The 1,153,433-nt window shown below is 44.0% G+C and overlaps 3 protein-coding genes and 1 long non-coding RNA gene across 21 annotated transcripts; 3 read left to right on the top strand and 1 right to left on the bottom strand.

The window, feature by feature from the left end:
* Positions 1 to 124,567: 124,567 nt before the first annotated feature.
* On the bottom strand, positions 124,568 to 139,216 carry RAN (RAN, member RAS oncogene family). 2 transcript variants are annotated; one of them, XM_040347508.1, is made up of 7 exons: positions 139,147 to 139,216; positions 130,991 to 131,039; positions 130,824 to 130,908; positions 128,904 to 129,029; positions 125,983 to 126,170; positions 125,100 to 125,270; positions 124,568 to 124,979 (listed from the first exon to the last, which is right to left on the bottom strand). In XM_040347508.1, the coding sequence occupies exons 2-7, from the start codon at positions 131,024 to 131,026 to the stop codon at positions 124,935 to 124,937; spliced, it is 651 nt and encodes a 216-aa protein (XP_040203442.1). In that variant the 5' UTR covers positions 131,027 to 131,039; positions 139,147 to 139,216; the 3' UTR covers positions 124,568 to 124,934. The 2 variants fall into 2 exon arrangements, with proteins under 2 accessions (XP_040203442.1, XP_040203439.1); XM_040347505.1 differs by lacking the exon at positions 139,147 to 139,216 and adding an exon at positions 138,998 to 139,125.
* A 53,532-nt stretch (positions 139,217 to 192,748) lies between these two features.
* On the top strand, positions 192,749 to 295,911 carry STX2 (syntaxin 2). Of its 2 annotated transcripts, none has more exons than XM_040347496.1 (10): positions 192,749 to 192,927; positions 219,879 to 219,956; positions 231,652 to 231,751; positions 242,033 to 242,107; positions 245,979 to 246,052; positions 260,789 to 260,897; positions 263,906 to 263,979; positions 264,224 to 264,361; positions 282,542 to 282,652; positions 290,938 to 292,007. In XM_040347496.1, the coding sequence occupies exons 1-10, from the start codon at positions 192,898 to 192,900 to the stop codon at positions 291,019 to 291,021; spliced, it is 873 nt and encodes a 290-aa protein (XP_040203430.1). In that variant the 5' UTR covers positions 192,749 to 192,897; the 3' UTR covers positions 291,022 to 292,007. The 2 variants fall into 2 exon arrangements, with proteins under 2 accessions (XP_040203430.1, XP_040203436.1); XM_040347502.1 differs by lacking the exon at positions 290,938 to 292,007 and adding an exon at positions 293,698 to 295,911 and having other exon boundaries at positions 192,752 to 192,927.
* Positions 295,912 to 347,540: 51,629 nt separating this feature from the next.
* RIMBP2 (RIMS binding protein 2) lies at positions 347,541 to 1,105,838 on the top strand. Of its 16 annotated transcripts, none has more exons than XM_040347455.1 (31): positions 347,541 to 347,728; positions 373,104 to 373,199; positions 428,074 to 428,181; positions 500,839 to 501,018; positions 510,313 to 510,447; positions 662,023 to 662,163; positions 737,555 to 737,644; positions 787,027 to 787,149; positions 826,939 to 827,043; positions 832,751 to 832,801; positions 842,072 to 842,092; positions 848,619 to 848,823; positions 852,608 to 852,759; positions 873,108 to 873,184; positions 874,896 to 875,005; positions 884,715 to 885,527; positions 941,289 to 941,440; positions 943,314 to 943,787; positions 954,409 to 954,558; positions 958,520 to 958,675; positions 980,608 to 981,315; positions 1,017,504 to 1,017,621; positions 1,022,178 to 1,022,330; positions 1,023,115 to 1,023,299; positions 1,027,666 to 1,027,834; positions 1,032,161 to 1,032,226; positions 1,033,666 to 1,033,769; positions 1,040,966 to 1,041,037; positions 1,089,382 to 1,089,516; positions 1,103,544 to 1,103,587; positions 1,104,810 to 1,104,899. In XM_040347455.1, exons 1-30 carry the CDS (start codon positions 347,549 to 347,551, stop codon positions 1,103,565 to 1,103,567), a joined length of 5,253 nt encoding a protein of 1,750 aa, XP_040203389.1. In that variant the 5' UTR covers positions 347,541 to 347,548; the 3' UTR covers positions 1,103,568 to 1,103,587; positions 1,104,810 to 1,104,899. The 16 variants fall into 16 exon arrangements, with proteins under 16 accessions (XP_040203389.1, XP_040203384.1, XP_040203371.1 ...); XM_040347450.1 differs by having other exon boundaries at positions 1,103,541 to 1,103,587; positions 1,104,810 to 1,104,820; XM_040347423.1 differs by lacking the exon at positions 1,103,544 to 1,103,587 and having other exon boundaries at positions 347,545 to 347,728; positions 1,104,810 to 1,105,838.
* Positions 1,105,839 to 1,117,844: 12,006 nt separating this feature from the next.
* Positions 1,117,845 to 1,145,782, top strand: LOC120935268. Its single transcript, XR_005748389.1, has 3 exons — positions 1,117,845 to 1,117,911; positions 1,125,998 to 1,126,002; positions 1,145,753 to 1,145,782. It is a non-coding gene; the product is annotated as an uncharacterized LOC120935268 (long non-coding RNA).
* The last annotated feature ends 7,651 nt before the right edge of the window (positions 1,145,783 to 1,153,433 follow it).

Here is a 1,153,433-nt window from a genome sequence, read left to right as displayed (position 1 = left end):
ATGTGGTTAAATTCTAGTGTAACAAAGCAAATAAATGAAAAAAAAAATGGCCTTTAGAACATACAAAATAGTGACAAGGGATGCAACAAGAGAGGCGAGAGAACAATCAGGGCAGCTAAAGTAGAATACGAAAATCATATAGCTACAGTAAAACAAACCTCCAAAAATTCTACAAATAAATAAATAGTAAAAAGCTGAAGGGATGAAATGCGCAAGCCCAAAACCAGATGAACACAGGAAGTTGATCACAAATGACAGGGAGAAGTCAGATGTGTAAAATGTTTTTCTTTGGTTCATAAAAAAATGAATACAATGAACTTGAAAGTCAGAATAAGTGTTAATAGTAAATAAATATAAAATTGTACTGAATATACTTCTGTTAGTGACAGAAAACTGGGTTCAAAACAGTATAGAAAAACTTAAACTAACCTAAACACCAGGGTTGCTCCTAAATTTGCCTGCCAGGTGTAGTTACCTTGGCTCATTGTTAGGGATCAATTGATTTCACCCTAAGTCGAAAATTACTGCACTTCTCTCTTCTGCCACTAGGTGGCAGGGTACTTAGTGGCATTAGATAAGACAAGGGCAAAGCAAGGACAGATAATGGCCCGGATTCACAAAGACTTACGCCGACGTATCTAATGATACGCCGCGTAAGTCCACGGATGCGCCGTCGTATCTATGCGCCTAATTCACAGTACAAGATACGCCAATTTTGGCTTCCTACGACCAACGTAAGTCTCCTACGCCGTCGTATCTTGGGTGCATATTTACGCTGGCCGCTAGGGGCGCGTCCATTGATACGCCGATTCACGAACGTACTTGCGCCCATCGCAGTAAGCTACGCCGTTTACGCAAGACGTACGTCCGGCGTAAAGATAAACCACCAAATAGCTGGTCTAAGTCATGTTAGGGTATGGATGTCGGAACTGCCGTCGGATTTTATGTTGTTTACGTAAGTCGTACGTGAATGGGGCTGGGCGTAGGTTACGTTCATGTCGTACACATTGAGCCGTCGTATCTTAGGGAGTATATGCAACGTGATTCTGAGCATGCGGGCGCATGCGCCGTTCGTTCGTCCATTCATTTACATGGGGTCACGGTTAATTTTAATACAACATGCCCACTACCTTCCTAATTTGAATTAGGCGGGCTTACGCTGGCCCATTTACGCTACGCCAACGTAACTTACGGAGCAAGTGCTTTGAGAATACTGTACTTGCCTCTCTATGTTACGTCGGCGTAGCGCAAATGAGATGCGCTACGCCGATCTAAGATACGCCGCTCTACCTGAATCCGGCTATATGAGTATATGGGGTATCTCAGCCAATGGGCAGGGGTTTTATTAAATCATTTGGCCCCTTGGGAGAACCTATATATTTGGGTGGAGTCAGGTGATCAGTGTTCTGTGCCACCTGGATGGCTATCTGGGTGGACGTGTGTTGTACTGCCCGGGCTGCTAGGCCAAAGTTTGGTCCTACCCCAGCATGCAGTCCAACCAGAAGTGACGGTTCTGCCGGCCAGAGAACCTGTCCTGGTCAGAGGTATAGAGGAAGCTTTCATCACCAAGGGACCATTCAACTTATTACCAGGGACCACAGTGAGTAGCTGAAGCAAGTACCGGAGCAGAATTCTTACCAACCGGAGATGGTGAAGAATCTCAAAACTTCAGCGGGTATCAAGCCAGGCACCCAGCCAGCAGAGGTGGCGCTTGCAGAGCAGCATTGTGTGTCAAGCCAGGGACCGTGCAGGCCAGTGGGGTGAAGCTTGAGAAGTGTCCGGAGTGCCAAGCTAGGGACCCAGCAGAGAAGCGAGGGTGACGCTTGAGGAAGATTGGAAGAACTCAGGGGATCCAGTGGCATCTAGTCTAGTGAGAGAGAGATGGGGAGCTCATTGGGTTGAAGAACTACAAGAAGTGTTTGTAGTGGAAGTGACAGAACTATCATTTGGAAACAGGGGAATCATACATTAGGGGTAATTGCTACAGTAATAAATGTGGATTTCGCCAAAACATTAGACAGTGTACCTCATAAATGTTTCATTTACAAAATAAGATCCATTGGTGTTGAAGAAATGTTATGAACATGGAGTGAAAACTGGTTATATGAACGGATCCAGAAAGTAGTGATAAATGACTCATTATCTAAATGGACTAAGACTGAATGGTATGCCCCAGGGCTCTGTTTTCAGACCAATGCTGTTTAACTTGTTTATTAACCACTTGCCGTCGCCGCACCGTCATTATACGTCCACAAGGTGGCTCTCCTAGGCGAGACCACGTAAATGGACGTCCTACCTTTTAGCCGCCACTAGGGGCGCGATCGCCGCCGGGCACACGCGATCGCTCGGTACAGAGCGGGGAACGGGAGCTCTCGTTCCTGTCAGCAGGGGAAATGCTGATTTTCTGTTCATACAATGTATGAACAGAAAATCAGTGTTTCCCCTAGTGAGGCCACCCCCCCCCCCACAGTAAGAACACACCCAGGCATACTTAACCCCTTCCCCGCCCCCTAGTGTTAACCCCTTCACTGCCAGTGGCATTTTTATAGTAATCTAATGCATTTTTATAGCACTGATCGCTATAAAAATGCCAATGGTCCCAAAAATGTGTCAAAAATGTCCGAAGTGTCCGCCATAATGTCGCAATACCGAAAAAAAATCGCTGATCGCCGCCATTACTAGTAAAAAAAATATTAATAAAAATGCCATAAAAATACCCCCTATTTTGTAAACGCTATAACTTTTGCGCAAACCAATCAATAAACGCTTATTGCGATTTTTTTTACGAAAAATATGTAGAAGAATACGTATCGGCCTAAACTGAGGAAAAAATATGTTTTTTTATATATTTTTGGGGGATATTTATTACAGCAAAAAGTAAAAAATATTCATTTTTTTCAAAATTGTCGTTCTATTTTTGTTTATAGCGCAAAAAATAAAAAACGCAGAGGTGATCAAATACCACCAAAAGAAAGCTCTATTTGTGGGAAAAAAAGGACGCCAATTTTGTTTGGGAGCCACGTCGCACGACCGCGCAATTGTCTGTTAAAGCGACGCAGTCCCGAATCGCAAAAAGTACTCTGGTCTTTGGGCAGCAATATGGTCCGGGGGGTAAGTGGTTAATGATATTGATGTTGGAATTAGGAGCTCAATTTCAGTGTTTGCTGATGATACCAAACTATGCAAGGAAATAAATTCAGCACAGGATATATAGCAACGTTACATGAAAAAATAGGGGGATGAGCAGCTTCATGGCAGATGTTCAACATAAAAAATGGAAAGGTATGCACTTGGGTGCCAGAAATATGCTGGTAGAATTAGGGATAGAAACATTTTTTAGAGTCCTTGTAGGTCACAGACTTGGCATTTAAATAACATTTGAGGCTGCAGCTAACAAAGCTAGCAGTACTCTCACATAATTAAAAGGACACATATTTAGGAGATAATTCTTTCCACTTTAAAAAACACTGGTTCAGCCTCACAGTTTGGTCAGGAATTCACAGGACGGGTTCCACAAGAAGAATTAGAAAGAGTTAATTGAATCGCAATTAAATTAATAAGGGCGGTGTTATGAGAAATTATTACAAAGCTTACACTTAGTGACTCTGGAGAAGAGAGTCTTAAAGTGGTTTTAAACCCTATACTACCACTTTTTACTACAGGTAAACCTATAATAAGGTTTACCTGTAGGTACCGTGAATATCTCCTAAACTTGCACCGTTTAGGAGATATTCACTGTATCCGCATGTGCCCCCATCATCTTCGGCACATGTGCACTGAAGAAACCACATTAAGGGGGGTATGATTACAATGTACCAATATAGCAAAGGTAATTGTAGACACAGTATAAAACTGTTTATTTGAAGGTCCCTTAACTGCTTGCCGACCAGCCGCCGTTATACGGCGGCAGGTCGGCTCGGCTGCGCAAGATCACGTAGCTATACGTCATCTCGCGAATGAGCCAATAGGCTATACGTCATCTCGCAAGATGACGGTCCCGATCACCGCCGGGCACCTGCAATCGCTCGTTACAGAGCGAGAACCGGGAGCTGTGTGTGTAAACACACAGCTCCCGGTCCTGTCAGGGGAAGAAATGCCTGATCGTCTGATCGTCTGTTCTTACAATGTATGAACAGCGATTTGTCATTTCCCCAAGTCAGTCCCACCCCCCTTCAGTTTGAACACACACAGGGAACATAATTAACCCCTTCCTCGCCCCCTATTGTTAACCTCTTCCCTGCCCGTGGCATTTTTATAGTAATCAATGCATTTTTATAGCACTGATCGCTATAAAAATGCCAATGGTCCCAAAAATGTGTCAAAAGTGTCCGAAGTGTCCGCCATGAGGTCGCAGTACCAATAAAAATCGCTGATCGCCGCCATTACTAGTAAAAAAATTAATATTAATAAAAATTCCATAAAACTATTCCCCTATTTTGTAGACGCTATAACTTTTGCGCAAACCAATCAATAAACGCTTATTGCGATTTTTTTTTACGAAAAATATGTAGAAGAATACGTATCGGCCTAAACTGAGGGAAAAAGTAAGTTGTTTTTATATATTTTGGGGGATATTTATTATAGGAAAAAGTAAAAAATATTATTTATTTTTTTCAAAAATTGTCGCTCTGTTTTTGTTTATAGCGCAAAAAATAAAAACCGCAGAGGTGATCAAATACCACCAAAAGAAAGCTCTGTTTGTGGAAAAAAAGGATGCCAATTTTGTTTGGGAGCCACGTCGCACGACCGCGCAATTGTCAGTTAAAGCGACGCAGTGCCGAATCGCAAAAAGTGGCCCGGTCATTTCCCAGCAATATGGTCCGGGGCTCAAGTGGTTAAGATGGCACGCTACCACAATTTAAAATTGGACACAACAAGCTTTAATCCTAAATTGTGTAAATGGTTCTTTACTGTTAGAGCAGCAAAAATATTGGCCTCCATTCCCCAGGTAGTGCCATTAGCTAAGCGTGCTGTTAAAAAAAAACTTAGATGTCTTCCTCAGTGAGCATAGTATACATGTATGAATGCCTAGAGACTCAAATTCACATGTATATGTAAGATTAACAAGATAGACCTATGTATATATTTTTTTTTCAACCTTATCAACTATAACAGTGGTTCTCAACCCTGTTCTCAAGTACCCCCAACAGGCCATGTTTTAGGAATTTCTCTTGGATAGAAGAATTGTCCAAAATACCAGGCCATAGACTCTGATTTAAAGCACCTGTGCAAGATAAAGGAAAACCTGCCAACGTGGTCTGTAGGGGGTACTTAGGACAGGGTTGAGAACCACTGAACTGTGTAATTAAAGCTGAAGGGTGAAAAATCTTTACTCTTTCAGTGAGTCCCTCTCTGCACTGGGGTAACTGTTTTACCTATGAGATGATGAATAAGGTGGTATACAGATATACTTCCATCTGCACTTTGATCACAGGAATGGTAGTGCATATACAGGATCTCACAAAGGTGAGTACACCCCTCACATTTTGTAAATATTTTATTATATATTTTCATGTGACAACACTAAAGAAATGACACTGTTACAATATAAAGTAGTGAATGTACAGCTTGTATAACAGTGTAAATGTGCCGTCCCCTCAAAATAACTCAACATGCAGCCATTAATGTCTAATGCCCTGTACACACGATCGGTTCGTCTGATGAAAACAGACCGATGGACCGTTTTCATCGAACGAACCAATCGTGTGTGGGCCCCATCAGTTTTTCTCACATAGGTGGAAAAAAATAGAACCTGTTTTAAAATTTCCGTATGGTTAAAAAACCGATAGAAAAAAACGATCGTCTGTAGGGAAATCCATCGGTCAAAAATCCACACATGCTCAAAATCAAGTCGACACATGCTCGGAAGCATTGAACTTCATTTTTATCTGCACGTCAATGTGTTTTACGCCACCGCGTTGGACACGATCGGATTTTTAACCAATGGTGTGTAGGCAAGACTGATGAAAGTCAGCTTCATCGGATATCTAATGAAAAAATCCATCGGTTCGTTTTCATGAGACGAACCGATCGTGTGTACGTGGCATAAGCCGCTGGCAACAAAAGTGAGTACCAAATTGGGGCCAATTAGCCATTTTCCCTCCATGGTGTCATGTGACTCATTAGTGTTACAAGGTCTCAGGTGTGTTAAGTTTGGTGATATCACTCTCACTCTCTCTGGAAGTTCAACATGGCCCCTCATGGCAAAGAACTCTCTGAGGATGGGAAAAAAAGAATTGTTGCTCTACATAAAGATGGCCTAGGCTATAAGGAGATAGCCAAGACCCTGAAACTGAGCTGCAGCACGGTGGCCAAGACCATACACATGCTCAGCGTCATATCCAGGTGTTGTCTTTAGGAAATAGACATATCAGTGCTGCAAGCATTGCTGCAGAGGTTGAAGGGGTGGCATGTCAGTGCTAAGACCATACACTGCACACTGCATTAAATTGGTCTGCATGGCTGTAGTCCCAGAAGGAAGCCTCTTCTAAAGATGATGCACAAGAAAGCCCACAAAAAGTTTGCTGAAGACAAGCAGACTAAGGACATGGACTACTGGAACCAAGACCAAGATAAACTTATTTGGTTCAGATGGTGTCAAGTCTGTGTTGCGGCAACCAGGTGAGGAGTACAAAGACAAGTCTGTCTTGCCTACAGATAAAGCATGGTGGTGGGATAGTCATGGTCTGAGGCTGCATGAGTGCTTCCGGCACTGGGAAACTACAGTTCATTGAGGGAACCATGAATTCCAACCTGTAACATACTGAAGCAGACTGGGCCGCACGGCAGTATCCCAACATAACGACCTCAAACACACTTCCAAGACGATCACTGCCTTGCTAAAGAAGCTGAGGGTAAAGGTGATGGACTGGCCAAGCATGTCTCCAGACCTAAACCCTATTGAGCATTTGTTCTGCATCCTCAAATGGAAGGTGGAGAAGCGCAAGGTCTCTAACATCCACCAGCTCCGTGATGTCATCTTGGAGGAGTGGAATAGGACTCCAGTGGCAACCTGTGAAGCTCTGGTGAACTCCATGCCCAAGAGGGTTAAGGCAGCTCTGGAAAATAATGGTGGCCATACAAAATATTGGCACTTTGAGCCAACTTTGGACATTTTCACTTAGGGGTGTACTCACTTTTGTTGCCAGCAGTTTACATATTAATGGCTGTGTGTTGAGTTATTTTGAGGGGAGAGCAAATTTACATTGTTATACAAGCTGTTCAGTGTTGTCACATGAAAAGATATAATAAATATTTACAAAAATGTAAGGGGTGTACTCACTTATGTGAGATACTGTACCTACATTTGCACATTAGATTCATCTCACTCAATCCAAGTCAAGTCAATTCTTAAATGAGTAAAGTGAGTACTTATTCATATCACTAATATATTACCAAAGCGTTACACTATAGCATGCTATATTGTATTCGCTTACTAGACAATTAATGGTTATGTATACAAGGCAAACTCTCACTGAAGAAACGTATACATCATGAATATGTAGACACACAGTGCCCCCATGTGTTAGAAAATAGGTTCAGAAAGTGTAGCAAATAATACCCAAAGCAACAGTTATATAAGAAGTTTATCAGTAACTTATTTATTCTATCTTGCATACAAAAAAAAATTCTATATACAGTTTGGATATCTAACTTTTTTATTATAATAGAAAAATAAATATTGATGTTAGGACCAGATTTCTACTGCTACTATTGTGCTACCTTACCCCTTAAAGCGGGGGTTCACCCTTAGAGGGCACTTTTCCCCCTTAGATTCCTGCTTGTTTTTACTAGGGGAATCGGCTATTTATTTTAAAATATGTGCAGTACTTACCCGTTTACGAGATGCATCCTCTCCGTCGCTTCCGGGTATGGGCTTCGGGAATGGGCGTTCCTTCTTGATTGACAGGCTTCCGAGAGGCTTCCGACGGTCGCATCCATCGCGTCACGATTTTCCGAAAGAAGCCGAACGTCGGTGCGCAGGCGCAGTATAGAGCCGCACCGACGTTCGGCTTCTTTCGGCTACGAGTGACGCGATGGATGCGACCGTCGGAAGCCTCTCGGAAGGCTGCCAATCAAGAAGGAACGCCCGCTCCCGAAGACCCATACCCGGAAGCGACGGAAGAAGATGCAGCTCGAAAACGGGTAAGTACTGCTCATATTTTAAAATAAATAGCCGATTCCCCTAGTAAAAACGAGCAGGAAGCTAAGGGGAGAAAAAAAAAATTTTTCACAGACGGACGTCGGACCCGACGAGGCCACCGATGGATGCCGCGCAAGACACCAAAACTACAAAATCCTTCTTTCCACAGGAATTTCTGGCCAACTTTAGGGGTGCGCGCTATACGCGGGAGCGCGCTATACCCCAATAAATACGGTACTGTATATTTTCGGCCTTCCTTGGAAGAAGTATTTTCTGCACCCTTCTACACCATAAACTGTCTAACCTTAAGGCCCATACACACGATCTGACTTTTTGACAATTGTCAGACGGACGTGTTTTATCAGACAATCCGACCGTGTGTATATTCCATCGGACAATTGTTTTCGGTTTTGCATTGGACAAATGTTCGCTGTGAATGCTCTCAAACGTTTCGGCAACAAATGTCCGATGGAGGATAATCTGATCGTGTGTACACAAGTCCATCGGACTAAAGTCCAAAGTACAAACACGCATGCTTAGAACCAAATGCTAAAGATCAGACAACAATAGCAGAAGTTGCCCAAAGGGTGGCGGTAAAGAGCTGAAAAACCATGTGATTTGGTGAAAGTTGGCTGAAAATGTCCTGCCGTGTGTATGCAGAACAAGTTTGCGGCCAACACCCATTCGGACCAAAAACAACAGAAAAGTCAGATGAAAGTGCGATCGTGTGTATGAGCCTTTAGTATCACAAGAACCAAATTGATTGTTGTAACCATACAAGGCTTGCTGAGTCTGGGGAGGGTGGGGCTGAAAGAGAAAATAATTGACTTTGTATTGGCCAGACTGTTCTACACTGCTGGCAGTTCAGTTGTAGGTGTATGGAGCTAGAGCGGTAAATTGTAAGTACACAGAACATTATTTTACCAACAGCATTGCATAAAACCGTGCTGTGACAGCAGTACACATGACGCAGCTGAACTGCACATTAGCACTTTGTTACTTACAGTCAGCAGTGTGGGCAGCCATTCCCTGCCCCTGGTAATCTTGCTGGCCTGGGCCATGGTTTATTGGTTATGAAGAAATCCACCCCTGGTTGTACATGAAATAATAAAAGGGTTGTAAATGACAGATTCCAGATACGAACGAGTACAGAAATATTATACAGGAGAACAGGGCCCTGTTTGCAATAACTTACTATTTGGGAAGTTGGAAAATGTTAGACACAACAGGTAAAGAAGATAGCAGAGGCTTTACTATATGTAATTGTACTGGGTTACATGGTGATAAATGGTTAAAGTCAGGGCTCAAGTCCTGTGGGAACGCGTGGGAACGGAGTTCCTGCACTTTTTTCACAGCAGGAACTCAGTTCCCTTTGCAGGACTAGCGCAGCCGAGACGCCCAAGCCAATCCTTCACTAAGCGGCGATGCCCAGCTCGAGTCACTGTCAGGGGAAGGCGAACCTTAGTAACTTGCTTCTTTCTAAATCCCACGATAACTCGCGGCAGACCTCCGCAATGTCTCCTGGGAACAATGACAAAAGCTCCCAGGAGACATTGTGGAATCGAGGAAGTGAGGGAATACCCGCACAGTACCAGATGAATCCATATACAGGAAGCGGCCAGTAACATAAAGGATTACTAAGGTACAGTGGATTGAAAAAAAAAAAAAAAACATGCGGTTTAGTAATTATGCATATGAGCGTACCTTTTTTTTTTTTTTTGGTGGGGGAGTGGATCATGGGTGGGAGTTCCCACACTTTTTTCCCCAGGACTTGACCCATGGTTAAAGTAGAAAGGAAATGGATATGCAGGTTTAAAGATTTGGGTTCTTAAGCCTCGTACACATGGTACGATTGTTGGCAGGGGATTGTCTGTTGACAGACTGTTGTCCTAAAATGTTACCGTTAGTACGCTCCTTTTGACAATTGTTGTCCAACTTTCAAAGGTCAACAAATGTTTGGATGACATGCTGGTAAATTTTTGGCGCACAAAGGTTTGACGTTAGATTTTTTATGGTCAGTACACAAATCTTCACACAAAAGTCGAAAGTACAAACATGCATGCTAGGAATCAATGCTCACCAAACATGAAATTAGCAGAAGGGGCCCAAAGGGTGGCGCTCAAGAGCTGAAATTCCTCGTAGTACATCACTACGTTCATGTTTGTGGCACGACAATTGTGTACCATTAGTATGCAAGACAAGATCCTGGCACACGTCCTTTGGACTAAAATCAGACGCTCGATTGGTCAACAATTGTATCGTGTGTACAAGGCTTAAGACACTTTTAAAAGATTTTAAGTATGCAGACTAGTTATTTGCTTGTAAGAGAAGGTGGCTGCTCAACAGAAATCCTTCAGTCTTGCAGGGGATGGGGTTATAAGCGACCAGGTACATTAGTAGGTGGGGGTGGATTATACAGTCAGGTCCATAAATATTGGGACATTGACACAATTCTAATCTTTTTGGCTCTATACACTACCACAATGAATTTGAAATAAAACAAACAAGGTGTGCTTTAACTGCAGACTTTCAGTTTTAATTTGAGGGTATTTACATCCAAATCGGGTGAACAGTGTAGGAATTACAACAGTTTGTATATGTGCCTCCCACTTTTTAAGGGACCAAAAGTAATGGGACAATTGGCTGCTAAGCTGTTCCATGGCCAGGTGTGTGTTTTTCCCTCATTATCCCATTTACAAGGAGCAGATAAAAGGTCCAGAGTTAATTTCAAGTGTGCTATTTGCATTTGGAATCTGTTGATGTCCAAAGATCCAAAGAGCTGTCACTATCAGTGAAGCAAGCCATCATTAGGCTGAAAAAACTAAACAAACCCATCAGAGAGATGGCAAAAACATTAGGTGTGGCCAAATCAACTGTTTGGAACATCCTTAAAGAAAAAGAACGCACTGGTGAGCTCAGCAACAGCAAAAGACCCGGAAGACCAAGGAAAACAACTGTGGTGAATGACCGAAAAATTCTTTCCCTGGTGAAGAAAAAAACCCTTCTCAACAGTTGGCCTGATCAAGAGCACTCTCCAGGAGGTAGGTGTATGGCCCCGTACACACGACCGAGTTTCTCGACAGAATTCAGCCAGAAACTCGATGGGAGACGTATTCTGCCGAGAAACTCGGTCGTGTGTACACTTTTCGCCGAGAAACCCGTCGAGGAACTCGTCGAGCCAAAAAGAGAGCAGGTTCTCTATTTTCTCGACAGGAGTCGAATTTGGATCGACGAGTTCCTCGTGGGGCTGTTTTCTCAACGAGAAACTCGGTCGTGTGTATGCTAAGAAACCCGGGAAAAGAAGGAGACTGGAGAACACCCTAGGTAAAAGTAGCGTTTGTAATGGAGATAGCACATTCGTCACGCTTCCAACATTATTGCATCGTTTATTTGCAGCGCTTTAAAAAAAAAATTCGAATGGCACAAAACAGCACCATTCTTTTTTTCTTTTGTTACTGATATTCACACAGAGTTCTGACAAAGTTTGTGAAACCTTTTTCTTACTGATCTCATAATTATATTTTCTAAAAAAAATTGGCCCCTTATTTTGGTCCTGTATTTAAAATCCTGCTCTTAATTTTCCCCTTTAATTTTTTACAAAAAAAATTCTAATCATCTTGTTGTTTTTGGATGTCAAGTTCCCCCCATTGAAACCTTATTGCTTTGTCTTATCTCATCTGTCCCTTTCTAATTACACCTTATACAAATTATTGAAAAACATAACCTGCCTTCTCACAAGCTACATTATTTTTTTAATGAAAAACACAGATAAGTATGAACTGTAAACTCAAAAATGACCATTTATTTTGGTTACAAATATAAAGTAAATAAGCACAAGGCAGCACTGGATAGCTTGCTGCCATTTGTTCACAGACAGGTGGGGCCTGATGTGACTGGTGAGCAGTTGGAGCCCAAAATTGGGACTTGACAGGTTCATTCAGGAAGCAATGCATCAAGGTCTTGGACTCCCTGAGGTCACAAACTGGAGCAGGGCAGGCAGATGTCACCAGGTTGTGGTACTACAGCAGACTGACCTCTGGTACACCACATGGAATTAAGGGAGTCACTTTTTTGATTTCTTCAAGGCTTTCCTTGGTGGCTTCCCTCCAGCCTGCTCTTTCACCTTCTCTGCAGCCTTCCTCTTCTGCCTGGCTGGAGGCGGTGCCACAGGGGTAGTACTCGTGCCAGGAGGAGGAGTAGACGAAGGTGGTGGAGGAGGAGGAGCAGTAGAAGAAGGTGGTGGAGGAGGAGGAGCAGTAGAAGAAGGTGGTGGTGGAGGAGGAGGAGGAGCAGTAGAAGAAGGTGGTGGAGGAGGAGCAGTAGAAGAAGGTGGTGGAGGAGGAGGAGGAGGAGTAGAAGAAGGTGGAGGAGGAGTAGTAGAAGAAGAAGAGGAAGAAGAATGATGAGCAGGAGCAGGAGAAGAAGAGAAAGAAGAATGATGAGCAGGAGCAGGAGAAGAAGAGGAAGAAGAATGATGAGTATTAGCAGGAGAAGAAGAGGAAGAAGAATGATGAGCAGGAGCAGGAGAAGAAGAGGAAGAAGAATGATGAGTATTAGCAGAAGAAGAGGAAAAAGAATGATGAGCAGGAGCAGGAGAAGAAGAGGAAGAAGAATGATGAGTATTAGCAGGAGAAGAAGAGGAAGAAGAATGAGGAGCAGGAGGAGGAGAAGAAGAAGAATGATGAGTATTAGCAGGAGAAGAAGAGGAAGAAGAATGAGGAGCAGGAGCAGGAGGAGGAGAAGAAGAAGGTGGAGGAGGTTGTGAGGTAGCTGGTGGCTGAGGATGGCCATGTGTGCAAATTACAGTATCCTCAGTGAGAAGACCCCTCACCGCCTTATTGGCTAGGCTTATGAGGAGTCCCTCAAAGAGGAGGCGCTGGTCCTCCGTAATTTGGTCCATTTTGGCCAAAACGACCATCACAAAGCCCTCCTGAGCGGTGGCAGGCTGCTGGAGGCAGGCATGTACGTCACGAATGAGGGCCAGTGATGCGTCACGTACCCTCGTATCCCTCATGTGACTTCTTGGTTGAAGGCGAAGTGGAGGCACCTGACACCTGGTACTCCTACTGGGCCCAGCCACCTCCTCCAAGCGACTTGGGCCTGCCACCTCCTCCAAGCCACATGGGCCTGCAACCTCCTCCAATAAACGTGGCCCTGCCACCTCCTCTGTGCCACTCATCCTGCCCTCCTCCTGCCTGGCATTTTCCTGAACATCCTGCTGGCTGGTCTCCTCCTGTGTAGTTAAAAAAGTTACAGTTTTACTTTTGGGTTCAGAAATAACACACAATTTTCAGCTCATGACTGTTGCAAACTGTTTTTCACGGGGGAGTGGCCAACGACCATGATGTGAGGAAGTGCTTTGCCTGAGCTCTGTCCATGCTGCACACAATCCTATCTCAATCCTGCTGAACCGATTGCCATCCGAGGATTCCACCGATCCCTACAGCTTCCAGGAAGCCTTGTGCCCGTCGGGAGATGGTCAAATACGGCCCACCGATGGAGGAAGCCTCAGGATTCGTCCCGCAGCCCCCACCATGTGAAACTGGGAAAGATGGTGCTGGTCACCATGCTGCAGGCACATGCAGCCAGCCATCCTCCTCCAGGGCTACACCGAGGCAAAAACCAGCAGGGAAGGGTGAGTCACATTCTTCCCCTCCTATTCTGAGCCCAGAAGACCCCTTCCTCATATCACCAGCCAGGGACTCTGACCATGGGAACACTGACATGGATGCTGCTGATGTAGGCCCCACAGAGCCATCCCTGTCTCAGATCATGGCTGCCATCCAGCATAGCCATGCATCCCTGACCACTCAAATGGATTCTATTAAAACTGACTTATCCTTTCTGAAGCAGGATGTCCACAACCTCAGCCATAGAGTGTCTAATGCTGAACAACGCATCAGTACACTGGAGGATGAGACCCGTCCATTGCAGGGCTCTGTCAGGGAGCTGCGCCAGGCCCAGGAATACACTACAGATAAACTCACTGAAATGGAAGACCGTTTACGGAGGAGTAACCTTCGCTTCCTGGGGTTCCCAGAGGGGTCTGAGGGTAGGACCCCAGAAATGTTTATGGAAAGATGGCTGATCTCCACGTTTGGCGCTCCCACCTTCTCGCCACTATTCGCCATTGAAAGGGCACACAGAGTCCCCATGCGCCCCCTTCCTCCTGGGGCCCCACCACGGGCCATGATTATCAAGCTGCTTCATTTCAGGGACAGGGAGGCTGTTCTCAGAGCTGCCAGGGAGAAGGGAAGAGTGTCCTTTAATGGAAGCGGAATAACCATTTTTCCTGATTTCTCAGTAGCCACACAAAAGCAACGGGCCACCTTCATCGCTATTAAACGCAGGCTCCGTGAGCTTCAGCTTCCCTACGGCATGCTGTATCCTGCTCGTCTAAGAATCATCTACCAGGGCAAGGCCTACTTCTTTACTGATCCTAAGGAGGCATCCCACTGGGTGGACACCCTGGGACGTCCGGAACGCAGGAACCAGGACCGAAGGTCGCCCCCACACTGAAAGTGAACATGCTGAGTGTACTTTCCTTGACAACCCTTCTCTCAAATATTTTGGGGTGGTGGGGTACTCCCCTGTGCCATTGTCTGCACACTATTTGTCCAGCCTGGAGGGCTGTGGTCATCCTGTTCCTGCTGATGCATTTACTATTATTTTCTTTGCCTTTTCTACCCCCATTTTTTGAACACCTTACCTGATGTTTTTTGAATCCTCCATCCTGATTCGGGATCACCTGATATGTTTGTTCAGTGCGGTTGCGGACAGCAGCCAGCGTCTAAGGACCTCTACCACTTCTCAGGGATTGTTGTTGGGGGGTTTGAGTCATGGCCACCCCGCCTTGCAATTTTGGTTTTGGGAACAAAGCTCTCATATGTTTGGGTTTGGGAGCCGGGAGGGTTAGGGTGGGTTGGGCTGTTCAGGGACTTTTGTTCGGGACTGTTTTTGTGTTTTTTGCACTTTTTCTGAAATGCTGGTACTTGTTGTTGCATGTTTATCTATGGGCCGGACTAGCTGGCCTTGCTACTATGCACCTAATATTATGTATTGCTGGAGCATTGTTATATGTTTCTGACTTACTCCTTAGTGTACGTATCCCTCGTGGTGCGTCGGGCGCCAGTTTCTGGCCACTCCCGGCGTGCGGCGAGGAATGGGTTCCTCCAGCCATACACTACATGCATTTTCATGTCTAAATTACGTTTTGTGTCGTGGAATGTACGGGGGCTTAATTCAAAAGTGAAAAGATCGTTGATGTTTGAATATTTGGCACGTCATAATCCGCATGTGATCCTACTCCAGGAAACCCACCTCCAGGGCTCTAGAGTAATGGCCCTTAAGCGGGCAAAAATCGCTTATGCTCTCCACTCCACATACTCTACTTATGCCAGGGGCACTTCCATCCTTATCGCCAAATCTGCACCAGTTAGCATTAAACATGTTAAGCTTGATCCTAATGGTTGCTTTGTGATTGTCGTGATAGAATTCATGGGTAAACCATATACGTTAACTAGCTTATATGCTCCGCCCCCATTCACTAAAGTATTCTTTGAGCGGGTAATGAACTCCATATTGGCGATAGCGGAGGGTCCCTTATTGATAGCGGGTGACTACAATACAGTATTGGATAATTCCATAGATAGGTTGCGTTGCTCTACACTACCTCCCACCCCCTTGGGATCCTTTTTAACTCAATTTGACTTGGTGGAGGTCTGGAGGTGGAAGCATGCGGATGGGAGGGAGTATTCTTGTCATTCTGAGTCTCACGGTACTTTATCCCGTATTGATTTATGTTTGGTCTCGTCAGATCTGTTGAATTCGGTGACTGAGGTCAAGTACCTCCCTAGGGCGGTGTCTGATCATTCCCCTTTGTTGGTGGACCTCGCCCTGGGCACCTCTCCCTCCTCCTATCGAGTGTGGCGACTGAGCCCGTTATGGTTGGCGGATGAGGTTGTGGTGAACCAGTGTATGACAGAGATGGGTTCTTACTGGGTGACTAACGGCAGAGCGCCTCAGTTCCGATGGTGTGGGACGCCTTTAAGGCCACCACACGTGGCTCTTTTGCTGCGGCCATTGGTCAGACGCGCAAGGCCTCGCTATCGAGACTGACAGATGCAGAGAGGTCTCTCAGAGAGGCAGAGGCCGCTTATTCAGCGACCCCCTCTCCTGAGACACACGCCGCTTGGAAGCATGGGGCCAGGGAACTGGACCTGGTGCTTTTGGAGCGTACTCAGAAGAAGCTGCTGTATCAGAATCAGCGGATCTTTGAGTTTGGGGATAAAAACAGTCGCCTCCTGGCGTATCTCTCCAGACCGGACTACCAGCCTTGTAGTATACCTAGGATTAAGGATTCCGGGGGAATTGTAGTAGAACAGAATAAGGAGATCATGGAGGCCTTTGTCACATTTTATTCTTCCCTTTATGCTACTAGAGCACATTACACAATTGTGGAATTGGATGACTATCTTTCTGAAATCTCACTGCCTAGGCTTCAGGCCCAACAGGCGACACTCGTTGACGCTCCTCTGACGGCTGAGGAAATTGGGGAGGCTATCCAATCCTTTGCCAGAAACAAAACACCGGGATTGGATGGTTTCCCCATCGAGTGGTATATGCAGTACAGGGATCTGCTTGTGCCTCATCTGGGCAGGGTGTATGATTTTGCTATCAGGACGGGGCAGCTGCCGCCTTCTATGTCAGAGGCACTGATTGTCCTTATTCCTAAGCCACACAAGGATCACCTCCTCTGTGAATCTTACAGGCCAATCTCACTCATTAATTCGGACGTAAAAATTCTAGCAAAGGTACTTGCCCGGCGACTGAACACGGTCATTACTACCATTATTGGTGCAGACCAAACCGGGTTCATCCCGGGGCGATCGACCTCCATCAACCTACGTAGATTATTCACTAATCTTCAGGCAACCCATGAAGAGATGGGCTCTAGGGCCGTTCTGTCCTTAGATGCACATAAGGCATTTGACTCGGTCGAATGGCCTTACCTGCTGGAGGTCCTGGCGAAGTTTGGATTCGGCAATACCTTTATCAGGTGGGTGCAACTACTGTACTCGAAGCCCACTGCTAGACTAAGAGTGAACGCAGCCATATCTGATCCCTTTCCAATAAAGAGAGGCACCAGACAGGGGTGCCCTCTGTCGCCGCTGCTCTTTGCGCTGGCAATAGAGCCTCTGGCGGCGTTGGTGAGGTCCTGTGGGGCAGTCGCGGGGCTGACGATCGGGGGTCTAGAGGAGAAGGTATCTCTCTACGCTGATGACATGTTAATATACTTGTCGGACCCCCAGTCGTCCCTCCCGGCCCTGCTGGATCTCATTGGGAGGTTTGGCCACTTTTCGGGATTCCAGGTTAATTGGGACAAGTCCATTCTGTTTATGATGGACCAGGCGACGTCGGTCCGGCTACCACCATCTTGTCCACTACAGATAGTCAGCTCCTTCCGGTACTTGGGAGTCATAATACAACATCCCATGGCCTACTATGTCAAGACTAATTTAGACCCCCTCATAGGGCGCTTGAAAACTACTTTCAAAACCTGGGCTAATCTTCCATTAACATTACTGGGTAGAATTAATATTTTTAAGATGATTTTCTTGCCACGATTTCTGTATGTTTTGGGTAATTCGCCAGTGTATGTCACAAAAAATAAATTCAAAGAGATAGATTCCATCCTCACCTCCTTTTTGTGGGGAGGGGGGGCGGTCAGGATTGCCAAGGACACCCTTCAGTTACCAGTACTGGAGGGCGGATTGGCCCTCCCCTGCCTTCAAATGTATTATATTGCCTCTCAATTGGCCCACGTACACTGGTGGTTTTACCCCGAAGCCAACAATGCAGCCACTGCATTGGAGGCAGCCATCCTCACCTCCTATGAATCCCTGCAAAATTTGATTCATCGTATGTCCCTTGGGGGGCGGGAGGGAACGAGTATTATAGCTATGACTCTACGGATTATTAAACTCACTAAATTGCAAGTCCCCTCCAGCAGTAATACATACTCACCGAACACTCCACTGTGGGGGAATCCAAACCTTCCGGAATTTTTCCGTAGATCGGATGGGGGATACTGGTCGAAAAGGGGGGTAAAAACTATTTTACATCTGTTCTCAGGCAATGTGTTTCGTACTTTTGAGGAATTTCGTAGAGACTATAATCTGCCACGCACGGCTTACTTCCTTTACCTACAGATACGCCACACTGCAGCAACGCAGTTTGGCCTTCGTAACATAGTCGTCCAGCTTTCTCGGCTGGAGCGACTACTAACTGACCCCTCGCACACCAAGTTAGTCTCCACATATTATGGGTCTCTCCTGCACACTACGACTCAAAGGCTGAGCAAAGCGGCTGCTAGCTGGAGAGCCGACATCCCTGAGCTGACGGAGGAGATCTGGCAGGAGGTATTGCCCCTCCAGGTCCCCTCTGTCATTTCGTCCCGTGACAAGGTAATACAGACCAAACTGTTATATAGATCCTACTTCACACCATGCTTACTGTTCAAACTGAGCAGAATCCCCTCAGCGCTATGCTCCCGATGCGGCGCGGCCGATGGCACGTTCTTTCATATGATGTGGGAGTGTGCTCCGATTAGGAAGTTCTGGTCGGAGGTCACGGCCTTCATTAGCTCGCTGACTGAGATACCCAATATATGTAATCCTCTGAGGTGTTTACTGGGCCACATTGATGACGAGACTATATCTAAGAATATGCAAACCTTCCTGCGGATAGTACTGTTCTATGCTAAGAAGTCTATAACCTTCCACTGGAAGTCTCCATCCTTACCTACCATTACCTTTTGGCTCACCACCATCAATCGTGCTATACCGCTGTATAAGATGACATATGAGGCCAGAGGGTGTCCAAAAAAATTCTTGAAGGTCTGGGGCTCTTGGGTTGATTCCGAGAGCACCATACCCCCTGCTCCTTGAACTTTGACTGATACCTCTGCCCGTTGAATAGATCTAAGTGAGTAAATTAACGATTCTGTTGTTTTTCTCCCACCTTTCTCTGTGTGTTTTTATGAAAATGCTCAATGTGTACCAGCTACCAAAGTTTTGTAAAATGATGTACCGGGCGATGTTCGCCTAGGATGTGTGTTTGTTGTATTGTCTGTTTTGTATGTACAAAAATTTCAAAATAAAAATTTACCTTTAAAAAAAAAAAACTGTTTTTCACGAAATTGCTAAGCCAATCATTCTGACCCCTGCATTTTTAAGTATTTACAAAAAAACATTAGTGGCCAATACTGACTAATGATATGCAAAACACATTTCTCTCGACCTTTTTTTTACCTTTAACATCTTAGCATCTACCAACATTTAAACACCACACATTTGCACATTGAAAGTACTCATATTTTCCTGTCCAAAACCAAGGAGAAATAAATAATGTCAATCCACAGTCTATAAAGTCAAGTACTCTTCCTCACCATCTAGCCCTTAAATGTCTGTCTTTCCTGAATAGGCCACTGCTGTCCCAAGTTCAAAGCATACCTACACGCTTGTCGTTCAAACGTCTTTCTTCCGCACCCCGGTCGGACGGACACCACGTGTGTTCGAGCTCTATATACACTCCGCACACGTCGTCCGCCCATGCTTAAAGATTTCGATGTTTCCCCCCGCCCCTTATCTTTCGTCGCGCAAACGACAAGAAGGAATTATCTAAGCAGGTGTTTGATACTCGGTCATGTTCATCAGGAAACGAAGCCCTGGTGTGTGTAACGAGGCGTAGATCTTCATTTTGTGGTGAAACGTTAGAAAAGCACTACGCTCAAGTTTTCTCATTTATTCAAACGACGAGATTCATCATGCAAAAAACGACACCTTTCATGGTCAAAGAACGACATTGCCCACACAACATAGTTTGTTTGGCAAAATGCTCTAGCAAAGCGCGGTTACGTACAGCACATACGAAGGCACTAGAAAGGGACATTTCCATGTCATATCTTGGCTGACTTAAATCTAAAGTTATGTTTATTGCTGCTTTCTGCTAACTCAAACGTTAAAAAAAGTTACGTACCGTCGTATGACACGATCGTTAGTTCCGTCTTCTTCTAAAGATTGTGAAGGCCGCCTTCACTCACGTGGTATCCCTTTATACACACGCATGCGTGATGCACCGCCCGTTTCCACACCCCTGACGTTCTTTCTATTGCTTTCCCCGCCTCTTCTCTCTCTTTTCACCCACATGAACAAGATGGCAGCAGAATCACCCCAGCACCCCAACATGCCTGCCCCAGAACAGGAGAGAGCCCAGAGATCCGCTGGCCCATCCAGGAGAAGGACCTATAAAGCCACCAACATGAGCTTCCTGGAGATGGTGGAGATGGCTCAGATCCTCAGAGAAGAGGATTATGATTGCAAACACGGGCCATATGAACACCCCAACAAACTAAAGGCCCTGATTATGGACAAGGTGGAAAGGCGACTCTTCCGAAAGTTTGGGATCAGAAGATAGCGGGAGCAACTCCGTAAGCGCTGGTCGGACCTGAAGCTGCGGGAGCCAGAGATCATGAAAAAAATCAGACGAGAAATTAGAAGAAGTAAGTAATTTTTATGTGTAATCCTGTCTTGTGTTTGCTATTTGCGCCATGTGCTTTTTCTTTAAGGTTGTACTGTATGTATTTCATGTTTGTGGGCCCAACTATTTGTCGTAAAAGTCGTCGTTCATTCATAACGACGACTCGTGCGACCAAAGATTGTGCCCACAAACATGAAATTTGTGTTTTTTTGTTTTTTTTTGGGGTGAGATCCATTGTGGAATTAATGTCGATGTGTTTTTAATACTCCAAATTAAGACACTATACAGGAAAAGGATAGTCTGCTCAGCAGTTGGTGACACATGTGGACTCAGTAGCACAATTGTTGTCCACAAAAACTTAACTATTTAGGGGTTAACACAGAGGTGAGGTGATCCTGTGGATACTTGGTTTGCTTACATGTAGAAAAAAAAAACAAAGGTACAACGATTTTATTCATCTTTGGCAATGCCTACAATCCTGTGTCCTGCTTAGAGGGGTTGTAAAAACCAACAATAGTCCCCGAAATTAGTTTAAGAATGATTCATATTCCTCTTTCAGGCCTACAATCTTTTGAAATAATGTTTGAAATACCTTTTCTTCATTCTTGTAGGGCGACATGAAGCAGAGAACCAGGATGCTATCCAAGGCCCACCCCCGCGGGATGAGGATGAGGCTGCCACCACATCCGGTAAAATATCATCTAACACAGCTTCAGGTAATCTAGATGTAGGCCTGCCTAATTTTAATAAATGGTTTTGTCCCACATTTCAGGAGCAGGTGGTGGCTTGGACACGCATACTGCCCAGATGGTCATTTCAGAAATCTTGGCGTGCAGGGAAGAAGTGGAGGAAATAAATCTTGCCAGCCGAGAAATCGTCCAAAGAACAAGGAGGGTGGAACATAAATTACGCAATCTAATAGATGTTTTGGGGAGAGTTAAAAAAAAAAAAAAGATTTTTGTGTATTTTGGATTAAAAAAAAACAAAAAAAAACAGATTTTTTGTTATTTTGGATTTAAGAAAAAAAACAAGATTTTTTGGTATTTTGTAATAAAAAAATAAAATAAAAAAAAAACAAGATTTTTTGGTATTTTGGGAAAAAAAAACGATTTTTTGGTATTTTGGAAAAAAAATATATATATATATATACAAGATTTTTGTGTATTTTGGAAAACAAAAAAATAAATAAAAATTAAAACAAGATTTTTGTGTATTTTGGAATAAAAAAAAAAAAAAACAGATTGTGTATTTTTTTGTAATTAAAAAAAAAAAATACAAAAAAAATGTGATTTGTGTATCTTTATTATCAAAAAAAATAAATATGTGATTTGTGTATCTTTATTATCTAAAAGGCCAAAAAAATATAAAAAATGTGATTTGTGTATCTTTATTATCAAAAAAAAAAAAAATACAAAAAAAATGTGATTTGTGTATCTTTTTTTTATCAAAAAGACCAAAAAAATATAAAAAATGTGATTTGTGTATCTTTATTATCAAAAAAAAAAATGTGACTTGTGTATCTTTATTATCAAAAAGGCCAACAAAATATAAAAAATGTGATTTGTGTATCTTTATTATCAAAAAAAAAAAAATGTGATTTGTGTATCTTTATTATCAAAAAAAAAAATGTGATTTGTGTATCTTTATTACCAAAAAGACCAAAAAAATATAAATAAAGGGAAAATTTATTATCATATACTTACCGTAATTTTCCTTTCCTGATGGACTCCATGGCAGCCTACGTGTGGGTTAATCCCGCCTCCTCTCCAATGCTATAGGACCCCATACCCATAAAAGTTAATTCACCTCCCAGTACTGGTGTTCCGTAACTATCCGACTCCATAATTTCAGGGTGGGAACTCCGTCTGCCATGGAGTCCATCAGGAAAGGAAAATTACGGTAAGTATATGATAATAAATTTTCCCTTTTCCTGACTGACTCCATGGCAGCCTACGTGTGGGAAATAACTAGCCAGACCACACGGGGGGGTATGCTGAACAAAAGATATTTTAATTTGTCCCGTCAACTGACAGAATTCTTAAACTAAAATTCACAGAGGAAAGAGATGCAGGCTCAACACAATAATGGGACATAAAGGTATTTATGGAAGACCAAGACGCCGCTCTGCAAATCTGCTCTGACATCCGGAGCCACGTGACGAGCTGCCGCCCAGGAAGCTGCCATCCCTCTGGTGGAGTGAGCTGTCACCGCCTGCGGAGGAGCCAAGCCCTTAGCCCTATAAGCCTGCTGGATTGTCTGGACGATCCAGGCTGCAATTGTTCTGGTAGAAGCCTTTTTCCCTCTATTACTGCCTGAGTGCAGGATAAACAAATGATCGGAGCGTCTAAAGGGAGACGTAATTTGGAGGTACTCAGTAAGGATCTTGCCCATGTCCAGAGGGTGAGTCTCGTTGGAATCCGGAGACCTGAAAGTAGGGAGGACAACTTCTTGATTTTCATGAAAAACCGACGAAACCTTCGGATTTGAGCCCAGGATGGGTATCAAAACCACTCGATCCGGGAAGAACGTAAGGAACGGCTCTTTGTGACCGAGAGACACGATCTCCGACACTCTTTTGGTGATGGCGACCAAAAATGCAACCTTGGCTGAAAAGTCCTTTAAGGAGGACGGGGAAGGCCCCGACATACTGAGCCCACTCAAAAAATCAAGGACTAGTGGGAGATCCCACTTGGAGAATCTTGGCTTCCTTTGAGGTCTCAACCTTGATGCTCTTCGAAAGAACTGCTTGACTAGTGGGTGAGCTGCCCACGAGATCCCAGAGAAGGCCGAAAGGGCCGAGATCTGAACTCTCAACGAGCTTACGGACAGGGGAAGATCTAACCCCGTTTGGAGAAAGCTCAGGATGTCTTGGATTTCCGGATTCCTGAAGGATCTGCCTGAGGCCGAAGAGAATTCCACAAATTTAGCCCAAATTCTTCCGTAAACTCTGTGCTTGCCCTTCTCGAGCTCATCAGTGTGGAGATCACCCCAGAGGCGCAACCAAGGGATTCCAGCCTCTCCCTCTCAAGAACCAGACCGTTAGTTTCATCAGAGCCGGACAGGGGTGTAGGAGTGACCCTTGTGAGAGAAGGTCCGGTCTGACCGGCAGAGGTACTGGGTCATGATAGCTCAGTTGGACCAGGAGAGGGAACCACGGCCTGTTCGGCCAGTAGGGAGCCACTAGCGTCACTTCGACCTCTTCTGCTTGAAGTCTCCACAGGAATTTCAGGATTACTGGGATCGGGGGAAAGGCATATGCCCTCTGAAACCTCCACCGATCCGTCAAGGCATCCATCCCAATTGCCTGACTACAATGACCTCTCGTATAAAACTTCTCCATCTTGGCATTGTGCGGGGAAGCAAAAAGATCCACTTGGGGATTGATTCCCAGAGACAAGATCCATCGAAATGATTGATCGTGGAGAGCCCACTCGTTGATATCCACCTGAGTGTGTGAAAGAAAGTCCGCCTGGGAGTTCTGTACTCCGGGGATAAAGACTGCTGTCAGGTTGACCAGATTTTCCTGGGCCCACTTCATAATAGGTTTGACCTCCTGTAGAAGAGATGAACTCCGTGTCCCCCCTTGTCTCTTGACATAGGACACTGCCGTGGTGTTGTCCATCCTCAACAGTACCGATTCTCCTTTCAGGAGTTGGGAGAAGGACTGGAGGGCACACCAAGCCGCTCGAAGCTCCAGGATGTTCGAGCCCGGATTGCGGAGGCGAGCATCCCACCTGCCTTGCGCCATGCTTGTACCACACAGGGCCCCCCAGCCGGAGCCACTGGCATCGGTCGTCACTGTGACCCAGGAGACTGGAGCGATAGAATGGCAATTCAGTAGATTTTTTGGCTGAAGCCACCAAAAGAGGCTGCTCCTCATAGATGTTGAAATGCGAATCTGCTGATTCTTGTTCCCTGACTTCCACTGCCTGAGGAAGCCGGACTGGAAGGGACGTAGCCTACATAATGCCCACCATGGGGGTTGTGGAGACCATTGTTCTGATAATCTTTAGACACTGGGACGCTCTCAGATGGCGAGTATCTAGAGCCCGAGAGATCCTCTCCTGAACCACAGGGATCTTCTCTAGCGGAAGAGAGATGGTCTTCTTCACTGTGTTGAATTGAGCCCCTAGGTATATCAGACATTGAGTTGGTTCCAGGTGGCTTTTCGCTAAGTTCAGGAGCCATCCAAACTTGGACAGGATCGAGATAACCTGATCTCTCTGCGCCAGGAGATGAGTTCTGTCTTGGGATAAGACAAGGAGGTCGTCTAGATAATGATAAAGGCGTACCTTTTTCAACCTGATGAGAGCCACTACTGCCAGAAGGGTCTTGGTGAAGACTCGTGGGGAGGTTGTCAGCCCGAAGGGTAGGCAAATAAATTGAAGGTGTTCCTGTCCAACGTGGAACCTGAGATATTTGTGCAACTCTGTTGCCACTGGAACGTGAAAATAAGCATCTTTCAGATCTATAGAGATCATCCAGTCGCCTGGCTGTATGGCTTGCTGGATTGTCGACAGAGTTTCCATTTTGAATCTTCTGTGTTTTATGAATTTGTTCAGATAGGTCAAATCTATGACTGGACGACAAGCACCGTTTTTCTTCTGTACCAAGAAGAGAGGGGAGTACACCCCATGAAACTGTTCGTCCTTTGGGACGCATACTACCGCTCCTTGGGATTTGAGTAGATCCACGTAGGTTAGAAGAACCTGTCTCTGTTCCGCTGACCTTGGGGGTAGGGTGGAAATGAACCTGGGAAGAGGAATGCTGGAGAAGGACCATGCGTGGCCTGATGTCACTGTTTTGATGACCCAAAAATCTGTGATCGAGGCTGCCCAAACGTGCCGAAAGAGGAGCAGTCGAGCTCCCACCCGATTCGCCTGGGCGGGCGTTATTTCAAAAAGACTTAGCCTGATCACGTCCACTTGACGCCTGGGTAGTTGATGCTGGTTTGCGAAAAGATGCTCGACCTCTACTCCAGTTCCTCCTGAAGTTCCCGCCAGGTCTATAGGCGCGAGCCTCCCTAGCGCGGTCCGGGCTATGTCTTCGGAACTGAGGTTTCTTCTTTCCGGTCTGACGCCTATCCTGGGGGAGAAAACCCGATTTACCACCTGTAGCTTTAGAAATGGCGTCGTCCAGTTTGTTGCCAAACAAAGACGATCCCTCAAAGGGAATTTTACACCAATTTTGTTTAGACAAAGGGTCAGCAACCCAAGGGCGCAACCACAGGGCCCGCTTGGCTGTAACAGAAGACAGCATAATTCTTGCCAATAGGCAAATTAAATCAACGGATGCCTCCCCCAGAAAGGCGACCCCTAGCTTCAGCTCTGCCGTTGCAGAACTCTTGGCCAGGTCTTCGGAAACTCCCTTGAGAAAGGAGTCCACATTCTCCGTCCAGGCCTCCATTGCCTTGGATAAAGCTGCCAAGGCTAGCGTAGGTTTGCAAGCTGTACCAGCAAGGCCGTAGATTCTTTTGAGATCTTGATCCATTCTCCTGTCAAGACCATCCTTGAAGGACACTGAATCAGCAAGTGGCAGTGTAACATGCTTAGCCAGTCTTGTTACTGCCGCATCTACCAAAGGAATGTTCTCAAGGTGCTTAACATCATCCGCCTTGAAGGGATACAGTCTGGAAGCCTTGTTGGCCATAGAGGACTTCTTGTCCACTTTACTCCACTCCTCTTCAAAGATGCCCTTTAGTTCAGATAGAAACGGAAAACTAGGGCGCTCCTTCCCCAGGCGTTTGAAATATTTTTTCTGTTTAGCTGGGGAAGTAGATTGCTCTTCCCACAAGAGAGCCTCTTTAACTGCCTTGATAAGCGGTGTCACATGGGAGAAATCAAACTCCAAACTTTCCTCGTCGCTTACTAGTTCACCCTCCAGGGAAGTCGGTGAAGCAACGCAAGGCTGGGAAGGACCTGGATCCTCATGGACCTCAATGGTCGGATAACCAGACCTGACGGTACCGGTCTGACTTTGTGTGTGGGAAACATTCTCTCAAAGATCGTTGTACCACACGTTCCACTAGAGACTCGATGCGATGATCTTCTGTCTCCTTTTCCCCAACCGCACGGGCGTAGCATCGGTCACACAATGACTTGCCCTCTGGGACATGAGTATCACATCCCCAGCAGGCTCTGCGATCAGAGCGGCTATCGTGGCGGTGGGAGCGGTGTCTGGAGGAGGAATGGGAACTTCTCCTCTGGTGGGAAGATGTAGATGGAGATCTTCGCTTGTATTTTGATTTGGAAGAAGAAGAATAATGTTGCGGTCTGGCAAGGTCTCTGGATTGGATTGCGGCATTAGGATCTGGACTGGGAGGGCTCAGAGAAGACATTTAGGGAGGAAATTGTCAGACAAAACATATTGATTGTGACTTCCAACCCCGTGCCCCATCCCTCTCTTGCACATACCTTGTGCGTGAGGGCTGGCCACCTGTAGACGGTGACTGGTCCATAACTTCTGGACCTGCGTAACACAACGATACTAGGTCCGAAACGGTGAGGAACCTATGATGCCGGACAACAAAAAATAAATATACTGCCCCTTTAAGAAAACTTTGAAATTATAGCATTTAAATAATTAATTAATAATTAATTGACCATATCTGTTTTAATTATTCCTATATTATTTATATAACAAGCTAGCATAAAATAATACCACAATGAATAAAAGGGATCTAACCCAGCAAGGGGAGATCCTCACTCACTCACCTGGCAAACCTAGAAGTTTCGCTCTGTCAGCTGCTCGCCTGTTAGGAGAATCCCAACATAAACAGGCGAGCAGCTGCTTTTGAATCACCCGCCGGTGACGTCACCTGTCATCCACGTACGCACCTGCGCAGTGGGAAACGACCCGACGGCGCCTGCGCGGCCACCGCGGGTCCGACAGACTGCGCATGCGCGAACCAAGCCTCACTCTGAGAGTGGGCATAGTGCATGCGCGGGGGCTCTGGCGCTTGCGACCAGGAAGTACACAGGCGAGCTGGAACGCAGAAGCGCTCCAGCCGTCATACAGGCACACAAATTTAGCAGACTACATATAAAAACAAATAGGTGACTGCCATGGAGAGACACAAGACCTTGCCAGCCGAAGTACAGGCGTCTTCAGCACACACAGCAACAACCACAGCGTGGTAGAGAAGTTGCTGCAAAAGCTCTCCACCCGCCCATGGCTGGGATCCGAGCTGCACCGCTTAAGGTGTGCCATCCATTTTCTTTGCTTCAGTTGAATATGCGCTTCCTAGATCCATGGAGGAGGACAAAAAAGGAACACCAGTACTGGGAGGTGAGTTAACTTTTATGGGTATGGGGTCCTATAGCCATGGAGAGGAGGCGGGATTAACCCACACGTAGGCTGCCATGGAGTCAGTCAGGAAATGTGATTTGTGTATCTTTATTATCAAAAAAAACACAAAAAATCTAGATAGGTGATATTGTTTGGAAAACAAACCTGATTCTGTGGAAAAATAAAGAGATTTGGAAATTGCAAAAAGTGTGTGGGGTTTTGCTTAAAATACGTATAAGTTTATATGTGTTTTGTTTTGGGGTCACCTGGGAAATGTTTGATAGTTGATAAGGAAAAAAAACTTGACACTACATGTAGAACAATAGTTAAAATTAGTAAACACCTACAAGCAACACTAGCGAGACATAACAAGTTTTTCAAACAAATTTGTATTTATTTTTTATAAAAAAAAATTAAGGCAAATTGTCTTGGGATGGTATGGCCCCCCTACCCATGAAATATTGCAAATATTTGTCCCGCACTTCACGGGCACTCTGGGGGGGCAGTCCTGTGTGGCCAGGTTCAAGGCCCGGCAAAGTTTCAGCAGGGGTCAAAAGTTGTGCCTCGGGCCCAACCGGTGCCAGATAGGTAGGAGATTATCTCCGCAAATAGTTATGCAGTATGCAGCACGAGAAGATGATGACATTCCACTTATACTCCGCCATGTGTAGAGAAGTGAGAAAAAGGCGGAACCGGCTGGCCATGATGCCAAAAGTGTTCTCCACCACTCTCCGGGCTCTGCCCAGCCGGAAATTAAACACCCTCCTCTCTGGGGTGAGGGTGCACTGAGGGAATGGCCTCATAAGATGGGGTCCCAGGGCGAACGCTTCATCTGCCAAAAAGACCAACGGCAGGCCTTCAACATTCTGTTCATCCGGTGGCAATGACAGATCCTCATCTTGAAGGCGAAGCGCGAACTCCGTCTGCCTGAAGGCTCCCCCATCCGATATCCGTCCGTTCATCCCGACATCCACAAAAAGGAATTCATACTGTGCTGACACCACCGCCATCAGCACAATACTGTTGAACCCCTTATAATTATAGAACTGGGAACCAGAACGGGGTGGAGGCACGATGCGGACGTGCTTCCCGTCGATGGCTCCCCCGCAGTTGGGGAAGTTCCATCGGGTCTGGAAGTCCAATGCCACAGACTGCCACTCCTGTGGTGTGGACGGAAGCTGTGAAAGAAAAAAATAAAATTATCCACATAACCTTGCAAGCAGATTAGACAAAGACATTATAAGCATTCTAACATTTCTTGGAACTAGCATATTATACCTAAATATATTTAGACAATTAGCACATTAAACACCCCCTCTGATGGGCCAGTGCCCAAGTTCGGGGGAGGGCTAGATGAGTTTGGGAGTACATATAAAAAAATTATATTGGTGAACATAGACTTTACAACACATTTTGGAGGGGAGGGCTAGATGAGTTTGGGAGTACATATAAAAAAGTTATATTGGTGAACATAGACTTTACAACACATTTTGGAGGGGAGGGCTAGATGAGTTTGGGAGTACATATAAAAAACTATATTGGTGAACATAGACTTTACAACACATTTTGCAGGGGAGCGCTAGATGAGTTTGGGAGTACATATAAAAAATTATATTGGTGAACATAGACTTTACAACACATTTTGGAGGGGAGGGCTAGATGAGTTTGGGAGTACATATAAAAAATTATATTGGTGAACATAGACTTTACAATACATGTTGGAGGGGAGGGCTAGATGAGTTTGGGAGTACATTTAAAAAATTATATTGGTGAACATAGACTTTACAACACATTTTGGAGGGGAGGGGGGGAGCATTACAATGGATATAACACAATACATTGGGAAGTGACTAGGCTAGGTAGGTTGGGGCCCAGGATAGCATGCTGGGGAGGTAAGTGAAGGGAAATAGGCATGTAGGCCAAAAAAGGGGCATCAATAAAGTTTACAGCATGCATGGGGGGAAAGGGGAAATTCACATCATTTTCCAAACATGGTAATTAGGGAAGGAGGAGATAACTACAAGACATTAGCATACATTATAGACATAAAATGGGATATTAAAGGAGAAAACTTACCCTCATATATTCCTCCTGCAGAACCTGGATGATGGCAGAGCAGGTGTCAGGAATGATGAGGCCCAGAGCCTGGGGGGAGATGCCCGTCGAGAACTTTAAGTCCTGAAGGCTTCTCCCAGTTGCCAGATAACGGAGGGTGGCAACTAGCCTCTGCTCAGCACTGATGGCTTCCCGCATAACGATGTCCTGCCTGGTAATATAGGGGGACACCAAAGCCAACAGGTGCTGAAAGACGGGATCAGACATCCTCAGGAAATTCCTGTAATCAGCAGGATTATTTTCCTGAAGCTCCCGCAGCAAAGGCATGTGAGAGAATTGGTTCCTACGGAGCAACCAATTCTTGGTCCATGAACGCGTCCTCACCCTGTTCATGAACTCATCGTCTAGGTTGTAAACAAACAGACCTACACACATAAGTTGCTCAGCACGAAGTTGGCGACGACGAGGTGCCTGCAACATGGCTACAAGGCTAGGAACGAACGACAAATCAGAATTGCACTAAACAGACCGCAGTGAAGAACAGCAAGACCTATGAAGAACGACCTAAAAATCAAAAACACGCGGACAGGACCGAAATGTAAAACAATACGACCTGACCGCACGTCCCGATAGACTAGATACGATCCCACAAGTACAAACTGAACGGCAGAGATCAATCTGAAAGCACGAAGACTGAAAAGAGTGAATCGTCACTCACCAAACTTTTACTAACACGCGTAAACACGAAATCAGCAAAAGGAGCCCCAAGGGTGGCGCCAAAGAATTCAAACCTCCCCTTTATAGTCCCGTCGTACGTGGTGAGCGTCACCGCGCTTGAGAACGAGGAAATTGTTGTCTGTTACGTCTGTACGCAAAGCAAGCCTGTCGAGTTTCTGGACAAGTCTAACTAGGAACTCGACGAGGAACTCGATGTGTTTGGCCCGTCGAGTTACTCGGTCGTGTGTACGGGGCCTCAGAGATTTAGCCTTCTATGCACAAAATAATAATTTACTACTAGCAGTTGCAGGAATTGACCTTGAGAAGGCCTACAACAGGGTATGCCACCAATTCATGTTCCCTGTGCCAAGAAAGTTGGGCTTTCCTGTGAGTTTTGTGGATATAAATTGTTTGTATACTGAGGTGAGCAGTAAGGTTCTGGTCAATGGTTTTCTAGGCGAATCCTTTGAAGTAAGATCAGGGGTAAGACGGGGATGTCCTCTCTCTCCATTATTATTCATCTGTATTATGGAACCTCTATTACAACACATACAGCAAGACAACGCTTTGAAGTTTTTTTGTCCCAGGTGGAAAGGGGGAAAAGTTGAAATCACTATGCTATATGGACGATACAGTGTTTTTGTATAAATCTCAGAGGGACTTGGCAAGAGGGGAACTACAGCTACAGTTGTTTGGAAGTATGGCCAGGATGATGGTTAACTGGGATAAAAGTCCTTTTTGCATGCTTAGTGGACTACATGATTTTACAACAACCAGGGTTAAGAGAGAGATACCAATAACATATTGGGGATTCATTTTGAAAGGAACCTACAAAATCAGGTTGATGCAGAAATTTATGAGGGAAAATTATCCAAAAAGCTGAATCTATGGAGATTACTGAAAGAGAATGAGCCTTCTCTACTCCATCTTGTAAACCAGCATCCATTTTGTGTCATATTAGCAGAATGGATTTAACTTCTATTCTGCTTTAAATGTTGAAATGCTTTTCCCATGTTTAATATCTTTTACCCTGCAAGTTATCTTGTTGTTTTAGTTCGGAGAGACAGGGTTCTTTAATTGAAACCCTGCTTATCAATCTTCTGTGTTATGTTTCACTTTAATGTTTTGAGAACATGTCTGGATATAACCTTGTTTAAAGATACTGACATATTAACGCTTACAACTACTGTGTGACCAGATTTTGCCTTGTAATGCTTGTAAAATCTCATATATAATTCATGATAAATACACTGGCCCAGATTCAGGTAGATTTGCCCATTACTTACACATGAGCTGCTCAGCTGAATTTCTCTGCGCTGGAGCAATTTAGCCAAATTGCCACCTGATTCAGGAATCGTTTGTTCAGTTAATTTGCTCCTGTTTAAAGCAAAGCTGAGGGCGCAAGGCCGCGCAAGTCAAAGTGGGTGTGCCCCTATGTAAATGAGCATTTTTCGGCTCAGCAGAGGTTTGCGCCGGGCACGCGCATGCGCAGTTAGAGCGCTGCCGTCTGCGCATGCGTCAAACTGCGCCTAGCATACTTTCAGGGCAAATCCTGCTCAGCTGCTTGCACTGAGCAAATAAATAGGAGCAGACTTGCGCAGGTTCTTTGCTGAATTTCATCCTGCTTTTTCCAACCCCCCCTGAGCAAGGAAATTCAGCCCATTTTGAAGAGATGGCACCTCTCAAAGGAACTAAAAAAAGAAAGGCAAACTTCGTGGCTGCTGAGATGGACATCCTAATTGCTGCACTCCAGCAACATAAAGAAGTCCTATATGGTGCCCAGCGGTCAAACACCACCGTTGCCCAAAGGAGGGCTATCTATGAAGCCATAACCCTGGACATCAATGCCCTGGGTAATGAAGATCGTTCCTGGGATGACATCCAGAAAAAACTGAATGATATGAGGCGCAGGGTCCCGGGTAAACTGGCTCTTATCCGCAAACATACCGGTGGCACGGGAGGTGGACCACGATGTAAGATCCGCCTAAATCATGAGGAGGAGCTTATTGCCCAAACTTTTGTGCAGGAGCAGGTGGAGGGACTTGCAGGGTACGACTCCACTGTTGGGAACTTGGGGACTGGTAAGTTATTTTTGTTTCATATCTGCTGTGCATCATGGGAGGGGGTAGAAGTGAACATATTTGTGGGTAGAAGTGAAGATGGAACTATTATTTTTGTTTCATATCTGCTGTGCATCATGGGAGGGGGTAGAAGTGAACATATTTGTGGGTAGAAGTGAAGATGGAACTATTATTTTTGTTTCATATCTGCTGTGCATCATGGGAGGGGGTAGAAGTGAACATGTGAGCAGTGTGTTGCACTAGCAAAATTTTTCTTTTTGGTGTCATCCACAGGTGGTGATGAGGATGATGAAGCTGGGCCGTCTTCGGCTGTGGGGCGACCCACGCCATCCATACCTGAGCCAGGGGTCCAGTCAGGCCCCATGGACATTATGGCAATGCTGGTACAGGAGGAGATCCTACCGGGGCCAAGTATGGTGGAGGAAGTGGTTTTGGAGGAGGATTCCTTTTTCCTCATCCAGGAGGACTCTGGCTCCCTCCAGGAGGATACCACCATCCCTGATCAACCCACCACCCCCCCGGCCAGCACGTCATCCCCCTCCAGGGCAAGCCCCTCCAGGGCAAGCCCCTCCATTGTGGACCCCTCCCCTTCTCCCTCTGTCCGTGCCCGAGCCTCTCCTCCCAGGAAGGCTCTGTCCAAAACCAGGCATATACCCTCCAGCCTCCGTGACGGTCTGCTGGAGGAGCAGGCCCTGCAGACCCGCCATATAGGGGCCATGGTGGGAGATGTTAGACGTCTGGCGGACAGCATGGCATCCACCTCCACCTCTGTGCAGCATGCCCTCACCCTGCATGCAGACCGGGACAAACATGTCTCACAGAGCCTGGCTGAAATAAGTGGCAACTCCAAGGCCATAGTCGCCTGCTTGGTGGCTCAGCAGAACGCCCCCGCTTTATTAAGCAGGATGGCAGCTGCGGTGGAGGCCAACACCGCTGCTGTGCAGGCCAACACCGCTGCAGTGCGGGAGGAGGGGAGAGTTACCCGCCGTCATCAGCGGAACACCACCACCCGCCAAATGCGGATGTTGGCCCAGACCAACACCATCCTCGCCCGCCTGGCCAACGACATGGAGGGCATGCAGCCACCACCTGCGAGGAGTCTGGAAGTAGGGGTTGATGCTCCTCCCCCCCCTCCATCCCCACCCCATGCCTCCTCCGCACCACGGAGATTGAGGAGCCGGAGCCGGGGCACCCTTGGCCCAAAGAAGAAATAAAAAAAATGATATAATTTGAACAATTATTATATGCTCAGAATATGAGTTTTATTTTTTTTGTTAGATGCTCAGAATATGAGCTTTTATATTTATTTGTAGTCCCTACACACGGTGAGGAGTGTATACTACAGTGTGACTGGTGTGTGAATGGGGGGGGGGTGGCACTCCTGCTGGAAAAGGGGTGTCACCCTCTGCCATGTGAAAGGTGTATGAATGGACAGCAACATAATTGGAGCCTTGACGCGGCGTTGCTGCTCCCTAATACCATGGGGTATTGTTGGGTCTAATCCAATTTGGGGTGCATGTGTCGTGTGTGTGCTAGGGACTACAGTGGTGTGCATACATGCATTATACTTGTGACAAGATCAGGGTGTGTTTAATGTGCATAGAGACGTTCCACAAGACCATTCCGGATTGCTCTTCCCTCAGAAGATCCGGTAGTGTTTATTTGGGGGGGGGGTTGCGTGGTTCGGGGGTAAGGTCATTGCGTAGCTCAATGTGCATGCCCCTTCTCTCAGCAAAATTGTGGAGAATACAACATGCCCCGACGATTTGGCACACAAAGTTGGGTGAATACAACAGGGTCCCCCCTGATTTATCCAGACATCTGAATCGAGATTTAAGGATGCCAAATGTGCGCTCCACCACCGCACGGGTACGTGCATGGGCTTCGTTAAATCTTTCCTCTCCTGGTGTTTGAGGGTTACGAAATGGGGTCATCATGTGAGGTCCCAGGGCATATGCAGAGTCACCTGGAAGGGAAAAGACAGGAGGATGTTAGTCGTGCATGTGCCCCTTGTGATGTCTGCATCATGGGGGGGGGGCAGTCATACCTGACACCCATGTCACTCACCAATCAGCCAGCTGTCTCCATACATGTTCTGGTCAAACTCGGTTGGGATGGGGCTGTGTCGGTAAATAAAACTGTCATGGCTTGACCCTGGGTGTTTGGCACGGACATGCCATATGAGGCCATGTGCATCCACAATCACCTGCACATTTATCGAATGCCAATGCTTCCTGTTGCAATAGATATGCTCGAGGAGCCGGGGGGGCGTAGTGCCACATGGGTACAATCTATTGCACCCACAGTGCGTGGGAATCTGGCTATTTCATAAAAATCACTGATTGCCTTCTGCCGCAGGTCAGCCGTGGTTGGTTTGATAAATTGTGTGCCCATGCGTCTGAGTATTGCAGGGATCACTTGGTGCACACACCTGCTCATGCTGGATTGGGACATCCCCGCCACCATTCCACCTGTGCGCTGAAATGAGCCACTTGCCAAAAAATTAAGGGTTGCCACTACCTTCACCAGTGGCTGCACTGCCTGTCCCCGATGGGTCGGGCTGCTGATGTCATCCTGCAGGATTGTTACCAACTCAAGGATGACTTCAGGGCTGAAGCGAAACATGCGATACACCTCATTATCACTCATATCAAAAAGGTTGTAGCGCCCTCTGTAAATCCTCTCCCGTGCCCTCCTACGAGTCGGCTCAGTCAATAGAATATCAAGAACCATAGCTGCCCCTGGCATGTTGGTGCACAGATGTGAGGTCCCGAAAATGTGGGTGCTCTGCTTGTTCAGCTCGTCTGTCTAGGTGCTGCTGAAGTTGCGCGCTCCTGCAGATGACATTTGGCCATCTTTTGCTAACTTGCCCCTGCTTTTAGCAGGAGCAAGTTTGCCCGGGGAAAAAAGCTTGCGCGCTTCCAGCGCAAGATGCGCATCACACGCGCATGTTTCTGAATCATCGGCAGTACCTAATTTGCATATTCGCTGAGGGAATTCCATGAAGGCGCAAGTTACACCCCGCGCAAAATTGCGCAATAATTGCGCCGGAGCAGCGAGGCTGCGTGCGCGGGAAAAAGGCAGAATTTCAGGCTTAACTGGTTTACAGAATCAGCCGCAAATTTGCCTGGGAGCAAATCAGTACTTGCGCGGCGCAAATCACACTTGCTCCCACGCAAGTGCTTCTTGAATCTGGGCCACTAGATATTAGACCACTCTGAAACTAAGACTGTGTGTGCATTATTGGTCAAAGAGGGGTCTCCGGTACCGTACTGAGATCGAAGGAACAACTGGGTCATATCTTGGTCATACTTAAACCCACCACAACAATTACGGAGGTTAACGTTGTCAGGAAAGACTTTGATCGTCAAAGCAGTTTGTCTCCCCCTGCTGCTTTACTTTGGGGTGAAATTTACCAGACTTTTATTCCTTTTTTTCTTGGGATCCAAAATGGAGAGAGTAGCGAGTGCTACAATGATGAAGCAGGAGAGGGTTGGAGGACAGAATTTTACAAATGTGGAGACCTTTTTAGGAATGCACTCCTGGCAATTACATTATAACGTTTTTACAGGTGGAGGAAGGGCAATGTGTTTTATGCAATATCTGATTGGATAGTTTGTGGTGGGGTGGGGTTGGGGGGTTTGGGATTTGACAAGACCGGTGGCCTTGGTACCCCGTCCCTACTATGCAAAATTAAAGAAATGGTATGATGAGTATGGCCTGAAGCATTTGGGTGAGGGTGCAATGAATAAAGCCTGTTTGGTTAAAGTGGTTGTAAACCCTTATTTTTCACTTTTACCTACAGGTAAGCCTATAATAAGGCTTACCTGTAGGTATAAAGAATATCTCCTAAACCTGTACGGTTTAGGAGATATTCCCCTCACGATGCGCCGCTGATTGCAGCGGCGCATGCGCAGGGGGGATCCTCGGCTGAATGGCCGGCCTCGCCGACCCATGCCGGAAAGGAAATCTCCTACGCGCATGCGCGGGAGTGACGTCATCGCCGCTCCAGCCAATCACAGCGCTGGAGCGGCGATACCCGGAAGACACGCCGAGGCTCGGCTCGGCGTGGACCAGGTAAGTTACCTGGTAAGTATTTCATAATGAGCTAATATGCGGTGCATATTAGCTCATTATGGCGTTTTCCTTGCAGGTGTAGAAATTTTTTTTTTATGCAGGTTTACAACCGCTTTAAATGGTTAAGGAAGGAGGAGGTGGTTACAAACATTGCTGACCTAAAGACAAAACAAACAGAAGTGTGCAGGAAGAGTTTAAAGACAGAAGGGGTGACTAACAAACAAAAATAAATTGTTTGCATGTCCTTTCACAAGTGTTTGTTTACAACGTTTTTTTTTAAAGCAATAGACTTGGTAAGGAGTGAGAGGTGTGTAAGGGAAGGATGTGGTGGTATGGAAACTGTAAAGGCATGTCTTAGGTTGACGTAGGTTGGTGGGTTTTGTGAAAAATGTTTTGGAAGTGAAGGACGTCACACCTGAGTTATGTCTATATGGTTTGGTCAGTGGTGGATCTGATGTGAGGAGGAGGGGGTGGATTTTGTCAGCAATTATGAAAGAAGTGTTTTGGGAGGCAAGGCACGGCTATAGGAAAATAAGTTTTGTGGTGCCTGAAGAAGAATGTAAAGACTGGGTGTTGAGTAGGATCGCTGGAATAATTTTTTTTTTTTTTTAATAAAGGACTTGTCCCAAGCTGTTTCCTGTGTTTTTTTTTTACCATTATTGACAATTTTTTTGTGAAATGGTATGAGTATAATGTACCCTGTTACCAATTCACATGGGGGCGGGATCTGGGGACCTTAAGGGTCTGGTATAGATTTTTAGGGGACCCTTACACCATTTTTTTTTTATTTAGCGCAGGGTTTCCCTTAATATCATTACCAGACCTGAAGGGCCTGGCATGGAATTTGGGGGGACCCCCATGCAATTTTATTTTAAACATTTCGGTTTGGTTCGTTTTTTTTTATTTACTTTTATCTGTATTGCCGGGACCCGACAATTCATTATAGCCATGAGTAGTTTGAAATTACTTTTTTCCCTTTAGAAATGTCATTTTGTGCAGGAACTGTTATAAACACGGGGAAAACTATAGACACCCCCCAGGTACGAAATTTAAAGGAATATTTCACTTTTATTGTTTCACTTTAAGCATTATTAAAATGACTGCTCCCCTGGGGCAGGACCCAGGTCCCCAAACACTTTTTATGACAATACCATGCATATTAACCTTTAAAATTAGCAGTTTTGATTTTTAACGTTTATGTCCCATAGACTTTAATGGTGTTTGCGTGTTCGAATACATTTTTTGCCTGTTTGCATGTTCTGCTGTGAACCGAACCAGGGGGTGTTCCCTAGTTGTGAGTGATTGATGCACATGTGCTCCTGCAGCACACCTATCTTTTCTATTTTCTTATATTCTGTATAGGGTGTGGCTTTATATCTTCATCAGAACTCCAACATAGACAACACATGCTTGTTCTGGTGAGGCTGGATTCTTTTAGCTTGGACCCAAGACTTCATATAGGGTTTTCTCTATAAATATGCATATACATATTTATCTCTCCAGGCTGTGCAGATAATGATCATAGCTGTACGTTATATCTGAGGCAAACAGATTGCTAAAAAAATCCCTTGATTAACCTGCTATGTTAAACCACATAAGCTATAGGCTGTGTATGTTCTTTTTTTTCTAAGGCCAAGGTTTGATTGTATTATTACTGAAATTGTTTCTTTGTTGGGTCAGTCCTGTGTAACTTTGTACTTGAATTTTCTATTGTGGCATATACTTTTCTCCGCAGTTTAGGTCTCCTAACTTTCTGTTTGCTCTATTGACAGGTTCATTAAGCTGGAGCTACCATGTTTGTAATACTCATTTTCAGCCCTGTGGGAGGAGAGTTCTCCAGGATTTTGCTCCTTTTTAGTCTGGTTAGTTCTTGCTAATACTCCCATATGTTGTGCAGGACAATCCAGAAATCCAGAGTTAAGCCTCGTACACACAATAGAACTTCCATCTGACTTTTCCGTGGATTTTTGTGCGAAGGGCCTTGTCAGTGAACTTGGTATGCATACACACGGCAGAACATTTTCAGCCAACAAACACGAACGTAGTGACATAATAGATATACTTCATGGTTTTTCTGCTCTTTAACGCCACCCTTTGGGCAACTTCTGCTAATGTTGTCTTATGGTTAGCATTGGTTCAAGGAATGCGTGTTTTTACTTTGGATTTTAGTCCGACGGATTTGTGTACACACAATCGGATGATCCGATGTAACACATTTGTTGTCGGAAAATTTGAGAGCATGCACAGCCAACATTTGTTGTCCAAAATTCAGACAACAATTTTCCGATGTAGAATACAGACGGTCCGATTGTCCGATAAAACGCGTCCGTCAGACCATTGTTGTCGGAAAATCCGATCATGTGTATGGGCCTTAAGATGTACTGGTAGCTCTATTTGCATGAGTCTTCCAGAAGAGCATTCCCGCCCTTGTGTTATGTTCTTTTCTTGTTATATATCTTTTGCTTTAGGTTCTTGTTCTTCGGTTCCTGTTTAATACTGCCCTATGCTGCAGAAGGGCCTCCTTATAAAGGGTTTTTGATGATGTGATTTCTGTTCATGTGGGAGTAGGTGCCTATCTCTCATGCGGTCTCCTGGAAGACTGATGGAAATAATTACCATTAAGAATAACTCTTTATGTCTTATACATTGCTGTTCAAGTGATGATGGGGCATCCCAGCCATTAGTGAGAGAACCTCATAGCCAAGACTGATAATTTCCCTTACTCACCAAAACTGTGTTTCTGGTGGGGTATTTAGTAGGGATGAGCTCAAGTTTCAGACCAAACTTTGCATGTTTGGACATTCCTCTAAATGCTTTATTTTTGCTGTTTGTGTGGTGTTCGCCATTAACATCTATACCAGACCCACACCTAGGGTAAGCAGCCAAGAGGTGTAATTTACCAGAAATGTAAACATCAATTCTTTTTTTAATCTAAATGTCAGTTTTGTAAAATGTAGGTAGCATCATTGTAGAGATGTGCCACGACACAGGTAAAGGGCCCCCCCAAGCAAGTTATTTAAATACATTTTATTATTTCACTTTAAACATTATTAAAATTGGCTGCTTGCCACCAAAAAATCATTTTTTTAGACTTTGAGGGGCTAGCGTTCCAACACTTCTTCCAATATTTTTTGGCCGGGCAACTCCTACGTGCCCATAACTGCCTCACACTTAGTAAAGATAATGCTTCAGTTCTGGTGAAGGCCGCAGTCTTGGGCTCATATAAGGTGCTGCAGTCACTTCTTTATAGGCATTGTTGTGTCCTATAAGACTCAGGTTCTATATACAATCACCCCTAATGAATGGTCCCAGTATACTCGTTTATGTAACAATCTTAATCAACGCCATCTTTTTCAGATCCCAGAGCCAGTCATTAGGGCATGGAGAGGTGTTAATGTTCTGGGTAATTTATTGATGGTAAACTTTCACCCTTTCCTGTACTCTCCCCTCAATTGATACCTGTTTTGCCATCTTCAACTCCATTAAGCCTGAACTTCTTAGTTCGATTTAGCCTAAATCAGGTTATCCACTACAAGCATTGATTCCCTTTTGTGTGCTGAGTCTCTGCCAAAGGCTCACTCAACTTTATATAGGGTCCTACAACAGCCCATGTCACAGTGTTCCATAAGTGCAAGGAAAAAATGGACATTGGACCTCCCAAGTCTGGACAATGATTGGGATGATAACTGGGGTTACCTGTTTCAACAACTGATCTCAGCTAGATAATAGGCTTGTGTAATTTAAAATTGTTCATCACTACTACATCACACTGGTACAGATGGGAAAGTTTTCAGCTGACTGCTCCATTGCATGTTGGAGGTGCTCCTCCTTGAATGCCGATTTCTGAACATGTATAGAAATAAGCACATATTGATCCCAGATTTTGTACCCATTACTGAAATAACTGATATTCAGGTACCGCAGGTGCTCAGTATTTGATGGCTGGGTCTTGTGGAACCCCTGGCTCCCAGAAATGTGACTAGAACGTTACTTGGGCTATTGCTCTATTATGCTAGAAAGGCAATTGCACTTTTTTTTTAACCACTACTGGACAGGCTCACGCAGATATAAGTCAGCACTTTGAAGAGGGATATCGTTGTTATGGTATCATCTTCTTCAGTGAGCGGTCCGGTTCAGATAAAGGTGGTCGCCACAAGATCGCTTTTATTGGTGGCAGGAGAGGGACCCCTGTGCCCTCCGATGCTTACCGGAGCCACCCGTCGGAGGCGATCGGATCCTTCTTCCTGCTTGACATGGAGCTGAGTGAGGGGGAGATGGCCCCCAACCAGATCCATACCATTGCAGGGCATAAAAGACGTCAAAACATCACTTCTGCCCATAGCTCTTAAAGGGACATTTTTTATTGCATTGTAGTGTAAATATGAGATCTGAGGTCTTTTTGACTCCAGATCGAATTTTTCGGGTTGCTCCAAAGCAGCGTCAGAGGGCTGTTAGGAGAAGGTCGTTGAGCCGAATTGTAGGCTGGGTTTGAAGTGTCCATATCAGCTTCCAAGGCAATTAGCTTTAGGGACAAGAGGGTCTTCTCTCCGTCTTGGAAGCTAGCAAATGAGTAGTGTTTGCTCTTATAGAGAAATTTACAGCAAATGGGAAAGTCCACCAGTACTTAATATCCTTTTGGGCCAGGATCGACAGGAGAGGTTTCAGGGCCCGTCTCCTCTGGATTGTGGATGGGGAGAGGTCAGCAAAGATTTGAACAGGATGACCCTGACACAAGATTTGTTTTATCGCTCTAGATTGCTTCATTATCTCTTCTTTGACCAGGTAGAAATGAGGTTTAATGATGACATCCCTGGGGGACCCATCTTTTCTAGGGTGGTCATGGCCCTGTGAACCGTGTGGAGTTCCAGACGGTATTGGGGGATGTTCGGGATCAGTGATTTAATTATCTCGTGAGTAGCTTGGGAAACATCCGTTATAGCTTTGGGAAGGCCCCTAATCCTGAAGTTGTATCTTCTGGATCTGTTTTCTAGTTCATCGATTCTGAGTAGGGCTGAATCAAGCCTGTTCTGCTGCATCTGGATGTGGCCTGAATTCTGGTTAGTAGCCGCAAACTGTGAGGTCAAGCTTGTGTTCTATAGCTTCCATCCTGGAACCCAGGTTCTGGAAATCAGCTTTTATGTCGTTGGTTATCTTAGCTGTTGTAGACGCAAGCCCTCTTTCCAGCAAAGCTGATAATTTTAGGAACAGGTCATCAGAGTGAGAACCTGCCACTGGGATCGAGGTTGTAGGAAAGGGACTCTCCGGGTGTGCAGGTAATGTTGGCCCAGCAATTGAAAAGGCAGACTCCCCAAAGTTCCTGCTGAGTAAGGATTCGGTGGAAGCTGGGGAAGGAGTCATTTGCTGAAGCAACATGCTCTGGTGTGCGGGGGTGTAGGTCAGGGTAGTCGGAGCTATCACTTGCCTCTGCTACGTGTGTCCCTCTATGCTTGCGCATGCTGCTGGGCCACGGTGGCCATCTTGGTACACCCAGGCGGCTGAGCCCGGTCAAACCATGGCCCGAGGTCCCAACGAACCTGGCTGCCAATCATACAGGGGGGCACCCTGGGTGAGTGGGGCTCTGGATCACCCGATGAAGCACATATGGGTCCCTTCTGTGCGATGCTAAGAGCGCCGTTGGAGATGGGTGTGACGGAGCTTCGGCTCAAGCGGCCATCTTGGAAACTCTGCGTATGCGCACTCCAGATCTCATTTTTAAGAGGTCCAGTCATGTTATTTTTTTCTATTACAAGGGATGTAAGGAATAAAAGTGACAACATTTTTTTAAAGAACAGTGTAAAAATAAAAAGTTAAATAAATAAGAAAAAAATAAATACAAATTTTGACGCCCCCCGTCCCGCCGAGCTCACGTGCAGAAGCGAACATATACGTGAGTAGCGCCCGCATATGAAAACTGTGTTCAAACCACACATGTGAGGTATCGTCGTGTTCATTAGAACAAGAGCAATAATTTTAGCATCGCCTTTGGAAATTTTGTAAAAGTTTATCGCCATTCCATGAGCAGGTGCAATTTTGAAGCGTGGCATGTTGGGTATCAATTTACTTGGCATAACATTATCTTTTACAATATAAAAAAAATGATCTTAACTTGTAAACACCGAACCTCAGAAAGAGGCTCAGTTCCCTTGCCCCACTCACTTTTGATAGATGGAAAAATGTATACATCAGCTTCCCTTGTAGAGAGCTACCTGCAAACGCAAAGAATGTACCACCTCTGTGGTTTTTATTTTTTGCGCTATAAACAAAAATAGAGCGACAATTTTGAAAAAAAATAATATTTTTTACTTTTTGCTGTAATAAATATCCCCCAAAAAAAACATTTTTTTTCCTCAGTTTAGGCCGATGCGTATTCTTCTACATATTTTTCGTTAAAAAAAATCGCAATAAGCGTTTATTGATTGGTTTGCGCAAAAGTTATAGCGTTTACAAAATAGGGGGTATTTTTATGGCATTTTTATTAATATATTTTTTTTACTAGTAATGGCAGCGATCAGCGATTTTTTTTCGGTACTGCGACATTATGGCGGACACTTCGGACACTTTTGACACATTTTTGGGACCATTGGCATTTTTATAGCGATCAGTGCTATAAAAATGCATTGGATTACTATAAAAATGCCACTGGCAGTGAAGGTGTTAACACTAGGGGGCGGGGAAGGGGTTAAGTATGTCCCTGGGTGTGTTCTTACTGTGGGGGGGGTGGCCTCACTAGGGGAAACACTGATCCTCTGTTCATACATTGCCCCTGCTGACAGGACCGAGAGCTGTGTGTTTACACACACAGCTCCCGGTCCCCGCTCTGTAACGAGCAATCGCAGGTGCCCTGCGGCGATCGAGCCCGCCGGGCACACGCACGGGAGTTGGGGGCGAGCGGGCGGCGCGCACGCGCCCCTAGTGGCCGCTCGAAGAGCGGACGTATAGCTACGGGCTCTCGCCCAGGAGAGCCGACCTGCCGCCGTATAATGACGGTGGCTGGTCGGCTAGTAGTTAAAGTGATACTAAACACACAGGGGTAGATTCAAATAGCCCGGCGTAAATTTCTGCGGGCGTACCGTATCTCAGATACGTTACGCCGCCGTAAATTAGGTGCAAGTTCCGTATTCAGAAAGAACTTGCGCCCTAAGTTAAGGCGGCATAGCGTATGTGGTCCAGCGTAAGCCCGCGGAATTCAAATTCTCCATGCAGTGGGGGTGTGTTATGGTAATGATGGCTGACCCCACGTAAATGACGTTTTTGGCTAACGGCGCATGCGCCGTCCGTGAACGTATCCCAGTGCGCATGCTCCAAATTAACCCGCAAAAAGCCAATGCTTTCGACGTGAACATAAATTACGCCCAGCCCTATTCGCGAACGACTTACGCAAACGACGTAATCGACGAAAATTTTTACGCTGGCCCGACGTCCATACTTAACATAGGATATGCCTCATATAGCAGGGGTAACTTTACGCCGGAAAAAGCCTAACGTAAACGACGTAAAAAAAATGTGACGGGTGGACGTACGTTTTGGAATCGGCGTATCTACCTAATTTGCATATTCCTCGCGTAAATCGACGGAAGCGCCACCTAGCGGCCAGCGTAAATATGCAACTAAGATACGACGGCTTAAGAGACTTACGCCAGTCGAATCTTAGCCAAATTCCGGCGTATCTTGTTTTCTGAATACAGAAAAAAGATACGCCGGAGCATCCTAGAAGTTACGCGGCGTATCAATAGATACGCCAGCGTAACTTCTTTCTGAATCTACCCCACACTGTATAACCACCTCAATACAGGGCAATTAAAGCAAAATGCATAATGAGCTAGTATGCACCGCGAGGGGAATATCTCCTAAACCTACAGGTAAGCCTTATTTTAGGTAAAAGTCCTAACCGCTTTAAACCCCCTTCCTGCCCAAGCCATTTTTCAGCTTTCAATGACAATTGCACAATCATGCAACATTGTACCCAAACAAAAGAAGAGTGGCAAGTTTGAAAAAAAAACCACAATATTTTTTACCTTTTGCTATAATATATTTATTATAGCAAACAGAAAAAAATATTATGTTTTTTTTTCTCAGTTTAGGCCGTTATGTATTCTTCTACATATATTTGGTAAAAAAAATCTCAATAAGTGTAAAAATAAGTGTAAATTGATTGGTTTGCGCAAATGTTATAGCATCCACAAAATAGGGGATATATTTATGGCATTTTATTTTTTTACTAGTAATGGCGGCGATCTGCGATTTTTATCATGACTGCGATATTGTGGCAGACATATCGGACACTTTTGACACTATTTTGGGACCATACACATTTATACACCGATCAGTGCTATAAAAATGCATTGATTACTGTATAAATGTGACTGGCAGGGAAGGGGTTAACAGTGTGTCCTAGAGAGTGATTTTAACTGTAGGGGGAGGGGACTCACAAGGGTAGGAAACCGATTGGTGTTCCCGAGTGACGCAGCAGGCGCGCCCTAGAGGGCCGAGAAGCCGAGGATGTCATATGGCGCCCGGGCAGAACAAGAGCCGCACCGCCCAGCCGTCATTTGACATCCGGCGGGCGGCAATCGGTTAATTTATATTGACCCATCTATTTCTGTATGTGGATGATGGCACTGTAATTATTTTAATAAAAAAACATCTAAGTACCTTTTTCCTAATCGATATAGAGCTGTCACATGATCCAGCTCTTTCCCAGCCTGTCTCCAGGGAAACATAAAAAGGAGGAGCTTTTAGTCCTCTGTTGCTGGTCACATGTTAAAAAAAAAAAGACTTTGGAATACAGAGCAAAAATAATTAATATCAATGAACTGTTTGAAATTGTCATACAAATATATATTTAAAATTAAATCTTTATCATTTGTTGGTAATAACATGGTGTGGGTGGATTTCTGAAGTCACAGACTGTGTTATGCCCCTCCAGCCTGTGCCTTAGAATTAAAGGTAGGCAAAGCATGTCATATCGCCCCCCATCCCCCCCCCCCCCCATTGTGTGGGAGGGGGTGGACTGGCATTAACCACTGTGTATACACCCACATGTGTGACTCTAAAGGTCTGCTCAGATGTAATAGGTAGGAAATGTTGAAGGTGTTAATAGGGGGCGCTAAATATGTGACACTATAATGAATATGCTAACAGAACAAAATCAAACACATGGAATATAGTGAAATATCAAATGTTGAAAGTTAAAATATATATTTTTTATTAACACTTTCACATTGTCTAGTAGCTTTTTTACAGTATTTGGGGAGCAAGGTTTTTTTTTTCATAGGGAGGAAATGGTCAGCATAGAAACTCACTCAAAACTGAGCATGTGCAGAGTTGTCACCAGAGATGCAAAATCCCAAGCTGTATTGGGGACATGGACAGAAGGTGGAGATAGAGAACAGCAGGATCAATAAGGTTTTTATATACAGAAAACAAATTTCATAGTGACTGAGTATGAACAGCATCTAATACACCATTTATTGACATTTTTTTATGATGTGGGTTTAGTGACACCCAGGCCAATTCTGACATTTCTCTCCTAATTTTAATCATATTTTTTTGCTAGAAAATTACATAGAACCCCCAAACATTATATGTTTTTTATCAGAGACCCTAGAGAAAACAATGGCGGTCGTTGCTTTTTATCTCGTACGGTATTTGCGCAGCAATTTTTCAAACGCATATTTTGGGGGGGAAAAAAAACTGTTCCATGCTTAAAAAAAAACAGTAAAGTTAGCCCAATTTTTTTGCATACTATGAAAGATGATGTTACCCCAAGTAAATGGATACCTAACATGTCACGCTTCAAAATTGCACACGCTCGTGGAATGGTGCGAAACTTTAGGCGACGATTACATATTTTTTATTTGGTTACATGTTTTGAGTTACAGAGGAGGGCTAGAATTTTTGCTCTCACTCTAATGTTTGTGGTGATACCTCACATGTGCGGATTGAACGCCATTTTTACATGTGAGCGGGACTTACATTTGCGTTCGCTTATGCATGCGAGCACATGGGGTAAAGGGGGGCTTTAAAAAAAACATGTATAATTTTTGTTAATTTTACTTATATCTTTTTTTTTTGATCACTTGTAAACATCCCTTGTAATAGGAATAAGCATGATGGGTCCTCTTTTTACAGTGAGGGGGGGATGTCCCCTCTCGCTGCTGTAAGAATGATCAAGCGGCTGACCAGCGGCTATGATCATTCTTATGGTGTAGTGAATCGCCAGCTGTGAAAAACAATATCTGAAAGATGTCTGTAGCTGCAGACACCTTTCAGATATTCCCACTCAAAGTCAAGGACGTCATATGATGGCTGGTGGGCGGGAAGTGGTTAACCACTTAAGGACCGCCTCCTGCACATTTACGTCGGCAGAATGTCACGGCTGGGCACATGCACGTATAGGTACGTCCTGTGCTAGTACCCAGCCGTGGGTCGCGGGCGCCCGCGACCCGGTCCGAAGCTCCATGACCGGGACCGCGGGACCCGCGGACCCGATCTCCGCTGGAGTCCCGCGATCGGTCCCCGGAGCTGAAGAACGGGGAGAGCTGTGTGTAAACACAGCTTCCCCGTTCTTCACTGTGGCGGCGTCATCGATCGTGTGATCCCTTTTATAGGGATACACAATCGATGATGTCACACCTACAGCCACACCCCCCTACAGTTGTAAACACACATGTCACACATAACCCCATCAGCGCCCCCTTGTGGTTAACTCCCAAACTGCAATTGTAATTATCACAGTAAACAATGCATTTTAAATGCATTTTTTGCTGTGAAAATGACAATGGTCCGAAAAATGTGTCAAAATTGTCCGAAGTGTCCGCCATAATGTCACAGTCACGAAAAAAATCGCTGATCGCCACCATTTGTAGTAAAAAAAATTTTTTTATAAAAATGCAATAAAACTATCCCCTATTTTGTAAACGCTATACATTTTGCTTAAACCAACCGATAAACGCTTATTGCAATTTTTTTTTTACCAAAAATAGGTAGAAGAATACGTATCAGCCTAAACTGAGGAAAAAATATGTTTTTTTATATATTTTTGGGGGATATTTATTATAGCAAAAAGTAAAAAATATTGCATTTTTTTCAAAATTGTCGCTCTATTTTTGTTTATAGCGCAAAAAATAAAAACCGCAGAGGTGATCAAATACCACCAAAAGAAAGCTCTATTTGCACGACTGCGCAATTGTCTGTTAAAGCGACGCAGTGTTAATCGCAAAACCTGGCTGGGTCCTTTAGCTGCCTAAAGGTCCAGGTCTTAAAGCGGGGGTTCTCCCTAAAAAAAAAAATTCTAGCATGCCATTCAGCATACTAGCGCGAGCTACAGTATGCCTTTATATTTTTTTTTTGGCACCGTACTCACAGTTTAATCGCGTAGTAAAGTTTCAGACTCCCCGTGGGGAATGGGCGTTCCTATGCAGAGGGAACGTGATTGACGGCCGGCTATGGCGCGTCACGCTTCACAAAAATAGCCGAAATAGGAGTTTGCTCTTCACGGCGCCTGCGCAGTCAGCTCTGATGTCTGTGCGCAGGCGCCGTATAGCGCCATGAAGAGCCGAGACCTACTCCGGCTATTTTCGGGAAGCGTGACGTGCCATAGCCGGCCGTCAATCACGTTCCCTCTGCATAGGAACGCCCATTCCCAGCGGGGAGTCTGAAACTTTACTACGCGATTAAACTGTGAGTGCGGCGCCAAAAAAATATATAAAGGCATACTGTAGCTCGCGCTAGTATGCTGAATGGCATGCTAGAATCTTGTTTTTTAGGGTGAAACACCGCTTTAAGTGGTTAAGGAGTGTTGTTGGAACTGTGTGATTGTGAACTGTATTATTTCCTTGTTTTGTATTATACTCTAAAACTCGTAGACAGAATTTATTTAAAAAAGTAAAGTTTGATGAACATGTCTCCTACTGAACCCAGGTACATTCAGCTCCAAAAGATGGCTCTCAATATTGTAATTCACAGTTTAGTTTTCATAGTGTTGAAATCCTCAGAGATGGTACCTAGGAAAACCACAAGATGGCAGCAAAGACTAAACTATGCCATAGCATTAGGTCCCATCAACATGGAGATTGTTTAACGATAGCTTGTAAACAGTGGTTGAATAGGTTCTGCCTAAGTGCACACACACAAGATGTTATAATGTTATAATAATATCCCAATTTAAAAAATAAAAAAAAATAAAAAAATTCCTCAGTTTAGGTTGATACATATTCTTCTACGTATTTTTGGTAAAAAAAAATCGCAATACGCGTTTATTGATTGGTTTGCGCAAAAGTTATAGCGCCTACAAAATAGGGGATACATTTATGATTTTTTATTTTTTTTTTACTAGTAATGGCGGCGATCTGTGATTTTTGTCAGGCCTGCGATATTGCGGCGGACACAACGGACACTTTTCACTTTTGACACTATTTTGTAAACACAGAGCTCCACGTCCTGTCAGGGAGAGAGGAGACCGATGCTGTGTCCCTTGTACATAGGGACAAAGATCGGTCACCTCCCCCAGTCAGTCCCCCTCCACACACAGTAAGAATCACTCCCAGGGAATACAATTAACCCCTTCCTCGCCCCCTAGTGTTAACCCCTTCCCTGCCAGTCACATTTATACAGTAATCAGTGCATTACTATAGCACTGTTCGCTGTGTAAATGTGAATGGTTCCAAAATAGTGTCAAAAGTGAAAAGTGTCCGTTGTGTCCGCCGCAATATCGCAGGCCTGACAAAAATCGCAGATCGCCGCCATTACTAGTAAAAAATAAAAAAAAATCCTAAATGTATCCCCTATTTTGTAGGCGCTATAACTTTTGCGCAAACCAATCAATAAACGCTTATTGCGATTTTTTTTTTTTACCAAAAATACGTAGAAGAATACGTACCGGCCTAAACTGAGGAAAAAAACTTTTTTTTTTTTTTTTTAAATTGGGATATTGTTATAACAAAAAGTAAAAAATATTGTGTTTTTTTCAAAATTTTCTGTCTTTTTTGTTTATAGCGCAAAAAATAAAAACCGCAGAGGTGATCAAATACCACCAAAAGAAAAGCTCTATTTGTGGGGAAAAAATTATAAAAATATAATTTGGGTGCAGTGTTGTATGACCGTGCAATTGTCATTCAAAATGCATCAGCGCTGAAAGCTGAAAATTGGTCTGGGCAGGAAGGGGGTTTAAGTGCCCAGTAATGAAGTGGTTAAAGGGGTTGTAAAGGTAAATGTTTTTTTCACCTTAATGCATCCTCAGCACGCGTGCCGGGGGGCGGGGCCGAGCGATACTGTATCACGGGAACGCGCCCGCAAGGACTCCACACCATGCAAGCTCGCATTAAGGTGTGGAGTGCTTGTCTGGAGAAGCCAAGACAGCCGCCGAGGCATCCCAGAAGAAGCAGTTTGGGAACAAAACGAGCTGCACAGTGAAGGTAAGTATAACATGCTTGTTATTTAAAAAAAAAAATTAATTCTTTACTAATCCTTTAAATACCTTTTCTCATGATTGGATGCACCGGGCTATGAAGTTCAAGGCTTAATGAGCTCACCAAACATATTGTGCGTTCCAATTAATATGTAGTTACAGGTATTCAAATCAACAAAATGACAAGGGTTCTCAAATTTATGCACTGTCTAATTTCGTTTTGATGCATATTGCACATTTTCTGTTAATCCAATAAACCTAATTTCACTGCTGAAATATTACCGTGTCCTTCAGTTATTTGATAGATCAAAATGAAATTGCTGATCCAAACACCCAAATATCTCTAAATGACAATCATGGAAATTGTCAGGGGTTCCTAAACTTTTGCATACAACTCTATCTATCTATCTATCTATCTATCTATCTATCTATCTATCTATCTATCTATCTATCTATCTATCTATCTATCTATCTATCTATCTATCTATCTATTTCTCTATCTATTTCTCTATCTGTCTATGTATCTGTCTATTTATTTATCTATATATCCATCTATATCTTTTCTATCTATCTATCTACAGATATATCTATATTTATATCTGTCTATATATAAAACTATATCTATCTGTATATCTATCTATCTTTCTGTATAACTGACTGTCTGTCTATCTATCTGTATATCTGTTTATTTTTCTATCTGTCTGTCCTATCCAATCTATCCCTATGTCTGTCTGTAGGCGCCATCACGGGCGAGTGACGTAGGGGGGGGGGTGTTGGGGTTTTGTTTGCGCCCCCCTAAAAAAATGGAGCACCAGCCGCCACTGGTACAATTACAGAAAACACTTGGTCTGTACATGAGGCCAAGAAAAAACAGAACTCCTATCCATATTCCCCTGTCTCCTTCACACAATTCATATATTATTAAACTTCTGACTAGGGATGTGCTTTATGTTCAGGTCGAACATGAGTTCGACTCGAACATTGGCTGTTCGCCCGTCCGTCGAAAAACTAACATTATGGGGCGTTCGCGCGAAATTCGAGCAGCACGGAATGCCCCATAATGCACTGCAACATCGCAGTGCATTGCTGGCTGTTGATTGACCCGCATGCTTTGGCCAATCCCAGCGCCGTCAGCAAAGAGAGCCATAATTGTCCAAAGGCAGTGTGCTTTTGGCCAATTATGGCTCGGGGGAGCCATAACATAACACCACGCCCTACACTATATAAGGCCGCTTGCACGTCGTGGGCCTTTTATAAATAATAGATAAATAAATAAATATGCAAACAATTTTTTGTTATAGCAAGTTAAATTAAAGAGAGAGAGGGAGGATGAGAAAGAGAGAGCGAGAGAGGATGAGAGAGGGGTGACGGGTAAGGGAGGGGGGATGAGAGAGAGATAGGATGCGCATAAGCATGCGTAGGAATGACATCAACACAGCCCAGCCAAGGCAAGTGACCGAAGGCACAGAGCCCAGAAGGAAGACGGGGTAAAGATGGAAGCGCCCGGGACCCGCTGGATTGATCACAGCGCAGCACTGGAGAGCTCAGTCCGACAATTTAAGTGTACCCTAATTTACTAATATTCTGTGAATACTTATACATTGTGGCATAAGCTACCTCAGGGCCTCTAAAAAGTAGTAATGTTAGCAAAGTTTACTACCGCTTTATTATCACAGGATCCCAGGAGCCTCTCATGGGGCCCCCTACTGACCGGGTGCACCTTGGGAAGTGCCTAAGTGCATAGCTGCCAACATTTAAAACATTTTTTTAAGGGACACTTTTTTTACGAATGCTATATTTAGAGTAGCTGAGATCCCCTATGTTCCTCTATACATCACAGTAGTTATCACAAAATGAAACAAGTACTATTATTGGGGCAGAACAAATATAAGGACTGAGAAGATTTCCTTTAGTTGAACTAACAAAAGTGTGCCCATTATAGAGCTGATAACATTGAGGATATTCAGTATAATTTTAAAGAACTATTTTTGTGGGTAAGAGGCATAGGGGTGGAGTAGGGACAGTATTAAACTGGTTGATGGAGAGAAATGTGGAGGGTCTAAGGCCCCGTACACATGAGAGGATCCATCCGCTGAAAAATCTCAGCGGATCGGTTTCAGCGGATAGATCCCCTGGTGTGTAGGTTCCAGCGGATATTTATCCGCGGATATTTCCGAATTCCAGCAGATAAAAATTTGTAGACATGTCTACAAATCTATCCGCTGGAATCGGAACCAGCGGATCGATCCGGTGGTCTGTACAGACTCACCGGATCGATCCGTCCGAACCCACCCCTCGCATGCGTCGTAATGATTCGACGCATGCGTGGATATCCTTATATGACAGCGTCGCGCACGTCGCCGTGTCATCATCGCGGCGACGGCGCGACACGTCACCGCGATGGGAATTCGGCGCGGATTTCAATCCGATGGTGTGTACACTCCATCGGATTAAAATCCTCAGAGGATTTATCCGCGGATACGGTCCGGCGGACCGTATCCGCGGATAAATCCTATCGTGTGTACCAGGCCTCAAAGTGGGCACTATGTACAGGAGAGGAGTGCGGAGGGTATGGCAGAAGGCACTACGTACAGGAGAGGAGTTTGAAGGGTATGACAGTGGGCAGTATGCACAGCAGAGGAGTGTGGAGGGTATGAAAGTAGGCAGTATGTACAGGAGAGGAGTGTGGAGAGTATGACAGTGGGCAGTATGTACAGGAGAGGAGTGTGGAGAGTATGACAGTAGTCAGTATGTACAGGAGAGGGGTGTGGAGGGTATGATGGGGGCGGTATGAACAGGAGAGGAATGTGGAGAGAAAGATAGTTGGCAGTATGTACAGAAGAGGAGTGTGAAGGGTAAGGTTGGGTTACAGTATGTACAGGAGAGGAGTGTGGAGGGTAAGGTTGGGTTACAGTATGTACAGGAGAGGAGTGTACAGGGTATGACAGTGAGCAGTATGTACAGGAGAGGGGTGTGGAGGGTATGATGGGGGCAGTATTTACAGGAGAGGAGTGTGGAGGGTATGACAGTGGGCAGTATATACAGGAGAGGAGTGTAAAGGGTATGACAGTGAGCAGTATGTAAAGGGGAGGAGTGCAGATGGTATGATACTGAGCAGTATGTACATTAAATGAGTGTGGAGGGTAAGACAGTGAGCAGTATGAGCAGGAGAGAAGTGTGGCGGGTATGACAATAGTCAGTATGTACAGGAGAGAAATGTGGAGGGTATGAGAGCAAGCAGTATGTACAAGAGAGGAGTGTGGAGGGTTTGACAGCCCGCACTATGAACAATAGAGGAGTTTATGAAAGTGGGCAGTATGTACAGGAGAGGAGTGTGGACAGTATGATAATGAGCAGTATGTACATGAGATGAGTGTGGAGGGTCAGACAGTGAGCAGTATGTACAGAAGAAGAGTGGGGAGCATATGACAGTGGGCAGTATGTACAGGAGAGACGTGTGGAGGGTATGAAAGTGGGCACTATGTATAGAAGAGAAGTGTGGAGGGTATGACAGTGGGCATAATGTATAGGAGAGAAGTGTATGACAGCGGGTACTATATACAGGAGAGGAGTGTGTAGGGTATGATAGTGGGCGCTATGTATAGGAGAGAAGTGTGGAGGGTATGTCAGTGAGCAGTATGTACAGAAGAGGAGTGTGGAGAGTATGACAGTGGGCACTATGTACAGGTGAGGAGGATGAAGGAATCTGGGAAGGAAAAATGTAAAGGTTTGTGGAAGGATGTTTAGGGACTGCATAGTGGTTAAGCAGGCCATATATGGAATGAAATTATGCCAATTAAGCAGAGACCAGCCATAGTCGATTTATGTATGGGCTAGCTGGTTTTACACAAGTCAATCTATTATCTGACTTAAGTACAACCAGCCTGTCAGGTTTTTCCCAAAACAATCAGTGCTGCCAGCTATAGTTAGCAACACTGATCATTGTATTCACGGGCAGAACACAATAACACTTCAGAAGTGATTCCCCCATACACAGGTCATTAGGTGAGAGGGTGTGTGGGGACAGGCTGGGGAGAGATACCAGTCAGTGGCTGGGTAGGCACTGGCTAGTATCAGAGCCAGATACACACAGGTTACATACGCCACGATTGTTAGAGCGAGAGCAATAATTCTGGCACTAGACCTCCTCTGTAACTCTAAACATGTAACCTGTAAAATGTAAAGCTTCGCTTTGTATACAAAAAAAATCGTGCTAACTTTAGAGTTTTTTTTTTTATGAATGAAACAGTTTCTTTCCAAAAAAAAACATATTTGAAAAATTGCTGCGCAAATCCTCTCAAACATAAAAAATTGCAAATACCACCATTTTATTTCCTAGGGTGTCTGCTAAAACAATATATATAATGTTTGAGGGTTCTGAGTAATTTTCTAGCAAAAAACAAATGATGATTTTTACATGTAGGAGAGAAGTGTCAGAATTGGCCTGGGTGGCAAGGGGTTAAATACCATAAGTAATATACAAATAATTACTATAAGCCCTGTGATCTCATCCTCTCAGTCTCCTGCTGCAGAACCGGCCGCTCTGTATGTAGCTTCTGACATGCTGCGCAAGCAGCCCCGTATCTCCGGAACCAGATAGGAGACATGCTTGACCAGACATATGTCGACCTCTTATGCAGTCCGTTGGCAACAGTACTTAAAGCAGAGGTCCGGTGGGAAAAAATTCTAAGTCAGCAGCTACAAACACTGTAGCTGCTGACTTTTAATAAGCACACTTACCTGTCTAGGTTGCTTGCGATGTCGGCCGCCCGAGGCCGATCCGTCCTTCAGACCGTGTCCCGACGCTGCCATCCTCACTAAGGGAAACAGGCAGTGAAGACTTGCGGCTTCACTGCCCTTTTCCTACTGCGCACGGCTCTTTGTGAATGGGCACACCGTCCTCTGTGTCCCAGAAGGAAGTGCGCCTCCATTTCCCAGGAGGCAACGCGAGGAGGAGAACACAGAACCTCTCTGTGGACGAAAGCTGCACTGAGAGGAATGAAGGTGTAGAATTAGGTGTCCCATGCACTTGCGGGCAATCTGCTAGCTGTACACCTAAATCCGATTGTAGCGGGCAAATTTCCCTACCCCAGTTGCTAAACCATTGAAAGAAATTTGGTTCCAGCCATCCACATGATCAGAACCTGAATGCTAGTTTGGCTTAATTGCTAGCACTCCAACTGCTGCCTTTTCAGCTGGTAGACTCTGCCCCCTTTTGCAAATTTGTGGCATCAGTGGCAGGTCCCCAAACACCATTTTTTTTTTCACGGAAGGCCATTTCGGGTCTCTACCAGCATGTGAAAGGCAATGTCTGGGCCTTGTTGGACAGGGCGGTCAGCAGTAAGTTGCATATTACCGTTAACTCATGGTCCAGCAGGCATGGACGTTACCTTTCTTTCGCGGCGGACTGGGTAATTCTGCTGGCAGATGGGAAGGATGCAGGACAGGGTGCATTATTGTTGGAGCTTGTTCCGCCACCACGCCTCCAAAATGCTAGTAGTGGTGAGTCTCCCACAGCTCTCTCCTCCACCCCTCCTCTTCTTCTCCCTCTATGGCCTCTTCCTCTGTAGATTTGTCCTCGGAACCAGCGTGTCACGGAACCATGAACCAGACGTACAACAAGAGATAAGTGAAAATAAGAATGCTTTATTGAAAATCAAGCTGTGAATCAAAAGTCCAAACGGATGGTGAAAACCGAAGCAGAGTCTTGCGAAGCCAGAGATCAGGAACCAGAAGGGTAGTCAGACGAAGCCAGGATCAGGAACCAGCAGGGTAGTCAGACGAAGCCAGGATCAGGAATCAGCAGGGAAGTCAGACGAAGCCAGGATCGGAACCAGAAGCAGCAGCAGTCTAGAAGCATGTGAACACAGGAGGACCAAGCAAGGAACTGAAGCCACAGACCTCCTAAATATGTGAGCCAGGCATCCAGCTCCTCCCAGTGGGAAGGGGGAGCCGCAGGGTGGGAGGCTACAAGATACCTAGAAACCAAGATGGCAGCCAGCACATGTCAAACGAAGGAGACAGGAGAGAGGTAAGACCATGACAGTACCTCCCCCTCAAGGGCCCCTCCTCCGCGGTGCAAAAAACGGTTTCTGAGGGAAGCGTGCGTGGAAGGCTCGGAGCAAGGCAGGAGCATGGACATCTGCGGAGGGAACCCAGGAACGCTCCTCTGGACCATAACCACGCCAGTGGACCAAAAACTGCACCCGACCGCGGACCAGGCGTGAGTCCAGGATATTGCTCACCTCATACTCCTCCTGATTGCCCACTTGGACCGGACGAGGCCGAGGAACCGAGGAAGTGAAGCGATTGCACACCAGTGGCTTCAACAGGGAGACATGAAACACGTTGGAGATCCGCATGCCAGGTGGAAGCGCAAGGGCATAGGCTACCGGGTTTACCCTGCGAAGCACTCGGAAGGGACCAACAAAGCGAGGAGCCAGCTTGGGAGTGGGCACTCGAAGGTTGAGGTTGCGGGTGGACAACCATACACGGTCTCCGACCTGGTAGGAAGGAGCAGGCGCTCGTCTGCGATCAGCCTGGAGTTTCTGGCGTTGCGCAGAGACCTCAAGGGACTTCTGGATCTGTACCCAAGAAGCACGTAGGACGGAAAGGTGATCCTCCACAGCCGGAATATCCTGGGGAGAGAATGCCTCCGGTAACACGGCAGGTTGGAACCCATAATTGGCCATGAAGGGAGACGTCCCAGAGGAAGAGTTCACCGCCGTGTTCCTGGCAAACTCAGCCCAAGGCAGGAGGTCAACCCAGTTGTCTTGGTGATCGGAGACGTAGCAACGAAGGAATTGCTCCAAGGCCTGATTGGATCGTTCTGCGGCCCCATTGGACTGAGGGTGGTAGGCCGAGGAGAAGGAGAGATGAATCCCCAACTCGGAGCAAAAGGCGCGCCAGAACCTGGACACAAACTGACTCCCCCGATCCGACACAATCTCCTTGGGCAAACCGTGCAACCGGAAGACCTCCCTGGCGAAAATCGTGGCCAACTCTTGTGCAGAGGGTAACTTCTTGAGAGGAACACAGTGGCACATTTTGGAAAACCGATCCACAATCATGAGAATGACCGTATGGCCTCGGGAAGCAGGGAGGTCCACGATGAAATCCATCCCCAGGTGTGACCATGGGCGCTCCCCGGTGGCTATGGGTTGCAGAAGGCCCAACGGAAGGTGCCGAGGGGACTTACTCTGGGCACAGACGGAGCATGCCGCTACATATGCGGCGATGTCGGAACGTAGGGAAGGCCACCAGAACAGACGTGAAACAGCCCAGGACAGCTGATTCTTTCCAGGATGCCCCGCGGTCTTGGAGTTATGGTAGGTTCGCAATAACCGAGTGCGCAACTCCTCAGGCACAAAACATCTGCCGTTGGGTCTCCCAGAGGGAGCACCAGATTGAGCCGCCAAAATCTGCTCACCCAGGGGAGAGGTCAGGCTGGTGCGAATGGCGGCCAGGATCTGATTCGGAGGTATGACCGAAGTCGGAATCGATTCCTCCCTGGACAGCTCGGAGTACTGCCGTGATAAGGCATCCGCTCTGATGTTCTTGGAACCGGGTAGGTAGGAGACCACGTAATTAAAACGTGACAAGAACAGAGCCCATCTGGCCTGACGTGGTGTCAATCTCTTGGCCTCAGAAAGGTAGGTCAGATTCTTGTGGTCCGTCAGGATGAGAACCGGAACCACCGAGCCCTCGAGCAAGTGCCTCCATTCTTTAAGGGCCTGCACGATGGCCAATAACTCCCTGTCACCAATCTGATAGTTGCATTCCGCGGGAGACAGTTTCCGGGAGTAAAACCCACAAGGAAGCAGAGGACCCTCTGGTGTTCTACGCTGAGACAGAAGAGCGCCTACTCCCGTCTCAGACGCGTCCACCTCGAGGACAAAGGGCAACCCAGGGTTGGGATGCGACAGAATCGGAGCCGACACAAAGGCGGACTTTAGGGCCTCAAAAGCTCGGATGGCCTCGAGCGGCCAGACCTGGGAATTACTGCCCTTCCTGGTCAGATCCGTGAGAGGCTTGGCCAGCATGGAAAAGTCCCTGATGAACTTCCGATAATAATTGGCGAAGCCCAAAAAGCGCTGCAGGGAACGAAGACCACTGGGCTGGGGCCACTGTAAGACAGCCGAAACCTTCTCAGGATCCATGGAGAACCCCTCAGCAGAAATGATGTAACCTAGGAAGGTTACCTGGGATCGGTGAAATTCGCATTTCTCAAGCTTACCGAACAGCTTGTTCTCTCGTAACCGTTGCAACACTCGTTTGACATCCAGAATGTGGGCCTCCAAGGATTCAGAATATACCAAGATGTCATCCAAATAGACCACCACACACTGCTGCAACAGGTCACGGAAAACATCGTTGATGAATTCCTGAAAGACTGCGGGCGCATTGCACAACCCAAAGGGCATAACCAAGGATTCATAATGACTGGTCCTGGTGTTAAACGCGGTCTTCCACTCATCGCCCGCCTTGATCCTTACCAGGTTATATGCCGCCCTCAGGTCGAGTTTGGTAAAGACCGTGGCCCCTTTCAGGCGATCGAACAGCTCGGAAATCAAGGGTATCGGGTAAGCGTTCTTGATCGTGATGCGATTGAGACCCCTGTAATCGATGCAAGGCCTCAACTCACCGCCCTTCTTTTTCACAAAGAAAAATCCAGCCCCTGCCGGGGACGAGGATTTGCGAATGTGACCACGGGACAACGCCTCCCTCACGTACTCCTCCATGGCCTCATTCTCCGCAACCGACAGTGGATAGACCCTGCCGCGAGGAGGAACGGCACCAGGTTGTAACTCTATGGCACAATCATATGGGCGGTGCGGAGGTAGGGCAACTGCGCGTACCTTATCGAATACATCCCGGTACTCCTCGTACACAGGAGGCAACAGAGAGTCCGAGGAAGTACACAGCAACTTGACAGGCCCATGGATGCACTTAGCCCCACACTGTGGTGACCATGAGAGGATCTCGGCCGATCTCCAGTCGAAAGTCGGATTATGCTTCTGGAGCCAGGGGTACCCCAAGACCACCGAGTAGTGTGGAGACGAAATAACTTGGAAGCAGACCGACTCTCTGTGAGCGACACCAATGGCTATCCCCACTGGAAGGGTCTCATGAGTCACGTGTGACGGCTGGAGGGGTCTGCCGTCTATCGCCTCTAGAGCCAGCAGGGAGCCTCGAGCCTGCAGAGGAATGGAATTGGCGGCAGCGAACTCACTATCAATGAAAAACCCACCAGCACCAGAGTCCACCAACGCCTGGGTCGTCACCGAGCCCCCGACCCAGGAGAGGACAACAGTGATCAGTGGTTTATCAACACGGGAAACCGGGGACGAGGAGACTCCACCCAAGATCTGCCCCCGACAGGATCTCAGGTGCGAGCGTTTCCCGGACGGTTCGGACATGCCAACCGAAAATGCCCACCGAGACCACAGTACATGCATCGGCCCTCGCGTCTCCGGAGTACCCTCTCCCCCTCGGACAGGCGAGCAAACCCCAGCTGCATGGGTTCACCCCCAGACAAGTCAACGCCAGGAGGCGTGGGAGGAGAGGGAGGCACGGGTGGGACAGCAAACGTAGGCGCCAAACTGTTAGGAGGCCTCCGCAGGCGCTCCTTAAAGGAAGGTCTCTCCCTGAGTCTGGTGTCAATCAAAATCAGGAAAGAAATAAGAGCCTCGAGCTCCACTGGTAGGTCCTTAGCTGCAACCTCATCCTTCAAGGCATCCGAGAGACCATGAGAGAAAGCAGCGACCAGAGCCTCATTATTCCAACCTACCTCTGCTGCCAGGGTACGAAACTCAATGGCGTATTCGGCTACGGATCGTGAACCCTGTCTGACGGACATAAGGAGCTTCGCAGCAGAGGCGGCGCGAGCCGGCACATCGAATACCTTCCGAAGAGAAGCAACAAAACCGGAAAACTCGGCAACCACCGGACTGTTGTTCTCCCATAAAGGGCTGGCCCAGGCCAAGGCCTTGTCCGAGAGCAGCGAGATCAAGAAGCCCACCTTTGATCTCTCAGTGGGAAAGGCATGTGGCAGCAACTCGAAATAAATGCCCACTTGGTTAAGGAAACCTCGGCACTGAGTTGGCTCTCCCCCAAATCGCTGTGGAAGGGGGGCAGAACCGGTCATACCCCGAAACACCGCAGGCGCAACAAGGGGTGTCGGGGTAGACTCTGGCGCAACAACCGGAGCGGCAGTAGGAGCGGACCCAGGAGCGACAACCGACCCATCGGCAACGGGAGCGACATGAGCCGTGCGTTCAAGCAGGGTTTGCAACGCCACGGCGAACTGACCCAACAGGGACTCCAGCTGATCAAGTCTGGCAACCAGCGTGGGTAGCGAGGATGGCTCTGTACCGTCAAAATTCATGGCTTGGTCCTAATGTCACGGAACCATGAACCAGACGTACAACAAGAGATAAGTGAAAATAAGAATGCTTTATTGAAAATCAAGCTGTGAATCAAAAGTCCAAACGGATGGTGAAAACCGAAGCAGAGTCTTGCGAAGCCAGAGATCAGGAACCAGAAGGGTAGTCAGACGAAGCCAGGATCAGGAACCAGCAGGGTAGTCAGACGAAGCCAGGATCAGGAACCAGCAGGGAAGTCAGACGAAGCCAGGATCGGAACCAGAAGCAGCAGCAGTCTAGAAGCATGTGAACACAGGAGGACCAAGCAAGGAACTGAAGCCACAGACCTCCTAAATATTCCCAGTGGGAAGGGGGAGCCGCAGGGTGGGAGGCTACAAGAGACCTAGAAACCAAGATGGCCGCCAGCACATGTCAAACGAAGGAGACAGGAGAGAGGTAAGACCATGACACAGCGGTGCTCCGTAGGCATTCAAGGGGCTACGCAAGCACTCAGGAAAATAGATGCCATGCGGTGCTTGAGTTGGTCTGCTTAGGGGACAGGAGCCACACTGGGGCTGAGATTCTATCAGCTCTGCAGGGGCAGACTCAGAGGTGGTTGACGCCATGCCAGCTTCAGCCAGGAATGGTTGTATGCGACAATGGCACCAACCTCCTCTCCGCCCTCCGACAGGGACACTTGACCCATGTTCCCTGTTTGGCTCATGTCCTGAATTTGGTGGTGCATCGGTTCTTGGACTGGTACCCGGGCTTAGAGGATCTCCTGAGGCAGGCCAGGAAAGTCTGTGGTTATTTCCGCTGGTCATATAATGCCAGTGCTCGGCTAGCCTTCAAAAGGAATGCAACCTGCCTAAGAACCGCCTCATTTGTGACATGCCCACCAGGTAGTACTCAACGTTGGCAATGCTGCAGCAGCTGCACACACAGCAGAGGGCCATCAATGAGTACCTGTGTGAGTATGGCACCAGGACAGGGTCAGGGAAGCTTGGCTTTTTTTCGCCACGCCAGTGGCTACTGATCAAGGAGGCATGCACTGTCCTGTCACCATTTGAGGAGGCCACAAGGATTGTGAGCAGTGACAGTGCATGCATCAGTGATACTGTCCCTCTTGTCTTCCTGTTGGAGCACATGCTTTGGGGAATAATGGACAGGGCACTTGAGGCAGAACATCGGGAGGAAGAGGACTTCCTTACCTCTCAAGGCCCCCTTTATCCAGATAGTATTCTTGCGGGCCCACCGATCACATAGGAATGTAGGTGGAAATGTGTAGCGCTGTGATACCATAGGGACGATGATTCCTCTTGGTAAGTGCTAAATCAATAGCCACTGTACTGAAACAGTGATGAATACCATAAACAAACATATAATGGTGAAAACATGTAAACTAGTGTTATAAAAAACACAAACACAAAATAGTGATAAATAAGAAGTCCATCAAAAAAATCGTGAAATGAATGGATGGTAAAAATGACCGCGTGGATCCTCAAGGACAGGATATCGCCTTCTTAAATAAAATTGGAAATAGGCTTACCAGACGGTGTGGATCTTGCCCCAGTTGAAGTCCCTCTAGGACGAAACGCGTAGGGCTTGGTTTTTACCATTTCCCATATTGCCCCCTTTTATACTCTGTGCTCACTTTTATATGTATTGTGGTTTTATTCAAATAAAACCTATATTTTTTGACCTGCACCATTGGGGCTGCGTTTTTCTTCTCTCCCCCCACATGCTGTTTGGAGTCTTCGTTTCTATGTCATCCTACCCTTAAGGGGTTCATTTCCATCGCTCCACATCCCTTTGAGAGCAGTTTGGACGTCCGTCTGGGATACTGTGAATCCATGGCCCTCCATTGAAGTTCCATCTTCATTCCAGTCTGAGGAAGCCGAGCTGATTGCCCCGAAAACGTCCATGCCTTTGTGATCTGCTGTCGCTGACAGGCAGATCCACACCGTCTGGTAAGCCTATTTCCAATTTTATTAAAGAAGGCAATATCCTGTCCTTGAGGATCCACGCGGTCATTTTTACCATCCATTAATTTCACGATTTTTTTGATGGACTTCCTATTTATCACTATTTTGTGTTTGTGTTTTTTATAACACTAGTTTACATGTTTTCACCATTATATGTTTGTTTATGGTATTCATCACTGTTTCAGAACAGTGTCTATTGATTTAGCACTTACCAAGAGGAATCATTGTCCCTATGGTATCACAGCGCTACACATTTCCACCTACATCACTGTCCAATATTTGTCATATTGTAGTGTAGCTGCTTTAGTTTTAATTTTATTCAGTTAGCGCAATATTCACCCCCTTTCTTTCGATCACATAGGAAGAAGAGGATTGTGTCAGCATGGAGGTGGAACCTAGCACTCAGTTGCAGTCTTCAAGGGATTGTTTTCAGTCCCCAAAAACCCATGGAGTTGTACCTGACTGGGAGTAGGTGGCTGCGGATCATGTCATTCTCAGTGACCCAGATCGAATGCCTTAGCAAACCTACACTGCATGGCCTCCCTGATTAGTGATGACGGGACGGTTCACGAACGCTAACCGCAAACTTTCGGAAATGTCCGCGAACTGCAAGTTCGCGGCGGGCCTTATTGACTTTAATGGCAGGCGAACATTAAAAACCTGCAGGTCACTCCCCCTCCCCTCCCCCTTTACTCGTTCCGCTGCCCCACGTTGCTGTAGGGAGACGAACGCCACCCCGCACCTAGACACATCCGTTCAACCTCCCTTCCTCCCCACCACTGCACGAGCATGGATATGCTTACGGTGGTATCGTTTAACGTTAAGGGACTTAACACCCCCGAAAAAAGACGCATGCTACGGCAAGACATGCGTCGCATGGGAGCTGATGTGGTGCTCCTTCAGGAGACACACTTTAAGAAGTCTAACCTACCGCTCCTGAAAAACAGGTTTTATCCCACGACACATCACTCTCAATATACAGAAGCTAAGTCTAGGGGTGTTTCTGTTCTTATCTCTGCGAGGGTGCCTTGGATACCCCTGGATACCTTGGCAGACAGTGAGGGACGCTTCCTCTTCCTGAAAGGCAAGGTGGGGGATAGGACGGTGACGTTTGCTAATCTTTATGCCCCCAATGCTCAACAGGACATTTTTCTTAAGAAAACCCTGATACAGCTCCGACGTTTTGCGGAGGGCCATCTGATACTGGGGGGGGATCTGAACGTATCCCTGATCCCGACTGAAGACACGTCCACCGGGAAGACATCCCTGACCCGAGACACGCAGAAGCATATCAACGCTACCCTAAACTCAATGCAACTGATAGACGCCTGGCGCCTCCTGCACCCTGGAGACAGGGATTACACCTTTTTCTCTAAACCGCACCAAACGTATTCGAGACTCGACTACTTCCTTATTCCACACGGGCAACTGGATGCGATCCGGGACATTGCTATTGGCTCAATCACGTGGTCCGACCACGCTCCAATTACCTTGAAGTATTCTATTTCGGATCTAAACGGGGGTCAGAGACCAATGTGGCGACTCAACGAGGGTCTTTTGCAGAATACTGATGTCATGACAGAGGTTACCACAGAACTGGGACATTACTTCTCCACTAATAGCTCCCCTGACAGTGACGTGGGAGTAGTGTGGGAGGCCCATAAGGCGGTGATCCGGGGGGTGCTTATAAAGCACGGCGCGCGGCTGAAGAAGGAGCGTTCGGCACAACTGAATTCGCTCCTTACTAGGCTACAGGCGTTAGAATCCACACATAAAATAAGCCCGAGCAGACAGATTGGTGCGGAACTAGATGTCATTCGCTCACAGGTCACGGACCTCTTGCACTTCAAAGCCAAAGCGGCACTTCAGACCTGTCAACGCTACACGTATGAATCGGGCAATAAATGCGGCAAATTGCTGGCTAACACACTACGCTCGCGCCGCCTGGCCTCATATATTCCGCACGTACTATCCTCGGAAGGGCAGAAACAGTCCACTCCACAGCAGATTTCACACGAATTTAGACATTTTTATAGCTCCCTGTACAACTTGGCCAAGCCCCCGGCTCCCTGGGACTCGCTACGGGACTATATCGCCGCGTCCCTCATGCCCTCTCTTTCCACTGAGGATCGAGATAGTCTGGAGGCTCCCATTACACTATCAGAGATCCAGCTTGCACTGAAAAGCGCCAAACAGGGTAAAGCCCCAGGCCCTGATGGCCTCACCACAGCATACTATAAGGCAGTGCTACCATCCGTGGGACAGCATATGGTGAGGTTGTTTAACGAATTAGGCTCGGGGAAATCCTTCCACGCCACCACATTGCAAGCCCAAATATCCGTGATTTTAAAAGCCGGCAAAGACCCAGCTATCTGCGGTAGTTACCGTCCCATATCCCTCCTTAACACAGACCTCAAATTATTTACTAAAATCCTGGCATCTAGACTCCAGGGACATCTCCCACATCTGATACACCTAGATCAGGTGGGCTTCGTGCCCACTAGGGAAGCCCGGGACAACACCATTAAAGTGCTTAACCTCCTGCATATAGCCTCCTCCAGTAAGACACCTAGTCTGTTTGTGGGGACGGACGCCGAAAAGGCATTTGACCGGGTTGACTGGCAGTTCATGATGTCTACTTTGGAGTACATAGGTCTGGGGGATAAGATGAGGAATTGGGTAACAGCAGTTTACAACGGACCGACGGCAAGGGTGAGGGCCAATGGGGTACTGTCAGATTCATTCCCAATAACCAACGGGACGAGACAGGGATGCCCCCTATCACCCCTCTTGTTCGCACTGTCACTAGAGCCCTTCCTGTGCCATGTACGGCTAAACCCTGCCATTAAAGGTATACTTACCACAAAGGCGCACTACAAAGTCTCCGCCTACGCAGATGACCTGCTTTTCACCCTTACGGAACCTGACACCTCCCTCCCGGCCCTGTTCCGGGAATTTGGAACTTATGGTAGACTCTCCAATCTAAAAATCAATCTAACAAAGTCAGAGGCCATGGGCATAGGGATCCCACAGCAACAGCTCGCCCAGCTTAAGGTCGGGTTCAGCCTGAAGTGGACGGAAGTCGCACTAAAATATCTAGGGACGTACATCCCCCCCTCATTCACACACCTATTCCAGCTAAATCCCCCCCCCCTCCTGACAGAAGTTCGGAGACTACTGACTCAGTGGACTGGAGGACTACACTCCTGGGTGGGCAGGTGTAACATTTTAAAGATGACAATATTGCCCAAATTCCTGTACCTCCTGCAGGCCCTCCCGATTTCCATCCCAGGGAGTTACTTTAAGCAGGTTCACTCCACGTTCAATCACTTCCTCTGGGCGGGGAAAAGGTCGCGGCTGCACAGAACAGTCCTCTCCCTCCCCAAACTGCAGGGGGGCCTGGCCCTACCGGACATCCGGACATATTACCACTCAACACACTTGGTTAGATTAATTGACTGGTGTCGCCATGGACACAATAAGCTGTGGACACAGGTTGAACAGGGCCAGATCGGGATTCCCTTACATCGCGCCCCGTGGTGTTCTGCCTCGCTTCCTTTAACGGTTAAGCGCCACCCACTAGTGGGGACCACGATTAAGGTGTGTGCGGATCTTTTTGCTCAGCTTTCCCTGACCTCCAGAGATTCCCCTCTTAGACTTATCATTGGACACCCGCTCTTCGGACTGGGCTTACAGGATAGGAGGTTTCTGGACCTCGGTAAAGCGGGCCTCTTTCAGGCATCCCACTTTAGTTCGGGGGGACGGTGGAGATCAGCAACTGAATTGACGGACCCTGATGGCGCCTACCGCCTTGACTTTCTGAGGGCAAACCAGCTGACCCATTTCTTGAGTTCCATACCGCCCCCCCCCCCGGCCGGACAGGTACCATTGACAGAGTTGGAGGAGTTGTGTGGAGAGACTGGAGTGCTCCCACACGCTCTGTCCCTGCTATATGCTATGCTGATCGCCCCCCCGGGGACTATCAGATCCCGGCCCTGACAAAATGGGAAAGGGACCTAGACACACGGTTCTCGCCCACCAAAAGACAGACCATACTCTGCTTCACACACAAGTCATCTCTATGTGCGAAAACTCAGGAGACGAACTACAAAGTTCTTACTCGCTGGTACAGAACCCCGGATCTCCTGAATAGACTATTTCCCAACACTACCGACACCTGCTGGAGATGCCAGCAGGACAAAGGTACCCTACTCCATGTGTTTTGGTCCTGTCCATGGGTCAGGGGCTTCTGGGGAGAGGTACGCCGGATCACCCAAAGATTCACGGGGTACACAGTGCCGGATGACCCAGCTTATTTCCTCCTACAGGCAACCAATATACCACCTGGAACTTACAAAAAGTCGGTGGTGCGTCATCTTTTGGACGCAGCCAGGGCCTGTGTGCCTCTCCGCTGGAAGTGCCCTCACCCTCCGACTATTGCTCTCTGGCTGAATAGGGTGGACGATCCTCTCCAGCCAACAACGTCAGGAGACATACTCTGAGACATGGCAGTTGTACAACATTTTCAAGTACTCGGACGAAGGTCAGAGGCTCAGAGAGATCGACTGCCCAACACTAACCCAGCCACAGGTCTAGTACCTGCTCTTCCTGGCAAGCTGTCTGTCCGGGATCAGAATAGAAACACCCTACGCCCTTTGGGGCGCTTTATACTGACCTTGCTCAGGCAGCCCCCCCCCCTCCCCCACACCCACCTTTCACTATGCCTTTCTCTGCTCCTTTCTACACTGCTCTTTAACCCTTACTCTATTTTTCTTTACTCTGAAAACGGAAAACGGATCTGGAGGCCAGGCCGACCGGGCCCAGCCACCGGTGCACGAGACGACAATTATCGCCTCGAAAGACAAACCCTTACCGGGACCCAGTTATATTCTAATATTGCACTGATGTACTGGGTCTATGAATATAGTTCAACACATGTAACTGTACCTGTATACAAGATCTGCTGTCTCTACTGTTATTTTTGTATGTTGAAGGTCAGCGAGGACTGGCTTTTTGGTGATAAATAAAAAATAAAAAATAAACCTGCAGGTCATATTTGCAGCCACAAAATACTTACTAGCTATGCACAAATAGTCCCACAACATGGACACTGACCTACCAGAAGTATTAAGCGAAAAACTGGATACAGAAGTAAGTGCCGACCATTACAGGCCCCAAAAATTAGCCCACAGGCGTTTACCTGACAGAAAACAACTTTGTATTCTGTGGCTGGAGGTACATTATGCTATTCACCGGATACAGAAGTGTCGGCCATTACAGGCCCCAAAAATTCGCCGACGGGCATTCACCCAACAGCAAACAACTTTGTATTCTGTGGCTGGTGGTACAATAGGCATTCACCGGATACAGAAGTAAGTGCTGCCAATTACATGCCCCAAAATTAGCCCACAGGCGTTCACCTGACAGCAAACAACTTTGTATTCTGTGGCTGGTGGTACATTAGGCATTCACCGGATACAGAAGTAAGTGTTGGCCATTACAGGCCCCAAAAATTAGCCCACGTCCACAGGCGTTGACCTGACAGAAACAACTTTGTATTCTGTGGCTGGTGGTACATTAGGCATTCACTGGATACAGAAGTAAGTGCCGGCCAGTACAGGCCCAAAAAATTAGCCCACAGGCGTTCACCTGAATTTGAATCAAACATGGTCTACTTGTCACATGTGTTGAATTCCCCAGAGATCCATGCTTCATTCATTTTTATAAATGTGAGGTAGTCAACACTGTTGTGAGCTAGGCGAGTGCGCTTATCGGTCACGACCCCCCTTGCTGCGCTGAACGTCCTTTCGGACAGGACACTGGACGAGGGGCAAGCCAACAGTTCCATTGCAAATTGTGCAAGCTCTGGCCAGAGGTCAAGCCTGCCCACCCAGTAGTCCAGGGGTTCATCACTTCTCAGTGTGTCCACATTGGCCGTTAACCCGATGTAGTCGAACACCTGTCGGTCTAGGCGTTCCCTGATGCTGGATCCAGAGGACAGCTGTCGATGGGTCGGCTTGTACCGGGGGTTGCCACCCAGTACTGGTCCTTGCCCTTTATGCTTTTTATACAGGGGTCCCTCTTAAAACACTGGAGCATGAAGGCCCCCATTTGCACTAAACTGGAAGCGCTGTACTGGCCTGGCTCCTGCTCATCATCCAGGATAATGTAGTCCTCGTTCTCCTCCCCCCATCCACGGATAACACCAGGGATCCCAGAAAGGTTTAAAGCATGCTCTTCTTGCTCCTCCTCCTCCGCCCCAGCACCATCCTCCTCTGACTCCTCTTCAGACTCCCATTGTTGACTTGTCTCAGGTGGAGTAGCCCCCCCTGGGAATTCATCCAGCATTGCGACTTCCTCATCTTCCTGCTCCTGCTCATCGACGGCTTGATCAATGACACAACGCAATGCACGCTCCAGAAAGAAGGCGTAAGGTACGATCTCACTTATGGCGCCCTGGCTGCAACTGACCAGTTTGGTGATCTCATCAAATGGCCGCAGAAGTCTGCATGAGTCACGCATGAGCAGCCACTGGCGCGGTGAAAAAAAAAAAAGCTCCCAGAACCTGTCCTGCCGCAGAGTTCGTACAGGTAGTCGTTAGGCTGCTCCAGCAGAAACGTGCAGTTATCAAGCATATACAAGGTTGAGTTCCATCGCGTCGGGCAGTCACAAATAAGACGTCTGACGGGCAGGTTGTGTGGCCGCTGAATGTCAGCAAGGCGAGCCATGGCCATGTAAGATTTTCTGAATTGGACCCCAGGGTATTTGGCAACGAATCGCTGCACGACCAAGTTCAGGACGTGTGCCATGCATGGCACGTGTGTAATTTTTTCCCTGTTTCAGCGCGCTAAGCAGATTGCCACCGTTGTCGCACACTGCTTTACCAACTGTCAAATTGAGCGGTGTTAGCCACTGATCTGCCTGTGAACGCAAAGCTGAAAGGAGTGCAGGACCAGTGTGGCTCTTGTCTTCCAGGCACAACAGACGCAGCACAGCATGGCAACGTCTCACCTGGCATGTCGAATAGGTTCTGGGGATCTTGGGCGGCGCATCGGAAGAGAAGGTAGCATCGGAAAAGGAGGAGTCAGCCGAGGAGGAGAGGGAGGATAGAGAAGGAGAAGAAGAGGCAGGCCTGCATGCAATCTGTGGCGGTAAAACCAAATCTACATGGGTGCCACGGGTTACATGCTTGACGGCCTTTAGAAGGTTCACCCAGTAGGCAGTAAAAGTTGTATACCTTCCCTGGCCGTGTTTGATAGACCACGTGTCTGTGGTCAGATGTATCTTGGCACTAGGGATGAGCCGAACATACCCGGGTTCGGTTCGCATCAGAACGTTCGAACAGACCGCGGGTTCGCGCGAACATTTAGAACCCCATTGAAGTCTATGGGACTCGAACGTTCGAATTCAAAAACGATCATTTTAAAGACCAATATTCAATTTAATGTTGGTAAACGTCTTTCAGAACCCGGGTCTTGCCCCAGGGAACATGTATCAATCAAAAAAAATATTTTAAAAACGGACGTTTTTGCGGAGCAGCGATTTTAATGATGTTTAAAGTGAAAAAAAAAAAATTAAAAATTCCTTCAAATATCACACCTGCTGTGTGTCTCTAGTAGTGGCACATGTTTAGAAATGTCCCTGCACAACATTAAATTATTATAAGAACAAAGTAATTTAATACTGGTTGCGCACGTGCTGTGTGGGAACAATATCTCGATTATTTTAGGGGTGGTGGGGGGGTGGCATTATCTTTTTGGGAAAGCAAAATTGTAGAAAAAAGGGCACCCCTCAAACATACTGTAATTGTAGCGCAACAAAGAGCCACGTGCAAAGTATTGCATCAAAAATTGTTATTAGGCGCCCTTGTTACACAGGGGCATAAAAATGTGTCCGTAGGCGCAACATAACACTGCAACCCCTCCCAATATCTGTAATTGGAGCGCAACAAGGAGCCACGTGCAAAGTATTGCATCAAAAATTGTTATTAGGCGCCCTTGTTACACAGGGGCATAAAAATGTGTCCGTAGGCGCAACATAACACTGCAACCCCTCCCAATATCTGTAATTGGAGCGCAACAAGGAGCCACGTGCAAAGTATTGCATCAAAAATTGTTATTAGGTGCCCCTGTTACACAGGGGCATAAAAATGTGTCCATAGGCGCAACATAACACTGCAACCCCTCCCAATATCTGTAATTGGAGCGCAACAAGGAGCCACGTGCAAAGTATTGCATCAAAAATTGTTATTAGGTGCCCCTGTTACACAGGGGCATAAAAATGTGTCCATAGGCGCAACATAACACTGCAACCCCTCCCAATATCTGTAATTGGAGCGCAACAAGGAGCCACGTGCAAAGTATTGCATCAAAAATTGTTATTAGGTGCCCCTGTTACACAGGGGCATAAAAATGTGTCCGTAGGCGCAACATAACACTGCAACCCCTCCCAATATCTGTAATTGGAGCGCAACAAGGAGCCACGTGCAAAGTATTGCATCAAAAATTGTTATTAGGCGCCCCTGTTACACAGGGGCACAAAAATTGTGCCTTAGGCCACGTGCAAAGTATTGCATCAAAAATTGTTATTAGACGCCCCTGTTACACAGGGGCACAAAAATTGTGCCTTAGGCCACATGCAAAGTATTGCATCAAAAATTGTTATTAGACACCCCTGTTACACAGGGGCAGAAAAATTAGGCCTTAGGCCTTAGGCCACGTGCAAAGTATTGCATCCAAAATTGTTATTAGGCGCAACATAACACTGCAACCCCTCCCAATATCTGTAATTGGAGCGCAACAAGGAGCCACGTGCAAAGTATTGCATCAAAAATTGTTATTAGACACCCCTGTTACACAGGGGCAGAAAAATTAGGCCTTAGGCCACATGCAAAGTATTGCATCAAAAATTGTTATTAGACACCCCTGTTACACAGGGGCAGAAAAATTAGGCCTTAGGCCTTAGGCCACGTGCAAAGTATTGCATCCAAAATTGTTATTAGGCGCAACATAACACTGCAACCCCTCCCAATATCTGTAATTGGAGCGCAACAAGGAGCCACGTGCAAAGTATTGCATCAAAAATTGTTATTAGGCGCCCCTGTTACACAGGGGCACAAAAATTAGGCCTTAGGCCACGTGCAAAGTATTGCATCAAAAATTGTTATTAGGCGCCCCTGTTAAACAGGGGCAGAAAAATTAGGCCTTAGGCACTGGTGGCGGAGCACAGAAAAACAAAATTTCTTACTAGCTAACAGCATGAAAAGTGAGGAGGAGAAGGATATTCCATCAGCAGCACAACAGGACAGTCACTCAGCATCAGCAGTCTCAAAGGGATCTGATATTTCAACACAAAATTCTTATTCAGTAACATCAGCATCAGGTGCTTGGTAGCCGGTGTTGATCCAAGCCTGATTCATTTTGATGAAGGTCAGTCGATCAACAGAGTCGGTGGAGAGGCGTACCCTGTGATCGGTCACAAAGCCTCCAGCAGCACTGAATGTACGTTCTGAAAGAACACTGGATGCAGGGCAAGCCAGTAGCTCAATTGCGTACTGTGCAAGCTCTGGCCAGTGATCCATCCATAAGACCCAGTAAGCCAGAGGATTTTCCGTGGGGAAGGTGTCCAAGTCGGATCTTGCCGCTAGGTATTCCCGGACCATGTAAACCAGACGCTGGCGATGGTTGCTGGAACCGGTCAGACCTTGGGGCTGCGGACTAAAAAATTGTCTGAACGCATCGGTCAGACGGCCACCTTCTCCACCGCTCCTTCTCTGACTCACCGAAGCCTCAGCAAGACGTTGTCCAGGGCCAGGTTTTGGTAATCCCCCCGGTTCTGGGAACGCATTGCACAGACCCTTCTGCAAGGCCTCCCGCAGTAGTTTCATCTTCTGCTCCCTCTGCGATGGCAACATAAGATCCGTTACCTTACTCTTGTAACGTGGATCAAGGAGAGTTGCCAGCCAGTAATGATCCCTCTCCTTGATAGCACGTACACGAGGATCCTTACGCAGGCTTTGCAGAATCAGGGAGGCCATGCAGCGTAGGTTTGCAGAGGCATTCGGGGCACAGTCCTCTGGGTCACTGAGGACGACAGGATCCTCAGCCACCTCATCCCAGCCACGTAAAAGTCCACGTGTTCCTTGGGACTGTAAATGATCCCTTGAAGACTGCTGCTGTTGATGCTGAGTGCTAGGCTCCACCTCCATGCTGCTGATACAATCCTCCTCCTCCTCCTCTTCCTCATCCTCCTCCTCCTCTTCCTGTGTTCCAGGTGGGCAAGCAGGAACAGTGTCTGGATAAAGGGGGCCTTGAGAGGTAAGGAAGTCCTCCTCTTCCTCCCTCTGTTCTGCCTCAAGGGCCCTGTCCATTATTCCACGTAGGGTGTGCTCCAACATGTGAATAAGCGGGACAGTCTCACTGATGCATGCACTGTCACTGCTTACCATCCTCGTGGCCTCCTCAAATGGTGACAGGACAGTGCATGCATCCCTGATCAAGGCCCACTGGCGTGGTGAAAAAAACCCAAGCTCCCCTGAGCCAGTTCTGCTGCCATATTGGCACAGGTACTCATTGATGGCCCTCTGCTGCGTGTGCAGCCGCTGCAGCATGGCCAACGTAGAGTTCCATCTGGTGGGCATGTCACAGATTAGGCGGTTCTTGGGCAGGTTGTATTCCCTCTGGAGGTCTGTCAGCCGAGCAGTGGCATTATATGACCTCCGGAAATGCACACAGACTTTCCTGGCCTGCCTCAGGACATCCTGTAAGCCAGGGTACCTGCCCAAGAACCGCTGCACCACCAAATTGAGAACATGCGCAAAACAGGGCACATGGGTGAGTTTTCCACGTCGCAGGGCAGAGAGGAGGTTGGTGCCATTATCGCTGACCACCATTCCAGGCTTCAGCTGGCGTGGCGTCAACCACCTCTGAGCCTGCCCCTGCAGAGCTGAAAGAACCTCTTCCCCAGTGTGGCTCCTGTCTCCCAAGCACACCAGCTCTAGGACCGCATGGCATCTCTTGGCCTGCATTCCTGCGTAGCCCGTCGTACGCCTACGGAGCACGGCTGGTTCTGAGCCAACATCACCACAGGAAGAGGCCACAGAGGAAGAAGAAGAGGAGGGGGTGGAGGAGAGAGGTGTGTCACAAGCAGTTGTAGTGTTTTGGAGGCGTGGTGGTGGAACAACCTCCAAAACTACTGTGCCTTGACCTGCGTCCTTCCCAGCTGCCAGCAGAGTCATCCAATGGGCTGTAAAAGACAGGTAACGTCCCTGTCCATGCCTGCTCGTCCATGAGACAGCGGTAAGATGCACCTTACCACTGACCGCCCTGTCCAGCGAGGTATGGACATTGCCTTCCACATGCCGGTAGAGAGCCGGAATCGCCTTCCGTGAAAAAAAGTGGCGTTTGGGTACTTGCCACTGAGGTACTGCACATTCCACAAACTCACGGAAGGGGGCAGAATCTACCAACTGAAAAGGTAGCAGTTGAAGTGCTAGCAATTTTGCTAAGCTAGCATTCAACCGCTGGGCATGTGGATGGCTGGGAGCGTACTTCTTTCGGCGCTGCAGCAGCTGGGGCAGGGAAATTTGTCTGGTAATATCAGTAGATTGGCCGGATGTACTACCACTACTACGTTGTGACACACCTATTTCTACACCTTCGGTGCAGGCTGCAGAGAGGACTAGGGGTCTAGTGGGGTTTGAGGTCACAGAAGGGCAAGGGGAGGACCGCTTTGGTCTTTGGTGTGGGTCTTTCTGGTATGCCTGCCAACGAGCTGCATGGCAGGTCGACATATGTCTGGACAAGCATGTGGTGCCCAAGCGGGTGATGTTTTGGCCACGCGAGATACGCTTGAGACATATGTTGCAAACAGCAAAGGTAGCATCTGATGGACAGGTTTCAAAAAAGGCCCACACCAAAGAACTTTTGCTGTACCGTTGAGACACAGCAGCGCCACGTAATGCAGTTGGTGTACTGCCCTTAAGCTGACCCCTGGAGGGCTTCCTGCCTCTTTGAAGATGTGCCTGTGCCTCGTCCTCTTCCTCCTCCTCCTCTCTCCTACCAGGCACCCAGGTAGAGTCAATGACCTCATCATCCCCTCCCTCCTCATCATCACTGGCGACAACCTGGCAGTATGCTCCAGCTGGGGGAACATCACTCCCAGATTGTTGTCCCTCTCGGCCACCCCCTCTCCCTGGGCTCACATCAATGCCTTCCTCTATCAGTGTTCCGTCATCGGAGTCTTCAAAACGCTGTGCATCTTCAGCTAGCATGTACCCAACACTGTGTTGAAACAGTTCGGGGGACTCCTCAGGAGGACACGGTGGGACTAGGGAAGGATTGTGTGATCCCATTGTGCAGAGGGTAGAGGACGCCTTGGCAGCTGCTTTGCCAGACAAACTATAATCAGTCTGTGTGAGAGAGGATGAGGAGGATGAGGACGGCTTGGTCATCCACTCAACTAATTTCTCAGCATGTTGAGGCTCAACACGGCCAGCTCCCGAAAAGAAGGACGAGCGGCCACGGCCACGTGCTGAAGAGGATGCACCACATCCATCACCAGCGTTACCTCTAGATGCAGAGCCTGCTTGCCCTCGTGACTCTCTGCCTCTCTTTGTCCTTCCAGCCATAGTTATGCGTTCAGGTGTTATGTAACAAAATAGTCGCTGTCACACCAACTGCGTTCAGATGGTATTAAACAGCAACCACACAGTAAGAGCGACTTGGCTCAAGTGTAAAGTAACAAAATAGTCGCTGTCACACCGACTGCGTTCAGATGGTATTAAACAGCAACCACACAGTAAGAGCGACTTGGCTCAAGTGTAAAGTAACAAAATAGTCGCTGTCACACCGACTGCGTTCAGATGGTATTAAACAGCAACCACACAGTAAGAGCGACTTGGCTCAAGTGTGAAGTAACAAAATAGTCGCTGTCACACCAACTGCGTTCAGATGGTATTAAACAGCAACCACACAGTAAGAGCGACTTGGCTCAAGTGTAAAGTAACAAAATAGTCGCTGTCACACCGACTGCGTTCAGATGGTATTAAACAGCAACCACACAGTAAGAGCGACTTGGCTCAAGTGTAAAGTAACAAAATAGTCGCTGTCACACCAACTGCGTTCAGATGGTATTAAACAGCAACCACACAGTAAGAGCGACTTGGCTCAAGTGTAAAGTAACAAAATAGTCGCTGTCACACCGACTGCGTTCAGATGGTATTAAACAGCAATCACACAGTAAGAGCGACTTGGTTCAAGTGTAAAGTAACAAAATAGTCGCTGTCACACCAACTGCTTTCAGATGGTATTAAACAGCAACCACACAGTAAGAGCGACTTGGCTCAAGTGTGAAGTAACAAAATAGTCGCTGTCACACCGACTGCGTTCAGATGGTGTTAAACAGCAACCACACAGTAAGAGCGACTTGGCTCAAGTGTAAAGTAACAAAATAGTCGCTGTCACACCAACTGCGTTCAGATGGTATTAAACAGCAACCACACAGTAAGAGCGACTTGGCTCAAGTGTAAAGTAACAAAGTAGTCGCTGTCACACCGACTGCGTTCAGATGGTATTAAACAGCAATCACACAGTAAGAGCGACTTGGTTCAAGTGTAAAGTAACAAAATAGTCGCTGTCACACCAACTGCGTTCAGATGGTATTAAACAGCAACCACACAGTAAGAGCGACTTGGCTCAAGTGTAAAGTAACAAAATAGTCGCTGTCACACCGACTGCGTTCAGATGGTATTAAACAGCAACCACACAGTAAGAGCGACTTGGCTCAAGTGTAAAGTAACAAAATAGTCGCTGTCACACCAACTGCATTCAGATGGTATTAAACAGCAACCACACAGTAAGAGCGACTTGGCTCAAGTGTAAAGTAACAAAATAGTCGCTGTCACACCGACTGCGTTCAGATGGTATTAAACAGCAATCACACAGTAAGAGCGACTTGGTTCAAGTGTAAAGTAACAAAATAGTCGCTGTCACACCGACTGCGTTCAGATGGTATTAAACAGCAACCACACAGTAAGAGTGACTTGGCTCAAGTGTAAAGTAACAAAATAGCCGCAGTGACACCAACTGCCTTTAGTTGCTATTAAACAGCACGCACGCAGTAATAGCGACTGCGGTCAAATGCGATTTAACAGCACGCACGCAGTGACACCAACTGCCTTTAGTTGCTATTAAACAGCACGCACGCAGTAATAGCGACTGCGGTCAAATGCGATTTAACAGCACGCACGCAGTGACATCAACTGCCTTTAGTTGCTATTAAACAGCACGCACGCAGTAATAGCGACTGCGGTCAAATGCGATTTAACAGCACGCACGCAGTGACACCAACTGCCTTTAGTTGCTATTAAACAGCACGCACGCAGTAATAGCGACTGCGGTCAAATGTGATTTAACAGCACGCACGCAGTGACACCAACTGCCTTTAGTTGCTATTAAACAGCACGCACGCAGTAATAGCGACTGCGGTCAAATGCGATTTAACAGCACGCACGCAGTGACACCAACTGCCTTTAGTTGCTATTAAACAGCACGCACGCAGTAATAGCGACTGCGGTCAAATGCGATTTAACAGCACGCACGCAGTGACACCAACTGCCTTTAGTTGCTATTAAACAGCACGCACGCAGTAATAGCGACTGCGGTCAAATGCGATTTAACAGCACGCACGCAGTGACACCAACTGCCTTTAGTTGCTATTAAACAGCACGCACGCAGTAATAGCGACTGCGGTCAAATGCGATTTAACAGCACGCACGCAGTGACACCAACTGCCTTTAGTTGCTATTAAACAGCACGCACGCAGTAATAGCGACTGCGGTCAAATGCGATTTAACAGCACGCACGCAGTGACACCAACTGCCTTTAGTTGCTATTAAACAGCACGCACGCAGTAATAGCGACTGCGTTTCTGTGCAATTCAATAGCCCAGTTGCATTAACAGCGACTGCGCTTCTGTGCAAATAAATTGCACACGTGCAGTAACAGGTAATGCGTCTGTGTGTGCAATTAACTAGCACACGTTAAATAACACAGAATAATTATATTTAAAGTAAATCCCTAATGCAGGCAATACAACACGTTAGAGCGCTGCATGTAGAACAATCTCCTGCCTGATAGATAAACTAGCTGAGCTGTACAGTTTATAAATATATTGACAACGCCTAAGGATGTGAATATATTCTCTACAAACTGTACTTTTAACTATACTGACTACACTTCCTACTCTATCTATCTTTCTATCTATCTAGTTAAGACACTGTGTCTCTATCTCTCTCTGTCTGACTGACTGATCTTCTCTAGAACCGCCAACACACTACACTAGGCAGCCGTGCAGGCTGCCTTTTATAGTGGGGGGCGTGTACTAATCCCCCTGAGCCATAATTGGCCAAAGCCACCCTGGCTTTGGCCAATTATGGCTCTTCGTTTTTTGAGCGCTGTGATTGGCCAAGCATGCGGGCCATACAGCATGCTTGGCCAATCATCAGCGCTCAACGCCCCAGTGAATTATGGGACGTTTTGCGTCACTCGAATTTGGCGCGAACGACCCGTTTTGTTCGAGTTTCGACGAACGATCGAACGACCGATGTTCGAGTCGAGCATAAGTTCGAATCGAACGCGGAGCTCATCCCTACTTGGCACTAACACTGTGTGCCAGAGATACATTCACTTGCCGCTGAACATGGCCATATAGCTCTGGGATGCCCTTCTGTGAAAAATATTTCCTTCCTGGGACCTTCCATTGTGGTGTTCCAATGGCCACAAATTTTCAAAAGGCCTCCGGCTCCACCAGTTTATATGGCAGTAGTTGGCGGGCTATCAGTTCCGACAAGCCATCGGTCAACCATTGGGCAAGAGAGTTATCTGGCATCATTGTTTTTTTACAATCGAACATTTGGGCCACGGAAGCCTGCCTTTTTGCAGAAAAACGTGAGGACGGCAAGATGGAAGGTGGAGTGGAGGACAATTGTGAGCATAGAGAAGGAGAAGAGGCTGGACGGTGAGAGCCTGGCGTGTGGCTTTGTGGGTTCTGAAGGCGTTGCTCCCAATGGGCTTGGTGCATTACTTTTTTAAAATAAATCTTTTTACCCATTTAATACATATGTGGAGCCTCTATCATTGTTTTTACATGGTGGATATTGCTGTCATCACTTGTGAATGAGACCCAATTGGATCACATACATCTGAACTACATGACTGGGAGTGATTGCCCTTTTATATGCTGTTCATGATCCCCTGTAATAAGGGATCATGGTGTTCTGGTAAGAATCCAATCTTTAGACTGGTGGAGGATTGCATCACCGTTTCTTTTGGTCACGTTATCTACTACATGATATTTGGCACAACTCACGGGTGTTCTGATGAAATCTTCGTCAATAATTTATGGACTTTTTCGTTAGTTTAAAAAATTCAATATAATTTACATTTAGAGTCGGTTCACACTAGGGCGACACGACTTTCAGCGCGACTTTCAGAGGCGACTCCGACACGACTTGAGCATGAACCACAGGGCGATCTGGGGCGATTTACAACAGGACTTGAAGTCGTCTCCAGGACAGGAGACTTTCCAGTGGCCGTTTAAACAACAATCAGCTCTAGGGGAGGGAGGGAGAGGTTTGCCTGAGAAATGTATGTTATCTTCCTGGAAAGTCGCTTCAGTTAAGACAGTGATCAGACTTGGAGGCGACTTCCATTGAAATCAATGGATACAAATCGCCTACAAGTCGGATTGAAGTAGTACAGGAACCTCTTCTGAAGTCGGAGTGACTTGAGTAGTGTGTATTAACACCGCTCCCATTCACTTACATTGTTTTTCTCTACAGCGCGACTTGGGACGACTTGAGGCGACCTCAAGTCGGATCCCAAGTCGCCCCAGTGTGAACCGACTCTGACTTGCTCTGTTTATTTTGATTCTCAGCTTCTGTTTATATATGTTTTAATTGAAATGTATACACTGTTGTTATTACCATAACAAAGTTTATTAACACTGATGGGTGTTGATATGCTGACTTGCGCTGGCGTAACGAGTTCTCCTGATTCAGAGAACTCGTTACGCCGACTGCAGCCTAAAATCTGCGTGGCATAAGGCTCTTATGCCACACAGATTTTAGGCTGCATTCTTGCGTTGACCGCTAGGGGGCGCTCCCATTGTGGTCAGCGTATAGTATGCAAATTGCATACTTACGCCGATTCACAATGTTGCGCGGGCCCTGCGTACGCAAGGTACGGAGTTTCCGTACGGCATCTTTAGCGCAAGGCTGCCCCTTCTAATAGTAGGGGCAGCCAATGCTAAAGTATTTGAATTTCACGTCGTTTGCGTAAGTGATTCGTGAATGGCGCTGGACGCCATTCACGTTCACTTTGAAGCAAATGACGTCCTTGCGACGTCATTTGCCGCAATGCACGTCGGGAAAGTTTCCCGACGGAGCATGCGCCCTACGCTCGGCGCGGGAGCTCGCCTAATTTAAATGATTCCCGCCCCCGGCAGGATCATTTACATTGCGCGCGCTTACGCCGGGCAATTTTGCCGGCACGCCCTCGCAATTTACGGAGCTACTGCTCCGTGAATCGAGGGCAGCGCAAAATATTTGCGTGGGCGCAGGGCAAAATCGTTGCCCTGCGCCTCCGCAAATATAGCGCAGATCTCTTTGAATCTGGGCCACTGTTTGGTGCTTTTAATAGGCTCCTATGTTTAGAGTTAGCGCGATTTATATTTTTCTCAGTCACAATGCTGCATAATACAAATCCACTATAATATGCTTTCTATATTCGAAAGTATATTATAAGTGTATTACACCCCTATATACTGCACACCAAACAATAGTAAACCTATACCAGTCCTTGAAAGGACTTTTGTGGACCTGTTAGGTAAAGATTTATGTCACTAGAGACTATCCCTGCTCCGCACACAGCAACCTGTCCCTACACTGACAAAAAGTATATGAGTGTATTACACCTCTATATACTGCACAGCAAGTAGTACACCTATACCAGTCCTTGAAAGGACTTTTGTGGACCTGTTAGGTAAAGATTTATGTCACTAGAGACTATCCCTGCTCCGCACACAGCAACCTGTCCCTACACTGACAAAAAGTATATAAGTGTATTACACCTCTATATACTGCACAGCAAGTAATACACCTATACCAGTCCTTGAAAGGACTTTTGTGGACCTGTTAGGTAACGATTTGTGTCACTAAAGTCTGTCCTTGCTCCGCACACAACAACCTGTCCCTACACTGACAAAAAGTATATGAGTGTATTACACCCCTATATACTGCACAGCAAGTAGTACACCTATACCAGTCCTTAAAAGGACTTTTGTGGACCTGTTAGGTAACGATTTGTGTCACTACAGTCTGTCCCTGCTCTGCACATAGCAACCTGTCCCTACACTGACAAAAAGTATATGAGTGTATTACACCCCTATATACTGCACAGCAAGTAGTACACCTATACCCGTCCTTAAAAGGACTTTTGTGGACCTTTTAGATAGATATTTTCAATATAGCCTGTCCCTGCTCCAAACAGCAACCTCTCCCTACACTGACAAAAAGAAGAATGTAAAATGGCCACCAGATCAGGTCTATTTATAAGGTAGGGGGTATGTCCATGTGCTGAAATGTCTTAATTGGCTGTCCTGTACCACCTGATGAATGTGCCATGGGTCAAAGTTCTTCATAATGTAATCGGCGGACCGCCGCGAATATCGCCAGATGTCCGCCTGTTCAGCAGACCGTGAACGAGCAAAGTTCGCCGCGAAAGGACCACCGGGCAAACCGCCAGGCCATCACTATCCCTGATCCTGCAAAAGGACCCTAGGATTCATGGTATCCAGGAGAGGGATTATTACTGACTGGCAACCCTTTGTGATCTACATTACAAGGGTAAGGTTGCAGAACTAATCCAGCCTTCGCAGAGGGAGCAGAGGATGAAACATCTTCGGGAGGCTTTGCAGAAAGGTTTGTGCAATGTATTTCCAGAGTCTGGGAGGTTACAATCCCTGGTCCTGGACAACGTATTGCTAAGGCTTCGGTCAGTCACAGAAGGAGCGGTGGAGGTGGCCTTCTGACCGATGCCTTCAGACAATTCTTCAGTCCGCAGCCCCAAGGTCTGATCTGTTCCAGCAACAATCGCCAGCGTCTAAATTACATGGTGCAGGAAAACCTAGGAGCTGACTTAGAGACCTTTCCACCAGAAAATCCACTGGGTGTTAAGGATGGACCACTGGCCAGAGCTTGCACAATATGCAATTGAGCTACTGGCCTATCCTGCGTCCAGCATTCTTTCAGAACGCATATTCAGTGCTGCTGGAGGCTTTGCAACCGATCACAGAGTGTGCCTGTCCACAGACTCTGTTGATCGGCTCACCTTCATAAAAATTAATCAGTCTTGGATCACCAGCTCCCAAGCATCGGATGCTGATGTAACCGATAAATTTTTGTATGGATGTGGGATCCCTTGAAGACTGCCTATGCTGAGTGACTATCCTATTCCTCCTCAATCATGATGATGCTAGCTTCTAAGAATATTTTTGGTTCAGGGCACCACCACCACCACTGCCTAAGGCCCAATTTTTCTGCCCCTGTTTAACAGGGGCGTGTAATTACAATTTTTGCTGTAATATTTTGCAGCAGGGCTTATTCCTGCGCTCAACTAGAGTATGTGTGACTGTGAGGGGTTGCAGTGGTGTGGAACCAGCACCAGTGCCTAAAGCCCAATTTTTCTGCCCCCGTTTAACAGGGGAGGGTAATTACAATTTTGATCTAATATTTCACAGCACTCAACAAGAGTATCTTAGAGGCTTTACAGTGTTGTGTTACCATCACCACCACCATTATAGACACCGGCAGGGGTGCGTAATTAAAATTTTTGATCTAATATTTCACAGCAGGGCCCGTTCCTGCACCCACCAAGAGTAACTGTGAGGGCTTACGTTGTTGTGGCAACACCACCACCACCAAAAGCCCAATTTTTCTGCCCGTGTTCAACAGGGGCATGTAATTACAATTCTTGATATAATATTTCACAGCAGGGCCCATTCCAGTGCCCACCAAGAGTAACTGTGAGGGCTTACAGTGTTCTGGTACCACCAACACCTAAGGCCCAATTTTCTGCAGAGTATATAGGGCAGGCCGTATAGTATATACAGGCGGTCCCCTACCTTCAAACATCAGACTTACAAACAACTCCAAACGGAGGGAGACAACAGGAAGTTAGAGGAAATCTACCCATAGGAAGGGAAATTCTCTCCTGTAAGAGTTAATATGGGAAAAAAAAGTGTTTCCACTGATCCTTTCTAACCATTTGATGTTTCCTTTAAAACCCAAAATTTTCTAAATCCAATTGTCATTGGGACAGGAAGTGAGCTGAAATCTTCTGAATAGGGGCACAGACAGCAAAACAAATGTTACAGGGGTGATAACCCTTCTCTATGTTATCCAAAAAGCTTAAAAATAGATGTTTTGGCAGGAGCTACACTTACAAAATGTACCTGTTCCAAATTACAAACAGATTCAACTTAAGAACAAACCTACAGTCCCTATGTTGTTTGTAACCCGGGGAGCGCCTGTATACTGCTGTTCAGCGTATATAGGGCCTGGGGGCCCCACGCCTTTTCTTTTTTTAATTTGGGTGCAGGGTTTCCCTTAATATCCATGCAAGACCCAAAGGGCCTGGTAATGGACTGGGGGGTGTGGTTTTTCTCAATAATTTTCATCAATATTGCCGGGACCCAACATTACATTAAAGCTACAAGCAGTTTTAAATGCCTTTTTCTTCCTTTAGAAATGTCATTTTGTGCAGGCACTGTTATAAACATGGGAAAACTCGCCACTTTACAGGCATACTATAGCCACCCTGCAGGTACGATATTTAAAGGAATATTTTACTTTTATTTTTTTCAAACTTTTTCAAATGGCCGTCTTCCCGGGTTCCTTAAACACTTTTTATGACAATAACTTGCGTATTAGCATTAGCCTTTAAAATTAGCACTTTTGATTTCTCACATTCGGGTCACAAAGACTATAACGGTGTTCGAATGTTTTTGCGTGAACTTTTGGTCCGTTTGCATGTACACCAGCACCAGAACCGAACCAGGGGGTGTTCGGCTCATCCCTACTTCTGACATCCATCTATAAATCTCCCCTAATGTCTCCCTCAGGACAGGGAAGATTTACTGAAGCTGCGAGAGAGAATCCCTGTCACATGTGAACACAGAAGCCGAGATTCTGTGTATAGATGCGACAGGCAGAGCTGGCTAAGAAAAAAAAAAGCTCTGGTTACAGGGAAGCCAGATGGACTTTCTGAGGAAGCGATGTCAGCGAGGTTTGGGCCGCTGTTGCTCTGTGTATTAGGAAGGGGCCTGATCCCTCAGACGGTCAGGCAGACTGTGTGCGCCGCAGAAGGTTCAGACACTGTCGGAAGAGTGAAAAAGATCACACCAGTCCCTGTTGCATGCCGCTGGGCGCCGGAAGAGGTGGAGACTAGAGACAGCAGTGCAGCACTAGGCCCTGCTCCCGGGCTCACCCAGAGTCTGTGACATCACTGTTTGCCAGACGCTAGGTGGGGGTAGCCCTAGCAAACAGCTCTGACAATGTAGTACGGTGGCTGTGTCCTCTATTTCAATCCGGGACACATGGGTACCTTAGCACACCGATAGGAGACTCGGGGCTATAGCCCCAGAAGCCACCCGCTAACGATACCACTGCCAGGAAGAAGTTCACCAGCTGAGCTCATTAACACACACCCTGCACCTGCCCTCCCCCTCCAGGAGATTGCTCCCACCCCTCTCTGCAGTTATATGCTTTTCCAATGCAATCATTATCAGTCAGCACTGTTCTCACTAAACAGCCATCATTAGTTTTGTACCTTCATCTTAGATCGTTCATTTGGCAGTGTGCAGGAGATAAGTTCATTACAGGTATGTGGAGCAGAGCTGTAGTACTGAAAGCAGAAGTGTGTCCCTGGAAGTCTGAAAAGTTCACCATACAATCTCCTTTAGATCTATCATCAACTATGTAGTGCAAGGGCCTGCCTGATTATATAGAGTAAATGGATGTGAATGTGAATAGGTGAAAGTGAACAGGTGTGTCCACCTATTATACATTATTGAAAAATTAGAATAACGTGCAAAAGTTCATTTATTTCACTAATGCAACTTAAAATTATCTTTTGCACGATATTCAAATTTTTCGGGTTCTACCTGTATAGTTTTGGTCAGGGCTGGCCAAAGACATTGTGCTGCCTGGTTCCAATAATTAAATGCTGCCCCCACCCAAAAAAAAAAAACGATTACCAAATGACCTCCATATCCATTATTTTGAATCATGACCATTACAACTAAAATTAAATTTATCAGGAAGTCAGATTTACAGGAAACAGCATTTCGTCTATATACAAAATTATATGACATACTATTATGTTCAATTCCAAGTGCAGGCTAGGGTAGTATATGATAGTGGTATAAGTGGCAGTGCTGGTAGGGGATGGGATCAGTGGCAGGGAGGGATCATTGGCAGTGCTGGGGAGGGATGGGGATCAGTGGCAGTGCTGGGGATCAGCAGCAGTGGTAGGGAGGAATCAGTGGCAGTGCTAGCGCAACATGCAAGGGCCAGGTCCGCCAGGATTAAAGGCTTTAGGACTGTTGGAAGTCAACATGGTTTAATATCATAGTTCTGGCATTTTCTTTCTGGTTGATACAGCCAGGTGTAAAAAGTTGAACATCAAAGCTTTGTAGAACAAAAGCTTGGCTCCTGAACAACTGGTGTGATAAGATTGAAATCCTTGATTAACACTCTTCAAAGAGGGCAATTGCTGAAGGTGGACTACATAAGATCAAAGGACCAACAGTTAATGAAGATGACCCGGGTCACATAGTAATGATACATGGACGAATGCTGCCCCTATAAGCCAATACAGCAGGATGGACAATCATACTTTGAGTTGTCAAAAACCTAGATGGGCTGGCAATGGAGTTGGGTCTGGACGGTGTATGGATGGAGTTTAAAAAGTGCTGCATGGCTCTCTCTGTTACCATTTTGAGCCCAGCCTGATGAGACAATATCTAGAGGACTGCCTTACAATAAGTTATATTGATTTTTGTTTTGTATTTTAGATGCTCTGTAGTATTTTCCTTTCGTGCTTTTATGCTAGCATTTCCTGCTTTCTTGTTTTACTAAGCAGTGTGTTTGTTTTCATAGCTAACCTTTTATCATTGTGCTATCAACAGTAATATTATCAGAGTTTTAATAGACTAGCTAACAATAGTAATAGACAAGTTAATATATGGAATAAATAGAGTAAATCCATAACCACCACCCAGATAATATGTATTCCAAGGACCTGGGGACTTCCTACAGGATGCTTGGTAATGAGATTTCCAACTGAAACAATGGCTGCTAGAAGAAAAAACTTGAGCAGGGGGACCTTGCTGGCACTGCAGGATTTTGATCTCATCTGACCACAACACTTCCACCCAGTTCTCCTCTGAATCATTCAGATATTCATGAGCAAACTTCAGAAGGGCCTGTACATGTGCCTTTTTAAAGCAGGGGGGACTTGTGGGCACTGCAGGATTTCAGTCTTTCACATCGTATTGTTACCAATTGTTTTCTTGGTGCCTATGGTCCCAGCTGCCTTGAGATTGACAAGATGTTTCCTCTGTAGTTCTGAGCTGCTTCATCACTGTTCTTATGATCATTGAAACTCCACCTGGTGAGATCTTGCATGGAGCCCCGATCAAGGGAGATTGAGTTATTTTGTGATTCTTCCATTTGTGAAGAATCTCACCAACTGTTGTCACCCTCACCAAGCTGCTTGGCGATGGGTCTTGAAGCCCATTCCAGCCTTGTGAAGGTCTACAATCTTGTCCCTGACATCCTTGGACAGCTCTTTGGTCTTGGCCATGGTGGAGAGATTGGAATCCGATTGCTTCTGTGGACAGGTGTGTTTAATACAGGTAAAAAGCTGAGATTAGGAGCACTCCCTTTAAAAAAAAAGAGTGCTCCTAATCTCCGCACGTTACCTGTATAGAAAACATCTGGGAACCAGAAATCTTGCCGATTGATAGGGTATAAAATACAGTGGAACCTTGGTTATGAGCATAATCCATTCCAGGAGAATGCTCGTAATCCTAATTATATTTCAGACAGGAGGCCTCGTATCTTGCATTAATCTTTCTTTTTAATGCCCATAGCAGAAAACAGAACATACATTTGTTTTAATAGAGAAAAAACTTCTTTTAGAACTACAATACCCAGCAGCCCCGGGGCCCCTCCCCTAGGTCATAGTTCCTATATAAGGGGCTGTCTGGTTCTCCTCCTCCTCTTTCTTTCTGCTCATGGCAACAGATGAGTATTGATTTTCATTATATATATTTTAGTATTCATTTTACTCCTGGGCTAATTGCAATTCACTAGCCCAATTGTGTATTTTGTATATTTTTATATATATATTTATTTATAGATTATTTATTATATACTATTTATTTATTGTATATTTATTGTATATTTATATATATATATATTTTATCATGTCATTGGGGGGATAGTTCTCCTTGTCGGTTCAGCGGTTCCCTCCCGCCCCCCCGCCTCCTTTTTTTCCCCCATTCGCTATTCCGGTTGGCCGCCGAGTGCCTGCACTTGTGTGCAGTGTGGGTGCTGCGGTCGACATCTTGCTCCGTTCCCCTCACTCTGGCAGCACCGCTCTTCGCGGGCTTCTGACTAGAAAGGGGCGCGGCTTAGGGGCGCGCCAGCTGGTATACGCCCTGCAGTCCCCAGGCGACCTATCACGTCGATCCCGGCCGTAATCTCGCGATATTACGGCCGGGGTCTCGGCCAGCCGTTACTCCTTCTCACACAACGATCCCTGCTCGGTGAAGGAGTAACTGCTGGCTGCTAGAGGCACGACTTTCTCCTCAGGTACAATTAGATCCCCTGAGGGAATCCTGCATAGTGACATTGTCAGTGTGCTGTTTTGCCTGCTGCCTACAGTACCTGTCCTTAGCTGTTACACTATTTTAAAAATTTCAGTTACCTCAAGTTATAGGCAGTGATTTATCCCTGCCTATCATACCCAATACATTCAAACTCTGGGCATCATGACTGATGACATTATTAATGTGTCAGGACTCACTGGTCTGTCTGACAAAGAGGTGGACTTAGATGCCTCTCACCTATTGTCCACGGTCCAAATCCAGGACCTTATTACAAAGTCAATCCAAGCAGCTCTTGCTGCTACCGCTCAGGCTAAAATAACTTCATCAGCCGCCTCTGAAAATGCCCCTATCAGGGGAAAAGCGTCCCAAAAACGCAAGCACTTAGCGGTGCAATCCGACTCCCCGGCAGGGGAAGTTTACAATATGCCCCAGGCAGCACCCGACACGGTCTGCCACACCCCGCATGTACCCGATTTAGCTCGACCCTTGGACCCCAAGGAGTACAAAAAAGGGCAAAAATCCGCCAGGCGGATAAAACCGGACTCCTTTGATACGTCTGACGAGTCCGGCGAGTCTGACGAGGCAGAAACCTCTGAGTCAGACCTGGATGGCGAGGAAGATGCGGGGTTATTGGCGGATTATCATGACGCCAGCACTGAAGTGCCACGAGAAGCCGTCCTAGACTCGCAGGGTCAACCTTTATTTAACCCGGACGAAATTTCTCATCCTCGCTCGGGGGATTGGGCTCCGCTGCCCCACGTAGCTCAGTACTTAGAACTCTGGACTAGACGGCCCCTAGACAGAGTGAACCGCAACAAGCTACGTGCGGAATGCCCTAGACCACTTGTGGCAAACAAGGTGGCAGTCACTCCTGAAATAGACCCGGTGCTCCTTAAGTACCTCACAAGGTCAGGGAAATACGCCAAAAAGGGTATCGAAAGGTCGTTTAAGGCCATTCAGGACCGCATACTCGACCTTTTGGGTCCTCTCACAAAAATATTAAACCTAGCGGAGCAGGCGGCCTCCTCGGCCCAACCTATTGATCTGACACAACTTAGGGGCTGGGCCCAACGGGCTATATGCATGCTGGGTTCCGCTAATACGACCTGCTCAGTAGAGCGTCGCCGCTCCATCTTAATGAAGCTAGAACCCCAACTTACCCATCTAGCTGAGAATGAACCAGGTCCATCCGCCGAGGGGCTCCTTTTCGGTGACGACCTGATTAAGAACATTAATAAGTTTGTTAGCCTCTTCTCGAGTCTTGATAAGGCACAAACCTCTCTGAGAAAATCCCAACCTGGCAAGGTTTTTGGGAAGGCCGGTAGAGGTAGAGGGCGCTCTACCGGCCGCACTACCGCATACAGACCCTATGCAAGACCGCCAAGCCAGCAGTTCACTCCTGCTCCGCAACAATATGCCTGGCCCATGGCTCAGCCAGCACCCTTCTTCCCTCCCCGAGGACGCCCCTGGAGAGGACGCGGAAGTCGTGGATTCCCTAGGTCTAGACCACCGACCGGTGAGTACAGTCCTACATTCAGTTCCACATACACTGGTGGGGGGCAGACTAATGTATTTTTCCCACGTCTGGTCCACGATTTCGGCAGACGCATGGATCCACCACACGGTGACCGGCTACCGGATAGAGTTGTTTTCTCTTCCGACCCTAAATATATTACCCCATCCCATCCGTTTTTCATCACAAAACATGGGTCTGATAGACGACGAACTCAGGGAGCTGCTGTCCAAAGGGGCGGTTCAGGAAGTAGATCCCCTCTCGCCCGGCTTTATCAGCAACATCTTCTTAGTGAAGAAGAAAGACGGTGGTTACCGGCCTGTCATAAATTTGAGAGATCTAAACCAGCACGTGGTTTACCACCATTTCAAGATGGAAGGTATCCATCTCTTACGCGACCTCCTCCGGCCGGGGGACTGGCTAGTAAAAATAGACCTAAAGGACGCATATCTCACCGTCCCCATTCACCACGAATCTCAATCTTTCCTAAGATTTCAGTGGAAGGACCGAATGTGGCAGTTCACCTGCCTCCCGTTCGGATTATCATCGGCCCCTTGGTGCTTCACCAAACTACTCAAACCAGTAGTGGCCGCACTGAGGAGCAGAGGTGTACGCCTCATCATCTATTTGGACGACCTTCTTATTTTGGCTCAGTCCAGAACACAGGCATTATTACACAGCCAATGGGCGGTTTCTTTACTGGTGGAACTGGGTTTCCTCATCAATTACAAGAAATCCGTCCTGGAACCCTCTCAGGTGATGGAATTCCTGGGGTTCCTAGTAGATACCAAAAAGGCTATACTGCTATTACCAAAATCGAAGTTGGCTTTGATTCGCAAGGAAATCAGAGCCACATTACGCAAGGGTCAGGTTTCCTTACGCATGCTTGCACGCATAGTAGGCCTCTTGTCAGCCTCTATCCAGGCAATATTTCCAGCCCCCTTGCACTATCGAGCTCTACAGAGACTCAAGGCGCTTCATTTACGCCAGGGACTCCGATACGCGGACGAGGTTCAGTTGTGCCCCGAGGCAATAGAAGAGTTGCTGTGGTGGCTTCGTCACGCCGTCGCATGGAACGGCAGAACGATTTTCAATTCCTACCCCGACGTGATCTTAGAATCCGACGCGAGCCGCCAGGGCTGGGGTGCGCGTTGCGGGCTACTTACCACCGGAGGGAAATGGTCCACAGAGGAATCGCTCCTCCATATCAATGCCCTAGAATTACTGGCGGCATACTTTGCTATCAGAAGTTTCCTCCCCCTCACTTCCAACAGATGCGTACTCCTACGCATGGACAACGTGGCAGCGGTCCAGTATGTCAACCGCTTAGGGGGCACGAAATCCAAAGTCCTGGCGGACATTGCGTCCGAATTTTGGCAGTTTTGTCTTTCCATAAATACCATCCCGGTAGCGGAATACCTCCCAGGGATTTCCAATGCAGTAGCAGACTGGAATTCTCGCTACCTTACGGATTCCAGCGACTGGATGCTGGACCGTTCGGCCTTCCTTACGTTACAGAACCTGTGGGGTCCCTTCAGTACAGACCTCTTCGCCTCTCGCCTCAACCGGCAAGTACCCCGCTTTTACAGCTGGAGGCCGGATCCGGAAGCGGCAGCGGTCGATGCCTTCCGGCAAATCTGGACACGCGGGACGCACTGCGCGTTTCCCCCGTTCAACATGATCACCAGAGTCCTTCTTCAAGTGGCGAGCCAGACGGCGACGGTGGTGCTGATCACCCCATGGTGGCCAACACAACCGTGGTTCCCTCTCCTCCTAGGGATGTCGATCGATTATCCCCGATTGATCCCCCACTCCCCTCACCTTCTGTACAACATAACCAAGGGCTACCACCCCCTGGTACTGAACGGCAACCTCCTTCTCCTAGCGTGGTTAGTTTCGGGGTCAATGACGCCGATAGCGCCATTTCACAATCAGCTAGAGATCTCCTCGCCGTGGCCTGGGCCCTAGGGACTAGATCGGCGTACCGATCTGCCTGGGCCATGTGGGTTCGTTGGTGTGATCAACGGCAAATTGATGCCGTTCAAGCACCTGTATCAGCAGTAGTGAACTATCTAGCCGACTCTTTTGAGGCTGGAAAATCCTATAGTTCACTGAATATTTATAGGTCAGCCATTTCGGCTTATCACTGCCCAGTAGATACTTTACCGGTAGGTAGACACCCTTTGGTATGTAGGCTTCTCCAAAGAGTGAAGTTCAAACGCCCTCCTCGTCCTAGGTACCAATCCACATGGGATGTATCCCGTGTTCTAGATCTTTTTTCCACTTGGGAGGACAATGACGTCCTCTCTTTAAAGAACCTTTCCATCAAACTCACCACCCTTTTATGCCTGATTTCCATAAAAAGGGTTTCAGACGTGAAAGCGTTGGACGTCTCCCGGCGTCAATTCTCGCCGGAAGGGGTTCGGTTCTCCGTGGTGCGTAGAACGAAAACACGGATTCAAACGGTGTTTTACCCCTTCTTTCCCGATCACCCCCACATCTGTGTGGTTCGATGCTTGCAACAATATGAGACGCAAACGGCAGTCCTGCGGGCAGCCACGTCTAACCAACTGTTGATCTCCTACGTGAAGCCTCACCTTCCGGTATCCTCAGCCACGCTAGCCAGGTGGGTGCGAGCAGCCATGGAAATGGCCGGAATCGACATCTCACTCTTTGGAGCCCACTCATCTAGAGGCGCCATGGCTTCCAAGGTGGTCTCATCAGGAGGTTCACTCTCAGACCTTTTACTGGCGGCGGATTGGTCGTCAGAATCGACTTTTCGCCATTACTATTTCAAACCGATAGACCATGTCTCTACTACTGTACTTTGATATTGTATAATTGCATGCCATATACTGTGCATAAGTTAGCTTTAAACTTGCAAGATACGAGGCCTCCTGTCTGAAATATAATTCGGGATTTTCCTAGCTAATGTGACGGAAAATCTGGGTTATATGATGACAGGAGGCGAGTATCTTCCCACCCTACCCACCCATATCATGTTATGTTTCTCATTCCCAGGTTATTGAAGGGTGGAGTCTACGATCGTTCGGACGATAAAGAAAAGTTCTGGAGTTCCCGAATGACGGTTATTCTATTTTGTTCCAGTTGAACACAGTTCCAAGCGAATAGCCAGCGATCAGTTGACCATAGTTAAGAATGGCCCAGTTGGCCCGACTTCCAACGGCAGAGGAGGAGTCCCCATTCACCGAGGAACGAATTCCACAACGACGGGGTTATGTGAAGTTCAAGGTTCGCACAAAGAAAGAGGAGGAGGAGAACCAGACAGCCCCTTATATAGGAACTATGACCTAGGGGAGGGGCCCCGGGGCTGCTGGGTATTGTAGTTCTAAAAGAAGTTTTTTCTCTATTAAAACAAATGTATGTTCTGTTTTCTGCTATGGGCATTAAAAAGAAAGATTAATGCAAGATACTCGCCTCCTGTCATCATATAACCCAGATTTTCCGTCACATTAGCTAGGAAAATCCCGAATTACTCGCATTTCAAAGTAAGCTTCCCCATTGAAGTCAATGGAAACTAAAATAATTTGTTCCGCATTGACTTCAATGGGATGCAATACCACATGCAGCCAGAGGTGGGGGGACGCCGGAGAGCCTCGGAAACGGCTTGAGGACACTTTGGCTGGCTTCGGAAAGACTTCCTACTTGAGACTTGCAGAGGTCAGCCGTGCTGTCCTTGGGCCATTCCGAATGGCATTGATCGGCTCTGCTCCAGCACCCCCCACCTCAGGCCAAAAGCAGTACCGCAGACAGGGAGATAGAGAAGTTGCGCTAGTACCGCAGACAGCTTTGGCCTAAAGCAAGATTGTTTTACGAGACAACACTCGCAAACCGAGTCATGATTTTTTTTTTTTTTTAATACAGTGCTTGTATTGCGAAACGCTCATTAACCGCGTAACTCGCAATCCAAGGTTCCACTGTACTTATTTCACTCATTAAAATGGAAATCCATTTATAACTTTTTTTAAATGCGTTTTTCTGGATATTCTTGTTGTTCTGCCTCTCACTGTTAAAATAAACCTACCATTAAAATTATAGACTGATCATTTCTTTGTCATTGGGCAAACATACAAAATCCCCCCCTTCCTACTCCGTTATTTTAGGCTATGGCTTACAACAGTTTTTTGACTACCTTACATTGATAACTGTACTAATAGTATTCATTCAATTACACAAATGAATGACCAACTATTCTTGGTTCTGCAAATCTTCTGATGAACTGTTTAACTTCTGTAACATTTGTGCTATATATTAAGAATGTTAATTGTATACTAAGTTCTGTGATTTTATTGGTAGGCGTGTGAATCTTCAACCCCCCTTTCAAGTCTCTCCACTTTTTATCTGCTTCCTCTTCTACGTTTTCGTCCTGACCGTGTGTTCTGATGCGCCTCATTACTCCCTCCCTCTTCTATGCACAGTGTTGGTCGCCCAGAATATCCCCGTACTAGTTACGGTGATATTCTTGGACACCACTAGATGGAGCTCCCATCTAGTTGTCAAATCTCCTATGCAGCACGCCTCTTTCTCTACGCGGCGTTGATACTGGGAGTTGATCGCGACCACTTCGGATGACGTCACACGCCAGCACCGCGTTGTACGTCTACTCCGATTGGGACGTAGCCCTATTTAAGCCCCGGTTTTCAAACGCACTATGCTGCAGTCTCCCGGGAGGCTTATGGATTATACCTGCTGCCATTTTAACCACTAGGTAAGCTTCTAAACCCTAGCCCGATCGTATACCTTTCGATCTATCCTGCTTACCATGTCACGCTGACATTGCATGTCTTTTTTGTTTCTTAATCCATCAGAACTAATACTGCCTCTGGGCCACAAGCCCTTAAAGGCTTAAATCCTGGCACAAACCTTCTAATACTTGAATATTACAATAGGGTTGGGAGCCATGCCCCCCCCCCACCTCTCTCTGGCAGTGCAACATTCCATCTAAGGTAAGATGCAGTTACTTTGTAAACTTATATCCTCTGCTACAGTTCTTCAATACAAACAAACCTGCCATATTTACTTTATAGATCTTTTTCGCCCAAAAGGGTTATTTTCTACCTATCTAGTGTCCAGCAGCCCGGACCTAGTTACTAAGCCTCTATAAGAAGTTTTTTCTTCTATGCTATTTACCTACTATTGTAATTTACTGATGTTTTAATACTATATGTAAGTAACCCAGCCATTTAATACCACCACACTTATCTTGTCTGATCTTCCCCTACCGTTCAAATATTCTTGATCCCCTGTCTATATGTATTATTATATATCCTCGTCCCCACTATGCTTATGAATGGACTGTTCTGGGCCGCTTTCTCCTCGTTCAGGACAGCCTCTTCTGCCTTCCCCCCTGTTTGTCCCTCCTCCTTTTTCCCATTTATCTTGACCCTTTTTCCTCCCCTTTTCTATGTTCGAGTGAATGATTGGCCCTTTTCACACGCCCATCAACTTATATATGTAATAAATTGCTTGATATCCAACCGTTTTACTATGTATGTGTTTCCATTTTTTATTTTTTGTCTTGTAGCAAACTACACCTAAGAGACTCTGTGAAGAAGCGCTGTTAGACACTCGAAACCGGTCGAGTCATTACATTGCAAGTTCCATCTTTCAGACAGTTCATGTCTGAACCTCCTTCATTTATACAGGATAGTCTAATTATCTAACTAATCTTCTATAGTTTGTACTTTATCTTTGAAACGCTGTATTACCATGTTTGATCATTAGTTTAAAACTTCCTGTTATGTCTTGGAGGTACCTTGCAATGTCTAGTTAGTTTGTTAGGTAGTTCCGTTGGAACGTCAAGTTTTTAATATGTGAACTGTATTTTTATGTTCAAATAAATTCAATTTTAGAGAATTTCTCTCTGTGCGACTATATTCTCACCAGCATACAGTGCCTGAAAAGTCCAAAAACTTGCCCCTAGTTACTTTTTTCTCTCCAAACATACAAAATCAGCAGGGGATCAAATACTTTTTTCCCCCTCACCAAATTTTTTTTTATTTTTATAACTAGACAACACCCTGCTTCTACTTGCTTACCAGGGCTTAAATTACATTTCCCTGGGGCCCTATCACATCAACAGAGGCACAGAGCAGGGCGACCCCCTTGCCCCCCGTTTTGGTAAATAACGTCAGTGCCGCTGTTCTGCTGCACCTCGGGAGGGTGGAAGCAAGTTTGGGGGACACATCAGTAAAGCTGTACAGGTCCCCATGATTTCTATCAGCAGCCCTGGGCCTCCATCCTGAATTTGTTATTGTAACTGCTTCAAAATGCCTCATGCACACTGTGCATCAACAGTACAGCTTGTTAAGGGTGTTAGACTAAAGTTGGATACACACTATACAATTTTCTTTCAAATCGTTCTTCCTTTAGATTTACCAAAACCATCTAATATGAGCCTAAACACTTTAAATTTGTATGAAAGCAGGCCCTTACACAACATAGTTGAAGATAAAACTAAAGGAAATCAAACATAAACGTTATATAGTGTGTCTAGCTAAATACCTTGGGGTTTACATGCAGATCATTAACAAAAAAAAAAAGGTACTTGAACATTAGGGAGCGTTTTGGCTTTTCAATGGCCAATATAAATTAATATTCAGGGCAACAGAATGAATGTCCAAATGCTTGACACGCCTAGCACAGCTCATTTCCTACCAGGAGAAAAGATGTTCAGTGTACATTGTGCAAACACTCAGGGCCAGATTCACAAAGACATACTCCGGTGTATCTCGAGATACGCGGCGTAAGTGTAGATGTGCGCCGTCGTATCGATGCGCGGTACCCACAGAAGCACATACACGTGAACTTAGGCTTCACCCGTCCAACGCAACTGTCCTCCGCCGGCGAAACTTAGGCGCATATTTAGGCTAGGCGTATTCTTCGTTCCCATTGATTAGCTATTCAATTATGCAAATGAGGGAGAAATGCAGATTCACATGCGTACGATTGTCCGTCGTAGGCTACGCGCAGTGCGCGTAAGCTGCTAGCCCGATCTAAAGTTACCCTTCATAAAAGCAGGGGTAACTTTGCAACGGACTTGCACAGGTCAGCTGGAGAGCAGCAACAGCAGCAGCGTGACAGAGGAGCTGAGCAACAACACTTGCAGGACAACACATCTGTGTGCCAACATGTCAGGGGCAGCCGTGGTCATACTACTACGGCGTCTACGCGCACGCAGGAGGAGGAGGAGGGCACAGGAGAGGGTACCCCGAGATCGCATGGACCTCTTTGGCATGGTGGAATCGGAGGTGTTTCGCTTGTTGAGATTTGACACTGAAGCCATCATGGAAATAGTACGATCCCTGCAGGATGACCTCACCAGCCCAACACATCGATCACAAGCAGTGCCGCCACTGCTCAAGGTCATGGCAACCCTGCATTTTTTAGCCAGTGGATCATTTCAAAGAACCAGTGGAAATTTGGCTGGGATGTCCCAATCCACAATGAGTAGGTGCGTGCACCAAGTTGTACCAGCTATCCTGAGACGGATGTCCCACCACATTGTGAGACCCACCCAGGAGGTCCAGCAGGCAAAGGCAAGAACCGATTTCTATAAAATAGCCAGATTTCCACGCACTGTGGGGGCCATTGATTGTTCTCATGTGGCACTCCAGCCCCCCCGTGACGCTGAACATATGTACCGTAACAGGAAGAATTGGCATTCCATTAATGTACAAGTAATAACCGATGCTCAAGGCCTCATATGGCACGTATGTGCTAAACACCCCGGGGCCACCCATGACAGCTTTATCTACCGGCAAAGCGACATCCCAAGACAATTTGAAGAGAACGTGTATGGGGACAGCTGGCTGGTTGGTGAGTGACATGGGTGTCAGGTATGACTGTCCCCCCCCCCATGATGCAGACATCACGAGGGGCACATGCATGACTAACATCCTCCTGTCTTTTCCCTTCCAGGTGACTCTGGATATGCCCTGGGACCCCACCTGATGACCCCATTCCGGAACCCACAAACACCAGGAGAAAGAAGCTACAACGAGGCTCATATACGTACCCGGGGAGTGGTGGAGCGCACGTTTGGCCTCCTGAAGTCACGGTTCCGATGCCTAGATAGGTCTGGGGGTACACTGTTGTATGCCCCAGACTTTGTGTGCCAGATTATCGGTGCATGTTGCATTTTGCACAATTTCGCCATGAGAAGGGGCCTGCAGGTTGAAGTCCGTCATGACCTGACCCCCGAACCAGACATTCCCCCCCCAACCAAGGGTCCCCCGTCTGCTGAGGGAAGAGCAGTCAGGAGATGCCTCGTGGTAGGCTTATTCTCACGTGCAACACGCACATGAAACATGTCACAATGATAATGCACGCATGCACCCCACTGTGGTCCCTAACACACCCCCCCCCCCAAACACCAATAAATTGGATTAGACCGAAGTACACCGTGCGGTACTTGGGAGCAGCAACGCCACGTCAAGGCTCCAATTATGTTGCTGTATGTTTCTCTGAAAATAATTGTCAATATATATATACAAAATAATAATAAAATAAATACAACTCCAATCGAGTATCATAATAACAAAATATCACTCATATCATGAGTATCAATTAATAACCAAAATTCAAATTGAATATAAAAATAAAATAATCAAAATGGCACTCATCTGGCCCGACGTGGACTACGCCTAGTGCCAAGGCTCCGTGCCCTTTGTTGCCTGGGGGCAGCCGCGGGTGGGGGGGGTGGGTCATTGGGAGGAGGAACATCCCCCGGTCTCTCCCTGGCTGCCTGGATACCCTCTAAAGCCAGGGCTATGCGGGTAAGGACCGCAGTGGTCTGATTCCCCACCGCCTCAATGGCTGCTGTATTGGCCTGTATGGCCACTCCCAGGCTCCTCACCTCTGCCACAAGGCCTGAATTAGTGTCATCCAGGTCCCTAACGCAGGTCACCAACGCAGTGCTGTTGGCACTGACCTCCTGCACATTTTCACTAATGGTGGCAGTGAAAGCAGCCTGGGTCTGCTGCATGGAGGCCAGGCTGGCTGCCACCCGGCGCATATCACATGCAACAGAACCCACATGTTGGGTCTGCCTGGCCAGGTCCATAGCCAAAGTGGCTTCTAAGGCATCAGGATCACCCCTCGTCTTCCTAATTGCCTTCCTGGGTGCAGGTGAGGCTTGGGGACGAATGTATGGGGAGGACCCTGAGGGAACTTCCCTTAGGGAGGATGGGCTTCCCAAAAGGTCGGAGGCCCTTAGGGGGCTTCCCAAAAGGGTGGAGGCCCTTGGGGGGGATCCCACATTTGAGGGCCTTGGGGGGGTTCCCATGAAGTTTGAGTCCCTTGGGGGGGTATCCCCTATGGAGGTGGAGGTATGGGAGGGTCCAGCGACGGTGGTCTCATCCCCCAGATATATGCCATCATCCAGGTGCCCGTGCTCCTCCTCCACTTCCTCTAATGGAGAGGTGTGGACACTGGTATCCTGGGATGGGCTTGGTTGGCCAGCAGCCGAGGATGGGCCCGCTTCATCCTGCATATCTGTGGATGACACAAAACAGTAACATGTTGGTGGACCCACACACTTGTCACATATTCACTCCCCCCCCACACACATGCTATACACCAGATAAAACACACTCACCTGTCCTCAAGGGCTGATCAACTGACTCGAAGCCCTCCAGGCCCTCCACCTGCTCCTTCTCCAGGCACCTGGCAATGACCTCCTCATCAGGTGTCAGTCTTAGTTTCAGGGCTGGTCCACCTCCGGTGCCCCTACTGTGTTTTTTTATCTTGGCCACCTTCTCCTTCACAAGACGCCGCAGGTCGTTGATCTTCTTGGCGATCTTGTCTGGGGTCCGGTTGGCATAGCCAAGGGCACTCACCTCCGCTGCAATCTGTGCCAAGATTTGATCCTTACGGACCTTGCTGGTCGAGCCACTTTCCTTGCCGTGGAGGAACTTGTTATATTTTCTCATGGCATCAATAATCACCGCCTTCTCCTCAATAATAAAGTTTTTTTCCCTCCTATCTTTCGAGCCAGCCTCAGACATCTTTTTTGATCTGAACAATAGTGTTGAGCAGAATATGCCATATTCGATTTCGCGATATATCTCGAATATATATTCGAATATTCGAGATATATTCGCTAAATTCGAATATTCGTGATATTTTATCGAAATTAATTGAATGCGATTTTTCGCTATTGCGAATGCGAAAATAATTGCGATTTTTTAATAACTGCGGTAGGAGCGCTCTGATTGGCTTAGAATATTCGTGATATTTTATCGAAATATCGCAACATGCGAATGCGATATTTATTGCGCAATTTCGAGATATGCTGGAGGAGCGCTCTGATTGGCTCAGAATATTCGTGATATTTTATCGAAATATCGCAACATGCGAATGCGATATTTATTGCGCAATTTCGAGATATGCTGGAGGAGCGCTCTGATTGGCTCAGAATATTCGTGATATTTTATCGAAATATCGCAACATGCGAATGCGATATTTATTGCGCAATTTCGAGATATGCTGGAGGAGCGCTCTGATTGGCTCAGAATATTCCTGATATTTTATCGAAATATCGCAACATGCGAATGCGAAATTTATTGCAGATATTTCGAAAACTGCTGTAGCAGCACTCTGAAATCGAATATGTATGATATTTTAACCAAAATACATATTGCGATTGCGATTTTTCGATCGCGCATGCGCAATTGCGCGAACAACACGCGACCATTTCCTGGAGCCTTGCCAGTTTCCCAATATTACAGCAACATGGTGGGAAGCAATTTCTCAAAGTCTGAGGAAAAGTTGCTGATTTGTGTAAGTATTTTGACCACTGTTATTTCATCATCTTCAACTGCATTTAAGTCTAGTTTAAAAGTTAGTATATATGATCAGATATTAGTATTTAACCAAAAATGTGTCTCCTGCTTTTACAAAACTACAAGTCCCAGCATGCCTGGACAGCTGCAGACACCCTGGTTGGCAAATGTGTATTTAGGCACTTTTCCTTGTTATTTAGCATAATGAATTTAAATTTTTTTTGGACATAGGACGTATGCGAACGTCCTGACTTCAGTGTCCTCAAGGCCCAAGGACGTTCGAATACATATTGCCCTTTAGATGTTGCAGAACTACAACTTCCAGCATGCCTGGGAATGCTGGCACTTCTAGTATTGTAAGTTCTGCAGGCCCACATTTTTCAGGCCTTTATGCACGGGTCTCTAAACTGTGGCACCCTAGATGCAGCAAAAGTAAAATTCTTAGCATGCACTGAAAGACCGTGGCTGATGGGAGTAGTAGTTTTGCAACAGCTGGAGGTGGACTGGTCTTGAAACCCAGAGTTAGGTAACAAACCCGTAGTGTTTTGCAACCATTCTGCCTCCAGCTGGTTATTTTCTGTTGAAAAGCCTGTGGCGTGCAAAACACAACCCAAAAACTCCACCCGGTGCAAGGAAAAATTTGCACACACCTAAAGAGTGACATCACAAAAAACTGCGACGGTTGCATACGTCAGTGGTCCTCCGAAAAGGTCCCGTCTCTGACCCCCCGGGGCGTTAGGCTCCTGACAGGGAAAAGAGTTACTGTGGTCCATACAGCCGAAGCCATATGGACCCATCTCGGTCCAAGCAGCGCAATCAACACGCGAACAACACGCGACCATTTCCTGGACCCTTGCCAGTTTCCAACTTTATGATCGCAACGCAATCGCAGAGCAAGATGGTTGGAAGTAATTTCACTGTATCTGAGGAAAAGTTGCTGATTTGTGTAAGTATTTTGACCACTGTTATTTCATTATCTTCAACTGCATTTTAGTCTAGTTTAAAAGTTAGTATATATTCATAATTATGCAAATGATAATGGCTGCTATATTTATGTAAAAAAGGTGGCGACGGAAATGGCAGTATATAAAATCTGTCATGTTACCCCTGTCATTGATTAATAAGGCGAGAATGCTTCCAATTGTTGAATAGCATACATTTATGTCATATATCCATAAGGCTGTCAACAAAAGTATTACAATATACTTTGTTCTTCATCTTGCAGAAGTTCCTGGAAACAGGATACGATGAGCTGCGGAGGCAGCAAGAAAAACAGGGAGTTATAAGCTCCCTGATTGAGGAACTAGGCGAAGAACACACTCGCATGGCGATCCTCAAAAAGTGGTCCGACCTGAAGAGGCGCCAGATGAACCGGGTCAGGCGTATCCGGAATAAATATCATCCTGGTAAGTTATTGGTCACAGTTATGTTTTTTTTTCCCTAAAGTGTATTTTGTGCGTGTACTCGAGAGAGGAGCCGGACTGCAGGAGTTGGGAGTAGGCAGGCCTCCCCCAGAGGTAATCTGCCACCTTTCTCCATGCCCCGGGTGGCAATGGCGGGTGTGAGGGGGTCCTCCCACACAGACCGTCCTACCTGCTCCGCTTCGAAGCCCCACGGGGCAGAGGGACTCCCTATAAGGGAGTGAGAGGATTTGCCCGCTCAACCAGCCCCGTTAGTCCTTCGCCTCTCTTTTTAGAGACCGCATGGTCAGAGTGCGTGCATGTTAACCCAATTGCGAGTGCGTGTGTAAGTGTGGTGGTTTTTGTGGGAGGGAGGTGGGCATACTAAGCGCAGGCTTACCTCGCATAGCACACCCACCGGGGGCCGAGCTGAGACCACCAAACTCAATTCACATGTAGCCGAGAGCGGGATCCGAACCCCTAGCTGCAGAGGTGAATGGCTTGTCAGCGCAGTGGCAATCGCGTTGAGCCAGCCCGGGTCCCTTGGGGACAGTTATGGAAGGTCATATGTAATTAATGTAAGGTCAGATGTTGTTAACCAAGACGCCATGTTGTTGTAACATATATCACCACCAGCCAAGGTATTCATAGTACTGTTGGAAAAAAACATGGGACAGCAGACAGGAACACAGAAGTTATGTGGGAACATACTTTTCCCATTGCTTTGCATGGGACTTTAAACAAAAAGCCCGACCCTCACCAATGGGGTTAGTTAAGGGATAAATTAACGATCCTATACTTTAAGTGGACGTATAGATAACATGTGACCAAGTGTTATCGAAATATCTACAGCTGTTATGAAATAACATGTATTTCCCATAGAGTTGAATGGGACTTTAAAGAAAAACCCTGACCAAGGCAAATGGGGGTGGGTATGGGTTAAACCACCAATCCTATATTTGTGGCTGACATATAAGTAACCTGTGTGCCAAGTTTCATGTAAATATCTTTAGCCGTTTGGACGTGATGGTGGAACATACATACATACATGCACACACACGTTGAGTTTTATATATATAGATTCCCACTAAATTCCTGTGTTAGGCGTGGGGTTGTTATAGTAATCCTGTGTACTCCATCAAGTACTTTTTTTTAACATGAGATCGTCTGAACAAAACAAAGGAGACAAAAACAGCTCATTTTACCATGGTGGCAGCCCAGCTCACGCTCAGTCCCCTGTAGTGCCCACAAGACCCTTTAATATAACATTGTCCCATTGGTTAACTGTCTATATAAATTAATTTGTATTCATATACAATACAGTAGAGTACACAGAATTTGCATACGTCATTAGAAAACATTTTTATAATATATGAACATTGTGTTATTATAGGAGCTCCGCTACCAACTGTGCGCCCCAAGCGCACAAGGCGACAGGCCGCAGAGGAGGAGCAGGAGGAGGATGTGGAAGAGGAGGAGAGGGATGAGGAGGAGCAGCCAGGGCCATCCACATCACCACCCCCAGTTCCTGTGGAGGAGCAAGAGGAGGAGCTGCACCCCCCCCCCGAAACTTCTGGTGGAGTAGTGGGTGACGAGGAAGAGGAGCAGGATGAGACGGTTAATTATACCGTCAATCAGGAGGGTAAATATGTGCACATATATTAATAAAATTTCAACAATAAAATGTAGCTCTAAAAATGGACAGCATTTAAAGCAGGGCTGTGGAGTCGGTAGATAAATTTTTCGACTCCGACTCCTCAGTTTTATGTACTTCAGACTCCGACTCCCCGACTCCCCGACTCCGACTCCTCTGTATTAATATGCAAATGTATTTTATAGATTCCTTGAGGGAAAGAAACGCAAACTACCACAGGACTACTGGCTGGGAAGCCAACAGTCTACTGTATTGCACAGTTTAAGCAAAAGACAAACACAATGAAAACAATCAAGTGACTGGATAGTAGCAGCAGGCTTAAACATCAGGAACATGATCTTTAACAGTTCAAAAATACAGACCACATTATTTGGCTGTTTTAGAACCAAAACAAAGCTTATCTATAATGAACCCAAAAAAAAAAATATGAAAAACCTAGAAATGGTTTATATTAATCTTGAAATGTAGTTCTAGGCTTAGCAAATGCAAATAAATGCAATGTAGAGTTCTAAGGAAGAGAATTGCCTCTGCCAGATCCTCTTTCATAGAGTCTCTTAAGTCAGACTTTATTATTTTTATGGCTGAAAATAATCTTTCGTAACGGTCTTTGAAATCCAAATGTTTTTTTCTTATATCCTAACAGTTCTAAAAAAGCTAGAGGTGAAGCAAGCTGCCATGAAAAACCTCACGAAGAGAGTAATGGCAAATGAGCAGCAGATACTGTTTTTGATGCGCCAAAATCAACAACTGGTGCAACAACTGGCGAAAAACATGGATGAGGTGACAGAGCTTCAGAAGTTAATGTCCTAATTTTTTTTTTTTTTTTTTAATAAAAAATGTTATATTTTGCAAAGGTTTCATTTCTTATTGAAATTGTTAGTTTTTTAAACACATCTAACTTCACATCTAACTTCACATCTAACACATCAACATCAACATCAACACATCTAGCTTAATAATAACCGAAAACATTTTATACTATTACTAGCTGAATACCCGGCGTTGCCCGGTCTTCCTATCTTAACCTTTTGGGGAGGAAAATCATAGTAATATAAATATACCCATCTTTTATATAAGGGTGTTGGTAAGGGTTAATTTAACTGTTATATATTTTTATTTGGCATATAAGTAATATGTATAGCGGGTATTATTGAAATATCTCCAGGCGTACAGAAGTTATGTGGGAACATACATTTTCCATTGATTTGCATGGGACTTTAAAGGAAAACCCCGACCCTCACAAATGGGGGTAGTTAAGGGATAAATTAACTATCAGTGGTATCAGTGAACAGCAGTGGTAATAGGAGTATATATAGAGTGGGAATTAACTTTTTACATAGGTGTCTTGACAGAGCAGCAGCAGCAGCAGTAGTAGTAGTAGTAGTAGATACAGAGTCATATCACTTGGGCAGGAGGTGCCATGATGAACAGCAGTGGTAATAGGAGTATATAGAGTGGGAAATTACTTTTGACATAGTTGTCTTGACTGAGCAGCAGCAGCAGCAGCAGCAGCAGTAGTAGTATTAGCAGTAGTAGTTGATACAGAGTCATATCACTTGGGCAGGAGTTGCCATGATGAACAGCAGTAGGAATAAGAGTATATAGAGTGTGAAACAACTGCTGACATAGGTGTATTGACTGGGCGGCAGCAGCAACAGCAGAAGCAGCAGTAGTAGTATTAACAGTAGTAGTTGATACAGAGTCATATCACATGGGCAGGAGTTGCCATGATGTACAGCAGTCTTAATAAGAGTATATAGAGTGTGAAATAACTGCTGACATAGGTGTATTGACTGGGCGGCAGCAGCAGCAGAAGCATCAGTAGTAGTATTAACAGTAGTAGTTGATACAGAGTCATATCACATGGGCAGGAGTTGCCATGATGTACAGCAGTCTTAATAAGAGTATATAGAGTGTGAAATAACTGCTGACATAGGTGTATTGACTGGGCGGCAGCAGCAGCAGCAGAAGCAGCAGTAGTAGTATTAACAGTAGTAGTTGATACAGAGTCATATCACATGGGCAGGAGTTGCCATGATGTACAGCAGTCTTAATAAGAGTATATAGAGTGTGAAATAACTGCTGACATAGGTGTATTGACTGGGCGGCAGCAGCAGCAGAAGCAGCAGTAGTAGTATTAACAGTAGTAGTTGATACAGAGTCATATCACATGGGCAGGAGTTGCCATGATGTACAGCAGTCTTAATAAGAGTATATAGAGTGTGAAATAACTGCTGACATAGGTGTATTGACTGGGCGGCAGCAGCAGCAGAAGCATCAGTAGTAGTATTAACAGTAGTAGTTGATACAGAGTCATATCACATGGGCAGGAGTTGCCATGATGTACAGCAGTCTTAATAAGAGTATATAGAGTGTGAAATAACTGCTGACATAGGTGTATTGACTGGGCGGCAGCAGCAGCAGCAGAAGCAGCAGTAGTAGTATTAACAGTAGTAGTTGATACAGAGTCATATCACATGGGCAGGAGTTGCCATGATGTACAGCAGTCTTAATAAGAGTATATAGAGTGTGAAATAACTGCTGACATAGGTGTATTGACTGGGCGGCAGCAGCAGCAGAAGCATCAGTAGTAGTATTAACAGTAGTAGTTGATACAGAGTCATATCACATGGGCAGGAGTTGCCATGATGTACAGCAGTCTTAATAAGAGTATATAGAGTGTGAAATAACTGCTGACATAGGTGTATTGACTGGGCGGCAGCAGCAGCAGCAGAAGCAGCAGTAGTAGTATTAACAGTAGTAGTTGATACAGAGTCATATCACATGGGCAGGAGTTGCCATGATGTACAGCAGTCTTAATAAGAGTATATAGAGTGTGAAATAACTGCTGACATAGGTGTATTGACTGGGCGGCAGCAGCAGCAGAAGCAGCAGTAGTAGTATTAACAGTAGTAGTTGATACAGAGTCATATCACATGGGCAGGAGTTGCCATGATGTACAGCAGTCTTAATAAGAGTATATAGAGTGTGAAATAACTGCTGACATAGGTGTATTGACTGGGCGGCAGCAGCAGCAGAAGCATCAGTAGTAGTATTAACAGTAGTAGTTGATACAGAGTCATATCACATGGGCAGGAGTTGCCATGATGTACAGCAGTCTTAATAAGAGTATATAGAGTGTGAAATAACTGCTGACATAGGTGTATTGACTGGGCGGCAGCAGCAGCAGAAGCAGCAGTAGTAGTATTAACAGTAGTAGTTGATACAGAGTCATATCACATGGGCAGGAGTTGCCATGATGTACAGCAGTCTTAATAAGAGTATATAGAGTGTGAAATAACTGCTGACATAGGTGTATTGACTGGGCGGCAGCAGCAGCAGAAGCATCAGTAGTAGTATTAACAGTAGTAGTTGATACAGAGTCATATCACATGGGCAGGAGTTGCCATGATGTACAGCAGTCTTAATAAGAGTATATAGGGTGTGAAATAACTGCTGACATAATTGTCTTGACTGATCCAAAGGAGTCATGGGAGAAAATCATGTGGTCAGATGAGACTATAATATAATTTTTTGATCATAATTTCACTAACCGTGTTCGGAGGAAGAATAATGATGAGTACCATGCCAAGAACGCCATCCCTAATGTGAAGCATGGGGGTGGTAGCATCATGCTTTGGTGGTGTTTTTCTGCACATGGGACAGGGTGACTGCACTGTATTAAGGAGAGGATGACCGGGGCCATGTATTGCAAGATTTTGGGCAACAACCTCCTTCCCTGAGTTAGAGCTTTGAAGATGGGTCGAGGCTGGGTCTTCCAACATGAGAATGACCCAAAGCACACAGCCAGGATAACCAAGGATTGGCTCTGTAAGGAGCATATCAAGGTTCTGGCGTGGCCTAGCCAGTCTCCAGACCTAAACCCAATAGAGAATCTTTGGAGGGAGCTCAAACTCCGTGTTTCTCAGCGATAGCCCAGAAACATGACTGATGTAGAGAAGATCTGTGTGGAGGAGTGGGCCAAAATCCCTCCTCCAGTGTGTGCAAAGCTGGTGTAAAACTACAAGAAATTTTTGACCGCTGTAATTGCAAAGAAAGCCTACTGTACCAAATATTAACATTGATTTTCTCTGATGTTGAAATAGTTATATTCAGCACTGTAAATACATCAGGTCCGGGGCTTCATCAGGGAATGCATGGCAAGGGACCCTTCAGCGCCCTGAACCGACGACGGGTGCCAGAAAGTCACCGCCGATCCAGGACTCATTCATCTTTATGAATGTGAGTCTGTCCACGGACTCTGTGGACAGACGGGTCCTCTTGTCCGTGACCACCCCACCTGCCGCGCTGAATGTCCGCTCAGATAGTACGCTGGAGGGGGGGCAAGACAATAACTCCAGCGCATACTGAGCGAGCTCGCGGCAGGTGTCCAATCTGGCAACCCAGTACTCCATGGGGTCGTCGGTGCTCATACTGTCAGAAGCACCGACGGACGCCATGTAGTCTGCCACCATGTGGGCCAGCCGCTGGTGGTGACTGCTGCTGCTGCTGCTGGTGGTGGTACTGGGTCGCTCGGTTTGGAAGAACATCCTCATCTCTTCCATTAGGTCCCCTGCTCGGCTGCAGCTGGGTGCAGCCACCTGCTGGGTGAGATGAGGGGGGACAACTGGAGGCCGGGGAGTTGCCTGCTCCAACCGTCTGACAATGGCTGCCTGCAGTTCCTCCATCCGGTGCTGCCTCCGGCTGGCTGGGATGAACTGCTCCAGTTTCCCCTTGCACCTGGGATCCAAAAGGGTGGCCATCCAGAAATCATCCCTCGTCTTGATGGTCTTAACCCGGGGGTCCCTCCTGAGGCATCTGAGCATGTGGGCAGCCATGGGGAAGAGCACAGCCCGCTGTGACTCCTCAATGCTGGCCAGGTGAATGAGGTGCGACTCTTCTTCCCTGAGGCGCTGCTGGTCAAACTCAGACATGCCCAACCCCCGGACTATCGGTGCCCCCAACACCGGCTCTCCCTCCTGACCAGGCCCTGACTCCGGGACGACACCAGCAACCACCTCCTCCTCCTCTTCATCATCATCCTCCTCCTCCTCCTCCTCCTCCTGGTCCTGGCCCTGGTCTCGGTGGAGCATTGCTGACTCCTCCTGCTCCACCAAGGCACTCTCCCCAGCCTCGAGCAGGCGATCTAGTGTCCTCTCCAGCATGAACAGTATTGGCAGCACGCTATTGAGGCCAATTTGCTCACTGCTGACCATCTTGGTCGCCTGCTCGAAGGAGGACAACACTTGGCAGACCTGGTTTATCTGCCCCCACTCCGCACAGGCGATGAAAGGGAGTTGTGGTGAAGCCCTCTGAGTGCCTAGTTCCATCAGGTACTCCCTCACCGCCCTTTGCTGCTCCCACAACCTCTTCAGCATGTGGAGGGTGGAGTTCCACCGCGTCACACTGTCCACAATCAGCCTGTGAAGGGGCAGATTGTACTTCCGCTGCAATTTGGACAGGGACGCGGTAGCGGTTGGGGAGCGCCTGAAGTGGCTGGCAATCCTACGCACCTTTGCCACAATGTCACTCAACCCTGGATAAGTGCGCAGGAACTTCTGCACCACCAGGTTGAGGACATGTGCCAGACAGGGCACGTGCGTCAGACTGCCAGCATGGAGGGCGGCGAGTAGGTTGCTGCCGTTATCGCAGACAACCATACCTGGCTGGAGCCTTCGGGGTGTCAGCCACTTCTGGACCTGAGCTTGAAGTGCTTTCAGCACTTCTTCTGCAGTGTGTCTCCGGTCCCCTAAACTAACAAGCTGGAGCACGGCCTGACAGCGCACGTGCCCCACACTTGAGTAGCTACGGGGGCGCTTGCTGGGAGGCTCAGCAGCTGCGGAGACAGTGGCTTGAGGGAGACCAGCAGTTCTCCCCTGGACACCCCGGGGCGGCACCACAAGATCGGTTGCCGACGATCCCTCACCGACGCCTCGGAGGGAAACCCAATGGGCCGTGAAGCTGATGTAGCGTCCCTGCCCATGCCTGCTGGTCCAGCCATCCATTGTCAGATGAACCCTGTCGCTGACAGCGTGATCCAGCGACAGGGTTACATTCTGAACAATGTGCTGGTGTAGGGCAGGGACACCAGTCCTGGCAAAGAAATGGCGGCTGGGGACACGCCATTGGGGTTGGGCCTGCTCCAACATCTGCCTGAAGGGGTTGCTGTCAACTATGTTGAAGGGCAGCAGATGTTGGGCAATAACCCTTGCCAGGAGCCCATTGAGGGAACGCACACGTCGGTCTCCAGGGGGGAAGGGAGTGGTGCGGTCAAAGGCGTCTGAAATCGACGCCTGGCGCCGGACGGCAGTGCGGGACACAGACGTGGAGGGTGCTGTGGAAGTAGAGGTCTGGCTGCCGGTACCAGTACCTCTACTAGAGGGAGCGGGGGGGCATGACCTGCTGGAAACAGATGAAGATGTGGCAGGGGCTGCTGTACCCTGCTCACTTGTGGTGGTGGCGCTGCTACCACCACCACGCTTCATCTCCTCATACAACGCCCAGTGGTTTATCCTGAGGTGCTGGTTCAGGGCTGTGGTACCCACCCGAGCCAAACACTTCCCTCTCTTCACCCTCACTTTACAAATCCGGCAGATGGCCACGGTAGGGTTGTCTGCCACCAGGGTAAAGAAATTCCAGACAGGTGACTTCAGCACCGCCCTCCTGTCAGATGGGGTGACGCTTACTTGCACCTGCTGGGATTCGGTGCGCACAGGTGGAGCTGCCTGCTGCTGCTGCTGCTGCTGCTGCTCCTCCTCCTGACACCTCCTGCTGCCATCACCAGTGGAGACCCTGACGATGGTCTCCCTGGTGGTGACCTGGCGCACCGTTTCACCAGGGTGCCTACCTTCCCCGTCGTCACTGACGTAGTGAGCCGACGCGTCAGATGGCAACCATGATGGGTCACCCTCTTCGCCCCCAGAGATGTCAGACCAAGGGCTGAGATGTGTTGGTCTGAGGGAACCACGTGACATGGAGCCTCTAGCCTGGCTCCGCTGTCCCCTCACCCACGCCTGGGTCTGACTAGGTGCTGCTGTTTCCTGCACCAAAACAGCAGCACCAGTTTGAAGGGATGTCTCTGGGATACTGCCAGCAGGTATCCCATCCTCCTCATCCATCCCTTCAAAAAGGTCCTGACCATCAGGACAGAGCTGGAGGTCTGCCTGATGCATGGCCTCCCCCAAGAGATCCCTATCACTGTCGCTGTCGAACAGTAAGATGCTGGACTCTTGGGGGCTGGGGGGGGGTAGTACAGGCAACGGTGTAATGGTGGTACTACTGTGAGTCGGGACCGACGACTCAGTGGCACTGCTGTGCCCCATGTAGTCCACCACTACTTGAGCCTGAGATGGCAATATCGGGCGGCTGCCCGATGGGAAGAACTCCCGGATCAGGCGTACTCCCCTTGCACCCGATCCTCTACCACTAGTAGGGGCACGAGAGGTACCCCGTGCTGGCAGCGATCCAGCACTGGGAGTAACTCCCCTACCCCTACTGCCACGGCCACGGATGCCGCTCATAATTGCTGATATGTGTGTGGGGGGGTTAAACTTTATTGGGGGGGAAAATGTGAACAAAATGTGTTTTTGTGTTTTTTTTACAAGACAGGCACGCAGACAAAGACGTACACAGACAGCTACTAAACTATAAGAAAAGTAGTACACCAGACAAGGACTACAAAATTAAAGAAAAAAAAAAAAAGCACTAAACAAACACTAACTTTTTTTTTTTTTTTTTTTTTTAAACACAAAACACAAACACTAAACACACACTAAGCTAAGCTAGATGAAATAAATGTACACTAACAGTGTGTACACTTACTACACAAAATTTAACTAAACTGAACACAAAACTTAGCTTTTATAAAAGCTCTTTAGGGAAAACTAAACAAAATTTGAACTGAGATGCCTATCAAATATCACTGAACAGTGAACCTGCAAGATCTGACAGTAACACAAGATGAACAAAACTTAGCTTTTAGAAAAGCTCTTTTATAAAGCTCAGATCAATATGTGTTCTGAAATCTCTTGCAAATATAACTGAACAGGGAGGATTGCAGGATCAAACAGTAACACAAATGAAAAAAACAGCACAAAACAGCACAAAACGTAGCTTTGAAAAAAGCTCTTGGGTCTATTGCTTTGAAAAAAGCAGTTGATATACTGGAAAAGATCCACTGGAATCACTAAATAGCAATGCTGGTGATGATCTAAATCAATCAAGAACAAAGACACAGGAAACCAGGAAACCAGGAACACAGAAACAGCCTCCACACTCTATAGCAAGCTTCTGAATCTGCAATGAAATGGTGCTGGGAGTGAGCTTATATAATGTCCATGCAGGCAGGTTCCTATTGGTTGCTAACCTGTGACGAGTGTGGAAGGAGAACTCTGATTGGCTCTGATGCAAAAGGGCGGAGCAAATAATCGCGCAATATTCCTATTGCCGAATATTCGCATTGCGAATATTCGGCAATATAAAATGATCGCTTCAGCTACTCGGCCCAATGGCTCTAATCATACCAGCAATGCTTTCAGACGTCTATGGAGATCACTAGGATGTGATCTGTTTTAAAAATGAAACTGTAAAAATCGCTCTGATGCGGAAGATCGGGGCGAGGAAAATAATCGCGCGATATTGCGTTTGCCGAATAATCGCATTGCGATCTTTCTGGAAAATTCAATGAACGCTTCAGCTACTCGGCCCAGGGTCTCTAATGATACCAGCAATGCTTTTAGACGTCGATGGAGATATCTAGGATGTGATCTGATTCAAAAAAAAAATTGTAAAAAATCGAATATTCGGAATTGCGAATATTCACCGCGAATTTCGAAATATAGCGCGATTTCTCGAATATGCTATATTCGAGTCGAATATTCGCAATGCGAATATTCGTGAGCAACACTACTGAACAAAGCAAAAGTAGCCACACCAAACGACCAAAACCTGCAGGTGTACTTTTGCACTTGACTGGCGCATGTCCGTGCGGATTTATGCCCTGGGCGGAAACGGTGGGCTGGGTTATCGTGGGGGGGAATACGAGAGGCGAATTGGGGCGCATGCGCAGTGGGACGCGGGGGATGCGATCACGTGACGGCGCATGCGCCGTTCGTTCGGACCTTAATTTGCATGGGGTCACGCTTCATTTAAATGGATCACGCCCACCTCCTTCCCACTTTGAATTACGTCGGGTTACGCCATCAAAATTACATTACGATGGCGCATCGCAGCGCGCATTTGCTTGCTGAATAGGCTGCTTGCCTCTCTAAGTTTCGACGGTCTAGTGTATCTGCGTTGCGATACGCCCGCCTATTGATGCGCTGAGCTTCGTGAATCTGGGCCTCAGTGTACATGTGGCCAGTGTGAGGCTGGGTTCAAACCTCTGATGGATGCAGCTCGCAGCAGGAGTCAGGTACTTCCCTGTTCTCCGTTTCAGGGAAAAATCTGTGCAGCCGTCAAGGAGATATGTGAACCAGCTCCATAGAAAGCGGGTCGCATTCTGTCATGAAAATTGGATGCCGAGAAACCCACATCTACTTCGCATAGGTGTGAACCCAGCCTTAGATGGAGTTCAGCTTAACCACTTAAGCCCCGAGCCTGTTTTTCAGATTCGGCGTTTACAAGACTAAAACAGTTTTTTTTGCTAGAAAATTGCTTAAAACCCCCAAACATTATATATATTTTTTTCTAACACCCTAGAGAATAAAATGACGGTCATTGCAATACTTTTTGTCACACCGTATTTGCGCAGCGGTCTTACGAGCGCACTTTTTTGGAAAAAATTCACTTTTTTGAATTAAAAAATAAGACAATAAATTTGGCCCAATTTTTTTATATATTGTGAAAGATAATGTTACGCCGAGTAAAATGATACCCAACATGTCACGCTTTAAAATTGCCCGCGCTCGTGGCATGGCGTCAAACTTTTACCCTTAACAATCTCGATAGGCGACGTTTAAAAAATTCTATAGGTTGCATTTTTTGAGCTACAGAGTAGGTCTAGGGCTAGAATTATTGCTCTCGCTCTAACGATCGCGGCGATACCTCACTTGTGTGGTTTGAACACCATTTTCATATGCGGGCGCTACTCGCGTATGCGTTCGCTTCTGCGCGCGAGCTCGTCGGGACGGGCACTTTAAAAAATAATTTTTTTGTTTTCTTATTTATTTTTATTGATTTTATAATTTTTTACAGTGAAATAAAAAAAAAATTATCACTTTTATTCCTATTACAAGGAATGTAAACATCCCTTGTAATAGAAAAAAGCATGACAGGTCCTCTTAAATATGAGATCTGGGGTCAAAAAGCCCTCAGATCTCATATTTAGACTTGAATGCAAAAAAAAAAAATGGAAATGTTGTCATTTAAAAAAATTACAACAAAAAAATTGTCTCTTTAAGACGCTGGGCGGGACTGACGTTTTGACGTCACTTCCGCCCAGCAAAGCTATGAGGACGGGTGGGGGCCGTCTTGCCCTCACTGAACAGGCAGCAGCACCCGATCGCCTCCTCCGCTACCGACGGCTCCGGTAAGCGGCAGAGGGCACGGGAGAGCGGGAGGACCCTTTCTCGCCACCGATAACGGCGATCTCGCGGCGAGACCGCCGTTATCGTTTACACGCCCGCCCACTGAAGAGATGGATATCTCGGTTGTGGCAGCAGCTGCTGCCGTTACCGAGATATTCATCTTTAAAAACAGGACTTATATATACAGTGGGCAGTCGGTAACCGGTTAAAGGAGTTGTAAAGCAAAAAACTTTTTTTGCTGAAATTACTGCTTACAGGGTATAGAGACACAATAGTTAATGGATTCCTTTTAACCACTAGCCGACCAGCCACCGTCATTATACGGCGGCAGGTCGGCTCTCCTGGGCGAGAGCCCGTAGCTATACGTCCGCTCTTCGAGCGCCCACTAGGGACGCGTGCGCGCCGCCGGAGGTGCGCGCGCCCCCGACTCCCGTGCGTTTGCCCGGCGGGCTCGATCGCCGCCGGGCACCCGCGATTGCTCGTTACAGAGCGGGGACCGGGAGCTGTGTGTGTAAACACACAGCACTCGGTCCTGTCAGCAGGGGAAATGCTGATCTTCTGTTCATACAATGTATGAACAGAGGATCAGTGTTTCCCCTAGTGAGGCCACCCCCCCCACAGTAAGAACACACCCAGGGAACATACTTAACCCCTTCCCCGCCCCTAGTGTTAACCCCCTCACTGCCAGTGGCATTTTTATAGTAATCTAATGCATTTTTATAGCACTGATCGCTATAAAAATGCCAATGGTCCCAAAAATATGTCAAAAGTGTCCGAAGTGTCCGCCATAATGTCGCAGCACCGAAAAAAATCGCTGATCGCCGCCATTACTAGTAAAAAAAATATATTAATAAAAATGCCATAAAAATACCCCCTATTTTGTAAACGCTATAACTTTTGCGCAAACCAATCAATAAACGCTTATTGCGATTTTTTTTTACGAAAAATATGTAAAAGAAAACGTATCGGCCTAAACTAAGGAAAAAAAATGTTTTTTTATATATTTTTGGGGGATATTTATTACAGCAAAAAGTAAAAAATATTCATTTTTTTTCAAAATTGTCGCTCTATTTTTGTTTATAGCGCAAAAAATAAAAACCGCAGAGGTGATCAAATACCACCAAAAGAAAGCTCTATTTGTGGGAAAAAAAGGACGCCAATTTTGTTTGGGAGCCACGTCGCACGACCGCGCAATTGTCAGTTAAAGCATCTCAGTCCCGAATCGCAAAAAGTGCTCTGGTCTTTGGGCAGCAATATGGTCTGGGGGTTAAGTGGTTAAAAATGATTAAAAATAGATAAAAAAATCAATCATATAATGTACCTACAGTTTCATTTTTGCATGTTGTTTCCTGCTCTGTGATGTACAGAGACACAGAGCCAATACAGGGCAGTGATGGTTTATAAAACGAAACTGATTGGTGTTGAGGGGTTTTAGACACACAGTAATCACACCTCCTTGATTAGTGACCACAGAGAGAAAGCTCCCATGACTTTTTTCATCAGGAAACAGACAACCAGGAAGTGTTCAGAACAGAGAAGGATAATACCAAAAACGAACAATGAGGACATGAAACCAGGACTGCAGTAAGGTAAAGGAAGCTATTTAGCTAAAAAAAAAAATCCTTTAGTGACCCTTTAAATTTGTTGGATGCTTAAATCTAACTGTAGAATTGCTCTGAATCTGCCTGCACTTCATAATTGCTAAATGTGAACGGGGCCTTAGTATACAAACATCTAGTGCCATTTCAACAAGTGCCGGCTGTAAGTTTGGACCCGAAAGAGGTATTAAACCCATCCAGGAATGGAAACACCTCAGGGGGGGGGGGGGGGAAGTAACATAACAGCCATAGTATAACTTTTTAGGATAGAGTAGAGAGAGATTAGAACACTTGGCAATAAAAACTTATGTCTGTGTCCCTCTATTTGTCCTGTTTGCCATCATCATTGAAAATAAAAGAAATTTCCAAATGTTGGTGTGTCACCAGAAGAGTAAGAGGAAACCTTCCAGTGGGGACAATAGCTCTGGTGACCTGATGTTTCCCCAAGAAGCTCCCTTAATTCACAGGGATTTACTTTCACTTCCTGTTTAGCAATGGGACAAGAAGTGAAGGGAAATCTCCCCACTGGGACACAGGAGGAAAAAAACAATCTGACAGGGGTTCTAGCCCTCCCTTGCTCTGTTCAAAATAAAAAGTTTTGCCTATAGTTCTAGTTTATGGATTGGTAAGCTGCAACATACACCATATTTATTTTTGGGTTTAATACCTCTTTGGGGTCCAAACTTACAGCCAGCACTTGTTGAAATGGCACTAGATGCTTGTATACTAAGGCCCCATTTACATTTAGCAATTGTGAAGTGCAGGCAGATTCAGAGCAATTCTACAGTCAGGTCCATAAATATTGGGACATCGACACAATTCTAATCTGTTTGGCTTTATACACCACCACAGTTGATTTAAAATGAAACAAACAAGATGTGCTTTAACTGCAGACTCTCAGCTTTAATTTGAGGGTATTTACATCCAAATCAGGTGAACAGTGTAGGAATTACAACAGTTTGTATATGTGCCTCTCACTTTTTAAGGGACCAAAAGTAATGGGACAGATTAACTATCATAAATCAAAAAACTTTCACTTTAATACTTGGTTGCAAATCCTTTGCAGTCAATTACAGCCTGAAGTCTGGGTTTCATCCCTGGTGATGCTCTGCCAGGCCTCTACTGCAACTGTCTTCAGTTCCTGCTTGTTCTTGAGGCATTTCTCTGTTAGGAGGGCAGGATGTGAGCTCATAGAGAGAGAGAGTGCAATATCGCATTCTTCCCTGGAATCAACTGAACTGCAGTGCCCCCTGCTGACAGCTCTTCTTTATTGGAAGTACTATAGTGCATTAAACCAGTTTATGTGAAATAGAATTGGCCTCTAAAAAATTCCTGTAGTGTAAGATTAGTTAAAACTAAGTACCATCATCCAGGAATCAGAATTGAATAGAGATTGGATTTTGGACCGCGAACCAAAAACAAAGAGGGTTTTTTTGGGCAATTGGACTATTGCGGTACGATAAACAATTATAAAAAATGCACGTGTAAAGGAAAGTATACATTTTATTAACACAAACAACAAAATACAAAGATGCAATTTAAAATAGTGACGATCGCCAAAAACTAAGGTTGTCCCGATACCGGTACCAGTATCGGGACCGATACCGAGTATTTGCGCTAGTACTCGTACTCGCGCAAATACTCCCGATACCAAAATAGAATACTTTTTTTTTTTGTGACATCCAGCGTGCATAGAGGCAGGGCCGGATTAACCGTGGGGCTGATGGAGCTGCAGCTCCAGGCCCTCATCATAATATAGGCCCAAACTTAATTCTCTCACCAGGGCCCGGCCGACGACCGCTATATAATAAATCCACACGTCCAGGCAGCTGCAGCCTGCATTATGATATAGGCCTAATTGACGCAGTGAACAACATTTAATCACGGGCCGTGGGCCACGAGTAGCGGCCGCGAGCCGCTGCTATGATTCACAGCAGACCCGCGGCTATCCACAACACAGCCTCTTGTAGCGCGGGCGGTGCCAGTGCGCCGAGGCTGAGCGTGCTCCTCCCCTTCAGTACTGTACAGAACACAGACACTGACTGTAGGCGGAGCTTGACGTCCCCCGGCGGCGTGCGTGACGTCATCCAGAGGCCGTCCCCGGCGTCCTAGGAGTCTCCATTGCCTTGCGAAAGGACCGCACCGCATGATCGACAGGAAAAGTACAGTAAAAAGCAAGTAAGCCATGAGCGCTGGGGAAGTCACTGTCATACAGATGAGATAATTTTTAATTGTGCAGAAGAAGTGTCGGTACAGTACTGGCTGCAACAAACCTGAAGTGGTTAACTTTTTTTTGGGGGGGGGGGTGCTATATCAGTGCAGGGAGGCAGCTTATTAGTGCATCTCATCAGTGCCACATTTATGAGTGCCATCCAATCAATGCCAGTGCCACCTATCAGTGCCATCCATTTATAAATGCCATCCAATCAATGCCAGTGCCACCTATCAGTGCCATTGGATGGCACTGATAGGTGGCACTGGCATTGATTGAATGGCACTCATAAATGGATGGCACTGATAGGTGGCACTGGCATTGATTGGGTGGCACTGATGAGATGCACTAATAAGCTGCCTCCCTGCACTGATGCACTAATCTGCACTGATAGGTGGCACTAGCTAGCTGCACTTTTGGGCACTGGCACCGATGAGCTGCACTGATAGGTGGCAGTGATCACTCCTTCAATGATATGTAGTTTTCCAGTACAGTATGCTAAAAAACAGCCCCACACCATGATGTACCAGTTCTTCATAATTCTAAAGAAAATATCCTTGGTCTGTATTGTGGTTTGAAAACGGTCACATGACATTTAAAAAAAGTATCGGTATTCGTATCGGCGACTCCATGAAAAAAAAGTATCGGTACTTGTACTCAGTCCTAAAAAAGTGGTATCGGGACAACCCTACCAAAAACCAATCTCTATTAAGTTTATGTGAAAAATTTCAGGTTCCTTAAGAGGTTGCCGGGGGTTTCTTCAGCAGTGATCAAATGTTTTCGTTTCCAACTCACAGATAATAAAATAGTGACCCCAATGAATGTATTCGCTATCTGTAAGGCAGGCATTCTTCCCACTGATCACCAATGTAAGGAACAGTCTGTATTGTGGTTTGAAAACATCACGACAAAAAAAAAAAGTATCGGTAATCGGTATCGGCGAGTACTTGAAAAAAAGTATCAGTACTTGTACTCGGTCTTAAAAAAGTGGTATCGGGACAAGCCTAGCTGAATATGAGCAGATATTGCCTGAAACACTTCAGAATTCATCCTGCTGCTTTTGTCAGCAGTCACATCATCAAAAAATACAAGCGAACCTGTCCCATTGGCAGCCATATATGCCCACGCCATTACACTACCACCATGATTCACTGATGAGGTGGTATGCTTTGGCTCATGAGCAGTTCCTTTCCTTCTCCATATTCTTCTCATCACTCTAGTACAAGTTGATCTTTGTCTCATCTTTCCATAGGATGTTGTTCCAGAACTGACAGCTCTTTTAGATGTTGTTTGGCAAACTCTAATCCGGCCTTCCTTTTTTTGAGGCTCACCAATGGTTTACATCTTATGGTGAACCCTCTGTATTCACTCTGGTGAAATCTTCTTGATTGTTGACTTTGACACACATACACCTACCTCCTGGAGAGTTTTCTTGTTCTGGCCAACTGTTGTGAAGGGTGTTTTCTTCACCAGGGAAAGAATTCTTCGGTCATCGAACACAGTTGTTTTCCGTGGTCTTTCGCTGTTTGAGCTCACCGGTGCATTCTCTCTTTTTAAGACAATTAATTTGGCCACACCTAATTTTTTTGCTATCTGATGGGTTTGTTTTTTTCAGCTTAAAAATGTCTTGCTTCACCGATAGTGACAGCTCTTTGAATCTCATATTGAGAGTTGACAGCAACAGTTTCCAAATGCAAATAGCACACTTAAAATAAACTCTAACTTTTATCTGCTCCTTCTAAATGGGATAAGGAGGGAATAACAACTGGCCATGGAACAGCCACTTGTCCCATTACTTTTAGTCCCTTAAAAAAATGGGCGGCACATACACAAGCCGTTGTAATTCCTACACCATTCACCTGATTTGGCTGTAAACACCCTCAAATTTAAGCTGAACGTATGCAGTTAAAGCACATTTTGTTTCGTTTCAAATCTGTTGTGTATAGACCCAAAAAGATTAGAATTGTGTCGATGTCCCAATATTTATGGACCCGACTGTATTAATTTGTGATAAGATCATGGCAAAACACACTTTGGTGCCATTCCTCCTAAATGGCATATTTAACAGTGCAATTTTGCCAAGAATCACAGCAAAATGTGCCTGGCTCAGGGCCAAAATTTGGTCCCTGGGCATTGTTGCCTTGACAAACACCTATTCGAAGGAATAGGCTTCCCTAGGCACAACATGCAATTCCCTCAAAAACAACATTTTTAATATATAAAAAAAAATTATGAACTGGAACACACGCTCTTGCTACATGACATGTGAATGAAGCCTTAAAGGGGTTGTAAACCCTTGTTTTTCACCTTAATATGAAAACTTCTAGCAATCACCGCCGCCCCCCATTTTACTTACCTGAGCCCTGGAACTTTACCCAGCAGAAATGCGCTCTTACTCTTCCCGGGGTTCTCGATTGGATAGATTGATAGCAGCGCAGCCATTGCCTCCCGCTGTCAAATCCAATGAAGCAGAGCCGAGTCATAAATTCAGCAGCTATGGAAGCCAAATGAGTGACTTGGAAGCGCGGGGGGGGGGGGGGAGCTGCCAGGGTACCCCAGAAGTCACAAACCAGGGCCACACAGAAAAACAAGCTGCACAGTGGAGGCAAGTATGACTTTTTAAAACAAAAAAGTATGCTTTACAACCCCGTTAACATTTGCAAAGAGAACATAGGAGCTACCACTTAAAGTGCCACTGACCAGAAAGTGGCTTTATGCTTTACACTTGTCAAATTATTTAGGAATATCAAGGAAAAAAAATAAACACTTAGGCTCCATTCACATCTAGGCATTTTCACGCCAGACGCCCGTGCCGCTGGAGGGGAGATTTCACATTGGTGTCTATGGAGATGGTTCACATCTCACGCCGAACGCCTGAAAAAAAAAGTCCCGGACCCTTTTTTTCAGGCGGCGTTGGCGCTCGGCCATAGACGTGTTGCAAAGAAAAAAAACGACCCGTTTTGTCACGGCAAATTGCGGGTTAAATACGCCGCAATTTGTTGCGGCAAAATACGCCGCGTTACAGTGTGAATGCGGCCTTAGCCTTTACAGCAGGTGTAGCATCTTAACTCCACTGTAACCAAGTAGCACAGGCTCCAGCAAAAGCTAACTTACAGAAATCTGGCTTCACACGCACTAGTCACTACCTTCCTGTAGCAACAGGCTGGGAGAACTTCAGCAAATCAAGTAGGCATATGTATACCACAATGTGCGGTGTATATAGCCATTTGGGACTCTTGCCATAATAACTCTGATGGTGTGTTTTGTTGTATTTTACAACTTATTCTTACTGAATGGCTTTGTACCAATAAGCAAAGTATTTCAAATATATTAAATGTATATTTTTGGGTGCATCAGACATCTCTTTTAAAGTAATGTTTACCACCACTTTGGGGGGATGTGGTACCACAGTCAGATTATCTTCCATGCTAAGAATATAGAAATATATATATATATATATATATATATATATATATATATATATATATATAAAAAAAAAAAAAAAAAAAAAAACTTTTAAATCGCCATCTCCATCAATGCAGCAATCCAAGCAAAAGGTCAGCAACTCCAAAACTCAGGTGCTAAAATATTCTCCCATCCCTGCCGAGACCACGATTATTGCTAGGCTATAGCCACTGGCAATAATCACCTCCAGAGTGAAACTTTGGCAAGGAGCCCAGACTGGGGTCGTCTCATACTTCACATGGATATTTGTTTACATTTAACCAGAGTATTGATTTCAGTCAAAGCAAACTGGTTTTTAAACCCTCTTTCAAACTGGAGCTATGGCCACATTTATGCTGTGCCTTTAAACCAGGGGTGCCCAACCAGTGGCCACATGTGCCCAGCGGAGCCCTCTGATGTGGCCCGCGACCTCCTGCTCTGGGATGGAATAGAAAACTGTTAAAGGTCTGTTGTATTACTAAAGTCAGTGTATATATGGGCATATCTGTTCTGCAGTAGTTACTGGGCTGCTTTCAAACTGATCCGCAGGTGAAGAGTAGTTTACCTGTGGGTTACCTGCACTGAGCTATAGACTTGTTATTACCTGCGAGTTTGGTGAGCTTTCTGAAAGTGCACCAAACCTTCAGAATATAATAGAAGTCTATAGCAAAGTGCAGGAAATCCGAAGGTACACTGCGTTGCACGAGCAGTGAGGGTAAACTGCAGCGCATCAGTGTGAAAGCAGCCTTGGGCCCCTGTCACACGGTCAGTGTGACCCAATTGGACCCTCCATTCACCTGAGTGACAGATGTAAACCGACTTGTGTCCTACCTCCAATCCAATCAGCAAAAGTATAGTGGGCTGTGTCCGCTCTGCATATAGAGAGCAGACGCGGAGCTGCCATCCGCCTGCTCCGCGACCTGTTACCAAGTCGCCTAAGTGGCCCTTGCTCTTCAAACGGTTGGGCACCCCTGCTTTAAACCCAAAAAGGGTTAAAAAAAAAAATTAAGTTTTGCTGTGCTTTTAAGGCAATGCCTGTTCTTTACAATGGACGAACTTTTGTCCCACAAGCACAGCCCTAATGTGAAAAGACTGGAATGAATGAGGTTTTTTCCAGGTGCTTAGAGGCCATTCCTAGCGCTCAAGCGCCTGAAAACCAGTGTGAAAGGGGTCTTGCATGGAAAGGGAAGCAGTGACACTGCTGGAGACATTCCTACAAGACACTGGAGCAATATGGTCAAGCAACTGAAAATGAAGCACACAGACAAGTGGCAAAACTAAGGACTGCAGAATGGCCACTGTCAATAGTCTAACTGGCATGATCACCAGGTGTTTACTATAGAATACCCCTTTTAATCAACACACAAAACAAATGCAGCACATAGTCCAATAATATTTTTGGTAGCTACATTTTAACTAGGGTTGTCCCGATACCAATATCAGTATCGATGGAGCATTTGCGTGAGTCGGGCAGCGTTTGCAAGCGGAGAGGGCGGGTGTATGCTGCTCTCCCCCTCCGTGCTCCTGCTGTCCTCCATGCTGTGTCCCCTTCCGTGATGCTGCTCTCCCCCCTAGTGAAGCTGCTGTCGGCGCTCCTCAGTTTTCCTGCCGTTTTGTGTCCCGATGCCTGTGTCCCCTACCGTGATCCTGCTCTCCCCCCTCCCTGAGTGATGCTGCTGTCTGCGCTCAGTGTCCCCCTCCATGATCCTGCTTTCCTCATCCATGCTCTGTTGTCGTCCTCCGTGATGCTGCTCCATGCTGCGTGTCCACCATTCTGCTGTACCTTCCTGCGCTTTGTTTCCCCTTTATGTCCTCGTCCACTCCCTCTGTCCTCGTCAGGATGGAGAGCGGAGGTAGGAGCCACTAAACCCGGCTCCTACCTGTTCTGAATGAACAGAATCAGTGATCACTGACTGTCCATTCACATAACTGAAGCATCGTAACCTGTGTTTACCATGCTTCAGTTTATGAATGGACAGGAGCCTCCGTCTCCTGTCCATTCATTTTAGCTGAGGCTGCTAAGAAAGGGACTGGGGAATCTGTATCCCTAGTCCCTTTCTCTGTCTTAAAGGGGACATGTCAGAGCTCTGTTAAGACCCTGGATATCTCAAAGCCCCAACAGGGCTGATAAAAAAATAAATAAAATTGCAATAAATTTAAAAAAATAAAATTTAAATAAAAAAATAAAACAGACAATCCACTATCCCCCTAAAACAAAAAAATATCACTGTAAACAAAAAAAGCCACTGTCACATGACAAAAAAAGCATCGGCGAGTACTTTGAAAAAAAAAAAAATGTATCAGTACTTGTACTCAGTCTCAAAAAAGCGGTATCGGGACAACCCTAATTTTAACCACACTAAAACCCTGACATGGCTTTAGATTTTCACATTGCCATGCAGACCAAGCAGTCCAGTGACAAGAATTTGAGCAAATGCTGCCAGGGGTGCTTTCAATTGTCAATTTCTACACCATTGGTGCTGAGTGTAAGCAATTTTCACGTGTTCTACTGTCTGACAGCGTAGTCTGCATTTATACATACAAAGGCACATGAAAAAAAGACTTGATGATCCAAGTTTAGGCTGTACTCAATTTAGTACACACCGATTTTAAAGGTTACATTTTACAGAAACTTCTGTAAAGTAAATTTACATGGGACCTGGAGATCAGCCACACTGACACATCAGGTCGCCGCCTCACTGGTCCAGGGGTTAAAAATTTCCCCTAGCTTAATCTCCAAAAAAAGTACCTTGTCAGGAGGTACGTTGACTATCAGGACTAATGTAGCCCATTTAGTCAGTTTGGAGCAGCGTAGGAGCGCTGTATACAGTGCTCCTACACAGTCCCTGCCCATTCAAACGAATGGGTAGCACTTTCGAAGTGCCGAAACTTTTCAGAAGTGCAGCAACACATGTGCTTTTAACACTTTGGCTGATAGCGGGAGTTTCAAGCGCCTGGCTAGCAGCCAAAGATCACTGCAATTTTCACAAAAGCCCAATGCAGTCAAGCCTTAAGTGCATTTACTGCTAGTCTGAAAGATTACATACACTGAGCCAGAAGTAGACCATGTTTAACCATTTTCTACCCAGACAAATTGACACTGCTTTAACATTTAAAAAAAAAAAAAAAAAATGTTTTGCTAGAAAATTACCCAGACCCTCAATTTTTAGCAGGACCCTAGGGAATAAAAATTGTTTATTTTTTACACGTTACCCATTTTGAGTTAGAGGTCTAGTGCTAGAATTATTGCACTTGTTTTATTGTTCAGCAATACCTTACATGTGTGGTTTGAACGCAGAGACCACAGATCTCACCTCTAGCCTGAGAGGGGGGCGGGAATGGGAAGAGATTGCGCCCCCACCATCGCTGATCATACGGGTGAGATGAGAGAAGCACCTTTGGGCGGCAGGTGATGCCCCTCCCACTGCCTGCAAGAAGAATCAAGCAGCTGAACGGATGCCATGATTGTTCTTATGGTGCAAGGAATCACCGGCTCTAAAATATATTTTAATGATGCCTGTAGCCACTCAGATATCCCCACTCTGTCAACTTCATATGACATCACTGGGTGGGAAGTGTTAAAGAGGCAATTCAGCCAAAAGATCAGAAACCCAACTCAGTGTACATTTAGCATTATAAATTTTAACGGATTTCACAGACAACACCTAGACCAAAAGAAGCTAGTTATAAGAAAGAAAACAGTCTGCTTTAGTCTCGAAGTGCACAGCAAGTTTGCAACCTGCAATAAAAGCATCAGCTGGCTCAAAAGTGTTTAGAACAGAACAATTTGACATGATCAAGAACTGGGGTATTTGAAATACAACTTTATTATTATGATCTAAACGAAAAATGTATGGGAATGACAGTAACAAACAGGATCACCATAGAACATTGTGATGTGACTGTAGCAGTCTTAACTTAGATTTGAAACTTTTAAAGGGAATATTATTTGCAGTCCCAAACAGCTAGATATGCAGGTCCAAAATATGAAGGATTTATTTCTCAACTGCCACATTCACTCCAAAGCCCATTCATCTCCTTCAGCATCCCAAAGGGTTAAGCACATGTTCTGCTCAGCTAAATAAAGTGGCAAACACGCTGCACCACTGACATCACAGGACAGTTGCCTATAAAACTAGACTTCTGACTCTGGGCTCGAGCTTCATTCACCTCACAGATCATCATCTTCATCTGGCAGTGCTGTGGTCTGGGCAATCTAGTGAAGGAAAAATATATATATTAACCACTGAAAAATTTTTTTTTTTCTTTTTAACAAGCAACAAATGGAGCAAACCCCAAAATGACGACTTTTAAACATTAAGGGAAACAAACTTACCTGTAGATCATTCTCATATTGTGCAGCCAACGCAGGATCCATAACCACTTCAGGTGGTGCAAGAGCAGGCATGGCTACAAACTCAAGGTTGGGATCCCCTATCAGTTTTCTGGCAAGCCAAAGGAAGGGCTTTTCAAAGTTGTAGTTACTCTTTGCAGAGATATCATAGTACTGGAAAAAAAAAAAAAAAGTCAAACATTAGATCACAATATTGCTAAAAAAAAATAAAAACACATTCTATTCTTTCTTAAAAAGGAGTTTCACTATACTTTAAAAAAAAATTTTAAACAGAAGTGGGAACGGGGGTACTGTCATAACCGGGTGACCTGTCTATCAAAGTGCCCAGGCAAGGGGGAGGGGCTATACATGACGGCACGGCGGGGGAACACAGCTATTTAAATGCAAATGACAGCTGTTGTGTTCCCCAGCGCATAGTAACTAGATGTCGGCGGCGTGATCGACTTGGCTTTGTCTTAAGGCGGAAGCGGCAGCAGCTCTCCTCTCCCCCATACGAGGACTGCTCTGCTCTCCGCCAGCACTCGGGGGGGGGGGGGGGGGGGGGGGGAGTATTCTACCAGGCATCGGGAGTATTTGCGCGAGTACAAGTACTAGCGCAAATACTCAGCATCGGTCCCGATACTAGTATCGGGACAACACATATCAAGAGCATGTCTGTTCCATGGACGATACCCCAAATGTACATACAATTCAATCACAGATCCTAAATCTTTAACCCATTGCTAGGACAAAGTGTTAAAAAAATATAGTTGCAATGTGTAACAAAAGTAGGAGTTACACCAATTTTACTGCAAAAAGTGGAAATACACTTTCCAGATGAAGTGGTAAATGCCCATCAGCACACAAGAAAGGGAAGTCTACCAACCTGAAGATTCTTCTTCCTATGAAATACGATGGATTTTGCCTTCACTTTTCTGTCCTTAATGTCCACTTTGTTGCCACACAAGACTATGGGGATATTTTCACATACTCTTACAAGATCTCTATGCCAATTGGGTACATTCTTGTATGTGACTCTTGATGTTACATCAAACATGATAATGGCACACTGAGCTGCAAAGTTAGAAAAGTTTGTTAGTGGTACTACAGCGACTTGAAAGTATTCATACCCCCTTGAAAATTCACCACATTGTCATGTTACAACCAGAAAAGCAAATTATTTTATGTGATAACACAAAGTGGCAGGAAGATAAACCAACTTTTTTTTTTACAAATAAAATGTGAAAAGTGGCGTGCATTTGTATTCAGCACCCCCTGGGTCAATACTTTTCAAAAAAACTTTAACTGCAATTACAGTTGCAAGTCTTTGAGTATGTCGCTACTAGCTTTGCACAGCTAGAGTGACATTTTTGCCCATTCTTTGCAAAATAGCTCAAGCTCTGACAGATTGGACGAGGGAATCAGATTTTTCAATTCTTGCCACATATGTCAATTGGATTTAGGTCTGGACTGACAACCATTCCAAAACATTGGAATGACAAGTGCCATGAGGCATAGCAAGACTGACAGCCACAAACCTGCCACCCAGAGGCATGATGGACTGGTAGTTTTGCAACAGCTGGAGGGCCGCTAATTGCATATCCCTGATCTAAACCATTCCATTGTAGTGCTGTATGTTTAGGGTCATTGTCCTGCTGCAAGGTGAGCCATCTCAAGCTTTTTTCAGACTAAACAGGTTCTCCAAGATTGCCCTGTATTTCGCTCCATCCATCAACTCTGTCTTTGCTTAAGAAAAGCATTCCCCCCCCCCCCCCCCCCCCAACATGATTCTGCCACCACCACGTTTCATAGTGGGATGGTGTGTTCAGGGTGATGTGCAGCGTTAGTTTTCCACCACATAGTTTTGCTTTTAAGCCAGAAAGTTCAATTTTGGTCTCATCTGACCACAGCGCCTTCCACATATGGCTTCATGCAAACTGAACATCTTATGGCTCCCTTTCAACAAGGACTTTGTCACTCTTCCATAAAGGCCAGATTTGTGGAGTGCACAACTAATAGTTGTCCTTTGGACAGATTCTACCACCTCAGCTGTGGATCTCTGAATCCCCTCCAGTGTTATCATGAGTCTCTTGACCGCTCTCCTTGCCCAGCCTGTCCGTTTAGGTGGACCACCATTTCTTGTTAAGTTTGGAGTGGTGTCACAGTCTCCCATTGTCCGATAGATTGACCAGTGCTCCGTGAGATGTTCCAAGCGTGGATTTTTTTTTTTTAAACCCAACCCTTTTTAAACTTCTCCACAACTTTACCCCTGACCGGTTTTGTGTGTTCCTTAGCCATCATGGTGCCGTTTGTTTACTAAAGTTCTCTAAAAAAAAACCTCCATGGGCATCACAAATGACTTGCAAACACACAGGTGGACCATTTACCAATTAGGTGACTTCTGAAGGCAATTGGATCCACTAGATTTTTGTTAAGGGTATCAGAGTAAGGGGACTGAAAACAAATGCACGCCACACTTTTCAGAAAATTGTGATTTGGAAGAAAAATATATATTTTACAAATATGTGCCACTGTGTTGGTCCATCACATAAGACAGTACAAATCTCCACCATCAAAAGTTAAAATTTTAGTATCCACTAGAAATATTTTAATACTGTGGTCAACAGGGGTAGATAACCCTTAACCAACTGAATTAAAGAAAAGGTTTTAAGGTTTCGTTAACTGGAGAAGTGGCAGTTGATAGGAATTTGGGGTTACCCATTCATTTTGGGGTTACCCCTTTAATTTCATATTAGTCTAATACTTAATTATTCTGAATTCTTAAACTTTTAAATGACAAATTCTCGCTTGTGAACACAGGAAACTTAAAGCTTGCGGCTAAAGCTACTGTTCTGCAGAATGTGTGAAATATTCTTTATAAAGAAGAGTATATGGTCAATATTCTGCAGACATATATGAAGTTTAATAAACATTTATAGAAATAAGATGAGCTATGAGAGACTGGTCAGAATATATTTTAAGGAGCAATATCTCTAGGCAGATTTTGCATTTCAGATTAATATACTACATCTCTACGCAGACTTTGTATAAAAATAAACTAAGAAATTGTACCCCGATTGGCTTGTCCACGGAGAGGTACATCCCAAGGGGTGCATCTCAATTAACAAATAAAACCAGCTGAATTCCAGATAATAAATGAGTAATCTTGCTACTAGTGTTAGTATCCCGATTAATCGTAGGACTCCTCGTAACCCAGAGCCTTGGGAGAGATTAAATCCCAAACATGCTAGCCTGACTTAAGGAACTGTCTACTATAGTTCTCAGTTAGTCCTCTGCAACCCCCTTAGTTCTACATCATTTTTATATAACCGCTTTAAGGGAACACTATAATGCCAATAAGTTGCAGTTCTGGGGCCGCCAAAAAAAAAAAAAAAAAAAAAAATCACATTCAAGATGGCGATACATTCAGTTTTGTAGCTAAATCACATGTTATAAACTGTATGCAACATGAATATTGGTCTATTTTAGATTTAAACTAGACTGAAGCGAAATGCAAGCAGGTAAACGCATTGGAGAATCTGTTGTGAGCAGCTGCTTTATTACATTACTATTAGGCTCACTATACTTCCAAGTCTTGCAACAAACCTAAAAGTGCCTTCTTTGGCCATAGGATGGCGAGAGCAGTTTTAGTAAATATTGACACCCATTTTAAAATACTCATAACAGTATATGCTTTTCTAAAATGCATTTAATTTATGAAAAAATAAAAATGCCTGCAGCATTTTAAGATGTTGACAGGGTGGTATAACAGTTAAAATTAAATTAAAAGTTCACTGCATTTCTCACCCTGGATGTAATATCCATCTCGCAAACCACCAAACTTCTCTTGACCGGCAGTATCCCATACATTGAATTTAATAGGACCTCTGTTGGTATGGAAAACCAGAGGGTGGACTTCAACACCAAGTGTAGCTGCAAAACAACAACAAAGTCATTTACAAACAATCAAGAGAATTATACAACACTTGCAACTTATCAATAACCTGCAAAGAAAAGCAAAGGCATACTTTCCCTTCAAACTCCACTGGTGGAAAAGCCTTCAGCATGGAGTGGGAGGGTTAGAGGTCTGGTTCTGCTCAGCATGCTGTGTGGTTCTTTCACCTCTAGGTCAAGACATGACAAGTAGCCAACAAAGGCCAGATGAGGGCACCAGAGTGCATAAGTTCTGATGCTGAAGAATTTATAGCCAAAGAAGGTTGTGTTGACAGTGCAAGGGCATACATTACAGTTCCTCTTCAAAGTACACCTTTGATGCAGCCATTTAAAAAAGATCAGATTGAAGAGACTACTGGAGAGATTAGGTGTTTGCGTCTACACTCAAAATTCCACCAAGAGCACATCCCCACCCACCTGAACTGCGGAAAAACATTTCAGGTTCCAATCTGCCTGTGAGCCCTGGTTCACACCAGTGCGGCTTATATACTGTGCTACTTCAGTGCAATTAGACCTGTTTTAATTGCGGCTTGGGACTTAGAAGTCTACGCAAGTTGCAAAAAAGTAATGCAGAAATCTTTGATTTGCAATGATTTAAACAGTTCCCATTGCAGGCAAAAGGGTGCAACTTGCCATGCGATTCTGAACTGTCTAATCACATGACAAATTGCACGTGTGAACAGAGAATAATAAAAGGAGCAAGGAAGAAATGATGCACAGCCAGGTATTCCCACACAAATGTAAGTGCACACTGACCAGCCTTGCACGGATTTAAAGGGGGGGGGGGGGGACCAGCAGCAAGTCTAGCATTCAAACACTAGTCTAGCTGAATTTGCATAGCACTTAGACCAATAAGATAAGAGACCCGATTTGGGTGCGTCACCAAGTTCGCATAGGGCAGTGTGCACTGCCATCAGGAGACGTGCGATGCGGGAACCTGCAGGGTTCCTACATTGCTGCAGTCTGAACCAAGCCTCTGGAAGACTTTGTAGCAGAGACCGCTTACAACTCAACTTTTACTAGGGCCATCATTCATAGTCCACTATAAACTGAAGAGCTGTAGGCTTTTCCCTTGTAGCCTATGGGAAGATTTTGGGTACCACAATTTCAAGTTTAGTATTCATTTACTCATCACAACCTTGTTAAACCCCCCCCCCGCCCCCCAAAAAGCAATATATTGCATTTGTGTGCACAAATATTAACCTTTTTAAAGCGGGAGTTCACCCAATTCTTTTTTTTTTTCTCTTCTCCCCTTAGATTCCTGCTCGTTTTGTCTAGGGGAATCGGCTATTTGTTTTAAAATATGATCCGTACTTACCCGTTTTCGAGATGCATCGCCTCCGGGTATGGGTCTTCGGGAGCGGGCGTTCCTTCTTGATTGACAGTCTTCCGAGAGGCTTCCGACGGTCGCATCCATCGCGTCACTCTTAGCCGAAAGAAGCCGAACGTCGGTGCGGCTCTATACTGCGCACCGACGTTCGGCTTCTTTCGGAAAATCGTGACGCGATGGATGCGACGGTCGGAAGCCTCTCGGAAGACTATCAATCAAGAAGGAACGCCCAGTCCCGCAGCCCATACCCGGAAGCGGCGGAGAAGATGCATCTCGAAAACGGGTAAGTACGGATCATATTTTAAAACAAATAGCCGATTCCCCTAGACAAAACGAGCAGGAATCTAAGGGGAAAATGTGTTGGCTATGGGTAAACCTCCGCTTTAAGTAAAAGCCTATTGTGCAGAAGTGGCCCAGACAGCAAAGGGTTAAAGTTTACATACCTACGTATTTTTTCTCAAATTCACCAGTCAAATGTCGTTTTACAAATGTTGTTTTACCAGTACCACCATCACCAACCAGAACAAGCTGAAACACAAAAATATAGCATTTTAATGTAAAGAACAAACATTTTAAACAATTTAAACAAAATATTACACATTAGTTTTACCTTGAACTGAACTTGAGGTTCTCCCTGGGCTGCCATGGTATGTGTGTGGCTAGGAGAAAACAAATGTACAACATTTAGATTTTGATAGCGTCAGCAACATGAGCAGCGGTATTGAAAACTATATAATAGGCCACTCATCCCCCCCAAGGCAGACAGTTCCAGGCCTCATTCAGACAGTTAACAGAGCGTTAGTCACCCCACGCCACCTCCTAATATACACCCACTTCCTGGTGGACTATTAAAGAACTGACTTATGATTGGAGCACAGCAGAAGCTCTATACACTGCAGGGGGGTTAATACCATAGAATGTAGCAAGCGACAGGTTAAACATGTGAACAATGTCACATTCAAAAACACCAACAACTACTTCATGCACTCACTAGGTTTAAAAATTACACTTTTCTTATAACTTTCCTGTAGTCACGTGATCAATAATGCACCCCTCATTTCTGCAGGCATCACCTTTGCCATTAATGTCATAGGCTTCCAGGATGGCCGCATCTACCAACCAGCTACATTGAAGCTGGACAGCTGGCATGTTAGGACCACCTTACACTCAGGAGCACAGTAGAGGGTAACTACCACAGCATTAGTGTTGTCACCCTGCTACAAAAGTGCATAAAAAGCAAATAAACTTGCCGGACCACCAGGCAAATGCCAAGCTCAAAAGGCAGCTTATTGCATTTAAAAAAGTAAACCTCCCTTTTATTGTTTATACATAAGGCTTACCGCTAGGTACTGTATATATATCACCTAAACTTGCACTGTTGAGATATTTACTGTATACATTGCTGATTACATCATTGGCACATGTGCTCCGAAGGAACGGTTGTCTGCATGTGGGAGTGATTTTATTGTGGCTCTGGCCACTCAGCGCCAGAGCCCACAAACCCAGAAAACCACTGGGGAAGATGTCAGCCGTCTCAGCAGGCGCTGCCGAAGGGCTTCATTCAAAAGGTATTTTATAATGAGCCAATATGCAATACATACTAGCTCATTATGCAGGTGTCTTAGTTTTTTGTACAGGGTTTGCAACCCTTTTAAAAGCTAAAAAAAGTCAAGCACAATTATTCTAATGGTTTACAAAAGCAACATGTACAGCCACCTGATCACTTTTACTGACCCACAAAAGTGGGATGACCCACAATGGAGGGAGGGAGCCCAGGGGACCAACATCCATAGGTCATTTGTTACCTCCCCTAGCTGCACAAAAGAGGAAAAAAAAAAAAAAAACCACAAATGTACATCACTAGGTTTCTGGTGTTATTTTCCCCAGCTGCTACGACCATGAAAGAAGCAAATTGTGCCCAATCTGCAGTCATTACGGCTACGATGGGAAGGCAGGTGGGATATAACAGACCCCATCCACACCTGAGCAAATTGGAATTGCAGACATACAGGGAATTAAATTGTGCTAAAATCATTAAAAGACTGCTGCTCCTGAACAAGCAGACAGTTGGGGTCCCCACAGCTACTTTCACACTGAAGGCGCTTTAGCGCTAAACATAGCACCTGTAGAGCGCCTGAAGACTGCCCTCCCATGCCACCCCAGTGTGAAAGTCAGAACTAGTCACACACTCAGCGGCTATGTACACCGAGTGCATCACACGGGAGCACGCCTGCAAGGTAACCCCCTTGGGAGAGAGCTTCCCAGAGGAGGTTAGTTATTGCCGGGAGGAAACGAGAACGGTCGTGGGACCCCTGAAAACGGCATTCGGGGCCACTCTGCAAAACTAGTGGCACAGTGGAGGCAAGCATGACATACTTGTCATAAAAACTAAACCTTTACAATCACTTAAAAGGCTTTTTCACACCATGTCTATTGAGCTACATTTTTCTGCCCCTATAGATGTGCAGTGGCATGGCGCACACAGCTCAGACAGACATGGCGAGAGCCAACTTTAAGATTTACAATCGCTTCCTGCACTGCAGACACAACAGGAAATGCATTAATATCGCGTTACAGTAGAAGCCGATCAACACTAAAAGCCCTGCATCAGACATCACTAACCCATCTAGCCCTGTAAAGAAGAAATCAAATACCTTTTTGAAACCAATCAGACAAAAACAGAGCTCTCAGCTGTGGCTTTGCCATTGAGGCAGGTGCTGAGGACATAACCAACAATGGAAGCAACATATAGGGTAAACTAACACTTTAAAGTAATCTCTGGGATAAACATCACTGGAAGACATTCCTTCCATTCCTGTTGGCAATACCACCATTTTACAGAATTTAAAAGTGAATCTACCTAGCAAAGAAAGAGGCAGCAATACATAAAACCCAACAAGGGCTCCAATACTTTCCAAACAAAAGTTTTGCCGCAAGTTATACTTTATATAAAGGAACAAAAGTTCCTTTAATGAAAAGGCTTAATAGAACAAACCATGAGGAAGCAGACAATTTACATCATTTTGTGCTGGTCAATGGGAGATGCCAGAGTGAGCCAGACGGGTAGAGGAGAATTATATATTGCCTTTAGTTCCACTTTATCTTTGCCTTTTCACATAACACCCTCCCTCCAATTTATTATGCAGTCTATTCACATGTCATACTGCAGCAGATCTTCTGTTCAGATGTCACAGCCAGTATCCTGCACCAGTTACCCCTCTCAGGTTCCAGCAGCCCAGGCCCCAACTGGGCTCTGCCGGCAGCTGTCCTAATGTGCTCCCACCGTCTGAATGTGCTTCCACCGTTAAAAGGGCATCTCAAGGTACTTCATTTTCACCTAAGGGCAAGAATGGCAGTAGCGCAGAGGAAAAACTCCCACCATTCAGTTCAATGGTCCCTCCGCACTGATGCAAACAGAGGCCATTGAAATAAATGAGATTTTGCTTGTTGGAAATCTTCGAGCATCAAAACTCAGATGTGAATGCAGCCTAAAAAAAAACCCTAACCGAAATTTATGTTACTGGGAGATCAGCAACAGAGCCAAATTAGTAGACTGGAGCTTCGCATCCCACCGTGCAAGCATGAGATGTCCTGTCTGCACTTCCAGACTGGTCCCAAAGCTCCCTGGGACATGCGATGCGTCCGAGGATTTGGTAGGGGAAAAAAGCATAAGTGGATTGTGTCAGAAAAGCAGCTCTAAGGTCCCTTTCACACCGGGGGGTTTTTCAAGCGTTATTCGAGCAAAGCCTCATCTGCAATCCCAATGTGCTGGTAAAGCACTGCTAAGACCCCAACGTTTTAGGGCGTTTTTAAAATGCCAGTGTGAAAGCGCAAGGTGTTTTTACAGCGCTTTCATTTCAATAGAGAGGTTTTTGGAGCGTTTTTTTCAGCACCCAAAAGCTGCTCCAAAGATGCTGCTTGCAGGACTCAGTGTGAAAGGTCCATTGAGATGCATGGAGTGTGTTTTAAGAGCATTTTAACCACTTAAGGACCGGACCAATATGCAGCTAAATGACCCAAGGGGTTTTTACAATTCAGCACTGCGTCGCTTTAACAGACAATTGCGCGGTCGTGTGACGTGGCTCCCTAACAAAATTGGCGTCCTTTTTTCTCCACAAATAGAGCTTTCTTTTGGTGGTATTTGATCGCCTCTGCGGTTTTTATTTTTTGCGCTATAAACAAAAATAGAGCGTCAATTTTGAAAATATTTTTTACTTTTTGCTATAATAAATATCCCCCAAAAACATATCTAAACATTTTTTTCCCTCAGTTTAGGCCGATACGTATTAGTTTACCTATTTTTGGCAAAAAAAATAAATAAATCGCAATAAGCGTTTATCGATTGGTTTGCGCTAAATTTATAGCGTTTACAAAATAGGGGATGTTTTTTTGCATTTTTATTAATTATTTTTTTACTACTAATGGCGGCGATCAGCGATTTTTTTCGTGACTGCGACATTATGGCCGACACTTCGGACAATTTTGACACATTTTTGGGACCATTGTCATTTTCACAGCAAAAAATGGATTTAAATTGCATTGTTTATTGTGAAAATGACAGTTGCAGTTTGGGAGTTAACAGGGGGCGCTGTAGGAGTTAGGGTGCACCTATTGTGGGTTTACAACTGTAGGGGGGTGTGTGGCTGTAGGACTGACGTCATCGATCGAGTCTCCCTTATACAAGAGATCACTCGATCGATACGCCGCCACAGTGAAGCACGGGGAAGCCGTGTTTACATACGGCTCTCCACGTTCTTCAGCTACGGGGAGCGATCGCGACTATAAATGAATAGCCGCGCCGTCGTACCGGATCGCTCCCCGAGGGGATCCGACCGCCGCATGTAGGGGGGGGGGGGGTCCCGACCCACGTCCAGGCAGGCACGTACAGGTACGTTGATGTGCCTGTCCGTGCCATTCTGCCGACGTATATCTACATGAGGCGGTCGGGAAGTGGTTAATAGTGCTATTTAACGCTAAAACGCTGTAAAAACACTTCAGTGTGAAAGGGGTCCAAAGTAAAAAATATTTTATACCTTAATGCAGGGTCAACCAGGGTTATTTGAGAAATTTGTGCCTCTCAGATAAGTTGACACTGACACCATTGATCTTTTCAGCCATCTATTAGAAGCATTCCTCCCACTGATCACCACACTCTGGTATTATGAATTGTAGATCTAGTCATTTTAAAAGGGGTTCCCTGAGACCAGAAAGTCATTTCAAGAGGTCCCGTGTTGAAAAGGCTGAGAAAGGCTGTCTTAGTGCAATCCCTGTTTTAAAGAGGAACTACAGCAAAACCTAGCCAGCCACATACCTGTTCTGAAGGCACTCCGGTCTCCATACCTGCTTAATACAGGCATTTGCTCCCACTTCCTGGCATAGGTCACTGCAGTGATCTACTCCATTTCTGCGCCTACTTTGTCCTTCCCCCGCTGTCTTCTGGGCCAGCAAGGACGCGCAGCGCGACTCACGCATGTGCAGTACAGAACCAGGAAGTGAAGCCACATGGCTTAAACTTCCCGATTCCCTTATCGAGGATGGCGGCAGCAGCGGAGAACCGCAAAACAGATCAGCTTCGGCTGCCGACATCACAGGCGCCCAGGACATGCAAGTGTCCATATATTAAAATTCAGCAGCTGCAGTATTTGTAGCTGCTGGCTTTTAGGCAGACCTCTTTAAGGTAAAAAAAACATTTCACCCCTTAGGCTGGGTTCACACTTGTTCGAGGTGGGAACCCCAAGAATCCACTGCGGGTCCCCGCATCGCACTCGACATGCACATCAGTTCACACTGCCATATGCGAACTGCTGGGGAGTGTCAATACAAAATACCCCCATTTCAGCTTGCATATTGCACTGCGAAATGTCAGTTTGGACACGAGTCTGATCACATAGGTGTGAACACCCATGCGATCAGATTCTGGTGCGGACCAAAAAAAGGGTCCTGTGCATGTTTGGGCCAAATGCGTTGCGATATCAGCCATACTATTTGTATGGCTGAAACCGCACTGCATGGACATTGCATGCGATTTGCAGAGCAAATCACAAGCAATCTTGCACAACGCACAAGTGTGAAGTGCTCTTGACCTGCCCCCAGCGCTGTGCCTGGCTACATCTTTGGTCTCCCTACTTTTACAGGAGACAGGAGCCATGGAATTGTGACGGCAGAAAGCAGAGGGGAAAAATAGTTCACAGAGTCTGTTTTGTCTGAACGTAGATCCGTATATCCCAAGGATGTTCGATGCAATTTACTGTTGAAGTCAGGGCAACTTGAAATAGCAGATATGAATCGTCATTGGGAATCATGGGGTACGACTTGTCGAGCAACTGATGTCAAAAGTCGCAAGATGGAGGTGCCCGAGAGGCGATCCAAGAATCGGCTTGGGTGAGTACACTGCTGGATGCCTGGACAGGCAAGTTTCCCCAATAGTAACTCAGCTACAGTGTAGCTGCCGACTTAATTTTTGGGGGATGGAGGCCAGAACTCCTTAAGCCTGATATTGCTCTGAATATGTTTAAGGCTACTATACACTGATTGTTTCGCAGCAATTATTAAAGGACATGCGACTCAAACCGCACATCAAAGGTGCGTTTTTGCCACTATTGCTTTCAATAAGGTGCTTTCTGGTGTATTTAACTCAAACATGCTACAAAAATGCTGCAAGTAGAAATTCTTACCACAACGGAAGCACACCACCTCAGTGTGAACACGGGGACAAGTTTTTCCTAAGCTTTTCAAGCCTTAAGGAAAAAGGGCTTGGTAAAAAAAAAAAGTCTGTGAAGGCAGCTTTTTGGGGGGATCATTCACTATTTTTTTTGCCTGTCACTGGACTTGTTCTAATCAATATCTAAACCTCAATATCAAAGCCTGTGATGAGGATCAAAAAACATGGGTGAGGTGTGTGCATCCATGGATGCACACATGGTTTGCTGAGGAAGCACTAGTAAGGAGCCATAAGTATTCTAGAAGAGGACCGGGACCACTTTGTGCATTACTATATCACAGATCAGTAAAGAAAAGAAAAAAAATGTTTAAATCACATTAAAGGTCAGAACAGCCGAGATATAACAAAAAATATATATAGAATTTTTTTTTTTTTACTTTGAATAGCTCAGTAGTTGCTGATTATTTGTAATCTAAAAAAAAAAAAGGTGGTAATGAGATCACAACCCCAAGCATTGAACAGGGGAGAATCCCAAGCACTGATGTAGAAAGGAGTTCACAACCCCCAAGCATTGAGCAGTGGTGGGGGTGGGAGATCACATCACCAAGCATTGAGCAGTGGTGGGGTTGTGATCTCCCTCCCCCCGCTCAATGCTTGAGGTTGTGATCTCCCCGTCAATGCTTGGGATAGCATGCCCCCCCCAAAGCATTAAAGGGGTTGTAAAGGTAAAAAAATTACCTAAATCGCTTTTTTTACCTTAGTGCAGTCCTCCTTCACTTACCTCATCCTTCCATTTTGCTTTTAAATGTCCTTAATTCTTCTGAGAAATCCTCACTTCCTGTTCTGTCTAACTACACACCATAATGCAAGGCTTTCTCCCTGGTGTGGAGTACCTCTTGTGGGGGCGAGCAGGCAAGTCAGGACACCCTACTTTGCAGACCAGGGAGAAAGCCTGCATTACGGTGTTGAGTTACAGACAGAAGAAAAAGTAGTGAGGATTTCTCAGAAGAAATAAGGACATTTGAAAGCAAAATGGAAGGATGAGGTAAGTGGAGGACTGCACTAAGGTAAAGGAAGCTATGTAGGGGGGGGGGGGGGGACATGTACCTTTACAACCCCTTTAAGCAGTAATGGGGGAGATCACAACCAAAGGGATTGAGCAGTAGGGAGATCACAACCCAAAGCAATGGAGAGAGCACAACCTAAAGCCATGAGCAGTGATTGGAAGGAGGGGGGGGGGTGGTAGGGAGATCACAACCCAAAGCAATGATCAATTGGGGGAATCACAACCCTGCAGACACGTGCTACCCTCCAATGACAATAGGAATAGACTCACGAGGAAATCTTATTCCAGCAGAGATAACATGAAGTTTAGTCTCCGTAAAGGAAGGAGTGCCGAAAACCTAACACGTTAAGAAACACGGCTGTAAAGCCAGCCATCACAATGATATCCGCATGAGAATGAGGCCTACCACCCAGAGTATAAAGTATAATGGAAGTCTATGGGCCCAGGCCAGGCCTCGTACAGACGCCGCTCCCGCCATAGGCAGCCACATGGGGGAAATGAAAGGAGTGTAATGGCGGAGCTCCGCTTCCTGCTGGCCTCCTTCCCACACATACATCCCGTTCCTCTCTCCGGGGAGAGTCAGACTCGCTCTACTACCAGGGCCTCTCCGGTGAGGGAGTAGGGCGCCCCGGCCAGGCCTCTCCGGTGAGTGCAGGCCTCGACGGGTGGAGCCCCGGAGTGCCTAGTCACGGCCCGGAGGGGAGGATGGGGTGGCCGACAGTGAGGGAAAATACCCACATAAACCATGAACAGACTACACCCTATACGGAGACTCACCGGCGGCCGCGAGCCCACCGCGCCGGGCAATGGAAAAAGCGCGCCAAGCCGCCACCCCCGCCCCCTGTCAGGGGACTCAGCGCCGCCGCCCGCCCGATCCCCCTTCTACTCACCCGAGGGGTCTATCTCCCGCCCAGAACGACGGCAAACTGCTACGCGACTAAAGGGCCGAGCACACGGGTAGAGGGCGAGCTGTACCGCGAACGATGGACGGGATGCACGACGGATTGTAACGCGCGGCCTCCCTCGGATCAGCTCTCACCTTCCAGAAGAGTCTCTGTGTAAGCAGCGAGAGAAAATGGCGGAAGCGGGATTCAAATACTAGGGCGCGCGCTGTGGGCGGGACCAGCGTCACATGGGCGGGCGAGGACGTCACTGCAGCCTAGACTGCGGCGGGCTGGGCGGGAAGGGGTTTGCTTTAAACGCAAGTTGGAGAAAGAGAAAGAAAAATCAAGCGGGCTGGGTGTCGGTGGAATGCGTACAATGTAGGACTTCTCACATGAGGAATTTGGCGGCCCGCTCTTCTCTTTCCGAGCTTTGCTGGTTTCAGGAGCCGGAGTCACTGGGCCACAACGAGTCTGCAGGGAGGACTGCCGCCTCTCCTCATCTGCAAACTTGTTGGATCTCAATGGCCCAGATTCAGTAAGAATTGCGCCTAAATTACGGAGGCACAGGGCAACGATTTTGCCCTGCGCCCCCTGCAAATTTGCGCCGCTGCCCTCGATTCACGGAGCAGTAGCTCCGTAAATTGCGAGGGCGCGCCAGCAAAATTGCCCGGCGTAAGCGCGCAATTTAAATGATCGCGCAGGGGGCGGGAATCATTTAAATTAGGTGCGTTCCCGCGCCGATCGTAAAGCGCATGCGCCGTCGGGAAACTTTCCCGACGTGCATTGCGGCAAATGACGTCGCAAGGACGTCATTTGCTTCAAAGTGAACGTGAATGGCGTCCAGCGCCATTCACGAATCACTTATGCAAACGACGTGAAATTCAAATTTCGCGACGCGGGAACAGCGGGTATTCTTTAGCATTGGCTGCCCCTACTATTAGAAGGGGAAGCCTTACGCTAAAGACGCCGTACGGAAACGACGTAACTTGCGTACGCAGGGCTCGCGCAACATTGTGAATCGGTGTTAGTATGCAATTTGCATACTATACACTGAGCACAATGGGAGCGCCCCCTAGCGTGGCATAAGGCTCTTATGCCACGCAGATTTTAGGCTGCAGTCGGCGTTACGATGTTCCTGAATCAGGAGCATTCGTAACGCCGGCGCAAGCAATTGCGCTGCGTAACTATGGTTACGCAGGCGCAATTGCTCTCTGAATCCGGGCCAATGTGTTTTGTTTTCCTGCGTTTGGAAGGCAGCTCAGCAAAATCATGAGGTTTGCCATACTGGACAGCAAGTGATCACTCGCAGCGATTTGCGTGTTTGTACAGCCAGTGATCACTCGCAGTGATTTGTGTGTTTGTACAGCCAGTGATTTGCGTCTGTTCGTTTAGCCAGTAATCACCTACAGTGATACAGCTGTACAAACATGCAAATCGATGCGATTGATCACTGGCTGTACAAACATGCAAATCGCCGTGAGTGGTCACTGGCTGTACAAACATGCAAATCACTGCAAGTGATCACTGGCTATGTAAGTGATAACTGGCTGTACAAACATGCAAATCACTGCAAGTGATCACTGGCTATGCAAGTGATAACTGGCTGTACAAACATGCAAATAACTGCAAGTGATAACTGGCTGTACAAACGGACACAAATCACTGGCTGTACAAATAGACACAAATCGCTGCAGGTGATCACTGGCTTTACGAACAGAAAAATTACTGCAGGTGATCACTGGCTGTACAAACAGACGCAAATCACTGCAGGTGATCACTGGCTGTACAAACAGACGCAAATACCAGCTGTGGAAGTTTAAACTGGAAATGTTTCTCACCAAGGATGGCTTATGGCACTGGCGGCTGAAGTCCAGAAGCTATACAGGACATTATAAAAAGAGATTTATCAAAAGATTTAACAATAGTGCCTTGCAAAGTGCTAAAGGCACACAGAATGCTGTAGAGCAGACAGCGAAGTTTGTATGTGACAGGCAGGCTTAAATAGCCCGCCTGGCGCCAACAGGGGCGCACGCATGGATTCCTGTGTGCGCACGCACATGTGCAATGGTGCCCGCGATTGTACGCCAGTGAGCCTGGAAGCCTGTTACTGGCAGGATCTTCCAGACAATGCCCCTCCAAGGGGCAGCCTCCGGATGCCCATCCGGGCTAACTTCTCAGGATGGGACGTTTTAAAGGATTGACCCAGACTCTTTAGCCGCGTACACACGGTCGTTTTTTGTCTTGTAAAAAAACGTCGTTTTTTTCTCATGAAAAAAACGAAATTTTTCAAACTTCATTTTAAAAAACGACGTTGCCTACACACCATCGTTTTTTCAAAATGCTCTAGCAAAACGCGGTTACGTACAACATGTACGACGGCACTGTTTCATTCAAGCTCGTGTCATAACTTGCTTCTGAGCATGCGCGGGTTTAAAAACGTTTTAAACGTCGTTTTAGCCCACACACGATCATTTTTTATGACTTGAAAAACGACATAAAAAATTGAAGCATGTTCGAATTTTTTTTTGGTCGTTTTTTAGAAGACAAAAAACGACATAAAGCCCACACACGATCATTTTAAATGTCGTTTTTTAAAACGTCGTTTTATTTCATCACAAAAAAACGGCCGTGTGTACGCGGCATACGTGTATGCGTGGGTGTTCCCCTTGGGTTCCTCAAGAGTTCTTTTTGGGCCCATACCCCTTCCACTTAATCAGGAATTGGTTTTGGTTGTTTCTCCTCCTGCAATCCAAGATTGACTCCACTTCAAACTCCTCCTCTCCGTCTACCATAACAGGGTCGGGGGGATCCAAACTTCGACCAGGAAATGGATTGGAAACAGAAGGTTTCAGTAGTGACACATGAAACACGGGGTGGATTCTCAGTGAATCCGGGAGTTTTAGTTTATAAGCCACCTCATTGATTTTCCTTCTAACAGGAAATGGGCCAATGATTTAAGGACCCAACTTCCATCTTTAAGTTCACTGTGGACAACCACACCAGGTCACTGGGTGCTAGTATTAATTCACCTCGTCTTCTCTTGTTGAAAGCTTCCTTGTGCTCCTGAGTCCTGGACATGGTTTCCTGCAATAGCTTATTATTGGAGCAGAAGAAATTGATTTTTTTCCTGAACTGCTGGCACTGTACATTCAGGAAAGGGAATTGGGCAGAAAGGAAGGATGAAAGCAATAGTTAGTGAAAAATGGGGTCTGCATAGTAGCTGAGTGAGTGGAGTTGTTGTAGGTGAATTTGGCCAATGGAAGCAGGGAAATCCAGTCGTCTTGGCCAATTGAAGAAAAACAGCATAGGTATTGCTCGAGGGTTTGATTAGTCCTCTCTCCGTTTGCCCATTGGTCTGAGGATGGTAAGCGGAGGAAAATGATAATTCAATATCCAGAGCACTGCACAGAGATTTCCAAAATCGGGAAGTAAATTGTACTCCCCGATCTGAGACGATGTTGGCTGGTACTCCATGGAGTTTGACAATTTCCTTAATAAATACCTGTGCCGTCTGGAGAGCTGTTTAGTTAAGTGGGTGATTGGGGCAATAATGGCCGAGAACCCTTTGATGAATTTCTGATAAAACTTAGCAAATCCAACGAAACTTTGGATTTCTTTCTTGTCTGGGATCGGCCAGTTTAAGATTGCAGCAATCTTCTGAGGGTCAATCTTGATGCCCTCACTGGAAAAATTAGTCCCAGGAACGGGATATTTTCCTGCTCGAACTCGCATTTCTCTGATTTTGCGTACAGGCCATGTTGTCGAAGCTGGGCCAACACACATCTGACAGTCCTGCGGTGGGAGCCAAGGCAAGAAGAGAAAATTAGAATGTCATCTAGGTAAACAATGATAAATAAGTCCAAATAGTCCCAAAAAACATTGTTGATAAAGTACTGGAATGTCGCAGGGGCATTGCAAAACCCGAAGGGCATCACCAGGTACTCGAAGTGCCCGAATCAACTACGAAAGCCAGTTTCCCACTCGTCCCCTTCCCTGATACGAACCAAGTTCTAAGCTCCTCGGAGATTGAGTTTGGTGAAGATTATAGAGGCCCCCAGTCTCTGAAATAGCTTTGGTACCAAGGGAAGGGGGTAACGGTTCTTAACTATAATTTTGTTAAGCTAACGATATTTAACACAAGGCCGAAAGGAATGATCTTTCTTTTCCACGAGACGTGGATGGGATGATGAATGCTTTCTTCAAGTTTTTGTCAATGTATTGCTCCACCTCTGTTAAACAAAAATTCCTACCAAAAGGAATTTCAGCTCCAGGGAGCAGCTCGATGGGGCAGTCGTAGCCTCAGTGGGGTTGTAGAGTCTCTGCCCCTTGTTTACTAAATACATCTAGAAAATAACGGTAAGTCTCTGGAACAGATTGTCATATCCGTGTCGTATTCGGTTTCCGTGTCCAGGGATAGTAGAGTAGAGGGCCCATGAGGGACTTGAGAGCCACAGAACTGCTGGCAGTAGGGTGAAGAAAAGGTGACCTCCCCTGTGACCCAGTTGATATCATGGTTGTGGGCTTGTAACCAAAGCATTCTGAGGATTACAGAAAACAGGGGAGAGGAGATTATATCCATGTGTAGTAGTTCTTGGTGTGAACTAGAGATGGCAACAGGTAAGGGGGCGATCTCTTGGATTACAGGCCCAGATTTAATGGCAGACCCATCAGCCAGATGAATAGAAAGTCCACGGGTCTTAGGAAGAAGAGGAATCCGGTGTTTGGCTGCGAAGGACGAATCCATGAAGCAGCTACAGGCTTCAGAGTAAATAATATTATTGGTATTTGCAAAGTCCTTCCTGGGAGCTGTAACAAGACAGAGAGAGCAAGATGAGATGTGGTCTTGGTAAAGGAGGTTGTATAGTCAGGGGATATAGAAAGACACGGGGCTAGATTCAGATATGTTAGCGGATCTTTAGATCCGCTAACCTATCTGATTTATGATCCGCCGGCGCAAGTTTTATTCAGAAAGCACTTGCCTCTAAAGTTGCGGCGGCGTATCGTAAATCCCCGGCGGAATTCAAATTCCGCGGCTACGGGGCGTGTAGAATTTAAATCAGGCGCGTCCCCGCGCCGAACGAACTGCGCATGCGCCGTCCGCTAAATTTCCCAGCGTGCATTGCTCCAAATGACGTTGCCAGGACGTCATTGGTTTCGACGTGAACGTAAATTACGTCCATCCGTATTCGTGACCGACTTACGCAAACAACGTAAAAAATTAAAAATTCGACTCGGGAACGACGGCCATACTTAACATAGGATACGCCGCATATAGCAGGGGTAACTATATGCCGGAAAAAGCCGAACGCAAACAACGTAAAAAAAAAGCGCCAGGCGGTCGTTCGTTTCTGAATCAGCGTAACTCCTCATTTGCATATTCGTCGCGTATACAAACGGAAGCGCCACCTAGCGACCAGTCGGATTGCAGCCTAAGATCCGACGATGTAAGTCACTTACACCTGGCGGATCTTAGGGAGATCTATGCGTAACTGATTCTATGAATCAGTCGCATAGATACGACGGACGGAACTCAGAGATACTACGGCGTATCAGGAGATACGCTGTCGTATCTCTATCTGAATCTGGCCCAGGGAGTTTGGCAGGGCAGTTTCTGACATAATGTCAAGGATCTCCGCAATATAAGCACAAATTATTCATCCAGCGACGTTGGCGCTCCTCCAGGGTAAGGGAAGGACGAAGTACCCTTAGCTGCATGGGCTTGGACGTGTCAGGCGTGGAGGTTGGTTGTGCAGAGGGTGCCGGGTGTAAGTGACTGGGGACTCTTGGTAGCATCCAGGTTGTACAGGAAAATCCTGTTCTTTCAGCCCTTTGTTCCCTCAGGCGCCGATCAATCTGTATGGCCAGATCAATCAGTGCATCCAGAGTCTGCTGTATGCCAACTCTAGCTAGTTCATCCTTCAGTGGGTCAGACAGTCCCATGCAGAACTGGTAGCAGAGAGCAGCATTGTTCCAGTTCGTATCTGCGCTCCACTGCATGAATTCAGTCCCATAATTGTCTGCTGCCCTGCGTCCCTGCTGAAGGGTATTGCAGTGCGGCCTCTGCAGTTGCTGAAAGCTGGGGGTCTTCATATATCTGAGCCATTGCATCGAGAAAGGTGGTAAGTTTGGTTAGCACCTCAGCCTTCTGTTCCAGGAAACGGTGGGCCCAGGTTTGGGGGTCACCCGTGAGTAGGGAGACCACAAAGCCCACCTTGGTGGCTTCCAGGGAGAATGCGCATGGCTGAAGGGGGAAGTACAGTTCGCAAGAATTACAGAAAGCCCTGAATTTGCTTCGGTCCCCAGATAATTTTTCAGGCATGGGAACTCTGGGTTCTGGAGGGAGCATCACAACATGGGGGGCTAACTGGGTTCCGATGGGGTTAGACAGAACTAAAACCTGTTCTTCCAGCCGGGTGTATCCTTCCTGAAGCCTCTTAGCAGCCTGAGTCAGTCCTGACAGGTGTAGACAAAGTTCCTCCATTGGAGAGGCTCCCTGCTCGGGCTCAGACATGACTGTCTGCTACTGTCACGTACCTAGTGGCTCCCACTTGCAGCCCCTGGTAAAGTAACAGGAGGCACAGAAGTGAGGAGTGGTACGAGTGCCTGGCAGGATCAACAGCGGAGGGAGTCAGTCCAGGAATCCCTTGCAGGAGACAGGAACTGGAGAGCAGGCACAGGCTAGAAGGCCCGAAGCAGGAACCAGGAACAGACTGGAACAGCTGACAGGTAGCAAACTGGAACAGGAGTACTGGACTGGAACCAGGAACAGACTGGAACAGCTGACAGTTTAGCAAGTTGGAATTGGTAGCAATGGATTAGAACCAGGAACAGGCTGGAACAGCTGGCAGGTTAGCAAGTTGGAACTGGTAGCAATGGATCAGAACCAGGAACAGGCTGGGTGCACACTGAGGGTACTTAGTCAGGCCGGGTCAGATATCAAGCGGGCAGCAGAAGAACCAGAGGAACAGGCAGGAGAGTAGTCAAAACAGGCCGGAGGTCAGGTGCAGGGGGATAGCTTGGATAGTCACACAGAACACTGTAGAGCAGACAGCAAAGTTTGTATGTGACAGGCAGGCTTAAATAGCATGCCTGGCGCCAACAGGGGCGTGTGCGCGGGTTTCCGTGCGCGCATTTGTGCGCACACGCATGTGTGAAAAGTGAGCCTGGGATGCCTGTTACTGCCAGGATCTTCCTGATAAGATTTCTACATGGAGCAACCCCCAGGGTTTGAGCAAGGAGACAACATTGTGTGTAAACTTCATTATATCCAGATGAAGCTGAATATAATTTGACAAAGCACATGCTGTTGAGAAGGGGTGTTGGAAAAACAACAACATGTAATGTAAAGTTGCTTTTATAAACTGACAATACTATATACATTATAGCTATCTATACAGCAGGTGGCGCTCTAGTATTATAGTGTAAAGTTGTTGTCTATGATACAACAGGATGTATTGTCTATCTCAGATCTTGTACTTGTATGTTCCTGTTTCCCGTTCCATGCTGTAAGATAAAATCTAATTTCTTGCTCATACATCACGGGACACAGAGCCTTAATTTCTTAATGGGTTATGTAGTCACCACAGGTGATTGGACACTGGTAAACCCAATTAAAATTGAGTTCCTCCCCTATATAACCCCTCCCAAATGCAGAGTACCTTCGTTTTTTCGCCAGTGTCTAAGGTGGTTGGTCACGTTGAACATGTGCTAAGAAGAAAAAGCTTTATGAATAAATATACCCATAGTATTTTTACTATATTCACTGGTACCGTCTAAAGTCCATCTCATTAGCCCAGCTCTATTCCTAGTTGCAAGAAGAAAAAGCTCCTTTGATGGTCTTCTGCGAAGGCCTAGGAGCTATAACCGGATCCATTCCTCGGGCCGATATCAAAAGCCTAAGATGGGTGGTACCCGGGTCTCGTGTATAGAGGAAACAAGGTTTGCCTGTAATGTCTCTCTGCGGAGGTCTGGGCTCTGGGATCCAGGCTTTGGTGTACTAATTGAACTGGCAAGAAAAGTTACTGGCAGAGTCTTCTACAGGTCCAGGTATGAGGTTCCTCAAGTAGGAACCCTTTGTAAACCTGAAGGTTGGCACAACATACCCGCCGTGATGGGTGAAAGCTGGATCTACTTTTTAGTAGCTTTCCTGCGGTGTGGATACGGTAAGAGAGGATAATTTTTAAATAAATGTTATCTTCTGTGAGTAGGATGTCTTTCCTGGTTTTCACCACTAGAGGGAGTAAGTACATAACTGGTGTATTCTTACATAGCCATCCAGGACACGCTCAGTGATGTTGGTCAGTTAAACACCACTCACCTCCTCCGCTGCAGGCTCTGCCACAAAAACACATAATGGGGTCCCCCCAAGAAACCCCAGTGATCTGCTCTCCTTTCCTCTTCACCTTGGGTGCCGCCATTACGGTCGGCACGTGCGTGCGTGTGCCAGGAGCGTGCTTTGTACTGTCTATAGGCAGATGGAGAGGGGGAGGGCCGTGGTTGCTTGTGCCTGTGTGCAGGCATGGCGCACCTGTGTGCAAGTGCCAAGAGGCTGATTTAAAGCCCAGCATGCCAGAAGCCTTCTGTAAAGCGGCATGGACACAGAGCTGTGGGCTGTAAGCATCCCTGTGGATGGAATCAGGCAAACCTAAGACTCCTACTCGGCATCAGGTTGTGCAGTGAGCTGATATTTGTGTATTGTAAGACTATAGCACAACAGTGATTGCATTTTGTAGATAGTACCTTTGCTTTGCATTAAGGACTGTGTCCTCCAGAAGAGAGCTAGTAAAAGAGGCACCAGGAAATCCCCGCTTATGGCTAAGGATTCTGAGCTTGCCTGCAGTTTACCATCCCCCTCTGTCAGTCTCGTGGCAGCCTCACATGATGATCATGCGCCCCTGTCTAGTTTTGGAGCTTCTCCTATGGCAGCTCCTGCATGCTTCTTTCCAGTTCATCCCTTGCTGAATAAACTGATGTATGATGACTGTGTTCACCCATATAAACTGTTTTCTCCTCCTAAGCAGTTTTCCCTCCTTTATCCTATGGAGGAAGGTTTCACTAAGAAATGGGGGGTACCTTCTATAGATGCAGCTATTTCTTGTGCAAACAAAAACCTGACCTGTCCTATAGACAATGATTGGGGCTTTAAGGATCCAACTGATAAGAAGCTGGAATCTTTATTGAAAGCCTCCTCCTCTATGGCTGGTGATGTAGTACAACTTGCAGTTGCAGCGATTGGTATATGTCAGTTCCTCAAGGAACAAATGAAACAGATAGTTAACCACCTCCCTACAGAGGAAATTGAGGTTTATGAGGACCTTCTTAAGGCCCTGTGTTTTGCGATTGATGCGATTATGGACTCTGTTCAGCAAGCATCCCGCTTGAATCTCCTGCAGGTACACATGCGCAGGTCCCTTTGGTTGAAACATTGGGAAGTCAAGGTTTCTTGCAAAATATACTTGGCAGCGTTCCCCTTTGGGGGAGGACGCCTGTTTGGGGATGACTTGGATAAATACATCCAAAAGTGACGGACGTAGAAGGAAGGTTTCTCTTTTTACAAGGGAAACTAGGGGAGATGGAGTGTACCATGGCGAACATCTATGCCCCCAATGCGAGTCCAATTAAATACTTCAGTAAAATCTTAGGGAAACTGAAGGATTTTAAGGCAGGAAAGTTGATCTTGATGGGAGATTTGAATTTTTATGGAGCCGGATGTTGATAGTACGTCCCGGGGACAAACAATGCACAGCTAAAAAAGATTTAAATAAATGCATAGTAGCCAGATAGTGGACATCTGGAGAATACTGCACTCAAAACAGCGGGACTATACGTTTTACTCCCCTGTACACGGGACGTACTCTAGAATAGACTACATCATGGTAGAACATAGTTTGCTGGAAATGATAGTAGACTCGAGTATAGAAATTGTTTCACTATCAGATCATGCTCCTGTGAGTATGAAATTGCATATCCCTGGTCACCAAAGGCCATGTCTTACTTGTAGATTGAATGAAGAACTGATCCAGGATGAAGTAGGCCTAGAAAGGGTGAAAAATTAGCTAAATCATTACTTTAGGGTAAATGATACTGAAGGAATGTCAAGGGCAACCCTATGGGAAGCACATAAAGCTTTCATCAGAGGGATTCTGATATCAGAGGGGGCAAGGAAGAAAAAAGAAAGGCACATAAAAAACAGGGGAAGCAACAAGAGCTCTATCATGATTTAGTTCAAAAAAGAGACGAACTCAAAGAACTTATGGAACAAGAGACTAGAAGGAAATTTAATATTATTGCAAAAGAAAGGTATATGTGGGGAAATAAATCCAGTAAACATCTAGCAAGAATGGTGCAGAAAAAGAAAACTTGAAATTTCATAGGAAAAATCAATAATAAGAAAGGAGAGGCGGTATATTCAACAAAGGACATAGCAGAAACCTTCAAAAATTACTACGAGGGACTATACTCTGTAGAGCAGAAAAGCTGGCGGAAAGGGGAGAAAAAGGTTAAAACAAAAGAGGTCCTAGAAGGTGCAAGATTGCCCATTATCAGACAGAAAATGATTGGCCATAGACAAACCAATAACTGAAGAAGAAATAAGTAGAGCGTTGACAGACTCAGCCTTGGGCAAAAGCCCTGACCCAGATGGGTTTACAACGCTCTACTTTAAAAAGTGTAAGGAGATCCTGATTCCAAGACTGTCTCAGTATTACAACGGACTAGGGACTGAATACGAAATGAGTAGGGAAGCCCTTGCAGCTACAATCATAGTAATTCCGAAGGAAGGGAAAGATGAAAGGCTCTGCTCTGGGTACAGGCCGATTCCGTTACTCAACGCTGATACTAAACTGTATGCAAAGGTATTAGCAGAACGAATGAAACGGCTGATGACCACACTGGTCCACCCGGATCAGGTGGGATTTATCCCGGGAAGAGAGGGGAGGGATAATGGTGTAAGAGCACTGTTACTCCTTAGAAAGATGAAAGAGAAGGAGAAGGCGTTCGACAGGGTAGACTGGGGTCTCATGATTCAAACCCTGGAAACTATGGGCTTAGGACCTAGGATGCTACAATGGATTAAAACACTGTACCACCACCCAATGGCCAGGATAAGAATAAATGGTAGGCTATCCCCGGTATTTGAAATGAAAAACGGCACGAGACAGGGGTGCCCCCTCTCGCCGCTCTTGTTTGTGCTGTCTTTAGAGCCCCTTCTGGCCAGTATCCATAATAGCCCAGACGTCAATGGGATTAAAGTGGATGAAGAGGAGCATAAATTTTGCGCCTTTGCGGATGATGTATTGCTCTATATAGTCAACCCCAGAACGTCAATCCCGAATTTATTAAAAATACTTAAACAGTATGGAGATATCTCAAATTTAAAAATTAATGTAACTAAGACCGAGATCCTAAATATCAATATTAGCAAGTCAGAAGAAAGACTCTTAAGGGCGGAGTTTGAGTTTCCTTGGCAGGAGGAACTTAAATATTTAGGAATTAAACTTGCCAATTCTATTAAGAAAATATATGAAATTAATTATATCCCCCTACTTGATGAAATTAAAACAGAAATAAATAGGATGTTAAACAGACCAATTTCTTGGATTGGTTGAATTAATATCCTGAAGATGGTCCTGCTCCCAAAAATTCTTTATAAATTTCAGATGATACCAATCACATTGCCGCAGTCTTTCCTTCGAGTAGTTAAAACTATGTTAATAAATTACATATGGAAAAATAAAAAACACAGAATCTCCTTCCTGGTTTTAAAACAGGCAAAAAAACACGAAGGACTTGCGGTCCTGGACATTAGAAAATACTCTGGTCCAGATTAAGAACATCATGGGCCTGGTGCTGAGGATTTTGGTGGGGCCTTTTATAAATAATAAATAAATGCGTGGGAATGACATCAACGCAGCCCGGCATAGGCAAGTGACCAAAGGCACAGAACCCAGAAGGAAGACCGGGTGAAGGTGGAAGTGCTCGGGCCCGCCAGATTCATCACAGCGCAGCACTGGAGGGCTCAGTCTGAAAAGTTAAGTGTACCCTAATGTGATAATATGCTGTGTATACTTGTACGTTGTGGCATAACCTACCCCAGGGCCTCTAAAAAGTAGTAATGTCAGGAAAGTTTGCTACCGCTTTAAAATCACAGGATCCTAGGAGCCTCTCATGGGGCCCCCTACTGACCCGGTGGGCGGTGGCCCTTGGGCAGTGCCTAAGTGCATAGTTGCAAACATTTAAAAAATATTTTCAGGGACACTTTTTTATACAAGTGCTATATTTAGAGTAGCTGAGATCCCCTATGTTCCTCTATACATCACAGTAGTAATCACGAAATTAAATGAGTACTAATAATGGGGCAGAACAAATATGAGAACTGAGATTTCCTTTAGTTGAACTATCAAAAGTGTGTCCATTCTAGAGCTGGTAACATTGAGGGTATTCAGTATAATTTTAAAGAACTGTTTTTGTGGGTAAGCGACATAGGGGAGGAGTATGGACGGTACATAAGTGGGAAGTATGTGCAGGTGAGGGAGAGGAATGTGGAGGGTCTAACAGTGGGCATTATGTACAGGAGAGGAGTGCAAAGGGAACGGCAAAAGGCACTATGTACAGGAGAGGAGTGTGAAGGGTATGACAGTGGGCAGTATGTACAGGAGAGGAGTGTGGAGGGGATGACAGTGAGCAGTATGTACTGGAGAGAAGTGTATGACAGCAGGCACTATGTACAGGAGAGGAGTGTGAAGGGTATGACAGTGGGCAGTGTGTACAGGAGGAGTGTGGGGTTATGACATAGGGTAGTATGTAACAGAGAGAAGTGTGGAGGGTATGATGGGGCAGTATGTACAGGAGAGGAATGTGGACGGTATCAAAGTGGGCACTATATATAAGAGAGGAGTGTGGAGGGTAAGACAGTGAACAGTATGTACAGGAGAGGAGTGTGGAGGGTATGACAGTGGGCAGTATGTACAGGAGAGGAGTGTGGAGGGTATGACAGTGGGCACTATGTATAGGAGAGGAGTGTGGAGGGTATGACAGTGAGCAGTATGTACAGGAGAGGAGTGTGGGGGGTGCAACAGTTGGCACTATGTACAGAAGAGAAGTGTATGACAGCAGGCACTATGTAAAGGAGAGGAGTGTGAAGGGTATGACAGTGGGCGCTCTGTATAGGAGAGGAGTGTGGAGGGTATGACAGTGGGCACTATGTACAGGAGAGGAGTGTGTATGGTATGACAGTGGGCACTATGTATAGGAGAGAAGTGTGGAGAGTATGACAGTGGGCACTATGTACAGGAGAGGAGTGTGGAGAGTATGACAGTGAGCACTATGTACAGGAGTGGAAGGATGTAAAGGGACTGCGTAGTGGTTAAGCGGGTCATACATGGATTGAAATTACGCCAATTATGCAGAGACCAGCCATAGTCGATCTACGTATGGGCTAGCTGGTTTTACACAAGTCAATCTATTAATCAACTTGAGTACAACCAGCCTGTTAGGTTTTTCCCAAAACAATCAGTGCTGCCAGCTATAGTTAGCAACACTGATCATTGTACGCACTGGCAGAACACAATAACACTGCAGGTCAGCAGGTGAGAGGGTGTGTGGGGACAGGCTGGGGAGAGATACTAGTCAGTGGCTGGGTAGGCACTGGCTAGTATCAGAGCCAGATACACACAGGTTACATACGTGAACAATATTTCTAGTACTAGACCTCCTCTGTAACTCTAAACATGTAACCTAAAAAAAAAAACTAAAAAATTTTTAAAGCATCGCTTAGGATACCAAAAAAAATCGTGCTAACTTTAGTGTTTTTTTTTTAATGAATGAAACGGTTTATTTCCAAAAAAACACGTTAGAAAAATTGCTGCGCAAATACCGTGCTAGAGCTGCACAATTAATCGTGATTTCGATTCAACCCCCCTGATGATCTCCAATGCAGAGTTCGCCGATTCTTTCATATAACAAGTGGAGAGACTTTCAGCTGTCAAAAGTAAATATATGGGCAGTCTGCCAAGTTTTTAACAGGAAACATTGTAACTAAAGATTCCTTCTTAGATCAATGGGATACACTTCTGTGTGTGTAAAGAGAAAATCTGGGCGGTCTGCCAAGTTTTTAACAGGAAACATTGTAACTAACGCTTTCTTCTTAGATCAAAGGGATAAACTTATGTGTGTAAAGAACAAATCCCCCAAGTTTGTAACAACATGAAACATTGTAACCAACTATCTTCTTAGATCAAACGTCTGTGTGTAAATGCAGGAAATTTAACCACTTAAAGTCCAACACTTGTTTCTTAAGTTAAAAAGCAATATTTTTTGCTCGAAAATTACTTGGAACCGCCAAACATTATATATATTCTCTAGGGAATACAATGGCGATTGCTGCAATATGTTATGTCACACTGCATTTGCCCATTTCAATGAATGATAAAAACCATAAAAACAAAACAGTAAAGTTAGCCCATTTTTTTTGTTTTGTTTTAATGTGAAAGATGATGTTACCCTGCAAGAATCGTGAGAGAATCGTGATCTATCTTCTAAGCAAAAAAATTGCAATTCTCATTTTAGCCAGAATCGTGCAGCTCTGTACCGTGCAACATAAAAAGTTGCAAAGACCACCATAGAGTAATTTTCTAGCAAAAAACAAATGATGATTTTTACATGTAGTAGAGAAGTGTCAGAATTGGCCTGGGTGGCAAAGGGTTTAATTACCATGAGTAATATACAAATAATTATTATAAGCACTGTGATCCTATCAGTCTGCTGCAGTGTGTCAGCTTGTATTTATATTGGCTGCTCTGAATGTAGCTTCTGACAGGCTGTGCAAGCAGGCCCGTATCTCCAGAACCATAAATGATAGCCGTCCCATATTTTGACCAGTTGTGGGGTATGTCTTCATCTGCCTACACCCCAAATGTGGTGTTTCTGTGACCTCTGGTCGTCGAGCTACTACCCCCGAAGTCGATCTTTTTTTTTTTTCTGATTTTTTTTTTCTTTTTTGGGCAAATGGGCCTATCTTGAGGAAGGGGTCTGGAGCTGCAGCTCCAGGTACCTATGTTTATCCGGCCCTGAAAATACTATAATACAGCGGTGCTGTCTAGGGTCGTGGAGTGGGCCAGAGATAATCAGGAAAAAAGATGGGTAAAGATAGAAAAAGCACTGTCCAAGGCAAAATTGGGAAGCATAATTTGGAATCCCCCTCAGTATAGAGCACTGGATGTGAATACTCACGAGATAACACGTAATGCAGTGAAACCCTATAAAGAATCCCTGATACCACATCTGTTAAACGCAGCCAAAGGCTGATCCCAAAGAAATGGCAGAAGGTGGAGTGTCCATCTATTTGGGAGTGGATCGACTCGGTAGAAGAAACGTATAGTATGGAAGGACTAAAGAACAGCATAGAGGAGGGAAAAACAGGATACAAAGAGAAATGGCAAAAATGGAAGGAATTCAAGAAAACCTTGAGCTATGCGGAAAACCCAAGGATTAAGACTTGAATAGGGGTCAGGGTAAGAAGGAACAATATTGTATGGTTGTAAGGTAGCAACGTGGAGGTAGAAGGGGAAGGGATGGGGGGGGGAGTGGGATAAAATATGGAGCAGTTTATTTAATATTTGTTTTTTCTTCCCTAAATGTCTGTATATGGTCACATATTTGATATTTTTATACTTCGGAACCAAATGGGAGTGTTTACGACTACATAGTTACATAGTTACATAGTTACATAGTTAGTCAGGTTGAAAAAAGACACAAGTCCATCCAGTTCAACCACAAAAAACAAAATAAAAAAACACAGTAAAATCCTATACACCCAACTCCATACCCACAGTTGATCCAGAGGAAGGCAAAAAACCCCAGCGGAGCATGATCCAATTTGCTACAGCAGGGGAAAAAATTCCTTCCTGATCCCCCGAGAGGCAATCGGATTTACCCTGGATCAACTATACCTACAAATCTTAGTACTCGGTTATATTCTGTACATTTAGGAAAGAATCCAGACCTTTCTTAAAGCAATCTACTGAGCTGGCCAGAACCACCTCTGGAGGGAGTCTGTTCCACATTTTCACAGCTCTTACTGTGAAAAAACCTTTCCGTATTTGGAGGTGAAATCTCTTTTCCTCTAGACGTAAAGAGTGCCCCCTTGTCCTCAGTGATGACCGTAAAGTGAATAACTCAACACCAAGTTCACTGTATGGACCTCTTATATATTTGTACATGTTGATCATATCCCCCCTTATTCTCCTCTTCTCAAGAGTGAATAAATTTAGTTCCTCTAATCTTTCCTCATAGCTGAGCTCCTCCATGCCTCTTATCAGTTTGGTTGCTCTTCTCTGCACTTTCTCCAGTTCTCCTATATCCTTTTTGAGAACTGGTGCCCAAAACTGAACTGCATATTCCAGATGAGGTCTTACTAATGATTTGTACAGGGGCAAAATTATATCTCTGTCTCTGGAGTCCATACCTCTCCTAATACAAGAAAGGACTTTGCTCGCTTTGGAAACCGCAGCTTGGCATTGCATGCCATTATTGAGCTTATGATCAACTAAAACCCCCAGATCCTTCTCCACTACAGACCCCCCCAGTTGTACTCCCCCTAGTATGTATGATGCATGCATATTCTTAGCCCCCAAGTGCATAACTTTACATTTATCTACATTAAACCTCATCTGCCACTTAGTCGCCCAATCAGACAGAGCATTGAGGTCGGCTTGTAAATTGGAGACATCCTGTAAGGACGTTATTCCACTGCATAGCTTGGTGTCATCTGCAAAGACAGAAATGTTACTTTTGATCTCAGACCCAATATCATTTATAAATATATTGAAAAGTAAGGGTCCCAGCACTGAACCTTGGGGTACACCACTCATAACATTGGACCATTCAGAGTAAGAATCATTAACCACGACTCTCTGAATTCTGTCTTTCAGCCAGTTTTCTATCCATTTACAAACTGATATATCCAATCCTGTAGACCTTACCTTACACATGAGCCGTGTGTGCGGAACTGTATCGAACGCTTTTGCAAAATCCAAATATATCACGTCCACAGCCACGCCTCTGTCCAGGGTTTTACTTACCTCTTCATAAAAGGAAATCAGGTTTGTCTGACAACTTCTGTCTTTCATGAATCCATGTTGTCTGCTGCTTAAATAGTTTTTTTCCAGCAAGAACTCATCCATGTGGTCTTTTATTAAACGTTCCAGTATCTTCCCAACTATAGAAGTTAAACTAACAGGTCTATAGTTACTTGGTAAAGACTTTGTTCCCTTTTTAAATATGGGCACCACATTGGCCCTGCGCCAATCCAGTGGTACTATTCCTGTCTTTAATGAGTCCCTAAATATTAGATACAGTGGCTTTGAAATGACAGAGCTCAACTCACCTAGGATCCGTGGATGATGCCATCAGGTCCAGGTGCTTTATCCACCTTTATTCTGTCTAAATATTTCTGGACCATATCACTTTTGAGCCATTGTGGATTTGGGGCTGTGTCACTCCCACCCCCATTTTGGACATGAGCTCCCCCATGCTCCATTGTATACACAGAGCTGAAGAAAACATTTAGTAAATTTGCCTTCTCTTTGTCCCCAGTCACCCACTCTAGATTATTTTGTAAGGGGCCTACATGCTCAGACTTCACCTTTTTACTATTAATATATTTAAAGAATTTTTTGGGGTTTGTCCTACTATCTTTTGCAATCTGTCGTTCGTTTTGAATTTTTGCATCCTTGATTTCCTTTTTGCATATCCTGTTATATTCTTTGTAACATTTAAACAACACTAGTGTTCCTTCATTTTTATATTTTTTAAAAGCTACTTTCATATTGTTTATAGCTTTTTTAACTTTGACCGTGAGCCACATAGGTTTTATTTTTAGCCTTTTAAACTTATTGCCCATGGGAACATACTTTGCAGTGAGGTTCCACACAGTCTTTTTGAAGAATTCCCATTTCTGTTCTGTGTTCATCTGTGCCAATAGTCCCTCCCAGTCCAAGTCCTGGAGAGCAGCCCTCATCCTTGGAAAATTTGCTCTCTTAAAATTTAGTGTTTTAATATTTCCTGTATGTATTTCTTGCTTATAGTTAACATTAAATGAAATCATGTTATGATCACTGCTACCCAGGTGTTCCTTTATCTGAACATTAGTAATAAGCTCTGCATGGTTTGAAATTATCAGGTCCAACAGGACTACCAGGAAAAAAAAAAAAAAGCTATAAGGAGGAAAAAAAGAAATAACCACAAATGATGCGAAACCATAGCAGAGACGTTATAAGCAAATAAAATGTGAGCAAGTCTCATGTATCTTTTTGGTGGAGTCTGAAGTGGTTAAAAAAAAAAAAATACATCCAAAAGTTTACCAGAGGCAAGTCTACTCTGTTGCCGGGTTAAAAAGAAGAGTAATTGTCCTTCATTTAAGCGTTCTCTTTCCCCAGCCCCTGGAACCTCATTCTCCAAGCAGTGGCGTCTAGCACTAGGGGAAAGGCCCAGAGCCAAGCCCATGGGCAGAAAAGAACTTGGGGTTCAAAATCTTCCAAGCAGAACCCCAAAACGTCCCTATGAAAGGACGCCCCCGCTCGGCCGAGTGGGGGGAAGGCTGCTGCAATTTGCAAATGCCCGGCGGGACGAAGTTCAGGACAAGCGGTTCATTTCCACGGTGTCCTCAGGCTACAAGCTGGAATTCAGAGAACTTCCGCACCCTGGTTTTTGAGATCAAGAATTGCCAAAGATCCAGAAAAAAGAAGGCCTTTGTTTTTGGCCTTGGAACACCTGTTGTCCCAAGGGGTAATCATAGAGTTAGCCCCAGAAGATCAGGGATCAGGGTTTTACTCCAACCTTTTCACGGTTCCAAAACCAAACGGGGGTGTCAGACCTATCCTAGATATGAAAAGCCTGAATCGGTTTCTGAACATTCGCTCCTTTCGCATGGAGTCTGTCCGTTCAGTTGTCTCCACCCTCCAGGGAGGAGATTCCTGGCATCAATAGACATCAGAGATGCATATCTACATGTGCCAATATTCCCCACTCACCAAAGATTTCTAAGGTTTGCGGTGGATCAGGGCCACTTTCAGTTTGTGGCCCTCCCTTTTCGGGCTGGCTACGGCACTTTAAGTGTTAACGGAAATACTGGCCCCGGCCCTGGCAAGGCTGAGGGCACGGGGCATAGCAATAATAGCCTTTCTGGATGATCTGTTGATCATAGATCTGTCCCCTGCACCCTTGGGCCACAATGTGCACAGCAGAGTGGAATATTTAGAGTACCTAGGCTGGGTCCTCAATCTGGAAAAATCCTCCTTACAGCTTCAAAGAAGGCTGGAGTATTTGGTCATGGTTATAGACACATCCCAAAGCAAGGTATTACTTCTCCAGCCAGAGGCAAAAGCCATAGGAGACTTGGTTTGAGTGATAAAGGCAAAAAGAAGGCCTTCCATCCGTCTATGCATGAAGTTATTGGGAAAGATGGCAGCCTCATTTGAGACTGTTCCTTACGCCCATTTTCACTCAAGGCCGTTACAAGGCAGAATTCTGTCCACTTGGAACAAAGATGTTCAGGCCCTGGACCTTCCTATGATCTTATCTCCGAAGGTTCGCCAGAGCCTCAAATGGTGGTTGCTCCCCCAAAATCTGTCAAAAGGAAAATTCTTTACTCCGTTTACCTGGAAATTGGTAACCACAGATGCCAGCCTTCTTGGCTGGGGGGCAGTTCTAGAAGAGGCATCTGCCCAGGGGAAGTGGTCCGAAGCCGAAAAGCTCCTACCCATCAACATTTTGGAGATTCAGCAATTCATCTGGCCCTCAGAGTCTGGTCTTACAGACTGCAGGGTTGTCCTGTTGGGATACAGTCCGACAATGCTACGGCTGTGGCCTATATCAATCACCAAGGGGGCACCAGAAGTCTGGATGCTTAAAGAGAGGTGAATGACATCCTGTCCTGGGCAGAAAGGCATATTCCTTGCCTGTCTGCGGTCTTCATTCCAGGGGTAGAAAATTGGCAGGCGGATTTTTTAAGCCGCCAGCAGCTGAGTCCAGGAGAATGGTCTCTACGCCCGACATATTTCAAATCATATGTCAGAAATGGGGTTCCCCAGATGTGGACCTGTTGGCTTCCAGGTTCAACACAAAACTGGACAACTTTTTGTCAAGAACAAGAGATCCTTTTTGCTCAAGGGTCGGATGCCCTGACAATTTCATGGGATCGATATTCTCTGATTTATGTGTTCCCTCCAGTTCCGCTTCTCCCACAATTCCTTCAGAGAGTCAAGAGGGAAGGAAAGCTGAAAAGCTTGGCCCAGGAGACCCTGGTACGCAGAAATCGCAAGGATGGCAGCAGTAGTGTATTTTGGTTTTGTGCTGCCCTAGGCCTGACCAAACTTGTGCACCCCCTAATTTAAATATGACCCACCCCTTTCTGTCAAGGCCACACGCCTTTCTGTTTAAGACCCGCCGACACTAGTTCAATAAATTCCCTTAATTTGCATCGATTTCCTCTCACTTCCTGTTTAGCTATGGGGCAGGAATTGAAGGGAAATCTCTGCAATGGGACAGGGATGGTAATAAGTAAACTGACAGGGGCTATAACCCTCTCTTACTCTATCCAAAATGAAAAAAAAAAAGTGTGCTTAAAGTAGAACTGTAGGCAACAAATTTCTGATCATTTTATGGAGAGGACTAAGAAGATATAACCATGCCAATGGTGCTGCAGCAGAAAACATATGGCACAGTGAGGAAGGTTTGTGTTCCAGGAGGATAGGACAGTTAAAATTAGAAGCATCGCCCCCCCCCCCCACTGTTGCGGAATGCCGGCCGGCCGTATACCTCAAGCAGTGCGGACGCTTTATGGGGACGTTAGACTAATTTGGGTCCAATATTCCATCCTGCCTTACAAAGTCTAAATTTGATGGTTTGGCTGTTGAGACCCACATTCTGAGAAAACGTGGGCTCTCGGGTCCAGTCCTATCCACTCTGGTTATCGCTAGGAAGCCGGCCTCCAGGCTCATCCACTACAGAATCTGGAAGGAATATGTTTCCTGGTGTGAACCCAGAAGGTGGCATCCAAGGAATTATGCCATTAATAGGATTCTTGCCTTTCTTCAGTTGGGTTTAAATATGAAGTTGGCCTTGTACACTACTGACATGGACATTCACTGTGTTGTTTCATTTAAGCACAAGAGGGGCAGATTCACAGACGAGATACGCAGGAGTATCTACTGATACTCCGGCGTATTTTCAAATTTGCCGCGTCGTATCTTAATTTGTGATTCACAAACAAGATACGACGGCTTTTGGTTAAGATCCGACAGGCGTACGGCTTCGTACGCCTTCGGATCTTAGGCTGCAATACTTTGGCCACCGCTGGGTGGAGTTTGCGTTGTTTTTCTGCGTCGGGTATGCAAATTAGCTTTTACGGCGATCCACGACGGTTTTCGCGTTTGTTACGTCGTCGCTAGTAATTTTTTTCCATCGCAAAGTTACGGCTGCTTTAACATGGCTTAACTTTAGATGAGCCATGTTAAAGTATGGCCGTCATTCCGGGGTCGAATTTCCAATTTTTTTTTTTTGGGCGTAAGACGTCCGGGAATAGGGACGTACGTTCCGCACGTCGCCGTTCAAAAAAATGACGTCACTTCGCGCAAAGCACGGCGGGAATTTCAAAACGGAGCATGCGCAGTACGTCCGGCGCGGGAGCGCGCCTAATTTAAATGGTACACGCCCCATTTGAATTAAGCAGGCTTGCGCCGGACGTCTTTACGATACACCGCCGTAAGTTTACACGCAAGTGCTTGGTGAATCAGGCACTTGCGCTGAAAACTTGCGGCGGTTTAACGTAAACAGTTTTCTGTGAATCTGGCCCAAGAGACTCTATCTTGTTCACGCTGTTGAAATGTGTTCTGTAACCTTCACCTAACACACAGACACATCTGCTCTCTCTGTCTCTACTCCCCCCTCCCTTATCAAGTTGTTGACTCTTGTGTATCTGTTCCTGCAGCTGCAGTATTAACTTTTGTTTTAGAGTCTCAATCAGAAATATTTCCATAACAACTATCATGGGCCAAATCTCGGCCTTGTCGGTATTCTTTCAAAAACGGATTGCCTCCCATTCCCTAATCCGGCCTTTGTTCAGGGAGCAATACGCCTGAATCTGCCGGTTAAGTCACCTGTGTGCCCATGGGATTTGAATTTGGTATTGTCTGTTTTACAGAAATGATCCTTTGAACCATTACACCATGCTTCTTTAACTCTTTTAAAGAAACATTTTTTTCTCGTAGCCATATCCTCAGCAAGGAGGGTATCGGAGTTGGCGGCTCTTTCATGCAAAGAACCATATATGTGTAGCGCTACCCCCGAAGGAGCTGCTGATTTGTTTTTGGGATCGGCATATTGAGTTACCGTAATGTGGCGTATGGGTGCAGTTGGAGAACAAAGCAGTGAGCGAAGGTCCAGACAGTGAATAAAGGGTTTTCCAATGCTTTATTCCAGGCCAAACACGGCCAACATCAACATTAAGTGGGAAGAGCAGGTTGATGAAGGAAAAAAAAAGGAAAACCTTGCAGTGTCAGGCCTGGATATTAATTGAGCAGTACTTGCTCAATAGAGTACCAAATGTTATTCGTCGCCACTCAGTTGTAGTGGGTAAAGTGCCCCCGAGCCAGACCCCTCTCACAAGCCTGGCAGCCGAAATGTCACTTAGGATTTTCTGGGAGGAACAGATCTCTCTCACAGACCTGGCTCTAGGTCCTCTGCCACAGGCCAATTACTTTAGGTGAGCTAGATGGATAAACGGAGCGAATCCTCCCAGTAGGTCTTAGCATAGGTCACCGGATGACAGCAAAACGTACCTGTCAGCATTCCGGTCACCAGATCCCCGATTGGTTCGTTCAAGCCCTGTTGGAAAACCTGCCTCCGGGTTCTCCTCAAGCCAACCCCCCAATTAAACGGCACCCAGCCTGGGATCCTTTCAATAGAACTGGGAATCCAGTAAGTCACTGGAGTCTCTTTTTACCTCCGGATGAGGGTTTGCACCCTGAAGGTGGATGCCGCACCTGGAACCGGGACCCCGCGAAACTCTGCTTAGCACATGACACCTGTCACAGATATACCCCTCCCCAGCATGCCTTGCGAGAGAGAAAATTCTCTGATTGGCTGCTGGGGAAAGTTTCTCTGCCAGAACCCCTCTGGTGCCAACTGCTGGCCAGGGATGGTATTGCATCCCTGGAGCACAGACTGACCCAGTGGACGTTTCTGGAGTGACAGAAGTCCCAATTTTTGCAAATTTTGAATGGGAGCAAAGTAACTCTCCCATTTCTCACTAACTTTAGCGTAGTGCCCATACTGAAAGTAAGGGGGCGCTACATACTCCCCCCACCTGAAATGACACTGTCCCCAGTGTCCCAAAGCATTTGAGCCCGAATGCTGGCCTGATACCTGCTAACAGACAGAAAAAAAGGAGGAAAAAGAAGAAAGGACAGGAATCACACATTGCATACAATATCTAAGTAGCATAAGACATACAACATACACAACCTTATCTATCTAGCTGCCCATTCTCCGCAGTGTTGATAGTAGGTGGGTCCAAAAAGCCTGTATAGAAAAAAAATAAAGTAGCATACAGATACACAATATGCATCCTGATGTCAAAAATAATTTCTTATGTATTTACAACCTCCAGAGTCAGGATTGAGGCTGTGCACTCAAGCCCAAAGCACAAAACCTCCTTCCCTCACAAGGAGTCCTAAGGTGTAAGTGCTGTGAGAGAAATACACTTTTTTATGCAAGAAATTCAAACAATAAACTTTACAGTTTCTCTTTCTTCAAAGTAACGGTGCAGAACACTGCCCCTAGTGGTCAGCGTGCTGGTACTGCAGCAGTTCAAAAATCAAAGGTGCAGAAGCAGCAGCAAAGGGAAGTGAACAAAAATATGGAAAAATTGTTATTTTTCCTCGCTGAATTTTCCAGAGCTGCTATAAAGAAGTTTTCAAGTTCCCACTCTAACTGACTGAACCCAAAACCCTCCCAAGGGTTCTTCACATGAAAGTCTATGTGGATCCGGAGGAGTAGGGGGGAAAGGGGAAACTGGGAGAAAAAGGTTCAAACGGAGTGGGGCATACTTGTGCGTAACTTTCCCTTTAGGTGAGCTCCCAAGCCAGGCAAACTCACCCGATCACACGAACAGGGCCCGGCAGCGGGAACATCGAGTACCCTGCAGGGGACGGCATGTCCCGGGTTGGAGGAGCGGTGAGTCAACAATAAAAAGAATCACACAACAACTCACCAGCTCCTCAAGGCAGGCACGGGCCACTTGGTCCACAGGATGCGCTCCAGCAGGGCGCCTCTTCCTCCTCTTTTTAGTGGAAGCCTAAAATCCCCCAAAACCCTGCTGTTCGGGGAACCGCGGCTTGAAGAGGTGGTCGGGCAGGTCATCACCCTCTATGGTGGAATCACCCGACCAGAATTCAGGGTCGGACGAATCTTCCGCTCCAGTGGGGAGGTAGGCCAGAGTTCCGGTTGAAGCGATGACCGGATCAGCTCGACAAGCTTTCCTCACTTCCCCCCTGTCGATAGATCGGAGAGGTCTTCCTCCGGCGGGCACGCACTGGATGGAGGCCGAGCCAACCAAAACGGCCTTGTGGGTGGTCTCAGCCTGTATACATGCCGCGCGGACCACACACTCACTCAGCTCCTCCATCCCGTCCAATGGGCTTACCTTCTGGGGATAAGCGGTTAAGGTAGCCGGTAGCGAAACTTTAGTGGATGGGGCGACGGTGCTTCCATCATCCAGAGCCTCCGGCTCCGCGTTCTCTTCGGAGAGGAGAACTTTTCTGGGAGGAACATATCTCTCTCACAGACCTGGCTCTAGGGCCTCTGCCACAGGCCAATTACTTTAGGTGAGCTAGATGGATAAACGGAGCGAATCCTCCCAGTAGGTCTTAGCATAGGTCACCGGATGACAGCAAAACGTACCTGTCAGAATTCCGGTCACCAGATCCCCGATTGGTTCGTTCAAGCCCTGTTGGACAACCTGCCTCCGGGTTCTCCTCAAGCCCACCCCCCAATCGAACAGCACCCAGCCTGGGATCCTTTCAATAGAACTGGGGATCCAGTAAGTCACTGGAGTCCCTTTTTACCTCTGGATGAGGGTTTGTGTAGACTGCAATTCTGGCCTGGTGGGCCTCGCTGGCGGGGTCCATGGATGCGCGCACCCTGAAGTTGTATGCCACACCTGGAACCGGGACCCTGCGAAACTCTGCTTAGCACATGACACCTGTCAAAGATATACCCCTCCCCAGCATGCCTTGCAAGGGAGAAACTTCTCTGATTGGCTGCTGGGGAAAGTTGCTCTGCCAGAACCCCTCTGGTGCCAACTGCTGGCCAGGGATGGTATTGCATCCCTGGAGCACAGACTGACCCAGTGGACGTTTCTGGAGTGACAGAAGTCCCAATTTTAGCAAATTTTGAATAGGAGCAAAGTAACTCTCCTATTCCCCACTAACTTTAGCGTAGTGCCCATACTGAAAGTAAGGGGGCACTATATGATTATCCATGATGACAGGGTGGTGTTGCGTCCTCACCCGACCTTCTTACCTAAGGTGGTTTCAGGATTTGATCTGAATCAAGATATAGTCCTACCATCTTTTTTTCCAGATCCGCAGCATGCGGAGGTAGAGAGTCTGCACTCTCTAGATGTTGTAAGAGCGGTAAAAGTTTATCTGCAACCTACGCCTCAGATAAGAAAGACTGATTGTCTGTTTATTCTGCCACAGGGCCCAAGAAAGGGCCAGGCAGCATCGAAATCTACTATTGCATGTTGGATTCAACAAGTCATTATTCAGGCCTATGGTTTAGAAAAGAAGATTCCTCCTTTTCAGGTAAAAGCGCACTCGACTAGAGCAGTCAGTGCTTCATGGGCAGTGCATCACCAGGCCTCCATGGCTCAGATCTGTAAGGCTGCTACTTGGTCTTCGGTCCATACATATACTAAGTTCTAACAGGTAGATGTAAGAGGGTACGAGGATGCCACCTTCGGGCGTAGTGTACTGCAGGCAGCAGTATAGATCCTCTAGCCTGATGGCAGTCTTATTTCTGATCTGTGTCTTTCTCCTCTCAATTTTAGCATTGCTTTGGGATATCCTATTAAGTAATTAAAGCTCTGTTGCTGCGTACAGACGGTCGTTTTTTGTGATGAAATAAAACAACGTTTTGTATCATGAAACAAAATGACGTTTTTCAAACGTCATTTTAAAAAACGTTGTTGCCTACACACCATCGTTTTTTCAAAATGCTCTAGCAAAGCGCGGTTACGTTCAGCACGTACGACGGCACTCTGTTCCATTCAAGCTCGCGTCATAACTTGCTTCTGAGCATGCGCGGGTTTAAAATCATTTTAAATGAAACAAAAAAACGGAAAATTGTATACTTACCTTTCCGTAATTTTCCTTTCCTGACGCATCTTCATGGCAGCACACACTGGGTTGTGGCTCCGCCCCCACAACCTGACAGGATTGGTTAGCTATAAATTTGAAGGGGAGACACCCGGCATTATTCTCCGTAAATATCATCATTGAACAGTAGGGTGGGCAGCTGTGTGCTGCCATGAAGATGCGTCAGGAAAGGAAAATTACGGAAAGGTAAGTATACAATTTTCCGTTTTCCTGACGCATTCATGGCAGCACACACTGGGAAATAACTCGCCAGTCGGGAGGGTTCAATGCAAAAGATTTTTATTCCCTAGAGAGCAGAGGAATTGGCCCTGATGACAGATCTGCCAAATTCGGCTGTAGCCAAGAGGGCGGCGTCCACCCTGTAGTGGGAGATGAAGGTATGCCTGGAAGACCAGGTTGCTGCTCTGCATATAGTTTCCGAAGAAACGCCGCAATATGCTGCCCAAGAGGTTGCCACTGCCCTGGTCGAGTGAGCCCTGATGCCTTCCGGAATCTCCAGTTGCTGAATGGAGTATGCTTTCCCGATAGCCTTGACAAGCCAAGAGGCGATGGTGCGGGAAGTGGCCGCCTGGCCTCGCCTGGCCCCGTGAGGTATAATCAAGAGGGCGTCTGTTGACCGGAGCTGAGTAGTAGCCGACAGATACTTAGAAATTGTAGACTTGATGTCCAAGGCATGAGGTTCGCCATTCTCGTTAGAGAGGCATGGAAGGACGATGTCCTGGCCATAGTGGAAGGCCGAGGTGACTTTGGGAAGGAAATGATCTGAAGGTCTCAGTATCACCCTGTCGGGCCGAAAAACCAGGTATGGTTCCTTAGACATGAGAGCTTGTAGCTCCGACACCCTCCTTGCCGAGGCGATGGCAATGAGGAAGGATAACTTCAAGGTCAGATCCCATAGAGAAATCGAGTCAAGTGGGAAGAAGGGTGGGTTGGAAAACGCTTCAAGGACCACCGAAAGATCCCAGGCCGGGAAGGACGGTTTTCTGGGCGGTCTGATCTTTATGCATGCCTTGATGAATTGGATGATCAGAGGATGCAAGGCCCATCTGGTGCCAGTTTTGGCGGACAGAGCGGAGATCTGTACCTTTATGGTGCTTGAATTTAGGCCCTTGTCAACTCCTGTTTGCAGGAACTCAAGGATCTGGCAAGGATCGGGAGAGATGGGATTCCAGCCTTTAAGTTGCGCCAATTGGGCGAATCTTTCCCACACCCTGGTGTAGATGGTGTTTGTGGAGGCTTTCCTGGCTTGCATTAAGGTTGTTATAACCGCCTGGGAACATCCCTGTTCTCTTAGCCTAGCCCTTTCAACCTCCAGGCTGTCAGGTGGAGCCTGTCTGGGGCTGGATGGAGAACCCGACCTTGGAGTAGGAGATCTGCTGCGACCGGTAGGCGGATTGGAGGTCGGGTATTGAGCTGTAGGAGCGTGGTGAACCACGGCCTCCTCGGCCAGAATGGCACTACTGTGATCACTGTGGCCGACGACCTTCGGAGACGAGATAGAAACCTCGCTATAAGAGGAGTCGGGGGAAAGATGTAACCCAGCTTGAAGTTCCATGGGTGAAGAAGGCAATCTGTCCCCTCTGCTGTCGGGAAGGGTACCCTGGAAAGGAACCTTGAGCATTTGGCATTTGCTGGTGTTGCTGCCAGATCTATTTCCGGAACCCCCCATGCCTCCGTTAGAACGGAGAACTCCCGGGGGTTCAGAGACCATTCGTTGTTGGACAGGAGTTCCCTGCTCAGGAAGTCGGCTAGCGTGTTCTGTGCCGCTGGAACATAGACCGCTTTCAGGTCCAGAAGATATACCTGGGACCATTCCATTATGGGGTGAACTTCTTCTAGAAGAGTGTGGCTCCGGGTACCGCCTTGCCTCTGGATGTATGCCACTGCTACCCTGTTGTCCATCCGAATTAGGACGCTCTTCCCTCGTAGTAGAGGTGCGAAGGCTAAGAGGGCTTGGAATGCCGCTCGGAGCTCCAGTATGTTCGAGACTACCCCCCGAGCCGGGAAGTGCCAGTGACCCTGGGCTGTCTGATCCAGGTAATGAGCCCCCCAACCTCTCTCGCTGGCATCTGATGTCACTATCTCTGGTTTTGGAGGGGCTATGGGCCTGAATCTTCTGAGGTTGGGAGGGCGAGTCCACCACAAAAGAGAGAGTCCTACATGGCTGGGGATGCTGATGAGTTGGTGCATCGAGGTTCCATCCCACTGTCTGAGAAAGGTGTTTTGCAAGGTTCTCATGTGCCATTGGGACCATTGTACCATGGGTATGGTTGATGACATCGAGCCCAGCATACTGAGGCAGGTTCTGGACGACGTGAAACTTGAGGACAATAGATTCCGAACCTTCCGTACTAACGGCTGCACCTTCTCTAAGGGTAGTTGTACTCTGTTCCGCTTGGTATCCAATTCTGCCCCCAGGAATACCATGGATTGTGATGGCTGAAGGCTGCTCTTCTGCCAATTGATTAGCCAGCCGAACTTCTGGAGGGAGGAGATTAGGATCTCCCGCTGGAGGAGTAGAGTCTCCCGATTTGCTGCTAAGAGCAGGATATCGTCCAGGTAATGATGTACCCGCAGCCCCTTTTCCCTGAGGAATGCTATGAGGGGGAGAAGGACCTTTGTGAATGTCCGAGGAGCTGAAGAGATCCCGAATGGTAGACATCGGAACTGGTAGTGATGTTGGCCGATGGAAAAGCGCAGAAACTTCTGGAATGCGGGGTGGATTGGCACATGAAGGTAGGCGTCTGATAGGTCTATCGACAGCATCCAATCTCCAAGATTCACTGCCATGAGAATTGACTGGAGACTCTCCATCTTGAACGCTTCTATTTGAATCCTTCTGTTGAGCCTTTTGAGGTCCAGCACGGGCCGTAGATCCCCTGATTTCTTCCGCACCAAAAAGAGAGGGGAATAAAATCCCCTGCCTCTTTGGTGCAAAGGAACCTCCACGATAGCCTTCTTCTGGAGTAGTTCTGAGATGTATTGATTGAGTAGCTTCCTTCTGTCTAGGGAAGACGGTATCTTGGTGGGTTGGAAAGTAGCGCGAGGCAATGCCCCCATAAAGTTCCATTTGTGGCCATGTCTTATTGTGGAAAGAGTCCATGGGTCCTCTATGTGTTCTGACCATATTTGTGCGAAACTGCTGAGCCTGGCGCCCACCTGAGCTGGGTGGGCAGGCAATACTTCAAAAGGACTTCTGCTGATCCCCTGCAGTATTGGTCCTGGGCTTCTGACCCCTCGCAAAGGGAGGGCGAGTAGGTCTCCAATCCCTTGCAAAGGAACCTCCACGACCGGGACGATAGGACCTGGCCTCCCTGTATCTCTCGGGCAGATTGCGCCTGAAGGTAGGACCTTTCTGAGGCTTGGGCCTCCTGTCGGAGGGAATAAGTCCCGACTTTCCTCCAGTGACTTTGGAGATTGCCGAGTCCAATTTCGTACCGAACAGGCTTGTGCCATCATACGGAATCTTGCACCAGTTGGATTTTGAAGATGTGTCAGCGACCCAAGGTTTCAGCCATAAGGCTCTGCGGGCCATCACTGAGGCTAACATGGACCTGGCCGAAGAACGAATGACGTCCACCGAGGCCCCTGCCACAAAGTCGCCGGCTAGCCTGATCTCCTGCAAGGAAGATATTATGTCCCCCCGGTCGGCACCTTCTAGGAGAGCCTTCTCAGCGCTGGCTGCCCATACGGAAATGGCCTTGGCGACAGCCGCTGTGGCAATTGCTGGTCTACATGCTCCCCCCGCCGTGGAGTATGCTTTTTTCAACTCCAGGTCGATCTTGCGGTCGAGAACGTCCTTGAATGAGACCGCGTCTTCTATTGGCAGAGTGACGTGCCTGGCGAGCCGCATAAGTGATGAATCCACAACAGGAGCATTGATGAGGGAAGCGATCTTAGATTCCTTCAGAGGATACAATTTAGTAAGTTTGTTAGACAGACCGGGCCGCTTGTCCGGTTTTTCCCACTCTTCCTTAATGAGGTCCTCCAATTCCTCAATGAAAGGGAACAGTTCTGGATCCCTCCTTAATTCGGGGAAGTATTTCCCAACCTTTGGTGGTTCCGACGCGGGTTCTTCCCAGCCTATTGTCTCCTTAACCGAGCGAGCAAAGGGTTCGACCAGGCTAAAGTCAAATCCGGACACGAGCTCCCGATCCTCCTGATCGGAATGAGCCTCTATTAGCTGGGCATATGGGCCCGAAGCGGATGAAGTGCCTGGGATGGGTTCATCACGGGCCAGAGGATGTGCCGTCCAGATAGATTCCTGTGCTGGCTCCTCTATGTGGTATCGGGAAGAGAGATCCGTAGTCACCCTGGCGTCCGTCTCCTTTTCTTTAGTTGCTTCGTTGAAGCAAGTGTGACATGCTAGCTTTCCTGGCAAAGCAGTAGCACCGCAGACCCAGCAGGCATTTGCTGCAGGACGGGTATGGTAGCGCTGGCGGTGGTATGAGGGAGACCGTTCGTGATGAGACCGGCTGTGACGGGAGCGGCTGCGGCGTGATCGGCTATGCCTTGATCGATGGTGTCGGGAGGGAGATCTTGACCGACTTTTACGGGACCTCCTGCTTGATGCATGCCTGGACCTCTCCCTGCGCCGTGGGCTTGCGTCTCTTGGCCTAATGGGACTGCAACAGAAGGCAGTGTTAGCGGCCGGCTCTCTTTTTTGTCTCTTCTCTACTTACCTAATAATAAGGCGGTCTCCATACCTTGTTTGCTGGTAGTGGTCTGCGAGGGCAGTGGGCTCCATAAGGAATGCAGGAAGCAGCGGAAGTGGAAGCTGAAAGGGAAGCCAACAGATGGTTAAAGAAAAATAAATAAATAAAAAAATAAATAGCTATGAGCCATTTGACTGGGGAGGTTAGAAGGGGAAGATGATCTGCATACCCAGGGAGAAATCCCTGTAGATTTCGGGCAAAGCAGCAGCCTTAGGGAGCAAAAAGAAATTTTTGTCTTTTTAAATTTGGCGCCGCCGTCGCAGCGCTGATGACGCGTACGCGCATGCGCAGTAGCGTCTCGCGCGTCCCGGCGCCATCTTGGATGAGGGCGAGGGAGCTCTCTGGCGTCATTACACTGCTGCGCGCCTGCGCAGGACGTCCGGGGGACGCAGCGGCTGAGGAACTACATGGCTCAGAGAGCCTGCTTTGTAGGAATACAGCAAGCAGCTTGAAAAGGTACTAAAAAATGAAAGGGTTACTTAAGTGCACAGTAATAGAACTTCAGTGGGCACAGTAAAGATAAAAAAAATGAAGGAGGACCTCAAGAGGGAAGGAGAGAGGGAGAGCCCACTGCCTATTTAAGCTTATTTAAAGCTTGTCTATATGCCAGGAAATTAGCCGGGATTAACCCCTGAGACCACCAGAGCGGGGTTCCCCCTATAAAGCTCTATTAGAGACTGTACAAGGGGGACTTCCAAACAGGAGAGGCTGAACCTGCTGGGGCGATAGCGGTAGGAGACAAGCTGTACGTCCTGTCAGGTGAGGATAAAAAAAGAGAATAATGCCGGGTGTCTCCCCTTCAAATTTATAGCTAACCAATCCTGTCAGGTTGTGGGGGCGGAGCCACAACCCAGTGTGTGCTGCCATGAATGCGTCAGGAAACAACGTTTTGAAAAACAACATAAAAAATTGAAGCATGTTCGAATTTTTTTTTGTCGTTTTTCAGAAGACATAAAACAAAGTTTTCCCCACACACGGTCATTTTAATTGACGTTTTTAAAAATGTCGTTTTTTTTCATCACAAAAAACAAAAGTGTGTACGCGGCATTTGTCCCATGATGTATGAGCAAGACAGTAGGATTTTTTAATACAGCTTACCTGTAAAATCCTTTTATGGGAATACATCACGGGACACAGAGCTCCCGCCCCTATTCGGAGTTAAACGTGGGACACTTATGGTTTTGCTACAAAACTGAGGTACTCTCCATTTGGGAGGGGTTATATAGGGGAGAAACTCAATTTTAATTGGGTTTGCCAGTGTCCAATCACCTGTGGTGACTACATAACCCATTAAAGCGGTGGTTCCCCTAAAAATAAAATGTTGACATCGCATTTAGCAAATAAATTACAGTTAGAATCGGGTTGTTTTATTTAAAAAATACCTCCGTACGTATCGTTTCCTATATTCGGTCCCACCGCCACTTCCGGGTACGATGCAGACGGTGGGCGTTCCTAATTGATTGACAGGCATCCGAACGACGCATCCATCGCGTCACGAGATGCCGAAAAAAGCCGAACGTCGGTGAGGCTCTATACGGCGCATGCGCACCGACGTTCGGCTTTTTCCGGCATCTCGTGACGCGATGGATGCGTCGTTCGGATGCCTGTCAATCAATTAGGAACGCCCACCGCCTGCATCGTACCCGGAAGTGGCGGTGGGACCGAATATAGGAAACGATACGTACGGAGGTATTTTTTAAATAAAACAACCCGATTCTAACTGTAATTTATTTGCTAAATGCGATGTCAACATTTTATTTTTAGGGGAACCACCGCTTTAAGTAATTATGTCCCGTGATGTATTCCCAAGAAAAGGATTTTATAGGTAAGCTGTATTAACCACTTACCCCCCGGACCATATTGCTGCCCAAAGACCAGAGTACTTTTTGCGATTCAGGACTGCGCCGCTTTGACGTGGTGCGACGTGGCTCCCAAACAAAATTGGCGTCCTTTTTTTCCCACAAATAGAGCTTTCTTTTGGTGGTATTTGATCACCTCTGCAGTTTTTATTTTTTGCGCTATAAACAAAAATAGAGCGACAATTTTGAAAAAAAAAAGAATATTTTTTACTTTTTGCTGTAATAAATATCCCCCAAAAATATATAAAAAAACATTTTTTTTCCTCAGTTTAGGCCGATACGTATTCTTCTACCTATTTTTCGTTAAAAAAAATTCACAATAAGCGTTTATTGATTGGTTTGCGCAAAAGTTATAGCGTTTACTAAATAGGGGGTATTTTTATGGCATTTTTATTAATATATTTTTTTACTAGTAATGGCGGCGATCAGCGTTTTTTTTTCGGTACTGCGACGTTATGGCGGACACTTCGGACACTTTTGACACATTTTTGGGACCATTGGCATTTTTATAGCGATCAGTGCTATAAAAATGCATTGGATTACTATAAAAATGCCACTGGCAGTGACGGGGTTAACACTAGGGGGTGGGGAAGGGGTTAAGTATGTCCCTTGGTTGTTCTTACTGTGGGGGGGGGTGGACTCACTAGGGGAAACACTGATCCTCTGTTCATACATTGTATGAACAGAAGATCAGCATTTCCCCCGCTGACAGGACCGAGAGCTGTGTGTTTACACACACAGCTCCCGGTCCCCGCTCTGTAACGAGCAATCGCGGGTGCCCGGCGGCGATCGAGCCCGCCGGGCACACGCACGGGAGTCGGGGGCGAGCGGGGGGCGCGCGCGCGCCTGCGGCGGCGCGCACGCGCCCCCTAGTGGCGGCTAGAAGAGAGGACGTTATACTACGTGCTCTCGCCTGGGACAGCCACCTTGCCGACGTAGAACGGCGGTGCGCGGTCGGGAAGTAGTTAAAAAATACTGTAGCGCTACCCCCTCAGGAGCTGCTGATTTGTTGTTGGGGTCGGCATATTAAGTTACCTTGGTGTTGTTTAGGTGTGCAGTTGGAGAACAGAGTATTGAGCGAATGTCCAGACAGTGAATAAAGATTTTTCAATGCTTTATTTCCAGGCCAACACGGCCAAAATCAACATCAAATGGGAAAGAAAGGTTGATGAAGCAAAAGAGAGAGAACTTTGCAGTATCAATCCTGCTCTCAGTAGTATCAATTTCAGTTCGTCGCCACTCCAGTCAGAGTGGGTGAAGTGCCCCCGGACAGACTCCTGCCACAAGCCTGGCAGCCGAAGTGTCACTTTAGATTGCTGGGAGGAACAGGTCTCTCTCACAGACCTGGCTCTAGGGCCTCTGCCACAGGCCTATTACTTTAAATGAGCTAAATGAACAAATTGAGCGAATCCTCCCAGTAGGTTTTAGCAGAGGTCACCAGATGACAGCAAAGTGTACCTATCAGCATTCCGGTCACCAGATCCCCGATTGATTCGTTCAAGCCCTGTCAGACAACCTGCCTCCGGGTTCTCCTCAAGCCGACCCCCCAATCGAACGGCACTCAGCCTGGGATCCTTTCAATAGAACTGGGGACCCAGTAAGTCACTGGAGCCCCTCTCAGGAACATAGAACTCCACGTAGAATGTGAGCCGGCCTGGTAGGCCATCGCCGGGGACCGTTGGATGCGCACACCCTGAAGGTGGGTGCCGCACCTGGAACCCGCAAAGAAAAATGGCGTCTGCCACAGATATACTCTCCCTCAGCATGCTCCGCGAGGGAAAACTCCTCTAATTGGCTGCTGGGGAAAAGTGGCTCTGCCAGAACCCCTCTATCGCCACCTGTCGCCCAGGGGTGGGAACAGCACCCCTGGAGCGCAGACTGACCCACAGGACAGTTCATGAATGACAGCAGCCCAAATTTAGAAAATTGTGAATGGGAGCAAAAATAACTCTCCCATTCCCCACTAACTTTAGCGTAGTGCCCATACTGAAAGTAAGGGGGCGCTACAATACTATTATTCTCTATAAAAGTAAAGTCGTTTACTGTATCCAAGAAGCTTCTAGCACATTATTTCAATACTCTGACAATAGTCTTTAGGGCCAAAAATGCACAAAAAACTGTATTTGCTGGCATAAAAAATTCAGGAAAAAAAAGCACTTTTCACAAATTGCAAATGGTGCACTGTATTGATGTGAACAGAGAATAATATGGTTTCCATTGTCATGCCTTTCATTGCAACAGCAGATAGAGGAGAAATCGTACTATTGTTAACGGCCCTTGATAGAAAAAACCCTGCACTGCTTTTTTATGAAAGTGTAACTGTACTCTACTTGAATCCTGTGATGCACCATCCCTGGAACTCCCCACCAGCCGCTGACACCTTTAGGAATTCTGTCAGATTCGGCATTGCTAAATAATTGTAGTGTCCATAAGAGCGCTTGTTTTCAGATAGGTAGCCACTGACCTCCAATGAATAGGGCCATTCACCTAATGCCTTTTTATTTTTATTTTTTTATGCTTTTTGCAGAAACGCAGGCCATTTTTTTAACATGGGTTCCTATGGAACATGTTCACAGCAATGCATTTTTGTGCCTCTGCGTTTTTGAATAGGGTCAGGGACTTTTTTCCCGCAGCATGCAGTGTTTTGCATGTAATAGACTTCAATGGACCCGCATCCAAAATGCAAGTACTGCGTTTTTGCCTTGATTTGCGTTTTTTTTCTTTACATTAACTGCATATAGCCAGTTGCTAAGGAGCAGGCCTGGAAGCTGGCCATCGCATCTCTAAGCAGAGATGAGTCATCAGTTATTAGCGGGTTCCCCACTGACAACTAAAAGTAAAAAAAAAAATTTGCTTTCTTAAAAAAATTGAAGAAAAAAAAACGGTGTGGGGGTCCCCCAAATCTATAAGAAAACTCTTCAGTCTGGTATGGATTTTGAGGGGATACCCCACGCCAAAATAGAAAAAAAAACGCAGTGGAGTACCCCAAAAATCCATACCAGACCCTTATCTGAGCACGCAGCCTGACAGGCCAGGAAAAGAGGATGGGGATGAGCAAGCGCCCCCCTCCTGAATATACCAGCCACATGCCCTCAACATAGGTAGGTGGGGGTGCCCTGGGGCAGGAGGGGAACAAGGGCCTTTTCCCCACAACCCTGGGCTGTAGTTGTTGGGGTCTGTGGGCAGGGGGCTTATCAGAATCAAAAATGTTGCCCTGGACTTTATCCAGACCGGCCCACTTAAATTTTGAGTGTCCCCATGAGCGGCCCCCTTACATTATAGTTTCCCCATCAGCAGCCCCCTTACATCAGCGTGTCCCATCAGCAGCCCCCTTACATCAGAGTGTCCCATCAGCAGCCCCCTTACATCAAAGTGTCCCATCAGCAGCCCCCTTACATCAGAGTGTCCCATCACCAGCTCCTTACATCAGAGTGTCCCATCACCAACCCCTTACATCAGAGTGTCCCATCACCAGCCCCTTACATCACAGTGTCCCATCACCAGCCCCCTTACATCAGAGTGTCCCATCAACACCCCCTTACATTAAAGTGTCCCATCAGCATCCCCTTACATCAGAGTTTCCCATCACCAGCCCCCCTTACATCAGAGTGTCCCCATCACCAACCCCTTACATCAGAGTGTCCCATCACCAGCCCCTTACATCACAGTGTCCCATCACCAGCCCCCTTACATCAGAGTGTCCCATCAACACCCCCTTACATTAAAGTGCCCCATCAGCATCCCCTTACATCAGAGTTTCCCATCACCAGCCCCCCTTACATCAGAGTGTCCCCATCACCAGCCCCCTTACATCAGAGTGTCCCATCAGCAGCCCCCTTACATCAGAGTGTCCCATCAGCAGCCCCCTTACATCAGAGTGTCCCCCTCTCCTCCCCCTCCCAGTGAAGGACGGAGCACATCCAGTTTCATGGGTTCAGATGTGTCAGGTGCGGAAGCTGGCTGTACTGGAGGAGCCAGATGAAAGAAACTGGTCTCTTGATAACATCCAGGTAGGTGGTCCTGTTGCCCTCTCCGATCTTTGTTCCCTTAGACGCCGGTCAATCTGTATGGACAGGTTGACAAGTGCATCCAGGGTTTGGGGTACCCCAACTAAGCCAGCTAGTATTTTAGAGGATCCGACAACCCCATACGGAACTGGTAGCGGAGGGCAGCATCATTCCAGTTAGTGTCCGCACACCAATGTCTATACTCAGCAACGTAGTCTTCCGCCACCCTGCAGCCTTGCTGTAGAGTATGCAGTGTGGCTTCTGTGGTTGTGGAGGGTCCTCGCAAAGCTGGGCCATAGCATCAAAAAAGGTAGCAAATTTAGTTAAAGCTGCTGCTTTCTGTTCCAGGAGGCGGTGTGCCTAGGTTTGGAGTTCACTCTGCAGCAAGGAGACTACCAAGTCCACCTTAGTAGCTGCTAAAGAAAGGGTACGTGGCTGGAGGGCAAAATATAGTTTGCATGCGCTGCGGAACACCCTGAATTTACTGCATTCTCCAGAAAACTTTTCAGGTGTGGGAACTCTTGGTTCAGGAGGAAGCATAACTAATACAGGAGGAAAGGCTGCAATGGCTGAAGAAACAGAGGGATGTGGGGACCCCTTGGGTACCGGCTGGAGATGATAGTGCGTGAACATGTTCTTCTAATCGGGTATAGCCATCGTGAAGATTTTTAACAGCCTGTGTTAGGCCTGCCAGATGTTGACATAGTTACTCCATAGGAGAGGCTCTCCGTTTTGGGCTCAGACATGACTGTCTGATACTGTCACATACCTAGTAGATGAGCCAGAAATGCAGAGGAAGTCCTCTCTTAAGCCTCTGACTCAAGGCCCCTGATAGAGTAAACAGGAGGCGCAGGAGTGTAGAGTATCACAAGTGCCTGGCAGGATCAACAGCAAGGAGGTCAGTCCGGAATTCCAGATGGCACTGTGCAGGGTGGTCAGCAGACTGGAACAGCAGACTGGAGGCTGGAACAGACTGGGAGGAGATTCCCACAGGACTGGAACACAGAAGAGTTAGACAAGCTGGGTCATACACAGACAGTATACTGGAACAAGGCACAGGCAGAAGCAGGGTCACTGCAACAAGCTGGGTCGGTATCAGGCGGGCAGCAGAAAGACCAGGGGAGCAGGAAGGTGCAACATCAAGACAAGCCGGGGTCAGATGCAGGCAGAGAGCAGGAATAGTCAATGGTAAGCCACGTAATACACAGGAACAGATTCAGAGTAGCAGGTAACACACGGGGAACGCTGTCGATTAGACAGCAATGCTTCTGTGTGTCCCACTTGGTACCAAGGATCTCGCGCTCCCGCGCGTGCATGTGCACCCCATGCGCATTGGCACCCACAATCGTGTACCAGCATGTCCAGATCTTCTCTTTTTACAGACTGGAACTCCTCTTTAAGAGACACTGAATATTTTTTTTTACATCAGTCATTCTAAAATATCAAATATACCATGGCTTGTTTTTAGGCTTCTTATTTGTTCTGTGTACCAGGGGCGGCCCTGTCCATTAAGGGCGCATGGGTGCCCCCTCCTCTATCCATTGCTGCCACCCTCCCTATCCATGCGTCTGGCCACTTTCAGGACGCCGAGCACATAGATTCCAATTCGGGGTGGCTGTTTTTTTGAAGCACCGATTAGAGCCAGAGGCTCTAATAGATTTAAAAAAAGGGTGGGCTCGGGGCGCTGAGAATGCGCTCTGAGCCCACTCATGTGTGTGGGAATAGCGAATGAATATTTCCTATTCTTACACTGAATCGCCTTTCTGCCAATCATGAAGTGCAGGTCTGAGGCCCGTTTCCCGATTGGCCTAAATCGTTCTAGCTGCCGCCGAGCAGGGGAAGGAGAAGCTGCTCGTGATGCCCGCGGAGGGGAGCCGGGGAAGCTGCCTGTAATTGGCCACCATGGATGGGCTAAGTGCACCGACCGGCCTGACCCGACAGGGGGGGGGTTGTCAGGTCCCCGCCTCCCCCAAATCAATTACCACCAGCCGCCACTGCTGTGTACGCTCCATACTATACACCTCACAGATACTAGTGTAGAGCGAGCAGTGCTGGTTTCTGGTCACATGCTCCGCTCTATGAGGGTTATTTACTAAAATGGAGAGTGCAAAATCTGGTGTAGCTCTGCATAGAAACCAATTAGCTTCAAGTTTTTTTTTTTTTTGTCAAAGCTTAATTGAACAAGCTAAAGTTAGAATCTGATTGGCTACCATGCTCAGCTGCACCAGATTGTGAGTTTTAGTAAATCTCCCCCTATGTGTACTACAATTCCCATAGAGCTGAATGTGTCTGCACACAAATGTGTAGACCATCTCTAGGTGGTGAGCAGGAAAGGGTGGCTACGTTCACGTATAAAATGGGGGCATAGAGAATGATCAAAACCACCCTAGAACAGGAAGTCTGAGATTAGCAGAAAAAAAATTGCATTTGAGAGATAAAAAAAACGGAGTAGGCACATTCTAATTATATTATACTTAAACATATTGGGGCAGATCCACAGAGATCTGCACCCGCGCAGCGTATCAGAGATACGCTACGCCGCTGTAACTTACCTGGCTTTAGTTCGAATCCATAAAGATTTTGCGCCGTAAGTTATGGCGGCGTAGTCTATCTCTGGCGGCGTAAAGGCGCGTAATTCAAATCGGCGATTAGGGGGCGTGTTTCATTTAAATGAAGCACGTCCCCGCGCCGAATGAACTGCGCATGCGCCGTCCCTAAATTTTCCGCCGTGCATTGAGCTAAATGACGTCATAAGGACGTCATTTTTTTTAACATAGACGTGAATTACGTCCATCCCGATTCACGGACGACTTACGCAAAAAAAAAAAATTCAAAATAAACGCGGGAACGATGGCCATACTTAACATGGCAGGTCTAACTATACGCCACGAAATACCAGCTTTAACTATACGCCGGAAAAAGCCGACTAGAGACGACGTAAAGGGATGCGCCGGCCGCTCGTACGTTCGTGGATCGTCGGAAATAGCTAATTTGCATACTCAAAAAGGAAAACGACGTGAACGCCACCCAGCGGACGCCGAAGGATTGCATCTTAGATCCGAAGGCGTACGAAGATGTAAGCCTGTCGAATCTAACCCAGATGCCGTCGTATCTTGTTTTGAGGATTTTAAAACAACGATACGACGCGGGTAATTTGAAAGTACGCCGGCGTATCAGTAGATACGCCGGCGTACTCGCTCTGTGGATCTGCCCCATTGCATGATTTTCTTAGTTTACTTTAATCAGAATCTTCTATCTCTGTATAGTAAGCCCTGTCTATAGTTACAGTGTACAGTACTAGGATTTTGCATTATTTCCAGTAGGGGGCAATAACAACCAGATGATGTAATTTCAGAAGCTGTATAACGTTTATCAGTTCCTATACAAATTAATTTGTGGATTTCAGTTTTCATTTAAAAAATAAGTTGTCTTCTCAAACTAATATTTTGTCTTGAATTTAGTACTGTTTTTCTTTTAACCAACCCCACTTTTGATTTATTTTCCCAGAGGGTGATTTTAGGGATGATGGGTAGGCATGAAGTTTGGGTTCACCACTACCCTGGTTTCATTGCAGATCCTGCAGGTTCAAAATTTGCAGTTCCAGCCAATTTATGTGCCAGTCCATTGTCTGTAATCCAGGGCATGGCTTTTGCACAATGGCCAGCAGGCTTTGAATGGCCTATTAGGGGGATTTTGAACAGTGACCTTGCAGCCCAGAAAGGCAGCCCAGTGTAGTATCTGTGTACTGAAGCTTGTGTAGTTAAAGTATAGGGAAACTACATATGAAGAGATCAGAGTCATTCAAAAAAAAAACTGTGCTTTAATTCTGATTGCTATTTCTTTAGGTCATCATTCAATTTGCTGCCTTTTTTTGTTATTATTTTTATTATTGGGTGTTTTTTTGTCTTTTTACGTTAGTTTGTGGGCACTTTTAGCAGCTGTCCCATTCATAGCAAAACCTATTTTTTTTTCTATTGCAAGATTTCCCATAAAGCGAAGCTCCACCTGTTTAATCTGTTTAATTCGTTTTTCGGAATTCGTTTTGTTTATTCGTATTGGAATCGATTCAAATTTTTAGTATTCGAATAGTTTCAAATCAATTTTGAATCGTTTTCGAATTCAAATAGTTTTCGAATCATTTTTGAATTTGAATAGTTTTCCATTTTCCAAAGAAAATAGAATAGAAAATAAAGGAATAGAATAGAAAAAAATATAGAAAATGATATAACAGGAAATAAATGAATAGAATAAAATGTAATAGAAACTAATAGAATAGAAAAAAAGAATAGACTAAAATAGAAAGAATATAACCATCTTCTGAAATTCGAATAGAAAAGAATAGAATAGAAAAGAATACAATTTAAAAAACAATAGAATAAGATACAAATAATATAACCATTTCCCAAAATTCAAATAGCATCATATTGAATTTGAATTGAATAGAAAATAATATAATAGAAAATAACAGAATAGTATATAAAAAACATAGAATAGAAAAAATGTAACCATCTTTTTCTATTTGTGTATTCTATTCAGATTCAGATTTATTCTATTAAAATTTCAGAAGATGGTTATATTATTTTTATTCTATTCTGTTGTTTTTTCTATACTATTTTGATATTTTCTATTTTATTCCAATCTATTATTTCTATTCTATTCAAATTCAAATTCATTCTATTTGAATTTTGGGAAATGGTTATATTCTTTCTGTATTTTTTTAATTATATTATTTTCTCTTCTATTATAGTCTATTCTATTCTTATGTATTCAAATTCAAATTTATTCTATTTGAAATTCGAATTTCAGAAGATGGTTATATTCTTTCTATTTTATTCTATTCTTTTTTTATTATATATTATACATTTTTATTCTATTCTGTTATTTTATTTTCTATTTTGTTCTGTTTTACTATATTATATTATATTATTTTATTTTCTGTTATATTCTTTTCTATTCTATTATACTTTTTTCTATTTTATTCCTTTATTTTCAATTCTTTTTAATTCCCTTTGAAAATTGGAAAACTATTCGAATTTTAATTTGAAAATTATTACAATTCAAAAACTTTTTGAATTTTAAACGTTTTGGAATTTGATTTTAAAATGATTTGAATCAATTCGAATTTCGTCTGAATTTTTTTTCATTATTTCAGATTCGTTTAAATTTAGTACTCCCCTTCTTGTTGTGACCCGAAAAGCGACGTCTCAGACGTCACTTCCGGGTCAAGCTCTCTGTGTCCCCAGCTAGCTTAGCATGGAAAGATGTTTTGCAATGTGATCTGCATTCCAAAACATTTAGGGATGGTTCACACCACAAAAACACATTTCTGCATGCGCATTTTTAACGCGTTTTTGATGCGTTACGATGCGTATTCGGATGCAATTAAGGTGCTTTTTTTCAGGTTTTTTCCCACTATACTAGGGTCCAGTGCGTTTTTGATGTGTTCCAGTGCATTTTACTGCTTTCCAGTGCAGTTAAAATGCATCATGTTCTACTTTTTTTTCCGAAAGACCCTGGAACTGACCGCACTAGTGTGAACTATGCCATTGGAAACCATATAATCTACTTTCCATTGGTTTTTAAAGCATAACAAAAACGCACTGGACTGCATGTGGTGTGAACTGGCTGTCATTGGAGCACAGGGGCGACATGCAGGGTCTTTTAGACCCTGCATGTCTCAGTAAAGAGAACCTGTCACCTAAAAAACATCACATACGGGGACTTTTTGACCCCCTATGTAAAGAAAAAAAATGAGTAAAAATAAATAAATATATATAATATTTTTTTTTTTTGAAAAAAAAAAAAAAAAGTTACACCCAAGCACATAAATAGCCCCCCCAACCCCAATTTTTTTTTTGAGGCCCCCCCACACCCAAATAAACATACGCACATACGAATGTATATGCATGCGTCATGTTCGCCTACATGTGAAAATGTCAATTCTGATACCTGTTACATATCGCAGCGCACACCGGAGTGAGAGCAATAATTCTAACACAAGACCTCCGCCATAACACTAAATTGATACCAATAGGGGGCTTTTGAAGCATCACCTATAGAAAATATAAAGCACTGAAGTTTGTCACCATTTCACAGGCACACACATATTTAACCACCTCGATACTGGGCACTTTCGCCCCCTTCCTGCCCAAGCCATTTTTCGGATTTCAGCGCTGTCACACTTTAAATGACAATTGCGCGGTCATGCAACACTGTACCCAAATTACATTTTAATATATTTTCCCCAAAAATAGAGCTTTCTTTTGATGGTATTTGATCACCTCTGACATTTTTATTTTTTGCGCTATAAATAAAAGAAGAGCGACAATTTTGAAAAAAAGCTATATTTTTTACTTTTTTCTATAATAAATATCCCCCAAATATATATATATATATATATATATATATATATATATATATATATATATATATATATATATATATATAAATCCTCAGTTTAGGCAAATATGTATTCTTCTACATATTTTTGGTAAAAAAAATCGCAATAAGCGTATATTGATTGGTTAGCGCAAAAGTTATAGCCTCTACAAAATTGGGGATAGATTTATAGCATTTTTATTTATTTTTTACTAGTAATGGCGGCAAACAGTAATTTTTATCATGACTGCGATATTGTGGCGGACATATCGAATACTTTTGACACTATTTTGGGACCATTCACATTTATACAGCGATCAGTGCTAGAAATATGCACTGATTACTGTGTTAATGTGACTGGCAGGGAAAGGGTTAACACTAGGGGCCGATCAAGGGGTTAAATGTGTACCCTAGTGAGTGATTCTAACTGTAGGGGGAGGGGAATGACTGGGGGAGGTGACCGATCGGTGTCCTTATGTACAAGGGACACACCATCGGTCTCCTCTCCCTGACAGGATGTGGATCTCTGAGTTTACACACAGAGCTCCACGGTTCTGCTCAATTACTGGGCAACCACGGGTGCCCGGCGGACATTGCGGCCACCGGCACGCGCATTGGGTTCCCAGTGAAGCGGCGGGTGCGCACACGCGCCCCCCAATGGCTCGGGAAGACGAGGACATCATATGACGTCCTCCCAGAACAAGAGGCTTATCGTCCCGCCGTCATTTGATGGTGGGCGGTAGTCTAGTGGTTAACTACTTGCCGTCGCCGCACCGTCATAATACGTCCACAAGGTGGCTCTCCTAGGCGAGATCACGTATTATGACGTCCTACCCTTTAGCCGCCACTAGGGGCGCACGCGCGCCGCCGGAGGCGCGCGCACGCGCCCCCCGCTCGCCCCCGACTCCCGTGCGTGTGCCCGGCGGGCGCGATCGCCGCCGGGCACACGCGATCGCTCGGTACAGAGCGGGGAACGGGAGCTGTGTGTGTAAACACACAGCTCTCGTTCCTGTCAGCAGGGGAAATGCTTTTCTTCGGTTCATACACTGTATGAACCGAGGATCAGTGTTTCCCCTAGTGAGGCCACCCCCCCCCCCCCACAGTAAGAACACACCCAGGCATACTTAACCCCTTCCCCGCCCCCTAGTGTTAACCCCTTCACTGCCAGTGGCATTTTTATAGTAATCTAATGCATTTTTATAGCACTGATCGCTATAAAAATGCCAATGGTCCCAAAAATGTGTCAAAAATGTCCGAAGTGTCCGCCATAATGTCGCAATACCAAAAAAAAAAAATCGCTGATCGCCGCCATTACTAGTAAAAAAAATATTAATAAAAATGCCATAAAAATACCCCCTATTTTGCAAACGCTATAACTTTTGCGCAAACCAATCAATAAACGCTTATTGCGATTTTTTTTTACGAAAAATATGTAGAAGAATACGTATCGGCCTAAACTGAGGAAAAAAAATGTTTTTTTATATATTTTTGGGGGATATTTATTACAGCAAAAAGTAAAAAATATTCATTTTTTTCAAAATTGTCGTTCTATTTTTGTTTATAGCGCAAAAAATAAAAACCGCAGAGGTGATCAAATACCACCAAAAGAAAGCTCTATTTGTGGGAAAAAAAGGACGCCAATTTTGTTTGGGAGCCACGTCGCACGACCGCGCAATTGTCTGTTAAAGCGACGCAGTCCCGAATCGCAAAAAGTACTCTGGTCTTTGGGCAGCAATATGGTCCGGGGGGTAAGTGGTTAAGGTTGGACATGTTGGGTATCTATTCGATCGGTCCAACCTCATCTTTTATATTTTATCAAAAATTTGGGTAATTTGTTGCGTTTTTTACCAAATTTTTGGAATTACCACTATTTTATTCTCTAGGATGTCTGCTTTCAGAAAATATATAATGTTTGCGGGTTTTGTGTAATCTCAGGCAGAAAATTATTTTTTAACCACTTTAGCCCCGGAAAAATTGGCTGCCCAATGACAGGGTCATTTTTTGTGATACGGCGCTAAGTCGCTTTAACTGACAATTGCGCGGTCATGCGACGTTGCACCCAAACAAAATTGACCTTTTTTTCCCCACAAATAGAGCTTTCTTTTGGTGGTATTTGATCACCTCAGTGGATTTTATTTTTTGCGCTATAAACAAAAAAGGAGTTACAATTTTGAAAAAAAAGCAATATTTAGGCCGATATGTACATATTTTTGTAAAAAAAAATCACAATAAGCGTATATTGATTGGTTTGCGCAAAAGTTAGTGGCCCTGATTCAGATACAATTGTGTATCTTTCGGCGGGCGTAACGTATCTCAGATACGTTACGCCGCCGTAACTTAGGGCGCAAGTTCCGTATTCATAAAGAACTTGCGCCCTAAGTTACGGCGGCGTAGCGTATGTTGTCCGGCGTAAGCCCGCCTAATTCAAATATGGATGATGTGGGCGTGTTTTATGTAAATTCATTGTGACCCCATGTATTTGACGTTTTTTACGAACGACGCATGCGCCATCCGTGAACGTTTCCAAGTGCGCATGCTCCAAATTACGCCGCAAACTGTCAATGCTTTCGACGTGAATGTAACTTACGTACAGCCCTATTCGCGAACGACTTACGTAAAATACGACGCTGTTCAGTCGTTTCCGACGTCCATACTTAACATGACTTACCCCTGCTTTATGAGGGGTAACGTTACGCCGGAAAAAGCCTTACGCAAACGACGTAAAAAAATGTGCCGGATGGACGTACGTTTCTGAATCGGCGTATCTACCCAATTTGCATATTCGACGCGGAAGTCTAGGGAAGCGCCCCTAGCGGTCAGCGTAAATATTGCACCCTAATATACGACGGCGTAAGAGACTTACGCCGCTTGTATCTAGGCAACATTGAGGCGGATCTGATTCTATGAATCAGACGCCAAGATGCGACGGCCCGCACTCAGAGTTACGACGGCGTATCTGGAGATACGCCGTCGTAACTGCTTTCTGAATCCGGGCCAGTGTGTCTACAAAATAGGGGATAGTTTTATGGCATTTTTATTATAATTTTTTTTTTTACTAGTAATGGCGGCGATCTGCGATTTTTATCGTGACTGCGATTTTGCAGCGGACACATCAGACACTATTTTGGGACCATTGACATACTGTGTAAATGACACTGGCCGGGAAGGGGTTAAACACTAGGGGGCGAGGAAAGGGGTTAAGTGTGTCCTAGGGAGTGATTCTAACTGTGTGGGGGCTGAGCTACAAGTGACACTACAGTAATCACTGCTCCTGATGACAGGAAGAAGTAGATCAGTGTCCTGCCACTAGGCAAAACAGGGAAATGCATTGTTTACATCTCCCTGTTCTGCAGCTCTGCCACACGATCGCGGGACAACGGCGGACATCGAGTCTGCGGGTCCCATGGGCACGGTCACAGAGCTTGCGGCGGCAGATTTAAAGCAACGTACAAGTACGTTGCTTTGACTGCCCGTGCCATTCTGACGATGTATATATACGTGAAGCAGTCGGCAAGTGGTTAAGCAGGTTGTAAACCCCCCCAAAAAAAAAAACGTAAGACGAAGGCATAATGAGCCAGTATGCATCGCTTACTAGCTCATTATGAAATACTTACCTTAGAACGAAGCTGTTGCAGCAGCGCCCGCACACCGCTGAAGCAGCTGACATTTTTGAGTTTTTTTCCGGGTTCGCCGGCTCCGACGCTGTGATTATACGGAGCAGCAATGATGTCACTCCCGTGCATGCACGCGGGTGCCCCTGGTCGCGGCACAGGTCTCTGAAGCAACAGCACGATCGCCCATTCCTTCTGTGCACTTGCTCTGATAACAACAACGTATATAGTAAATACCTCCTAAACGGTGCAAGTTTAGGAGATATTCAAAGTACCTACAGGTAAGCCTTATTATAGGGTTACCTGTAGGTATAATTAACCACTTGCCGACCAGCCGCCGGCATTATACTGCGGCAAGTTGGCATGATCCCGAGAATTGCTGTAGCTGTACATCGGCTTGTGAACTCGCTTTTGTGGGTTGCGGTGTACGCACACTCCCATTGGCCAGCGGGGGAGCCAATCAGCGGGTCCGGCGGACTCATTGTCTGCCGGGCACCCGCGATCGTTCCCTGCAGTGACAGTACCACCAAAAGAAAGCTCTATTTGTGGGAAAAAAAGAACATCGATTTTGTTTGGGTACAGCGTCGCACGACTGCGCAAGTGTCAGTTAAAACGACACCGTGCCTTATCGCAAAAAAATGGCCTGGTCAGGAAGGGGGTAAATACTTCCAGGGCTGAAGTTGTTAAACAGGCAGATTTAACTTCCTCTTCAAACGTGTGCAAAAATGGCTCTGGCAGAAAAAGGGTTAAAAGACATGCCTGCTGTACTTCTTGAGCATTCCCGTGTGCTTGGTGGTCTATTGATGGGACAGTCAAAATGATGCATTGCATGAACTTGTATTTACCACGTCGAAATACGAACGTTATGGGCCGTTCGCGCAAAATTTGAGTGGCGTGTCACGGCCCATAATTCACTGCGGCATCGCAGTGTATTGCTGGCTGATGTATGGCCAAGCATGCACTATGACCCGCATGCTTGGCCAATTACAGCTTGCAAAAAAACGGAGAGCCATAATTGGCCAAAGCCAGGATGGCTTTGGCCAATTATGGCTCAGGGGGTTTAGTAAACGCCCCACACTATAAAAGGCCGCCTGCAGGTCGGCCTTGTGTAGTGTGTTGCGTTGGTTTTAGAGTGGACAGAGAGAGAGAGAGTGTCAATTTTTGCAGTTAGATAGAGCAGGCAGGCAGGCAGGCTAGTCAGTTAGAGTTAAAGTGTGTAGAGGATATATATGCATCCCAGGTGTTGTATATATATTTATACACTGTATAGTTTAGCTAGATCCGCTCTTCCTAATTTACTGACAGGCAAGCAGGTGATTGTGCTAGCTGCAGTATTCTCACGTGGTGTACTGTCTGTGTCCTCTGCAGTGTGCACCTAAAGCTACGTGGTGTGTGTACTGTCCGTGTCCTCTGCACATTGTGCACCTGACGTAAAGCTGGTGTTTCTCATATTTACTCCTAGAAGCAGGAATCTGCTCATATTAATACTACAGGCAGGGTATATTGCTGCAAGTACTTTCACGTGGTGTACTGTCTGTGTCCTCTGCAGTGTGCACCTAAAGCTACATGGTGTGTGTATTGTCTGTGTCCTCTGTAGTGTGCACCTAAAGCTACGTGGTGTGTGTACTGTCCGTGTCCTCTGCACATTGTGCACCTAACGTAAAGCTGGTGTTTCTCATATTTACTCCTAGAAGCAGGGATCTGCTCATATTAATACTACAGGCAGGGGATATTGCTGCAAGTACTTTCACGTGGTGTACTGTCTGTGTCCTCTGCAGGCCATTAGTATGTCTGGAAGGACAACAAGGAGAGACAGAGAGTCACGAGCTGATAAAAGAGGGCAAGCAGGCTCTGCATCTAGAGGCAACAGTGCTGGTGGTGGACACGGTGCATCCTCATCAGCACGTGGCCGTGGGACACGCTCGTCCTTTTTTTTGGCAGCTGGCCGTGTTGAGCCGCAACATGCCGAAGACTTGGTAGAGTGGATGACCAAACTGTCTTCATCCTCCCCATCCTCTCTTACCCAGGCTCAGGGTACTTTGTCTGGCAAAGCAGCTGCCAACGCAGCCTCTTCCCTCTGCTCAATGGCATCAGTCACTCCTTCCCTAGCCCCACTATGTCCTCCTGAGGAGTCCTTCGAACTGTGTGACCACAGTGTTGGGTACATGCTGCAGGAGGATTCGCAGCGTTTTGAAGGCTCCGATGATGGTACACAGCTAGAGGAAGGCAGTAACGTGAGCCCAGAGAGAGGGGGTGCCCAAGAAGGACAGCAATCTGGCAGTCATGTTCCCCCAGCTGCAGCATACTGCCAGGTTTTCTACAGTGATGAGGAGGGAGGGGATGATGAGATCACTGACTCTACGTGGGTGCCTGACAGGAGAGAGGAAGAGAAGGAGGAGGCAATATCTATGCACTTATACTTTATATTGGTTCTCAGGTGGAGCTCCCCAGGGCAACCACCACCTCAGCAGTCTAGGGAGGAGGGAAGGGGAAGGAGGGGAGAAGGGAAATATAAAGCCCTTTACTCACCTCTCCAGGGATGCCCAGCTCTGTTTTCTTGCCGAAGCAAGGTAGTAGTACTTACCCTCCTGTGGTTTTATGCTGGAGCATCCTAGACAGTGCATCTTCTGCATGGTAACGGAGATGACTGTCGGCCAGGCTACTGCGACTCGGCCCTGTAGACCGGTCTTTATGCAAGCCCTGGAGCGCATAGCTCACCGGCCACCCGTAGAGCGACGGGCATGTCGTGGACGACCCAGCGCGCAGCTACGGTCGGCACATGCTCGATGGCCGAAACTGGGAAGAATACAAGGATCTAGGATCCAGCCTGTTGCCCAGTCGGCAGTTGATCGAAGATCGCAGGAAAAAAATAAAAATCCAGAATCTTGAACTAACAGCCTTCCAGCCATGGGCCTGAAGGGAGCCATGTCTTCTCCTGAAACTAGGCAGAAAAAAACTGATATGCGAGATGCAGAGAGAGGGGTTATACCCAGAGGGCCCACCCCCTGGGCGGGGCTATAGGGTGTATGATAAGTTAACCTTTTATGTATAAGTTTCTGCCTAGTCAACTCCTAAAGGAAGGCTAATACCCACTAAGTCAAGATTAAGGCTGTGTCCGTCCATGAACGAAAGAGAAAGTAGGGTTTTCCTCTGTCACACTTTGGTGGATCGGAGTGGTTTGGATGTCAGCGGGCATGTCACCGCTGACATTCGCGGCTCCCTATGGAGATTTTTAAAGGTAAAAGTTTGTCGCCATTCCACAAACGGGCGTAATTTTGAAGCGTGACATGTTAGGTATCAATTTACTCTGCGTAACATTATCTTTCATAATATAAAAAATAATTGGACTTAGTTCCTGTTAGCGATGTAACATAGGATAAGCTGTTAGATTGAAATTTTAACCAAGCATTATCTCCTACTGCTTTGAATTATGACCTCTAGTTCAGCACCTTTTTCTTCTTCTATTGTTCATAGAACTGGATGAGTACTGCGTGATGGTGTTTCTTTATGAGGAGTTGTTTGCGGAGTCTGGTGTGCTCTCTATCCCCTTTGACACAGTTAGATCCCATATGGGGTGTCGGGTGGGATAGACAATGCCCATTCTCTGATATGATTTCTTCTTGCTTTTCTAATTATTTCTCCTGGTCTTATCACGCAAAACTCTCTTCATGGCTGAGCTGAACCATTACCTTTGTGTTCATATGTTACGATGTCCTACAATGTCACATACGGACAGTTAACGCTACTAATTTGTGTTTTTTGTGCATTTTTAAAATTCAACAAAAACTTTGAAACAAAAAAAAAATAAAAAATATTTAGGCTAACGGTTGTCTTATTTTTTAATTAAAATAAGTGTATTTTTCCCCAAAAAAGTGCGCTTGTAAGAATGCTTCAAAAATACGGCGTGACATAAAGTATTGCAATGACCGACATTTTGTTCTCTAGGGCAGTGGTTCTCAACCTTTCTAGTGCCGTGACCCCTTGATAAAATTTCCCAAGTTGTGGGGACCACTAACAGTAAAATAATTTTTGTAGCGTGGGTTGTCAGCACCCAAGGCAAGACAAGTAATTTGCGCACCTAACCCATGGACGTTTAGCGCTCCCTGAGTCCCTTCCACTCGTACAGTATTAAACCCCTGATGGTACATTTTAGGATGTACCACTCTTTCTCTTTGTTCTCCTTCCTTTCCCTTTTATCTCTCTTTATCATAATTTCTTGTTTTTTTCCCCATCCCTCTATTTAGTTGTCTCTTACTTTTTCTCTTATTCTTTCTCTCCCTTTTTCTTTGTTCCTCCCCCTCTTTTCCTCTCCCTTCCATGTAGTCTCTATTTTTATTCCTTCTCTTACTCGTTGGCGGTGGGGGGGGGGGGGGGTAATGGGGTGAGTTGAGTGGCAGTGCTGGCAGGGAGTTCTGATCAGCCAACTTAGGTGCTCTTGATCAAGGTCATCTGCTGATCTGAGAACTGTAGTGGGGACTTTTAATGGCAACTATAATCACAGGTAGTGTTACCCACTGTGTCTCCAGCTTCACTGTTTCTTTGACTTTGTGGTGTCTCGCAGCAGTGACACCTATGCCGAAATCAGGAGATAGGGTCTCCTCCAGCCTCTCCCACTTCACATTCCTCACCAGTCAGCTGACCTCTAGTCTTTGCCCCCCAGCCATGCCGTCAACTTAATGGGCGGCTGCGAAGAGGCTGTGTGGGTGGCCGGCTGGCCGCAGGCTCCATGAACAGCCCAGCTGGGCGACCGCAAAAAGGCTGGAGAGCGGTGCGGGCTTCAGGAACAGCCCTGGATTTGGTGACCCCTGGCAAATCGTCATTCGACCCCCAGGTTGAGAACCACTGCTCTAGGGTGTTAGAAAAAAAAAACATATAATGTTTGGGGGTTCTAAGTAATTTTTTAGCAAAAAAAAAAAAAAGATTTTAGCTTGTAAACTGAGGGGCAGATCCTCAAAGATCTGCACCGGCGCAGCGTATCTGAGATACGCTACGCCGCAGTAACTTACCTGGCTTTGGTTTGAATCCAGAAAGAATTTCTCGCGGCGTAAGGGCGCAGAATTCAAATGCGGCGAGTAGGGGGCGTGTTTCATTTAAATGAAGCGCGTCCCCGCGCCGAACGAACTGCGCATGCGCCATCCGTCAAAACTCCCAGGGTGCATTGCTCCAAATGACGTCGCAAGGACGTCATTGTTTTCGTCGTGAATGTAAATGGCGGCCAGCCCCATTCACGGACGACTTACGCAAACGACATAACATTTTCAAAATTATACGCGGGAACGACAGCCATACTTAACATTGAGTACGCCACCAGATAGCAGCTTTAACTATACGCCGGAAAAAGCCGAACGGAAACGACGTAAAAGAATGAGACGGCCGCTCGTACATTCGTGGATCGTCGGAAAAAGCTAATTTGCATACTCAATGCGGATTACAATGTGATCGTCTCCCCGCTGTCTTTTGGGAGACACAGCTCCAGGGGCGGACTGACAACTCTTGGGGCCCCCAGGCAATAGGAGATTATGGGCCCCCCAGGCAATAGATTATGGGGCCACACAGTATACACACACACATACAGTAGGCATACACAGTATACACACACAGTATACATACACACAGAATACACATACACACACTGAAAAGGTACTGGAGAGGTGGGGCAGCTATAATCTTGGGATTTTTAGACCAAAAGGATGTTGGCGAGGGACATTTCAGGGACAGATGTAAAAAAACACAGATTTTTACATACTGTTCTTGGTTTTACTGAGGCTGGCAACCCTGATGGGGCCCCCTAGTGGCATGGGGCCCTCGAGCAGTGCCCGAATGGTCAGTCCGCCCCTGCACAGGTCCCAGAAGACAGCAGGGACCAGTGGGATAGCACAGCACGAGGCGCAGTAGGGCAGCTTCACTTCCTGATTCCCTTACCGAAGTTAGGGACAATAGATCGGGTGCCAACATCGCGGCAGGTAAGTGTCCTTATTTTGAAAGTCAGTGGCTGCTGACTTAAAAAATAAAAAATTTTGGCGGACCTCCGCTTTAAGTGGTTAAACTGTGGTAAGTGCTCCTTGGAAGCAGTTAAAGCGGAGCTCCACCCTAAAGTGGAACTCCCGGTGATCGGAACCCTCCCCTCCTCCGGTGTCACATTTCACACCTTTCAGGACAGGTATTTGCACCCACTTCTGGCCACACAGTCTCAGGTAAACTGCGGGCATGATGTCACCTTCCGCCCCCCCGTTGTGTTCTGGGAACACTCGGCTCCCAGAACACAGCAGGAGCCAATCGGCAGGCGTAGCGCGACTCGCGCATGCGCCGTAGGGAACCGGGCAGTGAAGCCGGAGCGCTTCACTTCCTGGTTCCCTCACCGAGGATGGCGGGGGGGGGCAGCAGAGTGACGATCGCTCGTCCTCTGCTGCGGACGGCGCTGGACTCCAGGACAGGTAAGTGTCCCAATATCAAAAGTCAGCAGCTGCAGTATTTGTAGCTGCTGGCTTTTAATATTTTTTTTTTACAGCGGACATCAGCCTGTTTCCCGATGCCCGTGTACCATTCTAAGCTAGGAGCCGTTACTGGACTCATTGTACTGGGCTCATTATACAAGACTCATTCAGCTATTCCATGCAATGTAACGATCACATGACCCGTTCCCGCAGGCGCTGGGGCAGAACGAGGCTCGGAACGCAACAACATGGAACGCTTCCAGATATTCCCAGCTCAGAGAGCGCCGCGACCACGCCCACCCATTTTCCATCGCCCTGGGAGGCGCACATGCGCAGTGTTTCCCCTCTCCTGCTTCCAGCAGTGTGGTTGCTGTGGTACCGGGCGGAGTGCGGGAGGCGGAGATCACTCTGGACAGGCACCGGGAGAGCCGCTCAGTGACTCTGGGGACTCCACAGCTTGTGCGGGCATGAGGGACCGACTGACCGAGCTGTCAGCGGTAAGTGCTCGCTGCTGCTGGGAGCGACATAAAGCGAATAACGGTCCTGCAATGGGCGGAAGCGGAGAAGGCTGTGTATTGAGTGTTTATGAGTTCTTTATTGTCAGGGGTGGGCAGTGTGATGACTCTTGTATCTCCTCCATCCGGGCTTTATCCTCTACTATACATGACATGGAGTAGTGGTAGGGCTGCCTGTGGCACTACAAGTCCCAGCATGTCTTAGAGGCGCTTCACCCCAGAATCGCATTGGAACAAAGTTCACTTTTCCTGTGCATTCTCCTAAAGTGACATTTGGCGGCCCATTCATTGAATAGACTGCAAATTACACAAAAAAGTAGTCCATGCACTACATTTGAGAAACATGCTGCACCAAATCGCATGGTACTGTGGTGCCCGCAAATGTACTGCGTTTGGGGTGCCATCAGGAATCTATTGGCGCCCACAGCAGATCTCAAAGGCAGTGAGCGTAAATGTGGATGGAACGCGTGAATCGGCTCTTTGGTTGACCATACATCTTTATACCCGAGTGTACAATCTTTGTATGACCAACTTTAGGTTTTCTATGAGGACCTACCTTATCGATCCAATCAATTACTAGCCAATCAGGCTGGCCCTTGCACTAGGTAGTTGTTGGTAGATGTAAGGCAGATTATACAATCAGATTGTAATGTGTGTGGTGAGTTTTGTTGGTTACCCGGCATGGTTTACGTCGTCCTTGTCTGATGATCTGACCAGGCGTCCTGCAGAAAATGTTACAGCTGCATTTGTAAGGCTAGGTTCATACCTGTGCATTCTTTTTGTAGTGTCCAGAACGCACGACACTGGTATAGCCCTGTTCATATTGGGTCGTTTTGACATGCGATTTAACATGTCAAATTGCCAGCAATGGCACTGTCCGAATCGGTGCCACATTGACTTTGCAGTGCCGCACCGATTCTCCAAAGTAGTAGTAGATGTCTCGGAAATCGCTCCTGAAGTCGGACTGAAATACGAGTTTAAAATCGTGCGAGTTTAGCTGAACTTGTATGATTTCCAACCCACCTTTAGTGTGAACCCAGGCTAAAAATGGTTTCCGATGGGTCTCGTTCCCATCCTATGGGTCTCGTTCACATCCTATGCGTTTTCCTGCAGTGTGTGTCTTTAGAAAAGGTTTAGGGACTGTTTTTCATTCTTGAAGGTGTGGTTTTTGGATCCATGAACCTTAATAGAAGCGCATCAAAAACACAAGTTTGTAGGGTTTTCTGCCTAACAACCTCCTCCTACAGGAAAAAAAAAATGCATGGAAAGTAGGGGCCAACCGATTGTTGGGGGCCGATATTTTCATTTTTCAAATCAGTATCGGTCAGAGAGTTACCGATTTATTACTGATATTGGACAGACCCCCTTACCCCACACAGTGCATGCTGCAGTCTCTGCCAATCTGTCAGTGGGGCACTAGAGAGATGACATCTCTCACTGCCCACCTCACATCACCGCTATTCCACCCCTACATGGCAAGTGACGAGCTGCACCTGGGTGGTAGTGGCAAGTGACGAGCTGCACCTGGGTGGTAGTGGCAAGTGACGAGCTGCACCTGGGTGGTAGTGGCAAGTGACGAGCTGCACCTGGGTGGTTGTGGCAAGCTGCGAGCTGCACCTGGGTGTTCACCCTTCTGAGTGTCCCCTTAGCAGGTCACTTGCTATGGTGGCATTTGTGTTTGTTCCTGGGCTCCAGTCTCTGTGTCCATAAAAAACAGATGCATTTCGCCCTTTTTCGAGGGTTAGTTGTAGGTCTCTATGGCTACGCCCTGAAAAGGACGAAACGCGTAAAAGGAGCTGAAGCTATCTTTTACACATCTCATTCACATTTATGCAACAGGCAGTTTGTGTCTGTGTGCAGACGGTCCCCTTGCCACATGTCACAGCAGTGCATTATGCCATGCTGTAGTGCCGGGTTCGACAAATTTGCTTGGAATCTAGGAGCCAGCTAACAAAGTTAGGAGCCAGAACCGCACCCCGTCCCGCCGAGCTTGCGCGCAGAAGCGAACGCATACGTGAGTAGCGCCCGCATATGAAAGCGGTGTTCAAACCACACTTGTGAGGTATTGCTGCGATTGGTAGTGCGAGAGAAATAATTCTAGCCCTAGACCTCCTCTGTAACTCAAAGCATGCAACCTGTAGAATTTTTTTATAAGTCGCTATGGAGATTTTAAAGGGTGTACTCGGCGTAACATTATCTTTCACAATATAAAAAAAAATTGGGCTAACTTTACTGTTGTCTTATTTTTTTTTTACCAAAAAAGTGCACTTGTAGGACCACTGCGCAAATACGGTGTGACAGAAAGTATTGCAACGACCGCCATTTTATTCTCTAGGGTGTAATAAAATGAATAAAAAATATATATAATGTTTGGGGGTTCTAATTAGAGGGAAGGAGATGGCAGTGAAAACACAGGGGAAGCTTCATTAGCATTGCTGGTTGTCTTGTCATGCCAACGGCCACCACAAGATGGTGCAGATCACAGAAGGAAGCATAGGCCTGCAGAAGGCCGCAAAGCCGCGGCCTCAATTACCGGCCGGCGCCGCCCAACGCGATCGCGCGGTGGGGGCGCACGGAGACAAAGGATGGGGTATCCTGTGTCTCCGCGCGCCCCCACCGCGCCGGCCGGTAATTGAGGTCGTGGCTTTGCGGCCTTCTGCAGATCTATGCTTCCTTCCCCAGGCGTCAGGTCGCTTATTCTAGTCGCAATTGCGACCTGGCGCCCGGATTTCGTCGAACCCTGCTGTAGTGTATAGATGTAAATTAAGTGTTGTTTTGTGACACTTAATAACATTTAGAAAAAAATGTAAATGGTGCAACTAGAGCTGCACGATTAATCTTTAAAGAATTGAGATGGTGATTTTACCCCTTCTCTATCTTTAAAGAGAAGTATGTTTTTTTTTTTTTTTTTTGTTTTTTTTTTGGCTGTTCATACTTACCTCGGTGGATGCAGCATCGGACTGATACTGCATCTGTCCCCCGCCGCCTCTGCACTGAGAACTGAAACACTGAATATCGCCAATGGCTCGGTTCTCACAGCTCCCCGAGCGGAGAGATGCTGCCTGTCAGTCAGTATCTCTCCTGCTCTGCTCCTCCATGCTCATTGGAGCGCTAAGCTGTGGAGGGGGCGGGGAGCGGGTAGCTCGCTGAGAGGCTGAGACTGCCATCAGTGCAGGCAGCTGGCGGATCCAGACTTCCTAAGTTGGGATGATGAGCTGCCTCGACTGATTGCAGTGACATCAGCAGAGAGCGGACTTCACAGGAGTGCAAAACGAATTGCACTCCTGTGACCCAGAGGCGAAGCCCAGCCTAAAAAGCTCAGGCTGGACTTCTCTTAAAAAAGCATTTTCCTAAATTCAGTGCAGAGGGTTCTCTGCTCAAGCCGACAGCTGTCCAAAAAAATTAAAAACAACAAATAAACAAGCAGCCTGCCAAGTTTCTCAAAACATCGCTAAAGGGAAACCTTGTAACACATGGTTCTTTTAGATCAAAGGAATGAACTTCTGTCTGTAAATGAGGGCAGTCTAACCACTTGGACCAGGGATCTCAAACTGGCGGCCCTTCAGCTGGTGCAAAACTACAAGTCCCATGAGGCATTGCAAGGCTGACAGTTAGAAGCATGACTCCCTCAGGCAGAGGCATAATGGGACTTGTAGTTCTGCAACAGCGGGAGGGCTGCCAGTTTGAGACCCCTGACTTAGACAAAACCTTTTTTGACACTTGTTGCTTACAGGTTTAAAATCTGTATTTTTTTGCTCGAAAATTACTTGGAACCCCCAAACATTATATATACTAGAGAATTAAAGTTTTTTGCAGTATTTTATGTCGCACTGTATTTGCGCAGCAGTCTTACAAAAAATACACTGAATAAAAAAACACTAAGGCCCCATGCACAAGGGACGCCGCTGCAAACTCTGCTGAACACACGTTTTTAAAGGCTAAACCCGGCATTTGGAAACGCCCGCTTTGCTGCAGCGTTTTACCGTGTTTGCGTTTATAAGCGTTAAGTTGAGAAACATCATAAGACCGTCCCTAAGTTGACTAAGAAACAGTATTTAACCATTTCAGCCATTTTGTGAGACCAGAGTGAGTAGCAGCTGAGAGAGCAGCAGTGTACTTGTCTTTAGCGTGTCACTTGCCACAAGCTGCGGATTGTCCACTTGCCACGTCACCTGGCCACGTCACCTGCCACAAGTGGTGGAGTGTCCACTTACCACGACACCGGCCACAAGTTGTGGATTGTTCACTTGTCACGTTACCTGCCACATCACCTTCCACAAGTTGTGGATTGTCCACAATGCAATGCAAGCAATTCTTTTTTTTTTTAATATTATTTTTAATGGTTTTTCATCATTTGCCATCATTCTGGAGATTTCTAATGTAAAAAAAGTTTGTCTTTAAAAACGCTTATAAACGAAATCGCAGCAAAACGCCAGTACCGCGTTTAGCCGCTGAAACGTGGAAAACTTTTGCGTCTGATCCCATTTTTTTGCTTCTGGAAAAACGAGGTTAAACGCAACTGCCTAAAAATGGCAATAAACGAGACTGTGTGCATGGACACAGAGGATAACATTGAATGTGTTCAGGGGCAGTTAAAAAGTGTCTAACTGCCTCTGAACACGCGTTTAACAGCGTCTCGTGTGCATGGGGCCTAAACGGTCAAGTTAGCCCAATTTTTTTGTATAATGTGAAAGGATTTTACGCAGCAAAAAAATTGTGATTCTCATTTTATCGTGCAGCTCCTGGTGCAATGCTTTGTAACAATGCACTTCACAGTCCCTACACAATGGACACCAGCCATTAGCGTTTTAACGTGTGTGGTTTTTTTTTTTTGTTAAATCGCATGCTTTTGGGTGTCTACCCTCTTCTCAGTCCAAGCAGTGCTGAGCCCCAAAAGTTTACCGGAAAAGTAAAGGAGGAAAAAGAGGGTTTCTATGAAAAACAACACACAAATTCACCTCTATGCCTCAGTGTGATGCTGCAGCTGTCCCATGTCGACTTTAAGACCGAGAACTGAGTGATCATATGACCACTGGGCTCTCAGTTCTCTGTCTGCAGAGAGCGGTGAATGTTCTCTGCTCTGCCCCTCCAGCACTCTCTGGCGCACAAGCTGGGGATGGGGCGGGCACAGCTGGCTTTGGCTCCCACCCGCATGTTGAAAGCCGGAGACAGCTTTCAATCAGGCAGCTCTGTGGATCCCCACAGTATGGATGGAATCCTTTCAGAACCTGGAACGGCTCTGTGGCTTTGGCTAGCAGCGGCTGAATCTGGGTCACAGCAGTGCAAACGTAAGGACACTCCCGTGGCCCACAAGATAAATCCTGGCTAAAAAGCTTTGGTCATGCTTCTCTTTTGAATTAGAGCTCCAGGTTGGATTTCATTTGAAATGGTTCTTTGGTAAAAGCTGACCTATACAAACTTTCCATTACACACTGATCTAGCATTAGCTATATATGATAAGCAGCACTGTGTTCCGGCAGAAAAACAGGCAACTTTCTGTCTGTTGCTGGAATTTGAATTCCAGGAATTCAGCCACTTTGTAAAAAGTGAAGGCACACTATGAGTTAAGTCCTTCTAGGTGCATGACATCACCTGGACTTATCTCTACAGTTTTATTTACATCTGACAGTTTTATTGGTCTGACAGATACTCCAAGATCTGAAAGAGAGAAGCACACAAAGCAGTTCTGCCTGCTGTTCCCTCTGTTACCCATTCATAGAAGCCCTTGTATTTTGTGAATGTGATCGCACAATAACAAGACTTCTGTGATTGGGCAGGAGGAGGGGACGGACAGGCACATTAGTTAATGCAGCGACTCTATTGTTGAAGCTTCAGCGATCAGATTTTGGCTGCAATTGGGGAGCAGTGTGATGTGCATTTCAGTGCATGTTTTCTTTATGCTAACTTTATTTGAAGTGCACAAAGTGACACTTAATTCATGTGTCCGCACAGCAGCTCAGTAATATGCAGTGCCTACCTATGCCCTGTAGTAAAATGCAGCATGTCTGCATTTTCCTGCACCTCCAGGCCGTGTTGCAGTGGGAACATGGAAAACAGTTGTGTTTGATCTGTCTTGGCAGTGATTGGTGCTCATCAAGCATGGAAAAACGCTCTGTGATTGAACTGCAAGCCAAATATCTTAAAGGCCCATTCACACCATAAGTATTGGCCTACGCTGGGCAAGGTACAATGTACAATGTACGGACAAGGCAATTTGCCTATGAGTTCAGTTCTCACCACTGAATGTGCATTCTTCCAGCTAGGCAGATGCCGATTTCTGCCCTGTGAATTGTTGGCTCACACTTGAGGGGGGGTCCCACTTCAAGCAATGAATTTTAAAGTAGACTTGCGCCTAACTAGCTTAAAACTGCCCCTCCGCCTTCTTACACGCACCCATGCTAACTAACCTGTGTAAGAAAGATTTATATACCTACTTATTTTCAGTCCGGTCCGGTCATGTGTTCTCCCTGGTATGAGCCAGCTGCAGAGGAGAGTAGAGTGCTCAGAGAAGAGCTTAATAAAGCCTGGCGTGGGGATGTCACCTATAGACTTCAATGGGCCATCTGTTGTATTGCCTGACCCATGGGAGCCAGATCACATGACCGGATGGGAGCTGGCTGAAAATAGTTAGGGATATACATTTTTCTTATGCAAGTTAGTTGGCATAGGTGTTTAGGAGAGGGGACAGAACAAGGCACGTTGGATGCAAGCTGAAATTCCACTTTATAGCGGTGTTTCACCCAAATGGGGAAGTTCCTACTCTCTTTTAAATGTTTTATTTTTTGTCCAGAGTGGAAAACAGCGTTAAGTTTCCCAGAGTAAAGCTTTAAAGAATGGCTCCATTTAGTGATTTCCCTGTGTGTTCGAGGACAGCGCCTGGCTTTTCTGTTATGGGAAAATGGGGGGGGAGGACAGTAATCATATTTTTCTACTAGAAACATGTGTAGGATTCTTGTGTAAAGGCAACTGGGATGGAGTACATGATGGTGTTTGTGTAGTGATTGGAGCTAGCTCATTATTGAGCAGAAGCAGCAATTCTCTGCTCATAGTCTAATTTTGTGGTGTGGAAATAATTTCTACATTACCAACAGTTCTAAGACTTGTAGCAACCTCCTTCCTCCATCTTGGACTGCCAGTTAGCAGTGGATAGGTAAAACCATAGGGAAATTACAGATTTACCAATATACTGTACCATCATGAAATCAATGCAAGGGCAATGTGCAAACAATCAGTGTGTGGTAATCCATTTAATTTCATTTTGCTATAATAAAAACATACAAATATGCATTCAGGGTATTTGTCTAAATCTACCTCAAGTGTTCATGCTGCTGTTAATTTAAAGTGATACTAAAGGTTTGCATTATTTTTTTATTTTTTTAAAATAACAAATATGTCATACTTGCCTCCACTGTGCAGCTCATTTTGCACAGAGTGGCCCCGAATGGCGTTTTCTGGGGTCCCCCGGCGGCTCTCTCGGCTCCTCCCCGCCTCAGATAACCCCCTCTGGGAAGCACTCTCCCAAGGGGGTTACCTTGCGGATGCGCTCCCAAATCCTGCATTTGGCGTCCATAGCCGCCGAGTGCAGGACTCGCGCTGCCCCCCGGCGCCTGTGTGATTGGATTTGATTGACAGGAGTGGTAATCGTCAGATGTTTTTTCACCTTAATGCATATGATGCACTAAGGTGGAAACACGGGAACCTTTACAACCCTATTAAAGCCCATCTTCAGGTTAAAATGTACCCCCTTCTAACCGATTGCTGACATGAAGAAAAAAAATGGTCTTAAACTTTCCTAAAGCCATGGCCATGTGACAATTCAGTACCGCGTCCTTCCTCCTCTTCTTTGTATATCCAGTGCAGTCCTTCTTTAGGTATTCATGGCACTACCTGCTTGACATGGGCACTTTATTGGCTGTGCAGTGGCAGGGTCCTACCAGGATCCAGAAGAGGACTGATGACGGACAGGACTGTAGCTGGTGGATAGTTTCGGGCACATCTTGAGCGCTCAATTAGTGGTCCCCTGTACCTGAAAATGGCATCAGTAAGGGAGCTGGGCCTCAGTAAGTATAACTTGCTTTACCAGGTAGGAAAACTATAAATCTTTGCAGTATGGGTTAGAGAGGGGGGGGGGGGGGGCAAAGTACTGGTTTTAAAAACATTTTGTAAAAGTGGTATGCTGTTGGTTAGTATGATCTTACCATGTGCTTCCTCCTTCAGCTAAAAATGGTCTAGTAGGTTAAAGTAGAAGTTGGCAAAATTCTTTCTGTAGTAGTCCTTACCTGTTATATTGATGGTGGCTGCAGGGCAAATAATGTTTTGGACACAAATTCTCTGCATAACATGTGAGGACAAGTCTGATCATTGGAGGAAAGCAGCACAGCTAGAAAACTGAAGACCCTGTGTTGCCATGCTTAGTGACAACATTTTGTCATGTTGCAACCAAAAAACGTAAATATATTTTATTGGCATTTTATATGTTAGACCAACATAAAGTGGGACATAATTGTGAAGTGGAAGGAAAATGATAAATGGTTAAAAAAAAAAATAATTTTTTTTTTTTGAAAATATCTGAGAAGTGTAGTATGCATTTGTATTCGACACCATTTACTCCGATACCCTTAAAGTGGTTGTAAACCCACTTTTTTTTACTTTTGCCTACAGGTAAGCCTATAATAAGGCTTACCTGTAGGTATAAGGAATATCCCCTAAACCTGTACGGTTTAGGAGATATTCCCCTCGCAATGCGCCGCTGATTGCAGCGGCGCATGCGCAGGGGGGATCCTCGGCTGAAGGGCCGGCCCCACCGACCCATGCCGGATTGAGTGACGTCATCGCCGCTCCAGCCAATCACAGCGCTGGAATACACGCTCGGCGTGGACCAGGTAAGTTCCCTACCTCGTTCTGAGGTAAGCATTTCATAATGAGCTAATATGCGGTGCATACTAGCTCATTATGGCTTTTGCCTTGCAGGGTTAAAAAAAAAAAAAATATGTATATGCGGGTTTACAACCGCTTTAACTAAAATGGAACCAATTGCCTTCAGAAGTCACCTAATTAGTAAATAGTGTCCACCTGTCTGTAATTTAACCATTTCAATACCAGGCACTTCCCACCCTTCTGCCCAGCACAATTTTTAGTTGTCAGAACTGTCGCACTTTGACAATTGCGCGGTCATGCAACACTGTACGCAAACAATTTTTTTTATAATTTTCTTGCCACATATAGCGCTTTCTTTTGGTGGTATTTGATCACCTCTTGTGGTTTTACATTTTTGCCCTATAAACGAAAAGTCCGATAGGCAGCAATGATGAGCTACTGACGGGCATTACTGATTGGCACTTTTTTTGGGCACTGATCGGTGCTGGCATCCATTTTTTTATTTTTTTTTATTGGGACAGACTGGCAGATGTTGGCCACTGATTGGCAGCTGATGGGCACCTTTTGATGGGGGCTGTGCTGATAATCAATGTGCTGATTATCGGCACAGACAACCACCCCCCCCCCCCTCCCCGACAAGGAGAACCGCAGATCGGCTCTCCCTGTCAGCGTGGACCGAGGAGAGCTGTTTACCGGCACTTCCTGGTTCATGCTTGATCAGGTTTGGTTACAGATGATTACGTGATATAAAGCCCCTGTCAGAGGCTTCATACCATGATCGGAGTTGCAGTGTGTCAGGTTGACACACTGCACCTCCGATCGCTGTGCGCCCCTGCAATGTGAACCAGGGCTAAGGCTACGTTTTCACTAGTGCGACTTGTCGTGCGACTTGGGACTGCAAAGTCGCATTACAAGTTGTACCCCATGATTTTCATTGAGTACCATTCATATATGTGTGACTTCAAAGTAGTCCCTGTACTACTTTGGTCCAACTTTGATGCAACTTGTGATTCATACACCAAGAATACACAGGCATTGCTTCAAGAGGCATCAAAATCGTGCAACTTTCAGGTCGCAATAGTGGAAACCTAGACTTAAACTTATTATGTGCAAGCTCAGCGCAACTGAAAACAGATATTGCCTTGTTATTGCACACAGATGTGAACGGGCCCTTAACATGCAAAGCAAATGTAATCCTGGTGCCTGTTGTGTGTCTTTTTATTAGGTTCTGCTGATGTAAATGATAAAAGTAGACTCACTTGGGTGGATGTCACACGAGTGATCCTGTCTCTGGTGAGAACTCCCAGTGATTGCTGTGCAGCACACAGCAGGGAATACAGTTACTCACTAGTTGTATGTGTCGCAATCTCACCGGATGGATGAGCTTTGCCTACATCAGGGTTTGACAAATTTGCTTGGAATCTAGGAGCCAGCTAAAAAAGTTAGGAGTCAGAAAACGCGCCCTGTCCCGACGAGCTCGCGTGCAGAAGCGAACACATACGTGAGTAGCGCCCGCATATGTAACCGGTATTCAAACCACACGTGAGGGATCGACGCGATCGTTAGAGCGAGAGCAATAATTCTAGCCCTCCTCTGTAATTTAAAACATGCAACCTGTAGATTTTTTTAAACGTCGCCTATGGAGATTTTAAAGGGTAATAGTTTGTCGGCATTCCACGAGCGGACGCAATTTTGAAGCGTGACATGTTGGGTATCAATTTACTCGGCGTAACATTATCTTTCACAATATAAAAAAAAAATTGGGATAACTTTACTGTTGTCTTACTTTTTTATTAAAAAAAGTGTATTTTTTTCCCAAAAAAGTGTGCTTGTAAGACCGCTGCGCAAATACGGCGTGACAGAAAGTATTGCAACGATTCCAAATGTATTCTCTAGGGTGTTAGAATCAAAAATATATATAATGTTTGGGGGTTCTAATGTGAGGGAAGGACATGGCAGTGAAAATAGTGAAAAATTATACAGAATTGCTGTTTAACGTGTAATGCCAACAGGCAACCACCAGATGGCACCAGCTCACAGAAGGGAGAGCTTGGGACTTCACAAGGCTGCAAAGCTGCGGCCTCAATTACTGGCCATTGCAGGCCGCGGCCTCAATTACCGGCGGTCGCCGGCGCCAGGTCACAATTTCTTGTCGCAATTGCGACCTGGCGCCCAGATATTGTCGACCCCTGGCCTATATCATGTAGTTGGCTTTATTTGAGAAGGTGAGTATTTTATCTGCCCGTTTTACAGCCCTTTCACACTGCCAGCGTGGGGACCTCTGCGGTAAAGCGCTGATCGTTTTAGAGGCACTTTACCATAGTTTTAGAGGCCCTTTTCGGCCGCTAGCAGGGCGCCTGCAACTCCTGCTAGCGCCGCTGTCACGGAGCTTTGCAGGTGCTTCGTTGACCGCTGCCCATTGATTTCAATGGGCAGGGGCACTGTAGGAGCGATGTATACACCGCTCCTAAAGCAGCTCAAATAAGCGGCTTGCAGGACGTTTTTTTCCCGTCCTGCAAGTGCACCGCCCCAGTGTGAAAGCAATCGGCTTTCATGCTGGGATTGCAGATGAGGCATTTTTCAGGCACTATTTTTAGCGCTAAAGCGGCTGAAAACGGCTTCCAGTGTGAAAGGGGTCTTAGTGATTACTGGTGTGATGTAGCCCTTGTGTCTCAGGGATGGGGCTTCTTTTTTCTGAACACTGTATCTTGGGATGTACCATATTAAAGCTAGAGGTCGACCGATATATCGGCCGATATTTGGCCGTTTTTAAGAAATCGGCATCGGCCGATTATTGTAAAAAAATCGGCCGATTTTCGGCTGCCACACTAAACCCGCTCCACCTACAGCAGCACGAGAAATGAATCCTTCAGCAACACTGCTGGTAGCCTGCACGCCGGCCCCGCCCCCCCCCTATACCTCGGCGTACCTCGGCGGGCTGTTCAGAAAACAAACATGTCACAAGCTCGAGCAACTGCAGTAGTTGTCTGCGCAAAGAGATCACACTTGTTATGCTTCCTGCATGCTGGGACGGTGGCGGGATTACTGAACATGGGCTCTAGGCTACGGCTGGAGCCGTAGCCTAGAGCCCATGTTCAGTAATCCCGCCACCGTCCCAGCATGCAGGAAGCATTTGTGATCTCTTTGCGCAGACAACTACTGTAGCTGCTCGGGCTTGTGACATGTTTGCTTTCTGAACAGCCTGCCGAGGTAGGGGGGGGGGGCGGGGCCGGCGCGCAGGCTACCAGCAGCGTTGCTAAAGGATTCATTTCTCGTGGTGCTGGAGACTGGCAGCCTGATACTGGGGTAATGTACAGTAGCTCACAGGTGTCATCCAATGGGCAGTGCTGGAGGGAACAGTGTGTACCAGTACATGTCAGAGCACACCCCTCTCCTGTATACACACTCATATACATACTTCTGTATACGCACACACATACACACACATTATATATATATATATATATATATATATATATATATATATGTGTGTGTGTGTGTGTGTGTGTGTGTGTGTGTGTGTGTGTGTGTGTGTGTGTGTGTGTATATATATATATATATATATATATATATATGTGTGTGTGTGTGTGTGTGTGTATATATATATATATATATATATATATATATATATATATCTATCTATATATCCCCCACCCACGGCCAGCTCCATCCATCCACCCCCCTCTACAAAGCATCTCCCACCCACGGCCAGCTCCATCCACCCCCCCTCCCTCCATCCACAGCCAGCACCATCCATCTCTTCCCCTCCATAGCGCCTATCCATCCATCCCCCTCCACAACACATCACCCACGGCCAGCTCCATCCATCCACCCCCCTCCCTCCATCCACAGCCAGCACCATCCATCTCTCCCCCTCCACAATGCATCCCCCCTCCACGGCCAGCTCCATCCATCCACCCACGGCCAGCTCCATCCATCCACTCCCCTCCCTCCATCCACAGCCAGCACCATCCATCTCTTCCCCTCCACAACGCATCCCCCACCCACGGCCAGCTCCATCCATCCACCCCCCTCTACAAAGCATCTCCCACCCACGGCCAGCTCCATCCACCCCCCCCCCCCCCTCCCTCCATCCACAGCCAGCACCATCCATCTCTTCCCCTCCATAGCGCCTATCATCCATCCCCCTCCACAACACATCACCCATGGCCAGCTCTATCCATCCATCCCCCTACACAACACATCACCCACGGCCAGCTCCATCCATCCATCCATCCCCCACCCACGGCCAGCTCCATCCATCCATCCCCCTTCACAATACATCCCCCACCCACGGCCAGCTGCATCCATCCACCCCCCTCCCTCCATCCACAGCCAGCACCATCCATCTCTCCCCCTCCACAATGCATCCCCCCTCCACGGCCAGCTCCACCCATCCACCCACGGCCAGCTGCATCCATCCACTCCCCTCCCTCCATCCACAGCCAGCACCATCCATCTCTTCCCCTCCACAACGCATCCCCCACGCACAGCCAGCACCATCTTTCCCCCTCCATAACGCATCTCCCACCCACGCCCAGCACCATCCATTCTCCTCCACAATGCATCGGCCGCAAAAATCGGCATCATATATCGGCCATCGGCTGCCCCGATTTCTAAATATCGGCATCGGCCAGAGAAAAACCCATATCGGTCGACCTCTAATTAAAGCACCTTTTTCCGCTCTGTACCCCTTAAAGCGGGGGTTCACCCTTAGAGGGCACTTTTCCCCCTTCGCTTCCTGCTCGTTATTACTAGGGGAATCGGCAATTTATTTTAAAATAGGTGCAGTACTTACCCGTTTACGAGACGCATCCTCTCCGTCGCTTCCGGGTATGGGCTTCGGGAATGGGCGGTCCTTCTTGATTGACAGGTTTCCGAGAGGCTTCCGACGGTCGCATCCATCGCGTCACGATTTTCCGAAAGAAGCCGAACGTCGGTGCGCAGGCGCAGTATAGAGCCGCACCGACGTTCGGCTTCTTTCGGCTACGAGTGACGCGATGGATGCGACCGTCGGAAGCCTCTCGGAAGAATGTCAATCAAGAAGGAACGCCCGCTCCCGAAGACCCATACCCGGAAGCGACGGAAGAAGATACAGCTCGAAAACGGGTAAGTACTGCACCTATTTTAATATAAATAGCCGATTCCCCTAGACCGAACGAGCAGGAAGCTAAGGGGAGATTTTTTTTTTTTTTTTAAATGGGTGAACTCCCGCTTTAAGGAATACATTTCCAGTTGCTAAACTGTTAGTTTAAGATTTTCCATGCGTTTATCTCAGTGTACACCTATACTCAGAGGTGTTTTTCTTCCAGTCATGATTTCCATTTCGTTGATTGCAGGCTAGTTTTACAATATGACTTGCATCTGTAGTTCCCGGTGACAAGGCCGTGGGGAAGCACATTCCATTTGGTAACCCTGGCTTCATTTTCTTCCAGCTGTTTGCTCTGCTGTCAGTTTAGTGTTCATCTGCTCAACATATGTCATCTTGTTTATGAACAAATATGTTTTCATTAATAGCATTACTTGGTACACTCCAAGTCATGCTGCAATTTTCTCTGGATGTCTTTTAATTTGTATATGTGTTTCAGGAAGTGACTATAGCATTTCTGAATACGAATACAGGGAGAAAGGCTGTGTTGTTAGCGTCAACCAGTCCCATCCCTGCTCCATTTCCTGGTGCTGATCAAACAATTAAAGGAACACACCACTTTTGTTTACAAAAAAATAATATAGCATATAAACACAGGCCATTGTGTAACCTAAAGTAATACTAAACACACACTCTTTTCTTTGCATTGTCTCTTCTATTTCTATATGTGGATGATGGCTTTGTAAGCATTTTAACAAGGGCCAAAACAACTAATCGATTATGAAATTAATCGATTACTATTTTCATAATCGACTAATCGGCCAATAACACAATGGGTTAAAACATTTTTTTTAGCCCTTTATAGTACAAAATGGGCAAATAATCACTACTGTTAATATTACAGTAAAACCTTGGATTGCCAGCATAATTTGTTCCAGAAACATGCTTGGAATCCAAAGCACTTGTATATAATCGCAAAGTTGTACTTTCATTAAATGTAACCATATTGCTCTCTTCTCTCTTATACTCAGTTGTGACATGACACTACAGGCATACCCCACTTTTAAGTACACAATGGGACCAGAGCATGCATGTAAAACGAAAATGTACTTAAAGTGAAACAATACCTTTTTTCCACTTCTAGGTTGTAGTGGGGGATCAGGGGCTGTAGTGGGGGTGTCAGGAGCTGTAGGGGCTATGCTCTCGGAGCATCAGCTCCTTCTACTGCGGCTGCAAAAATGTCTGTACAGTACTTGTAAGGCACTTTACATACACTTGCGGGTATGTCCTTACTCGCGAGTGTATGTAAAGTGAGTGTACTTAAAGCAGGGTATGCCTGTACTCTTATATCAAGACATCGCTTGTATATCAAGTCAAAATGTATTAAAAATGTTTGCTTGTCTTTCAAAACGCTCTCAAACCAAGTTACTCTCAAACCAAGGTTTTACTGTATATTAATATGAAAAATCTTTGTACATTCGCTGAATGAAAGAATGTTTGATATTTTTACTTGCTTTTGCCATTCAGTTTTAAAATGAATGTAATTTCTGAACAAAAACCACATACACGTTCTGAAAATTCCTTTGACCAAGAAGTTTTCTCTTACTTCTAAATTTCCCTGTCACTGTGGTTGAAAACGAAAGTCGATTTTGACCCCACCAACGATTAGAAAATCGAACAAACATTCTTAAAATATATATTTTTTTGAATGAAGACATTGTTGTATGGCCACACAATTTAATAAGGTTATTAACCGATTAATCTAAACAATGATCGGCCAACTAATCGATTATGAAAATAATTGTTAGTTGCAGCCCTAATTTTAACCACTTGCCTACAGGGCACTTTCACCCCCTTCCTGCCCAGAACAGTTTTCAGCTTTCAGCGCTGTCACGCTTTGAATGACAATTGCGCGGTCATGCAACACTGTACCCAAATTAAATCAAATCTTTTTTTCCCCCCACAAATAGCGCTTTCTTTTGGTGGTATTTGATCACCTCTGAGTTTTTTATTTCTTGCGCTATAACCAAAAGATGAGGGACAAGTTTGAAAATACAATATTTTTTACTTTTTGCTATAATAATTATCATTTATTTTTAATTTTTTTTAACTAATTTTTTCCTCGGTTTAGGCCGATGCGTATTCTTCTACATATTTTTGGTAGAAACAATCGTAATAAGTGTTTGATTGGTTTGCGTAAAAATCAGGGCTGTGGAGTCGGAGTCGGGGGAAATTTTGGGTACCTGGAGTTGGCAAACAATGTACCGACTCCTACTAAATTTAGATTGGAATAAAAAAAAAAAAAAAAAGCAAGTTTAAATGTCCCAATTCACAAAAAGTTATAATTAATGACTTCTCTACTGTAAGAATAAAGACCAATGCATGCAGTGCCTCACGTAACCGCAAAACGAACACATTAAGTGACCGTGAAGAAGCATACTTTTCATGTGCTTCACTATATGGCACGCAACGCACAATTAGGAGCTGCAATACTTATACTTTCCATAGTGTTGTGTTCTGCTTTTACAGGGAACGCAGCGTCCATGTGTAACCTAGCCTCTCACTGATAAGGGATTAAATAAATATGTTTCTTTATCGTACATCACGGGACACAGAGCTGCATATTCATTACTATGTGGGTTATAGAGTCTACCTTCAGGTGATGGACACTGGTGTAATCAATTAAACAGGAAGTTCCCTCCCTATATAACCCCTCCCCTACTGGGAGTTCCTCAGTTTTTTCATCAGTGTCTAAGGTGTTGGTCACGAGTTAACATGTGCTCTTAGGAGCTCCACTGGAGGGATCCATGCTGGATGTAAAAAGCCTCCATAAATCCGGATCCGTCCAAGGTGCTTCATAGCCAAAGTGGACGGTACCCGGGCCTCGGTACGAAGAACGAGGTTTAGCCTATAATGCCTCTCTGCGGAGGGCTGGATCCTGGGTTCCAGAACTTTGTGCCTTCTAAGGACCAAATGTTTTTTCTGCGGCCAGGGTGCTATATAGGTCCAGGGGTGTGGTGTTCCTGCCATGGACCCCGGTCCCTGAAGGTCTAGGACTATACCCACGGTGAAGGGGGAAGATTGGGCCTCTTGCTTGGCAATACCCTGCAGCGTGGAAAGGTAAGAGAGGGACCTACGGGACTTGGTTCGACAGTAGGTCTTCTGTAGGGGACTATGGGTCTCGCCTATATTATGTTTTTATGCATGGGCAATGTAAACCACAATGTCTTTTTGAGACGGGATGGCTCAGGGCACCCATATACCTCCCCTAGCCGGCATGTAGCCTGGGCCACTATGTCTGTTCAGACAGGATGGCTGTAGTACCCATATATCTCCCCTTGAAGGGGCTGGTACATAAAAAAAAAAAATGCCCTTAATCCTATGCAAAGCATTGTCTTCCATGAGTAGCTGCACATCTTATCTGTTTTTCCACTACTATGGGCAGTAAAAGACATGCCTGATGTTTTCGCTTACCATGCTTTCCAAAGACGGAAGCTTAAGTGTTAGCTGGTCTATTGTGCGTCCCACTTCCTCAGCTTCAGGCTCTACCATGTCGCACGTGCTCACCGGCTCAGTGCAGTCGCAGAGAGGGCTCTTCAAAAAGGCCCAGACGTCAGAGCTCTGTAAAGCTAGGGGGACACAAACGCAAGCACCTTGTGTGAGTTGGATACAGATTCATCTACGACGCCTACTCCGCATCTAGCTGTGCAGATTAGCAGGCATTGTTGCTGCCAGACTATGTTCAGCTGTTGATGCACCTGGGTTAAGCTCCTCTGCTTTTAGCTTAGGACTTTGGTCTCCCCATTGAATAAGGTCAGGGGTAGGAATATAAAAAGGAATCGCCACCTGAACCTGGTGGCCCCTTATTCTCCCCTGTAGAGACAGCTCACAGATTGAGCCATCAGACCTGTCAGGCAATCAATGCAGCCTCCCCCAACATTGCAGCCACTCTGCATGTGTTTTGTTTTTTGCATCACATTTGTTGTTCTACAAGAGGTTAACTGCTATGTTCGCAGCATCCTCACAAGAAGCAAAAAAAAAAAAAAGCAGGGTGTGTCCCTTTTCCTGCTTTAATCCTTAAACAAAGGGATTAGAAGAGCTGGGGATGAAGGTTCACTGTCAAAGGACAGGAGACAGGAGCTGCAGCCTAACGAGGAGAAGCTATCAATAGCCCTACAGGTTCTGATTGCACCTGCAGTCTTTTCAGAGATTCATGCTGCATATAATTTCCCTCTGCCTACTCGGCCAAAGCCTCTATCTTCTCCTTAGAGTGTAAAGAGAGGTTTTCCTATAGGTGGCTAGTAAGACCTCCATATGGTCCTCAGCCTGGTGTCGGCTTCAGGCTAACCAAATGCACATCTGAGGGATGCACAGTTGCTGGTACACATTGCTAACGTCTCTTAATTGAGGAAACGCACATCTACAGAGGATAACTTCCTTTTTACCAGTCCGCATGTTACATAAGATGCATGAGTTTGGAATGCATGTGGGATAAAAACAAGTAACAAAGCATGTTTTATTGTGGATCGCATAAGGATACATGTTTCTGTCTGTATGGTGTTGCATGTTTGTTAGAGTTGCATAGAAATGCTTGAGTGCATAAAGATGCTAGTTACCTGATCACTCAAGTCCTGGATTACCCAAGGATATTGGGTCACACAGAGAGACTTGTTTCCACAGAAAGGCCTAAAATCGCATAAAGACGTTTGTATGTATAAAAATGCTGGATCTCACACACACACATGGTTACCTGATCACCCAAATCCTTGATTACCCAAGGATGTTTGGTCACACAGAAGTGGTTTGTTTCCACAGAAATGCCTAAAATCGCATAAAGTTGCTTGGATGCAAAAAAGATGCTGCATCACACATGGTTACCTGATCATCTGCGTCCTGGATTACCCAAGGATATTTGGTCACACAGAGAGGCTTGTTTCCACAGAAGTGCCTAAGTTCGCATAAAGATGCTTGTATGCATAAAAATGCTGGAATCACACATGATTACTTGATCACCCAAGTCCTTGATTCCCCAAGGATATTTGGTCACACAAAGAGGCTTGTTTCCACAGAAATGCCTAGAATCGCATAAAGAGGCTTGAAGGCATAAAAATGCTGAATCACACATGATTACCCGATCACCCAAGTCCTTGATTACTCGAGGATATTTTGGTCGCACAGAGAGGCTTGTTTCTACAAGAATGCCTAAAGATCGCTTAAAGATGCTTGAATGCAAAATGAAGCTGGATCACACATAGTTGTCGGATCAACAGCGTCCTGGATTACCCAAGGATACTTGATCACATAGAAAGGCTTGTTTCACAGAAATGCCTAAAGTCGCATTAAGATGCTTGAGTGCATAAGGATGCTGGATCGCACAGGGGTGCTTGGTCACACAAGAGTCCTTGGTCACACAAGGGTTCTTGTCCGCACAGTAGTGCTTAAAATGCATAAGATGTTGATCGCATGGAAGATGCTGAATCGCATAAGGATGCATGATTACTTTAAAGTTGCACATGGCGGCCTAATTAAGCAATACAGGATTCCTTGTGTTTGCATAGAAATACGTGTCTGCATGGGTTCATGTTGCACATTGTTGCATAACACGTTTATAGCGCATGCTTGCTTGCAAGATGCTTGTTCCAGAGCACACATGCTATATGCATATTTTGCTTAAAACATATTTATATGAATTCATGCTTCCAGGAACACACGCTGCCATGTACACACACTTCCATTGAGGCATATGGCTTTAACACTTGCCACATACACACATGGGGAGCCAGTTGCATATGTGTTTTATTTACTTGGGTCTGCAGAGGTTGTCTGCGTTTCGCAGGGGAACAGCACTATCTCCAGTTGGTGGTCTTGCCCTTTTGGGTTAGCCTCCGTGCCTGGGTTGTCAGGGTGCTAGGGCCCGCCTCTAGCAGGTCTGTAGGCCCAGGGTATAGCAGTAATGGCATACCGAAGCAAACTCCTGCTGATGGGTCAGTCAGTAGCATGGCTGGACCTAAGGGTGTCCAGCATGGTCAAGTATCTGGAACTCCTGGGTTGGGATTCCAGTCTAAAGATACATTCTTTAATTTGACAAGAAGCTGGGTATGTTTGGCACAGTCCAAAAAGGAGTTTTTTTTTTGGCCTCAGACAAGACCATCGCTATAAGAAAACTGGTCTATGTGGTCACAGCAAGGAACAGTTCCTTACTTTTGGCCTTTGGATTAAGGAACTAGGGAAGATGCTGGCTTCATTCAAGACAATTCCCTATACTAACTTTTATTCAGGGCTGTTATAAACAGTATTTTGTCGGCCTAGAAAGAGTGGATCTTGACCTAGCATTATCCAAAGAACCCGGTCTCAGAGATATGCTGGAATTCCTCTTGGTGATTCTTAACTAAAAGGGTTTGCCAGGTCAGGAAGAGACCATGGCCCAGGGGAAGTAGTCAAGCTCCAAGGGAGCCTTATCTGTCAGCTAGAGCTACCGATGGAGCATCTGGCTTAGGGGCCTGAACGTTCAGGTGGCAGGTTGGTTCTGTCAGAGTACAATCAGACTATGCCATACTAGTGATTTACTTAATTTACCAAGGAGGAGCTTGTGCCTTGCCTATTGACATTCGTCATTTCATGAAATGCAGAGTTGGCAGGCGATTCCCTGGAGCCGTCAACAAGTGTCTCCGGGAGAATGACCTCTACACCCCGACTGTTTTCCTGACCAAATGTCACAGAAATAGTACCCTGTACATAAGATGTATTGGCGTCCAGGGTCATCAAGGAATTGAACAGCTTGGGGTCAAGGATAAAGGATCCACCCGCATGCGGGGCAGATGTGTTTGTAATCCGGGGGGACCAGTTGTCACTGGTTGTGTCTCTCCCCCCAGTGCCGCGACTTTTGTGGCTTCTATGCTACATTAGAGGAGAACGGAAGCTGGCCTGATTACTCCGGCATAACCCTGACGTCCTCTCGGTGCAGGAACAGTAAGGGTGGTAGTAGAGGACCCACGGTCCCTTACATCTTGTCCAGGCCTACTTTGCAGGGGGTATTACATTCTGCCTTGCAACAGGTGAATTAATGGTCTGGCTATTATAGACCACATTCTCGAGGATCGGGGCTTTCAGAATCAGCGGCAATTCCCTTGATTCATACAAGAGAGCTGGCCTCCAGGACCAGATAGCCTACGGTCTGGAAGGCCCATGTTCCTGGTGTGAAACCAGATGGTGGCATCCGTGGAAGTTTGTCAAAGGTAAAATTCCTGCCTTCCTACATTTGGAAAGGAGACGGAGCTAGCCTTAAGTTATATCAAGGATCCGATCTCGACCTTGCTTCCAAAGGTCGATTACTTCACACTCTTTGGTCCGGGCTGTTATGCACGTCACCCCTTGTATAAGTCCACCAGTTAGGTCGCCCTTGTGCTCGGAGGATTGGCTCTAGTTTTGTCGGCTTACAGGGTCAGCTCCTTGGGCCGATGCACCATATTTCCCTTCATCCTTTAACAAGGGAATTGGTGTTCTTGGTTGTGGTAGCCTCCAAGAGTTTCAGTATTGGCAACTTTCTTGGTATAGAGCCATACTCAATTATTCTTACAAGTAGAGTGATTTTCATCCTCACCCAACCTTATTTACTAGAAGGATCTAGTATTCATTTGAATCTAGATATTCTTACCTTCCCTTTTTTCAAAACCTTGTTTCACGGAAGGAAAGGTTATTGCTTTTCTCTCAATTGAGATGAGAGCAGTTAAATACCTATCTGAAGGTTTCAGATCTAGAAAGCTGACGTTTTTATTGGGCTGCCAGAAGACCCTAGATGGGCAGGCAGTGTTCAGGTCAGCTATTAAAATGGTTACACTCTCTCTCTCGTTGGAGTAAGAAGGGTCTAGGCCTATCTGAAGCGGCTGCTCGGATACGGAAAACTGATGTTGTTGCGCTACCAGGAGGCCCCAGGAAAGGGCAGGCAGCGTCTAAAATCAACTGTTTTTAAGGTTGATTCATCAGGTTATTATTCAGGCTTGTGGTTAGAGTAGGATTCCCCCTGTTTTTTTGTGGGGGTGCTCCCTACCAGGATGGTAAGCGCTTTATGCGCAATGCATTTCCAAGCCTTTATGACGCAGATTTTCAAGGCCGCAACTTGGTCATCTGTGCTTACGTTCACTAACTCCTATCAGGTGAACATAAGACAGCAAGAGGATGCAGCTTTTTGGCGCAGTATGCTGCAGGCAGCATTATAGGTCCTCACGTCTGATGGCGGTCTGCGTTGTTGGTGTCTCCCTCCCCTCAGTAAGCATTGCTTTGGGACATCCCACATAGTAATGAATATGCAGCTCTGTGTCCCGTGATGTACGATAAAGAAAATAGGATTTTTATAACAGCTTACCTGTAAAATCCTTTTCTTGGAGTACATCACGGGACACAGAGCTCCCACCCCTCTTGTTTGGGGATATTGGGACACTTATTGCTTTGCTACAAAAACTGAGGAACTCCCAGTAGGGGAGGGGTTATATAGGGAGGGAACTTCCTGTTTAATTGATTACACCAGTGTCCATCACCTGAAGGTAGACTCTATAACCCACATAGTAATGAATATGCAGCTCTGTGTCCCGTGATGTACTCCAAGAAAAGGATTTTACAGGTAAGCTGTTATAAAAATCCTATTTTTTTGCAGTACTAGAGAGTGAGACACTTGTATAAGTGAAGGGAATGGAGGGCCAATAGTTCAAGACTGAAGCTGTAAACCATTGGAAAAACTGCTGTCATTTAGCTAAGGCTATAAAAACTTGTAAACTCTGATTGTTAGCTTAAACTTTAAACATGACTATGGGATTCTCCTAGAAAAATCATGTTTTAGAATAAATGCCCCTTCCTGGATCCTCCCACTGCCCTATCTTCAGCAGCAGATAAGCACACAAAGGAGAAAGCAGCAGCCCAACTACCTCTCTAAGATTATTTTCAGCCCTAAAAATAATAAAGTCTGACTTAAGAGCCTCTATGAAAGAGGATCTGGCAGAGGCAATTCTCTTCCTTAGAACTCTACATTGAATTGATTTGCATTTGCTAAGCCTATAACTACATTTCAAGATTAATATAAACCATTTCTAGGTTTTACAGATTTTGTTTTTGGTTCATTATAGATAAGCTTTATTTTTGTTCTAAAACAACCAAATAATGTGGTTTGTATTTTTGAACTGGTAAAGATCCTGTTCCTGATGTTTATGCCTGCTGCTACAATCCAGTCACTTGATTGTTTTCATTGTGTTTGTCTTTTGCTTAAACTGTGCAATACAGTAGACTATTGGCTTCCCAGCCAGTAGTCCTGTGGTTGGTTGCATTTCTGTGGTTGGTTGCATTTCTTTCCCTCAAGGAATGTATAAAATACATTTGCATATTAATACAGAGGAGTCGGAGTAGGGGAGTCGGAAGTACATAAAACTGAGGAGTCGGAACATTTATCTACCGACTCCACAGCCCTGGTAAAAATTATCGGGTCTACAAAATAGAGGATAGATTTATAGCAGTTTTATAATTTTTTTTTTTTTACTAGTAATGGCGACGATCAGCGATTTTTATCATGACTGCGATATTGCGGCGGACACTTTTGACAAATTTTTGGGACCATTCACATTTTTACAGCGATCCCTGCTATAAAAATGCATTGATTACTGTATAAATGTGACTGGCAGGAAAGGGGTTAACACTAGGGGGCAGTCAAGGGGTTAATGTATTCTCTAGGGAGTGATTCTTACTGTGGGGGGAGTGACTGGGGGAGGTGACCGATGGTTGTCCCTATGTACAAGGGACACACCATCGGTCCCTTTTTCCTGACAGGTCGTGGATCTGTGTGTTTACACACACAGATCCACTGTCCTGCTCCGTTACTGGGCAATCGCGGGTGCCAGGCGGCCCCCTGGACACGCGCATCAGGTCCCCAGTGACGTGGCACGCCCCCTAGTGGCTTTTAAAGGCGCAACGTCATATCGTGTCCACCCAAGACAGGGTCTTCCTTCCGCCGTCTTTTGACGATTGGTATGTTGACAAGTGGTTAATAAAAATTGTTGTACCTTTTTTCCTAATCGATATACAGCTGTCACATGACCCAGCTCTTTCCCAGCATGTCTGCAGGGAACATAAGCAGGAGGAGCCTCTAGTCCTCTGCTGCTGATCACATGTTAAAAAAAAAACAGCCTTTGGAGTACGGAGTAAAATTAAATAATATCAATCTTTTTAAATTGTCATACAAATCTTTATTTTTTGGCAAGAACATGGTGTTGGCAGATTTCTGACATTCACAGACTGTGTCACACCCCTCCAGCCTGTGTCCTAAAATAAGAGGGAGGTGAAACCTTCATTAATCTACATGTAATATCCCGTCCCCATTGTGTTTAGTTGGTTAGTGGGTATGGAGGGGAGGGGGTGGGCTGGCAGTTGTCTACCACTGTGTATACACCCACATGTGGAGATGCTATAGTCACATGGGAGGAAATGTTAAGCATAGAAACTCAGTGAAAACCGAGCATGTTCAGATTTGCCATGACGGCTGCAAAATCCGTAGCTCAATTGGGGAAATAGACAGAAGGTGGGGATGGAGAGCAGTAGGGTACCGGAATGTGGGAGGGTACACTAGGCCTGTACATGTTAAATGTGAACAAGCCCACTTCAACATAAATCGCACCCCCTCAGTCTGCTACTCGGTAACACTCAGGAAAGGTAGGTCACAGCTTTATAAATGCAAAGCGTGTTTGTGCTCTCCCCCTCCAGCCACAACAGGAGATAAACATATTGCCCTTACTTGCTTTATGTAATCATGACTGAACTGTACACACATCCCATAGTGATATATTATACACACTGTACTCTGCTGTAATTCAGTATTAGAAATATTCCTCCTACTGCTGCAGCTTTGAGATCTTTCCAACATCATTCAGTGCATGTATAGTGTATGAGCACATCCCTATCCGCAACACAGAAAGAAAGAGCCGGGACATGATGCTTCTGCTCAGTTATTAATGGCAGAATCTTTTAGATTTTTCTTGTTTATCCCACAGACTGAATGAGAGAAACGTATGTGTGTATGGCTGGCATTAATCTGGTGACAGCCTTATAATTTTGTATTACGCTCACTTCCTATCACTGTGGCCAGGAATAAGGGCTAATTCACACTGTTATAACACATGATAAAACGTCTGTCACCACAGGGCCACACAGGAAACCATTGTTTCCTATGTGTCCCATTCACACTGCAACGCAGCCTAGTGCTGCGCTACAATGTAGACACACTGCATTTTATCGCAGCACAGCAGCTCAAATCTTGCTTCAATGTCAGGCAGCGCAGCATGCTGACAGACATTGCAGTGAATGAATTGTACATTTTATACACTTTAAATAAAGCTTGTACAAAACGAAAAAAAGTGTGCAGTGTGATGCGATCAATCGTGCACCATACTTCCCCCTACCACAGCTAACAACTCTGAGCGGCTGGATCGGAAAATCTCTCCTGCCACTGCATTGCAGTTTGCATTGACCCTAATAGAGGAGACATTACTACTGTATCCAAAACAATACTTTACATACACTTTAATAACGAAAATGTTATTACATGTTTGTACATCTGCTAGAAATATAATAGAATTTCTCAAGGAGAGACAATCCATTGTTCATAGCCACTAATCAGATCTTTCATTTATGAACTAAAAGGAAGAATCTAGGGCCAGATTCAGGTAGAAGTGCGGCGGCGTAATGTATCGTAGATACGTTACACCGCCGCAAGTTTTCATCGCAAGTGCCTGATTCACAGAGCACTTGCAAAAAAAACCTACGCCGGCGGCCTCCGACGTAAGCCCGCGTAATTTAAATGGGTGTGTGCCATTTAAATTAGGCGCGCTCCCGCGCCGCACCTACTGTGCATGCTCCGTTTCGAAATTCCGGCCGTGCTTTGCGCGAAGTGACGTCATTTTTTCGAACGGCGACGTGCGTAGCGTACATCCGTATTCCCGGACGTCTTACGCAAACTACGTGAATTTTTAAATTTCGACGCGAGAACGACGGCCATACTTTATACAGCACATACGTGTGCTGTGTAAAGTTAAGGCACCCAAAACGACGACTAACTTTGCGACGGGTAACTAGAATAGCGGCGACGTAGCGAACGCGAAAAACCGTTGTGGATCGCCGTAACTCCTAATTTGCATACCCGACGCTGGTTTACGACGCAAACTCCCCCCAGCGGCGGCCGCGGTATTGCATCCTAAGATCCGACAGTGTAAAACAATTACACCTGTCGGATCTAAGGGATATCTATGCGTAACTGATTCTATGAATCAGTCGCATAGATACTCTGAGAAATACGACGGAGTATCTGAGATACTCCGTCGTATCTCGGCTGTGAATCTGGCCCCTAGTCTGTTTCATGAGACTATATTTTTAACCTTCAATGCAGAGAAAGCTGCGATTTATGATTGTCCTCAAGTTAAGAGATGCAGTATTTTGGATGGAAGTGTGAAGTGACGCCCACAATCATTGGACAGCTCATTTAGAGCCGTAACTTTTATGCTCTCAGGGCCTTGTGTAAGGATTTGAACTTGTAAGAAAACTCCCTGGAGCTTGAAATGTATGGAATGCATAAGACTTGACCTGTTTATTTTAGTGTTGCATGAAGGTATTGAGAATCCTCTTAAATTCTGATATCAGGTCAGTCGTACAAGACCATTGTAATGGCTTTTTCTTTTTTAAAAGAATACCACTTTCTGAAATGTGATCTGGTGGGTATTTGTGACCTGACTGTATTCATCACTTGGAGTTCTCATAATGCAGCATGGTAATTGGGATACACCTTTCTTGTAATTTTTGGCCTTTTTATTAAATTTTTTTGAGGCTTTTCCTTGTATATTTGTTGTCCTGGGAAATTGTAATAAACATATGTCTTATTTTATTGATGTTCCATAAGCAATCTAATCATTTTTTTCCCATTCATTCTTTGTGCACACAGGCTAAGGGGGAAGGCGAAGATGGGGACACAGTGGTTATTGTGCAAAAAGAACAATTTATGGATGACTTCTTCCTTCAGGTAAGACATTTTACATTTTTAAATAAAGGGCCTCTTCACAATGTCATTGCTTTGTTTTTGTAAATTAAAAAAATAAATAAATGTAATAAATCAGTAGTGGTGTTCTTAAAATAGCTGAGGAAGTCAAATTCTCCATCTAGTCTTTAGGCTCGTTTATCCGGTATTCCAAAAGTTCAGGGCTGGAACAGGAAATATTGTTTGCTTCATTTGACATGTGTTTCCTCTAGAGATAATTGTATGAAGATGAGATATAATAGAAGAACCGACGGTTGAGAAACCGTTTGTTAGAAATGAGATATTAGATACACTAAAAGGCATTTTAAAGGTGTTCTCCATAGTAATGACAAAATGACAGTGGTTGTCTGCATGGCTGTGTGATTGGGACTAGTATCTAAGGATGGACATTTATCCTGAATAAATGAGAAAGTTCTGCCTAAAGGGGTTGTAAAGGTACAGTTTTTTTATTTTTTCCTAAATAGCTTCCTTTACCTTAGTGCAGTCGTCCTTCGATTTTGCTTTTAAAGCGGAGTTCCGGCCACAATTTCACTTTTTAAATATAAATACCCCTGTAATACACAAGCTTAATGTATTCTAGTAAAGTTAGTCTGTAAACTAAGGTCCGTTTTGTTAGGTTGTTACAGCATTTAGACACTTTATAAAATAGAAATTGACTGGGGCCATCTTAAGTGTGGGCATCATGAAGCCAGACTGTATGACTTCCTGGATTTCAGCCTTGCAGATCTCGCACATGCTCAGTGCTGCACAAGCAGTGTAATAGGTTTCAGATCAGGTTTCAGCACCTGTACTGTCCAAGTCACATGATTCTTCTAGACTGGGGAGTGCACAGACTCCTGGAAAGTTACTCCCACTACATTCCCAGGAGTCTGTGCGGTGTAGCTTAGGAAGCTTAAGCACCTAGGTGCAGGAAGAGGGAAGATTAACTATTCTGCCTAGCAACAACACTTTGAAGGCATCTAAAAAAATGTTTTTTTTTTCTTAAAGGACTAATGACATTTTTTTTTTTAAAACTACTGATGTAATGTTATATTTATGGGTGGAACTCCACTTTTAAATGTCATTATTTCTTCTGAGAAATCCTCACTTCCTGTTCTTCTGTCTGTAACTACACACCGTAATGCAAGGCTTTCTCTCTGGTGTAGTGTCATGCTCACCCCCTCCCTTGGACTACAGGAGAGTCAGGACGCCCACTAACACACAGCTCCTTTCTCTATCTGCAACGTAGAGTGTGTCCTGACTCTCCTGTAGTCCAAGGGAGGGGGCGAGCACGACACTCCACACCAGGGAGAGAGCCTTGCATTACTGTGTGTAGTTAGACAGAAGAACAGGAAGTGAGGATTTCTCAGAAGAAATGAGGACATTTAAAAGCAAAATAGAAGGATGAGGTAAGTGAAGGAGGACTGCATTAACCACTTCAGCCCCGGAACATATTGCTTGGTAATGACTGGGCCACCGGGCACTGCGTCGCTTTAACTGTCAATTGCGCGGTCGTGCGACGTGGCTCCCAAACAAAATTGGCGTCCTTTTTTTCCCACTAATAGAGCTTTCTTTTGGTAGTTTTTGATCACCTCCGCGGATTTTAGTTTTTGCGCTATAAATGAAAATAGAGCGACAATTTTGAAAAAAAATATTTTTTGCTATAATAAATATCCCCCAAAAATATATAAAAAAAAAAAATGTCCTCAGTTTGGGCCGATACGTATTCTTCTACATATTTTTCGTAAAAAAAAATTGCAATAAGCGTTTATTGATTGGTTTGCGCAAAAGTTATAGCATTTACAAAATAGGGGGTAGTTTTATGGCATTTTTATTAATATATATATTTTTTTACTAGTAATGGCGGCGATCAGCGATTTTTATCGGTACTGCGATATTATGGCGGACACTTTTGACACATTTTTGGGACCATTGGCATTTTTATAGTGATCAGTACTATAAAAATGCATTTATTACTATAAAAATGCCACTGGCAGTGAAGGGGTTAACACTAGGGGGCGAGGAAGGGGTTAATTATGTTCCCTGGGTGTGTTCTAACTGAAGGGTGGGTGGGACTGACGTTTGTATGAACAGACGATGGGTCATTTCCCCCCTGACAGGACCGGGAGCTGTGTGTTTACACACACAGCTCCTGGTTCTCGCTCTGTAACAAGCGATCGCAGGTGCACGCGCGTCGGGTTTAGGGGCGAGCGGGGAGCACACGCGCCCCTAGTGGCTGATTCGCGAGGTGACGTAGATCTACGTGACCTCACGCAGGGGAGCCGTCCTGCCGCCGTATAACTGCGGCGGCTGTTTGGCAAGTAGTTAAGGTAAAGGAAGCCATTTAGGAAAATTGTACCTTTTACAACCCCTTTAACTCATGAGGAGGATGCATATTACCGCTTAGCTATTATATAAAAAGGCAAGCCACATTGCTGTATGTAGTGTTGTTCCTGTACCAGCGACTTGCATTGAGCACTTTGGCTAGCCAGTTAAAATTAACTGGTATTTTTGAATTTGAAGACCATACTGTAGATGGGTCTAATTAACTAGACTATTTAGACTGAATCAGGAGTTTCACAAGAAATATAAATATCTGTGCTTATTGGAGCATTTATAAATGTGGATTTGACCAGGATGAAGTTGGTTGTTCTTGTATATCATTTTGATTTTAAAACATGTTTCTCCATTGTACATCATAAGATATTTGAAGAAATTAAACTCTGATCAGACATTGCCATGGCAGTGGTGTACATCAATCACCAGGGAGGCACCAGAAGTCAAACTGCTTAGGAGGAGGTGGATCTGACTGTCTTGGGTCGATATTCCTGCTTCCACCCAGTCTGCCATGCACAATCCCCAGAGTGGGAAAACTGACAGGCAGACTTTCTTTAGCCATTAACAGTTGAATCCAGGGTAATAGGCCTTAGGGCAGTGGTTCTCAACCTTACTAGTGCCGTGACCCCTTGATAAAATTTCCCAAGTTGTGGGGACCCCTAACAGTAAAATTATTTTTGTAGCGTGGCACTCCCTGAGTCCCCTCCACTCGTACAGTATTAAAACCTCATATGGTAAATTTTAGGATGTACCACTCTTTCTTTGTTCTCTTTTCTTTCCCTTGTATCTCTCTCTATCCTAATTTCTTATTTTTTTCACCCATCCCTCTTTTTCTCTTTCTTCCTCACCCTTTTTTTTCCCCTCCCTTCCATGTATTCTCTATTTTTATTCCTTCTTTTACTCATTGGTGCGGGGGAACGGGATACGTGGCAATGCTGGGGGGAGTTCTGTTCAGCCAACATAGATGCTCCTTGATCAAAGTCATCTGCTGATCTGAGAACTGTAGTGGGGATTTTTAATGGCAACTATAATCACAGGTAGTATTACTCACTGTGTCTCTGACTTTGTGGTGTCTCGTAGCAGTGACACTATGCTGAAATCGGGTCTCCTCCAGCCCCTCCCACCTCACATTCCTTACCAGTCAACTTACCTCTAGTCACTGCCCCCAAGCCATGCTGTGAACTGAATGTGCGGCTGTGAAGAGGCTGAGTGGGTGGCCGTGGGCTCCAGGAACAGCCCAGCTGGGCGGCCACAGGCTCCAGGAACAGCCCAGCTGGGCGGCCACAGGCTCCAGGGCAGCCGAAAAACAGTTGGGAGAGTGGTGCGGGAACAGCCCAGGATTCAGTGACCCCTGGCAAGTCATCATTTGACCCCTGAGGGGGTCCCGACCCCCAGGTTGAGAACCACTGCCTTAGGGGATTGTACCTGAGCCAGTCTGAAATATTGCTTTGAGCACTGAATAGACTCTCACCTTGGCATATGAAACCTCCTATTTATTGAGTTAGTCTGTGATGGTCTTGCTCAAAGCTGATGGCTCCAGGAGCGCTGTAAAAGTCTCTCTCCACAGGGTGTCTGATTTCCTGCCTTTCTCTAGTCCTTTTTTTTTTTTACTCCTACCTATCTACAGAGTAGTGATTTGCCATTGTCTGTTTTGTGTGGGCAAGTCCTTTTAGAGTTTGTAGATCATGGGAGTTACAAAGGAGCACCTTCAGGCTGGGTTCACATTTGTGCGGCGGCGGGTTCGTGCCTGGGTTCCGGTGTGCGTCCACAGGTTCAGATGTGAATTCAGGTCCAAATTTTTTGCCTGAAGTCGCATCTGAACTGGACCCAAACGTGCACAGGACCCATTTGCAATCCACTCCGCACAGTTGGTGTTTGAGTATGCTTTTGCGTCTTATATGCTTTTTGAAGCGCAGGGGAAGACCCCACCCTCCTCCTCTTCTGTGGAATTGCATCAGGATGAGACGCTTTTGGCTGAGATCCCATCAAAGCAAAAGGATGCCACTGCAACCCTTATTGATGTGGTATGCTCATGTTTAGAATTATAGCAGCCTCAGTCTGCTTCAAGGTTTGCCATATGGGTTCCCTACAGTTGCCCAAACCTGCTAAGACCCTTTCAGTCCACTTGCTCTTAGAGCCTGTCTTGTACAGTGGCTGGCCTTAGCCTGAAAAGTTGTTTGTTCTGCCTAAACTTTTTACTTGGCAATATCCTAATGAGGAAAGTTTCCTGCAGAAAAGGATAGTTCCTGTGGAGGGACCCACCCATTATGATGGTCCAAGTGGAGGACAATATTGGTCTGGTGGACAAGAGATTAAAAATGGTCTTTTAAAGGCTTTTTTTCCTTGGCAGGTCCTGCCATGCAACTGATTGCCTTATTGGTTATCATGCAGACCTGTCTTAACTAAATGCATTGAATGAGACCCTAGTGCCATCTTAACCAATCCTTCCATACACCACCTTTTATCTGTGGTCTTACCCTACTGTATGAATGCTCAATATTTCCCCATTTTCTGGAATGAACTGCTTATTTGTCCATATGCAGAGGGTCCTTTTGGCACAAATGCTGGTCAGCTGAACTCCTACACAAGAAGCATGTCCTGCTCTTTTGAGGGAGTAAATTTGTTTAGTCCCTCCTTGGACAAAGAGATTACAGGAAGTAAAAGTACTCCCTCTTCCTTCCCGAGAAAAATTCTATTCCTGAGACTAGGAAGAGTTCCTTTGTCATTATTTGGTGTCCAGCTAAAAGTCTTAAAGAGGTTGTAAAGGTTTGTGTTTTGCATTAAGGTGAAAAAACACCAGCCCCCCCCCCCCCCCCCCCCCGGTTTTTTCTTGCCTGAGCCTGTTCACCTGCTCGGCTTGTACCCGGGTTCCTCTTCTCCACTGAGTTTCCGTGTTCATTGGATAGATTGATAGCAGCGCAGCCATTGGCTCCTGCTGCTTTCAATCAAATCCAATGACGTGGCTGTCGGGGGGTGTGGGGGCTGTCACAGAGTCGTACAATCGGCATCTATGGACGCAGAGTGTATGACACGGGAGTGCACCCGCAAGGTAACCCCCTCGGGAGAGAGCTTCTCAGAGGGGGCTAGCTATTGTGGGGAGGAGCAGAGAGAGCCGCCGTGGGACCCCAGGACAGGAGGATCGGGGCCCCTCTGCAAAACGAACTGCACAGTGGAGGTAAGTATGACATGGTTGGTTATTTACAAAAAAAAAATATTAACCTTTACAACCACTATAAGTCTGGAACACCCTTTCATTAGAAGACTTGGATAATTTAGCCAGTAATGTTTTGCTCCAAGCCCACTTTCCTAAATAAGGGCAAAGGGGAAAGGCTCTTTGGCCTTTTTGGCAATGTGGTCCCAAAAAATCTACAGTGTTTTAGGTTCAGAGTATCTTTTCTACAAACTGAAGTTTAGGATTCCTCCCCTCTTAATGCTTTCAAATTTGCCTCAATTCCTGATTGACCAATATATTACAAAGGTGTGTTATGGTTTACATTTTCAGAAGAAAGGTAGAGTAAAACTGCCATCCGCTGACTGAACACACAGAGTGATTTCAAGAGTAGGAAAAGAATAGGAGGAGAAGGGGAGATGTTGGTACAATCGGGTTCTGTGATTGTTGTGTGCGAAGCTCTGTTAAAAGTAATGAGACTTGGGATTCAGAGATGGGGGGACTGGGTTCCCATCTAGAGTCTATAACATATTTTTGTTGCCAGGTTCGGAGACACTGGGGACAATTGCAGTGTATGTTTTACTGACCCCTGGGATCAGTTCCACCTGATTTATGCCTTTCCGCCTCTCCAGGTTGCCCTCGTCTGCTTCCAGGATCAAAATGCAGGGCATTCTTGTGATTTTCATTGCACCAGGCCCAGGAGGACACCTAGCAGAACTCTTCACGTGCCCTTCCAGATCATCCAAACCACCTGTCCCTGCGGGCAGTCCACCCCACCATTCTGCTTCCCAGTCACTAACTATAATGGCATGGCTGTTAAAACCCAAGTTCTGAGATTCAGGGGCCTTTCCAATTCGGCCATTCCTACCCTCCTGAATGCTTATTTACACTGCTGCTGCTAAACGGACGTTAAGGCTGCATTCACACCTAGGCGTAGGCGATTTGCAGCGTTTTTTACCGCGATTTGCAGCAACAAATTGCTGTGTTTTTTCCCCGCGGTTTTGTACAGGTCATTGGCATCAATGTAAAACGCCCAAGCCGCCCGATTCGCGCGTCAAAATAGGGTCCGGGACTTGTTTGAAATTCAGGCGTTTGGCGTTTTGCGTTGGAGATGTGAACCATCTCCATAGAGAATAATGTTATTTTTCCCCTCTAGCGTCTTTGAGCGTCGTGCTTCAGGCGACAAAACGCTCAGGTGCGAATGCAGCCTTAGGAGCAGTTGGGCATTTTTTTTCAACTGCTCCTGGAATCTCCTTTATCTTGTCAGTACATGTACACAGGGTTGTTTCTTGGCAGTTGAGTGTAGAGGCTTTTTTTTGGAATGAAAATAAATGGGCTTTGAAGCGGAGTTTAGAGGCATTTCAAGCGACAAACGCTTCTAAATCTAGTAACTCGCGTTTAACCGGATTTCGTTTACAGGCATTTTTCATTTTTGGTTATTTAACCACTTCAATACCAGGCATTTTCATCCCCTTCCTGCCCAGGCCAATTTTCAGCACTGTAACATTTTGAATGACAATTGCACGTGTCATGCAACAATGTACCCATGTGAAATTTTGATAATTTTTTCCCCCCACAAATAGAGCTTTCTGTTGGTGGTATTTGATCATCTCTGCGGTTTTAATTTTTTGTGCTGTAAACAAAAAAAAGGCCAACAATTTTGAAAAAAAAACAAGTTTTTTTTACTTTTTGCTATAATAAATATCCCAATAAAAAAAAAAAAAAAGAATTTTTTTTTCCTTCGCTTAGGCCGATATGTATTCTTCTACATATTTTTGGTAAACAAATCACAATAAGTGTACATTGGTTGGTTTGCGCAAAAGTTATAGCCTCTACAAAATGGGGGATAGATTTATGGCATTTCTATTATTATTATTATTATTATTATTATATATTTTTTTACTAGTAATGGCGACTATCTGCATTTTTGTCAGGAATGTGATATTGCGACGGGCAGATCGGACATTTTTGACACTTTTTGGACTATTTCCAATTATACAGCGTTATAAATATGCACTAATTATTGTATAAATGTCACTGGCAGGGAAGGGGTTAACACTAGGGGGTGATCAAGGGGTTAAATGTGTTCCCTAGGGAGTGATTCTAGCTGTGGGGGGGAGGGGACTGACTGACTGGGGGAAGTGAACCCCTATATACATGGAACACACAATCGGTCTCTTCTCCACTGAAAGGACATGGCTCTGTGTGTTTACACACACAGAGCCATGCCCCTGCTCTGTGACGAGCAATCGCGGTTGCCTGGCGGACATTGTGGCTGCCAGGCAATGGGCTCAGCTACCGAGTGATGTGGCAGGCTCGCACTCCATAGAGGCTGAGAAGCCGATGACGGCTGCACAAGATGGCAGAGCAACCTTGCGGCCTCCTCTGATGCCAGTTTTGGGTGAAAGGTGCTACAGGCTGCTCTCTGAGTTCTGTGGACCCATTTGTCACATAGGCCTGTTAGTTTGCTGTATTGCCCATCCCTTTGCTGGTTTGCTTTTAGACATCTAATGGTTTAGGTCCGATCCTTTGTCCTGTACTGTATGACCAATTGAATTTTTGACTTTACCAGTAAAATCTGCTTCTTGGAGAGCAGTACAGGACATCTGTCCCTCCCCTCCCTTATGTTCTAAGATCCTTCTGGCGCTTGCAATAAAACTAATGCCGCGTACACACTACCGTTTTTCTTGTTGTAAAAAAAAATTACGTTTTTTTTTTTTAATGTCATTAAAAACGATCGTGTGTGGGCTTCAGAGCATTTTTCGGGTTCTGAAAAACGCGCAATTTTTTTTCTAACATGCTCTATTTTTTCACAACATTTTTAACGTTGTTTTTCGGGTTGTAATAAATGTTATGAGACGGGAGCGCTCGTTCTGGTAAAACTACCATTCGTAATGGAGTAAGCACATTCATCACGCTGTGACAGACAGAAAAGCGCAAATCGTCTTTTACTAACACAAAATCGGCTAAAGCAGCCCAAAGGGTGGCGTCATCTGAATGGAACTTCCCCTTTATAGTGCCGTCATACGTGTTGTAAGTCACCGCGCTTTGCTAGAGCATTTTTTCCCCACGATCGTGTGTAGGCAAAATCGTTTTAATGATCAAGTTGAAAAAAAAACTTCGGTTTTTCTAGAGCCTGAAAAACTGTTTTTTTTTACAACCCGAACAATGATCGTGTGTATGCGGCATTAGGCTTTGATTGGCCTGGAACGTGTTCTATAGTGTATGTCCCTGCAGATTTATTTTTTACCGGTGTCTCTTCACCTGAAGATAGCTGGCTATATACTAGTAGAGTTTCAAACAAAACATACATTCAGTACAGCTGAGGACTGTTGTTTGAAAGTACTTCAAAATTTTGTTTGCTTTTAACATTCGATTTTTGAAGTGAATAGACTTTCTCAAATAAAAACCACATTCACTGTTAAACCTGTTAATTCTAGAAAAAAATTCTATCCTGCTCCTTCAAATTTTTTCATCGCCTGTGGTCGAAAGCCAAAATCGTTTTGACCCCAGGGACAATTAAATTGAATGACCATTCTTAAATTGAAACCTTTTATATGATAACGAGACTGATGTATTTAGCTAGAAAACTTATTGCGCGATGCTGGATGGCATCTGTGGTTCCCACGGGGAAGCAATGGATCACTTATGTTGCCTGCCTATTGCTTAGAAAACGTTTGGCCTATAGCCGTAGGAAGGCAGTGGGTAAATTCAACTGTATGTGGCAACCTTGGTTGTGAGATCCGAGCCTTGTGCCACCAAAATTGGTGATGGATAGACTTCTTACTTAGAGATTTGATGGCAAGGGGGGGAGGGGGGGAGTGGGAAATTACAGTTTGAAAGTGTTAATGGTTGTGTACTAAACCTGGGAGAGCCTAGGGTTTGAAGAAAAGAGTTGTCTAAGATTTAGAGCAGGGATATGCAATTAGCGGACCTCCAGATGTTGTAAAACTACAAATCCCATCTTGCCTCTGCCTCTGGGTGTCATGCTCGTGGCTGTCAGTCTTGCTATGCCTCATGGGATTTGTAGTTCTGCAACAGCTGGAGGTCCGCTAATTGCCTATCCCCGATTTAGAGGGTCTTGCGTGCGTTGGTAGTAGGGCCGAAACAATTAATCGATCGACAACTAATCGATAATGAAAATTGTAATCGATTAATTTTATAATCGATTAATCGGCCAGTAACATAATGGGGTTAAAACAAAAATTAGCCCTTTTATAGTACAAAAAAGCAAATCGCTACTGTAAATATTACTTTCACTGTCCCACAGTAAAAAAATGAACCCCTTACAGTAGCGATTATTTGCTCTTTTTGTACTTATTTGTTTTTTTTAACCCCATTATGTTACTAAACATCTCAGGCCTGGGGTCACACCTCTGTTTTTTGGTGCTTTTTGCAGAAACACACTACAGTTCATTTACATGTTTTCCTATGGGACACATTCACATCCATGATTTTTTTTTCAGCTGCTGCGTATTTGGAAAGGGCTAGGACTTTTTAACGCAAAACGGTGCCATTTTGTTTTTTTTGGTTCAATACACTTCAATGGAAAAGCTGCAGAATAGCATGTAATGTGTTTTTGCGGCAATTTGTGTTTTGTAATCTGCCCAACAACAAATTGGCCCCAAAAAAATTTAAAAATGCTCTTTTTTTTTTTTTTTTTTTTTTTTTAAGGCCATTATCCGATTAATTGAAACAATCGGCCAACTAATCAATTATGAAAATAATCATTAGTTGCAGCCCTAGTTGGTAGTTTTGGGGTTAGAAAAATGAAAGGGGATGGGAGAAAAGAAAAAAAAAAGAAAAGTCATAGTTGCAATATATATTGATACTGTTAAATTATATGAAATTATTTCTATGTTTTTATGGTATGCTATGTATGGTATGTCTAAATGCATTTATGATCATATGTATCATTTGAGCAATTGCATAATATAAACAAAAGATTGGATTTAAAATGAAACCTTTTGAATGAAATTCTACTAGTGTATGGTTAAAGACTAAAGAACTGAAATAGTTTTACTGGTCAAAAATCGATATCGTACAGTGTAGAACACAAGCAAAGTATTGAAAGACCCTAGGCTCGTACCTTCAGGTGATTGCACACTGTCATAGCTTTTGAGGATGTGTCCTTTTGGGTGTCTTTCCTATAACCCCAATCTGAGTCCTAAGTTTGATAATGTCCTAAGGTGATGGACTTCTTCATGGACAAATTACATTTTTTTTTTTTTTTTTTTTTCAATCAACTGCTCACTGTGTTCTTATGCCACAAATCGAAGCCGCGCATCTGGATTAGCACAACCTTGGTAAACCTCGGGAGTCGTACCTGCAACTCACACTGTGGGGACAGCTTGTAATGTTGCTTTGGGCACTAGATCCTGCATGGATTTGTACAGATCACTGTACGCAAACACGTAGCTGATTTTTTTTTTTTTTTTATATCTACCCACTGAGGATTGTTTCCCTTCTATCCTGTCCAGGGTGCAAGAGGAGAGATCTTTAACATGGGGGGGGGGGAGGAATATCGCCTACAACAGTTGTGTATTTTTTTTTTTTTTAATCACATAAATTTTATTTCATTTTTTTTTTTTTGTTCATATTCAACAAACACATGGCATCACAAAACATTCCCATCAAATACCCCAGTTAAACAAAACAAACAAAAATCGAAATATTTAAGCACACCAGATATTTAAGTCCATCAGTCAAATCCCTCCATCACTTCACTTCACTTTTAACAGTTGTCACAGCAGTGGATGTCTCCTTTGGGATATTTACTCTTTTTCCCCTGACTTCCTGTCATAGTGACAATGGGCAACCAATTGGAGTAAATATCCCAATGCAGCACCGACAACCCTACAGGGCAAGAGGGCTAACAGTGTTGTACAGTAGGAGAATGCAATATTTTGCTGGATGAGAGAAGCGTAATAATGAACATGCATTTCCTCTTTGACACTTAGAAGCTATTTATTATTAATGTTGCTAATGGTTCTCCTCTATGAAGCTGCTTGCTATTGTACAAAAATACAGTATGTTTGTAATTCTTTAGCATGACGGCCTAATAAATTACTGTTTTGTCAGTTTTATTGTACTTCCTCCTCTCTACCCTAATAGTTTATCCTCAATGTTATCTTGTACAAAGAAGTTATTTTATTCTATTTCTTTTTGCCATTTTATATTTTTTTCACCTTTTAGGTAGAAGAAATAAGGAACTGCATTGCTAAAATATCTGAAAATGTAGAAGCGGTGAAAAAGAAGCACAGCACGATTTTATCTGCGCCAAACCCAGAAGACAGTAAGCTACCAAGTTCAATATAAATAAATCTGATTTATATGTAAATACGTAATTTTTATTGAACCCTTATTCCATATTTGCAGTGTCTTCCACAGACCCTTTGCCAAACATCCAATGGAATTTGAAAGTGTTTTTTTTTTTTTTTTTGTGAACCAGCCTTGTAATCGTTGTCTCTTGGATGGTTTTTCTCATATTGGCTGTGGTTTGTTGCAGCTCCCTCTGTTATTATCCCATTTATAAATAGATTCTTTTTTTTTTTAAATAGTTACTGGTTTCAGTTGGGATATGAATTTATAACCTAGCCCTGAATTATTCTCCTCCTGGAGTTATTCAAGGGTTCAGTAAAACCAGGGGAGCTGGGGTTGTGCTGGCCAGCATTACCCAGCACAGCCCCAATGCATGGCAAGGTAAAAACATAACATTTATCTTCATGATACCACACTTACCCGTATTTTCCGGCGTATAAGAAGACTTTCTAACCCCTTAAAATCTTCTTAAGTCGGGGGTCGTCTTATACGCCGGTAACCTAACATCTTACCTTACCAGAATCGCGGCCGTACGATTTTTCAAAAGCCGCGCCTCCGACGTCTTCTGTTCCGTGATAGTCCCAGGAGGCACTGTGTTCAGTGTCCGCCTATCTCGGAGGGCCTCTCGTCCTGTGTTTAGTGTCCGCCTATCACGGAGGCCCTCTCGTCCGAGGACGAGAGGGCATCTGTGATAGGTGAACACTGAACACCGTGCCTCTTGGGAAGCTGAATGTTCCGCCTATCACGGAACAGAAGACGTCGGAGGCGCGGCTTTTGAAAAATCGTAAGGCCGCGATTCTGGGAAGGTAAGATGTTAGGTTACCGGCGTATAAGACGACCCCCGACTTAAGAAGATTTTAAGGGGTAAGGTAAGATGTTGGGTTACACGGCCGCGATTCGCATGGGATAAGGTTGGGGCACGGTCTGGTCATGTAATGGGGCACGGTCTGGTCATGTAATGGGGCACGGTCTGGTCATGTAATGGGGCACGGTCTGGTCATGTAATGGGGCACGGTCTGGTCATGTAATGGGGCACGGTCTGGTCATGTAATGGGGCACGGTCTGGTCATGTAATGGGGCACGGTCTGGTCATGTAATGGGGCACAGTCTGGCATGTAATGGTGGCACCGTGAGGTGAGGCATGACTAGTAGGAAAGGGTGTAGTCTTATACGGTGAGTATATCCCAAAACCAACATTTTGGCTGGAAAATTAGGGGGTCGTCTTATACGCCCGAAAATACGGTATACATTTTTTTTTTAAGCTGACCTCAGCCAATGCAGTTGAAAAAAAAATAGTTTCTGCCAATCAAAAAAAAAAAAAAAAAGTTATCATTAAATGGTCTTTTAAGCTGACATAGATCTAAATTTTTCCGGTTCAGCAGGGATTAGGCTGATTTACTATGTTCTGATGGTGGGGAAGTCTCCCCGCTGTCAAAATACAATAGCCTAGCATTGAGAATTCCCCCTTCCACATTGTGTGTGTGTGTGTGTGGATGGGAGAATCGAGAGTATATATAATAAATTCATATATAATTTAAAATATTCTAACCACCTGGTTGAACGAAAAAGAAACATGACTAATCCATGGGCTGCCTTACGTTACACAGCAGTTGCCGATAAAACCTCTGAAGATCAAGTCAAATTTTACACTTTCACAGCTGCTGTCTGGGGATTGCTTAAGAGCTGAGAGAGAGAGCACTAAAGAGCTTGCAACAACTGGTCTTTTTGGCGTCCACCCGGCAGTCACAGTTGTGATGTCATACCATATAATGCAGTACTATCAGTCCTGCATTGTAAATGAGATCGCTAAGGGCCTGGCCACAACCCACAGCGTTGAAGATAAGAGAAGTGCTGTCTGCCAGGAGAGCAAGGAACAAGATAAGTAAAAGGATTTTTGTCTGGTACACAAAGAAAAATGGGGATTGGGACCTGAAATGAGGTGCGTGCAAAACGGTTGGTAAATAGTAAATGCATGAATACACGTTGATGATTCATATGTATACATTAGTGGAATCGTAACAGTAAGTATAAAGGATAGTATTGAGAGCAAATATTTTATTAAAAAGCCTCCAACTAGTAATCCCTGCAAAGCTAAAGCATAATGGGTTACTATGCATCACATGAAACCAAAGCCTGCAATGTCCCCGATTTCCTCGCCTCCACAAAGCGTCCATCTCTGGCACTGTGACTGGCCGGAGCAGCGGTGACGTCACTCCCGCGCTGTGCGGGATCCCACACTTATGACATTATGCCATTCAGCAACGGCACGATCAGTGCGCTTTCGCCATAGACATCGGTTCATTATTTGTTGCAAATATCTCCTAAACCGTGTAGGTCTAGGAGATATTGCAAGCACCTACAGGTAAGCCTTGGGCCCCTTTCACACTGGGGCGGGAGGCGCGGTATAGCGCCGCTAAAATAGCAGCGCTATACCGTCGGAATTGCCGCGGGATTCGGCCACTAGCGGTGCACTATTAATCCCCACTATCGGCCGATAAGGGTTAATACCACCCGCAATGAGCTTCTGCAGAGGCGCATTGCGGGCGGTATTACCGTGGTTTACCATTGTTTTTAATGGGAAGGAGCGGTATACATACCGCTCCTCTCACCGCTTCAAAGATGCTGCTTGCAGGAGATTTTTTTCTCTCCTGCCAGCGCATCGCCTTAGTGTGAAAGCCCTCAGGCTTTCACATTGAGAAGGCTGGGCAGGAGTTTTTCAGGCGGTATTTAGGCGCTATTTTTAGCACTGTACCGCCTGAAAAACTCCTCAGTGTGAAAGGGGCCTTAATCTAGGCTTACCTGTAGGTGAAAGTTCTCACAGGGTTTACAACCATTTCATTCGTTAATGATTCAATTGGATCGTAACACACTTTAACATATGAATATTGGGTTAAAGTGATTGTAACGCTAAGTTTGGATGCAGTTCTTTTACTACAATCGTGCATTTATAGGTTTGATTTAATATATAATTTTTTGCTAATCGACCAACATAGCATTGCCACATTCACAGGAGCAGATGCTATGTGCGTAAAAATCGGCTAATAGTAAGACGCGTGGCGCTATGGCCAGTGAGCTGTCTGGGGATGTCTGCACCTTGAACTGTGGGAGTACTGCCCGTGAACACCAAGGCACATATGAGAGGACCTCATGAAAGTTGCTGATCTCCATTGTGTGGTCAATGGTGTAAGGCCCCTTTCACACAATCGGACCGTTCAGGTCCGCCTGTCGGTCCTATGGAGCGTCAGATGTCAGCAGAGACATGTCCGGTGTAATCATAATCCAGAGTATAGTGGAGCGAATTCCATGAAAAGTGCCATGCCTTTTTTAGATGCAGTTCTTTTACTACAATCATGCGTTTATATGTTTTGATTTTATATATAAAATGTTGCTAATCGTGTACCAACATTGTATTATTGAAATTCATCTATACAATCGGCTCTTAACACAATATATGTTTTATAGTTTATGATGCAATCAAATATTGACGCGTATGAATTGCTTTAATCATGAATTTTTTACAATCTGTTGATGAACCTGCTCTCACAGTACTACTATACTTTATACTTTCTGTGTTATGGTTTCACTTATGTATACATATGAAAATGCATTTACTATTTACCAACTGTTTTTTGCACACACCTCATTTAAAGTCCCAACCTCTTTAATCAGATTGAGGCACAAAGCCATGTGCTTCGTTTAAAGCCCCGAAAGCCTTTTTTCTTGTATTCTAGGCATTTGAAATGCAGGAGGAGCCCCATTACAGGGATGTTTTTTTCATATTGAGTTGAGCATTCAAGCAAGCTTCCATGAGTACCAAAATGAGAAGACGTTTTATTTTCCTTGTTATGTATGGTCATTTTTTATTTCAAGTGTAAAGAATCTGTGCTTCAAAAAAAAGATGTCAGTGTCATGCTTTTTATGTCATTACCCTGATATGTAGTATAAATAGTTCTAATTAAGATGGACTTTCACACTAGGGTATAGATGTGACGTGTTTGTCTGCCTCTGCAGCCCTGCTAAGAATATCTAAGGTGTGGCAGATGTGCTGTAAGATCATTCATGCCTGTGTTCAGGTGACATGATCAAGCAGGCTTCATTATCATTTCCCTTTGTTATCTATTTATGTCACTGCTCCTTTGAGACTCCTTTTACGTCTGTTTTTTGACTGCATACCTTATACTGGAAAGTTTTCCCGCTAAACGTGTTTCCTTCACAGCAAATGTATTTAAGCTCTATAGGATAGAGTGTATTTCCCTACTGTTAAAAAAGAATGTGGATCACATCAGTGGTAATGCTCACACTGTTAAAAAGCATCTATAATGTGTCTTTTATTTTATTTTTTAAACATTTCAATTCAATTGCAGCCAGTCATTATATTGTGATTAGCAAGTGAAAATAGATGGTTGCCTTTTTTTTTATTTATTTTTTGTGTCTCTTTTCAAAGCATGTCAGAAAGGCACTAAAGCTTGCATTTTTTCCAAGTATATTTGCATAAGCTTGTACAATTTTAAGGGCTTCTGCCAGAAGAACTAAAATGTAATATATTGCAGCTTGTCAATCTTGGGTATATTGCTTGCATTAATTTTTTTTTTTCCAGACTTTTTCACCTTATTAAATCAGTTTGTAATACATTCTGTCTTGGACATCTTTCATACTGAGGCGGTTTTCAGGCATTTTAGCGCTAGAAATGGCGCCTGTAAAGCGCCTCCCATTCATTTCGGTGTGACTTTTCACACTGGGGCAGTGCGCTTGTGGGACGTTGATCAAAGCCCTGCAAGCAACATCTTTGGGGCGGTTTGGGAGCACTGAAAATGAATGGGCAGCGAAAAGTGCTTTGCAACTCCTCTGGCCGCTAGCGGGGGGGTAAAAAGCAGCCTGCTAGCGATCGAAAAGCACTGCTTAAACAGCTGTAAACCACCGCTAAAACCAACAATGCTTTACCACTAACGTTTGGCGGACCCTATGTGAAAGGGCTCTTGGATACCCTCCTATTGCACTTGGTGCAGAAGGTTTTTTACCTTTAAGCGGAGTTCCACCCTAAATCTGGTGGTGAGAAAGTAACGCATTGCCACCTTGCTGGTCGTTCACATGTAAAGTTGGGGGGAGCGGCTGAGAGCAGCATGTGAGACATGCTTCTCTGTGTTCTGGGGAGGTGCTTTCTAAGGCGGGGGGGGGGGGGGGATGTTGCGCTGGAACACAAGACCCCTCTTTTCCTCACTGACAGATCACCGCTGCTCTGTGTCTCATGTGAAAGATCGATGTGTCACAGCACCCATAGCGGCCACCAGACCCACTGATTGGCTTCCGATGTCTCCAATCACATTAGAAGTGGCGCTCCGGCGGCACGTACGCGCCGCCTACACTGCGTGCACAAAAACCTGTACAGGTACTTGATTTTGCACAGCCGGGGCCACCCTGCCGTAGTATATGTACGTGGGCAGTCGGGAAGCGGTTAATACCCTGTTCTAGAATGGGTTGGGATGCCCACAAACACATTCAATGTTCTTGTCGGTGCATTGACCGTTCAAAATTTATCAAAATTTGACTGCTTTAGCAGGAACCAGCTGAAATTTGATCCATCTATGGACAGGGTGGTTGTACTGAAATTGATCTGTCCAACACCAGTACAACCCGCCTGTCTGTTTTTTTTTTTTTGTTGACCACTGCAGGTGGCTATAACAGCCATCAGTGATCATTGTATTCCGACAGCTGGGAAACCTCCACCACTGTCAGAATACAATAGGCGCAGCAGGAGGGATCACGTTTTGTATAAAATGCCTTGCATAGGAGCTACTTAAATAGCCAGTTATTAAAGACTTTCCAATTATTTGCTTCCACCCTCCCAACAAATATGATGTCCCCATAACCAAGAGAGTCAGTCCATAGAGAGCATCACTTTATTGACACAGTGATTTAGGATAATTGCTTGACTACGTGTGATACAGTAATGACCCTCTCAACCACCTTCAGACACCTGACCTCCTCCCTGTTCCAACATTCTTGCATTTCTATGTTTTTTAGGTCTATATGTATTATTACCTAGTGTGTATTCATACATTATATAATCCCAGTTGGGTCACATGTACAAAAAAAATAAAAATCCAATTTACTGTGGGAAGACTAGCTTGCATTACTCAATGTTGCGATAAATGTCAGCAGGAGGTAATGCTACTTCCAACCCCATGAAAAAAATCATGGCAGTCTGGGCCTAAAATAGAATGCCAAATGGAAGTATTCATCTAGGTAACACTTTACAGTGACAAACATATGGTAAATGGTCATAACAATATCCGTTATCAGTGTGGCACAATCAAGTTTAAACAAAAAAGAAATCTTTATAGTGGAAAAAGAAGATAATGTAAGTTCATGTTTAGCTTCGTGTTTTGCTGCCTTCTTTCAGCTCCTAATGTATAATATGCATTGACTTGTCATGTGGAACAACTGCTCTGGCTGTTCCTTTGTCCACTTTAATTTGCTGAAAAGGGAATTCTTTCTGTTCCAGCTTCAGGGGCCTTTTTTTTGTGAATGAGGGAGGCTGGATCCATAGGATATTATTATACAGGATTTATATAGCGCCAACAGTTTATTCAGCACTTTACAAGATGAGGGCAGACATTACAGTTTCAATACAGGAGGAATCAGAGGCCCTGCTCGTTGGAGCTTACAATCTAGGAGATGGTGGTGCCTCCTAGTCCAGTTTAAAATGAACAAACATGGTTCTCTGAAATGTATTCAATTTGCTGTGCTGTTAGGCCTATCTATGGTCATAATTTAATTATGGTCAAAATGTAATTTAAAATTTCAATTCTTTCTATCCTACTCCTATAAATCTGCTTAATCTTGAAGTTTGTAAACTTACTTTGTGAAGAATCCCACACATTTACTTGAATTGTGTGACAAATATTCACTATGCCTTTTGTGTAGGCACTGCTGTGTCATAGAGCCTGCCTTCTGAATGTGGGAGGAGGAGCTTTAAGAGGCGGAGTCAGTCTAGGAATCACTGCATGCATACAGCAAGGTACCATGGGTTAAGTAGTCGCTTTTACTTTAAAATTTGAAACAACAAAATAGAATCTGCAACGCATGGAAGGAATCCAGGAAGTTGTGGAAAGAGAACCAGCAGGCAGACAGCACTCACAACATGAAAAGAGTTTTTTCAAGTAAGCTTATTTTGGATTGTCAGAAATAACTATTTGTATTGCTATTACAATTCTAATATTATAAAATAAGTGTATGCTGTGACCATAGAACTTTAATTCTGCTCTCATCAACTTGGGACAAAACTGGACATGCCTTAGTAGTTTGGGTAGTATAAAAAAATATTACAACTGGACCCGTTTTCAGTTTCCTCTGTGACTAAGCACATTGTTTTGCTTATAAAAGATATCCAGTGACACCCAATGTGTGAATCAATGTGGGGGGTGAGTGGAACGGTGCTAACTATTCTTGCTTCTATAACCCCTTTGTATGTATAAGTGTATACCTTGCTTTTTCTGTCTGCTTTCTCCCTGTGGTTACAGCATATATTTTTAATTTTTATATATAAGCAATACAACAGGGATGCCCAACCTTTTGAAGAGCGAGGGCCACGTAAGTGACTTGGTAACCAGGTGAGGCCACAATGAGTGGAGGGGACACAAGTTAGTTTACGTCTGCCACTCCATAGAGGTGCATGGAGGTTCCCATTGAGCCGGACACATTGTGTGAAAGGAGCCTAAGGCTGCTTTCACACTGATGCACTGTGGTTTACCCACACGGCGGATGTAGTGCTGTGAGCCTGTGGCTTTCCTGGGTTTCCTGCACTTTGCCATAGACTTCTATTATATCCTGCAGGTGAAGTGCACTTTTTAAAAGCTCACCAAAACTGCAGAGAGCATTTAGTATTACTCCACCTGTGACAGGAGGCAGCGATTTACAGGAAGCATTGGCTTATGCAGCTCTTCTCTGCAGCTGCTTGCTTCATCTACCACCGGCACCTAGGATGGCAATAGCAACCTGCGATCTGTGCTTGTCGTCCCGCTATCCCAGAACAGGAGGTCGTGGGCCACATCAGAGGGCTCCATGGGCCGCATGTGGCCCCCTGGGCCACTGGTTGGACACCACTGCAATACAAGCAATAGTTATTTTTGACAATCCAATATAAGCTTACTTGAAAAAATACTCATGTTGTGAGTTGTTTTTATTATTACTGGTAATATAGTACCCGACAATGTTTTGCAGCTATATATATATATATATATATATATATATATATATATATATATATATATATATATATATATATATATATATATATATATCAGTCCCTGCCCTCAAGGAGCTTACAATCTAAGGTCCCTAACTCCCATTCATACATATGCATACTAGGGTTAATTTTGGCTATTAACCTACCAGCATGTCTTTAAAATGTGAGAGGAAACCAGAGTACTTGCAGGAAACCTATGAAAACACAGGGAGAACATGCAAACTCCATGCAGATGGTGTCATTGTTGAAAACCCCTCTGCCTGTCTGTTGGCCATCTATTTCCACAACTTCCTGGATTTCCTTCAAACTTTGGGCTACATATCTCATGGTACCTGAATTCTCAGTTTAAATACCTGAATGGTATTTGGCTCTTGATGTCTACTGTAAAGCAAATCCTAAGAGTGGGAAAGTGAGAAGCAGCACAATGAGCCCATCAGGTGTGCTGAAGTGCAAGGATTATACTGAGGGAGCAGAGTAATAGACGGATGAGCTCATCGGCGCACTGCTTCTCTTTTCACTGCCCAGTCATAGTTTCTGGCTGAAGATGATTCCTGTAAGTATAAGTGAAACTGCAGTGAATAAAGATTGTTTTTTTCCCCCTGCTGAACAGTGCTTTGCTGTATCACAGAGCTTTGTATATCTTTGGACTAGAAAGTACAAATCTTTTCAGTAAAGTAAAAGTATAACCGCTTTCTTTATATTTCATCTGTTTATTTGACTGTTAGTCTGGCATTGGGCTGTAAAGCTGATTGCTGCTCAGCAAAACCGAGTTTGTCTGTTCAGCTATTTGCATGAATCCTTGTATTTTTATAAATTAATATAACGCTTACCCTGATTGGTTAAAGTGGAGATTATGACATCTGCCACCTCATTGCCAATGAGAGACTGTGTGTTCATTGAGGAAAATGCAAAGCTTCCTGCAAATGGCTAAGCAGCATTCGGCCCAGCTTGATTTTGTTCTTGTATTGGAAAGTTCTTGTTGCAGAGCTGGAAACACAGCGCTGTATACTGTATATAGCTGATTCCACATACAGTTATACAAGGCCCACAGCCTTTGCACCTGTTGGTGAAGTAAATGTGTTTTGACCAGCTTGATTCAAACCAACTTCTTAAAGGGATTGAAAAGGTACAATTTTTTTTTTCCTAAATAGTTTCCTTTACCTTAGTGTAGTCCTCCTTCACTTACCTCATCCTTCGATTTTTATTTTAAATGTCCTTATTTCTTCTGAGAAATCCTCACTTCCTGTTCTTCTGTCTGTAACTCCACACAGTAATGCGAGGCTTTCTTCCTGGTGTGGAGTGTCGTGCTCGCCCCCTCCCTTGGACTAAAGTAGAGTCAGTATGCCCACTAACACACAGCTCCTTTCTCTATCTGCAATGTAGAGAGCGTCCTGACTCTCCAGTAGTCCAAGAGAGGGGGCGAGCACGACACTCCACACCGGGGAGAAAGCCTTGCATTACTGTGTGGAGTTACAGACCGAAGAACAGGAAGTGAGGATTTCTCAGAAGAAATAAGGACATTTAAAGCAAAATCAAAGGATGAGGTAAGTAAAGGAGGACTGCACTAAGGTAAAGGAAGCTATTTAGGAAAAAAATATTGTACCTTTACAACTCCTTTAATCTTCACTAAAACCTGGAAACTTGGAACTTCGTGTGGAGCCATGAAATTGGTAAATTATTGTGAAGTTCGCTACAGTAATTTATGTGGGGCAAGCCGCCTCCTCCTCCTATGCTATGCATTGTTATGATCTTTTATATAGGAAATTGGGGTTAAACGTCCATTTCTTGTGACTTGTTCTAAAGGTGGTGTAAATAAATATCACACTTCCTACTTTCCTTTGTAAGCTAGTATGTTGCACTCCAGGCAACACAACCATGTTAAGACATAAGGTCAGAAGTACTAGTAATTGATTTACTACTGCTAAAATTAAGATTGTTTAACTCTTTATCTTGTCCTCAGTCTTTTTAATTGCTTCTACTGTTGGATATATAATATACTTTTAATTGCAGAAACCAAGGATGACCTTGAAAGCCTTAACAAAGAAATCAAGAATATCGCCAACAAAGTTCGGACAAAATTAAAGTGTAAGGTATTCTGTTTACAAAATTGTGTAATTGATCCCTGTTTGGCTATAGCATTCTTAGTCCAATTGAATGCAAATGAAACTGAAAAGCAAAATGAAATCTGTCATTCGAGTCGAGCAGTGTTCCCATCTCTGCTTTTTCTTCATACAGTTCCAGCATCATTGTGTAATAGAATAGATGTCATGAACTACCCCAAAACTGCACACGTGTGAATGAGGACACTGCAGGGATCCTTCATCATCACATGCCTTATGCCGACGAGAAAAATGGGCATTTAAAAATTTAGAACCTGCTCTATTTTTTCTCGTTTTCGCGTCGTCGTTTTTCTCGTCGTGAAAAATGGTTGTGTGTAGTAGGCTTTAACGACGGGGAAAAAAACGTGCATGCTCATAAGCAAGTTATGAGACGGGAAATTGGCATAATCGGCCCAAAGGGTGGCGCCATTCGAATAGAACTTTATAGTGCCGTTGTACGTCACCGCACTTTGCTCGAGCATTTTTTAGCACGATCGTGTGTATGCAAGGCAGGCTTGAGAGGAATCGCTTCGAGAAAAACTGTTTTTTTCCATGACATGAAAAATGGTCGTGTACGCGGCTTTAGAAGGGTTTCCTGGTCCTGAAAGATTGTCTTTATATGCATTAATGTAAAAAAGAACAGCGTTGTGCTTTGAAACATGCTTGTTGGTATGCTGATGACCTACAGTATTTTATTCATGTTATCTATCATGACCAGCTGTGATTCATTGCAGCACCCTCTTAACCATAAAGATGGTACTAGTATGGAGTGCAATAGGAATATACTGTATTGCAGTTTTAGTTTTGTAGAATTGTGCAGAAAAAAGCAACAGTCCGTGTCAAAAATACGGACAGAGGTAACTTTTTGTTATGCTGTGGAAAGTGCAGAATGCTGTCCCTGCCACGAAGGCTGTCGTACCAATCGTTCTAAATCATACACGTGACTACCACCACCATTCATAAATGCACTCACTTCCACGTTTGACCTGTTAATCCCAGGTCAAGCCACGCTTTTCTCCACATAGAGAACCAAGCTCCTTTGTAATCCTCCTCCTAGGTCCCTTTTGCTCCTTAGTCCTTTAAATCCACAAAAACTGCACTATGGTCAAACGCGCGCAACACTGGATAACCTCATAGTGTAGTACATTAAAACCAATCTCTGTTTAATAAAACGTATTGTACTTGCATTAAGGTAAAAAATAGACAGCTTTAATTACAGACAGTAGGGCCTGCAGCTTCCGTGTCACTTCAACAAAGTCGCTCCGCCCAATATTTATTGGTATAGGTAAGTCGTAATCGGGCACTTGTGAATCTTAATGTAGAATTTCAGCTAAAACCTATCTGGTCTAAAAAATTACCCGCTTAACCCACATTAAGGTGAAAAACCTCCCGTGATGCTGCAGCCCCCCAGGTCCCCCCTTTTACTTGCTGAACCCGGTATTTCCAGCCACAGGGACAAGAACACCAGCTCCAGCTGGTGTCTAGGGTCCTGATTGGATATATTGATGGCAGCGCAGCCATTGGCTTCAAACTGGTGTCATTTAAATCCTATGAAATGGGGGGGCCGAGTCCTGCTGTCTGTGTCAATGGCCGCAGCAGCAGGACATGGGAGCGCGCTCTCCAACAGGGCACTTGAGAAGAGGGAGCGCCAGAAGTACCGCTGAGGGACCCCAGAAGAGGATCGGGGCTACTCTGTGCAAAACCAACTGCACAGAGGAGGTAAGTTTGACACTTTTTTTTTTTAAGCAAACGTTTACATAGCAGTAGTAAACCGCAAATATAACAAACATAAATAAAAATTGCGCCCTGGCAGTTTAAGGGCTCTTTCACACAGACGTTCCCCTTTTCTTTCCATTCAGTTCACTTCCTTTTTTGGGTGAAAAACTGATGCGAATGTCAATTTTGACAACCACGTCCGTTTTTCATCCTTTTTTATTTTATTTTTTTATTTTTTTATTTTTTATTGCTTTTTCATCCCTTTTTTTTTTTTTTTTTATCTAATCTCCCATGAGACTTTGTCCCAGCATGCATTGTGTTTCACATGCTGCTTTGTGGTACATTTGGGTAAAAAACAGATGTCAGCGGATCGGATGTAATCGGATCATCCGCTGACATCTGTTTTACGTCCGTTCTGGTTTTTATATGGAGGAAAAAATAGGGTTTTCCTCCGTCGTCCTAAGCGGAGACGGATGTCAGCGGATGTTCATTTGCTGATATCCGCTATCCCATAGGGTTACATTTATGTTGGTTTTTCATCTAAAAACGGATGAATGAAAAACGGACATACGAAACGTCCGTGTGAAAGAGCCCTTAGTTGTAATGTGTTAGTATGCACCTCATACTAGCACATTATGACAGACTTGCCTAAAAATGAAACCCTCCACTGGCACACTGGCACCACTGTAGGCACTTCCATCTTCACCCAGTCTTCCTTCCGGGTTTGCGGGCTTCGGCAGTGAGAATTGCTGAGCAGTGATGATGTCACTCCCATGAATACGCATTGGATTAACTGTTTATGCCACAGGGCTCTGAAGAAACAGCATGGGGAATGCCATTCATTCAGAGCATGTGGGCCGGTGACCGGCTGCTTGTAAAGAATATCTCAAATGGTGCACATTAAAGCGGAGGTTCACCCAAATAACATGTATATAACATCATATTCTTTATACTTCCACCATGTTACAGTATGCCCTTTTTTTGGGGGGGGGGCTCTACATACCTTATTATGGCTTTTTTCCACCCGGCTTCCGGGTACTGACTCCCGTGGGAGTAGGCGTTTCTATGCAGAGGCGCAATGTCACCTGGGACTTCGCCCAGATGATTGACGTCCTTGAGAAAAAGTCCCCCCCCCCGCGCCCGCCTATTGCGTAGGCGCGTCACGAGAGTCAAGAGTTTCCGAAAGTAGCCGAACTGCGAGTCGGCTGTATACGATGTGTAGAGCCGATTCGCAGTTCGGCTACTTTCGGAAACTCCGTGACTCCTGCGGGATTCAGTACCCGGAAGCCGGGTGGAAAATAGCGATAATAAGGCATGTAGAGCCAAAAAAAAAAAGGGGGCATATACTGTACATGGTGGAAGTATAAAGAATATGATCTTATATACATGTTATTTGGGTGAACCTCCCCTTTAAGAAGATATTTACTGTACCTATAGGTAAGCCTTATTATGGGCTTAACTATAGGTAAACACCAACCTAGGGAGTTTACGCCCACTTTAATACATATACTAACTATCCTTTGTAAAAAAAAAAAAAAAAAAGATGCATATACTTTCTATTGCAAGTCTGCTTCGGTTTGGTCATGTGATCCAGCTCCCCTGTGTCAGTCAGCGGCAGCCACAAAGGAGTGGAGGGACCGCTGAAATCTGCTCCACCATGGAAAACTATAGGAGATGTCATCACTCCCAGCATGCACAGCCATTGTCGGGTGATTTCTCCATTGCCCTGCAGCTGCCGCTGTTTGCCACGGGATCAAGTGACTGGACCGGACCAAGCTGAAAATGGGTATGTATATACATCTTCCTTTGCCAACTTGTTTTTTAAGGTGCTGGTTTTAGGGCTAGTATTCTGATTTACCAAGTGAGACACTGACCTGAAAAAACATGTATGTTGACTGGGGTTTGGATTTTTCTGATTTCAACCCTGTTCTAGCCATAATCGTGGCGCCTAGACTCGCAGGTTCACTTTAAATACATATCTTCTCTCGGTCACTACAGCATTTGGCTTCACTTGATGTTCCTTTTAAAAGTGGGAAAGATGTTGGTGTAGATTTGAGTTTTCAACAGGTAATTCCAGATTTGTGGCATGTTTTAGGATTGCGTCATTTTCACATTTCTTATATCGCTTCCTTTTCTTATAGCTATTGAGCAAACTATTGACCATGATGATAATACAAACAGATCCTCTGTGAATTTAAGAATAAGGAAGACTCAGGTAAGGCTTACACACATGACTTGACAACATTTTTGTTTTCCCGTTTGTTTTGTATGAGCAGTTCTTGTGTGGCTGTGATCTTTTACACACACGCGCACGCACGATTGTTCTGGGGAGACTTTATAAGACTTATGCAGAGGATTGTGACAAATTTAAATACAATTTATAGCTGATTGATGTTGGAACAGGTTTGTCTGATGCAGAAATGCTTGGATGGTGTTTTCAAAAATGGACAATGAAAGAAAGGAGGACACTAAGAGCCGGTTCACACAGGGGGCGACGTTGCGTCCCGTTCTGTACTATGGAACCGTTCTAATAGGAGCGACACAAATCGCTCCGACTTAGAAAAAGGTTCCTGTACTACTTTGGGGCGACTTTCATTGACTTCAAGGCAGAAGTCATTTTGCAAGTTGCCTCTGAAGTCGTGGGCAGATTGCCTTGTCGAGTCGCTCGGCAAGTCGTGCTGCCCGAGTGTGAACCGGCTCTAAGGGCTGTATTGTATTTTATCATGATGCTGATACATGTGTATGCACAAAAAGAAAAACAATGTGGTTGCTTTTCTAAAGGCAGATAGGCTGTTGACTTTGCAAGGGAGTTTTTACCTAACTTGGTGAATGTGGAGAAGATTCACTATGCAAAGAAAACTTAATCCTGTGCAAGAAAAATAAAAGTAATTATGTTTAAATATGATTTGGATGATGGAAGTCGGCAGAGCTTCACCTCATTCCCTAAGCTCTGGGGAAAATTCCCCATGAAAGTAAAACACTTTTTTTATTTGGCTTCACATGCACTTGAAAGATTACACTAACATCTTAAAAGTAAGCTTTTAAAATGGATGTCCGCTGAAAAAAATATATTAAAAGCCAGCAGCTACAAATACTGCAGCTGCTGACTTTTAATATTAGGACACTTACCTGTTCTGGAGTCCAGCGCCGTCCGCAGCAGAGGACGAGCGATCGCTCGTCACTCTGCTGCCCCCTCGCCATCCTCGGTGAGGGAACCAGGAAGTGAAGCGCTCCGGCTTCACTGCCCGGTTCCCTACGGCGCATGCGCGAGTCGCGATACGCCTGCCGATTGGCTCCTGCTGTGTACTGGGAGCCGAGTGTTCCCAGAGCACAACGGGGGGGACGGGAGGTGACGTCATGGCCGCAGTGTGCCCGGAAGTGGGTGAAAATACCTGTCTTTAGACCGGTATCTGCACCCCCCCTCCCCCTGAAAGGTGTCAAATGTGACACTAAAAGGGTGGGAGGGTTCCGATCAGCGGGAGTTCCACTTTAGGGTGGAGCTCCGCTTTAAGGACAGAATACACTCTGTATGTCTCTCTGTGCTGTAAAACCTTCTCCCTGTTTTTTTTGTTTCTTTCATTTGTTAAGTGTATGCACTGAGCCATGAATGCACAAATCGCTACATTAGCATGCATGGCACTTTTGTCATCGCAGCCCAACCAATTTAGCAGGCCTAAGGCTCTGAAAACAGAAGACGACTGGGCAAGGGTGAAAGCGCTGGGGACAAGTGACTGTCATATCGCTGGAGAAAGGCAATTACAAGATAAGCATATCATAATGTGCAAATATGCTGAGTAATAGTGTACATCATGGCAAAAGCTCCTGGGGGCCCTAATATTCTTAGGTGGTTTAGTTACTTTTAAATATATGAAAGTGTACAATTGGTTAAATTATGATCACTTTGATGTAGCACTTTTGTCTTAAAGTGGCAACAGACATAAGCGTTAGTGGCTTTGATCCAGCTACTTAAGATGATCAGATGCCGTAGGCTATGGCAGACATCTCTTCGCTGCAGAGCACTCTTGTTCCATGAAGCAATTGGCGTGTGCATTTCTCCAGCCAGTCACTGATTGTTTTTTGCTGTGGGCTGGCGCTGGTTGCTCCCCTCTCCCTTCTCTGTAAGCCTTAATATGCATATTCGCCATATTCGTGGGAGATCACTGTATTTGTTCAGTGAGCTATCATGCATACATGGCCGGCAACCATCTGTTGTTTATTGCAAGTATTTTTGCAAGAACGTTTCGGTGTATGTTTGTATAGCTTGCAAGTCATCCCTTCTGTGTCTATATAAAGTTAGGTACCTTTTTGTGTACACTTAAAATGTTCATGTTTTGCAGAGTAGGACTGAACAGGTAGGGCGTGACTTTGACTCCTCATATAAAGCAATATGTTAGTATCACTGTTTTGGTGTAATTAGCTAGACGTTGTTTGTGTATAGTAGTGGGCAAAGGTCTAATAGATAATCTACTGACATATAAAAGAAAATTCTCTGTTACTGCTTTATTGAGCCCTGCATTCTATAGTTAAAGGAAATGATCAAAGTACACTCTGTGTAAGCTACATATTGTGGTTGTCCACTATTTTTTTATTTATTTTTTCCTTTTTAACCACTTAACCCCCGGACCATATTGCTGGTCAAAGACCAGAGCACTTTTTGCGATTCGGCACTGCGACACTTTAACTGACAATTCCACGGTCGTGCGACGTGGCTCCCAAACAAAATTGGCGTCCTTTTTTCCCCACAAATGGAGCTTTCTTTTGGTGGTATTTGATCACCTCTGCGGTTTTTAGTTTTTGCGCTATAAACAAAAATTGAGCGTCAATTTTGAAAAAAATGATTATTTTTTACTTTTTGCTATAATAAATATCCCCCAAAAATATCTAAAAAAAACTAAATAAAAAAATGTTCCCCCGTGTAGGCCCATACGTATTCTTCTACATATTTTTCGTAAAAAAAAAAAAAACGCAATAAGCGTTTGGTTTGCGCAAAAGTTATAGCGTTTACAAAATAGGGGGTATTTTTATTAATATATATTTTTTTACTAGTAATGGCGGCGATCAGCTTTTTTTTTTTCCGGTACTGCGACATTATGGCGGACACTTTGGACACTTTTGACACATTTTTGGGACCATGGGCTTTTTTATAGCGATCCGTGCTATAAAAATGCATTGGATAACTATAAAAATGCCACTGGCAGTGAAGGGGTTAACACTAGGGGGCGGGGAAGGGGTTAAGTATGTTCCCTGAGTGTGTTCTAACTGTAATGGGGGGTGGCCTCACTAGGGGAAGGGACTGATCTTCTCTTCATACATTGTATGAACAGAAGATCAGCATTTTTCTCCCTGACTGGACCGGGAGCTGTGTGTTTACACACACAGCTCCCGGTCCCCGCTCTGTAACGAGCGATCGCGTGTGCCTGGCGGCGATCGCGCCCGCCGGGCACGTTATATATTACGTGCTCTCGCGCAGAGGAGCCGACCTACCGCCGTAAAACTGTGGCGGCTGGTCGGCAAGATGTTAAGAAATGCAAGTCTATGTAGGAAACCTAGGTGTTGAGCTAGTAGTAAATATCAGAGGATGTAAACCTGATTTAATGAAATTTGACCTAGGCACATATATCTGCAGTGTTTTATTGTCTCTCTCCAAAGCCCTAAGTTCTGTGTGTTGCTGCTGTTTTGTTCCTCTGTTACCAGCAGTGGCAGCTGCTCCATTAGGGGCGTTGGGTTTCTGCCCCCTAATCAATGCACCCAGCCCCTACTATAGAATTTAGAAGCTTGGATTTCAATGGGGTTTTTTTTTTTTTTAAAGTATGATTATAGCCCGGGTCTCTAATTGGCTTTAAAAAAGGGTGGTTTTGGGACGCTGAGCACTACGCCCTGAGCCCATCCAGTTGTGTGACAATGGCAAATTAATATTCTCTTTTGTCTTGCCGATGGTCCTCCCAGCCAAGCAGGAAGTGGGTCCTGAGACCCAATTGGCCAGGAGTCTGATTCTCCTCCTGGCCAATCGGGTCTCAGGACCCACTTCCTGTTTCAGGTGGGAGGAGAAGCAAAACCTCTTGTGGGAAGGGCGAAGGGCGAACGGACGAAGCAAGCAAATTGGGTAGCTGGTGAAGGGAGTAGTTCAAGTACCTATCGAGGCCCGCCTGTGCATCGGGGTGGGGGTTGTGGCGGTGGTATGGCAATGTTGAGCACCAGCCGCTACTGGTTATCAGCATGACCATTTCTGACAGGGGAGATGAAAGCTGCCTGAAATGTGTGTCGGGGAGGTTGCTATAAATTAGCAGCGAACTGGTCTTGTCACAGTACAGCTCTGAAAGTATCTTTGTTCTTATGCCCTGGGGGGGGGGGGGGGGCTTTCCTTTCCTTCAATCAGCTGTCACACAGTGTAAGCCAAGACTACACTCCTACAGCTGAATGAGGAAGTAAAAATTCTAACACTATGTAAGATTTCTAAAGAATTTAGCAAGCTGAAGTCATATATATACATGTAGATCTTATGCATGGAGATTTATTTTATCCCTGTGTATCATCTGAGACTGTTCACTTCACTGGGTATAGTAGGGGGTTTACATCCACTTTAACTTAACGTTTTTGTTATGCAACCTACATTGTCTCCACACAAACTAGCAGATCTTTATGCCGCACTTGCCGATCTTTTGAATAAAGGGGTTATTGCCCTAGTTCCACTGACAAAAATGTTTCAGGTTTTCATTCCAACCTTTTAACAGCTGCCAAACCAAAAGTGTCTGAGGGACTTAAATTCATTCATTCAGATCAAAAAGTTATGCATGGAATCCAGCAGGTTGCTAATAGTCTCCTATGCAGGAGACTTTCTAGCCTCTACGGACTTCAAAAAAGTGTACCTGCATGTCCCTAACTAGGGTCGGTCTTCTTAAGAAAGAACGTTTGACTTTCTGCTTCCAGATACAAACTGAACAGTCCATGAGCTGTCCTACGGCCGCTCTAAATGAGAATTCTGCACTTGATTGCAGCCTCCTTCAAGGCAGTTTAATTTGCTCATTTCTATTCCAGGCCTCTTCAACTCAACTCTGTCCTTGTATGACAAGTTCTTTCAGTCTTTGGACAAAACTGACTTGCCTGACTCCAAGGAGCGGATTATCACTGGCCTGGTGGCCTAGAAATCCAGCTTTTAAAGAGGTTAAGGCAGAAGTCTTTTTTTTTTATCTTAATGTGCTTTATGCATTAAAATAAAAAATGTTCTGTGTGAAGCAGCCCCCCTAATACTTGAGCCCCATCTCATGATCCAGTGATGTTGCGAGAGAGGTTTGGCTGTCCGGGACTCGGCCTCCGGATTGGCTGGGACACAGGTGGGCACCATTGGTTCCCACTGCTGTCAATCAAAGTTAGTGAGCCAATGAGAGAGAGGGGCGTGGCCAAGGCAGGCCTCTGTCTGAATGGACACACAGAGCAGCGGCTCTTCTCCTGTCCCCCAAAGCAAGCTGCTTGCACTTGGCAGGAGGGGGAGGGGCAAGAGTTAGTGAGGGACCCGAGAAGAAGAGGATCTGGGCTGCTTTGTGCAAAACCACTATACAGAGCAGGTAAGTATGATATGATTGTTATTTCTTGTCCAAAAAAGACTTTAGTGTCACTGCTTCTTGTTGCCCTGCAAAATCCTATCAATAAAAGGCAACCTGGAGGGCTGGGTAGGTGTCCTAGACACCTTGTCATTGCTGGTGGAATCCTGTCTCCTGATCAGCATTCTAGATTTTTGGACCATTTGTATGTACCCAGATTGCTGAACCTCCTGCCTCGAGGGTCATCCCATTGAGCTGCAGACAGACAAAGCCAAAGCAGTGGCGTACATCAGCCATCAGGGAGGAACCAGAGCTCTTTCCTGGCAGAACTTAATTTTCCAGCCTTGACGGTTGTTTACATCCCTAGTGTAGACAATTGGTGGCCAGACTCCACTCATTTGTTAGTGCCCTTGTCCCAGCGGGGGTCCGTTCACCTGAAGTGTTTCAGAACCTGTATCACAGGTGGGGTATACTGGACATGGACCTCCAAGTTTAAACAGCAAATTGGACAGTTTTGTCTCCAGGTGCAGAGAACCTCTGGTAGATTCTTGGGATCTGTACAACCTGATCTACACCTTTTCAGAGTCTGAAACGACTTCCATTGTTACTCCACAGGGTCATAATGCAGGGTATTTCGATGCAACTCATAGCTCCAAACTGGCTTGGGCAGATGTGGTGCTCCAACCTCATATTACTTCTGGCGAACACCAGTTAATAATGCTTTTGGTCGCTGACTTTTGAAGCCCAGTTTTGATTCTGTAATTCCCTTGCTATTAAAAGCTAGAAAGTCTACCACCACAGGGTCAACCATTGTGCGTGGAACCATACTTTCTTTATCGTTACATCACGGGACACAGAGCGGCATTCATTACTATATGGGTTATATGGAGTACCTTCAGGTGATGGACACTGGCAATCTCAAACAGGAAATGCCCCTCCCTATATAACCCCCTCCCATAGGAGGAGTACCTCAGTTTTTACGCCAGTGTCTTAGGTGTTGGTCATGGTTTAGCTTGCCTCCGCATCCTTGGGATTAGGTGAGCTAACCGGTTCTGTCCAAAGGCCTCAGTGCTAAAGTGGTCAGTAACCGGGCCCCAAACCCTTGGGGTATAGCCCATAATGCTTTTCTTTTTAGAGAGCTGGACCCTGGGCCCAGAACTTAGAAACCTTTGGGGGCCTAATGTTTCTGTTGCCAGGGTGCTATATGGGCCCAGGACAGTGGATCCTTCATAGGAACCCAGGGCCTGAAGGTCTAGACATCCCCACGGAGATGGGGGAAGATTGGGCCTCTTGCTTGGCAAAGTCCTGCGGCATGGAGCAGGTAAGTGAGGGGAAAACTTGCGGAACTTGGTTCTTAGCAGGTTTTTTCTGGGGGGTCACAGGGGACTTGCCTAAAGTTATGCGCTGCATCTGGCAAACTAGTCACATATCTTAATGATAGGATGGCTCTATGTGTATTATTCCCCATAAGAAGTGACCTCCCTTGTAGTGTTGGAAAAGCATTGAGTGGGGCCTGTGTGATATAATGTGTATGTGTGTGTCAGAGAGCTGTGCTTACCTGCAAGCCTCCAGGCGATGCTCCATCAGTCTTCCTCCTCTGAGCCTGCAAAGCAGGCAAAACGCTGACCTCCTCGTGGTTCCAGCTGGAGCAGAGAGCCTTCCTTCCCCCCAACCCCCCCCCCTATCGGCGGGCGCGCGCGCGTTCACGTGTTATAGGCGCAATTCGCGCCGTTTAGCTGAGGGGGGAAGGGCGGGTCAGTGGCTTAAGGAAGGGGCGGCCCTTCCTTTTTTGTTCCAAACAGCTCATTCGATACATTGGAACTGGGGAGGAAAGACCAGAGCGGCAGCACGGGGCGCCGAGGACACACAGTGGCCAGAAAGGATATTGCAGTCTTCAGAAGACTGTTTTCAAACCTAGAAATAGGCTGTTTCTTTTCCATCTCATAGTTTTTCTTTGCAATACTACTCAGGGGGACAGAATGCTTTTTCTTTCCTGGATTTGAAACAAAAAAAAAGAAAAAGATTGAAAAAAAAAAAAAAAAAAGTCATCTAGGGGAGAGGAAGCATTTTTTATCCCCCAAACAGGTGTTTGGGCAATTAACTATTTATAGTTCCAAGTACCAATAAGCTAGCAGGTGTACCTCGGTATTGTACCATGGCATCCGGGTCAGAGGGTACAAGAGGTGGGGATTCCCCCAGAGAGTCTGAGGTCTCGGACAAAGTTATGCCGCTGCTTTCCCCACAGGGAGCCTTGGGGCCATCGGGATCTGGGGCTGGAGCTGGCACGGGTCAGTCCAACCCTAAGATAGTCACGGACGAGGTATTACTCACCTCTTTAAAGGAGATGGAGAAAAGAATGGGAAAAATGATAGCCACATCTATGCGGGGCAGTAAACGGATTAGATCTCCGTCGCCCGAGCGCGGACCCTCAGAAGAGGAGGTCCTTTCCTCAGGGGAATTGGACGACCTCTTGGACAAGGACCAAGTAGGTTCAGGGATCGAAGATCCGGATACAGAGGAGTCTGGAGCAGTCTCCCAAGGGGAGAGCTGGTGGATTCAAGCCTTAACGGACTTGGTCCATAATGCATTCATCTTGCCAGTACCAGATCTCCAGGTATCGACGGTTTCAGCTTTGGGCTCACTGAGGGCGCCTCAAAGCAATGCAGTATTTCCGATCCACCCTCTACTAGAGGGAGTTTTGTTCCAAGATTGGAACAAGCCAGATAAAATCTTCTTACCACCTAAAAGATTCTCTGCCCTATATCCTATGGAAGATAAATTTTCCAAGAAATGGGCTACTCCTGCAGTGGACGCAGCCATCTCATGTATTAACAAATCATTAACATGCCCTGTAGAAAACATACAGGTATTCAAGGATCCAGTTGATAAACGCTTGGAAGCACTACTTAAGAACTCCTTCACTACTGCAGGGGCAGTAGTACAGCCAGCTGTGGCTGCGATTGGGGTTGCTCAAGCATTATCGGATCAAGTTAAGCAGATGCTTAAACTTATTCCTGCCCAGCAGGCAGAAGAATTTTCGGATGTCCCTAAGGCCATATGTTTTACGGTAGACGCAATTAAGGATTCTATCCAGCAAGCGTCACGTTTATCGTTATCCCTTATCCATATGAGAAGACTCTTATGGTTAAAAAGCTGGGAGGCCGAGCCCCCATGCAAGAAACTCCTGGTAGGGTTCCCCTTCCATGGAGGACGACTCTTCGGAGAAGACCTAGATAAATACATTCAGACCATTTCAAACGGCAAAAGTACTCTCTTGCCAACTAAGAAGAAGTTTCAGGGGCCTGCGTTTAAACGACAGTACTCCCCTGGGCAGGGGCCCTCTAATGCCAAACAGTATCGACGGCCTCCTGCGAAAGCAAACTTCGGCTTCAACAGCAAGTCACAAGGACAGGCGGCTAGAGGCAGAAAGCAGTGGTTTCGCAAACCAGCAAGACCAGCCCCCAAGCCGACCTTATGAAGGGACGCCCCCACCCACGAAGGTGGGGGGAAGGCTGCGACTCTTTTCAGAGGTTTGGGAAGCCAGCATTCCCGACAAGTGGGTACGGTCTTCCGTGGCCACGGGCTACAAATTAGATTTCCGAAGGTTTCCTCCTCCTCATTTCCAGGAGTCGAGGATTCCAAACGATCCAGAGAAGGGAGCCGCATTAATGTCGGCATTAAATCATCTACTTTCCCAGGAAGTAATAGTAGAGGTACCAGTCCTGGAACAGGGGCTGGGTTTCTACTCCAACCTATTCATCATCCCAAAGTCCAAAGGAGATGTCAGGCCAATTTTGGACCTAAAGATGGTAAACGCATACCTAAAAGTCCGCTCATTTCGGATGGAATCCGTGCGGTCAGCAGCTGCCACACTCCAAAAGGACGACTTCATGGCGTCCATAGACATAAAGGATGCCTACCTTCATGTTCCAATTTATCAGCCACATCAAAGATATCTACGCTTCATGGTGGCTTCACGTCATTTCCAATTCGTGGCGCTTCCCTTCGGGTTGGCTACGGCCCCCCGGGTGTTCACGAAGGTCCTAGCTCCAATCCTAGCCAAGCTAAGGATCCAAGGGGTCACGATCCTAGCATACCTGGACGACCTCCTAGTCATAGATCACTCGTCTCCCGGCTTGGAGCGAGCAGTGGCCCTCACGGTCCAATACCTCGAGAAGTTCGGCTGGGTCCTAAATCGAGAAAAGTCAGCTTTCCTGCCCACAAGGCAGTTGGAATATCTCGGCATGAGATTAGACACAGAACAACAAAGAGTGTTTCTACCTCTGAGGAAGGTCAAAGCCATCAAGGAATTAATCCTACTGGTTCTAAGCAAAAAGGAACCGACTATTCGCCTATGTATGAGGTTACTAGGCAAGATGGTGGCCACATTCGAGGCGGTACCATACGCCCAGAGCCACACTCGCATCCTGCAGGCAGCCATCCTGTCGGCATGGAGCAGAAGGCCACAGGCCTTGGATATCCCGTTGCCGCTCTCATCAAGAGTCCGACAAAGTCTGTGTTGGTGGTTAGACCCTCAGAATCTACTGAAGGGGAAGTCTTTCAGCCCAGTGGCTTGGAAGATAGTGACCACAGACGCCAGCCTGACGGGCTGGGGAGCAATTTTGGATGGTTGCACTCGCCAAGGTACTTGGGCAAAGCCAGAGAAGCAGTTGCCCATCAACATCTTGGAGCTCAGAGCGGCTCGACTAGCCCTCAGGGCTTGGACGTCAAGATTGCAGGGGTTCCCGGTGAGAATTCAATCAGACAATGCCACGGCCGTGGCATACATAAATCACCAAGGGGGAACCAGGAGTCAAGCCGCTCAGAGAGAGGTGAGCTTGATTCTCCTATGGGCAGAGGCTCATGTGCCCTGCATATCGGCAATATTCATTCCAGGAGTGGACAACTTTCAGGCGGACTTCTTAAGCCGCCAGACTCTATTGCCGGGGGAATGGTCTCTGCATCCACAAATCTTTCAAGCACTCTGCCAAAGATGGGGAGTGCCGGACGTGGATATCATGGCATCGAGACTCAACAAGAAGCTAGACAGGTTTCAAGTCCCGCTCAAGGGATCCGATGGCCTGCGGAACCGATGCGTTGGTTTACCCTTGGCATCAGTTCAAACTTCTTTATGCGTTTCCCCCGCTCCAGTTACTACCCTGCCTGCTGCGCAGGATCCGGGTGGAGCACATACCAGTCATCCTGGTAGCTCCAGCATGGCCCAGAAGGGCATGGTACTCACTAATCTTAAGGATGGTAGTGGGAGACCCTTGGACTCTTCCTCTACGGCCAGACCTGCTATCGCAAGGTCCGATCCTCCACCCTGCCTTACGGCATCTAAATTTGACGGCCTGGAAGCTGAATCCCTGATTCTCAGGGGTAGAGGTCTGTCTCAGAGAGTAATCTCTAACCTAATCAGAGCCAGGAAACCGGTCTCTAGGGTGATTTATCACAGGGTCTGGAAGGCCTATGTAGGCTGGTGTGAGTCAAAGCTATGGCTTCCTCGCAAGTTCACCATCGATAGAGTGTTAAGTTTTCTCCAGCTAGGAGTGGATAAAGGATTGGCATTAAGCACAATCAAAGGACAGATTTCGGCTCTGTCAGTGTGGTTTCAGCGGCCGCTGGCCACCCACTCGCTGGTTAAGACCTTCCTTCAAGGGGTCTTACGTATTAAACCTCCAGTTAAATCCCCGCTTTGTCCGTGGGATTTAAATCTTGTTCTGTCAAGTTTACAGAAACAACCGTTGGAGCCGTTGGCTGAAATTCCTTTGGTTTTACTGACAAGGAAGTTAGTATTTTTGGTCGCCATAGTTTCCGCAAGAAGAGTATCGGAACTGGCGGCCTTATCCTGTAAGGAACCATATCTTATTTTTCATAAGGACAGTGTCGTTCTCCGCCCTCATCCTTCCTTCCTACCGAAGGTTATATCCAGTTTTCATTTGAACCAGGATTTGGTATTACCATCCTTCTTCCCTAAACCTACTTCCAGAAAGGAAGGGTTGCTGCATACCTTGGATATTGTCAGGGCCATGAAGGCCTATCTTAAAGCTACAAAGAAGATCCGGAAAACAGATGTGCTATTCATTTTACCGGATGGGCCCAAGAAGGGGCAGGCAGCTGCAAAGTCCACCATTTCTAGGTGGATTAAGCAATTAATCACTCAGGCCTACGGCTTGAAAGGGTTGCCTCCTCCAGTATCATTAAGGGCTCATTCTACTAGGGCCATGGGCGCCTCCTGGGCAGCACACCACCAGATCTCTATGGCTCAAGTTTGCAAGGCGGCAACCTGGTCTTCTGTCCACACGTTTACAAAATTCTACCAGTTGGACGTAAGAAGGAATACTGATACAGCCTTTGGGCAGGCAGTGCTGCAGGCTGCAGTTTGAGACCCTCGGATTCCGGGGGGCTCCTCTTGTTTGAGTTAAATTTAAAATTTAAGATTATTTTTCTCAACTAAGTTGGATTTATTATGATTTGAGTATATCTCTAAATTAAATCCTTTTGTCTTGGAGATGTTCTCCCTCCCCTCATTGTAAGCATTGCTTTGGGACATCCCATATAGTAATGAATGCCGCTCTGTGTCCCGTGATGTAACGATAAAGAAAAAGAGATTTTTAATACAGCTTACCTGTAAAATCTTTTTCTTGGAGTACATCACGGGACACAGAGCTCCCACCCCTCTTTTGGGGACCATTTTGGGAGGCATACTGCTTGCTACAAAACTGAGGTACTCCTCCTATGGGAGGGGGTTATATAGGGAGGGGCATTTCCTGTTTGAGATTGCCAGTGTCCATCACCTGAAGGTACTCCATATAACCCATATAGTAATGAATGCCGCTCTGTGTCCCGTGATGTACTCCAAGAAAAAGATTTTACAGGTAAGCTGTATTAAAAATCTCTTTTTGCATGGTGTGGAGATGAAAGTTTTCACCCCCAGGAAATTCTCTAAGGACAAATCCTCACCTTTTTACAATCGGGCCTGGATCAACAGTTGGTCCAAAGTACGATCAAAAGGCAGAACCCCGGCCTTGTCCTTGTACTGAACCTGTCCTGATCCTTCAAAAAAGATAAGATGGTGTTGAGATCCATAGCCTATTGGCCTTCTAAGGTAGATTATAATGGGTTAGTCACTTGTCTTACTGGGAGTCTTGTGCCATTTACAAACAACTGGCCTCTGAAGCCTATGGCCACTCCTTCGGATGCTAATGGATCATCAAGGGTGCATACAAATATGACACCCTTAGCATCAGGATTAAAGATCGCTTTAAATAAAAATGCAGTTTGTGAATAGTAATCAGAAGGTAAACACTTTACAGTCATGAATAATAGATATGGGATCATCACATGGGCCTCAAACTAAAGCCAAATGAGCCATAGTTAAAATAAAGTTTCCTCCAAAGGTATGTTTTACAGCTTGTTGTACCCTTGGTGTTTCCTGTTGCAACATAAACCACATGTGTCAAAAACAAGGCCCGCGGGGTGAATGTGGCCCCCCCAGGCCATTTCATGTGGCCCTTGCACCTCTCCTGCAGCTGTGGCACCCCCCTCATCTCTGTCCCCATTTTGTCTCGGCAGTTGGCAGTAGAGAGGAGGACAGAATGCCTCATGCAGATTCTGTGCCTCTCTATGCAACCGCAGCAGCACCCCCCCCCCCTCATCTCTGTCCTCACCTTGTCTCCACATTCGACAAACTCCAGCCCTCCTATGGTCCTCCTCCAGACCCTGCACTTTCTGCTTCCCAGCTCCATCCCCAGCTTCTTCCCGGCAGCAGCAGCACAGGGTAAAGGGTGTGCACTGTGATGTAAGGGAGGGTGGGGGCACTTTTGACATCTGATGTAAGAGGGGAAGTGGGATACTTTGGACATCTAGTCTTACAGATACAGCAGGCCCTTTGAGGGAAACCATAATGCTGATGCGGCCCGTAGTGAAATTGAGTTGGACAACCCTGGCATAAACAAATTTCATTCCTTACCTGCAAACATTTCAGCGGTATTATGTTTCAAAGTAAACAAGTTGTAAAAAATGTTTTTATTTAGTAAACCCGGACCTATACTTTCTGTACCTTCTTCATAACCTTGGCAACAACACCTCTTTTGGTTTTGTTTTGTTTTTGTTTGTAAATTTTGCGAACTGTAAAAACAAAAAAAATACTGCAAAAAAACAAACGATAATATATGGTATCCTACAATGAACAGTCAGTATCATAGCACCACATAGCAGCAAGGTCAGAAGGAATGTGCAAGTAGTACAAATGCAGGGTTAAGGTACAGGAGGATGACAAATACCCAACAGAATGTATGAAAAAAAAATCGTACAAGAATGTGGGGGGGGGGGGGTATTCCAACAAGGGTAATAACCAAGGAAACCTACATCCTAGGTCCTCCAAGACAACCCAGCAGAAACCATAATGGCACACCAATTGTGTGTAGCTCCACGCAATTGGTGTGGCATTACAGTGGCGCCTGTTACACGTGCGGGGTTCCCTGTGTCAAGATCACTCGGTAATCTCTCCGGCGTACTGGGTTTAGTGGGGTGGCTGATGCTATTGGGCCCCTTACAAACTAGTGGTGTTAACTACTCCCTAGTGAGGACCTTACTAGTGGCCGTTTCTATCTGGGATGTGTCTTATTTGTTTGTTGTGCTTTGACATAAATACTTGTACAGAATTTTTTTTTCCCTTCCTCTCCCATCACTTCTTATTGCTAGTTATTTACTAAACTGATGTTTTATACCTAATCTAGAATTTTGAACGGTATTACCTGACCCCCCCAGCAGCTGCCCTGCACTTTGTCTACCTTGATTTCTTCATCTTCCAGTTTCTATGTAGTTGTCAATCGGTTATATACAGTAACTGTATTTCATTCATGAATGTGGATTTTAATATAGATTTTCTATGTTTATAATAATAGTATATTTTTGTACACATTTTCTGGTTGTGCCTAAAGTCCAAGCCTCTTTTCCAATTTTTGTCCACTAACTTCCTGTTGTGCTTCTGGAGCAGGAAGTGAAGGGTACTGGTACACAGAAAGGTTTTTTACTCTGGCCTACTGGGATAAAAAAAAGTATTTCCTAGACATGCCTTCTAACCGATACTAAATACAGTAAATATTTTCATAAAAATGTTTTTTTGTTACCTAGGCAAAACAATATCTTCTTGCACTGCATGTATTTATAAAAGAGATTACCTTTTTAATTTATGCTTATATTTGAAAGGTTTTAAAACACTAAGCCTTTCCCCACACAGGGAAACTAGCTTTGTCTGGAGTTCCACCTTCTTCTTCTTCTTCATTGACATTGTAGATTTGGACTCTGTAACATCTTGTGTGCTGTACTTGATGGAGCTTCTTGTAACTTCTATCTTGCCTGTATGTTATCCAGCACTAATGTTTGTGTTTTTTGTTTTTTTTCCCCAGCATACAGTATTGTGCAGAAAATTTGGGGAGGTTATGATAGAATACAATGAAACGCAGACTCAGTTTCGGGAGCGCAGTAAAGGACGGATACAGCGCCAGCTAGAAATAAGTATGATATTTCTATAAATCTTGCTTTCTTAACAGCATTTTTCCCAAACTATAGATTTGGGGGGGGGGGAGGTAGCAGAGCCACACATCTTTCAAGTATTCCAGGTTATCACATTTTTTTTTTATTGTGTAGAATGATGGGTCCACTTTAAAGCTGAACTTTAATTTGCCACTATTTTACCTTTCCTATATGCTATTGATATATTTTTAAATAAAAACTTTTGTTTTATTATATAGATCTTATTTTCGACCCAGTGACATCACTGGGTCTCCATGCTTCTCTGTGCAATGTAGACAGATCATGGATGAAGGGAGGGGTGAAACGCCATAGCTCCCTGCCTCTGTACTCTCAAGAGTCCTCAGTCCTGATGCAAGCTGAGGGCTGGCCCTTCAGAGTAGTTATGCAAATATTAAATCTGATGCGTAGCTGTCAGTCTTGAGGAGTGGGAATTCCTAGACAGGTTGTATTTGCATGCAGACCACCTTGGGTAATGTCCACCTGGAATGTTGAGTCTCCATGATTGAAAGGATTGTAATCCAATAAATGAAAGGTGCCAGCCATAGACCGTAAAGCTCTGGAGGAAAGCGCTAGATCAAGCTGGATGTCCATCGGCAAGGAAATAAGGCAAGCTCTGATTTGCTGCAGCTTCTAATAAATACTGTTAGAAGCTCACATTGTGCAGTAAAATCTGCAGGATGACAGATTCCTCTATCCATGTTATACAGCTTGGATGGGCACATTTCCTACTGTGCCTATTGATTTTTGACAGATGGCTCTGCCCAATTTTTTGATTAACAGGTTTCTGCCCAGGTCCTTCTGTTTTTCAGTCAAAAGATTTTGAGCGGGAGCATGCACAGCTCAGTTTACATGCCCGGGGATGCTGCAAACAAGCAGATGCTTTTAAGTGTATTTAATTGCAGAATATTAAAAAAGCCTGACTGCTCGCAGAGTATGACAATATAACTTTAGTTTCACTTAAGGATTGCTAAGCAGCATTATGTTTTTGGGTTTAACCACTTCAGCTCCGGAAGGTTTACTCCCTTCATGACCAAACCATTTTTTTCGATGCGGCACTGCGTTACTTTAACTGAAAATTACACTGTCATGCGACGTTGTACCCAAATATAACTAATGTCCTTTTTTCCCCACAAATAGAGCTTTCTGTTGGCGGTATTTGATCACCTCTGTGGTTTTTATTGTTTGTACTATAAATAAATAAGGACAGACATTTAAAAAAAAAAAAAAGTTTTTTACTTTCTGCTATAAAACCTATCTAATAAAAAAAAATCAAACTTCATCAGTTTAGGCAATATGTTTTCTGATACATATTTTTGGTAAAAAGAAAACCCAGTAAGAGTATATTGAATGGTTTGCGCAGAAGTTATAGCTTCTGCAAACGATAGAATCTATTAATGGAATTGTTTTTTTTAATTGTTTGCTAGTACCGGCAGCGATCAGCGACTCATAGCAGGGCTGCAGTATTGTGGTGGGCAAATCAGACACCAAGTGACAATTTTTTTTGGGACCAATGACACTAATACAGCGATGGTGCATATTTTTAGCACTAATCGCTGTACTCTTGACACTGGCAAGAAAGCGGTTAACATCAGGGGAGGTCAAAGGGAGTGATTGCTAACTGTGGGAAGGCAGAGAGATCCATGTTCCTACTTGGCAAAACATACGATCACTACCTTACCTACTGATGGAACGGCGATCTGCCTTGTTTACGTAAGCAGACTGCCATTCTGCTGGATGATTGCCTGGTGCAGGCAGACTTTAACCACTTAAGACCCGGACCAAAATGCAGCTAAAGGACCCGGCCAGGTTTTACGATTCGGCACTGCGTCGCTTTAACAGACAATTGCAATATTTTTTGCTATAATAAATATCCCCCAAAAATATATAAAAAAAATCGCAATAATCGTTTATCGGTTGGTTTGCGCACAATTTATAGCGTTTACAAAATAGGGGATAGTTTTATTGCATTTTTATTTTTTTTACTACTAATGGCGGCGATCAGCGTTTTTTTTTTTTTTTTCGTGACTGCGACATTATGGCAGACACTTCGGACAATTTTGACACATTTTTTTGACCATTTTTGTGACCATTGTCATTTTCACAGAAAAAAATGCATTTAAAATGCATTGTTTACTGTGAAAATGACAGTTGCAGTTTGGGAGTTAACCACAGGGGGCGCTGAAGGGGTTATGTGTGACCTAATGTGTTTACAACTGTAGGGGGGTGTGGCTGTAGCAGAGACGTCATAGATTGTGTCCCCCTATAAAAGGGATCACACGATCGATGACGCCGCCACAGTGAAGAACGGGGAAGCTGTGTTTACACACAGCTCTCCCCGTTCTTCAGCTCTGGGGACCGATCGCGGGACTCCAGCGGCGATCGGTCCCGCGGTCACAGAGCTTCGGACCGGGTTGCGGTAGCGCGCCGCGCGCCCACGGCTGGGCTTAAAGGGCAACGTACATATACGTTGATGTGCCCAGCCGTGCCATTCTGCTGTGGTTAAATCCACTGGACCCGCTGATTGACTCGAACTGTAACCAATCACCATGGCAGCAGCGCGTGGGCGTGCCCCAGACGTGCAGGATCGCATGCAGGTATGTGATTCTGCACAGGGGAGCCCTGCAGTAAATGTGGAGCGGTCGGCAAGCATACCACTTTAATATCACTATAAGCAGGCAAGCAGTCTTGGAATACATGTCCAGTTCTGTACTAGCCTTGCTCATAATTGTTCATATGTGATTACAACATAAAAAATGCCCAGTGTTACTTAGATCATTGATCTAACTGTATGAATAGTGGAATGGTAATTGTGCATCAGACTATACAACTGCAGAAAAGAAAATGGTGTGTGTCATACTTTTCCTGTTGAAATATTAATGCTTCAGACCATTTTCCAAAACCTCTTTTTAACTGGAAAGTGTGAAGAGCCGAAATCTTTAATGGATCTCTGTGGGCATGCACACAAATATCATGTTATCGCTTTGTTTTAGCTGGAAAAACAACTACAGATGAAGAACTGGAAGAGATGCTGGAGACTGGGAACCCAGCAATTTTCACTTCAGATGTAAGTATTTTATTTTTTTCGAAAAATTCATGAATGGCTAGAAAAACACTTCTCTTAATTGCTGAATTGTAGAAGTGTTTACCCGGGAAAAAATAAATTTGCATTTCAGCTCTTTTCTGTTGATTAGCCTTGTGTGTTCTCCCTTTTTCACCTCATTACTTTTACACTTCAGTGCACCCAAATTCTCAGTTCTATGAAGAGCATTTATCGATTTACTATAAATATACCTTTTTTTCCCCCATAGATCATTTTAGATTCCCAGATTACAAGGCAGGCTCTAAATGAGATTGAATCGCGGCACAAGGATATCATGAAGCTGGAATCTAGTATACGGGAGCTACATGACATGTTTATGGACATTGCCATGTTAGTGGAGACACAGGTAATTTAAGAATTGGTTATTTTTCTTCTGGTTTGTTGAAATCTGGGTAATAAATAAATAGGGCTTCGGAATTCAGTAACGCTGAACTCAGATATTGTGCACTCTATTATTTGTAGTATTAAAGTTGTTTAAAAAAAATATATATCCATTTACCTGCTTTATGTTGGGTATTGCACAGATCAGCCTTAAACCTCTTCTTCTGGGGTTCGTATCGCCATATTTTTCTGGGTTTTAACTGAGATTTTTTTTTTTATGTCACAGAATAGAGGATCATAGACACTTGGGATGCCCATTCGACATGTCTTAAAATAATGGGAGACTGGAGTACAAGTTTCATAAGATGAAGTGCAATTGAGGCTCCATGCACACTAGCGTTTTTTTTTAAAGCTCCTAGAAGCTATTGGCATTTTTCCCCTGCTCCTAGAAGCTAAATAGTGTTATCCTATGTGTCCATGCACACTACTTCAGGCCATTAGCGGTTTTTTGTGCTTCGGCATCTAGTAGCAGAAAAAAAGTTTTTGTAGAGTTTTACCGGCAAAAACGCTGCTTAATTCTCCTAAACAATGTTGTTTTTTTTTTTACCCCCCCCCCCTCTTTTTTAAAGAAACTGCAGAAATGCAGATGAAATGCTACCGTTTTTGCCAGCGTTTTCTCAGCTTAAAAAAAATGCTAGTGTGCATGAAGCCGGAATGGTTTGCTAAGCTAGTTATAGTTGCTGACCAGTCTAACATTGACTTTCTACTCTTGGAGATGAACACCACATATCACTGTTAAGGAAAATTCAAATGACTGAATGAAAAAAGAAGACATTTTCATAGATGAATATAAATCCTGAGTGCCCACCCTTATTTGCCTTAACAAAAACCCTCAAGGAGCCGTACAAACAGCTCACTGTACACTGCGACTGACTATAATTACACATGGCACATAAAGATTTTCATTTACACAAGGGAAAACATTCCCCATTTACCCCGTTACAAAGAGCCAGTATTGCCACTCCAGAAATCCATCTCTGATGGCAAGAAGTTTATCCTAAGCACTTTTTCTTGGTTTTGCAGAAGTATTATTTTGTATTAAAATAGTTTACCCATGACCAATATACAGTAGATATAATATATAACCAAGCTTTTTTTATTCAGCACTACAAATGCTGTGGTACATTATTGAAGTACTTTATTTTTATATTATGGATATGTTGAGGCTTGTTACTGCCATAGTTGCAGATAGTGTTATTAACCTTTTAAGGCCTCTTACACACTGCAGCTTAAAAAAGCTCCGTACATCCTTTTCTTCTGAGCTTAAATACAGCTAATTGTAATGTGCCTATTCTTAAAAAAATAAAAATAAAAAACACGCTGAATGTGCACAAATTACCATTTACTTATTGTGCAGAACAAGTACGCAAGAATATGCTTTGGTGCGAACGCAATATATACGCGCTTGTACATACGAAAAAGAATGAAAAAAGTAGATGGTAAAACAGGAATATCATGTTCAAGAGGCCTAAATGTAAATGCTTTCAAACGTAAAGGGTCACTAAAGGAATTTTTTTTTTTTTTTTTAGCTAAATAGCTTCCTTTACCTTACTGCAGTCCTGGTTTCATGTCCTCATTGTTCGTTTTTGCTTTGATGTTGCTGTAATTCCTCTGTGTTCTGGACACTTCCTGGTTGTCTGTTTCCTGATCACCACAGTACTGGGAGATTTTTCACTGTGGTGACTAATCAAGGAGGTGTGAATTGAGTATAGATGGCGCTGATTATCAACTAGTGCAAGGTGAGTACAAAGGAAAAAATAAATAAAAATATTCAATAGTGTGAATTATAAATGTAGGAAACAACAACACTATGTCAATATTGCCTATCTACATGAGAGTCAGTCCGTAATGGGTTAACTAGACTGAACCCATGTGCAGCCCTGCAGGAAAATCAGCTGATATCTCCTTCTCACGGCCTCAGAATAGATAGGATAGATCCTCCCAAAGATTCCAGCCAGAAACTCCACATGTAAGTAAAAAGAGAAGAACAAGAGGACAAGCCTCCTAGTGCAATATTGTTGGTAACAAGGAAGGGAGACAAGGACTACACAGACGGTGTGTGAACTCACAAATCCGCCGATTAACACAGGCTCTGAATCTGGTTGCCGCTCAGTGTGATGGTCTCCTCACTCGGATCGTGTCCCGTCACATAGGCTCCTCCCCCACGCGTATCGTCACTCGTCACGTGACTTAGTCATGGGCTGCTACATGACTGAGAGACGGCTGAGCTTAAATCAGAGCCGATGCGTGTCAAATGGAACAGGAAGTGAAACCAAACAAAGGGAGCTGGCATCTACATCATTGCTAGCATGATTCGAACACTGTGTATTACTTGCGGTTTAGGTGTTCATAAGCATACAATAAAGATTTTAATATAATGAAGATAAAATATTTAAAAAACTTTTCCAGTCATATTGCTTCCTACATACAATAATTAATTTGCTAATATTAACATAGGCAAGACATTTTATATATAAAAGGAATGGAAGAACAAATTCATATAAAACATCAATATAAAAATTCACATATCGCCCCCTTGATGTGATCGCTAGTACTACTATCATATATTTAATGCATCTTGACGGGGTAAATAGAATGCCACATTGCATTAATATAAATCCAGATTTATAATCAGTTATACAAATGACTATAATTATAGCCAATATAATATTATTTAAAATATATATAAAAAAATATATTATTTAAAAATGAAACAATTCAGATCGAATTCGATATTGAGCCCATTAGGCGCTAAAGAACGCATTTCATGTATCCATCTGGATTCACTTTTGCTAAGTTCACGAACTTTGTGACTCCCTCTCCAGTGAGGGGTATATTTATCAATGGCACAAAACTGCAATTCTTTAGGATTTTTATTATGACACAATGCGAAATGACGCGAGACATTGTGCTTATCAAAGCCCTTCTCAATGTTTTGAATGTGTTCTCTTATGCGTTTCCACATTGGTCTTTTTGTGCGTCCTATGTATTGGAGTGAGCAGGAACACTGTAGGACATACACCACGCCTTCTGTTCGGCATGTAATCAGATCTTATATATTTTTGGGTTACGTTAGACACAAATTTAGAGCATTTTTTTTCCATTGAGGTTCGTTTTCTTACAAGCGTAACACCGCTTACAAGGGAAGCCCTTTCCTTGGTAGGTCAATTGATTGTTTTTTGTAGGAGGGTCAGGGACATTTTTTGCTATTAAGTCCCGTAGGGTGGGAGCTCGCCTATATACTATCTTCAGAAGATTTGGCAACATACCTTGTAACTGCCTATCGGCCTGTAGTATAGGCCAATGGGTTCTAAATATCTTTTCCAATTTCTTATGTTGAACACTGTAGTTCAAGATAATAGGTAATTCGTTACCAACTTCATTCTTTCTGATCTTATCCTGTATGAGGGGTTCTCTTGGTGTGTCATATACTTCTGCGATTTGAGTTTGAATGAAATCTTCATCATACCCTTTATTCACAAATTTTCTTCCCAGCATGTTTGCTTGTTCCAAAAAGACCTTGGGATCAGTGCAATTTCTCAGAATTCTTATCATTTGCCCCTTAGGAATATTAATCAACCAGGGATCGTGATGGCAACTATCTGTGGGGATATAACTGTTTCTTTCCACTGGTTTGAAATACGTTTTTGTGGTTACTTTCTGGGCCTCCAACGTAATCTCCAAATCCAGGAATTGTATCGCTTTGTCACTAATTTCATAGGTTAGCCTGATGTTCTTTTGATTCTGATTCAAAATATCGAAGAATTTTGTTAGGGAGGCTTCATCACCACTCCAGATGATAATGCAATCGTCTATGTATCTTCTGTACAAAACTAGGTGATCCGGCATATTTTCATAGATAGCTGTTTCCTCCCATTCCGACATATACACATTTGCGACACTCGGCGCGTATTTAGCGCCCATACCTATTCCGTTCAATTGCCGATAGAACTGACTTATACCAGAACTAGTTATACTGAAGGCCATAGGCCAGACACCTCAGCACAAATCGCTTCTGTTTTGAAATTAGGACCCCATACTTATTTAAAGCCCACTTGGTTGCTCCAATTGCCTCTTCATGGTTAATTATAGTATAAAGTGAAGCCACGTCGGCTGTGGCTATCAAATATTTATCTTGTTTGTTTATCACTAATTTTTCCAGGATCTGGATAAGATGCTTCGTGTCTCTCAAATAGGCCTTTGTCAAGGGAACTAGTGGCTGGATAAACTTGTCCACATATTGTCCCAACCGGGAATTTATTGATTGTATCCCATTTATAATGGGTCTGCCCGGTGGTTTAGTGGGATCCTTATGAATTTTAGGTATTGTGTATATAATTGGAACCCTACATACTTCAGGGATAAGGTATTTTTCCTCTCTTTTATTAAGAATACCTCTTTCTCTTCCTCTGTAAATAAGTTCAGAAAGTTCCTCCTTATATTCACCCGTAGGGTTTCCCCTGAGCTTAATGTACGTATTGACATCACTGAGCTGGTTTTCCAATTCTTCATAATAGTATTCTTTTGATAAGACTACAATGGCTCCACCCTTATCAGCCGGCCTGATAATTATTTGTTTGTTCTCCTCAAGTTCTTTAATACCCTTGTGGATCATTTTTGGGTCCGGTATTTTTTTGATTTTCAATTGATCCAAATCTTTAAGTACCATTTTATTGAATACCTCTATGTGATGGTTATTCTGTACTTGAGGATTAAATAATGATTTGTTTCTCAATTGACTGTGTGAGACTCTACCTAACAAATTGTTTCGATCCGTGTCAGATTTGATGGGTTGATTTAACATATATTTTTTGATGTTTAATTTTCTTGTGAATTTTTTAATATCCACATAAGCATCGAATTTACTGAGATTTCTTTTAGGGGCAAACTTTAGACCCTTATCCAATGTCAACATCTCTGTTTGTGTTAATTCAACCCCGCTGATATTATATATTCCTTCACCTATTGGACCTTTCTTCGTTTTGTTCTTGTGTCCCCCTCTGCATCCCCTCTTTCGTTTGGGCTTCTGGACCGTGCTCCTTGCTCGTACCGAGGGGGGGTGTCCTCTCGTGCCTGCGATGGTCTAAAAAAGAAGTGGAAGAACGAACATCCTGTTCCTCTCTATAGTTGGCAAGTGGCTCATAATAATTTTGGGTGGGTATCGGACTTCTTCTTTGATCTTGTTGATAGTAGTCTCTATTAGACGAACCACCCTGTGAGTAGGCTGGATATTGCCCTCCTTGGTATTGTTGATACTGGGGAGGATAAAGATCTCTTGGATCCCTTCGATCTTGATTATAGTAATTGGGGTCCGGATGGTATCCATACGTATGATTCCCCTGATTACTTGATTGATTGTATGGTGGATTTATTGGTTTCTGATTTTTTTTTATTTTTATTTTTCCAACCAGATTTCTTTGGGGACTTAGTGTGGGGTTTTTGATTATTTTTGTTATTCCTCCACCATGGTTTTGGTGTTCTGGGTCCATTCGGTTCCTCCCTATAGGGTCTAGGGGGATCAATAAAAAAGAGTGGTACTATTGCGCTACCAAATAAAACCAAAATAGGAAAAAAAAGATGGAAAAATAGGGTCGGTTTCATCCTCTCCTGATAGAGAGGTACGGGTCATTTCCCCACCAAGGGAATTTAGATATAGAACACCGGAACGACCAAGACATATGGTTGATGAATATGCATGATCGCAACTAGATTATGCTAATGATCCCCCTAGACCCTATAGGGAGGAACCGAATGGACCCAGAACACCAAAACCATGGTGGAGGAATAACAAAAATAATCAAAAACCCCACACTAAGTCCCCAAAGAAATCTGGTTGGAAAAATAAAAAAAATCAGAAACCAATAAATCCACCATACAATCAATCAAGTAATCAGGGGAATCATACGTATGGATACCATCCGGACCCCAATTACTATAATCAAGATCGAAGGGATCCAAGAGATCTTTATCCTCCCCAGTATCAACAATACCAAGGAGAGCAATATCCAGCCTACTCACAGGGTGGTTCGTCTAATAGAGACTACTATCAACAAGATCAAAGAAGAAGTCCGATACCCACCCAAAATTATTATGAGCCACTTGCCAACTATAGAGAGGAACAGGATGTTCGTTCTTCCACTTCTTTTTTAGACCATCGCAGGCACGAGAGGACACCCCCTCGGTACGAGCAAGGAGCACGGTCCAGAAGCCCAAACGAAAGAGGGGATGCAGAGGGGGACACAAGAACAAAACGAAGAAAGGTCCAATAGGTGAAGGAATATATAATATCAGCGGGGTTGAATTAACACAAACAGAGATGTTGACATTGGATAAGGGTCTAAAGTTTGCCCCTAAAAGAAATCTCAGTAAATTCGATGCTTATGTGGATATTAAAAAATTCACAAGAAAATTAAACATCAAAAAATATATGTTAAATCAACCCATCAAATCTGACACGGATCGAAACAATTTGTTAGGTAGAGTCTCACACAGTCAATTGAGAAACAAATCATTATTTAATCCTCAAGTACAGAATAACCATCACATAGAGGTATTCAATAAAATGGTACTTAAAGATTTGGATCAATTGAAAATCAAAAAAATACCGGACCCAAAAATGATCCACAAGGGTATTAAAGAACTTGAGGAGAACAAACAAATAATTATCAGGCCGGCTGATAAGGGTGGAGCCATTGTAGTCTTATCAAAAGAATACTATTATGAAGAATTGGAAAACCAGCTCAGTGATGTCAATACGTACATTAAGCTCAGGGGAAACCCTACGGGTGAATATAAGGAGGAACTTTCTGAACTTATTTACAGAGGAAGAGAAAGGTATTCTTAATAAGAGAGGAAAAATACCTTATCCCTGAAGTATGTAGGGTTCCAATTATATACACAATACCTAAAATTCATAAGGATCCCACTAAACCACCGGGCAGACCCATTATAAATGGGATACAATCAATAAATTCCCGGTTGGGACAATATGTGGACAAGTTTATCCAGCCACTAGTTCCCTTGACAAAGGCCTATTTGAGAGACACGAAGCATCTTATCCAGATCCTGGAAAAAATAGTGATAAACAAACAAGATAAATATTTGATAGCCTCAGCCGACGTGGCTTCACTTTATACTATAATTAACCATGAAGAGGCAATTGGAGCAACCAAGTGGGCTTTAAATAAGTATGGGGTCCTAATTTCAAAACAGAAGCGATTTGTGCTGAGGTGTCTGGCCTATGGCCTTCAGCATAACTATTTCTGGTATAAGTCTGAGTTCTATCGGCAATTGAACGGAATAGGTATGGGCGCTAAATACACGCCGAGTGTCGCAAATGTGTATATGTCGGAATGGGAGGAAACAGCTATCTATGAAAATATGCCGGATCACCTAGTTTTGTACAGAAGATACATAGACGATTGCATTATCATCTGGAGTGGTGATGAAGCCTCCCTAACAAAATTCTTCGATATTTTGAATCAGAATCAAAAGAACATCAGGCTAACCTATGAAATTAGTGACAAATCGATACAATTCCTGGATTTGGAGATTACGTTGGAGGCCCAGAAAGTAACCACAAAAACGTATTTCAAACCAGTGGAAAGAAACAGTTATATCCCCACAGATAGTTGCCATCACGATCCCTGGTTGATTAATATTCCTAAAGGGCAAATGATAAGAATTCTGAGAAATTGCACTGATCCCAAGGTCTTTTTGGAACAAGCAAACATGCTGGGAAGAAAATTTGTGAATAAAGGGTATGATGAAGATTTCATTCAAACTCAAATCGCAGAAGTATATGACACACCAAGAGAACCCCTCATACAGGATAGGATCAGAAAGAATGAAGTTGGTAACGAATTACCTATTATCTTGAACTACAGTGTTCAACATAAGAAATTGGAAAAGATATTTAGAACCCATTGGCCTATACTACAGGCCGATAGGCAATTACAAGGTATGTTGCCAAATCTTCCGAAATTAGTATATAGGCGAGCTCCCACCCTACGGGACTTAATAGCAAAAAATGTCCCTGACCCTCCTACAAAAAACAATCAATTGACCTTCTACCAAGGAAAGGGCTTTTTCCCTTGTAAGCGGTGTTACGCTTGTAAGAAAACGAACCTCAATGGAAAAAAATGCTCTAAATTTGTGTCTAACGTAACCCAAAAAGAATATGAGATCAAAGATCTGATTACATGCCGAACAGAAGGCGTGGTGTATGTCCTACAGTGTTCCTGCTCACTCCAATACATAGGACGCACAAAAAGACCAATGTGGAAACGCATAAGAGAACACATTCAAAACATTGAGAAGGGCTTTGATAAGCACAATGTCTCGCGTCATTTCGCATTGTGTCATAATAAAAATCCTAAAGAATTGCAGTTTTGGGCCATTGATAAATATACCCCTCACTGGAGAGGGAGGCACAAAGTTCGTGAACTTGGCAAAAGTGAATCCAGATGGATACATGAAATGCGTTCTTTAGCGCCTAATGGGCTCAATATCGAATTCGATCTGAATTGTTTCATTTCAGATTTTTAGTTGAGTAGTTAATTTTGATACACATTTTATCAATTTTTACAATTATTATTTACAAGGTATCCTTGTGAATTATGTCTGTGTACCTGTTTTCTCTAGATATACATCTTGAAGGGTATAATACTCAGCCTGCACCTTGCCTTTGGATTAAAGGTGGGGGCTGGTATTGCTGACAAGATTGTTACGGACATCTGATCCAAAATATATATTTTTAAATATTTTTTAAATTATTTTTGGATTTATTTTTAAATAATATATTTTTTTATATATATTTTAAATAATATTATATTGGCTATAATTATAGTCATTTGTATAACTGATTATAAATCTGGATTTATATTAATGCAATGTGGCATTCTATTTACCCCGTCAAGATGCATTAAATATATGATAGTAGTACTAGCGATCACATCAAGGGGGCGATATGTGAATTTTTATATTGATGTTTTATATGAATTTGTTCTTCCATTCCTTTTATATATAAAATGTCTTGCCTATGTTAATATTAGCAAATTAATTATTGTATGTAGGAAGCAATATGACTGGAAAAGTTATTTAAATATTTTATCTTCATTATATTAAAATCTTTATTGTATGCTTATGAACACCTAAACCGCAAGTAATACACAGTGTTCGAATCATGCTAGCAATGATGTAGATGCCAGCTCCCTTTGTTTGGTTTCACTTCCTGTTCCATTTGACACGCATCGGCTCTGATTTAAGCTCAGCCGTCTCTCAGTCATGTAGCAGCCCATGACTAAGTCACGTGACGAGACGCGTGGGGGAGGAGCCTATGTGACGGGACACGATCCGAGTGAGGAGACCATCACACTGAGCGGCAACCAGATTCAGAGCCTGTGTTAATCGGCGGATTTGTGAGTTCACACACCGTCGGTGTAGTCCTTGTCTCCCTTCCTTGTTACCAACAATATTGCACTAGGAGGCTTGTCCTCTTGTTCTTCTCTTTTTACTTACATGTGGAGTTTCTGGCTGGAATCTTTGGGAGGATCTATCCTATCTATTCTGAGGCAGTGAGAAGGAGATATCAGCTGATTTTCCTGCAGGGCTGCACATGGGTTCAGTCTAGTTAACCCATTACGGACTGACTCTCATGTAGATAGGCAATATTGACAGTGTTGTTGTTTCCTACATTTATAATTCACACTATTGAATATTTTTATTTATTTTTTCCTTTGTACTCACCTTGCACTAGTTGATAATCAGCGCTATCTATACTCAATTCACTATTATCTTTGTTTGGTTCACTTTTTTTGATACGCAGCTTTTATCATTTGTTGTTTTTTGCTGGGTTTTTTCCTATTTTGGTTTTATTTTGTAGTGCAATAGTACCACTCTTTTTAATCAAGGAGGTGTGATTACTGTGTGTCAGCACCAATCCAGTTTCGTTTTACAAAGCATCACTGCCCTCTATTGGCTCTTTGTCTCTGTACATCAGAGAACCAGGAAACGGCAAAAACAAAACTAAACTGTAGGTACATTATATGATTGGTTTTTATCTATTGTTAATAATTTTTAAAAGGAATCAGCTAACTATTATGTCTCTATACCCTGTAAACAGTCATTTCAGCAAAAAAAAATGTTTTCCTTTAGTGACCCTTTAAGGGATGATCTCTGTTCCTAAGCCCTGGTTCACATCGATGCTACTTTTAAATTGCGCTACTTCCCTTGAAGTAGCGTGATTTTCAAAGTAGCAAGGTCAGCGCAATTTCAGGTGCTACTTGATAGACATCTGTGTGGCTTCATACACAGATGTCTATTGAAGTCGCACCTGAAATCGGCAAAAGTAGTGCAGGAACTACTTTTCCAAACCAGTGCGGTGCCGCAAAATCGGTGTCGCGCCAATTGGAACGTTGCCATCGCCGGCAATAGGCTGCGACTTGTACTGCTATTTGATCTCTCAAATTGCATGACAAATCGCTCCAATATGAACCTAGCCTTAAAATCTTTTTAGCAGGGTAGTGAGGCATTTAGCAAAGCCACCTACATTTTGGGATGAGATATGTTTGCCATAAAAAAAAGTTGGCAAAGTGAAATCTTCCTATGATTGGCCTGAACAAAAGTCAGAAACCACCCTCAGAATATTCACTCTTGAATCTCAAATGTTTAGCAAAGATTCAGAAATAAACTGTGACTTCTGACCACATTTGATATCCACCAGACACTCCCAAGATTAAACAAAACGATATGCATCTAAAGTGATACCCACGCCACCTCGTTTGAAACTGCCACCATAACTGTAATATCTAGTGCAAAATAAGCATATATGTTTTGATCACTTGACACCTTTGTTTCTATTTGGCCACTGTGCTGCCATTTTTACTTCTAGACATCAGCGGCAGGCATCTTCCACATTTTTGCTGCCAGTCCTACTAATTGGTGTAGAAAATAAAAAAGGCTTTAATAGTCTTTTTCCCAAAATCACCCAAAAAGGTCCTGTTTGATTTGTGAAAAGCTTTTACATTGCAGTTGTTTTTACAAAGTTGATGACTGTTCTTAACGATAGATAGGATTCTTGCAATGAAGTATTGAACTAGTTTGGGTTGTTCAATGATTTAGAGAAGTCAAATCAAAATGTTTAAATTGCTGTTTATAATTTTTTTTTAAAAGCAGTGACATTTATAGAAGCATGTTAAATCCTGGCACATCTAAAGTGACATTTTGCCTTCACATATTTATATTTATTACATGACTATAAGAAAATATCCTTCTTTTCTTATAGTCGTGTAATAAATATAAATATGTGAAGGCAAAATGTCACTTTAGATGTGGCAGTGCTTGTTTATACTTGAATGGAAATCTAAAATTTTCCAGTTGTCACTGGAGTGGGAATAAAGGGGACTGTTTCAGGGTTGACTGTCTAAGGTGGAGTTTTTTTTATCACTTTCTGGAGATATCTGGGCGGTAATTGTGTCTCGACAGAAAGTTTTATATCTCCTCACTGGAGATACAAATGGCAGTAGAAATATCAGAGGTTCTAAACCTGGTTCTATCAAAAACCATATAAAAATACAATTTAGCTAGGGTACCAGTTCAATTTTTTTTTTTTTAACCTTTTAGTTAGAATACACTTTGAATAACTTGGTATTTGTACTCGTACTGTCTCTTTTATTAGCTTTCTGTACATTTGCACTTCTATAAGTAAAGACCATTGACCTGTATTGCCTTGGGACTGTGTTCATTGTCTGAAAGCAATGCGATCTATAAAGTTTTCTCCAGATAATAACTGTGTAACACTTTGCCATTTGCTGCTTATTTTTATCTCCTGGAGGATGGGGATACAGGTAAAGTAATTGTGTATTGTCATAGAAAAGTTACATTTTCATTTCAGCACATGCAAATAATATACATCGTACAATTGTTTGTGTTTGCCATTTTACATCACTCTCAAGGTGATCTTAGTTTTTTTCATATAATAGGGTTGCATTGTATCAAAAATATGCTCCTACAGCTGTCCCATAAGGAATGTTGGGATTTGCCTTTTACTTTGACAGTGAGATAAAAGGGGCAGGGCTTAGCAGGAAAAGTTTAGGCCTTTGCAGCACCGCTTTGCACAATTACACACAAAAAAAAGCACATGAGAGTTCCGATGTGACATTCTCAAAAAAAGGCACCGTGACTTTTATGACGTTTCATTCAATACCATGTCCTGCAGTAGGCTTTGTAGTAAAAACAAGTCATGGCACTCTGACACACACCTGCCCTATGCTACTAAGGCTTCTTCTGTGTGATTGAGTGTATAACCATTTGTGGACACAGGGCCTGTGTAGTACGCCCTAACTTTCTGCCCCACTGTCGCTTATTACCCTTGTACCTGCCTGAATTCCTAGCTGTCAAAATTCTGAAGTTGCTGTGTTTTACAACAATCTGCCCTAATTATCACAATGTAAATGCCCAGGTGGTCTTGCTGGGGTTTTTCAGGTGCTTACAGTTGAGACTTTAACAATTAAAATATAATATTTATATAAAATATGCACAAGGCAGCACTTATTCCATCAGAATATAATAGAATAAAATGCAACAAATACACCTCATCTTTGGGAAGACTACCCCTTCAACCAGGTAACCCCTGTACTCTGTAAAGAATATGTATCAGTTAGTCCAAGAACGTCGCTTTACTTAAATATTCACAGCAATCTCTCTTGTTAATGCGTTTAACTCATCAAACTTCATTGGGCGAACAAGGAGAGGAATATTTATTAAATATCACTAAAATCAGAAGTTATTTACACATGCGTTTGATACATCGATTTGTTCAATATTGCTTAAAGTGTAAAGGAAATGGCCCTCTGGGATACCTTAGTGGTTGGTATAATAGAAAATGACATAGCTTGAAAAAAGTCCATCTAGTTCAACCATAAAAATAAATAAAAAATATCAAACGATCCCATATACCAGGGCTCAAAATTTCAAGTCCTGAGCTACTAGCCAGGCCTCAAGGCGTACTCGTCACTAGTTGCCCCGCCCATCCCCTACCATGTCCTGCCCCCTAGACACGCCCTCATAAATCTCATGAAATGACACTTAAATGTTTTATGCAGAATTAAGTTATAAAAATAAATATTAACAATTTTATCCATGCCCAAAAATGCAGCCTGCCTATGTCTACCAATGCAGCCACGTGTCCCCCATTTTGCAGCCATGGTCCCTAATTTTGCAGCCAGAGTCCCCCATTTTGCAGCCAACCTGTGCTGGGTAAGAGAGAGGAGAGCTTTCAATTCAATAGTTGTGTTCCCCGCCACAAGCTGCCATATACAGCCCCTCCCCCTTGTCCGGGAAACTTTGATAAACGAATCACCCGTCCGATCTGTCAAAGTGCCCGGACAAGGGGGTGGGGCTGTATATGACGGCTTGCGGCAGGGAACACAGCTATTGAATTGAAAGCTGTTATGTTCCCCGCGCTTTGAACAACCAGGCGGCGGCAGCTCCAGCTCCTCTCCTCGCTCGCCCCCCCTGCTCCCAGGCAGCCCACACTCGCCAGCCCTCAAAATGTACTCGCAAAATGTGAGCAGGCGACATTTTCACAGCTCTCATGTGTATATAGAAAACTATAGCCATATTTTTGACTTATCCTTCTGTGAAATAAACAGTTTATTACAATTATTCCGCCTTTATACTAATCTGCCATAATTAAATCCTTCTTCCCTTTCTCCTGTGTCATATTTTATACAGGACAGATTATAGAATGACACTTCGACTTTAAATTTGGATTGCGTAAAAAGTAAAATCATTTTGTTTAACAAATCCATGTTTGAGAATTTTATATTTCACACACACTCTGTCATGTTACAACCAAAAACATAAATGTAAACACAAATTGGCACCTAATTGTGAAGTAGAAGGAAAATTTGATGAATGGTTTTCAAGACTTTACAAATATCTGAAAAGTGTGGCGTGCATTTGTTTTCAGCCCCCTTTTACTCTGATACCCCTAACTAAAATCTAGTGGAACCAATTGCCTTCAGAAGTTGCCTAATTTAGTAAATGGAAACCACCTGTGTGTAATTTAATCTCGATACAAATATAGCTGTTCTATGAAGCCCTTGGAGGTTTGTTGGAGAACATTGGTGAACAAAACGGCATCATGAAGGCCATGGAACACAACAGGCAGGTCAGATAAAGTTGTGGCGAAGTTTAAAGCAGGGTTAGGTTATAAAAAAAAAAGATCCCAAGCTTTGAACATCTTACGGAGCACTGTTCGATCCATCATCCGAAAATGGCAAGAGTGGCACAACTGCAAACCTACCAAGACATGGCCGTCCACCTAAACCGACAAGCCGGGCAAGGAGAGCATTAATCAGACAAGCAACCCCAATCTAACTGGAGGAACTGCAGAGATCAACAACTCAGGTGGGAAAATCTATCCAAAGGACAACTAATAATCGTGCACTCCACAAATCTGGCCTTTATGGAAGAGTGCCAAGAAGAAAGTCATGGAACACACCAGGCAGGTCAGGGATAAAGTTGTGGCGAAGTTTAAAGCAGGATAAGGTTATTAAAAAAATAATAATTGTCCCAAGCTTAGAACATCTCACGGAGCACTGTTGAATCAATCATCCAAAAATGAGTGACACAACACAACTGCAAACTTACCAAGACATCGCCGTCCATCTAAACTGACAAACCGGGCAAGAAGTGCATTATTTAGAGAAGCGGCCAAGAGGCCCATGGTAACTCTGAAGTTTCTGCAGAGATCCACAGCTCGAGTAGGAGAAAGCCATAAGTCCAGTTTGCAGTTTGCCAGAAGCCAAACACGGCAATCATGTGGAAGAAGGTACTTTGGTCAACATGCTATGTGTGGTGGAAAACTAACACTGCACTTCACCCTGAACACACCATCCCCACTGTGAAACATAGTGGTGGCAGCAACATTTTGTGGGCATACTTTTCTTCAGCAGGGACATGGTAGGTGGTCAAAGTTGATTGGAAGATGAATGGAGCCAAATACAGGGCAATCTTAGAAGATAACCTGTTGGCGTCTGCAAAAGACTTGAGACTGGGATGGAGGTTCGTTTTTCAGCAGGGCAACGACCATAAACATACAGCCAGTGCTACAATGGAATGGTGTAGATCATGTTTTAGAAGGGCCCAGACCTAAATCCAATTGAGAATCTATGGCAACATTTTAAAGTTGCTGTTCAGACACTCTCTATCCAATCTGACAGAGCTTGAGTTGTTTTACAAAGAAAAATTGGCAAACATTTCATTCTTTAGATGTGCAAAGCTGGTAAAGATACACCCAAAAAGACTTGCAGCTGTAATTGGAGCGAAAAGTGGTTCTGCAAACAGGACTTTTTATGGCTTGCTTCTTGCCACACTTCCATAAAGGCCAGATTTGTGGAGCGCACAACTAATAGTTGTCCTATGGACAGGTTCTCCCATCTGAGCTGTGGATCTCTTCAGCTCCTCTAGAGTTACAATGGGCCTCTTGGCTGCTTCTCTGATGCTCTCCTTGCCCGACCTGTCAGTTTAGGTGGACGGCCATGGATTGAACAGTGCTCCGTGAGATGCTTAAAGCTTGGGGTATTTTTTTTAATAACCTACAATTTTCTTGTACAACTTTCCTTTAGCTTTACCAAAACCCATATAATATGAGGTAAACCCTAAACACTTTCAATTTGTGTGAGATCAGGCAGGCCCTTGCACTACATAGTTGAAGGTAAATCTAAAGAAAATTTAATAAGAAAATTGTATGGTGTATGGCCAGCGTAACCCTGCTTAAAACTTCTCCACAACTTTATCCCTGACCTATCTGGTGTGTTTCTTGGCCTTCATGATGCTGTTTGTAATGTTCTCTAACAAACCTCCAAGGGCTTTACACAACAGCTGTATTTATACTGAGATTCAATTACACACAGGTGGACTCTATTTACTAATTAGGTGACTTCTGAAGGCAAATTGTTCTACCAGGTATTGGGAGTAAAGGGGGATGAATACAAATACACTTCAAAAAATTGAAAATAGTTTATAATTTTCTTTCCACTTCACAATTATGTGCCACTTTGTGTTGGTCTATCACAAGAAATCCCAAACAAATAAATTTACCTTTTTCCGTTGTAATATGACAAAATGTGGAACATTTCAAGGGATATGAATACTTTTTCAAGGCACTGTAAATGGATTACTTTATGTGAAGGAATTACTAAGTTATTGCCAAGTAAACAGGTCATGGCAGAAATATGACCATTGACTTTGTCCAGATTGGTCCGTAGGTGTACAGGTGTGAGAGGTGAACTGGTTTAATGAAAACCAAAAGGCAAGCAAAGGGCAAGACACTGGTGTTTATGTGTCCCCATTACTGTCTTGCAATGCCTTGTGCTCTGCTGTTTGTGTAGTGATTGCAACCTTGATATAGGGTCAGGGCTTTGCTTTTTTGAGTTGTACTTTTAGGAGGAACTTGTGGCTAGAGGTTGATTTTCAGGGTGTTGCTTAGGCAAAGTTAACTAGAATTCTAGATTTTTTCCTATAAAATTATTAAATCGTTACTTCAATTTAGGTCCACTTTACAGCGGAGGTCCATCCGAATTTTTTTATTTTTTCTTTAAAGCCAACAGATACTGCAGATGCTGACTTTAAAAAAAATGGACACTTACCTGTCCAGCACGCCCGCAATGTCAGCAGCCGAGGCCGAGCAATCGCTCGTCTCTCAGGGGCCCCCGCCGCCATCCTCAGTGAGGGAATCGAGAAGTGAAGCGTTGCGGCTTCCTTACCCGGTTCAAAAATCAGGAGAAAAGATATATGGACAGCCGCACACCAAAAATAACCTATAAGGTAGCCTTTATTGGTGCAAAAGGATAAAAGCACTACAAAACACAGCAAGCAGTGGGATATATATAAAAAAAATGGGGTAGTGGCGCTGAAGATCAGTGATATATTGAGGTTAAAAATATTAAACATAAAAAGTCTGTTTTTTTACAAGTCCTTGAGGATGTTAAAAATGTTAAAAATCTGGGAATGAGTGGGAGCAATGGGGAAACAGAGGGGGGACACTGTCCTATATAGAGCTGATGATCCGAGTCTATATTCTGGGGCAAGCCTTCCAAAACGGGGGAAATGAGAGCAGAACTCCAACATATGTAAAGGAAAAGAGAAAAGAAGGCGCCTCCAGGTTAACGTCAAAAAATCTTTAATCGGTAATAAGTGGATGCTGTCACCTACTACCGATTAAAGCTTTTTTGTCGTTAACCTGGAGGCGCCTTCTTTTCTCTTTTCCTTTAGTAGGATATATATAGCTGACGTGTTTCGCACAGAGGTCTAGTGCTTAGTCATAGCCCAGTTCCCTACTGCGCAAGCTGTGCGGCCCATCCTATCATCTGTGCCCAGTCTTGCCACACATATTTAATCCAGCTCTGAGCAATCCACTTTTATTGTTCAGTGAAAATTAACAGACTTCCAGATAAAAACCTGTCTAAATAAAAAGTCCTTTGCTTCGAGTGACAGGGTTTTTACATATCTCGTGCACTAGCTTGGACACATGCACATTCCTGGATGTTTATCATAATATGGGGGGTGATCCACAGTTCATTGTGAGAGGTAATGTATGTCACTCGAAGCAAGGGGACGGAAAGGACTTTTTATTTAGACAGGTTTTTATCTGGAAGTCTGTTAATTTTCACTGAACAATAAAAAGATTGCTCAGAGCTGGATTAACTCTGTGTGGCAAGACTGGGCACAGATGATAGGAAATCTTATACTCTACATTGTGACATCAAAACATTTTTTTGGGGGTTTACATCCACTTTAAGGACACACAGGTTTCTCTAAAAAGAAAAATATGGGTGATGGAAGCCTGAAACCTGTCTGACCCTTTCAAGAATTTATAGATGATCATGTAATTGACTGAAAATATTTACAGTACAGTAGTTATTTTTGGAGCGCAATGGCTATCCAACTTTTGATTAAGTAAGCCTGTAAGATTACAATAATTTCAGAATAAAAAGTGATTTATTTTTTTAATTTTTTTTTTTTATTCACTCATTTTCATGGTCATGATAAAGGTCATCCCTTCTTTATTGTAAATTGTTTAATGTAACATATGTTTTAAAAAACCTGCCATGTAAAATCAACTGTTTGCATTATACAGGGTGAAATGATAAACAATATAGAGAAGAATGTTGAAAATGCTGCTGATTATATTGAACATGCCAAAGAAGAAACAAAGAAGGCAGTAAAATATCAGAGTAAATCACGCAGGGTAAGTTAATTGTGACAATACATAGTTGTGTCTGCTCTAAGAAACATTAGTAGCTTTGCAATGGCTGCTGAAGAACATTGATATATATTTACAAGTTCCTCTCCCTTCCTTGTGCCAGATTGTAATGTGTTCCTATCTCGGCTTTTGCTGTGTTTGGCAGAGACCTGGTAGTTGCAGCCTGGCAGGTGTGCTACAGCTTAGTGTTACCATTTTTAAGGTGCTACTGTATATTTAAAGTGGTAAAGGTAAAACACCTGTGTGTAATCCCCTGAGAGGAGACATAAAGCTGTGACTAAATTTAATTAGTGATAGTTTACTTGTGTTTCAGTGATCCTGCCATGCAGTTGATATTTCTCATTAGGCCGGCCATATGCGGATCAAAATTCATCTGGTATATAAATCTCTGCTTTTCGGTCGAGTGCCGTGGCTCAAGTTACTGTTTGAGACATTCTTATTTTCTTGATCCCTGTGCTCCACCAAACGGCTGATGGGGTTGCCACCTTTTCTTCAAGCCAAACCCGGACACTTTAGCAGCACACAGCATTTTTTTTATTAAGGGGGTATGTTCTGGACTTTGTTGTGGCGGGCAACTGTGATGTGGGGGGTCGGCTCACCAAGGACCCTGCTTACATCAGAGTTCCCATCATTCCCCCTTATATCGGGGTGCCCAAAGCCCCCCTTTCATCGGAGTCTGCAGAGCACCCCTTACATCTGAGTCCCCCTTGCCTTGGTGTACTCGGGTAGTAGATAGAAGGCAGTGAAGAGTGAAACTTGGATTAAAGAGTGGATGGTAAACTCTCTCACACGAGGGTGGAGGCTCAGGCATCTGCACCTTTCATCCACCATGTACTGTATTTGCTAGCTGCTGGGCTTCAAATTTTCCTCCCTCACAGAGACAGACACAGAGGGGTAGGGGTGGGAGCAGGAGGAGGAGCAGTTTGAGCCCTCTCTCCTTTCCCGCCCATGTGAGGGGGGGGGGAGAGAACTGTACTGGCTCTGGGCAGTGTATGAGAGTGTCACCGCCACTTAGTCAAATGCAGTTAGCCCTCCAGGCAGTTGGCAACCCTGGTGATTAGGGTGAGCCCAGGCACACGCCTATGCACTCGGTGGTTGTGGTACTCGGTTACTTGAAGCCACAGTCCAATCTGAATAATGTGTCCGGGTTTCAGGTGGTCTGAAACCCGGACACATGATTCAAAACCCGAATTGTCCGGGTGAATCCCAGACAAGTGGCAACCCCAAACTGAGATGGATCTGTAAGTTTTTACTTTCACATTTTACAAATCTCTTTACACTATGGATGCAGGGTAAGCCTTTCACTGCTGCTCAATACTGTACCCCTTTGTGCTGCCTAAGCTATAATTACAAGGATCTAACCTTGTTACAGTGCCAAGGTATACCCATTTTTGGCTATCTGGCTGACCTACTGTGGAGAGAGCAGTTGGTGCAAATTTTGGCCAACATGTGGTACAGACGTTTCAGACTTTGAAAAGGTATGGCTGGATCCTTAACCTTCAGAAGCCTGCATTGGATGGAGCGGACTCGTCACTTAAAGTAGTTGGGTCTTATTCTAGACACAGCTCAGGCCTGAGTTTTTTTTTTTTTGCTCGAAAGAAACTTCTGACTTCCAGACTTGGACTCCTCAATCTAGGAGTTAACCAACTTTTCTGCTGTATGGGAATCCTGAGATTGATGGTAGCCTCCTTTTTTGAGGCAGTTCCATTTGTCCAGTATCCAACCCCCTACAAGTCCTCATCCAGTTTTCCTAATGTCAAGGACCAGGTTCTCTCTGGCCTGGTGGTTCGTGAGTCCAGCTCTGAAGTTGGGAAAATTATTTCTTTGACGGAGGATGCTCACAACAGATGCCAAGCCAGGCTGGGAAGGAGTCCTCAATACCTTAGCAGTGCAGGGGACTTGGACACTGGAGGGATCCTATCTCCCCATCAACATTCTGGAACTTCTAGCAATTGGGTTGTGCCTTTAGTGCTGGAGATTCGGACTGTAGGGTCATCCAATCAAGACCCAGTCAAACGCCACAGCAGTAGCATACATTGACCACCAGGGAGGAACTAGAAGTCTGCCAGAAGTCTTGCCCATTGCAAGAGAGGTTGAACTTCATGTTCCTGCCTTTTCCGCTGTTTACATCCCTGACATGGACAGTTGATAGACAGGCTTTCTCAGCCAGCAATACCTGAATTTGAGGGAATAGGCTCTACATCCAGGGGTGTTACAAGACCATTGTCGCAGGCGGGTTGGCACCAGATTTGGTCCTCTTGGCCTTCAGGTTGAGCAACAAAATGGACAGGTTTGTCTACAGTTGCAGAGATAGCGGAAGCAGTGGATGTTCTGCTGACTGTGTAAGATCAGTGCCTTTTCTCTCTGGAACACCTTCATTGTCTGTGGGAATGTGATTGGGGATCATTCTGGTGATCCCCACAGATTGGGCCATTTTCAGATTGTCAGGATCTTTTGTCCCAAGGACTAGTTAACTGTCCCATTTCACGGCTGCTGTCTTTTAAAAGTATGGTTGTGTACATGTCAGAACCACACTACTACTTCGCTTTGACATACATAAAGCCTTCGATAGCGTCAGCTGGGCCTACTTACTCACTACTCCCCAGATACGGTATCGGTGATGAGTTTCTGCATGGATTCAAAGCCTTATACCACGACCCACATACACGTATCAAACTCCCTGGCCATAACTCAGAGTTTTTCCCACTAAGCAAAGGCACGAGACAGGGCTGTCCTTTATCCCCTCTCCTTTTTGCTCTAGCTATTGAGCACCTCACATGCGCCATTCGTGACAACACTAACATTAAAGGATACACAAAAGGTTCGAAAGAATTTAAATCAAGTCTGTATGCAGATGACGTCCTCTTGTTTCTCACTGAACCATTAATTTCGCTGCCAAACCTTATCAAAACGCTAGATACATTCCACTACCTCTCAGGTTTAAATATAAACTTATCTAAATGTTCAGCCCTTCCAATTAACTGCCCCCCAGATTTGACTACTATATTGAAGGAAACTTTTTTTTTTTTCAATGGTGTGAGGACTCGTTTAGATATTTAGGTATCCATATCACCCCATCTTACAAGACCCTATACCACAAGAATTACCCTAGATTACTCCAAAACATCAGAGACTTACTCAAATCATGGTCAACATACCATATCTCATTTATGGGTAGGATAGTGGCTACAAAAATGGTTATACTACCAAAACTACTTTACTTTTTCAGAGCACTCCCCCTTTTGGTACCTAAAAACACCCTAGATTCTATAGAGAGATAAACAAATTTATATGGCAAAATAAAAAATCTAGATTTGGATATGCACTGATGCTCAGACCCCAATCTAAGGGAGGGCTGAGTATACCCAACCTATGGCTATATTATCTTTCAGCTAGATATACACAACTTGCACAATGGTATGCACCTTCCAGCCAAATACCTTGGCTATCATTTGAGGAGCAATGTGTCCTACCGTACCACCTTCAAGGCCTTCTATGGTCCAAATCCATCAAAACTCCAAAAATTGGCCACCTCAACAAAGTGGTACACCAAGATCTACTATTATGGCACAGACAAAAGCATAAATTTAACATCTCCTCAGATTCCTTCCCTAGCATCTTTCGTAGGGGATCTCTCCCCCCCCCCCCCCCCCCCCCCACCTAACTCAAATCAATATACTATATGGCATCTCCTCAAACTATCTATCTAACCTAAAATCATTCACAAAAAATAATGCATTTCGTACATTTTCAGATTTGCAGACAGAATATAACCTTACAGGTACTGAACTCTCTGACTACAACAAACAAAATCATTTTTCTCTCACCCCCCAAACCCCTTTCACGATATTTGAACAAATTTGCCTTACTTCACCTCGCGATAGGGGTTTAATATCCAAAATGTATAGGGACCTAAATGAACATAATACACCAGACAAAACATCAAATGTCACAGTGGGAATCGGATCTGAATGAGTCCTTCTCCACAGAACAATGGGACACTATAATTAACAACTTACGAAAGTGCACAAAGACAGCCTCCATCAGAGAATCTGCCATTAACCACTTCCGGACCGCCGCATGTACATTTACGTCGGCAGAATGGCACGGACAGGCACATTGGCGTACCTATACGTCCCTGCCTAGACTTGGGTCGGGACCCCCCCCCCCCCCCCCCCCGGTACATGCGGGATGAGGGGACGGCTGTTCGTTTTTGTCCGCCCCCTCCGGATCGCTCTCAGCCAATCCGCGCGCTCCCCCTGCGTGTCACTTACTCCTTCTGTGTAAACACAGGAAGAGGGAAGTGATGTGATCTCTCCTCTCGGCGGTATTTTCAGCCGCCGCTGAGGAGAGATCACTTCACACAGTGAGTCTGCACAACACTACACTGACACCAGTACACGCAGGCACATTTAACCCCCTGCGATCACCCCCCACCCCCCTGCCAGTGTCACTGAATGCAGTGATCATATATGTACTGATCACTGCATTTAGTGTCAGTGTGACAGGCAGTTAATGTTAGGTCCAGGGTAGCCCCCGTACCCCCCCTAATAAAGTTTTAACCCCTTGATCACCGCCCTAGTTAACCCTTTCACTCCCTATTGCCAGTGTCACTAAGCGATCATTTTTCTGATCGCTGTATTAGTGTCGCTGTTCCCGCTAGGTAGCTATTTTTTTTTTTTTTTTACTAAAGACATGTGGCTGAATAAGTTTTGGCCTAAATGTTTGACTAAAATTTAGTTTATTTGATTTTTCTTATAACAAAAAGTAAAAAATATTGTTTTTTTTTTCAAAAATGTCGCTCTATTTTTGTATATAGCGCAAAAAATAAAAATCGCAGAGGCGATCAAATGCCACCAAAAGAAAGCTCTATTTGTGGGAAGAAAAGGATGCGAATTTTGTTTGGGAGCCACGTCGCACGACCGCGCAATTGTCTGTTAAAGCGACACAGTGCCGAATTGTAAAAACCCCTTGGGTCATTTAGCAGCATATTGGTCCGGTCCTTAAGTGGTTAAACTTCAATACAGGTGGTACCTCACCCCAGACAGAATTAATTCATTCTATCCAACAACCTCTCCCCTATGCTTCAGAGGATGCCCAGTCCAGGGCTCCCTCATACACACCTTCTGGGATTGTACTCCCCTCAAAACTACATGGCAACAGGCTAAAAATAAAATAGAACAAATTACGGGTAGAAGTATTGTACTGACACCTAAAATGTGCCTCCTTTTCTATCCTATTCCAGATATCCCTATAGCCCACACTAGGCTAATACACACATTGTTCAGCTCAATACACTGGGCTATAGCTCTTAACTGGCGATCTTGTACTGTGACATGGTCCCAAATTATGAATCGCATGCTGTCCATCAAGCTATCAGAACACATTCATCACGCCCTATTTGACACTATGGACACATACGATAGAAAATGGAAACCTTGGGATCTCTCTCTGTTAAACCATCATTGAACTATATGATACGGTTGGCCTTTTTTATCGTCAAACAATCCCACTAGGTTTTTGTACCTCTAATGGGTTCTCAGTAATTCTATTATACATCCTATGGTTTGTTCCCCTACCTTTTTATATTACTGCTACCCATATTTTATGATGATGTATACTGCTCCCTTCTTTATATGTATATTTCTTACCAATGTACGCTTAAACTGTATTGAGACTTATTTTTTCAATAAACCGTTTGTAAACAAAATAAAGGTATGGTTGTGGAAGCCCAGGTCTTGAGGGACAGGGGACCTTCCAGTTCAGTAGTTCCTTGGCACCAAAAGAAAGTCCACACCCTGCAAGATCTACCATTATGCCAACAAGACATACGTTGCTTGATGGGAGAAAAGTGGAAACAATCTTGACTTTTTTTCAATTAGGCCTGGATTAGCATTTGGTTCGTAAAACCAGCAAAGATCAGATCTTGTTCCAGAAACCGCTAGCCTCCCATTTTTTTTTTTTATTTTTTTTTTGTACAGGATGTGTCTCTAATGTGGTCCACCCTGTGCTTATTCCCTCAGCGCAGCCACTGCCTTTTGAACCTATGAGGAATAGTTCACCTTTCCACATCTACATAAAAAGTTGCATTCTTAGTCGCCATCACCCTAATAAGGCATGTGTCGGAACTGGTCACTTGGTCCTGTAAAAGAACCCTTTCTGGTCTTATACAGGGACAAGGTGATGTTGAGGTCTAGAGCCTCTTGTTCCTAAGCTGATTTCAGCTTTCCACCTCAACCAGGGCATCGTGCCGTCGTTCTTCTATCTGGTTCCATTACATCTGAAGAAAATGTGTATTCATTTTTACAATGAAGTTCGAGATGTGCATGTCTGCCTTGCAGTCACTGGCTTGTGCAAGCTTATGGCCTTAAGGATAGGGCTCCACCCTTTCTTGTCAAGGCCCAATCTACTAGATCTGTGAGTGTTGCTTGAGCTTTTTGTCATCAGGCAACGTTCACAGTTTTGCAAGGCTGCTACCTGGTCTTCTGTTCATTTGTTCTCCAAGATTTACCAAGTGAATGTTCAGGCCTCAGCTTTGGGTGTAAGGTCCTTCAAGTGTCTTTTTGAGCTGTCGGCAATCCTTGCTGTTTGGGCTTCCTAATGTTTTGTTACTGTAGTCCACCCTTAGCCCAGGTTAATCTGGGCTGCAAGAATGAAGCCATGGAAGTTCATCTGAACTCGCATGATTTCACTCCTGCTGGTCAGTCCCGATTTCGGCCATGAGAGACATCTGTGCAGGTTTCTACACAAATGTCAATGTAAATCACGGGCAGTAGTACAGAAACTACTTTTTTAAATCGGTGCAGCAATGCACCGATTAGGACAGTGCAATTTACCGGAAAATGCTGCAGGTTTGACATATCAAATCGCACCAGTGTGAACCAGGGCTTACGGTTTTTAGATGCCCCACTAGTCTGACTGCTGAATGTCTCCTAATTTAGCATTGAAGAATATAGAATTTTTGTACCCAAAACAAAATCCTTTTCTTGGAGTTCATTCAGGGTCTGCATATCACTAAGACATTCTAAGAGTGAGAGGGATATAACAGACTGATCACTTTTTGTGTGTGTTTTTTATTTTTGTCCCAGTGTCCAAATCCTCCTTTAGGCAGTAGTATAACCCAGTAGCATCTGAATCGTGTCCCTCAATGAACTCCAGAAAAGGATTTTACTGTAAGAACAAAAAACACTTTTTGCAGGCATCGGTACTGTGCATTAGTTATCTCTTTTAAAGAGGAATAACATTTTTAATCTTCAAGGGTACCTCCACTTTCCTGGGAAAAAATAAATTGTGTGTGTACCGTATATATGTATATGTGTGTGTGTGTGTATATGTATATATATGTAGTGTGTGTGTGTGTGTATATGTATGTATGTATGTATGTATGTATGTATGTGTATATATATATATATATATATATATATATATATATATATATATATATATATATATATATATATATATATATATATATATATATATATATATATATATATATATATATATATATATATAAGAGAGAGAATACAATTAGACACAAGTCATATTGTATGTTATTAAAAATGGCCTTTCCTTTTCAGTCTGCTGCTGAAAGTAATTTTCGTTAAAGTGCAACGCAATGTGGCTACCTGGAGGTGTTCTGTACACAATGCACAGCCCCCCCGCCCCAGAAACCTACGTTTTTGATTTGTGTGATTGGCCCACTGATTTTCCCCAGAAGTCTACACTGATACAAGTCAGATTTTTGGCATCCCCTGCAGCAAAAATTTCATTTTTGGTGAGATACTCCCAATAGGAAATAACATCTTAAGGGATGCAGACACTGCAATTTTTCTCTTATTTTGCGGAAGCTGTTTGATTATGAAACCACTCCCATTAGACTCGATCTGCACAGAGGAACAAACAGGAATTTCTTCAGAATTACAAAAGGAATCTACAACAAAGTTCGTTAAAATACTTGCACTGTACATAGATCACTCAGAGGGTAATGTGTTTTTCTTTTTTTTTTTTTCTCATCAAACGCGGAGTTGCGCTTTAAACTTTGGGTTGTCCCCAGAACAGGAATAGGGGGAATATCGTCCAACATGGACACTAGTTTGGAGGGATTTCATGACTTCCCGTTTTTGCCTTTAAGTTCTACTTTAAGTAAGAAATTAAGTGTTCTTCATGCATTTTAAGAATCATGTTCACTAGTTGTAGTGATCAAGAATCATTCTGACTGAATTTTTTTCTGTGTTTTTTTTTGTTTGTTTTGTTTTTACTTTTAACAGAAACAATGGAGCATTGCTATTTTATTGCTGGTGGCGACTGTCATGCTCGCCTTAATTATTGGTTTGTCAGTTGGCCTCAAATGAAGTTTTTTGTTTTTCCCCCATTATGCATGCACCCCTGCCTGTGTGGCAGTAAGTAACATGTTTGTCTTAGCTTCTGTGCTCCCTCGTTATACCATCAACTTAAGGCCTAAAACTATATCTTATGACATGGCAAAACTGCTATAGCTAAGTAGTTGTTAGTTTGCATTTTGGTAAACTCATTTGAACGGTTAGTTGAATATGTTTGACTGTAAACAAGGTTGATTGTATAAGGAGTGGGTAGCACAACAGCAGATTTACACTATGACCTTACATGTACACGGGTTATTTTACTGTGGTGTTGGCTAATGTTATATCACATTTATCAGTTACACAACCGATGTCTGAAGACCCTGTAAACCTAAAGATATTCCGTCTGGCCAATTTTGAGTTGAGAAAAAATTACACATTTTTATCCGTCTGTTAGCTTAACGCAGCACAATAGGCTGCATCTAAAGCCCTATGGATGTCCGATATCCCAAAATCTTATGTTATGGGTACGTTTAAATAATTTGTAAATGTTGGTTAAAAATGTTTGACTTTTCTTGCTCCTTTCAATATATATATATATCTATCCCTCGCCCAGTTGAGCTATATTATTGCAGCATAGTAAAGAGGGGAAAACTACATATCTAATGAGGCACTGTATTTGATATGGTTTCACTGCTGTTCTATCAATTGTAAATGTTTAGCAACTAGTTCTTGGTAGTCATTTTAAATTATACCATCATTAATTAGGGAGTAGCATATTTGCTAAAGTGCATGGAATTAACAACTGGTCCAGGAAACTCAAATACCAACTATTAGACGTACAGAAAATGCCACAAAGGCAGAAAATGCTCATTCTAGCATACCAATGTTGTGTGCCCTCTGGTGTTCAGCTGACTAACTGCAGCAACATTGCTTTTTTAGGAGAGTTTCATAGTAAATGTATTTATTGATCAATTTACACAGCACTTTACATATACATTGTACATTCACATCAGTCCCTGCCCTCAAGGAGCTAACACCCCAAGGTCCTTAACACACATTCATACTAGGGCCAATTTAGACAGGATCCGATTTAACCTACAAGCTTGTCTTTACAGTGTGGGAGGAAACTGAAGTACCTGGAGGAAACCCACGCTGGCACATGCAAATTCCAGACAGATGGTGTCGTGGTTGGTATATGAACCAGTGACACTTTTTTGCTGCTAGGTGAAATGCTATCCACTACACCACTGTGCTGCCCATAAAACCGTGTGTATTTTGTAGATTTTTTTTATTTTGAATGATTATTTAACAAAGCATTCCAAGGTGTAACAATCCATAGCAAAACATAAAATTGTTTGGCTTTTCCTCTTGCAGCAATTTTTTTGTTTGCTCATTACATTTTTGATAACATTTATCCAATGTATGAGAGCCTAAAGCTTCAAAAACAGAAAAACTCACTCCATGGCACTGAGCACATGTATGCATGTATACATATATGGTCCCCACTGGTGGAGGATTCTGATATTGGTGAGGTGTGTGTTCACAGGTGGAGGGCTTGCACCTTAGTTTGTATAAAACTATTTTCACTGTATGGTAGCTATGAAAGACCAGTTTTTATTATGGATCTTTCTTCTTTCAAATTGCTTATTTCCTCTTTTGTTTTATTAAATATATTTGTTTTATGCTTGTACAGTGATAGTCCACTTAAGATCAGTAAAATTGTTAAAGTAGTACTATGGCTTCCTATTACAAAAATGTGGGTGGTTACCTGTTGAGCCCATCAGTTAAGTCCACCTAATGCAGCTTCCTGTAATGGCCCTGCTTCTGAATTCAGAGTTGCAGCTCTCATGTAGGCTTTGCCTGCTTTCCACTACAGTGGGGTTAAAAAATATTGCAGGGGCACAGATATTGGGATTGTCACTGCTGATGCACAGGCCAGTAGCTTTTCAACCATGGCCTGGCCACACCTAGTCCCGCCCACTGCTTTCTGGATTGATAGCGCTGCCTCTGTTGCTGAAACTCTCCCACTGTGAGCTGCAGTGTCTGGGAAGGGGAGAATGTGAGACACAAATGAAAGGGGAGGATGGGGTTCAGTCATGGAAAGCAAAGGAAGCGTTTAGGTTACTTTTGAGGCTTGTGCATCACAGTCACTGGATTTGGGACTTGTTTAAACGATCATACAGTAGCCTTTAATTGTATTTTATTTTTTTACTTGTCAGTAAATACAGTGACATTGTGTGATGCTTTAGCAGATTTAATTACATAGAACAAATTACTTTAGATGCATTTCCATAAAAAGAAAAAAAATTGCAATCAAATCACGTTCTAAAAATGTAAAAAATTGTACTTTTTGACCATGAGCAGTGCCGTTTCATATCTATATAACCAGTGGCGTTTGTTTGTGACTACACCCATTCCAAAAGGTGGACAGAGTTCTCATTCTGTTGGTCTGCTGCATTTGGTTTTGTCTCATAGTAGACATTGCACATTAGTGGTTCTGAAAATACTAGCGGTCGCTCTGGAGAGGAAGCATTAACGACATATGAGAACAGCGTTGGCCAAATAACAATCTAAGCAACCCTAATGTTCAAGTACAGGTTTCAATATGGTTGGTTGTTTTGGGGCAGTACGCACAGTGCAGGCTGATAAATTGGTATTCTGTCCCTTATTTACATTGATCCTAACCTTTCTTTTCTGATATTCCAGAAAATGATCTTCATAATCATCTGTGTGCTTATCCTGGTGGTAATTCTTGTGATCATCCTGGCAACAACACTGACTTAGCAGGCACAGTAAGAGTTGGAAGTCTTACCTCCTCTGATGTTCAGTTTTGCTCCAGAAATTCTTATTGGGGACTTTTCTGATCTGTCACCGGGGCAGAATACTTATTTGTTTACTTTGCAAACAGTAAGCAATCTTGAAATCATTCCATATGAAGGAGAGGTAAGTATATATGGACTTTGAAGTTTTATAAGGTCCTTCATTTCACTTTGTGGAACAAAAGCAGCAGTGTTTCCTATGTGAACGCAGAGCAGCTTCTTCTCACCAAATATCGAACAAACTTTTTTTTTTTTTTTTTTTATCTTTGTTCTGTGAGTAATTTGGCTCCATCCTTGCAAAAAATGGTGCCTGCCTTCGCCCTACAGAACTTTTTTTTTTTTTTTTTATCTTTTAATTCATCGTGTGATCCATTGAAACTACATTCAGATTCTCCTGCATTCAGTGTTATTCTTTTGTAATACAAATCTTTGCATATGTCATGTTAAGATGTGTGTTTTATTGGTACTAGCTGTAATCCTGTTTAATAGTTGCATTTTAGTTGTTGCAGCTTTCACAGCAGTACTTTAACTTGGTATTTAATCCCTTTTTATGTTATTACTAAATGGTGGTAAATTATAGCAACACTACTTACTTTATTTAGTCTTGCCTTGGAACACATTGGTATGAAAATTGATTGGCTTGAAATAACCTCACGTTGAGCTCACCAAATCCATCCAAACCTCATATTTTATTACTGAATGGAAGCTGGTGGAAGAATTCACACTGGCTTATTATATTTTCCTGGTTTTCAGATTGGTGATTTCCCTCCTTTGATTTGTTTTGTTCAACATTTAAAAAACATAAACTAGGGGAGTTCCCATATAAGAAGCCAGTGCATGATTTGCTCACATCTATGTAACACTTACTGCTTTACTATTCAATCATACAACCTAATTTTCTGTGTATGCATTACATACATTTCTGTAGCTTTTCCTACATAATGTATGTTTTAACTGAATAGCTATAGTTTGTAAGCTTTCTACCTGTCAAGAAACCAAAGGCCCAAACCTAGCAGCCATTGCATTTTAGCCTATTCCATTTCTATATACGCCTGTCTCCTATTTCTGCAATTTTTACTTGTCTCACTGTTGGTAAACCATTCCACACTCACTGTGTATCTATAGTTTTAAGCAGTGAGATATTTTATCTTACAATACTGTTACTGTAAATTAGCGAGAGTGCCATAGTAATGTAGCCTTGTGTACAATACAGAGCACTGCTGTCTATATGAGCGGTACTCTTGCCGTTTTATGAACAGGGTAATGGAATCTTGCAGGTGTAGGCCACTAGAATTCCATGAACAGTCATGAATAATAGGGCTTATATTTATATCTCTAATTAAAGGTGAGCTGGGTGGAGTCATTTCCCATGACAGCCAGATCAGATTCAGGCCTGTCGCTTTTCTGATATAGGGTACAAAATTAAAGCTAGAACATGACTGGTTGGTCCATTCTCATCCCCTTTAATTTTCATATGTCGGGTTCAGTACATTTTTTTTTTAAAGGGTTCAGTACATTTTTGTGTGTGTGTTCTTTAAAAAAAAACATTGGACTACTATGAAAGCATTATATTATTTATCCAGAAAAGTCTTACATGTGTACATTTGCGCCATAGCAGAATGGTGTTTTTCTGTAGCAAGTAAGAGGCACCATCTCGTAAAATGCTGTGTGAAGACTGTGAAAATGTTTTATATATAATAATATGCTAAGCTGCCATGACACTTCACTTACCCCAACATGCCTGACATGTTTACTGACACATGGTTTTGTTGTGCTGAAATGTTCTCCAGTCTTAAATAGATTAACGCTAACTTTATTTATAGTTTTTTTGTTTTTCTCTATTTTCAACTTATTTCAAACCAAAGTTGAAATGTAGCTTTCTTTCTAAAGCCCCTCCTAAGTGTGTGTAAATCAACTTTATTTTGTATGACGTTTTCTTACTAAATTGTTCCTAACCAGATATAAATGGAATTGGACAATTGGCCCTGTTGTACCAGCATGAAGTTTTTTTTCTGGTGTTTTTTAGGTTTATTAAATAGGTTGCACCTTGCTGAAACTCCAAGCACTGTCTTTTTAAATAAATTGCTGAAGGTGCATTAAATGCAGGTTTTTTTTTTTTTTTTTTTTTTTTTTTTATAACCTTTGTGCCTTTTTATATGAAAATGTTGTCATATCATTCAGTTGCATTTCATTTTTTTTTTTTTTTTTTTTTAAGTATAATTTCATTTTTTTTATAATGAAGGATTTCATTTAATGCAGGACTTGTCAGATAAAACCGTGGTTCTGAAACTCTTACCATTGTTAAAGAAGCCTCTTATTTCAAATTCCTTGAATCATTGATTCTCCCTTTTAGTGGGCGCAGAAGGCACACTATATGGAGGGAGTTTGGATAGTTGGGGGAAGGGGGAGTGGTCGTTTATGACAATAGGTCTGCTTTAACTTGTATTTTTTTCCTATATTAAGTCCACAGTTAAAAGAAGGGAAAAGTAATGGTGTGTTTTGAAAAATATATCTCCACATCAGCAGTCTTGAGTGGAAGAAATGTTGGGCCCTGCACAGGAACCTGTGACTTTTGGAGAGTGCCTTGTATTACTTGCTGGGGGCACAGAGCAAATAGGACATGGTTTTCGTGCTTCATTAAGCATCAAAGCCTCTTGTTGATGCATTCAAGTGCAGTGCTTACTGGACTTTAGTATAATACTTTCCCTTTTGTGGACATTGCTGTTTTTTTGGGCAATTAACACAGGTCAAAAGTACCTTCGAGCAATCTAATATAAGACTTCAGGCCATCCAATTATGCAAGCGTTACTTCAGCTGCCCCTTTTCTGCAGATCAGCATTTTGGATGACTTGCTTAAATGGACCATCGCATAGATGCAAGATGTAAAGTTGTCTTTTCAAAAATGTCTACTTTTAGAGCCTAATCTTTCCATAGAGACAATTTGGTCTAATTCATAGCAGGAGAACATGAACATGGCAAAGACAGACCACATGATTTTGCCAGGAAAATGCATAGGAAGATGGTAAATAAGGTGGAGCAGTGACCATTTGGAGTAGTTTATTTAAAGGGTGAGTTGGGGTAACGAATTCTCTGGAATAAAAAATAAGGTACGTTGTGCTCATAAGTTTACATACATACCCCTGCATAATTTGATTTCTTGGCCATTTTTCAGAGCATATGAATAAAAACACAAACTTTTCTTTCACTCATGGTTGGTGTTTGGCAGAAGCCATTTATTATTCGACTGTGTTTACTCTTTTTAAATCATAATGGCAACAGAAACTACCCAAATGACCCTGATCAAAAGTTTACATACCCCAGTTCTTAGTACCGTGTATTGCCCCCTTTAACATCAATGACAGCTTGAAGTCTTTTGTGGTATTTGTGGATGAGGCTCTTTATTTTCTCAGATGGTAAAGCTGCCCATTCCTCTTGACAAAAAGCCTTCAGTTCCTGTAAATTCTTGGGCTGTCTTGCACGAACTGCACGTTTTTGAGATCTTCCCAGAGTGGCTCAATGATATTGAGGTCAGGGGGCTGAGATGGCCACTCCGAACCTTCACTTTTTTCTGCTGTAGCCAATGACCGGTCAACTTGGCCTTTTGTTTTGGATCATTGTCATGTTGGAATGTCCAAATACTTCCCATGCGCAGCTTCCTGGCTGATGAATGCAAATATTTCGCCAGTATTTTTTGATAAGATACTGCATTCATCTTGCATCAATTTTGACCAAATTTCCTTCCTTTTTAGCTCACACGTCCTCAAAACAGCAGTGATCCACCTCCGTGTTTCACCGTAGGAATGGTGTACCTTTCATCATAGTCCTTGTTGACTCTTCTCCAAATGTAGCGTTTATGGTTGTGGCCAAAAAGCAAAATTTTGGTCTCATCACTTCAAATGACTTTGTGCTAGAAGGTTTGAGACTTGTCTCTGTGCCGTTTGGCGTATTTGTAAGCCAAATACTTTGTGGCATTTGCGTAGTAATGGCTTTCTTCTGGCGACTCGACCATGCAGCCCATCTATCTTCAAGTGCCTCCTTATTGTGCATCTTGAAACGGCCACACCACATGTTTTCAGGAGAGTCCTGTATTTCACCTGAAGTTATTTGTGTGTTTTTCTTTGCATCCCGAACAATTTTTCTGGCAGTTGTGGCTGAAATTTTAGTTGGTCTACCTGACCATGGTTTGGTTTCAACAGAACCCCTCATTTTCCACTTCTTGATTTAAAGTTTGAACACTGCTGATTGGCATTCTCAATTCCTTGGATATCTTTTTATATCCCTTTCCTGTTTTATATAGTTCAACTACCTTTTCCTGCAGATCCTTTGACAATTATTTTGCTTTCCCCATGACTCAGAATCCAGAAACCATCAGTGCAGCACTGGATGAAAGATGCAAGGTACTGTCTGGAGTCCAGAAACTCATTGACCTTTTTATACACACACACACACACACACACACACGCTAATTACAAGCAAACAGATCACAGGTGAGGATGGTTACCTTTTAATAGCCATTCAAACCCCTTTGTGTGCATGTGATCAGGCCAAAATTACCAGGGTATGTAAACTTTTTTGATCCAGGTCATTTTGGTAGTTTCTGTTGTCATTATGATTTAAAAAGAGTAAACACAGTTGGTTGATAAATAGCTTCAGCCAAACCCTAACCATGAGTGAAATAAATGTTTTTGTTATATTAATTTTCTCAGAAAAATGGTCAAGAAATCATAAATGATTGTAAACTTATGAGCACAACTGTACATGGATTTGGGTTTTTTGTTTTTATCTGCCTGTGGTTAATCAAGTGTTTTGTAATTCTTTGTTTTCTAAAATAAACATGTAATACTTGCCTGCTCTGTGCAATGGAATTGCATAAAGTGGCCACAAACCACCTCTTTTTTTGGGGTCTCTTGGCTCCTCTTCTGTGTCCCACAAGCTCTTTGCTATGGGGCACACCTGTGGCCGAGCTGTGCCTGTCTACTGACATATACAGCTCGGCTCAGCCTTGCCCCTGCTCTCTGCCCGCAAGATTTGATTGACAGCAGCAGGAGCCAATGATTCACACTGCTGCCTATGTGAGCAGAGAGGGGAGAGATTTGCTGCAGGCAGGCATAGTGCTGGATTGAGATAGGACTCAGGAAAATATACTGGGTGGGTGATACAAATACTGAGACTTTTTGTACCTTAATGCAGGAAATGCATTAAAGTGGTTCTAAAGGAAAACTTTTTATTTTTTTATTTTTTACCTTAATTCATTAAATTAAAGTAAAAAAAAAAACTTCTATATGCAGCTCACCTCCCCCAGCGCCCTCTTAAACTTGCCTAAACCTGTACCCGGTTCAGCTTTGTGCCCAAGAGCATCAACTCTCTGAAAATATGATGAATAATGCATTTTAGTGAAGCCCTTTAGAAACACTTTAACCTTTGAATGTACCTGCCTTTGCTTTGTGCTAGAAAGTTTCTCTTCTCTGGGTTTTGGGTATATCCTTTTGACATATTCTGAATTAGGTAGAGTAGCTGGTAGATGAAGGAAATTGTAATGTAATCACAATAGCACATTTAACTTGGCAGTGATGGGCAGCTGGGGTAAGAACTGTAATAACTGCGTATCATGGAACATTCCCCACACCCAAAATACTTTTTGAAGGTATTCTCTAAAACCATAATGGTGATGGCAAAATTCCCTTTTTTTTTTTTTTTTTAGGATCAAAGTTTTTCAGAACCATTGAGTTTTGTCTGTTAACCTCACCTGTGTGCTTTTTGAAATTTTAAAAGAAGCCCTAAAATACTGCCTTTTGAGTCTTGCCTTTTTTAAATCCTGGTTGTTTTATGTCTGTACCTTCAAATTTCACTAATGTGCCTTTTTGTACAATTAAATATTCTTTGATGGAAACAAATATCCTAATTTGTAATCAAATGTGTGCCTAATGTCATGTATACGCTGATGCATGAATTCCACAAGTGTATTGTGCCTGCATCAAGTTGCATGCATCTTCGATGCCATTCCTGTCTTCCTGTGCCTTATTTATTTTGAGCTGCGATCAGCCCTCATATTTGCATGCCTATGAGCAAAATACTAACTAAAACAAAATTCTTCTAATCTACCTAGTTTTTCGGGCCAGTAACTCACATGCAAAAATGTATGCACTCCATTAATATGGCACAAAGGGCAATACATAAAACTATTTTTATTTATTGCCCACCCTTTTATTTTAATGCATCTTGTTGTGTCAGTAGAAGAGATTACTTGACTACTTTGGGCTAATAAGTTTTTACTGTTTACCTTTTTATTAAAAAAAAAAAAGGAATTTTCCTATTTAAATGAGCCCTAATGGATTAAGAAAGTATTTTGTTATGGTAGAGGTCTATCATGTAACATTCCACTGTCTTGGTTGAAAGCGATATGTACCGCAAACTGTTAATGTATAGTTTGTGTGATGAAGAATACTCGATTGGTTATTTATCTGTGAGCTAGCTGAGTTTTCATGAATGGAAGTGTCTGGAGTAAGTTCTTGTTGCCCTAAGTCATACTTCACCCAAGCTTCAGATTCTAAATGCTATTCTGAAGAACATTTTGTACAGCAGATATTAATAAAGCTTTTGTCCAAGCTTCCAGCAGCTTTCATCCTGGCTGCACCTGTGCATTACAGCCTCATATACTTCCAGGGCACAGGATGTTGGCTATACCCTTTGCACCTCAGCAAGTATGCATCTGTGAAGGGGGAAGGTGGATTAATTTAGAACTGGGTAAAACCAGTGTACTTTGTCTGAAAGTGCACTTATACTTTTTAAAGTCTCAATTCTGAAGATTTTTTTTTTTTTATGGGTTAACTCCATTTTTACATGGGTAAAGTAGCCTTGGATATTTATCCCAATAATATTTTTTTTTTTAGTATTTGCCCTGAAAAGGCTGAGGAACGACACAGGATATGTGATCGGCTCCACTTTAGTCCTGCCCTCAATCCGGATCACAGTGATATTCTTTGAGATTTCCCCTAATTTCTCTACAGCCTGGGTTGGGGGCAAGACTAAACAAGAGTCGGTCACATGTTGGGGCAGATCAACTGCATGGATGAAAGTTTAAATATTCTATGCACAGCTTGGGAGGAGGGCATGAAAAAGCTGATGGACGTCACAGGACATGACTAACTGACTCCAGTTTAGCCCCTCCCCTCATCCCAGCCGTAGTGAGATTATCTAGGGGATTTAGACTAAAAGGAGCAAAAACAGTGTTGGTGGCAATGGTGTGGAGCTTGCGCATCAATGCCGCCACCACCACCAATTTTAACCCTGAACAAAAGCATTTTACTTGTTGGGAAGGCTTTTTTTTATTTATTTTATTTTTTTATTTTTTCAGTTTCCTTGCCATACTAACCCCATCAAGCCTTTGAAACTAGGTGCCATTTTAAAACTCCACCAAGGAGTAGGGTGCTTAACATAAGTGCTGCTCTTTCCTTTAAACAAGCAGTTATCAAAAATCTGTGTTCAACACTCCCTGCCACGAGTTGAAAGGGGCTTTATTGGATTCTGGAAACCAGCAAAAAACTTCCAGAACTTCTGTACTTTTCAGACTGTTTATAAACCAAAGCCTGTGTCAACTAGGTCTTAGAATTAAATAAAACAATTTATTTAATTTAGCTGCTTGCCCCTTCCATAATGTCATCAACATTGTTCCCTGGAAAAGCCATACTTGTGGGAAGTTCTCTATAAGTTACTAAATTAGAGGAAAGCTGTGGCATCTGATGGCCTTCCTTGCAACCCCACACTTAGGAGCCCATTCATAATAAAGAGTGGTATTCACCGCTCTCCACTAAACACTGCAGTGTTCGATTCAAAGTGCACCAACATTTTGCGAATCATTAATAAAAAGCAGGCTATGGTATGGAGTTTTCTCTGCATAATAATGATCCTCCTTGCGCTTGTTTTTTCATTCAATTAAAGAAGTTAAACTTGGCTTGCTTTGAATTCTCAAAGAAAGCAAAGCACTATACACATTTGTAAAGCACATCACTGTGCTATATAAATGTAGTGGTATTGCCACATTAAGGTCAGCCCACTGCTTTATAAATGCACCCCATCGCTTATATTGCAGCCCACATAGACTACAATGGCAACCAGTCCAGTCATATACGCCTTTCATTATTCCATTACAGTATGGGCAACAAAGATAGGATTGCTCTTCCTTCAAACACTTTTATGCATGACGCCCATAGTAACTAGCTCCGTATATTTGTTAATTTCATAAAACGATTACTTGTGTTATTTTCAGAATTCCTGAATTTAAGTGTTGTCTGAAATATATTTCTCACTGGGTAGATTACAAAATTTGAACTGACATACCATATGTGGGTGCAGAGTTGTAATGTCTCTGTAAAGTTTGCTTTTATATGTATTTGATAGCATTTTCCAAATTGCTGTGCATTGTTTGCATTTTTAACCCTTGTATGTTTAGGTATCGTATGTTTGGTTAGACCAGCTATTCCCAACCAAAGTTCCTCAAAAGGTTGCTGGGGGTTCCTGAAACTGGGGCTGATTGACCTATTTTTATGGTGCCTGTATAACTCCAGGGCCAACCCTACATGGCAGACACAGCGGCATGACACCAGTAATCTTTTTAGCTATCTAACAGTGGCGTTTGGAACTCACTGTAAGGGGGGCTTTCTTTGCACTGGCCACCAATGTAAGGGTAATTTTTCCCATTAGCATGGGTTTCCAAACACCTGAAAATGATTTCAAGGCTTCCTTTTAAGGTAAAGAGGTTGAGAAAGGCTGGATTAGACTGTTGAAAAGGCTAGCGTTGAAACATGTATTCCGGCCTTCTAAAGAACTACAGAAAAAAAAACATAAGGCAGAGGAGAATAATATCACACATCTTCATGTTCCCATTGTGCTTATCCTTTTTTTGTAGAAACACTCAGACAGGCTATAAAATTTGTTCTCAATACTGCACTCTTTACAGTGTTGTGACTTTCTATCTATACTGTCGTTTTGCAGTGTTTTTTGTTTGTTTTTTGTTGTTTTTTTCCCCAACTATTGCCTGTGCTGAGTGTAGATCGATTTTGTCATCTACAAAATACCTCTGATGCCTTGTCGGAGCCATAGGCAATAGAACACAGATATATTTAATGCAAGACTTAAAACCAGCAAAATGGGGACAGGAAGATGGTGAGTGTTCAGTATATTCGATTCCTCTTATTCCAGTGATCTCAGTTTATGAAATTACCTGTTTAGGAACCTTTACTGTGTGTGTATATAATGTAATTTCTGTCTTGCTGTATTTGTATTTAGCAGCTATTACCCATTTTAGAATATTGTATTTAAGTAATTGCCTAAACCTTTGTTTTGTGGCACATGATGCTTTATAAACTGTGAGTTTTAAAGGGGGTTGTCCTTAATCCCAATGTATGTACTAATATTTCCTAATAAAATGCACTTTACTTGGATGTATATTCCACTGTGCTTATTTATACAAAATAATGGCATTAATTGTGTGTCTGTATATGTCCACATAAAGGAATACACATCACATTTATGTTGTGTTATTTGCTTTGTAATAAACATTTATTGTGGTATTCATAGTTAGTTGATGTCACTGGATTTACAGTGGCATCTTACAAAAAAAGTACTTAATTCCTTGTTTTACACTTAATGCCCAGAGCTTAAAGGGTCACTAAAGGAATTTCCCAGGGCGTCTTTCAGGACAGCACCTCGAGATATTGGCTCCTCCCTCTCCACAGGAAACACCTTCAATCCAAATCTTTAAAGGGAGGCTCCTCCCAGCACACATCAGTTTTTGTGTTTCCTCCGACCCGGAGGGAACATCTTCCAGAGGGGAGTGTATTTTTTATGGTCCAGTGGGACCGCTTCCCTCTTACCTGTCAGGCATCTGCCTGTGAGACGTCCGCTCCCCGCGCTACCCGTTCGGTGGCGGTTAGTAGCCGGGCTCCCCCTTCCACGGTAGTGTGCTCAGTGGAGCCAACGAAAAGCTGGGATGGCGTCCGGCGGCCGCGCGCGCGATTCGCGCCATTTTTTTTCATACACCGCGGTCGCTGGTGTGATGCGTCATTTCCGGCGCTTTCGGCTAGAGGAAGGGGCGGGAGCTGGTGCTGATTTCCTTCTTCCGGTCCGGCGCAACGGCGCTTTAGGTCTCCGGAGAGGGTGTGACAAGCCACAGGGTGAAGCGCTGGCGTTCTGCGATGGAAACGGCAGAGAATCCAGCGGTGGGGACAGGCACAAGCACCAGCAAGACCTCAGCAGGAAGCAGCACAGTAAGTGTCCTTCCTTGTTTGGTTTTTCTGCCTAAGTTTTTTTCTTAAGGTGGAGGGTCGGTCTCAACCTTTTTTTCTCCCCCCCCCCCAGTGGCTTTGGGGGGCCTGTCTGGGCACTGGTTTGGCTGCTGTCTTTTACTAGTGCACCTTTGCTAGGGGACCACATATGGGAACAGGGTTCTCACTAGGGTCCCCCTACTTTCTTCTGTGCTTTTTTTCAGGCTAAATCCGACAATAGAAGAAAATGCCCATCATGTAGATCAAAGATGAGCGATAGCTGGAAGAAAGTACTGTGTAAAGCTTGCATTGATGTTTTAGTTCAGGAAGAATCAGCCGCCATGCGGGATGATCTGATCTCCTCAGCGAAAAAAGAACTATTGAGCACGTTTCAATCTATGCGTGATTCATTAGTTGCGCCTTCCACCCCTCAAGCATCCACTTCCCAATCTTCGCAGGAGTCAGGGATTGTACCTGAACTTGTTATGGTTGAGGATTCAGGTCCCAGGGACCAACACGGTAGTGAGGACTCAGAAGAATCAGAGGGGGAGGTGATAGGACAGCCCTCAAAGTTTAAATTATCCCTGGAGGAAGTGGAAGGCTTAATCAAGGCCATACATGTTACTTTGGGCCTGACTGAGGAAAAAAGGGATTTAACCTTACATGACCGCATGTATGCGGGTCTAGGGGAACCTAAAGGGCGGGTTATTCCGGTTCATGCAGTGATTTCTGAGGCCATAATTAGAGAATGGCAGGTTCCAGAAAAGAAGCCCTTTTTCCCTAAAGCTCATAAGAGGCGCTTTCCTTTTGAGGAAGATTCAGCAGCAGTTTGGAACAAAGTTCCTAGACTAGACGCGGCTTTTTCGCAGGTGTCCAGGTCAACAGACTTGGCCTTTGAAGACATGGGGGTCCTTAAGGACCCCATGGATAAGCGTATGGATCTACTCTTAAAGAGGGCATGGCAATCGACTATGAATGGTCTAAAGCCTGCCATGGCTACAACATGTGTGGCCCGGAATCTGGAGTTCTGGACGAACCAGTTGAAAGCTCATATTTCAGCTGACTCGTCGAAAGAAGAGATTCTGGATTCTTTCTCTACCTTAACCACAGCTGTAGCTTACATTGCAGATGCTTCAGCAGAGGCTATAAAAATGTCAGCTAGGTCCGCGGCTCTGGCAAATTCTGCCAGGAGAGCGTTATGGCTAAAAACCTGGCCAGGGGATGCGGCATCAAAGAATAAGTTGTGCGGCATTCCTTTTTCAGGAGACCTCCTGTTTGGTCCTGAGTTGGATAGCATCTTGGATAGGACCGCAGATAAGAAGAGGTCTTTCCCTGTCAAGAGAAAGAGGCAACCTCCCAGACGGTTTTTTCGTCAGCAAAGAGGGCAAGACAAAAACAACAAACCCCAGGGGGATAGGAGAGGTTGGGCAGCCCAGAAGGGCAAGGAGAAAAAAGGAATCCTTTTCAATCCTCCTGCGCAGCCCCAGAAGTCTCAATGACTCGGTGACCCGGGTCGGCGGAAGATTGCAGAAATTTCTTCCGCGGTGGTCAGAGGTGACCACCAATGGTTACATTCTGAACACCTTGTCCCGGGGGTACGAGATAGAATTTTCGGAGGTCCCACCGCAAAGTTTCCGGGTAACAAACCTCCCAAAAGATCCACTAAAATCCCTGGCCATGAAATCCTCTTTAAAGGAGCTTATTCAGCAGGGGGTAATAGTGCAGGTGCCTCAGGCAGAACAAGGGTTGGGGTTTTACTCCCATGTGTTTCTAGTGAGGAAACCCACGGGAAAGTTCAGGATGATTTTAAACTTAAAACCCTTGAACAAATCAGTCAAGTACAGGAGGTTCAAAATGGACTCTATTTTTTCGGTAAGGAATCTATTGACGCCAGGTTGCTTCATGGCGTCAATAGATTTAAGGGACGCCTACCTACACATCCCAATCGCTCCACAATCCCAAAGGTACCTCAGACTAGCGGTAAGGAGAGGAGGGGTGGTCCAACACCTACAGTACAGGGCTCTCCCCTTCGGGCTCTCATCCTCACCGCGGATATTTTCAAAGGTGATGGCAGAGGCTTTGGCCCCGCTTCGTCTACAGGGGGTGGCGGTAATCCCGTATTTAGACGACCTATTGATTTTTGCCCCATCAAGGGAAAAACTGCTGATAGATTTGTCCAAGGCTCAGAGTCACTTAGAATCTCTGGGATGGATTCTGAATCTTCAGAAATCATCTCTAGTACCCACTCAAGAAATTATTTTCCTGGGCTATCAGGTGAACTCTTTGAGCCAGAAAATGTTTCTGCCCCTAGAAAAGAAAGCCAAAGTCCAGGAGACCATTTCTCGGCTCCAGTCCAACCAGCCCATAACTATAAGACAGGTAATGTCGGCATTAGGGGTGTTAACCTCGACCATGCCGGCAGTACAGTGGGCGAGACTGCATGTCCGATGCTTGCAGAGTTTTCTTCTAAGATCTTGGGATCACAGTCTCAGCTCCCTGGACAATCCTGTAAAGATTCCTTCCCGGGTAAAAAGATCCCTTTATTGGTGGAAGAACCAGCAGGTCCTCTCGAGGGGGCTGTTGTGGTCTTTTCCGGTGGAAAAAAGGTTAACAACAGATGCCAGTGCGTGGGGATGGGGAGCCCACTTGGAGAAGGATTTCATTCAGGGCTGCTGGTCAAAAGAGGAGTCCGTTCGATCCTCAAATTGGAGAGAGTTACGAGCGATCTCATTGGCTCTACAGAGGTTTGCCCCAGATCTGGTAGGCCACCACATTCAGGTGTTGACAGACAATGTTACGGCTGTAGCATATGTAAACAGACAGGGGGGCACCAGAAGCAAGCCCCTGCTGTTGTTGGCCGAAAGCACCTTGCAGTGGGCAGAAAAGAACTTGCTATCCCTCTCAGCGGTGCACCTGAGGGGATCACTGAACGTGGTGGCAGACTTTCTGAGCAGACATCAGGTTCGGGAGGCGGAGTGGTCATTGAGTCCAGAAGTCTTTCTAGAAATCTCCAACAGGTGGGGTCAACCGGAGGTGGACCTGTTTGCCTCGAGAGAGAATGCCCAGGTAACTCGATTTTTTTCCCTGGACAGGCGGGTCGGGTCCCTGGGGATAGATGCTCTGGCGCATCCATGGAGATTTCGCCTTTGCTTCGCTTTCCCCCCTTTCCAGATTCTCCCGCTAGTCCTAAGAAAAATTCAGAAAGAAGGAGTCCCAGTAATTTTGATCGCTCCTTACTGGCCCAAGAGAGCATGGTTCAGCAATCCTAGGGATGGCGACAGAACCATGTTGGCATCTTCCTCTCAGGTCAGATCTTCTGAGGCAGGGTCCAGTATTCCACCCGGACGTATCCAGACTCTCCCTTGCAGCTTGGTTTCTGAAAGGAAGATCTTAAAAGATAAAGGTTTTTCAGATCGGCTGATCTCTACCCTGTTAAATAGCAGGAAGAAAGTCACGAGAGCCATCTACGCTAAAGTTTGGAGAGTATATACGTCCTGGTGTAATGCTTCAGCCAGGGAGCCGAGCAGTCTTATTGCCATCCTAGAGTTCCTTCAGGATGGAGCGGACAAAGGATTAGCGGTCAGCACCCTAAAAGTGCAGGTGTCCGCCTTAGCAGTCTTCTTGGAAAGATCCATAGCCTCAGAGCCGTTGGTAGCCAGATTTTTTAGAGCCCTCTCTAGGGCTAGACCACCACGGGTCAAGGGCTTCCCTAAGTGGGACCTATCGGTGGTTTTAAAGGCTTTAGCAGTAAAGCCTTTTGAGCCTTTGAGTGATGCGTCTCTTAGGGATGCTACCTTGAAGGTTCTTTTTCTGGTCGCAATAACCTCAGCTCGCAGGGTTAGCGAACTACAGGCCCTGTCAATAAGGGAACCATATTTTTCGTTATTTTCTGATAGGGTTGTGCTTAGAACAGACCCAAAATTCTTACCTAAGGTAGCCTCAGCGAGCAATCGCTCTCAGGAGATTGTGCTACCCACTTTTTGTTCCAACCCCGTGGGGGAGAAAGAATCTTTTTTTCACATGTTGGATGTGAAAAGGGCTTTGCTATGCTATCTCAAAATAACCTTCAGATGTTCAGAGTCACTATTTATTTTATTTGGGGGCAAAAGGAAAGGCCACCCGGCCTCAAGGGGCACCATAGCCAGATAGCTAATTTTAACCATCAGGGAGGCTTATTTGCATTCAGAGTTAGTACCGCCAGAAGGGATTTGTGCTCATTCCACACGTGCGCTTGCAACCTCATGGGCTGAGAGAGCTGGTGCCACCCCGGACCAAATATGCAAGGCGGCGACGTGGTCAAGCTTTAACACCTTTGTACGGCATTATAGGTTGGACCTTTTCTGCCAAGGATCAAGCATTTGGCAGAAAGGTCCTACAAGCTGTTGTCCCGCCCTAGGGTGGTAAGTCTCTGGTATCCTCTCAAGGTGCTGTCCTGAAAGACGCCCTGGGAAAAAGCAAGTTAGGCTTACCGGTAACTTGTTTTCCAGAAGTCTTTCAGGACAGCAGCATCCCGCCCGTTTATGTAATTATTAATGTGCCACGCTGTGACTAACCTATGTGTTTGTGTTCATGTGTTCCAGCCGGGGCCGGAGGTTTCTCGGTAACAACTGATGTGTGCTGGGAGGAGCCTCCCTTTAAAGATTTGGATTGAAGGTGTTTCCTGTGGAGAGGGAGGAGCCAATATCTCGAGGTGCTGTCCTGAAAGACTTCTGGAAAACAAGTTACCGGTAAGCCTAACTTGCTTTTTTTATTTTTTTTTGCTAAATAGCTTCCTTTACCTTACTGCAGTCCTGGTTTCATGTCCTCATTGTTAGTTTTTGCTTTGATGTAGCTGTATTTCTTCTCTGTTCTGGACACTTCCTGGTTGTCTGTTTTTTGATAACCACAGTACTGGGAGCTTTCTCTCTGTTGTCACAAACGTGCTCGCCCCCGTCCTCTGGACTACAGCAGTGCATCAGGCTAGCTCTCTACGTGATCCAGAGACTTCGAGGAGGTGTGAGCAGTTTGTGTCTAAAACCCCATAGTACCTCCTCCCTTTGAATCAGTTTAGTTTCATCCCCTTCACTGCCCCGCCTGGACTCCGCCCCCTTGCTTTCTGAACAGCTCAGATACGAACACACTGAGACTTTCTCTCAGCATCAGAAGGAAGTTGAAATCTTTTCACAAATCCTACAAAATAAGGTAATACCTTCCTGTTAGTTTACTCCACAATATGTGGGCATTATAAAAATGATAATCTAATGTATGTCGATGTTTTTTCCTTATGCAATAATGTGTGTGACTCCTAGTAATTATTCCACAAATCGGCCCCTCCCCCAACGTCCATCCACCAATCCATCACATCCTATCCCACTATCAGGCATCAATCTGTCCGCTATCCATCCATGCATCCCATCACACTCTCAGGCATCAATCTGTCCTCTATGCATCCATAAATCCCATCCCACTATCAGGCATCAATCTGTCCTCTATCCATCCATCACATCCCATCCCACTCTCGGGCATCAATCTGTCCGCTATCCATCCATCACATCCCATCCCACTCTCAGGGATCAATCTGTCCGCTATCCATCCCATCACATTCCATCCCACTCTCAGGAATTAATCTGTCCGCTATCTATCCATCCATCTATCCCATCACATCCCATCCCACTCATCAATCTGTCCGCTATCCATCCATCCCATCACATTCCACTCTCGGGCATTAATCTGTCCGCTATCCATCCATCTATCACATCCCATCCCACTCTCATGGATCAATCTGTCCTTTATCTATCACATCCCATCCCACTCTCGGGCATCAATCTGTCCACTATCCATCCCATCCCACTCTCAGGCATCAATCTATCCATCCTATCACATCCTGTCCCACTCTCGGGCATCTATCTGTCCTCTATCCATCCATGCATCCCATCCCACTCTCAGGCATCAATCTGTCCTCTATCCATCCATCACATCCCACTCTCGGGCATCAATCTGTCCGCTATCCATCCATCACATCCCACCCCACTCTCAGGCATTTTATCTGTCCGCTATCCATCTATCCCATCACATCCCACTCTCAGGGATCAATCTGTCCTCTATCCATCCCATCCCACTCAGGCATCAATCTGTCCGCTATCCATCCCATCAAATCCCATCCCACTCTCAGGCATCAATCTGTCCTCTCTCCATCCCATCCCACTCATCAATCTGTCCGCTATCCATCCATCACATCACACTCTCAGGCATCAATCTGTCCGCTATCCATCCATCTATCCCATCACATCCCATCCCACTCTCAGGCATCAATCTGTGCTATATCCATTGTTGCTTTTTGATATTAATATTTGTTATTATATTAATAATTATTATTATATTGTATATTTAAGATTTAATATCTCGCATATACGATATATGATTAAAATAAGGGTTCTGTGACCAGAGTGAAAAGCTTTAACATAACACATTTATTTAGAGAAAAGATATTAGCTATCTAACATACTGCATACATTTACAGTTTTAAAGTAAGGGAAATAAAAGTTAGTTTCAAATACAAGATAAGCACATCACACTAAAAGTATTAAGAAAACAAATTATGACAAAGTATATAAGTGCAGGGGAGAAGATAGATTCTGATGTTACCTTGACATCCCGGGCCCGGGAAGTTCTCATCATCTCTCTCTAATTCTATTGATGAGACCCCCTGACTTTATAATCCTGATGTCACTTCTGATTGGCTGAAATAGCCTTTTCCAAATATGGGCAACTTCCTTCTATCTTTAGGGATGAATAGGCTTGAAGTTTAAACTAATTACCTCTAGCTCGTTAGACTTCATGTCTATTCATGGAAGAGTACAGTCTTTTCCTGGTGACACCATATTGTCTACCTTTCCCACTGTGATTTCTTCCTGACTTGCTTTGTATGTCAAAAGATGTAGTAGACTGGTCGTCTCCGGCCACCTTCATACAAAGCAATCATGCATATCAAATACAGAGAGTGCTAAATAGATATATGCAATCCCTAACTGTCAGCCTATTTAAAGTATCTATCAGAACTTCTCCCCCACCACACATATACTGTTATCGTAATATATATTTATACCTATGTACAATAATGGCGATTAGACATTAACAATTCACCCAGGGCAACAGATGACCCCTTGTGGCCAGTTGAGACAGATGAGACTAGGCCACACTTTAAGTGAGTAATTGTTTATGTCTGATATCCATTAGAATGTTAAGTTTCTCCCTCTGCCATTTTTTTTAGAAGTCAGCCAAGATATATCACCATGCCCGTCATAAAAATCAATACCCCACATTGCAATATGAGAAAACCTTTTCATCCCATTTCCCTCCAGGTCCTAGTGGTGACTAAGCTAAAATCCCCATCATGTAAAAGTTCATTTAACCTTTCCTCGGTTTTCACCATATCATTACTAATTTGATTGTGGAGGTTTACTGACAAAGTATACATTTTTACATCAACATGGGGTATGTATGTGCTAGGATCTGGGACCTCAGGGGTCCTCTCAATGATGTCCACACTGGTATGGGGTTTCTATAGTTTGCCCAATAGTACTGTACTCATGTGGAATGAAGCAAAAATTTGGATAGGGTATTTGGACACGACTGACCCTCATAGAGAAATGTCTGGTGATTGGTAACGACACAGTACAGTCCATCCATGTGGTAGGTGATCCTTGTGCTTGGTGTTCTCCATTTTGACCACTTCACTGGGCAGTTAGCCTCCATTTCACGTGGAATGGTTTCTTGAGGTGGTTGGCTTGGACTTTCCAGTTGGGGGTCCCTTGCTACGTTGGCTGTGGGATCCGGGTCATTGTTTAGACCACAGACTGGGGTGTCAGTTTCAAACACCTCACAACGGCATACGTATATATTGTCTTTGACAGTGCAGCAGGCAGTGTGCGGTGCTTTCCATCGCCCTTGAACTTGAATGAGCATTTCGGGGAGGTGCAGCCTTTCCTTGTACACGTCATTCTCGAGGTATCCGAGGGAGTGTATGGACGCCATTGTGTAAAAAGTAGTCCTCTTGTGGATGGAACACGGGCAGCGACATTGTGAAGGATATGTACATTAGGTCCCGGTAGGTGCACAGTGACTGGCTTTTCTTGCAAGAAAATGGCCCTCTATTTGGGTGTGGTGTCACTATCCCTATGCTTCAAATTGTGGAAACTGGCAAAGGTTTGCACGTGTCTCCAAAATGTACATTCATTCCACCACTAGTATTAATGTGAGTACAATACCATTGTGTAAGATCTGTGTCTTTTAAGATAAAATTTCCATACGCGGTGCATATCACCTCTTGGCCCATACCATCCTCTCTAGCTTCATGTTATAAACCGTAGAAAAAATTAAATAACAAAACCTTTCCTCCCCTGCAAGCCCCTCAACACCCTGCAGAACTGGTTTCAGCACTTGCCGAACCTTTTTCCTATTCACCATTTCCGATATGCCGGCGAATCGCTGTCAAATCGGCTTGGTTCCAAATTGACATGTCAGTTTCACAAAGTTATGGGTTGGATGCTAGTATGCTGTCCGTGCCCTTTACCTTTCTGGATCTGAAAATGCCCCTGTGGTTCTGCCAATGGATCCTGAGTTTGCTTGCCTGGGAGGTAATAAAAATCTACTAGCAAGGAAGAGTAAAACAAAGATACATTTGTCCGGGCACATGAGCCGAATTCGGCCATGTTCCACTGGGACAAATTAAGTACCACCTGCACATGAATAAACTTAACGTTATTAAACATTATTCCAGGGATTGAGTTTTCCGTTAGGCCACTAGGTGGTTCCTCTTGCAGTGTTGGGCATTCCAAGGAGGTTGGTTTGTAATAGGGGATTGCAGCTGTATTTTTGGACAAAATTGTAGGAGTAGGGGTGTTAGTCTTTGGGGACACCTGCACGGTACTTTTCCCTGGGACGTACTGAAGAGTGGATGCATGAGTGTTGCTGGACAAGAGGATGGAGATAACGAAAGAATATTTCCACTCTCCGGCATCCCTCAACCGTGTCTCTTGAATCAATAAACAATAAAGATCTGTTGTGAAAGCTCATGGCTCTGTTCTGGTAGTCCGTGATCTTCTCAGCAACGCCATTCATCCAAACTAGATGATTATCAATGGGACTCCACCAATAAACTTGCTTCCCTACAGTCCCTACAATGGCCACAGGCAATAAGACGGATTCTCCCTCTAGACAGTAGACCGGATTCTGGTCAACGATCACGCTGATGAGCGGTCCAGTCTTCTCTCTCTTGGTATGTCCGATCAAATGGAGCAGGATCACAATCCATATCGACTTCATGGCTCTAAAAGGGAAGAAAGCAAAACATTTTAGTTGCAGAATTTTGTGAAGGCACAAACAATGGGGCACAAAACTGAGCCCAGTAAATTCAAAGGAATTTCCCAGATCTCCCCCCCTTGTGCTCCTTGTTTGGCCAAGCAATCTGCTACGTCATTTTGTTCCCAGTATGGGGCAGTGCCTATATGACCTTTTACTTTGCACCCCCATGTTTTGACTGGCAACTTTTGCACCAATGTTGCAATATATTTCACCAGGAATACGTGTTTACGTGGAGACCCATCTGAGGACATGTACTGGTGGGTGTGCCCGAAGGGCAGAAATTCTGTAAGAGCATTACAGACCCCAGCAGAATCTGTGTATAAAACAATTTCTTGATCCCCTTTCATCATTTCTAGGGCATGCGCAATCGCAGCCATCTCAGTGAATTTTGCTGATTTGACTTGACATGACCGAAAGATTGATGTTTGGGTCTTTGCATGCGGATCGATAATGTATATTCCCAATCCTGCATGTGGGGAACCCTCCACGTAAAAACATGATCCATCTGTGAAAATTGGGACTGCCTTTTCCGGGACCTTTTCATTTGCTGACGAAGGTCTAGAGAAATGTTGTGCCGCTGATTGTGGGGTGATAGCACATTCATGTGGTGTTCCTTGGAAAAGGAGGCCATGGGCAATAGTGGAACGAATATTTGTTTGTTTGACTTTAATGCCTTGATTTTGGAGCAACAGAGCCCAATGGGCCTGTCTGGCATTGAATACATTGCCATCTTCCACTCTGTCTGTGAGTAGAAACTTAGTGGGCATGTGCAGAATGACTGTGTTAAGTCCTATGATGTATGTGTAGTATTTCGCTGCCCACAACGTGACAAGAAGGTGTTTTTCACATAGAGAGAACTTCCTTTCCACAGGAAATAATGCTTTAGAAGCATATAATATGGGTTTTTGTTGCCCATGGATTTCCTGTGCCAGAACAGCTGACAGGGCTGTCTCTGATATGGCAGTCTCAATGTGAAAGGGCAGTTGGTACTCTGGGTTGGCTAATACTGGCGCTTGTGCTAACGCTTCTTTAAGCTTCTGCACTGGATTGGTGTGTTGCTCCTTTTTCCCCCAAACATACAGTGGTGCGGACTTATGCGCACCATCAGGGATGATATCCCACAAATAATTTACCACTCCTCGGAAAGATCTGAGAGTGGGCATACTCACTGTTAGAGGGAATTGTAGGATGACTTTTACCTTCTCCGTGGCTATCTTACTACCGTTTGCTGCCACTGTAATCCCCAGAAAAGACACAGATTCCTGCGACAATTGTGCGTTAATGGGGTTACACGTCTGTCCCGTTTTCCCTAGGATTCGTCGGAGTTCCTCCAATAGCCGCAAATGCTTTTCTTTGTCGCATGTGGCTATAAGCAAATTGTCATTGTACTGAAAAAGATTCTTAGTAGCAGAAAAATCAGTTAAAATATCTCTCATGGTTACATGTGAAGTATTGTGTTCACGAGATCTAATTTTGCTAATGACATCAGCCATACTCATAATGATTTGTACCGGTTGAATGGGGTATACATTGGAAATCATCTCATTCCCTTCACTATCAAACCCTAAAAATGTTTGATTTCCTTCATTGAAAGATAAGATCTGGGGAGTACCCATGCTGGGGAGCTTGTCCTTCTCCTCATTTCTGGATAGCTGGTCCCCATGGTCTGGTGAGTCCATGACAATGGGACCTTCTCGATTTTCCTGTGGCTTTGCGATTTCTCCCCTCGCCACAGGCAAAGTCGAACTAAGATCCATATCTTCCTCAATTTCAAAGGCACAGGTATTACTGTGTCCTCGTATGCTAGCCACAGCCTGTCCTTTAAATTTTTCTTTGTTAGGTTCATGTAACTGATCTTGCAACACTTTGTATGCAATAGTTACATGGTCCAGTTGTGTTTCAACTTTAATTAGCATGCTTTTGTATTGTACCAGTTCTTTTTGGGCCAATTGGTACTTTTTTAAATTTTCCTCCTGTGAGGCATTAAGTATTTGATTAAGGGTAGATAAGGATTGTACTTGGCTTTTTAAAGCTGTATTCTCCTTTTCTCTTTCAGAAATTGTAATATTTTTATTACAGACTATACCTTCCAATTTCTTTATTTTAGTATGCATAGACATGCAAGCCGCATACATGCCTGCTAAGGCTAGATTTTTAAGTTTTTTGTTATTTTTGGTTGCTTTTGCTTGTTCTTCCAATACTTTAGTATCACAGGCAAAATCCTTGTTCTCATGTTTATGCGTAAACGTTGCTACAACACTTTCTAGCCAGGAATCCATTACGAACAGCTAGTATGCACAATTTGTGAGCTGAATTAAATAAATTGTGACCTTCTACTATAAAGTCATTTACAGTAAAGGAGAAAAAGGCCAAGAGAAAAACAACCAAATAACCCAAAAATACAGTTTAAAAAAAAAAAATATTTTCAGCTGTCCCTAACACAGTCTTTTTTTATTTTTTTTATTTTTTTAGATTAGAGTGGAAACCTAATTATCCTTAACAAAGCATTGTGCCTATCTTGTCTGAATAGTAGACAAAGGAAACAATAGAAGCCCCCAAGGATCAATTAGGATGAACACCTCTAAGCTATCAATAGCAAAGGTAAATAACTGAGTGTTTACACTGTGTAACACTCAATTCAGTAAAAACTGAACTAATCCAAAAAAAATAAACCAAAAATGCAAGATATCACTTTCAGTATTAAACATCCACTGTTTTGTACTGAACTAACAATAATGAGAATGTTACTACTTGTAAAATTTCCTCATAATAAAAAAAAGTCAAATAAAACTACATAAAATTAGAACCAACTCTTTTGTAGATTTGATTTCAATGTTAGTGGACATATAATTCAACTAACAAAAACTCATTGAACTTTTTGAACATCAAAGTCTAGTCAGCTTTTTCTTTTTTTTCAGTGTCTTTCTGCAGACAACAGAAAATAAGCACGTTTTTTTTTTTGTATATATAAAAAAAAAACAATCCATAAAAATAAAAGCTAAACTAATACAAAAAAAAAACAAGAACTAAAAAAAAATCTTAACAGCAAAAATTGTGTAATTTGCAAAAAAAAACAATAAACATTTATTTTTTTTTCCACAAAAACCAATTGACAACCCTTTCAGTGTGTCAATATACATGATATTTAAACAAAAATGTGTGATCCCATCCTTATCTCTCCCCAATACATTGACCGGTTATAATGGTACATCCGAGATTTTTTATCAATTATGATTTTGGGATATTAATGAAACACAAAAAAAAATAAAAAAATCAAAATAAAAAAAAAATCAAATAACCTTAGAAAATATTAACATATATTTTCCCTAGCTAGGATAGGATAAACTGACTCAGTTTGAACTCCTACTAACCTTAAAAAAAAATAACTTGTGGGTAAGCTGACTCAGCTTGAATCCCTTAGTTAAAAAAAAAAAAAAAAAAAAAAAACTTGGTGTATTATCTCTCCTAATACCCACTAAAAAAAACAAAAATATTTTACTTATCTTTTCCTTAGATATTTGTTATTGTTAAATACTTTCAGTCTTGTTCACAACGTCGTGGTCGCCACTGTTGCTTTTTGATCTTAATATTTGTATATTATATTAATAATTATTATTATATTGTATATTTAAGATTTAATATCTCGCATATACGATATATGGTTAAAATAAGGGTTCTGTGACCAGAGTGAAAAGCTTTAACATAACACATTTATTTAGAGAAAAGATATTAGCTATCTAACATACTGCATACATATACAGTTTTAAAGTAAGGGAAATAAAAGTTAGTTTCAAATACAAGATAAGCACATCACACTAAAAGTATTAAGAAAACAAATTATGACAAAGTAAATAAGTGCAGGGGAGAAGATAGATTCTGATGTTACCTCGACATCCCGGGCCCGGGAAGTTCTCATCATCTCTCTCTAATTCTATTGATGAGACCCCCTGACTTTATAATCCTGATGTCACTTCTGATTGGCTGAAATAGCCTTTTCCAAATATGGGCAACTTCCTTCTATCTTTAGGGATGAATAGGCTTGAAGTTTAAACTAATTACCTCTAGCTAGTTAGACCTCCTGTCTATTCATGAAAGAGTACAGTCGTTTCCAGGTGACACCATAAAGTGCAAACCTTTCCCACTGTGATTTCTTCCTGACTTGCTTTGTATGTCAAAAGATGTAGTAGACTGGTCGTCTCCGGCCACCTTCATACAAAGCAATCATGCATATCAAATACAGAGAGTGCTAAATAGATATATGCAATCCCTAACTGTCAGCCTATTTAAAGTATCTATCAGAACTTCTCCCCCACCACACATACACTGTTATCGTAATATATATTTATACCTATGTACAATAATGGCGATTAGACATTAACAATTCACCCAGGGCAACACCATCCATCACATCCCATCCCACTCTCAGACATCAATCTGTCCGCTATCCATCCCATCCCATCCCATCCCACTCTCAGGGATCAATCTGTCCTTTATCCATCACATCCCATCCCACTCTCAGGCATCAATCTGTCCGCTATCCATCCATCCCATCACATCCTACTCTCAGGCATCAATCTGTCCGCTATCCATCCATCACATCCCACTCTCAGGCATTAATCTGTCCGCTATCCATCCATCCCATCCCACTCTCAGGTATCAATCTGTCCTCTATCCATCCCATCCCACTCTCAGGCATCAATCTTTCCTCTATCCATCCATCACATCACACTCTCAGGCATCAATCTTTCCTCTATCCATCCCATCCCACTCTCAGGCATCAATCTGTCCGCTATCCATCCATCCCATCACATCACACTCTCAGGCATCAATCTGTCCTCTATCTATCCATCCAATCCCTCTCTCAGGCATCAATCCATCCATCCCATCACACCCCATCACACTCTCAGGCATCAATCTGTCCTCTATCCATCTATCCAATCCCTCTCTCAGGCATCAATCCATCCATCCCATCCCACTCTCAGGCATCAATCTGTTATCTATCCATCCATCCCATCACATCCCACTCTCGGGTATCAATCTGTCCGCCATCCATCCCATTCTGAGGCATCAATCTGTCCTCTATCCATCCATGCATCCCATCCCTCATGCATCAATCTGTCCTCTATCCATCCCATCCCTCTCTCAGGCATCAATCTGTCCTCTATCCATCCTTCCTCCTTTATCCCCATCCTCCTTTATCACTGTCTTCCACTATCCCAGGCCTCCATTATCCCCTTCCTCCGCCATCCCATACCTTGGTTATCCCTGTCCTCCACTATCCCAGGCCTCCGCTAACCCTGTCTTCCGCTATCCCAGGCCTCCGTTATCCCTGTACTCTACTATCCCCGTCACACTGCTCCCCTATCCCTGTCAGACTGCCTCCCCCCCCCACCCTGGGGACCTCGGACCCCTTACAAAAAAAAAAGGGGTGTTGCCATTTGGTACAGGTGTACTGCCTGTACCCCCCTGATGGCAGCCCTGAGGGGGACACTGTGGGTGGGTGAAAGACGCAGGGGGACACGCATGTGGGTGGGTGAAAGACGCAGGGGGACACACATGTGGGTGGGTGAAAGACGCAGGGTGGACACACATGTGGGTGGGTGAAAGACGCAGGGGGACACACATGTGGGTGGGTGAAAGACGCAGGGTGGACACACATGTGGGTGGGTGAAAGACGCAGGGGGGACACACATGTGGGTGGGTGAAAGACGCAGGGGGGACACACATGTGGGTGGGTGAAAGACGCAGGGGGGACACATGTGGGTGGGTGAAAGACGCAGGGGGGACACACATGTGGGTGGGTGAAAGACGCAGGGGGGACACACGTGGGTGGGTGAAAGACGCAGGGGGGACACATGTGGGTGGGTGAAAGACGCAGGGGGGACACACATGTGGGTGGGTGAAAGACGCAGGGGGGACACTGATGGTGGGTGGGTGGAAGACACTGGGGGGACACTGATGGTGGGTGGGTGGAAGACACTGGGGGGACACTGATGGTGGGTGGGTGGAAGACACTGGGGGGGACACTGATGGTGGGTGGGTGGAAGACACTGGGGGGACACTGATGGTGGGTGGAAGACCCTGGGGGGACACTGATGGTGGGTGGAAGACACTGGGGGGACACTGATGGTGGGTGGAAGACACTGGGGAACACTGATGGTGGGTGGAGGACACTGGGGAACACTGATGGTGTGTGAGTAAAGGGCACTGATGGTGGGCGGAGGACACTGGGGAACACTGATGGTGTGGGTAAAGGACACAGGGGGACACTGTGCTCCTTGTATACCTCTGCATCCTTCAATATCTCTTTGGTACTACTGTGTACCCCCTCTCCACAACTGCACCTCTGTACCCCTTTACATTACGCAGAACTCTGTACCCCTTTTACATTATACAGCCTTCTGGAGCCCTTTACATCACACAGCACCTCTGGACCCCTTTACATCACACAGCACCCTGCACCTCTTTACATTACACAGCACCCTGCACCTCTTTACATTACACAGCACCCTGCACCTCTTTACATTACACAGCACCCTGCACCTCTTTACATTACACAGCACCCTGCACCTCTTTACATTACACAGCACCCTGCACCTCTTTACATTACACAGCACCCTGCACCTCTTTACATTACACAGCACCCTGCACCTCTTTACATTACACAGCACCCTGTACCTCTGGACCCTTTTACATTACACAGCACCATGGACCCCTTTACATTACATAGCACCGCACCTCTGGACCCTTTTACATTACACGGCACCCTGCACCCCTTTACATTATCCAGCCACCACAGTTCTGGACCCGCTGCATGTTACACAGACCCCCTTCAGTTCACACCCCCTTCAGTGCAGATACCCTCAGTGCAACCCCACCCCAGTGAAAATACCCCCCTCCCCTCAGTGCAAACCACCCCCCTAGTGCAAACCCTCCATAATTGCAAAACACCCCTTAATGCAAAACACCACCCTCAGTGCAAACCCCCCCCGGTGCAAACCCCCCTTAGTTAAAACCACCCTCAGTGGAAACACCCCCCCCCAGTGCAACTCCCCCCCTTAGTGCAAAATACCTCAGTGCAAAACACCCCCCTTAGTGCAAGGGGGGGTTTGCACTGAGGGTGTTGTTTTGCAGAAAGGGGGGGGGTTTGCAATAAGGGGTGGGGGTTGTTTGCACTAAGGGGGGGTGTTTTCTTCTGAGGGGGTGTTTTTCACTTGGGGGGGTTGCACTGTGGGGGGGGGGTCTTCACAGCGGGACACTGATAGTGGGTGGAGGAGACTGATGGTGGGTGGAGGAGACTGAGGGGCCCCCTACACCACCTGGCCCGCACTGTGTTCCGCACAGAGTTACCCACTCCCGCGATGGCGGACATGGCACCTCTAGCAAAATAAAAACATTGCCTCGTGGCCACCCAATGCGGCGATGCCTGTAGCCTGCATACCTCTCACAGCTTGCTGATCAACGCCGGCCCCTCTTTTTCTATTCATATGTCCCAGGTGATCTCATGTACAAGCACCTGGGGTGGACGGGAGGGAAGGAAGAGCCAGCAACGAGCAGCGCACTTTGAGAGGTATCAGACGCGTCATGAAACTCTTCTCTCTTCTGCAGGTGCAGAGGCTCTCCCGGGCCCCTTAGCGTAACGGGTCCTCGGTCCGTGCCTGAGTGACCGATGGGTCAGTCCGCCCCTGCCTCTCTCACGCATCACTCTCTTATTTCTCCTATATCCATCCATCCATCCAATCCCTCTGTCACACAGCTTTCTTTCCTCTGTCTCCTATATCACTCAATTCATCCATCCCTCTCTCATGCAGCAGGGTATTCTATTTCTCTCATATACATTTATCTTACCCCTCACTCACACACAAGTTTGTCCTATTTCTCCTACATCAATTTATCTGATCCCTCTCGCACCAATCAGTGTGTCCTATTTCTATTATATCCATCCACCCTGTACTTCGCTCACGCAGCAGTCTGTCCTATTTCCCTTATATCTATTCAAACTTTTATCCTAATACTCGCTCACAAATCAGTGTGTCCTAATATGAGAAAAATCTATTGCGCTACTGCGAGTAATGGAACGTGTACCACGTGAAAAAAAGAGTATATGAGTTACTGAAGCTGCTAAATCTAAAGGTGCACAAAAAACGTAAACATATATGATAAAAAAAGTGATCAGCGCTACAGTATATGTGAAAAAACACAATAAAAATAAGTGAATGGCTGGGAGCCAACACTCAATGAGCTGTGCAGTGATCAGATGGGCTACAGCAGCAAAAACACCCAAAAAGTATACCTATCGGATGGGCTACAGCAGCTAAACCATACAAAATGATTTCCTCTGCAGAGAGAATTTGAGGAACAGTGAATCAATAAACAATAGAATAATAAAAATAAATGTGCATAAAAATGACACAGATCACTACAGATTCTATAGGGAAGCTCAGAAGGAATGGATGGGATGTATGGATCTTCTAAATCAGGTGAATCACTCCAATAGCAGTCTCACATTGCCCTTACCTTCATCCGATGATAAATGCGCAAGTGGTTTCTTCTCCTATTGGTTCAGCTCCACCAATCCTGATCCTGAATGGGTTCCAATGATATCCTGAGAGAGTGAGCAGTCCTCGGGTCCGTTCGTCTCATGTATTGGAGCCAAAATGGAAGGAATGATGCCACAATAGTGAAGCACGTTCAAATAAAAAGTGGTGATTTTAATGGTCAAAAGATTCGATACAGTTTTGAAAATCACGCTCAGCATGGGACGCGGCGTTGTAGCAAGCCGGCTTACGTCTGCTGGCCTCCGGTTGGTTGCCTGTATCACGTGGTCCTAAGTCCTACGTCGTTACGTCACGGTCTCGTGACTTCTTCATAATCAGTGTGTCCTATTTCTCCTATATCCATTCATCCTATCACTCGCTCATGCATCAGTCTGTCCTATTTTTCCTATATCAATCTTTCCATCCATCCATTCCCTCGCACGCATTAGTGTATCCTATGTGTCCTATACACATCAATCCCTACCCGATCTCACGCATCAGTCTGTCCTATGTCTCCTATAGCCATCCGTCCATCACATCCCTCTCTCACGCATCAGTCTTTATTATGTCTCCTATGTCCATTCCATCCATTCATCCTTCATCCTTTCCCTCTCTCAAGGATTAGTGTGTCCTACTTCTATTATATCTATCCAGCATGTACCTCGCTCACGCGTGAGTCTGCCCTATTTCACTTATATATATTCATCCTATCCCTCGCTCACGCATCATTCTGTTAGATTTCTCTATTCTCCATCCATCCATCCCCTCCCTCTCTCACACATCAGTCTTTCTTATGTCTCCTATATCCATCCATCCCATCCCTTATGCAACTGTCTATCCTATTTCTCTCATATACATTCATCTTATCCCTCATTTACGCATCAGTCCTATATCCATTCATCCATCCAATCCCTCTCTCTCCCATCAGTGTGTTCTAATATCTCATATACCCATTAATCCGTTCATGTTATCCCTCTCCCAAGCAACACTGTGTCCTATTTTTATTATATCCATCCAGTACCTTGCTCACGCGTGAGTCTATCCTATTTTTCTATACTGTATCCATTCATCCTATACCTTGCTAACGCAGCAGTCTGTCCTATTTCCCTAATATCCATTCATCATTTTATCCTATCACTCACAAATCAGTGTGTCCTATTTCTACTATATCCATTCATCCAATCCCTCGCTCACGCATCAGTCTGTCCTATTTCTCCAAGATCCATTCATCTTATCCCTCACTAACAGAGCAGTCTGTTCTATTTCTCCAACATCCATTTGTCAATTTATCCAATCCCTTGCTCACAAATCAGTGTGTCCTATTTCTAATATATACATTCATCCAATCCCTCAATCAAGCATCATTCTGTAACATTTCTCCTATATCCATTCATCTATTTATCCCATCCCTCTCACTTGAATCATTGTGTCCTATTTATACTATATCCATGCATCAAATCCCTTGCTCACGCATCAGTCTTTCTTATGTCTCCTATCCATCCATCCATCCCATCCCTTTCTCATGCAGCTGTCTATCCTATTTCTCTCCTATACATTCATCCATTCATCTTATCCCTCGCTCACACATCTGTATGTACTATGTCTCCTATATCCATTCCATCCAATCACTCTCTCTCCCATCGTGTTCTAAAATCTCCTATACCCATCCATCCATTAATCCTATCCCTCTCCCAAGGAATGTTTTTTAAATTAATATAATGTTTTTTTTTTTTAAATCAATAGTCTAAAAAAAATTTAAACTAGCTAAATCTATTAAACAAAATTTTAGATAAAATAAACAGAATTTTATATTAAATGTTTACATAATTATATTTTTAAAATTACGCAAAAAAAAAAGACACAAAGATTTCAATATTATAATTTTATTAAAATATTAACAGAAATATTTATCGAGAATATATCAATACTTAAAAATTTATATCGACTAGTACAAAAGCATAAATGTTAAAAAAAAATGTATAACATAAATAAAAAAATAAGGAAAAAGTTTGATCATTTAAATTAATCTAATAGATTAAACTAAACGATTTTTTTAAATGATTCCATGTTTTTATTTTTATTATCTTTAACGTTTTTTTTTAAATATTTATGATTTGAAATGTATTAAGAAATATTATTTATTTATTTTTAATTTATCTTATCTCTATTGTATATAGTATATACAATCAACTATGCCATTATTAAACACTAAAATAAACGTTATTACATATATCAATTTATTATTTCATTCTTTTTATTTATTTATTTTTTAAATCTATGCCCATATTTTTTATTATAAAATATTATATTTATCATCCATTTAAATTTTAAATTATCCAGTTGCTGATAATACATTTTTGGTTAAATCTTACCATCCTGTGCTTTTGTTTTCCTGTTGTTGCTGCTGGCTTCTATGGTTCTGTATGGCTGTGTGGGTGGGTTTCAAAGCATGAATATTAATCGTTGGGTGGTATAGTGGGCGGTTTATTCAAAAACTATGAATGAGCTCTCGTGCCCGTTTTTTAAACTGCGCATGTGCGATGCGCAAAGGATACTGGGAAATGTAGTTTAATGCACTACGGCGACGTCAATTACACGAATAAGCACCGAGATACAGGAAATAAAAAGAAGAAATTAAACTCGAAACCACAGGTAGATTACATGATAGAATTTAATCACTTTTTAAGCGGTTTTACAAGGAATCATTAAACTATTCTGTCTGTATTCATTTCAGACAGACATTTTAGCCATACATTTTTTTTCCTTTACAACTCCTTTAACTTGCCTATTCTATCCTGTTATTGAAAGAATGCCAGACAGTCTTTCTGTTCTCCAGCGGCAGATCTGAAGTCTTACAACACTTTAGACAGTGGATGTAACGAGGATGTAAGCTTTCTCTGCTCTCTCCAGATTTCACATATAACACACAGAAAAGAACAATTGGACCAAATGTGAGCGTACGCTAGTCTGGATTTTTATTTTAATAAGATGCGGAATGGTCTTTATTGAAATTCACTGCATTTTTTAATTTTAATATAATGTAGGGTCATATTAATATTCCAGAGAAAGAGAGGCTTTTATTGCTTACCCTTCTAAATGTAAAGAAAATAATGTTAAAGGAGAAGTACAACTAAAGCTCTTTTGGCCGTATGTCTCCTGTGGATCACAGGAGTGCAGTTTATTTTTCACTCCTGTGACCCATCTTCAGCAGAGAGTGGGTTGAAGTCCACTCTCTGCTGATATCACAGAAGTCGGTCTGACTCTGCCAGATCCCTGGACCAACACTAGGCTCAGCTTCACAGCGAGCTCTTGAGAGGCTGAGCTGGCCGCCCCCTTCACAGCCCAGTACTTCAGTGAGCGAGGAGGAGAGCAGAGAGCTGTGATGGATGGGCTACAGCTCTCTGCTCAGGGAGCTGTGAGAACCAAGTGATTAGTGGTGTTTGATCGCTCGGTTCTCAGTGCAGAGGTGTCGGGGGACAGATGCAGCATCGGACTGATGCTGCATCCACCTAGGTAAGTATGGATCTTTAAAAAAAGAAAAAAAAGGTAATCCCACTTTCCTATGAGATGTCAGATATAAAAGGACCGCCTGTCCCTTTACACCCGACTGCCATTTGCTAGACCGAAGGCAAACGGACCTTCATTCATCCATTTTTAGCTGATCTGATTGGATGTAGGTGGATGTAAACAGATACATGTTCGTTTACACCCGAGGCTCCATAGAGGAGTACAAAGGGTCCACCTAACTGATTCCACCATCCACACCAATAAGGGGGATGGGAAGAATTCCCCCCCTCCCCCCAGCAGTACATTGGACACTAGTCACTGTTTGAATACACTGATCAAGGTAAAGTTTCTAAAATGCAAAAAGGGGAAAAAAGCTGCGCTATATAAATTGACCAGTGAAGCACTATTCAAACCAAATACTAATGTGGATGCACTCACAACTCATAAAACAATGAAAGAAACCAGTGTATAATATAACTGGAAGTGACCTAGAAATAGTATCAAAAGAGAGCCTTTTTGGTACCATATAGGTAAAATAAATGGGGTGAACTAGATGGTGGATCTGAAATGAACTCAAACTTAGAATGAACATAAAACTGTGTCTGAAGGTGCACAAATAACTGAATATGAGGCACACTAAGACAGTTTGCAGCGTAAATGGATGATAAAGTAAAAAATATACAACACTAATACATGAACATATGCAAAATGTGAATGAGTCCAAAGTGGGGGAAAAAATGGACCTCCGTGATTTATAACTCAATGCGATGATAACTTTATAGGTCCTTGAAAACCAAAAAAAGTAGTCCATGCAAATTGAATCATAGATCAGAGGAGATAATCCATGCAAGGTGTAGCAAAAGAGGTAGTCCATACAAAATAACTGAATGATCCAGGGTGACATATAATCCAAACACCCCAAAGGAAGATGGAAAAGTGCCTCCACCTGCACACACTGCTGCTGCTTACCAGATATGTATGATCCCTTATTACAGGAGATCAAAAGGTGCCTATGGCTTGTAGCCCAGCCTGGGGTTTTCACTTTGGACTCATTTATGTTTTGCATATGTTCATGTATTATTGTTGTATATTTTTCACTTTATCATCCATTTAGGCTGCAAACTGTCTTCGGGTGCCTCATATTCATTCAGTTGTTTGTGCACCTTCAGACACAGTTTTATGTTCATTCTAGGTTTGAGTTCATTTCAGATTCACCATCTGGTTCACCCTATTTTTCTTTTTTTTTTTTAATCTATATGGTACCATTAAGGCTCTCTTTTGATACTATTTCTAGGTCACTTCCAGTTATATTATATACTGGTTTCTTTCATTGTTTTTTTTAGTTGTGACTGCATCCACATTAGTATTTGGTTTGGATAGTGCTTCACAGGTCAATTTCTATAGCGCAGATTTTTTCCCTTTTTGCATTTCAATTGGTGTTTATTTTACTTTGAGTTGCAGCTTGTCACATGTAGTTCAATAGCAGTCTTTCTTACGCGCAATGTTTTTAACATGTCCCGTTAATAGAAGTCAATCAAGCTATTCACTTCTGTCACACAGGGACAGTTACACACTGATCGAAATTTAGCGTGTGCCTGCTGAACTGGCCAAATTTTGGTCGGTACATGGCCAGCTTTAGCCTTGTTTCAATGGGCAAATGCAGATTGCTTTCAGGTTCAATCAACTCGCAGGAGTTGAGACAGCTCTGTGATTATTTATAGTTCATAGACTGATGCATTTGAAGCAATCTGCTGTAAAGTGAAATTAAACTCTGCATTTATTTATTTTTTAAAGCTTTTTTTTTTTTTTTTTCTTCCATCATGAAGACATTGCTTTGCTAAAGACCAGCTTCTGTTGAATGATCCTGCTGGAAAACCAGCAAGCTCAGAACCAATGGCTGCAAAAACTGTTGAGTGTATTCTGGTGGGAAGGGGGGAGTCCCTGCTGTCAGAATACAATAGAACTACAAGAGATCCCTGCATCAGCGTCGCTTGTGTTAATGCGGGGATCTCCCACTGGTTGAATAAAAAAAAAAAGAACTGTCTGTGTATAGCCAGCTTTACATTGCTATCACAACAGCAGGGACCTCTAAATGGCTTTTATGTGCCTCTCCGATAAGAATTTTTACATTGATGGCAGTATCACAGCAATAGATAAAGTATGTGTGCACACACTTAAAGAAAGACTGGAGGGACTTTATTAATAAAGGCAATTTTGGAACACATGGGTTTTCCTCTCCAAAAAAAAGGCATGAAAGAGGTGAATTGCATTGTGTAATGAACTTTGGATGGCAATAACCTATAGTGGCCAAGCCTGATGGGTTAATCATCTGTTTTCAGTTATTGTGTACTGTTGCTGTTATGATATGAAGTAAACCCATATGTAGTAAAGGCATTGTACACTTTTAAATGTGTTTTCATTGTTTTAACTAGATATTAGTGTAGTTGTATCCCCTGTGTGGTTTGTTTTACCTTTCCTTGAAATTATTGGCTCACATATTGTGCCTGCAGTTTGTGGTATCGTAGCTGATCGATTCCTCATATATATATTACAACTGGCCTATTTGTCAAAGCAACAAGACAACTTCCTGTTCTGGGTCACACAACAGCCAATGCATGCCTTGTGTTGCATCACACATGTTGAAGTGATTAAACAGATTGCCTCAAAGTGGTAAGTGAGCCACGTATGCTCTTCCCACTTGTCTGTCAGATTTAATTACAGTAAAACCTTGGATTGCATGGTTGTAATCCAAAGCACTTGTATATCAAAGCAAATTTCCCCGTAAGAAATAATGCAAACTCAAACGATTTGTTCCACAATCATTTATTCAGGTCCTTCCGTTTAGAGTGCATCTAAAAATATTATAGCATTGTGACCAGGTTGTGTAACCATAAAATGTCCATCCACAAATGTAAGCCTCCACAAGAGGATTATAAGCAAAATCCAGCAGGAGCTACAGAGTATAAAAGAGAAGAGAGGCATCTCTAACTGTAGCAATATGTTGTACCTTCATTAAATGTAACCATATTTCTGCACTTAGTCTTTTATTCTCAGTTGTGACATGACGCTACTTGTATATCAAGTCAAAATTTATGAATACATTTTTCTTGTCTTGCAAAACACTCTCAAACCAAGGTTTTACTGTACTGTTGCTCTCACCTACACCAGTGCTAGACTGTGAGACCCAGGGATTGTGGTATTTGTAGTTTCTTCTCAGGCAGTGTTGGTTCTCGTTTTTACTCTGAAATAAAAAACCTGGTATAGCTCAACTGTCTCCAAAATTTGTGAATGCATCTACACAGCTCACCGCACATATTAAAATAAAAAAAATTATATTATCAAAGTAAAAAAAACACCTATATGTAAAAACATATACACATATCATAACCACCTCCTGTAGTTGTATTTATCAGACCATGGATTATTCAAAGTATGAATGGATTACCTATAATGCCAAAAGGCTCCTGTGAGGGGAAATGTATTTTTTTTTTTTCTCAAGGTTGGCACCATAGTTAAATGGCATGGTTTCCTGCAAGAAGGACGAGATATAAAGGATCCTGAAAATGTAATGGATAAGAACCAAGTTCCAGGTTTAAAATGCACATGCAAGGTTGACATGAAAGGGGGACGACCCAGAGGAATGACGGTACATGGCTCAGTGTTTGAGATTAGTGACAGTGGTCCAGAGGAGATTTTGGTGTCAGGAACAAGGTTAAATTATCAAGCTGTACATAGATCCACATATTCAGCTGAAAAAGTTTGCGACCTAAATTCCTTCGCACTGTCATTGGTCCAAGATCTGTATAACACAAAGCTGCCAGAATGAGGTAAAGTGCTTATCAGATCCTAGAATGCTTTGTCGTTCTCAATGTGTTTTCTCATCGCAGGGTTTGACATGCCTTTGATCCTCAGGATTTGGCTATTGAGATCACAACATAAGAGATGGTTGAATGGATCGTGATTGGAATACTCCATGGCATTATACTCCAAAACACATTCTGCCACTTCTCCTGAGTATGGGGTGAGACTTTTTGGGGGCCTACAGAGGCACAAAATACAATGAACCCCTTCAGGTTTTCAAACGGCATGACATTTTATTTCCTGACTACTTAGCACAGTTTTTTTTGGAGACCCTATAATGCTGGGATAGTACAAATGACCCTTTTTGGACAGTAGACACTCCAAGGTATTTTATAAGAGTCATGGTGAGTATTTAGAAAATATAGTTTTATTGTCAAAAAGGGGTAATTTGGGGGGTGTTTGTGCTATCCTGACATTTTACAGCCTTTGAAATTTTGATAGGAAGCCATGAAATGAAATGAAATGCGCAAGTTAAGGCCTTTTGAAAGCTTGAAGGGGGTTGTTGGGTTTGGGCCCCTGTATGTGGCTGGGCTCACAAAATGTCTCACTCATGTGATATCCCCATAATCAGGTATAGTAGCAGAATGTGTTATGAGGTGTAATGTCATGTATAAAAGAAGTGTGCAAGAATGCACTGGAATGATCCTCTTGGACTTTTTAAGGCAAAAAAAAATTGTCATAAACAGTAAACTATGTTAAAAGGCATAGTACAAAATGTAAACAAGCGGGCAAACTATACCAATGATAACAAGGTATGCATATAAAGTTGATGCACACAATTGAAAATGTGCACTGTATAATCAAAACCGGTGTATTCAGGTGTCCACATACGCTGCCAGTCATATTGTGGTCAATACATATAGGTTTCCTTAATCACCCAACATGTTTCATAATTTCTACTGTATATTCCTTCTTCTACTTACAAACGGAGGCAAACAACAGGAAGTGAGGGGAAATTCACTCCTGTAAGGGCCCATTCACACCTGAGCGTTGTGTAGCCTGAAGCATGAAGCTACAAAACGCTAGAGGGGGAAAAAAATTCATTATTCTCAATGGAGATGGTTCACATAGCTCAAACAAGTTCTGGACCCTTTTTTGTCGCTCGAATTGGGCTGATTTGGGCGTTTTTGGAACGTTTGCATTCCAATAGAAATTAATGAAAACGATTTGTTCAAGCTTCTAGCGCGACAACGAGCGTTTCTATGGGCGTGTTGACGCTTTAATCTGCTCAAGTGAAATTTGGTGCTGGCAGATGGGGCTACGCAGTCTACACACACTTCCGTGGTTTTATTTACAACGCTCGCTTTTATATTGCCAAATGTAAGTACCTAGAGTTTCAATTAATAGTTCCAACACATGGAGCAGGAAGCACAATGATGAACCGGAAGAAGAATATTCACCCAGGAAGAAGATAAAAAAAATCTAAAAACATAGCAACAAATGATGAAAGAGATGATCATTTTTCCTATTGGCCAAAATAAAAAACGACGAAGTTCAAAAACGTCGGACAACGCTACGCTCAGGTGTGAATGGGGCCTAATGCCGTGTACACACGACCGTTTTTTGGGTTGTAAAAAATGAAGGGTTTTTTAATGTCATTAAAAACGATCGTGTGTGGGCTCCAGAGCATTTTTCACGATGTAAAAAATGGGCATTAAAAATTTCGAACATGCTCTAATTTTTCACAACGTTTTTAACAACATAAAAAATGGTCGTGTGTGGGCTTTAACGACGTAAAAAAACGCGCATGCTCAGAAGCAAGTTATGAGAAGGGACCCCTCGTTCTGGTAAAATATATTTTTTTTTTGGCTGGAGCTTCACTGTTCCCTGTTCCGACTTACAAACGGATTCATCTTAAAAACAAACCTACAGATCCTATCTTGTTTAGGAACTACAGGCGGTCCCCGGGTTACAAACAGTCACATTGCAACACATTATGTGAGCAAGACTATTAATATCATGTAATAGTTTGCAATATATTCATAGCTGATTGGATACTTGCATAAAAGGGGAAGACACATTGAGCAGCATGGAGGAGGGGGGATTGACTGACGCCGAGAGCAGGTGAGTGACAGTGTCACTGATCCCAACCCTCCACTACCATCACCCCTCTGCCACTGATCCCATCTATCCCCCTGCCTCTGATCCCACTATACCTCTGCCCCTGGTCTCATCCATCCCTCTGCCTAATCCCAGCCACCCCTCTGCCACTGATCACATTCCATCTATCCCTCTGCCACTGATCCCATCTATCCCTCTGCCACTGATCCCATCTATCCCTCTGCCACTGATCCCATCTATCCCTCTGCCACTGATCCCAATCCATCCCTCTGCAAATTATCCTAGCCATCCCTCTGCCACTGATCCCAGCTGTCCCTCTGCCACTGATCCCAGCTGTCCCTCTGCCACTGATCCCATCTGTCCCTCTGCCACTGATCCCAGCTGTCCCTCTGCCACTGATCCCATCTGTCCCTTTGCCACTGATCCCATCTGTCCCTCTGCCACTGATCCCATCTGTCCCTCTGCCACTGATCCCATCCATCCCTCTGCCACTGATCCCATCCGTCCCTCTGCCACTGATCCCATCCGTCCCTCTGCCACTGATCCCATCCGTCCCTCTGCCACTGATCCCATCCGTCCCTCTGCCACTGATCCCATCCGTCCCTCTGCCTCTGATCCTATCCGTCCCTCTGCCACTGATCCCATCTGTCCCTCTGCCACTGATCCCATCTGTCCCTCTGCCACTGATCCCATCTGTCCCTCTGCCACTGATCCCATCTGTCCCTCTGCCACTGATCCCATCTGTCCCTCTGCCACTGATCCCATCTATCCCTCTGCAAATTATCCTATCCATTTGTCTGCCTGATCCCACCACCCATCTGCCCGATCCCATATATCCCTCTGCCACTGATCCCAGCCACCCCTCTGCCTCTGATCCTAGCTGTTCTTCTGCCACTGGAGTAAAATAAAGTTTTCTGACTGCTTGAATTTTTGGATAAAAAGTTTATAACCATGTGCACTTGCACAGTAAACATGATGCATCGTGGAATCAGATCTAATCATGAGACCAGTGAAGATGTGTACCCCTAATACAAATGGTGCCTCTTACGGAGGGTGATAAATCCCATACAATCTTTCCCCTGCTCCCTATGTAGTCTGGGCATCGGGGGGGGGGGGGCCCACTTGCCTGTCTTTTTTAACATAAATTCTAAAGCAGTATGTATAGCCTGTGGCCCTCTCACAAAGCTAGGGTTGAGACAAACACATGCGAACATGAACATGCAAAAAATTTGTGCGAACACCGTTAAAGGCTTTTATGCACGTTATTGCCATAAAAAGTGTTTGAAGAGGGGACATGTATCAATGCAATAAACAGTTTTAAAAACTGCCATTATTTTAGGAGCAGTGATTTTAATAATGCTTAAAGTGGAACAATAAAAATGCATATTCCTTTAAATATCATGCCTAGGGGGTCTCCTTGGTCTACCTGTAAAGTAGCACATCTTTTCCATGTTCATAACAGTACCACGGCAAAATTACATATTTTCCTTTAGAAATTCAATTAAAAACTGCTTGCGGCTGTAATGTTTTGTCGGATCCTGGCAATATAGATAAAAATCATTGAAAAAAAATGGTGCCCCCCCCCCCCCCAGTCCAGCCCTTCAGGTCTGGTATGGATTTTAAGGGGAACCCTGCACCAAATTTAAAGAAAATGCATACCAAACCCTTTTCCAAGCATGCAACCTGGCAGACTGCAGGAAAATGGGGGGGGGGGGTGAGAGTGTCCCCCTCCTGAACAGTACCAGGTCACATGCCCTCAACATAGGGAGGGTGCTTTTGGGTTCCCCCAAAACACATTGTCCCCATGTTGATGGGGACAAGGGGCGCATCCCCACAACCCTTGCCCGGTGGTTGTGGGGGGCGGTGGGCTTATCGGGGCCTCCCGACCCCCCCCCCCCATGTGAATGAATATTGGGTACATTGTGCCCCTACTCATTCACCAAAAAATGTGTCAAATGACAGGAGACAGTTTTTGACAATTCCGTTATTTAAAAAAAAAAAAGCGTCCCGCGATGTAAATCCATCTTCAATCACAGCGCAGACGGAGCGAAAAAATCCCCGTAAAACTCTGCCTCGATGGCAGCCTTTTCACAATGACCGCTCTTATATCCAAGGGTGGGGCCACCTGGTGACGTAACCGGGTGACCCCGTCCCCTTCTGAGGTCATGTGACATCACGTGATGCCAGAGGGGGCAGGGTCACCCGTTTACATCACCAGGATGGCCCCGCCTTGGATATATAAGAGCTGTCATCGCAAAAAGGCTGCAGTCGCGGGGACACCTCCCATGGAGGCACAGTTTCTATATATTTTTTTCTTTTTTTTTCGTCGGACGCCATGATTAACCACTTCAGCTTCCTGACCAGAGCATTTTTTGCAATTCAGCACTGCGTCGCCTTAGCTGACAATTGCGCTGCTGTGTGACATTGTACCCAAACACAATCTATGTCCTTTTTTTCCCACAAATAGAGATTTTTTTGGTGGTTTTTGATTACCTCTGCAGTATTTTTTTTTTGTGCTGTAAACAAATTTTGAAAAAAAAATATCCCCCAAAAATTTATATAAAAAACAATTTTTTTCCTCAGTTTAGACCGATGTGTATTCTTCTTCATATATTTGGTAAAAAAATCGCAATAAGCGTATATTGATTGGTTTGCACAAAAGTTATAGCGTCTACAAAACAGGGGATAGATTTATGGCATTTTTATTATTATTTTTGTTTACTAGTGATGGCAGTGATCTGTGATTTTTATCGGGACTGTGACATTATGGCGGACACATCGGACACTTTTGGGGCCATTGTCATTTATACAGCGATCAGTGCTATAAATAGCCACTGATTACTGTATAAATGACACTGGCAGTGAAGGGGTTAAACACCAGGGGCGATCAAAGTGTATCCTAGGGAGTGATTCTAAATGGGGGGTGGGCTACCACTGACATGACAGCGATCACTGCTCCCGATGACGGGGAGCAGTACATCGCTGCCATGTCACTAGGCAGAACAGGGAAATGCCTTGTTTAGAGGCATCTCCCTGTTCTCCGTCTCACAATCGCAGGCGGCTGGAGAACATCGAGTTTGCAGGACCAGTGGGCATGCCCATTTGCTTGTACTGGCCCTTCTGCCGACGTAGATGTGTGTGCGTCGGTCGGCAAGTGGTTAAAGAAGGATGGCCATCGCCGGACTCTTTTTTTTTTTTTTTTTATAAAGGAATTGTCCAAAACCGTATCCTGTCTTTTTTTTACTTTTTTTACACTTTTTTTGGTGAATGAATAGGGGTGCAATGTACCCATTCACATAGGGGAGGAGCGTGACCTGGGGTCCTCTTGTTAACCTCTTCCTTACTGGGCAATTATAAAATGACGCCGGCAGGAACCCTCCCTTGATCCGGGTGGACGTCATATGACGTCCTTTCTTCCCGGCAATCTAGGGCGCCCACGATGTCCGCCGGGCACCCGTGATTGCCGGTGATCATGGCAGGAGTGTGGATGTGTGTGTGTAAACACACAGATCCACCTCCTGTCAGAGGTGAGGAGACTGATGCTGTGTTCCCAGTACAGAGGAACACACATCGGTCTCCTCCCCTTGTGAGTCCCCTCCCCCCTACAGTTAGAACACACTTTAGGGAACATATTAACCCCTTCAGCGCCCCCTAGTGTTAACCTCTTCCCTGCCAGTCACATTTACACAGTACTCGGTGCAGTTTTATAGCGCCAATCGCTGTATAAATGTGAATGGTCCCAAAAAAGTGTCCGACGTGTCTGCCGCAATGTCACGGTCACAATAAAAATCGCAGATCGCCGCCATTACTAGTAAAAAAAAAATAATAAAAATGTCAGAAATCTATCCCCTATTTTGTAGATGCTATAACTTTTGCACAAACCAATCAATATACGTTTATTGCGATTTTTTTCCCAAAAATATGTAGAATAATACGTATCGGTCTACGGAGGAAAAATGATTTTTTTTTTAAAAAAGATTGTGGTATTTATTTAATCAAAATATAAAAAAATATTGTGTTTTTTTTTAAATTGACGCTCTTTTGTTTATAGCGCAAAAAATAAAAACCGCAGAGATGATCGAATACCACCAAACGAAAGCTCTATTTGGGGGGGGGGGCGCATAAAGATTTAATTTGGGTACAGTGTTGCATGACTGCGCAATTGTCATTCAAAGTGCAACAGCGCTAAAAAACTAAAAATTGGTCTGGGCAGGAAGGGGGTGAAAATGCCCTGTACGGAAGGGGTTAAAGGGCGCATCCAGATTCCAATAAGCCCCCCACCCGCAGACCCCCACAACCACTGGGCATGGGTTGTGGGGATTAGGCCCTTGTCCCCATCAACATGGGGACATGGTGTTTTTGAGGGAACCCCAAAGCACCCTTCCCATGTTAAGGGCATGTGGCCTGGTATGGTTCAGTAGGGGGCACTTTCTTGTCCCCCCCCCCACCCTTTTCCTGGGGCCTGCCAGGTTGCATGCTCGGATAAGGGTCTGGTATGGATTTTGGGGGGAACCCTTACATCTTTTTTTTTTTTGTTTGTTGGCGCAGGGTTCCCCTAAAAGCTATACCAGATCTGAAAAGGTATGGATTTTATGGGGGACCCCCGCGCCATATTTTTTTTTACATTTTTGTGTGGGACTGGGGGGAAACTCACGCTGATTATTTGTTTACGCTGTTTTTTTGTGTATTGCTGGGATCCAACAATACATTAGTCGCAAGCAGTTTTAAATGAATTTCTTTCCTTTTAGAAATTAAATTTTGCTGCTCTTATTCATTACACTATGTACAGCCGCTATGTAATTAGCCTTATATAGTGTGGGGCATGGACTTTGCCCCCTGAGCCATGATTGGCAAAGGTACTCTGCCTTTGGTGGATCATGGCTCTCACAGCAGAGCGCGCTGTGATTGGCCAAAGCATGCAGGTCATGTGCATGCTTTGGCCAATCGGCAGCCGTCAATGTACTGTGATCTCACAGTGCATTATGGGGTGTTCTGTGGGCAATCAAATTTCCCACGAAAGCCCCACCGTGTTCAGAATTCGGCAAACGGGCGAAGTAAAACAAAGTACTTGTATATACGTATACACTTAACATTTGTGTTTGTAACGCTCTGAGTAGACTCATTTGCTTCCCTAAGGACAACTGTAACTGTATAGGGGGATAATTGTAAATGGGTGAGACTCCTAATATCTCCAAGTGGTATGAGGGCTTTCCTGTATTTGTATGTACCAAATGGGCAATACAAGTTATATAGAGACAAACCCAAACCAGCCACCCCAGTACCCGCACACCCCTAAAGGGAACTATCTGTGAGCGGGCGGGGGGCAATGAGATGCATTAAGTCTTTGGCTCACGTAGGGTTTGTCTGTAATCAGGTAATGACCCCTATGTAATGGATTTCGTCCCAAATCTGGGTGGTTATAGATAGGACCTTTGCAGATCAGGATGGTGCAAAACACCTTGCAGGGTGGGTGGTGTGGACCTCAGACCTGTGGTCTCATTGTGGTGTATCAGGTTAGCGAGAGATATTAGGTAAGTGGGTATGACAGGGGGAATAGGGGAGAGAGGGGTGATGGATTGCGTGCACGACCCAATAGGGTGTTGGTTATCCCTCCGTATGTGAGAAGTCAAGTGTTGATCTGGGTGTTGCCTGCGCTTCTAGATTGTTTAAAATGTGTCCAACATGACCATGTGGTTTGAAATTTAGTGGGGTTTTCTTTGGCATGGTGAATGAGTTTTTCCATTTCGGACGTTTTGTCAACACGGTTAATCCATTCGGCGACTGTAGGTATGTCAGTGGATCTCCAGTGAACTGGTATACACTGGGTCCCAGCATTGATAAGGTGTAGGGTGAGGGATTTTTTGTAAGACAGTGGCAGGGGTGTGTGGTGCAGTAAGTATTGTGCAGGGGTGAATTCTGGTGTATAGGTTGTGATTTGAATGATTAATTTGTGGATTTTTTTCTTCCAGAAAGGTTGTATTAGCAGGCGCTCCCACCAAATGTGAAGTAAAGAGCTCCTCCAGCATAGCGAGGGGATGCTCGGAAAGAATTTGTGTATCTTATCAGGTGTTCTATACCACCTGGAGTATATTTTGTACCTATTTTCTTGTGCAGAAATGTTGATGGACCCTTTGTGTGTGTGTGTTCGAAAATGCGTTCCCAGTCTTCCTTGGATATATCTATGGCTAGTTCAGTCTCCCACTGTTGGTTTATCTTCGTGTTTGGGTTTTCATCAGGGAAAAGTAATGCATATATGTCTGAGATTAGGTGTCTCTGGGGTTCCGAGCTAATGCATATGTGTTCAAAGGGGGTAAGATCCCTACACCAGTGAGTGGTTGTGTGTTTTGTAAAAAGTGTCTGATCTGAAGATATTTAAAGAAGGGCACGTTTGTATAGCCGCATATGGGAGGATCACCTCATCCTGAAAGAATTGGTGAGCTCTAATCAGTGGAGTGCCGGGGGAATCCTGTAGGCTATGTGCGGTGAGCCCTGGTGGAAAGTCCGGATTTTGGGTTAGCGGGGTCATGGGCCCTGAGGAAGGGGTCATATTGAGTGTTTTGCATGCTAAGTTGAAGTTACGCAGCGTGGGACCTTTAAGAGGGTGGGCGGAGTATTCTTTAGGTATAGATTTCTGGGTGATCCAGAAAAGGTGGGAGACCGGCGTCTGGGCAAAGGTATTTCAAGTTGGATCCAGTCTTTGGTGTGTGGGCATATATGCCAATCAACAATTCTCGTGAGCTGACTCGCCCAGTAGTATTTGTGAACATCTGGGAGGCCTATCCCACCTTTCCGTTAGAGGACCATATGAAGGTTTTGCACATTTTTTTGTATGCAGAGAAGAGGGGGGGGGGGGTTATGGGGATGGCTTGTATGAGGTAGAGTAATCTGGGAGGACATTCATCTTTAAGATGGCAGCTCTGCCAAACCACGAGAAGGTACCTATATGCCAGCTATGCAGATCTCCCTGGATTTTCTGCATGGTTATGAAGTTCATGGCGTAAAGTTCTGACAGTTTGGTAGGAAGTTTAGTGCCTAGGTAAGTTAATGCGTGGGTTTCCCAGTTAAAGGGGAAGTTATGTTGGCATTGGGATACTAAGGTCTTTAGGTTAAAGTCTTTGAGGAGGTTCGAAATAGTGGTTATGGGGTCTGAAAGGAACAACAGAATGTCATCCGCTTATGCTGCGAGTTTGTATTGTTTATGTTCATTCGTAATCCCTTTTATGTCAGGGTTCTCCCGTATTCTGCTAAGGAGGGGTTCCATAGTTAAAACAAAGATGAAGGTAAATACACAGATACGTATAAGAAGGCACAGAGGAAACATAATAACTATTACAATTCTATAGCACTAGGAATACATATTGTGACAGGAAGTCAGGTAAATCTGTGGGTGTTGTCACTGATGGGACATACATTTCTGCCTTGTTTAGATGATACACAGATGGGTATCGTGCGTCGGCTACAAACGTAGCCAGAGAAAGGCTAAAGGCCGTTAAAAAACTTCAGCTGTTCAGAATGAGGCAATTAAGGCCTCTAAAAGTAACCCAGAGGATTACCACTAATTGGTTGCATCATCCTGAGTCTGTGTGAGTAAGGAGAGCAGTGCCAGAAGGTCTTCTGTGGAGGTGAGGAGAGGATTGATTTTTCTGTGTGATAAAAATCAAGAGACTATTGTTTTGTGCTGTATGACCAGCACTGTCTACCCAGCAGTAGGCTGTGTTAGACTTCATAGATAGGTTCCTGTGTGGAAGGTAGACGCTCAAAGTGGCTAGGATTTATTTTATGTTTGATTTTGTTTATGCTGTTTGGATGCTTGCAATTGTTTTCCAGCAAGATGGAAAAATAAACCAAAAGCGTTGTTTTCAACCGTCTTCGACTGCCAGTCTGTATAAATTCAGTGTGTGGTGAACCCATCCAAGGGGTCACACACCCCGCTACCGAGCTAACCCCTCACATATGATGGAGAATGCAGGCAATTAAAGTAAACCCAAAATGGAAGAGATACTGAAACAGCTGGTTTTATCAAATGCAAATCAACAGCAGATGAATGCAGATTTGCAGCGGAGCATTGCAGCTCAACAACAGAGCCTTGCAGCTCAACAACAGGCTCACCGAGAGAGCATGGCAGGCTGGGAACAGAGACACCAGCAGCAAATGGAGGCCATCGTGACACAGCTTCAGAGACAGCAGACCGAGGCTGGGAGTCAGGCCAGTAACATACCGACTTTTTGGGACAGAGAACTGGGATACCAACAAAGCCCAGCAGAGAATTTTCTGTTGTTGGAGGACTGCACAATCTACTGTACAAATGAAGACTTTTTTCAGTGCGAAGTAGTACAAAATGTTTCGAGAAGAAATACCGCTGTGATTGGGAGCCACAGTGTCCTGATGGATCTGATGAAAAAAACTGCTGGAGACCAACAGATCCCTCTGGTGTCTTTCAAAGACTTGCTGCGTTCCTCAGAATTGGATCTGTGATGGTAAACCAGACTGCATTGATGAGCCTGATGAACAAGGCTGTGAACGTAAGGAATGTGGCAGTAACAAGTTCCAGTGTACTAATGGGACAGTGTATTCCCTATACTATGCACTGCGATGGAGACAGTGATTGTAGTGACCATTCAGATGAACAAAACTGTACAGTCACTAAACACGTCCGCTGTCAAAGTGGGGAATTTAAATGTCCATCTGGTGAATGCTTGCTAATGGAATGGAAATGTGATGGTGCAAAAGATTGTAAAGACGGAAGTGATGAAAAGGACTGTAAATTGGAGAAGATCACTTGTGAAAACGAGCAGTAGGCTGGTGCTAGTGAAGATCAATGTATTCCGACCTTCTGGCGGTGTGATGGTCGCACGGACTGCCCTGATGGCAGTGATGAAGTTCACTGCAAACTGCAGATGTGCAAAAGTAACGAGTATCAGTGAAAAAATCTTAATTGTGTTCCAACTAATGCTGTTTGCGATGGACAATCTGACTGTCTGGATGACTCAGATGACGGTGGTGCAACCCCAGTTCAAGATGAGCGTGACTCTAATGATTCAGAAGATAATGAACCTAGGGAGCGAACATCCAGCGATGTAGAAAATGGTAGAAATAATCGTAATGCTAGTGACTCTGAAAATGAAGGTGCTCAAAATCACATTGCCAGTGATTCGGATAATGAGCCAACCAGACAAAAAGGCAGTGGTGATGATACACCTGTGAAAGGAGGAGCCAGTGACTCAGAGAAAGAAGAAGACCATGAAGATGATAAACATGATATCAGTGATACCTTCTCAGAGCCAGGTTATGAAAATGATTCTGAAAATTTGAAAGAAATAACTGCCGTGTCATCGAGGAAAAGAGGAAAGCGAAGGTATTTCTGGGAATATAGCAAGCAATTAATGCCTTCTCAACATGAAGGGATGCTGAGACCGTCTGAATGGGACAGAGACACGCTTCCCAGTAATATGTACCAGAAGAATGGTCTGCATCACGACAAGTACACTCTGAAGAAATCTCGCAGGACAGATGTGGAAGACCTGACTCCAAATCCAAGAAAACTTCTGTAGATTGGTGGTGAACTGTGTAAACTGAATAAAGTAATCAGTGACCTAACACCCGTATCAGAGCTTCCTGTCACTGCCAGGCCGCGATCTCGTAAGGAGAAAAACAAGCTGGCTTCCAGAGCTTGCCGTCAAAAAAAAGAAAGCCCAGTATGAAGCCAATAAAGTGAAGCTGTGGGGCCTGAATACTGAATATGATAATTTGCTGTTTGTGATCAATTTAATAAAACAAGAGATAATGACACAAATACAAATCCCCTGGGTGAAATGGGCTTTGGATTCTCTCCGGTACTACCTCGTGGGTAGACAGTTTGAACTGGTGACGGATCATGCCCCATTGAAGTGGAGGGCACAGACCAAAGATTTAAAGGCACGGATTGAAGATTTAAATGAGCTACAACTTAAGCTTAAAGAGGCCCTAAAAACTAGCAAGGCTAGAGTGAATAACCTCACAGAAGACCTTGAAAACCTAAACCAAGAGTTGCGAACAAAGCGGAGAACCCTTAATAAGCAACGGAAGGAAAAAGATGAAGTAAACAAGGTAAATGAAATCTCTGTTAAAAAAAAACAAGGAAATGAGGAACTGAAAAAAAGGTGAAACGTTTGAGCAGCGTACAGAGCAAGTCCGATCTGGACAGTAAACAAAGCATGATAGATGAGCTTCAGAAGAAAATTTAAAAGCTTGAACTGTTAACGCATCGCCCCGGTGCTAAAATGGGGAATGCAGATGGGTTGTCCCGAGTATATGCCTGCCTGGCAACCTGTGTCCCAACCCTAGGGTTGAAACAAGAGGGGGGGGTATGTGACAGGAAGTCGGGTAAATCTGTGGGTGTTGTCACTGATGGAACATACATTTCTGCCTTGTTTAGACGATACACAGATGGTTATCGGGCGTCGGCTACAAACGTAGCCAGAGAAAGGCTGAAGGCCGTTGAAAAACTTCAGCTGTTCAGAATGAGGCAATTAAGGCCTCTATAAGTAGCCCAGAGGATTACCACTAATTGGCTGCATCATCAGTAGCTCTGGCCGACCAGTTGGTACAGGGCTTAAAATTTGTCTGCGGGTCAGCCTTGGACACTATTCCTCTGATGTCCAGAGCCTCAAGCTATGCAGTGGTGTTACGCCATCTGCTCAGTCAGGATCCAGTCGAACAACGCCATGGCTGTGGCGTATGTCAACCATCAGGGAGGAACAAGAAGCTCGGCTGCAGCGTCGGAGGTCACACACATCCTGAGGTGGGCAGAAAGGAGCCTACCGGCCCTGTCGGCCGTATACATTCCAGGCGGGGAAAAACTGGCAGGCGGACTACCTGAGTCGCCAGATGCTGGACCGAGGAGAATTCTCTCTGCACCCGGATGTGTTTCAGCTCCTTTGCCAAAGATGGGGTGAGCCGAACGTAGATCTCCTGGCTTCTCGACTCAATTGGAAAGTATTGAGGTTTGTGGCCAGGCCAAGAGACCCATGGGCAGACGCGACAGAGTCAGTATCGGCTAATCTATGCCTTCCCTCCCCTGAAGCTCCTTCATCATTTGCTTCGCAGAGGGGATTCCAATGACTCTAATTGCTCCGGATTGGCCTCGGCGTCCTTGGTACACCGACCTAGTGCATCTAGTAGCAGACGTCCCTTGGCGTCTACCGCTGAGAGAGGACCTGCTCTCACAAGGCCCCGTACTTCATCCTGCTTAAGTCGCTGGCTTTAATGGCATGGCTATTGAAAGCCAGGTGCTAAGAGACCGGAACCTGTCAGATTCGGTGATATCTACCATGAGAAGTGCTCGGAAGTCGTCTTCTAGGAAGATTTACTATTGCACTTGGAAGGCCTAAATATCCATTTGTGAGGAAATGAGGTGGAATCCGCATACTTATTTGGTTTCCAGTGGGGTGTTCTTACAGTGGGGGGTGGACCAAAAGCTTGCCTTAAAGGGGTTGTAAAGGAAAATATTTTTTTTTCATAATAAACATCCTTTACCTGCAGACATTCCTCTTTTCACTTCCTCATTGTTCGTTTTTGCTCAGAAGTTGCTCTATTTCTTCTCTGTTCTGTTCACTTCCTGCTTGTCTGATTTTACTGACCACCGTAATGGGAGGCTTTACTGCGGTGGTCAGTAACGTGCTCACTCCCTCCTGGGAACTACATCTGTGTGGCAGGACGCTCTCTACGTGTTAGAGACTTCAAGGAGGTGTAAATTACTGGGCGTGCCGCAATTCATACTGGGAAATGTAGTTCTTACATGAACAAACGATGCAAATCAGGAAGTGAATGAGAGAACATACTAGAATGCCGGAGGTGATGTAGATGAAGGAATTTAATAGGTATTTACTCGTTTTTTTAACAGAATCATTACACTATTCTGTCTGTCATTGCAGACATTAATTTTAGGCAAAAAATTGTTTTCCTTTAGTGACCCTTTAAGTACGATTAAGGGGCAGATTTCTGCCCTGACTGTCTTTTTTCAATGACCCCTGACGGCTCACTCTCTAGTGAGTACGTTTGTGCAGGGGCTTCAGCATGTGGCCCCTCCGGTCCGTCCTCCACTACCTCTGTGGGACCTGAACCTGGTCCTCCTCAGTGCTTCAGAAACCACTGTTTGTAAACATTAGGGAGATTCCCTTGTTGACACTTTCTCAGTGGTCTTTTAGGTGGCTGTTACGTCAGTTAGACGGGTTTCTGATCTGGCAGCCTTGTCATGGCCTTCCACAAGGATAAGTTGGTGCTGCGTCCGCAGCCTTCTTTTCTTCCTAAGGTCGTTTCGGCTTTCCATCTCAATGACGTCATTGTACTTCCATCCCTGTGTCCTCGTCCGTCGCTTCCTAAGGAGGCTACGTTGCATTCCTTGGACGTTGTCCGAGCTCTGAGAGTATACTTGTCTGCTACTGCTCCATTCCAGAGGTCAGACTCACTGTTTGTTTCGGTAGCTGGTCCTAAGAAGGGCCTTGCGGTCTCGTCGGCCACCATCTCAAAGTGGATCTGACAGATCGTGATTCAGGCTTGCGCCATAAGGGGTCGGGCGCCCCCCTTTCCTGTCACGGAGCATTCGACCAGGGCAATAGGTGCCTCTTGGGCTTTCCGGCATCAAGCGTCTGTTTCCCAGGTGTGTAAGGCGACGACTTGGTCATCCGTTCACACTTTCACTAAATTACAAGGTTGATGGGAGTGCATCTTCGGATGCTTCTTGTGGCTGCAAAGTTTTGCAGGCGGCTGTTTAGAGTTACAACTCAGTTGAGGAGCTTTGTTTTTGTTTTGGGGTGAAGTTTGTTTTAATGCTGTTCTCACCCCTCGTTTTTTGACACTGCTTTGGGACGTCCCACTTTGTCAAGATTAAGGCCGTGTCCATCCATGAACAAAAGAGAAAATAGGATTCCTTTTCTCTGAGTTCATGGACGGACACAACACCCACCCCTCCTTTTTAAGTTTGTACTGCTTTTTGACGAACTGATCTGCGAGATGTGGAGTAGAGACCGAGGGGATTCTGGTGATCATGGTTGCCCCAGATTGGCCTTGGCGTCCCTGGTACGCCGACTTGGTAAGACTGGTGGTGGATGTACCTTGGTGACTGCCGATGTGAGAGGACCTTCTGTCGCAAGGTCCTATACTTCATCCTGCTTTACAGTCGCTGGCTTTAACGACATGGCTGTTAAAAGTCAGGTACTAAGGGACCCAGGTCTGTCGGATTTGGTAATTTCTACCATGCTGAAGACACAGAAATCATCTTCTCGGAAGATTTATCATCGCGCATGGCAGACCTACATCTCTGTGTGAGGAGATGAGTCGGCATCCATGTACATATTTGGTTTCCAGAATCCTGCTGTTTTTACAGCATGGAGTGGATCACAAACTTGCCTTAAGCACCATTAAAGGGGCGGTTTTCTTTTCTTCCTTCAATGACCCTGGCGGTTCTTCACTGGTGTGTACGTTGGTGCAGGGGGTCGACAAGTGGCCCCTCCGGTTCGACCACTGCTGCCCCGTTGGACTTGAATATGGTGCTCTCGGTACTTCCGAAACCACCGTTTGAGACCATTAGAGAGATTCCCCTATTGACGCTCTCTCAGACGGTAGCCTTTCTGGTGGCTACTACAACGGTCTGAAGGGTTTCTGAGTTGGCGGCCTTGCCTTGCAAGGCTCCTTATTTGATAAGGCGTTGCTACGCCCGCAGCCTTTTTTCTTCTAACGGTTGTTTCGGCTTTTCATCTAAATGAGGACATTGTGCTTCCATCCTTGTGTCCTCAGCCGTCACATCCCAAAGAGGTTTCTTTGCATTCCTTGGATGTGGTCCGAACTCTGCCTGCTGCATCTCCGTTTCGGAGGTCAGACTCCCTATTTGTGTCGGTGGTTGGCCCACAGAAGGGCCTGGCAGTCTTGTTGGCCACCATTTCGCGGTGGATCAGACAGATCGTGACTCAGGCTTATGCCCTAATAGGGCAGGCGCCTTCCTTTCCTGTCAATGCATTCAACCAGGGCAATAGATGCCTCTTGGACTTCTGGCAACAAATGTCTGTTTCCCAGGTGTGTAGGCGGCGACCGTTCACACTTTTACTAAAAGTTACAAGGTTGATATGAGTGTGTCGGCAAATGCTTGCTTCAGCCGCAAGGTTCTGCAAATGGCCGTTAAAGGTTGCAACTCCTCCGTTGAGGAGCTCTGGTTGTTTTGGGTGGAAGTTGTTTTCTTGCTGTGCCCACCCCTTGTATTTTTGACATTGTTTAGGGATGTCCCTAATGTCAAGCTTTAAGATGCTGTGTCCGTCCATGAATGAAAGAGAAAATAGGATTTTTGTACTCACCGTAAAATCATTTTCTCTGAAGTCCATGGACGGACACAGCACCCACCCCTCCTTTTTATGTTTGTACTGCTTTTTGACAAACTGAGCTGCTGAGGCAGTGAGGGGTTATAGCCACTAGGACTGCCCCCTGGGCGGGGCTGTTCAGCTTTGCTGTTTTTACATGTTTTACATGTTCTGCCTAGTCCTCTCCTGATAGGAGGCAGTATAACCCTAATGTCAAGATTGAAGATGCTGTGTCCATCCATGAACTTCAACTTCAATGCATTGCCAGCAGTATAGCTGCAGTGTTGCATTGATTTCAATGGGCAGGAGTGGTATACACAACGCTCCTTCACCGCTCCAAAGATGCTATAAGACCTGATCAAGGCCAGCCTTGTAGGGGAAGTTGAAAGCAGACTCCAAAATATGCAAAGAGAGAAGAACAGGTGCCTCTGTCTTTGCCTTCCTCAACCTTTCTCTGATGCTCACCAAACCTCTGCCGAAGTGGATGAATGGTACAAAACAACATACCTGTATAGTTGGTGGTAAGGGCAGCTAAGGCAATAAACCACATAGTAAGATGAGCAGTTATAATATTCACTGATGTTATAGCTTTTGCATTTATTTTACCATAATACTGCCTCAGCTGCCCCTGCCACCAGCTATATGTGGGTCGTACCATTCGTCCACTTCGACAGAGGTTTGGTGAGCATCAGAGAAAGGTTGTGGACGGCAATGATAAACACAGCGTCCCTTGCCATTTCTCCATACACCATAACAAATCTACCGAGTGCCTTCAGGTTTGGATTATCGAACAGATACCAAAGAATTTTCCAGAGGCCGAGAGGTTTTATAGGTTCTGTGAGCGAGAGACATATTGGATATACTCTCTCAACACTTTTTCGCCTGGGGGCCTAAACGAACTGGAGGTGTCCACTATACTTTAACATCTTTCTGCAATAACCCTTTTTTTTTTCTTTAGGTAATTTTTTGCTTGGAAAAGGAGCGCGCCTTGTGTCAAATTGGCCGGTGCGCATGCTCTGAAATGCAATCGTGACCCACCTGTGACATCATCACGTCCGACGCCACGTTCCAGCCCTCACCACGAGTGCCTGCAACCATCCAAGCCTCGTTTTCAACCATCCCTGTCTGACGAAATCCTGTAGGCCAGGACACTGTTACCACAGACGAGGGGGATAGCTGTATGAACGCTACTGTGCGGGACCTGATATAATTTCCAGTGTGGCTGGACATGTGCTGTATTTCCCTAACCTTTATGTACGTGGAAAATGCACTTTTTGTTTTATTCAAATGTTACAGTTCTAACTCAGAGGCGCCTGTTCTTCTCTCTTTACTGTCAGTTAAATCCTATGAGGAGGGATCGGGAGCATTGCTGAGCTGCACTGTGTGTGTCTATGGTAACACACAGCCCTGCTCTGGAGAACGCTTGCATTGGCACTCGAAGAACTTGGAATCTTCAGAAGAAGAGGTAAGGTACTGCTCTGTGCATTACTATTGCGCAGAGTGGGTAACTATAATATATTTTGTATTTTTAGCCAAAAACATTTTTGCTTTTAGAATCACTTTAATGAACTACAAAAAGTTTTATATTTTCACAAAAATGCTGTCGTCATCTATTATTAAGTTCTGTAATAATGAGTTAGCAATTGAGAATCTCTCCTGTGATGTGACTGTAGTTTACACTGGATTAGTATCTTCTCTCACTCCTATATTTACAAGCCATGCTAAACTTAGCATTGGCATGTTGCCTCCTACAGTGGCAGTGGGTCAACTTCGCACCTGTGGAGTTGCTCAAACCTTTGTCATTTCAGTGATTGGACCTCAGGTTCCAAAGCACAAGTCACATGCTTACTTTTGAAACTGCAAAACATTTCAAACACACTTGTTTCATCGTGTGGTTCGCAACACACCTGGACACCTACAAAGAGCTGCCTTCTTGTTTTATTCCAATTTACACAACTGGTCTGCAAGCAAAAAAGATCTCCCTTGCTCTAGCAATGAGCAGCAAAAAGACAGAAGATGTGGTATGTCCTTGAAGACTATGTATACTGTATTTATGCTTTATTTACTTTGAGCCTATTATGCTACTTTTTTTTTTTTTAAGCTATCCTTAGACCAGAGTTTGTGAACGGCATATGTTGTGCAAAAATAATTACGCACATTGGTAGGCATATAGACAAAGCAACGTGGGCTGTGAAATAACTCATATCAGACTTAGCTATGGGTTACTACATTCGTCAGACAGTCTTCAATGCTTTGCAACGTGAGGTTGATTGTATTATATTTTGTATAGCTGTTATTATAATAAACTAGTAATACAGCTGACATTATTTGATAGAACAGCTCTAAGCAACAATGAAATGAACACATTGCATTAATTTTATAACCATCAGCTATCACCTTTTCATAAATTTAGAACAATCAGTGCTATAAGATCTGATTACTATTTGGCTACTGGGACTTCAGTGCACCATGTAACCTTCTTGTCATTTATAAAAAAGATTGTATTTCTTGATGTGCCACCCTACTCGGTACTACATTAGGAGCCTTAATTAAATTTGAGTAAAATAATTTCAATGATCAGATATTAGGTGAAAGGAAGGATACATGTTTTTTTCTAAGGCCAGGAAATGACTTTCTATACCTGGATAGAGATAATCTGTATTAGCTGATGAAAGGGCATAGCTGAATCTTTTCTAATACGCAGCTCCTCCCCTCAGGAGGGATAATAGCATATTGCAGACTCTGATTTCAACCTGCATCTATTACTATGCTACATCTCTATCGACGGGACTAAGGATGGGTCTCAGAAGCAATTATATTGTAAAGTTTCCTGTATTGGGATTACGGAAGTATAAGAAAGTTGGTGCCTGCTTCTTCAAAGGACGATTTTTAGATTGTGAATTATATCACTTATCTACTGTACATCGCTAAATTAGAATTGTAAGTATGAGAGAAGCGAATAGCTGTTAGTGTTGTCATAGTGGCAGTGCATTTAAAAATTGTGATATACATTTTAACCCTACTGTAGTTTATCTTGAACTGGTGTTGGATCAGTATAATATACACTGTAAATAATAAAATCTACAGTTGATTTTTTTTCACTTACATTTTGGTTTTCTGCAAGTTATAAGAGTTTTGGAGTTGACGTTATTCATAGCAATGGAGATGATTGAGGAAATCTGGGGCAGAAGAAAGTGCAGTTGTCAATAGCAGCCAGTCAGACTCCTTGTTTAGCTACCATTGGCAAGTTAGAAAATCAAAGCTAAAATCTCAGTGGAACCTATGGCTAAAGGTTTATCTGGTGTACTGGCTATGGCAAGGTGTGGTCACCTAATAATGTAGTATTACATGTTCCAGTAAACTAAAAGGTTATAGACATTAGAGGTTGATTGAACATGTAGGCAAAATCCAATCGCCCTTGGGCAATTTATATTGGCAACCAGGTAAGCACAGAAGGGGGCTGTTAACTATGGAACTTATCTGGTAAATGGAGGGGGATAAACCAAAAAAACTGTTGGCAATATGTTCAGTCCCCTCTTCCCTCTAATTAGCTTTGGCTGGCTGTGCCAGATGCTGCCAACAGACATTTAATTGTTCCCAATCCAGCCATTTGTGGACAGATCAGGAGACAATCCTCTACTGTCCATGGACACGGTCCAATGGCAAATCTACCATAGTACTTGTAGTTCCCTTACACCTATGGAATTTTAAATTGTCTTTAATCGTAGTACAATTTTTGCAGTTCTGCATACTGTATTTGTACACGTTTGGATGTATGCATCAGGTTTTATATTACTGTTTAATGAGGTGTTATTTATTTTTACTTTAAAGTGCTTTACACCCAAATCAGGTCGGTGCTTTATATTTGCCCTCCCACAAAGACCATGTTGTCCCTTTCTTCTAGCTAAATATTATATATATTATCATGTGCATATTCAAACTGTAGCATGTGATGCCATTATATGCCTTTGCAAATGTACAGGGCATTTGGGCACAACTGCATAACCATTTTTACATCATTTCCAAGACACACACCATAGTTGAATCTGTACGAGGTTCTACATTATTTGTTTTAAGTAGTACAGCTCATGCCCTTACTGTGGTAATTTATTGTTCACAATGTAACACAAATACAATTTTGGGCTTCTTTTGTTTCATGCGTGCATCAGCAGCTTTTTAAATGGAAAGAAAGTGATCTAGGAGTGATGTGAGCTGTCCAGCAAATATTTGCTGTAGAGCGGCCTTTATTTTAGCTGTCTGTAAGGGGAGAATTCTTCCCATAAACCATCCTATTGGTGCATTATTTCTACTGACCACTAATATAAGGGACATTCTTCACCTCATGGTCAGGGTGGAGCGAGAGAAAAAAGATACGCGACCTGGAGGCCTTGGGGGACCCCGCAGTGGCTCCAGCAACAGCTGATGGGCATGATAGGGGGGTCAGGGATTGATTTGTCTCTTGCTGTATCTCCCCTATCGTCAAAACGTGCTAGGATTTGTCCTCCTGAGCCATTCATGCACCGCCCCCCCCCCCCCCAGGTCAGGAGGCCGCATGGGAGCCCCCCTCTTGGGGACCTGTCTCCTGCTGGGCTGCATGCCTCTGGCACCAGCAAGGGGACTGGAAGGAGTCCCCATCAGCAGCGGGGCCCGCGAAAAGAGGGGACACCATGCTCTCAACCCCCCTCCTCCCCCTCTTTACTGATCCAGGAGCTGCCGGCTTGCTCACCTGCTGATGAGCCTAGCGGGGGGGCAGCTCGGCGTGGGAATTGTTCGGCAGTGGGCAGCGGCAAGAGCCCTGTCCCTTCTGGTGCAGGGAGGACGGTTTCCCGATCCGGAGGTTGCCGGGAGCAGAGGTTGCATGTTTCCCCTCCTTCACAGCTCGTCAGGGACCCGGAGCAGTCGGCTCCCCCTCCTGTGGCTGGGAGAGCGGCTCGGCAGGGGAAGAAACCGGCTGTTGTATGGATGTTGTACCCAAACAAAATTTGGTCGTATTTATTTTTATTTTTTGCGCTATAAACAAAAAAAGCAACAATTTTGAAAAAAACACAATTATCTTTTACTTTTTGCTATAGTAAATATCCCAATTAAAAAATAAAAAATATTTTTTTTCCTCAGTTTAGGCCGATATATATTCTACATATTTTTGGTAAAAAAGGGTATATTGGTAATAAGCATATATTGATTGTTTTTTTCGCAAAAGTTATAGCTTCTACAAGCTATGGGAAAGATTTATGGTATTTATATGGCTTTTTTTTTATTTTTTTACTAGTAATGGCGGTGATCTGCGTTTTTTTTTTTTTTTTGCAGTATTGCGGTGGACAGGTCGGACACTTTTGACACATTTTTGAGACCATTGACATTTACAGAGCGATCAGTGCTATAAATATGCACTGATTACTATGTAAATGTCACTGGCAGGGACGGGGTTAACACTAGGAGGTGATAAAGGGGTTAATTGTGTTCCCTATGGTCTGTTCTAACTGTGGGGGGAAGGGGACTCACTATAGGAGATGACAGATCGTGTTTTCTACTTTGAAGAAAGACACGATCTGTCCTTCTCTCCTCAGACAGCACAGAAATGTGTGTGTTTACACACACAAACCCTCGTTCACGCTATCGCGCCCACCGTCCACAGGCATCGGGTTCCTCGCTGTGCAGGGGGCGCGCGTGCCCTCTGGTGGCTCTCCTGGGTAAAGCCTTACTGTATATGTATGGGATTTCACCCAGGAGAGCCATTCTGCCGCAGTATATCTGCGTGATTGCCGGTCGGGAACCGGTTAAAGGGCCGGAGGCTCCCTGCTGCAGCCACTTCAAGTGGCTTAGGCATTGATGTTTCCACTATACCTGCACTGCTGGTGGCAGTTAGTGCCATGTTGCAGAATGGTGAGCAGGATGAAGCCGTAGGTACCGAGTCCACTTTATCTTAGGCGGCGGTTGCAGGGGCGGACTGACAACTCATGGGGCCCCCGGGCAATAGAAGATCATGGGGCCCCCTGTGTCCCCCACCCACACAAAGCCCTATCTACCTAAATCATCGGGGAACACAGTAAGGCACACAGCAGGGCACAGGCACATCACAGGGCGCACAGCAGGGAACAACACAGGGTATGGAACACACAGTAGGGTAGATCACAAGGCACACAGGAAAGCACATCATGGGGCAAAAAGCACATCAGGGGGTACACAGCAGGGCACTGAGAACATCGAAGGGCATGGGGCACATCAGGTGGTACACAGCAGTTTATTATGCTGTACACAGCAGGGCACACAACTTTTTGAGCACAGCATGGTGCATCACAGGGGGCACAGGGAACATCAGTGGGTACACAGCAGGGCATGCAGCACATCACAGGGCATGTGACACATAGTAGGGCACACAGCAGAGCACAGGGTACATCAGGGAGTAGACAGCAGTGCACAGAGCACATCACATGGCATGGGGCACACAGTAGGGAACATCATGGGTCACAGGGCACATTAGGCGGTACACAGAAGGGCACATCACAGGGCATGTGGTACACAGTAGGGCACATCAGGGAGTACACAGCACATCACAAGGCACATAGTAGGTCACATCAGGTGGTACACAGCAGGGCATTGGGCACATAGCAGAGCAAAGGACACATCACAGGGCATGTGGCACACAGTATGGCACATCTGGGGGGTACACAGCAGGGCACATCACAGGAAACCGGGAACGCAGTAGGGCAAATAGCAGGGCACAAACCAAAACACAGGGCACACAGCAGAGCACTGGGATCCTCCAGACACAGGACAATGTCTCTCAGAGCAGCCGTGGAAGAAGAAGGCACAGGGGGACACTGTGGGTGGGTGGAGGATAAGGGAGGAACGAGAGACTATCACAGAGGGAACTCCTGCGGTCCTATTGGGGCTGAGCCCCCTACACCTGTACTGTTTGCACGCCACCCGCTCCCGCCCCCACAATGGCGGCCATCATGGTACCTCCAGACAGGGACGTACCTAGAGCATTTGGCACCCAGGGCGGATTCTATATCTGGCAACCCCCCCCACTTTAAAATGTAAACACACCCCACTGTGCCCCCTGCACATCCCTTAACATTACATAGCCCCCCGCACCTCTGGGCCCCTTTACATTACACAGCCCCCGCACCTCTGGGCCCCTTTACATTACACAGCCCCCGCACCTCTGGGCCCCTTTACATTACACAGCCCCCTGCACCTCTGGACCCCTTTACATTACACAGCACCCTGCACCCCTGGGCCCCTTTACATTACACAGCACCCTGCACCCCTGGGCCCCTTTACATTACACAGCACCCTGCACCCCTTAACATTACACAGCACCCTGCACCTCTGGACCCCTTTACATTACATAAACCCCCCCAGCTTTGGACCCCCCCCATGCTACACAGTCACCTCTCCCCCCCCCATGCTACACAGTCACCTCTCCCCCCCATGCTACACAGTCACCTCTCCCCCCCCATGCTACACAGTCACCTCTCCCCCCCATGCTACACAGTCACCTCTCCCCCCCCATGCTACACAGTCATCTCCCCCCCCATGCTACACAGTCATCCCCCCCCCCATGCTACACAGTCACCTCTCCCCCCCCCCATGCTACACAGTCACCTCTCCCCCCCATGCTACACAGTCACCTCTCCCCCCCCATGCTACACAGTCACCTCTCCCCCCCCATGCTACACAGTCACCTCTCCCCCCCCCCATGCTACACAGTCACCTCTCCCCCCCATGCTACACAGTAACCTCTCCCCCCCCATGCTACACAATCACCTCTCCCCCCCCATGCTACACAGTCATCTCTCCCCCCCCATGCTACACAGTCACCTCTCCCCCCCCCCATGCTACACAGTTACCTCTCCCCCCCCCATGCTACACAGTCATCTCCCCCCCCATGCTACACAGTCACCTCTCCCCCCCATGCTACACAGTCACCTCTCCCCCCCATGCTACACAGTCATTTCTCCCCCCCCCCATGCTACACAGTCATTTCTCCCCCCCCCATGCTACACGGTCACCTCTCCCCCCCCATGCTACACAGTCACCTCTCCCCCCCATGCTACACAGTCACCTCTCCCCCCCATTCTACACAGTCACCTCCCCCCCCCCATGCTACACAGTCACCTCTCCCCCCCCATGCTACACAGTCATCTCCCCCCCCATGCTACACAGTCACCTCTCCCCCCCCCATGCTACACAGTCACCTCTCCCCCCCCATGCTACACAGTCACCTCTCCCCCCCCCATGCTACACGGTCACCTCTCCCCCCCCATGCTACACAGTCACCTCTCCCCCCCATGCTACACAGTCACCTCTCCCCCCCATTCTACACAGTCACCTCTCCCCCCCCATGCTACACAGTCACCTCTCCCCCCCCCATGCTACACAGTCATCTCCCCCCCCATGCTACACAGTCACCTCTCCCCCCCATGCTACACAGTCACCTCTCCCCCCCCATGCTACACAGTCACCTCTCCCCCCCCCCCCATGCTACACAGTCACCTCCCCCCATGCTACACAGTCACCTCCCCCCCCATGCTACACAGTAACCTCTCCCCCCCATGCTACACAGTCACCTCTCCCCCCCCATGCTACACAGTCACCTCTCCCCCCCCCCCCATGCTACACAGTCACCTCCCCCCCCATGCTACACAGTCACCTCCCCCCCCATGCTACACAGTAACCTCTCCCCCCCCATGCTACACAGTCACCTCTCCCCCCCATGCTACACAGTCACCTCTCCCCCCCCATGCTACACAGTCACCTCCCCCCCCATTCTACACAGTCACCTCTCCCCCCCATGCTACACAGTCACCTCTCCCCCCATGCTACACAGTAACCTCTCCCCCCATGCTACACAATCACCTCTCCCCCCCATGCTACACAATCACCTCTCCCCCCCCATGCTACACAGTAACCTCTCCCCCCCATGCTACACAGTCACCTCTCCCCCCCCATGCTACACAGTCACCTCTCCCCCCCATGCTACACAATCACCTCTCCCCCCATGCTATACAGTAACCTCTCCCCCCATGCTACACAATCACCTCTCCCCCCATGCTACACAATCACCTCTCCCCCCCATGCTACACAGTCACCTCTCCCCCCCCATGCTACACAGTAACCTCTCCCCCCCATGCTACACAGTCACTCCCCCCCCCCATGCTACACAGTCACCTCTCCTCCCCATGCTACACAGTAACCTCTCCCCCCCCATGCTACACAGTAACCTCTCCCCCCCATGCTACACAGTCACCTCTCCCCCCCATGCTACACAGTCACCTCTCCCCCCCCCCATGCTACACAGTCACCTCTCCCCCCCCCATGCTACACAGTCACCTCTCCCCCCCCCCATGCTACACAGTCACCTCTCCCCCCCATTCTACACAGTCACCTCTCCCCCCCCATGCTACACAGTCACCTCTCCCCCCCCATGCTACACAGTCATCTCCCCCCCCATGCTACACAGTCACCTCTCCCCCCCATGCTACACAGTCACCTCTCCCCCCCCCATGCTACACAGTCACCTCTCCCCCCCCCCCCATGCTACACAGTCACCTCCCCCCCATGCTACACAGTCACCTCCCCCCCCCATGCTACACAGTAACCTCTCCCCCCCATGCTACACAGTCACCTCTCCCCCCCCCATGCTACACAGTCACCTCTCCCCCCCCCCCCATGCTACACAGTCACCTCCCCCCCCATGCTACACAGTCACCTCCCCCCCCCATGCTACACAGTAACCTCTCCCCCCCCATGCTACACAGTCACCTCTCCCCCCCCATGCTACACAGTCACCTCTCCCCCCCCATGCTACACAGTCACCTCCCCCCCCATTCTACACAGTCACCTCTCCCCCCCCATGCTACACAGTCACCTCTCCCCCCCATGCTACACAGTAACCTCTCCCCCCCATGCTACACAATCACCTCTCCCCCCCATGCTACACAATCACCTCTCCCCCCCCATGCTACACAGTAACCTCTCCCCCCCATGCTACACAGTCACCTCTCCCCCCCATGCTACACAGTCACCTCTCCCCCCCATGCTACACAATCACCTCTCCCCCCATGCTATACAGTAACCTCTCCCCCCATGCTACACAATCACCTCTCCCCCCCATGCTACACAGTCACCTCTCCCCCCCCCATGCTACACAGTAACCTCTCCCCCCCCATGCTACACAGTCACTCCCCCCCCCCCATGCTACACAGTCACCTCTCCTCCCCATGCTACACAGTAACCTCTCCCCCCCCATGCTACACAGTAACCTCTCCCCCCCATGCTACACAGTCACCTCTCCCCCCCCATGCTACACAGTCACCTCTCCCCCCCCCATGCTACACAGTCACCTCTCCCCCCCCCCATGCTACACAGTCACCTCTCCCCCCCCCATGCTACACAGTCACCTCTCCCCCCCCATGCTACACAGTAACCTCTCCCCCCCATGCTACACAGTAACCTCTCCCCCCATGCTACACAATCACCTCTCCCCCCCCCCCATGCTACACAGTAACCTCTCCCCCCCCCCATGCTACACAGTCACTTCTCCCCCCCCATGCTACACAGTCACCTCTCCTCCCCATGCTACACAGTAACTTCTCCCCCCCATGCTTCACAGTCACCTCTCCTCCCCATGCTACACAGTAACCTCTCCCCCCCATGCTACACAGTCACCCCCCCCATGCTACACAGTCACCTCTCCCCCCCCATGCTACACAGTCACCTCTCCCCCCCCCCATGCTACACAGTCACCTCTCCCTCCCCCCATGCTACACAGTCACCACCTTCTCCCCCCTGCATATTGCAGTCACAACCCCCCCCCTCCCTCCCCCTTCCTACCTTATTCACGCACAGGGAGAGACACACCAGTGTTGAACATAGGGCGGGAAATACTGAAGTTAACTTTTCATAATGACAATGCTAATGATTGGTTGCTAGGACCACCTAGCAACCAATCACCTGCTAGTTTACTCCAGAACTTCCCATCCTCTATTCAGGCTGCCCCGCTGTGTCTCTCTCCCTAACCTGCTGTACCAGAGAGAAAGAGAGACGGTGTGTTTTTCCTGCTCCTGTCTGGTGGTGTGTCACCCGGGCAGTTGTACAGTCTGCACCCGGTTCAAGCACCCTGTCACACAGCCATCACCTGAGCATTGCCCCTAGTGTGTGGCACCCGGAGGCGGATCGCCACCCCCCTCAGAGGTACCCCACTGCCTGCAGCAAAAATAGCACTGAATACCTCTCACAGCACGCTGCTTCCCGCCGACCCCTCCTCTCCTCTTGTCCGTCCTAGGTGATGTTATCTACAAGCACCTGGGGTGGACGGGAGGGAAGGAGGAGCTGGCAAGGAGCAGCGCGCTGTGAGAGGTATTATCACAACCGCCGCGTCCTGCTGAATGATTCCCTGCGCGTTGTATGTATTACCGAATACGGATGCAGATGCTCTCACGGGCCCCCTAGTGGCACGGGCCCTCGGTCCGTGCCCGAATGACCGAATGGTCAGTCCGCCCCTGGGCGGTTGTTGAGTCTGCCTTCCAGACAACGAAGGCTGATGGCTCGGAGTCGCGCAAGAGCAAGAAATCAGGGGATGATGGGGTTCGCCTGGCAGATTCGGCGAAATGCGAGGTCTATGTCTGCTTTAAGGGTCCTTATGGGGGCCCATCTTAAGCCGGACATCAGGGAAAAGGATCTGACAGGGGAATATGTGGAGATATTCTCCCTCTTGCCCCTGGAAAAGTTTAACATAAAGGGAAGGCTGACAAAAGTAAGTAATAAGAAAGAGGAGGAGAAGCGTAGTTGGCAGCTTATCCCTCTGACTTTTTCCAATTGACTTTAGACCTTTGCTATTTTAGTGAGCGTCATTGGCGAAAAGAACCCGGAGAACTGCCCCCCCCCTTTTTTTGCTATTTGGATGTGATTGGTGAGGCCCATAGGATCTACAGGGGATTGGCGTGGCTTCGCTATGACAAGCAGTTCCAAGCCTTACTTCCCCTGCCGCATCATACCTATGGGGCACGTTTTCTGCCGTCACCTTAGTGCTGCTACTCCGGGGGTGAGATTGCTGCATCACGACATTAGACTTTTGGATGAGCACAAGGCTGACATGCGGGTGTGGGTTGAGTTTTTGAGGTCCTTGTGGATGGCCCAGGTGATGTCAGCTTTTGACATTGATCTGTATACCGATGCTGCTGGCAGCTTGGGTTTCGGGGGATTTTGTCAGGGGGCATGGTGCGCAGCAGCGTGGCCAGAGGAAGGGCGAGTCACAGGATTTTTGGGCAACCTGGTGCTATTGGAACTTTTCCAGATTGTAGTGGAGTTTGATATTTGGGGATCTCAGTTTCCGAATAGCCAGGTTTGCTTTCATTGTGATAACATGGGGGTGGTTGGGGCGTGTGGTACCAGATACCAGGCGCCCAGTGTCATTTGAGTTGCTACAGGAGCTGGTGGGGATCTTGCCCAGGGTTTGTACCTCCCCTCATGAGGTGCAGCGGTTTACGACGGCTTTTGCCTTAGGTTTTTTTGGGGCCCTGTGGATTAGTGAGTTGGTGAGCAAGAACAAGTGTGGTGCGGGTGAGTTGATGCTTTCAGATATACAGGTCGCTGCCGACAGTGTCCAGCTCCATATCAACAGATCTAAAACTGACCACTTGGGCAAGGGTGTTGCCATAACGTTGTTCAAAGTGCTTCCGGAGACAGTGTGTCTGGTTCTCGCCAAGCAGCGTTATGTGCAGGTTTAGGAGGGATTGCAGGGGCCATTTCTGCGGAATGTGAATGGATCATTCCTGTCACATTTTCAGTTTTGTGGAGATTTTCAAGCGCTGTTTGGTTGAGACGGGCAGAATAGCTTCCCAGTTTAGTACTCATTCTTTTGAGTGGGGGCAGCTAAGGAAGCGGCTCACTGGGGTTTGAGTCAACAGGTGGTGAGACGTATAGGGAGGTGGGAGTCTGATTAATTTAAAATTTATGTCCGCCCACATATGCTGTAACGTTGTTCATTGTTCTTTTGTTGTTTTGGTGATTTTTATTTTGGCTCTGTTTTTTTTTTTTGCTTTTGTTTCTTGTTACAGGATTTCCTCAGGGCCTTGTGTGGATTTTGTGAGACTCTTATGTCTTCTAGGGGGCAATCCGAGTGGATGCACGGGCCGAAGGGAGACAACTTGCGGAGTGAAGCTGTCTTTAAATGGTTGGGTATTAGGGGCATAATGTAGGGTCGTGTTCTTCCAGAATTCCACTATTATTCTAAAATTGACAGGCCTCCTGATGTTTTGGTGCTCTCTGTGGGAGGGAATGACATGGGGGTTCGGGCCACGAGGGACCGTGTTAGAGATGTCAAATTTGTCATTTTGCGCTTGATGCATGATTTCCCCGGTGTTATAGTGTGGTCGGACATAGTGGCCCAACATAGTTGGCGTCATGCTCGCTTGAATAAAGCCAGGATTAAAGCAAACAGGGAGATAGGACGATTTCTGTCTCATCTCTGGGGCTTGGTGATTTGGAACCGGGCTATCGAGGATCTGACCATTCATTACTGGAGGGATGATGGTGTTTACTTGAATGCCTTGGGCACAGATTTCTATTTTTTGAAATTACAGGAGGGGGTGCAGAGGGCTCTTCATGTGTGGAGGGACCCGCTTGAGTAAGGTGTCACTCTCATGCCCTGTACACACGATCAGTTTGTCTGCTGAAAACGGTCTGATGGATTTTTCCATCAGTTATCCGATGAAGCTGACTGATGATCAATCGTGCCTACACACCATTAGTTAAAAAAACGATTGTGTCAGAACGCGGTGACGTAAAACACAACGACGTGCTGAAAAAAATTAAGTTCAATGCTTCCAAGCATGCGTTGACTTGATTCTGAGCATGCGTGGATTTTTAACTGATGGACGTACCCACAGACGATCGTTTTTTTTTTCTATAGGTTTTTTATCCATTAGATAATTTTATAACAAGTTCCTAGTTTTTTGACTGATGGATAAAAAACCGATGGGGCCCACACACGATAGGTTAGTCTGATGAAAACGGTCAATCAGACCATTTTCATCAGACGAACTGATCGTGTGTACGCAGCATCAGGCTTGCGTGAAGGATCAGGGGGTCTTTGGGGAGTCAAGGATGAATCAGATTCTTAAAGAATTGGGGGCCCATCTAGGGTATGGTGCTCCCACCTGGTTGGTTGTTGGTGGTCTTCCAGGAGCTAGGTCCCCTGGGTAAAGTCAAAATGTGGAAGTCGCAACGTCTTCGAGCCGGATGGGGCGGGGCTGAAGATATGGTCAATAATAGTAAAAAATATGCTTCAAGGACACCTGAAGACCCTTTCCTGGTTGCATTCTTTAATTGGTATGGTTAAAATTGTTATTTATTATTTGTTAATAAAAGATCTGCTGTGGCTGTTTAAACCCATGTCACACAGTGTTGTGTTTATTATAAGTTCAAAGACCGTAAGTTGACGAATCCTATAGTCATGACACTTACATTGAGCAAGTAATATCCCTGTAACCAATCTCAGTTTGTATAAATATTTCTCAATACTCTTACCACATTGGTTAAAAGGTTGAATTATTAAGGTCTTGTGACTATATTTTTTAATTGTAGAGTGGGTTCTATTATTCTACATCAGTTTTATTTTTCATTATAGGTTACCAGCTGCTCCTGCTATGAGTAATGCGTTGGACTAGATGCCCTAGTGAAGCTGACAATACTAGAGCTATTTTTAAATGTATACTGCAATCTGTGCAGTCTTTGTGGCTCTCATGTATCAACTTCAAAGGTTTTTGATGTGTTCATATTATTTCTGCCCCCCACCCCCTCCTAAAGAGAAAAAAAAACGTGAATTGTTCCAGTACAACTACAATATATTCCTGTGTGTAGTTGATCTTTATTTCAAATGGAAATCCGAAAAGATGACAGTTAATTGGTTACAGAAAAAAATGAAAGCATTCAATTGAGAGAATGGATACAATAGTGTCACCCTGCATTGCAAGGTCAGAAAGGGATCTTGATTTACCCTTGCATGAGTATAAATGTAAACAAATTAGTTTTCCGCAACATTTTTTTCAATCTGTGGTGTTTGGCTGATTAACTTGCTGATCAACAGCTCTTGATGTGATTGTAGATTTATTAGAATTTTTTTTTCCCATATCACTACTGTTCTGCCCTCCTGAGATAAGCAATTGTACCAGTGTCCCCAGGTATTGGCTCTTATCTGAATTGAAAGTGCTATTATTATGTGCAGGGACTTTGGATAATATTTTTCACGACATGAAGTAAGCATAAGTCTACATGGAGTACTGCAGGCAAGGCCCAATCCATCTTTGAGGACTGGATGTTCCCATGGTAGTTCAATCTGCAGAGGACCAACCTTAGTGGGGTGGTTCTTACCTGGGAAGAGTCAGTGAGGACCAAGTGCAGTAATGTAATTCTTCTGCTTCTTCATCGCTTTCCCTTCAGTTGGCCCATCTGCAGGGATCCAAGTTACATGGACTTTATGCTAATGGACTTTTCGGTATGGGCTGCACTATTTTTTTTTTTTTTACACATTTTATTGAACAAGAAAGGCAGGTTCCAAAATAGTCAAAAGATACAGGTCCAAAGGGGAATACAATTAAATAGCGAAGAATTAAAGACACGAGCATGCTATGAAAAGAGGAAGGTCGCTGTCAGGACTGACAGGGATGTCATACCTTGGAAGTGATGATACAACGATTATACAAAAAGAATAAACGGACATTCTGATAGTCTTGTAGTATCTCGTATGATAAGTCCATGGGTGAGGATATCATGGTAAAGCCTACTCCAGTGTAGACCTTTGACCAAGGAGGGGTACTGCTATAGTTTTATATAGGAAGAATAAGAAAACAAATAAGTAGAGAAAGGAAGCAGAGAAGTGGGTGGGAGGAGGGGTAGAGGGGTGGAAGGGCAGTGTGAAAAAAAGAGAAAAAAAAGGCTGCACTATTTTCTCTTTGCACCTGTTCTCTGTGAAACCGCCAGGGACAGTGTAGCAATTCAGCAGTACAGCCAAACTACCTACTATATACCTACTAGCCAAATCGCACTGCCAATTTGTATGCAATGATCTATACATGTTATGTGAAGAGCAAAGTATTTTGTACATGCTTTCTGCAGGCTTAACCATAAAAATACTTTATTTAAGTGAATAAGTTGTTCCACTTACTGGAAGAAATGTTAGGAATTAGTGTGAACTTGGTGTTTTAAAAGAGCATTAACTTTGGGAATTAAAGCCATTCAGTCATCTGGGTTAATCAGTCTTTTGCTGCTGCATATCATATGTTCCTGGATACAACTTGTGGTTTAAGTACATATGGTTAGTCACACATTTAACTTTTTGGGTTGGGACACTCTTTCAAGACATATTAACCTGCATGAGGAGGAAGAGAGTGACACTGGCGGGTGACCAAAGTGTTTATTGTTTCAACAGTTGCTGGTTTAATATGGTTAATAATAATTTATTTTAAAATAATCCGTTGTTTTAAGGTTCATTTGTGTCTGCAAGACTGTCATTTTGTTACACTGTATTAAGGAGTATTTTTTGGGTACAACCACTGTGATTTTGTGTTTTTTTTTATTTTTTTATTTTTTTTATTCTTCTACTTTAAGCCTCTACCAATCTGCCATGTGGCTATATCCATTGTTTGCACACCCCAGATCTTGCTTCTGTAAGGCCAGGAAGATAACTTTATAGCCAGGAAGATTACCCTCACGGGTAACGCTTAATACCCCTATGGTATGGGTATTGTTAACATTTACATATTGTTTACAAGTTTTAAATATTGGCTGAAATGTGGATGTGTGAAATTTTAGTGGTTTCCTATGTACACAGTGAAGCATTCAAGGGTGTGCTCTCTGTATCAAGTGCAAGGGTTCAGGAGTGTGCCCAACTCTAGTACCTCCTGGCAATGTAGGCGGCTCTGCCTCTGTCTCTAAGGCCGCGTACACACGGTCGAACATGTTCGACCGTGTGTACGGCCTAGCGGACAGGTTTCCAGCGGACAAAAGTTTCTTAGCAAGCTAAGAAACTTGTCCGCTCAAAACATGTCCGTCGGACATGTCCGATGGTTAGTACATCTAATCGGACATAAACGCGGACCGTTTTCATCGGACATGTCTCCTCGTGTGTACAGGGCCTAACTTGCATGGAAATCATTGGTCGGCATCTGGGAATAGATGGATATCACAGTGCAGCTTACCACTTGATGCCCCATCCCACACTGCACATACATCTCTCTTGTCTCTTGAAATGACCTGGTGGACCAGATTCGAGCCGCGGGCCATGGGTTTGACACGTGACTCGATGCACTGAACTCTTGGGCTTAAGTACATGAAAGCTACTCAAATTTATTGGAGTATACTTGAGTGTTTGGCTTGCCTTTATTAATTCTGGACATCTTAGCACCTATTTTGAGAAAGTATTTGCTCCCACTTCCTGGGATAGATCACTGCGGTGATCGCGGTGACCTACGTCATGTCCGGCACCTACACTGTCCTCCCCCGCTGTCTTCTGGGAAACACACAAGTCCCAGAAGATAGCGGGGGACCAGTGAGGACGCGCAGCTCATGCATGCGCAGTAGGGAACTGGGATGTGAAGCCGCAAGGTTCAATTTCCTGATTCCCTCACCGAGGATTGCGGTGGGGGCAGCAGAGAGCAGAGCGATTGACTGGCTTCGGCTGCCAACATCACGGGCACCCTGGACAGGTAAGTGTCCATTTATTAAAAGTCATTAAAAGTCAGCAGCTGCAGTATTTGTAGCTGCTGGCTTTTAATAATGTGTTTTTTAGGCGGACCTCTGCTTTAACCCCCGGAAGATTTGGTTACTCAATGACCGGGCCATTTCTTGTGATACGGCACTGCGTCGCTTTAACTGACAATTGCGCGGTTGTGCAAAATTGTACCCAAACACAATTGATGTCTTTTATTTCCCACAAATATAGCTTTCTTTTGGTGGTATTTGGTCACCTCTGCGGTTTTTGTTTTTTGCACTATAAAAAAAAGATGAGACAATTTTATTATTATTATTTTTATTTATTTTTATTTACGAAAAGGCAAATCCCCTTTTGCACTACAATTGCAAACTGCACTTGAAATTACACTGGAAGAGCATGTGGAAGTGCAGTCAATGTAAATCTGAGGGGTAGATCTGAAATGAGGGGAAGCTCTGCTGATTTTATTATCCAATCATGTGCAAGCTAAAATGCTGTTTTTTAATTTCCTTGCATGTCCCCCTTGGATCTACAGTGACTGCACTTCCAAGTGCACTTCGCACTTGTAGTTTGCACTTGTGCAAAGTGGATTTGACTTTCGTAAATAACCCCCAATATCTTTTACTTTTTGCTATAGTAAATACCCCATTTTGTTTTTTTTTAACAATTTTTTTTCCTCAGTTTAGGTCGATATGTATTCTTCTACATATTTTTGTTAATTTTTTTTTGCAAAAAGGGTATATTGCGCTAAAAATATCGCCTGCAAACCGACCTGAAACAGTGGCTGCTGTTTCTTCAGTGTGAAAGCCCAGGACGTCATATGACGTCCATCGGGGGGAGGGTTCCTGCTGACGTCATTTTACAATGATTCAATGAGGAAGAGGTTAAGCTGCGCTTTTAGCCCGCTGGTGGTGTGCTTTTAACCCAGAAGAAGGGGTTTAAAGTGTCCGTGTTGCAGCACTTCCAAATTTATTTTCATGCTTTTTCCTAGCGCTGCCCATTAATTTCAATGGGGGCTCTTGTCTTCCAGGCACAACAGACGCAGCACAGCATGGCAACGTCTCACCTGGCATGTGGAATAGGTCCTGGGGATCAGCGGAAGAGAAGATAGCATCGCAAAATAAGGAGTCAGCCGAGGAGGAGAGGAAGGATGGAGTAGGAGGAGGAGGAGGAGGAGAAGAGGCAGGCCTGCATGCAATCCGTGGCGGTAAAACCAAATCTACATGGGTGCCACGAGTTACATGCTTGACGATCGTCAGAAGGTTCACCCAGTGGGCAGTAAAAGTTATATACCTTCCCTGCCGGTGTTTGCTAGACCACGTGGCTGGTGTCAGATGTATCTTGGCACCGACACTGTGTGCCAGAGATGCATTCACTTGCCACTGAACTTGGCCATATAGCTCTGGGATGCCCTTCTGTGAAAAAAATGTCCTTCCTAGGACCTTCCATTGTGGTGTTCCAATGGCTACACATTTTTGAAAGGCCTCCGAGTCCACCAGTTTATATGGCAATAGTTGGCGGGCTATCAGTTCCGACAAGCCAGCGGTCAACCGTTGGGCAAGAGGGTTATCCGGCGTCATCTTTTTTTTTACGATCGAACATTTGGGCCTGACTTTTTGCAGAAAAACTTGAGGACGGCAATATTTAAGGTGGAGTGGAGGACAATTGTGAGCATAGAGGAGAAGGAGAAGAGGCTGGACGGTGAGAGCCTGGAGTGTGGCTTTGTGGGTTCTGATGGCGTTGCTCCCACTGGGCTCAGTGATGGGAGGCCAGGTGCCTTCCTAAGGCTGTCGTCCCTAGGTGAGTGTTGGGCTTACCGCGACTTATGAATTGACTGCAAAGGCTGCAGATGGCAACACTATTGTCTGCAGCGGACACGTTAAAAAAGCCCACACTGCGGAGCCATGGGCCGGCATCCTGGGAGCGCCAGATGTGACCGTACATGGTTGATGGCTCGCTCCTGATACATTAGGAGTCTGGTTTGTCCCTCCTGTGCAATGTAAGTTCGGCCTGCTTCTCCTCCCTATCTGCTGGTCCATCTCTCCCTCTGAACTCCCCTCCTCTTTCTCTCTTGTGGGCACCCACGTGACGTCTGTAGACACGTCATCATCGACGTCTCCTTCCCCATCACTAACAATAGAGATCTCGGAGTAGGCAGCAACAGCGGGCACCAACCTCCTTGGGCTGATCTGAGTACTGTCATCAGACTGCTGAGTGCCAGCTGTTGCTACCTCCTCTTCCTGATCTGATGCCAAGAATGGCTGCGCATCCGAAATGTCTTCTGATGGATTGGAAAAATTAAACCTGTGACTCAAGCGGAGGGTATATGGTGGTGGTGGTGGTGGTGGTGTTGATGGTGAGCCACTCAACCAAGTCTGGTGCGTCCTTTGACGTAATTAAATGAACATTGTGCCACTTTCCACTTTGGCTCCGGCCTGGTGCCCTACCCCTACCACCCCTGCGGAAGGGCCTGCCTCTTCCTCTGCCTGTCATTTTTTAAATGACCCTGTGACAAAAGTCTTTAGAGAAGCGCAGTATATGTGGAAGAAGGAAATTAACACCCCGCTTCAATCTGTCGTTTTGGGGGGCCACTGGTTTATCGCACCAGTTATGAGACTTTATTTTCAGGAAATTTTGTCAATGTGTGTAGCAGAGGTAACGCAGCGAAAGTGGTAAAAATTCAGCAGTAACCAAATACACCACCAGTCACAATGCTGCACAATACAAATCCACTATAATATGCTTTCTATATTTGAAAGTATATTATAAGTGTATTACACCCCTATATACTGCACACCAAACAATAGAACACCTATACCAGAGCTTGAAAGGACTTTTGTGGACCTGTTAGGTAACGATTTGTGTCACTACAGTCTGTCCCTGCTCCAAACAGCAACCTGTCCCTACACTGACAAAAAGTATATGAATGTATTACACCTATATACTGCACAACAAGTAGTACACCTATACCAGTCCTTAAAAGGACTTTTGTGGACCTTTTAGATAGCTATTTGATTCAATACAGCCTGTCCCTGCTCCAAACACCAACCTCTGCCTACACTGACAAAAAGCAGAATGTAAAATGGCCGCCAGATCAGGTCTATTTATAAGGTAGGGGGGTCCATGTCCATGTGCTGAAATGTCTCAATTGGCTGTCCTGCACCACCTGTTGGATGTGTCATAGGTCAAAGTTATTCTCAATGTAAAATGTTGGACCGCCGCAAATATCGCCAGATGTCCACCTGTTTGGCGGACCGCGAACGAGCAAAGTTTGCCGCGAAACGACCGCCGGGCGAACCGCCAGGCCATCTCTACCCAGGAGGCACAGTAATCAATATCTTCTTTCTCTGTGTCCTGTCTCTACTAGTTTTTCATTTTATATGGAGACGTTTTTTTTTGTGCTGCGGGGATGCATGCTGAATATGCAATCTTTGCTTCTCTTCAATATAAATTATAGAGACTGTTTCTTTCTGACAGTACAGAATACAGAGACTTTTACAATGCTCAGAGAGTGATTAGACTGCTTAGTTATACTGAAGGAAGTAATTGCATCGGAAGTGCTTGCTAAAACTAACTTCCTGGGGAAACCTACAAAGGTCAAATGATTGTACAAGTGTTGTATCTGACATCAGAAGAGTTAAAGTGTACCTAAAGGAAAAATCTTTTTGATTTAGTTTTGGATAAAGTGGGGAAGGGTTAGACCCTCTGCCACGTTTTTTGCAGCTCGAGTTCCCTGGGAGATTCACCCTTCAATTTGTTTAGGTAATCACTGTCCCCAAGACAGAAAATAAGGGGAAAACCTATATTTTAGAGCAGCCCTCAAAATCTATGCTCGCATTTTGCGAGTGCATTTTGAGGGCTGGCAAGTTTGGGCTGCCTGAGAGCAGGGGGGCAAGCAAAGAGTGAATATGGGGGAACTTGGGAAGAGAGAGGAGAGTCGCCGTGGCGGGCAGCCTGTGTCCCCAGTGTCCCCATTGCAGCCTGTGTCCCCATTGCAGCCTGTGTCCCCATTGCAGCCTGTGTCCCCAGTGGAGCCATGTGTCCCCAGTGCAGCCTACCTGTGCTGGGTAAGAGAGAAGAGAGGAGAGCCGCCGCCTGGTTGTTCCGGGCACTTTAATAGACAGGTCACCCATCCCAGGATTAGACGGGTGATCTGTCTATCAACGTTTCCTGGACAAGGGGGGAGGGGCTGTATATGACGGCTCGCGGCGGGGAACACAGCTATTGAATTGAAAGCTGTTATGTTCCCCGCGCTTTGAACAACCAGGTGGCGGCGGCTCTCCTCTTACCCAGCACAGGTAGGCTGCACTGGGGAAACAGGCTCCACTGGGGACACGTGGCTGCACTGGGGACACGTGGCTGCACTGGGGACACATGGCTGCACTGAGCACACGTTGCTGCACTGGGGGCACAAATATGCACTGGGGAAACGTGGCTGCACTGGGGACACGTGCTGCATTGGTAGACATGGCTGCATTTTTGGGCATGGATAAAGTTGTTGTTAATATTTATTTTTATAACTTAATTCTGCAAAAAAAATGTAAGTGTAATTTCATGAGATAATTTATGAGGGCGTGTCTAGGGGCGGGATTAGGAGCGGGACATGGTAGGGGTTGGGCGGGGCAACTGGTGGCGAGTTACCCTTAAGGCCTGGCTAGTAGCTCAGGGCCCGGATTCAGAAAGGAGATACGACGGCGTATCTCCGGATATGCCGGCGTATCTCTGAGTGCGGGCCGGCGTATCTTTGCGACTGATTCATAGAATCAGTTACGCATTGATTTCCCTAAGATCCGACCGGCGTAAGTGTCTTACACCGTCGTATCTTAGGCTGCATATTTCCGCTGGCCGCTAGGTGGCACTTCCGTATATTTACGCAAGGAATATGCTAATTAGGTATTTACGCCGATTCAGAAAAGTACGTCCGGCCGGCGCATTTTTTTACGTCGTTTACGTTAGTCTTTTTCCGGCATAAAATTACCCCTGCTATATGAGGTGTAGCTAATGTTAAGTATGGACGTTGTTCCCGCGTCGAGTTTTGACAATTTTACGTCGTGCACTGGGATTTTTTCACGAACGGTGCATGCGCCGTTCGTAAAATACGTGGGGTCGCAGTGAATTTACATAAAACACGCCCACATCATCCCCATTTGAATTAGGCGGGCTTACGCAGACACACATACGTTACGCCGCCGTAACTAAGGGCGCAAGTTCTTTCTGCATACGGAACTTGCGCCCTATGTTACGGCGGCGTACCGTATCTGAGCTATCTTTGTGACAACCTTCTAAGAGCAGCATTTCTTTATATTGTGGAGATTTCCCCTCACTTCCTGTTGTGACTCTAAGACAGGAAGTGAAGGGAAGTCACATCCAAATGAGTGAACAATCTAAATATAACCACCCACAGACAGACATATGTCTCTAAGCCAGTTTAACCCTAAAACTGGGTGGTTCCCCTCTCCTTTTTATATGTTTGCTTCGTTAGGGGGTGGTACTTCCATCAAAAGTGTAGGAAAACCTGACTAGCAGTGTTAACCCTTATCTTCCAGACAGTGGCATCGCTATGGGGGGGGCAGGGGTGCAGCTGGATCTGAGTGAGTACCGTGCCCAATCCGTGACCCAGTTCGGATTTCGGCTGCAGCTCTACCTCTACTCTTCATACTGGTAGGTAGAGTTGACAGAAGATATATGGGTAAAATGAGCAGATTTGTAACGTGGTATGGAGGTGGACAGAATATTGTTTAGAGAAAGTGGACAGAAGGTTGCCTAGACAGGGATAACCTAATTTAAAGTGGACAGAGTGCATAGAGGATGATCTGGACAAATTGAGTAGATGATTTTATTGAAAAAGTAGGCAGAACGTGGTATGGAAAGAAGATATAATGCACTATGCTTCAGTCTGTGAATAAACAGGGAGACTGTGCAGAGCTCCCTGCTTATTCATCTTCAGTGCAGCTGAGGAATTCAAGAATTTATATTCTCAATTTCTTTTTCTGTCTCAAAAGTGAGTTTTGTTTAGAGTTTTGTTTAGACCCCTGATATTTCACAAAAGCACCCCAACAAAATAAACTGGTAAGAAAAAAAAGAAACTACAGATACAGTCCACTGCCCTTCTGACACCATCTGACTGCAAGGAGGGGGCACTGTGATCGGGGGAGCTGTGATAGATGGGGACACTGTGATATTAAGAGGACTGCATTGTAAAGGGGTACTGTAATCATTACAGTGCAGTCCCCTTTACATTACAGTGCAGTGAACCGACTCTATGAATATCCCGCTACCAACAGCCCCTGCTCTAAAATGCCCGGGCCTATTTTTTGTCCCAATCTGGGCGTGGTGGCAAGGCACTTCTCTGCTCCTCCCTCCTTCCCTCTCCATTTTACAAGCTAACGGACTGCCCTATCCACTGTTAAAGTGTTACTAAACCCACAACAGTAAAATCAGTCTGTATATGCAGAATAGGATGCTTGTTATACTCACTGTGGAACTTAAGGGGTTAATCCTCTGCATTGTGTAAAAGGCTGTTTTATCCTGTATGCACAGATCCTTCCCTCCTGCAATATTTATCTGGGGAAAGCCAGCTAACACAGGCAGAGTATCCAACCTACACATGCTCAGTTGTGTCTTTTATGCTGGAGAGAACAGTTACCTGTTCTCAGAGATAGCCAGGTCACATGATACTGACATCACACATGTGGGCGTGTATACAGGCTGCAGTGGAAATCTCCTCCTTCCTGAACTCTTGGCACTGGAGAAAGGTGCAGTATGTAACCTTGGTATATAGATCTTTTAAAAAGGCAGGGCTTTTTTTCAGGGGGAACTTGGGGGAACTCAGTTCCACCATCTTTGGCTCAGACCCTTTGGTGCCTGCTCTCCACAATCACTTGTAAACACAGAAGTCTGGTTTCTGCGTTTACAAGTGACAGCTCTGCACTCTGTGTGTAACCCCCCCCCCCTAAACTCTGCACTCTGTATGTAATGCAATCCTGGTATTTAATGCCCCTTTAAGACCCTTCTAGTGTTTGTGAAATCTGAACGTTGTCGTGCTTAAGTTCCTGCACCTATTTTCTGAGAAAAAAAGCTCTGCAAAAAGGTATATAGTTGCAGTATTTTAATGTAAAAAGAAGATTAATAAGCTGTGGGGGGAGGGGGCGGATGAAATATTTTCATATTACTGGGTTTAGTAACACTTTAACTCTTTTTTTATTTTGAAGACCAAAAGTTTAGGGAAGCAACACTGAGCAATACAGCAGTATTGAAAGATGTAAACTGCAAGTGCTGGGGTATGTATTTTAACAGTAGTTTGCGGTAGAATGTTTATTTTATTGCACTCAATGGGCCGGATTCAGAAAGAAGATACGACGGCGTATCTCCTGATACGCCGTCGTATCTCTGAGTCCGGCCGTCGTATCTATGCGCCTGATTCATAGAATCAGTTACGCATAGATATGCCTAAGATCCGACAGGTGTAAGTGACTTACACCGTCGGATCTTGGGCTGCAATTCCAGGCCGGCCGCTAGGTGGCGCTTCTGTATCTTTTACGCGTCGAATATGCAAATGAGCATTTACGCCGATTCAGAAACGAACGACCGCCCGGCACTTTTTTTTTACGTCGTTTGCGTTCGGCTTTTTCCGGCGGAAAAATACCCCTGCGATAGGAGGGGTAAGTGCGGCGTATCCTATGTTAAGTATGGCCGGCGTTCCCGCGCCGAGTTTTGAAATTTTTACGTCGTTTGCGTAAGTCGTTCGTGAATACGGCCGGACGTAATTTACGCTAACGTCAAAACTAATGACGTCCTTGCGACGTCATTTGGAGCAATGCACGCTGGGAAAATTTGCGGACGGCGCATGCGCTGTTCGATCGGCGCGGGGACGCGCCTAATTTAAATTGTACACGCCCCCTAGCCGCGGAATTTTAATTCCGCCGGGGGATTTACGATACGCCGCTGCAACTTTAGAGGCAAGTGCTTTCTGAATAAAGCACTTGCCTCAAAAAATAGCGGCGGCGTAAGGTAAATCAGATAGGTTACGCGGATCTAAAGATCCGCTAACCTATCTGAATCTAGCCCAAGGTGTTAAACTGCAAAATGCTGAGATAATGCTTTAAACTCTTAATGTCACCCACCTAACTATTGGCTAGGAAAATAACCTAGTGATTCAGTCCTGCTGTCCTCTTCACTCATAAACTACAGTATATGGGAAGCCAGAAGCTGTATTCCTACCCGGGATGCTGAGCCTGTTTCCGAATATCTGTATATAAAGAACTGCCTTTACAACATGCCTAGCAGTCACTGCAACATTCTTCCTCTAGGATAAAGACGAGATGCAAGATTTCTCATCTGCTGCTGACCTTTTTTAACTCCCTAATCTGTGTTGCCTGAGAATAATGACAGGTATTCCAGCAGTTTTTGGGTGAAGAATCGGTTCCCTGATGCTGGCATTTCTGTGAATGATTCGTTCTGCTGACAGCCATATGGTACAAACGGCGCTTCATTTGGAGATGCAAAGACTCTGGTGTTTTGTGTTTGACGGATCTGTGGCTGGGAATTGTTGCAGCTCCAAGCACTCATTATTAGCAGGATATTCAGTGAGCCCTGTTCTATTCTAAACCATCCAACCTGGTCCAGCTAGGTTTTGTCCTGAGATGTTGTGGATCATACACACACGTGCCATTCATTTTGGTGAAGCAAACCTTTATCTCTTGGCAAACTGATGCTTTAAAAGAAGACAAATACACAGGGCATCTACTGCATTTAGAGCTCTGCTGATTTTCCAAGCACAGGATTATATTAGTCTTGCATAGCCAGTGGATTCAAAAAAGTACCGTATCTAGTTTCTGTAAGCATTTGAGCTGGGGGGTCTTCGATGGTCTTCTACAAAGAACCGTAACATCGCCTTCTCAGAAAGAAGAATTGGTTTCCAAAATCTGTGAAGCATGGAACTAATGTGGATAATTGCCCTTCTCTGTCCAGAAGTAATGATGGACTTTCTAATGAATCCTTACTTGGAAAAATAACAATGGATTCTAAAGTTCTATATTCTTTTCTGTTTAGCCAAGGTTTTTGATCTCTTAATCAGTAAATGGGACAGGGCACTTATCATTGCGAGCACACCAAGAAGGTAGGTTTTTTTCTTTTTGGGGGATTAACGTTTAAGGTAGACACCTGTCCTTCCATACAGCACAGAGACTATATCCTTGTTATGTGCAGGTTATAACAGTTCAGGGTTGGTGCTTAATTGGCAGTATGAGGTTGGTGGGAGGCAAAGATAAAAAGGACCATCAGGTTACCAGTATGTGGAAGGCAGCCTGAGTCACCAGTCACTGGAGTGTGCTGTATGTACAATGTCTTATGCTGATATGGAGATAATTAGTCTTACATTCTGGAAATCGACAGATCTATTCCATCTGGAGATTATATACTCTGAGACAGAAAAATGTCAAGCTGATGATCCGAAACCCTTTACAGGTCAGAAAAACACACTTGTGTTTTATGATTGCAATACTGTTATTAGGGAATGTAGGGATTTACCTAGTATGTGTCACTGAATGACTGTCCAGGGGGGAGTATCAAATTCATCACAGTTTAACTTAATCCTACTTTTTTGTGTTTATATTATTGTACATAATGTATAGTAATAAACCTAGCAGTTTGTAAGTGACACCTCTGTAACTTTCTAGGCGAAGAAAAATAATCATGCAAATACAGCCCACGAGGGTGCACAGACTGACACCAAAGCTGCTAAATCTGGAAGGGACAAGGAGAAGAAAAAGCTGGTAAGCAAATGAGTTGAAATGTCTTTTCTTTTGAATTTACAGCTAAGAAGAATACAAAGCAATGAAGTTTAACCGGCACGGACCTATGAATTCACTTAAGCCCGGTACACACTATGAGATTATATAATTTTTTTCCATGCAAATCTCAGATTGCATCTGATGAGTTTACTTAAGTCACGAAAATTCGCATACGACAGAATAAACATTCGGAAATGATGTCATGTGTTGTAATGCATTTGTAATGCATTTTCGAACGACAGCTGCACTAATTAAACTAAAATCGTATGATCTGGCAGCGTACGTAAAATATTTTTGTGCATGTCCGATCAAATAATAGCAGATGAACTGTCCCGATCGGCTCTCGAAAGCTCTGTACTAAAGATCCGATTATCGTACGATCTCTTCGAAAGCAGTATTTTTCGGACGATTTTTCTGATCGCTTGTTTTGGGCATTAGGCTGCATTTACACCTGAGCATAGCAATTTAAAGGTGTTTTTTGCAGCTTTTTACAAGCATTTTTAATGTGTATTACAAGCGTTTTGCAGCTTCAGGCATTTTTCTTCAGCAGAAAACACCCGTAAAATGCTCAAGGTGTTTCTATTGAAGTCGAAGGGGTCAAAAACACTTATCTGCCAAAAATAAGCTTATGTAGTTTTTTGGGCGACAGGCATTTTGCATTTTTTTAGGCGTCAGGACACTCGGATTTGAACAGGAGCCATTGAAATGAATGGGATTTGTCTTGTTGAGCGTTTTAGAGCTACAAGCTTCAAGCAGAAAAATCACTGGGTTAAATAGGCTCTACTTTTTATGGGAAAGTATACTATATTTGCTGTGATCACATAGTTTAAATTATTGTTGCAGTGTTTATTTTAAAGTGTTTGATGTTACTTTTACTTTTTATTGGTGTATAATTAACCACTTGAGATCCGCGCTATAGACAAAAGACGTCCACCCGCGCGGCTCTCAAGTGCCGAGTGGACGTCTTTGGACGTCTTTTTCTGTGCATTATCCGCGCGCGCCACTGGGGGGCGCGCAGCGGGTAAACACTGTGCCGGCGCATCGCTGGGAAGCTGATGCGTGTACCTGGCGGCCGTGATGTCCGCCGGGTACATGCGATCGGCGGTGACAGCAGGGACGTGGAGCTCTGTGTGTAAACACAGAGCTCCACGTCCTGTCAGGAAGAGAGGAGACTGATCTGTGTCTCTTGTACATAGGGACACAGCATCGGTCACCTCCTCCAATCAGTCCCCTCCCCCCACACAGTTGGAACACACCCAGGGAATACATTTAACCCCTTCCTCACCCCCTAGTGTTAACCCCTTCCCTGTCAGTCACATTTATACAGTAATTAGTGCATTTTTATAGCACTGATCGCTGTATAAATATAAATGGTCCCAAATTTGTGTCAAAAGTGTCCGATATGTCCGTCGCAATACCGCAGGCCTGACAAAAAAAAATCGCAGATCGCCGCCATTACTAGTAAAAAAAAATTAAAAATCATAAATCTATCCCCTATTTTGTAGGTGCTATAACTTTTGCGCAAACCGATCAAATACGCTTATTGCGATTTTTTTTTTAACAAAAATATGTACAAGAATACGTATCGGCCTAAACCGAGGAAAAAAATATTTTTTTAAAAAAAAAATTGGGATATTATTATAACAAAAATAAAAAATATTGTGTGTTTTTCCAAATTTTCAGTCTTTTTTTGTTTATAGCGCAAAAAATAAAAATCGCAGAGATGATCAAATACCACCAAAAGAAAGCTCTATTTGTGGGAAAAAAATGATAAAAATATAATTTGGGAACAGTGTTGTATGACCGCGCAATTGTCATTCAAAATGCGTCAGCGCTGAAAGCTGAAAATTGGTCTGGGCACGAAGGGGGTTTAAGTGCCCAGTAATGAAGTGGTTAAAGCTAAACACCTATCACCCTTTGTCACCTTTGGTAACACCCCCCCCCCTTCCCCAATCGCCTGACCCTCTTAATAAAACTCTGATGCTTGGTTAGTCTTGAGGGCATTGGGTATGCAGAAATACTTTCCTGCCCAACAGGTGTGACTGGTCTACAAAGCAGCTCCACTTTGTTGGTTGTATGGCTGCCCCCTCACTGACATTATGGGGTACAATGCAGGAACAGCAGTCCTTCATTGTAAATAAGGGTGTTGATGGTCCACCCATATTCTGAGGCTAGGGCACCAATAATTGAGGGGGAAGGAATAAGGTAGGTATTCCCCTCTGGAAATCCCCCTAGACTAAACTAACCTTACTGTTTGGGGGCTGGGTAGGCTAGGTACGACCAAAGGGAAGATTTTTTTTTTTTTAATGTGACTGGATTTCAGCCTTAAAGGGGTTGTAAAGGTTTGTTTTTTTATTTTCTAAATAGTTTCCTTTAAGCTAGTGCATTGTTGGTTCACTTACCTTTTCCTTCTATTTCCCTTCTGAATGTTTTTTTTTCTTTTTTGTCTGCATTTCTCACTTCCTGTTTCTCCTCAGTAAGCTTGCCCCCATCATCTGGCTGGGGGTTAGTCAGCCAGAACAGCTTACTGAGGAGGAACAGGAAGGGAGAAATTCAGACAAAGAAAACAAAGAAAAAAAACATTTAGAAGGGAAATCAAAGGAAAGGGTAAGTGAACCAACAATGCACTAAATGCACTAGCTTAAAGGAATCTATTTAGAAAATAAAAAACAAACCTTTACAACCCCTTTAAGCTGGATTCACACTATACAATTTTCAGTAGATTTTTTCCTTTAGATTTACCAAAACCATATAATAGGAGGTCAAACCTAAACACTTTCAACTTGTATGCAATCAGGCAGTCCCTTACAATACATAGTTGAAGGTACATTTAGAGGAAATTGAACAACAAAAGTTGTATATCCAGCTTTAGAGATTTGTAGATTGGCTGATACAATCATGCTGAATTGCTGCTTACAAAATTTGGAGATAAGATGTGATTTGAGTTGGGGTGTGTTGTTTTCAATGGATCTACTGGTTCATAAGTTTGTATTGTGAGAAGGAGCAGTAAAGCACAGCTACTTGTTAGCACTGCGAACCAAGTTGACGAGCCTGCATACATAGTGATCAAATCTGGCCATCCCTATGAATTTTTATAATTCTACACAGAAATAAAGTATTACCTAATAAAAAATCCCCTTATATGTACAGTATACACACATTGTAAAAGACTATAATATTGCAGTTCTTAAGGGTAGGTCCAGACATAACCCAAATGTAACCAAAAACCTCCCTCTCTCCTCAAGAGCATGCTTCAGCTTCTTTACATTGTTCCTATAAGAAGAAACAGCTTTTATTACTATGTTATCTCATCAACAGGCTTGCAGAAGCAGCTGCTGAGAGCTCCGTTCCTATTGATGTAGGCAAATCCCTTTCCCCTCCAGGACTACATCTCCCGAGAGCCCCTAGGGGCACCGGCTCTTGCGAGTTATGGTAGCAGCATTTCTTTGCTGGGAAAGAAATCAATAAATGTACAAGGAATGAGAACGTGAGGGGTTGGAGGATAGGCAAGGTTTGTAGTCCATCAGTCAGGGCTGACAGTGCCAGCTGGGATTCCAGTAAACTTTCAGCCCAAAGAGGAAGATAGGAGCACAATGAACTTTTGCCAAATATTAAGTATTTTTCCATACTTACAGTATATTTTAATACTTTGCATGTATTACAAAAAAATACTTTGTATTTTTCCAGACATACACTTTAAGATTTAAAGTAAAACTGTTAAGGGAAAATACAGAGACCCTCTCTTTTGGAAACCGCTAGTTCCTTATTTGCTATATAAACCCATTGGGTTCAATACTCTGAGTCATTAAGCTGGAACATGAATGCCGAAAACAAAGTGAGAGAAAGTCAAGAGTTCCTACCTGCTTAGTTGTCAGGTCAGTGTCTCAAAGTATTTTTGTAAAACGGTTGGCATAACAGCCCAGCAGCTAGCATTTTCAGAAGAAAAGGTCAGCAATGGCTCCAAATCCCCTAATGACAAGTTACTTTAAAACTGTTTCTAATGAATGCTCAGAACTGACATTGGCTTGTTTCTCCTTTTACACAGATTAGATCAGATGATTTTATATACAGTATGTATTAACATAATTGTTGGATTGTAATTGGTTTAGAGACAGATGAAACCTCTACAGGATTATCAAACTCAAAACTAGGTCATAAGGCTGGATGAAAATTCTGTAATCTCATGCTATCAAAATGTACATGTTGTAATAACTCAAGATGAATATCGTTATTATTTGGAGGGAAGGGGGTCGGTACTAAAAAGGTTAACATGCTTCTCAATGTAGAAATCATAATACATCATTTTGTAAATTGGTAAGTTCAGCAAATGGCAGTATGCCAGTCAGACTGGTCTGTAAACGCATTGCTCTCCATAAACTGAACAAGTGGGTAATGCATATGGGGCCTCCCACATTAATCTCTATTAAATAATAAGAGTGTATTTGTGTGCATCCCCTGCCAGAAATTGAATTTTACTAGTCACGCTCTGGCATATTACAGTGGGAGTTGGAGAGATGTTTCTGTGCATTCAAGTATATTTCAGGAATATTTTTCTGGTGTAAGCTAATCCATGCATAATGTATATCTTTATATAACGAGGTACAAATTTAGTTTCACAGGAAGTTAAAGTTGCCAATTTATCTATTGAGTTACTGACAAAAATAAACTGTGCAAGATCTGTCCTGAGTCATTTCAGGCAAAGTATGGAATGACTACAGGGGTAATAAATGGCATGTATACAATTGCCTATGTAGGGACAGTGGTTTCTGGGTGAGATATATTAAGGCCCCTTTCACACGGACGGCTGTTTTGCCGCAGATAAAAGCATGTTTATCTTTTGCTGGAATTCAAGACTCCAGGCACAGTAGTCAGCTGTATTTGTACAGTGTGATTAGCTGCGGTTGCATTTTAGCCGCAGCACGATATTGAACAAGGATCCGACTTGGATCCCTGCCAATACCAAGCACTGTGTCTGCTATGAATCTTGAGGGGGAACTCCACGCCAAATTTCAAATAAAAAACCGGCATGGGTTCCCCCCCCAGGAGCACACCAAGCCCTTGGGTCTGCTATGGATTTTAAGGGGAATCCCTGTACACCGGAAAACCGGCTTGGGGGTCCCCCCAAAATCCATACCAGACCCGTATCCGAGCACGCAGCCCGGCCGGTCAGGAAAGGGGGTGGGGACGAGCGAGTGCCCCCCCCCCTTAACCGTGCCAGGCCGCATGCCCTCAACATGGGGAGGTAGGTGCTTTGGGGCAGGGCCCCCCACATCAAAGCACCCTGTGCCCATGTCAATGAGGACAGGGCCTCTTCCCGACAACCCTGGCCGTTGGTTGTCGAAGTGTGCGGGCGGGAAGCTTATCGGAATCTGGGAGCCCCCTTTAATAAGGGGGCCCCCAGATCCCGGCTCCCCCACCCTAGGTGAATGAGTATGGGGTACCCTTTCACCTGGCGGGAAAAAAAAACACACTACACAGGGTTTTTAAAGTAATTTATTAGTCAGCTCCGGGGGGGCGTTCTGCCGGGGCCCCCGCTTTCTTCTTTTAAGCTCTTTTACGAGCGAGGGCCCCGGGCTTCTTCGGCATCTTCTGCGGGGGGGGAGTCCCGGGCCAGTCTTCACCGCCGTCTGGTTCTCTTCTGCCGGGCTTCTTCGACGTCTTATGCGGGGGGGGTCCCGGTCTTCACCGCCATCTGGTTCTCTTCCCCCGGGGGCCCCCGCTCTCTTCTTTAGCTCTTTTACGAGCGGGGGGCCCCAGGCTTCTGTCGCCTTCTTCTCTTCTTTGATGTTGACACGTCGCTTCCTCCCACTGTAATGCCGTGTGCGCGGCTTACACCGATTTATATAGGCCTCTTATGACGTCACAGTCCCATCATGCTCCGGGTGGTGACGGCGTAAGGGGGCGGACATCACGTTATTAAAGGGGGCTCCTGGATTCCGATAAGCTCCCCGGCCACAGACCCCAAAAACCAACGGCCAGGGTTGTCGGGAAGAGGCCCTGTCCTCATCAACATGGGGACAGGGTGCATTGGGGTGGGGGGGCGCCCCAAAGCACCTACCTTCCCATGTTGAGGTCATGTGGCCTGGCACGGTTAAGGAGGGGGGGCGCTCGCTCGTCCCCACCCCCTTTCTGACCGGCCGGGCTGCGTGCGCGGATACGGGTATGGATTTTGGGGGGACCCCCACGCCGTTTTTTCGGCGTACGGGGGTTCCCCTTAAAATTCATAGCAGACCCAAGGGCCTGGTATGCTCTTGGAGGAGGAACCCATGCTGGTTTTTTATTTGAAATTTGGCGTGGAGTTCCCCCTCAAGATTCATACCAAACGCAGCTGACACAGTGCACTGCGGTTACCTGCGGTTATGTGCCAATAGCTGTGGGACTTCACAGCTGGACACATTCAGTTTTCTATTTTTTCTATCCACACAAAACCGCGGGTAACAAAACTGCAGGTAACCGTAGTGTGTGAAGGGTGTCATAGGAAAGCATTGTGTGCTTCTAGCTGCGGTAAAATCCGCAGCTAAAAGCACCATTCTATCCGTCCGTGTGAAAGGGGCCCTATGATCCAAAATAACACGTGGATAAACCATGCTATTGACTGCTAAACTTGAAAAAGTCCATACACTTGTGAAACTAACTAGGTGAAGAAACCTTCAGTGTGAACCATGCAAAAACACTGTGCTTCATATAAATACTCCCAGCTCTTTATTAATTAATTTTACCTCCTAACACTGAGGTCAAGGGTTGATGGGGATTGTGTTTTGCTTCTGGGGTTGATATGTGCGGCAGTCCTTTCCTTCCTCTCATCCGTTGGTGGGGGCGGGGATTGACCTCCTGCACATCGGAGTCATGTGACGCCTCAATGTTGGAGATGTTCTTTTCCACCTCACGCCGCAGACGAGGTGGGCGTGGATTTGCTGCTGGCGGAAATGCTGTGCGCAGATGGGATCCGCATTCTTGCCACCCTCGTGCTGCATTGGCTTGTTTAGCATGACTTTGGCTGGACTTCGCCTTGGACTGGGGATATATAAGCCTGAGTCAGCCGGTGGTTCACTTTGCATGATCCAGCACTAGGAAGGGTACTCAGATATGAGTTGGTCTATGAACCATATATCACAGGTAACTATTCTGGGTTAATTTATCACCTCCTTTACACTTATTTTGGGTGGGGTGCATCATTTGAGGGACAGTATCCAATTTGTTTAATGGGCACATTCATACCTACTATTACCCCACATGTAGTCCCTTTGTGGGAAAACTTAGATGACTCTACACATTCACACATTATTACTCATTTATTTATTTATATCTTTTCTTATACATTCATGTAGGATACCATGCACGATAAGTGTACACATATCACATTTGGACTGTGCTGTGGCCATCTAGCTTTCTTTTGGCTGCTTCCTTTGGTCCTTGGAGGGTTTTTCCTGCCTCAACCCCGGGAGAGACACCCTATCTGAGATCCCCACAAGTTCCAGTGCAGAGGTTTGACCCAGTCTTGGGACAGAGTTGTGAGTTATTAACCTGTCGCCATTTTTTGGGGGTAAATAACCTTTCTTCCTTTTTCAGAGGGCACTTTTAATTGTTGAAATTTCTTTACAGTATACTGTCGTACTACACTCCTGATGAGTGGCTGTACCATCATGAAACACGTTGAGTGCTACTATATACCAAGACATATCTGGTTCCTTTATGCACATATTTTTTATGTATTAATTTTATGGTTTGTCTATTATGTCTTGTATTCCATGCTATGAGCAGTATAAATTAAGTGTAAGTCATGTGACTACCAATTTATTTGATACAATGTCCATTAAAGAGTTTTGGTATGTTTTTTAGATTATAATAAATACATTAATGAATTTATATTTACAGATAAGAACTTACTTCCATTTTAATTTGATATGGTGGGCCTCATTCAAAGTCCCAATTTCTTTTGTTTCCTGAGGTCAATAAATGTTTGTGGGAAAAAAAGGTTCTTCAGGATTGTCCACTGACCCATCCACCAGTCATCAAAACTCTCCATGGCAAGCTTAGCCTCAATGAACAACAGCAGCAGGAACCAACTTGATCACTTTATAAAAAATATAAAGCAAGGAGAAACCACTGTTATGAATTACTGACATAAGGCAGAGGAACATTGCTGTTGGAGAGAAGTGCAAAGCCAAACTACAATGCAGTGCTGTAGTCCTTCCAGCTCACATCCAGCCAATTCTCTCTAGGATCACTAAGCATGTTTTGGGGCCCCTGATGATGTCCTACATGATGAAACACATTTGGAACAGCTTAGTGATCCTGGAGTGAATTGGCTGGATGTAAACTGGAAGGACAACAGCGCTACATAGTGGTTTGGCTCTCTACATCTCCCGGACAGTGCAGTTTCTCTGCCTTATGTTAGTATTTCATAATTTCTCGTTGTTTTAAATTGTTAAAAAAGCAATTGAGATGGTTCCTGCTGCTGTTCATTGAGGCTCAGCTTGCGGTGGGGATAAATATTTTTTTTAAATCAAAGAAGTTTTTATTGCTCACAAAACATACAGCGAATGACAATATGACATATCGTACATAACATGTAGAATACACTAACAATGAATCTCTCCGTCAAGAACATAACAAGTAGTGATCATATCCAGTAGCAAGCCCCTCGCCCCCACCCACCCGTAACTCACAATCAGTGGAGATATTTGATGGCTGGTATATAGATTAATGGATGACCCTGAAGCACCTTTTTTTAAAGGGGCATTGACTTCAGTGTTGGGAGGTTATATTATCTGGTAAGGAGGTGAAGTATTCCTGTGGTGTTGAAGCACAGTGTTTTCACATGGTCCAAAAAAAATTCACCCAGTTAGTTTCATAAGCATATGGACTTTTTCAAATTTTACAGTCAATAGCACTAGTTTATTTTATTGTATGTGTTTTTTATATGCTTTAAGCTATGCACTATTTTGTCACAAAGAGTCACCTTATTTGATCATATTGTTCGTTCACATATTTTGTACAACTCTTAATAAAATAGCATTATGTATTTATATTTGTAATATTTATAAAAGACATGTTAGGGTACATATTTTTGATTTTTAGATTTTTTTATGGAAAGAGTTGTTATTTTTAACAATTTACAAAGAGAGGTTTAAAAAAAGAAAGGGCCAGACCACTCGCCGCTGAAAATGGGTCACAGGAGTGCAAAACAAATTGTACTCCTGTGACCCAGAGGAGAAGCCCAGCCTAAAACGCCAGGCTGGACTTCTCCTTTAAGATAAAACTAACACTAGTGGTAACAGCTGAGCTGACGGTATAGAGATACCAACTCATGGGTTACAACAATGCATGTTTGCTTTTTCAGTTTTCCCCTCTGTAAAAAAATTGTTATTTTGTTATTCTAAATTGATATAGTGATTTACTGCTTTGAATTAAAAAAAAATGCTGCATTTGATGATAAGAAAATGTGGGCCAGGGTGTTTAATGATTTAATAATAGTAATTAATATTTTTTGATTTATTGATAAAAAATACCAGCTTGTTACATTTCATTATGACAGGTAGCATGTGAAGAAGAGATTTATATGGTTCAGTTTTCTCCTTTTTGCAGTGCCACTTTATTAGCTGATATCTGTAACTTCCGAACTGAAATGACTCATAGTTTTCTTTCACTTCAAGAGACTGTGAACTTTCCCAGGCCCAATTTATATTCTATTTATAGAGAGAGGAAAGGGAACATATATTGCCCCCATAGTCTTTTATGGCAAGATTCTTTTAATCTGTAGACATTTTTTTTTTAAATGTATTTTATGAAATGGAATGCACTGATTTATATTGATTCATATTGTCAGCCACATACATATTAAATATACTGGAAGTATTTATAGGTGCAAGCCACATAGGGCTGAAATGGGGAAGAATCTCTAGTCATACAATAATATCTAAAAATCCAAAGACTGATGCCGCGTACACACGGCCGTTTTTCGGGTTGTAAAAAATTATATTTTTAATGGTCTAGAAAAAACGACGTTTTTTTCAACCCGATCATTAAAACGACCTTGCCTACACACGGAAAAAAATGCTCTAGCAAAGCGCGGTGACGTATAACACGTACGGCGGCACTATAAAGGGGAAGTTCCATTCGGATGGCGCCACCCTTTGGGCTGCTTTTGCTGATTTTGTGTTGGTAAAAGACGATTTGCGCTTTTCTGTCTGTTACAGCTTGATGAATGTGCTTACTCCATTACGAACGCTAGTTTTACCAGAACGAGTGCTCCTGTCTCATAACTTGCTTCTGAGCATGCGCATTTTTTTCACGTCGTTTAAGCCCACACACGACCATTTTTTACGACGTTAAAAACTACAACGAAAAATAGAGCATGTTCGAAATTTTTAATGCCCATTTTTTAGATTGTGAAAAATGCTCTGGAGCCCACACACAATCGTTTTTAATGACATTTAAAAAAAAACGTCATTTTTTACAACCCGAAAAATGGTCGTGTGTACCCGGCATGAGAGATTTCTTCAATTGGGGAAAAAAGTGTTGTGCAAAGATCTAATTTTTTTTTCTCTGTGAGCAATGTTCTTTACCATGCTAATCCATAGAAGCAGATATATGCTGAATGCTAGCACTGTAGTGATAGTTATTTGCTGTACAAAAGGATGTCTCCCTGGATAATTTTAAGCTCTTTCCACAATTTGTCTCCTCCTTCTTGTGCATTATCCTGCAACAGTACATTTCTATATTGCAGATCTCTTTGCATACTTAAAGTAAACCTGTGCTTTGGCCATGTGGCAACAGGCTTATGGTAATGTAGATTTCCAGAGCAACAAATGCCCACCTTTCTTTGGCCCTTTTGCTTCTCTGGTGCCCAGAATTGGACATCATACTCTAGGTGCAGCCGGACCAGTGTCTTGTAGAGTGAGAGAATTATTGCTTTATCCCTGGAGTTTATCTCCTTTTCAATGCATGCCAATATTCTGTTTGCTTTTTTAGCAGCAGCTTGGCATTGCATGCCATTGCTGAGCCTATCATCTACTAGGACCTCCAGGTCATTTTCCAGACATGAAAGATGAGGGTGCTTCCTGTGACATGGAAGGTAGCGTGCTGACGCAAGACGTTTCTTCGTTCCGTGTGGACGGGCGTTTGATTGAGCCGGCCGGCTTCTATCTATTTCTGTTTTTATCTTCGTCCTGTAAGTGTTAAACTTTTTTATTATTAAAACAACTTAGTCAACATACTTCACCATGTGGGCAATATCATTCTTTCTATGTATCCACTGACCACATTATACCGGAGGACTTCAGGATATATCACCACCGCTCAGGATCTCAAAGGCCCTGGCTAGGGGTTTAGCCGCATGCTTGTATTGCTTTATGCTCTGGTAAGCCTCCCATCCATAGGGTGTTTGGTGGTGGTGGTCCCTTGAGTCACAAATATCCTATATGTGCTGGTCCTGTTGTACTTCACTATTAAGTTTTTCTTGTGACACGCTGCAATCCTGTGGATCCGTTTTTTGGGAAGTCTCAGCATCCATCCCTTCTCATCCCCCTGCGAGGATCATCAAAAGGCCCTGGCTGGGGTTTGCAGCCGCAAGTTTTTATTGCTTGCCATCCGGTAAACCTCCATCCTTTTTTATTTAGTGGTGTCAGCCACCACACATGATTTCAATTTATGAACTTTTATTCAACATTGATGAACTTATCTTTAACCATTTCCATAGATACAAAGATTGAACTTTCATTCATGTGTTCTATCTCCTTTTAATTTTGGGGTCTTTTTAATTTTATATTTCATCATACTTTTTCCATTATCAACTGATTGTTTAGTTTAATTTATATTAATAGCGCAACGTCTCTTTTTTCCTTACTTGTATTGTGTTTGTATGACACTGTTGTGTTGCAGCTTAGTTAGGTATTTTTCTAGTGTCTTAGCGCGGTATTTCTTTTCTCTGCTTCCTGTGACATGTCACGAGGATAAGTAATGCAGTTTTGGTTACTAAAGCCCCTTGATTCCTTTGTGGAGAAGAATAAATTCAGTACCTTCGCCATTTTCCCATACTTAGTAACCAGATGTCCGTCCTCATTCTTTCTGGGGCCAATATGGTCTGTCCTCCATTTTTTACCGTTTATGATACTTAAAGAATTTCTTGGAATTTTTTTTGTTCTCCTCCGCTATGTGTCTTTTGTTTTCTATCTTAGCCGCCCTAATTGCACGCTTACATATCTTATTGTATTCTTTATAAAGTCTGAATGCTGATGATGATCCCTCAACCTTGTATTTTTTGAAGGCCTTCTCCTTTGTTTTGTTTTTTGTTCCACAAAGATTTTATTGAAAGTAAAAAGAGAACAATGGGCCAAATCCTCAAAAGGGATACGCAGGCGGATCTGCTGTTCCGCCTGCGTATCCCTGTGCCTATCTTTGGAACTGATCCTCAGAAGCAGTTTTCCAAAGATAGGCAGAAGATCCGACATCTGTAAGAGACTTACACTGTCGGATCTTAGGATGCAGTACCGCATCCGCCGCTGGGGGCATTTTGCATCGAAATGCCGCTTCGCGTATGCAAATGAGGACTTACGGAGATCCACAAAGCTTTTCAGCTTTGTTTTTTCTCCGTAAGTTTACGTTTGCATGCGTAAAATTAGGGCTGCTTTTACAAGGTGTAAACTGTTTACACCTTGTAAAAACAGACCTTTTTTTCGATCGCCGCAATTTTTTTTTAAATTTGATTTTTTTTTAAATTTGATTTTTTTTTTTTCGCCGTATCTTTTTTTTAACCCGTCGCAACTTTATTGTCCCGTCGCAATCCACAAAGCCCGGCGTTACGTAATTTCGCGCAATGCACGTCGGGAAAATGACGTCACAAGCATGCGCAGTACGGCCGGCGGGGGAGCGCGCCTCATTTAAATTGTCATCGCCCCCTGGATAACAGGACCGCCTTGCGCCGGGAGAATTTAGGTTACACTGCGTGAAATTTCTAGGTAAGTGCTTTGTGGATCGGGCACTTAGGTAGAAATTTCCCGCCAGTGTAACTTAAATGGGAAAAATTAAGTTAGGCTACGATTTTGAGGATTTGGCCCAATGTTAGACAATACAGTGTCAACATTATATATTACACGCGAAATCCAGGGGAGCTACAACATATTGCTATGCTTGAGATCTAATATTAGAGTCATACAGCATTGTCGATAGCCCCGTAGAAACTTTCAACTATCGTATATCTCCCAAGGTGGTAGTAGCATAAGGTATCAAAAACGAGAGATACCGGGATATTCATAATCAAGGACCTCTGGATTCTTTTACAAAGTATAACTCATAACCTGTTGTGGCCTGTTACTTACATATACCGGTCCTATACCTGTCACTAAGTTACCCCTGTTGCAGGCAGTATGGGTGGATAGGGACGGCACAACTCCACCCCGTCCTCCCAGCATTAACAAAGAGAAAGGAGAAGAAAGAACGATACCAGAGTAGGGAGGGAACGAGAGAGAGGAGAAAGAGAGGGAGATAAAAAAAAGGGGGGGGATACTACATGAAGGGGAGCGCCGTAACGCAAAGTCATATAGCTGAGGAGATAAGTGGGGGGGTGGGGAAGCCCACTACCCTCTCCGTCCATATCATATTGGGATAAGATTGGACCAGTGAGGTCCCAAACCAGTTACCAACCGGGCCTAAAATCACCGGCTGTCAATCAGCCCACGCTTCGCACAAGAGCCTGGTAATCCGCTGTGTCTCGGAACTCGAACCACTCGCTCCAAACGCAAGTGAAGGCGTGAATTCTATCTTGTGCCGTGTGTATCAGCTCCTCTATTGCTGCTAAGTGGTTAATGCGTGTCACCCATTCTTTTATAGACGGTGGCACCGTAGCTCTCCAGTGAACAGGAACACATAGTCTAGCTGCATTGATCATGTGTATCGCTACCGAGTTGCGGTAGGTTTTCCTGGAAATTTTGGATAAGTGATAAGGGAATTGGGCTGGCAAAAACTCCAGGGGAAGCGAAGAAACCGCTGCCGTAACATCATGTACCTTTTGCCAATATGGTTGAATCAGCGGACAGTCCCACCAGATATGGAGGAGGGAGCCCAAGGCTTGTCTGCATCTCCAACATCTGTCCGGTACTGTAGGGGAGAACTTGTGGACAATGTCCGGTGTCCTATACCATCGTGTCCTAATTTTGTAACCATTCTCCTGAATGTTCACACTTAGCGAGCTTTTAAAGATAAGCCAGTTGATCTTGTCCCAGGCCTTTGGCTCAATCGATCTGCCCAACTGGGTTTCCCAGAAAGCTTTCTCTGCTTGGAGGGGCGCAAAGGGTGCGTCGAACATGGAAGCATATAGCATCGAAATCACATGCCTCTGAGGTGACGTACTGGTGCAAAGTGATTCAAATACCGTAGGCAATTTCGTAAACCTTTCCCTTATTCTTGGGTCATCAAGAAAGTGTCTCAACTGAAAGTAGGCGAACGGGGGGAATTTCTTAGTTAGGGATATCTTCTCAAGTTCTTTTATAGTCAGGTATCTGTCTCCAGCAAAGAAGTGTTTGGCCAGCATATCAGCGTGCGGCCATTCGGCTGTTAGGTAGAGCCCATCTTGTCCCGGAATAAAGTCCGGGTTTCCTCTGAGAGGAGTTGGCCTACATTCTGTCTTCGAAATTGCATGTGCGTCACACGCCTTTGTGAAAGCCAATAGAGTTGCCCCTATTAGCAGATGAGATTGGACCTTAGACGACCAATGCCTCTTAGAAATCCAAGGAATTTTCCCAAGATTGGCCCCTGCGATCTGATTTTCCAATCGTACCCATCCTTTGCATCGTTCATGAACTCGCCAGTCCACCACTCGCGTTAGATGCGTCGCCCAGTAGTACCTCTGCAGATCCGGGAGACCAATACCCCCCTATGCTTTTGGGAGAACCAGTTTCGCCCAGCTCAATCTAGGTGCTTTGGAACCCCACAAAAACTTCCTACATAGCCTTTTGTACATTGCCAAAAAAGCTTCTCCTTTGTTTTTATATGAATTTTTACATTGGCGTTAAGTCATCCAGGACTTTTGTTCGCTCTTTTAATTGTATTACCCAATGGGGTGCACTGGCTAATGCCATTATTTAATGTGCTCTTAAAGCAAACACATCTCTCTTCCATGTTCTTTGTTCCTAAGATTTTATCCCAATTTATGCCTTCTAGCAAGGTACGTAGCTTAGGGAAGTTTGCTCTTTTAAAATTCAGTGTCTTTGTATTCCCCTTATGTTTCATATGTATGTGATTTATACTGAAGCCAATTGACCTGTGATCGCTGTTTCCTAAATTGCCCCATATTTCCACATCCTCGATCAGGTCTGTATTGTTGGTAATCATCAGATCTAGTAACACTTTATTTTTAGTTGGTGCATCTACCATCTGACCCATGAAATTGTCCTGCAAGACATTTAGGAACTGGCGAGCCTTAGACGAGTATGTGATACAAAAAATGGAGATAAATGGACAGCCGAACTCCAGGGAAACTTAAAAAAGTAGTCTTATATTGATAAAAACTGGACAAGCAAATCCAAAAAATAGTCACAAGAAGGGACAGCCGACACGTTTCGCACACTGTTAGTGCTTAGTCATGGCTCGAGTGTGTGCTTCCCTCCACCCGATCTATGTCTGTATAATTAAAATCTCCCATTATGATAATACTTCCCATCCTTGCTGCTAATCAAAATTGTAATAGGAGATCCACCTCTACCTCCTCCCTCAGGTTAGGGGGCCTACTCCCAGTATTATTTTCCCCTTAGCTTCATCCGTTTGGAGCTCTACCCACAAGGATTCCACCTCCTCCCTAGCTTCCTTAGTGATGTCATCTCTCACATTGACTTGTACATTATTCTTGATATATATAGACATACCCCTCCCCCTTTTTTACCCTCTCTATCCCTGCGATAAAGGGAATACCCTTGAATGGTTGCTAGCCAATCATGAGTGTTGTTGAACCAGGTCTCTGAGATTACCACAAAATCTAAATACCGTATTTGCCGGCGTATAAGACGACTGGGCGTATAAGACGACCCCCTAATTTTCCAGGAAAAATGTTGGTTTTGGGATATACTCGCCATATAAGACTACCCCCTTCCTACTAGTCTTTCTGAAAGCTGAGGGGTAGCCACAACTGCTAACAGAAACAGGCTTTTTTCAAATCTCACTGTGCCATTACATTACATGCCTCACTGTGCCATTACATGCCTCACTGTGCCATTACATCACTTGCCCCCACTGTGCCATCACTTTGCCCCCACTGTGCCATCACTTTGCCCCCACTGTGCCATCACTTTGCCCCCCACTGTGCCAACAGTGCCATCACTCCCGCTTTGCTGATTTGACTTCCAGGCCGGTGAGAGTCTGCTGCTAGCGTCCATGATTTGAAAGCCGCGCCTTCTCCTCAGACTGTCCTGTGATAGGCGGAACACAAAGTTTCCCAGCAGCGCCTCTGTTCTGTGTTCCGCCTATCACGAACGTCCTCTCGTCCAAGGATGAGAAGGCATCTGTGATAGGAGGAACACAGAACAGAGGCGCTGCTGGGAAGATTTGTGTTCCGCCTATCACAGGACACGCTGAGGAGAAGGAGCATCTTTTAAATCATGGACGCTCGCAGCAGACGGAGACTGTCATCGGCGTATAAGACGACCCCTGACTTTGGATGCATTTTTTTGCATCCAAAAAGTCGTCTTATACGCCGGAAAATATGGTACTCCTCGTACAACAGTATCTCTAGTTCAGCCATCTTGTCCGCCAGGCACCTGCCATTGGTGAACATGCCACATAGTTTAGACCGGTTGCATACTATCCTCTTTTTGTTTCAAATATTTTATTGTTTTATCAAAGACAGAAATGTAATTTGATACAATAGATTCGTATTGCACAACAGAAGATAATGATAGCAATAAGATTCATAGATATTATATAATCAATAAATCAAAAATATCACTCAACATATAGATATGTAGCCTGAGAAGGCAAAGGGGAGAGAAAAAAAAGGGGGGGGGAATGGAGGGGGAGGAGGTGAGAGGGAAGTATAGGGATATGGACGAAAAGACTAATTGAAATCAAGCATCAGTATGATACAATAAAAATAGAATCCATAAGACAATAAAAGTCAGAAAAATGTTATGGAGAAGCACCAGATAATTAAAGAAATTTTTCATAATCTTTAAAATTCAACCAACAGGATACTATCCTCTTTTTGAGTGTTCCGAGATTGCAACTAGGACTTGTTACTATACTTACCCTGGGTTTATGTGCTTTAGTCGACCTACCACTAATGCCCCCAATACTACCTTCTGGAATATGTTTTGCTTGACTATCTCTACCTCTGGACCCTCCCCCCGTTGCCTAGTTTAAAAACCCTTCTAACTTTTTGCCCAAATCAACTCCCAGCACATCTGCATCCTCCTCATTTAGGTGCAGTCCATCCCTTCTATAGTACTGGTGACCGTCTGAGAAGTCGGCCCAGTCCTCCAGGAACCCAAGCCCCTTGTTACTACACCAGCTCCTAAGCCATTTGTTTATTTCCCAAATCCTCCTCTGCCTTTCTGGTGTGGGTTAGGGGTTTTCTTTCTAAAAATAAATAAATATATACAGTAGCTCACAAAAGTGAGTACACCCCTCACATTTTTGTAAATATTTTATCTTTTCATGTGACAACACTGAAGAAATTACACTTTTTTACAATGTAAAGTAGTGAATGTACAGCTTGTATAACAGTGTAAATTTGCTGTCCCCTCAAAATAACTCAACACACAGCCATTAATGTCTAAACCACTGGCAACAAAAATGAGTACACCCCTAAGTGAAAATGTACAAATTGGGCCCAAAGTGTCAATATTTTGTGTGTCCACCATTATTTTCCAGCACTGCCTTAACCCTCTTGGGCATGGAGTTCACCAGAGTTTCACAGGTTGCCATTGGAATCCTCTTCCACTCCTCAATGACGACATCACAGAGCTGGTGGATGGTAGAGACCTTGCGCTCCTCCACCTTCTGTTTGAAGATGCACCACAGATGCTCAATAGGGTTTAGGTCTGGAGACATGCTTGGCCAGTCCATCACCTTTGCCCACAGCTTCTTTAACAAGGCAGTGGTCGTCTTGGAGGTGTGTTTGGGGTCATTATCATGTTGGAATACTGCCCTGCGGCCCAGTCTCTGAAGGAAGGGGACCATGCTCTGCTTCAGTATGTCACAGTACATGTTGGCATTTATGGTTCCCTCAAAGAATTGTAGCACCCCAGTAGCCCCAGACCATGACACTCCCACCACCATGCTCGACTTTAGGCAAGACAGACTTGTCTTTATACTCTTCACCTGGTTCCTGCCACACACGCTAGACACCATCTGAACCAAATAAGTTTATCTTGGTCTCATCAGACCACAGGATATGGTTCCAGTAATCCATGAGCTTAGTCTGTTTGTCTTCAGCAAACTTTTTGCAGGCTTTCTTGTGCATCGTCTTTAGAAGGGGCTTCCTGCTGGGACGACAGCCATGCAGACCAATTTGATGCAGTGTTTCGGCGTTTGGTCTCGGCACTGACATGCTGACCCCCCACCCCTTTAACCTCTTCAGCAATGCTGGCAGCACTCATAAGTCTATTTTCCGAAGACAACCTCTGGATATGACACTGAGCACGTGCAATCAACTTCTTTGGTCGACCATGGCAAGGCCTGTTTTGAGTGGAACCTGTCCTGTTAAACCGCTATATGGTCTTGGCCACTGTGCTGCAGCTCAGGTCTTTGCAATCTTCTTATAGCCTAGGCCATCTTTATGTAGACCAAAAAAATTTTTTTCAGATCCTCAGAGAGCAATTAGGTGCCATGTTGAACTTCCAGTGACCATTATGAGACAGTGAGAGCGATAACACCAAATATAGCACATCTACTCCCCATTCACACCTGAGACCTTGTAACACTAATGAGTCACATGACATTGGGGAGGGAAAATGGCTAATTTGGAAATTTTCACTTAGGGGTATACCCACTTTTGTTGCCAGCGGTTTAGACATTAATGGCTGTGTTTTGAGGTATTTTGAGGGGACAGTAAATTTACAAACTTATGCAAGCTGTACATTGTAGCAAAGTGTCGCTTCTTCAGTGTTGTCACAAGAAAAGATATAATAAAATATTTACAAAAATGTGAAGGGTGTACTCACTTTTGTGAGCTACTGTGTGTGTGTGTGTATATATATATGTATGTGTGTGTGTATATGTGTGTATATATATATATATATATATATATATATATATATATATATATATATATATATATATATATATATAATATATACACTGCTCAAAAAAAATGAAAGGAACACTTTGAAAACATATTAGATCTTAACGGGCAAAAATCTCATGCTGGATATCGATACTGATATGGACTGGGTAACGTGTTGGAATGAAAGGATGGCACATCGTTTGATGGAAATGAAAATTATTAACCTACAGAGGGCAGAATTCAAAGTTACCCCAAAAATCTAAGTGAAAAAATTATGCAGCAAGCTAGTCCATTTTGCTGAAATTTCATTGCAACAACTCAAAATGGTCCTCAGTAGTTTGTATGGCCCCCAAGTGCTTGTATGCATGCCTGACAACATCAGGACATGCTCCTAATGAGACGACGGATGGTGTCCTGGGGTATTTCCTTCCAGATCTGGACCAGAGCATCACTGAGCTACTAAACAGACTGAGGTGCAATCTGGTGGCACCGGATGGACCGAAACATAATAACCCAGAGGTGTTCGTTTGGATTAGGTCAGGTGAGTGTGGGGGGCCATTCAATGGTATCAATTTCTATATCCACCAGGAACTGGCTGCATGCTCTCGCCACATGAGGCCGGGCATTGTTGTGCACCAGGAGGAACCCAGGACCCACTGCACCAGCGTAGGGTCTGACAATGGCTTCATTCCGATACCTAAGGCCGTCAGGGTGCCATTGTGTAGCCTGTAGAGGTCTGTGTGTCCTTCCATGGATATGCCTTCATAGACCATCACTGACCCACTAACAAACCGGTCATGCTGAACGATGTTACAGGCAGCATAAAGTTCTCCGCGGCTTCTCCAGACCCTTTCACGTCTGTCACATATGCTCAAGGTGAACCTGCACTCATTTGTGAAAAGCATGGGGCACCAGTGGTGGACCTGCCAATTCTGGCGTTCAATGGAAAATGCCAATCGAGCTCCATAGTGTCCAGCAGTGAGCACAGAGCACACTAGAGGACGTTAAGCCCTCAGGCCACCCCCCATGAAGTCTGTTTCTGATTGTTTGGTCAGAGACATTCACACCAGTGGCCTGCTGGAGGTCATTTTGTAGGGCTCTGGCAGTGCTCATCCTGTTCCTTGTTGCACAAAGGAGCAGATACCGGTCCTGTTTATGGGTTAAGGACTGCCTTTCTCCTGGAATCTCCTCCATGCTTTTGAGACTGTGCTAAGAGACGCGGCAAACCTGGCAATGACACATATTGATGTGCCATCCTGGAGGAGTTGGACTGCCTGTGCAACCTTTATAGGGTCCAAGTATGGCCTTGTGCTACCAGTAGTGACACTGACCCTAGCCAAATGCAAAACTAGTGAAAAACAGTCAGAAAAGATGAGTAGGGAAAAAAAATGCCAGACACCTCCACCTGAAAAAAACATTCCTGTTTTGGAGGTTGTCTCATTGTTGCCCATCTAGTGCACCTGTTGTTAATTTCAATTAACAGCAAAGCAGCTGAAACTGGTGGTTAACAACCCCCTATGTATACACCCCTCCCCCTCTGCTACTTAACTGATCAGATCAATATCCCAGAAGTTCTGATTCAAAAGTGTTCCTTTTAATTTTTTGAGCAGTGTGTGTGTGTGTGTGTGTATATATATATATATATATATATATATATATATATATATATATATATATATTGTGATAGTACAGTTCCCTGTCCTGGTAATGGTCGCCCAGGACTCTCCAATAGGCAGGAATCTCCAATCCTGGGACCGGGTTTTGGAAACAGCCAGGAGTCTGGCTGGTTGATTGAGCAGGTGGGTCCTGGGCTTATAGTAGAATCAAGACCAGTGTTCTGGACTCCACCCTCCCGAGGAGTCCAGGCAAGCAAGGGAGAAGCATGCATGTCTGCATGGTATAGAAAAAGGACCCAAAGCTGTGGGCTGAGCAGCACAGAAGCTGAGAGCACAGAGAAAGGTACAGTGATTTGTACAAGTACTTTGGTACGTGGCCAAGAGGGCTGAAGTGTAAGCCTAGGGGGCTGTATTTCTGAAGAGAGCCAGTTGGCTTGGCATTTTTGTTTGACCATTTCTTTAATGCTGTAGAAACTTGAAACCCCCTGTGTGGGAATTTTGGATGGACGTTTTTCTTTCTTTTAATTAAAGTGGGTCAACAAACCCTTAAAAAGCACAACTGGCGTGGACTCTGCTGCTCACTGGTATGCTCTACCCAGATGCTAAATCACCCCAACATTACAATATATAATGATTCTATTGTTTTGTCAATCCATGTGACCACACAGATCATATACAGTATTTCTAGAACCAGCTATGTCTCCAGCAAAAATCTCAAATTTCAGTCATAACAATTGTCAATTATCCTTGTATAAGTGCTCATTAACTACACATTTACAAACTTACTCTGTGCGATTTATACATGTAGGGTTGCTGTCCTATGGTTACTAAATATATAGGTGTATTAGATACTGCTTATTTTTATTAATATATTTGTCAGCATTATATTATGAGTAAACAACATTACCTTCCTTCCTCCTTAACCACTTCAATACCAGGCACTTACGCACCTTACAAGCCAATTTTCAGCATGCAGCGCTGTCGCACTTTGAATGACAATTGCGCGGTCATGCTACACTGTACCCAAACAATTTTTTTATAATTTTGTTCCCGCAAATAGAGCTTTCTTTTGGTGGTATTTGATCATGTCTGCGATTTTTTATTTTTTGCGCAACTAAAGAAAGACCGAAAATTTTGAAAAAAATAAAGTTTTTATTTTTTTCTGTTAATTTTTTTGTAAATAAGTAAATTTTCTTCTTCAATTACGGGCACTGATATGGCGGCACTGATGAGCACCGATGAGGTGGCACTGATGGGCACACATGAGGTGGCACTGATGGGCACTGATACGCGGCGCTGGTATGCAGCACTGATGGGCACTCATAGGCGGCACTGATGGGCACTCATAGGCGGCACTGATGGGTACTTATGGGTGGCACTTATGGGTGGGCACTGGGCATGGATGGGCACTGAGAGGTGGCACTGATGGACACTAAGGGGTGGCACTGATGGACACTAAGGGGTGGCACTGATGGCATTGCTGGGCATCACTTGTTTATTTACTCTTTTGCCAGTCAGTGCCCATGTTGCCAGTCAGTGCCCATTTGTGGCATAAATAAGGCTTGTTAACCCCCGAGTTGATCGATTGCCTGCCCATACATGATGCATCTTTTCCAGGCCCTGCTGAACCAGCCAAGATTCGAAATGCCTATGGCCGGCTTTAGTCCAGTCGCTAGTTTAAAAAAAGACATAGAATGGGGCTGGCATACTCTTTTGGTATGAGGAATTGTTAGATGTGTATCGCAAATATTCTGTGCTGTTCTTATTATGCTATACAGTACAATTCAAACAAATACCAGGAACAGTTTTTTATTTTAAGCAGAGAATGATTATTTTAAGCAGAGAATGATTTTTATTCCATGAATATCACCTTGCATAACACATTGAACCATTAAGTTCAAACTTGAGGAAGGGTGGGAATGCCTGAAACTGTTGCTCAGACCTAAGTGTTCTTTGTGTTATTTATTGAGATATTCCTGGGATAAAAATCATTCTCTGCTTTAACAAATTTGCTCCTTGTTCTTGTTGGAATTCGGAGCCTGCTTGACCTGTTGATGTGCTACTCATTGTTACTAGCGTGCAGCTCCCCATTTGGATATATATGCAGGGCCGGATTAACAAGGGGGGCTGATGGAGCTGCAGCTCCAGGCCCCTTTCTCATTTGCCTAAAAAAAAAGAATAAAAAAAAAAAAAAAGATCGACTTCGGGGGTTGTAGCTCGACGACCAGAGGTCACAGAAACCCCACAACAGGCAGTTGAAGAGCTACCCCACAACTGGTCAAAATATAGGCTCCTATCATTTATGGTTCTGGAGATACGGGCCTGCTTGCACAGCCTGTCAGAAGCTACATTCAGAGCAGCCAATATAAATACAAGCTGACACACTGCAGCAGACTGATAGGATCACAGGGCTTATAATAATTATTTGTATATTACTCATGGTAATTAACCCCTTGCCACCCAGGCCAATTCTGACACTTCTCTACTACATGTAAAAATCATCATATGTTTTTTGCTAGAAAATGACTCTATGGTGGTCTTTGCAACTTTTTATGTTGCACGGTATAGAGCTACACGATTCTGGCTAAAATGAGAATTGCATTTGCATTTTTTTGCTTAGAAGATAGATCACGATTCTCTCACGATTCTTGCGGCTTAACATCATCTTTCACATTAAAACAAAAACAAAAAATGGGCTAACTTCACTGTTTTGTTTTTATGGTTTTTATTATTCATTGAAGTGGGCAAATGCAGTGTGACATAAAATATTGCAGCAATAGCCATTGTATTCCCTAGAGACTCTGCTAAAATATATATAATGTTTGGCGGTTCCAAGTAATTTTCTAGCAAATAATATTGCTTTTTAACTTAGAAACAAGTGTTGGACTTTAAGTGGTTAAATTTCCTGCATTTACACACAGAAGTTTGATCTATGAAGGAAGTTAGTTACAATGTTTCATGTTGTTTACAAACTTGGCAGACTGCCCAGATTTTTTCTTTACACACATAAGTTTATCCCTTTGATCTAAGAAGGAAGCGTTAGTTACAATGTTTGCTGTTAAAAACTTGGCAGACTCTCCAGATATTTTCTTTTGACAGCTGAAAGTCTCTCCACTTGTTATATGAAAGAATCGGCAAACTCTGCATTGGAGATCGTCAGGGGGGTTGAATCGAGATCACAATTTTTTTTAACGATTAATTGTGCAGCTCTAGCACGTTATTTGCGCAGCAATTTTTCAAACATGTTTTTTCATTCATTAAAAAAAACACTAGTTAAACACTAGTTAGTTAAGTTAGCACAATTTTTTTTTGTATCCTAAGCGATGCTTTACATTTTTTTTAGGTTACATGTTTAGAGTTACAAAGGAGGTCTAGTACTAGAATTATTGTTCTTGCTCTAACGATCGTGGCGTATGTAACCTGTGTGTATCTGCCTCTGATACTACCAATGCCTACCCAGCCACTGACTAGTATCTCTCCCCAGCCTGTCCCCACACACCCTCTCACCTGCTGACCTGTGGATGGGGGAATCACTCCTGCAGTGTTATTGTGTTCTGCCAGTGAGTACAATGATCAGTGTTGCTAACTATAGCTGGCAGCACTGATTGTTTTGGGAAAAACCTAACAGGCTGGTTGTACTCAAGTTGATTAATAGATTGACTTGTGTAAAACCAGCTAGCCCATACATAGATCGACTATGGCTGGTCTCTGCATAATTGACGTAATTTCAATCCATGTATGACCCACTTAACCACTACGCAGTCCCTAAATATCCTTCCACTCCTGTACATAGTGCTCACTGTCATACTCTCCACACTCCTCTCCTATACATAGTGCCCACTGTCATACCCTCCACACTCCTCTCCTATACAGAGCGCCCACTGTCATACCCTTCACACTCCTCTCCTGTACATAGTGCCTGCTGTCATACACTTCTCTCCTGTACATAGTGCCCACTGTCGCACCCTCCACACTCCTCTCCTGTACATACTGCTCACTGTCATACCCTTCACACTCCTCTCCTATACATAGTGCCCACTGTCATACCTGCCACACTCCTCTCCTATACATAGCGTTCACTGTCATACCCTCCACACTCCTCTCCTATACATACTGCCCACTATCATACCATCCACATTCCTCTCCTGTACATACTGCCCCATCATACCCTCCACACTTCTCTCTGTTACGTACTACCCTCTGTCGTACACCCAAACTCTTCCTGTACATACTGCCCATTGTCATACCCTTCACACTCCTCTCCTGTACATAGTGCCTTTTGCCGTACCCTTTGTACTCCTCTCCTGTACATAGTGCCCACTGTTAGACCCTCCACATTCCTCTACCTCACCTGCACATACTTCCCACTTATATAACGCCCATACTCCTCCCCTATGTCGCTTACCCACAACAACAGTTCTTTAAAATTATACTGAATATCCTCAATGTTACCAGCTCTAGAATGGACACACTTTTGTTAGTTCAACTAAAGGAAATCTCAGTTCTCATATTTGTTCTGCCCCATTATTAGTACTCATTTTATTTTGTGATTACTACTGTGATGTATAGAGGAACATAAGGGATCTCAGCTACTCTAAATATAGCACTTATATAAAAAAGTGGCCCTGAAAATATTTTTTAAATATTGGCAACCCAAGGGCCACTGGGTCAGTAGGGGTCCCATGAGAGGCTCCTGGGATCCTGTGATATTAAAGTGGTAGTAAACTTTCCTGACATTACTACTTTTTAAAGGCCCTGGGGTAGGTTATGCCACAACGTACAAGTATACACAGCATATTAGCACATTAGTGTACACTTCAATTTTCAGACTGAGCCCTCCAGTGCTGCGCTGTGATGAATCAGGCGGGGCTCGGGTACTTCCATCTTCACCCGGTCTTCCTTCTGGGTTCTGTGCCTTTGGTCACTTGCCATGGCCGGGCTGCGTTCATGTCATTCCCACGCATTTATTTATTAAAGGCCCCACCAAAATCCTCAGCACCAGGCCCATGATGTTCTTAATCTGGCCCTGTATATATGATACACTGTGGTAATAAATATACAAATACCTAATTTCTGATTTGGACAAAATTTTGACAGGAGAGCTGTAATTTGGATAGAGGAAAGCATGTGGATATCGTGTACCTAGGTTTAGCATTTGATATAGTACACCAAAAATGCTTTATTTTAAAAATGATGGTCTTTTGGCATTGATGAGTTTGTATGTACTAGAGTAGAAAACTGATTGCAGGAGTGCATCCAGCGTGAGGGTTATTAATAGCATATTTTTTGAATGGTCTAGAGTTGCAGGATATAGCAACTTTACAAGAAGACCTAGTTAGAATAGAGAGATGGGCAGCTAAGAGGCAGATGAGGTTTCATATAGAAAAATGTAAAGTAATGCACTGTGGAGCTAAAAAATATGCATGCAAGTTACTTGCTAGGGGAAAATCCTCTGAAAAAATCAAAGATGAAAAAGGATCCGGGGTCCTAGTAGAAGACAAACAACAATAGCATGTACTGCCAAGCTGCAGCAAGCAAGGCTAGCAGCCTATTAGCATGTATTACAAAGGGTACGAGTTTTATCTATAATTCTACCACTTTACTAAACTCCAAGTCAGCCACATCTTAAGTTTACAATCCAGTTTTGGTCACCAAACTTCAAAAAAGATGTGCTTGAACTGGAGGCAGTCCAGAGAAAGAGTTGGTAAAGGGGCTGGAGAACCTAGGAAAGACTGCAAACATTAAATATATTCTTCCTGGAGAAGAGGCGCTTAAGAGGGAATATGATCGCAATATACAAATTCTTCAACAGTGAGAAGAAACAATTTAACCTAAAGTCTCTAATAAAGACACACAGGCACACAATGAAGTTTGATCCTAAAGTGATTGTAAAGGTTAGTTTTTTTTTTTTTTTAAATAACAAACATGTCATACTTACCTCCTCTGTGCAAGGGTTTTGCACAGAGCGGCCCTAATCCTCCTTTTCTGGGGTCCCCCTGTGGCGCTCCTGGCTTCTATTCCACATCGAGTGCCCCATGGAGAGACGCATTCCATGGGGGCACACGTGCGGGTGCGCTCCCGAGTCCTGTTGCTGCGTCCATTGACAGACAGCAGGACTCCGCCCCACCCCCATGCCTGTGTTGCTGAATAGGATTTACAGCAGTGGGAGCCAATGGAGCTGCTGAGCTTGTTTTCGTCGCTGGAAAGATCAGGTTCAGGTAAGTAAAAGGGAGGCTCTAGGGGGCAGCTACATCACAATGGGTTTTCACCTTAATGCATAGAATGCATTATGGTGAAAAACATTGAGGGCCAGATTCTCGTCCAGCAGCGTATCTCTGCGGCGGCGTAACGTATCCGATTTACGTTACCCTGCTGCAACTTAGACGGGCAAGTGCTGTATTCTCAAAGCACTTGCTCCGTAAGTTGCGGCGGCGTAGCGTAAATCGGCTGGCGTAAGCCCGCCTAATTCAAATTTGGATCAGGGGGGCGTGTTTTATGTAAATGTACTGTGACCCGACGTGATTGAAGTTTTTCCCGAACGGCGCATGCGCCGTCCGTAGAATTTCCCAGTGTGCATTGCTCCAAAGTACGCCGCAAGGACGTCATTGGTTTCGACGTGAACGTAAATTACGTCCATTCACGGACGACTTACGCAAACGACGTAACTTTTTCAAATTTCGACGTGGGAACGACGGCCATACTTAACATTGTTACGGCACACTTATGCCACCGTATAACAGGGGTAACTATACGCCGGGAAAAGACTAACGTAAACGGCGTAACTTTACTGCGTCGGCGGGGCGTATGTTCGGGAATCCGCGTATCTACCTAATTTGCATACTCGACGCGGAATTTGACGGAAGCGCCACCTAGCGGCCAGTGTAAAAATGCAGTTACGATCCGACGGCGTAAGACTTACGCCTGTCGGATCTAACAGATATCTATGCGTAACTGATTCTAAGAATCGTGCGCATAGATACGACCAGCCGGACGCAGAGATATGACGGCGTATCTGGAGATACGCCGTCGTATCTCCTCTAAGAATCTGGGCCTGAGACTTTACAATTCCTTTAAAGGAGTTCTTTACTGTTAGAGCTGTAAAGGATGTGGAGCTCCCTTCCGCAGTTGGTGATGTCAGTGGGGAGTGTAGATCAACAAAAAAACATTTAGATGTGTTTCTTGGAGAATGCAGGGATATGGAAGATGGTAGTGACATAAACACACATGCCCACATACACTCTGTTTGAACTGGATAGACTGGTGTCTTTATTCAACCTTACCTACTATGTAACCATGTAACCATTTAGCAGCATTTTCTTTTTACAGCATAGTGTCTGTCCTGTTTAGGAGGACAGGAATATTACTTATAAAGGGGAAATTATGTTTTTATACAAGTGGTAGTAGCTACTAAAAATATGTTACTAAACCCAGCAGCAGAATATACAGTATGTTATAAAACTGCAAATATGCAATCGGTCTGACCATGATTCAAAGACAGTTCAACCTAGTCAGCTGCTGCTCCTGGGTTGCTGTAGGATAACTTCAAATACTTTTGGTATTTGCATCATATCAACGCACAGTGCATTTTCAAAATATTTTACCTATTTACTTCTTCATAATGCAGATATCATGAACTTGTATCTACAAATGTTACTGTTGCCCTCACCACAATGAAAGAGAAAAAAAAAAACCTCATAGGTAAAAATGTTCCGTTTCAGCAGTCAGCCTTTATGAGCATTAGGAATGACAGAATTGCTGCGGTAGTGGATTTGCATTATAATACATTTTCTCATTATCCTGCCAGTACAACACATTTCAGGACACTGCTGTTTAATGGGTGAGAGTTCTTCCTCTGTGCAATCCTTAACCTTTATCCATCAAAATGCATTGATGCTAATAGGATGCTTGGCAGGTTTTTCACAAATGATTTTAAAGTGGAAAGACTTATGTCTGCATTAGTTTTTCAATGCTAAGGCAATAGCTTTTTTTTTTAACTACCGTATTTTCCGGCGTATAAGACGACTCGGCGTATAAGACGACCCCCTAATTTTACAGGAAAAAATTTGGTTTTGGGATATATTCACTGTATAAGACTACCCCCTTTTTTTCCAAGCCCCACTGTGCCATTACATGCCCCCACTGTGCCATTACATGCCCCCACTGTGCCATTACATGCCCCCACTGTGCCATCACAATACATGCCCCCACAGTGCCATCACATTACATGCCCCCACAGTGCCATCACATTAAATGCCACCACAGTGCCATCACATTAAATGCCCCCACAGTGCCATCACATTACTTTCCCCCACAGTGCCATCACATTACTTTCCCCCACAGTGCCATCACATTGCATGCCCCCACAGTGCCATCACATTGCATACCCCCACAGTGCCATCACATTGCATGCCCCCACAGTGCCATCACATTACATGTCCCCACTTTCCCCCCCACTGTGCCATCACTCACGTTTTGCAGGCCGGTGACAGTCTCCGTCTGCTGCGAGCGTCCATGATTTCAAAGCCGCGCGCCGTCTTCTCAGCGTGTCCTGTGATTGGCAGAACACAAATTTTCCCAGTAGCGCCTCTGTTCTATGTTCCGCCAATCACTGATGCCTTCTCATCTCGTCCGAGGATGAGAAGGCATCCGTGATAGGCGGAAAACAGAACAGAGGAGCTGCTGGGAAGATTTCTGTTCCGCCTATCACAGGACAGCGAGGAAGCGCTGAGAAGACGGCGCGCAGCTTTGAAATTATGACGATCGCAGCTGCACGGAGACCGTACCCGGCGTATAAGACGACCCCCGACTTTGGATGCATTTTTTTGCATCCAAAAAGTCATCTTATACGCCGGAAAATACGGTAGCTGGAAGGTATAACTATTGCATCTTTTATTTGACATAAGATACTAAAATTTCTAATGTTTAAATGTAGTACTCTAACTAGTTGAGCAGGTAAAATAGTCTAAAGAAAAAAAAAGGAGATAACAGACATTGCTGTATCTAATAAAATAAAATCACTGTGCATTGGGGTAGACTCCTGTAGACAGATGAACAGCATTGGAGATAGTGGGGGTTCTTTATGAAAGGCAAATCCACTTTGCACTACAAGTGCACTTGGAAGTGCAGTCGCTGTAGATCTAAGGGGGACATGCAAGGGAAAAAAAAAACAGCATTTTTGCTTGCACGTGATTGGATGATAAAATCAGCAGAGCTTCCCCTCATTTCAGAGCTTCCTCTCAGATCTACAGCGATGTACAGTGACTGCACTTACAAGTGCACTTGTAGTGCAAAGTGGATTTGCCTTTAGTAAATAAACCCAAGTGTGTACTTTGGCCATTTAACAATTGGGGATACTGCGTTAAATTTACTAAAACTAGTGTACACAGAATCTGGTGCAGCTGTGCATAGTAACCAATTAGCTTCTGACGTCAGCGTGTTCATTTAGGCTTTTACAGTGAGCCCCTGTTCACACCGGTGCAACTTGTCATGCGATTTGACAGGTCCAAATCGCATGACAAGTCAGAACGTTTTGTTGGCAATGGGACCATGTAGATCGGTGTGATGCCGAATTTGTGGTGCCGCACCGATTTGAAAAAGTAGTTCCTGCACTATTTTTGGCAATTTCAGGTGCAACTTGCATAGACATCTGTACAAGAAGTCTGACAGATGTCAGCCAAGTCGCATCTGAAGTTGCACTGACATGCGACTTTTAAATCGTGCGATTTCAAGTTAAGTTGCACAATTTCAAAGCCACGTTCAGTGTGAACCAGGTCTAAAACCTAGAAACTGATTGGTTACTACTTACTATGGACAGCTGCACCAGATTCTGTGTGTCAGTTTTAGGAAACCTCCCCAGTGTGTATTTCAGACATTTAAAGGGGTTGTAAAGGGAAAAAAAATATTTAAAAAAAAAAACAAACATGTTATACTTACCTCCACTGTGCAGTTCGTTTTGCACAGTGTGGCTCCGATCCACGTCTTCTGGGGTCCCTCGACGGCTGTCTCTGGTCCTCCCCGCAAGAACTCCACACATTCATGCAAGCTCCCTCGCATTGTGTGGAGTCCTTGCGGGCGCACTCCCGTGATACAGTGAGAGGCCATAGCCGCTCACTGTATCACTCGGCCCCCGCGTCATTGGATTGACAGCAGCGCCAGCCAATGGCTGCACTGCTTTCAATCCATCTGCTCTAGCCAATCAACGGCCAGGCTGAGCGGTGAAGAGGATGTCAGGGCCGAGCACAGGACTTTCGAGGGGTCAGGTAAGTATAACGGGGGGCCGGTATAGTCGGAAGTTTTTTCACCTTAATGCATAGAATGCATTAAGGTGAAAAAACTTTTACCTTTACAACCCCTTTAAGCATTGGAGATAGTGATTTACAAAGACAAATAGACTGTTTTCTTGGGAATTGCCCCAGAGTTTAGTGATCGAGGTGAAGCTCTACTGAATTCCATGATCCAATCATGTGCAAGAAAAAACTTTTTTTTTTTTTTTTTTCCTTGGGTGACTGAGTATTCTTTGTTGAACTGAAACTTCAACACATTCGGGGGGCGTGGCCAAGACCGGCATGTGAGAAGACGTGTGTCTCACAGCTCCTCTGCAATACCTGCTATTGATCCTCTCCCAGCAGCGATCCGACGGTTCTGACCGGCTGTTCAGCTGGCTACTCACCCGGACATCCTCCCGGTCCATCCGCCGGCTCACTGCACCCGCGGTATGGCTAAAAAACAGGACGATTGGCCCCCGCTCGAGATCCAAGATGGCGCCGCCGCGTCCCGGACTCTCCGCACACCACGAGGCGCTGACAAGCTCAAAGGGGAGACCAGCAAAAAAGCTGCAAAGACACAGGGTAAGGAGTACCCTAGAGATATGACTTTTTTCACCCAGAAGCTTGGGGGCCCCCAGGAACAAGAAACGGGGGGGAGCTGATTGGGCCATGGACTCGGGGCAGGCCTTGCAGGGACAGGCGGATGGCGGGGCCTGGAGATGTGTGGATGGAGTGGAACAATCCCCCTCCATGCCTACAGACCCGGAGACAGGGGCTGGGGAAGCAGAGCAACCGACGCTGGCTGAAATACTTAGAGCGGTCCATGTCTGCACGGCGTCAGTGAACACATTGAAAGAACAGTTTGGGGGCCTCAGAGAGGAGGTGTCCCTGCTAAGGCAAGACATGCAAAAGATGAGGGAGCGTACTACGGCTGTGGAGAGCAGGGTAAGTGAAGTGGAAGACAGGCTGCCCCCAGTTGCCCGCGAGGCTCATGCGGCCATTCAACTGGCTAGAGACACTAACAACAGGGCTGATGACATCGAAAATCGTTTACGCCGCAATAATGTGCGCATAGTGGGGTTGCCGGAGAAGACGGAGGGCCGGGACCCCACCTCCTTTATTGAAAGTTGGCTGGTGGAAATATTTGGGAAGGAAGCCTTCTCCCCATTCTTTACGCAGCCTGGGGCCCCCCCTAGGCTTATCCTGGCCAAATTGCTGCACTATAGAGACAGAGAGGCAGTGCTGAGGCATGCTAGAGAGAAGGCCAACGTCCAGGTTAATGGTGTCCGGGTGTCCTTCTACCCGGACTTTTCTGCTGAGGTGCAGCGTCGCCGGGCTAAATTTTCAGATGTGAAGAGGCGTCTTCGCGCACTACAACTACCTTATGCTATGCTGTACCCTGCTAAGCTGAGAGTCACTGCCAACCGGCAAGCCCAGTTCTTTGAATCAGCCCAAGACGCTGCACAGTGGCTCGACCGTAACGAACAGGCCCTACGTCTCCGCGAGAGAGAAGAGGAAGGTGACTGACCTTACAGGAGCTGAAGCAGGTCATTATGTTTTAAGTTTTGGTTTCGGTGCACTGTCAGCACTTCTACAGTGGGGGGTTTGATTCTGTTCCCCTCTTCCCCTGACGGGGGTGGTGGGTCTGATGTCCCCATCCGTTGATTTTTGCACAAAAAAAAACTTTTATTTTTATTTAACCCCTTCATTTATTACCTATCTACCTTTTCCTGGATGACTATGTTTTTGTCATGTTCTGCTGGGAGACATTATATCAGGATGTGAACTCTGAGTTGTCTTGTAAAGGTGCAAGAAAAATGCGATTTCTCCACAATGCATGTGGAGTAAAAGTGCCTTATTATGGTCCGCTCCATGTTGGAGCCGAGGGGTCGGCCCTGTTGGTGACCTGGACCTTTTCTTCTTTTTTTTGAACTACTGTATTGTTTCCGGAATGCTGGCCATGAATATGGGTCTGGCCCGTTGGCAACCCGGGCCTTTTGTTTGTTGAATTCTTACCAACTACATCGAGAACTATGTTTGCTCACTGCCGCACTGTGGTGTCATGACTGTCCTCTCCTGACCACTCCTGGGCCTCTAGGTACTAGCCTGAGGCCGATGCAGTCATTCCCAATGTCTTTAACCTTTCATTCATGCATTTTATTTCCCAATGGCTGAAATACCTATAGTATCGTGGAATGTGAGGGGCCTCGGCTCCCCACTGAAGCATATGATGGTATCTACTTGTTTGAAAATATCACCCTATGATTTTATGTATGCAGGAAACGCATTTAACCACAGAATCGCAATGCTGTCTTAAATATGCCTGGGTGGGTAAGGCCTACCATTCTACTCACACCTCGTATTCCAGGGGTGTGAGTGTAATGATACACGCCGCTGTTGAATTTCAGGAATTGGATGTCTGTATTGATGCGGAGGGGCGGTTTATTTTTTTGCATTGCCGGGTGGGTAAGCTGATCTGTATATTAGCATGTATTTACATACCCCCGCCGTTCACAGTGGCGGTGCTCCGATCGCTGCTGACCTATTTGGAGGGCAGGCCGGACCTTCCGCTGTTGATAGTGGGGGACTTCAATTGCTGGCTGAGTCCCTCGCTGGACCGACACCCCATTTCTGGGGTTTTGTCCACTCCGAGGGACTCTCCATTGCTGAGATTGCTCACCGAGGTAGGATGAATAGATGTATGGAGGGCAAGGAACCCATTGGAGAGGCAGTTTTCCTGCTTTTCCAAGACTCACGGGACATTGTCTAGGATAGATCTGGTGGTGGGCAACCCCGCAATGCTCCCATCCATCTCGGAAGTGACGTATAAGCCCCGCAGTGTCTCTGATCACTCACATTTGGTGACTAACTTAATTATCTCCCCACCCTCTACACTTCCAAGGTCCCCATGGAAATTTAACGCCTTTTGGCTGGAACTTTTCCTGTCACATGAGGAGGTGGAGCGGAGCATGCAGGAGTTTTTGGATAGAGGGAGTTTTGTTGAATCTCCATCCGAGCAATGGGACGCATTTAAAGCATATGTGAGGGGACTACTTATCCGGGAAATTACCAGGGTGAAGAAGGATTCTTCGGGGCTCAAAGAGGACCTTGAAAAACAGGTAACGGCCCTGGAGGAGGCTTTCGTGCAAACCCCCACTGAGGCTGCTAGGGAGGTGTGGCAGTCAGCTCAATCAGCTTATGAGCGGCTGCTGGCCTCCAAGGCCGAAAAGAAGCTATTCTTCTCTAGACTGGCTTTTTTTGAGGAGGGCGAAAGTACAGGGCGTATGCTCGCTAGAATAGCTAGCTCCCAGCAGAGGGCTCCCAGTATTGGTGCAATTAAAAACAGAGAGGGCAAGATAGTGAATTCCCCGGACCAGGTCCTGGCAGAACTGGCTAGATTCTATGAGACTTTGTACCTCCAGACGGAGCTATTCACTCGGACAGAACTATTGACTTACTTACAGGACATTGACTTCCCCCGACTGGGTAATGAGCAAAGGAAGGCCTTAGACGCCCCCTTCACTTTAGAAGAGTTGCAGATAGCGCTGGCTGCGTTCCCTAACTGTAAGGCTCCGGGGGCAGACGGCTTGCCCATTGAAGTGTACAAGCACTATGCAGGTATTCTCCTGCCAAGGCTGCTGGCGGTATTTAATTCGGCCAGGGAACGACAGTCTTTACCTCCCTCCATGACCACTGCCAATATTGTATTGATACTAAAGCCTGGCAAAGATCCGTTGGATCCGGGCTCCTATAGGCCGATATCACTGCTCCAGAGCGACATTAAGCTGTTGGCCAAAATGTTAGCGATCAGGTTGAACGGGGTCATTACAAGCTTGGTCCACCCTGACCAAGCAGGATTTATGCCTGACAAGTCGACGGCTGTCAACTTGCGTAGGTTGTACCTTAATATGCAATCCCCGGCAGATAATGTAGGACAGAGGGCCTTGCTCTCACTGGACGCTATGAAGGCCTTCGATAGCGTGGAGTGGGGGTACCTATGGGAGGTCCTGGAGAGGTTCGGTTTTGGGGAATCCTTTGTTTCTTGGGTACGTCTGCTATACTTTAACCCGAGGGCGGCCATTCGGTCGGCGGGGGCGGTTTCGCACACTTTCTCTTTGGGGAGGGGCACGCGACAGGGGTGCCCGTTGTCACCCCTGTTGTTCGCCTTGGCGATAGAACCCCTTGCAATTAAAATCAGAGCCAGCCCGGAGATAGTGGGGTTCAGGTACGGAGACAGACAAGAAAAAATAATGCTGTATGCTGACGATACCATGATTTTGTTAGAAGACGTAGAGGGCTCACTGACGGGGGCTATGACTGTGATACGGGAGTTTGGCACATTCTCAGGGCTACAGATAAATTGGACCAAGTCCTCACTGATGCTTATTGATGAAGGGGGGGCTCCCCCGACCTCTTCCACGGTACCCCTGACTACCTCATTTAAATATCTGGGTATCCAGGTGACGCCCAGGATATGTGAGTATGGAAGACTGAATGTGTCCCCGTTGCTGCAAAAATTTTGTGACCGTATCAAAACGTGGAATTCTCTCTGCCTGTCTGTTGCAGGTAGGGTAAACCTGATCAAAATGATCCTTATGCCTCAGCTGCTTTATGTACTGCATAATGCCCCCACAGTGGTGACCCTGAAGATATTTAGAATTGTCAACTCCCTATTTCGCTCACTCATTTGGAAGAACCGCACCCCTAGGATTAAGCTAGAACATCTCCAGTGCCTGAAGGATGAGGGGGGGCTCGCCCTCCCTAATCCCTGGTTATACTACATAGCTGCCCAGCTGCAACAGCTGGTAGGCGTGGTTCGCACTGGGGAGAGGAGGGAGTGGGAGGGAGGAGGCTCCTCTGAGATGGTGATGCTCCACACAGTTGGGAGGGAATCGGTAGCGCCTGCCCTGGAAGCACTGGCCTTCGGAAAACCAAACAAACAATACCCCACCTATAACCTCATGCAAAAAGTATGGAACAAAGTTAGGTATCTGCAGGGAGTGACGGGGTACACGGAATACAGTCCTATTTGGTCAAATGATTCGTATCCCGAATTGGCCAAGCTACAGCATAGGGCGCTTTGGAGGAGGTATGGGATAGTTAAACTGGGACAGATATTTCGCAACGGGCAACTCCTTCCGTTTGAGGCTCTGCGGGATCTTTTTAGGCTACCACAGTCGATGCTGTTTTATTATATGCAACTTAGCCATGCAGTGAGAGCTCAGGGTGACGCTTCGGAGTAGTCCCCCTCCCCTACCCCTCTGTTTAATTTGATTGCGAGAGCAACTACTACTAAGGGATTCATATCGCAATGTTATAGTATGCTGTTACAGGGCTTCATGACTAAGCACCCGCTGAAAGTGAGGGCCAAGTGGGAGGGAGATGTGGGCCCGATGGACGGCGAACAGTGGGATGAGGCTCTGCAGGCTGTACCAGTTTGTTCCCTAAATGTGTCCCATAAAGTATCGCAACTATACCTGCTATTGAGGGTGTACTACACCCCTCATAGACTGTTTGCTATGGGGCTACGGCCCACTCCGCTATGCACCAGGTGTAAGAGGGATCATGGTGATCTGATTCACCTACTGTGGAGATGCCCGAAGCTTCACCCCTATTGGGCAGGGGTAGTGGACACCATTAACAGGGTGTTCCAGATATCACTGCCTATTGACCCAAAACTTTGCTTGCTTCTTATTTTGGAAGACCTGGAATGGGAGGAAGGTACTAGAGTGGCGGTCATTAGGTCTTTATTCCTGGCTCGGAAACTCATAATGTCTCGTTGGATAGCGGAGGAACCTCCCAGTATGAAGGAGTGGATCAATATAATGGGGGAAATGCTCCGAAAGGAGAAGGTGATCTACCAACATAGAGGATGCTCCCAGAAGTTTGAGAAGCTGTGGGGCGGGTGGCTGGATGTACCGGGCTTGGCCCCGGTGGACCTGGTCACGGGTAGGATACTCAGTTAGAGCAATGCAACTTGAACTCTGGACGGTCACGGTGAATGGCCTCTGGACTATGGGTGACGTTTCTGTGAGATGGGGGAGGCCGGGTGGAGTCGGGGGGGAGTGGAATTAACCATGTATGTGGTCGGCGAAGTGTTATGGCTTACAACTGCTGAAATTTGTATTGGAATGTAATCTGATGCTTGATGCCTGAAAATTATCTCGATGTATGTAAGCTTTTACCAGTGCTTCAATAAACTTTTATTTTGGATAAAAAAAAAAAAGAAACTTCAACACATTCACTAAGCTGTGGGAAAAAGTAGACAGGCTGTGTTTGTCTTTGCTGAAAAGCACACTGGGGTTGATTTACCATTCAGAACATTGCTAAGTTGCATAATTGTGATTAGATGTTGGTTAAATTTGCATTTGTGATCTGAGTGTCAGACAGTTGATTTCCCAAATGTTACAGCCAATTCTATTGCACAACGTATAACACTAAATCCAGGGGCGCAGCAATTTTTGTAAGGAACTCTGTGGTATTCGACACCCAAAGTATTTTTAAAGACCCAGACAGTCGATGTTTGATTTTAAAAGGTTCAATAAAAGGACGCTCAGTTACCATTGCCTCAGTATATGCCCCTAATGAGGCACAAACAAGCTTATTTTCAAAATTCTTTGATACCTTAGATAGATTTCATTCCACACATTTAATTGTAGGGGGTGATTTTAACCTAGCTGCACATTCAGCACTAGATAGAAGCAGAGTAGTTTCATCCTCTAAAGCAGGGATCCTCAAACTATGGCCCTCCAGCTGTTGCGGAACTACACATCCCATGAGGCATTGTAAAACTCTGACATTCACAGACATGACTAAGCATGATGGGAATTGTAGTTCCTGAACAACTGGAGGGCCGTAGTTTGAAGACCCATGCTCTAAAGCATTCCCTAAATCTTTAAATAGATCATTATACAACCATTAACTGGTAGACACATGGAGAGCTCACATTGTAGGTATTAAAGCCTACACATTCTACTCTCACCCACATGATAGCTACGCACGGCTGGATTATATTTTTTGTACCCCAGTCTTATTAGCCAACTCCTCAAAAGCGGAGATCCACCCATGTCCCTGGTCAGACCACCATATAGTCTCCTTCAACACCTCACATATAGGCTTAACAACCACAACTCACAAATGGCGAATAATTGATTCCTTGCTAACTGACCCAACAATCTATCAAGAAATCCTATCTCACCTCGAGCAATACTTCGCACTTAACATAGCACCAGACATGCCACCTACAACTCTATGGATGGCACATTAGGTGGTCATGAGAGGCCATTTGATAAATATTGCCTCAAACAAAAACAAATCTAAACTCGCAGATATAAGATCTCTCACAAAATATCTAGATCTTTTGTATCACAGGAACAACCAAAACCCCTCCAGCGATCTTTTAAAACAAAGATAATCAAGATAAACGCACAGCCTTAGGCCTCGTACACACGAGTGGACATGTCCGCTGAAACTGGTCCGCGGACCAGTTTCAGAGGACAGATCCGATCGTGTGTACAGGCTAGCGGACAGATTTCCAGCGGACAAAAGTTTCTTAGCATGCTAAGAAACTTGTCCGCTGGAGAGCTGTTCGTCGGACATGTCCGCTGGTTAGTACGTCTAACCAGCGGACCGAAATCCCGCACATGCGTCGAATTGATTCGACGCATGCGTGGAAGCATTGAACTCGCGCGATAGAGAACGTCAGTGTCATCTACGTCACCGCGTTCTCTGTCCGCAGGGATTTCGGTTTGATGGTGTGTACAGCCATCAGACCGAAATCTCCGAGCGGACATGTTCGATGAAAACGGTCCGTGGACCGTTTTTATCGGACATGTCCTGTGGTGTGTACGAGGCCTTAGACTTATTACTTATATCAGATACAGAAAAGGCCCTTAGATGGTCTAAGGCTAGATTTTTGCTTAATAACAATTCATACTCCACCATGTTTGCTAGAAAACTGAATCAAACAACCAAACCTCCCCACACCTATAAACTTAGGAATTCATCAGGCAACTTAGTATTCCACCCCAAAGAAGTTATGAACATATTCCTAGACTTGTATAAAAAGCTGCTTTCTACTCCCCAATCCTCACCTAAACAAACCTCCCTGAACTGAATTAATGATATTACACTACCCCTTCTATCTAACGAACAAATAGAGACGCTCAACGCTCCTTGCTCAGACATAGAAATTAATAGAATAATAGGCTAATTAAAAACCTCTACAGCTCCATGCCCTGATGGATACTCCACATCCTATTATAAAAAATGTGCCTCCACATTAACCCCACACCTTACAAAATGATATAACCATATTCTACAAGGAAACCAATTCCCATCTGAAATGTTCCTAGCAAACATGTCCCTTCTTCCCAAACCAAATAAAGATTATTCCATCCCACAAAATTATCGCCCAATTTCAGTCATAGATAATGATCTGAAAATATTTGGCCGATTGCTAGCGGACAGATTAGCTGCAGTTATTTCTCCTTTAATAAATCCAGATCAAACAGGATTAATCCCGAACAGACAAATAACAGATAACATAAGACTGACTACAAACATCATTCAAGACTCCAACCTACACTCTAAATCTACACTCCTACTCAGTCGCGATATCCACAAAGCCTTCGACAGCGTTAGCTGGACATACTTAGACACATTACTCCCTAGATACGGCATGAACAGCGAATTCTTACATGGATTCAAAGCCCTCTACCATAACCCCCAAACACGTATCAAACTCCCCAGCAACAATTCTGACTTCTTCCCTCTGAGCAGGGGCACCAGGCAGGGATGCCCACTTTCCTCACTCCTTTTTTGCCCTGGCAATAGAACCCCTTGCCTGTGCGATTAGAAACAACATAGATATCAAAGGATACACTAAAGGGTCCAAAGAATTCAAACTAAACCTCTACGCAGATGACGTCCTTCTCTTTTTAACAGATCCCCTCATCTCCTTACCAAATCTGACCAAAACACTAGACATTTTTCATGATATGACTGGCTTAAGTGTAAACCTGTCTAAATGCTCAGCCCTACACATTAATATCCCATCAGCCTTAATACCACCAACACTCAAAGGCACTTTTCCATTCAATTGGTGTACGGATTCATTCAGATACCTAGGAATACATATCACACCCTCATACAAAACACTATTCCATGCAAATTACCCACCAATATTTAATAACATCAAAAGTATAATGAAACTATGGTCTTCATACCAAATATCATTCTCGGGAAGAATAGTGGCCACGAAAATGGTTATACTACCCAAACTTTTATCATTTTTTTAGCCCTTCCTCTTACATTGCCCAAAAACACGTTAGATTCACTCCAAAGAGAAATCAATAAATTAATTTGGCAAAACAAAAAACCAAGCTTTAGCTACTCCCTAATGTTTAGGCCCCAACTAAAAGGAGGTCTAAATATCCCAAATTTATGGCTATATTATCTGTCAGCCAGACTCACCCAACTTGCACAATGGTATGCCCCAGCCTCCCAAATCCCCTGGCTCCAGTTAGAAGAACAATCAGTCCTCCCTTACCACCTACAAGGACTACTCTGGTCCAAATCTATTTTACCACAGAAAATAAGACCGTTAAATATAATTGTAACACATTACCTACAACTGTGGAACAGATAAGTTACCAAATTTAACATATGTTCAGATGTCCCTCCCCTGGCATCCTTCCTAGGAGACCCTCACTTCACTTCCTTAGATAATAACCAAAAGTTTAACTCATTAGCAATATGGAAACTGCATAATCTAACAAATCTAAAATCACTCACCCATAACAATACATGTTACTCTTTCACTGAACTACAAACAAAATATGACCTTGCACCTACAGAACATGTAAATTATAAAAAGATAAAGCACTTCTACCAAAAATACTACTCACTCACTCAAAGTATCCCCTTCTCACTATTCGAACAGATTTGTATTTCCTCCCCTCTGGACAAAGGATTAATCTCAAAAATTTATGAAAATCTAAACGAGTTCAACATACCTGAAAAAACACACCCCATGCTACAATGGGAATCAGACTTAAACGTTTCAGTCTCCCCTGAGCAATGGGATACCATATTTAAAAACCTACACAAATGTACCAAAACTACCACCATCAGAGAATCTCCCACTAAACTGCTTTTACAGGTGGTATCTCACCCCTGCCAAACTTAACTATTTTTACCCATCAACTTCCCCACTCTGTTTCAGGGGTTGCCCTACACATGGGACAATATTACATATATTTTGGGATTGTTCCCACCTAAAATACATCTGGCACAATGCAAGTCTTATGAATGATCGAATTTCAGGCAGAAAGATCCCACTAATACCCCAAATGTGCCTTCTATTCTCGCCCATACAAGACATACCAATAGCCAGTTCTAGACTAATCCACACTCTCTTTAGCTCTATCCACTGGGCCATGGCTTTCAACTGGCGTTCATCCAACGTACCATGGCCTCAGGTTCTTAACCGTTTGGCAAACATCAAACTATCAGAAAGAATACACCACACGTTATATGACACCATGCATCTATACCAAAAAAAAATTCTTTATGGGAAACCTCACTACTGGTGTAATGTCCACTACTGTTATTATAATTAAGCACACCCACATATCTTTTCCCACAAATGTTATATAGATTTATAAATCGAATATATGTATTTTCTCATATGATATGTCTTTACTTGGATATAATGTAAATGACTCTCTCACTTGTTCATCTTCTATCACTGTTAAAAGCTTATACTATGACCTTATCCATAGTAAAAACCGTTTGTAAACAGACAGTTGATTTTCCTTCAGATAGGTGCGTAGGTATGCATGTGCATCTTTGAAAAGTGTAGGTTCACCGTATGTGTAGGTTTGCCTATGGCGAACCCAGTGGCTTGGAACTTCAACTCATTAATATCTTAATTGTTGATACTCAGGTGCTTCCTCCTGTTGTTATTTTTCTACATGGATTATTTACAAGATGATTAACACCTGGGTTACTCCATCCGGACACACTTACCCTATACCCCCCAGCCTACTTTGGAAGTACCCCACAGGGGAGCACCACAGTTGATGCAAAATTGCAGGTGAATCTTTACTCTGCTGAAGACCTGTACAACCTCAAAGTGACAATGCATTACTTGCACCAGAGCAAGAGCCTGCTCTAACATCTAGCATCCGATTCTAGCTCTATATCAGGCACGCAACAAGCAGCCTATTTGACTGAAGCAGAATTCTCTGCATCTATGCTCACATTTCCTCAGACAGATAACATCAGCCATCTTTGTCCAGGGTCCAACCAACCAAATCAACCTGAGTCAGATACCAATATTCCTGGGGTCAATTCTCCATTACTGTCCTAACAAACATCTCGCTGTACTTTCTAAAGATTCTGCAGATAGGAAATTTGGAACGTTCCTAAAGGTTCTCTTTTTGCTTTTGCAGTTCCATTCCTGCAACTAGCTCTTGCTGAAATTTCAGTTTATCAAACTGCATCTAACTGGACTAGGACAAAAAAAACAACCAACATGACCCTGTTTTTCAGGATTGTGCTGTTACAGAGCAATTATAGCAATTGCCTTCTGCTCTGCTTTTCTGCATGGATTCCCTAGAACATGTCATGAGACAAATTTCCAGAATAGTTCTAATCTCGAATCACGTGCAGAAACTTATGACTAAAAGTTTGGACAGCTGACGCTGCCTGCAAAAAGCACCTCACACGTATGCCTTTTCAAGGAAGACACCTGATTAATGAGGCACTTAAAGTGGTTGTAAACCCTTACAGACCAATTTCACCTACAGGTAAGCCTAGATTAAGGTTTACATGTAGGTGCTGGAAATATCTCCGAAACCTATATGGTTTAGGAGATATTTACAATTCCCGTACGGTGATGTCTAATGCGCATGCACCAGTGTATTTGGCGCATGCGCACTCTAGAAAGGGCACGCTGTACCGTTTGAAGCTGAGGTCATGTCGACTGGCGGGAGTGATGTCTCCGGCCAGTCACAGAGCCGGAGTTCGTGGTCCCAGAAGGAATAGGGGTAAAGAATGGACGCTTCCAACCAGCGAGGAAATTGGGGACATCGCAGGCTTCGGTTTCAGGTAAGTGACACATAATGGGCTACTATGTGATGCATAGTAGCCTATTATGCTTTACCTTTGCAGGGAAACAAAGAGGAAGTAAACCCATTAGGGTTTACTTCCTCTTTAACCCATTCATCAAAGAGGTGACGGGGGAAGGTTTTACTTCCACAGAGGAAAGTCTCAAAACCCACCTCTTCAGGAGACCCTAGCTCTTCTAAATGCAGCCAATCCACTTGTTAATAATATTTTTTCCAGATTGAATGACCTGGATCACCGCATGGATCAGTTTGCCATGGCGATACAGACACTCCTGAGTTGCACGGCTCATCTAGAGTCTCCCACTGTGGCCGCTCCGGTAGTCTCTGTGCAGGCACCCACCTCGAGTATTACCTCTTTATGAGGTATGTCTGGTTCCGCGCCACTTCCCCAGCGATTTGGGGGCGATCCAGTTCAGTGCAGAGGGTTTCTCAATCATACTTTGAAAAGCTGCCCCAGGCGTTTCCCATGGACAGAAGCAAAATGGGTTTCGTAATATCTTTGCTTTCTGACAGAGCATTGGCCTGGGCAAACCCTCTATGGGAGACACAAAAACCAGTGGTCCTGAGTAACCCAGAATTTGTGGCTTCCTTCAAAAGGGTATTTGACATTCCCACACACTCTGCTTCTGCTGCCAAGTGCCTCATGTCCATCAGAGTACAAGGACGGTTGCTGATTACGCCATTGAATTCCGTACTCTGGCAGCAGAGGTTGCTTGGAACAATGAGGCCCTTGTGGCTGCTTTTTCTCATGGTCTCTCGAGTAACATCAAGGATGAGATAGCAGCCCGTGATATACCCACTGAGCTGGAGAAGTTGATCACATTTGCCATCCTCATTGACTCCAGACTCAGCGAGAGACTCTCTCTTAACCGCTTAATGACCGCCGCATGTATATGTACGTCCACAGAATGGCACGTACAGGCCGATGGGCGTACATGTACGTCCCCGCCTTTCCGCGGGTCGGAGGTCCGATCGGGACCCCCCCCCCCCGGTACATGCGGCGGAAATCTTCGGGGAGCGATCCGGGATGAGGGCGCGGCTATTCGTTTCTAGGAGAGCCGTATGTAAACACGGCTTCCCCGTGCTTCACTGTGGCGCTGCATCAATCGGGTGATCCCTTTTATAGGGAGACACGATCGATGACGTCAGACCTACAGCCACAGCCCCCTACAGTTGTAAACACACACTAGGTGAAACATAACTCCTTCAGCGCCCCCTGTGGTTAACTCCCAAACTGCAACTGTCATTTTCACAATAAACAATGCAATTTAAATGCATTTTTTGCTGTGAAAATTACAATGGTCCCAAAAATGTGTCAAAATTGTCTGAAGTGTTCGCCATAATGTCGCAGTCACGAAAAAAAACTGCTGATCGCCGCCATTAGTAGTAAAAAAAAAAAAAAATGCAATAAAACTATCCCCTATTTTGTAAACGCTATAAATTTTGCGCAAACCAATCGATAAACGCTTATTGCAATTTTTTTTTACCAAAAATAGGTAGAAGAATACATATCAGCCTAATCTGAGGGAAAAAAAATGTATATATGTTTTTGGGGGATATTTATTATAGCAAAAAGTAAAAAATATTGCATTTTTTTCATTTTTATAGCGCAAAAAATAAAAACCGCAGAGGTGATCAAATACCACCAAAAGAAAGCTCTATTTGTGGGAAAAAAAGGACGTCAATTTAGTTTGGGAGCCACGTCGCACGACCGCGCAATTGTCTGTTAAAGCGACGCAGTGCCGAATTGCAAAACCTGGCCTGGGCTTTTAGCTGCCTAAAGGTCTGGGGCTTAAGTGGTTAAGGAGTGCTTGCGGAAGCCTCCTGTACATTTATCTTAGAGCTTTTCAGTCCCACCCGGTCTGTGAAATGAACCCATGAACTTGGGCTTCACGTGTCTCTCTGCGGACGAGAGAGCCCTTAGGCCTCGTACACACGACCGAACATGTCCGCTGAAACTGGTCCGCGGACCAGTTTCCGCGGACATGTATGGCCATGTGTAGGGCCTAGCGGACATTTTTCCAGCCTAGCGGACAGGTTTCCAGCGGACAAAAGTTTCTTAGCATGCTAAGAAACTTGTCCGGTGGAAACCTGTCCGTCGGACATGTCTGATGGTTAGTTCACCTAACCATCGGACCAAAATCCCCTGCATGCATCGAAGTGATTCGACGCATGCGTGGAAGCATTAAACTTCCTGGTTCGCGCACGTCGCTGTGTCATCGTCGCTGCCACGTCACCGCGTTTTCTGTCCGCGGGGAATTTGGTCTGATGGTGTGTACACACATCAGACCAAATGCTCCCAGCAGACATCGGACATGTCTGCTCGTGTGTACAGGGCTTTAGAAGGAGGGAGAGATTGTGCCTTTGTGGCTAGGCTGGTCACTTTTTGAAGTCTTGTCCTACCCATTCAGGGAACACCCGAACCTTGAGGTCCTGTAATGGCCAGACCTTAGGTGGTGTTGTTTCGTCTCCAGTGTCCCAGAAGGATAAGCCCCTGGTTTTGGTTACCCTGTCGTGGGCTGAGTCGTCCGTCCAGATACAGGCTCTAATTGACCCCCGGGGCTGCAGGCCTGTTCATTGATGCTGCCTTTGTATCGAAGCACTCGATTCCGCTGCAGCTGCGTGACACTCCACTTGCCATTGAGGCTCTTGACGGGAGACCTCTACAGCCTGCCCATGTGACTCATGAGACTGTTCCGTTGTGCATGGTCATAGGGGCTCTTCACCATGATATCCGATTCCAAGTTATTTCCTCACCTAAGTTTCCGCTGGTTATTGGTTATCCTTGGATACAACCCCTCTTTCGATTGGCTCTGTGCTGAGGTTATCCAGTTTTTAATCCATATACTCACCCTATGGTTCATGCCAGCGGACCATACTTTGTACAGTAAATGTTTATGGGGAACTGTGTCAAATTCTTTTGCAAAGTCCAGATACACCAAGTCTTTGGGCCTCCCCTTATCTAGATGACAGCTCACCTAATCATAGAAGGTTTGGCAAGAACGATTCTTCATGAATTGATGCTGATTACTGCTAATGATACAGTTTTCATTACTAAAATTCTGTATATAGTCCCATAAAGGTGTCATCCCAATTTGGCTGCAAAAGTAGAAATACACTTTCCTTCAGTGGTATACATATCTGCTTATACAATGGTCATTTACAGCGGACAAAGGGGGATCTTTCATTCGATTCTGAATGAGGAAAGGGCAAAAATTATTGCTTATTGGCTACCAGAGCTACAATATCTGTGTGATATAGAATGGCTAGAGTGAGGGGGAAAATATAGTCTTTGTGCACAGTGGTCACTAAGGGGCTGCAAAGGTCTTGTTGCATACCATGCATTTTGCACATCATAGAAATGAAAGTAATGGCATTGGACATGGAGTACTGACAGCATAATTACTGGTTTAGCAGGTTGATGGGAACTCCGTTATTGTAAGTGTCTCTGATAGTACTTGCATGAAAATAACTATCATCCCTAAGGTATTCATAAAAAAGGAATTTTCTCTTTAGTTTCCTTTCAGGCAGCCTATTTGCAAAATGCAAACTGCAGCAATTTATAGCAAACAGACTTTGTCTTTTGGTGATCTGACTGCAGTAAACTGGGTTACTTCTATTTTTACATCATCGCTGCACTTGCTTGATAGAATAAACACTAAAGCCCTGTACACACGATCGGTTTGTCCAATCAAAACAGACCGATGGACTGTTTTCATCGGACAAACCGATCATATGTGGGCCCCATCGGTTTGTTTTTCATCTGTGAATTTTTTTTCCTATGGATAAAAAAATTATAGAAAAAAACGATCGTCTGTGTGGAAGTCCATCGGTCAAAAATCCACGCATGCTCAGAATCAGTCGACGCATGCTTGGAAGCATTGAACTTCATTTTTTTTCAGCACATCGTAGTGTTTTACGTTACCGCGTTTTGGCATGGTCAGATTTTTGACTGATGGTGTGTAGGCAAGACTGATGAAAGTCGGCTTCATCGGATATCCAACGAAAAAATCCATCGGATTAGATTCCATCAGATATCCGATCGTGTGTACGAGGCTTAAGATCCATTTTGATCTAGCAAATTACATCATAAAAAGTATCAGATTATGTTAATATTAACCATACAATTATACATAGAAATACAGATGAAGCTACCACCCTACAATGTTCCAGCATTGTATTTAATTTATTTCTTTGTACTCATTAATCCCTGCAACAAAGATCTGCTTTGAGGATTGATTTACTGGAAAATTATAGAACATGCTGGATTTCATCAAAAATCAGCTCAGTCAGTAAACACAAACAGGAATTTAAATATGTCTGGCAATAATTTCATTGGGTGTTGCAGGTGGGTCATTTGGTGGCTGTAAGTGCACAACTAAGCATCTTGCCAAAGTCAGTATTGCATTAGTGGGTTTCAACAGCTTTACAAAAAAATGCAGCAGATAAATTAATAATGAAGCCAAAGAACAACACAGCAGAAGTGAGGAAAAGAATAAGGAAATACAAAATAAAATATGAATGAGATGTATTGTTACAATGTGGAGATTATTAACCCATTAAACCCAAGATGCAGTACAAGATCACAGATGATAACCAGAAACGCCTATTGATTTAACTGTTGCTCAACTCAGTAATGAATCGAAGGAGAGATTATGAACAGAATGGAAATGTAAACTCCGGTCAAATTGAAAATGAAACCTTGAGATGCAGTCAGGGAATACTGCCTATCTTCTCAGGACTTTGGTTCATCATCCAGACATTGGTGTAGAGCCAGGGGTCTTTCAACTTTTTAGTACGAGGGCCACATGATACATTTTACAAATATTCGCTGGCCAAAACAAATCAGTTTTTTATAAATTAACAAATCAAATTTCAATGAATAAATATGCTTGAATTCAAACATAACATTTTAACATTTGAAAACAAAGCAATGACTCCAACTAAACTTTTCCCCATCACAGTCCCCTTTACATTAGAATCTCCCCTCTGAGGAGGGTCCTTATCAGAGTTCCCCTTTACATCAGGGTCCCCATCAGAGTCCCCTCTTACAAATTGGCCAGGCTGGGGACAATTCAGCCCCGAATGGCAACACCCTTCTTTTGTATATAAAACTGGCCATTAAACCAAAAGTAATTATGGCTTGTGGTGTGGTCTATGCCCACAGAAGACCAGAGTTGCTCCTTTGGGCACGTTATATAGACAACGTTCTCCTCCTTTGAAATGGCAGCCTCGACTTTTTGCATTCGTATATGGCCGTTCACCATGGTAATGATAGAAGCATATTGTTATCCTTTGAAACTAGCCAATCAGAGATTCATTTTCTGGATTTGGTCATCTGCATTTGGTCATGGAGGATAATAAACGTGTTACTAGTACCTATTTTAAACCCTCCAACAGAAATTTTTATATCCCTGTCGATAGCTGTCATTATACTAACTGGTTGCGCTCTGAGGCCTCGTACACACGACCGAGTTTCTTGGCAAAAACCAGCAAGAAACTTGCTGTTTTTTATTTTTTTTGCCGAGGAAACCGGTCGTGTGTACATTTTTCGACGAGGAAACTGTCGAGGAACTCGACGAGCCAAAAAGAGAGCATGTTCTCTTTTTCCTTGACAGCAATGGAGAAAATTGGCTTGTCAAGTTCCTCGACAGCCTAACAAGGAACTCGACGAGCAAACCGATGCGTTTCGCCTGTCGAGATCCTCGGTCGTGTGTACGAGGCATCAGTCAGTTTCTCAGACTCTGAAAGAGTTGTACCAATCTGTGAGATTTTGAAGCACAGGCAGTTATAATCAAAAATACATTTTTAGAAAAGGGTTACTGTCAACATGACTTGGCTCAAAAAATTCATAGGGGGCGTGAATTAGACAGAGATAAACTGTTTGTTTGAAAATAACCCAAATAAAAATAACAGTTCATTTTGTTCATACAAAACATATATTGTTATTTACATTTATATGATATTGTTGTTTCTGGTATATTTATCTTTTTTCACCTTTTATATTTTTTGTCACTAACAATTTTTGTTACCATTTTGAGTGTCGCGTTATTTTTATTTGTATTTACACTTTGTCTAGTGAGGATGTGGGCAGCTTACTACATTCATGCACAATTTTTCTATTCTTAGAACATTTACATACAAACCTGGCTTGAAACTTTTAACCTGAGTGGTGATACAGTATTAGGGGAGAAAGGTAATAACTAAAGCTTCAGGAAATGAGCCCACCTATTCTACATGTGAAGACCGCTGTGAAATTTGCCTGCAGTGAATTAGGGAGAACTCAGAATAGGTTATATTGGTCCCTGGTGACTATTATTTTTTTTAAGTGTATGCCTTCTGTGAAATACATTTAATTGGCACTGATTAATTCAGTATGTGGCCTTGGGTCCATTTATAATGGAGAGCATCCATTCTCAACAGGATGCCACAGTGCTCACTCCACACTGCACCTTCATTTACGAGGCATTCATAAATCTGCTTTTATCTACCTAAGGGGATCTTGTTGATACAAGAGGGACTTCCTTATCGAACATTCCTAGTCCCCAGTATAGATCTCACTTTCCTCTGAAGGAAGTAGGTCCACACTTGAAATAGTTTTCAAAGCTTTACTTGAAATTTGATGGGCTAGGAGGCAAGGTATGTGTAATATCGAAAAATCACATGGAACTTCTACATCTCCTTGCATAGAAATCGCTGAGTGGATAATAGTTTCCAGAAGCATCACACGTACAGTGGGGCAAAAAAGTATTTAGTCAGCCACCAATTGTGCAAGTTCTCCCACTTAAAAAGATGAGAGAGGCCTGTCATTGTCATCATAGGTATACCTCAACTATGAGAGACAAAATGTGGAAACAAATCCAGACAATCACATTTTCTGATTTGGAAAGAATTTATTTGCAAATTATGGTGGAAAATAAGTATTTGGTCTCTACAAACAAGCAAGATTTCTGGCTCTCACCGACCTGTATCTTCTTCTTTAAGAGGCTCATCTATTCTCCACTCATTACCTGTATTAATGGCACCTGTTTGAACTTGTTATCAGTATAAAAGACACCTGTCCACAACCTCAAACAGTCACACTCCAAACTCCACTATGGTGAAGATCAAAGAGCTGTCGAAGGACACCAGAAACAAAATTGTAGACCTGCACCAAGCTGGGAAGACTGAATCTGCAATAGGCAAGCATCTTGGTGTGAAGAAATCAACTGTGGAAGCAATAATTAGAAAATGGAAGACATACAAGACCACTGATAATCTTCCTCGATCTGGGGCTCCACACAAGATCTCACCCTGTGGGGTCAAAATGATCACAAGAATGGTGATCAAAAATCCCAGAACCACACGGGGGAACCTAGTGAATGACCTGCAGAGAGCTAGGACCAACGTAACAAAGGCTACCATCAGTAACACACTACGCCGCCAGGGACTCAGATCCTGCAGTGCCAGACGTGTCCCCCTGCTTAAGCCAGTACATGTCCGGGCCCATCTGAGGTTTGCCAGAGAGCATTTGGATGATCTATAAGAGGATTGGGAGAAAATCATATGGTCAGATGAAACCAAAGTAGAACTGTTTGGTAGAAACACAACTCGTCGTGTTTGGAGGAGAGAGAATGCTGAGTTGCAACCAAAGAACACCATACCTACTGTGAAGCATGGGGGTGGCAACATCATGCTTTGGGGCTGTTTCTCTGCAAAGGGAACAGGACGACTGATCCGTGTACATGAAAGAATTTTGAGTGCAAACCTCCTCCCATCAGCAAGTGCATTGAAGATGAAACGTGGCTGGGTCTTTCAGAATGACAATGATCCCAAACTTAATACCCGGGCAATGAAGAAGGCTTCGTAAGAAGCAATTCAAGGTCCTGGAGTGGCCTAGCCAGTCTTCAGATCTCAACTCCATAGAAAACCTTTGGAGGGAGTTGAAAGTCTGTGTTGCCCAGCAACGGCCCCAAAACATCACTGCTCTAGAGGAGATCTGCATGGAGAAATGGGCCAACATACCAGCAACAGTGTGTGACAACCTTGTGAAGGCTTACAGAAAAAGTTTGACCTCTGTCATTGCCAAAAAAGGATATTTAACAAAGTATTGAGATGAACTTTTGATATTAACCAAATACTTATTTTCCACCATAATTTGCAAATAAATTCTTTCCAAATCAGACAATGTGATTGTCTGTCTGGATTTGTTTCCACATTTTGTCTCTCGTAGTTGAGGTATACCTATGATGACAATTACAGGTCTCTCTCTTTTAAATGGGAGAACTTTTGGTGGCTGACTAAATACTTTTTTGCCCCACTGTAACCTCTGGTGCACAAAATGAAAGGTTTAGGTGTATCTCTGTTCTGGTGGTGACTCTAGCAAAAGATCTTGGGCCCTATAGCCTCCAGGCACATAGTCTGCTCAAAGGGAGGTATGATACCCTCCAAGTATGGATTCTAGCCTGGGGCTTCAATCCCACACAGCCTGCTTTAAGACTGGCTAAGAACTCTTCCAGAACATGGTCTCCCTGTTTTGTCAAAACAAGCTCCAATCCACTGAAGACAAGCTTATTAGGGGTTTGCCAGCTAATAGAATAGGCAGGACAATCTAGCCTGGGGCTTCAATCCAGACACAAACACTGCTTTAGAACTGGCTAAGAACCCTCACAGTATATTGTCCCCCTGTTTTGTCCAAGCAATGTCTAGCCCACTAATTACAAGTTTATCAGGGTTTGCCAGCTGACAGCGAAGACGGGACTTTCTAAAACCACCACTAACACAAGTCTCTGGAGCCTCCTTAATCGAATGACTAGGAGGGTATTTACTACTGATCATCCCTGGATGCAATGTTGCTATAAAGAACTCTCTGTTTGGTACAAGTTGTCCTTTGAGGTATGCTCCCACCTGTCTACTTGTTCCAAAACGTACCTCTGTCCTTGTTTTAGAGATCTTTACTATACAGCTGTGTCTTGAGCTGCACAGACTTTCTTCCAAAATTGTCCATGTTGGTTCATTTTCATTCTGCACGTGATTTCCATGGCCCTGTTAATTCATATGGGAGAAATTGTACTCCACATGATCCCTGGAGGCTACCATGAGTATGGTTCCACAAAGTAATAAATAGGGTTGTGGCATGTTTGGATGAAGATGACCCAGTGGATTGGAGGAAAGGCTGTGTGGCTCTGAGAAGGACTGCACAGTGAGCTTTGCTGGAATGGGGAGGTAAGAGTTGGACCAGGTGGGTTGCACTCAGGGGAGTGCCTTAGGCGACAACGTGTACCAAAAGGTACAGTCTTCCTTTTAAAGGTTCTCAAATTGATGTTTATATTAGAGTATGGTCAATTACTGCTAGTAAATGACCAAGCTTTCTATCTGTGGATTGTGGTGTCAGCATTGTTAGCCATATTTCTAACATGTTTCTTCTAAGCTCTGTGCTTGTGCTGAAAATTTTAGTGTGTGCTTGCAGATTTGCTTATGTAGTGATTTTCCCTGTATTGTGCAGATAATGTTTGCTAAGCACAACACTAGCACACTTTAAATAGGAAGACAAGACAGCTTGTCTTTAAGTTGCTTCTATAGAGGTAATGAAAGAAGATGTACATTATTTTTATGGTGCCATTTCACCCAGAACTGACAATTCAGGCTTTGGTAGATATTGGGTTATTTCTTTAGAGTTTTTGAAAATGAAAAAGGCCCCCCATGGGACTTTTTAGGCAGAATCAGAGTTACAACATTTTGTGACCTGCTGCCAAATTACAGTGCAAACAATTCTAATATAGGAGGCTCTTTGTTATACCTGTTATATGGTCTCTGGATGTCCAGGAGCAAAGTCAATACAGTGGAACCTTGGTTTAAAATTATCAGAAAATTATCAGATCCAAGTTGTGCAGGAACAAATAAGCCATCTCTGAGGGAAACAGACACAGTATGATCTATAGACACAGACCCCACCCGCACTAGACTTTTGGCGTTACTCTGCTTATTAGGACAGCTAATCAGAAAATCAGATGTTAAGTTCACATCCGACAAAACTTTTATAGCCTTCACATCCAGCTTTTGTGTGACAAAAAAGTGAAATTGGCTGTCGAAGGCATCGTACCAACGATCCAAAAATGCGCAGACAGCTCGTCTTATGAATATTCCCACCGGATTCTCGTACAGGCCTTTAGAATTTTTTTTTTTTTTTTAATTTTCTATTTGTTTAGAAAAAAAAATAAAAACCCAGTGGTGATCAAATAAAAGAAAGCTCTATTTGTCTCAAAAAATTATAAAAATTAAATTTGTATATGTGTTGCATGACCGCACAATTGTCATTCAAAGTGCGACAGCGCTGAAAGCTGAAAATTGGCCTGGCAGGAAGGAGGTGAAAGTGCCCTGTATTGAAGAAGAAGAAAATATTTTTAGTAAGGTAAATATGAAATGTTTCAGATGAATATTCTGAATCTCAAGTACTACTTTTCAGTATGTTTGGCTACATACTTCACTTTATACAGTTTTCTTAAAGCGGGAGTTCACCCATTTGTAAAAAAAAATTTTTTCTCCCCTTAGCTTCCTGCTCGTTTTTACTAGGGGAATCGGCTATTTATTTTAAAATATGAGCAGTACTTACCCGTTTTCGAGCTGCATCTTCTTCCGTCGCTTCCGGGTATGGGTCTTCGGGAGCGGGCGTTCCTTCTTGATTGACAGCCTTCCGAGAGGCTTCCGACGGTCGCATCCATCGCGTCACTCGTAGCCGAAAGAAGCCGAACGTCGGTGCGGCTCTATACTGCGCCTGCGCACCGACGTTCGGCTTCTTTCGGAAAATCGTGACGCGATGGATGCGACCGTCGGAAGCCTCTCGGAAGCCTGTCAATCAAGAAGGAACGCCCATTCCCGAAGCCCATACCCGGAAGCGACGGAGAGGATGCATCTCGTAAACGGGTAAGTACTGCACATATTTTAAAATAAATAGCCGATTCCCCTAGTAAAAACGAGCAGGAATCTAAGGGGGAAAAGTGCCCTCTAAGGCCGGGTACACACGGACAAACATGTATGGTGAAAGCGGTCCGTCGGACCGTTTTCACCATACATGTCTGCCAGAGGGCTTCTGTACGATGGTTGTACACACCATCGTACAGAAGTCCGCGCGTAAACAATACGCGGGGCGTGTCCGCGGTGTCGCCGCGTCGATGACGCGGTGTCGCCGCGACAATGACGCGGCGACGTGGGCGGCCCGCCTTTAAAATGCTTCCACGCATGCGTCGAAGTCATTCGACGCATGCGAGGGACGGCGGGCGCCTGGACATGTACGGTAGGTCTGTACTGACGACCGTACATGTCCGAGCGGGCTGAATTCCAGCGGGCTGTTTTAAAACAAGTCCAGGAATATTTGCCCGCTGGGAAAAGGCCCGGCGGGCAAATGTTTGCTGGAATTCGGCCCGCTCGCGCCCACACACGACCAAACATGTCTGCTGAAACTGGCCTGCGGGCCAGTTTCAGCAGACATGTTTGCTCGTGAGTATGGGGCCTTAGGGTGAACCCCCGCTTTAAGTAAATTCTGTTGTAATTAAAAAACATTTTTTTTACCTACGGTTCTTTAAAATAGTGAAATTCAACTGAAACATAGCTTTCATGGAATGTGTTTTATTTATTTGTTTTATTTTACAGCAGAAACCTGACATCAGTAAAGTAGGCTATACCGCAAAGCAACCAAACCAGAAAACAACCAGCAAGGAATCTGAAAAGCCAAATGTAGCCAAATTCACCAAGAACAAGGTAGGTTTTCTCTAGATAGAAGACCTTATTATGTGAACAGCCAAGACACAAAACTTATAATGCCCACAATAATAAAAAAAGGAAAAGGCCATTTGGTATTGAGAGTGAAGGCTTGTGCACACTACCTTTCTTGGCAAATACTTATGCCAATGTGTATTGACACGCGTGTGGTTGTGTAATTTGGATTCATTTTTTACTCCTTTTAAGTAGGTTGCATACATGGAATGGGTAGCTCCTGCTTTTTTCAGTGCATGGCATCCTGCTATAACATGCTTTTTAAAAAAAAATGCTATCTGTTCTGCCCTAACACCACCAGAAACATATAGACCAGGGATATGCAATTAGCGGACCTCCAGCTGTTGCAAAACTACAAGTCCCATCATGCCTCTGCCTCTGGGTGCCATGCTTGTGGCTGTCAGAGTCTTGCTATGCCTCATGGGAATTGTAGTTCTGCAACAGCTGGAGGTCCGCTAAGTGCATATCCCTGATATAGACTGTATAAATTAGTATAGTACTGTATAATATAAGCATTATAAATGAGTAGCGTAGGAGGTGGCTTATTCTAGAACTGTATACAACTGCTTCTCACCATGTACAGCACAATATATTTTACACACATATGATACAAACATGCTTGTACTCAGCAATGATATAGCTATATTGAATACGGTGCGTGAATTAGCCAAGCTATACTACCTTTGTTTTTTGTTGTTTTTATTTGAAACTAAAAAGGTTTTTCTTTTTTTAAATTCAAAGTATATACAGTTGAACCTCGGATTGCGAGCATCCGTTCCAGGAGTATGCTCCTAATCTTAAGTGCTCGCATATCAAAGCGAGTTTTCACATTGAAGTCAATGGAAATGAAAATAATTTGTTCCGCTTTGACTTCAATGGGATGCAATACCAAATGCGGCCAGAGGTGGGGGGCGCCAGAGAGCGCCAAAAACATCCGAAAAGGCCCTAGGACACTTCGGCACGTTTCCTGTGCCCCCGTACCTCAGGCCAAATGAGGTACTGCAGACCAATGTTTGGCTTTTCTCGGCTCCTGCGCCCCCGTACCTCAGGCCAAATGAGGTACTGCAGGCCTATTTTCAGCTCTGCTCGGCTTCTGCGCCCCCATACCTCAGGCCAAATGAGGTACTGCAGTCCTATTTAGCTTGAATTGTACTCGTCTTGCGAGTCAACACTCGCAAACCCAGCCAGAATTAAAAAAAAAAAAAGTTGCTCGCAAATCAAAACGCTCTCAAACCAAGTTACTCTTAAACCGAGGTTCCACTGTATTGACTTTGCTCCTGGACATCCAGAGACCATATAACAGGTATAACAAAGAGCCTCATATATTAGAATTGTTTGCACTGTAATTTGGCAGCAGGTCACAAAAGATGGTTTTCTCTCCATCATATTTTAAGTCTATCAGTTTTCAGGGTCCTTTCCACCCAGTCGAAGTTGTTGACCTGGACAGGTTGAAATACACGACCAACTGAATACTCTCATATATGTATGGCAACTGTCAATTGTTAATTGTTTTTGTCCAGACAACAATTCTTAAGGTGAAGAGCTTGGATAAAACTAGTCATATTGTTACTGTTCCCCTAAGGAAAGCTGGAGCTGATGTTTTCTGTCTACGTGTTTCTCTTCTCTTCAGTTAATTTTTCAACCTCTAACATAGTTGTTGTGCCTAAAATTGTGACCAGAATAATGAAAGAAGGGCTGGATTGCATTTGCATGCCTGCTAGTTTACCATCCTCTTCTGTCTACAGCTCGGCCTCCTGTCGCAAATGTACCCAAATTATTATACAGTTGGAACCTCTTATTACAAGCATAATCCGTTCCAGAAGAATGCTCATTATCCAAAGTACTCGCATATCAAAGCGAGTTTCCCCATTGAAGTCAATGGAAACAAAAATAATTTGTTCCGCATTGACTTCAATGGCATGCAATGCCGCATGTGGCCAGAGGCGGGGGGCGCTTTCGTTCGGAAATGGCCGAAAAGGTCCGAGGACACCTCGGCTGACCTTGGCAAACCTCAGAAAGACTTCATTCCTGAGATTTGCCAAGGTCAGCTGTGCTTCCCTCGGGCCTTTCCGTGCATTTCCGAACGGCGTAGATCGGCTGCGATCAATGCCATTTGGCTCTGCTCGGCTCCAGTACTGTACACCGCTTTGGCCTGAATCGTGCTAGTTTCTTTATCGTACATCACGGGACACAGAGCAGCATATTCATTACTATGTGGGTTATATGGAGTACCTTCAGGTGTTGACACTGGCAATCTCAAACAGGAAATGCCCCTCCCTATATAACCCCCTCCCATAGGAGGAGTACCTCAGTTTTTACGCCAGTGTCTTAGGTGTTAGTCATGGTTTAGCTTGCCTCCGCATCCTTGGGATTAGGTGAGCTACCGGTTCTGTCCAAAAAAGCCTGAGCGCTAAAGTGGTCAGTAACCGGACCCCAAACCCTTGGGGTATAGCCCATAATGCTTTCTTTTTAAGAGAGCTGGACCCTGGGCCCAGAACTTAGAAAACCTTTGGGCGCCTAATGTTTTCTGTTTGCCAGGGTGCTGTATGGGTCCAGGACAGTGGATCCTTCATGGAAGAAGAAGGTTCCCAGGGCCTGAAGGTCTAGACATCCCCACAGAGATGGGGGAAGATTGGGCCTCTTGCTTGGCAAAGTCCTGCGGCATGGAGCAGGTAAGTAAGGGGAAAAACTTGCGGAACTTGGCTCTTAGCAAGTTTTTTCTGGGAGGTCACAGGGGACATGCCTAAGGTTATGCATTGCATCTGGCAAACCAGTCACATATCATGAAGATAGGATGGCTCTATATGTTATCATTCCCCATAAAAAGTGACCTCCCTGGTAGTGTTGGAAAAGCTGTGAGTGGGGCCTTTTGTGTACAAATGTATGTGTGTTCAGAGAGCTATGCTTACCTGCAAGCCTCCAGGCGATGCTCTATCCAGTCCTCTTCCTCATGCCTGCAAGGCAGGCAAAAAACGCTGACCTCCTCGTGTGTTCCAGGCCTGCGGCTGCAGGAACAGAGAGGCCCTTCCTCCCAACCCCCCCCCCCCGTCGGCGGGCGCGCGCGCGGTGCGCGTGCACGTGTTATAGGCGCATTTGGCGCCGTTTTAGCTGGGGGGGAAGGGCGGGTCAGTGGTTTAAGGAAGGGGCGGCCCTTCCTTAGTGCCACAGCTCATTCAATACTTTGGCTTGAGGGAGGAAGGACTGGAGTGAAGCACGGGGCGCTGAGGACACACAGTGGCCAGAAAGAATACTACAGTCTTCAGAAGATTGTGGTTTAGCCTAGGAATAGGCTGTTTTTTCTTTTCCATCTCATAGTCTTTTCTTTGGCAATACTACTCAGGGGGATAGAATGTTTTTTCTTGCCTAGATTGAAAAAAAAAAAAAAAAAAAAAGTGTCATCTGGGGTAGAGGAAACATTTTTTATTCCCCAAACAGGTGTTTGGGCATTTAACTATTTATAAGTCCCAGGTACCAATAAGTAGCAGGTGTGCCTCGGTATTGTACCATGGCATCAAAGAACAAGCCAGAGGGTACAAAAGGTGGGGATTCCCCCACAGAGTCTGAGGTCTCGGACAAAGCTATGCCGCTGCTTTCCCCACAGGGAGCCTTTGGGCCATCGGGATCTGGGGCTGGAGCTGACGCGAGTCAACCCAACCCTAAGATGGTCACGGAGGAGGTGTTGCTCACCTCTTTAAATGAGATGCGGAGAAGCATGGGAGAAATGATAGCCGCAGCTATGCGGGGTAGTAAGCGGAATAGATCTCCGTCACCCGTGCGCGGACCCTCGGAAGAGGAGGTCCTTTCCTCTGGGGAATTGGACGACCTCTTGGACAAAGACCAAGTAGGTTCAGGGATCGAAGATCCGGATACAGAGGAGTCTGGGGCAGTCTCCCTGAGGGAGAGCTGGTGGATTCAAGGCTTGACGGACTTGGTCCATAAGGCATTCAACCTGCCTGTACCAGATCTCCAGGTATCGACGATTTCAGCTTTGGGCTCACTGAGGGCGCCTCAAAGCAGTGCTGTGTTTCCGATCCATCCTCTATTGGAGGGAGTCTTGTTCCAAGAGTGGAACAAACCAGACAAGGTGTTCTTACCACCTAAGAAATTTTCTGTCTTATATCCTATGGAAGAAAAGTTTTCCAAGAGATGGGCTTCTCCTGCAGTAGACGCAGCCATCTCATGTGTTAACAAATCGTTAACATGCCCTGTAGAGAACGTACAGGTTTTCAAAGATCCAGTTGATAAGCGCTTGGAAGCACTACTTAAGAACTCCTTCACTTCTGCAGGGGCAGTAGTACAGCCAGCCGTGGCTGCGATTGGAGTCGCTCAAGCTTTATCAGATCAATTTAAGCAAATGCTTGAACTTATTCCTGCCGAGCAGGCAGAAGAATTTTCGGATGTCCCTAAGGCCATATGTTTTACGGTAGACGCAATCAAGGATTCCATCCAGCAAGCGTCACGTTTATCGTTATCCCTTATCCATATGAGAAGACTCTTATGGTTGAAAAGCTGGGAGGCTGAGCCCCCATGCAAGAAGCTCCTGGTAGGGTTCCCCTTCCATGGAGGACGGCTCTTCGGAGAGGACCTAGATAAATACATTCAGACCATTTCAAGCGGCAAGAGTACACTCTTGCCAACTAAGAAGAAGGTTCAGGGGCCTGCGTTTAAACGACAGTCCTCCCCTGGGCAGGGGCCCTCTAATGCCAAGCAGTATCGACGGCCTCCTGCAAGAGCAAACTTCGGCTTCAACAGCAGATCAGAAGGACAGGCTGTTAGAGGCAAGAGGCAGTGGTTTCGCAAGCCAGCAAAACCAGCCCCCAAGTCTACCTCATGAAGGGGCGCCCCCACCCACGAAGGTGGGGGGAAGGCTGCGACTCTTTTCGGAGATTTGGGAAGCCAGCATTCCCGACGAGTGGGTACGGTCTTCCGTGGCCACAGGCTACAAGCTAGAGTTCCTAAGGTTTCCTCCTCCTCATTTCCAGGAGTCGAGGATTCCAAACGATCTGGAGAAAGGAGCCGCATTAAGATCGGCTCTAGATCATCTACTTTCCCAGGGAGTAATAGTAGAGGTACCAGTCCTGGAACAGGGGCTGGGTTTCTACTCCAACCTAATGGAGGCTACGGCCCCCCGGGTGTTCACGAAGGTTCTAGCTCCAATCCTAGCCAAGCTAAGGATCCAAGGGGTCACGATCCTAGCATACCTGGACGACCTCCTAGTCATAGACCACTCGTCTCCCGACTTGGAGCGAGCAGTGGCCCTCACGGTCCAATACCTCGAGAGGTTCGGCTGGGTCCTAAATCGAGAAAAGTCAGCATTCCAGCCCACAAGGCAGTTGGAATATCTCGGCATGAGATTAGACACAGAACAACAAAGGGTGTTCCTACCTCTGAGGAAGGTCAAAGCCATCAAGGAATTAATCCTACTGGTTCTAAGCAAGAAGGAACCGACTATTCGCCTATGTATGAGACTACTAGGCAAGATGGGGGCTACATTCGAGGCGGTGCCATACGCCCAGAGCCACACTCGCATCCTGCAGGCAGCCATCCTGTCAGCATGGAGCAGAAGGCCACAGGCCTTGGATATCCCGTTGCCACTCTCATCAAGAGTCCGGCAAAGTCTGTGTTGGTGGTTAGACCCTCAGAATCTACTGAAGGGAAGGTCTTTCAACCCAGTGGCTTGGAAGATAGTGACCACAGACGCCAGCCTGACGGGCTGGGGAGCGATTGTGGATGGTTCCACTCGCCAAGGTATTTGGGCAAGGCCAGAGAAGCTTTTACCCATCAACATCTTGGAGCTCAGAGCGGTTCGACTAGCCCTCAGGGCTTGGACGTCGAAATTGCAGGGGTTCCCGGTGAGAGTTCAATCAGACAATGCCACGGCAGTGGCATACATAAATCACCAAGGGGGAACCAGGAGTCAGGCCGCTCAGAGAGAAGTGAGCTTGATTCTCCTAGGGGCAGAGGCTCATGTGCCCTGCATATCGGCAATATTCATTCCCGGAGTGGACAACTTTCAGGCGGACTTCTTAAGCCGCCAGACTCTATTGCCGGGGGAATGGTCTCTGCATCCACAAACCTTTCAAGCACTCTGCCAAAAAGGGGGAGTGCCGGACGTGGATATCATGGCATCGAGACTCAACAAGAAGCTAGACAGGTTCATGTCCCGCTCAAGGGATCCGATGGCCTGCGGAACCGATGCTCTGGTTTGCCCTTGGCATCAGTTCAAACTTCTTTATGCGTTTCCCCCGCTCCAGTTACTACCCCGCCTGCTGCGCAGGATCCGGGTGGAGCACATACCAGTCATCCTGGTAGCTCCAGCATGGCCCAGAAGGGCATGGTACTCACTAATCTTAAGGATGGTAGTGGGAGACCCTTGGACTCTTCCTCTACGGCCAGACCTGCTATCGCAAGGTCCGATCCTCCACCCTGCCTTACGGCATCTAAATTTGACGGCCTGGAAGCTGAATCCCTGATTCTCAGGGGTAGAGGTCTGTCTCAGAAAGTAATCTCTACCCTAATCAGAGCCAGGAAACCGGTCTCTAGGGTGATTTATTACAGGGTCTGGAAGGCCTATGTAGGCTGGTGTGAGTCCAAGCGATGGCTTTCTCGCAAATTCACCATTGATAGAGTTTTAAGTTTTCTCCAGCTAGGAGTGGATAAAGGATTGGCATTAAGCACAATCAAAGGACAGATTTCTGCTCTGTCAGTGTGGTTTCAGCGGCCGCTGGCCACCCACTCGCTGGTTAAGACCTTCCTTCAAGGGGTCTTACGTATTAAACCTCCAGTTAAATCCCCGCTTTGCCCGTGGGATTTAAACCTTGTTCTGTCAAGTTTACAGAAACAACCGTTTGAGCCGTTGGCTGAAATTCCTTTGGTTTTACTGACAAGGAAGTTAGTATTTTTGGTCGCCATAGTTTCCGCAAGAAGAGTATCGGAACTGGCGGCCTTATCCTGTAAGGAACCATATCTTATTTTTCACAAGGACAGGGTCGTTCTCCGCCCTCATCCTTCCTTCCTACCGAAGGTTATATCCAGTTTTCATTTGAACCAGGATTTGGTATTACAAAGCAAAAAACCCTAAGGTTGGCGCTGCGCTGAATTAATTGAGTGATTAAAGGTGTAACAAGAAATTAATAATTGTGTTAGTGAAGAGCAGCTAGCATTAAATTGTGTACCACAATCTTACAAACATAAAAACAAAAAAAGGAATGCAGCGCTAATAAATGATGAATCAACAATATGAGTGAATAATTGATGATGTTAGCATAAAAAATGAAAAAAAATATATATTATCTCCCCAAAGAGTAAACAAATTGAGAAGTAAAAAAGAGAAAATCACCAAGCTGTAAAAAATCCAGAAATTAGTGAATGATTGCACTTGATTTTCTCATAAATATCCCACAAGTGAAAAATGTGAAAAAACTAAAAAAAGAAAAAAATGACACAGAAAGTCCAAAAAAAGTTCCATAAAGGTTTCCAAGACGGTGAGGATAGAGTGATGAGAGATGAAATTTCCACACTACACCCGTGCCTGTAAGAATGCCTGCTTACCGAAATTAAAGACTGTATCTCACCAGTCTCATAAAGCCTCTGGGAATTGAGGTATCCCACAACCCATCCACCTGAATGATCAGAAGGCTCAGCATAGAATCCAAACGGAACCGTGGATAATGAAAGAGATTTGTCCGGCCAAACCCCCGTAGATGTCCTATTGAGACGAAACGATCGTCGGGTTGCTGTGACGTCATCGCGCTTTCGCTCTGAACGCCAGCGGTGTGTGAGTCCTGGTAGCGAGGAAGCATCGCAGTACTGAAGCAACGGAGGAGGATTTCTTTTTGTGATTGCTTGTTACTGCTCAATATACACTACTTAATTGTAAGTGCAACCTTTAATAAATACGTATTGTGATTTTAAAACGTTATACGCTATGAGAATCCTTTTCTCTTTCATTATCCACGGTTCCGTTTGGATTCTATGCTGAGCCTTCTGATCATTCAGGTGGATGGGTTGTGGGATACCTCAATTCCCAGAGGCTTTATGAGACTGGTGAGATACAGTCTTTAATTTCGGTAAGCAGGCATTCTTACAGGCACGGGTGTAGTGTGGAAATTTCATCTCTCATCACTCTATCCTCACCGTCTTGGAAACCTTTATGGAACTTTTTTTGGACTTTCTGTGTCATTTTTTTCTTTTTTTAGTTTTTTCACATTTTTCACTTGTGGGATATTTATGAGAAAATCAAGTGCAATCATTCACTAATTTCTGGATTTTTTACAGCTTGGTGATTTTCTCTTTTTTACTTCTCAATTTGTTTACTCTTTGGGGAGATAATATATATTTTTTTTCATTTTTTATGCTAACATCATCAATTATTCACTCATATTGTTGATTCATCATTTATTAGCGCTGCATTCCTTTTTTTGTTTTTAGGATTTGGTATTACCATCCTTCTTCCCTAAACCTACTTCCAGAAAGGAAGGGTTGCTGCATACCTTGGATATCGTCAGGGCCATGAAGGCCTATCTTAAAGCTACAAAGAAGATCCGGAAAACAGATGTGCTGTTCATATTACCGGATGGGCCCAAGAAGGGGCAGGCAGCTGCAAAGTCCACCATTTCTAGGTGGATTAAGCAATTAATCACTCAGGCCTACGGCTTGAAAGGGTTGCCTCCTCCAGTATCATTAAAGGCTCATTCTACTAGGGCCATGGGCGCCTCCTGGGCAGCACATCACCAGATCTCTATGGCTCAAGTTTGCAAGGCGGCAACCTGGTCTTCTGTCCACACGTTTACAAAATTCTACCAGTTGGACGTAAGAAGGAATACTGATACAGCCTTTGGGCAGGCAGTGCTGCAGGCTGCAGTTTGAGACCCTCGGATTCCGGGGGCTCCTCTTTTTTGAGTTAAATTTAAAATTTAAGATTATTTTTCTCAACTAAGTTGGATTTATTATGATTTGAGTATTTCTCTAAATTAAATCCTTTTGTCTTGGAGATGTTCTCCCTCCCCTCATTGTGAGCATTGCTTTGGGACATCCCACATAGTAATGAATATGCTGCTCTGTGTCCCGTGATGTACGATAAAGAAAAAGGGATTTTTAATACAGCTTACCTGTAAAATCCTTTTCTTGGAGTACATCACGGGACACAGAGCTCCCACCCCTCTTTTTGGGGACCATTTTGGGAGGCATACTGCTTGCTACAAAACTGAGGTACTCCTCCTATGGGAGGGGGTTATATAGGGAGGGGCATTTCCTGTTTGAGATTGCCAGTGTCAACACCTGAAGGTACTCCATATAACCCACATAGTAATGAATATGCTGCTCTGTGTCCCGTGATGTACTCCAAGAAAAGGATTTTACAGGTAAGCTGTATTAAAAATCCCTTTTTTGCGAGACCACACTCGCAAACCAAGTTACGATTATTAAAAATACAGTGCTCGTATTGCGAAACACTCGTTAAGCACGTTACTCGCAATCCGAGATTCCACTGTATAACTAAAAGCAGGTCCTATAAGCATTGCAGGATTTCATAGTGCAGTTTTTAATGCTTGCATAACTAATTGGAATGTTTATCCTTTTCCTTGATTAGAGCAACAATATGGGTATGAAAAAAACCTAGGTAGCACAGCTGATATGCAGGTGTCATTGAGACTTAAAGTGGTTGTAATCTCTTACATATATCCAGTGAAGTGACTGGACTCAGATGATACACAGAGATGAAACAAAACCTCCTACATAAGTTGTGCCTGTTTTTCTATAGCCCTCTCTTCCCTACATCCATTTAAAGTGCAGAATTTATAAAGCTTGTCTGAGGGATCAGAAAAAAGGGTGTAGAGAACTGAAGTTTCACTCTGCAGAGCTCAGTGAGGAGAGGTCTGTGAGGTGATTGGAGGGAAGCAACACAAAACACAGGAACAGAACTGAGGCTGTCAATCAGTTGGAGCTCCCTCCCCTGTCACCTTTTTTCTCTTAGTGTCAGGAAAACTTATCAGAAACCATTCTGATAGCGGAGGAACGAAGCAGCAGACAGAAATGACACTTGGTGCTCCTTATTGAGACATGTACATGTTGTAATATGTTGGCCAATTTATGTAGGATATTGTATTACATTACCATATTGACCAGGAATTCAGTTGAACTGTCCAAGCCAGCTGAATTCTAACATATTAAAGGGACAGCTGAAGACCCGTAGATGTGTTAATCTTATGCAAGACTACCTAGGTGTGAGGTATGGCCTGTTAACCTCAAAGGGTACATTGTCTACATATGTAAGGAAGTATTTATTGATGGTAATTAGACTTGAGGGGGTATTCATTCATGGGAAACATTTGGTTGACCTGGCAGATTCCCCCCTCCAGTTTGAGACCAGTATTTGAGACATTCAAGCTGGCATTCAGTCAGTCTTGTCACTCAGAATATTATCTGTATATTCTCTGAATATGAAGGCACAGGTCTAGGTCTGTGGACTTTGGACTTTGTTCTGTATTGAAAGTCAAGTAAAATGCACTCTCTGGAGAACTTGGGTATTGCTGCGGAACATATTTTATAGACATCATACTAATACCTGAATATCAATTATCTAACCGGACTCCACTATATATGAATAGGTGGATTCAGAAAGACTTAGGCTGGCGTATCAGTAGATACGCCAGCCTAAGTCTGAATGGGCGCCGGCGCTAATTTAAGCGTATTCTGGAAACCAGATACGCTTAAATTAGGCTCAGATACGAGCGGCGTAAGTGTCTTACACTGTCGTATCCTAAAGTGTAATTTTTAGGCTGACCGCTAGGTGGCGCTTCCATTGCGGTCGGCGTAGAATATGTAAATCACTAGATACGCCTATTCACGAACGTACGCCCGGCGCAGTACAGATACGCCGTTTTCGTAACGCATTATCAGGCCTAAAGGTATTCCATCAAATAGCTGGAATAGTAATGTTAAATATGGCCGTTGTTCCCGCGTCGAAATTCGTAAATTTTACGTAGTTTGCGAATAGGGATTTACATCATTTACGTCCACGTCGAAACCAATAGGACCGTGCGGCGTACTTTGCCGCAATGCACACTGGGATATGTAGGCGGACGGCGCATGCGCCGTTCGTAAAATACGTCAATCACATAAGGTCACCCCCCATTACCATAAAACACGCCCCCTCAGCTAAATTTGAATTAGGCGCCATTACGCCCACCCGATTTACGCTACGCCGCCGTAACTTAGCAGGCAAGTACTTTGTGAATACAGTACTTGCTTTGCAAACTTACAGGGGCGTAGTGTAAATGCCATACGCTATGCCGCCGCAACTATGCGCCCGTCTACCTGAATCCACCTATATATCACTACAGTACACTCTATAGAAGGATATGCTTTGTTCATATTTCATGTCTGAGGTTTAAAAACACTTAAAGATTTATCCATTTTTGGTAGACCTACCTTTTAAGAACCTACGGAATAAATATAAGCATTCTTTTGGACCGAAATATAAATGTGAGTATCCTTTGATTAGTTTTTTTTTTTTAATTACTGGTTTCCAGCCTCTGACAATGTAGTGCCCTTTCTGTGCTGCAATCTGCTATCATGTCTTTAAAAGAAGCAATGACAATTATTGTTTAATCCTATACAGTTTGTAAAAGCTTTAAAGCAATTTAAAATCAGTTAGCCTTGATTTCTGCAATTTGTGTGTTTAGCACATCATCCATGTGTCCCATTATGAAATAAACCACATTACCCTTTTGATCTGTTTTTCTCAGCTCTGTGTGCAGAACGTCAAAATATTAGCAAGACTGCCATTCCCTGACCTGGAATGACATGTAGTTGATACTCTGTAATTTATTGTGGCCCATTGTGAGATTAGAATGAATTTAAAGCGGGGGTTCACCCTATAAAAAAAAAAAAAAAAGGTGATTGACGGCCGGCTCTGGCACGTCGCGCTTCTCCGGAAATAGCCGAAATAGGACTTGGCTCTTCACGGCGTCTGCGCATAGTCTGTGCGCAGGCGCCGTATAGCGCCATGAAGAGCCAAGACCTACTCCGGCTGTCTTCGGGGAGCGTGACGTGCCAGAGCCGGCCGTCAATCACCTTCCCTCTGGATTGGAACGCCCATTCCCCGCGGGGAGTCGGAATCTTCAATATACGATTGCACAGTGAGTACGGGGCTAAAAAAATAAATACAGGCATACTTTAGCTCGCGCTACTATGCCTAATTTTATGCTAAAATGTTGTTATGGAGGGTGAACCACCACTTTAAATATGAATCTTGCCTTTCACCAAGATTCATTTTAATCTACAGTATATGGCCAGTCAGGGGCGTGTAGTTATTGGTATCCTATGGGCTTTTTATGTTTAAATATATACAAGTTGAACTATCTGAAGCATGCACAATATAATAGACAATACCATTCTACTTATACTACATATTCCAGAGGTATAATTGTATTCATGGCAAATGATGTTGACTTTTCCTGCAGGCAGGTACAAACGGACACTAGAGGTCGCTAAATCTTCCTATATCATACAATGTATAGAAAGTCTTATGTGTTGGCTAATGCAGAGCTTTTTTTCTCAGAAAATAGGTGCAGGAACTCAACCACGACCTGTTCAGATTTCACAAACAGTAGAAGGGTCTTAAAGGGGCATTAAATACCAGAATTGCATTACATACAGAGTGCAGAGTTCAAGGGGTTACAAAACTGTCACTTGTAAACACAGAAACCAGACTTCTGTGTTTACATGATTGTGGTGAACAGGCACCAAAGGGTCTGAGCCAGAGGTGGTGGAACTGAGTTCCCCCAAGTTCCCCCTAAAAAAAAAAAGCCCTGGGCTAATGTATATATACCACCCCCATATTCACCAGAGGTACTTAAAGAATTTTACCTCTGATAAAACTGATGTTCCCTAGTTAATAGTAGGGGACTTTAACAATTATTTTGACCCTTGCTTAGATAAATATGGAACGGCTATGGCACAAGTGACCTCTGCAAGTACCTCCTTTGCTGGTTATGTTCAGGAGATTGGCCCTTTGGGTCTGGTATGAATATTAAGGGGAACCCCGAATCAAAATGTAAAAAAAATTGTGTGGGGGTCCCCCCAAATTCCATACCAGGCCCTTCAGGTCTGGTATGGATATTAAGGGGAATCCCCCTCTGACACAATGGGGGTTTCCGTCAGTTTCCCTGTGGCATCACGGGTGACCCCGCCTCCTTCTGACGCCACAGGAAACCCCTGCTGCGTCAGAGGGGGCGGGGTCACCCGTTCATGTCACTGGGTAACGTTTCCCTGTTGCTTCAGAGGGGGTGGGGTCACCTGCACACGTCATGGAAGGCCCCGTCCTCAGCTATTTAAGAGTTGTGACGGTGGGTGGGCACCTCCCATGGAGGCGGAATTGGATCGTGGCAGCATGTTTTTCCGTATCCCGGGTCGGGGAAGGATTAAATCTCTGGATTTTTTTTTTCTTTTTAAAAAAAGGACTTGTCCCAAGCTGTGTGTGTTTTTTACCATTTTTGACACTCTTTTTGTGAAATGGCAGGGGTACAATGTACCCCGTTACCAATTCACATAGGGTGGGGGGCGGGATCTGGGGGTCCCCTTTGTTAAAGGGGGCTTCCAGATTCTGATAAGTTCCCTGCCCGCAGACCCCCACCACCACCGGGCAAGGATTGTGGGGATGAGGCCCTTGTTCCCTTCAACATGGGAACATCCTCTCCATGTTGATGGCATATGGCCTGGTATGGTTCAGGAGGGGGGTGCTCTCTTACAGGCATACTATAGACACCCCCAGGTACGAAATTTAAAGGAATATTTCACTTTTATTGTTTCACTTTAAGCATTATTAAAATCACTGCTCCCGAAAAAAAACTGCCATTTTTAAAACGTTTGCATTGATACATGTCCCCTGGGAAAGGACCCATGTCCCCCAACGCTTTTTATGACAATAACTTGCATACAGTATTAAAGGGTCACTAAAGGAAAAAAAAAATTTATGTCTGCAAGGTAGACAGACAGAATAGTGTAATGATTCTGTTAAAAAACGAGTAAATACCTATTAAATTCCTTCATCTAGATCACCTCCGGCATTCTAGTTTCTGTTCTCTCATTCACTTCCTGGTTTGCATCTCTCGTTCATGTAAGAACTACATTTCCCAGTATGAATTGCGGCACGCCCAGTAATTCACACCTCCTTGAAGTCTCTAAGGCCGCGTACACACGACCGAGGAACTCGACGGGCAAAACACATCGTTTTGTCCGTCGAGTTCCTTGTGAAGCCGCCGAGGACCTCGGCGAGCTGAAATTTCCCATTGAACAACGAGGAAAAAGAGAACATGTTCTCTATTTCCTCGCCGAGGTCCTCGTCGGGTTTCTCGGCAGAATTCAGCTATGAACCGAGTTTCTGGCTGAATTCTGCCGAGAAACTCGGTCGTGTGTACGGGGCCTGACACGTAGAGAGCGTCCTGCCACACAGATGTAGTTCCCAGGAGGGTGTGAGCATGTTACTGACCACCGCAGTAAAGCCTCCCATCACGGTGGGAAGCAGGAAGGTCTACAGCTAGAATGGGTGGGGGGGTTGTCCCCTCCTTCTCCTCCGGGATAACAACCGAGCGGCTTTTAGCCGCATCGGTTATTATCCCTGGAAAGCCAATCGCCGGCTCTAAAAAAATTATGCAGCTGCAGGCATCACCAGGGTATAACCCCCGAAAGCCGAGGATGCATATCTGCATACGCTCGGCGGGAAGGGGTTAATATTATCTAAAACTATAATATTTATTATTGGCATAAACTAAACTGCTGTTCTAATTACAACATACATTGGTAAAAACAGAACTGCCACTTAAGCTTGTCATAAGTACTCTCATCTCCACTTGTACCATTGGTTGAGAGTATTTTGGATAGTAAATGTGGTTTCCATGGCACCCATATTCTCGGGCAGATTCTTTATCCTTCAAGTGAAACTGAGAACACCATCTGTAAGTGAAGAAAAAAGGCAATTTTATATGGGGGATGATTGTTAATTTCTCTTTGTGAGGCCATTTGCATAAAAATCAAAATTAAAAAGTGCATTAGCAGAGAGCAGTATTTTTTTAACCATTTTAAAGCTTTACACTTCTAGTGGGTTGCCCTCCATGCTAAAAGGATTACCTGCTCACTTTGCCTATGGGATGATAAATATGGTGATATACTTACCCTATTCCTCACTCCCATAGGCTTTCTCTTCTTCAGGTGGTCAGTTCCCAGGAGCATCTTCCCTTCACTTCCTGGTTGGTTAAGACCAGCATTCCTGCAGAGAAAGCAGAGTGCTGACTGCCAAGGATCGAGAAATAAGGTAAATATAGAGTGCCTTGCGAAAGTATTCAGCCCCCTTGAACTTTGCGACCTTTTGCCACATTTCAGGCTTCAAACATAAAGATATAAAACTGTAATTTTTTTTGAAGAATCAACAACAAGTGGGACACAATCATGAAGTGGAACGAAATTTATTGGATATTTCAAACTTTTTTAACAAATAAAAAACTGAAAAATTGGGCGTGCAAAATTATTCAGCCTCTTTACTTTCAGTGCCGCAAACTCTCTCCAGGAGTTCAGTGAGGATCTCTGAATGATCCAATGTTGATCTAAAAGACTAATGATGATAAATAGAATCCACCTGTGTGTAATCAAGTCTCCGTATAAATGCACCTGCACTGTGATAGTCTCAGAGGTCCGTTAAAAGCGCAGAGAGCATCATGAAGAACAAGGAACACACCAGGGAGGTCCGAGATACTGTTGTGGAGAAGTTTAAAGCCGGATTTAGATACCAAAAGATTTCCCAAGCTTTAAACATCCCAAGGAGCACTGTGCAAGTGATAATATTGAAATGGAAGGAGTATCAGACCACTGCAAATCTACGAAGACCTGGCCGTCCCTCTAAACTTTCAGCTCATACAAGGAGAAGACTGATCAGAGATGCAGCCAAGAGGCCCATGATCACTCTGGATGAACTGCAGAGATCTACAGCTGAGGTGGGAGACTCTGTCCATAGGACAACAATCGGTCGTATACTGTACAAATCTGGCCTTTATGGAAGAGTGGCAAGAAGAAAGCCATTTCTTAAAGATATCCATAAAAAGTGTTGTTTTAAGTTTGCCACAAGCCACCTGGGAGACACACCAAACATGTGGAAGAAGGTGCTCTGGTCAGATGAAACCAAAATCAAACTTTTTGGCAACAATGCAAAACTTTATGTTTGGCGTAAAAGCAACACAGCTCACCACCCTGAACACACCATCCCCACTGTGAAACATGGTGGTGGCAGAATCATGGTTTGGGCCTGCTTTTCTTCAGCAGGGACAGGGAAGATGGTTAAAATTGAAGGGAAGATGGATGGAGCCAAATACAGGACCATTCTGGAAGAAAACCTGATGGAGTCTGCAAAAGACCTGAGACTGGGACGGAGATTTGTCTTCCAACAAGACAATGATCCAAAACATAAAGCAAAATCTACAATGGAATGGTCCACAAATAAACATATCCAGGTGTTAGAATGGCCAAGTCAAAGTCCAGACCTGAATCCAATCGAGAATCTGTGGAAAGAACTGAAAACTGCTGTTCACAAACGCTCTCCATCCAACCTCACTGAGCTCGAGCTGTTTTGCAAGGAGGAATGGGCAGAAATTTCAGTCTCTCGATGTGCAAAACTGATAGAGACATACCCCAAGCGACTTACAGCTGTAATCGCAGCAAAAGGTGGCGCTACAAAGTATTAACTTAAGGGGGCTGAATAATTTTGCACGCCCAATTTTTCAGTTTTTTATTTGTTCACTTCATGATTGTGTCCCACTTGTTGTTGATTCTTCAAAAAAAAATACAGTTTTAAATCTTTATGTTTGAAGCCTGAAATGTGGCAAAAGGTCGCAAAGTTCAAGGGGGCCGAATACTTTCGCAAGTCACTGTATCACCACATGCATAATCCCCTAGGCCAGCCTTTCTCCACCTTCTCAACACAGAGAAACCCTTGAATTAACTTTCTGGTCTCCGGAAACCCCTGCTAAAAATGACTAAACTCATGATACATTAGTGTGATGGTCAGTGGGAAGAATGCTCTTTACACTTGTAAGTCATTGGAAAGAATGACCTCCTTACAGATAGCTTAAAATATCAATGGTATCAGTGGGAACTTGAGAGAAAAATATTTTTAAAATGTGTCCTCAAGCCAGAATAGGAGAAGAAAAAAAAACGTAACTTAAATTAAATTAATTTGTAAAGGCTCGTTTTTTTCCCCTATAAAAATAATAAACATGTTATACTTACAGTACCTGCTCTGTTGCAGTGGATTTGCACAGAGCAGCCCGGATCCTCCTCTTCTCGGGTCTCTCTTCTGTGCTCCTGTCCCCTCCCCCCTGTTCAGTGCCCCCACAGCAAGCAACTTGCTATGGGGGCACCCAAGCTGAGTCACAGCTCCCTATGTCCATTCAGACATGGAGCCCCGGCCCTGCCCTCTCTCTCCCAGATTGGCCAGTTGACTTTAATTGACAGCAGTGAGAGCCAATTGCGCCGCTGCTGTGTCTCAGCCAATCAGGAAGGAGACTCTAAAATGGCTGAGACACCCGTGGACATCGCTGGATAGAGAGGGACCTCAGGTAAGTGTTAGGGGGGCTGAGGGGGCTGCTGCACACAGAAGGCTTTTTATCTTAATGCATTAAGATACAAAAACCTTCTGCCTTTACAACCAGTTTAAAGTGGTTGTAAACCCTGTTACACCACTTTTACCTACAGGTAAGCCTATAACAAGGCTTACCTGTAGGTACCTTGAATATCTCTTAAACTTGCACAGTTTAGGAGATATTCAGTATATGCGCTGCTGCCCACGTCATTGGCGCATGCGCACTGAAGAAACAGGCCACCGGTGCCGTTTCTTCAGGAGTCGTGCTGTGACTGGCGGCTCCCGCGCACATGCACGGGAGTGACGTCATTTCGACTCTGGCAAATCACAGCGTCAGAGCCGAGAACCCAAAAGTAAATCCAGTGGCAGATGTCCATGCTGTACTTGGAGGGCCAAAGCCAATCCAGAGCAATAGGTCTAAGGTAAGCATTTCATAATGAGCTTGTATGCGATGCATACAAGCTCATTATGCCTTTGTCTTGCAGGCTTTTTTTTTTTGTTTTTTTCCGAGGTTTACAACCTCTTTAAATTCTGTTCAGAGGGAGCAGAGGTTGAGCTCAGTCAGGCTTTTATGTTTCCCCTGTTTTTTTTCTCTTATCAGTGGGGACTTATCTTAGGCCCCGTACACACGACCGAGTTTCTCGGCAGAATTCAGCCAGAAACTCGATCGGAGCTGAATTCTGCCGAGAAACCCGGCCGTGTGTACACTTTCGGCCGAGGAAGCCGACGAGTTCCTCGTCGAGCCAAATAGAGAACATGTTCTCTGTTTCCTCGTTGTTCAATGAGGAAAGTTGGCTCGCCGAGATCCTCGGCGGCTTCACACAGAACTGGACGAGCAAAACGATGAGTTTTGCCCTTCGAGTTCCTCGGACGTGTGTACGGGGCCTAAGAGGGAAAAATTGCTCAAGAAACCCCTAGGCAAAACAAAGAGTTAACCCTTGTAGTGGGGGACCATTACAAAGGTAAATACAGTTCATTACTAGAGTTTAGCTTTAAGGAGACATGAAAATAACAGAAAGGCAAGCCTGTGTAATGTTATTACCCAGATATAATAAGAAATGACCTTCAGATGGCATGTCAGGTCACATTAGGGATGCTCAAGACAACTTACTTTGTAAAGTTCCTAGACACATCTGCCTCAGGGCTGTTTTTGACAGGGTATTTCTTGAGAACCCAGGATACCCAGATTACACAATGTTACCAATACATGCCTGGTTCCTGCTCCTCTATGGAAGCTTATCTGTGCATTCATGGTTTATGCTGCCTAGCAGCATGTTCTGTAGAGTTCAGCTCCTTAGTGATCAATGTTCTAGTAGTGTTATCTTTGTCTTAATTTCCTAAGGTAGGAAAGCTGAGAAGGTTCATATGTGGCTTTTTCCCAGTGAGGGAGCCACATGTGCTTCTTTAAGGTTGTAGTCATTTTTAAAATCCTCAGTTTGAGCACCTTAGTAAAACTCCCACAGAGGGGGAGATATCTTACCAGCCCAGCCCAGGGTAGGTTCCAAATATTTATCACTTTCCTAGCTGACAGCACTGGGACAAGTTCCATCGTGAATCATATGGGGCATAACCAGGTACTAATGTGAATTTAGGCATATTTGGAAATAAATGAGAAATTTAAGCTGGCATCAGCCTAAATGTTTCCTGTAAGCTCCAAAAATACACTTCCAATTAGGAAAGGGTCCCTACACCTGTAATCAGCTACTGTTTTGAGGAGCTTGCATTTAGGTTGAAGATGCTAAGGCAGGGCCGGCGCTAGGCATAGGCAATTCAGGCGGCTGCCTAGAGCGCCAGGGTAGGGGGAGCGGCAAAATTCGGATCCCCAACCACTCGCTGGGGATTCGGAATATTAAAATACCTCCAGGACCGTCATTTTTAAAAAACATGCCTTTTGGCGCCAGCCGCCAGGATAGGGGGCGATTGCGCCTGTGGAGACAGACATCACCTTCGCCACTCTATCCCAGCCTGCAGTGCCTGTGCCGTAGCAGCGGCAGTGAGAAGATGCGGGGATAGAGAGAGCCGGGATGACAAGGAAGAGCAGCGGAGCAGAAGTGCTGCATGATGATAAGATGGTGGAACCGGCCAGGGAGGGTGAGATGGTGACGGAAGCTTGCCGCCGCCGCGATGTCTGACCCCCCCATGTGAGAAGACTCAGAGTAGGCAGACGGGCCGCTCAACTTCAGCCTTCACCGCCGCTGGCTCAGGTACATCGTGGAAGCACACACAGGCATGACACTCAGTGCTGCACCTGTCCCTGTCAAAAGAAAAAAAAATATACTCTGCTGTCACATTTATAGTGCATTGCACTGTGTACAGAGGGGGGAACTAGTTTGTGTGTGTGTGTGTGTGGGGGGGGGGGGGGACAGATCTATATGTGTGTGGGGGGGCAGGTCTATATGCGTGTGGGGGGGGCAGGTCTATATGTGTGTGGGGGGGGCAGGTCTATATGCGTGTGGGGGGGCAGGTCTATATGTGTGGGGGGGGGGGGACAGGTCTATATGTGTGTGGGGGGGACATATCTATATGTGTGGGGGGGGACATATCTATATGTGTGGGGGGGGGACAGATCTATATGTGTGGGGGGGGGGGACAGATCTATATGTGTGTGGGGGGGGGACAGATCTATATGTGTGGGGGGGGGGGACAGATCTATATGTGTGGGGGGGGGGGGGACAGATCTATATGTGTGTGTGGGGGGGACAGATCTATATATATGTGTGTGGGGGGGGAACAGGTCTATATGTGTGTGGGGGGGAACAGATCTATATGTGTGTGGGGGGGGAACAGATCTATATGTGTGTGGGGGGGGGACAGATCTATATGTGTGTGGGGGGGGACAGATCTATATGTGTGGGGGGGGACAGATCTATATGTGTGGGGGGGGACAGATCTATATGTGTGTGGGGGGGGACAGATCTATATGTGTGGGGGGGGACAGATCTATATGTGTGTGGGGGGGAACAGGTCTATATGTGTGTGGGGGAGAACAGGTCTATATGTGTGTGGGGGGGGACAGATCTATATGTGTGTGGGGGGGACAGATCTATATGTGTGTGGGGGGGGACAGATCTATATGTGTGTGGGGGGGGGACAGATCTATATGTGTGTGGGGGGGACAGATCTATATGTGTGTGGGGGGGGGACAGATCTATATGTGTGTGGGGGGGGACAGATCTATATGTGTGGGGGGGGACAGATCTATATGTGTGTGGGGGGGGGACAGATCTATATGTGTGTGGGGGGGGAACAGGTCTATATGTGTGTGGGGGGGACATATCTATATGTGTGGGGGGGAGAACAGGTCTATATGTGTGTGGGGGGGGACAGATCTATATGTGTGTGGGGGGGACAGATCTATATGTGTGTGGGGGGGACAGATCTATATGTGTGTGGGGGGGGGACAGATCTATATGTGTGTGGGGGGGGACAGATCTATATGTGTGTGGGGGGGGGACAGATCTATATGTGTGTGGGGGGGGACAGATCTATATGTGTGGGGGGGGGACAGATCTATATGTGTGTGGGGGGGGACAGATCTATATGTGTGTGGGGGGGGACAGATCTATATGTGTGGGGGGGGACAGATCTATATGTGTGGGGGGGGACAGATCTATATGTGTGTGGGGGGGGACAGATCTATATGTGTGGGGGGGGACAGATCTATATGTGTGTGGGGGGGAACAGGTCTATATGTGTGTGGGGGAGAACAGGTCTATATGTGTGTGGGGGGGGACAGATCTATATGTGTGTGGGGGGGGGACAGATCTATATGTGTGTGGGGGGGGCAGATCTATATATGTGTGGGGGGGGGGACAGATCTATATGTGTGTGGGGGAGAACAGGTCTATATGTGTGTGGGGGGGGACAGATCTATATGTGTGTGGGGGGGGCAGATCTATATATATGTGTGTGTGGGGGGACAGAGTGGGAACTGGTGTGGGGGGGGTAGATGTGTGTGGGGGGGGGGACAGAGTGGGAACTGGTGTGGGGGGGCAGATGTGTGCGTGTGTGTGTGGGGGGGGACAGAGTGGGAACTGGTGTGGGGGGGGGGGCAGATGTGTGTGTGTGTGTGTGTGTGTGGGGGGGGGGGGAACTGGTGTGGGGGGGCAGATGTGTGTGTGGGGGGGGGGGCAGATGTGTGTGGGGGGGACAGAGTGGGAACTGGTGTGGGAGGACAGGCAGGTGTGTGAGGAGGTACAGAGTGTGAACTTGGGGGAGGGGGTCAGAGTGGGAACTGGTGTGGGGGGGGGGGTGTGGGGTGGGGGACAGAGTGGGAACTGGTGTGGGGAGAAGGGGGCAGATGTGCAGGGGGTACAGAGTGGGAACTGGTGTGGGGGGAGGGGGGCAGATGTGCAGGGGGTACAGAGTGGGAACTGGTGTGGGGGGAGGGGCCGGACCACAGCTGGTGTGAGGAAGTGAGCCGGTGACATCCTCTAGTTTGTCTTTTGGCTAGGTCCAGAGGCACAGGTGCAGGCCTGTGGACCACAGCTAAAGAAATAGGTGAAGAGGCACCACAAAAATCTCAGTGAGGGGCGGAGCGAATGGCGGCAGGGGGGCGACAAAATGAGGCTTCGCCTAGGGTGTCAAAAATCCTTGCACCAGCCCTGTGCTAAGGGCACCAGGACCCAATTCCTGTCATGACACACAGAATTGTTTTGCACCACCTCCCTGTTTTTGAGGTGGTTTGATAATGAGTTTATACCCTTAAGGCACATCTGTGAGATCGCAGGCGGGGATGGAGGGAGGACTAGTATCACTGCCCAGCCATTTTCCTCTTGAACCCATTCATTGACCATCTGTGGGTGCTATAGTTAGAGAAATCTGAAAACTGTAACCAATAACAGGTTTCTTATTTTATTCCAGGTGCATGTAGTTTTAAGTCGAATCTAAGAAATACTGCACAATGTAATTTGTTTGTTGATAGTTTTTATTATTTGGAGTTCACTATATTTAATGTTGTTGGGTTTAGTTGTTTCTGTATTACATATGTGCATACATTAAAAAAAGAATATAGTAAGGCACTTTGTACATGCCACTAGGGCATTACTTATCAAAATGTGTGAAAGGAAAATAATTTTCAATTGCCACAGCATCCATTCTTCTGTTGCAGTATAATAAAATAAAATGTAGATTGAGTGGCTGCGGCAAGATATCTCCCTTGTGAAAATGAACCCACTGTGATTCTGTTTCATTTGTGATGTTTTATTATAATTATTATGCAATTATATTTCTGAATAACATTTACAGTAATATAGAATGACATTCACAGCTTTTAAATACTGTATAATGCCCAGTTCTAGAAAATATATGGCTGGTGGTATGTTGTGTTGGTGCGTGTGAAATCTGTCCTTGCAGTCTCGGGTGTAAGATATGGCCAGGCTTGGAGATTGGAGTTCACGCTCTGCTGAAAACGAGTCACAGAGTGCAAAACGAATTGCACTCCTGTGATCCAGAGGAGAAGTACAACCAAACGAGCTTTGACTGGACTTCTCCTTTAATTGCAAAAATAAGTGTTAGGTCAACAGCTTGGCTAGCTTTTGTGACAGAGCTGTGTACATTTAAGGACTGGTCGGTCAGATCAACAACCTCACCACCAACCTCCACCCCCGTACGGTCTGATCACCCGTATTTACCGATTCTAGGTCAGGGGCAGTGCTTCCTCCGGGTGGCAGGCGGTGGCAACTTCACCCTGCATCTCCTCCTTGGCTTCACTGCGGCTTCACCTGTGTCTCCTCCTCCTCTTCGACAGCCAATAGGATCGTTTATCCTCTCGGGTAATCGGGTCTCAGCACCTGCTTCCTGATTGTCCGGGAGGAGAATCAGGAAGACAATAGCAAATATTAATTCGCTATTGCCACATAACAGGGTGGGCTCAGGGTGCAGTGTTCTGTCCCCCGAGCCCATCCTTTTTTAAGGCCAATTAGAGCCTCTGGCTCTAATCGTGTGCTTCCAACAAAACAAAAAAACATGGATCATGGATTAATGGGCAGTGCCCCTACGCCCTGTATGGACGGGCCGCCACTGATAGAAATTCAAAACCAGGTAAAAGGGCTTTAATACATGTATTTAAATGGCATATTTAGCTGTTTGTTTGGAGTTCAGCCTTAGCTGAATGTCAATTGTGTGGAGCAGTGACTAAGTATAGGTATTTAAATACCAAATCTTTACCTCAGTGAAATTGACAGTTTTTAACTGCATAACATAAAGTTACAGTATGACACTATGTCCCCACACTTAAAGGGTGACTCCAGGCCAAACTTTATTTTAGTTTTGGGTGGAGTGGGTAAAGATTGGGACCTGCATTTTCTGTTTGCATTTCCATAGGGAAGATTTCTTTGTAATTCCTGTCCCCAGAGGCAAAGTATGAAATAAGTGGAAATCTCCAGAAAATGAGGGACAGTTGTCACCAGAAGTGTCCCTTTGGAAGATGTTCCCTCTACACCTGTTTTGTTTACAACCATAAAATCTGATATTCTCTTCCCTGGTAATAATGGTGCCTAGGACAAATGATGAGATTAGAACTTCAGCAACAACAGCAGGAATCAAACTGGCAGAGTTTCTAAACTTTCCCCACTTCAATCAAGACTGAAATAGGGGTTTGGTTTATAGTTTACAGTTTTTCTCAATGGCTTTGGCTCATTTCTTGAAACAGAAATTACATTCTCAAAACATGGACACATTTCTCAATAATTTCATCAAATTGCAAATGTCTCAGTACATGTCTCAATGTCTCAGTACATCTTTCAAATGATTAAGTACAAGTAGCCTACATTTAGCACAATTTCCAAGTGAATAGATCTTGTTGATCTAAACTGATTCTCAGTCTAATGGTTGTTCTCTCCAAAACGTGTCAGCGGGCCATATTCTCGTAGATCGGCGCATATTTACTCAGGTGTAGCGCATCATAGTTGCGCTACGCCGGCTTAACTTGGAGAGAGCTCTCCCATATTCCCGTACCACATGCGTCCTACGTTGCGCTCGCGGAGCTGAAATGTGTCGGCGTAAGTAGGCGCAAGTGACGGTAGGAGGGATGTGGGCGTGAAGAATGCTAATGAACCGTGACCCCATGCAAATGATGTCCAGACCGAACGGAGCATGCGCCGGACGTGCCCCGCCCTCTGCGCATGCGCAAAACAACAGTAGGCGTAAATCCCTGCTGAGTTGGGCCGGCCCAGTGTATAAATGCGTCACCACATGCGCCCAACGAGTGCAAAGTGACTCCATATTGATTCTGTTGGTGGAGATTTTTCTCTTTAGCTTTGCAATGCCTGGACCCAGGAAGGAAAGGAGAAAAAAGAATTTCACCCAAGATGAGAGGGCCATCGTAGTCTCTGCCATGGAGAGATACGATTCAAGACTCCATGGTGCTGACAGTGGCAGCACAAGTAAAACCAAAAAGGAGGAGATCCTTAGGAAAGTGACTGCCCAGGTCAATGCCTTAGGCCATGAGGCAAGGACCCCCCAGGAAATTCAGAAAAAAATGAATGACCTGCGTGGTGTGGTCAGGAACAAGATGGCCATCATTGCAAAGCATGCCAGGGGCACAGGAGGGGGGCCACCCTGTTCTACCCGGCTCACTCAAGAGGAGGAAGTGATTGCCCGCTGCCTTCGGAGGGAGCAGGTGGAGGGCCTGGAGGGCCATGACTCAAGTGAGCCACCCATGAGGACAGGTAAGTGTGTTTTATCTTCTGGTGTGTTGCATGTGTGGTGGGGGTGGTGGGTTATGTGACAAGTGTGTTGGTCCACCAACATGTGACTGTTTTGTGTCATCCACAGGTGAGCAGGATGAAGCGGGGCCATCCAATGCTGCCAGTGGCCGTCACAGACCATCATCCACTGAGCAGTCTGCTTCTGTGACTGACCTCCTGGGAAGCCAACAGGCCTTGGTGGAGGGGAGTGGTCAGTCCTCCGCGCAGGAGGTTGTTGAGGAGGAGGTCCATGAAGAGGTGGTCCAGGAAGAGGAGGTCCAGGAAGAGGTGGTCCAGGAAGAGGTGGTCCAGGAAGAGGTGGTCCACAGCGAGCAGGAGGTCTTCCTTTTTTTGGAGGAGTCGCATGTGGTGGCAGGACCATCACAAAGCCCCCGCATATCCAGCCCCTCAGGGTCCTCCAACACCCTCTCCAGTCCCTCCCGTCCCATCCCCCTCATCTCCAGCCCCTCCAGGTCCTCACTCTATGCAAGGGGCCCAGCCACTCCTGTCCCCAGGAGGGCTACCCACAGGACAAGGGGTGCGGCAGAAATGCTTCATGAGAATCTGGCCAGGCAGCAGGACCAGCAAACCCGTCATATGGGTGAAATCTTGGTGGAGTTGAGGCGCCTGTCCGACAGCTTGGCCTCCTCGGGAGCAGTACCAGATGCTCTGCAAGATGTGGCTGGAAACTGCGCAGCCACAATCACCAGCCTGGGTGAGCTGCAGACTACAACTGCCGAACTTGTGGGGGAGGTCAGGTGCCTGCGAAGGGCTGTTCAGGCCCAGACAGCTACCCAGGAGTCATTGCTCACCCGCATAGCACTAGCTTTGGAGGGCAGACAGGCAGGCAGGGAGGCACCTGGGAATATTCCTCCACCTGGAGATGTTCCTCCACCTGATGCCCCAGCTCCCCCCAGGCAAGTGAGGGCCAGGAACCTGGGCACCAGGCGTAGCCCGCGCCGGGGCAAGTGATTATTTATTGTTCATTTGCTCTGGTTAAGAGCTTATTTTATTATTTGCTCTGGTTAAGAGCTTATTTTATTATTTGCTCTGGTTAAGAGCTTTTTTGATTATTTGCTCTGGTTAAGAGCTTTTTTTTTAATTTTGGGTGCTGCACACAGGCAGTGTTGCAGAGTACAGTGTGAATGGTGTGTGAATGTGGGGTGGTGACATTCCTGCCAGTAAGGGGTGTCACCCTCGGGCGCTGGTGATAAGTTCTCCCCAGGTCCGTATGAATGACGTATGAATGGACAGCAACATCATTGGGGCCTTGACGCGGCGTTGCTGCTCCTTAGTACCGTGCGGTGTACTTCGGTCTAATCCAATGTTCTGTGCATGTGGGGTGTGTGTTAGGGACCACAGTGGTGTGCATGCGTGCATTTTCTGTGTGCCATGTTTAATGTTTGTGTTTAACGTTCAAAGATTCGCTCCACGAGACATCTCCTGACTGCTGTACCATCAGCAGACGGGGTATCCTCGGTTAGGGGGGGACATGGTGGTTGGGGGGTCAGGTCCTCACGTAGGTCAATCTGCAGGCCCTTTCTCACTGCGAAGTTATGCAGCACGCAACATGCAGCGATGATTTGGCACACGAAGTTGGGGGAATACAGCAGGGTACCCCCAGTCTTATCCAGGCATCGAAATCGTGACTTAAGGAGGCCAAATGTTCGCTCAACCACTCCACGGGTGCGTGCGTGTGCTTCGTTATATCTTCTCTCTCCTGGTGTTTGCGGATTGCGGAATGGAGTCATGAGATGAGGTCCCAGGGCATATGCAGAGTCACCTGGAAGGGAAAAGACAGGAGGATGTTAGTCATGCATGTGCCCCTCGTGATGTCTGCATCATGGGGGGGGACAGTCATACCTGACACCCATGTCACTCACCAACCAGCCAACTGTCCCCATACACATTCTGCTCAAATTGTCTTGGGATGTCACTTTGCCTGAATATAAAGCTGTCATGGCTGGATCCGGGGTGTTTTGCACGGACGTGCCATATGAGGCCATGTGCATCCACGATCACTTGGACATTGATAGAATGCCAATGTTTTCTGTTGCGGTATATGTGCTCGGTCTCGTGGGGGGGCTGTATTGCCACATGGGTACAATCAATTGCACCCACAGTGCGTGGGAAACCATCAATTAGGCAGAAATCTGTCATTGCCTTCAGCCGCATGTCCTCCTGGGTGGGTCTGATTATGTGGTGCGACATGCGTCGGAGTATTGCGGGGACAACTTGGTGCACGCATCTACTCATGCTGGTTTGGGATATCCCAACCACGTCTCCACTGGTTCTTTGAAAAGAGCCTGTGGCAAGAAAATGCAATGTTGCCAGGACCTTCACCAGTGGCTGCACTGCATGGGATCGTTGTGTTGGGCTGCTGATGTCATTCTTCAGGGCTCTGGTAATTTCAAGTATGGCATCAGGGCTGAATCTATAACGGTGAAACACATCCACATCAGCCATGCCAAAGAGGCTAATGCGCTGTGGGTAGATCCTCTCACGTGCCCTCCTCCGTGCCCTCCTCCTTCTAAGTGCCTCTTCCTCCTCACACACTAGCAGTGCTAAGACCACGCCTGCCCCTGGCATGTTGGCATACGAATGTGTTGTCCTCAAAATTTGGTTGCTCAGCTCGTCCGGGATGGTGCTGCTGTATTTGCTTTTTTCAAGCTAACTTACTCAGGTCTGGAGCAAAGTTAACCGAGCTTTATAAGGGGTAACTTTCAGCCGGACAATCGTCTTACGCGCACAGCGCGTAGCCTAAGCCGATCGCGCGTAGGTTCGGGAATCAGCGCATCTACATCATTTGCATATTTGAATACTAATTCTATGGCAGCCTAGGATGCCATCAGCTGAAATATACGCCTACGCTGCGTAAACTTAAACTAGTTAAGACGGACAGGAGTAGCCTGATTTCTGGCGGATCTGGTTCTGTGACTACGGCGCATAGATAGGACGGCGCATCTTTACACTTACGCCGCGCATCTCCATATACGCCGGTGTAACTTGTTTGAGAATATGGCCCAGCGTCATTTCATTGTTTAAGTCATCACATGCACAATAGCCTGTTTAATTGTCAAAATTATTCAGAAACATAATACCATGAATAACATATATGAATCTCTTGGAACATTTGATAAAATGATTACAACAATTGACAGTCAGGTGCAACTAGAACTTGACTAACGAAGGAGGAGTTGGAGTTGGTCTCAGATGACCAATCAAACAGTATGTTTAGTTACCTGACAGGTGCTGTCCATGATTGTGAATACTGCCAAACATGTATACTGTATATCGAACTTGACCATGCAGGACCAGTACAATTTGTGAACATGAAGGCACCTGGCCAAGTAAATGAACAAGGGCAACTGCCTGCTTGAGGAGGAGGTGTAAGGGTGCGTGGTGGTGGAATAGGGGGAAGAGGCCGAGGAGCACGAAGGCACCATGCTGTCCCTGATGAAATTCGGGCCACAATTTATAGACCATGTCATCAACCATGGCCTCACAATGGCGAAAGGCAGGTCGCCGAGTGCAGCCTAATGTGCCTCGCTCTACAGTCATCCAAACCTTTCACAGGGAAAACAGGGTAGCCAGTCAATGATGAAATTATATAATGTATAGGACAGGACACTGCGCATAGAGCAACAAATATGTTTATTTACTCATTTACATAATCATTTATGTGTGTGTGTGTGTGTGTGTGATAGGCCTACAGTATTACAGTATCTTACCTCAGTGGGATGTTACGCATGATACCAACAATGACAAGAAAAATATTGTAGAAAATAAACTATGGAATAGTTTATTTTCTACAATATTGATGATACCATTTACAGTAGTATTCCAGTCACTGTGCAGTGATGCATTAGAATTGTGGTAAAGTTACTGTAAGTAAAACAACAATACGATTACATTGGTAACTCATTCTGTACGGAATACATAAGGTATAAATTACGAATGGACTAGTGTTCTTTGAATTCTATGTCTTGGATTGGACGACAACCTGGCACGGGTGGCCGAGGAAAACTTTTCAATGAACAACAAGAACAACAGATTTGTAACATGGTGATTGCAATTAATGCCATCACTTTGAGACAGATCCGCACTGCAATCCTACAAGACAATGCCATATTCCAAAATGTCAACTCTATAAGCATCTCCACAATAGACCACATATTGTAGAAGCATCAGATGACAACGAAGAAAATTTACAGTGTACCATTTGAGAGGAACTCTGACAGAGTGAAAGAGCTGCGGTACCAGTATGTACATGTAAGTTAGTCACTGGTTGTCCATCAAGATAACCTTTTTACAATTACCGTAAGCAGTGGTGCCCAAAATGTATTGGTTTCAGGACCCACTTTACCTGATTTCTGAATCCAGGTATGAAAGTATTTGATTTACGTATCTGATTTATAAACATTTTGCCTAAAAACTGCGGCTTACTGTATGATGCAATTATCATTATAATCCTTATTTTGTAGAATATAACATACAATATAGTAAGAAAAGGGTCAAAGAGCTGCAATTACAGTAGTGCCTTCCATGTAAATCTATCTAATACTGTGTGTTTTACTGTAACATTTCTGTAAGTCTAGTCGTTGAAAATTTTTCCCCTCCCCTTTCTGTCAAATGCCCCCTGTAGTACCTCTGCATAGGGTACATGTAACCCAGGTTTGGAACTACTGGAATACTGGGCAGTAGTATATTGAACTTGTGTAGAACATAGAACTTTCCTATGTAACTGTCTAACTGTAGTGTATGACTCTTCTGTATGACTGATTTGATGTTTTATTTTTTTACTCTATTGTAGAGAATAATGGCATTGGAAGGAAACGAGACCTTTCACATACTCGTGTATGTGGATGAGGCTGGCTTCAACTTGGCCAAGGGCCGAAGACGTGGCCATAATTTTATTGGCCACCGGGCCAAGGTGGATGTCCCAGGCCAGCGAGGGGGCAATATAACTATGTGTGCTGCCATTTCTGAAAATGGTGTGGCCACTCATATCCCCAGTCTTGGCCCATACAATACACAGAAGCTCCTCATCTTCTTGGACCGCCTTGATTTGAATTTGATCCCTGAAAATGAGAGAGGTTTCATAGGGCATCGCCTACCACAATATATAATTGTATGGGACAATGTGAATTTCCACCGGGGTCCGCTTATCAGGGCCTGGTTCACTGCTCATCCAAGGATGGACATGGTGTTCCTATAACCTTACTCTCCTTTCCTCAGTCCTATTGAGGAGTTTTTCTCCGCTTGGAGGTGGAGAGTGTATGAGCATCGGGCTCAAGATCAGAGGTTCCTGCTCCATGCAATGAATGCTGCCTGTGAGGATATTAGAGGAGATTAGTCTAGGGGATGGTTGCGACATGCACGCCGTTTCTTCCTTCGTTGCATCGCAAGGGAGGATATACGCTGCGATGTTGGCGAGAATCTGTGGCCAGACAGACAGCAGCATGTGAATGGGCAGGAGGGTGAGGACAGTGACCAGTGAATAGATGTTACAGTAGTTGTGAAACTCCAGCTTTATTTACAGCATTGTAGGCTAAATGTAATTGTCCTTGTTTTTTGTTTGTGTGTTTATATTTCCGTATTTTATGCTGTATACATTTTCCTTTTAGAGCCGGTTCACACTAGGGCGACACGACTTCCAGCACGACTTTCAGAGGCGACTCCTACACGACTTGAACATAAACCACAGGGCGATCTGGGGCGATTTACAACACGACTTGAAGTCGTCTCCAGGACAGGAGACATTCCAATGGCCAATAAAACAACAATCAGCTCTGGGAGGGGGAGGGAGGGGGGCAGGAGAGATTTGCCTGAGAAATGTATGTTATCTTCCTGGAAAGTAGCTTCAGATAAGACAGTGATCCGACTTCTGAGGCGACTTCCATTGAAATCAATGGGTACAAATCGCCTACAAGTCGGATTGAAGTAGTACAGGAACCTTTTCTGAAGTCGGATCGCCTTGAGTCGTGTGTATTAACACAGCTCCCATTCACTTCCATTGTTTTTCTCTACAGCGCGACTTGGGACGACTTGAGGCGTCATGAAGTCGGATCGCAAGTCGCCCCAGTGTGAACCGGCTCTTACTCTGATGTATGGAAGTTACTTTGTGTGTGAATGATAATGGTTACAATACTGTAAAGTAATTTTTCCTTGGCAGTATGAGTGCAATGTGTGATGTCAAACCTTGGAGGCTACTCCTACCCTAAAAGCTTTTATTGTTTTCAGTTTTATACACAATTGTATTCAGTTAGCTAGACAAAAACTGTACAGTAACCATTGTCAATGAAGGACTGGGCTAAGACTGAAAGGTGGACATGAGGGATATTTCAATGGTCCTCTGCCATAGAGACAAAATATCTAAACCTTTTGACTTGCAGTGCTTACACAATGCCGAAGGGACAAAGCATTTTGGGGGCACTGACTATTTGAATGAGAATGAAATTTAGTTTTGACACATGAATGAACTGTTTTGGGAAAGATATGAACTTTTGAAAGTGAACCATGGTGTTGTGCCGAACCATCCAGGTTATTTTGGCAAAAGCACCATGAGAGTTGAGAATGTCTGGTCTGTTTAAAGAAATGAGCCAAAGCAATTGAGAAGAATATTTGCCATTTTCCCAAATTTTGAATATGGGTTTGAAGCACGAGTGAACAGTTTTGGGAGAGATATGGGCTTTTGCACGTGAGTTATAGTGTTGTGCTGAACTGTAAGACTATTTTGCCAAATGATCTTAGAGTTTTGAGAATGTCATTTCTGTTTCAAGAAATGAGCCAAAACAATGGAGAAAAACTGTAACTTGGATATTTTTTTTTTTTCTGTTCTTTTTTTTTTTAAACTTTTATTAAAGAAATAAATGGTGATACAAATATTTATGCCATTCTTTGGAGGAAGTTTGTCACAACAGGAGGAACACAACTGTCCATAGTTCTAATAAAATCGAATACTGTAGCATGACCGTTCACAGTTGGTGATCTTCCAATCCATCCCGTAGGACAGTGTTTCTTAGACCTTTTTCACACTTGATGCTCTTTAATATGTAAAATCTGGAGGCACTCCAGTCTAAAATGTGAAAGATGTAAAAACCTGGGACAATGCAAACAACCGCCTTGATAAAATTAACATCACATTGGAGGTCGGGGTCCCCCTATCACGTCAGAAGCCCCAATACATGCCCCCCCCCATCACCACAGTCCTTTCTTCAAATTAAAGCCCTACTTTTTGGCTACAGCATCATGGCAGAAGATGGGAAGTGGAGGAGGTTTGAAGGAATCAAACTTCCATCTACTTCTGAATGCTCGGGTGGCCCGGCATGCCGCCTGCCCTGTATCAGAGTCACAAGTTGATATGGTGGGGGTATGCTTAAAATAGTAACAAATAACAAATGTGCTCTGACCCTAGAATGTCATTGGTTGTTATGGTTCTGGAGGACAGGCCGCTGACACCATGGCAACTCATGACACTGATCCAGGATAAATTGTGCCCCAGGTAAATTGTGCCATGGCACCCTGGTTGGGAAAAGTTTTTGATGGAGTGGAAAAGAATCAAACCACCTGTTGAATTTGTGTCAATCTATGAAGATAGTGAAAGCTACACCTTTGCAACAGGTACAGCTATAAATACTGGCACAAACACAATCTAATAACAAATGTGCACAATGTTACAATTTTCAAACATAAAATAAAGTTATACAAATTAAAAATATTCACTCTTGTGTTCAAAAACAAGTGCACAAGAGAAAACCACAGCACAGTAGCCACCTCAGTATAGCGTGGGGTCAAATGTTTGAAGAGATGTAAAAAAACAATGTTCAAATGGCATACTAAGGCTGGATTCACACCTATGCATTTTTTGTGCTTTTTGATTTTGCAGATTTGCACTACAGAACGTGTTCCATAGGAAACCATGGTAAATGAACTGTAGTACAAATCTGCAAAATGCAAAAGAGCACTAAAACCGCATAGGTGTGAATTAGCCCTGGTTCACACTGGTGTGATTTATCATGTGCATGACAAGTCGCACCCCATTGTCAGCAAAGGATCCGTTCAAATTGCAGCGACTCGGTTTGACTTCTGTTGAATTAAGTCGCAAGCCTCAGTAAAAATTAAAAAGATACAAATCTCACTGATCTGCAGCTTTGAAATAGCGAAATTTCAAAGCTGCACTGGTGTGAACCAGAGCTTAATCCAAAAAAACCTACGGATAATTTTTAATAGTGGTTTCAATGATCCCTTCACCAGTCAATTTAAATGTTACTCAAGGCTTATGTTTCCTTCTCCTGATTGGAACAATCGACCAACACAGCATCAAACTGCAAAAAAAAAAACACATGGATGGATGGATGGATCGCTACAAAAAACCCCACCTGAATGGATGGATCGGACCATGAAAGAAGACTCACATTGTGTAATACTGCCACCACAATTTTCATTAGACGGAAAACCATTATTATACTCACATACTAAAATAAAAGTACAGGCCTAACTCTGGGTATAACCCAATAGACACACTATGAAATAAACCTGGCACTGAACAGGAACAAGTATACACCACTGCTCTAAGTATAATAATTGTTCTACGTCTAATAACAAATTGAGGTGACGGTATTACACAATGTGAGTTTTCGGGGCTTGGTCTGAGCGTGGAAGAGAATGGCCGCCTAATCCCGGAGCTCTGGCAGCCAGCGGGACATAAAATTAGCTCATATAATGACCCAAGCCGACAAAGATATGGGGAAACCCAGGAATAGCTCTGCCTCCCTCTCACCGTCCTCGCAGGCACCAGACACACAGCTGAGCTGCCAAATACCGGAGATATTCCGGCCAAAATCCTTTAACATGGCCGTGTCTTCACAGACCAGCACACAGGCACTGGGCCACGCTGCAGCTCAGCAGAGTCAGACATCAGAAATACTGGTAAGTGATCTCCAAACATCACCCCCAGTTCTGTCCACCTTTCCTAGTCTGCATGACTTGCATTTAGTGGCAGCAAACATTAAGGAGAGTCTCTCTGCTGAGAATTCTCAGCAGCAATCTTTGACCTCCACCATTATATCAAGACAATAGCAGAGAGGATGCAAGAGGTGCAAACAGTCACATCCCGACAAGAGACTCAGATACACCAGCTTCACTCAGTACAGAATTCCCATACACTTCAGCTGAGAGAGTTACAAAGGCACATGGATGATTTGGATAGCCAGGGCCGTAGAAACAATCTCGGAGTCTGTGGAAAACCTAAAGCAGTGGAGCAGGAGCAGGATTCAGCCAGTAGTCATGGCTATCTTTAATGATCTCCTAGACCAGGGGTGGGCAATTATTTTTTCGATGGGGCCACATGAGAAACTAAAAATATTTTGGAGGGCCGGGCCAAAAGGCTAAACTCAATACTGCATAAAATCAATTGTATTTCTTTATAAAAAGCAGTAAATATCATTGTTGGACAACTGGTACGAGTACTTGTTATAGACATGGCACAGGAGGGGGACAGAGGCTGGGGACATGCCACAGGAGGGGGACAGAGGCTGGGGACATGCCACAGGAGGGGGACAGAGGTTGGGGACATGACACAGGAGGGGGACAGAGGCTGGGGACATGACACAGGAGGGGGACAGAGGCTGGGGACATGACACAGGAGGGGGACAGAGGCTGGGGACATGACACAGGAGGGGGACAGAGGCTGGGGACATGGCACAGGAGGGGGACAGAGGCTGGGGACATGGCACAGGAGGGGGACAGAGGCTGGGGACATGGCACAGGAGGGGGACAGAGGCTGGGGACATGGCACAGGAGGGGGACAGAGGCTGGGGACATGACACAGGAGGGGGACAGAGGCTGGGGACATGACACAGGAGGGGGACAGAGGCTGGGGACATGACACAGGAGGGAGACAGAGGCTGGGGACATGGCACAGGAGGGGGACAGAGGCTGGGGACATGGCACAGGAGGGGGACAGAGGCTGGGGACATGGCACAGGAGGGGGACAGAGGCTGGGGACATGGCACAGGAGGGGGACAGAGGCTGGGGACATGGCACAGGAGGGGGACAGAGACTGGGGACATGACACAGGAGGGGGACAGAGGCTGGGGACATGACACAGGAGGGGGACAGAGGCTGGGGACATGACACAGGAGGGGGACAGAGGTTGGGGACATGACACAGGAGGGGGACAGAGGCTGGGGACATGACACAGGAGGGAGACAGAGGCTGGGGACATGGCACAGGAGGGGGACAGAGGCTGGAGACATGGCACAGGAGGGGGACAGAGGCTGGGGACATGACACAGGAGGGGGACAGAGGCTGGGGACATGGCACAGGAGGGGGACAGAGGCTGGAGACATGGCACAGGAGGGGGACAGAGGCTGGGGACATGGCACAGGAGGGGGACAGAGGCTGGGGACATGGCACAGGAGGGGGACAGAGGCTGGGGACATGACACAGGAGGGGGACAGACGCTGGGGACATGACACAGGAGGGGGACAGACGCTGGGGACATGACACAGGAGGGGGACAGACGCTGGGGACATGACACAGGAGGGGGACAGACGCTGGGGACAGGCAGCCACTGTTTAATCAATAACAATTGATTAAACAGTGGCTGCATGTGATGGCACAGTGGCTGCGTGTGATGGCACAGTGGTTGCGTGTGATGGGCACAGTGGCGACAATTGATGGCACAGTGGCTGCGTGTGATGGGCACAGTGGCAACAATTGATGGCAAAGTGACTGCGTGTGTTGGCACAGTGGCTGCATGTGATGGCACAGTGGCTGCGTTTGATGGGCACAGTGGCTGCGTGTGATTGGCACAGTGGCTGCGTTTGATGGGCAGAGTGGCTGCGTGTTATTGGCAGAGTGGCTGCGTGTGATTGGCACAGTGGCTGCGTTTGATGGGCACAGTGGCTGCGTTTGATGGGCACAGTGGCTGCATTTGATGGGCACAGTGGCTGCATTTGATGGGCACAGTGGCGACAATTGATTGCACAGTGGCTGCATGTGATTGGCACAGTGGCTGCATGTGATTGGCACAGTGGCTGCGTGTGATTGGCACAGTGGCTGCATGTGATTGGCACAGTGGCTGCGTTTGGGAACAGTGGCAACAATTGATTGCACAGTGGCTGCGTGTGATTGGCACAGTGGCTGCGTTTGATGGGAACAGTGGCTGCGTGTGATTGGCACAGTGGCTGCGTGTGATTGGCACAGTGGCTGCGTGTGATTGGCACAGTGGCGACAATTTATGGTGGCACAGTGACTGCGTGTGTTGGCACAAGTGGCTGCACAAGTGGCTGCCCTGCCTACTGTTATCACCGCGGCGGGGAACATTACAGACAGCGGTCGTTTGAACAGCTGTTTTCCCCACTGCGCATAGACACTCCCCCTTGGACGGATCTGTCCAATCGCGAGCAAGGGGGAGTGTCTATGTGACTCCCCCTTGCTCGCGATTGGACAGATCCGTCCAAGGGGGAGTGTCTATGCGCGGCGGGGAAAACAGCTGTTCAAACGAACGCTGTCTGTAATGTTCCACGCCGCGGTGATTAACGTGGCAGCGGCGGCGATTTCGGCGGCAGCGGGGGGGGCCGGATTAAAAGGTCCGCCGGGCCGTAGTTTGCCCAGGTCTGTCCTAGACAGACCTCCTGCCATTGAGATTGGGATGGAAACAATTCATCAGGCTCTGTACTCGAAATGCAGAGACACAGATCCTCCAAAAAACAAAAAATCTTCCAGGACCTGTCCAATATCAATTTGCAACATCGTAAAGACATGTGCCCACTTCTAGACGTCCTACGAACATGGTGTATATAAGTGGCAATACCCCTGCTTGACACTCCTGGCATGAGAAGATGTGCTACAGTCCTGTGTGCGGAATTGACCTCACTTCCCCTCTGACTGATATACAAGGGCTCAGACTGTATGTAAACATGTTCATATGTCTGTGATACCCATATCTATAGTTAGACCATAATCAGATTTTCGGTACCAGATGGATATCGAAATGCAGAGACACAGATCCTCCAAAAAACATGCTGTTTGACTAGCTTCCGAATTAAGGAAGATATCCTAAGAAAGGCATGCAACAGAAAACATATTTCATATGAGAGTGCAGATGTCAAAATCTTCCAGGACCTGTCCAATATCAATTTGCAACATCGTAAAGACATGTGCCCACTTCTAGACGTCCTACGAACATGGGGCGCCTACTACAGATGGAAGTTTCCTTTCTGCCTCTCTGCTTTACTGGTGGGCAAAACAGCCTTACTAAGAGAACCGAAAGACCTCCCTCGTTTCTGTCAGACCCTGGACATCCCTTTCGTCTTTGTGCCGGATTTGTACAGTGAATTCCACACACCCTCAGCTTCCAGAGGATCTCATGGCGAAGACCAAATTGAAATCAAGACCTCGACATAGACACCATAGATCACCCTCTCATGCTAGTCATAGGCCACTTTTCAACTCCAGCCCTACTGCCTCTCATTCACACCGAGGATCCAGACAGGCATCCTAGATCATATTATGATATGGCATTCTGATCTGCAGTTAAGTTTGTTATCTAGACTGTTACATGGAACTGTTTTGTTTGTTTTTTGCATATATACTAGCACTGTCTAACCTTTCACATTCACTGAAAGACATGTACTTACACATATAAATCCCTAATTTGCTATAATATGATACCTGAGTCTACCTTTATAGACATTAGACATTAAGCCTGGGTTCACACTTGTCCGACAAACGCTCCAACATTAGGAGCTCATGTCGCATGACGTGTGAAAATCAATGTTTCCCTATGAGAGCCGTCTTAACTGGTCCGACACAAGTCGGTCTGACTTTGAAAGTGCACCCTCTACTACTTTGGTCTGACTTTGATCCTACTTCAGCCCATTGAATATGATTGAAGTCGGACCAAAGTAGGACCCTTGTCCTTATCATCCGACTTTTGACATCCAACATGTGATTACAGCAGCAGTAAAAATAATTTATCTCACTCTGGGATTGTTTTGATTGGTCAAAGAACAAGTCAGACTATCACAAAGTCAGATCAAAGTAGTATCCTGTTCATGAAAGTCTGATGGATGTAGGACCAATGTAGGACTGATGTCGCAGAGTAAAGTAGGATGAAAGTCGTACTGCTGTCGTGTAGTATAGTGTGAACCCAGCCTAAGATCAGAAACGGCATACAATCTTTTGGATGCCTTATATGCGCACTAAAAATAGGCTCTATAGCACAGTCCGTGTGGGATCCTCTTTCAATACCCAATTACAAAGAAAGACACTGGAAAACCCTACAGACTACTAAGGGGACTCGTGAATCTTGTGACACTCTCATGATTTTTTTATTTATTTTTTCCTCATCATAGCACACATCTTTGCCCATTCTCATTATGACGCTCATGTGGGAGTCACATTTTGGTTCATTGGTGTATATAAGTGGCAATACCCCTGCTTGACACTCCTGGCATGAGAAGATGTGCTACAGTCCTGTGTGCGGAATTGACCTCACTTCCCCTCTGACTGATATACAAGGGCTCAGACTGTATATAAACATGTTCATATGTCTGTGATACCCATATCTATAGTTAGACCATAATCAGATTTTCGGTACCAGATGGATATCCAGAGTACATATTAATTGACACTGTTTCCTTATTTTAGACCAGGGCCTTATAGGTTAGAGTGAAGGAACTCCTTTCTTATATAAATGTAAAGTAATATACAGTACATGCCTTCTGAACTTGGACAAGAGACAATGGCTCCCTTAGGCCTCGTACACACGATAGGTTAACCAGAGGACATCGGTCTGATGGACCGTTTTCATCGGTCCAAACCGATCGTGTGTAGGCCCCATAGGTTATTTAACCATTAGGTTAAAAAAAAGCCAACTTGCTTTAAAATTAACCTATGGATTCCTAACCGATGGGAAAAAAACGATCGTTGGTAGGCACGTCCATCGGTTAAAAATCCACGCATGCTCAGAATCAAGTCGGCGCATGCTTGGAAGCATTGAACTTCGTTTTTTTTCAGCACGTCTTTGTGTTTTATATCACCGCATTCTGACACAATCGTTTTTTTTTAACTGAAGGTGTGTAGGCACGACGGACCATCAGTCAGCTTCATAGGTTAACCTAGGACAACAGTCCTTCAAACCGTTGTCCTCTGGTTAACCTATCGTGTGTACGAGGCCTTAGAGACATCCTAAATCTCACTGAAACACCATTAGTGACATAAGCTATTATCTGAAAAATGTATCTCCTGCCCATTGATAACATGCAAAACGGTAACATAAACCACACCCCTCAGGGAAACTGGATAAAGCTAGAAACTAATACTCACTTTTAGGGAATTTATCTTCATTGGTCCCCATCTTATGCCAACATCTCTTGTCCTAGTCCAAGGATAGATGCCGAAGAAATGTCTGATCCTATGATAGTTAAATGCTTTAATGTTTAGGTTGAACCTTGGACTCGCGGGACCTTTGCTAGTTGGGAAAATGTTTCTCAAAAAAAAAATTCTGGATCTTCCCACTCCTCCTTCAAGACAGACTAGCAGGTTCTTCCCTGTCAACGGAACACCCCTTCCTTTTGCCCCACCTATTCTTTCAACCCCCTCACACCAGGCTCACATTTTTCCCTCCTCATAACTCCCCCCCTTTATTTCCCCTCCCCCTCATCCTCACGGTTTTCACTCTCGGACGAACTAGATTACAAAACCATTGGGCTCTCCATTGATCAGTTCCTACTCTTTACTGATGGGGTCTCAAAAACAAAAACGGATATCTAAAGCCTTAAAACTAGTCTCGATAAATCCGCAAAGCCTAAATGTACCAGAAAAATCATCGAAGCTTTTACTGCTGATGGAAAAGTTTAAATCAGACATGGTATTCACCCAGGAAACCCACTTCCGAAGCAATAACATACCAAAACGAATCAGTCAGTACTTCTCAGCAGCATATCATGCCACCAACAGTGAATTGGGCGGGCTTGCGCCGAGCGCATTTACGTTACACCACCGCAAGTTTACAGGTAAGTGCTTTGTGAATCAGGCACTTACACTGCAAACTTGCGGCGGTGTAACGTAAATGGATTACGTTACGCCGCTGCTGCGTAGCGGAAATGTATGTAAATCTGGCCCATAGTTTTTTCTAGACCATTAAAAATGGTCGTGTGTACGCGGCATGAGTCTTCTTTCCTGGTCCGATCCATTCATCCATGTGGGGGGTTTTTGCGCTGTATGGGAAACATGCTGTGGAAGTTTTCTGCAGCTTCAGATGCTGCGTTGTTAGATTGTTCCAATCAGCGGAAGGAAGCACAAGCCTTGTACGGCTTATCTGAAAAAAGTTAGACTAACATTTCTGGTAAGTGAGATTCCAATTAACAGGTGAAGGGATAATCGAAACCACAATTATTTAAAGATTCATTTTTTTTTACATCACACTATAGCAGGGTGTGGACTTTGCTGTGGTTTTAATTTAAGAATACTGGTTTTTGTAACACAAGACTGAATATTGTTTATTTGTAGCACATTAGTTTATGTATGTATACATTTGGTATTAAATTTTGTTTGTGCTAGTATTTAGCGCTGTCCCTGTTGCAGATTTAGGACAATCACTATCTTCATAGACTCACACAGTGTGTGAGGTGAATATAGTACAGCTGCTGTGGGGTAAAGAGGAGCGCCAATCATTTTTGTGTTTATTAAAAACACACTCTTCTGTACCAGGATCCAGCGATGTGCTCATCCGAGCCGTCCTTTCCCTCCGTTTTCTCTCCTTAATGCTGGCATCTTAGCTGTGGGCACCCAGCTGTAACAGCATGCAGTCGTGTTACTTATTGTAAATGGTCCCGCAGTCTTCCAGGACATGTGATGTGACGCAGCTGACTGCGGGGAGGGAGGGGGAGAGCATTTCTACTCAAATCGCCTAGGGAGCGGGTACCTTGCTTTGTTTCCCACCCCCCAAAAAAGTGCCATCTTGAGAAGGAGGCCTTAAAACAGAACTTCCCCTTTTGGGTGGAGCTTCTCTTGTACGTTAGGGGTTGATTTTTAAAATATATTTCTCGTTAAGGGATTTTAGAATGCGGAAGGGTTTAATATTTTAATTTTGGTTCCTGTTAACTTTGTACTGATTTCTGGTGTTTGAATATAGACATTCACCCTTATTTACTGTAATGGTGCAAACTGTTTTTTCAGACAGGAAGCGAGGGAGATCTGCAACAGGAACACAGACGGTAATAAAAAGCTGATTTCTGCTGGGGTTCTGCTTGTACTGTCTGTAGATTTTCCCTCACTTGCATTCTTACAAAACTGTTGTCACCAATGGAGCCCCACATAGCAGCATTACCTGGACAGGATTTCTAATCCTTTTTTTTTTTTAAAGAATACTAAATTGTAAAGCTGACTGGTAGTAAAGCAAAGTGCTGCATCCCATAAAAACGATGAAGTTGATAGTAACGCACATACAATGATGATGTGCATTAATCGATTGTAGCCAATCATGTTAATTTTTGTTTAACATTTTCCCAAAAAAGGAAAGTAATTAAGAGGTTCCAGTTTCTGAGCATTCCCCCTCCCTTTGCTGCACCTACCCAGTGCATTAAGCATAGAGGTGCTGAGGTGATGATTTAGCAAACCAGGCTCCGTTATTAACTCCACAAGCCAAAGATTTGCTTGCATAGTAGAGAACTGGTCAAAAATGGTCCAAATGACTCTGGGGTCATTGACAGAGGACAATGGCCCAGCTCCAGAGGTCTGATAAGTGGGATCCTCAGCAAAGTGTACAGGGTGAATGCAGCCTCTCTACGAACTGGGAGTAAACCGCTAAGTGGTCCTTTGGTGATGAATTGATATGGTCATTTCTGGTCCCTTGTGCTTTATCTTGTGACAATACAGACCATGGATGATGGACCTATTCACACCTGTGCATTTTAAGGCATATCAATGGTTAGCCATAGTTTTAGATGATGCTAGTTTTCACTTCTGTGACGTGTATTATTAGTAATAAGTGCTAGTTTTTTGGAACTCGCCAATCCAATTGTGAATGTTCTAATGCCAGTTCCTGCACTACTGTATCTATTTCTAAAAGCTTTATTTTTGTATATGGTCACAAATTGCATTTTGTGGTCAATAACTAGTTGTTGTATCGTATATCCACAACGAAAATCGTAATCAATCAGAATTGACTTGTAGATAGATTTCCTAGCTATGTGTGTTGAGATGCATTAGCTAGGTGCATTGTAATGTGCTTCACTGGGTTGTGCTGTGATGTTAGGTGCATTAAGGCGTGATTCAAAAAGAATCGCACTGCAGTGCTTTATGGTAATGCACAGTAAAACAGCGCAATTTTTGGGACTTTGCCACAATACACATGTCTGAATGAGGCCTTAGCTTGATTTTTGCTACATATTTGGCAAAGAATTTCTACCAGTTTTTTTTTTCTTGCATAATACATTATTTTTATTGGTTGGAGAACACATTTCCCACAAATGGCATATTTTTTTGCCGCTTTTCATTGAGTTTATTCTTAAACCTACTTTTCCCCCCATTTTTTAACTATAGAGGGAAACAGGATTTTATTAATGAACTTAGAAGAAATGTTTCTAAACATATTTAAGGCCTATGATGATCTTTTAGATCTGTACAGCCTTATTAAATTAGTTTGTGTTAAACTAAGCAGTTGGTCACTGTTTTATTTCTAGAGCTATTTATTAGTGCAACTTGTAAAGGTCTGTAGGTAAAATCAGTCTACATGCATTTCCTCAAAACAACACCAGGTGGCAGCGTTATGCAAGTTATTGATGTACTTTACATTGATTGACTGATACTTTGTAGCATTGACTTATCAATGTGGCTAATACCTAAACTTAATGTAGAAATATGATGACAGATGCCTTACCACTGAGACTTTGTAGTATACGTACTGTGGATCTAGTTTTCAATCCAATCACTCGGCCATCTGTGTTGAATTTATATGTCCTTGCTGTGTTTGTTTTTGATCTTTTTTCTATTTCTATTTTTTCTAAGACTCGGTTTGTGCACACATGTGTATACTGTACGTATTGAAGATGAGTGCAGGTCTGTTTATAAAGTGAGTCTGTTATGCCGCGTACACACGACTGTTTTTCGGGATGTAAAAAAATGACATTTTTATTGGTCTAGAAAAAACAAAGTTTTTTTCAACCCGATTATTGTTAAACCGGCCTTGCCTACACACGATTGTGAAAAAATATATATAGCTATTAGTAATCCATTTGTACTTCTAGAGCATTTTTTTTTATTTTTTACACACATGTAGTAATCTGCATTATTGGCAATAAAATTGCTACAAACCACTCAAACATATGTTTTCCAAAGAAAGAATAAAGGGAAAGTAGTTCATTTTTTTTTATTTCCCATGATATTCGTGCAATTGTTAATCAAATGCATAGTTTTCAGAAACAAGTATAATACAAATAATTTTAGTGCAAACACACACAATATCATACCCAATGTATGGTAAAATTTAAAAAAACGGTGCTGCATCAAGCAAATAGATACCAAACATGTCATGTCAAGTCTTCAAACTGCAGTCATGAGCTTTGTGGTTGACCCTTCGCTCACCATTCTCACCCTTCACTACCTACATCCAGAGAGCAGAAGTTGTTAATGATATTCTATAGCAATCTAAGCCACTTCTTCATTTCCAATGAGTGTCAGGAAGATACCCCAGCGTTTATATCCATACCTAAACCCCCCCCCCCCCTAATCCAATCACCATGGAATGTGTATATGTTGATTGTTCAAGAACAGAATAGGAGGCGTGAAATTTGTGGGCCGTGTTACATAATACCATGCTGGTGTCAGGAATAGGGTTGCCACCTGTCTGGGATTCACCCGGACAGTTTGGGTTTGGAATCATGCGTTCGGGTTTCAGACCATCTGAAACCCGGACACATTATTCAGATCAGACTATGGCTTCCCAGCAGGGTTTCTGGCTGCAGTTGTGTACGCCGAGAGTGTCTGTTACACTCTCTTACCCACTGCTCAAAGCCAGCACCCGTCAATTCCCCCTCCCACCACACAGACGGGAGAGGAGAGAGGGCTTGATCTGAAGCTCTTCCTCCTGCCCCTACCCCTCTGTGTCTGCCCACACTCCAATCCCCGGTGCTGTGCCTCAGAAAAGGAAAGTGGGGGCCGGAAATTTGAAATCCAGCAGCCTCATCTACATCTAGATGAGAGGTGCTGACTGCCAAGGAGTGAGTGAGCTCATCATCCATCCCTGTCTGTGACTGAAGACTCCCCCCTTCTCTCTCCTGCTTCTGAGTGAGTACACTAAGGTAAATCAGGGTTCTCAGAGCACCCCTTACATCAGAGTTCGCCTTTATACCAGAGGCCACAGTGTTGCCCCTTACATCAGAGTCCTCAATGTTCCCCCTTAAATAAGGAGACTCTGATGTAAAAGGGGAACTCTGTGGACTCTGATGTAAAGGAGACTCTTGTGCTTAACTTCAAAATATATACATAGCTTTTATATATATATATAAAAAAATTCTGTGCGCCGCTAAAGTGTCCGGGTTTGACTTGAAAAAAAGGTGGCAACCCTAGTCAGGAAGCTCCACAGACATTAGTTGCCAGATGGCCCCATAGACGAATCGCCAGATTTCTAGGTTAGAGTTTTTAAAACTGATGCGAATCAGACCCGGGGGGGGGGGGGGGGGGGGGGGGGGGTTTACTAAAGCTGGTGCTTTTAGAATCTGGTACAGCTCTGCATAGTAGCTAATCAGCTTCAAACTTCAGCTTGTTCAATTAGGCTTTGACAATAAAACCTGGGAGCTGATTGGTTTACTATGCAGAGATGTATTCGATTTTGCACTGTCCAGTTTTAGTAAATAACCCTCTCTGTCCAAAATATGCACTTCACGGTCCTCAAAAGAATGTCCCTTTTTCAAAAATTGTAGCAAGACTGCTGAGTCTTGGTCTATAGAATTTGCCATCCTATGTTGGGCCATTCATTTTGTTGGGAGGTTGATTTGTGTACATATCTTTGCAGTCCTCACTACGCTGTACTTTTCTTGTGTTTGGATGTTGGGTCTTTAGGATGTACAAGCTCAGTGTATTATTGAGCTAATCGGAAAAAGGGATGTGATGTTTGTTAAAGATCCATCTCAGTTTTTCCGACACTCAAACTACATACATAATAAATATGATTACATTATTACATGTGTTCTGCTTCTCCCCTCTGTTTGACGGTCCTGCATTTTTGCTTGACCTTGTGAATGTTTAACCACTTAAGACCCGGACCAAAATGCAGCTAAAGGACCTGGCCAGTTTTTGCGATTCGGCACTGCATCGCTTTAACTGACAATTGCGCGGTCGTGCGACGTGGCTCCCAAACAAAATTGTCGTCCTTTTTTTCCCACAAATAGAGCTTTCTTTTGGTGGTATTTCATCACCTCTGCGGTTTTTATTTTTTGCGCTATAAACAAAAATAGAGCGACAATTCTGAAAAAAATGCAATATTTTTTACTTTTTGCTATAATAAATATCCCCCAAAAATATATAAAACATTATTTTTTTTCCTCAGTTTAGGCCGATACGTATTCTTCTACCTATTTTTGGTAAAAAAAAAAAAGTCGCGATAAGCGTTTATCGGTTGGTTTGCACAAAATGTATAGTGTTTACAAAAAAGGGGATAGTTTAATTGCATTTTTATAAAATTTTTTTTTTTTACTAATAATGACGGCGATCAGAGATTTTTTTCGTAACTGCGACATTATGGCGGAAACTTCGGACAATTTTGACACATTTTTGGGACCATTGTCATTTTCACAGCAAAAATGCATTTAAAATGCATTGTTTACTGTGAAAATGACAGTTGCAGTTTGGGAGTTAACCACAGGGGGCGCTGAAGGGGTTATGTATGACCTCATCTGTGTTTCTAACAGTAGGGGGGTGTGGCTGTAGGTGTGATGTCATCGATTGTGTGTCCCTATATTAGGAACACACGATCGATGACAGCGCCACAGTGAAGAACGGGGAAGCTGTGTTTACATACAGCTCTCCCCGTTCTTCAGCTCCAGGGACCGATCGCGGGACTCCAGCGGCGATCGGGTCTGCGAGTCCCACGGCCGTGGTCACGGCGCTTCGGACCGGGTCGCGGGAGCGCGTCGGTTGTGTGTGCGACCCCACGGCTGGGCTTAAAGGGCCACGTGCATGTACGTGGATGTGTCCAGCCGTGCCATTCTGCCTACGTATATCGGCGTGAAGGGGTCCTTAAGTGGTTAAAGAGGTAGTGAAGTCCTTAAAAAAAATACAGGGCAGAATGTGTTGGAATGCACTGCATACTAGCACATTATGACTGACTTATGAATGAATTGTATCCCTCCAGTAAGATGTCTGTAGTCATTGGCCCGGATTCACGTAGAGCGGCATACATTTGTGTGGGCGTAGCGCATGTCATATGCGCTACGCCGATGTAACATAGAGAGGCAAGAACAGTATTCACAAAGCACTTGCTCCCTACATTGCGCCGGCGTAGCGTAAATTGGTCGGCGTAAGCCCGCCTAATTCAAAGTAGGAAGGAAGTGGGCGTGATCCATTTAAATGAAGCGTGACCCCATGCAAATGAAGGGCCGAATGAACGGCGCATGCTCAGAATCACGTTGAATATACTCCCTAAGATACGACGGCTCAATGCCTATGACGTGAATGTAACCTACGCCCAGCCCCATTCACGTACGACTTACGTAAACGACGCAAAATACGACGGCTGTTCCGTCGTCCATACCTTTGCATGGGATGCGCCTCCTATAGTTGTAATAACTTTACGCCGGACGTACACCTTACGTAAACGGCGTATACTACTGCGACGGGCGCAAGTATGTTCGTGAATTGGCGTATCTCGGTCATTTGCATATTCAACGCGTAAATCAATGGAAGCGCCCCTTGCGGCCAGCGTAAATATGCGTCCAGGCTCCGGCGGCGTAGGAAACTTACGTTGGACGGATGAAGCCACATTTCAGGCGTATCTAGCATTAAGAATCAGGTGCATAGATACGACGGCACATCTGTGCACTTACGCGGCGTATATAAAGATACGTTGGCGTAAGTGCTTTAAGAATCCGTGCCATTGTCTTTAGACTCTGTTTGTTCTTACCATTTCAGCCCTATATTGCAAAGTCATAATAACTCCCAGTTTGTGTTCCAGTGGCTGGTTTAACCACTACCCGACGGCCGTACGACTTTATACGGCCGCGGGGTGGTTCTGAATCTCTAACTGGCCGTGTTTTTATGGCCTGCACGCGCATCCAGCGGCGCGGGCGTGTCCGGCGGCGGCGCACGCGTGCTCGCCGCATCGCTGAGATGCCGATGCGAGTGCTTGGTGGCCGTGATGTCCGCCAGGGACTCTGGATCGGCGGCTACAGGGACAAGACGTGGAGCTCTGTGTGTAAACACAGAGATCCACGTCCTGTCAGGGGAGAGAGGAGACCGATCTGTGTGCCTTGTACATAGGGACATAGATCGGTCACCTCCCCCAGTCACCCCCCCTCCACACACAGTTAGATCACAATTTAGGGTACACATTTAACCCCTTCCTCCCCCCTAGTGTTAACCCCTTCAATGGCAGTCACATTTATACAGTAATTAGTGCATATTTATAGCACTGATCGCTGTATAAATGTGAATGGCGCCAAAAATGTGTCAAAAGTATCCGATGTGTCCGCCATAATGTCGCAGTCACGAAAAAAATGCTGATCGCCGCCATTAGTAGTAAAAAAAATAAAAAAAAAATAATAATAATTCTGTCCCCTATTTTGTAAGCGCAATAACTTTTGCGCAAACCAGACGCTTCTTGCGATTTTTTTCCCCCAAAAAATATGTAGAAGAATACGTATCGCCTAGACTAAGAAAAAAAATGTTTTTTTATAAAAATTGGGCTATTTATTATAGCAACAACTAAAAAAATAGGGTTTTTTTCAAAATTTTCGCTCTTTTTTTGTTTATAGCGCAAAAAATAAAAACCGCAGAGGCGATCAAATACCACCAAAAGAAAGCTCTATTTGTGGGGAAAAAAGAACGTCAATTTTGTTTGGGAGCCACGTCGCACGACCGCACAATTGTCAGTTAAAGTGACGCAGTGCCACAAGCTGAAATTTCACCTGGTCAGGAAGGGGTTAAAGGCACATACTGGTCTGTGTTGTGAGGTTTCCTGTAGACCTCATTGTCCAATTCACTCCCCTCCTTCACTGACATGTAACACAGTCCAAAAAGAGCAATTAGTTATTTCGGTGCCCCTTACTGTGTACACTTGATGTATTTGTCAACGGAAATTCACCCAGTGCTTGTATTTCTGATGTTCTAATCTTGACCCATGTATCATCAGCATACCTGAATCATTTACCAGCATTATTCCCCTGAAAGACTTCAAGGTTCTTGTCTCCACCTCCTCCATGTACAGGTCAGCTATAATGGGAGATATGTATAGGTGACACCCCCCCCCCCCCCCCCCCCCATATCACAGGCATGTTTCTGTCAAAATTATTCCTGCACTTGAAATAGGTGGTGTTGAATCAAAGATCCAGCAAGGCACATACATGGTCTGGCTTGAATTTTTCTTGACTGTCAAGACTCCTATCTTGTTTAAATGCTACCTTTACAGTCTTACAGTCTCAATATCATCTGCACTTGGTAAAAAAGTGAAAAGAAATGTAACATTATAGGACAGAATTGTTTTTTTCTGACTCTAACTTCAACCCACATGTCTTGTTGACAAAAATATATATATATATATACAGTATATCGGTGGAAACTCCTTGAATAATCCTCTGCCACAGGATTGTATAGCCAGCAGTCAGTTAGTTGTAGGTCAGCTGCACAGTACCAGAACCTTTAAGCCATCTGGTAGTACTGTGAGGTAGGTTAACTTGGGTGCATCCTGCAAACGAGTCACCAGGCCCTTCCTGAGAAACCAGTCTTCCGCTTGGTTCTCTCCAGCAAGGTCCTCCCCTGGAATCTTCTCCGTTTGAGTGGCTTCTTCCCGCAGGCAAGACAGCACAGGACCGCCCTCAGGTAAGTAGGCCCCAGACAAACTTCCGGGCCTACTTGTAGTAACTCAGCCACGAGCCAGCAGGGCCCGAGGTAGAAGAGAGCAGCTGTCACATACCTTAGGCCAGGAGGGCCATGAGGTCAGAGAGTGAGCGACACAGCCTCTGGCCAGGAGGGAAGAGAGAATTAACACATCCTCAGGCCAGCAGGGCCATGAGGTAAGAGAAAGATCACATGGCTTCTACCCCTTAAATATCCTCTCCCAGAATCCCCAGCTACAAAGAAGCTGCTGATTGGGCTGTTTCTGGAAAAAGAATATCCAATACACTTCAGCTTGCTGTATTTCTCACACTGGCCTGTGGTAACAGTGACACCTACTGGCAACAGTGGGAAATGCACACAACCAAGTTGGAACAGAAGCCAATTTAACGCTGTACAATTAAATCTGAACCATTTACAATTCAGACAAACACTAAATTCACAGCATAGCCCCTGCTCTTCAGGAACAGGGCGCTACATATATATTCCCTGGAAAGAAGAAACAGTGTTTACCTTACTTGCAGCCTGTGCTGACAAACAGTGCTCATGATACAGGGAAATCTCAGTGGCAACTTCTATAGAAAGCAACACTTCTAGGTGTGCTGATCTCCTGGTCCCCCTGCTTGGCCAGCCATACACCGTTTGTTTTCAGGCCATTGCATCTCAACTTTCTGGCAGCTTGGGACACAAAAACGTGTTCCCTGGACCACCACTTGTGTCTGACTAGAAAGGTCAGACTTTCCCTGGTGTGGTGCGGATTTTCAACTTGGGTGCTGTCCTGAGTCAGGGAAACCCTCAGCCCCAAAGACATGAAAGGTTCTCGCAACAGAGATTTGCCTGCCAGGCTTGGTGCAGGGGACTTGGTCATTGGCTGTCTTCCATCAACATCCTGGATCTCAGAGTAATTTGGTTTTCCCTTCAACCCTAGACTCCAGCATTTTCATTGGTTTTATCTATTTAGATCTATGTATATGTCAAAGTTTGATTGTGAAGCTTTGTAGGTCTGTGTGCAGCTTAGATTAGGTACAATTTTGATTGACGGCTTTATATATGCTGTCTGCATGCAGACTCAGCAGTTTATGATAAAGCATCAGTAGGACATGAAACACATCAACATTGCTATCTGTGTAGCTCTGCTGTTTTGTTTTTAACCTTTGAAAATAAAGAGGACAGGGATTTAATTTGTGCGCTCACTGGTTTTTTTCTCAACCTTTAGCTGGAAGGTCCATTCCTGTTGCCCTGGATGACCTGAATGCTCTCTGTATCTAAACTGACTTATATTTCCAGGAGCAAGCTTTAGAAAGATCTAGAATATATTACCTTACAGCTGGCAGTTTAGCCCCTGTTTTCCAGAAGACTCTTAAACCACCTATCATTTAATCCATGCAAACCTTGAAAGAACCCATGCAATAAAAGCATAAGCCTCATGCCTGAGGAACATACTAGTGGACTAAATCTTGGGTTTTGCCTCAACTTTGGGGACAATGGCTGACTATTGAAGACTTGTCCAGTCCATCTCGGAAATTCCCAGGTCTAGTTTACCCAGAGGGAGGTAAACTAGATCTGACTCTGCGTTCGTAATTTTATCTCGTTTCACAGTGTTAATTTCCATCCGCTGGACTCTTATCAAGTTTCTGCATATGTGGACTCTAGGCCGAAACTCCATTAAGCAATCCCTAGCTTCCGAGTTGGGCGTCCATTTTTTCTATCTGGTGATTTCTTTACCTTAACTGTAGGGCCTCTTTGGTTCCAAATGTCCTTTGTATCTATGCATATTCGAGTTCTACATCATGAAAAAATCTCCTTTCTAGTTCTTAAATTCCACCAGTTCCATGACTCTCTAACTGCCCTTATTACAGAGAGATTTGCCCGCTCTTGACACAAGCTCTGGTCAGATGTTGTCTTGATGGTCTTACTACCACAGACTTGTCTTTCTAAGGTGCTAACTCAATCTTTTGTACCATTGGCCAGGAACTACCACCACTTTGATGCTTCCTCTGCATCATTTGTTCTTCCAGGATATTATTTGCAAAAAGCTGCAAACCACCTCCCCTCTCATCATCCCTACAACTGTCCTATATCCTACAAAGATCTTCCCTGCCCTGAGCTCATGTCTACTCACTCTCTGTCAAAGAGACAGTAGCCATGTTGGAGTATACCTAAGAAAATGTATGCAGTCAGATCGGTGCACTTGCTGCTGCCCACATGTCAAATTTTGACATGCGGCTGTGTTTGTGCAGCCACTGCATCTGCATCCACATCTACAGGCTGCCTACATGCAGCCTGGGGCAGTTTCAGGCACATTAAGGAAGGGGGTCTTCATGCAGGATGGGTGCAGCACCCATCTGACTGAACAAGCCACAACCACCCACACAGAAAAGTAGCAGGAGGGGCACTTCTTGGTCAGCATTCGGCATGATCACAGTGCTGTTGAGGTCTGGGTGGGACTAGGAAGGCATCCCCATCAGGGCAGCCTTAGAAGGGCTGGCAGAGCCCTGTGGACAGGTGGTAGACTGTTCCACATCCAGAACAGGCAGTTTTCCAGTAGCGGTGGATCAGTTGGCAGCTAATCCCCATGTTTCTTGAGGGAGGCCAACCCAGATGAATCCTGACCGATGTCGGAGTTCTTCTGTTCCCTCCAAGCGGTAGTATAAAAGTAAACCGCAACCAGAGCAAGTAACCTAAGGGGTATATTCCATGCACCGAGGATCACAAGATGGGCAGATGACCCATAGCTCATCTCTTCCTCACACCATGCAGTGGGCACAACCCACGATCGGTCAATACACTAGGCCTGTGTCCATCACGGGGGTCAACTTTTTCCAGGGCAAGACTTTGTAATATATGGTAATGCGTAGTGTAGCAAACCACATGGAGATCTGGATAGCTTCTGGGTTTTGGACCCTCTATATATGCCTGTTATCAGGTTTCCAGACAATCTGGAGACAATGCGTGACTCAAGAGCCAATCCAAAGCACAATCACGTTCCAAGTCTCTGGGCAAGTTCTAGAAACTAACTGAACAGCCATGGTCTCTTCGGGTACATGTAGTGGGTGTAACATGATGACTACACCAATCTTTTGATAGCAGGATCATCTTTGTCTGTGCACGTGGGGGTTACCGCTCATCAATGTCCAGGACCAGGCGGAGACTGTGGTCATGTGAAGAATCAAACAGTAAGGCAGTTCCCTGACTTAGTAATTCGTTTTCACATGGTAATAAAATGTGGTAATAAAAATGTAGTAATAAAAATGCGGTAATACATTTTAAATACAGAATTCCTCTCAAAAGTGACTTGCCCCATATCAGTACACACTGTAACTGTTACACAGTTGCTCCTCACACACCTACACACTTTCCAGAGCCTGGTCTCCTCGAATGTTAATCCTCTCTCCCAGCATGCACCAGTGGCCAGGAAACCCCTACTGGTTGGCTAAGAGAAGTATAAATATTCATAAGCCAGTTATACGGTTGCTCTTCATACTATTACCAGAGGTACTAGTGACACCCGCTGGCAAAAGGGAGAAACTACAGCTATACTGGATGTAGGGGAAAATGATCAAATAAACTACAAATCAGCTGGGTTACCACCCAACAAAGCTACATTTATCCAGTAGCCTCTGTTTAAGACAAGAGGGATACATATGTGTATCCAAATTTGCTACCAAACTAAAGCTCTATATGTCCCAAAAAGGAACAATGTACAACACATTAGGGTAGATTACAAAACCTAAAATATAATGTGTGGACCCAGACAACGACAAACAAAAAAACCTTTGAGGACTCAAGGGTATTTAGGAAGAAAAAGGCCCAAGGACTCAAGTCACAACCCTTAAACAGTTTAGCCACACCCAGTTTTTTCTGCAGTCCATGCTACTTCCAAATTGCCTATTCGGTATTAAGCATAGATGGGTACCTCTGCTTAACATTTACCTCTCCCATACAAGTCGATGAGAATGCAAAACACACATGAAGCAGATCAGAAGGAAGTCAAATGCAAATCAAATGGATCTGTCAATAATTTTTTAATGACCTCAGAAACTGTAAAACTGAAGCCATCAATACAAGCCCTTACTTTTCCAGTTGATGCTTTGGGTTGCTTAATTTTGTTGCTTAATTTTGTTTGCATGTTGTAGCAAAGAATCCAAAGTGACAGTTGAAGCAGAATTACAACACCCATTATTAACACCTCCCAGAAAACAACCTTAATGGCTAACAGAAGACAGAATCAGAAATTGACTTGAAAAACTTAATATAAATAAGTGACCAAGAGGCCTTGGCCCGAATTAAGATACATTTTCGTATCTATCGGCGGGCGTAACGTATCTCAGATACATTACGCCGCCGTAACTTAGGGCGCAAGTTCCGTATTCAGAAAGAACTTGCGCCCTAAGTTACGGCGGCGTAGTGTAAATGTGTCGGCGTAAGCCCCCTGAATTCAAATGTGGATGATGTGGGCGTGTTTTATTTAAATTACTTGTGACCCCACGTAATTGACGTTTCTCACGAACGGGGCATGCGCCGTCCGTGAACGTTTCCAAGTGCGCATGCTCCAAATTACGCCGCTAACTGTCAATGCTTTTGACGTGAACGTAACTTACGTACAGCCCTATTCGCGAACGACTTACGCAAACGACGTAAAATACGACGTTCGTTCGTTTCCGACGTCCATATCTAACATGACTTGCCCCTGCTTTATGAGGGGTAACTTTACGCCAGAAAAAGCCTTACGTAAACGACGTAAAAAAAAATGTGACGGGCGGACGTACGTTTCTGAATCGGCGTATCTACCTAATTTGCATATTCGACACGGAAGTCTAGGGAAGCGCCCCTAGCGGTCAGCGTAAATATTGCACCCTAAGATACAACGGCGTAGGAGACTTACGCCGCTCGTATCTAGGCAACATTGAGGCGTATCTGATTCTAAGAATCAGACGCCGAGATGCGACGGCCCACACTCAGTTAGGACGGCGTATCTGGAGATACGCCGTCGTAACTGCTTTCTGAATCCGGGCCATAGACCCAAGGGTTCTCAACAAACTCAGGTGATAGTCAGATCATTGTTCCCATTTTTTATGGACAGTTTACTGACTGGAATGGTACCAGCTGACTGGAGAAAAGCCAACGTGGCACCAATATTTAAAAAAGGGCCAAGCTATATCCCTGGAAACTATAGGCCAGTTAGCCTTACATAAATAGTGTGCAAGCTATTGGAGGGGATGATAAGGGGCTATATACAAGATTTTAGTAATCAAAACAGTATCATTAGTAGTATTCATCTAATAACCTTCTATGAAGAAATTAACCTGTAGATGTGATGTATATCGATTTTGCTATTTTGATACAGTTCCCCACAAATGTTTACTGTACAAGTTATGTAGGCAATGGACCATAGGGTGAGTACCTGGATTAAAAACTGGCTACAGGGGTGGTGATAAATGTTGACAAATTGATAAATGGCAAGTACTCGGAATGGTTTGGTGTGGAAAGTGCGGTTCCCCCAGGGTTCTGTCCTGGGACCAATCCTATTTATTTTATTCGTAAACGATCTAGACCTAGAGGATGGGATAAACAGCTCAATCTCAGTATTTGCAGATGATACAAAAGTTAAGCAGGGCAATAACTTCTACACAGGATGTGAAAACCTTACAAGAAGACCTAAATAAAATAATGGGGTGGACAACTACATGACAAATGAGGTTTAATGTGCATAACGAAGCCAAGGAAAGATGGAAAAATCTCCAAAAGGCATCAAATTACAGATTAGACATTCTTATAACATGTCAAAAAAAGTTAGATTTTATTTCCATCATTTACACTTTCAAAATTCCAGAAAACATAAAAATGGCATCTGCAAAAGTTTGGGCACCCTGCAGAATTTATAGCATGCACTGCCCCCTTTGCAAAGCTGAGACCGGCCAGTGTCATGGATTGTTCTCAATCATCATCTGGGAAGACCAGATGATGTCAATCTCGAAGGTTTTAAATGCCCAGACTCATCTAACCTTGCCCCAACAATCAGCACCATGGGTTCTTCTAAGCAGTTGTCTAGAAAACTGAAACTGAAAATAGTTGACGCTCACAAAGCTGGAGAAGACTATAAGAAGATAGCAAAGCGTTTTTAGATGTCACTATCCTCTGTTCGGAATGTAATTAAGAAATGGCAGTCATCGGGAACAGTGGAAGTTAAAGCAAGATCTGGAAGACCAAGAAAAATATCAGACAGAATAGCTCGCAGGATTGTGAGAAAAGCAATTCAAAACCCACGTTTGACTGCACGATCCCTCCAGAAAGATCTGGCAGACACTGGAGTTGTGGTACACTATTCCACTATAAAGATATACTTGTACAAATATGGTCTTCATGGAAGAGTCATCAGAAGAAAACCTCTTCTACGTCCTCACCACAAAAATCTGCGTTTTAACTTTGCAAATGAACATATAGACAAGCCTGATGCATTTTGGAAACAAGTTCTGTGGACCGATGAGGTTAAAATAGAACTTTTTGGCCGGAATGAGCAAAGGTACGTTTGGAGAAGAAAGGGCACAAAATGTAATGAAAAGAACCTCTGTCCAACTGTTAAGCATGGTACAAAGAAAACTGGGGTTGGTATGAAAAGCACACACCTCCATCCCTATTGGATACAAAAAAATAAAAAAATAGGTTTTTGGGACTTTAAATGAGATGCATTTTTAAACAAACAGTAGTATAAGTAAAATAGTAAACGTTTATGACCAAGCTCATACTTACCACCCAAACAGCAAGCCAAATTCAACTGTCTAACTGTATATGTTAAAAGCAGAGGATTGGTTGCACGCATTTGCAAGTACATGAGTAAGCTGCAGAGCCAGCGACAAGGCTCTCTGCGATCTGCAGTCCTAACTAAACTTTTGAAGTCTCCTCAAAGGAGGCATACTGTTAAGCATGGGGGTGGATCAATCATGCTTTGGGGTTGTATTGCAGCCAGCTGCACAGGGAACATTTCACGAGTAGAAGGAAAAATGGATTCAATAACATTTCAGCAAATTGGAAACCAAGGACAGCAGTCAGCCAGCAACTGACCACAGATGAGCAACCCTTGAGGGTCCCGCCAGTTGAGAGGATGGTCAGATGGAAAAAAGGGAAGACCATATTGTGGGGCAGACAAAGGATCACCCCTGGGCCTACAGGAGGCCGCAAAATGCGACCCCACATCAGCGAAGCAGGGGTGGGGGAAGGGGACAGGAAAGGAGAGAAAAAAATCGCCTGCCAGCAGCATCTTTGGAGGGGTGAGAGATGTGGCGTGTATACCGCTCCTTCCCATTTAAAACAATGGGAAACCGCGGCAATACTGCCCGCAATGCGCCTCTGCAGAGGCGCATTGCGGGCGGTATTAACCCTTTATCGGTCGCTAGGGGGGGTTAATACCGCACCACTAGCGGCCGAATCCCGCTGCAAATCCGACGGTATAGCGCCGCTATTTTTAGCGGCGCTATACCGCCACCGCGGCTCCCGCCCCAGTGTGAAAGGGGCCTTAGGAAAAATGTTGGGGATGGGTGCATACCACAATATAATAGTGGTGATAAGTGTGCTATAACATTACTGAGACCTGCTAAGGTCTAGAAAAAGCAGTGGTATCAGCAAGGAGCATTGATAGTTTAAAAAAATCTATTAGATGGGCACCTAAATGACCACAACATACAGCGTTATACAATGTACTTTTGACATAAACACATACACACACATCATAGGTTGAATTCGATGGACTGGTGTATTTTTTCCACCTCACCAACTATGTAACTGCCATTTGACTGGATCAAAGTATACAAGTTCGGCAACGGCATCCTGGCTTTATATATCTGAGAATTGTATAATACAGCAGGTATATACTGTAGGTAGAGAGAAACAGCTGTGAACAGGGATGGACTGGCCATAGGGACTACAGGGAGTTTCCCGGTGGGCCGATGGCTCAGTGGGCCGTTTTTTAAAAACAGAGATGCTGCTTGGAGAACTTTTTTTAACGCCTGGCAGTGCCCCAGTGTGAAAGCACTCAGGCTTTCACACTGGAACTGCAGCGGAAGCGTTTTTCAGTCGCTTTACAGGCGCTATTTTTAGTCCAAAAGCACCTAAAAATGCCTCAGTGTAAAAAAGGGTCCTACACTCACCCCCTCTCTTTTACACTCACTCTTTTTCTTACTCACCCCCCTCTCTCAACCACCCCCTTTCTCTCTCTCTCTCTCTCCCTCTCTCTCTCTCTCCCTCTCATGATATACAATAATGGATTTGGTGGGCGTGATTTTTCAGGGGGGTGGGGGCAGAATTTTATTGAATTAAAGTGGGCCGGTCTGGATGAAGTCCAGGGCCAAATTTTTGTCCCAGTCCAGCCCTGGCTGTGAACATAAAAGCTAGCTGAAAGCTCCATAATCCACTGTGTGGGGGCTACTGGTGTATAGCATTGTATACAAAATATCAGGATGACCTATAGTTTAACAGTGTTCCAAGTTTACAAACACATATAAATTCATATTGGAGCAGATTGCCCTTCCCAGGGATTACCCTAAAAACTGATTGTAAGGGAAATTTGCACTTGTATATTTTGTCTTTGTACAGTCAGTCAGTGTATTCCCAATGTTCTTCCTGTACACATGGGTCTGCATTTTGCCGCATAATTGGTTGCCATGGTAACTGCTTTGTACTGAATTAAAGATGTTTCAGATCTGTTCTTGATGTATAAGTGTGCACATTTCCTCTCCTTCAAAATAACCACAATCTATTTATTGTACAGAGAGTAAGGCACAATCTGCAGTAGCGAATTGAAAATTCATATCGGTACTGAATTATGCTGAACAAAAACAGCTGAAGTTTGTGAGGATCAAATTAATAGACCTTGTTGGTTATATTACCATGTTTTCATAGATGGAAACAAAGTTTAAGAAAACTTGAGTGGGTCATAATTCAAGTGTCTCTATAGGACTCAAAGTGCAGCTAACGAAGAATATGTCTGGATTAGAATTAGAAAAAAGCATGTAAAAACCATCACTGCGGAGGGAGACATGTACCAATGAAAAAAAAAATGAAATATCATACAGCAGAGGACGGCGTCCTTTTCTTGCTGGTTAGAGAGCGACATTAAAAATACACAAATCCTTTAAATAGTTTGCTTCCGGAATGCCTTAAAGCTATATGTACTGTAGTGTACAAGATGATTTTTTTTAACCACTTCCATACCAGGCACTTACGCACCTTCCCGCCCAAGCCAATTTTCAGCTTTCAGCACTGTCGCACTTTGAATGACAATTGCGCGGTCGTGCGACGTGGCTCCCAAACAAAATTGGCGTCCTTTTTTCCCCACAAATAGAGCTTTCTTTTGGTGGTATTTGATCACCTCTGCGATTTTTTTTTTTGCGCAACAATTAAAAAAGTACTGAAAATTTAAAAAAAAAATTACGTTTTTTTTTTTCTGTTAATTTTTTTGTAAATAAGTACGTTATGGACATCGATGAGGTAGTACTGACGGGCACAGATGAGGTGGCACTGATTGGCGGCGCTGGTATGCGGCACTGATGGGCACACAGGCGGCACTGATGGGCACACAGGTGGCACTGATGGGCACACATAGGCGGCACTGATGGGCACTCATGGGCGGCACAGATGGGCACTCATGGGCAGCACTTATGGGTGGCACTGATGGATACTTATGGGTGGCACAGATGGGCACTGATAGGTGGGCACTGGGCATGGATGGGCACTGTGGGGTGGCACTGACGGACACTGTGGGGTGGCACTGATGGACACTTGGGGTGGCACTGATGGACACTTGGGGTGGCACTGATGGACATTGTGGGGCAGCACTGATCTACCCATGTTGCCAGTCAGTGCCCATTTGTGGGCACTGATTGGCATCTTTTTTTTTTTTAAGACTTTTTTTAAAGACTTTTTTTTTACATGCTTTTTTTTTTTGCCCACCCTGGTGGTCCAGGGTGGGCTTCCCTGGTGGTCCATGTGGCGATCCGAGGGGGGGCTGCGCTGATAAACAGCGCGAAACCCCCCCTGTCAGGAGAGCCGCCGATCGGCTCTCCTTTACTCGCGTCTGTCAGACGCGAGTGAGGAAGAGCCATCAACGACTCTTCCTGTTTACATCGTGATCAGCCGTGATTCGACACGGCTGATCACGTGGTAAAGAGTCTCCGCCGGAGGCTCTTTACTGAGATCGGAGATGCAGGGTGTCAGACTGACACCCCGCATCACCGATCGCCGCACTGCGCGCCCCCCTGCAGGACGTCAGGATTGTGTAACCACTTCCCGGACGTAAATCGGCCATAGGCCGGGCGGGAAGTGGTTAAAGACAGCCACAGTGTAACTGAAGGGTAAAGTAAGGCCTGCCCTAGAATATAGTGACCGTTTTTTTTTCTTTTCTGCAACAGAGGTACAACAATGGTACATAGGAAAGCTGGAATTTAAGAAAAAGAAAAGGTAAACTTAACCTTTAAAGTAATAATAAAGCATTAAAAACAAACAAGCATGTTATAATTACCTGCTCTGTGCAGTTGTGTTACACAGAGCAGCCTGGATCCTCTTCTTCTCGGGTCCTTCGCTGGTGCTCCTGGCCCCCCTCTCATGCCAAGTACCAAGCAGGCTCGCTCCCAAGCCGCAGCCAATAGCTTTGGCTCCTGCCTCAGCCAATGAGGACTGAGAACCCCCGGAGAGCCGAGACTCTTGTGCACATCGATAAATCAAGATGGGGCTCAGGAAGGTATTGGGGGAGCTGAGGGGGCTGTTGCACACAAAGATTTTTACCTTAATGCACAGAATGCATGGAGGTAAAAAACCTTGAGCCTTTACAACCAATCCGTCCCCTTATTACGTGATCAGCTGTTAGCCAATGACAGCTGAGCACGTGATGTAAACAGAACATCAGTAATTAGTAATCTGTCAGCGTGAGTGAAAAAAGCTTATCACTGGCCTTTGTCAGAGGGACATCGGTCCCTCACACAGAGAGCCGCGTCTGCCTCAACTGTGCCCACCAGTGCCATCTGCCAGTGTGACCTACCAGCAGGGCCGTAGAGATTTTTCTTTCTGGGGGGAGGTTCAGCAGCCGGTACTACGTAAAAGTCTGTTTAAATAAAATAAATTGCTTCAAAATTATAAAGACTGGAAAAAAGGAAAAACTATATGTGTTGCCCCTTGTAAGCAATCACGTCCTTAATTCTATTTTATCAGGTCCTTTAGAAAATCGAACCTGATTTCAGTTTTTTCCTTCTTCCAGTTTTCATGAACGCTGCCCAGTAAGGTTGGCTATTGTCCAGTATTAGTGTCCAAATGGAATAGGTGCAAAGTGAGTGTGCTACCTACCTACAAGGATATGGTGCCCTTTGCACCTCGTCAGTATGTTTGGCTGTTATGGTGCAAAGTGTGCCACGTTGAGTTAAACAGAGCACTCACTGACTTTTTTTACTTTTACAGACAAAAAAAATAAAAAAGGGTGGGGGAAGCACTGCCTACCATAGGATGATGCACTGTAATATCAAATCTTACTAGGCAGGTACAAAGGGCACCATTATGTGTAAGGCAGCACACTTACTGTGTTCACATGTGCTTAAAGGGACACTAAAGGTAAATTTTTTATTAGATCAATTGATTGCTGTAAGCTAGAGCATTTAAATATCACTTACCTCGTTTTTCCTTTCGACTTTCAAAATACAGTAATCCAGGTTTGAAAATGCCATTTCCTGTCACTCCTCTTCTTGCTTTCCACCAGCATCTGAGCCGTTTTGCATGGTGGAAAGCAGAATGTGCTCACCCCCTCCCTATGACTACAGCCCTGCGTGAAGAGGCTCTCTTATCCCTCACAGGCATGGAGGCTAAGCCTATTGGGAACTGTAGTTCCCATTAGGCCGTGATGTAGCAAGAATGAACGCGCACCGCAAACCAGGAAGTCAGTGAGAATAATAATTCAGGAGTGACGGAGTTGAATAAAACGGCTCGATTTCAACAGGTATCAAACTAGTTATAATGCAAAACATTACTTTTTACTTTATCAGCTACTGTCAGACTTTAATTTAAGAGGAAAATATGTTTGTCTTTACAACCCCTTTAATTGTCGCTTAATCACAAAATAAAAAAACAATCGACTAAACAATTACCAGCCAGAAATACACTGACTTTTCTATAGGCTAGGTTCACATCTAAGTGGGTGCGAGAAGGTGTGTAATTGCCCACCTTCCTGCACTGGCAGAGGAAAAACACACTACTGCTTAATAGATATGCAAAGGTACACTAGAAAGCGGGAAACCCTCAATCCACGCACGTTTTATGCACTTCATTCAAATCGCACCCCCCTTTCAATCTGTAGTGGGTGACAGTTTTATCTTAACGCCCCAAAGGTTGCAAAACACAGTGGGCTAGATTCAGCAAGAATTTACGCCGGCGTATCTATTGATACGCCGCGTAAATTCAAAGCTGCGCCGGCGGATCTTCTTTCTGTATTCAGAAAGCAAGATACGTCGAAATTAGGCAAAGATCCGACTGGCGTAAGTCTCTTACGCCGTCGTATCTTAGTTGCATATTAACGCTGGCCGCTAGGTGGCGCTTCCGTCGATTTCAGCGTAGAATATGCAAATGAGCTGGATACGCCGATTCAGAAACGTACGTGCGCCCGGCAGATTTTTTTACGTCGTTTGCGTAAGGCTTTTTCCGGCGTAACGTTGCTCCTGCTATATGAGGCATAGCCCATGTTAAGTATGGACGTCGGGCCAGCGTAGAATTTTGCGTCGTTTACGTTGTTTGCGTAAGTCATTCACGAATAGGGATTTGCGTAAATTACGTCCACGTCGAAAGCATTGACTATTTGCGACGTGATTAGGAGCATGCGCACTGGGATACGTTCACGGACAGCGCATATGCCGTTCGTGAGAAACGTCATTTACGTGGGGTCATGTTTTATTTGCATAAAACACGCCCACCTCTTCAGAATTTGAATTTGGCGCGCTTACGCCGGCAGATGTACGCTACGCCGCCGTAACTTAGGGCGAAGGTTCTTTGTGAATCCAGCCTCACTAAGTTACGGCGGCGTAGCGTATCTGAGATACGCTACGCCCGCACAAACTTACGACGGGCTTTATGAATCTAGCCCAGTGTGTTTGCCTGCACTGGATCACATTCACAAAACGACCATGCAAACCGGTTGCAGTGCGGTTCCAAAATTGGTGCATGCATGACTTTGGTGCGATTTAAAATAAATGGGCCTTGATCACACCGCAATCAACACAGTTAGCCTGTTTTCACACTATAGTTTGCATGTGAATCGCACAGGAACTGAACAGCATTTCATTTTGAATGGGCTAAATTGATCCACCTCTAACCAAAGAAGTGCAGGCACCTTTTTTGGAAAACCAACCATACAATCTGGTTCAGACAAACGCTGTGTTTGCGACCTTCTTTTGGAGAGTTGTTAAAGCGGGAGTTCACCCTAAAAAATAAAATTAAGATTAGATTCATGCTCATTTTGTCAAGGGGAATCGGGTAGTTTTTTAAAAACGAATTAGTACTTACCGTTTTAGAGCGCGATCTTCTCCGCCGCTTCCGGGTATGGTCTTCGGGACTGGACGTTTCTTCTTGATTGACAGTCTTCCGACAGGCTTCCGACGGTCGCATATATCGCGCCACAAGTAGCCGAAAGAAGCCGAACGTTGGTGCGGCTCTATACGGCGCCTGCGCACCGACGTTCGGCTACTTTCGGAAAATCGTGACGCGATGGATATGACCGTCGGAAGCCTGTCGGAAGACTGTCAATCAAGAAGGAACGCCCAGTCCCGCAGCCCATACCCGGAAGCGGCGGAGAAGATCGCTCTCTAAAACGGTAAGTACCAATTCGTTTTTTAAAAACTACCCGATTCCACTTGGTTCTTAACGCTTTTCACATTGAAAGCTTGCACCAGCGTTGCCAGGGGCAACAGCATGCACTTCCCTTTTAACTTGGTTTAGTGCTGCCAGGTGTTGCCTGCACCAATCCACTGCAGACTCGGTGGCACTGATGATCTTTGCACAGCATTGAGTTTTTGCTAGTGACATTTCTGCTGGTTATATGACTGTGTAGTGTTGCTAATCAGAAATGCACAATGCTGAATTATTGTTGGTGACATTTCTGTTTTATGTCTATACCCTGTTGTTTATCAGAAGTGTGTTAGTGCCACTCACTGCCGGTTATGACTGCACGTGGTCTAGCACCAGCAAATACACAACTGAGGTCGCACGTAGGGTTGCCAACTCATCCCTTTAAAACAGAACACATATTAATTACACAGGTTCTGAGGCTAATTTAATGCAAATAAGGCACCAAGTGAGTTTAATTACCTCCTTAATCAGCCACAGAACCTGTGTAATTAATATGTGTTCTGTTTTAAAGGGATGAGTTGGCAACCCTAGTCGCACGTGTCTTTTCTGTGGTTATACTGGCTATGCGACTGCCTTTTCGTGATCATCAGAAATGCACAATATGTGTTAGTATAATTTCTGTTGGTTATACGACTTTGGTACCCTCTCCATACTTGCAGTCAGGCCAACAAGGGTTTTTAACACAGGAAAATTTGGACTTGCAAACAGCACACTTTCACATGCAGACTTCACTCTTTGCGATTCCGCTTGAACCATCCATTCACTGGGCCATCCTAAGTGGATACATCTCCTCAGGCCACGCTGAACTCCCTTGAAACACCACCTGTATGAAACACAGTCCACCAATTTAACTCCTGTGCAATGCAATTTGCCTGGCTGCCCATCACAGCATTGCTACAAAACACACAGTTTCTTTTTATTCACTGTTTTTTGGTGTGCAAGGATCTGGAACTCTGCTGTTATGTAAGATTGGGGTAATCAGACTCCAGCGCTAGGTGCGTTTTTTAGTGAGTACGCCAGTTCAGTACTGAATTTTTAAGGGCCTGGTAGCCCACTTTTTTTAAAAGCACAAAAAAGTCAGTAGCCCATCAGTAGCCCTCACAGGGGGGTTCCACCATTACTGTATCTTGCATACTCAACACTTTAGCCTCCTGGCTTTCATTCTTGCCATCTGGCTGTTTCAGACCTTTAGCCTAGGCCTTAGGTCTGCTCCTCAGAACAAACAGAGTTTCCTAGAGTTAAGCTCTCTCCTAGCTTACTCCTGATCAGCGCCTTGCTGCTTATTCACCAATGACATCTGCCTCCTGCAGACATGCATATCCTAGCTGCACCCATGCAGCGTCTGACTCCTCTCAGAGGGATGGGAGTCCACCTGACTCCAGGCACAGACTTCCTGTCTGTGAGGTGGGGCTCTGAGCCATAGTAGGTCAGAAGTAAATAGCCCAACACACAGCTGTGCAATCAAACACGAAAATTTTAATCAGTAACAACCCTAAGGCCGGGTACACACGAGCAAACATGTACGATGAAAGCGGTCCGTCGGACCGTTTTCACCGTACATGCCTGCCAGAGGGCTTCTGTACGATGGTTGTACTAACCATCGTACAGAAGTCCGCGAGTAAACACTACGCGGGGCATGTCCGTGTCGTCGCCGCGACGATGACGCGGCGATGACGCGGCGACGTGGGCGGGCCTGCCATTTAAAGGCTTCCACGCATGCGTCGAAGTCATTCGACGCATGCGAGGGACGGCGGGCGCTCGGACATGTACGGTAGGTCTGTACTGATGACCGTACATGTCCGAGCGGGCAGGATTCCAGCGGACGGTTTTAAAACACGTCCAGGAATATTTGCCCGCTGGGAAAAGGCCCGGCGGGCAAATGTTTGCTGGAATTCGGCCCGCTCGCGCCTACACACGACCGAACATGTATGCTGAAACTGGCCCGCGGACCAGTTTCAGCATACATGTTTGGTCGTGTGTACGGGGCCTTAGATATATGTATATATATAACTAAAATGCAAGCAATAAAGAAACTAATTTTGCAACTGTGATTTAGTCATTTACAATCATAAAAGCAATGATTATATAGAAAATGAAACAGAATTAGGGGGTTAGCTTTTATCGCTATGAATTTTTAAAAAATATGATTGATTTCACTTTTGTCTGGACAAATACAACTGAAATCCATATAAATTGAATCTGCTAGTTTTAGCGTGTGTATTTTCATGTAGTATTGATTCCTGATTCTGTCTACTCCCTGTAAAATATCATGATTGTTATTCCTTAGATGAGTTGCTTTCAGCAAGTGCCATAATTGTCATTCCAGCTGAGTTCAATTCATATCCACCTTCTCCTCCCATAGCTCTCTCTAGCAGGCTGTGTGATCACTACAGTACCTACAGAGACTTGTATGAATTTAAAGAGATTCATTTAAGAGTGCAGTACACATAGCTGTGATTAATATTATATTACAGGGTTTATATAGCCCCAGCACTTTGGGCAGTGCTTTACAAAATAAAGGGTGATAGTACAGTTACAAAACAATTCAAGAGGGTTAAAAAGCCCTGCTTGTGAGAGTGCAGTAGTGCACCACAAAAAGTCAGAGGTAAGTGATACAAAAAAAATTATTGCGAATGAAAGAGTTGCTGGAGAAAGTCAAATTTCAGTTTTTAGGTTCAATTGGCAATGGCATATGCTTCCTTTTAAGAGATGAATTTTCAGGGATCACCTAAAGGCGGACAGAGTTGGTGATACCTGAAGTAGTAGGGCGTTTCAAATGTTTGGAGAGGCTCTGGATTAGTCCTGGAGGAGAGCATGAGAGGAGATGACTGGGGAGCTAAAGATCAGGAGGGCTTAGGAGGAGTGAAGAGGACAGTTTGGGTGCTTTTTTTAATGAGGTTGCTGATGTAGCTCGGGCAAGGTTGTGGATGGCTTTGTGTGTTGTTTTTTGTATTTTTAATCTTATTCATTGAAAAAGTAGAAGTTAGTGGAGGAATTGACAGAGGGGACAGGAAGACATTAAATGGTTGGTGAGGTGGATGAGCAGCAACAATCATGTTAGACTGAACAGGGGATTCCCTGTGTAGAGGTAGGCAAATAAGGAGGGGGCTGCAGTAGCCAGTGTTTCTCAACCTTTTTTTTAAGGCAAGGCACCCTTTAATTATAGCCAATCTCAAGGCACCCTTTAATTCTAGCCAATCTCAAGGCACCCTTTAATTATAGCCAATCTCAAGGCACCCTTTTATTATAGCCAATCTCAATGCACCCTTTAATTATAGCCAATCTCAAGGCACCCTTTAATTATAGCCAATATCAAGGCACCCTTTAATTATAGCCAATATCAAGGCACCCTTTAATTATAGCCAATCTCAAGGCACCCTTTAATTATAGCCAATCTCAAGGCACCCTTTAAAATTATGGACAGTTTCGAGGCACCCCATTTTTTTATGTAAAAAACTATTCTAAGACCCCTTTCATACTGGGTCACTTTGCAGGCGCTATAATGCTAAACGCTGAAACAGTCCACTGCTGTCTCTCCAGTGTAAAAGCCCAGAGGGCTTTTACACTGGAGCGGTGCGCTAGCAGGACAGTAAAAAAAGTTCTGCTAGCAGCATCTTTAGAGAGGTGAAGAAACGGTGTGTAATACCGCTCCTCCACTGATTCTGCCCATTGAAATCAATGGGGCACCGCGGCTATACCTCCGGCAAAGCGCCTCTACAGTTCCTTTCTTGGGTGTTAGCAGGGGGGTAAAACCACCCCGCTAGCGGCTGAATAGCGCCATGAAATTGACAGTAAAACACCGCTAAAAATAGCGGCACTTTACAGCCAACGCCGCCCCCACCCCAGTATGAAAGGGGCCTAACAGGTAATGCTGCCTTTCAACTCGACATGTTGCGTTAAATATTCCGCAGCATTGCTGCTTCGCGTCACCACAGCAAATTTAATGGGGCATGTCGAATTAACAGTTGCCACTGTCTGTCAAACTCACTCATTCAAGTCAAGGCATGTGAACAGCCCCTCATGCTGTATGGTAGGCTTTAGAGGGGCAGTTAGGACTGTGTTAATCACCCCCCAGCCTACCCGTGTGAAAATATCCTTACCCAATTCTCTGCATTCCTGACAGCCGGCACGCTCCTCTACTCCCCTATGCTCCAGTGGTCTACTATACATCAGCATCCTCTTGTCCAATGCAAGGCTATGGACTCTGCATTGGACTTACCGTATTTATTGGCGTATAACACGCACTTTTTTCCCCTTAAAATCAGGGGAAAATCGTGGGTGCGTGTTATACGCCAATCCCCACTGTCTCTGAGGGCAGGAGGAGCGCCGCCGACATAGACCGAGCTGAGTCGAGTGAACTGTGTACTCAGCTCCGCTCGCAGTCACGCCCTGTCCCGCCTCCTAGCCTTTATGTCCCGCCATTGGAGCGGTGTTGTGTCCGTCATAGGAGCCGGGCCAAGGGGCGGGACAGGGTAGGACTGCGAGAGGAGCCGAATACATAGGACATCAGGCTCTGTGTATCTAGGCGGCGCTAAATTTAAAAATACATAATGCTGCAATTTTGGGCAAGGTGCAGATGGACACTTATAAGGCTGCAGATGGACTCTGTGCAAGGCTGCAGATGGATGCTGGGCAAGGCTGAAGATGGATGCTGGGCAAGGCTGCAGATGGATGCTGGGCAAGGCTGCAGATGGATGCTGGGCAAGGCTGCTGATGGATGCTGGGTAAGACAGCAGATGGACACTAATAAGGCTGCATTGATGGGCATTTAAAATGTAAGTTTTTTTCCTTAAACTTCCCTTCTAAGCTTGGGGTGCGTGTTTAAAGTGGAGTTCCACCCATAAATATAACATTACATCGGTAGTTTTAAAAAAATGTCATTAGTCCTTTACGAAATTTTTTTTTTTTTTTAGATGCCTTCAAAGTGTTGTTACTAGGCAGAATAGTTAATCTTCCCACTTCCTGCACCTAGGTGCTTAATGCTTCCTAACCTACACCGCACAGACTCCTGGGAATGTAGTGGGTGTAACTTTCCAGGAGTCTGTGCATTCCCCAGTCTCAAAGAATCATGTGACTTGGACAGCACAGGTGCTGAAACCTGATCTGACACTGCTTGTGCAGCACTGAGCATGTGCGAGATTTGCAAGGCTGAAATCCAGGAAGTCATACAGTCTGGCTTCATGATGCCCACACTTAAGATGGCCCCAGTCAGATTCTATTTTATAAAGTGTCTAAATGCTGTAACAACCTAACATAACGGACCTTAGTTTACAGACTAACTTTACTAGAATACATTAAGCTTGTGTATTACAGGGGTATTTATATTTAAAAAGTGAAATTGTGGCCGGAACATCGCTTTAATGCCGGTGGGTGTTATACGCCGATAAATATGGTAATTACATCAGAGGCCCTTTAACTGCTGGATTTTATGTAAAAAGAGGCTTATGGAACCAGTTCTACAGTTCTAAAAATAGCGGCGGTTTACCGCTGACCCCACCCCCACCTCAGTGTGAAAAGGCCTTGATAGCTTTACATAATGCAAAAACATTTACACATGTAGGACACCCAACGAAAATACACATTTGCACACTGGTACTGACTAGTATTCCAATGTTTCTCTTCTCTCTCAATCTTTCTCCATCAGTCAGCTAATGTGAACCCAGTGCTAAGGGAAAGGGGCAGAGGAGGGTCAAACAATGATGCTGTGGAGGTGACAGACATTTTCCTTATGTCAAGAAAGTGGTAATAGTGCATAATGAAAACCTGTGGCTTTGTATAACTAAAAGGCAGGCTTAATCCGCCTGCTGGCTTGTATGCACTTTTTGCCTGGGTTGAAAAAGAGGCTTGTCTATCTGAGAGATAAAAAGGGATTCAATTAGTAGCTTGGTGGTGTCATTGGAGTAGTTTGCTTGTGCCAATCCGTTATAATGGTTTAGTATGATTATAAAGGTCAGCCCAATATGGATATTTTAGCTTTAGATGGATGCCAGCAGGTCTTTATATTCCTTCAAAACTTAGGAGCTGTCAGGCTCATTGCTGGCTCTACATTTGTTTTTTGGTGGAGGAGAAGACTACTGGCTGCTGTAGGACCTAAGACATGGAAATAATAAACCTGAATAAATCTAATAGCTATATAAAAAAAAAATCAGAGTGGGTTGACTTAATCTGTAAACTAATAAAATTTAGCGACTAACTAGTTAACTGCATAGGCAGTGAATAAGTCACACAGAGTTAACATGTACAGATTATATCTTTGCTTTTAAAGGTAGTATTACAAATCAAGGACGATGACAGTGTTTTCATTTTCTCTATATAGCCTTGGGGCTTTTGTAACGGATTAGTCAAGTTTAATTAAGGTTGTAAAAGTAATTTTTTTGCCTATTACAGCGTAAATTGATATAAATGGTCATTGATCAGTCCAGTGATATACTGAGCAACATAAATTAATGATTATTGATTGCTAAAGATATTTACGTGTGTATGAGAGTATTTTGTAGATTTATTGATGCATACATACATTGCTGAAACATGGTTGATCTGCAGGTTCACATTCAATTGAGCGCAAATAAGACAAAACAAAAACAGCTTTCCTAAAGGAAAATCCATCATCTACTTTGGCTAGTTTATTCTAGTTTATATACTGTTATAAGTAACCAGCTTATAAAATGCCTATTCAAAGCACAACTGATATATATATATATATATATATATATATATATATATATATATATATATATATATATATACATATTTTTTTTTTATATGTTTTAAAATGTAACCATTTACCATATTTCAGCTACAGCACGGAGAGTCCTTTTCTGCTCTGTCATTGCTCTTGATTGTCATTTTCCTTTAGTGGTATTCCTGTTCTTGATATGCATGTTTTGCCTGACAAATTCACTTAAGCTTCGTACACACGATCGGATATCTGATGGAATCTAATCCGATGGATTTTTACGCCGGATATCCGATGAAGATGACTTTCATCAGTCAAAAATCCGACCGTGTTCAAACGCGGTGACGTAAAACGCTACGACGTGCTGGAAAAAATGAAATTCAATGCTTCCAAGCATGCGTCGACTTGATTCTGAACAATGCGTGGATTTTTGTCCGATGGAGTTCCACACAGACGATCGTTTTTTTTTCTATCGGTTTTTTATCCATAGGAAAAAATGTAAAACATGTTTTATTTTTTTTCACCAATGAAAAACCGATGAGGCCCACACACAATCGCTTTGTCCAATAAAAACAGTCCATCGGTCTGTGTACAGGGCTTTAAGCTCTCATATATTATATTAGAGGTCCATAAACTCCTCGGCTCATTAACGCATTCATAGAATTTCAGATTGTTCATTGACCTCTAAACAGTTATATACAAATTAAAGGGTTTTACCAAAGGTTTCATGGCATCATTACTGAAAATCGTTTTAAACAGGCACACAGGCATTGGTCCAACAAACCTATAAAACCAAATTTGAAATACTCTTATGCATACTGACATACCTTTTTTATTATCAGCAGCTGCCATTGCTGTTGTTACAATGCAGATTTTTTTTGTAAATGCACAGCAATCAGTATTACTATGGCGGTAATATACTGGCTCCCCAACAGAGTCTGAGGTGAGGATGTATGCTCAGTATAGGAAGTAAACATGTACATACAGTATATTACCAAAAGTATTGGGATGCCGGCCTTTACACGTACATGAACTTTAATGGCATCCCAATCTTAGTCTATAAGTATTGAGTTGGGCCACCCCTTGCAGGTATAACAGATTCAACTCTTCTGGGAAGGCTGTCCACAAGGTTTAGGAGTGTGTTTATGAGAATGTTTGACCATACTCCCAGAAGCGCATTTGTGAGGTCAGGCACCGATGTTGGACGAGAAGGCCTGGCTAGCAGTCTCCACCCTAATTCATCCCAAAGGTGTTCTATCGGGTTATGGTCAGGACTCATTGCATGTGCAATCATCCATGTCTTTATGGACCATGCTTTGTGCACTGGTCCAAATCATTTGGTGGAGGGGGATTATGGTGCAGGGTTATTTTTCAGGGGTTAGGCTTGGCCTACTTGTTCCAGTGAAGGGAACTCTTAGGGTGTCAGCATTTCAAAACATTTTGCACAATTTCATGTTCCCAACTTTGTGGGAACATTTTGGGGATGACCCCTTTCTGTTCCAACATGACTACGCACCAGTGCACAAAGCAAGGTCCATAAAGACATGGATGGGCGAGTTTGGGGTGGAGGAACTTGACTGGCCTACACAGAGTCCTGCCCTCAACTAATAGAACACCTTTGGGATGAATTAGAGTGGAGACTGCAAGCCAGACCTTCTCGTCGACACATCAGTGCCTGACCTCACAAATGCACTTCTAGATGAATGGACAAACATTCCCATAGACACTTCTAAACCTTGTGGAAAGCCTTCCCAGAAGAGTTGATGCTGTTATAGTTGCAAAGGGTGGGCCAACTCATTATTGAACAGTACGGACTGAGACTGGGATGCCAGTAAAGTTCATGTACGTGTAAAGGCAGGTGTCCCAATACTTTTGGTACTATAGTGTATATTGTTCTCAGAGGGGGTAGGATGGAAGGTCATAGGCACACAACTCAAAACCGGTTGGTAGGCAAGACAAGTAACAACACACAGCTGAGGGGTAACACTGTCTCACCACTAGCACCCTTAAGCCCCGTACACACGGTAGGACATCCAACAAAATTTCCCTTGGATTTTTGTCCTAATTGATTTGTCCTGCCACACCCATAGCATACACACAGTCAGACTTTTCTGCAAACTTTTCTAAAAGTTTCCTAACATCACATGTTTTTTTTTGCTCTTTTCTGCTCTTTACCGCCACCCTTTGGTTAACTTCTGCTATTGTTTGTTGCTTTTAACATTGGTTCTGAGCATTCGTATTTGCACTTTGTCCAAAAGTTGGTTGGATTGCTGTACACACGGTCACACAAAGCACCATCGGACTTTTGTTGCCGAAAAGTTGGTCCGTTCGCAGACCCAACTTTTTGTTGGATGAAACCTGAAAAAGTTGGTCCGATGGAGCGTACACACGGTCAGACAAATTAGAAAACTTGCAGATTTTGAAGTTGGTTGGCAAAAAGTGTGACCGTGTGTATGGGGCTTTACCCTCAGTGCTAGGGACTGGTATGAAGCTCTACAGAAACCTCAATTTTTTTTAACCCAGTTGACCACCTACCCCAACCATTTTATCGACCCCTAGGAGAGTCATGTTGGCCAATGTGGTATTGACCATGTTGGGGACCCCTTTGTGTTATATGGATCCGCTTCTTGCCTTGTTGTCTCCCATTTCTTTTTTTTCTGATTTGTTTCTGTCTTCTCACTACTCTTTGTTAATATGGTATTTTTAACCCATTTTAGGATAAGACAAAAGTTTCTACAGCAGTGACCAAGAAACCCTCCACAAAAGAGACAATGCGCTCAGTCAATGGAGGGCCCGCTCACATACCTTGCCCAAGTAAAGAATCTGAAAGAGAAATAGAGGTTCGTCTGCTGCAGATGGAGTGCGATGAGCTAAGAACAAGGCTTGGATGTCTAAAGGTAGGTAAAAACCTTTTTATGTTGTCAAGGGCTTCTAAACAACTAAAGACAAATCCTATTTGTGATCAAAGCATCCCCTACATAACTGTCCTGCATGTCTTTCTCCTATCCTCCCTCACCCTCCATAGGAAATCTATTCTCTCCCTGCCAAAAACTTTAAGCAACTGCATACAGTAGCTTTTTGTCTCTTTCAATTTTGACCCAATAAATAAAAAGAGTAGAGCGAGCTTAGAAGAAACTGATGTAGAACGGGGTCTCTTGAGGAAATGTAATTAAACAGACAGAGTAGACCCAATTCACAGCCCGTCAAGCAAATTTTTTCTATGGAAAGAAAAGGCTCCAAAAGAAAACGCCATAGCATACACCAGACAAATAGACTAATAAGGGATAAAAAAAAGGTGACAGGTTCTCTTTAAGCTATACTCTGGATGGAAAAAAATAAATAAAATGTAAACTGATTGAACAATGACCGATTTACCAAAACCTACCATTTTTTGTTTGTTTTCTAGATATGCCGCTTGCTGTGGTAGCAAAAAAGGGTGTTTACTGTGTTCTGTCTTTTCCTTTTACTGCTGTTTCTGTTCTTGATGGGCATTTTTCCCTTAAGGGCCTTGGGTATGAAAAGATTTCTGCAAGATAGTAACTCCTCAGACACAGACGGCCATGAATTAGAGAACAGTAAAACATTGGCTGCACAGAGCCAGGATGGAACTAGCAACATCACATACAACATACAACCAGGGGCGGACTGACCATTTGGGAACTCGGGCACTGCCCGAGGGCCCCATGCCATTAGGGGGCCCCATCAGGGTTTCCAGGCTCAGTAAAACCAGGGGAAGTATGTAAAAATCTGTGTTTTTTTTACATCTGTCCCTGATATGTCCAATACCGACATGCTTTTGATGTGAAAATCCCGATATTTTAGCTGCCCCGCCTCTGCACTGCCTCCTGGGGTGGTGGCCATCTGTAAGCCCGGGGGCCGCATAATCTTCTATTGCCCGGGGGCCCTGTGAGTTGTCAGTCCGCCCCTGCATACAACTTACACACATTCATACTGGCATGCATACAACACAAATTTTCTGGGGTGCCCTCGTCCCTTGGTGCCCAAACATGTACTTATTTTGCATTAATTGTGAATCCAACCCTGGCTGGCCAGCCACCAATATTAGTGTATGTGAAAAATATGTATGTCCCCACACAGACCATTTATGATAGGTATGGGGAAGCCTTCAGATCTCATCGGGTATCTGATTGTTGCATTCCCAGTTAAACAAAGAACTTTGGTTTTATTGAACAAGCCCATGCCAAGGTACTCCTATTGATGTGTGTTGAGGGAAGTAGAGAAATCAGGGTGACACAATGGGGTTGGTTTTCTAGAACTAGGGAGTGCAAAATCTGGTGCAGCTCTGTATGGTAGCCATTTGGCTTCCATTGAACAAACTGAAGTTAGAAGTGGATCGGCTACCATGCACAGCTACACCAGATTTTTCACTCTAGTTTTGGTAAATCAACCATAATGTATTTTCAATCAATTTTGTGTTGATTTACTAAAGCAGTTGGGTTATTCACCTTGCAAGGGTATTTTCACTTTGCAATGGAATTTTACTTTAGTGTATTGAATTATGTGAAGCTCTGCTGACTTCCATCATCCCAATCATGTGTAAGCAAAAAAAATTTTTTTTTAAAAATATTTTCCTTGCATGTGATTGGGTATTGTTAGCATTGTCACCACGTACACTAAGCAAAGTAAAAATTCCTTCGCAAAGTGAACAGCCTATTTACCTTTAGTAAATAACCCCTATAAATGGAACAATTCAGTGGCTTGTGAGTTTGGGAAGTATGGGTTTTGATTTTTTGGCTAATCATACTTACCTAGGTGGATGCAGCATCAGACCAATACTACAGCTGTCACCCGCTATCTCTACACTGTGAAGGGAGCCACCGTACACCGCAGATGGCTCGGTTCTCACTCCTCCCCAAGCAGAGTGATGCTGATTGTCAGCTGTCTCTTTGGCATCTGGTTACCCTGCACCACTGAACATCTATTGATTCCCAGTGCAATCTCAGAAACACTGCAAAATACAGGACACTACCTAAGATGGTGAGAAACCAGTATCAGAGACCCATTGAGAGCTGTCTCAATTTAAGCTACCTCTGGCATTTATATACCAAAAGCACCTAGTCACTAGGAATCCATTCAGGATCATTACTCACAAGTCCCTAGGACAGCTGTCACCTTCAAGCTTCCTCCGGACACAATCCAGTGAGTGGGACAGTCCTTTTCTATACCAGTTCCCTTTGGTGAAGTCCTGCAGTCAGTTCCAAATCACTTCCAGGTCCCGGCTCTGCCACGACTGAGGTCTTACAGAACAGCAACACAGTCTACAGGCTGCCTCATGGGCAATAATCCTCTGAGGCTGGGAACTCTCCTCCCTGGGGATAGACAATCTCTCCAGAGCTTCAGACTATTTATCAGCTTCTGCTGCCCCTGTCTCGGCACATCTCAACCAGGGATTGGTTAGGCCCTTATCAAAATTAAGGCTGGTTGTTTGAATTCTCCCTCCCTAGGCTCTAGAAACTTCTTCTAGAGGCAGGGCGAAGAAATCAAAACTCCCAGTCTGTAAAATCCTGAACAGACCAGACCAAACAATCACTGCTCCTTTGATTACAGAAGGTGCTAAAAACGAATAGCTGGATTCAGAAAGATTTACGCTGGCGTATCGGTAGATACGCCGACGTAACTCTGAATCTGCGCCGTCGTAAGTTTAAGTGTATTCTCAAACTGAGATGCACTTAAACCTAGCTAAGATACGACAGCCTGTGCCGTCGTGTCTTAGGGTGCAATATTTAGGCTGGCCGCTAGGTGGCGTTCGTAAAAACCGTCAATCACGTCGGGTCACGAGTAATTTACATAACACGCCCCCTCATTTGAATTAGGCGCGCTTACGCCAGCCACATTTACGCTACGCCGCCGTAAGTTAGGAGGCAAGTACTTTGTAAATACAGTACTTGCCTCTCTGACTTAAGGTGGCATAGCGTAAATACGATACGCTACACTGCCTTAAAGATGCTTGGCCATAAGTTTACCAAGCATCCCACGCTAGGAGGGTGCTACATCCACCCACCCCTAAAAAGAGGCCCTGTCCTGTCTTCATGGGCCAAGTATAATGACAAAAATGATCTTATCTCCAAGAGCGAAATAAATATCCTGCAATAAAATAGAGGATTTGGAGAGGGGAGAATAACAGTGGAACAATATGTATGTGGCATTCCACACAGTAAATGTTCCTTGGTTAAGATATAATAAACTTACATTTACTTTAAAGGAGATTGTAAGTAAATCAGATTAAAAATCTTGTCATGTGAAAGAACTATTACAACATACATACATATATAAATACAGCCTCTCTGGGTAGAGCTCTACCGCTGGCTAATAATAAATGGTTAGTGCATCAATAAACAATAATATTAGTGCATTTAGAATATTATCCGTAGAGCAAGTCTCTTGTCACTATTTACCTACAAAAGAACAGGGTTAGGTAAGCAGCATAGATATTACAATTCAGGGTTGGAGCAATAATAATAATAATCCTCCAACAAATCAACAGGATATATCACGCTATAATCAGGAGATTGAGGCTGCATTCACACCTAAGCGACAAAACGCCCGACGCGGGACGCTTCTGTCGCTAGAGGGGAGAATTCCCATTGCCGTCTATGGAGATGGTTCACATCTCATAGACGCGCAACGCCTGTCGCCTGAAAAAAAGTCCCGGACCCTTTTTTTCACGCGACAGGCGCGTTTTCCCATAGACAGCAATGGGAATACTTTAGAAAAAAAAAAAAGATACATTTGTAATCGCGGCAAATCTGCCGCTACACGCGTACGCGGCTGTCGCTTAGGTGTGAATGCAGCCTGAGGGGCAGATCCACGTACCTTTGCGCCGGGCGCAGCGTATCTAAGATACACTACGCCGCCGTAACTTTATTCTTTTTTTTCGAATCCTGAAAGAATTTGCGCCGTAAGTTACGGCGAGGTAGTGTATCTTTGGCGGCGTAATGCGCGGAATTCAAATGGATGTAATGGGGGCGTGTTTTATGTTAATACGTCGTGACCCGACGTAAACAACGTTTTTTTTTTAACTGCGCATGCGCCGTCCGTGGGGGTATCCCAGTGCGCATGCTCGAAATTAACCCGGAACAAGCCAATGCTCACGACGGTGACATCATTCTACGCAAATCCATATTCGCGAACGACTTGCAAACGACGTAAAAATCAAAATTGTACGTGGGAACGACGACCATACTTAACATTGAGTACGCCTCATAACAGCAGCTTTAACTATACGCCGGAAAAAGCCGAACGCAAACGACGTAAACAAAATGCGCCGGTCGTACGTTCGTGGATCGCCGTAAATAGCTAATTTGCATACTCAACGCGGAATTCGACGGAAACGCCACCTAGCGGCCGCCAAAAAATTGCAGCTTAGATCCGACGGCGTACTAAGACGTACGCCTGTCGGATCTAGCCGAGATGCCGTCGTATCTTGTTTTGAGGATACAAAACAAAGATACGACGCGCAAAATTTGAAATTACGCGGCGTATCAATAGATACGCCGGCGTAATTTCTTTGTGGATCTGCCCCTTAGTGTTTAAAATTCATAAACTAGTATGGACATGCAGGACATGGATATTTTGGCAGGGGATATGCTGGAGAAGACAATAGGAAACTGGGAGGCTAGCAGAGATAAATGCCAATACTATAATCAATATTCCCACTACAGACGGCTGAGGCCTGAGGGTCGCAAATCCTATACCAAAGGGCCGAATGCAGCCCTTGGGCCACAGTTTGGGCACCAGGACAATAGACTATGTGCAGTGCTAAAGGTCGTCCTCATATTATATCCCCTGTTGGATGAATGGTGTTAGCCTATAGTGTCATGCCGCGTACACACGTCCGTTTTTCATGCGTTTTTCTCGACGTGATTCTTGTCAAGCCTGCCTTGCATACACACGATCGTGAAAAAAATGCTCAAGCAAAGCGCGATGACGTACAACACGTACATCGGCAATATAAAGGGGAAGTTCAATTCAAATGGCGCCACCCTTTGGGCTGATTATGCAAATGTCCCTTCTTATAACTTGCTTCTGAGCATGTGCATTTTTTTCCTGTCGTTAAAGGCTACACACAACCGTTTTTCACGACGAGAAAAACGACAACGTGAAAAACGACGAGAAAAAATAGAGCAGGTTCTAAATTTGTAATGCCCATTTTTCTCGTCGAGAAAAATGCTCTGGAGCCTACACGCGAATCTCTTGCCGCCCGAGTGTACAGACTCTCCTTTCAAAAGAACCGTGGTTCTCTTGAAAGGCAAGAACGTGGTGACGTCATCGCGTACTACGAACATGCGCTCGTCACTTTTGATGCCGTCGCCGCCATCTTGCTGCACCCTACCTATGCCTAGGAAGCTACCGCGCATGCGTCAGTCATTTCGAGCATGCGCGTGTTTCCACGGCGACAGGTAAGTATACAGACGCTCGGGTTTCTCGTTGGGAAACAGGCCGACAAGAATCTCGACGAGAAAATAGAGAGCAGGATCTCTATTTTTCTCGTCGAGATTCTGGGCAGATTTCCAGACGATTCCAGACGAGAAACCTCAAAGCCTCGTACACACGCTGCAGTTTTCTTGCTGGTTCTTGCAGGGGTACCTGACCGTGTGTACAAGGCTTAAGGCTGTTTTCTTCATTGGTGAATGTTTTTGTCAATAGGAGCACCTTGGCAAGCGTTAAAAAAAAAAAAAAAATAGAAAATTAAATCAACCAATTGCAGGAGCAGGACTTAAGGTGCGACACAAAGCTTCCAACAATTCATATTGCTGACTGGCAGTGTTGGTGATCGGGATAAAGTAAAAAAATATATAATAATAATTTTATATATAATATATACACACACACATGCACTGTATTACTATGTGTAAATATACTATAATACTGTGCAAAGGTTTAGGCAGGTGTGAAAAATTGCTGTAAATTAAGAATGAGAAAATTAAGAATCAATTAAAATTAAGAAATAGAAGTGTTGATAGTTTATTTTCCTCAATTAACAAAATGTAAATGAAGAAAAGTAAATGAACAGAAGGGAAATACAAATCAAATCTACCATTTGCCTTCAAAACAGCATAAACATTTCTAGGTACACTTCTGTGGATGTAGCCTGCCTCAAATCCTTCTGTCTCTTCATGTAATCCCAGACAGACTTAACAATGTTGAGATTAGGGCTCTGTGGGGGCCAAACTATCACTTCCAGGACTCCTGCTTCCATTTGCAACCCAGATCCTATGTTTTCATGCATCGTTGATTCACTTAGCCTTGTTTCCATGTTGGAGGGATGGCTTTTTTTGGCCACAATTCTTCCATTAAGACCACTAGTAGATGGGTGTACCTGGGTCCCACTGATTTCCACCAGTTTGCTTTGTAGGCATATTTCCAGTATACCTTAAAGTGGTTCTAAAGGCTCAAGGTTTTTCACTTTCATGCATTCTATGGATGAAGGTAAAAAACCTTCTGTGTGCAGCAGCCCCCCAGCCCCCCTCATACGTACCTGAGCCTGATCTTCCTCCAGGGCTGTGCACGAAAGCCCTGGCTCTCCGGAGATTCTTATTCCTCAATGGCTCCAGCTGCTGTCAATCACAACCAGTGAGCCAATGAGGAGAGAGTGGGGTTGGGCTTAGATGTGGCTCTGTGTGTGAATGGCAAGCTGCTTGCTCTGGGGGCACTCAGCAGGAGGGAGGGGCCAGGAGCACCAGTAGGGGACCCAAAAAGAGGAGGATCAGGGCTGCTCTGTGCAAAACCACTGCACAGAGCAGGTAAGTATGGCTTGTTTATTATTTTAATGTAACAAAATACAAATCATTAAATCACTTTAGGGAGTGACAGTAGATTTTACTTTTCTGCAAGTGTAAATATAAATAAAACATAAAAGAATAAACCCAAAAATGAAATAAGAAAAATCTAAAAGAAATAAGAGAAACAGAAGGCTGTAACTTTAAAAAAGAAAGTAGCAAGGACAGCTCCCATATACCTCAATTTGTATTTATATTAGCCTCCTGTTATCCCCTATTACATTGCCTAGGGTTGTCAGTCTTACACATCGAGCTTACAAGAGAGAGCACAATAATGACACCATTAGCAAACTGCTAAATCTACACTATCCAATTGCAAGTGTTCCTTGACCAAGATGTATTTGTTTTACTCTACTGCAGGGGTCTCCAAACTTTTTAAACAAAGGCCCAGTTTATTGTCCTTTAAACTTTAGGAGGGCCGAATTGTGGCCAGCAGGGGCAAAAAAATTCTGCATCATTGAGAATAAATGTAGCCTCAGGATTGGTGGTCAATAGGAGGGGTAGTGCCCCTAATAATAGGAGGAATAGTATCCCATCAATTGTATCAGTGGAAGAAAGAGTGCCCCATTGTTGCTGTCAGTTGGAGGAGTAGTGCCTCATATCAGTGGAAGGAATAGGGCCCCAAGGGCCGGATAGAAGCTAGCAAAGGGCCACATCTGGCCCTCTGGCCGCAGTTTGGAGACCCCTTCTCTACTGGATGAAAGTAAAGTCACAGAACGGACTATGCTATCAGGCATGCCTACATACAGGGAGTGCAGAATTATTAGGCAAATTGTATTTTTGAGGATTAATTTTATTATTGAACAACAACCATGTTCTCAATGAACCCAAAAAACTCATTAATATCAAAGCTGAATATTTTTGGAAGTAGTTTTTAGTTTGTTTTTAGTTTTAGCTATTTTAGGGGGATATCTGTGTGTGCAGGTGACTATTACTGTGCAGAATTATTAGGCAACTTAACAAAAAAAATATATATACCCATTTCAATTATTTATTTTTACCAGTGAAACCGATATAACATCTCAACATTCACAAATATACATTTCTGACATTCAAAAACAAAACAAAAACAAATCAGTGACCAATATAGCCACCTTTCTTTGCAAGGACACTCAAAAGCCTGCCATCCATGGATTCTGTCAGTGTTTTGATCTGTTCACCATCAACATTGCGTGCAGCAGCAACCACAGCCTCCCAGACACTGTTCAGAGAGGTGTACTGTTTTCCCTCCTTGTAAATCTCACATTTGATGATGCACCACAGGTTCTCAATGGGGTTCAGATCAGGTGAACAAGGAGGCCATGTCATTAGTTTTTCTTCTTTTATACCCTTTCTTGCCAGCCACGCTGTGGAGTACTTGGACGAGTGTGATGGAGCATTGTCCTGCATGAAAATCATGTTTTTCTTGAAGGATGCAGACTTCTTCCTGTACCACTGCTTGAAGAAGGTGTCTTCCAGAAACTGGCAGTAGGACTGGGAGTTGAGCTTGACTCCATCCTCAACCCGAAAACGCCCCACAAGCTCATCTTTGATGATACCAGCCCAAACCAGTACTCCACCTCCACCTTGCTGGTGTCTGAGTCGGACTGGAGCTCTCTGCCCTTTACCAATCCAGCCACGGGCCCATCCATCTGGCCCATCAAGACTCACTCTCATTTCATCAGTCCATAAAACCTTAGAAAAATCAGTCTTGAGATATTTCTTGGCCCAGTCTTGACGTTGCAGCTTGTGTGTCTTGTTCAGTGGTCGTCGTCTTTCAGCCTTTCTTACCTTGGCCATGTCTCTGAGTATTGCACACCTTGTGCTTTTGGGCACTCCAGTGATGTTGCAGCTCTGAAATATGGCCAAACTGGTGGCAAGTGGCATCTTGGCAGCTGCACGCTTGACTTTTCTCAGTTCATGGGCAGTTATTTTGCGCCTTGGTTTTTCCACACGCTTCTTGCGACCCTGTTGACTATTTTGAATGAAACGCTTGATTGTTCGATGATCACGCTTCAGAAGCTTTGCAATTTTAAGAGTGCTGCATTCCTCTGCAAGATATCTCACTATTTTTGACTTTTCTGAGCCTGTCAAGTCCTTCTTTTGACCCATTTTGCCAAAGGAAAGGAAGTTGACTAATAATTATGCACACCTGATATAGGGTGTTGATGTCATTAGACCACACACCTTCTCATTACAGAGATGTACATTACCTAATATGCTTAATTGGTAGTAGGCTTTCGAGCCTATACAGCTTGGAGTAAGACAACATGCATAAAGAGGATGATGTGGTCAAAATACTCATTTGCCTAATAATTCTGCACTCACTGTATTGTTTGCACTGGTAACGCAATTAATTTACATATATTTATCTTTTTTATTTTATTTTTCCCTTTCTTTTTCTCAATGCAGGAGGGTCTAATGGGCCAAAAGCCAAGTGATATAGAGCATTTGCTTAAACAGTCCCAGAAGGAGCTGCTGTGGCTGCAGAGACAACTGTCATTTATCTCCAGTGGTGGACCACCCTGCATCTTATCCACGAACAAGGTAAAGACCAGCATATGTGGCATCCATCACATAATAGAGGAAAAAATATGCGTGCAAGCTCTCAGATCTTTCTTGCAAGCATTATAATGCATGTGCGTACCAATAGTAAACAGTTCTGCTGACTTTGACATTCATGTCACAATAATTTATATTGCTTTAGGTGTACAATTTATTGCATCCATATATCAGGATTGCTAACAATGGTCTCAGAGGGAATACGAAGTTTGATCTACAGCTAGAATAAATTGCACTGTGATTGCTTATATTCTAGGTTATTAACATCTCTGTGAGAGATCTACTCTACCTTACTTATTTTCAGCTCTAGATCATATTAATTAATTACTGACAGTTGGAATGGAGGACATTCACCGATGTGATGATGTAATGGCATGGATGCATCACTTCTCCTTTTCTGTGTCTCCTATGGTAGACTCAATGTCTAATGTATTTATAGTTGTCTTCCTTTCTCATTGTTGATGTATTTTAATTTTCAATGAATGGATTTGCATTTTTATAGGAATATTACAGTCAGCACACTGTGTTCATACTCGGCTTCTGCACTGGCAAGAAAAGGCTTCATATCCTTCTTAGATTTATAGCAGCTGTGACCACAAACAATGCACATAATTAATTAGCCTTGACCAGTCTCCCATAAAGTAACATTAAAAGGTTGTAGCGGCATGCTAAGGATACTTTACAGACTTCGGAGCTTTCCTCCATGTTTTTAAGATCCTTTCTGTTTGTGTTCAACCATAGTTATTATTATCATTGAGAAGAGAAAATGTTGACTCGCCTCCTCCCATCTCCATTTTGTTACCATCCAGACAATGAATTACAGATTCACAAATCTATTGTACTGTTATTAACCGGTTAAGACTCGGACCATTATGCAGGTTAAGGACCTTGCCCCTTTTTGCGATTCGGCACTGCGTTGCTTTAAGGCTGCATTCACACCTGAGCGTTTTGTCGCCTGAAGCGCGACGCTCAAATACGCTAGAGGGGAGAAAATACATTATACCCTATGGAGATGGTTCACATCTGAACGCCGATACGCCTGACGCCGAACGACTGAAGCTCAAACAAGTTCCGGACCCTTTTTTGTCGCGCGTATCGGGTGGTTTGGGCGTATTTCGATTCAAGCGACTTGCGCGACAACGAGCGTTTGCTACGGGCGTTTCGTCGCTTTATCAATAGAACTTTTCACCCAGGCAGAAGATTAAAAAAATCTACCAACATAGCAACAAGTGATGAAAAGATGATAATTTTTCCTATTGGCTAAAATAGAAAACGTCTAAGTACAAAAACGTCGGACGACGCTGTAGGCAAACGCGCAAATAAGCATGAATACGCGCGACAAAACACCAGGAAAAAAAAACGCCTGAAAAAACGACCGAACGACTGACGCTCAGGTGTGAATGCAGCCTAACTGACAATTGCGCGGTCGTGGCTCCCAAACATAATTGACGTCCCTTTTTCTCACGAATAGAGCTTTCTTTTGGTGGCATTTGATCACCTCCTGCAGTTTTTATTTTTTGCGTTATAAACAAAAATAGAGCGACAATTTTGAAAAAAATATCCCCAAAAAAGATATAAAACATTTTTTTTCCTCAGTTTAGGCTGATACGTATTCTTCTACCTATTTTTGGTAAAAAAATATCGCAATAAGCGTTTATCGATTGGTTTGCGCAAAATGTATTACGTTTATAAAAAAAGGGAATAGTTTTATGGCATTTTTACTACTAATGGCGGCGATCATCGATTTTTTCGTGACTGCGACATTATGGCGGACACATCAGACACCTTTGACACATTTTTGGGACCATTGTCATTTTCACAGCGAAAAGTGCTATAAAAATGCACTGATTACTGTGAAAAGGACACTGGCAGTGAAGGGGTTTACCACTAGGGGGACGCTGTAGGGGTTAAGTGTGACCTAATGTGTGTTTCTTACTGTAGGGGGGCGGGGCTGGACGTGTGACGTCAGTGATCGTCGTTCCCTATATCAGGGAACAGACGATCACTGACACTGCCACAGAGAAGAACGGGGAAGGTTTGTTTACACGCACCTCTCCCCATTCTTCAGCTCCTGTGACCCGATCGCGTGACACCCACGGCGATCGGGTCCACGGGTTTCGCGGCCGCGGTCAAGGAGCTTCGAACCGGGTGGCACGCTCGCAACCCACGGCTGGGCTCTTAAAGAGGACGTATATATACGTCCATGTGCCCAGCCGTGCCATTCTGTCGATGTATATAGTCGTGCGGCGGTCCTTCAGTGGTTAATAATGTCCACACTGAAGTTCTGAATAGGGAGTGTTTAGGCAATGCTCACTGGGAATTGCATGTATATAAGAGTAGTAAAATAGAGCAATTATTATTATTATTATATTATACAGGTTTTATATAGCGCCAACAGTTTACACAGCGCTTAACAAAATAAAAGGCAGACATTACAATTTGGTATAAGAGGAATCAGAGGGCCCTGCTCATTAGAGCTTACAATCTAAAAAGGGAGGGTCAATGGATACAAAAGGTAATATCTGTGGGGGATGAGCTGATGGAGGATGCAAAACAGTGTTACTTAGAAGCAGGGTAGGCTTCTTTAAAGAGAAGAGTTTTCAGGGATCGTCTAAATATGGATAGATTAGAGGACAGTTGGACAGATTGGGCTAGGGGGTTCCAAAGGATAGGAGAAGCTCTGGAGAAATCCTGGAGGCGAGCATGGGAGGAGGTGACAAGGGGGCTAGAGAGCAGTAGGTCTTGGGAGGACCGAAGAGAGCGGCTTGGTTGGTATTTTGGGACTAGGTTAGTGATGTAGCTGGGGGCAGAGTTGTGTATGGCTTTGTGAATTATTGTTAGTACTTTGAATTTTATTCGTTGGGTGAGTGGAAGCCAGTGGAGGGATTGGCAGACAGGGGTGGAGGACACTGAATGGTTGGTAAGGTGGATGAGTCTGGCAGCGGCATTCATGAAGGACTGAAGGGGGGATAGTCTATTTAAAGGTAATCCAATGAGGGGGGAGTTGCAGTAGTCCAGGCAAGAGATGACCAGGGAGTGAATTAGAAGCTTGGTGGTGTCATTAGTTAAAAAGGGACGTATTCTGCAAATGTTGCAGAGGCTAAGGCAGGATGATTTGGACAGGGATTGGATGTGGGCCTGAAAGGACAGTTCCGAGTCTAAGGTTACCCCTAGCACCCTGGCATGTGGGGACGGACTGATAGATGTGCCATTGATCTTGATGGAGAAGTCAGGGGAAGGGGCACGTGGGGGAGGAAATTACAGTGTTCTCCCCAAAATAGTTTTTTGACTGGGTGGTCAGACATGTGTGGTTTTAATACAATGAGATTTTTACATGGATAGACAAAATAACAGAAGCAGTATCTATAAGAAAAAATGTATGTGGTCAACACAGAGCTGCCCTTCATTTACATTGCTGCCCTCACATGTCCTGCCTTCCCTGTTCCTCTATATCGTACTGCCTATTCCATGTCCCCATAAAGTCCTATCCCTTCAAACAATATCAAACTCTCCCTTTGCAGCCCCATCAAAATTGCCATATCTGTTTATCAAACCCCCTACCCCCCTTATCATCAAAACCATTCACCTACCTAGTTCAATGCCTCCTCAGATGCCATTAAAAGAAACAGAGTTTTGCAAATAATGAGGGACGTGTAGGCAAATTAAATTTTTACATGGAAAGCCAGTGATTTAATGCCCTTCTGGCTGAATTTTTAAACATTACTTACCTTTCTGGAACACTAACTTCAGAATAACATTGTTTTAGCCTACTGGGCTTCTTCAGCACAGTAAAGCCTGGTACACACGATCGGATTGTTGGCCAACAGAGCGTCAGACTTTTGTTACAAGGGCGTGTGCCTGGATCTTGTCTTGCATACTAACGGCACAAAACTGTCGGCCAACAAACACAAACGTAGTGACGTACTATGTGGAATTTCAGCTCTTGAGCGCCACCCTTTGGGCACCTTCTGCTAATGTCGTGTTTGGTGAGCATTGATTCCGAGCATGCGTGTTTGTATTTTGGACTTTTGTGTGACAGACTTTTGTGCAGACAATACGAAAATCTGACATCAGATCGTTGTCTGCCGAAAATGTACTAGCCTGCCATCCAACGAAAGTTGGACAACAATTGTCTGAAGGAGCATACTAACGGTCGGATTTTAGGCCAACAGTCTGTCATCAGAGAATCCCCTGACAACAATCGGATCGTGTGTACGAGGCTTAAGGCTGGGTTCACACTATTGCGAATTGGATGTGGGATACCCTGCATCCAATTCAAAATAGTAGGAGATTGTGGCTCTATGGAGCCAGTTCACATATCTCTGATGCGGCTCCGGTGCGAATTTGCGTCTTTTGGTCCGTTTCAGGTCTGAATTCAGCCCAAAATTTGGACTGAAATCAGACCTGAAACTGTGAACGAGGACGCACTGGACCCCTGCTGTGAGCGGCAGTGTAGTGTAAACCGAGCCTCAAGGTAATTTATGTCAACAAGACCCTGAATCAATCAAACTACTTTAACCACTTGACAACTGGGCACTTAAACCCACTTAATAACCAGACCAATTTTCAGCTTTCGGTGCTCTCACATTTTGAATGACAATAACTCAGTCATACAACACTGTAACCAAATGAAATTTTTGTCCTTTTTTTCCCACAAATAGAGCTTTCTTTTGGTGGTATTTGATCACCTCTGCGGTTTTTATTTTTTTCGCTATAAATGAAAAAAGAATGAAAATTTTGTAAAAAAATGAATTTTTCTTAATTTCTATTATAACATTTTGCAAAAAATGAATTTTTCTTCATAAATTTGGCCTAAAATGTATACTGCTACATATCTTTGGTTAAAAAAAAAAATAATTTGGATATTATTTAGTCTGGGTGAAAGTTATAAGGTCTACAAGCTATGGTACCAATTACTGAAAATTGATCAATTTGATCACATCTGAAGTACTGACGGCCTATCTCATTTCTTGAGACCCTAACATGCCAGAAAAGTACAAATACCCCCTAAATGACCCCTTTTTGGAAAGAAGACATTCCAAGGTATTTAGAAAGAGGCATGGTGAGTTTTTTGAAGTTGTCATTTTTTCCCACAATTCTTTGCAAAATCAAGGTGTTTTTTTTTTTTTTTTTTTTTTTTTCCACAAAAGTTTCATATTAGCGGGTTATTTCTCACACACAGCATATGCATACCACAAATTACACCCCAAAACACATTCTGCTATTCCTCCCGAGTATGCCGATACCAAATGTGTGAGACTTTTACACAGCGTGGCCACATACAGAGGCCCGACATGCAGGGAGCACCATTAGGCGTTCTGGAACACCCAGGCCAATTCTGACATTCCTCTCCTACATGGAAAAATCATAATTTATTTGCTAGAAAATTACATAGAATCCCAAAACATTATATATGCTTTTTTAGCAAAGACCCTAGAGAATACAATGGCGGTCGTTGCAACTTTTTATCGCGCATGGTATTTGCACAGCAATTTTTCGAACGCATTTTTTTGGGAAATAAAACAGTTTTGTGCTTTTAAAAAAAAAAAACATTAAAGTTAGCCCAATGTTTTTGCATAATATGAAAGATGAAGTTACGCCGAGTAAATAGATACCCAACATGTCACCCTTCAATATTGCACACGCTTTTGGAATGGCGCCAAACTTCGCTACTTAAAAATCCCCATAGGTGACGTTTTAAATGTTTTTACTGGTTACATGTTTTTAGTTACAGAGGAGGTCTGGGGCCAAAATGATTGCTCTCGCTCTAACGTTCGCAGCGATACCCCACATGTGTGGTTTGAACACCGTTTTCATATGTGGGCGGGACTTACGTACACATTCGCTTCTGTATACGAGCACGCGGGAACAGGGGCGCTTTAAATATTTATTTTTTATTTTTATTGTTCATTTTACTTTATTTATTTTAGTTTGACATGTTTTTCCCCAAAAATAAATGTTTTGATCACTTTTATTCCAATTACAAGGAATGGAAACATCCCTTGTAATAGGAATATAGCATGACAGGTCCTCTTTACAGTGAGATATGGGGTCAATAAGACCCCACATCTCACCTCTAGGCTGGGAAGCCTGAAAAAAAACAAAAAAAAAAACGATCCTGGCTTCGATCGCAGCGGTGAGTCAGAAGAAGCACCGGAGGGCGAAGGGAGTGGGGACGTCCCTTTTTGCCTCCCGTAAGAACGATCAAGAGGCGGAACAGCCGCCATGATCGTTCTTATGGTGTAGAGAATCGCCGGATGAAAAAAATGATATCTGAATGATGCCTGTAGCTGCAGGCATCATTTAGATATCCCTGCACAAAGTCAAGGACCTCATATGACGTGGGCGGGAAGTGGTTAAAACACATTTTTTTCCCCAGAGTATTTTCTGGGTATTGCAGAGTATTGGCCGGGGTATTGCAAAGTATTGGCCGGGGTATTGCAAAGTATTGGCCGGGGTATTGCAAAGTATTGGTGCGGGGGTATTGCAGAGTATTGGTGCGGGGGTTTTGCAGAGTATTGGTGCGGGGGTATTGCAGAGTATTGGTGCGGGGGTATTGCAGAGTATTGCGCGGGGGTATTGCAGAGTATTGCGCGGGGGTATTGCAGAGTATTGCGCGGGGGTTTTGCAGAGTATTGCGCGGGGGTTTTGCAGAGTATTGCGCGGGGGTTTTGCAGAGTATTGCGCGGGGGTTTTGCAGAGTATTGCGCGGGGGTTTTGCAGAGTATTGCGCGGGGGTTTTGCAGAGTATTGCGCGGGGGTTTTGCAGAGTATTGCGCGGGGGTATTGCAGAGTATTGCGCAGGGGGTATTGCAGAGTAATTGCGCAGGGGGTATTGCAGAGTAATTGCGCAGGGAAGGCAGAGCATTGCAGAGTATTGCGCAGGGAAGGCAGAGTATTGCAGGGGTTAATGCAGCGATGGCTGAGCAGGGATGGATGGATCTGTGACTGCTGCTGCCATCCGCGCTCTCCTCTCACACTGTACCGATCGGTACAGCGAGAGGAGGGAGGAACCGGCGTCATCAAATGACGCCGGTTTGTTTACCTGTGATCGCTCCGTCATTGGACGGCGCGATCACATGGTAAAAGACCGCTGTTGTCGGTCAGTTACCGTGATCTGTGTAGCGCCGGGTCTCATAGACCCGGCGCGCACAGAATTTTCTGTGTGCGCGCCCGAGGCGGCGCGCATTACTGCTTCTGCTGGGCGCCGTTAAATAACGGCGACCCCCAGTTAAGCAACCACCTTGCCGCCGTTATATGACGGCGGCTGGTGGTTAAGTGGTTAACTCATTTGGCAAATCTCCTACCTGGCTATCAGATAGATAGCTCAGATGATAAGCCCAACATTCTACCACCACAAAGTAGGAAAGAAAGTGAGGTGAGACCTAGAATAAGATGACCAGATTTTTTAAATTAAATCCAAGAACATATTTTTTTATTTTATTGGCAAATAGTAAATTATTTTATATGCATATTTTGCTCAAATGATATATGCAGTGTATGTGGTATGTGTTTATGCAATGATTATATGATATATACATTATTTCACATTTCGCAAATGGGACAAAAAAAAAGATGATACTTCTTAGAATTTTTGGAGAAACCAAATATTAAGAAGATAAGATAGAGAAAAAACTTGGAGGGAAAATTTGAATACAATCCGGGCAGGGGCAGCTTTAGATACATTTTTTTGGTGGTGCTCAAGGTAAAAGTGAGGGTGCTAATCTATTGCGCAAAGCGCACCGCTGCTGCCGCACACCTGTGGCATGACCAAAAAGTGGATGCGGCCATCAAGTGCAGGTTTCTTCAATGGTGTTCAGTATGTCCTAGCCTCTGTATACCAATAAAAAGCCCAAAAATGCAGCACAACCTTACACTTCCTTTATACAATTCTACAAATGGACTTATAAGTAACATGGTAAAACCTATAAATAAATATCCAGTGCAAATCAACCAATGTATTGCAATATAGTAAGGATGGTGTCACCCCCTCTGCAAAAATATTTTGAGAAATTGCAGAGCTTCAATGTGCAAATAATGGAGAAACCCCCTACATACAATAATAACAACAGAGATGTACATTGGTTGATTTGCACTGGATATTCTTTTATAGGTTTTACCATTGCACTTATAAGTCCATTTGAAAAATTTTATAGACAAAGTATAGGGCAACGCTGCATGTTTTGCTTTTTATTAATTCATGTTAGATCAGGGAACCAATCAACAAGATTCTTTTATTGCTTTTGAGATTTTTTTAGTTGTATGGTACTTTTTTTACTTGATTTGTGTGTCCTCTGTATACTGGTAACCCTGCATATTGGTGGTCAGTGTGCCCCTTTATGCTTGTGCTACGTGCAGGGAGCAGGAGGATGCTATGTGCAGGGAGAAGGAGGATGCTATGTGCAGGGTGAAGGAGGATGCTACGTGCAGGAGGATGCAACGCGCAGGGTTACAGGAGGATGCTACGTGCAGGGTGCATTATTCATTGTTGCATGGGCTCAGGAGTGCGTTGTACAGAGTGCAGGGCTCAGGAGTGCGTTGTACAGAGTGCAAGGTTCAGGATTGCACTTTATACAGAGTGCAAAGTTCAGTAATGCATTGTACAGAGTGCAGGGCTCAGGAGTGCGTTGTACAGAGTGCAGGGCTCAGGAGTGCATTGTACAGACTCCAGGGCTCAGGACTGCATTGTAGAGAGTGCAAGGTACAGGAATGTGTTTCATACACAGTGCAAAGTTCAGGAATGCGTGGTGCATCTGTGTGGTCCAGTGTGGTGTGCTAACCCAGTCATGTTAACGCACATTATATCACACATTAACATACATTGCATTAAGGCAGGCCATTCTTTTAAATGAGCTGTAAACACACCACAAAAGACTAGAAAATTAGAATACCTCTATGTTAGCTTCAGTGCTTAGCTCCTTACCAACATAATTTAGGCAGCAGCACACACCTTCATACAGAGTGCAAAGTTCAGGAATGCGTTGAACAGAGTGCAGGGCTCAGGAGTGCGTCATGCAGAGTGCTGGACTCAGGAGTGTGTCGTGCAGAGTGCCGGACTCAGGAGTGCGTCGTGCAGAGTGCCAGACTCAGGAGTGCGTCGTGCAGAGTGCAGGGCTCAGGAGTGCGTTGTACAGAGTGCAGGGCTCAGGAGTGAGTTGTACAGAGTGCCGGACTCAGGAGTGCAAGGTACAGGAATGCGTTTCATATAGCCTGCAAAGTTCAGGAATGCATTAATCTGCAAAGGCACCAATTAATTAATAAACATAGCACACTTACTGTATCTTCCAAAATCTTGATTAGCAGCATGCAGGATCAATTTTAACTACTGTATGAGCACCTACAGTGGTGTATAATAAACCTGAATCATTAAAAACCTCATTCAGGTTTATTATACACCGCTATGGTTGCACATACAGTAGTTACAATCGATCCTGCCCCCTCCCACCTTCTTCCCCGCCCACAAATGTATAAACTCTGGCTGTTTGTACGGATGTGGCAAAAGAGGCGGAGCTCCGCATATCAGCCCCACCCATCCATGACATTAGATCTGCGATTCGACAGCTCCACTCACTGTCATTGGCTTGCCCACCAATCCCTGGCTGTGCGGGATGGATGGTCACACTGCTGAATGCTTGAATCCGGGGACAAAACAGGAACAGACGTGGTCTGGGGACAGTGTCCTCAGTCTACGAACTGGAGTGGGCGTTCCTATGCAGAGGCTAAGTGATTGACGTGATGACAAAAACTTCCCCCCGGCGCATAAGGCGCGCCAACCAGTTTCCGAAAGAAGCCGAACTGCGAGTCGGCTCTATACGACGCTATACGGCGCCTGCGCACCGACGTTCGGCTTCTTTCGGAAACTGGTGACGCGCCTTATGCGCGGGGGGGAAGTTTTTGTCATCACGTCAATCACTTAGCCTCTGCATAGGAACGCCCACTCCCGCGGGATTCACTACCCGGAAGGCGGGGGGGGGGGGGGGAAATAGCTATAGGAAGGTATGTACAGCAAAAATAAAAAAATAAAATATGAGCATACTGTCAAATTTGTGGTAGTGAGCACAATGTAATGTTAAAAAAATGTTTGTAGGGTGAACCTCCGCTTTAAACATGTCTTTGTGTTCCTATATAATCAACAATATATCCATAAAGCTAATATTGAGTGCATAAAAAGTTCAAAGATGTGCAGATGCCACTTCCAAAGTTCCCCCAGCAACCAGTGCCAAAAGAAGTAATATGTGCTCCTCCACCATTAAGAATGGCTTGCCTCTTGCCAGATAATAAGACCTCTAGGTAATAGGAGGTCAGAAGCACTGTTCCAAGCCTGGGTAAGTTGAAGGTAATGAGCCACCAATGGTTCTCACTGTTTCCTCTCCAGAAATGGAAAAATCATCTCCAGGGCTGGTGCAAGGAATTTTGACACCCTAGCCTAGACGGAACCTCATTTTGCCGCCCTCCCCCCTTGGATACCCCCCTGACTCCACCCCCTTTCCCCTGCCCAAGAAAAACCCAACTTTTTAATGAATGGCCCATCAAATGCAGCCTCACCAGCGCCCATCAATGCATCCTCACCAGCGCCCATCAAATGCATCCTACCAGTGCCCATCAATGAACGTTTGCTTGCTTCCATTCATTCGGGAGTCAGGACACAGACACAGTCCTCTGCCACTGCTGCGCCTCTGACAATATCAGTGAATGGAGCAGCGGCTGCCTGCTGATGCTGAGGCTTAGTTGCTTGATGCAGAGAGAAGAGAGTAGGAACACCAGTGGCTGGGTGCGCTCGGTAGCAGGGTGCCCTAGGCAGCTTCCCAGTTTGCCTAGTGGTAGCACCCCCCCTGATCATCTGTTGGTAATAGGTCATAACATCTGATACCATCCAGAAGAAAACGGACCCCCACATAACGTAATATCATCAATTATTTATAGCATATGTACTCACAAAAGAAGTAGTGAACAGGTGGTGTACAGACAAAGATTCTGCTTTTCTCACCTAGACTGCCAGAAAAGGTTACCCTATCCCAGGAAAAAAAAAAGTTCAAATAATGGCAGAGGAAAGGGGGAGGGTTTAACAAGTTTTGTATAAGTAGTTTTTTTTTTTTTTTCAAGAAGATGACACAACAATTCTAAACCCCAGTTAGAATAAAAGTAATAACTAAGGTAAAGCTTTTTAAATTTGGGTAGAATGGTGAGAGGTTAGAGCCATTGTCAGGTCTCCATTTGCTGTCTTTGTGATTCACTCACAATTGTCCTGGTCACTAAAATGAAAGTAAGTGATGGGGACACTTGTTACAATGACCACTAAGGCTGCATTCACACCTGAGCGTAGCGTTTTCGGTCGTTTTTTCCGGCGTTTTGTCGCGCGTATTCACACGTATTCGCGCGTTTGCATTCAGCGTTGTCCGACGTTTTTGAGCTTCGTTGCTTTTTTATTTTAGCCAATAGGAAAAATGCTCATCTCTTTCATCATTTGTTGCTATGTTTTTAGATTTTTTTTATCTTCTTCCTGGGTGAATATTCTATTTCACAGAACAGTTTAAAGCGACAAAACGCCCGTAGAAACGGTCGTTGTCGCGCTAGGCGCTTGAATCGAGCATTTCCATTCTGTTTCTATGGGAATACAAACGTTCAAAAACGCCCAAATCAGCCCGATTTGCGCAACAAAAAAGGGTCCAGAACTTGTTTGAGCTTCAGGCATTCGGCTTCAGACGTATTGGAGTGGAGATGTGAACCATCTCCATAGAGAATAATGTATTTTTTCCCCTCTAGCGTTTTGGAGCTTTAGGCTTCAGGCTACAAAACGCTCAGGTGTGAATGCACACTAAGAGCGGTCTTCCCTCTTTACCTAATCACCCTGAAAAACACACAAGTGAGAAAAGACGGTTTTCAAATAAGTTTATATTTTAACATTGATGCTCCCGTTTTAAATGTAGACAGACAAAAAATAATTAAAAAGACACCAAAATGTACAAACCTAATAAAGAACAGATATTTCTAAATTAGGCTAGGTTCCCACCTATGTGTTTTTTAATACGTTTTTCACTACACTACTAAACTAAACACACTACAATCCATTTAACATGGTTTCCTATGGATCTAGTTCACATATGTGCATTGTGAGCCGGTGCCTTTTTTTGGAAAGGTTCAGGGATTTTTTTCCCGCAGAAGATTGCGTGTTACGTGTAATAGACTTCAATGGACCCACACCAAATACACAAGTTTTGCATTTTTGATACTTTTTTTGTGTTTTGCATCTTGGTTTTTTTTTCGCCAATAGGAAAGTATGACAATTCTGTTCATAGAGTGGGGTTTTGATACAACTTAGATGTGACTTTACACTCTCTGGCACTCAAGTAGCATTAAAGTCGCATTAAAGTAATGCAGGAACCTTTATATGTCCAATGTCGCATGTTAGGGTTATAGTTAAGGGCTAGGGTTAAATGTTTGGGTTAAGGGCTAGGGTTAAATGTTAGGATTAGGGTTAAGGGCTAGAGTTATGCCACGTACACACAATCGTTTTTTGGGTTCTAAAAAATTTAGTTTTTTTTTATGTCATTAAAATCCATCGTGTGTGGGCTTCAGAGCATTTTTTGGGTTCTAATTCGTGCGTAGGCAAGACCGTTTTAATGATCGGGTTGAAAAAAACATTTACCTAGATTCAGGTACGTTGCCGCAACTTTGCGGCTGCGTAGCTTAAGGCATTAAAGCTACGCCGCCATAAGTTAGCGAGGCAAGTACATGATTCACAATGTACTTGCCTGCTATGTTACGGCGGCGTAGCCTAAAGCGGGCGGGCGTAAGGACGCCGAATTCAAATGTGTGTAAGGGGGGCGTGTTTTATGTTAATAAGGCTTGACCCTACGTTTTTGACGTTTTTTCTTACTGCGCATGCGCCGGGCGCCTACATTTCCCAGTGTGCATTGCGGCTAAGTACGCCGCACGGGCCTATTGATTTTGACGTGGACGTAAACGACGTAAAAATTTTGACGCGGAAACAGCGGCCATACTTAACTTTACTATTCCATGTAGGGCTAAGCTCTAACTTTAGGCGGCCTAACTCTAACGTAAACGGCGTAAAAGTACTGCGTCGGCCGGGCGTACGTTCGTGAATCGGCGTATCTACACATTTACATATTCTACGCCGGCCGCAATGGAAGCGCCACCTAGCGGCCATCCGAAATATTGCAATCTAAGATAGGACGGCGCAAGCCGTCGTATCTTAGATATGTTTAAGCGTATCTCTGTTTTAGCATACACTTAAACATAAGGCGGCGTAGATTCTGAGTTAGGTCGGCTTATCTACTGATAAGCCGGCCTAACTCTTACTGAATCTACCTATTTGTTTTTTCTAGACCCTAAAAAACATGATTTTTTAGAACCCGAAAAACGATCGTGTGTACACGCCATTAGAGTTAGGGTTACTAGTAGAGTTAGTGGTAATTGTTAGGGTTATATGGAGATTGTATGAATTTTAACCTTCAAAAGCAGTAGTTGTAACAATGTTCACAATTAAAACACACATGGTGATAAATTCTGATTTCGAAAGTTCAAAAGCAGACATCAATCATAACCTCCATGCAGAAATAATTATTAAATGCTCCATAGAGATGTCTCCATACATCTCTTAAGAATCCACACTGTGTCATACAACTCCTTGTGAATGCCTCCAACCTTGAGAACCAAAAACGATAAAAAAAAAAAAAAAAAATTCCTCAGTTTAGGCCGATACGTATTCTTCTACATATTTTTGGTAAAACAAATCGCAATAAGCGTTTATTGATTGGTTTGGGCAAAATTTATAGCATCTCCCAAATAGGGGATAGTTTTATTGCATTTTTATTAATAATTTTTTTTCTAATAATGGTGGCGATCATCGATTTTTATCGCGACTGTGACATTATGGCGGACACATCAGACACTTTTGACACTATTTTGGGACCATTGTCATTTTTACAGCGAACAGTGCTATAAAAATGCACTGGTTACTGTAAAAATTGGCAGTGAAGGGGTTAACCAGGAGGGGGCGCTGTAGGGGTTAAGTGTGCCCTAAAGGAGTGATTCTTACTGGGGGGGGCGTGGCTGGGCGTGTGATGTCACTGATCAGTGACAGGCTTACTAGGAAGCACGGGGAGAGGTTTTTTTACACTTGCCTCTCCCCGTTCTTCCTCTCTCTGACCTGATCGTGGGACACCAACGGCGATCGGGTCCGCTGTTCCCGCGGGGACGGTCGCAGAGAAGAGGACCGAGTCGCGAGTGCGCCGCTGGGATCTTAAAGGGGACGTACCATTTTACCGACATATATCGTCGTGCGGCGGTCCTCAATCGGTTAAATAAGACTGCTTCCTATAAAAACAGATTTTCCATGTTTCACTGAAATCACTAAGGGGTTGATTTACTAAACTCAAATAGACTGTGCACTCTCCAAGTGCAGTTGCTCCAGGGCTTGGTAAATGAGGTAAAGCTTAACTTTGCAAAGAATACCCAATCACATGCAAGGAACTAAAGAAGAAAATAAAAAAAGCATTTTTGCTTGCATATGATTGGATGATGGAGGTCAGAGCTTCTGCTCATTTACTCTCTGGGGCAACTGCACTTGCAAAGTACTCAGTCTATTTATCTTTAGTAAATCAACCCCACTGACTTTTTCCTTGATTTGCTCCAGATGTTTCTAATGATGATCAATGATGGATTCCCACCAGAACTATTTATATATGACCCCCCTAACTACCTAAGATTTTTCGCACCGGCATAAGCAAAGCTGGCACTACCCAGGATCACAATCCACTACTACTTTGGGAGCCTCTTGTGTCTTCACTAACTATTCACTACATGGAGTCATGCCTGAACCTACTCTCATAACTATGACAACACTTTGTGGCAAAATCAGGAAACTACATGGACACTCCCGTTCCCTAATTAGCCACACTAACAGCTAATGAATTAGTTATAGTAGATATAAACCTTAAATGGATGATACTGTATTTTATTTGCTAAAGCACTGTGGGGTTTATTTACTAAAGGCAAATTCACTTTGCACTACAAGTGCACTTGGAAGTGCAGTTGCTGTAGATCTGAGGGGGATATGCAAGGAAAATAAAAAACAGAATTTTAGCTTACACATGATTGGATGATAAAATCAGCAGAGCTTCCCCTCATTTCAGATCTTCCCCTCAGATCTACAGCGACTGCACTTCCCAGTGCACTTGCCGTAGTGCAAAGTGGATTTGCCTTTAGTAAATCAACCCCAGTGAGTCTCTTGTGGGGGAAGTGATTTATTATCGCAAAACGTTAAAAATATAAAAAAAAAATTCAAAATTGTCGCTCTATTTTTGTTTATAGCGCAAAAAATAAAAACCACAGAGGTGATCAAATACCACCAAAAGAAAGCTCTATTTGTGGGAAAAAAAGGACACCAATTTTGTTTGGAAGCCACGTCGCACGACCGCGCAATTGTCAGTTAAAGCGACGCAGTGCTGAATCGCAAAAAGGGGCCAGGTCCTTTACCTGCATAATGGTCCGGGTCTTAAGTGGTTAAAGTGAATGGGACTGTAGAATCTGCTGCGGAACAGAAATTACAGTTCCTCTTTAAATATCATGATTTAAATCGACTTGATTTACCGTATTTATCGGGGTATTGCGCGCTCCGGCGTATAGCGCGCACCCCTAAAGTGGACCCGCATTCCTGTAAAAAAACATTTTAGTACTTACAGTTTTGGTGTCTTGCGCGGTGTCCATCGGCGGCCTCGTCGGGTCCGTCGTCCGTCTGCGGCTTCGGTGGTGTCCTCCTCGTCGGGTCCGGCGTCCTTCTGCGGTGTCCTCCCCGCTCGATCCCCGCTTCCCGCGCTGAGTTTGAACTACTGCGCCGGCATATACCGAGCGCAGCATACTCGTGTATAGTCGGGCAGGCTCGGCTCCTCTCGCGGTCACGTCCTGTACGTCCAGGACGTGACTGCGAGAGGAGCCGAGCCTGCCCGACCATACACGAGTGTACTTTGCTCGGTATATGCCAGGGCAGTAGTTCAAACTCGGCGCGGGAAGCGGGTATCGGCGTACATCGCGCACCCACGATTTTGCTCTGATTTTAGGGCAAAAAAGTGCACGGTATACGCCGATAAATACGGTAAATCAAATCCACCCTGGTACAAACACCTGAGCTGACTTGTCTCTGGGTCAATGATGGAGTCCCAGGTGTACACTGAAGGTCACCATCACAAGCAAGGGCAAAGTGTCAAATAATTCACATCCTTACATCCCACACAAAAGTGTGCACATGCTCAGAGAGGGACTGGGAGGTCCAAGTAATATCAGCATGTGACATCATTTATAACCCTGGTCACAGCAGGGAGCAGACACACCCCTCTCTCTTGCTCCATGTAAATCACAGAAATGTTGCTAAGATTGATTACCTTGCAGCCACCCAGGCTGGGTACCATTATTAAAGCTGGAAAGAATTTGGGAACAAATTATTTTAACCGGGGATGAAATCAGGCAGAATGGTTTCCCAGGGACATCTGGTCACCCTATCCTAACCTCAAGATGGGGATGTCCTTGGAAACAGATGGTACTGGGTATTGTGGGTAAGGCTGAAATTGGGGTCCATTGCCATAAGGTCAGCAGCTGGTATGGGATGGACTTCATGGTAGGCGCTGGTTAGGCCAGACCCAGGGTGTGCTAATAGATTGGCCAGATTCAGTTAGTACCTTAGCGAGGATCCCATGTCCATAGTACCCTTATAGACCTAGAGCACCATCATATGTTAGGGCCAGATTGGGTTAAAGAGTGCATGTGCTTTTTCAACACATTGTTAGGTGTAAATGTGTAGGACATAAAGCCCAGCACATGGCTCCTGTCACACAACACCATTTCCAAAGGAATGAGGCATTAGTTGACTGCCCTCGGTTGTGACAAGGTAAACACTTGTGTTTCCTAACTGCATGGCAGCAAAACATCAGTATAGAGAGGTAAGGATCAAGCCTAGGTTCTAGATCAGTGGTCTTCAAACTGCGGCCTGGGGGACAGATGCGGCCCTTTGTTTGCTTTTATCTGGCCATTGGTGCACTATTTCAACCACTGAGACCAGTGAAGGGACACAATTTCTCCCCATGGCACCAAATATGGGGCACAATTCCTCCCAATGACACGAACAATTGGGCCCAATGACACCAATGATGGGGTACAATTCACCCACTGACACCATCAATAGGGGACAACTCCTCCCACTGACACCAACGATGGGGCAGAATTCCTCCTAATGACACCAGCGAGTGGGCAAAATTCCTCCCACTGACACCAACAATGGGGCAGAATTCTTCCTAAGGACACCAACGAGCGGGCAGAATTACTCCCAATGACGCCAACAATTGAGCCCAATGACAGGGCACAATTCCTCCCACTGACACCAAAGATGGGTCATTGTTTTTTCCCGCTGACGTCAGGACCTTTTCTGGCCCCTCTAAAGTCTGCATTACAGTAAACTGGCCCCCTGTTTAAATGTAGTGCCCTCCTCCTGTTGACCAGGCGCTATTTTCTAAATTTAGTTGGATATCTGAACTGTATTCAGTTCAGATAAAAAGTTTATGCCTAAATTGGCCTCTGCTCCAGCTTTGGCTGAGTTGGTGTATTTCCCACGGTCACAAGCAGGTGTCGCTGTCACTTCTGGTTCGTGATGGAAGGTACAACAAGCCGAGGTGTATTGGGTGTTCTTTCCCAGAAGCTATCCAGTGGGAGGGTTTTACCGCTGGGCATGCTGGGTACTTAAAGGGCGGACGCCATTTTTTCGCACTCTCACTTCATTGCTACTCTGGCCTAAGGTATGTGACAGCTCCTCTTCTGCCTCAGGGGCCTGCTGGACCGAGGCTTCGTTACTGGAGGTAGGCCCAGAAGCTATTTGGGGCCTGCTGGTTCGAGGGTGGTCCTGTGCTATCTGTCCTGCGGGAAGAAGCCAAGCAATTAAAGGAATCAGGGTAAGACTCATCTTGAAGAGGACAGAGCGGAAGGCTGGTATCTCGAGAGGAGCCTGATGCCTCAATTGGAGGATGCATCCTAACCAATCCACCTCACAGTATTGCCGGATCGGCTTAAAGGACTTCCTTATACTGTGCAGTTGTGTTCGCTTTGGCAAATTCGGATTACTGAATCCTGTGGCAGAGGATCGTTCAACAGTTACTATCACTACCAAGTCTGTGGCAGAGATTTCTTTTCTTTTTTGTCCGTGCATCATCCTGGCTGCTAGGCCGGTGAGAGAGGCCTATGCGGGTGAGCAAGATCCAATGACAGCAAGTGTACCTGTCCCCAGGATCTCAAGTTCTTCAGTGATCTGCGCAAGGCACCTGAATTCCCCTAATCCTCCATCTCTCTTCTGCTAACGTTGTGTTTAACAAAAAGCATTGAAAAGACTCAGTGACTGGCCACCGTGTTCTATAACCCTAGACTTTGAGCTAACATGGTGAACAGTGGGGTAGCGGCAGACCCAAAAACTAACCAGCAGCTCCTACGGGGGTAGTGCTACATAAAAAGTTTGGAGACCCCTGTTCTAGATCACCGATTAGTTCTATGGAACTAATGAAACTCGTAGCAGATTGTCATCTGCAGGGTCCCCTGGTAGGTCACCTGTCTGTATATGTAAATAGAGCTCATTATTAGTGGCAGAGGTAGGTCATTACCTGTACTAGACTCTGTCAGAAAGAACAATGTAATTGCTCCTAATTGAAGTGTATTATGTAGGCCATACTTTCCCCTGTGGCTTTAACAATCCAGCCTTGCTCAGGGACCATAATTCTGAATATGAGAAATAAGTATGTGCCAGTGAGGACTGCAGTGTTTGAATCCCTCCGGGAAAAACTCTTTTTATATTTCCTAGTGATCTTCCAGTTGCTAGGCAGCTGACACTTACACTGCACTTCAGGTTTCCCATCACATACTCAAAATATATATATATATATATATATATATATATATATATATATATATATATATATACTGTACACACACACACACACACACACACCACATACAAGTCTTCTGACTGACCTTCTGATTCTATTTGCACTGGAATGAAGCCCACAATAAAGATTACATTTATATATTTATAAATAATGATCATCCTGTACACAGCCTCCAATCTGTAACATTACTGCCTTGATTCCTAATGGTCCAGGAAGAGAAAATGACATCCTTAAGGTCACGTACAGTACAGCACTTTATCATTACAAATTATGGCACTTCATTAGCGTGCTATACCTTTTGCTTCACTGTCATATCGTTTTTATTTTTTATTTTTTATTTGATATGGTAAACAGCAGTGGGTGTGATATGCAGCAAACCAAAGCAACCAATCATAAAATGTTTCCACTGTGCTAAACTGCAAAGTTGAAATCTGATTGGTTGTTATGAATTTGTGCGCATCATTGCTCTTTCCAAGAGCTTATTATAATAGCTTCCTTCACCTAATTATTTGTCTTGCACGTATGCTATTACTTTTTATTGCCTCATGCACGCGTGTTTTTGCAGACCAGTCGTCCGACCTGCGGCCCGAGGGCCATGTACGGCTCTTTGGTGTATGATCATGTGTGGCCCTCAGACCTCAGCAGTCTGTAGTGAGAACATTGAATCAAGTAATAGCATTGATCTCTGCTAGCCCCATGTAACATGTTCCCAGTGTCATATTGGGGTTATTTACGAAAGGCAAATCCACTTTGCACTACAAGTGCAAACTACAAGTGCAAAGTACACTTGAAATTGCACTGAAAGTGCACTTGGAAGTGCAGTCGCTGTAGACCCGAGGGGGACATGCAAGGAAAATAAAAAACAGCATTTTAGCTTTCACATGATTGGATGATAAAATCAGCAGAGCTTCCCCTCATTTCAGATCTTCCCCTCAGATTTACAGCGACTGCACTTTCAGTGCAATGTAAAGTGTACTTTGCACTTGTAGTGCAAAGTGGATTTGCCTTTCATAAATAACCCCCATTGTCTTTTGCAGCATATCCCTAGCCAAAAATGTAGCCTGTCCACACCCTCTGAGCCTCATTTCATATATTAACTCTGCAGTACATTGTAGGTGATGCTGAAAAAAGTCCATCAAGTCCAACCTATGTGTGTGATTATATGTCAGTATTACATTGTATATCCCTGTATGTTAGGGTGACCAGACATCCCCGGTTTCTGGGGACAGTCCCCGGATTGAGGACACTGTCCCCAGGCCAAGTCTGTCCCCGGTTTTGTCCCCGGATTGGATCTAAACAGGGGCTGGGGCAATTTCAAAGACAGTCAGTGCAGAATAAAAAAAATAAATCTGAATTACACACACCTGCTCTGTCGCTCCTACTAGCTTAGGGGGGTGTATTTTTTGTCCATTTTCTGTGCCCCTTTCTGATGATCATGTGCTGGCTGGAGCGGAGGGAATATTTCTTTGGTTTCGGGTGCATGCTCTTGTGCCTTGGCTCAAGTCCCGGCCAGCAGCCTGCCTATCTCCTTGCCTTCCATGGCGGAGTGATCTTCCTCTGCTCCCCACCCAGTAGTAGCCAGGGCTCGGAGAGTAATGCCGCGTACACACGATCATTTTTCGGGTTGTAAAAAATGAAGTTTTTTTTTAATGTCTTTAAAAACGATTGTGTGTGGGTTTCAGGGCATTTTTCGGGTTCTAAAAAACAGGCAAAAAAAAATTTGAACGTGCTCAAATTTTTAACGACGTTTTTAACGTTGTCCTTTTTTCGGGTTGTAAAAAATGATCGTGTGTGGGCTTTAACGACGTGAAAAATCTGCGCATGCTCAGAAGCAAGTTATGAGACGGGAGCGCTCGTTCTGGTAAAACTACCGTTCGTAATGAAGTAAGCACATTCATCACGCTATAACAGACAGAAAAGTGCGAATCGTCTTTTACTAACACAAAATCAGCTAAAGCAGCCCAAAGGGTGGCGTCATCCAAATGAAACTTCACCCTTATAGTGCCGTCGTACGTGTTGTACATCACCGCGCTTTGCTAGAGCATTTTTTTTCATGATCGTGTGTAGGCAAGGCCGTTTTAATGATCAAGTTGAAAAAAAACATTGTTTTTTCTAGAGCCTGAAAAACATCGTTTTTTACAACCCGAAAAATGATCGTGTATACGCGGCATAAGATTTGACAGGCCGCGAGGCGGGCGGCAGCAGCGACGAGCAGAGAGTCCTCTTTTGCCACCATTACTAGTAAAAAAAAATATTTCCCCGGATTTCATTTGAAAAATCTGGTCACCTTTCTGTATGTTGTGGTCGTTCAGGTGCTTATCTAATAGTTTTTTTTAAACTATCGATGCTCCCCCCCACTGAGACCACCGCCTGTGGAATCAAATTCCCCATCTTTGCCGCTCTTACAGTAAATAATTCTCTACGTAGTTAAAGGTTAAACTTATTTTCTTCTCATTTTAATGAGTAGTCATGTGTCTCGTTAAATTCCCTTTCGTGAAAAAGTTTTATCCCTATTGTGGGGTCACCAGTACGGTATTTGTACGTTGAAATTATGTCCCCTCTCAAGCGTCTCTTCTCCAGACAGAATAAGTTCAGTACTCGCAACCTTTCATCATAACTAATATCCTCCAGACCCTTTATTAGCTTTGTTGCCCTTCTTTGTACCCGCTCCATTTCCAGTACATCCTTCCTGGGGACTGGTGCCCAGAACTGGACAGCATACTCTGGAGCATAGGGGAGTAGAGAAGAGTGCCGGCTGCTAGCAATGCAGAGAATTGGGTAAGGCCATTTTTACACAGGTGTCATAAACACTGTCCATAACTGCCCCTCTAAAGCCTAGCATACAGCTTGAGGGGCTGTTCACATGACTTGTTAATTCGACACTCCCCATTAAATTTGCTGTTGTGATGCAAAGCAGCAATGCTGCGCATTATTTAAAGCAACATGTCGAGTTGAAAGGCAGCATTACCTGTTAAACGTACCCATTTAAGTCAGTGGGGCCGTACCGGCATCGCTTCTCTTGCTCTTGCTGCACTAGTGTTCATTTCATCTACGGAAATATTTTCGTCATCATTTTCATCAGCTGCAAAATTAGAATTTAGTCTATTGACAAAAACTATGACGAAAATCAATTTTAATTTCCGTCAACAAAGGAAAACAGAATGAAAATGTGAGCGAGGGACATTTACCCACCTGAACTTCCACTTTTCTCAGAGCTCTGCCTGTCTGACAGTCCCCTGACAAGCTGTATTGGCTGAGAGACACAGACACAGTCCTCTGCCTGCTAGAGATGGCCTGCCAGTTCGCCCGGTGGTCGTTTCGCGGCAAACTTTGCTCGTTCGCGGTCCGCCAAACCAGCGGACATCTGGCGATGTTTGCGGCGGTCGGCAATGTTACATGGGTAAGAACTTTGACCTATGACACATCCATCAGGTGGTGCAGGACAGCCAATTGAGACATTTCAGCACATGGACATACCCCCTACCTTATAACTAGACCTGATCTGGCGGCCATCTTACATTCTGCTTTTTGCCAGTGTAGGGAGAGGGTGCTGTTTGGAGCAGGGACAGGCTGTATTCTATCAAATAGCTATCTAAAAGGTCCACACAAGTCCTTTTAAGGACTGGTATAGTTGTGATACTTGCTGTGCAGTATATAGGTGTCGAATACATTCATATACTGTACTTTTTGTCAGTGTAGGGAGAGGTTGGTGTTTCCAGCTGGGACAGACTTTAGCGACACAAATCGCTACCTAACAGGTCCACAAAGGTCCTTTCAAGCACTGGTATAGGTGTGCTACTTGCTCTGCAGTACATGATAGTGTCTAATACATTCATATAATTTTTGTCAGTGTAGGGACAGGTTGCTGTTTCTAGCAGGGACAGACTTTAGCGACACAAATCGCTACCTAACAAGTCCACAAAAGTCCTTTTTAAGCACTGGTATAGGTGTGCTACTTGCTCTGCAGTACATAGGTGTGTAATACATTCATATACTTATTTTCAGTGTAGGGACAGGTTGGCGTTTCCAGCAGACAGACTTTAGCGACACAAATCGCTACCTAACAGGTCCACAAAGGTCCTTTCAAGCACTGGTATAGGTGTGCTACTTGCTCTGCAGTATATAGGTGTAATATACACTTATAATATACTTTCGAATATAGAAAGCATATTATAGTGGATTTGTATTGTGCAGCATTGTGACTGGTGGTGTATTTGGTTACTGCTGAATTTTTGCCTCTTTCGCTGCGTTACCTCTGCTATATACATTGACAAAATTTCCTGAAAAAAAAAAGTTTCATAACTGGTGCGATAAACCAGTGGCCCCACAAAACGACAGATTTTGTTATATACCTTCTTCCACATATACTGCGCTTCTCTAGAGACTTTTGTCACAGGGTCATTTAAAAAATGACAGGCAGAGGAAGAGGCAGGCCCTCCTGCAGGGGTGGTAGGGGTAGGGCAGGAGCACCAGGCCGGAGCCAAAGTGGGAAGTGGCACAATGTTTGTTTGATTACGTCAAAGGACGCACCAGACTTGGTTGAGTGGCTCGCCACCACCACCACCATATACCCTCCGCTTGAGTCACAGGAATTATTTTCCGATCCATCAGAAGACATTTCTGATGCGCAGCCATTCTTGCCATTGGATCAGGAAGAGGAGGTAGCAACAGCCAGCACTCAGCAGTCTGGCGACAGTACTCGGATCAGCCCAAGAAGGTTGGTGCCCGCTGTTGCTGCCTACTCCGAGATCTCTATTGTTAGTGATGGGGAAGGTGACGTTGATCATGACGTGTCTACAGACGTCACATGGGTGCCCACAAGAGAGGAAGAGGAGGGGAGTTCAGAAGGAGAGATGGACCAGCAGATAGAGAAGAGAAGCAGCCCGAACTTACATTGCACAGGAGGGACAAACCAGACTCCTAATGTATCAGGAGCGAGCCATCAACCATGTACGGTCACATCTGGCGCTCCCAAGACGCCGGCCCATGGCTCCGCAGTGTGGGCTTTTTTTAACGTGTCCGCTGCAGACAATAGTGTTGCCATCTGCAGCCTTTGCAGTCAACGCATAAGTCTCGGTAAGCCCAACACTCACCTAGGGATGACCGCCTTAAGAAGGCACCTGGCCTCCCATCATCGAGCCCAGTGGGAGCAACGCAATCAGAACCCACAAAGCCACACTCCAGGCTCTCACCGTCCAGCCTCTTCTCCTTCCCCTCTATGCTCACAATTGTCCTCCACTCCACCTTCCACCATTCCGTCCTCACGTTTTTCTGCAAAAAGACAGGCTTCCATGGCCCAAAAGTTTGATCGTAAAAAAACGACGACGCTGGTTATATGTACTCTCAAAGTACCTGAGCTATATTGACTCTTATACGCAATTAATACTTGTTACTACAAATACTATATGTACTCTCAAAGTACCTGAGCTATATTGCCTCGCATATACAATTAATACTTGAATGAATGAATGAAAAACTTATAAAGCGCGGCGCATGCGAACTGAATCGCTTCTGGGCGCTAGTTGTTCGTGTCTCATGACATCAAAAGAGCAGAGTTTTGATTCGTCTTCTGAAAGTCAGGTGGTTTTCCTCCAACCGAATGCTGGTTGGTAAAGCGTTCCATAGTCTAGGACCCTGAAAAGCAAACCTTCTTTCTCCTTTGGACTTGTATTTGGTTTTTGGTACCCTGACCAGATTTTGGTCGGTGGATCGCAGAACGCGATTCGAATTGTGAGGTTCTATCTTGTCGCAAAGATATTGCGGAGCCTTCCCATGGATGCACTTATGTGTCAGGCAGAGTGCTTTAAATGCAATTCTGTCTTTTACTGGCAGCCAGTGAAGGGTTCTCAACGAAGGTGAGATTGTATCCCATTTTTTTTTCCCAGTCACCAGTCTGGCGGCCGTATTCTGAACGACTTGCAGACGGGAGATTTGGTACTTTGGGAGTCCGAGGTACAGGGCGTTAGCATAGTCCAGTCTGGAATTCACGATTGTTCCCACCACGACTGCTACGTCTTCTTTGGGGATAAATGGAATAAGTCTGCGTAGTAGGCGCAACAGATGGTGCGCTCCGCTGACTACTGACCCTATTTGTGCGTCCATTGTCATGAAGGTGTCGAAGATGACCCCGAGACTTTTGACTTTGGAGCTAGGGGTGATGATTTGGCCCAGAATGGGCGGGGGTGTCCAGGTTGTTGCCAGTTGACTCTTTCGGCTGGCGTGAAACATAAGGAGTTCTGTTTTTGAACTGTTGAGTTTAAGATAACTCTTAGTCATCCAGTTTTCTATCAAAGAGAGACATTTCTCTAAACTGAGATGATGATCCTTTTTGTTGCAGATGCGAAAATACAGTTGCGTATCGTCTGCATAAGAGTGATAGAGTAGTTCTTGGCTACTGATAATATCAAAGAGAGGGCGAAGATAGATGTTGAAAAGCACCGGTGACAGGGGGGATCCTTGGGGGACTCCACATGACACCGTGCGCTTTTCCGACGTGAAACAACCCAATTTAACTGTTTGTGATCGGTTTTCAAGAAAGGAAGAAAACCATGGTAAATCACCTTCTGCGACTTCTGCTACCTTGGCTAGTCGCATCAGTAACAGTTTGTGGTCTACCATGTCAAAGGCTGCGCTTAGGTCCAGCAGAACCAGGAGACAAGATTCTCCTTCGTCTGCGGCCTCGAGGGCATCGTCCCATATTTTGAGTAAGGCCGTTTCTGTCCCGTGTCCGGGACGGAAGCCTGATTGTAATGGATCCAGTAGATTGTGGGTATCTAGATGCTGTTGCAGCTGTTGTACCACTACTTTCTCCATTATCTTGGAGAGAACATTTAGGCCTGTTATGGGACGGCGGTGAGTTGGGTCCTTGGGATCCAGGTTAGGTTTTTTCAAGATGGGCTGGATTGTGCCCTCTTTCAACAGGGATGGCACTGTGCCTTCCTTAAATGACTGGTTTATAAGCTGTGTGATGGGTGGTGCCAGGATGTCGGCACATTCCTTCAGCAGTTTGGTGGGGATGATATCATTGGGCGATGTGCTGTTCCGCAAAGCACCAATGATATTTTTTGTGGTATCGATGGAGATCGGTTCCAGAGTGAACTTTGTTGATTGTAGAGCATTTCTGTGGGTGTTTTGTGGTTGATTGACGGTGGGGTTGAGGGGGGTATTGTTTTGCATGATGCTTTCCCGGATTCTTTCAATTTTGTTGATGAAGAAATCCGATAGTTCATTGCAGAACTCTTGGGTGTCTGAGTTGGGGACTTCAAGACATCCTGGGTTCATGGTCTGGGTGACCATCTTGAAGAGTTTGCGGGGGCGGTTTAGGGCGCTGTTAATCGCCATAGAAAAATGATGTTTCTTGGCTTTGAAGATTTCTTTATGATATCGTGTTGTTATTGCCTTGTAGATGATGAGGTTATCCTCTGCAGGACTTCTTTTCCAGGCGGCTTCCGCCCTTCTGCGCTCTTGCTTCAGAAGCGACAGCTGGTTGTTGAACCAGCCGGACTTTCTTTTTCGGATGCAGGCTTTGCGTTTCGGTGCTACTAAATCGGCTGACTGTAGCAGGGCTGCGTTTATGGCATCCAGTGTATCTGCGGCTGTTTGATGTGGATGGATTGTTTTGATTCTGTTTCCCAAGGTAGATTTGAAGAGTTCCGAATGGAGCTTCTTCTGAGATCTAGCCCAGTGTATTGTCACCGGCTTGGGTGCTTTTATCACTGGGGGAATTTTGGAGATTATGAAATTAATTGCATGGTGGTCTGTCCATGGCAATGGTTCATTTTCTAAAATGCTTATTTTCAGATTTTGTCTGAAAATTAGGTCGAGTGTGTGACCTGAAGCATGTGTTGGCCCGCATATAAGTTGCTGTAGCCCTAATCCCTCCAGGTGATCAATGCAGGCGTCCGCAATGGGATCCTGTGCGGAGTTGGCCCACAGATTAAAGTCCCCGAGCAGCAAAAGGTGTTTGCTGTTAAGGGTATAAGTGGATATAAACTCTGTTAATGATGGCAAAAACTGCGATTTTGGCCCAGGTGGCCTATAGCAGAGGAGAATGTGAACAGTCTCCTGGGGGGAAGTTTGAAGTTGAAGAGTAAGGGTTTCCATGAATGGAAGAGGATTTTGAAGGGCTGGCTTAGTGATTGTAATTCGATTTTTGTGGATCACCGCCAGGCCTCCTCCTCTTTGTCCTATTCTGTTTTCCGTTATAATGCGATAGTTTTCTGGCACCAATTCTCCGAGAATGGTGTTGCAGTCGTCTGAGAGCCAGCTTTCTGTAATAAAGAGGCAGTCTAGATCGTTTTGTAGTAAGAAATCGTGGATTTCTAATCGGTGTTTTACTGCCGATCTTGTGTTGATCAAAGCACATGATATGTGCTCGAGCTGGGTTAAATAGTTAAAATTTTTGATGGTCGATCGTCGATCGAATCTCAAAAGTTGCTCTATTTTTAAGGCCTTTTTGGTGACGGCTGGTAATGCTGTTGCGAATTGTCTCAGACCCCGAATAGAGTGCGCAGAGTATCGCAGATTAGCCATTGTCGCCAGTCACATTGTCGTCAGTCTTTCCTAATTGCGGCGGCCGCGAATGAGGCCTGGTCTGGCGCGGATGCGGGAAGAGCCGCGAGACGCCGGACGTGATGGGTGGAAGACTGTCCAAGTGAGCCGTCACTCGTTGAGTCTTCTCTCCCCGATTGGTCCAGAGGAAGGCGAAAAACCCCAGGCGTGCTGTGCCAATCTGCAGCGATCGGGGGAAAAAATTCCTTCCTGACCCCTTAACGGCGATCGGTGCAACCCTGGATCAATTGGTTAGGGGGGTGTGGTGGACCCTGCCTGGCTGCACTATCCCTGGGGAGAGCCGACTCGTTTGAGAGCGTCCTGCTCTCACTATCCCTGGGGTGAGCAGACTAAGATGAGAGCGTCTGCTGCACCGCTGAATCTATATAGCAAGAGTTCCAACTTTATTAGCTGCAAGCTTGTTCTGGATCAGTGATTGAAAAAAATAATGAAGACTCCTGTCTTACCTCCTGTTTCAAACTCCTGGTTTTTAACTCGCACTTTTGATCAAAGAATGCACTTCTGATCAGAGAGTCCACATGTGAAGCCACCATCAATACTTGTTTCTTCTAATACTATATGTACTCTCGAAGTACCTGAGCTATATTGCCTCTCATACCTTTCTATTAGTTGCCAGTACAACTTGTGTATTATACGTGTATCCTCAAAGTACCGGAGCTACACTATCTCTCGTATGCAATTAATACTTGTTACTACAAATACAATTTACTACATGCTTAACAGAAGTTTAAAATTCTTATAGGCCTTGTCCTAATTGTTGAACATGTTCGCTCTAACTTTTCTATGATAGGGGTTGATGCTATTTCATAGCATCTCCCCTAGTGGCCTAAATACATCTCTACATGCTAAGGTTGATATGATGTAGAGAACCCCCAAATTCCTGTTGCTAGGAGTGACGCCTGGGGTCCCTTACTGATAATCACCTGCATGTAGTGGTGTATTGGGATATTGACCTTGAACTCATTTTAAACGCTAAGCCTTGGTCGCATGTCGTCATGCGTCCATGCTTAGTAGCTCAACGCCTTTCTTTGTGACACAGAGATGATGTATAGATCCCCAAACTCCTGTTGCGAGGAGTGACGCCTGGCGCCTAATACTGAGTTGTCGCATAAAGGATCGCATTGAATTCCTTGCTAACCGCAGTTGTGGTTCACTCCGTTCACCAGTGCTGTTACAATGCCTAATGTACCACCAGCCACAGAATACAAGGTTGTTTGCTGTCAGGTGAACGCCTGTGGCCGTTTGCAAATTTTTGGGGCCTGTAATGTCCGACACTTACTTCTGTATCCGGTGAATGCCTAATGTACCTCCAGCCACAGAATACAAGGTTGTTTGCTGTCAGGTGAATGCCTGTCGGCTAATTTTTGGGGCATGTAATGGCCGGTACTTACTTATGTATCCGGTTTTTCACTTAATACTTCTGGTAGGTCAGTGTCCATGTTGTGGGACTATTTGTGCACAGCTAGTAAGTATTTTGTGGCTGCAAATATGACCTGCAGGTTTTTAATATTCACCTGCCATTAAAGTCAATGGGGCCCACCGCAAACTTGCGGTTCGTGGACATTTGCGAAAATTTGCGGATAGCGCTTGCGAACCGTCCCGTCAGATGTTCGTCCATCACTACTGCCTGCTGCCTGGGAGTTCTGAAACAATGCCCTGCAAACCACATGGTGAGTGTTTCCCCTCTCAGCAAGGTAGTAGTGCTAAGTACTGTGTAAAATAACAGCCTCCCCAGACCAGTTCTCTGCCCTGTGCACTCCCTCACTCCTGTTTACTTTCCCATACAAGTGGCATCTGGTGCCCAATTTTTGGGGGGGGCTGAAACAAACTGAAAAAAAGAAAAAGAAAAATCAACTGTAGCCTCACTGTGCCATCTATTGCAACCACTGTGCCATCAAATGCAGCAACTGTGCCCATCAAATGCAGCCACTGTGCCCATCAAATGCAGCCACTGTGCCCATCAAATGCAGCCACTGTGCCCATCAAATGCAGCCACTGTGCCCATCAAATGCAGCCACTGTGCCCAACAAATGTAACCACTGTACCCATCAAATGCAGCCACTGTGCTCATCAAATGCAACCACTGTGCCCATCAAATGCAACCACTGTGCCCATAAAATGCAGCCACTGTGCCTATAAAATGCAGCCACTGTGACCGCCCCCACCCCCCCCACTTGCTGTCTGACCAGCACTTACCCCATCTTGGTGGTGGATCAGGCAGCGGGTGACGGCGGTGAGTTGTGTCCTCCATGCATCTCTTCTTTCTTCCTGCTAGGCGTCCAATAGGGGCGCCTGTCCTTTCAGCCAATTAGGTGTCGGGTATTAAACCCATGCTTCCCGATTGGTGGAGAGGCGGTGCAGTGTTAGAAAAGCAAATTAATATTTATCTTTCTAACACACCTGGGTGGGCTCTGATCGCAATGCTCTGCGTTCCGATTCCCCCCTATTCCCCCCTATTTTGAAGCCTATTAGAGCCTATGGCCTATGGCTCTAATCAGGTGCTTCAAAAAAACACCCACGCCGCTGTAATTCAGGCACTTTGCCTTCCTAAAAGGGGCCGAATGCCTGGGTAGCCGCGGCAGCCATGGATAGATTCATGCTACGCATGAATCTATCCATGATACATATAGTGGGTAGCGTGATACTGGGGGCGGCGCCCGTGCGCCCTTCATGGACGGGCTGTCACTGCCCCATCCCCACTACAGCTTATTAGACCATGCACACTGAAGCTGATAAACTGCCGTTTATTGGCGTTTTGCCTTTTTTTTTTTAAACCCCATGAACTGAACTCTATGTTAGCCTATGTGCCCATGCAGGTGTGCATGTGCCCATGCACACCTGGGCGTTTTTTAGTGTTAATGAGCTTTGGAGTTTATTTGCTTTTTTCTAAAAGCCCGAAATTTGCTTTCAAAGTGCCGTTTTTCGGTGGGAAAAAACGCAAAAAAAACGCAAAGCTCAGAAAACTGGTGAAAAACGCTCAAAAACGCCGGCACCAGCGTTTTTTAGCGTTTTTTATGCATTAAAAATAAATAAAAAAATAAAAATAAAAAAAGCTACACTGAAAAACGCCGATTAAAGCTATTGCAAAAACGCTAAAAAACGTTGAAAGGCTCCCTGCAAAGCTACTGGCGTTTTTTTTTAAAGCTTTTATTAGCTTCAGTGTGCATGGAGCCTTTTACTCCAGGAGTATATAATGGCCCGGATTCACAGACATCGGCGCATATTCATCCCGCCTTAGCGTATCTTCTTTACGCTACGCTGACGCAGCGCAGAGAGGCAAGCACTGGATTCAGAAAGCCAGTGCTGCCAAATCTGCGCTGGGTTTCCAAGTCGTAAGTCGGCGTAAGTGGAAGTGGCCGTGAGCCATGCTAATGAGGCGTGACCCCATGCAAATGATGGGCCGAGTGACAGACAGATACGAATCGCCAACTGCGCATGTGCCGGGACGTGGACGCATCCTTCTGCGCATGCTCACAATCACGTCGGAACAACTCCCTAAGATACGACAGATCACTGCCTACGGCGGGAACATAACCTACGCCCAGCCATATTCACGTCCAATGTAAACAACGTAAAATACGACGGCTTGTGTTCCCTGGTCCATACCTTTGCATGGGTTGCGCCTCATATATGGGGAATAACTTTACCCTGGACGTACGACTTGCGCAAACCACGTATATTACCACGTTTGTGAATCGGCGTATCTCCCTCATTTGCATATGTGCATAGAAAATCAATGGGAGCGGCAAATGCGCCCAGCGTAAATATGCGCCCACGATACGACGGCGTAGGCAAGTTACGTCGGTCGTAGGAAGCCTATTTTTAGGTGTATCTTAGTATGTGGGTCGGCGCATAGATACGACGGCGCACATTTGTACTTACATCGGCGTATCTTGAGATACGTTGGCGCAAGTGCTTTGTGAATCCGGGCCAATGAGTTTGGAAATTCTAGAGAAATGCTTATAGCGGTATTAAAGCTTTGTTTGTTTTTTGTTTTTTGCGCGTGCCCCAAACCAGAAAGTGTGCACAACCTACAGGTACATTGTTTCATGCAACGGGCCGCACTACCACAGTATATGCGGGTGGTCCAGAAGCAGTTAAATAATGCTTTACAATTTAAAGGGGTTGTAAAGGTTTGTTTTTTATTTTCTAAATAGGTTCTTGGGTTGTAAAGGAATTTTTTTTCCCCTAAATAGCTTCCTTTACCTTAGTGCAGTCCTCCTTAACTTACCTCATCCTTCAATTTTTCTTTTAAATGTCCTTATTTCTTCTGAGAAATCCTCACTTCCTGTTCTTCTGTCTGTAACTCACCACCGTAATGCTTTCTTCCTGTTGTGGAGAAAGCCTCTTGAGGGGGGAGGGGGCGAGCAGGAGTGTCAGGACACCCTCTAACACACAGCTCCTTTCTCTATCTATCGCTATCTTGCCTGCTCGCCCCCTCCCCCTCAAGAGGCTTTCTCCACACCAGGAAGAAAGCCTCACATTCTGTGTGGAGTTACAGACAGAAGAACAGGAAGTGAGGATTTCTCAGAAGAAATAAGGACATTTAAATGCAAAATTGAAGGGTGAGGTAAGTGAAGGAGGACTGCACTAAGGTAAAGGAAGCTATTTAGAGGGAAAAAAAATCCTTTACAACCCCTTTAAGCTAGTGCATTGTTGGTTCACTTACCTTTTCCTTTGATTTCCCTTCTAAATATTTTTTTTTCTTTGTCTGAATTTCTCACTTCCTGTTCCTCCTCAGTAAGGTGTTCTGGCTGACTAACCCCCATGGGTGATGGGGGCAAGCTTACTGAGGAGAAACAGGAAGTGAGAAATTCAGACAAAGAAAAAATAATATTTAGAAGGGAAATTGTAGGAAAAGGTAAATGAACCAACAATGCACTAGCTTAAAGGAACCTATTTAGAAAATAAAAAACGAACCTTTACAACCCCTTTAACTGAACCCATTTTATTTTAGTTGACAAAAATGTAACAGAGATTTTAGTAGACTAAAATACGACTAAAACTAAAATGGCATTTTAGTCAAAAGGCTATGGGCCGGATTCACAAAGAGTTACGCCGGCGTATCAGTAGATACGCCAACGTAACTCGGAATCTAAGCCCATCGTAAGTTTAAGTGTATGCTCAAACTGAGATACACTTAAACCTAGCTAAGATACGACGGCCTGCGCCGTCGTATCTTAGGGTGCAATTTTTCCGCTGGCCGCTAGGTGGCGCTACCAGTGATTACGGCGTAGAAAATGTAAATGACTAGATACGCCGATTCATGAACGTACGCTTGCCCGTCGCAGTAAAGATACGCCGTTTCTGTAAGAGGTACGCCGCGTAAAGATAAAGCTGCCCCCTAGGTGGCGTAGCAAATGTTAAGTATGGCCGTCGTTCCCGCGTCGAAATTTTAAAATTTTATGTCGTTTGCGTAAGTTGTCCGTGAATGGGGCTGGATGTAATTTACGTTCACTTCGAAACCAATACGTCCTTGCTGCGTACTTTGGAGCAATGCACACTGGGATATGTACACGGACGGCGCATGCGCCGTTCGTAAAAAACGTCAATCACGTCGGGTCACCAATCATTTACATAAAACACGCCCCCTCATCCTCATTTGAATTAGGCGCTTATGCCGGCCCCATTTACGCTACGCCGCCGTAACTTATGAGGCAAGTGCTTTGTGAATACAGCACTTGCCTCTCTGACTTACGGCGGCGTAGCGTAAATACGATACGCTACGCCGCCTCAAAGATGCGCCGATCTACGTGAATCCAGCCCTATGACTAAAAATAAATTGAATTTGACATCTAAATTAAGACTGTGCTGCACACTAGTCACATGCTCGGGGAAAAAAAATGGCATTCAGGGTTCCTGAACACGTGACAGTGTCTGCTTAGCAGCACTCTGAAAAGTGATCCACTGCGGATTGCTTTCCAGAGAATCAACAGCGCCCAGAGGCGATTCAGTTTGCATGTGTTGCGCTTTACAAGTTTTTCACTCACTCACAAGTGTAATGCCCCATACACACCATCACTTTATGTGATGAAAAAAAACGACGTTTTTAAAAACGTCACTTTAATTGACCGTGTGTGGGGGAAAACGTCATTTTATGTCTTGTAAAAAACGACCAAAAAAAATTGAAGCATGCTTCAATTTTATGTGTCGTTTTTCAAAACGTCATTTTTTACTTCACAGAAATTGACCGTGTGTAGCAAAAAACGTTGTTTAAAACGACGTTTTTTCACCCGCGCATGCCCAGAAGCTACTTATGAAGCAAGCTTCAATGGAAAAAGTGGTGAGAACGTAACCTCGCTTTGCAAGATCATTGTGAGAAAAACGATGGTGTGTAGGCAACTTCGTCTTTGAAAATTGAAGTTTCAAAAACGTCATTTTTTACTTCACAGAAAATGTCGTTTTTTTTTCATCACATAAAGTGATGGTGTGTACGGGGCATCAAAGAATCAACAAGTGTAAGTTCAGCCTGCTGCTAAAAACTGCTTTGTGCGGTCCCCTAGACCCAAACCACCATCTTTAACGCTTGCAGTGACGCTGAACGGGGGCATTTTCCCTTTTTCCCAGAGATGAGATTTAATAAACATTTATTTATACAACTGTTCTATTTAGCAATCCTGTAATAAAAGCAAAGGAAGCTGGTATATTGTGATTTATAATGTATATGATTACATTGTATACATGTAATGAAACTTAATTGCCACAGTTACTTTATGTTGTTAAAATAAACATGAGCACATAAAAAATGGCTGCTGGGCTGCCTTTATGGTAAAGGTAAGTAATGGAGGGCACAAAGCACATATTATACACGAGTTGTCCCTTTAATCAGGGAGGTCTGGGATGTAGCAGGTAATCCTTATTAATGCCCTTCTGCATAGGAGTCCCTAAGCTCTTTGCTGGATGCTGCAGAGAGTAAGATAAAAAAAGGTGCAATGGATTGGTCCAGCCTACAGGCCACTGATGACTACTTGTGATAAGTGACTGGAAGCTGAGGTGTTGTAGAAGGAGAGGGGGAGGATGTTGGGAGTGATTGTGACCCTATGTGTATGTGAACAGGCCACAGCTGGGAGTCACAGGACTAGGAAATAAAGGGGAAAGCCATCTTGCGTGGATGAGAGAGATACAGAGAGGAGGAGGAGGAGGAGGAAGGACGGACTCCTGTTTCATAGGCTCTGGCAGCTGCTGCATGCTTGCTGATGCTTCTTTCACTGGCTTTCAGCAGTCATGAATCATTGTGAGCCGAGTACAAGCATTGCTAGCACACCAGACTTGCTGCTGGTGCCTCTGTCTGCCTGGATATAAATGGACACAGCACAGTGCAGCCTGCCCCACATCTCAGCAGCTTAACCTTCACTTGCAAGGTAGGTTATTCTAAACATAGCATCCATGTTTCCTACTTGTGCTGCCTAAATATTGCGTTCCGGGAGCAGAAAGTTGCTTGTATGTGTGTCATCTGCAAGCTGCAAGCTCTACCTAGACACATCTAGCAGCAAACTTGCAATGCAGATGTTTAACCCCCCCTTTGTGACAGGCTTCATGCCACTGCAAATGGGGGACTACATTGATATGCAAGGTCTGAATGGTTTCCAGAAGAGGGTCTTTCACACTTGCACCCAACTCGGCCTCTAAGCTTACAACGTATGGAAGCGCGGGGGTTAAAATGTCATTAATACATGTATAGCTGTCACAGAAGAGACCTACCTGTGGGTGACCTTGACTAAGTCATTTTATCTCTCTCAGGATATATAATATAGTAGCAAGGGTTAACACTGTGTGTAGGATGGAAAGACATATAGGATATATCAAACAGTGTCTATCTTTAAAGCTCATTGATAATGGCCTTTCCTATAAAATAAATCCTATATTGTATAGATTTGGGCAAAAACAGAAAAGCCCTCACTCCAGATGAGCTGTCGTTTTTTTAGACTGGTTCCGCAGCGTATTTTTTAGTTAAATACTGTGTATGTACTGTCAGTTGTATTTATGAATTTGGTGTAAAGGGTGCTAGGAGTAGTAACCCAAAGCAATGTTATCTCACCTTCCAGCAGTCACATCAATGAAAATGGTTTAGGTTACTGTGCATGGCTCTGTTTATTAGGATATGCAATAAAACCGTTTTAAGTAACCCATAATAAGCAATAAGATGTGATTGTAGCAGTGTAAAATCTGATGGCTTGCTATGAGGTACTGCCCCTTCATTGCTCCTCGAGAGGCTTTACTGAGTTTCTGAATGAAGCAGCTGAGGCACCAAATTCCACAAAGTGGGTTTTTCTTAAGATCATTCTTTACGGGGAATATGAATGTTTAAATGCCACGCAATGTCTTATCCGGTGAGTGGGCCTTGTGGGTCACACTGAATCGCTTTGGGGATATATTTGATCAGCGAGTAAGCGATTTGCAGTGTCACCCGCCACATACCTGATCCTGAATTCAGTTTTTCCCTGAAACCTATGTGACTAATAAAAGGCCAAACGGAATTTGCCAAATATGCATCACTGAGTATGTGCAAAGGGAATTCGCTTTCGCCTTGTGCCAATGCAGCATCTGGAAGTGTTACCTATATGTAAAGTTGGCAGCATTGGCACCAGTTGTGGCTGTGCATATCTAGACCTCACAATACACAGGTTCCTTAACATTTTCACTACAGAAGACTGCTTGGTGTTCATGGTGAGGTGTTTCCTTCTGCCCGCTTTTTAATGTCATTTTTCATATTTATGCCTACCTGTTGAATGATTTTTTGGGGATTATGTTATGGGAATTCTAAAGGTAAGGTCATTTAAAACAGGACTCTGTCCAAAACGTTGTAGGCAGGGAAGAGAATGGTTTGATGGTTGGTCCTGCTGTCTCCCAGCTTCAGGCCCTCACTGTGATGGCTTTACTGTGTCCTGACTTCTGATCTTCTAGATTATAGGTCTTCATATACTCCTGTGAAGTTAACACTAAAGGTTAAGAGGCATGCAAACCTGAAGCATGCACTAGCTCTTTAGGGGATCCTACATGGAAATGTATGTTTTCCCAGTCTTAAAAGTTGAAAAATAGAGTTCAACAGTTGATCCCAGACCAGGGGTGTCAAACTCAATTTCATTGCAGGCCGCATCAGCAGTGTAGTTGCCCTGAAAGGGCTGGTTGTATCTGGGGTGCGCTTTGTAAACAGTGCAGGATTTAGTAGTGCGTTACATACAGAGTGCAGGATTTCGGAGTGCGTTATGTACAGAGTGCAGAGTTCAGGATTGCACTACATACAGAGTACAGAGTTCAGTATTGCGCTACACACAGTGTGCAGAGTTTAGGAGTGTACTAAGCACAAAGTGCAGGGCTCAGGGGTGCTCTATGTACAGAGTGCAGGGTTCAGGAGTGCTCTATGTACAGAGTACAATTCCAGGGGTGCTCTATGCACAGAGTGCAGAGTTCAGGATTGCATTACTTACAGTGTGCAGAGTTCAGGAGTATACTAAGCACAGAGTGTAGGGTTCAGGAGTGCACTATGTACAGAGTGGCTGGCTGAGTCTGCTGGCAGGGGAGGGGGTGCCTGGCCGAGTCTGAGTCTGGCTGAATCTGCTGGCGGGGGGAGGGGCGGCTGACTAAGTCTGCTGGGGGGGGGGGGTGTCTGGCTGAGTCTGCTGGCAGGGGGGTGGCTGGCTGAGTCTGCTGGCGGGGGGAGGGGTGGCTGGCTGAGTCTGCTGGCAGGGGTGGTTGTTGCCTAAGTCTGATGGTGGGGGGGTGGCTGGCTGAGTCTGCTGGGGGGGGGGGTTATTGGCTGAGTCTGCTGGGGGGGGGGGGGGGGTTGTTGGCTGAGGCTGCGGGGGTGACTGGCTAAGTCTGCTGGCGGGGTGGGGGGGGGGGGTGTTGGCTGAGTCTGCGGGGGTGACTGTCTGAGTCTGCTGGCGGGGGGGGGGGGGTGGCTGGCACTACATACAGAGTACAGAGTTCAGTATTGCGCTACACACAGTGTGCAGAGTTTAGGAGTGTACTAAGCACAAAGTGCAGGGCTCTGTGGTGCTCTATGTACAGAGTGCAGGGTTCAGGAGTGCTCTATGTACAGAGTACAATTCCAGGGGTGCTCTATGCACAGAGTGCAGAGTTCAGGATTGCATTACTTACAGTGTGCAGAGTTCAGGAGTATACTAAGCACAGAGTGCAGGGTTCAGGAGTGCACTATGTACAGAGTGGCTGGCTGAGTCTGCTGGCGGGGGGGGGGGTGGCTGGCTGAGTCTGCTGGCAGGGGGGGTTGTTGGCTAAGTCTGATGGCGGGGGGGTGGCTGGCTGAGTGTGCTGGGGGGGGGGGTTATTGGCTGAGTCTGCTAAGGGGGTTGTTGGCTGAGTAGTCTGTAGGGAGTTGTTGGCTAAATCTGATGGCGGGGGGTGGCTGGCTGAGTCTGCTGGCGGGGGGGTGGCTTGCTGAGTCTGCTGGCGGGGGGGGGGTTGTTGGCTAAGTCTGCTGGCAGGGGGGGTTGTTGGCTGAGTCTGCTGGCAGGGGGGGTTGTTGGCTGAGTCTGCTGGCAGGGGGGGTTGTTGGCTGAGTCTGCGGGGGGGGGACTGGCTGAGTCTGCTGGTGGGGGGGGGTTGTTGGCTGAGTCTGCTGGCAGGGGGTGGCTGGCCGAGTCTGCTGGTGGGGGTGAAGGGTGGCTGGCTGAGTCTGCTGGCGGGGGGGGGGTTGTTGGCTGAGTCTGCTGGCGAGGGGGTGGCTGTCTGAGTTTGCTGGCGGGGGGGGGGTTGTTGGCAGAGTCTGCGGGGGGTGGCTGGCTAAGTCTGCTGGCGGGGGGGGTTGTTGGCTGAGTCTGCGGAGGGTGACTGTCTGAGTCTGCTGGCGGGGGGGTGTGGCTGGCTGAGTCTACTGGCGGGGGGGGGGTTGTTGGCTGAGTCTGCGGGGGGTGACTGGCTAAGTCTGCTGGCGGGGGTGGGGGGGGTTTTGGCTGAGTCTGCGGGGGGTGACTGTCTGAGTCTGCTGGCGGGGGGGGTGGCTGGCTGAGTCTGCTGGCGTGGGGGGTGACTGGCTGAGTCTGCTGGCGTGGGGGGTGACTGGCTGAGTGCTGGCGGGGGGGTGACTGGCTGAGTCTGCTGGCATGGGGTAGGCTGGCTGAGTCTGCTGGCGGGGGGTGACTGGCTGAGTCTGCTGGCAGGGGGGGGGTGACTGGCTGAGTCTGCTGTCTTTCAGTCAGTCTCTCTCTCTGTCACGTCTCTGCAGCCAGCCTGCTGGTACCGTTCCCTCCCCTGATGTGCCACATGACCTGCCTGCCTCTAAGGCCTTGTACACACGAGAGGATTTCCGCTGGAAACGGTCCGCCGGACCGTTTCCAGCGGATAAATCCTCTGGCAGATTTTGATCTGATGGCTGTACACACCATCAGATCAAAATCCCCACGGAATACATCCGCAGTGACGTGCCGCGCCGTCGCCGCGACGATGACGCGGCGATGTGCGCGACCCTGGAAGGTAAATACTTCCACGCATGCGTCGAATCATTACGACGCATGCGAGGGATGGGAGCGGACGGACTGATCCGGTGAGTCTGTACAGACGACCGGATCAGTCCGCTGGACTGGATTCCAGCGGATAGATTTCTTAGCATGCTAAGAAATTTTTATCCGCTGGGAATCCGTCGGCTGGATTTTTATCCGCTGGGAAATGTCCGCTCGGACGTACACACCACCGGATCTATCTGCTGGAACTGATCCGTGGATCAATCCCAGCGGATCGATCCGGTCGTGTGTACGTTGCCCAATACTCCTGGGAGGTGGGAGTTGTAGTTTGCTGCGCTGATAAGTTCCTTAACTTTAGGGCGGCCAAACTACAACTCCCACAATGCAGCGCAGCCTGTGCAGCAGCAGCCAGCCAATCGGCGGCCGCCGTGGCCGAACTACAACTCCCACAATGCAGTGCAACCTGCCAGCAGCAGCCAGCCAGCCAATCGGCGGCTGCCGCGGCCGAACTGCAACTCCCACAATGCAGTGCAGCCTGCCAGCCATCCAATTGGCGGCCTTTTAAAGATATTGTAAGTGGCCTAGCTGGAGGGGAAATATCCACCTTTCCACCTGGCTCAGTCCGCCCCTGATTCCAGGGGTGCCCTATGCACAGAGTAAAGAGTTCAGGGGTAAGCTATTTACAGAGTGCAGAGTTTAGGGGTGCGCTATATACAGAATGCAGGGAGATCGTTCTTGGTCTCAGATTCTGTAGATCTGTCCCTACCATGAGTGCATGCAGGGCTCTGTTAGTTCCATGAGCTGCTGAGAGCGAAGCAGTTTTTTTTGGAAACACAGAAGGCTTCTGTGTTTATGATACTTAAAGCGGTGGTTCACCCTGCAGAACAACATTTCAGCATAAAATTCGGCATAGTAGCACGAGCTACAGTATGCCTGTCTTAATTTTAATTTTTTATCCCCGTACTCACAGTGTAATCGTACATAGACGATTCCGTCTGCCGCGGGGAATGGGCGTTCCTAGCAAGAGGGAGGGTGATTGACGGCTGGCTCTGGCACGTCACGCTCCCCGAAGACAGCCGGAGTAGGTCTCGGCTCTTCACGGCGCCTGCACACAGGCTATGCGCAGGCGCCGTGAAGAGCCAAGCCTATTTCGGCTATTTCCGGAGAAGCGTGACGTGCCAGGGCCGGCCGTCAATCACCCTCCCTCTCCATAGGAACGCCCATTCCCCGGAATCTTCAATATCCAATTGCACAGTGAGTACGGGGATAAAAAAATACAGACAGGCATACTGTAGCTCGCGCTACTATGCCGAATTTAATGCTAGAGGGAAAAAAAATAATAATAATTTTTATATAGGGTGAACCCCCGCTTTAATGCTACATTTGTTTGGTTTAAAATAAAGAAGATGTTATACTTATCTGCTCTGTGCAATGCATTTTCACAGAGAGGTCCCTTACTTCCGCTTCTGGCGGTCCCCTGCCGTCTCGTACTCTTTCCTCCGGCTGCCTCCTTAAAAGACAAGTATGGGTTTGGCTTTTTTTCCCAATCATACTTGCCTAGGTGGATGCAGCATTGGTCCGATGTTGCATCTTTCCACTGAGAAACAAGTGATTGAACACCGCCGATGGCTTGGTTCTCACAGCTTTCCGAGCAGAGAGCTGCAAGCTGTCAATCAGCAGCTCTCCACTCTGCTCCTCCACACTCACTGGAGCACTAAGCTGTGGAGGGGCAGGGAGTGCCCATCTCAGGCTCTCAGCCGCTCCTTGAGAGGCTAAGACGGGTGTTAGTCCAGGCACCTGACGGATCCAGACTTCCATTGTCAGGATGACATGGTGCCTGGACTGATTCCTGAGATGTCAGCAGAGTGCGTAGGGTGCACTCCTGAGCCAGGCTATGTAGATCCATAGACACACACGCAGCACCAGTAAGCCATGCCCCCCACCTCCTCACAGGAGTTTGAGCGATGGTGGCAGGAGCCTATGGCTCCCACTGCCCTCATTGTCCCCTGTGAAAGCAGGAAGTGAGGGGAAAGGTGTGGGCGCTGAGACAGCACTGGAGGAGAAAAGCACTAGATGATGCTGAACATCCCCTAAACCAGGGGTGCCCAACCTTTTGTAGAGGGCCACTTAAGCGACTTGGTAATCGTTCGCAGGCCATAATGAGCGGAGCTGGTGGATGGCATGTCCATGTCTGCTCTGCACACGCAGAGCGGACACGAACACAACCCACGATACTTTTTAGAGGATCGTATTGGAGGTAGAACACAAGTCAGTTTATGTCTGCCACTATTTAGAGGTGAATGGAGGGTCCAATTGGTCAGACTGTTGGACTGACCATGTGAAAGGGGTCCAAGGCTGCTTTCACACTGATGCGGTTTACCCACACCACGGGTGCGACGCAGTGTACCTTTGGCTTTCCTGCACTTTGCAATAGACTTCTATTATATTCTGCAGGTTTGGTTTTCTTTCAGAAAGTTCACCAAACTCGCAGGTAATAACAGAAGTCTATGGCTCAGTGCAGGTAACCTGCTCTGCATCTGCGGATTAGTTTGATAGCAGCCCAGAAACCAGTGCAGAACAGATATGCCCATATATACACTGTGATTTTAGTAATCAACTGACCTTTAATAACAGTATTCTATTCCATCCCAGAACAGGAGGTCGCCGGCCATATCAGAGGGCTCCGTGGGCCACATGTGGCCCCTGGGCCACTGGTTGGGCACCCCTGCTCTAAACAATAAATGAAGCAGATTGTATATAACTTGTTGCAGCTTCTACTGCACATTGTGAAAAGCTCACAGTGTGCAGTGAAGTCAAAAGGCTGGAGTTCTGCTTTAATGACCCACAATAAAATATCAACAAATACTCCAGCATGACTTTCCTTATCTGAAATATTAGCTATTTACTTGCCTTTTTTCGTTGCTGCTTTTTAAAAAGAAATGTGTACCATGTTTTCTTCCCCATACATCATTATATTGACATAGAACAGAGGTTATATTCATGGCTGGATTTGTGGCCCATCCAGATGGGCATTCCAGAATTTGCATGATACAACATATGTTACTGCAGTGCCTATGTATGGACTTTACCCCATCCGTAGCAACCAATGTAAATTTCCACTAGCACATCACAACACACATGTCATGTGTTGTGGTGCGCTGCATTCCCAAAAAAAAGTAATGTGTGTTTTTTTGGTTCATTGTGATTCATTGTAATTGGACTGCCTTAAATCAATGCACATTAATGTGCAACGTAAATTGTGGTAATGTGTGTGTGTGTGTGTGTTACATTTCCCACCAGAGCATCTTGTGCTCCCCCCTCCCTTCCCCACAACACACAAAACATACAGGACCCAAACTAATTTACAATATGATAACGAAATAACACACAAGCAGAAACATCTCCAGCCACTTGCTGCATTGGTGTCGCATGAAATGTTGCATCAAAGGCTCCTTCAAAATGGAGTGAATTTCAGCCAAACTCTGATGAACTGGCTGAGATTCAGTCCATGGGCGGCTCTGTCTGCCACCTCCCACAGACATCCCTCAATTGAAAAATTCAAGTACAGTAGCTGAGCAGAAAATTGGCAGCAGAACATCTCCTACCTGCAGTCAGATGCAGGCGCTGTTCAGATATTTTGACAGCTGGCAGGGCTGGCTGTCATAATATAGTAACCACAGTGGGAGATTTATCCATCTTCCCTGTGCAGCGTGGATGGAATAATTGGTTGGGTTTTTTTCTCTTCACCCTACAGACTTAATGGAAAAAAATCTATAAGTGAATGGCTAAAAAAAAATCAAAAACATTTTTTTTTTGCAGCTTAAAAATCATTAAATTTGGTGACTGCATTTGATTTTGTTTTTTAGGCTTTTCTTCCTTTTATGTTCTGCTGGTGATTCCACCAGTGTAATTTTTCAACTGACTTTAACAGTCCAATCTGTCCAGATAAAAGTGACAGTTAAGCCTACTACACACTAGTAGTTTTTTTCTATTTAACCCAGCAGCGCTGAATGAAAAAAAAAAAGATGGCTCAGGTCGGAGCCACTGTACAAATTACCCAACAATAATACAGAGATCACCCCGCTGAGTTTTTGCTTTCTGACACTGGGGCAGTCCCCTGCCAGAACACTCCGGTCAGCGATCTGAGCCATTAGCTGAGAGCCCCAATCAGGAGCCGATTGGCAGACCTTTTTTGGTCATGCCTCCTCGACAGTCGCATCGGCTGCAGTACATAAGGGCCCAATGCCAGCTGTTTTCTATTGAACCGACCAATACTCTCCAACATTCAGCTCATGTGTACTAGGCTTTAGAGGGCTAACAGGGGGGCATTTACCACTGACAGGTCAGCTTTTATTCATTTATGCAAAACCTTTTTCTAATAGGAAAATACAGTGTGGTAAAAAAAAGTATTTAGTCAGCCACCAATTGTGCAAGTTCTCCCACTTAAAAAGATGAGAGGCCTGTAATTGTGGAAACAAACCAGATAATCACATTGTCTGATTTGGAAAGAATTTATTTTCAAATTATGGTGGAAAATAAGTATTTGGTCAATATCAAAAGTTCTTCTCTATACTTTGTTATATATCCTTTGTTGGCAATGACAGAGGTCAAACGTTTTCTGTAAGTCTTCACAAGGTTGTCACACACTGTTGCTGGTATGTTGGCCCATTCCTCCATGCAGATCTGCTCTAGAGCAGTGATGTTTTGGGGCTGTCACTGGGCAACACGGACTTTTAACTCACTCCAAAGGTTTTCTATGGGGTTGAGATCTGGAGACTGGCTGGGCCACTCCAGGACCTTGAAATGCTTCTTACGAAGCCACTCCTTCGTTGCCGGGGCGGTGTGTTTGGGATCATTGTCATGCTGAAAGACCCAGCCACGTTTCATCTTCAATGCCCTTGCTGATGGGAGGAGGTTTGCACTCAAAATCTCACGATACATGGCCCCATTCATTCTTTCATGTACACGAATCATTCGTCCTGTTCCCTTTGCAGAGAAACAGCCCCAAAGCATGATGTTGCCACCTCCATGCTTCACAGTAGATATGGTGTTCTTTGGTTGCAACTCAGCATTCTCTCTCCTCCAAACACAACGACTTGTGTTTCTACCAAACAGTTCTACTTTGGTTTCATCTGACCATATGACATTCTCCCAATCCTCTTCTGGATCATCCAAGTGCTCTCTAGCAAACCTCAGACAGGCCTGGACATGTACTGGCTTAAGCAGGGGGACATGTCTGGCACTGCAGGATCTGAGTCTCTGGTGGCGTAGTGTGTTACTTATGGTAGCCTTTGTTGCGTTGGTCCTAGCTCTCTGCAGGTCATTCACTAGGTCCCCCCATGTGGTTCTGGGATTTTTGCTCAACTTTCTTGTGATCATTTTGACCCCACGGGGTGAGATCTTGAGTGGAGCCCCAGATCGAGGGAGATTATCAGTGGTCTTGTATGGCTTCCATTTTCTAATTATTGCTCCCACAGTTGATTTCTTCAAACCATGCTGCTTGCCTATTGCAGATTCAGTCTTCCCAGCCTGGTGCAGGTCTACAATTTTGTTTCTGGTGTCCTTTGACAGCTCCTTGGTCTTCACCACAGTGGAGTTTGGAGTGTGACTGAGGTTGTGGACAGGTGTCTTTTATACTGATAACAAGTTCAAACAGGTGCCATTATTACAGGTAATGAGTGGAGGACAGAGGAGCCTCTTAGGCCGGGTTCACACTGGTCCGACAAACGCTCCGACATTAGGAGCTCATGTCGCATGACGTGTGAAAATCAATGTTTCCCTATGAGAGCTGTCTTAACTGGTCCTACACAAGTCGGTGCGACTTTGAAAATGCTCCCTGTACTACTTTGGTCCGACATTGATCCTACTTCAACCCATTGAATATCATTGAAGTCGGACCAAAGTAGGAGCCTTGTCCTTACCATCTGACTTTTGACATCCGACATGTGATTACAGCAGCAGTAAAAAGAATTTATCTCACTCTGGGATTGTTTTGATTGGTCAAAGAACAAGTCAGACTATCACAAAGTCGGATCAAAGTAGTATGCTGTTCATGAAAGTCAGATGGATGTAGGATCAATGTAGGACAGATGTTGCAGAGCAAAGTAGGATGAAAGTTGTACTGCTGTCGTGTAGTATAGTGTGAACCCAGCCTGAGGCTGGGTTCACACTTGTCCGACAAACGCTCCGACATTGGGAGCTCATGTCGCATGACGTGTGAAAATCAATGTTTCCCTATGAGAGCCGTCTTAACTGGTCCGACACAAGTCGGTCCGACTTTGAAAATGCTCCCTGTACTACTTTGGTCCTACATTGATCCTACTTCAGCCCATTGAATATCATTGAAGTCGGACCAAAGTAGGAGCCTTGTCCTTACCATCCGACTTTTGACATCTGACATGTGATTACAGCAGCAGTAAAAGGAATTGATCTCACTCTGGGATTGTTTTGATTGGTCAAAGAACAAGTCAGACTATCACAAAGTCGGATCAAAGTAATATCCTGTTCATGAAAGTAGGATGGATGTAGGACCAATGTAGGACCAATGTAGGACCGATGTAGCAGCGCAAAGTAGGATGAGGCTGGGTTCACACTACTACACTACTTTCATCCTACTTTGCTCTGTGTTCAATGTTTCCCTATGAGATCGTCTTGTAGCGTCCTACACAAGTCGGTCCGACTTTAAAAATGCTACCTGTACTACTTTTGGTCCTACATTGATCCTACTTCAGGCCCATTGAATATCATTGAAGTCGGACCAAAGTAGTATCCTGTTCATGAAAGTAGGATGGATGTAGGACCAATGTAGGATAAATGTAGGACCAATGTAGCAGAGCAAAGTAGGATGAAAGTAGTGTAGTAGTGTGAACCCAGCCTGAAAGTCATGTAGTATAGTGTGAACCCAGCCTGAGGCTGGGTTCACACTATACTACACGACTTTCAGCCCAGGTTCACACTGGGTCCAATTTCCTTCGATTTGAGATGAAATTTCACAAGTGAAATCGCATCTCAAATCGGCGGCATTTGCCGCCAATTGTCGGCAATGACACTGTCCTAATCAGTGCAACGCCGCATCTGCGGCGCTGCACCGATTTCAAAAAGTAGTTCCTGTACTACTTTTTGCGATTTCGGGCCGCGATTTACATAGACATCTGTGCAGAAACCTGCACAGATGTCTCTTAAATCGCGGCCGAAATCGGGACTGCCGGCGGGAGTGAAATCGTGCGAGTTCAGCTGAACTCGCACGGCTTCACTCCCGCAGCCCAGTGTGAACCAGGGCTCATCCTACTTTGCTCTGCTACATTGGTCCTACACTGATCCTACATTGGTCCTACATTTATCCTACATTGGTCCTACATTCATCCTACTTTCATGAACAGGATACTACTTTGATCCTACTTTGCCCTGGACTTGAAGTCCGACTTTCAATGAGCAGGGATCCGACTTGGATCCCTGCCAATATCAGGCACTGTTTGATATGAATCTTGAGGGGGAACTCCACACCAAATTTAAAAAAAGAAAACGCATGGGTTCCCCCTACAGGAGCATACCAGGCCCATGGGTCTGGTTCAGATTTAAAGGGGAAGCCCCTATGCCGAAAAAACGGCGGGGGGTCCCCCCAAAATCCATACCAGACCCGTATCCGAGCAGCAGCCCGGCCTGTCAGGAAAGGGGGTGGGGACGAGCGAGCGCCCCCCCCTCCTTAACCGTGCCAGGCCGCATGCCCTCAACATGGGGAGGTAGGTGCTATGGGGCAGGGGGGCGCACTGCGGCCCCCCCCACCCCACAGCACCCTGCCCCCATGTTGATGAGGACAGGGCCTCTTCCCGACAACCCTGGCCGTTGGTTGTCGGGGTCTGCGGGCGGGGGGCTTATCGGAATCTGGGAGCCCCCTATAACAAGGGGGCCCCTAGATACCGGCCCCCCACCCTAGGTGAATGAGTATGGGGTACATCGTAGACTGACAACAAGTCCTTCCTAACTGAACCTATCTGATCAGGGATCAGCCTAACACTATTTGCCCTTATGACAAACTGGTGCTCAGTTGTGTTCCCTACCTCCTCCTGCTTAGGCCAAAACATGCCTGTTCACCAAAAGCAAACTAAACCCTCCTAGGCAAGGAAGCTGCCATCTTGTATGCAGCCAGAACCTGCATTCCATGCAGAAACTTCACCTTTTGTGAATGAAGTTTATTTTCGGTGTGTTGTGTTGAGTTTGTTGTTTTTTTTTTTTTAATGCGTGTTGTTGATGCGTTTTTATATGGTTTTGTTTTTGCCAATGACTAGCAATATCTGCTGTGACTTCATTGGTGCTAGGAATAAGAAACTGCAGGAAACACACAAAAAAAAAATGCACAAAAAAATTGCACATACATTTTATATGCTCCTATTAAAATTGATGGTGCCAAAATCGCACCTTTTCAGAAATTGCACTGCACCATGTTGCATTGTTGTGAATCGGCGTCGTAGACAATAATATGATTTGTTGTGCATTGCCACGTGAGGGCAGATGTTTCACAACTCGCACTAGTTTGAACTGGGGATCATCTTTAGGCTTGGTAGGTGATTTGAATAATCTTGTCCATTTGACAGTGTAGTTCTGATTATGCATAACTAAGGCCTCATGCATGCACACGGGACGTTTGACCATCTCTTATACACATTTCCTCCTGGCAGCAGTAGTTTGGCAGAAAAAAAAACGAATAATAATTTATTCTGGACATTGAAATAAATGAACGCTTAAGCGCTAAAAGCACCTAGCATTAGCATGCGTTTAGGCATGCCAAACGCTTTTCTGCCACAACCCGCTGCTCCTGAACGTGCTGGCAGTGGGTTTTTCTGCCTGTAAATGCGCCTGCTTTTAAACACCTATGTGTGCATGGGCACATAGACTAAGATATAGGGGCATTTAGAAGCAGCATTAAACACGTCCAATGTGTATGAGGTCTAAGGTGGAGCTTTGTGTGTCTGTAGGACACTGAGGTTTTTTTTTTTTGTTCAACCAACCGCCTGACGTAGTAACCCCTAATTGATTCCTTCCTTAACCAAAAATCTGTGCCAGTGGCCAAAGCTGTTGGAGATAATTAATACACATAGTGTTCAGAAAGGATACATTAACGTTGTTTCATTATACACATGAATAGTTGAGAGCTACTGCTGACTGTATTAGGTGCTGGTGCCAGTATTTCTAAAAGATACACAATTAGATCATCACCAAAAGTTCTCCTGTAACCTATACTTTTCTCCCTGCCCATAGACAGCAGACGAAAATATGGGGCCATGTTATGAAAGCAGTGTTCAACCCCAAAACCAAAATGTAACTTACCAATTGTTGGGTGGCTGGGATGAGAGGGGGGGGGGGGTGCCGTAACCGTGCAGAATAGGCTGCCCGATTCGGCCTGCGGGCCTTGTGTTTGACACCTAGTCTAAGGCAATCTACTTTGCATCAGAACAGGAAATTACAATGAAAGTTTGAATTTGATTACTTTACAAACTGTCGATTGTTGACCTATGATAATCTGAGAACTTGTCTAGTAAGCTCCAATTCACACTTAAAGCGGTTGTAAACCGCATAAACTTTTTTTTTTCTTTTTTTGAAACCTGCAAGGCAAAAGGCATAATCAGCCAGTATGCACCGCATACTGGCTGATTATGAAATACTTACCTCGGAACGAGGTGAGGAACACTTACCTGGTCCACGCCGAGCGAGATGTCATCTTGCTCCGGCGTGTCTTCCGGGTATCGCCGCTCCAGCGCTGTGATTGGCTGGAGCGGCGATGACGTCACTCCCGTGCGCGCGGGAGATTTAAATTCGGCAAGGTCCGGCGGATGCAATCAGCGGCGCATTGCGGGGGGAATATCTCCTAAACCATACAGGTTTAGGAGATATTCTTGATACCTACAGGTGAGCCGTATTATAGGCTCACCTGTAGGTAAAAGTGACAAATAAGGGTTTACAACCACTTTAAGTGTTTTTCTGCCTGTTTCCCTAAGTCTGACTACACTCAACACCCAGAATCCCATTCTTTCCAAGGCTTCTTTCAGAACAGCAACACTGATTGCTGCCCTATGTAAAGTGGTTAGTGGTGGAACTCTTTTCAGAGGGCGGTATAGCGGCGACTGATTGGCGTTCAGGAGCCATTACTGCTGCCTTTGGAATGCCTGTTTTTTATTTTTTTTAAATTGCAATTTTACATTGTGGAGTTGCCACCACAATTGTGAGCTGAGTGTTCAGCTTGCGGTTTCTGTGCAGTCCTATTGCACTCAATGGGAGATGTTCACAGGCAGTGCCTATCAGACTCTCCAGTTAAAAATGCCATGGCCCGAAGCAAAGCATCACAGCTGTGGCATGTGTACAGCCTTGTATAGTTGTATTGTTACAAAATGGTAGGGTGGCCAGGGGGTGGTAAAACCACCACTTAGCCGCCTGTTTTTACCACCTCTCGATCACTTGTCTGAAAGAGCCTTAACTGTCCCTGTTCACATTTGTATGCTTAGTTGCCCTGCGCTGTACTCCCTATGCCTAACCACTTGCCGACCACGCTATAGCTAAATGATGACTACAGCGCGGCCAGCTAGTTCTGGGAGGCTGTCATATGATGGTGTCCCGTGATGGCACCCGCTGTGGAGGACACCGCTGATCCCAGATTGAGGTAAAGAGCCAATCAGCAGCTCTTTGCTACATGATCAGCTGTGTCCAATCACAGCTGATCACAGATGTAAACAGAAGCCGGTTATCAGCACTCCTTTCCTCATGCTGTCAGATTATCAGTGTCCTCATTATCAGTGCAGTCCCAACAGTGCCAACCATAGCTGCCAATCTGTGCTGCCCATACGTGCCTACCAGTGCTGCCCATACGTGCCCATCAGTGCCACCTACCAGTGCCACCTATCAGTGCTCATTAGTTCCTCCTCATCAGTGCCCACCAGTGCCACCTCATCAATACCCATAAGTGTAGCCTCTCAGTGACCATCAATGCCCATCAGTGCAGCCTCATCAGTGCAGCATCATTAGTGCCCATCGGCGCACATCAGTGAAGGAGAAAAATTACCCGTTTGAAATTTTTTATAACAAACTTTGAAAGTTTATTTTTTTTTTTTCAAATTTTTTGTCTTTATTAGTTTATTTAGCAAAAAGTTAAAAACCGAGTGGCGATTAAATACCACCAAAAGAAAGCTCTATTTGTGTGAAAAAAAGTATAAAAAAATGTGTTTGGGTACAGTGTTGCATGACTGAGTAATTGTCATTCAAAATGCAACCGTGCTAAAAGCTGGAAATTGGCCTGGGCAGAAAGGGGGTGAAAGTGCTCAGTCGGCAAGTAATTAAAGTAGAACTAAGGTCAAAAACAAAACATCAATATATGAGAACACTGAGTAGGATGTAAAATATTAGAAGAAAAAAAGAATCCTCCATATATTTCAATCTCTCAGTCCCAATAATGTAGCAACAGAAAAAAACAAGTGGCCCGTGGGGCATTAACAAGAGTAATGCTCATACAAAAGTGCAACAATGTTTATAAAAATTAATTTTTTTTTAGAATTCGACAAAACATGTATATAAAAAGGTAACATAAACATCTCCACTTATAAAAGGGTGAATTATATACAAGGTAGTGATTCACTCACCAGATTACATTACATAAATTGCCTGGCTGATAAGTGGCTTTATTGTGGCAATGCTGAAGCTGTATTCTCTATGCATATCACAGGACAAAACCAGCTTCATCAGGAGACAGCTCACATTGGTATAAGTTGATATTTAGGCAGTGAAATCACAGGTAGGATCTATTAGCAACTAGAACCAAGGTGCCAATCCTTCAGAGGACTGTGCCATAAACCTTGACTTCCGTGCACATGCGTGGGAGTGACATCATCTTGGCTCGGCCAGTCAGACAACAGGAGGCCGTGAACCCGAAAGGGAGACCGATGAAGATGGAAGCCTCTGCAGCAATGACAGCGTGCCACTAGAGGGCTTTGTCTTAAGGCAAGTCTTTCATAATGTGCTAATATGCGATGGATACTGGCACATTATGACATTGCCTTGCAGGGTGAATTTTTACTACTAACTTGACTGCTGAGAAGCATAGGCTCATTTATGACCAACTAATAAACCAATACCTTACCCCCCCCCCCCCCCAAAAAAAAGACAAATGTACCTAACAACAATGCCAGTAAGAGTATAACAGTATACCACGATCATCCATAAAACATAAACGCACATAGTCTAAGAGGCCTGTCCAGACAGGCATTAGACTGACCCCAGAATATAACAAACAACAATGCCAGTCACAGTATACCGTGGGCCAGTATTTAGGTTTTGTGCTGCCCTAGGCCTAACTAAACTCATGTACCCCCTCATTTAAATATGACCCACCCCTTCCTGTCAAGGCAACACCAATTTTTGTTTAAGACACGCCTTGAAATTTTCTAGTTGGGGGGGGCGGGGCAATGGATTCCCTTAATTTGCATAGATTTCCTCTCACTTCCTGTTTGCCTATGGGGCAGGAAGTAAAGGGAAATCTCTGCAATGCGACAGGGATGGTAAAAAATAAACTGACAGGGGCTATAACCCTCCCTTGCGCTATTGAAAATGAAAAAAAAAAAAGTGTTGCCTTTAGTTCTACTTTAAGCACACATTTCTGATAATTTTATGGAGAGGACTAAGACGATATAACCATGCCAATGGTGCTGCAAAAAACATATAGCACATTGAGAAAGGTTTGTGGTCCAGGATGATAGGACAGTCAAAATTAGAAGCAGCGTCCCACCCCCCCCCCCCACCCCCCACATTTGCTGAATGCTGGCCGCCCGTAGAAGCAGCTGCGGCTGCTTTGTGGGGGCACTAGACTAATTTGCCCCTCAGCCCAGTCTGCCGCATAAGACTGGCGTTACACTAACAGTGTAGCGCAAGCCGGCGGGGACCCTTTTTTCGTGCTGCCCTCCTGCAAAGTGCTGCCCTAGGCCTGGGCTTTGTTGGCCTAGGCCAGGATACAGCATTGCCGTGGGCACCCATAAACTCATAGTCTAAGAGGCCTGTCCTTACCAGCAGTGGCAGGCAGGCATTAGACTGACCCCAGAATTTAGGGCATAACCCATAAAGCAACAACAATTGCTGGCAAGGTCAAAACCATCAATAAAGCTGTGACAAAACACCACAACGGGAGGGTGGGCAACTCTTGTGACAGCTGAATCTCCTCAGAGCAGTTGACTATGCCTCAGCATAGCCTTTTCCTAGAGTTTAGGCTCCACCCAGTCACCTCAGGTCTTTGTAGCCAATCCTAAGACCCCTTTCACACAGTTTTCAGGTGTTTTAGCGCTAGAAATAGCGCCTGAAAACTGCCTCCCATGCCGCCCAAGTGTGAAAGACCGAGTGCTTTTACACTGGGGTGGTGCGCTTGCGGGACGTTACAAAAATTCCTGCAAGCAACATCTTTGGGGCAGTTTGGGAGCGTGCTCCCAAAATGCCCCTGCCCATTGCAATGAATGGGCAGCGCTTCCGAAGTGCCTGAAAAGCAATTCCGAAGCGCAGCAACACAGGCATTTTGGGGTTAAAAGCGACCCGCTAGGAGCCTAAAAGCGCAGCTTAAACAGCGGTAAAGTGCTGCTAAAACGAGCAGCGCTTTACCGCTAACGCACGGGCACCCCCAGTGTGAAAGGGGTCTCAGGGAGCTGCTTAACTTTCATTTTATGTTCACACCCACAGTGATGCCATGCTCCCAGCAGTCAAGGCTCCCTTTCCTTAAAGGCGGTTCAAGGAGACTTTATTATTACTGCTTTAAAATGCAGGCATTTTTGGTTCCTAATGCCGCATACACACAACCGTTTTTCGGGTTGTAAAAAATGACGTTTTCAGGCTCTAGAAAAAACAACGTTTTTTTTTTTCAACCCGATCATTAAAACGGTCTTGCCTACACACAATCGTGAAAAAAAAGATGCTCTAGCAAATCGCGGTGATGTACAACACGTATGACGGCACTATAAAGGGGAAGTTCCATGCGGATGACGCCACCCTTTGGGCTGCTTTAGCTGATTTCATGTTGGTAAAAGACGATTCGCGCTTTTCTGTCTGTTACAGCGTGATGAATGTGCTTACTCCATTACGAGCGCTAGTTTTACCAGAACGAGTGCTCCCATCTCATAACTTGCTTCTGAGCATGCGCGGATTTTTCACGTCATTAAAGCCCACACACGAACATTTTTTACAACCCGAAAAACGTTGTGAAAAAATAGAGCATGTTTGAATTTTTTTTTGCCCGTTTTTCAGAACCTGAAAAATGCTCTGAAGCCCACACACAATCGTTTTTTAATGGCATAAAAATATGTGTACGTGGCAATAGACTTAAATGGGAGCATTTTTATGCCTTTAGGACTCCTCTCCTTGGCTAAAAATGCTCTCCTTCCCTTGCCCAGTCTAAAAAAGCTCCTGCAATTTGATACACATCTGAGAAAAAAAAAGCCCAAATAACGCCTGAAAGAAAAAAAAAAACCTTTAAAATCATGAGGAATACACGTTCCTCAGGCTGTCCATCGCAGTTGCTCTCCCTCCATATTCTATCCGGGTGTTGCAGTTGCTCAGGAAAAAAATTGCACCATCTGACTGTTTTAGACAGGGTAGGATTAATTTTAAGCTATCCATGCACAAAATCAAACAATACAAATCATCAAATCATTCTGGTGCGATTCTGTGTCGATATTACAGGGGATGAATAAAAAAATAATAATAATAAAAAAAAAACTCATTAGCCGTGAGCAGAGGAGCAATCAAATAAACAGCTGGAAAATGTCCACTCCAGGTTGTTATGAGAATATAGAAATCTAGAACAGCTGTGGAGAGATATTACTTCCAAGATAATACTTTGTGAACCTGAGATCGTGTCACACAATAGAGACCTATTATTTCCATGTAGGGCTTGGCAAAGCAATGAGTTAAAGCTGAATGCATTCAAATATTAAAATACTGCTAACATAAGTGCCACAATTTATCTTTATATCATCATAATGTAATCACCCTGGCATCTCTAGGGGCCCATTCACACGACTGGCTACACTGTCACCCCTCTGAAAAGCAATTAATAGTGGATCACTTTTTAGAGGCAGTATTTCAGGCTGGGAGGAGGCTGTATGTATCCTCTTTCTGCCTAATTTAACCCTCAAATTGCTGACCCAATGTGGCAACAACTGAATTGCACACAGTTGCAGGGTGGTAGTGAAGTGGCCCCATTCACTTGAACGGTTTGCATTTGGTGGCAGTACTGCCTGCCAAAAGTAAAATACCATTTCATTTTTGCCACGGAATGTTTACATGTCCTAGCTTAGCTAAGCGTTTGGGGGTGGTAAAACCACAGCTCAACCAACTGCTTTTACCACTGCCCATGTGAAGGAGCCCTAAGCCTAAACTAGGTTTTAACATGCGTTTAAAACCACTTTCCTAAGCTGAGCAAAGACAGCCATACAGAGGTGTACACAAAAATGGAGCCTGCTGTTGTGATTGCTCTTGAGAGGCCAACTCAAGTGTAAAACTAGCTGGCCATACACTGTTTAGATTTTTTTTTTTTTTTTAGTGCAGCCTGCAGGCTGAACAAATAAAAATATAGCAGATTCCTTCATCCAGGCTGTTAAGCCCCATACACACCATCAGATTATCTGCAGATTTTTTTCTGCAGATTTACCAAAACCATCTAATAGGAGGTCAAACCTTAAGAGTTTCAATTTGTATGCAATCAGGCAGGCCCTTGTACTACATGGTTTTGGTAAATCTGAAGACAAAAATCTGCAGATAATCTGATGGTGTGTATGGGGCTTTAGGCTTGGTTAAAACAGACACAATGACGGCGCAAAAGAAAAGTCAGAAACACAATCCAAATTAAATACAATAAATTAGAAAATAAAAATGTGTAACTTGTACACAATAAAAAAAAAATAAAAAAAAGTCCGTAACTCACTATACAGTGGTAAAATTGCGCATGTAGAAACGGGAAGTGGAGTCACTGTCAACCGATACTCCGTGCGATGATGTATCTATATCCATACCGGAGAAGATACATCATCACACGGAGTATCGGTTGACGGTTTACAGTGACTCCACTTCCCGTTTCTACAAGCGCAATTTTACCACTGTATAGCGAGTAGCCATTTGGCTGTTTTTATGAATAAATTGACTATTGCTTGACATACTGCACTTAGTAGGCTTCTTTCTTGTTAGGCTTGGTTTCCACTAGTGCGATTTGTCAGGCGACTTGGGATTGCAAAGTCACATGACAAGTCATACACCATGATTTCCAATGAATACCGTTCATATCTGTGCGACTTTAAGTTGCAGCGACTTCAAAGTAGTCCCTGCACTACTTTGGTCCCACTTTGATGCGATTTGAGGTCCATAGACCTCAAGAATACACATGCATTGCTTCAAGTTGCATCAAAATCGTGAAAAATTTGCGTGACTTTGGGGTTGTGATAGTGGAAACCTAGCCGTAGTGTGGATCAACAGGCCCCCAGGCTGACACTGTGAGAATCTCCTAAACATGCGCACCATGCCAATCCTTCAGATTACTGTGTCGTAAACCGTGACTGACTTCTGTGCACTTGCGTGGGAGTGACGTCATCTTGGCTCGGCCAGTCAGACAACAGGGGCCCGCATACCCGAAAGGAAGACCAGGTGAAGATGGAAGCCTCTGCAGCAATGACAGCGGGCTTCGTTTTAAGGAAATACTTTCATAATGTTGGCAGTATCCGGGCCCCCATACCCTTTTTATGTCCAATAACTTGCATATAGGACTTTTGATTTTTCAAGTTTGGGTCCCATAGACTTTAATGGGATTTGCAGTCTAGGTATGAACTTTTTCAGGAGTTCTAGTGCAAACTGAACCAGCGGGGGGGTTCGGCCCATCACTAGAGACTAGTTTCAAATGTTCCCAAATAGAGGGCAAACTAAGCCAATTGCCAGCAATGTGTACCCTTAGCTGCCATTTCAGGGTGTACAATGACTTTGGCCTGGGGGGCAAGTCCAGTCAAGTGGCCCATAGAGCGTGGAAAAGTGATGGATAGAGGAAAACAGTCTAAGATTTTTCATGATCACAAGAGTCCGCACAGAGGCCCCCCTTACCTCAGCGTCTGCACAGAGGCCCCCCTTACCTCAGCGTCTGCACAGAGGCCCCCCTTACCTCAGCGTCCGCACAGAGGCGCCCCTTACATCAGAGTCCGCACAGAGGCGCCCCTTACATCAGAGGCCCCCCTTACATGGTGCTTTTTTGGGTTCAAACTTCCTGTCCAGTGCTCACACATGCCTGGGGAGTGTGGGCAGGGCAGATTTAGAAGGAGGAGAAGCAGATGAGCTCTATCTCTCCTTGTGTCTGTGCAGAGAGAGAAGGGGATGTCAGCGCTGGTGTGCGCTGAGGCTGAGCTATGTGTGAGACGAGACATAGCTCAGCTCTGCAGCCATCTACCTCGGAGCTGACACAGGCATGGCTGCACAGTGGGAGGTGAGCTGCGGACGTGACCTGTGTTAACAGAGCTCCAGCAGGCATATTCCTGCTCTGCAAAAACAGCATTTTGGAGTGGCGGCCGGTGGCTGTGCATAGTGTCACCAGCCCGGGGAGAGATTTCCACCCTGCCAGCCCTCCCCTGACTTTGTTTACCTCTTCACACAAAACACGGGTGTAACATCTGTATGTGTTCAGTAAACACACTGCCAAGTTCTGTATTTGTGTGTAGCATGTAGCTGTAGCAATACCCCCAGAGGAGCCCCTGAATGAATGCCCAGGGTTCTTTGCCCAGTAATTGCCCTGCAGCCAGGCACACCGTTCCCATCGCTCCTCAGACTCATTAACCAGTCTAGGGGTATGCTTTTGTGATGCTTTAATGAAAACCTGATCTTGGATAGGTAGTGGGTAATTCTAGTATTCTCCAAACATCCTTTAGTAGCAATTTGAGGACACTAAACTTGTTTCTTTAGAACTATAAGCCAAGTACTTGAACAAGTAAAGGACGGACTCCGCTTTCTAGTAGCAACCAGAAGAGAATAATCTTCCTCTTAGAAATCCGAGCAAAGTCCTTTCACTTGGAATTAAATAGACTGAGCTCTTCAGGACACCAGACACAATGTCCCCTTTTAACCCTATCACTGCCAGGTCCATACGTCGTACGGCCCTGACAGCAGGGGGGGGGGGTTCACACACGCACTGGATGCATTCGGGCGGCTGCACTGTCGCCCGATTAGCTACACAGCCCCCCCCCCCCCCCCCGTACCAGCGCCCCGGGCTCCGCTAACCCATCTGAGGGCTCGGGGGCCGACATGGCGGGTGGAGGGCAGGAAGAAGAGCTGAAATGTCACTTTCGGGTCAGCCTCTCAGTGTCCCAGCTAGCATAGCCAGCCAGGAAGGGATGTATTGCAATGTGATCTGCATTGCAATATATTCAGTGGAGCCCAGAGGAGACATGTCTCATTAAAGAGAACCTGTCACCTAAAAACTATCACATTGCCACCTATGTGATGATAAAAAAAAGTTAGGCAAAACAATTTTTTGGGGAAAAAATAAAGTTACACCCCAGCACATAAAACCCCCCCGCAAATTTTTTTGAGGCCCTCCACCCCCATGCTTAAACGCATGCAAAGGGGGCACTTACACATATAAAAACATCAATTGTGTTACACATATATCAATACAATGACAAAAGTAAGGCGCTACTGTGTAATTAATAGTGACATAATTGTTAGTACATAAACAAAAATCTTATACCCCAGCTTCACATCATTTTTCGGCTTCTGAAAAACGTAAAAAAAAATTCCGAACGTGCTGCATTTTTTAACAACGTTTTAAACAATTACGTTTTTCGGGTTGTAAAAAATGATCGTGTGTGGGCTAAAACGACGCTAAAAACCCGCGCATGCTCAGAAGCAAATTATGAGACGGGAGCGCTCGTTCTGGTAAAACTACCGTTCATAATGGTGTAAGCACATTCATCACGCTGTTTACTAACGCGGAATCGGCTAAAGCAGCCCCAAGGGTGGCGTCATTCGCATGGAACTTCCCCTTTATAGTGCCGTCGTACATGTTGTACGTCACCGCGCTTTGCTAGAGCATTTTTAAAAACCGATGGTGTGTGGGCAATGTCGTTTTAATGATGAAGTTGGAAAAATTACGTTTTTTTTACATGCCGAAAAAGTTTTTTTTTCATGCCGAAAAATGATCGTGTGTACGCGGCATAACAGTTAAAAATGGTAAACAAATTACTATTTTGTTTAGATTCCTGTGGTCATGCAGCTACACAGGTCAGTGAGGTATTATTTTAAAGCTTATGTCAATTATTTTTTATAGCATGTTTGTTTGCACATTTTTAATTTATACAGTCATGGCCGAAATTGTTGGCACCTCAGACATTTTTCCAGAAAATCAAGTATTTCTCAAAGAAAACTATTGCAGTTACACATGTTTTGCTATACACATGTTTATTCCCTTTGTTTGTGTATTGGAACAAAACAAAAAATGGGAGGAAAAAAAGCATATTGGACATAATGTAAAAATTCTTGGCACCCTTAACTTAATATTTGGTTGCACACCCTTTGGGGAAAAAATAACTAACTGAAATCAGTCGCTTCCTTGGGGCCCTAGGCGTCACTCCACACAAACAGGAGTTTGGGGGTTCTCTACATCATCTCTCTCACATAAAGGAAGGCGTTGAGCTACTAAGGTTGGACGTATTACCAAATGCGACCAAAGCTTAGCGTTTAAAATTGAAGCATACAGATCAAGATTCTAATGCACTACTGTATGTATAGTGATTATCAGTACGGAACCCCAGGCGTCACTCCACACAAACAGGAGTTTGGGGGTTCTCTACATCATACCACTTAAACATATAGAGATGTATTAGGCCACTAAGGGAGTTGGTATGAAATACCATCAACCCTTAGCATAAAAAAGTTAGAGCGAACATGTTCCGCGAGTTAGGGCAAGGCCCATAAGTAAATGAGACTTATGTCAAGCACTTAGTAAAAAGGGAATTGTTAAGACAACTAATAGTTGCATATGAGGGCAAATATTGCTTAGCTTATTAGAGAGTATATGTTAGCGATAGCAACTAGTAATTGCATATAAGGGGCATCTATGGCCCAACTTATGTGAAAGTAAATATTCCTTTAGGAGTTTGCACAGCAATCTGTCAAAACACAACAGTCAGTCCCAAGTAGCAAGATGATAGAAAATAAGCCAGCATTAATATAGGACTTGTATGACAGCAATATGTGTAGCAGAACTTCTTAAGGCACCACAAGTAATACAATGTCTACTTATCCATTTGCAGGGCTTCTGTAGGAAGATCTCTTTAGGGTGTCCAGGCAATGGCAATCAGGATTTGCCTCTATATGGCAGACATCCAGGATGGCATGGATTGCAGGACTGGGGCATTTTCCAGGCCGGGATTGCTGGTAGCTGTAGTTCCTTGCAGTCCAGGGATTGATGGTTCCCAGTTAAGGAAGGGCAGTAGCTGTGGATACTGCAGCCAAGGCGGCTACGGCCGACAATAATAGAACAGGGCTTGACTGTACCCTGAATGCCTTTATAGGCAGGTGACCAGGTGCAGTGCATCGCACTAAATTCAAGAAAGCGATGTGATTTGCGGCGCACTTCCGCATTCCAAGCTGGAACGCATGCGGCGCCGGGCGATGACGTCATTGCGCCGTCGCCGTAATGCGTTCCAGCGTGGAACGCATTACAAGAAACAGGCGGCGTGTGAAGAGCCTGTTACACACACATTCAAGGCACCCAGTGCCAGAGGCAGCAACACAACTCCAAAACATCATTGAACCTCCATCATATTTCACTGTAGGTACTGTGTTATTTTGTTTGTAGGCCTCATTCCGTTTCCAGTGAACAGTAGAATGATGTGCTTGTCATGGTCTTACCTCTCTCCTGTCTCCTTCGTTTGACATGTGCTGGCGGCCATCTTGGTTTCTAGGTCTCTTGTAGCCTCCCACCCTGCGGCTCCTCCTTCCCACTGGGAGGAGCTGGATACCTGGCTCACATATATAGGAGGTCTGTGACTTCAGTTCCTTGCTTGGTCCTCCTGTGTGCACATGCTTCTAAGACTGCTGCTGCTTCTGGTTCTGATCCTGGCTTCGTCTGACTTCTCTGCTGGTTCCTGATCCTGGCCTCGTCTGACTACCCTTCTGGTTCCTGACCTCTGGTTTCACCATCCGTTGGACTTTTGCTTTACAGCTTGATTTTCAATAAAGCCTTCTTATTTTCACTTATCTCTTGTTGTACGTCTGGTTCATGGTTCCGTAACATTAGGACGAAGCCATGAATTTTGACGGTACAGAGCCATCCTCGCTACCCACGCTGGTTGCCAGACTTGTTCAGCTGGAGTCCCTGATGAGTCAGTTCGCCGTGGCGTTGCAGACCCTGCTTGAACGCACGGCTCATTTTGCTCCCGTTGCCGATGGGTCGGTCGTCGCTCCTGGGCCCGCTCCTACGGCCGATCCGACTGTTGCGCCAGAGTCTACCTCGACACCTGTTGTTGCGCCTGCGGTGTTTCGGGGTATGTCCGGTTCTGCCCCCCTTCCACAGCGATTTGGGGGAGAGCCAACTCAGTGCCGAGGTTTCCTTAACCAAGTGGGCATTTATTTCGAGTTGCTGCCACATGCCTTTCCCACTGAGAGATCAAAGGTGGGGTTCTTGATCTCGCTGCTCTCGGACAAGGCCTTGGCCTGGGCCAGTCCTTTATGGGAGAACAACAATCCGGTGGTTGCCGAGTTTTCCGGTTTTGTTGCTTCTCTTCGGAAGGTATTCGATGTGCCGGCTCGCGCCGCCTCTGCTGCGAAGCTCCTTATGTCCGTCAGACAGGGTTCACGATCCATAGCCGAATACGCCATTGAGTTTCGTACCCTGGCAGCAGAGGTAGGTTGGAATAATGAGGCCCTGGTCGCTGCTTTCTCTCATGGTCTCTCGGATGCCTTGAAGGATGAGGTTGCAGCTAAGGATCTACCAGTGGAGCTCGAGGCTCTTATTTCTTTCCTGATTTTGATTGACACCAGACTCAGGGAGAGACCTTCCTTTAAGGTGAGCCTGCGGAGGCCTCCTAACAGTTTGGCGCCTACGTTTGCTGTCCCACCCGTGCCTCCCTCTCCTCCCACGCCTCCTGGTGTTGACTTGTCTGGGGGTGAACCCTCGCAGCTGGGGTTTGCTCGCTTGTCCGAGGGGGAGAGGGTACTCCGGAGACGCGAGGGCCGATGCATGTACTGTGGTCTCGATGGGCATTTTCGGTTGGCATGTCCGAACCGTCCGGGAAACGCTCGCACCTGAGATCCTGTCGGGGGCAGATCTTGGGTGGAGTCTCCTCGTCCCCGGTTTCCCGTGTTGATAAACCACTGATCACTGTTGTCCTCTCCTGGGTCGGGGGCTCGGTGACGACCCAGGCGTTGGTGGACTCTGGTGCTGGTGGTTTTTTCATTGATAGTGAGTTCGCTGCCGCCAATTCCATTCCTCTACAGGCTCGAGGTTCCCCGCTGGCTCTAGAGGCGATAGACGGCAGACCCATCCAACCGTCACACGTGACTCATGAGACCCTTCCAGTGGGGGTAGCCATTGGTGCCGCTCACAGAGAGTCGGTCTGCTTCCAAGTTATTTCGTCTCCACACTACTCGGTGGTCTTGGGGTACCCCTGGCTCCAGAAGCATAATCCGACTTTTGACTGGAGATCGGCCGAGATCCTCTCATGGTCACCACAGTGTGGGGCTAAGTGCATCCATGGGTCTGTCAAGTTGCTGTGTACTTCCTCGGACTCTCTGTTGCCTCCTGAATACGAGGAGTACCGGGATGTATATGATAAGGTACGCGCAGTTGCCCTACCTCCGCACCGCCCATATGATTGTGCCATTGAGTTACAACCTGGTGCCGTTCCTCCTCGCGGCAAGGTCTATCCACTGTCGGTTGCGGAGAATGAGGCCATGGAGGAGTACGTGATGGAGGCGCTGTCCCGTGGTCACATTCGCAAATCTTCGTCCCCGGCAGGGGCTGGATTTTTCTTTGTGAAAAAGAAGGGCGGTGAGTTGAGGCCTTGTATCGATTACAGGGGTCTCAATCGCATCACGATCAAGAACGCTTACCCGATACCCTTGATTTCCGAGCTGTTCGATCGCCTTAAAGGGGCCACGGTCTTTACCAAACTCGACCTGAGGGCGGCATATAACCTGGTTAGGATCAAGGCGGGCGATGAGTGGAAGACCGCCTTTAACACCAGGACCGGTCATTATGAATCCTTGGTTATGCCCTTTGGGTTGTGCAATGCGCCCGCAGTCTTTCAGGAATTCATCAACGATGTTTTCCGTGACCTGTTGCAGCAGTGTGTGGTGGTCTATTTGGATGACATCTTGGTATATTCTGAATCCAGGGAGGCCCACATTCTGGATGTCAAACGAGTGTTGCAACGGTTACGAGAGAACAAGCTGTTCGGTAAGCTTGAGAAATGCGAATTTCACCGATCCCAGGTAACCTTCCTAGGTTACATCATTTCCGCTGAGGGGTTCTCCATGGATCCTGAGAAGGTTTCGGCTGTCTTACAGTGGCCTCAGCCCAGTGGTCTTCGTTCCTTGCAGCGTTTTTTGGGCTTCGCCAATTATTATCGGAAGTTCATCAGGGACTTCTCCATGCTGGCCAAGCCTCTCACGGATCTCACCAGGAAGGGCAGTAATTCCCAGGTCTGGCCGCTCGAGGCCATCCGGGCTTTTGAGGCCCTAAAATCCGCCTTTGTGTCAGCTCCGATTCTGTCTCATCCCAACCCTGGGTTGCCCTTTGTCCTCGAGGTGGACGCGTCCGAGACGGGAGTAGGCGCCCTTCTGTCTCAGCGTAGGACACCAGAGGGTCCGCTGCTTCCTTGTGGGTTTTACTCCCGGAAACTGTCACCCGCGGAGTGCAACTATCAGATTGGTGACAGGGAGTTATTGGCCATAGTGCAGGCTCTCAAAGAGTGGAGGCACTTGCTCGAGGGCTCGGTGGTTCCGGTTCTCATCCTGACGGACCACAAGAATCTGACCTACCTGAGGCCAAGAGATTGACACCACGTCAGGCGGGCTCTGTTCTTGTCACGTTTTAATTACGTGGTCTCCTACCTACCTGGTTCCAAGAACATCAGGGCGGATGCCTTATCACGGCAGTACTCCGAGCTGTCCAGGGAGGAATCTATACCGACTTCGGTCATACCTCCGAATCAGATCCTGGCCGCCATTCGCACCAGCCTGACCTCTCCCCTTGGTGTGCAGATTTTGGCGGCTCAGTCTGGTGCTCCCTCTGGGACACCCAACGGCAGATGTTTTGTGCCTGAGGAGTTGCGCACTCGGTTGTTGCGAACCTACCATAACTCCAAGACCGCGGGGCATCCTGGTAAGAATCAGCTGTCCTGGGCTGTTTCACGTCTGTTCTGGTGGCCTTCCCTACGTTCCGACATCGCCGCATATGTAGCGGCATGCTCCGTTTGTGCCCAAAGTAAGTCCCCTCGGCACCTTCCGTTGGGCCTGCTGCAACCCATAGCCACCGGGGAGCGCCCATGGTCACACCTGGGGATGGATTTCATTGTGGACCTCCCTGCATCCCAAGGCCATACGGTCATTCTCATGATTGTGGATCGGTTTTCCAAAATGTGCCACTGTGTTCCTCTCAAGAAGTTACCCTCTGCACAAGAGTTGGCCACGATTTTTGCCCGGGAGGTCTTCCGGTTGCACGGTTTGCCCAAACAGATAGTGTCGGATCGGGGGAGTCAGTTTGTGTCCAGGTTCTGGCGCGCCTTTTGCTCCCAGTTGGGGATTCATCTCTCCTTCTCCTCGGCCTACCACCCTCAGTCCAATGGGGCCGCAGAACGATCCAATCAGGCCTTGGAGCAATTCCTTCGTTGCTATGTCTCCGATCACCAGGACAATTGGGTTGACCTCCTGCCTTGGGCTGAGTTTGCCAGGAACACGGCTGTGAACTCTTCCTCTGGGACGTCTCCCTTCATGGCCAATTATGGGTTCCAACCTGCCGTGTTACCGGAGGCATTCTCTCCCCAGGATATTCCGGCTGTGGAGGATCACCTTTCTGCTCTACGTGCTTCTTGGGTACAGATCCAGAGGTCCCTTGAGGTCTCTGCGCAGCGCCAGAAACTCCAGGCTGATCGCAGACGAGCGCCTGCTCCTTCCTACCAGGTCGGAGACCGTGTATGGTTGTTCACCCGCAACCTCAACCTTCGAGTGCCCACTCCCAAGCTGGCTCCTCGCTTTGTTGGTCCCTTCCGAGTGCTTCGCAGGGTAAACCCGGTAGCCTATGCCCTTGCGCTTCCACCTGGCATGCGGATCTCCAACGTGTTTCATGTCTCCCTGTTGAAGCCACTGGTGTGCAATCGCTTCACTTCCTCGGTTCCTCGGCCTCGTCCGGTCCAAGTGGGCAATCACGAGGAGTATGAGGTGAGCAATATCCTGGACTCACGCCTGGTCCGCGGTCGGGTGCAGTTTTTGGTCCACTGGCGTGGTTATGGTCCTGAGGAGCGTTCCTGGGTTCCCTCCGCAGATGTCCATGCTCCTGCCTTGCTCCGAGCCTTCCACGCACGCTTCCCTCAGAAACCGTTTTTTTTGCACCGCGGAGGAGGGGCCCTTGAGGGGGAGGTACTGTCATGGTCTTACCTCTCTCCTGTCTCCTTCGTTTGACATGTGCTGGCGGCCATCTTGGTTTCTAGGTCTCTTGTAGCCTCCCACCCTGCGGCTCCTCCTTCCCACTGGGAGGAGCTGGATACCTGGCTCACATATATAGGAGGTCTGTGACTTCAGTTCAAAGCTTGGTCCTCCTGTGTGCACATGCTTCTAAGACTGCTGCTGCTTCTGGTTCTGATCCTGGCTTCGTCTGACTTCTCTGCTGGTTCCTGATCCTGGCCTCGTCTGACTACCCTTCTGGTTCCTGACCTCTGGTTTCACCATCCGTTGGACTTTTGCTTTACAGCTTGATTTTCAATAAAGCCTTCTTATTTTCACTTATCTCTTGTTGTACGTCTGGTTCATGGTTCCGTAACAGTGCTTTACCAAAAAGCTCTGTCTTGGTCTCATCTGTCCACAAGACGTTTTCCCAGAAGGATTTTGGCTTACTCAAGTACATTTTGGCAAACTGTAGTCTTGCTTTTTTATGTCTCTGTGTCAGCAGTGGGCTCCTCCTGGGTCTCCTGCCATAGCATTTCATTTAAATGTCGATGTATAGTTTGCGCTGACACTGATGCTCCCTAAGCCTGCAGGCAGGGGCGGACTGACCATTGACGCACTCGGGCACTGTCCGAGGGCCCCATTCCACTAGGGGGCCCCATCAGGGTTGCCATTCTCAGTAAAACCAGGGACAGTATGTAAAAATCTGTGTTTTTTTACAACTGTCCCTGATATGTCTAAAACCAACATGCTTTTGATGTGAAAATCCTGATATTTTAGCTGCCCCGCCTCTGCACTGCCTGGCGTGGTGACCATCTGTAAGCCCAGGGGCCCCATAATCTTCTATTGCCCGGGGGCCCCATGAGTTGTCAGTCCGCCCCTGCCTGCAGGACAGCTTGAATTTCTTTGGAACTTGTTTGGGGCTGCTTATCCACCATCCAGACTATCCTGCGTTGCAATCTTTCATCAATTTTCTCTTCCGTCCACGCCCAGAGAGATTAGCTACAGTGCCATGGGTTGCAAACTTCTTGATAATGTTGCGCACTGTGGACAAAAGCAAATCTAGATCTCTGGAGATGGACTTGTAACCAGGGCCGGTGCAAGGATTTTTGTCAACTAAGGCGAAGGTGCATTTTGACGCCCCCCGGCGCACGCACACACACACACACACACACACACACACATTATATCTGTGCTCCATTAAGCTTTAATGGTTATGATGCCTAAAGTGATTGTTTCACTTATTTATCTTTTACAGAGAAAGATAGCATAGATGCGGTTATTCTGCATTGCGCTGTATAATGTACTATTGCTGGGATTTGTAGTCCTCTATAGCTGGTGGTATTCTCCATTGCGCTGTATAATGATTATACTGCGCAATGCAGATTACCACTGACCAGTTATAGAGGAACTACAAACTCCAGCAATAATACATTATACAGCGCAATGGAGAATACCAGCAGTTACAGAGGACTACAAATCCCAGCAATAATACATTATACAACGCAGTGAAGAATACCAGCAGCTATAGAGGAACAACAAATCCCAGCAATACATTATATAAAATGCAATGCAGAATACAGGCAGTTACAGAGGACTACAATTCCCAGCAATACATTATATAAAACACAATACAGAATACCAGCAGCTATAGGGGGAACAACAAATCCCAGCAATAATACATTATATTACACAATACAGAATACCAGCAGTTACAGAGGACTACAAATCACAGCAATAATACATTATACAGGCTGCTTAATATATTATTGCAGGGATTTGGTGTTTTTTTTTAAACAGGAAACTTTAAAACAGGTCCCCCTTACGTGTTTCTGAAGCCTTATAAGTCGCGGTGGCGGCTCTGCGGGCGTGTGTCCGGCCTGTGTGGTGAGAAAACCTCCCGCCTCCATTAGTACAGACCCCCCCATTATACCACCCCCCATTATTCCAGAGCCCCCCCACAAGCCATCCCCCATTATTACAGACCCCCCCACAAGCCATCCCCCATTAGTTCAGAGTCCCGCATTATTACAGACTGAGACCCCCGCACAAGCTGCCCCCCACAAGCCATCCCCCATTAGTACAGAGCCCTCCACAAGCCATCCCCCATTATTACAGACCCCCACAAACCACCCCCCATCAGTACAGACCCCTCCACAAACCATGGTCACCCCCCTCCATTAGTGCACTCACAGAGGCCACCACAAACCTCCCCCCCTCAGGACAAACCCCACCCAGGCAGCAGCTGGAGAGGACAGTGTGCAGCTGCGCCGCCCGGGTGGATCGTGGAGGATTTGAAAAAGTAAATACCGCGGCCTCAGACAAGGAGAAGGAGGGAGCGGAGCACTCCACCTCCGTGGTGCCTGGGTGAACTGCACCCTGTGCGGCGCTGCTGGTCTAAGGTCTCGATTGGGCAGCCACCACTGAAATTCCGCCCTGTCCCCTGGCCAGCGCTGGCGCCATAAGGCAAGTGCCAAAGTTGCCTTGCGCTAGCGCCGGTCCTGCTTGTAACCTTGATTGTTGATATTTTTCGACAATTTTGGTTCTCAAGTCCTCAGACAGTTCTTTTTCTGTTGTCCATGCTTAGTGTGGCACACACAGACACACAATGCAAAGACTAAGTGAACTTCTCTCTTATCTGCTTTCAGGTGTGATTTTTATATTGCCTAACCTGCCCCAGCTGAGTTTAAAGGAGCATCACATGCTTGAAACAATCTTATTTATCCACAATTTTGAAAGGGTGCCAAGAATTTTGACCAGCCCATTTTTGGAGTTTTGTGTGACATTATGTCCAATTTTATTTTTTCCTTCCTTTTTTTGTTTTGTTCTAATACACACAAAGGGAATAAACATGTTTCGGCCATGACTGTATATGTTATGGATAATGTTATTCCTATCTGTGCTATAAGCTGTTTTAAAGCTTATTTACATCTGATATTATCATATAAAAACGTGAAAGTCCATAGCTGAGGCCAGTGGTAATTTTTTTTGGGGGGCGGCAAACAGTTGCATACCAACCCCCCCACCATTGGTCAGTTGGTCGGCGGGATGGACTAGTGCACTTACCCCATCTATGCAGCACTTCTCCCCGGCTCTCGGCGGCTCTCCTGTTCTCCTGCTCTCCACAAGCGACGGCTCTGGCTTCCGTTTCCTCCCTCCTTGTCGGTGGCCAATCGGGAGTCTTCTCTTTTTGGCCAATCAGATAACAGGTCTCACACTGACTTCTGATTAGCCGGATTGAGGATCAGTGTTACCACAGCGAATATTCATTCACTGTGGTAACACTTGGGTGGGCTCATGGCGCAATATCTGCGCCACCATCCCACATATTTTGAAGCCTATTAGAGCCTATGCTATGCATGAATCCATCCATTAGTCATATAGTGGGTGGCGTGGAGAGAGGGGGCGGCACCCAGGCACCCCTAATGGACAGGCCACCTCTGGCCTTATCACAGTTCTATTTAACCCCCCTGGCGGTAAACCCGAGCGTGACTCGGGGTTGGTTTTTCATGTTAGGATCGGTAACCCCGAGTCACGCTCGGGCTGGACGTGCAGAGTGTGCAGCGGTGCGGCTTACCTTCTCGCTGGATCCACAGGCAAGTTACTCACCTTGTCCCTGGATCCAGCGATGCCACCCGCTGTGTGAGCGAGCGGGACCTCCTCGCTCGATTCACAGTCTCCCCGTGTGCCGCCGATCTCCGTTCCCTGCGACGTTACGACGCACGGGAGCGGAGAACGGCGCCAAATTCAAAAAAGTAAACAAACACATTACATACAGTATACTGTAATCTTATAGATTACAGTACTGTATATAAAAAATACACACCCCCCTTGTCACTAGTGGTCTGCCCAGTGCCCTACATGTACTTTTATAAAAATAAAAAATGTAATTTCTGCCTAAAAACTGTAGATTGTCCAAAAGTGTCCCTTTATGTCAAAAATGGTTTTAGATCAGCTAGAAAACAGCGATAATAAATTATAATCACTTGCAGAATTGTGCGATAGCGATTTGTGGGGAAATTCGTCATAAAAAAAAAAAAATAATGACAGCGACAATTCTGCAACTGAGCACATTTCAGTGATTTTGAGTTGATTACATTTTTGAATAATTTTTATTATAATTATATTATTATTTGTTATAATTATTTATAATTATTTATTATATTATAATTTATAATTTTGTTTTAAAAAAAAAATCATACCCGGGATGCCTACAAGACTCTTGCTTGGTCAGATTTAAGTGAGTTATTTCTAAAAATTACAGACATACAGTATAAAACGCCAAATTTCCTTGCAAAATAATTGTACCGCTTTTGGTACGTAATTACAGACAGAATCATACCGCCAGGGAGGTTAAGTGTCGGGTCACATTGGAACGTGGGTGTTCAAAATGCACTGCCTTCGCAATCTGCTGTGGGTGCCAATACATTCTTAAATACACTCCCAAATGCAGATCCGCGTTTGTGGACCCCAGATCGCATAGTACCGACATACAATGTGAATTAGCACAGCTCGTGTTGCAGTCATTTTTTTGTGATCCAGTGCCATTTCAGCCCATTCAACATTTCACTGTGTTCCTGTGCAATTCTGGTGCTACATTCCTCATAACAGATAAGGTAGGTCATTCATATACTTGTGCTGCTTAGATCCAAGCTGTACCAGACCTATAAATATTCATTTTATTGTCTTCATATCCAATTAAACCAGAAAGTACTTAAAATATTCTAAGAGTGTTTCCATGCTTGCTTCTTTTCACTGTAGTGCATAGACCTAATTATACATTGTTATTTTTAATCATGTGAATTACGAGTAAAGAAAGTATTCACACATCACACTATAGTGGGTTGTCTCTTCTCCCAGTAATTGTCAGCGGGAAAAGTATTGACTCTGACTCATGATCCTACAACATCTTAATCTGTACCTTGTTACCGCTTATTTCAGAGATACAGTAAAATCTGGTGAATTGGAATATATGCACTAATCAGCCATCATTTTTTATAACCTAATATTGATTGGGTCCTTCATTGGCAGCCAAAACAGACTCATTAAAGGTGTTGTAAAGGTAAATGTTTTAACCTTAATGCAACCTATGCATTAAGGTGAATAAACATCCGACGGTACCAGCCCCCCCTGAACCCCCGTTTTACTTACCGAACCCCTTGAAAGTCCAGCGCGCGTCTTCGTGATCCTCTTCGGTTCCCAGCCTGGCCGTTGATTGGCTAGGCTGGACGGATTGATAGCAGCGCAGCCATTGGCTGGCGCTGCTGTCAATCACATCCGATGACGCGGCACGCCGGGGGCGGGGCCGAGTGATACAGTCAGCGGCCATGCCCGCTTCTGTATCACAGGAGCGCGCCTGCAAAAGCTTTCCACCATGCAAGCTCGCTCGCATGAAGGTGGAAAGCTTTTGTGAGGAGGAGCCGAGACTGCCGCCGAGGGACCCCAGAAGACAGGATTCGGGGACACTCTGTGCAAAACGAGCTGAACAGTGGAGGTAAGTATAACATGTTTGTTATTTAAAAAAAATATACTATAAATTGCAAAGTGGGGTCGCTATGGATTGGACTTGTTTTTCCAGCACATCCCAAAGATGCCCAATTGGATTGAAATCTGGAAAATTTAGAGGCCAAATCAACACCTCAGACTGATCGTTGTGTTCTTTTTAAACCATTCGTAAACCATTTTTGCAGTGTGGCAGGGTGCATTATCCTGCCGAAAGAGGCCACTGCCATCGAGGAATTCCATTTCCATGAAGGGGTGTACTTGGTCAGCAACAATGTTTAGGCAGGTGGTAATTGTCAAAGTAACATCCACATGAATGGCAGGACCCAAGGTTTCCAAGCAGAAAATTCCCCGAAACATCACACGGAAAAGAGGGTCCCATAATCTGGAGAGTGTAAATGTTTGTTAGTCACCACATCCCTAAAGTTATCAAAACATCACACTGCCTCTGCTTGCCTTCTTCCTATACTGCATCTTGGTGCCATCACTTGCCCAGGTAGGCGATTCACACACATCTGGCCATCCACATTTTATAAAAGAAAACCTGATTCATCACAATAGGACACTTTTTTCCATTGCTCCATAGTCCAGTTCTGATACTCGCATACCCATTGTAGTTTCTGTTTTCGTTACATAAACTTCAAGGACAGCATGTTTACTTTCTGCCTAATATATCCCACCCATTATTAGATGTCACTGTAAGGCGATAATTTATGTTGTTTAATTAACCTGTCAGTGGTCATAAAGGTATGGCTGATCTGTGTATATATGAATTTATAATTCATATATAATAAGTCACAACTAATAAGGCTGGGTTCACACTGCCTGCAGAGGAAAATGTTCAATTATTCTCATCAGGTAGTGTCCACGCTGTGCAGGCTTTTGGGGATGATGCCATGCGTTTTTATAACAGAACGCACTGTTTTCCCCTTTTTACTTTATAGAATTTCGTTCATTTCCATGCACCGCAGCTGAACTGCGTAGTTGTTTTAAACTTGTGAGTGTATTTCTTACCTTTTATACATTAAATTGTGGTCATATTGCACTTAGATGGCGCTGCTCTCTCTGTCCTTCAGGACAGGGGAATGACAGCTGGTGGGAGGGGAGGAGGTGGCGGGGAGAGGAATACTGCAGACAGATGAAATGTCATTGGTTGTTAAGGATGTGGCGGCCCTGCTCCTTAAAGCGGAGTTCCACCAAGAAATTGAACTTAAGAAAAGAGATCACCGCTCCAGGTGGGCTTGCTATGCAATCACAGGCTAGCTCAGGATACCGAGGGTGCTGGCAGTGCACTAGGCAGGCATAAAAATTGAGGACAAGATGGATAGCTGCACTCCAAAAACCGTTGAGGTTGTCTTTATTAAACGAACAGCAAATACATCACAGGGTTACAGCAATAGAAACAAGGGAACAGCCGATGCGTTTCGCACTGGAAATTGAACTTCCGCTGATCAGATCCCCCCTCCGGTGGCACATTTCAGGGTGGAGCAGATACCTATCAACATCAGGTATCTGCTCCCACTTCCCGGGGAAAAATAGCTGTACATTTTGCTGTCCGCCCCCCACCACCTGCTGTCTTCTGGGAGACACACAGGTCCCTGAAGACAGCAGCGCAACTTGCACTTGTGCAGTAGGAAACAGGCTGTGAAGCTGTAAGGCTTTCCCCTTAGTAATAATGGCGGCGCCTGCACCCAGAGCCGCCATCAAGTCCAACCTATGGCCAGCTTCAGGTGCCGACATCGCGGGCTCCCAGGACAGGTAAGTGTCCTTCTATTAAAAGTCACCAGCTACAGTATTTGTAGCTGCTGTTTTTTACCCGCTGACAGCTGAAAGAACCGAGCCAGCAGGTATCGGTTTGGGGTATCGATGCATTTGTACGAGTACTGTTACCCATGCAAATGCCTAGTGTCGGCAACCCTAGCTAAAAGTCAATTTTTTTTCTCATGTGTCATATTAGGCAAATTTCTTTTTACTTCCTGTAGACTCAACATTAGTTGAGAAGCTATCTTCCCAATGTAAGGGATATCTTTTTTAAGACAGTTTTTACGGGAACAGATGTTCCCATTAGAAGATTTCCCCTCTTTGCTTGTTCTGGTGGCAACTGAAAATTGTAGATTTACCCTCACTTTTGTTTCTGGTGAGATTATTGATCAGGACAGGTAGAGAGGGCAAACCACCCCAATAAAAACCTGACAGTGGTTCTAAGTAGGGATTAACTTCAGGCTTAGTCTGAACATAAGTTTGACCCGAATCCAACGTTTGTCACATTTTAAAGTGAACTTTGAGTTTGGTTTTTCCAGAGTTAAATGGAGAAGATGTTCAGTGTGTTGAAGGCATCATTAACTTGTGTGTGGGAGCTAAAAGTAGTGTTAACCACAAGCCCTTATTTGAAATCATCACTAATGAGATCAATTGGTTGATGGATGTCCTTAAAATGAATTAGAATCTATGGTAGTCTCTCATCAGCCATTCCTTAGATAATATTCAAGACACCATATTTCACATCCATATAATGCTTATGATCACAATTTGTGGACAGGATTATGTCTGGTGTCCTCCTAGAGGATGACAGCTTTGGGCTGCCCTTGCTAACCAATCAGATTAAAACTGTCAGTTTTTTCAGAATATATTCTTTCCCCAGGAGTTAATGCATAACTGTCAGTTTTCACGTTGCAGAAACTGCTGTGCTGAAATATGTGGAATGGATAAATCAGGCTCTGTTTCATTCAGACACTGCAAGCACAGAATGAAATCTTAAACCTTAATGGTTATGCAATTTTTTTTTCTCCCATTACGGCTCGTTTTTTCAAAGGCCCTGTAGGCCAGTGACATTATATAATTAAATCTAGCATTTGAGTTTTACAATTAACATTCCTATTCTCACAATCTTTACCAGAAATCACATGATTGTATTTGGGACTCTGTTGCAGAAATGTATGTAATATTGGGCATGCTAGTCTTGTATGGCAGTGCCCTTCTGGTCATAAACCCGCTGAGGTTAACTGGTAGGCCCCGTACTCACGACCAAACATGTCTGCTGAAACTGGTCCGCGGACCAGTTTCAGCAGACATGTTTGGCCGTGTGTAGGCCCGAGCAGACCATTTTCGGGCGGATCGGACAGGAAACCTGTCCGCCCGGACATGTATGGTCGTCTGTACAGACCTACCGTACATGTCCTGCCGCCCGCCATCCCTCGCATGCGTCGAATGACTTCGACGCATGCGTGGAAGCATTTTAAAGGCAGGCCGCCCACGTCGCCGCGTCATAGTCGCGGCGACACCACGTCATCGACGCGGTGACACCGCGGACACGCCCCGCGTATTGTTTACGCGCGGACCTCTGTTCGATGGTGTGTACAGCCATCGAACAGAAGTCCCCGGGCAGTCCCCGGGCAGACATGTCCGATTAAAACGGTCCGCGGAGTACTCGGCCGTAGGGATGCAATAATTCCCAGCTCAGAAATTAGAATTAGTTATAACAGATATACTGTTATTGTTGGTTTAAAGCAACTTTTTATTCAATGTTGCCCTTCCTTCCCTAACAAGTAGTATTATAGGATTAATTTCATATTAATCTCACTTCTCTGGGTTAATGCTTTATAGGCCTGCCTTAATATAGCCATGTAACTACAGCATTAGTGATGGGCCGAACACCCCACGGTTTGCAGCAGAACCACCGAACAGGGGAAAAGTTCTAATCCAAACAGTTATCCCCATTGAAGTCTATGGGAGCCCAACAGAAAAAATCAAAAGTGCCCGTTTTCAAGGCAAACAACGTCAAATTACATTTTAATTGACTTATGGCTGCAATTGCTTTCACCTGGCAATTAAAAACCCCATGCCAAAATTGAAAAAAATACAAGGGCGTGGGACCCCCCCAAAGTCCATACCACACCCTTATCACAGCACTCAGCCTGGAAGGTCAGAAACGATACCAGGCCACAAGCCCTCAACATGGGGGGGGGGGCACTGCCCCCCTACCCCAAAGCACCTTGTCCCCATGTTGGACAAGTGTTTCTTTTCCACAACCCTGGGCTGTGGTTGTGGGGTGTGCGAGCAGGGGGCTTATCAGAATCTGGAAGCCCCCTTTAACCACTTCAATACAGAGCACTTATACACTTTCCTGCCCAGACCAATTTTCAGCTTTTAACACTATCACACTTTGAGTGACAATTGCAAGGTCATGCGACACTGTACCCAAACAACATTTTTATAATTTTTTCCGCACCAATAGAGCTTTCATTTGGTGGTATTTGATCACCTCTGGGGTTTTTATTTTTTGCTCTACAAATAAAAAAATACAGAAAATGCTGGAAAAAAAAGTGTTCTTTGTTTCTGTTACAAAACCTTGTAAATAAGTAAATTTTCGCCTTCACTAATGGGCACTGATGAGGCAGTACTGATTGGCACTGATGAGGTGGCACTGATATACAGCACTGATTGGCACTCATAGGTGGCACTGATAGGTGGCACTGATGGGCACTCATAGGTGGCACTGATGGGCACTCATAGGTGGCACTGATAGGTGGCACTGGAGGGCACTTATAGGTGGCACTGATATGCAGCACTGATCAGAAGCACTGGCAGGCATCCCTGATGGGCACAGAGTGCCATTCCTAATGATCAATGATTGCTATCCCTGGTGGGCTCTAGTGGGCATCCCTGGTGGCCATGGGTGGGCATCCCTGGTGGTTCTGAGTGGGTATCCTTGGGGGGGCTTCACTGATAATTAATCAGCACAGACCCCCCTTGTCAGGAGAGCAGCCAATCGGCTCTTCTCTACTCGCATCTGTCAGCGCGAGTGGAGGAAAAGCTGATACACGGGTCATACACGGCTCAGGATAATTAAACCACTTTCCGGCCATCATTCTGCTATATGGTGGGCAAGAAGTGGTTAACAAAGGGGCACCCAGATCCCCCCCCTCCCATGTGAATGAGTATGGGGTACAGTGCCCTACCCATTAACCAACAAAGTGTCAAAAAGTAATAAAAACTGACAGTTTTTGACAATTCCTTTGTCAAAAAAGAAAAAAACAGTGTCCCCCAATGTAAATCCATCACCTGAAAAAGAAAACACTCCACCTTTAGTGACGGCCGATCACCGAATGCCTCCTCCACTGTTTGACAGTTCTTATATAGATAAGGGCGGGGCCACCTGGCAACATCTGGTGGTACCGCCCCCTTGTGACATCACGGACCTGTGATCAATAGGCTAAAAACTAACTGGAGGGGCTGTAACACACACGAGACGTATCCAAGCTCGAAATGCACTAGATATATGAATTGAAATCTTATTGATAAGAAATTATCCATATTTTTATGCACATTTTTATATCTTTGCTCTTTATGTTTTTTCTGAATTGTTTATATTTCACCATTTTGAGATATAGTTCAGAATACCTTGATAGGGACCTTTTTACTTTTAGTAATACATTGGCTGTTTAATTCTGTGTATGCATCTTTTTTAGAGATTTTATGTGTTATAAGTTTGTGAGTAGCGGATCACCATTGCTCTTTTACAGCAGATTTTACATATTATTATAGACCTTTTTGTCTATATTGAATAAAGTTGTATCGCCACATCTTTATGTGGGCTGTTTGCTACATATCCTTACGAGCGGCAATGCTTTTCCATTATATCTGATGACTCATCGGTTGTTAAGGATGCCGCAGCCGGCTTCCTGGACCCGCTCCTTAACAACCAGCTTTTACTGCACCCTGATTGGGCAAAGCTTTGCCCTACCAGGGCGCAGGGTGCACTGTGCGTCACCCAGTGCATTGCAGGGCGTTCGGCGAGACAAACACCCACCAAAACCTTGCAAATTTGGGTGTTCCCCAAACGGGGCGAACAACCAATGTTCGACCCAAACTCATGCTCGGGCCAAACCGTTTGCCCAACACTATACAGCATATACCAAGTAGACTAAGCTATATTGGCCAAAGAAAACTGTAAAATTTTAACATCCTACTATCTGTTACTACACTTTGCTCATAATCATTGCATTTTGCAGTACCTTAAAAATATATAGTTATCTTCCCTATTTTAACCACTTCATTACTGGGCACTTAAACCCCCTTCGTGCCCAGACCAATTTTCAGCTTTCAGCGCTGACGCATTTTGAATGACAATTGCGCGGTCATACAACACTGTACCCAAATTATATTTTTATAATTTTTTTCCCACAAAGAGAGCTTTTTTTGGTGGTATTTGATCATCTCTGCGATTTTTATTTTTTGCGCTATAAACTTAAAAAGACTGAAAAATTCGAAAAAAAACACTATTTTTTACTTTTTGTTTTAATAATATCCCAATTTTTAAAAAAAAAAAAAAAAAAATTGCCCTCAGTTTAGGCCAATACGTATTCTTTTACATATTTTTGTTAAAAAAATTGCAATAACGGTATTTTTATTGGCTTGAGCAAAAGTTATAGCGCCTACAAAATAGGGGACACGTTGTTTCCCCGCTGCGCGCCCCCAGCGGCGTGCACAGGGAATATAAACAAGAGGACGTCCAAAGACGTCCACTCGGCACTTGAGAGCCGTGCTGTAGACGTCTTTCGTCCATAGCACGGATCCCAAGTGGTTAATGTATATCATTCACCTAGACCAAGGGTGCCCAACCAGTGGCCCGCGGAGCCCTCTGATGTGGCCCGCGACCTCCTGCCCTGGGATGGCGTGTTGGCAAGCCCAGATTGCAGGTTGCCGACTTGCCATCCCAGAGCATCAGTGTTGTAAATAAAGCTGATGGTAGAGGAAGCAAGCAGCTGCAGAGCCAATGCTTCCTGTATAGTGCCGGCTCCTGTAATAGGCAGAATAATACTAAATGCCTGGGACAGCAACAGCTGGCGATACCTGAATGGAAAACTGTTATCAATGGTAAGTTTATTACTAAAATCACAGTGTATATATGGGCATATCTGTTCTGCAGTGGTTACTGGGCTGCTTTCAAACTGATCCGCAGGTGCACCTGCGGGTTACTTGCACTGAGCCTCAAGACCTCTGGTTTAACCTGCGGGTTGGGGTGCTTTTAGAAAATGCACCACACCTGCAGGATATAATGGAATTCTATGGCAAAGTGCAGTAACCCACAGGAAAACTACAGGTGCACTGCGCTGCACATGTGTCATGGGTAAACCACAGAACATCGGTGTAAAAGCAGCCTTAGGACCCTTGCACATGATCGGTCCGACCCAATCGGACCCTCCATTCACCTCTATGGAGCGGCAGATGTAAATAGACTTGTGTCCGTTTACACCTGCCTACCTCCAATCCGATCTGTTAAAAAAACAGAAGTGGATAGAGGAAGGGAAGGTTTTCGGACTTTGAATGAGATGCGTTTTTAGCAATATGCAATTGTTTTTTATATATATATATATATATATATATATATATGTATACAATTATTTTTGAACAATTGCATGTTGCTAAAAACGCATCTCATTCAAAGGCCCAAAACCTCCCCTTCCTCTATCCATTAATAGGGATGGAGGCCTATGGTTGTTGATCATATGCCTCATGCAAAGTCCCAACCTTATCTCTTTTTTTATATTATCTAGGGATGGAGATGTGTTTCAGGAGTGGAATAAAGTGCCTCCACAGATTTACCATTGATAGTTAATTGTGCATTGTCATTTATTTACTAACAACAAAAACCTGGGGAATGCCCAGGGAAAAACCAAGCCTACTTACCGACCAGCTTGCAGAGAACCAATTAACCTGTCTACAGTATGCGTTAAAAACAGGGGTTCGGTCCGCACGCATTTGCAAACGCATGCGTGAGCCACAGAGCCGCGCCAAGGCACCCTGCAGTATCTGTGGTCCTAACACTAAACAATGAGCGTCCCCACAGTGGAGGCACATGCATTTTAATGGATAGACAGGGGCAGGTGAACTGAAGGGAAGCCACCCCTCCTTTAAAGGTACAAGAGCACACCAAGCACCCAGCATGTAGCACAATGGCTGCAAAGGTGTTGGTGCACTGATGGACCAATATAAACACCACAGGTGAAGCATAAACATGTCCACTGCCCCCATCTATAGCTGGCCATAACAGTAAGTAGCATTGGAAGGCTAAAGCAGATAACAACAAAAACCTGGGGAATGCCCAGGGAAAAACCAAGCCTACTTACCGACCAGCTTGCAGAGAACCAATTAACCTGTCTACAGTATGCGTTAAAAACAGGGGTTCATTTATTTACTAGCCCAGGTTGATGTGGTCCGCATTTATTTCGTGGTGTTTTGGTTTGGAAGGCATTAATATATCTCCACTCCTGCATTTCTTTTGTGATATCTTTGTATATACACATGCGTTTTTTCCAGTGCTCTTTATTGTTAAACCAGCCATAGGTAGGGGCATGGTCAGGTAGCACACCAACACCTTTGCTTCTATGCGCTGGGTGTTTGGTGTGCTCCTTCCACTTTAAGGAGGACTGGGTTACCACCAGTCACCTGCCCCTTATCTATTCATTAGCACACTTGTGCTCCTACTGAGACTTTAAAATTTTATAGTTAGGACTGCAGTACACAGAGAGCCTTGACGGGGTCTGCAGCCTACACAGGTATTTGCAAATGCGTGCAACTAAACCTCTGTTTTTTAATGCATACAGTTAGACAGGTTAATTTGGTTTGTTGCTTTTTTGGTTGGTAATTTTGAGCCTGGTTATTATGGAAAAATGTGTATATATATATATATATATATATATATATATATATATATATATATATATATATATGTGTATATTTAATTATTTTTGAACAATTGCATATTGCTAAAAACGCATCTCATTCAATGTCCCAAAACCTCCCCTTCCTCTATCCATTAATGGGGATGGAGACCTATGGTTGTTGATCATATGCCTCATGCAAAGTCCCAACCTTATCTCTTTAAAAAAAAAAACAGAAGTGGATCCATCCCCTTCCATCTGATTGGATCAGAGGGCTCATAGAGTAGAGTGGGCTGTGTCTTTGTCCACTCGGCATATGCAATGTGGACATGGACCTGTCATCCGCCCACTCTGCTCATTGTGGCCCGTGACTGGTTACTAAGTTGCTTAAGTGGCCTTAGCTCTTTAAAAGGTTGGGCACCCCTGACCTAGACATACAAAAGCCTTCAGCTGGTAGTTGAAAGGTAAGAGCTACAGTGTGTTATTGACTCCTCTTCTAGTAGAAGTATGCACAATGCCACTAAACGTGAATTTGAATGTGTGCCATGAACAGTGAACTGCATTTTTTTCCCAGAGGCAGTAAGTTGGCCTGGACCACTGTTTGGTTGATAAGGGGTGAATAAGAATCTTGACATCAAACGAATAGCACTTCTACACTTACTCTTGCCAGTTTGCCTGCAAGAGTAAATCACATCACTTTACATGTTACCATTGTGAAAGACCTTAAGGCTGGGTTCACAGTGTGGCTGCAATGGTTGGTGCACAGTGTGGCTGCAATGGTGGGCACAGGTGAGGCTGCACTGATACAGTTGTTGTTCATATTTATTTTTGTAACTTATTTTTGCATAAAACATTTAAGTGTCATTTCATGAGATAATTTTATAAGGGCGTGTCTAGGGGCGGAATTAGGGGTGGGGCAGGGTAGGGATTGAGTGGGGCACTGGTGGCGAGTAACCTTTGAGGCCTGGCTAGTAGCTCAGGACTTGAAATTTTGAGCCCTGTGCTAGAGTGCTCAGAGGATAGGACAGGTGCTGAATGTGAATGAATGAATGAATGAATGAATGAATGAAAAACTTATATAGCGCGGCACATGCGAACTGAATCGCCTCTGGGCGCTTGATGTTTCGTGTCTCATGACATCAAAAGAGCAGAGTTTTAATCCGTCTTCTGAAAGTCAGGTGGTTTTCCTCCAACCGAACGCTGGTTGGTAAAGCGTTCCATAGTCTCGGACCTTGAAAAGCAAACCTTCTTTCTCCTTTGGACTTGTATTTGGTTTTTGGCACCTTGACCAGATTTTGGTCGCTGGATCGCAGAACGCGATTAGAATTGTGAGGTTCTATCTTGTCGCAAAGATATTGCGGCGCCTTCCCATGGATGCACTTATGTGTCAGGCAGAGTGCTTTAAATGCAATTCTGTCTTTTACTGGCAGCCAGTGAAGGGTTCTCAGCGAAGGTGAGATTGATTCCCATGTCCTTTTCCCAGTCACCAGTCTGGCGGCCGTATTCTGTACGACTTGCAGACAAGCGATTTGGTACTTTGGGAGCCCGAGGTAAAGGGCATTTGCATAGTCCAGTCTGGAATTCACGATTGTTCCCACCACGACTGCTACATCTTCTTTGGGAATAAATGGAATGAGTCTGCGTAGTAGGCGCAACAAATGGTGCGATCCGCTGACTACTGACCCTATTTGTGCGTCCATTGTCATGAAGGTGTCAAAAATGACTCCTAGACTTTTGACTTTGGAGCTAGGGGTGATGCTTTGGCCCAGAATGGGCGGCGGTGTCCAGGTTGTTGCCAGTTGACTCTTGCGGCTGGCGTGAAACATAAGAAGTTCTGTTTTGGAACTGTTGAGTTTAAGATAACTCTTAGTCATCCAGTTTTCTATCGAAGAGAGACATTTCTCTAAACTGAGATGATGATCCTTTTTGTTGCAGATGCGAAAATACAATTGCGTATCGTCTGCATAAGAGTGATAAAGTAGTTCTTGGCTACTGATAATATCAAAGAGAGGGCGAAGATAGATGTTGAACAGTACCGGTGACAGGGGGGATCCTTGGGGGACTCCACATGGCACCGTGCGTTTTTCCGACGTGAAAGATCCCAGTTTCACTGTTTGTGAACGGTTTTCAAGAAAGGAGGAAAACCATGGTAAGTCACCTTCTGCGACTCTGGCTACGTCGGCCAGTCGCATCAGTAACATTTTGTGGTCTACTGTGTCAAAGGCTGCGCTTAGGTCCAGCAGAACCAGGAGACAAGATTCTCCTTCGTCTGCGGCCTCGAGGGCATCGTCCCATATTTTGAGTAAGGCCGTTTCTGTCCCGTGTCCGGGACGGAAACCTGATTGAAATGGATCGAGTAGATTGTGGGTATCCAGATGCTGTTGCAGCTGTTGTACCACTATTTTCTCCATTATCTTGGAGAGAATATTTAGGCCTGTTATGGGGCGGCGGTGAGTTGGGTCCTTGGGATCCAAGTTAGGTTTTTTCAGGATGGGCTGGATTGTGCCCTCTTTCAGCAGGGATGGCACTATGCCTTCCTTAAATGACTGATTTATAAGCTGTGTGATGGGAGGCGCCAGAATGTCGGCGCATTCCTTCAGCAGCTTGGTGGGAATGATGTCATTGGGTGCTGTGCTGTTCCGCAACGCACCAATGATCTTTTTGGTGGTATCGATGGAGATGGGTTCCAGAGTGAACTTAGTTGATTGTAGAAGGTTTCTGTTGGTGTTTTGTAGTTGATTGAAGAGGGGGCTGAGGGGGGTATTATTTTGCAGAATACTTACCCGGATTCTTTCGATTTTGTCGATGAAGAAATCCGATAGTTCATTACAGAACTCTTGGGTGTCTAAATTGGGGACTTCAAGACATCCCGGATTCATGGTCTGGGTGACCATCTTGAATAGTTCTCGGGGGCGGTTCATGGCGCTGTAAATCGTCATAGAAAAATGATGTTTCTTTGCTTTGAAGATTTCTTTGTGATATTGTGTTGTTATTGCCTTGTAGATGAAGAGGTGATCTTCTGAAGGGCTTCTTTTCCAGGCGGCTTCCGCCCTTCTGCGCTCTTGCTTCAGTAGGGACAGCTGGTTGTTGAACCAGCCGGACTTTTTTTTCCGGATGCGGACTTTGCGTTTCGGTGCTACTAAGTCGGCTGATTGTAGCAGAGCTGCATTTATGGCATCCAGTGTATCTGAGGCTGTCAACTGAGGATGAATAGTTTCGATTCGGTTTCCCAAGGTAGATTTGAAGAGTTCCGAATGGAGCTTCTTCTGAGATCTAGCCCAGTGTATTGTCACCGGCTTGGGTGCTTTTATAACTGGTGGAATTTTGGAAATTATGAAACTAATTGCATGGTGGTCTGTCCATGGCAAAGGTTCATTTCCCAAAATGTTTATTTTCAGATTTTGTCTGAAAATTAGGTCGAGTGTGTGACCTGAAGCATGCGTGGGACCGCATATAAGTTGCTGTAGTCCTAATCCTTCCAGGTGATCAATGCAGGCATCCGCAATGGGATCCTGTGAGGAGTTGGCCCACAGATTGAAGTCCCCGAGCAGCAAAAGATGTTTGCTGTTAAGGGTATAAGTGGATATGAACTCCGTTAATGATGGTAGAAGCTGCGATTTTGGCCCAGGTGGCCTATAGCAGAGGAGAATGTGAACAGTCTCCTGGGGGTTAGTTTGAAGTTGAAGAGTAAGGGTTTCCATAAATGGAAGAGGATTTTGAAGGGCTGGCTTAGTGATTGTAATGCGATTCTTGTGGATCACCGCCAGGCCTCCTCCTCTTTGCCCTATTCTGTTTTCCGTTATAATTCGATAATTTTCTGGCACCAATTCTCCAAGAATGGTGTTGCAGTCGTCTGAAAGCCAGCTTTCTGTGATAAAGAGGCAGTCTAGATCGTTTTGTAGTAAGAAATCGTGGATTTCTGATCGGTGTTTTACTGCCGATCTTGTGTTGATCAAAGCACATGATATGTGCTTGAGCTGGGTTAAATGGTTGAAATTTTTGATGGTCGATCGTTGATCGAATCTCAAAAGTTGGTCTATTTTTAAGGCCTTTTTGGTGACGGCTGGTAATACTGTTGCGAATTGTCTCAGACCCCAAATCGTTTCTGCAGAGTATCGCAGTTTAACCATTGTTGCCAGTCACCGGGGGAGGGGGATTAATTGCAATAGAGGGAAGATTCGCTGAATCCTCTCGCTTGGCCTTGGTCCAGAGGAAGGCAAAAAAACCCTGGCAGTGCTAAGCCAATTTGCTGCCGCAGGGAAAAAAATTCCTTCCTGATCCCTGAAAGGCGATCGGACGAAACCCTGGATCAAGTACTGTTTGGAATGGGGGGAAGGGGGGGAAGAAGGGTGTCACTGTAGCTGAGGAGTACCAAGATGGCCGCCGCCCGGGCCACAGGCCTCAGGTTTGGGGGCTGTTTGGCTTGGTGGGTATGAGCTGGTTGTTAATCCAGGGGAGGATGGGATCCTCCAGGGATAGGGGGATGATCCCTGACAATTCCAGGAAAATTTCCAGGCTGTCAGTGCTCCTTTTTGCGGCGCACCGCTAGGCCGCGGCTGAAGCCGCGGTCTTTCCTAATTGCGGCGGCCGCGAATAAGGCCTGGTCTGGCGCGGATGCGGGAAAGAGCCGCAGATCGCCAGAAAAAAGCGCTGCTATGCGCGGCGGGTGGCCGGGGTGATTATGGGTGACTGATTGGGGTGCATGCGGCTCTAAGAGAGCCGCAATTTGGATCGCTGGAGTGGCTGTCCTGAAAAGGACGGTCACTAGCGATTCCTGGGGGTGGAAAGATGGCCCTGAAAGACAGGGTCTTACCTGAAGAGAGGGGCCCACGAAGGGAAGGAAGGAGCCGGTCCTATGGGCTGCAAGTTGATTCATGCAGCAAAGATTGTAGGAGCCTGCCTGTCTGCAGTGTCTAGCTGGCTATCTGTCTGGTCCCTGGAGAGAGCAGACTCGTCGGGAAGCGTCCTACTCCCTCACTGAACTGACACTGACTGATTATCCAGCTAAGCCTTGTCAGCTGTGGGTTGCAGGAAATCACTGGAAGTATAGAGAACACACTGGAAGGCACTGGGAGACAACACTGGGAACACTGGAAGTATGGAGACCACTAGGGAAGAGCCGAACACCCCCCAGTTCGGTTCGCATCAGAACATGCAAATATGCAATAAATTTGTTCGAACATCCGAACAGCGTTAAAGTCTATGGGAATCGAATGTGCTAATTTTAAATGCTTATATGCAAGTTATTATCATAAAAAGTGTTTGGGGACCCGGGTTCTGCCCCAGGGGACATGTATCAATGCAAAAAAAGTTTTAAAAATGGCAGTTTTTTCAGGCGCAGTGATTTTAATAATGCTTAAAGTAAAACAATACAAGTGAAATATTCCTTTAAATTTCGTACCTGGGGGGTGTGTATAGTTTGCCCGAAAAGTGGCGCTTTCCCATGCTTAGAACTGTCCCTGCACAAAATGTAGGAAAAAAAATCATTTAAAAGTACTCGCGGCTATAATGAATTGTCGACTCCCGGCAATACACAGAAAAGTCATTGATAAGAAAAATGCGTGGGGGTCCCCCCAAATTCAATTACCAGGCCCTTCAGGTCTGGTATAAATAATAAGGGGAACGCCACACCAAAATAAAGAAAATGGCGTTAAGTTCCCCCCAAAAATCCATACCAGACCCTTTATCCGAGTGCGCAACCTAGCAGGCCGCAGGAAAAGAGGGGGGGGACGAGAGAGCGCCCCCCCCATTATGAAACATACCAGGCCACATGCCCTCAACATGGGGAGGATGCTTTGGTAGTCTGTGACCCCTCAAAGCACCATGTCCCCATCCCCACAACCCTTGCCCGGTGGTTGTGGGGGTCTGCGTGCGGGGGGGTTTAATGGAATCTGGAAGATCCCTTTAACAAAGTGGACCCCCAGATCCCGGCCCCCCCTATGTGAATTGGTAAGGGGTACACTGTACCGGTAGTGTGTACAGGGCTTAAGATATCTTTCTTCGATTCCTTAGACAAGGGGGCAGTTTGTTGCTTCTCAGGTACATCTACACTTTATTGGAAGAACTTTAATAACAGGCTGCTTCAGAAAGTAGATATTATTAAGTCGTTGGGATTGCTTGACTGTAGTTGTGTTTGAGTAGAATGGTAAAACATGAGATAGTAGTGGAAGTTAATATTTGGTTTATGAAAGTCATCTTGGAGTTATTGAAAGGATTTGTGAACATTGTCAGAAAACAGCTATCAGTTATCCCTGACCGCTTCTTACTCTGCAGTTTTAATAACTGGAATGTTTGAGTTATTCCAAGTAGACATAAAGTACATAAACCCCTAAATGCACATTGATGTTTTGCCTGAAGTACATATGTTACCTATTAGAGCAATAGAGGGGTATATGTTTGTGTTACGAGACCATTTCCCAGCCTAATACGCTGTTTATCATTTTTAAAATAAAATGTATTGTGTGGCTTCGAAGGCCTATATGTGCTGCTTCCTGTGTGTTATAGACATAATTATCCAGGGCACAAGTGTATTTATGTACATCTGCTGGGTTGTAATTTGAACTTTTGGAACAGATACTAAAAAATGTGTAAATTAAATTTATGTATATTAACTGTGTTGTTTTTCTCCAAATTGGAGTTCTTTATTATGTGTTACATGCGGCGCTAAAAGTCATAGTTCAGAGATTTCAAATTAGCAACATTTATGTGATCGATGCTGAAAAAAGATAACCAAACTATTTTCTTATTTGAAAAAATATTTGTAATTCTGTCAAATCATATTTGTCATTTATACACACCTGCCACCTCACTTAGCCAGAAAGGTGGCATTTCCTGTTGCAGCGTTTTTGTAATTAGCATGGTCACGCTGTTCAGGTGTTTCCTGTTCTCATCCCCCCCCCCCTCCCCTACCCCTACAGATGCCTATACTCCTTCTATTCTGGATCGCAGTTCCTGAAAAACACATTGGGGATATTTACTAAAGGCAAATCCACTTAGCACTACAAGTGCAAACTACAAGTGCAAAGTGCACTTGAAATTGCACTGAAAGTGCACTTGGAAGTGCAGTCGCTGTAGATCCGAGGGGGACATTCAAGGAAAATAAAAAAACAGCATTTTAGCTTTCACATGATTGGATGATAACATTTGCAGAGCTTCCCCTCATTTCAGATCTTCCCCTCAGATTTACATCGACTGCACTTCCAAGTTCACTTTCAGTGCAATTTCAAGTCAACTTTGCACTTGTAGTGCAAAGCGGATTTGCCTTTCGTAAATAACCCCCATTGGCTTGACAGGAATGCAGTGAATTCTACTTGGCTCACAGTACATACCTCCTCACTGTCCAGTCTGATTTCTACTAGGGGTTTGTGGGAAGCTAATATACTGTAAATACATATTTCAGGTGTTTGTTATTGAAGTAAAATGTAGTTAATTATGCTTTTGTTCTTGGTATGCTACATGATTGATGTTGTTTTTATACATGTCTGGAGTTCTGCTTTATCACACTAGACCTGAAAGCTATTGCCAAATCGGAACTTATAAATTCTGCACGCAAAACTATTTTATTGACAAAAATGATAATAAACATATTTTTGCAATTCTAAGTCATGCAATAAAATGTGGATAGGGCTTAAAGGGGTTGTAAAGGAAAACATTTTTTTTCATAGTAAGCATCCTTTACCTGCAGACATTCCTCTTTTCACTTCCTCATTGTTCATTTTTGCTCAGAAGTTGCTCTATTTCTTCTCTGTTCTGTTCACTTCCTGCTTGTCTGATTTTACTGACCACCGTGAAGGGAGGCTTTACTGCGGTGGTCAGTAATGTGCTTAACCCCTCCTGGGAACTACATCTGTGTGGCAGGACGCTCTCTAGGTGTTAGAGACTTCAAGGAGGTGTGAATTACTGGGCGTGCCGCAATGCATACTGGGAAATGTAGTTCTTACATGAACAAACGATGCAAACCAGGAAGTGAATGAGAGAACAGAAACTAGAATGCCGGAGGTGATATAGATGAAGGAATTAAATAGGTATTTACTCGTTTTTTAACAGAATCATTACACTATTCTGTCTGTCTACCTTGCAGACATTGGGCCGGATTCAGAAAGGTCTTACTACGACGTATCTCCAGATACGCCGTTGTAAGTCCAAATGTGCGCCGTCATATCTATACGCGTATTCTGGAAATCAGATACGCCTGAATTTTGCCAAGATACGACCGACGTAAGTTTCCTACGCTGTCGTATCTTGGGTGCATATTTACGCTGGTCGCAAGGGGTGCTTCCGTAGATTTACACGTCGAATATGCAAATGACCTAGATACGCTGATTCACGAACGTACTTGCGCCCATCGCATTAAGCTACGCCGTTTACGTAAGGCGTATGTCCAGTGCAAAGGTATGGACGTCGGAAAAAGCGTAGAATTTTACGTTGTTTACGTAAGTCGTACGTGAATGGGGCTGGGAGGTAGGTTACGTTCACGTCACAGGCATTGAGCCGACGTATGTTAGGGAGTAAATTCAACGCGATACTGAGCATGCGCGCACATGCGCCGTTCGTTCGGCGCTTCATTTACAAGGGGTCACGATTCATTTTAATACAACACGCCCACTACGTGCCTACTTTGAATTAGGTGGGCTTACGCCGGCCCATTTATGTTACGCCGGCGTAAATATGGGAGCAAGTGCTTTGTGAATACTCAGCTTGCCTCTTAATGTTACCCAATGGCCCATTAATTTTAGGCAATTTTTTTTTTCCTTTAGTGACCCTTTAATTTTGTAGGCTGGATGTGTGTTTCATGAAATGCATACATAATCACAAATGTTGCCCCTATAATGCTGTGATGTGATCACTTTAATAAATGTCTGCGTGTTATCTTGGAAATCCATGGTGTGCTGGCAATATACACTCACTGGCCACTTTTTTAGGTACACCTATTCAATTGCTTAGTAACACAAATTGCTAATCAGCCAATCACGTGGCAGTAACTCAATGCGTTTAGGCATCTAGACGTAGTGAAGACGACTTGCTGAAGTTCCATCCGAACCTGAGATTTAAGCAACTTTTAACTTGGCATGGTTGCTGGTGCAAGACAGATTGGTCTAAATATTTCAAAAACGGATGATCTCCTGGGATTTTCACCCACAACCATCGCTAGGGTTTGCAAAGAATGATCCGAAAAAGAGAAAATATCCAGTGAGCGGCAGTTGTGTGGACAAAAATGGCTTGTTGATGTCAGAGGAGAATGGGCAGACTGGTTCAAGATGATAGAAAGGCAACAGTAATTAAAATAAGCACTCCTTACAACCAAGGTATGCAGAATACCATCTCTGAACGCACAACACATTGAACCTTGAAGCAGATACAGCAGCAGAAGACCACACCGGGTGCCACTCCTGTGAACTAAGAGCAGGAAACTGAGGCTACAATTTGCACAGGCTCACCAAAATTGGACAATAGAAGATTGGAAAAATGTTGCCTGGTCTGATGAGTCTCGATTTCAGCTGCGACATTCAGAATTTGGCATTAACAACATGAAAGCACGGATGCATCCTGTTTGTATCAACGGTTCAGGCTCATGGTGGTAATATAATGGTGCGGGGGATATTTTCTTGGCACATTTTGTGCCCCTTATTACCAGTTGAGCATCGATTAAACGCCACGGCTTACCTGAGTATTGTTGCTGACCATAACCATCCCTTTAGGACTACAGTGTACCCATCTTTTGATTGCTACTTCCAGCAGTATAATGCACTGTGCCATCTCAAATCATCTCAAACTAGTTTCTTGAACATGACAATGAGTTCACTGTACTCTAATGGCCTCTACAGTCACCAGATCTCAATCCATTAGAGGACGTTTAGGATGTGGTGAAATGGGAGATTTACATCATGGATGTGCAGCCAACAAATCTGCAACAACTGCGTGATGCTATCATGTCAATATGGACCAAAATCTCAGAGGAATGTTTCCATTCCATTGAATCTATGCCACGAAAAATAAGGGCAGTTCTGAAGGCAAACAGGGATGCAACCCGTTTAGCTAGGTGTACTTATTAAATGTGGCCAGTGAGTGTATATTTCCATTTTCAGAAAATGCAGTGTATAAATGAGAAACTAGTGGCCTTCCTTAGGTGTAAGGCATTTTGTGTAGTCGCTGGTTACTGATAAAATAGTTACCTGAATTTTGGTTAATAGCACAATATGGCTGCCTCTGCTGCTACCGTGTTTCCCCGAAAATAAGACGTACTCCTGAAATAAGCCGTAGCAGGATTTCCAAGCCATACCCCCGAAAATAAGACGTAGTGATGGGCGTGACTATGCGTAGCGGCGCGGAGCGGTAAACAAGACGTGATAGGCGTATGTACCGTAGTGTACTGGTGCAGAGCTGTAAAGAAGTCGTGCAGCCCTTCTTATCTGCTCCATCGTGACAGCTGCTACGGTATCTCTAGGTGACCGGAGAGGTATCGGAAGCCCCATCAATAAGGTTGGCTCCCCCTGTCAGGTCCCGCTGAAAGTGAAACGAGGAGTAGGGCGCTCTGTCCTCAGGGGAAGAAGTAAAGCTGCTCCCCAGCACTGACCAGCAACAGTCTCTCACCCCACACAAACACCAGGGGATAGGGGAAAAAGCTTCAATAAAATAAGACATCCCCTGAAAATAAGCCATAGTGTTTTCTTGAGGAAAAATATATATAAGACGGTGTCTTATTTTCGGGGAAACACGGTATATGGGTGACATCTACACTTGAAGTGAACACTGTGCTGGAAAATGTGCAGCCATTAACAGCAGACTGAACAAGCTCCAGTTTTTCTGATCCAGATGAATGACGTAATCTTCTGCCCACACAACCAGATAAAGAGATCTATAATCTTATTATAATTTTGAAAAATACAGACTTATTTCATTATCCATGTTGTTCTCACAATATCTCCCTCTGCAAAGTGCATTAGAAAAAGCATTCTCCCATTCAGTCTTTACAAAGACCTCCAGGACTTGCTGCTTGTTATACTGCTGTGCTCTGCTGACCATGGCAGTGATAAATAGGTGTTGGTTTAAATTGCAGAAGTTAGTTACAAAGCAATTACAAAATTGGCTTTTATAATGGCTGTTTTATTGTTTAGTTCCTGCATGGAACAGTACATGGTATTATGGTATATGTAATTAAGGACAATACATAGACTGATTGACTGAGAGAAGACTAGTATATAGATTTGGCCATCCATGAACATTGCCTTACTGGACAGATATCTGTCCACACCTACTGCCCAAATTTTTCAGGCCCTTTTTTGAACACAGGCCATTGATTAGCAGAGAACATCTGAGGCCTCATTCGCACTTGAGTGGAGCCTCCTTGGTATTTTTTCAAAGTTTTATTTATTTATTTTTTAGCATTTGTACAGATGTTTTTGCACACATACTGCAAAAAAGTGGTTTATAACTGAAAGTGAGCCTGTGATTTGGCAAATGCAAATTAATTGGTACTTTGTGTACCATCTTTTCTGTAAGATGAACAGTGCATAATTCCTCTCAATAGACAAGTACGCCTCTTCCTCTTTCCACCACACACACAGTGGTGTACCAATGGGGGGGCGGTCCACCCTGGGTGCCACTCCTTGGGGGGGGGGGTGTCTGAACACCTAAACTGTTCATGTGCTGCAGCCCAGGAGCCCATGTTCATGGCTGCTGCCGCCGCTGTTGCTGCTGGAGAGGCTCCTCCGGATGGCGTCGCCGTGCTCACTCCTTGCCGGCTCCCCAGCTGCTTCATGCCGCCTCCTCCGCTATTGAACTCCTCGTTGCTGTCTACCAGCTGCAAAGACCTTCATTGTTCATCTTTTTCCGGTAAGACCTGAGCAGGTTCACGGAGGCGGAATCCCGCTGACCTTCCCCCCTCTCTCTGCCTGGAGCTCAGGGGGATGACACAAGCCTTCTTCCTCCTCCTGCTCCCAAGTGTCACAAGGAGATGTCTATTGTCCTGGATCAGCCCACCCACTCCCTGCCAGCTGGAGACTCAACTCCACCACCTTCCCCTTCTTCTAGCCAAAAATCGACTTATTTTTAAATATTTGAGCCCCCCATCCTACATTTATATTCTGCACCCCCCTCTAATCCTACATTTATATCCTGCACCCCCTCCTAATCCTATATTTTTATCCTGCACCCCCTCCTAATCCTACATTTAAATTCTGAACCCCCTCTTAATCCAAATCCTACATTTATATCCTGCACCCCTTCCTAATCCTACATTTATATCTCCTAAACCCCCTTTTAATTGGCTGTATAGGATCGAGCGTCAAGGGGGGTGGGGGGGATGGGTGATGGCAGTATATGATCCGGCCCGGGGGGGGGGGGGGGTCAGGTGTTCCGCCCCTGATTCTAAATGCTCTAGGTACTCCCCTGACCAGACGTTGGCATTACTGTTCAGTCCAAACTCAAAGTTAACATGTCAGTGCCAGCCAGTGCTTCCACTTTCCTCAGCTTTAGGTTTCCTGAGATGGGCTTTCATTGGATACTATATCGGGCCTATTCCAAGGGGCTTACTCCACTGAAACTATCACCTACATGGTGTTTTTCTGCAGGTTTCGGATTCCCATCAACCTCCTATGGTTCTTAAACTCCTGCTTATAAAAGAATAAGTTGGCCTAACCCACAGTACCCACCAGAGGCAGGGCCTCCCTAAAAGGGGTACTAGCAAATGTTTTTATTGTTAAAAAATTATCAAAAGTTGGCTTCAATAACAAAGCTTGCACATATTGTAATACAGATATGTAGAATTAACTAAATTACACACTGATATTGTATTCAGTCAATGATTCAAATTGTCTGAGTGTACATAAGAAATGAAAAAGGCATGGCAAGGTAGGGAAAAGTTCCATTCAAACTCTGGGTAGTGCGGCATATCCAGTGACATAAGAATGAGTGAATGAAAATTCCTGTAGGGCATGGTCATAGCCAGGCAGTCAGTATTTATCTATCCAGGGTTGCCACAATTTAGTGTATTTGACTATCCTGTTTGCAAGTATAGAAAGGGATTTTGTTTTATGAGATTCAATTAAAAAAAGTATTGTTTGTAAATGATATCATATCATTTTTTTCTGAGTGGAGTTTTCCTTTAAATGTTGTAATTCAATATGAATGTAAAACACAATTAGAATAAACTCACTGAAAAAGAAAAGAGGCTTGTCAAGTGCCATGATTTCTAGCAGGTGTGCCGGTAACATATGGTGCTGAGATGGCATTCTTTTTTTCTGTTTCTTATTTATCAACATTTTAAATATTTATAACAGGTTTAAATATACTTTATTTCCTTACCACTTGTACAAATGCTTAATGTCTGTCAACTAGAGTACTGTGCTCTTTTCCAGCATTACCTCTAGATAGTAATCTGGATTCGAGTGGTGTTCTTATATAGAGTTCCATGTCTTATTTAAATCGGAGAGAATTGCTATTAAAACTTAAAAAAAAAAGATTTTTTCTTCTGAATTTTTATGCATTGGTAGGTTACAAACTGCAGGAAGGATCGGGTTCGTTATTATACACATTGGAAGTTCTACCTGTGTGCAGATCATTCATGGCCACAAGCAGTATGAAAAAGTGTGAGAAGACAAATGGATGCAGTACAGTAAAAAAAGAAAAAAACATAAAATAAAGGAATGGAAGCTAAATAAATATACAATTAAGGTATGCTTAAATGTAAAGCAAAAAAGAAAGGAATTGTGTCTTGAATAAACTTTGAGGATTTCCCATCAATGCATTTTTTGGGATTAATCATATACCTGGTCATAAGTTCACAACCTGAGATAGTCGAGGCAACATGTTTTCTGCAGCACAGCTGTTTTGTTCTCTTTTTCCACCCTTTTGTTGTATCAAGGGTGCAGTGTGGTGGTGGGTAAGGTTTTTACTGTTTGACCACTTTAAGCCATGACAGATTTTGATTTTTTTTTTCTATTAAATGTCTTTAGATTGTTTGTATTCTAATGGTGGTGACTAAGTGCTGTGCTCTAAGTGTGCTGCAGTTGATAAGGAAACATACAAGCACTTAAGTACTTGTCTCCAAGAAACGTATTGTAGTGATTGTCATGAAACATCTGCTCATCCTTCGACAGACTGAATGTTTTGAAAGGAACATTAACCATCAATTAAATTAGAGCTATTATCTGCATGGCACACAGAGAAAGGCAACATTCCCCCCCATACATCCTTGCCATTGAAGGATAAAACGGGCACACATTCATTCATCCATCAATAAAGGCTACTCAAGCAGGGTCTTATTGCTCGCACCAATTTTTTCCTATAAAATTGACCAGCTTTTTTATTTGTCAGCCTGAAGCATGTTCCAATGACCATACCGGGAAAACAGTTTTCTGTAAGTGACGTTCCAAACTTTTTACACTTTCCATACATACAATACCAGCACAGATACTGTCAGTGTAAAAGTTTAATGTTAGAAATAGTTAAAATTTCTGACTAGGATTTCATGGCAGAATTTGTGTGCTATTATTTTATATATATATAGTTTATTTGCTAAACTTGCACACTTTACCTTCCCTAAAGCCTTTTCAGTTAAAGCAGTAAAGAAAGTTAAAATAACAGTGAACAGTAAAAATCAGGTTTCAAATTAAAAGTTAACTAAAACTGCAAATACTTAATTTTTTTTTTAACTCTTTTTATTGAAAAGGATATACAACATTGACAGTAGTCAAAACGCTCAACATGAGCATAGAAAACAATGCGGTACATTTACAGTGCACAAAGGTTTTTCGTAATTACAAAGATGCAGCATTCTCTTTCAAAACAATCGATTACATAAGCTCATTAACATATAATCACAAAATTGTAGATAACTATTACTTAATACCCTTATCGATATTCTCAAGCATTGGTTACAGTAAGAGTGGAAGAACACCAAGCATCCCACACCTTATAATACTTAGCCAGACAACCTTTGTGTTCAAAAATATGTTTTTCATAGGGTTATGCCGCGTACACACAATCATTTTTCTGGATGAAAAAAACGTTGTTTTTCAAAAACGTCATTTAAAATGATCGTGTGTGGGCTACACATCATTTTTCAGGTTCTGAAAAACGACAAAAAAAAAATTCGAACATGCTGCATTTTTTAACGTTGTTTTAAACAATGTCGTTTTTCGGGTTGTAACAGACAGAAAAGCGCGAATCGTCTTTTACTAACACGGAATCAGCTAAAGCAGCCCAAAGGCGAATGGAACTTCCCCTTTATAGTGCCGTCGTTGTACGTCACCACACTTTGCTAGATTTTTTAAAAACGATGGTGTGTAGGCAATGTCGTTTTAATGATGAAGTTGGGAAAACTTTGTGTTTTGGACATGCTGAAAAACTAAGTTTTTTTAATGCTGAAAAATGATCATGTGTACGTGGCATAAGACCTGATATACCAACTGAAGCCACTTGCGTATGGATGGAGGGGTGGTCTAAATCCACCTAAAGTGATTGTAAAGTCCTGTTTAAAAAATAAATAAAAATAACAAACATGTTATACTTACCTCCTCTGTGCAGTTGGTTTTGCACAGAGCAGCCTGGATCCTCCTCTTCTCTGGTCCATTTTTGCTGCTCCTGGCCCCCCTCTCCTATTGAGTGCCCCGCAGTCTGCAGCTTTCTATGGGGGCACTGGAGCTGAGTCACAGCTTTGTGTGTCCATTCAGACATAGAGCGCCGGTCTGGCCCTGCCCCCTCTCTCCCCCAATTAACAGCCGCAGGAGCCAATGGCATCGCTGCTGTGTCTCAGCCAATCAGGTGGAGTATCCTGGGTGGCTTAGACATTCGTGAACATCGCTGCAGAGAGATAGGGCTTAAGTAAGTAATTAGGGGGGTGCTGGGGTGGCTGCCACACACAAAGTTTTTTTTATCTTAAAGGGGTTGTAAAGGTTTGTTTTTTATTTTCTAAATCGGTTCCTTTAAGCTAGTGCATTGTTGGTTCACTTACCTTTTCCTTCGATTTCCCTCCTAAATGTTTTTTTTCTTTGTCTGAATTCCTCACTTCCTGTTTCTCCTCAGTAATCTTGCCCCCATCATCCGAGTCATTCTGGCTGGGGGTTAGTCAGCCAGAACAGCTTACCGAGGAGGAAGAGGAAGTGAGAAATTCAGACAAAGAAAACAAAGAAATAAAACATTTAGAAGGGAAATCAAAGGAAAAGGTAAGTGAACCAACAATGCACTAGCTTAAAAAAACCTATTTAGAAAATAAAAAACTAACCTTTGCAACCCCTTTAATGCATAGAATGCATTAATTTAAAAAACCTTCTGCCTTTATGGCCTGGTTCACACTGGTACGATTTGAGATGCGATTTGAGATGTCAAATCGCATTTCAAATCGGCGGCAATTGTCGGCAATGGCACCGTCCTAATCGATGCAACGCCGCTGCACCGATTTCAAAAAGTAGTTCCTGTACTACTTTTTGCGATTTCGGCCCGCGATTTACATTGACATCTGTGCAGAAACCTGCACAGATGTCTCTGAAATCGCGGCCGAAATCGGGACTGCCAGCGGGAGTGAAATCGTGCGAGTTCAGCTGAACTCGCACGGCTTCACTCCCACAGCCCAGTGTGAACCTGGGCTACAACTCCTTTATGTGCTACAGCTTTACGAGCCAAAAATAGGTTTTCCATTAACATAGTCCAAGTATGTCTCAGTCACAGTTCCTCGTCCAGGACCCCTAGCAAACACACAAGGTTCCTAGCTAGTGCCAGATGCTTTGGTCTTTGGCCCACTTGATTAGTCCCCATTGCAAGGGTATATACTTTCCTGTGCCCAGAGTTAATGAAGTATGGCCAATCACTGTAGGCATTTAAATACCCCGTAATGTTTTTCCAACTTTAACCCATTCACTTCATTCCAACAAATGTGATTATAGAAATCAACAGTCGTCCATCACACAAACAATAAAGCGCTGTCAGGTTAGAGGTGTAATTTCCTTGATTTCAACTGTTCCTGACTGTAGGTCAGTCAGTATACTGACACATACAGCGGGTAAAATAAGTATTGAATATGTCACCATTTTTCTAGGTAAATATACATTTCTAATGTCGGTAACAACCCATGCAATCCATACATACAAAGAAACCAAAACAAATCAGTTCAGAAATTAAGTAATCTGTAGTAAAGTGGAATGACACAGGGAAAAAGAATTGAGCACGCTGAAATTTATTTAATACTTACAATAGAATAGTGCAAAATCCTCATCCCGGGTTATTGCTTTTGTCACAGGAAATCAGGACTGTTTTTGGCACCGCAGCTGCTTCTGGCTCCAAAATTATGGTCGCTGTCGCCACCGCCGCAAGATCTCTTTCCGGCTAGCAGGTTTTCCATTAACGTAATCCAAATATGTCTCAGCCACAGTTCCTCGTCCAGGACCCCTAGCAAACACACCAGTGGGGGAACATGGAACAGGAACCGACAAAACTGCACTTAATAAAGCTGCAGATACTTACTTCCTCTACAACAGTCCAACATCCACAAGGTTCCTTGCCAGTGCCAGATGCTTTGGTCTTTGGCCCACTTGATTAGTCCCCATTGAGCATGCTGAAATGTATTTAATACTTACAATAGAATAGTGCAAAATTCTCATACTTGCCAACAGTTCCTGGGACAATCCCGATTTTGGAACCCTCATTCCGATCGGAGGCCGTCCCAATTAAAATCCCGGGTTTTTGCTTTTGTCCCGGGACTGTTTTTGGCACAGCAGCTGCTGCTGGCTTCAAAAATATGTCCGCCGCCACCGCGATATCTCTTTCCGGCTAGCAGGTTTTTTCCGCTTGTGTTCTGTGGAGAGGGGAGGGGCCTCCGATTCGTGCAGCCAATCAGCTTCTATCTCCAGTGTATATGTAGACAGTTCTCTTTTCTTTTGTACACTGAAGCCAGGGTTAGCTGCACGGATGGGCCCCTCCCCTCTCCACTGAGCATCGGGAAATAGGACCCCCTAACCCTCTGCCCCGTGGCCTGCTGTCAGTCTGTGAGCGGCAAAGCCAAGAGACTCAAAGCTGCCGGCTCTTCAGACAGACATGCTGACGTCACCGCTGAGCTCTGATCTATGTACGCTTCATACTGATGTTAGGAGTCACTCCACTGATGTAAGGAGGTGCTCCGTTGGGGACGCCTGATGTAAGTAGGCGCTACGCTCGTGACACCCGATGTAAAGAGGCGCCTCCACTGGGGACACTCGATGTAAGGAGGCACTCCGCTGGGGACGCTTGATGTAAGGAGTAGTAAAGATAATTGCCAGCACACCATGGAACGACATAAATAGCATCCAAAGGATAATTTATTGCATGATCACAACACAAGCAGAGTGCACAAGCACTCTGCTTGTGTTCTGATCATGCAATAAATTATCCGTTTGGACGCTATTTATGTCGTTCCATGGTGTGCTGGCAAATATCTTTACTGTGACTTGAACCAGTATCCAGCTGGTTGTTGCTGGAGCACCCAGTGGGAATATGAGGTATTGCCTGATGTAAAGAGGTGCTCCGCTTGGGACGCCTGATGTAAGGAGTCGCTTTGCTGAGGACGCCTAATGTAAGGAGACACTCCACTGGGGACTCCTAATGTAAGGAGGCGCTCTGCTGGGGACGCCTGTTGTAAGGAGGAGCTCCACTGGGGACGCCTGATGTAAAGAGGTGCTCCGCTGGGGAATGCCTGATGTAAAGAGGCACTCTGTATGGATGCCTGATGTAAAGAGGGACTCTGCTGGGGACACCTCATGTAAGAAGGGACTCTGCTGGGGACACCTGGTGTAAGGAGGGACTCTGCTGGGGACACCTGGTGGCAGGTGACGTGGCAAATGACACGCTCAGGGCCCCCACTGATTCGGCATTATGGTGAGTTAATGGTGAATTAACGATTTAATTTTATATTAATATAATAATAGAAATAATGCGCTTCAATCATCCCGACATCATAACAACCATGGTGCTGGGATGATTGTAGCGCTAACACCAGGTGTTTGGAGTACCTTTATATGCTGATTGTTAAACTTTATAGAATTTAGAATTTCTATTGTGGTGTAGGATCTGGGCCTGCTGTCCCTCCATCCCTCTTTCTTTCCTTCCTTCTCTCTCCTTTCCTCACTCTTTCTTCCTCCCTCCATCCCTCATTCATCTAAGGCTCGAACCACACCCATTTGAGCCACGCCCATTTAAACCACCCACTTGTTCGTTTAAACCACACCCATTTTCACTTTGCGGGCCACATTTTCCTTTCCCCTCATCACCACGCCTTAAAATGAATGCCCCACCCCCTAATTATAAAACGACCCCGCCTACAGACAGAAAAGTGTCCCTATAATTTTTTTTACCATGTTGGCAACTATAAATCCTTTGTTGGTAATGACAGCTTCAAGACACCTCCTGTATGGAGAAACTAGTCGCATGCCTTGCTCGTTGTGATTTTGGCCCATTCTCCACACAGTCTTCAACGCTTGAATGTGTATGTTTTAAGAAGAACCCAAGCCTCAGGCTGTAAGCTCTCTGACCTTTGGTCAGAGTGGAAAATAATGCAATTTAAGTGTAATTTTATTTATGCAGTGTAATTTTTTTACATCACATCATAACTGATATTGTTGGAACTTCAATATTTCCTATTATTAACCACTTAGCACAAATTGCCATCATTGTACATTGGTACTGTGACTATAAATACCATTGTTATGGCAGCAGCTAGCTGCCATAACCCCGGTATTTTCAACAACAGCGAGCGGCTGGCTTTCAGACAAAAGTGGTCTCTGCGGCAGATTTGCCACAAGATTACTTTTATCAGGGGCGGGAGAGGGGCTCCTCCCCCTCCCGCCGCATTTCGGTCATCACTGCGGAGTCGTGGGTAGCGGCGGAGATGATCGCATTCTTTCTCCTCTGAGACATGGAGCCGAGTGAGGGAAAGATGGCCCCTGCTCGGCTCCATAACATTGAATGGCGGAAGTGTCATCTTTTTTTTTTTTTTTTTAATTGCATTTTAGTGTAAATGTTAGATCTGAGGTGTTTTTGACCCCAGATCTCACATTTAAGAGGTCTTGTCATGCTTTATTTTTATTACGGGATGCTTACTTTCCTTGTAATTAGAATAAAAGTGACACAATTTTTTTTTTAAGGGACAGTGTAAAAATTTTAATATAAATTGAAGTAAACGGTGTTTAAACTACACATGTGAGGTACTGTATCACCTTGATCGTTGGAGCCCTCCTCTGTAACTCTAAACATGTAACCTGTAGAAATGTTTAAACGTCGCCTATGGAGATTTTTAAGGCTCAAGTTTATCTTCATTCCACAAGCGGGCGCAATGCCGCCCCTCAGGCCATGCCCCCTGACACGTTTCCCCCCACCCACCAGGGGCTTAATCATAGGGGTATCTGTGGTTGGGGGCGAAACATGTGGCGGGGCATGGCCTGAGGAATGGCATTGTCTGAGGCTTTTACATGTATACATCCATACTAGGATTGGCTACTATGGGGAGTGGTGGTTACTTTCAAGCTAAGAAGTGCACAGTGATTAGAGTGTGCAGGGGTTGCTAAAGTGCACAGGGGTCTGGATGACTGAAGGTAGTGAGGAGGTGCACTAAATGCCCCATTACTGCGTTGCACTAAATGCAGAGGTCTGCTTTATTGTAAACAGTGGTATGGATACAGCCACTTTTTCTAATGTAACAGCTGTGCAGGGGCCAGTAAGTGGCCCCAAATGCACATTGTCTGCATATGGGGTCGATCACCTGCCTCTGCATGCCTGTCACATAAGAATGAGTGGCTTTTTCTCCATAGAGAAACGTGGTCTTCCTGCACACAGCTCCAATCACTTAAACAAGATGCTCAGCTCATTCACACAGTATGGCCCACAGCGCTTGTGTGAATAAACCCTAATTCTGTGGAAAAGGCACTTATTTGTCTAAAATTATTATGTACTTTTATTGCTAGCATATGCCCTCATAGTTGTGAATTGGTTAACTTAAAGAAAATGAAAATTTTTAATTGATCACTAAATCATGTCTTACATTAAGTTCTAAGGACTTAAAGGATCATTAAAGGAATTTTTTTTTTTTAGCTAAATAGCTTCCTTTACCTTACTGCAGTACTGGTTTCATGTCCTGAACCCCCATTCACATTGTAACGCCGTGTACGCGGTGTATTTTGCCGCGATTAGGTTACTTTTTTTTTTTTTTCACAAAGAATTGCCATTGATGTCTATGGACGAACGCCAATGCCGCCTGAAAAAAAGGGTCCGGGACTTGTTTTCAGGCGGCAGGCGTACGGCGTTTATGAGATGTGAACCATCTCATAGACATCAATGGCAATTCTCCCCTCCAGCGGCACGAGCGTCGGGCGTTTTGTCGCCAAGGTGTGAATGGAGCCTTATTGTTCGTTTTTGCTTTGAAGTAGCTGTAATTCTGCTGTGATCTCCACACTTCCTGCTTGTCTGGCTCCTTATAACCACAGTACTGGGAGCTTTTCACGGTGGTCTAAGCTGTCATTACTGTGTGTCTAAAACTTAACAGAACCAATCAGATTCATTTTAAAAACAAAACACTGCCCTGGATTTGTTTGTTTTTGTTCTGTGTGTCTCTCTAGTTCACAGGAACATGAAACCAGTTTAAAAGTGAAACTAACCTGCAGGCACATTATATGATTGTTTTTTATCTATTTGTAATCATTTTTAAAAGGAATCAGTTAACTTTTCTGTCTCTATACCCTGTAAACAGTCATTTCAGCAAAAATTTTTTTTTCCTTTAGTGACCCTTTAAATAGAGTTTGGCTTCTCATTTCCATGAGCCTGGAATGTGGTTATATTTTGCGTCTAAATACAAAAGGGCCTTTTATTTCATATTTGTACAGTGTGAGGAAGAGACGTGCCTGTGTAGCTTTATGTTGGTGAATAATTTATTACCTATCCAACAGTCTACTACAGTGGCTGATGTTCTCATGTTCTCCTTTGTCACCTTGGGCCTGTAGCTAGAAAGAGTGTTGTTGCAAGACCAAAGACGGTACTTTTTTCTTACCTCCTTACTTGGGTTTGTATGCTTATTTCTATTATATTTTGATCAAAGAAAAAGAAAGACAAACATTCCATTAAAAATTAAAAAAGACAATATTCACTGCTTTGCCTAGCATGCCAGTTAATGAGACAGTATCAGTAATTCATGAGTGATCCTCACTGGGGGTTGGTTAGGAAGAGGATGAATTAGTATCATCTCCAACTGCCCTATTTGTATGAGAGCATACCACATTGAGGCACAGCACATCAGGGCACGGTGCACATGGCACATCAGGGCACGGCGCACATCAGGACATGGTGCACATCGCACATCAGGACACGGGGCACATCAGGGAACATAGCACATCAGGGAACATAGCACATCAGGATAGGGGGCACATAGCACATCAGGGAACATAGCACCACAGGGAACATAGCACATCAGGGCATGGGGCACATAGCACATCAGGGCAAATAGCACATCAGGGCATGGGGCGCATAGCACATCAGGGAACATAGCACATCAGGGCACATAGCACATCAGGGCATGGGGCACATAGCACCACAGGGCACATAGCACATCAGGGCACGGAGCACAGGGCACATCGCACATCAGGGTACAGTGCACATCAGGGCACATAGTACATCAGGGTACATCAGGGCACAGGGCACATAGTACATCAGGACACGGGGCACAGGGTACATCATGACGCGGGGGCACATGGCGCACATAAGGGCACATTGTTTACCAGCCAGCATGCAGAGTAGCGCAGGCAGGAAGTATGTGTAATAAGTTCTCTCTCATGTCATGCTGCGGCTGCTCCCCACCCCCTGGCGGCCCCTCCTCTCTTCTCATCCATCCCAGATGATGTCACAAGCAAATGGGGATGGACGAGAAGAGAGGAGGGGCGGCCGGGGGGCGTAGGGAGCAGCCGCAGCAAGACATGAGAGGGAACAACTTATTACACACGCTTCCTGCCTGCGCTACTCTGCATGCTGGCTAACTTAAAGTGGAGGTTCACCCTAAAACACTTATATAACATTACATCCAGCATACTAACGACATGTACAGTATGCTGGTATTTTTTTCCCCGCAGTACATACCGTTATATTGTTATTTCCCCCCCGGCTTCCGGGTTCTGATTCCCGCGGGACTGGGCGTTCCTATTGAGAGGTTAGATGATTGACGTCTGGTGAAAAACTTCCCATGGCGCATAAGGCGCGTCACCAGTTTTCCGTAAATAGCCAACCTGCGAGTCGGGTCTATATGGCGCCTGCGCCCGCCGTGTAGAGCTGACTGCGCAGGTGCCATATAGAGCCGACTCGCAGGTTGGCTAGTTATGGAAAACTGGTGACGCGCCTTATGCGCCATGGGAAGTTTTTCACCAGACGTCAATCATCTAACCTCTCAATAGGAACGCCCAGTCCCGCGGGAATCAGAACCCGGAAGCCGGGGGGAAAATAACAATATAACGGTATGTACGGCGAAAAAAAAAAAAAATACCAGCATACTTTACATGTCCTTAGTATGCTGGATGTAATGTTATATAATTTGTTTTAGGGTGAACCTCCACATTAAGTGACTAAATCTCAATCTACCAGTCAAGCGCCAGCTGTCGGCGATTGACGGGTAGATCGCCCTGGACCTCCGACCGGCCCACTGGGAATCTCCCGGTTGTCCCGATGGCCAGTCCATCCCTGACTGTGCTCCACATAAACCACGCATAGTAAAGCTGTGGGTGGGACCAAGCAGGTACTGCCACTACAGGCTGCCTGCAGAGAACTACAGGAGGGGAAGGATACAAGACCAGTTACCCTGTACATGGAGAAAGGGACCGGTCTTTATTACAGAAGGCTCCTGCACAGACTAAGGCCCCATACACACGAGGAGAAATGTCCGATGAAAACGGTCCGCGGACCGTTTTCATCGGACATGTCTCCTGGGAGCTTTTGGTCTGTTGTGTGTACACACCATCAGACCAAAATCCCTGCGGAAAGAGAATGCGGTGACGTAGAAGACACCGACGTTCTCAAACACGGAAGTGCAACGCTTCCACGCATGCGTCGACCAGTTTCAGCGGACATGTTCGACCGTGTGTACGCGACCTAAGAATTTAATGCTGCATTACTGCACCAATCTAAAAAAATACACAAAACACATCAAGTTACACATAGCTTTTGTAGGCAATATTTCCTGTATATTTGCAATATTTGGCAGTGAGCCAGGTATGCTAGGTACACCATTGCCTGCATGCTTCTTGCACTCACTCTCTGTGGGAGGTTGGAACTGGGCCAATCATCATCATTAACAACACAGTGGGAAATGAAGACATCCTCCTGGCAGACTGTATAGTAAGGTTCTGCAGCAGCTGTATGGCCACAAGACTGACGCAGCAAATGTTGATTTTAACAGGATGCTTATAAGCCAGCCAAAGGAAATATCTTGTCAATGATTTTTCTATCAGAGTTACCCAGTTGATTGCAACACCATGATTTTTATAGAACTGTGTAGGGGGTTTATATTGGCTATCAACATACTGTATATCATTTTCGTTGTTTGCCTGGAGTTCCACTTTTAGATTACTGTCTTAAACCTATAGGTACAGCCTTAAGCAAGTGTAGTAATAATTAACAGGGGACCAGTTTGGAGGAAAGCCTCCCTCATACTACCTCACATTTGCCGGTATGGAAGCCTGTTTCTTGTGCAGAGTTTAGAGGGAGGAAGAAGGGGACAACACTTTCCTGCTGCCCCAGAGGATAGAGCTTCTACTCAGTTCAGTAATTACAAGGATGCCTGGCCTTGTATTAAGGGCACTCAGATGCAAGGTCAAAGCGGGAGCCAGACTTATGGAAGCCTTCTCAATTGTCAGTTTACAGATTTGCTTCTCCTTTGAGAGATTTTATTACTGATGGGTGATGGTTGCAAGTTGGTCCCAGATATGACGATATATATTTTAATAAAATAAGCTGTTTTAAAAATAACATCCCTAGCATTTGATTGTGCCAAATATATGGGTAGAGCCAATTCAGTGCCTGAAGAGCAGAGCTTCCACACATAGCTGTATTCTTGTCAATAAAGCCCCAATGAAAAACACATTTCTTCCCCTAGTTTGCCTCCCTTATACTAAGACTTCCTTATTCCTAAAAAATGGAGTAAAGAAAATGAAGAACAAATCTATTACTGATAAATCTATTACTGATAATGACCATTCAGTATTCATCATTTATTTTCTTGAAAAATTAAGCAATGATTTTGCAAATCAAACAGCCTTTACAAATTATTCTTAAGGCCTCGTACACACCAGAGGATATCCGCTGGAAACCGTCCGCCGGACCGTTTCCAGCGGATAAATCCTCTGGCGGATTTGGATCTGATGGCTGTACACACCATCAGATCGAAATCCGTGCGGAATGCATCCGCGGTGACGTGTCGCGCTGTCGCCGCGATGATGATGCGGCGACGTGCGCGACGCTGGAAGGCAACTACTTCCACGCATGCGTCGAATCATTACGACGCATGCGAGGGATGGGAGCGGACGGATTGATCCGGTGAGTCTGTACAGACGACCGGATCAATCCGCTGGACACGATTCAAGCGGATAGATTTCTTAGCATGCTAAGAAATTTCTATCCGCTTGAAATCCATCGGCTGGACGAATCTCTGCGGAAAAATATCCGCTAGGCCGTACAGACGACCGGATTTGTCCGCTGGAACTGATCCGCGGATCAATCCCAGTGGATAGATCCGGTCGTCTGTACGAGGCCTTAAAGGAGGAGAAACTCCAGGATGGCAAAATCCGGGGAGAGATGATCTTTTTTCTGGTATTTGGGAGCTGCTCTCCAGCATAGCTCCCAACTGTCCCTGATGTCAAGGGACTGTCTCTGATTAGGAGGAATATCCCTCTGTCCCTCTTTCCCCCTCATTTGTCCCTCATTTTGGTCTGATCTATATAGTTGTATATAAAATGCATTTTTTTTATCTTTCAAAAGGTGTATCCCAGTGCTAAACTTTTCATCCCAATTCTAAATTGCTGCTTTTGTACATTTTAAAAGCCAATAAAAAGGAATAGTAGTGGTCAATTCTCCTTTAAGGGGGTGTGGCAGGGTCTGTGTCCTATGCCTACATACATTTGTTAGTAGGTGTCCCTCATTCCCATCTCAAAATGTTGGGAGGTATGCTCTCCAGTCAGTTGATTGATAGGTAAATCTATGTAAACTTATATGCTTCTATTACTAATTCTACTAAGTAGCATACAAAGGGCAGAGGCATGCAATGGAACCAACTCCCCAACTTTAAAAATTAAGTTCTCTGGGATTGAGTACAAAAGTAAGGGTAACGGACAACATCGTCACCTCATCCTAAGAGAAATATTTAGGTGGCCATTGCTAACTTCCTTTTAAAAACTACTACTTGCCTGGCAGTTATGCAGACCCACTGGGCTGGATTCAGATACATAGGCGTATCTGTCCGCCCGGCGCAACGTATCTGAGATACGTTACGCCGCTCTAACTTTGGGCGCGAGTTCTTTATTCAGAAAGAACTTGCGCCCTTAGTTAGAGCGGTGTAGCATATGTGTTGCGGCGTAAGGGCGCGTAATTCAAATGGGGATGTAGGGGGCGTGTTTTATTTAAATTTCCCTTGACCCCGCGTTTTTTACTTGAACGGCGAATGCGCAGTCCGTAAAATCTCCCAGTGTCCATTGCTCTAAATGACGTCGCAAGGACGTCATTGCTTTCGACGTGAATGTAAATTACGTCCAGCCGTATTCGCGAACGACTTACACAAACGACGTAAAATTTCAAAACTCGGCGTGGGAACGACCGCCATACTTAACATTAGCTACCCCTCATATAGCAGGGGTAACTATACGCCAGAAAAAGCCGAACGCAAACGACGTAAAAAAAAAACGCCGGGCGGTCGTTTGTTTCTGAATCGGCGTAACTACTCATTTGGATATTCCTCGCGTAAACAAACGGAAGCGCCACCTAGCGGCCAGCGTGAGATTGCAGCCTAAGATCCGACGGTGTAAGTCACTTACACCAGTCGAATCTTAGGGATATCTATGCGTAACCTGATTCTATGAATCAGGCGCATAGATACGACCGTCGGAACTCAGAGATACGACGGCGTATCAGGAGATACGCCGTCGTATCTCTTTCTGAATCTGGCCCACTGGCTTCAAATCAGAACTTAACAAAGGCATGTCATGAATGATAACTGTCACAGTTGCTTGTGTTTTCAACTGAACTGTCAAGCCATCAAATGACTGGTGTTATAACTGATGTGCAGCACCTTGGCAACTGCAGATCAAACACGGGCTAAGATGGCAGTTTTCTTGGCTGTAAAGGAGACGGTTTAGTTCCACTTTAATACTTTGACTAAATAATCTTGAAAAATTATGCAAATCAGGAAAGTTGAAGTAAAATCAGAACTTTTTATCTGCATACTTGCTGTAGGTTAGTGATTGGGAGTATTAAAGCGTCAGGATCAGAATGACAGCCAGGCAAGTGAATCTACATCCATGTTTGTCTCCATTAATAGTTTCCATTAAGGTCCCCCAAAGGGTCATTATCGGTCATATTAAACCATTTCAGACATAAATAGACCCACTATTGGTGGACAGCTCATGTGGCCAATAAATATCCACTATAATACCAAACATCCAGGATGGTAGTAGCAGATGTAAAATGACTTTATTCTCTTGTGTGAGCTGTTATAGTTTCTGTGCCCTTTACATTTTGGAAGTTCTTCCTGGGTACTAAACATCAAGAATTGACAGATCACATAACATTTGTATGGCCAAATCTGTTTAAAAAGTGATATATTTTTTGCGTAAAGCAATCTTTGTAGTCCCCTTTGACCTCATAACAAGGCCAAATATTTTAAATTTTGTGCCAATATGGGAATTCATAAATACATATTCATGAATAGTATTAACATCCCTTAAAATGTAAGTTTGGTCAATTTAAAAAAATTAAAATAAATGCACGAGGAACAGTACTTAGTATTATTGAGAAGTGTCCCTTGAGCTGCTGTTTTAGTTAAAAATCTGAAGTCCTCTAACCCAGTGGTCATCAACCCTGTCCTCAGGCCCACTTACAGGCCAGGTTTGCAAGATAACTGAAATACATGACAGGTGATATCATTTGCTGCTCAGTGATTGCAGTATTCTAGTCTGCGCCTCCAAAAGGTAATACATGAAATCTGGCCTGTTAGTGGTCCCTTGGGACAGGGTCGATGACCACTGCTCTAACCCACCCTTTCCCATACCCCGTTATTAGAGCCAAGGACCTGTCAGAAGCACTCATCATGAGTGCAGACTATGTCCTCCCTTTCCACCACTAGAAGCTATACTATGGCTTCCATCAATGAAAATAGCTAAATGAAGGATGGGTAGATGAATGATAGGTCTACCTCCCCCATTCATAGATCACTTGTCATTCATGGAAGCTATGGTACTGCTTCTACGAATGGAGTAGATGGGTGGAAAGGGCAGGCATAGTTGGCACTCTTGATGAATTCCTGGGACAGGTTCCTTGGCTGTATTAACCTTTGCAGCACTGGAAGATTATGGCTGTGCATATGGGAAGGGGGGGGGGGGGGTCAAGGGACTTTGGATTTCAATTAAAACCGCACCCAGCAGCACAAGGGACACTTTTTATTGATAGTACAGTGCCTTGAAAAAGTATTCACACCCCTTGACATTTTCCACATTTTGTCATGTCACAACCAAAAACCTAAATGTATTTTATTGGGATTTTATGTGATAGATCAACACAACGTAACAAATAATTGTGAAGTGGAAGGAAAATGATAAATGTTTTTCAAAATTGTTTACAAATAAATATCTGAAAAGTATACCGTCCCTTGTGCTGGTTTTAAAAAAAATGTGGTACTAAACTTAAAGCGGGGGTTCACCCTATTAAAAAAAAATTTTTTTTTTTTTTTATTCTACCATTACATTCGGCATCGTAGCGCGCGCGAGTCTTACATTTTTTATCCCCGTACTCACTGTGCTATGGATCATTGAAGATTCCGGGGAATGGGCGTTCCTATGGTGAGAGAAGGTGATTGACGGCCGGCCCTGGCACGTCACGCTTCTCCGGAAATAGCCGAAATAGGCTTGGCTCTTCACGGCACCTGCGCATAGCCTGTGCGCAGGCGCCGTGAAGAGCCGAGACCTACTCCGGCTGTCTTCGGGGAGCGTGACGTGCCAGAGCCGGCCGTCAATCATCCTCCCTCTCCATAGGCACGCCCATTCCCCGCGGGAGTCGGAATCTTCAATGATCCATAGCACAGTGAGTACGGGGATTAAAAATTTAAGACCGGCATACCGTAGCTCGCGCTACGATGCCGAATGTAATGGTATAATGATGTTAAGGAGGGTGAACCACCGCTTTAAGCTATGTTTAGGTATACTGGACCAGATTCACGTAGACTAGCGGCGGCGTAACGTATCGTAGATACGTTACACCGCCGCAAGTTTTCATCGCAAGTGCCTGATTCACAAAGCACTTGCAATGAAAACCTACGCTGGCGGCCTCCGGCGTAAGCCCGCGTAATTTAAATGGGCGTGTGCCATTTAAATTAGGCGCGCTCCCGCGCCGGACCTACTGCGCATGCTCCGTTTCGAAATTCCCGCCGTGCTTTGCGTGAAGTGACGTCATTTTTTCGAACGGCGACGTGCGTAGCGTACTTCCGTATTCCCGGACGTCTTACGCAAACGACGTGAATTTTTAAATTTCGACGCGGGAACGACGGCCATACTTTATACAGCACATACGTGTGCTGTGTAAAGTTAGGGCACCCAAAACGACGACTAAATTTGCGACGGGAAACCAGACTAGCAGCGACGTAGCGAACGCGAAAAACAGTCGTGGATCGCCGTAACTCTTAATTTGCATACCCGACGCTGGTTTACGACGCAAACTGCCCCCAGCGGCGGCCGCGGTACTGCATCCTAAGATCCGACAGTGTAAAACAATTACACCTGTCGGATCTTAGGGATATCTATGCGTAACTGATTCTATGAATCAGTCGCATAGATACTCTGAGAGATACGACGGAGTATCTGAGATACTCCGTCGTATCTCCGCTGTGAATCTGGCCCACTGGTCCTATACAATCACTCTATAGTGAAGAAATGGTATCGCTCATGTGTTCATTGCGCTTCATTGTGTTTGCTGCCGGAGTTGTGTGATGGCAATATCTTCCAGAAAACTTGTTTGAGCCCATGAGTTAACATATGGAAGTAGCTCTCAACATGTGACTTAATTGGTTTGTCCTTACTTCTCTTTAATTGTTCCTCTAGCTGCCAGTGCTACATTCACAGAGAATGTTTCTCCCACACAAGTTCCACGGAAAGAAGAGCAGCCAGACTACAATCATACACGGATTTTCAGCACTATAAAACAAAACACATTTCCATTCCAAATCTATGAAATGCCAGTTCTGACACATTGCAGTGTGCCGCAAGCCTCCTGGCAAAATAAAATGAAAACATCCATTCTCTTTTATCTATGAATGGTTGATTGGCTATAAAGAAAAAGTGTGATTTATTATAAAAATAATTGTGACTATTAGTTTTTGCAAATTTAAAGAAAAAATACTAATCCCATGGATCTGATATATCGCTTCCTTTTGCCAAATTATATCATGTTACTAGAGGAGTGATGTTAGCGGGTTTCTTTTTGTTTTAAATGGTTTTATCTAGGTCTACATTACTCTAGAAGTAAATGCCCTATTGAATATTATTCTATGATCATTTGACTACATAGGCAACCTTTAAAATTGGATGCTTTAAGTATTTCGGTGAGAAAAGACCTGTAATGTTTGGTGGAAATGTTGACTCTACAGAGGGGTTATCTTGTTGGCAACATTTTTGAAAGCGGAGGTCCACACAAAAAGCTGCCGACATCACGGGCACCCTGGACAAATAAGTGTCCATTTATTAAAAGTCAACAGCTGCAGTATTTGTAGCTGCTGGCTTTTAATATCTTTTTTTTTTTTAGGCGGACCTCCGCTTTAAGGATGCTAAGATGTTCCGTTCCCGTTTACGAACCTTTCCGAGGGTTTCCCAGTTCAGCCGAGCTGTCCCTGAGTATTTCGAAGGCTCTCTGGCGCCCCACACCTCTGGCCACATGCGGTATTGCATGCAATAGAAGTCAATGCGGAACAAATTATCTTTGTTTCCATTGACTTCTATGGGGAAACTTGCTTTGATATGCGAGTGCTTTGGATTACAAGCATTTTCCTGAAACAGATTATGCTTGTAATTTAAGGTTCCACTGTACTTAAAAGAAAACCTAAATTAGGAAAATAATGTAGACTGCCTTAAAGTGATATTAAAGTGACTAAACAATATCCTTATTCTCCAAAAGGAATCCATACACATCCACTACTTAACTTCACCCAGTAAAACGGCTTATTTGCACCAGGCTCCACCCCCTCCCTCTCCCCCAATTAGATAAAAACATACAGTTGCAAGAAAAAGTATGTGAACCCTTTGGAATGATATGGATTTCTGCACAAATTGGTCATAAAATGTGATCTGATCATCTATTTTACAACAATAGACAATCACAGTCTGCTTAAACTAATAACACACAAAGAATTAAATATTACCATGTTTTTATTGAACACACCATGTAAACATTCACAGTGCAGGTGGAAAAAGTATGTGAACCCTTGGATTTAATAACTGGTTGAACCTCCTTTAGCGGCAATAACTTCAACCAAACGTTTCCTGTAGTTGCAGATCAGACGTGCACAACGGTCAGGAGTAATTCTCTTTACAGAACTGTTTCAGTTCAGCAATATTCTTGGGATATCTGGTGTGAATCGCTTTCTTGAGGTCATGCCACAGCATCTCAATCGGGTTGAGGTCAGGACTCTGACTGGGCAACTACAGAAGGCATATTTTCTTCTGTTTAAGTCATTCTGTTGTTGATTTACTTCTATGCTTTGGGTCGTTGTCCTGTTACAACACCCATCTTCTGTTGAGCTTCAGCTGGTGGACAGATGGCCTTAAGTTCTCCTGCAAAATGTCTTGATAAACTTGGAAATTTATTTTTCTTTTGATGATAGAAATCTGTCCAGGCCCTGACACAGCAAAGCAGCCCCCACCACCATACTTCACAGTTGGGATGAGGTTTTGATGTTGGTGTGCTGCCTCTTTTTCTCCACACATAGTGTTGTGTGTTTCTTCCAAACAACTCAACTTTGGTTTCATCTGTCCACAGCATAATTTGCCAGTACTGCTGTGGAACATCCAGGTGCTCTTGAGCAAACTGTAAACGTGCAGCAATGGGTTTTTTTGGACAGCAGTGGCTTCCTCTGTGGTATCCTCCCATGAAATCCATTCTTGTTTAGTGTTTTACATATCGTAGATTCGCTAACAGGGATGTTAGCATATGCCAGAGACTTTTGTAAGTCTTTAGCTGACACTCTAGGAATATTCTTCACCTCATTGAGCAGTCTGCGCTGTGCTCTTGCAGTTATCTTTACAGGACGGCCACTCCTAGGGAGAGTAGCAGCAGTGCTGAACTTTCTCCACTTATAGACCATTTGTCTTACCGTGGACTGATGAACAGCAAGGCTTTTGGAGATACTTTTATAACCCTTTCCAGCTTTATGCAAGTCAACAATTCTTAATCGTAGGTCTTCTGAGAGCTCTTTTGTGCGAGGCATCATTCACATCAGGCAATGCTTCTTGTGAAAAGCAAACCCAGAACTGGTGTGTGTTTTTTATAGGGCAGCTGTAACAAACACCTCCAATCTCATCTCATTGATTGGACTCCAGTTGGCTGACACCTCACTCCAATTAGCTCTTGGAGATTTCATTAGTCTAGAGGTTTGCATACTTTTTCCACCTGCACTGTGAATGTTTACATGGTGTGTTAAAAAAAACATGGTAACATTTAATTTTTTGTGTATTATTAGTTTAAGCAGACTGTGATTGTCTATTGTTTTAACATAGATGAAGATCAGATCACATTTTATGACCAATTTGTGCAAAAATCCATATCATTCACATACTTTTTCTTGCGACTATTTATTTTGCTGCATTGCAGCAGTTCCTGTACGTAGTGCACCATCATTGGTATCAGCGGGAGGAATAGTACACCATCATTGGTATCAGTGGGGGGAATAGTACACCATCATTGGTATCAGTGGGGGGAATAGTACACCATCATTGGTATCAGTGGGGGGAATAGTACACCATCATTGGTATCAGTGGGGGGAATAGTACACCATCATTGGTATCAGTGGGAGGAATAGTACACCATCATTGGTATCAGTGGGAGGAATAGTACACCATCATTGGTATCAGTGGGAGGAATAGTACACCATCATTGTGGAATAGTACACTGTCAGGTCACCTGTGGCCAGGTGACAAGTGCACCCCGTTGGGGTCAGGGATGCACCACAGGGTAGTGAACCCTATAGCCGACTGCTGCTATCAGAGAGGAAGCGTGAACCCAAGATCGCCCAGGGCGCGGAGTCTAAGACCCAGCTTTGTGTTCACCAGAGCCTCTAGTGGTGAGGATGGCCTTTGCGGCAGCTGGATCCAGGTTGCGACCCCTGGGATCCCCTAGGTCACGCTCCGCAGAGAGAGAGGGGAAGCAGCAAGCAGGACAAATGGTAGTGATGGGTAAGCCGAGGTCAGGGCAACAGGCAGACTAGGGTAACCGAGGGACAGGCAAAAGGTCAAGGGCACAGGCAAACAGGAGAAGTCAGGGACGAGCCAAAAACGGTACACAGGAAGATAATCGTAGCACACTGCAGACAGGAACTTAAGCAAACAACACTGTTGAACAGCACTGCAGACCTGTAGTGCAACAGTTAATATAGACTTCCTGGGATGGCCTGGGTGGGGCCATACAGGAAGAAGAAGTGATAAGAAGGGAACCATAACAAAGTCAGGCCTCTAATGAGCAGATGAAAACAGGTAAGCTGCCAGACTTTATTGCATATCCATGACATACACCATCATTGGTATCAGTGGGGGGAATAGTACACTATCATTGGTATCAGTGGGGGGAATAGTACACCATCATTGGTATCGGTGGGGGGGAATAGTGCACCATCATTGGTATCAGTGGGGGGGAATAGTGCACCATCATTGGTATCAGTGGGAGGAATAGTGCACCATCATTGGTATCAGTGGAAAAAATTGTGCACCATTGTTGGTGTCAGTGGGGGGAATAGTGCATCATCATCATATTAGTGGAAGGAATAATGCTGCATCATTCGTGTCAGTGGGAGGAATTATGCCCCACTGTTGGTGTCAATATGAGGACTAATGCGTCATATCATTGGGAGGAATAGTGCCTCAGGAACGGGATAAAGGCTGGCAGTTTGGAGATCACTGCTTTAACACATCAGCAAATGTCCACTCAGGCACCAGGCATGTAGACAGGAGGCCGAGAAAACCTTTCCTCCCCTACAGAAGACTCCTTAGATCTATAACATCATTTGCCAAGGCCTGGAAGCCAGGAAAGAACTGAAGAAATGTAAAAAAAAAGTAAATATATACTTTTCTATCTATTAATGCTAATAGCATAAAGATTAAAAATAGTCAATGCTGATTGAGAGAGTGACGTTTCGCTTTATGCTAAGCACATGCACACTGGGGAAAGTAGTTTTCGGGTCCCAACAAGCCCAGGGAAGATCAGCCATTTAAATTGCGGATGGATAGCATTGGTGGCCCTGGTCCGGAACTAACATCTGGGCCAGGAAAATGGCAGGATCACCAAGTAAAGAGGATCTTTATTTTATCATTTCTGACAAGCTGGCATAACACAGTTTTTATTTTTGGCCTGGAATTCCACTTGAAGACTACGTTGACAACATTTGTTTTAGGTATGCCCTCAGAATTATTTGCCACTATGGCCAACAAGTCATTGTCATAATTTTCACTGGGATGATGTGAGCTACAACAGTGATGGGCTAATTGTTTGTTCAAATATTTTATTAAAGCATTCAGAAGTAACAAAGTTACCAAATCATCAGTTACAAACGCGTCGATAGAACAGTGATAATTACAAGCCATCAGCAGAAAACTTTGACAAAACTGAAAGAAAATAAGAACAAAATCTGACATAAGGGTGGTTAAGGGATTCCTTAAGGGGGGTAGAATATCAGTGGCCAACGGGCAGTAGACTGGGAGTGCACACACTTTGGTGGTTACATGAACCATAAAGTATCGTCAAACCCCGGAGGCAAATAATTAACCACCCAGGGTCTCCAGAGTTTCTCATAGTTAGTCGTTTTATCAAGCCGGACAACGGACTCATTTTATAGATGTCACCTGAAATGCACACAAAAATATAATATATAAAACCAAGCTTCAGGTCAGAGCATATGTTGTTTCTAACGTTTTCTTTTCTTTTCCTGATCATTAGCTCATTTGTTACTTTAGTGCTTATTGAGAATAAAAAGATAATCTAGAAAGACAAAATAGTTTTCTGGAGATGCTTTTTGAATTGGTTACCGGATTTTAAGTTATTATTTAGACATTTATTCCTTTGTCCTTTTCAGCTTCTATTAAATTTAATTAGCTAAAATGGAACTTTCCAAAGAAGTCGCTTAGCTCTCAGAGGACCACAAGGCCATTCATACAACCTTTCAAGGTTCAATAAAGCAGGCAGAAAACAAACCAAAATGTTTAACATGTGACTACCTGCACTTTTGTAAGATAAATTGGTAAGCATTGATCGTCCTCTGATCAATTCATTTGGCTTTTAGAAGGAAGATTGATTAGGAACTTCAGGAGCGATGTTGGGGACAATTGTCTCCAGTGCAAGGCCGGAAGAAATAAACAGCTCCCAGGAGCCTGAGCTGACATACAAAGACTACACATTAGCTTTTATTTTGTGTTTTTTTTTTTAAAGTGGAATGCAAAGGTTCCTCAAATTCGCATTTAAAGAAAAACTTCAGGATTTTTTTTAAACCTGGGTAACAAATAGATACATCTCAGGGGGTGTAGGCCACCTACTGGATTGCTGCCTGTTCTTTACAATTTACAATTTCATTGAGTGCTGATAGTATTGTTTTCGCAGATATACACAAGTCCTCATGTCTGAAGTCAGGTACACACAATGAGATTTTTGGATGATTGATCTTTGCATGCTAGTCTCCATATCGAGTCAGAAGAAAAATGAGTTATTTTTAAAGAATAATTTCAGGCCACAATTAAACTAAATTAAGCTTCTAATGCTGTCTAGCAAGTACTGTGTTCCAGTTAAAGTAAAAAAAATCTACTTGGTGCTAGTGGCATCTGGTGCTCAATATTTTGGAGAGGCGGCAAACAAACCTGCCCCCCTCACCCGCACTACCACCACCCCCCCTTCCTTCCCTCCCTCGCGAGAAGTGAAAGGGAAGTCGGCAATCGGTGGCCTTACCTTAGGAAGCCGATGCTGCTCCTCTCTCCAGCTTGCCGAGGGGCCGTTGATTCTTCTCATGGCCGTACTGGAGTTGCTTCTCTTGGCTGAACAGGAAGTGGGTGCTCAGCCCCAATTGGCTGGGAGTCCTGGCCAATTGGGTCTCATGATCTGCTTTCTGATTGGCCTGGAAGGGACGCAGGAAGACATTAGTGAATTTTAATTTTTCTAATGTTACACAACTGGATGGGCCCAAAGCACATTGCTCTGTGCCCCAAACCCGCCCCTTTTTTGAAGTCATGTAGAGCCTCAGACTCTAATCATGTGCTTTAAAAGAAAAAAAAAACATGTAAATCCATGTGTCTGGCACCCTGCATGTGGATTAGGGGCCGGGCGCATGGATTATGGGGGTGGTGCCCCTGGGCCTCTAATGGAGCGGCTGCACCATATGTAAATATTTATAAAGGGTAACACAGGCAGATTTAGATGTCTTTTTCTAAGGTTTCTGGATTGGAATGTACCTGATTAATAAAAGAGAATTTTCTATCACACCATCCAGTATTAAGTGTCGTCAGAGAGGGAAGTCAGTGTATGAACCAGTAAATGCACAAGCTTGCACTTATGAAGTCTCAAATCCGTGGCCATTCAGAACACACGAATGTTATAATAGTGATTTCCAATTATAGTGATTTCGTTGGCAGGGCAGCCAAGATCACAAGTTAAATGCTAGCAAGAAATCTAGAACTACCCAGCTGGAATAACTGAGTCCCCTGAGTAATTTTAAGTTAACATTTTTCATGACTGAGGCTGGAATCGTGTATGGCTTTCTGAAACACTGCTTTGTAACATACAGTTTAATTTTTCTCTGCTTTACTGGAAATCATTGCATTTGCTGCAGATGTGTGCATTGTAATGTGCCAAAACATGCATGAAAAATGTATCAACACCTACGAAAATGCAGTAAAGAGATACAAGATGCATACTGAAAGACTGAAAGAGTAGAAGATGTATCCAGGCCATCAGGGCAGGACTTAGGTTGGTGGGGGCACCTGGGCTTGAGTCACTTTCGGGCCCTAGCTTATATACATTACTTTTATATAGAACAAAATGATACATACACAAGCTATGTACTAGAGCTACACAATTCTGGATAAACTGAGAATAAAAATAGAGATCACGATTCTGAACAAACTAAACAAAATTACATAATTTAGTGGAGGGTACAGTTCTCCCACTTCAAAGTGGTATGCCTAGGGAAACAAAACGGTGTAAAATTAATGTGTGTATGGGGATAAATAACCCAATATCACCACAAAGAGCCTGGCAAGGAAAAAGCTTCCGCTGTGTACCTGTCAGATGAAGAGGGATCATATAATTCCGCCGTACAAGCCGTCACGTCTGTCCATCGGTAGCCGCTGCAGCTATCAATAGTGTCATTCGGATGCCCGCACATGCACAGAAGAATGACCGGGCGTAATGACGTCATCGCGGCCGCGTCGCATAATGATGACGCATAGTAAATAGTAAACATAGCGTTGTCCCGCTAGGGACATGATGTATACTGCGCATGGGCACAAAAAAGCACTGACACAAGTCAGGGTGCAATGTATTCAAAGGGCAAATCCAGCAATTGGAGGAAAAGTAACATGCCACATCCAGCAAAAGGACAGACACCAGGCATAATATTGGCACAAGGGTAATAATAAAAGAAAGACAGTTTGTCTACTTGGGCGGAGCACAAAAATGATCAATGTCCCTAGAACAGGTAAAAATGCTAGACCAATCAACACACTTTAAATGAATTATTAAATGACTGGCATATTATTGAAAAAAATTAAACGTAAATGGGCAGGGCCCCCTATTGGTCCTAAGCCCAGTCAAGCCCAATGGTAAGTCCGGCCTAGCAGGTCATACACCTACAGTATGTGTATGCAGTAACACATATGTTTCTTTTCAAATTATGCATTTACGCATGCATGCACATTTAGGGGCTTAGTTATCAAGCAGTGAATTCTACATTCAGCTAACATTTGCAGCTAACACTTGGGTTCAAGTGTTTTAAATGAGAGTGAATGGTTCTCCACCAGAGAATGTTTGGTGAAAGCCATATTGAGCGAATTATAAATAAAGGTTTTTGTTCATGCATTTGGCACAGATAACTTGGCTGGATTTATACTTCCTGCACCACTAGATAATTTTTTTCAGCTGCCCTCCTCCTAACCCATTTATCTGGCTAGCCTTAAAGCGGAGCTCCACCCTAAAGTGAAACTCACGCTGATCGGAACCCTCCCCCCCTCCGGTGTCACATTTGACACCTTTCAGGGGGGAGGGGGGTGCAGATACCTGTCTAAAGACAGGTATTTGCACCCACTTCCGGCCACACAGTTTCGGGTAAACTGCGAGCAGAACGTCACCTCCCGTCCTCCCCCGTTGTGCTCTGGGAACACTCGGCTCCCAGAGCACAGCGGGAGCCAATCAGTGGCGCAGCGCAACTCGCGCATGCGCCGTAGGGAACCGGGTAGTGAAGCCGGAGTGCTTCACTTCCTGGTTCCCACACTGAGGATGGCGGGGGAGCAGCAGAGTGATGAGCGATCGCTCATCCTCTGCTGCGGACGGCGCTGGACTCCAGGACAGGTAAGAGTCCTAATATTAAAAGTCAGCAACTGCAGTATTTGTAGCTGCTGGCTTTTAATAATTTTTTTTTCGTGGCACATCCGCTTTAAAGGGGTTGTAAAGGTTCGTCTTTTATTTTCTAAATAGGTTCCTTTAAGCTAGTGCATTGTTGGTTCATTTACCTTTTCCTTCGATTTCCCTTCTAAATGTTTTTTTTCTTTGTTTGAATTTCTCACTTCCTGTTTGTCCTCAGTAAGCTTTCCACCATCATCTGAGCGGTGGAAAGTCATTTAGAACAGCTTACTGAACACCTTACTGAGGAACAGGAAGTGAGAAATTCAGACAAAGAAAACAAAGAAAAAAAACATTTAGAAGGGAAATCAAAGGAAAAGGTAAGTGAACCTACAATGCACTAGCTTAAAGTAACCAATTTAGAAAATAAGAAACAAACCTTTACAACCCCTTTAAGTAGCCCATAGACTCGATTACCCCATCCACACAATTGATGTGGATGGGGGAATCATCTCTGCTAAACTATTGTATTCTTATGGTGGGTAGACTTCAGTTCAGCAGAAATTCCACCCATGGGTAGCCCTGTCGGTACCAACCGGCTTGACAAATTTGATATGAAAATCAAAGGAGTCATTCAGAAAATACTTGGCCGAACAGTGAATGCAACCAATCAAATGTGGTCACTGTTCAAGTATTCTGACAGCCAGGGGAGCAGAGAAAAACCCTCTATCCACGCTGTTTAGTGTGAATAGGGGAATCTTAAAGTGGAACTTTTAATCAACATTGACCATTTGTAATCTTTTTTCTCAGCTAAGCACACCCTCCTGTCTGCATCCCTGAACTAAGGGCAGAGTGATTCTAGGACGTAAATGCTACATGAATCATCTTCCCTAAGATGGCTACGGCCGTAAATGCTAGGGGGTGTTTTTCAAAGTTTTTTCAGCAAAATAAAGAATAGAGATGGGGGGGGTTGCTTTAAATCTTAAAAAATTAATTAGATGTTGGTGCTCAGATGTAGTGTAGTTCCATTTTAAAGTGTATCACTAGCCTTATAAAGAGAAGTCCTAGCCTTATAAAGCATACTGGGCCAGATTCTCGTATAATGGCTTAAAGTTGCGGCGGCGTAACGTATCTCATTTACGTTACGCCGCTGCAAGTTTTACAGGCAAATGCTTGATTTACAAAGCACTTGCCTGTAAAGTTGCGGCGGCGTAGCGTAAATCCTCCGGCGCAAGCCCGCCTAATTCAAATGATCCGGGTAGGGGACGTGGATCATTTAAATTAGGCGCGTTCCCGCGCCGAATGTACTGTGCATGCGCCGTCCCTAAAATTTCCCGACGTGCATTGCGCTAAATGACGTAGCAAGGACTTCATTGGTTTTGACGTGAACGTAAATGGCGTCCAGCCCTATTCACGGACGACTTACGCAAACAACGTAAATTTTTAAATTTCAACGCGGGAACGACGGCCATACTTCACATTGGCTGCACCTCATATAGCAGGGGCAACTTTACGCTTCGCAAATCTTACCTAAACGTCGTAACTTCACTGTGTCTGTCGGGCGTACGTTCGGGAATTTGCGGATTTTGCTAATTTGCATACTCGATCGGGAAAACGACGTCGGCGACACCTAGCGGCGAAAAAAAAAATTGCATTTAAGATCCGACAGCGTAAGAGCCTTACGCCTGACGTATCTAATAGTTATCTATGCGTAACTGATTCTAAGAATCAGGCGCATAGATACGACGGGCTGACTCAGAGATACGACGGGGTATCAGGCGATACGCCGGCGTATCTCTTTTGAGAATCTGGCCCACTGAGTTTAAAGTAGTTGTAAAGGAATTTTTTTTTTTTTTGCTGAAATGACTGTTTACAGGGTATAGAGACCGAATAGTTAACTGATTCCTTTTAAAAATGATTAAAAATAGATACAAATCAATCATATAATGTACCTACAGTTTCAGTTTCGTTTTTGCATGTTTCCTGCTTCTCTGCTGCACAGAGCCAATACAGGGCAGTGATAGTTTGGAAAACGAAACTGATTGGTGTTGAGGGGTTTTAGACACACAGTAATCACACCTCCTTGATTAGTGACCACAGAGAGAAAGCTCCCATGACTTTTTTCATCAGGAAACAGACAACCAGGAAGTGTTCAGAACAGAGAAGGATTACAGCAAAAACGAACAATGAGGACATGAAACCAGGACTGCAGTAATGTAAAGGAAGCTATTTAGCAAAAAAAAATTTTTTTCCTTTAGTGACCCTTTAAACCCGCTATACCCAGCAACCAGAAGGATAGACAAACTGTCACCCTACTCTGATAACAGTCCAGTTCCTCATATACAGACCAGGGTTAATGAATGGTGTGCACATGGAACATCATTCCACTGACAGAGTTGCAGCTGTACAGAGATGGCAACAATGAGGTAGGTAGGTTTGCAATGGTAGCCACCTTGACAGATTGGAACTATGTATTATATGTGAGAATGTGTTACTGACAGCTAAAGTGTGGATGGTTGTGCTGTGCCACTGGCAGCCCTCCTGCCTTATACTGCTGCCTATATTGTCTACTCAGAGATCCAGTCCTGACAGTGGGGGAGGAACTTTTCAAACTGATTGATGGTTATGAACAATACAGGCAGATCTTTGTCCTCCATCCACGTGCTGTCCTGCTGCAGCTTATATATTCTGTCATTAGCATCAGAATACCTGAACAGTGCCTGTATCTGATTGAATGTAGGAACTGTTTGGCCAACACTTGTGAATGTTTCAGCTGAAGAATGTTGGGCAGAGTGGTACAGACAGGGCCACTCACTGATTGAGTTTCGTCCAGTTCATTATGAACTGGCAGAAATCTGCTCAGTGTATGGCCAACTTAACTTTAGTAGTAGACCTTTCTCTCTGGAGACCCAGATTTCTCAAGATTGTGTCCAGACTACAGAGTGTGTGAAGAAATAGTAAAGCACGCCTGTTATAGCTTCTGTCTGCTGTCTATTAAGGATGAGAATATAGCCCATACAGTCCAATGGTAGAATGCATGCTGCTCTCACCACACCAGCCTATAAATATTTAAATGGCAGTTCAGCTTTCAGATCAAGTCATCAGTAACAAAGAATCAAGCTTTTTGACCTTTTGTTAACTTGCAATGTGAAATATGATTCTTGCAGGCTGCATCTGACGTTTTCTATGAGAACAGGCTTTATGCAGCATTGTCATAATTGCCTGAGGGCACGTTAAATAGATCATCAGAAGTGATGTGCACTATTATCTGTATTTCAAGATAGACAAGATACAAGCTCTTCATCAGAGAAAATTACTGGTTTGTTATTAGAGATAAAGTAGTATGCTTCTTTTTAAAAGAAATGGCTTCAATAGAATGTTTCATTCCGTTTTTAAGAATACAATGTATAAAAATGAAGAAATCTTTGTTTGCCACATCTGTAGCTGAATGACTTAAGCCTTTTCTATGCAATTACTGGATTGCAAATTCTGCACTTTCATGGTTGTGGCGTTTTCCAATACGCCCACATGAGTTCTGTGACACAAAGCTCTTTGTCAAAGTCTAATTTCAGCCCAAAATTTTTTTCGGAGTGGAGAAGAGTTACAACTTTTATTGGGTTCTTTTGCTGAATGTGACTCTATTGGGGATATTTCCAACCACTTGCTGTCACTTTGAGATCGCTCAGATTGGGACAAGAAATACAGGGAATAATGGTTGTGAGGCCCTTCTCTGTAGAGCCTAGAGCAGGGGTGGGCAATCTCGGCCCTCCAGCTGTGGTGAAACTGCAAATCCCATCATGCCTCTGCCTCTAGGAGTCATGCCTGTGATTGTCAGGGTCTTGCAATGTCTCATGGGACTTGTAGTTTCAAAACAGCTGGAGGGCCGAGTTTGCCCTCGCCTGGCCTAGAGGGCCTTAAAGTGGATATAAACCCCATTCATGAAATCTGACCTGAGCACATATATCTGTAGTGTTTACTTATCCCTCTCAAAAGCCCTAAGTACCCTGTCTTTCTGCTGCTCTGTTCCTCAGTCATCAGTATAACTTCTGACAAGCTCTCTGACACAGAAGATAAAAGCAGCTGGAAATGTGTGTAGGGGAGGGAACTTAGAGACAGGTAAACAGCTCTGCATGTTTCTGCATTTCTCTGCCTATGTGGAGTGGGAAGGGGGGGGGGGTGTGCCTTTATTCCAATTATCTCACACACAATGTATGCCCAGGCTCCCCTCCCACTGCTGAAACCGGAAGAATGATTTCTAACATGATGTGCACTTTCTAACGAATCTAGAAAGCTGAAGGCAGCAGATATACATGTAAAACTTATGTAGGGAGACTTGTTTTATCCCTGTGTATTATCTGAGGCTGTTCACTTCACTGGGTATATATGTGAGGGTTTACATCCACTTTAAATAAAGTGATAGTGAAATGACATTGCTTCATATCGTGTCAGTAGAGGTAAGAGGAACATAATTCTCCTTGATTGTGGTCACCTGGCTAATTTTAGTGGCATTTCAACACTACAACTCTGGCATACGTCCAGCTGAATTCACTTAATGGCCTGCACAGGTTTCCTATGGCATGCAGATCTCTTTTGTTGCTCAGGAACTTCTGCTGATCTTCAAATGTACCATCCCATACCATCTTGATCCAAAGTACAGGATATTCACTTTTCTAAGCATATTCATTCTAGTCTAATTGATGCATATGGTAATATATAATGATTCTTTCCACACAAAATCTCTATTCGCATCACATAACACAGGAAGTCCTTAACAGAACTCTGTCCTGGCCCTATGTTCCTTCTAGGATGGGGAACTCTGTTCAGGGATCACATGGTGGACTTAGTGGTGGTACTCGCCAGCAGAAACGTGTGACCTTGTCAACAGCCTCTACAATAGGGCCTCCCACCATCAGCAACTGGTGCATTTTCTCTTCACCGGTGGTAAAACCCTTCTGATCAGTTACACCCTAAAGTGGGGGGAAAGGGGCAAAAAATATGCAAGCACCCCTTCCAGGATCACCCTGACTAAAATGCAATGGACAGCAATCAAAACTGACAGTGGTACCAAACTTGTCCTACTCTTAAAAAAGATGCCCCTGTCCCCTGGAGAGATTTTCCTATCACATTCTGTCCTCTGACCGCCTGGCTAAGTTTCAGGGTTTGGTTATATGTTATGTCTTCCTTTAGTTTTCAGTAAATTTAAGTATTCATTCTTTGGATACTATTTCTCTCTGTGTTCCCGTGCGGATGACATTTCCTACTTTCTATCTTAGTGACAGCATTGTCACTAAGATAGAAAGTTACATAGTTACATAATTGCATAGTAGGTGAGGTTGAAAAAAGACACAAGTCCATCAAGTCCAACCTATGTGTGTGATTATATGTTAGTATTACATTGTATATCCCTATATGTTGTGGTCGTTCAGGTGCCTATCTAATAGTTTTTTAAATTATTGATCATCCCGGCTGAAACAACTGCCTGTGGAAGGGAATTCCACATCCTTATCGCTCTTACAGTAAAAAACCTCTACGCAGTTTAAGGTTAAACTGCCTTTCTTCTAATTTTAGTGAATGGCTAAATTAACCACTTAAGGACCGGACCAATATGCTGCTAAATGACCCAAGGGGTTTTTACAATTCGGTACTGCGTCGCTTTAACAGACAATTGCGCGGTTGTGCGATGTGGCTCCCAAACAAAATTTGCGTCCTTTTCTTCCCACAAATAGAGATTTATTTTGGTGGTATTTGATCGCCTCTGCAATTTTTATTTTTTACACTATATACAAAAATAGAACGAAATCTTTGAAAAAAAATCAATATTTTTTACTTTTTGTTATAAGAAAAATCAAATAAACTAAATTTTAGTCAAACATTTAGGCCAAAATTTATTCAGAAAACAAAATAATACGGCGCTAATAAACCTGTGAAAAATATATGTGAAATATATCTCAAAAAATTGAATAAACACAATAAAAATGAATGTGAAATATATACCCAAAAAAATATATGACCAAAAAATTAAGATTGGTGAATTGACAATATGATAATCAATGTAACAAATCCGTCCAAATGAATAAATAAAGTGAAATAAAGATAGTCAATAAAAAATCAGTGCAATTGAGTCCAATTAAGGTGAGCAGCTGTAATTAATCAAGAAAGGATCCTCCACCAGAAAGGTCACCCAATATGTGGGAAATGAAATCTCCTTACCAGAGAAAAAGACCGGGCTTTCAACGGTCTAATTCAGCATAAGGATGTTTAAAGTCTTCCTTGAAAAAGACTATTCCGGACACTGCTATGAATCACCAGTATGGATAACTCCAAAAGATAGGATCCTATTCAAATCCGCTCCAGTTTAACATTGGTGTTCATAAAAATAAAGAATAGTAGGAAACCACATAGTGCATTACTGTGTAAACATTAGGTTTTTAATAGAAACAGATGCGCACTTACAGCAAAGCCTTGAAAAACTTGCATATGGGATATGGTGTGGAGAGGATGGCGTTCCCTCAATCCTCCGTTTGCTTCGTGTCTCCGTCCGTCACGTGTCTCTCCCTCTAGCGTGATGACGTCACTGTGGCTAAGCTCCTGACGGACGGAGACACGAAGCAAACGGAGGATTGAGGGAACGCCATCCTCTCCACACCATATCCCATATGCAAGTTTTTCAAGGCTTTGCTGTAAGTGCGCATCTGTTTCTATTAAAAACCTAATGTTTACACAGTAATGCACTATGTGGTTTCCTACTATTCTTTATTTTTATGAACACCAATGTTAAACTGGAGCGGATTTGAATAGGATCCTATCTTTTGGAGTTATCCATACTGGTGATTCATAGCAGTGTCCGGAATAGTCTTTTTCAAGGAAGACTTTAAACATCCTTATGCTGAATTAGACCGTTGAAAGCCCGGTCTTTTTCTCTGGTAAGGAGATTTCATTTCCCACATATTGGGTGACCTTTCTGGTGGAGGATCCTTTCTTGATTAATTACAGCTGCTCACCTTAATTGGACTCAATTGCACTGATTTTTTATGGACTATCTTTATTTCACTTTATTTATTCATTTGGACGGATTTGTTACATTGATTATCATATTGTCAATTCACCAATCTTAATTTTTTGGTCATATATTTTTTTGGGTATATATTTCACATTCATTTTTATTGTGTTTATTCAATTTTTTGAGATATATTTCACATATATTTTTCACAGGTTTATTAGCGCCGTATTATTTTGTTTTTTGTTTCTTTGCTTACTATGGTATTTTAGTAATTAATACTGGCAGCTTTTCACATTTATTTTATTTATTCAATTTTTCACTGTCATTTGATTTACACGTTAGCGCAGTGTTTTTTTCTGTTTTTACAGAGAAATCCCTTTCCAAAATTTATTCAGCCACATGTCTTTAGTAAAAAAAAAAATCGCAATAAAAAAAAAATAGCTACCTAGCGGAAACAGTGACACTTATACAGCGATCAGAAAAATGATCGCTTAGTGACACTGGCAATAGGGAGTGAAAGGGTTAACTAGGGCGGTGATCAAGGGGTTAAAACTTTATTAGGGGGGGTACGGGGGCTACCCTGGACCTAACACTAACTGCCTGTCACACTGACACTAAATGCAGTGATCAGTACATATATGATCACTGCATTCAGTGACACTGTGACAGGGGGGTGGGGGGGTGGGGGTGATCGCAAGGGGTTAATGTGCCTGCGTGTACTGGTGTCAGTGTAGTGTTGTGCAGACTCACTGTGTGAGGTCTTCTCTCCTCAGCGGCGGTTGAAAATACTGCCGAGAGGAGAGATCACATCACTTCCCTCTTCCTGTGTTTACACAGGCAGAGGAAGTGACACACGGGGGAGCGTGCGGATTGGCTGAGAGCGATCCGGAGGGGGCAGACAAAAACAAACAGCCGCCCCCTCATACGCCAATGTCCTGTACGTGCCATTTTGCCAACGTATATGTACATGCGGCGGTCTGCAAGTGGTTAAATTATTATTATATTATTACATTTCCTTATGCGGAAAAGTTTTATCCCTATTGTGGGGTCACCAGTACAGTATTTGTACATTGAAATCATATTCACTATCAAGTGTCTCTTCTCCAGAGAGAATAAGTTCAGTGCTCATAACCTTTCCTCATAACTAATGTTCTTCAGACCCTTTATTTGTTTTGTTGCCCTTCTCTGGACTCTCTCCAGTTTCAGCACATCCTTCCTGAGGACTGGACAGCATACTCCAGGTGTGGCTTGTCCAGAGTCTTGTAGAGTGGGAGTACAGGCAAGTAAAGTGAAGGCAAGATTCTGATAAGAGGGGTAAGACAGCAGTAGAAACAGTATTGTTTTAGTATGTAGCGCCTATGTACCTTACAGTACTGGTGCTAGCTAAATTTATATGTAGATCAGAGTGTAGTTAAACTCTGATCCAAAATGCGGTCTCTGTCTCAGCTTGGCTGTGAGCCCATTCTGCTGTACTGGGGTGTTCTTCCAGCCCCAGTGCTGCAGGTGGCAGCAGTGGAGTCAAGGTTTGGGTGCTCTTCCCAGCAGCCAATCACGGGGGTTTGTCCTCGCTGTTCATGCTGGGGAGGGGTATTTTTGGGGCAGACGCCATTGGTTCCCACCTTTAGGGTATAAAATAATAAAAAAAAGATTACGTGCCCCTGTCCCACCCCCGGGTTCACACGCTTATGCAAACATGCATATAGATCCTGCACATATATGTAAACTGTTAATTCACCACTCAGAGTGAGAGCAATAATTCTAGTTCCAGACCTCCTGTGTAACTCTAAACTAGTAAACTGTAAAGGCTTTTAAAGTGTCACTTATGGAGACTTTATATATCCGAGTTTGTCGCTGTTCCACAGGCGTATTCAATTTTAAAGCGTGACATGTTAGGTTTCTATTTACTCAGCGTAACATCGTCTTTTATATTTTACCAAAAATTGAGTATTATATTGTGTTTGTAATGCACTAAAATCATTGAATTCATTTTTTTCCTGAAAATGTGCGTTTGATAAATGTCTGTGTAAATATTGTGCAACAACAATCATTGTATTCTCCAGGGCCTCTGCTTAAAAAAAAGAATATATATTGTTTGATTGTTCTAAGTAATTTTCTAGCAAAAAAAAAACAACAACACATTTTTACTTGTATGAGAAAAATGTCAGAATTGGCTCGCAGCAGAGGTGGTTGAGAACCATTCACTTTGCTTGCGAAAAATTCTTGATTTAATTATTGCCAATTCACAGATTAGGAATCTGCTGGCAATTAAGACCAACAATGAGTTGATATTCAGAGGTATGTCAGTGCTCTGAGTGGGGCATGTATGTGCTGAGAAGCTGTTATTCGAGAAAGAAGGTGGAATGTTGAACTAGTCTCTCAATTCCCCACCAGGCTCCGCCAACCCCCCTACAAGACTCCTAGGCTATGCGCTTGTCTAAGTGATAGGTGTAGTGGCCAGGGAGGGAGTGCGCTGAGGAAGGAGTGTCTGATCTTAGCTTTGGCCTTCAACGGTTTCATGTACCTATTTGTAAGTGATACATGAATCTGGCTCAAGCTCTGCCAGTTTTGGTGTGGTGGTTAACCACTTGAGATCCGCGCTATGGTCGAAAGACGTCCACAGCGCGGCTCTCAAGTGCCGGGTGGACGTCCATAGACGTCCTGCTGTTGTTGTTCCCTGTGCGCGCGGCTGGGGGCGCGCAGCGGGGAAACAACGTGCCCGGCGCATTGCTCGGGAGCCGATGCGAGTGCCTGGCGGCCGCGATGTCCGCCAGACACTCGCGATCGTCGGGAACACAGCCGGTAACACAGCAGGACGTGGAGCTCTGTGTGTAAACACAGAGCTCCACGTGCTGTCAGGGAGAGAGGAGACCGATCTGTGTCCCTTTACATAGGGACACAGCATCGGTCACCTCCCCCAGTCACCCCCCTCCCCCCACACAGTAAGAACACTATACAGGGAATACATTTAACCCCTTCCTCACCCCCTAGTGTTAACCCCTTCACTGCCAGTCACATTTATACAGTAATTAGTGCATTTGTATAGCACTGATCGCTGTATAAATGTGAATGGTCCCAAAATTGTGTCAAAAGTGTCCGATACGTCCGTCGCAATATCGCAGCCCTGACAAAAAAAACGCAAATCGCCGCCATTACTAGTAAAAAAAAAAAAAAAACATAAATCTATCCCCCATTTCGTAGACACTATAACTTTTGCGCAAACCAGTCGCTTATTGCGATTTTTTTTTTTTTTTTTTTACAAAAATACGTCGAAAAATACGTATCGGCCTTAACTGAGAAAAAAAAATGTTTTTTTTTTTAAGAAAATTGGGATATTTATTATAGCAACAAGTAAAAAAAATATATATATATTTTAAAATTGTCGCTCTTTTTTTGTTTATAGCGCAAAAAATAAAAACCGCAGAGGTGATCAAATAGCACCAAAATAAAGCTCTATTTGTGGGGAAAAAAGGACGCCAATTTTGTTCGGGAGCCACGTCGCACGACCGCAATTGTCAGTTAAAGCGACGCAGTGCCGGAATATGAAATTTCGCCTGGGAACGAAGGAGGTTTATGTGCCCAGTAAGCAAGTGGTTAAACGGAATTCTAAAGAGCTACTATGACACGCTTTATGGATTTCTGTCATTGTGTATGATACAGTTTGATTTACAAGTTGAGCTACCTAAAAAATATTGTCCAGTCAGTCAATTTCCACAGAAAAAAAGTTTTGTGTGTTTAAAAGATCTAAAGTTTGTTGTGTGCCTTGGTGTATTTAGTTACACTTGTGATCACACAACATTAGCAGCCAAGTAGGTCTGTATTCAGGTTTATGAATAAGTAAAAGATCCATTGCAGAGGCCTATGACAGAATAAAGCAGCAATATATATTATTGGTAACTGGATTATGATAAATATAACCTGTGCTCTTAGAGGGTCAGGCCGACTAAAACAGATATTTCAGTAATAGGTAAATGTTCAGGAGTTTAATCACAGGGTAGCTACTTAGATCTCCCAGGCGTTCTGACTACAGATTTATTGTACTTCGAGTTCTCCTGTGTTCCCCAACGCTGTATCCTGGCCTACATCAGACCAAAGCACAGATTTCCACTGGTCTAATGTCCATCCCTTGTGTTCTTTAGCCCAAACAAGTCTCTTCTGCTTGTTGCCTTTCTTTAGCAATGGTTTCCTAACAGATATTCTACCATGAAGGCCTGATTCACACAGTCTCCTCTTAACAGTTCTAGAGATGTGTCTGCTGCAAAAGGTGGCTACTTTGAAGAACCTAGAATATGAAATATATTTTCAGTTGTTTCACACTTTTTTGTTATGTATAATTCCACATGTGTTAATTCATAGATTTGATGCCTTCAGTGTAAATCTACAATTTTCATAGTCACAAAAATAAAGAAAACTCTTTGAATGAGAAGGTGTGTCCAAACTTTTGGTCTGTACTGTATACTGACACTTTGAGCAGCACTTATTCGTCTAATCAAAGGTATGCCAATCCAGCCTCTCATGTGAAAATGCAGGAAGGGTTGTGGGGGTTGTGGTTGTTCTCTGCATGCCAGCACCTTCAGCCCAGTCCCCAGGACACTGTCACCTCTACCCATGGCCCACATTATAGGGCACTTTCACACTGCAGCGCAGTGCGCGCACAATTTTTGTGCAGGTCACCCGCCCTTTCCCATAGACTTCTATTAGATTGTGCATGCTGTATCTTTGGTGCGCTTTCAGAAAATGTACCAAAAACATCCAGTCTAATAGAAGCCTATGGGAAAGTGCAGGGAAATGGCACTAAACATGTGGGTACACCCCAGTGTGGCAGTGTGAAAGAGTCCTAAAAAGCACACCTAGATCACACTTTCCAGGTGGTCCTTTCCAGATCACACCTCAATTCTAGCATTCCTGTTCCTAAATATGCAGGTACTGTCCCTCAGTAGCGGCAATCCCCTCAGTTAATAACTATTTTGAATACATGACATGCTCAGTAACTCAAATACAAGTGTTGCTGTAATCTGGGGATGCAGCTTGGGACCAAATATTGAGTGAGTGAGTGAGTGAGAAACTTATATAGCGCAGCACATGCAAACTAAATCACCTCTGGGCGCTCGTTTGTCCATTTCTCTTTAAAAGAGATGGGTTTTGATCATTCTCCTAAAGGTCAGGTGATTCTCCTCCAACCGAATGCTGGTTGGTAAAGCGTTCCATAGTCTGGGGCCCTGGAGCGCAAATCTTCGTTCTCCCTTGGACTTGTATCTGGCTTTGGGTATCTGGAGTAGACTTTGATTGGTGGATCGCAAAACGCGATTTGTGTTGTGAGCTTTTAGTTTTTCGCATAAATATTGGGGGGCATTTCCTTGAACACATTTGTGCGTCAGACAGAGTGCTTTGAAAGTAATTCTGTCTTTTACTGGCAACCAATGAAGGGATCTCAGTGAAGGTGAGATTGATTCCCATGGTTTTTTCCCAGTCACCAGTCTAGCAGCCGTATTTTGAACGACTTGCAGACGGGTGATTTGGTACTTAGGGAGTCCGAGGTAAAGGGCATTTGCATAGTCCAGTCTGGAGTTGACAATTGTTCCCACCACAACTGCTATGTCTTCTTTGGGAATGAATGGAATAAGTCTACGTAGTAGGCGCAGCAGATGGTGCGATCCGCTGACTACTGACCCTATTTGTGCATCCATTGTCATGTAAGTGTCGAAGATGACTCCGAGACTTTTGACTTTGGTGCTAGGGGCGATGATTTGGCCCAGAATGGGCGGGGGTGTCCAAGTTGTTGCCAGTTGATTCTTTCGATTGGCGTGAAACAGGAGAAGTTCTGTTTTCGATCCGTTGAGTTTAAGATAACTCTTTGTCATCCAGTTTTCTATCAAAGAGAGGGAATTCTCTAAACCGAGATGATGATCCTTTTTGTTGCAGATTCGAAAGTACAGTTGTGTATCATCTGCATAAGCTGTCCTGTCAAGTCTGTATCCCTATATCTTTGCAATACTGAAGGTATGATCTGTCATTTTTTAACCACTTGACTTCTGGAAGATTTGCCTTCCTTCATGACCAGACCACTTTTTGCGATACTGCACTGCATTACTTTAACTGACAACTGCGCAGTCATGCAACGCTGTACCCAAATACAATTTATGTCCTTTTTTTCCCCACACAAATAAAGTTTTCTTTTGTTGTATTTGATCACCTCTGTGCTAAAAATATGCACTGTACTAATGACACTGGCTGAGAAGGGGTTAAACATCTAGGGTAATTAAATGGTTAACTGTGTGCCTAGCCAGTGTTTTTGTGACTGTGTGTGCTACTTTTACTAGGGAAAGAGATGGATTTTATTCTCTGCTTTTCCCTGACCCCCTGTCAGATAGTGATCTGCCTTGTTTACATAGGCAGCTGGTGGCGCACACACACCTCCTAGGCAGAAGTGCAAAATCAAGTATATATACCTGATTCCACACAGAAAAGTCCCCCTGTAGCAGTACATCTGCTATGTGGAGGACAGAAAGTGGTAATGTTTGTTGTTCAGTGGTAAGTGTCACTTTAGATTGCTTGTATAACTTTAAAGCATTTGTTACCCCCCCCCCCCCAAATGGATCCTGTCCCTTTAAAGCATGTTATACAGAACAGTGCTTGTAATGTGTAATTTGGCCCTCTCTATCACCTGAAATACCTGGCTGATCCTGCCTGTTTCTGCCCTCCCCTCTGTAAACTGACCACGGTTTATCATGGCTGCTGAGCCCTGACACCGTGGTCAGTTTGGGTGCCTCCGTCATCCGTTTCTCCTGTCTGATCTCTTCGCTGCTTTCCCCCCTCTCCTCCCTACCTGTCAGATAGGTAGGGAGGGCGGTATATCTTATTTTCCCACCCCTCCTGCTGCTGAATTAACATCTATATTTTCATACTATCTACTATGTCTCCTATTCCTGTGTGCCCCTGTGTGTGTGATTTATAAAAACAATATGCAGATTTATATCTGATTTCAGAGTGCCGCTCACGTGACTGGCCAGCTCTCTGCTCATCTCCTCCTCTTCTCCCAGCTGACATCAGCGGGGGATTCTGGGCCCCTCCCACTGCAGTTCTCAGATGGGGAGAGGAGAGAGGAGCATAGAGCTGGCCGGTCATGTGAGCGACACTCTGAAATCAGGTATAAATCTGCATTTTTTTTATAAATCACACACAGGGGCACACAGGATTAGGAGACAGAGCAGATAGTATAATATAGTCAGAGTGGCTTAACGACCACTTTTAACTAGTATTACAAATTTACTTTTAAGGAAACCTGTACTGAAGGAATATGCCATTGCAGACCAAAGGCAACTTACCTGGCAGTTATGCTGTTCCAATGGCTTTAATACTTTATGAATCACTGGAAGAGAATGTAGATCAGAAGATCTGACCTTGCTTTGAGTTCCCAATTCTGAATATTTCTGGGACAGTTTTTAATGCCAGAAACAACCAGTATGCTTACGGTGGTGGCTATACAAGCTTTTATATTATTAGTGGATTGACATGGGTGAAAACATATTGACTGTTTTGCTTAAATTGGCAGCACTGAGCTGCTTTGGTCATAAATGCAATTATATTTTGGTAGATCACATAACGAGATAGCAAGGTGAAAACAAAGATGCAATCGGTAACTTGTGATTGCATCTTCCAACTATCGATCAAAATCCATTTCTCTGTGTGTTGTTTATTGTTTTAACGTGTTGTATACTATGGAATGATGATTACTATTGGGAGAGATCGATCGGTAATTAAATTGATAATTTATCATCGAAGAGTCTATTGCCACCATGTGAAGGACAATAGCAGTAGCTAATTACTACTTTTAGTGCCAGTTCACACCGGAATGTGGTGTGAGACACCCGCGTTCCGTCGGCTTTTCCAGCACCATGTTCCACACTCCTGCAGCCTTCAGCTGCTCTTTTAAAAAGGTATACAGGGAGATTGGTGCTTGTAACTGCCCGCACCTATTGTTCCAACTATCCCCTGTGTGCTCCTGCGGCTCCCTGGGTTCTCCTCCAGGTCCTCTGCCTGCTCCCCGGGTCTGCTCTGGTCCCCCTCTATGCTCCGGTCCCTCCCTTGTGTCCTCCTGCGGCTCTCCAGGTCCCCTGCCGGCTCCCCGGGTCTGCTCTGGTCCCCCTCTGTGCTCCTCCGCCCCTCTGTGCTCCTCCTGGATCTTTCAGGATGGAGAGCAGAGGAAGGAGCCGGTAAATCTGTAATTTACCAGCTCCTTCTTTTTCCAGTGATCACTGACTCTGTGCATTCATAACTGAGCATTGTAAACTGTGTTTTATAATGTCTCAGTTTATGAATGGAAAGTATCATAATCGGTATCGTAATCGGTATCGGCCAGTACTTGAAAAAAGTATCAGTACTTTTACTCGGTCTTAAAAAAGTGGTATTGGTGCAACCCTAACCCAAATGCAAATCACAAATGCAATGTGTTTGCCTACACAGGATCACGTGGTACAGTAGTACCATGTGATCCAGTTCAGTGTGCTTTTAAAAGTAGTACACTGCACTTTTGGTGTGATGCAGTGCGATTTGCATTGCACTAAATTGCACAGGAATCGCAAAGTAATGTGGAGCATGGTCCTGTGTGATTCTTGGTGTCAACCCACATTTAGAAAGCATTCAAGTAATACAACCATAAGTGCAAATGAAAAAACAAAGGCAACCCAAAATGTAGATAGGAAAAGATCCATAAGGAACTAGGACAAGCCTGCCCTCACAGCGGTCTAGTTGGACTTTACCTTTCTACCTGAGCGGCACCTAAATTTAGTATTTTTGGGTTACAACCCAAAATGTACTCTCTATATCTACATACAAAGCAGAATAGTGTGCAATGACCTATGACAATTATCAAGAAGGTAGAATAGGCAAACAGGTAAAACAAGGAATTTATATTTGGTTTACTGCTCTCCAGAGCTGTCTGCACTGTTATAATCTCACATATCTGGGAAGCTCAGCAATGTGTTTCACACTTAGCAGGCAAAACACAATGGGAAATGTCTTCTTGACCAAATGGAGCAGAATAGAAATTATTAATATTTGAAATCTGTCATTTGTTTTCGTGCAAACTTTGAACACTGGCATTATTCCCCTTTTCTACACTTTTCTGAGGTAAAGTGACACTAAACTCTGGTTTAAATAAAACAATTCTATTCAAGTATGTATTCTTGACCTCAAATTAAAATGTACTTTCTATTGCCCTCAGCAGGCCCGGACTGGCCATAGGGCAGACCGGGCATATGCCCGGTGGACCAGGCCGCCCGCCGGGCCGCTGCTCTGTGGCCTGTTGATGATCAGGCCGCACAGCGGGATGTAAGTGGCGCCCACGGCCTGGAGAGGGTTAAAACAGGCCGTAGCTGCTGCTCACCTACCGCTATGCAGCCGAGCCAGTGTCATCTCCAGGCTCCGTCACATCTACATTAGCGGCTGAGCTGTGTGTCTCTCACACACAGCTCCCCCTCTCTCACACACATCCCCATGGTGCTGTGTGCTCGGAGCCTCGGACACTGCTCCTCCTCTTTCCGCCTCTCGTCTCCTGTCTGCCGCCCCCACTCACCCTGCGTCTGTCCCGCCCAAACATCCCAGGGGGATGTGAAGAAACAAGGCTGCAGGCAGCCTTCTCTTGAGCGTCCATCCTGGGGTGAGTAAGATCACCAGTGTATACATAAAATGCATTTAAGGGGGCTCAGTGTGGACTCTGATATAAGGGGGCTCAGTGTGGACTCTGATATAAGGGGGCTCAGTGTGGACTCTGATGTAAGGGGGCTCAGTGTGGACTCTGATCTAAGGGGGCTCAGTGCGGACTCTAATATAAGGGGGCTCAGTGCGGACTTTGATGTATGGGGGTCGGTGCAGACTCTGATGTAAGGGGCTCAGTGCGGACTCTGATGTAAGGGGCTCAGTGCGGACTCTGATGTAAGGGGCTCAGTGCGGACTCTGATGTAAGGGGCTCAGTGCGGACTCTGATGTAAGGGGCTCAGTGCGGACTCTGATGTAAGGGACTCAGTGCGGACTCTGATGTAAGGGACTCAGTGCGGACTCTGATGTAAGGGACTCAGTGCGGACTCTGATGTAAGGGACTCAGTGCGGACTCTGATGTAAGAGACTCAGTGCGGACTCTGATGTAAGAGACTCAGTGCGGACTCTGATGTAAGGGGCTCAGTGCGGACTCTGATGTAAGGGGCTCAGTGCGGACTCTGATGTAAGGGGCTCAGTGCGGACTCTGATGTAAGGGGCTCAGTGCGGACTCTGATGTAAGGGGCTCAGTGCGGACTCTGATGTAAGGGGCTCAGTGCGGACTCTGATGTAAGGGACTCAGTGCGGACTCTGATGTAAGGGGCTCAGTGCGGACTCTGATGTAAGGGGCTCAGTGCGGACTCTGATGTAAGAGACTCAGTGCGGACTCTGATGTAAGAGACTCAGTGCGGACTCTGATGTAAGAGACTCAGTGCGGACTCTGATGTAAGGGGCTCAGTGCGGACTCTGATGTAAGGGACTCAGTGCGGACTCTGATGTAAGGGACTCAGTGCGGACTCTGATGTAAGGGACTCAGTGCGGACTCTGATGTAAGGGACTCAGTGCGGACTCTGATGTAAGAGACTCAGTGCGGACTCTGATGTAAGAGACTCAGTGCGGACTCTGATGTAAGGGGCTCAGTGCGGACTCTGATGTAAGGGGCTCAGTGCGGACTCTGATGTAAGGGGCTCAGTGCGGACTCTGATGTAAGGGGCTCAGTGCGGACTCTGATGTAAGGGGCTCAGTGCGGACTCTGATGTAAGGGGCTCAGTGCGGTCTCTGATGTAAGGGGCTCAGTGCGGACTCTGATGTAAGGGGCTCAGTGCGGACTCTGATGTAAGGGGCTCAGTGCGGACTCTGATGTAAGGGGCTCAGTGCGGACTCTGATGTAAGGGACTCAGTGCGGACTCTGATGTAAGGGGCTCAGTGCGTACTCTGATGTAAGGGGCCTCAGTGCGAACTCTGATGTAAGGTGCTCAGTGCGGACTCTCATGTAAGGGACTCAGTGCGGACTCTCATGTAAGGGACTCAGTGCGGACTCTGATGTAAGGGACTCAGTGCGGACTCTGATGTAAGGGACTCAGTGCGGACTCTGATGTAAGGGGCTCAGTGCAGACTCTGATGTAAGAAAGCAGGGGGTGGGAGGAACTGGAGATCTGTATAGTGAGTAGAGAGTAAAGGGTGGGGGCATGATTGCAGGGATACTGTAATATAAAGGGGACTGCACTGTAATCATTTATATTTATATCACAGTGTCCCTGCACATTGCAGCGTGGAGGACCGACGCTGCCCCCACATCCCCCCCTGTCCCTGGAAAAATTGGCTGCTCAGTCTAAAATGCCCGGGCCTGTTTTTTGTCCCAGTCCGGGCCTGGCCCTCAACCTCCTCCAAATTTTAACCCCCCCCCCCCCTTTTTTTTTTTTTTGCTGCCATGACATGACTTCCTGTTAGAGGGTGCCTACATTTGTTCTCCATTGTCTGCTGTATCCAGTTATACAGTCACCCTCTCTTGCTGGCTTCTGAAAAGGACTATAGACTATGAACTGTGGACTTTGTATTTTGTATGGAGCAGTGCACATGACCACAACTAATGTTCACTGCTCATAAACAAACTGAAGAGGGAAAAGGGGAGGATCGGGAGCTCACAGAGGACTTTACCAGGAGACAGAAAATCACAGTAAGAATTGTTTTCATGATTGCAATAGATTGCAGGGCCAGTAGGTAATGGATGTGTGTGGATCATTTTTTGAGGAATAATGATATTGTTTAGTGTCACTTTAAATTGCAATATTAAGGTCTTTTCCGATCCTCCTCCTGATGAAAATATCACAAACTCAGCCTCTGACATGTTCCCTATTGACACACTGTGCTTTTTCAAAGTTTATTGAAATGCCAAGCACAGAAAGGTCAGGTAAAATGCATGCCTTAGGAAAAAATAGTAAGTGGGGTGGGCGACCTTATTAGAGGTGTGTACATTATTTTAGGTTTCAGTGTGAATCTGTGCTGTAAACATTCTAATGCTTTGAATTTCTGCCCAGGTCAATTTTCAACTTCCAGCGCTGTCACACTTTGAATGACAATAACACTGTCATGCAACACTGTACCCATAAGAAGTTTTCATCACATTTTTCACACAAATAGAGCTTTCTTTTGGTGGCATTTAATCACCACTGGGTTTTTATTTTTTGCTAAATTAGACCCCTTTCACTGTGGGGCCACGGTAAAGCGCCGCTCGTTTTAGCGGTGGTTTTCGGCCATTAGTGGGGCGATTTTAACCCCAAAGAAGGGGGTTAAAAACTCCCGTGTTGCACCACTTCATTCATTCCAATGGGCAGGGCGTTTTGGGAGTGCTATATACAGCGCTCCCAACCCACCCCAAAGCTGCTGCTTGCAGGACTTTTCGGAACGTCACGCAAGTGCACCGCCCCAGTGTGAAAAGTCACATTTGGATGAATGGAGGCAGTTTTCAGGCCCTTAGCAGAGGCTATTTGCAGCACTAAAATGCCTGAAAACCACCCCAGTGTGAAAGGGGTTTAAATGAAAAAAGACAGAAAATTTGGAAAAAAAAAATTTTTTCTTTTTTTGTTTGCAAATAAATTATTGTTCTTCATAAATTTAGGTCAAAATGATAGGAAAAGGAGGGAGACCGTTTCAATTCCCCCCTTCCCTCATGGGACAGTGGCAGGAACTGGCAGTTTCAAGTGAGAATTCTAGAGGCTCTCGTGGCTTGGTAGGGGAATACAGATGACCTCTGCCAAGCTGCACGCCTTTTTTGAAAAAAATAAAATCTGATTCTGGACCCCAAAAGGGCTATAAATTAGGGGTTCCATTGTGTCAGGCTCAGTTGCCTCAGAAGACAGAGCTGTGGTGCCCCCCCTCCCTTTATGTCACGGCTGTTATTATGTGGTGGTGTCACGTTTGTAAAAAAAAAAAAGGCAAAGGGGACTAAGATATGTTTTAAAGAATTTAATAAAGTAGTTTGGTTATTTATAAATTTTGTGGTGAAATTGTCTGGAAATAGTTTTATGCAGCCTGAGTTGTAGTGTCTAGATTGTGCTAAAGTTTATTTGCGTGATATGGTAATGATTTTATCCATTGTTTTTAAAACCAATAATAAACATCTGCGACCTTATTATTTCCAACACTTGTCTGCGTTTTTTTATTGCTTTAGGTTGAGTTTGTTATGTAAGTGTTTCTTGACTGCTGTCCAATGAATTCTGTTACATTTCCTTGGTGAAAATAACCCAAATCAGTATATATTATTTTGTCTGTAGGAAATGTATATAGTCCACAAACTATGGTATATACTGTATCTAAAAATCTATCAATTCTGATGTACTGACGGCCTATCTAATTTCTTGAGGCCCGAAAAATGCCAGGACAGTGCAAATATTCCCCAAATGACCCTGTTTTAGAAAGTAGACAGTCCAAGGTATTTAGTAAGAGGCATGGCAAGTTTTTTGAAGTTGTAATTTTTTGTCACTTTTTTTAGAAAATACAGCGTTATCATATACATGATGTGGCAGGCGGTTACTGACTGGTGACAGTATGTAACAATTTTTTTTTTTTTTTTAACACACTGGGGTATTTACTAAAGCTAGAGAGGCAAAATGTGTCAATTCTGCATAGAAACCAATCCGCTTCCAGGTTTTATTGCCAAAGCTTAATTGAGCAAGCTGAGGTTAGAAGCCGATTGGTTCCTATGCAGAAATGTGGCGCATGAAGAGAAATTGTGGAAAGATGTTCGAGTTTATAATTTGACAAGTGGCCCGACTGGTGTGGAGAACCGTGCTGCCTACTCTTGGATACCATCCCTGTGACTACCATCCTGACCATCATTACTACATGCTTGGATAAAGCTGCCTTTGGGCACTTTCACACTGGGGCGGGGGGCGTTAGCGGTAAAGCGCCACTAATATTAGCAGCACTTTACCACTGTAACAGCGGCGCTTTTCGGCCATTAGCGGTGCGCTTTTAACCCCCGCTAGCTACTATATAATAGGTTAAAATCTCTGGCAAAGTGCCGCTGCTGAAGTGCTTTGCAGGTGCTTCGGCAGTAGTGCCCATTGATTTCAATGGGCAGAATGCGGTGAAGGAGCAGTGTATATACACCGCTCCTCCACCTCCCCTAAGATGCTGCTTGCAAGACTTTTTCTAACGTTCTGCAAGTGCAGGGGAGGCAGTTTCAGGTGCTATTTTTAGCTCAAAAGTCAACTTTTGAATTTTTTCCATAATCACCATTGAATACGAACTTTTGTCTTTCTTCACTATTTTGGACTATTTAATCAGATGACATTATGTCACAATTTTTTTTAAATTTTGCACTGTGCACTTTATTATGCTCATATGTCATTATTATTGGCTGTTTTTTTTTTCACAAGAAAATTATTATTGGCTGTTTAGTTATATTTGGTGCTGTATTTTTTTTACCTCATATATTTACAAAATTTCTGTTAGATTGTAGTCCTGGCAGCTACTGGTTTATAGTATAGCGCAGTAATTTTTTACAACCATTTCACGATCATTCTTTTTTAACTAATAATTATAAGAAGACTTCATATCAATATAAATACTGATTAAATTTTTTGTGAAAGAGGGGAAAGGTCCACTCTGATGGAAGCAGAATTTTGGCAGCCGACCAACCTTTTAATTTATACAAGCAGATTTTTTTTATACCGTTATAATATTAAATCTACCTTTTGTTAGGGGGGGTGGGATTACTTCACAGTGACTGCAGCTAGAGAGGTCAGTGATGGTTTGTTTCAAAGCTCTCTAAATGCGTGTTAAGAATAATTATAAATGTGGTCCAAAGCAGTTTAGAGGCCTCTTGGAAGAAGAGGCCCCGGTTACGCTAGAAGCCTTAAGAACAAGGGACAAGCTAATTAAAAATATACAAGGACAATATAATAGCCCCCTAATGCCCTTAACATGTATTAACTATTTCCCACCGGGGAAAGACAATAAATTATATTTAAAATGGACTACCTCCCCCTACTTGAGATTAAGGGATGTTATGAGAGGAAATGCCCTATGTTCATTAAGCGAATTGCGGGAAAAATATGGGTCCACTCCTTGGGAAGCCTGGAGATATAAACAGCTGCAACATTTTGTAGACACCCTCCCAAAACCTCTTCGGGGGGTTGGTAGATTGAATGTATGGGAAAAACTAGTTGATCAAATGGGGATAGATAAGCATGGAATTTCTACCATTTATAAGCTGCTGATTACACATCTTGAGCGAGGTGCCATGTGCCCAACGGAGAGCTGGGAATTAGAACTAAACCAGCCACTGCAAGACATCATGAGAAGTAGAGTTTTAGACTACATCCACTCTACTTCTGTTGATACACAGATAAAAGAAATGAACTTCAAATTATTAGTTAAAGCGGGAGTTCACCGATAAATGCTGTTTTTTACTCTTTTACCCTTAGTTTGATGCTCATTTAGTCTAGGGGAATCGGCTAGTTGTTTTAAAATCGAGCATTACTTACCGTTGTAGAGGGCGATCTTCTCCGCCACTTCTGGGTATGGGTCTTCGGTAGTGGGCGTTCCTTCTTGATTGACAGTCTTCCGAAAGGCTTCCGACAGTCGCATCCATCGCGTCACGAGTAGCCGAAAGAAGCCGAACGTCTGCGCAGCTCTATACTGCGCCTGCGCACCGACGTTCGGCTACTTTCGGAAAACCGTGACGCGATGGATGCGACCGTCGGAAGCCTGTCGGAAGACTGTCAATCAAGAAGGAACGCCCAGTCCCGAAGACCCATACCCGGAAGTGGCGGAGAAGATCGCCCTCTACAACGGTAAGTACTGCTCGGATTTTAAAACAACTAGCCGATTCCCCTAGACTAAATGAGCATCAGACTAAGGGTAAAAACAGGATTTTACCGGTGAACCTCCGCTTTAAATGGTATTATGTTCCAGCAAAATTAAATAAGATAAATTCCCAGGAAACACCTCTATATTGGAGGGAGTGTGGGGAGGTGGGAACGCATGCCCATATTTGGTGGCAGTGTCTGAAGATTCAGGTATATTGGGCCCAAATATTAAAGCTAGTTAAAGAGATCAGTGGAATTGAAATTAGCTTGGACCCATGGCAATGTCTGTTCCATGCCACGACTATCCCCAGGAAAAAATATAAAACAACAATTATCCCAATACTATTAAATGCAGCAAAGACATTGATTCCGAAAAGGTGGAAAGACAAGCTAGCCCCTCCGATACAAGAGTGGTTAAGGGAGGTAGAAAGGATAAGAAGCATGAAGGTAACGTACCAACATAAGGAACTAAATAGTGGAGATATTGGAACCTGGGTGGGCTGGGCGAAGTTTGCACAGTTTACGGTTTACACAGGCTATATGTGTAGTGAAGCTAGTATCTAGGTAACATTGGCCTGCTTGGCCTGAGGTAGGAGTTGGGGCTCTCCCCCCCCTCCTGGGAGGAAGCGTTGGGGGGGGGGGTTACCCTCCCCCTCTTTTTTTTCCTCTCTCTTCCTTGCCTAAAGGGGGGAAGGGAAGGAATAGGGAAAGGAGGGAAAATTTGTGAAGTCACACAAATTAAAGGGTGAGAAGTACACGATATAGTTTGGGTGAGTAAAGGTTTTTTTTTTTTTTTTTTCTCCTTTGAGAGAGGAATACAGGTAATGGGGTACAAGAGTTCACACTTGTCCCCTCATAACAATAGAACGTGGAGGGCACAGGCACTAAAAGTTTAGAAATGTTTAGAAATGGTAATTGGGCACCCAGCACCTAAAAATCTCTTTTTTTTTTCCCTTCTTGGGGCGGGGGGACGGGGAGGAGAGGGCAAAGGTGGAGGAGAGAGTAAAAGATCAGGAGGAGGCAGGATGGACCCATATTGTTGTGTTTTGTGTAGTTGTTTATTGTTGTTATTTATGTGTATGAAATGTTGAACCTATTTTAAATGTGGAATCTTTTTGTATGCTTATCGATAATGTAATGTAAATTATAATAAAAAACTTGAAAAAAAAAAAAAAAGAATAATTATAAATGTTAATATCCATCGTCTGAGAACAGTTGAACTTTAATGGGTAGTGGTACTTAATTTACCACATGCAGCCATATGTACATATGCAGCCCATTCCTCAAAAACCTTTACTGTAGATGCATGCTTGCCTAAAAGTTGTGAATCATCTTATTTTACGATCATAAATGTTAAAGTATACAGTGAATAGTATACTGTTCATAGTGTTGGGATTGTTTTTGCAGCCCCTTTGCCTGGTGTACTGGACTGTTAATGTTGAGAAAGGTTTCTTTCTGGAAAACATATTATCTGTGACTCAATATGACTTTGGTCTCCTTTCTAGCTTACACAGTTCATATGTACAGTGATCATTAATAAATGTAAAGACTTAATTGCACCATTGATTACAAATCGCCCTAACATTGCAAAAGCCAGTGCCCTTACACAAATGCCATTATAAAGTGCCAGGTGGTTTTACATCAATAACGTGACAAAACAAACAAAACAGTGAACAAAGCAGGACAACTGATATGTGTATAAGGAATTAAGAATGGTGTGAGCTGTTTATTTTGTAGCTGTAAAATGATACAGTGCTACAGAGCAATGGAATATATGAGATTACATACACAGAAATGAATCTTTGAGAAAATTAAAGTGCAATTAAGCCTTCATAAAAAAAAAAAAAAAAATCATATTTAAGAGCTGGGTCTGGATTCAGTCTAGGCATTAGTGGTGTGAACTAGTTTGTAATTTCCAATGGGATAAAATCTGATGGAATTTTCCGTCGAAATTCCATTCAAGCTGTCTTGCATACACACTGTCAGACCAAATTCCGACCGTTCAAAACGCGGTGACCGAAGACACTACGATGAGCCGAGAAAAATGAAGTTCAATGCTTCCGAGCATGCGTTGACTTGATTCTGAGCATGCGTGTTTTTTTCTCCGATGGAGTTCCACACAGACGTTTAAAATTTCCGATAGGATTTTTTTTCATCGTGGAAAAAAATAAAACATGTTCTATTTCTAAACTCGATGGAAAAAAGTCAGATGGGGCCCACACACGGTCGGAATATCCGATGAAAAATTTCCGTCTGACATTTTTCATCGGAAATTCAGATCGTGCGTACAAGGCATTCGTATCCATTTATTGGCAATATACTAATGTTTGTAGAGTTTTTTTCCCTACAGTTAACCCTTTAGACCTCAGATCAACCCTAATTCTTGCACCTTCAGGCTTTGGACCTGCCCCAATGCATGCACCTTTAGATCTGAGATCAGCAAAAAAACTTGCATTTCCAGACCTTAGATCTGCCCCAATTACTGCTCATTCAGATCTCAGATCCACCCCAATTCCTGCATCATTAGACCTCAGATCCACCCCTATTGCTACACCTTCAAAACTCAGATCTGCCCCAAACCGTGCATCTTTAGAACTCAGATCAGGCCCAAACACTGTATCTTCAAAAATGCAGGTGTTAACATAACTGCTGCAGTGATTTCAACAAGAGGAGGAAGACTGTAGGCAGCAAAAATTCTTATACACTCCACAAAACTTAATTGAACCGATATTTTCAGCCCTTGTTGGGCCTACACTGTCGGTAACAGAGGAGGTAAGTGGGCTCTGGGCATGCCACGCTTTATAAGCTTAGTTTGATAGCCTAGTGAGCTGTCAATTGTAGCCTTTGACAGCAGAACTCCAGGTGCCAGTGAGAAATGCATTACAAGCCAGCCTGGGCACGTAGGCCATAGGTTGTCAAAGCCTGCCGCATTAGCCTCATCATATTAATTTTAGCTAGCTATAGCTTCAGATATGGTATGTTTGTTTGATTTGTTACTTGACATGAAGCAGTAGTTGTACTTTTATCACTTTTCACCTTTTGTTTTCACCATTAATTATGCGGTCTGAATCAGAGGTGGAGAATCATAAAATTTACTAAAACAATTAATACTGTAATGTCCATTCCAGCAGACATTAGTTTCTTGATGCTTACATAGTTACATAGTTAGTCAGGTTTAAAAAAGACACAAGTCCATCCAGTTCAACCACAAAAAAATAAACAAACAAAATAAAAAACATAGTACAATTCCATACATCCAACTCCATACCCACAGTTGATCCAGAGGAAGGCAAAAAACCCCAGCAGAGCATGATCCAATTTGCTACAGCAGGGGAAAAAATTCCTTCCTGATCCCCCGAGAGGCAATCGGATTTACCCTGGATCATCTTTACCTACAAATCTTAGTACTCAGTTATATTATGTACATTCAGGAAAGTATCCAGACCTTTCTTAAAGAAATCTACTGAGCTGGCCAGAGCCACCTCTGGAGGGAGTCTGTTCCACATTTTCACAGCTCTTACTGTGAAGAAACCTTTCCGTATTTGTATATGAAATCTCTTTTCCTCTAGACGTAAAGAGTGCCCCCTTGTCCTCAGTGTTGACCGTAAAGTGAATAACTCAACACCAAGTTCACTATATGGACCTCTTATATATTTGTACATGATGATCATATCCCCCTTATTCTCCTCTTCTCCAGAGTGAATAAATTCAATTCCTCTAATCTTTCCTCATAGCTGAGCTTCTCCATGCCTCTTATCAGTTTGGTTGCCCTTCTCTGCATTTTCTCCAGTTCCCCGATATCCTTTTTTAGAACTGGAGCCCAAAACTGAACTGCATATTCCAGATGAGGTCTTACTAATGATTTGTACAGGGGCAAAAAAAACCCAGATCCTTTTCCACTACGGATCCCCCCAGTTGTACTCCCCCTAGTATGTATGACGCATGCATATTCTTAGCCCCCAAGTGCATAACTTTACATTTATCAACATTAAATCTCATCTGCCACTTAGTGGCCCAATTAGACAGAACATTGAGGTCGGCTTGTAAATTGGTGACATCCTATAAGGACGTTATTCCACTGCATAGCTTGGTGTCATCTGCAAAGACAGAAATGTTACTTTTGACCTCAGACCCAATATCATTTATAAATATATTAAAAGGTAAGGGTCCCAGCACTGAACATTGGGGTACACCACTGATAACCTTCAACCATTCAGAGTAAGAATCATTAACCACGACTCTCTGAATTCTGTCTTTCAGACAGTTTTCTATCCATTTACAGACTGATATTTCCAATCCTAGTGTAGACCTTACCTTACACATGAGCCATGTGTGGGGAACTGTATCAAACGCAAACGCAAGGTTTTACTTACCTCTTACCTCTTCATAAAAATAAATCAGGTTTGTCTGACAGCTTCTGTCTTTCATGAATCCATGCTGTCTCTTGCTTAAATCGTTTTTTTCCAGCAAGAACTCATCTATGTGGTCTTTTATTAATCTCTCCAGTATCTTTCCAACTATAGAAGTTAAACTAACAGGTCTATAGTTACTTGGTAAAGACTTTTTGCCCTTATTAAATATGGGCACCACATTGGCCCTGCGCCAATCCAGTGGTACTATTTCTGTCATTAATGAGTCCCTAAAAATTTGATACAATGGCTTTGAAATTACAGAGCTCAATTCTTTTAGAATCCGTGGGTGGATGCCATCTGGTTCAGGTGCTTTATCCACCTTTGTTCTGTCTAAATATTTCTGGACCATATCACTTTTGAGCCATTGTGGATGTGGGGCTTTGTCACTACCACCCCCATTATGGACATGAGCTCCCCTATGCTCCAATGTATACACAGAGCTGAAGAAAGCATTTAATACATTTTCCTTCTCTTTGTCCCCAGTCACCCACTCTAGATTATTTTGTAAGGGCCTACATGCTCAGACCTGATTTTTTTACTATTAATATATTTGAAGAATTTTTTGGGGTTTGTCCTACTATCTTTTGCAATCCGTCGTTCATTTTGAATTTTTGCATCCTTGATTTCCTTTTTACATATCCTGTTATATTCTTTGTAACATTTAAAAGACACTAGTTGTAAAGGAACCCCAAATGGGACAGGGGTTAACACCGTTTACGATATTCCATTCCGAACCCAAGACCGCTTATCGACACTCCACAATCCGGCAGACGAACATGGCCCATACAGATTTTCCCCCAGAAACGAGACACACAGCTCTGTTCTCTGGTTCAACAGGAATAGACTTTAATGGGAAACTCAGGCTTCTTATATACAGTTTAGGAACCACAATGAACAATTACCCAAAACCACCCACAACATGACACAAGGAGCTCAATACACATCTTTTAGGAGACAGACCTGCTGTCTCTGAGATAATCTACATGAGCTAATTATTAATCATTTACCCAGACAAGGTGATTCCGAGATAAGCTCTTCTCACCTGCTATACAATAAACATTTATCATCAATATAAATTCACACAATACAGTGTCAATTAGCATCACACAATGAAAGGTTCTTGAGAGCCAGACTAAGGTTCATTTACATGACAGTAGCAGATGACATTAAACACCTTAACAGTCTGTGTTCCCACATTGAATGAATCACTCTTTCTATTGACCGGTTGGGTTTAGAATCAACAACATGTGATATTTCAAGATATCCTGAAATACATTGTGAATTATCATTACTGTCCCATCTCCTGTAATCCAAGATATCGATTCTCAATCATCCTATGCCCCTAGTGGACATAGGATGACTTTAGACACAAGAGTTATCGGTGAAGCTGAAACAGGAGTACCCCACACCCTGCAAGAGCCTCTGGGTCCCACGGGCCCTCCCGTTACACTAGTGTTCCTTCAAAGGTTTTATTTTTAGCCTTTTAAACTTATTGCCCATGGGAATATACTTTGCAGTGAGTTCACAAACAGTCTTTTTGAAGAATTCCTATTTCTGTTCTGTGTTTATCGATGCCAATATTCCATCCCAGTCTAAGTCCTGGAGAGCAGCCCTCATCTTTGGAAAATTTGCTCTCTTGAAATTAAGTGTTTTTATCTTTCCTGTATGTATTTCTTGCTTACAGCTAACATCAAATGAAATCACGTTATGGTCACTGCTACCCAGGTGTTCCTTTATCTGAACATTAGTAACAAGCTCTACATGGTTTGAGATTACCAGGTCCAAGAGAGCTTCATTCCTAGTTGGGGCTTCAATAAACTGGACCATAAAATTGTCATGTAATAGGTTTTTTAATTTTTGCCCTTTAACTGTCCCAGCAGTGCCATTACTCCAGTCCAGTTTAAATCCCTCATTATTATCACCGTCCCAGCCCTTGCAGCCCTTTCCATCTGTGCACAGAGTCTCCACCTCCTCGTTAACATTGGGTGGTCTATAACAAACTCCAATGATTAACTTTGAACTATGCACATCTGTATGCAATTCCACCCATAATGCTTCAGCCTCATCACACTCTCCATCAACCAGGTCCTATTTCTCGCTTGCTTTGAGGTCACTTCTCACATAGAGACAGACCCCACCACCTTTCCTTTTTACCCTGTCTTTCCGAAAGAGAGCATAGCCAGGAATATTAATAGCCCAGTCATGTGAGGATTGAAGCCAAGTTTCAGCAATACCGATTACATCATAGCTCTCCTGATGCACCAGAGCTTCCAACTCACCTATTTTGCTTGGCAGACTTTTGGCATTGGTGAACAAACACTTAAATGTATTATTACATTTTTCTCTGGTGTTTTTCATACAATTTTCAGTAGTACAAATAGCACTATAGTTTCCAATGGCTGTTTGCAACATGGGAACTTTCTTGTCACCTGCCATAACCCTCCCCCATCTATCCCCATTTCACTCTCCATTAATGTCTGACCCCTAACTGACCTGTGTGCCAGATGTAATTTTAGTTCACCCTCCCCCTCAAGCCTAGTTTAAATACTCCTCCAGCATTCCCATAAACCTCTCCCCCAGCACAGCAGACCCCCTTCCATTCAAGTGCAAACCGTCTTTAGCATATAGGTTGCACCCCAATGAAAAGTCAGCCCAGTGCTCTAGAAACCCAAATCCCTCCTTCCTACACCAGGTCTTTAGCCATGCATTCAGCTCTCTAATCTCCCCCTGCCTTTCCTGTGTTGCGCATGGCACAGGCAATATTTCAGAGAATATCACCTTGGAGGTCCTTCCCTTCATCTTGCAGCCTAGTTCTTTAAATTGATTCTTAAGGAGCCTCCACCTTCCATGTATACTGTCATTGGTTCCAACGTGGACCAAGACAGCTGGGTCATGCCCAGCCCCTCCCAGTAATTTATCCACCCGGTCCACCACATCCTGAACCCTGGCACCAGGGAGACAGCAAACCATTCGGTTGATTATTCTATCAGTCCTTCTGATTATAGAATCCCCTATTACCACCAACTGTCTAGGCCTACCTGCACTCCTCTCACCACCTCTACTAGATGGATTTCTCTCCCGGCTGTTAGGGGTAGCAGTGACATCTAGGGTTGCCACCTCTGTGTTTACCACCTCCACATCTTCACCCAACTTGGCACATTTGTTTTGATGCACAAATACAGGACTGGCCTTCCTTTTCTGCAAGCCCCTTCCACTCCCTCTAACTACATTAGCCCATCTTCCTACCTGATAATCCTGACTTGCCCCTCCACCCTCCACATCAACCTTACTGACCACCTGCTCAGCGAGCAGAGGACCCCTTTCAAGGTTGTCCTTTCTGCCCAGTGTTGCAACTTGCTCCTCCAGATCTCTAATGCAAGCTTCCAGAAGGGCAACCTGCTCACATCTGTCACAGCGGTATCCATCCTGGAGCTCTTGCACCAATTTTGCATACATGTGGCACACTGTGCACTGAGCAAAACCTTCAACCCTGCTAGCACTCATTTCCCAGTTACAATATAATTACTTGTAGGAAGTTTAAGATGTTACTCACAGTTTAGAAAACTCCAGTCTTAACTCCTGTTTTACAATAAAAACAAGGATGCGCCAATCTAAGTGCAGTATTAAAAGGTTTAATAAAATGAAATAAAGCACACAGCCAAATGGCTACTCACAATTGCTATAAGATAACAGGCATGTAAGGTGACTATGGTCCGGGGTCACTGGTGTCGGATATGTCCTGGTCCTGAGGGAAGTCAGCACAAGATGGAGAAAGCTGTAGATGGAACGCTGTGGCAATCAAAACAATCATGCGGGGAGACAGCAATCCGCGCAAAAATGCCGTACAGGGCGGCGTGTGTCTCAGGGTGAACCGCAGACAGAGATCGTCGCACCGGAAGTGACGCAGCGTGGCCTACGGGAGAGGACCAATCGGATAACGCGTTTCACAGCTCCATTGTTTCTTCTGATCTGAAGAAACAGCGCATCCATCCTTTGGCGCATCCATGTTTTTCTTGTGTACCATTTTCAGAGCTCGCTTCTGCTTTTTGGGATTGCTGCCGCTAAGAGCTTATGGACTCATTCATGAACTTTTGTGTTATATAATCCTTCTGAGATAAGGACTATTTTATTAATCAGCCACTAACTTTTTAAACCACTTCCTTATTTATGACAATCTTATTCATATTCATGAGCCACTGTTGTCTGTAATCTACCTTATCTTGCGCCATCTGACATTTTTTTTGCATTTAACTCCTGTTTTCAACTCCTGTTTTTTTAACTCTCCACTTTAGTTCAAAATTCCATTTATGTTCACAAAATCCACATGCAAGCCACCATCAGCAGGGAGCCAGCTCCTATGGGAGTTTGTACAGACACTTATTTACTCACCTGTGAACAATTAACCACTCCCCTTAATTAGTAGAAAGAAAAGGCTTGTTATCTTCTAATTAAAACTGGCATTAAAAATACACCCATACCAAAATGAACATACATTTCCCTTTAGAAATGCATATAACTGATTGTGATCTCTAGTTATTACTACTGTAAACTGAATATAACAAATATTTCAAATAAATGAGAAGGACTTAATAATGAACCTCCTCCAAAACCTTTGTTCAAGAGGAATTGAGCACTTAATAGCTGGTATAAGTGAGTAGAGAAAGATGAAATTTGGATCTTAAAAAAATTATCTAAAGCTGACGCACCTAAAAATACGTGACTGAGAACATTGAATTCCTCCTGTATATGCTGTAACTTCAGTCTAAACTATTTTTTTTGTTGTATTAGTTTAGAATCGTGTGTGGAAGAGTCAGATCCTCTGTAATTTTTTTCTATGTGTGTCCCTAATGAGGTTTCTTTTCACTTCATATTTTTATAACCAAACAAAGTAGATAATCTAAAGGTCAGAATCTGCAATAAACACAATTGTTAGGGATTCTTACTCTGCAAAATGAAACTAAAATACTGCCCTCTATGACCCAAACCACCATGCAAAGAGTGGCTCTTTGCATAGTAGTTTGGGTCACGATGGGCTGCACATCCATTTATTTTGTCTATGACAAAATAACACTTTCTGCAGGTCACAGTCCTTTGTCTTTATATCTACTGGCCTCTCCACTATGCCTTTGGTGTGCCCTCCTTTTGGTGGCCGGTCCCACCCACAGCTCTCTGGGAAAGCCTGTCCCAGTGGTTCCAATCCATGGCACCTATTTCCTTTGTGAGAGATGACTTTAATCCTACTTTTTGATTGATTTTGATTTTGTGTTTGATGTATGTTGCTTATCAGCCTGAAACCGATTTGTCTTCTGAAGACAAATTGAAGTCAAACACAGTTTGAACTGGATGAACTAGTCTTTATTCAACCTTACCAACTATGTAATTATGTAAGTGAACTGTGTTTATGAAGACGTTGACAAGGAATTTATTAGTGTCTGGTTTACATCATACACTTTTGCTGTCATGCCAAATGTAGTGTTTTATATTCTATATTAACACAGATAACGTTCTTATATGAAATGTGAATATTAAAGATGTAAAAACATTTCATACCTATATTTGAAAAACTGTTACTTCTTTTTGGCGTGACTCTGACCCATGAGCATTTTTTTTGTGCATAACAAAAATATTATTTGAATGCCACAGAGTACTTGAATATTGGTGCTGCACAATCCCCAGTTTTCAATCTGGTAGAACATCTGTGGGGTGTACGTTGAATCCATAACATAACAACCATCCATTATTTTGTGTTAAGCATAGCTTGGAGCATAAGTGAGGTGTTTGCAATGCACATATTCAAGGAACGGTTGCTGGTTCATCTGATACACAATACAACATGCTTTAGTGGAACCACCAGGTCTGATGCCTCGTACACACGACCATTTTTCCCGACGGGAAAACTACCATGTTTGCTTTTGGTTGGGAAAACCGGCCGTGTGTATGCTCCAACAGGAAAACTGCGAGCAAAAAAATGAGAACTTGTTCTCTTTTTTCCCGCCGCATTTTTCCTATGTGAAAGCAGTGGAGCATACACACGGCCGGTTTTCCTGACCAAAGCTGTCATGGCAGTTTTCCTGTTGGGAAAACCGGCCGTGTGTACACAGGGAAAAGCAACCGAGCAGGTTCTCGGTTTTCCCGGTGGACTTTTGACCGCCGGGAAAACCGATCGCGTGTACTAGGCATGACAGTTAGACTGCCAAGATCTTTGCTTCAACTTTCATAGCAGTACATGACTGCAAAAAGTGGCTTTGTACTTAATCAATCAATAAAGGCTTATGGTTCACATGCTGTTTTTCTTGATGATTTCTAAACAGGTTCCCTCAGATCTTGATGAAATGTCAGGTTAGACTGTTTGAGTTGTAAATGTACACCAAAGACAGGAAACCCAGTGTTGGTATTCACTGGAATCATAGTTTGGGGAACCTTGTACCTCCTAATGATATGGTTACACGGAATAACACATTTCTTTAAATTGCACTTGTTATGATTAATGATTTATACAGCTAGATTCTCCTTACTAACAATAATAATAATAATCATAATAATAATAATTATTATTTAATTCTCTTATCAGTTCCGAAATGATCTCCAGTGCCTGCCACCATCTGTGCAACACCGAGCATACAATCAGATCCATCTCCTAGAGGAAAAAACTCGATCCATAAAAGCTGATGTCTCTTCAGTATCTCCAGAGAAGGTTCAGTGGAGCTTTCTGGTAAATTATTTTCTTTTAAGTGCTACATGTTTGGTAAACTGATTATTTGTCAAGACTGGATAAAATAGCATGCTACTTCTTGGTCTGTTAGTGAGAATTTTATGTGTTGTCATCTAGAATGAATAACTCTAGATCTTGGGAACAGAGTATTAAAAAGAGCTCCAGGATGGATTTAGCTTCACGTTATATCTGGGTTTATTTTTTCATTGTCTTCTTAAAATATTATTTATATGCCATCACTTCTATTACAAATCCATATTATCCAAATCCTCGCTATACAAAGAGAGGCCAGAGCAACACTTTTGATTACTTTATATCCCAGTAGACATTTTTGCATCCATATCTGATGTTTGGTAACAGAGATATGACCTTAAAGTGGTTGCAAAGCCTCATATATACCTAGTGAAGTAAATAGCCTCAGATGATACACAGAGATGAAACAAATCTCCCTACATAAGTTTTACTTGTATATTGTATCTGCTGTCTTCCCCTTTCTACACCCTTTCAAAAGTGAAGATTGTGTTAAAAATCTTTCTTCATCTGCCAGCAGTACATAGGGTGGGTGGGGAGACTGCACTTACACTGTGTGAGGGCTGATTGGAGTAAAGGGGCACCCCCGCCTTCCCCTCCCCATAGGCAGAGGAACAAAGGAACATGCAAAGCTGTATTCTGAATAGACAAGCTCTCTGCTTATCTACCTCTAAGCACCCTACCCAACACAAATTTTTAGCTCATGTTATCTAATGTGTTGGAGAACTTGTCAGAAGTGACCAATGCTGATAGCAGAAGAACAGAGCACCAGAGATAAATGACACTTAGAGCTTTACAACCACTTTAAATTGTAGAACGTTTGAATCCAGTTTTAATACAGATTTTATGGCTTGATGACCTTTGTTATTGCAAGTTATAGTAATCAAAGCTTCTACAGAGCAAAGCTTGGGATGTAGTACAGTAATAATCAGTCAGGTTTTAGTAAATGGGTCAATATGGACCCAAGAAACTGACTACTGTGTGCTATAAGCCAGTGGATATGTATGTATAGTGTGGCTTTGTATTTAACTGTGAATTTTTGATGGTGAGGACAATAACTTTTACATTTTTTTTTTTTTAGAAAGCTAGTTCTGTATTGTATACCGTAATTAAATTAAAAGCGTCTTGGATTTTTCTGAGTGCATTTAGTTGATATTACATACACTATGATGCCAAAAAATGCGCTACTTCAGGGGAATTTGAAAGCCTCAAATCAGTGTGATTTGCACCTCTGATTTCATTGTGGTTTAAGACTTCATTTAACAAAAGCCTATGCAAGTCACAATGAAATCTGAAAAAAGTAGTGCAGGAACCTTTTTTAAAGTCTCTGCGACATGAGTCGTGGCGATTTGAATGGTTCCATTTCCAGCAATGGGATGCGACTGGGGCTCAGGGTTCAGGGTTCTTTTGCAGCGAGAGAAGTCCAGGTGAGGAGGGGGCTGTCGCCCCTCCTCGGCGCAGGCTGCCATGTGGCCTTAGTTGGTCAGCCTGAGGCCCTGAAACGTTGAAGCTGCAACCCATGGTTCTTGTGAGAGCTGACTGAGGGAGGATGTCCGTGGATCCTGTCTGGTACTACTGAGGAAGGCTGCCGTGAGTGCTTCAGGAGCCTTGTGAGTACCAACCCCCCCAGGGGATCTTGGGGACTTGTGCTGTTAGATCCTCCCCTGAGTGCTAGAAGTGAGCTGCTGGGTGTGAGCTAAAGGGGACACTGGCTAGTGTCTTGAAGAGGCAAAGTTCACTAAGTTCCTTCAGCTACAGGGGACTTGTTCATTCCATACGGGCGCTGTATGGTCCTGCAGATAGTCTGCTACACAGTTCTATCAAGAGAGTTATCCTCGCCTGTTAGTAGTTAATTTGGAGTATTCTACTAATTCCCTTCTCCTATCCAAGTTCTCAAAAAAAAAAAAAAACCCTATACCGGTCATTGAAAAGAATGAGTGGAAGAGTGGCTGTGTGGAAATACCCTGTAACTGGCTGTGGATTAAACAGCGGGATGCCCGGGCAAACCAATATCCAAGCGGCTCCTGCAGGGGGTAGAGCTACAGAAGTTATGAATAAGCTTTTTGGAATGTTGTTACATTATCTTCCTAGTCTTTAGGATATGATAGTAATGGTTTCATTGACTGTGATGCTGTTCTGACATGTTTGGGTCAAGTGTGTGGTATTAGGAGGAAACTGGATTTGACGTAACTGTAACTAGAATTTCTATAGAAGTAACACATTACTCAGTTATGATCAAAATAATTCACTATGAAGTTAAATCAATGAAATGCATTTACAGCAGTTTGTTAGATGTTTGATCTTGAGTAATTCATGCCAAGGTTTTTTTGCCAAGATAGTTGCCCTTAATTTCCCAGCCCTGATGAATAGAAATGAATGCAAAGAAAGGAGTCATCTCATTTCCATTGCTGTGTCACCTACATTACAAACACATGGAGTCAGTTTCTGTAGACAAGGGATATTGTTATTCTTGTGTCATTAATCTGCTACTGTATGTCCATAAATAAAGCAAAGACAAAGTCCTGTCACCTCTTAGTTACCTAGTGACAATGGCAAGTAACGCTGACTGCAGGTGCCGATAAACAGGCGGCACAGGCTGGAACGGAAACATAAGTGCAGTCTGTTGTAAAATAGATTCTGATAAGAGATGTTTTAAGCCTCAGTTGCCTCAAGTGCCTTTAACCCAATCAGTACCTTTAAATGTGTGCATAATTCTGAACTTTAACCACTTGCTTCCCAAGCCTATTGTGACACTTCTCTCCTACATGTAAAATTGATCTTTTTTTGCTATACAGTTACTTTCTTATGTCATATGGTTTGAGCAGTGTTTTTTCAAGTGCTATTTTTTGTGTGAGAAAATACAAACTAATGAATTTTAGTGAACACAAACACAATATAATAACATTTTGGGGGGTAAAAACCCTGTGTAAATAGATACCAAACATGTCATGCTTTAAAATTGTGCATGCTCGTCACTTCCAGGTCCTGATGTCACACAGTGAGAGGAACAACTTCAGTTCCTCTCACCATAAGTCCGGAGCTGGATGCCTCCAGCCGCATGGTTACCGGGCTTCCCAGTCGCTCGGGAGAGCCTGGTAAAGGTAATGGCAGCAATCTCTAAAAGTATTCCAGCCGTTGCCCAGCCAATCAGATTATTTTTACAACAAAGAGAATCAGCAGCTTGAAAAAATGATACTGAGATCAGGGTTGAAGCCTCAACCATGATCCTGGTATAACTGCTTCCTTACCGTGACACATACAGGTATAAACTGTGACCAGTAGAGAAGCAGTTAACCTCCCTGGCAGTATGATTCTTTTAGATTTTAGGTGCTGAAAGCGGTACCATTATTTTGCATGGAAATTTGGCGTTTTGTATTGCAGGCCTGTAATTCTTAGGAATAACTCACCTAAATCTGTCCAAACAAGAGTCTAGTAGACATCTCAGGTATGATAAAGCTTGAAACACAAAATCATAAATTATAATATAATAAATAATAACAAATAATAATTTAATAAAAATATTTATTTTATTTATTCAATACATTTTAGTAAATAATATAATCAAAAACACTGATTTTTTTTGGTCAAACAAGGGTGCAATATTAGTAGTCATATTGCTTCAGTAAACGTCTCGGGTATGGAAAATTCTAAAACAAGGTACAGCACAAAGTCCAACGTCACAGTCGGGACAATAGAAACGTGTTTCTTTTCGGATTTTTCTTCTGGTGACGTCACGCTTGGAGCAGCAAATCACACACATCCTTGTGGGTGCTGTATTCTTTTCAGTGGGTGGAATGTGGTGCATAAAGTGACGACCAGTTAGTCGTTCCGGTCAGTTTACAGCCGTTGGCGTTTGGTGCTTTAGAAAGATGAGTTCGGCAACATTCCACACAAAGTCCGCATGAATCATAGGCCTGTCACTCTTTTTTTTCAGAAGAATGAATGCATTCCACAGGCACTGTTCCAGAAGATGCCTGAAGATTTTTTTATAATATTTTTTTTGTTGCTTCCTCATGGCTGGATAAAAGGTTATGGCCTGGTCAGCTCTGTCCACACCTCCCATGGTGTTGTTGTAGTCCAACATAACCTGTGGCTTCATCACATCCTTTCCACCTTTGGTGTGTACCATTACGGTCGAGGTGTTATGAATTGTACTCATAAGGCAGACATTTTTTTTGTCCCGCAACCTCAGTGCCATAATTTTTCCTTTCTGCCAGGCAACTACTTCTCCTGTCCCAAGCTTTTTATTGGCAAAGGTTGGCAGCATGTCACGCCGGTTAGCCCTAATGGTCCCAAATGCGTCCATCTTGTTCAGAAGGAGGACGCATAAAAATTTATGTAGTGACACAGTAGCCCTGGTTCAGCAATGGCTTAATCAAAGAAAGAACCGAAGCTGTTGCCATTCCAAAACTGCTGAATCGATTTTGGTCCCTTTCATGGTGTACAGGACCAAATTCCAGATGTACCCAGAGCTGGATTCACACAGCATAAATGACTTTATGCCAAATCGAGCGCGCTTTGATGCAATAAACTGTATCCAGCTAAGTCTACCTTTGTAGGCCATAAGACTTTCGTCAATACTTATGTCTCTCTCTGGAACATAGGTCTGCTGGAAATGATTCCGTTTTGGAGCTGGATGAGAACTCTCATCAAAGTATTCATTATTTGCAAAGTGCAAATATTTCATTATGAGCGAAAATTTATATTCCGACATAACAGTGCCAAAAAAAAGAGTGGCCAGTAATTTGTTGGTTGTCCAGTACCATTTCTGCAGGGGTTTCCCCACCACTCCCTGTAAAATTATAAGGCCAAGAAACTTCCAGATGTCCTCTCTGGTTACCGATTCCCACCTTCTTCTCCTTGAAAAGCGCTGATGGGTAGCAGCTTGTTGCTTCTGGTAGCGATTCGTCTCCAAAACAATTTTGGCAATAACTTCATCAGTCAAAAAGAGCCTGAGGTATGCCAAGGGGTTGTCATCTTCAACATCCACTTTGATCCCAGGTGCTCCTGTAAATGGAAATTTTGGGGGTGCTACGTGCTCAGTACCGCAATCAATCGAGCACCAAGTCCGCACATCGCTGGGCACAGTCGCAGGATCGTCACTAAAATCGCTTTCTGCGTCTGATGATGAACTTCCCCACGAGTCGCTGTCACTCAACTACTCTGCAAGTGATTCTGTATCGCTGTCGCTGTTTTCCAGCAGGTTATATAGCGAATTTGAGGTGGAGGCAAGCTTTTTTGATGCCATGGTCGCTGTGAAGTTTACAGACACAAAGTACAGTAAAACTGCAGACAAGGGCACTGGAGAAAGCACTGGGGGGCACTCTAAGGTCACTTTATTTTATTTTTTATTGTAATTTAATAGGATTACATTGTATCAGTGTGTTTGTGCTTTATGCATTTTGAATTTACCACCGGTTCCGCCCCCCTGCGTCTCCACGCTCGCAGGGAAGGGAATCAGGGGAACACAGTACATCGGGCGGAAGATCCGGCCGCCGTGCACTGAGGAAATACATCGCTGTATCCCGGGGTTACTGCTAATGGCACTAAAATTACACCCAGAGCCACACTCGGGAATACCGCTAGGCTAGTTAAAGCTGAAATCTAGACAGATACAAAAGACACAAATTAGTGCAACCCTTTCATTTAGAAATACATTTTTAAATGTATTTGAATGCAAGCAGTGTAAGTACCTACATTTTACCTGGTATCACCTCTGGGAGACCTTGTACACCAGAGTTAGAATGTGAGAGGAAGAAGTGACACAATGAGCTAATCAGTTCATGTTCTGGCAAGAAAGATGCTGATAGGAGGATAAAGCAGAGGGAGATTAGCTTATTACTGTGCTGCTTCTCCTTTGACTGTCCAGTCACACACTGGGGCAGGTCCTGAATACCTGGGGTTAGGGAAAGTGAGTTGAATAATTCTAGACATCATACTAAGGACATCTCATGGCAGATAAAATGTATTATAAATAAAATTTGCAGTGCCACTATAATGCATAAATATGGTGCAAAACAAAAAAAGGAGGGGGCAAGTGTTCATCAATAATTAAACCAATCATATCTAGAAAAAAGTTCCAATCCAAAGATGAAATGTGCAAAAGTGAAGAAACTACAAAGTACAAACATGCATGCTCAGAAGCAATGCTAAACATTACACAACATAAGTTAACGGAACAGAAGTTGCCCTAAGGGTGGCACTAAAAACCACATCGTTTTTTGTTTGTTGGCCAATAGTTCTTTGCCGTTTGTATGCAAGATGAATTTCTGGCCAACACACTTTGGACAAAAGTCCTACGCTTTGTTCGTGGAAAATCCGATCATGTGTACCAGGCTTTACAGACCATCAGCTTCCTACCCCCATGGCACAAGTACCAGCTCCAAAGGACACAAAACCATGAAAATAATATAGGGTCAGAACAGGAATGCTTGAAAAATGATCGCAGAGATCCAATATAGAAGTAATCTTCCTCAGATTATCATGCCAGTCCTGCTGAATGATGTAAGAGCACATATTCAAATGTATTGTAAAAATCAGCGGCACTTATCATAATTTTCTTATAGTATGTTGTATAAGCAATCATCTAGGTCAAAACCGCATTAATAGGTTATATCCTAAGATGGAGAACCAGTGAATTACATTAATAGAGTTCTTAGCCAGAAGCATGTATTGTTAACATTCACAAGCATACATCATAAAAGTCTTTCATAATAAAGGACCGTACAGACAATGGAGTTATCTCATTATTGCAGTGCTGTAAAACTGGACATCACCTACAGCTGGAGTAAACAATCATAGAATTACTGTATATTATTTTCAATTTAGATCAGTCCTAAAAGTAATAGGTCTATAATTTAAAACAAGACCTTGTTTAACCAACAATGCCAAATCACTAAGTATATCCTAATGAAGACTACATTGTTTTATTGTTTGATCCATTGACAAATAGAACATTATGGACTTTTTATAGGCATACTTTAAAAAGGTTTTATTAATGAAAAATGTGTTATACTGATAGGAGAGATAAATAACTCTTATGGAGTAAAAGGACCAGAGTAATAGGTAATAGTAATAGGTAAACGTAAGTATTCCTCACAAGATGAATACAATATGGTAGGTATTCAACTTCCTCACATCTTCAGATATGTCATTCTATATAAGGGTTAGTGTCAGGAATGGATATGGAGATCGAGATGCTAAGAGTGCTCCCCTTGCGACTAAGTGCAGCGCGACCCTGAAGTTGGGAACAGGGAGCGCGGTGCCCACAGAAGCTTGGTTGGCCAGGTGCTTGCTTGCAGTCTGATGAGCTCAGCCACTGAGGGATGGCTGAGGCAGGCAGAACTGAGCTTGTTGTATTCAGATGGGGATACCAGAAGCCAGGCCAGGGGCCAAACACAGGTAGGTCAGTCCAGAGCATATACAGGGGCGAGCCAAGGTCATACATGAGCAGGATCCAGGTACAAGCCGGGTGGTCAGGAAGCAGAAGCAGAGTCCAGAATCAGGTCAAGGGTCAAACACAGGAGATCAGGAAGCGAGGTCAAGGCAAGCTGGGTCACAACGGATAAGCACGGACTAGGAGACAAGGTCAAGGTACACAGGAGACTGAAGAGATAATCCAGCAATGAGCAGCTCCAGCAGCAGGCTTAAATAGACCAGGAAGTTAGTCATGTGATCTGTTTAGGTTACAAGGAGGAAGTACCGCCCACCTTAGTCATGCTGTGCACCATGGCAGCCATGATTGTCTTGGGAGAAATTGCCAGTCCTTCTTTGGCCTGTTCCCTGACAGTTAGAGGCAAGATTCAGAGGACTATTTAATTGGGGGAGATCAAAGGGGGGGTTACTTGATTGCACCAAAGTATATTGAAGGGACTCACCTATAACTGGCCACTCTAAATGTCTACATTTAATGGATAGTATGAAGGGGGTGTAGACAAATATAAGAGTGTAATAGTGTAGGGGTGCGCTGGTAAGAGGGTTTTGCAGCAGATGCCAGTAAAGCAGATGGGCCAAATCCTCATACAGTAAAAGGGCAAATGAAAAGTGTGTTAATAACTTTAAGAGGTCCAAAGCTGTCCCACTGCTAACAGCTCCTAGGTAATCATTTACCAGTGCAGCATGTCCCTAGGTATGGGTCACCTCTTGTGTGTCCCCATGTAAGGATCCATCCTAACTCCATACCACAAGCAGCCCCCATATATATACCCCAAGCGGGATGCCCTTGCTACAGCAGAAGCGGCGTGTGATGTCATGACCTGGCCGGGTCACGTGCGCCAGCCAAGGCCTCACGTGCACATGATTTGATAAAGGTACCTCTAGTTATATTATGTTGTCATGTTTTAGTGTAAGAATTCGATTTTTCAATTAAAAAGCAATGGTATTGGTAGAACCTTGCAGGAAGAGAAATTTTATTGTGTTAATCTGGTTGCAGCTTATCTCACATTTGAACCCCCAATGTCTTAGCAGTTTGATGTTCAATGGCAATGTTGGAAAATCTCACAAGGGCTTGCAGAACCACCCGAGCATCACCGTATTTTGAACATTCAGCTCGATATTTAAAGCCTAACTCCAGGCTTTTTTTTTTATTTAGTTCCCCTAGAGGTTAAAAAATTAGCAACTCTTGCTGCGATGCTTACCTTTACTCTGGAGCTGTCCCTTGTAGTACTTATTTTCAGCCACAAAACATTCTCTGAGTTATATGACACTGGGACATACTCTCACAAGGAAAATAAAAGAAATGGTCATTGCTGGCCTCCTTTCAAAATGCAGTTACTGACTTAGAAAATATTGATGCCAAAGCATTAACACTTAAGCCTGGGAAGAAACATTCCTAAAATCAGTGGTAAGCAATGGCAGCCTACACAATTCTCTCATGACAGGGATCCTTTAAAATGACCCACCTCACACAACTGTTCTCTGTAGGCATTGCTTTCAATACATGCACAGGACACATCTTGGGCACTAGTTAGAATTTCATAGAATACTTTATCTACTGTATGTACTATTACATTAGCTACATCCCTAGGGCTACCTCTTCCTGTACATCAAACGGAAGGAACCAGCCATTCTGTGTATGTTTGAGGCTTCACTTCTGCAATTACACTTTATGCAAATGGATGCTTCTGGTTTCAGTAGGAGAGACGTGTCAGCTGCACAGAGAACCTTCCCCCATTACCTTGACATTTAGTTAAGATGTTTTGATGGAACCAGGATGACATTAAACTTCTGCATATGAGAACTTATCATTGAATGAATGATCTTTTTTAAATATGCGTATTCGGATGGTTTGGAATGTGAAATCTAAGCTTTGAAATGTTTACAGTATACGTAAAATGAACCAATATACATGTATGAAGTAGCTCCTCTTCTAGCAGAGACAGAATAATGTGGATTAATCAGCTGCACATGGGCAGCCAACAACTGTGCAGGTAGGCCTGGGGTTTGCACACTTTTTAACCAGTGTCAGGGCTTTTTTTTTTTATAAAATGTATTTGAAAAATAAAGTTTTTATGCAAATATTGAAAAACATGATAAAATGACAAGCAGGGCACTGTAGTCCCTACCGCCAGCTACTACATCACTGCAGGTCAAAGTATTGACATAGCAGCCAGTGGAAGGAACCACTGTGCCCAGTGGGGAACATAGTCTATGACATAAACCTGAATTGCTGGATACCAGTGGCACCCATAGTAAAAATGGAATTCATCCAATAGTAAATAGTACTGTTCTTTAATGCGGCACTGCTAAATGATTTCACTGTTGAACAGATGTAAGCATATACAGTGACTGTGATGATGTAATAGTGTTGAAAATGTACTCCTTACTGGAGAGTCTTCTTTAGTGGAATTAGATATGTTTGAAGATATGATTAGGGCAATACAGCCTGCAGAAACAGTAGTTATCAGATGTTTAAAACATTTGCATGATTTAAAATACATTTGCATTCATAAAAACATGGAAATCCTCTTATACCATGGTGGGTGGTGAAATATATGAATAGATTTTTAGCGTGCTTGATATGTCCTAAGGGCAAAACGGAGTATACATTTATAGATCATATTACTGAGCAATATACACAGCTGTGCTGCCAGGAATGTCTATTGCCTGGATCTCATATTCCTAATAAATTAATAATATTTCTACTGCTCTTAAATCTCCTCGATAAAAGATGAATTCCAATTGGTAACTTTCATTTGTCTTACTGAATAAAGCTTCAGATACCACTGTAGGAACCAGCCATGATTGAAAAAGTGAACCTTGCTTTTTAAATGCAAGGTCCACTTTAAAGTGCACCTGTTCCCAGACTATAGATATTAACCACTTAACCCCCGGACCATATTGCTGCCCAAAGACCAGAGCACTTTTTGCGATTCGGGACTGCGTCGCTTTAACTGACAATTGCGTGGTCGTGCGACGTGGCTCCCAAACAAAATTGGCGTCCTTTTTTTCCCACAAATAGGGCTTTCTTTTGGTGGTATTTGATCACCTCTGCGTTTTTTATTTTTTGCGCTATAAACAAAAATAGAGCTACAATTTTGAAAAAAAATTATATTTTTTACCTTTTGCTGTAATAAATATTCCCCAAAAATATATAAAAAAACGTTTGTTTTCCTCAGTTTAGGCCGAAACGTATTCTTCTACATATTTTTTGTAAAAAAAAAAACACAATAAGCGTTTATTAGAAGGTATTATTTAGAAGGTTTGCGCAAAAGTTATAGCGTTTACAAAATAGGGGGTATTTTTATTGCATTTTTATTAATATTTTTTTTTTACTAGTAATGGCGGCGATCAGCGATTTTTTTTCGGTACTGCGACATTATGGCGGACACTTCGAACACATTTTTGGGACCATTGGCATTTTTATAGCGATCAGTGCTATAAAAATGCATTGGATTGCTATAAAAATGCCACTGGCAGTGAAGGGGTTAACACTAGGGGGCGGGGAAGGGGTTAAGTATGTTCCCTGGGTGTTTTCTTACTGTGGGGGTTGGGGGGGTGGCCTCACTAGGGGAAATCACTGATCTTCTGTTCATACATTGTATGAACAGAGGATCAGCATTTCCCCCCCTAACAGGACTGGGAGCTGTGTGTTTACAAACACAGCTCCCGGTCCCCGCTCTGTAACGAGCAATCGCGCGTGCCCGGCAGCGATCCCCTAGTATCCTGCGAGAGAGCCGACGTAGAGCTACGGGCTCTCGCGCAGGGGAGCCAACCTGCCGCCGTAAAAAGACGGCGGCAGGTCGGCAAGTAATTAAAATATTACTTATTGTTAAAGAGTGTTAGGTTAAAATTAAAACACCTGCACATTTCCTCATGTTTTAAAACTGGATTTACACAGTTACAGCGCAATGACATGTTATGTTTCATGTTAATGCACTTTGCACTGAGGCATTAATTAGAATGGGCTGCCTAATGCACTGAAACACATGACAGATGCATTGATAAGGTATGTTGTAATGCTTTTAAGAATGAACGACACTACAACGCATTAACATGAATAGTGCATGTTAGAAGAAGGCAATACTGTGAGTCATTTCTTTAGACTGTTAAAAAACAATAGCTCAATTGGGTACTATCACTTGTGTTAGTACAACAAGATGTCAGGTATTGTTTTGTTCAACCCGCTGGGTTAAACGTTAAGAAGGAAAATCCCCTTTGTGTACCAGGCTTTAGTACTGTTGTGTGGACTGACAAAAAGCATTTTTGTAAACTGACTGGTGTCATCCTTGCCCAGTTGTCTTTTGCTCAACTACTGAAACCCTCCTAATCGCTACAGCTTAGATCAGTGTTTCTCAACTGCAGTCCTCAAAGCGCCCTAACAGGTCATGTTTTCAGGATTTCCCTTAGATAAAACGGCTTTGGAAATTACCAAGGCAGTGAAACTGATAAAATCACCTGTGCAAAATAATGAAAAACCTAAAAACATGACCTGTTGGGGCGCCTTGAGGACTGGAGTTGAGAAAATACATGATTGCACAGGATGTCTCTGAATTTCTGGCAGGATCAACAGGTATTGTTTTTGCATTTATTCAACAAATATAACAAAACACTTTAACTGTATATTTAAAAGACTAAACGTTAGCAAATAGGAGATCTATATAGGTTTACATGTATTTTAAAAGGCAGTAAAAGAGATTTAAAACAAGCTCCCACTGACCTATCTAGCTGCACGTTCTATGAAGTAATTCATCCTTCAGCCCATTTCATTTAAGCAATCTGCTGTAATGTTCCTTGATACTGGACTGAGAATTTGGATCTTGTACGTTTTTCGGGTATTTGGTTTTAGTGATTTTAATTAAGGAAATTACTCTGCCTGGATTTTTTCCATTGGATTTTCTCAAGCAATGTGAAGTTTTTGGCTGGAATAAGGAGAAGGAACAGGATCAGCCTTTCTGTCGATCCACTGTTTGATCTGCTTAATGCATATAAGGGACCAATAAAAATGCTTGTCTGTTTCCATATTAGGGATCAGTGGAAATAATGGAAACAGAGTAACAGATTTTGTGGATGCAGTGCATGGTTGTGTAAAAATTGGACCACTTTTTCGCATATCGACTTTATGGCAATTAATGTACTTTGATGCATTTCATAAACACTGAAGTTTTTTTTGTCACTCGTGTCTAATTTATTTTTGGGAACATTGATGGTATTTATGGTGTTTGTGTACTGGGTTGTGTTGATCAGCACAGATTATGGCAGCTTTTTCAGCCTTTTTATCATAGAAGAACCTTTAAATTAAATTAAATTAAATTAAATGTAAAGGTACAATTTATTTTTCCTAAATAGCTTCCTTTACCTTAGTGCAGTCCTCCTTCACTTACCTCATCCTTCGATTTTGCTTTTAAATGTCCTTATTTCTTCTGAAAAATCCTCACTTCCTGTTCTTCTGTTGGTAACTCCACACAGTAATGCAAGGCTTTATCCCTGGTGTGGGGTGCCGTGCTCGCCCCCTCCCTTGGACTACAGCAGAGTCAGGATGGCCACTAACACACAGCTCTTTTCTCTATCTACAACGTAGAGAGCGTCCTGACTCTCCTGTAGTCCAAGAGAGAGGGCGAGCACGACCAGGGCTGCGCTAGCAATAGGCGGGTCAGGCGGCTGCCTAGAACGCCAGGGTAGCGAGGGCGGCAAAATCCGGATCCTCAGCCATTTGCTGGGGATTCAGATTTTTTAAATACCTGCAGGGCCGGCCGGCGTCACCATCCATAAGGCAGCATAGGTGTCTTATTGTGCCAGGCTAGGGGGGCGATAAAATGCGCCTATGAAGACATCCCAGCGCTCTGTGCAAAAACCGTTGGCTCTTTCCGCCCCCGTTCTGTCAGCCTGCTTTCTCCGGGACCACTCTGTCCCTAGCCTCCAGTGCCACCCTAGCAGCATCAGTAATCAGAGCAGGGGAGAGAGCCGGGACAAGGAGCAGCCCGAAAGTGCTGCATTAACATGGAGCCAGCTGGGGCGGGTGAGATGGAACTGGAAGCCCTGCATGTCAGAGCAGAGGAGAGAGGCGGGACAAGGAGCAGCCCGGAAGTCCTGCATTAACATGGAGTCGGCTGGGGTGGGTGAGATGGAACTGGAAGCCCTGCATGTAACCCTGCCTGGGCTTGCTGCGATTTCCCCTCTCTCCTCCTCCTCCTGGATCGTCAGAGATCTGTTGTGGGAGAACAGGCAGCAGCGTCGCTCTCCTCGAGGTGAGTCCACCATCGCTGGCTCACAGGGCCGCTGATAGGGCAGTACGACCAGCCCTGTTGTACCGGGCCCGGCTCAGCAAGGGGGCCCGGGAAGCGTTATAGTTAAATTCTGACAGAATAAATTAAAATGTTTTTTTAAACCACCCATGCTCCTGCTTGCTTTTTAGGGTGTACTTACATAATCCTGGGCCCCATTAGGGCAATAGAGGGGCCCAGGAAGTGAAATCACTTTAGGGACTTTATTTCCATTTTCGGGGGCGCAGGTAGATAAAGCCTGGCCGCATAATGCGCTGCACATATTCTAGTTCCGGCTGCCCTCTGCTTGTTCCATCCCTGGCGGAGTGATTTATGTGTACAGGGCTCCCTCAGTAAGTGCTGTCTGTGGGAGTGAGAGAGTCATGTGACCGTCTGACTGAGGGGATGCAGCAGCGGTGCACAGCTACAGGCAAGGGGCGGAACACAGTCACACCAGCTACCATGGAAAGAAGGTACAGCCCCCTGACTCCCCACTGTGTTCATAATTATAGGATGATCACAGCACTTTAGATCCTCTATTGCTCTTCCACAGTGTCACATGGCTATTGGGTCTGAGTGTGTAGAGACTGTCACACAATAGAGCCATAACAAAGTCAGCACTCAATAGCCATGTGGCACTGTGGCAGAGCAATAGAGGATCTAAAGTTCTGTGATCATCATAATGATGATAATCATAAGCATGAGATGCTACTTTACACTTGCTACTTGTTTGGATGGAAGGGGGGGCAGTAAAAACATGCAGCTGAGCTGCATTTTTTAACCACCCACCAACCACCCCTCCTTAAAGAAGCTTTCACCCAAACCTTGCAATTAGGTCTGCCTGCCATTTTTTCATGTGGATCTGTATGAAAGCTCTATATAGGATGAAATCCAGATGTACATAGATTTGAAAAACAAAAAATGCTGCTATCTTTCTGTATTGTGGGTTTGTGATGATTTTCTTTGTGGACATTAAAGCTATTTTTTTTCTGATGCTGGGAGTGTGGTCAATCTTCCTTCCACATTGCCTGTTGTGAGTGGACACAAGTCCAAATTTCCATTTGGCCACCCATAGAGACATCACAAGTCCTCCCCTGTGGGCTGTGCATTGTGTGCAGATGCAAACTGAACAGACCTGGAAATCAGAACACATCTGTCCCATGTAGCTCCAATTCTGCAGAGAATCCACTCACTGATCCCTTGCTGAGTGGAGCAGCAAAGCAACTACTGTAACCACCCACCATGTTTCCTGCTGAGCATTTTACTTTTCAACTACTGTCAGGGTTTTTAAGTGGTTAACACAGGTTGTGAGGAGGAGATACAATGCCTGTTCACCACCAGACGAATTCTGTCAGAAGAGCAATCCGCATGCAGATCACTCTTCAGAGTGCAATGCTAGTGTGAATTAGCTCATACAGATTTAAATAATTATTGGAGTGCATGCCTCAGCTGATTTAAGGCATAATAGATGTGCTGGCTTAAGGAAAATTGAATCCTTAAAGTCAGCTGCAGCACTCTCATTCATTAGAAGGAATGTGATTAGCCTGGACAAAGATACCGTAAATATCACTTAAAATATCACTTTTTTGAGGCGGGGTCAAGGGCGGGGTTGGGGGGGCCCCATCAGGTAGGCTGTACGGGGCCCCATGATTTCTAACAGCGGCCCTGCTGGCTCAGGTAGTGAAAAACAGGCAGCACGCTCAGCTGAATAAAAAAAAAAACTTGAATCTGCTGTCTGCATTGCATTGTGTACACAGGGGGACAGATGTGCGGTGAGGGGGCAGTTGTGGGGGGATACAGTGGGGAACAGAGTTGTGGGGGGGGGGACAGTGGGAACAGAGGTGATGGGGGGGATACAGTGGGGGAACAGAGGTACTGGGGGGATGCAGTGGGAAACAGAGGTGCTGGGGGGATACAGTGGAGAACAGAGGTGCGGGGGGGTCAGATACAGTGGAGAACAGAGGTGCAGAGGAGGATAAAGTAAGGAACAGAGGTGTGGGGGGATACAGTGGAGAACAAAGGTGTGGGGGGGGGATACAGTGCAGAACAGAGGTGCGGGGGGGATACAGTGCAGAACAGAGGTGCGGGGGAGGATAAAGTGGGAAACAGAGGTGCAGGGGGGATATAGTGGGGAACAGAGGCGCGGGGGGGGGATATGGTGGAGAACAGAGGTGCAGGGGGGATACAGTGGGGAACAGAGGTGCGGGGGAGGATAAAGTGGGGAACAGAGGTGCGGGGGAGGATAAAGTGGGGAACAGAGGTGCGGGGGGGATACAGTGGAGAACAGAGGTGCAGGAGGGATACAGTGGGGAACAGAGGTGTGGGGGAGGATAAAGTGGGGAACAGAGGTGCAGGGGGAGGATAAAGTGGGGAACAGAGGTGTGGGGGGGATACAGTGGAGAACAGAGGTGCAGGGAAGGATAAAGTGGGGAACAGGTGTGGGGGGGAGATACTGTGGGGAACAGAGATGTGGGGGGGGGGGACAGGCATTCAGGATGGTACAATGATGAAAAGGTGTGCGGGGACTAGAGTGATGAAGCATTTGGGATGATCTGAGGTGTGAAAATACAGGATTTGGGGTGATCTGAGGTGTGAAAATACAGGAATTGGGGTGCTCTGAGGTGTGGAGGTTCAAGTTCACCTTTGTAAAAAAATAATAAATGCAGATCTTTTTGCAGGTAAAAAAATGTGCATTTATTTTAATTTTACTAGAAGACTGTAAAGCACAGGTGTCAAACACAAGGCCCGCGGGCCGAATCCGGCCCTCCAGGCCATTTCATGTGGCCCTCACATCTATGGTCCTCCTCCAGACCCTTACATTCTGCTTTCAAGCAATGCATCCAGCTTATTCCCAGCAGCAGCAGCATAAGGAAAGGGGGGTGCACTGTGATGCAAGGGAGAGTGGGGGACTCAACTTCTGATGGTGGGGTGGCTCTTGACATCTAATATATGGGATGGGGATGCGCTGGACATCTAATTTTACAGATACAACTGGCCTTTTTGAGGGCAATCATAATGCTGATGTGGCCCACAATGAAATTGAGTTTGACACCCCTGCTGTGATGCATTGTCAGTGTATCTGTCTGCTCATACAGACAGGCAGTTACACAGTTAGTCTGTCCATATACTACCCTAGCCTGTCCATATACTGTACCTGCGGACCACGGCTGGCGTAAGGAAACAAGCCGGTGCCACCACCATTTGTCTTTAGGCTGGGTCCAGAGGCACAGGTGCGAGCCTGTGGACCACGGCTGAAGAAATAGGTGGAGAGGCGCCGCAAAAATCTCCACCTCCGCCCCCTCCATCATATCCACGTACAGGACAAAGGGGGTGGAGTCAGGGGTGGAGCCAATGGGGGGGGGCAGCAAAATTAGGTTTCGCCTAGGGTGTCAAAAATCCTTGCACCAGCCCTGAGCACGACACTACACACCAGGAAGAAAGCCTTGCATTGTGGTGTGTAGTTACAGACAGAAAAACAGGAAGTGAGGATTTCTCAGAAGAAACATGGACATTTAAAAGCAAAATCGAAGGATGAGGTAAGTAAAGGAGGACTGCACTAAGGTAAAGGAAGCTATTTAGGAAAGAAAATTGTACCTTAACAACCCTTTTAATTTCAGGTTTCATTTTTAAGGGGTCAGTAGGAAGAATGGTCATTACAGTGGTGATCAGAATGCCACTTTCGCAAATAACTAAAAAGATCATTGGTGTCATGATGCTGACTCTGCGGAGTGGCATGGGACCCTCAACAATGTAGGCACCATCAAATGGAAGGTCAAACTACCATAGCGCAAGGAGCCCATCCCCAGCAACCACTTAAGGAATCCTTGTTAGGAATGGTTGGTTTAAGGCATTTTTTTTTTGCTGTATTATATTGTTTACATTTTACCCATTTATTTTGAATGAACTTACTACTTGTAACAAACGTATATATGTGCATTGAGGTAACTGCAGTAAAATATTTGTATCACAATGCAATAGGGCAGTAGTTCTCAACCCTGTCCTCGAGTACCCCCAACTGGAAATGTTTTGGGAATTTCTCTTAGATAAAATAGCTGTCCAAAATACCAAGACATGGCCTGTTGGGGATACTTGAGGACAGGATTAAGGCCCCTTTCAGACTGGGGCGGGAGCTGCGGTGGCGGTATAACGCCGCTAAAAATAGCGGCGCTATACCGCCGGAATTGCCGCGGGTATCAGCCGCTAGCGGTGCGGTATTAACCCCCGCTAGCGGCCGATAAAGAGTTAATACCGCCCGCAATGCGCCTCTATAGAGGCGCATTGCGGGCGGTATTGCCGCGGTTCCCATTGTTTTCAATGGGAAGGAGCGGTGAAGGAGCGGTATACATGCCGCTCCTCTCACCGCTCCAAAGATGCTGCTGACAGGAGATTTTTTTGTCTCCCGCCAGCGCATCGCCTCAGTGTGAAAGCCCTCGGGCTTTCACATTGAGCCTGCAGTGCAGGAGTTTTTCAGGCGGGATAGCAGCGCTATTTTTAGCGCTTTACCGCCTGAAAAACTCCTCAATGTGAAAGGGGCCTAAGGAACCACTGCAATAGGGTAATTGTATAAACATGTTTTTGTTTTTTTTTAATTCAGGTTTTTGCTTTTTAAACAGATGACATTAGAAATTTAGCAGAGTTCCTCCATAGGACCCATCGCTTTGTTACAGATATCATTATATTATCTTCTTGACAGTGACTTATTTGGATTTTTGTATTCCTGCACAAAGTTGAAGAGTTTGCATTCAGCTGATGGATCTTTGGAGAACAGCCTATCAGCTGTTTTGCCCATGACCTGAATTACTATATGCCTCCCAGCTCAGAACCTCATAGCAAACTTGATTAAGTCATTAAACTGCAGACCAGCAGGGCCTGTAAATGAATTCCTAATCTAAAGACCCCGTCTCCACAATGAAAAATCTGCCAGGAGGTCTGCTGTGTAACAGAAAAAAAAAGAAACAATTACATTCCCTAACTAAATATACTTTAATATGTCCCTATACAGGCTGGACATGAATCCCTAAATCAAATTAATCTCGTTAATGAGGGCTATTTGATTTGGCTAAAATGATGTTCCCTAATTTATTGGAGTCTCTTGAATTAAATAGGATTTACTGTGGCAGGAGTATTAAGGTTTCCTTCCCATGTGTATAGACAGGGTCAGAACAATCTTTAACTCTGATGTGTAGGGTGTTTTGAAGCTAATGTGAATTCTATGCTTTCCTTTGACACATTCCTGATTGTTTGGCACATGAAGTTTTTGTTAAAGGGAATTGATAGGGTTTTATCTTGTCTATTCATTATTTATATCCAATGTTACGTTTTTTTTTTGGTTTTTGCTTGTGTGTTAAATGTAAAATGCATACTAGGTCCCTTTCACACGGACTATCCGATCAGTTCCACCATTCAGTTATTCAGGTGGACCTGATCGGAAGGTCCATGCATTCCTATGAACAGGAAGTCCGATCCTATCTGCTAAAAAACAAAAACTAACAGAAATCCATCCTCTTCCATTTAGGTGGAGCAGATTAGAGGGTAGTCGGGTGTAAATGAAAATTGGAGTGCATTTACTCCTGGCTGCCCATAGAGCACAGTGGGCTCTCTCTACTCTTCAGAAACTGAGCAGAATTGAGCAGAAACAGATATGTCATCTGCCCGCTCTGGTCAATAGGGGATCTGTGAGCTGATCCCCATGTGAAAATGGCCTTAATATATCTACCATGTTGCAGCTAGCATATGACAACTGCACGTTTATTAATTCAGGATTTCAGATTGCTGTTTACCGTTGAGATCTAACTACAGACATAATAGCAGGATCACAGCTTATATCAGTTTCTGCTGAATGAATAACAGATGAGATACACCCCCTGCATCTGACCAAGCAGAGGTGGTTCCATCTAGATCTGACTTGCAGACCTGGTGCTGGGCTTTCCTATTAGACAGTGCACATACCGAAGTATGGAAGCACCATGTATTAATGTTGTACTAATATAAAAGGCAATCAGCGCACACAAATAAAAAAATTAAACAATGCAAGCTGAACACCAAAAGGTAAATCACAAAAAAACCTCAAGATAAATGTAAATAATTGTAATAGTGCAGCGCAATAAATAAAGTCCATATGCTGAATAGAACAATGGAACAATAATGATACACTTGTGATGTAGAAAATCTTTAAACGGTATCCTCACAGTGACAAATCCTCCACTAATAGAAGTGAGCTCTCTTACCAAATGAGGTGGACCACTGAGTGAACAAATGGTCAGACATGCTTATTTCCCACAAATGGGGTAGTGGTGATGATGATACAGTCCAACGAGGTGGCAGTCAGGCATCAATCAGTGTAGAAAACCATATGAAGGAATAAAGTATGGAAACAATCTCAGTGTAGACTGATAATTTATTCCAAAAGTACAATCAACTTGAACAAGTCAATAAGGCACAATGGCCTGTTAAAAGCAGTGTAAAAACAGCAGGTATGCAACGCATATGCAGCGGTATGTAAACCGCGAGTAGCAACAGAAGGGGCACGGGTGACTTCATGAATGGTAGCTCCTCCCCCTAAAGGGGTGCGGGGGGGAGGTGCTAATGTTAGTGACGTCACACGCGCCCCTTCTGTTGCTACTCGCGGTTTACATACTGCTGTTTTACCGCTGCATATGCATTGCATACCTGCTTTTTTACACTGCTTTTAACAGGCCATTGTGCCTTATTGACTTGTTCAAGTTGATTGTACTTTTGGAATAATTTATCAGTCTACACTGAGATCGTTTCCATATTTTCTTCCTTCATATGTTTTTTTACACTGATTGATGCCTGACTGCCACCTCGTTGGACTGCATCATCATCACCACTACCCCATTTGTGGGAAATAAGTGTGTCTGACCATTTGTCCACTCAGTGGTCCACCTTATTTTGTAATGTGTGGAAGTGCTCACTTCTATTGGTGGAGGATTTGTCACTGTGAGAATATCGTTTGAAGATATTGACTTATGGATGTGCTGCATTATTATGATGTAGACATCCTAATCTAGACCTAGCTAAGGTCAAAATAATGGCATTTATTTTATGATGATGAGGTACACCCACAATTCATTGAGCCATGCCATCCGTATAAACTGTGCTTGTGTGTTAATTCACTGTGAAACCAAAAGTCACTGAAGATGGAAAGTGACACAGGCTTTTTCTTACAGAGCCTGGGTGAAAGGAGGACACTTTCTTGCCTACATATGTGAATAAGCTGTCCTGCAAGAGTAGATTGTAGGCCAGGGTTACCAGCGGTGCAAACGCTCCACACACTCATCACTGTGTTTGAATAATTGAAGTTTCATATTTTTTTCAACAAAAGACACAATTTTTATATGCAAAGTGTTGTAGTGGTCGGAGGATGTAGCCATGGTGTGCATCAGGGTGGTGCAGGCATTAGACACTCCTGAAAGTGTTGAATGCTGAAGAATCCCAAGGAGGCTGTACTGCTGGAATAATGTGAACGTAAGAGACACAAGCCATTGAAGAGTTGAGTATAAAACCTCTTCTAATGCAGGGAACATCTGGATTTCATGAGGGAGTTTTAAGGTGCGTGGTATTCGGGGAAAAGTCCACATCTCTAATGGTGACTGGGCAGTGCATTCCTTTCTGTTCTTCTCACTAATGTATAATGTGATGTGCCTCCTCACTGGTTAATGACGAAACAAGTACAACTAGGAAGGTTTTAAATGGAGAGCTATCCATTCTTTGAAGATTAGGAGCTCAGTTTGTATGACAACTAAGCCTACTTACTTCCATCCATTGTCTGTGATTGAAATGGGCATGTTTGCGTTAATTACATTTTGGCTATTTCTATGACAAGTTTTTTTTTCTCTTTTTTCCACGTCTAATTCAAGTTCTTTTTTTTTTTTTTTTTATGTAACTAGACAATAGCAGCTATTTGCTTTGTTTTTACTCTTGCAAACTCACCTTTTCACTCTTTATTTTTCTATGATTTATTTTTAAATGCCTATAGATTTTAAGGTATTTACATGCCAATTTACATGACAATACATGTCTCTTGTCAAATGCTATTCAACCCAAGTGTTCTTTCTGTCTTTCTATATCTCTCCATCACTCAAGTGGTAAAACATCTCTACTGATCTTGGCTCTGTTGCTACCTACTAACTCCTGTTGTAACTGCTGTGTAGACCTGGGAAAATCCCAAAGAAACATTTGGGTAGTTCATCTTTCCAGCATATAGCCAAAGCTCACATTTTGGTTGTACTGACCCTTTTTATTAGTTATTGAATATATGTATACGGTTCTGAAATAAGGAAAAAGAATTTCATATGACTAGACATTGCCGACAGTAAAGAGTATAAAGTTCAGCGTCTGGTACTCTTTGTGCAGTATTCCTAGTTCAATGTTTAGCTGAGAATGAATGATGGCAAGTGACCCAGTTGCCTTTTCCTGTCAGGAACCTGTGTTCAACGGATCAATCACAAAGTCAACACACCAGTGAAGTGTAACTATTCTAGACAACTTTGTGTAAATCCAAACTCCTTTTAAACCCTATTGACTGCTGGATCTCTAAACTGTGCAGAGATTAAAAGGTTATTGGACCTAGGAAAAAAATATCTGTAACTAAATAGCAGTTTGCAATTCTCAGTTCAATATTTTTTCTATTAAGTCAAGTAAAGGATCCTTAGTGAATTTAGAAATCATGCGTTCACCAGCTCAAAGATAAAAACCATTTTTTGTTACCAAAATGTAATTATTATTACAAAATTCACTAACTACAGTAAGTATAGTTGACAGGAAAGCCTGTCATATGTAAAGCTTCAGCAACCATTTTAAACGGTGTATATTGTTGAATACCTTTTTTTATTGAATACAGTTCATACATAATAGATGGATCTTATTTTTATTCTACTAATAATTTTGAGAAATATCCTAAAGAAATGGGTGAAACCCTCCAGTTCAGCTCACACTTTTTTGAAATAGGCCCCTGGCATCATCAGGTGGATGTTGACTGGGATTATAATAGTAAGTGGGGTCAGAAGAAGAGAGATTCTGGATAGCTGGAAGTACATGTAGTGGTTGTGTAGTGCAAGCGGACATTTCCCAGTAAAGTGGGATGCAGTGGACCCCTAATGAATGAGCGAATAGGGAATGACAACAGACAGGTTTCCTACTGTCTAGTGAGTACCATAGTACCCCTTTAGTAGTATCCAGCAGTGAAGCTAACGTTATGTCACTACTGAAAAACCTTTCAGAATGTTACCCTATTTTTGGAAATGCACCATATCTTCAGAACTATATATTGGAACAATTGACTGTTAAGCCGTGTACACACGATCGGTTTGTCTGATGAAAACAGACCAAAGGACTGTTTTTATCGGACAAACCCATCGTGTGTGGGCCCCATCGGTCTTTTTTCCATCGGTGTTATAAAATAAAACATGTTTTAAATTTTTCCTATGGATAAAAAAACGATAGAAAAATCCGATCGTCTGTGTGGAACTCCATCGGAGAAAAATCCATGCATGGTCAGAATCAAGTCGACGCATGCTCGGAAGCATTGAACTTCATTTTTCTCGTCTCGTAGTAGTGTTTTACGTCACCAAGTTTTGGCACGGTCGGAATTTAGTCTGATGGTGTGTAGGCAAGACTGATGAAAAATCCATCAGATTAGATTCCATCAGAATTCCGATCGTGTGTACAGGGCTTTAGGCTCCATTCACACCTAAATGTAGCAATTTACTGGTGTTTTTTCTGGCATTTTTTAAAGCATTTTTGCATCTTTTTACAAGGATTTTTAAAGCGTTTTAGAAGGCCCTGTTCACACTTGAGCAATTTTTTTTCTTTGTTTCAGGCAACATCACTCTCATGCCGCGTACACACGGTCGTTTTATGTGATGAAAAAAAATTACGTTTTTTAAAACGTCACTTTAATTGACCGTGTGTGGGGGAAAACGTCGTTTTATGTCTTCTAAAAAACGACCAAAAAAAATTGAAGCATGCTTCAATTTTATGTGTCGTTTTTCAAAACGTCAACTTTTACTTCACAGAAATTGACCGTGTGTAGCAAAAACGTCGTTTAAAACGACGTTTTTTCATCCGCGCATGCCCAGAAGCTACTTATGAAGCGAGCTTCAATGGAAAAATGTGGTGGAACGTAACCTCGCTTTGCTAGAACATTGTGAGAAAAACTATGGTGTGTAGGCAACTTCGTCTTTGAAAATTGAAGTTTCAAAAACGTCGTTTTTTACTTCACAGAAAATGTCGTTTTTTTTCATCACATAAAGTGATGGTGTGTACGGGGCATTAGATGTGAACAGGGGGTCATTGGAATGAATGGGATTTGACTTGTTCAGCATTTTAGAGATACAATCTTCAAGCAGAAAATCGCTTAGGTGTGAACGGGGACTTATTGATTTACCACGCTATGCAGTTAAAGTGAAAAAACAACTATTTACCGTTTTCATCAGACGAACCGATCGTGTGTGGGCCCCATCGGTTTTTTATCCATCGGTGAAAAAACTAGGAACTTGTTTTAAAATTATCTGATGGTTAAAAAAACGATAGAAAAAAAACGATCGTCTGTGGGGAAATCCATCGGTTAAAAATCGACGCATGCTCAGAATCAAGTCGACGCATGCTCGGAAGCATTGAACTTCATTTTTCTCAGCACGTCGTTGTGTTTTACGTCACCGCGTTCTGACACAATCGGTTTTTTAACTGATGCTGTGTAGGCAAGACTGATGAAAGTCAGCTTCAACGGATATCTGATGAAAAAATCCATCAGACCGTTTTCATCGGATAAACCGATCGTGTGTACAGGGCATATGCCTCCCTGGTGTTTAGTGTGGAATATTAGCATGACAGCATGCAGGATCCTCAACCTACATGGGTTAAGTGCGAGGCTGTATGACCCAGGATGGGTAGTGCTGGTGACCTAAGCAACTGACAGCTGGAGGGGGGGGGGGGTGGTTGATTGCAACGCCCTAAAAAAAAGAAAGACTCCACTGCGTTTGGAAGTTTTTCTATTGGGAGAATGTTCTGACTATCCTGCTATTCACATCAGGGCCCCTCTTTGCCCGAGACAAGGAAGAGTGTTTGTCAGGTACAGACATGCTCACAGCCTGTGCTCTACACTCTACACTACACTGTTCATAGCAGGCAGGCTGGAGTATTCCCAAACCTTACTACACTCAGGGTTAGTGGCAACTGCACAAAAGGGCAGTGACAACTGTGTTTTGCCACTGCCCATAGGAGTAAAGCCTACACAATTGCTTTATAGAGGAGCTTAGAGGAGAGTAGTTATTTTAAATATCCACAAGTGTAATAGGGTCCTGTAACATTAACATGTTTGTCTATTGACTATTATTACTAATTAGTACATTACTGATAATGTATTACATGCTGGAGAGTTAGCCCATGAATGATTTCTTATATATCTCAGACTCCGAGGTGACAAGAACTTTGCACACCTACAACGATTAATAAATGTTATGGAGAATGCAACACAAGGGGGAGATACTGATATGTGCACAGGATCACCCAGAATTCCAAGATAGTTAGATACAAAGGCTGAAACTATAGCAGGAGATCTTTTTACTGGAGTGGCCAAGAAATAAAGAGAGCTAAGTGCGGACTAAGACTGGCCATATACACATCAAATTTAGGCTGATTAATGCTGAAATGCCTGAAATTCCCTGTGGGCAGCACCCAGTTAGACAAATTTAGATTTTTGTTAAACATGGCAGTTGGTAAATTGTCAGGCAAGTTGCAATCCAATAAGATGTAGTTACTGTTTGGGTATTCTGAGGGACAGTGGCGCTGGCTGACAGAATACTATATGAAGGGGTGGGCAGTGATGTCACGCTCTTCACCTTGTCCAATCTGAGATTTGAATGTTTTGCATTCATTTGGAAAATGCAAAGCGTTCTCTGAATGGTGCCCATGCTGAGCAGCGGACCTCCCATGCTTATTTTCCATCAGGTCGGCCATGAGGAGCGGACCTGGTAGCAGGTGGAGATGACTGGAGTAGCAGTATCTACTACAGTGAATTCCAGTTTCCCGAATCATTAGCCAGGTATGGTGTGTGTGTGTATGTGTGTATATGTATGTATTTGCTCGGATTTCTATTTTAAGCCTCCAGATTTACTTTACTGGAGGCTTACCTTACCTCTGAATTTACATACAATGGCCCGGATTCACAGAGAGCGGGCGAACATTACGCCGCCGTAGCGCATCTCAATGTACCCTACGCCGACGCAGCGCAGAGAGGCAAGCATGCAATTCACAAAGCCAATGCTGCCAAAACTGCGCTGGGTTTCGAAGGCGTAAGTCAGCGTATGTGGAAGTGGGCGTGAGCCATGCAAACCCATGCAAATGAGACGTGAGCCCATGCAAATGATGGTTTGAGAGCCAGACAAGTACGTTGAACGAACTGCGCATGCGTTGTGTCGTGGAAGCATCCCCGTGCGCATGCTCATAACCACGTCGGAACAACTACCTAAGATACGCCGGATCACTGCCTACGCCATGAACGTAATCTACGCCCATCCAGACACACATCCCACGTAAACTACGTAAAAAACGCCAGCTTCTGTTTCCTGATGCAGACCTTGACATGTCTGCTGCTGAGTTACACCTCCTTTATGGGGCTTAACTTTACGCCAGACGTACAACTTACGCTCACCTCTCGTAGCCTGCGTCGGGCGGGCGCAGGTTCGTGAATCGCCGTATTTTCCTCATTTGCATATTTGAATGGCTAATCAATGGCAGCGCCACCATGCGGCCAGCGTAAATGTGCGCCCACCCTACGCCGGCGTAGGCAAGTTACGTCGGAGGGATTAAGCCTGTTTTTAGGCGTATCTTAGTTTGTGGGTTTGGCTCACAGATACGACGGCGCATATTTGCACTTACACGGCGTATCTGGAGATATACGTCGGCGCAAGTGCTTTGTGAATCCGGGCCAATGACTTTATTAATTTAGTAAACCAACAAAGTACAATATAAAATGGACAGTTGCTGTGCAGCAATGTTGACAAACTCTCTGACAGGGAATACAATTAAAAATGTAGAAAATAGTGTAGATAAATTAGTAATACAGAAAATCAAAGGTTTGATAAAAAAAAATACTGAATACCTAATTTTATTATCCAAAGATTGCATTACTTTTCTTATTAAAATCAATGTATCATTTCATTTCTGTCTGCTCCATTGTATCATTTACCCTGTCGTATATGCTCGGATAAGTTCTGATAATGGAGTTGGATGATTTGTTAAGGTTGGAAATCAATACATTAATGGATAAAGGGAAGCTTTCTAAAACAGTATTTTTAATGTAATTTTTTTGTTGTTTCCATTGTAGCTTGAAAACTTTTTTCTCTCTATGTTGGAACCCATTATTAAAACGATACAGTATATTATGGCCAAACATTTGCTGCTTTCTTTTCTCAATACATGACAAATCTACATAGAACATTTCAATTGGTATGCTACATTAATTTTTAAAAATATATTAACTCCTTATTTATTCAAGCAGTTTTAGCAGCTAATCACTTCCTGAGCATGCAGCTTCTTCTTATTTTAATCCTTGCCCATGTTGTCCTGTTTCAGGGCATCGCCTTTCTCTTGCAGCATCCTTTGGAGTCATCCTTTTATGCAGGGACTAGAGTTGTGTCTCCCTACACTGTGTGCATTATTTATTTGAGTGCTCTTATGCAGGACTCTGGGGCCCAACATTTAGTACCACACTGGTGGTCAGTGAGAGGGATTTTCACTTTTGGTTAGGATCCCCCTAGATTTAGAATTCCGGAAACCGGAGGGTTAAGTCCAGAAATCATTGATTCTCACATTGTCTTTGTGTATTGTATACATTTGTTTTCCTTTGTGAATGTTTGTTGCTGTTGCCGTTTTTTGTTTTTCTTCTTTGTTCTTGCCTCATTGGGCGTGTAGTGCAAATAAATCCTCCTTCTTCAACCTATAATAACCCAAGAGGAAATTAAGGGAGATCTCCCAGATGGAGATGCAGACAGCAACACACACCTGATAGAGGTTCTTATTCTTCTCCATGCTACCAATAAATGTGCTTGTATTGCTCTCTGTTTATTCCCCATTGGAGAGATTCTATTTATTACATAGCCCCAGAAGGTGAAGGGAAGTTTACCCAAGAAGAAGACTGAGAGCAGTAAAAATTTCAAGCTAAAAGGTAGACTTTGACTCATGGATTCCTCCCCCTTAACAAAGGGAAAAAATACCTTTTTCACCTGCTATTTGCCTCCACTCTCTCTTAAGTGAATCTTAAGTGAATCCTCTTCCATTTTCTGTCCTTGGACCTCTCCTATTTTCAATCTACACCTCCTCCCTGGGTCAGCTGATAGACTCCCACGGCTTCCAATACCACCTTTACGCTGATGACACTCAAATCTATTTCTCTACCCCTCAACTCACTCCTTCATTTTCCTCATGTATCACTAATTTACTAACAGATATATCACTTTGGATGTTGCACCACTTCCTCAAATTCAATCCAAAACGGAACTTATCATTTTCCCTCCCCCACGTGCCTCTTCCCCTGATCTCTCTGTCAAAATTGATGGTACAACTATCAGCCCATCCCCACATGTCAAGGTCCTAGGAGTAGTCCTGGACTCTGAACTGTCCTTTAAGCCTAACATTCAATCACTGTCCAAATCTTGCCGCCTCAACCTTCGCAACATCTCCAAAATACGCCCCTTTCTAACCAATGACGCCACAAAGCTCTTAATTCACTCCCTGGTCATCTCTCGCCTTGATTACTGCAACTCCCTCCTCATTGGCTTACCTCTGCATACTCTAACCCCTCTTCAGTCCATCATGAATGCTGCTGCCAGACTCATCCACCTTACCAACCGATCTGTCTCTGCTACTCCCCTCTGTCAATTCCTCCACTGGCTTCCGCTCACCCAACAAATTAAATTCAAACTACTAACAATTACCTACAAAGCCATCCACAACTCTGCCCCCAGCTACATCACTGACCTAGTCTCTAAATACCAACCTAATCGGTCTCTTCGTTCTTCTCAAGACCACCTACTCTCTAGCTCTCTCATCATCTGCTCCCATGCTCATCTCCAGGACTTTTCCAGAGCCTCTCCAAGCCTATGGAACTCCTTACCCCAATCTATCTGCCTATCTCCTTCTCTATTAGCTTTTAGAGGATCCCTGAAAACCCTCCTCTTCAGAGAAGTCTACCCTTCTCACACCTAACAACTGTATTTTCATTTGAGTCCATCTGATCATCCCCCACAGCTACTATCCTTTGTTCCACTTGACCCTCCCTTCTAGATTGTAAGCTCTAACGAGCAGGGCCCTCTGATCCCTCCTGTATTGATTTGTATTGTGACTGTACTGTCTCCCCTGATGTAAAGCGCTGCGCAAACTGTATATATATAAATCCTGTATAATAATAAGTGAATGATTGATGTGTCCTATGCATATCACATAATCCAGAAAGCCTTGGATGAGGCTCATTGCAGAAGGAGGGGCATGGCGCTGGAGGATGGTACACCTGGCACGCGTTATTTGGAAGGGGGCACTGCCTAGACCAGGAGGGAAAAGCTGACTCACAATGGCTGGAGGGAGAAGGATGATGAAGTGGGTTCTGGCAAGCAGCAGGACACAGTAGATCCACATTGAGGATAACCCAGCAAGTCATATAAGAGGGTGAAGTTCCTCTTTAATTCATTCTATCAAAAACTTTTTTATAATATTTAAATGTTTGCATTGCATTACTAAAGAAGTCTCTTATAGGTTGATCCTATAAGAAAAAAATAAAAAGAGGTGCAGTGCCCCAAAGTCACCAATCAGATGTTAGTTTGCTGTATCAGATTAAAAAAAATAAGTATATTTTAATTGGCAGTTGAGTCGCCTCAATGATTCAAGGTTTATGTGATTTTGAATGTTAACAATAAAAGGCCCCAGTATAATGTAATGACCTGTACACACCATCAGAGTTTCCGTTGGGATAAACTCAGACGGATTTTTCTGACGGAATTCCGTTCAAGCTGTCTTGCATACACACTGTCACACCAAATTCCGACCATCCAAAACGCGGTGACGTACAACACTACGATAAGCCGAGAAAAATTAAGTTCAATGCTTCCGAGCATGCGTTGACTTGATTCTGAGCATGCGTGTTTTTTTTCTCCGTCGGAGTTCCATACAGACGAACGGAATTTCCGATGTAAAAAATCAGATGGGGCACACACACGGTCGGAATATCCGATTAAATAATTCCGTCTGACTTCTTTTTTGTGTGTACAAGGCATAAGGGTTTTTTCTTATGGAAATTTTCACCGTTTCTATAGTGATAGTAGTGTTATATCATGCTGTCATTTTTGACAAAAATAGCGCTTTGGGTAGTTTTGTACATAATCAGCATTTTATTCTTAGATGTCCGTGTTCCTGTGGGATTCAGTGCAATGCAATTTTCAGCCCATTTAACTGGGTTAAATGGCACTGGTTCGCACCAAGAGTAGTGCCTGCACTACTTTTGAAAACATGCTGCAGCCAGATTGCGATACCATGTGATCTAGTGCAGGCAAATGCACTTGCGTTTGTGATCTACATTTGGGGTGTCATTAAGAATCTATTCTCGCAGTTTGCACACCCAGTATGCTTGGAACACGGTATGAGAAATGCACACGGAACGTGGGTTTTCCGCACTGCGTTCATGTATGAGCAGGCACTAAAGCCAGAGAACTCCTAATCTGCATATATTTTAAGTAGGTGTCTTAGAGACTACTGAAGCCAACGGATCACTATAACAAGGACCAAGTATTTTCAAAACCAGAGGTTTTGTAGTTTAGTACATAGTGGACGTTCCCGTAAACGAATATTGCTACTATTATGCACTGTCCTGGATACACTTGTGATCTCCCTCACCACGTTTACAAAAAAAATAGGGGGGAGGGGTGGAAATGGATTATCTGTACAAATATCTTTTGTTTCCAAGGCTGCTGTGAACAGACACCAGATAAGAATCAGAAAAGAACAACATGTTGTGCTTTTTTGGATGAGTCTCTGATCTCCTTATGTGCCTGATGACCAGAAAAAGATCAGTTCCCCTATAGAAAGCATGTTCTGTAAAATGCTAGCCATACACCAGTAGAATTTTCTTTAAAACAATGTGTTTTCAGTGAAATGTTTTGATTTTCTAAAAGCTGATGAGGTTAAATTGACAATCATTTTAAACCCTAGTGACAGGGAAAATCAAGGGCTAAATTTTTTTCTTGAATAATCTTAATCAGAACTGTGAATGTGGTATCCCTATAAGTACTGACAAATGCTCTGCTGAAACTTTGTTCTGAATGTGCGTATGAAGGTTCCAACTAGATTCTGCTGGTGTATGGCAAGCTTGAAGCCTGGTACACACAATCAGTTTTTTTGTTCTTCGACCCAGGGGGCTGCATCAAAAAACTATCCGATTTTAGTACAGCTGTAGGTGGGCACAGCCTATTGCATTAGGGTGTGCAGTTTAAAGCTATGGCAAACTGTAGGTGTATGCTCAGAAGGTTGGTGCCAGTGGAATCAAACTTCCCCTTTATAGTGCCGTCGTACGTGTTTTACGTCACCGCGTTTGAGAGCGACGAGATTTGGTCTCGACAGTGTGTACGCAAAGAAAGCTTGTCAAGTTTCTCGACAAGCCTAACAAGGAACTTGTCAAGGAAAACGATGTTTCATTTACGACGAGTTCCTCGGTCGTGTGTACGAGGCCTTAGTCTGTATTTATGCAAAATGCACAGTGTCACTTTTTTGTTCCGTTTGCTGGGTGTAATTCTTAGTATATGTTCTTATTATGTATGTATAGATGTTGCTCATTTCACTTCTTTTCTTCCATATGGTGGGTCTAATTCCCAGTATCTGTTGTTATTCTGTATGCAAGGATGCGTGGACTCTACACAATACTACCTCTCATGCTGGGTATAATTCTCAGTGTATGTTCTTTCTTCTGTATGTATCCATTCCGCACAGGACCACTCCTCTTGTTCTGTATGCTGGTTGTAATTCTCATTATTTTTGCTAATTCTGTATGTGTGGACACACTGCACAGTATCAAATCTTTTGTCCTGTACACAGTGTATAATTCTTGGTATCTGATCTTATTTTATATGTACAGAAGCTGCACAGTACTGCTTCTCTTTTTATATATACTGAGTGTAATTCTCAGTATTGTTCTTACTCTGTATGTAAGGACCCTGTCTATCACCGCTTCTCTTCAGTATTCTGGGTTTAATGCTCAGTATTGTGTTATCTTTCTGTATGTATGGACACAGCACAGTACCTCTTCTCTTGTTTTGTATGCTGGGTGTAATTCTCAGTATTGTGTTCTATTTCTGTATGTATGGGCACAGCATAATGCCTCTTCTCTTGTTCTGTATGCTGGGTGTAATTCTCAGTATGTTATGCTTATTATTTGTTTCTATTCTATATGTATGTATGCACGGACACTCACAGTTCCACTTCTCTTGTTCTATATGCCGGGTGTAATTCTTAGTATTTGTTATTCTGAGTTTTGGTTCTTAGGCCTCGTACACACGACCGAGAATCTTGTCAGCAAAAACCTGTCGTTTTTCCTGACGAGATTCTTGGCAAGAAACTCTTGCCGCCGGAGTGTACAGACTTTCGTTTCAAAAGAACCACGGTTCTCTTGAAAGGAAAGAACGCGGTGACGTCATTGCATACGACGAGCATGCGCTCGTCACATTCGTTGTCGTCGCCGCCATCTTGCTTCACCCTACCTATGCCGTGGAAGCTACCGCCCTGCGTCAAAGTCATTTCGAGCATGCGTGGGTTTCCACGGCGACAGGTAAGTATACACACTCTTGGGTTTCTCGCCGGGAAACAGGCCGACAAGAATCTTCCTCGTCGAGATTCTGGCCAGATTTCATGACGAGAAACCTGAAAGCCTTGTACACACGAACGGGAATCTCGGCAAGAAGCAGTTTTCTTGCTGTTTTTTGCAGAGAAAACCAGTTGTGTATATGAGGCTTCATTCTGTATGTATGTATGGCCCCTGCATAGTAGTATATCTTCGCTTGTTCTGTATGCTAGGTGTAATTCTGAGTATGTTATTCATATTTGTTTTTATTCTGTATGTATGGCCTCTGCACAGAACCACTTCTCTTGTTCTGTATGCTGGGTGTATTTCTCAGTATCTGTTCTTATTCTGTTAGGTCGAATCTCGGCAGATTCAGTAGGAGCCAGCCGAGATTCGAGCCATGTGTGGGCAGGCTGAATGTGCCAAGTTGATCGATCAATTAAATTGGGTACAACCAGCCATGCTGATTCGCTTGCAATTATTGCTAGCGGCTGCTATAGTTGTCTTGTGGTGGGGACAGCTTCCCCTGCCATCTGCACCAATTGGAAACCAATCGAGCAGATAATTGCTTGGCAGGAGGGATTCCCCTGTCCGTTCCATCTGTGTTGATGGAGAAATCGTGGTTGTGGGAAAGAAATTTGCACCATCTATGACCTGCGTAAGTATGCATATTAGCACTTCTAATCCAGGAACTTAGAGGAAATCTTTCCAAAGAGAAGGGAGTCCCCCTCTTGTTAGTGGTATAGTTGTGCCCATCGGATTGCTCCTTGTCTAAGCAGCCACCTGCTTGCTAGCTGTGGTGTCTGGTGGCTGTGTTCAAAATGGGAAGGGTCAGGTCCAATATCACAGCTAGTGTTACAGGGCACATTAGGAGGAGATAAGATAAAGTCCTTTATGTACTATGTCCCATCAGGAACTGAATAATGTAAAAAAATAAATAAATTGTAATAATTATTTTTCAAGCTAAACTATTTGATTGTTTCAGGTGCAATCTGCCTCTTGATATGTAGGGATTACATAATCTTCAAATCTTCAGTATATGAGCAGATGGGTATGCTTAATTTAAGTTGTACGGTATAGATTTTAAAGGATTATGGCCAAGTTTTATCTTTCCGAATTCTGAATAATGTCTAGTTAGGAGCAATTAATGAAAAAATCTAAACTAGCTTGAATCTGAAAAATCAATATGGATGCCCATCAATTAAAATCAGTCACAGTCTCTTTTGACTGATAGCAGTTTTTTTTGTTTTATATCATTTTTTATATTTTTACTGACCTAATTCTTCTCATTATTTCATTAAGGTTGGGTTCACACTGCCGTGCAAAGCGGCTCTTGTGCGTCCCCGTTCATCTGTTCAGGTCCGATTTCGGTCTAAATTTGTGTCTGAATTCGGACCGGAAACGGACTAGAAGATGCACAGGACTCCTGCGCAATTCACTCCGCAGCTGTCCCCAGAACTGTGTGAACCGGCTACATTGAGAGCCGGTCACAGTCTCCTGACATCCGATTAGCAATAGTCAGGGCTGGACTGGGACAAAAATTTGGCCCTGGACTTCATCCAGACTGGCCCACTTTGACAGGTCTCTCCCATGGCGGCCGGACAACTCCCGCCCCCCCCCCTGGCCACCCAAGCCCCTTCTCCCCCTTCACTAGCCACTAGCTGTTCTACTTTATTAGAGTAGAACGGCTGGTACTGGTACTCTTATAGGCAGTACCAGTGGGGAATCTAGACATTATTTCACCCGGGGCAAAGAATCAGTTTGGGACAAGATTAGGCAGAAGTGAGAAACTCCCAGGCCATAGCTGTTGAGTCAGCTGTCTGTCCCCTCCCTGCTCTCCTGGTCCTCCCTCTGCTTTTTTGTTCCCCCCAGGTGAGCGCTGCGGGGAGAGAGAGACAGAGGAGCTGAGGGGGGCGGCGGTCCACTGTCACTGAAGCCAGCCCACTGAGCCATCGGCCCACCGGGAAACTCCCTGTAGTCCCAATGGCCAGTCCATCCCTGGCAATAGTGTGAACTCAGCCTTAAATTGGTAGAATATGTGCATTCTCAATGCAATCCTTACAAATATGAAAGCTGATATCAGCACTGCAACCACTGATCAACAGCAGTTTTCCAACAATCCTGTTTGATGGGAAGTTGATGGTCCCTGCTGAACCAGCCCAATTTCAATACATCTTATGGCCAGGTTATATCACTGACCCTGGGCAAGCATTTAGCAAGCAAAATAAAAGTGAAGGGGGAACTCCTCAACCGTATACATGTTCCAGGTCATTAAACTTGAAAAAAATGGTCAGGATAGTAAAATTAATTGTACAGTACAGACAACAGGCTGATACCCTTGGCTAATGCCTTTAGGTAACTGGGCACTGGCAAAAAATTTAAGGACACACCCCTGGGCATCCCCCTATAACCATGCCATACTCCATAAGTCCTCAGTTTTTTTGCTAGTGTTCTGAGGTGATGGACCCTGTTGTCATGGAAGGCCTTCCAGCATCAGTGACAGCGGCAGGATAATTCAATCGCGGCACGTGCGCGTTGGCGCGTGTGTGCACGCACGCGTGTGCATCGGTAGAGCGCGCGGTGACAGCGTTTGGCGCCAAACTCCCTATTTTAACAGCCTGACCCCTCAACAACTTGCTGTCCAGTCTACAGTTGTATCCCTGGAGAATCTTGCACCTGTATACCTGTTTCTATGCTGATTACCTGACCCGGCTTCCTCTGACCTCTCCTGCCTGCAACCTGCCTCTGACCCCGGCTAAGTCTGACCACCGCACCTGCTCTACCCCTGGCTCTGTTCTCTGCCCGCCTGTTATACCGACCCGGCCTGAACTTTTACTACCCCTTTGGACTTTGCTCTGACTTCCGATCTGCCCGCCTGTGTTTGAACCGGCCTGCCTCACCTGCTTGATTCCTGTCCCACAAGTGCCACACCTCTACTCCAGCTTGCCGCTAGCATCTTGCCAGGACCTTGGTGCATCTTCCTGCTGCCGCATCCAGCCACTAATCAGCTTACTACCAGGCGCTTGTGCCCCTCTGAACTCTTGACCCCATGTCTACTCTACCAGGGGCTCCTGAGTCAGAGGCTTACGAGAGGCCACTCCCTGCACGTTGGGCTCCACTACCAGGTACGTGACACCTGTGGAGATAGAGGTCCACTCTTATCCCGCATACACACGATCGGAAATTCCGCCAAGAAAAGTTCGATGTGAGCTTTTGGTCAAAAATTCCAACTGTGTGTAGGCTCCAACGGAATTTTTCTGTCGGAATTTCCGCCAAGAAAAATTTGAGAGCTGGTTCTCAAATTTTCCAAAGGGAAAAGTTCATGTCGGAATATCTGACCGTCTGTATGCAATTCCGACGGGGAAAAATCCTACGTATGCTCGGAATCAAGTCGACTCATGCTCGGAAACATTGAACTTCATTTTTCTCGGCTCGTCATAGTGTTGTACGTCAACGCGTTCTTGACGGTCAGAATTTGGTGTGACCGCGTGTATGCAAGACAAAATTTCATCTGAAAAAAACCCACGGTTTTCTTGTCGGAATTTACGATCGTGTGTACGCGGCATTAGCCTTACTAGTTTATTATTTTACTACAGATTCTTCTCTCAGCTTTTTGCTGTCTTCTAATACAACAATAGAATCAGTTCATCTGGATTGGTGCAACCTTGGTAAAACCTTGGGAGCTGTACCCAGACCCCATAGTGTGTGGACAGCCTGTAATGTTGCTTCAGACACTGGATCCCGAGTGGACGCTTACCTCAGCCATTTGAACAATGAGTAGTTAGCCACAGGGTGCTATATACTGTAGGTTCAGGGCCATGGTCCTTCCCTATGGAACCCAGACCCTGAAGTTATCCTCCAGGAGTATGTCCACCATAAAAGGACCAGCAACATGGACAGGTGAGACCATGTCACTCAGTATCTTTGTCTGTAACTGTAGTCCCACAGGAAGTATGAGACAGATTATCTTCATTACTTGCTTTATACTATTTATGTGTATCCTGATGGTCCAAACTATTAAATCAAAACATATTTACTGTATTTATTGGCATATAACACTCACTTGTTTACCCTGAAAATAGAGGGTAAACTCTGCCAGCGTGTTATATGCAGGGGGCTGTGGAAAGTTTTTTTCCTGAAACTTTCCTCTTAAAGTTAGGGTGCGTGTTATACGCCTGTGCGTGTTATACACCGATAAATATGGTGATCGGTTTTGCAGTCAGGTAATAACATTGTTACAAATTGAGGTAGCCTTTTGATATTTTCTCAGTATTTGAGTTAATTAAAGAACAAACATTTTTATTTAAATATATTCCTTGGTAGTCCATAAGAGATAAAAATACACTTTGTGCAGTAGCAGTGCTGTCACTATCAAAACAGATACTGTACATTGAAAAAGTCAACTTATTATTGATGGTGTCTTTTTAAACGAGCATCCTTCCTCTGTTGGTACCTTCTAGATTAACCCTGACTAACAGACATCTGTCACGTAGCTGTGCATATTCAATACTTTCACTGTGTAATAAGGGCAGTCTGGCCAAGCAATCTTATTAAAACGAGTACATATCTATTAATGAAACTCTGTTTTATTTCTCTTGCCCTGGAGACAACTGGACAGGGGGGTTAATCGTTGTTACCAGTCATGATCTCGCTAATTAGTGTGCGCAAAGGTGATCTCAAGAGAGAGACTACCACCAGGGTACTATTAAAGGGGATTACCACTTAAATATGATTTATTTTTATTACGGTTTTACAGGAAAAATGTATACTCAGCAATAGGAATATGAGGAAAGGTTCAGCATTGTAATATATATATATATATATATATATATAATATATATATATATATATATATATATATATATATATATATATATATATATATATATGCGATACATATGATCTAACATTTAGTGACTTATTGCCTATGTTTGTGACCTGTGTTTGCATGACACCTTTTGCAGATCGAAATTTTAGTGCATTTTGAAAATGGTGTGGGAAATTCACATGGAACTTGGGTTTCCAGCACCACATTATGGTGTTATCTGCCCGTTAAAGTGTAAATGTAAAAGTTTGCCAGAAGGAAGGTTTCTTTATCGCAGAAGAGACATATTATGTCTCCTCTACAATGAAGGCTTCTTACCTACCTTGAAACTTCTTAAACTGTACACTTAGAACTACATTTCCGGCATCTATCGGGTGCTGGGATAAATTTTCTTTCAAGCACATGTGTGGAAGTTACATCAACCCAGTCAGGCCAATCAAACTGGCTAAAGATCCTAAAACTGGAAAAAGCCAGCGAGACAATGTTGGCTTCGCTTAGAGAAGGGGTCTCCAAACTCTGGCCCTCCAATAGTTTGGAAGGGTAGTAAAGGAGAAACAAGATAAAGAAAGAAGGGAAGGGGGAAGAGGATAAAAAAAAGAAATGAGAATGAGGGGAAAAAAAGGCAGAATACCACTTTAAAAGGACACATGAATCATAATTATTTATGTACTAACATTTCATCTCCACCTGCTGGTGAAATCCTTTATTGCCGCTCTATGGACCTCAGTAGAGTTGGGGAAAAAAAATGTTGATAAACTATTTTTCATAGTGAATTGTAGTTCTCCAATTCCCATGAATACATGCATGTAGATTTGTGCGATCTGCTAAGAATCATGAATTCATTTAAACAAGATGCAGGGATTGCATGATCCTCAGTGGATCATTTGAGTTACTATACACCTATTATAAGCAGATTTTTAAAAATATATTTTGCTGCTACGATTAGATCTTTTCTGTCTGCTGATTTCAGCAGTTTGCAAATTAGTTACTAAACTTTAGACACAAATCATAAAAACAGCAGCAGGATGATGCTTGCAAAACTATTGCAGGAAGATCAGAATCAATTCCTACTACCAAGAAGAATCCGCGTAGTATAGCATAGCATAAGTTATGCAGATCTAAACCCTAACTCAGGGATCTTCAAACTACGGCCCTCCAGCTGTTGCGAAACTACAAGTCCCATGAGGCATTGTAAAACTCTGACATTCACAGGCATGATGGGAATTGTAGTTCCTGAACAACTGGAGGGCCGTAGTTTGAGGACCCCTGCCCTAACTGGATGACATTTAGTCACTGCATGTTATTTTTAAAGAAATCTTTGTATTTAAAAGGATAATATAAATAAATAAATATAAATATATAATTTCAAATTAGTTCATTAAAAATTAGGCTTAGTTCTGAGTGTAACGTGAAATCTGGTCACATTCCCTAATCCCTTCTCCATCAAAACACCCCCCAACTTCCCCTCACCAAATTCCCAATTTAACCTCCCTGGCGGTAAACCCGAGCGTGACTCGGGGTTGGTTTTTCATGTTAGGATCGGTAACCCCGAGTCACGCTCGGGCTGGACGTGCAGAGTGTGCAGCGGCGCGGCTTACCTTTCGCTGGATCCACAGGCAAGTTACTTACCTTGTCCCTGGATCCAGCGATGCCACCCCGCTGTGTGAGCGAGCGGGACCTCCTCGCTCGATTCACAGTCTCCCCGTGTGCCGCCGATCTCCGTTCCCTGCGACGTTACGACGCACGGGAGCGGAGAACGGCGCCAAATTCAAAAAAGTAAACAAACACTTTACATACAGTATACTGTAATCTTATAGATTACAGTACTGTATGTAAAAAATACACACCCCCCTTGTCCCTAGTGGTCTGCCCAGTGTCCTACATGTTCTTTTATAAAAATAAAAAATGTAATTTCTGCCTTAAAACTGTAGATTGTCCAAAAGTGTCCCTTTATGTCAAAAATGGTTTTAGATCAGCTAGAAAACAGCGATAATAAATTATAATCACTTGCAGAAATGTGCGATAGCGATTTGCGGGGAAATACGTCATAAAAATAAATAAATAATGACAGTGACAATTCTGCAACTGAGCACATTTCAGTGATTTTGAGTTGATTACATTATTGAATAATTTTTATTATAATTATATTATTATTTGTTAAAATGATTTATAATTATTTATTATATTATAATTTATAATTTTGTTTTAAAAAAAAATCATACCCGGGATGCCTACAAGACTCTTGCTTGGTCAGATTTAAGTGAGTTATTTCTAAAAATTACAGGCCTACAGTATAAAACACCAAATTTCCTTGCAAAATAATTGTACCGCTTTTGGTACGTAATTCCAGACAGAATCATACCGCCAGGGAGGTTAACTGGATGCTTCATGCTTCTCCCTGGGGTTTCTATTGAATTTTTAATTTAAAGGAGCCACCCACAGCTCTGGCACACTGGCATAAATGGGGTGACGTTGCCAGCTTTTACTTCTTCAAGCCCCTTAACAGTAAGTCCATACTTTGGTATGGTGGAAGATAAAAACAAAGGGCACACCAGCCTTGCGTATTATCTTTGTGACAACTTTATTTAACAAAATAAAAACAAGTGTACTTACAAACAGCGTTATTTGGCAAGCACATCAATGTCCACATTGACCAGGTCAACCGAACACATCCCAACCTTAAGAGTGAAAAACAAAGTGCAGCGCCTCTAAAACAAGAAATAAGAAGGACTCCCACTGTAGTAGGAGTACTAAATGAGTGAAATAAATCAAAAATGTGCAATAATGATATGCAAAAAATCACAGTGATAAATCCATCAACAGATGGTATGTTTATACACTAATAACAAATAGTGCAAGTGTCCCAAAGACAAAATAAAATAAATAATTGGCCATAAGGGGTGACGGTGAGAAGGCATCAAAATATACACGGAGAGTGACACATGGTTCCTTGCAATATCCATGTGGATGAAATTCTCCTCAGGAACATCCCCATCCCATCAAAGAAAGAATTGGATACTCTTATTGGATTTGGTGGACCCAAAACACCATACGGCGGTGGGTCTAGTGAGCATGGGCAGCCAAAAGACTGGTCTGGAAGATTTTGTTGTCAAACTCCTCACTTTGCAACGGGGTATAGATCTCCAAGATAAATGGTTAAGTTGTCCAACCTCAAGGTAACCAGCTCCAATCCCCTTGCCGTGATGGAATGAACCAATTTTCAATTTTCACTACATTTGATGGACTCCAAGCATAGGGGAAAAAAAAGGAACAAAGAGGACGCCTCCTCATAGTGTAAAAAAGGCTAAAAAATGTATTCAATAAAAAATTTCATCCACAAAAAATTAAAATCCATAGGAAAAAAACAGCCACATCAAAATGAAAGGTCAAGAAAAAAGTTTGCACAGTGTTGGAGTAGCTGGAGTGGCTGGGGCCAGTGTATGTGCACATACACTGGCCCCAGCCACTCCAACACTGTGCAAACTTTTTTCTTGACCTTTCATTTTGATGTGGACGTTTTTTCTTATGGATTTTTATTTTTTGTGGATGAAATTTTTACTCATGCTTCAGTGCCAAAAATTTAAAAAATGCAAATTTTTTATTTTATGAAGGTGGGTGCATTTACTACATTTTTACAAACAGTAAAAGATTTTATTGATTGGGTTTAGAATTTCGAATTTAAAGGAAAACCCTGTTTTTCGAACATCAACGATACAAAACATGACATGAACATCAACCTTCTAAAATATTGCGACAACACACAACATGCATCAAACTTCAATTTTATTGTAGCCAGATGAAAGAATAATTGACAACGTCACTGCATTTTTGGTGATGTCTTTTTGATTAAGTCATGTAATTCAATTGAAGCCTGTAGTCTACTTAAGGTATTAGTTTCTAAAATGTAAGCTTCAAAAGAATGGACTGATTCCTGCTGGACACACCCACTCTCATGTAAATAACAGTAATCATCGTTCTCCTGTAATTGACCTGAAGCTCTCCTGGATTCTTCCTTCAGTATGAGAGGGAGGGAATTGGTGTTTGCTATTCTCCTATAAAAAGTCTCACAGGGTGTGCAGCTCTGTCTTGCAGCTGGCACTGAAAGGTCAGGACTAGCAGGAACATTCATTTTAATCTATCCACATGCATTGTAATTGCCAGAACATCTATCTGTGTGAGCTAGTGACATTAGGAGATGAAGATGGATATGTGAATGCAATGCTTTGCCTGCAACGTAAGTCCACTTTAAATCAATGCTCAATAATATTAGATTGTTCCATGGTTATCAAATAAATTGGTGCTCTGTATTTATTGTGCTGCTCTTTTTAAAAGAAAATTAACACAAATAGCTATCGTTCGTCCATTGAGTAAAATACCACAGGTCGCTGCCATGTTCTTTAAATAGTAAATATGTAATTTCCCTTTGCTACGGTTGCCAGGGTTGTGAATGACATGTCAGATAATAAAGTTTTTAGCATTTGGTCAGCAATGATTAAAATGTTTGAATATTTATCAACATGACTCACTAATTAGAAAGTCGAGGAGAGTATGCGTTTTCTGCATGGTACTTGTCATCTGTTAACAAATAACTGCATAGCGTATATTTTGCAATGGCTAATTAGTCTGGTTCTAAAATGATTTAATTATACTCTTAATTTGGACGCCACTGTATTTTGTACATAGCTAAGCTTTTGTGTTTGCTTAATTTTATTAGAGCTGTATTTTGAGATTATTGTGACAATTCTTGTAAATTTTAAGCCAGCAACAGGCATTTTAAATATATGTTCTATTTAAATATTTCAGTATCACTTTAACAAGCACATCTTTTATATAAACTAGTAACTGTTCCTTCTTTTAGACAGCCTTTGTATGGGCTTACAGGATTTTGTTTTTTACTCATAGGTCCTATGATGATTCTTGAGGGTATTTGTCTATTTTGTGTTTCTTATGCCCTGTACACACGATCGGAATTTCCGATGGGATAAAATCAGATGTAATTTTCCGTCGGAATTCTGTTCAAGATGTCTTGCATACACACTGTCAGACCAAATTCCGACCGTCCAAAACGCAGTGACGTAAAACACTACGACATGCTGAGAAAAATGAAGTTCAATGCTTGGGCAGGGCGTTTTGGAAATGCTAAATACTGCGCTCCCAAAGATGCTACTTGCAGGCTTTTTCTGAACGTCCCGCAAGCACACCACCCGAGTGTGAAAAGTCACGCTTGAATAAATCGGAGGCAGTTTTCAGGTGCTTAACGGAGGCACTAAATCACCTGAAAAATGCCCCAGTGTGAAAGGGGGCTAGGCGTTCGAGGGGCCCCAGTAGATTTGCTGCTTATAAAACTGTTGCTTGGTTCAAATGCCACACCTGTGTAGCAGCATCAGCAGCTGAACTCAGCACTACTGCTATAAGGAGAGGAAATCACATGTCAAATGGCACCAATGTAACCCAGTGCTCAAAATGGAAAGAAAGAGGTCACATGTTTATCCTTGGTCTCTTCATTTTGTTCAATACTGGCCTGCAAGAGGTGTTGAGTGAAGAAACCAGAACATAACTGCAGTAATGCTGGCCATAGATGGGAAAAACATTATTGGAAAGAGGGTTCCTAAGAAAGTCTGTTCATCTTTCTAATCATTTGTGGGTCAAATCGGCGTTGGTTTTCAACCACATTGGCTAAAAAAAATTGAAGGAGCAGCTTGTTACATTTTTTTCAAATGAACACATTTCTGTGTATGTGATTTTCGTTCTGTACATTCCATTTATTCCAAAATCAAATGGTAAAAACAAACAAAATCTTTCAAACAACAAATAAATGTTTGAAAATGTTCTGAGAATTTTCCTTCAAAAATCTATTCATATATGGGCAGCTTGACACACCACAGTGAAATTTTTTGTATAATCTGTATTTATTGAGAAAAACATGTATACACAAATATAAGTGCAACTTATGTCAAACATGGTCCACATTGAGCATACAGATCAGTACAGTGCAAAAGGAGCCCCCACATCCCAGCGCCCCATATGGGATGGGGGGCCCAAATGGCCTCCATCAGACCCTCCCCGACCGAAATTCGGCCCATAGGCACATAGAAGGTAGGGGCCCCGCACAACTAGGAATCTCCTCACCCAAACAGAAGGAGAAGAGACTTCAGCTGCACAATGAGATCCGACCCAGTCAAGGGGCCAACCCCAGCGGCAAGAAAACAACCTGAGCTGAGCAGGTATGCTCATGTGTTAACTCCCAAAAAGAGCAAGGATATAAAAACTGAGTAGAAAACAACAAAAAAAAAAGCAGACAAAACAGACAAAAAGACAACGACGGGAAATAGTAGGGTAGAAAGTCCAGAAAAAGGAAACAGACCACAGTGACATTTAACAGACATCATACTTGTCTAAACTAATACACACAGCTTTACCTAAATGTGAACACAGACAGTTTATGGCAACATATATATTTCTTATGGCACAGGTTACCTTTAACACAGCCCAACATTCAGCTTTGCTAATCATCCATGCTATACACTGGCACGATTGAAGCACTTCTGTAAAATCGAATGAATAATGTTAATTTTAGAATTTGGGGTGAACATTTTTAGTCTTTCAAATTATAGAACGTTCCCAGACAATCCCAAATCCTTAGCCTTGTAGACTACAGATAACACATTTTTTGTACATTAACTCCCAAAATGTGACATTTATAGACAGACCAAAAAGCTTTCCTCCCATGCATTAAGTGTAGAGCTTTAAAGGAGTTGTAAAGGAAAAAAAAATGTTGCCTAAAATTAATGTCTGCAAGGTAGACAGACAGAATAATGTAATGATTCTGTTAAAAAACGAGTAAATACCTATTAAATTCCTTCATCTATATCACCTCCGGCGTTCTAGTTTCTGTTCTCTCATTCACTTCCTGGTTTGCGGCACTCGTTCATGTAAGAACTACATTTCCCAGTATGCATTGCGGCACGCCCAGTAATTCACACCTCCTTGAAGTCTCTAACACGTAGAGAGCGTCCTGCCGCACAGATGTAGTTCCCAGGAGGGGGGCAAGCACGTCACTGACCACCGCAGTAAAGCCTCTCTTCACGGTGGTGAGTAACAATCAGACAAGCAGGAAGTGAACAGAACAGAGAAGAAATAGAGCAACTTCTGAGCAAAAACAAACAATGAGGAATTGAAAAGAGGAATGTCTGCAGGTAAAGGATGCTTATTATGAAAAAAATGTTTTTCCTTTACAACCCCTTTAAGGACTCGCTCGCTTACTTCTTCTTTTTAAAGAGGAGTTCCACCCAAAAATGGAACTTCCTCTTAACCCACTCCTCCCCCCTTACATGCCACATTTGGCATGTAATTTTTTTTCGTGGGGAGTGGGGGCTTCAGGAGAAGGGAACTTCCTGTCCCACTTCCTCCTTCCGCCGAGGGGCTGCTAAGGCGATATGTCATATCGCCTTTTGGCAGCCCCTCCCTGTAGGCGATCGCCTGGGACACGTGACAGGTCCCAGGCGATTGCCTGTCCAATCAAACAGCGCAGCGCCGGGCCGCGCGCGCATGTGCAGTGCCGCTCGCGCATGCGCAGTGGGTGCCCGGCCGTGAAGCCGAAAGCTGTCACGGCCGGGTGCCCACAGTGACAATGAAGACGCCGGCCGGGGAGGGGGGGAGAGGAGCGGACCCCCGGCCGGCGCGTCGCTGGAACGCTGGAGCAGGTAAGTGTCAGTTTATTAAAAGCCAGCAGCTACACTTTTTGTAGCTGCTGACTTTTAATAAACGTAAAAAATGGGTGGAAAACCCCTTTAAGGGCTTTTCTTGCCCATTTTTAAAAAAAAAAGAATGTTCAAAATGAATGTGTTTCCCTGGCAGGGCTTTGCAAAACAACAGATCATTAGCTTCCTGGCTTACATGTACATCACTGTGATTCTGTTCTTAAAGCGTAGGTCCGCCAATTTTATTTTTATTTTTTAAAAGTCAATGTTAATCAACATTATTGTTACCTTATATTTACTTTGTTTCATGTGAATGCATATGGGAGAGGTGACCTTTAAGCTGCAGGGGACATCAGTTGAAGTGTATTTTTACAAATTGTTGCTATATAACACCTTATTAACCCTTAGTTAACTAAACAGCCCTGGCTAATGCCTTGCTTTTATTTTTCTACTGATATTATAGTTTGTTTTTCTGTTAATTTCTTTCATGTTCACATAAAAAATATATGCAAAATTGATTAAAAAAATACTTGTTTTTCATTTGTAAATAATTTATTCATGTTTTGTACCAACACTCACTTTTAGTATCATAAATGAGGCAAACTAAAGAATAAAATTGTCAGTTTTCACTACATGTTTTAAAACTATTGCTTGTCAAACTAGAAAATTGTTTCAAAGCTTTGTTATGGTCTATAGATTGCATAGAAAACAAACAATTTTGCAATAGAAAATTGCCAAAAGAAAGCTTTGCATGTTTTAAAAAAAAAAAGATTTACAGTATGTATTGTTGTCATAAGTAACACAGATTTATTGCTGGCCCTAAAATAGTAGAAAATTGCTGTGGTCCGCATTGTCACAGCGGGAGGTTCTGAATGATTCCAGACGCACAACTACTTTCTCGGTTCAACAGCGCTTCCAATATCTATTTGCCTTTCTGCAGATCTGTGCTGCAGGGATTTCACCTTTTACTTCAATGATCATACACGCACACGCACAATCATTTGATTTTTTATTTGGGTCCCATGATGCTCAGTTTGTCCTTCAGCAGTTTCCAAATAGTAGTGCAATTCTACCATGCTGCATGGAAAGTTTGTACATTATAATGTATATAAAATGTCTACATGAAAGGAAAAAATTGTGTTATTTTAGTAATAATCTGCTGAACATTAAATTATTGCCAATGCTGTGCCAGCAACAAATAGACATCTGTGAAAGTACATTTACATTCCCCATATTGGTTTGTAACTGCAATTGTAATATTAGCTATTTAGCTGCAGATGTAACTGAAAATGGAAACACTTATCCTCATGTTCCATTTTCATCGCAGCTCTGAAGAGGGGGATCTAGTGGTATTCAAGAGAAAAACGCAAGAGCAGCAAATAAGTGTATGTATTAATTTTACACCCATTATGAAGATCCCTTCCTGAATATAGCAAGGCTAATTACAGCTTCCAAGCTCTGAGTCCTCTTTTAGACTATGAAATGCAATTATTTTGCTGTAATATATAATAGCTATATAATTATATTGCTGGCATTGCCACAGCTTACAATTTGAAATAGAAATTAGTCTAAATCTACTGTCGTTTCTGGACACATATACTGTATAGCCTTCTTTTAGGGAGGGGTATGAGAAATGGCCTTACCAAAACAGGATATTGCCCTAAACCTCTAGGTAAATAAGAGAACCAGAACCTTTTGTATGTGGAGGAGTGGGCTCTGTAAACAGACAGGATTCCATTCCCAGGAAATTAACCAGTAATCTAATCAAAGTACTATAATTGGGAGCAGATGAACTACTGTAGCCAGCATATAACATTTACCATATGTATTATGATGCACACCACTATGGAAATAATACAAGCTTTATATGAGAAAAGATTAGAGGAGCTCCAGTAATTTTTGTGTTTATTAACCACTTTCTGACCACATAACCTAGTTATACAGTGACAGAGTGGCTCTCCTGCACCTGATCAAGTACCTACTACGTGATCTGCCATTTTTGGGTAGGGAGCACGAGCATACCACCGGCGACCTGGCTGTACTGTGATTAGCAAAGGGACAGTCAGCCTGTGTGTATGCCAGCCGGTCCGACAGATGCTGAACCAGTGGCGGCTGGTGTTTTTTTGGCACCTCAAACCGCTCCCCGTTGTCTGCCGTTCACGGCACTTACCCCATCGGCGGCGAGGATTGGCAGGCACACAGCGGCGGGGATCAGCAGGCACATCGGGCAGGGGATCTGGCTGCGGCGGGCACCTAGCTGTGTCTCCTATGTCCTCTTCTCTTCTAAGATCACGGCGGCTTCCGCCATGCATCTCCTCCCCCCCTTCTCTTAGGCTTCCAATAGGAAAACGGGAAACAGACCTACGCTTCCTGATTGGCGGAGAGGCGATTCAGTTTTAGAAAAACGAATATTCATTCGATTTTCTAACACACCTGGGGGGCTCTGAGCGCAATGCTCTGCGCTCCGAGTCCTCCCTATTTTGAAGTCTATTAGAGCCTATGGCTCTAATCAGGTGGTTAAAAAACACCCCTGCAGTGTTACCTGTGCAGAGGAAGAGAGAGTGGCGGAAGAGGTGAGCGGCCAGCTGGATCACAGAGCAGGGATTGCCCGCTGTAACAGCTTTCATTTGAATTGCTGTGCGCTCGCCATCGCATACAGTCCTGCCTCCTGGCCGGCTACATTGATAGACAGGAAACCAGTCCAATGTCGGGACATGTGATGTCATCAAGTAGCAAGGAGGCGAGACTGTATGTGACGACGAGTGCACAGCAATTCAAATGAAAGCCGTTAGAGGGAATTCCCTGCTCTGTGATCTGGCCGACTGCTCTCCGATCACGTGATGCGGTGACGTCAGAACGTTCTGACATCACCGCATCACGTGATCGGACCCGAAAGAGACGGGCTACACGTTCTGTTAGCCGGCCGGCTTGTTATTTTAAACGTTCCATTTTATCTGCATTGATGTAAGTGTACATCTTTTTACCTTAATAAACGTCCTAAGGTTTTTTATGCTATGCGAGTCCTCCTTTTCTCTCTGCATATTCCTTAATTATTGGCATTGCCTGAGGATTCTCCTACTGGTGAAGATCAACTCGAGTTTGCTGATTGATCCGAGGATTCCATATGTCTATGCTGTGTTTGATCTCTTTGAGATCTATCTTTCTGGTAAGGGTCAGTGTTTGATCGTGGTGGAGGTGCTTTTTCATCACTGTTGCTGTACCGTTTGTGGATCAACTTCACACGGGGCAATACTATCATCACTTTGTCATCACTGTTGCTGTACCGTTTGTGGATCAACTTCACACTGGGCAATACTATCATCACACTATTAAGTTTTGGACTTTGTTTCTTTTCATCCTTAATCGTGTAGGTACTTGTAGCACCCTTATTTGTGTCATTACATTTATTATTAATGCTGTGTATATTTTGTTCACTTTAATAGGCACAGTGCACTTTAATATTAGCACGACTCCTTTTTTCTTTTATTTTGCTGTGTATGTATAACATTTTTGAGTCGCAGCTCACAATTTGTTGTTATTGTATATGGTATGCACAGTATTTTTTTACGTGATATATAGTTATTATTAGAGATACCTCCGGATGAATGTCGCAGCAAAGACCTGTTTCAGGGGCCCCTCAGGAGGATCACAACATGGCGTCCATCTTTGTGTCGGAGACCTGAAGACAAGATCAGCAGTGATGGGGAGATCCTCCAACTGTTGTCCAACCAGCCTAGAACACAGGTTCTCACTGTCAGAAACTGTGGTGTAGCACTGGAACTAAGAGTAAGCCTATCTACTATTCTGTGATTCAGTCCCTAGTAGTTTCCAATCTGACATGCAACTTGACTGCCAACTACCAGGGGTGTCCATCGGATGCCTAACCTGGCTCCAGCCTATGTTGGTTATTTTAGAAAAATAGCAACCCTATTACTGAGTTAGTGACTGTGTGTAGCTTTTAAACTCTGATAGAAGTACAGGTCACTTTTCAGCACATAAAATCCTATGGGACATTTAGCAGTTGTACAATACAGTCAGCAGTTTGTGAAGTGCAGCCAGTTATCCAGTTCTTCAGTTTTTGGGTATCCCATACTCCATTTTACAACCCCTACACTGTTCTTTGGAGCCAGTGGAAAAATAAAAAAAATGCAGAATGCAGTTTCCCTGGCTGTGCTCTAAGAAAGAAAATGGGACTAGAACTTCCAGTGGCTCTTTAGGGGGTGCACTATGTCTGTTAAAGGAGTTCTCTGACCTAAAACTTTTAACCCCCGCTGTGCCCGGGCTGTAAAACTATACAAAATAAACTTTCACTTACCTGCCTACGATCCCCCGTTGTTCCGATATCGCCGTCCCGTTCTCCGGTCCCGGTCTCTTCCGCTTCCTGCGTGTCGGTGACTCACAGTGCGCTCAGCCTATCAGCGGCCGCGACGGGACATTGCTGCGGCCGCTGATAGGCTGAGCGCACTATGAGTCACCGACACGCAGGAAGCGGAAGAGACCGGGACCGGAGAACGGGACGGCGATATCGGAACAACGGGGGATCGTAGGCAGGTAAGTGAAAGTTTATTTTGTATAGTTTTACAGCCCGGGCACAGCGGGGGTTAAAAGTTTTAGGTCAGAGAACTCCTTTAATTGTTCATAGAGTAATTTGGGGATTTTGTGCCCATTCGCATTGTACTTTGCACACTTTTCAAAGTTCACATTCCAGGATAGGTGAGCGAGATAGTGTAGGCTGCATTATGTCATGTCCTATGATGTGTGAGGCCTCGTACACACGACCGGTTTCCTCGGCAGAATCCATCAAGAAACTTGGTGGGAGAGCTTTTTTGCAGAGGAAACCGGTCGTGTGTACGTTTTTCAATGAGGAAACTGTCGAGGAACTCGACGAGCAAAAAAGAGAGCATGTTCTCTTTTTCCTCGACGGGAGTCTGAATTTGCTCGTCGTGTTCCTCGTCGGGCTGGTTTTCGACGAGAAACTCGAGCGTGTGTATGCTAAGAAACCCGCGCTTGCTCAGAATAAAGTATAAGATGGGAGTAAAAGTTGCATTTGTAATGGAGATAACACATTTTTTCAAGCTCTAACAGACTGAAAAGTGCAAATCGTCTCTTACCAAACTTTTACCTAACACGCAAACACATGAGATTAGCAAAACCAGCCCCAAGAGTTGTGCCAGTGGAATCGAACTTCCCCTGCCGTTGTATGTGTTGTATGTCACCGCGTTTGAGAACGAGGAGATTTTGTCTTGACAGTGTGTACGCAAAGCAAGCTTGTCGAGTTCCTCGACAAGCCTAACAAGGAACTCATCGAGGAAAACGATGTGTCTTTTCCGACGAGTTCCTCGGTCGTGTGTACGAGGCCTGAGAGGGCCTTCCTGTGTGGGGCTTCATAGGCTACATGAGTGGCATCTAGTACTGTAAGTTCAGCAGCCAGTCAATTTAGAAATCTGGGTAGGGCAGGTCCATCTACTGTTCTATGGTTGTTGCACCCAGTGTGCACTGTGAAGCTAGTACTATGTGCTTTAGAGCCACAGAACATTGTGTATATACCACTGCTGCCATGAAATACACATACAGTAAAGTGTTTTAACTCATGACTTATAGCACTATTGTGAATGCTCTGTGATGCAGCATGACTGCAAGGAAACTTTCCTCTCAAGCCAAGCAATCTCACTGTTCTTGTGACAACATATAGGTTCTTGGATTTTTTGCTGGATTGTATGCAATTATGTAGTTGAAAAATCCAACTGAGGAGATAGATAGATAGATAGATAGATAGATAGATAGATAGATAGATAGATAGATAGATAGATAGATAAAGTCCAAAGCTGAAATAGTTTGCTAGCAAATGTTATTGACCGCAGACTAAAGATACTGAACAGACCAATCGCACTTTGTGAAATTTTTGCACAGCTGTAATAACAAGCAGACCTGATTTAACTGTATTCTCTGAATTAACAACTGTATTTTCACAGATGCTAAATTTCAAACCTGATGGCAAGTCATTATTCTGGGAACTGAAATAACATCAACGTTAATGATGCACAGCTAACGCGATTCACACACACACATCATGGTTACTGCTTGATGATAAGACAGACTGCATTATATAATTTTCTGAAGAAAACTGTTATCCGACATTTTTTAAATCACTTTCACTGAAACATTGATTTCTTTAGTGGAAAAAAAACTATTCCCTCTAGTTATAACATAATCATTGGAATTAACTTTTTTTTTTTATATAGATTCTTACCTGCTTTGGTTGTACCGATTAATGTTGGTCTGCCCAGCACTTTCTAAAAAATTGATTTCCAAGTGGAAGCGTCTGCCTTCATAGCTGACTCATTGTTGTGATAAGAATGTTTCTGCTGCTCTTTATGCCTCGTACACACGGCCGGACTTTCCGAGAAAAAAAAGTCAGACAGGCTTTTTTTCTTGGAAAGTCCGGCTGTGTCTAACCTCCATCGGACTTTTTTTCTCGGAAGTCCGATGGACCATAGATAGAGAACCTGTTCTCTATATTTTCGTCGGACTTCCGACGAACTCACGGCAGACTTTTGCCTAGTCAAAAGTCCGACCGTGTGTACAAGGCATTACTGTGCAAGCGTTTAAAATGACCTTGCCGTAAGAAAACCTCCGATAGCAGCAGGGGGATGTCTGCATATTTTATCTCAGGCCCAAGACAGAGTTCTGGGGAAGCAGGCTATCAGCCACATGAATTCTGTATACCCACCCTAAAAATTGAATCTTTGACAGGTTTAAAAATGTATGCAGCTTTGGATATCAAGAGAGCCTGTTTCTTCTACTATGTCTCATTTACTCTTTTTTTTCTATCCTTTCCCCTTTGTTCTTACGTTTTTCTCTGTCTAATTATTCTATATCTATTGTTTCCATGAATATTATCATACACCCTTATCTTGAGTCATTTGCTACAGCACTGAAGGTATATACTCTATGGACCCCCTGAGGACATTAGTTCTAAGGGGGAGTAGAAATTTTGTTGCTGTTTTTTACCTTCCACAGTTTGATTGTGTTTCCCTATTCCTAATAATTGTGCCCCAATTGATCATATTACTCTTCTAAGAGGAAAGATCCTCTATGAGCAATGTTTTGGTACACTGTATTTTCTATTCTGAGATTAGTTTTCATGTACTTTTTACTTTAAACACTTGGATTGTCTTTGTTAATTTGTTAATAGAAATATATTCAACCATAAACCATAGATTTAAAAGGGATGGGAATTTTTTACAAAATCAACCCAATTTCTAGATAGATCTGCAACCCCACCATGCCGTCCATCCCCTCTGTTTCCACCTGGGTACTTTTTTGTAAAAACACATCCTAAGTTCTTTTTGTAGGTTCACACCTATGCGTTTTTTAGTGCATTTTCAGTTTTGCAGAAACACACTACAGTCCTTTTAACATGGTTTCCTATGGGTCACGTTCACATCTGTTCATCTTATGGAAATGGCCAGGGACCTACAGGTTGTGTTTTTGGTTCCATAGACTTCACTTGATTAAAAACGTGTATTGAATAACGCAAAATGCACCTGGAATATGCAAACTGCAACCTGCAAAGGTGTGAACCAGGCCTTACAGACCTGAATCTGCTATCACGTGACCCCCCTCCCTGTAAAGACTAGTGATCCACAGCTGAAGTCAAGGTCCGTCATCCTTCCATCATGCCACTGCCCTTTTTCGTGATGTCACCATGCTGCCAATTGAATATTCAAATCGCGCAAATAGAGCTACCGTATTTCCCCGAAAATAAGCCCGGGTCTTATATTATTTTTAGGAACCAAAAATGCGGTAGGGCTTATTTTTGGGGTAGGGCTTGCATGCCAGGAATCCCTAGTGTGAACAGAGTAAAAGTGCCTGTAAAATGCTGGAATTCTCTCGATTACAGGATTGTGTAATGTGGAGGGTGTGTGTTTCTGTAATAAAATTGTGCAAGTACCTTCTTATAGTGCTGCTTGGCGCTTCCATGGCTGCCTGAACTTTCTTCCACAATTCTGAGCACTGTAGAGGGAGGGTGGCTTAGATCCTCCACTGACCCCCAGGAGACAAGTAGAGCAGTGGAGCTGAGTGCCTGAAGACGGGGGGGTGAGATCCCCCTCTGACCCCCAGGAGACAATGAGAGAAGCGGAGCTGAGCGCCTGCAGAGGGGGGGTGAGATTCCCCACTGACACCCGGGAGACGATGCGAGCAGCAGAGCTGAGCACCTGCAGAGGGAGGGGGGCCGACATCCCCCGCTGACAGCCAGGAGAAGAAATCAGCCGAGGGCCGCTGTACCGAGGGGTATGTGATACGATTGTATTGCAGAGGCACACACCTTTTGAATTGTGTACTATTATAGGACAGTGGATTCTACCTTTTTCCAACCACTTTCAACTAGGGCTTATTTTCGGGGTAGGGCTTATATTGCAGCCCTTCCCGAAAATCTAGGTAGGTCTTATTATCGGGGTAGGTCTTATTTTCGGGGAAACATGGTATTGGGAAATACCAACATCACCACTCTGTAGTAAGGAAGCCAGAAGACCCTGTGACCCTGTGACCTGCGGATTTGGGTATGTAAACATGTAAACATCCCCTGTGACAGTAACAGTCAGTGACAGGTACTCTTTATGGGGGATATGGGCTAGGGTTGCCACCTTTTCTTCAAGCCAAACCCGAACACTTTCAGAGGCTTGGGACATCTATGGGTGCCCCAAGGAGAGTAGTAATGTGGTGCGCATAGCATGCTGCAGCAAACAGTGGATGTGGCCAAATTTCTCCTGCTGACATTATCGTCCTTTCACCCCCAGTGATGCCAATCCTGCCCCCAGACAGCCGCCAACAGCTCCCGGATTGCAACAGATTTGTATGTGACTATCTTGGTTACTTTGGGAGCCACAGCCCGGTCTGAATAATGCGTCCGAGTTTCAGTTCACCTGAAACCCAAACACAAAATTCAAAACCCGGATGTCCGGGTGAATCCTGGAAATGTGGCAACCATAATCTAGGCTCTATAAGACCCCAAAGCCCTTGTCTGCACTTAGAGGAAGTAAACCCTGATGGGTTTTACTTCCTTTTTTGTTCCTTGCAAAGTAAAAGCATAATGGGCTAATATGCATCGCAAACCTGCAAACAAAGTCCACGCTGGAGGCTGCATTCTTGTTCGCCCCTCTTTTTACATCACAGCACTCGCTAGTGAAGAAATGGCGCGGAGGGCCGTTTTTTCACAGCGCATGCACCGATGACATCATTGGCGCAGAACAAAGTAAATATCTCCTAAACGGCACACATTTAGGAGATATTTACTGTACCTATAGGTAAGCCTTATTATAAGCTTACCTATAGGTACAACTTGAAAATGGAGATTTACAACCTCTCTAAGACCCCTTTCACACTGAGCCACACATAGCGTCGGCGGTAAAATCTGCTATTTTTACCACTGCCACTATGGGCGGATTTGCGGCACATTTCGGCCGCTAGCACATTGCGGGCGGTATAGCCTCGCTGTCCCATTGATTTCAATGGGCAGCAGCGGTGGAGGAGCGGTAAACACACCACTCCTTCACCGCTCCAAAGATGTGGCTAGCAGGACTTTTTTTACTGCTAGCGGGCTTTCACACTGGAGACAATGGAGCAGCTTTTTGAGGGCAGATTGCAAGCACTTTTTTTAACGCTATAGTGCCTGCAATATGCCCTCAGTCGGTGTGAAGGGGTTAACTCTCTGTGTAATTTAGCTTCCTGCCTAATATATTGATGGTAAATGGATTACTAATAATACGTAAAAATGCATACTTGTGTTTTACTGGCTTTCAAAACAAATATCAATCAAGCAAAATGCCAACTTCTACACCTTCTCACACAATATATTGTATGTCACTTTTTTTTTGTAACGCAGAAATATTGCAAAGACAACCCTAGGCTGTTATTAGTGTATTTGCATTTCAAAACCTAGGAAAAAGTCTTATGAGATGTGTTAAATGTTGCTAGCAAGGTTTATAAATGAAGCAACCACTACTCAATCATCTATGAACACATATGTTCTAAAAATAACACCTTGTGAGATTCTGGTGGCAAAGCGTTGTGCAAATTGTTGGCGCTACATAAATCCTGTATAATATTAATAATATAATAACATCTTGCTACAAGGCTTCCCTTGAAAAAGGGGTGTTCATTTTATTTTATTTGGGTGGGCATTATTTTTATTTAAGTTGAAAGGGCCTTTTTTTATTTCTCGGTTGCTAACCATCTTTTTTTGGAGCAGCTTTTTGCAGCACATTTTTGCATTGTTTAAAAAACAAAATAGGTGCAAGGGGAACCTAAACTATCTCATACCCTACCTTACTTGCATTCATTGCACCACCGTATTCCTATAGATATAATAATGTAGCTCCTGGCTACTTTCATAGCCGGTGCTGCTGTAAATTTAGAGGGTGGTCAGAGAGTTAGTTACCTCAGACCATCTTTATTTGGCCAAATGTAGGGCCTCTGTTCCAGCTTTGACTGTACTGTGTGTGTACACTGGTGTCTGGGGAGTTGGTTCCACCCCAGACCGACAGGTGGCAGCAGTAGAGTCGGGGTAGTGTGGATATTTTTCCTCGGCAGCCAATCAGGAGGGTTGATCGCCTTGCTGTGCATGCTGGGGAGGGGTATTTATGGGGCGGACCCCATTGGTTCGGGGTTGTCTTCGCCGCCATCCGCCAGGGCAGTCGTCAAACCCCCCCCAGTGTGTGGCCCTCCTGGCCGGGGTGTGTGTTTCAGTTTTCCTGGCTTTCGGGACCACGTTGGTCCGGAGCAAATAATCTACGTTGTAGGCTCAGTGGATAGACTGAGTCTGCGGTTGCAGAGTTGTCCTGTGCTGTCCGTCCAGAGGGAGGAAGCCGACCAATGAAGAATCTGAGGGAATACCGAGCACGAGGCTGGTATCTCAGGAGAGGCCTACTGCTTCATCAAAGGACACATCATTTCTGAGAGGCTGGACGATGGTCGCCTATCAGTCCCGAGATTACTAAAGTTGTTAAAGGGAGATTCGGGTGCTTAATCCAATGTTGAGAAGGATTTTGGACCCAAAATATCTCCACCTTTGGGAAAGTCTGTGGCAGAGACTTTGCTAAAGTTCCGAGTGACACTCTGGCTGCTAGTCCGGTGAGAGCGGTCTATCCAGATGCACTATACCCACTCTGGCTAGAGTGCAGACAAAAGTTGTCCTTGGAAGCAGGACTGTTTCTGAAACCCAGTTATACGCCAGAATCCATTACCTACCACCTCTTCTATCTTCTCACCTAATACTACTTTTATCATTTTTACCCCGTTCGGTAATAAAGCACAGAAAAAAAAGATACCTACAGTGTGGACATTGACTTTCTTACAGCTCTCATCCAGTACCCTAGACGGTGGAGAATTAGAGGTAATATGCCACCCAAATCAAACCAGCAGCTCCTTCGGGGGTAGTGCTACAATAAGAATTAGGTATATACAAGTCAGACCTAATGGGCCAGATTCATGTAGATCAGCGGATCTTTAGATCCGCTAGATCTACGTGTTTTACGATCCGCCGGTGCAATTTAGCGAGGCTAGTGCAGTATTCATCAAGCACTTACCTCGCAAATTGCACCGTCGGATCATAACTCCCCCCGGCGGAATGCAAATTCCGCGGCTAGGGGGAGTGTACAATTCAAATCAGGCGCGTTCCCGCGCCGATTTAACTGCGCATGCGCCGCCGACGAAATATCCCAATGAGCATGCTCCAAATGACGTCGCTAGGACGTCATTGTTAGCGGCGGGTACGTCAATTGCGGCCATCGGTATTCCCGATCGACTTGCGCAAATGACGTAAAAATTTGAATCTCGGCGCGGGAACGACGGCCATACTTAACATTAGCTACCCCTCATATAGCAGGGGTAGCTATCCGCCGGAAAAAGCCGAACGCAAACGACGTTAAAAAAAAGCGGCGGGCGGGCGTACGGACTTGAATCGGCGGTTCTCCTCATTTGCATATGCGACGCGTAAAACTAAGCGACGACACCTAGCGGCCGGCGGGAGATTGCAGCCTAAGATTCGACTGGTGTAAGTCACTTACACCAGTCGGATCTAAGGGAGATCTATGCGGAACTGATTCTTATGAATCAGTCGCATAGATCCGACCGTGGGATGTCACAGATCCGACCGTCGGCTCTCACAGATACGACGGCGGATCAGGAGATCCGCCGTCGTATCTCTTGATGAATCTGGCCCAGTATCTCTAATTAAAACTGTTCTCCTGTTGACAAAATTTACACTGCTGCATCCTTTGCAGTATTTTGATTCTTATAGTAAAGCCGGTGGTCTTTGTTGCTAACAAATATGGGCCTAGACTTATGTGGTTTCTTATTTTTAGTAGTAAAACACCTGCCTGTACTCCTTTTTTTTTTTTTTTTGTACTTTTGGCCAATTCTTTCTCTGTTTCAAGCCTCTTTTACACTGCTGTACCATCTGTAGATTCTTAATACTTAACGATAATTTGATAATTTGATCTATCTGCCAGTCAAAGCGCTAAATACTGTTTGATGAAAAAGTATGTGCCCCTGCTAAAACTTGAAAATTTTTTTAACCCCCCCCCCCCCCAACTAATACCACTGTATGTTAATGTCGCCCGCCAATCATTATCTCTGATCACCGGCACAGCAGTACAATGTCACCATACCAGTGCTGCCAGTCAGTATCCCTTATCACTGCCACCCACCCACAGTGTCCCTAATCACTGCAGTGCACTCAGTGTCCCTAATCACTGCCTCTCATTCACAGTGTCCCTAATTGCCACCACCTACTCATAGTGTCCCTAATCACTGATGAACAAGTCGTATTTTCCTTGATCACTGCCATACCAGATACAATGTCCCTGATCATCAGCACTCCAATTACACTGCCCCTGATCACCTCCAACACCAAACATGTTTTCCCAAATCACTTCCACACCAGTCATATTGTCTCACCAGTCATATTGTCCTTGATCACTGCTGCACCAGTCATATTGTCCCTGATAACCACCAAACCAGTTACATTATCCCTGATCACTGCCACACCAGTCCCAGTGTCCATTATCATTGACACACTGTCATATTGTCCCTTGTCACCACCACACCAGTTACGCTGTCAATGATCACCGCCACATCAGTTACTGCATTCCTGATCACTGCCACACCAGTTATTGTTGCTTCTCTCTTCTGCCTGTACTAACCCTGACTGTTTATTGGCCACATTTCTGCCTGCTGCCTGGACTTATCCTTTGCCTGTTTGCTAACAATGTCTGTCTGCAGCCTGAACTGACCTATCTGCACACCCTGCTGACAACCAGGCTAGTAAACATGGCATTCCTGGAGGCAGTCATGTACAAGTAGGCTGGGCTTGCTTGGCTTATAGGAACTGGGACTGCTATAGATGATGCTACACTACACTATATTCCCTGATCACTCATATTACAGTATATTGGTTTTGACACAATTGATTGATTTATGTGATACACATAATACAATGTCTGGTAGATAATCAGTTCAGACAGTGAAAAAGTCTCATACATGTGGTGCTTGGGAGGAGTAGAAGAAAGACTGAGAGGGCCTAATCATTTGAGCCCGTCAGCATGGGCATGTGGCCGCCCCCCTTCCCGCACGTTTTATAAAAAAAATGGGGGGGGCAAGGTCCCTTTAAACATTTAAAAAAAAGTTTAGGTGGGGAAAACAAAACGGGGTCATGTGACATTGGAATGTCCCATGGCCGTTGAGGAGTGCTCTAGAGGGTCACATGACCTAGTAGAACATTCTAGAAAGGGGCTCAGTATATAATGTTGGCCCTGTGGGAATTCTTTTGCCAGTTGGTCAGAGTTGGCAACAAGCTACAACCCACCCACCCTTGTTGCAGGCACATATATGTAGTTCATCACCCTTTTTTTTAAAGGGGGGACTTGTGTTTAGACGATATTCTGTATTGCTTGAGTCCTTTAAGACTGAGTTGTTTTAGTACTTATTATTTACAAGTTAAGAATTTTCATGAATTAATACAAATTATTCAAATTATGTTTTTAGCCTGAAGGGGGCCCCACCGTTGCCTCCCAGCATGGGGCCGCCCAGCAATGGGGGGGGGGGGGGGGATACAGAAAACAGCAGTGCGGGGAGGATTTGCAGCCTCACCGGGCACTGATCACTAAGCATAGGGCCAAGGAGTAGCAGGGGCAGCAATCACACCCGATCCCAGGAGAGGGTAAAGGGAGGTCGGCAGGCACTACAGACACCTGATCCTTAAAGTGAATGTAAACAATCACCTTGTAAAACAACCCATCAGTTTAAAATTGAAATTAAAAGGCAAAACATTTGTGTATAGATGTGAAAAACATTATAAATACCTTTTTTCCCCCCCCTTTTTTTTTATAAGTGATTACATCCCCTAAGTTTCTTCTGTTCTCAGCTGCATAAGAGCTGGGGGAGGAGAAGGAATAGCACACTGAACTTTCCACTGAATGGCTGTGCAGAGGGGGCGTGTCCGGACAAGTCTGATCATTGGGAAAGAGCAAGCTGAGTTCCCAGTACACCTGGAGAACTGACCATGATGTGTTCTCTTGCTTAGTGTGGTCAGTTCTTAATAGGAGAGCAGAAGGACTGGCAGGAGCACCAGGGATTTCACACAAAGAAAGCAGTACAAACAGAACTGGAGATTTCTTCATGCAAGTCCATGGTACAACAGGCATATATCAGGAATATGAAATGCTGGGGTAACAAACACTTTAACACTGGGCGTCATGCTCCTAGAGGCGGGTGGGGAGTGATCAGAGCCCGGGTGTGTATGGGCACCAATCCAATCCAGGCGCCATGGCCAATCATCATCCCCCTTCATGTGTCCAGGCTTCCCCTCCAATACTCCCCCAGGCCAGAGCAGGCGGGGATGGAGGGAGGGTTAGATCGGTAGAGCTCCCGGGATGTTCCACCACCTACCTGGTTGGGCGAACTGACTCCCCTCAATCTGTCTTCCAGAAGACCAAAGGCTGAGCTCTGATCTCTGAGACAAAGCCACTATGGCAGCCCCTGGGTAATGGCGAACTGCAGAGGAGAGGGGGAAGCCGCCTGCTCCCTCTCCCCTCCCAGCGACTCTACACCTGCAGCCAGCCAGTCAGAGCCATGGGTGCCACATCCTCCGGCTACACTCCTCACTGTGCCGCCCACCAGGTGGGACCCCAACCGACAGATCCTCCGAAGGGAACCCCCAATATATCCTCCTCCAGCTACTACAGAAAGTGTGGGAGGAAACCCAAGCAGACACAAAGAACATGCAAACTCCATGCAGGTAGTACTGCTCTTGGGATTTAAACCAGTGACCCTAGTGCTGCTATGCAGAAGTGATAACCCCTTAGCCACTGTGCTGCTTGTATACTGTATGCCTCTTAATGTAAATCACATATTGACAACATTTTATACATTAAGTTGATCACTTCTAAACACCTAATTATGCTGAAAGTGTTATTAGCAGAGTTTTATTTTTGTGTTAAGCATGTTTTGAATTTGGGAACTTCAGAATTAGAATGAGATGTTTGTGCAGATATATATTATAGTTAATGAATCATTTTGTGAATAGTAGAATAATTAGTCATTGTATTGAAAAACTGAGTGGAAAATTAAGAAAGTGCTGCTGGCAACCACATATGTGAATTTGAAGGCATTACTGGAAAGTACTTCTTGATTAACATGAAGCATCCTTATAATCAGTGAACTGCAGACTTTTCCAGGAGGACCTTTACTTTAAACTTTTAAGCCGCCAGGCAAGTAAACAACAAAGAACAGATAAGCATGAACAAGGGGCATTGCATGCCTATTCCTTTGCAGTGCAAGACCTTATGCCAGAAATGATTTCAGCTATAATATGACCGGCATCTTTTTCCATTTCTATTTCCAAACACATAGGAAATCTCTGTTCTCTCCTGTAAGGAGGTGTTTTTGTTTCTACAGAAATAGCTGTGTTAGGATCTAATAGTAGACAGGGCTTATTTAAAATTCAAATGTTTCTAAATAAAACCTTGCTGTCACAAGGATTTGAGCAGATATTGTCTCTCTGGGCATTTTACACGGTTTTTCCCAGCCTGGCAAAAAAAAAAATTCTCTCAGAGCATCGGCTGACCTAGTTTCATGCCAACAAGTAAAATATTCTACATAGTAGAAAATGCAGCATGTGTGAGGATCTTTTTCGTTTAATGGTGATGCTCATAAATTGTATCTATGAAGCACAGTTGTGGGACTACCGTTGTGCAGGATCGCTACACTGAGACATGGACAGGAGAGGCATTTAGAAGGCGGCAATGGATGATTGGTAAGGTGTGGACTGCTTTGTAATAGAGAAAATGTGCATGGTATGTTTCTATGAATATATGCATTGAGCGTAGATAAACTGACTCATCTATTACGGAAGTGTGCAACATGAAATAACCCATAGCCATTGAACAGTCATATTTTATTCTTTACAGCTATTCTAAGTAAATAAAGGTAACATTTGATTGGTTGCCATTGTTTAGTTTGCTCATCATTTGGTCTGTGCGCTGCCTTATTAAAATAAAAGTAAATATGCAGCAGACACATAAGAAAACAATGTCCTTTGCAGCCAGGTAATATCAGGATACAGTTAGTTACATAAATGCCTAGCAGGAAATCATTTCAATGTGTTATAAATGCATCTAGCTATTCATGTGTGAGTTTAGTAATGAGGGAGCTGTTCTCATGAAATTGGTGCTGAAATGCTTTGCTAGTATATTTGCAGCATACAGTTCCATTTATAAAGCGTCAACGTGTTTTGCAGAAATTGCACCCAAGTGCACAACACATTGACAATTTCATTTAAATGCAAAATTGATCTAAAATGCCTTCTCACATGAGAGTCTGAGCTGAGTGACTTTATTACATACTTTGTGGAAACACTGTCTATGAAATGTGCTATAGAAAAAAATACCCATCTGTTAGTAAATATATTTCTACAGAGATTGTTTCTAGGGAATCTGTGGACCTATGTAGTATAGGTTTACCAGATCCAGTATCATGTACTTGCTTCACAAACTCAATCATGTAATAGGGAAGTTCAATTTAAAGCACGATTTTTTATATTGTTTATAAGTGTGTTTGAGCTTTGGGGTGCACACCCTAATGCAATAGGCTGCACATACCTATGGAAGTAGGCTAGTAATAGCAGTGACTGTATTTCTCTCTGTACAGTTTTCCTCTTTAACCACTTGAGACCCGCGCTATTGACAAAAGACGTCAACAGCGCGGCTCTCAGGTGCCAAGTGGACGTCTATGGACGTCTTTTAAAGTGCATTACCCGTGCGCTCCTCTGGGGGGCGCACAACGGGTAACCACTGTCCCAGCGCATCGCCGGGAAGCCAATGCGTGTACCTGCGATCTTCGGGAACACAGCAGGGACATGGTGCTCTTTGTGTAAACACAGAGCTCCACGTGCTGTCAGAGGAGAGGAGACCGATCTGTGTCCCTTGTACATAGGGACACAGCATCGGTCACCTCCCCCAGTCACCCCCTCCCCCCACACACTTGGAACACACCCAGGATACACATTTAACCCCTTCCTCACCCCCTAGTGTTAACCCCTTCCCTGCCAGTCACATTTATACAGTAATTAGTGCATTTTTATAGCACTGATCGCTGTATAAATGTGAATGGTCCCAAATTTGTGTCAAAAGTGTCCGATACGTCCGCCGCAATATCGCAGTCCCAATAAAAAATTTGCAGATCGCCGCCATTACTAGTAAAAAAAAAATTATAATTCTGTCCCCTATTTTGTAGGCGCTATAACTTTTGCGCAAACCAGTCGCTTATTGCGATTTATTTATTTTTTACAAAAATATGTTGAAAAATACGTATCGGCCTTAACTGAGAAATTGGGATATTTATTATAGCAACAAGTAAAAAATATATATTTTTTTTTAAAAATTGTCGCTCTTTTTTTGTTTATAGCGCAAAAAATAAAAGCCCCAGAGGTGATCAAATACCACCAAAATAAAGCTATATTTGTGGGGAAAAAAGGACGTCCATTTTGTTTGGGAGCCACGCCGCACGACCGCGCAAATGTCAGTTAAAGCGACGCAGTGCCGGAAGCTGAAATTTCGCCTGGGCACGAAGGGGGTTTATGTGCCCAGTAAGCAAGTGGTTAAAAAGCTGCTGTGTTGTCTATAAAGGAATAGCTTTAAATTCCATAGCAACGTTGACTATTTGTAATACTTACGCTGCTAGCAATAGTAAATAGATGGGAAAGTATATCATATTTATTTGTTTTAAACTTTTTTTTACATTTCTTCAATTACATCCTGGTTTACAAGGCCGAGTCTTCAGAATGAGAGGAGGGTTCTTCTCAGCTAAGCACACCTTCTTGCCTGCATGCCTGAGCTAAGGGCAGATGGATTACAGGCAGTAACTCAGGAAGTAACTCATGATGGCCACTGCCAGAAATGCTAGGGGATGTGTTTCAAAGTGATTTATTGGCAAAATAAAGCATGGAGACATGGATGAATGGGAGGGGGTTTGCTTTGAATATTCAAAATGAATTAACTTGTTTTTGGTTTGTGATGCTCAGATGCAGTGTGGCTTTACTTTAGTGCTTGTATAATTTGCATGTGAAGCATAGTTGCTTCCTACCCAATAATTTCCGTGCTCCTTGTTATCCCAAACCTTTTTCGATAAAGCTATAGTTCAGAAAAATGAATTCCATCCATTTAAGGCAAAGCTTGCTGGTAAGGTGAGTTCACTGTCTGGTAGATGATTAGTAAGTTACAATTTAGGATGGTCTGTAAAAACAAAAGCTGTCAACTTATTTCCTGAAATATGTAAATCAGTGGGGAAATGGTTTAGAAGTATATTACAATAGTCCAGAATATTTGATCAAACTATTCACCGCACAGGGAGGCATCTATCAGATTTTATTCCCTTTTAGAATTGTATATACAATTCTTTGACATTTTTATTATAAGTGGAGGTTAATTGGTGGAACCTCGAAATATTCTTTTTTAGGGTGATTAAAAGGTGTCGTTGAAATAAAAAAATGACCCAGATATGTTTGGGCTGAATATTTCAGAGAGATCATAACAGATGCCTTACTCCAGGCAACTCAGAATTTTGTTACCCAGACAGTATTGTCACATTACATTAGGTTGCAAAACTCATCCTGCTACTGTGTACTTTTGTGTTCAAGCTTTAGATGCTTCTGCTTAGAAAGAATCCCGGGTGGCAGCACACTGCAAGTCATTCATTCTATCTTGCTTGGCCTGTTCGAAGGGATGCAGCTTATATATTGTGAGGTAAAGAGGGTGCCACATGGAGCTCCAGGGAAAAACGGATGGGTCATTTATTTCAGAATATGGTGGACCCCTGCCCCATGCATGCTGTGTTTTTATTTGATATACAGCAGAGGTCTCTAACTGGTGGTCCTCCAGCTGTTGTGAAACTACAAGTCCCATCATAAACATAGAATATCCAGGCTCAAACTTACCGACCAATCAGCAACCAACCAAATTCCCCTGTCTAACTGGTGCGTTAAAAACAGAGGCTTAGTTGCACACATCTGCAAAAGCATGTGTAAGCTGCAGGCCCCGTCAAGGCGCTCTGTGTAAACTGCAGTCCTAACTGCAACATTGCATTTTATGTCTCCTCAGTGGGAGCACATGACTGCTGATGGATAGATAAGGGGCAGGTGACTGGAGGAGCCCAGCCCTCAATAAAGGGGCAGGAACACACTGCACACTAAGCACATGGAAGCAAAGGTGCTAGTGCATTGCCTGACCACAATGACAAAAATTCAACAAACAATAGTCACTGCCCCTACCTATGAATGGTATAATAAGGAGCGCTGGAATGGGCGTATAAACATACAAAAACATAGAATATCCAGGCTCAAACTTACCGACCAATCAGCAACCAACCAAATTCCCCTGTCTAACTGGTGCGTTAAAAACAGAGGCTTAGTTGCACACATCTGCAAAAGCATGTGTAAGCTGCAGGCCCCGTCAAGGCGCTCTGTGTAAACTGCAGTCCTAACTGCAACATTGCATTTTATGTCTCCTCAGTGGGAGCACATGACTGCTGATGGATAGATAAGGGGCAGGTGACTGGAGGAGCCCAGCCCTCAATAAAGGGGCAGGAACACACTGCACACTAAGCACATGGAAGCAAAGGTGCTAGTGCATTGCCTGACCACAATGACAAAAATTCAACAAACAATAGTCACTGCCCCTACCTATGAATGGTATAATAAGGAGCGCTGGAATGGGCGTATAAACATACAAAAACATAGAATATCCAGGCTCAAACTTACCGACCAATCAGCAACCAACCAAATTCCCCTGTCTAACTGGTGCGTTAAAAACAGAGGCTTAGTTGCACACATCTGCAAATGCATGTGTAAGCTGCAGGCCCCGTCAAGGCGCTCTGTGTAAACTGCAGTCCTAACTGCAACATTGCATTTTATGTCTCCTCAGTGGGAGCACATGACTGCTGATGGCTGATGGCTGATGGCTGATGACTGCTGATTAGTTGCACACATCTGCATGTGTGCAACTAAGCCTCTGTTTTTAACGCACCAGTTAGACAGGGGAATTTGGTTGGTTGCTGATTGGTCGGTAAGTTTGAGCCTGGATATTCTATGTTTTTGTATGTTTATACGCCCATTCCAGCGCTCCTTATTATACCATTCATAGGTAGGGGCAGTGACTATTGTTTGTTGACAAGTCCCATCATGCCTCTGCCTCTGGGAGTCATGCTTGTAAGGGTCAGTCTTGCAATGCTTCGTGGGGCTTTCACAAAAGCTGGAGGGCCGCCAGTTTGAGACCTCTAATATACAGTGTTCTCTTCTATCACTTTCTGGATTCTTATTGAGCCGCCCCCAATATAACTGTTCTCTTTGATAATGACCTATTTATCTGTTCTACATCCTGACCGCTCAATTCAGGGATTTATCTAGCAATAATTCTCCCTTGCTAAATTTGAATATTATTTATTTATATATTATGCTTTGTGCAGCATTGAAATTTACAAACCATGAAGCTTGTTCGCCATTTAAGCTGGATTTTTTATGTTGGTAAAAATATTATAATCTAATAATGTTATCCCCTTTCTTTGTTGATATTCAAATGTATAATTTTTGAGGAATTGTTCATTTGTATTGCGTAGTAAAGCTTAGTATATGTAACCACAAATATATATATATATATATATATATATATATATATATATATATATATATATATATATAATATTATTGATATAGAACAAGTTGTAATTCAAGCAATGTGCACATTCTTGTACATTTTTTAAATACCCTATAGACAGTTCACACTATTGTGTTGCGTAAGACACATTCAGCCTAAAGAAGCAATTTGTGATCAGGAAACACATAGGGCCAGATTCTCGTATAACTGCGGCGGCGTAACGTATCTCCTTTACGTTACACCGCCGCAAGTTTTACGGGCAAGTGCTTGATTCACAAAGCACTTGCCTGTAAACTTGCGGCGGCGTAGCGTAAAGTCCACCGGCGCAAGCCCGCCTAATTCAAATGATCCATGTAGGGGGCGTGGATCATTTAAATTAGGCGCGTTCCCGCACCGATCGTACTGCGCATGCTCCGTCTCGAAATTTCCCGCCGTGCATTGCGCGAAATTACGTCGCAAGTACGTCATTGGTTTCGACGTTAACGTAAATGGCGTCCAGCGCCATTCACGGACGACTTACGCAAACGACATGACATTTTTAAATTGCGACGCGGGAACGACGGCCATACTTAACATTGAGTACGCCACCTAGGGGGCATGTTTATCTTTACGCCGCGTAACTCTTACGGAAACGACGTAAAATCACTACGACGGGCAAGCGTACGTTCGTGAATCGGAGTAACTAGTCACTTGCATATTCTACGCTGACCGCAATGGAAGCGCCACCTAGCGGTCAGCATAGATATTGCACCCTAAGATACAACGGCGCTGGCCGTCGTATCTTAGGCATGTTTAAGTGTATCTCAGTTTGAGATTACACTTAAACATACGACGGCCTTAGATTCGGACTTACGTCGGAGTATCTGCTGATACGCCGGCGTAATTCTATATGAATCTGGCCCATAGATTTTAAGCACTACGTAAAAGCTATAAGATTTGAATCTAATGTGATGAGATTTAATAACATTGATGTGTCTTTTAAATTAATACTAAAATATGCTTTTAATTATTATAAAGCAGTATGCAATGTCGCACAATAGAATCCTCCTCTAAAGTACATTTAAAGAACCACATTTCTCATACCCCATATTGGATGGTTGGTTCTTATACATGGTAAGATAATGAGATGGCACCTCTGCAGGTTTTATATTGAGATGTGATATATAATTAGCAGTAGTGTCATCAACCTGTTATCTGAACTCTCTTATTTTGCTGTTTGGTTGCCTATCAAGTCAATCAGATAGGCGGAGTTGTCACACTGCAACAGGAAGTGCTGTTACAGGCAGGACCTCTAGCTAAGAAACTTTGCAATAGAATAATAAAAAAAAGATTTGCTTAAAGTGATTCTGAAGGCAGAAGATTTTGTTTTTCTTAATGCATTCTATGCATAAAGTGAGTGCGAGGTACTGGGTTTAGTAACACCTTAAATAAGCTTTCAAGCCAATTAAAATTACCCTTTTGTTTAATTAGATCATAATAACACAAACATATGCTGCAGTGCTTGAATACTGCTGTGGCTGTTCCGTGGCACGATAAAACAAAGGCTGCATTGTAGAGAAAGCACTATCTACAAATGTAGAATGCTGTGCACTGGACAATGATAATGTCCATATTACAGTAAACCTTGGCAGGTAATCAGATTCAGGGCTACTGAAATTTGGTGAGTAAAACATTATTTCTGATTAGTTGCCATTTTATTGTACTGTGCACATTGTGGATGCAGTTTCCAGGGTTGAACACTCATATATACATGTAGCATACAGTATATTGCACATAAAGAACATGTATGGAAATCTGTTGCAGGGTCTTTCCCTGTTAGCTTGTTTCTAGGTTGGTATCCTTTCTGCATACATTTAAATAAACAGTTGTGAAATCACTTCTCAGTTACTCTGTATATCCTAATATATGGTAATTATTTCACGGCAATGCATAGTAAATATAAAGACATGTGTAATCATTCCTGGTGCAGAAGTGAAATACCCCTTAGACAATCGTCTAGCCAGATATATTCACCACTGTGTACTAAAGATTGGAGTTTTTCTCTTCACTTATTTAGTTTCAGTACCGGAGCCTTAATGGCTATTGATAAGTGCCCCAGGTCTGCAACTGGACCTTTTTCTCTTCTCCTCTCTCTTCCCCTCTCTCCTCCCTTCTCTCTTCTACCCTCTCTTCCCCTCTCTCCTCCCTTCTCTCTTCTACACTCTCTTCCTCTCTCTCTCTCTTCCCTTCTCTCTTTTCCCCCTCTCTTCCCCTCTCTCTTCTACCCTCTCTTCCTCTCTCTCTTCCCTTCCCTTCTCTCTTCTCCCCACTCTTCCCTTCTCTCTTCCCTTTTCTCTTCACCCCTCTCTTCCCTTCTCTCTTGCCTTCTTTCTTCTCCCCTCTCTTCTCTCTCTTCTCCTTTCCCTTCCCCTATTTCGTCTCCTCTCTGTTCCTATCTCTTCTCCACTCTCCTCTCCTCTCTACTCTCTTTTCCCCTCTCTTCTCCTCTCTCTTCCCCTCTCTCTTCCCCTCTTTCTTATCCTCTCTGTTCTCCTCTCTTCTCCACTCTCCTATTTTTTCCTATCTCCTCTTCTTGAGGCGATTTAGTTCATGTTTGTAGCGCTATACAAGTTACTCATTCATTCATTCATTTAATTATTCATTCCTCTCTTTCCCCCTCTCCCCTCCTCTCTTTTGCCATCTCCTCTTCTGGCTTTTTCACCCACCTCTCCTCTCATTTCTCCTCTCCATCCAGCCCCATGGACAGTAAGGAGTATGTCACTGTGCCCTAACACTCCCGTTTAGCTTTAAATTGCTCAGTCAGTCTTAAAGAGGTTGTAAAGGTTTGCTTTTTATTTTCTAAATAGGTTCCTTTAAGCTAGTGCATTGTTGGTTCACTTACCTTTTCATTCAAATTCCCTTCTAAATGTTTTTTTCTTAGTTTTTTTTGTCTGAATTTCTCACTTCCTGTTCCTCCTCAGTAAGCTGTTCTGGCTGACTAACCCCCAGCCAGAACGGCTCAGATGATGGTGGCAAGCTTACTGAGGAGAAACAAGATGTGTGAAATTCAGACAAAGAAAAAAAACATTTAGAAGGGAAATTGAAGGAAAAGGCAAGCGAACCAACAATGCACTGGCTTAAAGGAACCTATTTAGAAAATAAAAAACAAACTTTTACAACCCCTTTAATGTCAGGTATACTTTTCATATAGATGTTTCTAGGACTCTGAATTTGTTCCACGGACTCTGAAAACTTGTGAGACAACTGCCAAATAACAAAGTTAGAATGTAATATGAGTTGTAATACATTTTTAAATACCGTAGCTGTACCAGCATAAAAGAGTGAATTCTGTCTGCCAAACAGATTTTTGCATCATCCTACAACATTTGTAATTTACAGAAAAAAATGAATATTGCCACGTAAAGAATATACTTGACATATTTATTTATGATGATTAAATATTTCAAGCTTCTTTGCATAATTTTAAACTCATTTTTTGTATGCATTGCATAAAGAGAAGAAACAAGTGGAAATCACTGTTATAAATAAAACAGTCTTACAAAGAATGACCAGAATATAAGTGATTTTGCTTGTAAAGGAATACATTTTGTTTTCATTGTAGGAAAAGTGTCTCTATAGACAGGCATGTAACGTTGGTTATAGGCATGCTAAATGTTTTCATCACATTACTATAGTCTTCCCTGTGATGGTAAGAGGTCAGGGAACGTACCGCTCTTACAGAGCAATTTGCAGCTCTGCATGTAGCAAATTGATAGGAGGACTACAAATGGAATTGGGCAGATGTCCACTCAGCAGCGCTAGAGAGAACAGTGATTTAATGAGCTAGACTGGCCAACAACCAGTCTCCACTTGGCAAGTCATGCTGCTTGTGGAATGATGCGTTTCACCTGAATAACAAATTCTGTAGAACACAGAATTTTCTCTGCATGCTACTAAAGAAATCCTGTCAACTCAATACCTGTTCATCATTAAGCCTTGGAAGCAAAGCTCAAGTTCTACCCATAGCATTCTCAATGTGTAGTGTCTATCAGACGTCCCCTTGTTTCAGTCACGGAGACAGCATTATAAAAAAATGTATATGGTAGTGTCACATGCCAATATTTTTTCAACCTTCGTTCCTGTCCGATGCGGATCTATTCTGAAAAAACAAAACAAAAAAACTTAGCAGTTGTGCCAAGTTTAGAGAGTTACCCACTGACTCCCACACTGAGATGATGTAGCTATCATCAAGTTGCTGTGGATTTTTATGTTGCAATTTTTAATGATCTGTTTTGCAACCACAATATGTGTATTGACGTTATGCAGAAGGACATTAATTAAAAGCTTTTTTATACAGAAACAACATGCTGTCATGCTAATGCTCCTTTCTGGAACTGGCATGCTGTTGATTTGAGATTGGGGTTCTGAAGAGTGAATCAGGAACCGGGCTGCAGCATTCCCAGTCACATGATGCTCATGATACGCCAATCATGGTGACCACAAAGAAAGCTTGTTAGAATTAAAGTGGAAATTTAGTCCAAAAAATCAAGTCTTACTAGATCATGTCAGGTTGGCCTCTTTTGCAGGTATAGCTATTTAAAAATAAGTGCCTATACTGTTTACAATCCAGTAAGATACAGTCTCATCCTGTTCTGCATATTTGCTCTCCATTTTTGGTATTGTGCTGAAAATCACAGCCACTAGGGGCCCATCTGCAGACAGCCTAAACATTTACTACTGCTCTGTGCTCTTGGCTTCAGCAAAATGACAGCCTCCAGCAAGAAGAAACAGGGGCAATTCTGGAGGCAATTTATAGCACACACTGCTTTTGGTAGCATAATTGGAATGTATGTTCCTTTCTAAAGAACGTTATTTTTTTCATCAGGTTGTTATGGGTAAAGGTCAGCTTTAATGCCCCGTACACACGATCGGAAATTCCGACAACAAATGTCCGATGTGAGCTTTTGAACGGAAATTCCGACTGTGTGTAAGCTCCATCTGACTTTTTCTGTCGGAATTTCCGCCGACAAAAGATTAGGGGCCAGATTCACAAAAGAGATACGACGGCGTATCTCCTGTTCTGTTTGAACCAAGCAAGGATTGCTGTAGAGGCTGCAATCAGCAAGATGTACCATAATTCGGTACAGCTGAAAAACAAGATCACAATATCACAGAAACTGCTTATTGCTCAGATCTTACCACCCTTGGAAAATAGTCAGTTTCTGTAAATTACAGAGCTCCCTCTGGTTACAAAAGCCGGCGTTTCTGCAAGTTCCTCCAGCAGTAGGATAGGAAGTGCACCTTCAATTCAGGTCCTCGGCATACAGGAACCAGAGGGTTGAGTTCCAGGGTTTTGGTTCCAGGGTGAATGAATGCCTTTGTAATGCCTTTTAATGCCTTTGTAAAGAGGCCAGTAGATGGCAGTGTAAATAGGCAATGAGAAGTCAGCATGCAGTTTCAAATCCTTGCTGTGTATCTCAAGATAATGTCCATGCAGTGATGTATGCTGGAGTATAAATAAATTCTCAAGTTGGGAGAGAGGGCCCCCAGTAGAAATATAATCAGGTGGCTGGAATGATGGTCAGTCCTGCTTCATCGCTGATAAGCGTAATGCTTACATGTTTTGATCCTAACAGATCTTCATCGGATGCCAGCACTGGACCACCAGGGAGTGCCCCCCAGTGCTCAATAGAGCAAAAATAGGCACAAAAAAAACAATAATTTTTTTTAACACAATCAATGCCAATCAGTGCCACCCCTCAGTGTCCATCAGTGCCACCCAGTGTCCATCAGTGCCACTACTTAGTGACCATCTATGCCCAGTGCCTACCCATCAGTGCCCGTCTGTGCCACCCATAAGTACCCATCAGTGCCACCCATAAGTACCCATAAGTACCCATAAGTACCCATCAGTGCCACCCATAAGTTAGAATGTAATATGAGTTGTAATACATTTTTAAATACCGTAGCTGTACCAGCATAAAAGAGTGAATTCTGTCTGCCAAACAGATTTTTGCATCATCCTACAACATTTGTAATTTACAGAAAAAAATGAATATTGCCACGTAAAGAATATACTTGACATATTTATTTATGATGATTAAATATTTCAAGCTTCTTTGCATAATTTTAAACTCATTTTTTGTATGCATTGCATAAAGAGAAGAAACAAGTGGAAATCACTGTTATAAATAAAACAGTCTTACAAAGAATGACCATCAGTGCCGCCTATGAGTGCCCATCAATGCCACCTATGAGTGCCCATCAGTGCAGCATACCAGCGCCGCCTATCAGTGCCCATTAGTGCTGCCTATCGGTGCCCATCAGTGCCACCTCATCGGTGCCCATCAGTGCCACCTCATCGGTGCCTATCAGTGCCCCCATATCAGTGCCCATAATTGAAGAAGAAAACTTACTTATTTACAAAAAAAATTAACAGAAAAAAATAAAAACTTTATTTTTTTCAAAAATGTCAGTCTTTTTTTAGTTGTTGCACAAAAAATAAAAATTGCAGAGGTGATCAAATACCACCAAAAGAAAGCTCTATTTGTGGGAACAAAATGATAAAAATTTCATTTGGGTACAGTGTAGCATGACCACGCAATTGTCATTCAAATTGCGACAGCGCTGAAAGCTGAAAATTGGCTTGGGCAGGAAGGTGCGTAAGTGGCTGGTATGGAAGTGGTTAAACGGAATTCCGTCGGAAAAATCATCCAAGGTTTTTCCGACGGAAAATCCGATCGTGTGTACGTGGCATTTAAAGCATTCATAATACATGCTACAATTATTTCCTTCTTAGTTTCAGCTGTGAAAAAAAAGAATAGACAGTGTCATGTATAGAGTGGATCCTCTGTTTTACTTACAGCTGATAGAAGGCTATTGCCGTCTCCAAGGTACAGACTCTATAAGTGCCTGATCTTAATCAGACCCATCCAACTGGGGAGATAAGGCCAACTAACTAATAGAGTGCAGTCCCTGGGGTTCCTTGGCCAGTGACAAATGACAGTTCAGACAGGATCATGTAAAGTAAAAATGATATGCATGATCAGGTCATGGCAGACAGCAAACAGTTATAGTTGAAGACTCAGACAAAGGGTCAGGGCAAGCAGAGAGCAGAAACCAGAGACCAAATCACATTTTAATGGTCCTAATCCCATAGATATTGTCTTCTATTTTACCTCTGATCAGCTGGCAACCTGCTATATAGTCTATGTTCCAGTGGCTCGAGTGCTCCTCAATGAGCTGGTGAGCTTAAGGCCGCGTACACACAGTCGGTCCATCCAATGAGAATGGTCCGACGGACCGTTTTCATCGGTTCACTGCTGAAGTGGCCTGATGGTCTGATGTGCATACACACCATCAGTTCAAAAACCGATCAGGTCAGAACGTGGTGACGTAAAGCACACGACGTGCTGAAAAAAACTAAGTTCAATACTTCCAAGCATGCGTCGACTTGATTCTGAGCATGCGCGGGTTTTGAACCGATGCTTTTGTGTACTAACCATCGGTTTGGACCTATCGGGCAGCGGTCTATCGCTTCGATTTTAAAGCAAGTTCTAAAATTTTTGACCGAAGGACAACAGACCGATGAGCCATACACACGGTCGGTTTGGACCGATGAAACTGGACTTCAGGCCATTTTCACCGGTTTGGACCGACCGTGTGTACGCGGCCTAAGGGTACTTTCATGTAAGGTAGTACATGGACTGGACTGGAGACCAGTGGAGAAGGTGCATGGCTGTGCTGAGGGGGTTTCTATTAAATGCAGGGGGGGGGGGTCTAGGGCACGTTTACTGTAAATATAAAGCTGTTGTTTAACCATTTGTTTGCCAAGCCTCGATTACCATTAGGGTTAGTGAGTTTAAGTTTTTAACTTTAGTATTTTAGTTGACAAAGCTCTAATTATTTACAGTAGCATATGATTTTATAGGATTTTTGGTTAATTAGCTTTTTAATTAATTAGATTTGGTTAATATGTTCATCTGCTTCTTGATTAATTAGTTTAATGTATTTACCTGTAATAACTATCTATGCTTTCACTAATCATTACCAAAATTATTCTCAGTTGATTTAATTAATTTATTTTGTAGTTTCAGTGCCAGATGGGCTTTGTTTGACAGTTTTTGGTGCAGGGAGTAATACCCCACCCTGGGGGCCCCCAAACTCTAACACTCTTGTAACCCTAATCCTTACACTAACCCTATTTGTATCCATAAACCTAACACTAATCCTCCCTGTAGCCCTGAACCTAACTTTAACCATCCCCTTAACCCTAAACTTCACACCAACCCTGTTTGTAACTCTAAACCTCACACTAATTTCCCTGTAACCCTAAGCCTTACACTAACTCCCCATCATTGGTTGAACCTCATTTAAATTCATTGGTTGAACTAGATGGACTTTTTTCAACCAGACTAGCACATCAAAGCTATAACACAAAGCCATCACATTAGCCCTCCGTGAAGTAGCCCCTTGTTTGCATACTCCCCTCTACTGCGCCCCCTTTAATTTGTGGTGAAGACAAACTTTCCTGTACCAGTAAATACTGTATATTATTAATTTGTTATATTAAGTATTTATTATAGTTGATTAAATTATTAATTGCGTCAATTAAATTACTAATTATCTGGTTATTGACTGTTTAACTTAACCAACTAAAAATGTCTTAGGAATATTGGTTTTATATTTATTGAGCTTATAATGAATTCATTTAACTACCGGTAGTTGTATAATACAATTTTTAGGTTACCTACTGTATGCTATTGTTATTAATTGATTAGGCTTCTGTGGTATTAAAGCGAGGTGGGTGTTGGGTCCACATTCATAAGACTTTATAAAAAAAAATACTGCTAAGTGTGACACTTATTTTCTTTATTTGTTTATTGTATTTAAAATGAGAAAAAAGAGAAAATTGCTAGTTTTACTCAGCCTATAGCGTTAGAACGGTACAAGTTGAACTTGATGACTTTGGTATTTTTCATATTTACTGAGTACATACATTATTATGTTCATGTACTTGTTTCTGTTTCTCCATATTGATTTTAAATATAAAAGTAAAATTTTTTGTCAAGTTGCACTAAGTCTCCGCTTTCCTGTTTGGTTTGTTGTAGGAAGATGAATTAAAAGATGCTTTACAAGACAAGAGTCGCTTAAGTCTTCAGTATGTCACCCTATCCCAAAGGGCCTTGCAATATGACCAGGTAATTATCACTTTGGTTATAGTATACAGTTTTTTTTTTCCTTGAGTAGTGTAGAAAATAAACCTAAAGTCACTGAATCAAACCGTTTGAGCTAGAAATTGGATAATTTCCTCATCAGTAAATTAAACAACATATACCACATTTATAGGGTGTATGCATTCACTTTTGCTGAAAATATTGTGTTCTCCATTCTAATATTGAGGAGGTAAATTTAATTGTAAGATTATGGATGTTGTATGGAGTACAACATTTATGCAATCTCTTGGGTATACTAAACTGTGTTTTTATGTGCTAGTTTCAAATTGCCCACAACTAGCTTTTTGTATAATTGTTACATATTCACTCTTAGGTCTTTTTTTTTTTTTTTGAAAAATAGATATTTTACTTTCATAAAATGTGATAGTGCAAACATACTGTAGTAGCTCCTGTCATTTTGAGCCATGATAGGTTCTTTCTCGAGCTAGGAGCAACTGTTACAATCAAAGCAATTACACATTATTTATAAACTCTCCTTTCCTATATTATCACCATAAGAAGTAGTTCTGAAATAGCCAATCAGAGAGGGAACAGCCAACCAACGTCATTAAGGGGGATAAGATTTATCACCCATGTAGCGGACGTCATTTGACATTCAGAATTATTTTACATGCAATTTGAATTACGTGGTTTATTGTGTTTGGTGTCCATGTTTTTTATATGTTAGTGAGACAACCAGAGAGCTTCTTTCTTTATCAGACGCTTGCTTTTATTTTAAAATTTGCATTGATAGGAAAGTCTGTTGATAAATCTTTGCTTTGGACCTTCTCTGTCGCCTTCATTCAATGACATGAAGCGGGATTGAGATCACTGGGGAGCGGGGATAAATGGAGATTCCAGCAGGTGCAGAATAACACTATTTATCAGAATAAAGCAAAGCAAAAGAATTTGCAGCTGCATGGGTGGGAAAAGAAGGGGGAGTGTTGAAATCTATCACTGAGATTTATAAGAAGTCAGTGAATGGATGAACCTGCCAGCATACACCCAGAAAATGTATATCTGTTTTGATTGGATTTACTTCCTAAATATTGACATTGAAATAAAATTATGCAGGCACTGGAAAGTTTCATCCAGACAGGCATTCTCCTTTAAGGTGTTTTTCTGAAGCATAACACTGAAAATGCTGGCTCCTGGCAATTTCAGTGCGTCCCCTTGTTGATTCAGATTAGCTAGTAGTTGATGTCAGCTCTGCATAGCTTGTTCCACCTTGCACAGATGCTTGGTTGGATTGTTCTCTGCCCGAGGATCCTGCTGCATTAGGCGGAATTTTCTGTTTAGTTGCTGGAACTGTTTCAGAACTTTTCCAGCTATGTGGCACAAAGCTTTATCTTGCTGAAAAAAGCTATTCACAGAGGGGTTATGTTTCTGGCATTAAGAGATAGATTTAAGTGGCAATAAGGTTCAACATTTTGGTGGGTTTTAAATGTTGTGTTTATATTTAGTGTTAGGCTAAAACATCAGTAAAACTATGATGAATTATATTACTAAAGAATTATATACAAAGTAGGCTGCTGTTGATGATCCGTCTTTCTAAAATTACTAGTTAAATGGATTCCATATTAATCCAATGGTTTTAAAAGGTTTTAAAGCCATTGCCAAACACAATACAGTCTGCACAGAGCAGCCCTGATCCTCCTCTTCTGGGGTCCCTCGCTGGTGCTCCTGACTCCTCCCCCCTGACAAGTGCTTCTATAGCAAACTGCTTTTTCTCGGGGACCTTGTATGTACTTTCTCCTGAGCAGCTGTGTGTTTCTAGCCCCACCCCCTGCTCCCTCTTCGCTGGCTGTGATTGATAGCAGCAGGAGCCAATGGCTCCCATTGCTGCCTCTCTGTCCAATGAGGAGAGAGAGAGCAGAGAAAGTCTTTGCTCTCATGCACATCGTTGGATCAAGATTGGGCTCAGGTCTATATTGGGGGAAGGCTGCATATAATATTTTATTTTTTCCCTTAATGCATAGAATGCATTAAGGGAAAAAACCTTGTATCCTTAGAATCCCCTTAATCGTGTATAGGGGCCCATTTAGAAAGCACTGCTGCTTTTCTTTTAAAACCTCTGGTACATTTATAAGGCACTGTTGTGTGCTATTTAAAGTGGAGTTCCACGCCGAAATGGAACTTCTACTTTTTGTGTAATACAGGTACTTGCTCCCACTTCCTGACATAGATCACCGCGGTAATCACTGTGACCTATGCCACTTCCTGCTGCTGTCAATCAAATCATATGATGAGGAAAAAGGGGGCAGGGCAGGGTGAAGCCCCACTGTCTGTGTCTAAGACACAGGCGGCAGGGGCTCTGAAGCAGGCTCGCACGAGTACCCCCTAGTAAGATGCTTGTTGGGGGGTACTCCGAAGGCAGGAAGAGCCAGGTGTGCTGGTGGGGGACCCCAGAAAAGGAGGATCGGGGTTGCTCTGTGCAAAACTATTGCACAGACCCGGAAAATATGACATGTTTGTAAAGAAAAAAATAATTAAGGTTTAGAATTGCTTTAAATCATTGTAAATTATTTTGCGTAATCAGCAAAAATGGCAACGTTCATTTCTATTTCTTGTACCACACCCTAAAAAAAGGTAGATTGAAAAGAATCAAACCCAAATACGATCGCCATCTTCCTCATCATGCTGGATTCTGAGAGTGTTGGTTTTATAATTGTGGTAATGGAAGTTCAAGTAAAGAACATGTACATACTGTATATGCATTAAAACACTGGTTATTGACCTTTATTATCTTTTCAGAGATAATAACTTGGTCTAATATTTTTGGATGGACATGACTTTGTTTAATACTCTGTGTCTGGGATTCTAATGTTTTTTTTCTTTCGGGAGTATGGATATTTTATTGCAGGGAGTTTTGACTATGGTCACGGTGCCTTGGGTAGTTTTTTTTTTCAAAAAGTGAATATATGTTGTATGTACTATTCATCAAGTTTAATAAAGAATAAGTATTTTCACTAATAGGTTTTGGCCCTCCATAGTTCGTTACATGTTAGCCAAAAATAAAATATGACAAGGGGTTCTAACCCTGTAGATTAGACGTGAAATACTTTTAAGCTGAGTATGTTTGCAAAATAATGAACATTTAAGATAAACATATTTTAAAAAGTGATTTAAAGCAGAATTATACCCACCTGTTCTTCAGCATTGTGATCCCTCAGAGCTTTACGCTGGCCACTGACATATCCAGCCTGACGGCTTCTCAGTATTAATCCCAAGTCATTATAATTGGCTGGCCCAGGATGATGTCGCTCCCATGCATGTGCAGGATTTTAGTTATTCAGCAATGCTAGACATCTACACAATCTACAGAGCGGACAGTCATATAACGGAAGTTTAATGCAGAAGATCGTCTGCAATGCGGTCCGCACCAGTTGACGTCACTTTGCTAGCTCCAATCCAATGTGTTTCCTCTTAGGCCCCATACACACCATAGAATCCATCCGCAGATAAATCCCAGCAAATGGGTTTCAGCGGATAGATCCTATGGTGTGTACACGCCAGCGGATCTTTTTCCGCGGATATATCTCCCCTGGGATGGATTCCAGCAGATCGAATATTTGCTGACATGCACAACATATCCATCTGCTGGAGTCCATCCTAACGGATGGATCCGCTGGTCTGTATAGACTCACCGGATCCATCCGTCCGAAGGGATCCCCCGCATGCGTCGCAATGATTCAACGCATGCGTGGAATTCCTTATATGACAGCGTCGCGCACGTCGCCGCGTCATAATCGCGGCGACGGCGCGACACGTCATCGCCAGAGGATTTCGGTGCGGATTTCAATGCGATGGTGAGTACACTCCATCGTATTAAAATCTGCTGAAATCCTCGAGAGGATTTATCCGCGGAAACGGTCCGCTGGACCGTATCCGCAGGTAAATCCTCCCGTGTGTATGGGGCCTCAGAAGGCATCGACTGGGATGAGCCTTCATCTGTAGTTTGTTGTATTTGCATGTGGGAAAGTTGGAGCATCATCTTTTCACTGGACACATTAAATTGTGGAGCACTGGACTATTTATGAACTTTTTGCACCATTTATTATTTGTCATTTTTTTGTGAACAGATCGTGGCTACTTATCCAAAATGTTTTTTTTCATGTAATTCACTTGATACCCCATTCTAGGCAACAAGAGTTTCACTTATCTAGTGACACTTTGCCATTTGAGCATTCACTATTGTTTGATTTTGCTTATTGCGCATTGTTTATTGCATCTGTTACCTAATAACTTTAAGAAAAATATCTCAGTCAAAAACAGCGCATCTTATTTATTTTACAATAGTTTATAAGGGCATATCAGTCCAGGAAGATAGGTTAAACTTATGAATCAACAAAGTACAATATCATAGAAAAAAAAGAATGTCAAATAGTGCTCTTTTTTTTGTGTGTGATGGTTGATCAATCACCCTGCTGGGTGTATAAGTGTAACAAAATGCAGACAATACAAAATTGCATGGACTGCAGTATCGAGTCAAAAATAACACATTTCCATCAGACAAACAAAACTCTGCCTGTGCTGTGCAAATGTAAAAGTTATTTAAAGAAGGTGAAATGTCTGTTATCTGAGTATGATAAGTTATCACTTGCTCCCTCCAACAAAGGGCAACACTGCTTTAGTACTTTTCAAAAGCTATCTTTCATACAGTATATTGCTTAGTGTACATTTGTGTTTCCTGTGCCGGAACAGAATATAAATCATCTACTTTATACTCTGCAGTGCTCCTACTTTTCTTTTTACTGCAGAGATTACTGTGATCTAAAGCTGGCAGACTAGACACTTCCTAGGTGGAAATGGGTTTGAAGTTGTTTCATATCAGCTTAAACTTAATCTTCTTCTGTTTTTACCATGCTCTAGTTCCACTTCTCTTATCTCCTTCTACTTTCTTGATTATAATCATTCACCTTAACAGAAAACTAAGCCCTCATTTTGTTAAACTGTGCTACAGCTACTGTTACTGTACTATGAGAGATGCTGGCAAAAAGTCTTTAAACCTTAAAAATGGGGTAAAAATTAAATTTTAGTTGGCATAGATTTATGATAATTTTGTACACAATTACTGGACCAGTAGCTTTTAAAAGGGGTTGTAAAGGAAAAAAAATGTTTTCCCTAAATAGCTTCCTTTTACCTTAGTGCAGTCCTCCTTCACTTACCTCATCCTTCAATTTTGCTTTTAAATATCCTTATTTATTCTGAAATGCTCACTTCCTGTTCTTCTGTCTGTAACTCACCACCGTAATGTGAGGCTTTCTCCCTGGTGTGGTGAAAGCCTCTTGAGGGGGGAGGGGGCGAGCAGGAGTGTCAGGACACCCACTAACACACAGCTCCTTTCTCTATCTGCAAAGTAGAGAATGTTCTGACTTGCCTGCTCGCTCCCTCCCCCCTCAAGAGGCTTTCTCCACACCAGGAAGAAAGCCTTGCATTACTGTGTGGAGTTACAGACAGAAGAACAGGAAGTGAGTATTTCTCAGAATAAATAGGAACATTTAAAAGCAAAATTGAAGGATGAGGTAAGTGAAGGAGGACTGCACTAAGGTAAAGGAAGCTATTTAGGGAAAACATTTTTTTTCCTTTACAACCCCTTTAAGTGTATGTGAAACAAGGCGACATCACCCATAGGCTCCCATGGCCCATCCATTGTTTGCTCTCCCTCCTCTCCTCTGCCGCCGCCGCTGGTTGACACGGGAAGCCAAACCATGTGACAGGACCAGAACCGGTTGATAATAGGTAAGTATACAGATCTTTCTTACACAACTTGGTCAGTATAGGTGTTAGGAGGGGGGAGAGGACATTTTTCATGCTAATTGGAATTCCACTTAAAATTTCAATTAATTCAATTCAATTTAAATTCAACCATTTAGCTACATGATGCAATTTGGTTTAAAACCCATTCAGTTTTTAAATAGAAATGCATGGCAAAACGTGTGTTTAAATGTTGGAGTAACATACTCTTTAAACTATACACACAAAAAATCAATAGTACCTCCCCTCCCCCACCTTAAACATAAACCAGTGCACTTACCTACATCCATGCTGCCTCTTCTTTTTTTGATCCTCTTAATGGTACAACCATTTTGAAATTATGTTTGTAATATAGTCCTATCTATTGGGCAAGAGCGAGATGGAGTGTATGGCATTTACCCTGAAGCACTGATGTCATTACCTTCCCAGGGAACATCAGAGTGGCCAGGGCTATGTCATCAGTGCCTTCAGTGCCTTCAGAATATACTGTTATCTCAGTGCAGCACTGTCTTATGATATGTGATCAAAAATGCTCAAAATGTTAAATATAAGTGAATGGTGCTGCACTGTCGTGAAATTAAAGTGTAAAAACTAAAACATAAATTAAGCAATAATAAAACTATACATAAAGTGGCAATATAGCTCTGACATCAGATACATTAGGCTTCTAAAGTGCAATAATAAATAAAAAATGTCCAATGCATGTATTGAAAAAACACAAATTCAAAACAGTGCTCAAGGTAGATGCATGAAGTGAACTGGATGACGGGAGCAACGTCAAACTTCCCTTTCCACCCAACGGCCTTAAAGGGACATCTTTGGCTCCATTCGGCTCCAGCACCCCCCACCTCAGGCCAAACGCGGTACTGCACACCGATTTGGCTTGAATCCTGCTCGTATTGCGAGACAACACTCGCAAACTGAAATGCAAGTAAAATTTGAAAAATATATACATAAAACTATTTTTTCAGAAATGAAAAACTGATAATTGGCATGTGCGTATGTATTCACCTTTTTGTTATGAAGCCCAAAAAAAGCTCTGGTGCAACCAATTATGTTCAAAAGTCACATAATTAGTGAAATGATGTCCACCTGTGTGCAATCTAAGTGTCACGTGATCTGTCATTACATATACACACCTTTTTAAAAGGCCCCAGAGGCTGCAACACCTAAGCAAGAGGCATCACTAACCAAACACTGCCATGAAGACCAAAGAACTCTCCAAACATGTAAGGGACAATGTTGCTGAGAAGTACAAGTCAGGGTTAGGTTATAAAAAAAAATCCAAATCTTTGATAATCCCTAGGAGCACCATCAAATCTATCATAACCAAATGGAAAGAACATGGCACAACAGCATACCTGCCAAGAGACGGCCGCACACCAAAACTCACCGACCAGGCAAGGAGGGCATTAATCAGAGAGGCAGCACAGAGACCTAAGGTAACCCTGGAGGAGCTGCAGAGTTCCACAGCAGAGACTGGAGTATCTGTACATAGGACAACACTAAGCTGTACACTCCATAGAGTTGGGCTTTATGGCAGAGTGGCCAGAAGAAAGTCATTACTTTCATCAAAAAACAAAATGGCACGTTTTGAGTTTACAAAAAGGCATGTGGAGACTCCCAAAATGTATGGACGAATGAGCTCTGGTCTGATAAAGGCTATAATGGAATTTTTTGGCCATCAAAGAAAATGCTATGTATTTCGCAAACTCAACACATCACATCACCCAAAGAACACCCTACCCGTCCTGTCCCGACTGTTGTTTTTCAGCAGTCGGGACTGGGAAACTGGTCAGAGTTAAAGAAAAGATGGATGGTGCTAAATACAGGGATATTCTTGAGCAAATCCTGTACCACTCTGTGTGTGATTTGAGGCTAGGACCGAGGTTCACCTTCCAGCAAGACAATGACCCCAAACACACTGCTAAAGCAACACTTGAGATTGGCCATGGCAACCAAAAGTGGTTTCAGACCAGCTAGAAAACAGTGATAGTAAATTAGTACACTTGCAGAATTGAGCGATAGTGAATCGTGAGGAGGGTCATTTTATTATTATTGTATTTTTGTTTTTTTAATTATTTATAGTTATTTATTTTATTATAATTTATCATTTCTTTTTTAAACTTTATCATACCCGGGATGTCTACTAGACTCTTGTTTGGACAGATTTAAGTGCGTTATTACTAAGAACTGCAAGCCTACAATATAAAACGCCAAATTTCTATGCAAAACAATGTACCCCTTTCAGACGCAAAAATCTGACATAATCATACCGCCAGGGTGGGTAAACATCATTAAAATCACTGCTCCTCAAAAAACAATAGTTTAAAAAAAAGTTTGATACATTACTTGCATATAAGCCTTTAAAATGGGCTCTTTTGATTTTTTCCTTTTCGGCTCCCATAGACTGGTTCACCCTTCAAGTTAGAATGACCCATCCCTACTTGGCAACTTCTTGTCCCATCTCAGGCCCTTATCACTGTTGTTTCTATCCCCCCAGCAGAAATCTTAGCAGTCTTTTGTTGACTGTAGCTGCAGTATGGACACAGAGAACTATTTAACAACTGCTAGACATCAAAAATTTTGGGCACTGTAGGGTTAAATACATAACAAATAGCAAAGATAAAATTCACTTTGCAAGTAAACATGCTTTGAGTTCCTTTGCCCAGCAATTGTCAAATGTCTCCATGACTTTATACTGCAACTACTATCACCTTTTTTTTTTAGCCAGAAAAGCCTCTTCTCTGCCTTCTTTATTTAGTTTCACATGTTAACCTTCTCTGACTTAGTGGGTAAGCCTTGCCAACTACGACTAAACCTCGCCAAGCCCCAGAGCACTATGGGTTAACTAAAGAATCAGCACAGCAGTAACAGCCTGCCTAAAATATACAATATATTTGTATTTCATATTTACTTGATACAAATATACAAAAAATATTGTAAAAATATTATTCTTTATTCCTGACTAAAATATATAAGGGAAATATGTACAAAACCACTGCACTTTCCCTTTTATTTAGCACCAGCAAAAGTACACAAATACAGAAATGTTTCAAACATTTAAAAAAAAAAAAAGATTTTCCTAGTTCCAGGTTATAATAGCATTGTTTTTTGTTTTTTTTCATAAAAAGACTTGTTAGTACTGTGTCTGTCTAAAAAAAAAAAAAGGATTAACAATTTTTGGATCAATATATTTTGTGCTTATAACAAATTCTAACATAATGAACTACTGTCAGTGAGTGGACAAAGTAAAAATAAATACCCATTTGAGCATTGTAAGACCACAAAGCAGTAAATATACCTCTGAAATTTCCTTCAATTGTAGCAGCCTCTCTTTGGGCAGCGTTCATCTCTGGATTAAGCCAATATAGTAAAGGAAAATGCCAATCTGAGTATTCTTGAATGAAAGCATCCTGTTTTGGGGGGACAGCTTTCATCTGTGGAAGCTAATATTCAGCTCAGATTTATAGAATATTTTGTAGTTCAAATATAATGTAGCGCCACCACCGTGAGGGCCACTGGAAGATGACTGACCTGCTGGAAGATTGCCCTGACCTTACAAGCCTCCTGACACCCTGAATTCAGACATATTCAGACATATTTCAAAGTGATAATTCAATTACACAGACACCAGACTGTAGCAAAGTAAATAAGTATTTCACTTAAGATTCCAAGATTCCTTAAGCATATAAGAACAAGAATAACTTATGTGGATATCTTTCAGTGTTAAACTTTTACTCCTGGTAAATATGCAAAGGGTATACAATGCAAAGAAAATCACAAGTCAAACAGTAATAACCAGAAGGTCCTCTATATGACACCAGGTATAAAAGGGGAAGAAAATGACCTTTTATGTCAGACTGCTCCCTTCAAATCCTGATGCCACAGGCTCAACAAACCTTGTGACACAATTATGAAACAGGTTACAAAAAAATGCAATACTTTATCTCTAAGTAGAGTTCCCCTTAAAGCGTACAGATATTGTGCTTTAATTGGGGGAAGAAGATGTTCTGTGTCTTCAGCTAGCTTAACAAGGGCCCAGAAAAATTGCTGTGCAATAGCAACCAGAAACATAAAATAGCATGTGCAAAGTGTTTCCTTTGAGGCTTTAATGTAAAGAGATGGAATAAAGGTGCCTGCATGCAGTATTTTGTAGGGTGTACACAGGGTGGACTTCTGCCAGTTTACCAATCCTGATGATACCGAGGCTCAAGGAAATAGGATGTTCCGAATTTGCAACCAGTAAAGGGTGCCTGCCGTGTACCTTGTGATGCTGGGATTCTGCTGTAACTGTACCGGTGACAATGAGAGTGACCGCCGACAGTCACTCAGCCTCCAGGGAGCTGGCAATGGTGGCTCTGCTCATTCACTCATTGGAGACTCTCCACGCTGTCTAGGCCGCAGAGCCTACTCGCATTTTCCCATAGTGGCTGAAGGTCATGGTCCCAAGAGAAAGACTCCTTCCCTGATCAGGCTATTTATGTCCTCATCCAGCATTCTTTTCTCTCTCTCTCAGCCGGCTGGAACTTGTAGTCTGCAGCAGTCTGGCTTCAATGCAAATCTTGGTTCCTCGGACCTCATATCCCATAATCACTTGCTCTCATCTGTGGTCTCTGTTTGCTCTGCATTGAGGAGATGATAAAACATTGTCCAGGCTGAGCACTATAGGGAAACAGGTTTACTGCAGCTGGTGTTACAGAATGTCTCACAATGACACAGGCAAAGGTAGCCAGTTACAATAATATACAAATAAATAATCACATTTATCATTTTTAAAATAGCTCAAAAAATGTAAATAAAAATATATAGACTGCATGTTAGTAGGTATTATTTTTTTTTTAAAAGAACCTGTAGGGCAAACAATCTAATAGAAGCCAGGAGATTGGGATGTTCAAGCTGTAATTACAACAAAAGCATAGCTCCCTGGGCAGCACAGTGGTGTAGTGGTTACCACTTTTACCTAGCAGAAAATGGGTCGCTGGTTCGGATCCCGATCATGACACCATCTGCCTGGAGTTTGAATGTTCTCCCTGTGTCTGCGTGGGTTTCCTCCGGGTACTCCGGTTGTCCAAATTGGCCCAGTATATGTGTACGAATGTGTGTCCCAGGTGCATCGAGATCCTACGGGGTAAATGACTGCACTAGCCAGGCAGACACTGGCTGCAAAAAGCGCCTTAAGTTGATTTAGTTTGCATTTGTAGCGCTATACAAGTTACTCATTCATTCACTATCTCTTAATTAAAGGGACTGCTTTTCTCTTGGAGCTAAATCCTCCGTTTCCTGCTCAGCTGTCCCATTTTTTTTGTTTGATATATAGACCTAAAATCTATAAAATTATCAAAAATAGAACCATAAATGTCCAATTGATAAAACAGCGCTAGTATTGGATAAATGTCCAAACTCCACATAAAATGATGGATGACGATGTAGCAAAATAGTCCTACAGTGGTAAGTGCTCCTAGGATATGGATGGATAGTGCTCCCAGTCTTCACCAAAGTGAGGCACACTCCCCCTCAGGGGTTCAAACTCATCAGAAAAAATGAATAAATTGAGCTTTGAAAGTAATTATTTTCACTTAGACTTCTGTCATCACCTCAGAAAATGGCAGGGGTTAAATTCCAAAACACGGTTCATATGAAATACAAAGACACTAAAATAGTGTAATCCTACTTTAATAAAATAATCCCGTATACACGTTCCCCGCTTCTGATATACGTACAATTATATCACTTGTAAAGAGCATATAAGATAAGAGTAGTCACCGCTTTCATCTGAACACAGGGGCCGCGCTTGTGTTGCATGCAGAGCACTGAAGAGACACTTCCTGGTTTAAGTCAGCAGATGGTGGAACGCAGTCCTTTCTAAGTTACTTCCTGGTTACGCCGTCGTAGCCACGCCCTGGCGCGTTTCATCACTACTGACTTCCACAGAGTCCTTTTTAATAAAAATGTACCAACTACCCAGTGGCGGTGCATCGATAGTGGGTGCAGGAGCCCTGCCCCCTCTCTCCTGCACCATCACTGAAGTCAACAATACATAGATTAATGCATTGCATGAATCTATGTATTGTCACTGGCGCCGCTGCCGCCCACTATTCAGATGGCCGGCCCCCTGGTGAGTGCCGGCCATCTGAATAACAGCAGTTGGTTGGCTTTGAAAGTGTCCATCAGAGCCAGCCTGTTGGCTCTAATCGGCTTCCAAATAGTTAACCAGGGGACGCACAGGGTGTGCGTTCCCTGGTTAACACTGACACGCATCTCAGCCAATCAGGTTCACCGGGTCTGTTTACCGGTAACCTGATTGGCTGAAGCGACATCAAGGATGGGAGAAGACATCGAGGGACAGTGGAGGGAGGTTGGCTGACCCGAGAAAGGTAAGTGCCGGGCGGGGGGCAATCTGGTGGTATTTGAGGGGGCAATCTGGCGGAATTTTACAGGACAAAATGGCCGTTTTTGAGGGGGAAAACTGGCAGCAATTGATAGGCACACTGGCGACAATTGATAAAATGGCACAGTGGCGACAATTGATAAAATGGCACAGTGGCGACAATTGATGGCACAGTGGCTGAGTTTGATGGCATGGCACAGTGGCAACAATTGATGGACACAGTGGCGACAATTGATGGCACAGTGGCTGCTTTTGATGACATGGCACAGTGGCTGCGTTTGATGGCATGGCACAGTGGCGACAATTGATGGCACAGTGGCTGCGTTTGATGGCATAGCACAGTGACCGCGTTTGATGGCATGGCACAGTGGCAACAATTGATGGGCACAGTGGTAACAATTGATGGGCACAGTGGCGACAATTGATGGCACAGTGGCGACAATTGATGGGCACAGTGGCTACAATTGATGGCACAGTGGCGACAATTGATGGGCACAGTGGCTGCGTTTGATGGGCACAGTGGCGGCAATTTATGGGCACAGTATCTGCGTTTGATGGGCACAGTGAGGCTGCAATTGTTTTTTTTTTTTTTTCGTTTTTTGCTCCCCCCCAAAAATGTTGTGCACCAGCCGCCACTGCAACTACCAAAAGTGTTATATGACAGTAAAGCTTTTATCCAGCTGCTAACCTGTAAAAATGGTGAGAAAAGTTACTTGTGAGTTTAACCAACCATTTTCATATGACTTTTTCATGCCCCATGTAGCAGGGGTCTTTCATTTTACCTACATACTTTGTGCCAAACGGTAACAGAAAAACAAACAAGGCGCCTCTAAGTGCAGAAATATAAAATTTTTAATATCCCCTAAAGGGGTTAAAAACACTTACAATATGGTGGATGAAGCAGGCATGTAACAGGTAAGTGTGTCCAGAAGATGTTCCAGTGGCAGGGCAGTCCCAGTCTGATGATAAAGCTTCCAGGGAAGTCCACAGGATAACAGCCAATTTGTGCTGTGAGTGTCTAAACATTAGAGATTGCTTGTCTCCCTGAGTGCTGCCTAAAGTGTGTGAAGATCTGCTACCCTCTCCAACACAGACTTTATCTGTCAGGATTCAAATTCTTGGAGCGCCCTGGATATACACATTTTTCTTGTGCCAAAAGGTGTCCTTTATTACTATTATCTATCTATTGCAAGCAGACTGCTGATCACTCCTCAATGTAGTTTGTCCGCTTTTGATTTACATTTACTTGTACAAATAGGTTAATACTGTAGAATAAAATTTAGGGTTTAGAGTTTATCAACCACATACACTGTAAATATTTAATAACATAAGGTAAACACCAACAGAAGACTTCAGTGTGTTAAACCTTGCATGAAATAGTCCAAGCATCACAGGGATGCTTCCACCATGTACAAAAAAATGAATTTTCTCTCTCTCACATTTTAACAGTCTGCTTTTTTTTTTGCCAGCAGCATAAGAGTATTTTTGGACTGACCCATTAGTTTGCAAATATTAGCTAATGGTAGATTGTAGCTATTACATGTTCTCTTATCTCTGAAGACTAAGCATATTTCTGATGGAAAATCTAAACTCCGCCATGTGCATACGTTGCGCATACTGTAATCATATTCCTGGGATAGGGTCATAAATTACTTGCGGCTACCAGAAGCAGGGGAAGCTGTAATAACTGGGTGTTGTATAGATATTGGTTGTGACAGGACCTCGGTTGGAATGAGTGCTGTTTCTACACTCGTGCTTTAACAGTTTTAGATAAGCTGACAGGACCATTTCAGAGGCCGCATCATGCCTCCTCCCTAATCCTGTTTCCATTACACAATGTAGAAATACATTCAGAAATCCAGTATGTTTATTTTTTTCATGTTAGCATTCTGAAGCAACACATTAAATACAATTGTTAAAGGGAATGTACAGACTTTTAAAATTGTAAAGTATTTTAAAATACCATTTTAAATAAACTTGTAAGAAAGGTCAGCTAATTTTATTAGGGTGTGTTTTAATGTTTTAAAGACCGTCTTTCTCTGTATAATTTGTAATTAAAATTGTACATGGGGTCAGCCTTATCTACTAATTATATCTGCAGGCTCTGCTTGCTGCTTTTAGCGCAATGGTTAAGGCAGAGTAATTACACTGAGCCACTAAAAGCTCCCTTTAATTGCCAGTTTAGATAATTTGTTTTTTAATACAGTACCAAAATTATGGAAGACCAAGTGTAGTAATAAATATAGTAATATTAGAATTTTTTAACATGCTTTTTCATTTGGTTTGGATGAGATAATATTTAAGGTTCCTGTCAGATTATTTATATTGGTGAGATCATATTTCACTATAAAGTGTTTCCTATTGAATGAACTAAGTCACCCAGAATGTCAACAATCCAGCTAATATAATATATCTTTACCGAGATGCATTTATTGTTGGGGCTCAGAGCCATTTTAAAGATGTGAGGTGCTATTGCAAGACCACTTTAACAGGGTTTTTACTGACAAGGTGTAGCCACATAGTATATTTCAAGCAAAGACTATTTTGGCTCTGTTAAGAACCACTGATCATGTGATATCTATGAAGTCCTGTGTCATGTGAAAAATATAACTAAGTATTACGCTTATAGTAAAATTTTCTTTGGTGTGGGTAGTCTGTTCAAACAAATATATATATGAACATCTAACTGACTTTGTTGATTTTTTACTCTGTTCTTTACCTTTCTGTATGAGGCCCTTGAGGTCCTCTACATTTTCAGCTATGAGCATAATGTTATCAATTTATTGAAGATTTTCTTCCAACAGTCTTGAAATCTCTATCTTCTTCCTTCAGCCCTTCTTCAATCACTCTCATAGTGAACATACAGGTTCATCTCTAGTTCCGCTGCCTCTCCTAACTCAAGATTTCACATCTCATAATTCTCTTATAATGTAATGTAACCACACTCCCTAATTTTAAAATTCATCAACAATTTTCATCAACAATATCATCCAAAACAATTCATCAAAACAAACCAAGTGTTTAAATAAATAGGTGTTCAAAATAAAGTGCATTCTGTGCAATGTCCATATACAGCCACCAGATGTCCCCAACTGGATGCAAATGGTAAATTATCTGCTGTCTTCTTATCAGCTCCACATCACAGTGTTTTAATGTTCTCCTCCACCAACACCAGACACACAGCCCACTTACCAGTCTCACATGATGTCCCCATTACAGGTAGCCACATTAAGCAGAATGATGATGCTGTGTCTAATGCTCTTCTCAGTCGATGAGTGGGGCCAGCAAACTTGAACACAAATTGTTAATTTATTCAATAAGACTCAAAGGAAAATGCTGATATGGTCCATAGCAACCAATTATATTTGTGATCTTTGTGTCCAAATTTGCTGGCCCCGCTGTTCGGCTGAGAAGAGCATTAGAAATGGCATTGTCATTCTGCTTCAGCTTTATATATACTTTAGAATTCTTACACCTTGTTAGGATTTTTACTTTCTGCACTGTTAGTGTAGTGTTGGATTACACTGGGAGACAGCTGATTACAGGAAAGGCACACCCCCCCCTTCCACATTGGTAGAAGAACAAAAATGCTTTCATAGCTCTGCTCTAAATAGACCAGTGCTGTGCTCATCTATTTATAGCAACCTCCCATGACACAAATCTCAGGCTGCTTTTATCCCCCCTCTCAGAAAATGTTTTAAAATTGTCAGGCTGAGAACAGAGCTACGGAACAGAAGAAACACGCAGGGCTCAGTGCTTTGGAGATAGATAAGAAAACACTACAGATATATGTGCCCAGCTCAAATTTCATGAATCGGGCTTACATCTACTTTAAGGCCTCCTTTTTTTGGTATCAGAGTATGTAAACTAATCTATTCCAATCTGTTGATCTTTGATTGTTTTTTCAGGCTTCACAGTTTGTCAGCATTTTGAAATATTCTTCTTCAGTTGCTTGTAGTAATTCTGACACAGTGTTAATTATTACTGTGGCCTTCCTTTTTGGCAATGATCTCAGTGCCCATCTCATTTTATCTTCCATTACTAAAGGCTCTTTTGTGCAGCTTGAATCTGAAAAATTGTTAATAATTAGTGTGGCCTTCCTTTTTGGCAATGATCTCAGTGCCAATCTCACTTCATCTTCCATTACTAAAGGCTCCTTTGTGCAGCTTGAATCTGAAAAAGTGTCTTGGTTTTTTATGTCTTTGCTATAAAGTCATCTGTGTATTCCTTCATCTTTGCTTGATCTCAGTTTCATTAGTGATGATTTCTCAGTGGACATCTTTGAGCTTTCATACTCAAGGCTGGAATTTTTTTTTGTATGGAAAGCAGTCTTTTTTTACACATTTATTTTCACCTTCACTCTTTTTACAAAAAATGCTGTAATATTTGTCCTTATCATTGCTGGCAACTCTCAGAAATTCAAGATTCACATTTCCATAGACTTTTAGCTTTCCTTTCCTATCTTTTCACTGTCATCAACTTCAATCTCTTAAGCCCTGTACATGCTCGGTTTTCTCGGCGGTAAAAAAGTCCGCTAAGAAAACCAATGGGAAAGCCGAGAACCTGGCAGGTAAACTGCCATGGAGCTTTGGCTGGGAATCCCGGTTGTGTGTATGCTCCATCGCCACTGCCTCGCAGTCTTTTCCATAGGTAAGTAGTAGATTTGGCGGGAAAAAAACACCGGGAATCCCGACAGGAAAATAGAAAGCAGGTTCTCTATTTTCCTGATGGGATTCACGGCTGTTTTCCTTACGGGAAAACTGCAAGGAAGCATACACATGTCCGGTTTTCCCGGCCAAAAGCTCCCCTGGCAGTTTTCCTGCTGGGAAAACCGGTCGTGTGTACAAACGAGGCTTTAGTCTTTTTTGTTTTTTTTGTTTACATAGAATCCATACATCCTAACATTTGTTCTTGACATTTACTTTAGACAATAAGGGGTATGTTCTCCACACTGTATCTTGGATTAGTTTTGTTCTTCAATTTCACTTGAAGCTTGCACATTAACAGTTTATAATCAATCCACTCCCGGCTATGTCTTTGCCATGAAAATTGAGCTCTTCTATCATTTTGATGCAGAGACTGTAGTCTTTGATATTTATAAAGTTCCCCTGATGAAGTCCATGAGTATCAACTTCACTTTGGTTGCTTAAAGTATGTATCAGTAATGAAGTGGCCATTGCAGTTATAGAAACTGATTAGTCTTTCTATGTTTCATTTCTGTTTCCAAGACCGTATTGCCTGACTGTATTTTCTTCCTTTGTATTTCTTACCCTGGCATTCCAATCCCCAGCCAGTAACAGTATATTTGCTTGCAGGTCTTGTCAATCTCAGCCTGAACTTGTTCATTATACTGTTTGTCTTCTTCTTTTTATTTATCTGCATTGGTTGCTGGGGCATAAACTTGCATAACTGTAATATTCAATGGCTGTGGCCTAGATCTAATTGATAATGGTCCACCATTTACAGAATTATATCCAAGGCCAGTCTTGGTAATGTCTTTACTGATGATATTTCTTATTTGTTTTTCCTGATCAAAAGTATAGTCTGACTGAAAGGGGTTGATTTACTTGCATCGCTTTGCAAGGGAATTTTCCCCAGAGCTTAGTGAATGTGGTGAAATTACACTTGGCAAAGACTATCCAATTATATACAGTGAAAATAAATAAACATCAATTTTGCTTGCACATGATTGGATGATGTGTCAGCAGAGCTTTATCTCATTCACTGAGCTCTGGGGTAAATCCCCCACCACTGCAAAATGTAACTTCCTTGCAAAGTGAACAACCAATTTGACTTTAATACATTAACCCCAACGTTATCCTAGGCTGATCCATTTGAATTTGCTCATCCTTTAGCTGCTGATATTAAAACAATTAATTCACATGTTTACTATGTCTAGTTTACCTTGATTCATGCTGTTTTTGTTTTTGGATTTTCTTTTCTTGCATGGTAATATGGCTGGACAACCAAAAGGTTTTTGTTTAGTCACATCATTAACACCAGCTATACTTTGAATAATCCTTGGCTCTTCCTTAGTAGCCTGTTGAATGCCTTCTGACCTGGGTTGCCTATCTTCTAACCCATTCATTCTATTTGTTCCATCTATATGATTTTCTTGCTAAAGCACAGAAGCAGTTCAGCATTGCATTCGTCTGTGCATTCTGATTTAATGGGGTTGATTTAAGGCAAATAGACTGTCCAGAGCTTAGAAAATGAGGTAACGCTTCACTTTGCAAAGAATACCCAATCACATGCAAGGACAATTTAAAAAACAGCATTTTTGCTTTCACGTGATTGAATGATGGAAGTTAGCAGAGCTTCTGTCCATTTACTAAGCTGTGTAGCAAAGTCTACAGTCTATTTGCCTTTAGTAAATCAACCCTAATGTGTTTGCCTTTTCTCACCTCTGTGAGCATCCACCATTAACATTGTCCTATATTGCTACAGCCCAATATATGTGGAAAATTGTGTCTGGCATCTCTGCCAAAAGCTGTCTGCTGTGGGTAACCGTAACTGGAATTGAAATGCCAGGCAGCATAGCTTTTAGCTTCCCTGATGCACACACGCCTCCTCACTTTGACAAGGCACCTTACCATGAGAAGGCCAGCAGTTTTAGGCTTCGTGTACACTGCACCTGGTAAGCTCACGTTTGGGAGCAAACAAAGGAAACGTACCGCTCCAAGCCCTTAAACACCTGTGATCGCTCCAGCCCTGTTACACCGACAGGTGCTGGCTTTGCACTAATCCATAGACGAAAGGAACATCCTGGACTGCCGCACTCTGTAGAAGCAAATTTTATTTGAAAATGCCAAAGGATAAAGTCCAAAAATACAAAAATGTAATCCAAAAAAATCATCCAACATAGTTTGATGCTTACTCATAGCTAACGTTTGGGAGCAGTTGGGCATTTTTTTCAGCAGCCCCTAAACTCTCCTCTATGTTATCTTATGTGTACACTCAGTTGTTTATAGTAATTTAGAGAAAGTTGAGTTAACTATTTTTTTTTAAAGCAGATATATCACATTCAGGATAATAGTTTACTTGCATTTAAAACGTCAAATGCTTGTAACTGCTTGTAAACGTTAAGATACAGCGTTCAACTGCGTCAAGCTTTTTTTTTTTGACATGTCAAAATTAGTGGTTCCCTATGAGCCGTCTTAACTGTTCCGACTTTCAGCCCATTGATTTGAATGGAAGTCGCACCCAAATTTGATTATCATGATCTGACTTTTGCTCTGAGGATCTTGAAGGAGAACCCCGCTGCAATTTTTTTTAAAACTGCATGGGGCCCCCCCCCATGATCCATACCAGACCATTATCCAAGCATGCAGCCTGGGGGGATGAACGAGTACTCACTCTCCTGGACCATACCATGCCACACACCCTCAACATGGGGGGTGTGGGTGCTTTGGAGCAGGGGGCTCTGCCAGCCACCTCAAAACACTTTGTTCCCATGTTGATGTGGACAAGGGCCTCTTCCCTACAACCCTGGGCAGTGGTTGTGGCAGTCTACGGGCAGGGGGCTTATCGGAATCTGGAGGCCTCTTTTTACAAGGAGGCCCCCGGATCCCGGCCCCTCCCTATGTGTATGAGTATGGGGTATATTGTACACCTACTCATTCACACCAAAAAAAGGCAGTGTAGTGTAAATAAAAACAAGAGATGGTTTTGACAAGTCCTTTATTAAAAATCTTCCTCCGGGCCTCTTCCTCCAGTATTCTTCCTCTGGTCTTCTTCAGCCAGTCTTTTTACTGTTACTCAACTTACAGCAATACACTGCTACCCATTACAGATAACTGAAAATGTGCCAAAAAGTTACTTGGTCTGATTCCTTGCTGTGCTGTCCTTCGTTGTCACCGATTTTTTTTTTTTATGGAACATTTCTATTCATGTCTAACATGCTCATTATATCTTTTATTGGTTTATTGCATGCCTAAAGCTGATTTATGCAGCAAGAGGCAACATGTTTTATTTGTGTTTGTGACCTTTTTTCGTGACCAAAGTACCACCCAGAGGCTTGAAAGGTTTAATAATGAGGGTTTCTTATGTCCCAGAATTGGGCACCATTTGTTTAACATATTTCTGTTTATTCAGGGAATTAATTAAGATACTGAAAGCCTTGGCAGTGTTTTCTTTGTTGGAAAATATGGCACAGCATCATCACAACCCTTCCTAGTGAGCACATTATCCATTAACAGGCGAGGTGAGCTGTGAAAGACAATAGCAAGAGCATTCATACTTAAGCCATGAGGAAATCCATTAGCCAGCTAAAGCCATCTACTATTGTAAACCATTTTGCTATGCTCAAACAATGATGTATTTAGAGGGGAGAAAATTTTGAAGGATTATCCTTGAGCAAAATATTTCACAGTCTGACAGTAATTGCATTCCTTGTTTCATTTCTTTCCCTCTATCTTTTTCCAAGCAATTGATCTTAAAAGAGGAAATTAAATGTTGATGTCTATTTAGGTTATTAACTTTTCATTGCCAGTTAGAAATGCAACTCTAATTGTTAAAGGCAAAAAAGTTAGTAGCTATTAGATGATCTCCACAAAGCACTAGTTGCATTGAAACTGACCACGTAACCTTAGTAAAGTTTCTGAGGTAGAGTATACATGGTAACCCTGCCTATAGCTTACCTACTCCTGTGCTGATTATCATAACTCTGTGTCTCCCTCCAATCCTGCTGTCTATTTAAAAGATGCCCATGTGCCCTGCACCTCCATCAGGTATAATGGCCTTACTAAGTGTAAGCCCTGAGCTTTGTCATTTTAGCTGGTGGGGTTGTGGGGCACCTGTTCAACCTCTTAACAGGTGGCAGGGACTAGGGAGAACAGAGAGTTATTAAAATCAGCATGGGAGAAGGTAGGCCACTGGCAGTGGTATTTATACATGTAAAATGGCGCAAAACTGAAAACCACAAAAGTATCCAATAGTGAACAAACAAAAAAGTACAGAGGCAACAAGTCCATTGTTTGTGAAGAAATCAATGAATTAATGCACATTGGCAGTGTAGGTGCAGTATGCTGGATGGTAATATAAATGGGATATGGTGTGGGAGGGATGAAGAGAGGAAAGGGTTAAGCCTGCGCTCACGGCAGCCATCCAGGGGGAACAGAACTCATGTTCCCAAACACTGAAAAACACAAGAACAGGAAGCGCCTGTAGGGTCTACTTTAAATAATACTGCACCATGTACCTAAAGTTTCAAAGTTTCAGTATGGCCTCCCTCACCCTCCTCCTCCTCCTCCTCCTCCTCCTCCTCCTCACAACAGGCATATATAATGCTGACCATAAGATGCAATTCATACATGGTACCACTGCCAGTGAAAAACGCAAGAACAGGAAGCGCCTCTGGGTGCAGACTGTATAAAAAGTTTAATCAAATAGAAAGGTTTGTAAAAACACTCACATTTAAGTGGTAAGTTAGTGCATGATAAGGTCCCAAAACAACCAGGGTCATCAGTGCTATCTGTCTCTATGGAGCCAATATTTGTGCTGTCTCTGCAGTCGTCTCTGTAGCCACTAGATGGTATACAGCCGGCAGCAGTGGATGGACATCAGAGCGAGGCTAGAGGAGCAGACTGTAATCCAGGCGAGGAGAGATGTTGTCACTGGAATGGGCGACGTTTCTCGAGCTGGCGTGCCGTGAATGATGTGACGGCCGCACTCATTCTTCAGGAGCTGTATACCATCTGGTGGCTACAGAGACGACTGCATCCATTGGCTCCATAGAGACATATAGCACTGATGACCCTGGTTGTTTTGGGACCTTATCATGCACTAACTTACCACTTAAATGTGAGTGTTTTTACAAACCTTTCTATTTGATTAAACTTTGTATACAGTCTGCACCCAGAGGCGCTTCCTGTTCTTGTGTTTTTCACTGGCAGTTGTACCATGTATAAATTGCATCTTATGGTCAGCATTATATATGCTTGTTGTGAGGAGGAGGAGGCCATACTGAAACTTTGAAACTTTAGGTACATGGTGCAGTATTCTTTAAAGTGGACCCTGCATAAGGAATACATGCTAACAGAGTAATCTCTACTGCCTATAAGGTGGTAGTGTAATATCATTATACACATTATGCTTATTTTATATATATACACACTATGGCCCGGATTCACATACATCGGCGCATATTTATGCCGCCATAGCGTATCTCTTTTACGCTACGCCAGCGCAGCGCACAGAGGCAAGCACTGGATTCACAAAGCTCCCACTCGCTCTTAAAGGTACGCTGGGTTTCCTCGGCGTAAGCCAGCGTAGGTGGAAGTGGGCGTCAGCCATGCTAATGAGGCGTGACCCCATGCAAATGATGGGCCAAGCGCCATAGAAGTACTTAAAATGAACGGCGCATGCACCGTCCCGTGGCCGCATCCCAGTGCACATGCTCAGAATCATGTCGAAACAACTGCCTAAGATACATCGAATCACTGCCTACGACGTGAACGTAATCTACGCCTAGTCATATTCACGTACAACGTAAACAACAAAAGATACAACGACTTGTGTTCCCTGTTCCATACCTTTGCATGAGTTGCGCCTCCTATATGGGGAATAACTTTACGCCGGACGTACGACTTATGCAAACCGCGTATATTATGCGCCGGCGCAAGTACGTTCGTGAATCGGCATATCTCCCTCATTTGCATATGTGCATAGAAAATCAATGGGAGCGGCAAATGCGCCCAGCGTAAATATGCGATCACGATACGCCGGCGTAGAAATGTTAAGTCGGTCGGATGAAGTCTATTTTCAGACGTATCTCAGTTTATGGGCACGGCGCATAGATACGACGGTGCATACTTACATTTACGCGGCGTATCACGAGATACGTCGGCGTAAGTGTTTTGTGAATCCAGGCCATTATATATATATAATATATATATATATATATATATATACATACACACAGTGAGGAAAAACGTATTTGATTCCCTTCTGATTTGTATGTTTGCCCACTGATAAAGAAATTATCAGTCTATAATTTTAACAGTAGGTTTATTTTAACAGTAAGTGACAGAATAACAACAAAGAAATCCAGAAAACCGCATTTCAAAAAAAGATTTAAATTGATTTGCATTTTAATGTGTGAAATAATATTTGACCCCTTTGCAAAACATGACTTAGTACTTGGTGGCAAAACCCTTGTTGGCAATCACAGAGGTCAGACACTCCTCTTTGCAGATCCTCTCCAAGTCATTAATATTTCAAGGCAGACGTTTGGTATCACAAACCTTCAGCTCCCCCCACATATTTTCTATGGGATTAAGGTCTGGAGACTGGCTAGGACACTCCAGGACCTTAATGTGCTTCTTCTTGAGCCACTCCTTTGTTGCCTTGGCCAAGTGTTTTGGGTCATTGTCATGCTGAAATACCCATCAACGACCCATTTTCAATGCCCTGTCTAAGGGAAGGAGGTTCTCACCCAAGATTTAACGGTACATGGCCCTGTCCATCGTCCTTTTAAAGTAGTGAAGTTGTCCTGTCCCCTTAGCAGAAAAACACCCTCAAAGCATAATCTTTCCACCTTCATGTTTGACGGTGGGGATGGTGTTATTGGGGTCATAGGCAGCATTCCTGCTCCTCCAAACACGGCAAGTTGAGTTGATGCCAAACAGCTTGATTTTGGTCTCATCTGACCACAACACTTTCACCCAGTTGTCCTCTGAATCATTCAGAAGTTCATTAGCAAACTTCTGACAGACCTGTTCGTGAGCTTTTTATTGAGCAGGGGAACCTTGCAGGCACTCAAAGATTTCAGTCCTTCATGGCGTATTGTATTACCAATTGTTTTCTTGTTGACTATGGTCCCAGCTGCCTTAAGATCATTGACAATATTCTCCCCCGTGCAGTTCAGGGCTGCTTCATCACTGTTCTCATGATCACTGAAACTCCACAAGATGAAATCTTGCATTAAGCCCCAGACCGAGGGAGATTAACAGTTATTTTGTGTTTCATCCATTTGTGAATAATTGCACCAACTGTTGTCACCCTCTCACCAAGTTGCTTGGCGATGGTCTTGTAGCCCATTCCAGCCTTGTGTTGGTCTGCAATCTTGTCCCTGACATCCTTGGACAGCTTTGTGGTCTTGGCCATGGTGGAGAGATTGGAATCTGATTTATTGATTCCTTCTATGGACGGGTGTCTTTTATACAGATACCCTTTAAGAGAGTGCTCTTAATCTTAGCTCGACATCTGAGAGACAGAAATCGGTGATTGATAGGGGATCAAATACCGTATTTATCGGCGTATACCGCGCACTTTTTTGCCCTGAAAATCAATATGCCGATACCCACTTCCCGCGCTGTGTTTGAACCACTGCACCGACATATACCAAGCGCGGTACACTCGGGTATGTCGGCGCAGTGGTTCGAACACAGCGCGGGAAGCGGGGATCGAGCGGGGAGGACACCACGATTGGCGCAGAAGGACGCTGGACCGGACGAGGCCGCCGATGGACGCGATGGACGACGGGCAGGACGCGATGGACGATGGGCAAGACACCGACGAGGGGCTTCCAAACTGTAAGTATTTTTTTTTCCAGGAATTTTCCTTCAAGTTCGGAGGTGCGCGCTATACGCCGGGGCGCGTTATGGCAAGATAAATACGGTACTTATTTCACTTATTAAAATGCAAATCGATTATCTATATAATAAACCTACCAAAATGTGTATATATATAAAAATTAAGAATGGTGGAATATATTAGGCAGCAAGTGAACATGTTGTCCATTAAGTTGGTGTGGCGAAAGCAGAAAAAAATGGGCATCGCAGTTTGTTGTGTATGGGGCTGTGAGGCCCATGGTGACCCATGTCCACAGCCAAAAGCTTCTACAATGGTCACATGAACATCAGAACTGGACTATGGAGCAATGGAAGAAGGTGGCCTGGTCTGATGAATCACATTTTCATTTACACCATGTGGATGGCTGGGTGCGTGTGATGCTGGCAATGTTCTGCTGGGAAACCTTGGGTCCTGTCATTTATGTGGATGTTAATTTGGTGTCCATGCCTCAATGGGTCAGGGCTGTTTTAGCAAAAGGGGGCCATACTCCATATTGGGTGAGTGGTCATAATGTTATAGCTGATCAGTGTTTGTATATATATATATATTCCTATGCTTCTTATGTAAAGAGCATAACCAAACCCACTTCTCTTCCTCTTCTTATTTACAGGCTTTTTTAAGTATCACAATATTTTAGAAGCCGTGAATACAAGTTACAGGCAATCCCTCTCTATGATTCCTGAAGAAAATTGAATGAAGCAACCTCAGAATACACTTTAGACAAGGAATTTAGGGGTAGCGGTAGTTAATTTAAAGGAAATGTGTACTGAGAGAAATGCGAGGCTATCATTGCTAACCTGCTTCTAAGAAAACTAGTTGCCTGGCTTTCTGGGCTCTGTATTTTTGAGTCATTGATCTGAAACAAGCATGGAAATTAGAAAGTCAGAGTCAAGTGGGCCTCTTTATGACCTCACTACAGGTCTCCTGCTGGTTCACACTAGTGATGTTTCATGCTCCGTTCACACGACCGGTTTTCCTGTCGGAAAAACTGCAATGAGAGATTTTCGTCTGGAATCCCGAACGTATGCTCCATCTGACTTTTTCCCACAGGAAAACTGCCGGAAAAAAAAGAGAGCAGGATCTCTTTTTTCCCCGTCAGGAAAAAATCCTAGCGAGAAAACCGTTTGTCTTTATGTTTTTCCGACAGGGAAAAAAAACGTGCATGCTCGGAAACAATTTGACGCATGCTCAGAAGCATAGAACTTAATTTTGACGGCTCGTCGTAGTCTTTTACGTCACCGCGTTCTTGGCAGTCAAAAGTTCACCGGACTTTTGTGTGACCGTGTGTATGCAGGGCAGGCTTGAGAGCAATTCCGTCAGGAAAACCATCGGTTTTTTTTTCCATGTGTATGGGGCATTAGATGAGATTTGAGTCACACAGAATTGTATGAGAATAAAAAATCACGTTGTTTTCAATGGTGCCCGTTCACTTTTGGAATGATTCCGGCTCAACTTTGGCCCCATAGACTTCAAAGGAAATGCATCCAAAACACATTTAGATGTGCCTTGACAAGTTTTTGATGCAATTTCAGTGCCTTTTCACACTGTCACAGCATATACTGTGAGCTTATTATTGCCCAAAACCAAAAATGCAGATTCATAAAAATCAAATCCAAAACACATTAAATCATGTAAAAAAATCAGTCAAATCACAACAAAGTTGCACTATAGAATCACACCGAAAATCAGATAAATTCATAATAGTGTGAGTCTAGCTTAAAAGTGTGAGTGTGGACATTCTCTATGCATGCTCTATGGAGATTTAAATATTTACATAATCTTAACAAGCCGGAAATGAGCTATAAAAATATGTCCTTACTGACCTCTGTAGCCACATGTAAGTAGTAATTCATCCTCAAAGTTCACATCAGAATAATATTGGTAGCTCTAAGCCAACTCATCCTGGTTCCCACTCCCAGTGGTGACTGGGTAGCCTTTAGGCTTGGGGGAAGGGGGGAGTAGACCTGATCTGCTCAGAGAGCTAACTTGAATTACGTGCTGGTGATATGATGAATTGCTCTACGGTGCCTACAGCTACAGAGATCATTGAGAGCTGTTTTAAAACTAATTTCTACCTGTTAACAATATGTAATACTTTAATGCACAGATGCATGTTGAGTGGAAATGGAATATTATTTTTGGGTGTAAATATGCAAATGTAATTTACTAATAAAGCAAAAGGTCTTGTGGCCATATTCCTCTTTCTAATTGTTTCACTTTAATATGCGCCCATAAAAAGGTATATATTTCAAATAGTAACAATAAACTGTACATTAATAACCATTAAAGCTGAACAGCCATTTTTTCATCTTTCCATCTATTGAATCTTCTGCCCTTGTTGTTTTAACCTTGGATAGTAATAGATTTTTATTTTGGCCAGTAAATACCTTATACAGCCCATTGCCTGTTTTTTGTCTGGTAAAAAGTCTAGGCTTATGACATCACGCACAACTCTCTCTCTCATTCTCGTGAGAGTTTGCCAGGAAGGGAGGGGGGTTGAGTCATAAGAGGGCCAATGAGAGCTGCAGAGCTGGAGGTGTGCCTCCTGTGTATCTGTGTAAATCCAGGAAGTGAACAGGCAGCAGCTTCAGCTTATAAAATGGAAAAAAAAGAAACTGTGCAAAAAAACAGTTTTTCAATTGGGAGCTGCAATTATCATGTAAACAAAAAATACAAGAGCAAGACTATGGAAGAAAAAATAAATCACGCTATCCCCGTGATCATTCAATATTAAATTGAAAGTAAAGCCAAATTAAATATTGAATATCTGACCCCTAAGTAAATCAATAATGTGATAATGGCACAAAATAAAGAATACAAATTCTATATAAAAAGTGCTACAAAGTGATAATACTGCCCATAGAATTATTAGTGCATTAAACTCTAAATAATATATTGAACACCAGTACTCTGTGAGAAAATTCCATATGTCGTGAGATATCGTTTCCAAAAGCAATCGTGTTGAATCCACCACCAATCAGCAGAAATGGCTCCTTACCAGCTTGCCACGATCCCCCGTGACAGAAAATTCTGTGGTTTGTGCACCGGCTGGCACACCAGACTCAATGGCCTATTTTTATCTGCAACATTGTAAGTGCAATACAAATTGTTTTTGATAAACTTTTTATGTTAAATGCACTATATGGAGCGTTAATATATTTTACATGTACCGTGTGCATCTGCTGATGATCTATTTCACTGCATAAAGATTCGTGTCTGTGTTTGCTGGTTTTTGGAGAAAGCTGACTGATAGGCATACATTGATCCTCTGTCACGGGGGATCGTGGCAAGCTGGTAGGGAGCCATTTCTGCTAATTGGTGGTGCTTTTAGAAAGGATATCTCATGACATACGGAATTTTCTCACAGAGTACTGGTGTTCAATATATTATTTAGAGTTTAAGGCACTAATAATTTTATTGAAAATATTTTTGGTTTTGTGCACTAATGATTATAAAGGAAGAAAACATTTTTTTTTGGTTCCACGATTTTAGCACTTTGTAGCACTTTTTATATAGAATTGTTATTCTTTATTTTGTGCCATTATCACATTATTGATTTACTTAAAGCGTAGGTTCACCCAAAAGTGAACCTCCGCTTTTCGGTAAACCCCCCCCCCCCCTCCAGTGTCACATTTGGCACCTTTCAGGGGGGAGGGGGTTCAGATACGTGTATAATACAGGTATTTGCACCACTTTTGGGTAAAGACTCCCACGGGAATCCCGCCCCTTCGCGTCACCCCCCTTTGTGTTCTGAGAAACACATGGCTCCCAGAACACAGCGGGGACCAGTGAGGAGGGCGCAGCGCGACTCGCGCATGCGCAGTAGGGGACCGGGCAGTGAAGCCACAGCGCTTCACTTCCCAATTCCCTCCCTGAGGATGGTGGCGGGGGAAGCCGAGAGCCTCGCAGGTGACCTGGACAGGTAAGTGTCCATTTTTTAAAAGTTAGCAGCTGCAGTATTTATAGCTGCTGGCTTTTAAAAAAAAAAAAATTCCGGTGAACCTCCGCTTTAAGGGTCACGTATTCAATATTGGTGATTTAATTTGGCTTTCCATTCAATTTAATATTGAATGGTCACGGGGATAGCACCATTTTTTTTTTCTTCCAGCAGCTTCAGCTGCCCACAGTTAATATGTTTGCAGCCAGACTTGGTGGAGGGAGATTTCGGCAGCATATTTGGCAAGTACATAATCACAGCATATATAAAATATGCAAAGTGGTTGGAGGGAAGCTTCAGAATGGCAAAATGTTTTTATTACAAATTATGTGAGCAGACTGCAGTTCCTCTTTAAGTCTAATGTTGTTCAAATTTGTTGTGTAGACAGAGACTCCTCGTTTAACGACCTACCTGTTTAACGTCCACTCGGACTTACGACCAGCTCTCCCCACCCTAAAGACCCACTATACATCATTGTATTGTAAAGTATAGTACCAAATTGTTGTTTGTGTTCTGTACTTATGCAAATTAAAACAATGTTATTGAGCTGGAGTTTTGTGTTTAGACCTTTTTTCCACAATACAGTACAGTACAGTAATTAAGAATGGCTCCTCGTTTAACGAGCAATTCGTTTAACGACCCGGTCGTTTGAACAGAACCTAGTCGTTAAGTGAGGAGAGCCTGTACTTTTGACCAATTTGCTTCCATTGCAGGTTTGCAAAATCCTACCAGAAGCTATTTCTTACACAACCCTTAATTTGTAGAAATATCAAGCCAGGACCTAAGGCAAGGTTCTTTGGGTTTGACTGGCTGAACTGTATTTTGTTAGCCTCTAGATATCTTCATAATATTTTCCTGTCAAGCTCAAACAATACAAAACAATCATTTGAATTTTTATGTAGACTAACCTTATTTATTTTATACTAGAGGCATGGAATTCTACAGAAGTCATAAACAGTAGTCTAAAGGGCTTAGTAAATGATGTGTGACCCTGTGGCAAAGACATTATGGGCTGTAGAGGTAACAACCTCTACCCCATTCTAGCCCAAAGACACCAAGCTCTGACCCTGATTTAAGAATGCTTATCTCTTCACAGTTTAATTATACTAATATAAACTTAATAGTATAAGAGACAATATTTGGCCTTGATGGCAATATAATTGTGCTTGCATGATTAGCTGACCTCTAAGGTGGTCTATGGGCTGCATAATAGGAAACAAAGAAGATAAAGCACAGGGTTTATTGTAGATCCAATTAAATGAATCTAGATTTAAAAAAAAAAAACATTTAAACTGTAGTTAATGTCTCACACTTGTTACCTCTTTACAATGCTGCACCCCTGCATATTCTGCTTTGTCACAGATTTTTCCTTGGGGATGCTATAAAATATGCTTTTTCTCTTCCGTTCATGGACGGACACAGCAGCCTTTGACCTCAGGGTTATATCCGCTTCCTTTAGGAGAGTTAACTCTCCTGAAGGAAGTGGATATAACCCTAAGGTCAAAGGCTGCTGTGTCCATCCATGAACTCAGAGAAATGGATTTTACGGTGAGTACAAAAATCCTATTTTCTCTTCCGTTCATGGACGGACACAGCAGCCTTTGACCTTAGGGTTATATCCGCTTTCTTCAGGAGAGTTAACTCTCCTAAAGGAAGCGGATATAACCCTAAGGTCAAAGGCTGCTGTGTCCGTCCATGAACTCAGAGAAATGGATTTTACGGTGAGTACAAAAGTCCTATTTTTTCCTTAGTTAAAATTCAGTTCCCACCCTCCTCTCCAGTTCTCTGTGCTGGCATAGCTGAGTAACAGTCACACCCCTTAGCACAGGTGTCCTTTCACAGACTTGTATTGAAAAGAAAAGGAGGGGACTGTCAGACTGGTTCTGTTACTGAGAGCTGATTACAGAGGCAATGGGTGCCAGTTGGACTGCAGAGATATTTAAACACCCTACGCAACAGCTACAACAGGAAAACTAGTTAAAGTGATATTAAAAGGCTTTGTTTAGAAAAAAAACAAAAACAAACGTGATATAATCATCGGCTCTGAGAAGTAGTTTTGAACTGAGCAGCCCAGATCCTCCTCTTCTCGGGTCCCACGCTGGTGATTTTTGCCCCTGTCGAGTTCCACCAGAGCAAGCAGTTTGCAATGAGGGCACCCAAGCAGGTTTGTTCCTGAGCCATGGCTCTGTGTGTCCATTCACACACAGAACCGTGTCTTGGCCCTACCCCCTCTCTCTCCTCATTGGCTCACTGGTTGTGATTGACAACAGTGGGAGACAATCTCTCAGCCAATGAAGAGAGAGAGTCACTGGAGAGCCGAGTATAGAATGCATGAAGGTAAAAAAAAACTTCAGCCCTTACCACGACTTTAAATGTAAAATTGAAGGTTTAAGCTGGCCATTCACAAATGGAGTTTCAGCCGGTTCCTGGTGAATCAGACGAAATTCAAGGCTTGGGTAAGCCCTGTTGATACCTTCCTGCCCGATATTGAAGGAGCCAGGCAACAAAATGTTTGGCAAACAGTGGCTGCATTCAATCAGATGCAAGCACTATTTGTGTTTTTCTAAAAATTATCAGAGTGGGCTTTCAGAATACAGTGGCCCACACATACAATCCAATGAGAGTGCTAAACAAGCATCCAAGAGCCCAATTTTATAAAATTAATTCATAGCAGAATAGTATCATTGCGTTTCAGGGGCCAAACACACACATCAGGGCTTAAAGCGGAGGCTCACCCTAATTTACATGTATATCTGACCAGCTTCCTTATATTCGTAACACGTACAGTCCGGATTTTTTTTTATCCTTTACGTACCTTGTATTCCATGTTTTCAATGTACTTCTGTAGGCGTTTCTATGCCTAGGGGGATTGTCATCTGGGAGGTCGGCCAGATGATTGACGGCTGTTCCCCCCGGCGGTTAAGGCCCCGCCCCCCTGTATTGCATAGGCGCGCACGAGTTACGGGGTTTCCGAAAGAAGCCGAACATGCAGAGATGTGAGTTGGCTCTATACGGCGCCTGCGCTCTGCATGTTTGGCTTTTTCCGGAAACGCTGTGACTCGTGCGAGCCTACGAAATACGGGGGGCAGGGCCTTATCCGCCGGGGGGAACAGCCGTCAATCATCTGGCCGACCTCCCGGATGACAATCCCCCTAGGCATAGAAACGCCTACTCCCGCGGGGAAAAGCAGATTGATAAGATTGATTACAAGGTACGTGCGGCATAAAAAAAAAAAATTTGCGGACTGTGCTTCTTACAACTATAAGGAAGTTGGTCAGATGTAAAAATATTAGGGTGAACCTCCGCTTTAAGATTGTGGACTGTGTTTAAATGGTCTCAGGTGAGCAGGTACAAAATAAGACGCTGTGATTTACTGATTGGAGAGTTTCAGGACAGGTTACGCCAGTGTTAATAAATGCAGCAAAGTCCATTCAAAATCAGAGCTCTACTAGTCTTTTATTTTGCTGCAATATATTAGTATATCACTTGCTACAAGTCCCTGGCAGCATATCTATATACTGAGTGTCAGTGAAAACACTCTTTAAAGCTGTTGTAGATCTGAGCAGCAATACACCATCCTGGCCTTGGCAGGGTTTCCTGGAACACTTGTATGCTTTCTCTCACTATCACTGTGAGAGGCTGGTCTCCTTCCACTGCATGCCTACCAACTTCTTTTTAACAGAAAGATACGCAGATGCACCATTAGAAATGCAGTAGAAGGAAAGTCCAGCAGACAGAGAAAAAAGAAGAGCAAGCCAGGAAAAGAATAGGTGGATTGGGCGACCGTAAGGGAGGACAAGAAGAAGAATTTTGTTTATTAGCTTTAACAAAGATTATTTTTTCTTTCCTTTCTTGTGAAAAAAAACAAAGATTCTTCACAGGCTGCACTAATGTATTGCCAAAGAAAGTATTATCTGGTCTCCAACTTATCCTACTTTCTTCATATCCCTTAACCGCTTGCCGAACGCCGCCAGTAGATATACATCGGCAGAATGGCATGGCTGCGCAAAGCAACGTACAGGTACGTTGCTTTGAATTTAGCGTTGTGCGGGTGCGCGGGTGCCAACAGTGGCGTGCGCACACCCCTGCCGCAAGCTCCAAATCCGCGGTACCTGCGGACTCGATGTCTGCTGGTGTCCCGTGATCGTGTCACGGAGCTGCAAAACAGGGAGATGTCTGTGTAAACAAGGCATTTCCCTGTTCTGCTTTGTGACAGGACATCGATCTACTGGTCCCTGTCATCGGGAGCAGTGTTCAATGTCGTGTCACTGGTAGTCCATCCCCCACACAGTTAGAATCACTCCCTAGGACACACTTAACCCCATCCTTGCCCCCTAGTGGTTAACCCATTCCCTGCCAGTGTAAATTACACAGTAATCAGTACATTTGTATAGCACTGATCGCTGTATAAATGACAATGTCAGCGTCACGATAAAAATTGCAGATCGCCGCCATTACTAATTAAAAAAAAATAATAATAAAAAATGCCATAAAACGATCCCTTATTTTGTACACTATTAGCTAGATTCACACAGGGCCAGATTCTCGTCCAGCGGCGTATCTCTGCGGCAGCGTAACGTAACGATTTACGTTACGCCGCCGCAACTTAGACGGGCAAGTGCTGTATTCTCAAAGCACTTGCTCCGTAAGTTGCGGCGGCGTAGCGTAAATCGGCCGGCGTAAGCCCGCCTAATTCAAATTTGGATCAGGGGGGCGTGTTTTATGTAAATGTACTGTGACCCGCCGTGACATCCGCCGTCCATGGAATTTCCCAGTGTGCATTGCTCCAAAGTACGCCGCAAGGACGTCATTGGTTTCGACGTGAACGTAAATGACGTCCAGCCCCATTCACGGACGACTTACGCAAACGACGTAACTTTTTCAAATTTCGACGCGGGAACGACGGCCATACTTAACATTGTTACGCCGCACTTATGCCACCATATAGCAGGGGTAACTATACGCCGGAAAAAGCCGTACGTAAGCGGCATAACTTTACTGCGTCGGCCGGGCGTATGTTCGGGAATTTGCGTATCTACCTAATTTGCATACTCAACGCAGAATTCGACGGAAGCGCCACCTAGCGGCCAGCGTAAAAATGCAGTTACGATCCGATGGCGTAAGAGACTTACGCCTGTCGGATCTAACATATCCATGCGTAACTGATTCTAAGAATCAGGCGCATAGATACGACCGGCCGGACGCAGAGATAAGACGTTGTATCTCCTCTAAGAATCTGGGCCAAAGAGTTAAGCCGGCGTATCAGTAGATATGCCGTCGTAACTCTGAATCTAAGCCGTCGTACATTTAAGTTTATTCTCAAATTGAGATAAACTTAAATGTAGCTAAGATACGACAGCCTGCGCCGTCGTATCCTAGCTGTCTAGTTCCGCCGGCCGCTAGGGGCGTGAACGCTGATTTATGCCTAGAATGCGTAAATCAGCGAGATACGCCTATTCATGAACGTACGCTTGCCCGTCGCAGTAAAGATACGCCGTTTACGTAAGGAGTTTTCAGGCGTAAAGTTAGTCGAACAAATAGCTGGCCTAGCCAATGTTAAGTATGGACGTCGTTCCCGCGTCGAATTTTGAAAATTTTACGTCGTTTGCGTAAGTCGTCCGTGAATGGGGCTGGACGTAATTTACGTTCACGTCGAAACCAATAAGTCCTTGCGGCGTACTTTGGAGCAATGCACACTGGGATATGTCCACGGACGGCGCATTGCGCCGTTCGTTAAAAACGTCAATCACGTCGGGTCATGGTTTATTTACATAAAACACGCCCACCTCTTTACAATTTGAATTAGGCGTGCTTACGCCAGCCCATTTATGCTACGCCGCCATAACTTAGGAGGCAAGTGCTCTGTGAATACAGCACTTGCCTCTCTGACTTACGGTGGTGTAGCGTAAATACGATACGCTACGCCGGCTCAAAAATACGCCGCCCTACGTGAATCCAGCTATATAACTTTTGCGCAAACCAATCCATTTACGCTTATTGCAATTTTTTTTACCAAAAATATGTGGAAGAATACATATCGGCGGTTTTTATTTTTTGCGCTATAAATAAAAATAGAGCGACAATTTTGAAAAAAATAATATTTTTTACTTTTTGCTGTAATAAATATCCCCCAAAAATATATAAAAAAACGTTTTTTTTCCTCAGTTTAGGACGATACGTATTCTTCTACATATTTTTCGTAAAAACAAATCACAATAAGCGTTTATTGATTGGTTTGCGCAAAAGTTATAGCGTTTACAAAATAGGGGGTATTTTTATGGCATTTTTATTAATATATTTTTTTTACTAGTAATGGCGGCGATCAGCGATTTTTTTTCGGTACTGCGACATTATGGTGGACACTTCGGACACTTTTGACACATTTTTGGGACCATTGGCATTTTTATAGCGATCAGTGCTATAAAAATGCATTGGATTACTATAAAAATGCCACTGGCAGGGAAGGGGTTAACACTAGGGGGCGGGGAAGGGGTTAAGTATGTGCCTGGGTGTGTTCTAACTGTGGGGGGGGAGTGGCCTCACTAGGGGAAACACTGATCCTCTGTTCATACATTGTATGAACAGAGGATCAGCATTCCCCCCCCTGACAGGACCGGGAGCTTTACACACACAGCTCCTGTTCCCTGCTCTGTAACGAGCAATCGCGGGTGCCCGGCGGCGATCGTGCCCGCCGGGCACACGCACGGGAGTCGGGGGCGAGCGGGGGGCGGCTAGTAGTTAATGCAAGTCTGTGAGTCTGGAAACCCATTGAAAACAATACATTTGCTAAGTGGTTAAAAAAAACATAAAATAAATTGTAAGACTATAAATAAAAAAAAAAAAAAATAATATATATATATATATATATATATATATATATATATATATATATATATATATATATATATATATATATATAATGTAAAGGTAAATGTAAAGTGCCTTTAGGCCTGGTTGACACTCGTGTGATTTCAGGTGCAACTGCACAGAATTGCAAAGTAATGGAAATCACATTAATTTCAATGGTGCCTGTTCACATTAATGCAACACAACTTTGGGGGAGGGGCCTGTGCTACTTTGGTGCGATGTAGTACATTTTGGTGCCCCATGGACTTCATGCAGATGCGTTTTTGATGCAATTCTGATGCATTTTCTCCCCCACCTATTCTCCTCTTCCTTCATAAATTGCAGAAGTATAAAAATCACATGAGAAATGCACCAAGTCATTTTTTTTAAGATACTGTATACTTTACATGTAAAATAGATTTGTTTGATTCATAAACAATCTTATTAATGTGTGTTAAAGGGGTTGTAAAGACAAAAATATTTTCCTGTTAAATTAAAGTCTGACAGTAGCTGATAAAGTAAAAAGTAATGTTTTTCATTATAACTAGTTTGATACCTGTTGAAATTGAGCTGTTTTCACCTCCAGCACTCCTGAATCATTATTCTCACTGACTTCCTGGTTTGCGGTGCGCATTCATTCTTGCTACATCACGGTCTAATGGGAACTACAGTTCCCATTAGGCTTAGCCTCCATGCCTGTGAGGAATAAGAGAGCATCTTTAAGCAGGGCTGTAGTCATAGGGAAGGGGTGAGCACATTCTGCTTTCCACCATGCAAAACAGCTCAGATGCTGGTGGAAAGCAAGAAGAGGAGAGACAGGAAATGGCATTTTCAAACCTGGATTACTGTATTTTGAAGGTCAAAAGGAAAAACGAGCCAAGTGATATTTAAATTCTCTAGCTAACAGCAATCAATTAATCTAATAAAAACGAACCTTTAGTGTTCCTTTAATGTCTTAAAAATCTTGATCTTTGTATATAGCTTGTCATGATATTTGCTTACTATACAGTTGTGCTCATAAGTTTACATACCCTGGCAGAATTTATTATTTTTTGGGCATTTTTCAGAGAATATGAATATAACACAAAAACTTTTTTCACTCATGGTTAGTGTTTTGCTGAAGCCATTTATTATCAATCAACCATGTTTCCTCTTTTTAAATCATAATCACAACAGAAACTACCCAAATGACCCAGATAAAAAGTTTACATACCCCAGTTCTTAATACCGTGTATTGCCCCTTTAACATCAAGGACAGATTGAAGTCTTTTGTGGTATTTGTGGATGAGACTCTTCATCTTCTCAGATGGTAAAGCTGCCAATTCCTCTTGGTAAAAAGCCTCCAGTTCCTGTGAATTCTTGGGCTGTCTTGCATGAACTGCATGTTTGAGATCTCCTCAGAGTGGCTCAATGATATTGAGGTCCGGAGCCTGAGATCAGTCTGAGATGGCCACTCCAGAACCTTCACTTTATTCTGCTGTATCCAATGACAGGTTAACTTGACCTTGTGTTTTGGATCATTGTCATGTTGAAATCTCCAAGTACATCCCATGTGCAGCTTCCTGGCTGATGAATGCAAATGTTCCTCCAGTATTTTCTGCTAACATCCTGCATTCAACTTGCCATACATTTTGACCAAATTTCCTGTGCCTTTGTAGCTCACACATCCCTAAAACATCAGCGATCCACTTCCGTGTTTCACAGTAGGAATGGTGTACCATTCATCATAGGCCTTGTTGACCCCTTTCCAAATTAAGTGTTTATGGTTGTGGCCAAAAAGCTCAATTTTGGTCTCATCACCCCAAATGACTTTGTGCCAGAAGGTTTGAGGCTTGTCTATGTAAGCCGGATACTTTGTGGCATACTTCTGGCGACTCGACCATGCAGGCCATCTTTCTTCAAGTGCCTTCTTATTATGCATCTTGAAACAGCCACACCACATATTTTCAGAGAGTCCTGTATTTCACCTGAAGTTATTTGTGGGTTTTTCTTTGCACCCCGAACAACTTTCCTGGCAGTTGTGGCTGAAATTTTAGTTGGTCTACCTGACCGTGGTTTGGTTTCAACACAATCCCTAATTTTCCACTTCTTGATTAAAGTTTGAACACTGCATTCTCAATTCCTTGGATATCTTTTTATATTCCTTTCCTGTTTTTTTTTTACAGTTCAACTACCTTTTCCTGCAGATCCTTTGACACTTATTTTGCTTTCCCCATGACTCAGAATCCAGAAACGTCAGTGCAGCACTGGATGAATGATGCAAGGGTCTGTCAGGAGTCCAAAAACTCATTGACCTTGTATACACACACACACTAATTACTAACAAACAAATCACAGGTGAGGATGGTTACCTTTTAATAGCCATTCAAACCCCTTTGTGTGCATGTTAGACCAAAATCACCAGGGTATGTAAACCTTTGATCAGGGTCATTTGGGTAGTTTCTGTTGTGATTATGATTTAAAAAGAGTAAACACAGTTGATTGCTAATAAATGGCGTCAGCCAGACAGTAACCACGAGTGAAAGAAATGTTTTTGTGATATCATTCATATTCTCTAAAAAAATGGCCAAGAAATCGTAAATTCTGCCAGGGTATGTAAACTTATGAGCACAACTCTATATGCAGATTCAGATTTCTTGCTATGCATTGCTACAGGATACTTGTGCTTTACTACACTTTCTGACAAAGTAAGCCTATTAGTTGTCTGACCCATTGAAAGTTGTGGCTAATATCTTATCTCAGCTGTTGTTGAGGCAGGGAGGCTGAATGTGTCTGAGACAAATACAAAGCACCTTGTAGTTGTTATTCCACAAGTCTCCATATTAAAGTGTATGTAAACCCTAAAAAATCGAATTCTCTTATTTGCTCCTTCTTGGTCTGCTAAATATTCAATTCAAATGTTTTTTTATATCTGTTTTATCAGTGCAAAACATACCTATTGGTTTTACCAGAAATCGTGTCAGCTGGTAGTTTCCTGTGCTTTCTGCCTGTACACAAGGAGAGGTTATAGATATTTAGAAGGGGTGGGGAGATGGGGAAAGGTCTGTGTACTTTGTAATTCATCAGCTAATGGGTAGGCAGGGCTGACAATATATTCTTTGCAATTCAGAGCCAAAATACACTTTGTTGTCAAGTCAGAGTAAGGTAGGAGTACCATATGGGTATTTTTATATTTATAAAGCAGTGAATATGCCATTTAACAAATATTCACTGCCACATCAGAAATTATTTTCTGCTCTTGATGCGTGTTTAACCACGTAAGGTCCGCCCTGTAGATGTTTTACTGCTACAGGGAGGCAGCTGTGCGGCAGATCACGTATACGTGATATATACGTGATCCGACACTTTCGGGTAGGGGGCACGCATTCAGGCCCCAGGAGGCTCGCATTCACTGTGATTACACACGGATGTACGGTACCCAATGTCTTTCAGCACTCGCCAATTGTCAGAGAGACAGAACTGCGATCTGCCTATGTAAACAAGGCAGATCGCCATTGCAAAACAGGGAACCAATTCCATCTCTTGCTCTAGTAAAAGAACCTCAAACAGTATAGTAAAACACTGACTAGGAACACAGTTATTCACCTCTGATGTTAACCCCTTCCCAGCCAGTGTCATTAGTACAGGGACAGTGCATGTTTTTAGCATTGGTCACTGTATTAGTGTCACTGGTCCCCTAAAAGTGTCAGAATTTCACCGCAAAATCACACTTCCTTTATAAGTCCCTGAATGCCATCATTACTAGTAAAAAAACTGAAAAAAATATCCCATAGCTTGTAAACACTATAACTTTTGCGCAAACCAATCAATATATGCTTATTTTTACCTAATATATGTAACAAAATACGTATTGGCCTAAATTCATAACATTTATTTTTATTTATTTATTGAATAGTTTTTATAGCAGAAAGTAACAAATATTGTTTTTTATTCTTCAAAATTGTCTGTCTTTTTTGTGTGTAGCGCAAAAAAAAACACACAGGTAATCAAATATCACCAAAAGAAATCTCTATTTATGGGGAAAAGGGACATATATATTTTGTTATGGTATAGCGCTGCATGACTGCACCATTATTAGTTAAAATAACGGAGTGCCGTATCGCAAAAAATGGCCTGGTCATGAAGTTGGGTAAATCTTCCGGAGGTCAAGTGGTTAAAAGAAAAGTATGGGGTTCTCAAAAATAATTTATATACTCACCTAGGTGGATTCAGCATTGGTCCAATCTCGCATCTATCCCCCGCTGCTTCTAAGACTGAGAAGGGAGCGATCAATGACTGCTGATCACTCAGTTTTCAGTCTTCAGTGAGCAGAGAGTGAGGCCCCGTACACACGACCGAGTTTCTCGGCAGAATTCAGCCAGAAACTCGGTTCAGAGCTGAATTCTGCCGAGAAACCCGGCCGTGTGTACACTTTCGGCCGAGGAAGCCGACGAGGACCTCGGCGAGGAAATAGAGAACATGTTCTCTATTTCCTCGTTGTTCTATGGGAGAACTCGGCCCGCCGAGCTCCTCGGCGGCTCCAGGACTGAACACGCCGAGGAACTCGATGTGTTTGGCACGTCGAGTTCCTCGGCCGTGTGTACAGGGCTTCACAGTCTCTCTGCTCTGCCCTTCCAGCGCTCAATGGAGTGTCAGGCTATGGAAGGCCAAGGAACAGGCTCAGTTTCCCATAGCCTGAATGGCTGAGTGACGTCAACCAACAGCACACTTTAGCCCACTGTCATCTGAAAATTGGTCACATGAGTGCAGAATGAACTGCACTCCTGTTTTCCCCAGGAGAAGTGGGGCCAAATGAGCTTTGGCCCTACTTCTTCTTTAACCTATCTCTATTAGCTTTACACATGTAGTATAATGCGGAAGTGGGCAACTGTGACACCACTGAGTCTGCTGTGGCCTCTGACATCATATCCGGCATGTCTAAACAAGAGAGGATTGTATGTGTAACATACATGTACTGTATATAGATATAGATATACAGTATATGATGATTGTTGTTCAAATTAATGTTTCTCTTTAAAGTGGAGGTCCACCCACTTTTTTTTTTTTTTAAAGCCAGCAGCTACAAATACTGCAGCTGCTGACTATTAATAAATAAACACTTACCTGTCCAGCACGCCCGCGATGTCGGCAGCCAAGGCAGCGCATCTCTTGGCTGCCCCCGCCGCCATCCTCGGTGAGGGAATCGGGAAGTGAAGCGTTGCAGCTTCACTGCCCAGTTCCCTACTGCGCATGCGCGAGTAGCGTGGCGCGCCCTCACTGGTCCCTGCTCTCTCCTAGGAGCAGTTTGTTTCCCAGGAGACGGGGGGGGGGACAGGAAGTGGCGTGACTCCCACGGGAGTCTATGCCCGGATATGGGTGCAAATACCTGTCTTAGACAGGTATCTGCACCCCCCTGAAAGGTGCCAAATGTGACACCGGAGGGGGGAGGGTTTTGAAAAGCGGAAGTTCCATTTTTGGGTGGAACTCCGCTTTAAGATAAATACTGTACTGCAAAAATTACAGGCTGATTATTTACCATACTTTTAATGCACTTTAAGCCCAATTCTGGCTTGTTAAAGAAAAAATCTGTTATCCTGCACCAGTTAAAATTAAAAATCAGCTTTTGCTGTCATACTCCCCCTACTTTGGTACTCCTCCCTCAAGACGCACTACGATGCTAATCTTCTACCAGTGTGCATGGCACCCATCCTATTTCCTGTGAGACCATGGTGTCAAACATTTGCACCATGGGGTCCAGTGCTCACAGGAGAATGTCAATAAGTTTCACTGTTTAGGTCCTGCCCCATACTGTAGGAAGAATACTAGGTTTGAGACCCATGATATTATGTAACCAGAACAAAGATCAGTGGGAAAAAGGTATGTATATAAAATGCAAGAAAAAAAAGGGTACAGAGGGCCCTGGATTTGTACTTGGCAGAATTTTTGTTATTTGTCGCTTTTGATGAGCATACGTATTTTAGCAATGGATTGGATTATAAACGTTTACGTTTACTGCATGGATTGGATTATATATGTTATTGAACTATGGACTACAAGAGTTGCAGATGCCTAACTACTAGGCATATATCATTTTGTAATAATAATTCTGTTTTGTGCTACCGTATTTGCCAGCGAAAAAATTCAGGTTTTGGGATATACTTGGAGTATAAGCCGACCCCCTTCCTACTAGTCTTTCTGGAAGCTGAGGGGTAGCCAGAACAACCAATGACAGGAACAACCGCTGACAGAAACAGGCTTTTTTCAGCTTTTTTCAAATCTCACTGTGCCATTACATTACATGCCTCACTGTGCCATTACACATGCCTCACTTTGCCATTACATATGCCTCACTGTGCCATTATACATGCCTCACTGTGCCATTACATATGCCTCACTGTGCCATTACATATGCCTCACTGTGCCATTACATATGCCTCACTGTGCCATTACATATGGCTCACTATGCCATTACACATGCCTCACTGTGCCATTACACATGCCTCACTGTGCCATTACACATGCCTCACTGTGCTATTATACATGCCTCACTGTGCCATTATACATGCCTCACTGTGCCATTGCCGACCTCACTGTGCCATTGCCTGCCTCGACGATCTCCCTATCTTTTCCTGTTTGCACAGTTTGTCAGGCTGCGGGCGTCTATTATTCAAAAGCCGTGCCTCCTCCTCAGGCTGTTCCGTGATAGGCGGAACACTAATTTTCCCAGCAGAGCCTCTGTTCAGTGTTCCGCCTATCACGGATGTCCTCTCATCTGAGGATGAGAAGGCATCCGTAATAGGCAGGATACTGAAACAGAGGCTCTGCTGGGAAAATTAGTGTTCCGCCTATCACGGAACAGCCTGAAGAGGAGGCACGGCTTTTGAATAATGGATGCCCGCAGCCTGAACAGACAGTTACCAGCGTATAAGACGACCCCCGAGTTTTGAGCTATTTTTTTACATACAAAAGGTTGTCTTAGGCCTCGTACACACGACCGAGAAACTCGACGGGCGAAACACATCGAGTTCCTCGTCGTGTTCCTTGTTAGGCTTGTCGAGGAACTCGACAAGCTTGCTTTGCGTACACACAGTCAAGCCAAAATCTCCTCGTTCTCAAACGCGGTGACATACAACACATACAACGGCAGGGGAAGTTCAATTCCACTGGCTAAACTCTTGGGGCTGCTTTTGCTAATTTCATGTGTTTGCGTGTTAAATAAAAGTTTGGTAAGAGACGATTTGCACTTTTCAGTCTGTTACAGCTTTAAAGGTGTGTTATCTCCATTACAAATGCTACTTTTACTCCCGTCTGATACTTTAATCTGAGCAAGCGTGGGTTTCTTAGCATACAGACGTCCGAGTTTCTCGTTGAAAACCAGCCCGTCAAGGATCTCGACGAGCCAAATCAGACTCCCGTCGAGAAAATAGAGAACTTGCTCTCTTTTTGGCTCGTCAAGGTTCTCGGCAGTTTCCTCGATGAAAATGTACACACGACCGGTTTCCTCGGCAAAAAAATATCTCCCAGCAAGGTTCTTGCTGGTTTTTGCCGAGAAACTCGGTCGTGTGTACGAGGCTTGATACGCCGGAAAATACGGTATATGTTTTGGTTACCCTATGGTATTTTAATAGCTTTAATTATTTTTTCTATGATAAAATTGGTATTCTGTTATATCATACCTCACATGTATACATGGGTTAATTCAGTATGGCAACCTTTTAATCTAGTAAGTGTAATGGTTTGTTTTGCATAGGCTTTTTTTTTTATCATATTCACATCTTGTGAGTATATGTTTATAGGAGGATTGCTTGGTTTTCCTCATGATGCAAGCCAAAACATGACTTGTGAGTTCCCTTTCATTCTGTATTTAGCCCCAGATAGGATTTTTACATCTGTATCATGACATATTTTTTTGTACGCTTGAGTAGGTCTTTATTACTTTCTTTCTTACATGATGTGATTGTAATTTATTAAATGCAAATGACCTCCTTTGGTTTATAGAATGCGTGCATCAAGTTTCACCCATATGACTCTGTCAGTTTTCAGCGAGCTGTGTTCCTAGAACATGCACATTTTATTTGAATTAAGGAAAGGGAAGCAATTTATGATAACATGCAATTGTTACCTTGTCATGTGGCATCACAAGACAACTATATAATGAAGTCTTTCCAGCACTTTAGCTGTCTATGGTTTGCAGTCCGATTTCTCAGCAGCATCAAATGAGAAAGTTAGTATAATAGGAAAGCTGGATATTATTTTAAAATGCTAATCCATGGGAAGCACAATATTAACTATTTTACCCAGTGTTCTTGCAGAGGGAGCACAGCTTATCCATTGTCTGACACCCCTGAGGAATGGTGTGTCTATGTCCATCCTCTCCACTCTGCACCATGTTGATTGACAGTCCAGATTACAATGACAGAGCTCAGAGGGAGGAGTACCTAGAGCACAATTTTGGGAAAAGCTTTATTTTCTGATTCAAACTGTATTGTATTTTGAGAAAAATAACTGATCTCGTTCAAGTCCTTTTTTTTTTGTTTTCTTTCCACAGAATTTGTTAGCTTCTGAAACTGATTTTAAGTAATAATACATGGCAGGTTAGATGCCAATGATATTTTTCTGAAACTTTCTTTTGTGTTTTTAGCTTTGCTGGGGGGGAGTTGAATATCTGTCTTTTATCCCTGTTGGAGGGATTATAAGTGACATTGGTTTTAGAGTAAAAAGTTGAACTACACATTGGCCATTGCCATTAGCACCTCCTATACATAAAGTTTCTCCTCATTTGCAAAGCTAGAAGTTGAGGTGCTAGCTCAAATAAAAATATACAAATATTCATCAAACAATATGTGTGGTCATATAAAGACAGATCCGTGCAATCAAGGAATTTTCAAGTGAAACAATATATATGAACATGTTTGATAAAATGTCCTGCAAACAATAGATGATTAAACAAAACAATATCTTATAGTCCACGTCTTCCTTTCACCACATGTGCATTCGTAATGCATGCTCTTCTAAATTAGCAGTGCTCCAAAAGCTGTGTTCCACCACCTAATAAAAGGGGGGCCACGCACCAGATGGCCTCGGGCCATCAGGACCCTCACAGCTTAAATTATAGATCCTAAGCTTGGTTTATACTTCCTTTCCTTTTAAATCCAATGTCACCAACAGGGAAGTCCCAGAATGAGAAAGCAATAATGCAATAATCGTGCAATACATTTATTTAAGAATTGATCATTAAAAAACATGTGCCAGTACACTCACGTTTTCATGTGCCATGAAGCGGCACCCACTATAGAAAGCCTGTGTGATTACAGTCCCCACTGCTGCTCATTTCTGAGTTGGCATGTGTTCCACCTGAGCCGGATGTGATGTCAGTGACATCCTGGAAGTTCCACCACTCGTCACAGCTCAATGCATTTTACCGGAAAGGCATCATCAAGAAGGCTTCATCAGGAAGACGACTGCTAGAATCCTTATCTGACACATACAGGCGTGTCATATGCCTGCGTCTCCCTGCTGTGGCCTGGCCGTGACATCATTAGGCCCCGTACACACGAGAGGATCGATCCACTGGAATTGATCCGCGGACCGGTTTCAGCGGATAGATCCCCTGGTGTGTACGATCCAGCGGATCTATTTCCGCAGATTTTTGTCCCCGGGGATGGATTTCCAGCGGATCAAAATTTCTTGACATGCTAAGAAATCGATCCGCTGGAATCCAGTCCAACGGATTGATCCGCTGGTCTGTACAGACTCACCGGATCAATCCGTCCGAATCCATCCCCCGCATGCGTCGTAATGATTCGACGCATGCGTGGAAGTCCTTATATCACAGCGTCGCGCACGTCGCCGCGTCATCATCGCGGCGACGGCGCGACACGTCACCGCGGACGGAATTCCGCGGGGATTTTGATCTCATGGTTAGTACAACCATGAGATCAAAATCCGCCAGAGGATTTATCCGCGGAAATGGTCCCCCGGACCGTTTCCGCGGATAAATCCTCTCGTGTGTACTAGGCCTTAGTGTGCCCCTTCTGAACTTCAGGGACACTTTTATAATATTGAGGACAGGGGAAAGGGGCACATCATTGCAGCAAGGGAGTACAGTTATTTAATAGAGTGGGTAGGGGTTTGGACATCTATCAGATTTTTATTGCTTTGTAAATCTTCATCTCCCTGTCACACCTGCACACTCTCGTTTCTTGCCTTGGTGTCACAAGAAGTGATGAGAAATATCAACAATATGGACCGCAATGAAAGTTACGTAAAATAAATATGACCTTGCTGAAACGCTACTAAACTGCTTAGACAGTGTCTGTGCAGATTCAATATATAAATAAATAAAATCAATCTAAATTAAATAAATATATTATTGTGCAAAATAAATTGACCCACACCATACACTAATATGTTGAAAAAGTTCAAAATCAATAAATAAATAATTAAATCTGCATAAAATACATGTATTCTATAATTAAAGTCCCATATAATTCATAAAGTCTTTTGGTGACAAGTTATAACCTGGCTGGCGCATGGCTGGAATATCCCCAATTTAGACAATATCTTACTATGAATTCTCCCACCATCTCTTTAGCTGGGTCCCTCACTGACTTTGAGTGTTTGCCGTCCTAGAAGGCCAGACCGGACCGTCCACTGTCTCAACTGCGTCAAATCTTAGGACCTCTCCCCACTTTATGCCCTTATATAACTCCTTTCTGGGACAAAATACTGTGTTGTATTCTAGTCTAGTGGGAGATAGAATCAACAACTCCTCTCTCATTACTCTGCTCATGCTGCTGCCTGGGTCTTATAAACAAAACAAGAACCATTTCCTCCGGCATCTTTTGACCTCTGCACATACTATGATTCACAGGGCACTTGTGAAGAAGGCTTCAGTGCCCCCAAGAAAGTCCAGCAAGCGACAGGACCGCCACTTACAGTTGATTCAGCTCAGAGATCGGAGCACCAACTCCCTCTTCCCCCCTTCCCACCTTATCTTATCTTGAATTTCTAGATCTCAATGTACTGGCTTAGTGGATACCATCTACCATTCTTCTACTCACCGCTTGGTAGTGGCTACAAAGATGAGCTGTGGGTGGGGGGGTACAGAGGTGAGCTGTGAATGGGGGGTACAGAGGTGAGCTGTAGATGGGGGGGGGTACAGAGGTGAGCTGTGGATGGGGGTGGTACAGAGGTGAGCTGTGGATGGGGGGTACAAAGGTGATCTGTAGATGGGGGAAAGAGGTGAGCTGTGGACAGGGGAAATACAGAGGTGAGCTGTGGATGGGGGGGGGATACATAGGTGAGCTGTAGACACAGGTGGCTTACAGAGGTGAGCTGTGGATGGGGGGGGGGGGGGGTACAGAGGTGAGCTGTGGATGGGGGTGGTACAGAGGTGAGCTGTGGATGGGGGGTACAAAGGTGATCTGTAGATGGGGTACAGAGGTGAGCTGTGGACAGGGGAAATACAGAGGTGAGCTGTGGATGGGGGGGGATACAGAGGTGAGCTGTAGACATGGTGATACAGAGGTGAGCTGTGGATAGGGAGGTACAGAGGTGAGCTGTGGATGATGGTACAGAGGTGGACGGGGGATACAAAAGTGAGCTGTGGATGGGGGGGGGGGTATATAGATAAACTGTGGATGGGGTTTAAGAGGTAAGCAAAGAGGTATGCATGGGTGAGCAATAGATGGTTACTTTTGGGGGATATGTAAGTAATGCCCCTTGTGTTGATTTTTTGAGGCCTGTGTGATACAAACACCTAAGTACTGCACAGAACACACTACCGTGTGTCAATACTGAGTGCAGTACTCTGTGCCCCTTGCTCCTTGTGCAATGTGCGGATTATTTCTGGCTGCTCTATGTCTCTCCTCATGGGAGGGTAAGTTCCTGCACTAACTCTCTAAGAACAAAATCCCTGACTACAAGTAATAAATCCCAGCTCGCCACTCACACTGCCCCCCTCCCCTCCCCCCCTGGCTGCAGAAAGGACCAATTAGAGAGATCAGAAGGGCATGTAGTCCCAGAGGATGGACAGTGCATGGACAATGAGACATGGACTACAGCCCTCACTCAGCTTTGCGGCAGTCCTGTATGACTTCTCTACTCCCGGCTGGTCCTTCTACTGCAGTCGGTATAACTAGTAATTTATTCCTGGCAGCCTATCTTTGGGAATGCTGCTCACATTGGGCTCTGTTCCTACCTGCTCTGCTCATTGCTAATAACAAGTTCTAGGAGTTTTCTGTCTATTGGTGGGCCCCCTCAGCTACCCAGTCCATGGTGTGTAGGCAGTGAGGAGTTGGTGTGCTGTAAACTTCTTTAGCAATCAGTGAGCTGTAATGGTGTGCTATAACCTCTCTCAACCAATCAGTGAGCGGTAATGATGTGCAGTAACCTCTAGCAACCATATAGTGAGGCTGGACCAATCGGTGAGTGTGGACCAGTTATTTTTGTTTATATTATTAAAGTTTTTTGAGAATATTATTATACAGGATTTATATAGTGCAACAGATGGAGCATCACTTTGCAACATTAAAACAGAGAGTACAGTTCCAAAATCAATTCAATACATAAGTCTTTGTGTGTTTGTTTTTTTGGATGTTGGGGTGGAGAGCAAATTTGCATGGTGATCCAAGAAAATGTTTGCCCAAGGTCCAACCAATATTTAAGACAGTCCTGACAGTGGGGTTAATTTACTAAAACTGGAGAGGGCAAAATCTGTTGCAGCTCTACATAGAAACCAATCAGCTTCTAGATTTGTTTTTGAACAAGCTAAAGTAGAAGCAGATTGATTTCTATGAAGAGCTGCACCAGAGTTTGCGCCCTCCAGTTTTAGTAAATCCAACCACTGTTTATTTAGACAAAAGAAATCCCCTAAAGATCCTTCCTTGTAGCAGATTTTGTCTGTCCCAGGCAATGGACTGCATGTCTCATATACCTAATACAAACAGAGCTGTATGAATGTTTTTATGTGCATGTGTAACAACTGGTTTATCATAACACAGGTTTACGAGTCTGTGGAAGCTGAAAGGCATTTGCAGAGAGTATTAGATAAGATGTGATGTGAAATCTGTCTGTCTGGAGAACCTTATGGTAAAAGATTGGTCAAACTGGCAGAAAACACTGTCCCAAGATCTGCTATCATAACAGTTACCTGATAATGTGCATGAAACAAGCTGAATTCATATGTGGCTAAGATATTCATCTAAAACAATGTTTTATGTGTAAATCTGGAAAGTAAGTTCAATCGCTAAACATTCTGGGTTAGCTTTTTTTATCTTTATTTATTTTAGGCAAATGACAATTAGTGACTCTCATGGCTTTTTCATTGCTTCTCAATATATTCCACCTGCAGCAAAATGATACAAATATAAAGGGACTATATATATATATATATATATATATACAGTAGATAAGAGGATTGCATATACTTTATGTGCCACTAATGTGTATCCATTCCTTTCGATACAACTCAATAGGATCAAAGGTAAATTGCAATAGGGTTGATTTACTAAATGCAAGTAGGCTGTTTACTTTGCAAGAGAATTTTCCCTTAGCTTAGTAAATGCAGTGGAAATTCACCTTGCAAACAATACCCAACCAGGTGTAAAGAAAATGGAAAGAAAAGCAGTATTTTGGTTGCACATGATTGGATGATGAAAATGAGCATAGCTTCACTAAGCTAAAGGAAAAATTCCATTGCAACTTGTAAATTCCTTTGCAAAGTGAGCAGCATATTTTCATTTAGTAAATCAACCCCACAATGTTTGTATAGACCTCTATATCATATATAAAGTTTTCTTCTACCTTCTGTGAATAAACATATTTTTTCCCATGTAAATCATTCCATAATCAAGTCCAAATATAATTTATTGTTTTTAACAGGTGAAGTTGGACTATGAGCAGCTTCGAGAAACCCTCACTACAGTCACCAAAGAAAGAGATTTGGCTGTGAAGGAGAAGTACCAGCTCCAAGCCAAACTGGAGAACCTAGAGCAAGTCCTAAAGGTGAGACAAACCCTTGTCACTCAGATGGGATTGAGTTTGTGCCATTTTTTCATTCTCCCATGTTGACTTTCATGCCCTTCCGATGTTTTCCCTGTGTCTGCCTGCCTTATTACACAGACAATCAAGCTTGAATATACAGTATATAAGATAATAATGCATTGTGGGACACAACAATCACCAATTCCTGAGTGCTCTGATGCTGGACACGTCTGATCAGTGCCATTATTAGTTACAGTGCTTAAAAGTCATAAGCATATCATCACAATCACCCTCATTCATTACCGTCATAGAAAATGCTAATTGCCAGTGTTCACTGCTAACTGTCAATGATAATTCTCCCTTCTCATTCAGTATGCTGTAAGCAGACACAGTATTATTTACACATAACTTCACACGCAAAGCCAAACAGCTGCACTAAATATGGCCTTCAGTTATTTTTTCAACTTTCCATCTTGTTTTTTGATCTTTGCTTTGTTTTTTGTGTTTTTGTTTTTTGTGTTTTTGTTTTTTCCATCTTGTTTTGTTTTGTCCTTGCTGTTTTAACTTTGTATAGTCAAAAAAAAAAATTCTGCCAGTAAATACCTTATACGGCACCCTTCCTGTTTCTTGCCTGGTAATTAGCCTAGGCTTATGACATCATGCACAGCTCTCTCTCACTCTCCTGAGAGTTTGCCAGGAAGGAGGGGTGGGGGTGAGTCATAAGAGGGCCAATGACAGCTGCAGAGCTGGAGGTGTGCCTCTGTGTGTCTGTGTAAATTCAGGGAGTGAACAGGCAGCAGCTTCTGTTACCCACAGTTAAAATGGCTGACGCCAGACTTAGTAGAGGGAGATTTCTGCAGCATATTTGGCAAGTACAGAATCACAGTATATATAAAATAATATGCAAAGTGGTTGGAGGGAAGCTTCCGAATGGCAAAGATGCTTTTATTACAAATTATGTAAGCAGACTGTAGTTCCGCTTTAAGTAGAGTCAGTTCAATGGCTAAAGCTCAAGAGAACCAGAATTTTACACAAATTAGACAAAACATTAGGTTTTCTGCATAAGAGGCACCATAAACAGCATGAATTCACTGCTCCCATCCTGCGCCCAAGCCAGAGGAAAACCCCAGTACTTCAAGATATGAAGCATTCATGATACATGCCCCTACCTATCACATTTTAGGACTAATTATCTGAAAGGGTCATGGTACTTTCCCATGAGGGGGTGTGGAGGCTAGTGTTAGTTTGCACAACCCCATTCAAGTTTTAATTTTCAGAAAGTAAAACATTCACTGGAATTTCCAGGAGGTCGAGTTGCAGCATGGGATAGGTTAAAAGAAGTTAAGCTCTGACTGCTTACAGTTCCTTTTATGCCAGAAACCTATTACTTTGTCTTGTACAAAGTACAGGTTTACTTTAAATTGATATTAGAGCCAATATCTCTCAGCCAATGAGGCAGAGACCCAGGAGAGCATCCGCTCTCGTGCACATCGTTGGATCAAGTTTGGTCAGGGGTGGTGCGTCTATAGAGGGCGCCGGAGCGCCGCCCCCTCTGGCTCTCGCACCGCCACTGATTACAAAAACATAGATTCATGCATTGCATGAATCTATGTTATTGTTGCCACTGCCGCCGATTATTCAGATGGCCAAATGGTGAGCACCGGCCACCTGAATAACGGCAGCTGGTTGGCTGTGTGGAAGTGCCTACCAGAGCCAGTGGCTATGATAGGCTTTTCGAGTACAGCCCTCAGGCTGTAGTCGGCTTCCAGGAAACTTATCTAATGGACGTACGGGGGGTGCGTTCCTTAGATTAGACTGACAGGCGTCTCAGCCAATCAGGTTCACCGGTTCTGGTTACTGGTAACCTGATTGGCTGAAGCGTCATCGAGGGCGGGAGAAGACATCGAGGGACGTGGAAGGAGGATGGCTGACCCCCAGAAAGGTAAGTGCCGGGCGGGGGAGGGGCATTTTACAGGGCACAGCAGCGACAATGGGCACAGTGGCGAAAATGGGAACAGTGGCATCAATGGGCACAGTGGCGACAATGGGCACAGTGGCAACAATTAAAGGACACAGTGGCATCAATTGGCACAGTGGCGACAATTAAAGGGCCCAGTGGCGTCAAAGGGAAAAGTGGCGACAATTGGCACAGTGGCTGCGTTTGATGGCATGGCACAGTGGCTGCGTTTGATGGCATGGCACAGTGGTGACAATTGATGGCACAGTGGCTGTGTTTAATGGCATGGCACAGTGGTTGCGTTTGATGGCATGGCACAGTGGTGACAAAAGATGGCCCAGTGGCTGCATTTGATGGGCCCAGTGGCTGCATTTGATGGGCACAGTGGCTGCATTTGATGGGCACAGTGAGGCTGCAATTGTTTTTTTTTTTCCGTTTGCGCCCCCCCCAAAAAAATTTGAGCACCAGCCGCCACTGAGTTTGGTTAAAGGGGTTGTAAAGGTTCATTTTTTTTTTCAAATAACAAACATGGTATACATACCTCCCCTGTGCAAAGGTTTTGCAAAGAGTGGCCCCGGTCCTCCTCTTCTGGGGTCCCCCAGTGGTGCTCCTGGCTCCTCCCCACATCGAGTGCCCCCTCTGAGACTTGCTTTCCAAGGGGCACTTGTGCAGGCGTGCTCCTGAGTCCTGCTGCTGCGTCAATTGACATAGACAACAGGACTCGGCCCTGCCCCCTGGCTCCAGTGTCACTGAATTTCATTGACCGCTACAGGAGCCAATTGCAGCTGCTGGAGCTGCTGGGCTCATTCTCATTGCTGGAAAGGTTGGGTTCAGGTAAGTAAAAGTGGAGCTCTGGGGGGCTGCTGCACTACAGAAGGTTTACAACCCCTTTAAGTAATGCGGGGTAGGGGCGCAGAGGGAGCTGCGACCCTTAAATCCACTTGTTAGAAATGTTTTGTGCTTTGCCCGTTTGTGGTACAAAAAGCCTGGAAACTGAACAATCCACATTCCAAAAATGCATTGGAATGGGGGTCTCCAAACTTTTCTGTGCTAGTTTTATAAATGAATGAATCAAATTTAAATAAATTAATACATTTAGCTTGGGGTCTTTTTTTTTGTGTGTGTAATTAGCATGACATGATATAGATTAACAGTGAGTTATTCCAAATAAACTTTAGGGTCCCCATCAGCGTCCATTTTTAAATCAGAGGGCCGGATAAAGTCTTGAAGCATGCCAAATTTGGCACTCAGGCAGTAGTTTATAGACCCCCCTATATTAAAATGTGAGCAGCCTCTATACACACACACATACAGAGAAAACTTTGCACACTCTGCACAGTGGCACCATGTTTATCTGACTGTTTTGTTAATGCTGCAGTGAGCTTTTTTTATTTCATTCAGTCATTTTATTGTATGTAGAGAGCAAGCGAAAGATGCTTCCTACAAGCTTCCAACAGCCCTTATCAATTTTAGGTAGTGTATATACAGTACTTGCAAAAGAATGGGCGATGTGACCAAAAGCAAGTGAAATTCTAAAGTATCATTATTTCTGTACATACTAAAAAATATGTACGTTGTGACTGCTGCATCATATGTGTGTGTGTTTATTTCCCATTAGGATAAATTATATTATAATTATATATTTTATTTAATCAAATGCTTCTGTGTGTTATAACTAGGCAAAAAATGTTCTTTTCAGGAAATAGTTAAGCAGATCTCAGTTAAATATACATTGGTGGAAGCAGATAACTTATTATAAAAGCACGCAGGACATAACTCTAGTAATTACACTGTATTTGTTGTGTTAAAGGTTCTTATGGTTCCCTATTGAGCAAATGACGTTAGCAATAAATTATACATGATCCTTGAAGAAAAAATAAAGGCGGGGGGGAATTATTGACAGCAAAGAGAGTTGGCAGAGATAAAGATGAAATATAAAAATGGTTTGAGATATTCAATAATATGATTATTACCTCTATTTTGTCTATCAGATATTAGATCATATACATTGTTACACGGTGTACATAAAAAAAAAACAAAAAAAATGCATATTTAAGACTGCTCATTTTTGTGAACTAGTCCTGTTCTTTCAAAAATCCCCTTAAAGAAGCTTTGCCATTACACAGGAGGCTTTACTCCTCTGCTAATCAGATTACTTAAAGGGTCACTAAAGATTTTTTTTTTTAGCTAAATAGCTTCCTTTACCTTACTGCAGTCCTGGTTTCATGTCCTCATTGTTCGTTTTTGCTTTGATGTTGCTGTAATTCCTCTCTGTTCTGGACACTTCCTGGTTGTCTGTTTCCTGATCACCACAGTACTGGGAGATTTCTCACTGTGGTGACTAATCAAGGAGGTGTGATTACTGTGTGTAAAACTAAACTGGATTGGTGCTGAGGAGTTTTAGACAAAGCATCGCTGCCCTCTATTGGCTCTTTGTCTCTGTACATCAGAGAACCAGCAAACAACAGCAAAAACGAAACTAAACTGCAGGCACATTATATGATTGTTTTTTATCTATTTTTAATCATTTTTAAAAGGAAACAGTTAACTATTATGTCTCTATACCCTGTAAACAGTCATTTCAGCTCAATTTTTTTTCCTTTAGTGACCCTTTAAGCAATGGTTCATTTAAGCTAGACATGGTGAATGGGTATTCACATAATCTAGTTTGTTCCCATATGGCTAAACAATTTTGTGTATAATAAATTACAGATTATAATTGCACCTCTATACTCTATCTATGTATCTGACTATCTCTCACATACTCTCTTGATCTGTCTAGCTAACTGACAGGGTACCACTTTTCTAAGAATTCAGCTAGTTGTGGGCTATTTCTTGAAAACCCTGAAAGTTTTGCAAGAATTATGCTGTAATGCCTCGTACACACGTATGGGATTTCTGACGGGAAAAGTTCCTGTCGAAAATCCCGACGGGAAAGCCGAGAATCTGCACGGTTCAGTGTTTCCCCTACACACGGCCGGTTTTCCCAACAGGAAAAACTGCCAAAAATCGCTGGGCAAAAGTCCGCCGGTTTTCCTTTTTTGTCTGGCGGTTTTTGGGCAGTTTTCCCATCGGAAAAACTGCGAGGAGCATACACACGGCCGGGATTCCCAGCCAAAAGCTCTCCTCACAGTTTTCCCATCTGGAAAACTGATCGTGTGTACGAGGCATTACACCGTATGGTAAGTAAATGATTGGGACCCACGCTGACTGTTTCTCAATTGTTAGTCATTGATCTGTACCTATGGCAGTGTGGTTTCAGAACTGGGAATGTGCACTAGGAGCATGGCATAAGGATACTTTATAGAGAACAATGAACAGCTACATTTATAAAAAATATAGAGGGGCCGGTTTTCCTAAGTATAAATAAAAATGCCCTATGCTGCATCATTCAAGGTGTAAGTACTTACTGCCTGATCCTTCTTGCTTAATGCAGAGAGTGTTGAGCTGGTGTTAAACATCATGAAAAAAAATGTAATTAGATGAATCTAATGCAAATATGCACTAAACTGGTTTGGATCTCATGCACATGGATGGTTTGCGGCCTAAAATAAGTTCAAGTGTAAAATTCCAGCATTTTTCCACACCCAGAGAGCTGCGGGTGGCACATTCAGCCAGCCATAGATGTAAATGACTTTAGCGGTCATACTCAGGTATACACTGATGCTTTCATGCATTGGCATAAACCTGAGCATGCTCAGATGACTTATTGCCTGAACGCGGAGATCTTGCATTTGGGGAGTGTATCATATGCATGTTTACGCCACTGCAATAAAGCACCCGAGTATGATCACGTACAACCATTTACTTTTATGGCAAGCTGTATGGGCCACCTGCAGCCCCCAGGCAGGGAAAACAGTAGGATCTTATGCGTGTGCATATTTTATGCCTCAAAATGTTCATGTTCATGACCAAGCAGGTTAGGCTACTGATATTAACCTAAGACGTGTTTATACTCATTTACATCTGGGCCATGAGATTACAACGGGAGGAATTCTGGTCTTTTTAGACTTAGAAAATGCCTTTGATTTCATAGATTGGAATTATATGCAGGAAGTATTATGGCAGTTTGGCTTCGGCCCTAGCATTTGCCAATGGATTACTTTATTGTATAGTATAGTGCCCCAGTAGCGGCGGTCAAGCTTAACTGGATGGTCTCTGAATTTTTTCCTTACGTGTATCTTCTGGGGTGAAGGGGATCCAGGTGGGTGTGTTGGAAGAAAAAAAACAGCATTATATGCAGATGATCTGATACTATTTCTAAGAGACCATGAGGCATCTTTATCCTCTGCATTCTCCATCTTGGACACTATTTTTTAATTCTCTGGTCTCGAGGTCAATTGGGGCAAGTCCCAAATTCTCCTATCGAAGGTTCAGTCTCTGACCTTGAGGGCCCCAGCTGACTGCCTACTCCAGTGGGTAAATATGGTCAAATATTTGGGGGCTTAACCATATCACAGTCTGTACTTGATTTTATCCCGTTAAATGTTACTCCAATATTACTTACTTGGCGAAACCTGCCCCTCTCTCTGATTGGGAAAATGTATTTGTTAAAAATTTAATTTATTCCCCTGTTATACATTTTTAAGAACTTACCTGTTTGAATCCCTAATGCTGCGTACAGGTGTCAGAATTTCCAACAACAAATGTTCGATGTGAGCTTGTTGTCGGAAAATCCTACCGTGTGTATGCTCCATCGGACATTTGCTGTCAGAATTTTCGACAACAAATGTTTGAGAGCTGGTTCTCAATTTTTCCAACAACAAAAGTTCTTGTCGGAAATTCTAATGGTCTGTAGCCAATTCCGACGCACAAAAATCCTACGCATGCATTGAATCAATTTGACGCATGCTCGGAATCATTGAACTTTTCTCGGCTCATCGCAGTGTTGTACGTGACCGCGTTCTTGACGTTTGGAATTTCCGACATTTGTGTGACTGTGTGTATGCAAGACAAGTTTGAGCGAACAATCCGTCAGAAAAAAAAAAATCCACGGTTTTGATGTCAAAATGTCCAATCATGTGTACGCGGCATAAGACTATTTTTCAGGCAATAGATGGAGTAGTCTCAGATTTCCTTTGGAAAGGGGCACCTCAAATTAAATTACAGTGTTACAGCAGCCCTGGAAAGAAGGGGGGTTGGCGGTACCAAACTTTGCTAGATATTTTTTAGCAGGGCAGTTCGTTTTTGCACATAGATGATTAACGAGGCCTGATGATGACGCAGCAGTAACATTCAAGGCTGAAGTAGTAGGATCTTATGAGTTAGGCTTCATTTCCACTGGCGTTTTTACAGCCACTGTTGTTAGCCTTTTTTACAGCTTTAAAACGCCTGTCCATGTTTATTTTGTAAAAAAAAAAAAGAGAGCGTTTTCGCGTGTTTTCGAACGTCTGGCGTTTTTACAGCTCTACTTTGGAGCTTCAGACCGCCCTGGTCCTGCGTTTTTTTTACAGCTCAAAAACGCCTATGCAATTTGCAGCTCAAAAACGCCTATGTGGGCATGATGCCATAGAATAACATGGACAGGCGTTTTTAAGCTGTAAAAAACGCTCAGAAAAGTGGCTGTAAAAACGTCAGTGGAAATGAAGCCTTATTGTCATTTTTAGTGCTCTGTGGAGCCAGGGCCCCCTATCCCCTCATGGGGTCTATGCGTTCTGTCGTTAAAGCGTGCAATGTCACCAGGATAGCTAAAATGCGAGATATTGTAGTGTCTCTGCATATGCCACTGTGGTAAAATTCCTCAGCTGATTCAGTTATTTTCTTATCCTGACCGGATTATCTGGACGAGATATGGGATCAATTGGGTGGGCTCAGTAGTCAGAAATGGGGTACTATTAACATTTGAGGTGCTTAAATGCAAATAAAAGCACCCTAACTTGCACTTATTTTGCAACATGCAGATTAGGCATGCTTTTTTTGCTCAATTTGGGTCCTCCAGTCTGGAGGTTGGTGATCTGGAATCATTGCTTAGGCATACAGACCTTCCTAAAGCATTGTCTGTTATTTAAAAACAATTATTCATAGACACCACTAAGGTTTTGGCCTCATGTGGTGCGGCATGGTTGTCAGACTCCCCACAGCTCGATAATGATGACTGGGACGACATATGGAACTCTAATTTTTCTAGACTGGTGTCAGCATGGGACCACCTGATACAATTAAAATTTCTCTATAGAATTTATTATACCCCTGTTAAACTGGGAAGAAATTTTCCAACACCTCCCAAACTAATGGTGATGTGCTGCCACTGGGGCAGATTTTATGCACATTGTTTGGCACTGCGCACCAAGTCAACAGTTTTGGGCAGAGATTATAGATTGTGTTAAATCAGTCACTACAATTAACATTAGACCATCTATAGCAGTTTGTTTGCTGGGACTTGTAGATCTGTCAGCATCCAAAAAGGTGATTAGAACGCTACCTACCTTGTTACTGTAATATACACGTAAAATAATTATTTTGTCATGGAAGAAACTGGTGGCTCCTACCATTATGACCTGGAAGGTGTTATTATATAATACCTTACCGCTGTGCAAGGCCACATTTGTCAGTAGAGGAATACCTTCTAAATTTGAATAGGTGTGGGGCAGTTGGATAAACGACAATTCTACAGCTTCAGATCGATCATCTAAAGACTAAAGGTTCATATGGTGAACAAGATTCTGGGTTTCTGGGGGCCTTTGTGAGCATTTGGCTCAGCTGCTAGAGGTATTTCTGAAGGGGAGGTGATTTGACTTTGTAATGTGCTCTTCATTTATTCCTTTCCATGAACCTTGTCACAGTTTTGGTTTGGTAGCAGCATTGTTCACTGATGTTGTTGTATTTTAGTGCTTGAAGTTGAATGTTCATGTTTGTAAATTAAAAAATAAAATGTTCATGTGCATGAGGCCTTAAAGCAGACTACAAACCAAAAACAATATTTAATACATTTTTAATTTTCAAAGCAAACTTGTCAGTTATCCCTATACATACCTCTAAATTAATAAATGTGTTGCTCCTTCCAATGTAGGATAAGGTAAATATGCAGCTCCAAAGTTAGTTTAGTGTTAAGCTGTATGATTTTCAAGTGTTCTTGGTGCCAAGAACTAATGCCCTGTGCACACGATCGGGTCATCCGATGAAAACAGTCTGATGGATTTTTTCATCAGATACCTGATGAAGCTGACTTTCATCAGTCTTGCCTACACACCATCAGTTAAAAAAACGATCATGTCAGAACGCGGTGACGTAAAACACAACGACGTGCTGAGAAAAATGAAGTTCAATGCTTCCAAGCATGCGTCGACTTGATTCTGAGCATGCATGGATTTTTAACCGATGGACGTGCCCACAGACGATTGTTTTTTTCTATTGTTTTTTTAACCATCAGATAATTTTAAAACAAGTTCCTAGTTTTTTCACCGATGGATAAAAAAACGATGGGGCCCACACAAGATCGGTTCGTCTGATGAAAACGGTCCATCAGACTGTTCATCAGACGAACCGATCGTGTGTACGCGGCATAACACTTCAGTGCCAAGTACCTTTCATCAAGGAAATTAAGATTTGCTTTGCTTTTGTGGCGATTTAATATTTGGTGCTTATTTGCACAAACTATCTTATTTACAATTTTCCTATACCTAGTTCTTTCATGGGGTTTTTCCAGTAATGCAACAGTTAAGTGTATGCACTTTTATCATAGAAGAACTTGATGTTCTGTTGGAGAAGAATTCTTAATCTATAAGTCATTGGAGTTGCTTGGAGTTCATGCTATGAGCTGCAGGTATTTCCTTGATGGTACATCTTTCATAACCTACATTCACTGGTTGCCGTGGTGACTAGTTTGAGGGGTAATCAAGATGCAGCTCATGCTGGCTTCTCAGAAAAGACTTGCATATTATAAAGCATTATTAAAATATATACTGATGATTCACTACATAAATAGCCCAGTGTTACTCACATCTTCAGTTTTCGAAGTTGACTCTTTTTTTTGTACCTATTTTTACAAATTTGTTTTTGTAGTTCTGTATTGAATGGGATCAGGGAGATACATGTTACATCTGTATGGTATAAGCTGTTAATATCTACCATTGACACTATTTAGTGATGCGCTAACATTAAGAATTGATAGCTTGCTGTGAATATAGCAGGAAAAAATTATTAACTTTTCTAATAGAGAAAATGATACATATAACAAAGGAGAATAATTCCCTTTTGTGTTGGATGCCTTCATTTTACAATGCAGGCAAACCTATGTTCTGCATTTAAAAGAAGAGGACAGTTTTCAGAGGTCAACTTGACCATGCCATGGCCATTTTATATGGGAAAGGAGCTTAAATTTATACCCAAGCCTTGTGTCTTTTTTTATACACATAGCTCTTACAACTTCCAGAAAACTTGCAGAAGAATAGAGGCAAGCTGACTTGAGTAAAATGTAGGTAAAGCAATCTGTAAGTATATCCCGATACTTCACATGTAACTCATGGCTAGCGCAACTATTGTAGAGGTTATTACTACATAAAGAGCTGCAGAACTCACTGCTGCAGAATGCGTATCCTAGAGCACACGTATCAAGCCCTTATCAATGTTTAGGACATATTGAAATACTTTGTAAGAGCTGTGGGTATGGCATAACTGAAGTCATCCTAAGCCTCAAACAGAGCTGCTAGTAGATTGTTATTTTTAGGTATTTCCGGTAATTACATTTTTCTTCTAAGCTCCCTTAAAGTATTGAATGGCAAGAACGCAGTGACGTCAAAGACTATGACGAGTCGACTAAATGATGTTCTATGCTACCGCGCATGCGTCGAATTGTTATCGAGCATGCACGGTTTAATTCCCCTTCAGGTAAGCATACAGACGACCGTTTTTCTCGGCAGGAAACACTCTGCTGGGAATCCCGCTGAGAAAATGGAGAGCAGGTTCTATATTTTTTTCCAGCAGTTTTCCTGTTGGGAAAACTGCTAGGGAGCATACACACGGCCGGGATTCCCGGCCAAAAGCTCTCCTGGCAGTTTTCTTGCCGGGAAAACCGGTCGTGTGTATGAGGCTTTAGTTTTAAAACTACTAGCGTTACTGTGGGAAAAAGTGCACATTGTTAATCTAAAACTAGTCCAGTTGGCAATGATATCATATAATATTTATGGTAATTTACAATGTAAATAAAGACTTTTTTTAATCCTTGCATGCATTTTGTTTACCGTGACAAAAAAATGAAAATTGAAATAAAGAAGATACAATTTAAAATTGTTATTCTTTGTCAGGAAACTCGCTTATGCAAAGGTTGGAGTATTGGCAACTGTCGCCTTTTCTTTATTTTTTCCTTTCCATCGGAAATTCCTTTATTTGGGGTCTGGATCCTTTGAGTCCTTTCTTTTTCAAGGTTCTACACCAAACCACGTCCTTTCAGCAGTATACAAGGTCCTTCTTGCAAAACACCATCTTAATCTTCTGGAATTCACAACTAAATAGGCATATGATTTCAGTCTCCAAATCACAGTTGAAGATTGGGAGAAGTTGTTCACTTTTACACATTGCTTGTCTTTGGCAACTAAAGCCCGTAAGATGAATTATAAGCTTCTCTCTCTCAATGGTGTCGGTGCCTGACACTGCTCCATCAAATATATTCAGATGTCTCTGACATATGTTAGTGTTGCCATTCCACTAAGGCAGGGGTCTCCAAACTTTTTAAACCAAGGGCCAGTTTATTTTCCTTCAGACTTTAGGAGGGCCAGAATGTGGCCTGCGGGGTAAAAAATTCCCCGGGCCCAGCATTGGTGAGAGTAAATGTGGCCTCAGAGTTTGCAGTCAGTAGGATAAGGAGTAGTGCCCCTATTAGTAGGAGTAATTGTATCCCATCATTGGTATCGGTGAAAGAAATTGTGCCCCCTTGTTGGTGTCAGTGGGAAGAATAGTGCCTCATATCAGTGGGAAGAATAAAGCACCAAGGGCCAGATAAAGGCTAGCAAAGGGCCACATCTGGCCCTCGGGCCGCAGTTTGGAGACCCCTGCACTAAGGGGTTCGCTCTTGCATATCTGGTTTAAATATCTTCTAATTCATGATTTTTGGGACCGGATTTTCCAGCTATATACTACTGTCACAGGGGCAATTGCTCCTAATACGCTACAAACCACCTTGCTCTCTATCTTACCGGGCTCCTTTAACTATATCAAAAAGGTCACTTTAGACATTGAATGACAACAGCGAGATCAGTTATACTGCGCCATTGGCAGTCTGCACTCTGTTACTGAGTGGGTTGCAGAAATGGATTTTATTGAAAGGATAAAGTCCCTCTTGGCATACGAATTGGATACACACAAACAATGCCATCAAATATGGGCCATCAGGTAGTCAACTAAAATGAGAAATCTCCTTAGGGGATCATAGTAGGATCTGAACCTGAGTATGCAAAGTCTCCCTATGGTTGCCCACTCCTGGCTGTTTTATTCTCAATCCCCCTTTTTTTCTTCTTCTTTTTTTTCCCACCCATACACTCCCTGGAGTTGCTGCTTAACACTTAGGACCAATGTATTATATATAATAACTCTTATGCCTAGTACACACGAGAGGATCGATCCGCGGAAACGGTCCGGAGGTCCGTTTAAGCGGATAAATCCTCTGGCGGATTTTGATCTCATGGTTGTACTAACCATGAGATCAAAATCCCCGCGGAATTCCCTCCGCGGTGACGTGTCGCCGCGATGATGACGCAGCGACGTGCGCGACGGTGTAATATAAGGACTTCCACGCATGCGTCGAATCATTACGACGCATGCGAGGTATGGATTCGGACGGATTGATCCGGTGAGTCTGTACAGACCATCGGATCAATCCGCTGGACTGGATTCCAGCGGATCGATTTCTTAGCATGTTAAGAAATTTTGATCCGCTGGAAATCCATCGCCGGGGAAAATGTCCGCGGAAAAAAATCCGCTGGATCGTACACACCAGGGGATCTATCCGCTGAAACCGGTCCGCGGATCAATTCCAGCGGATCGATCCTCTCGTGTGTACGGGGCCTTAGTGATAATGGGGGGGGGGGGTTGGCCCATTGAACCCAATACCTAATAATTGGTTAGCACCCCGCTTATAGCTATGAAACCGTATTGGTCCATTTGTTTTCTAGGATTGTTCTATATAACAAATGCTATTTTTCCTGTGGGGTGCATTTGTATCCTATACAATGTGCACCCCTATGTTCAGATCACTCTCATAAATGTTGTTTATTGTATATTTTTGGTTTTGTATTGTGGCTGTTGGTCTGTAAGTACCATTTGTTAATAAAAATGTTGTATGTAAAAATGTTTTTCAATACACTTAGATTGAACATAAAAATTTTATTATGTCATATTTTCTTATGACACTTCCAGACACTAGGTACAAACACCGTCAGCAAGTATAATTTTAAATAGACGTTCCTGTGATATAGAGAAAGTCCTTGTCATTTTGACAGCTGTGGTTTACCAACAACAAATGTCTGGGGAGATGCAGCTGAGGAAGGAGTTTTGCATATGAATTAGTTGAAGTTTTTATAGGGCATATCTCCTACATCCAAACGACTGGTGAATTTGGATCTGCCCAGTTCCCACTTTATATGCTTCATTAGTGGGACTGGGCCAAAATAGGACATTGTGCATTTAACCACTTAAGCCCCGGACCAATATGCTGCTAAATGCCCAAAGGCGTTTTTACAATTCGGCACTGCGTCGCTTCAACAGACAATTGCGCGGTCGTGCGGCGTGGCTCCCAAACAAAATTGACGTCCTTTTTTCCCCACAAATAGAGCTTTCTTTTGGTGGTATTTGATCACCTCTGCGGTTTTTATTTTTTGCGCTATAAACAAAAATAGAGCGACAATTTTGAAAAAAATTCAATATTTTTTACTTTTTGCTGTAATAAATATCCCCCAAAAACATATATAAAATATTTTTTTTTCTCAGTTTAGGCCGATACGTATTCTTCTACATATTTTTGGTAAAAAAAATCGCAATAAGCGTTTATCGATTGGTTTGCGCAAAATTTATAGCGTTTACAAAATAGGGGATAGTTTTATTTATTTTTTTTACTACTAATGGCGGCGATCAACGTTTTTTTTCGTGACTGCGGCATTATGGCGGACACTTCAGACAATTTTGACACATTTTTGGGACCTATGTCATTTTCACAACAAAAAATGCATTTAAATTGCATTGTTTATTGTGAAAATGACAGTTGCAGTTTGGGAGATAACCAGAGGGGGCTCTGTAGGAGTTAGGGTTCACTCCTAGTGAGTTAGTGTGTGTTTACAACTGTAGGGGGGTGTGGCTGTAGGTCTGACATCATCGATCGAGTCTCCCCTATAAAAGGGATCACTCGATCGATGCAGCCGCCACAGTGAAGCACGGGGAAGCCGTGTTTACACACGGCTCTCCCCGTTCTTCAGCTCTGGGGAGCGATCGCGAGGGGGCGGCTAGAAACAAATAGCCGCGCCCTCGTCCCGGATCGCTCCCCGCGGGTTTCCGACCGCCGCATGTAGCGGGGGGGGGGGGTCCCGATCGGACCCCCGACCCGCGGAAAGACGGGGATGTACATGTACGCCCATATGCCTGTACGTGCCATTCTGTGGACGTACATATACATGCGGCGGTCGGCAAGCGGTTAAACATGTTTAAAAAAAAATGCTTTTTCTGCTATGAAAAAGAAAACGGACAGCAATGCACCATGTTAATAAATGTATATACCAATATCACCCACGCTGCACACCTTCTCTACAATGACAGCTGCTGTGCAAAACACAAATGGTGTTCTATTAAAGGGGTTGAAAACCCTTGTGTTTTTTCACCTTAATGCATCCTTTGCATGCAGCAGCCCCCTAGACCCCCCGTTTTACCTACCTGAACCTTTCTCGCCCAGGGATGAGCACACCAGCTCTAGTCAGTGTCTCGTGTCCTGATTGGATAGCAGCCATTGGCTCCCACTACTGTCAGTCAAATCCAATAATGTGGATGCTCGGGGGCGGGGCCAAGTCCTGCTGTCTGTGTCAATAGATGCAGCAGGACACGGTAGCGCACCCGCACGGGTGTCCCGAAGAAGAGCGCTTCTCCCACAGGGCACTTGAAAAAAGTAGGAGCCAGGAACGCCGCTGAGGGACCCCAGAAGAGGAGGATCGGGGGAACTCTGTGCAAAACAAACTGCACAGAGGAAGTATGACATGTTAGTTTGTTTTTTATTTATTTTTAAATAACAATTAGATCTCAGTACACAGCACTCGATATTGTTGTCCCCTAGAATTATTACCACATATTGTAATGCAATATTAACCCATTTTTTAGTGCAACATACTGTAAAAAAAAAAAAGAAATAATTTATGCATGAAGCACTTTCATAAAGGATTGGCACCTATTTGTTTTGTATACAGAGAGAATTGGAAGGATGTTAACATTCGGCAGGATATTTTGTTTATACATTTATGTTTTGCTTTTTTAGAATTCAATCAAGAAAAATATTGAAGAGGTTCTGGATTTTTATTTAAGGACTATTAAGTGAAATATAAGTAATAGATTATTGATAATTTGAATATTTGAACAGTTTAATGCACAGAAGCACTTTAAACGCAAGTTAGATTCATTTTGTATATTTTACATGTGTAGCACTACCCCCGGGGGAGCTGCTGGTTTGTTTTGGGTGGTACATTTACTTCGTGGCTCTCCGAATTCCTAGGGGTGTATGGTGCATATAGCAGAAGTAAAGGAATGTCCGCAACACGTGTCTTTTGCTGTGCTCTTCATTACCCAGCCGGGTAAAAACAATAAACTGGTGGTGAAAGGATAGAGTTAAAGGAAGAAGAACAGCAGATTCAAGCATAGTATTTGGAAACAGTCCTGCTCCCATATGTAACACTTTCCACACCACTCCTGCCTGAGTGGGCTTAGCGTACCCGGACAGGCCTCTCTCACTGACCTGGCAGCCGGAGTATCACTCAAACCTTTTTCTGGGAAAAGTCTCTGCCACTGACCCTCCTGGAATGGACTTGAACTTGAGTAAATGTCTCTGCCACAGACCCTCCTGGAATGGACTTAGGGAGAAACCTCTGCCACAGGCCCTCACTGATTACAATTATGGAGACGACCCTCCTTGAAGAATTGCGCCTGGATCTCCTTCTTATAGTTGCTCAGGTACCGACTGACAGGTGATCAATCCTTCAGTGTCCGGCTACCTTGATCCCCAGTTGTTTCGCAGCCTCTCATTGGCTCTCCACAGATGGACTCGACACCGAGCAGCTATACCACTTGGGTTCTTCAAGAATGGGGACCCAGTCGATCACTGGGTTTCCGCCGCTGCTCAAATGTTCCGGACCAACATGGTCCCGGAACTAGGAACACAACGCGTGGCACGCACGCTCCGGCCAGGTAGGCCATAACGCCAGGGCGCTGTGATGTGGTCACCCTAAAGGTGGGTGCCACACCGGAAGAAGACCCAGAACTAATGCCCCATAAATACCCTCCCCCAGCATGCACAGCGAGGTTCAACCCTCCTGATTGGCTCCTGGGGAAAAGCACCCAAACCTTGACTCCACTGCTGCTATCTACTGCACTGGGGTGGGAAGAACACCCCAGTACAACAGAATGAGCTCACAGCACAGCCAAGCTGAGACAGAGACCCTGTTTTGAACATAACAATTTGGATCAGAGTCTACTAATACTCTGATCACCCTCTAAATTTCAATAGCACCGGTACTTGGAAGTAACCAGGTGCTACACATGTTTGATGAATAGCATATTTGTTGCACTAAAATATGGGTTAATATTGCAGTAGAATATGTGGTAATTATTCTAGGGGACAACATTATTGAGCAATATGTTAATAAATGTACATCACTGCATGTCAACTGCAGGGGGTGTTAATTCAGCCTCAAAATAACTTATCACGTAAGTGAGTAGGACATACTTTATCCTTACCAAATCATATTTGAAAAAAAATACTGATGTTTCTGCTGTTTTTAGGCTTCCTAAACTATATGGTCTGTGGCTACCAGTCATTATCACAAATCATCCAGTGAGATAAATGAGCTAAAAATTATTGTTATAATGTGCACAGATAATTATTATTAATATGATGATGATGATTTTTTATTATTATCTGTTTCAAATACATATCTAAAAAATGTTTTCCCCATAACAGCATAAAATATTTCTCAGCACTGACCACCTACAAAGTTGTAGATCAGAATATAATCATGCATAGGAAAATGAACATAACAAAAAATCTGAGTAATCTGAGATAATCAAATCTCTTGGAAGAAACACATAAGAAAACAAACCAACAACATCTATTAGAGGAACTTGCCAGTGTGGAACGATTAACTTTCCTGCGGAAAAAATCAAAGGAAACATAACGGTAGAATAAGCAAGAATTTTGTATCCATTATGACAAGCCCAACTGAATGCTGTCAAAAAGCTTAAACAGATTACTGCTGGTAATGATATTCATAGAATCAAATTTAGAGACTTTTTTTAGACAGTTGACCAAACTGACATATTTAAAAAAAATTTTTTTACTAATAAAGAATGTTTACATAAAACTGGTTTAAAACAAAATATCTCAGAGGTGGCAAGTTTGTCCGTGCTTGTTAATTTGATTTGAAGATACTAAATTTACCCATAACCTTTGAAGAAATGTTTCCAAGTTTAAAAACATGAATACCATATGAAGCTCCAGGCTTAGATAATTTTAGTCATGAGTATAAAAAAAAAAAAAAAAACTGAATACATACTTAGCCTACTTTATAATAGATGATTCTAAGGTCATGTCATACACCCTGAGCTATTGCAGTTAACCATAGTTGCCTTGTTCAGGCACAGAAGGCATCATACTTATATATTAACACACCAATAACAGTTAAAAAATAAATCCTGGTCCTGGTGGTGTCCCTGGTGGTCCTGGGTGGGCATCCTCGGGGGGGGCTGCACTGATAATCAATCAGAGGAGCAGCCGCTCGGCTCTCCTGTACTCACGTCTGACAGATGCAAGTGAGGAAAAGCCAATGACAGACTGACACACCGCACTACCAATCGGCGCGCTGCGCGCCCCCGCAGGAGCGCGCCGGCTAGTTATTCTGATCACGTCATATGACGTCTGATTAAGATAACTAATCCACTTTGCCACCGTCACATTGCTATATGGTGGGCGGCAAGTGGTTAATATTATTGATGATTCCAGTTCTTCAGTTATTTCAATGGCATTCTTTTTTTTTTTATGGAATGATTTCTGCACCTAATTGTGGAAATAGAGTACAAATAGGTACCCAAAGTTGTTCCATCAAAATGTACAAAAAATGCCCTTTAACATCCAGCCTTACCTTGAGATAAGATTTCAGCAATGCCACTGGGCATACGGTCAGCCTCCTACATGCATTTAACACAATCCAATACTCTTTCCCTTTCTGATCAGTTTTAGACTGTCTAATACAAATTTTAATACCTGTGTCATTAACTGGCTTACGACTGGCTCCTGCACATGTACGTCGGCAGAATGGCACGGCTGGATAGATTATCATATATTTACTTCACTTTAAAAGTCCTGCCGCGCGGGCACGCGCGCCCCTGCCGCGAGCTCCGTGTCTGTGCCCGCGGAACCCACGGACTCGATGTCCGCCGGTGTACCGTGATCGGGTCACAGAGCTGCAGAATGGGGAGAGGCAAGTGTAAATAAGCATCTCCCCATTCTGCCTAGTGACACTGTAACTGATCATCTGCTCCCTCTCATCGGGAGCAGCGATCAGTGACGTGTCACTCGTAGCCACGCCCCTAACACTTTGAATCACTCCCTAGGACACACTTAACCCCTTCCTAGCCCCCTAATGGTTAAACCCTTCACTGCCAGTCACATTTATACAGTAATAAGTGCATATTTATAGCACTGTCGCTGTATAAATGTGAATGGTCCCAAAATAGCGCCAAAAGTGCCATAATGTCGCAGTCATGATAAAAAGCACAGATCGCCGCCATAACAAGTCGAAAAAAATAATAATAAAAATGCCATAAAACTACCCCTATTTTGTAGACGCTATAACTTTTGTGCAAACCAATCAATATACTTAGAAGAATACGTATCAGCCTAAACTGGAAAAAATATTTTTTTTATAGATTTTTTTTTGGGGATATTTATTATAGCAAAAAGTAAAAAATATTGAATTTTTTTCAAAATTGTCGCTCTATTTTTGTTTATAGCACAACAAATTTAATCCGCAGAGGTGATCAAATACCACCATAAGAAAGCTCTATTTGTGGGAAAAAAAGGAGGTAAATTTTGTTTGGGAGCCACGTCGCACGACCGCGCAATTATCAGTTAAAGCGACGCAGTGAAAGCAATGAAAAAGGGTGCAACAAGTTTAAAATAATGTCCATAATTAAGTATTATTATTAAAGTAAAAAAGTTCAAATTAATGCAGATTTGGGATTTGCAGTATAAGGTGCTGTAATCCAAATCTATGTTCTCCAACCACCGTGCTTTCAAAAATTCAACGTGCATACATAAAGTGCCTTCGTTTACACTGTAGGATGGTATATTAATTCAAGAAATTTCACTTTTTAGATCCAGCGTATAGCCAACCTTCCACCATTGAAGACACACTCTCCAATTATTTCTGGAGAATGTTGTACATGCACATATAAAATCTTTCTTTTGCATTTTTTAAGCATTCATTCTTTTAGAGTACTATCCACTTCTCAATGGATGGGTACATGTATTTTGTAGACATTCACATATTATTGTAAGCAGAGACAAATATACGTGGTTTACACCACAGTACACTCGTATCTACACACTAAACAATATATACAATTATATACATTCACATGTACACGAGCATCCCTCTCCATGTTTACTTTACATATATACATCTACATATATTTTATGATTCGGCACCATTTCGTTTTTTTACGTATCTTCACTTATGTTCATTTGGGGTTAATTTCTTATGATACCTACCTTGATTACCTACAATGTGAATGTATATCCTTTTTTTGCATTTTATGTGGTCGTTTACACACACACATAAATAGTTTTCTCACTAACCATATATATGTCCATTGGTTCATTCACATCACCACTATTTAAAAAAAAAAACACTTTTTTTTTTGTTTTTAAATTAATTTAATTCACCACACCTATGGACACATATATATGTCTAATATACATTCTTTAGACATAAAAATACTTTTTTCTTACACAGAGCCATTTCCTCAGCATCTTGATACACTACAACAAACTTTTTTCACCATCACAGTTTGATATTGTCGCATGGGCGATGCAACTCTGCAACTGTGAGGGTTTTATACACTATGTTTCACACGTAGCTATCTATTCAAACAAAGGGAATGGCTTGCACATACAGATTTTACACTTTTTACTTTTATATTTATCTATCTATGTGTGTTTTTTGAATGTGAGTTTAATTTTGCATTTAGGTATCTTTATGCACACATGTGAAGACACTTTCCGATCAGCTTTGGGAGTTCCCTTCACTGATTGGGTCTCACTTGCGGATGGTCAGTGTCAATCACATGTCCCGGGTTAGAATCATATATATTTGAAGTGTTCTTTTTTTATACTAGCCATGATTAAGCACTGATTTGGAGTGTGAAACGCGTAGGCTTTTATTCCCATTCTCTGTTTGTTTTGTAGTGCATCTTTTCCATTTTTATATTAAAGACAACCTTATGGTTTTTTGGAGTGCGGCTGTCCATCCTTTTTTCTTCTATCAATTGCTTTGTGCATTGCTGGCACCCTTGATTTCCTGAACTGTTTCTAATTGTTCAACATACCCACCTGGAGCAGTTACTTCCCTCCCTTTATACGTCAGCAGAATGGCATGGCTGGGCACAAGCACGTACCTGTACGTGTCTCTTTAAGGCCCAGCAGTGGGGACCGTGAGCGCGCCGACGGCAGCGCGCTCGCGACCCGGTCCAAAGCTCCGTGACCGCGCCCGCGGGACCTGCGGTAAACACACCTTCCCCGTTCCTCATTGTGGCAATGTCAGTGATCGTCTGCTCCCTGATATAGGGAAAGACGATCACTAATGTAACACGTCCAATTTTCACAGTAATCCGTGCATTTGTATAGTACTTTTCGCTGTGAAAATGACAATGGTCCCAAAAATGTGTCAAAATTGTCCGATGTGTCTGCCATAATGTTGCAGTCACGAAAAAAAATCGCTGATCGCCACCATTAGTAGTAAAAAAAAAAAATATTGATAAAAATGCCATAAAACTATCCTCAATTTTTTAAACGCTATAAATTTTGCGCAAACCAATCGATAAACGCTTATTGCGAGTTTTTTTACCAAAAATAGGTAGAAGAATACGCATGGGCCTAAACTGAGGAAAAAAAATGTTTTATTATATCTTTTTTGGGGATATTTATTATAGTAAAAAGTAAAAAAAAATTTTTTTTTTCAAAATTGTCGCTCTATTTTTGTTTATAGCGCAAAAAATAAAAACCGCAGAGGTGATCAAATACCACCAAAAGAAAGCTCTATTTGTGGGGAAAAAGGATGCCAATTTTGTTTGGGAGCCACGTTGCACGACCGTGCAATTGTCAGTTAAAGCGATGCAGTGCCGAATCGCAAAAAGGGGCAAGGTCCTTAACCTGCATAATAGTCCGGGTCTTAAGTGGTTAAACTCAAGCATTTAAAAAATAAATACCTCAGCAAAACAATGACTGGTGGAGAGTTTGAAGTTAGGCAGTTTACAGCGTACATCACACCTTTATTATCCATGCTGAACAGGATACGTTTGTTTTTAAAACTATCCTCCCAAATTATATTAGCGACAACTATTGGGAATATCTCTAAAAACACAATATCTTAAATTGCCTTTATATAGTACTTTCATGTAGGGTCCCAGCGCACCACACACCAATGTGTCCTCAAAAAATGGCAGCGAAACCCATTGGCCCTGCTGCATCTGTATGAAGGCAGAAATCCCTATCAGAAATAAAATCTTGCTGCCAAACCACCCTTCCGTTAAAGTACTCCAAGAATCATATCCATACTATTAAATCTTCCCTTATATCGTGTGAATTGCGTGAGGCCCCTTTCAGACGTCCGCTCCGCCTGTCCGTTATCACAAGACCGTTAACGGACTTTTAATACATCCCTATGGGATCGCGTCCATTAGCGGATGGAGCATCCGCTAACGTCCGCGTCTGTCGGGATCCGTTTTTTGGACGGAAGAAAACACTATTTTTCTTCCGTCCGGCGGAACGGAACGGATGCAGACGGACAGACGGTCCATCTGCATCCGGTTCCCCATAGGGCAGAGCGGAGCTGAGACAGGGCGGTCCCTGCACTGTGTGCGGGGACCGCCCTATCCACCGACAGCTCAGCGGGGATCCCCGCTGAGCCGACAGGGACACACGGAGCGGACCCAGAAACGGTCCGCTCCGTGTGAAAGAGCCCTGAGTGTGAGGAAAGGGATTTAAGTCTAGAAATGGCCAGATAAAGCCTCCGTGAAAAAATGTTCCCAATAGGCATTATCCTTGTGGCAAATGCCAACTGGCCTAAAAGTGAATGCACCTTCTTAAATGTGACTTTTTATCTTTCTAATTAAATTGTCAATCCTACCTTTAAGCCTAATGACTTTTTCCAGGGGTAACCTAAATTCCATATTTAGGTAGGGATGAACTTTATGTTTGAGTCGAACATGAGTTTGACTCGAACATTGGCTGTTCGTCAGTTCGCCGTATAGCGAACAATTTGGGGTGTTCGCGGCAAATTCAAAAGCTGCGGAACACCCTCTATGGGAGAAATCAAAAGTGCTAATTTTAAAGGTTAATATGCAAGTTATTGTCATAAAAAGTGTATGGGGACCTGGGTCCTGCCCCAGGGGACATGTATCAATGCAAAAAAAGTTTTAAAAACTGCAGTTTTTTTGGGAGCAATGATTTTAATAATGCTTAAAGTGAAACAATAAGAGTGAAATATTCCCTTTAAATTTCGTACCTGGGGGTGTCTATAGTATGCCTATAAAGTAGCGCATGTTCCCCGTGTTTATAACAGTCTCCGCACAAAATGACATTTCGACTACTCGCAGCTATAATGAATTGTCAGGTCCCGGCAATACAGATAAAAGTCATTGAAAATAACGGCATGGGTTCCCCCCTCAGTCCATTACCAGGCCCTTTGGGTCTGATATGAATATTAAGGGGAACCCTGATACAAAAAAAAAATGCATGGGGGTTCCCCCCAAATTCCATATCAGGCCCTTCAGGTCTGGTATTGATATTAAGGGGAACCCTGCACCAATTTTTTTTTAAATCCATACCAGACCCTTATCCGAGCACGCAATCTGGCATGCTGCAGGAAAAGAGGGGGGCGAGAGAGCGCCCCCCCTCCTGAACCGTACCAGGCCACATGCCCTCAACATGGGGAGGATATCCCCATGTTGATGGGGACAAGGGCCTCATCCCCACAACCCTTGCCTGGTGGTTGTGGGGGTCTGCGGGCAGGGGGCTTATCAAATCTGGAAGCCCCCTTTAACAGGGGGCCTCCAGATCCCGCCCCCCTATGTGAATTGGTAAGGGGTATAAATACTAGTCTGACTGTATATGTGTGTGTATATATATATATCAAATACACTGCCACTAACTAACCTGCCTGCTTAATCTAGCTCAATCTCTCTATCGTCGTCCACTATAACACACTATATGAGTGGTGTGTAAGCAGCCTTATATAGGGTGGGGCGTCCCCCTGAGCCATAATTGGTCAAAGCATGCAGGTCCGCGAATGCCCCATAAAATTCGCTGTTTGGTGAACCGGCGAACTCAAAGCTCATCCCTACTGCTGGATAAGATAAGTGATGGATCAGTCAAAATGTAATCGTCTCTTTTTTGGGAACAATTTCCAATGGAGAAATCCTAAAATATCTTGGAATTGAGGATCCCTAAAAGGGCCTTCAACTCACTCACCTACCCAACCGAATTTCATAAAAAAAAAAAATCCTCATCTCTACTGTCCTACCCCACTGTTGATTTTAGCTTATGGTAAATAACACAACCTTTGCCCTGGAATTTTGGTAACACAAAACCTGTACAAATCCCATTAAACAGGAGAACGGCCGTCTGTTTGTCTGGGAACTTCTGGAGCCAGGGAACCATTGCATGAAGCCTCACTGGGGACTCTGCTTTTGAGAAGGAAATTCCTACCTCCTTGCTGGTTTGCAGATGACAGCTTTCTAAAACATGTAGAAATAAGGTGTGTTCCAGAGCAAAAGGCATACTCATGCCTGTGTTTGCATGTGTTTGGCCACTTGCATTGCGTGTCATTAAAGTTAAATCACACCCCTTTCCTATATCCTGATGTGTGAGTTGATTGATTTGAGGGTGCAAATTGTCTGACATATTGTGGTTGCTGGGGAAGAAAAAGATTCAGCGATAGGCCTACATCTGTTGTTCCCCCTTGCAGGGACGGCCATCTTCTACCAGAATGTTTTGTCGCATGTGAACCAAACTGCATGTGTTGAAACAGAACTCTTTTCCAGCTGTTTTTCACATAAAACACTTGCAAAAATGCAGAAGACCTGTTAACCAATTGTCAAAAGATTTGGTCATAGGCCTGCTCCTATCTTCCTCTGACTTATCATCTTTTCCACTAGACTTATGATGTTTTGAAATGTTCACATCTGCAGCAGAGGATGTTCTACACTATCTTTGGCAGACTGTAACTCCCTAACCGGCCTAACAAACACAGAAGAAAATGATTCTAGAAATTGTGGAGAGAACTTATCAGCACCAGGTACTGAAGGGGAAGGTCTGATTGGCAGACCACTGGGATGGGTCTGTCTGCTGGACGCTGCCTGTATTCTTGATGGGCTTACCACGCCGAAGGCGGTCCTCCAGCTGGTTCGATGTCCTCTTCCCGCACCCCCTGTCTCCTGGGCGACATTATCTGCAATGGGACTCTTCTGGTGGATACATCCCCCACTCTGCTGCCAGTCATACCACGCTTATGCTAAGGGAAACTACCAGCGCAGTTAGCAGAGACAGTGTGGGGGGTGAGGGGGAGTATCTCTTGCTCCTGCAGCGCCACCTCTTTGCCCCCCTCCCCCGCCTGAATGGGAAGTGATATGCCGGGCTTCCTGCTGACCCGGATCTTCCTCCTGGGGCAGTAGCTCCTCTTCCGCTGGAAACTCCAGGGGGGACCTGGCTTCCAAATCCACCGGTAGGGGAAGCCTCTCTGAAGTTAGAAGTGGGGGTGGTAGTGGCGGCATCCGTGGTGGAGACAGTCAATCCTCTTCCAGCCGCATCTTGACCCGCAGCCTGCGATAGGTCCAGACATCTCCGCATCCATTCTTCTCTGGCTCTCTCGATCAGGTGCCTCAGGAGGGACATATTCAGATTTGGTAAGCGATGTTTACTCTGTGGAGAAATACTCCCTGAACACCACAGTTTGCTGCTTACTGAGGCGACTGTACCTTAGAAGAATCAACTAGCCCTAAACTACTCAGATGGTAAGGTCACCTGACATCCCAGAGGTCAGGTAACCTATAGGGCACCTTCCTGCTTTTTTTTTACCCAAGGGGATACTTGAAATCCTGCTACCGCAGTCCCATGAGGAAAGGGGGGATTAGAAACAGTTTTCCCCCTTTTCCCTTCATTCCATCAGCAGGTTGACCCACAGTGCTACTTTTTGTTTACTTCTTCCTATTTCAGCTGCATGCAGTACTGTGCTTACAATAGTTTTCTGCATGTACATGAAGTAATATAATGGCAACCCATTGATGTCCACTGCATAGCCATACTATTGCCACTCAGCCAGCTGAGTGTGCCCATTGCTGGAATAGAGGATCTGGTTGAAGGTCTTCTTTTTTATCAACCATAGATATTGGAGAAAGCTAAGGGGTCTTTAATACAATTTTATGTTCCATTTTATCATCTTTCAATCATTTCTGGTACCCATTGTGATATTTAGAGTATCTATTTGTAAGTTCAGCTAAATTATATCTGAAACCCATTCTACTAATGTGTAGAAATGATATGCTTGCATCATGCCAAAACACAAAACATCTGTCCCAATATAAACTTTTAATTCCTTTTTATTATTATATACGTTTTGAACCATTTTCCAAGCAAATGCATTCAAACTTAACTTTGCTCCATTTTGTTTTTTTCTTTTTAAATACATTTTTTTTTTTTAAATAATATGATTTGAAGTTGTGAACAGATCTTACTCTAGGGTACATAAAATGTTTCTTTCATGTGCATCAAATTTCACAGAAAAAGAGTCCAATGCTAAACACAACCGATAGTTTGTTGCCTATGCCTTAATTTTAATCATATTAGATATGTATTTGTTGAACATATAATAAGAAAAATGTAACAGGTCATTTACCTTTTGCTTGTTGCTTCTTCCTCTCTCTTACAACATTTATTGGGTTAAATATACTGACATTCATTACGTGGGATGTCATGCTACAGCTGTCTACTGCACAAAGGCAGGAAGGACATTTGTCATGCATGAAATGTGTAGTTTTCCACTGTTGTTAAAGTGTTTTAATCAAGGGCTGTCAACAGTATCAAGTGTCAGCTGCTTATTACGTGTACACATAATGTCTCTAATCAGCCACTTTTGAAACCATAGCTTACTAGTCTCAATTTGCAAATCTTGTCCTGTAACTTTCTGCTTGCTCAGAGATAAAGGTGTGTTTCTGCCTGTCTTCATATTTTAGCCTGTAATTATCTCAACAGAAGTCTAAATTGAGCTAAAACAAACTTTATTCGCTGAGTCATTTTTTCTTACAAGTAGCTCTGTGCTGAACAACAATATACAGTAGATTGTTGTAAATAAAGTCAATTAACTACCATAATTATTATATTTTTGTGTTTCAAACATTTTATTGAAACTTTAACAATGAAGAATACCTTGGATATATGTACATATCACAGTTCTTCTTGCATCTGATCGATCTTAAGAAAATGTAATAAATACAAAGGGGCAGATCCACAGAGCGAATACGCCGGCATACTTTCAAATTACCCGCGTCGTATCTTTGGTTTGAATCCTCAAACCAAGATACGACGGCATCTGGGTTAGATCCAACAGGTGTACGTCCTCGTACGCCTTGGATCTAAGATGCAATACTTCAGCGTCCGCTGGGTGGCGTTCACGTCGTTTTCCGCGTCGGGTATGCAAATTAGCTATTTCCGACGATCCACGAACGTACGAGCGGCCGGCACATTTTTTTTACGGCGTCTCTAGTCGGCTTTTTCCGGTGTATAGTTAAAGCTGGTATTTCGTTGCGTATAGTTAGACCTGCCATGCTAAGTATGGCCGTCGTTCCCGCGTTTATTTTGAATTTATTTAATTTTTTTGCGTAAGTCGTCCGTGAATCGGGATGGACGTAATTCACGTCTAAGTTTAAAAAAATTACGTCGTTGCGACGTCATTTAGCGCAATGCACGGCGGGAAATTTAGAAACGGAGCATGCGCAGTTCATTCGGCGTGGGGACGCGCTTCATTTAAATGAAACACGCCCCCTAATCGCCAATTTGAATTCCGCCGCCAGAGATAGACTACGCCGCCGTAACTTATGGCGCAAATTATTTGGGGATTCGAACCGGCTAAAAGTAAGTTACAGCGGCGTAGCGTATCTCACATACGCTGCGCCCATCTATTTCTATGTGGATCTGCCCCAAAATGTGCAGTCATCCACAATCAAATCAGGAAAATAGATATAACCACTTTCCAACTGCCAAACTGGGAATTTACATCATTACTTTGACGTTTAATATCGGGGTTATGGCTGAAGCTAAATGCCATAACACCAGTATTAAAAAAATTCTGTAGCCGGCGCTCTTTCCTATAAAAGTGATCTGAGTGGCTAATTAGCTTACTTTTAGATTAGAACACTTTTAGAAGCAGCAGAAGAGGTTGCCCCCCCCCCCAAGCACTGCTTTCCAGTGGGCCTCTGGCATTCCAGTCTCATCGTGAATCCCCAGAGCCGATCCAGCAGTTGTGGTGGCTGGCCATAGAGATAAGCAGTGGAAAGATGGTCTCCGCTCATCTCTATGGCTTAGGAGGTCCAGACTCCAGAGCAACATCACAACAGCACTTCTGGTTAACGGTCGATGTAAACAAGGCCATTTTTTTTAAACATCAGATTAATGTTTTTTTAGCTAATGCTTTCCATTGTAAAGAACCGATTGACCATTCATGCCTTATTTCTATCACAAGGGACATCCTTGTAATTTACATTCCTTGTAATAGGAGTGAAAGTGATTACATTTTTTTTAAGGCATAGTTTAAAAATAAATAAAAGTAATAAAATATATAATAATAATACAAAATGTAGGTGCCCCCATCCCCCTGTGCTCACACACAGTGGTGAACACATACGTAGGTCATGGCCACATATATAAACGGTGTTTGAACCACATGTGAGGTATTGCCCTAAACATCAGAGCGAGAGCAATAATTCTAGAACTAGACCTCCTCTATAACTCTAAACTGATAACCTGTAAAACTTTTTACTTGTACCGTAGTTTGGTGCCATTCCACGAGCGTGCACAATTTTAAAGCATGATATGTTAGGTATCTATATACATAGCGTAATATCATCTTTCACAATTTATAAAAAAATTGTGTTATATATTGTGCTTTTTTTATTTTTATTCAATAAAGTGTATTTTCTCCCAAAAAATGTGTTTGAAAAACAGCTGCACAAATACTGTGTGATATAAAAATATTGCAATGACCGCCATTTTATTCTCTAGGGCAACTTCTAAGAAATATATAATGTTTGGGGGTTTCAATTAATTTGATAGTAAAAAAAAATGATTATTAGTTGTAAACAAAAAATGGCAGAATAGGCCTGGTCCTTTGCACATAAATTTACTCCCAAAAGAGCAGCGCGTATTCCTTATTCAAAAATGGATCTCTGAAAAGTTATACACTTACCATGCGATAAATGGTACTAAATGATCTTGATCTGGATCACATGATCAATGTAATAGACTCTGATTGGATATCACAATGAGCATTCACTTTATAACCCACCCCAATGTTGTTTTATACCTATTTTTCCTCACTAAGGGGAAGTTTGTACAAAAAAGAATGTTGAAAATACATACATACATGAAAAAATAAAGAAATAACTGTTAACTGGATCAGGTCTTCATCTAGTTTAGTTAAGTTTCAGTGTAGGTATCAGTATTAGTGTCAGTGTAGGTATTAGTGTGTCAGTTACTGTCAGTGTCAGTTAGTGGCATATGTCAGTGTTATTGGCAATGTAAGTGTCAGTGTTGGTGACAGTTTTAGGGTCAGTGTGTTTTAGGTAAGAAAAACTATTTTTTTTATATTTAGTGTTAGTGTAGATGTTTAGTGTCAGTGGCCCGGATTCAGATACATTGGTGTATCTTTTGGCGGGCGTAACGTATCTCAGAGAAAATAGGGCGCAAGTTCCGTATTCAGAAAGAACTTGCGCCCTAAGTTACGGTGGCGTAACGTCTGTGGTCCGGCGTAAGCCCGCCTAATTTAAATGGGGATGATGTGGGCGTGTTTTATTTAAATTAATGATGACCCCGCGTATTTTACGTTTTTTACAAAGGACGCATGCGCCGTTCGTGAAAGAATCCCAGTGCGCATGCTCGAAATTACGCCGCAAATCGTCATTGCTTTAGACGTGAACGTAACTTACGTACAGCCCTATTCGCGAACGACTTACGCAAACGACGTAACATTTTCAAAACTTGACGCGGGAACGACGTCCATACTTAACATAGGATACCCCTCATATAGCAGGGGTAACTTTACGCCGGAAAAAGTCTAACGTAAACGACGTAAAAAAATGCGCCGGGCGGACGTACGTTTATGAATCGGCGTATCTACCTAATTTGCATATTCATCGCATAAATATACGGAAGCGCCACCTAGCGGCCAGCGTAAATATGCAGCCTAAGATACGATGGTGTAAGACACTTACGCCGGTCGGATCTTAGGGAAATCTATGCGTAACTGATTCTATGAATCAGACGCATAGATACGACAACACAACTCAGAGTTACGACGGCGTATCCGGAGATACGCCGTCGTATCTCCTTTCTGAATCCGGACCAGTGTGTTTAGGTGGGACAAAAGAAAAAAAATAATACATGTTTACTATTGTTCCTTGGCCCTCTTACAAGAACAAAGAACAAATAACACACATATACAGTGCCTTGAAAAAGTATTCATATCGTAAATTTGTTTTATTGGGATTTTATGTGATAGACCATCACAAAGTGGAATATAATTGTGAGGTGGAAGAAAAATTATAAATGGTTTTCAAAATTGTTTACAAATAAAGATGTGAAAAGTGTGGCGCGCATTTGTATTCAGCCCCACTGAATCAATACTTTGTAGAACTACCTTTCACTGCAATTACAGCTGAAAGTCTTTTTGGATATGTCTCTAACAGCTTTACACATCTAGAGAGTTACATTTTTGCCCATTCTTCTTTGCAAAGTAGCTCAAGCTCTGTCAGATTGGAATGAGAGCCTCTGCGAACAGCAATTTATAAGTCTTGCTACAGATTCTCAATTGGATTTAGATCTGGACTTTGACTGGGCCATTATTACACATGAATATGCTTTCATATAAACAATTCCATTGTAGCTCTGACTGTATGTTTAGGGTTGTTGTCCTGCTGGAGGGTGAACCTCCACCCTAGTCTCAAGTCTTTTGCAGACTCTAACAGGTTTTCTTCTAAGATTGCCCTGTATTTGGCTCTATCCATCTTCCCATCAATTCTGACCAGCTTCCCTGTCCCTGCTGAAGAAAAGCATCCCCACAACATGATGCTGTCACCGCCATGTTTTACATGGCGGTGTGTTGGGGGTGATGTGCAGTGTTAGTTTTCCGCCACACATAGGCCCAGATTCTGGCCACCTGCCTGGAGGAAATTCAAGCCTGGATGGGGGCCAATTATCTTATGCTCAATGGCTCCAAGACTGAGTGCATGGTTTTATGCAATCAGCCATGGTCGGGCGGTTTCCCTACCTGGCCGGACTCGTTTTCATCGGTCCCAGTGCCAGTCACCCAGGTCAGGGATTTGGGAATCATCTTGGACGAGAGATTGACGCTACGACCACAGGTAAACCAGGTGGTGAATTCTTGTCACTTCCACTTGAAACTCCTGAGGTCGACTTTTCGCTTCATTGAAGAATCGCATAAGATCTCCATGGTCAATGCCATTATTGGAAGTCGATTAGATTATTGTAATGCTTTGTACCTGGGTTTACCTAATAACATCATGCACAAATTACAGCTTATTCAGAATGCCGCTGCGAGGCTACTCACGGGTGTTGGTCGTCGTGACCACATCACGCCATCGCTGAGAGCCCTGCATTGGCTACCCGTGAAGGAACGGGTTCTGTTTAAGACTGGATGCATGGTACACAGGGCTACCCATGGCAAGGGGCCAGTGTACCTGCAGGAAAAATTCACCAAGTATGTGCCCAACCGTACCTTAAGGTCGGCTAATTTGGAAACTTTGGTGATTCCTAAATTTCGTAAGAAAAAATGCGGAGGGAGGACGAGTGCGGTCCAGGGAGCACAGTTTTGGAACTCCCTGCCTCTAAAATTAAGGCTTGAGAATGATCTTTTTAAGTTCAGGAAGCTTTTAAAAACTGAGCTTTTCAGTTTAGCCTATGGAATTACATAGGTTTTTATAGTTCTTTGATCTGCTACTATTTTAAATTTGATCTGTTCCGCTGCCTGTGTGTGTTTTTTTGGTTGTTGCTGTATTGTTGTTCTCGGCGCATCGAGGCCTACGGGTAACTGACTGCGTTTTGTACTTTTTTTGTACTTTTAAGAATTTTAATAAATAAATAAATTCTCGTATATGAGCGTAAAACTGCGGCGGCGTAACGTTTACAGGCAAGTGCTTTATTCACAAAGAACTTGCCTGTAAAGTTGCGGCGGCGTAGCGTAAATCCCCCGGCACAAGCCCGTCTAATTCAAATGAGCCGGTTAGGGGGCGTGGATCATTTAAATTAGGCGCGTTCCCGCGCCGAACGTACTGCGCATGCGCCGTCCCTAAAATTTCCCGACGTGCATTGCGCTAAATGACATCGCAAGGACGTCATTGGTTTCAACGTGAACGTAACATTGGTTGCCCCTCATATAGCAGGGGCAACTTTACGCGTCGCAAATCTAACGTAAACGTCGTAACTTCAGTGCATCGACCGCGCGTACGTTCGGGAATTCGCGTATTTTGCGTATTTTGCTAATTTGCACACTCGACCGGGAAAACGACGGAGGCGACACCTAGCGGCGAAAAAAAAAATTGCATTTAAGATCCGACAGCGTAAGAGCCTTACGCCTGTCGGATCTAATGGTTATCTATGCGTAACTGATTCTAAGAATCAGTCCCATAGATACGACTTCCCAGATTAGGACTTACGACGGCGCACATTTCGTTGCGCCCTCCTAAGACCTTTCAGAATCTGGGCCATAGGGTTTTGCTTTTAGGCCAGAAATTACAATTTTGGTCTCATCTGACCAGAGCACCTTCTTCCACATGTTTGCTGTGTAGCCCACATGGCTTCTCGCAAACTGGACTTCTTATAACTTTCTTTCAACAATGGCTTTCTTCTTTCCACTCTTCCATAAAGGCCAGATTTGTGGAGTGCATGACTAATAGTTGTCCTGGGGACAGATTCTTCCACCTAAACTGTGCATCTCTGCAGCTCCTCCAGAGTTACCATGGGCCTCTTGGCTGCTTCTCTGATTAATGCTCTCCTTGTCTAGCCTGTCAGTTTAGGTGGACAGCCATGTCTTGACAGATTTGCAGTTGTGCCATACGCTCTCTATTTTCAGATGATGGATTGAACAGTGCTCTGTGAGATGTTCAAAGCTTGGGTTATTTTTTTACTACCTAACCCTGATTTAAACTTCTCCACAACTGTATCCCTGACCTGTCTGGTGTGTTCCTTGGCCTTCATAATGCTGTTTGTTCATTAAGATTCTAACAAACCTCTGAGGGCTTCACAGAACAGCTGCATTTAGACTGAGATTAAATTACACACAGGTGGACTCTATTTACTAATTAGGTGACTTCTAAAGGCAATTGGTCCCACTAGATTTTAGTTAGGGATATCAGAGTAAAGTGGCTGAATACAAATGCACGCCACACTTTTCACATATTTATTTGTAAAAAAAATTGAAAACCATTTATAATTTTCCTTCCACTTCACAATTATGTGCCACTTTGTGTTCGTCTAGCACATAAAATCCCCAAAAAATACATTTGCGTTTTTGGTTTTAACATCATAAAATGTGGAACATTTCAGGGGGGTATGAATACTTTTTCAAGGCACTGTATGTGGTATCGCCACCATTGTCAAGAGTAGGAAAAGTTATTTTGCTGTTTTTTTTTTTGTGGTGGTACATGGTAATGACATAAAAATAAACAGATAAACTTTAAAAAAATATTTTTTTACTATTTTGGGGCGGTTTTCCTTATATAATCAAAATCATGAGATTTCTTTTCATTCAATCAATCAGGAGATATCCATTACCATTTCCAACCCCAGTTCCAAAAAAGTTGGGACACTGTATAAAATCTACATAAAAACAGAATGCAATTCAAATCTCATATACTCATATTTTAAGCACAATAGAAAATATATAAAATGTTTTACCACTTAAGCCCAGGAAGGATTTGCTCCCTATAATGACCAGGCCATTTTTTGCGATACGGCACTGCATCGCTTTACCTGACAATTGCACGGTCATGCAACATTATACCAAAACAAAATTGATGTCCTTTTTTTCCCACAAATAGAGCTTTCTTTTGGTGGTATTTGATCACCTTATTTTTGGTGCTATAAACAAAAAAATGGATAATTTTGAAAAAAAAACAATATTTTTTACTTTCTGCTATAATACATATCCAAAAAATATATATAAAAATGAATTTATTAGGTCAATATGTATTCTGCTACAGATTTTTTGGTAAGTGTATATTGATTGGTTTGCGCAAAAGTAATAGCGTCTACAAAATACTGGGAAAGATATAGGGACTTTTTTTGTATTGTTTTTACTAGTAATGGTGGCGATCAGTGAATTTTAGTGGGATTGTGACATTGCGGCAGACAAATCTGACCCTAAATGACACTTTTTGGTGACCAGTGAGACCAATACAGTGATTAGTGCTATAAAAATGCATTGATCACTGTTTAAATGTCACTGGCAGGGAAGGGATTAACACTAGGGGGCTATCAAGGGCTTAAGTGTTCCCTAGGAAGGTGTTTCTAACTGTTAGGGGTTGGACTTACTGGGAGTAGAGAGAGATCGCTGTTCCTGATCACTAGGAACAGCTAATCTCTCTCTCCTCCCCTGTCAGAATGGGGGTTCGCCTTGTTTACATTGGCAGATCCTCGTTCTGCCTCTCATCACCGCAATCACGGGTGGCCGGTGGACATCGAGTTTGCCAGACCCACAGGCTCCTGTAGTGTGCGACGGTGTACGTGCGCACCCCCAGCAGCGTGCACATGCCCGCAGTACCACATACACAGACCAACGTATAAGTACGTCAGTTTGTACACCCGAGCCGCCTTGCCACAATATATATGCGTAATGGTGGTCAGCAAGTGAGAAAAATAAATTTTAAGAAAACAATAAAGTCGTTTTGAAATTGATGGCAGCAACAGGTCTCAAAAAAGTTGGGACAGGGAAGCAAAAAGCTGGCAAAGTAAGTGGTGCTAACAAGGAAGAGCTGGAAGAACATTTTGCAACAAATTAGGTTTATTAGCAACAGGTCAGTAACATAATTGGGTATAAAGTCAGAGTGTCTGAGAAGTAAAGATAGGCAAAGGTTCACCAATCTGTGAAAGGCTGCATCTAAAAATTGTCAAGCAATTTCAGACTAATGTACCTCAATGTAAATTTGCAAAGACTTTAAACATATCATCCTCTACAGTACTTAATATCATCAAAAGATTCCAAGAAACTGGAGAAATCTCTCTGCACAAGGGCCAAGGCCGAAAACATGATATTGGTTGCCCATGATCTACGGACACTCAGGCGGCACTGCATTAAAAACAGGCATGATTCTGTGATGGACATCATTTCATTGACTCAGAAATTCTTGCAAAATTGACTGTCTGTAACCACAGTTCACCGTGCCATCCAAAAATGCAAGGTAAAGCTCTGTCATGCAAAATAGAAGCCATGTGAACCTGTGAACCTAGATAAATAAAAAAAAGTCAAAATAATTAGTGAAAGAAAAAACAGCTGCTAGCACAGGTCAACAGATATTAACATAATCAATAAATTGAAACAAAAGTGCAGTGATTACTATATTCAAACCAAGAATAAGTGTATGATTACAAATGATGATTTAAAAGAGTCCATAAAGCAACCCATAACAATGTCCACAGATGTGCAAAAAACAGATCATGCGTCCCAAAATGACTCCAAGACAGAGAGATATAGGCAGGGTGTCAGACTTTGCACGTACCTGGACTGCAAGACCAATGGAGCAGAGCAAGGTCTCCCATATGGATCCGACTCGCGGCCCCTGATAGTGGAGACAGAAGGCACGGGAGTGAGGAAGGGTATGAAAGCCTGGAGGCTTGTGGTGGATGAGCGGACCTGGAACTAGATGCAGCAGAGGTTAGTAGTCCACTCAGACAGCAGGCAGGCTGGTAGGGCCACTGGAAAGTGGAGCTGGGCAGAAACAGAGTAGAATGGTTGGGTCACAAGCAAGGTCGGCAACGGTCGGGCAGCAAGATACAGTGGAGCAGGCAGGTGCAAGGTCAAACAAGCCGAAGTCAGATGCAGGTGGAAGGCAAGAAGAATCCAGGTAAACAGGCCAAGGGGTCAGAAGGTCACGGTTGAGGCAGATAGCGCATATCAGGTAACAGGAAGCTGAAAGATCAGACGGCACCTATCTGAAGTATTCCGGGGGTTTAAATGGGCTGTTTGGTACCAAGTGGCACGCGCACGTTCACGCACCCGCAATCCAAGGCGCGCATTAGCGCGCACACCTGCAGCCCGGGACACGAACCAGCGCGCACAGAGTCATGCACATCAGCGCGCACCGGCGCACGCACCAGGGGGACCAACACAACTTCCAGTAAGGTGAGTTCTCTGACACAGGGCTTTTTTTCAGGTAGAACTTGGTGGAACTCAGTTCCACCACCTCTGGCTCAGGCCCTTTGGTACCTGCTCACCACAATCACTTGTAAACACAGAAGTCCGGTTTCTGTGTTTACAAGTGACAGCTCTGCACTCTGTGTGTAACCCCCCTGAACTCTTGCACTCTGTATGTAATACAATCCTGGTATTTAATGCCCCTTTAAGACTCTCCTAGTGTTTGTGAAATCTGACTACACCCACTATTTGGTGTGATTTGGAGGGTGTGTGTCGGAGAGGGTTTTTGGGGAGTTGAGTTCCAGCACCTATTGTTTGAGAAAAAAAGCCCTGGATATAAGTAGGTAAAAGCTCCTCAAACGTCCAGTGAAAGTGAAGGTAAAATTGGCTGCTTACCAAAAGTTGTTGGCTTTCAAATAAATGAAAAGCCAAAAACTGCTTTTAGGGGATAAACCCCAAACAAATCCACAGTGATTGTAACAGTCTCAAGCACTGTGGCTCCTCGGATCCACACTCAGTATAGGAGGGCATATAGGACATAAAGGCTCATAATGGAGTATGTACTGTATCAGTGTAACGGCTGTGGTAAATTGGTAAATAAATCTACTTATGCAGAATATGATTATAGTAAGCGCTGCACTTTTGTTTCAAAATAGAAGCCATGTCATATGCTCTCATCCAGAGGCCATCTTTTTGAGGGAAGACATTGCATATTTCAGCAGGACAATGCTGAACCACATACTGCAACTATGACAACAGCATGGGTTCATAGTAGAAGAGTTTGGGTACTTAAACGACCTGCTTGCAGTCCAGACCTTTCACCTACTGAAAACATCTTGAAACAAAAAGACCCTGGACTGTTGAGCAGTTAGAATCCTATATCAGGCAAAAATTATACAACATTCCTTCCCAAAATCCAGCAACTGGTCTCCCCAGTTCCAAACATTTATAGAGTTGTTAAAAGAAGGGGAGATGTTACATCATGGTAAACATGGCCCTGTCTTAACTTTTGTTCAAATTTGTTTGCTGCAATCAATTTCAAAATAGTTTTCTTAAAATGGTACATTTTCCCAGCTTAAACATTTGATGTGTTTTCTATTAAGAATAAAATATGGGTTTATGGAATTTGTAAATCATTGTGTTATGCTTTTATGTAGATTTTTACACAGCTTTTTGGAATTGAGGTTGTATTTTGTGTAGGTTTATTTTAAAGGCAATACATAGTGGTTGTGACGGAGAACTTGCTTCAACTGGTAGAGCATTAAGGCCACTTGTTTACTTCTTCTTTTTAAAGGCTTTCATGTCCAATTTTATTAAAAGAAAGTTCAGAAAACAAAAGCAATATGTTTCCCTCGTAGGGGTTTATAAAACAATGAATCAGCAGCCTCTCGGCTTGAACATACTTCACTGCGGCTCTGGCCTTTAGGCGACACTTCAGGCGTAGTCTGTCTTATACAGTCTTCACACACAGGTTGTGTTTGTACAGATAGCAACCCCATGCTGCACTAGCTTCCATCTCTCTCCTAGGTGGAGCCCTCCTGACTCCTGGACAGAGACCTCCTCTGTGGTTGGAGTAGAGCCAGACCCATGGTCAGGTCTCTACTAAAAGCTCAACACATACCTGTCAATCAATCTGAATTAAACCCTGGAGCCCCTCAACCTGCCTGGATGAGAATCCTAGGCGACATAAAACTCTTTTAACAGGGTACAACTTTCAGGGGCAGGGCACAACACTGTCAGAATATAAAGATAAATACATATATAAACACACATACATATATATATATATATATATATATATATATATATATATATATATATATATACAGTATATATTGTTTTATTATTTATGTAGTCTTAGCTCCAGCTAGAAAGTGGAGTTCTTGTTTATTTTTCACATGTAAACAGTGTTGCTCTTAGCTTTGGAAAGAAGCCTGTATGGTCTTATGGTTTATTTGTAAAACAGTGTAAGAGATTGTAGATCTATAATAAAAGTAGATATAAAACAGCAGCTTAAGAATATAAAGTAAGGCATATATAAAAAAAAGAAAAAAAAGTACAGTTATGTATTCATTAAACATCATGAAATATAACTAGTGCAACTAATGGAAGTATCTGAATTTGTCTTAATTTCAGGCTCTTGAGGTAAAACAGTGTCAAGATTGTAGATATATAATACAAGTAGAAATACAACAACAGCTTAAAAACATAAAGTAAGGCATATATAAAGAAAAAAGTACAGTTATGTATTCATTAAACATCATGAAATATAACTAGTACAATTAATGTAAGTACCTGAATTTGTATCTTGATTTCAGGTACTTGAGGTCAAAAGCAGTTATACTGGGAGACAGAGGTATTCACTTATAATAACTAGGTACTGCACATGCTGGCAGTAGGACAGGACAGAGGGATTGAGAAATTACCTCATCCTTCTCATTCGCAGGCTGGTGGTATGGAGATGACCAGGTTGTTTTGCTTAACTGCAATAAAAAACATTAGGTATCCAATCTGGCTGTGCTGTCTGGCAGGGCTGTGTAAATCTCATGACTAAATGAAAAGTAGCTGTTTAATTAGCTGTTTGCTTGGAGATCAGTTATAAATAAAATTGATTTGCACCCATTATAGTTTAACCAAATGCCGCCCCGTGATGTACCCATACGTCACAGGATTTTCAGTGGTTATACCAGCATGATAAACAAGATGAGGGGCACCTCTGAGTATGTATCAAGAAACACTTTATTATAAGGGCAATATCCACTCACATGGTAGTAAATGACGTTGGGTACATCTCTGGGATGAGCAGGTGGAACTACAGGTAGCAGAGAGTCAGTTTCTAGCTGGCAGGAAGCAGCATGTCATATCCCAGGGCAGATGAGGTCAGTGAGTTGTTAAATCCTGCAGAAGGGGGGTTGGGTTTTGGCTCCAACCCGAGATGTCAGTTTTTTTCCGTTCAACCTGCTGGGCGTATGCAATTTTAAAGCATGACATGTTTGGTATCTGTTTACTTGGTGTAACATCATCTTTTACATTTTACCAAACAATTGTGTATTATATTGTGTTTTTCTGCATTTAAATAAAAGTGTTACCAAAATGTTTTATTTGAATACCATGTGACATAAAAAACACCCACCATTTTATTCTCTAGGGCCTTTGCTTTTAAAAAATATATATATAATGTTTTGCGGTTTCTAGAAAAAAAAAATACAGATTTTTACATGTATGAGAGAAGTGTCAGAAAAAGGCCTGGTCTTCAAGTGGTTAAAGCTATTCTGTGACATTTGTTCTTAAAGCAACCTGTTAAAAAAGAGTAATATTTCTTACCAGTACTGCCTCCTGACTGATGAAGCTCCCAAGTGTGTCAGATGCCTTTGCTCCATGCTGTTTGCTCCATCTGCTGTCCGCTACATCGCTACAACTGTACAGGCTCATAGTAGGGATGTAGCAGCTAGTGGAACCATGGGATGCACTGCATTGTGGTTCCACCAGCTGCTGCAAATCTGACACACTCTGAAATATGGGATACTGAAGATCTTTCAGCTGGTGTAGCTCTGCAGGAGAGCGAAGATAGGAGACACAGGTGGCAGAAACGGAAAGTCTTATTACTCTCCTTTTTCGTGTTGTCTTTTTTTTCAGACTTCTTAATTGTTCCCTCACTATATCATAGTAGTGTCTTTTTTTGTGATGAAATTAGCACTTGCTTCTAAAACTCACTCATGACATAAAACGCAAGTAGATAACAGTTTAAGTTCTTCTACACAGCATATGCGAGAGGCTGCAGAGCGGCGGCAACATCTGGAATTGGAGCATGAGCAAGCCTTGGCTGTTCTCAATGCAAAACAGCAGGAGATTGAGCTTCTACAGAAGGTAAGAGATCAATCAAGATGCAAATCAATATCAAAGCCATTTCTGTCTTCAGGGTATCCACGGGGAAAATGGATGTTTCTGTTTAATAAATATAACATTTACAGTTACCAGCAAAACTGCTTCCCGACCTTTCTCATCTTTTTTCTAATATTTTTTAAGGTTATACTAATAGCCTTGAACAAATTGTGAGACATTAAAATCTTGGCATAATCAATAATGTTTCAATGAAAACATTCATTATATTACCACTGTTAATTGTTAAGACATATGTTGGTGGGTTCAAAAGTGTTTTCAACACAAACATGCTCTTTCACCCTACTGTAGCTATTTTTTTTATTAGTCAAAAGATAATTGATTTCACTTCCCCCTGAAAAATAAGTGAATTTAATGCTAAACTCTAGGCAAATATAAAAAGCCTTTAATTAAGTTTTGCACAAAAACATCATAAATCGCAGCTTCTCTGTGATTCTACCAATGGTGGAAAAAAAATGAAATTCCAGGTCCCTGTATAAGCTAAAAATGTCCACCAACTCCACTACTAGAATATCAGTTCCACAATCCCATCCCATGGGCTGAAAAGGGCATTTTAAAGCTTTATTGTTGCCTCTGTAGGTTTCAAAAACTATGCCACTAAAAAAAAAAATTAAGATACTGCTGCAGGAATAAAGTGTAGGCATCTAGAGGTGCCTAAATATACCTGCAGCAGGCATAGCTTTGCTACTGTCATGTATCAGATAAGACCAGAACTGTGTGGACTGCAACAGAGTAAACCCAGATGTGTTTAAGTGAAATATGATAATTTATTAAATATAAGTGAAATAATTGAAATACACCTATCTCCAATACCACACAGTGCACAACAACCAATACCAACAGAACCCACAAATAATAACAGTAACAGACCAATATGTACAAGTAATGGGGAAAACCAGAATCATAAACAGGGCCAGGCCGGGGTCATCAATCGGAGGTCAGCAGCTGGGGAAAGGGAAAACAAACAGGACAAGGAGAGGATAGATGGATCACAGGAGGGATGGGTACAGGTACAAGGCACAGGGTTCAGATAACAGACAGGATCAGGTTCAGATGCAGAGCTTCTTAGGTTCAGGGTCAGGGCGCAAGAAGAGATACCAAGGCAAAGTATGATTGTGTCTGCCGGGTATTTGTACACATCTCCTGCAATCAGCCTCAGGTGACGCCTGATTGCAGGAGAATATATCGGCCCCACACTGCCAGGAACCCCCCGCTGGTGGACGCCAGTACTGCGGCCCAAAGATCACATAATACCACCACCAGGGGAGAGCTCCCCTGGCAGTTCCAGACTGCAAGAAGACACCTGCTGGTGGACCACGGTACTGCATGCCAAATATCAGGCAGTGTCACCAGCGGATGGAACCTTTCCTGACAGTACCCCCCTCAAAGGAGCGGCCTCCGAACGCTCCAACTAGCTGCTGCTGAGACAGGTCCATGACATCAATTCGGGCAGCGGGCAGAGTCACACTAAGCTGGGTATGAAGACAGTTCAAAGTATCAAACCAGGCGACGGGCAGCTCAAGCTGGGCAGCAGGCATTTCAGGCAGGGCATCAGGCACATCAAACCGGACAGCGGGCACCTCAGGGCAGACAGCAAGTTCAGGGTCGTCAAGCTGGACAGCAGGCTTCGGGTCGTCGAGCTGGGCAGCAGGCTCCGGGTCTTCGAGCTGGGCAGCAGGCTCCAGGTCTTCGAGCTGGGTAGCAGGCTCCGGGTCATCGAGCTGGGCAGCAGGCTCCGGGTCGTCCAGCTGGGCAGCAGGCTCTGGGTCGTCCAGCTGGGCAGCAGGCAGGGACACCTAAGGCTGGGCAGCAGGCAGGAACACCTCAGGCTGGGCAGCAGGCAGGAACACCTCAGGCTGAGCAGCAGACAGGAACACCTCAGGCTGAGCAGCAGACAGGAACACCTCAGGTTGGGCAGCAGACAGAATCTCATCAGGCTGAGCAGCGGACAGAAGCTCATCAGGCTGGGCAGCGGACAAAAGCTTATCCTGCTAATCAGCAGACAAAAGCTCATCAGGCTGGGCAGAGGACAGAAGCTCATCAGACTGGGCAGCAGTCTCCTCAGGCCGGGAAACGGGCACCACAACCTCAGGCCGGGAAACGGGCACCACAAACTCAGACCGGGAAACGGGCACCACAACCTCAGGCCGGGGAAACGGGCACCACAAACCCAGGCAGAGACATGGGCACCAGATCTTCAGGCTGGGACACCGGATCTTCAGGCTGCGACACCGGGAATTGAGGCTGGGACCCCGGGAATTGAGGCTGGGACCCCGGGAATTGAGGCTGGGACCCCGGGAATTGATAGATAGATAGAGCCTGACGAAGAGGCACGCATGCCTCGAACGCGTGCACCGCCCTGAGACTGAATCCGGAAGTGACGCTCTGCTGCTTGCGCTCCACAGCTGCGTTCCACCACGCCGAATGTGGCGTTCCTGCTTCTCCCCTCGTACCAGCACTGTGTCACCAGGTTGATTGGTGTGGAGGCAGGTTGGGTTACTAGCAGGATCGTTTTGGTTGGAAAAAACTTGTGTTTCTTTTTTGGCTTAGCCACTGAAGCTCTGTAGGTGAGGGGTGCAGCAGACTGGAAAGGAGGGTTGGGATATGACAGAGAAGAGGTAATAGTAGCTGGAGAAGAATCTTGTGAGTTTGTAGGCAGCTGAGAAGAGACAGGTGGGTAGAATGCAGGATAGGTACAGGGAGCAGAGACTGGGTATGAGTATTTGGTTGGGAGCAGGGTATACTGGGTTTCAACTGAGGTTGACGTGGGTGATGGGGAAACATACATTTGGGCAGGCAGGTGTCTGATGGCAGAGGTGGTTTGTTGTAGTTTGGCTCGGGGTGATTGCAGCATGTCAGACCATGCTTGGAGCACTGGTTGGACAAAGGACCTATCACATGCTGCTTGTCTAACAAGGGTCTGTACAGAGTGAATACATTCTCTATGTTTTTGTTGAGGACAAACTGAATAATGCTCAAAAAAGCATGCAGAATCATCCTCTAGCAGCCACACCAGGGACTCCACCTGATCCCTTCGGAACACAGGACAGGGCTAGCTCAGCACACATTTGAATCAAGGGCTGAACATCCCCAAACAGCATACAGCCCTGATCAACCCAGGAGTGAGCAAAACAAATAATCTCTAGCAGCTGATCACTGGTCCACTCTTTCAGTGTTTGGCGGAGATATTCACTACTCTCTGACGCCAGCATAATAACGAATCACATCCAACTTCATTGCCGCAAAGCAACCTGAACCAAGATGGTTCCTCTGTGCAGCCACTTCTGGTCAGGGATGGCCTCGGTAAACTGTCACGTATCAGATAAGACCAGAACTGTGTGGACTGCAACAGAGGAAACCCAGACGTGTTTAAGTGAAATATGATAATTTATTAAAGATAAGTGAAATAATAGAAATACAACCACCTCCAATACCACAAAGTGCACAACAACCAATACAAGCAGAACCCACAAATAATAACAGTAACAGACCAATATGTACAAGTAATGGGGAAAACCAGAATCATAAACAGAGCCAGGGTCGTCAATTGGAGGTCAGCAGCTGGGGAAAGGGAAAACAAACAGGACAAGGAGAGGATGGGAACGGGTACAGGTACAAGGCACAGGGTTCAGATAACAGACAGGATCAGGATCAGATGCAGAGCTTCTCAGGTTCAGGGTCAGGGGGCAAGAAGAGATACCAAGGCAAAGTATGATTGTGTCTGCCAGGTATTTGTACACATCTCCCGCAATCACATAATACCACCACCAGGGGAGAGCTCCCCTGGTAGTTCCGGACTGCCAGGAGACACCTGCTGGTGGACCACAGTACTGCACGCCAAATATCAGGCAGTATCACCAGCGGATGGAACCTTTCCTGACAGCTACATCCCGATAGTGATGAAACATTCCTGCTACACCGTCTTATGCATGTTCCAATTGGCTAGCATGGAAGCTCACCACAGTAATAGACCAATAAGAATTTATGGAGGATGGTACATAGCAGCAAACTCCAACACAACCTGGTAGTGTGAGAGCTTTGCCCCAGGATTCATCCATAATTGCAGGGTATTAGAGACAAGTATGCGCAGGCAGCCCTAGGTACACACAATTTACACCATCAACAGTTTTTAATGTGTTTAGTTATTTAGTGACAGAGGCTTATTAGACTTGCGTAGACAGAGAAAATTCTTCTATTGTATCATGTTATTGCTGTAATTGTTTAATTTAGTTATCATTGGAAATTATTTTGAATTTTTACTATATCTATTATTTAGCTCTTTATAACTACTTATGTTATACAGTGCTATGTCATTTGGGTCAGTGATACAGAAGATAAAAAATACATATAGTAAATAATTTAAAGTAATTTTTAATACTAACTCATTAGATCCCTTGTCTTATTTGAAAGCTAAAAACTAAAGCCCAGATTCTCGTAGATGGGCGTAAAACTGCGGCGGCGGAACGTATGTCATTTACATTACGCCGCCGCAAGTTTTACAGGCAAGTGCTTTATTCACAAAGAACTTGCCTGTAAAGTTGCGGTGGCGTAGCGTAAATCCCCCGGCGCAAGCCCGCCTAATTGAAATGAGCCGGGTAGGGGGCATGGATCATTTAAATTAGGCGCGTTCCCGCGCCTAACGTACTGCGCATGCGCCGTCCGGAAAATATCCCAGGGTGCATTGCTCCAAATGACGTCGCAAGGACGTCATTGGTTTCGACGTGAACGTAAATGGCGTCCAGCCCCATTCACGGATGACTTACGCAAACGACATAAATTTTTAAATTTCGACGCAGTAAAAGACGACGGCCATACTTAACATTGGTTGCCCCTCATATAGCAGGGGCAACTTTACGCGTCGCAAATCTAACGTAAATGTCGTAACTTCACTGCGTAGACCGTGCGTACGTTCGGGAATTCGCGTATTTTGCTAATTTGCATACTCGACGGGGAAAACGACTGAGGCGACACCTAGCGGCGAAAAAAAAAATTGCATTTAAGATCCGACAGCGTAAGAGCCTTACGCCTGTCGGATCTAATGGTTATCTATGCGTAAATGATTCTAAGAATCAGTCGCATAGATACGACGGCCCAGATTAGGACTTACGACGGCGTACATTGCGTTGCGCCGTCGTAAGCCCTTTGAGAATCTGGGCCTAAATGTTTGCAGTGGTGAACAGTTTCAGAGGTTCTTCAGGTTGTGAAAGTTAATTTTCAAATTGAGCACGCACATCCAAATCTTTGTGCCATTTCCGCCCTAAATTTAGTTGTTTACCGGAAGCTTTTTAAATTAAGAAGAATATTAGTCAAAGAAAAAGTACACTGATCTGCATTCTGTTTCGGTATACCATGCGAGACAGAAATTGATTTTACGCTCAGTGATAGATGGTACAGAGATTTTTAATCTGATATTTCTTATACTGCTTTATTGGAATAGTACAATAAGTGCTTAATAACTGTAACGTCAGGGGAGGAAATTATGGTTCTTATCTGTGAGCGAAGCATAACAGATGTTCTAACACCTGACTTGTTCTCAGCTGAGATTTTATGTATCTTTCTACTGGTTGCAGATTTTTACACCCTGTTAACATACTAGATCAGTAATAAAAGTCCTTCCTTACGTAAAGCCTTATCTAAGTTAATGTTTCACTATTTTTTTTTCTCTTATTTCAAGGCCCAGGTCGAAGCCAAGAAAGAACATGAGGGTGCAGTTCAGCTGTTAGAGGTGAGAAAGAACCACCAGATATGTGTCACTCATTGTGAGAATCTATAAATTGAAATCAGTCATAGGTGGATAACACATGCTCAAACATTAACACATACACACTGGGAAACACTAACATCGATTTAATAATTATTATATTATTTCTGTTGTCTCCACCTTTTTAGTTGACCTATTATGCAATGTTCATTAAGGTCACTTCTTTCATTTCCGAACATGCACTAAAAAAGTGTTAGCTAGAATTTGATTGCTTTAGGTAACTAGGCTACTTTTTTTCCTTTATTTTTTTCAAATTAAAGGTTTATTGATAAGTATTAAGAACAATTCTTGCCCAATGCAGTATCTGTCTATATACAAATGCAAATGGATTTGGGAATTCAATAGGGTGAAGATGTGATCGCCACATAGTCATTGTTGGGCCTCACTTTCTTAGAAGTGACATTATCATATATATTAAAATTGATTTCCTCCCCTTCAGCGCAGAAGCTTGTAGCCAGTTACATTGGGGTTTCTTACTTTCTTTCAGAGTAAAATCATTTGATGAAAAGAGTCACCTAAAAATTTAGTATTTTTATTTTGAAATGAGTACTGTTTATAAATGCTCATATTTTAGCTTAAATTACATTGTCAACTTAAAAACAAACTTTACCCCAATCCAGTAAATTGTAAAAAACATGTATTTACATGGTAATTGTAAGTAAAATACTTACCTTTTTATGCAAGCTGATCTTAACTTGCATTTTGATCAGCTTATTTGGTGCTTTTTTTTGTCGCATGTTATAATTTTTACTAAGAGCATCAGTTGATTCTGCCAAACTGGTGCATGCCCACCCAGTGCTTGAGCTGGGGATTATATTACTTACACACTGCCAATACTATGGCAATTCTCTAACTAGAGCGCTGGCATGGCAGGGTGCTAGCCAGGGAATAGTGTTTACATGTTGCAATAATATCAACAATGTCACCAGAACAGATAGTGCCCAAGATGCCTGAAGACTTCTGAGGCCTTGTACACACGGTCGTTCCAAACCGATGAGACGGACCGTTTTCATCGGTTCACCGCTGAAGTGGCCTGATGTGTGTACACACCATCGTTCCAAAAACCGATCGGGTCAGAACGCGGTGACGTCAAACACACGACGTGCTGGATAAAACGAAGTTCAATGCTTCCAAGCATGTGTCGACTTGATTCTGAGCATGCGCGGGTTTTGAACCAATGCTTTTCTGTGCTAACCATCGGTTTGGACCGATCGGGCAGCGGTCCATCGGTTTGGTTTTGAAGCATGTTTTAAAATTTTGGACCGAAGGAAAACAGACCGATGGGCTATACACACGGTCGGTTTGGACCGATGAAACTGAACCTCGGTCCATTCTCATCGGTTTTGTCAGACCGTGTGTACAGGGCCTCAGATACATGACGTTTATATCCCAGAAGTCTGTGGGCACTACATGCCATACGTGTCTAGATGAGAAATACCAAAGCTAGGGGAAGAGAGCAAAAAAAATTATTTACAAATTTTAAAAAAATTATGTGATTTAGTAAAATTTACAAATATTATTTTAAATATTTTAAGGCCCCTTTCACACGTGCGGACCGTTCAGAGCCGCCTGAACGGGTGCTCCATGTACCTCTATGGAGCGTCGGATGTCAGCGGTGACATGTCCGCTGACACCCGATCAACCCAGATCCGATCCTCTACACTAAAGTGTGACAGATGCAAACCCTATTTTACATCCATCTGGCGGATCGGATGAAAACGGACGGTTCGTTTTCATCCGATCCCCCCATAGAGGAGGACAGTGTGCAGAGATGGACTAGTCATCCGCCGGCTCAGCAGGGATCAACAGAGCGATCCCCACTGAGCAAGCGGATGCCTAAAAATGGATCCGCACATGTGAAAGGGGCCTTAAGCTTACAAGAAGGCAATAAGACATTTTAAGCTTAGTCATCTATAAATAAATTTGTCTAATTAGCAATTTCCGATTTTGTCAGTTAGCCGAACAACTCACACATTTTCAAGATCAGCTTAACATAGCTTGGGTTTGTTTTACGTAAGCTGTGTGAGTTATTTAACCTGAGTTTATTTTACCTCGCAGCTTTTTTCCCAAAAAATAAATAAATTAAAATTAAATTCCAAAAATAAACATTGCATATAGATATTTAGCTATTAAATGCCTCTATTTGTATTTAATCTGTTTCCTCACAGCTCACACAACCTCACAAATATCAGCAGTTAAAAGCTAGTGATAATTATTGGAGTAATGTCCTGTTTGATAATATTTTGTGAATTGACCCCCTTACATTGTAAAGCCTTACATGTTTCCAATCCTTGTTGGTCAGAGTTACCCAGGTACTTCTGCAGAGTTTGTAAGGTTGAACTTGATGGATGTGTCTTTCTTCTTCTTCTTCTCCTTCTTCTTCTGCTTTTGCTTCTTCTTTTTGTAATTATTATATCCTGTGTATTTTTGCCAATATATAACAATTTTCCATTTAATTTCTGATATACACTGATATGCCAACAGTACCATAATATAATATATCTAAATACAAACTAATAAACAAAATAATTACTAACCACAAGTTGAACGTGAAAGACATCGGTCTATTTTCAACCATATAAGAGGAACAGAACTTTGGAAGCTGTGGCAAAAAAAGGCAGAGAGCAGGCAAAGAACTAGTCCCCCGTATTGTCTGTGCATTCCCTGCAGCTAATCTTTCACCATTTACTGACTTATGATACTCTGTTCTGCACTGTGTCTCAGTGTGGAGGCAGACATCTTGCTAGAAGCAGGGCTTTGCTCCAGCAAGGAGAACATTAATCAGCACAGTAGTGGCATCACTAACTCTCACCCAAAAACGAATAGTCATTGACAGCAGTAAATTTATTCTCTCAACAGATATACACCTATGAAGCTTTAGGCAAAGAAGTGCATAGGTACCATCACATACTAGGAAGTGCTGGTCTATTTTTAAGTAGACATGTGCACACTGAAATATTTCATTTCGGAATTTTATTTTCGTCCTGAAAAATAAATTTATTTAGTTACTCCTTTGTTTTAAATTCGTTTTTATTTATTTTGTTTCGTTAAAAAATGCATTCGTCCGAAAATCCGAATTAATTAAGGTCGAATCTGTCATTGAAGGCTTATGGTGTCTGTCGAATGTTCTAAGAAGATTCAACAGAGCAGCTAAACTGTACGACGCCGCAATTGTACATTTCCAGTTGAATGTTCCGCCTACAAGCTATAGAAGAATCTTGTATAACACTAGTAATTATTATATTTATAAATTATTATTACTAGTCAACCAACATTCTAATTCTTCTATAGCCTATGGGCCGAGCATTTGTTCGGAAATGTACGATTGCGGCGTCGTACAGTTTAGTTGCTTGTCGAATCTTCTTAGAATTTTCGACAGACACCATAAGCCTTCAATGACAGATTTGACGTTTGTATGTTTTTTGCTGCTTCGTCGAATCTTCGTCGTTCATGACGAATGGTCTACCCCAACACTGTCTCTATAATGTCAAATCTTTCCTCTCTATGTAGAATAATCTTGGACTAATAGAGTTAAGATTAGGCACATTCGACCGCAGATTCGATAGACACAGATTGCTATTGTCAGCGTCATGTCGAATCTCCTATCTATATCGAACTGTTGTAGCAACGAAAACGAAAATAAAGCATTTTTTTATGTCGGGTCTTTCGGATTTCGGATTCTGCACGTTCATTTTCGTTTGTTAAAATGATAACGAAAATACCCGAAATTCGGACGAAAATGCATTCGGACAAAAACGAATGCACGTGTCTATTTCTTAGAAAGAATTTAAGACAAAAGGCAAACTGCTTAGCATAATGAACATTTTAAATGTTTCCTAGAACACTCCAAATGTTCACTTTTTGCCTAACGGGGGTGTATATGCCCCATATATGAGCATACTTCACTTTATAGAACATATCAGGCTTCAGCATTCTTACCACATAATACCTGGACCCACTTTTTCCTTGCATCTTGTAACTGACATAAGCGAACCAAATAATGTATTTAGAATTGATCTGGGTTGAACCAATTTGTTTGGACCTGTATTTTCCAGATAATCCATTTTATAAAAAAATAATTGATTTAAAAAATATTGTTAAAGTAAAAACACTCTCTAATCCCTAAAGTATCTCTAGCCTTTTTCTAGAAGCATATAAGTGATGCTGTTGCTTTTATGCCTACAAACTTGCCTAATGAGTTCTTCAGGGGCAGGATGTCAAAACAGTGCACCAGCTGGGCACTCCAGTGCAGTCCACTTAATATGCCCCTGTGTTCAATGAGTGTGTAAATTTCTGTTCTCAGACCTCAGTAAACTATCTACAGTGCATGCCCCGCTCTCCTAGGAGACACCAGCCGGGCACTCTAGTGCAGTCCACTCTGTTGTGCCCCTGTGTTCAATGGCCACATACATTTCTGTTCTAAGACCCTAATGAACTACTTCAGGGCTTATTTGGATCTTATGCACAGAAGTTGAGGTCAAGAAAAAGAGAATTGAATTAAATACAGTATGTATTATTCAGTTCTAATATAGGTAAAAAAATAATCTAGTGGGGTCTCACATCATCCCAAAAATTAAATAAAATAAAAATACTTGATTACAGTTGAAGGTTACATTTGAGGCGGACACAATGATTGATACTCCTGTCTGTTCTATCATAGCAACTCCATGCTCGTGCAGACAGATTTGGGTCCCTAGAAAACAGCTGTCTGATAATGCAGCATTTTTAGACATTCAGCCATTGTTTTTTATACCTATGTTAAATGCAGACTTTTGTTTTCAATGTGCCTGTACACACATGCCCCTAAACATGCGCTGCATATAGATCAGTTAACAAAAAAAAAATGTTGTGGGTATACACAAAAATACAAGTTTATGCCACACACAAAGAATTTTTAAGCCTGTGTACACTTGGATATGTGCAAATATGCACAAATGCACAAGTGCTGTACAGCCCATCCTCGTGTTTTTCTGCCAGGAACGTCTGATGTTCAAACATCTGTACTGTGTGCGAGTACCCCTGCACATCTTTCACAAGTGATGCCAAAGTGCTCGAACCCCAGAACTGTGCATAGAGCCAAGGTTCTATGTAATGTATTATCTTACACACAGCACTGTCACTCAAATATAAACCAAAATAATAATAATGTCCCAACTAAGAGCTTGTGCACCAAACAATTTTTTAAATAAATGTCCGCTATACTTCTAGTATTGTTTTGTGCAAGACTGCTGCTGTTCATCAAAAAAACATAAATTGGTTATTTGTCACTCATGTAATAATTAATCCACTGTGCTGTCCTAAACCTCTGCAGACAAAATACCAATCTGTACATATATCTCTATAAATGTCCAAAGGAGAATATTTATGAACTACAACAATATAACTGTGATTAGTCCCACAATCTTAAGTGATTCATCGCTGCTTCTATTCCATCAATTCCTTCCTTCTATTCCATGGGACTGCATTTTCACTCTGTTATCCCATCAGCTATTCCATTGAAAGACTCCAGGGTACTTGAGAGAGTTGACCTAGAAATCACTAAACATCCAAAGAAGTGATAATGTGCCATCTTTGTATAGATATTTGTATCTAATCTTTGTGGGCCATTCTACTCAGAGGACTGCAGAGATGTGATGAAAGGCCAGTAGGATCACCCTGCTTCCTCAAAGTTTTGGCTGAAAGTCTGCCCTTCAGATGGTCCCCCTCCCTTGGTCAACCTCCTGCAAAAATGAACCCTCATTTCACCAGCCAAAGCAACAAATGTGGGAAATCTTTCTCTCCAGCCTAAAAATATACAGTACTTCCCCTGTTAGCATACTTGTAGCACTAGGCTAATGCACAACATTGTTTCTCTTTAAATCAAGAAAGTAACAAATACCACAAATCTATGCTTTTAAACATTCCATGAAATTAACCAAATCTGATTTAACCTTAAATACATGTTAACCTTAAATACATTTTAACAGTTTCGCTGATCTCTAGTCTGTGGTGTTCAATGGTTTAAAGAGCCTATAATCTGGTTTTCAGTGACTGAAATTGTGTGAAAACTGGATGAGCCAGCATTTACATATTACATTTAATTATTTACCAGCCTTCATGTGTATGTATGTATGTATGTATGTATGTATATACCGTGCCTTTAAAAGTATTCATACCCCTTGAAATTTTCCACATTTTGTGATGTTTCCACCAAAAACGTAAATGTATTTTATTGGGATTCTATCTGATAGACCAACACAAAGTGGCAAAAAATTGTGAAGTGGAAGGAAAATGAAAAATGGTTTTCAAACTTTTTTACAAATATATATCTGAAAAGTGTGGCGTGCATTTGTATTCAGCCCCCTTTAGGTTGATACCCCTAACTAAAATCTAGTGTAACCAATTGCCTTCAGAAGTCACCTAATTAGTAAAGACACTGTATCTGTCAGAAATAAATTATCCCCAATTACCAGCTCAGGCTATAAAGAAATTAGAACAGGATATCTTATTCAGTGAAATTGTGTGAATTTCAGTATGTTCTGTGAAGCCCTCAGAGGTTCGTTAGAGAACCTTAGTGAACAAACAGCCAAGGAACACACCAGATGGGTCAGGGATAAAGTTATGAAGTTAGAGGCAGGGTTAGGTTATAAAAAAATTAATTCCATCATCCAAAAATGTAGAGAGTATGGCACAACTGCAAACCTACCAAGACTTGGCTGTCCACCTAAACTGACAGTCTGGACAAGGAGAGCATTAATCAGAGAAGTAGCCAAGAGGCCCATGGTAATTCTGGAGGAGCTGCAGAGTTCCACAGCTCAGGTGGAAGAATCTGTCCACAGGGCAAACTAATAGTCCGGGCTTTATGGAAGAGTGGCAAGAATAAAGCTATTGTTCTAAGAAAGCCATAGGAAGTCACATTTGCAGTTAGCGAGAAGCCATGTGAATGACACAGAAAACATGAGGAAGAGGGTGCTCTGGTCAGAGGAGACCAAAATTGAACTTTTGGGCCTAAAAGGAAAACGCTATGTGTTTGACAGAAAACTTTTTTCATGCCATTTTTTTTATGCAATTCTTCATGCATTTCCCATGCAGCTTTATGCCCTCCTTATGCATTTTCACGCATTTATTTTATATATTGGTCCATATTCCTACCCTTATGCATGCTTCTATGTGGACATTATGTTTCATGGTAGCTCTGTTTCTATTTAGTTTTCAAATCAAATTTTATTTGAATTAAATTAAATTAGATGAAAGTATATTAAATCAACATTTATTTTCATATTTTGATATGTACACTTGTCCATTCAGACAAGGTTTGTTTCAATACACACATTGGTTACAAATTAATTTATGATAATTAGTAATTGAGACGTACTATCTGTGTGTTTTTTTACATTTTTTCTATGTTTGTTTCCTTGTCCACAAATATTTTTCCTTTTTTCTTTTATAACAATTTTATGTTGACACGTTTTGTTTGTGGCTTTCAACAATATAATTTAATTCTATGCATTTAGCATTTTATTCAATAATTGTTTGCCTTTATCAGATGTGTCCTTATTTTTGTAATTCATATAGAGTGTTTATAGGACCAGATAGGGACCTTAATGGGATGTTTATTTAGACATAGATTGTTTTCTTTTGGTCCCTCCCACGTTCCCTTTTCCTTCGTTTGACTGGCTATGATGTCTGTGTATGTCGTTGTTGCTCTCTGCATGTAGTAACCAAAGTTCTGACTGACTTCATGTGATCCCATTGTTCTAATAAGGTGCACAGCTGAGAGTGATTTTAGATGTTCTGCTGACATCATCCTCACCTGTGTTTTACACGAGGGGGAGCCCTATTTAAGGGATGTCAGCATCTCTCTGTGAAACACATCTACCTGTACCTGTTTGCCTATCCTGTGGTGTTATTCTTGTTTTGGATTTTACAATAAAGAGATTCATCACTACTTTGGTGTGCTGCCACCAATTCCTTTTATCCAAATTGCACGGCCGGTGAGCCAAAGCTAGCACTCCTGGGAGGAGTCCATTCCCCAGCCTACCTGGTTCCATCACTCACCTGAAGCAGCATTTCTTTTCCTATTGCTGGCAGAAAACAAACACTGCACAATACTCTGAACACACCAGCCCCACTGTGAAACATGGTGGTGGCAGCATCATGTTGTGGGCATGTTGTTCTTCAGCAGGGACAGGGAAGATAGTCAGAGTTGATGAAAAGATGCATGGAGCCAAATACAGGGCAATCTTAGAAGAAAACCTGTTAGAGTCTGCAAAAGGCTTGAGACTGGAGTGGAGGTTCACCTTCCAGCATGGTAATGACTCTAAACATACAGCCAGAGCTACAATGGAATGGTTTAGATCAAAGCATATTCATGTGCTGGAATGGCCCAGTCACAGTCCAGACCTAAATCCAATTGACAATCTGTGGCAAGACTTGGATAGTCCTGTTCACAGACGCTCTCCATCCGATCTGACAGAGCTTGAGCTATTTTGCAAAGAATAATGAGCAAAAATGTCACTCTCTAGATGTGCAAAGCTGGTAGAGACATCCCCAAAAAGACTTCCAGCTGTAATTGCAGTGAAAGGTGGTTCTACAAAGTATTGACTCAGGGGGGCTGAATACAAATGCACACCACACTTTTCACATTTATTTGTAAAAAAAAGTTTAAAACCATTTATCATTTTCCTTCCACTTCTCAATTATGTGCCACATTGTGTTGGTCTATCAAATGAAATCCAAATAAAATACATTTACATTTTTGGTTGTAACACAGCAAAATGTGGAATATTTCAAGGAGTATGAATACTTTTTCAAGGCACTGTATAAATATTACATAAAATAATACATGTTTGCCTACTAGCTAATTTTTGTAATAAAGATAGCTTTTACTACAGCACATGGTCACATAACAAAAATATGGCAAACAAAGTATTATGAGTCAGTGAAATAGCTCCAAATTTTAATTTTTGTCTAAGAAATGGAAACATTTAAAACAGTGATAATTATTGAACTATAAAATACCTCAACGTGTTAATTAAATATATATATTTTTGATAGAATTACTTATGCTGGCATTATCAGACTCTCGTCCATTTTGTGACGTACAGCAGTGTGTTGTGCATGCTATATGAAGGTGATAATTGTGATAATTATTTTCTTTGTTTTTGGCTCAAAACTGTTTGTTGATTTGCTGGAGTTTTATTTTATTTTTTATATTGTGTTTTGTCTGGACTTATTGCTTTGCCTTTCACCCAGAACACATTGGACAGCATGCAGGTATTTGAAATGTGTATTTGTGGCTCTGCCTTTGCCATCTGCCCCACCCCCTCCCTGTGCATGTACCCTGTTGTTGAATCATTCTTATAGGCATGCTAAGTAAATGTAGCCTTAGAAATGGCTCTGGCTAAGAACACATTTTGGGGCTTATGTATAAAAGCGGAGCACTGAAAATTATAAGAACTTTGCTTCCATTTCAAATCTGAACCAGAAAATGACAGTTGTGACCTGATTGGTTAGTTGGAATGAGCAGCATTTTTATAAATGAGCCCTATCATGTGACCTATAGACTTTTCTCTTCCATATCCATGTTCAAGTGCCTTTTATGCCAGCCATGGCATTAAATGGCTCCCACTAACTGCACCATTTTCTCTTTTATGAACTTACAGAGCCAGTAGTACTATAGCTGGTACATAATCCCAGTCTTTCAAGTTGACCCAATATAACAGGTTTGTGCCATTAATACTAACAACTGACACTGGGCATGCTCTTTGCATGGTCTTTAATTATAAACTATGAAACGCATCTACTGCATGTTACATTTATCTGAAAACAGATAATGGTGAGATCTGTTTTAGTAATTGTATTATTTAAATAAAAAGCAACAGTTGTTGCTATGGTACTGCTTACAACATATAAATTGAGAACACATTTTCTGGTCTCAGTCATTGGACATGACAGTCTAATTAAAATATATATATACATATAAATAGAAAAAAGAGAAAATAAAATATCACTGTTGAGAACAACAGCCAGTCATTTGTATATTTTTAATTTTCCTGGATTATAGCTACATTTACCAGTAGTCAATATCTGTAGCTTTTTTTTTCTTTGCTCCATTTATTTTTTTAAATAAATAAAGCCCAATGTCTCATTTTCATTAATGTTCATAAGACAACCCCATTAGATGTATTTATTTTGATAACTAGTCACTATTTCTAGAACTTGTGCAGGCATAGGGCAGTTTCATTCATTTTATACTTACACCATATAGTACAAAACTAGCAAGACATGTTGGGCAGTACACAGGGATTAAATTTCTAGCCCAAAAAGCACTCGTAGTCTCAGTCTTTCTTGCAAATTCTATAGTAGCAAGTTGAAATGGCTTGATAAAATGGCCTGCTTAGTTTGGCCATACAAAATGTTTTCGATAATGTCAAAACATGATTGCAATACATGTTCCTATCTCATTTTCTTTTATTCTGGCTCTGTTTGTCTTTATACTAGCACAAGGTCCTAATCCCTTATATAATTAAGACATTAAAAAAGGTATATAAGAATGGTTCAACAACCTTTATGTAATGTACTCTTGAATTTAGATCACCATAAATATGCAATCATTAAGGTGAATGTATAGCTGTTTACCGGTAGCAGCATAATGTGGCTAGGGTTTATTTGGTCTGTTTGAGATCTAACCTTCACTCCAAAATGATGTAGCTATGTAACAGTCCAGAAATATATATTTGATTTTGCCTCTTGGTAAAACTTGTGGATTGTAGTAGGTGAACAGGTGTAATGTATCACCTTGTCAACGGTTTATACAGTCTGTAAAGACAGATTTCACAGCTACCAATTTGAAAACTTTATTCTATACATTCTTCTAGCCCAGCAAACACATTTTTAAACCTACAAAAGTTTATATTAAATAAATCTGAAAATATTCCCTAATCCACTCCCTGTATCACTACTGTGATACATATGTATGCACTATAAATGTAATTAAAAATATTAATGAAGGTGCATTTATTTTTAATCCACCAATGAGGCCATGGTTAAAAGTATAGGTGGCCAATAAACAATGGTAGTTTTTTATGCTAAAGAAAACTGTTTATAGTTCATTTTATGATGGTTGCAACTACTTTATAGTAAGGCTAAGTTCTGGTCCTTTTTCCTCAAGTGTTTGGGATAGAGAAATTGACAATTAAAAACACTCTTAGGCAGGCCATAGGCAGTTTGAATTTATTTCCTGCAACCTGTGGTTGCAGGAAAGAAATTTGCATGATTCCCCCTTACAGACAGTGCTGACAGGGAAATCCCTCCTGCCGAGAAGACAGTCCCTATTCGCAAGTGAATCCGGTAGGCTGGTTGTACCCAAGTTGATCGAATCTATCAACTTGGTACATTCAGCCTGCACAAACACAGTTCGAATCTTGGGCGGTCCAGCAGGAACTGCCCGAGATTCAAACAGTCTATGGCTGGCCTTAATTTGGCCCATTTGGGAGACTTCCCCTAACTTTCTGTCCTAAAGCCACAACAGGAAATGGAGAGGATTCCTATTTGTAATCTGAAGGTTTGTCTCCATTGGATGATTTACTCTAACTTCATGCTGTGATGATTTTGGATTTTCCCTCACTTTCCACCTTAGTGACAACAATTGCCAGGACAAACAGAAGGGTGACAACAGGACAGCACTAAAAACTTGACAGAGGGTCTAACCTTTCCCCATTCTATCTGAAGCCCCGTACACATGCTCGGTTTTCTCGGAAAGAACTAGCATGAAAACTGCTGGCAGAGCTTTCTTGCCGAGTAAACCGAGCATGTGTAAGAGGCTTTTAGGTTTCTTGTCTGGAAATTTGCCCAGAATCTCGACGAGAAAAATACAGATCCTCCCTTTCTATTTTCTCATCGAGATTCTTGTCGGCCTGTTTCCCGACGAGAAACCTGAGCGCCTGTATACTTACCTGTCGCCGTGGAAACCTACGCATGCTCAAAATGACTTTGACGCATGTGCAGTAGCTTCCACGGCATAGGTAGGGTGACGCAAGATGGCGGCGACGGCATCTAATGTGACAAGCGCATGCTCGTCATACGTGATGACGTCACCGCGTTCTTGCCTTTCAAAAGAACCCGGGCGGCAAGAGATTCTTGCCAAGAATCTCATCAGGAAAAACGTTTTTTTTCCTGGCGAGATTCTTGCCCGTGTGTACGAGGCTTCAGACTAAAAAAGGGTTGCATTTACATGTACTTCCAGCATGCCAAAGTGGCCTCTTACGTAGTCAGTATTAACATACATAATTTAACCACTTCAGCTTCAGATTTTACCCCCTTAATGACCAGAGAATTTTTTGCGATTCAGCACTGCATCACTTTCTATTGGTGGTACAGTATTTGATGAACTCTGCATTTTTTATTTTTTGCGCTATAAACAAAAAAATACTGACAATTTTGAAAAGAAAGCAATATTTTTACTTTTTGCTATAATAAATATCCCCCAAAAATATATAAATAAAAAGTTACTTTCTCAGTTTAGGCCAATATATATCCTCGTCGAGATCGCGGGCCTCGGACATCGAGTCTGCGGGACCCATGGGCACGTTCCTGTGGCGCGTGACAGGCGTGCATGCCCGCTAGGCCCAGATCGCGAACGGATGGACGGGTATGCCCTTTTGCGCATCTGTGTCGTTCTGACGTCGTACATCGGCATGCCGCAGTCGGGAAGTGGTTAAACATGCCGCAAGCACCATTTAACAGGTCTTAAAGAGACTTTGTGACTTTACCTATTCAGTGCAAAGTAACTGGGTCTCTTTAAAACACAGTCCTTGATCCACCTATGTAGCACTCCCAAACTGTTCCTTCCACTGTCACAGCCACCACAAACTACCCTGTGTTAGCTCCATATCATATGGTGTTGGAGTTTTCACAGGATTGATGATGTCACCCATTCCATCATGTGACAGTGTTAGGATCTGATCATTGGCCAATAAGCCAATATATATCGTGGGAAGAGGGAACCTACTACCTTATACTTAGAAACACCTGGTTATTCATGGTTTCTACCATGAGGAAAGAAGCAGTGGATGAGCACTGTGAAGTTGATTATAGGTGGGTTAGGAGACTGTCACTTTGCCTTCAATGGAGAAAGTGATAGAGTCTCTTTTCAGTGCTACTGCAGAGCTATTAAATGGCTTAGGTGAAGCAACCCAAATAAAAGCCTTTACATCATATGGGTTTAGCAGCTTTTGATAGTATTAGTAGGAATAATGGCTTCTTGCAAGTTGTTGCAAAAATGTTGTAGATATAAAACAAATTGTGACACTCAAACCTCCATTTAATGTAGAGTTACATAAAGTAGATTTTTTTTTCTAGAGGGTTTATTATATTGAATAAAGGTATTTATTTGTGACTGTCATTTTTCTGATGTCAGCATAGTGATTAATTGAATGTCTCTGTTGTTGGGAACATTATCATCTGGACTGCCTTTCCATGGCAAGTTGGACCACCCTTTTGTGGCTCCATAAAGAGCCACAAAAGTTTCTGTCTCAATGATCATATTATCTAGTAGATGTGGGTATGTTTTCTAGACATTTTAGTGCATCGTCGATTAAAACTAATTTTTTTTCTCAAAAGTTTGGGCTCATTAGCAGGAATATATATATTTATATATTTATTATTATTATTATTATTATTATTATTTTTTTTTAAGGCTGCTTTTTTAAACATTGGTGGACATTATGCAGATCTCAACAGACATAGCTAAAGTTAGTAAAAAGTAGATTTGTGTGGTGGTGACCTGAATTCAAGCATTACTCACTGTATTTCTGAGAGGTTGTAGATGTGTGTGCTTAACTACAGTGTTTAGAAAGTATTTTGTAACCAGTGCTTTTGAGTGATTACCTTGTTTAATCTATGACTATAGTTATTACTGTTCAGTCTCATTTCTATTTATTACAGCAATACAAAGTAATATATTAGAAACTCATCTATCTGTTAAAATCAAATGTAACCATTCTAAATATATCAATATAAAATAAAATGGCTCCTAATGGTTCATAATGTAAGATTTAAACCCTCTAGAGACACTCCCATTAAATCTGTTTCTTCATATGCTTTGCTCCTTGAAGAGACCTATTTAGGGTCTCTAAAGATTTAAAGCCATCTGGTTTCTGCAGTAGAAGACAGAATATACTCACCTCTCCAGCTGGTTTCTCCTACCTGTCCTCTGTTTCATCCTCTAAAAGCCTCTTTAGCATTGAACACATCCTGGAGTGTTGAATGCTTTTGCACCTCTGGGCTGGTTTCTTCCTCCAAACCATTGCCACTGCAGAACTCGGTAGTGCCATGGGGTCAGTGGAGAAAACAGAATGCAGGAGACACAGAGGTGACAAATGTTTTCAGAGGTTGCAGCACTGGAATGGAGAAGAATTGAGTACACTCTGTCTTCTGTTGCAGGGAATTGAATGTTTTAAATCTTTAGAGACTCTGACAGATTTTGCTTAATGTGGGGTTTTCAGCATTTCCTTCATGTTTAGAAAAATGCTGAAAAGATGGTACATTTTGTATATCTTCTCAACATGCTTATTTAACCACTTGACCTCCATAAGGTTTACCCCCCTTCATGACCAGGCCATTTGTTGCGATACGGCACTGCATTACTTACCAAATAAAACTGATGTCCTTTTTTGCCCCACAAATAGAACATTCTTTTGGTGGTATTTGATCACCTCTGCATTTTTTTTTCAGTCTTTGCACTATAAATAAAAAAAGACCAACTATTTTGAAAAAAAAAAATTGTTTTACCTTTCTGATACAAAACATATCAAATAAAAAAAATGTGAAAAAATAAAATGTCTTTATAAATTTAGGCCAATATGTATTCCTTTTTTTTTTTTGGTAAAAAAAATCCCAATAATCATATATTGATTGGTTTTTGCAAAAGTTATAGCGTCTACAAACTATGGGATATTTTTATTTATTTATTTACTAGTAATGGCGGCAATCATCGACTTATAGCATGACTGCGATATTGCAGTGGACATTCTGACACTAACTGACACTTTTGACACTTTTTGGGGACCAGTGACAGTAATACAGTAATCAGTGCTAAAAAAATATGCACTGTCACTGTACTAATATCACTGGCTGGGAAGGGGTTAACATCAGGGGCGATCAAAGGGTAAACTGTGTTCTTAGCCTGTGTTTTTCTACACTGTGGGAGGTGCTTTTACTAGAGGAAGACATAGATTTTAGTCCCTGCTTTGCAGAGACATACGATCCATGCCTTCCCGTTCTGTCTCTGCTGGATAATCAGCAGGCGCCGGTGGATATCGAGCCCATGGTACCGGCTGCTGGGCTCCTGCCGCCAACATTGCACACACGTGCCCCCTACCAGGAAGAGGTCCTGCCCTGTAGCAGTAAAACTACTATAGGGCAGACCTTAAGCAGTTAATAAGGCATGGAAATGTTGTACACACTGCAATAAACCAAACCAGACACTGAGAAATCTTCTTGCACTGATCTGATGGTAGTGAACTGAATTCTGATTGATTGTTTTGGTATTATTGCAATTTGACCATGAATCTTGCTCTATTTTTTATTTTATTTTATTTTTTATTAGGCATTTGTTGTTTGATGATTAATAAGTCTATTTACGGTGTCACTGGTTCCAGGGTAATCAATAAACAGCATTTGTATCCATACTGGTTTAATCCACAAAATCAGTGCATTTCCTGTTTCTAAACCATTGCTATGGTGCACAATTATTAATGGCAATTCAGTATTCTGTTCAATTAGTTGCTCCTTTTTGTAGGCCAAGGTTCGAGAGCTAGAAGAGAAATGTCGGATTCAGAGTGAACAATTCAATCTCCTTTCCCGAGAGCTGGAAAAGTTTCGTCAGCAAACTGGAAAAATTGACTTGTTTAGCAGTAACGCTCTGTATAATTTTGATGCACCGATTTCCCCCAATAAGACTCTCACCCATTTAATAAATGGAATAACCACTACTCTTGGAAAAGGTGAGTTTGAACAAATGTTGGATAACTGAAATATAAAAATGAATGGTGTATACTGTATATATCATGTTAAAGTGGAGTTCCACCCATAAATATAACATTACATCAGTAGTTTTAAAAAAATGTCATTAGTCCTTTACGAAATTTTTTTTTTTTTTAGATGCCTTCAAAGTGTTGTTGCTAGGCAGAATAGTTAATCTTCCCACTTCCTGCACCTAGGTGCTTAATGCTTCCTAACCTACACCGCACAGACTCCTGGGAATGTAGTGGGTGTAACTTTCCCGGAGTCTGTGCACTCCCCAGTCTCAAAGAATCATGTGACTTGGACAGCACAGGTGCTGAAACCTGATCTGACACTGCTTGTGCAGCACTGAGCATGTGCAAGATCTGCAAGGCTGAAATCCAGGAAGTCATACAGTCTGGCTTCATGATGCCCACACTTAAGATGGCCCCAGTCAATTTCTATTTTATAAAGTGTCTAAATGCTGTAACAACCTAACAAAACGGACCTTAGTTTTCAGACTAACTTTACTAGAATACATTAAGCTTGTGTATTACAGGGGTATTTATATTTAAAAAGTGAAATTGTGGCCGGAACTCCGCTTTAAATCAAGTCCTGGTATAACACTACCAACAAAATGCAATAGATGTTAAATGCTGAATACTACATGCTACAGTAAAAATAAGAACTGTAAAAAACAATTCTGCACACAAATGAATAAAACCTAACCTACAAGAAAAGTAGTGAAAAATCACCCCACAAACTAAGCAGGAACATATACAATACATAAATAATAAACTCCAATAAGTTTCATGCAATCAATCATATATCTAAGTGTTCACTATGGACTAAATGGACCAAACTATATCATTAAAAATAAAATTGCAATAGAAAAGTGCAAATAAAGTCATTAAATACAAAGTGCAAGTCCCTGAAAAAGTCTACCAACACTATATCCAGTGAGGAAATGTGTCCACAAACACATGATTTTCCCTTACGCACACTCTCACCCTCTAAATATGACCCCCACAACAAAGGTCATATTGTGCTTAGGTATAAAATGCCCAGGTCTGTATTCCCCTTGTTGAACTGCTTACAGAAGTCTAAGGGCTCTTTCACACGTCCGTTCCGTTCGTCCGTTTTTTGGACGTCCGTTAACGGACCGCAATGCTTCCCTATGGGTTAACGTCCGTTAGCGGATGAGCATCCGCTAACGTCCATTAGCATTCGTCTGCGTTAAGTTCCGTTTTTTTGGACGGAAGAAAACCCTATTTTTCTTCCGTCAAAAAAACGGAACGGACGAAAAACGGACGTTAGCGGATGATCCGTTTACCATCCGATCCGCTAACATCCGTTTTTCATCAAAATATGTAAAAAGCCCCCCCCAAAAAAAAAAAAAAAAAAACGGATGAAAAAACGGATGGAAAAACTGATGGAAAAACTGATGGAAAAACTGATGGAAAAACTGATGGAAAAACGGACGAAAAACGGACGAAAAACTGATGGAAAAACGGATCAACTGATGAAAAAAAAACTGATCTAAAAAACTGAGCTGACGTGTGAAAGAGCCCTTACTCTCCTCCACGGATCTTTCACTTGTTTATTCTAGCAATGATCATTGGCTCAGGTGGCATATGTTTAACCAATTACCAAAAAAGACAAAATTGGCTTAGTGCTCAGAAATGAATTGCACTTGCATGAATGAATGAAAAGAATCGTATGTCACTTTAAATCATAGCAGTGCTGCTGCTTATCTTAGCAGTTGTGGAAATCTTAAAGGAGAAGTACAGCCAAAGCTAATTTTTTTCTCACTCCTGTGACCCGTTTTCAGCTAAAGCCGGCTGTCAGCTGAGGTCATAGAGCCAGTCCTGGCTTGGGCAATCCTGATCCGCCCACATGCCTGGACCAGCTCAGGTTATCAGCGAGCTGCTGAGAGCCTGAGCCGGTCGCCCCACCCCCTCAACAGCCCAGCACTCCAGTGACAGTCACCAGCTCTGAGAACCGAGCAATGAGCATTGTTTTATCACTCGGTTCTCAGTCTTAGAGCCAGCAGAAGTGAGATGTAGAATCGGACTGATGCTGCATCCACCTAGGTAAGTACGAATCTACAAAACAAAACCTATACTTTTCCTTTACCGATAGCTCCTAACTTTAGAACCACTCTAATCTATTTTATGTTGACCCCCCTGCCACCAGCTAGAGCATTGGTGTATTTTGAAATAAAAGTGGTTGAGAGGAAATTGTTTAAAAAACATGAAAGCTTAACATATAGATTTGTCCTCCGTTATCCTCTAATTTAATGTTCAATATTTCTCTGTGACTCAGCAGCTTAATTACGGAATTGTCCTCTAATATTTTGGCTCTGATTCTCAAAAATATTACAGCATGAGTTATTGGAGTGATGTCATTTGACTGTAGATTTTTAAAGCGTATATAAACCAAAGGCAAAAATGTACTATATTACTGCTTACCAATCATTAAATGTGGTGGCTGCATTATTCTTTTTTTACCAGCTTTATACCTTTATTTTCTGGATATTCTAATATTTTCTAATATTTTTCTAATATGTCTAATATTTTCACCTGAAATTATCTGCTTCTTTACATAAATGAGTATCTTCTGTACTTATTGTAAAAAAAAATGTACATTTTGCAATTAATATGTTAGATGTTTTTTATACATTCACATACAAGTCTGCCATGCAAATAAGACATTCCCCAAGGAGCATTCCCTGAAGTCTCCCTAAGTTTATTGTTTGTCAATTTTTATGTCCCACTTAAGAATAAATCATTTGGGTCTATCTAGCAAGACAAGATACTGTATGTGTAGTGCAGTAACCCATAACATAACATTTATAACAACATTCATCTTTCTGCTGCCTAATATTAAAAAATTCCAAATTTCATGGATAACTGGCAGTTTACAATGCTAGACCATTACTTTATCAGTCCAGTAAACAAGAAATGTAGATGAAAGAAGATTTTATCACAACCCAATAAGCATGACAAAAATTGCCTGATTGCAGATAGACTCCAAAATTGTATTTAGGGACAGATTTAAAGTGCATTGATATAAAATGTACCACCAATGCCTTGAGAGCTCTATCTCTTTGTTAGGATAGAGGGAGAGCACCTCTAGTTTACAACTGATAAATGAAGATCTGGCACCACGCTACAGGGAGGGTTGATTATGGTAAACATAGCTCTTCTACCTCTTTATTAACATTACATAGAAGATGAGAGCTAAATGAGATGTTTTAGCTAATAAAACGCAAGTAAAAGACAAGCAGCAATTTTTTTTAAGTTATGCTATGCGAATGGAAACCTGTAACAAATATGAAGTAGGTGTTATAGCAGCTTGGTTGCAGAAGTGAAAATACATTTACCTTCTTGGCACCGACAGTACCCATATATGCCGCCTCTCTGCGGTTGGGTCTTAATACAGAGCAGCTGCATATACGCGGCCCTGTGCAAACTACTTACAATGCTGAGAACGCACTCCCTGCACGCTCCCAGGTCGGTAGACAGCAGGAATTGGTAAGCTTCGAATTTATACTTGACAGCCAATCACAGCGATCACATGACCCGAATGCCCACCTCCCGCTTTAAGGATCAGAAGGGGGTCCGCTTCAAGAGGTTAAATAGAGTCTGTGAAAGAAAGGTTTACAAATAAGATGTAGAATTTTATAGCAACGTTTCCATAGGGTGTATAAATGTCTTGATAATCTATTTCACACCAAACCTATTGGTAAACCTTCTATAATTCTTTGTGTTTTCTTTTATACAGGATATGAAAGTCCCACAGGTAGCCGGTCTTTAATTTCTGAATTTATCCGCCCTCTTCAAATTACAGGAGAAAAGCCGGAACAACTATCTGTAAAGCCCATTTTTCTGTCAAGATCCCGATCTGGCAGCTCAAGGCACAGGTTTGAGTCCGATGTAAGTTTACTTGATAATCTATTGCAAGAGATTGTTCTGGTTCTAATGAGAAAATTACACCATTTTCACTGCAAGAAAATTAGATTGCTCTACTGCACTACCCAACCTTTCTGCAGAAATGATTTTTGATGCACTGAGGTGCATAGGCAGCCTATTCAAGTGAATGTATCTTAACGCTCATGCAACACACTGCAGTGGACCACTCTGGTCTAACTGGGCTATCACTGACTGTAGCTGCAGCACCTGTGGAATATTTTATCTTCAAACTATACAACCAAAGCTTATCAGTTTAACTTTTACGTGTTCTCTGTAGTTCAGCTCCTATCAGCCTTCTAATCTCTAATGTACACAAAGAGCAGTTACACAGTATGAGGGGAGAGAGTAGACCGGTAACACCTGACTTGACTAATTTCACTGCTTAGAGGATGAATTACTCTAGAATGGTTGTAACCAAAGAGGTCAGTGAGGGCTTATTTTAACCCATAGATGCTGGCATAACACATATCTGCAGCGTCATAGAGGTCAGTGAGTGCTTTTTAAAAAAAATATATTGTTTTATTGAAAGAAACAGAAGAGACAGGTTATATACAATGAAAGACATGAGAATACATCTCAGCAATTCATCCATTACGTAGCATTATAGAATAGGAGTATACCAATATTATAAAGAGAAAACATACTGAAACATGTCTCTTAGTCACCAAAATCTGTCACATTTTTACAGAACAGTAAACAAACCAGAATAAAATAGAGTAAGGGCCCTTTGACAAGGGGCGGATCAGTAATGATCTGCTCCATGTGTCCGCAAAGCTCAGCGGGGATCCTCCGTAAAATCCCCGCTGAGCTGGCAGCTGACAGGGCGGCCCCCGCACACTGTGCAGGGACCGCCCTGTCTTTCCTCTGCTCTCCCCTATGGGGGATCGGATGAACACGGACCGTATGTCCATGTTCATCCGATCCGGCAGACGGAAGAGAAATAGGATTTCTTCCGTCCGCAAATTCGGATCTTTGCGGAGGCGGACAAATTACGGGTGTCAGCGGATGTTCATCTGCTGACATCCGTAATCACATAGGGACCCATGTATGTCTCGTTTTCATCCGCAAACGGACGGATAAAAATGCGGACATATGGTCCGTACGTGTGAAAGGGCCCTTAGACTATGGGGGAGATTTACCAAAACGGGAGCACTCAGAATCTGGTGCAGCTGGGCATGGTAACCAATCAGCTTCTAATTTCAGCTTGTTCAATTAAGCTTTGACTATAAAACCTTGAAGCTAATTGATTTCCAGGTTTTGCACCATGCCGTTTTAGTAAATAACCCCCTATATCCTTACTTTCCATATAGGGAAAGTGAGTGCCAGCAACACGTAACCTAATAAATTTACATATCATGAAAAGTCTCTTAAGCATTGTCACCCTTACAAATACGCCATCATTAGAGAAGGGGGCTAGATATTAAACTTAGCAAAGAGTTACTTGTGTCTTGTGAGTCTAGCCATGGGACCCAAATGTTGGTGAATTTTGTAGGGCAGCCCCTAGCCTCATAAACTAATTTGTACAATGGGAGATTTTGCTTTATAACAGGTTTCCACAGACCAATATGTAGGGGTTCAGAGTCCAATACAGTACTACTGTTTTCCTGGCATAATAAAGTAGTAACTGCAATAACAATTTAAACTTGGTAGGAAGCTCAATGTCCCCAAACACCCCCAGGAGACACCACGTGGGGCTGCAGATGTTGGGGAGCTTAAAGGTATCTGTGATAAATGCTATGACTGCTGACCAAAATGGTCTGATCTTATTAGGACCATATCATATGGATACCTGTTCCATCTCGCATTTATGACAAAGGAGGTAGCCGTCTATGCATTAGACAGAGTCTTTTTGGGGTATACTACATTCATGGAAATACCGTAGCTGTATTGATTTATCCCTAGCAGAAATAACAGGATATGGATAGGAGCTACAGACTTATTATCAATCAACTATGTTTACTCTTTTTAAATCATAATAGCAACAGCAACTACCTAAGTGACCCTGATCAAAAGTTAACATACTTCAGTTCTTAAAGGGTTTGTAAAGGATTTTTTTTTTATCTTAATAGCTTCCTTAACCCTAATGCAGTGCTGTTTTCATGTCCTCATTGTTCATTTCTGCTCTCAAGTTGCTGTAATTATTCTCTGATCTCCACACCCTTCCTGGTTGTCTTTCCTGATAACCACAGTGCTGGGAGCTTTCTCTCTGTGGTCACTAATCAAGGAGGTGTGATTACTGTGTGTCTAAAATAGGGATCCTCCTGCTCTCGGGTCCCTATTCTGTGTTCCTGGCCCCTCCCTCCTGTTGAGTGCCCCCACAGTAAGCAGCTTGCTATGGGGGCACTCGAGCCAAGTCACAGCTCCCTGTGTCCATTCAGACACAAAGCTGTGGCCCGGCCAGCCCAGCCCCCTTTCTCTCCTGATTGGCTGACTGTCTATTCATACCCCTTAAACATTTCCACATTTTGTCATGTTACAACCAAAAACGTAAATGTATTTTATTGGGATTTTATGTGATAGATCAACAAAAAGTGGCACGCAATTGTGAAGTGGAAAGAAAATGGTAAATGGTTTTCAAAATGTTTTACAAATAAATATCTAAAAAGTGTGGCGTGCATTTTTATTTAGCCCCTTGAGTCAATACTTTGTAAAACCACCTTTCGCCCCAACTGCAGCTGAAAGTCTTTTTTGGTATGTCTCTACCAGCTTTGCAAATCTAGAGAGTGAAATGTTTGCCCATTCTACTGTGCAAAATAGCTCAAGGTCTGTCAACTTGTATGGAGTGCGTCTGTGAACAGCAATTTTCCTGCTTACCATAGGTTGTCAATTTATTTAGGTCTGGACTTTGACTGGGCCATTCTAACAGGTAAATATGCTTTGATCTAAACCATTCCATTGTAACTCTGGCTGTATGTTTAGGGTTGTTGTCCTGCTGGAAGGTGAACCTCCGCCCCAGTCTCAAGTCTTTGCAGACTCTAATGCCCTGTACACAAGATCGGTCCATCCGATGAAAACGGACTGATGGATTTTTTCATCAGTTATCCGATGAAGCTGACTGATGATCAGTCGTGCCTACACACCATCGGTTAAAAAAACGATCGCGTCAGAACGCGGTCACGTAAACCACGTACGACGGCACTATAAAGGGGAAGTTCAAATCCAATGGCGCCACCCTTGGGGCTGCTTTAGCTGATTTTGTGTTGGTAAAAGACGATTTGTGCTTTTCTGTCTGTTACAGCGTGATGAATGTGCTATCTCCATAACAAACGCTACTTTTACTAGAACGAGCACTCCTGTCCCCTAATTTAGTCTGAGCATGCGTGGATTTTTAACCGATGGACGTGCCTACAGACGATCGTTTTTTTCCTCGTTTTTTTAACCGATGGATAAAAAAACGATGGGGCCCACACACGATCGGTTAGTCTGATGAAAACGGTCCATCAGACCGTTTTCATCAGACAAACCGGTCGTGTGTACGCGGCATAACAGGTTTTCGTCTATGATTGCACTGTATTTGGCTCCATCCATCTTCCCTTAAACTCTGACCCTGCTGAAGAAAATCATTCCCACAACATGATGCTGCCACCACCATGTTTCACGATGGGGATGGTGTGTTCAGGGTGATGTGAAGTGTTGGTGTTCTGCCACACATAGCGTTTTGCTTTTCAGCCAAAAAGTAACATTTTGGTCTCATCTGACCAGAACACCTTCTTCCACATGTTTGCTGTGTCCCCCACATGGCTTCTCGCAAACTGAAAATGGGATTTCTTATGGTTTTCTTTCAACAATGGTTTTCTTCTTTCCACTCTTCCATAAAGGCCAGATTTGTGGAGTGTATGACAATTGTTGTCCTGTGGACAGATTCTCCCACTGGAGCTGTGGATCTCTGCAGCTCCTCCAGAGTTACCAAGGGCCTCTTGGCTGCTTTTCTGATGAATGCTCTCTTTGCCAGGCCTGTCAGTTTAGGTGGATGGCCATGTCTTGGTAGGTTTGCAGTTGTGCCATGTTCTTTCCAATTTTGGATGATTGATTGAACAGTGGTCTGCGAGATGTTTAAAGCTTTGGATATTTCTTTATAACCTAACCCTGCTTTAAACTTCACAACGTTATCCCTGACCTGTCTGGTGTGCTCCTTGGCCTTTCTTTGGTGCGGTTTGTTCATTAACCACTTAAGGACCTGCTCACGACTATATACGTCCTGTCTTTGAAGATGGATATCTCGGTAACGGCAGCAGCTGCTGCCACAACCGAGATATCCATCTTTCCTGCGAGCGGTCCTGTAAACGAAAACGGTGGTCTCCATGGCGGAATTCGCCACAAAATCACCGCTCTCCCGCGCCCTCCGCCGCTTACCGGAGCCGTCGGCAGCGGCGATCGGGTGCTGTCTCCTGCTTGGCTGGGATACGAGTAAGGGCAAGATGGCCCCCACCCGTCCCCATAGCAGGGCAGAAGTGACGTCAAAACGTCACTTCCGCCCATGCTTCTTAACCCCCCTGGCGGTATTCCTGAGTCTGGCTCGGGGTAAGATTTTTATACCAAGAGCGGTATCCCCGAGCCAGACTCAGGCTCGCCACGCTGCAGCCAGAGACAAAGTTACTTACCTTGTACCTGGATCCAGCGATGCCGCCGCACTGTGTGAGCGAGCAGGTCCTCGCTCGATTCAAACAGTGTCCCTATGTGCCGCCGATCTCCGTTCCCTGCGACGTTACGATGCACGGGGGCGGAGAACGGCGCCAAATTCAAAAAAGTAAACAAACATCTTACATACAGTATGTAAAAAATACACACACCCCTTGTCCCTAGTGGTCTGGCCAGTGCCCTACATGTTCTTTTGTATAATAAAAACAGTTTTTTCTGCCTGCAAACTGTAGATTGTCCATAGCAACCAAAAGTGTCCCTTTATGTCAAAAATGGTTTTAGAGCAGCTAGAAAACAGCGATAATAAATTATAATCACTTGCAGAATTGTGTGATAGCGATTTGTGGGGAAATTCATCATAAAAAAATAAAAATAATGACAGCAGCAATTCTGCAACTGAGTAAATTTCAGTGATTTTGAGTTGATTACATTATTGAATAATATTTATTATAATTATATTATTATTTGTTATAATTATTTATTATATTATAATTTATAATTTTGTTTTTCAAACTTTTTCATACCCGGGATGCCTACTAGACTCTTGTTTGGTCAGATTTAAGTGAGTTATTCCTAAGAATTACAGGCCTACAGTATAAAATGCCAAATTTCCTTGCAAAATAATGGTACCACTTTCAGCACCTAAAATCTGAAATAATCATACCGCCAGGGAGGTTTAAGCAATATTTTCTTGTTGTAATTTTTTTTTTTGCATTTAAGTCTAAATATGAGATCTGAGGTATTTTTGACCCCAGGTCTCATATTTTAAGAGGACCTGTCATGCTTTTTTCTATAACAAGGGATGTATACATTCCTTGTAATAGTAATAAAACTGATCCATTTTTTTTTCAGTGTAAAAATTTATAAAATAAATAAAAATAAATAAGAAAACAAAAAAATTAAAATTGTTTAAAGCGCCCCGTCCCGACGAGCTCATGCGCAGAAGCGAACGCATACGTGAGTAGCGCCCGCATATGAAAACGATGTTCAAACCACACAAGTGTATCACCGCGATCGTTAGAGCGAGAGCAATAATTCTAGCCCTAGACCTCCTCTGTAGCTCAAAAGATGCAACCTATAGAATTTTTTAAAGGTTGCCTTTGGAGATTTTTAAGGGTAAAAGTTTGACGCCATTCCACGAGCGGGCGCAATTTTGAAGCGTGACATGTTGGGTATCATTTTACTCGGCGTAACATTATGTTTCACAATATATATCAAAATTGGGCTAACTTTACTGTTGTCTTATTTTTTAATAAAAAAAAGTGAATTTTTTCCAAAAAAAAGTGTGCTTGTAAGACCGCTGCGTAAATACGGTGTGACAAAAAGTATTGCAATGACCGCCATTTTATTCTCTAGGGTGTTAGAAAAAAAAATATTTATAATGTTTGGGGGTTTTAAGTAATTTTATAGCAAAAAAAACTGTTTTAGTCTTTAACGCCAAATCTGAAAAACAGCCAAGGTTCTTAAGTGGTTAAGGTTCTCTAACAAACCTCTGAGGGCTTCACAGAACAGCTGTATTTATACTGAGATTAAATTACACACAGGTGGATTCTATTTACTAATTAAATTAAAAAGTCATATAAGGTAAGAGGATATCAGAATATTTCAGAAAAACATGTCCTAATGAAACCATTTGGGACAGGACTTCTACCCAAAGGCACATTCTTAAGAGTTCACAAAATGTCACTGAATAAGATATCCTGTTCTAATTTCTTTATAGCCTGAGCTGGTAATTGGGGATAATTTCTTTCTGACAGATACAGTGTCTTTACTAATTTGATGACTTCCGAAGGCAATTGGTTCCACTAGATGCTAGTAAGGGGTATCAGAGTAAAGGGGACTGAATACAAATGCACGTCACACTTTTCAGTTATTTATTTGTAAAAACAATGGAAAAACATTTATCATTTTCCTTCCACTGCACAATTATGTGCCACTTTTTGTTGGTCTATCACATAAAATCCCAATAAAATACATTTACGTTTTTGGATATAACATGTCAAATTGTGGAAAATTTGGGATATGAATACTTTTTCAAGGTACTGTAGTCACTTATCCGATGTCTTATTTTGTTTTCTATTTCTGATTCCCCTTCTTTTAGATTATACAAAGAATAATACTAAATATGCAGTATATTACTAAAGCACTAATAGGAGTATAACCAACAAAATAAAAACTATAATTAATGTGACTAATTATATTAATGAAAAAAAGCTGCACTTATTTAAAATGTGTTCTGGCACCACATGTACAAATAAATAAAAATTTTGCTCACTATTAGTTTTTTATTTTCTATTTTTTTAAAGAATAATGCTGCTCCTTAAATTTTTGGCCAATTTTTGAAGGCTCGTAGAGTTCCTTGCCAGTTGGAGATTTTCAACATGAAACATACATTTTCCAAAATGAATGCTTGAGGACTCTGTTTAACATGCGGGCACATTTATTCCCCTGAATGTAAAACCTGTGGACCAGGAGTCTAAACCTACTCTGAACCAATGGACCATCTATTTCAACTGCAACCTAAGATTTGCCAAGCTTTGCCTGTCTTGGATGTCACCCTCTGTTTAATGATGAGCTAAAATAGTAATTTGATGTAATAGCCCATCATACATCAGACCTAAATAGTTGTTTTATTTGCAGAAGTCTTTAAGATTAAATGCACCCTGGACTACTGTTTTGTGGGCTTTCCATAACACACTCTCATATACCTCTCCAGAGCCATTTTCATTAACGTAACATGTAAGAGTAGAACTCATTTTCAATGGCAACTGGATCGTCCAAAAGGTTTTCATTAAGATGCCACATTCCAAACTCTCTTTATTGAAAGGAGTTAGGATAAGCTTTACTGAACCATGATCTGAGATACAGTGCCCTGCAAAAGTATTCACCCCCCTTGGCTTTTTACCTATTTTGTTACATTACAGCCTTTAGTTTAATGTTTTTTTTTAATCTAAATTATATGTGATGGATCAGAACACAATAGTCTAAGTTGGTGAAGTAAAATTAGAAAAATATATACGTAATATACGTAAATATATACGTACCGATACTTGTATCGGTATCGGGACCGATTCCGAGTATTTGCGGGAGTACTTGTACTCCCACAAACAGGGCCGTTTGAAGGAATTTGGGGGCCCCAAGCAAAATGGACATAGAGGCCCCCCAACCCCCCCCCTCCACAAAACCTACAGGAACCACAACATAGCGATACAGTTTACGTTCACTCACACTCAAAACTGGTGCCCCCCATCACAGACTGGTGCCCCCCATCACAGACTGGTGCCCCCATCACAGACTGGTGCCCCCATCACAGACTGACCCCCCCATCACAGACTGACCCCCCCATCACAGACTGGTGCTTCCATCACAGACTGACCCCCCATCACAGACTGACCCCCCCATCACAGACTAACCCCCATCACAGACTGACCCCCCCCATCACAGACTGGTGCCTCCATCACAGACTGACCCCCCATCACAGACTGATCCCCCATCACAAACTGGTGCCCCATCACAAACTGGTGCCCCATCACAGACTGACCCCCCATCACACTGGTGCCCCCATCATAGACTGACCCCACATCACAGACTGACCCCACATCACAGACTGACCCCCCCCCCCTCACATACTTTTTTCCTCATCACAGACCCCCCTAGATAGTAGACTCCTGTCCCAATAACAGCACAGCACTCCCCCTCCCCACAGAGCATTACCTTATTCACACACGAATCGATGAGAAGCACGGCAGCCCCGGACAACGGGCGGGACTTTTCATGTTAAAAGTGAGTGATTGATTGCTGGGACCGCCCCGCTGCATAGCAGCCAATCACCCACTTCTTAACTTAAACAGTCCGGTGCTTTGTCCAGAGCGGCCGAGGCTCTCATCTTGTGTGAATAAGCAGGGCCGCTGTTAGAAATCATGGGGCCTCGTACAGCCTATCTGACAGGGCCCCCTTCAACCACGCCCTAGCCCCCACCCCCGGCCCCACTCCTGACCCTAACTTGAAGCAAAATGCAGGTTTGTTGCTGTTTACATATGTGTGTGGTGCCAACGTATGCGTTTGCTATTAGTATGCATGAAAGAGCAGGGGTCAGTTAAAATTTCTTTTAAATTGTATGTTATTTATTAAAAATAAACAAAAAACACCTTACACTGTATTTTTCATTTTTTTTGGTAATTTTTGCTTTCACGAGGGATGGACAACATTTCTTGTGATAACATGGACCATGACAGGTCCTCTTTATAGAGAGATCTGTTTTTTTTTTAGACCCCATATCTGTCCTCTGGCCTCCAAAGCATCTGATCAAGCTAAGATCAGTTTGATCAGATGCTTGTTCAAGTCGGTAATGGCTTCTTTACATGAGACTAAAACCAGAAGTGATCAAATCTTCGTCACTTCTGGTTTCTGACGTCACACGGTGGGAGGAACGACATCCATTCCTCTCACTGTGTCCCAGTAACTGGATGCTACTGGTCACATCTTAAAAGCAGTAAAGGCTGTGGTGGAACCCCCTTTCCACTGCCTGTAAACTTTACTGTACCCCTAAACTAAGTTTAAAGTAGCATGTTTCTTATTATCATCAGGTTACAATTATCACACAGGCAGCACAGTAAGCAGGGGCTCTATCATAGCTTTATCATGGCTCTATGCCACATGGCTGTTGAGTGCTGGCTTAGTTAACTTATGGCTGTATTGTATATAACAGACTGTAACAGTACAACCATAACAAAGTCAGCACCCAAAAGCAATTTGACACAGAGCCATGACAGAGACCCTGCTGTGCTGCCTGTGTGATGATTGTAACCTAACCTGCTGTGAGATAAATAATAGGACACCGTGAGTATTCTTTCATCTATTCCCACTCACTGTGTCCAGTGCAGCCACGATCTCCTCCTGCTCCCCCGATCTCCAGCCGCTCAACTTCTTCACATCTCTTCAGAGAAGCAGTCAGGACACGAACGGAGCACAGCTGTATCACTCCGCCAGCCGGGACTCATAGAATAGTGGGCGGCATGATGTACATGTGCCTGAAAATGAAGAAATAGTCCCTCTGCTGTGCTCCCCTCCTCGGCCTCTGTGTTGACTAGATGAGGCATCGGACAATAATAGACCCACTCTGTAAGCAAGTTTAAGTGGGGAAAAGTTTAGAAAACAGGCAGACAGACGAGCCAGCTTGGGGGCCCCTTTCTAGCTCGGGGCCCCAAGCAATTGCTTGGTTTGCCTGTCCTGTTGCGACGGGCCTGCCCACAAATGCCCCCGATGCCAGATCCGATACTCGCCCGCCACGCTGCTACGCCGCATCCCCGGCATGCTGCTGCGCCGCCTCTTGGTTAATACGGGCGGGGAACATTACAGTTTTCATTTGAATAGCTGTAGTGATTCGCGCCGCGCCGCATATAGACACTCCCCCTTGCTCGGGTGAACTGTCCAATCCCGAGCAAGGGGGAGTGTCTATACGCGGCGCGGCTATCAAATGAAAGCTGTAATGTTCCCCGCCCGTATTAACCAAGAGGCGGCGCAGCAGCATGCAGGAAGGGGGACATGGCTGCATATATGGGGGGGACATGGCTGGGTATGGGGGGGACATGGATTGGCTGCATATGGGGGGACATGGCTGCATATGGGGGGGACATGGATTGGCTGCATATGGGGGGGACATGGATTGGCTGCATATGGGGGGGACATGGCTGGATATGGGGGGGACATGGCTGCATCTGTGGGGACATGGCTGCATATGGGGGGTACATGGATTGGCTGCATATGGGGGGGACATGGCTGCATATGGGGGGGACATGGATTGGCTGCATATGGGGGGGACATGGCTGCATATGGGGGGACATAGCTGGATATGGGGGGGACATGGCTGCATATGGGGGGACATGGCTGCATCTGTGGGGGGACATGGCTGCATCTGTGGGGGGACATGGCTGCATTTGTGGGGGGACATGGCTGCATTTGGGGACACATTTAAAAAAAAGTATCGGTATTCGGTATCGGCGAGTACTTGAAAAAAAGTATCGGTACTTGTACTCAGTCCTAAAAAAGTGGTATCGGGACAACCCTAGTAAAAATATTTTTCAGAGATAAAAAAAGAATAATTGGCATGTGTGTATGTATTCACCCCCTTTGTTATGAAGCCCATTAAAAGCTCTGGTGCAACCAATTACCATCAGAAGTCACATAATTAGTGAAATTATGTCAACCTGTGTGCAATCTAAGTGTCACATGATCTGTCATTACATATACACACCTTTTTGAAAGGCCCCAGAGGCTTCAACACCTAAGCAAGAGGCACCACTAACCAAACACTGCCATGAAGACCAAGGAACTCTCCAAACAAGTAAGGGAAAATGTTGTTGAGAAGTACAAGTCAGGGTTAGGTTATATTAAAATATCCAAACCTTTGATGACCCCTTGGAGCACCATCAAATCTATCATAACCAAATGGAAAGAACATTGCACAACAGCATACCTGCCAAGCGACGGCTGCACACCAAAACTCACGGACCGGGCAAGGAGGGCAATAATCAGAGAGGCAGCATAGAGACCTAAGGCAACCCTGGAGGAGCTGCAGAGCAGCAGAGACTGGAGTATCTGTACATAGAATGACAATAAGCCGTACGCTCCATAGAGTTGGGCTTTATGGCAGAGTGGCCAGAAGAAAGCCGTTATTTTCAGCAAAAAAAATAAACAAAAAAAGGAAAACAGTTGCTCGAAAAAAGCAATTGATGGTCGGACTTTAAAGGCAAGGCGGAAGTATATAAAAAGTATAAATTTATTACAAAAAATAGATTAAACAAACAATTAAGATAATAGAAAACCATATAAATTGATAAATAAATATGGACAATATCCTCTGTACATTGACGATTTATATGGTTTTCTATTATCTCAATTGTTGTTTGTTTAATCTATTTTTTGTAATAAATGTATACTTTTTATATACTTCCGCCTTGCCTTTAAAGTCTGACCATCAATTGCTTTTTTCGAGCAACTGTTTTCCCTTTTTTGTTTACCTTACCTATGGATGTGGCTAATGTGTGTGCTCCCCCCGTCCCTGTTTCCCCTTTTTTGTTCTTTGATTCAGCATAAAAAACTAAATGGCACGTTTTGAGTTTGCGAAAAGGCATGTGGGAGACTCCCAAAATGCATGGAGGAAGGTGCTCTGGTCTGATGAGACTAAAATTGAACTTTTTGGCCATCAAAGAAAACGCTATGTCTGGCACAGACCCAACACATCACATCACCCAAAGAACACCATCCCCACAGTGAAACATGGTGGTAGCAGTGGGGATGTTTTTCAGCAGTCGGGACTGGGAAACTGGTCAGAGTTGAGGGAAAGATGGATGGTGCTAAATACAGGGATATTCATGAGCAAAACCTGTACCACTCTATGAGTAATTTGAGGCTAGGACGGAGGTTCACCTTCCAGCAGGACAATGACCCCAAACACACTGTTAAAGCAACACTTGAGTGGTTTAAGGGGAAACATGTAAATGTGTTGGAATGGCCTAGTCAAAGCCCAAACCTCAATCCAATAGAAAATCTGTGTTAAAGATTGCTGTTCACAAGTGCAAACCATCCAACTTGAAGGAGCTGGAGAAATTTTGCAAGGAGGAATGGGCAAAAGTCCCAGTGGTAAGAAATGGCAAGTGCAAGACTTATCCAAAGCAACTTGGAGCTGTGATAGCCGCAAAAAGGTTGACTTTAGAGGGGTGAATAGTTATGCACATTTACTTTTTTCTGTTATTTTGTCCTATGTGTTGTTTGCTTTACAAAAAAAATCTTCAAAGTTGTGGGCATGTTCTGCAAATTAAATGATGCAAATCCTCAAACAATCCATGTTAATTCCAGGTTGTGAGGCAACAAAACACGGAAAATGCCAAGGGGGTGAATACTTTTGCAAGGCACCATAGTGATAGGGTAAATCCTCACTGAGGAAACTCTGTCTAAATCAATTGATCAATTAAGAACAGATCTATTTCAGAATATGATTGGTTCCCCGTTGAAAAATGTTTAGTCTTTCTCATAGCATGCAGAACCCACCAACTGTTCACCAATCTCTTTTAATAAAAAAAATTGGAAAGATATTTCCTTGCAGGCTTTGACAGAGTTGTCTTTCTAGAGAAAGTATCTAAAAAAGTATGGGGCATATACAGTATGTTGGTAAACATAATGACAGACCCTACAGTGTGCCCTTAACCATCACGTATCTTCCTTCAGGGTCTTCAAGATGATTTAGCAGAATAAAAGGACAACATTTTTGTATATACAAACAATAACCACCCCAACCTTTAACTGGCCTTTGCAGCAAGGGGCACAAGAAAGGGCGACACATGTCAAAAAACAACAAAGAAAAATTCCCAGCTCACTAGCCAAGCAGCAACAAACTAAATTGTCTAACAGTTCACAGTAAAACCAGGGGTTTCGTTTTCATATCTTTGCAAATATTTTCTTAACCACTTAAGCCTCGACCAAAATGCAGGTAAAGGACCAGGCCCCTTTTTGCGATTCGGGACTGCGTCGCTTTAACTGACAATTGCGCGGTCGTGCGACGTGGCTCCCAAACAAAATTAGTGTCCTTTTTTTCCCACAAATAGAGCTTTCTTTTGGTGGTACTTGATCACCTCTGCGGTTTTTATTTTTTGTGCTATAAACAAAAATAGAGAGACAATTTTGAAAAAAAAAACAATATTTTTTACTTTTTGCTATAATAAATATCCCCGCAGTCCCGGAGCTTCGGACTGGGTCGCGGGCGCGCGCCTGCGACCTACGGCTGGGTAGATGTACAGGACGTGCCGGTACGTCTATCTGCCCAGCCGTGCCATTCTGTGGACTTATATCTACAGGCGGCGGTCCTTAAGTGGTTAAGCTGCAGGGTCACTTCCTGGCACCCTAGTGTACTGCAGTCCAAACTCTAAACATTTTTGAGAGTCTACAAAGTTAAAGCACATATATAATAAATATGGATAAATTGAGGGCAGGTATGCCTGGAGGGAGCCCAGCCCACCCCTCTGTAAAGGTAAAGGGATGCACTGGACACCCAGCAATAGCAAAGCTATCTTGTGTTTCTCCTCACCAATTAACCAACAGTACAAACAAATGGCAACCACCCCAACCTATAACTGACCTGTACAGCAAGGAGTACATGGAAGGACGACACATGTTAAAAAAATAACAAAGAAAAATTCCCAGCTCCCTTAAACAGCCAGCCTGCAACAAACCAAATTGTCCTAACAGTTCTTGTTAAAACCAGGGGTTTCGCTTGAACACATTTGCAAATATATGCGTAAGCTGCAGGGCCACTTAATGACACCCTAGTGCAGCCCTCAAAATTTCCACTCGCCTACTAGCATTTGGCGAGTGGATTTAAGCTGGGGGCGAGTGATGACAGGGCTGCATGACCAATCTCCCTCCAATCTGTGCCTACACTTAGAGTCCCGATGAGATTGGCGGCCAAAGAGGAAAGGTGCATGCTCGGGAAAAGTAGTCTGTTGAGCCACGCACAGGCAGAGCAGTACACAGGTGCTCTCCTTAGAAATTCTCATTAAGTCATGGGACCCAACTGTATTACCTCTCTGAGCCTGCCCCCCTCCCCCGGGCCCCCGACCAATGTAGCTGGAGAGCGAGCAGAAAGTAATGAGTGAGGTGGAGGATTGCAAAAATTACCACTCTGGTGCAGCGCTCACTGAAAGTTGCCCTGACATGAGAGCGGCAGCCTTCTAGTTTGTGCAGTTTTCTTCTCCTTGTGCTCTATGTAAGTTTAGCCTGAGCACTGTGAACAGACTGGTCTCAATGTGTGCTATGCGCTGTCAGTGTGCGCTGTGCTATGGTGTCAATGGCTGTGCAGTTGTGTGGATCTCAGCGCTGGATTGTACTCCCTCCCGCTGTGCTGCAGCTCCTCTCCTCTCTGCCAGCCTGAATAAAAGGGGGAAGTGGGGACATGCAAGCGTGGAGCCGCACACACAGGCTCCTAATGATGAGATGAATGGGAGAGAAAGAGAGGATGGATGGGAGTTGCAGAGGAGACAGCAAGAGAATGGGGAAGAGACCCAGTTCTAGTGCCCTGTCCCTCTGGTCTGCCCCCAGTGCCCTGTCCCTCTGGTCTGCCCCCAGTGCCCTGTCCCTCTGGTCTGCCCCCAGTGCCCTGTCCCATTTTGTTGTTGTTGGTAATATTTAATTTTGTAACTTGATTCTGCATAAAACATTGTCATTCCATGAGATAATCTACGAGGGCGTGTTTACGGGTGCAATTAGGCGCAGGACAGTGTATGAATTAGGTGGGGCAACTGGTGGCGAGTAACTCTTGAGGCCTGGCTAGTAGCTCAGGACTTGAAATTTTGAGCCCTGCCCTAGTGTACTGCAGCCCTTACACTGTAAATTTTAAGAGTTTCCAAAGCTGGAGCACATATATAAAAATGGATAGATTACAAGCAGGTAAGCCTTGAGGGAGCCCACCCCTCCTTAAAGGTAAAGGGCGCATTGGACACCCAAAATGTATGTATAGCTATTGCCACCTGGACCTTTGCACTCTATAATGCACCTACAGCTTTTTTCTATCATGAACAGGACACATCAGAGATGCCCTATATCCCCTTTTCTGTTTATTTTAATGATGGAAGCATTGAGGGCCAACCCAGACATCAAGCTTGCCACTTTTGCAAACATTTTTGTTTTTTGTACTAAAACTTGCATGACTCCTAAAACCTAAAATCCTGAAGGAGACCTTGCTAATTTTAAAATATGGGCATGTCTGTGATTCTTCCAATGACAAAATTAGAATGGGAGTCCATGAAGGCGTCCTTCCCTTTTTAAATGGCAAAAAAATTACATATATGGAAATTAAGTTGACTGACTTTTGGGATACATGATTTAGTCATAATTTTTCACCACTTTTACAAATAAGTTACACTGTACTTGGTTGGGTAGGATAAATATTATGAAGATTGTGACTTTCCCTAGATTTTTATTCTTTAAAAGTGTCCAGGTTCTTTGTCTATTGTGTAATATGGGAATTTCTAAGGCTTGTTTGGAGAGGAAAATACCATAGGTTGTCATACAAACTAAATAGGACTAAAGAGAAAGGGGGCTGGGTTTTTTAGATCTCTGTTTGTACTATCAGGCAAATGCACTGATGAGGATTGTAAATTGGAACCTACACATTCAAGATAAACTATGTGTTCCTATAGAAAAGATAATGGCAGGCCGGAATCTGGCCCATGCTCCTTGGGTTCACAAGGAGCATAGAGGCCTGGCAAATTCAATTTCAGCCTGACACAAGCAAAGTTAGAAATATGGAACCAACTAAATAAAGAAGGAAGTCTAGTACCCTTCCCATCCCCACTTTTACCAATGGGAGTCTTCCCCTGGTTTGTATTTAGGGAAGAGCTGGCATTTTTTAACACATGTAAAGGTAAAACAGAAATTTTTAGAAGGCTCTGACCTGAAACCTCTTTCTGCTTTCAGGAATGAATGGTGTAGGTCCATTATGAATGTCTGGAAACCTATAAACATAAACACATATTTAAGCATTTTTTAATAGCTTAGATAAAAAAGCTGCGACCAGTGACTTATTTGACTTCTTTCAAAACCTTGTGTGTCTTGAGCGATCTAGCCACTAGGTTGCTCTCTGCTTCCTATAAATTGCTTTTGGGTTTAGCCTCACAAATGATTCCTTATTATATTAGGAACAGGGAGGGGAAATTAGGTAAGACTCTGTCAGAAACTGTGGTGGAGGAAATCACTTAGGCTAGTGCACACATACTCCATCAGTCCTGGAATACAGAAATGTTGCTATAAATTCTTAGAGAGATGGTATATTTTCCCTGAGAATTTGGCTAGAATTTTTCCATCTGTGTCAGTGAACTGCTGAAGGGGTGTGGCTTGAAAGGGGACCTTTTAGCATATATGGTGGGACTGCCCTTTAATACAGATATTTTGAGGCTTGGTTCACACTATCGCCACATCCGTCCCACAGTAGGGGTCCGGTGCGTGCTGGTTCATCGTTTCAGGTCCAATTTCAGCCCGAATTATGGGCTGAATTCGGACCTGAAACGCACCAAAAAAGGCACACGTTTTTCCAGCAATTTGCACGGACCTACTGCAGAGATATGTGAACTGGCTCCATAGAGAGCCAGTCACATTCTCCTGCTATGCAAATTGGATGCGTTGAAACCTCATACAATTCGCATAGGTGGGAACCGAGCCTCAATGAAGATCTGCATCTTAATTGGTCAAATTGCACAATATTGTTTAGCGGGTGACCCTCTACCAGTATAGTTCCATGCTTCCCATCTCTCAGTGGGAAAATTTAAAAGATCTTTATTTTTCATGCAGGGAAGAATTTAATATCCTTGAACTGGAAATTGCCTATTGTTCCATCAGTGAAGGACTGGATAGTAAAATTACAAGAAATTAGAGAGGCAGAGAAATAGAGATATTGATGTAACAATGAATTTTAAAAACTCTATGATTGAAGGGTCCAATGGATCAAGTTTGCATCCTCTGACACATTAAGGCTGGGTTCACACTATTGCGAATTGGATTCAGCTTACAACGCATCCAATTTGCATAACATTTAAAAACATGTTGTTTTCAATAGGTATGGTTCACATATATGCGTTGCATCCGCACTCCACATTGCACAAAATTTGTGTGCGTTTACTAGGCAGTGCGGTGCGAATTGCAGACACAAAATCTTCAATGGGAACGCATCTGATTTGCAGATGTGTTCCGTTCTAAACAGGCATATTCTCCCCCTCATTCTACATCTCCCCCCTCTCCCTGGTCAGCTGATCTGCAGCTACAATGGAGAGAAACCGCTGAATGAATAATATTTTTCTTTGCAAGGAAAACAGAGCTGCAATCCAGACCGGACTAATTTGAGCCCAGCCTTAAACTTGTGTTTATTTAGAGTTATAGTTGGTTGGAGTTCGATGATTATTTGTGTTAAGGTTACAACTGGTGAGAACAGTAACCACGTAATGCAGGTATTGAGAGTTTTTTCTTTTTTTTTTTTTGTAAGTCCTTTTGTCTTTTTTTTATGCATTGGTAATATATATATATATTATTTATAATAATAATAGAATATTATATATTCTTTATGTGGAATTAGGATTGTAGTTTTGTTATTTCATGTATGACTACAAATAGAAAAACTAAAGAAACATTTACAAACAAATATACTGTACTTGGATAGGTTAAATAGTTAGGATTCGTTTTACCTTCAGGCTTTAAGGGATTAATGCTATTTACTAATAGTTAAAGTGATTCTAAAAGATTTTTGTTTTGTTTTTGATAAACTTGTCATACATACCTGTTCTGTGCAATGCCGATTGCTATGGGGGCACCCATGTGGTCTCACTCCCAAGCTGCTGCTCTTGGGTACAGTGCTGGATTTAGAGTGGAAGTGGAAGAAAAGCCAAGGTCTAACTATTCTTTTCCTCCTACTACCTATGTTAGCCAATCTATATAAAAAGAATTTACTGTATATACTCCAGCATAAGCCGAGTTTTTTAGCACATTTTTTTATGCTGAAAATGCCCCCTCGGCTTATACTCGAGTCACCTTTTTGCACGTAATCTCCCTAACTTTGGGGACTCGGTACTCCAAACTTGGCACACATATAGCCCCTCTACAAGTGTGCAAAGTTTGTTTTACGGGGGACCTACGGCCGGGGAGCACCGATTTTTCAAAGTCGGGCACCCCTTCTATTGACTCCCATGTTAAACTGTAATTTCTCTGGTAAATTTGGGGACCCGGTACTGGCCGGTCATAGGTCCCCTGGACCCGAAAATTGGCACACATGTAGCCCAAGTTCTCTACAAGTGTGCAAAGTTTGCTGTCTGGGGACCCTATGGCCGGGAAGCACCGATTTTTCAAAGCTGGGCACCCCTTCTATATACTCCCATGTTAAACGTAAGTCTAGTCATGGACACAGTGAGGCATGGGCACAGTGAGGCATGCACACAGTGAGGCATGCGCACAGTGAGGCATGCACATGGACTCAGTGAGGCAAAGTGAGGCATGCAGATGGACACCCTAGGCTTATACTCGAGTCAATAAGTTTTCCCAGTTTTTTGTGGTAAAATTAGGTGCCGTAAAATTCGGGTCTGCTTATACTCGAGTATATGCGGTATGTTCTTACCTATTTTTATTTTGCTCTGATCTGGTTATGTATCCCGTAGCTCCAGCTCCTCTGAGTCAGTGGGTGGCTGCAGCAGGTGAGAGAAGGGAGCACCGTCAATGGCTGGGCCGTGGCAGCCTATGGGTGACATCATGGCTCTGGGAATTCCTGGACATTGACAAATGCTCCCTTAGCCGGAACTACAGGATCACGTGACCGGACCTGAGTGAGTTAAAAATCCATATACACATCTTTTATTTTTATTTATATACAGCTTAGGCAGAATATGTAGGATGTGTATGCGGAGGCAACATTTTTAATAATTCCTGGATATAGTTTTTTCTTCCACTTTAAAAACCAAAGGATACAAGACCATTTTAAACATTCATTGTAGTTAACGTTTCTCAGTGTTTTTGCTTGCCATTTGTAAAGTTCGCTGCTCTGCTGAGGCACAAGCAAAATTCAATCATTATTTTGCAGATCTTAAAGCCTATATTATGCACCATGCACAAATCACAAACTCAGGGTTGTAACTATGTGAAATTGGGCCCCACAGCAAAACTGTTAATGGCTCCCTAACTCTTTAATCACCATGTTTATGGCAATTCTTTTAGTGACTACCAGTTACTTTGCAAGCCTATGCAGATTCCAAAACTATATGTACATTCAAAATGCTATTGCTACCTACATAAATCATTGTATAACTAGACAGCTCTGGGCACCATAAAAGATGCAATAGTCTGCTATGGCTATATACTGTGTTTAAACCTTTGAATACAGTGCTTCTTGGTTTTATGTTTTGTTAGCAGAGCAGTCTCCTGACATGGAAAGGCAGACGTGTTACCTTAAATTTAGGCATGTGATTTGTATTTAGTTTACAAAGTAAATAATTGTCTATTGTCAGAAATTGTATGTTCCATGTATAGGGATCTTTTCAAATTGAAACATGTAGGCTGTTATTGCTTTTTATTTTACAAGTGTGACTTCTTTGGCGGTCATGCTGATCTCTTGCTTCAAAATTTTGCATGATTAAGCCAGAACAAGTATGCAACTGAGAAAATCTGACTTAAATTAAAATTTCCTGATATACATGCTTGTTTTGGGTCAATTACCAAAAAAGTCATAGTTCATGTTCAAAGAGATATGTATAGTCCAAACTTTTGAATAGAATGTAGATGGATTATTACCCCTGTTACCTTTTTGCTGTCTGTGCCACGACTAGTTAGATTCCCCTTTTTTTAGGTATCTGTAATTATTGCCCCCTAAACAGAAAACAAAACAAGAAGTGAAGGTAAATCTTCCAAGGGGGACATCTGTCCAAGAGGGGCATCCATCTCAATTTGCAGAGATTTCTTCTCACTTCCTGGGGCATCTGCACGACACAAAGCAAAGGGGAAATGTCCCCAACAAGACACAGACAGTAAAAATAACCTGACAGAGGTTTTAACTCTTCCCTACTCTATAAAGAAAAACCAACAAAAACATTTTGGCTTTACTTACGCATTTAGACAGCTTAGATAATAAAGTCGTGCTCTGTTTCCTCCAGATGGATAATGAACAGAATACGAATACCTCAAAGCAAAGATACTCTGGGAAAGTACACCTTTGTATTGCACGTTACAGGTAATGACCAATTTACTACTTCCTGACAGGTATGCACTGTAATGTGCATATAGTATGTAAATCTAGTTATCCAGAATTTTTATTATATACATTATCATTTTCATATTTGAATATAGAGCTGGATATTGGGGAATTTCCATTTTAAGTGTTAGCAGCCTAGATCCCATATATAGCTTCAAAAGTAAAGCAAGCCTATGCTTTGCTTATAAAGGGAAAAACAGCAGATCCATTTTTTGCGATACGGCACTGCAATAATTTAACTGACAATTGCGCGGTCTTGCGCCGATGTACCCAAATAAAATTCATGTCCTTTTTTTCCCACAAATAGAGCTTTCTTTTGGTGGTATTTGATCACTTCTGTAGTTTTTTTATTTTTTGCACTAATAAAAAAAAAGAGACAGACAATTTAGAAAAAAACAACAATATTTTTAAATTTCTGCTATAAAACATACCCAATAAAAAATGTATTCTGCTACATGTTTTTGGTCAAAAAAATCCCAATAAGCGTATATTGATTGGTATGCACATAAGTGATAGCGTCTACAAACTATGGGCTATATTCTTGGAATTTTCTTTTTTACTAGTATTTGCGGGGATCAGTGACTTATAGTGGGACTGTAATATTGCGGCAGACAGATCGGACACCTAACTGACATTTTTGGAGACCAGTAAAAATAATACAGTGATAAGTGCCTAAAAATATGCACTATCACTGTACTAATGACACTGGGAGGGAAGGGGTTAACATCAGTGGCAATCAAAGAGTTAAATTTGTTCCTAGGGAGTGCTCGCTAACTGTGTGGGGGTGCTTGTACTGTGGAAAGGCACAGATCAGTGTTTCTGCCTAGCAGAAACACCAGATCGTTGCTTTCCCATGTAAAAGAATGGCGATCGCCTTGTTTACATATCACTGTTTTTCCTGTGCCTCGAATGATTGGTGGGTCCTGGTGGACATGGTGTTTACAATAACAGCGGGAGCGGGGCCCCGGTGGTGCTCCCCTCAGACCCAGAAGTGCAGAATCACATACCATTTGGTCCTGCTGGACACCAAGATCATAAAGGGATCAAGGACACATTTGTCTTTATACAGAGAAGTCCTTTCGCATTATTTCGTTTCAGCCCCAGATACTGTATGCAAATTTTGCCCAAAGTGCAGTCTGCATGAGCATCCTGATATTGTCAACCAACTATTGGAATATAATAACACACTATTACTATGACTGAAGAAATATAAACAACACAAAGTTACTCTGAATGTTGCTCGCAAAGCAGTTGGAAATAGTATCCTATAGTCACAACTTTCTTTTGCCATTTTAAATGTTCTATTTATTTCTTTGATTAGTCATTTTTTAGCATTACTAATTGCAGTATTTCAATTTAATGTGCAATTTAAGTTTTGATTTCACACATTAAACTACAAGACTTTAATTTAAAGATTTAATTTACAAAATTACTATTAACAACCCAGTTGGTAACTCTCTATTTTTTAACATTGGTAAAATTATTCACAACCCACACTTCAGTAAAAGTGATCTTTGCAAAGTGTTTTAATTGATGGAAATAATTTTGGCTACATTCATTGACAGGGAACTTAAATTTTACTCATAGTTGTGGTTAGTCATAATGCTGGAACCTAAAAGGCAACAACTTTTACTTTCTCTTATTGTTCATATTTCCTGCTTTCTCTCACTTTGTTGTCTTATTGTAATAGTTATAATCCCTTTGATGGACCAAATGAAAACCCAGAGGCAGAACTTCCCCTGGTGGCAGGAAAATACCTCTATGTATATGGAGATATGGATGAGGATGGGTTTTATGAAGGTATTTCAGCTAATCCTCTTACACTTTTCTACTATATCTGAAGGTTTTATCAAAATATGTTCAGCTTCGGCAGAGTTTGTGCAGATTAGGGGCAAAAATCGTAATATCCTATATTTTAAATTGGGGTTGGCTCAGTTCTCTGGTATATTCTTCCACATGAACTGACACAAGGTTACTTTGTATAATCCCAATTCCAAAAAAATGCTGTGTAAAATCTACGTAAAGAAATAAGATCATTTTGAAATTGATGGCAGCAACATGTCTCAAAAAAACAAGGAGGAGCTGGAAGAACATTATGCAACTAATTAGGTTAATTGGTCAGTAACATGATAGAGTATAAAAATAGAGAGTCAGAGTGTCTCATAAAAAAAGATGGGCAGCGGTTCACCAATCTGTGAAAAGCTGCATCTAAAAATTGTCGAACAGTTTCAGAATAATTAGTATGGGAAATTCCTGCGCTGTCTGTGCTCAGTAAAGTATATAGAATCTTAAAAACATTTCTACAATATCTACCATATAATCAACAATGTCTGCTATACAAATGACAAAGCATAACAATAAAAGTTTATATAGTGCTGTGATTCTTCATGTCATGATGATTTCTTTAAAGTGCCATCCGTACAGAAAAAGTTATTTTAAAAGTGCAATCCGTGCAATAATATATGGCAAAGGTGAGGAAAGTGCTGTGCTCCCCTTCCTCTTGTGCCCTCACTCACCAGCTATCCATGTAAAGATCGGCTTTACTGGTGAAATATATCTTTCATAGACAGTGGCGGCTGGTGCTCCATTTTTTTGGGGGGGCGCAAACAAAACACCAACCCCCCCCCCCCAACGTCACTCACAGACAATGTGACCTGCAGAGGGATAGATTGGATAGGACAGAGACAGATAGAGAGATAAATAGATAGATAGATATACAGATAGAATGATAGATAGATAGATAGATAGATAGATAGATAGATAGATAGATAGATAGATAGATAGATAGATAGACAGACAAATAGACAAATAGATAATTAGATAGATAGATAGATAGATAGATAGATAGATAGATAGATAGATAGATAGATAGATAGATAGATAGACAAATAGATAATCAGATAGATAGATACCCAGAGAGATAATCAGATAGATATATATATATATATAGGTAATCAGATAGATAGACAAATGGATAATTAGATAGATAGATAGATAGATAGATAGATAGATAGATGGATAGATACCCAGACATTAAAATTAGATAGGTAGACAGATAGATAATCAGATAGATAGACAGATAGATAATCAGATAGATAGATAATCAGATAGATAGATAATCAGATAGATAGATAGATAGATAAATAGATAGATAGATAGATAGATAGATAGATAGATAGATAGATAATCAGATAGATAGAGATAGATAGAGAGAGAAAAAGAGACAGAGAGAGAGACACACACACACACACACAGAGACAGAGAGAAAGAGAGAGAGAGAGAGACAGAGCTGAGACTTGTAAAGCATGGCTGTAGGTCGCAGAGCTGGGAGCCCTCACACACAGGAGATGTGTAATGAAGGCTCCAGCACAAATTGTCGGGTGAATCATAACCCCCCCCCCCTCTCCACTCGATCACAGGCTGACAATACATACAGCACAAGGTGCTGCTGTATATGGATGGGCAGACACCGGGTTTAGTGGGTTAGAAGAATAAATAAAGTTTTATAATAAGAATATTTTACTTACCTCCGAGTCCTGGAGCCAGAGAACCGAAACTGAAAGTGACACAGGGGAAAGCACTGCTCATTTATTTCCTAGCAGTGCAGAAGGACTCCATGTGAGTGGCTGGAGAGGCTCAGGACCTGATGTGAGTGGCTGGAGAGGTGTCCTGCAAAGCGCCACGGAGCTAAAAAAAAACATGCAAATGAAATGTCTTGCCTGCAGCAATTGGCATGACGCTTCAATGATGCTTTAATAGTGCACTGTGACTGGCGCCCGGAGCCCGCCATGAACACTTAAAGAACCTTTTTTTTTTCTTAAAGGGCCAAAAAAAATCTTTTTTTTTTCATTTTTGTGGCTTTGGGGTGGGGGGGGGGGGGCGGTGCCCAGGCGCCCCCTATGGACGGGCCGCCACTGTTCATAGATGTATCTTTATCCTCTTACACATGCCCAATAATTAGATGTACTCATAGGATAAAAAATAGAGCATATATGGTGTGATATCATTTAAAAAGATTTTATTATAAAATAATATCCACTCACATGTTGGTCTTTCATGACAAGCATATAAAACACTGTGCAATCCACAGTTTGTGTTCCAAAATCCAAGAAATGGTGTCACCGAAAGTCTCTGTACCTAATGCATTTCACTTCACCCCAGGAGCATCATCAGAAGCCTCTGATTATATGGTAGATATTGTAGACTATGTTTTATTAATCTATATATTTTACTAAGCACAGACAGCGCAGGAACTTCCCATACTAATCCTAAAGGAGTACACACCTTTTTCTTGCAGCAGTCAAAAACTTAATTTCATTTAAATTAATTTGAGCACACCACAGCACGGGGGCACATATACTATTTAGTTTCAGAATAATGTTCCTCAAAACCTGTAAAATTGCAAATGATTTAAATTTATAATTATCTACAGTATGTAATATTATTAAAACATTCTAAAAATCTGGACAAATCTCTGTGCCAAGGAAGAAACACAACATTGGATACCTGGTATCTTGGGCCCTTAGGAGGCACTGCATTATAGGCATGACTCTGTGATGTACATCACTGCAGGGGCTCAGGAATACTTCCAAAAATCAGTTCAAAAGCCTGCATCTTTGATGATATGGATGTGCATTAATATAGAGGGGACAGTTTGCACATCTGGAAAGACACCATCAATGCTGAAATATATATATAGGTTTTAGAGCAGCATATGCTTCCATTCAGACGTCTTTTTCAGGGAAGGTCTTGCTATGACAACTTGCTTAAATTGCCCGCCTGCAGTCCAGACCTTTCACCAATTAAAAATATTTGGAACATCTTGAAACGAAAAATCGGACAAAGAAGACCCAGGACTGTTAAGCAGTCAAGGTTCTATATCAGGCAAGAATGGGATAACAATATGTTCCCAAAACTCCAGGAACTGGTCTCACTTCCCAGACATTTACAGAGTGACATTTTTGAGACGTGTTTCTGCCATCAATTTCAAACCATTTTAACTTATTTTTTTTAAATGGTACATTTTCTATGTTTTAGCATGTGATATGTTTTAATGTTTTCTATTGTGAATAAAATATGGGTTTAGGAGGTTTGCAAATCATTGCATTCTGTTTTATATTGATTTCAGACAGTGGAATAACTTTTTTGGAATGGGGTTGTAATACAGTTAAAATCTCTTAATATAATATACACAATATGGGGTATAAAACCAAATTTCCATGGCTTCTAAGTAAAATAAGCAAACTGGAGAGTATAAAATTTGTTGCAGCTCTGCATAGAAAGCAATCAGCTTCCAGGTTTTATGTCAAAGCTTAAAGGGGTTGTAAAGGTACAATTGTTTTTCCTAAATAGCTTCCTTTACCTTAGTGCAGTCCTCCTTCACTTACCTCATCCTTCGATTTTGCTTTTAAATGTCCTTATTTCTTTTGAGAAATCCGCACTTCCTGTTCTTCTGTCTGTAACTCCACACAGTAATGCAAGGCTTTCTCCCTGGTGTGGAGTGTTGTGCTTGCCCCCTCCCCTGGAATACAGGAGAGTCAGGACGCCCTCTAACACACAGCTCCGTTCTCTATCTGCAACATAGAGAGCGTCCTGACTCTTCTGTATTCCAGGGGAGGGGGCGGGCACGACACTCCATACCAGGGAGAAAGCCTTGCATTACTGTGTGTAGTTACAGACAGAAGAACAGGAAGTTAGGATTTCTCAGAAGAAATAAAGACATTTAAAAGCAAAATCGAAGGATGAGGTAAGTGAAGGAGGACTGCACTAAGGTAAAGGAAACTATTTAGGGAAAAAATGTTTTACCTTTACAACCCCTTTAATTGAACAAGCTGAAGTTAGAAGCTGATTGACTACCATGCATGCAGATTTTGCACTCTCAGGTTTTAGTAACTCAACCCCATAATATTGAAGTAGTGCATACATGGAATGCTTATTTCTTAACTGTTAATTAATCGACAAAGGATATTCAAAAACAGCTGGGTTTTATTGCTGCTTACAGAAGAATTAAACACTAGCAAACATAAGTTGTGAGGCAAGTTAACCTATCCTTCTCCCAACACGCATCAGTTTTTGTCCTAGGAGAAAGGATGCCTTTTCCTCTCTGGGGAAAACTTCACCATTTACTTACATTTTTCTGAAGATCTATTTTCTGCTAATGCAGTTCTTCAATACTGCTGAACCAGGGCCGTCTTAATAGCATCATGGGTCCCTGGGCAAAGTAATGCTCTGGGGCCCCTACAATGCAGACAGTGCACGTAAACAGACATCAAGTAGGTGGGAGGCAGACAAGCAGAGCTGTCCCTTTTGGGTGGAGCTCTGCATTACCGACATGAACAATCATTATGTACAGCAAAGAAACAGTGGGAAATATATCCCCCCAGCATGCTGACCCCTCTACACCCCAGATGTCCCCCCAGTACTCTGACCCCTCTACACCCCAGATGTCCCCCCCCCAGCACGCTGACCCCTCTACACCCCAGATATCCCCCCAGCATGCTGACCCCTCTACACCCCAGATATCCCCCCAGCACGCTGACCCCTCTACACCCCAGATGTCCCACCCCAGCACTCTGACCCCTCTACACCCCAGATATCCCCCAGCACGCTGACCCCACTACACCCCTGATGTCCCCCTAGCACGCTGACCCCTCTACACCCCAGATATCCCCTAGCACGCTGACCCCTCTACACCCCTGATGTCCCTCCAGCACTCTGGCCCCCCCTCACTCTAGATATTCCCCCCAGCACTGTAACCATATACCATAGGACAGTGTGTAGAGAAGTGATTTTCGCGCCAAAAATATATATAAAATGTGGGATAAATAAATAAATAAATATCAAAAAGCAGCTCCCCTAAAAAAGAGAGATAATTATCTCTAATTTAGTGAATAATTGGGAGTGGTATGGGGCACTAGAGCAGTGGGCTAACTATATAGTGTACCACAATTAGAAGAACATACACTCGATAGAATATATGCATAAAGGTGAGTAATTACATGCAATTTGGGCCCTAACAGCAGGAACTGCGTAAGGTGATATGTGTAACTAGATCTTGAAAACAAAATATAAAGTGCCAATAGCCATAAGTTGGATCTACCGGTAAACAATATAAATGTGAAACACAATGAGAAAAAAGTGCTCCCAAAACCAGAAAAAACAAAACGAAAAAAGTAAAAAAAGTCCAAAGAAAAAAATTGTATTGACAACACTGTCCATGCACTCTTAAAGTGATAGTTGGCTTATTCCAAAATCGCAGTGATTCAACTTTACGGATAGGCATGCAATCTTCTTTAAACCAAGTGTATACAATTAAAATCTTCCACCACTTATGAGTAAACACCCGAGAAGTGCTGATGAAATGGGCTCTTACCAGAGCGATAGGGCTTGCTTAGTGAAAAGAAAGCCAAAATCGCATTAGCAGAATGATGTCTGCAAACATATGGAGCGTCTTCTACTTGTGTCACGGGCTATCTCACTTCAGGGAATTAGGCAGATGGGACATGAAAAGGCAGAGAACAACTCATAGTGCAACCGGTTTATTGAAATAAAAAAGTTAAAAACAAAGCAGGGCCAAGTGGCCACTTACACTATCAAGTGCCCAACCCGGCACTAGGTCTGCAGGCTCAGATATGGAGGCACCAGCCTCTCCTTCCGTGTCGGCGCGAGTCCGTCAGGTGTCCTTGCTGACAGCCGAATGCGGGAGGGGGATAAAGTTCAAAAGGAGTGACCAGGCTGCGCCGCCGACGATCGTTTCGTTAGTACGTCTTCAGGGGGGCGTGCCTGGTCACGAGGGTCACGTTCTTTTGAGTGATAGAGCAGGGAAAGCGCGAAAGGTGATTGGCGGAGCCAGCGGTCAATCACAGCGTAATCCCGGCAGGTAGTTGTTCAATTCGCCACTGGGCCTGCGCTCCAATAGGCTGCCATCCGTGTCACTCAAATTTGCATTCATCTATTCCATTTCGTTAACCTGCCGGGATTGCGCTGTGATTGACCGCTGGCTCCGCCAATCACCTTTCGCGCTTTCCCTGCTCTATCACTCAAAAGAACGTGACCCTCGTGACCAGGCACGCCCCACTGAAGACGTACTAACGAAACGATCGTCGGCGGCGCAGCCTGGTCACTCCTTTTGAACTTTATCCCCCTCCCGCATTCGGCTGTCAGCAAGGACACCTGACGGACTCGCGCCGACACGGAAGGAGAGGCTGGTGCCTCCATATCTGAGCCTGCAGACCTAGTGCCGGGTTGGGCACTTGATAGTGTAAGTGGCAACTTGGCCCTGCTTTGTTTTTAACTTTTTTATTTCAATAAACCGGTTGCACTATGAGTTGTTCTCTGCCTTTTCATGTCCCATCTGCCTAATTCCCTGAAGTGAGATAGCCCGTGACACAAGTAGAAGACGCTCCATATGTTTGCAGACATCATTCTGCTAATGCGATTTTGGCTTTCTTTTCACTAAGCAAGCCCTATCGCTCTGGTAAGAGCCCATTTCATCAGCACTTCTCGGGTGTTTACTCATAAGTGGTGGAAGATTTTAATTGTATACACTTGGTTTAAAGAAGATTGCATGCCTATCCGTCAAGTTGAATCACTGCGATTTTGGAATAAGCCAACTATCACTTAGTCAATCACAGCGCAATCCCGGCAGGTAGTTGTTCAATTCGCCACTGGGACTGCGCTCCAATAGGCTGCCATCCGTGTCACTCAAATTTACATTCATCTATTCCATTTCGTTAACCTGCCGGGATTGCGCTGTGATTGACCGCTGGCTCCGCCAATCACCTTTCGCGCTTTCCCTGCTCTATCACTCAAAAGAACGTGACCCTCGTGACCAGGCACGCCCCACTGAAGACGTACTAACGAAACGATCGTCGGCGGCGCAGCCTGGTCACTCCTTTTGAACTTTATCCCCCTCCCGCATTCGGCTGTCAGCAAGGACACCTGACGGACTCGCGCCGACACGGAAGGAGAGGCTGGTGCCTCCATATCTGAGCCTGCAGACCTAGTGCCGGGTTGGGCACTTGATAGTGTAAGTGGCCACTTGGCCCTGCTTTGTTTTTAACTTTTTTATTTCAATAAACCGGTTGCACTATGAGTTGTTCTCTGCCTTTTCATGTCCCATCTGCCTAATTCCCTGAAGTGAGATAGCCCGTGACACAAGTAGAAGACGCTCCATATGTTTGCAGACATCATTCTGCTAATGCGATTTTGGCTTTCTTTTCACTAAGCAAGCCCTATCGCTCTGGTAAGAGCCCATTTCATCAGCACTTCTCGGGTGTTTACTCATAAGTGGTGGAAGATTTTAATTGTATACACTTGGTTTAAAGAAGATTGCATGCCTATCCGTCAAGTTGAATCACTGCGATTTTGGAATAAGCCAACTATCACTTTAAGAGTGCATGGACAGTGTTGTCAATACAATTTTTTTCTTTGGACTTTTTTTACTTTTTTCGTTTTGTTTTTTCTGGTTTTGGGAGCACTTTTTTCTCATTGTGTTTCACATTTATATTGTTTACCGGTAGATCCAACTTATGGCTATTGGCACTTTATATTTTGTTTTCAAGATCTAGTTACACATATCACCTTACGCAGTTCCTGCTGTTAGGGCCCGAATTGCATGTAATTACTCACCTTTATGCATATATTCTATCGAGTGTATGTTCTTCTAATTGTGGTACACTATATAGTTAGCCCACTGCTCTAGCGCCCCCTACCACTCCCAATTATATACCATAGGACACCCCTTGTATTGTGACACCACTACATCCCTGATACACACTACACTGTGGCCTCTCTACATCCCTTCCTTTGAGTCTCGAGCATTCAAGCTGCATGGGGCGGGGTCAGAGCATCCCTGTCACTCCATCCCTGCCCCTCTCTGCTGGCTGTGAAATAATAGGTATCATTCTGTACAGCACAGCGCACTGCTGCCAGCCTGCCTCCCCTGTGTATCTATCACTTTCAGTGCCATCATGGGGCCCACAATTTTGGGGTATTGTGGGCTCAAAGACCAGCTGCTTTGGGCAAAGTGCAGGGGCCCCCCATGCAGCTGGGTCCCCCTGGGCAGTGTCCAGGTGTGCCCTCTCATAAAGACAGCCCTGTGCTGAACCAAGAGTGCTCCTCAATGCAGTTATCTTGATAGGCTGACCACCAGCTCTGGAAGCTGTCCCCACTGAAGAAGGCATGGCGAAGGCCTGTAGTGTGACCCTCTGGCACTGAGTTTTTCTAGAGGTGATGCAGATTTCCTGTGTCAACCACAGTTTTGGCTATCGATATACTTTAAAGAATAATCCAGACTTCGACATGTTATACTTGGTTACAGTGGTCCAGTTGGGCAACTGTAACTATGTATTTGACATACCTGGCTGATGCTACTGGAAGCCAAAAATCACTGATGTAGACACTGCTATTTCAGTAATTTCCTCTTTTTATGGGTCCTGTGCCAAGCTGTTGCTCTCCTACGTTGTGAACATAGGAGTTTGGCTGCTTGGCTCGGGTGCCATTCAGAGAATGCTTTGTGTTTCTGAATGATTACAAAGATTTCTCTGATTGGATGAGGTGGAGAGGCAGGGCGGTGATGTCACACTATTCACCTCTCCCAATCAGAGAATGCTTTGTATACATTTAGAGTATGCAAAACATTCTCTCACTGGCTCTCATGCTGAGCAGCAAAACCCATGTATTCACAAGGCATCAGGCTAGCCTAGAAGCACGGGACCCAGAAGTCAGTAGAGATCACTGGAGAAGTGGTGCCTACTTTAGTGATTTTCAGCTTACGGTGCCACCAGCCAGGAATGACACATACATACATACAGTAGTTACATTAGTCCAGGTGGACCAAAATAACTATGTATAACATGCAGATGCCTGGAAATATGCTTTAAAAATAAATACATCTGGAACATTATGTGAAAATGTATGTATGTGTGTTACTTTGATGAAAACAAACAAAAATAGCTTCAAAAATAGGTACCAACATCCCTCGTTTGAATCCAAAGTATAAAATAAATTGTTCCATCAGCTATGAGATATTTTGGATACCACTATATGTCACAACTCAAGCAAAACTAAGATAACATGTATTACTGCACACAATCATATTAAATACATTTTCTGATGCTAACATATATACAAATGAAAATATAAGTATGCAACTACTTCTACTACTACATGGTCTCTCTATCACTTGCAGTTATATAGCTTAAGTTATCCAAAATATCACCAACAGTTGCAATGCTTGAAAAGGAGAAAAACATAGAGAAAGAATGTCTCATCACTCCATTATCACCCTGTTACACTAAATTGAAGATGATATTTTCAATATTTTAAATGAATTTATTTAAGTATTTTGATTATCACAAGCTATATAACTGGGTGGAAGACACCAGGAAAAGTAGTTGTAAACTCATCTTTGAATTTGTATATATGTTTGTCAAAACTCAACAAATGTTTCCAGTAAACATGTTATTAGGTGAGTTCTTATGTTTCTCTGTATATTTTCTCTACACAGGTGAGCTGCTGGATGGCCAGAGAGGGCTTGTACCTTCAAATTTTGTGGATTTTGTACAAAATGATGAGTTTCATGTGTCAAGCACTTTGGCCAGTGAACAGGAAGAGAATTTTCTCAATCATTCTGCCCCTCTTCTTCAAGGGGAACACAAGCTGGAAATCACACCGCCCATTCACATAGAGTCCAGTGTGCTGAACAATGGCACAGGGACTATGTATGTGAACATTGATGAGATTGGAGAAGACATTGTGCCTTATCCTCGCAAAATAACCCTTATCAAACAACTCGCCAAAAGTGTTATTGTGGGTTGGGAGCCACCACTAGTGCCACCGGGCTGGGGTACCATCCACAGTTATAATATCTTGGTGGGAAAAGAAGTCCGCGCAACTTTAAACTTTGGGAGTAGAACCAAAAGTCTTATTGAGAAACTGGATCTTGCCACAGTTACTTATCGCATTTCGATCCAGACCGTCACAGATCGAGGCAACTCAGATGAACTGCAGTGTACTTTGTTAGTTGGGAAGGATGTCATTGTAGCGCCTTCTCATCTCAAAGTTGACAACATCACCCCAATGTCTGCTGAACTCAGCTGGCTCCCAAGCAACAGCAATTATAGCCATGTCATTTTCCTAAATGATGAGGAATTTGACATTGTTAAGGCTGCCAGATATAAGTATAATTTTATGAACCTAAAGTCAAATTCAACATTCAAAGTAAAACTTCTGGCAAAGCCTCACCAGATGCCATGGCAGCTTCCTTTGGAACAGAGGGAACGCAAGGAAGCATATGCAGAATTTATTACTCAACCATTAGGTTAGTGGCCTTTACTTATTTCTATAACATAACTGCTGTGATCTTTTTTTTTCTTCTTCTTCATCTTTTTGAATAACTTGGATTAAAGAGACAAAGATGGCAGTTTTTTTTGCTACACAGGTGACCTCTATCATATAGTTACATACAAGAACACTGACAGCTGCCACAACCTAAACTAACCATAACATATTGGTTATTCAGGAAATTATTAGGCCAAAAATGTCAGTTTCAATGTCAATAAACAGTTGAAAGCAGTGGGAGCTTTCACGTGTACTGTATACTTGAGGATTTCATCAGAAGATATTCACATAAAGTTGTAAAGTATAATATATCAGCTTCATGAAATACATATTTGTATACTTTCAAGTTATATATACTCTAATACAGGGCCGTGCTGGGCATGGGGTCGGTTGAGAGGATGCCTCAGGCGCAACGCATGGAGGCACAAGGGGGGTGGCAACGAGAAAATTCCTGTAATACTTAGTATCATCCAATGGGCTATGCAGTTTTTTTCTGGTTTAAATCAATTAAAACTAGCACAGGAAATAGTAACAATCATTTTTGCTCCATTCACACAGTATGAATGAACATGTTTTTCCACTTGGAATATTGTTATACAATTTATTTATTTTGCTCCCAATGTGGGGCTCTGTGGGGCTTATTGAAATTTGCAAGCCCTTTTGAGAATAAGTGGGCCCCCAAATATGCACCTCCCTCCAGGTGAATGAGTATCGTACAGAGTTCACCTTGCTATCATTCCCCCCAAAAAATAGTAATTAAAAACACCCATACTGTGAAAAAAGTTCTCTTTTTAAAAAATAAATGAATAATGTTCCATGATGTAAATTAGATGTCAATCACATTACCCAGCAATGTAGATCCACATAAATTGTGATGAGCGACTTCTGATTATTGATTTGCCGCCATGACAATTCACTGCACACAAAGATCTGCATCCGCCACTATTCTTATCACAAACTACAGATCCCCACCCACTCTTGCATGTGAACAGGCCAGCTGGGATATGCTATGAATATATGGTTATGATCATATTTGATTAATTACATCACCCAGGATCCATGCTGGTTATATCACCTGGAGGTTCAGACCGGCAAACTGGCCAAATATGCCCAGTTTTCTGGCCTTTACACCAAATCTTATTCCTAGTTTTTAAGAGGGAATACAATTACAATTTCTAATATTGCCCTTTGTAGAGTCAATCCGGGGTATATTTTTTTAGATATTACCATATATAATTTAGTTAATAGGGAACTCGAACATGTATTGTAAATAAAATGTTATTAATAAATATAATAATAATTATTTAAACAATACTATTATAATTGAAAAGAAGAACAAATGTATCATAACGCAGAGTGGTGCTGCGGATACAAAAAAGTAGATAAAGTGCCGCGTCCTAATAAATTGGAAGAGAGATAGAATACCAGGGGTTATTAATGGACTTTTTAGGCACAGTAATGAACATAAAGGATTAGTATACAAAATATAAAAAATGTATTGAAAGGTATAATGTACATGAAAAGGAAGTTCACAAGGAACTTACTAAAACATACTTAGACAGTACTCAAGCACCATACAGACAACAAAAAGGTAACAGACCAAACTAAACACAACACCCTGCATAAACAAACATAGAATATGCTCGTAAAAAATAGCCTTGGAGGGTTGGTTGACCGCTACTTGATGTACATGTGTTGGGGCGAGAACTGCAGTGGCTTGACATGTTTCGCATAACATTACGCTTCTTCAGAAAGCCTCCATAACGTATGCTATATAGAGAGGAAAACAGGTTTATAAAATAATCATAGGTAATTTAAACTGAGGATATAAAACATGTATATATGGATATGCAGACCAGGAAAAAGGTGGACAAGCTCTCAATAAACATAAGGGGTGAACAGGGCCATCGATGGAGACCAACAAATCACATATGGCTAACTTGTGAACTTCCTTTTCATGTACATTATACCTTTCAATATTTTTTTTTATATTTTGTATACTAATCCTTTAGGTTCATTACTGTGCCTAAAAAGTCCATGAATAGCCCCTGGTATTCTATCTCTCTTCCAATACTATTATAATAAATTGTGTTTAATGTTTTATCTTTAAAATTGAAAGAGAAGAAAGAATGAATAGAACAAATAGCCATTTCACATCCATAGGTACCAGAGGAGCAATGATTAATGCAGAACACACTGCTTCAACTTATGTTTAAAAGCCTGCAGTGGAATGATGGACTGATTTACTGGCACATACATTTGCCTGATTTGCCAAGATACAAACTGGAGTTGTGTTTACATCTATTTGTTCCAGATAGCTGTGTTCCTTTTTTAACCACACACATACAGCTCCATGCCTTCAACTTGATAATACTTAGATGGTTTTGCTATAATTGTATGTTTATTGCATGGTTTATTTATTTTTTCCCATAATCATTTTTCTGCTGTCTCACTAAAAGTAGAATAAACATCAGTGCTTATACTTTTCTTTAAAAGTGCTAGATTGTTTAGCTGCCCTGTGTATACGGTTGTTTGCTCATCTGGTTAATGTCTAGACTCATTCCAAACTCTGAATCATATGGCAAGGATAACTCATGACAGTTCCAAGTCTCAGTCTGATTAATTGGCACAGCTAGTCACTGTAATTGATTCTTTTCTTGCAATTTTTTTTATTTATTTTATGTTACATTAAGTCATTAAATCATTTGCTGGGAACATCTTAGCTTTGATTAACTAAAATACTAGCATAATCAAAATTAACTACATAACCTATTTACTGCTACCAGCATGCAGGAAAGTATTATGTAGCAGATTGGTAACAATTTTTTACTGCTAGGTTTCATATTTAGAAACACACGCTGTTTTTAGGGTTGCACAAGCTAGGTTATTGTGCTTCAATATATTATAAAGTGCATTATCAGAAGTACAAACATTGTCATTGTAATATAATGCGAGGGGATCTGAGATGATCAATTTAGGAGCAGGTAGAGGTACTGTTTATCCAGGTGTTGGAAGTTAATTTGAGCCAGGATCTAACGGCTGCCAGAATGGTAGGAATAAGGTTGAGTTTTGTTTCCGGGTTTAAACTACATAGCCAGTTCTTTAGGTTTTTGCCCAGAATAATTTGCCTTTCTAGTTCCCCCCAACAAGTGGTAGCTTTAGAACCATTCTTTCAACTGAGCTAATATACCTGCAGTGTAGTAGTCAGCCAGGTCTACTAAGCCAGATCCCCCTGCAAATCTATGTTTAACAAGTCTAGGTTTTGACACGTGTGGCTTTTTCCCTGCCCAAATTACGTTTTGGAGGGATGTTTGGAGGGTGTTGACGTACACTCTTTCAATGGAGATAGGTAGAGTGTGGAAAAGGTATGTTAGTTGTGGGAGTATAGACATTTTGAATTCCACCAAACAACCTGCCCCCAAGAGTTTGGGTTTCCCTAACTGTTTAAGGGATAAGGAACATTTCTGTTTATATTGGGTGTAGTTCTCATTAGGAGGTTTTTCGTGGTGACTTGTTAGTGTGATTCCTAGGTAAGATATGCCTACATCAGCCTAATGAAAAGGGAATTGTAAAGATAAAAGTTGCGAGTGGTGCTGTCGACCCCCAGGCCAAGGATATGTGATTTAGTGGCATTGACTTTATAGTAGAATATACAGTAGCTCCAAACTTTTGTAGTATGTCATGCACAGCTAGTAAGGATGAATGTGGATTGGTCAGCATTATTATTATAATTATGTCAAATAGACTTATCCCATGGTTAGTGTCTCCAACTTGGAAGTCAGAAATTAGCTTGGAACTTTGGATATATTGCTTGTTGATTTGCTTCATCACTTTATAAAGAAAGTGAATTTGGTGTGAATTTGGAGAAGACTGCATCATCCTAGAAGGGGGAAAACAGTTCAAGTACAACTAGCATGGCAGCCGATGGGCCGTAGGGGGAGACTATATTTGTCTATGTTCATTAGCACCACTTGTAGCCGAGAGTCAGCGATTTCTAGAGCGAGGCCCATAATGAGATGGCGGTATTTTGTCAGGGTTTTTGCGAGCTCCAGAATGGGGGAATGGATGGGTATGATGCCCCATTCCCCAAGCATGAAAAGGCCTTTTTCCAGGGAGGTGATAGTGAATGATGATCCATTGCATTCTACGATCAACTTAGTGGGGTGTTTCCCTTTTGTAAGCTATGTTATTGTTGCATAGTGTCTTAGTGATAGTATTTAGCTGCCTGCATAGGTCCTGGGTATGTTTGGAGAGATCTATATGTTTGCATATTGTTCCCCCAGAGAATGTGATGTTCTTAGTTTTCTTTCCTTAATGAAGAAGAAGTGCACCCCTTATGAATACGTCTCTGGGGACTTCATCCGGCAGGAAAGATGGCTTGGTTATGCGATGAATACGATCAATAGTGAGATCCAGAGGAGGCAGATCAGGCACTAGCAAGTGGAAAAGGTCTTTAGCATAGCTTCCCGACGACATCAATAGATGAAATGTATGTCGAGGCGTTCCTGGCCACGCTCAGCTACTTCCAGATTTGGCACAGAGAGGCGGTGGAATGCATGCTACACCTACCCACGAGAGTGAGACACAGTGCAGCTGGTGCTCCACGTCACATCTAGCTGTAACACGCTTGATTCCTTAGTGCCAAGGTCTCGGCACTTGCACAAGTAAGCGGCCATTTGGCTTTTGTTTTTAATCTGTTTTACATTAAATCGCAGAACTTCACTATGGCCCTTTTTTCTTAATTTTCTTCATGGTAATTTCTTCTGTTGGAGTCCATTCCTGGCCAGTCCCATACAGGTACCAGTACAGACCTTAGGCCACCAACTGTACTAAAGCTCCACCCGATCCTTTTTTCAAACAAAGGGTCATGGTGGTCTGGTAAGTAGGCACTTACCTCTACCTTTCACTGGGTGTCACCAGTTTGATATCTGTTCCGTGGTGATGGTGTCTACTCTCAAGTCAACCATTTGATGCATGGACTTACCAATGCTTATCATTTAGTGACCATCGCTGCATTTTTTGGACCTGTTTGCACCTATTTTTTGATGTTGTTATTATATAAGCACTTGCACTTTAAATCACTATTATATTGTTGACCTTATAGTTAATATATTGTTTCAAGCTAGAATTTAGAATTTACCACCTAATATTAGCGCCCCCTTATTATACACCCCCCACATTGCTAAAGTTGTTTTCACACCACTTTAGGGGGAGCAGCTTCTTTAATATATTTAGATATTTTATTACCATAGCGCGGAGTTCTCTATTTATTCATTTATTTAGCATAATGCATGAGATCATGAGGGAACACTGATTCGGGTACCCCCTCTTAGCTTTAAATTGTTTCCCCTGGAGCGGTCCTCCAAATCCATGATTTTGGCATAGAGCCAGTGCCTTTCTTCCTCGTTTTCATCATTTGCATCAATTAGATCATTAACAGTTGTGGTGATATCTGTTATTGCATTTTCCACTTAATTTACACTGTCACTAGGGATGAGCTTGGTGTTCGACTCGAATGTATGTTCGACTCGAACATCGTCTGTTCGTACGTTCGGCGAATTTCGAACAAAACGGGTCGTTCGCGCCAAATTCGAGTGACGCGCGTCGGCCCATAATTCACTGCGGCATTGCGCGCTGATGATTGGTCAAGCATGCACCATGACCCTGCATGCTTGGCCAATCACAGCACGCAAAAAACGAAGAACCATAATTGGCCAAAGCCAGGGTGGCTTTGGCCAATTATGGCTCAGGGGGTTTAGTACACGCCCCACACTATATAAGGCCGCGTGTAGTGTGTTCCGGCTTTGTTAAAGAAAAGAACAGTTAGAGAGAGAGAGATAGACACAGTGTCTTTTCTACCAGATAGATAGATCGAGCAGGAAGGCTAGTCAGTTTAGTTAAATTTACAGTGTGTAGAGGATATATATACATCCTAGCGTTGTACATATATTTATACACTGTATAGCTTAGCTAGATCAGCTATTCCTATTGTTAGGCAGTAGATTGTGCTAGATGCAGTGCTCTAACGTGTTGTATTGCCTGCATAGTGTTTAGTTTACACCTAAACATAGTACTCAGTGTTAGTGGACGTGTGCTATTTAATTGCACATACACGCAGTTGCTGTTACTGCACGTGTGCTATATAATTGCACAAAAATGCATTAGCTGTTACTGCACGTGTGTTAGTGCACGTTTGCTGTGTTTTTGGCCATAAATGCAGTCGCTCTTACTGCACATTTGCTGTGTTTTTGCCCATAAACGCAGTTGCTGTTAGTGCACGTTTGCTGTGTTTTTGGCCATAAACGCAGTTGCTCTTACTGCAGTGTATAAAGGGATATTGCGTGAGTGAGAACGTCGTTCGCGGTCGGTAGAAAATGTCGGAAAAACAATCGTGCTGTACGACGATACGAAACTTGATAATTGGACTTTATGATCAGTGGATGAGTTTGTGGGTTAGATATGGGGAGAAAGCTAAGACTTTACTGACATTATTTTTTTTGATAAATTTTGACTTGCAGAAATAATGGAGGCCTTCAGAGAACAGGAGCTCTTCACAGAATTTGTTCAAAGGGGGCCCCGGATGGCAACCCCCCTTTTTTCTAGAATTTTTCTTTCCCAAAAAAATTATTTATTCAGCCAAGATCTGGCATTGTAATGGCCCCCCCACCCCTAAAATAATCGACATATTGTTGCCACACAGCACGTGCGCTTTGGGGGGGCCAAGCCTGTATGGCCACAGGCTCACGGGCCAACACTGGAACATCAATGGCCTCATCACCAGGCACAAGTGTCATGTAGTTTGTTGAGGGTCTCTTTAGGAAATTGTGCAATATGCAGCAGCAAAGTATGACATGGTTCAGATTCTACTTAAAAAAACCTACAAAGTATATAGGGCCAAAGGGTCTTGTCAGGGCCGATTCTCCCTATAGGCTCACTATGCAAGCCGCTTAGGGCCCCGCAAAGCTGCAAAGGACCCCCCAAATTACTAGAGGCCCCGTCTGGTGAGAAGTCATTTTCGCCCCCTCACCCCACTTCTAAACTCACTGGCTGAGTCATTTCCGACAGCAGAACACCCCCTTCCCCCGCTTCTCAACTTTCTTTAATGTGACATGTCACTGTCGTCAGCGCCCCTTCTCATTTTTAATGTGCCATGTCATTTTTCTTGGGGCCCCAGGGAGGTCAGGATCGGCACTGGGTCTTGTAATGACCTGGGGGGAGTGGTGGTGGGGAAACTCATGCTATTTTTTTCCATGATTTTTATCCATATTGCAGGGACCAAACATTACATTAAAGCCGCAAGCAGTATTAAATTACTTTTTTCTGAGAGTAATCTCATGTTGTGCAGGGACATTTCTAAACACGTGCCACTACTATAGACACCCAGCAGGTACGATATTTAAAGTAATTTTTGTTTTTTGTTTTTCACTTTAAGCTTAATTAAATCGCTGCTCCAGAAAAAAATAGTTTTTAAAACTTTTTTTTCCATTGATACATGTTCCCTGGGGCAAGACACGAGTTCTCAAAGACGTTTTCCAACAATAACTTGAATATTGGGCTTTAAAATGAGCACTGTTGAATTCGAACGTTCGAGTCCCATAGACTTCAATGGGGTTCTAAATGTTTGCGCGAACGGTCGGTCTGTTCGAACGTTCTGGTGCGAACCGAACGCGGGTATGTTCGGCTCATCCCTAACTGTCACCCATCGTGCTATCAGGCTGGAGTCGCCGAGGAGAAAAAAGAAGAGGGAAAAAAGCCTGAATAAAACAAAAACTATGCAGATAAAGATAACACTAGAGAAGCACACAGAGAGTGGAATAGGGGAAAGAATGGCAAAAATGTAAGCAAAAGATAAAGATAGTAAAAAATGTAATCAATAATAATGGCAACAATTAAGACAAAGATATCAATAGAAAAAATAATAAAAATAATAATGACTATAAATAATGAAAATAGAAAATATTTAAAGTGATACTAAAGTCTGTTTTTTTTATTGTTATACTTACCTGCTCTGTGCAATGGATTTGCACAGAGCAGCTCAGACCCTCCTTTTCTTGGGCCCCTCTTCGGTGCTCCTGGCCCCTCCCTCCTGTTAAGTGCCCCCACAGCAAGCAGCTTGCTTTGGGGGCACCCGAGCCAAGCCACAGCTCCATGTGTGATTGACAGCAGCGGGAGCCAATGGCACTGCACTGCTGTCTCAACCAATGAGGAGGGAAGTCTCAGGCAGCTGAGGAACTCTTACAACATCGCTGGATAGAGATGGGACTCAGGTAAGTATTATGGGGGCTGAGAGGGGCTGCTTCATACAGAAAGTTGTTTATCTTAATGCATAGAATGCATTAAGATAAAATAAATTCCTGCCTTTACAATCACTTTAAGGAGTAATAAAATAAAGAAAAGATAAAGAGAAAAAAAGGGGGTTAGGTGGGGGGAAAAAGATACCAGAAGATTAGAAATACAACGTGGAGCAGGGTGGTCTATGGTGAAAAAATCTGGGGGGTGAAGGGTGAGGGAGGGGGGTTGGGAAGTCGAGGAGGGGGAGAGAATAGAAATAATAGGGCAGAAACAGGAATGGAAGGACTAAAGAAGAGAAAAGAGAGTGGATAGCAAGGCAAGCGAAAGCTCCAGTAGCTAAAGGTTGTTGGTTTTATAGTTCCAAAGTAATATGCATGGGGGAAGGAAAGGTTCCATAATCACAGTTTTATGGCCCACATTACCTCCATAATCACATAGCCTACACATAGTAAAGACAAATTTTTCGGCCCCCATTATTTAATGTACTCGCCACCTGACAATAGTCTACAAAGGAAAAAGAAAAGGGGAAAGCAAATGGCCCTGATGAAAATATTACAATCATAATATCAGCCAAGCCAACAGACAGTTATCTATCATTCAAAAACCATGTGAATGATAGATTGGTGTCAAGTCTGTACCATACTAAAAGTGCGAATCCAGTAGTCCTCGCATTGTAAAACAAGATGGTCACGGTCCCCACCTCTAATGGGCTGTTCGACATGCTCAATGACCATACACCTCAGTTCATGTATTTGATGTCTTTGCTTAACAAAATGTACAGCCACCAGTTTGTTCAGATCAATCTGTACGCCTTCCTTCGTCTTGAAAAGGGCTACCCTAATTTCTCTCCTGTGTTTTTAACCACTTAAGGACCGGACCAATATGCTGCTAAATGACCCAAGGGGTTTTTACAATTCGGCTCAGCGTCGCTTTAACAGACAATTGCGTGGTCGTGCGATGTGGCTCCCAAACAAAATTGGCGTCCTTTTTTTCCCACAAATAGAGCTTTCTTTTGGTGGTATTTGATCACCTCTGCGGTTTTTATTTTTTGCGCTATAAACAAAAATAGAGCGACAATTTTGAAAAAAATGCAATATTTTTTACTTTTTGCTATAATAAATATCCCCCAAAAATATATAAAAAAACATTTTTTTCCCTCAGTTTAGGCCGATACGTATTCTTCTACCTATTTTTAGTAAAAAAATCGGAATAAGCGTTTATCGTTTGGTTTGCGCAAAATTTATAGCGTTTACAAAATAGGGGATAGTTTTATTGCATTTTTTATTTATTTTTTACTACTTATGGCGGCGATCAGCGATTTTTTTCGTGACTGCGACATTATGGCGGACACTTCGGACAATTTTGACACATTTTTGGGACCATTGTCATTTTCACAGCAAAAAATGCATTTAAATTGCATTCTTTATTGTGAAAATGACAGTTGCAGTTTGGGAGTTAACCACAGGGGGCGCTGAAGGAGTTTCGTTTCACCTAGTGTGTGTTTACAACTGTAGGGGGGTGTGGCTGTAGGTGTGACGTCATCGATCGTGTCTCCCTATAAAAGGGATCACACGTTTGATGCAGCCGCCACAGTGAAGAACGGGGAAGCCGTGTTTACACACGGCTCTCCCCATTATTCAGCTCCGGGGACCGATCGCCGCACTCCAGCGGCGATCGGGTCCGTGGGACCCGCGGTCCCGGAGCTTCGGACCGGGTCGCGGGCGCGCGCCCGCGACCCACGACTGGGTACTAGTACAGGACGTACCTGTACGTACATGTGCCCAGCCGTGCCATTCTGCCGACGTATATGTGCAGGAGGCGGTCCGGAAGTGGTTAAAAATGTCTCTTAAAAGGGCTGGTTGTTTTTCCCACATATGGGAGTGAACATGGGCATTTGAGAAAAATACACACAGTAATCCGTATTACAGTTCAGATATTTGTGAATGCAATAATGGTTACCCTTGTGTGGGTGTGTGAAATGTTTACCACCACCAATGCATTCCAGTAGGCGCAGAATCCTTTTGAACTTTTATTAGTACAAGACAGAGTAAAACTGTAATAGATACAAACAGATTACAATTAATAAACAATAATACGATTAGTGCCTCTATCTATCTATCTAGACTGAGAGACAAATGATAAACATACCGGAGATGGATCTGGATGGGTAGCGTAGAACTAGGCAGTCCATGTGCTTCCTTCAAGGGTGAAAAAGGGAAAAGGCCTAAAGAACCTGAAGCAGGGGCTGATGGGAAAGAAATACAGTAGCTTGCATGGACCAAACTAACTAGCTATTCTAGCTGAATGCTTTGTAACAGAAATAGAGCAGTTAAACAAAATGGCCATTAGATGGCAGCATGAATTTATTAAACCAAAGTCAATGTAAAGATTATAAACCTTATTAACGAAGGCATGACAATTATAATTAAAAGGTTTTTATTACAAAAATAGAAACATTCCATAACATTTACAGTAAAATATCAGTTGTGACAACCATGAATCAACTTATCGTTGGCACATATTACCAACGATATATACAAAGTACCAATAATTGCGCAGTGTATGTAAATTCTACATGCCTCATGTTTCACGGTTACTTGATGTCCGCTTCCTCAGGCCTTGTACAGACAAGCAGACATGTCCGATGTCGGACATGTCTGCTGGGAGGTTTTGGTCTGATGTGTGTACACACCATCAGACCAAATTCCCCGCAGACAGAGAACGCGGTGACGTAGACAACACCGACGTTCTCTGACACGGAAGGTCAATGCTTCCACGCATGCGTCGAATCAATTCGACGCATACGCGGGATTTCGGGCCAGCGGACATGTCCGATGAGTCGTACTAACCATCGGACATGTCCGACGGACAGGCTTCCAGCGGACAAGTTTCTTAGCATGCTAAGGCCTCGTACACACGACCGAACATGTCTGCTGAAACTGGTCCGCAGGCCAGTTTCCGCGGACATGTCCCACCGTGTGTACGGCCTAGCGGACTGAATTCCTGGCCTAGTGGACAGGTTTCCAGCGGACAAAAGTTTCTTAGCATGCTAAGAAACTTGTCCGGTGGAAACCTATCCGTCGGACATGTCCGATGGTTAGTACAACTCATCGGACATGTCCACTGGCCTGAAATCCCGTGCATGCGTCGAAGTGATTCGACGCATGCGTGAAAGCATTGAACTTCCTGGTTCGCGCACGTCGCCGCTTTATCGTCACCGCCACATCACCGCGTTTTCTGTCTGCGGGGAATTTGGTCTGATGGTGTGTACACACATCAGACCAAAACCTCCCAGCAGACATGTCTGATGAAAACGGTCCGCGGACCGTTTTCATCGGACATGTCTGCTCGTCTGTACAAGGCCTTAGAAACTTTTGTCCGCTGGAAACCTGTCCGCTAGGCCGGGAAACTGTCCGGTAGGCCCTACACACGGTCGGACATGTCCGCGGAAACAGGTCCGACGGACCAGTTTCAGCTGACATGTTCGGTCATGTGTACAAGGCCTAAGGAGTCATACATAGGCGCATAATTTGTTGAAAGGTATGTACACGGAATATGTCATGAAACTAAAAATAAACATTAATATCTTTATATATACACATCGTGCAAAATATATTGTTAATATTTCATAGAAAAAAAGTGCAACCATCTGCCGGTATATAACCAACACATCCGCCGGACCGTTTTCAGCAGACATGTCCCCTCGGAGATTTTTGTCTGATGGTTGTACACACCATCAGACAGAAATCCGCGCGGACAGACAGCGCGGTGACGTGTCCGCGGCGACGTGCGCGACGCTGGAAGGTCAATGCTTCCACGCATGCGTCGAAGTGATTCGACGCATGCGAGGGATGGCGGCCACTCGGACATGTACGGTGAGTCTGTACAGACGACCGAACATGTCCGACGGACAGGATTCCAGCGGACATGTTTCTTAGCATGCTAAGAAACATGTGTCCGCTCGAAAACGGTCGGGTGGACAAATGTCCGCTGGAAACCTGTCCGGTCGGCCGTACACACGACCGAACATGTCTGCTGAAACTGGTCAGCGGACCAGTTTCAGCAGACATGTTCGGTCGTCTGTACGAGGCCTAAAAGAACATCTCACCGTGGATGCTGTGTCAGGTAGGTGGCCAAGAGCCCGAACCATAAATGGCAACCCACCCCGGAGGACACAGAAAGTCACAGGATGGCCCAAAACATAGGTATAACCTAGATAAAATATTTGAATTTAGACATATGTCAGTATATTCACATTCTCCTCAGGCCCATAAACGTGGCCAGGTGGCAAATTATAAGCATTATCCATATATATATATAAATATAACATATACCTTCTATTAAGAGACGTTTGTTCTATCCCAGTCAATGTCACTTGGTATATATATATATATATATATATATATATATAGCCCCTCTGGGTACAGGGAGGTCTGAAAATAACAATTAGTGGTAATTAGTTATTTATATTAGTTATTTATACATTTTTCATCAACTGAATCAGAGGTGTTATTATATTATTATAGTTTTTGTTTTTACCTGAGTTCTTTATATATATTGTGACCAGAGGTGGATCTGATATATTCCTTTGGGAAATATTAGTGAACTGTGTGGGTGTGCACCTGTGTTTATTAAAAGAAAGAATATATCTTATATAACATAAGACTAGATACATGTGTATGGTATGAAATAAAGTAGGATATCCTATCATATTTAGGTGAAGTGAACTAAAGTGAAATGTTACCTTTAGGCCAGGTTCACACCTATGCAAATTGAGTGCGGCTTAAACCGCATCCAATTCGCAGGACATTTCAAAATACATTGTTTTCAATGAGGCTGGTTCACATATGTGCGATGCATTCGCACTGCGCATTGCCTCCAAACTGTGTGCGTTTTTTATGTCTTGCGGTGCAGCTCTAATTCGCAGATGTGTTCAGTTCTCTTCAGGAATTTCTCTCATTCAGCTCAATACACTTCTCCCCCACTCTCCTCTCACCCGGAACTTCTCCCAGGTCTCCAAATTCGCATCTACAGTAAAACGTTGCTAATCTGCTGAACACTTCTCTTATCTCTCTGCAGAGATAAGAGAGCTGAAATTTGTACCGCACTAGTGTGATTCCGGTATAGTGTCACCGTTTGCTCCCTATCGCAGAATGCAGCCTAAGTCACATGGCGTCGAACTGCGCATGCGCAATGCGTTCCAACGTCAAATGCGAAGCGTTCCAGGGGATTCACGACATTACCGTTCAGTGAACCCATCACAATTTGTGACGGAAGTAACGAGGAAGCATACACAGAGCGGGGGGGGGGGGACCGGAGAGAAAGACATACAGATGTAATGAGAACCATACAAAGAGCGGGGGGGGGGCGGGAAAAAAAGAGACATGCAGATATAATGAGAACAATACACGGAGCGGGGGGAGAGATAAAGAGACATGCAGATACAGTATGGTTATCATTACATCTGTATGTCTCTTTCTCTCCCGCCCCCCGCTCTGTGTATGGTTCTCGTTACATCTGTATGTCTCTTTCTCTCCTGCCACCCCCCCCCCCCCCCCCGCCGCTCTATGTATGGTTCCTCGTCACTTCCGTGACAAATTGTGATGGTTCACTGAAGGGTAGTGTCGTAAATCCCCTGGAACGCATAGCATTTGCCGTTGGAACGCATTGCGCATGCGCAGTTGGCCGCCACGTGACTTCCGCAGCATTCTGCGATAGGGAGCAGAATATGACACTGCAATTAAATTTGTGTGAAAAATGGGGTTCTACGTCCTCCAGTCAGATTTTCGCTTCAATCAGGTAGCTGCCTCATGTGGAGTAAAGAGTCCTCACTTCAGTCAGATGGCTGCCTCATTTGAAGTGAGGAGTCTGTAGATAACCACTATGATATGAGTTAGCTGTGGTAAAACAGCCTCATCAATACAGCAGTCCAGGTGAGATAAATTTGAACTTACCACTAGTGACAGACAGGGATACACAGGCGTCTCCTTACTGCAGCACACAACTGATGTGTGTCCTGCGGTGTATGTTTTTATATTGTGTCTCCTGGAATTTCCATCTGGAAACGCCCATGACGCAGAGCGTCTGACGTTGCCGGACCTGCGCCTGTGCGTATATGCGTGTGGACATGGGCCATAGTCCCAAAGACGGTAGATGCATGGAATTGCTCCACCATAAGGACCATAGTTGGCACTAACGATACAATATCATCAGTGCAAACCCCCACCAGAAACATGCATCCACTGGGTGAGTTACAATTGGCCCGGATACACAGCCCATGACACAGTTCCACTCAAAAATGGAACTTCTGCTTTAAATATTGTGACACCCTGACATGTCACATTTGGCATGTCATTTTTTTGGGGGGGGGGGAGCGGGTACCTAGTTTTCACAGGTACCCAGATCCCATTTCCTCTCTTGGCGTTCACCTCTTCCCTTTCCTCCCTGCAATCTTCTGGGACACGCAACAGGTCCCAGAAGATTGCAGTACGCTCGCGCATGCGCAGTGCGTTCCTGTCTGTGAAGCCACAGCCGGGCGCCCACACTTGCAATGACGGCGCCTCAGAGAGGAGGGGGAGAGAAGTGAGGCTTTGGGTGGCTGCATCGCTGGACCATGGGACAGGTGAGTGTCTGTTTTTTTAAAGCAGCTACACTTCTTGTGAATGGGTGGAACTGCTCTTTAACCAACATTTGATATGGTTAGAAAAAACATCAGAAGTATGTATATAGCATGCCTTAATATAATCCACAAATAGATTTGCAAAAGATGGGGGCCCTAAAATTAGTTGTAAGTAATATGTAGGTCATGTGATTATGGACCCTCTCCTTCCCCTGTGCATATTATTTTGGAACTATAAAGCCCATGGCCTGTAGCCACTGGAGCTCTCACTTGCCTTGCTATCCACTCTCCTTTTTCTTTGTTTTCTTTATCCTTTCATTCCTGTTTCCTGTCGTCTATTTCTACCCTCCTCTACTTCACAACCCCCACCCCTCTCTTCGTTTCCCCCACTTTTTTACCATAGATCATACTGCTCCACTTTGCTTTTTTTTTTCAATAGTTTTTATTGAAATATCAAATAGAAAGAAAAAAGTACAATCATATAAATACAAGATAGTCAAAAATAAACATTAGTGTGGTTGAATTATCTATAGAAAGAACCATCTAGGCTTCCGGTTCCGGCGCGGCATAGAGTAGCGGCTTCTCCCTCAGCTCCCGCTCGCAGCCCCTTAAAATCGGCATATAAAGCCCATTGTTTCTCCTGCCGCTGCCCGCACCTCCCATCCTGCCTCCCGGATGCCCGATGGACCGTTTTGTGGGAAAAAAACGGCCCGAGATCACGTACGGCCGCGCCGGACGCATCCAAAATTGAGGCCCCGGCTTCGGCCTGTCCACGATCGCTGAGAAACCAGCCATGGAGGTAATCGGTGATCCAGAGCTTTCTCAGCCACAGCCTGTTCCATGCCCTCCACAGCCACAGCATGCCCCACACAGTTCACACCAGGGGGATGCTAACCCCTACAACACTGACCTCATAGCTCAATCTGTGGCAACACTATTGTCCCCCATGATTGCTGCTTCAGTGGAGAAAGCTGTAACTGCAGGGATGCAGCAGATCAAAAAACAGCTGGGCGAACATGGCACCAGATTGAATGAGGCTGAGAGCCATATCTCTAACCTAGAAGAGGAATTATATCAGGCACAAGCTACGGAGGAAGCCGAGGATAAAATTAATCAATATGTTTTTCAAAAGCTGGATGATTTGGAGAATAGATCCAGAAGGAGTAACTTGCGCTTTGTTGGTATCCCAGAATCACTCCAAAACTCTGCTCTCACTGACTTTTGTGCCAGACGCATCCCAGAAGCATTAGGCCTTCCTGGTACATGTACAGTCGAACAGGCCCATCGCCTGGGTGCTTTCGCCACAGAACGCAAATCTCCCCGCCCGATCATCGCAAAATATCTGAATTATTCTGACAAAACATCCATCTTACAAAAATTCAGACAATCTAGATCTTTTCAAGTAGACGGGATGAAGGTCCTGATTTTCGCGGACTACTCCGCCAAAGTCTCCAAGAAGAGGAAGGCCTTCCAACATGTCTGCACGGAGCTCCACCAATGGCAAGTGATATTCACTTTGTCATTTCTTGCTTTTCTCCGCATCAAAACCCCCACTGGGGACCAAGTGGCCTTTCACGACCCCTCCGAAGCGGAAGCCTATCTGCGTACGCTGCTTACAGCGCCTCATTCCAACTCACCGTCGAAAGCTAATCCGACCAACCGCCCGCTGGACCAATGAAGCCCTAGGAAAGACTCTCCCAAACGCTTCAAAACCTCGGGATCTGATCACTGCTATACTCCTCGCTGATTTGGGAACGGCACCTCTCCAACTGTACTTGTCCACCTAACCAATAGATGGGACTCCGACAGCTTCGGGTTTGTTTTTCCGGGAAGTACTTTCTCCAATTTTTTTTCCTGCCTCCACCCGAGGCCCCCATCCACCCTGTTGGACTTTAAGGTTATATTTCTTATGGGGTTCCCTACCTTTATTAAGTTTTGTTTGTGTGTTGTTTTCCTTTTTTTTTAACCCTGCTCATTAGTACCTCATGGGTGAATGATGCTGAAAACAGCTAAACCCCCCTTTGCGCATCCGATATACTGCTTTGTGCTTTCTACCTCTGCTTACTATAGGTGGTTATTTTACTGCAGTGTCTCGGGTCTGTACTGGGAGCTGCCCTACTCTGTTATTTCCATGCGGAAAAAAAGTGAAGCTCTTCGACTGTTTGGTTTGCTATTTATGTTATTTTCTTACCCTATCACCCACAAGCACTCTTTTCCCGCACCTCTCCTCTGTCACCCCTAGATCACCACCGGCCGTGTATTACCTACCCCCTTGCTATGCCCATTACGATAGGCTTCGTATTGATTGCCCCTACTCTCTTTTTAACATTGTCTGTCCCCTCAATTCCAGCGCACACCCCCCTTCTCACTCCCCGCACATGAAAGTCCTATCATGGAATGTTAAGGGACTTAGATCCCCCATCTCCAAAGACTTCACACTGACATCGCCCTCCTCCAAGAAACCCACCTCTCCACTCCTGACTTCCATCGCATGAGGAAACTCTGGGTGGGCACGGTCTTAGGCTCTAGTGCGTTAGGTCGCAAAGCAGGAGTCCTCATCCTGATACACAAAAACCTCCCATGCGAAATTATATCTTCAGAATCTGACGACCAGGGGCATATATTTACGGCGCACATTTGCGTAGGCACCAGGGTACTTGTCCTAACGAATATTTACGCTCCCAACAGTCCGGGGAAGCAATTCTTTAATGACCTATCTTCCAGATTATTACGCATCCCACATATCCCCCACCTCACCGGTGGTGGCTTCAATGCCATTTTATACCCAACGGATGACAGGTCTCCCCTCAAACGCTAGCCCGTTACCCCTCCCCCCTCCAACCCGACCCTCTTCGCAGACACGATGGACTCTCTCCACTTCCAAGACGTTTGGCGACTGTTTCACCCGGTAGACAGGGAGTTTACTTTCTATTCCAACCCACATAAAGTGTTCACTAGAATAGACTATCTCTTATGCACTGATAACCTCACCCCTCTGATCTCCGGTTCAGACATTCATGATATTGCCATATCCGACCATGCCCCGGTTTCAGTAACTCTAGACAACCCAGACCTATGCCCTAGCCCTAGAATTTGGCGTTTCCCCTCTTTTCTTCATAATAATTCAGACTTCCAACAATACATGACAAAAGAATGGGAACAATTCTCCACGGGAAACTCCCCACACAGTGGTGAGCCCAACCTCTTCTGGGAAGCAGGCAAGGCTTTCCTCCGAGGCTGCATCATTTCCTATGCCGCTTCTTATAAGAGATGCATCCTAGCTGAATATAAATTAGCCAGCTCCAAACTTCATGTGGCCCAACGCACCCTATCTGCCTTAGACTCACCTGATAACAGAACGGAATGGCAATCTGCAAAAAGAGCCTTTGACTCATGGGTGGAAACCCTTGAACGAACGAAGAAAGCCTACTTCGACGCCACACTCCATAAATACGGTAATAAAGCTGGGAACTTCTGGCGAGACTCTGTAAAGGTCCCTTCCGCCCTACACATATTACTGCCCTGCGTGACACCACAGGTGTCGTCAGAAACTCGCATCGGGATATTAACAAAATTATGCTGCAATATTACACCTCTCTTTACGCACGTGACCCCATTGACAGAACAGTTGCGCACTCTTATCTCGACAAATCTGCCCTACCCTCGTTATCTTCCTCCCAACTAGAAGCACTAAATGCACCTATATCCCGCTCTGAAATTTCAACAACTATTCAACATCTAGCTCCTTCCAAAGCCCCATGCCCCAACGGTTTCACAGGGGGATTTTATAAAACCCTACAAAACATAACGGAACCTACTTTGCTCACTGTCTACGAAGGCATTTGGTCAGGGGGCCCATACCTGCCCACGGGTAATCAGGCCATTATCAAATTAATTTCCAGAAAAGGTAAGGATCCCCTTGATCCGGGTTCATACAGACGGTCTCCGCGGCGGATTCGCCGCGAGATCGCCACTATCGGTGGCGGGAGCGGGCCCCCCCCCCTCCCGCTGCTCTCCCGCGCCCTCCGCTGCTTACCGGAGCCGTCGGTAGCGGCGGAGGCGATCGGGTCCGTTCGACAGCTGACTGGGGTTGCGAGTGAGGGAAAAATGTCCTTCACCCGTCCCCATGGCTCTGCTGGGCGGAAGTGACGTCAAAACGCCAGTCCCGCCCAGCGTCTTAAAGAAACTTTTTTTTTTTTTTGTCATTTGAAAAAATGACAGTTTCAATTATTTTTTTCTTTTTTTTGCATTTAAGTCTAAATATAAGATCTGAGGTCTTTTTGACCCCAGATCTCATATTTAAGAGGACCTGTCAGGGATGTTTACATTCCTTGTAATAGGAATAAAAGTGATCAATTTTATTATTTTTTATTTCAGTGTAAAAAAGTATTAACTAAATAAAAATAAATAGGAAAACAAAAAAAATATGTTTTTAAAGCGCCCCGTCCCGACGAGCTCGCGCACAGAAGCGAACGCATACGCGAGTAGCTCCCGCATATGAAAACTGTGTTCAAACCACACAAGTGAGGTATCGCCGCTTTAGACCTCCTCTATAACTCAAAAAATGCAACCTGTAGAATTTTTTAAACGTCGCCTTTCGAGATTTTTAAGGGTAAAAGTTTGACGTCATGCCACGAGCGGGCGCAATTTTTAAGCGTGACATGTTGGGTATCATTTTACTCGGCGTAACATTATCTTTCACAATATATAAAAAAATTGGGCAAAATTTATTGTTGTCTTATTTTTTAATTCAAAAAAGTGATTTTTTTCCAAAAAAAGTGCGCTTGTAAGACCGCTGCACAAATACGGTGTGACAAAAAGTATTGCAATGACTGCTATTTTATTCTTTAGGGTGTTAGAAAAAAATATATATAATGTTTGGGGGTTTTAAGTAATTTTCTAGCAAAAAAAAATGTTTTAGTCTCGTAGACACAGAATCTGAAAAACAAGCCTGGTGGGAAAGAGGTTACGATGGTCAGTTTTGCCCGTCTATTATACCCGCTACAGACGATCCCACTATTGCCTGATCTGCAACATAATCTCCTTTTACGTGATACAGCCGTTGCTTGGAGAGAATCGAGAAAAGGCCTCAAGCTTTCCCCTTTTATATCCAGATACCTCCCTATTCAAGGTAATCCACATTTTTTTTACCAGGGGTGAGTCACAAAGCCTTTGAAATATGGGAGCAAAAAAGGACTCACTAAGTTCTCTCAACTTTGCAGTGTGAACACAGGGTGCCCTCTCCCTTTCTCCGTAGTGGCAACAACCTTCTCTTTTCCCCAATCTCATGCCTTCTCTTTCAGGCAATGCATCAGTTTTCTCCGGGATACCTGTAGAGAGGATGCTAAGAGATTAAAATTGACGGTTACGGATCAATTTCTCCTAAATGGATCTTATACCATCTTGGACATTTATAAACCTCTCCTTCAAAAAACCACCCCCCACCTGTCATCCTCGTCATTGAGTGTAAGTGCCTTAAGCGCAGCCCGCGGATTTTTAGAGAGAATATGGGCCCTAGTACCTAAACTCCTTCAGGGCTATAATAAGATATTGCAATAATCCCCAACGAGGTTTGGAGAGAATTGCAACTAAAAATCCTGCATCGTGCCTACATCCCTTTCCTTCATGACAAGAGCAGCCGTATAGCTGCCGAATGCCCGCTTTGCCACCAACTCAAACCCTCACTAACACATCGTTTTTGGCCGTGTACCTTTATCTCCACCTTTTAGGATCAAGTATTATCCTTCATATATGGAATAACTCTTTTAAAGTTACCTAAGGATCCTCTACTACTTATTTTTGGTTATTAGGACAAGCACCTCCTCACATGGTCTGCCGGTTCCCGTACGCTACACTCAAATTGGATCCTGGTATGTCTACTCATCGCTCGAAGATCTATACTAAAAACTTGGACATCCTCCTACCCACCTAAAGTCTCACAGGTTAAAAGGGAGCTCCTTCTCCTATTATATAAAGACAAGCTCAATACCAACTTCAAATGTGAAGGCTCCGCAAAACGTTTCTACTCCAGATGGGAGACTTTTATGGAGGCAACCTTACCCCCAGAGGAACTCAACAATTTCATGTTCTCCTTCTCGTACTATGGGGACCTTTCATCTTCTATGAGCCAAGAAGCCTCACCCAACAACTAATTTCTATCCAAGATCCCGGGATTCCCTTTTCGATTAAACAACGTGTTAATTCTCTCCTTAACCCTGCAGCGCTAGCATATCGGCAGCCCTCTGAACAGGCATAGCTCTTGCTTCTCACATACCTTTTTTTTTAATATATGTTTTTTTGAGCTTATTCCCTCATTTCTAGTGGTGACCCCCCCCCCCACCTCCTTTTGTTTTTCTGTTTGGTTTGTTACCTACTCTTATATTTTTTCAGGGTCTAGCTTTCATATGATCCATCCAGTTTCTGTTTTTTTTATATGACAAAATGTGATTAGTAACCTTTGTGTACTTAGTTCTATTGTCATTTCTATTATTTAATTTTTCTTCTATTTTTTGTACTGCAATATACCTCAATAAATTCTTAAAAAAAAAAAAAAAAAGAAAGAACCATCTAACCACAAATATTTTAAATACGATGGCCCAGATTCACAAAGCACTTACGCCGACGTACAGCACGTTACGCCGGCATAAGTGCCAATGTGCGCCGGCGTATGTGTGCGGCAGACCCACGAACCAACATGCGCCTAATAACAGGCTACGCCCCGCCGACGTAGCGTGAGCACGCCGGCGTAGGGTGGGCGCACATGTGGGCTGGGCGCACGGCGCATGCTATGCGAGATGCACGCAAGTTGTCCGGCGTAAAGTTATTCCCCATACATGAGGCGCAACCCGGCAACAGACATGCACAGGTCAGCTGGAGAGCAGCTGCAGCAGCACCGTTACGGACGAGCAGAGCAACCACGCTTTCAGGACAACACATGCAGTGCAGCCACTGGTCAAGGTACTGGCAACACTCAACTTCCTCACCAGTGGATCTTTCCAACATACAAGTGGAGTCATGTCTGGGATGTCACAATCCACCATGAGCAGATGCGTTCCCCAGGTCGTCCACGCAATCCTCACACGCATGTCCCACCACATCATCAAACCGACCCATGAGCACCTGCGGCAGAAGGCAATGCAGGATATCTACAGCATTGCCGGATTACCACGCACCGTCAGGGGCCATTGATTGCACACATGTGGCACTACGGCCCCCCGTGCCACAGAGCACATATACCGCAATCGTAAGCAGTGGCATTCCATCAACGTACAGGTGATAGCCGATGCCCAATGCCTCATATGGCACGTCCGTGCCAAACACCCCGGGGCCAGCCACGACAGCTTTTGGGCCAAGGATGAGTCCAAGAAGCAGCTGCAGGCCCCGGAATCAATTATCGCCGGCAGACGTGTTGCCCCTTCCGGGAGCTGTAGGGAAAGAAAGAGGATAACATAAGTCTGAGGCAAACTGGTAACAGGGAAATTGATAGCAGATGGAGGTTTCGACTTACAAGGCCTTACTGGGCAAGTGCGCAAAAAGTGTCCGGCGGCTCCGCAGTACAGACAGAGGTTAGATTGACGCCTCCGGAGTCTTTCTTCTGGAGTCAGAGGGGCCCGTACTATACCAAGCTGCATCGGCTCTGGGTCGGGTAATGAGGTGTTTGGTGGAGCTGGGTGAGGCGGAGGTACTGGAGCATATCTTGGTGGAACCCAGTTAGGCCGGTTGGACTGGAACCTCTCCGAACGACGTTCTCGAAGGCGCCTATCCAGCTGAGTGGCGGTTTGGATTAAATCCTCCAGAGAGGCAGGGGGTGCCGACCTTGCAAGCTCATCCTTTAGGTTCTCAGAGAGGCCCTGGCGGTATTGGTACCTGAGGGCCAACTCATTCCAGCCTGTGTCAGCAGACCACTTTCTAAATTCGGCGGTGTAGTCTTCCACCGGCCGTCTCCCTTGATTTAAGCTGTGCAGAGTACCCTCTGCGGTGGCTGCACGTAGGGGGTCGTCGTATAATTTCCCCATGTGGGTGAAGAAGGTGTCCATAGAGTCAAGTATTGGACTGCGTTGTTCCATTAAGGAGTGTGCCCATGCTTGAGGCTCCTCAGAAAGGAGAGAGATTACGAATCCAACCTTAACAGCTTCGGTCGCAAAAGTTCTAGGTTGCAAGGCCAGGTAAAGGGAACAGGCATTCTTGAAAGCCCGATATTTCCGGCGGTCGCCTGAGAATCGCTCGGGCATGGAGACCCGGGGTTCGGGATTACTCCCCATCATGACAGGGCTTGCAGGAGCTTGGGCAGCAGAAGGTCCGGGTGAAGAGGCTAGGGCCGCAGTGGATGGACCTGGGGAACCGGCCAGTTGTTGGAGGCGGCCATCAATCTGGAGGTAGCCTTCCTGAAGCTTCTGGACTGCCTCTGTTAAGGCGGAGACCTGTTGGCACAGCGTCTCAAAGGGTGAGCGCGCCCTGTCGGTCTCAGACATCTGGCTGGTTTGTACTGTCAGAACCTGTACTCACCGAGACCGAGATGCTGAGGGCGGCTCACCTTTGCGACCCTGTGCAGACCACTCCCTGGAGTTGGGACAGAGGAGGGACGGCACAAGGAGGCACCGGCGCCGGGAGCTGGCAGGAAGACTTGGTGCAGCTGACAGAAGCAGGGCAGGTGCAGAAGACTGGAGACAAGCGTTGGTCAGGCAGGAACTGGTAGGTGAGTCTGGTAGGGTCCACAGGAGATGAGGGCAAATCCGAGTCACAAGCCGAGGGTCAAGGGCAGGAGAGTTCAGAGGGAGTCCATGAGAGCAAGCCAAGGTCAAGGGGCAGGAGATAACAGCAATCCAGGTAACGTTAGCCAAAGGGTCAGAGGTTCCAGGTGAGAGGAGAGTCGTCAGGAATTCCGGGTCAAAACAGGCAGGTACGGCAACAGGTAAACACATAGGAGCTGAAGACAAACCAGCAACCTGTTCAGGGAAGGCTGCTGGTTTAAATAGGAATGTCCGGCCTCTGATTGGCCCCAGGGTTGCCGCATACGTGCACGTGCGCGCTTCCACGCACACGGCGCGCTGCCGTACCGCGCATGCGTGCGCGCAAACCACGCACAGGCATGCGCCGAAATGTCATTCTACTGGGCATGTGCGGGAATCTGTCAGAGATGGAGCTAGTACCCTGACAGTGCCCCCCCCCAAGGGGCGGACTCCGGACGCCCAAACTGGTCATTAACTCCGGGTGTTCCAGGTGAAAGGCCCGAATCAGGCGAGGGGCATGGAGATTCCGGGAAGGCTCCCAAGAGTTATCTTCAGGGGGATATCCCTTCCACTTTATAAGGTATTGCAACTGCCTTCCTCTTTTCCTGCAGCTCAAGATGGCCTCCACCTCAAACTCTTTTTCACCCTCAATCTCCACTGGTGGAGGTGGCAGTTCTTCTCTACCGTTGAAGGGGTCAGACACAACGGGCTTAAGCAGAGAGGCGTGAAACACAGGGTGGATCTTGTAGGACCTGGGTAAAGCCAACTCAAAAGCTACTGGGTTGATTTCTCGCCTGATCTCAAATGGCCCGATGAACCTTGGACCCAGCTTCCGAGAGGGAATAGGTAACTTGAGGTTGATGGCGGATAGCCAGACCTTCTCACCCACTTTGAAGACAGGGCAATCCTTCCTCCCCTTGTCATGGAACCTCTTATAGTCCTGCTGAGCTTGCTGCATGCTTTCCTGTAACTTCTGAAAGTTTTGCTGGATGCAGGTCACACGTTCCTGGACCGCTGGCACAGATGTTTCCGGGATGGAGTCCGGCAAAAAGGAAGGGTGGAAACCGAAGTTAGCCCAGAACGGGGTTTGGTTTGTGGAAGAATGTATGGAATTATTGTAAGCGAACTCGGCTGTAGATAACAAGGAGGACCAATCGTCTTGGGAGACTGAGCAAAAGCATCGTAGATACTGTTCTAGCGTTTGATTAGTGCGCTCTGTCTGGCCATTACTTTGAGGGTGATAGGCCGAGGACAGACAGATCTTCACTTCCAAAGCTCTGCAAAGTTCCTTCCAAAATTTGGATGTGAATTGAGTACCTCTGTCAGATACTATGCTTTTGGGCACTCCATGGAGCTTGATAATCTCTTTAAAAAAGATTTTGGCTGTGTCTGCCGCGGAGGGCGTACCCACCATGGGCAAAAAATGCGCCATCTTGGACAGACGGTCCACCACGACTAGGATCGTGGTAAACCCGGCTGAAGGAGGCAAATCGACAATAAAGTCCATGGAGATGTCAATCCAGGGCCGTTCTGGGATAGGAAGGGGTTTCAGCAGCCCCCAGGTCTTCGTGTTTGGCCCCTTACTCCGCTGGCAGCGAATGCAGGAAGAGACATAATTCTTGCAGTCGGACCTCCATTTAGGCCACCAGAAGGAGCGAGAGACCAGTTCGGAAGTTTTACGGGTACCAAAATGGCCAGCCAATTTACGATCATGGAAGGTGCTGAGGATTAACTGTCTTGCCTCTGTTGGAACAAAAATCTTCCCACGAGACCACAGCAGGTCGTCCCTTTTCTCCAAGGAGGAAACCTCATGATCAGGGCACCGTTGGCATGCGGTCTTTAGAGCAGTCAACAAATCTGTTTGAGGGAGAAGCAAAACATTTTGAGGTGACAGGATCGTGCTGGGCTCGGAAGTATCGGGCGTCTCTGGAAACATCCTGGAGAGGGCATCGGCTTTTCCATTTTTTGCGCCAGGACGATAGGTAATATGGAAATTGAAGCGAGCAAAAAAAAGAGCCCAACGGGCTTGTCTGGGCCTAAGGCGTTTTGCAGACCGTAAGTATTCCAGGTTCCTGTGGTCAGTGAAAATGATAATGGGATGCGCTGCCCCCTCCAGCAGGTACCTCCACTCCTCGAGTGCAAATTTTATGGCCAGTAGTTCTCTATCGCCTACGTCGTAATTGCGCTCAGGAGGACTTAGTTTCCGAGAGGCGTAGGCTACTGGGTGAAGAAGCGACTTCGGTCCCTGTCTCTGGGAAAGAATAGCGCCTGTAGCAGATTCCGAGGCGTCCACTTCTAGAACAAAAGGTAACGTAGAATCCGGATGACAAAGTACAGGTGCCGAGGTAAAGGCCGTTTTGAGTTTGATAAAGGCCTCCTGAGCCTCTTGTGGCCACTGGAAGCGGTGCCCCTGGCGGGTCAACTTGGTGATGGGAGAAACAATTGATGAAAAACCGATGATGAATCGTCTATAAAAATTGGCGAAGCCAATGAAGCGCTGAACGCCCTTTTTGTCTGTTGGAGGTGCCCACTCCTGAATAGCACTGATTTTCTGGGGATCCATGGCTACCCCATGCACAGAAATGATAAATCCTAAAAATTGCACTGATGTCTTTTCGAACTCGCATTTTTCTGATTTGAGATAAAGCCGGTGTTGTCTCAAGATGGTGAGAACCTGCCTGACATGTTGCCGATGTAATTCTTTTGTGGCTGAAAAGATGAGAATATCGTCCAAGTAGACTACGAGGAAGTCATCTAAAAATTGTCGAAAAATGTCATTGACTAGATGCTGGAAGGTGGCGGGCGCATTACAGAGCCCAAAGGGCATGACCAGATACTCGAAGTGCCCGAATCTGGACCTGAACGCAGTCTTCCACTCATCTCCTGCCCTTATTCAGACCAAATTGTAGGCGCCCCGGAGGTCCAATTTAGAAAAAACCTGAGCTGATCGGAACCTTTGAAAGAGCTCGGGGATTAGAGGCAGCGGGTACCAGTTCTTGATGGTAATTTTGTTTAACTCCCTATAATCAATGCAGGGTCTAAGCGATCCATCTTTTTTCTCGACAAAGAAGATCCCCGCCCCCGCTGGCGAGGAGGAGGGACGGATGAACTTCTTACTTAAATTTTCTTCAATATAGACCTTGAGGGTCTTCAACTCAGTCTCTGACAAGGGGAATATGCGCCCAAAGGGAATTTCAGATCCGGGCAAGAGGTCAATGGGGCAGTCATATGACCGATGTGGTGGGAGACAATCGGCTTGTTTTTTGTCAATGACATCCTTGAAGTCTAGGTAGGCTGGAGGAACATGCTGTAGGTCTTCAGGTGGAGTAGCTAGCGTGGAGCAGGCGACTGGAGTGGGTGCGAGACAGTGCTGGGAACAGTAGGTGGAAGGGAAGCTGACTTCTTTCTTGAGCCAATCAATGCAGGGCAGATGAACTTGTAGCCAAGGGAGACCCAGAATGATAGGGAACATGGGGGACGGGATCAAGTCCAAACAGAGGAACTCCCGGTGCCCAGAATCTGAGATGGCACAAAGAGGAAGGGTTTCCTGTGTAATCAATCCGGAACGGGGAAGAGAGCCATCAGCCAGATGAACTTGCAGCTGAAAATCCTTGGTACGGCAGGGGATACGCAGCTTTTGGGCCAAGGATGAGTCCAAGAAGCAGCTGCAGGCCCCGGAATCAATTATCGCCGGCAGACGTGTTGCCCCTTCCGGGAGCTGTAGGGAAAGAAAGAGGATAACATAAGTCTGAGGCAAACTGGTAACAGGGAAATTGATAGCAGATGGAGGTTTCGACTTACAAGGCCTTACTGGGCAAGTGCGCAAAAAGTGTCCGGCGGCTCCGCAGTACAGACAGAGGTTAGATTGACGCCTCCGGAGTCTTTCTTCTGGAGTCAGAGGGGCCCGTACTATACCAAGCTGCATCGGCTCTGGGTCGGGTAATGAGGTGTTTGGTGGAGCTGGGTGAGGCGGAGGTACTGGAGCATATCTTGGTGGAACCCAGTTAGGCCGGTTGGACTGGAACCTCTCCGAACGACGTTCTCGAAGGCGCCTATCCAGCTGAGTGGCGGTTTGGATTAAATCCTCCAGAGAGGCAGGGGGTGCCGACCTTGCAAGCTCATCCTTTAGGTTCTCAGAGAGGCCCTGGCGGTATTGGTACCTGAGGGCCAACTCATTCCAGCCTGTGTCAGCAGACCACTTTCTAAATTCGGCGGTGTAGTCTTCCACCGGCCGTCTCCCTTGATTTAAGCTGTGCAGAGTACCCTCTGCGGTGGCTGCACGTAGGGGGTCGTCGTATAATTTCCCCATGTGGGTGAAGAAGGTGTCCATAGAGTCAAGTATTGGACTGCGTTGTTCCATTAAGGAGTGTGCCCATGCTTGAGGCTCCTCAGAAAGGAGAGAGATTACGAATCCAACCTTAACAGCTTCGGTCGCAAAAGTTCTAGGTTGCAAGGCCAGGTAAAGGGAACAGGCATTCTTGAAAGCCCGATATTTCCGGCGGTCGCCTGAGAATCGCTCGGGCATGGAGACCCGGGGTTCGGGATTACTCCCCATCATGACAGGGCTTGCAGGAGCTTGGGCAGCAGAAGGTCCGGGTGAAGAGGCTAGGGCCGCAGTGGATGGACCTGGGGAACCGGCCAGTTGTTGGAGGCGGCCATCAATCTGGAGGTAGCCTTCCTGAAGCTTCTGGACTGCCTCTGTTAAGGCGGAGACCTGTTGGCACAGCGTCTCAAAGGGTGAGCGCGCCCTGTCGGTCTCAGACATCTGGCTGGTTTGTACTGTCAGAACCTGTACTCACCGAGACCGAGATGCTGAGGGCGGCTCACCTTTGCGACCCTGTGCAGACCACTCCCTGGAGTTGGGACAGAGGAGGGACGGCACAAGGAGGCACCGGCGCCGGGAGCTGGCAGGAAGACTTGGTGCAGCTGACAGAAGCAGGGCAGGTGCAGAAGACTGGAGACAAGCGTTGGTCAGGCAGGAACTGGTAGGTGAGTCTGGTAGGGTCCACAGGAGATGAGGGCAAATCCGAGTCACAAGCCGAGGGTCAAGGGCAGGAGAGTTCAGAGGGAGTCCATGAGAGCAAGCCAAGGTCAAGGGGCAGGAGATAACAGCAATCCAGGTAACGTTAGCCAAAGGGTCAGAGGTTCCAGGTGAGAGGAGAGTCGTCAGGAATTCCGGGTCAAAACAGGCAGGTACGGCAACAGGTAAACACATAGGAGCTGAAGACAAACCAGCAACCTGTTCAGGGAAGGCTGCTGGTTTAAATAGGAATGTCTGGCCTCTGATTGGCCCCAGGGTTGCCGCATACGTGCACGTGCGCGCTTCCACGCACACGGCGCGCTGCCGTACCGCGCATGCGTGCGCGCAAACCACGCACAGGCATGCGCCGAAATGTCATTCTACTGGGCATGTGCGGGAATCTGTCAGAGATGGAGCTAGTACCCTGACACACAGTCCCCCCCTGCCCGAGGCTACCCCGTCTGCTGAAGGAACAGCAGTCATTCCTCTTGGAATGCATCTTTGCAAGTTGAATTGCAGCAACACACAGATTCATCATGGCACATGGACAATGCACGCATGCACACCAATGTGGTCCCTAGCTCACACACACCACATCCACCTCACATTGGTTAAGCCCAAGTCCACGGCGCGGGACTTGGGAGCAGCAACGCCACGCCAAGGCCCCAATTATGTTGCTGTACATTCATACCACATCCACACGGTTGTGGGGATAACCTCTCCCCGACGATCCAAGGTGACCCCTGCCAGTTGACACGCAGTGCTGGCAGAAATGGCCTTGTGCCTGTCTGAACACATTGGCCACACACACATACACACACTCACACACCAGTCACACCATAGCACTGTCATCACCGGGCAAACCCTGCCCCTGCAAACCGGTGTCCAGTCACCTCTGTACTCCTGACTGTGTGCAGTCCGATGTTGCTGTGACATCAGTGAAGGTGACACACATGTCCCACGGTCTGGGTCTGTGAAAAGAAAAAACATATTGGACCATGCCATTGTCCGCCATGGCAAGCCCTTACAGGTGCACGGCACATGCTTCTGTGCACGTAACCCAAAATAAAACATGCTCAGACCCTGATCTGCACGTGTGGTGCCATTGTCCTCGGGACAGTCACTTGCCCTCCCGCGGTCCATGCCTTGTGCCCAGGGATCTGCTCGGCAGGTGTCGTGGTCATGACTCGGGTGGGGCATCCCATGGCGGTTCATCCTCTGGGCTGTCGCTCCTGGATATGGATCTAGATGTTGCCTGCAAGGCAATGGCAATACGGGTCAGCACGCCATATGTTTCGGCCTGCATCTGCCTCTGACTGGCGTTGTGTTGGCGCTGCAACTGACGTCCCTTAAACTGGATGGCGGCAGTGTTGGCCTGCACAATTCCGCCCAGGCTCCTAACCTCGGTCACGATCCCTGCTGCTGTTGCTTGCAGTTGCTCAATGGACGTGGTGTTGCGTTGCTGGTTAACCTGCATGTCCATGGCCTATCCATGGTCCTCAGATGTTGCGGGACCCCCTGCTACCATGTGCTGATACATGGCATCCAGGGTCTGTGACTGGTCACACAGGCATGTGGCCATGGCTGCACATTTAGCATTGACCTCCTGCATGCAGTCACAGATGGCCTTTGTGTGTTCGGCCTGCTGTTTAAGGCACTGCTGCATTGTGGCTGCGGTGCCCTGCACAGCCAGTGTGTACTCAGCCTGTGCCTTCTCTGAGGACCCGACGAAAGAGGCTATGCTGTCACCCACACGGTGGAGGTCGATGGCAATGTCTGTCATGTGCTGTGTCTGGCGGGCCTGTTCCCTCTCGAGCCCTTCTTGGACTGATCCGGTTCCAGCCCTGTTCTTGCTTAGGGCCTTCCTTGGAGTTGCAGTTGGTTGCGTCCCTCTGGCCGGTGTGTCCCTTGAAGGTGTCTCTCTTGCCGGGGTGGCCCTCGGGGGGGTTCCCCTGATGGGCGTCGATGGCGTTATGAGGTCAGCGACTTCCACCGTCTCGGAGGGTCCGACGCCGAGGGTCTCCACATCGAGGTTCAGAAAGTCCTCCTGTTGGATGTCCACAGGCTCCTCCACAACGACCTCCAATGCACCTGTGTGTGCACTCCCCTCCACCGTTGATGCAGCCATGGTGTGTTGACAAGCTTCGTGGCTTCCCAGGGGGTCAGACCGATGGACATGTTGGTGCTTGCCTGGCGTGGGTCGTCCAGGGGTAAATGATGGCCCAGCTCCCTTCAGCACATCTGTGGATGACGCACAGCATTCACATGTTGGTGGGCCCACACACTTGTCACATGTTCCCTTGCACCCCCTCACATGCTCCACACCGGATGGGGGATGAAACACACTTACCTCTCCTCAAGTCATGTTCGCTGGAGTCAAATCCCTCCAGGCCCTCCACCTGCTCCTCCGCCAGGCAGCTGGCTATGACCTCCTCTTCAGCAGACAGCTTGAACTTGCTAGCTGATCCGCCTCTTCACCTTCGCCAGCTTTTCCCTGACACGCCGACACATGCCGTTTTCTTCTGCACCTCCTTCCATGTTCGGGTTTCATGTCCGAGGGTGTTCATCACCAAGGTCACCTTCTGCAGGATTTCAAGTTTCCTGGTCTTGCTTGTCTTCCCGCTCTGTGCTCCGTGGAGGTACGTAGCATACTTCCCAATGGCTGTGGTCAGGATCGCCCTCTCATCCACGGAGAAGTTCTTCTTGCGCTTCTCCTTCTCACTGTCACTGTCTGACATGTCGTCTGCACCAGGGAACACAAGTCGGCGTACTGTGCGTTGGACGTGTGTCTCGCTGGGCGTACGTTATGTTCACGGCATATGCGGTGATCCGGCGTAGCTTAGGCGGTTGTGCCGGCGTGGTTGTGCCGGCGTAGTTGTGCCCAGGGGGGTGCTGTGCATGCGTCCACGTCACGGCGCATGCGCAGTTCGTGATACGCCGGGCGTAAAATGCTGCGCCACGCCGGCGTACCTGTCTGGCGCTCGGGCCAGCATTTGCATGGGGTCACGCCTACTTCCACCTACGCCGGCGTGCGCTTTCGAACGCCACGCTGGCGCAGCGTTGGGTGCACTGGCTTGCTGAATGCAATGCTTGCCTCGCGTTGGCGTGCCGTATGGTGTGTGCGCTATGGCGGCGTAGCGTGCGCCTTGCTCTCTGTGAATCTGGGCCTATGTGAATCTAAATAATTGTTGCAAAGGATCCTGGGCCAAATCCTCAAAAGGGATACGCAGGCGGAACTGCTGTTCAGCCTGCGTATCCTTGTGCCTATCTTTGGAACTGATCCTCAGAAGCAGGGGCCAAATCCTCAAAAGAGATACGCAGGCGGAACTGCTGTTCAGCCTGCGTATCCCTGTGCCTATCTTTGGAACTGATCCACAGAAGGATTTTTCCAAAGATAGGCATAAGATCTGACATCTGTAAGACACTTACACTGTCAGATCTTAAGATGCAGTACCGCATCCGCCGCTGGGGGCATTTCGAGTCGAAATGCCGCTTTGCGTATGCAAATGAGTACTTAGGCAGATCCACAAAGCTTTTTAGCTTTGTGTTTTCTGCGTAAGTTAAGTTTTGCATGCGTAAAATTAGGGATGCTTTTACAAGGTGTAAACTGTTTACACCTTGTAAAAACATACCTTTTTTTCGTTCGCCGCTATTTTTTTTAAATTTCAAATTTTATTTTTCGCCGCGTAACTTTTTTTTTACCCGACGCAACTTTATTGTCCCGTCGCAATCCACAAAGCCCGACGTAACGTAATTTCGCGTGCTGCCCGTCGGGAAAAATGACGTCACACGCATGCGCAGAATGTCCGGCGCGGGAGCGCGCCTCATTTAAATTGTCATTGCCCCCTGGATGAGAAGACCGCCTTGCGACGGAGGCACTTAGGTTACACAGCCGAAAATTTCTAGGTAAGTGCTTTGTGGATCGGGCACTTAGGTAGAAATTTTCCGCCAGTGTAACTTAACTGCTAAAAGTTAAGTTAGGCAGGTTTTTTGTGGATTTGCCCCCAGTTTTCCAAAGATAGGCAGAAGATCTGACATCTGTAAGACACTTACACTGTCAGATCTTAGGATGCAGTACCGCATCCGCCGCTGGGGGCATTTCGCATTGAAATGCCGCTTTGCGTATGCAAATGAGGACTTACGGAGATCCACAAAGCTTTTCAGCTTTGTGTTTTCTGCGTAAGTTTACGTTTGCATACGTAAAATTAGTTCTGCTTTTACAAAGTGTAAACTAGTAACACCTTGTAAAAACAGACCTTTTTTTTCGATCGCCGCGTTTTTTTTAAAATTTTGAATTTTTTTTCCCGGCGCGTAACTTTTTTTTTACCCCACGCAACTTTATTGTCCCGTCGCAATCCACAAAGCCCGGCGTAACGTAATTTTGCGCGCTGCCCGTCGGGAAAATGACGTCACGAGCATGCGCAGTACGGCCGGCGCGGGAGCGCGCCTCATTTAAATTCTCATCGCCCCCTGCAGAAGAGGACCGCCTTGCGCCGGAGACATTTAAGTTACACGGCCTGAAATTTCCAGGTAAGTGCTTTGTGGATCGGGCACTTAGGTAGAAATTTAAGTCAGTGTAACTTAAATGGGAAAAGATAAGTTAGGCAGGATTTTTGAGGATTTGGCCCCCTATCTTTAAGAGAATTTGACTTCAAGAGAGACATCTCTAATATAAACAAAAAGGAGTGGAGAAAAGTTCAATAAAGAAAGAAAAGAAAATAAAACAATTGAAAATAGAGAGTACTGAATAGAAAGTTCTGAAAAAGGAAGTATACAACATGCAAGCAATAAAAAACTGATCATAAACAATTCGATAAATAAGTCAATGCAGTGTTTCTATACTATGTCAAAAGAACATTGGGCCAAATTCTCAAAAAGCTGTGCAAATTTAGTATTACCCAACTTATGTCATTTAAGTTACGGCGCCCTAAGTTGGTGTCATAAGTGCCGTATCCTCATCGCATTTGCGCACAAAATTGCGCCATCCTTAACCTAAATTCCAAGGCGTAAGGCGTGGTTATGGCAAGTGGGAATGAAGTGGGCGTGCTTCATTGTAATGAGCCGTGACCCCATGCAAATGAAGGGCCAGCCGTACTGCGCATGCGCGCACGAATCTGGACCTCACTGGGCATGTGCAGAACTTTGCTCATCGCAATCAGTGAGATAGGTAAAAGGCCAAGCGTACTTAGTTTGAGGATCGCCCTGTGTCTAAATAGCCCCAGTCAAACACACTTCCCTTGCAAAAGTATTTCCCTGTGTTCCCTTCCTAAAGCAAGTTGCTTCTGCTTTGAACGTTTGTCAGTGTTTGTTGGTAAGATTTGTTTGTGAGAAAAGTTGTTGAGGAGTTGTAGAGTATAGTTGGTGTTTGTTTTTGATAATTTGTTATTTGTTTTGATTGTTTGCCTGTTTGTTTTTGATAAGTGTTTCTTTTTTGGTGTGTGATTGTTTTTTGTTTCCCTTTTTTGCCTGTTTGTTTTTGAATTTATAGTAGCTGTCTGTTTGTGTTTTTTTTTTTTTGCTTGTTTTTTTTTTCTTTGTTGTGTGTGTATTGTTGATTTTTTGGGTGAGTTTCCTGTTGCTGGGTGGTGTCTGTGATGGCCACCAAGCGCAGGAAGCTAAATTTTACAGTGGCAGAGAAGCATATTCTTGCTCAGGGCGTCATAAAATATGGGTGTTTTCTCCATGGCCCTGAGAGCCACAACACCACCCCGGCCAGGAGGAAGGAGATCCTTAAAAAGATCACCGATCGGATCAATGCGGCGGGGGGGGGGAGACCAGGACCATCGCTGGAGTTAAAAAAAAAATTAACGATTTGAAGAGCGTGTCCCGGAACAAGCTGGCAACGCTGCATGCCCATACCAGGGGCACTGGAGGAGGGGGACCCTGCCCAGTCAGGATGAGTGAGGAGGAATGGGCAGTGGCCCAGTGTTTCCACCCACAGCAGGTGGTGGGCCTGCCTGGCTTTGACTCAGATCCTCCTGTGAGGACAGGTAATTCTTTTTTATTTTCTATCTGGTGATTAGCATGTGTGGGTGGGGGAAGGGAAGATGTGCCAAGTGTGTGGATCCACCAACCTGTGATTGTTTTGTGTCCTCCCCAGATGGCCAGGAGGTTGCAGCCCCATCAGCCCAGGAGGTTGCTGGGTCATCAGCCCAGGAGGTGGCAGCCCCATCAGGGCAGGAGGTGGCAGCCCCATCAGGGCAGGAGGTGGCAGCCCCATCAGGGCAGGAGGTTGCAGCCCCATCAGGGCAGGAGGTTGCTGGCCAATCAGGGCAGGCTGCTGCACCACCCCCAAGACAGGCTGATGCAGAGTCCCAAGAAGGGCAGGATTCGCCATGGGAGGGGAGTGCCCACAACTCCCCTAATTTGGATTTTGAGTGGGAGGAGGATGAGGGGGAGGAAGATGAGAATATTGATATTGGCCAGCAAATCCTGATGGGCCAAGATAGGACCTTTGAGTCATCCCCTGAGGGTACCGCAGAGGTGCCCAGCAGTCAGGCCACCATCAGGGGTGGCCCCTCCCAACCCTCCTCCAACATGCAGCAGCCCCCATGGGTCACTCCAACCCCTCCTCCAAGGCCACAAGCCTCAGGGGCAAGTAGGAGGCCGACCCCGGAAACCAGGGGGGGGTTTGTGCGTCTGCCGGTCAGTCTGCTGAGGGACAATGCCCGGCAGACCCGCAGTCTGGGTGAAATTAAAAAAACAATGAGCAAGGTGGAGCACAGCCTGGGTTTAATGAGGGAGTCACTGGGTGACGTGGCCACCAACTCAGTGGGGGTCATCACGTGTTTGTGGGACCTGAAGAACGCCACAACAGGCGTGGCCCAGGAGGTGACTGCCCTGACCCAGGCTGTGCAGGCCAATACCCGGGCTGTGCAGGCCAATACCCGGGCTGGCCAGGCTAATACGGCTGACATGACTGCCTGTCTGACAAGGATAGCCGTGGCCTTGGAGGGCAGGCCAGCAGGAGGACAGACACCAGGGGAGGCTCCTTCTTCCCCTGCACAGACCCCCCCGTGAAGATACTCCCTCCCCTGCACAGACCCCCCCCCCCGTGAAGATACTCCCTCCCCTGCACAGACCCCCCCCCCCCCCGTGAAGATCCCCCAGTCGGCCGTGGCCGTGCCCGTGCCCGTGGTCAGCCCAGAAGGAGCACTCGGCAACATCAGTAAGTTGCAGGGGTACTTTTGATTTTTTTTTTTTTATTATACTGTACTTATGATTTGGTTTATGTGTGTGAATGATGTGTGAATGTGGGGGGGTGGCATTCCTGATAACATAAGGGTGTCACCCTCAGTTTTGGTGGAGTAGGGATCCCCAGGACCAGGGAGAAGTCATCCCAGGTTCCTGAATGGTGTATGAATGCACAGTGACATAATTGGAGCCGTGGCGGGGCGTTACTGCTCCCAAGTACCAAAGGAGGGGGGGGGGTACTTGGATCTAATCCAATTCGATGTGCATGTGATGTGTCTGTGCTAGGGACCACAGTGGCGTGCATTCATGCATTCTCATTGTGAGATAATTAATGTGCGTTTTGTATAAAAAAAGACATTCTCATTGTCATATAAGTAATGTGCATTTTATGTGCAAAGTAAATGTTTAAAGGTCATATAATCTCTGTGATTTTTTGTTGGCAAAGCAAAAAAAAAAAGATAATTAAGGTCCATTTACTGGGCAAAGATGCCTTCAGCCAGTTGTCTCCTTATTGCCTGGCCCTCAGCAGACCGGGTAGAGGTGGATGGGGGGGGGGATTGCCTGGGTGGGGGGTTAGGTCAGGACATATCTCAACATGCAGGCCCCTTCTCAGAGCAAAATTATGGAGGATGCAACATGCCCCAATAATTTCACAGACAAAGTCTGGGGAATACAAGAGTGTACCCCCAGTCTTGTCAAGGCATCTGAATCTGGACTTGAGAAGGCCAAATGTCCGCTCTACTATTGACCGGGTCTGGATGTGCATCTCGTTGAATTTGCGTTCTCCGGGTGTTTGGGGGTTCCTAAAAGGGGTCATGAGATGGGGTCCCAACGCATATCCAGAGTCACCTGTAAGGGAAAAGACAGGAGGATATTAGTCATGCATGTGCCCCTTGTGATGTCTGCATCATGGGGGGGGCATACCTGACACCAATGTCACTCACCAATCAGCCAGCTGTCTCCATAAACGTTCATCTCCAAGTCTTGGTAGATCTTGGTCTGCCGTAGAATAAAACTGTCGTGGCACGACCCTGGAAACTTGGCACAAACGTGCCAGATGAGGCCATGGGCATCTACAATCATCTGGACGTTGATGGAATGCCACCCTTTTCTGTTTCTGAACAGGTGTTCAGTTTCATGGGGGGGCTGTAGTGCCACATGGGTGCAGTCTATCGCCCCAATGGTCCTTGGGAAGCCAGCAATGCTGTAAAAGTCAGTCATGGCTTGCAGACGCTGCTCCTCCTGGGTGGGCTTGACAAATTGGTTGGTCATGCGCCGCAGTATGGCAGGGACCACCTGATGGACACATCGGCTCATTGTCGACTGCACCATCCCAGCCAGACCTCCAGATGCACGCTGGAATGAGCCACTGGATAAAAAATGGAGGGTTGCCATCACTTTATGTAGAGGTGTCAGGGCATGGGAGCGTCTGGTTGGGGTGATAAGATCCTCCTGAAGTAGTTGGGTGATCTCCAGGATGGCTTCCCTATCAAACCTGTAGTTGCCATACACCTCATAATCTGGCATTTGAAACAGATCACGCCGTGGCCGATAAACTCTCTCCTGTGCCCTCATCCTCCTCCTCTGTGCCCTCCTCCTCCTTTGTGCCTGTAAGGTGGCAAGTGCCGTCAGAATCATTGATATCCCAGGCATTTTTCCAGACAGATCCTTCACAACTATAGCTCTAGTCACTACCTTCAGCAAACCCTTCCACGGCATGTGTAAAATTAGGGCTGCTTTTATAATGTGGAAATTTACACAGGGAAACTAACAGGTGCGCACAGGGCGGAAAATACGCCGCACACACTTAATTTTGAGAATCGCCCTAACTCCCTCATTTGCATCTTTGCCTATCAAAAACAGCGGCGAGACTAGCGTAATTTGCGCCCGGGGATGCGCAGGTGTAACTATTTTAGGTAGGACTGAAAATCCGGAAATCTAGGCTTAACTCGTTTTGAAGATCGGGCGCAAGGATACGCGCCGTGTAAATTTAGAAAACTTTAGTTAAGTCTGCATATCTCTTTTGAGAATTTGGCCCATTGTTTGTCTAGTAATATTGCTGTAAGACGTTTATTAATCATTATGAATGAAAATGTATTTTTAACCAATTTAACAGGAACAGTAGGAGATTTCCAGGATTTGGCTATTGCAGTTCTAACAGCAGTAAAGAGTCTGGCCCAGATTCACAAAGCACTTACGCCGACGTAGAACAAGATACGCTGACGTAGGTGCAAATGTGCGCCGTCGTATCTGTGCGCCGTACCCACAAACTAAGATGCGCCTAAAAACAGGCTTAATCACGCCGACGTAACTTGCCTACGCCGGCGTAGGGTGGGCGCACATTTAGGCTGGACGCATGGTGGCGCTCCCATTGATCAGCCATTCAAATATGCAAATTAGGAAAATACGGCGATTCACGAACGTACGTGCGCCCGACGCAGGCTACGCGATGTGCGCGTAAGTTGTACGTCCAGCGTAAAGTTATGCCCCATAAAGGAGGTGCAACCCAGCAGCAGACATGCAAAGGTCTGCACCAAGAAAAACAACCCGGCGTATTTTACGTAGTTTACGTTGGACGTGTGTCTGGCTGGGCGTAGGTTCGTTCATGGCGTAGGCAGTGATCCAGCGTATCTTAGGCAGTTGTTCCGACGTGGTTGTGAGCATGCGCAGTGGGATGCGTCCAAGTCACGGCGCATGCGCAGTTCATTAAACGTACTTGCACCATCATTTGCATGGGGTTACGCCTCATTTGCATGGGTTTGCATGGGTCAAGCCCACTTCCACCTACGCCGGCCTGTTCCTTCGAAACCTACGCCACGCCGACACAGCGTTGGGAGCACTGGCTTCCTGAATTCCATTCTTGCCTCTCTGCGCTGCGTTGGTGTAGCGTACATTGGTTTGCGCTACGGCGGCGTAATGTGCGCCCGCTCTCTGTGAATCTGGGCCTAAATGTTTTCGTATGCCCCTGAGAATTTTCAATAGGGCATCCCAATACTGCTTGTTTAGATTTAATAAGGTTAATTTGGGTTAAGAGTATATGAAATTACAAACGCGGATCCAATTTTTTTTTTTGGAGCGTCACTTTGCTTATTTTCAATTGTCCGGCATTTTTTTTTACCATCTCCTCCCCCCTCTTCCTTTTTTATTCTCTTAAAGGGTCACTAAAGGAAAACATTTTTTTATCTAAATAGATTCCTTTACCTTACTGCAGTACTGGTTTCATGTCCTCATTGTTTGTTTTTGCTTTGAAGTTGATGTAATTCTGCTGTGATCTCCACACTTCCTGGTTGCCTGTTTTCTTTATAACCACAGTACTGGGAGCTTTCTCACGGTGGTCTAAGCTGTCATTACTGTGTGTCTAAAACTTCCCAGAACCAATCAGATTCATTTTAAAAACACAACACTGCCCTGGATTTGTTTTTTTTTGTTCTGTGTGTCTCTCTACTTCACAGAAACATGAAGCCAGTTTAAAAGTGAAAGTAAAACTAGAGGCACATTATATGATTGATTTTTATCTACTTTTAATCATTTTTAAAAGGAATCAGTTAACTTTTATGTCTCTATACCCTGTAAACAGTCATTGCAGCAAAAAAAATGTTTTCCTTTAGTTACCCTTTAACCTTTTCTCTCTATTTTATTATTCCTATTTATTTTCTATTTTCATCATTTTTATTCATTGTTATTTTTATTTTTTATTTTTTTCTATTGATTTTTCTGTCTTAATTTGTGCAACTATTATTGATAAAAAAAATTCAACCTGGGGGCGTGGCCTGGACATGGCTGAGTGAAGCTGCTTTTCCTTAGAGCTCCCGGCCCCGGCCTTTCGTTACCGGCAAATACACCATCTAGATGGTTATGCCATCGGCCAAAAAACTTAAGACGAGAGCAGTAACCCGGGTGACCCGTTTCAGCATATCCTCAGGTGACATATATTGCTATTTCAAGCTGAAACAGAAGAACTCTCCCAGAGCTATAGTGGCAGCACCACAAGGCACCCCACGTGGTGATCCTGCAGAGGCCCAAGAACAAAGTGAGTGGGACTTATCTCCTGACACCCCCGACTCTCCAGACCGCTTACCGGACACACCCCAAGGACACCACAGCCAGTAATGGCAACCCCCACACAATTGCCCGGGTGTAATCCGATGGACCAACACATCCGAGCCCTCCTCTCTAGATCAGACATTGAAGCTCTCCTCCTCCGCGATGAAGAAACTCAGCGTTAAGATTTCCAAGAGGTGAGGGCTGATATATCCACCCTGACTGACAGGGTAACCTCAGGGGAGGCTTCTTTCACTGCGCTGGAACATCAAGTGTTGGAGCTGGAGCGATCTAGAGAACAGCATCGAGACACCGACATTGCCCCCCAACTCCACATGTAGGACATTGAAGACCGAAGCTGCCGCAATAATCTGCGGCTCAGGGGTTTCCCGGAGACTGTGGAGGCGGCAGATCTGGGGGAGGTGGTCCAGGGTCTCTTCCGCGACATCCTGGAGGACCCGACAGGCGCAATCAAGGTGGACAGGGCACATATGGCTCTCGGCCCCAGATCAGCAGACCCGGACAGGCCCCGAGATGTAGTATGCAGATGCGCATTTGCCATCATCCCCCTGACTGCACATCCAAACAAGTGACATATGAGTGACATGTCGTGCCGCCATGGTAGGGGATCCTGCTGGTTCCCCCCTCTCACCTGATATAGTTCAACCCGGAGAGCGGTGCCGGCTCCCGACTTCCCCTCACCCGGCAGGGAGCCACCTTTTTCCCCCAAGCCATGCACCGCACTGACCAGAGCAACAACCCTAACCCGTTCACCAACCTACCCCGGAATCTACCCGGGAGTGCCCTGCAAGGTGAGGAGGAAACCCCACGACCCTTCATATGTTGCAGACATGCAATGTGTCCCTGCCCAGGCGCTCCGCTAGGCCTTGGTAAGCTGATCCCGGACTGACATCTAGATGCTGACCCCCTATAAATAAACAGCAGACATGCACTGATCCCTCTCTGGGAAATGTGGAACTGCCAGTATGTGCTAGACCATGACTGTTTCAGCATTGGCACACTTGGCGTGAGAGATGATGGGGTCCTCAAGAAAGCCATTAGAGAGAGGAGGCGGCGGGCCCAGCAGTACACCCTACTACCAAAGAGCGCCATCTTGTGGGGGCGAATTGAACATCATGGAGAACACCTGAGGTTGGGACGGGTCAGTCGGATCCCCCGCCAGGAGACACGCATCAGATGGCAGTAACTTTTACCTTCCTTGTCCCCCTCGGGACTTTAGGGGGAGGAGGGGAGGCTTTGCTTGGAGGGCTGTGCTGGGGCGGAGTGGGGCCCTTCCCTGCACTGAGGGGTGGTCTGCAAGCGGGTACGATGACATGGGTTCTGCAATCCCCCTTATGCGTCCACTCCCAGGTAACTGGCAGGAGCGGTGCCTGCTGGGTACCTGGGGGGGTTGGGGCTGTTCGATACCTTGGGGAGACTGCCACATGCTCAATACCTGGGAACAGATGCGGACCTGGTACGGGACACTGAAACCCACAGGTTATGTCATGGACTAAGGGGCACTTCTAGGTTCCTATGCACATACGGCTCTCCCCACCGCTTAATATGTTGTCGGGTGGGAATGTGGGGGGGGGGGGGGTTGAAACAATTATAGTTTCCTAGTCAGGGAATGGAATGATTCTCAGGACACCAGTTATATATGTTTATTGTTTGATTTTCACTACCTTACTGTTGGTTATGTTTTTGCCACTTCCTGCTTTATTACAGGTTAACTGTTTCAATTTACTTCTATTATATGTACACTTTGGTCGATATACCGATTCATGACACAACATCTTCTACAGCCGCTGGTGGATGGAGGGACCCGGGAGCTCGCTTCTTGGCTCTATTTATCCACCTACAAACATAGGACTGTGCTCAATACCCAGTGATTTTTTGGAGAGTACGTTACGCCGCTCTAACTTTGGGCGCGAGTTCTATATTCAGAAAGAACTTGCACCCTTAGTTACGGCGGCGTAATGTATGTGTTGCGGCGTAAGGCCGCGTAATTCAAATGGAGATGTAGGGGGCGTGTTTTATCTAAATTTGGCATGCGCCGTTCATGAAAACATCCCAGTGCGCATGCTCGAAAATCCGCCGCAAAACGTCATTGCTTTCTACGTGAACGTAAATTACGTCCAGCCGTATTCGCGAATGGCTTACGCAAACGACGTAAAATTTCAAAACTCGGCGCGAGAACGACGGCGATACTTAACATTAGCTACGCCTCATATAGCAGGGGTAACTATACGCCGGAAAAAGCCGAACGCAAACGACGTAAAAAAAAAGCGCCAGGCGGTCGTTCGTTTCTGAATCGGCGTAAATACTCATTTGCATATTCCTTGAGTAAAAATACGGAAGTGCCACCTAGCGGCCAGCCTGAAATTGCGGCCTAAGATCCGACGGTGTAAGTCACTTACACCTGTCGGATATTAGGGATATCTATGCGTAACTGATTCTCTGAATCAGTCGCATAGATACGACCGGCCGGACTCAGAGATATGACGGCGTATCAGGAGATACGCCGTCGTATCTCTTTCTGAATCCGGCCCACTGACTATAGTCTCTTTAAATGCAAAGGGACTGAACGCACCAGAAAAAAGGCAAATACTGCTTTATGATATGCAACGTATGAAAGCAGACATTGTCCTACTGCAGGAAACACGTTTTAGGGAAACCAACCTGCCGATACTAAAAAATAAATACTAGACATGTGAAAAATTATATTTATTTAGTTACTCCTGAAATTCATTTTTATTTATTTTGTTTCTTTAAAAAATGCATTTGTCCGGAAATCCAAATTAATTAAGGTCGAATCTGTCATTGAAGGCTTATGGTGTCTGTCGAATGTTCTAAGAAGATTCACCGGAGCAGCTAAACGAATTGTACATTTCCGGTCGAATGTTCCCCCTACAAGCTATAGAAGAAGTCTAATGTTGTATGATTAGTAATAATTATATTTATAAATATTATTACTAGTCAACCAACATTGAAATTCTTCTATAGCCTATGGGCCGAGCATTTGACCGGAAATGTACGATTGCGGCATCGTACAATTTAGCTGCTTGTCGAACCTTCTTAGAACTTTCAACAGACACCATAAGCCTTCAATGACAGATTCAATATTTGTATGTTTTTCGCTGCTTCATTGAATCTTCGCCCCCCCTTTTCGAATGGTCTTCCCCAACACTGTCTCTATAATGTCAAATCTTTTCTTTCTATAATGTCAAATCTTTCCTCTCCATGTAGAATAATCTTGGACTAATAGAGTTAAGGTTAGGCACATTCGACCACAGGTTCGATAGACACAGATTGCTATTGTCAGCTTCATGTCGAATCTCCTATCTATATCAAACTGTTGTAGCAACGAAAACGAAAATAAAGCTTTTTTTTATGTTGGATCTTTCGGATTTCGGATTCTGCACGTTCGTTTTCGTTTGTTAAAACGATAACGAAAATACCCCAAATTCAGACGAAAATGCATTTGGACGAAAACGAATGCATATGTCTAATAGATACTACCCCACGGTTTACCACTCCACATACACTGAAGCAAAATCCAGGGGGGTATCCAGTAGGGGTGCGCATCTTCACTGGCCTCACGATTCGATTACGATTATCCTGTCCACGATTCAATTCGTTTCCGCGATGCATCACGATGCATCCAGATTACTCCACGCGTTTTCATCCAAAAAATTCAAGCAGTCAGAATTGTTTTTAATTATCTGGTCTTAAAAAAAATAAACTCTGCATGTAGCAAAGTGGAAACAGCTCCAGGCTGACCCCAAAATACTACAAGAGGGGATCAGAGACTACAGACATGATACAAGAGAGGGTCAGAGACTGCAGACATGATACAAGAGAGGGTCAGAGACTGCAGACATAATACAAGAGGGGATCAGAGACTGCAGACATAATACAAGAGATGGACTGCAGACAATGTCCCCATAACGTCCCCCCAAACGACAATGTATGCCATTCCATAAATTATGGTTTATGTATGTCTAATTGTCTTAGTGATTGATTCACATCACAACTTCATTGATTGTTTTTTTTCTGTTTTATAATTTATGGTTTTGCTCATTACTGCCCCACACATGCAGTGCAAAATCAAAAATCGGACAAAAAAAGGGGATCAATTTCAAATCAATGAAGCTGTGATGTGAATCAATCACTAAGACAATAAGACATACATAAACCATAATTAATGTTGAAATGGCATTGTCATGCTCATTGGTCACTTTAATGTTTTCATAATTTGGCAAATTTGCAGTCCACATAATGGTGCATCAGATATATAATATGTTATATTATTACTAATAGTCAGTGGCGGTTGGTGCTCAAAAATGATTTTTTTTTTGGGGGGGGGGGGGGGCGCAAACAAAAAAAAAACATCAAAAGCCACCACTGTGCCCTTCAAACGCAGCCACTGTGCCCATCAAAGGCAACCGCTGTGACCATCAAACGCAACCGTTGGGCCCATCAAACGCAAACCACTGTGCCCATAAATTGCCACCACTGTGCCATCAAACGCAGCAACTGTACCCATCAATTGCCACCACTGTGCCAAACGCAGCCACTGTGCCCATTTATTGCTGCCACAACTGTGCCCATTTATTTATGCCAGTGTGCCCATTTATTGCTGCCAGTGTGTCCATTTATTGCTGCCAGTGTGTCCATTTATTGCTGCCAGTGGGCCCATCTATTGCTGCCAGTGTGCCCCATTAAATTCTGCCAGTGTGAAATGTACCTGATGATGATGATGACACTCGAGCAGCCTGTGAGTGGAACTGGAGGACAGAGGACAACCGCGGCTGTCTGGCATCTCGGGTCTTCCACAGCAGCTGAGGCAGCCTGTGTGTGCACACTGTACACAGTGTGAGGTGAGCCAAGGAGGAAGGCTCTGGGGAGTTGACTCGGGACCAATCGTTGGGGATAGACACTCACTCCACGTGTCTCGCATTTTGACACGGGCGGCTGGGGATGCTGTCAGCGGGGGGCGGGGAAAAGGCGCGGCTAATGCCCACGGCACGGCTCCTTCCAGTTCATCGAGGGGCGGGAAAAGAGGCGCGGCTAACGCCCAAGACTCCTTTGGCCGCTTTGAGTTTATCGAGGGGCGGGAAAAGAGGCGCGGCTAACGCCCAAGGCTCTTTTGGCCGCTTTGAGTTTATCGAGGGGCGGGAAAAGAGGCGCGGCTAACGCCCAAGACTCTTTTGGCCACTTTGAGTTTATCGGGGGCGGGAAAAAAGGAGCAGCTAACGCCCAGGGCTCCTTCGGCTGTTTTCACTTCTTTGGCAAAGCAAATAGCGGTGTGCGGGTGACGTCATCGTATAATCGATTTTTGCAAGTCGTAGCATCGATGCCGCATCGTGGGTAGTCGAATCGCGGTGCATCAATGCTACGATTAATTTCAACACCCCTAGTATCCAGACTGATCTCAGCTAAGATACCATGGACGCACATAGACACAAAGACTGATGTAGAGGGACGTTTTCTGTTCCTAAAGGGCCATTGGGGGGGTGCAGGTTACCTTTGCAAACCTCTACGCCCCAAATGACCACCAAGATAGGTTTCTAAAACGGCACCTGAAACAACTGACGCACTATACAGAGGGACAACTTATCATTGGAGGAAACCTTAACATTCCCCTGATGCCGACGGAGGACACCTCCTCTGGAATGTCCTCGACTTTGTGGGAGGTACACAACGCATCCCCACATCACTACATACTGCACAACTGATTGATGCCTGGTGGCTCTTTCACCCCGGGGAGAGGGACTATACATTCTTCTCCAGACCACACCAGAGTTGTACTCATGTATTGATTACTTTCTGGTCCCTCACAGGCACTTACAAGCAACTAAGGACACCACAATAGAGTTAATTACATGGTCAGACATGCCCCAATTACACTATGGTACGCCATATCAGACATACATAAAACGCAATGACAGCCCTGGAGCCTGAACGAGAGTTTGCTGCACAACCCAGGGGTCCTAACGGACATAGTAAGAGAAATAGGACACTACTTTGACTCTAATTGTACCCCTGACAGTAAACCGGAGGTAGTATGGGAAGCCCATAAAGCTGTGATCCGTGGGGTACTCATCAAACATGGCCCCCGCCTAAAAAGTAGCTGAACTACTGAACCTAGAGACACAACACAAGCAGACCCCTTCCGGACGCTTAAGTCCCAAACTCGACATTCCCCGCAAACGGGTCACTGACGTCTTGCATTTCAAAGCCAAAGCTGCACTTCAAGTTTGTAGGAAGAATGTATATGAGTCGGGTAACAAGTGTGGGAGATTACTAGCTCACAAACACAGAATCTGGCATCCTATATACCGCATATATTTTCCCCCAGAGGACAGAAACTGTCCTTACCCCAACATATTTTACAGGAATTTAGATCCTTCTATCATACCCTATATAACCTGTCCAGACCACCACTAACCCAAGAACTTTAACCACTTTAGCCCCAGACCATTTTGCTGGTCAAAGACCAGGGCACTTCTTGCGATTCGACACTGCGACGCTTTAACTGACAATTGCGCGGCCATGCGATGTGGTTCCCAAACAAAATTGTAGTCCTTTTTTCCCCGCAAATAGAGCTTTCTTTTGGTGGTATTTGATCACCTCTGCGGTTTATAATTTTTTTCTCTATAAACACAATATTTTTTGACTTTTTGCTATAATAAATATCCCCCAAAAAATATAAAAAAACGTTTTTCTTCCTCAGGTTAGGCCGATACGTATTCTTCTACATATTTTTGGTAAACAAAATCACAATAAGCGTTTATTGATCAGTTTGCGCAAAAGTCATAGCGTCTACAAAATAGGGGATAGTTGTATGTCATTTTTATTAATATTTTTTTTTTAACTAGTAATGGCAGCGATTTTTATCGTGACTGCGACATTATGGTGGACACATCGGACACTTTTGACAAATTTTTGGGACCATTGTTATTTTTATAGCGGTCAGTGCTATAATAATGCACTGATTACTGTGAGAATGACACTGGCAGTGAAGGAGTTAACCACTAGGTGATGCTGTAGGGGTTAAGTGTGTCCTAGTGAGTGAGTCTTACTGTAGGGGGGATGGGCTACATGTGACAAGACGATGATCACCGCTTCCGATTACAGGAAGCGGTGATCACTGTCATTGTCACTAGGCAGAGCGGGGAGATGCTTGTTTACATCAGCATCTCCCCGTTCTTCCTCACCATGAGACGATCGCGGGTATCCCCGCAACGATAAAATCAACGGTACACCAGGTCGGGCTCACGGAGCTTGCGGCGCGCGCGCCCATAATGCCACGATCTTAAATGGGGCATATGGATATATGCCCTTCTGCCTGGCCGTGCTATCCTCCCGACGTATATAGTCATGCGCTGGTCGGCAAGCAGTTAATCTGCACTGAGCACTGCCAAATCGGGTAAAGCACCAGCCCCGGATGGGCTTACCACTACCTATTACAAGACCCTTCACCCTTCCCTAGGCAATCATCTGGTGACCCTTTTCAAAAGACTTGGCTCGGGGACGAGCTACACGATTCTACGCTGCAAGCGCAGAAATCTGTGATCCGAAAAGAAGGGAAGGACCCAGCCCAATGCAGTAGCTATCGCCCAATCTCACTACTAAACACTGGGCTTAAACTATTCACCAAAATCATAGCATCCAGAGTACAACACCTACCCAGCCTAATACACCTGGACCAAGTTGGATTTGTGCCAACAGAGAAAACAGGGATAACACCACTAAAGTCCTAAATTTACTACACATAGTCAATACTACTAAGACGACATGCGTATTCATTGGCACGGAAGGCGTTTGACCGGGTGAGCTGGCAATTCATGTTTTTAACCTTAAAACATATAGTAATAGGCAAAACGATGCTAAATTGGATATCAGTGGCATAATCAAACCCGACGGCTAAAGTCAGAGCGAACGGGGTAATATCAGACTCGTTCCCAATCACCAACGGACCAGACAGGTATGCCCTCTTTCGCTCCTCCTTTTTGCGCTGTCTTTAGAACCCTTCTTGTGTCCTATTAGATTAAACCCTGATATTTCCGGAATAGAAGCTGACAAAACACAGCATAAGGTCTCTGCTTATGCTGACGATTTGATGTTCTCGCTATCAAAACTATCTTCCCTCCCTGACCTAATGCGCGAATTTGACGCTCACGGGAAACTGTCCAATTTAAGAATTAATTTTAACAAATCAGAGGAGATCGGAATAGGAATATCACAATCACAGATTACCCATCTTCAAGCCGCTTCAATTTGTAATGGACAGACACGGCCCTGACATATTTAGGTACACGCATCCCCTCAAAATTCTCCCAGCTATATAAACTCAACTTCCCACCCCTTCTCAAAACTGTCCAAAAATTACTTACTCAATAAGCCAGCGGCCTACACTCTGTCATGAATATGCATCAAGTCTGTCTGCTTACCTGATCTCCATGTGTTCATTAGAGGCTGACCCTGTTCTGGTTTCCCTTTTTATCACTTCCTCTTCCTGTATGGCTCCACCCTAGTCCATCCCAGGAAGCCTATATTAACCGTTGCTCTTCAGGTCTGCAGGGCTGTTCAACAGTGTTCCTATGCTTAGTTCCTGTCTGCAGTGTAGTTGCTAGTTCCTGTTTGCAGAGTGCTTCATTCATCTTCCGTGTACCGTTTGGCTTGTTCCTGACTTCCTTGTCTGCCTGTGCCCCTGACTATTTGCATGTCCCACGGTTATCCTTGTCTGCCTGTAGCCCTGACCTCGGCTTGCCCATCACCACTGTTTGTCCTGCTGACTGCTTTCCCTTTCTCCCTGCGGAGTGTGACTTAAGGAATCCCGGGAATGCGACCTGGACCCAGTTGCGGCCAAGACCATCCTTACCATCAAAGGCTCTGGTGAATACAAAACTGGGTCTTAGACTCCGCGCCCTGGGTGATCTTGGGTTACGCTTCCTCCCTGCCAGCAGTAGTCGGCTATAGGGTTCACTTCCCTGTGGTGCATCCCTGACCCCTACGGGGTGCACTTGTCACCTGGCCACAGGTGACCTGACAGTTTGAACAGCCATGAATCCGGCCGACGTGCCGCTCCCCGCAGATGATCCATTACAGTTCATTGTTCACAGACTCGAGACGCATGAAGCTAATCAGGATCAGGTGATGCGTTTCCTTCAGGATCTGGCTTCCCGCTTTGATCAGCTTCAGACCTCACTGGGAACCCCGAATCCGCAACCCCAAGTACAACCAGCAGCTGCACCTGTTGCACCAGTCGCAGAGTCGCGTTCACTGAAGCTATCACCTCCAATCCGTTTTTCTGGAGACTCCAAAGCCTGCAGGGGATTCCTTAGCCAATGCACTATTCATTTTGAGCTCCTGCCCCAGTACTTCTTGTCTGATCGGGCCAAGATAGCCTATATCATTTCCCTCCTCTCTGGGGAAGCGTTAGCCTGGGCTGCCCCTCTGTGGGAATTGAATGATCCAGTGGTTTCTAGCCTGCCTGTTTTCTTGAAACTTTTTCGGAATATCTTTGAAGAACCGGCTCGTGTCTCTTCAGCAGCTAGCGCCCTTTTACGTCTCCGCCAAGAATCCCGTTCAGTGGGACAATATGCTCTTCAGTTCCGTATCCACTCAGCTGAACTGAGCTGGAACAATGAGGCCTTAGTCGCAACCTTTTTGCATGGCCTATCTGATAGTGAATGAATGAATGAATGAAAAATTTATATAGCGCGGCACATGCGAACTGAATCGCTTCTGGGCGCTAGTTGTTTGTGTCTCATGCCTTCAGAACAGCAGGGTTTTGATCTGCCTTCTGAAAGACAGGTGGTTTTGCTCCAACCGAATGCTGGTTGGTAAAGCATTCCAAAGCCTGGGGCCCTGGAAAGCAAACCTTCTTTCTTTCAACCTAGTGTGAAGGATGAACTAGCAGGAAGAACCATCCCCACTGATCTGGATGGAGTGATCTCCTTGTGTAATCAGATCGATATTCGCTTTCAGGAAAGGACCCTAGAAAAGCGACGCCAACATCCCTTGGCCCTTAGTCAGCCTGAGCTCCCCTCTCTTCGACCCGTGGAGCATCCCTTGCCAACTGAGGAACCCATGCAGCTGGGTCGGACCAGGCTATCCCCTGAGGAACGTGCCAGAACTCTAGGCCTGTGTCTATACTGTGGGGGCAAAAGTCATTTTCGTGACACTTGCCCTCTTTGCCCCGAGAAACGCTCGGGTTCAATACATCTGGAAGGTGGAGTATTGGATCCAGAAATATCTCCTTCACCTTCTCGTCTTTTTCTTCCTGTGTCCCTTCATTTTGGTGCTTCTTCTCATTCGGTCTCGGCATATCTGGATTCCGGAGCCGCTGGCAATTTCATGGACTGGGAAATCGCATCGTCCATGAGACTTACCCTTTTGCCCCTCACCACACCATTGGTGGTCTCGGCGATTGATGGCACTGTTCTCCCGGGGGGTCCTATTCGCTTCCAGACAGTCCCTGTTAAGATGTCGATAGGCACACTTCACCAGGAGTGGATATCCTTCCTTGTTCTACCTAAGGCCTCAGCTCCTATCGTTTTGGGTCTTCCTTGGTTAAGACTCCATTCTCCTCACATTGACTGGACTGCCGGACAGATCCTGGCTTGGGGTCCCTCCTGTTCCACGTCTTGCCTACCCAAGGTTGCCCCAAAAGAGAAACTTCCTGTTGCCACCATTCCAGTAACTTTTGCTCGTCCTAACACATGTAGTGGTGTCCGGAATGTGTCCTGCAATAGTCAGGCTGATGCACTTTCTAGCCAATGTAGCACTCTGGATGAGGAGCCTGTCTGTGAACCTGAGCCGATCATTCACTCCAGTTTACCGTTGTCTGTCCCTAAAACGCACAGCCAGGCTAACTTGTCTGCGAGTTCTGCAGTCACTACGCCTTGTAATGCGATTCGGGTAATCACTACACCTGACTATGCTATTTCGGCCTCTGCATCAGCTATGCCAGGTCAGCCCATGCCCAGTGAGCCTCCTACCTTTTCTTGTTCAGGCCCTCCTGCAACCTGTCTAAGGGGCTCAATCCATCCTTTGGATAGATTGCCTCATTCGGCCAAATGGGGTTTTCTACCTTGTTTTCAGGGCTCTCTGCATTCTGCTGGTTTCCCTGCTATCCAGCTTGACTCCTGTGCCCTGTCACCTTCTAACCAACCTGACTTCAGGGTTCCTCTGACCTCTGCCCAGTCTGATGGTCCTGTGCTTAATTCCCAGTTCATCTTTAAGGGTCTGCTTGATCCTCCTCAGATTCCTGTTGACCCTCTCATGCCCTTACTTATTCCTAAAAGGCCTTTGGTCCTCAATAAATCCTCTCCTCCTGTCCCTACTTCGGTTCTGGTCAATGAGGATACTCAAGTTCTGGATTCTCGTCTCTGCAGAGGCATTCTTCACTACCTTGTGCTTTGGAGAGGATTTGGTCCTGAGGAGGCGTCTTGGATCTCTGCATCTGAGATCTTTGCGCCCCATTTGTTGAGGAGGTTTCTTCTGGGATTCCCCTTTAGCCCTGGCTCCAGGCTGGGGAGGGGAGGGGCCTTAAGAGGGAGGGTACTGTCATGAATATGCATCAAGTCTGTCTGCTTACCTGATCTCCATGTGTTCATTAGAGGCTGACCCTGTTCTGGTTTCCCTTTTTATCACTTCCTCTTCCTGTATGGCTCCACCCTAGTCCATCCCAGGAAGCCTATATTAACCGTTGCTCTTCAGGTCTGCAGGGCTGTTCAACAGTGTTCCTATGCTTAGTTCCTGTCTGCAGTGTAGTTGCTAGTTCCTGTTTGCAGAGTGCTTCATTCATCTTCCGTGTACCGTTTGGCTTGTTCCTGACTTCCTTGTCTGCCTGTGCCCCTGACTATTTGCATGTCCCACGGTTATCCTTGTCTGCCTGTAGCCCTGACCTCGGCTTGCCCATCACCACTGTTTGTCCTGCTGACTGCTTTCCCTTTCTCCCTGCGGAGTGTGACTTAAGGAATCCCGGGAACGCGACCTGGACCCAGTTGCGGCCAAGACCATCCTTACCATCAAAGGCTCTGGTCAATACAAAACTGGGTCTTAGACTCCACGCCCTGGGTGATCTTGGGTTACGCTTCCTCCCTGCCAGCAGTAGTCGGCTATAGGGTTCACTTCCCTGTGGTGCATCCCTGACCCCTACGGGGTGCACTTGTCACCTGGCCACAGGTGACCTGACACACTCTTGGTTCGGCTGTTCTAACATTCTCAAAATGACAATATCGCCCAAATTTCCCTACAAGCTCTTCCTATACATATACCTGCGAAGTACACTAAGCATTCAGAACATTCCTATGGGCAGGGAAAAAACCCAGACTACACAAGAAGATACTCTCCCTCCCAAAACAGTATGGGGGATTAGCAATGCCGGACATCCGCACTTACTACCACGCAATAGATTTAAGCAGACTTATTGACTGGTGCCGACACAGAGAAACCAAACTCTGGCCACGACTGGAATAAGCTCAAAGCGAAACCCCCTTACAAAGAGCTACTTGGTGCCACGCAGCATTGCCACCGGGTGTCAAACACCAACCACTAATAGGTAACACCATCAAAGTCTGCGCACAGCTGTTATCTCAGACCCACTTTTCCTCCTGCAACTCAACAATGCGTCCCATACTAGGCGACCCCCAATTCAAACCGGGTATGCGAGACATGAAGTTTCGTGCTCTGAGAGAGTCGGGACTATATCAAGCCTCCCATTTTAGTGACGCGGGACGTTTGTGGAACTCTCTGACCCTGCTGGCCAGTACCGGCTAGTCTTCCTGAAAGCTCTCCAGCTCTGCCACTTCTTCTACACCATGACACCTTCGAATGCTACAAATCAACCCCTCGCGACTTTGGAACAGTGCTGTACAGACACAGGTATACTGCCACATACACTATCCCTTACATACAACATGTTGATCACACCAACAGAGGATTATCAACTTCCAAGCCTCAACAAATGGGAACGAGATGTGAATTGCCATTTTACCACCAAAAAAAACAACATATGCTCACATTCATCCTTACACGTTGGTATAGAACCCCAGCTTTATAAAACAAACTCTTCCCGACAACGCCAGATCTTTGTTGGCGCTGCCAAACGCAAAAAGGTACCCTGGTACATATCTTCTGGTCATGCCCCCGGATCTGGGGCTTCTGGAGAGAGGTCAGATGGATAGCACAAAATTTACAGATCGTACAGTCCCAGATGACCCAGCATACTTTCTCCTACATGCAAATGACACCTCTGAACGCATCTACAAAAAGTCAGTCATTCGCCATTTCCTAGATGCAGCCAAAGCCTGTATCCCACTTAACTGAAAATCAACATACCCGACGACCATTGACTTATGGCTCCAAAAAATAGATGACATTAACAAAATGGAAGACCTCATCCTTACAAGCCAAGACAGACAAGAGGCTTACTCCAAGACTTGGCAATTATGGAATATCTTTAAATATTCAGAGGAGTGGCAAGCCCTCAGAGGAGGTGATCCATTGACCTGAAACCTTAGAATTTAACGACATGGTTTCCTTTCACCAGGTGATGCCTATAAGATAATATAATTTGTATCTCCTGCACTCATTGAGTGGGTGCATGAGTCCGTGTTCGTGAGCCCCTCCTCCTTTTCCTCTCAGTACAACCCCTACTTTTTCTTTCTATTCCTCTTTACTTTAGGGCACTGCCCGAGTTCCACTTTTTTATTTCTCTATTCTTTCTTTAGTTAATTGGAAATAGAAAGGGAATTGGGCCCGCAGAGCCATGGTAACCTTGCTTACCACAATCAGGAATGGGTGATGTCCCTATGGATATGGGGACCCACATCAGGAACCTATGGGTATAGCCTTATAGATAGACTTAATCAAGTACACCAACCACCTATTATGTCTTCCAACATAGGTCTAGGAGTATACTACATCATTCGCTCCACTATGCTGTATCCTATATTATTTTTATCTGTATTTGTATTACTACTATTTTGATTGTATTGTTGTTGTGGTAAATAAAAATAAAAAAAAACATTTTTTTTCATTCCCTTGTTCCTGATATTTTTTCCATTCTCCTTCTGTTTCCCTCTTTTACTTGCTCTTTCTGTTATCACTTCCACACTGTGGGAGTTTTCCTCTGCCCCTGACAGTGACTGTGTATGGACAGCATGTGGAGGCAGAGCGGCCTGACGTCATGGGGTCCCCAGTGACTAGTTGATGGGCTGTGCATGCACGACCTTTGATTACGGCATTATTGGATTAGGTGGGTTGCCTGGCAACCCTCAACGCTTGTCACAATGTCTTCTCAACCCAGATCGAGCGCTTCTGGCAGATGTGCCCGATAGAGCCACAAAAGGAGGTCAGTACTATTGTGGCTAAAGCTGACAACAAAGTATAGCCTGGTATACAGGTCAGTGTCAATGACAGTATGCAATCCAGCTTTATACTATACTTTAAACTACACAATACTGTGTGATATCTGTAGGCAATTACTGTCTTTTTGGCGGGACGGATGACGTCATACCTATCCAGGGACGGGCAGTGCTTTACTCTTTGCATCTTTTTGATTAATGGATGTTTATTTAAATATGTTGCACTGGTAATCTAAACTTATCACATGCCTGACAAAGGGGTCCTGCGTGACTCCGAAACAGTGCACTTTCTTGCTTTTGATTTGATCATGCTGAAATAAAAACTCTTTGAACTAAAGATCTGAGGTGTGGTGGCAAATATATTCTTTGAGATCCTTAAATCAGACTACAGTGTAATCTGCAGAGAAATGTAATAAATTCTGGATCACAAAACTGATTGATCAGAAATACAGTAATGCTGCGTACACACGATAGGTTACTCTGATGAAAACGGTCTGATGGACCGTTTTCATCAGACCAAACCGATGGTGTGTGGGCCCCATCGCTTATTTATCCATAGGTTAAAAAAATAGGAACTTGTTTTAAAATTATCTGATGGAAAAAAAAACTATAGAAAAAAACGATCGTCTGTAGATACGTCCATCGGTTAAAAATCCATGCATGCTCAGAATCAAGTCGACGCATGCTTGGAAGCATTGAACTTCATTTTTTTCAGCACGTTGTTGTGTTTTACGTCAACGCGTTCTTACACAATCGTTTTTTTAACTAATGGTGTGTAGGCACGACTGATCATCAGTCAGCTTCATCGGATAACTGATGGAAAAATCCATCAGACCGTTTTCATCAGACTAACCTATCGTGTGTACAGGGCATTAGTAATAAAGCTGGGTATACACTAGTAGAATTTTGTTCAAATGTTTTTGTTTTAAAAATGTTCACTAGTTTTTCAACTCAGTGAGGTCAAATCAACATTTGTTTTTGATTGCAGTGACGAAAAAGTTTGAAGGAGCAGGATGGAAACTTTTTCTCAATGAATGGGTTTTTCACATTGTATACGGCTTTTGTTATAGCCCAATTACTTGAAAATCAAATACTTAAAGCAAACAACATTTTTAACTGCTTTCGAACATTCGTCAAGGTGTTGAGTGTACAGAGACTTTTCAACAAATTTTCGTATTAAAAATCTACTAATGTATAGCCTGCTTTAAATGTTTATATATGTTTATTTCTGCTGTTTGTGTTTAGTTGTTTGCCTGGGGTTTAGTTTTAATTAAGCATAGATATCAAGCATCAAAAATTTCTGAGGGGCCATTGTTTCATTTTGCTCTCTTTCTTAAAAAAGAGCTGATGTACATTATCGTGGCCAAAGGTATGTTAACATCCTCTGTATTGAGTTCAGATACACAAGAGCAGATTCATAACCTTTTTTTATTTCACTAAAAGATGTTTCATTTAATGACAGGTCCCCCTGTTCCACCTGAAGATGTTTCTGTGCATCCTGGGCCTACATCAGTTACGCTGCTAGTTACATGGAGACCACCAGTGCTATCACCAACAGGCACCTCCAATGGAGCCAGTGTCACTGGATTTTCTGTGTATGCAAGGGGACAAAAGGTAGGCTACTTTGTAAGAAATCTTTGCTTTTACAGTTTTGCTTTCATGTATTACAAGATGTTACATGTATAGGCAGAACAATGTGGGCAAGACAGAACTGGCAAATGTCATTGAGTTATAGTTTGATGTTGCATTTGCCTTACATGGCCAGTGTTATAGTCTTTATCCAACCCTTGCCTTTGTTCAGTGTATATAAGAAGCTAATATAAGTAATAAATGCTGAAAACAGATAAGCCCTGTTATCGTATCTATATGTGAAGCAGTAATACAGCCAGTTTCAGATTCTAGAAATCCATTACACCTGCTGCCCACCAGTCACCACATACCTCCTTATCAGAGTATTCCTATAGTCTTTTATATGTATATATATATATATATATATATATATATATATATATATATACACATATACAACAGAAAACCCAGATAACCAAAACCATTAGAGATGCATTAATCAAGTTTTATACTCTATATCTCAGTGATGCAATGATCCTATACATAGGAGCCATATTATATGATGTATTCAGATCTGAATTATTGAGCCATCTCTGAACCAATTTGCTCATCCCAAAGTTTATATTTACAAAACCTTTTAAAGAAAATCTTTCATACATAAAACAGGACAAAAGTGTTGTAGACAAGATAAAATTAACACAGAACAGATAGTATGGTTTAAATCCTTGCTGCCATAGCAGTAATTAGAAGACTTGGTCGTTTTGACACTTTTATTTAGCCACATAGAAGCTCTTTTATTTGTGGAGCACTTGCAATTGCAAGGTGTGTGAAAGCTACAGACAGGTGTTTAGCAAGGCTGCATCCAGATTGATATTTTTAATTACTGTAGCATAAAACTTATTAAGAGAAAAGCCAATCCTGTTCAGGTTAGTGTTGTACACTACAATAGTTGTACTTCATGGCAGATTGTACTTCATGGCAGATTTTTCCACCGGCTACCAGTATAATGGGCCCTTCTCCACTGACCACCAATGTAAGGAGCAGTCTTCCACTGACCACCAGTGTAATGGGGTCAGTGTAATGTCCACTGACGTTCTATGTAAGGGGGCCCTTCTCCCACTTACTACCAATTTAACTGAGCACTTAATTGACTGCACTTTTCTTGGTGGCAGATAGCCATAAAGTGGAGTTCCAGTCCATCAATTTGACTCCACTCTAACTTGATCCACTTTATATGCAATCTTTAGATAGTGTTATTTATGTAGTCCTTTTTATTTATGTTTGAATTGAATAACCTGGATCTCGGAAGCTGGCAGAGTCCATCTCCATTGTGGGCATCTGAAGCCCTCTTCTATCTATTTCCGGGAATCGGTGCAACTGGCTACCCAGCATGCATCTCCCAATCTTGGGCCTGCCCAGTAATGCTACTGCATGGTGCATGGTGCTCCTTCCTCCTTCCTCCTGACACGTTACCATAGTGGCGTCTGCGGTTTTTCCTGTCAATCATCGCAAGATTTCATCACTAGGCAATTTGGGATATATGACACCGCTATCCCAGGAGCCCTTGCGAATTGCCTAGTGATGTAATTGCTTAGGCGGGGACTGCTGGAAGTGCAGGAGAAAGAAGACAAAGGTATTTCCTTTAAAAAAAAAGAATTTCCATTGTGAAAAAGATGCTCACAAGGGATACCATAGAATAAAAATATAAAAAATGGGTGAAACTCTGCTTTAAAAAATAAGGGGCACCAGTTATTCATGTCTCATTCAAATAGCAAGGCATATTAACAATGTGTTTTGTAATTGTATGAAAATGTGCACAAATAATGAGAAGAGGGTGATGGCAAATACAGTAGTAGGTAGTCAAAAATAATTTACTGTTTCTCAGTCTACTTCTTTCATTTTGTATGTGTAAATGCAGGTGGCGGAAGTGGTGTTCCCTGCTGCAGAAAACATTGTGGTGGATCTCTTAAAATTACTTAATCTAGATGCCAAGGAAGTTACAGTAAGAACCTTGTCAACACAAGGGGAATCCAATGACTCCCATATTGCTTATATTCCACCTGAACTACTGGTGCCTCCAACACTTCAACAACACACAAGGACTATGCCCAAATGCAAGCCATTATCAAGTGCTGGTGTACCAGATACCAAAGATGAACATATATGTCCTCACGGGAAAGTGGATGAATCTTGGGAACACCATCATTCAGTATCCTCAATGCATGGACATACCTTGGAACCTCCAACATCAAATTTTTACAGTTCAGGTCATGGTAGAAGGTCACCTTCCCCACAAAGAATTCTACCGCAACCACAAGGTGCACCCATATCAAATACAATGGCCAAAGCAATGGCAAGAGAAGCAGCACAACGAGTTGCAGAGAGTAACAGGGTAATGTATGCACAATTTAAAATATGTATTTCAATGACAATTTATTTGTCAAGTTGGTGTTTTAGTGTGTAAAGCTAAATTTACTGTTGAAACACAATTATATAAATGGCTCTTACTACTTTGTGTTACTTTTTCATCTAGTATCTTTCTCACTAGTGGTGCTTGGTAAAAATAGGCAAATACAATTTGCAATATTGGAAAGATATTTCTCATGGGACTTTGTTGCAGCAATAGAAATCATACAATTAGAGTATATGTATAAAAAATAGAAAATCTTTATTATATAATGAATTAAAAGTTGGCTAGTCTATACAATTGACGCCCCACTCTGTAAAACATTCCTACTAAACACACAAGAAGCAGGAATATATTTTAGTTAAAACAAATGACATATCCACCAAATCAACTCTTGTATTTTAACTAAAATATATTCCTGCTTCTTGTGTGTTTAGTAGCAATGTTTTACAGAGTGGGACGTGAATTTGTATAGACCAGCCAACTTTTAATTCATTATCTAATAAAGATTTATTTTTTTATACATTTATTAATTGTGTGATTTATGCTGCTACAAAGTCCCATGGAAGATATATTTCCAATAGTTCACTAGGAATGGAGCAGCCACTTTCCCATGATATAATTGTTAATCTTTGATACAATTTACATTGTTTCAGTGATAATCACGAAAACCATAGAAAGGTCTGCAGTTGAACATAACATTATTCTATAGCCAACCTGAGGTTTTGGCTGCAGACCCTGGAAATTTGTAATCCTTATTATTCAGCAAATAGCAATTTGCAACCACAAATGCAAAAAGTGAAAAGGAAAAGTAAGGAATAATATTTAAGCAAGGAATGCATTTTAAGCACACAGGGGCCCGCATACACAGGCATTTATTTTAATGAAAAATTCTTTCTTTCTATGAAAGTAAGTGAGAATGCAAAAGCAGCTTAGACAGGTGGAATTTAGATCAGGAGCAACTGAAAAGAAACTCAGAAGTTTCTGATGTCAAATGCAAGCTGAATGAGCCTGGAAGCAATGCATTCTACACACGCGCTTGAATAGGCCCTTGAACATAAAACAGTTAGAAAAAAAAAAAAAATGTCCACCAAAGGCCACGTACACACGACCATTTTTAATGTCCTAGGAAAAACGAAGTCTTTTCCAGACATGATTCTTGTCAAGCCTGCCTTGCATACACACGATCGTGGAAAAAAAATGCTTGAGCAAAGCGCGGTGACGTACAACACGTACAACGGCACTATAAAGGGGAAGTTCCATTCAGGTGGTGTCACCCTTTGGGCTGCTTTTGCTGATTTCGTGTTAGTAAAAGTTTCGTTAGAGACGATTCACGCTTTTCAGTCTTCGTGCTTTTCAGTCTGTTACAGCGTGACAAATGTGCTTTCTCCATTACAAATGCTAGTTTTACCAGAACGAGTGCTCCCGTCTCATAACTTGCTTCTGAGCATGTGCGTTTTTTTCACGTTGTTAAAGCCTACACATGACCGTTTTTCACGACGTGAAAAACGGCGAGAAAATTTAGAGCATGTTCTAAATTTTTAATGCCCATTTTTCACGTCGAGAAAAATGCTCTGGAACCTACACACGATCGTTTTTAATGACCATTTTAAAAAATTGCATTTTCTTCACATCATGAAAAACCGTTGTGTGTACGCCGCATAAGTCTTGGTATAGATATGTAAAAAATATATTTGAATTATCTTTTTGGGAAATACATGTTGCACTTTAATTGACTGTAACCAGATGTAATGACTTAAAGGGAACCTGTACTGAGAGAAACACATTGGCTATCATTGCCTGGTTGTCTCTTTGCAATTGCAATTGTCTTTTATACTTTTTTTGTGTGTTTTGATAGCTGGAAGGAGAATGTATGCACAAATGTTCTGTTCAATATATATATATTTTATTAATTTTCTATTTTTATCTAACTTTTTAAATGAGAGGTGTGCCTTATGTTCTGGGAGGCAACAGAAGACAATGAAAGTGATTGTAAAGGCACACGATTTTTTATCCTAATGTATTCTATGAATTAAGATAAAAAGCTATCTTGCAAACCTAGCCTGTTAGTGGGTCCTGAGGACAGGAGTTGGAAACCACTGCTCTAGATCTAGCGATGTTGCAGTAGTGTCTTGGCTGCCAGCCACCTGGGACTCCCCACTTCATTGGCTGAGACAGCAGCGCAGCACCATTGGCACCTGCTGCTGTCAATTAAAGTCAGTCAGACAATGAGGAGAGAAAATGGGCAAGGGTGGGCCATGGCTCGGCTCCATGCCTGAATAGACACAGGGAGCTGTGGCTTGGTTCTGGTGCCCCCATAGCAAGCTGTTTGCTGTGGGGGCACTCAACAGGAGGGAGGGGCCAGGAGAGCCGAAAAGGGACCCGAGAAGAGGAGGATCTGGACTGCTCTGTGCAAAACCATTAAACAGGGCTGTTAAGTATAACATGTTTGTTATTTTTAACATAAAAAAACAAACAAGACTTTAGTATCATGTTAAATAAAGATTATGTTTTAGAACCAAGGCCAACAGAAAAGGGTTCAGAATACTGCTCATCCAATGGTGTACAGAACCACCCCTCACCCTGGACAACATCTTAAAAGAAAAAGGGATAAAAAGGGGAGGGGAAGGGGTGGGAGTTGGAAGAAGAGATCAGGGATGGAAGTAAGGACTAGCGGGAAAAGAGAGTAGGAAAGGGGGTCGAAAAAGTGGAAGTTCTCAGCACCCAGGGGACCCACTTCTCCTCGCTCTCATAGAAGCATAGATCAAAAGAAAGTGGGATGTAGGATTCGATCCATGGTTCTCATATCTTACAAAATTTTATTTTACAAAAATCATCACTTGAGAAACTTAGCGCTTGACTTCAGCAAAATAGATGATTGGAGTACTCCAAGCATGCACTATGGCTCTCTTTTCTTTTTTTTTTTTTTTTTTTTTTCACTTCAGACTCCACCTCATAGAGTGTGCATTTACATGCTCATGTTCTGCGTACCAGCCCATTGCATCTCTATTTAGGTTTTGCATCATTAGTGTCTCTGCTTCTTGTGTAAGTTGTTTTCCCTCTTGTGTTTTTTTGTTTTTTTTTTTATATATATATTATTTTCTTGAATACATATTTAACTTCTTTTGCTAGAAGTATACAAACATTTTTCCCTTAATACTTCACCCCCCTTACCCTTCCCTCCCCCCCCTCCTATCTCACCCAAAACAATCTCCTTATACCTCTACTTCTCTCTGATTTTTCTATGGTGGCCTTAAATATCTTCTCTTAACTTTTCCGCGTAACTCCATGATTTCTTAAAAGTTCTCCAATTTTCCCATTTCATATTTTGTAACATATTGTTGCCCTCTATGTCCTCTTGCAGTTCCTCCATTTTATAAGTTTCTTCAACCGCATCGATCCATTCCCAGATTGATGGGCATTCCACCTCTTGCCAGCCCCTTGGAATTAATCTTTTGGCAGCATTCAGTAGGTGCGGTACTAGCGATTTTTTATAACTTTTGATGCCTTCTTCCCCCCCGTGGAATAAGACAACCCAAGGGTCCATCTTTATCTTTTTCTTTGTAATCTCTTCAACGCAGGCCAATATTTTTTCCCAGTACCTCCTTATCTTAGGGCATCCCCACCACAGGTGCGCCATATTTCCTGGTGAACCGCAGCCCCTCCAGCACTCTCCAGTCTGTCCCTCTTTAAACTTTTTTAATTTGTCTGGTGTCATGTACCATCCGGCTATGCATTTAAAACACATCTCTGCTGTGCGGCTATCCACCGCGGAGGAGTGTGTCAGAGTCAGCATTTTCTCTATTGTGGTCCTATCCCGCTGTGTCCCTAGTTCCCTTTCCCATTTTTTAATGAATGGAGGTATGTTCTGCTCTTCCATCTTCAATAACATCCTATATAGTCCCGAGATAGATCCTCTGGCATTTTTTGTAGAGCATATTTTTTCCAATTCCAATAACTGATCTCCCGACCTCAGTGGGTGTGGAAGGTCTTGGATAAAATGGTTTAGTTGCCGATATCTCCATTCATTAATTTCCAGGAAAAAGTTTTTTAATTTCAACTCCTGTAGTGTTAAAATGTGACCTTCCTTCATTATATCCCTTAATTGTATAGTGTCCTTTTTAATCCAATTTCCCCCCACTTGTGTTTTACCTGGTGCAAAATAATCGTTATTCTTTAGTGATATAAGGGGTGAATTGTACTCCTTCACAATTTTCTTATAAACAGTGTCCCAAACTTTAAGTGCATTTTTAGTTATCTCGTGTGCGTTTTTATCTAATGTCCTAAATTGGGGAGGGTTCCAAATTATCTTATCTAACCTTGCCTGTGATAATTCATTTTCTACACTAACCCACCTTTTTTCTTTGCTAACTCTGGCCCACTCCACCACTCTTGTTAATATCACCGCCTCATAGTATCTCTTGACATCGGGCACCGCTAATCCACCCTTTTTTTTTTGTTGTTTTAGGGTCTGAAGTGCTATCCTGTGTTTCTTATTTCTCCATATGTAATTCATTATTAATTTTCTAAGGGCAGAGAGCAATGTCCCGGGGAGGGCAATGGGGATCATCTGGAATTTATATAAAATTTTTGGTAGAATAACCATTTTGCAGTAATTAATTCGTCCTATCCATGATATTGCTCTGTTTTCCACCCTTTTTGTTTCTGTCTTAATTTCATTTAATAAAGGGATGAAATTTATCGTATACATCTCCCTAGTAGATTTTGCTAGCAGTATCCCTAGGTATTTAAGTTCTTTAACCCAAGCAAATTTGTACTTCGTTTTCAGGAGTTGCTCTTCTATCTTGCGTATGTTTATACTCATGATCTCCGTTTTTGTGATGTTTAATTTAAAGTTTGAAATTTCTCCGTATTCGCTACATAGATTTAGAAGGTTTGGAATTGATGTTTTGGGTTCCATTAAATAGAAGAGGACATCGTCTGCGAAAGCTGCAAGTTTATGTTCTTCCTCTCCTATTTTAACCCCTTTTATTTTTTGAGAGTTTCGGACCCTGGCCAGCAGGGGTTCCAATGAGAGCACGAACAGTAGTGGCGATAGAGGGCACCCTTGCCTTGTACCGTTTCTCATTAAGAAGGTTTGAGAGAGACTTCCATTTATTTTTATTTTGGCCGTGGGGGACCTGTAGAGGGTGCCAATCCACTCCATCATCCTCTGTCCAAACCCCATTTCCTTCAGGGTGAGCAACATAAGTCCCCAGTCCACCCTGTCAAGCGCTTTTTCTGCGTCTATCGACAGGAGTAGACCTGGGGACCCCGTTGCCTTCATTCTCCGGAGGATTAACAGTGTTCTGACCCCATTGTCTCTCCCCTCTCTTCCCTGGACAAAACCCGTCTGATCCGGGTACACCAATTTCGTCATTTCCTGTTTAACTCTCCCGGCCAATACCTTTGCAAACAGTTTTAAATCTGTATTGAGCAGAGATATCGGCCGGTATCCTGAACAATTTCCGATGTCCTTACCTTTCTTAGGGATAACGGTGATAGTTGCCTCTGATGCCTCTTTACTTAGTTCGTACTCCTTTCCAAGCCCATTAAAATACTGGCATAGCCTTGGCAGAAGTATCTCCTTAAATTTTTTGTAATACATTACTGTAAAGCCGTCTGGCCCCGGACTTTTACCTGAGGCAGAACTTGATAGTGCTAATTTATTTTCGTTTTCCGTAATTTGCCTGTCCATCCCCTCTGCGTCTATTTGACTGACTTTTGATAACCCTGCTTCTTCTAAAAATGCTGTGATTTTATTTTCTTTCTCCCCTTTTTGCCAGTTTTTTTGTTCTACTGAGTATAATTTTTCGTAATATAATCTAAATGTTTCAGCAATATCTTTTGTTGTATGCAAGACCTCTCCTTTTTCATTTTTAATTTTATCTATATAATTCCTTGATTTCTTTTTTTGTACCATCCGAGCCAGATGTTTGCTTGTTTTATTTCCCCACCTGTATCTCTCCCTTGCCACCAAGTTAAATTCCCTTCTTGTTTCCCGGTCAATAAGTTCGTTCCGCTTATTAACTAGGTCCAAATATATATCTCGTTGTTTACCAGTTTTCTTATGTGTTAGTTCTAAATTGAAGATCTCATCCACTAATTTTTCCTTTTTACTGTTCATTTCTTTTTTCCTCCTTGCTCCTTCGGAGATTAACACCCCTCTAATCACCGCCTTATGGGCGTCCCATAATGTTGCTGCCGAAATTTCATCTGTCTTATTTATCTTAAAATATTCCTCTAGTTCTTTTTTAACCCTCATTAAACTTTTCTCTTCTATTAGTAGTTTCTCATTTAGTCTCCAATTTAGATAGGTCCTTTGGTTGCCTATAATATTTATGAATATGCTAATTGGGGCATGATCGGAAATCGTCATGGTCTCTATTTTTGTCTCGACCACCGCATCTAACATTCTATGCTCGATGAAAATGTGATCGATCCGGGAGTAGCTCTCATGTACATGAGAGTAAAATGTATAATCTTGTTTGCTTGGGTTAAAGATCCTCCATGTGTCTACTAATTGGCTTCTATGTAGACTACCCTTTACCTTTCTTAATTGCCTTTCTTGAGTTTCTAATGTCTGGTGTGTTTTATCGACCTTTGTGTCCATACAGAAGTTTAGATCTCCTCCCAGTATTATCTTTCCCCTCCTGAAGTCTTTTAATTTCCCCAGAATTCCCAGGAGGTATTTCATCGGGGAGGTATTCGGTGCATATATGTTTACAAGAGTATATTCCTCCTCCTCTAGTTTTCCCCTTAAGAAGAGGAATCTCCCTTCTGGGTCTGTCAATCGGTCTGTTAGCACAAACCTAATCCCCTTAGCTATTCCGATTGCTACCCCTCTGGCCTTTTTAGTAATGGTGTCGCCATAGTACCATATGGGGAAGTCAGGGGAGTATAGCTTTATGTTTGATCCTAATGTAAGATGGGTTTCTTGTAGAAAGGCTATATCTGACCTATACCTCTTTAGTTCCTTTAGTACCTTATCTCTCTTTGATGGACTATTGAGGCCTTTTACGTTATAAGATAGGCATTTAATTACCGGCATCTTGGTTGTTGGTTACGCTTTCTTCTGATTGTTTTGGTGAGATAGGGTATCTTCCCCCCTCCCTCCCCCCCCCCTTCCTCCCCCTCCTCCCCCCCTTCCTCCCCCCTATTGGCCTATTAAAGACCACTGAACCATCTTCCATGTCTTGGTTCAGTTTCGCTCTGGGTGAGGTTGGGAATTTCCCCCACCCCTCCTGTTCTTTCACCAGGAGGGGCGGGGGGAGGTTGGACCCTCTCTTCCCTGTCTCTAGGGGGATCCTCACGGATCCCAAAAGATATTGGCACACAAAAAAAAAGAAAAAGAAGAGAAAAGAGAGCCTCCCAAGGTGCCCCCCGGGAGACAGAGCACATCGCATGACCGAGCAGAGAAACAGAGAAAAAGGGGGGGGGAAGTCCCCCCCCCTGTCTCCGCCCCCCCCCTACTCCCAGCCCGGTAGATCGGGCACCTGCATATCCAATTTCCTACAAAAATCGTCTAACTCCTCGGGGAATCTCAGTGTCGCAGATCTCCCCTCTTTTGTCCCGATTAAACAAGAAGGGAAGCCCCAGTTATATTTGATGTTCAGATCTATCATTTGTTTTAACAACCATCTCCTAGCCAAAGTTTCTGGGGCTACATCCGTAAATATCTGGAGATCTGTTCCTTCAAATGCCATCGGGGGATGTCCTCTCAATCTCTTCCAAATTGCTTCTTTATCTTCATAAAATTGAAACCTTATTATAACATCTCTTATTCGCTCGGCGGCCCCTCTTTTCGGATTTCCTACCCGGTGGACCCTTTCGATCCTGATTGGATTGTCTGCTGTTCTTTCCAATAATGGGTTGAATATCGTCTGAGTTATTGTCCTTAGGTCCTCACCCCTCCTCTCTGGTATAGATCTTATCCTTAGGTTTTGTCTCCGGTTTCTATTTTCCTGATCTTCTAGTTTATAGAGAATGTGTCTCTGCTGTAGTTGGATCCGATCAATCTGATCTTTTAAAAGGTTTGATTCTTGTTCTTGTTTCTCTAATTGTTCCTCTGCTAATTCTATTCTAGATAACATGTGGCCTACATCGGTTCTCAGGTTCTGTATTTCCCCCTTTATCGCATTTTCCAATTTTAACAGCATCTCTGCCATTTCTCTCTTAGAGGGAGACTGTGCGTCTGGACTCTGTTCATCTGCCCTGCTGCTTTCCAATCTACTTCCTAGGGGTCCCTCCTCTCTTAATTCCATAGATGTTTCTCTGGGGTCTTCCTTCTGGGGTCTCTTATCTTCAGCTTTCTTTGCCTTATTTGCTGGTTGTTGCTTAGTCGTTGTCTGAGCTCCGATAACTCGTGGGCTCTCTCCTCTGGTCATGAAAGGTCTTATTGAGCTTGTTGCAGTTATATTGCTTGGAGTGGTAGGGGGACCCCCCTTTGTCGATCTACTTGTCATTCTGCTCATATTGATCCCCCTCCTCCTGATTCTCTTCCCCAGTTTGACCCCTTATTTCCAACAAACTGACCCCGGGGTCGACTTGGCCGGGGTATCAATATGTCTGATCTGTATTTCTAAGGAGTTTCTAAAATTGCCTGTCTGATCCTGTACCGCACAGCCGCAGGATATCCTGAGGGTTTATTTCTCCTCCTTTTTCCCTTTATTTTAAAAAAGGGAGAGCGTTGTTTCCCTCCCTTTCACAAAGCTTTTCCTCTGTTCCTATATTTATAGGCGGTTTTAATTACTACCTGATCAAGTTCTGTACGGGCAGGGTCTGCATGTGCAGAGGTGCAGAGGTACGATCCAACGGGGCTCGCCTATTTACCATTCACAATTGGGGTGTCCAAGAGGGGGGGCCGAATAGCTATCGGTTCTCTTCCCCTTCAGTCCTCCTGTTTTTTCCTCTCTCCTTTCCTTCCCCCTGCTTCTCTTTTCCCTTTTTTCTTAATTTTATTATACCCTCTCTTTCCCTTTTCTACACCAGGGAGCTAGAAAAAGAGCTCCCCGGGGGCATGTAAAGAAGACCTAAGTCACCTAAGTCAGAGAACCTCCAGCAGATCCTGCAGTTCCCTACTATAGGGGGAAGAGAAAAAAAAAAAGGAAGAATCCTTCAATCAGCAGCCACAGTCCCAGAGAGACTGGGCTCTCTTTTCTCCTGGGCAGATGTGCATAACTAGCCTAGCCTAAATTGAGTGCTGGTGCATTCTTAATGCTGGTGATGTTGGAGTGATACAGCATTTGGTAAACTCTAAAACAGAAGCTACACACTTAGGACAATCTTACATATAAGACTGAAAGACACGTCTGCCTGGCACCCCTGAAAGCATTAAGGGGAGTGGATTGCTATTGCATATGATGGCCTCAAAGGAACAAGGTACCAGCACAGGAGGACCTTGTAGTTTGCTTTCACAGCCAGCACAGAAACTTTTAGACTCAGTCAACCACATTCTAGCCAAATCCTTCTCTGGGGTATGAGTTTTTAAGCTTAACTTCCAATTTGATCACATAGGAGGGAAGGACCGTTAGACTCTAGACCAAGACTCAAAACCAATTGCCATCAAAAGCTTGTAGACTTCACCTCCATATCATCCCTAAAATTCGCCACTTTTTAACTCATGAAACCACCAGGCTACTCATTCACTCCCTTATTATCCCTTGCCATGACTATTGCTACTCAGTTTTCATAGGCATACCTCTCTATATGGCTATCCCCTCATCAGTCTGTCATGAATGCTGCTGCCAGACTCAATCTACCTTACCAGCCGCTGCTCAGTGTCTGCCATCCCTATCTGCCAGTTCCTCCACTGGCTTCTGATTGCACAGCAAATTTAATTCAAAATACTAACAACAACATATAAAACCATCCACAATTCTGCTCCAAGCTGCATCACCAATCTTGTCTCCAAATATCATCCAAACCATGCTCTCCGCTCCTCTCAGGACTCCTCCAGAGCCTCTCCCATCCTCTGGAACTCTCTAACTCAATTTGTCTAGCTATCTCCTACACTGGCCACCTTTAGGCGATCCCTAAAAAACAAACTCTTAATGGAAGCTTATCACACCCCCAACAAACAACTGAATTATAACCTTCTGTACCACTTGCCCCACCCTATTAGATTGTATATTTGTTATAGTATGTTATTTTATTTATTTGTTATTTATTAGTAATCTCTTATGAGCAGGGCCCTCTTAACCCTGTTGTATTTTATTGTATTGTAACTGTACTGTCTCCCTTTAGATTATAAAGCACTGCTCAAACTGTTGGTGCTATATAAATACTGAAAAATAATAATAATAGGAGAGGTAAGTCCCAGGGACTTCATTTATTGTATACTTGATCTGACCAGAAACAGCTAGGCACTTGGCATTTTCAGAAGGAAATCAGCAATGAAAGCTCCTGAATTGTTCTCAGCACAGGTTTCCTTTATGTTATTTTTAGGTTTTGTGTATTAATCTGGTAAATATGTAGACATTCTATTACTTTGAAAGAGACACTTTTCAAAAACAATTTCATTCACTGAACACTTATGCAGGAGATAAGGGATGGCTAAGCTGTTGATATTAATGCTTATCTCATATGAGTGTTTTCCCACAATCAGAATGAGAAGAGGAACCTGTTCAGTGAACGGAGCAATGCAATGCAGTACACTAACTCAGATGATGAAGAGGATGGTTATGACTCTCCGCACATTAAAAGAAAAGGGGCTTCTGTAGATGAGTTTCTAAAAGGCTCAGAGCTTGGGAAACAGGTGAGTATAAAATTTGTATAACATTTGAACTGACCCTCCTTAACTACTAATTGTGGTTACTGAAAGCCATTTGTCCTTATTATTAGTTCTTTGTTGCTTTATACTTGCTAGGATTTTGCTTAAGGTACTTTAGAAGTAATAATGCTGTGTCATGTGCTGTTAAGAATATGCATGGATACACTAGAGAACAACTGTAGGATCTCCAGCAGTCAAATCTTTATATCCTGTATACTATAGTGATGTCTTTGAAACATGCACATTTGTTCTTGGGGCATATACATGTGTATACCAGGGTTTACCTAGTTTGCTGTTCTTCGCAGAAGCCCCCCCCCCCCCCCCACAGGTTTTTGAGGCAGCAGGCAATTCCTGCTCGCACAGTTGGAGACACCAAAGAGATACATTACTAAAGACAAATAGGCTGTTGACTTTGCAATTGGAATTTTCCCATAGCTTTGTGAATGAGGTGATGCTCTACTGACTTCCATAATCCAATGATGCTCTAGCAAAAATACTGTTAGTCTTTTTTTTCTTTTTTTTGCTTGCAAGTGATTGGATACTCTTTTGAAAAGTGATTTTTTTCACTGCATTCACTAAGCTAAAAGAAGATGTCTTTTTAATTTTTGATCGTTTGATCAAATATATGGGAGGAATTTTCCCTTAGCTTTGTGAATGAGGTGATGCTCTGCTGACTTCCATTCCAATGATGTTTTTTTTGCTTGAAAGTGATTGGGTTCACTTTGAAAAGTGAAATTTTCACTGCATTCACTAAGCTAAAAGAAGACATCTTTTTAATTTTTAACTTTTAAGCCCGTATACAGGTCAAATATATGGGAGTGTGATATATGTGTTTATTTACTGTTTACTTTTATATGCAGTACAGACCAAAAGTTTGGACACACCTTCTCATTCAAAGAGTTTTCTTTATTTTCATGACTATGAAAATTGTAGATTCACACTGAAGGCATCAAAACTATGAATTAACACATGTGGAATTATACATAACAAAAAAGTGGAATTATACATACCAAAGATCTCTTCTGCTTGTTGCCTTTCTTTAGCAGTGGTTTCTTAGCAGATATTCTACCATTGAGGCCTGATTCACACAGTCTCCTCTTAACAGTTCTAGAGATGTGTCTGCTGCAAAAGGTGGCTACTTTGAAGAACCTAGAATATGAAATATATTTTCAGTTGCTTCACTTTTTTGTTATGTATAATTCCACATGTGTTCATTCATAGTTTTGATGCCTTCAGTGTGAATCTGCAATTTCCATAGTCATGAAAATAAAGAAAATAAAGAAAACTCTTTGAATGAGAAGGTGTGTCCAAACTTTTGGTCTGTACTGTATATGTTTATTTGTTCTATGTCAATAACTTTGTAGGGTGCATATTTGAAAGTCCCTGTTATTTGCTATTTTTGTGCTTTAGTTTTCATCTATTTGGAGTCCCATGTTGGTGCTCTGTGCTGTTTTCTTCTGGTGAATGTCCCCTCAGCAAGCCACTTGCTGAAGGGGCACTTCTGCAGGTGATCTTCTGAGCCAGGCTGTGTGCGTCTATAGACAAACACACAGCATGGCTTGGCCAGCAGTTGATTGACAGCAGTGAGAGCCTGTGGCTCTTTGCTCTGACTGTTCTCAGCAGGAAGAGAAGAGCTTTGGATCGTAAGAGAGAAGCCAGGTTAGATAGAGCGGTGGGGGAACGGGAGGGATTTTAAAACAACTAGTGAGACATTTTGTACCTTATTGCAGGGAATGATTTTTCATTTGTTTTTTAAAGTGCAATATATAGCATTTCCATACATTTTCACTATTCTATTGGAAATCACAGCGCATGAAAATGCACAGAAATACAGACATACCTAATTTTTTAAACCACACCGCATTGATCTAAACAGCCTCACTGAATAACATTGTGACTGGTGCCTTAACAGTTTATAACAGTTTATAACGTTTTTGACTATTAGAATTCCTGTTTTATTAACTCTTGCTGCTAATAATGAAAAACAAAATAGCTTACATGGTCTTGTGTTGAAAAAAATATTATTTGGGCCTCAAATAGGCAGTTAATTGGGCTGTAATGAATGAAACATCTGTACTTCTTCATCTGTCTGATAAAACATTTATCAAGGATAGACAACTGGGAACATGATACAATTGAATTGGTGGAAAATTATTACAGCAATAAATGTATAATTTAATTAGTAATATTTAACTTTTCTCAGGATTTTAAGTTGTGATCAATCGCCACATCATGATATATTTCAATTCGAAGAATATTGACAATCAGCTATACACATGGGCCAGTGTAATTGCTGTATTGTATATGTAAACATGATTCTCCCAGCATTATTTGTATGATTGGACATTTATCAAAGATTACAGTAACCTAATTTCTTGGTAATTGAGTGACGTGACAGGTGTGAGCAGATGTAATTTAGATTACATTAAATTAATGAAACTAGAGTACATTGGCCTACATTTTAAAGGGCACAGCTCAGTTATTCAAGTGCTACATGTCATAGTGGGTAATAATGTGGTAATTGTATTCCAAGTAACATTTTCTGTTCTAGTTTACTCTTTACTCTTGCTCATTATGTATATTTAAGTGATAGATATTAATGAAGACTCTTCTTCACATGACAACTCATTGCATCAAATATTGCATGTTATTCTTCTAAATCGTAAGCAGTTAACATATTGGTGTTATAGTTGGTCAATAAATTTACAGATTATAGTCATGAGAAAACAGTAACGCTATCTAGCCATTTTTGACTACATCTGGCAACAATCCTATATCTAATGAAACTTGCAGATGCCCACTGAATGACTTCCCTTGAGGATGATATCACTCAGACAGGGTAAAAAAATGGTATCAAGCGCTATTGTGTTATATCTCCACTACTCTCCTGCTTATCCCTCTCTGGTATATTGACTTTACCTTGAATACTTGAGTGAACTGTCAATCCTACTTGTAGGCACCCCCTAGCTGCAATATGTGGTCACACTTCCAGCTAGTGGCCTACACAATTGTGAATTATCCCAGGGCTGGGCAAACACATTGCACCTCATTTAACAGCACTTAGCAGGTACAGTCACAGTAACATAGCTTAACTTAGTTCCAAGCATGCAGCAGGATTATAGTCCTACAAGGTGGTTGACAGAGTCCAATTGTAAGGGGTAATGAGGGTGGACATGAGAATGGTAAGAACTGTTCCAAGCATAGGATACAGTGCCGGGTACATACTTGTAAACACTTCTAATACTGTCCACATTGTAGGTGTCACAGGAGAGATGCTGCGGTACTCATGTTATTGGTGCATAGTAACCTGTCAGATAGGATCTCCCATCCTATTTTTCCAACTACATGCTTGGGGCCTCCCAAAATTAGCATACTTGTGTGTCCTCTCAGTGCTACATAATTTTTCTCTCTCTTCGTCTCATGTCCCATGCAGAAAAGCATTCCTTAACAGTTGGGGCACAGACCTGTTTCCTGCAAGGGGCAGCCAGGGGAATTCCTCTATGCTGTTAGACGATGATGTTGCCTCTCTGCTCTCTTCCCATGTGAGCACTCCCTAAAAAATGGTGGGCACATATATCACAACCATGTCAAAATGGCCATCCAACTCTCATGGGAGATTGTTACAGACACTGGCTTCTCCAAGATGGCCACCTGGAGCCCAGGGGAAAACTTAGTCCCTAATGAGTTCCTGCCAGCCTGAAAAAGCAACACAGTGCTCTCTTCAGGTCAGCACTACACCTTCCTACATACTATAATGCACCCTTATGTGTTTGTAGAGGACTTTTCTTTAATGTCTTATTTATTTTGAGCCAATTAGCAGCATTACAGACCTGTTAGCAAAGATGCAGTTGCTGTTTTTAGCTGCTTTGATCTTCTCTTTGTCTTTCCATTTTTTTTAACTAGGATTATTGACTGGTATGCACTTTTGTTTTTATCATGCGATTAGCCACACTATTGTCCCGGTGATGAATACCATACTGAAAGCAGCAGAGGCTCAGATTTATCTGACATCTTGGAAGAAGATGAAGAGGAGCTTTACTCAGAAATGCAGCTTGAAGATGGAGGCAGGAGGCGAAGTGTAACCTCTCATAACACCCTTAAGGTAAGGAAATGACATCTAAAGACAACTTCTACGTTCTGTGTTTTGGGAACACAGTTTAAATAGCTGAGGTTGGTCTTATTATTATTGATTTGATCAGTTGTTTTGCTGCGTATTAAGTACACAGTGTCTCCTGGATCAAAAGGTTTTCTGCTTCAGATTTTAGAAAGTGAGATTAACAGTTATACAAATAGCACTTCAGTAGGAATTTTGCATTTTAAAAGCATAAAGTGCATATTTATAATTCTATATATATATTATATATATTCACTACTGTGCAACTGTTTTAGGGCTCTTTCACATGGGCGGACCGTATGTCCGCTTTTTCATCCATCCGTTTACGGATGAAAAAGGGACATACATTGATCCCGATCTCATCCGTGTCCGCAATCCTCCGATTCTGCAGACGGAGGAAAACCCTATTTTTCCATCCGTCATCGGATCGGGTGAACACGGACAGACGGTCCGTGTTCATTCGATCCCTCCAGAGCAGAGATCTGACAGGGTGGCCCCTGCACAGTGTGCGAGGACCGCCCTGTCATCCGCCGACTTAGCGGGGATCAGCGGAGCGATCCCTGATGAGCAAGCGGAGGTTAATGGGGCGGATCATCACGGATCCGTCCTGTGTGAAAGAGCCCTTAGGCAGGTTTAGAACATTTTGTAAATTAAGAATGCTTTTAGAAATAGAAATGTTAATAGTTTATTTTTATCAATTCAATTTTTTTTAAGTAAATGAACAGACAATGAAAACCAAATCAAATCAATAATTGGTGTACCCACCTTTTGCCTCCAAAACCGCATCAATTCTTCTACTTGCACACAGTTTTTGAAGGAACTCAGTAAATAAGTTGTTCCAAACATCTTGGAGAACTGACCAGAGATCATCTGTGGATGTAGGCTGTCTCAACACCTTCTGTTCCTTCATGTAATCCCAGACCGACTCAATGATGTTGAGATTAGGGCTTGTGGGTGCCAAACCAACACTTCCAGGACTCCTTGTTTTTCTTTACACTGAAGATAGTTCTTAAAGATATTGGCTGCATATCTGGTGGCGTTGTTCTGCTGCAGTACAAGTTTTGGGGCCAATCACATGCCTTCCTGATGATATGGCATGATGGACAAGTATCTGCCTGTATTTCTCAGCATTGAGGACACCATCTATCCTGACCAAATCTCCAACTACATTTACCGAAATGCAGCCTCAAACTTGGAAGGAAACTCCTTCATTCTTCACTGTTGCCTGTAGACACTCATTATTGTACTGCTCTCCAGCCCTTCAGTGTACAAACTGCCTTATTCAAGTTTTGACTCATCAGTCCAGGGCACTTGCTGAGCCTTATTTCAACATCAGAAGTATGTCTTTTTGGCTGCAATTCTTCCATGAAGACCACTTATGGCCAGACTTCTCTGGACAATAGATGGAGGTACCTGGCTTTCACTGGTTTCTGCCAGTTCTGTGCTGATTGCACTGCTAGACATATTCCGATTTCGATGGGAATGAATCATGATGTGTCTTTCATCTGCTGCATAAGATTCCTTGGCCGACCACTGCATCTACGGTCCTCAACATTGCCTGTTTTTTTGTGCTTCTTCAAAAGAGTCTGAGCAGCAGATCTTGAAACTCCAGTCTGCTTTGAGAGACCTTGCTGGTGTAGTATAATTACCTTGTATCTTGTTGCTGTGCTCAGTCTTGCCATGGTGTATAACCTGTGACATGAAACTGTCTTCCACAACCTCAGCTCATTAGCAGAGTTTGGCTGTTCCTCACTGAGATTCAAGCCTCCTACACTGCTTATTCAGTTTCAGTTAAGAACTGTTTCTTTTTTATTAATAAAAGTTTTTATTGAGTAAAAACAAGCAACATATAAAATAGTGAAGTCGGTAACAAATTAAAGCCACATCAGTTATGCTGGTTACATTTGAACTCAATACATAAAGATATAGCATGATGTTAACATTGTTCAACAAACGTTTCACTTAAGCTTAGGAATTACAAATGTTTGTTAAGTAGAATGAAATCCGCCGCCTCTGGAGAGGTACACAGAGAACAGAGGACCTCATTGGAAACATACAGAAAAGAAAATTAAGAGATAGACCTCATGAGATTTGAATAAAAAGTAAATAAACAAATAAGGATCAAAATTACCCTGTTGGGGTATCACAGGTACAAGTAGGTTCTATAAATGGTAGACCATAAACAACAGAAGTAGGTTGTCAAACTCCTAATGCCGCGTACACACGATCGGTTCGTCTGATGAAAACAGTCTGATGGACCATTTTCATCAGACGAACCGATCGTGTGTGGGCCCCATCAGTTTTTTCCCATCGGTGAAAAAACGTAGAACCTGTTTTAAAATTATGTGATGGTTAAAAAAACAATCGTCTGTGGGGAAATCCATTGGTTAAAAATCAACGCATGCTCAGAATGAAGTCGACGCATGCTCGGAAGCATTGAACTTCATTTTTCACAGCACGTCGTTGTGTTTTACGTCACCGCGTTCTGACACGATTGTTTTTTTAACTGATGGTGTGTAGGCAAGACTGATGAAAGTCAGCTTCATCGGATATCTGATGAAAAAATCCATCAGACCGTTTTTATCGGATGAACCGATCGTGTGTACGTGGCATAAGAGGTATAATAATTTCTCAAAAATGCATTCATCTTGTTGTCAAACTATCATAAGCTTCAGAGTATTTAAACTGAAACCAGGCTGTCAGGGATCGGATGGGAGACTGATTTGATGAGGTCGGCCTCTGTTATATCTCCTGTCCTGGCTCCCCTGAAGGTGAAACAGAGGAAGCCAAAGGACAAGAGGGACACGAGTGCCTGGAGCCGGGGGTCCCTAGGGAACACCTTGGCAGGGTTCAGCGGCCTGGAACAGACTGTAATGAGCTTAGCAGGAACAGGTAACAGCCAGGCAGGTAACAGCCACCGGGTCAAATACTAGGAAAACACACAGGATCAGAGCAAGGTTTAGGAACACAGCTGAAGATCAGTCAGCAAGGCATAAGAGCCCAGACTCCCTTTAAATAGGCTGTCTGGCACCAAACTGAATTAGGCTCGTACGTGTGCGCGTGTGCCCGTATCTGTGCGCATGCGTGCCCGCAATTGCGAGCTCTGGCACGCATGTGCGAGCCTGTGAGCCATTCTATGGCAAAGGCTATGCGCTTGCGCACATCTATGTGCAAAGCTTCTTACAGGAGTTCCCTGACGCAGGCAGACCATGTTTTGTGGAACTTTTTTGAAAGTTTAATTTGCTATAGTGAGTGTTTCTTCCATTTCTGAGATGTGGTTTACTGTATGAGCCCATTCTCTTAGTGAGGGGGTTGTCGGCAGTTTCCAATATTGGGGGATCAAAGATTTTGCAGCGATCAGAAGGTGTATTGTCAGGGATCACTTATATTTGCCTAAAGGGACATTAGAAATATGTAGGAGACAACATGCAGGAATGAGTTTAATCTTAGTGTCAGTGATACGGAGGATCAATTCACAAATTTTGCTCCAGTAAGAGGCAATTTTAGGACAATCCCCCCAAATATGCAGCATACCTCCTGTGGCCTCTCCACATCTCCAGCACAGATTTAAAGCCAACGGGCACCTTCACTGGTGTTGCATACCAATGGGATAATAATTTGTAAGAATTCTATTGTAGTCTTGTGCTAATTGAGCGTTTATGCACTAGAATACATGCTTTCTACCATTGAGTATCTGTAAAGTGTGCTTGAATAACTGATTCCATTTGGCTTCTGAATCTGACCGAATCCTACTTATCAGCCTGTTGGAGATAGGAGTGCATTAAAGAGGTAGTTTTCTCAGTCTGTTTGCCAGTCAAGCAAATGGATTCAAAGAGTGTAAGATCCCTGATCATTTTGCCTTTCTTATCAGGTAAAGGAAAGTAATGGCATATTTGCCTCTAGTTCCAATGTGTAAAGGTTGAAGGTGAGAGGTTACTCAGCAACTTATTATATGTTGAAATTTTGCTTGCGACTACACAATGTTAGGCTAGTAGGGGAGCTGCATCTTTTGTGAGAAAGACTTTCGAACCTATGCGTGGGGGGAAATTTGGATTGCTGAAAAGTGGTGTAAGCGACCCTGGGACTGTGAATGTATGGTGTATTAGGGCAGTTTTGTGAAAGACTTTTATAAGGACTGTGTTTCAACCTACATATGAAGTTGATAATCATTAGCACCTTCTTAGTATAATTGGTTAATCATACACCCAACATTAATCCTACAAAATCCCTGACTTTGTACAAGCATACAAAGTGTAAGAATTGATGCAAGTTTGAAGCCAAAGGGTAGTCACACCAAATATTGCTTTGATTTAGATTTTTCTTCTGTTCACTCACTTTGCATTTTGTAAACTGATAAAAATGAGCAATTAATATATATATTATATATATTTAAAGCATTCTTACTTTACAGCATTTCTTCAAACCTGCCTAAAACATTTGCACGGTACTGTACATATACACATTACTGCTTACCAAGCATGTACTTGACAAAAGTAACTCACTGAATGGCCAATGAGTAGCATGTATAAGGTAAGGATCTTAGTTTATCATGCATGGATGAAAAAACGATGTTATGCAGATAGGTGGAGTTTGCTTATTAAATGACAGCTGTGTATAGATGTCTTCTTAGTGGAAAATATAAACTGTATTTTTGCATGAAGCAGGCTTAATGAAAGTGAGCCCCCACAAGTTTGATAAAACCTGATCACCTTGAATTAAAAGATGCTTGATGTTTTTTGTCAAAAGGTGTATTGAAGAAAAAGTGTCTGCGTCTAAAGAGCAGTGCAGGCTTGTTTTAAAGTTCACTTGTATTCTCACTTGTTGTAATCTCTGTATACAATGGTATAAATAGCATTACGTACATACAGTATACAATGGTTTAAATAACATACTGTACATATATAAATTATATCAGTAGGGCTGTAGGCTTAAAAAGAGGTAAACTTGATGAGGTAGACTCTATGACGGATATCTGTATTCACACATTTGTGAGCCACTGTTCTAATGGATCATGTCCTCACACTATTCCTGCTGCAGTCTATTAATGGTAATATAGATTGTTTTGATGCTTTTACAATATGATTTCAGTTGAACCTTCTTGTATCTTAATGAAACCTACCTAATCATGAAGGCTGTTTCTGCCATTTAACTTGGCATCCAAAATCCTTCACTCGCCATATTTGCAAGCCACCGTTTTTAAGCATTTTTGGAAAATTATAACCTTGTTCACCTAATGAAATGGCAGACATAATTATTCCCAGAACATTCAGCTAACTATGTTGTGTTTCTTTTATATGGTGGCCAAGTAGTTAGCAATTTTTCCTTGCAGTTCTGGGTCATAGTCACACCTTTCTGTGCAGACTTTGTATGCTTTGCCCACCTTTGTTAATTTTGTGCGTGTATAGTTTTCATTCCACTATCTGAAAACACATTGGCAGGTTTATTGGCTTCCTTCCATGTAATCCTAGTTGCAGTTAGCTGTGAAAGGAATGTTGGATTGCCAGCTTCTTAGGTAAATATAGATTAATGTGATTGTTTGGGATATATGCTGTGTAATGTAATGTATACTGTGGGAGCCAAGGAAATACTGGAAATAAATACATCACTTTTGTGGAGGTGTCAATGAAAATGTCAGTTTAGGAAAACAGACCTTATGCAATTCAGGGTGGTTCTAACCCCTTAGGTATAGTTCTAATACTATAACCCATCAGGCTTTATTTACAAAGAGGGTTCTCTATCTAGATCCCTCTCGAGGTGGCTAGACCAGGATTTCTCAACCAGGGTTCCCATGAAACCCTTGGGTTCCTTCAGAGGTTGCTAGGGGCTCTTTGAGCAATGAGAAATGTCTGCCTCTTAGATAAGTTCCCACTGACACCATTGATCTTTTTAGTTATCTGTGAGGGAGGAATTCTTCCCAATGACCACAAGTGTAAGGCCGCGTACACACGATCAGTCCATCCGATGAAACTGACTTATGGTCTGATGTGCCTATACACCATCAGTTAAAAAAAACGATCGAGTCCAACGCGGTGACGTAAAACACAACGACGTGCTGAGAAAAATTAATAGCATACTAACCGTCGGTTTTGACCTATCGGTTAGGCGTCTATCGGTTCAATTTTAAAGCAAGTTCTAAAATTTTTGACCGAAGGGTAACTGACCGATTGGGCCCACACACCATCGGTTTGGACCGATGAAACGGTCCTTCAGTCCGTTTCCATCGGTTTTGACCGACCGTGTGTACGCGGCCTAAGAAGCATTCTTCCCAGTGACCATCACATCAAGATGTCAAGAGTTGTAAATATAGTAATTTTTAGCAGGGGTTCCCTGGAATTGGAATTTTTTTTCAAGGGTTCCTCTGTGTTAAAGTTGAGAAAGACTGCTATAGACTATTGGCATGCTGAAATTTAAATAATTCTTTCTCTTCACCTTCAGAGTAGCACTTCACTCTTTCTCTTTGTTCTGTTTCCCATTTAGGGTTAGATTCACAGCCTATTAGAGGATTACATTTTTAATGATAATTTGACAGTTCCTTTTAACCACTTAATGAATTATAAATAATGTACATCAGATCTGCAGCTCTAAAACACAGATCTCTGTTTAACACTGTTTATATGGAATACACTGGATGGTAATTTACGTTTAGTTAATGGCAAAACAAAATATGCCTTATATAGAATAAGGAAGTGGTTGTACATGACAAAATTGCTATTCTAATGACAAACTGGAAAGAAGCAGTAATAACTAATCTACAATTGCAGTTGAAATGCACTTTAACTCTTTTTACAGTAGGTGCACGCGATATTGTGTCAATCTCGCTCCCTTTCTCGGCAAGATTGAGCACCTACGAGCCCCATCGCGGGAGCCAGCGCCGAGCTGGCTTGCCGCGATGGAGACAGAGCTGTCATAGAAGCGACGGGAGATCCGACTTGGATTCCCGCCAATTCTACACGTGTGCGGCGTTTGTTATGAATCCTGAGGGGGAAGTCCCCGCCGGATTTTAAATAAAAATTCGGCATGGGTTCCCCCCTCAGGAGCATACCGGGCCCTTAGGTCTGTTATGGGTTGTAAGGAGAGCCCCCCTACGCCGAAAAAAACGGCGTAGGGGGTCCCCCTACAATCCATACCAGACCCGTATCCAAAGCACGCTACCCCGGCCGGTCAGGAAAGGAGTGGGGACGAGCGAGCGCCCCCCCCCCCTCCTGAGCCGTACCGGGCTGCATGCCCTCAACATGGGGGGGTTGGGTGCTCTGGGGCAGGGGGGTGCACTGCAGGGCCCCCCCACCCCAGAGCACCCTGTCCCCATGTTGATGAGGACAGGGCCCCTTCCCGACAACCCTGGCCGTTGGTTGTCGGGGTATGCGGGCGGGAGGCTTATCGGAATCTGGGAGCCCCCTTTAATAAGGGGGCCCCCAGATACCGGCCCCCCACCCTAAGTGAATGGATATGGGGTACATCGTACCCCTACCCATTCACCTGGAGGAAAAGTGGTAAAAACACAAATAAAAAACACAGGGTATTAAAATATTTGATTAGTCTGCTCCGGAGGCTCCCCCTGTCTTCTTTAGCTCTTTTACCAGGGGGAGCTTCTTCTTCCGATCTCCGGGGGTCTTCTCCTGCTCTCCGGGGTCTTCACCGCTCTTCTGTGACGTCTTCTCCGCTCCGGGGGGTCTTCTTCTATGTTCGCCGCTCTCCGCTCTTGACTTGGCGCACCCAGGTTCTTCCTCCCGCTGTCCGGTGCCTTCTCCTTCTTCCGCCGTTCTGTGACATCTTCTCCTCTTCTTCCGCTGTTCTGTGACGTCTTCTACTTCTCCCTTCAGGCCGCTGTGCTGTGACGTCTTCTCTTCTCCCGATGCTGACACATCGCCTCTTCTCGCTGCAATGGCGGGTGCGTGGCTTGCATCGGATTTATATAGGCCTCACAGTCCCATCATGCTCCGGTAGGTACCACGTGGGTAGGTATCACATGGGTAGGTACCAGAGCATGATGGGACTGTGAGGCCTATATAAATCCGATGCAAGCCACGCACCTGCCATTGCAGCGAGAAGAGGCGACGTGTCAGAATCGGGAGAAGAGAAGAAGAGAAGACGTCACAGCACAGCGGCCTGAAGGGAGAAGTAGAAGACGTCACAGAACAGCGGAAGAAGAGGAGAAGACGTCACAGAACAGCGGAAGAAGGAGAAGGCACCGGACAGCGGGAGGAAGAACCGGGGTGCACCGAGTCAAGAGCGGAGAGCGGCGAACATAGAAGAAGACCCCCCGGAGCGGAGAAGACGTCACAGAAGAGCGGTGAAGACCCCGGAGAGCAGGAGAAGACCCCCGGAAATCGGAAGAAGAAGCTCCCCCTGGTAAAAGAGCTAAAGAAGACAGGGGGAGCCTCCGGAGCAGACTAATCAAATATTTTAATACCCTGTGTTTTTTATTTGTGTTTTTACCACTTTTCCTCCAGGTGAATGGGTAGGGGTACGATGTACCCCATATCCATTCACTTAGGGTGGGGGGCCGGTATCTGGGGGCCCCCTTATTAAAGGGGGCTCCCAGATTCCGATAAGCCTCCCGCCCGCATACCCCGACAACCAACGGCCAGGGTTGTCGGGAAGGGGCCCTGTCCTCATAAACATGGGGACAGGGTGCTCTGGGGTGGGGGGCCCCCCCAGTGCGCCCCCCTGCCCCAGAGCACCCAACCCCCCCATGTTGAGGGCATGCAGCCCGGTACGGCTCAGGAGGGGGGGGGGCGCTCGCTCGTCCCCACTCCTTTCCTGACCGGCCGGGTAGCGTGCTTTGGATACGGGTCTGGTATGGATTGTAGGGGGCTCTCCTTACAACCCATAACAGACCTAAGGGCCCGGTATGCTCCTGAGGGGGGAACCCATGCCAAATTTTTATTTAAAATCCGGCGGGGACTTCCCCCTCAGGATTCATAACAAACGCCGCACACGTGTAGAATTGGCGGGAATCCAAGTCGGATCTCCCGTCGCTTCTATGACGCGCACGTTGGAATGTGCTGTCACTATTCCAGTGAGTGCGAGATCTCGGCGAGATCTCGGCACCATGTCGCCGAGAATCAGCGCGATGCTGTCGTGCTAAAAACACAATATCACAAACACCTACTGTAATTTAAGGCAATAAAGGAAAATGTAACACATGCAGAGAGGTTTGGGGGGAAAAACCGTTCTGTGATACAAACAGCATCAACAGAACTACTGTATTGTTTTTGTACTGAAATGTATGTAGATGACCTTTAAATGCTGCTGTATTTAATTAATAAATTAAACTGCTCAGAAAAGGGTCATTTAGGTCTATGGAAGCCCTTCATTTAAGGGAATAAAGGAAAAAGTAACACACGCAGAGAGATTTGGGGAAAAAGCCTTCATGTCATACAAACAGCATCAACAGAACTACCGTAATGTATTTGTATTGAAATGTATGTAGATGACCTTTGAATGAAGCTGTATTTTATTAATAAATTAAACAGCTCAGAAAGGGGCTGTTTAGGTCAATAGGAGCCAACATCCTCTATATAAGGTTTAGAACATCCCTGATACATGTAATAATTTTTAAGTGTATTGGGGCACCACCAAGTGGTCGTGTTAGGTCATTTCTGCTTGTTCGACAATCGTTCTATTATGGTATTATATTTAAAGATATATACTATATTTATCAGAATAGCTATCTATAATACACAGAAATATTGTAGAAGCACCCCCTCCCCCCCTCACACACACACACACACCCCTCCTATCCCTACAAATATATATTCAGGTTTCTTTCATCATTAGTTTAATCCACCAGAAACAAGTTCTCTTAATCTTCTTAGACCCATTGGATACAGGTTCCCCTCCCCTACTACTTTTATGCCAACCATACACATTTTTATATAACACTTTCATCAAGCTCATTACTGTTTGTGCCCTCAGTGAGGAGATCTCTGCTACTTCCTGTTCTGATGTTGAGCTTTACATCAGGGGCGGACTGACCATTCAGGAACTCGGCACTGCCCGAGGGCCCCATGCCACTAGGGGGCCCCATCAGGGTTGCCAGCCTCAGTAAAACCAGGGACAGTATGTAAAAATCTGTGTTTTTTTTACATCTGTCCCTGAAATGGCAACATCTGTCCCTGAAATGTCCCTTACCGACACTCTTTTGGTCTAAAAATCCCAAGTTTATAACTGCCCCGCCTCTCCAGAACCTTCTCAGTGTATGTTTACTGTATGTGTATATTGTGTGTGTATACTGTGTGGCCCCATATTTTCCTATTGCCCGGGGGCCCCATAATCTCCTATTGCCCGGGGGCCCAATAATCTCCTATTGCCCGGGGGCCCCATGAGTTGTCAGTCCGCCCCTGCTTTACATTGTTACCCTTCAATTTCAGACCTTCTTGTGAAAATGCTATTTGAATACCTTCAATATATTCTAAGCCAGAAAATAAAATTAACTAAATAAAGACACTGGGCCAGATTCACGTAGAGCGGCGCATATTTAGTTAGTCGTAACGCATGTCATTTTGTGACGTAAGTGCCGTATCCACAGAGTATTTGCTCCCAAATTTGCGCCAGCGTAACGTAAATTCGGAGGCGTAAGGCGGGGTAATTGAAAGTGGGCGTGCTCCATTGAAATGAGCCGTGACCCCATGCAAATGAAGGGCCGGCCGTACTGCGCATGCGCGCATGAATATGCACCTCACTGGGCATGCTCAGAACTCGGCCCGGCGCAATCAGTGAGATAGAAAATAGGCCAAGCATACTTAGTGAGATACGCCCTGTGTATAAATAGCCCCAGACAAACGCCCCTCCATTGCAAAAGTACATCCCTGTGTTCCCCTTCCTGAAGTAAGGTGCTTTTGTTCTGTTGTCTGTGGCTGTTTGTTGGTTAGTGTAGTAGTGTTAGAGTAAAGATTTATTGAAGTAGGAGATTGTAGTGTTTGTTTTTTCTGAGTGTTTTTTGTGTCTTTTTTTTCTGTGTGTTTTTTTTTTTATTTGTATTAGCTGTCTGTTTGTGCGGTTTGATTTTGGTGTCTGGTTTTTGCTGTATGATTTTGGTGTTTGTTTGTTCTGTGTCTTTTTGTGTTTGTTTGTTCTGTCTGATTTTTGTGTCTGTTTGGTGCTGAGTGCTGTGTGGTGAGATGGCTCCAAAGAGGAGAAAGCTCAACTTCTCGGTGCATGAAAAGCATATCCTTGCTAGGGCGATCACCCGATTTGGGTGATATTTGCATGGCCCTGAGAGCCGGGACATCCCCCCGGCCAGGAAGAGGGCGATCCTTCAGCAGATTACTGATGAGATCAATGCGGGGGGGTGAGACGAGGACCACCAGTGGGATCACAAAAAAGATCAATTATCTGAGGAGCCTGGTCCGTGACAAGCTGGCCAAGGTAAATGCCCATGCCAGGGGCACTGGCAGGGGCCCACCTTGCACCATCAGGTGGACAGATGAGGAGCGTGCGGTGGCCCTGTGCTTCCACAGCCAGCAAGTGGTGGGCCTGCCTGGCTTTGACTCCGATGAGGCCGTGAGGACAGGTCATTTTTTTTTCTCTATCTGGCGAGTAGCATGTGTGGGGGGGGGGTAATATGTGCCAAGTGTGTGGATCCTCCAACCTGTGTATGTTTTGTGTCATCCACAGATGGCCAGGAGGTTGCTGGGCCATCAGGCCAGTCTGCTCCATCCCCCGGACAACAGGCTGCTGAAGAGCCCCAAGAAAGGCAGGAGTCCCCAGGGCAGGGGAGTGGCCACACCTCACCTCAGAAGGAGGTTAAGGGGAAGGAGGATGAGGGGGGAGGTTGAGGATGATCGGATGGACCTTTCCAGGGAAATCCTTGGCCTTTTAGATGTGGCTCCCCCTGAGGCTGGCAGCAGTCAGGCCTCCATCAGGGGTAGCCCCTCCCACTCCTCCCCCAACAGGGCTCCCCCCAAGGGTCTCTCTCTCCCCTCCTCCCAGGCCACAAGCCTCAGCTGCAGGCAGGAAGGCCACCCAGAAGACCAGGGGGGTGGCCAAGTTCCTGCCTGCAAATCTGCGGAGGGACCAGGCCCGTCAGACCCAACATCTGGGTCAGGTCACCCGGACTTTGGCCCAGATGGAGGACTCCATAAAAGACTCGGTCACTGAATTGAGAACAAACTCGTTGGCGGTCATAACTTGTTCTTGTGACCTGCAGGCCGCCACAGCAGGCGTGGCCCTGGAGGTGAGTGCCCTGACCCAGGCTGTCCACGCCAATACCCAGGCTGTCCAGGCCAATACGGCAGCACTCACTGTGTGCTTGAACAGGATAGCCGTGGCCTTGGAGGGCAGGCCAGCAGTTGTACAGACACCAGGGGAGGCTCCTCCTTCCCCTGCTCCCCCCCCATGAGTCTCCCCTGGTTGGCCGTGGCCGGCCCAGGCGTAGCTCACGCCACCGTTAATTTAGGGTGTACTTTTGATTTTTTTTTTATTCTACTGTGATTATGATTTGTTATATTTGTGTGAATGATGTATGAATGTGGGGGTGACATTCCTGATGAAAAAAGGGTGTCACCCTCATTTTTGGTGGAGTAGGGATCCCCAGGACCAGGGAGAAGTGATCCCAGGTCCATGTGAATGTTGTATGAATGCACAGTGACATAATTGGAGCCTTGGCGTGGCGTTGCTGCTCCCTAGTACCATGCGGGGTACTTCGGTCTAATCCAATTCGATGAGGATGTGGGGTGTGTGTGCTAGGGACCACAGTGGTGTGCATGCATGCATTCTCATTGTTCCATGTTTAATGTGTGTGTTTACTGTGCAAAGATGCCTTCTGTGAGGCGTCTCCTGGCTGCTGTTCCCTCAGAAGACGGGGTACCCTCGGTCAGGGGGGGATTGTCTGGTTCGGGGGTCAGGTCATCACTTAGGTCAATCTCCAGGCCCCTTCTCACTGCAAAGTTGTGCAGCATGCAACATGCACCGATGATCTGGCACACAAAGTTTGGGGAATACAACAGGGTACCCCCAGACTTATCCAGGCATCGGAAACTGGACTTCAGGAGGCCAAAGGTGCGTTCCACCACTGCACGGGTACGTATGTGTGCAGCATTGTAGTTTTCCTCTCCTGGGGTTTGAGGGTTCCGGAATGGAGTCATGAGATGGGGTCCAAGTGCATATGCAGAGTCACCTGGAAGGGAAAAGACAGGAGGATGTTAGTCATGCATGTGCCCCTCGTGATGTCTGCATCATGGGGGGGGGGGCAGTCATACCTGACACCCATGTCACTCACCAACCAGCCAGCTGTCCCCATACACGTTCTGTTCAAATTCTCTTGGGATGTTGCTTTGACGGTATATGAAGCTGTCATGGCTGGATCCTGGGTGTTTGGCACGGACATGCCATATGAGGTATTGGGCATCGACTATCACCTGTACATTGATTGAATGCCAATGCTTCCGATTGCAGTACATGTGCTCTGTCTCATGGGGGGGCTGTAGTGCCACATGTGTGCAATCAATGGCCCCCACGGTGCGTGGGAATCTGGCAGTTTTGTAGAAATTTGTCATTGTCTTCATCCGCAGGTCCTCCTGGGTGGGTTTGATGATTTGGTTTGCCATGCGTCTCAGGATTGCAGGGACAACCTGGTGCACACATCTGCTAATGGAGGATTGTGACATCCCAGCCAACAATCCACTTGTGCGCTGAAAAGTGTCAGTGGCAAGGAAATGGAGTGTTGCCACTACCTTGACCAGTGGCTGCAGTGCATGTGCGTGGTGTGTTGGGCTGGTGATGTCATCCTGCAGGGTTGTGGTTAATTCCATGATGGCTTCAGGGCTGAATCTGAAGTTGCAATACACCTCAGAAACAGCCATGCCAAAGACATCTATGCGTCTGCGGTATATCCTCTCCTGTGCCCTCCTCCTCCTCCGTTCCCTCCTCCTTCTGTGTTCCTCTAAAGTCACTAGTATAGCTATGAGCATGGATGCCTCTGGCATGTTGGCATACAGATTGTTGTCCTGCAAGTGTGTGTGCTCAGCTCTTCCCTAACGGTGTTGCTTTAGCTGACCTGTACACGGCTGGTGCAAAGTTAAGGCACCTTTTATAAGGTGTAAAATCCCGCTGTGAAACTAGCAGATGCACACAGGGCGTAGCCTACGCCGCACAAGCGTACTTTTGTGGATCGCCGTATCTCCCTCATTTGCATATTACACTAGCAAATCAATGGTGTGTCTAGCGTATTTTGCGCTCCAAGATGCGCCGGTGTAATCGTTTTACGTCGGATGGAAAAAAATGGTTTTCAGGCGTATCTCGTTTTGAGGATACGGCGCATAGATACGCGCGGCGCTTTTTTGAATTACGCCGCGCATCTCTAGATACGTCGGCGTAAGTGCTTTGTGAATCTGGCCCAGTATTCCTGATGGACACTTGTTCTGGGTCAGTGACTTGTTATTGAAGCAATTTGATCAGAATACCTACAGAATACCATCTAGGGGACTAGCATGGGTGACAGGCAGCTTCCTTTATCTTTAAACTAACACATTTCACTCTTTTGTACATAGGGAAGCATAAAGTACAATACATATTCCTTTCAGTTATACCATTTTAGTTATACTTTATTAAGACGTGTTTAATAAAGAAATGGCAATTACATATTCAGAAAGGTTTGTTTTCTCCTGTTAAAATCGGATTATAATTTAAATCTGCCTTTCATTAACTCAGCCAGGCATATCAGATATTTACATGTCTAAGTAAAGCAATGATGAGACTAAAAATAAAAAATAAAATCTCGGTTGCGTTAATTTATCAAAGACAATTATTCTTTTAGACACTTTTATACAACAGATTATTGTATGCAAAACAGCACTTAAAAATATTGTCATTATTGTTCCATATTGTAACAAATCAATACCATTTAGGCCACGGCATCTTTATTTAGCTTCCTTTTAGGGAGAGTAATAGACGAAAACATATGAAGCAGACCCATACTGAGCACTTGCTAATTAGTTGTTTAAAGTCCCGTAAATGGTCAACAAGAGCCACATGTGACTCCCAGGACCCCTGGTCAGTGATTATTTCGTTGTATAATGTACAGTAGCAATAGGAAAACTTGACTTGTGGGTAATAATTTTGAATGTTTATCATGATCCCTTTGCTCACTGTCAATGTCTACTTCACTTCGCTAGCTTTTTTATTTTTATGTGACGTGCTGCTGAGTACATAAAATTAGAAAACTTTTTGTGCAGACAGGTCGTTGGTTGGAATGTCTTACAGGTGCCAGATAAAAGGCTTATTAGGAAGGATAATATACATAAAGGCCCGGATTCACAAAGCACTTACGCCGACGTATCTCGAGATACGCTGCGTAAGTGTAACTATGCACCGTCGTATCTGTGCGCCGTGCCCACAATCTGAGATACGCCTAAAAATAGGATTCCTACGACCGACGTAACTTGCCTATGCCGTCGTATCGTGGGCGCATATTTACGCTCGGCGCATTTGCCGCTCCCATTGATTTTCTATGCACATATGCAAATGAGGGACATACGCCGATTCACGAACGTACTTGCGCCCGGCGCATAATATACGCGGTTTGCGTAAGTCGTACGTCCGGCGTAAAGTTATTCCCCATATATGAGGCGCAACTCATGCTAAGGTATGAACCAGGGAACACAGCCGTAGTATTTTACGTCGTTTATGTAGTACGTGAATAGGGCTGGGTGTAGGTTATGTTCACGTCGTAGGCAGTGATCCGTCGTATCTCAGTGAGTAGTTCCGACGTGATTCTGAGCATGCGCACTGGGATACGTCCACGGGACGGCGCATGCGCCGTTCTTTTTAAGTACTTCTATGACACTTGGCCCATCATTTGCATGGGGTCACGCTTCATTAGCATGGCTCACGCCCACTCCCACCTACGCCGAGGAAACCCAGCGTATCTTTAACCACTTCCCTACCGACGCATTGTCAAATGACGTCGGCAGGAACCCTCCCTCGATCCGGGTGGACGTCATATGACGTCCTGTATTCCCGGCGTTCTAGGGCACCGCTCGTTACCCGGCGCGCGTGCCCAGTGGCCGTGATTGCCGCCGGGCACCTGCGTTTGCCGGTGATCACGGCAGGAGTGTGGATGTGTGTGTGTAAACACACAGATCCACCTCCTGTCAGAGGTGAGGAGACCAATGCTGTGTTCCCAGAATAGAGGAATACACATCGGTCTCCTCCCCTTGTGAGTCCCCTCCCCCCTACAGTTAGAACACACTATAGGGAACATGTTAACCCCTTCAGCGCCCCCTAGTGGTTAACCCCTTCCCTGCCAGTCACATTTACACAGTAATCAATGCATATTTATAGCACTAATCACTGTATAAAAGTGAATGGTCCCAAAAACGTGTCAAAAGTGTCCGATGTGTTCGCCGCAATGTCACAGTCACAATAAAAAAATCGCAGATCGCCGCCATTACTAGTAAAAAAAAAAAATGCCATAAATCTATCACCTATTTTGTAGACGCTATAACTTGTGTGCAAACCAATCAATATACGATTATTGCAATTTTTTTTTTTTTACCAAAATATGTAGAAGAATACGTATCGGCCTAAACTGAGGAAAAAACATATGTTTTTAAATAAATTGTGATATTTATTAAATAAAAAAAGTAAAAAATTGAGTTTTTTTTAAAAAAAATCGCTCTTCTTTTGTTTATAGCGCAAAAAATAAAAACCGCAGAGATGATCAAATACCACCAAACAAAAGCTCTATTTGTGGGGGGAAAAAAACATAAATATTTAGTTTGGGCACAGTGTTGCATGACCACGCAATTGTCATTCAAAGTGCAACAGCGCTGAAAACTAAAAATTGGTCTGGGCAGGAAGGGGGTGAAAATGCCCTGTATGGAAGGGGTTAAGAGCGAGTGGGAGCAAGTGCTTTGTGAATCCAGTGCTTGCCTCTCTGCGCTGCGTCGGCGTAGCGTATATTAGAAACGCTACGCCGGCATAAATATGCGCCAATGTATGTGAATCCGGGCCAATGTATATATATCTAAAATTTATAGTCCAGTTGCTTTTTGTAGAGCAGGGGTAGGCAACCTTTTGAGCACAGTGTGCCGAAAAATGTTTTCAAAGGAATTGAGCATGGCGATTTTATAAAAACAAAAATGTCAACTTCACACTCTCAATCACAAAAAGGATTTTTTATAAGGTAAATGCTGTAAACTACTTAGTAGTGAGAAATTAACATCCTGCTCTCTCACGCCTCAGATCAGCCCCAATTCCTGCAACTCCACACCTCAGATGAGCCCCAATTCATGCACCTTCATACCTCAGATCACTGTAACTCCTGCAAATCTGTTTCACCACTGTACCCCCTGCTCACCTGCCCCAGCGCTGTAACCCCTTGCACATCTACCCCACCACTGTACCACCCTGCTATTCTGCCCCACCAATTTTCCCCCTTTCTCATCTGCCCCACCACTGTACCTCCATGCACATCTGCTCCACCACTGAATTATCTTCTCATCTGTCCTAACACTGAACTTATCTGAACTTATTTGCTCATCTGCCCCACCACTGTAACCCCCTTTCTCATCTGCCCAATGACTGTACCTCCTGCACATCTGTCCCAGCTTTATTCCCTCTGCTCTTCTGACCCACCACTGTAACCCCCTGCCCATGTGTTCCACCGATGTACCTCCTTTCTCCTCCTGCACATCTGTCCCACCTTTGTTCCCTCTGCACATCTGCCCCACCTCTGTACCTTTTCTCTTCTGCCCCAACACTGAACCCCCTGCTCATCTTTCCCACCATTGTAACCACTACTCATGTGACCCAACACTGAACTCCCCCTGCTCATCTGTCCCACCACTGTAACCCCTGATCATCTGCCCCATCACTGTACCCCCCTGATTTTCTGTCCCACCGCTGAACCCCCTTCTCATCCCTCCCACCACTGTACCTCCTGAACATCTGCCCCACCACTGTACCCCCATGCTCTTCTGTCCCACCACTGTAACCCCCTCTGCTCATCTGCCCCATTAATGTACCCCCTTTCTCATCTGCCCTACCTCCCTACACATCTGCTCCACTGCCTTATCCCCATGCTCTTCTGTCTCACTACTGAATCACTTTTGCATCTCTCCTAACACTGAACCCATCTGCTCATCTGCCCCATCACTGTAACACGCTTTCTCATCTACCCCACAAATGTACCTCCTGCACATCTGTCTCAACTATGTACCCCCTGCTCTTCTTCCCCACATCTGTTACATAGTTAAATAGTAAGTGAGGTTGGAAAAAGACACAAGTCCAGTGTGGTGAAAGGAAGCAGAGATGTGACACATCTACCTGTCCTGGCACACTCATCCTGCTGATCCAACTCTCACATCCAGCCCACGTGCTTGTATGTGATACCACATACAAGCATCTGGAATGGATGCGCAATGATGATCTCAGTTTAGGGGCATTTTCTGAAAGCAGTGGGCCTGTGTGCAGGATCATAAGTTGGGCCCCCGCAGCTGAGAAAAGTGGTTGGGTGCAATTTTCATTGCGCTGAATTCTGGCTGTGGCTTAAAGGGACACAGAGTACAGGGGTTCAGTAGTAAGTGATGCAAAGGTTCAGGAATAATTTCAACAAAGTTCCCAGAAGTTCAACAGTAATTCCACAAACTGTCACCTGGTTTTCTCAATCACAGTGAAATCTCTTCTTTCTGAGATTGGTAGCGGCAACCAAGCGAGTCATCTTCCTCCAGCAGGACTGTGATTGGCTTTAGCAGTGGCCAAGACATTCCTCATCCTCCTGGAAACAGGGGCCACCCCCCCCCCCCCCACCCCAGAACTGCACCCAATCTATTCCCCATCACAAAAGCTAACAGCTAATTTAGAGAACCAAACAATGCTTCCGATCTTTTACAATGTGTGGGGGGATAAGTGCCTCCCCCTCAGTGCAGGTGCGGCGTGGGGAATTTTGAAATTGGAATGAATTAGTGTCTCACTAACACTTCCCTGCGCTGCTCTGCTGATGGGGAGGGAGTCGCGTGCTGGCAAAAGAGGCTTTGTGTGCCGCTTGCGGCACCAGTGCCGGGGGTTGCCTACCGTTGTTGTAGAGTATTTAAAACCTAATTTAATTTTTAGCAATCCTCATCATATTTATTGACCTACGCTTTCCTACTCCCTGACCTTTTTTATGTTATAGTTATTTAGTGTACCATTTACACAAAAGTACGTTTTATGCCAGTTATGCATGCTTCTCCAGCTCTGTATATACCAGCCTGGAGGTGCCTTTCCAGTTGGTATAACCCTTATGCTGCCACACAGTGTATGTGCTGCTGGCCTCATATTTGCTAAATAAAGCTGATGGCTCATATGCAGTGTGCAAAAGCATGCCCCTGAAACCACGAGGAACACTGAGTGGTTGATATAACAAATGGGTAAGGGAGTCAAGAAACAGCTTTGCATATACTAAGGCATGAAAGTTTTGTCTGGAGTGAATCTGTAAAAAATCCAAAGAAAAAAAAAGATTTTCATTAGGGGCTAGAAACTGCAGGATTCATTAAATATTTGGTTTCTTAATTTAGTGAGCTGATGCAAGATGAGTCGGCACTGAACCTAGAAAATATAGGGTATGTTTATTTGAGCTTTTCTTTTTAATTGGGAGAGCTCAGTTCAGTCTATGTAGGTCACCCTCACATCATGTGTAATAAATTACTGACTACAACTATTTATCTTTGTCCTATGTTTGCTTGCTCATTCCTGCTAAAATAATGATATTCAAAATTTAAAACTTGATTCACAGAGCTTGACTATAAAATTTCAATAGGAATTCCAATTAAAAACAAAAAATTATGGGGCAGATCCACAAAAGGATTACGCCGGCGTATCTACTGATACGCCGGCGTAATTTAAAATTTCCTGCGTCGTATCTTTGTTTTGTATCCACAAAACAAGATACGACGGCATCTGGGATCGATCCGACAGGCATATGTCTTAGGCCTTGTACACACGGTCGGACCAAACCGATGAGAATGGTCCGACGGACCGTTTTCATCGGTTCACCGATGAAGCAGGCTGATGGTCTGACGTGTGTACACACCATCGTTCCAAAAACCGATCGGGTCAGAACGCGGTAACATCAAACACACGAGGTGCTGAATAAAACGAAGTTCAATGCTTCCAAGCATGCGTCGACTTGATTCTGAGCATGCGCGGGTTTTGAACCAATGCTTTCTGTACTAACCATCGGTTTGGACCGATCGGGCAGCAGTCCATCGGTTCGGTTTTGAAGCATGTTTTAAAATTTTGGACCGAAGGAAAACAGACCGATGGGCTATACACACGGTCGGTTTGGACCGATGAAACTGAACCTCGGTCCATTCTCATTGGTTTTGTCCGACCGTGTGTACGGGGCCTAAGTACGCCGTTGAATCTAAGCTGCAATTTTTCGGCGGCCGCTAGGTGGCGTTCCTGTCGAAATCCGCGTTGAGTATGCAAATTAGCTAGTTACGCAGATCTACGAACGTACGTTGGCCCGGCGCATTTTTTTACGCCGTTTTCGTTCGGCTTTTTCCGGCGTATTGTTAAAGCTGCTATATGGTGGCGTACTCAACGTTAAGTATGGCCGTCGTTCCCGCGTACAATTTTGAATTTTTTACGTCGTTTGCGAATAGAAATTTGCATAGAATGACGTCACCGTCATAAGCATTGGCTTCTTCCGGTCAAATTTCAAGCATGTGCACTGCGATACCCCCATGGACGGCGCATGCGCAGTTAAAAAAAAAACTTTGTTTACGTCGGGTCACGATGTATTTACATAAAACACGCCCCCATTACATCCATTTGAATTCCGCGCCCTTACGCCGCAAGAGATACACTACGCCGCCGTAACTTATGGCGCAAATTCGTTGAGGATTCGAAACAAAAAAAGTAAGTTACGGCGGCGTAGTGTATCTTAGATAAGCTACGCCCGGCGCATTAATGCGCCGTTGTACGTGGATCTACACCTATGTGTTTACTGAGGGCCAAAGAGTATGAGGACTGTCAACCCCTTTGCCCTTTAGATGTAGATTACATCAACCCAAGACAGTCACCAGGACTGCTGAAAATAAAATAAAAATATAACATTTTGGGATAGCAGAACAAAAACAACTGTGTTTGGAATAGATTATTGATAGTCTATTGTGACAAACATTTTCACAGATTTTGGAATCTACTGAAGATGTGTTAATTACTGTATATTTTAATGATCCTTTCTGTTAAACAATGCTTTCGGTGATATCCTGCTTCAGGTTGAATGAAAATTATTGGTTTGTTCCACGTCAATGGCTGAACTGATGGCACTGCAGAAATTACATGACTTAACAAGTGTTCTTTCTAGTTTCTAACCTGCTAAAATTCATTGTAACCAGCATGCATTAAGCACAGAGATATCCACTTAAACAATCATGTAAAGGACAAGCAATGACTACATGCATTTTAAATGGATGTCACTGGACAATGGTCCTAATCCTTGTGATGTACTATATGAGACTTGCTTTGCATCTAACTACTGAGTTAACTCTAACAACAGCAGCCCTATGACTTAAAAACCATTAACTGGTATCATCTAATGTGTGCTGCATCTAAGCGTCACATTGGCTGTCTGTGTGCAGCATCAACTCCCTGCATGGTCCGATTCTTACTATAGCACTGATATGCCAAGCTCTCATTGTTTGTACTGATCTTATGTTCTATCTGACACCAGCCAAGCTCCTAATCATGTCTTTATTTTCACAGATTCCCATTCAGAGCATGAACCTTTTCTTCACAGAGTAAACTCGCATGCCTTATGTTTTCCATTGCCTCTAAAAACTAACCCTGTCTTTATTTTTTTTCTTTCTCTTCCTTTACTTTTCTTTCCATGTTATTGTTTTTTTTATTTTACTGCACTTGTTGGATCTTGTGTTTTTCTATTATTGTTGTTGGTCCATTCTATTTTTTCGTATTGTCTATGACTTGTGCAGTGTTCTAAGACTAAGGCCACAGAACCTGCTTTAACGGAACAGCTGGACATTTCCCCTCAGCATCCTCACAGTAAAAAACTGTTCAGTATTCCTGAAGTTGCAGAAGAAGAAAGTGGAGAACTCTCAGAGCTCTTGCACAGAGGGCATTCTGTAGGCAAAGCTTATAGAGCCAGAGGAAATGTAGCTAGAACAAATAGGGTGCCAAGGGCTAGTAGTCAAGATGGGCACCAGAGCCCATGGCATTTCTCTAAGTGTAGGTTTAATGGGGCCGCTCCATATTCAGATGATTTTACATGTGAAGGGAGCAAACTTGGACCTCTCTCCAGGAGCCCAGACAGCGGCTTGGATTGCGGAAGCGAAGAAGAAGAAGCCCGTTACCATTTCAGAAAAGGCTGCAGCACCATTGCTACAAATGCCACACATGAGCCCCAGCCAAATAACGTATGTTCTAGAGACCCAAAGCAAGTGTTGACACGCAGGAAAACCCTCACCAGGCAAAGCAGTGTGGAGGAGGATTTTGATGATGTGAGCTCAGACGTTATAGATAACACAAGTGCTTCCAAGTGCCACACTGAAAACCATGAACTGCCACCATGTGTCAGGGAATTTACTAACAGAGACTATGCATGCCGGAAAACAGATGTATGTAAGAAAAACTGTAGGAAATCAGTTCTAAGGCCAACTCACAGGGTCACGGAAAAATCTCTGGTGTGTTCAATAAAAATCCTTCTTGCCATCTGCTTGCTAAATTACTTGGCTTTTTTGTTTCTTCCTTTACCCCTTTCTGTGGGCTCCATCTGGGACCACTGCTGATTACCTACAATTTATAAAACTTTTTGATTTCTCAGTCAGCACTACTTCACAGGCTTTAGACCATGCTCTGCCCTATTATTTTGCTTCTAGTTGCAGTTCTTTGCTGTCTTTTCTGTTTGTCAGTTTTTTAAGAGAAATTACAATTATAATTACCGGCTCTTATTTTTCATATTTATTTTACAGGACAACTGAAATTACATTTTACTTAAGGGTTAGCTGAAGGATCCTTAATATATATATATAATATTTTGAACATGAATGGACAGTGTGGATTTCCTCTTATAGATTTTCCAGGCTTTTTTTTGTCTTGGGTTGTTCTATCACTGGTATAGTAAGGATGTGACTGAATAATGTAAACATTAACATTTATTCGAGTTAACTGAGAATGCTTCAAGAGTCAGCACATGTAAAATTTGGTTAGTTTTGGGAAATCAATTGATCCCCTTGTAATGGGCAGTATTACTGGCTTCATATTTCTGGATGGGGCTGCTATTGCACATAACATTAGGTCTTGTATGATTTTTCCAGTAACTACCTCAGAGCTCTTTCTGTTGATGAAAGGGACATTTCCAGCGCAGTGTTTTGACAGTCTAGAGAGAACAACATTATCTGAATTATTGGGAGAATCACAAGAACCATACTGCAGATAAAAAAGAAAAATAAATAGTTTGAAAGATTTATGTTTCTTTTTAATTGTATATTTATCATGGAAATGGTGCAAAGGAAGAAGGAAAGGTTTAGAGAATAGTGGGCTTCAAATGACATATGTAAGACAAAATGATCGAACCCTTAATTCAACATTTAGGTAATTTATTAGTAAGGTTCTACGTGGTCTTTAATGACTCATTCACACCATACGTGCATGAAAACTGATGGGAAAACTGCACAGATTTATTTTGCATAGACATGAGTGTATATAATTTTCACATGAGTTTTCATGCGTGTCTCAGTGAGTTTTTTTTATGCCCGTTAGTTATGTGCCCTGTTAACACCAATGTTGATTTCATGCCAGTTTTTTTTTTTTTTCAATGTAGAAAACTGCAGTGGATGGTCCTCAATGATTTAGAGAGCAGTGCTGACTTAGTGATTTGAGTGCCACTCTCTGAATCACTACATTGTGCATTCAGAGAGCTGTGGTGACGCCTTCTAATGGGGTTGGTCCATGACAAACTGTGCTCAAAACATGTCTTCGGTTTTCCAGGTTTGAATAAGGTTGGGTGTCATTCTGTACTGTTTACTCTGGATTGAAGCTGAGTATTGCAGCAAAAGCTGCTTTGTTCATTTTCACTGCTGCTGGAGGACATTAAGGGCCAGATTCACGTATAATCGCGTAAATCTGCGGCGGCGTAACGTATCACATTTACGTTACACCGCCGCAAGTTTTACGGGCAAGTGCTTGATTCACAAAGCACTTGCCTGTAAACTTGCGGCGGCGTAGCCTTAATCCGTCCGGCGCAAGCCCGCCTAATTCAAATGGGGCGTGTATCATTTAAATTAAGCGCGTTCCCACGCCGAACGTACTGTGCATGCTCCGTTTTGAAATTTCCCGCCGTGCTTTGCGCGAAATGACGTCGCACCGACATAATTTTTTGAATGGCGACGTGCGTTACGTCCTTTCCTATTTACGGACGACTTATGCAAAAAAAAAATACATTTAAAATTCGACGCGGGAACGACGGCCATACTTTAACATGGCAAGTCTAAATATAAGCCATGAAATAGCAGCCTTAACTATACGCCGGGAAAAGCCGACTAGCGACGACGTAAGAGAATGCGACGACCGCGCGTACCTTCGTGGATCACCGTAAACAGCTAATTAGCATACCCGACGCGAACTTCACCCAGCGGGCGCCGAAGTATTGCATCCTAAGATCCGAAGGCGTACGAAGCCATACGCCTGTCGGATCTTACCCAAATGCCGTTGTATCTTGGTTTGAGAATTCAAACTAAAGATACGACGCGGGAAATTTGAAAGTACGCCAGAGTATCAGTAGATACTCCGGCGTACTTCTTCTGAGAATCTGGCCCTTAAAGCCCAGAGTTAGACTTTAACCTTTTCCTACCCTATCCAAAACTTAAAAAAGGAGGCATTTTTAGACTAGTTAAAATACTAATGAACTCCACAACAGCAATGGTTCTAAAACAGTTTAGACGATGGTGTGTATTGGCAACACTAATATAGTCCCCACATACCCATAATTATTTTTTATAAATAGCTTAAAACTTTTTTTGATGACACTTGGGCCCCGTACAGACGACCAAACATGTCTGCTGAAACTGGTCTGCGGGCCAGTTTCAGCAGACATGTTCGGTCGTGTGTAGGCCCGAGCGTGCAGGATTCCAGCAAACATTTGCCCGCCGGGCCTTTTCCCAGCGGACAAATATTCCTGGACTTGTTTTAAAACAGTCCGCTGGAATCCTGGCCGCTCGGACATGTTCGGTCGTCTGTACAGACCTACCGTACATGTCCGAGCGCCCGCCATCCCTCGCATGCGTCGAATGACTTCGACGCATGCGTGGAAGCATTTAACTGGCAGGCCCGCCCACGTCGCCGCGTCATTGTCGCGGCGACACCGCGTCATCGACGCGGCGACACCGTGGACACGCCCCGCGTATTGTTTACGCGCGGCTTTCTGTACGATGGTTAGTACAGCCATCGTACAGAAAGCCCCGGGCAGACATGTACGGTGAAAACGGTCCGGCGGACCGGTTTCATCGTACATGTTTGCTGGTGTGTACACGGCCTTACAGTTAATGTGGGCAGTGCCCTCAGAAAATATGAACAAAGGAAAGCTTTGTTACTCCAACTGTGTTGTATATTCTCTACAAATAATTTCCTTCTGTGCTCCTAAAATTCCCCTAACTGTAGGACCACTGAGAAGGAAGCAAGAATGACTGTGCTAACAGAGCAGCTGGCGATTCCTGCTCTACTGTAAAATACCTCTTGCCCAAACACTTTCTAATAGGTTTGTGACAGATATAAACGTGACTGTGCATGTAGTCATGTCTCTTCTTTCCTGGCCAGCCTCACGTCAGCACACAATGGGTTAACCCCTTCCTCCGGTTTTCCAGTACCACATTAATTTAGCTGATAAATAGGGGGCCCCTCCTCCCTTTTTTTGGTCGGACGCCAGGCCACCAGACTCGTTGAAATAAAGAAGCTGCAGACAAGAAAAAAAAACCCTGCCAAACCAACCCACCCAGGTTCAAGCCTCTCCTGGGACTGGAAGGTCCAGAACACAAAAGGTAGTACCCTTTTCTTACACTGAACGCTCTATGTGCAGGAGCTATGCGGGCAGATTAAGGCTTAAAGAGCTTACCATTTCCTGGGCTGTGGTATTATCATGCTCTCTAAATATCCGCGCCTTAGGAGCGCGCTGGCTGCCTTCCCTGTGTTTTTCTGTTGGGCGGGTGTCAGGTATAGCCTGACTATAAAACTTAGAGAACCAGAGGATTCAGTGCTGTTTGCCACAGCTAGTGAGAAGAGTTTTTCTGATGAGTCTCCTTCACAGAGAGGGAGGGGTGGCTGGGCTGTGTCAGTGTGCACTAGGCTGTCTCCACTAAATGAATAACCTCATTTGTTCACACCTGCTCAGATATTCTCACAAATCCACTGCCACCCTGAGATATTCTGTTACCAATGCAAGGTAAAATTACTCAAAAAAAAAAAATAAGCTTATTGGCTATATCCTGTCTTTCATCAATACAGCATGAGCTTACCACAGCCCCAAAATGCACGAATGTCGTCAGAAAGGTAGGAGGGGTCTACGGGGGCCACAAAACAAAAGAGTGCAACTCCAGGAGGTGTTTTGTCTTTATAGGAGCAGAAGCCCTAAAACAAGACATTTGCGGAAGAAAAAGTCCTGCCACCGTTCAAAATCTCTGCATGTGTCTGGGTCACGCACAGGACATAGATCCCAAATAATGACCAGTCTAGGCCGCAAAGCTGATCAGACTGCGATGGCGGCAGAACCTAACATGACAAGAGGCCGTCCTGACGAGGGCCTCTGCTGGATATGTTTAGTGCCATCTGCCCTGGAAAACTCTGATGCGCAGATCCACAGATGATTCTATGTTTCCTGCATCACTGTCATGATGGCCTTGTAGCAGTATGAAAATCTTGCAAAGATTTGGTGAACATAAAGTGGAGGAATTAAGTGGTCAACTTTGGAATTCTCCACTGTGATCTGTTAAATCTGCAGCCTGCACCTGGTGGGCTTGAGTGAATGATGGCGGCTTCCTCTTACTAGTCTGTGGCCACCGCCTGGACTTTTCCTCCTGTCATTCGCTTAATTGCTTTGTTCAGTGTTTGGCCAAACAATACCTTTCCATTATAGGAAATGTCGAAGGCTTTAGTAGAGGTTTAGCCTGCCCTCCAGTAGCATAACCATAATGCTCTCATAGCAGTGACTGATTGCGCCAGGGCTTGTAACAGGCCTACCAAAAGCATCAGCCAAAAGTCAGTTGCTAGATTCAACTCTTTCTGGAAACTATGCCACATCTTGTAGTTTCCTGTGTTGAATGCAATACCACTCCTGAAGTTTATATATAGTCTGTTGCTGATTGGTAGGCAAAACCTGTCACTGCATATGTTCTGTGCAAGTCTGATGGCCAGATTGCCACAATTACTATGTTCCAGATGTGTTTCTGCACGAGTGTTTTTGATGCATTTGCAATGCGTTTTTTCCACTTTCCAGATGTGTTCCATACAGAAACAATGCAACAATCTACTTTGGTTGACTGCACTAGAATGTGCTGTACTGGTGTGAACTAAGTAATTGAAATCAGTGCTGGGACAAGGCCATTTGGTGCCCAAGGCGAAGATGGCAAACTTAACCCCCCCCCCCCCGTTTTTAAGAAATAATCAATGTCGTTCACTCACACATTTTAACTATATGTATTTTTATTGGAGGCACTTTGAAATATTAATGCAACAAATGTGCTTGTAGAAAGGCAATTTTTTTACTCGCAAAAATATGTGCATTTATTATATATGCACATATTTTTGCCAGTAAAAAAATTGCATTTATTATTTTTTAAAACAGTAGCCTACAAAGTATTGCACCCATGATCACCCATGATCTGCTTGTGCAACGTCCGGCTCCTGCACACACTGCTTAAAGCTCTGTGCACATACCTCTGTACAGGCTATCATTGCAGAGCTGTAGTGCTGATCAGTGTGCTTGCAGTTGATTTAAACTACAAGTCTGTCTGCTGCAGTGGCGGACAAAACTTGTAGTTTCTACATTCAAACATATCACCCCACACAGTATTGCCCCTTCACATATCACCCCACACAGTATTTCCCCCTTTACATACAGTTGTGTCTCCAGCTTTCAAATTTAGGGGGGGCACATGGGGGGACAGTGAAAAAAGTAGATTATAAAATACAATTATATATATATCCTGGGGCCCTTTACTTCTGTTGTGGGGCCCTTTATTACGATCCTGCAACGAGACCCTTTCACATGTTTTGCTGTGAGCCCCCTTCTTACTGTGTTGGGGCCCCCCAGGGTGGCAGAAAACAAGAGGTATGTCACCAGCACACCAAGAAAATATAAGGGTCCAAAGCAGTGGGAGAACTACCAGGGTTGCTATGGTTGCACTTGTGACCAGGCCCTGATGTTCTGCCACTGTGGGGTTCCTCAGCCTCCTCTTGTTGTCCTGCCCCTGCTATTGACAGAGCTGGTCTGGCATCTGTCTCCTTGGCAGCGGCGGCAGTCTATTCGGACTTAGTGCTGGTGACATTATGGGTGCATGCAGGGGAAGGCTGGCACTATTGGTTGTAGAGCGCTGAGCCCCTAGCTGGTCATCTAGCAGCAGTAATGCTGTATAACCTTCTCTGTTGACATGCTGATCGGGATGTGATCCAGGTGATGCTCCCAGTCAGATCTAATAAACACAGTGGCCCAGATTCAGGTAGAGCCGCGCAATATTTGCGTGGGCAAAGGGCAACGATTTTTGCTCTGCGCCCACGCAAATATTTCGATTTGCCCGCGATTCACGGAGCAGTAGCTCCGTAAATTGCGCGGGCGCTATGCTAATTTGCCCTGCGTAAGGGCGCCTAATGTAAATGATCCCGCCGGGGGCGGGAATCATTTAAATTAGGCGCGCTCCCGTGCCGAGCGAACAGCGCATGCTCCGTCGGGAAACTTTCCCGACGTGCATTGCGGCAAATGACGTCGCAAGGACGTCATTTGCTTCTAAGTGAACGTGAATGGCGTCCAGCGCCATTCACGAATCACTTACGTAAACGACGTGAAATTCAAATTTCACGAGCGGGAAGGGTGGCTATACTTTAGCATTGGCTGCGCCTACTATGAGTAGGAGCAGCCTTATGCTAAAGTCGCCGTACGGAAACTCCGTACCTTGCGTGCGCAGGGCCCGCGCAACTTTTGTGAATCGGTGTTAGTATGCAATTTGCATACTATACACAGATCACAATGGCCGCGCCCCCTAGCGCCCAACGCAAGAATGCAGCCAAAGATATGAAGGCATAAGGAGGCTTATGCCTGTCATATCTTAGGCTGCAGTCGGTGTAACGAGGTTCCTGAATCAGGAGCACTCGTTACACCGGAGCAAGTAAGCACTTGCGCCGCGCAACCTATGGTTGCGCGGGCGCAAGTGCTTCTTGAATCTGGGCCAGTATTTATTAGAATCAACAGTACAACTTCATATAAGCAACCATATGTTCAGCTGCCTTTGGGCTCTATGCCAGTAAGGTGTGGTGCAGGGAGCTCAACTGTCTACAGCTATAAGAGATGGGCTTGGGTGTGTTTGAAACCCCACATGCCCGATCCCGCCAGGAAGCTGGCACTTCACACGGCTAATCACAGGCAGGGAGACATTTCCTGATCTGTGCAGCTGTGAACTGGGAAATGTCTCCCTGCTTGTGAATAGCGCTGTGCAGTGTGGGCTTCCTGGTGGGATCAGCCAAGTGGGATTTCAAACACGCCTGAGCCCATCTCTAACAACCAATTGTACTGGCCCTCCTGTGCATGAGCCCATCAGCCCCATAATGTAATCAGCACTGGGTCATAATGTGCTGCTGCCATGGAGACAGAGACCAGCGCTGTCAATAGCTGGGACAGGACTAGGGTTGCCACCTGTCTGGGATTCACCTAGACAGTTCGGGTTTGTAATCATGCATCCGGGTTTCAGACTCCCTGAAACCCGGACACATTATTCAGACCGGACTATGACTTTGCAGCGGGGTTGCTGGCTGCAGTTGTCTAAGCGGAGTGTGTCACTCCAAACATACCATACCTCAATACATAGATAAAGTGATAAAGCTTAGTCAAATACAAACAGTTCCCTATCAATATTTAACCACTTGTTTACTGGGCACATATACCCCCTTCCTGCCCAGGTGAAATTTCAGCTTTCAGCACTGTCACGCTTTGAATGACAATTGCGCGGTCGTGCGACGTGACTCTCAAACAAAATTGACGTTTTTATTTTTTGCGATATAAACAAAAATAGAGCCACAATTTTGAAAAAAAAAACACAATTTTATACTTTTTGCTATATTAAATATCCAATAAAAAAAAATGTCTCAGTTTAGTCCGATACGCATTCTTTTACATATTTTTGGTAAAAATAAAAATCGCAATAAGCGTATAGGGATTGGTTTGCGCAAACGTTATAGCGTCTACAAAATAGGGTAGAAATAAATAGATAGAATTATGATTTTTTTTTACTAGTAATAGCGGTAATCTGCGATTTTTGTCAGGACTGCGATATTGCGGCGGACACATCGGACACTTTTGACACATTTTTGGGACCATGATATAAATATGCACTGATTACTGTATAAATGTGACTGGCAGGGAAGGGGTTAACACTAGGAGGCGAGGAAGGGGTTAATGTATTCCTTAATTAGTGATTCTTACTGTGGGGGGAGGGGGGTGACTGGGGGAGGTGACCGATGGTTGTCCCTATGTAAAAGGGACACACCATCAGTCTCCTCCCCCTGAAAGGACGTGGAGCTCTGTGTTTACACACAGAGCTCCACGTCCCTGTCTCTGTGACTGCCGATCGCGGGCGACTGGCAGAAATCGCGGCCGCCAGGCACGCGCATCGGCACCTAACTGACGCGGCAGGCGTGCGCACCGCCGGCGCCGCTCACGTGCCCCCCCAGTGGCCTGGAGGCCGGATGTAGACGGCATTGTGGCCGTAAAAAGAAACGCTGCGCAGGCGGGAAGAGGTTAAAGTATTATTATTATACAGGATTTATATAGCGCCAACAGTTTGCGCTTTACATCAGGGAAGACAGTACAGTCACAATACAAATCAATACAGGAGGGATCAGAGGGCCCTGCTCGTTAGAGCTTACGATCTAGAAGGGAGAGTCAAGTGGAACAAAGGGTAGTTAGCTGTGGGGTATGATCAGATGGACTCAAATTAAAATACAGTTAGGTGTGGGAAGGGTGGGCTTCTCTGAAGAGGAGGGTTTTCAGGGATCCTCTAAAAGCTAATAGAGAAGGAGATCGACGGATAGCATACCTAAAGGCAAACTTTTTTTTTAGTTTTGAATAGAGCAGGGAGATTCACCCTCTACATTTGTCCTGTTTACCATTCTCATTGAACTTGAAAGTAAAAGAAAATCCCAAATTTTAGGTTGTCTCCAGAAATATAATAGAGGGCAAATCTCTGAATGGTGACACTAGTTCTGGTGATCTGAGGGCCCCAAGAGATTCCTTTAATTTGCAGGGATTTCCTCTCACTGACAAGTGTTCCCTTACTCTATCCAAAATGAAAAAATCCACATGGATTTAAATCTTGACATATTTTAATAAACTTTCCCCCTTGCCTATCGGGTTACACTATCTCAATTCCCCAAAAACTTGTCCCTTTCAAACGCTTATGATACCCCTATAATATCTGGGGAGGGGAAGCTTATTGTTCCTTTTATTTCTTCCTGTATTTCTATACTCGAACCATATCTTACAAATCTTAAATATTCCTCCCTAACTGCAAAACACAAATATTGCTATTCTTCACCATCGATGCAGCCTCCAGTCCCACTTTCTTAGCCCTCCTGTAGACCAATTTTGGTCTCATGCGCAATTTTGAAACTAGACCTTGATCTCACTATCCACACTAATATACATATTAGGGATGCACCGAAATGGAAATTTCAGAACCAAAACGAAACCGAAATAAAAAAAAAAATTCAGTCCGAAACCAAAAATTACTTTTCTTTGTTTTCCCCCTATTTAAATTATTTTTTTTCAATAATTGTATGTATTACATGATGGTCCCAGTGGCTGCGTTTGATGGGCACAGTGGCGACGTGTGTTGGCACAGTGGCTGCATGTGATGGCACAGTGGCTGCGTTGGATGGGCACAGTGGCTGCGTTGGATGGGCACAGTGGCTGCGTTGGATGGGCACAGTGGGGACGTGTGTTGGCACAGTTGCTGCATGTGATGGGCACAGTGGCTACATTTGATAGGCACAGTGGCTGCGTTTGATGGGAACAGTGGCTGCGTTTGATGGGCACAGTGGCTACCTGTGTTGGCACAGTGGCTGGATGTGATGGCACAGTGAGGCTGCAATTGATGTTTTTTTTGGTAGTCAGAGAAGGCAAGCATGGCTCAATAACACACAAACATTTAAAAAAAAAAACTTTGTGTGTTATTGAGCCATGCTTGCCTTCTCTGGCTACCAAAAAACATCAATTGCAGCCTCACTGAGCCACTGTGAAAAAATGGCAGATAGCATTTTTTTTTTATCTGCCATTTTTTCATTAAGAAAGTGCTGGTCAGTATTAAGTTAACCACTCCCCCCCCCCCAATCCAGCCAGTTCTTTTGTTAAAGCGGGGGTTCACCCTATAAAAAAATTCTAACACTACATCCAGCCCAGTTCTGCAAATAAAATTACACTGGCGCCGAATAGAGCCGAGCCGACCCAAGCTTCTTTCGGGAAGTCGTGACTCGCTGTATGCGCCATCGTTTAGCATGTCAATCAATTGGCATGTCAATAGGAACGCTCACTACCGAGGGATTCCCTACCTGGAAGTCGCGGTGAATTCTAACGATAAACGCTATCTACGGCGAAAAAAAAAAAAGGTCAGTGTAATTTTATTTGCAGAACTGGGCTGGATGTAGTGTTAGAATTTTTTCATAGGGTGAACCTAACAGGTTCTGTTCTGCTTACTTTTTTTAGCAGCACAGCTCCCTCCCTGCCCAGCGCTCCGAGTCCTCCATCACCTCCGGCTACATTTGTACAAGAACCTGCCACCCCTCCTATACGCAATGGTACCGCCCATGGAGGGCGGTCATTATCGGTAAATTTTAAATGTATTTTGGCATGTCCCCCAAATTGCTATTTTCGGCCGATATGTATCGGCCACCGATATATCGGTGCATCCCTAATATTAATAGTATGTTATAGTTTATTATATTATTATTCTTCTCATTTTATGGGCATGATTTTTTTATTTAAAAATGAAAGCCAAATTAAATTAATTTTCTGTACTGTCTAGCTGCTTTTTATCTCTCAGAAGCTCATGCCTGGGTCTAATCCTCACTTTCTCAACATCTCTCCATGTTCTTCTTCTTTTTTTTTTAGCCTTATTCAATAAAATGAGAGGTTAATATTCTGTCTTCCTCCCTATTTTCTTCCACTCTGCTACAGTTTCTCATTGGGCACCTATTTTTTTTCATTTAAGTGAAAGGTAAGCCTAATGGCAAGTATTCAAAAAATACTGTTTCCTTCTCCTCCTGCCTATGTTGCATAGCCTGTATATAAAAAATATCAGTGTAAATACCTTCTTTAAATTCACTGAGGTGCAGTCATGTTTTCCAGCTCCCCTGTGTCAGAGAGCAGCAGCTACGGGGGACAGGAAGGAATACTGACAATAGGAAAGCTGGCAGGTGACATTGTAGCTATGAGAGCTGCTGTTGAGAAAATTAAAAAACTTATTTACACAGATAATTTTTTAACAGGCTATGCAGCATAAGTAGGGAGGCAGCATTTTTTAGGAATACTTGGCTTTAGCCTCTAGTTCTAGCTTAACCAGTTGTATAAATAATAACTTTTGTTGAGGATCTAACTATTACAAACCACTGTCTTTCTGTATGCTGTGGCAAAAATTACATTATCCTCAACAAAGATGTCTTAACCTCCCTGGCGGTATGATTCTTTCAGAAAAAAGGTGCTGAAAGCGGTACCATTATTTGCAAGGAAATTTGGTGATTTGTACTGTAGGCCTGTAATTCTTAGGAATAACTCACTTAAATCTGACCAAACAAGAGTCTAGTAGGCATCCCGGATTTTTTTTTAAAAACAAAATTATAAATTATAATATAATAAATAATAACAAATAATAATATAATTATAATAAAAAATCTTCAATAATGTAATCAACTCAAAATCACTGAAATTTGCTCAGTTGCAGAATTGTCGCTGTCATTACTTTTATTTTTTTATGATGAATTTCCACACAAATCGCTATCGCACAATTCTGCAAGTGATTATAATTTATTATCGCTGTTTTCTAGCTGCTCTAAAACCTTTCAGCACCTTTTTTCTGAAAGAATCATACCGCCAGGGAGGTTAAGAAAGGTTGGTGAAAATAATGCCTTGATTTGTAGGAATATACTGTATCTACTAATTGGCATATAATGTATGTTAATGAGCCTATACAAGACCCTATAGGGCATTTGAGAGGATATACAGGATCATTAAGGATCCATATCATAAAACACAATTATTTTTGGGTGGATAATACATTTTCTTATTGCTGTAATTTTTACAACTTAATGAACATGGTAGAGGCGCAATTTATGCACCTACGGAGAAACTGTAGTAGAATAGAAGACTATAGAGAGGGGGCTGTAATATTAAACTTCTCAGTTTATTGAAAATGGGTAACAAGAAGGAAAACCTAGGGAAAAGGCCCAGGGAAGAGTATCTGAGAAATAAAAAGAAGCAAGATAGCACAGAAAAGGGTCTAATTTAGCTTTTGTTCTTAAATATATAGGACCATGTAATTAGGGAACATGGGCCAGATTCACAAAAGAGATACGACGGCGTATCTCTGTGATCCGCCCGTCCTAACTATGCGGCTGATTCATAGAATCAGTTACGCATAGATAGCCCTAAGATCCGACAGGTGTAATTGACTTACACTGTCGGATCTTAGGATGCAATTCTATGCCGGCCGCTAGGTGGCGAGGCCATTGCGGTCGGCGTAGAATATGCAAATGACTAGTTATGGCGATCCACGAACGTCCGCGTTACCCGTCGCTCTAATTTTACGTTGTTTCCGTCGAGATACGCGTCTTAAAATTAGGGCTGAGCCCTAGGTGTTTTAAGCCATGTTAAGTATGGCCGTCGTTCCCGCGTCGAAATTTAAAAGCTCACATCGTTTGCGTAAGTCGTCCGCGAATGGCGCTGGACGCCATTTACGTTAACGTCTAAACAAATGACGTCCGTGCGATGTCATTTAGCGCAATGCACGTTGGGTAATTTTCCCGACGGAGCATGCGCAGTACGTTCGGCGCGGGAACACGCCTAATTTAAATGGTGCCCACCCCATTTGAATTAGGCGGGCTTACGCCGAGCGGATTTACGTTACACCGCCACAAGTTTACAGGTAAGAGCTTTGTGAATCAGGCACTTACGCTGTAAACCTGCGGCGGTGTAACGTAAATGGGATACGTTACAATGCCGTGGAGCAACGTAAATGTATCTGAATCTGGCCCCTAGTGTCTAAATACTGAGATATTTTAAAAGGAGATTGGGTTCTAGCACCAAATTATCCATAAGACCATAATTTATCAGGAGGTTGGACTAGAGATCAAACCAACAGTGAAGATTAGCAATATTGGTAGTAAAGCAGGGATTCCAGTGAAAAACACGGATCAAGGAAAAAATTTTAAGATTCTACAAGCAAATGATAAATATCCCCCTCCCTGAACACACTGGCCCGGATTCAGATAGCCTTTACGCCGGCGTATCTATTGATACGCCGCGTAAGTGCTACGAAGCGCTGGCGTATCTTCTTTATGTATTCAGAAAGCAAGATACGCCAGAATTTATGGTGTATCTTGTAATATGGCCGGCGTAAGGCTCTTACACCGTCGTATCTTAGGCTGCATATTTACGCTGGCCGCTAGGTGGCGCTTCCGTAGATTTCCGCGTCTAATATGCAAATTAGGTAGATACGCCGATTCGGAAACGTACGTCCGCCCGCCGCATTTTTTTCCGTTGTTTACGTTAGGCTTTTTCCGGCGTAAAGTTACCCCTGCTATATGAGGGGTATCCTATGTTAAGTAGGGACGTTGTTCCCGCGTCGAATTTTGAAAATTTTGTTTGCGTAAGTGGTTCGCGAATAGGGCTGTACGTAAGTTACGTTCACGTCTAAAGCTATGATGATTTGCGGCGTAATTTCGAGCATGCGCACTGGGATTCTTTCACGAACGGCACATGCGCCATTCGTAAAAAGCGTAAAATATGCGGGATCACATGAAATTTAAATAAAACACGCCCACATCATCCAGATTTGAATTAGGCGGGCTTACGCTGGACCTGATACGTTACGCCACCGTAACTTAGGGCGCAAGTTCTTTCTGAATACAGAACTTGCGCCCTAATTTACGGCGGCATAACGTATCTGAGATACGTTACGCCCCGCCGATAGATACTCGAATCCGGGCCTATGAGTTTTATAACAAAAGTTTGAAAGGGATTTGTTTTTGGGGATCGAGAAAGTAAAACCTGATTGGCAAGGGGACGTTTTATTAAAAAGATGTCAAGATATGAATCCAAATGGATTTTTTAACCTAACAGAATTGCCCCTGGAGGAGTAAGTATTGACAGCAAATTGTTTACATTTGACCAAGTTTTAATAGTTTATTAATTGCAGTGATTGTAAACCCGTAATTTTTTTTTTCTTTCAATCTTTTTTATTCTATTTTTAAAATAGAATAATGTGTACAAACATTGATATTATATCATTAAAACATAAACAAATTATCTTACATGGCATACAGTCAGCATAATAGAACAACTAGGCAAAGGAAAGTCCAAAAAAGGAGAGGATGACCCATGCCCCAAAAAATTATAAAGTCTCACTTCACAAGAACTAGGTAGTTGAGTACTCCCTACTTAACAGTGCTCAGTTATACTTTGAACCCCCAACTAGAATTTACTATTCAAACATATAATAAGGGGAAACTTGTTACTAAACATCAACAATCTATTAAAGTCAACTACCGTAAGATACCTGATAACCTTGAGAGGAGGTAAAGGAGAAAGAAGGAGAGAAAAGCATAGAAAAGAAGGGAAAATAAATAAAAAATAAAAAGGGTATATGGAACACATAGGATTAATATAGAGTTATGACAGATTGTGTGTAAAATTGCTCCAAGGTTCCCATATCATGTCAAACTTATGAACAGTGTTCTGAAATATGCTAACTGCCTTTTCTTGGGCCATGATCCAGGAGATCTTTCACTTTGCTGCAGCAAAGGAAACAGAAGATTGAAATATATGATTATTCATGTGCTACCACATATGAGAGGAGAATAGTGGAACTGCTGCAAGCACCGAAATGGGTCAGACCATACCCATAAGAGAATACGATAGAGTTACAGGTAAATGTACATATACAGGTGCAAATAATAGCTAATATCAAAAAGTGCAAGAGTGCATAAATGCTAAACATGCAAACAGAGCTTCAAGATATACTGTATGCAAATAATAAAAACAGTAAAGTGGTGGTATCAAAGTGCAACGTGCATAAATAACTAGTAATCTGGGTGTTAACTGTGTACAAAAATGACCTGTGCAAACTTGCAAAATAAGTGTGCAAAATCAGCAAATGAGCTTCCTGTGCAGAGTGCAAATGGTCTGTGCAAATGCAATAAATGTGCAAAACGGACTGAAATCAAAACTTGTGCCAAGTGCAATTTTACTATATAGAGTCCAATCAAGTCCAAAGTGTGCAAAATGCAATCAAACTGTGAACAAACAGTGATGAATTATTTTCTTCTCTGTGCAAATAAGCATTTCAATGTGCAAATGACAGAAGGTGCTGGATGGATCTCTTCTTTGTGCAAAAATACACACTAGTGGAAGTGGCCTCTTACCTTGCGGTAATGAGACAACCGCACATAGAGATCTTAGCCCCCAACAATATAAATTGGATACCTTTCCGATGGCTTTTAGAGGTCTTGTCTGTATTTTCGTTTAATAGGGCAATTTGAGGAGTCTTGTGAATTGCTAACAATGTGACCCTGCACAGCAAATGAAAGATTTTGTTCCAAAAACTCCTAATACGGGGGCAAAGCCACCAGGTATAAAGGAGGGAACCAACATGACCACAACCTCAAAAACATAGGGGGGAGGCTCCCGGATATACAGTATCTTGGCTATTCATAGGGGAACTTGATACCATCGAGTAAAGAGTTTGACATTTGCCTCCATAAGGGAAATGTTAACCAATCCTTTAAAGGAGCACTGAAAACGCTAGTGCCAGGTGTCCACCTCCCAATTGAAATCAAGGTCCTGTTCCCATCCCCGTGCATATGCAGGTTTTTCAGAAGCATCCATTAAAGAGGTATAAATGACTGAAATGACTCCCCTCTGATCTGCAATCCTAATGCATCATTGTTCATCAGGAGTAGTCTTTGGCGGGTCAGATTTAGACTTCCAAAGGGATAATAGGAAATGTTGGAATTGGGTTAGTCTAAATCATTCTGACTGGGGCATGTCCAGCTTACTGATCCAGTGGCTGGCCCTTAAAGGACCCGTAGGGGCTATGAAATTACCTATCTTAAACAACCCTTTATTTAACCATCATTTGAAAGCCCTAATATCAAGGCCTAGGGGAAACTGTGGGTTTTGGAAATAAGTGGATTAAGGGGCGGAATTCCTACATAAGCGAGGGTAACACCCTATTTTTTTTTAAAAATAGCTAACATAGTATACTAACCAATGGATTTGCAAAGAGCAGCCTCGATCCTCCTTTGTAGGACTGCTTTAACAAAGCACTGCCAGAGGAAAGCCATGCTGCAGCATCCACCTGCAAAGAGAATTGCTAGAGACCAACCACTCCACGGATTGAAACCTCACTGCTTCCGGATGACAACCAGTCTGTCCAGGGGCAGACTGACAACTCATGGGGCCCTCGGGCAATAGGAGATTATGGTGCCCTCGGGTAATAGGAGATTATGGGGCCCCCGGGCAATAGGAGATCATGGGGCCCCAGGGCAATAGGTGTAACGCTGTCAGCGTTGATACGGCGTGTACGAGCACAGCTGTGCCTCTCCCTGGCAGCTGCGCTCTATTCAGTGAGATGTCCGCGTCACTTCCGGTGCGCGGACATCTGCGGTTCACGCTGGAACGCGGAAGTGCGTTCCAGCGTACGGCGCCCGGCTCCTCTCATGAGCCCGGGCTATTTAAACCCCCAGGTTCGGCGGCAGGGTGTTCAGATATTGTTGTGGGACGCCTGCCGCCACCTGTGATTCGGAACCGCCTGTTGGAGCCTCTCCCTGTAGCACCTGTCTGCCCAGCAGCCCTATCATCCACCCTGTCTCTGGGATTCAGCTCCACGGTACCCTCTCTCACCTTCTCAGCTCCAGCCAGCTTAGCTGACCAAGCAGCTCTACAGAAATCCCTGCAATCTGGACATCACAAACTAACTACCTGGAAACCTTCTCCAGCAGCTGCTACTTAAACCGCAAGTACCATGTTACAATAGTAAAGACTACTGCATATATTCATGTCTGTTACTAAAAGGACTGTACACTTGAAACCTCAGTAACTTCCTGTTAGTAGTCTATATTCGTTTAAACCAAATTTCACTTGATGCACACACCTCCGGTAGTGTACTAAAACATAAGTTTATTATTTGCATCCAAACACAGCCACTCTGCCTGAACTGAATGTTGTCCTGTCAATAGATATAATAAGAGACTGTCTAATGCTTTCTGCTTAATTAGCTTATGAGTTAATAAGCTACCTCGGTTATAAGTTCCGTGTTCTCACTGGAGGTTGTGATGACAAAACCCCAAACTCTTACTATTGATTGAGAGTGAACCGGTGGTTGAACCCTGAGTATCCTCCGCAGCTGAGATCCAAAACTAAACCTCTTAACCCAGAATATTTGCAGAGTCATAACATAATATCTGAACCCAAAAAGAAATAATGGATCCAGCGGATCTCGCAAATCATGTGGTTGCACTTTCCCAAAGAGTGGATAATCTTACAGCTAATATGAATGAATTACGTATGGAGAATGATGCTTTACGTAACCAAAATTTTGTACAAGCCAGAGATAGACCAGAACCAAAGGTCTGTACTCCCGAACCTTTCTCTGGTGAAAGAAAAAATTACAGACAATTTATTAGTTCATGTCGCTTGATGTTTGAACTGCGTCCACGTACCTATTACTCTGATAGGATTAAAATCCTCACGTTAATAACTTATCTCAGGGGTGAACCCAGAGTATGGGCCGATACCTATGTGGAGGAACATGGAGATCTCTTAGGAGCTTTTGACACTTTTCTTGATGAGATGTCTTTGTTATATGAAGACCTCAACAAACAGCTAACAGCTGAAAATTCAATCAGGAATCTTAAACAGGGGAAGAGGCCTGTGGAAGACTTCATTTCTGAATTTAAATGCTGTAGCAGAGAGACTCAATGGTCCGATATTGCTCTTAGAAATCAGTTCCGATTGGGTCTGTCGGAGGCCATGAAGGATGAGCTGGCTCGTGTGGAACTCCCTAATTCCCTGGAAGATCTTATGCACCTCTCAGTGACAATAGATCGGCGTTTGCGAGAGAGAAAAGCTGAACGTGCCACCATCTACCCATTCACTTCCTACAGGAGGTCTAAATCACCTCTCAAAGATTCCCCAATGGAGCTCGGAGTTATTAAAGGACCTTTGACTTCAGCAGAGAAACAACGCCGCAGAGCCAACAATCTCTGTCTTTACTGCTCAGCTCCAGACCATATCGTTTCTACCTGTCCTCTTCTTAAGAGAAATACTGAAGGTAATTTTTCCCACATTGGTAAATTAAATTCAGTTGGAACCACATCTAATCATTATGTTTTTATTCCTCTTACCCTGCAGTGGGATCAAGAAGAGATTATTCTTGAAGCAATGGTCGACAGCGGAGCCTGCGGCAACTTCATAGATTCAACTGTTGTAAAATTTAATAAAATTCCTTGTGTGTTCAAGCATACTCCCGTGTCACTCACTTTTATTGATGGTTCTAGTTCTTCTTCCGGTCCAGTTTCAACTCAAACAACCCCTCTTGGGGTTACTTGTGCGAGTGGTCATACGGAGACCTTAATTTTTGATATTATTTCATCCCCTGTATTTCCTATAGTTCTAGGTCTTCCATGGTTACTTCTTCATCAACCTACTTTCCTATGGTCCACAAACTCTCTTTCCCTACAGTCTAACTACTGTAAAGAAGTCTGTTACCCTTCCTGCATGATCTCTTTTTCAGAAGGACACCCGACTAATCTGCCAGATTATTTAAATGAATTTGCTGATGTCTTCAGCAAGACCAATGCAGACATGCTTCCTCCACATAGGAGTTATGACTGTCCTATAGACCTGATTCCTGACAAGCCTATACCTACTGCCCGGATTTACCCCTTATCACAACCAGAGCTGGTACATTTGAAAGAATACCTGGATGAGAATCTCAAGAAAGGATTTATTAGGCCCTCCACTTCTTCAGCAAGTGCGGCATTGTTCTTTATTAAGAAAAAAGATGGATCACTTCGGCCAGTAATTGACTATCGCTCTCTCAATAATATCACTATCAAGAATAGGTATCCGTTACCACTTATTCCAGAACTCATTGAACGTCTCCAAACCTCCAAAATCTACACAAAACTAGATCTCAGGGGGGCTTACAACTTGATAAGAATTCGGTCGGGGGATGAATGGAAGACTGCCTTCAAGATGCGATACGGTCTTTTCGAGAGTGTGGTTATGCCCTTCGGGTTATGTAATGCCCCAGCAACCTTTCAGAGATTCATTAATGATATTTTCCACGATCTGCTAGACATTTGTGTTGTAGTTTACCTAGATGACATTTTAATTTATTCAGACACTCCGGAAGAACACAAGAGACACGTGCGTTGGGTTCTGGCTAGACTCAGAACACACTCCTTATATGCTAAACTAGAGAAGTGTGTTTTCAGTCAGACTAGTATCTCCTTTCTCGGCTACCAGATCACCCCTAACGGAATCCAAATGGATCGTTCCAAAGTGGATTGCATCTTGTCCTGGCCGATTCCCCAAACGAGGAAGGCTCTCCAGCGATTCCTTGGATTTTCGAATTACTATAGAAAATTCATCAAGAACTTTTCAACGATTGTAAAGCCACTAACTAGTTTAACTAGTTCAAAAACACCTTTCTCTTGGACCAAGGAAGCACAGAGATCCTTTGATACACTCAAAGTCAGTTATACCTCCGCTCCCATTCTTCAGTTGCCTAACCCATTATACCATTTCACACTGGAAGTCGATGCCTCACATTTTGCCTTGGGTGCGGTACTCTCTCAACAATCAACATTATCAGAACCATTGCATCCAGTTGCCTTCTATTCCAGAACACTATCACCGGTGGAAAAGAACTATCCTATTGGGGAAAAGGAACTCTTGGCAATAAAAGATGCCTTGGCCAACTGGAGACATCTACTGGAGGGTTCTTCACACCCTATTACCATCCTCACGGACCATCGCAATTTACAACATCTAAAAGCATGTAAAACTCTATCTGCTCGTCAAGTTAGATGGAGCTTATTTTTTGACAGATTCGACTTCAACATTTCCTACCTCCCAGGAACACAAAATATTAAAGCCGACTCCTTGTCACGCATGCACGAAGATCAGTCAAGGGAGATTCCCCCTCTCTCCATTCTTTCATCTAACCGATTCATTGGTACAACTACGTCATTTAAAGAGTTACTTATCCAAACCCTTTCCCAAGAGGGTTCTCAATTGCCTGAGGGACTACTAAAACAATCTAATGGAATATTTACCTTCAATGATAGAATTTACATTCCACCGAAGTTGCAACTCATACTACTCAAACAACTCCATGATGCTCCTCTCGCAGGTCATCCAGGAATCAGTAAGACCATACATCTCGTTAAGAGAGACTATTGGTGGCCTCATTTGACAAAGACAGTTCAGGACTATGTCGGTTCCTGTCATACTTGTGCCACTAACAAACATTCACGGAAGCCTCCTTATGGACTGCTAACCTCTATCCCAGTACCTAATAGACCCTGGGATGTCATTTCCATGGACTTCATAGTTGATCTCCCTAGGTCTCACGGCGCTAATACCATCATGGTCTTAGTCGACGTTCTAACGAAGATGGCTCACTTCGTTCCTTTAAAGAAGTTACCAACTTCTCAAGAGACAGCAGAAGCTTTTATCTCCAATGTCCTTAAATTGCATGGTTTGCCTACCCAGATCATTTCAGATCGTGGTTCACAGTTTATCTCGAGATTCTGGAAAGCTCTTTGTCAAAATTTACAAATAGATCACCGCATGTCTACCGCTTACCACCCGCAAACAAATGGGCAAACAGAACGTGTCAATCAGACACTCGAACAGTATTTACGTTGTTATTGCACACATCTCCAAGATGACTGGTTTCATCTACTTCCTCACGCTGAATTTGCTTACAACAACGCCACCAGCTCTTCCTCTCAGTTCTCACCATTCTACAACAACTATGGATTTCATCCCAAGAGTATGCCTTCTATTTTACACCCAAATAAGGTTCCCGCTCTCGATCGATATCTGTCAACCATAAAGGAAACTCTGAGCCTGCTCCGCTCTAACCTTGAGGCTGTGCAGCAAAGGCAAAAGAGATATTATGATTCGCATAGAACAGTACCTCCCTCATACAATGTTGGCGATTTAGTCTGGCTATCCACTCGGAATTTACGTCTAAAAATTCCTTCTAAGAAACTTGGCCGTCAATTCACTGGTCCTTTCCCAATCTCTCAAATCATAAACGCTAACGCTGTCAAACTACTACTACCACCAAATTGGAAGATTCATCCATCATTCCACGTCTCACTTATCAAACCATATAAACCTAATCCATTTCCTAACAGAGATCCTCAACCCCCTCCTCCAGTTGAAGTCTTAGGTGAGACCGAATATCAAGTAGAGAAGATTCTCGATTCTAGGAAAAGAGGTTCTTCCCTCCAATATTTGATACGTTGGAAAGGCTATTCTTCCATTGATGACTCCTGGGAATGTTCTTCAGACATCCACGCTACTCGACTCATTAAACAATTCCATCGCAGGTATCCTGATAGACCATCTCTTATTAGGAGCACCAGAGGTGCTCCCTTGAGGAGGGGAGTATGTAACGCTGTCAGCGTTGATACGGCGTGTACGAGCACAGCTGTGCCTCTCCCTGGCAGCTGCGCTCTATTCAGTGAGATGTCCGCGTCACTTCCGGTGCGCGGACATCTGCGGTTCACGCTGGAACGCGGAAGTGCGTTCCAGCGTACGGCGCCCGGCTCCTCTCATGAGCCCGGGCTATTTAAACCCCCAGGTTCGGCGGCAGGGTGTTCAGATATTGTTGTGGGACGCCTGCCGCCACCTGTGATTCGGAACCGCCTGTTGGAGCCTCTCCCTGTAGCACCTGTCTGCCCAGCAGCCCTATCATCCACCCTGTCTCTGGGATTCAGCTCCACGGTACCCTCTCTCACCTTCTCAGCTCCAGCCAGCTTAGCTGACCAAGCAGCTCTACAGAAATCCCTGCAATCTGGACATCACAAACTAACTACCTGGAAACCTTCTCCAGCAGCTGCTACTTAAACCGCAAGTACCATGTTACAATAGTAAAGACTACTGCATATATTCATGTCTGTTACTAAAAGGACTGTACACTTGAAACCTCAGTAACTTCCTGTTAGTAGTCTATATTCGTTTAAACCAAATTTCACTTGATGCACACACCTCCGGTAGTGTACTAAAACATAAGTTTATTATTTGCATCCAAACACAGCCACTCTGCCTGAACTGAATGTTGTCCTGTCAATAGATATAATAAGAGACTGTCTAATGCTTTCTGCTTAATTAGCTTATGAGTTAATAAGCTACCTCGGTTATAAGTTCCGTGTTCTCACTGGAGGTTGTGATGACAAAACCCCAAAATCTTACTATTGATTGAGAGTGAACCGGTGGTTGAACCCTGAGTATCCTCCGCAGCTGAGATCCAAAACTAAACCTCTTAACCCAGAATATTTGCAGAGTCATAACAATAGGACATTATGGGGCCCCAGGCAATTTGGGGCCCCTAGGCAATATGGGGCCACACAGTACTGTATACACACACAGTATACATACACACAGAATACAAACACACACACTAAGAAGGTACTGGAGAGGTGGGGCAGCTATGGGAGGCGGGCGCAATGCAATAAATATGTAAAGCCGCCGCTGAACTCCCTTTAGAAGTCTATGGGAGAAATCAAAAGTGTTAATTTTAAAGGTTAATATGCTTTTTTTATTTTTTAAAACGGCCGTTTTTTTGGGAGCAGTGAATTTAATAAGGCTTAAAATGCAACAATAAAAGTGAAATATTCCTTTAAATTTCGTACCTAGGGGGGGTGTAAAGTAAGCATGTGAAATATCGCATGTTTCCCGTACTTAGAACTGTCCCTGCTCAAAATGAAATTTTAAAGGAAAAAAAGTCATTTAAAAAATCACTCGCGGCTATAATGAATTGTCGGCTCCCGGCAATTCAGAGCAAATTCATTCATACAAAAAAAAAGCCCTTCAGGTCTGGTATGGATATTAAGGGGAACCCCGCCGTAAAAAAATAAAATAAATACATGACGTGGGGGTTCCCCCCAAATATCTATACCAGGCCCTTCAGGTCTGGTATGGATTTTAAGGGGAACTCCACCCCAAATTTAAAAAAAATGGTGTGGAGTTCCCCCAAAAATCCACACCAGACCCCTTATCCGAGCATGTAACCTGGCCGGCCGCAGAAAAGAGGGGGGGGGGAGAGAGCGCATTCCTTTAATAAATTTGAAAATGGCTGTTGCTCTAGCCTTTGCTCCATGAATCATGGAGCAAAGGCTTGGTAAATCAGCCCCAGTATATACAAAATTCATGTATTTAAAAAAGCATATGTTCTCAGATGGTAAATACATAAAGTTAAAACCAGTTCATTTATCAAAAATACATTTTACAATCCATATAAAATTCCTAACAGCATGCATCATAAATAAGAAGGCCAGTATGGTGGCCTGAATTTATGGGAGGAGCCCAGGGGGTACATATTCAGTCCACTCCCCTGCTTCCCTGTCGGTTCCGGTGCGCGATACGTTGAAATCACTAGGCTAACTCTTTGTTGTCCGTGAGACGGAGTGTCCGATTTTTTGAGTGTTGTGACTCTCCCATTCGGGGTCATCATCAGTGGTTCTCGATTTCCTGTTGCGGATAGGATTCGCACCTTCGTATCATACGCTATGTTGCGATTTGTTGTTTTACCTCTCTCGTAAATTTATTTGCAGTTTCGCTAAAGCATCTGAGTCGTTGCTGGTTGTCGTTTGACATTTGCTTCAAATTGAGTCGCAATCAGTCAATGTTGCATCCTCATTCGTTGTTATACTATAGATTTGTTCATACCCTCGTAGTGTCGCTCGTACCACCACACTGCATTTGGCCTCAGTCCGCAGGCCTCACAGCAGTCACAGGTCAATTCTGTACGCTCTATGACAGCCCGATTCGACACGTCCTGTCATTTACACTTACTCAGCTCAGCCTTCCCTCAAGTCACCTGACACGAAGCACCCAAGTCGCTACTTGCACCAGTCATTCGCATGTTCCCACGTGCTTGTTAACTTATGCAATAGTTCTGGAACGATTTGGTAAGTTTCATGCTCATTCATAAAACACGGTCATGGACACACAACCACCAAAGGTAATGGTGTTCCTCCCCACACATGCTCTGCGATTTCTCAGCTTCGTTGGTTTCTGCCTCCTTCATGAGGCTTCTTTCTGCAACTCACCTCTATCAGTGGCACACATTTATGGCCATTCATTCGCATGTCTGTCTTTTTTCTCATAGATCAGTTGAATTCAGTTCGATCCATCCTGTACAGGGCTGGACATTCCCTCACAGGTTAAACAAAAAAAAGAGGTTTTGTTTTTACTGTACATACACATGGGGGGCGGGGATAGTAACATTTGTGGAGAGGGTGGGCCAGGGGATGCTTCCATGCCAGGTTTTAAACCTTGGACCTTCATGTCACTTTTTCCACAGGTTTCTTGGATGGCTGAGCAATCTCAGCTACACCCAGGACTTTTGGAATCCAGTGCGTGTTGAGTCAGGTGTGTAGTGCATAGTCTCCGCTCTTGCATCACTTCATAGCATCTTTACACCTCGTTGACTTCAAACACACTGTTTGTCTGTTCATCTGGCGATTAGTGTCACATTCTTCTCACTTTTATTTTTGGAAGGTCACCACCTTTTCCACACGCAGACACGGTTGCTAAATGGTTTGCATGCAGACCATACAAGTTTTAGCATTCCTTACCATATGTCATGTACTACAGAGCGTAACATTGCTACTTAGGCCTCAACCAGACATCAGGTTCCTGCCCAGGTATGCCCTAGAGCTCTGGTTCCACATGACACAAACTGGACATAACCGAGCTAGCAGTTATGATGCCCAGTCACCACCTGGCTATTCTTGGTTGCCCCGCACCCTTAAAGCGGTTCTCCACCCTAAAGTGAAGTCCCGCTGATCGGAACCCTCCCCCCCTCCGGTGTCACATTTGACACCTTTTAGGGGGGAGGGGGGTGCAGATACCTGTCTAAAGACAGGTATTTGCACCCACTTCCGGGGCCGGCATTCACGGGCAAAAGACGGGCATTGCGTCACATCCCGTCGCCCCCCCATTGTGTGCTGGGAACACTCGGCTCCCAGCACACAGCTGGAGCCAATCGGTGGGCGCGGCTCGACTCGCGCATGCGCCGTAGGGAACCGGGCAGTGAAGCCGCAGCGCTTCACTTCCTGGTTCCCTCAGCGTGGATAGAGGGGGGAGTAGCAGGGTGACGAGCGATCTCTCGTCATCTGCTGCGGACGCCGCTGGACTCCAGGACAGGTAAGTGTCCTAATATTAAAAGTCAGCAGCTGCAGTATTTGTAGCTGCTGGCTTTTAATATTTTTTTTTGGCGGAACATCCGCTTTAAGTTGTTTAAAATTGCCACTTCATCACGCATTCGCCAAACACATCGATACGTATCATTACGCCTTGTCGCATTTCTCTCATCTGTTCTTGCATACTTCCAATTTTCTTGACACATACCCCCTCCTTTTTTCTTATAGCTGGAGCCATGTCAGACACCCTCAGGGGGTGCAGAGCATGGCAGTGCTCAATATCTGAGAGGTTGGACCATCCCCAAGCTTGCCACAGAACTAAGGCTTAGAAGCACCCCCTATCCCACTACAGTCAGGATGGACGAGCTGTTTAAGCTGTTTTTTCCACCACCAGCAGCAGTCTTCCTTACAGTCCATTGCCTCGGCTCTCACCCAGTTGCACGCCATGATTGACACCTTGATTACATCCATCTCAAATGCACAGGTGAGAGTCGGAGTCTTGGAGGTTCACCTAGCGGCAGCCACCTGGGGCACAGTCACATGTATGACAGATGGCAGTCCAACCATCAACCCAGCGCATTTCATTCCAGCCAGCATTAGAAAGTACATTTTAGAGGGCAAGGACATGAACTTGGTCTCTCTCCTTATTTCGGTCAATGACTTGTCAGAGAAGAAGTCCTATACCTAGGGGGATGTCTCTGTGGTGGTAAGGTCCAAAGATCCCAGGTTTAATCGGGGGTTATCCATCCCAAAGTTTGTTCTGGCTTTTGCCATCTTCAGAGATGTCTTGTGCTCTCTCAGTCCTAGCAGGAGGAAAGAGCTGAATCTTTACCTTCACGCCATGGGGGATTTGGGGTATAAATATGGAGTATTCGCTTTTTACGATTACCATCAGTCATTTGCAGCAAAAAGTAGCAGCCAAGCTGTCCCAGTTCCAAGTCGGCACCAATTCGAGCATCATGGACACCGAACTCTTCTGCTGCCATTTCGCTGGCTTACGTTCCCCACTCTGCTCCATCTGCCAATCCTCCACACATACAGTGAATTGGAGCTCCAACACTGATTCCAGATGCTCCCTGCTCCTCCCCTCCACCCCTAGTGGAGCCCAGGGCATGATGCCTATCTCCACCTAGCAACCTCAGGTGGATAAATTGGGAGAACCTGTCCAGTCACTGGGAAAAGATTTGCAACAACTTTAACTATGCCTTCTGCATGTACAGTCAATGCTGTTTGCTTCACTACTGCACCATCTGTCACAGAGCACTTCGCGTGTGCACTCTCAAACACCCCAACACCTCATGACTAAGCCGTGTGGATGTACAGTTGCTGGGTTATTACCTCTCCTTGCACCCATCTCCCTTGCTCGCACTTTTCCTGGTTCAGGGATTTACCTACGGGTTTTCCTATCGGGCTCATCACCTTGCCTCAAACCACCCACAAATGCAGGAATCTTCTGTCGGCATCCACTGACATGAAAGCCATAGACGCTTTGCTGCAGACAGAACTGGACAGAGGTTTCATCATTGGACCTTTTTCTGTGCCGCCTTTTAGCACTTGGAGAGTCAGCTCTACTAGGCTTGTTAACCACTTCAGCCCCGGACCATTTGGCTGACAAATGACCAGGCCATTTTGCTATTCGTCACTGCATCGTTTTAAATAACAATTGCGTGGCCGTGCGACGTGGCTCCCAAACAAAACTGACGTCCTTTTTTTTCCACAGATAGAGCTTTCTTTTGTGGTACTCGATCAATTGGGAAAAAAAGCATTATTTTTTACTTTTTGCTATAATAAATATCCCCAAGAAAATCTATTTTCATACAGGACTGTATGCGAAAAAACAGAGGTACTACAGGGAGTGCAGAATTATTAGGCAAGTTGTATTTTTGAGGATTCATTTTATTATTGAACAACAACCATGTTCTCAATGAACCCAAAAAACTCATTAATATCAAAGCTGAATATTTTTGGAAGTAGTTTTTAGTTTGTTTTTAGTTTTAGCTATTTTAGGGGGATATCTGTGTGTTCAGGTGAATATTACTGTGCATAATTATTAGGCAACTTAACAAAAAAAAAATATATACCCATTAAATTATTTATTTTTACCAGTGAAACCAATATAACATCTCAACATTCACAAATATACATTTCTGACATTCAAAAACAAAACAAAAACAAATCAGTGACCAATATAGCCACCTTTCCTTGCAAGGACACTCAAAAGCCTGCCATCCATGGATTCTGTCAGTGTTTTGATCTATTCACCATCAACATTGCGTGCAGCAGCAACCGCAGCCTCCCAGACACTGTTCAGAGAGGTGTACTGTTTTCCCTCCTTGTAAATCTCACATTTGATGATGGACCACAGGTTCTCAATGCGGTTCAGATCAGGTGAACAAGGAGGCCATGTCATTCGTTTTTCTTCTTTTATACCCTTTCTTGCCAGCCACGCTGTGGAGTACTTGGACGCGTGTGATGGAGCATTGTCCTGCATGAAAATCATGTTTTTCTTGAAGGATGCAGACTTCTTCCTGTACCACTGCTTGAAGAAGGTGTCTTCCAGAAACTGGCAGTAGGACTGGGAGTTGAGCTTGACTCCATCCTCAACCCGAAAAGGCCCCACAAGCTCATCTTTGATGATACCAGCCCAAACCAGTACTCCACCTCCACCTTGCTGGCGTCTGAGTCGGACTGGAGCTCTCTGCCCTTTACCAATCCAGCCACGGGCCCATCCATCTGGCCCATCAAGACTCACTCTCATTTCATCAGTCCATAAAACCTTAGAAAAATCAGTCTTGAGATATTTCTTGGCCCAGTCTTGACGTTTCAGCTTGTGTGTCTTGTTCAGTGGTGGTCGTCTTTCAGCCTTTCTTACCTTGGCCATGTCTCTGAGTATTGCACACCTTGTGCTTTTGGGCACTCCAGTGATGTTGCAGCTCTGAAATATGGCCAAACTGGTGGCAAGTGGCATCTTGGCAGCTGCACGCTTGACTTTTCTCAGTTCATGGGCAGTTATTTTGCACCTTGGTTTTTCCACATGCTTCTTGCGACCCTGTTAAATATTTTGAATGAAACGCTTGATTGTTCGATGATCACGCTTCAGAAGCTTTGCAATTTTAAGAATGCTGCATCTCTCTGCAAGATTTCTTACTATTTTTGACTTTTCTGAGCCTGTCAAGTCCTTCCTTTGACCCATTTTGCCAAAGAAAAGGAAGTTGACTAATAATTATGCACACCTGATATAGGGTGTTGATGTCATTAGACCACACACCTTCTCATTACAGAGATGCACATGACCTAATATGCTTAATTGGTAGTAGGCTTTCGAGCCTATACAGCTTGGAGTAAGACAACATGCATAAAGAGGATGATGTGGTCAAAATACTCATTTGCCTAATAATTCTGCACTCCCTGTATAGGGGTTATATAGGGAAGGAACTCAATTTTTATTGGGTTTACCAGTGTCAAATTACCTATGGTGACTTTATAACCCATTAACTACTAGCCGACCGCGCACCGTCATTATACGGCGGCAGGTCGGCTCTCCTGGGCGAGAGCCCGTAGCTATACGTCCTATCGTATAGCCGCCACTAGGGGGCGCGTGCGCGCCGCCGGAGGCGCGCGCGCGCTCCCCGCTCGCCCCCGACTCCCGTGCGTGTGCCCGGCGGGCGCGATCGCCGCCGGGCACACGCGATCGCTCGGTACAGAGCGGGGAACGGGAGCTGTGTGTGTAAACACACAGCTCTCGTTCCTGTCAGCAGGGGAAATGCTGATTTTCTGTTCATACAATGTATGAACAGAAAATCAGTGTTTCCCCTAGTGAGGCCACCCCCCCCCCCCCGTGAGAACACACCCAGGCATACTTAACCCCTTCCCCGCCCCCTAGTGTTAACCCCTTCACTGCCAGTGGCATTTTTATAGTAATCTAATGCATTTTTATAGCACTGATCGCTATAAAAATGCCAATGGTCCCAAAAATGTGTCAAAAATGTCCGAAGTGTCCGCCATAATGTCGCAATACCGAAAAAAAAATCGCTGATCGCCGCCATTACTAGTAAAAAAAATATTAATAAAAATGCCATAAAAATACCCCCTATTTTGTAAACGCTATAACTTTTGCGCAAACCAATCAATAAACGCTTATTGCAATTTTTTTTACGAAAAATATGTAGAAGAATACGTATCGGCCTAAACTGAGGAAAAAAAATGTTTTTTTATATATTTTTGGGGGATATTTATTACAGCAAAAAGTAAAAAATATTCATTTTTTTCAAAATTGTCGCTCTATTTTTGTTTATAGCGCAAAAAATAAAAAACGCAGAGGTGATCAAATACCACCAAAAGAAAGCTCTATTTGTGGGAAAAAAAGGACGCCAATTTTGTTTGGGAGCCACGTCGCACGACCGCGCAATTGTCTGTTAAAGCGACGCAGTCCCGAATCGCAAAAAGTACTCTGGTCTTTAGGCAGCAATATGGTCCGGTGGGTAAGTGGTTAAGTAATTAAGGCTCTGTGTCCTGTGATGTATGAGCAAGAAAAAGCTTTTTTTCGGATTTCGGATTCTGCGCTTTTGTTATCGTTTGTTAAAACGATAATGAAAATAACGAAAATACTCAAAATTCGGACGAAAATGTATTCAGACGAAAACAAATTAAACAGAATAATTCTGTCCAGTAGGAAATGCTTATACTATAGTATATAATGATCCACTGTGTGGATAATCAGTTTAGGCTGATATGTATTCTTCTACATATTTTTGGTAAAAAAAGAAAAAATTGCAATAAGCGTATAGTGATTGGTTTGCGCAAAAGTTCTAGGGCCAGATTCAGGTAGAAGTGCGGCAGTGTAATGTATCGTAGATACGTTACACCGCCGCAAGTTTTCATCGTAAGTGCCTGATTCACAAAGCACTTGCGATGAAAACTACGCCGGCGGCCTCCGGCGTAAGCCCGCGTAATTTAAATGGGCGTGTGCCATTTAAATTAGGCGTGCTCCCACGCCGGACCTACTGCGCATTCTTCCTTTTCGTAACTCCCGCCGTGCTTTGCGCGAAGTGACGTAATTTTTTCGAACGGCGGCGCGCGTAGCGTAATTCCGTATTCCCGGGCGGCTTACGCAAATGACGTGAATTTTTAAATTTCGACGCGGGAACGACGGCCATACTTTATACAGCAATACGATTGCTGTGTAAAGTTAAGGCACCAAAAACGACGACTAACTTTGCGTCGGAAAACTAGACTAGCGGCGACGTAGCGAAAATCCGTTGTGGATCGCCGTAACTCCTTATTTGCATACCCGATGCTGGTTTACGACGCAAACTCCCCCCAGCGGCGACCGCGGGACTGCATCCTAAGATCCGACAGTGTAAAACATATCTTAGGGATATCTATGCGTAACTGATTCTATGAATCAGTCGCATAGATACTCTGAGAGATACGACGGAGTATCTGAGATACTCTGTCGTATGTCCTTTGTGAATCTGGCCCATAGCGCCTACAAAATAGGGCATAGAATTATGACATTTTTTTATTATTATTATTTTTTTACTAGTAATGGCGGCAATCTGCGATTTTTGTCACGACTGCGATATTGCGGGGGACACATCGGACACTTTTGACACATTTTTGGGACCATTCACATTTATACAGCGAACAGTGCTATAAATATTCACTGATTACTGTATAAATGTGACTGGCAGGGAAAGGGTTAACACTAGGGGGCGATGAAGGGGTTAATGTGTGCCCTGCATAGTGTTTCTAACTGTGGTGGGAGGGGAGTGACTAGGGGAGGTGACCGATGGTTATCCCTATATACAAGGGACACACCATCGGTCTCCTCTCCCTGATAGGACATGGATCTCTGTGTTTACACACAGAGATCCATGTCCCTGTCTCTGTGACTGGCGATTGCGGGTGCCTGGCAGACATCGCGGCCGCCAGGCACACGCATCGGCACCTGAGTGACGCGGCAGGCGTGCGCCGCCGGCGGCGCTCGCACGCCCCCCAGTGGCTGGAGGCCGTATATAGTGGCCTCCCGGCAATTAAGATCCACAGTGCGGCCGTAAAAAGTCGTCTGGCCGGCGGGAATTGGTTAAGAATACTGTGTTAAAAAAATTGCTGTTCAAGATCTATTTTGTTGCGTTTGTTCCAGTCAAAAGTATTTTATATTTAACTGATAGTCCTCACTAATGCAGGCTTTTACATGTCCATTCAGGCAGACGTACTAAAATGTCTCTAATCATATTAGCATTGTGCTCTAGTATTGTATTGTATATTTCAAAACATGCAGCGTTGTTAAATAAATATAAATATAATCACCAGCAGGGCAAATTGCAAACATGCTGTCAGTCCTGATGGAGAAAAGTTGGTGCCTTTTACTCCAACTTTTACTGTGAAATGCCTCAGCAGAAATAGCACTGGCTGTGTTATATACCAGACAATTGTAGACTCAGAGCCTGTCCTGTTATGCCGCATACACACCATCACTTTATGTGATGAAAAAAAACGACATTTTCTGTGAAGTAAAAAATGACGTTTTTGAAACTTCAATTTTCAAAGACGAAGTTGCCTACACACCATCGTTTTTCTCACAATGTTCTAGCAAAGCGAGGTTATGTTCTCACCACTTTTTCCATTGAAGCTTGCTTCATAAGTAGCTTCTGGGCATGCGCGGGTGAAAAAACTTTGTTTTAAACTACGTTTTTTGCTACACACGGTCAATTTCTGTGAAGTAAAAAATGACGTTTTGAAAAACGACACATAAAATTGAAGCATGCTTCAATTTTTTTTGGTCGTTTTTTACAAGACATAAAATGACGTTTTCCCCCACACACGGTCAATTAAAGTGACGTTTTTAAAAACGTTTTTTTTTAATCACATAAAGTGATGGTGTGTACGGGGCATAAGGCTTGGATAGTGAACCCTCTATGCTGTCTGCACATTGGTGGGGGGTGTGAGCACTAAGAAGGGCCAAGGCACAGAGTCTAAGGTGCTGCTTGTTATTTATCAGTGCACCCCTCAAGGGATGATGGACTTTTCTGAATGATGGCACCTAGGTTCTAGCCCTCAAAAGCACCCATGCAGGTGGCAGCTGAACAGGGAAAGGACTAGCGCATAGTACACAATTCATAGACAGCCTCTTTAAAGGGAACTGGCTGTGAGGTTAGTGCAGGCAGTGAATAAGCATGGTCAAATACAAGACCAAAGTCAATAACTGGAGAGAGTAGAACTGGAACACAAGTGCAGAGGAGCATCGGATGACACAGTAAGTACAGGGGTTGTTGGTGACACAGGGTACACTTGAGACACAAGGTTACTAGGGTCACTATGAGGCAGAGTGGAAGGATTTCTGGACACACAGATATACAGGGGTTACTGGAGTACACAAGGGCCACAGTCTCTGGGGGCACAAGTGTGCAGGGGACACTGAAGGAACAGCAAGCCTGGAACAGGAACTGGGGTCTGCGACCAGAATTACAACGTATTACTCAGGCAAAGAGTGCTGGTTTGAGTACAGCTTAAAGGGGTTGTAAAGACAAAAATATTTTCCTCTTAAATTAAAGTCTGACAGTAGCTGATAAAGTAAAAAGTAATGTTTTGCATTATAACTAGTTTGATACCTGTTGAAATCGAGCTGTTTTATTCACCTCCGTCACTCCTGAATCATTATTCTCACTGACTTCCTGGTGTGCGGTGCGCATTCATTCTTGCTACATCACGGCCTAATGTGAACTACATCAACAGAGTTTGAAAAATATTAGCAAAAAATATAAGTAAAATTTCAAAAGTCCAAGAAAGCAACAGTGCAAGTGTAGGTCCGCAATATGGAGTGAGAGGAAAATGGGTATCCAGTGATCCTTTTAGGGTAAGTAAGGATGTCCCCTTACCTTACTGCTGTAAGGTAACAGCATATAGATCCAACCACATTAGATGGTTCACTCGAAGGGCTCTGATCCAACAACGGCAGGTCCTCCTTGGAGTTCTCGTCCCAGATTGGTCAGTTTCTCGCCCCAAAGAAATAAAGCATCGATGGTGTGATACCGTTTTAAAAAATTTTAATTCTCAAAGAAAATAGACAGGGGTACTCACATAATCCAAAATACAATTGAGCATGTAAAAAAGAGGGGCAATCTGTCGCCAACGTCACCTCCGATACCTCTCAGTGGACTCATGCGCATTCGTCACTATCATGTGACTTCCTCAGGAGCCACTCCTGAGGAAGTCACATGATAGTGACGAATGCGCATGAGTCCACTGAGAGGTATCGGAGGTGACGTTGGCGACAGATTGCCCCTCTTTTTTACATGCTCAATTGTATTTTGGATTATGTGAGTACCCCTGTCTATTTTCTTTGAGAATTAAAATTTTTAAAACGGTATCACACCATCGATGCTTTATTTCTTTGGGGCGAGAAACTGACCAATCTGGGACGAGAACTCCAAGGAGGACCTGCCGTTGTTGGATCAGAGCCCTTCGAGTGAACCATCTAATGTGGTTGGATCTATATGCTGTTACCTTACAGCAGTAAGGTAAGGGGACATCCTTACTTACCCTAAAAGGATCACTGGATACCCATTTTCCTCTCACTCCATATTGCGGACCTACACTTGCACTTTTGCTTTCTTGGACTTTTGAAATTTTACTTATATTTTTTGCTAATATTTTTCAAACTCTGTTGATGGACTGTTTATCACCAGTATAGGAGTGTCACTTAGCACAGTTACCTGGAATTTTTTTTGCACCATTACTTATAGTGTATTTCATCACATTAAGAGGAACCTGTGTAGTTATATGATTTGCACCATTACTGTTATTGTTCACTGATCATTTATATTTATTTTTATGCTGATGCCATTTGGGCTATATTGCTCCTCATTTCAATTACACCTACTCTCATTCCCCTCCCCCACCTGTTTATTCACTTATCCATTCACCACTGATTAGCGCAGCACTACCCTCCCCATTTTCAATTGCTTATGGTTTGATACACCTTCCAGTGCCGCAGCTGTACCTCCACTTCTCATCACTTTCATTTCCCCTCCCCCTTTCTTCCCCTCTCTGTTTCCCCTCCTTTGATAAGCGCGGTAATATCCATTTTTCCACTAATGTGAACTACAGTTCCCTCTAGGCTTAGCATCCATGCCTGTGAGGGATAAGAGAGCATCTTCACACAGGGCTGTAGTCATAGGGAGGGGGTGAGCACATTCTGCTTTCCACCATGCAAAACAGCTCAGATGCTGGTGGAAAGCAAGAAGAGGAGAGACAGGAAATGGCATTTTCAAACCTGGATTACTGTATTTTGGTGGTCAAAAGGAAAAACAAGGTAAGTGATATTTAAATGCTCTTGCTTACAGCAATCAATTGATCTAATAAAAAACGAACCTTTAGTGTTCCTTTAAAGTTTATGTGTTTCCATTCACACAACATACCTAAAAATTATTTGTTTGGAGCAGGCCTCATGCAGACTTCACGCTACCATTTAAAATAAGAACACTTTTAAATAAGAGGAAGTTCAATCTGACCTCAGAGACAAAGAGGAATATTCTACACAGAATGCAGAAGCCCAGCTAGTAGATCTTTGTTGGGACAGACAGCATTCAAATCTACTTTACAATTGATAATAAGATCTGCCAATACACCACAGAAAGGATTATTTATGATAAACATTATCTCCTCAGCCCCCTCTACATAGCAAAGCCAAACTTTCAAAAAAAGATCAAGTAAAATGTAATCAGTAATTTTGAAAATTCTATGTGCATGAGAACATGTAACATGTAAGTATAAAGTAAGTGTTATTCCAATGTGGCTATGAAAGTGGAAATGCATTATAAATAGTGCTGTTGGTTGACAGGCTGGGCAGGGGAAAGCGGAGAAGCTACTATATTAATCATCAGGTGGGAGTGGGTGATTGTTAAAGCCAGGGCTTTTTTTTCTTCTCAAACAATAGGTGCTGGAACTCAATCACGATCCCCCAAAACCCCTCCCCCCCACACACACTCCAAATTCCATCAAATAGTGGGTGTGGTCAGATTTCACAAACAGTAGGAGGGTCTTAAATGGGCATTAGCACTACAGGTAACAAATCAGCTTTGTAATTCTGTATCACTACATGGAATGGATAAGCTTTTCAGCTGATCTATGGCAGCACTCTGGGAAGCCTCTAGTTCTCATAGTGCTCGGTAGTCCAAAGTCCCACATCTGATTGACACATGGTAGATTGTATAAAGTCCTATAACACTTGCTTCTCAATCATTGGTTATTATGGTGGGTGGCATTATTTGGAGGAATCTGTTCAGATGTCAGCTTCCCTGTGGCACTGTGGTCTGACAACTCATAAATACGGCTGCACTGGCATAGTGCAAGCAGTCAATGTCCAAATCAGTGAACCTGATCTTTATTGAATGCTACATTTTGCTGTGCAGGACTTGCAAACCATGTACGGTGCATCCTCCTCTTTCTTCTGTCACTGTCCAAGTGGGTAGCCTAAAAGAAACCACACACCACTCCCTGGAACTGGTTGACTCAATCCAAGGTCAGGGATATCCTTCCCTCTTATGCAAATGTTGCCATATCTAAACTGGGAAGCTTGGCATGTGCAAAACCCAAGCACTCATAGGAAGCAAATACAATTTGCTTTTCCGAAGAAAGAGCAGTATAATATGCATTCTGATTTTCTGCCATGGGTGCTTTGTACATCTTATTGAATTATCTCGACTGTGTAAGGATTTTGTGTGCCTGGTGGGAAAAACTACATATTGTGCTTATAGATACGGATTAAATTTGTTTCTTTGAGTCACAAGAGGTATCCCCCACTGTTGTCACACATATGTGTCTTTCAGCTAACCTTTGAGTTAAAAGTAAAATCTAGTTGTCTTTAGAGCTTTTGCGTTAATCTGTAGTTTGTACTTTAATTTGTTTTATTATTCTGTACAACGGATTGGTTATGGTTTATACCTGTGTTCAGCTTCTAGGTAATCACTCTACCTTGGGAAGAACAGAAAGAGGGGATCGCCCTGTACAGCGGTTCTCACATGGTAGTACAGTGCCACAAAGACCACGGCCTATGATGGTTCCATCCATTGGTTAGTTGGCTAGTTTGTTGTGTATTTTATGCTTTCTTTGTAAGTTTAGATGGTGTGAAAAATGTGTTACAATTGACTTTACACAGTAATAAATATTATGAAGTTTAAGATTTTTTTTTAAAGAGTTTAATGTTTACTGGTTAATAAGAAGAACATGTTAAATATGCAGTGTATGTAATATCTAACATACAAAACACTTTACAGTATGGAAGAAAAAATATATATATATATATATATATATAATATTCTGAAACTAAGGCATATATGATATGTACATTGCAATGCTTATTTTCACATTGTCTTCAAAAGCATATACACAGAATTCCTTTTCCTCTCTTTTAAAAAAAATATATATATATATACACAGAATTGAATGCATGCTAGCTATGTATTGCTTACAAGCACTAATCAAATTTAACAGACCCAGCTGTGGTTATAGTTCTTCTTATTCATCAAGAAAAAAATAAAGATTTTCTGTTGGCCTAAAAGGATACTTAGTTAGTCTGCATAGATATACAATATAGTCCAGTCTAATTAGGAAACAGTGATGTTTAATTTGAATTGGAACAGTATTTGTTATTATTGACAATGCTCAACCTATTTGGTATTACAATGAATACGGCTAGGTTCACACATATGCTGTTGATGCAGATTGAATTATGAGAGCACCCATTTATTTTAAAGGGCTACTGTACATGCAAGAAACGTGGGAACAACGTACCAAAGCCACACAATTTCCCAGACCCAAAAATGTGCTTCATTTTCAGATGCGCGAGGGGGGGCATTAAAAATGAATGACACCCCTGCACTTTTCAAAATTAATGTAAATGTAGTTAAAGATTTTAACTATACCTGAGGGTGCAGGTTCCCTACCTATGCCTGATGGCGCAATATTGTGTGCAATTCACATGCATTCCTGCACCCACATATATGTGAACCTAGCCGTACAGTTTGAAAGAATATATACAGTTTGAATATTCAATCCCTTGGAAGAAATTATATTTCACCAGGACAGCATTTGTTTTTTATTACACAGCACAGTTACACTTTTTGTCAGATAAATGTTGTGCCCATATTCATCTACACTCCCCATTTGTTTCCATTTACATTTCAAGTGCATACAACTTTTTATTTTCCCTCCTACTGTAATTTGTAATAGAAATGTATTCCTAAAGATAGATATGCATAAATAAGATGTATTTTTATTTTTAGACTTTAAAATATTTGAGACTTATTTATATAATATGGCTTGTCACTGCTGATTACTAATCTGTTTTGGTAGTGTCACATTTCTTAAGGCCAAAAAAGATCATTGAGATACTATAATTTCCATTATTTTGGGAAATAGCCAAGTATGCACAACTGGGATGAACAGTTCACTAAGCTGTCAGAGTATTGCCCTTAAAAATTGATCATTAAGATTGCCAGTGATGTGACAGTCTTATTGAACTAAGAGTTGCATTCTTATGCATATTGGTTTAGCATAATAGCCATGTACATTATGCCAATGACAGGTTTAATTATGATCATGTTATTAAGGTTAGTGCAGAGCATACAATTCAAATGATGCAATAAAAGTGAAGCAATAAAAGTAAAAAAAAAAAACAGAAAAAAACCTGGGCCAAAAAGTTGATAAAAATCAAAGTTCAACGTGAATAAAAAGTCCAAGAAAATGTGTGTCGAACAAATTCCAGAATCTGCTGAGAATTCACCAGTGACGTAGATTCAAAAATAATAAGTGATCCCTCCGCCACTATATGATTGGCCACTCTCACCTTAAGGCATGGTGTTACCAGGTAGCCATGCAAGCAGTAATACAGATACACCCGATGGCAAGTTGTCTTATCAGATCCCTCAGTAATCCCCACTGAGGAAGTTTGTGGAAACGTAACACGTACAGGGGAGGAGCACACAGACGTCGCCCGCTGCCGTCCTTTCGTGAAACAAACCTGTCGTTTGTTTATTTTATGCTACTGATCGTTCGGATCTTTGTGAGTAGTTTTATGCTTATCCAATACATTTTAGTAATTTTGAAATGGAGAGCACTTAGATCTATCTTTTTTCCATACATGGTTTAATATCCTGCTGCTGATTACTGTGGGACCTGATGAGACAACTTGCCATCGGGTGTATCTGTATTACTGCTTGCATGACTACCTGGTAACACAGGAGTCCATGTCTTATGGTGAGAGTGGCCAATCCTATAGTGGTGGAGGGATCACTTATTGTTTTTGAATCTACGTCACTGGTGAATTCTCAGCAGATCTGGAATTTGTTCGTCACACATTTTCTTGGACTTTTTATTCACGTTGAACTTTGATTTTTATCAACTTTTTGGCCCAGGTTTTTTTCTGGGTTTTTTCACTTTAATTGCTTCACTTTTATTGCATCATTTGAGTTTTATGCGCTGCACTAACCTTTATAACATGTACTTTTCTGGATCTTGTGATTTTCCTTAAGTATTCAGCTTGCATTTACATATTTTTGCGCTGATTGCACCTTTCGCCATTTAATTATGATCATACCCAGGGCTGTTTTTTTTCAGTGGGAACATGGGGGAACACCTCCAGCATTGAATGTATGTAATGACAAGGGGTGCTGAGGTATGCTGTAGAGTCTATTGATGCTGGCTGCTGGGGAATCTATTTTTGTGGGGGGTCTATTGTTGCTAGTGGGGGATCTATTGTTTCTGTGGGAAAATTATTGCTGAAAGGGATCTACTGTTGAGAGAGGGGTTTATTGTTGCTGGAGGGTCTATTGATGCTGGCTTTTGGGATTCTATTGTGGCTGGGGGGGGTGTAATGGACATAATAAAATGTACATCCTTTCTTGTTATCATTAACAGATTCCATACAAATTACTTGGCACTACAAAATGATACATGGTTCTGTATACTCTAAAAGAGGCAATACTGGGAGGTAGGAAGGGGTATAACCAAGGAATGGTGCTCAGAGGTGGGTAGGGGGCAGAGACAAGAGGGGACTCGAAATGAGAGAGTTCCTGCACCTATTCTCTGAGAAAAAAAGCCCTGATCATACCCTACAATTCGAATAGTCTGCGGTTTTCTAAATTGCTCATATTACAATATTTAAATGAACATAAACCTTTTGCTTCTGGTTTCCATCCACTGAAGCACATTTGATAGTATCTAATACCTTCAATTATGTTTACATTAATTTTGCAAAAAATGGCCAACCTTATTTGTCAAAGTGTCCAAGAATATAAGTTCTCTCAGACCATAAGTGTTGTCTCATAGCTACCAGTCTAAATCAGATGGTTTGAAGTCACTGTCATCTTGTTGATTTATGGTGGAGTGATAGTGTCTGTGCATAAGTCCACCCTCCTTGAACCACTGATACTGCCCTTGCCAGCTCTCCCTTGACATGCCTTCCTCTAACACTGTTGGCCCTAAAATCCACAGTGTTGACAAGTTTCATGTTGCAATGTCAGGCCTAACAATTAAAGATAGACCTGAGCACTGTCACATGTGCCTTCGTACCAGAAAGCACCAGATATTTTCACCAGCTGGGGCAGTTGAAGTGGTGAAGGAGCATTGGAAAAGTATTAAGGGTTACAGGGGGGAGAATTTTACCCAAACATTGCCATTTTGTCCTAAACTGGAAAGTGATAGTGTCCTTTAAATTATGCATACATAGATTTCTATTTAGCTCATATTACTCTTCCTAGTTAAAATAAGTTAGCGTGACTAACACTCACTCTGCTTTAATGCAACAGTCATGAAAAGTTGTAAACCAGAAAATCGCCAAAAAAAATTCTGAAAATATGAAAAAATACTTACCATACATTCATTTTTGTACCCAGTAATCATGAAGGTCTTTTTTTGTTGGTTTCCATTATTACAATAATTGAAGACATGATAATTTGAAAACATACAATGCCAAACAATAGCATTTCCTAGTTTAAAAAGATGTACAGTATTTGTGGTTACATTTTCACCCAAAAAAAATTATTCACGAGCAGTAAATATTCCACCCATTCACTTGGATCATTTCAGACGTTTGTTAAAGCCTCGTTGTAATGTTCCTATGTTATTTCAGTGCAAACACAGTTGAAAGCAACGTTTGTGCTGCATTGTGGACTGTCACTTGTCAGTAATACTGTCTCCTTAACACTGATAAGGGAACATTCAATAGTTTGATATACCTCTGTTTCAGTGTAATATGTTCAGTGTTAACATTCCTTGTCAAAACAGTTATCACCAGAGAAGACAACCAATAAACTTTTTAGCGCTAAAGACACTTGGATTTTTGAAGCATACCTTGCTCTGGATTATTGTATATATCAATTTAAGAATGCTCCATCAAAGAATCTTAAAAAAAAAAAAAAAACATAAAAGGGGACACATTTAGATATTTTTGGTATGCGGCTGTGATTAGATTTAGCTATAATCTGTTCAAAAGCAGTCAGTGGCTCTACGGAACATAAATTTTGTGTTAAAGAAGAGGTGCCCTGTAAATTAGGGGCACCAATCTCCATGGTCCTCTGTTCCGAATGCACAGAGCATGTTTAATAGCTCCTTCCCTTTTTTTCCATAGAAATTACAATGGACAGTAACAGTGAAGGTGGCCGTTCTCGGTCAGGTAGTGAGGGAAATATTTCACCTGTAAAAGAAGAAGCTTATTATCGCAGCATTGGAGGACACAGGAAGTGGTCTCCGCACCGTACCAGGGCCTCTGACGATAGATACGGTATGCAAAATAAAACCTTCTTCCTCCTTTTCTACCAAGAAATGGTTTTAAATTCTTCAGCTTTTATGTCTATGCAGGATTGGGTGTCAGATACTTTTTTGGGATCCGCACTTATTTTCTGAGGACGCTATATATAATAATTTTTTAATCACGTTTTTTAAGATTAGTTTAAGCTGATGGAAATAGAGAATGAAGGCTTCAAACTCTGAGATCATTCTAATGCATTGAAGGCTTGCAGATCTACTGAGTTTTTTTTTTTTGGCCTTTAATGTGCTGTGCAATGAGCCACCGCGTTTGCATGCAGTGCAGCATGTTTGCAGGGCTTACAGTGCACTTCTCCCTCCATTCCCACATATCTAGAGAGTCCCAGCTTAGGGGAAAGGTAGGATTGCACCAACTTCATGTCCATCATTGCCATCAGCCATGCTGTATGTGTTGTGTAGTATCCTGCATTGCATGCACTTTCTTCCATTGGCCTTTCATATCTAACAAAAATTTGTATGTGAAGATGCCTGATATTCAGCTGTTGCTACAATGGTTTTGTGTGCTCCTTACATAACTGCTTTATTTTTAAATGCATAATTAACCAGGCTTACTGTGCAAAATAAATTCCACCTGTAGTTAGCTGATGCTGACCATTGGAAATTGGCTTTGTTTTCTTCACAAATGTCTTGTGATTTGCGCCGTTTTGTGTACTTTTTGCACTCTGCCTCAGTGTCTAAAAGGTTGGTCAATACAGTGGTGCATAGAAAGACTGCTGTGTATATTTTGACTCTTCCTTCAGATAATTATGGCAGCCATGAGCAGATTTCATCTGAAATGTATGAGGAATCAGAAACAGATGGAGGAATGGAGGATTATCCTGCAAGAATATTTGTGGCACTTTTTGACTATGACCCAAGAACCATGTCCCCGAATCCAGATGCTGCAGAAGAAGAACTTCCCTTTAAGGAGGGCCAAATAATTAAGGTGACTTCTTAAACTGTATGTCAAACTTTACTTTACATCCAGATTCTGGGATTGCAAATTTAACAAGGAAACAACAATGAGTATGAAGACTGTAAGTTCTCACTGTTGTGTGAGTAGGTCAGTCATCCTCAAATGGTTAGAGCTAAGTTGTGGAGATTATTTTAAAATAATACTTTTACAATAGGTCAAAGTTTATGAATCTAACTTGACTAGCATGCACTGCTTTCAAATTCCTTGATTCATTTCTGTTCAAACTTGTAAACAACCAGCAGGTAATACCAAGGGACTATATTATTGAAACTGGCTATTTCAATGACAATAAAATACTATGTAGATCACTACTTATCTCTTCTTTCTAGAGACATTTTGACTTTCCTGTATATTTCTTATCTTGGAGTACAGTACGGAACACAGGCAATGTATTTATACACCATGAGTTATAGGCTCGTACCTTCAGGTGATTGGATACTGGCAAGCTTTTGAGGTTACGCCCCCTTGGGGCATCACTCCTATAACTCTAACCAAATCCATGAGTTCTCAGTTTTGTAGCATGCAATTCAAAATAAACAAGAAGAGTTGGAGATGGTAATCTGTGTCCTGTACTGTACTCCCATATTCAAATTCACAGGTAAGTCAAAATTGCTTATATCTTAAACAGACAGTACAGGACACAGGCAACTTAATCGTATGCCATGAAACATCCCCAAGGAATGAATACAAAGAATCGACAACAACTAGGTAAACAGGACTGTACCAACGGGCACAATGAAAAAAGTAGGGGTCAAGGATCCAAGTTCAGATCAAGAACCTTGCAGCCAAAAGCTGCAACAGCAGCAGATTGTGCACATGGTAAAGCTTTGAGAAAGTTCAAACAAAAGACCGGGTGGTGGCCATACAGAGTTGGGCAACAGATGCATGGTGTCTAAAAGCTCAGGATACTACTACAAATCTGATGGAGTGGGAGTTCAACAGTGCATGAGGAGGTTTTTGTCCAGGAGCATAAGTTCTTGCAATCAAGTTTGAGATCCAGCATACAGTGGTGGATTTTGAAGCAGGGTGCTAGGGTGGGAAGGGGTTAAGACCTTGGTTTTAACAGCCATGCTGTTAAACCCAGGGTTTGTGAAGCAGGGTAGTATAGAGGTATAGTGGTATCTAAAGCATTGAAAGGTTTACCTTTATATATTCTCTGCATTAAGGTAAAAAATGTTCCATTATTGGTATCGCCCTCTCACCCTCCCTTTTACAATGTACCAAAAAGAGGAGGAGCCAGGGGCACTGGCAGGGGACCCCAGAAGAATAGGTTCAGGGCTGCTCTGTGCAATTTAATTGCACAAGGCAGGGAAGTATAACATGTTTGTTATTTAAAAAGTAGAAGTCTGAGTATGTCTGTGTACCAGGTTCTTCTTGGCCAGTTTGGTGCAATTAGAATCGCCACTTTTCTCTCTTCCTCTATGTTTTGAAAAAGATGAGACAGAATTCGCAGTGGAAGACATAAATTAGCCTAAACTGAGGCTAGGGGATAATTAGAGCATTTGCTTGGTCCAAGTGGTGGTGGCTGGTATAACTAACATGCAAGTTGTCTACTCCTCGGATGTTGATTGAAGAAATCGCTTGATAGTGAAATTATGTCCCTGGGAGAACCTGGTTTGCTTGCTTCAAGGTAGCCAGGCACCTTGTACCCCCTTGATAGGTAATATGACTGTTGTCTTAATGTACCCAAATTGGGTGTCTCTTTAGAACAGAGTTCAGTGCTGGAGGGACAACCTGACTACTCTGAGCTCCAAGACATTGATGAGGAGTTTGGTTTGCTCTCTAGACCATGTTCCCTAAAGTGTCAAGGGCTGGAAGACTCCACCCCAGCCCAGCAGAGTTGCATCTGTCTTGAGAACTTTACAATTGTAAGAAAGGAAATATTTTTTCAATGTTGAAGCTGGAGTGATGATCCACCAGGGCAAGGAATTTCTTGGGTGGATAGGAGCATGGGTGAGTCCAGAGAAAGAACCTGCTTTTCCATGCTTATAGAATGCTGTGTTGGAAAGTTCTTGAGTGGAATTGGGTAAAGGGTACAGCCTGGAAGGTGATGGCCATTAGACCCTGAACGCTCATAGTGAAACTCACTGTGGGATTTCTCTTGGATCACAGTAGTTGAGCACAAGCTCTTCAGAAAGTTAAACTTTTGCTTGGGATGTATCCAAGATCAGACCCAAGTATTCTAGGTGCAGGGAAGACAGGAGAGCAAACTTGTTGATGTTAAGCACCCAGCCAAAGGCTTGGGGCAGCTGAATTATCTTTTGATAACTCCTTCAGGAGAAGATTGTCTAGATAGTCTGTTACTTTAAAAAATAAAAAAAATAAAGGAAACACTGCGCTAAATAATGACAAAGGAAAATGTGAGTGCCAAAAATAATAAATGAATAAAGCCGCCAGTAACAGAAATTTTGATTCAAAACTGGAATAAATGGTAAAAATAGGTACAGCGCTAATAAATGATCAAAAACATCCCAATCAAAGGGATTAATAAACCCAATGTGAATGACAAAGGTGATAAAAAAAATTGATGTGAAGAAATGTATATATAAATAAATATTTCAAATAGGATAAATGAGCATAAAAACGAAGTGACTAGGAAAACGTATATATCTCAGAAAACGTGACTGGCATATACATATAAAAATTCCAAACTGTCAAGATGAAAAATAAGCGAATAAGCGAGGGGAGCCTCGAGGAGACGCCACACTCCTATACGATTTATAATTAACCAGAAATTGTGCTCCAATCAAAAATTGGGGTACAATCCTCCGCTCCACTCACAGGAAAAAAAGGGAAGGACCTTTGTGTTTAAATGTGTTATGTGTTATAAGTAACTTCTGTGATAGGGATTTTTTTTTCACACATTGGGTGTAGTGCTGCCTGATCCAAATCAGCATTAATTGGAAGAACGTATGTTTGAGGTGTCTTTTACAGGCAGCTTTTACTGTCCAAACCTTTAGCCATAAGATTGTGTGCAAATGAATGGAGATTATAGCTGTTCAGGATATTTGTCTCATGGCGTGTTTCAGGGCATTTCACAAAATAGCAGTGCAGAAGGCAGTTGTTGTAATTGCTGTGCAACTGCATGATCCTGAAAAACAGGGTCATGTTGGTTATTCATTGAGTCAGCTGCAGTTTGACATACAGAAATAGCAGTGAAAGCTGGCTGCAGGGATGAGCCTGACAGGTTAAAGAGGGCTTTTAAGAGCATCTCAAATTTTCTGTCAGCAGAGTCTTTGAAAGAAAGAACATCTTTAATAGGTAAAGTGAGATGTTTGTTTAGGACTGAAATGGCAGGATCAAACACACGAATAGCCAATTTCTTTGCAAACTCTTTTCACTGGATAGAGTTCAGCAAAGTTTCTTGGTGGAGTAAAAATCATTTCAGGAGTGACTCAATCATCATAGACAGCTCTTTCTGTCTGTTAACGAACAGGTAATGTTTTGCATGATTTTGTAGGTCTCATTGTGCCCAAAGGGGCATGGCAAAGTAAAAGTAAAAGTTTGCACAGTGAAGTAAATACATTCCAAACATAGCTCTGATAATGGTCAGAGGGTAAACCTGCCTTACCTGTCTACGATGCTGGACTGCACATGAAATTCAGGCTTCACCTGAATGGGCATACCTCTGAAGGGGTCTACAAACTGGGTTCCATAACGTTGGACTATGCTATTGGCACTTTATAGCACCCTGCAGTTAATCAACATGTTACCCCAAGTTCCAAGTTAAATGCCCCACACAGGATCCAGTGCCGAATAAACATTACAGACCATTCCCACAGCGTGAGGTCTGGGTTCAGCACCTAAGGTTTTACAGAAGTTCTAATAATCAAGATACAATGCTTCAGCGTAGACTTTTGAAGACAGTGAGGGTTGATGGAAGAATTCCCAAAAAATAACAAAGAAAACAAAATGTGTGATGCTGATTTCTCTGTGAAGAATTCTACCACCTTCAGACACTGGCAAAAAACTGAGGACTCACGGAGAGAGGCAGGGATATAGGGAAAGTGCCCTAGGATGGTGTGTTCTCAAAAGCTTGCCATGGTATATAAAGTTGCCTATGTCCTGTACTGTATCATTAAAATAGAAGGATGCCATATCATAAATTACCAGGACAGTTCATCAAACAAAAAGTAAAAAATAATAGATTCCTATTCTGAATTCAGTGAACATTTATTTGTACTCTGTCTTCAGAAAAATATAACACTATTAGCATCATAAATATACTGGATCTTAAAAAAAATACATTGACTTTGGAAAGTTTTTAGAAAGTAATCTCTAAATCCTTTTGATAGAAAGTAATTTTACTCTCTTGACACAAACAATTTATCAACAGGTTTATGGTGATAAAGACTCTGATGGTTTTTACCGTGGTGAAAGTTGTGGGAGATCTGGCTATATCCCCTGTAACATGGTCTCTGAAATTCAAGCTGATGATGAGGAAATGATGGATCAGCTTGTCAAACAAGGATTTCTGCCACTGAATACTCCTGTGGAAAAAATTGGTAGGTATTACAAAGTTTTATACAGTCTGCATTACCCTTCACCTTCCGCTTTACCCACTATTGCCATTTTACTGCACTGTCCTGGGATACAAGTCTTTTACTGGCTATTGGTCTGCATATTACGTTTATCCTGTTGGGATTTACCAGTAAGCACAATAAGGGTTGTGCTGTCCAGATGCTTTTTTGTGTACTTGATTTGTTCACTGCTCTTATGCAACAGCTGACCTATTATGAACATCAGCCAAATAATTGCTTGTAGCCCTTCGCCTTAGTTCACAGTTCAAGTTTATTTTTTTATTTTTTTCACTTTATAAAAATCTTAAAGGGAAAACTGTCATTACAGAGTAAAAAAAAAAAAAAAGATGAAATGTTAAGCAAAAAATAACATTCATAAACAAATCCATCTTGAAGAAATGTTTTAGAATTTATGAAGTCTGTCCACTTTAGACTCCTAGATTATGACATACTGTTAAAAAAAAAAAAGCATTGCAAAGAAAACACTAGCCCATGTTGTATCTCTTTACAGTTGGTTTGTGCTTGAGTCTAATATGCATTCTGTGTACAGAGCTCAAATACTTCAATTAAATATACTTATTCCAAGCAAGGGCAAGGAACAAAACTGTATACTGACACCGCAAACCAATTCATTCCACAAAAGTTAGTAAATAGCATCATTTGACTTTCCCAACTTGAATTTAGCACTTGTAAGTTTTCAGGGGTAGAAGATCAAAGCAATTTTCAGACTAAAGTGTATATAGCGGCAAAAGTTTTTATTTATTTTGTAAATAGGGTCAGGAAGGGTTAGACCCTCTGTTAAGTTTTTATTGCTCTCTGTTTCTCCACTGGCAAGTTTTACCCCTCTAATTTTCCAATTAGCCTAGTCCCTGACACAGAAAATAGGTGTCAGTCCCACATTTTAGAGTTGTCATACACAGCAAAGGAAAATCCCGGAGGTTGCGTGACGCCCGTGTCCCCCGATCCCCTCGGGGAAGGCGTCCCCGGTAGGCCCGCCGTCCAGGAGGCGTGTCTCCCCGTTAGTCGTGGGGAGAGGCGTCCCCCCACCCGGAGCGGGCCTCCTTCCCCCTGCAGTCCCCCATGGTTAGTCCCCACTAAAGGAAAATACTTTAGTGGGGACAAATGTTCTGGTGACAACTGTCTAAGATTGGGATTTCCTTCTACTTCTTTTTGCTTTTCCAAGACAGGAAGTGAAGTAAAATCTCTTTGGCAAGACACAAAGCAAAAATTAACCTGCCAAATGTACCTTTTCCCTACTTTAATAAAAAATAAAGTCTATACATACACTTAAAGATGTAGTGACATGATTGTATATAACCCAAAATTAATAAAGCATGCATCATTTGACACATATAAAGCTCAAAAGTGCATTTATAATATACAAAGTCATTCAAATAAAATAAAATATATGCACTTATAAATTATTAAATAGGCAATAGACATGTGCACAGAAATTTTTTTAATTTTTTTTTGTTCTGTTTCGTATCGTTCCGTAGGTTCGTTTCCGTTAGTTTTTCGTAAGACGCCCATTTTCCTGTTCGTTCCCGTTCGTTTTTCTTACAACGAGATTTTTTCGTATTCCGATTGTTTCGTATTTTCGTTACCGTTTTATTTTCGTACATGCGGGATGGTTGGTTATTCTGTTTAATTCATGTTCGTTACTTGTTAGACAATAATTTTCGTGAATTTTCGTCAATGATTTGCATTCTGTGTTTTGGATTCCTTTTTCTGTTCGTGTTTTCAGTCGTATGTTCATATGACATCTATAATAATTTGTTGTGGATGTCATGTGGGCATGCGACTGAAGATACGAACAGAAAAAGGATTTTCGTCATTTTGTACTTTCGTAAATATATCGCGGGATTCGCGGCACTTTCAACACGCGGCTCATCCATATTAACGATTGTTAAGCCCCATACACTTGGTCAGACTTTTTTAACAACAAACATAAAAACGATTGTTTTCCGTTCGTTCTCAGAAAATTTGTTCGTTTTTAAACTCCATCAGAAAACCATTTTTGGGTTCAAAAGTCTGGCCAACTGAAAATCCACAGAAAAGTTTATTTGGCTTTACTGTACTACTCAGCACAAAAGAGAAGCTGCTTCACTAACTACACTCACTGCCCATTCAAAAAAACGAAAATTACATCTGTGGCAAGGGATTTGCATTCTGTGTTTTGGGTCCTTTTTCTTTTGGTGTTTTCGGTCGTGTGTTCGTGTGACATCTGTGGCAAAAGATTTGCATTCTGTTGAATCCAAAATACGAACAGAAAAAAGGAATTCAAAATACAGGGTGCGGGTCTTTTTTTGTGGATGTCGTGTGAGCATACGACTGAGGGTGCGAACAGAGAAGGGATTCAAACAAGATACAGAGTGCAAATCTTTTGTTGTGGATGTCGTGTGAACATACGGCTGAGGATACGAGCAGAGAGGGGATTCAAACAGGATACAGAATGCAAATCTTTTGTTGTGGATGTCGTGTGAGCATGCAACTGGGGATGCGGACAGGGAAAGGATTCAAACAAAATGCAGAGTGCGGGTCTTTTGTTGTGGATGTCATATGAGCATACGACTGAGGGTACGAGCAGAGAGGGGATTCAAACAGGATACAGAATGCAAATCTTTTGTTGTGGATGTCGTGTGAACTTACGGCTGAGGATACGAACAGAGAGGGGATTCAAACAAAATACAGAATGCAAATCTTTTGTTGTAGGTGTCATGTGGACATGCGGCTGAGGATACGAGCAGAGAGGGGATTCAAACAGGATACAGAATGCAAATCTTTTGTTATAGATGTAATTTTCATTCTTTTGCCGTTTTCGTTTTGTCGTATTTTCGTCAGATCGTTCGTTCGTATTTGCGGTTGTTCGTTATGCGGCTCATTCGTAATCCCGTTGTTTTCGTATTTTGGTGCTTTAATTTTTCTTCGTATGTACACATTATTCTGCGGGTACGAAAATAACATTCGTACGAACGGGAATGCACATATCTAATAGGCAACACTTAAAATTGATCTCCTACCTAGGGCCAGGAGGTTGTATGCATTGTACCCCATATTTCTACTATGTATTCTTTTGTAAAATTCTCTACTCCCATAGCTTTCAACCATCTGTACCTTCTGTTGTTTTCCTTCAATTATATTAATATTATTCGATTACAATTATAATCGAATTTTACTGTAAATATCTCATACCAAACACTCTTCACTGTCACCACTGATGATGAAGCTCACTATGAGAAGCATGAGATATTATTACAATGAGGATAGTTATGTTGATATATGTTAACAGAGATGTGGGCTGTTTTTTCAACCACCTTACTTTTGTAATTGCAGTGATCTGAAAAACCCAGAGCAAAACGTGAGTTGGGACAGACCAGTGCTGTGATTATATGACAGACCTTTCAAAGTGTATATCCTGTAGAAAGGATAAATTGAAATGGGTGGACTTTCAATAGCACACAATGTGTGTTCTTTGCTCCAGTCCATAGTTGTTTATGGGAACTTGTACTTGAGCGCTTGGCTCTTTTGGAGTTTTGGAGGCAGACTGCAGTTTAGATTGCAGTGTAAATCGGCTTAGAATGAGATACAATGTGGAGATGTTGTTCCATCATTAATATAAGACTACTGATGACAAGCCATAACCCATGGGACTGAGTAAAATGGATCTCCCTGTGACTGAATGATCTTAACATGTACGTTGTTAAGGTGGTAACAACTTTTTCTTTAGCAGGGTGATGGGAATATAATTCTGGTGTATATTCTCAGTTGTGGTAATGGCCTGTATCTTGATCACAACTTGCTGTTGTAATGGAATTGATTCTTTGTTAAACAAATTTGTTGAGGTTGGCTGTTGCCTCCTTCTAGGGGCAGAACTTTTCTTGACATTAGAGTGTATTCACATGCTTACAAACGATACAATCTTGGTGATACCCCTTGCTTTAATTTGCATTGCTGAACTTCCTACTTAACTCCTGTGGTTAAACACGGTTAACCATGAGCCCCAATTTTCACACTTTCTTCACAAGGAAGCTAAGAAAAATTTATAAAAATACTTGTTTGAACTAAACAGTTTACCTAAATACAAAATTTGTAAAATAAAGCACATTGTTTAGAATGGTTAGTATTAGTATATATTTGTTTTAGTGATATTTTACATACATTTGTAAATTAAGCTTTTTTACACTTGATGAGAAACAAAAACACGAGTCAGTTACATTCACTTTCCAAGTTGAGCGTTTCTAGGTTGACAGTAGAACTCTAAACAGCTTCATATGTTCTCTTCTTTTATTTATATGCATTCCTTTCCTGAAGTCAACTGTGAACGTTTCAAAGAGAGCTCTCGCTCTGTACACCGCAGATCCAGAAAGTCTAAACGAGGTCTGTGCTAAACAAACCCTAACTTTATTCAGTTAATACACAAGCTAATATGACCTGTCTAAATATACTATGTTTTTGTAAGTTAAACTAACAAGCATGTTTTGTCCTTTGAGCTTGCATCATTTTTGACAATGAATCCTGCTGCTGTTACCCCCTAACCACAACATGACTGTATTTATACAGTACCTTATACATGACCTTTGATTGCTTTAGGTTAAACTGAACTACTTTTGAGGTTAAACAACTACTTTTTAAGTGGTCATATAAATATTAACCTTTCTAAATCTTATTCACGTGTAAAGTCAAAGAAAGATGAAAATATAACACATTTTTAAAATAACAGTGTGATTTATGCCAGCTTAAAATACACCATAGTATTACAGAAAACAATATTTTATAGGCGATTACGGCATTAATTAACAACAATTAAATCATTGTGCAGCCCTTCTCATTAAATACAGTACATAGAACTAGGACCTCAGATCTAATAAGTTTAGACTGTGAAAGACTTTTGTGCCACTAACAGGTATTTAAAAGGTGTAAAGTGTCAGCTAAGTCTAAATTGGACTAGTTTTCAAGATCAATAATTCCAGCCTCTCTTTTTGGATAACTAAGAGCAGTAGTGGTCAAGTTAATTGATATGGGGACCTCAAATGGAGTCCCTGATATAACCAAAGGGCCGCACATAATGTTCATTGTATGTAATGGTACAGAAAACTGTCAGAGACCGGAAATACTGCAGTAATCAGATACTGCAGGCATGCTACAGGAGATGATCAAAGACTGCAAACATGATACAGGTGTGGTTGGAGACTAGGCACATGCCACGGTTGACTACTTAAAAAAATAATAATGTTGAAGTAAAAGTGATTTCTATATTGTTTAATTCTGCTCTATATTACTGTGATTTTGCTTGGAACATCTAATGTAATTAAACGTTTTCACCAGGAGCATAAATTATAGATATACAGTATATAAGTTAAACAACCTAATTAATAAAGTTTTAGCATAACAAAATGGAAAATGTAGTAGTCCAAACTGATCGTCCTGAACAGCAAAACATACAAAGAGCAAACTATACTTGGGCACAATTGTACAGTGGTCAATGCTGGAACAAAACTTACTCTTATGAATGAATGATCATTTTGAACATGATGCAGCTTGGAGAACAAAATGGGACAAAAAGTCATAAATTTGTGCTGATACATAAACGGTGGCCATTGTTTGAGTCATGCTCAGAGGATCATCTAATGGAGAAATATTTTATAAGTCAGGTCTAGAGGTGGTATGTCCAGGAAATTGTCATCACTGTCCATTCCAGCTTCTATGTCCACTCCGTTGGTCTTTGTCCAGCTTGTTGTTTTTATCATGAGATATAATTGTTGATGGGAGACTTGGTTTTCAATTGAAGCATATAAACTATTCTATGATTGACACAGAGCGAAACAGGAGAAGTGGGAGGCAGCACTCAGTGTCCACAAGGAGGATGGTTGCGCTGTATGACTACGACCCAAGGGAGAGCTCACCTAACGTTGATGTTGAGGTAAAATATTATTTTCATTTATAAACCAGATCGAGCTATAATTCCAAATCCAGCATCTCAATAATATATAACGAATGTTCGTTACAAAGAAAACATATACAGTGCTCTGAAAAAGTAACCATACCCCTTGGAATTTTCCACATTTTGTCATGTTACAACCAAAAATGTAAATGTATTTTATTGGGATTTTATGTGATAGACCAACACAAAGTGGCACATAATTGTGAAGTGAAAGGAAAATGATAATGTCATGGATATGCAGTTATCTCCGGCAGCTTACCTTGCTCTCATGTGTTCATCTTAGAGGCCAGGCCCCCTCACCTGGGTTCCTTTATCTTCTTCCTCCCTGTATGGCTCCACCCCAGGCCATTCCAGGAACTCTATATTAACCAGTGCATTGCAGGTCTGCATTGCTGATCAATGTTGTGTGTTAGCTTGTGTACCTGCTTGCCGTGTTCTACGTTAATATCTCTGTGTACCGACTTTGGCTTGTCTACGACTACTCCTGTTTGCCTGTGACCCTGACCGTTTGGCCTGTCCCTTGGTTACCCTTGTCTGCCTGTTGCCCCGACCTCAGCATACCCATCACCATCCCTTGTGTACTCAGTGACTGCTTCCCCTCTCTCCCTACAGGGCGTGACCTGGGGGACCCCAGGGGCCGCAACCTGGGTTCAGTTGCAGCGAAGGCCATCATCACCACTAGAGGCTCTGGTGAACACCTGCTGGACCTTAGACTCCGCGCCCTGGGGAATCTTGGGTTCACGTTTCCTGTCCATCCGCAGCAGTCTGCTATTGGGTTCACTACCTTGCGGTGCACCCCTGTCTCTATCTGGGTGCATTTGTCACCTGGCCACAGGTGACCTGACAGATAAATGGTTTTCAATTTGTTTTACAAAATATCTGAAAAGTGTGGCATGCATTTGTGTTCAGCCCTCCTAAGTCAATACTTTATAGAACTACCTTTTACTGAAATTACAGCTGCAAGTCTTTTTGGGGATGTCTCTACCAGCATTGCACATCTAGAGAGTAAAATGTTTGCCCATTCTTCTTTGCAAAATAGCTCAAGCTCTGTCAGATTGGATGGGGAGAGCGTCTGTGAACAGCAATTTTCAAGTCATGCCACAGATTCTTAATTGGATTTAGGTCTGGACTATTTTAACACATGCTTTGATCTAAACCATTCCATTGTAGCTCTGGCTGTATGTTTGGGGTCATTGTCCTGCTGAAAGGCAAACCTCCGCCCCAGTCTTAAGTCTTTTGCAGACACTAACAGGTTTTCCTCTAAGATTGCCCTGTATTTGGCTCCATCCATCTTCCCATCAACTCTGATGAGCTTCCCTATCCCTGCTAAAGAAAAGCATCCCTACAACATGATGCTGCCACCACCATGTTTTACGGTGGGGATGGTGTGTTCAGGGTGATGTGCAGTATTAGTTTTTTGCCACGCATTGCAGTTTTTTTAGGCCAAAAGTATTCCATGATGGTGATCTTTGTATAGAAATCTCTGAATAATCATGTACTATGGATGATTTTAAATGTATGTAATTTTTTGCATTTTGTATTAATAAAATAGATTTTGTTAATTTTTATTTATCGGTGTGTGCCACGTAAAGTCCTGTGGGACTTCTTATGACTTTCTTTCAACAATGGCTTTCTTTTTGCTACTTCCATAAAGACCAGGTTTGTGGAGTGCACAACAAATAGTTGTCCTGTTGACAGCCTATGCCACCTGAGCTGTAGATGTCTGCAGCTCCTCCAGAGTTACCATGGGCCAGATTCACAAAGCACTTACGCCGACGTATCTCGAGATGCGCCGCGCGTATTTTTGCGCCTGATCCTCAAAACGAAATACGCCTGAAAACCATTTTTTTCCGTCCTACCTAAAACAATTACACCAGCGCTTCTTCAAGGGCAAAATACGCTAGACACACCATTGTTTTGCTAGGCAAAGATGCAAATGAGGGAGATAAGGCGATCCACAAAATTAAGTGTGTGCGGCGTAGGCTACGCCCTGTGCGCATCTGTTAGTTTCCCGGAGTAAAGTTACACTTTATAAAAGGTGCCTTAACTTTGCTCCAGCCGTGTAAAGGTCAGCTAAAGCAACACCATTAAGGAAGAGCTGAGCACACACACTTGCCGGACTACAATCTGTGTGCCAACATGCCAGGGGCATCCATGCTCATAACTATACTAGTGACTTTAGTAACCGAGGGTACCCCCTCTTCTGAGGGAACAGCAGTCAGGAGACGCCTCGCAGAATGCATCTTTGCACAGTAAACACACACATTAATCATGGCACAATGAGAATGCATGCATGCACACCCACTGTGGTCCCTAGCACAGACACATCACATGCACATCTAATTGGATTGGACCCTAGAAAACCACATGGTATTAGGGAGCAGTAACGCCACGCCACGGCTCCAATTATGTCACTGTGCATTCATACACCTTTCACACGGACCTGGGATCACTTCTCCCTGGTCCTGGGGATCCCTAATCCACCAAAACTGAGGGTGACACCCTTTTTCACCAGGAATGTCACCCCACATTCATACATCATTCACACACATAAAACAAATCAGAATCACACAAAAAAATCAGAAAAAAATAAAAATAAAGAAAAGTACACCCAAAATCTCAATGGCGGCGGCGTGAGCTACGTCTGGGACGGCCACGGGCCCTCAGGGGAGACTCATGGGGGGGGAGGCAGGGGAACGAGGAGCCTCATGGGGGGGGGAGGCAGGGGAAGGAGGAGCCTCCCTGGGTGGCTGCCCACCTGCTGGCCTGCCCTCCAAGGCCACGGCGATCCTGGTCAGGCCCAGAGTGAGGGCTGCCGTATTGGCCTGGACAGCCTGGGTGTTGTCCTGGACAGCCTGGGTCAGGGCAGTCACCTCAAGGGCCATGCCTGTTGTGGCAGCCTGCAGCTCAGAAAAGCAATTTATAAAAGCTAATGAATTAGTGCCCACCTCACTGACTGACTCCTTGATGGAGGCCAGGCTCTCCTCCATCTGGGCCAAAGTCCGGGTGACCTGACCCAGATGTTGTGTCTGACGAGCCTGGTCCCTCTGCAGGGGAACTCGGCCACCCCCCTGGTCTTCTGGGTGGCCTTCCTGCCTGCAGTTGAGGCTTGTGGCCTGGGAGGAGGGGAGCCCCCTGGGGGGGCAGCCCTGTTGGGGTAGGAATGGGAGGGACTACCCCTGATGGTGGCCTGACTGCCTCCAGATGAGGCTTGTGGCCTGGGAGCAGGGGATTCCCCTGGGGGGGCAGCCCTGTTGGGGGAGGAGTGGGAGGGACTACCCCTGATGGTGGCCTGACTGCTGTCAGGCGCAAGGGAATCCTGATCCCAACACAGCATCACTTCTCAGGCAATCTCCATCCAGTCATCCTCATCCTCCCCCCCTCATCCTCCTCCCCCTGAACCTCCTCATGAGGGGAGTTGTGGCCACTCCCCTGCCCTGGGGACTCCGGACTTTCTTGGGGCTCCTCAGCAGCCTGTTGTCCTGGGGGTGGTGCAGCCTGGCCTGATGGCCCAGCAACCTCCTGGCCTGATGGCCCAGCAATCTCCTGGCCATCTGTGGAGGACACAAAACATACACAGGTTGGAGGATCCACACACTTGGCACATATTCCCCCCCCCCACACACATGCTACTCACCAGATGGAAATAAAAAAAACGTACCTGTCCTCACAGGATCATCTGATTCAAAGCCAGGCAGGCCCACCACTTGCTGACTGTGGAAGCAACGGGCCACCGCAAGTTCCTCCTCAGTCCACCTTACGGTGCAGGGTGGGCCTCCTCCAGTGCCCCTGGCATGGGCTGCTTGCTTGGCCATCTTCTCACGGACCAAACTCCTCAGATCATTGATCTTCTTCTGAATCCCACTGGGGGTCCTTGTCTCCCCCCCTCCGCATTGATCCGATCCGTAATCTCTTGGATTATTGCCCTCTTCCTGGCCGGGGGGATGTCCCGGCTTTCAGGGCCATGCAAAAATCTCCCATATTGGGTGATAGCCCTGGCCAGCAAGTGCTTCTCTCGCACCGAGAAGTTTAATTTTCTTCTCTTAGGTGCCATCTCACAACACAGCACTCAGCAACAAACAGACACTAAATTCAAACAGAACAAACAAACACAAAATCACACAGAACAGACAGCCAAAAAGACACAGAACAGACAGCCAAAAAGACACAGAACAGACAGCCAAAAAGACACAGAACAGACAGCCAAAAAGACACAGAACAGACAGCCAAAAAGACAAAGAACAGACACACACAAAAATCAGACAGCAAAAAAACAAAAACACAAGCAGACAGCTAATACAAATTCAAACAAAAAACACAGAAGAAACAGACACAAAAAACACTCAGAAAATACACACAGCTTCTACAACCTCCTACTACAATAAATCTTTAATATAACACTACACTCACCAACAAACAGCCACAGACAACAGAGCAAAAGACACTTGCTTTAGGAAGGGAAACACAGGGATGTACTTTTGCAAGGGAAGTGCGTTTGTCTGGGGCTATTTAAGCACAGGGCGATTCTCAAACTAAGTATGCTTGGCCTTTTTCCTATCTCACTGATTGCGCCGAGCCGAGTTCTGCACATGCCCAGTGAGGTGCAGATTCGTGCGCACATGCGCAGTACGGCCAGCCCTTCATTTACATGGGGTCACGGCTCATTTCAATGGAGCACGCCCACTTCCTTCCCACTTGCAATAACCCCGCCTTACGCCTTGGTATTTACGTTGCGCTGGCGCAAATGCTCTGTGGATACGGCACTTACGTCACAAAATTAAGGCGCCGTAACTTAAATGATATACGTTTGGAGTAACTTAATTTGCGCCGCTCTACGTGAATCTGGCCCCATGTTTCTATGAAAAATGCTCTCCTTGCCTGGCCTGTCGGTTTGGTTAGACGACTATGTCTTGTAGGTTTGCAGTTGTGCCCTACTGTCTCCATTTTCGGATTATGATGGATTGAACAGTGCTCAGTGAGATGTTCAAAGCTTGGGATATTTTTTTTCTATAACCTAACCCGCTTTAAATTTCTCCACAACTTTATCCCTGACCCGTCTTGTGTGGTCCTTGGCCTTCATGATGCTGTTTATTCACTAAGGTTCTCTAACAAACTTCTGAGGGCTTCACAGAACAGTTGTGTTTATACTGAGATTAAATTACACACAGGTGGACAATATTTACTAATTAGGTGACTTCTGAAGTCAATTGGTTCCACTAGATTGTAGTTAGGGGTATCAGAGTAAAGGGGGCTGAATACAAAAGCATGCCACACTTTTCAGATATTCATTTGTAAAAACAAATGTAAAACCATTTATTAACCGGTTGCCGACCGCCGCATGTACATCCACAGAATGGCACGTAAGGCATATGGGCGTACTGTACATGTACGTCCCCACCTTTCCGTGGGTCGGGGGTCCGATCGGGACCCCCCCCCTGGTACATGCGGTGGTCGGAAACCCACGGGGAGCGATCCGGGACGAGGGCGCGGCTATTCGTTTACAACCGCCCCCTCGCGATCCCGTGATTCACTGTGGCGGCGCATCGATCGTGTCATCCCCTTTATAGGGGAGACACAATCGATGACGTCAGACCTACAGCCACACCCCCCTACAGTTGTAAACACACACTAGGTGAAGCCTAACACCTTCAGCGCCCCCTGTGGTTAACTCCCAAACTGCAACTGTCATTTTAACAATAAAGAATGCAATTTAAATGCATTTTTTGCTGTGAAAATGACAATGGTCCCAAAAATGTGTCAAAATTGTCCGAAGTGTCCGCCATAATGTCGCAGTCATGAAAAAAATCGCTGATCACCTCCATTAGTAGTAAAAAAAAAAAATATATAAAAATGAAATAAAAATATCCCCTATTTTGTAAACGCTATAAATTTTGCGCAAACCAATCGATAAAAACGCTTATTGCGATTTTTTTTTACCAAAAATATGTAGAAGAATACGTATCGGCCTAAACTGAGGAAATTTTTTTTTTATATATGTTTTTAGGGGATATTTATTACAGCAAAAGGTAAAAAATATTGCATTTTTTTCAAAATTGTTGCTCTATTTTTGTTTATAGCGCAAAAAATAAAAACTGCAGAGGTGATCAAATACCACCAAAAGAAAGCTTTATTTGTGGGGAAAAAAGGACGCCAATTTTGTTTGGTAGCCACGTCGCACGACCGCGCAATTGTCTGTTAAAGTGACGCAGTGCCGAATCGCAAAACCTGGCTTGGGCATTTAGCTGCCTAAAGGTCCGGGGCTTAACCGGTTAATTTCCTTTCACTTCACAATTATGTAGCACTTTGTGTTGGTCTATCACATAGAATCCCAATAAAATACATTTATGTTTTAGGTTGCAACATGACAAGATGTGGAAAATAAAAAATAAACAAACATATCATACTTACCTGCTCTGTGCAGAACAGAGTAGCCCCAAACCTCCTCTTCTGGGGTCCCCCGCCAACGATCCTTGCCCCTCTCGCCTGCTTGGGTGCCCCCACAGCAAGAAGCTTGCTCTGGGGGCACCCAAGCAGGCTCACGCCTGAGCCACCGCTCTGCGTGTACATTCACACAAAGAGCTGCGGCTCAGCCCTGTCACCTCTCTCTCCACATTGGCTCACTGGCTGTGCTTGACAGCAGCAGGCGTCAATTGCTGCCGCTGCTGTCTCAGCCAATGAGCATGGAGAGTCCCTGGAGAGCCAAGGCTCTTGTGTACATCGCTGGATTGTGATGAGGTTCAGGTAAGTATTAGGAGGGCTGATGCACACAGAAGGTTTTTTTCCTTCATGCATAGAATGCACAATGGTAACAAACCTTCAGCATTTAGAACCACTGTAAAGTATGGTATATTAATGATACAAAGAAATTTGTGCCAAAGGAGCAAAAACAAATTTTATGCCATCTTAACAAAATAAAAATAAAATGCTTGCAGTAATATAACAAGTATTCAAGCTGCCAAAAACATCTGATGCAGTAACTGTCAATTAGTTCCCTAGACAAGTAAAATGCAATTTATTTTTCGGTCGTTTGTACTCCATGGTGATAAATCCCCAAACGTCACAAAAGTGTGCCAACTTTGCCATGCTTTTCTGACATTACCTGCCAAAGTAGTCAGTATTCAAATTCAAAAAGCACAATGATTACCAAGTAACATATTTCATTCTAATCTCTACAGGCTGAGATAACCTTCTGCACAGGAGATATCATTACTGTTTTTGGTGAGATTGATGAAGATGGATTTTACTATGTGAGTAATTGAAGTTAAAGAAATGTAATTTGTTTATATTTCAGCACTTTAAATGGTTAGAGTAAACACCAACATAAATTAAACTGCCATATGACATGACTAATGTGTGCATGGTGTAAGATAATATATATCAGAGAGAGGAAAACCGAGAAAGGAAATCTGAGTGAAAACATAACGTCATTTTACTAATCCGCATGACTAAAATCCTAACATTGCACAACACACATAAACAATATTATTTTTTCTAAGTCGTATCCTTTATTATGAAAAATGCAATCCTTAGATTGCAGTCAAGTGACTTTGCCTTAGATGTGATGATGCCTAATGTACACACAATCGGTTCACCTGATGAAAACGGACCGATGGATTTTTTCATCAGATATCTGATGAAGCTGACTTTCATCAGTCTTGCCTACACACCATCAGTTAAAAAAACAATCGTGTCCAATGCGGTGACGTAAAACACAATGACGTGCAGAGAAAAATTAAGTTCAATGCTTCCGTGCATGCGTCGACTTGATTCTGAGCATGCTTGGATTTTTGACCGATGGATTTCCCCACAGACGATCGTTTTTTTCTATCGGTATTTTAACCATCAGAAAATTTTAAAACAGGTTTTATTTTTTTTCACCGATGGGAAAAAAAACGATGGGGCCCACACACGATCGGTTCGTCCCATGAAAACGGTCCATCGGACCGTTTTCATCAGACGAACCGATCGTGTGTACAGGGCATTAGATGTGCAGGCAGGAGGAATAATTTCCTGAGTCTTCTTTCCTCAAGTGGTCAGAAATTGCAACCTTGTAGCAAGTTGGGACTGCAGCAGGGGGTAATCTGTTAGACAAGCCTGGACAGCCAAGAATTACACAAACACAAGGATTTACAAGAAAGTGTAATCTCTGAACCAGCATCTCAGTCTAGGAAGTAGATGCTAACCTTGGATAATGTATAACAAAGCTGCTTCCATTTAGATATTAGCAGGTAAAGACATCGTTAGGGGAATACTGGGATCTTTGTAAGAGGCAATAAATACCTGAAACTTTTAACTTGCACATTACTTGGCATGCATGCATGCACTTAAGGTGGGGGTTCACCCGAAAAAAATATTTGAACATTAGATTGAGGCTAATTACAGGAAGCAGAATCGGGTGTTTTGTTTAAAATCAATGCAGTACTTACCGTTTTAGAGATAGATGTTCTCCGCCGCTTCCGGGTATGGTCTTTCGGGACTGGGCGTTCCTATTTGATTGACAGCCTTCCGATGGTCGCATACAGCACGTCATGAGTTGATTTTTTGGGTGAACCTCCACTTTAACGTGAAAAAATAAACTGTATCTGCTGGTATATATGAATGAGAATGGGATATTGCACAATATTCATAATTGAATAATGTGATAAATTTGTATTACTAGAATGCTACGAGAACTACCTGTTACTCTCAAAATGCTATAAGGACTGTAATTACCCATACTTCCCAACTTTAGAACCTAAAGAAGAGGGACACCGAGGTCCTGATGAGCATGCCATGGCAAAAAGTAGGTATTGTTAAGTTATGCTGAATATTGGGCATGGCTTAAAGCGGTAGTACACTTCACCATTTGTTTTTTTTTCGAAACCCTGCAAAGTAAAGGCATAATATGCTAGTATGCATTGCATACTAGCACATTATGAAATACTTACCTTAGAACAAACTGCTGTGCTGTCAGCTTTGACAGACGCTTACATCTTCACCCGGTCTTCCTTCCGGGTTTGCGTCCTCCAGCCGTCTGGCTGTGCCGCAATGACGTTACTTCTATGCATGTGCATGGGAGTCATGGACCAAGGCACGGAGCTCTGAAGGGAACGGCACAAGTATACTGTCCCTTCAGAGCGCTTCATGTGCCGGTGACATTGCCGGCTGCATAAAGTGTAAATATCTCCTAAACCATGCAGATGGCATGCTCGTGTAATAATTGTCCACTTACAAATGGTACCCCTTTCTGAATAAGGGTGACACCAAGTTCCACGCTCCCTATGTAATCTGGGCAGTTCTCCGGCTCTACGTGACTGTCTTTTCCTCTTACACCATAAAACTACATGTATAGCCTGTTGCCCTGTCACAGAGCTTATACATCTTGACCACATATCTGGCACGCTTGCTGGGAAGGTACTGTTTTAAAGACAAGCGGTCAGAAAATTTAATGAGGGACTCGTCAACGCAGACAACTTGATGGGGAGTATACAAGGCTGCAAAACTTTTGTTGAAGTAGTTTACGAGGGACCGAATTTTGTAGAGCTGATCGAATTCAGGGTCTCCACAAGGATGACAAAGTTCATTGTTGTTGAAATGCATGAACCGCAAGATCTGCTCGTATCGTGCCCTGGCCATGGAGGCAGAGAACACAGGCAAATGGCAGACTGGGTCAATGGACAAATAAAATCGCAGCTCACTCAGCCCATGTCGACGGATAGGCCCAGAAAGGTCATAAATTTGCAAACCGTAATTGGTTTCCATTCTTTGGCAAGGGAGGACTGGGGATTAGCGGCAATGTATTGACCAGCATACAAATTACTTTGGTCCACAATAGATCTATAGAGATCTTCCGTGAAAAACAGCGAATAAAAATCAAGTGCCGTAAAATCAACTGTTTCCACCTGAATTCCGGGTTGGCCAGTGAATGGGGAAAGTACGGGTGCTGCAGAAGTGGTGGGCTCCCAATTAGGATTGGCAAATTCTGCAGGAAGGGCACTATGGGCACGACGGGCCTGTCTTTGTCTTCTTCTTGGTAGCAGCGGGACACTACCTCGCCAGTTTGAACTGCACTTATGGGACTCGCCACGTCACCAAGTGTTACTGCAGTGCTGCATGTACGACCAGGGTGTACTAGGCCGCTGGTGCTTGCCAGTTCACCAGAAGGATGAGCGGCACTAGTACTTCTCTGCTCTATACGAGAGCCCTGCGGTTCTTGCACTTCAACAACAGCAGAAGAATGGGGTTGGGTACGCCTGACCTTGGCAGGGACCTCAACTTTATCGTCAGTGCTATCTGTCATGGAGCCGCTGTCGTCTACATGATCGTATTCTGTGCCTGAATCTGACAGATGAGTGACCTCCTCTTCACTATCTGTCATGCTCAGAAATGTTTAGGCCTCTTCACTAGTGTACCTTTAAATTGCCATTTGGGCTCTAAATTTACTGGTACACTAGTAAGATTCACAGGTAAAAAAGCTCCTAGGCTGTCAGCAACTGTATAAAACGCAAAAAAAAAAACTGTTAGCGATCGCAGGGATCAGGCCTGACTCTGCGAACGCTGCAGTTATGGGTTTAGTGTTTTGTAAGTGACAGTGATTGATCGATACTGCACTTGGGTGGGCTGGGCGGAGGGGCAAAACGCAGGTGCTAGCAGATATCTGGGCTGATCCCGCTAACACTGCGTTAAACTGCTGGGGACGCTAGTATAGATCAGATCAGATATTGATCTGTTCAGATACTATACCAGTAGGAGGTGTATGCTGCGTGTGTGGGTGTTAGCGTTACTGCCACTAATCTGACGCTGCCTGGGGCGACGCAGACCCTATCTGACACTAAACCTAACTGATATCACCCGCCGGGCGATCAGGGGTTAAACCTATATGCCCTGACACTATAAAAAGCAAACTAACTAACCAGTGTCACCCGTAACACTTATACGATGATCACTGGTGAAAGGGGGCAATCAGGGGGTTAAAACCTTCTTTATTAGGTAGTATATGGGGGTACCTGACCCTATAAAAACCTGACTTGAACCTAAATAACTAACTGGCTACCTAGCGTCACCCGCGACACTTATACAGCGATCATAAAAAAGATAGCTTAGTGACATCAGACAACATTAGCAGAAGTTGCTCAAAGGGTGGCGGTAAAGAGCTGAAAAAACATGTAGTTTGGTGTATGTTGGCTTAAATTGTTCTGCCGTCTGTATGCAGAACTAGTTCACAGACAACGCCCTTCGGACAAAAATCCACAGTTTTGTCCGATGGAAGTTCGATCGTGTGTACAGGGCTTTACACTATAGGCTAAGAACATTTGCCCAAAAGGGAAATAATGTTTATGGACTGCAGGTTCATCAAATGTTTTGGAGGTTAAGTTACGGTTCACACTACCGCCACCTGAAAGTCACACGATTTACAATGCGACTTTGTCAGGCAACTTCAGTGTGACCTTTAAGCGACTTTGGAGCAACTTCAAGGAATGCCTGGGTAATCTTTCTGTAATGTCAGATCCAAATAACATCCATTAAGACGAGGCAACTTCCATTAACCACTTCCAGCCCAAGGATGTCATATGACGTCCTTGACTTTGAGTGGGGATATCTGAATGTTCCCTGCAGCTACAGGCATCATTCAGATATCATCTTCATCAGAACAATCATAGCAGCAGTTCAGCCGCTTGATCATTCTTACAGGCGGCGGGAGCAAACATCCCCCCTCCCACCCGTGCTTCTCCGGGCTCGCCCATATCGGCGAGCCGGAGAACAAATTGGTTGCCACCGGAAATTGACCATAGAGATTTCTGGTGGCCAGATGGTCCCCCGTCATCTCTATGACCCTCGGAGGCCTGGGTGCGACGTTATGCAGGCCGGCTGATGTAAACAAAGCCGAGGAATCAGCTGGAAAGGCTGAGACAAGTCTTTTTTTTTTATCTCAGTCTTTCCAGCCTGGAGGAGAGATGTGGGGTCTTTTAGACCCTAGATCACTCCATAAAGAAGACCTGTCACGCACTATTCCTATTACAAGGAATGTTTACATTCCCTGTAATAGAAATAAATTGATAAAAAAAAATAAAAAATTTAAGAGAAAGTGTAAAAATATAAAGTCATGCCCACATATGTAAAAGGCGTTCAAATCACACATGCGGTGTCGCTTTGTGCGTTAGAGCAAGAGCAACAATTCTAGCCCAAGACCTCCTCTGTAAATCTAAACTGGTAACCGGTAAAAAAAATTAAGCATTGCCTATGGAGCTTGGGGCCATTCCACTAATGTGCGCAGTCAGCTCTATACGACGCCTGCGTAGTCAGCTCTACACGGCTCCTAGTCGGTACGCAGGCGTCGTGTAGAGCTAACTCGCGGCTCTACATGTTCGGCTACTTTCGGAAACTCTGTGACTCTCGTGACGCGCCTACGCAATACGGGGGGGTCTTATCCACCGGGGGGAACTTTTTCTGAAGGACATCACTCATCTGGGCGAACTCCCAGATTACATTGCGGCTCAGGATAGAAACGCCTACTCCCGCGGGAGTGAGTACCCGGAAGCCGGATTGAAAAAAGCGAGTGTACATGTTAGAAGTATAAAGATTTTGGTCTTGTATAGATGTTATTTGGGTGAACCTCCGCTTTAAAGAGGGTCCGGTAAAAAAAAAAAAAAATACTAAAAACATGGGGTGCCCCTCCTGTACCATATCAGGCCACGTGCCTACAAGGGGAGGAGTACCTGACCATGGGGGACATGAACATAACTTCATTGTCCAAATATAGTCATGTCCAAATCTAGTCAATGTCTTCACCTGGGAGACCCTTTTTGTTCACTTTAGCTGCAGGGACCTGGAGATGTCATTTGGCTCAAGGGAATCGGCGGCATGGATCCGAAATGCTGGACAGCATGACTGATGGTGGATGTACAATGTGGGCCTTGTGTGTGTTTTTTACTGTTTCAATTTTTTTATGTGAATGAATAAGGGGTACTATGTACCCTGTACACATTTACTTTGGGGGAAAGTGGCATCTGAGGGGGCCCCCTTATTATTAATGCGTGCTTCTAGATTCTGAGAGCCTCCTGTCTGCAGACACACCACAGCCCTGGCCCAGTGGTTGGCCTTTGTCCCCCTCAACATAGGGAAAAGGCGCTTTGCCCCTGGCAAGGTAACCCACCATGTTGAGAGCATGTGTCCGGTATGGCTTGATTTTCAGGGCAAAAAAGTGCGCGGTATACGCCGATAAATACGGTACTTGCTGTGCAACACAGTGCTCTGATCTCCTCTAACATTGTGCATATCTTCTTTTTGGCCTGTTGTAGAGTGCTGGTACCCTTAATGCAACACATGTTAATATACTGTATATAAAATTAACCAGAGCAGACCACTCTGATGTGAATGAGCCCTAAACTTTCCCACGGTCCTTCACCAGCATTGGTTTTCAGTGGATTAGCCCCTCCTCCCTTTCCAAGCATTGATGGTTTATGGTAGTTCCTCATACTCACACCCAATAACCCACATTGGGTTAATTGGTGGCCAGTAGTGTTTTCCCCTCCCCCTAAAAGTATTGATGATGCTCATTGATGTTTCCCCCACTAATGGTGTTGGTGGTCAGGGGTGTTCCCCCTTTCCCTAAAGGCTTTCTGTAAGTGTGTTATAATTAGTTAATAGAATTGCATTATGGTACTGCACTTAGAGGTGTCTCCCTGTTTTTTCTATGAGAGTCTGCTTTCTTCCTGGAGTGCTGCCCAGTGTTGTACCTACACCAGTCTTACCTCATCACAGTCTACAGATTTGAACACTTCTTTTAAACAGCTGACATATATGTCTGGCTAGTCTTGTTGCTCAGAGCACCCCACGTCCAGAAACCTCTTTCCATAATTTTACTGTTGTGGCAGTGATTAGGGACACTGTAGGGTTGATTTGCTAAAACTAGAGAGTGCAAAATCTGGTGTAGCTTTGCATGGCATCCAATCAGCTTCTAACTTCAGCTTGTTCCACTAAGCTTTGACAAAAAAACTGGAAGCTTGTTGCTTTCTAGGCAGAGCTGCACCAGATTTTGTACCCTCCAGCTTTAATAAATCAACCCCTGTGATGGGTGGCGATGATTAGGGACACTGAGTTGGTAGTGGTGATTATGAACACTGTAAGTGGGTGATGATGATGATGACTGGTGTGATTAGGGATGCTGACTTACAGCACTGGACTGGTAACATTGTACTGCTGTGGCAGTGATCAGAGATAATGGCTGGTGGAGCAGCCATCCATTGTACATGATCACAGCCACACTGTTACAATGTCACCATAGTGACACTGCACTTTTTCTGGTGACAGTATGTAATATATATATATATAAATATATAAATATATATATTGTGGGAGATTAGCTTGTGGGGTCACCTTTTCTTAATGGCAGTCCACAAACGTCACTTTCTTAAAAACGTAAAAACCTTTTCTTTTTTAGTCCAACACCCAGAGCTCCTCTCATTCAGGTTGCCTCCTGAGTCTCCAAACCAGAGCCCTGCTGTGCTGATCTTCCTGAATATTTAAAGTCCAGCTGCCTGTGGACTCCAGTGGACCCGAATATCTGGACCGGAACCCAGCCTTCCACAGAGGCTGGAAAAACTGGTCCGGATTCCGGATCAGTCCCTTAAAATGGAACGAATGCGAGGTGAAATGTACCTATTATCGCGTATCTCACCTTGCATACCATCACATATACTCCCCCTCTGCTCAAGCCCCTGAGGCTGAGCACTTGACCCGACCATACAGTGCACGCATGAGAGGGCATCTGCATTATTTTGGAACTTTCCCGGTCTGTGCTCAACCCAAGACCTGGACCAATATGCAGGTTAAGGACCTTGCCCCTTTTTGCGATTCGGCACTGCCTCGCTTTAACTGACAATTGTGCGGTCGTGCAACATGGTTCCCAAACAAAATTGGCGTCCTTTTTTCCCCACAAAGAGAGCTTTCTTTTGGTGGTATTTGATCACCTCTGCGGTTTTTATTTTTTGCGCTATAAATAAAAATAGAGCGACAATTTTGAAAAAAAAATCAATATTTTTTACTTTTTGCTATAATAAATATCCCCAAAAAAAGATATAACAAAACATTTTTTTCCTCAGTTTAGGCCGATATGTATTCTTCTACCTATTTTTTGGTAAAAAAAAAAAAAAATCGCAATAAGCGTTTATCAATTGATTTGCGCAAAATGTATAGCGTTTACAAAATAGGGGATAGTTTTATGGCATTTTTATTAATCATTTTTTTTTTACTACTAATGGCGGCGATCAGTGTTTTTTTTTTGCGACTGCAACATTATGGCGGACACATCGGACACTTTTGACACATTTTTGGGCCCATTGTAATTTTCACAGCAAAAAGTGCTATAAAAATGCACTGCTTACTGTGAAAATAACAATGGCAGCGAAGGGGTTAACCACTAGGGGGCGCTATAGGGGTTATGTGTGACCTCATGTGTGTTTCTAACTGTAGGGGGCAGGGCTGGACGTGTAACGTCAGTGATTGTCGTTCCCTATATCAGGGAACAGACGATCACTGACATTGCCACAGAGAAGAACGGGGAAGGTTTGTTTACACTCACCTCTTCCCGTTCTTCAGTTCCTGTGACCCAATCACGGGACAAACGCGGCGATCGGGTCTGCGGGTCCCGGGCGCCCCACCGGCTGTGCTCTTAAAGGGGACATATATATACGTCCATGTGCCCAGCCGTGCCAACGTATATAGTCGTGCGGCGGTCCTTAAGTGGTTAAAGGGCTGTAAAGCCAGGAAGCATCTTGTCACACAGCCATTTTTTCCCTGTTGTCACACATCCACTTTAGGGGAGCATGGTCGGTGACCAGCTTAAAAGACCTCCCCAATAGTTAATACCTCAGGGAGTCTAATGAGAGAAAAATGTTCCCCAGTAGGGCTTTTAGGCAGTGGGGTCAAAAAGTAAATTAAATAGTTTCAGTAAAATGTTTTATTTATTTGCCAATGATATCGGATGTCACAGTGAATAATGGTGGAAAATATGCAAATATACAAGAAGAGTACAAAAGTAAATATCACAATCCTAGTTGCAGTAGACATTAATACATATACATCTCAAAGTACTATGGGTTATTGTACAATGTAGATCCCCAATGTAGGTCCACGACGACCATTTTGAACGTTTGTTCGGTCTCTTCAGGGGGACAAGGGTTCTAAAACGTTAATTAGAAAATTTAAAATTAGAAGAAGAGAACATGTCAACATACATCACATAGAGTATACCTTGGTGATATATTTACTGCTAAAACAAGGAATCAGGGATAATAGGAGCCGCTGGACAGTCCGGGAGGGGTTATGGCTGCCCCCCCCCCCCCCCCCCCCAAAAAAAAAAAGGAGCAAAAGGCCTGTCCAAAAGGGCTTACAAGGAGCCAAAGCGTGGACACCCTCTTGGTGGTGGAGGAGCAGGCACCTGCAAAGAACACCCACAATGTTGTAATTGGTTAGAAAGAATTGAATAAATAATTCAACGCAAAGCTGCCAAAATGACAGTTAGAGTCTGGGTATAGAGGTATGGGGCCTGAAGGCAGGTATTAATTGCCAATATAAGTAATAAATGGCAGGGCAACTTAAGGGGTCCATTAGGATTAGTAGGTAAGTAGGGGATATGAATAAATTATTAAAGTAGGGTAATGATTAGTGTGTGAATTGATGGGTGGTGTGGGTGATTGAAAAATAAAAATAGGTGACTGCCAAATAGGTAGTCCAGTGATGGAAGTGTGAGAGTGTGATGATAATAAATTTAAAGGAAAACGTGAGGAGAAAAATCAGGGAATACCTAGTGTGTCCCACTTAATGTGGAGGTAGTGAAATGAGTAGAAGGGTAATAGTGAATAAAATGGTGGAATAGTACGTGGGTAGTGAAGTAGTTACCTGGTGCAATAATTGTTGAGAAGTTCTTTGTTGTGTATGGTAGAAACCTGATTGCAGTTGTGCATGGCAGGTAAGGACAAGGAGCCGAGAGACCATGTGTGCTGTGACATCCAGCCTGGCCTGTGTGGAATCAAATAATGACTCCACACAGGCCCATCATTAATTGTAGCCCTGTGGATGTGGCGATTAGGATGATCGCACGCAGGTGCCTGGGTAATCCCCAATCCACCAGGGGATGGGCGTCCAGGCCGCCATAGAAACGGCTGACACGTGGCTGTGCAGCCCCGACAATAGTCATCCTCTTCCGCCGCAAATCGCGTGACGTCATGACCCCTGTGCGCACGCAGAGCACCGCGCATGCGCACTGCGTCAGGACAGTCCGGAGAGGATTGGAGGGACGCCCCCAGCAAGGTGGAGCTCGCAGAAGTGTCCAAGGAGGTCCCCTCGGGCACCATGCGACCAAATTAAGGGGGACATGAAGGGAAACAAACCCCCTCCCACCCTGACGGGAAGCACTAAAGGACAGGTCCCGCCCCCAGGGGAGGGGACAGGCCCAGCCAAACTCCACCGGAATCCACAAGCGGTTACAAAGCATGGTAGGCATGTAGGGCAAATACCATCCTAAACATATAAATCAATGTGAAACATATAAATATCATCACAGAAACTGGTTGTATTAAAAATTATATTTACACGTGTGCCGCGTGTAAATTCCATGGTTAAAACTCATAGCATAGATAATATATGGTTGAATTGGAACAGATATTCGGTAGAGTATCTGAGCACATGCACTGCAGGGATCTATACTAAGTTAACCCTGATGCATGGGGGGGGGGTAAGACAATCCGATCCCCCCAAGGGAGGAGGTATGTATACCTCCTCTAAAACCCCAAACCTGGGAAGCCCATTAGGCACCCCAGGGAGTCTAAGGCCCATTTAATGGCGAGACACTCCTTTTCTACGATGGCATAGTTCTTTTCATGCTTGTTCAGCTTCCGGCTCAGGTATACAACTGGATGCTCCTCACCATCCCTGTTCTGTGACAGTAAAGCCCCTAGGCCCGCCTCAGAGGCGCCTGTCTGTACGACAAACTCCTTGTGGAAGTCCGAGGTCACTAGTACCGGCAACACACAAAGGGCCTGCTCTAAATTCTGAAATGCCTCCTCGGGTTCGGGATTCCACTTGACCATGACCGACCCTCTACCCTTCGTTAGGTCGGTCAGAGGGGCGGCAGTGGTGGCAAAGTTGGCTATGAACCACCGGTAATGCCCAGGAAGGCCCTCACTTGTTTTTTATTTATCGGTTGGGGCCATTTTTGAATTGCCTCCACCTTATTGGTCGGCGGCTTGACCACTCCCCAGCCAAAAATTTACCCAAGGTATTTGGCCTCCTCCAGGCCTATGGCACACTTTTTTGGGTTGGCCTTGAGGCCTACTTCCCTAAAGGAAACTACCACTGCTTGTACCCGGGGTAGGTGCGTTTCCCAATCTGGGCTGTGGATAGCCGCATACGGACGAGGTGGTCTTAAAGTTTTGTATGTCATTCGTTGGAATGATGCAGGGGCCCCATGCAGACTATTGCATGCAGACCAAAAGGCGTCTGCTTGTACTGAAACAAGCCCTCAGGAGCGGAAAAGGCAGTCTTCTCCCTGGCCGATTCAGTTAGCAGTATCTGCCAATAGCCTTTCGGCTAGGGTTGTTATGTAGCGAGCCTGTCCAAACCTGTCCACAAGTTTGTCGATCCAAGGCATCGGGTAGGCATCAAATTTGGACACACTGTTGAGTCATTACAAAACCTGATAGTGCCATCAGGTTTTGGAACCAGCACTATGGGGCTCGACCACTCACTGTGGGACTCTTCTATCACATCCAACTCTAACATATTTTTGATTTCTTTCACGACTGCCTCTCGCCTGGCCTCTGGGATTCTATATGGCTTTACATTTACCCAAACCCCTGGTTCCGTCACTATGTCATGTTGGATCACGTTGGTCAGTCTGGGTAAGGGGGAGAAAAAGTCTCTATTTTTATGCACAAACGCCCTAACGTCACTTTGTTGTGCCACGGACAGAGAATCCGTTATGGGGACGTCTGGTGTCACCGGTACCCGGTCTGTTGGTGGCGGGCATGTGGCCAGTAAAGTCTCTCTGTCCTTCCAGGGCTTTAAGAGATTCACATGGTAAATTTGGTGTGGTTTCCTTTTCCCCGGCTGGTAGATTTTGTAGTTTACCTCACCCACCCTTTCGACAACCTCAAAGGTCACTTGGCTAGGAACTTACTTTCCACCGTGGGAACCAGTACCAACACTCTGTCCCCAGGGCTGAAAGTACGGACCTTGGCACCCCAGTCATAGACCCTCCTCTGGGCCTCCTTAGCTCGCTCAATATGTTCTCGTACCAGGGGCAGGACAGCTGCGGTTCGATCCTGCATCAAGGAGACATGCTCTATGATGCTTCTATATGGGGTGGCCTTTCCTTCCCACATTTCTTTGGCAACATCTAGCAGCCCCCTGGGATGTCTACCATACAAAAGCTCAAAGGGGGAATAGCCTGTGGATGCATGAGATATGGTAGCAAAAAATCCCAGTTTCTCCCATCTTTTTCAACATACCTTTCAAAGTTTTATTAAATCTTTTGACAAGACCATCCATTTGGGGATGGTAGACAGAGGTACGGAGATGGGAGATTTTGTATAGTCTACACTATACTGGACATAATTGGGGTGCCCTGATCAGTTAAGATCTCTTTTGGGATCCCCACTCGACTAAACACCTGAACCAATTCCTTGGCGATAGCCTTAGCAGAGGTGTTGCGCAATCCAGGATCACCAGAATATGCTGGTGACCCCGGGCAGATTTCATCATCGGCCCCACCAGGTCCATGCCAATCCTCTCAATGGGGACATTGATTATTGTTTAGAGGGACAAGAGGGCTGCGAAAGTGGGGCGACGGTGCTGACATTTGGTACTCGAGGGCACGATTCACAGTACTCCTTGACATGCAATGCATGCAACCTGGGCCAGAAAAATCTCTGAGCTATTCTCTCCCTGTTTTTTCAATACCGAGATGTCCCCCAATTACATGACCATCGGCCAGGTCTAGCACCACCCTGTGGAAGGGTTTGGTAACTAGTAGCGGTTCTACCTCGTCCCCTCCATGTTTTATCACTCGATACAATAAATAGTTTTTAATGGCCATGTAGGGGAAAGACACCACCCAATTAGGATCCACCGGTTCCCCATCCAACATCTTAAAGTTTTCCATGGCTCTCATGAGGGTGGCCTCTCGCAGTTGCTCGGTACAGAAATCCTCTCTCCTGATTTCTAAGTCGGGTACCAAATTTAGGCTACTCTCAATATGTCAGGGTCAGAGGTTTTCTCCTGTTCGTTACCCTCGGGCTGGGAGCTAACTTCCAGGTCCTCCGGCTCCCCAGCCAAGACAGGGAAAGGAAGAGGAACTCTGGCTTCCTCGATCCCACCAACAGCATCCCCTTCCCTTTGGCAAAAAGGGTCTGGTGATAGAGCTTACCCTGCTAGGGAAGCACGGGAACTATCTACCAGCCTCCCTTTGCTCTCCAAAAATATGGAAAATCTTTCCCCACTAAAGCTTTGTGAAGCAGTGAAGGTACCACCCCCACTAAATGTGTTACACTGCCCCAGGGGGTATCAACCTCAACCACCGCTGTCTGGTAGTCCCAAGTGTCATGGATGCAAATTACCCCAATGGTGCTGGTGTGTAGTTTTGTGGGGTTTACACAATCATTCCTGACTAGGGTCACCACACTACCAGAGTCTAGCAGGGCGGTGAGTGGCTTTCATTCCACTGAAATAACACACATCTGTTTTTAAATGCGACTCTGACAAGATGCAGTAAATGCGACCTGTGCAAACAGAGAAATGTGTATTTTCATATAAGCGTAATCGCATTGCATAGGTTTATCATTTATAGGACAGTTTGCAGCAATATGCCCTAATGCATGGCAGCGAAAACACTGTATATGCTCTACCCCCAGTCTTCTTAACAGTCCCAAAGACCTTCATGGCTTCTTTGGCCAGTCTCCAAGTCTAGGACCCACAGTCTCATCAGCTGTAACAACAGTCTTATCAAACTTCACCATGCTCTTGAATCCCGGAACAGTCTTACCAGAACTGCTGGGAGATCTTGTAGCCCTAGACACACCGAAGTAGGGCGTAGATGGGTTCACCGAGTCCTCAGTAGCACTGTACCTCTCCACTAGGTCCACTAGTTTGGCTGCAGTTTTTGGGTCCCCCTGTCCGACCCACTTCCTCAGAGCAGCAGGAAGCGTACACAGATACCGGTCCATTACCACAAGCTCCATGATCTGAGGGCCTGTCAAAGTCTCTGGCTGCAACCATTTCCTGGTGAGGTGGACCAGGTCACACATTTGAGAACGGGGTGGTTTGTTGCTGGAATAAGTCCACTGATGCACGCGCTGGGCCCAGACTGCCATGGTGACACCCAAGCGTACGAGTATCTCTGTCTTTAGAGTCTCATAGTCCTGGGCCTTATCCGGTTCCAGATCAAAATAGGCCTTTTGAGGTTCTCCTGTCAGAAATGGGGTCAACAGACCCGCCCACTGTTCTTTTGGCCACCCTTCTCGGACAGAAACTCTCTCAAAAGTCGCAAGGTATGCCTTGACATCATCGGCAGGTGTCATTTTCTGTAGGTGGTAGGATGCACATACCATCTTTGGTTCCACTGGCACAGGAGGTGCACACCCCTTTTTTCAGTTCCACCAGAGACTCTGCGAATTGCCGGTACATCTCCTGCTGGGCCACCTATGGTGCTGCTGCAGCCTCTTGTTGTGCCACAGCGGCCTCTGCGACTTGGCGGTTGGTTTACCGCTGAGCTGCATTGGCCTGTATGACAGTCCGCAAACGGGCACTTTCTTTAAAATCTGGCGGATGCCAAGTTAATTAACAGGAGGTTTTGCAGATAAAAATAAACAAAACAGTAAATTAAATCCTTGCCGTCTGGCGCTAAACTAAACAAATAGTCTCCTCTCTATACAGTGCAGGGATTGTCCCCGTCACCCACAAAACATGCAGTAAACCAAACCTTTTGTTTTTTAGTCCAACACCCAGAGCTCCTCTCACTCAGGTTACCTCCTGAGTCTCCAAACCAGAGCCCTGCTGTGCTGATCTTCCTGGATCTTTAACGTCCAGCTGACTGTGGACTCCAGTGGACCCGAACATCTGGACCGGAAACCCAGCCTTCCACAGAGGCTGGAAAAACTGGGCCGGATTCCGGTTCAGTCCCTTACAATGGAACGAATGTGAGGTGAAATGTACCTATTATCGTGTATCTCACCTCGCATACCGTCACAATATATATACTGTATACACTCACCAGCCACTTTATGAAGTACACCTGTTCAATTGCTTGGTAACACAACCTGTTAATCAGCCAATCACATGGCAGCAACTAAATGCATTTAGCATCAGAATGGGGAAGAAAAGAGATTTAGCTGACTTTGAATGTGGCATGGTTGTTGGTGCCAGACAGGTTGGTCTAAGTATTTCAAAAACTGCTGAACTACTCATTTAGGTTTACAGAGAATGGTCAGAAGAATAGAAAATATCCAGTGAGCGGCACTTATGTGGAGGAAAATGTCTAGTTGATGTCAGAAGAGATTGGGCAGACTGGTTCGGGATGATAGAAAGGCAAAAGTAACTCAAATAATCACTCGTTACATAAAAGGTATGCAGAAAACCATCTCTGAACACACAACACAGCAAACCTTGAAGCAGATGGGCTACAGCAGCAGAAGACCACACCGGGTGCCACTACTGTCAGCTAAGAACAGGAAACTGAGGCTACAAGTTGCACAGGCTCACCAAAATTGGACAATAGAAGATTGGAAAAATGTTGCCTGGTCTTATGAGTCTCGATTTCATCTGCGGCATTCAGATGGTAGTGTCAGAATTTGGCGTAAACAACATAAAAGCATGGATCCATCCTGCAGGTATCAATGGTTCAGGCTGGTGTGTAAATAATTAAACTCTGAAATGTACATCTGCTATATGCCTGGGTGTCCCCAGTTTAATCGGACTAATTGGAATTGCGAAATACTATTAAAGTGGATGTTCTCCCTCAAAAAAAATTCTGACATCCCACAGAGTCGCGCCATCCTACCGACAGAATGCCGGTGTTTTTTTTTTTTCTCAGCACATACCTCTTAATCCCGATTTTCACCTCACGGCAATCCCGCGGGAGTGGGCGTTCCCAAGCACTGCCTGTGATTGACAGGCTTCCGAACGGCGCATACTGCGCGTCACAGGTTGCCGGAAAAACCCGAACGTCGGTGCGGCTCTATACGGGGCCTGCGCACCGACGTTCGGGTTCTGTCGGCAACCTGTGACGCGCAGTATGCGCCGTTCGGAAGCCTGTCGATCACAGGCAGTGCTTGGGAACGCCGTGAGGTGAAAATCGGGATTAAGAGGTATGTGCTGAAAAAAATAAAAAACACCGGCATTCTGTCGGTAGGATGGCGCGACTCTGTGTGATGTCAGAATTTTTTTTAAAGGGTGAACCTCCACTTTAACAAAAGTCAGAGAGATTGGAATTGTTTGATACAATGTTTGTCAATGACGTTGAAAGTTGTCTCACAGTCCCCTGTCAAGTTACTACCTGGAAATTTTGTATGTAGGAGGAATACTTTGAATGACTGTTGAAACCCAAACAACAAAGAAAAAATTTACCAGTACATAACCTACGTTGTAGTGCTGGACTGGGACAAAAATCCAGACCGGCCCACTTTAATTTTGCAAACATGCACAAAAACAGTATATAAACTATATGCAATTGCGCAAAACAACATAAGTAAAAACATTCCACTATTGGGCATAGGTGAGGTGCCCATTACTGCAGCCCCACCAGTGCCCATTAATGCAGCCTGATCAGCGCAGCCACACCAGTGCCCATCCACACCAGTGCCCATTATTGCAGCCATGCCAGGGCCCATTAATACAGCCTGATCAGTGCCCATCAGCGCAGCCACACAAATGCCCATTAATGCAGTCACACCAGTGCCCATTAATGCAGCCCCACCAGTGCCCATTAATGCTGATGGGTACTGATGGACATTTCCCAACGACTTGCAACTTCAGCAATTCCAGTACTTGAAATACTGGCCAGACAGAAGCAGCTTCAAAAAAAGAAGAGGAAGAAGAGGACATGGTGCTTATATACATAGCTCTTTCAATCTGCGTAATAAGATTAATCCTTTGTGTTTAGGAAAATTATTGTTGTAGCGTCTTTTCCTGGGTCATACTTTGTTTTGGATTATGCAAGATCTTTCCCATTTGATTATTTCTGTGCAAATACTGCACACATTGTACAAAAATCATTAGTTCTGTTGCCTACACGAAACATTATCTAGTTTGTCCCTTCAGAAAGTTTTGTCTGAACAGTCGGAATCAGCCATTGAAAGTACTGTAACACCATAAGAGAATCAAACAATCATCCTGAATACAGATTTTTATTGAAAAAATGTAAGTTACAAAACACGGTATCAAGAACTTATTGAAATTGACGAAAAGATGTTAGACAGCTGGAACATAGCTGCCGAGAATATAAAAACATCCAACAGTATAAATAGTATATTATTAAACAAAACGTGTAGCCTGCAAATTAGAAAAGATATCAATGAGCCAGGTCAATTTGTTGCAGGTCTCGAAACAATTAGTAGAACAAGAACATCAAGTCTGAATGAACAACATGATCTCCAACAAGGAAATAAGAAAGTAGGAGAAAAGAAGGATGTCCACAGTAGGAAAGTGGTAAAAAGATGTGGGGTAAGGGGGATGAGAGAGAGTTTCGGAATGCCAAAAAAACAGCATCCCATATCTGGACTACTATAATGAGTTATAACTCTCCATGGACAGTGATGGATGGGCATATTGTATCCACCGGGTCCATATCTTGGAGAATTTATTTTGTGTGTCCAGCAGGATGCCTCATCAATTTATCATTGCTAAAGAGCCCGTTGATCCGCTGACAAACTTCCTCAAAGGAAACAAATTGTTTCTTCCAGGCTTTGGTGATAGTCTTTTGGCGATAGTCTGCTTTCAAAACAGTTACCAGATGGTACCTGATCCCGTCATGTGTAGCCCATCTTCAGCCTTCCCATACTGGTCTGTGCTTTTGTGGCTGCCAAACTCTGAGCAATGTTATATATACCTGGTGGACTTGCCCCATGCCCACATTGTTTTGGACCAAGGTTTTGAAGCTCATTTATTCTTTGTTCGACCGTCCTTTCCCCAGAGATCATTGGTATGTTACAGTGGAGATGGCCAGCACACTGAAAATAGGCCCCTTACCAGTTCAGGAGGGTGGTTTGGGAAATTACTTGTTTCAGTTTAGGAAGAAGGTCAATCAGAATGGCTACTCTGAGTGGGGGAAAACTAGTTGTACAGTTTTCTCCAGGATTGGATTCTGAAGTCCAGAGACTTTGAAGAGTCTTGGGAGGGATGAAGCCTCTAACCCTGTGTCCACAGCTTACTGGACACCAGCAGCCTGAGTGGGCAGATGTTCACAGCCTTTTTAATCTGTGGCAGTGATTAAGGTTTCCCTTTCCCCTGGAGAACAAATTCTGTAGGAGCAGCTTATGCGTTTGCAAGCAGACACTGGAAGAGTGTCTATGCTAGCCTCAAGGAAAGGTCATATGACTAGACTGTCGCCGGAGTTGTTTTGAGAGATGGTGTGCTTTTAGGCAGGAGCCTGTGCAGCCCAGGTGAAATTTTTTGTCAGAGAGCTGATTTGGACAGCACGATGAGTCTCTGCGGAAACAGACTTGGGGATGTCTGAATAGCCAAGAGGCTGAACAATTTGTGTTCTATTATTGTAACGTTGAAAACCCCTGAGAAGGTAATGCTGTGTTTTTGTTTTGACCTTGTGTTTTGACCTTGTGCCAACAAGCCCTGAAAACACATTTCCAGGCTGAACTGGATTTACTGTCAAGCGCTTGATTGTAAGTCCAATCAAGCCATTTGAGGGGTAATGTACCAAAGAGTTTTAGGTCAGCACATCACCTGAGAGACTTGTACAGGTGTATAAGTGTTGAACTGGCCATCAGGGCCGCCTTACACAGTTTTAGGGTTGCCCCCCTAGACCTGACCATCAACATTCCCCAGGGCCCGCCCACTGGCAGTCCCACGAGTCCCCTCCCATGTCCTCCTCTTTCAGTCTCATTTCCCCAATGTCATTCTCCTCCTCTTCCAGTCCCATCTCCTCATCCCACATCCTCCAATCCCATCTCCTTCACCCCACATCCTCCAGTCCCATCTCCTTCCCCCCACATCCTCCAGTCCCACATCCTCCTCTTCCTCCAGTCCCATCTCCTTCATCCCACTCCTCCTCCAGTCCCATCTCCTTCATCCCACATCCTCCTCCAGTCCCATCTCCTCATCCCACATCCTCCATCCCACATCCTCTAGTCCCATCTCCTTCATCCCACTCCTCCTCCTGTCCCATCTCCTTCATCCCACATCCTCCTCCAGTCCCATCTCCTCATCCCACATCCTCCATCCCACATCCTCTAGTCCCATCTCCTTCATCCCACTCCTCCTCCAGTCCCATCTCCTTCATCCCACATCCTCCTCCAGTCCCATCTCCTCATCCCACATCCTCCATCCCACATCCTCTAGTCCCATCTCCTTCATCCCACTCCTCCTCCTGTCCCATCTCCTTCATCCCACATCCTCCTCTAGTCCCACCTCCTTCATCCCACATCCTCCAACTCCAAACACATCTCCTCCATCCCATATCCTTCTCCTCCAGTCCCATGTCCTTATACTCCATCCTGGGGCTCTGGTGGCAACTGTCTCCAAGGGCATTTCTCTCTCACTACCTGTTGTGCCTATGTGACCCCACAATGGGACACAGAGAAAAAAGAGGATCACCGCTCCAGGTGGGTCGATGTGGAGTAGACTGACTCAGGATACCGTGGGTGCTGGCAATGCACTGACCATGCATGAGATACGAAGAGAGGAAATGGATAGCCGCACTCCAATAACCAAAAAGGTTGTCTTTTTATTCAAACGAACAGCAAATGCATCACTTCACAAGGTCACAGCAAAGGAACAGGGGAACAGCCGACGCGTTTCGCACTAAGCTAGTGCTTAATCATGGCTGTTCCCCTGTTCCTTTGCTGTGACCTTGTGAAGTGATGCATTTGCTGTTCGTTTGAATAAAAAGACAACCTTTTTGGTTATTGGAGTGCGGCTATCCATTTCCTCTCTTCGTATCTCATACAATGGGACACAGATGGTAAAAAAAAAAGAATGTGGTTTTAACTTTCATGATTTAGCCAAAATGGAAAAAAAGTGCTTGCTTTATATATACATAACTAGAACATCTAATAGGGTTATTTCATTGCATGAGATTTCCCCTCAATTCCTGTCTTAGTGTCACCAGAACAGGGAGTGGGGGAATCTCACTGAGGGGAAATAGCTTGCAATTGTTGCCCTATAATGTCCAAATTATAATATATATATATATATATATATATATATATATATATATATACACACACACACACACACAATTGCTGGCTATATCCCCACAGGGAGATTCCCTCACTTCCTGTTCTGGTGACATCAAGACAGAAACTGAAGGGAAATCTCCTGCAGTGACATAACCCTGTTAGGTGTTCTAGTTATGTATCATACTAAACCAGGGTTTGACAAATTTGCTTGGAATCTAGGAGCCAGCTAAAAAAGTTAGGAGCCAGAAAACGCACCCCGTCCCGACGAGCTTGCGTGCAGAAGCGAACACATACGTGAGCAGCGCCCACATATGTAAATGGTGTTCAAACCACACATGTGAGGTATCACCGCGATTGGTAGAGCGAGAGCAATAATTCTAGCCCTCCTCTGTAACTCAAAACAAGCAACCTGTAGATTTTTTTAAACGTCACCTATGAAGATTTTAAAGGGTAAAAGTTTGTCGGCATTGCACGAGCGGACGCAATTTTGAAGCGTGACATGTTGGGTATGAATTTACTCGGCGTAACATCTTTCATAATATTAAAAAAAATGGGGATAACTTTACTGTTGTCTTATTTTTTAATTAAAAAAAGTGTAATTTTTCCCTAAAAAGTGCGCTTGTAAGACCGCTGCGCAAATACGGCGTGACAGAAAGTATTGCAACGATTGCCATTTTATTCTCTAGGGTGTTAGGATAAAAAAAATATATATTATGTTTGGGGGTTCTAATTAGAGGGAAGAAGATGGCAGTGAAAATAGTGAAAAATGACATTAGAATTGCTGTTTAACTTGTAATGCTTAACTTGTAATACCAACGGCCACCACCAGATGGCGCCAGCTCACACAAGGAAGAGCTGGGGACTTCACAAGGCCGCAAAGCCGCGGCCCCAATTACCGGACATCGCGGGCCCCCCGCGATCAAGCGGCGGGGGCCTAGTCCGCCGCGATCCTGGGGAAAAGGCGCTCCGCGGACTAGGCCGAAGCCACGGCCTAAACCTAAAACATCCTGCCGGCAGCGATCCTGGGAAAAGGCCGCGAGCGGCATCTGCCGCTCGTGGCCTTTTCCCAGGATCGCTGTGAGCTGCATGTTTTAGGCGAGGCCGCGGCTTCGGCCTAGTACGCGGAGCGCCGGTCCTATGGAACAAAATGTATTTTATTTTTTTTTGCCCACCTTCCAAGCCAAGTCGCCAGGATGCTATTTCTAGTCGCCATGGCGACCGGGATTTGTCGAGCCCTGTACTAAACTATATATAAAGCAAGCACTTTTTTCTCCAATTTGGCCAAATTTAAATCTGCCGATCCATAGAGAACAATAGGTGGTCTGATCAGGTTGCCTCAAAAATGGACAGGAGCACACGATCGGACCACTCATGTGAAAGGGGCCTGAAAAGCAATCCAGATTGCTTTTCAGAGCATTGGCTAGTTTAGTGAACCTGGACTAACAACAATCACTGTAATGCTACCCATGTTGCTGTCCTTTAACATGATGACATAAGCTGACACCTATGCTGCACATGTGTAAAGTTACTTTCACTCTGCTAAAAGGACAGCAATAGGGCTGGCAATACAGTGATTGATGATAACAGGGGAGCACAGGCTGTGCATGTACATATCTTCTAGCAGCTTCAGGGAAACACTTGTTTTCCCACTTACCTCGATCTCTGCAGCAGCTTCTTTACAGAGGAATTCTGTCCCTCCCACCAACACAGGAAGTATGAGGCTCTGCAGTGATGGACAGTGCACCCTGTGTACCTCTTGGCTAAGGAGGCAGCAGGAGGCGGAGCAGCCCACCTCCTCAGCCAATGAGCAACTGAAAGGCTATCAAGTCCTTCCACATTCCATCTTCTGAGTCGTGCCAGCTTACTATGCTTAGCCTGCGGCCGCGTCTCTCCTGCAGACCTGCACTTCCTGGTTGCCACTGGGCTCCAGGCCCCTCCAGACACTCGGGCCCGGTACATGTGTATCGGCTGTACCCCCCTGGCCATACATGTATCGAATTTTCACTTCAAAGGTGATCTATGTGTTCTGACAGTGGGGGAGTTTCCCTGTTGGCAGAATACACAGACACAGTGGGGAGGATTCCCCCATATACCGCAAATGTGCGGATGGGGATATTGGGGTTGATTTACTAAAGGCAAATAGACTGTGCACTTTGCAAACTGCAGTTGCACTCTGCAAGTGCAGTTTCTCCAGAACTTGGTAAATGAGCAGAAGCTCTGCTGACTTCCATCATCCAATCATGTGCAAATATAAATGCTGTTTTTTTATATTTTCTGTACACGTGCTTGGGAATTCTTTGCAAAGTAAAGGTTTTCCTCATTTACTAAGCAACTGCAGTCTATTTGCCTTTAGTAAATCAACCCCATTGGGACACATTTTTCTGTTCAACCCACTGTTTTGAATGAAAAAAAATAATTACTAATCAGTCTTAGACATTACCTGACAGAATGCAATAGGCCCTGCACATTACCAGCAAATACCATGAAAAATGTAAGTTATTTGAAATCTTGCTAAGGGGACAGGGGAATCAGCAATTGTCTTTTCCCAGAGGGTAGGGCTTCCTGCTAGTGTTGTTACCTGTCTGGGATTCACCCTGTGCCCAGGTTTCAGTTTGCCTGACACCCGGATACATCAGAGGCAGCCCCACAGCACCAATCCCCCTCTCCTTTTACATAGCCAGGTCCTGAAACTCCCCCTCCCCTCCCCCTGTGATCATCAGTGTTATCTCTTGCAAATAAGAAAGATGGATGTAAGAAGTTCTCTGCCTGTTCCTCCCTGATGCCGCGTACACACAATCATTTTTGGGCATTAAAAAAAAAACAACGGTTTTAAAAAACGTAATTTAAAATGATCGTGTGTGGGCTTCACATCGTTTTTCGGCTTCTGAGTTATGAGACGGGAGCGCTCGTTCTGGTAAAACTACCGTTCATAATGGAGTAAGCACATTCATCACGCTGTAACAGACAAAAAAGCACAAATCGTCTTTTACTAACACGGAATCAGCTAAAAGCAGCCCAAAGGCGAATAGAACTTCCCCTTTAGAGTGCCGTCGTACGTGTTGTACGTCACCGCGCTTTGTTCATCATTTTTCAAAAACGATGGTGTGTGGGCAACATCGTTTTTAATGATGAAGTTGGAAAAACGTCGTTTTTTGGACATGCTGAAAAGTTTTTTTTTTCATGACCTCCACACCATGCTCTGTGTGCATTGGAACCTGCAATGACTGTGTGTTGTAGTGCTGACAGGCATTCCTGTGCCATCCATTTCTATAGGCCACCCCTGAGCAGTGGCATAACCAGAGTTATGGGCGCCCGGGGCAGAACATTTTTTTCGCCCCCCCCCCCCGCTACGCCAGAGGCACCGTGTGTATGTACCATGCGTATATGCAACTTAATGCTCTGTGTAACAGGTGCAGCACAGTATTACTAGACAATGTAATGCTCTGTAACAGGTGCAGCACAGTACTACTATACAACGTAATGCTTTGTAACAGGTGCAGCACAGTATTACTATACAACTTAAAGCGGGGGTTCTCCCTAAAAAAAATTTTTATTTTTCTAGCATCTCATTCAGCATAGTAGCGTGAGCTACAGTATGCCTTTATATATTTTTTTGGCACCGTACTCACTGTGTAATCGCCTACGAAAGTTTCCGGGGAATGGGCGTTCCTATTCAGAGGGCTCGTGATTGACGGCCGGCTATGGTGCGTCACGGAAATAGCCGAAATAGGTGTTTGCTCTTCACGGCGCCTGCGCTGTCAGCTCCGATGTCTGTGCGCAGGCGCCCTATAGCGCTACTCCGGCTATTTTCGTGAAGCGTGACGCGCCATAGCCGGCCGTCAATCATGAGCCCTCTGAATAGGAACGCCCATTCCCCGCGGGGAGTCTGGAATTTTACCACGCTATTAAACAGTGAGTACGGCGCCAAAAAAAAATATAAAGGCATACTGTAGCTCCCGCTACTATGCTGAATGACATGCTAGAAAGTTGTTTTTAGGGTGAAACACCGCTTTAATGCTCTGTAACAGGTGCAGCACAGTATTGCTATACAACTTAATGCTCTGTAACAGGTGCAGCACAGTATTACTATACAACTTAATGCTCTAACAGGTGCAGCACAATATTAATATGCAACATAATGCACTGTAACGAATGCAGCACAGTATTGCAATACAACATAATGCTCTGTAACATGTCCAGCACAGTATTGCTATATACAGGGCCGGACTTACCATTGGCCTTGACTGGGCTCAAGCCCAGGGGCCCCACCCAATAGGGGGCCCCCTTTAAAAAAAAAAAATTATTTTTTTTTTTTTTAGGGGTCCGGAGGTCCCCAGGGGCCCGGAGGCCCCCAGGGCCCCGGACGGCAACCCCCCCCCTTTTTTTATTTATTTTTTGTAAAAAAATGTTTTTTTTATATATTTTTTATTTTTATATATATAATATAATATATATATATATATATATATATATATATATATATATTTTATTATTATTATTAAAGGGCCCAGGGGTCTCCAGGGCCCCGGACGGCAACCCCCCTTTTTTTATTTATTTTTTGTAAAAAAAAAAAAAATTATATATTTATATATATATATATATATATATATATAATTATTATTATTATTATTAAAGGGCCCAGGGGTCTCCAGGGCCCCCGGATGGCAACCCACCTTTTTTATTTTTTATAAAAAAAATTACATTTTTTTATATATATATATATATATATATATATATATATATATATATATATATATATATATATATATATATATATATATATATATATATATATATATTTATTAAAGGGCTCAGAGGTCCCCAGGGCCCCATGTGGCGATTCCCCCTTTTTTTATTTAATTTTTTTATTTTTGTTTATTTTTTATTAAAAGGCCCAGAGGTTCCCAGGGGCCCAGAGGTCCCCAGGGCCCCCGGGTTTGGCAACCTCCCTTTTTTATGTATTTTTTATAAATGTTTTTTTTTTTATTATTAAAGGGCCCAGAGGTTTATTTTTTATTTTTATTAAAAGGCCCAGAGGTCCCCAGGGCCCCGGATGGCTACATATATTTATATATATTTGTTTTCTTCTTTATTTCTTCTTTTTTTTGTAAAGGCCCCCCCCGCTTCTCAATTTGCAGCACCCCCACCCCCCCTAGGTTCTCTGCTTCAGGGGGCCCATGCCTTAAGCTGTGCAAGGGGCCCCAAAATTCCTGATGGCGGCCCTGCGCATACCTCCCAACACGCACGGATTCTGCGGGACTTTCCCGCACAGACAGCTTCTTCCCGCAGTCCTGCAAAAGGGTTAATTTTCCCGCACTGCAAGAGGAGGCAGCACGGAAGCAGGAGGAACCGGAGTGGTGTGTGGAGGACTGTGGCTGCTGAAGGGAAGAAAGCCGACAGCCGGGCTAATGACAGTCTGTGGCCCCGGCTGTTGGCACAGGTGAGGCACTCCCCCCCTCAACAACTGCAAAATCCCTCCCCCCGCTCAACAACTTTAATGCGCTCCCCCCCGCTCAACAACTTCAATTTGCCCCCCCCCCGCTCAACAACTTCGATCCCCCCCAATTCTCGGCTCCAGGGGGCCCCTTTAACACTCAAGCCCAGGGGCCCCCACCACCCTAAGTCCTGCCCTGGCTATATACCATACTGCTCTGTAACAGGTGCAGCACAGTAATACTATTCAACATAATGCACTGTAGGGGGATTTGTCATTTAACAGAATTTCAGTAACTTCTTTGCTGTGCAGTCAATCTGTGGTGTGTACTGAAGGAAGTAGATAACGTCACATGGCATGGTGCCTGGTGGGGTAGCAGCATGGAGGTGGTCTGAGTCTCCTCCTTTCCCCCAAGTAGGTGCTGGTGTGGTGTGGTGTGGTGCCGAGTACTAGTGGCTCACCTCACCTGCAACTTCAAGCTCTCCTCCCAGACGAAGTCCACTGCACATCCGCTGCTGTCAGGGTGGAGCAGATGGCGGCGGAATCAGGATACAGAAGCGCGGGCGGGACTCCTCCAGGGGCAGCCTTTGCGCATGCGCCGCCCACGTTCATGGATTGGCCAGCCCAGCCAGCACATGACCACATACGCCCAATCACAGGGCGCCATCTGCTCCACCCTGGTGGCTCGCTCGGATTAGTGAGTGACACTGTATATGAGTTTCCATTGATTTTAAAAAGGTGACACGGACGCCGGGATTTCGCCCCCCCCCCCCATTTTTTGCCCGGTGCGACGCCCCCCCCCCCCCCCGCAACAGCCCCTGAGGTCCCATTCACACTTTGTGTAGCAGGAACGCATATTCAGGCTAACATTGTTTTAGCCTGTTTTTCACACATACGTTTAACAAATGCACCATAGAATAGGGTGTCCAGACATCCCCGATTTCCGGGGACAGTCCCCGAATTGAGGACACTGTCCCCAGATTGGATTTGAACAGGGGCCGGGACAATTTCAAAGACAGTCAGTGCAGAATAAAAAAATAAATAAATCTGAATTACACACCCCCGCCGCTCCTACTAGCTTGAGGGGTGTATTTTTTCCATTATCTGTGCCTTTCTGATGATCATGTGCAGGGAATATTTCTTCAGTTTCGGGTGCATGCCCATTCAGCTCCGCTCACATGTTCTTCTGTCTTGGCTCAAGTCCCGGCCTGCCGCCTGCCTGCTTATCTCCTTGCCTTCCATGGCGGAGTGATCTTCCTCCGCTTCCCACCCAGTAGTAGCCGTGGCCGGAGAGTAAGGCTTGATAGGCTGCGAGGCGGGCGGCGACGGGCAGAGAGTTGTTGCTTGCCGCCATTACTAGTAAAAAATAAAAAAATTCCCTGGATTTCATTTTAAAAATCTGGTCACCTTACCATAGAATGCTCTTTTCAGGCATGCAGCTTTGCAAGTTGGCCACATGACAAAATGCAAGTCTGTTAACTGTTTTTAGGGTGCCATTAACAATTAATGGCACCACAAGTGCTATGTGAGTTTGCAGTGCATTTTTAAAATGTATAGAAAAGTGTGCATTTCCTGTGCACTTTGTCACATATTTAGGAAATGCAAAGTGTGAATGCGGCCTAAGGACTCTTTCACATGGATGGCTGAGCCATGGATTTACTGCCATCCCTGGCTGCACACCTGAATCCTAAAAATACAGTCACAAAGGGCTGTATACATGCTGTGGCTGCAATGATTTACTACACAGCTGCAGCATTTTGAACACAGGCTGCAGAGTGTGGAAAGCAGCAACACCTATCAAACTCCCTATTGAGTTCAATGGGGTCGCTCTTCAACTGCAAGCCAAACACTTGGCTCACAACTGCAGTGTGATCTCACAATGTAAAGTTATCATTCGTAAAAAAAAAATCAGGGGGTGGCTGTAGAACGGGTATAAATTCTGCCATGGCTGCAAAACAGCATTGCAACATTTGCATTTTAACAAAAATGTAATTTGATATTTTCAGGGGGCCCTGTCAGGTAGCTTGTACGGGGCCAACTTTCCAACAGCAGACCTGCAGCCTCCCCTCTGAATCCTCCAGCCTCTCCCTTGTGCAGAGCTTGGGATCGGATCGGCTGTCCTGATATAGTGAAGGAAGGGAGGGTGGTTTTGGCAGCGCGGAGAACAGATCAAGTAGTGGAAGCAGCAGTGACCTCACTCACAGACATCAGAGCTCTGCGGGATCTCTTCTTCCTTCTCTGTTACTGTGAGATTTCCCCTTCCAACCATGACCAGAGCTGCTGCGTGTGTATGGCTCTGGATGTCTCCACTCACTACACACCATTCACCTTCTCCATGGGGAGAAGGGGGCAGCTGCATGCAGTCTTGCTGGCCAGTGTGCTCTCTTTCTTCTAGAAGGGGGTGGGCAAAGTCCCCTCCTATCACCCCTCTGCAATCCTCCCAACTGGGGATACTTTTTTTAACTGGCTAAAGGGGGTTCCTATGTTACTGGATGTGGGTCCCCTCTTATCAACATCCCCCCGCAGTCCTCCCAGCTGGGGTCTTCTTTAACTGAAGGGGGGTTCCAATGTTCCTAGATGGGGTCCCATGTTATCACACCCCCTGCAGTCCTTCCAGCAGGAGTCTTCTTTAACTGGAGGGGGTTTCAATGTTCCTGGATGTGTCCCCTCCTCACCCCCCCTGCAGTCCTCCTATCTGAGGGGGGGGGGTCTTCTTTAACTATAAGGGGAGGGTGGTGACTTACTGTATTCCTGAATGGGGGTCAACTCTTATCACTCCACTTCAGTCCTCCCAGCTGGGGTCTTCTTTAACTAGAGAGGTGTTCCAATGTTCCTCTTATCACCCCCCCCCTGTAGTCCTCCTATCTGGGGGGTATTCTTTAACTGGAAGGGGGAGGAAGGGGAGTTCCTGTATTTCTTAATGGGGTCATCCCTCATCACCCCACTGCAGTCCTTCCAGCTGCTAGCGATTATCGAGAATCCGGCAGACTGGTTGTACCCAAGGTGATCGATCAACTTGGTACATTCAGTCTACCCATTAGCGGTTCAAATCACGGCCAGTTCCTGGTGACCTGGCTGAGATTCGAACCATGTATGGCCGGCTTAAGACAGATATTATCAGAGACCAGAGTCTAAACTCTATAATAATGAAGCATTGTTACCTGTCCACTCAGGGCAAAGTGACAGTGTCTCCTGATTCCCATTCTCCATCCCCCTTAGCAAGGTATACTTGCTAATCTAAAAGGGGTTGTAAAGGTAAAAAAAAATCCCTAAATAGCTTCCTTTACCTTAGTGTAGTCCTCCTTCACTTACCTCATCCTTCGATTTTGCTTTTAAATGTCCTTATTTTTTCTGAGAAATCCTCACTTCCTGTTCTTCTGTCTGTAACTGCACACAGTAATGGGAGGCTTTCTCCCTGGTGTGGAGAAAGCCTCTTGAGGGGGTGAGCAGGAGTGTCAGGACGCCCGCTAACTCACAGCTCCTTTCTCTATCTGCAAAGTAGAGAGTGTCCTGACCCTCCTGCTCGCCCCCTCCTCCCTCAAGAGGCTTTCTCCACACCAGGGAGAAAGCCTCCCATTACTGTGAGCAGTTACAGACAGAAGAACAGGAAGTGAGGATTTCTCAGACGAAAGGAAGCTATTTAGGGATTTTTTTTTTACCTTTACAACCCCTTTAACTTCATTGCTACAGCCACACTGCTGAAGTCTACAATTAGCAAGTTCTGGTGCCTGAGTTTATTTGGTGAAAACTGCCCCTCCCCATCTGAGTGTTCATATCTGGTGATTGGCCACTCAGGCCTGAATACTGTTACATGGAGAGATCACAAGCCCTGCTTTGCTACATAAACCTAAGAGGCGAAAAAGAAGTACAGATGGAAAAGTGTTGAAAAAAAACATTTAATCCTCTGCGCTCACCACCTTTCTACAGACTATCTAAGCTACCCATCACTCATTTCATAAATATAGATCAGGTAGTGCCCCACGTCTTACTAAACTATGTGCCAATCAAAAATAGTGTCATTTTTTTTTTTTTATAAAGTGCAAATGTTAAACAAAAACAACTCACTAGTCAAAGTAAAAGTGCTTGCCCATCTCAGATGCATACCAGATTCTCAGCTTTGGGCTCATCAGGGAATAGCCATTCTGAAACATATCATGACAGAAGGGAGATTGGTAGGGTTTGCTGACCTTAAAGCAAAAAACAATCTTAATAATTGGATTTATTTTTACAGTATTGACATGCAGTTTCAACGCAATTTTCCATCCCCATTACTTTGGAATCAGGCCCCCCTTAACCACTTGCCTCCCAAGCCAATTCTAACACTTCTCTCCTACACTTAAAAATCATAACTTTTTTTGCTAGTAAATTACTCAGAACCCCCAAAAATTATATATGGTTTTTTTTTTTAGCAAAGACCCTAGGAAATAAAATGGTGGTCATTGCAGCTTTTTATGTCACATGGCATTTGCGCAGCAATTTTTCAAATGCGTTTAAAAAAAAAAAAAAGCTTCATGAATTAAAAAAAAAAAACACTAAAGTTAGCTAGATTTTTTTGTATAATGTGAAACATGATGTTTGGCAGAGTAAATAGATACCTAACATTTCAAGCTTTAAAATTGCGCTCACTCGTGGAATGGCGCCAAACTTTGGTACTTAAAAATCTCCATAGGTGACGCTTTAATTTTTTTTACAGGTCACCTGTTTAGAGTTACAGAGGAGGTAGGTTTAAATCGTTTTTTTTATTGTTTGATTTACTTTTATTTTTTGACACTCCCTTTACATTTTTTATGATGACATTTATTTCTATTACAAGGAATGTAAACATCCCTTGTAATAGGAATACTGCATGACAGGTCCTCTTTACAGCGAGATCTGAGGACTTACAGACCTGGAAAGCCTGAGATGAATAAAAAAACAAACAAATCATCATTCAGATATTCACACTCAAAGTCCACAATGTCATATGATGTCTTGGGCGGGAAGTGGTTAATGTGTTTACTAAATCCAGGACCCTGTATTCACTATATCTGGTCTTCCACAGAACAGTGGAAATTTTAGGAAATATAAACTGCTAAATACCTTTAGTTAGAGTAGTCGTGTGACTTCTATAAGTGTCTGGTTAAAGCTTGTAGGAGGAGTTTTCATTCTCCCCTGATTGTGTCCTATGAGGCTGCAGGGCCCCTGACCCTTTGATTGGCCCGGTGCTGATCACATGCATTCCCCCAAGAAAGAAAAACACTCTAGCAATACACATAAAACTGAGCATGTGCAGCTTGCCCCCAAGGCTCTGTTCTATCAGCAGATTGGAGACAGTAGAAGGGGAGGTTAAGAGAAGACAGGATCAAACAGTCTTTTTACACAATGCAGAGGATTAACCTATTAGATTCCACAGTGAGTATAACAGGCATGCTTTACATTCTCTTCCATCTATGTCAGACTTTCTATTGCCCATGCTTAACTGTTTCAGAGGTGAAATTATGAGCTGCCCGACCTTGAGGAGGATAACTGGATTGATTGTAGACTTCAGTGAGGCCCGTCCATAGAGGGCACACGGGCATCGCCTCCCCTGTCCATGCATCCGGCCCCCTGATCTACATATCAGTGGCACCGGACTATGGATTCCAATGCTGGGGGGGTGTTTTTTTAAGCACCTGATTAGAGCCAGAGGCTCCAACAGGCTACAAAAAAGGGTCGGCTCAAAGCGCAGAGCATTGCACTCCGATCCCACCCAGTTGTGTGACGATAAGTGAATGAGATGCTTTTGGTGGAAGAGGAGACACACATTGGCGGTGGAAGCTGGAGGAGTGGACACGGGAGCCGCTGCCCGCACTCGAGGAGAAGAGGACACCACAGCCTCGCCACATGAGCGAGTAAGTGCTGGCCGTGTGCATGGGGAGGGAGGGGTGTTGTTTTTTTGCCACCTCCCCAAAAGAAGAACCCACCAGCCACCACTGGTATATGTAATTATATCACTTACATGATCTCTGCCAAGAACATATTCATTCAACTAAATTTACTCTATAGAGCTTATTAAACTTCACAGAGGTGAGCTACCCGACACCAAGAATCTGTGGGTACATTCTTTCATATGGTTTGGACCTGTCCCCTATTTCGTTCCTCTTGGCCTTTGGATTGGATGCAAAGATAATACTACTACCAATAACATTTTGCCATTGTATAAACTGACATATTAAAGTAGAAACTGCCTTAAAAAATGTGCATCAATTCAAACACCTGGATTGATGCATGGGACCACTGATGACCTTTTACATCTATGTATTTGGAAAATGCCATCTTTCCTTTGGCAGATCTGTCTTTCCCAAGTGTTACAATCTCATCCTATTTCCCCTACCCCCCGCTTAACCCCTTATAACCCCGTAACTTGAATGCGGCGGCGTATAATTGTGTGCAATATTACGTTGGCCGCTAGGGGCGCTTCCGTTGTTTTCGGCGTAGAATATGCAAATTACCTAGATACGCCGATTCACAAACGTACGTACGGCCGGCGCAATTTATTTACGTCGTTTACGTTAGGCTTTTTCGGCGTAAGGTTGCTCCTGCTATTAGGTGGCGCAGCCAATGTTAAGTATGGACATCTTTCCCGCTTCGAAATTTGAATTTATTACGTCGTTTGCGTAAGTCGTTCGCGAATAGGGCTGGACGTAATTTACGTTCACGTCGAAAGCAATGATGATTTGCGTCGGAATTTTGAGCATGCGCACTGGGATTCTTTCACAAACGGCGTAAAAAAAGTAAAATACGCGGGGTCAACCTAATTTAAATAAAACACGCCCCCCTCAACATCATTTGAATGACGCGCGCTTACGCCGGCCCCATTTACGCTACGCCGCCGTAAGTTAAGAGGCAAGTGCTTTGTGAATACAGCACTTGCCTCTCAAACTTACGGCGGCACAGCGTAAATACGATACGCTGCGCCGCCGTAAGAATGGGCGCAGCTACCTGTATCTAGCCCTATGTGTTTTGTTGTTATGGCAACTTTTTTCAAGAGGACTTGAGGTGGTAGTGCTGGAGATTGATTTCAAGAAAGTCAATGGATGTAATGTATAAAGTGGAGTCAAAGTGACACCCTTGCACAGGGAGAAGTAGGAATGCGCACCAGGTTCCATGGTAGTAGTGGTGCCAAAATTCAGATGATTTTTGCTGTGGTAATTTGGCTGTCCCAGCAGTGTTGGACCACCTGGCTGGAGGGCCATTCAGTCAGACAATGCCATGGCATATATCAACCATCAGGTAGGGTCCAGATTCATGGGGCAGGAAAAGTAGATCAACTCCTGTCCTGGGCAGATTTTCATGTTCCAGCCTTGTCTACTGTTTATATCCTATGTGTAGGTATGAAGAATGGGCAGGTAAACTTTCTGGTTCCTTACATCCAAATGTGTTCCTGTTGTCACAAGTATGGGGTGTAAGATGTGGACCTCCTGGTTCAACAGCAAACGGAACAGGTTTGTCTCCAGGTAGCCTCTAAGCTAATCTATGCCTTTCCACCCTTGAGTCTCCAGCTGTTTAACAGGTTTGAGATGGACTGACTTACCATCGTGCTTCAAGGCCGCTCCCTATATTAGCATGGCTGTTGAAGCCCAGGTTCTGAGGGACAGGATTATTTCAGAATCTGTTATTTCTATAATGTTAATACACTGCTCAAAAATATTAAAGGAACACTTTGAAAACATATCAGATCTCAATGGGCAAAAATCTCATGCTGGATATCTAAACTGATATGGATTGGGTAATGTGTTAGGAATGAAAGGATGGCACATCATTTGATGGAAATGAAAATTATCCACCTACAGAGGGCTGAATTCAAAGACACCCCGAAAATAAAAGTGAAAAAATTATGCAGCAAGCTAGTCCATTTTGCTGAAATTTCATTGCAACAACTCAAAATGGTCCTCAGTATTAGGGTTGTCCTGATACAAGAAAAAAATTCCCACTACTAGCGCTACACCATAAGGACAATAAAACACAATGTTTTGTGTAGTAAAAAAAGATAAACAAACTCTTTCCGTGCTGCTGTCAATCACCTGAGAACATGGGCAAAAAACTGAAACAAAAAATACAGCGCTCGAGGATGGAGTACGAATCACTTTATAGTCTTTAAAGTATTGCAAAAAATACACATGAACTAAAAATATAAATAAAAACTGCACACTAGGCAGAAAGTTTACACAAGCGAATCTATTGCAAAGTCCCCAAACACTTGAACAATAACCATAAGGTGATGGTGGGATAGCAACCTGAAATCACTGCTGGGAGAAAGCTTCCAACCAAAGTACACTTCTGTAGTATATGAAGGTGGTACGGCCGTTAGTAAACCTCTAAGCAGGGAGAAGAAAAACACACAGCGGGGAGACAGCATTCACGCTGGGAGTGATCAAAGATGATATTCACCTGCCGAGGGAGAAATGGCTATAGTTCTAATCCAACAGGGCGGCCGATGGAGGCGGGATCACTCCTCGCAACGGAGGGCAGTAAGGGAGATCCTGGATGGGAACCACCGTGCCAATACAAGGACGCCACCGCGTCAATCAGAAGCGAGGAGGGAGGGGTGGAATCACCGCTGCGTCACATGAAGGGGAAGGGAATGAAGTCCGGACTCTATCCCTCAAGGGTCATGTGACTCCAGAGGCCAATCAGTGGAAGAGATAGCCGAGCAGTAGAATCAACAAGCTGAACGTCACTGAAGGAATTCCCAGACTGTCAGTATCTCAGCATTGGCTTCTTGTAAACAAGTGGGGGCATAAAACGAGATGGGGGTGAGCCGTGACTGACATGTTTCGCGTGCCAGACGCTTTGTCAAAGTCACGGACAGGCAACACCACCAGATTAAAATAGGAACATGTAACAATCCCATTGGATAATGGCAGGCGGGGGGACGGATTTAAAGTGTTAACCCCACCATCACCATTCGGTTCTTTATTTAAAAAAGCAACATATTGAGTTTGCAATTGTTTGTTGATATTAAACTAGAAACACCCAATAGTGACACATATACAAAAAATAATAATAATAATAGCACATAAACAAAAACAAAAACAAAAACAAAAATACATAATCCATACATTAAAAATAAATACATTGAAAATAAATGAAAATAAAAATAAAAATAAATACAAATATAGTACACATTATCCTCAGCTCATAACATAAATATTAGTGACATGAACACATTTATCTATAAAAACTATCATTTTTTAATTTTTTAAAAAACATTGAATAAAAAGAGCCATAAGCTCTGTATGCTAAAATTTAAAATTTAATATTTAATATTTAATTCAAGTTTCGTTCGTAATACTGAGGATATCTAGCTCCTCGTTAAGGCCACCTGGTGACAAAGAACCCATCCGAAAGATCCAATAAGTTTCCCTCTTACAGAGGAGGGAAAATCTTTCATTGGCCGTAAGTGACCCTATTGGAATGGACTCAATCGCCATGACCTCCAGGCACTTAAAATCTTTATTATGGGCCTGCAGGAAGTGTCTAGGTACACTGTGTTTGTCACAGCCCTTTGTGATAAGGCGTCTATGCTCACCTATACGTATCCGTAAAGTACGGATTGTCCTTCCTACATAAAGCAACTTACAAGGACAACGCAACACGTAAACAACGAATTCCGTTGAACAGGTAATGAATTGATTAATCGGAAAACTACAGTCTTTGGTTTTAATAACATCAGTCCCTCCTTTAGAGATAGACTGACAAGTAAGACATCCTCTTTTACCACATCTGAAGATACCTGTTTTATTATTGAAATAGGCCCGAATATCTAAAGGACGAGTGGGGTTATTCTTAGTGACTTTACTTGGTGCAATGATATTCCGGATGGTCCGTGCCCTTCTAAAGGTAATCTGGGGTTTAGGGGGAAGGGAAGAAGACAGATATTGGTCTAGTTGAAGAATGTTGAAATGTTTATTAATAATGCTGCTTATGTTTTTATGTTCAGTATTGAAAGTAGAAATAAACCTTATATTATTTACGACCCTGTCCTTAATGACCTTCTTCTTTTTGTTCATAATCATATTGGAATTGAAAGCATCATCTAATAATTCTTGTGTAAATCCCTTCTCTCTAAATTTCGTCTTCATAGTAAGGCCCTGGGTCATGTAGTCCTGTAACTTTGAACAGTTTCTCCGTAGCCTATTGAATTGCCCATATGGGATGTTTGATTTCCACGACGAGTGATGGCAACTATTAAAGTGTAAATATGAATTACCACTAGTGGGTTTACTATGATTACTAGTGGTAATGACCTCCTGATCATGTGAAAGTACCAAATCCAAAAAAATTAAGTTATCCTTATCGAAGACATGCGTAAACGAAAGGCCTAGCTCATTATTGTTACAGTGGTCTACAAATAATGAAAAAAGATCAGCACCACCACTCCAAATGAGGACTACGTCGTCTATATAACGCCCATAGAAGACGACGTGTTCCAGAAATGGATTGTTATTCCAAATATGCAAAATTTCCCAGTAGCCCATAGTCAGATTGGCATAAACCGGTGCAAAATTGGCCCCCATTGCAGTACCTTTCTATTACTATGTTTATGCATGAACAGTATTAGTTTTAGATATATGTTGGATTCAACAGTGTTATATATTTGCACCGGTTGTTCCTTCTCTATATATTTTTTTATTTGTATATGTTGTTTTTAGACATTATTGGTTACACCCAAGTGTGTATTTTTTGTGTTTTTTGTGCGTGTTTGTACGGATATACGTGTTTTTGTGAGAGTGTATGTGTGTGTGTGTGTGTGTATGGTCTCTAGTGTTTCAATGGCTTCTGACAGATCTAGTAGACTATTATCCATCTTTGAAAAGATAGACTTCTATGGGATTTCTAATACCGATCCTGTGAACTCTGTTTCAAATGCTTCTGCGCCTCCGCCTCATTCAGAGGCATATGAAATTCAGATGAGGAAAGCTTTTTTAAAACTACAAGACGCTAAACAGTATGTGAATGCTCAATGGTGGGACTTAGCGTTCTTACAAAAATATCTGGATTTAGGTATTACACCTCGGGGGCTTCGCATTAAAAAACAGTGTAGTTTCCTTGATGAGGATCTTGCAAAAGAATGGCGATTTATATCCGAGTTTTGTACCACCAAGTGGATTAAAATATTAGTCCAGCAGCGTGAAAGGAAACTCAAAATTGCAGAGTCACAGGTTGCGGAGAAAGGCCAGGCTGCTGAAGCTTTCAGCTCCTCCTGTCTCTACGATAAATGGCTTTCTACACAGAATTCCAATGTGACAAAAGATGAAGATGAGATTATTAAGAAAAAGACACATAAACTTGAGAGAGATGTTGCCGACTATAAAAGCGGAAATGTCTTTGAATGGAAACGCCCAGTCTTAGAAGTCAGACAGCCCAATACTCAACTTAGCCAGGGAACTAACTCCTATTCGACCCGCCCCAACTCTAACACCGTAGATAAAGGACCACGTCAGAACAAAAATAGAAATAGAAATAGAGGAAATAGAAGGATTAATAATGGTGGTGAACATTCTAATAATATTAGAAATAAACAAGACAGACTTCAAACGCCACTCTGTCCTCATGGTTATGTTTCTGAACCTAAGCAACCAATATCAGAGGGGCCAATTAACCAGCTTTCCAACGTACCTATTTTAATACCCAATCCCCCTCCCATTTTGGTAGATCTCAACCCCAGTCCAAGTATAGCAGACCCCAATAGTGATCATGAGTGCAACACGTCATTTTCACAATTACCCATATGCTTCTCAGTCACCACTAGTAATAAATATAGCCCTCTATCTAAAGACTTAGAAGTCTACATGAAGGAAGGGGCTCGTCCAAGAGTCAATGGGCCTCCAACCTCTATGTGTGACACTATAATAGGCAATATCGATGAAGGTTTTTTAGACTTACCCCTAAAGGGAACCTCATTACAAAAAGAAAAAAGAAAACTCGAAGAGGTAGAAGAGGAGGACTCCGATCCAAGACTGAACAAAAAAGAAAAGACAGACAGGGACTAAAAGATAGTACCATTAAAATATTTAATCTTTCTAGCCATACCCTAACCCCAATTGAGCTTACCCTTTTACGCAAAGGGCTAAGTTTTTGTCCTTCTACTGGACCAAATAAATTTGGACTTTTTAAGGATCTAAATAAATTTGTTCGACTCCTCACCCTCAGAAGATTTTTTGCTAAACGTGATGCGTCCAATACTGACAATGTTCAGGATTCTGACAGTGTTGCAACTAGCACTCGTGAGGACCCAGACATTGATCAAGATCCAGATGGTTTGTTATTAATCCTTGAAGAACTATGGTCTGAGGGCAATACAGAGAGTCAAACTTTTTGTCCTTTCATGGAACCAGACATAGTGCACACAAAATTTAGGCCTCAGTCCGTTTTTAACCCTACCCGCTCTAAAGGGCCCTATATTGAGACCTTCTATCAAGCTGTGTATAAGGATTTTTCCAGTTTATGTGATAACCCTTCTAAGTCAGGGACCCTCAATCTAAATTTTGCAGAACGTCAGGCACTTAAAGATCTCACGGCAAATAAAAATATTATAGTCAAACAAGCCGACAAAGGCGGGAGCCTAGTTGTACAGGATAAGGTTGAATACCTCCGAGAAGCATATCGTCTGCTGTCGGATGGCGAGACTTACCAAAAACTCAATACAGACCCTTTCTCCGCCTATCAAATAGAACTTACTACTCTTGTTGAGACGGCCTATAGTAAAGGCGTTATCAACAAGAGTGAAAAGTCCTTCTTATTGCCCAAAATTTCTAGTACTCCACATTTTTACCACCTCCCGAAAGTACATAAATCTTTAGTAGACCCACCGGGTCGCCCGATTGTTGCTAGTACTAATAGCCTTACTAGTGGCCTATCTATGTATATAGACCATGCCCTACAGCCTATTGTTTGTGAATTGCCATCTTATATTAAAGATTCCAATGACATTATTAAGACCCTTGAAAATTATTCCTGGGAAGAGGGTTATGCTTGGGCGTCACTAGACGTGGCCTCTTTGTACACGTCAATACCCCATAATATTGGTTTAGCGGCAGTACAATACTTCTTAAGTAAGAACAACGATATTAACTCTCTACAATCTGAATTTATCAGTAGAGGTATTGAATTCTGCCTTAAACACAATTATTTTTCTTTCTGTGATCAGTTCTTTTTACAAAGGAAAGGTACTGCAATGGGGGCCAATTTTGCACCGGTTTATGCCAATCTGACTATGGGCTACTGGGAAATTTTGCATATTTGGAATAACAATCCATTTCTGGAACACGTCGTCTTCTATGGGCGTTATATAGACGACGTAGTCCTCATTTGGAGTGGTGGTGCTGATCTTTTTTCATTATTTGTAGACCACTGTAACAATAATGAGCTAGGCCTTTCGTTTACGCATGTCTTCGATAAGGATAACTTAATTTTTTTGGATTTGGTACTTTCACATGATCAGGAGGTCATTACCACTAGTAATCATAGTAAACCCACTAGTGGTAATTCATATTTACACTTTAATAGTTGCCATCACTCGTCGTGGAAATCAAACATCCCATATGGGCAATTCAATAGGCTACGGAGAAACTGTTCAAAGTTACAGGACTACATGACCCAGGGCCTTACTATGAAGACGAAATTTAGAGAGAAGGGATATCCACAAGAATTATTAGATGATGCTTTCAATTCCAATATGATTATGAACAAAAAGAAGAAGGTCATTAAGGACAGGGTCGTAAATAATATAAGGTTTATTTCTACTTTCAATACTGAACATAAAAACATAAGCAGCATTATTAATAAACATTTCAACATTCTTCAACTAGACCAATATCTGTCTTCTTCCCTTCCCCCTAAACCCCAGATTACCTTTAGAAGGGCACGGACCATCCGGAATATCATTGCACCAAGTAAAGTCACTAAGAATAACCCCACTCGTCCTTTAGATATTCGGGCCTATTTCAATAATAAAACAGGTATCTTCAGATGTGGTAAAAGAGGATGTCTTACTTGTCAGTCTATCTCTAAAGGAGGGACTGATGTTATTAAAACCAAAGACTGTAGTTTTCCGATTAATCAATTCATTACCTGTTCAACGGAATTCGTTGTTTACGTGTTGCGTTGTCCTTGTAAGTTGCTTTATGTAGGAAGGACAATCCGTACTTTACGGATACGTATAGGTGAGCATAGACGCCTTATCACAAAGGGCTGTGACAAACACAGTGTACCTAGACACTTCCTGCAGGCCCATAATAAAGATTTTAAGTGCCTGGAGGTCATGGCGATTGAGTCCATTCCAATAGGGTCACTTACGGCCAATGAAAGATTTTCCCTCCTCTGTAAGAGGGAAACTTATTGGATCTTTCGGATGGGTTCTTTGTCACCAGGTGGCCTTAACGAGGAGCTAGATATCCTCAGTATTACGAACGAAACTTGAATTAAATATTAAATATTAAATTTTAAATTTTAGCATACAGAGCTTATGGCTCTTTTTATTCAATGTTTTTTAAAAAATTAAAAAATGATAGTTTTTATAGATAAATGTGTTCATGTCACTAATATTTATGTTATGAGCTGAGGATAATGTGTACTATATTTGTATTTATTTTTATTTTTATTTTCATTTATTTTCAATGTATTTATTTTTAATGTATGGATTATGTATTTTTGTTTTTGTTTTTGTTTTTGTTTATGTGCTATTATTATTATTATTTTTTGTATATGTGTCACTATTGGGTGTTTCTAGTTTAATATCAACAAACAATTGCAAACTCAATATGTTGCTTTTTTAAATAAAGAACCGAATGGTGATGGTGGGGTTAACACTTTAAATCCGTCCCCCCGCCTGCCATTATCCAATGGGATTGTTACATGTTCCTATTTTAATCTGGTGGTGTTGCCTGTCCGTGACTTTGACAAAGCGTCTGGCACGCGAAACATGTCAGTCACGGCTCACCCCCATCTCGTTTTATGCCCCCACTTGTTTACAAGAAGCCAATGCTGAGATACTGACAGTCTGGGAATTCCTTCAGTGACGTTCAGCTTGTTGATTCTACTGCTCGGCTATCTCTTCCACTGATTGGCCTCTGGAGTCACATGACCCTTGAGGGATAGAGTCCGGACTTCATTCCCTTCCCCTTCATGTGACGCAGCGGTGATTCCACCCCTCCCTCCTCGCTTCTGATTGACGCGGTGGCGTCCTTGTATTGGCACGGTGGTTCCCATCCAGGATCTCCCTTACTGCCCTCCGTTGCGAGGAGTGATCCCGCCTCCATCGGCCGCCCTGTTGGATTAGAACTATAGCCATTTCTCCCTCGGCAGGTGAATATCATCTTTGATCACTCCCAGCGTGAATGCTGTCTCCCCGCTGTGTGTTTTTCTTCTCCCTGCTTAGAGGTTTACTAACGGCCGTACCACCTTCATATACTACAGAAGTGTACTTTGGTTGGAAGCTTTCTCCCAGCAGTGATTTCAGGTTGCTATCCCACCATCACCTTATGGTTATTGTTCAAGTGTTTGGGGACTTTGCAATAGATTCGCTTGTGTAAACTTTCTGCCTAGTGTGCAGTTTTTATTTATATTTTTAGTTCATGTGTATTTTTTGCAATACTTTAAAGACTATAAAGTGATTCGTACTCCATCCTCGAGCGCTGTATTTTTTGTTTTAGGGTTGTCCTGATAATACTTTTTTTTCCAAGTACTCGCTGATACCGATTACTGATACTTTTATTTAATCTCATGTGACAGTGGCACATGTGTCATTATTTTTTTTACAATTTATTTATTTTTACAATGCTTTCTTTTTTTTAAGGGGGGTGGGGGGACAGTGTCAGTGTGTTTTATTTTTTATTGCAATTATTTTTTTTTTTATCAGCCCTGTTGAAGGGATATTGTGAGATATCAGGGGTTTAACAGACCCCTGACATCTCCCCTTTGAGACAGGGAAAGGGACTAGGGACACATACTCCCCAGTCCCCTTCTCAGCAGCCTCCGCTGCACTTAAAATATATGAGAGAAGACAGCGGCTTCTCTTCATTCATTAATTTATCCCAGGAGGTTACAAGAATGGACAGTCGGTGATCACTGACTGTCTATTCAGAAAACTAAGATGCCGCGTTTACCGGCTCCTACCTCTGCTCTCCATCCTGACAGATCGAGGGGGGTGGCAGCGCGGAGGGGGACAGATGCACAGAGGAGAAGAGAGGGGGACAGATGCACGGAGGGTGACAAGGAGAAGAGAGGAGGACATGATGCAGCATAAAGTGGGACACAGAAGAGAACGGAGGTGGACAGCAGCATGGAGGACACAGCAGAACAGAGGGGGACTGGAGGAAGTTACAGGACAGTCGGCGGTGATCGTGAGAAGCACTGATCACTGATGAAAACTTGTGGGGGGGGGGGGGGAGAGAAAGGACCTGCTGTGTCAGACTTTTAAATCTATACAGGGTGATCGGTGCTTCTAACTCCCCCACCGCACTGATCACCCTGACTGCCCAGGTATCGGTTGAAGCATTTGCCCGAGTACAAGTGCAAATGCAAAACTAGTGAAAAACAGTCAGAAAAGATGAGTGGGGAAAAAAATGTCAGACACCTCCATCTGAAAAGACATTCCTGTTTTGGAGGTTGTCTCATTGTTGCCCATCTAGTGCACCTGTTGTTAATTTCAACTGACAGCAAAGCAGCTGAAACTGATTACCAACCCCCTCTGTATACACCCCTTCCCCTCTGCTACTTAACTGACCAGATCAATATCCCAGGAGTTCTGATTCAAAAGTGTTCCTTTATTTTTTTTGAGCAGTGTAGATAGGAAGTCTATGTCTTGCAATAGCTGTCATACATACAAGACATAGTTGGTGCATAACTTTTATTCCAGGTAGTTGTCACTGGGACAACTCCTGCGCCACAGACCTACGGAAACCTGTGGCCTGTTGGGGGCACGCTGTGTGGCAGGGGGTGAATGGCAAGCAAGGCTTGATTTTGTATTGGTAGCCGCTTGCATGCTGTCTGGGCACTGCCTCTTGTTGGGTCTGCCAGGTGGATGTTCAAACCTCTCATGATGTCACCTTCAAGTGTAATGTCTTTTAGGCAACTTGTTAAACTGCAGGCAGGCCGAATTTTTTTTCTCCCTCAATGGTCGAGAAAGAAAATACGATTTTTTGCACTCGCTGTGAAATCCTTTTCTTGAAGTTCATTGAAACACATAGATCCCGTCCCTCAGTGTTTATGATAATGTTATTTCTACTGCTTTGCTACAAAACTGAGGCACCCTGCCAAGTACAACTTGGGCTATTCTAAGCTGACTTAAAAAAATTTATATGTAATAAATCATATAGCTCAAATCATATATCCATAATAATGTATACTTGTAGTGTAAAAATCAAAGCCACAATCTCACAACAGTGATACTTAATAGTAATAATAGCCAAATCACATATACACATCATCTAGCCTATATCATATAGGAATATTATATCCCATCTCTGACAGCTGTACACGTTGGTGCTTCTTAAAGCACCCTGTAAATGTAAGTGCATATTTTATGCATTTTAGTTTCCTAGTTTTTCATAAAATTGTTACACTATAAAAATATAGTTTTATTGTGCTTGTGGCTTCTTTTGGATATGAGAGGACATCTGGGTGGAAGTTCTTGGTGATTGTGGATTTATTTTACCTCTGTATTTGTACCCATCTGTTAAGTGATTTAGGCTTTCAGTGGCTTCATATGGTTGGTGAGTACACATTTTTTCTGCAGGCGGTACAGTTGGATCTAATGAAGAAACCATTTCACAAAATTTTTTAAATGCACAGTGACTGGGACAATATTCCTACATGATATAGTCTAATTTAGATGATGTGTACATGTGATTTGGAAATTATTACTTTTTAGTATCACCATTGTGAGATTGTGGATAAATGATTTGAACACTAAAAGTATACATCATGGTGGATATATGATTTTGTTGCTATTAAATATGATTGGTGTTGTGTAGCACCTACCTTTTATACTACATTTGATTTCAGGCTTTTTTTTTTTAATGCAAAATCATATGCATTTATTATTTTTTTTTTTTTTAAAAAGGTGAGCCTATCCGTTAAGCCTGTATCTGAACCAACCCATAAGGTCTTATAGTATATGCACTAATATACATTAGGGCAATTTATGATGTTCACAGATTTCCATATAATGCAATTTTGAAGTTTCTTGCTCATACATCACGGGACACAGAGCCTTAATTACTTTATGGGTTATGTAGTCACCACAGGTGATTGGACACTGGCAAACCCAATTAGAATTGAGTTCCTCCCCTATATAACCCCTCCCAAATGGAGAGAACCTCAGTTTTTTCGCCAGTGTCTAAGGTGGTATGTCGTTGAACATGTGCTAAGAAAAAAAAAGCTCTGTTGATGGTTTTCTGCGGAGGCCTAAGAGCTATAACCAGATCCATGCCTCGGGCCGAAATCAAAAGCCTAAGCAGGGTGGTACCCGGGCCTTGTGTAAAGAAGAATCGAGGTTTGCCTGTGAATCTGCGGAGGTCTGGGCTTGGGGGTCCAGGCTTTGGTGTACTAATGCAACTGTGGCATGAAAAGTTACTGGCAGAGTCTTCTACAGGTCCAGGTATGAGGTTCCTCTAAGTGGGAACCCATGGTAAACCTAAAGGTTGGCACAACATTACCCACCGTGATGGGTGAAGGCTGGATCTGCTATTTCAGCAGCTTTCCTGTGGCAGGGATAAAGGTAAGATCATTTATTTTGTTATCTTCTGTGAGAAGGATGTCTTACCTGGTTTTCACCACTAGAGGGAGTAAGTTACATACCTGGTGTATTCTTACAAAGCCATCCAGGCACACGCCCAGTGAAGTCGGTCAAATTAAACACCACTCACCTCCTCCGTGGCAGGCTCTGCCACAAATAATGTAACAGGGGTCCCCCGAAGCCCCCCAGTGGTCTGCTATCCTTCCTCTTTTGCCCTGGCCGCCGCCATGACGGTCGGCGCATGCTTTGACTGTCCCATAGGCAGGGGAAGAGAGCCGGGGTTGCTGGTGCCCGGCACACCTGTGCGCAGGCGCCAAGAAGCTTGTTTTAAAAGCCCAGCATGCTAGAGCCTTCTGTAAGCGGCATGGACACAGATCTGCGGGCTGCAAGCATTCCTGTGGATTGAACCAGGCAAACCTGAGACTCCTACTCGGCATCAGGTTGTGCAGTGAGCTAATATTGTGTATTGTAAGACTATAGCATAACAGTGATTGCATTTTGTTGTAGTACCTCTGCTTTGCAGTTCAGGACTATGTCTCCAAGAAGAGGTACAAGGGCTAGTAAAAGATGCACTAGAAGATCCCTGCTTATGGCTAAGGATTCTGAGCATGCCTGCAGTTTACCATCCCCCTCTGTCAGTTTCATAACAGCCTCACAGGATGATCATGTGCCCCTGTCTGGTTCTGCAGCTTTTACTATGGCAGCTCCTGTATTTGTCACTGAGGACGCTTTAAAAGGCTTTGGATGGCTTAGAAGGAAGGATTGCTACTATAATCGCAACCTCCTTAAAAGGTGGCAGAAAAACAAAAACGGGGTAGATCCCCTTCATCTGCTCTGGTTTTCTCATCAGATGAGCATTCCGACTGATAAAAAGCTGGAATCTTTATTGAAAGACTCCTCCTCTATGGCCGGTGTTGTGGTACAACCTGCAGTTGCAGCGATTGGCATATGTCAGTTCCTTAAGGAACAAATGAAGCAGATGGTTAACCTCCTCCCTAAGGCCCTGTGTTTTACGGTTGATGCGATTATGAACTTCCGCCACCCCGTTTTCTGAGATTAAGAATTACCAAAGATCCAGAAAAAAAGGCCTTTGGAACGCCTGTTGTCCCAAGGGGGACTCAAACCTTTTCACGGTTCCAAAACCAAACAGGGATGTCAGACCTATTCTAGATCTGAAAAACCTGAATCAATTTATGAAAATCCGCACCTTTCGCATGGAGTCTGTCCGTTTAGTTGTCTCCACCCTCCAGGGAGAATTGGTCTTACAGACTGCAGGGTTGTCCTGTTCGGATACAGTCCAACAATCACCAAGGGGGCACCAGAAGTCTGGATGCTCAAAGAGAGGTGAATCACATCTTGTATTGGGCAGAAAGTCATATTCCTTGACTGTCTGCGGTCTTCATTCCAGGGGTAGCAAATTGGCAGGTGGATTTTTTAAGCCGCCAGCAACTGAGTCCAGGAGAATGGTCTCTACACCCCGACATATTTCAAGTCATATGTCAGAAATGGGGTACCCCAGATGTGGATCTATTGGCTTCCAGGTTCAACACAAAACTGGACAACTTTGTGTCAAGGACAAGAGATCCTTTTGCTCAAGGGTCGGATGCCCTGACAATTTTGTGGGATCGATATTCTCTGATTTGTGTGTTCCGTCCAGTTCCGCTTCCTTCAGTGAGTCAAGAGGGAAGGAAAGCTGGTGATTTTGGTTGCCCTGGCTTGGCCCAGGAGACCCTGGTACGTGGAAATCGTAAAAATGGCAGAAGGAATACCTTTGGTTCTCCCACTACGCTCTGACCTACTGTCGCAGGGTCCAATATTCCATCCTGCCTTACAAAGTCTAAATTTGATGGTTTGGCTGTTGAAACCCACATTCTGATAAAACGTGGGCTCTTAGGCCCAGTCCTATACACTCTAGTTAATGCTAGGAAGCCGGCCTCCAGGCTCATCTACTACAGAATCTGGAAGGCATATGTTTCATGGTGTGAACTCAAAAGATGGCACCCTAGGAAGCATGTCATTAATAGGATTCTTGCCTTTCTTTAGTTGGGCTTAAATATGAAGTTGGCCTTGAGCACTATCAATGGCCAGATCTCAGCCTTGTGGGTATTCTTTCAAAGATCGTTTGCCTTTCATTCCCTAATCCGGGCCTTTGTTCAGGGAGTGCTGCGCTTGAATCCGTTGGTTAAGTCTCCTGTGTGCCCATGGGATTTGAATTTGGTATTGTCTGTTTTACAAAAACTACCTCTTGAACCATTACACCATGCTTCTTTAAAGCCTCGTACACACGATAGGTTAACCAGAGGACAACGGTCTGATGGACCGTTTTCATCTGTCCAAACCGATCGTGTGTAGGCCCCATAGGTTATTTAACCTTTGGTTAAAAAAAAATCCAACTTGCGTTAAAATTTAACTGATGGATTGCTAACCGATAGGTCAAAACCGATCGTTAGTACGCACAACCATCGGTTAAAAATCCACGCATGCTCAGAATCAAGTCAACGCATGCTTGGAAGCATTGAACTTCGTTTTTTTCAGCACGTCGGTGTGTTTTACGTCACCACGTTCTGACACGATCGGTTATTTAACCGATGGTGTGTAGGCGCGATGGACCATCAGTCAGCTTCATCGGTTCTATGACTAAGCATTGAGGTTCAATGTGAAACGCGTCAGCTGTTTTTTCCCACTGTATGCTGGTTTTTGTAGTGCATTTTCTTTTTACCCAATAAAGGGCACGTCTTTTTTTAGACATTGGAGTGCGGCTGTCCATATATTTTCCTTCCTTTGCACAGCTTCATCGGTTAACCTGACAACGGTCCGTCCTCATCGGATGGACTGATCGTGTGACAAAAAAAAAATGTTTTTTTATCGTAGCCATATCATCAGCAAGGGAGGGTATCAGAATTGGCGGCTCTTTTGTGTAAAGAGCCGTATATATGATTATTCATGATGACAGGGTGGTGCTGCGTCCTCACCCAACTTTTTTTGCCTAAGGTGGTTTCAGGATTTCATCTGAATCAAGATATAGTCCTACCGTCTTTTTTTCCAGATCTCCAGAGAAAGAGAGTCTACACTCTCTAGATGTTGTAAGAGCGGTAACAGTTTGTCTGCAAGCCACGGCTCAGATACAAAAGAGCAGTTGGTGCTTCATGGGCAGTGCATCACCAGGCCTCCATGGCTCAGATCTGTAAGGCTGCTACTTGGTCTTCGGTCCATACATTTACTAAGTTCTACCAGGTAGATGTGAGAGGGTACAAGGATGTTACCTTTGGGCGTAGTGTACTGCAGGCAGCATTATAGATCCTCTGGCCCAATGGCGGTCTTTATTTCTGATCTGTGTCTCCCTCCCCTTAATTTAAGCATTGCTATGGGACATCCCATAAAGTAATTAAGGGTCTGTGTCCTGTGATGTATGAGCAAGACAATAGGATTTTTTAATACAGCTTACCTGTAAAATCCTTTTCTTGGGAATACATCACGGGGCACAGAGCTCCCGCCCCTCTTCGGAGTTAAACGTGGGACACTTATTGCTTTGCTACAAAACTGAGGTACTCTCCATTTGGGAGGGGTTATATAATTCTAATTGGGTTTGCCAGTGTCCAATCACCTGTGGTGACTACATAACCCATTAAGTAATTAAGGCTCTGTGTCCCATGATGTATGAGCAAGAAAAGGATTTTACAGGTAAGCTGTATTAAAATATATATATTTTTTGCCAGTATACCAATACAGTGTATTTCTGTGAACTGACACCATGGAAATAAACATATTTTTTCATAATTTTGCAACTTTGTCACATTGAATATGAATAACATAGACCAGTGCTTGTGGTGTGAATGAACAGGTACAGTAACTGTAAGCTTGCTTGAACTTTATTATTTTTGCATTATTGAATCAGTTTAATGATTTATTGCATTGTATTAATGAATAATAAGAAATATAGTTTAATTTTCTCACAATTTTGTGAAAGAGCTGCATATTGTGTGCATAGTAAAACACTACTAAATGTACATACAGGGTGAACTAAATGGACACAAAGGCCTTGTCCCTTCTAACTTTCTGGAAGAAGTGCCTGATGATGTTGAAGTTTACCTTTCTGATGCACCATCTAGATACCCTCCAGATACGCCAATTCGGACTAAAGTTAAAAGAGTAAGTTGTTGCTCCCAATGTCTCTGCTAATAATTAGAAACTATAATTAGAAGCAAATGTTACTGAATATGAGATTATAAATGTTTCCCTAAAGGCAATTTTTGGGGGGGTTTAAAATAGGTAATACCTGATTTGTGCACAATATTGCACAGGGGTCTCTTACCTCTTCTTCTGGCAGTCCCCTGCCAGAGCTGTCATCTTCTCCCTACTTTAGCAAGCTGGGTGCTAAGTGGGTACCTGTGAGTGCATGCTCCAGAGCCAGGCTGTGTGCATCCCTAGACACACAGTCCCCATTTTCCCTTCACAGGAGTTTGGCTGACAGTAGCAGGAGCCTATGCCTCCGCTGCCCTCATTTTCTTCTGGTAAAGCAGAAAGTGAGGGGAGCAGTGCTGGAGCCTGAAACAATGATAGGGCTGTGACAGGAACCAGGTAAATGTTCATGGATGAGGGTAGGTAGGACAGGTTGTAGGGAGTTTTTTTATCTTAATTCCAAGAATGCATTAAGGTGAACAAAAAAAACCCTTTAGACCTTAGAACCACTTTTAAAACTACCCAATGTTTGGATGTAATTTAGTCAAATGCACAGTTAAAGGGAAAAAAATTGCAAATAAATAACACTGTATATACAATTGCGTCCCAAGTCATATTGTAATTGAATGTTATTAAAAATGACCTTTCCTTTTAAATCTGCAGCTCTGTAAAAGACAAAGCAATATGGCTACCAGGAGGTGTTCTGTACACAAAATTCCCCCCAGAAACATAATTTCCTACTTGTGTGATTGGCTTACTGATTTTCCCAAAAGTTTGCACTAAGATAAATAATTCAATAGTGCAGCGCTATAATATTAAACACATGTGGTAATAAATTCATAAAGTGACTAAATAAAGTAGGATAACAATTATTATGACCCCAAAAAAAATGAAAAATGTATCCCAAGAAAAATTAAGGTGTAATCAAAACAGGAGGAAAAACTGTCTTGGACCCCCTGCTGTCCATGAACAGTTACCCTTGGATTATTGGCTGTTGTATCCTGATTGGTTTTGGGGAGACTCATATCCCTAGGCTTGGTGAGACTGTAATCCGCAGTCGTGGCACTCTGGTAAGCAGGCTACCACATCACTGTTTTGGGAAGACTGGTGACACTCTTTAACCCTGTGGAATCACCTTTGAAATATTTACTTCATATGGACTTTCTTCATTATAACCTGGATGGGACTTTGCACTAGTTTTCCTCCTGTTTTGATTACACATATTAATTTTTCTTGGGATCAATTTTTCATTTTTTTTGGGTCATAATAATTTTTATCCTACTTTATTTATTCACTTTATTAATTTATTACCACGTGTGTTTAATATTATAGCCCTGCACGTTATTGATTTATTTGTTGTATTTGAGTCATTTATACCTTATTCACAATTTTTATTCAACATTCACATTTACTTATTTATTTTATTTATCAATATTTATGATTCATATTTATATATTTTTTCATCATTTATTAGCGTTGCGTCAGCCTTAGGGCTTTTTTATATTTGCACTAAGATAAATGGAAAATTTGCAGCATCCCCTGCAACAAAAATTTCATATTTGGTGAGATACTCCCAATAGGAAATCACGTCTAAAGGCATGCAGACCATGCAAATGTTTTCATTAGAGCCCTGCAAGTGCAGCAGCTGATTTATAATAATGAAACTACTCCCATTAGATATAAAAAAAAGCTGGATTTTAGAGTATATGGTGTTGTCACTGAGGTGAGCAAATGCACAATATTTTTGATAAAATTTTTTGTACAACAGACAATAACACAGCGGCTTGTATTATTGCATCTTCAAAATTACAATGAATACATGGGTTGCTTAATATGTACACTGTAGTCTATCGTGTTTTACAGAATAGTTCTCTGTTTCTTCAGGGAACTTTAATGCATATCTAAAAGATTATCAGGTCTAAAAGAGGAAATATATTTTACACTCAAAAATGTTTCTAAATCCATATATCGTCTCATTAGAGCAGATCGGGGGATGTGCTCACCAACTTCAACCACAGTACCCATATCTATACCTCCTAATGTGTGAGAAGAGATATGGACCATAAAACGACTGTTTGGCCCACAGGATACGTCCTAGGAACAAATCTGATGGGACATTGGACCACACATCCGAGGAAAGGCGGGTATAGTCTGCAACACCCACAGTGCTAAAATAGAAAAAATACACCCATATGTAACTATATATCTCCAGTGCAATAACAAGATAAGCCACTCAGAACATCCACTCAACCATGCCAACAGAGCTACATAACAAATTTTCCTACTACTAAAGCATCCCACATTCGGACGACTCTCACCCCCGACATGTTAACATACAATACCTGTTGCCGAGAATGTGTTTCCAGCACGACGGCATCGTGCTGATTCTCGGCGACAGGGTGCCGACATCTCGCACTCGCTGAATAGAAAAAAGCACATTCCAGCGAGCGCGTCATAGAAGCAACAGGGATCCAACTTGCATTCCCGCCAATTCTAGCCACGGCGTTTGGTATGTATCATGAGTGGGAACTCCACGCCAAACTTTAAATAAAAAAACGGCATGGGTTCCCCCCCCAGGGGCATACCAGGCCCTTAGGTGGATTGGATGGAGACCCCCCTATGCCAAAAAAACAGCGTGGGGGTCCCCCCACAATCCATACCAGACCCGTATCCAAGCACGCTGCCCGGCCGGTCAGGAAAGGAGTGGGGTCGAGCAAGCGCCCCCCCCCCCTCCTGAGCTGTTCCAGGCTGCATGCCCTTAACATGGGGGGGTTGAGTGCCCTGGGGCAGGGGGGGCACCCTGCGGCCCCTCCACCCCAAAGTACCCTGTCCCCATGTTGATAAGGACAGGGCCTCTTCCCGACAACCCTGGCCGTTGGTTGTCGGGGTCTGCGGGCGGGGGGCTTATCGGTATATGGGAGCCCCCTTTAATAAGGGGGCCCCCAGATACCGGCCCCCACCCTAGGTGAATGAATATGGGGTACATCGTACCCCTACCCATTCATCTGGAAGAAAAATGTCAATAAAATAAACACACAACACAGAGTTTTAAAATCATTTACTAGTCAGCTCCGGGGAGTCTTCTCCGCTCTCTGGGGGGTCTTCGCTCTCCTTCCATCTTCTCCACTGTCGTCTCGGCGCTCCCTGGTTCTTCTCCCACTCGCTCTCCGGTGCCTTCTTCTTCAGGGCTGGCCTCCGCTATCTTGGTTTTAGCTCAATTACTAGTGGCGGCGCAAGCCCGATCTTCTTTGCCGTCTTCTTCTTTTCTTCAGATGTTGACGCGTCGCTTCCTCCCGCTGTAATGCCGGGTGTCCGGTGCTTGATGATTTATATAGGCCTCTTATGACTTCACATTCCCATCATGCTCCGGACCCGGAGCATGATGGGACTGTGACATCATAAGAGGCCTATATAAATCATCACGCACCGGACACCCGGCATTACATCGAGAGGAAGCGACGTGTCAACATCTGAAGAAAAGAAGAAGGCGGAACACGGCAAAGAAGAGCAGGATTGCGCCGCCGCTAGTAATTGAGCTAAAACCAAGCTAGCGGCAGCCAGCCCCGAAGAAGAAGGCACCGGAGAACAAGCGGGAGAAGAACCGGGGAGTGCCAAGACGACAGCGGAGAAGACCCCCCGGAGCTGACTAATAAATTATTTTAAAACCCTGTGTTGTGTGTATATTTTATTGACATTTTTCTCCCAGGTGAATGGGTAGGGGTACGATGTACCTCATATTCATTCACCTAGGGTGGGGGGCCGGTATCTGGGGGCCCCCTTATTAAAGGGGCTCCCAGATTCCGATAAGCCCCCTGCCTGCAGACCCCAACAACCAAGGTTGTCGGGAAGAGGCCCTGTCCTTATCAACATGGGGACAGGGTACTTTGGGGTGGGGGGGGCGCTCACTCGTCCCCACTCCTTTGCTGACCGGCCGGGCAGCGTGCTTGGATACGGGTCTGGATTGTAGGGGGACCCCCACGCCGTTTTTTCGGCATAGGGGTGGTCTCCTTGCAATCCATACCAGACCTAAGGGCCTGGTATGCCCCTGGGGGGGAACCCATGCCAGCTTTTTATTTAAAATTTGGCGTGGAGTTCCGCCTCATGATTCATACCAAACGCTGCGGCTGGGCTTGTAGGTGGTCAATCTCGCTGAGAAAGGGAGCGAGATTGACACAATATCGTGGTCACCTACAGTACACACTCTCTCACACGCATTCCCTTTACACACACACAAACCCTCAGTTTCCTACTTGTACCACTGTCAACAGTCCAACCCAGCACCCCACTAATCACAACCTCAATACTACTCCAACCGCATCGGACCTGACAAACCAACACCCCATAATCTCCCATACCCACAGCCCATATAGGAACCTCCCCAACTACTAATAACCCCACAACACATCCCAAAACACCTCAGCCCAAACCGCTATCTCACTTCATCCCCCTTCCCATAGGACAATGCACTTAAACCATCCACTTGAAAACCAACCTCGACATACAGACCTTTCATGCCAGGCTTGCATAATGATGGCTCATGGGGTAAAGCCAAAAATTAGCCCATCCCATTCCACATATACAATTGTCAGTTACCAATACCTGAGCCATTGAGGCCCCACAGTCAGTTATAGCTGCCCATTTGTATTTCAGTCTATATATATCCTCCGGTAATCTTACCTTCTACATGAAAGCTGACTAAATTGCAAAGTCACCGCTGGAGCTATGCCCGGCCAATGGTCCCACTGCCTCGCTTTAAATGTGTAGTCCCACACATTTAAACAGCACATCATATCCGGTGCGGATATTGTTAGAGACAGCCTGGTCCACAGCCATTTTTCACTCCCAGATGATCTGGAGGGGGCTGTGGGAGGTACAGGCACATATCGATGTGGTGGAGGTGACCCATGTCCATGGGTTAGGGAAGGTGACCCACTCCCAAGAGGAGGTATTTTTAAATCTAAGTTCTATGCAGACTGTCAGATGGATGGAGTAGTGCATATAGCGGTATGTACTGTATTTGTCGATCATTCTATATTGGGAAAACCAAAAGGACTTTTGGGCGATGTATACAGGATCACCTTAATTATAATGATGTGGGTCTCCTGTATATACTACTTGGAAAACACAAAAGATAGTTATTATCCCTCCCAAAGTATTTTCTTTTTTTGTTCTGGAAAAGAATCCCCAAAACCCACAAGGTGGTGATTTTGATAAGCACATTCTTAAACAAGAGGCAAAATGGATATATAACCTAAAGCCGACCTCTCCCCCTGGGCTCAACACAGTTCTATCTTTCAAGCCTTTTTTTTATAAAAATTAGCATATCTCACTGATGATAAGCTAGGCACTTCTAATGTGGGACTATACATATAGTTAGGTCCATATGTATTTCGACACAGGAACAATTTTCATACTTTTGGCTCTGTATGCCACCAGAAAATTTAAAACAAAGCAATCCAAATGAATTTGAAGTGCAGGCTTTCAGCTTTAAATCAATTAGTTGAACATAAATATCAAGTATACATTTTAGGAACTGCAACCATTTATATACACAGTCCCCCCATTTTAAGTGGCTCAAATTAAATATAATCATAAATAAAATATACATTTTTAATATTTTGTTGAGAATCCTGCCTGCCTGAAGTCTGGAACCCATGGACATTACCAAAGACTGGGTTTCCTCCTTGCTGATGCTTTACTAGGCTCTAACTGCAGCTGTCTTCAATTCTTTGTTATTGGGCCTTTCTGCATGCTCAATTGGGTTGAGAATATTTCACTTATTTTCCTTCAAAAGCTCCTGGGTTGCATTTGCAGTGTGTTTTAGATCATTGTCCATCTGTACTGTGAAGCGCTGTCCAATCAACTTTGCTGCATTTGGCTGAATCTGGAATGACAGTATATCTCTAAACATTGCAGAATTCATGCGGCTGCTTCTTTCTTCAGTCACATCAATAAACACCAATGACCCAGTGCCAATGGAACCATGCATGTTCATGCCATCACACTGCATCCACAATGTTTACAGGTGACATTGTGTGCTTTGGGTCATGAGCTGTTCTTTTTTTTTTATATCTTTATTTATTTTCCATTAAAAAAAACACCATATTTTAACCTAATACATTACATTTACATTACAAAAGTCCAACAGAGTATTTCAGAATCCCATCTTTTCCTAGACCTGTGCTATATTCATCATAGAATGACAAAACTACACTCCCTGAATGCCAGATTGAGTGTCTCAAATATTGGTCTCACGCTCAAAAGGGAGGGGTTCCTTCAGGTCAATCAACTGTTTCCTTGCATGAAAACTTCCCCAAGTCTAATTACCATCAACAAATACTTCCTTATGTAAGGGAGTACCAGGCCATCTCACACAACCAGTCTTAGACCAGATTAACACATCAAAGGATCTTCAGCTATCCCTTTGATCTGTGCTTGACCACTAACCCTTTTGGTCAGCAAACCTTTTCATGTGTAACCTTGAATGCCTGCATGTAAACCACGCCATACATATATATATATATAAACATAATATTTTAAATACCTACACATCTATATTAATATTACAACAATATAGACCTAACTGTACATAAGTTGCTTTTTTGCTTGATTGTGATTCATACGTTTGTTTAATATTGTTGCCAAATAGGTTTAATATGTATGGTTTATTACATATATAATAAAACATGGTTTTCTATATGCCTCTGGATGTGTTGGACCTGTATGGTGGGCATGGGTTGACTTTATTGTTTACAAATAGAAATTTAGGCACCCCAGCTGGATGGGAGAACTATTTTATCTTCTCTCCCATTACCATCCTGTTGGAGTTTCTACCTCTGACTGAGATTCTCTTCCATTTGACTTAACCCAGGGATGTTGGTAACACAAACAGATCTTTTTTTATGTTTGCTCTATGTTCTGACTGGGATTTGGTGCTACTCATAGCTTGTGCGGCTCAGGGCCACAGTCTCTGCGCTCTGGGCTGCCTGTTGCACGTCAGCTGAGGCACCTGCACAGGATATGATGTTCTGGGCCGTGCATGGCCCAGCAATATCTGGTGGAACTAAACTTTTAAACACTTACTTACTGGGCACATATGCCCCCTTCCTGCCCAGGCAAAATTTCAGCTTTCAGCGATGTCACGCTTTGAATGAAAATTGCGTGGTCGGGTGACGTGGCTCCCAAACAAAATTTACGTCCTTTTTTTTTCCACAAATAGAGCTTTCTTTTGGTGGTATTTGATCATCTTTGCTATAAACAAAAAAAGACCTACAATTTTGAAAAAAAAAAAACACAATGGCCCGGATTCACGTACAGCGGTGCATAGTTATGCCGGCGTAGCGTATCGAATATATGCTACGCCGATGTAGCGCAGAGCGGCGAGCACAGTATTCACCAAGCACTTGCTCCCAAATCTACGCTGGGTTCCCTCGGTGTAACTGGCAGTGGGCGTGAGCCATGCTAATGAGGCATGACCCCATGTAAATGAATCAAGATACGAGTAACGAACGGCGCATGCGCCGGCTCATGGACTTATCCCAGTGCGCATGCTCAGAATCACGTCGGAACGAACGCCTAAGATACGTCGAATCACTGCCTACGACGTGAACATAACCTATGCCCATCCATATTTACGTACTACTACGTAAACGACGTAAAATATGACGGCTGTTCCCTGGTCCATACCTTTGCATGAGTTGCGCCTCATAGATGGGGAATAACTATACGCCGGACGCAAGCCTAACGTATACTGCATATATTAATGCGCCGGGCGCAAGTACGTTCGTGAATCGGCGTATCTCACTCATTTGCATATTCAAATCGTAAATCAATGGGAGCGCCCCTTGCGGCCAGCATAAATATGCGCCCAAGATACGACAGCGTAGGAAACTTACGTCGGTCGTAGGAAGCCTATTTTCAGGCGTATCCAGTTCTGTGGGCACGGTGCACAGATACAACGGCGCACATTTACACTTACGCGGTATCTCGAGATACGTCGGCGTAAGTGCTACGTGAATCCGGGCCAATATATTTAACTTTTTGCTATAATAAATATAAAAAAAAAAACTTTTTTTTTCTCAGTTTAGGCCGATACCTATGCTTTGGTAAAAAAAAAATTGTAATAAGCGTATATTGATTGGTTTAGCGTTAGCGTCTACAGAATAGGGGATACACTTTTTTGGGACCATTTACATAGCGAACAGTGCTATAAATATGCACTGGTTACTGTATAAATGTGACTGGCAGGGAAGGGGTTAACACTAGGGGGTGATCAAGGGGTTAAATGTGTGCCCTGCTAGGTGATTCTTACTGTGGGGGAAGGGGACGATTGTTGTCCCTATGTACAAGGGACACACCATCAGTCTCCTCTCCCTGACAGGACATGGATCTCTGTGCTTACACACAGAGATCCACGTCCCTGTCACTGCTATTGCCAATCGTGGGCAGCTGGCGGACAACGCGGCCGCCAGGCACTCGCATCGGCACCTGAGTGACGTGGCGGGCACGCGCCCCCCAGTGGCCAGGAGGAGCCGAGGACGTCATTAGACATCCTCACGGCCCTGTAGAGACACCTTTTGACCGTCATTTGTCAATGGCCGGGGTCTCTAGCAGTTAAAGTGAGGAGGAGGGACCATTGGCCGGGCATAGCTCCAGCGGCGACCTTGCCATTTGGTCAGCTTCCATGTAGAAAGTAAGATTACTGGAGGATATACAGTATATGGATGGAAATAAAAATGTGGGCAATGGGGCTTTGGTAAACAGGGTGGGCTGATTTTTGGCTTTGCCCCATAAGCCTCCATTATGCAAGACTGGAATGTTAGGTCTGTATGTCGAGTTTGGTTTTCAAGTGGATGGTTTGAGTACATTGTCCTAGATGTTGTGGGTCAGGTTGCTCTAGTATGGGAAAGGGGGGTGAAGTGAGATGACGGTTTGGGCTGACGTGTTGTGGCTTGTTTATGTTTGGAGGTGGTTTGGGCCCATTTGGTTGGTGTGGGGTCATACCAGATAGATTGTGTCGTATTGGGTGTGTGCAATGATTGTGGGGGTTATCCTTAGTTGTGGAGGTTCTTATATGAATGGGAGATTATGGGGTTTTGGTTGGTTATGTTTTATGTAGTATTGAGGTTGTGATTAGTGGTGTTGAAAATGAGGTGCTTGGTTGGACTGTGACATTGGCACAAGTAGTAGACTGAGGGTTGGCATGTGTGTGTGCGACCGCCTCCTGCACATTTACGTCGGCAGAATGGCACGGCTGGGCATAGGCACGTACCTGTACGTTGCCTTTAAGAGCCCAGCCGTGGGTCACGCGCGTGACACAGTCCGAAGCTTTGTGACCGCGCCCGTGGGACCCGATTGCCGCCGGTGTCCCGCAATCAGTCACAGGAGCTGAAGAACGGGGAGAGGTGTGTGTTCTTCACTGTGGCAGTGACACTGATCGTCTGTTCCCTGATATAGGGAATGACGATCAGTGACGTCATGCCTACAGTAAGAATCACTCCCTTAGGGCACACATAACCCCTTAGCACCACCTAGTGGTTAACCACTTCACTGCCATTTTCACAGTAATCAGTACATTTTTTATAGCACTTTTCGCTGTGAAAATGACAAATGGTCCCAAAAATGTGCCAAAAGTGTCCGCCATAATGTCACAGTCACGAAAAAAATCGCAGATCGCCACCATTGGTAGTAAAAAAATTAATAATAAAAATGCCATAAAACTAACCCCCTATTTTGTAAACGCTATAAATTTTGCGCAAACCAATCGATAGACGCTTATTGCGGGTTTTTTTTTACCAAAAATAGGTAGAAGAATACGTATCGGCCTAAACTGAGGAAAAAAAAAGTATTTTTTTATATATTTTTCGGGGATATTTATTATAGCAAAAAGTAAAAAATATTGCATTGTTTTTTAAATTGTCGCTCTATTTTTGTTTATAGCGAAAAAAATAAAAACCGCAGAGGTGATCAAATACCACCAGAAGAAAGCTCTATTTGTGGAAAAAAAATAAAGACACCAATTTTGTTTGGGAGCCACATCGCATGACTGCGCAATTGTCAGTTAAAGCGACGCAGTGCCGAATCGCAAAAAGGGGCAAGGTCTTTAACCTGCATAATGGTCCGGGTCTTAGTGGTTAAACAACAGATACAAAAACATATTTCTCCATTTACATGAAGGTCAGATTAAAGGGGTTGTAAAAGGTAAAAAATGTTTCCCCTAAATAGCTTCCTTTACCTTAGTGCAATCCTCCTTCACTTACCTCATCCTTCGATTTTGCTTTTAAATGTCCTTATTTCTTCTGAGAAATCCTCACTTCCTGTTCTTCTGTCTGTAACTCCACACAGTAATGCAAGGCTTTCTCCCTGGTGTGGAGTGTTGTGCTCGCCCCCTCCCTTGAGGGGGCGAGCAGGACGCTCTCTATGTTGCAGATAGAGAAAGGAGCTATGTGTTAGTGGGCGTCCTGACTCTCCTGCTCGCCCCCTCCTCCCTCAAGGGAGAGGGTGAGCACAACACTCCACACCAGGGAGAAAGCCTTGCATTACTGTGTGTTACAGGAAGCTATTTAGGGGAAACAATTTTTACATTTAAAACCCCTTTAATATAACCCAGCCAGCACAGAGTTCCCCCATATATCAGGAGTCTGAATGATTCCCTTTTACAGTGCAAGGGAACTCTGACATAAAGGGAAACATTGCAGATCATGATCTAAGTGGGAAGGCCGCTTTCACACTGGGTCGGTGGGTGCCTCAGCAGTAAAGCGGCGCTATTCAGCCACTAGCGGGTCGCTTTTAACCCCCGCTAATGGCCGAAAAAGGGTTAAAACCACCCGCAAAATGCGCTATGCTGGCGGTATAGGTGCCCATTCATTTCAATGGGCAGGAGCAGTATACACACCGCTCCAAAGATGCTGCTAGCAGGACATGTTTTAGTGTCCTGCCAGAGCACCGCTCCAGTGTAAAAGCCCTCGGGCTTGGTACAGGAAAGGTCAGAGGCTGTGGGGGGGGGGGACAGGAGGTCAGAGGCTGTCAAGGAGGGGACAAGAGGGGGACATGAGGTCAGAGGCTGTGAAGGCAGACAGGAGTTCAGAGGCTGCGGGGGGCAAGAGGTCATAGGCTGTGGGGGGACAGCAGATCAGAGGCTGCAGAGGGGGGACAGAAGGTCAGAGGCTGCGGAGGGGGGGACAGCAGGTCAGAGGCTGCGGGGGATGTAGGAAGAGGCACATGCCAGACGAGACCTCACTGAGCGGCGTGCTACTGCTTTACTTTTAAAAATGGCACCGCTCTGCGCCCGCCTTTTCGAAACTTGCCAAGCGGGCTTTCCCGAGCACAGCTAGCTTTGGAACTGCGCTGGCGCAGTTGCATGTCGGCCCAGCAGCCATGTTTTTTCTGGCGGCCCCAGGACTGGCGCACCAGGAAATTTCCTGGCAGGCCAGTCCGGCCCTGGAGGCATAGATATGGGTACTGTTGTTAAAGTTGGTAAACATATATCCCTATCTGCTCTAACGAGACAATTTATGGATTTTTAAAAATGTTGTGTATACTAATCTTTTAGATATGCATTGAAGTTCCCTGGAGACGCAGAGAACTATTTCTGTGAAACAAGTCGGACTACAATGTACAAATGAAGCAATCAATGTATTCATTGTAATTTTGAACATGCAATAAAACAAGCCACCATGCTATCGTCTGTATATCATTGCATGGTTTTTATACTCAACTGTTTTTGTACAATAAAATGTATTTTTTTTTTACCATCAATATTGTGCTCACCTCAGTGACGCCATATCCTCTATAGTCCTGCTTTCCTTCTGAAGGGGGTTCCCTTTCTCATATTTATTCTGTCATTACTTAGGATGTGTATATGGGGAGTTGTTCCTAAAGTTGGCTAAATATAGATTATAGATACTCCCATTAGATACACTTTTCACGTGGACACAAAGACACAGGGATATTTTCAGAATAGCAAAATGTAGGAATCTGCACCAAAATTTGTTAAAATTCTAGTAAAGTACATAGATCACCTAGAGGGGGATGTTTTTTTCCTCAACAAAAGTGAGGTTACTCATTAAAGTAGACTGCCAATTATTTTATCGACTTCTGTTTTAGGGGCATGTCTAAAAGTTTACAGATAAATGGCTGCAGCCACTGATTCGTGTATTCTGACAGTGGTGGGTGCTGCTGTCAGAATAAGCCCTGGAGGGAGGATTCCACCACCCACCTGGTTTGTGCGGATGAAGGAATCTTTTAGTATTCAGTATTAATTGGCCTAAGAAATCATCCCTCCCAACAGTCTTGTTTGTATTTGTGGAGACAGCTGCATATTTCACCTGCAGTGCCACTTGCTGATAAAGTGCGGTATTATAGGCTGACCTTAAACTAAAATGGTTAATTAGGAACTTCACTAATTAAATCCAGTCTTCCAACTTTGGATTAAGCCTGCCCATTAAGCAAAGAAATAGATGGCCCTACAATAAAACAGGATACTTATATCCCTCCTTTACAGTGTTTTTTTTAAGGTTAAAGTGATATAAAGGCTGTTTTTTTTTCTTTTAAAACAACCAACACGTCATACCTGCTCTGTGGTTTTGCACAGAGCAGCCCCAAATGCATTAAGGCAAAAAAAAACTTGAGCCTTTACAACCACTTTAAAATACTGTTAAGCCTCGTACACACATACGGGATTCCCGGCAGTAAAAAGTCAGCCGGGAAACCGGAGAACCTGCTCGGTAACTTTTCCCCCTACACATGACCGGGTTTCCTGACACGAGAGCTTTGGTCGGGAATCCCGACCGTGTGTATGCTCCATCGCAGTGTTTCCCATAGGAAAACTGCCGGGTTAAAAACTGCCGGGAGCTGTTCTCTTTTTTTCCAGCAGTTTTCCTGTCGGGAAAACTGCAATGGAGCATACACACGGCTGGCTTTCCCGGCCAAAAGCTCTCATGGCAGTTTTTCAGATGGGAAAACCAGTCGTGAGTACGAGGCTTTAGTCCTAAAATGGCAGTGATATTTACTTATGCATTTGATTACTTTGCCTAGGTGTTGTTTAAAGGAGAGAATCCTTAAACTTGACAAAGGACCAGTTCAGTGTCAAGACTGCTAAGAGTCAGAACATGGTCAGCTGAAGTAAATAATTCCATTGTGTGGGTGGTCGGCAGGTAGAAGAATGGCATCATTAAAATAGTGAACCATGATTGCTGTCAGTGGGTGGAATAGTCTCCCATTATTGATGTCAGTGGGAGGAGCGGTGACTCATGGTTAGCGTCAAAGGAAAGAAAGGTTTTCCACCATTGATGTTGGCGGGTAGAGAAAAAAAAACAACCCCCTCCCCACAGCATTGTTGTTCAGTGGACACTTGTCTCTGTATAGGTTTAAAATCCTGCACTGCTCCTCTTTTGTCCAGCTGGTGTTATGACTAGAATTATGCAAGCACTATCAGGTAGGAGACTGAATACTGGCACCCTCTGTATACAGTAGTTCCAGCATGTGATGAGAAGGCCTTGCATGCTGGGCATTCTCACTGCAAAGGCCAGTAAATGGCAAGCAGCAGACCGTAGTTGTAAGACAGCTGATTTACAGGAAAAGGGTTCAGCAAAGATCCAGACCTAGGAATTACATGCCAAAAAAACTATTACACAGTACAGTAAGTTATTTATATGTTTGCATTCTGTGCCTGTCGATCACATAAAAGGTACAATCATTACATTCTTTTATTTAACCAGATTCCATGCTGATATTAACTTGTGACAGCTAGTGATCATATCATAGCAAATTTTACTTTTAAGTTAAACACATGTCTGTTGTTCTTAGCATTACATGTCTATTATTATTCATTTGTTATGCCTAGATATTAAGGTATAATTGGACTACATCATTTAATGTCATCTTGTTTTAAAATTAATTGAAACCCACTTTATAATTATTTTTTTCATTAACTTTTTTTTGTATCATCACTGCTATATTTTCTGTTTTGTCCTTGCTCATCTACTTTGGAACAGAAGAAGAGTGTACATTTCACACCTTAATGAGGCAGTATAGCCTTCACGTAAGTGAACAACTGAAGATACCATTGGTTTGTTCTATAAAACAAGTGGAGGAACAACTTCAAAAAAGGCAAAGCACACAAAACAATGTATGAGAAAAGTTTGTAACATAGGCACAACGTTTTTATACCTTTAACTGAAACTACCTAGGCAACGGTTACTGACCCTTGCTTGATAACTATTTTTTAAATATGCATGTGCTCTTCTTTACCTTCCCCGATCAGCAACATTCCTTTGACTCCCCTTCCCACCCAAATGTGTTATAGTGTGTGGGAGAGATTAAAGCCAGTGGGCATTATAGGTGATCAAAATGTAGTGTTTCAAGGTACATAAAAACTTTATAAATGTAATTACGAATGTTACAAGCCTCTCATATGTGAGAAAACATCACTGTCATTTCTGTTATCTAAAGCAAACCATCTGTGAGGTGTATGTTTCAATGCAATCCTACTGAATCTATTGCTAACAAATAAAAAGTTTTCAAAATGTCTTTGCAGTTATGCATCAATTTGAATAAAGAATGCCATTATAGGCATGTTACCTATGCTCCTTGAGTATAATATGCACGTCTGAAACATACAGCTCTGCTACTCAATGCTCTACATACAACCAAACCATGGTATCTTCAGGTGTGTACCAATGGGATGTTTGATTCATTTTTTCCCCCAAGTATTAGATACTGACCTTGATTTTGAATCAAATTAAGATTGGACTCCTCTTTATTAACATATGAGATGCAGCAAGTTTTTTTTTAAATTAAACTTAACATTTTAAAACATCATTGCCTCTAGTGGTAGGGTTAGGAATTCATTATTGACGTGCTGTGACAATAATGATTAATGTGAAAACTTGCATGTGAAAGAGGTGCTTTAATCTTATTGATTCCAATTAAGGCTCAAGTTAGTCTAGCTGTGTGACTACCCTTCTAATCTACTAATAGCAACATTAAATTTAGTTTCTGCTCTAAGTCTTTCCCAAAATGAATGCAAATACAGGTCCAAACTAGGATCTGTACCACAGCACTATATTGACTTGTTAAACCACACATGCTTGCCAAACTCATGGGAAATTGCCAACTGATCTTTGGCTTCCCCACCAAAGATGCTGGTAAAATACTCAGTTCTTGCAATTCTTGGAAGTGTTCCTCTGCAACTAAATATTGCAAGAATTGGCAGCTGAACATATATTTTAATGTATTTACTTTGTGGGTCCTTTGCTCTATAGGTCCCTTCTGAGAACACAAGTACACCCAGAAGAGCACCTTCTCCAACAGTTCATCTTCATTCTGTGTCCCCACCATCTTCTATGGGCACTGGGAGTCCGATGAGGAGCAGAGAACGTTCTTCAAAGAAGAAAAAAGGTCTACTCTCGAAAGGGAAAAAACTATTAAAAAAACTTGGGGCAGTTAAATGAGTTATCTGAGCAATCATATGTGTAAGGTCATTTATATCCTTGCAGTTTTAAATTGCAACATATAACGGGAGAACTCTAAAATCCTCAATTTGGCTTAAAATAACTCGGAAAGATGGCTTTATGTGTGATATTGTCCCTTATAGGAGTAACAACCTAAAGTACAAAAACAATGGCTGGCCCAATACTGAAGCTACTAGTTTATATGCAGCCTTGATGTTTTTGCCTTACTTGATGCACAATGATTTGTAATGTTCTATAGATGTACAGATTATATTCTTTGTAGGTTATGTGTGCATCCAGTCGTATTCTAATTGTATTATTTGTGATTGAAGAGGTCACGGACCACTTGAACCTTTACAGAAATGGGAAAATCCAGAATATATTCTCTGATTTTCATGTATAGTCCAGTCAGCCCTTGTCTGTTGTTATGAATGATCTGCAGTCATGAACTGATATTCTTCACAGCCAACAAAATCACTTTACATTAATAACAATAATTAGTACAACCTAATTTGATGCTACCACATATACATTTCAGATTGGCATCCTTGGCTGTATCATCACTGCAAAAATTCCTGTTACTATTTTATAAGTACAGTCCATTTGTAAGTTGTTTTTACTCTTTATACATGATTTTCAGACTGCCTTGTTTTGTAAGATGAAGGTTTACAACTAAACGCTCCCCTCATAGTGTATTCAAGTGTACATATATTGTGCTAGAGTTATAAAATTCAATCAAATATTGGCCTAAATGTGATTAAAGTGTTGTGTGGGCGTGTGCATGTGTACATTTGATGTGTAAATTATTTTATATAAATAAAATTTGATATTTTGCACAAATTTGCCTGTTTCATTACATTAAGCTTTAACCACTTGACCGCTGGAAGATCAGCCCCCCCCCCCCCCCCCACGACCAGGTAATTTTTTTGAGATACAGCACTGCTTTACTTTAACTGACAACACGGTTATGCAACTCTGTACACAAATAAAATGTATGTCCTTTTTTCCCCACAAAGTGAGCATTCTTTTGGTGGTATTTGATCACCTCTGCAGCTATTTATTGCACTTTAAAAAAGACAGACAATATCTTTTATTTTCTGCTATAAAACATATCCAATAAAAAAAAATTCAAATGTCTTCATTAATCGTGCCACAATATGTATTCTGCTACATGTTTTTGGTAAAAAAAAAAAAGGCAATAGGTGTACAGTAGGTGACCACGATATTGTGTCAATCTCGCCTCCCATTCTCCGCGAGATTGACCACCTACGAGCCCTGTCGCAGGAGCCAGCGCCGAGCCGGCTCGCCGCGATGGGAAAAAGCCAACATAGAAGCAACGGGGATCCGACTTGGATTCCCGCCAATCCAGTGTTGCCAACCTACCAGATTGAAATTTACTGGCACAGCCACGTTTTTACTGGCATTTCACAAAAGTTACTAAATTACATTTTTAGGTGCAAATTTCAGTATTTAGGCTACAAACAAGTACGCTAGGCAAATAGCAATGTGATTTAAGATAGATATTAAGGTGAAAAAACATTATTTTGTTATTTTTAATATAATAAGGGCAAATTATTTAGTCACATCACCCCCTGCCTCCATCCCCCTCTGCCACCAACACCCCCGGCCTTCACCCCCCTCTGTGGTGCCACAATCTCCCCCTGCCTCCATTTCCCCTCAGTGGTGCCACCAACAACCCCTGTCTCCATCCCCCACCCTCTGCGGTGCCACATCCCCCTCTGCGGTGCCACCCACACCCCCTGCCTCCATCCCCCTCTGCGGTGCCACTGCAGCCACCATCACCCCCTGCCTCCAATCTCCATGTGCAGTTCCAAGCCGAACCGATCTCAGCTATTTTTACTGGCACATTCCTGCAACCACGGACATTTACGAACGGGGGGAAAAAAGTAAAATTTTCTACGAATAATAATAGGGGGGTGTAATGGCGCTTGCAAGCATAAGTGATTAAAAATGAATTAATAACAGCATCTATACATCAATAAAAGGGAAGTACGTGCATCCACCCCCTGCTGGGGTTAAATATGTTCCACTCTGGGTCTTGACCAAAAATACCACCCAGCATCAATAATATAATGCGGAGGGTAATAACGAGTGAATTAATAGTCCCGTGAACAAATGTGCCAAATGACAGCACAATGTTGATGAGGTGATAAGGATCACCATATGGGGGTTCCAGATATTATAAACCAGGGGTTGACAAATTTGCTTGGAATCTAGGAGCCAGCTAAAAAAGTTAGAAGCCAGAAAATGCACCCCGTCCCGACGAGTTTGCGCGCAGAAGCGAACACATACGTGAGCAGCGCCCGCATATGTAAACGTGTTTAAACGCAATTTTGAAGCGTGACATGTTGGGTATGAATTTACTCTGCGTAACATTATCTTTCATAATATTAAAAAAAATGGGGATAACTTTACTGCTGTCTTATTTTTTAATTAAAAAAAGTGTATTTTTTCTCTAAAAAAGTGCGCTTGTAAGACCGCTGCGTAAATACGGCGTGACAGAAAGTATTGCAACGATCGCCATTTTATTCTCTAGGGTGTTAGGATAAAAAATGTATATAATGTTTGGGGGTTCTAATTAGAGGGAAGAAGATGGCAGTGAAAATAGTGAAAAATTACATTAGAATTGCTGTTTAACTTGTAATGCTTAACTTGTAATACCAACGGCCACCACCAGATGTCACCAGCTCACATCTGGTGGTAATAACTTGTAATACCAACGGCTCACCACCAGATGGCACCATTACGTTTCTTGAGCAGCAATTGTTATAGGCTTGAAAAAAGCCTCATTAAGGTAAGAGGCTGGTATTAACATCTGCACACTGAGAAAAGCCGGGCGTTTGTGTTCACAAGCATGTGGGCACATTTCATCATCTTACACTGAAGTCAATACCTGTGGATTTGTTATTTATGAGTGGAGCACATATGCACTTTACTTTTAATTGATATTTTGGACTTTAATTCACTTCTGCACGATTGTGCACTGGACACTTACATTCTGTATCTTATATTTTTTTTATTTTTTCTATTTTATTTATATATTAATTTTTAATATATTTAATTTTCTACTTTATTGACACATATTTTTGTCTGATCCCTTGAATGGATCGCATGGGACACTTGCACTGAAGGTTTTTTTTTTTGCATTGGGTTTTTATCACCCCGGCATGTTTATTGAATATTTCTTCAAAAATTTGGACTTTATTTTCACCGATTATCATATATTTTAATTTGACTTGTTGCACATTTGCACTTTTTTTTGGATGAAGCACTTTGAGGATTTGTTGATTGTATATTATATTTATGATATCTGATTATTGTTTATAATATCTGGAACCCCCATATGGTGATCCTTATCACCTCATCAACATTGTGCTGTCATTTGGCACATTTGTTCACGGGACTATTAATTCACTCGTTATTACCCTCCGCATTATATTATTGATGCTGGGTGGTATTTTTGGTCAAGACCCAGAGTGGAACATATTTAACCCCAGCAGGGGATGGATGCATGTACTTCCCTTTTATTGATGTATAGATGCTGTTATTAATTCATTTTTAATCACTTATGCTTGCAAGCGCCATTACACCCCCCTATTATTATCTGTTACCAGTGCGTGAGCACTATTAGTCGTGGCTGCTGCTTAGTTAATATTTTATATTATATTTCATTTTTTATTTTATTTATTTATTGTGCTCTGGGTAGGTTGGTTTGCGCATTAGTTCCCCCCTTTTTCATACAATTTTCTACGAACTGTTCGTAAAAATATGGACGGTTGGCAACACTGCGCCAATTCTAGCCACAGCGTTTGGTATGAATGATGAGGGGGAACTCCACCCCCACCCCAAAGCACCCTGTCCCCATGTTGATAAGGACAGGGCCTCTTCCCGACAACCCTGGCCGTTGGTTTTCGGGGTCCCAGAGCACGCTGGGACTGTGACGTCATAAGAGGCCTATATAAATCGTCGCGCACCGCACACCCGGCATTACAGCAGGAGGGAGCGTTGAGTCAACATCTGAAGAAAAGAAGGCGGCAAAGAAGACCGGGCTGACCGTCGCTAGTAAAAGAGCTTCAAAGAAGATGGCAGGGGCCAGTCCCGAAGAAGGCACCGGAGAGCGAGCGTGAGAAGAACCGTGGAGCGCTGAGACGACACCGGAGAAGACCCCCGGAGCTGACTAATAAATTATTTTAAAAACCTGTGTTGTGTGTTTTTTATTGACACTTTTCCTCCAGGTGAATGGGTAGGGGTATGATGTACCTGTAACAGCACTGGTGAACGGAGTGAACCACAACTGCTGTTAGCAAGGATTTTAATGCGATTCTCTATGCGACAACTCAGTATTAGGCCACAGGCGTCACTCCTCGCAGCATGAGTTTGGGGGATCTATACATCATCTCTGTGTCACATAAAGAAAGGCGTTGAGCTACTAAGCTGGGAAGCATTACAACATGCGACCAAAGATTAGCGTTTAAAATTATAGTTCAAGGTCAATATCCCAATACATGCAGGTGATTATCAGTAAATGACCCCAGGCGTCTCTCCTCGTAACAGGAGTTTGGGGGGTTCTCTACATCATATCACCTTGGCATGTAGAGATGTATTAGGGCCACTAGGGGAGATGCTATGGAATAGCATCAACCTCTAGCATAGAAAAGTTAGAGTGAACATGTTCAAACAATTAGGACAAGGCCTATGAGGATTTGTACTTATGTCGGGCTCGTAGTAAATAGAAGTTGTAGTGACAACTGTTGCTTGCATATAACAGGTACTTTAGTTGAGTAGTAGTACTTGCGTATGAGAGGCAATATAGCTCAGGTAATTATAGTAGCATACTTGAGGTAATTATTGTAGATATAATACTATTGCTTATGAGAGGCAGTATAGCTCAGGTAATTATAGTTGCAGACATGAGCTGTTATTATAGGTGTAGCAATGGTTACAATTGAGAGGCTAAATAGCTTAGGTGAATATAGTTGCAACATGAGCTGTAAATATAGATGTAGCAATGCACACATGTGAGAGGCAATATAGCTCAGGAATTTATAGTAGCATAAGTGAACTAATTATTGCTGTAGTAATTTAGAGGTAGCTGTCCCTTTAATGTACTCCTTTGCAACAAACTTTAGCACAATAGTATCTCCCAGAGGATATGGTAATATCCACACAGTATTTGTAATACTGCAATTGTAGTAGAAACATTAGCATTAGCTCTTCCTATAGAACTACAAGTGAAGGAATGTCTACTTATCCGTTTGTAGATATCTTTCAGCAGGAGATGGAATGTCCATGGTACAAGGTGTTCAAGACATGAAGGTAGTTCCCAGCATTGCAGTTGTTGTAGGAAGTCTTAGCAGCAAAGTAGTAGTTGTTTCCTGGAGCGGTGTTCCGGCAAAGGGAGGTAAGGCAGCTACATGTGTTATGTAGCTGAGCTATGGCTGGCAGGCTACGGCTGACAATAATAGAACCCGGATCTTGTGTAAGATCAATGCCTTTATAGGCTGGAGAGCTGCAGGTCCAGGTGCAGTGCATACAGCACTGATTTCAAAAGAAGCGCCGATTTGCGGAGCACTTCCGCGTTTCAAGCTGGAACGCATTACGGCGGCGGGCGATGACGTCATCGCGCATGCGCCATATGCTCGTCCCCACTTCATTCCTGACCGGCCGGCGCGCTCGGATACAGGTCTGGTATGGATTGTGGGGGAACCCCCGCGCCGTCTTTTCAGCGTAGAGGGGTTCTCCTTACAATCCATACCAGACCTAAGAGCCTGGTATGCTCCTGAGGGGGGAACCCATGCCAGTTTTTTTAAACATGTAGTTTAGCTTGTGCTGTAAATTATGACTGCAGAAGCAGCCCGCTGGCGACGTGCCTGTGCCCCCTGCAGGCAGAAATGCAGAATCACTGTAGCAGTAAATGTACTATAGGGCGATCAGCAAGTGGTTAACATTCAAACCATGTCAGAAAATGTCAGTATCTGCATTGACTCCACTTAGTACACTCTAAATCTTGGTGAAATTCAATGGCATATTTTAACTCTACAAAATTGTCAAATTGCACTCCAACTTTAAGCTGCCAGTACTATACCACTGATTACATTGTGGTTGATAGACTGAATGCATTGTTGGCCCTATAGATTACTTTTAAATTTCCAGGGCAGATTTATTGAAGTCTCCACGAAGACACATCAAAGGGCTGTCATAATAGAGATACCTTTATTTCTTATCTACTGAGGCATGTTTTTCAATTATGTGTTGCTGTGGTTTGTTTCAATGTGGTTCTGGCTTAAAGTGGTTTAAAGGCTACAGATTTTTTTTTACCTTAAAGTGGTTGTAAACCCTTACATATAACCAGTGAAGTGACTGACCTCAGGTGATACACAGAGATTAAATAAATCCTCCTACCTAATTTGTACCTGTCTCTGTGCAGCTATCCCTTCTCTACATCCGGTGGAGAGCTGAAGTTACACTCTGCAGAGCTCAGTGAGGACAGCCCTGAGACCTGATTGGAGAGATAGACACCTCCCTTCATACAGGAACAGAGCTGAGGCTGTCAATCTGCTGGAGCCAGGAGAACTTGTCAGAAGTGATTCATGTTGATAGCAGAGGAACAAATCAGCAGACAGAAATGACACTTAGTGCTCTTAATTGAGACAAGTACACACCATAATGGGATATGCTATGTTTATATTTTATATTTGCGGTTTACAACCACTTGTATGCATTCTCTAGTAGAATCAAGCCACACTATAGACACACACAGCCCGACTCTGGAGCAAGCCTGCAAAGTCTGCCCCCATAGCAAGTGCTTGCCATGGGGGCAGACACTAGCGAGGAGCAGACAGTGGTGCTGGGGGAATTGAGGAAAGGAGCTGCTTTGTGTAAAACCACTGCACAGAGCATGTACAGTTTTGCTCATAAGTTTACATACCCTGGCAGAATTTATGATTTCTTGGGCCATTTTTCAGAGAATATGAATAGCACAAAAACATTTTTCACTCGTGGTTAGTGTTTGGCTGAAACAATTTATTATCAATTAACTGTTTACTCTTTTTAAATCATAATGACAACAGAAACTACCCAAATGACCCTGATCAAAAGTTTTCATACCCTGGTGTTTTTCAGGCCTGATAACATGCACACAAGTTAACAAAAAGGGGTTTGAATGACTAGTAAAGGTAACCATCCTCACTGGTGATCTGTTTCTTTGTAATTAGTGTGTGTGTATAAAAGGTCAATGAGTTTCTGGACTCCTGACACATCTTTGCATCTTTCATCCAGTGCTGCACTGACGTTTCTGGATTCTGAGTCATAGGGTCAAAAGGATCTGCGGTAAAAGTAGTTGAACTGTATAAAACATTAAAGGAATATAAAAAGATATCCAAGGAATTGAGATTGCCAATCAGCAGTGTTCAAACTCTAATCAAGAAGTGGAAAATGCGGGGTTCTGTTGAAACCAAACCATGGTCAGGAAGACCAACTAAAATTTCAGCCACACACAACTGCCAGGAAAATTGTTCGGGGATGCAAATAAAAACCCACAAATACTGTATATACTCGAGTATAAGCCGAGATTTTCAGACCTTTTTTTGGGCTGAAAATGCCCCCCTTGGCTTATACTCGAGTCAAGTTGAAACTTACATTTCTGAGGTGAGTCTGGTGTGTGCGGCAGTCATCTCCGGTGTGTGGGAGGTCTCCGTATCCTGGCCCGCAGCTAGCACCTGCCTGTGTATTATTCCTGCTCGGGTCTGTACCAGAGTCCTGTCAGAGCCGCTGCCGTTACTCAAGTCCCACCCATGCCATGACGCTGTGCGCTACGATTGGCTGCTGGGGCTGCCATGTCCTAGCAGCCAGTGACGACATTGACACAACACCTCCCGGCTACCCGCCAGCTGTCTGTATTAAAGATCCTTCTGCAGTGGGCGGGAGTCGGGAGATGAAAGAGAGCGGAAGTCCACTCTAATAAGGCAAGCAGCACTGTAATACCATACACAGATAATGATGATTGGACATTGATGGGGACATTCTGAGAAGACTCTGACGGGGACACTCTGAGAATACTCTGACGGGGACATGGCTGATGGGAGGATTGTGGGAGAGGTGTGCAAAGGCTCTGATGGGGATAAATACAGTACTTTTTTATCCTGTTAGAAATGGATCCCAATGCTGGTACTTCTAGTCCTGGACCAAAACAAAAACAGAGGTCATATGAAGCTGGTTTCAAACTTAAGGTTTTGTCCAGAGCAGAAGAAAGCAATAAAAGTATTGCAAGTAGGAATTTTGTGTTGACGAAAAAAAGTGAGGGAGTGGTGGAAATTGAAAGCTGACTTGGAAAAGATTCGAAAGGCAAAAAAAGCTTGACGTGGTTTAATGATTTCATATGAAGCTCTAGAGACTAAATTGCATGAATAGGTTATGGAGTGTCGTCAAAATGGTTACTGCGTAACACGCAAGGGTATTCGCTTACGTACCCTTCAAATGACTAAAGATGACAAATTCAAAGCACCAGGCATTGAAAATTTGGTTGCGTCAGCAGGATGGTGTACCTGCTTTATGAATAGGTTTGCCTTATGTTTGCGGCAAAGAACAACGTTTTCAGAGAAGTTGCCAAAAGACCTTGATGAAAAAGTGATGTCATTCCATTCATTCATCATAAAACAAAGAAGGATCCATAACTATGACCTGGGAGATATTGGGAATATGGATGAAACACCTATGAGCTTTGATCTTCAAAGCAACAGAACCGTGGCAAGTTTGGGAGAAAAAAATATTTTTCTCAGAACCACAAGAAAATGGAAATAAACCATTTCACAGTCGTTCTGTAATGTTTGGCTAATGTAACTAAGCTGCGGCCTGTCATTATTTTTAAAAGAAATACCTTGCTTAAAAAGGTCACATTCCCACCGCGAATTACAGTGTGCGCACATATTAAAGGCTGGATGGATGAAGACGGAACAAAAAAACGGCTGGAAGAAATTTGGAACGGACAACCAGGAACAGCCTTAAAGAAAAAACATCATTGCTAGTTTGGGATATGTTCAGAGCCCACACATCTGATGCCATAAAAAAATTGGCAAAGTCTTCTCAGGTTACTTTGGCCGTTATTCCAGGTGAGCTTACATCTGTATTGCAGCCCCTAGATGTGTGTTTAAATAAACCTTTCAAAGACTGTGTGTGAAAGATGTGGCATGAATTGATGTTATCTGGTCAAGCCCGACTGACAAAAGTTGGAAATCTGGTAAAGCTTGACATAGAATTCATAGCGAAGTGGGTTTGTGATGCATGGGAAAAGATTCCAGAGGACATGGTGCAACGCGCCTTAGGCCCCGTACACACGACAGAGTTTCTCGGCAGAATTCACCGAGAAACTCGGTCAAAACCCGGATTCTGCCGAGAAACTCTGTCGTCTGTACAGTTTTGGCTCGATGGAGCCGCCGAGGAACTCGACGAGAAAATAGAGAACATGTTCTCTATTTTCTCGTTGTTCTATGGGAGAAGGCGGCCCGCCGAGCTCCTCGGTGGCTTCATCCCAAAACTCGACGAGGAACTCGACGTGCCAAGCACGTCGAGTTCCTCTGTCGTGTGTACGGGGCCTTAAAGAAATCTGGCATTAGTAATGCTATGGATGGCAGTGAAGACAGCGTTTTGTATGAGAATGACAGCAGTGATGGTGATGACTGCAAACTCAGCTGGTGTGAGGTTATCAGCGTAGACATTGCCATCATCACTAACACTGAAGCTCTCTTTGGACATACAGATGATGAGGAGGAATGCAGATTTGAAGGATTTTAACTTGTGTTTTATCTTGGTTGCTGATTGAGCTACTATATTGTTTTTGTTGACCCTCTTTTGCACTTACAGAACTAGTTTACCGTTTGTCTTTGAAATAAATATTTCAACAACATTTAATCCAATGATGCCTCAATTAATGTAATTTTATTGGTAACTATTTTTTATTTTTGAAATTTACCGTACCAGCACCTACTTCATTTCCCACCCTGGTCTTATATTCAAGTCAATGTTTTCCCATTTTTTTTGTGGTAAAATTAGGTACCTCGGCTTATACTCGAGTATATACAGTAACTTTAGGTGAAATACAGGACTCTCGGAAACATGTGGTGTGGCTGTTTCAAGATGCACAATAAGGAGGCACTTAAAGATGGGCTGCATGGTCGAGTCGCTAGAAGAAAGCCATTACTATGCAATTGCCACAAAGTATCCTGCTTACAATACACCAAACAGCACAGAGACAAGCCTCAAACCTTCTGGCACAGAGTCATTTAAAGTGATGAGGCCAAAATTTAGCTTTTTGGCCACAACCATAAATGCTACATTTGGAGAGGCATCAACAAGGCCTATAATGAAAGGTACAGAGGTACAGAGGTGGATTGGTGAAGTTTTGGGGATGTGTGAATTACAAATGCACAGGAAATGTAGTCAAAATTGTTGGCAAGATGAATGCAGTATGTTATTAAAAAATACTGAGAAGATAGAGAGCCTTATCCACAAAATACTTCAAGCTGTGATTGATGTTAAAGGGGGCAATACATGGTATTAAAAACTGGGGTATGGAAACTTTTGATCAGGGTCATTTGCATAGTTTCTGTTGTGATTATGATTTAAAAAGAGTAAACACAGTTGATTTATAATAATTGGCTTCAGCCAAACACTAACCATGAGTGAAAGAATGGTTTTTGTGTTATCATTCATATTCTTTAAAAAATGGCCAAGAAATCATCAATTCTGCCAGCATATGTAAACTTATGAGCACAACCGTTAGGCCTTGTACACACGACCGGATCTATCCGCTGGGATTTATCCGCAAGTCAGTTCCAGCGTATAGATCCGGTCCGAGCGGACATTTATCGGCGGAAAAAAATCCAGCATGCTAAGAAATCTATCCGCTTGAATCCTGTCCAGCGGATTGATCCGGTGGTCTGTACAGACTCACCGGATCAATCCGTCCGCTCCCCTCCCTCGCATGCGTTGTAATGATTCGACGCATGCGTGGAAGTCTTTACCTTCCAGCGTCGCGCACGTCATCGTCGCGGCGACGGCGAGACACATCACCGCGGATGGATTCCGATCTGATGGTGAGTACAGCCATCAGATCCAAATCCGACCAGAGGATTTATCCGCTGGAAACGGTCCGGCGGACCGTTTCCAGCGGATATCCTCTGGTGTGTACGGGGCCTAAGTATAACATGTTTGGTATTTCTCTTTCGTTCATGGACGGACACAGCCTTAATCTTAACTAAGTGGGTATTAGCCTTCCTTTAGGAGTTGACTAGGCAGAAACTTATATAAAAGGTTAACTTATCATGCACACCCTATAGCCCCGCCCAGGGGGCGGGCCCTCTGGGTATAACCCCTCTCTCTGCATCTCGCAGATCATTTTTTTTCTGCCTAGTTTCAGGAGAAGACATGGCTCCCTTCAGGCTCATTCCTTGAAGGCTGCGATCTTCGATCAACTGGGCGATAGGCTGGATCCTAGATCCTTGTATTCTTCCCTGTTTCGTCCATCGAACGTGTGCCGACCGTAGCTGCGCGCTGGGTCATCCACGACATGCCCGTCGCTCTATGGCTGTTCAGTGAGCTATGCGCTCCAGGGCTTGCATAAATACCGGTCTAAAGGGCCGAGTCGCAGTAGCCTGGCCGACAGTCATCTCCGTTACAATGCGGAAGATGCACTGTCCAGGATGCTCCAGCATAAAACCACAGGAGGGTAAGTACTACTACCTTGCTTCGGCAAGAAAACAGAGCTGGGCATCCCTGGAGAGGTGAGTAAAGGGCTCTATATTTCCCTTCTCCCCTCCTTCCCCTTCCCTCCTCCCTAGACTGTTGAGGTTAGGGTTGCCCTGGGGAGCTCCACCTGAGAACCAATATAAAGTATAAGTGCATAGATATTGCTTACTTGTGTCCATGTTGTCAGCTGCTGCTTCCCTCTTTCAATATAGAGAGCTGCATAAGAGATTCTGCCACTGTGTGTCTGGCGACCATTTTTTCTGTGACCATGCTGGATTGTTTGTATACCTGGCAGCCATTTTCTTGTAGCCACTGTTGGCCTCTACTCTGGGGTCTATATGCACTACGGCGGACATTTTCTTGTAGCCGCCCAGCGCTGGATGTGTTGCTCACACGGCGCCCAAGGTGGGGCTGTACCGCATCTCCCAGGCCGCTCAGCGACCTGCACGGTGCGCCCCGAGAAGGGCGCTTACAACGGCTGTCCTCCGGCAGCATTTCCCCATGAAACTGGGGCCTCTAGCGTCCCGCTCGATGGCCATTTTTTTGTAGCCAATGCAAGTATTACAGCATTGGCGGCAATGCTTTTGGGGCCTCAGTATGCTTGACCTCTAGCTCCTGAGCGGCAGCCATCTTATAAATCAGCAGCCAAACAGACACACGCTGCTGACTAGCAAACAAGCTGATAAGGACAGCAGCCATTCAGCAGACTGACAGTTATATTCAGCAGCCAAAAAGCAGCTCAGCTAAACGGCACTGCACACAGGGTGGTGAGTCCTCTGGGGGGGAGGTACCCCTCATCTCTGCTGCAGTTAGGAGGGTGGGTTGTCCACCTTGCTTGGAATCCCTGTGTCAAGCGTGTGGGCAGCATGGCGTCAGAAACAAAATTTTTTTCCCCTGAAACACCTGGCAATTGATGCCTCTGTACCCGATGTATCGGTGGACGCTATGTCGGCAATCCTAGATCCCTTCACTGCCAAGGTGTAATCAGCACTTGGAAGAACCCCCTCCCCCGCCATCTTTTGGGGACAACTCAGATACAGAGCCAGGTCTAGCTACCACTCAGGACCCTGAGGTATCTGACGGTGCAGACGTAGAGCGGCCAGACAGTGAGGATGACTCTGGACCCAGGTCAGCTCGCGAGAAGGCTCTGGTGAGTAGGGATGAGCTTTGTGTTCGATGAATTTCGAACAAAATGGGTCGTTCATGCCAAATTTGAGTGACTCGCAAGGGCCCATAATTCACTGCGGCATTGCGCGCTGGTGGCTGGTCAAGCATGCACTATGACCTTGCATGCTTGGCCAATCACAGCACGCAAAAAACGGAGAACAATAATTGGCCAAAGGGTGGCTTTGGCCAATTATGGCTCAGGGGGTTTAGTACACGCCCAGGGCCGGACTTACCATTGGCCTTGACTGGGCTCAAGCCCAGGGGCCCCACCCAATAGGGGGCCCCCTTAAAAAAAAAAAAAAAAAAAAAAAATTTTTTTTTTTTTTTAGGGGTCCGGAGGTCCACAGGGGCCCGGAGGCCCCCAGGGCCCCGGACGGCAACCCCCCTTTTTTTATTTATTTTTTGTAAAAAAATGTTTTTTTATATATATTTTTTATTTTTATATATATATTATATAATATATATATATATATATATATATATATTTTATTATTATTATTAAAGGGCCCAGGGGTCTCCAGGGCCCCGGACGGCAACCCCCCTTTTTTTTATTTATTTTTTGTAAAAAAAAAAATTTTTTATATATTTATTTTTATATATTTTATATATATATATATATATATATATATATATTTATTATTATTATTATTAAAGGGCCCAGGGGTCTCCAGGGCCCCTGGATGGCAACCCACCTTTTTTATAAAAAAAATTACATTTTTTTTTATATATATATATATATTTTTTTTTTTTATTAAAGGGCTCAGAGGTCCCCAGGGCCCCATGTGGCAACCCCCCCTTTTTTTATTTTATTTTTTTATTTTTTATTAAATGGCCCAGAGGTTCCCAGGGGCCCAGAGGTCCCCAGGGCCCCCGGGTTTGGCAACCTCCCTTTTTTTATGTATTTTTTATAAATGTTTTTTTTTTTTTATTATTAAAGGGCCCAGAGGTTTATTTTTTCTTTTTATTAAAAGGCCCAGAGGTCCCCAGGGCCCCGGATGGCTACATATATTTATATATATTTGTTTTCTTCTTTATTTCTTCTTTTTTTTGTAAAGGCGCCCCCCGCTTCTCAATTTGCGGCAGCCCCCACGCTTCTCAATTTCAGGCGGCAGCACCCCCACCCCCCTAGGTTCTCTGCTTCAGGGGGCCCATGCCTTAAGCTGTGCAAGGGGCCCCAAAATTCCTGATGGCGGCCCTGCGCATACCTCCCAACACGCACGGATTCTGCGGGACTTTCCCGCACAGACAGCTTCTTCCCACAGTCCCGAAAAAAGGGTTAATTTTCCCGCACTGCAAGAGGAGGCAGCACGGAAGCAGGAGGAACCGGAGTGGTGTGTGGAGGACTGTGGCTGCTGAAGGGAAGAAAGCCGACAGCCGGGCTAATGACAGTCTGTGGCCCCGGCTGTTGGCACAGGTGAGAGGCACTCCCCCCCTCAACAACTGCAAAATCCCCCCCGCTTAACAACTTTAATGCGCTCCCCCCCGCTCAACAACTTCAATTCACCCCCCCCCCTCAACAACTTCGATCCCCCCCAATTCTCGGCTCCAGGGGGCCCCTTCAACACTCAAGCCCAGGGGCCCCCACCACCCTAAGTCCTGCCCTGTACATGCCCCACACTATATAAGGCCGCCTACAAGGCGGCCACGTGTAGTGTGTTTTCCGGCATTGTTACAGATCAGACAGTCAGTCAGTTAGAGAGAGAGAGAGATAGATAGAGAGAGAGAGATAGAGAGACACAGTGTCTTTTCTACGAGATAGATAGATAGAGCAGGCAGGCTAGTCAGTTTAGTTAAATGTACAGTGTGTAGAGGATATATATACATCCTAGGAGTTGTACATATTTTTTTTTTTTCCTCAGTAAACATTTTATTGAAAGTTTTCATCAATACAGCAATATCCAAAACATAAACATGTCAGTCATGTTTCAAATGAAATCTTATCAGGAACTTATGGTATTTAAGTAATCATAACAGAAAATTATATCATGTACGTTAAGTCAATGACAATGGTATCTTATATATGGGTCAAGTCCTAATAACAAGAGTTCAATTTGTGAATATTGAAACCCACATTGACAGGTGAGTATGAAACACCATAGCTCCGAGCTGAGCATTCGTGACAGGAGCCCACCTCTGCCCTACCCACCCCTTAACGGGGACATTCTGTGGGCAGCGCAGGGCGGGGATAGGGAAAAAAAAAGGGGGGGGTGAAGAAGGTACCTAGCTAATAAATCTATGGGAGGATGCACTCTCTAATGTCATGTTCAAATTTTCCTAAGTACCAGATGATACTTGTGTAGGGGGGTTTCTATATTGTGTCCAGCAAGACCATGTTTGTCTGTACTTCTCGTGTGTATCTTTAGTTTGGTGGATAAGGCGTTCCATCTCTTCTATCTTGTCAGCCCGTACATGCCAGTCTTCAATTGTCGGGATAGTTTTGGACTTCCAGTATAAAGGAATGCATTGAGTGGCTGCATTTATAAGGTGGAATGTTAGTGATTTCCGGTATTGTTGTCTTGGGATGGGAGTGTGATGAAGCAGGAATTGCGCTGGGGTAAGGCTTATAAATAATGTAGTTATTTGCACAATGTGTTCATGTACCTCTTTCCAAAATTGGACTAGTGAAGGACAGTCCCACCAGATGTGCAGAAACGAGCCTTCCGCCTCATCACACCTCCAACAAGACGAGGTCACCGTCGGGAAAATTTTGTGAAGTTTTTCTGGTGTTCGGTACAACCTAGTACAAAGCTTATATCGATTCTCTTGTGCTGAGACATTGATAGATCCTTTGTGTGTGTGTTCCCAGATATTGTCCCAGTCCTCGTCAGATAAGGACATAGAGAGATCTTTGTCCCAAGCTGAGCGAGTATTTGAGGAAGGAGCTGACTCCGGCATCAATAGTGAGTGTAAAGTGGAGATCAAATGGCGCCTTGGTTCTCCCCCGGTGCATATTTGTTCTAAGGGCGTGAGACCCCTGCACCATTTCCGATGTGTCTGGGTTGGGCCTAGAAAGTGTTTAATTTGAAGATATTTGAATACGGACATGTTCACTTGAGGGAGCGAAATAGTTAGATCTGGGTAAGCTATTTATTCACCATTGTGAAAAAATTGCTGAGCTCGAATGGCCTGGGAGTTGGGGTCTGTCACAGGATGTTTATAAGATAAATTCGGAAGAAAATCTGGGTTGTGAGATAAAGGTGTCAACGGACCCGGTGAGGGGGTTAATTTTAGGGAACGACATATCACCTTAAAGTTTTGGAGTGTAGGACCTATTAAAGGGTGGTTCAGACAGTCTGTGGGAATCGAGCGCTGTTCAATCCATGGCAGATGGGTAATCGGGAAGGAAAGGAAAGCGTTTTCCAAAGCAATCCAATCCTTGTTGCCTCTGTGAAGATGCCAATCTACAAGTCTAGTGAGTAGACAAGCTTTGTGGTATAGGGCTAGGTCCGGTATCCCCAGACCCCCCCTGTGTTTTGGTTGAATCAATTTAGACCAACTCAATCTAGGTGCTTGGCCTGCCCAAAGGAATGTTCTGCAATGTTTTTTGAAGGTTGTAAAGAAGGTTTGAGGGATCATGATCGGGACCGCCTGAAGAAGGTATAGAACCCTCGGGAGGATATTCATTTTGAGAATTGCTGATCTGCCAAACCATGAAAATCTACCCTTGTTCCAATCTGATAGGTCTAATTTGATGGTTGAAAGATTTGGTAGAAAATTTAGTGCAAATAACTTACTTAGATCTTTAGGGATCTTAATGCCCAAATATGTAATGTAGTCAGATTCCCATTTGAAGGGGAAATTTTGTTTACATAATTCAACTACAGGGGTAGGCAGGGAGATGTTCAGAGCTAGCGATTTGCCAAAATTAATTTGCAGATTGGATAGAGTGTTGAAAAGTTTAAAATCAATCAAAAGATTAGGGATTGTGGTTATCGGATCCGAAAGGAACAGCAAGACATCGTCTGCATAAGCTGCTGTCTTCTATTGCTTTCCCCGGATCTCGACACCCTTGATGGCATCATTTGCCCGAAGTTTTCTGAGAAAAGGTTCCATCGTGAGAATGAAAATAAGGGGAGATAAAGGGCAACCCTGACGGGTTCCATTAGAGATGGAGAAGGCGTCCGATAGGTGGCCATTGACCCTAACCCGGGCAGTGGGGCCAGAGTACAGCAATTGGATCATTTGGATAAGACGTGGTGGCAAGCCCATTTTGTCTAAGACCGCCAGCATGAAATCCCAGGCCACTCTATCGAACGCCTTCTCAGCATCCAGTGATAAAAAGAAACCATTTGTTTTTTTTGAGGAGGACAGCCAGTAGTGTATGTTGAGAGCTTTGATGGTATTGTCCCTGGCCTCTCTGCCGGGGACAAACCCTACTTGATCGGTTGTGATAAATTTGGGGAGTAGTGGAAGAATACGGTTGGAGAGTATTTTGGCATACAATTTGACGTCAACGTTTAGTAACGAAATCGGTCTATAGTTGGAGACAAGTGTGGCATCTTTACCTGGCTTGGGAATCAGGGCTATATGGGCCTCTAAGAAATCTTTGGCGCGTGAAGGGGAATCCGGGAGGGTGTTAAAGGAGGACAGGAAATTGGGGATTAATATATCCGAAAAGGCCTTATAGTAGCTAGCTGGCAGACCATCTGGACCGGGACTTTTCCCCGGTTTAAAGCGGATGTGCCACTAAAACAATATATTAAAAGCTAGCAGCTACAAATACTGCAGCTGCTGACTTTTAATATAAGGACACTTACCTGTCCTGGAGTCCAGCGGTGATCGCAGCAGAGGATGAGCCGATCGCTCGTCACCCTGCTGCTCCCCCCTCCATCCACGGTGAGGGAACCAGGAAGTGAAGCGCTGCGGCTTCACTGCCCGGTTCCCTACGGCGCATGCGCGAGTCGCGCTGCGCCCGCCGATTGGCTCACACGCTGTGTGCTGGGAGCCGAGTGTTCCCAGCACACAACGGGCGACAGACGGGATGTGACGGAATGCCCGTCTTTCGCCCGTAGCGTGTGGCCGGAAGTGGGTGCAAATACCTGTCTTTAGACAGGTGTCTGCACCCCCCTCCCCCCTGAAAGGTGTCAAATGTGACACCGGAGGGGGGGAGGGTTCCGATCAGCGGGACTCCACTTTAGGGTGGAGGACCGCTTTAAGTTGGGATAATGCTAAAGTGACTTCTTCAGTGGTGATTGGGGAGCCCAGGTCCGCAACTTCTTCAGGGACTGTGTATGAAGGGCAGAATTCCGACAGGAATTCCACTATCAAGGACTTCCTGTCAGGCTCTGCGATCGGCTGACGTGAATTCTGTAGGTTGTATAAGCCCGATAAGTATTTTACAAAATGGTCTGCAATTCTATTGTTCGTAACAATAGATTCCCCAGAGGTGTCAGTAACATTATTGATGGTGTGTGATGCTCTTTTTTTTTGTAAAGCCGCTGCCAATAGTTTGCCTGATTTGTTCCCATATTCATAGAAAAGTTTGCTGGTAAGCGTATGTCTGCGGGCAAGCCTTTTCTTAATTTCCCCCAGGAGCTCTTCATGGGCTTTTACTAAATCGTCGTGTGTTTGGGTAGCTAACGTTCGCTTGTGTATAAGTTCCAGGGTTTTGACCTTGTTTGATAATTCTAGAATACATGCTTTTCGCAACTTGGCTCGTTTGGCCATAATTGAAATGAAATGTCCTCGCACCACGCATTTATGAGCGGCCCAGACCAATGGAGCAGAGGTGTCTTCTGATTTGTTTTCAGAGAAATAGTTTGAGAGCACCTTAGATATATCAGTGGTGTTATTGTTGTCCAATAAAATGGAGTCGTCCAGTCTCCAAATGTACGATCTGGGGCGGCTAACAGGTATCGAGAGCAGAATCGTGATCGGGTGATGGTCTGACAACAGCATTGGGTCAATCGTGGCATTAACTAGGGAGGTAAGGTCATTTTGTGTGAGAAAGAAGTGGTCTATTCTTGAGTATTTTTTGTGGAGTGGTGAGAAATACGTAAAATCTTTCACATTAGGGTGAAGGGTTCTCCAAGTGTCGTGTAAGGTCAAGGTGGAAAGTGTGGTTTTGATAGCTTTCAGTGCACTAAATTTTAAACAGGTGGAGCCATTGGATGTGTCAAGATCTGGTTGTAGGGGCACATTAAAATCCCCGCCTAAAATAAGGGTACCCCTTTGGAAAGACGTTAGTTGATAAAGGGTTGACCGAAAGAATGTTACTTGTTTCGTGTTGGGAGCGTATATATTGGCTATCGTGTACATCACATTATGTATGGTACCTCGTAGGAATATATATCTTCCCAGAGGGTCTATCTGTGTTTCTATGACTTGAAAAGGACAATGTCGAGAAATTAAAACCGATACTCCTTTAGACTTCGCTTCGCTATTAGGGGCATGAAATACTAGCGGAAAGTTCTTGTCAGTTAATTTGGGAATTACATCTGTTCGAAAATGCGTCTCTTGGATTAGGGCTATGTGCACTTTTTCTCTTTGTAGCGAGAAGAGTAGGCGTGAACGTTTCTCAGGAGTATTCAGTCCCCTAATGTTTAACCACTTACCCCCCGGACCATATTGCTGCCCAAAGACCAGAGTACTTTTTGCGATTCGGGACTGCGTCGCTTTAACTGACAATTGCGCGGTCGTGCGACGTGGCTCCCAAACAAAATTGGCGTCCTTTTTTTCCCACAAATAGAGCTTTCTTTTGGTGGTATTTGATCACCTCTGCGTTTTTTATTTTTTGCGCTATAAACAAAAATAGAACGACAATTTTGAAAAAAATGAATATTTTTTACTTTTTGCTGTAATAAATATCCCCCAAAAATATATAAAAAAACATTTTTTTTCCTCAGTTTAGGCCGATACGTATTCTTCTACATATTTTTCGTAAAAAAAAATCGCAATAAGCGTTTATTGATTGGTTTGCGCAAAAGTTATAGCGTTTACAAAATAGGGGGTATTTTTATGGCATTTTTATTAATATTTTTTTTACTAGTAATGGCGGCGATCAGCGATTTTTTTTTCGGTATTGCGACATTATGGCGGACACTTCGGACATTTTTGGGACCATTGGCATTTTTATAGCGATCAGTGCTATAAAAATGCATTAGATTACTATAAAAATGCCACTGGCAGTGAAGGGGTTAACACTAGGGGGCGGGGAAGGGGTTAAGTATGCCTGGGTGTGTTCTTACTGTGGGGGGGGGGGGTGGCCTCACTAGGGGAAACACTGATTTTCTGTTCATACATTGTATGAACAGAAAATCAGCATTTCCCCTGCTGACAGGAACGAGAGCTGTGTGTTTACACACACAGCTCCCGTTCCCCGCTCTGTACCGAGCGATCGCGTGTGCCCGGCGGCGATCGCGCCCGCCGGGCACACGCACGGGAGTCGGGGGCGAGCGGGGGGCGCGCGCGTGCGCCTCCGGCGGCGCGCGTGCGCCCCTAGTGGCAGCTAAAAGGTAGGACGTCCATTTACGTGGTCTCGCCTAGGAGAGCCACCTTGTGGACGTATAATGACGGTGCGGCGACGGCAAGTGGTTAAGGAGTATAGTTTGATGTGACTTAGAGGTCCCCCCTTCTGTGAATTGGGTGAGGGAGATGATACCGGAGTCATGTCTGTAAGGTATTAATCTGAAAAGTGAGAAAAGGGGATTAGGATGTGGGGGGCCGGGATGTAAATAATATAAGTTTCGTAAAAGGTTGACGAAATCAGGAGCAATATTATTAGAATGGGCCAACAGGCCTGTAATTTCTAGTTACCGATTAAGTGGTGGGGATATTCCACTCACTTTCTATTTACAGAGGGTAATCGGAAAAGTACGGTGGATGCCAGACCCCTAGGACCTTAAAAGAGTCCCAGAAGCACCAGAGCACCACCGTAGTGGGGTTGACCAGGACCAACAGAGGCAAGTGAAATATTAATAATTACTCTATAGCTATAAATCCAAAACTATGTTTCTTTAACAAGCCAAAAAATATAACCAATTTAGCCATGCCACCCCAGAAATGATTCAGGCTGAGAGGAGACAGGATGCCTATTAGAGATGCACCAGATGCCAATTATGCCAGTTGAGGTAAAGTGGGTAAGACCGACTGGTTAAATTAGAATGGTAAGCAATCTCTCAGTGTGAATCTTACATTTCTATTAATTCAAAAAATGTACTACTTCTTACTGTGTAATAAAGCAGATTAAAGGAGAAACTAATCAACTAATTAAACAGATACTATGAATTCACTATTAAAACAATTATTAGTATTCTCATTTTCTGGGCCTTGACCAATAATGCTTAGTGAATTCCCATAAGGGGAGGGTATTGGTGGCAAGGGTGTACTACCCAAAAAACTCTGTCAGGACCTTTTACCTGCTACCTTAATTAATCATGGATGTCGAAGCCCCTTCAGAGTCCTATAAGGTAGAGGTGTGAATAGAGAGTCTACTATATTCTTGTGTTACACCTGTGAGAACCTAGCTGTATTAGGTAGTAGAAATGGGGGAAAAGTCTTGTAATCATACTACCCCAAGTATGGAGGTCATCAAAGAGTTATCAGGTAGCCCCGGAATCCAGAAACCGCAATCAGGGGTATCAGTCTCTGTGTTCATCAAGAGCTAGATGGTGTGGATAAACCAAGGTTGGTCAGGGGGAGTTGGTTAGCCCTGTATCTGGGGCAAGCTGGAGGGGCAGTGTTCTTTGGTCGAGTAGCCTCTTTGGTGCCTGTAAAACAGTCTCTGAGGTCTGCAGGTTTCTACTGTCGACCACCTGGGGAAGCTCATTCGGTCATGCATAAGAACACCAATCAGCAATGGAATTTGTTTAGATGATCAAGTAGCCTTTTTCTTGACAAACACGGAACAAAGAAGAAACATAGTGCTTCAAACAGAATGTGATGAAACTTTCAAGGATTGATAGGTATATAAACCTATGTCTGGCCATTCACTCGATGTGATCTCTTCTAGCCCTTCTGGCTACCGGTGGGGTCATTTGGTCTTGCTCCCTTCCTGCTCCGGGGGAGTTCTGGGGGAGTCTTGAGTTGGAGGGGGATCTTGTCCTGCGAAACCTGGTAGCTTGTGTTTCCATAGGTGTTTCGGGTGGTTTCCCTCTCCTCCCGACCGAACGGCGATAAGGTGCATACCAGTCAGGCACTGAGATTGGGGGCAAGCCAAGTGTTTCGCAAAATCTAGGTAGGTCTTCTGGTACTCTCAAAGAAGCATTGCGACCTTGGTTGGTGGCTGACAGACAGAAGGGGAATTTCCATTTATACCTAATATCTCTGGACCGCAAGGCTTCCAATAAAGGTTTAAGATCGCGCCTGTGTTGCAGAGTGATTCCTGACAGATCTTGGTATAATTGGACCGAGGTTTCCCCGCAGTACAATCTCTGTCCCCTGGCTTTGTTCAAAATTTCTTCTTTTAATTTGAAGTCTGACGTACAACATATTATATCCCTTGGGGGATCTGTATCTCTACCTTTTGGGCGCAGAGCACGGTGTATTCTCTCAAAGTCAATAAAGGTATGTGGGGGTTTACCTACAATGGAGTTGAATAGGGTAGTATCTTCTCTTTGGATCTGGTCACACTCAATTATTTCAGGCACTCCTCTCACACGAAGGTTCCGGCGTCTTCCTCTGTTGTCTAAATCTTCCAGCTGTCGATTAACTTCCCTCAGCTGGAGGGTATGGTCATCTATCTTTCTGGTAGATTTTTGGAGAATTACGTCGTGTTCATCCGATATCTGTTCAGTGGCTGACACCCTGTCAGAGAGGGAGCGCAGGTCTATACGAAGTTCTGCTATCGCGGCAGCTAGAGTGTCTTTGATATCTGCAGCCACTGCTCTTAAGTCCAGTATATTAATCTGTGGCAAACCGGCACTCCCAGTATCTTCCATACCTCTTAGTGTCTGAGGGGATATTTCTGGTTCAGGAGCTGTCAGCACTATATCTATAGGTGCTTGCGGGGGTGCTGAAAGTGGGCTATGAGATGAGCCCCGGTGGGTAGATGCCCTGTTCCCTCGGGGATTGCGAGGCTGAACAGTAGTATTATGCCCTGCTATTCCGGTGTTTTCTCTGGGGGACCGGGAGGTCGAGGAATGGCGGGAAGAGGTTCCCATACTAACCGGTACCCGAACTAGACTTCTTAGGCAGTTTATGCGCTCTTGTTATACAGAGAGTGTGTTACGTTCTTGGGGAGTCTGGTGGAGCAGAAAAAAGGGGGGCACGAGGTGCCTCTGAGGGAATCAATATGTCCGCCGACATGGGATATGGGCCGTATTTGCTGCCTTCCTTGCAGAATTTGCAGGGCACAGTATGCCACAGAAATCTCTCCAGGCTACTCTGTCCTCAATTCAGGAGGTGGTGGGATATTGAGGAGAGAGGGGGGTTATCACTGACCTCTAGGGGCTGCCACAGTGAGGACCAAGATGGCCGCTGATACTGGAGATGGATGAGGCTAGAGTCCTGTCAGGCAACAGTTAGGAGGTGCGGGGTGCATTGGTGATGTCCACGGGCTGTCTACTCTCTGTTCAAATAGGTAGAGAGAAGTTCAGGAGCAGGGGAGGTCATAATTCACCGCCAGGAGCCGTCACTGGGGGGACCAAGATGGCCGCCGACACTGGATGGAGGCCGGATTCGCGGCTCTTCAGGTGAGTTTTGCGGGGTATGGAGTACCTCAGCGGTGTCACCGGGCTGCTTAGTCTCCGGTCCGGTGGGCGGTGGGGTGTTGAGGAGCAGGGGGAGTCCCGTATAGCCACCGAAAGTTATCCCCGAGAGGACCAAGATGGCCTTGACTAGGCCGAAGCCGCGGTCTTTCCTAATGAGCTTCCCCCGGCTTCAGGACACGTACTCGCGGCGGTCTCGGGTGGCGTTTTTTTTTTTTCTAACTTACTTCACCACAGGCAGGGATGGTCTCTGTAGCTAGTGGGAAGTTTTGTGGTCGAAAATGAGGCGTTTTTCTGTCACAAAAGCTGTTGTGCTTGTCTGAGGTGACAGGAGCTAAGGCTTTAGTCGTCCATCTTCCCTGCTGGTCCGGCCACGCCCCCTTGTACATATTTATACACTGTATAGCTTAGCTAGATCAGCTATTCCTATTGTCAGGCAGTAGATTGTGCTAGCTGCAGTGCTCTAACGTGTTGTATTGCCTGTATGCTGTTTAGTTTACACCTAAACGTACTCGGTGTTACTGCACGTGTGCTATTTAATTGCACATAAACGCAGTTGCTGTTACTTCACGTGTGCTATTTATTTGCACATAAACGCAGTTGCTGTTACTGCACGTGTGCTATTTAATCGCACATAAACACAGTTGCTGTTACTGCACGTGTGCTATTTATTTGCACATAAACGCAGTTGCTGTTACTGCACGTGTGCTATTTAATTGCACATAAACGCAGTTGCTGTTACTGCACGTGTGCTATTTATTTGCACATAAACGCAGTTGCTGTTACTGCACGTCTGCTATTTATTTGCACATAAATGCAGTTGCTGTTACTGCACGTGTGCTATTTAATTGCACATAAACGCAGTTGCTCTTACTGCACGTGTGCTATTTATTTGCCCATAAACGCAGTTGCTCTTACTGCACGTGTGCTGTTTAATTGCACATAAACACAGTTGTTCTTACTGCACGTGTGCTATTTATTTGCCCATAAACACAGTTGCTCTTACTGCATGTGTGCTGTTTATTTGCCCATAAACGCAGTTGCTCTTACTGCACGTGTGCTGATTAATTGCCCATAAACGCAGTTGCTCTTACTGCATGTGTGCTGTTTATTTCTGATTTTGTCCTGTGCAGGCCATTAAAATGTCTGGAAGGACAACAACGAGAGGCAGTCACGAGGGCAAGCATGCTCTGCATCTAGAGGCAATGCTGGTGGTCCATCCTCTTCAGCACGTGGCCGTCTGACACGCTCGTCCTTTTTTTCGGGAGCTGGCCGTGTTGAGCCTCAACATGCAGAGAAATTAGTAGAGTGGATGACCAAGCCGTCCTCATCCTCCTCTCTCACCCAAGCTGAGCTTAGTTTGTCTGGCAAAGCAGCTGCCAAGGCGTCCTCTTCCCTCTGCACAATGGCATCACACAATCCTTCCCTAGTCCCACCATGTCCTCCTGAGGAGTCCCCCAAACTGTTTCAACACAGTGTTGGGTACATGCTGCATGATGATGCACAGCGTTTTGAAGGCTCCGATGACGGAACACAGATAGAGGAAGGCATTGATGTGAGCCCAGAGAGAGCGGGTGCCCGAGAGGGACAGCAATCTGGCAGTCATGTTCCCCCAGCTGCAGCATATTGCCAGGTTTGACAATGATGAGGAGGGAGGGGATGATGAGGTCACTGACTCTACGTGGGTGCCTGATAGGAGAGAGGAGGGGGAAGAGGAGGAGGAAGAGGCACAGGCACATCTCCAAAGAGGCAGGATGCCCTCCAGGGGCCAGCTTAAGGGCAGCACACCAACTGCATTACATCGCAGATCTACGCCTGTGCAGGGCGCTGCTGTGTCTCAACGGTACTGCAAAAGTTCTTTGGTGTGGCCTTTTTTGAGACATGTGCATCAGATCGCACTGTTGCTATTTGCAACATATGTCTCAAGCGTATCTCGCGTGGCCAAAACATCACACGCTTGGGCACCACATGCCTGACCAGACATGTCGACCTGCCATGCAGTTTGTTGGCAAGCATACCAGAAAGACCCACACCAAAGAACAAAGCAGACCTCCCCTTGCTCCTCATCAGCTGGGACCTCCAACCCCACTAGAACCTCAGGGCCAGATTCACAAAAGAGATACGACGGCGTATCTCCGTTTCTAACTATGCGACTGATTCATAGAATCAGTTACGCATAGATAGGCAGAAGATCCGACAGGTGTAATGGACTTACACTGTCGGATCTTAGGATGCAGTACCGCGGCCGCCGCTGGGGGGAGTTTGCGTCGTAAACCAGCGTTGGGTATGCAAATTAGGAGTTACGGCGATCAACAAAGATTTTTCCCGTTGTTACGTTGTCGCGAGTGTTAGATTTTCGTCGCAAAGATAGGGCACCTTTAAGATGGTGTAAAAGTACTCCACCATGTTAAAGTATGCCTGTCTTTCCCGCGTCGCTTTTGAATTTTTTTCAAATCTTTTATTTTTCCCGGCGTGAATATTTTTTCACGTCGCGATTCACAAAACGTCGGCGCGCGTCGGGAAATTTGCGACTGGAGCATGCGCAGTACGTCCGGCGCAGGAGCGCGCCTAATTTAAATGGTACTCGCCCCATTCTATTTGGCCCGCCTTGCGCCGGACGCATTTACGATACACCGCCGCAAGTTTCCAGGTAAGTGCTTTGTGGATCGAGCACTAAACCTGAAAACTTACGGCGGTGTAACTTAAATGGCTTACGTGTCCCCGGCGCAATTGTTGTTGAATCTGGCCCTCAGTTCTCTCTGAAGCCTCCACTGATAGGACTGAAGGTTTAGAAATAGGTGTGTCACAACCAAGTAGTACATGCGGGCAATCTACTGATGGTACCAGACAAATTTCCCTGCCCCAGCTGCTGCAGCGCCAAAAGAAGTACTATCCCAGCCATCCACATGCCCAGCGGTTGAATGCTAGCTTAGCGAAATTGCTAGCACTTCAACTGCTGCCTTTTCAGTTGGTAGATTCTGCCCCCTTCCGTGAGTTTGTGGAATGTGCGGTACATCAATGGCAAGTCCCCAAACGCCACTTTTTCTCACGGAAGGCGATTCCGGCTCTCTACCGCCATGTGGAAGGCAATGTCCATGCCTCGCTGGACAGGGCGGTCAGTGGTAAGGTGCATATCACCGCTGACTCATGGTTCAGCAGGCATGGACAGGGACGTTACCTCTCTTTCACGGCGCATTGGGTGACTCTGCTGGCAGCTGGGAAGGACGCAAGGCAAGGTACAGTAGTGTTGGAGGTTGTTCCGCCACCACGCCTCCAAAACACTACTACTGGTTGTGAAACACCTCTCTCCTCCACCCCCTCCTCTTCTTCCTCTGCGGCCTCTTCCTGTGTTGATGTTTCCTTGGAACCAGCCATGCTTCGTAGGCGTACGAGGGGCTACGCAGGCCAAGAGATGCCATGCGGTGCTAGAGCTGGTGTGCTTGGGAGACAAGAGCCAAACTGGGGCAGAGGTTCTGGCAGCTCTACAGGGACAGGCTCAGAGGTGGTTGATGCCACGCCAGCTTAAGCCAGGAATGGTGGTTAGCAACAATGGCACCAACCTTCTCTCTGCCCTGCGACAGGGACAACTGACCCATGTGCCCTGTTTTGCTCATGTTCTGAATTTGTGGTGTGGTGCAGCGGTTCTTGGGCAGGTACCCGGGCTTACAGGATGTCCTGAGGCAGGCCAGGAAAGTCTGTGTGCATTTCCGAAGGTCATATATTGCCACTGCTCGGCTGACAGACCTCCAAAGGGAATACAACCTGCCCAAGAACCGCCTAATCTGAAACATGCCCACCAGATGGAACTCTACATTGGCCATGCTGCAGCGGCTGCACACGCACCAGAGGACCATCAATGAGTACCTGTGCCAATATGGCAGCAGAACTGGGTCAGGGGAGCTTGGTTTTTTTCCCCACGCCAGTGGGCCTTGATCAGGGATGCATGCACTGTCCTGTCACCATTTGAGGAGGCCACGAGGATGGTGAGCAGTGACAGTGCATGCATCAGTGAGACTGTCCCTCTTATTTACCTGTTGGAGCACACGCTACGTGGAATGGACAGGGCCCGTGCGGCAGAACAGAGGGGGGAAGAGGAGGACTTCCTTACCTCTCAAGGCCCCCTTTATCCAGACAGTGGTCCTGCATGCCCGCCTAGCACACAGGAAGAGGATGAGGAGGATGATTGTATCAGCAGCATGGAGGTGGAGCCTAGCACTCAGCATCAGCAGTTTTCAAGGGATCACTTACAGTCCCAAGGAACCCATGGACTTTTACGTGGCTGGGATGAGGTGGCTGCGGATCCTGTCGTCCTCAGTGACCCAGAGGACTGTGCCCCGAATGCCTCAGCAAACCTATGCTGCATGGCCTCCCTGATCCTGCGTAAGGATCCTCGTGTTCGTGGTATCAAGGAGAGGGATCATTACTGGCTGGCAACTCTCCTTGATCCACGTTACAAGAGTAAGGTTGCGGAGCTTTTCTTGCCATCGCAAAGGGAGCAGAAGATGAAACATCTTCGGGAGGCCTTGCAGAAGGGTCTGTGCAACGCGTTCCCAGAACCTGGGGGATTACCAAATCCTGGCCCTGGACAACGTGTTGCTGAGGCTTCGGTGAGTCACAGAAGGAGCGGCGGAGAAGGTGGCCGTCTGACCGATGCGTTCAGACAATTTTTTAGTCCGCAGCCCCAAGGTATGACCGGTTCCAGCAACCATTGCCAGCATCTGGTTTACATGGTGTGTGAATACCTAGGGGCAAGATCAGACTTGGACACCTTCCCCACCGAAAATCCTCTGGCTTACTGGGTCTGAGGATGGATCACTGGCCAGAGCTTGCACAGTACGCAATTGAGCTACTGGCTTGCCCTGCATCCAGCGTTCTTTCAGAACGCACACTCAGTGCTGCTGGAGGCTTTGTGGCCTCGCCACTGAGTCCGTCGATCGACTGACCTTCATAAAAATGAATCAGGCTTGGATCAACACCAGCTACCAAGCACCTGATGCTGATGTAACTGAATACTTTTTGTTGAAATTTCAGATCCCTTGGAGACTGCCTATGCTGATGCTGAGTGACTGTCCTGTTATGCTGCTGACTGAATATCCTTTTACTCCTTACTGATAGCTAGTAAGAAAATGTTTGTTTCTGGGCTCTGCCACCAATGCCTAAGGCCCAATTTTTCTGCCCCTGTTTAACAGGGGCGTCTAATAACAATTTTTGATGCAATACTTTGCATGTGGCTCTTTGCTGAGCTCCAATTACATTATCTGTGAGGGGTTGCAGTGTTGTGACACCGCCACCAGTGCCTAAGGCCCAATTTTTCTGCCCCTGTTCTAGTATTTTTCTGTTTGATTCTTTTCTAATTTGAGTTCATTCTAGCTTTCTCATACGTTATCATAGTGTCATGTTTATTTTCCTGTACTAAATACTCATCATTGTCAATGTAAACACCACAAATCTAGATTTGTTCTTTTAGGCAGCATTGATATAAGAAGAAGCCACACAGTGTAGAGTCCCAAAAAATATTTATTGTATCACACTTAAAATGTGTCATTTTTATTTTTTCAAAAAATATCTTAAGTAGAAATTATTTAATTTTTTTTTGTCAAGAAATATATTTTTGCTTTGAAATACTTGTCTACATCTATTTTTTTTTATTATTATTATTTTTAAACCCTCCCCAGCACATCAATGAGATTCTTTAGTTTTTGGTCCACCTTTTGGTTTTTCTTTTAAAGCTTCTATAAGGCGAGTTTGTGTCCTCTATTTCTGCCGTGCAGGACATAATCTCCCCAATTAAGACCTGGGCACTGTAGGTGTCCAATCCGCCCCCAACAGCTCAAACACCTTCTGAAATTTGGAAAAAAAAAACATGTATTACAATTATGCAGGCCTAAATGTATTACCTGAAGCTGTACTGTATGACACTGACCTGATGTGGTGGCATTTTCCACTTCCTGCACATCCAGCGAGGGAGGGGCTTGGCTCTGTGTGGGGTTGGTCGGCTCCACTGCTTGCAGCTTGATTGCGCCCTATGAGATTGTAAAAAAAGGGATACACGAATCAAAAAGATTAGAGGCCTGAAAGAGGAATATCAATCATTCTTTTTATAAAGTGTGGTACAATTGTCTGTTTTTACAATCCTTCTAAGCTTAACACAGGATTTTATCCATTACAAAAGCTGCTGCATTTCTCTATCTTTGGCCAAGTTTCCTACATGGAAAAACACCAAGTATCCACTGTATGACCTCTGTGTGACACCCTAACTAGGTTGTTCTTGTGGCCAACACTCAGTGCCGATCCTGACCTCCCTGAGGCCCGAAGCAAAATGACATGGCACATTAAAAATGAGAAGCGGGGATGCTGACGACAGTGACATGTCACATTAAAGAAAGTTGAGAAGTGGGGGGAGGGGGTGTTCTGCTGTCGGAAATTTCATCTTACATTAAATTGAGAAGCAAGGGGTGCTGACTTATTGCCTCTTTTCCCATGCAGCCAGCGAGTTGAGAAGCGGGGTGAGGGGGCGAAAATGACTCCTTACCAGGCGGGGCCTCTAGTAATTTGGGGGGCCCTTCGCAGCTATGCGGGGCCCTAAACGGCTTGCATAGTGAGCCTATAGGGCGGATCGGCCATGTCAACCATTGTGCTACTGAGTCCATATGTGTAATCAACTGATGTGCTGAGCATACTCTCCTTTTACTGTATATTGACTTAAAGCGGTGGTTCACCCTAAAATCCACTTTCTGTCACTAGATCCAGCATACTGCTGACATCTGCAGTATGCTGGATTATTTTTTTTTCGTACTTATCGTTTTATCCGTATGTCTGCTCCGGCTCCGATCGGCGTATCCTTCCGGGTATAGGCGTTCCTAAGTAAAGCGCAGTTGATTGACGGGCTTGGATAGCGCGTCACACCTTCCGGAAATAGCCGACGTGACTCTTGGCAATTTACAGCGCCTGCGCAGTCAGCTCTACACGGCAGGCGCAGGCGCCGTAAGCAGCCGAGAGTCACGTCGGCTATTTCCAGAAGGTGTGACGTGCTATCCAAGCCCGTCAATCAACTGCGCTTTACTTAGGAACGCCCATTCCCCGACGGATTCCCCACTCGAGCCGGAGCAGACATACGGATAAAACGATAAGTACAAAAAAAAATAAAAAATCCAGCATACTGCAGATGTCAGCAGTATGCTGGATCTAGTGACAGAAAGTGGATTTTAGGGTGAACCACCGCTTTAAATTGGATTATTTAAATCTAGTAAATAACACATCTACATTGAATAAAAAATTATTCTCACATAAAATGATCATAAATAGAATGAACAACCGATTATTATGCCCACAAACATGAACCTTGAGACATCTATTCTTGAACTGTATATATACACAACCTGAAAGAAAAAGCACATGTCGAAAAATAATAAAAACATTTAATCAGAGTACACATGAAAATTACTTACAGTACCTGCCGCCGAGAATGTGTTTTTAGCACGACGGCATCGCGCTGATTCTCGGCGACAGGGTGCCGACATCTCGCGCTTGCTGGAATAGTAAAAGCACATTCCAGCAAGCGCGTCATAGAAGCGACGAGAGATCTGACTTGGATTCCCGCCAATTCTACACATGTGCAGCGTTTGTTATGAATCCTGAGGGGGACCTCCCCGCCGGATTTTAAATAAAAATCCGGCATGGGTTCCCCCCTCAGGAGCATACCGGGCCCTTAGGTCTGGGTTGTAAGGAGACCCCCCCTACGCCGAAAAAACGGCATAGGGGGTCCCCCTACAATCCATACCAGACCCGTATCCAAAGCACGCTACCCGGCCGGCCAGGAAAGGAGTGGGGACGAGCGAGCGCCCCCCCCTCCTGAGCCGTACCGGGCTGCATGCCCTCAACATGGGGGGGTTGGGTGCTCTGGGGCAGGGGGGCGCACTGCGGCCCCCCCACCCCAGAGCACCCTGTCCCCATGTTGATGAGGTTTTTAAAATAATTTATTAATCTGCTCTGGAGGCACCCCTTGTCTTCTTTAGCTCTTTTCACCAGGGGGGGCTTCTTCTTTGACGTCTTCGGGTGGGGGCCGCTCTTCTTCGCCGCCGTCTGGTTCTCTTCCACCGCCGGGGGGGGGTCGCTTTTATAAAAGCGTCCACCCCCCGGCGGGTTTCCTCCGACGTCTTCGGCGGGGAGTGGTGTGCTTCTCAGGGGGGGGGGGGCTTCTTCCGCTATCCGGGGGGGTCTTCTCCACTATCCGGGGGGTCTTCTCCACTCTCCGGGGGTCTTCTTCTATGTTCGCTGTTCTCTGCTGTTGACTCGGCGCACCCCGGTTCTTCCTCCCGCTGTCCGGTGCCTTCTCCTTCAGGGCTGAACGTCGTCTTCTGTGCTGTGACGTCTTCTTCTTCAGCCTTCTCCCGATGTTGACACGTCGCCTCTTCTCGCTGCAATGACAGGTGCGCGGTTTGCATCTGACTTATATAGGCCTCACAGTCCCATCATGCTCCGGTACCTACCCACGTGGGTAGGTATCACATGGGTAGGTACCAGAGCATGATGGGACTGTGAGGCCTATATAAGTCAGATGCAAACCGCGCACCTGTCATTGCAGCGAGAGGAGGCGACGTGTCAACATCGGGAGAAGGCAGAAGAGAAGAGAAGAAGACGCCACAGCACAGAAGAAGAAGACGACGTTCAGCCCTGAAGGAGAAGGCACCGGACAGCGGGAGGAAGAACCGGGGTGAGCCGAGTCAACAGCGGAGAGCGGCGAACATAGAAGACCCCCGGAGAGCGGAGAAGACCCCCCCGGATAGCGGAAGAAGAAGCCCCCCCTGAGAAGCACACCATCCCCCGCCGAAGACGTCGGAGGAAACCCGCCGGGGGGTGGGCGCTTTTATAAAAGCGACCCCCCCCGGCGGTGGAAGAGAACCAGACGGCGGCGAAGAAGAGCAGCCTCCACCCGAAGACGTCAAAGAAGAAGCCCCCCTGGTGAAAAGAGCTAAAGAAGACAGGGGGTGCCTCCGGAGAAGATTAATAAATTATTTTAAAAACCCTTTTGTTGTGTTTATTAACTTTAACATTTTTCCTCCAGGTGAATGGGTAGGGGTACGATGTACCCCCATATGCATTCACTTAGGGTGGGGGGCCGGTATCTGGGGGCCCCCTTATTAAAGGGGGCTCCCAGATTCCGATAAGCCTCCCACCCGTATACCCCGACAACCAACGGCCAGGGTTGTCGGGAAGGGGCCCTGTCCTCATCAACATGGGGACAGGGTGCTCTGTTGAGGGCATGCAGCCCGGTACGGCTCAAGAGGGGGGGGCTTGCTCATCCCCACTCCTTTCCTGGCCGGCCGGGTAGCGTGCTTTGGATACGGGTCTGGTATGGATTGTAGGGGGACCCCCTACGCCGTTTTTTCGGCGTAGGGGGGTCTCCTTACAACCCATACCAGACCTAAGGGCCCGGTATGCTCCTGAGGGGGGAACCCATGCCGGATTTTAATTTAAATCTGGCGGGGAGGTCCCCCTCAGGATTCATAACAAACGCCGCATACGTGTAGAATTGGCGGGAATCCAAGTCGGATCTCCCGTCGCTTCTATAACGGCTTTGTCTCCATCGCGGCAAGCCAGCTCGGCGCTGGCTCCCGCAATGGAGCTCGTAGGTGGTCAATCTTGCTGTAATGGATCATGGACTATGCTGCCGAGACAGTTATAATCTTCATGAGGACTACAAGGAACTGCATGGCTTGTCACAATTGGATGTACCACATTGTATTCTGAGCTCAAAGGGTTAACTGGACAAAGGGTCTCTTTCATTGCTGAATGCTAATGTCCCCTTCGCATAGCTAATGAACTCTCTCTCTTGTGGAGGTAACAGCCTCCTGTGAGGTGTCTGCTGAGGGGGATTATGTGTGAGTGATAATTGTTTTAAAGGTTAATTGAATTCTATTGTCTGATCAAGTTAAGGAGCCAAAACGGCTAGCGGCTGATTGGCTCAAGGGAGTGTCATTGTTTCAAAGTATGTGTATTGAAGTCCCCCCTGGGTGGGGGGGGGGGGGAGTGTCATTTGTTTCTGTACAGTTGTAACCAGATATAAGGAAGAAAAATGTGGCAAATAAAGTCAGTCTGCTTGACCCTTCAAACGTAGCACGTCTCGTTTCTTGGAAGGGCGTTCGATGGGATATACCGGCGGTACCTGCATATCGCAGCTTGCCAGGGAAAAGAACGTCCCCAACGGCTGAGACCCTCACACTAGTGGGTAGCCGTTACATTGGTTGGCAGCGGTGGGATGGTCCTTTTATCCAAAGAGCAAGTGCTGAATGGAGTCGCAGTACGCCAGGCTGAAAAGATCCACACTATTGGAGAGTCGTGGTAGGAGCGCCAGCAACAGACCACGGAGGGAGCTGATAGCTGACCTGCTGGAGCTGGACGAAATGGATGGATCCATGGAAGGAACGGAGCCCCTTGCACCGGTCAGCAAAGAAGATGTAATTACTGGGATTGTACAGCGGAGATTATCCTTGTATCCAGAAACGTCCGTGAAACTAATCAACCAGCTGTTCCGGGAAGCAAGGGAAGAGATACAAACGAAGAGGGGAAAAGAACTGGAACTGGTAAGAGCGAGACAGCCCATTACACCTGCAGTTCCTACCCCCCCACCTGCTGCTACAGGAAAGAAAATACCGTTCACTGCATTTAAAGCTTTTGTAGAAAGTGAGGAGGAAATCGATGGATATTTGGCGGACTTTGAGAGGCAGTGCTCACTACACCAGGTCCCACCAGACCAATGGGTCACTATTTTGTCGGGGAAATTGTCGGGCAAAGCCAATGAAGCCTTTCGGGCTCTTGCTCCAGAGGATATTTTACAATACCAGCAAGTTAAAAAGGCGCTGCTAACCCGATACGCCGTAACTCCAGAAGCCTACCGCCGGCGCTTCCGGGAGTCCAAGAAGATGGCTGTGGACTCCCACATGGAATGGGCCAACCAGTTACAAAGGGTGGCATCCCTTTGGGTCCAAGGGTGCAAGACCAACACCGGGGAGGAAGTATTGCAGCTGTTCCTAATGGAACATTTCTTTCAAGACCTGGCCGCAGACATACAAGACTGGGTACGAGATCGCCGTCCCGCTAACTTAAACGAGGCGGCTCGGCTAGCAGATGAGTACGCGGAGACAAGGAAAGTAAGCCAGGGTACTATGCGGCTGGCTCAGAAGGTAGAACCGCGTACTCCAACCGTCACCCCACGCCCAGAGTTTTGGGCTCCAGTCCCACCACGTCCTCAGGGGCCTAGCAACTACCCCCGGGATTCGCCTAGGGTGACGTGCCATCACTGCAGCGACACGGGACATATTGCTCGTTATTGCCCTTTGAGAGCTACAAATAACAATTGGAGACGCACAACACCCAACACAGAGGTCACTCCATCACGTCCCTCTGCGGCCCACTGCCTGGAGACCGAGGGGGGCCCTGAGGAATGTCTGGAAATTTGGTATGAGGCAGACCCAATACAAGCGGCCTCTCCGGATAACCGTCAGCATCACCGTCAGGAGGTACGAGTGAATGGACAAGTAGCACAAGGCCTAAGAGATTCCGGGACTACTATCACTCTGATTCAAAAACATCTGGTAAAGCCAGAGAATGTGTCCACTCGCACAGTTGCAGTCCGGGTAGCAGGGGGTGCTGTATTTCGCGTACCCACCGCCCGGGTGCACTTAGACTGGGGAGCCGGGTCAGGAAAGACCACAGTTGGTATCATGGACAACCTACCTGCCGAGGTGGTGCTGGGCAACGACATTGGCCCTCTGACTTCGGCTTATTTACCTACACCTGCTGCTGCTTGTGCCGTGACCACCCGCGTTGCTGGAATCAACCCACTTGCTGCTGAGAACCGGGTAAGACTACCTTCCCCGACATGTACTGTAGATCCGGCAAAATATCACAGTCTAAAATGGGAATGTGACAAGTTGGCCAGTGAGAAATCAGAGATGCAACGACACTATGTCATGTATTATGAGATGTCCCGTGGCTTGAACATTGAAATGCACAAACAGGCGGAAATTGTCAAAAGATTAAATGGGATTTGCATCCAGGTGGTGCCGTATCTGTCCCAAGAGCATCAGCAACAGGTTTTGGGAGCCATTGAGAGAGCAAAGCAAGTGACTGTTCCAGAATTGAATTCTATTCTTCACCGTCACCATCAGCTACCGACCTGGTAAGCCAATGGGAAGGCCGACGGACTGTCCAGGCAAACGGAACTTTTACCCTAACAGCAGACCGGACATCCCCAAGTTGATCCGAAAAGGATCAATCCGGGTCTGCCGGAGTGTTCCACAAAAGGGGGTCAGTGTAACGGATCATGGACTATGCTGCCGAGACAGTTATAATCTTCATGAGGACTACAAGGAACTGCATGGCTTGTCACAATTGGATGTACCACATTGTATTCTGAGCTCAAAGGGTTAACTGGACAAAGGGTCTCTTTCATTGCTGAATGCTAATGTCCCCTTCGCATAGCTAATGAACTCTCTCTCTTGTAGAGGTAACAGCCTCCTGTGAGGTGTCTGCTGAGGGGGATTATGTGTGAGTGATAATTGTTTTAAAGGTTAATTGAATTATATTGTCTGATCAAGTTAAGGAGACAAAACGGCTAGCGGCTGATTGGCTCAAGGGAGTGTCATTGTTTCAAAGTATGTGTATTGAAGTCCCCCCTGGGTGGGGGGGGGAGTGTCATTTGTTTCTGTACAGTTGTAACCAGATATAAGGAAGAAAAATGTGGCAAATAAAGTCAGTCTGCTTGACCCTTCAAACGTAGCACGTCTCGTTTCTTGGAAGGGCGTTCGATGGGATATACCGGCGGTACCTGCATATCGCAGCTTGCCAGGGAAAAGGACGTCCCCAACGGCTGAAACCCTCACACTAGTGGGTAGCCGTTACACTCGCCGAGAAAGGGAGCGAGATTGACACAATATCGCGGTCACCTACTGTACATCTACTGATGACTCTTCGAATCCTCTCCAGCTGCTCCGGTTCTCTTCTTTTGAGGTCTGACCACCTCTTCCTCAACTGCTCCCTTGACCTCTGCACCTTGAATTTCTGATGGAGAGTCCTCTGCACACGCTCCATTATCTTGGCCTTGACCTTCTTGGGGTTCTTGTAAGGCCCTTTTTCACAATCATAGTCCTCCTTTTTAAGAATGGCAACCATCTCATCGAAGGACATGTTGGTGGCTTTGTACCTCCTCCTGCTCCGTGCCTGGCCTCTCTCCTTGCTTGAGGTTGCAGCTTCCTGTCTCTCCTCAGTCTCCTCCATCATGTCTTCAGTGAAGTGCACTGACTGACCGAAAAGGGGCGTGGCAATTACTAGAACGATCGTCATGGGCAGGGATACGTGCGGAGCTTCCCGCATGCGCAGTGTATAAAGGGATATTGCGTGAGTGAGAACGTCGTTCGCAGTCTGTAGAAAACGTTGGGAAAACGATCGTGCAGTACGACGATACGAAACTTGATTTTTGGACTTTATGATCAGTAGATGAGTTTGTGGGTTAGATATGGGGAGAAAGCTAAGGCTTGACTGACAGTTTTTTTGCTAAATTTTGACTTGCAGAAATAATGGAGGCCTTCAGAGAACAGGCGTTCTTCACAGAATTTGTTCAAAGGGGGCCCCGGATGGCAACCCCCCTTTTTTCTAGAATTTTTCTTTCCCCAAAAAATAATTTATTGAGCCAAGATCTGGCATTGTAATGCCCCCCCCCACCCCTAAAATAATCGACATATTGTTGCCACACAGAACGTGCGCTTTGGGGGGCCAAGCCTGTATGGCCACAGGCTCACGGGCCACCACTGGAACATCAATGGCCTCATCACCAGGCACAAGTGTCATGTAGTTTGAGGGTCTCTTTAGGAAATTGTGCAATATGCAGCAGCAAAGTATTTATTTATTAAAATTCTTCATGGTACAAAAAAGTACAGAAAACGCAGTCAGTTACCCGTAGGCCTCGATGCGCCTAGAACAACAATACAACCACAACCAAAACAAACACATCAGCCAGCAGAACAGTTCAAAATTTAAAAGAGATTAGCAGACTAAAAAACTATAAAAAACCTATGTAATTCCATAGGCTTGACTGAAAAGCTCAGTTTTTAAAAGCTTCTGGAACTTAAGGAGATCATTCTCAAGCCTTAACTTTAGAGGCAGGGAGTTACAAAACTGGGCTCCCTGAACCGCAATTGTCCTCCCTCCGCATTTTTTCTTTAGAAATTTAAGAATCACCAAAATCTCCAAATTAGCCGACCTTAAGGTACGGTTAGGCACATACTTGGTGAATTTTTCCTGCAGGTACACTGGCCCCTTGCCATGGGTAGCCTTGTGCACCAAACATCCAGTCTTAAACAGAACCCGTTCCTTCACGGGTAGCCAATGCAAGGCTCTCAAAGACGAAGTGATGTGGTCACGGCGACCCACACCCGTAAGTAGACTTGCAGCGGCATTCTGGATAAGCTGTAGTTTGTGCAGGATGTTATTGGGTAAACCCAGGTACAAGGCGTTGCAGAAATCTAATCGACTTCCGATAATGGCATTAACCATGGAGATCTTATGCGATTCCTCAATGAAGCGAAAAGTCAACCTCAGGAGTTTCAAGTGGTTGTGGCAAGAACTCACCACCTGATTTACCTGTGATCGCAGCGTCAATCTCTCGTCCAAGATTATTCCCAAATCCCTGACCTGCTTAACTGGCGCAGGGACCAATGAAAACGAGTCCGGCCAGGTAGGGAAACCGCCCGACCATGGCTGATTGCATAAAACCATGCACTCGTTCTTGGAGCCATTGAGCATAAGGTAGTTGGCCCCCATCCAGGCTTGAATTTCCTCCAGGCAGGTGGCCAGAGTTATCTGTGCCCCCCCCCCCTTGGGCAGAGAAAAATAAATCTGGGTGTCATCAGCATAGACATGGAAGGATAGGTTGTGGCGGTTGATGACATAAAGCAATGGTCTCATGTAGATGTTAAACAGGAGCGGTGATAAAGCCAATCCTTGAGGAACTCCACAGGACAGGGGACTATCAGAAGAGCAGTGCAGTCCCAGCCTTACTCTCTGAACCCTGTCCTGCAGGAATGAGGTCATCCATGCCAATGCTGTACCATCAATGCCTGCCACTGTCCCTAATCTATCAAGCAGTCTAGAATGGTCGATGGTATCGAATGCTGATGACAGGTCCAGAAGTATTAGGGCTGAAGCCTCATTTCTGTCCAGGGCCCAGAGTAGGTCATCCTGGACTTTGGTCAAGGCGGTTTCAGGACCTCTTCCTGGTCGGAATCCAGATTGGAAATCATCAAAAATGGAATTGGACTCAAGATGGGGCTGAATTTGCCACACTGCGGCTCGTTCCATGATTTTAGCCAAAAACGGTAAGGTGGAAATGGGTCGATTATTGCTCAACACGGAGTGAGCCAGGTTAGCTTTCTTCAGCAGGGGAATAACCACAGCCTGCTTCAGAATACCCGGCACTGTACCGGTGGCAAAGGAAGTACTCACAATGTCGGCTATAAAAGGGGCCAATGTCTCTGCGGCGTCCTTCACCAGTTGCGCAATGCAGGGGTCAAGTGATGAGGACGAGGCTCTAAGAGATTTGAGGATGCTCATAATATCTAAAGTAGAGACATCCACAAAATTAGAGAATCTTGTACCTTCATAGATGGGACACGATCCCTTAATATCTACTACTTTGATATTGTTCCTGATGATTTCTATCTTTTCTTTAAAATAATTTGATAAAATATTACAAAACTCAGGTGAAGCTTCTTCTTCCGGCTGTCTACATGCTGGGTTAGCTAAAGTTTTCGCAACTCTAAAGAGTTCAGATGCTGCATTTTTTGCATTAGCAATTTTTCCAGAGAAAAACTGCTTTTTGGCAGTTTTTATCCCCAATTTATAACTCCTCAGGGCTGCGGTATATACCTCCTTGGAGGCGGGAGCCGGATTTTTTCTCCACGCCTTCTCCGCTGCTCTGCACTTCCATTTTAGACTTCTGGTCACCTGGGTGAACCAGCGGCGATTATTATTTGTTAGCCTAATGCAATGATTTCTCTTTAGGGGGGCTAAATAATCGAGCGCTTTTGTAATAGCTGTATTGAAAAAATTGATTTTCTCAACTGCAACCTTAGTTGACTCAAAAGAAGCCTTATCGATATTCAACAGGAAGTGTTTACTAAAGGCCTCAATAGATATTTTAGAGAGATTTCTCGAAAATCTTGGAATACTATTCCATTTAGGAACATGAGGTGACTTTTTGAGAAATTTATGACTGTGATCAAATAATCATGGTATGACATGGTTCAGATTCTACTTAACAAACCTACAGTCCTTGTCTTGTTTGCACCGCCTGTATACTGCTGTTCAAAGTATATAGGGCCAAAGGGTCTTGTCAGGGCCGATCCTCCCTATAGGCTCACTATGCAAGCCGCTTAGGGCCACGCAAAGCGCCCCCCAAATTGCTAGAGGCCCCGCCTGGTGAGAAGTCATTTTCGCCCCCTCACCCCGCTTCTAAACTCGCTGGCTGAGTCATTTCCGACAGCAGAACACCCCTTCCCCCCGCTTCTCAACTTTCTTTAATGTGACATGTCACTGTCGTCAGCGCCCCCCCCCCCCCCCCCGATTCTCATTTTTAATGTGCTATGTCATTTTGCTTAGGGCCCCAGGGAGGTCAGGATCGGCACTGGGTCTTGTAATGACCTGGTGGCGGGGAAACTCATGCTATTTTTTTCAATGATTTTTATCCATATTGCAGGGACCAAACATTACATTAAAGCCGCAAGCAGTATTAAATTAATTTTTTCTTATAGTAATCTCATGTTGTGCAGGGACATTTCTAAACATGTGCCACTACTATAGACACCCAGCAGGTACGATATTTAAAGGAATTTTTGATTTTTTTTCACTTTAAGCATCATTAAAATCGCTGCTCCAGAAAAAAATAGTTTTTAAAACTTTTTTTTCCATTGATACATGTTCCCTGGGGCAAGACCCGGGTTCTCAAAGACGTTTTCCAACAATAACTTGAATATTGGGCTTTAAAATTAGCACTTTTGAATTCAAATGTTCGAGTCCCATAGACTTCAATGGGGTTCTAAATGTTCGCACGAACTTTCGGTCCGTTCGAAAGTTCTAGTGCGAACCGAACGCGGGTATGTTCGGCTCATCCCTACTGGTGAGTGACCTTATCACCGCAGTGCGAGATACCCTTAAAATAGAGGGGTATGTAGAAGCAACAGAAGCGCCGGACACGCACTGCTAAAGTGTTTCCTTGTGTGTCTTATTTAGACAAACTTTTATAGAAGGAATGGGACAGACCACAAAAAACTTTTTTGTACCTAAAAACCTAGCGATACGTTACGCACTGGAGGAGAGTTTCTTAAAGAAATGGACCTCGCCCCCCATAGTGGACCCTCCTGTGTCCAGACTAAACAAGCTTACCACCCTTCCGGTGGAGGGGGCTACTGCCTTCAAGGACCCGGTGGACAAGAAGGCAGAGTCGATATCCCGTAACCTATACACTGTAGTAGGTTCAGCGGTACGCCCAACCATAGTTGGGGCGCTGGTGTCCCAGACACTCACGGAGTGGGCAAAGTTACTGCTCAATGGGTTTTACAAACACATCACGCTTCCACTCACGAGGTAGCCCTAGCGGAACAACTGGTACAGGGCCTAAAATTTGTGTGTGAATCAGCCTTGGACACTATTCCTCTGCTGGTCAGAGCCTCTGCTCAGGCTGTGTTGTTACGCCGTCTACTGTGGTTGAAGAATTAGTTGGCGGACCAAGCTTCCAAGAAGGCCCTAACGGACCTGCCCTTTAAAGGCGATAGACTCTTTGGAGCTTGCCTGGATGTCATTATTAAGGATGCCACAGAAGGTAAGAGCACCTTGCTCCCACAGACCCATAAGGGGAAGGAGCCACGTCGGTGACAGGGGCCCTTCTTTACCGCACCCAATCGTTTTTTTCGCCTGCCCAGCGCTGCGGGAAGAAAACAGGCCAATTAAGCGCCTGCTCAGGAACAGAGACATCCCTAGTTTCGCAAACCCAATAAACCCGTTAACAAGACCACGTCCGCATGAAGGTGCGCCCCCACCCATTCCATCGGGTGGGGGGACGTCTTCGCGACCCGGTGGACATATCGGGTTCCCAACCGGTGGGTTTGCGAGGTAGTCTCATCAGGGTACAAGATAGAGCTCATATCTTGCCCACAAAACAGATTTTTTCCCTCCAACCTCCAGCTACTACCGGCTTGTCGGGAAGCCCTAGATGGGGCAGTTCAAGACCTGCTGGAACGCAGGGTGGTTATTCCTGTCCCAGTACAGGATCGTTTTCAGGGGTTTTACTCCAATCTGTTCATTGTACCAAAGAAGGAGGGCGTTCATCCTATCCTGGACCTCAGGGCCCTCAATTGCTTCGTGAAGGTACAAGGATTCCGGATGGCATCAATCCGCTCTGTCGTTACTACCCTCCAGCCGGGGGACTTTCTGGCATCCTTGGACATCAGGGATGCCTATCTACATTTCTCCATATTCACAAAGCATCAGAAACTTCTGTGCTTTGCAGTCGGGGAAGACCACTATTAACTTGTGGTTCTCCCCTTTGGCCTGGCATCGGCAACAAGGGTGTTCACCAAGGTGATTGCCCCAATTCTCGCCCTACTAAGACAACGTGGCATCACTGTTCTTGGGCTACTTGGACAACCTGCTTCTGAGGGCCGCTTCAGCCTCAGAATTAGAGGTGAGCGTGTCTATAACATCAGACCCTCAGACACTTGGGTGGCTACTGAACATTCAAAAGTCAGTAATGACGCAACGCCTAGTGTATCTGGGATTGATTCTGGACTCCTCAGAGGCAAAGGTTTGCTTCTCTGTGGTAAAGTTGCAGACCCTTCGGGCTGCGGTGCGGTAGTTGACATCCCAGAAGGGTCGTCACTCCGCTTTGCATGCGAGTCCCGGGCCTCATGGTGGCCTCCTTCGAGGCGGTACCATAGGCGCAATCTCACACGCCAGTGCTACAGAAGGAAATCCCTGTCCAGAAGAGACAAGTGCCCATCATCCCTGGATTATCAGATCCGGGTGAGCCACCTGGCCAGGGCCTCCTTGGTGTGGTGGCCGACCTCATCGGCACTTCTGTCCGGGAAGTCTTTTCTTCCTTATCACTGGATAGTCATCACGACGGACGCCAGCCTTACCGGTGGGGGAGTCTGGAGGGTTCAGTTGACCCAGGGTCACTGGTCTCCAGAGGATTCCTATTTGCCGATCAAGGTCCTGGAACTTCGAGCGATCAGGCTGTGCCTCTCCACATGGTCTCAGAGGCTACTAGGGCATCCAGTCAGGATCCAGTCAGACAACGTCACGACGGTGGCATATGTCAACCATCAAGGAGGAACAAGTAGCTCGGCTGCAGCGTCGGAAGTCGCTCACATCCTAAGGTGGGCAGAAAGGAGCATACCGGCACTGTCGGCCATATATATTCCGGGTGTGGAAAACTGGCAGGCGGACCACCTGTTTCCAGATGCTGGACCAAGGAGAATGGTCTCTGCACCCGGAGGTGTTTCAGCTCCTTTGCCCAAGATTGGGCACGCCAGACGTAGATCTCCTGGCGTCTCGACTCAATCGGAATTGCGGTTTGTGGCCAGGTCAGGAGGCCCATGGCCGGACGCGACAGATGCGTTAGTGGCGCCGTGGAGTCAGTACTGGCTAATCTATGCCTTCCCTCCTCTAAAACTCCTGCCCCTTCTGCTTCGCAGAGTGGAGGCAGACGGGATTCCTATGATCCTAATTGATCCAGATTGGCCTTGGTGTCCTTGGTATGCCGATCTAGTGCGGCTAGTAGCAGACGCCCCTTGGCGCCTACCGCTGAGAGAGGACCTGTCACAAAGTCCCATACTTCATCCTGCTTTACAGTCACTGGCTTTATGTGATGAAAAAAAACGTTTTTTAAAAACGTCATTTAAAATGACCGTGTGTGGGGAAAACGTCGTTTTATGTCTTCTGAAAAACGACAAAAAAAATTTGAGTATGCTTCAATTTTTTGTGTCGTTTTTCAAAACGTCGTTTTTTGTGTCATAAAAAATCACCGTCTGTAGCTAAAACGACATTTAAAACAACGTTTTTAAACCCGCGCATGCTCAGAAGCAAGGTATGAAGCGAGCTTCAATGGAAAAGAGTGCTGAACGTAACCGCGCTTTGCTAGAGCATTTTGAAAAAACGATGGTGTGTAGGCAACGTCGTTTTTTAAAATTGAAGTTTCAAAAACGTCATTTTGTTTCATGATATAAAACGTTGTTTTATTTCATCACAAAAAACGACCGTCTGTACGTGGCATAATACCCACTAAGTCAAGATTAAGGCCGTGTCCGTCCATGAACTCAGAGAAAGAGATTTTGCGTTGAGCATAAAATCCTATTTTTAATAATAAAAAAAAGCCTTTAAATAATGATTTAACATGTTTCTATAGCCAAAATGATTTTGTTTAGCTTTGGATAAATTGGGGAAAGTTTGGAGCTATGTTTGGGTCTATATTATGTCCCAATTCGCGAAGTTCACCCAAACTGTTAGGTCTGACTAAAGTCACCAATAAAAATAACATAAAAACAAGAATTCCTAAATTTTATGGGCGTCACCAAAACATGACAAATGTCTAATAGGGTATTTACTTACTATAAATCACTTTCCAGGACTATGTTTCACATTCATGAATCGTGGATTACACCTCTGCTAGGGGGGCATTACCCCTCTATTTTAACAATCCATCCTGATCAATAACACCAAAATTCCATTAACTAATACAAGAGGGGAGGGTGTGTGTCCCAAAATAGACTCCAAGACAGAGTTTATGGTAGGTTCAATAAAACATTTTCTTAATGTCCATTTAGGGACAAAGCATTTATAGTCATGAACACAAGTTCAGAAAACAGAGTGGCATGCAACCTCAACAATATAAGGGAAACTGGAGCAACCAAAATGACAAACATAGCTACAAGAGCTGCCTGCAACATACTATGCCTAAATTGTGTTCCATATCTAGTCTCAGCCATACAAACCTAAAGCCTCGTACACATGATCGGACTTCAAACAAACTTTTCCGTGGATTTTTGTCCGAAGGGAGTTGGCCGGGTACACCCATAGCATACACGCGGCAGGACTTTTCTGCAAACTTTCCCAACATCATGTGGTTTTTCTGCTCTTTACTGCCACCCTTTGGTCAACTTATGCTATTGTTGGTTGATTTTAACATTGGTTCTGGGCATGTGTGTTTGTACTTTGGACAAAAGTCAGATGGATTTCTGTACACACGGTCGAACTTTGCACCATCATCCTTTTGTTGCCAAAAAGTTTGTCCGTTTGGAGAGCGAACTTTTGTCCGATGAAAACCAAAAAAGTTTGTACACACGGTCGGATTTTTTGGAAAACTTGCTCATTTTGAAGTTTGTTGGCAAAAAGTCCTACCGTGTGTACGAGGCTTAAGACAGAGAAGCCTGGTAGTGAAAGAACCAAGACTCATTCATTGCCCTGGTAAAGTGAGCTTGGACAGGAGTGGGGGACTTTGACTTTTAACTTCTACATCTGAACAACAGTATTGCAAATCCACCCTAAAACTAGTGGAAATGGAAGCTCGAGCTTCCTTCTACCTTTGAAATAAAGAAGGAATTTGACTTGCTGAATAGACTTGTGGCATTCAAATTGTCATGGCCACATAAAAATGTATACATCATAATAAAACAGGTGACCCACCAAACATTTTCTTTGAAGAAGCTTCTCACACCTTCTAGATACAGAAAGAATCTTTGACAATAGTTACATTAACCCAGATATTCCAATCAGATTTTCTGAAATACACAGAACAGGCCTTGAACAATGACACCTGTGTAACCAAACCTTAATTATGCAAATGTTCCAGGCTTATGTGAACATTCAACCCCAGTTGACAATGCCGAGAGGATCTGATGTTTTGAGGTCAGTAAATAAAATATAATCAAGGAAGATCCAGGTTAAAGAAATCACAGCTCCATACGAGAAACATAGTTAAAGCGGAGTTCCACCAAAAAAATGGAACTTCCGCTTTTCGGAATCCTCCCCCCTCCGGTGTCACATTTAGCACCTTTCAGGGGGGAGGAGGGAGCAGATACCTGTGTAATACAGGTATTTGTTCCCACTTATGGGCATAGATCACCGCAGTGACCTACGCCACGTCCAGCGCCTACTTCGTTCCCCCCTGCTGTCTTCTGGAAAACACACAGGTCCCAGAAGACAGCAGGGAAAACACACAGGTCCCAGAAGACAGCAGGGACCAGTGGGAACGCACAGCGCGAGTCGTGCATGCACAGTAGGGAACCAGGAAGTGAAGCCGCAAGGCTTCACTTTCTGATTACCTTACAGAATATCATGGTGGCAGCACATAAAAGCTAAGGGAGAAATCAGCTTCAGGTGCCGACATCGCAGGCACCCAGGACAGGTAAGTGTCCTATTAGTAAAAGTCCGCCGCTGCAGTATTTGTAGCTGCTGACTTTTAATAATTTTTTTCGGCGGAACTACGCTTTAATAACAATGGCCCAGATTCAGGTAGATCCGCGCAATATTTGCGTGGGCAAAGGGCAACGATTTTTGCTCTGCGCCCACGCAAATATTTCGATTTGTCCAAGAGAAAACCAGTGTTGACTTAGCTGTTGCTCAAAACAATGGTGTAGCCGCACGGTTTATTATACACCAAATAAAACCCAGTTACTACGTTTAAAACAAACTACAAACGACACGTGAGCAAAATATATACAGTACAAGGATTAACATATGCCAGAAGTCATTCACCGAAAATAACTAAGTATGAAACTGATATAAGACTGCAAGGGCATATTCCCATTACAGCAAAACCTTGGATTGCAAGTAACACAATTTACAAACGTTTTGCAATATGAGCCATTTAAAAAAAATAAAAAAAAATGTTGACTTGATTTGCGTGTGTTGTCTTGTAAGACAAGCAGGATTCAAGCCTCTGGGGTGTGCAGTACCGCATGTGGACAGAGGTGCGGGGGTGCCAGCAGTGATGCTCAGACACTTTGAGATGATTGGAGACACTTGGAAACACTCCGCTCCTGGAGTGTCTCCGATGCCCCCCACAACTGGCCACATGCAGAACTGCATACACTAGCAGTGATACTGGAACTAATTATCAGAGTTTCCATTGGGGAAACTCGCTTTGATATACGAGTGCTTTGGATTCCATGCATGCTTCTGAAATGAATTATGCTCATAATCCAAGGTACTAATGTATCTGTAAAGGGAATAATTCATAAACTGAAGTTTTTCATATATTAAACAACAAATATAATTCCCGAAGACACCATCAGACAAAGGACATGAGATATTCCTACCAACATATTGTAAAATAACTTTGGCACAAATATTATGTTGGGAATAAATGGGGGAAAGTTTGTTTTGTCCCATGAATACATTACATTCACATTGTAATTACCACAGGTATTATTTTACCTATAACAAGCAAAGTCCACGCTATAGGGACAGCGCACGAATGAGCATGAAGGCGAGCAATCACCAGATCACCGTAGTATGAAACATATTAAAATATAATTCATAATAATACCAGATTGGGTTTTAGGACAATCAGAATTTCAATCATGTAACGGCCATGACCACTAGTGGGCAGATGAGAAATGGACAGTTACCGGCCAATTTTGGAACCAACCAATTATGAGAAAGTAAACATGAGGGGGGGAGGTACCAATTCAAACAATGGTACTTCACCCTATAAAACACACACATTCTTCTCAGGATGAAACCACACACCCACTTGCTGATACACTTCATGGACAATTAAGAAGGCTGTTGTTTGTTGACCACACCCCATATCACTGGACTTTGCTGCTGGAACTAATCATTTATGCTCTTAATACTTTTCACACCTTCCCTCTTGAAGTAGTGGTGAGATACAGACTCAATATACTGAATAACCCTTTTGCTCCCAAAATTATAATGATTATATTTTTACCGCTTGTGTTTTGATATTCATATTTACAGTATGCATGGCAATTTACTTAAGTTTTCCTACACTCTGTCTATGCTCTATGTTGAAATTTGGGTACAGGTAAATTGGGTATAGATCTGTATTGCAGCTAAATTGGCTATTGTTGGTATCCCAGGAAAAGCAGAGTTTGTTTCTTACCGGTAACTCTGTTTCCAGTAGTCTTCCAAGGCAGCCCTTGAAAGATGGAGCTCATTGTCCATAATTTTCCTCCCCTTAAGAGGCGGTCCCTGGTCAGTCATCCCCGAGAACCGAAGGCCGGAATCTGAAACTATATAATACACAACTCCACAAGGTTAGACTGTTTAGGGTGGGATCGTGCTGCCTTGGAAGACTACTGGAAACAGAGTTACCGGTAAGAAATCAACTCTGCTTTTTCCACAGTCGTCTTCCAAGTCAGCCCTTGAGAGGATAACCAAGAACTCACCAGATCTAGGGTGGGACAACGGCTTGGAGGACTTTCCTACCAAAAGCCTGGTCCTGGCTGGAAATCAGATCCAGTCTGTAATGCTGAACAAAGGTCGAGAATCTTGACCAGGTTGCAGTCCTGCAGATTTGTTCTGGAGTGGCTCCTGCCTTTTCTGCCCATGAGGCTGCTGAAGCCCTTGTGGAATGAGCTTTAAGTTATTTTGGCGGCGTTTTCTCCATAACACTGTAGCATTCTAGTATGGCTGCCTTGATCCATCTGTCAATTGTCTTTTTGGACGCTTGTTTTCTCTTCAGTTGGCCTGCATACAAGACAAATAGAGCATCTGATGTTCTGAATTCATTAGTGACCTCTAAGTATTGAAGTAGACACCTTCTGACATCAAGAAGACTTAA

Source organism: Rana temporaria, chromosome 1, assembly GCF_905171775.1.
Source record: "Rana temporaria chromosome 1, aRanTem1.1, whole genome shotgun sequence".
NCBI lineage: Eukaryota > Metazoa > Chordata > Amphibia > Anura > Ranidae > Rana > Rana temporaria.
The sequence above is the reverse complement of the archived record's forward strand: the minus strand, read 5'-3'. Positions and strand labels throughout refer to the sequence as shown.

Coding starts and splice junctions, on each gene's coding strand:
- RAN (XM_040347508.1), bottom strand. CDS start 131,026: ATGGCAGCCCAGGGAGAACCTCAAGTTCAGTTCAAG. Junction 129,030..130,823: donor ATTTGAGAAAAAATACGTAG/GTATGTAAACTT, acceptor GTTGTTTTGCAG/CTACACTTGGTGTTGAAGTC. Junction 126,171..128,903: donor AGATGGATATTACATCCAGG/GTGAGAAATGCA, acceptor CTAACTTTGCAG/CTCAGTGTGCCATTATCATG.
- STX2 (XM_040347496.1), top strand. CDS start 192,898: ATGAGGGACCGACTGACCGAGCTGTCAGCG. Junction 246,053..260,788: donor TAAGAATAAGGAAGACTCAG/GTAAGGCTTACA, acceptor TTTTTTCCCCAG/CATACAGTATTGTGCAGAAA. Junction 263,980..264,223: donor CAGCAATTTTCACTTCAGAT/GTAAGTATTTTA, acceptor TTTCCCCCATAG/ATCATTTTAGATTCCCAGAT.
- RIMBP2 (XM_040347423.1), top strand. CDS start 347,549: ATGCTTACTTTTGAAACTGCAAAACATTTCAAACACACTTGTTTCATC. Junction 501,019..510,312: donor CAAGGCTTGGATGTCTAAAG/GTAGGTAAAAAC, acceptor TTCTCAATGCAG/GAGGGTCTAATGGGCCAAAA. Junction 510,448..662,022: donor GCATCTTATCCACGAACAAG/GTAAAGACCAGC, acceptor TTCTCTTATCAG/TTCCGAAATGATCTCCAGTG.